Source organism: Leopardus geoffroyi, chromosome B3, assembly GCF_018350155.1.
Source record: "Leopardus geoffroyi isolate Oge1 chromosome B3, O.geoffroyi_Oge1_pat1.0, whole genome shotgun sequence".
Classification (NCBI taxonomy): Eukaryota; Metazoa; Chordata; class Mammalia; order Carnivora; family Felidae; genus Leopardus; species Leopardus geoffroyi.
In genome coordinates this window covers 43,626,804-44,780,236 of record NC_059337.1, presented here as the reverse complement: position 1 = coordinate 44,780,236, position 1,153,433 = coordinate 43,626,804, and the positions used below count along the sequence as shown (strand labels likewise).

The 1,153,433-nt window shown below is 41.9% G+C and overlaps 3 protein-coding genes, 4 long non-coding RNA genes, 1 other non-coding gene and 3 pseudogenes across 29 annotated transcripts; 2 read left to right on the top strand and 9 right to left on the bottom strand.

The window, feature by feature from the left end:
• Positions 1–77,327: 77,327 nt before the first annotated feature.
• On the bottom strand, positions 77,328–77,899 carry LOC123582163 (annotated as a pseudogene).
• Positions 77,900–132,501: 54,602 nt separating this feature from the next.
• On the top strand, positions 132,502–133,293 carry LOC123583630 (annotated as a pseudogene).
• Positions 133,294–143,425: 10,132 nt separating this feature from the next.
• On the bottom strand, positions 143,426–186,938 carry ANXA2 (annexin A2). Of its 3 annotated transcripts, XM_045449562.1 has the most exons (14): positions 186,830–186,868; positions 184,484–184,575; positions 174,973–175,031; positions 171,987–172,086; positions 158,445–158,539; positions 155,368–155,481; positions 152,234–152,324; positions 151,214–151,293; positions 149,344–149,403; positions 147,594–147,687; positions 146,921–147,016; positions 146,404–146,462; positions 145,195–145,317; positions 143,426–143,785 (listed from the first exon to the last, which is right to left on the bottom strand). In XM_045449562.1, the coding sequence occupies exons 3-14, from the start codon at positions 175,018–175,020 to the stop codon at positions 143,726–143,728; spliced, it is 1,020 nt and encodes a 339-aa protein (XP_045305518.1). In that variant the 5' UTR covers positions 175,021–175,031; positions 184,484–184,575; positions 186,830–186,868; the 3' UTR covers positions 143,426–143,725. The 3 variants fall into 3 exon arrangements, with proteins under 3 accessions (XP_045305518.1, XP_045305517.1, XP_045305519.1); XM_045449561.1 differs by lacking the exon at positions 184,484–184,575 and having other exon boundaries at positions 186,830–186,938; XM_045449563.1 differs by lacking the exons at positions 184,484–184,575; positions 186,830–186,868 and adding an exon at positions 186,640–186,674.
• An 11,991-nt stretch (positions 186,939–198,929) lies between these two features.
• On the bottom strand, positions 198,930–210,357 carry LOC123582926. The gene is made up of 2 exons (XR_006704652.1): positions 209,978–210,357; positions 198,930–199,127 (listed from the first exon to the last, which is right to left on the bottom strand). It is a non-coding gene; the product is annotated as an uncharacterized LOC123582926 (long non-coding RNA).
• On the bottom strand, positions 204,596–210,442 carry LOC123582925 (annotated as a pseudogene).
• An 887-nt stretch (positions 210,443–211,329) lies between these two features.
• ICE2 (interactor of little elongation complex ELL subunit 2) lies at positions 211,330–276,930 on the bottom strand. Of its 17 annotated transcripts, none has more exons than XM_045449547.1 (18): positions 276,811–276,916; positions 275,948–276,439; positions 275,721–275,845; positions 273,916–274,020; positions 267,537–267,798; positions 266,365–266,484; positions 254,618–254,755; positions 253,913–254,029; positions 253,579–253,738; positions 252,524–252,705; positions 246,281–246,322; positions 243,937–244,918; positions 242,707–242,882; positions 238,309–238,438; positions 220,953–221,037; positions 219,545–219,595; positions 216,048–216,306; positions 211,330–212,527 (listed from the first exon to the last, which is right to left on the bottom strand). In XM_045449547.1, exons 3-18 carry the CDS (start codon positions 275,759–275,761, stop codon positions 212,405–212,407), a joined length of 2,973 nt encoding a protein of 990 aa, XP_045305503.1. In that variant the 5' UTR covers positions 275,762–275,845; positions 275,948–276,439; positions 276,811–276,916; the 3' UTR covers positions 211,330–212,404. The 17 variants fall into 17 exon arrangements, with proteins under 17 accessions (XP_045305503.1, XP_045305509.1, XP_045305500.1 ...); XM_045449553.1 differs by lacking the exon at positions 246,281–246,322 and having other exon boundaries at positions 275,948–276,088; positions 276,315–276,439; XM_045449544.1 differs by having other exon boundaries at positions 275,948–276,088; positions 276,811–276,914.
• Positions 276,931–284,354: 7,424 nt separating this feature from the next.
• On the bottom strand, positions 284,355–1,006,767 carry RORA (RAR related orphan receptor A). 3 transcript variants are annotated; one of them, XM_045449541.1, is made up of 11 exons: positions 1,006,524–1,006,767; positions 472,292–472,321; positions 330,686–330,771; positions 312,136–312,277; positions 307,756–308,151; positions 301,968–302,089; positions 299,813–299,945; positions 299,030–299,137; positions 297,188–297,298; positions 295,532–295,644; positions 284,355–293,860 (listed from the first exon to the last, which is right to left on the bottom strand). In XM_045449541.1, exons 1-11 carry the CDS (start codon positions 1,006,687–1,006,689, stop codon positions 293,696–293,698), a joined length of 1,572 nt encoding a protein of 523 aa, XP_045305497.1. In that variant the 5' UTR covers positions 1,006,690–1,006,767; the 3' UTR covers positions 284,355–293,695. The 3 variants fall into 3 exon arrangements, with proteins under 3 accessions (XP_045305497.1, XP_045305499.1, XP_045305498.1); XM_045449543.1 differs by lacking the exons at positions 472,292–472,321; positions 1,006,524–1,006,767 and adding an exon at positions 390,432–390,450; XM_045449542.1 differs by lacking the exons at positions 472,292–472,321; positions 1,006,524–1,006,767 and adding an exon at positions 388,696–388,879.
• Positions 424,274–447,463, top strand: LOC123582920. The gene is made up of 4 exons (XR_006704650.1): positions 424,274–425,403; positions 429,130–429,206; positions 436,918–436,975; positions 447,381–447,463. It is a non-coding gene; the product is annotated as an uncharacterized LOC123582920 (long non-coding RNA).
• LOC123582919 lies at positions 447,566–472,260 on the bottom strand. Its single transcript, XR_006704649.1, has 2 exons — positions 470,784–472,260; positions 447,566–447,875 (listed from the first exon to the last, which is right to left on the bottom strand). It is a non-coding gene; the product is annotated as an uncharacterized LOC123582919 (long non-coding RNA).
• Positions 744,270–746,334, bottom strand: LOC123582918. 2 transcript variants are annotated; one of them, XR_006704648.1, is made up of 3 exons: positions 746,223–746,334; positions 745,060–745,471; positions 744,270–744,556 (listed from the first exon to the last, which is right to left on the bottom strand). It is a non-coding gene; the product is annotated as an uncharacterized LOC123582918 (long non-coding RNA). The 2 variants fall into 2 exon arrangements; XR_006704647.1 differs by lacking the exon at positions 746,223–746,334 and having other exon boundaries at positions 745,060–746,213.
• Positions 1,006,768–1,118,193: 111,426 nt separating the features above from the next.
• Positions 1,118,194–1,118,300, bottom strand: LOC123584504. Its single transcript, XR_006705472.1, has one exon. It is a non-coding gene; the product is annotated as a U6 spliceosomal RNA (small nuclear RNA).
• Between the last annotated feature and the right edge of the window lie 35,133 nt (positions 1,118,301–1,153,433).

Below are 1,153,433 nucleotides of genomic sequence, written 5' to 3'. Positions count from 1 at the left end.
CTCGAACTGTTCTGGAACTGTGCTTTTCGTTCTCTTCATGCTTGCTTGTACACAGGAGTGGTCTGTGCTGCCTCTGGTGTGCTGTGTGAGTATAAATATATTACAACAATAATGTTCACTAATTAGACCAAGAAGCCATTAATTTAGAACAGTAATGTTTAAACATTTTAGAAGTGGCTCTTTTTTTAATTCAAGGAGTAAAACTAACGTTAATATGATTATAGGGAAATTCAGAAAATCATTAATACAATTAGATCATTTTCTGAATAACAGAAGAGCTAATATAATGAGTTCTCCTTGCTCTCTTATTGACCATTAAAAGAAGATGTTTGGCTGTAACTATAATTCCAGGTTAACACAAATATTCCCACAATCACATTAAGCATATAGAGTTTTAAAACTCTGGAGCAGGCCAACCATAGCTCTTCACCATCACTTCATAAGACATGATTGCAATTTCTCCTCCATCAACAGCAATAATAATTATTTTGTTTTTCAGGACCACTTTCCATGAGGAAATGGTAATATTTTTCTTCATCGTTTTGGGAGAACTGTTGAATGCATAATAATGAGCGGGAAATGATCAAGAGGTGGATTATAAAGATATGGAATGATAGGTGGCTTTCTAGCAGACAATTGGCTCTCATCATCATCCTTCAACAGTGACCCTAATCTGTGCCCCACAAAAACTAAAAACGACAACTCCGTGGCCCGTTGGGCCACTTCCTAGAAGCATTAATTCTAAAAATGTTTACAGTCATGTACTGCTCAACAGTAAAAGGAGCAAACTAGGAGACAAAACTAGGACCAGGGGTTAAATAATACAATGAAGCAGATTCAGGGCCCTCATGAGAACTTCCCAGCAGAGGTGTATGTAATGAAATGAACAGGGCAACTTAGAAGGTAGAGGAACTCAAACAGAGGTTGCAAGACTTTCATGGATGCTATTAACAGAATTTTCAAGAAAAAATATAGTGTGTTTTTCTCAAAACCTCATGTGATATCCCAAAATATAACACAAATGAAAACAGCACTGCTCTGATTGAAGTAAAAACTGGAGAACCTAGACCTCCATTTACTCACCTTGTTTTAACCCCCAAGGATCCTCAGGCAACACCACAGGGCTCCAAGGAATGCAGTTTCAAAACTACTGCTGTAAAAATAGTCTAAAAACTACATACTGACCCAGCAATTCTCAAGTTTTCTCCACTGGGAAACACAGGGCAAGTGATAATTAACATACAGAACTTGAACCTATACCTATATGTAGATTCAAATATCCCAAAAAACTTCATGGGGCAATAAAACCACAAAAATTCCCAGGCTCTACATGTGCTAACAGTACCTACAGGTCTCAAGGAACTAGCCATAACCTGGCCTGCCTCACCCACTCAAGACATGTCTTAGCATACAAGAGAGTTCGAAATGTAGTATTATTGCTGACATAGCCTTGAATCTACTCTAGTTTGTAAAGCTAATAATTTTTTAAAGATATTCACAACTTTAAGTACCATATCAATAATGATCAATTCTTTGGGTCCTACCTCACAAACGACCACAACACATCAGGGCGGTGTAACCCTAGGCTTAAGAACCTGGGTGACTGAGGCGGCACCCACACCAAAGCACCAGAGCTGACTGTACACACTAGATAACCCTGAAATAAAGTGAACATTTTTACAAAATTACACAACTGTTTTGAAATACCCAAAGACTTACGATTTTAGGTATAAAAGCAAACAGCTGTCAACTTCTCTCTGTTCAGCCAGAGGGTGAGGCATCATCAAAAAAGTACCCTAGTGGTGCCTGGGTGGCTCAGTCAATGAGCGTCCAATTTCGGCTCAGGTCACGATCTCATGGTTGGTGAGTATGAGCCCTGCGTCCGGCTCACTGCTGTCAGCACAGAGCCTGCTTCAGATCCTCTCTCTCCCTCTCTCTCTGCCCCTCCCACCTTCTCTCTCTTAAAAAAAAAAAAAATAAACATTAAAAAAAAAAGAAAAAGTAGCCTAATGAAATTTTACTGTCCCTGCTCCTTTGAAACTCTTTCAAAGTATTCAATACCATGATCAGCAGCTTAGATTTACCTATGTGGTAGAATTTGAAACAATGAGGTATCTTTTAAATAACTTTTTTGGATATTTATGATTCACCAGGCATGGTTCTGAATGTGTTACATGCACGAGCTCATTTAGGTTCTGTAAGAAACCCATGATATGGCTATGGTTGCTACCCCCTTTACACAGATGTGGAAACTGAGGCTTGGAGGAGCTAGGTGGCTCATCAAGCTCTACACAATGGTGAAGGTGTAGAGCTGGGACTTGAACCCAGGCAAATCTGACCACACAGCTCACAAGTTTAACCTTTTTACACTAGGCAAGAAGCCAGAAAAATCTTGCTGTCCAGAGGAAACTGAAAAGGAAGTTTACAGAACAACTGATTTTCACATTGTTATATCATCTCTGCTCTATGTTGTCCGTAAGCAACCAAAGAAAAGAAAAAGACATAAATAAAGAATGTAGTTGAGGAATTGGAAGAAGGGGTATGGCTAAGCTACTTTTCTTGCAAAAGGCAAAAAATGTCAAGAATTCTGATTATTTCACCAAAGGTCAAAAGAGATTTTTTTTTCTTTTGAGAAGATAAAGATGAAATGTGTTGGCTCACCCTGGAGCTAAAGAATAATTAGCAACACCCCCTCCACAGCTAATTGATAAGTCCAGGGGGGCACTGGCTCCCTGCTGGACTCAACGCAGTGCTGGGGAAACTTCTGGAGGGCCAGCCTTAAGCAAAATACACAGGAGACCTGTAGCTCACCAGCAGGGACTGTTGTCAGCCTCATGACAACCAGAGCAATAATGTCACTGGCAAAATTCTAGAGAGTTGTTTAGAACTACAAAACGTCCTAGCCATCACAGAGTTTGATCCTCACAACTAACCTATGAAGCATACATTATCACCTGGTTTACAGGAAGAAACTGAGACAAACAGAAGTTATTAAGTGCCTTACTTGAAGCTTCTCGGCTGGTTAGGGTGGATTTGGGACTCAGATACGATATCAAAGCACTTCCCTTTCATCACACCCCTTGGTGTGGATGTTACTCATTCACTAGATGGGGCAGTAGAGCCTCAGGTTAAATATGCAGGGTATGTCCTGGACTCACATCTTGGCTCTACCACTTACTATTTGCTGAATGACCATTAGCAAGTTACTTAACCTCTCTCAAACCAAGCTGTAACATGAGAATAATACCTCTCAAACCTCTGTTTACCAAGCTGTAAAATGGGAATCCTAATAGTACAGGCCCAGTAGAGTTTTTGTAGTAATTAACTTAAATTAAAGGAGTTAAAAGGGGCGCCTGGGTGGCGCAGTCGGTTAAGCGTCCGACTTCAGCCAGGTCACGATCTCGCGGTCCGTGAGTTCGAGCCCCGCGTCAGGCTCTGGGCTGATGGCTCAGAGCCTGGAGCCTGTTTCCGATTCTGTGTCTCCCTCTCTCTCTGCCCCTCCCCCGTTCATGCTCTGTCTCTCTCTGTCCCAAAAATAAAATAAACGTTGAAAAAAAAAAAAATTAAAAAAAAAAAATTTAAAAAAAAAAAATTAAAGGAGTTAATGTATAGAAAGAGAAAGTAAAGTGGCTAGTGATACTAAGGATTCAATAAAAGTTAGTTTTTATCATCAATCATTCACTCCTTTAACAAACTTTGATCACATGGTTATTCTGCACCAAGCCTGTATGCTTGGACCTGATGATATGTGATTAGCCCTGCCTCATTGTTGTTCACAGTCCTTGGGAGATCAACACAAAGACAGACTTATAACACATGGAAGAAGTACAATGATACTGGCAATTTATGATACAGGATATCATGCAGGCACCCAAAATGACTTTTATCTAGAGCAATCAAAGCAAGATGCTTGAAGAGGGTTTGTAAAACAGCATATTTTAATACCAAGAAAGATGCTACAAATGGAAACATAGTTCCAAATTAAATATCAATGTCACAACACTTTATAAAAACAAACAACACAACTCTGAGATTTAGAGTTGAAGACTTAGTTTAAATCCCAGTTCTATAATCTACTAACTATGTTGACTTTAAACAAGTAATTGAACTTCTCTGGGCCTCAATTTACTCATCTCTAAAACTGAGATATAATATAAGATCAATGTACTTCATGAGGTTGTTAGGCAGATGAAATGATGTATCTGCAAGTGTTTTGTAAATTTAAAAATGTCATAAGAATTATTGATTACAGGGGATGAGGCGGATACAGAAGTGGAGGAAAAGGAGGAAGAAGGGGAGGGAGTAACACTCAAGCACCTGCTGGGGGGCCTGGGCAGACAGAGACAGCAGAAGTCCTGTCATGCTCCCAGAGTCTCAGGTGTGCATAAAGGATGATGTTTCTAGTTGAATAGGGCAGGCAAGGATGTTGCAAAAATTTTAAATCTACACAATCAGTTCCCTCCCTTCCTTCTTTCAGGTCCTTCTGAGATCTGAGCGTCTTTACCTGAAGAAACCACAGTATTGGCCTGTGAGTATTTATAACTAAAGGCTGCCACCTGCCTCCATCTTGGGAGCCCTTTTGTCCCCTGTGGCTCACTCTTTAGTTTCAGAGAATGCCACCACCAGACCTGGAGACACACGTGCCATCTACAGAAAAGTTTCTCTTTCCACAGTGTCTCCAGAGGCTCTACCATGAAACACTTAACTGGGCCCCAAGAGGTGCAGTCTGAGTTTGGCAAGTGAACAAGGACAGTGAATGGCATAACCTAAGGAAAGACACCATGTCATAAGAGTCTGGAGACGGGGCGCCTGGGTGGCTCAGTCGGTTAAACGTCCGACTTTGGCTCAGGTCATGATCTCACGGTCCGTGAGTTCGAGCCCCGTATCGGGCTCTGTGCTGACAGCTCAGAGCCTGGAGCCTATTTCAGATTCTGTGTCTCCCTCTCTCTCTGACCCTCCCCTGTTCATGCTCTGTCTCTCTCTGTCTCAAAAATAAATAAACGTTAAAAAAAAATAAAAAAAAAAAGAGTCTGGAGATTGAGAGAATGATGAGCAGAGCAAGGTGTACCGAGGACATGGAAGGAGTAGGGAAATAAAGGGCCACGTGTGCCAGATTAGGGAGTTTAGGCTTTGTTATGGTGAGTGTGGAAGACCCACGGGGAACATAAAGAGAGAAACATGACTTGTCTGAAGAGGTCACTCTGGCCACAGAGTAGCAGTGAATAGACTAGAAGCTGAGGGGACTAGCGGTAGAAAGGCCAGTTACCTAAAAGGCCCATAATGAGGGCACAGACTCCATCCCAGGGTGCCTGGGAAGAAAGGGGGAGGACTCAAGAACTATTTAAAAAGAAAAATCAACAGAATTTGGAGAATAGTTGGATGTAGGAAAGTGAAGCAAACAGAGAAATCAACATGAATACTACTTTGAGTAACTGGACTAATAAGACTGTGGTTTTGTCAAAATAGTCAATTTCGGTAAAAATAATATCTCCTTACATTGAAAATGAGACTTCTGATTTACTGTAAAACCCATTTGATACTCCTGTGAATTTGGAGTTCATGGGTTAGGTAGTACCTCTTCTTTATGGATAGTAGTTGAGGCTCAGAGAGACGAATGCTTGCCTCAGTTCCTGCCAACAGCTAGAAGAGAGAAGAGTTAGGAGTTAGCCCCATTAACCCAGGGTTGACAAGTAAGTCTCAAGTTGTGTGCCAACTGGTAATAACTACCTGAAGCACTGTGTTGAGATTCTGATATTGAGTTACAGCCTTGGAAATCTAGATACTCTAACAAACTGTCCATGTCTGCCATGACATCAGGAAAGGAGAGTGGCAGTATGTCAGATGTTGGCCAGCCCTGCATCAGACTATGGAGACTCATTAGAATTGGAGATGGGTGCCTGGGTGGCTCAGTTGGTTAAGCGTACGATTTTGGCTCAGGTCATGATCTCCCAGTCTGTGAGTTCAGGCCCTATGTCAGGTTCTGTGCTGAGAGGTCAGAGGCTGGAGCCTGCTTCAGAGTGTGTCTCCTGTTCTCTGACCCTCCCCCGCTCATACCCTATTTCTCTTTCTCTCAAAAATAAAAATAAAACATTTTTAAAAAGTAGAATTGGAGAGAACAAGAAGACAAATTTGCTTGGATCTAGCAAACAGCTCCTAAACGATGCCCTCCCTGGGTACAGACCATACATTGTACCAACTGACAAAAACTGATAGCAGCAAGATGCTAAGTCCTTCCACTACCGCCCCATTTTATCACTCTCAAATGGGAGATTCCGTTTTTCCAGACGATCACAGTCCTCTTCTAACATTTCAAGTGCCAAAAGTGTAACCCCACTGCCATGCCTCCCCTGAAGTTTCAGGCGATGCAACATTTTCTTTTTGCCCATCAGAAGTCCTTTTCCTAGAGAACAAAAAAGACTTCTGCTCTTTATCTGTTTAAAAAAAGAGCATGTTTCAAAGGGACACATGCACCCCCATGTTTATAGCCGCACTATCAACAATAGCCAAAGTATGGAAAGAGCCCAAATGTCCATAGATGGATGAATGGATAAAGAAGATGTGATGTATATATATGTATGTATGTATGTATGTATGTGTGAGTGAGTGTGTGTGTGTGTGTGTGTGTGTGTATATATATATATATATATATATATATATATATATATATATATATATATATCCAACTACGTGGATGGAACTGGAGAGTATTACGCTAAGTGAAATTAGTCAGAGAAAGACAAAAATCATATGCCTTCACTCATGTGAGGACTTCAAGAGACAAAACAGATGAACAAAAGGGAAGGGAAACAAAAATAATATAAAAACAGGGAGGTGGACAAAACAGAAGAGACTCATAAATATGGAGAACAAACAGGGCTACTGGAGGGGTTGTAGGAGGGAGGATGGGCTAAATGGGTAGGGGGCACTAAGGAACCTACTCCTGAAATCATTGTTACACTATACGCTAATTTGGATGTAAATTAAAAAAAAGAGAGAGAGAGAGCATGAATACCCCAATCTCAGAATCATTGAAAGGATTAAATAATATATGGGCCTGCATGGCATATGGCAATCATTCTATAAATGCTTTAAAACTCTTATTTATCCAGTAAACTGATGGGATTAAGGGAGGCAGTATTTTGGTCAAACAGGCTTTTGGTGCCCTTAAATTCCTAACTTGGCTTAGGGACAGACTTTCAGCCTCAAGTGACAAATGTTTCTATTTCCATTTATGTCAGACAAAATGAATCCAAATTATTTACAAGTGGTGCTGAACATTCGAAGTCAAAGATCACAATAGAAGTTGTTCCTAAGTCCAACCATCATAGTCTAAGGCAATTCAATCAACTCAACAAAATCAGTAATAAAAGTTCCTTCTAACCTAAAATTCCTTGAGTCCAGGAGTTGTTTTCTTTTCTCAAAAAAGCAAAACATTCTCATGAGCAACATGCAGAAGTCGGAGACTGAGCCTAACTGTAGTTAAGAGTTCAGACGGTACAATCAAACAGATGTGTTTGAATTCTAGCTCTTCCATTTACTTGCTGTGTGGACTTGGGAAAGTTACTTGATGGCTCACAGTCTCAGTTTTCTTATCTGTAAAATGGGGAATGTCTACTTTAGAGGGTTTGATCAAACTAAAATGAAGTAATGTATGTAAGCACTTAGCAAAGTGCCTGGTACATAGTGGGTGCTACAAAATGCCGTTATTTTACGTGATGGATTAAAGTGATATTAAAAAAAAATCATGAAGTCTACCAACCCACTGACTAGCATCAGTTGATATTACCTTGCCCTTCCAATGCAGGTTCCCAATTATAATACTTCTGTCTTCCCAGAATAGAAAGTGTAAAGAAGTCTGTACTTTGAAAAATAAATTCTACTTGGTCAATCCATATATTTGATTATGTGTATAATAAATATCAAAGTGATGAATAAAAATTCTGACTGAGTACCCAAACATCTTGGTATTGTGTATCACTGAGAGGTACTTCATAATTATCTTTTAAATTATTTTATGAGGGTCATTATTTTCCACATAAAAGAAGAAATTAAAGTTCTCATCTGACACTGAAAAGCCCATTCAGTCACAGCAATTAAGAAAGGAACAAACATCATGATTTTTCAAGGTCTTGGTATATACTTAGTAAAGTATGTATGTATGTGTGTATGTATGTATGTATGTATGTATGTATGTATGTATGTATAATTTATCACCTCTCTAAAGAAATGTGATTGGACAAAGGGATTCCATTCAGAGTCAAAATCACCACAATCAAGAGCCAGTAGCCTCAGCTCACCCCACAACCAGATGGGTGAGAGATCAGAGAGCTAATATTTGGAAAAAAGCTGGGTTTTCCAGTCCATATCAGAAATGCCCAGTTAGGTAAAGAATCCTTTCTAGAAGAAAAGAAGCCACTTTCTGAAAGCCTCAGGCAGTTGCCCATAGCTGAAGAGAACATTACCAATGTCCTCTGGGCTATTTATCTTTATTGGCACTATTTTTACAGGCAAATGAGAGGAACTGCTTGTTCCCATATAGAACCCAGTTACTAAAAGTTTCAGAAACCCTCTCCCTGCCACTATTAAAATCACCACACACACACACACACACACACACACACACACACGAGCACATGTGCACAAAAAAATCACAGCAGCTCTGGGATTCTTAATTGTGACTCTACTGTGCAGCAATACCATATGTGGAATTCTTGTTACAATCAACTTTTTCTTGAGAACCCATTGCTAGACACCCAAGTAGGAAGCATTTTCCCCCTCCCTACTCCATTCAGCTATCAAAAAATCCATTAGACAACCTTCTCCCTCACAACAAAAGGGCTTCCAGGATGTTTCACAAGCTCTTCTCTGTGGGTTTGAAATTATACACAGCAGTGCCAAAGGTAAGGCATTTCTAGAGGTTTTTTTTTTTTCTTTTCTTTTCTTTTTTTATTACAGTTCTGGGTGTTATTTTTTTTTTCTGCTCCCTCTCCCTCTTGTGGTATATATTTGTGGCCTACAGCAATCACTTTAGACTTTTTAGACACGTCCGGATAGAGATAGATGACACAAGTGATCTACTTATCTTCCTTTCCCATCACCAATAAAAGTGACAGCCCGCCTAATTAGGCCTAATAAAGCAGCCACAGAAAGAGTGGCACAGCAGCGATCTAAAGAGAGATGGCGCTGACCCGGAGATACAGGTGCTGCCTTAAGGCATTGCTGCTATTACTTTATCTCCAATACATTACAGTTCTGCTCATGCCATATTCAAATGCAAGTAGCATGTTTTTCTCCTCAATTCTTAGATCAAGAACAAAAAAAAATCCCATCTAATCAAAAAAGGCACTGACAATTTTTCAGCCCCACATTAAAAGCAAAGAGTCATTCAGAACAGTGCACTCCATATTCTATTTTATAATATCACTTTAAGCTATTGCTTTGAATCTCAGACATTTCTTTGTTAAGAAGGAAAATCAAAAATTCATCAGAAGAAGTTCTTTCTTCCTCCCTCTCTTTTTTTTTTCTTCCAGGGCTAGCATGGGGTTTGGAGCTGGAACCAACATTTGTAGAAGTTAGGGGTCCTTAAGCAATTATTGGCGATGAGAGTTTGACACGCTTGAGAGTTGTCAACAACCGACTTTAAACAAAGTGGGAGGAAAGAGAATAAACGGTGCTCTCAGCAAAATTAATATACAGGCCTGCAAATTAATGATGTCGTGTATTTTTTAAACAAGGGAAAAATATCCAAACTTTGCATGAAACAGCATTTTAAGTACATCTTTGCAAAAATTATCAGATTGTCAAAGGGCATCAAAGTGAATTGAGTCTGCAACTATTCATAATATTTCCACATATGCTAAATGCAAAATTTATCTTACTTTGTTCGCCTGTTCTGTAGCAATTATTTAAAGCTATTAGAAAAGGAAAAACGTCCTTGATCTAAAGTGCCAGTGCTTGTTCCACAGCATTTATTACAAGAAACATAACCCCCTACTTTGCCGTCATGTGCGTGCATGCGCATGTGTGTGCATGTGTACACACACACACACACACACACACACACACACACCACGCAATCTAATGACCACATGCTACTCAGCATTCTATCTCACCTTCTTTAACTTATTCCTGCAAATAACCCATCCATTCACACGGATTTGATTGCTACATGTATGAAAATAAGTTTCTCCAATCTCTACTTGCAACTATTAGTTCTAACAGTTCTGTATCCAAAGTGAAACCCTTCTTCCCACCCTTGCCTAATCTGAACCTTCTTAAAACATTTCTCCTCTCCAACATTCCCCCATTACCAATGGTAGGTACAGCCCCCTGTTGATAAATTGTACTCCACCTCAACTCCTCTTTCTCCTTTGTGCTTTACAAGATGAGGGTGATGTAACAGTCATAACCATCAACCAGTTGTAACACCTGCCAGGTGTTCTGCAGGATGACACAGATGTTGCATTTAGTGGTGAATTTAGTATCTATCAATTCTGTGGAATAGGCGTATTTTGACCACGTTTCAACCAGTGAAGAAACTTTGAGAAGTAATGTATTTTCTACAAGGTTATATAGCCAGTAAGTGGCAGAACTGGAATTCATACCTGCTGATTATCATAGCAAACCTATTACAAAAAAAGAGAGAGGGGGAGGATCTTTGGAATTAATAGCCAATTGTCTCATTTCATTGTGTCCATCCTCACAATTATTTATCCCGATCACTTCTCTGAATACTGGAATGGGCCTTTAAGCCAAGTTTTTCATCTCTAGGGTCCATCCAAATCTATCATATCATAAGAGCAATCCCTATTTCCTCACATACAAAAATTCCTGGATCTGCCCCCCCCCCCCCCCATCAAGCTGGGTAACACTGGGACACTCACTTACCCAACCCAAGTCCCAGTTTCCTATTACACAAAAGGGGATTTATGATGTGCTCAGCTTGGAGGGTCCTTGTCAGGATCAGTGAGGCTGCATGGGAAGGGACTGCCACAATACCTGCCAACCAGCAAGCACAATTACTAGCAATTTCTATTATTATTATTCCTTTCTGTAATATCATTCCCTACAACTCCGTGGAAGCACAGCTTAAGGGCCCTCTTGGGAGGTCAAGTGTCAAAGTAGGGAAAAACTGGGCTCAGAATTTCACAGATCTCACCTGGATTCTGGAGGTTGCCATTTATTACCTTGTGACATTGGACAAATCACTCACCTCTCTAGCACTCGGTTGTATCAACAGCAAAACGGGTATGACAGCGCTGACTGCTCAGTATTGGTGAAAGTTCTAAATGTGGTAACAGTGAGCTCCTAGTAATGTGCCTGACATACAAACGATCTCATTTAACCAGAAAGAAGAGGAGAAGCTGTTGAAATATTTACTGTATCGCATGCCAGGCATGAGCTAAGTACTTCACATACATTCTCTGGTCTAACCCCTATAACCACCCTATGAGGTCACTCCCCAAATCTCTGTTTTTTAGATGAGAAAACTGAACCTTAGAAAAAAATCACATAACTCCCCCAGATTACAAAGCTAGCTGGTAGCTGGGCTGAGATTGTAACCCGAGCTGCCTCTCTCCAGAAACTGCATTCTAAATCTTCTTAGGTAAGTAGTCCCTGTTTCCTCCCTCCATGAAGACCTCACTGACTAACAGTCACACTCCATCTCCTGTCGACCAGGAACACACACACACACATGCACTCACATGTGAAGTTCAATAACAGGCAAAACCAAACTACATCTAAAGATATGAGAACTGTGGTTGCCTTTAGGAAGAGTTCAGGGACTGACTGGGAAGGATATAAGACAACTTGCGGTGCTAGAAATTCTGTATATATCTTAGAGTGTTGGTTACAGAGGTATCAAAATTCATCAAATTGTACACTTCAGAATTGAGCATTTTAATGGATATAAACTACTACTTCAATTAAAAAAGATAAAAGATAAATTATGTAAAACTATCAAGTGTCAAGCACACAATTCATGGCACTAAATATTTCACATGTTCAGTAACTATGTAATAACAGTGCCCAACAAATGCCAAACACTGTGGTTGGGGATGGAAATAGCATGCTGGTCAATCATTACTATCATCCATGTGGTATCCACAACTCTTACTGTTTAACACTGTGACTGGGCACATAATAGTAACTCACTGAGAGAAAGCACAAAGTAAAGTAGCTGAGGCTGAAAGCTGGCTGTGTCCACGGGTACCAGGGAGTAAAAGACACACCATGGGAATTGTGCCATCAGAAAGGCAGAACTCAGAATGAAAGGATAATCACAGAAAACAGAGGGAAGTCCAGGTAAGCCTTAGCAACAGGAAGGATGAAGGAGTAGGCCCTGAAGGCAGGCAGAGAACACCAATGTGTGCCAGTGATGGCTTACAGACAGTCCCTGAGCAAGCACGAGGGCCTTATCATATAGCAGGCACCCATGTACCCAAACCATGGGACAAGGTGAGATATTGGCAATGAGACTAGTCCAAGCAGCACTAACCTAGTGCTGGTTGATGCTGAATTGAACTAGGAGTCCATGTTCACCTCTTTCGTTCAGGCCTGTCTCCAGAGGCAGGAGTAAGAAATGAATGACAAAGGACTCCAAGTATGGAGAGGGAAGAGATATGGGGCCAATGCAAAGCAGATCTCAACATACACATTTCCCAGGCTTTGAGAGTAAACAAATGATGTGCAAGCAGGACCACTGGCCAATAACACGTATACTGAGATAGACCATGGAATTCTATGGGAATGGTAGTGTCTCCTGGGACTTGCACAGGGCTTCTGACATATGTCTTCTATGTTCAAACTAAAAACAGTCATTTGGGACTCAGATGGGATCTGAGTTTAAAATCAGCTCTGCCACTTACTGTCTGACTTCACCTTGTGGGTCTTAGGGTTCTCCTCAGTAAAATGGAGATGATAATGGTACCTGCCACTTAAGTCTATTAAGAAGATTCAATGAGATAATGTTTGTAAAATTCGTAACAGTGACACACAGTAAGTGTCCAACAATGGAAAGCACCGTTATTAAGAGTTGAGAGACAATTCAAGGCAGAGTAGCCAGCACACAATGGGGATGTGCTTTAGTATCACGTAAAACATAAATGCCCAACAACACTACGGTTGTCACTCATATTATTTCATTCATGCCTTCTATACATATGACCAATAGGAGAATTTCCATTCTGTAAGAGTAAAAGCTGGTTTATTTTACATTCTAATAGTAGAAATCTCTAGCCTACAAAATTCCCAAATTTACCATAATCAGTGTCCATAATGATAGACTTACACCCTACAAAATTTTGACGTGCCTGATCCTAAACAGAATTTCCTAGCGTCTTTTGCTGCAATCTCACTATTCTTTGTGAATTTGCAATACATCTTGGTATCAAAATAAGAACCCCAACCCCTGATCATTCAAGGTATCTCCATCATATGAAGAAGACAATCGCAGATGGCTCATATTTTCATCATCAGTTGATATTATTTTAACATGACTTAGTTGTTCATCAGCTCTGGTTCCTATCAACAAGAAAATTCTGAGGAAGATGGGAAACCAAGCTCGGATACATAAAATTGCTTTGTTTAATCTATAGTGATGATGCTGTTTCATATGTCTTATTCCCAAGATATATTGAGTCTCAGGTTAAAAGTTGGTGGCCTACCCATTCCTTCTTAAGTGCAGTCAATGGAAATTAGTTTACCAAGAGATTTCAAATTTTTCAAGCTTCCACATAAACATTTTGATGTATTTTCTATCATTCCACAACTAGATTAAAATGTAACAAGTAAGGGGTCTGTTACCCCTCCCAAGTTTGTACCAATTAAGAAACAATATGAAAAAAAGAAATTTTGGGCTGCACAATCCAGGGGTCACCTCACACACTACACATATGCTGTGCATACTGTCATCTCTTACACACTTACAGTAGCTAGTGCTCTGCACACAATAAGCTTTCCATAAAAGAATTTGAACAATAAAAATAATGGATTGTATAGCAAAAGTAGAAAGCACTAAAATTACAATTCTCCTATTGAATAAAACAGAGGCAGGGCTTCCTTTGTGGCTATTGGAAGTCCAGTATGGATGAAGGTCAGGTCAGAATATTAGAATTAATTATTTTTTCATCCTTTTTTTGCCACCCATTCCCTACTATTGGTTTAGCATCTTTTCAATACCTCAATGACTCAAAGGTCAAATGATACCTTCCCGGATATATTTTCAGCTTCTACAATAAGGTTTCTAAACACACGTCACTTAAGGAGTCTAATAAATTCATTGGTTTTTTTTTTTTTTCAGTTTGATGATCTTAGGCAGAAGCAATTAGAGAGCTGTTTTAGTATTTGGTTTAGTTCAAATGTGTGGGCAAGCTTTGAGTTCTGAAAACCCTTTGTAGTAACTCTGGGGAAGAATCCTTCAGGCCACTCAGAGGCTTAACTTGCAAATGACTGGGTTGTCCTTTAACCTTGGCTACCAAAAACGGCCTACTCCACAAGTACATTAAGTACAGGACCAATTTGGTTGAAGAACTAAGTACAGTAAGTAGTACTGCTTTTCATTACTGGTTGGATGCTACTGTGATTGGCAACAGGCTTCTGCATTTCCTACCCTTGGCTTTCCACTCCCTCTTGTGAATACACCTCTTTAGGTAACTGCTCAGAAGAGCAATTGCAAAGAAATACCCCTGCTAACAAAACACATGTGGCCATTGCTGGCTCTGCATTGCTCTATCTCAGGATCAACTGGTAACAAACTGAACGAAAGCCTTTAACCCTTAATAAAAAGAAATAATGTGCTTTCCTATGTAGGAATGTGCACATACCCACACACACAAAAGGGACATTCATCGTCATCTTTTTAAAGAAAGATAATGAAAACTATGGCAAGAAAACAAAAACAACTTCACCTGAAAAGAGGGAGAGGAACTTCAGGCAAGCCTTTCTTATTTTGAAGGTCACGTACTTAGACATTTCAGGTTCCAGAACTGTTTAGGGAACCCCAGAGTAACATGGGAAATAGGCAGTCCTAGGGTTTAATTCACTGAGCAATTTTACATTGAGAACATCTTCCATATCACAAAAAGCAGGTTTCATCCAGAGTATCATACTCCCTACCCCCACTTTCCAACACCAATATCACTTCTTACCAGGGGCAGCAGGGGAGTTGGGGGGATTGTCTTTTAAATATTGACTTTATCAGTCACTGCCAAGGTTGGCCAGTCAGCCATGAATCACATTTGTTGCTGCCGTCTTATACAGATCTGGAATTAAGCTCTTTGCCAAGAAGCATCTCCAGGGCAAAGCTGAATTAACTATCCTGAGCTGAGATTCTAGGCATCTGAACCAGGAATGCAGGAAACAATTGCCTCCTTCAGTGTAGGAGTCACACCATTCAATCTCCTAATGACACGTCTCAATGACACCTCAAAACTCTACATTCTGAGTTCCTACCCTTCAAGCCAACCTTGCCTTGTGAACCTAATCATCACCATCATCATCACTAACAATTAATTTAACAGTTACTACATGCCAGGCACTGTTCTAAATTATTTTACATCTATCACTACCACTACTACCACTAATACTTAGCGTGTATTACTTGTCAGACACTGTTTCAAGAATTGTACACATGTAATCCTCACAATACCCCTAAGAAATAGGTACTATTATTATCCCTGTTTCACAGATGAGGAAACTGCAGCACAGAGCTGTTAAGTAACTTATGTGAAGACACATTTAGGAAATGAAGGAGCTGACCTTCTAACACAGGCTGCCTGACTCTAGAACCTGCTGTTTACCCATGCCCTTGGATGTCATGGGAAAGACAGACCTGTAATAACCAGTCCTAAGTCCAGGTTCCTTTAGAAAGGAATCCAGAAAGGGTTTCTGAGACCTAGTCTACCTTCTTGGAGAAAGTGACTATTGGATTGAGTCTTGAAGAATCAGGAGGAGTAAGTCAGGAAGGAAAGAAAGGAAGACCTCCCTGATAAGGGGAACAGTACAGACACAGACTTGGAGTGGGAAGAGAAAATGGTTTATTCAGGGAACTCCAGGCAATTCTATAATGTTACAGCAAAGGATGCCGAAGGGAAGGATTAAGAGATAAGAGTGAAGGGTGCTGAACACAGTTCACATGGGCACTGCTTCTCATCTAAAGTCAGACCAACCCTGAGAACAACGGCAGCCTCGAAAGGGTATCAAGACAAGAAAGAGAAACTAGTTAGGGAGCTATCAGCATAATCCAAGTGAGAAATGATGAAAATTTGAACTAACACAATGTCAATATTTATAAACAAAGGAAAAACAGCCAGTCTTGAACATTTTGATACTGCTTTAATAAAAGAATACCTGCATAGACATGGAGTCCCCAAAGTTCTTTTCCCTTCAAGGACCTGACTGTAGTTAACCTATTCTCCATGGACCTCATAAGTATACTGTCATATCTTAAAATCAAACATAAATGAGCTCACCATTTCAAGTTTCATTGCACTAAAACTCAACTGCTTAGCTTTTTCATTGTTTAATAAGATTTAATTAGCCAAAATATTAACAGTCAATGTCTTATAAAAAAATCTTTATCATCCTCTTCCTCATCTGCATCATCCTCTTTCACATGAGCAACTTTACTATAGCAATTTAAAGAATGTCTCTATCATGTCTCACTTTGGGCCATCGTTCTTAAAATAATGTCTATAACCTACCAGGAAGCCACAGTCTGGCTGACCTCTTATAACATCTGGACAGGTAAGTGACACCACCCCTGGCTCACATGAGACATTCCAAGGTTTAATGAAAAGAATCAGTGAGTGGGTGACACCTATGAATAACTTTCATTCAGTATTTCACAAACCTACATGTTAACCCATCACATTCTCACAGAAGTCTATGCCATTTTAACTCTTTTGCTTGGCAAGGTGTCTTAAGGGATGTCTTTACTATAAAAACAGTGGTTTAGGTGATTCAGTTGATGGTGGACCATAGACCAAAAGAGTTTAAGAAACACTGCTAAGGAACTTGGATATTTCACAAGAAGTGAACACAAGAAGCTGGACTGGGAATCATTTGAAACAGTCGATAACTCAAAAATACTCCACTGGCCATTAGGATTTTAAAAGAGATTGGAAGAGATTAGCCCAGAAAGCCGAAGAGATTTACCTAAGGTCACACAGCCAATCAATGGCAAAGCTGAGACCAGGATGAACATAATTCTGAATTCTTGTATCTGTCTTCTTTTCATTATTCCATGCTGCCTGGTCACTTTGTATGAAAATATTACTAAAATATAACTTGAAACTTGACGGGATACAACCCAAGGATACAAAAATAACACTGAGATGGTAAGCAAGCCTTGGAAATCCTAATGTTTAGCCCTATTTTGCCACTTGCTAGTTGTGTGGGCACTTAATTATTTTTTCTCAGGTTTCCTGTTTGGTAAAGGTAGTAAATTCACCAGTTCTGCATCTCACTGTCCATGAGACTTGATAGGGATACTATGAATAGATTTCTATTCATAGAGAAGAAACTATCTCAAGTACTGGTCTCCAGCTCAACCTAAAACCTGTTTTCCCTCTTTCCTTTCATAACCAAATTCCTCAGAAGAATCTGTACCCACAGTTCCCACAGGCTGTGGGTCAGAAAGGGCTGCACCAATTCTTAGCTGTGTGACCTGGGGCAAGTGACTTGACCTACCCACACCGTGATTTCCTCATGTGTAAAATGGAGCTATTAATAGCTCCATCTCTGAATATCTGGAAGGTTTAAATGAGATAATCAAGGTAAAGTACATAGGCATTGATTCAACAAATATTTATTCAGCACCTGTTATGTACTAGGCAGCATTCTCAGCACTGGTGATACAACAATGAACCAAAATAAATACATGTGAGCTCTCATTTCCATGAGGTCGGAGAATTCTACTTTTGAGAGTTTTCTTGCACCTCCCTGTTCCCTTTTGGATGCTTACAATTAGGTAAACAGGGCATGCCTCTTTGCCTTAGAACTTGCAGGAGCTAAGCACTGAACTGTAGATGAAACTACCGTGAAAAGTATAAAAATCAACACAAATCGAAGGGATTTTGAGTAGTACACCTCAAGCATAAGCAAAGATTTGGCAAACCAATCCTAATAAGGTCTTTTTCCTTGGGATACTGGAAATCTATGATGAATTGGAATCTTCCTCAGGTACCCAGTTAAGAAACCAGAGTGTTACCTCAGTAAATTACTGCACTTTCTATCTGCATCTTTAGGCTACAGAATCTGCAAATATGTTGCAAGTGAAATCTCCTGCAGCAGAATCTCCTTAACCTTCCCCGGGCTCTGTCTTCTCCCACAGACCGCTGCTCACTCTGTTTCTTTTCTTTTCTTTTCTTTTCTTTTCTTTTCTTTTCTTTTCTTTTCTTCTCTTTTCTTCTTTTCTTTTCTTTTCTTTTCTTTTCTTTCTTCTTTCTCTCTCTCTCTCTCTCTCTCTCTCTCTCTCTCTCTCTCTCTTTTAATTCAAGTTAGTTAACGTACATTGCAGTCTTGACTTCAGGAGTAGAACTCAGCGATTCATCTCTTACATAGGACACCCAGGGCTCATCCCAAAAAGTGCCCTCCTTAATGCCCTCCACTCATTTAGCCCATCCCCCACCCACCCAACTCCCCTCCAGCAACCCTCAGTTTGTTCCTTGTATTTAAGAATCTCTTATGGTTTGCCTCCCTCTTTGTTTTTATCTTATTTTTCCTTCCCTTCCCCTATATTCATCTGTGGTGTTTCTTAAATTACGGGTATCAGTGAAATTATGTATCTTTCTCTGACTGACTTATTTTGCTTAGTATATATAGTTCCCTCCAGTGTCATCTACGTTGTTGCAAATGGCAAGATTTCACTCTGTTTCTATGCACATCTCATCACTCCCCTGAGGCCATAAGCTCCTGGAGGCAAGGTGTATGTCTGGTTCACACTGCCAGATGTTTGCTTTGACACAGAGTAGGCCTGCAAAAAGATGTACTGGTGAACAGTCACCAGGTGTAAGGCAGGGGCCCTTCAGAGGGCAGCGTATTTTGGTGTCCATCCCTTCTACCACGCTTACTACCGTTCTCTTTTAAGCCCATCAGTGTGCTTTATAAGTAAATAGAAAATGCTAACCTTAGCATATTCAAAAGAACGTTTTAGCATGCAGCAATTAGGTTATCTCTTGGTTATTTATTTCTTCGGCTTGTTATTAGCTCTGCGTGGAATATTATTCTAATTATGTCAGCCCAATCAGCAGTATTGCATGTCCAGGCTCATTTCCATTAGTTTGAGCTTTGTCTTTCACACTGTGATACTAATTCAATGAGACATCAAACATCTAAATCGACCCGGGATGCCGAGGTCAGGCAGTTTTGCCCTTCCACTCTATTAGCACTCGGGTGTAATTGTGTTTGTCACTCCCCACATGACGAATAGTATCAGGGTGACTACTGGAGCACAAATGAGCAATGTGCTAATATATTATTTTGTTCTATAATATCAATATGTGTTTATTCAGTGCTCATGTTAGCCAACTTGAAACGGTCACTTTAATACAGCCACATAAATGGCTATACTCCAGCCAAGCAGTTACTTGGAAAATTTCCTAGACTTTCAATGGAATTTGGTCGAAGAGGGGCAAATAAAAATGGTTGCGGGGAAAAGGAACCATGAAGGTCTCAAAATGCAGAGCCTCTTACCAACACCAGCAAGAACTTGGAAACCACAAAAGTAAAAGGTAGAATACAAGAGGTTCTTACCTCTTCAGTGTGCCTTGACAAACTCTTTAGTTCTCTGATATGCTTTAAAAAAATCAAGATGCAGCTGATTGTATCTGAAAAAATATATATGTGACCTGGAGTTAGTTCAAATCATTGATCTCTATGGCACTGTATTTGAGAGTGAGGGTAACAGAAGAAATTGGCAAGCAGTAAAAGTAAAACCTTTTGGAAATTTGTTTTTGTTTCCATGATAAGGTAGATACTGGACAACGAATTTTATCCCTTAGACCTCAACAAACCTCTCTGTGCTATGGCCATATAATTTACCCTCATCATTATGAAACAAATTTGAAGAGTAGTATAACATAGTTTGACCCATAGTCTTTTACTTATATTTCACATTATAATATCTAAAAAATGACTAGGGAAACTGGTTTGGCAAGAAGTCTAAGCCAATATGGTACACTACCTGGACAGTAGGCACTGTTGATTTTAAAAACAATTCTATTTCTGGGTCTCACTGCCTTTTCACAGTCAACATAGGGCAGATTTTGTTATTCCCATTTTGTAAAGTGAAAAACCGAGGCCTAGAAAGTTAATGTCCAAGCTCGAGAACCCATAGCTTATCAACAACAAAGCTAGAACACAAATATGAGTTTTCAGATTCCTACATGTCATGACCTGTCCCCAAACCCCAAGCTGCCTGCCCACATCCCTGAACTGCCAGCCCAAGTTTGGGTCACCCCTGCTCTGGTACCATCTCTTATCCAGGCTCTCCTTCAATCTTGGCTGCCAGCATATTCTATATAGCCTGTGTTTGGCACTCTGCCCAGGTTGACTTATCTATCTTCTCCAAATCATAAACTTCTTGAACTAATGCTTGCATGTGCAAAGATATGCAATGAAAGAAAGTGGGAGGATAAATCATCTCTAACCTCCGCCGACAGGTTCAATGAATTACACCGATGTATGTTAATTGAAAAATCGCTCTTTATAAATATAGATAAACCTAAAAAGACACGATTAAGTGCTTTTTAATAGATTTTTTAAAACTCACCATTGCTTTAAGTGACCCTTAGATGTATTTTTGTTCTATTGATTTTACCATTTTAAATATAGATGCATCTTTTAATTTACTCCGAGGAATTAGCGGACTACCTCCCATTTTCTGTTTAGGCCTCAGTGTGCGTACCAGAACTCCCTCTAATGTAGATATCATCAAAATTTAGTGCTTCCACAGTTTAAGAGACACAGTTTTGATAAGTGGTTCACTGTGGGGAGAGTTGGAACTTTTATTTTTGAAATTACAATTGGACCAAGAAACTGAAATCAAACTAACATATGAGAATTTGGTGCCATTACTAGTCAATGACTTTTCAAGGGATGAGGAGGGGCTTCATATGCTTTAACGTTTTTTTTCACAACATTTCATATTTAGCCATCATGATATCTGCATAATGAAGAGTTGCAAATCAGACTCTTGTTCTTAAAGATTCAAGTTGAGCAGAAATGCAACTGGAAATAAGAAACTAACTCCAAGGCGAAGAGAAGCCCTCTGAGATGTGGACACAAACCCTTAGAGTTCACAGAACTTTGGAAAGGTGACAGGAGCAGTAATTAAACCACTGGCTTAGATTAGAGGCTGACAACCTTTTAAAAGGGGTGGGCCGAAAAGCTGACCCCTTTCTCTCGGGCATGCTGCTCATGTGCTGACCACTGAACTGCCATCTGTTAATTGGGTGGGAAGGGCTGCTAATCCTACTGGTGGCCCAGCCACCATGTGCATGTTGAAAAACTTCTGGCTTGAGTGCCATCTCAGGCAGTGTTGGGCCAGACTCACCCTCACCTACACTGAGACCCATGATCTACAAAGAAGAATTCATCAGCTCCCCTTCCAACATAATTCTGATGGCATGCAAAGTATTGGTAACATAAAATAATGAGACCAACAGAAAAGGGAGAAAGGCCAATAGATCACATACAAGAGGAATCAGTGATTATGTTCTACCCTTCCTTGCCCTCATCTCAAAAAGAAATCAGGTGGAAGAAATACTGAGTAAGATCCCCTATGGGGGGTGAGGGAAAAGGTGGTGAATCATATCATAGCAGACTGGAAATGAAGGGAAGAAAAAGGGAAACCAGAGTCAACATAATGTATAGAAGCAGCCATTTATTTATGCACTCTTTCCTTTTATAAAAGATGTGTTTCAGCCTCTGGCTGCATGTACATAATTAGCACTAATGAATATAAATGATACTCACAACTCAACCTGTTTACAGAGTCCTCCCATGTCACTCAGGGAAGAACTGAGTTTGGAAATAAGATATATGCTGTGTTCTTGGGCTTGAACATGACCCAGAGGTTACAGAAACTGAGGATGATGCAATCAGTTAGCAACTGACGAGGCAAGAAGTTGCCAAATCCAAAGAATTCTGCATTTGCCATTTCAGGCACTATTACAAAGGAGGACACTCTTCTTCACAGACATTTGTCTACAGAGTAACATGTTTATTTCTACATAACCCAGAAACTGAGGCATGTTGATGGTGGAGATTCGGGGAACAACGTTAAAATCATGAGAGGTATGACCAAAAGAACAGAGAATATAAAAAAAGATTAAAAGAATTACACTTCCTTAGCTGACTGATACACTGCCTTGTGAGAAAAGGAATAAATTACAGAGCTATTTGGCATTTATATGCCAAACCAAAGAAATGTCCATAATATAAAGTTTTATTTTTAGACACGCTTGATTATGTATAACACAGCTGAGAACCCCAAAACAAGCTAAGAAGAGCTAAACTGGATGTCTAAAAGTTCCTCTGCAAAGCTCACCTAATTTACAGGATAACCACTGCACTTGCCTTTTAATCCTACTTACTCTTACATCCAAACAAGGAAGGTAATCTGGGTTCCTAACTCAGACCATGTTTGAAGTAAAAACCTCAGACATGTGAGAGGTTAATAGCAGCAGCATAAAGACAATGGCAAGAGGTAATATATGATATGAAAGAGACTGAAATCCCCAGAAATCAGATATAAGGTTTTCTGAAAATAATATCCAGGAGCTATTTAGTGCAAGGGAAAGTGTCTTCATGTAACTCAATAAATATACCCGAGAATTTTACAATACAAAAATGGGCTGGACTATAAATGAAAAGATCACTGATAATTGGTATGCTCTGTTTAAGAAATAAAAAGTACAACACAACTTAGAAAAGATACCCGTCTATAGTTACATATGTACAACAAAGTTTGTGTGTTTCAAAAGGCCAGCCTCAGCTATTTGGAAAATTCATTTATAGAACACCTCATTTTCCTGTGGACCCAGGATCTAATGCTTGGTGTTCTGACTTCCCTAAGAAAGTATTACTCCCTCATGGTTAGATGCAGCTCCTGTTTTTGAGGATACTGCAATCCAGGATATTTTACAAGTAGAAAGGCCCTGTGAGCTCAGTGTTCTGAATTTGCAGAGAAAAAAAACTCTGCTCTGAGCCTAGAGTAAAGCAGGGACATCCCAAGGTTCCAAAATAACTTAAGAACAGAGGTGGGTAGAACCACCTAAATTAAAGGACCCCTGAATCCAAGCCTCCAGCAGTTTCCATGAAATTAAGTACATTGCACAAAGGACAGTGACAAATTTGGCCTCTGCAAGCTGACTGCCTGCCCGGCTCATCCTTCTGAAGGCATCAGAAGGATCCAAATCAGGTGGCAAGAAGAACCCGGTGAATTGGGAAGTATAAATAACAAGAGGAAGTTAAACTCATTTCACTTGCTAGATCCTACAGCAACCCTTCACATGATTGCCTTTGCCCTCTTTCCCTAAAACTATGTTTCAAGTTTGCTGCATCCGGGAAAACTGCCAGGCTAGCCTCCTTCTAATTATTTGCCAGCCACATGCTATTTGCCTGAAGACTCAAGTCTCAATTTCCTCTTCTGAAAAAAATGGAGCTACTAAGACCTACTTCCTAGGCCAGCTGTGAAATCCAAGGAGATAATATGTGAAGACCCTAGCAGAACATCTGACAAATAATTTTTAAAAAATTAAAATAAGTGCTCAGTTAAAGGCAGGTGTTAGTACGTTGCAACAGCAAATATATCTCTACAACTAAGTTGCTGGGTGCCTCTAGGTGAGTTATTTTAGCACAAATGATATTATATTTAGTTTTGTTACTTTGGTGCTATTTTGGTCTCACCAACCATGAGCCCTTTGGAAACCAGGGCTGGTCTGTGCATATGCCTTTGCATGTGGGTTGAGGTACTCCCCTCTTCTGCCTCTCTTCCCTCACTAGACTGAGGTTTCTTATGAGTATGGTGGGCACAGACCAACTACCGGCAGCTGACTACGGCTAAGCTGATAAATAGTCACTAACACTCTCAGGACTGTTAGAATCACTTACAAGGTAATTTCACATATAGAAATTCATTTGATCCTCCCAATTACCCTGGAAGGTGAGCAGGACACTTACTATTATCCTCATCTTAGAGAAGAGGAGAAAACACAAGCTTGGACAGGTAGAATAACTTGCCTTTCACCTTGAGTGGTGCTGATATAGTTTCAGAATCAGAAGGACCCTTGTCTGGCTCACTGGTTTTCAACAGAGGATACTAATCCTTCCCCCAGATGACCTTTAAAAATATGACTGTGTTACCGGTGGGAGATTCTGCATTGTGTGAATGGAAGTCTCAGTTCTTGGATTCCCTGTCAAAGATTTACATGAGGATCTGCTCTCAAATAAAGATGGACAGAAAGTAGCAAGTGGAAAGCAGTTTATTAAGGACAGTACACTCTCAAAATGGGAGAGCAGGCAGGCCCAGAGGTGGAAACTGCACGGGGGTTAGGGGTATCTTTTCTTGTTATGTTTGCAGAAGTTATGAGTCATAACTAGTGTGGTCTCCAATTGAGGTTGTTTCCAATCATCTAAGGGACTCCTCCTACTGGTCAGGAGGGGGAGTTTTCAGCCCTACAGGTTATTGTGGAAGTGCCATGGCTGTCTTCCCCTAGCGGGGGTGGAGGGGGGTGGTGGTGTCAAAACCACAATGTAAATATATTATAATGAAGCTACAGGTTATTCTAGGACACAGGCTGGAAAGGAGAGTGCACGCTCTGCACCTGCTGTTCTTGGTCTGATAGCCCCAGAAGTCAAAAAGCCACAAAACCACCGTTTACCACCACCCTTGCCTCCAGCTCATATCTAGCTAACTGCCTACTCTAAGAACTGCTGCCATGCAATGTTGATTCAATGAAGAGTTTCTAAACACATTTCTCTATGATTTCAGTCTCTACAACTACAGTCTCCTTATAGCAACTTGTTGTTAGCTCATTGATAGAGAGCATCTCTTTCACAAAGATCAGCAAATTGTGGTCAAATCTGGCCCACAGATACTTTTCATAAGGTCTGCAAGCTAAGGATTTTAAAGGGCCATGAAAATCAAAACAAACAAACAAGAAAATGCACCAGAGAGGTATGTGGCCCACGAAACCAAAAATATTCACTATCTGCTTATTAAAGAAAATGTTTGCTCGCCCCTGAATCAGATCGTGGTTCTCTCCTGCTTTGGCAGCCAAGGACCTTAGAGGCCAATCTGTGACCCTTGTCCAGCAAATGAACAGAATTTCATGTAATGTAATTGAGTAATCTCACCCTGAGCTCCATTTTGCTCTCAAAGGAAATACGTGATGTGACTCTTTTGTGCTCAAGAAATTAGAACTACCACTGATGACCCTAAAACACAAACCATTAGACTCCTCAGTTCCTTTTTTTACCAAGTAATACTTGTAGCAGACATCCACACCTTACCCAGTGCATCTTTCACGTGATTTATGCTCATGGGAGCTTCAAAATGTCCTTTTACTACAGTTTCCTTTTGCTAACTTTTTAACTTATATTAAGAGTTTTATCTTGCATCATAATAACCATTCTTGCAAATTACTGAATCCTTTTGAGAACAAATATTTAAGGGCTCTACGTTAAACAACTTCCTTAGAATTGCCCAGGTGACACAGAGCAGGCTTGAACCTAGCCCACCTCATTCCATAGCCAAGGCTTCTCACCACTATCCCTAAAATGTCAGAAGGTTCTAAATGAAAACAATTAAAGACTGAACACTGTTACTTAGTGACCCTCCCCAGTGGTAGCCCATTCTTCTAGTAGGCCTATCCTGAAGCAGCCATCTGGGCTTCCATGGTATACTTCCATGGTATACTGCCATGGAAGGCACATTCACTACACAAGCATTCTTGAGTTTTGGATGGTTTGGGATCCAGCTACTCAGCATTCCAAAAGAAGAGAAGTGGGACAAAAAACCTATTCCTAATTATGTGGAAAGAATCACAAGGATTTGGAACCAAATAGCTGGATTTGGGTTCTGCCCTCACTACCCACCACCAATATAACCTTGGACCTGTCATGTCTCATCTCTGACTGTTCCCTTGTTTGTAGAAGGGGCTTATACCTAACTTCACATTCTCCTAGAGCTGTCATGAACTGCATAGGCAAGGGAGGGTAAAGAGCACGAGGTAACTTTTGGAAGCCCTATACCACCGTAAGAGATTGTTACCACAGCAGCAGGTGTCCTGCAATCAGCCAGAGATGCTTTGGAGTTAGAGTAACTATTCTCCCACCACCCCTGCTCAGCTGTTCTAAGAATCTGGACAAGTGGATTTTTTTAGGAAAAAGAGAAGTTCTGTATTTCTTTACTTCATCCCCTGAACTACATGTACCTGCAGGGGCTGGAGGGACCCCTTACTTACAGAAAGGACAGAAGACAATGCATACATACCACAGGCTTTAAATAACACCCTATACCTCCATGGAGAATCTTTTATTTTTTCTTAATGTTTTGTTTATTTTTGAGAGCCACAGACAGAGTATGAGCTGGGGAAAGCCAGAGAGAGAGAGAGAGAGAGGGAGAGAGAGAGAGAGAGAGAGAGAGAGAGAGAGAGAGAGAGAGACAGAACCCAAAGCAGGCTCCAGGCTCTGAGCTGTCAGCACAGGACCTGATGCGGAACTCGAACTCATGAAGTAGAGATCAAAACCTGAGCCAAATTCGGACCCTTAATCGACTGAGCCACCCAGGCACCCCGAGCATCTTTGATTTTAAAGAAACATGGGGAACAGCAATAACAAAAAAACCTTACCCATGCTGCCAATTAGATGAGACAGAGGAATCTGGAATACAAAGTGACACCAACCCCACAATGGCTCCAGGGAATGGCCAGGATAACCTTACACATTATCCACTTCAAATTTCCTTGATTACGTCCTGCATATATTATATGTTCCCACACTGAATAAACATATTATTTGTGTGTTTTATTTTCCCTCCCCAAGCTCAGTAATTAAGCCCCTGTGTATTGCATCTATTCACTTGAGAACATGCCTTTCATTTGACAGATCAAAAGATTAAGCATATATTTTTTCTCTTCTCTCAGACCAGCCATTGCCTCTAAGAAGCATTGACTTCCTTCCTTGAAATTGCTATTGTATTGGGTAGTTTTCACAATGGGACTGAAGAACACCTTTCACCCTCAGGGTTGGCCATAGCACAGGCTGGCCCAAAGGAGATGCGTGAAACCACTGGGGCCACAACTGTTGTCAAACAGAAGAGGCTATTTACCATCACGTCAGGACTGCCACTCAAGCTAAAGGTGAAGTTCTAGCTACCATCCAGGGCTGCACACGGGCATCTACTGGCTCCATGCACTCTCGCTTTCCTGGAAGCCCTACCTCTCTCACATGATATCAAATACCCTGCATCCCATATTTAAGATTTGCATAAAATTATATGAATTGAAATGAATTGCAGTTGATGGTTAAACATGTTTCATTTTGTAAAAGCTTAATTAAACCTCTATTAGTATCAATTTTATAGCTTTAGATTTTTCATTCAGTTAATTTTCTTCCAGAATTCCAACATTTTATTAAGCTCTTGCAAATTTCAAAGCTTTAGGCTCTGGTTTATGGTTCCAGCAGTTATTAAATGTCTTGTCAATTCTCACTGCTTGAGATCTAAGAGAAGGTTATGAAAGAGACATGGAGGGTATGAGTAGGGCCTGGAGTATATGGAATGGAAAGGCAAAGGACTGAAACTCTCAGTTATGACAGTAAACGCCTCACTTCCTATTCTCCCAGGACCAAATTTTCCACCAAATATTAGGAAAAAGTGAATTTGAAGTTGTTGTACCTTTTACTATAAGAAGTACCTTATAAATCTTCCCAAATTTGGCAACATGACATAATACTACTGTAAGGAACACTATGCTAGCAGCTAAGACATCCAACTAAAGTTCCAGGCCTAGAGATATCTACTAACTATTTTGTAGCACTGTAGAAATGCCTTGTATCTTGGGCCATATAGATTTTCTGATCCTCATTCGTCAATAAAGCAGGCATGATTCCACCTTATCATCCACAGGCATGATAAGCATGAAATGTTATGAAGTAGGAGAAAGGTCTTTTAAAACTTTAAAGTGGTATAAAATGCAAAAGAATATTACTAGGGAGATCATGATGAGTTAGTCATGCCACATTTCATAGGATATGTCATTTTTAAGAGGATATGTGTACTCCCTAGCTGACTCATTGTTCCTTGTAGAAACATTTCCCCTGCTCTCTTTTTATAAATTTATTTATTTTTAAATTCAAGTCTGATTGACATAGTGTTATATTAGTTTCAGGTGCACAATAATTCAGTAGTTCTATACCTTTCTCAGTACTCATCAAGGTAAGTGTATGCTTAATCCCTTTTATATATTTTATCCATCCCCCCACCTCCTCTCTGGCAACCACTAGTTTTTTCTCTGCATTTAAGAGTCTCTTTTCATGAAAGAGGAGAGATCACAACCAACACTGCTGAAATACAAACAATAACAGAATATTATGAGCAATTATGCACCAATAAAATGGGCAATCTGGAAGAAATGGACAAATTCCTAGAAACATATAAGCTACCAAAACTGAAACAAGAAGAAATAGAAAATTTGAACAGACCCATAACCAGTAAAGAAATCAAATTAGTAATCAAAAATCTCCCCAAAAACAGGAGTCCATGGCCAGATGGCTTTCCAGGGGAATTCTACCAAACATTTAAGGAAGAGTTAACACCTATTCTCTTGAAGCTGTTTCAAAAAATAAAAATGGAAGGAAAACTTCCAAACTCTTTCTATGAGGCCAGCATTACCTTGATTCCAAAACCAGACAGAGACCCCACTAAAAAGCAGAACTATAGACCGATTTCCCTGATGAACACGGATGCAAAAATCCTCAACAAGATATTAGCCAAATGGATCCTACAATACATGAAACAATTATTCACTATGACCAAGTGGGATTTATACCTGGGATGCAGTGCTGGTTCAATACCCGCAAAACAATCAATGTGATTCGTCACATCAATAAAAGAAAGGACGAGAACCACACGATCCTCTCAATAGATGCAGAGAAAGCATTAGACAAAATACAGCATTGTTTCCTGATAAAAACCCTCAAGAAAGGAAGGATAGAAGGATCATACCTCGAGATCATAAAAGCCATATACCAAAGTCCCAATGTTAATATCATCCTCAATGGGGAAAAACTGAGAGCTTTCTCCCTACCGTCAGGAACAAGACAGGGATGTCCACTCTAGCCACTGTTATTCAACACAGTATTGGAAGTCTTAGCCTCAGCAATCAAACAACACAAAGAAATAAAAGACATCCAAATCGGCCAGGAGGAGGTCAAACTTTCACTCTTCGCAGACAACATGGTACTCCATATGGAAAACCAAAAAGATTCCACCAAAAAACTGCTAGAACTGATCCATGAATTCAGCAAAGTTGCAGGATATAAAATCAATGCACAAAAATCAGTTGCATTCCTATATGCAAATAATGAAGCAACACAGAGAAATCAAGGAATCCATCCCAGTTACAATTGCACCAAAAGCCATAACATACCTAGGAACAAATCTAACAAAAGAGATTAAAAATCTATACAATGAAAACTACAGAAACTTGTGAAAGAAATTGAAGAAGACACAAAGAAATGGACAAATATTCCATGCTCCTGGGTAGGAAGAACAAATATTGTTAAAATGTCAATACTAGCCAAAGCAATCTACATATTCAATGCAATCCCTATCAAAATAACACCAGCATTCTTCACAGAGCTACAACAAACAATCCTAAAATTTTTATGGAACCAGAAAAGACCGTGTATAGCCAAAGCAATTTTGAAAAAGAAAACCAAAGTAGGAGGCATCATAATCCCGGACTTCAAGCTGTATTACAAAGCTGTAATCATCAGGGTGCCTAAGGTGGCTCAGTCGGTTGGGCGTCTGACTTCGGCTCAGGTCATGATCTCACAGTCTGTGAGTTCAAGCCGCCGCGTCGAGGCCCATGCTGACAGCTCAGAGCCTGGAGCCTGCTTTGGATTCTGTGTCTCCCTCTCTCTGCTCCTCCCTTGCTCATGCTCTGTCTCTCTCTGTCTCAAAAATAAATAAAACATTAAAAAAAATTTTTTTTAATGCAAAGCTGTAATCGTCAAGACAGTATAGTACGGACACAAAAACAGACCCTCAGATCAATGGAACAGAATAGAGAACCCAGAAATGGACTCACAAATGTATGGCCAACTAATCTTTGACAAAGCAGGAAAGAATATCCGATGGAATAAAGACAGTCTCTTCAGCAGGTGGTGCTGGGAAAACTGGACAGCAACGTGCAGAAAAATGAACCTAGACTACTTTCTTACACCATACACAAAAACAAACTCAAAATGGATGAAAGGCCTAATGTAAGACAGGAAGCGATCAAAATCCTCGAAGAGAAAGCAGGCAAAAACCTCTCTGACCTGGGCTGCAGCACTTACTCAACACGTCTCTGGAGGCAAGCGAAACAAAAGCAAAAATGAACTATTGGGACCTCATCAAGATAAAAAGCTTCTGCACAGTGAAGGAAACAATCAACAAAACTAAAAGGCAACTGACGGAATGGGAGAAAGTATTTGCAAATGACATATCAGATAAAGGGTTAGTATCCAAAATCTATAAAGAACTTCTTAAGCTCAACACCCAAAAAACAAATAATCCAGTGAAGAAATGGGCAAAAGATATGAATAGACACTTCTCCAAAGAAGACATCCAGATGGCCAACCCACACATGAAAAAAATGCTCAACATCACTCCTCATCAGGGAAATACAAATCAAAACCACAATGAGATACCACCTCACACCTGTCAAGATGGCTAACATTAACAACTCAGGCAACAACAGATGTTGGCAAGGATACAGAGAAAGAGGACTTCTTTTGCACTGCTGATGGGAATGCAAATTGGTGCAGCCACTCTGGAAAACAGTATAGAGGTTCCTCAAAAAATTAAAAATAGAATTACCCTACGACCCAGCAATTGCACTACTAGGCATTTATCCACGGGATACAGGTGTGCTGTTTTGAAGGGACACATGCACCCCCATGTTTATAGCAGCACTACCAACAATAGCCAAGGTATGGCAAGAGCCCAAATGTCTATCGATGGATGAATGGATAAAGAAAATGTGGTGTGTGTGTGTGTATATATATACACACACACACACACACACACACACACACACACACAACGCAGTATTACTGGGCAATCAAACAGAATGAAATCTTGCCATTTGCAACTATGTGTATGGAACTGAAGGGTATTATGCTAAGTGAAATTAGTCAGAGAAAGGCAAAAATCATATGCCTTCACTCATATGAGAACTTTAAGATACAAAACAGATGACCGTAAGGGAAGGTAAGCAAGAAGAATGTAAAAACAAGGAGGGAGACAAAACATAAAAGACTCTTAAATATGGAGAACAAACAGTGGGCTACTGGAGGTTTGTAGGAGGGGGGATCAGCTAAATGGGTAAGGGGCATTAAGGAATCTACTCCTGAAATCATTGTTGCACTATGCTAAGCTGAATGTAAATTTTAAAAATAAATTAAATTTTAAAAATTTCTTAATAAAAAAAATAAAAAGAGTCTTCCTTCTTTGTCAGTTTATTTCGTTAAATTCCACATATGAGTGAAATCATATGGCATTTGTCTTTTCTGACTTATTTCACTTAGTATTCTATTGTCTTCTATGTATATCTTCTTTATCCATTCATCTATGGATGGACACTTGGGTTGCTTCCATATCTTGGCTATTGTAAATAATGTGCAATGAACATAGGGGTTTATATATCTTTTCAAATTAGTGTTTTCATTTTTTTGGATAAATGCCCAGTAGTGGTATTTACTGGATCATATGGTATTTTAGTTTTTAATTTTTATTTTTAATTTTTTTTAACATTTATTTATTTTTGAGACAGAGAGAGACAGAACATGAACAGGGGAGGGGCAGAGAGAGAGGGAGACACAGAATCTGAAACAGGCTCCAGGCTCCAGACTGTCAGCACAGAGCCCGACGCAGGGCTCGAACCCACGGACCACGAGATCATGACCCAAGCCGAAGTCGGACGCCCAACTGACTGAGCCACCCAGGCGCCCCTTTATTTTTAATTTTTGAAGAAACTCCATACTGTTTTCCACAGTGGCTACACCAAAATGCATTCTCACCAACAATGCATAAGTGTTTCCTTTTCTCCACATCCTAACACTTGTTATTTCTTGCGTTATTTTAGCCATTCTGACAGTAAAGTGATATATCATTGTAGTGTGATGTTGATCATCTTTTCTGATGATGATGAGTGATGTTGAACATCTTTTCATGTGTCTATCATGAATAGATGTTGTACTTTGTCGAATGCATGTTTTGCGGCTAATAAGATTAGCATACTTTTTTTTTATCCTTACTCTTATTAATGTTATGTATTGCATTGATTGATTTGCAAATATCGAACCACCCTTACATCCCAGGAATAAATCTCACTTGATCATGATGGAATGATCTTTTTCACTGTATTGTTGGATTCAGTTTGCTAACATTTTGTTGAGGGTCTTTGCATCTATGTCCATCAGAGATATTGGCCTGTAGTTTTCTTTTTTTTTTAGTAGTGTCTTTATCTGGTTTTGGTATCAGGGTAAGGCTGATAGAATAAATTTGGTAGCTTTCTTTCTTCCTCTTTTTTTTTGAATAGTTTGAGAAGAACAGGTATTAATGCTTTTTTAAATGTTTGCTAGAATTCACCTGTGATGCCATTTGGACCCAGACTTTTGCTTGTTGGGTGTTTTTGATTAGTGATTCAATTTCATTTCTAGTAATCAGTCTGTTCAAATATTCTATTTTTCCTGATTTAGTTTTGTAAGGCTATAAATTTTTTTAAATGTATACATTTTTTGCAGGCTGTCCAACTTGCAGATATATCACTTTTCATAATATTCTCTTACAATCCTTTGTATTTCTAGGGTGTCAGTTATTATTTCTCCTCCTTCATTTCCATTCTTTTTAATCCAAGTCCTCTCTCTTCTTTTTAAAATTATCTGGTTAAAGATTTACCAATTTTCTTTATGTTTTCAAAACCAGCTCCTGGTTTCATTCATCTGTTCTATTATTTTTTTAATCTCTGTTTCCTTTATTTCTGCTCTAATCTTTACAATTTCCTTCCTTCTACTGGCTTTGGGCTTTGTTGTTCTTCCTTTTCTAGAGCCTGTGGGTGTAAAGTTAGATTGTTTGAGATTTTTCTTGCTTCTTCAGGTAGGTCTGTATTGCTATAATCTTCCTTCTAACAGTTTTTGTTAATCCCAAAGATTGTGGACCATTAGGTTTTCATTTTCATTTGTCTCTGTGTATTTTTTTATTTCCTCTTTGATTTCCTGATTGACCCATTGTTTATTAATTTTATTTTTTTATTAAACACTGTATTTTAGTGTATACCATATAATTTTACAATATGTAAGCAAATTTTTATTTTTGCCATTTTATGTAATTCATCCTGTTTTTAAAGAAATCCATGTTGGGTGCATAAATATTTACAATTTTTATATCCTCTTGTTGGATTGTTCCCTTTACCATTACATACTGTCCATCTTTGTCTCTTGTTACAATCTTTATTTTGAAGTCTATTTTGTCCAATATAAGTATTGCTACCCCAGCTCTCTTTTTGTTTCAACTTGCATGTTGTATGTTTTTCCATCCTTTTACTTCCAGTCTGTCTTTAGTCTGAATGTGTCTCTTGTAGGCAGCATATAGATGAGTCTTGCGTTTTTATCCATTCAGTTATCCTATGTCTTTTGACTGGGACATTTAGTCCATTTACACACAAAGTAATTACTGACAGGTATGTACTTATTGCCATTTTGTTACTTTTTTATGGTTGCTTTTGTAGTTCCTCTCTGTCCCTTTCTTTTCTGCCTCTCTTCCCTTGTGGTCTGTATCTTTCTTTAGTGATATGCTTACATTCCTTTCTCTTTATTTTTTGCATATCTATTAGAGGTTTTTAACCTGTGGTTACCATTAGGTTCATATATAACAACTTATGCGTATAGCAATCTATATTAACTTGACGGTTACTTAAATTTGAACCCATTCTAAAAGCACTAAATTTTTACTTCACTCCCTGCCTCCATGTGTTAGGTATATATGATGTCTTAATTTACATCCTTTTATCTCATGAATCCTTGCCTAATTTTTAAAGATTATATTTAATTTTACTGCTTTTGTGCTTCTTTCTTTTCTCACTCCTGCTTATGGTCTTTCCTTCCACTCAAAGAGCTCTCTTTAACATTTCCTTTAAGGTTCACTGAGTGGTGATCGACTCCTTTAACTTTCATCTGGGAAACTCTTTATCTCTCCTACTCTGAATGGTAGCCTTGTTGGATACAGTATTCTTGGTTGCAAGTTTTTTCCTTCCAGTTCTTTGAATGTATCATGCCACTCCCTTCTGGCCTGGAAAGTTTGTGCTGAAAAACCAACTAAGAGCCTTATGGAATTTCCTTTGTAACTGTTTTCTTTTCTCTTGCTGCTTTTAAAATTCCCTATCACTAATTCTCGCCATTTTAATTATTATGTGTCTTAGAATGGCCCTCCTTGGGTTGGTTTTGTCAGGAACTCTCTGTGCCTCCTGGATCTGGATTTCTGTTTTCTTCCCCAGATTTGATAAGTTTTCAGCTATTATTTCTTCAAATAAATATTCTTCTTCCTTTTCTCTCTCTTCTCCTTCAGGGATCCCTATAATGCAAATGTTATTATGCTTATGGTATCACTGAGTCCCCTTAACCTGTTGTCTTTTTTTATTATTCCTTTTTTCTTTTTGGTGTTCAGTTTGGTGGTTTTCCATTACACTGTCTTCCAAGTCAGTAATCCATTTTTCTGCCTCCTCTGATCTGCTGATTCCCTCAAATGTGTTTTTACTTTCCACTATTAAGTTCTTCATCTCTTGTTGGTTCTTTTTTATATTTTCTATCTCTTTGTTGAAGGTCTCACTGAGATTCTCCACTCTTTTCTCAAGCCCAGTTAGCATCTTTATGACGATTACTTCCAATTCTTTATCAGGAATACTGCTTATATGTTTCATTTCGCTCTCTTGATGCAGTTTTGTCCTAGTCTTTCATTTGGGACATATTCCCCTGTCTCCTCATTTTGTTTAACTCTCTGTTCTTTTCTATATACTAGGAAAGTTGGCTACAACTCCTGATCTTGAAAGTAGCAGCCTTATGAAGAAGAGGTCCTGTGGTGCCCTGTAGCACAATGTCCCCTGTTCATCAGAACCAGGTGCTTCAGAAATGTCTCCTATATGAGCTGCATGTACCCTACTGCTGTGGCTGAGCCACATTTACCTTCAGTTCAGTTTGCTGCAATGGTCCACTTTGCCTGCTGTGGGTAGCGTTTGGTCTCTATGCTGTTAAAGTGCCAGTCTGGAGCTGCTGTGGGCTTGGAGTTGGGCAGTGTCAGCAGTCAAACCAGATGCCTGCCCTCAGTCTGTCTGCAGAGGCTGCAAATGCACTGACTGACAGGGCACTCTCCGCACTGCCAATTTATAGGGTTCAGCAGCTAGGGCTACAGATAAATGGGTGTGTGTGGTTATCTTCCCCTCTCCACAGGGCAGGAGTCACTTTGGAGTGGCGCCAGCCACTGCTGAGGCTGCTTATAGAATGACATGTGACAGGAGCCACTCAGAAGGGATGCCTGCTGAATAGGGCAGGTTGGATGGGACAGATCTGCAGAATGTGAGGACGGGGCATGTGGTGTTAGCAAGGTAGGTGGAGGATGTTCACTGATTCCCACAAGTGTCCTGCTATCTAGGGTAGGCTAGGATAGGGGAGTGTGGAGAAAATGGCACCCACAGGCCCTTTTGTTCTTGGAGAATTCTCCTAAAGATCCCTGTTCCTCCAATACACATTCTGAGATTAGTAAATAAATCTCATTCATGTACACCCCAGGCGTTTTCAAACTGCTGCTTCTATGCTGTATCTTGGTGGAGTTACTTGTCATGCTAGCTGTTTGAGTGCAGGGACTCGATTTCCTATCACCCTCCAGCTCTCCCAGAGCTAAGCCTGTTGATTTTTAAAATACCCAGAGTTAAGCCCCACTGATTGTAAAAAAAAAAAAAAAAAAAAAAAAAAAAAATCACAGTTAAGCACTACTGGTTTTCAAAGCCAAATATCATGGGGATTCACCTTCTCACCACAGGTCCCCTGTGTATGCTAGTGAGGGGTCTGCTCCTCTCCCTTCCTGGTGAGTATGATGTCCTTCCAATTTGTGATTAGTTTCCCAGAACCTTGGTCCCTGGCTGATGGCATCTCCACCCATTCTATCCTTTTTGACGTGGCCTCCTCTCTATGATTAACTGTAGAAAGTCTGTTCTGTCAGTCTTTGGGTCATTTTCAGGGTTGGATATGCTGATCTGGCTGTTACCTAGATGTGCCCATGGAATGAGGTGGACTTAAGATTCTCATACACTGCCATTTTCCCAGAAGTCCTCTCCTGCTGTTTTTTGGTACTAATAAGCATAAGAAATCTTCAGAAGAGAGAGGGAAAAATAACCATTATGAAATACAAAACATACTGTTCTCCATAACAAAGGCCTGACCTTAAGAAAAATTACTTTACCAGACAACTTGAGCCCCTTCTAGCCTTCCTGTTTCACACCAGGGGAGGAAATACAAAGCTAAAAAACAATTCTGAAAGGAATCAGGCGCAAAACCCCTCAAATTTAATCATAAGGTTATAGACTGCTTCCCCTCCCCAATACTGACCATCCCATCAAAAAGGCTCTAGTACGACAGTGGATTACAACTGAGAGCAGCAAGACACCAACTTTATTTAAAAAAGGAATTACTAGGGAAACCCAAAGATAATAAGGGAGACAGAAACAAGGACAGGAGAGGAAATTGAAGCCTAACACCTACATCTACAGTAAACATTAAACACAACCTAACTCCTAGTTAGATAAACATAAAACCTCACCCTAAAAGCCTGTTTACCTCAGTTCCTTTTAATCAATACATCGTGTCCAGCTTTCAACAAAGAATTACAATGCAGGTTAAAAGGCCAGAATAAACAGAGTCTGAAGAGACAAAGCAAGTATCAGAACCATATTCAGCTTTGACATTTATATTGGAATTATCAGGTAGAGAATTTAAAATAATTAAGATTAATATATTTATCCCTGAATAATACAGATGCAAAATCCTCAACAAAATATATTAAACCAAATTCAACACTACAGTAAAAAATTCACACACCACAATGAATTGGGATTTACTCCAGGGATGCAAGGACAGTTCATCACCTGCACATATATGTGATGCAGCACATTGACAAAATGAAGGACAAAAATCATATGATCATTCAATAGACAGAGAAAAGCACGACCAATTTCAACATCCATTCATGACAAAAAGTCTCAACAAATTAGGTATAAAGGGAATGTACCTTAATATAATACAGGCCATATATGACATGCCCACAGGTAACATCCTACTCAGTGATGAAAAGGTGAAAACTTTTCCTGTAAGATCAGGAACAAGACAAGGATGTCCACCCTCACCACTTTTATTCAACATAGTATTGGAAATCCCCACCAGAACAATTCTATAAGAAAAAGGAAGAAAAAAGAAAAAAAGAAAAGAAAAGCCATCCAAGTCAGAAAGGAAATAATAAAACAGTCTCAGTTTGCAGATGATATGTTTATATATACAGAAAACCCTAAAGATGCCACTAAAAAACTGCCAGAATAAATGAATTCAGTAAAGTTGCAGGACACAAAATCAATATAAATCAGTTGCATTTCTACACTAACAATATCCTATTAGAGAAAATAAGAAAACAATCCCATGTACAATTGCATCAAAAAGAATAAATTAAAATACTTAGAAATAAATTTAACCATGGAGGGGAAAGATCTGTACACTGAAAAGTATATGACATTGATGAAAGAAATTGAAGACAAAAAGAAATGGAAAGATGTTCCATGCTCATGGATCATGATTATTTAACAATAGTTAATATTGTTAAAATGCCCACACTATTCAAAGCAATCTACAGATTGAATGCAATCTCTAACAAAATTCCAATGGGATACTTTTCACAGAAATAAAATAAGCAATCCTAAAATTTGTGTGGAACCAAAAAAAAAAAAAAATCCGAAGAGTCAAAGCAATCTTGGAGAAAAAGAACAAAGCTGGAGGCCATAAAAAGGAATGAAACACTGATAACATGCATATACATACATACATGCACAACCTCCAATCACTATACTAACTGGAATCAGTGAGATGCAAAGAACTACATAATATATGATTCCATGTATTTAAAAATTCCAGAAAAGAAAAACCTTAGAACCAGAAAGAGATCAGTGGTTGCCTAGTGCTGAAGGTGAGAGGAGTAAAATTGAGGACTGGTTGCAAATGGGCACAAGGGTACTTTCTGGGGTAATGAAAATGTTCTAAACCTGGATTGTGGTGGTAACTGCGTAACTGTTTAAATTCACTATAATCACTGAACTGCACACTTAACAGGTGAATATTATGTATATAAGTTATACCCCCCCCCCCAATAAAGCTGTTTAGAAATGTTTGAAGAGTTTTCTGGTAGAAAAAAGAATATAATCCTTCCATGCTTTTCAAGTAGAATGAAATTTCAGAGACAATAATTCTAGGGAGTTAGAATTTTAGCCAATATGAGGAAGTACATACACTGATAATCAGAGTTATCCAATAAGAATACTCTGGATTTCTAAAGCAAGCACAATGGTACTGTTGGTTGGCCAACCCAAAAGACATTCCTGATATCTTCTTCTTTATCTATGTAACTAATGTAGGTTTGCAAAATGACCTGCTGGATATTCTGTTAAATGAATCCCAATGGATAAACCTACCTTTCAAAAGAAGGAGTCCTAAAATGGTGAAAAAGTTTCTGCCAGAGAAGGTGTGAAATACTCCTATTGGAAAGAGAGAACAATATAATTAGTTGGTTAAATGAAAAAAAATAATCATAGTTTTTGGAAAATATGTGCATTATGTATGTTCTTTGAATTAAATAAAATCAGTGATCACTGTGGGTGTATATATACAATATATACATTTCACAAAGCAGGGAATACTCTTTGCTTTATGCCATTTCAGCTTACACACACACACACACACACACACACACACACACACACACCTTTTGTTCCCTGGGGAACCATGAAAAAATCAAAGTAGGAGATTACTTTTACTAGAAGATAAGAAGTACACAAAAGTGTTAATATTTGGTCTCTGCCCTCAAGGTACTGGAAAGATAATCTGTGCAGAGGCAGGTAAACACACCTAAAGTAATTAGCAGATATTAAACACTGTTCAATTAAACCATAAATTGTAGCATATAAATACAGTTAAATCCTGTAGAAGCCAACCCATTGCTGGCTTTACAAAAACACCATGATTAAAAAAATCCTGCCTGATGGAGAAAGCAAGCAAGTGACTGTCAACACCCAAAACACAGTTATTTTGATAGATGTTAAATAGTCCTCTGAAGGCTACTGACACCAACATGCTATTAGATTAATACTCATCAGATGATTTCATTTGAACAAGAGAAGTTAGTGCTTTAAAAAGAAGTCATTTAAAACAGGCTCCCCAAGATCATTTCTAGATGTGTAAATTCCATAGTGGATTATTTCTTAAATTTCACTCTTCTCTAGTGTCTGTATGTGAGATATTAAGGAGGAAGATTTGAGAGATAAACACAATTTAAGTACTGCTATAATGACAGTATCACAATTGGATTTTTTTTCCTTTACATTTTTCTATCTGCAGTCTTCCCTTCTGTTACTCTGGAATTTTTTAGAATGGAAAAATCACAAAGACCTGTGTTATCCAATACTGTATGGAAAAGCTCCAAGCTAAGGAAATTTTTGAAGTACTATAACCGGGATTAAAGCCCTTTAACATATGCATGGGTATAGTTAACAAATAATCTACTCTCTGACAATACCAAGTGATAGAAAGCTTGTAAAGCAACTACAATTTTCCTATAGATCTGTGTGATATGAGTGCTTTATGCATGATCCTTTACTAAAAGGTTTTATCTTTTTTTAAAAAAACAAACAAAAACCAAAAAAAAATGATCTACTATAAATATTTTCTCATTTGAAGTGGACATTAGTAATCAATAAGTGTAATCTGAGTTGGTTTCCTAGGAGTTCTGTGTCACCCACTCTCTAATCCTTCCCCTACCCATTAATGAATTTGATTTCAAGATGTTTGAAGAGACAGTAGGTACATGGACTCCAGGAGATAATTTGTTCTCTTGCAAACTCAGCTTTTGGGACTGACTGTAAGCTTTGTTCCTTTAACACCATGTTCACACAACTGAGAGCTGATACGACTCATACTCCAAGTAATAAATGAGTTGCTGAGAGTTCATGTACAGCAAACCTTTATCATGGCAGATTTGGCACCTAATTTGAAGACAACTCTTACCTTGCTGATAGAGAATGCTTTTAAGGTGGAACCCCCTAGAAATGGAGTAAAACAGCCCAAGTAAAATGCTTCTCTTTGTTCACGAATAATCATCCACGTAACAGCTATTTGCCATAAAAAATAATAAAAATTCATCTCCACTGTCTTCTTTGTTCAACTTCTAATTAGCACACACTGTCTGACCTCATTATTCCCCATACCCAAACCTAACTTTTTAGCAAACAAATATTTAGTGCCCTTTGCAAAGGAACACTGCCCAAATGCCTGGAGGTACTTAAAGAACTAAAGCTAGAGGCACTATCAATAGATTTTTTTTTTTTTTTTACTGTAGAGCAAATATACTGCATGCACTATTAAATAGTGTTTAAAACCTGATACTTTCTCTGATTCACTTCTTAAAGTTGTTCGCTTTTTAAATTGCTCAGCTTGATTTTCAACCTAACAGAGCTCTGTTTTACATTCACCTTTTAAGGTATTTCTTCAAAAGCTGTTTATTGCCATTATTGCTTTAAACTGGTTTTATTTATTTAAAGAAAAATTTTTAATGTTTATTTTTGAGAGACAGAGTGCAGGGGAGGGGCAGAGAGAGACACACACAGACTCTGAAGCAGGATCCCGGCACAGAGCCCAACGTGGGGCTCGAACTCATGAACCGCGAGATCAAGTTGAGCTCAGATCAACTGAGCCTAAGTTGGACGGTTAACCAACCAAGCTACCAAGGTGCCCCAAACTGGTTTTATAATTATGCTATACATTCCTTCCACAATGAACTTTCTTGCCTTCAAAATATGTATATCAGAATTTAAATGTTGGTCACATGGCATTTAAAGATTTACTTGCCTCTACTACTGAACATCAACTCAGATAACACTTTCCATATATTTCACGCACAGAGAAATAGCATAACAACGTCAGTGAATGGCACTAATATCCTAAAATCGAAATGACCCAAGGAATGAAGAGAGGTTTTTGGTTTTGTTTGCTTGTTTGTTTTGCTTTATGTTAGAACCACGAATTTAACTTAATGATTTGAAGTGGAGAGAAAATATAGCTTCTTTATTTCATCTATAGCTGATATTTTATAAGCTCCCATCCACTACTTAGTGAGGAAAAAAAATAGCTAAATGTGTAACTGAGTTCAAAGCTAAGTCTGATGCGATTGTTTATTCAGCCTTTTTAGAAAATGTTCAATCTGTCAGCCATTCCTTCTTGCTATTTCTCTAAGACACAATCTGGCTGTCTGGAGAGAGCGCTGTCATACACATCCTCGTAAACTTGAGAGAAAGAGACCCCTTGGGCATGTGCTGGCTGGCACTCTGGCTCTCCAGGATAAATAATGTCCCCCTGTTGGGTGTCCTGCCAGCCTCAATGCTGGAATTTGCAGTTGGTGAATTGTTGGCCTGTTTTCTTGGCTTGGCCAGTACTTTCCATGATGCAGCCCCAGTGACAAAGGTACATTGCCCTTCTAGGGTGAGCCTCTGAGGCAGACCCCCAGCCACTTCTCTTTGTCATGCTAGTTGCCGAAGTTTATTTGATGGTGCTGCACCTCCAGTTAGTGTGGCAAAACCTGTGCAGTGACCTCATCCCAGAGTCCGGAAGGGGACTTAGGTGGGAGAGAGAAGAGAAGTTGGGAAAGCTCCTTTGGCTTCAGTTACATCCATTTACAAAACATGTGAGTGCAAATGTTCTGGTTCTTGATATTCTGGATGCCTCAGCAACCACACCCCTGGCTCCATACTTTAACTTCTATCATTTCCACATTGTTCTAGCCTGACTCCAAGCACATACTCCAAGATACAGTTTCTAGTATTTGCCTTTGAACACCTCTCCCTTCACCAGAAAAATCTTAGGTAAGAGGACCTGGAAATACACCTAACAGACAGATGTAAAATAGAATCTCACTGATCTGTAATTAGCAAAGACTTCACTACACAATTTAAGAAGAATTTCCACCTCTAACATTTTTCTCATATACGGCAACTCACAGGCAGCTACTTGTATCACCCAATAAGACATAAGACTTAGGAGACAATGTAAGAAACAGAAAATAATTATTTGTAAGTAGTATATTATTCTTTTATAAGTGAAGGTTATCTAATGTGCTTGAGAATATGTAAAAATGGTTTCATTCATTCATATAGTGTACAATGAAACAACATTTGTTTGCCATCTTTATTATCAGAGAAGGCAAGTTTGTTCACTTCAAAGGAAACTAGAGATAAATTGTAACTTACCCAGTTTTAATCACATTATGAATGGCTAAAGCAAAATTCATGAAGTCTTCCATATTACAAATTACCAATTACAAATCAATGTACAATTTTTAAACTCAAGTTAAAGTGAAAACGTATACAATACATTGTTTAATATAGAATGCTGAAAAAAATAGTTGGAGGAGTGATTTTCTAAAATCATGTAATTTTGTAGAACTCAAGACATAGCTCTTGATGCGCAATGCTTGGGCTAGGTTAGTAGTTCTTACCCTAGCAAATTCGTGTCTAGCTTCTCAAAAGTGAAGGCCTTATCCTACAATGAAAAAAAGAAAAGACCTTTTGTCCAGAATATTCTCAACCCCAGTTAGTTTTTAGTATGTGCTGCTGTAACACCTTAAAGCATCTTAGCAACAGTCTAATCTAAAGAAGCATCAGCCAGCAAAACCATTGTATCAAGTGGCTTTGGGAAACGCAGTCCATCCATTTGTCTCAAACTCTAGCAGAAAATGAGGCAGGCACATTTATTATCTGGCCTTTAAGAATGGATCCACTCGGGGCGCCTGGGTGGTGCAGTCGGTTAAGCGTCCGACTTCAGCCAGGTCACGATCTCGCGGTCTGTGAGTTCGAGCCCCGCGTCAGGCTCTGGGCTGATGGCTCAGAGCCTGGAGCCTGTTTCCGATTCTGTGTCTCCCTCTCTCTCTGCCCCTCCCCCGTTCATGCTCTGTCTCTCTCTGTCCCAAAAATAAATAAACGTTGAAAAAAAAATTTTTTTTTAAATAAAAATAAAAAAAAAAAAAAGAATGGATCCACTCTAGGATAAGACAAAGGTTCATACCTTTCTCAGGGAGTCAGCATGAAAATTCTACAGAGTATTTCACAAAAAGAGTGAACTAAATTCATCAGCAAAATATAGGAAATTTTCAATTAACCAAATTGCTTTGGGAATAGGTTGTCCTTAAATGTCTAAGACTGCAGGATTAGTTAAATAAATTATGGTGCATATATACAATGCGCTACACAGAAGTCATTAAAAATCATGTTCCAGAATGTTAATTGACAATGAAAGTCCTGTTATATAAAATATTATACGAAAAGCAGGTCATAAAAAAGTAGGATCAATGTTTGTGTTTTGTAAAAATATATATACAAACTAGGGGTCCCTGGTGGCTCCATCGATTAAGCGCCTGACTCCTGATTTTGGTTCAGGTCATGATCTTGCGGTTAATGAGTTTGAGCCCAACATCGGGCTCAACACTGACAGCACACAGCCTGCTTGGAATTCTCTCTCTCCCTCTCTCTTTGCCCCTCCCCCTCTCACATGTGTGCATACACACATGCACTCTCAAACGAAATAAATTTTAATTAAAATAAATATTCAGACTAAAAAAGAGATCAAAATGTTAACAAAGATTATTTTACAAGGCTTTTTATTTTCTTTACCTTTTTTCAGAATGTTTTAAATTTTGTACATTTATTATTTTGATCCAAGAAAATATGATAGAAAAATCAACTAATTAAACTACATTTTTTGGTTAACTAAAAAGTAAGCAGGGGCGCCTGGGTGGCTCAGTCGGTTAAGCCTCCGACTTCAGCTCAGGTCACGATCTCGCGGTCTGTGAGTTCGAGCCCCGCGTCAGGCTCTGGGCTGATGGCTCAGAGCCTGGAGCCTGCTTCTGATTCTGTGTCTCCCTCTCTCTCTGCCCCTCCCCCGTTCATGCTCTGTCTCCCTCTGTCCCAAAAATAAAATAAACGTTAAAAAAAATTTTTTTTTAAAGTAAGCAAAGTAATTTGGGATTGTTTAAGTATTTTAGTCCATCTCTTGCTTACTAGTCAACACAAACCCAATGGTCTGATGATTTTCAGTGTAATCAGTCAGCCTATCAATTTGGCAAGACACCCTTAGCATGTTTTTAATGTGATGTCCAAAAGAGTTAAGACAAGTTTTTCTTTCATTCTGCTATTACAATGCTAAGCTGATAATGTGACACAAATTTGAAACAGATTAACACAATTACATCTTTCCTTATTTAAATATCTCATAGGAACTACAGGTTATAAAGCTAAATATCACTCACTAATCATCACCATATGAATGAAAGTATAGAGGGTTTAATATCTACTGGTTCAGGTATCACAGCTTGGAATGGTGTTTACTGACTAAATTTCTCATTTACATTTCTTATTTGTATAGTATTTGTTTCAAAAGTTAAATGCATTTCTTATTCTATCCAAATATTAAACTTTTACTCCCCATCTTTTTACATAATGATGTACCCTAATGACCCTTCCAAACCAGTATATAAAGAGCATTCTCATTCTTTTTTAGTTGCATAGTATTCTTTTTTTTTTTATGTTTATTTTTGAGAGAGAGAGACAGAGACAGAGCGTGAACATGGGAGGAGCAGAGAGATAGGGAGACAGAATCTGAAGTAGGCTCCAGGCTCCGAGCTGTCAACACAGAGCCCAACAAAGGGCTCAAACTCACAAGCCACGAGATCATGAGCCGAAGTCAGATGCTCAACCTACTGAGCTGAGCCACCCAGATGCCCCGCATAGTATTCTTTTGTATGAATGTACCATAATTTATCCAATAGCCCCTGTTGATAGACCTCCAGGTTGTTTCCAATCTTTTGAAAAACAATGCTACAGTAAATTATCTTGTATATAAATTATTAGACAAATGTAAATCTGTAAGGTGAATTGTGAGAGGTTGAATTGGTGGGTCACAGAGTATGTACATTTATAACTGTCATACAATTGCCAAATTGCCCTCCAAAGAGTTATACCAATTTCTCCTCGCACCAGCAATGTATGAAAGTGCCTGTTTCCCCACAGGCTTACCAATATGATGTGTTCTTAAACTTTTATATTTGCTGAACGGGTAAAAAATGGTAGCTCAGTGTAGTTTTAATAGACCTTTCTCTCTTATTATGCATGAGGTTGGGCATCTTTACACATTACATTTAAGCATCATTTTTGTTTCTCTTTCAGTTAAATCTCTAATAAGTATCTTCGTGTTGAAAATACTTCATATATTTGGAAAATTAGATCCTTACAATAAGGGCTTAAAATATTTTCCCCATTTTGTCATCTTCTGATTTTGCATACAATTTTTGCCATGTATGCAAAATATACAGACATTACACATTAATATACATATAAAAACACACAAACGCACACTTCCATGTATTGATCTTTTTTTCTCTTAAGGCTCCTAAATGCTGTCATAGTTTACAAAGCCTTCCTTATTCTGAGATATAAATCTTTCATGCTTTTTCTTTAATTTGATGGGTTCATTTATTCATATTAAAATTTCTAAACATTTGGATTTTTCTCAGTATTCAGTGTGAAGTATGAATACAACTTTATTTTTTTCAGATGCTACCCTGTTGTCTCTTTACCATTTTTTGAATGCTTCATTTCATCCCACTCTTTCTGTCACCTTTTAATGTATTAAAAATATTACAGTTATTTTTTAAAAATAGGAAGTTTGAACAGACCTATAAGCAACAAAGAATTTGAGTCAGTTCAATCAAAAAACTCCCAAGAGGGGTGCCTCAGTGGCTCGGTCAGTTGAGTGTCCAACTTTTGATTTCAGCTCAGGTCATGATCCCAAGGTCTGGGATAGAGCCCCGAGATGAGCTCGGTGCTACAGGCTCTATAGAGCCTGCTTAAGATTCTCTCTCTCTCTCCTCTCTCTCTCTCTCTATCTCTATCTCTATTTCTCTCTCCCTCTCCCCAGTTTGCATGCTCTCTCTAAAAAAATAAAATAAAATAAAGTGAAATAAATCTTTAAAAAAACAAAAACAAAAACTCCCAACAAACAAAAGTTCAGGACCAGAAGGCTTCACAGGCAAATTCTACCCAACATTTAAAGAAGAGTTAATGCCTATTTTTCTCAAACTATTCCAAAAAATAGAAGAGGAAGGAAAATTTCCAGATTCATTCTATGAGGCCAACATCAAAACCAAATGAAGATACCACTAAAAAAGAGAACTGCAGACCAGTATCTCTGATGAACATAGATGAAAAATTTCTCAACAAAATACTGCCAAATTGAATCCAACAATACATTAAAAAAAATCATTCACCAGGGGTGCCTGGGTGGTTCAGTAGGTTAAGCATCTGACACTTGATTTGGGGTAAGGTCATGATCTCACATTTGATGAGTTCAAGCCCCATGTTGGGCTCTGCCCTGACAGCACAGAGTCTTCTTCGGATTCTCTGCCTCTCTTTCTCTCCCCTACACGTGTGTGCGCTTTCTTGTGTGCTCTTTCTCTCTCTGTCTCAAAATAAATAAACTTAAAAAAATCATTCATCATGGTCAAGTGGGATTTATTTGCAAATGAGTCAACACGATACATCACATCAATACGCAAAAGGTTAAGAACTATATGATCATTTCAATAGATACAGAAAAAGTATGTGACAAAGTATAACATCATTCATGATAAAAACCCTCAACAAAGTAGGTTTAGAGGAAACATACCTCAACATAATGAAGGGCATATATAAAAAAACCATAATAAACATCATACTCAATGGAGAAAAATTGAGAACTTTCCCCCTGAGGTCAGGAACAAGGACAAGAATGCCCACTCTCACAACTTTTATTCAACATAGTACTTGAAGTCTTAACCACAGCAACCAGACAACAAAAAGAAATAAAAGGCATCCAAATTGGTAAAGAAGAAGTAAAACTTTCACTATCTGCAGATGACATGATATGTAGAAAACCCCAAAAGGCTTCACCAAAAATTACTAGGACTTATAAATGAATTCAGTAAAGTCGCAGAATACAAAATCAATGCACAAAAATCTACTGTGGTTGTATATGCTAATAATGAAGTAGCAGAAAGAGAAATTAAAAAAATGATCCCATTTGGGCTCCTGGGTGGCTCAGTCAGTTAGGCATCCAACTTCGACTCAGTCAGGATCTCACAGTTCATGAGTTCAAGGCCCGCAATAGGCTCTGCAATGACACCTCAGAGCCTGGAGCTTGCTTTGGATTCTGTGTCTCCCTCTCTCTCTCTACCCCTCCCCCACTTGCACTCTATCTCTCTCTCCTTCTCAAAAATAAATCAAACACTTAAAAAATTTTTCTTAAAGAAAGAAAATACCTAGGAATAAACTTAACCAAAGAGGCAAAATACCTGTACTCTGAAAACTATAAAACACTGATGAAAGAATTTTAAGATGATACAAACAAATGGAAAAATATTCCATGCTCATTGGAAGAACACTGTTCAAATGTCTATACTACCCAAAGCAATCTAGAGATTTAATGCAAGCCCTATCAAAATACTAACAGCATTTTTCACAGAAGTACAACAAACTATCCTAAAATTTGTGTGGAACTACAAAGGACCCCAAATAGCCAAAGCAATCCTGAAAAAGGAAAACAAAAAAGGAGGTATCACAATTCCAGACTTCAAATTATATTATCAAACCACAGTAATTATAACAGTATAGTACTGGGCCAAAAATAGACACGCTGATCAATGGGACAGAATAGAAAACCTAGAAATAAACCCACAATTATATGGTCAATACGTCTTCAACACAGGAGGAAAGAATATGCAATGGGAAAAAAGTTTCTTCAAAATGAAATGGGAAAACTGGATACCTACACACCAAAAAATGAAACTGGACCACTTTCTTACACCATCTACAAAAATAAACTTAAAATGGATTAATGACCTAAATGTGAGACTGAAACCATAAAAATCCTTGAAGAGAGGTCAGGCAGGAGTAATGTGTCTCACACTGGCCAGAGCAACATTTGCTAGATTTTCCTTCCTGAGGCAAGAGAAATAAAAGCAAAAATAAACTACTAGGACTACATCAACGTAAAAAGTTTCTACATAGTGAAGGAAACCATCACCAAAACTAAAAGGCAACCTACAGAATGGAAGAAGGTATTTGCAAATGACATAGGTATTAAGGGATTAGTATCCAAAATCTATGAAAAACTAACACAACTCAACACCCAAAAAACCCCCAAATAATCCAATTTAAAAATAGGCAGAAGACATGAACAGACATTTCTCCAAAGACATATAGATGGCCAATAAACACATGAAAAGATGCTCAATATCACTCATCATCAAGGAAATGCAAATCAAAACTACAATGACACTTTACACATCAGAATGGTTAAAATCAAAAACACAAGAAACAGCAAGTGTTGGCAAGGATGTGGAGAAAAAGGAAACCTCTTGCACGGTTGGTGGGAATGCAAACTGGTGCGGCCACTCTGGAAAACAGTACAAAGGTTCCTGAAAAGCTAAAAATAGAACTACCCTATAACCCAGTAATTGCACTACTAGACATTTACCCCCAAAATACAAAAACACTAATTCAAAAAAATACATACACCCATGTTTACTGCAGCATTGTTTATAATAGCCAAGATATGGAAGCAACATAACTGTCCATCCACAGATGAATTGCTAAAGATGTGGTATATATAAACAATGAAATATTATTCAGTCACAAAAAAGGATGAAATATTGCCATTTGCAACAACATGGATAGAGCTAGAGAGTATAAAGCTAAGCAAAATAAGTCAGTTACAGAAAGACAAATACCATATGATTTCACTCCTCTGTGGAATTTGGAAACAAAACAGACGAGCAAAAAAAAAAAAAAAAGAGAGACAGAGAGAGACAGAGAGACAGAGAGAGAGAGAGAGACAGAGAGACAGAGAGAGAGAGAGAGAGAGAGAGAGAGAGAGAAGCAAACCAAGGAAGACTCAACTAGAGAGAACTGACGGTTATAAGAGGCAAGATGAGTTGGGGGATGGGTGAAACAGGTGATGGGGATTAAAGAGTACACTTAACAGGATAAGCACTGAGTCATGTACAGAATTGTTGAATCACTATGTTGTACACCTGAAACTAATGTAACAGTGTACATTAACTATACTGGAATTAAAATTAAAAACTTAATTACAAAAAAGAATTTTACCCCCCCCCCAAATTATGTATCTCAATTATATTCAGATCTATTTCTGGACTTTCTATTCTACTTCATTGTTCTGACGACATGCACTAATAACATACCAATTTAACAACTAATGTTTTACAGTATACCTTGCTATCTGGAACATCTAGTCCCCCTAATTTTTGCTCGTTTTAAAAACCTTCCTACCTCTTGTTAGAAAAAAATATTCACATATGTAGCAATAAATGTGCCTGGTTCTGAAAAAAAGTATATCTTTTGGTATTTTAGAGATACTATGTTAAGTTTATAAATTAACTTTGAGAAAACTGACATCTCTTTGATGTTGAATCTTCCTAACCTAGAACAGGATGTACTTTTCCCCACCTTTTTCAATTATTTTAAGTCAGGAATGTTTTAAAGTTTTCTTCAGTTACAACTTTTATAATTATTGCTAAATTTATTCGTAAGTATTTTATCTTTTGGGCTGGTATTACAGATTTTTTTCCTTCATTTTATCTTCTCTAGTTGTTCTTTGTGTATATGGTAACTATTAATTTCTGTTTATCAATTTTACACACTATTTTAATAAAGTCTCTACTCACTTTTTGATTTCTTCTCAAACATGTATTTTAAGTATACAACAATATCATCTGTCAATAATGTTTGCTCCTTTGTCCTTTTAGTTCTCCTATTTTAAGATGTTGAGGAGTAAATCCAGCCTCCAACCCAATATTAACCACTCTACATCTTTGCCTTACTCTTGACTTTTGTGGGAGTAAATCTAGGGTTACCCCATTAGAAATAATGCTTGTTTTAGGGGCACCTGGGTGGCTCAGTTGGTTGAGTGTCTGACTCTTGGTTTCGGCTCTCAGTCATGACCTCACAGTTTTGTGGGTTTGAACCCCATGTTGTACCTGTGCACTGACAGTGTGGAGCCTACTTGGGATTCTGCCTTTCCCCCATTCACACTGTCTCTGTGTCTCTCAAATAATAAATAAACTTAAAAAAAATTTTTTTTAAAGAAATAATGCTTGTTTTGGGTCTGAGATATATTTTATGTTTAAGAAATACCCCATTTTAGGGGTGCCTGGGTGGCTCAGTCAGTTGAGCGCCCAACTTAAGCTCAGGTCATCATCTCACGATTCGTGGGTTCAAGCCCCACATCGGGCTCTGTGCTGACAGCTCAGAGCCTGGAGCCTGCTTCAGATTCTGTGTCTGCCTCTCTCTCTCTCTCTGCCCCTCCCCTGCTCACACTCTGTCAATCTCTCTCTCAAAAAATAAATATTAAAAAAAAAAAAAAGAAATACCCTATTTTATTAAGCGTTTTCTATCAAGGATAGTACTGAATTTTCTCAAAATACTTCAGTATTTGTCATCATATGATTGGCACAGCTAGAAAATAATATGATTTCTTAGATTTATCAACATTGTGCATTATGGTAATTTATTTTCTAACATTCAAACTTATGTTTTCCAAATCAAACTCCACATGATTTGTTCTTTAAACATGTTTCTGGATGATATCTATAAATACTTTACATAAAATATTTACTTCTAGGGATGCCTGGGTGGCTCAGTCAGTTGAGCGTCCAACTTCAGTTCAGGTCATGATCTCACAGTTCACAAGTTCGAGCCCTGTGTCAGGCTCTGTGCTGACAACTCGGAGCCTGGAGCCTGCTTCAGATTCTGTGTCTCCTTCTCTGTCCCTCCCCCGCTTGTGCTTTCTCAAAAACAAATAAACGTTAAAAAAAATTTTTTAAGAATTTTTACTTCTATATTCTTTTTATTTTTTTTAATGTTTTTATTTATTTTTGAGACAGAGAGAGACAGAGCATGAGCAGGAGAGGGGCAGAGAGAGAGAGGGAGACACAGAATCTGAAGCAGGCTCCAGGCTCTGAGCTGTCAGCACAGAGTCCGACGTGGGGCTAGAACCCACGAACTGTGAGATCACGACCTGAGCTGAAGTTGGGTGCTCAACCAACTGAGCCACCCAGGTGCCCCATTACTTTTATATTCTTAAGTGAAGTTGGTCTGTAATGTTCTTCTTTTGTGTGTAATTTTTTTTTTAATTTTTCCTTAGCGTTTATTTATTTTTGAGAGACAGAATGAGCGGGAGAGGGCAGAGAGAGAGAGAGGGAGACCCAGAATATGAAGCAGGCTCCAGGCTCTGAGCTGTCAGCCCAGAGCCCGACGCGGGGCTTAAACTCACAGACCGCGAGATCATGACCTGAGCCGAAGTCGGACACTCAACCGACTGAGCCACCCAGGGACCCCTTTTGTGTGTAATTTCTAATGGGTTTTGATAACAGTTTTACATTGACTTCTTAAAGAGAATTTGGAGCTTTTTTACCTGATTGATGTTCTGGACAAATGAAATATTAAAATGAACTATTCTTTAACGGTATTGTCAAATTTCTCTGTGACACCATCTAGTCGTAACATTTCGGGGGACTGGTTCTTGAACAACCTCCTCTATTTGTATGCTGTATTGTTTAGATTTCCCCTATATTTTGAGGTCTATTTTGATAAACTTAATTTGCATTAAATTGAACAGAGTACATTGTTATTACTTTTTCTTTTTTATTATTCTCGTTTATTGTTTCCTATCTTTTGCATTTGCACTTTCTTCTTTTACTGAATCAATAAGCAGATGCTTATTTTTCCAAAGCTTTAGGATTTAATAGTTCTACTAAAGTCATTATTTTGTCTATATTCCTTCCTTCTTTCTTGTAATTGTTTTTCCTTTTCCAACTTTTAAGTAGGATTCTTATAAAATACTTCTACTTTTACCATGTGTGTATACATACATTTCTTCTGAGAAATGCTTTAATTATATCCCATAGTTTGATATATAGTATTTATATTATTATTTTCTAGCTGTCCCAACATTTGATTTTACATATCCTCTTTGACTTGATTGTTGCTAAATAGAGGATGTATTTAAAAAAATAATAGAGGACGTATTTAATTATAGAAAGTCATATATTTATATACTTTTCTGTTATCCTAATCCACACATTTGCCTTACTTAGTCTTAATTATACTGTTAAATATATTCAGTGCTCCAATTCTTTTACTAATATCAACCTAGCCATACTGTGGCTAAAATTTGTCTTCTAGTAGTTTCCCCAGGAAGGGCTAATAACAGTGCTGTGCCAAACCATACTAGAGCCTGAGGCAAAAGAAAAAAAATCAGGAATAATGATCCTGTCTTTATTTAAAATGTTAATATTTCATCATGGATGTTTTCCATTAATTTTTAGGTTAATACTGCATTAAATATTCTTTATTACAGAGCTTTTTGGTGTCCTCTTATGTTCATATCCCAAGCACCTAATATTTCTAGGGTTCCTGCATGTTCAGCCTTTACATCTGAAGAACAGCTCGGCTGGCTCACTCTTTCCTTGAGGAACTTTTAGGTAGTGCTTTATAACATGCTGGTGTTAAAAAAAATACTGTGGAAAAGTCTTATAGCCGATTTTTTTTTTTTCATGTAAGTGAAATCCCAACCCTCCCACCCCACCCCTGGTCTTCCCAATGGTTCTTCGTCCCTTTTTTTAAATTAATTTATTTAAATTCAAGTTAGTTAACATGCAGTTTAGTACTGGTTTCTGGAGTAGAATCCAGAGATTCATCACTTAGATATGACCCCCAGTGCTCATCTAAAAAATCGCCCTCCTTAACACCCATCTGTCACTTAGCCACCCCCACCTCCCCTCCAACAACCCTCAGGTTGTTCTCTGTATTTAAGAGTCTCTTATGATTTGCCTCCCTCTCTGTTTTTAATCTTATTTTTTCTTCCCTTCCCTTATGTTCATCTGTTGTATTTCTTAAATCCCACATATAAGTGAAAACATATATTTTCCTTTTTCTGACTTATTTTGCTTAGCATAATACACCTTATTTCCATCCACATTGATGCAAATAGCAAGATTTCATTATTTTTGATCACCATATTCCACTGTATGTGTCTGTACACATACACACGTGTGTGTGTGTGTGTGTGTGTGTGTGTGTGTGTGTGTGACATCTTTATCCATTCTTCAGTCAAGGGACAGTTGGTCTCTTTCCATCATTTGGCTACTGCTGATAGTGCTACTATAAACACTGGGGTATATATGCCCCTTTGAATCAGCATTTTTGTATTCTTTGAATAAATACCTAGTAGTGCAATTGCTAGTAAGGTCGTTCTCTTTTTAATGTTTTGAGGCACCTCCATACTGTTTTCCAGAGTGGCTGCACCAGTTTGCATTCCCACAAACAATGCAAAAGGGCTCCACTTTCTCCACATCCTTGCTAACATCTGTTCCTTCCTGAGTTGTTCGTTTTGGTCATTCTGGCAGGTGTAAGGTGCTATCTTGTTGTATTTTTCTTCGTATTTCTCTGATAAGTGATGTTGAGCATCATTTCATGTGTCTGTTAGCCATCTGGATGCCTTCTTTGGAAAAGTGTCTATTGATGTCTTTTGCCCATTTCTTCACTGGATTACTTGGTTTTGGGGTGTTAAGCTTGATGTCTTAATAGATTTAGGCTATTAACCTTTATCCAATTTTGCAAATATCTTCTCCTATTCCATAGGCTATCTTTTAGTTTCATTGATTGTTTCCTTTGCTGTGCAGAAGTCTTTATCTTGATGAGGTCCCAAAAGTTCATTTTTGCTTTTATTTCCCTTACCTCTGGAGACATCAGTAAAAAGCTGCTGTGGCCAAGGTCAAAGAGGTTGCTGCCTGTTCTCTCCCCTAGGATTTTGATAGTTTCCTGTATCACATTTAGGTCTTTCCTCCATTTTGAGTTTATTTTTGTGTATGGTGTAAGAAAGTGGTCCAGTTTCATTCTTCTGCATGTCACTGTCCAGTTGTCCCAGAACCATTTACTGAAGACACTTTTCTTCCCAATAGATACTCTTTCCTGCTTTGTCAAAGATAGTTAGCCATACATTTGTGGGTCCACTTCTGGATTCTCTATTTTGTTCCACCGACCTATGTGCCTTTTTGTGCCAGTACCATACGGTCTTGATGATTACAACTTTGTAATACACTTTCAAGTCCAGAATTGTGATGCCTCCAGCTTTGGGTTTATTTTTCAACACTACTTTTGCTATTTTCTACATTATTTGGCTATTTTCCAATAGTTCTTAATAGTCCTATAACTTCCCTAGGATTTGTCTTGGTGTTGATTGTTCTGGGTCAATTTTCCACAGCACACAGTATGACCTTTGCAGATTCAAGTCTTCTTCTCTCTTTAACTGTATTTTAAAATACCTGTTCTGTATCATTTTTTTGATTTTCATCTTTGGGTATTCCATATGTTTGTCGGATCCTTCATGTAACTTCCATGTCTTATTTTCTTGTTATCTTTTAAAATTCTTTTATTTCACTGTGTTCACTTTTCTGTCTCTATCAGGATTTTCCACTGTTAGTTGCAGTTTTGTCTTGATTTCTGCATTTGTATTTTCCCTCTACTTCTTTCCTGAATCCTAGTTTATATTTCTTCCCTGCCTACTGCCTGTCTTTTCTTTCAATTCTGGATTTCTACCTGGTGGTAACTGTTAAGAAAGCCAATTGAATCACTGAGATTGTGGGGTTTATTTTTTAGACTCATGTCAAAATATTCATTCATACTTTTCCTCTACTTCATGACAATGTCTTCCTGGTGAGGGCTGATCATCTGCTAACACACTTTGATGCACCTTTTCCTTCTTTTTTTCTTATAGTATCTCTCACAGACATGTTTCTAGTTCCTTTACCATTACTTATTGTTGAGTGAGTTATTTTTTTTAAGTTTATTTATTTTTGAGAGAGAAAGAGCATGAGAGGGGAGGGGCAGAGATAAAAAGGGAGAAAGAACCTCAAGCAGGCTCCATGCCATCATTACAGAGCTCAATATGGAACTCACAAATCACATCATCATGACCTGACCTGAAGTCACATGGTTAACCAGTTGAGCCACCCAGGCACCTCTAAAAGTTAGTTTTTAATGGACCAGCCATTTGCACAGTTCTTATGGGGAAGCCAGAGGAGTATTTCAGACTAGCTTTTTTTTTTTTATTATTATTCAAAGGCTCTCTTTTTAGCGGTTTCTAATTTTTCTGCATGATTCTTTATGTAGCCCCATGTCCCCTGTGTTTCTGATCTGATCTGCATCCCCAGGTCTTCTGTCAACATCCAACTACCCCTAGCTCCACCATTGCTGTTTCAGGTAAAGGATATAAATTCTGATTTAAAGAGGGTCTCACTTTCAGGAAGAAAGTGCAGAAGGCTCATTAAATGGAAATGCAACTGCAAAAGTCTCATTAAATGGAAGCATCTGGAGGTGGGAACAAAGCAGGGAATTAAATAAGAAATATTTGTTTGAAGACCATTTAAGAAATAGTTCAACTCCCACCCAGATCTGGGCCATGGAACAAGCCCCCACCCCAATAAAGGGCTGAAAGCTTTTTGTCTAATGAGGGTAAAGCAAAGCCCTCTGGACTAAAGTATCTGGACTAAAAACTACTAGGTACAGCTGATGGTAGATGTACATTCACAAAATAGGGAGAACACATACAACTGAGACTCTCCCCCTACCCTTGCCTTACCTAGATTAGAGGACCCTGGCATCCAAAAAGTCACCCCAAGGCAGAACCTAGAAAATTCTACATGGTCTTAACAGACCAAGAGCAAAGACTTACACATACTGACCTCAAGGGCTCCTCACTGAAGGCTCACAGTCTAATCATTCTAAAACAAAGCTCCTGATCAACAAGTCCATTTATGTGTTCCAACCTTCCAATCAGATTTTCAGTCTCTGTCTTAGGTTGCTCAAGCTGCCATAACAAAATACCACAGACTGACTTAACACTTAAAAAAATTTTTTTTAATGTTTATTCATTTTTGAGAGAGAGAGAAAGAGAGAGTGAGCACAAGCAGGGGAGGGACAGAGAAAGAGAGGGAGACACAGAATCTTACACAGGTGCTAGGCTCTGATCTGTCAGCACAGAGACCAACACAGGGCTTGAACACACAAATCATGAGATCATGACCTGAGCCAAAGTCAGATGCTTAATGGACTGAGCTACCCAGACGCTCTTGGCTTAATAATTTTTTGTAAGACTATTTTCTCACACTTCTGGAGGCTAGAATTCCATAATCAAGATACCAGACAATTCAGTTTCTGGTAAAGGCTCTCTTCCTGGCTTTTAGACAATATCATTTCACTGTGTCACCAGGTGGCCTTTGCATGCAAACAAATGGAGACCAAGTGAGTGAGTTCTCATCTCTTCTCTCCTAAGGACACTAATCCTACTGGGTCAGGGCCACACCCTACAGCCTCATTTAACCTTTTTTTTTTTTTTTTTTTTGAAGATGCAATTGGCTTTATTAAGCAATCATGAGATGGGAAGCATCCCATGTAGCAAGTAGAGAGCTTCTCCCCTTAATTACTTTCTTATAAGCCCCATCTCCAAGTACTGTTATATTGGGGATTAAGACTTTAACATCTGAATTGGGATGGAGGGACACAGTCTGTAACAGTTCTCCAAGCCTTTTCAAACCAAACAAATTTTATCTATGGGATTTCAATATATTTCAATTTATGAGATTTTAATATATTTCAATATATGCATAGTCATTACCAGCTATTACCTCTTTCCTTATTTGAATGTTTCACCTCTTGTTATGCTCAGTGAGTTTCCATACCAGGGTGTAACAAAATATGGCAACACACTTCCTGTTTTAGAAGCAGGGCATTTAGAGTTGTTGGGTGTAGAGCAGAAAGGATGTGGTGCTGCCTCCTGTGGACAGTATTACACCTTCTTTTTGAGTTTTAAGTCTGTTGAAGTCTTATAAAACTGGTACAGATGGAGAACTGAGGAATCTAACTCCTTTTCACTGACTATACATGTGCTCAATTATAAGGTATTGTTCAGAAATATCTATTGATTAGTATATAGAAATATGCATCTATCTACACCCTGTAAAAACTTTGTCAGTTTGTTGTGCATACTCTTAACTCTCTAGTAGTCCCCTCTAGTATGCACAGGTGGATCCCCATCACCAAGAGAGGCTACTGATGTCTTCATATTGGAATGGGTGAACAATGCAAAACAACCCAGGGTGGGACATGCATATACCACTCAGTCTACCAAGTCATTCCTTCAAGGCACCCTCACTTCTACTTATATAGGTACTTTACTCCCTCCCATCTGTCTACAGGGCCTGGAAGAAAACGCTGATCCTTCAGCAAACCCAGCTCTGAATAGAGAGTTTATGTGAGATATGTTGTCCCTTTGTTTGTTGCTGACAAGCGTAAAGAACCACTTTCACTGCTGGTAATAATAGTTAATTTATCACATCCAGCTGAGGCTGACCTCTGGGTGTCCCAGCCCCTCCATCACCTTCACACCTGCTCAAGCTAATTGTTAGAGCCAAGTGTAAATGAAAATCAACTGGGCTAATAATGAATGGAGCCCATTACTCGCAACAGCACATTGCTTTACGAAGGTTTATCAAGAAACATTATAACCAGTCCTCAGTCACAGTTCCCTGTCTCATAGATGAGAAAAAGCAAGCCAACATCGGGGGACCAGAATATGAAAACAAGCACAGCGACTGGGAACAACATTTAGCTTTAGCTTCAAGAACCTATACTTTAGCAAAATCCAATCAAATACTCCCTCAAAAAGGGGTTAAGATATTTCTCCCAGTGTTGTCGTCATGTTTCTATAAGCAAATGAGATCATTACTAGATATGAAGACCTTAATTAATATGCTAATCTCATTACTCCATCAAAACCATTTTTTAAGGTGGTTATCCCCATGGCTCCTCCAGTCACTGCCACCTGCCTTAGAAGGGCCTTGCTGTGGTGCCTGGGTGGTTCAGTCCATTAAGTGTATGACTTCGGTTCAGGTCATGATCTCACGATTTGTGAGTTCGAACCTTGTGTCAGACTCTGCTGAGAGCTTGGAGCCTGGTGCCTGCTTCAGATTCTTTATCTCCCTCTCTCTGCCCCTCCCCTGCTCGCACTCTGTCTCTCTCTCTCAAAAATAAATATTAAAAACAATTTAGAAAGGCCTTGCCATTCCCATCTGAAAGCACAGATCCAGGTCCCAAATGCTTAAAATAAAATAACCAGATCTCCCATTAAAGGAAACTGTCACAAGAAAATTCAGAAACCTTTACTTGATATGAATATTTTACTGAGAGACAAATTGTTGAGGAACAGAGACTTCCAAGCAGAAAGTGGTGAAGACATTCAGTAGTTACAACTCAGTTTATAAAGCATGGATGAGTAAGTTTTCTATTGTGATTTGTTACTAAAACTTATATACATCAACTTACTTGTTTATACTTATCATAAACTTACTTGTAGCTGATTAGGTAGGAAGCTGCAAAGGCCCCACAGACATGAAGAAAGCTAAAGTATTGTTGACGGTCAGATCAGCATTTTGGGGAAATCAGGGCAGTTTTAGGTTTTGGTTATGACACTGAATATGTCCCTAGACTGAACACTCACAAACTATGGCCTCCATTTTAATTTCTTTAATCCCTGAGTATCTTCAAGAGGGAGATAGGATACTATCAGGAGTCACCTGTAGTTTGAAGATACAGCCTTGACATAGTGCAAGAAGTCACTTCTCATTGCCAAATCAGGGTTTTAATGTATTTAGGGAATGTTTTTAAAGTGTTTTCATGTTCTAATATATTTGTTCACTTTTAATGCATTGTAAGCAGTTGAGATCCCCATGTTAAATCATAAGTCAAAAGGATCATTCATACCCCAGAAAATTCAGTGATAGCAGGATATGCTGATAACCTTGTGGTAAATGTGTCTGAGCACACACTTTATGTGGATGTCTAAGTGATCCTTTGGACTTAAAACATTTCAGACCTCCAAATCAGCAATTTCAGACCAATTTGGACCAAACATGGAGTCATTCCATATTAGATTTGCCAGACTTCCCAGAGGATTCTTTTTAAACCTCATTGAAGATCCAGGACTATGCAAAAACAAGGCCCTTAACAATCTCATGGAGAGATATACTCAGTAATTTCTGTGGCATCTGCCTAATAATCTTGAGTTTTGGGAGCACCATTCCAAATTTATACTGCACACCATTTGCTTGGAATATGACAAGGCTGGATAGGTGAGCACATGCTGCCATGAATAGAAGTATTCACCAGTTCTAGAGAAACAAGGTATGAATTGTTCTTGAGGGGAAAGGGTTCCATGGTCTAGTAAGATTGGGCATATTAAGTTAAATAATATCTAGCAGGAGTTCATTCTTCAATGAAGAATTTCTTTTTTTTATTTTATTTTTTTCAACGTTTATTTATTTTTGGGACAGAGAGAGACAGAGCATGAACGGGGGAGGGGCAGAGAGAGAGGGAAACACAGAATCGGAAACAGGCTCCAGGCTCTGAGCCATCAGCCCAGAGCCTGACGCGGGGCTCGAACTCCCGGACCGCGAGATCGTGACCTGGCTGAAGTCGGACGCTTAACCGACTGCACCACCCAGGCGCCCCAATGAAGAATTTCTTAGAGCTAATAAACATTATCAGTCTTCTTGTAACGTCCATGAATATAGAATCCTTAACTGACAGAACACGAGTAAACATCCAAAATAACACTAGTATTCAATAGGACATGAGATGGAAAATCAATTAACAACTTTATCTACTCATACTTCCGTGGTAAGGGTCAAAAACAGTGCTAGCTTAATTTAAAATGAATGAGCTTTTGGACTTCGAGTTATGCAGTTATTGTTGCAGTAAGCCTGTATAGCAAACAATCCCAAATCTTGGACACTTCCAATAAAATAAAAAATTACTTCTCATTGATAGGTCTCTGGGCTGGCTAAGAAAGTTTGCTTTCAAGCAGGTCAAATGCCAGTGTATTCCAGGTGTCTCTCATTCAGGAATCCAGGCTAAAAAGCAGTGGCTAACTTAGTTGTGCTTTTCTTAAGGAAACAAAATTGCTGGTAGACATTCACCCAGCCTTTTAAGCCTCAGTTCAGAACTGGTACAATCTCACTTTCATCATTGTCCATTGACCAAAACAATTCATATGGCTAAGCTTGACACCAGTAGGGCAGGGAAATATATTCTACCCACAGAGAAGCCAGGCAAGGGCAATGAAGGAGGAAAAATTAGTGAGCAAATGATAGCTACCACACTGACCACAAATTCCTACCCAAGGTTTTATCATATGTATGGGAATTCAATCATATTTCTTTTTTTCTTTAAATACAAATGTCCTAGTTAAAATTTCAAACATACAAATGATGAGACTTGGCAACAGGAATATAGACTCTATATCTATTCTTTTTCTTCCTTGGGACAAGTCAACATTCAGTATCTATGTCAGCTAATCCAGGGAAGTTAGCATACTATGGCATCTTCCAGTTGACTTCTGGGTGTATATCCTGAAAACCAACACCATAATCAAGATTTCAGGTAAGAACAATGACTATAATAAGCATTTTCTATGTAGTGTAACAAATTACCAGAAACTTAAAAGCTTAACACATACTTATCATCTCACAGATTCTTTGAGTCAGGAATCTAGGCATAGCTTAGCTAGGTCCCCTGCAAGGCTATGATCATAGGCTGGATTCTCATCTGGAAGCTCAGGTGGGAAAGGATCCACCTTCAGGCTAAGTCAGCTTGTTGGCAGAAGTCATATGCTTGCAGTTGCAGGACTCCATGGAATTTGCTTCTTCAAAGCTAGCACAGAGAAGAAGACTCTAGTACAATTGTTATCAATTCTGCTAGCAAGAAAGAGCTTTACATAACATAATGTCATCATAGAAATGATATCCTATCACCTCTGTCATATTGTATTGCTTAGAAATGGGTCTCAAATCGTGCCCACATACAAGGGGAGTGGATTATACAAAGGCATAAATGATAGAAGGTAGACATCATGGGGAACACCTTAAAGTCTGTCCTCCACAACTAGAAACCTAAAAACTACATTATTTGTGTCCTATTTTATTCCAACTTTTCTCAGGTTCTCTCAGTAAAGTCACTCTCCACCATGTTCTAGAACTGTATTTCAACTTAGATGAACCCACATTCACAGGCCAATTCCATTTTACGTTCTATTTTAAGAACTTTTCACAGAGGCTTCTGGGAAGATGGTGGCGTAGGAGGACGCTGGGTTCACCGCGTCCTGCAGGTCACTTAGATTCCACCCACACCTGCCTAAGTAACCCAGAAAATCGCAAGAAGAGTGGCAGAACGGATTCTCCAGAGCCAAGCATAGAGAGAGGTCCACAGAAGAGGGTAGGAAGGGAGGAGAGGTGGTGTGCGATACACGGACTGGCGGGAGGGAGCCGGGTGGAGGGGCAGCCCGCTGGCCAAGCAGAGCCCCCAAATGTGGCTCGTAAAAACGGAGGGGCCGGGCGGATGTGTTCTGACAGCAAGCGGGACTTGACATCTGGAAGGTTATAAGCTAACAGCTCTGCTCCGAGAACGGGAGGGCTGGAGGACAACGGGAGGGAGAGTTGTTGAGCCCCTGACAACAGAGTAAAGCGTGGTGGGGAACAAACGCGCTTGCCAGCACCATCTTCCTCGCCCACCCCCCAGCCAAAATCCCAAAGGGAACCAGTTCCCATCACCGAACTTGCTTGCACCACACAAACACCCAACGCTGTGCTTCTGCGGATCCATCCCTCTGGCGGGTCTGACTCACTCTGGCTGCCGCAGGGCCCCTCCCAAAGCGGATCACCAAAGGAAAAGCGAGCTGAGCCTGCCCCTCCCACCCCTGTGCACCTTGCCAATTCACCCCAGCTAATACGCCAGATCCCCAGCACCACAGGCCTGGCGGTGTGCAAGTAGCCCACATGGGCCACGCCACCCCACAGTGAATCCCGCCCCTAGGAGAGGGGAAGAGAAGGCACACACCAGTCTGACTGTGGCCCCAGCGGTGGGCTGGGGACAGACATCAGGTCTGACTGCGGCCCCGCCCACCAATGGCAGTTATTCAAGACAGCACAGGAGAAGTGCCCTGCAGTTCCACACCACTCCAGGGACTATCCAAAATGATGAAACGGAAGAATTCCCCTCAAAAGAATCTCCAGGAAATAACAACAGCTAACAAACTGATCAAAAACGATTTAAACAATATAACAGAAAGTGAATTTAGAATAATACTCATAAAATTAATCGCTGGGCTTGAAAACAGTATAAAAGACAGCAGAGAATCTATTGCTACAGAGATCAAGGGACTAAGGAACAGCCAGGAGGAGCTGAAAAATGCTATCAATGAGCTGAAAAATAAAATGGAGATGACCACAGCTCTGATTGAAGAGGCAGAGGAGAGAATAGGTGAACTAGAAGATAAAATTATGGAAAAAGAAGAAGCTGAGAAAAAGAGAGATAAAAAAAATCCAGGAGTATGAGGGGAAAATTAGAGAACTAAGTGATGCACTAAAGAGAAATAATCTACACATAATTGTATTCCAGAGGAGGAAGAGGGAAAGGTGCTGAAGGTATACTTGAAGAAATAATAGCTGAGAACTTCCCTGATCTGGGGAAGGAAAAAGGCATTGAAATCCAAGAGGCACAGAGAACTCCCTTCAGACGTAACTTGAACCGACCTTCCGCATGACATATCCTAGTGAAACTGGCAAAATACAAGGATAAAGAGAAAATTCTGAAAGCAGCTAGAAATAAACGTGCTCTAACATATAAAGGGAGACCAATAAGACTCGTGACAGATCTCTCTACTGAAACTTGGCAGGCCAGAAAGGAATGCCAGGAAATCTTCAATGTGATGAACAGAAAAAATATGCAGCCGAGAATCCTCTATCCAGCAAATCTGTCATTTAGAATAGAAGGAGAGATAAAGGTCTTCCCAAACAATCAAAAACTGAAGGAATTCATCACCACTAAACCAGCCCTACAAGAGATCCTAAGTGGGATCCTGTGAGACAAAGTACCAGAGACATCGCTACAAGCATGAAATCTACGGACATCACAACGACTCTAAACCCATATCTTTCTGTAACACTGAATGTAACTGTACTAAATGCCCCAACCAAAAGACATAGGATATCAGAATGGATAAAAAAAACAAGACCCATCTATTTGCTGTCTACAAGAGACTCATTTTAGACCTGAGGACACTTTCAGATTGAAAGTGAGGGGATGGAGAACTATTTCTCATGCTACTGGAAGTCAAAAGAGAGCTGGAGTAGCCATACTTATATCAGACAAACTAGACTTTAAATTAAAGGCTGTAACAAGAGATAAAGAAGGGCATTATATAATAGTTACAGGGTCTATCCATCAAGAACTAACAATTATAAATGTCTATGCACTGAATATGGGAGCCCCCAAACATATAAAACAATTACTCACAAACATAAGCAACCTTATTGACAAGAATGTGGTAACTGCAGGGGACTTTAATACCCCACTTACAACAATGGATAGATCATCTAGATACATGGTCAATAAAGAAACAAGGGGCCTGATGATATACTGGATCAGATGGACTTGACAGATATATTTAGAACTCTGCATCCCAAAGCAAAAGAATATACTTTCTTTTCGAGTGCACACGGAACACTCTCCAAGATAGATCACATACTGGGTCACAAAACAGCCCTTCATAAGTATACAAGAATTGAGATCATACCATGCAAACTTTCAGACCACAATGCTATGAAGCTTGAAATCACAGGAAAAAGTTTGGAAAACCTCCAAAACCATGGAGGTTAAAGAACATCCTACTAAAGAATGAATGGGTCAACCAGGCAATTAGAGAAGAAATTAAAAAATATATGGAAACAAACAAAAATGAAAATACAACAATTCAAACACTTTGGGATGCAGCAAAGGCAGTCCTGAGAGGAAAATACATTGCAATCCAGGCCTATCTCCAGAAACAAGAAAAATCTCAAATACAAAATCTAACAGTACACCTAAACGAAACAGAAGCAGAGCAGCAAAGACACCCTAAACCCAGCAGAAGAAGAGAAATAATAAAGATCAGAACAGAAATAAACAACATAGAATCTAAAAAAACTGTAGAGCAGATCAATGAAACCAAGAGTTGGTTTTTGAAAAAATAAACAAAATTGATAAACCTCTAGCCAGGCTTCTCAAAAAAAAAAAGGGGGGGGGGAGATGACCCAAATAGATAAAATCATGAATGAAAATGGAATTATTACAACCAATCCCTCAGAAATACAAGCAATTATCAGGGAATACTATGAAAAATTATATGCCAACAAACTGGACAACCTGAAAGAAATGGACAATTCCTAAACACCCACACACTTCCAAAACTCAAATGGGAAGAAATAGAAAGCTAGAACAGACCCAAAACCAGCAAAGAAATTGAATCAGTTATCAAAAATCTCCCAACAAATAAGAGTCCAGGACCAGATGGCTTCCCTGAGGAATTCTACCAGACATTTAAAATAGAGATAATACCTATCCTTCTCAAGCTATTCCAAAAAATAGAAAGGAAAGGAAAACTTCCAGACTCATTCTATGAAGCCAGTATTACTCGGATTCCTAAACCAGACAGAGACCCAGTAAAAAAAGATAATACAGGCCAATATCTCTGATGAATATGGATGCTAATATTCTCAATAAGATACTAGCAAATCGAATTCAACAGCTTATAAAAAGAATTATTCACCATGATCAAGTGGTACTCATTCCTGGGATGCAGGGCTGGTTCAACATTTGCAAATCAATCAATGTGATACATCACATTAATAAAAGAAAAGATAAGAACCATATGATCCTGTCAATCAATGCAGAAAAAGCATTTGACAAAATTCAGCATCCTTTCTTAATAAAAACCCTCGAGAAAGTCGGGATAGAAGGAACATACTTTTACATCATAAAAGCCATTTATGAAAAGCCCACAGCTAATATCATCCTCAATGGGGAAAAACTGAGCATTCCCCCTGAGATCAGGAACATGACAGGGATGTCCACTCTCACCGCTGTTGTTTAACATAGTGCTGGAAGTGCTAGCATCAGCAATCAGACAACAAAAGGAAATCAAAGGCATCAAAATTGGCAAAGATGAAGTCAAGCTTTCACTTTTTGCAGATGACATGATAATATACATGGAGAACCCAACAGACTCCACCAAAAGTCTGCTAGAACTGATACATGAATTCAGCAAAGTTGCAGGATACAAAATCAATGTACAGAAATCAGTTGCATTCTGATACACTAATAATGAAGCAACAGAAAGACAAATAAAGAAACTGATCCCATTCACAATTGCACCAAGAAGCATAAAATACCTAGGAATAAATCTAACCAAAGATGTACAAGATCTGTATGCTGAAAACTATAGAAAGCTTATGAAGGAAATCAAAGAAGATATAAAGAAATGGAAAAACATTCCGTACTCATGAATTGGAAGAATAAATATTGTTAAAATGTCAATACTACCCAAAGCCATCTACACATTCAATGCAATCCCAATCAAAATTGCACCAGCATTCTTCTCGAATCTAGAACAAGCAATCCTAAAATTCATATGGAACCACAAAAGGCCCCAAATAGCCAAAGTAATTTTGAAGAAGAAGACCAAAGCAGGAGGCATCACAATTCCAGACTTTAGCCTCCACTACAAACCTGTAATCATCAAGACAGCATGGTATTGGCGCAAAAACAGACACATAGACCAATAGAATAGAATAGAAACCGCAGAACTAGACCCACAAACGTATGGCCAACTAATCTTTGACAAAGCAGGAAAGAATATCCAATGGAAAAAAGTCTCTTTAACAAATGGTGCTGGGAGAACTGGACAGCAACATGCAGGATGAAACTAGACCACTTTCTTACACCATTCACAAAAATAAACTCAAAATGGATAAAGGACCTGAATGTGAGACAGGAAACCATCAAAACGCTAGAGGAGAAAGCAGGAAAAGACCTTTCTGACCTCAGCCGCAGCAATTTCTTACTTGACACATCCCCAAAGGCAACGGAATTAAAAGCAAAAATGAACTATTGGGACCTCATGAAGATAAAAAGCTTCTGCACAGCAAAGGAAACAACCAACAAAACTAAAAGGCAACCAACGGAATGGGAAAAGATATTTGCAAATGACATAACAGACAAAGGGCTAGTATCCAAAATCTATAAAGAGCTCACCAAAGTCCACACCCGAAAAACAAATAATCCAGGAAGAAATGGGCAGAAAACATGAATAGACACTTCTCTAAAGAAGACATCCAGATTGCCAACAGGCACATGAAAAGATGCTCAACATCGCTCCTCATCAGGGAAATGCAAATCAAAACCACACTCAGATATCACCTCACGCCAGTCAGAGTGGCTAAAATGAACAAATCAGGAGACTATAGATGCTGGAGAGGATGTGGAGAAACGGGAACCCTCTTGTACTGTTGGTGGGAATGCAAACTGGTGCAGCCACTCTGGAAAACAGTGTGGAGGTTCCTCAAAAAATTAAAAATAGACCTACCCTATGACCCAGCAGTAGCACTGCTAGGAATTTACCCAGGAGTACTGATGCATAGGGGCACTTGTACCCCAATGTCTATAGCAGCACTCTCAACAATAGCCAAATTGTGGAAAAAGACTAAATGTCCACCAACTGATGAATGGATAAAGAAATTGTGGTTTATATACACAATGGAGTACTACATGGCAATGAGAAAGAATGAAATATGGCCCTTTGTAGCAATGTGGATGGAACTGGAGAGTGTGATGCTAAGTGAAATAAGCCATACAGAGAAAGACAGATACCATATGTTTTCACTCTTATGTGGATCCTGAGAAACTTGACAGAAACCCATGGGGGAGGGGAAGGAAAAAAAAAAAAAAAAAGAGGTTAGAGTGGGAGAGAGCCAAAGCATAAGAGACTCTTGAAAACTGAGAACAAACTGAGAGTTGATGGGGGGGTGGGAGGGAGGGAAGGGTAGGTGACGGGCATTGAGGAGGGCATCTTTTGGGATGAGCACTGGGTGTTGTATGGAAACCAATGTGACAATAAATTTCATATATTAAAAAAATATAAAATTTAAAAAATTAAAAAAAAAAAAAAGATCTTTTCAGGGTAGGAAACTCCTCCAGTCAGCTGGCCAGTATTGTTCAATCACTGAGTATTCAGCATCATTAATACCAGAATAGCCAAGAAATCATTCCAACCAGAAAAGGCCCAAGTACCAATTATTGAACTGTGATGATTTATGTTTGTGACTGATGTGACTAACATAAGTCAACTGTTTATGTGTGGAAATGCAACCAGTGATTGACAAGAACTGCAGCATATGACTCATGCTGTGTCTACCCTGAGCCAAAGCAGTCAGTCAATTCTAAAGGTATAAGCATCAATCAAATAAATGATTTGGCAGCCTAAATATTTAACAACCAGATGATGGCTGAAATGTTCACTTTTCAATCAGTCATGCAAACACAGTCCTAGTAAAAGGAGTAACTGAAATTCAGAGTAGTTTTCCTTATCCTAAAAGTCATTCATCCCCAAATATTCATTGAATGCCTACTATGCTCTCAGTACTCTGGTGGGAATACAGAAATGGAAAACTGATATAAATGAAAATTATTTTTCAAACTCTTTCTCTTATAACCTTTTGCTACCTACCCTGCTAAGCAATTTTCTTAGTGGTCATCAGCCATCAGCACTCAGTGACCTTCTATATTGATCCTTCCTCAAATACTTCTTATGGGTAAGAAAAACCTCCCATTTAACCAAAATGTGCTTTGGTATGGCAAAACCTCAGCACCTATACATTTCATTGACTAGAGTAATTGCAATGAGACTGGTACTTCCTGGATAGAGAAAAGTTTATGATAAAAATTCATTACTATCATGCCCATTATATAATTCTTTGTGTTCTATAAGCACTATAAGCACTGTGTTCTATAAGCACTGTGTTCTATAAGCACTGCCAAAGATAATTTAAAATAGCCTCAGCAGGTCCAATACAACTTCTCTACGTTACATGTAAAGAGGAAATGCCACACAGAGAAAAACAACCTCAGACACCCTTGCCTTTTCTTTCTCTATACTTTTTCTGGAAGCAAATTTTTACATTCCCATGATATTTGTATGCTAAATCTGTAGACGGCATATAGATGACTACCTTACTTTAATAATCATTTATCATAAGCTCGGTATTGGGCGAAATATAAACTCTTGACAAACTCCAAGGACTCCTCTATTCTTAAGTTCCCTTTATTCTCAAGGACTCCTTTATTCTATTGCAATGGCTCCTGAAAAACTTCCCTTTTTCAAGGATAATTTTTTCAAACACAATCAATAATCTACAACCACCTTTGTAATGTCTTTAGAAGCCAAAACCTTTTCAACTTTTGAGTTTTGGTTCTTTTTTTTTTTTTTTTTTAAGTTTATTTATTTATTTTGAGGAACAAAGAGTGTGTGCATGGGAGCATGAGTGGGGGAGGGGCTGAGGGAGAGAGAGAATCCCAAGTAGGCTCCACTCAGCATGGAGTCCGACGCCGGGCTTAATCCCACAACTGTAAGATCACTACAGGAGCCTCTATCAAGAGTTGGATGCTGGGGGCGCCTGGGTGGCGCAGTCGGTTAAGTGTCCGACTTCAGCCAGGTCACGATCTGTGGTCCGTGAGTTCGAGCCCTGCGTCAGGCTCTGGGCTGATGGCTCAGAGCCTGGAGCCTGTTTTCTGATTCTGTGACTCCCTCTCTCTCTGCCCCTCCCCCGTTCATGCTCTGTCTCTCTCTGTCCCAAAAATAAATAAAAAAACGTTGAAAAAAAAATTTAAAAAAAAAAAAAAGAGTTGGATGCTGAACCGACTGAGCCACCCAGATGCCCCAAGTTTTTAAGGTAAAGTGCATGGCTGGACTCTACAAGCCCAAGATTTTAAAGTTTTGCATTATGGGTTATTAATGAAGTTATTAATACTCTTTCTGCTGTTCATACATAATAGGAAATGCTTAATTTACAATTTTTTCTTTAGTCTTAGAATTTCAGAGTTGAAATGAGTTTTAAGGCATGTCCAGTCCAGAACTTGAATGTCTTCAGCAACATCCACAACAAATGTTGTTCAGCCCTTGCTCTAACGGTCTCAGCAATGAGGAGGTCACTACCTAATGAGGGAGATCGTTCTATCTTATCACATCACCTTAGAAATGTTTTCCCTATTCTGAGTCAGGTTTGGTTTTGTTTTGTTTTGTTTGTCCTGTAGGTTTAATCCATGATGCTAGTTATACCCCTGGGGTCTTAGGGGGCAAATCTAATCCCTTTATATGACAGCCCTCCATATATTTGAAATCCCCTACCTAGTGCTGAACACTTTATTCTAAAGATGCCCTTGAATCATTCCTCATAGAATATGATTTTGGTTCCATCACCATCCTGGTTTCTGATCTCTAAATCAGCAGCTTTCAACCATTATTTTGTAACACAGTCATTCTTGTGATCAGTAAGAAACAAAAGGGTAAAATACTGTAGCAACTACACCTAGAATTAAGAATAACTTACCTTCAAATTTAAAAGGTCACAAAGAAGTGGAAAAACATTCCATGCTCATGGATTGGAAACAAACATTGTTAAAGTGTCTATACTACCCAAAGCAATCTATACATTTAATGCACTATCAAAATACCACCAGCATTTTTCACAGAGCTAGAGCAAACAATCCTAAAATCTGTACAGAACCACAAAGACCCCAAATAGCTGAAGCAATTCTGAAAAAGAAAAGCAAAGCTGGAGACATCATGATTCCAGTCTTCAAGCTTCAAGCTGTATTACACAGTAGTCATCACAGCAGTATGGCACTGGCACAAAAACAGACACACTGATCAATGGAACAGAATTGAAAACCCAGAAATGGACCCACAAACGTATAGCCAACTAACCTTTGACAAAGCAGGAAAGAGGATCCAATGGAAAAAAGACAGTCTTTAGCAAATGGTATTAGGAGAACTGGACAGCAACATGGAGAAGAATCTACCTGGACCACTTTTTCAACGTTTATTTATTTTTGGGACAGAGAGAGACAGAGCATGAACGGGGGAGGGGCAGAGAGAGAGGGAGATACAGAATCGGAAACAGGCTCCAGGCTCTGAGCCATCAGCCCAGAGACTGACGCGGGGCTCGAACTCCCGGACCGCGAGATCGTGACCTGGCTGAAGTCGGACGCTTAACCGACTGCGCCACCCAGGCGCCCCTACCTGGACCACTTTTTTACACCACACAAAAAAAATAAACTCAAAATGGATGAAAGACCTAAATGTGAGGCAGGAAACCATCAAAATCCTAGAAGAAAAAACAGGCAACAACCTCTTTGTCCTTAGCCTCAGTAATCTCTTACTCGACACTTCTCTGAAGGCAAGGGGAATAAAAGCAAAAAGGAACTACTGCAACCTCATCAAAATAAAAAGCTGGGGCGCCTGGGTGGCGCAGTCGGTTAGGCGTCCGACTTCAGCCAGGTCACGATCTCGCGGTCCGTGAGTTCGAGCCCCAGGTCAGGCTCTGGGCTCATGGCTCAGAGCCTGGAGCCTGTTTCCGATTCTGTGTCTCCCTCTTTCTCTGCCCCTCCCCCGTTCATGCTCTGTCTCTCTCTGTCCCAAAAATAAATAAAAACGTTGGAAAAAAAAATTAAAAAAAAAAACAAAATAAAAAGCTTCTGCACAGTGAGAGAAACAATCAACAAAATTAAAAGGCAACGAAAGGAAAGGGAGAATATATTTGCAAATAACATATTGGATAAAGGATTAATATCCAAAATCTATAAAGAACTTACCAAACTCCACACGCAAAAAATAAATAACCCAGTGAAGAAATGGGCAAAAGACATGAATGGACACTTTTCCAAAGAAGACACAGAGATGGCTAACAGACACATGAGAAGATGCTCAACACTGCTCACCATCAAATCAAAACCCACTGAGATACCACCTCACACCAGTCAGAGTGACTAAAATTAACAACTCAGGAAACAATAGATGCTGGCGAGGATGTAGAGAAGGGGTACCCTCTTGCACTGTTGCTGGGAATGCAAACTGGTGCAGCCACTCTGGAAAACAGTGTGGAGATTCCTCAAAAAATTAAAAACAGAATTACCCTGAGACCCAGCAATAGCACTACTAGGAATTTATCCAAAGGAAACAGCAGTGCTGATTCATAGGGACATATGTACCCAAATGTTTATAGCAGTGCTTTCAACAATAGCCAAATTAAGGAAAGAGCTCAAATGTCCATCAACTGATGAATGGATAAAGAAGATGTGGTATGTGTGTGAATATAATATATATATTTATATATTATAAATATTATATATATACACATATATATAATATGTGTGTGTATACACACATACATACACACACAATGGAATACTACTTGGCAGTGAAAAAGAATGAAATCTTGCCATTTGCAACAATATGGGTGGAAATGGAGGATATGATGCTAAGGGAAATAAGTCGGTCAGAGAAGACAGGTATCATATGTGGAACTTGAGAAACTTAACAGAAGACCATGGGGAAGGGAAGGGAAGAAAAAAAAAATAGTTGCAAACTGACAAGGAGCCAAACCATAAGAGACTCAAATACAGAGAACAAGCTGAGGATTGATGTGAGGGTGGGGGAGGGAAAAATGGGTGATGGGCATTGAGGAGGGCACTTGTTGGGATGAGCATTGGCTGTTGTATGTAAGTGATGAATCATGGGAATCTACTCCCAAAGCCAAGAGCACAGTGTACACTCTGTATGTTAGCTAACTTGACAATGAATCATATATAAAACATATAAATAAATAAATAAATAAATAAATAAATAAATAAATAAATAAATAAATAAATAAAATTCAACATCAATTTAGTGCATTGGCCATCTATGGAAATCATCTTAGAATGTCCCTGCAGTCAGAGGTAACTTATTTTTCTTTCTTTCTTTCTTTCTTTCTTTCTTTCTTTCTTTCTTTCTTTCTTTCTTTCTCTTTCTTTCTTTTTATTTATTTTTTTTAACTTATTTTATTTTTTTTATTTTTATTTTTTATTATTTTTTTAATATATGAAATTTATTGTCAAATTGGTTTCCATACAACACCCAGTGCTCATCCCAAAAGGTGCCCTCCTCAATACCCATCACCCACCCTCCCCTCCCTCCCACCCCCCATCAACCCTCAGTTTGTTCTCAGTTTTTAACAGTCTCTTATGCTTTCGCTCTCTCCCACTCTAACCTCTTTTTTTTTTTTTTTCCTTCCCCTCCCCCACGGGTTTCTGTTAAGTTTCTCAGGATCCACATAAGAGTGAAAACATATGGTATCTGTCTTTCTCTGTATGGCTTATTTCACTTAGCATCACACTCTCCAGTTCCATCCACGTTGCTACAAAAGGCCATATTTCATTTTTTCTCATTGCCATGTAGTATTCCATTGTGTATATAAACCACAATTTCTCTTTATCCATTCATCAGCTGATGGACATTTAGACTCTTTCCATAATTTGGCTATTGTTGAGAGTGCTGCTATAAACATTGGGGTACAAGTGCCCCTATGCATCAGTACTCCTGTATCCCTTGGGTAAATTCCTAGCAGTGCTATTGCTGGATCATAGGGTAGGTCTGTTTTTAATTTTCTGAGGAACCTCCACACTGCTTTCCAGAGCGGCTGCACCAATTTGCATTCCCACCAACAGTGCAAAAGGGTTCCCGTTTCTCCACATCCTCGCCAGCATCTATAGTCTCCTGATTTGTTCATTTTGGCCACTCAGTGGTAACTTATAACCTAAAACAAAGGTGCCTCCCCAAAAGGTTCTCTGCATCAATCTAGTAACTACTGACAAATGATGTACAAACTACAACATATGACCTAAGACAGTGTATCTTAAAAGCTCTCATCACAAGAAAAACAAAATTTGTAATTATGTGCATAGTGACAGGTATTATTAACTAGACATACTGTGATATTTTTGCAATATATACCAATACTGAATCATGTTGTACATCCAAATACAAAGTTATATGCCAAGTATATCTCAATGAAAAGAAGAAATGATAAAAGCTTCTAGTTTGCAGTAAAATTATTGTCCACAAGATTGTGCTCTAAGTCTAGATAACCAATACTGCCTCCTATGACTCATATATCCTTAGACTGGAAAAGAGTGATTTGAGCTATTGCACAAGAATGTTCAATTCCCCTACTCAAACTTGGGACTCATCTAGCAACTTTCTAACCTGTTAATATAACCTCCTGAGTGTACAAACATAAAGCAGAGTGTGCCTGGTATGCAAAGCTGATGCCAGTCACTCTCTCTCACTGTTGATACATCATCACTACAGTTTGAGCATCGGTCTCCTTTGAAATTTGTGCACGTGAATTGATTTCTCAGCCTCATCCCTGCTGGAAAAATGAAGTGAGTTTGGTGCTTGAAAAGCTGAGCAACGCAGTCTGCACTATGAAGAATCTCACAGTGGTGCTAACTCTAACATGCCTCTGATCCTATACTGACAACACATATATGTTGGTGCCTCATCAAATGTGTAAAAGATGGGGACTCTGAAGCCCCTTTTTCCCACCAGACCTTCCTCTGCCCAACTTATCAGCCCTGATCCCTCTAAGGTGCAAGGAGTTGCTGCTCAGGTCAGATTTAGAGACTTTGTCAGGCCCCTGAGAGAGCAGGACAGCATGACTGTCCTTAGGAGCCCAAGTGACATTCTCCTTACTGTTTTTCCCCATTACCTGCATCCCAGCTAATGCCCTCTTCTCTTCACCCCTTCTGGGATAGGAGTATAGCTGGGACTACAGACCCAATCACCTTCCATTCTACTCCACAGGCTCAACCAACCTACTGGTACCAATAGTGAATTTGGTGATGACGTAGGTAGTGGGTTTTGAATGGAATAGAATGTATCACTTGTCTTCAAGTCTAAGCCATTTTTTTCTTTCTAAAGAAATTTTTTTAAATTCTTTCTTTAAATTCTTTCTTCCTAAAACCTCTGCTGGTAGAAAAAGGTATCTTTCCTCTTGCCCTGCCTCCCTTCACAATTCTGTTCACTTTTATTCCCCATGTACTCCAGCACTGGTTATGGTCATGGGAAAGTAACATGTTCACCAAGGCACAATGAACATGAAAGCATATAAACTTTTTTTTTTTTTCAGAATAGCAAGAGCTTTAATGGATAGTTACTAACCACTTCTTAGCTGATGACAGTTTTCTATCTTTTTCCAAGGGGTTCAAGCTAGCAGCAATTGTTACCCCACTGGATGAGGGGCAAGGGTTAACAGGATAAGGAATGGGTGTAGTACCTGACTCTCCAACTCCCCAATATGAGCCATTAGAACACTGTTGTGTGGAGATAATGGGCCATTAATGCTGAGGCAGGGCTATTAGTGCTAGGCCAGGGTCTCAGGCAGAAAATTTTTTTTCTTTTTTTCTTCATATTTTTGCCACTTTTTTACCTTACCCACTTATGCCCTAAAAATCTGTGTCAAATGGTTTCATTTAGGTTAGTCTGATTTTCTCAAATAAAATGTAATCTCTCCCTGAAAGCATGACTGATATTCTAGTTTCTTCCTGTATCTATTTTCTCCATAGCACCAACTACTAAATATTTGCTAAGTGAAATCATTTGCCTTTCACTTGGTATGGATAAATTAGTTACACCTTAAGCTTCCAATCTGTTCTCACTAGTCCAAATCAATAAACATACTTGGGTTCTTCCTGCCAACACAATTATACATACAAATGCAACATGGGTTCTGATGTTGTGAGAAAAGAGCTAGTTACAAAATGATCATCCCAGTGACTCAAAGTATAATTATATTAATATTTCCTAAGATTTTCTGGAAAACAAAAAATGTAAATTCCTTAAGACATAGACTCCCTAAAATTTACATGGAAACTCCAGTTTGATAAACATTGACTACTACACAAAATAACAGAGAACATAAATATAGTGGATGAAGAGGTAGCAAATATTCACACTATCAAAATATAGACATTACTTGACCTCCAAGGACCATAGTGAATTTTCATTAGGTAGAAAGAGATAGTCAGCTTGAGGAAGGACAAACCAGGGCAACAAAGGAAATCCGAGTCAGAGCTATTGACACAACTTCCCGAAGCTTCTTAATTCTTGCCTGAGTCACTAGTCTGGCCTCCCTCATAAAGCAGAACATGTATTCATAGAGTAGGCTCTGGAGCTAGACTGCCTCTAAATCCCAGTTCTATACACCAACTCTGGCCTTGCGACACTAACTGGACTTCTTTGAGCCTCTCTTTCCCCACCTACAGAATGGTGATTATAATAATTCCTTTATGTATGTGAATGGCACAGTGCCTGACACATGGTTAGCACTCAGAAAACTACCCTGGGGTCTTAATTCCTACTATTCATCCTAGTCTTCAGCCATTCTTCAGTACTCCCCGTCCAAAGAGAAGAGGATTCCTTCTCTTGCTTAGGTGAATTCATCTCTGCCCAGGACTCCACCACCCTTCCTGAACCTTAGAGACCTGCTCCACTGGTTGCCTCCTCCCTACTAATAGACACACCAATCAGCATCTTAAGGCCTTCTTCCATCTTAAAACCTCCTCCCTCAACACTGCGTCCCTCTCCATCTACTCTCCTACATCTCTCCTTCTTCTTCAGAGAAACTGATAGAAAAAGTGCTCTATCATTTTTCAAAGGCCAACTCATAAAAGGTGATCTCCAACTCGTACACTTCGATTCATTCTTCCACTACTACAGTTGAGAGTCTGACACACACATACACACACACTGAAATTGCTCTGAGAAAGGCTGACAATGCTTCTCTGATGCCAAATCCAATGTGATGTGTCACTGAAAATTATAAACTTGATAGCATGCTAGACTATTTTTTTTTAAAGAGAGAAAGAACGTGCACACATCAGGGAGGGGCAGAGGGAGAGAGAATCTTAAGCAGTCTCAACGCTCAGCATGGAGTCCAACGCAGGGCTCAATCTCATGACCATGAGATCATGAGCTGAGCTGAAATTAAGAGTTTGATGCTTAACTGACTGAAGCACCCAGGCACCCTGAACCCTCTCTCTTCTTGAAATGTTCTGTTCCTTAGGATTTTATGACATCACACTCCATTTATTTTCTTCCTTCCTCTTTGAGGAGTCCCTCTGAAGGCACCTTCTCTCTCCTTGTCCTCTCAACGATGATATTTTTCAGGACTCCAATTTCGGCCTTCTCATCTGTCTACTTGCACGCTGATTTCACTGCCTCCTGGAATGATGAGGATTCCTAAATTTCTATCTTTAATCTGGTTTCATTCTTGAACTCCAGATGACCAATCTTTAGCCCAATGCCTGTATATCTTCACCTGAACTTCCTACAAACATCTCAATTCAACACATCCCAAACTAAACTCATAATTTTCTTCTCCAAACCTGGTATTCCTCCTGCTTCCCTATGCCCACATCGTGCAAATTAAAACTCCATTTTTACATTTGGGAATGTGGTTTTTTGGATCCCAGGGAACACATGTACATACATACCTCAAAATCTTTGGTGGGCTTACTCAAAAGTATTTCAAGTGTTTTAAAGGGGCCCAGAAAAGAAAGGAATCTCTTTCCCTTTACCTCTATCTAAAAACAGACTCCTTTTTGTTTTATTTTGGTTTGGTTTGGTTTGGTTTTCCCAAGAAGTTTATTTGGGCAGACCTGGGGACAGGGAGGCTCTGAATCTAAAAGAAGGTGTTGGGCCTCTTGGTGGTGAAGCATAGCTTGTGCTGGCAACGTAGGACCCACGTGGGGCTGCAGGAACTTAATCTTACTGTCATCAAACTGCTTGACTGCTAGCTGGCAGCACTTGCTGGCTATAATCTCTTCCATCTTCAAGATCTGGATGGAGACGGCCCAGTGGGCAATGCCAGGTGCCCCATCTTGGCAGCACCAGGTAACAGTGCCTGCAGGGGTCAGGTCTGGGTACTCCCAGTATGTGTTGTGGATGCCACTGAGGGAGTCATAATGCAGCCAGATGCCAAAGGGGATTTCTAGAACACCTGTCCACAGAAGACAATTTCCCCTCAAGATTTCTTCAGCTTCTTCAGCGGAGACAAAAAGTACCAGAAGCAGGACTTAGCAACAACATGATTAGGTGCAAAGATTCACATGTGATAGAGAGAAGGAGTGCAGCATTTGAGTGTGGGCAGGCAGTACCCCACCACTGTGTACTCTTGCAGTGTGCCTAACGCCTTCATGGTGCACTCTCCACACTCGCCACCACCCAAGCTCAGCTCCCTTTTTAATGAGACCTACGTTTTTACTGCAACACTCACTCCCACTTCCTCTAAGAAGGCTTCCCTGAGACCCTGAGAACAAGTTGAAATGTCTCTCCTCCATGCCCTCAGAGTTCTCTGTTTCAACCACTGCATTGTTAAATATCTTAGTAATTTAGTATCCTTACTGCCAGTTAACAGAACTTTTCTCCCTCACCAGAATTTGAGGTCCTAAGAACTCTGTTTTAGTGATCTTAGTAAGTCCCAGTGCCTGACATACACTAATGATCAATAATGTTGGCAGAATAAATGAATGGCAAATATTACTAAAAACATGAACTAGGCAAGAGAGTAGAGGGTTTGAGTCAGAGGCCTAGCATGTTATCTCTGATTCTAACCATGTCTCACCATGTAACTATGAGCAAGTCCCTTCACTCCATAAGCCTACGTGTCTGAATCTTTCAAGGAAATCAGAACAGCAGTATCACCTCCCTCACAAGGCTTTTGACACGTAAAGTGAAGTCCATACCATTTCTTAGTATGTAACAGGTTCTAAAACACTCTTTGGTGACTCTCCTGAGGGTGGATAGAAGATAATGCAGCTGGGGAGGAAGGAGAGAGAGCAAACTTACAAAGGTTTACTTATGTGGTATAAATTCAAGTTCACATGTCTCCATTTTAAAAATGAAAACTGTCAAGACAATATGAATAACCTAAAACATGGTTGGCTAATTATATGTATATATATTTAATGCATATAAGAACTAGGGATTAGTGGGGCACCAGTGGGAGGAGGCACCTTAGTAAAAATATGGAGAAAATGTCTTTTCAGACATTTGTGGAGGCTAAGCTTTTTCAAGAGGTGGGAAGAAGGCTTAAAGACCTTGGGCATTATAATTTGTTTTCCTCCTGATAAAGTAATGATGCTATAATTAATCCAAATGGAATGAAAATGGTTAAAGTCACCAAGCAGCTCAGCATTCATTAGGGATTCAGGCTAAGGCAATGCACAAGCACTAATATTAACTATGGTCCTTAGCCTTTGGAGTTGGTAAGATGAACCCAGCCAGCTTCCTGCAAACCAAACACTTATACTAATTGAATAGAAACTTTCTGGGAAAAGAAAAAGAGGCAGCCAAATCTAAGAGACCTGTCAACTCCAGGGTCATCAGTGAAGTGATAACCAGAAAAGAGCTGAAATCAAAGGCTGTCTCTGCCTCCCCCTGCACACACTGTTCAGTGGGAGCCCATGGTGGTCACAGTTCCTTTAACAATATTTATAATGAAGGAACAACGTTGGAGATGTCAACCTTGATTATTCATAAAGCTTCCTCCTGCTCAGATCCACCCTGAGGCTAACTGTAAAAGTACCTGATTCCCAATTCTCAAACACAAAAGCATACAGAGCTTGAAAGAGGAGCTGACTAATAAAGTTTGCATATCCCTAAGAAAAAGAGCATACAAGGAAGAAGAAAAGGAATGGCAAGATTAAACAAAAACAGTAAGCTTGGATGGGAAATGATAAAAATTTTAAAAGGCAAGAACTTAAATCTGTTTTCTTTTACTTTTTTTTCTAATGTCCTTGTTCATTTACATTTCAGTATAAGCCATTTGGAGAGAACAGCTGTTTCATCTCTGGACTAGAAAGCTGAGGTGCTTTGAATACTTACTGTGGGAGCATAATGTTGCTAAACTCTGTTCTGCAGAGTGGTCTAGTGGCTTTAAACTGAGAGAAATGGCAGAGGAAAGCCTTCATTGCTGGTTCTATTAGACAAGGAGGTAACCAAAGCAGAGGCTTTGAGGACTCGCTTAGGCAGACTACACAGAGGAAGAGTCCAAGCCAGATCTGGAGTTCACATCCAGGCTCTCCTGTCCCCTCATTCTATGACCTAGTTATTCACTTAAGCATTCTTTCTCATTTATTTATCAGTTTCTTCATTTGTAAAATTGAAATAATAATATTACCTTCCTCCTAGGGTTACTGAGAACTTTTAATTAAATAAGGAAAATAAAGCCCAGAGTTGGGATTATAGTAGGTACTTAATAAATGTCACTTACTTGCTGTTATTACCAATCCTGACAAGATATGTCAAATACAAATTAAACTGTTTACCTTTGGATTTGGTGGTTTTAATAGAGGTATGGTTTGAGCTTATGGTAATAATTGATGTTGATTACAAAATATCCTAGCTCTCCTCTCCTGGCACATGCTAGACTAGGAGTATACTTCCTGGCCCTTTGTGGTTGGATGGGGTCACGTGACTAGTCTAGCCGTAGTTGTGAAAGGAAGTGCCGTATGTCACTTTGAGGCCAGAGTATTTAACTATCAGTGTAAAACCTTCCAGAACTCTTGTCCTATGGCCATGATAGTTGCAAATCTTCCAAATGATATCTATTCCATCCACCTGGGCTCTGAGGTGCACTTGACTTTTAGCTGACTTAAGATATTTTGGCAGTTCTGGAAACTCTAGGTTAGTAGTAGTTCTTCAAATATTGGTTCTGCCCCATTATCTCTTTTTCTTTTAAAGTTTACTTATTTACTTTGAGAGAGAGAGAAGGGAACGCACATGCCAGAGTGCACACATGTGAATGGGGGAAGGGCAGAGAGAATTCCAAGCAGGCTCTGCACTGTCAGCACAGAGCCTTACAGAGGGCTCGAACTCATGAACTGTGAGATTATGACCCGAGCCGAAACCAAGAGTCAGTCACTTAACAGAATGAACCACCCAGGCACCACTGCCCCATTATATCTCTTGCATGTGACCACAAAAGACTGAAATCAAAGCAAGAATAGAGGTATTCTTGCAGCAATTATTATAGTTAAAAATTAAAAACAATCTCAAGATTCATCAGTAAGAATATCATTTGAATTATATTCTTTCAGTGAAGTATTACATAGTTAAAATATGAAATATTACACAATAGTTAATATACTGAACCCATCATATATAAATAGACAGACCATAGACAAATCACAAAACCTAATAGCAATTAAAAAATATATATACCTTTTTGTAAATGCTTTCATGTAAATGTATACAGAAATGCTACATATGTTTAGAGACACATAAACATGTAGTTAGAAGTATAAAAAGTATGCATAAGATTGGTCAATAGAAAACCAGAATACAGAGGTTCTTTTTATTTTTTCAATGTTTATTTCTGAGAGAGGGAGACAGAGATAGAGTGTGAGCAGGGGAGGGCTCCCTGAAGCAGGCTCCAGGCTCTGAGCCGTCAGCACAGAGCCCAACACAGGGCTCAAACCCATCAACTATGAGATCATGACCTGAGCCAGTCAGAGGCTTTACCCAACTGAGCCACCCAGGTGTTCCTAAAGGTTGCTTCTGAAGGAAAATGAGAAATTGGGCTCAGTGATGAGTGTTAACTCTAAATATAACGTCATACTACTTTTTTTAAAAATGCAAAGAAATATGAAGCAATACTATAAAAACTGTAATTGTGTATGTTTAAAATGTCTTCTAATTTTTTAAGTAAGTGTGATACAATGAGCATATAAGGGTACATGCCAAGGCATGTTTCTGCTAAATAACAAAGTTCATAATCTTCTTTAAAAAGATATTTATTGGGGCACCTGCGTGGCTCAGTGGGTTGAGCGTCCGACTTCAGCTCATTTCGTGATCGCACAGTTTGTGAGTTCGAGCCCCATGCTGGACTCTGTGCTAACAGCTCAGAGCCTGGAGCCTATTTTGGATTCTGTGTCTCCCTCTCTCTCTGCCCCTCCCCTGCCCATGCTCTGTCTCTCTCTGTCTCTCTCTAAAAAATAAACATAAAAAAAATTTTTTTAAGATACTTATTATTTAGGTCCAGTCACTACAGAGATCCAAAACTACAGTAGGCTGACAAGACACAAGTTTGTCTTCTGTGATCACATCCTAAGATCCAGTGGTCCAGAGCTAGTGGCACTGCTCTGCCCATTCTCAACCCAGGGTTTCCATCTCTAGGTACAAGGTAGATACTCTAACACTCTCCATCACATCTACAGAACAGCCAATGGGAGAGGAAGAAAACGTCAAGAACAGAGTGCTTCATTCTTGTCATGGAACAACATTAAATTGCCATGAACTTTAATGCAGGACTACATCTTGTATGGAAATTTGAGAAATGTAGTCTCTGGCTGGGAAGCCATGTGTCTAGCTAACATTTGCAGTTCTATTATTAAAGGAAGAAGAGAAGAATGGATGTAGCTCACCACTAGCCGCCTGTGCCACAGGATGGACTACACAGAGCCACAACAGAGGTACGATAAGAGCATTTGCATAATGGGAAATTTGTCCTTCTGTCTTTAGGGGATCCAACCCCACAAACAGTCCCTGCTATATCTTTCTTTCCATAGCTTCCTAATTCTAGTCTTACTCAGTTGTTCTTCATTCTCCAAGCATAGTTTGTGGAGATTCAAAGATAGAATGACACAGACCCTGCCTACAAAAAACAAAACAAAACAAAACACCATTTTGATGTCTATGATCAGCATTAAAATTGCAGGATACATGGTTTAATCTGAAAGGGAGGATCTTAATCTCATGGGAGGATCCATGAGTCAGCCAGGGGAGTCTACGAAGACTTCGTTATAAAGTCTCTCCAGGCTTCACAGAGAATGTGGCTCTGGAATTAAGACTTGGAGGTTGAATAGGGAGCTGGTAGGGAGACAAATGAGGTTCTGACCAGGAGGAAATAAGATATGCAAACGTATGAGAATGAGAAACTTAATACATTCAGGAAAACAAAGATGTTCCACGTGCCTGTCAATTTACAAGGCAATGAGCCAAAGATGAAGCTGGTATGTTAGATGAGATCAGATCATGGTGAATCTTTCATTCATAAGGAGGAGTTCAGATTTCATCTTGCATATACAGAGGGAGCCACTAACAAATTTTGAACAAGGAAGGAAAAGGGGTTTATATTCAATTTGTTAGAGGACTCTGAAATCAATGTGGAGGATGGATCAGGATAGAGAGAAATCTAGTAATAGTTAATAAAGGCAGAGGAGACAGTTCTAGGGGACAGGAAGAGTCCAAGTCATGACGTATTTGAAGTCCCAGTAAATACTGGGACACAGTTGGACACACTGGAAGCTCAGCAAAGAGGTTCTGGCGTCCACGGTGTGCCACTCTTTTAGTTTGCAGTTTCTCAACTGGATAGAACACTAAGCCCCAACACTCAATTTATGCTTCTCATGGTGGCTGGTCTACCACTCTGTGACAGTCAATAATTCTAGTCTTCTGTGATCACAGTCTAAGATCCAGTGGTCCAGAGCTAGTGGCACTGCTCTGCCCATCCAGCTTGTGCTTCCCCTCACCCTAGTTAACTGGCCCCCTCCTTATACAGCATTGACAATGGCACAGGGCTGGGAATTCAAATCTAGTTAAACACCTTACTAATGGAGCAATGTCAGCCTGAAGGGAGACCTCTGGAATGTGTACCCAGCTCTGCATTTGGCCCTGTCATGATTAGCAGTTTTATAAGACAAGATGAAGGCAGGCAAGACATCTTTAACCAATTTCCAAATGACATGAAGACAACAGAGTTATGTTTGTGGATGTCAGCAGGAGAATCCAGGGAGAACTAAGTATGCTAAAATCAACAAAATAAAATGGACAAACATGGAAAAGCCTGTGAAATAAAGTTGTTCAAATAAATAAACTGCGAAAGTAAACTCATGGGGAAATACTGTTAAAGGTGTCTGCTACCCAGAATACTTAATTCTTATAAAACACTCTGGAAAACTTAATTCAGAACACAAAGACCACCGTTTCCTAGTGCTCAGTCAGCAAAACGAACCTGAATCCCCTTTCCAGGGAGATGGCTACACTTTAAATCAAATAGTCAATAATCTTCCTAGTTACTGTTCTATTTTACAGGGACTTCCACATTCACTCACCCTGTATTCTCAGGACACATAGTTACATTTCTCTGCAAATGCCTTTCTATGGGGCACCTGGGTGGCTCAGTCGGTTAAGTATCTAACTCTGGATTTCAGCTCAGGTCATGATCTCATGGTTTGAGACTGAGCCCTGTGACAGGCTCTGCAATGACAGCACAGGACCTGCTTGGGATTTTCTCTCTGCCCCTCCCCTGCTCATACCCTCTCTTTCTCTCTTAAAATAAACAAACATTTTTTTTAAAAAAAGAAAGAACTGCTATTTCATGTACCTGTTAATTTATGTATTTTTTTTAACGTTTTTTTATTTATTTTTGAGACAGAGAGAGACAGAGCATGAACGGGGGAGGGTCAGAGAGAGAGGGAGACACAGAATCGGAAGCAGGCTCCAGGCTCCAGGCCATCAGCCCAGAGCCCGACGCGGGGCTCGAACTCCCGGACCGCGAGATCGTGACCTGGCTGAAGTCAGACGCTCAACCGACTGCGCCACCCAGGCGCCCCTAATTTATGTATTTTTAAACTACTAATCAAGACTCAATGCAGTATCCAGACTATAATTTATCATCCTTATCTGATCACCCTTAGAGCACACTGTACTTCCTCAAAATTTTATCACCATTGTCATTCATTATTTCAGTAATTTTCAATATTTATAACTCCATGTCTGATTCCTTGCTCTATCTCCAGTGCCACGTACAGTGCCGGCACTTAGTAGGGGTGGAAAAATTATTTATATAGGGAGTGAAGAAATGAATGAAAAAATAAATGACAAACACCCAGCAAGAATGGTAACGTGTTTTACTAACACAACATAATGTCAAGTATCTTTCTTGTCTAAATTTTTCATGATGGGAAACTGAATTCTTTTGGTCACTAATTGGTCATAATCACTAGTGTCCATATTGTCAGCTGTTTCTAGTGAATTAAGCTATATACCTCTAGGCACCTGCAATAAATGGCTTGCCTATCAAAGTTGCCAAAAAAATATGTAATATTGTCACATTCCCTCCTACAATGCAAATTCTCCTTGTATAAAATAGATATTCCAGGGGAGAAAAACTTAGTTCCTGATTTCTTTCTCCTTATACTTAAGGCATGAAAAAATGACTATTTGTTATACCAGGCCTGATTTAGCTATGAATAGGATGAAAGGTGAAAATAGAGAGGGTCAGGAGGTAATTCAGAGAATGCAGACAGAATATAGGGGAAGCTAATTGCATCAATTCTCTTTGAAGCAGCTCCTATTTTATTACAGATACCACAGGCAGCTGGTGATTTTGTTCTGCTGTTACACTCAACTACAGCAATCAAAAATTCTTTCTGCTGAACTTTCATTGAGGATTCCGCATAGTGTAAGTGTGGGCCATTTTATTTTCACAGTGGTCTAATTAAGGTGTTTCCTTTCACATTTGTTCTGTCAACTGTACCATAAAAAGCTACCATTTAAAATTTTTGCAATCAATTCTACTGCCCTAATAGGAGGAAAATGTGATTTAGAAATTAATGTCATGCAGGATTGATGAACAAGTTGTCAGCAACCTATTTCAAAATTCATTTTATAGAAACAACCTGGGTGTTTGCCCACTGAGAGATTAAAAAGAGAATTTCTCCACCAATTAGCTAAATTTCATAATTCTTAAAAGGCCAAAATTTTAGCTTTCCACCACCACTATTCAGCAGATCCAACAAATGATTTCAGAAGATAACCAATTCTTCCCCTTCAGACTGACATGGGCAGAGAGAAAGGAGCTGTTCTACCCTCAGGAGGATTAACTCACTAATTGAGCATCCAAAGCTTCACATAACATCCAACATCAAGCAAGTATCCCAGCTATTGCCACTCTTGGCAACATAAAGGGAGGACTATCTTACTTTCACTGTACAGTTAGTTTAGCATACCTTTCGTGTTTTGTTCCGTTACAAATATGGAAGTTGATTACTCTGTAAATACAGTCTTTTATTTTTTTAATTCATTTCACATTTGGGTTACTTTAATTCTTGATTTGTGAGAAAACAAAATTTTCAATATCATTGCAGTTGATTTTTGGTTTTAAAAACTCTCCCTCGGGGCACCTGGGTGACTCAGTCGGTTAAGCGGCCGACTTCGGCTCAGGTCATGATCTCGCGGTCCGTGAGTTCGAGCCCCGCGTCGGGCTCTGGGCTGACAGCTCGGAGCCTGGAGCCTGTTTCGGATTCTGTGTCTCCCTCTCTCTGACCCTCCCCCATTCATGCTCTGTCTCTCTCTGTCTCAAAAATAAATAAACGTTAAAAAAAAAATTTTTTTTTTTTTTGGGGCGCCTGGGTGGCGCAGTCGGTTAAGCGTCCGACTTCAGCCAGGTCACGATCTCGCGGTCCGGGAGTTCGAGCCCCGCGTCGGGCTCTGGGCTGATGGCTCAGAGCCTGGAGCCTGTTTCCGATTCTGTGTCTCCCTCTCTCTCTGCCCCTCCCCCGTTCATGCTCTGTCTCTCTCTGTCCCAAAAATAAATAAACGTTGAAAAAAAAAAAATTTAAAAAAAAAAAAATTTTTTTTTAAAACTCTCCCTCACTTCTTATTTTCCTCTTAAAACATCTTTTTCCAAAAAAATTTTTTAATTTGTCTTATGTTAACAAGTAGAAACCACATTCCTAAGTAGATGGGCAGCAAGGAAAGTAGGTAAATCTTCCTCCATTATGTAAGTGCTAGAGAGCAGAGTTGTCAAGTGTTTCACTGCTAGGGCAGGTCTGAATAGCCATAAACACTCAAGACAGAAAAAAGGATTTCAGGGGCCCCCGGGTGGCTGAGTCAGTTAAGCTCAGGTCATGATCTCATGGTTCCTGAGTTTGAGCCCTGTGTCGGGCTCTGTGCTGACAGCTCAGAGCCTGGAGCCTGCTTCGGCTTTTGTGTCTCCCTCTCTCTCTGCCCCTCCTCTGCTCCTGCTTGGTATCTCTCCCTCTCTCAAAAATAAACATTAAAAATTAAAAAAAAAATATTTCAGTTTGATTTTTCTATAAAAACCTGTCAGAATAATCCAAAATTAGGAAACTATACAAAATTCTCAGTTATCACTCAAAAATAAAGTCCCAACCACAACCTAGAAAGGCAGACTTTTTTTTCCTTAAAGAAACATATTATGTGGGGGCACCTGGCTGGCTCAGTCAGAAGAGCACCAACTGTTGATCTCAGGGTCATGAGTTCAAGCCCCACATTGAACATGGAGCCTACTCAAAAATAAACAAATAAAATAAAGTGGAGATAAGCTACACTGGGATGGAAGAGAAAACAAGAATTTAGATTCCTTTTGACATCCATGATGACCTAGACGCCTAAAGGACGCTCTTTGACATTTTTAATCCCAGTTCCCTAGAAGCAAAATATATAAGTATCCATAGGAGAAAACAAAGAAAGGGAATAAAAACAATCATTTCATCCCAACACTATTATCCTAAGCCATAAAATGGCTAGTCAGGAGGCAATCCACATTTTAACCACTTTTGGCAACAGATGGTTCTAAATGTGACTAATTTTCCTCAACATTTAACAGCAACATCAGAAATTAAACATGTTACAGAAACCATTAGGTTCCGTCCCACCCGTTACTATCAGTGTTGTCTATTAGGAAAATCATATCCATTAACATATTTACATTAATTGAAGGAAGAAGCTTGAAGGAAAGAAAAGAATTAGCTATCACTAAACATTCTAAAGTAAAGGCTAGGCTCTTCCTTTTCCAATTCAAACCCAATACCTGCTTGCTGACCCCACTTCCTGTTTGACCAAGAAGGTTGGTGGATCATGTTGGGGTTTTAAAGTAAGTTTTTGTAGCTAGAATCCTGATCCATTCCAAGAAGCTAGAATTCCACCTCAGGTGAATAAAATATCCTGCTTATAAATGTCTTGGTCTATTAAATATTAAGAAGGCTTGAAGCAGCAATTCCATCTCCAATCCTGGTTTTGTCTGAACCTACAGCAAACAGTTGAGGAAGAATGCAGATTTACACACGGAAAGAACTCCTCCTAGTGGCTCGCTCAGCCACGTTTCAATGTACAAGCCTAGGCAAGTACTGACTTTGCTGACCTTTCTCAACTAGACAGCCTGCGTGAAAATCATTTTCCCAAAGCCCTTTCTTCTGCTGTAGGACTTTGGATTCCACAAGAATGTGAAGCATTTATAAAGGCTTTTTCTGAAAACCTTTTCGCCAAAGATATGATCATTATTATCTCCTGTCCTTCCTTCTTAAGAGATATATTAAAGATGCTCTATGAGTAAGGAAATATATGAATATCATATTATCACCTTAAAACATCAATATCAAAATGAGCAAAAGAACTATGGTGTCACCAACCACTCTCAACAAGAAGTCCTTCAAGCGGCCCTGGGTGGCTCAGTCGGTTAAGCATCAGACTCTTGATTTCAGCTCAGGTCATGATCTCACAGTTCCTGAGTTTGAGCCCCACATCAGGCTCTGTGCTGACAGCACATACCCTGCTTGGGATTCTGTCTCTGTCTCTCTCTCTCTCTCTCTCTCTCTCTCTCTGCCCCTCCCTCACTCATGTTTGTTTTCTCTCTCCCCCCCCCCAACTTCTTCCCTTCCTCCCTCCCTCAAAAATAACATTTAAAAAAAGAAGTTCTTCAAGAAAGGACCACAGAAATACAATTCTAAGAGAGTATTATGAAAAAACTATATGCCAACAAATTGGACAACTCAGAAGAAATGGATAAACTCCTAGAAACATCAACTACCAAAACTGAAACAGGAAGAAATAGAAAATTTGAACAGACTGATAGACAGCAAAGAAGTTGAGTCAGTAATCAAAAAACTGCCAACAAACAAAGGCCCAGGACCAGATGGCTTTACAGGCAAATTCTACAGTTAATACCTATTCTTCTTCAACTATTCCAGAAAATAGAAAAGGAAGGCAAACTTCCAAATTTATTCCATGAGGCCACCATTACCCTAACACCAAAACCAGATAAAGACACTACTAAACAAGAGAATTACAGGCCAGTATCTCTGATGAACATAGATGCATAAATTCTCAACAAAATACTAGCCAAATGAAACCAACAGTACATTAAGAAAATTCATTTACCATGACCAAGTGGGATTTATTCCTGGGATGCCAGGGTGGTTCAATATTCACAAATTAATGTGATATATCACATCAATAAGCAAAAGGGTAAGAACCATATGATCATTTCAACAGATGCAGAAAAAGCACTTGACAAAGTATAACATTCATTCATGATAAAAACCTCAACAAAGTAGATTTAGAAGGAACATACCTCAATCTGATAAATGCCACATATGAAAAACCCACAGCAAACATCACCCTTAAAGAAGAAAAACTGAGATCTCTTCTAAGGTCAGAAACAAGAGACGATATCCACTCTCACCACTTTTATTCAACATAGTACTGAAGTCCTAGACACAGCCATCAGATGATGAAAAAAAATAAATAAAAGGCATCCAAATTGGTAAGGAAGAAGTAAAGCTTTCACAATCTGCAGATGACATGATACTCTATATAGAAAACCTGGAAGACTCCATCAAAACCTGCTAGAATTGATCAATTAGTTCAGCAAAGTTATAGGATCCAAAAATCAATGTACAGATATCTATTGCTTTTCTATAATCCAGCAATGAAGCAAAAGAAAGAGAAATTAAGAAACATTTCATTTATAATTGCACCGAAAATAATAAGATACCTAAGAATGAGTTTAACCAAAACAAGTGAAAGACCTGAACCCTGAAAACTATAAAACACTGATCAAACAAAATGAAGATGACATAAAGAAATGGAAAGATGTTCCATGGGTTGGAAGAACACTGTTAAAATGTCTATACAACTCAAAGCAATCTGCAGGTTTAATGCAATCCCTATCAAAATACCAATAGCATTTTTCACCACACTAGAACAAAAAATCTTAAAATTTGTATGGAACCACAAAAGACCCCAAATAGCAAAAGCAATCTTGAAAAAGAAAAGCTGGAGACATCATAATTCTGGACTTCAGGCTACCTTACAAAGCTATAGTAACCAAAACAGTATGATACTGGACCAAAAACAGACACACAGGTCAATGAAATTTAATAGAAAATCTAGAAATAAATCCACAATTATATAGTCAGTTAATTTCCAAAAAGGAGGAAAGAATATCCAGTGGGAAAAAGACAAATGGTGTTGGCAAAATAGGACAGCAAAATGCAAAACAATGAAACTGGACCACTTTCTTACACCATACACAAAAATAAATTCAAAATGGATTAAAGACCTAAATGTGAGACCCAAAACCATAAAAACACAGGCAGTAAGTTCTTTGACATCAGCTGTAGCAACTTCTTTCTAGATATGTCTAGATGTGTCTTCCGAAGCAAGGTTTTTCCCTAACACAAGCAAAAATAAACTATTGGGACTACATCAAAATAAAAATCTTCTGGGGCGCCTGGGTGGCGCAGACGGTTAAGCGTCCGACTTCAGCCAGGTCACGATCTCGCGGTCCGTGAGTTCGAGCCCCGCGTCGGGCTCTGGGCTGATGGCTCAGAGCCTGGAGCCTGTTTCCGATTCTGTGTCTCCCTCTCTCTCTGCCCCTCCCCCGTTCATGCTCTGTCTCTCTCTGTCCCCAAAATAAATAAACGTTGAAAAAAAAATTTTTTTAAAAAAAAAGAAAAAAAAAGAAAAATCTTCTGCACAGCAAAGGAAACAATCAACAAAACTAAAAGGCAACCTTCGGAATGGGAGAATCTATTTGCAAATGACATATCCACTAAAGGGTTAGTATCCAAAATCTATAAAGAACTTACCAAACTCAACACCCAAAACCTTTTTCTTGCCTAATGCTATAAAACACGGTACTCACATAAGTCTGAACCCTTTTGTTGCCAATTTTAAAAATGGGCAGAAGACATGAATAGACATTTCTCTAAAGAAGACATTCAAATAGCCAACAGACACATGTAAAGATCTCCAACATAATTCATCATCAAGGAAATGCAAATGAAAACCTCACTGAGCTATTACTTCACACCTGTCAGAATGGCTAAAATAAAAAACACAAGAAATAACAGGTGTTGTTGGCAAGGATGTGGAAAAAAAAGAACACTCGTACACTGTTGGTGGAAATACAAACTGGTACAGCCACTGTGGAAAACGATATGGAGGTCCTAAAAAAGTTAAAAATAGAACCATGTTATGACCCAGCAGTTGCATCACTGGATATTTACCCAAAGAATACAAGAACATTAATTCAAAGGGATACATGCATCCCTAGGTTTATAGCGGCATGTGTAATAGCTAAAATATGGAAACAATCCAAGTGTCTATCAAATAATGAATAGATAAAATGTGTATACACACACACACACACACATGCACACACACATAATGGAATATTATTTGGACATAAAAAAAATGAAATGTTGCCATTTGCAACAACATGGATGGAGCTAGAGAGTATAATGCTAAGCGAAGTCAGAGAAAGACAAATGCTGTATGAATTAATTCATAGGTGGAATTTAAGAAACCAAAAAAGCAAAGGGAAAAATGAGAGGGGGAGGGCAAACCAAGTTACAGACTCTTAACTACAGAGAACAAACTAATGGTTATGGGGGGCGGGGGGGAGTAGGATGGGTAAAACAGGTGATGGGGATTAGAGAGTGCACTTGTTCTGATAAGCACTGGGTGTTTTGTGGAAGTATTGAATCACTATATTGTACACCTGAAACTAATATAACACTGTATGTTAACTAACAGGAATTAAAATAAAAACATACATACATGCATATATGCGAAGGCACAGAGCTACAGAGTCCTGAGAAGGGAGACTGGATTGTGGGAGAGGACAGGGAGCCTGTCTAAACTGCCTGAGCTAAAGATCTTGAGATCTGAGAAGATGGAGAATGAAAGGGGAATGACCAAAAGCTTTAAATTCATAAAGAGCAAAGACAGCATAAACATGAGATTGTTCACAAAATGTTAGAATTGGGGAAGGTGTGAAAAGACGGGCAATTTTAGTATTACAGACACACATTTAGGATAGAACACTGCTTTCCACAGTAAACTAATGGAATTAATTTGTTCAAACCTCCCCCCACCCCTTTTGGTTATGATTAAATGGACTAATACCTGTAAAGTTCTAACGGTATAGTAAGTGATCAATAAATACTTATTGTTATCATCATCAATTCCTTCCAACAAATTAAAAGATCCTTACAGACTGGGATGTTATCTCACTCCCATTTTAACTGCCCTGCAGTACTCAGCCCATTGCCCTGCACATGGGATGTGTGCTGGAAAACAGTGAACAACTAGTTCTCCAGAGGGGGGGAAAACTCTTGATTCATAGGGATAGCCAGGTTCCATGGTGTAAATATGCCCACTGTGGCCAATTTCAAGTAACCAAGATGATGTCGCTGAAAGTGGTGTTGGGAAGAGATGCACATAATCAGTTCTTAGAGGTTGTAAAATCAATCCAGCCCATCACTGGATGCACTCAGTAAGTAATTATGGAATTGAAAATGGATCCAGACTTCAAGTGATTTTATACCATGGCCAGCCAAGAGCCAGTAGCATCCATTCACCATCACCTGCACTATCAATAAAATAACCGAGTTTTTCTCCCAACCAAGAGTTTTATCTCACTGCCTCTCAGAGTACATTGTTACTAAGCAATTCTAAGTGTAACTTTATTAAGAAAACCCTCTAACATGATAAATGTAAAGTGTATGCACCAATAAAAAAAAGTAAGAGTCATAGTATTTACTGTTGCCAATAAAATGTAAAACATACTGCGGGTTAATAAATCAGTAACACTCAGGGCGCCTGGGTGGCTCAGTCAGTTAAGTGTCTGACTTTGGCTCAGGTCATGATCTCGTGGCTTGTGAGTTTGAGCCCCACGTCAGACTGTGCTGACAGCTCGGAGCCTGGAGCCTGCTTCCAATTCTGTGTCCCTCTCTTGCTCTGCCTCTCTCTCACTCGTTCTCTCTCTCTCTCTCATAAACATTAAAAAATTTTTAAAAAATAAACCAATAACACTTAATAACTAATAAATAATATGAATCACTCCAAAGCAGAAACCATAAAGCTTTAGAGCACTTTTCAAATTCTCAATTAATGTAGTTATTTATCTTGAAGATGTTTTTCTTTTACACAGGCTTACAGCCTAGTCAGCCTTAACTAGTCCAGCATCAACTCCTCCTACCTCCCCCACTGCTGGTCAAGTCCTGCTTCCAGCCCTTCCCAAGACAAGCTGTCTCAGCCACTTGGGCCACCTGTGGAAGGTCACCCATGGGTGGCTCTGTCCCCTGCCCATTGCTCACTGAGCTCTTTCTATCCCTATCAAAAGCAGAGCTACTGCTCTGCTTTTCGGCTTAGTAAAATTAGTCTCTGAATCAAGTGGAATCTTTGTTTTATTTTCCTTCTCTTTCAAAATCAGCCTCAGTTTTGGTTGCTTTCATCTGAGAAGAAGCCCTGTTTTTTTCTCATCTCCATTTCAATTTGCTCAGTCTTTCAGGGTCTTTTCTCTCTCAACCTCCACTCACTCAACCTCTGTCCATCTGTGAGTGTGTATGTATGACCTTAATCAGAATGCCTCCTTTGGCAAGAGCTGTCCTTAAAATAAAAAGCTTCTCTCAGTTAATGCCTCATTACCTGAACTCTTTCCTCCAAGAAAAGTCTGCATACTTTGGGAAGAAACAGTCATGGTCTGCCTGCATACCATGTCTCTTAGTTCCACTCACAACCTCTCGGCACCTGTCAGAACATCTTTCTTTCTCATCCCAGTTAGAATGGCCCATACCTCTCCTACCCTTCAAGATGACACATAGCTTTCTAAGTCCAACAGACAACCATGACTGCAAAAACCAAACTGACCAATTTAATCAAATAAAATGTTCATGAGCTGAGATTAATATCAGAGGCATTCACAAAAGACTATATATCTTATTTCAGCAGGTTTATTGTCACTAATATCAAGTGATGTGATGTTAACTAAGTGATGTGATTGTCACTTACATCAAGTGATTCATCAATGGACCTGTCTACAAATCATTCAATCCCATCAAGAAAGCTTCTACACCCTTGCTTTCCTTAGCAGAAATAAATCCATTGTTCAATGTATGTGTTGAGACATGAAGCACCTGGGTGGCTCAGTCAGTTGAGCGCCCAACTCTTGATTTTAGCTCAGGTCATGATCTCACAGTCATGGGATGGAGCCCTGCCTTAGGCTCTACACTGAGAGTGTGCATCCTGCTCGGGATTCATTCATTCATTCATTCATTCTCTCTCTCTCTCTCTCTCTCTCTCTCTCTCTCTCTCTCTCTCTCTCTCCCCCCTCCCTCGCTCTCATGCATGTGCATGCATTCTCTTGCTCTCTTTCAAAACAAATAAACATGACAAAAAATTTAAAAATATATTTATGTGTTGAGGCAAATTAATTCTTCTCCCTCTGGACAAGTCCTGCATGAGAGCTCTATGATAACAAATATTACGCAAATGCTTTAAAATACAGTGTCTTATTTTTAGCAGTCATTAAAAGCATTTTTTTAAATTGATGAATTTTGAGGTCTGCACAAGCATGAAGAATAATGGAACAAACTTATGAAGAAGCTCGACAAGGGAGAATCCAGGCTTTATCAGAATCTGTAATTTGGGAGCCTCTATTTAAGAAAACGTAATAAATACAAAATTAGGTACAAAAGAAAATATTTTAAAAGGCTATGTGCAGGGCCCCTGGGTAGCTCAGTCAGTTTAGTATCTGACTCTTGATTTCAGCTTGGATCATGATCTCAAGGTTGTGAGATCATGCCCCACGTCACTCTCTATGTTGACAGCACAGACCCTGCTTAGGATATTCTCATTCTCTCTCTTTCTCTTTCTCTTTCTCTTTCTCTTTCTCTTTCTCTCTCTCTCTCTCTCTCTCTCTCTCTCTCTCCCTCTCTCTCTCTCCCTCTCTCTCTCCCTCCCTCCCACCCCCTAAAAATAAACTTTAAAAAAATTTTTTTAACTAACGGTGTGTGCAAGTGAGGAATCCTTTAAGTTCCATAAGCTTCACAGTAATCCACTTTCCAACTAGGTTTTCCTAAAAGTGAACCCCAACCAGTTCTTTCTGCATGTTAATCTCATTACATAGGGAAGCCTACTCAATCGTACCAGTGTTCTGACAAAGGTACTAGTTTCCAGCTTCTTTGTGTAATTGAGGAAACCCTGGCCAAAAAGTGCTGACTGACTTTCCCAAGGTCATACTGCCATGGAGGACCAAACCAAGACCCAGCTCAGCACATTATGGTTGGCCAATAGACAACATGAAGTCCTAAGACCCAAAGAATATTTATAAATCTTACTTCTACCTTTTCTAAACATTACTTTTATTCCATCCTACATTTCTTAAGAAAAACAGGCATAAAAGTAAGAGTGTTTATTTTAAAGTGAACACAAATTTGGACCTTGAAGTTGCACAGCAGATACTCCATCATTAGGTCTTATGTTTTCATCCCCAATTGCTCCAATTCAATCCTCCCCAACAAAATGAGCTCCTTTATGAGTCATGACCAAATGGGTTTTGAGTGGATGAAAGTTATAGCTGCTGGTTGTGGGGTTCTCCAAATCATGAAGTTCAGATCATTTCAAATGTCAAACTGGCACTTAACAGGCAACAGCTGAGAATCTGACTTGATTTTATTTTGGAGTAAAATCCTCTCCAAGCTAAGGTATTATTCTATAATTCCTCACATTACCTAGAAGTGTCATCAAATAGAAAATAAAGATATTTTTCACATCCTTAAGTAATTCAGAAACATTGGGGATGATCCTTCTAATGTGGAAGGCTCAGGAATAAAGTTGCTCACTTTCAATGGGGGCATTAACTTCCTTAGGACTCAGAGGCCTTCAGGTGCAAGGAAATAGGTAATTTAACAAATGGATACCAAGGCAGCAAGAGTTAATGTACTTAACATATTTACCACCAAATATCATTTAAAACTGAAATTAATGCCACAAAGAACTGTGCAAGCATCCATTAAGCTAATCAAGAATGTTTACCAAATGTACTGCACTTCATATACCACCCCCCTCACACACACACACACACACACACACACACACACACACACCCAGTGTGACTACGGCGCTAGTACTGTTTTATTACAACATAGAAGAGAGACCTCAAAACTGGTTTGTCAATGACAACCCTATTTTCAAAACAATTTAAAAACAGCTTATTTGTCTGACAATTAAGATGTAATTGTTCCCCTCTCCTCAGCTCATGTGCACTCTCTCCCTCTCTCTCTCAAAAAAAGATTTATTTGTTAAAAGCCAGTAACTAGGAAAAAAGAAACCGAAGGAGAAAAGCATTGTCTTCCTAAGTGCTGGCTGGCACTTCTAGAGAACTAAAGGCCCTACTGCCTTAGCTATCTCTTTCCTCTAACACACTTTCCCAGTTTTTGTCTAGAGCCATGCTCCATGGAATAGTGTGGGCCATCTAGGAGAAGTCTGAAGAGACTAATGAATAGGGAACCCAAAGTCAGGCTCATGTAAACTTCTTTGAATTGAACAGGCCCCAGATGCAATAGAATCTCAGAAGTCCTATCACTCCCCTAGGACCTAAATTTGGTATGGTATGGGGATATTTTGAGCCTTTTTTTAAATTTTATTTTAACTTGTTTTATTTTTTTTTAATTTACATCCAAATTAGTCAGCATATAGTGCAACAATGATTTCAGAAGTAGATTCCTTAGTTCCCCTTACCGATTTAGCCCATCCCCCCCTCCCACAACCCTCAGTTTGTTCTCCATATTTATGAGTCTCTTCTGTTTTGTTCCCCTCCCTGTTTTTATTTTTGTTTCCCTTCCCTTATGTTCATCTGTTTTGCCTCTTAAAGTCCTCATATGAGTGAAGTCCTATGATTTTTGTCTTTTCCTGACTAATTTCCCTTAGCATAATACCCTCCAATTATAAAAGCCATTATTTTTTCAAGAATCCAAAAGACCTCCTTGGAGGTCAATTAAACTCTTTGAGCATCACTTATTCTTTTTTTTTTTTTTTAATTTTTTTTTCAACGTTTATTTATTTTTTGGGGGACAGAGAGAGACAGAGCATGAACGGGGGAGGGGCAGAGAGAGAGGGAGACCCAGAATCGGAAACAGGCTCCAGGCTCTGAGCCATCAGCCCAGAGCCTGACGCGGGGCTCGAACTCACGGACCGCGAGATCGTGACCTGGCTGAAGTCGGACGCTCAACCGACTGCGCCACCCAGGCGCCCCGAGCATCACTTATTCTTTTCCTTCAAATATTTACTGGAAATCTACCAAGTCCCAGACAATGGGGTAGGAGTTCTATGTATAGACTGTCTCTAATCTTTGACTGCCATGTTTAGTCTTTTGACTCCAGGACTAGTATAGTATCTGGCACATAGTAAGTGGCTCAAAAATGGAAGTCATCATCACCATCACTCTTGTTAATAGTACAAAGGTTCACAAATGACATAAAATTCAGCACGTTTTACAGGTGTGCTCCTGTAGAGCTCATGGAATGCTTAAGTCCTGCTCCTGGCAGCTGTCAACCTCCAAAGCAATGGTTTAATGGTTTAGAGAGTAGGACATAGTGAATGATTTCATCAGAGCTTTCTCCCTCACAATTTTCCACATAAGCAGTAAAAGCATGTTACCATGAAGCTAAAATGAGTTAAACTGTTAGCTCAGTCGGTTAAGCATCTGACATCAGCTCAGGTCATGATTTCACGGGTTTGTTAGCTCAAGGCCCACATCAGGCAGCTCAGCACCTGCTTCAGACTTTCTGTCTCTGTCTCTCTCTCTGTCCCTCCCCTGCTTGCTTGCTCTCTTTCTCTCTCTCTCTCAAAAATAAAAATTTAAAATAAAACAGGTTTAACTGTTAACAGAAAAACTATTCTTGTGTTTCTCAATGGAAATCTACAGTGCAAGTGTAAAGGAAACCAACATATTTCATACTATTTCTAAGTCAAATTTTAAAAGGAAATTTAATTAAGAACATGATGGTTTTAACCATGACATCTCTGAGACTCCTCCATGCCTCACTCCTCTGCATTAGACAATTCATATCCATCAATTTACTCAAATCTTACCACCCCCTCTTATGAGGTTACTGGCTTTATTTCCCACTTTACAGATGAAGAAATGAAGTCTCAGACTATCATGAGGCCAGGGAAGATGAGCAGGTAACATATGCCAAACCCAAAAAGAAGTCCTTCTTCAAGTAGGGTAGAGAGCTAGACTAAGTCTTGAGAGGGGCACTGGAATGAGGGAGAGGATTGGGAATTTGGTGGACTAAAAATCTGAGGGCACTTCAGCCTGGAAAGATGAAGAATCAAAGGGGGAAAGATTAAAGGCTATAAAGTCAGGAAGGTTAAGGAGAGCATAAACACGGGTTTGTTCACAAAGTGACAGACTAGAGATGGGTTGGGTATAAAAAAAAAAGAAAAAAAATGATAGGCTGGAGATGGAAAAATGTGAGGAATAAAAATAGATAATGGATTGGATGCAATCACCTAAGAGAAAATTACCAAAAAGAAAAAGATGAAGGCCAAAATCAAGATGCAGAAGGACCCAAAGAGGACACATGTCCCCTAGACCCACTTTTATTGATTCCCTACTAAGTTTCAAGCTTTGTGCTAAGCTCTTTCCCTTATGATCCCATCTGATTACAATAACAACTCCTCCAGGGAAAATGATAAGTTTTTTCCTAACTGCTGGATGATCCTTTAAATTCCACGCTTGTGACTGCATGTCGTAAGAGTAGCTGGGTTATTTTCAAGTTTTTATGTCTCCAAATTCATGCTCATGGTCATTGAATCTGTTGTGTTTACCTATTTCTTTGTTCCGATTTCACTCTACTTGAATGTGGAATCTAACTCTGCCACTATGAACAATCCTGCTCACCCAGACTCTTCCTTCTCCTTTCTAGTGAATGCTCTAGCAGTCTCCTCATCTATTATGAACTGAATGTCTGTGTCTCCCAAAATTCTGATGTTGGAACCCTATGCTCCCATGTAATGGTATGAGCACGTGGGGCCCTTAGGAAGTAACTAGGATTAGATAAGTTCATGAGAGGAAAGCCTTTATGAATGGGATTAGTGCCCTGGTAAGAGTCATGAAATAGCTTCCTTCCCTCTCTGCTGTCAAGTGAGGATACAATGACAAGTCAGCAGTCTGCAACCTAGAAGAGGGCTTCACCAAACCCAACCATGATGGTACCTACATCTTAGACTTCCAGCCTCAAGAACTTTGAGAAATAAATTTCTATTATTTACAAGCCACCTAGTCTATGGTCCTTTTGTTATAGCAGCCCAAGTTAAGATATCATCTTGCAGAAATCCAGGGTTTCCCCACATAAACTCAAACTATAAGCCAAGAAAACTATTTCTGTGGATCCAATAGCAAAGTGCAACGTGGATGGAACCAAAAGAGGTCTTTGAGAGCTAGAATATGAGCAGCAGCTATTTCCTAAGATGGTATTTAAATATGATAAACAGAAGTGTCTTTACTTTTGGTTGAAAAAATTGCAGACATAAAAAAAATTGTAGATGTATAGGTTTATCCTGTCAAAGGAAAATTTAAGAGATCTCATCAATAAATCTAATCATCAATTTAATATAACTGCCAGAAAAGATACTGTGACTTAGGCCTCATTAACAGCTATTATACTATAGAACCCAACCCACACCCACCCCTTATGTGAATATTGCTTTCACTTCTGGAAGCTACATCTAGAACAAGAAACTACAACTTGTTCAAGGCAAGTGGCAAGTGGAGAAACTCAAGCCTAGTCATGTGAGGAGTGATGCAAGTTAGTGGGAATATTTAGCTTAAAAAATGGGAAAGGGAGCTAGGTCAACAAGTGACAATAGTTGTTTTCAATTGTGTGAAGGAATTCCAAATGGAGGAATGGTTTGTGTTATACAACTCCAAGGAGCAAAACAAGAACTAACAGTAGCAAGAATAAAAGCAGTTATCTTTTATTATGTTCTTTCTTTGTGCCAGACACTATGCTAAGTATATTATATCCATTACCTCATTTGTCACAACGATCCAGATATTAATGAGTGATAGTTGCCAAGAAACAGATTTAAAGCCCACACAAAAAAGGATATTCTAAAAATCAGAATAACCCAGAGGTGAAATAGGTGGGACTGGAAGATTTAATGCATTTTGTCAGTGGATATGACCAACCATGAGCAAGAACAGAAAACCGTAGATGAGAGGACGTTCTTGAGAGAATTCAAGTATAAGGTGGGCAAATGAGTTAGATTCTACTTCATGTCCCTTCTAGGACTTGGTGGAATAAAAAAGAAGATACAAATAAGTAAAGGTTAACAAGTGCTTCTGAATGAGTGAAACAGAGGAACATGAACAGACTAGGAGGAAAAATCAAAATTATTTTGAGGAAAATGAGATAGTATTAACAGAAATCAAAACATGTTCAGTAACAACAAATTCTCATCTCTATGGGATGATTTCTTTCTGATCCCTTATAATGCTAAAGGTTAGGGGGCAAATGAGCCCTCAGGGCATATACATCCTCCAGGTTTTATAGAAAAATTTCAGATGAGGTGCTGCCTTCTCTGGATCCCATCAGGGCTTGACAGCTCCCAAATTGTAGAATCCAGCAGAAGGGAAGCCTCCAACTCCCAGGGTTTCTAACCACTTCAAGCTGCTATTCCTCTCGTTGTAAGGACTAAAAATGTAAGCATGTCAAAATGGCCTCAGTTAATCTGCTAGGTAACAGCTTTGTGTACTCTGAACAGACTTGGGACAATCCAAAAATTTATACCGCAACAAAGAAAACTTTGGGAAAAAGACTAAATTGCAACTCAAGAATAGTAGTGGCGGTATCTAGAATATTTAGGACAAAATACATGATGTCATCAAATTTTAGAAAACCATCTCCAATGCCCATCTTTGTGCTTCTTCCTGGGTTTTTTTGGTGTGCTCGTCAGAGCAACTGGATATATTCTCTAACATGTGTTTCCTACCAGAAAGGGAGAAAGAAGGAAACTTGAGAAAGTGGAATCGAATAAGGAGGGGAAGGAGGGAGAAGAGAGAAGAGGAAAGAAAGATACAGTCACAGACCAATGCAAAGGGTGTGGGGTTGCAATCCCTTAAAGATAAGAAGGAGCCAAATGGAATGATTACACCTGAACAATAGGAATGTGGGAGCCAGTTATACATAAAGCAGCTCAAAAGACAAGCGGAAGACACATATGTCAACCATCACCAAACACCGCTTCCGACTCTTACCTCAGAAACAACACAAAGAGGGAGTTAATATCAAAAGTTAATAACAAAAACCCTCCGAGACTAAATTGTTTCCAAACTACTACTGCAGCACATTTGTTACCCCCTCTTCACCGGGAAATGCACTGTCCTGGCCTGTGGGTTTTTCTAGGAGGACAGAATTCCTATTTGCTAAATGATGTTTCTAAAATAAACCCTTGCTCTTGAGCAGCAGAAAGAAATATATGGAAATTCAACATGATCAAGAATCCTCTCAAAGCAGTTTTTCTGAGTTCCCTTGCATCAAGCAGGTTTTTCCCTCCACGTAAACAACAACAATTTGTTTTACTTTGATAGGTCTTCCTAAATAATGGTTTCATCATTAAACATCTGGCTTCTTCCTAGCAGATTAGGCCTCCAATGAGGAAATTGTGTTTATAATTCTAATTTGAAACACAGCACATTAATATGCTGATTCTCATAATGTTTGCCTTAACCTGTTTGGAGAAATTATGACTACAAATATCTTGTACACAACACCTCTAACTACCAGCTTGTACAAACAACATAAGAGCCGGAGTGCCTCATCCAGACGATTGGAACCACTTCAGAGGCGATCATGATTAGTGCTTTGGCTGGAAGCCATATTTTACACATAAACTCAGCATCTGTCTCAGAGATGCTGTCCCAAGCTAAGAGACCCACCTCCACTGTTACTAATAAGCACATTCAAGAGAGCCAGATGGTCTGACGGACAGAGCTCTGTCTTTTCCTGAACTAGGCACACTGGAGGGAGGGAGCCCAAGCAAGCTCCAAGTCATATTTCCTCAGGCTCCAGATTCCTGCAATGCTGTGTGCAAACAGGCACCACTAAAAAAGAATGTAAATGAGGGTGCTATTCATTATTTACAGCTGGCACCTTGCCATCCCCTCCTCCTCTGGGCAACGCCTGCCTGTAGGAACAGGGAAAGCATCTGATGAGAACAGGGCAACCCTGGAGGCATGGAGCCATTGCGAAGCAGTTTCTTCCCTTGTGCTGAAGAACCTGCCGGCTCAGCATTCCTGGCCCACAGAACAGCTGAGCTTTTCACTTCCTTCCTAACAAAGCAATCGAGTTCTTCAGCTTCCACGTTTATACCAAGGGTGTTTATTTACAACCTAAGCTAAAAAAGCAGAGTTGCTGCTCTATTCTCATTCATAGCCAAAGTCCTTTACTCCATGCCTAGGTTCAAGGAAAGAAGGGAAAAAATGATTAGTCTATATAATGGAAAGAATTCTAAGAAAGTTCCAGACTCACCTGGCTAGAAGTTGCATCAAGAGAATGGCTCCTTTCTCTTGGGTGAGTGCCTATAATTCTTATCATGTAATACTTAAATATTTCATAAGTCTACATGATCTTTCACTGATTTTAGGCAACATGAAAGCATCGATCATACTTTATACTTATTCTGCATTTCCCCAAAGTGCCAACCTAACACAGTGTCCAGAAGATCATAATTAAACTCTTAAATATGGGTTTTAACTCTTTAAGTAAACTTTCTGATTCAATATAAAATGTGTAACTTACAATTTTGAAAGGAATCAAATTTATCTCAGCAAAAGTCATAAAACTAAAGATTTCTTATTGTTGGCATTGATCCAAAGCAGTCCTGGGTTTCAAATGTCAAACCATCAGATTACTTTCAATCCCATCTAAGAGTCTTTAGCTTTCAATGATATAATCCCAATTGTTTAAAAAAAAATTAAGCAGAGGGTAATGGGCATGTCTGTATGCTCTCTTTCTTAAACATGGAAAAAATTCTTCTTGCCTAATGCTATAAAACATGCTAATTACTCATATTAGCCTGAACCTTTTTCTTGTCAAGTGACAAAAATCCCAATTCTAAATAATTTTATCAAACAAAGAGATTTGTTGGCTTCTGAATTCCAATGACAAAAAGGGCAGGGATGGAGCTAGGTCAGCTGGATGCAAAGGCTCAGAGGTCTTCTGTCCCTCCGCATTCCTCCTTTCTGACTTCTTCCATGCCCCACAGTCTTTCTCATCTCTCTCTCTGCCTGCATATTTGCTTCAATTTATTTGAAGAACTAACTTCACACATTGGAAATATAGCTACAGGCAGCTCAGGCTTACATCCCTATAGCATGTGCACAAGACTGAAAAAAAAAAAAAAAACTAAACTAAAAACCTGCTCCCACCAACAGTTGGTGGAAATGCAAACTGGTATGGCCACTCTGGCAAACAGTATGGAGGTACCTTAAAAATTAAAAATAGAACTACCCTACAACGCAGAAATTAGCATTACTAGGAATTTATCCAAAGGATACAGGAGGGCTGATTCATAGGGGCATGTGTACCCCAATGTTTATAGCAGCACTTTTAACAATAGCCCAGTTGTGGAAAGAGCCTAAATGTCCATCAACTGATGAATGGATAAAGATGTGGTTTATATGCACAATGGAATACTACTTGGCAATGAGAAAGAATGAAATCCTGCCATTTGCAGCAACGTGGGTGGAACCAGAGGGTATTATGCTAAGTGAAATAAGTCAGTCAGAGAAAGATAGATTTCATATGTTTTCACTCATATGTGGAACTTGAGAACTTAACAGAAGACTATGGGGGGAGGGATAAGGGAAAAATAGTTAGAAACAGAGAGGGAGGGAGGCAAACCACAAGGGACTCTTAAATACAGAGAATAAACTGAGGGTTGATGGGGGGGGCGAGAAAGGGGAAAATGGGTGATGGGCATGGAGGAGGACACTTATTGGGATAAGCACTGGGTATTGTATGTAAGCAATGAATCACAGGAATCTACCTCCAAAACCAAGAGCACACTGTATACACTGTATGTTAGCCCACCTGACAACAAATTATATTAAAAACAAACAAACAAACAAAACCCTACTCTTCTCCATCACTTCCAGTTAGAACAGTAAAGTATCCTGATTGACCTAACATGAGTTAGGTTCCCATTCCTAGGCCAGTGGTATAACTAGAGGGAGAATGAATGATGATCAATCAGGTCAGGCTTGGTCATCTGTAGGCACCCATCAGTACTGGCTGAAGTGGAAATAAAGCCATTTCCCAAAAGAGAAGGTGTGATGTTACCAGGAGCAGGCAGGAAAAAGGCCTGGGCCAACTAACCATATCCTCTAAATTGCTTTAGGTGGGGGAAAAAAAGCTATGCAAAGGGAAATCAATTTAATCATTTCAGATATGTTCAGCATCAAACAAATTGACTTCTACAACCTTGGGAAAGGAAAGACAATAGGACTCCTGAACATATTTTTAATCATCCCCCAAACAACTTGTCAGATGTTAAGAAAGTCTGCCATCTCAACTAAGGATATCCCATTTCTAATATTTTTTGATGGTTGTTTTTATCTTAATCAAAATTACCTATATGTGCAAAAAGTGTAAAAAGGCAAAAAGTTCTGTAAAGACTAGTCATCATGGACCTCTCCTCCACTCCAGTAAAGCACCTTTATTACTTATTTTGATATCTATCTCTAATAGCAAGCATAAACTTTGTCCTCGAGTTTTTAATTGTAGGTATTACCTGCTGACTTCCTCTATAGAAAACAGGTATTTTATAAATACAACTCAACACCAAAAACCAAAAACCAAAACAAAACGAAGGAACACGAATGATCCAATTAAAAATTGGGCTGAGGCTCTGAATACACATTTTTTCCAAAGACATACAGATGGCCAGTAGACACATGAAAAGATGCTCAACATCACTGATCACCAGGAAAATGCAAATCAAAACCATAATGAGATATCATCTCACACCTGTCAGAATGGCTGTATCAAAAAGACAAGAAACAACAAGTGTTGGCACAGACGTGAAGAAAAGCAAACCTCCATGCACTGTTGGTACAATGCAAATTAGTGCAGCCACTATGGAAAAGAGTATGGAGATGCCTCAAAAAAATAAAAATAGAACTACCCCAAGACCTACTAATTCCACTTCTGGGTCCTTACCCAAAGAAAACAAACAAAAACACTACTTTGAAAAGATATATGCAGCCCTTATTACAGCATTATTTACAATAGCACAGATATGGAAGCAACCTAACTGTCCATCCATGGATGAATTGATAAAGAAGATGTGGCATATGTAACAATGAAATATTACTCAGCCATAAAAATGAAATTTTACCATTCACAACAACATGGATGGACCTAGAGGGTATCATGGTAAGTGAAATTAGACAGAAAAAGGCAAATACCATGTGATTTCACTTAAATGTGGAATCTAAAAACCAAAATGAAGAAAAGAAATAAAAAACGAGAAACACACTCATAAATATAGAGAACCAGTGGTTGCCAGAAGGAGGAGTGGTGGGTGGATGGGTAAAATAGACGGAGATTAAACAGTACAAACTTCCAGTTACAATTAAGTCACAAAGATGAAAAGTATAGTAAGAACACAGTAAATAACACTGCAATAACTTTGTACAGTGACAGATGGCAGCTACACTTATTGGGGTAAGCATTTTGGGTTTTTTTAATTGTTTTAATGTTTATTCATTTTTGAGAGGGAGAGAGAACGCTCAAGCAGGGGAGGGAGAGGGGGACAGAATTCGTAGCAGGCTCCAGTCTCTGAGCCATCAGCACAGAGCCCAACACAGGGCTCAAACCCACAAACCACGAGACCATGACCTAAGCCGAAGTCGGACACTTAACTGAGCCACGCAGGTACCCTATTTTGTAATGTATATAATTGTCAAATCACTATGTTGTATATCTGAAACTAATATGTCAACTATACTACAATCAAAAAGAAAACTGGCATTTTGCAGTCTCTCTATCCCAACTCATACATACCACACAAGGGCAGGCTTTCCAATCCTCTATGCCTCCAACATTTTTTATCATAATTTTGGTTTGATCCTTACTCAATTTTGTATTATGATGATTATGTGGATGTTATTCACTGCTAAGCCATGAAGTATACCACAATTTTTTTTCTTTCTCATACAACTCTTTTTTTCCCCTAGAGTTAATACTTCCCTTTTTTTGTTTTGCTTAGTTTTCTGGTTTGCTTAGTTTTTTTGTTCGTTTGGTTAATTTTTTGTTTGTTTGTTTTATAAGCTCTCACTACTTTATCTTCAGACTTACCCCTGATTATCTCTTTTTCCTTTCAGTACAAACACTATGGATTTTATCTTTTAGAATTATCTCTTCCTGAACTTTCTGACTTGCTCCAATCTTCTGGTTGTTCTCTTAGTCTGCTTCATAGATTCATTCAGGAATCTCCCTCCACCATGATCCCAAAAATTATCTTCACTTCTCTCTTAAATCTAATTCTCCTTTTCTTAAAATTTGTATCTTCATCATTAGGAATTTGCTTTTTTGTTCTGATAAAACACTTCTTCTGGTTGCTTTAGGAGAAAAAGCTGCAGGGGGCATAAAACATTTGAGGCCCTACATGTCTGAAAAATGTTATTTGTTCAACCCTTATACCTCATTGCTATTTTGGCTACGTTTAGAATTCTAGTTGGGGAGCACATGCAAAGTCCCAAGTGATTTGGATTCTTGACTGTTTGTATATAACTCCCACCCACCCTGGTCTCTGGAAGTTTTAGGCCCTTCTTTTTGTCCCAAGGGCTCGTAAGTATTATCACGATGTCCCTTAGTATGGTTCTATTTTCATCCATTTTGGTGGGTACTAGGTTCTTTTCATTCTGAAATCACAAGTCCTTCAAGTCTAAGAAATGTTCTTGAATTATTTATTTCCTCATTTTCACTCAATATAGGACCCCCCAAAAAATTTTAGGTAATTTTCTAAAATTTACCTAATGAAATTTGGGCAAAAAGAGATTATTTTAGAACTTTTCTTCAGCATTAAAGTGAAGACACACAACCTACAATATGAAGTTTCCCTTTGTGCCAGGAAACATTTGAGAAAGTTCAATTGTATATTGGGGGTATTCTTGTCCATTTTCTTCACTTAGAAAAAATAGATAGGCTTGATTCATTAATTAATGAATACACTAGTATTCATAAGGCCTGGCACCCCAAAGCCTTGAGAAACTTATTCCAAATGGTAATTAATGCAAGTTGCAACAAAAGACAAATACAGGGAAATGAAATGCTTACCTCTTGCTCTGTCTAAAGAAATTATGCATGCTTGCTACTTAATATTTCTGTTAAAAAATAAGGTACAACTCTCAATATCTCAAAATAGACAATATTGCAAATGGATGTCATCAATGCCAATTAAGTAAGAGGAGGTACAGGTAATCCACAGATCTGGATATAGAGGAATCGATCTTTGGTCCACTCCTCCTATTACATGGGTTTCAGCTGCTCAACTATTAAGCCACGAGAAACCTTTTCAGCAAAGGCCTGAAAAAACAGTGGGTCAGCTGGTATTACGCACTGAGTAAAAAAAAAAAAAGGGGGGGGGGACTTTTATTGTCACAATTTTATTTTAATTGATTTCTGTTCTTAGGGTTTGATTGTTCTATTTTCTGACTTAAATAAACCAATTTAGAGAAAAGGGATATTTGCATAGCCTCAAAGTATCTTGCAAAATATTTATTAATAATTGTGGTGGTATTAATATATATCCATAAATTCTTTGATATTCCTCACTCCAGGAAGTAGAGTTTAATTCTTTTCTCCTTGAGTATGGGCTGGACTTAGTGATTTCCATCTACTGATTAGAGTAAGGAAAAAGAAAAATTGTAACATTACAGCAAAGAAACCTGGCAGATACAGCCTTAAATAAATGATCAAGGTAGGTTCACTGATGGTAAGTCATGCTGATAGCATCTACCCCTCACTCAATGTTATAAGGACACCTTCACTTCTGTGAGGTTCTTCCCAAAAATCCATAATCCAGTCTAATCCTGAGAAAACATCAGACAAACCCAAACTGAGGGACATTCTACAAATACCTAACCAGTACTTTTCAAAAAGGTCAACATCACGAAAAACAAGGAATAACTGAAAAACTTTCACAGATTAGAGGAGACAAGACAACTATATACAAATGGTATTCTAGATTGTGTGTTGAATAGATAAAGGGCATTAGTGGAAAACTAGTGATATCAGAATAAAGTCTATAATCTTAGTATTACACCAGTGTTAATTTTTTAGTTTTCATAACTATATCATGGTTGTATAAGACATTGTTAGTATCAACAGAAGCTGAGTGGAGGGTATACAGGAACTCTACATCTTTGCAACTCTTCTATAAACCTCAATTTATTTTTAAATAAGATTTTTTAAAAGAATCAATTTATTAAATAAGTCTTGGATAAGAGAAGGGATCCCTAAAATATTGCCTTATAGAGGTATTTCAAGGAACACAATTAAATTCATGTTTTATCCCAATTTATGATCTGCATGTTGTTAACAGGGCTTAGCAGTGTTTTGCTACTCTGAGAGTCCATCTGTGTCTTTCTCTGTGTAGCATTATAAATTTGTGGTGTTTACACCCATTCTCGAAATTTGTGGTGTTTACACCCATCTCCAAACTCCAGAAGATGCATTGGAGAAAGACGCACATGACAAGACAGGTTAGTTCCCAAGATCTAGTTCCTCTGTAATTTGGGAAAAGATTATTAACTGCAGTTGGGAACCCATTCTACTCTGAGGTTTCTGCCTGCTACAGTCATAATTTCAACTTCATTTTCCAAGAATCCTTTCAAAAGTGGTATGGGACATTACAATTATATCACTCCTATCTATATCATTATTAAAACGTATCATACTATACCAGGCTAAGAGCCTTATTCTATCAGATCAAGCTGGGGGTAGAAAAGGTCCTTTCTTTGACTTTATTTCCCAGAGCTATTCATACACAAGGGCTATGGCATAACACCTACTTTATCATCTGTTTTCACTCAATGGTTATGTATTGAGCAACTATGTTTGGCATTCACTATCTTAGGTATTAGGGAAACCAAAATAAAAAAGATACAGTCCCTGACACAACTACTTTGACAAATGTTTGGAAAAGTCTGCTAAAGGTAAATCTGCATATATATTCTACCCAGATGTCCTTCTTCCCAGTATATATTTCTAATGCCAATCCTATCTCTGGGCCAGAAGACATGAGCAAAAATGTTCACAGAAGCCTTGTTCATAACTGCAAAACCTAGAAATAAGTCATTAACGATAGATTCGGTAAATAAAATGACGTATTTGTAAAAGGTAATTTATACAATCATGAAAAAATGAAACATGACAACATATAACCAAATAAATCTTATAAACATAATAAAAGAAGTCATATATAGACACAGAACAATTCCATTTTATATAAAGTTCAAAACAGACCCTATTAAATAATGTATTGCCTAGGAATAGACACACACACACAAACACACACACACGTGGCATTTTTTAAAAACTACAAAGAAAAGCATGTTAATAATTAACATAAAATTCAAAATACTGATTACCTATAGGAGGTGGGAGAAGCAGAGGAGACCAGAGAGGGACAAAAAGGGGATTTCTGGGGATTGGCAAAGTCCCGTATCTAAGGCTAGGTGATAGACACCTAAGTGTCTGATTTTATAGTGGTTGTTCTTTAAACTGCACATATATATTTAACACTCTGGTATGTATGCTACCAGTTTATAAAAATATGTTTAAAATGTATTCTTATGAAAGTGAAAGAAAAAAACGGCTCTTAAAAATTATGTACAATATAGTACTACCAGCGCTTTAACATTGTCATACAAAGTCAAAAGAAGAGAAGAGTCAACTCTGCCTGAGGAGTCAGGTAAGACTTCAAGGAGGAGGTGAGTTTTGAGCTGAGAATAGTAATCCAGACAGAGCATGAGGGAAGAATTCACAAAAAAGGCCCAGAAAATTAAGGAATATGCTCCATTTGGGAGAATAAAGTAATGCATTCCAGCTGATTTTGAGAGGCCAATGGATTTAGCTAGAGAGGCAGGCAAGGGAGGAACAATAAAAATATTTTATCCCATGATAAAAGAGGAGTTTGGACTCAATTCTGAGAAGCAATGAAGGTTATGCATGCTAGCACTGTTTAGTTCATTCTAGGAGTTTGGGACAAGACTGACAGGGAGGCTGGAGAGGGATAGCAGTAGGAGACTCCAGAAGAGCAAGGAATGTGGGGACAAGGGAGAGAGGCAATCTGGAGAGATTTGAGGTACAACCAAAAATATTTAGTGAATTGTTCCATGTTGAGGTGAGCAAGAAGGAGGGGGTCTATGATGATCTGCTAGAATCTGGTTTATATCAGGAATTTCTAAGGAAGAAATTCACAAGGAAGAGCAGAGGTATTGGTGGAGAAGGGTATTCTTGCACTGAGGGGAAATAAAAGTAGAGAGAGGAGTCCAAGTCAGCATCTAATGGCTCACTTAGCACTGAAATTCTGTGGAAGCAGCCATCTGATGCTCATTAGCCTAAACCCAAGTGGAAAGAAGGAAAACCACCAGAGAAACCATCAGCTCGTTTGTCTTTTTATGTACAGTGAGGGAAGACACAACCTCATAGCAATAGGGGAGTTCTTAAGTTATCTCTGGTTTTAGGTGTCTATGTCATCCCTGATCATTTGGGTCAACCAGATAGAGGGGCAGCAAATCACTGAAGGGATGGCACGAGTCTCTTCAACACCAGAAGGGTCTCTCACTGGGTACTAACAATGTGGTTTTTTCCATAAAGTTGTAAAATTATATAGACCAAATTATGGTCCTGATTTCATGTACCTTTAATAAATGCAAAAATGTAAAGAATCCTCTAAGCATTTGGAGTAAATCCTTCAGTTAAGCTTTGATGGGCAATATCAACTTAGTGTTTGCAATGCAGCTATTATCCGTTCACTCAACCCCATCCTCCAAAAAAAAAAAAAAAAACACAAAAAAAACACAAAAAAAACAAAAAACAAAACCTGCTCTGCGACAATCTAAGGAATCTCATCCTTATTACAAGGACTCTAAATAGCTGCTCAGGACCCTGGGTTGTTTTCTCGGTGGGAGAATAGATGGAGAGAAAGGAGGGCTGCACCACTGGCTGCTGCACAGGTACAGGAAGGTCAAAAGGGATGAAGCAGCAGGTCCTGAAGTGGTACCGAAGGCTCAAATATATAGAGCCTCCATTTTCCTTAATGTCATCAGGACAAAGCAGCTGGAATTACATACGTTCATCTTCCTTTCATTCCTTAATGTTTACTTTAACATTTTAGCTGCATAAATAGTTCTGGATGTAGAAAAACACAACAAGATCTTGGTAAACATTTGCATACATTCTAAATACTGCCAAATGATAGAAAGCATTTTGAGGATGAGCAGCTCTAGTGAGTACACTGAAGTAAAATTATTTTCCCTGAGCCCCATACAAATATAGATTCAATTTATTCCAAATTTATTCCAAAAGTGGGGTGAAAGGAAGATGGAAGAACCTGGAAAGAGGAAGGAAGATTCTAATGATAAGTTCATGAGTGCTTTACACACTTGCTTACACATATTCGTCTCCTCACATTGTTGGAATGCATGACCACCTACGAGGTAGTACTATTTTTGACATGGCATTCCCCATCACCCCCCAAAAAAGTCTACTTCAAAACATTTACTGCTCTGCAAATTGTGGCAATACCATCCCGTCCACTGTTTTTCTTTTGTTTTGCTTTGAAATCTTCAATACTGTACAGCGCAGATATCCCATGAGAAAAGGCAAAATTCCAAGAGTCCTCTCCTAGGGAGTAGGGAAAGCATTAAATAAGCATCAGAGAATAAACTAAATAAATTTGATCCACTGCCTAGGTATGCGTGGGGTCATCCCTCAACACAGTAATGCTATTACCAAAGCATTAAGTTATGGCTTTTAATCATCACATCGAAACTCTATTACTGCATTATCCCTGTTTTAGAGATCAGGAAATAAGCTCAAATGTGATTAAATCAAAAACATGGCCAACATCACACAGCAAGTAAGAGACAGAAGCATGACTCAAATCCAGACAGCTGGTCCATGGTCATGGGCAGCCATAACCACCAAGCTTCATCCCCTGGGAGGTAGTGTTTCACAACCATGGAGAACCGGGGAGTGAGCATCAGGTGCACAGAAATAAATCAAGAGAGTGGAGGCAGAGGAGACCTACAATGTACCAAGAAATATTTTTCTTTAACCTAAACAATGGTTAGCATTGCAGAAGAAGACTGGGAGTTAGAAGATTAATTTATATGAAATCTTCCAAGCCAGCAGCAGCAAAACTTAAAGGGCCAGACTCTCATGATAATAGGGTGTATCTGAGGAGCCATTTGTTCTCAGAACTAAATAGCACATGCGTACAGACCAGGAATCAACTAGATTTATCGGCTCAATACTAAGGCTTCAGAGCTCAAAGATATCAATAGAATCAGTGAACTTTCCAAAATTTGCTTTCTTCAGGGGTAAGTAGTAGAAAGAATGTTCATCCAGGATTCAGAAGACTGGGTTCAAATTCCTGTTCAAATGTCACTAGCTGTGTGTCTTCTAGCCAAAGAGCTAAACATCTCTGAGAGGCAAATATAACAAAAGAAAAATAAAAAATTTTTTAAAAGCATGGGACTTCAGGAAACAGGCAAAGTCACAGCTGAGCCTTTTTAATGGGATCATAATGCCTACCTCATTGAGCTATCAAGGGGGTAACAGGTGCAACAGGCACCAGGATAACTACAAAACCTACATAAAATGACAGCACATGCCTCCACCAAAAAAAGGGGAGGGAGGAGTCAAACCAGGAAATCCTTCAAATCCTTCTCCGAAATCCTTCTTGGTCAATCTTTAGTGGAGATCCTTTTGGTGAGGATCCTTTGCTTGCTCCTGTGGAGTATCTATTAGGTGACAAGCAGGACCACCTTCTGGGTGTTCAATCTGTGTAGCCACACAGTGACCTCCACTGAGAAGGGATTAATTCACAATTAAAGGGAATTGGAGTTAATGCCCTGCTGTCACTGTCTTCAAATTCTTTGAACAAAGAGCCCTACATTTTCATTCTGCACTACAAATTATATAGCAGGTCTGGTACATAGCACTATGCTCAGCATCCAGGACACAGCAATAAAACAGACCAGCACCCTCAAGAGGTTCCAAGCTAGTGTATTACTTTAGAAGCAAATCCTACAAAACAAAAACAAAACACTTAAGGAAAGATATTAAGTTGGGTATTTTATTCCTCGCCCAAAAGTTAGACTGAAAAGCTCTAAAAATTAAAGCAGTTACTTACCCTTAGGACAGACCCTGGTTTGTTTGCACACGAAACACACACCTACCCCAAAAGACTCACCTGGCCATCCACTTCTGAGGTGAGAAAATATCTTCCTTGGACTGTTACAGCTCCTTGAAGCACATCTACCTAGCTACAGCATAGACAACTGAGTGCCTAAAGCAGTGGTTCATAAATGTGGTCTTTAAGCATTATCAGCAACACCTGGGAGCTTGTTAGAGATGCAAATTCTCAAGCCCCACTCCAGACCTCCTCAGTGAGAAACTCTGGGTGTGGCATCCAGAAATCTGGGTTTTAACAAGTGCTCCAGGTGATTCTGATGTGTGGGCTACAGTTTGAGAACCACTGTCCTAGACAACAAAATAGAATCACTTTGAAATTTGTTTGCTATCTTTTTTTTCTTTTCTTTTCTTTTCTTTTCTTTTCTTTTCTTTTCTTTTCTTTTTTCTTTTCTTTTCTTTTTTCTTTTCCTTTCTTTTCTTCTTTCTTTCTTTCTTTTCTTCCTTCCTTCCTTTTTTTGTTTGTTTGTTGTATTTTGTTTTATTTTGGCAGGAGAGAGTATGTTGGGAAATTGATGGGGTTGGGCCCTCCCAGCATCCACCCCTAAACCACAATCACCAGCAATTCCCAAAGATCCGGATCTCTTTGTGTGTTTCCTGCAAAATTCAATTTAACTCACACACTTTGTTTTTGCCTGTTCATTCAAGACACAATGTAGCCTGGAGTCCCCTGTGAACAAATATCCCATTTGCACATGTCAAGTATCTGATTCATTTAGACTTATCCCAATTGCTTAATGTTTGCAACAGAAGCCTCCGTGATACTCTTCATCTACACAGCTGAGTTAATGCCCTTGGACAAAGGGGGCCTGGTGTTTGGGTGAGCTCCCATGAGCCTGACAGCCACAAAGAGAAGCTTGTTGAATGCACACATAAAAAAGGGAAGAGATAGGAGGCAGAGACTCTGGTCTTTATGACCCTCTGATTATTCTATCAGTTAGTTAAAACATAAATCCATCCCCCAACCTAACAAAATACTATTTTACTTCCTTTTACTCCATATTTTATCTTTTATAGCCAATAAAACATAAAAACCTTACAAAGGTTATGTTCTCATCAATTTTTGCAGTAAATGACAATAAATTAAGTGGAGGTTACTGCAGTAGCAACACAGATGTCAGCTTGAAACTTTCTGGAAAGACGATCCTCCCCTCCCACTATTGATGTTCATAGTTGCTAGTCAAAGACTTCATTAAAATTAAAGCCCAATTTTAATCATATTGCCATTCTATTTCCTTAAGTAGTTACATGGTGTCTAGCCTATCTCTTGTATCTTAAATATCTGCTATGGGGATATTAAAATAGCAAATAAAAAAGAATGTGAAAACATGAAAACTTAAATATTTGTCAGGAATGAAAAAAAAAAAAAAAGCTACATTCTGCTGAATCACGTTGAGTCCAAGGTCTTCCAGTTCTCGTTGTGAAAGACAGTCTCCCAAACCTCCACAACACTAAATAGTTCCCAGATGTATAAACTCAAAGTTCTTTTCCATTTATATCAAAATCATTCAACCAATATTTGCCAGAAGTTCCAATACATGAGTTAGTATTAAGCACCTAGAACACTACCTAGACCACAGTAAGGGCTCTGTAAGTATCAGCTATCATTCTCATTCATTGTTGTTGTTGCCATTATCACTACATGCTACAACATGCTATTATGTGCTAAGTATCTACAATGACAAGCAAAACAGATGTGGCTATCCTGCTCCCATGAAGCTCAAAGGCTAGTGGCAGAGACACATATCGATCAGATAATCACGCAAATAAAAGTAAGTCACAAACTGTTACAATTAAGATACAACCCATTTGGTGCTGGGGTAGTAAGAAAAATCCAGAGTACTTTTATATCATTTTATGATTTTGAAACCTCTTGGATATATAATTTGGACCAAATCATGACCCTTCCCCAGATGTTTTTCAAGATCCTTCCATATTACTATGCAAATTCCAATTGTACAGCAGTCAAGAAGATTTCTAAACAAATGTTCATATTTCATTACTATACTACTCCATACCGGAAATATTTCCTCAATTTAACAGATTATAACTTATTTTTGTATACTGTCAACATTTAGAAATACAGAAAATGGAATATCTCAAGAAACAAACCATATATATTCAATGAATCTTCCATGAATTCTCTCATGACTTTATGAATTAAAATTAATTTATAATTAAATTATAAGCCAAATTAAAGCTAGGGTTTACCTTTAAGTATGCAAACTACCTTCTTGAACTTTATCTCATGTTATTACATGAATTACTTTATTAAAAATATTTTTTATTCTCCTAACATTTTTTTGCTATAAAATAAGTTTTCTGGTGACTTCACTTAGACCCAAGAGCAAGAAAGAAATTACCTGACCCACAGAAAGTGGAGACCCATTCTCAAATAGAATCTAACAAGGAGAACTGGAGACATTCAAAAAGGCCCAGGGACATCTCCACGGGCAGAGTCACACTGAAGTGTGTTAGAGCAAGAGAAAATCCCAATCCTCCAGCTTCTTTATAACATGGCAGGAGGGCCTGGCTCTGGGTTCAGGGCCCCATGTCTGGAGTCCAGCTCTACCTCTTTGCGTCTGAACTTCGTGTCTGAAAAGACAAGTAGCTTAACCTTTTGCAGTTTCAGTCTCTTACTCTGTAGAGTGGGTACCTCCCTCATAAGGAAGCAATAGGACTGGATGAAAGAATGTTTGCAAATGCTTCTTAGCATAATGCTGAAACAGAGTAAACGCTAGTTAGCAATACTTCAAATCTCTCAAAACTCTGTTGCCTAATGAGATAAAACCTAAAGTTACAACTAGTATAATAAAACAAACAAACCAGGACCTGGAAATCCAGTTTCCACTGCCTATTAACTCCCACTTGGGCACAATAGCCTAGGATTCCTCATGGGAGTAGAGGGTGGTTGCTCCTGAGAAGCACCCTTCCTCTGAGCCTTTAGAGGCCTCTACAGCCTGACCTCCTTACACACATCCAACTCTAGCCCACACCTCACAGAACAATTTATTATCAGAGTAGAAACTGCCTCTAAACCAACATGTCAGACAGAACTTTGCCCTCCATAGTTATCTCATCAGGCACACTACTTATATGCAATTGCAATCAATTCCAGCATGCTAAGAACTTTAAACCACTCATGAATAAAAAAAGTCTTTAGACAGTCATCTATTTGTTTATCCATTTAAAACACTTGTTAACTGCACGCTGAGTGCCAAGCTCCATGCTAGGCCTACATACAAGGACGCTAGAGACTCAGTCTTTGTCATCCGTGTTCACAGTCTTGGAGGAGAAAGACACTTAATAGAAAGTTTCAATATAATGTACTCAGCATAGTGAAAAAGTTGCACACAAGATGCTAAAATGTTTTTTTCTTTTAGGAACGTAGCCTTGGAAGAGAAATATTCAAAATTTAAAGAAAAAAATGCTCTTCCAAAATAATAACTATATTACCACCTTGGATTAGCTAACTAATACAGGTCAGTTGTAAATGAGCCATAAAATGAATATAAGCAAAAAAGAAATATATAACTATAATACCCTCTGAAGTAACTACTGTTAACATTTAGCTTTATGGCCATCTGGATTTTAAATTTATATACCTATTTCTAAACAAGATAGGAGACCATTTTATACAGAGATGGTAACATGAGTTTTTTACTTATCAACAAATATATGTGGAGCGCCCTGATGGCTCAGTCAGTTAAGTGTCCAACTTTTGGTTTCGGTTGAGGTCATGATCTCACGGTTTGCGAGTTCACGCCCCGCATCGGGCTCTGCACTGACAATGTGGAGTGTGCTTGGGATTCTCTCACTCTCTGCCCCTCCCCCACTTGCACTATCTCTCTCTCTCTCTCTTTAACAAAAAAACAAAACAAAAAAAAAAAAAAACCTTTAAAAACCATATGTAAACAGATTGCTGGAGTATTAAATGCTCCTCTTATTATCATTTAAGTGAATGCATAGTATTTCTCTGTAAGTTTCATAATTTCCTTAACTATTCTCTACTATTAGATATTAGGCTGCTTACAACTTTTCAAGCTATCATAAACATTACGACATTCTTACTCACACATCTTTTCAAACCAGTCAATTATTTCTCCAGAGTAACTTCCTGGAAGGTGGAATTGTTGGATCAAATGGGTATGCAAATTTTTAAGGCTTTGATACCTATTACCAAATTGCCCTCCAGAAGAGTTGTATCATTTAGTGTAACCATTTCCCCGAATCTTCACCTTTACTGTATAGCATCACTTTTTTACTCTTTGCATTTTTAAATTTTAATGTACTCACCTCAGCTAAAAATGTTGCTTACAACAGTGTCTTTCAGAAGTTGTTATCACACTTGCTGAAATTAGGCAGCTTTGAGCTGCCCAATCATTTTAGCTGGTGTTTGGGGCAAAGTGCTCCTCAAACTCTATCATGCATAGAAATTACCTAAAGATCTTGTTGAAATTCAGAATCTAATAAAGTAGGTCTAAAAGAGACTGAGAAGCTGCATTTCTAATAAGCTCCAGGTGATGCCAATGCTGCTGGTCCATGAACTACACTTTGGAGAACAAGGACCATAATTCTCTTATCTCAAGGTCCCTTCCAGTCCCAAAAAGATGTGCCTGTTTCCCCAGAAGCTTCCTCCTCAAAAGTGCCCTGCAGGAGCAAAATTATTCTACCACTAACTCCTTGCGCTAACTTGAACAATTCACTGAACTTCAAAGGGCCTCAATTCACCCATCTGAGAAATGAAAAGCTTGGAGTAGCTGGCCTTTAAGTTCCTTCCCATCTCCAATATCGAAGGAAGTTCTCCTTTGCCCAAGTATGACTAGGTGTATCCTATATTTCTTCCCACTAGGACAATTTTGAATATCTTCTTCCCTTCGTGCCAAAGGACTGCACTTAAAAGTGAGGCCAACTGAAGAGCTGACATTCAAGCAGCTGGTGGCATTCATTTCCTCACCCCCAGGGAAAAGCATCACTGGAAAGAGGGCATTCTACTCCAAATGACATTTCTCCTGGTGGTGCCTATTCATGAGGACATACATTATTTTCTCTTCCCAAAAGGAACAGGTTTAACAAGAACCTAAGGCTAATTTGTCCATTAAAGGAACAAAGAGTGGAATAAGGGAGGAGGCTGACAGAAATACTGCATCTGTAAATACCTTGCCAAAGAGCCTCCAGAAGTCAGGGGGAGTTCCACTGTCCTCGATAATATTTCACTTGTAATGGCTACTCCCTTCTGTGGTGTTTTTCCCTCTCGCTTTTCTGCAACACTGGAAGGTGGGCAGAAGCAGAACATGATCCTTGATACCTGAGTTGACTGAAGTGGTTGCCTAAATAACACAGAATCAATAGGCATAGTTTCTTCTTTGCCAATAATATGAAAATGCTGTGCTTCTCAACCTGTAGGAGCATCAACTATGCATTATCTACCCTAACAGGAGACAGATTTTAATGTTAGTTCAATTAAGTTACTGAGTAAGACCACAAATGGTGCTTACTTCAATTCCTTATTTCTGAAAGACTGGACCAGAATGATTTATTTTTAATAACAGTTACCTTTCCTCCCCACCCCACCCCCCAACGTTTTTCTCCCGCTTCTTTCCATTTACTAGCAGGGAGTTTAATTTGTCCACTTTTTTTTTTTTTTTTTTGGCTCACTTTAATTTCCTTCAGCTTCCTTTAAATACTTCCTCAGTTTTGTTTTGTGTGTGTGTGTGTGTTTTCTTTTTTTTACTCCTAAGGGAACTTTTAAAAAAAGGTATCAAACTCTTTTGCTTTTCTCTTACATGGATGGCATCCTGCCCTACTTTCCAGGGTCTCCCACAAAGTCGGGAGGCTTTTGTTTCTTAAGTTAGACCTGAATTAGGCATGTTGATCAACTCTAATCAAGGACATTGGCCAAACTGCCAGAACCAAAAATACAATAAACAAAAAAAATCATCTAGCATCTTGCACTTTTTTTAATGTTTATTTATTTTTGAGATGGGGGAAAAGGGGCAGAGAGACAGAGGGAGACAGAGGATCCGAAGTGGGCTCTGTGCTGACAGCTGAGAGGCCGATGTGGGGCTCAAACCCACAAACCGTGAGACCATGACCTGAGCCAAAGTCAGACGCTTAACTGACTGAGCCGCCCAGAGTGTTCCTAATATCTTCGACTTTTAATATTTATGCTGGTGGCCATTCCCCTGAACCCACTTCCATTCTTCAAGCTCTGAGCCCCTTGTTCTGAGCTGTTTTAAGTCTCTTGCTCTCCTATTTCGAGGTGGAGCCCCAGCCAGAACACATTTCTCTGAAGGGCTACTGCCCTAATACCTCCCCATCACTTTGCAGATTGTCAGCAGGACCCAAGCAACAAAAAGATCAATAAGAAAACAAATCCCACCTTATTAGGTCTTGTTTGATCTTAAATCCATACCATCCAAGATTTCAGCTGCATAATGCTGGCTCCAGACAAGAGGGGCAGAGTTTTCTTATGAAAATAAATTAGACAAGCACAGAGAAGAAAGAGAAAATGGATGTGCAACTACTAAAATGTTCGAGAGCCTTAAATATGGTCAGCAAGCTAAGCAAAGGGCAACGGTTTCTTTTCCTTTCCTCTTTCGCCTTCTATCCTCTACTCTCTATTCTCCCTGCAACAACACAAATATCTTTTCTTTCAATGTACATTTTTAAGGTACTACTTTTCAGGCAGGGATGGCTTTGTTTCTTTTGTATGCTGGGGTTTTTTTTCCACACTGAAATTATAATGTATACTAAAGATGGCAAATGCAAACCCTAGGAGTCTCCTTGCTACAATCCATCAGCCACGATAATAGCAAGATGAATATATTGTCAGGAACCTGCGCGCAGCATTTCATTGATTCCACTCCCTCCCCTAAGAGTGGCTCCACCAGCGATTACATTATTATTAAAGCTTCCTGGACTCACTCCAAATGCAGGTTGCAACTACCGTTGAAAGGGAAACTTATAAAAAGTGAAAGAAAATAGACATTCTACAGAACTTAAAAAAAAATTAACCTTTTCAGACTTTTATTCCATCCTACATACCCATAAATAGACCAGCTTTCAGGAAATAAAGACTAATCCAATATTAATAACATAAAGCTCAATTTCTCATTCCATATGATCATTAATATTGCTTTAAAAATCACGAGAAATCTCTTGGACTTCTTAAGCTTTGTAATTCATTTCTGTACACCAATTCAAGAAACCTCATTAATTTAGGTGGCCTTTTTGTGGTACATCTGAGGCACACAAATATTTGGATTTTTTACCTTAGGTCAGAGTTTAAGAAAAAATTAACTTATTTTCAGAAAGGATTTATGAATGTGGAAAAATCGTTTGACAGTAGCATGGCTTAGTTTTCTAAATTGCAAATAAGATAGGCTACACAGAATATAAAAAGTAAAAATTGAAAGAAACATAGAGAAAAGCTTTATATAAATAGAGGGGGATTTTAAGAAAGAAAAAAATCTTATTATATCCTTAACATTTATTCCTATAACCTAGTTTCAATATTCCAATCAAACAGAAGATGGAAGAGCTTTGATTTAGAAGGGGAAAAAAATCCTTTGAGCATTGATCGACATGTGATTTGTACAATTATTTTACCTAGACTTAACTCCCTATGCTCTACTCTCTAGTCAGTGGATTGACTGAGATGCTATTTCCATTGAGCTGGGTTTACAATTATCCTTAAACAAGTGAAACTTCAAAGGCTGCTCAATAGGTATTTTCTGTTCTTCATTAGAACTCGTAAATGTATAACCTGCACATAAACAAGTCACTCTACCTAATTAAATGGAATCTCTTCATCTCTATTAAAAATTTAGAAGTGCTGCTTAAGTATAAACATGTCATCTGAAGAGGGGGGGGCTGGAGAACCTCATAACATCCGTGAATAACCATCTGAATCTCCTTTAGGCAAAACCATGTTAATAATAGTGCACATGCCCATAAATTTTTCTAATTATTTTATTATCAGTAAAGATTGTTTAAATGTAAAGGATATTCATTGTTGGCAATAATGCCCTCAAGTATTATCTGTCCACGAGGGAAATGCAGTCCGAGTGCTTTAATTTACTTCAAAGACAATCACATAGCCTTTCCCCTACTTCATTTCTCTAGTATCTGTATCCTGGAAGAGGTAACACAGCACTTTCTCTGACAGTTTTATCTAGATTAGAGAATGGATTTGTTTGGTTGCTTTTGTTTTTTATTCAATTATTCCAAATTCTTAGGAAAATTATCCATTAAGGATGTAGTTTGGAAATTAAAATGCTCTTAAAGTGTTTTGAGTTTGTGTTTTTTGGTCTGTTGTTAAAGACAGTAAAGGTTTTTAAACTCTTTTGCCCCCTTTTTAGAAATTGATGGAGGAATTATAAAGCATCTCCAGCTAAACAAAGTAGTTTAACTTGTGCTCAGGGTTTACTTCTCAGGCTCCCAACATTCTTCAAAAAGTCTCTTTTCATAAAATTTGAAACAATATTTGTGACACTGAGCTTTATGTCACAAGACCAGCCAGAAATTGTAGCACGTAAATGTTTGAGAAGGTCGATGTAGATTTTTGAGCTGTGAGGTGTTTTGTTAGAGCGCTCTCTTGTGGTAAAATGCCATCAGCATGATTTCTGTTCCACATTTTTTTAAAGGGCACATTTAGCAATCCACAGCAACATAATTTTGACAAAGATAAGATGCAATGTGGGGTTGAACCTTCTAGTATCTTGTTGGATTTTGGACCCTTCTCGCCCCCCCAAAAAAACTTAAAGTGCATTCACTCCATCAAAGAGGAATGTTTTAGAGTTCTTAGAGTATAAGAACTCTTAAAATACATGGCGTTAAACACATATGGAAAGCAACATTCCTTACTCATTTGGGAACATAGAAAGTCTTCCTCATGAAATGACACCCATCCTGAATGTCCTTTAGCTGGCCATGTAAGGGATGGTTTCTTTCCCTAGAATCAATACCACTGTCAGATACTGACAGCATGAGGTTGATATAGTGGCTGGGTGGATAATGTCACCCATCACTGCCCAAGATGTCTTAAAATGCTATGATGTCAAGTGCACACATCTGCAAGGAAAATATATCTTCAGTGCAGTGAGGGCCCACCTGCCTCAGTCCCTGAATGGAAGTGAGTGTGGCTTTTCTGATACCTTATCCTATAGGACTACAGGAACTCAAAGTGAGGATACCAATACTGAAGGAGTAATTACATTCAAGTATTTCCGTAATTTGTTACTATGTAAAATATAAACCATTTCCATGGCTTCAGAATGCTCTATCTACAAGCTTCACTAAAAATAAATATCTCTGTGATAAATCCCACCCTTAACCAGGAAACCTGGTTATGAATGAGACATGAGCCCTTCTCTTTGAAAAATCAAATTTCAGGCCTTGAAAAGACCCTGGAGAAGATGTATTTCAAAGGTGTTATTTCACAGAATGAAAAAAAAAAAAAAAAAAAAAAGAGGTGTAGGGATTTTCCAAAGGTCTCATAGTAAAAAAAAACAAAACGAAACAAAAAAATCAGTAAGCCTGGAATTAGAAGGGAGTGTCTCAGCAACAAGTAGCATGACTTGTCATCCTTGGCTCCATCCTGTCAAAGAGCTTTCCAGGATCCAATTCCCTATCCTGGCCTGTAGTCCACCATCTGACTCAGTGGTTCCTGAATTGCTACTAAAACTTCTGTCCTGTTACTGAGTGGTCTTTCCTGGTTCTTTGCTCATACTGATAAATAAGTAACAACCATACTCTTTAAGACAAGACTAGCATGGATTGAAAACCACAACCAAACTCAATATAATGATAAATACAAAACATTCTCCCTGGAAATTTCTGAAATTCCCATTCCATGTAGGTTCATGTACTATGAAACTTGTCAACAAAACTTCTTATACAAAATGGAATTTGAATATGTAAAGGAACTGATAATATGCCATTTTTTATTTTAAATGCCCCTCCATGACTGGTTTTATAGGTTATTAGGAATTACCTTTTAGTCATTTATGAAAATAAAAGTCCATAGAATGATTTAATATAGGTAAAAGAACTGAAGAGATGTCTTTAATCCGTTGCCTTCAGCTGATACATTACATACAGATGTGTTCCTAGGCCAAATGGTGCTCTAGGGTTGATGGACTTCCACCAGGATCTGATGTGATTGTGGTAGTAACAGAGATGCCCACAAGATGGCACTCTTCTTTATTTTTAATTCATTGTAAGCAAAAAAATAAAATAAAATAAAATAAAATAAAATAAAATAAAATAAAATAAAATAAATGTATGTCTGATTTTCACACACTCAGATAAACAGGACTGTGAAGTATGTAGCTAATTTCATGCGCTTTATGTTGTAACATACATCACAGTTAATGAAAATCTGCTCCCCACTTCCCTGAGGTTGAGGCATGTGACAATGGAGAGCTTCTGTCTGACTCTCTCCAAGACCTGGAAAAGGGTATTGATGGTGCTCTTAAAGTTAGCCAAGCTTTGGGAGAAAGGCTGTGTGTGGGTGTGTGTAGGTGTGGGCGTGTGTGGGGGTGGGGGTGTGTTTGCGTGCACTTGCGCACACACAGGTGTATGTACATACTGCAAAATTCTTTATTTTTCCTAAGAGATAATGTTTGTCTCAAAAGTATGTTAATTAAATTCTATCCATCTTAAGAGTTTTCTATCTTCAAGGATAAAGTAGAGAGTCTCCAACCACTGCCCCTTCCTCTACAAACCTCCCCTCCCGAAGGGACTTTATTGTCTGTCTGTCTCTCTCTCTCTCTCTCTCTCTCTCTCTCACACACACACACACACACACCAGTTTCTCTCCAGTGTATTGAAATAAGAAAGTTTTTGTAGTTATCTTCAGTAGGCAGCAGTTAGCATTTGACTTGGCAGGAAGATGGGTGAAAAGAAAATAGCATATGGAGGTTACAAGAAGACTTCAGTGACTGGGCCAGAGTTCTCAAAGCTTGCTTTCAAAGAACTCTAGTTCCACAAACTGGACAGAAATATTTTTCTAATAAAATAAATAAATGGCTTTCCAACAAATGGTGCTGGAACAACTGAATGTCCATATATAAAAAAAGATGAACCTGAACACAGACATTACACCTTGCACAAAAATTAACTCAGAATCGATCAGAGGCATAAATATGAAATGGAAAAATATAAAAACTTCTTGAAGAAAACATAAGAGAAAATCTACATGACTTTGGGTTTGGTAATGAGTTTGTAAATACAACGTCAATAGCACAGATTATGAGAGAAAAAACTGATAAGCTGGGCTTTATTAAAATTAAAACTTCTGCTCTGTTAAAGACACTGCTAAGAAAATGAAAAGACAAGCCTGGAAGACTGGAAAGAAAATGAGAAGATAAACTGAAAGAAAATATTTGCATAATACATGTCTGATAAATGCTTCATATCCAAAGTACAAAAGAACCTTAAAAGTCAGTATTAAAAAAAATAAAAGGCAGAATAAAAAGGAGGCAAAAGATCTGAACAGACACATCACTAAAGAAGATCTACAAATGGCAAATAAGCATATGAAAATGTGCTCAACATCATTTGTCCTTAGGGAATCGCAAGTGAAAACAAGATACTACTATACAACTATTAGAATGACTACATCCAAAAAACTGACAACACCAAATGCAGGTGAAGATACAGAGCAACAGAAACACACATTCATTGCTGACGGGAATGCAAAATGGTTCAGCCATTTTGAAAGACAGTTTGGCAGTTTCCTACAAAATTAAACACAGTCTTAACATATGACTCAGCAATTGCACTCCTAGGTATTTATCCAAATGACTTGAAACTTATATCCGACAGAAATCTGCAGATTGGAAGCAACCAACATGTCTTTTAACAGGTAAATGGATAAACAACTGTGGTTCATCCAGACAATGGAATACTAGCCAATGATAAAAAGAAACAAGCTATCAAGACACAGACATGGCTCAACAAAAGAAGCCAGTCTGAAAAACCTACCTGCTGCATGATGCCAATTATATGACATTCTAGAAAGACAAAACTGTATAGATAGGAAACAGATCAGTGGTTGCCAGGAGTCTGGAGGATGAAGTTGGGTACATGAATTGCAATGGATACTGGGTGGGGGGGGGGGTGCTGAAACTATTCTCTGTGTTACTGTAAACTAGATGCAAATTAGAAAAAAAAAATTACTTAGGAGGACAGAAGATCCCAGAATGGAATACAAATTGTGACAAGCAACCAACTATATCACAAATGTGTGAACATTTGTTCACACATCAATGAACGGAGTGGGGAAAATGGTACCGACTGAAGCAACTTTAGAAATGAGCAGAATCGGGGCGCCTGGGTGGCGCAGTCGGTTGGGCGTCCGACTTCAGCCAGGTCACGATCTCGCGGTCTGTGAGTTCGAGCCCCGCGTCGGGCTCTGGGCTGATGGCTCAGAGCCTGGAGCCTGTTTCCGATTCTGTGTCTCCCTCTCTCTCTGCCCCTCCCCCGTTCATGCTCTGTCTCTCTCTGTCCCAAAAATAAATAAACGTTGAAAAAAAAAAATTTAAAAAAAAAAAAAAAAAAAAAAAAAAAAAGAAATGAGCAGAATCTGTAACACCAAAGTAAAAAGGAACTGTACGTGGCACTGTGCTCCAGCTGATAAAGCTGTTTTCCTTGGGGATTTGGGTTAAAAATTCTGATACTGCTATACATGTATACTAGAATGAAACAATTAAGTAAATGGATGATAAATGTCAGGAACCTCATTTCTCACTGTTGGAGAAATCTGTGAGAATTTACAGATAAATGAGGGGAGAAGGCTAGAGTGATCCGTGTAGTGACAAATTAGAGTTGGAGATACTAGTATGAATGAACTCATGTTTAGTTTAACGTAGATACAGATGGTTACATATAGAAAAATTTAAAGATATGTATAACGCATATATTTTCTTGCTCTTTTACAGCTGAGAGAACCTAGAAGCAATATCCCAACAGCAATGAGCACACTTAGCGCCCATATTTTGGTTTCTAATGCTAATTCTCCAATGAAGGGAACCAGGGCTGCTTGGAAAAATGGCAGATTCAAGGATTGGGGCACGAAATACACAAGATGAGCCTGGAGCATCTTGCAATGCCAGAGAGAAAAAAAAAAAAATTAACTTGATGTATCACAGGGACACAGGAGCCATCTAAAAGAGCTCCCAGTAGCCAAAGCTAAAACAATTTGAGCAATAAAGTTATACTGGATTATAATCCAAAGTATGAAATAAATATCCATGATCCCATACTAACATAAATGACCAAATAAATAATAGGAATAAATAAATAAGGAAAAGACACAAATCCACCATGATAAATTCCAAGTTAATTGCATAGATACTCTATCCTCAAGGAGGTGGTGCATAACTTCCAACTCCTTAAGTGTGGGCTGCACATAGTGACCTTCTTTCACAGAGAACAGCATGGAAAGAGAAGGAAAGAGTAACTTGACAGGGGAGAAACCTGACAAACTCTACCTCAGCTAAGTGATCAACATTAACATCAACAGTGACAGGTCATGTTGATAGGATGACCCTTGATATAAAATGATGAAAATGGCATTTTACCTCTATGATCTTCCTTCAAAAAACGTATTACCCTAATCATGAGGAAAATATCAGACAAATTCCAACTGAGGGACAGTCTACAAAATATCTGACAAGATAATCCTCAAAACTGTCAAGGTAACCAAAAACAAAGAAAGTCTGAGGAACTGCCACAGGACTACTAAATGTAGTGTGATATCCTGGATGGTAACCTGGAACAGAAAAAGGACATAAATAAAACCTGAGGAAATCTGAATGAACCATGGACTTTAGCTAATAATGTATCAATGTTGGTTTACTCTTTGTAACAAATATATCATACTAAGGTAAGATGTTAATAAAATGAGAAACTGAGTATAGAGAATACAGGTACCTTCTGTACTATTTGCACAATAATTTTGTAAAACTAAAACTATTCTAAAATTAAATGTTTAAGTTTTCAATGGTTGAGTCTTTTCCCAATTAACACATAAACACACACACACACACACACACAATTAATGGCAAGATTTTTCTTCCATTTTTATTAAAATTCTGATGCAGAGGCAGCAGAGTGAGTGATTACCAACAAAGGTATTGGAATAAGATATTTGAGCTCTGCCTCTCCTAGCTGTATGCCTTTGAGAAAGCTGCTTAACCTATCTGAACCTCAGCTCTTTCAGTCGAATGGAATCATGATAACCTACTTCTTAGGCATAACGCAAAAATTAAATGTCATAATCTGTATCAAGCACTTAACACAGTGCCTGCCACAGAGTAACTTCAAAAAATATTGCTATTACTGGCTACCTAGTGTGGACTGATTGACAAATGTCCTGGTTTACATAGAAAAACTCAGAATATGCAAAATCTTTTTTTTTTTAAAGTACTTTTCCTTGTGATGAGAACTTTTATGTTTTTTGTGGGTTTTTTTTTTTTTTTTTTTTTTTTTTTTTGAGAGAGACACACAGTGAGGGTAAGGGAGGGGCAGAGAGAGACGGAGGCAGAATCTGAAGCAGGCTCCAGGCTCTGAGCTGTCAGTGCAGAGCCTGATGTGGGGCTTGAACTCACAGACTAAGATCATGACCTGAGCCGAAGGCGGATGCCCAACCGACTGAGCCACCCAGGTGCCCCTATGCAAAATCTTTATATCAAGTCCTTTATTGTGGATGTGAGAATGATAAATTCTTTTTTTTTCATTTTTCAGTTTTTTCTAAGTTTATTTATTTTTGAGAGAGAGAGACAGAGAGAGCGTGCGCGTGCACAAGCAGGGGAAGGGCAGAGCCACACAGAATCCAAAGCAGACTCCAGGCTCTGAGCTGTCAGCACACAGCACCACGCAGGGCCCGAACCCACTAGCCATGAGATCATGACCTGAGCAAAGTCCGATGCTTAACCGACTGAGCTGCCCAGGCACTCCGAGAGAAAAAAAAATTCTTAATCTTACTCTATCAAGTACCAACATCAATTCCAGAAAAATATTCAAACAGCTGTTTACCCTAGATTCAACCGATATATTCTAACTAATAGAAAGCCTTTCTGGTGAGACAGATTTGGGGGTTTCTTCTCTAATTTCCTCAATCTGCCTCCTGGGCTCAGCCCATACAAATGAGTTTTTAGTCCCCAGCTCTGTGAGGACAGTCTGAAAAAGGTGTCCTCCCTCCCTTCTCTTCACCTTGCCCTTGTGTCTTCTTTTGCTCTGCCTTTTCTTTCGCTCCATCACTCCCCTTCCTCTCCCCAAACCTGTCCATGCCTCTCCTTTGATATACATGGAGCAAGTATCTTCTGTTCTATCTCTGCTCCATGTTCAAGTCCAAAGAATGGAGGAGAAAATGGAGAGGACTAAAACGCAATCAAACTCTATACCCAGAAATGGTTAACTTCCACTAGCAAACCTTCTTAAATGTTATTGAGCTAATAGGGAAGTCCTCCAAAGGCTTACTTCTACAAACTAGCCTCAGCAAGAGCCAGTCTCCATCCAGGAAAGGAGGTGAGGAAAGATACAAGAAGGACCATCACTATAGATGACATTTCCTAGAAATACTTTATGTGTAAATTTTTGAGGCACGGAACCTGTACACATATGATCATAGAATTTTCAATGAAGAAAATTGCTCCCGGTTTATATAACACATGGAAGATGGATCATTATTCTGTGATGTCCCCAGAAGTGACTCAGAGGGACTTGACCACAAGAACAAGTCTGAAAGTCACCTCCTAAAATTAAGACTCACCATGCTGGTTTAACATGTTCATACAGAATAGAAAACATGTCTCTGAGGGCTTCCTGGCCTTTTCCATGCTTTCTGATCTTGTGGGACCAAAACTCCCCCAAATCTAGGCAGCTTGATATTTCCTACAGCTTTTACTACCGTAATTTAATTGCAGTCATTGTCACATGGTTTCAGAAAGTAAGCCCTTAACTCTTCTCCCTAAAGGAACTGGTCTGATCTTTAACAAAGGAGGCAAGAATATGCAATGGGAAAAAGACAGTCTCTTCAACAAATGGTGTTAGGAAAACTGGACAGCAACATGAAAAAAATGAAACTGGACCACTTCTTACAACACATACACACACACACACACACACACACACACACACACACACACAACTTAAAAAGGATTAAAGACCTAAATGTGAGACCTGAAATGACAAAAATTCTAGAAGAGAGCACAGGCAGCACTTTCTCTGACACTGACTTTAGCAACATTTTTCTAGTTATGTCTCTTGAGACAAGGGAAACAAAAGCAAAATATACTACTGGGACTACATCAAAGTAAAAAGTTTCTGCATAGCAAAGGAACAATCAACAAACTAAAAGTCTACTAATTGAGAGAAGATATTTTCAAATGGCATATCCAATAAAGGGTTAGTATTCAAAATATGTTTTAAAAAATGATACAACTCAACACACACACACATACACACACACACACAATCAAAATAGAAAACAGGCAGAAGACATGAACAGACATTTTTCTAAAGACATACAGATAGCCAACAGACACATGAAAAAAATGTTCAACATCACACATCATCAGGGAAATGCAAATTCAAACCACAATGAGTTATCACCTCACACCTGTCAGAATGGCTAAAATGCAAAAGACAAGAAACAACAAATGTTGCCAAGGATGTGGAGAAAGCAGAGCCCCGATACACTGCTGGTGGGAATACAAACTGGTGCAGCCACTGTGGAAGACAGTATTGAAGTTCCTCAAAATATTAAAAATAGAATATATGTTCCAGTAACTCCGCTACTGAGTATTTACCCAAAGAATACAAAACACTAATTTGAAAAGATATATGTACCCCTATGTCTACTCCAGCATTATTTACAACAACCAAGATATGGAAGCAACCTAACTGTCCATTCATAGGTGAATGGACAAAGAAGATATAATGTGTGTATATATATATACACTCAGCCATAAAAAAGAATACAATCTTGCCATTTGCAACAACACAGATGGATCTAGAGGGTACAGTGCTAAATGAAATAAGTCGGAGAAAGACAAATACCATATGATTTCACCCATATGCAGAAATTTAAGAAATAAACAAAGAAAAAAAGAGACAAACAAAAAACGGACTTTTCACTTTAGAGAACAAGCCGACGGTTGCCAGAGGGGAGGAGGACGGGGAATGGGTGAAATAGGTGAAGGGGATTAAGAGTACATTTATCTTGATGAGCACTGAGTAATGTAGAGAATTGCTCAATCACTATATTGTACACCTGATACTAACATAACACTGTATATTAACTATACTGGGACTAAAATTAAAAAGAAAGAAAATAAAATGATTTGTGCTAGGTCATCAGATTACATGATTTTCAGGAACAGGAGACACTGGCCATAACAAAACACTATTTCCTACCCATCATCATATACATATTCACCAACTTGATATGGTCCAAAGTTGATGGAAACTTAAAGGACAAAAAGTGGGGGTATCTGTCTCGCTGCCAAGAAGATGAATGATGTTAGCTATAAAATAAATTCAAGGACATGCCATACTACAATCCAAACACTGTACACTTCCCTGATGGACTTGTAGTGTCAGGTCTTGTGATTTGTAGACAGATAGGGAGGAATGAGGTAGAAGGCACATCCCAAGCTAACTATATGACAAAAAAAAAAAAAAAAAAAAAAAAAAAAGGCAAGGGGCACCTGGGTGGCTCAGTCAGTTGAGTGTCAGACTCTTGATTTTGGCTCCAGTCATGATCCCAGGGTTGCTGGATTGAGCCCTGTGTCCAGCTCCACGCTGAACATCGAGCCTGCATAAGATATTCTCTCTCTCTCCCTCTCCCCCGCCCCTGCCCTTCTCTCCCACTCTCTCTCTTTCTGGAAGAAAGAAGGAAAGAAGGAAAGAAGGAAAGAAGGAAAGAAAGAAAGAAAGAAAGAAAGAAGAAAGAAAGAAGAAAGAAAGAAAGAAAGAAAGAAAGAAAGAAAGAAAGAAAGAGAAAGAAAGGGAGGGAGAAAGAAAGAAAAGAAAGAAAGAAAGAAAGAAAGAAAGAAAGAAAGAAAGAAAGAAAGAAAGAAAGAAAGAAAGAAAGAAAAAGAAAGAAAGAAAGAAAGAAAGAGAGAGAGAAAGAAAGAGAGAAAGAGCCAAGAGAACCATGGAAGCTAAATTCCCAAATGGAAATAGGCCATAGAAGGACAAACCACATAGGACCCCTGAAACTAAAGTCCACTGCCCTGTGCAAATACCATACAGTGGCAAGTCTCTCCTGTGTCTATGAGGGGCAACTCCTTAATATTATACAGTATTATTTATATATTACCTACCTGGTAACATATGAAACTTATTTATTTGACTATATACTTCGGCTATACCAAACACTATGCGAGAGACATTACCCAAATTATCCCTTTTAATCGTCACAACAACCCTGCGAGGTCAACAGTATTATTCCCAGGGAGGGCAGACCCATCAGGCACAGTGGGGAAACTACCCGGAAAGAATTCAGCTTACATGAACTGGCAGGCTTACGCTAGGGTTCAAGGGAAAGAGACCCGTGCTGGGGACGAGCCAATCATCCTAACTGCCCCCATGGCCGTCTCACCAGGGACTCGCAGCAGCAGAGCTGGATCCAGACACAGACCAAACCCTGGGCACTCTCACATCTGCATTCTCTGCTGGGGGCGGGGGGGGGGGGGGGCGGAGGGTATTTAAATCATCTCTGAGGAGCCTTCGAAACAATGATATCTCAGAGTTCCATTATAAAACACACCAGAAGTCTACTAATGGAACTTCCAGTTAAATGTCTTACTTTGATTTAGTCCGCAGTTGAGCGCCACACGTTTTGTTAGGCTCACGCCTCTTTCAAGACGCTCAGCCCAGCTTGCAGCACGACGACGGGCGGCAGCACGCGGGGCGGGAGAAGCGCGGTGGGCGGCTGCAGCCCCGCGGCCTCACACTCCCGAGCCTCCCAGTGGGCACCATAGCCACGGGTCCCCACGCGCCTCGTGGTACTCGACGGCTGCCCAGCTGACCTAGGCCCCCTCAGGGACACGCCACTCGTTCTCAGCCCACCTCCTCTGGGCGCGTTGGCTGCCGGCCACGGCGCGGAGTCTGCGCAGTACGTGCTGCCCCGTGGGGCGCCGGGAGAATAGTGACTGCGTGGCGGCCTGACGCTGCGTGGGAAGAGCTGCGCATGCGCCTGGCTCAGCCCCGTAGCCCGCAGACCGATAGGTGTGCTTGCCCAGTGGGGCGTGCGAGACTTCCCATTTGGGATGGCCTGTTACGCGGGTGTAAACCCATTTCAAGAAAGAAGATGGAAACCGGGAGAGCGCTCGGCAGCCAATGTGCACAACAAGTGCTGGACATCAGCCACGGCGGGCTGGTGACCAGGGCGGCCAGCTGAAAAGCTTACTGTCCTGTTGCTTGGAAGTGCCCACCATGCATCCAAGCGTGAGTTGCTCGCCCACCTGCATGTCACTACCCTGCTGAATGTCTCACGGTGAACCTCTGAGACCCGAAGGACCTACCGGCACAATAAATGGATCCCCGTGGAAGACAGCCACTGACATTAGCTCACACTTTCAGGAAGTGCTAGATTTCATTGACCACGTCAGTGAATTGGGAAGCAACGTCCCGGTCCACTGTGAGACTGGGATCTCCCGTTCATACCTTATGAAGGCAAAGCAGTTCCGCCTCGAGGAGGCCTTCAATTAGGTCAATCGGATGACTGTCATCTAGCCCAACTTTGGCTTCCAGCTCTAGCAGCTCCTGCAGTATGAATTTGAGATCCTACCTTCCATGCCCACTCCACGGCAGCCGAGAGGAAGCAGCCAGATCTTAATTTACAGGCTTCTTGCAGACACTGAGCCCTGATGTGCAACGTTCCTACTGCACATTCCCCACTTAAATGCGGGTGCCGGTGTCCACCAACTTGATGGTCTCAGAGCTCTCCGGGAACCCCATGACCACAGCCACATCCTGCTAAAACTGGAATGGGGGGGAACAGCGCAGCCCCAGGAACAATCATGATTTTGTTTTTTAAACTCACGGACATTTCAGGGCGCCTGGGTGGCTCAGCCGGTTAAGCTGTGGACTCTTGATTTCAGCCCAGGTCATGATCCCAAGGTCCTGGGATTGAACCCCACGTCCAGCTTCATGCTGGGTGTGGAACCTGATTAAGATTCTCTGTCTCAGCCCCTCCCCTGCTCATGCTCTTTCTCTCTCTCAAAATAAATAAACATTTTTTTTTATTAAAAAAATAAATAAACTCATGGACATTTCCTATCTGGGGAGTACTGAAGACCTCACTCTCTCACACTGCCCCAGTGGGATAGTGAGTGGTCACCAGGCTTGCAGAGAACTTCAGACTGACCTCAGGGATAGGTTCTTGGGATACAAGGAAGGCCAAGCCTTGAGAGCGCAGCCTGTCTGACTACTGTACTTGCAGACCCCCTGTCTTCTCAGGATTGCACGGTCCTTGCACCTCAAAATTCGGTTTTTCATTTCAAGTGTAAGGCAATAAAACCTGCAGCAGTGTGGAAGAAAGAAGTTGCTAGACCAGGAGAAAAGGCAGTTTCAAAACCAATTCATCTTGAAGAAAGCACAATTTCCACCTTTTCTTCCCCTTAACTTTGGCAGTCTTGGTACCTGTCTCTGTTGCTTCAGGACATAAGCTGATCACCATCTAGTCAGCAAAGTAACCCTGTAGGGTTTGTAGGGACATGATACATATGCTGATTTGAACCCTCAAATGTTTTCCAGACTCCCTTTTGGGTACAATGGAAGCAGTTGGTTGAAGTAGCAAAGATGTTGACATTTCTGGGTTTTCTTTTCACTATGTGTTCTTCCCTGAGTTTTGACTTTATTATTCGTGCTTTCTCATTGCACCTCTCCACAAAGCAACTCTTGTGTCAGTTGAAAAGAGTTCTTCAGGGGCGCCTGGGTGGTGCAGTCGGTTAAGCGTCCGACTTCAGCCAGGTCACGATCTCGCGGTCCGTGAGTTCGAGCCCCGCGTCGGGCTCTGGGCTGATGGCTCAGAGCCTGGAGCCTGTTTCCGATTCTGTGTCTCCCTCTCTCTCTGCCCCTCCCCCGTTCATGCTCTGTCTCTCTCTGTCCCAAAAATAAATAAACGTTGAAAAAAAAAAATTAAAAAAAAAAAAAAAGAAAAGAGTTCTTCAGACCATAGACCCCAAATGACCCCTTTAAGGTGGTGGCAGTGGGTGCCAGGAGAAAAAGGGTTCCTATTGTCTGGGTCAGTGGCATTGAAACAGTGACTCCCTCAGCTTACTATCCCTATATGTGCTTGTCTCATCTCTTGTGACACTTGTATTCTTCCCTGATCCTGGGGATTGTCTTCAAGCTGTTGATTTCTGGGATTTACAGATTTCACAATGTGGTACTGCTTTTTTGTCTGTTAGTTCTCCAGGGGGAAAAAGCAATAATTTCTTAAAAACCCATACGAATGTGAAGAAAAGCAGTATATTACTGGTTGTTGTTGTTCATAATACACAATAAAAATAGTAAAAGGAAAAGAAAAAAAACCTTCTATCCCACATCCTATGCTTTAAGAGCCACATTTTCTTTTGAGGAAATGATAAATGGCTATAAATCAAGTATGCTAAAGGATTAATTAGAACCACCCCTCCCAAATAGCATGTTTGCAGGGAGACAATGTCTAGATGCAAAGACTAATGTTAAGGGAGGAGTTTCTAGCAGAGCAGTAGGTGGAGGATGAGAAAAGAAAGAAAGAAGTTATTATCTGATCTCTGAACTTATGTAGCATGTTTTTTGTGCCAAAAAAATTGTGTTATCGTCTGAATTTATCAGTGCCTGGCCGGTTATTTAGAGTAAGGCAAAGCAAACATGAAAAATGTTTGAAGTACAGGCAAACAGTTACCCATGACAATGGAAAGAGCCAGTAAGGCTCATAAAAGTGAGGGGATGTTCCAATTGCTGGGCAGAGCTCATTCTTCAAGAATGGCTGCCCCTGTTATGTGGACATTCATTGAGGAGGAACTGAGCTAAGTAGAACTGAGATTGGAAGAAATGGTTCCAGGGTACTGAGAAAAAGATCAAGCCCAGGGTTTAGGGTAGCTGGGAGATGAGGTCAGTTACCAGGGCAGAAGACAAGTTACAACAATCTCAGCCTCTACACGGCCAGGGTTATCAGAGCCAAGCACAGTGCTGGGGACAGAATGTGAGCCCCAGGAACAGCTCACTCCTCTCCAGAGCAATATGGAGGCCACCAAATTCCCAGGAGCAGCAGGAGACACAGATGATTCAATATTCCATGCTCAGGCCAGCATAGGTCTGAAACGAGGGTCAAGCCAGGCCTTAATTTCCATGTGGGGATTTGTAGACCTTGGCTAAGGGGATAAACAAAAGCTACAGAGGATGGGAACAAGATCGACATTTCTTTTTTTGTTTGTTTTTTATTTATTTTTTGAGAGAGAGAGAGAGAGCACAAGCAGGGAAGGGGCAGAGAGAGAGGGAGGCACAGAATCCAAAGCAGGCCCCAGGTTCTGAGCTGTCAGCACAGAGCCAGTCATGGGGCTCAAACTCGCGAACTGTGAGATCATGACCTGAGCTGAAGGCGGACGCTTAAACGATTGAGCGACCCAGATGCCCCAACATTTCTTATCTTACTCTGTATTTGTCAATATTAGAGGTCAAATAGTAACTACATGGAAACCTCATAATTAAAAACTGGCAAGTGCACCTGAGTGGTTCAGTCAGTTGAGTCCGAATCTTGATTTCAGCTCAGGTCATAAGCGCATGGTTCATAGGCTAGAGCCCCACCGTCAGTGCAGAGCCTGCTTGAGGCTCTCTCCCATTCTTTCTCTCTCTTTCTCAAAATAAATAAACTGTAAAAAAAAATAATAATAAACATAAAAGAATTGGCCATAATCCCACTGACAAGCTGAAAATTTTTGATTCTACATCTTTCTTTTTTTAAATTGATGCTCTGAAATCACTCTGTTGTTTCCCTGTTTTTCTAGCAACCTGGAATATGAGATCCAGAGCACATCCTTCATTTTCCTCTCATGTTTTATGACTCTAGTAGGATCCTGTTTTCCTTACTGATTTACAAAATTTAGCTAACTTAGGGTCTTCAAAGTACAAAGTTAGATCTAAATTTAGCGCTCTGAGGTGTCAGGAATACTTAGTATGATTTACCTGGGATAGATATTGTAGGTCATAAAATGAAAGGAAGGAAGGAAGGGAGGGAAGGAGGAAAGGAGGGAGGGAGGAAGGGAGGAAGGAAGGAAGGGAGGAAGGAAGGAAGGGAGGAAAGGAGGAAGGAAGGGAGGAAGGAAGGGAGGAAGGAAGGGAGGAAGGGAGGAAGGGAAAAGAGGGAGGGAGGGGCCCCTGGCTATTCTGGTGATTGAGAAGATAGAATCAGGTAAGGATTGGAAAAAAAGATTTCAACATTGGGCAGGGCTTCATTCCTCATTCACCATGCCCAGCCACTAAGACCTTTCAGAGATAGCCAATTCTGTTATGGGCAGTTTTTGATCCCCCATAAGAGCTCAGGACACTCAGGCACTATGTGGGGGCCAGGCTCCATCCCTATCACCTGAACACTGTCCTCCTTAGTCTCTGGAAAGCCAGCTGGCCAAGGGATAGGCTACTTCCTTCTTCCTTTCATCCAGAACCATCACCCAGAACAATCCAGGCCTCTATCTTCTTGAACTCGACTTTGAAAAAGCAAAAGCCACTTAACTCTTGCAGCAAAGAAAGCCAGACTTTCACTGCCTAAAGCCAGCTCTCCCTTTTGAGGAGGAGGAAAAATTGTCTCTTTCTTTCCTGATGTGCTTACTGCCAAGGAAATAAGACCTAATTCTCAAATAGGTCATCCTGCCAAAATGTTAACAGTGATTGGTTGTGGTTGAAGTTGCAGGTGATTCAGATTTTCTTCTTTACACTGTTCTGTATTTTCCAGCTTTCTACAATTATTGTGTATTCCTCTTGTACATCAGTAAAAAAACACTGCAACCCCCTTTACTGCAAATAAATCCTGCTTTGAGGATTTCCTGTCCCAGAAACCTTCAGATGTTTCATCCTGGGTGAGGATTAGCTACTATGGACCCCCAAGTACCTCACCTGTGCCTTCCTCAGTCACAGCCCTTTCATTCTACATGGTCAGTGATGCCTTGTTCCTTAAATCTCCAGGGCTTAGGTCAATCATCAGCACATAGTAGGTCGATCTGTTGATTAAATTAGTAAGCCAATGAATAAATCAGTGACTGAAGCCCCATATTACCTGCTCAACTCTAGACTTTAAAAATCTTTCTAAGTCATAAAGGAGTTCATATCTATTAGAACAAATGTGGTCCATTAAGACCAAGTTGGTTCTCCAAAAACTCAAGAATCCATGGTAAAATTTGAAAACTGGCAAACTCTCCAACATAAAAACCTAAAACCTGTTAGAAATATTTCTCAGGGTGCCTGGGTGGCTAAGTCGGTCAAGCGTCCGACTCTTAATTTAGGCTTAGGTCATGATCTTGCAGTTCATGAGATTGAGCTCCGCATGGGGCTCTGTGCTGATTGCACAGAGCCTGCTTGGGATTCTCTCTCCTCCTCTCTCAAAATAAAAAAATAAACAGGAAAGAAAGAGAAAGAAAGAAAGAAAGAAAGAAAGAAAGAAAGAAAGAAAGAAAGAAAGAAAGATTTCTCAATTCCTGATCCAAACCCTTCCTAATCCCTAAATTAATATTTAGAAATGTACTTGCAAGTATGATAGTCTTAGGCTATAATGGATTAAAGCTAGGAAAGTTCCATTTGTCATCACCACTTGTTTAAAAATAACAGCCACCCCACAGCCAGGTAGGGGACATACTATGTCTTTTCTGGTTTGTTTCTTCTTAACAGAAAGCTGATTGTTCAACTACAATAGTTCAGCTATTACCAACTGGGGAGGCGGGGAGTGCCGGTGAATATCCCAAATACTTAGCTCATTGCTTCACTGTGATTCTAAGGGTCCAAGAAAGGCCTCTTGCACCCAAACATTGTCCATTTCCTTAGTAACTCCTCTCCTTCCTGTGATAGGGAAACAAAAGCTTTCATTTCAAGATAAGGCTGACCCTATAAACACACGTCCAGGAAAGGGACATGGGCTAACAGCCATACTAAAGTTTAAACAGCATCTGTTTAAAGTTTAAACAGCCCCTGAAGGAGAGAGAGGCCCTGCAGAAAGCGAGGAAGGGAAGTTTGGAGAACTTAACTCCATCTGGACCAGCCCCCTTTTTGCCCAGAGCTTGCTGAGCATTTAGACTGGGTACACGCTATTTAAGGTTGGAATTGTTGGGTTTGGATTTCACCTAAATAAAGTGGCTTCTGGTTTACTCTTCCCGTGCACTCTACTGTGGAGAACAAGACTAAGCAGCCTGATTAGGGACGCATAGCTGGGAACAGCACAAATGCAAAAGAAGACTTGCAAAGGGGGAAAAGTGTGCTTTTCTGTTTTAGGAAACCTGCTGACGTAGGGAATGCTTCTGTTTTTCGGCAGAAATGCTGCCTTCAGTGGACAAAATTCAGCCACAATCAAGCTAATTGAATGCACAAATGTAATATTTTTCCAGGGCACCTCCAATTTAATGCTTGATGAAATCGTGTCTTTCGCATATATTTACAAAAGCTTTTCTTCATCCAGAAATGTCTGTTAAAATTGCTTATAGATGCTGAGATAGCAAATCACTCTTCTAATGTAATGAGATAAGTCATCTCTATAAACTTTGCTTGCTCAAATGTACTCGCATAAAAGAAATCAGGCTACAGGCTTTTCTCAATAAATAGAATGAACAACTAGAACTTGATGGCTATAGCATGTTCTGCCTCATTGCTAAGGGATGTTTAAAATTGCACCCTCTCTCTCTCTCGAAGCAGAGTTTTCATTTTGGTAGTTGATGGAAAAAGGAGGTCAAATAAACTGATGTGGATAAGAAGCCAAAGCCGTTTGTCAAAACACGGGGAGACGCCTGGAGATTGGAGTCATTTAAAGACTAAAAATTGATTTAAAGGAGTTCTGTCCTCAAATCATTTTTCTTGCTAAATGTAGCCACTCTGTGAGTCAGGTTTTCCCTGTTTTAGCCATCTTTACTAATAATTTACACTACAGGAACTTCGCATGCTGGGAAGATTCATATGCAGAGCCATTCGTGTATAGCCCAATAAAACGGATCCAAAGATGGCACAAAAACAGACACATAGACCAATGGAATAGAATAGAAACCCCAGAACTAGACCCACAAACGTATGGCCAACTCATCTTTGACAAAGCAGGAAAGAACATCCAATGGAAAAAAGACAGTCTCTTTAACAAATGGTGCTGGGAGAACTGGACAGCTACATGCAGAAGGTTGAAACTAGACCACTTTCGCACACCATTAACAAAAATAAACTCAAAATGGATAAAGGACCTGAATGTGAGACAGGAAACCATCAAAACCTTAGAGGAGAAAGCAGGAAAAGACCTCTCTGACCTCAGCCGTAGCAATCTCTTACTCGACACATCCCCAAAGGCAAGGGAATTAAAAGCAAAAGTGAATTACTGGGACCTTATGAAGATAAAAAGCTTCTGCACAGCAAAGGAAACAACCAACAAAACTAAAAGGCAACCAACGGAATGGGAAAAGATATTTGCAAATGACATATCGGACAAAGGGCTAGTATCCAAAATCTATAAAGAGCTCACCAAACTCCACACCCGAAAAACAAATAACCCAGTGAAGAAATGGGCAGAAAACATGAATAGACACTTCTCTAAAGAAGACATCCGGATGGCCAACAGGCCCATGAAAAGATGTTCAACGTCGCTCCTTATCAGGGAAATACAAATCAAAACCACACTCAGATATCACCTCACGCCAGTCAGAGTGGCCAAAATGAACAAATCAGGAGACTATAGATGCTGGAGAGGATGTGGAGAAACGGGAACCCTCTTGTACTGTTGGTGGGAATGCAAATTGGTGCAGCCGCTCTGGAAAGCAGTGTGGAGGTTCCTCAGAAAATTAAAAATAGACCTACCCTATGACCCAGCAATAGCACTGCTAGGAATTTATCCAAGGGATACAGGAGTGCTGATGCATAGGGGCACTTGTACCCCAATGTTCATAGCAGCACTCTCAACAATAGCCAAATTATGGAAAGAACCTAAATGTCCATCAACTGATGAATGTATAAAGAAATTGTGGTTTATATACACAATGGAATACTACGTGGCAATGAGAAAAAATGAAATATGGCCTTTTGTAGCAACGTGGATGGAACTGGAGAGTGTGATGCTAAGTGAAATAAGCCATACAGAGAAAGACAGATACCATATGGTTTCACTCTTATGTGGATCCTGAGAAACTTAACAGAAACCCATGGGAGAGGGGAAGGAAAAAAAAAAAAAAAGAGGTTAGAGTGGGAGAGAGCCAAAGCATAAGAGACTGTTAAAAACTGAGAACAAACTGAGGGTTGATGGGGGGTGGGAGGGAGGGGAGGGTGGGTGATGGGTACTGAGGAGGGCACCTTTTGGGATGAGCACTGGGTGTTGTATGGAAACCAATTTGACAATAAATTTCATATATTAAAAAAAAAAAAAAAAACGGATCCAAAGATCCGTTTGGAAAAATCTGTATGGCAAAATCGAGGCCTTCAGAGGTTTAGCCAGTTGTTTCCAAATAAAATTTGTCTTTAATCTGGAAGCCAACTCTGTGACAAAAGACCTAATGGGCCATCTTACACATGCCTAGGGTCACCATATAGGGCTGTCATGTATGGCCACTCAGGTTGTATACTGCATAATTCAAAAGGAGATACCATTCGTATAGTATACAACGTGAAGGGTGCCATCTGGAGTTGTACGATGTGACAGCCTTGCTTAGTTCCACAACACAGGTCAGAGGGGGAAAAGGTCATCCTCTTGTTCACATAGTTCAGTAAGTTTCCATGGCTATACTACATGCATTGCCTTTAACTCCTCAAAGAATAAAATCAAAGTTCTTATTATCAACTGACAAAATGTTAAATAAAGCCTGCTGGGTGCTCTCTTCCTTCTCTTTACAAAGTAAAATTGTTTGGGAGACTATTCAAATCTCCAGATGGTTCTTTATTTCAAGAAATGCTTTGGACAGCTTGACCGAGGACAGACTGGAATCCGGAAGAGTATGAGACCAAAGTCCAAGTGCCCTATCAGTTTTGGATGATATTAGACAACCATTGCTCCATACAGGGGAGAGACAGCGGGCGGTGTTTGGAACAATTCTCCCAGAGCCTTTCCGGTGCCAGTCTGCCTTTTGAATTTTCCCTCACGCCTGCTAGGAGATCCGACCAGCCAGACCAGTGGCCAGGGTGCCGTAGGCCCGGTGGGGGCAGAAGCCTTCCCATAATCTGGCTGCAAAGCCTTACCTTCTCCCACCACTGTCCCCCTTGCAGCCTGAAACACACTTTATGATGGAAAGAAACAAAGCCCAGATACTTCTTGATATGAAACATTGCTCCTGACAGCTTCTGCCCAGCCCTATCAATTTTGAGTTCAATACCATAATTTAGGGTTAAATGTAAACATCCTGCTTCTTACGCAGTTCCTTGAACTCTGCCCCAAGCACACAGAAACATAGATTTTAGGATTTGAACAGCAATTCTAATATGCATAGATGGATACATTTGAGAAGGCACTGATTTTGCCTCACATCCTTTTTCAGAAATAGCGTCAGGGGCTTACAGGTACATCAAGGGCCACACAAGAGCCACGCTCCACCCTGAGTTTCTACCCCAAGTTTGCCAAAGGTCAAAACGGCAAATCATTCAGGCCACAGATATATCTTGTTTGGTCAACACAGTGTCATTTGAATGGAATTTGAAGTGCTCAGAGTGGGGCAGACCTTCTTCATTTCTCCAGCACCCCCACTCCCCACATTCTGTCCGAGTAGCCATTTTACCTGTTTATTGCCATTACCTGCGGTCCCTGCAGACTACGGTGTCCTATGTTGGCCAGGTTCAGGAATTAGCAGGTGACACAGAATCCTCTAAGGAGGAGGAATAAATACAGCGTAAGGGTTTGGGGATAGCCATCAAGTCCCTCTGCCTCCAGCCCTATTCCCAGCTTAGGGGAAGTTCCTGGGTGAGCAAGCTGTCCACAGTGTCCTGGGCTAGCAGCCCATGGACAGCATCTTGACATTATGAGACACAATGACACACATCATGTTTACTGCAGTCTTTCCATGAAAGGGGGGCAGACCTGAAACCAGGTGGTGCCAGGAATGACCCCTGGCTGCCGGGAGGTAGGGGAGACAGAATTCTTTCTGCCCTAAGTCTTTGTGCCCATAGTACCTTTAGTGCGAATCACCTATTCGCCATTAGCAGAACCAAAAGAATCTGGTGGAGAGCTTTGTCCCTGCGTTAAAACTTCACCTTGGATTTTCAGGCAGAGCTCAAATGCTTCCTTCTCCTCTGGGTCATCTTTCCCAATCCTCCACAAAGCAATCACTCTCTTCTCTGTGCTCTCAGTCCACTTTTGTTACACCTCCTTCCAAGAATGTCGTAGCCTGACTCACTGACAGGTGAGTCCTTGAGGTTGAGACACAACGTTATTTATTTCTGTACGTCCGAATGGCTTTAGATATATTTACAATATTTGCTAAATAGAGCCCACCATGCCACCCCACTCGTCTTCCCAGTTTGAGGCCATCACTGATCATTTGTTTTCATGTAATTTACCTGCAGGAAGATGAGCAGATGGAAGTTTTTTCCCCTAGGTACTATTATCCCCTGGGCATGAAGAGCTGCCCAGAATTTTCCCTTATAATGGAAATGTTCTCTGCCTGTGCTGTCCAATACATGGGCTGCTAACCACATGTGGATACCGAGCATTTGAAATGTGGATAGTGTGACTGAGGAAGTGAATTTTTAATTGTGTTTCATTTACATAAGTTTAAATGTAAATCGCCACATCTGGATACTGGCCACCATATCAAACAGCTGAGTCCCAGAGCTTTATTCCTCTAGCGGACAGCTTTACCAGCTGAGTGATACAGCCCTGATGCATGTCTGATTTTTATTTCTTATTTTATTTGTTTTTACACGTGTTTGATTGCTAAACAATTAAGTTGAAAGCAAAGTCCACAGAGTACTTGTTTATAAAGTAAAAATTCAGTTTATTCATCTGTTTATGACACAGTACACAAGAGGCAAAGTGTTTCACATCATAGGCTTCACTTCCAACTCCTTGGAATGTTCATTTCTTTGGCTAAAGAGACTAGACATGAGAGGCAGGCAATGCTTAGGCAACTGAAATAAAGATGGGCAAGGGGCAATGCTAACGTCATCCTCGCAGGGATGAGCATAAGGGGGCTGTTAGTCACAAGCTATTTTCTAGAACTGTTAGCTGAAAACAAAGGAACACCGCTCCTGGCACTCATGCTGTCATGGGCTCAGTCATCCCCACCGCACAGGTACAGCAGCGCTTTCTGGTAGTCGCCCTTCGTGTCTTGCTGTAAATGGCCGAGGAGAAAAAAGAAATTCAGTATCAGCGAAAAGACCCAAGGTCTGCAACAACACACAAGCAGTCTCAACGCATAGAGAGCCTCCCTGAGCAGCAACAAAGACAAGACTCTGAGGGACCTGTCCAGGCACAAAGACCCAAACCATCATCAGCAGACCCTCAGGGGGTCTGAAACTGGGGGGGGGGGGGGGGCGTCAAGTGACATGATTACTGCGAGGGCAGAGAGAATGTGACGTAGTAGGGATTAACACAGCAAGGAACCAGACCCACAGAACCCAGCCTGCTCTTACTGCAGTGAGGTCCTGTATGCACCACCACTTTTCTCTCTGGCCTGCGTGCTTCCAGAGAAGAGAGGTACTTTCCTGCCTCACCGTGCTGTTTCCAGGATTCTTAAGGTCACGTGGGAATAAGCTAGTGAAGTGAGGAAATGATTACTAATGGGCTCATTGGTCCCTAAACTTTAAACACGTGCCCTAACAAACCTGGGTGTACCAAACCCACCTCAAAATTCATCCTTTGTAACCACGGACATGCCTTTGAAATTTGCAGGGTCTTCTGGAAAGGGGGGCTGCAATGCCTGTCTGAAGGACACGCCAGGGGGCTGATGTGTGTGCAGCCACTCCTTGCATGCAAATGCTCCGTCTCTCCAAAATAGAGAGACTGAATTGATGGGAGATGGAAGTTCTGTGTAACCAAACGTTGCCAGGCCTATCACAGAGGATTTTCAAAAAATGGAAACAGTTGACCCTTTAACAAGGCCAAAGTTAGGGGCACCAACTCTCACCCCTGCCCCGTGCTGACAAAAATCTGCATATAACTTTTGACTCCCCCCAAAACTTAACTACTAATAATAGCCTACTGTTGACCAGAAGCCATACCTGCAACATAAACATTAACACACATTTTGTATGTCATATGTATGATATACTGTATTCTTACAATAAAGTAAGCTTTAGAAATGGAAATATTAAGAAAATCAGAAGGAAAATACATTTACAGTACTGCACTGTATTTATTGAAAAAAATCTATTGGTTTTCAACCAGTGCAGTTCAAACCTGTGCTGTTTAAGGGTCAACTGCATAAAATGCAAAATTTAATTGATCTCGGGCTCTTCAGGAGGATGTCAGCAAGTCTTGCAGGATCATTGTCATGAACACTAATTATCACTGTAGAACAGCAGATGTGGGAAGTGTAAAATATTTGCCTGTCTCTATAAGATTCTAGGACAAATCGTTAATGGCACTTTCTAAATAAACCGCTGATACCTGAGGACGAGCATCTCTTCCCCAGTGAATTAGAAAACCACCACTCTGTCGTTATTCTGACAGGCCACCAGCCTGGGGCTCCAGGGCCTTCTAGATGGCCAGGAAGGGCCAACACGTCACCACGGGGCTTACCTGGATGCAGTAGTACAGGGACTTGCCGTACTTCCTCTTGAATTCAGACCTAATTTTCAACATGTCCACTTCACTGCGAGAGACCATGATTCTAATCAGGACTTTGTCGCGAGTCCCCTTGCCCTGAAAGTCAAGTACATGTTCCAAGTTACAATTCACTGACAACATTAATCCAGTAAGTTTTCTTGCACATGGGACTCATCTGGGTTCTTGAGGCTGCCCTTTAAGAAAGTGCGAAGGTAATGATGAAACTACTCCTTTAAGAAAAATGAGCATCTTGGAATTTCAAACACTCCAGGATGACATCAGCACAAACCCCCACTTTGTGCATTCAATAAACGTGTACGGAGCATTAACTACTGCATGGTTCAGTTTAGTAAGTGTGAGAGTTTACATATGTAACAAACAGCTCCTGGCTCTCGGGGCTTAGAGAACACAGGCCACCACACTTTCACTGTGGCTCTGTGCCACTGTGAATGGTGTAAACAATAAAGACCACAGAATTTACTTTGAGAGTCTCAGACCAGAGGCACTGAGGAACATGTCCTATTTGACCAAAACCCTAGGAGAGATGGGAGAGGTGGTGTGGGCAAGGGATGATGCAGGAAGGAGTGGGAGGGCCAGGAAGGTGGAAAGCACAAGGGACATCTGAGGCGCAGAAAATGGGATGGGATTGTGGGAAGAGACAGTCGTGGGGGCGCCTTTAGAGTCGGACAGACCTAAGTTCAAATCTAGCTACGTTATTTCAGGCTAGTTAAAGCTTTCTGAGCTTCAGTCTCCTGATCTGTAAAGAATATGTCACGGGCCAAATGGGCTTTTTGGTAATGATTTAAGATGAAGTAAGTAGCACAATGTCTCCTGCACAGTGGGTTGCTTAATAATCTCTCCCTTCCTTGCCTGTCTTTGCTCTGGGGTAATGGAAGACCATCACTGAGAAGTCTGAGCAGGAGTCAGACACGATTACCATCTGGTACTTTATTTTCTACCTGCGCACAAACACACGTTCAAGAAGGTAGGAAAGAGAGACAGAGAAGACTGACTTGTGGTTTTCTCACCTGTCCGATATAACCACAGCTGACTAGTACATTCCTGCACCCAGACAGCAGTGTCCCTTTCACCAGCCACTAGTCAAGGAGACTTATAGTTCGGGGCACAAAAGAAAAAAAAGCCCACTGTGGAAACATGGACCCCTCAGCTGGCTGCCCTTACCTTCATGGAGTCGTACAGTCGGTCAGCAAAATACAGGGGCTTGTTCTGAATGCACTGGACTGTGGAGTGAAGAAAAGGGGTCAGCTACTCCTCTCCTCACCAGGGAGGAGTGAGGCCCTGACCCCGGGCCACAGATAAGATGACCTAATGTAACAGCAACGGGCTGCAAAAAGGGAAACACTAAGGGAAAACCTGGGCTCCTCTGAAACTCGGCTCCACGGTGATTTTAAACCAGGGGATCTTGAGGGCTACAGGATATGTGAGTTTCCCCAACAGGGCCCCTTTTGTTGTTATTTTATTCTTCCTGGGCAACTCCTCGCTCTACCAACGTAAGCCTCCCTCAGTTTCATACCTTAAATTTATTCAGTGAAGATTATACAACTACCCAAGTCATCTAAAGGAGCCACACCTCCCAAACACACTTGAATTAACAGGATGGACACTTGTTACTTCTGCTATGGCAGTTTGCTGAAAGCTGATGTCCACTATGGATGGGAGGGGAGAGCCACATGCTCACCCAGGTTCAGGAAAGCATTTTCCAGGTCTCCTTTGACCTCCTTCTTGATGCTCTCCAGCATGTCATAAGGGCTGTAGCTCTTGTACCTGTCAAACACTAAGGAAAAACAAAAAATAATTACTAGAACAGAGCGGCTGATCAAAGCTGTCAATGATCACTCACATGGTTACACACCATGATAAAAATAAACAAACAAATGAGGATGATCACAGCATCTTAGAGGGTTAGGGGTTGCCGTGATGGACCAGAGCTGACCCTGCACCGGTTGACCTGGGACAGCTGTACTGAATGGCACTGTCCTGAATGGCACGGCCAGACCACATTTTTTGACCATCTTCAGCTCTGAGTGGAGCCTTCTATGTGGAAGCAACGAGTAACAGTCCATAGTGCCCAGGAAAGTCCATTTACTTCAACAAATACAGCATGATAAAATGATCCTAGACAAGAAGGGGCAACAAGATACAGCACCAAACATGGAAAATAGGAGAAAGAAGGATCCAAAATGGAAGGGAAGGGCCAATGGACTTGGTGATGGAAAAATGAGTGAGATTATGGGGTACAAAGTAGAGAGTGAACTTTGTTCTAGCAGACCCACACCCCAACACACATAACCAGCAGGCCTGGCTGAGAGGACCATCCCGAGGCTCTAGGACCTCCTCAGCACAGCACCCACCTTTCTGGAGGTGACACACACTCCGCTCGGTCATGATGCTGATCCACTTGGGCACGTCTGTTCCTTTCCTCTTCACTCCAGCATCATAGAGATCCTACAAGCACAACCAACCAGGAAAGTTGACTATGTGGTCCAGAGTAAGGTCATAAAAACTGTCATGCAAAAAAACCCCAAAAACCTATACACTGAAAATGCCAAATGAGAAAGGACAGTTGCACTGAAGACACAGGCAGCAATGTAGTATTTAAGTCAAAAGTTTTTCTTTTTAAAGGGTCAAAAGTCTTAATCAAGTGTTCACTAGGCACAAAGTATGAGACTAGATTATTTGTGAGGTGGGTGCCGTACACATCGATTTCCTTGAATGCCAAAGGGAGAACCAAGAGCTTCTATTCCTACACAGAAGGACAAGCAAATGTTCATTAGTACATCCAGCCCTCATTCCTTTGGTACTTTGGATGGCAAATAAGCTAATGGTTGTCTGCTGAAGACAGTTACAGATCAGGTGCCTATACCCATGCTTCTTAGAGACTCAGAAAGTCTCATTTTTAGTTTCTGGAAAATTTAGGGGCTACAAATCATGCTAAGAATGGCAAGGAGGGAAGAAGAAAGATTCATTCAAGGTTAAGATACTCATTAAGTGACCACCCACCATCTGGGGGTTGTAAAACCTAACTTCTGTCACTTCATGTAAAAACCTTCTCTACCTCCTGCTAAAAGTGCTGTGAGAAACACACTGAATTTTAAAACTAAAATGAATTAATTTTCTCTGCAGCTCTTATAAAATGCTTTGAGATTAGCTGTTGACCCTCTGGAAAAGGCATGCAGTTCACAGTGATCTGAACCAGCTTAACAAACAGTTCTCGGTGATTCGCGACCGGAACCATCGAAAGTGCTATTCAACCAGACAAGAAGGGTCTCTGCCACCCTCCCCTTCTCCCTCACCACAAAGGACAATAAGCCTTCCCATCCCTGGCTGTGCCTCCACCATTTTCTTCCACTCTGCTATGTTGTTTATGTAGCAAGTGCACACCAGTGCACACAGCCTTAGCACACTCTGCAGAATCTGGTACTTTCATACAAGCAAAGCCTAAACAAGCATATGTGACTCAGGTATTGATCCTATAATTCATACCAGCATCAAGAGGGAATATCTTATGATAACTACTGTTCCCAGAGAGTGAAAATGAAGCCCACAAATTTGACTTTCCTCCCTTCCAAAAGTGGTGTGGTGCCTACTTCCCTTTGCACGAACTATAGGCTACACATAGTGACCCACTTCTAACGAAGGGTATGACAGAAGTCACACTGTGTGACTCCTGACATTAGGTGATAATAAGCATTTGGCTTCCTCCTTGCTTTCTCTCTTGGATCACTCACTCTGGGGAAAACCAGCTGCCAGGTTGTGAGGATACTCGAGCAAGCCCTTAGAGAGGTCCATGTGGAGAAATAGTAAGGCCTCCTTTCAACAGTCCTATAGATGGGTGACCTTGAAAGGAGATCCTCCTGATGCTGTCAGGCCCTCAGATGATGCAGCCCTGGCCCACATTTTGGCCCCACCCTCATAAGAAGTCCTGAGCCAGAACCACCCAGCTGAGCCCCTCCCCAATCCCTGTCCCAAAGAAACTGAGAGATGTAACTTAGGGCTACCACTAGGTTTGAAGGTAAACTGTTACACAGGATCGATAATTACTAAATAGACTATCTAGAGATTTGCTGGAAAACAGAAACTCAAACCGAGAAGCTCGCTTACCCGAGCATCCTGGTCAATCAGTTCATAATCAATGACAGAGCCATCCTCTGCTCTTCTACCCTACGGAAGAAAACAAAATTAAGAACATCAAATAGGTTTCTTTGTATATTTTAAAGTTGAAAATGGTATCTTCTCCCCAACTCTGGTAAGCTGTTATTTAATCTACTGAGCAAACACACACTTAAAGTTTTTCTTCACTTGGGATGCCTGGGTGGCTCAGGTCATGATCTCACAGTTCGTGGTTTCAAGCCCCACATCAGGATCTGTGCTGACAGCTCAGAGCCTGGAGCCTGCTTTGGATTCTGTGTCTCCCTCTCTCTCTCTGCCCCTCACCCCCTTGTGCTCTTTCTCAAAAATAGACAAACAAACAAATATTAAAAAAATTTTTTTCTTCATTTTGAAGTCTAGACAAGACTAAGGATTGGTACAACTGAGATAGTGAAGTGGGGGGAGGGGTGGGCCTCACCATCATCAACCCCCCCCCCCCCCCCGGGATAGGCACTTTACAGAATTCCCTCTACCTCCAAAAAAAAAAAAAAAAAAAAGCTACCGATATTTAGTTCCCTCCCTCAGTGAGCTTACAATCCTGATGGAAAAATAGCATGGAACAAAGATAAAACAACACAGTAATCCATGGCTTAAGAAGACATGAAATGCAAAAGAAGGCAGAAATCTGACAGCATAGTCAGCAAAGTCTGTGGACAATGGGGTAGGGCTGAGGTGAACACTGAAGGATGTGTCAAATGAGGCTAGTAAAGGGGATGGGGAGAAAGGCACTCCCCGTGGGAGGAACAGCACAGGAAGAGGCTGAGCGCGGCCACAGGTCAGTGAGGTTCCACGCAGCTACAGGGGAAGGGAGGCAGGGGGGAATCCTAGGAGGATTAAATTAGGGAAGGGCAGGATATAGGGACCTTTTTATTTACTGCTTTTAATGTTTATATTTGAAAGAGAGTGAGTGCAAGCAGGAATGGGGCAGAGAGACAGTGGAGACAGAGGATCGGAAGCGGGCTCTGTGCTGACAGCAGGGAACCCGATGCGGGGCTCAAACTCACAAACCGTGAGATCACGACCTGAGCTGAGGTGTAACGCTTAACTGACTGAGCCACCCAGGCGCCCCAGGATACAGGGAACTTTTAAAGGCAGCGGAGAATCTGGATTTGATGTAGCAGAAATGCGTGTGATTAAGGGAGTGAAATAGTGAAGGCAGCCTTCAACAGATGGGTGGTTGGTGGTACACAGGGCGAGGAGTCGCCAGGGAGGGCTGTATGGAGTTGTTACAGTAATGGAGATGTGAGTGGGCAGGATGCAGCATGCCAAACAATCATCTGTCATTAAGGTCCCTGGAGAAAATCATTTCCCTCCCCCGGCACAGAGGCTTTAAATTGCACACTAGTCAGGACTCAGAGGGAAATGCCTTTCATCCACATGTCTGCGTTAACATTAACAAAGACCCCCTCTCCAGGCAAAGGACTACCTGGGCAAATCCTCTCGTAAGACGTGAGAGCAGAGAGAACGAAAGAAAAAACAAGAGGGTCACCTCCCATCGGGTCCTATGTGGCTATAGATAGAGGCAAAGTGACCTTCCCCAAGTCATGTGGCGAAGGCTGCCACATAATCCAGGCCAGGACTTGAGAGCTGCCTATTCCTCCTCTGGCCCCAAAGTCCACTTGACCATGCAGTTTCCCAGGATAAGAAATCCTATTATACAAAAATGACATCTCTGCAGTGACAGTGCAAACCCAGTCAGAAATGAAGCTGGCATTTCTCATGCAGGCACAGAGGATTGACTTAATTCGCTCCCAGGTATAAAATGCGGTATGTGACTTGCCTTGGGAGGAAACAAGGACAAAGAAATAAACCGGAAACCAACCTTTGCAAGGGCAACCATCAGCTTGCGGAAGTCACCGGATGTGTCAGAAATGATGTCTTTCTCCAGATCAGTCTTGTACACTTTGAAAACAACACGTCTGGTTTTATGCTTCCTGCCTGTGCAGCCAGCCAGCCACCCACCCCAACTGCCCCCTGCCCCATTAAGCCTCTGAGAAGCAGAAACAGTTGTGGCAGCATGGATGTATCCACCCAAATGAGGGCAGATGGTCTAAGATGATTTTTAGACTCATAAAATCAGAGCTAAATGTTATTATCAGTAACAGGAGATAGGCAGGGCTGGATCCAATAAGGCATTCTCAAGCTCACCTTTGATCAGTGACCTCTTTTGTAGCTAAAATACTGGTTCCCAAACTCCTTGACTAGGAATAATCACTTTGAAAAGGAAAAACATTGGAGGGCTACACACACACACACACACACACACACACACCTGTGCTTTGTTACCCACTGAATGAGAAACTGCACAATGGCAAAAACTTGTAGGAATTAAATATTACTCTTAAATGAATCTGTATTTTATTATTCAAATAGCTTCTACTTTGAAACCTAGTAACAGATACACATGTAAGCTGCATCATTTATTCTAGCCACAGCCTCCTGTAGTGCTTGGTGCACACAGATCCACATGCCTCTTGCAATAATTATCCACAATCCAGAGTTGGGAACTTCTTAAGCAGAGACTGGAAAGCACCCAATACATTAAGTCCACGTACATTGCTTTCTACTTCCCTCACCAGACCCTTAAGGAAAAAAAATTGTTTTCTCACCTTTCCCTCCTGCCTATCCTTTTATAGAAGTTCTAGCAGAATGTAATAACCAAAACCCAGGCCACAAGAAGGTAGAAAAGAGGGACCTGGACAAGGGCAAACCCCTGGACAGTCCAGATGGCATTTCTGCATACGTAATCTGGGCATCCTATCCCCAGCACTAGCCCAGGTAGCCATGACGGGGTTACAGAAATTGGGCTGACAAGCTGCATCACAGAGCGGGAGCTACTCACTTTCCTTGTAGACTCTGTTAATTTCCTGAAGCTCTTGGTTGGTCCTTGAGCAGATGATCTCAATGAGGGAGTCCTCATCAGTCCCCAGCCCCTGTGAACCAGGCAGCACAGACATCAGCAGGGGAAGTTCTCCAGGCCATTAGCCTACTTCTCTGATCTCAATCAGGTAAATCGCAAACATGGATTGGGTCAGTTAGCATGCTCCTTTCTACATTCCTACCTAGGGGATCTGTACTATATTCCTCAGCACAACATAATGTTATTTTCTATGTCTATTTTCTATGTGCGAATGTTAAAAATACATACATATGTATGTATATCGAATGGGAAGAGACAGTAATGGAATACACCAAAATGTTAAAAGGGGTTGCCTTTTGGTGATGGGTTTACAAAATGAGTAACTTTTTCTTCTTCCTATTTTTCTTTATTTTTCAAATTCTTTTAATAGATGGGAAATTTTTCTTTATTAAACAATTCTGCTCAGTAATTTAAAATAAAGGAAGAGAGAGAGTTTGTTGTCCTCTGCAGCCAGCACCACTGGAAGGGAGTAAGTCTTTTACCAGGGAAAGGTACAGATAAGATAAAATTTTTAGCTTCACTTCTTTGAAATGTAAAATTGGGTTAATGTTAAAAATTTCATTCTTGTACTTCCACTTTCGCTTGATTACTATGCACTCTTCAGGCATTTTAGGGAAGCAAAAGGAAATAATGAAGTGCCAAATAAACCTAGACACCAACACTTTATTAAGGAATAAGAATTTGATGGGTGATGTATTCAAATTTAATATATACACTTTTGAACGTGCCAGATAGCTTGAAAGGACTCAATGAAACATGTATTTCAAAGCTGGCTTCATGATCAAAGTCAAGATTTAATAATCAGGATTCTCTAATACTTGTCTTTCCGAATATGGAAATATCACTTTGAACTAAGTAGAATTACAACTGTTTAAAATGTAAATCAATTATAAGGTGTTAATACAATACGAAACTTACTTATCCACATGAAAAGTGTGTCAGCTATTAATTAAACTTATTAGAGTTTATATGCCCCTGAAAAGTGGTTCATAAAATATAAGCTAAACCTCAGGTTAATGGTTAATTTTGTATTTTATTCATAATCTAATCTACGAGCAAATGCCTCTTCTTCTGAGTTTTTAATCATGACGTGTAGAGGTTCTAGCAAAGCCAAACTTTCTTTCCATCTTAGCAAAAGGTCTACGCAACATTCTACACAAATGTTATAGAATGACTACTGAGTGTCTTCAAATATTTTAGGGGGTAGGCTTTCAATCTCGAGATGATAAAAATATAGACTAGAAATAATTCATGTATTGGAAGAAATGCCATATCCTGACACTGTTGAAATATAAAACAGGTATATCAACATAAGATGTTTTCTTCCATCGCTAATACGCTAGTGTTAATATCTGAGAATTCTAATAGTGTTTTTATCTCTATTCAAAGGTGACCTTGGCAATTTCCAAAACTTGGCCCAAGCTTTCCACAGATTGTCTACAATTCCTATCACAAGGGCAACTTCTACCGTAACATATGGCTAATATTGCCACTGGTATTGCCAGAAGTCAAAACAGATTTTTTTTAAGCATAGTTCAGTTAATGTCACTTCGAGCTTTATGGATTTCAGAAGAGTACTCAACTGTAATAGCTAATGGAAGAGCTGGCACCAGGTCAAAGATTTAGTCATCAAAGCACCTTTCATTGGGCCCAATTACACAGATTACAATGGTGACTGACAGCTCGAACAGGTCTATTTCAAGTCACTAATACCTAGTCATCGATACTAGTAAGATTGTACGAATTACAACTAAATAGATTTTTGACGAAAATAAGATAAACTGATCTGAAGTGATGATGGTCAGAAGAAACCTAGGACAGGCTGACTTCCATGACTCCAATAAACCCACGATTTGGTTTTCAGGAGTGCTCTTTTTATCAAGCAGGGTCATTAAATGTTGTTGACATTTTATCATTTGTAATTCTACCTTCTCTGCAATATAGCCTACTTAGGAAACTCAGAGCAAGTCAGCTCAAATAAACTGAGTACAGGTTGGACTAGGCTGGAGAACTGAAGGAAGAAAGAGATTTCCTAACAAATCTTTCAGCAGCCCTGAGCTATCAAGTCCTGGGCAATGGAAGTGCCTGGTGTGAGAAGCCGCCTCACTCTCGAGGTGCTCTCTGGGGAGAGAGATGACATGAACCGTGACATCAGCTCTGGTGACAGGCTTACAGCTTGGTCCTTCATAATTCAGGGACAGGCATCATAGAAAATGCACTCGGACTTAGAATAAAAAATGAGAGCTATAGTATTCCCCTGTACTCTGGAGGCTTTACCCAGTTTTATCAGCAGAGGGCAGTATCAGATTATTCAAAGTATTACAGGCACACACTACATATAAAAGGGGTTATATTTTGCTGTAAAATGCCTTTATGTTTATGCATCTATCACATTTATATAATACTGGATGTTTTAGGTATGCACAAAATTCAGGGAGTTTCTAACCTGGAATTTTTACTATCTAATGTAACTGAAAATTCCGAATTAACTTTGCAAAAGCAAAAAGCAAACAAGAGATAATCTGTGCTACAATACTTTGAACAAAACACAGGTACCATTCACAATCTGAAACCACCCTTTATATACACTATGATGTTCTGATTTTTTCCTGAATTTGAATCAAACAGTGGGACTGACAGGAGAAGGTCAGAAGAAGAAACACTCAAGACCGCATAGGCAGAATTTGCAAGCTTCACTTAACAAAAGCTATGAGTTTTACTTTTGCCTCAATATCACAACAAATCTTTTTTTAAGAAGGAAGTGCAATCAAGGAAGTACTTTTTCCAAATGGTAATTCCAATTGCCCAGGTGCCGAGCAGTAGCAGCTGGTAACTGACTTCTCAGCATCATGAAATTTCTTTACAGTCTTAAAAAAAAGTAATTGAAATATTTTTGGTACAAATCTTGAGACTTATAGCTCCAGTTCATTAAAAAAAAAAAATGGTTCCAAATGAGAATTCAACAAAACTAAAAATCACCTAATTATACTTAGAAAGCTGTAATTTACAAATATTAATGGCAGATTTGACAGAGATTACATCTCACACATGTTTACCTTCATGGAGGCTTTCAGCTCAGAAGCATCATACTGAGCAGGTGTTTTCAAGAGGCCCAAAATCACGGTCTCCAGGTGGCCGGACAAGGCTGACTTCAGTGCTGATGTAAGTTCCTTCAGAAAAACGGGCAAGAACGTGGAAAAAAACAGGTTGGTAACCAGTGTTCCCTTTAAAACTGGTGAATGAAACAAAAGTAAGTGGGATGTGTTTGTAAGGCAGGTTGTGATTCCTTAGCCACTCTGGGATCTCAGACCAAACTGTCCCTCAACTGCATTCCCTTCAGTGGACCCAGATGTCAGAAACAAAAAGATCAGACTGCTCCGACAAAATCCCTTCACATCCAAGCTGAGCCATCTTCTCCCAGTCATTAAAAGGAAACCAGGGCAGAATGCAATTTCTCAGAAAGCTAGGGGTGTGAGGACACTTTATAACACCCTCACAAGTGATAATCACTCATAGAATACAGGGCACTTTCCAAGCTCAAGGCCTCTGCTAAGAAGGAGGTGGTTAGACTAGGGAGTCCCCTGTAAAAGATGTTTATGCAGCTGCACTAGAGGTGGCTGCTAAAAGTCTCCAGAGGAACCAGAGGCCCCACCATGGGTGGAAGTTGGATCATGAAGTTTTCCTATGCAAAACACTTCATCCAGGACTGAGAAAACATCTATTTGTCCATACCAAACTGGGGCCGAGTTGACAGAGCCGATGGGAGACTGAAGTCCCCCTTTCTCACCCCCTTGACTTTCCCACTCTGTATTATATCTTAAGGTTTTCACTGTCATAATTAATGTAGATTTTAAGTCAGAGGTCTGAGTCAGCACCAATGTATGCAGACAAATACACCAATTCAATGTGTCTTTTATAGCTGCTTCCTTGACGATTAAACTTCCTACACATCATGAGCATTGAGTGATGCCTGAACTCTCCCACTGTAATTATTTTCCTTTCTTTTCACTTTTTCCCTCTTCTCTCCCTTCTTGCTTTCTCCCCTGCTTGCCAGCAGCACCTCACAGCATCTATAATGGTGCCAGGAGATGATGTACAGTCTGCTTCTGGCAGAATCTTTGCAAACCATTCATAGGTGGTGAGAGCTGAGATGGATCTCAGCAGTCACCTGGCCCACCCCTTCCAAATCTACTCTCTTCTGATTCCTGGTGTTCTAGTAACACACAGCACCTAGAAAGGGACTTGAAAAGCAACACCTGCCAATTATAACACCAATTTTCCAATTTGGAAATTTGAGGTTAGGGAATTCCAAACTTAGCCTACCCTTGACACTCCTCGACCCATTGTCTGTTCAAACTCAAATAGCATTTGGGTAGCTACTGACTTCTTCCACTTCTATTATAAACTCCTATTGGCATTCAACTTCCTGCTTCTCACAAGGTCTAGCACAGAGCTTTGTATGTAACAGATACCCTAGAAAAGTTTGATAAATAAAACATTACCATTCCTTATATGGAGAAATCTGGCATCTGCTTGAACATGAAAAAACAAAACAGAAGACCGAGATTCTCTCCCAGCTCCTCTCCACTTCTATTAGCTCTGCCCATGGTCTTCAAAGCTCATGACCTAGGCAGCCTCAGCCCATATCACTAACATACTCTACAATACAGGGCTTTCTCCTTGACTATGCAGACAACTCATTCAAAACACTAAGGTTCTACTTCCAAAATCTCCTTCGGAAATTATCTCAAGTAATTTATGTATCTTTCTGCACACAATGACAATTTTCCTTAGCCCAAGACTAAGAGACATCACGAATCAGTAGGAGAGTGAACTGTCCCCACCACACACAAAGCCTGTGTGATCAATGAACCCTACCATAATTCTGGTAACATGTTCCTTCCAACATAGTATGGGAGGGCTTTGTTCATCTATCTACTTGAAATCAAGACCCAGGCATCTCTGTTTCCATATACACTTATGTGTACACATCCAAGTGTGTTCTAACACCCCACTCTGTAAGTGACAGATGAGGAAGCAATTACAGGCATAGTGTCCAAACAGGTGAGACTTCTGCTCCACCTGGAACTCAGTCCTACCAGCTCCCAGATCCTTTTAGAAAATTGGAGAAATAAAGCACTCCCCTCATGGCTCACTACAAAAGACTGTGCAAGTCTAGTTGGAAAAAAGCATTTTAATGCACATGAGATAACAGAAGCCAGATTCTTCCAATTGTTTGAGTAGGTGGGGGTTGGAGCTATAGAAGGCCTTGACCTGCAACTCTCAGAACCCTGGTGGTCATGTCAACCCCAAGAAAAGAAATGTCTTTTCCAGAAGCCTTCCAGCTCACCTCCACTGTGGCTACGAGTGAAAGCCGTTAAGTCAAACAGGAGCTGCAGGAAGCCACGCTTACTGCACTGTCCAAGAATAAATCAAAAGCTTTTAATAGCAAGAAGTTAAAAATAAAACATCCCGTCCTTAAAAATAAAATTTCCTAACACTGCAACAAAATAAAGGATGAACAAATGCTGGGTTGTTCCTTAACCACTAGAGCACAAGCAAGGAAAAAGCTCACAAAGGCTCTTTAAATAGTGGGAACATGGCATATTGAAGATAGCCTAGTAGACCAAATGAACTACTAACTAAGCCCAAGAATTCAAGTATATATATATTTTTTAAGAATGAGGAGAACCTACCAGGATCAATCCTAAGTGAAGTCTAGGGTCCTCAGATTAAATTAGAAACATCTTATCAAGAGCTAGCAGAAATCATAAAGATGAAATGAGTTGCTACATATAAAGAACTACATGCCTGGCACAAAGCAAACATTCTAGAAATGAGACATGTTGTTGATAATCCCTAGTCCCTCCTAACTTTCTGTTCCCAGCAGTGCTCCCTCCATACTCTCTGGTTGGAGGAGGGCATATAGTCTTTATGGATGAGCTCCAAGCACTCCAGGGGGCCATGAAGTGTGTGAGTGATGACTCTTACAAGGATGTAAGAGGAAAACCTCGGATATCCAAGGAAAACCCGGCTCTTGCTGGGATGAGCCAAAATCCATTAAAAGAAAAAGCAATGGCTGAGGAAATGAAATGGAACAAGGAATGCCCTCCATCCCTGAAATTGCTTGTACCTTTTTGGTCCTTCTCTGGTAGGCGAAGGCAATGTCCTGTCTCTGTTCATTGCTGCGGTTGGTCAAAATGTTGACGATGGTGACCTCATCCACACCTACGGAGATACAAGTTGTGAGTAGTTAATAACCCACGTGCTCTAGTCTTCTGGGCTTATATTGAAGGTTTCAAGCAGTGTTTTCAAACTGTTTTCCAAATACTGTTTTCCAAACTATAATGCCAGGACATCAAGGTTTGTTCTTTTTGTCAGTATCCTCCACCCAATGTGTTTACCAAATTTTTATCCTGACAGCCTCAAACCTCAAGACTAAATGGACCTTTTGAATATCTGCATTTAAAAATAAACTACTTTATTCATAAATTGGTTTCTGGAATCAACCGTGGGAGGTGTGTTTGTGGGGCTTTGGCAGTCAAATGGAACAACAAAGATTTAGGAGGATTTTAAATGAAGGTCCCCAAATTGCCATTTAACTGGGGATTTAATAGACAGTAACTGTGAACTGAATTAATTGAGACAATTATTTATATTTATTGCAGGATTACAGCTATATAAGCAGCTAGGTATAATTTCTATAATTATAGAAACTGTCATGACAAATGAGTCAGATTTAATATGGCAGTCGTATTTTAATAGCATAATTGATTAATGCAATCATACTTATTGAAGACTAAATTGTTTTTTAAGGAAAATAAATGTTCCACTGCTTTTAATCTTCAATAGCAATTTTAATAATCAATTTTATAACTTTATTAAAAAGAGTAAGTGGTTTAATCTAAATTAAATCTAAATTGGGAGTTATGAAGTGCCACCAAAATATTTTAGTACCTATTTTAATTGGAACATGTGTATTTACAAAGATAAGCAATGCCTTCTTGTATCTGAAAGTTTCCAATTTTATAACAGAAATACTCCTAAAATGCCATTTAACTTAAGAAAGCATGATTTTAAGAATTCAGAAAGTGAAAGGCCTCCCTCCTGACTGATTCCAAACTTTGTTCAGTAAAAGCAAGAGTCTTTTTGCCATAACTGGGTAGGTAATTCTTTGGTGAGGGAGAGAACAGCAAAGCCCCAAAGGTCACATGCGAACCGCAAACAGCTTTGCCTAAAGGAAATCAGAAGAGCCCCAAAACAACAGAAATGTTAGAACTATAATGCTTTGAGGCAGAGGCAATAAGCCAACTGAGAGAAGGAGTCCTCAACTCTCAAGCATATTAGATCAAAATGCATTAGGTTAGATTTTCTGGGTATAAAAATAAGTAACATTTATTTTTGTATTTATATACTCATTTCAGAGTGAGTTCATACCAATATGTTGATCACTTATCTTAAATGCAGCATCTATAACTTTAGTTCTGATTTTGAAAGTACCAATGTCAACAGAATAACGCAACTGCTATATATGAGATGCAGTTTTAAAGACGCTTATTTCAGCATTAGAGAGAGTATCAAAAATTAAGGGGGAAAAAGAAGCCCTATGTCCAATAAGAGATCTATTACATAAGTGTTCTTCTGTCCATACAATGGGATACTACCATCCTTCAAAATGACGTCATAAAATATTAACTGATGTGGAAAATGTCCATAATAAACTGTTAAGTAAAAAAAAAAAGAGAGAGAGAGAAAACACAGATGGCAAAGCAATATATACAGTGTAACCCAATTTTTGTAAAATGCATGTGTACCTACAAGAAAAGATCTAGAAACCTTTATACCAAAGTTTTAATAGTGCTCCTGTGGGTGGTAGGATTACGGCTACTGTAAGTTCTTTTCTTTCTTTTGATTACATGTACCTTCAAAGTTCACTATAATGTCATAAAAAGGGTTCTTTTACATACAGAGTAGTGACATGCAGTCATTGATCTAGAATCGACTAGTGACCTCCCATCAAAAGATCCCTAGCATGGTTCTAAATAACTTAATTAGAATGAAACACAATATGCATAATAATTACAAACTTCATCTACATAATTCTCGTCAGTTTCCAAAATATCCTAACACAAACTATCATTCTTCACAACTACCCAGTGAGGATAGGTATTCCTCTTTCTAGTTTGTAGATGAAGAAGCTGAAGCTCAAAGACATTCCAACTATTACAGGTGTAAACATATGCCTTCTTTGGGTCTCAGTTTCTACATGTGCACAAGTAAGGCACTTGAAAAATGACCCCAGTTCTGCTTCCAGGAAATACTAACAGATACAATCTTGCGAGCCTACCCACACCTGTGTTCTCTCTCTCACTCTCCTTAAATATTCTATGGCTCTAACTTCATGTTAAGAAAACCATTGTTTACAAATGTGTTTTTGCTTTACATTCAACTTTCTCACCCAAATCTGAAAATGCTAGAAAACAACAAAATCAATCATACCCTCAAACCTCAATTCTAGTATTTCCTGAAAACAATTTTAGGGCTGCTGACCTGAATGCATGCAACAACACTGACCCATAAAAATTCTTCTCCCTTGGGGCGCCTGGGTGGCTCAGTCGGTTGAGCGTCCGACTTCGGCTCAGGTCATGATCTCACAGCTCGTGAGTTCGAGCATCGAGTCAGGCTCTGTGCTGACAGCTCAGAGCCTGGAGCCTGCTTTGGATTCTGTGTCTCCCTCTCTCTCTGCCCCTAAACCACTCACATTCTGTCTCTGTCTCTCTCAAAAATAAATAAACATTAAAAAAAAAATTAAAGAAAAAAAATTCTTCTCCCTTGGAAACAAATGCCAAGCTTATGTTTGTGGTCCTAAGCCCACGTGAATTAGAATCACACGAAGCACTTATTAAACACAGAGCCCCTTGGGCCACACCTGAGATCTACTGATTAAGACTCTCTAGGACTTTAGACCAAGGAAGCAGCATTTCTACCAGCTCCCTGGTGATTTTTTATTTGAGAAGCACCAAGAGACGGATAAGTGTGAGGAATGGAAAGGTCTTTAGTAATCTGCTTACGAAGAAGACTCTTAAGTCACTGTACCGACTGCTTTTGTGAGGTACAGGATCCACGACAATTTCAGGGAAAGAAATGCTTACCTTTGTCCAAATAACCCAGGTAAGAAATAACACCTGACGAGTTCACTGCACAAACTGCAGTGCAGTCCCACGCTCTTAGTCAATGAAACAACCTTTTGCCTTTCTGTTCACAATAGCTAAGCACCCAGCCAACAGAATCCGAACTCAATCCAATTATTGGAAATCCCCGTAAAGAGCCTGAGTGGTTGACCTGGATCTCATGTAGGTGGCAGCAGCTATGATAGTCTGAAAGAATCTAAATGTATTTTACTGAAATGATTTATCAAGCAAACAGCCTGCTGAGCATCCAACATGCTGGGACCCCTTACAAGTGAACAATCTGATCCATTACACAAATGTTAATGGAAGCAACTACAAAGAAATAGAAGCTATTTTTGCAAGTGAAAGCCCCCTCTCCCTTCCTAGAACCTCACCCACATAAGCCATTTCTCCCATACCTTTGTCTGCAAGGTTCAAATTGAACTGGAAAGAGGAAAAAAAAATCATGGAGTCCAGGATCATTGCCTAGTCAAAGCCACTTAAGGCATATCCAGTGTCCTAACACCAGAATACACATTTCTGTCAGTGGGATTTAACCATCTTATCTTCAGAACGCTGCTGCTTCCTCTCAACTTGCTCGCATAATTGGTGAGGCAGTTTATTCCTGTGGAAAATAATTCAGTGTAGGTTGAAGCTGCAAGGGTCATCCGGTTACTCACCATTTCTGCCCAGGACACGGCTGAAGGATGAGGACTGAGCACTCAGCTACCTATGTCAGGACAATCATCGTCAACAGTGCATAGCAAGTGCCAGTACACTGGGAAAGCTTTGAATTTAATACATTTAACGTAAGTGCAAATGCTTGGAAGATGAGGCTCTGCCCCCCTAGATTTGCACCTTCAGACCTCTTAGGTTCCAGTACGTAAGGAAGTGTTTGCTGGGCAGAAGGACCCAGGTTCTAATAGAAACTGTGTGGGCAGGGCAATAGCATAAAGAAAAAACAACAACAACAAACTTGAATAATGTTTCTTTTCCATCCCATTCCTCTTGTGTTTCATGTGGAAGGTCAAAGTAATGGAAGCCAAAGGCTCACAATGGGAAACAGTGATGTGGGCGGGGAAGCCTACAGAATGTGGCTGAGAACACAGTACATTCTGTGTTCCAGGCTGATTTTTTAAAATTTCTTTTCAAAACTAATAGAAGTTGAAAGTTTCAAGATTGGCTAAGGAACTAAGACACAAATTTATTTGGCTCCTGATGGGAAACACTACAGTAAATTTCATAAGCACCAATGCCGTTCATGAAAATGGTCGGCTAATCTCATCAGCTAACTAACTACAAACATGTTTCCACTGCTCCTTAGCTGGGGCATCCGAAAGGTCAGTCACTGTTCGAAATGCCAGTCAACATGAAGCAGTCACCATGTTGCTTACGAAGAAGACTTATAAGTCACTTCCACCAACTGCTTCTGTGAGGTATAGGGTCAACGACAATTTCAGGGAAAGAAACGCTTACCTTTGTCCAAATAAGCCAGGTAAGAAAGAACACCTGAAGCTCGCTGCACAAACTGCAGCACCACGTGATGCCACAGGGAGGCGCCACTGACAGCAGAGTTCAAGCTGGAACCATCTGCCATATTTTTTTTAAACATAAAGAACACTTGCTGTCTAAAATAATGGCCAACTCCAAAACCATAAAATCAGCCTCCTGGAATTCCCTCCTCTCTGCGGGTAAAACCCCAAGTCAGCTCCACATCTGGCATTCCATGGAAAATGTGGCTTTATTGTCCATGGCAAGGAACCAAGAAGCCATTCTGAACAGGATGCTGACTCACATCTGCCAAGACACATTGACTGCACAAAGAAAATGGATTTCATTTTGTTTGATGAAGGCTCAGGAGTCCCTCAGGGCATGGCTGATTGGTTAGAAAATTAAACTGCCCAGATCCCTTCCTTATCTAGATGTGGGAAAAACCATGCCTCAGCTTAGATTACTGGAGATATGGGTATCAAACCTCAGAAGAAATCACCTTTGCAACATGAAGGTCAGCGGCAGGCCACAGAGAAAGGAGAGGGCCACAGACCCATGGGTGTGGACATATTTTTTTTTTATTATAATAATATCAGCCACTCACTGAATACCTACCATGCGCCAAGCATGTTCCTAAGTACTTCGCACAATTCCACCATGTACTTTTCACCACATTCCTAAGAGGTGGATGTTATTGCGCATCTTACCAATGTGGAAACAAATGCTCATACAAGGCAAGGACATGCCCAAGGTCACACAAGCGAGTCACCTGCAGAGTTGGAATTCAAACCAGGATTAAAGACCCAGGCTCATTGCATCGGGCTATCCTGCCTCCTGTTATAGAAAATTATCCAAAATTTAATAAGATCAGAGGAAGAGAGCACGTCCTCCCACTGTGGCTAACAGGGCCTTTCAAGGCATTTCTCCATGGCATGCTCACACTCAACCTGCTAGTTACTACTGTAGGGCACAAGCTCCATGGGGTTACACGTTAACTTGGGAGATTATGGTCCAAAGGTTAGGGCTTCAGTGCCCTGTAGGACATTAAAGGTCTTGTATCCAGCCCAGCAATCCTTATCCCTACACTCTTTTCTCAATGCCTATAAACGTTTACCCAGTCTTTCAAATGTCTCTTTGAACTAGTCTTATCTCCTTTGAGTTAAATAAATATTTGGCATGTGTTCATCCCAAAGCTATATGAGTCATGTTGGTACCTTTTTGAAATTACACTTCAATACTTCTTCATATCACACTCCTCCATCTAGCTCCTAAAAAGGATATGGGACAGTATTGTGTCTATATGTCTATAGCACTGGACTTACTGTTTAGTACATACAATGTACACACATTTAATAATCTGTAGACAATGATTTGCCACCCACTAACAGTGCATGGCCACTGAAGAGATATCCCAACTGAGGTTTTTTCAAAAGAAAGAGCTAAAGACTCTCTCTTCCAGATAGCCATTACTAACTTGGGGAGAGAAGGGAAGCCCCTTCCCAACAGGGCTAATATGCCAAGTTATCTGTCTCCTGAAAGTGACTTCAGGGACAGAGAAGCACACACACATGTACGTACACACACACACACACACACACACACACACACACACACACTGTTGCCCAAAAGTATCCTTCCCACCATCAGCCACAGTGTTGCCTGGCCCAGAATTCCTGCTCTCGGAGGCACCCCGTGGGATCACTCAGCAAACGTGAGCACTCGGTGTCCAGAGGGTCCCGCCAGGAACGGGACATTCAAGTGGACAACAAAGACAAAAAAAGGAGACATCTAGATCAGTGGCAGTGACATATGCTTTGGAAATTATGTGGGGCTCAGAACTGTACTATCTGGGGCATGTTAGTTATCTCCCTGGCCTCGGTTTCTTACTCTGTAAAACAGATCATGAGAACATTTACTGGGATGCAAAAAGAAAGGGCAGGCTGAGTTAAAGACTGGGAACATGTCTACTACCTTCTCCACTCAGCTTCTGTCACAGGCCTGGCTCTTGTCTGCATTCGGTTTTGAGTCGATGACAATAAGGGCAAAGGGAGGACGGGGAACACTTTTGCCGTTAGCACTCAATACGTTAGTTTTCATGATAACCTGTAGCAGCTGCCTGAGAGAGGAGAAAGAAAACAAGTACAGGGTGGAAGGTGGATGGGGAACCCCGGCGCCTCTCCCAACACTGGCACCAACAGGGAATGGTTCTGACTCAAGCAAAGTGTGGTTTAGCTAAGCGCCTAAGAAGAAGGTTTGGCCCCAAAATCAATTTTCTTCTATTTCCATTCTGCTCTGGTCTCACCTCTGAGGAGTCCCTTAGAAAGTATGTCCGTGCCATCCATTGGTAATCCCAGTGTGCATACACTTCAACAATCTAGAACCCTGTCTGCCTTCCATGCATAGTTACATTTCTGAAATACTCTACAGGACCAGCAGGAAAACACAAAGTAGGCCACCAATCCAAATTCAAGCCAAATCAAAATGTAAATGAAGGATGACCTGTCGAGTGCAAGCACCATCTTGTATCCTGCTACTCTATTAGCCTCAGGAGAGAAAATTTTAAAATCTGAACAGATGCACGAGGAACCAGCATACCCACCCTTAACTCGACTGATAGTGAAGAAGTCACTATTTACTGTCTTAGCATTGCTAACACCAAAAAAAAATCTGGTTCCTTCCATTGTCCCTAGGTAGAACTGATATTTGGATTTCCTCAGGGGAAAAAAGTAAATTTTTACAAAAAAAGAAAAGAGCTGAGAGGCAGGCAATCAAAGCTAATGCCTACGGTTAGACAGGCACCAGGGACTCCTGCACCCATGTTTTGCAGACTTGTTGGCTCAGATTTGGCATCTATACGCCCATGTAGACAAAGATCATTTTGAAGAAAATCACAAAATCTGTGCTCAGAGTAAAGGTGGCCATGACTCAGCACTGGCGCCTCTTTGTTCCCAGTGCTGCTGTAAGATGAGAACTCAGCCGAAAGTAAACTTGATCACAAAGGGAAAAGTCCTCAGTGAAGGGAAGGTTCCCTTCCTCCTGTTTCCTCACAGGAGGGTGGGAAGGCCCTGGGCTGCATGGGTCACAAAGACCTTCCTCACGAGTACACTCTCCTTCAGGCTTAAGGGTTCTTGTAGGTTTGGGCCCTCACCTCCCACTCCCCTCTTAAGAGAGAAGCCACCTTTCACAGCCAGTCTGCCTCCTGGCATCCTCGAGAGACTATATTTCTAACTGCTGTCTCAGCTGGACGAATATCCCTCCAGGTGTGCAGGTGAACCAAAAATACACGTCCCGGCCTGCTTTCCACTGGCATGGAATGTTAGTACTTTGGGCCATGCTGGAAAACATGGTTCCTTTTCAAAAATATAAGAGAAAAATAAGTGCAAAAACTTGCTGCAGTTATGCTTCTCTATACTTGTGCTTAGGAGAAGGGGGAAAAATCACCCGCTTTTGCATCCCTTCCGGAGAACACAAATACTGCTAAAATCAAAACTGGCAATAATAACAGGGCAACTCATTTCCCTCCCCTTCTAGAGAGAGAGAGAGACCGAAGCTGTAGCCGTCTCTTGGCACTTACACTAACTCTGGGGTTGTGCTGCTTCTAATTACAATCTATTTTATGGAGTCTGGATTCGTCCTTTTCTAATTTAGCTGACTTTCCTTTCTAGTTATTTGGACCCATATGGTAAACCATTCACAGCTGTGTTGTACACTCTATAGTATATATTTAACCCAGGGCCAATCTAGACCAAGAGACTCCTACAGATTTAAGTCTCAGAAACCTCTTGTTAATTAACCAATATTACTACTTTTGCACAGCCTTATTCAGTTTCTAACTAGACATAAATTAAGGTAAATAATTGCATAGTCTACCTCAAGCCAGAGTATACACAAAACAATCATGCATTTGGTTTAGGTGACATACTCAAGAGATACTAAGATCCCTTCAAACTAAAAACAAGGCAGACTCACGAGCGTGAGCTAAATTCATTTTGTGAAAACAGATCAAAGCTCACTAGGGAACTGTTATCCTTCCTGGATACTGTCCAGATTCTGGAATTGTCCTCTGCTGCCTCATCTCGCTCCCTGCTCTGCACTCACCTCTGTGCGGTCTGGGATCTGTGCACATTTGACTACACTTTAAATATAGGTTAAATATTTACCTTCTCACACAGTCTCAGGGGCCATGTTAAATCAGATTAAATAAGTTTAATGAAATAAAGTCCTTGCCTTCAAGGAACTCACATTCTGGTCGGAGAGACAAATCCATACATAAATAGCTACAACACAGTATGACAAGAGCTGTAAATGACTTACGTGAAGTATCTAAGACAAAGACCAAGGAATAATTGATTCTGCCTCCTCCTCAGAGAAAACTTGGAGAAGAAGCTGTGTACGGGCTCATGCTGAGAGGTGAGTGGGAGCTGCTTAGGGATAGAAGTGGGCTAACACTCCCACTAGATGGGGACTGCACACTCCCATCAGAGTAAAGGCTCTGAACAGCCTGGAGAAGCAGCTAGAAAGAGAATCTGCAATGGATGAGGCAAGGTGACCCATTAAGAGGACAGATGCCATAACAGGCCAGGTGAGAGAGGATATGACTGAGGGGAAGGAAGGCTAATAACTGCTTCTGGTCCTCACGACTAGTCCAGACAGTAGTAGCAGCCCACTGTTCTCACCCAGTCCTGCCCCTCCCTCAAATTCCTCCAACTTCAGGCCTGTTCCCGTTTACCATCTTTTTTTTTTTTTTTTTTTAATGTTTATTTTTGAGAGAGAGAGAGAGCACAAGAAGGAAAGGGACAGAGAGAGGGAAACAGGATCTGAAGCCAGCTCCACACTGACAGCATAGAGAGTGATGCAGGGCTTGAATCCGTGAACCGCGAGATCACGACCTGAGCTAAAGTGGGAAGCTTAACCAACTGAGCCACCCAGGCACCTCTGCCATCCTTTGTTCAACAGCAGCTGCAGAAGCCTCCCCCACAGGTGACTTGCTCCCAGCTTTCCTTCCTGAGAGTACCTGCACTAAAGGGAAGTCTGTGGTCAGTCAGAGGGAGCAGAACACGCCCAGTGAGCTCGGTACGTGGCACACACTTGCACATGTGTGCACATACACTGAGGTGACCTGATCTAGGAGGGGAGGCCCAGAGAGTCATCTTGTCATGGTCCTTTGCCCTTTGTTTAGGTCAGCATTTGAGGTTTACCCTTTGTTTCCATTGATGTCAAGGAAACAGCAATTATGGAACATGGTGTCCTCCCGATAAAGGGTTTGAGGTGGGAGTGGGGTTAAGGTGTGGCACGAGCTTCTTAATTACACTTAAGGTAGAAGGTATTTTAAATGGGAAGCGCAACTATTAATTAGCTCACTTTTTAAAAGAAGTGTTAGTTATCTACAAATATCAAGAGGAAGGAGAAAGGAACAAAGGGATGTTACCTTCCCAACTACTGACTTCATTTGTTTGTAATTAAATGTATTGCCTTCCATTTATGAAGATGATGTGTGCCACCATAGCAAATTTGGAGAATACGGAATGTGCTGAAAGTGCAACAGAGGAAAAGAATCAATTATACAACTGACACCTTTAAGGTGAATGTATGTTAAAATGGGCATTCCAGGGGCTCCTGGGTGGCTCAGTTCGCTGAGCGTTTGACTTCGGCTCAGATCATGATCTCACGGTTGGTGAGTTTGAGCCCCGCGTCAGGCTCTGTGCTGACAGCTCGGAGCCTGGAGCCGCTTCGGATTCTGTGTCTCCCTCTTTCTTTGCCCCTCCCCTGCTCATGGGCGCACGCTCTCTCAAAAATAAACATTAAAAAAAAATTAAAATGAGCATTCTAAAATGTTGGTGATGGTTGCAAAACTCGGTGAATACACTAAGAAACTGAATTGCACATTTAATATAGGTGAATTGTATGTATGTGAACTGTATCTCTGTAAAAATTGCTCATAAATCTCATTTTTCACTCATTTTTCATCTCATTTCTGTGACATTCTACAGATATTCTATGTAACACAGAAGGAGTTACCACAACTTACTAAGTCATTCTCCAACTAGAAGAGACCCGGGGTTTTCACCACCATAACTAATGCTGATATTAACATCTTTGGTACACTGAGCTCTACATGAATATCACTTTCTTTCTTCTCAATAGTTTCCTGGATTTAAGGTTCCCAAACATACTGACAATCCACAAATTATTTTAAGGGGCCAAGAGAACTAACACAAGAAAATTCAGTTACTCGGTAAAATTACTAGGTACCAAAAGTAAATAATTAAGTGGTCCTAAGTGGAATCACTAGGCATTAAGTCCGGAAGAGAAGAAGACAGGGGATCTGAACCTGGACCACAAATATGACAGGTATCCGATATCGATAGAATCCCAACTACAAAATGTTCTTCACGTCTGAAAATAACTTACGGCAAAGGAAAAAAGTCCAATCCTTGCAGGTGGGTGGCACGAGATCAGGGTGTTTAAGAACACAGGCCTGGGGCTGAACAAAGCTGTTCAAACCCCAGTCTGAACCAAGGCCAAGAGACCTGAAACATGTTAACCCTAAATTGTGTCACCCATAAATCCGAGAGGATATAACACTATGTCAGGATCAATTTGAAGTTCACCTAAGAAGAACATTCCCTAAAGTGCTTGGTGCAATGCCTTCCCATAATGAGCGCTCAATAAATAGTGGCAACCATATTAGTGATGTCAGCTGCTTTTGACCAAACTGGAATGCAGGAATCCAATTCTTAGCCCTCCAGACGTTTCTGTTTAGAAACTACAGTATTTTCCTACTAACTCAGAAAGGGCCTGAAGGTATTTTTATTACCATGGGAGTTTCAGCTGTTACCAGAGTTCATTTGCACAATCTTTACATTCCAGTGTGCTTAGAAGCTTTCTCATGCAGGGATGAAAGCAGCCTTTGTCTCAAGCTTGTAAAAGGCACCATCTTTGTCAGATGAGTTAAATGTTAGGTGAGTGGAGTGTGTTTCTACAGTGGCCTGTCAAGAACCCCCAGGAATGTAGGCACACCCAAATAGGGAGATAAGGTGAGTGTTAGGACAGTGGATCCTGTGTGTTAAGGTAACATGTTTTGCACATTTTGAGCACCGTCTCTATGGCAGGCCCCACTCATACCTCACAACAACTGGAGGAGAAGAAAAAAAAACCAAAACTGTGTGAAGTGTAACTTTGAGTAGCTCTACTTTATAGGAGGAAACTGAAGCTTAAGGAAGTCAAGTGTTTTTCCGGAGTCAGAGAGCTAGTAAATTAGTGGCAGAGCCAAGGTGGTAAGTGAGCCACAATGGCACATGCACTCACCCACTACACACTTCAGCTCCAGCGAAGAGAAAGGTCTGTGGTGAGATTAGCCCTGCAAGGTTTTTTTAACTGTTTATTTATTCATTTTGAGAGAGACCACTGGAGTGCATGCATGCCCACGCACATGCGCAGGGGAGGGGCAGAGAGAGAGAATCCCAAGCAAGCTCCGTGCTCAGTGGGGAGCCAGACCAGGGGCTCGATTTCACAAACCATGGGATCATGACCTCAGCTGAAATCAAGAGTCATACACTTAACCGACTGAGTCCCCCGGGAGCCCCAAGGCCTGAAAATTTTAGTCTCATTTTCTGATTAGTGACTTCCTGACTTCCCAACCCAGCCTTTGACAAGTATGGTCATTTAAAAGCATCAAGAAAAGAAGACTCATATTAAAGGTCTAATTTGGATGCTTCTTTACTCTGCCTCCAGTTGTCCAGGCAGCCATTCTGGGAGGTTCCCAGTGTCCTCACACAACGTAAGGCTGCTTCAGGCAGATGGTGCAAATCCTTGTGTCCTGTTAGAGCCACAGGATGTAAAAGATTTTTCTCCTCTCCATCCTTTCTCTAGAAACAAAGTCACAAGTTTCTCTGAGGTTTTAGGAAAGATGACCATGTAATTTATCCCACAAAACAATTCTGAGAGTGACAAGGGGCACAATCAGTAAATAACGTAGACATAAATAAGCCAGGTTATATGATCATCCTCGTTTTAGGTTCCTAGGTAATCCTGTTTGAAGTTCCCAGTCTGTCAGTGACCTGAATGCAACTTGTACAAGAGTGTCCCTAAGTTAAAACACTCTACTGTGAAGAGAAAAGCACTCATCAGCACAGGTAGGAACCAGCAACTGCTCTGGTTGCCGGGTCACATCCACATTTCAGTCTAGCCCCTCAGGGAAAGGAAGTGCTTTGTCCAAAAGGGGGAAGAATGCAGTGAATCACAAACATCACCACACTAATCACAATGTTCCAGGGATTTGGGGGGTAGGGGGACCCCAAAGACACGTGCTTCATTCATTAACATAAGCCAGAGTCTGAAGAGAAAACAGCACGATGACCTGAACAAGTTCTTGCTCAGCTCCGCCCAATTAAATGCTTTATCTGCTGTATTTCTAAGGGAAGCTCATATGCCCCCAGCCCTCTCTTACTCATCCTAGAACTTGAGGAAACACTCATTCTGACAGCTTTTCTAATTCAAGCTCCAGGCAGAAGAAGGGGCGTAACTAATAGGGTTAAAAAAAAGGTCTGAATTTTTCGTTCATTAGATCAATCTAAAAGCAAAGCAGTAAAAATTTCCCAGCATTTTTCCAACAAATGTAACAAAATTCAAGGGGATCCAGGACAAAAAAGGCTCTTTTGGATCACCATGACCAACCTCTTCCTTATAAAGGAGGCGCTGAGGCCTCCAAGTGAAGAGTTGAGCCCAAAACACACATGCAGGGGATCAGGCCTCATGGCTCTCAGCTTAGACCTATTCCCATGTTACTGGGCTACTTGCTTAAAATACTTTCTGATGTTTTAAGTCTTCAAAGTGGGGAAGGAAGAGGGAGGGAGGGAAGGAGGGGTGGGGTGGAATGGGGAAGGCATAGATCCACTCCATCAAGGCTCGATGACAATTTCAAATGGGCAGTATATGGAGATTTGAGGGAGAATGAAGAGACAACAAAAATGCCTCAATCAGAGCCTGACAAGAGGAAGACAAAAGTCACTTACCTTTGGTCTTGATGGCCGTTTCAATGTTCAGAGCATCACGCTCAGCATCAAAATTGGTGTATGCTTTGACCGACCCGTATGCACTTGGGGGAGTGGAGTGCTGAGGTTGAAAGACAAACACACTCAAGTCATAAACATTTCAAATCCTCCAGCTGAAACAGCCCTAATATGGACTTTTTTCCATTGTTTCTTTAAACAATTCAAATCATTCGTAAACTAGGTTACTAGGGAAGTATCAATGTGCCCATCACACAGAGGATAAGAAACTTCATCATTTCTAATGAGAATTTGTCTTGAAAGGCTCAGCTACTTTAGAATACACTGTGTGTATTTCCACTTACCCTATTTCTGGTGCGCACTCAAAAGCAGACAACCCAAAATTGGGCCTCCTGGCTCTCAGCTTAGGCCTATTCCCATGTTACTGGGCGTTTATCTGGTAACGCTTTGGAAAGCATGAAACTAGGCCGGCAACAATGTGAAACAAGCTGAAAATGTGGTAATGCCTGAATGACAAGTGTGTTTAGCCAAGTTTTTGCTACAGGCATATGAATTTCCACTGGGCCTGTATCACTGGGCTCACAATTCTTTAAAATATAAATGTAAAATGCTGACCTGCTTATTTTAGACTATCAGATAAGCGAGGGAAGCCATGGCACTAAGGTGGTCAGGCCTCATGGCCCACAACCTCTTTCTGCTCACCAAGTTCCTGCTCCTCTCTCTCTCCGTTCCCTCTCCTCTGCTATCTTTAACACTATGCCTTGAACCCTATGTCTACCACTCTTCTTATTTTCTTATCGCCTTTTAAACAATACCCTCTCCCTTTTCCAATGATCTGATGGCCCCACTCCCACCCACCCCACCCCACCACCCCAGACTGAGGGAAGGACAGTAGAGTGCATCTACATCACTTCCTTCCAAAGCGTTAACTTCTCTCCTTCCTTGAGAGCTCTTGGAGCTTTCCTCCCTGCTACCTGGTCCCAAGGCAAAGGACAAGCAAAAGAAGACAGACACTGGTTTATGCTGTCAGTGGAACCATCCACCTTCAACATCAAGACTAGTCCATCCCCACCACCTACCCCAAGTACATAATAGCCATCATGATGTGATGACTTTGCCTTGCTTCGGTTTCTGGGAAGAGTCCCAGACCGAGGTGCCCTGACTTACCTTTCCACCCACAGGCAACACATTATGAGGCATCCCAGCACCCATTTCACTTGGTTTTATTAGCAGTGAGGTTATACAGGTAAGTAATTATGATGCCATCCTCTCAAATATCTCCCAAGGCAAACCAGAAATCTAAGTTCAAGACTGGACAGAGTATTTCAAAATGTACTTGTGATCATCTTGGCCAAATACTGAATCCATTTAATATTTAAAACGCTGAAACACAATGGATTTTTAAAGTATTTTCCATCTAATTTTCCTCAACACTCCTGTAAGATTATATCAATGAAAATGAAACATACATTCAGGAAAAGGTAAGGACAAAATGCTATTCTGAAGTAATATATTTATTATGGTGGCTACAAAATGTGTTTGGAAATCTAAGAAGAACATCTTAGATTATTATTATTATTAGATTATTAAAACATTATTAACAATAAACAATCAATTATTTACATCAATTATTTCCAAAGGCAAGCAGTCTGGTCATTGAGCCATATCATATAAGGCTTTATTTCCCAGGTCCTATGTTGTCTTATTCCAAAAACAACAGTGAGTAGGGAAAAGTTATAAATAATTTATAAATTTTCTGGAAACAAAACTAAATGGATAATTGAACCTATTACCTGTAAAATCCACTTGTTTGAAAATCAAATTACTGAGGAAAAGTGATTTTTTTTCTTCCTTCAAAATATGGGGGAAATTAGCCCTGGGTGGCTCAGTCAGTTGAGCAGCCGACTTCGGCTCAGGTCATGATCTCTCAGTTCGCGGGTTCGAGGCCTGCATCAGGCTCTGTGCTGACAGCTCAGAGCCTGGAGCCTGCTACGGATTCTGTGTCTCCCTCTCTCTCTGCCCCTCCCCTGCTTGCGCTCTGTCTCTCTCTAAAATAAAAAAACATTAAAATATGGGGGAAATGTAGGACATTTTCTATTGCAGGCCCATCTCTCCACACAGAGAAATGCATCATACTAAAGGCTACATGAGAAGCTAACTTCTGAAATCTGATACTAAAAATAATCTAATGATCAGATCCATTAAGGAATAAATTATTTAGCTCTTGGACTTGTCCGGACCTCAACATGCAGCTTGTAAGTGTTGCCAACAACAGTGTACACAAGTTCCAAGAGGAAAGGTTAAAAATATACACTATTGGGGCACATGGGTGCTCAGTCAGTTAAGCGTCCAACTCTTGGTTTTGGCTCAGGTCATGATCTCACGATTCGTGGGTTTGAGCCCCAGGCTGGGCTCTGTGCTGACGGCTCAGAGCATGGAGCCTGCTTTGGATTCTGTGTCTCAGTCTCTGCCCCTCCCCTGCTCTCACTCTGTCTCTCTCTCTCTCAAAAATAAACATTAAAAAATTTTTTTAAAAAATAACAAACGTCTAAGTCCTTGTCTAGAACAACTTCCTGTACACTGTAAGAAGTCCAAAACACACAAGGATCATTTTCAAGATGGCTGTAGCTTATGACAGTCATTAATAAAATGCCAGGGCATGACATTAAAGACATGTATCATCATAACAATTACTACCATTGCCATGCTAAGTATATAGCAAGGTAAAACTCCAGCCACTCCAATGTCACTAGTGTATGTTCAATTTTAATGTGATGCCCAAAAAGTTTCCAGTGCCATAACATTTCTATCAAATTGAACTACTAGGAACAGCAAAAGTAACGGGGAAGGAAAGGGGAACAAAGACAGGGAATGACTGTCTATATTTTGTCCTCATTTTCCCTAGAAGCACAAGGAAAGAGAGTAGCACAGTTATCCAGAGAGATGTCCAATTTGCAAAAATTACACAAAGTGAAAATGATATACTTACATCACCCTCCAAGCTGAGCTTGCAGAGAATTTCGTGAACAGTAGACATTTTGAAAGAAGCTGGGGAAAAAAAGTACAACAAGAAAATATTTATGAAGAGGCTTTCCTTTCCCCTGAAGCGCAGTGATTCATTATACTAATCTCTATTTCTTGGACCATTTCATCTGAGGATATTAGAATAATTTTTGCAAATAGATTCAATTCCTATCTTATGATTGGGCAAATTAAAGCTGGGAGATGGTATGCCTTAGATTTGGGATGGACTACAGAAGTAGCCAGTCTTTCTCCTGTTCTGTGTGAACAGAACCTGGGGAGACTGATTTGTGAATATAAAAACATAATGCTCCCCAAGGCTAATGCAACCTGTTCAAACAGGATAAAACTGAGTCTTCCACTTCTCATAAAAAGTGATAAGCTTGTCAAACCAGCCACTGCTTCTGTATTTCTCACCAGTAACTTAACCTATTGAAAAGGACCTGAAAACCATGAGTGTGGCCTGAAATCAATAGCATTTGCACACTGGCCCATTCTGTCCATACTTATTACTATCCATAATTATTTTCTAACTCACTGATGTTTAGAAGATATTAAACTGTTTATGAAAAAGAGAATGGACAGATTTTCTAACATTAACTCATTCCATAAAAGACTGATCCTTGTATTTAAGATTCAAAATGGCTGAAATGAAGTCATCTTCCAGTTAATACACTTAATCGGGCTGTGACACTATAGCCTGATGAATTGGCTTTCCAGCTTTGCAATCACACAGTTCTCGGAATTGATACACCAACCTCTGCCAATGAAAAGTGCCCAAGTAGCAGGAAATTTATCTCAACTGAGACAAGAGAGGTCATTTAGCACCATCATCCCAAAATAAAGAAAACAGAGCATAGCTGTATCCCGAAAACAGTGGGATCGACAATTGAATTACAGCAACGTTCACTTTGATCTCTCTGTGCTTAATATTCTTTGATCAAGGAAATTATGCCTATGCAAATCCTGCTTTCCATTCTCTTCCAACAGTTAGCATGGTCTAAGTATCTTCATAAAACTGGCTTGGAGGCAGTGTTTGGCACACACATTTGTTAACTCTTCTCAACACTTTGGACGAAAAGCAGGTGCCAGGCTCTGTGTTGCGTGGAGGTGTAAGAAATGTAAGAAAAGAGGATTCACCTTTATTTGTGCTTATAGATATATTTTTGCAAGATTTTCATCCTGAGCTCTCTCCTAGACCACCCCTCTGTCTTCAAGAAAACCACCGCTATTCCACGTACCCCCACTCCCTCAGCCCTCAGACACCCCCACCCGCAAATATGTCCCACCACTGGGATAGAATCCTGACTGTAAAAAGTCTTGCTCTATAAATAAACTGTGGTACCCAGACAATGGAATATTATTCAGAACTGAAAAGAAATGACCTATGAAGCCATGAACACACATGGAGGAATCTTAAATGCATATTACTACGTGAAAGAAGCCAGTCTGAAGGGCTACCTACTACACACATGGTATGATTCCAACTAAAATGACAGTCTGGATAAGGCAAGACAAAGGAGACAGTAAAAGGATCAGTGGTTACCAGGAATTACAAAAGAGGGAGGGATGAACAGAGGATTTTTAGGGCCACGAAACTATTGTGTATGATACTGTAATGGTAGCCACTATACATTTGTCAAAACCCATAGAATGTATAGTACCAAGAGTGAACTCTAATGTGAACTATGGGCTTTGAATGACAGTGATATGTCAAGGTAGGTTCATCAGTTGTAACAAATATGCCATGCTGGTATGGGTGGTCGTGCATCTCTAACTGAACTGTCCAAAACAGTGGCTACCAGCCACACCCGGCTATCAAGCATTTGAAAACTGTCCAGTCCAAGGTGAGATGTGCTCTAAGTGTAAACTACACCCTGGATTTTGAAGACTTACTATGAGAAAAAGAATATAAAATATCTTTGTTTTTTTATATTAATTATATATTGTATTTATGATATGTTAGGTACATTGGGTTCAACCAAATACACGATCTAAATTTAATTTCACCTGTTTCTTTTCCTTTTTTTTTTAAACGTGGCTACTAGAAAGTTTACAGTTGCATGTGCAGCTCACATTCTATTTCTGTTGGGCAGCACTGGTCTAAAGGATCCCATGGTGCCATGGTCCAATCCTAGTCCAAAAACGTCTGCAGTAGCCAGGTTACTGGAAAACCAAGTTTGAGATTTCTTGTCAAGACAAACAAGTTTGAGTCTGCCTTGATACAGCAGGAAATCTCCTACTTCTACTTGTGGCAAGAAACATTCCAGAGGGTATCACCAGTATCCATCAGCCTGAGAATCACCTAAGCAGAATTCCCTAGGACACTAACCACCCAATCCTGACCTTGACTACCACCCCTGAGGCTTAGTCAGAACTGCAATAGGTCTGCAGTAAGGGATGAACTGTTGTCACTCACCTGGAAGAATTCTAGTCCCAACCGTAAACAGCTAAGAAATAAAAACACCGAAACAAAAGCAAAACCCTGAACAGAGGACCGCTAAGTCAGACTTGCAGACAGAATTGTTTCTCCTCACAGAGAAGTGTGGATTAAAGTCCACTTCTTTCTTAAATCAGTTATCTCACATTGGTTCTGATGTTTAGGGAATCTCAGCCACAGAGGCACAGTAAGTTTTTATTGCATAGTTCTTCCTCTAAGTTGCCTTTCCGGCCATGAGCACTGGCTTTGCAAACAGCTGCCTAAGCTTGTCCCACGTGGGACCCTCGTTACCGTATAAGTCAAAGGCAATCTGATATACACTCTCCATTCCTGTTCATTCTTCTCCCACAGCCACAACACACTGAGGAGAGCCAGAAAATAGGGCTTTTTTTAAGCGCCACAAATCTTCATCTCCATTTTATCGTCCACAATTGTGCTGCCCTTTCATCAAATCAATCCTACATGCTACTACCAATTAAATTCTTGGGGCACATGAGTGGCTCAGTCAGTTAAGGGTGCAACTCTGGCACAAGTCACGATCTCACGGTTCCTGAGTTTGAGTCTGGTTTGTGAGTTCGAGCCCATCGGGCTAGCTGCTGTCATCACAGAGCCCACTCCAGATCCTCTGTCCCCCTCTCTCTGCCTCTCCCCGCCTCTGAAAAATAAACATTTAAAAAAAAATAAAATTCTTCTATTTCATCCTATTGAAATAGTTAAAAACCCATCCTTCAATGGTATTCTCTTATTCCAGCTTGGGGCAGCCCTCAAAGACTGGCACAGAAACCCCATTTCGGCGCCCTCTATGTACTCCCCAGGAAAAGTGGACTTGAGCCCAATAGTTACTTGCTTCTCCCCAAACACTGTACTCCTTTCATCCACAGCACCCTGATGCCTGCTTCCTCCCCCATATCCTTACCTTTACCTCTTTTTCTAGTTATGGAGACAATACCCATTCCTGAAGTTACCACTACTCTGGCATATGCTAATGGGGTGGCTGTAGCTGCCATCCCACATGCTCTCTCCCACCTTTCAATGCCAAAAGCACTTTCTGATGCCACCAGACTTCTTTGCTGAGCAAAACGTACTGAGTTCCTGCATGTATCAAGTATTCAAATGGCAAATGCCTAAGTACCATTCAGAGTGGCAGGGAGTATGTTTTACCTCATCTTCCTCATCGAGTCTTGATCCCCCGCAAATTTAAGAGTGCCTTGCACACTCTAGATGCTAAATAAACTTTTAGAAATGAGTTGGTATTTGGCATAATTAACATTTATATTTGTATTGTTTATAGCCATTCTGCAGAAAAAGCAAAATGATCACAATAACCACAAAACAATATCCATGACATTTGCTATAACTCAATGCAAGTTCTTTTCTATCCAATAAATATTTCCTATTTCGTGCAAGCTTAATAACAAATACATTTTCACCTTACAAATAAAATATGGCCCTTGTTTCTTCATCCGATCCCCTGGCAATGCAAAGCCATTTTGTGAACAACTGACTAGTCAGTAGAAGAAACAGTCGGCTTTGCCACTTATAATGCTTGTTAAAACATCAGTTAGCATAGTACGTTTGATTGATGAGAATGTGCCAGTGCAGCGCTACTCTTGAAAGCAGAGAAAGTCTTGGTAGTGCTACTGTAGGTTACAAACACGGGTAACATGCAAATAATCAATAAACCCCTAGCAAGCACACACTTGGTCTGCACTCACTGAGGGCTATGACAGACACACACAAAACTGTGAAATGCAGACTGCAACCCCACAGGGTTTTCCAGCTCTCTTCCCTTCCTGCCCCAGTGAGACACCTGAGACATGAGCCCACGTTACTCAGCTAATGAGAATGGAGGCAGGGCCAGAATCTGGGTCCTCTGACTCTTGGGCCTTCATCTTTGCAACTTCACAACAGTTCTTCATTCCAAAGACTAAGACTCAGGCAGAGAAAAGATAAAAGTAATAAGGGTGAGATCAGGTAAGAGCTTTCTAGTGAGGTACTGACTAGATGGAGAACAGCATTCACTCGGGAAGGTTCCAACCAGAGAAACATGGGGGAAAGGCTAGGGAGAAGAAATGGAAGAGACGGTCTATCCCTGGGTGGTGGGAGAACCAAGAGGACAGGTTTAAAACATGTCTAATGTGGTATCCTGTGGGGGGCCTATAATATTGGATTCTGAATGGTGCAAAATTAAGATTGGCTGTGGAAATACTGGAGAGCCAGAAAGCCAAAGTGATTTGTTCACCAATGCTTGTAGTATCTGTTCACCACAACATTTGCTGTGGAGGCTGAATTTTTTTGGGGGGAGGGGGTGGTGCAGAGGGGTGCAGAAGGGGAGGGAGAGGAGAGAGACACACAGACAGACAGACTCTTAAGCCCTGACGTGGGGCTCAGTCTCACAACCGTGAGATCATGACCTGAGCCGAAATCAAGAGTCAGACTAAGCTTAACCAACTGAGCCACCCAGGTGCCCCTGGAGGCTGAATTTTCTTACTTAAGCTCTGCCTTAGTTTACCTAGTGCTTTGAGAATAAAATGAAGTCTACAAGCCATGAGACAATTCCACTCTCACCTATTCCACATCACGGTGTAAAAATTCTGAAGTGTTTTAAAAGCAGAACAACCACTCCTTGCCTGGCAGACTTCTTACAGAACATGAAAATGGCAGTCTGCATCACTCTTTCCAGCACTTTGACCTCACCCAGATCTCCAACTGGTTTCAACTTGTAAAACGGAAGGGAAAAAAAAGTCAGCAAATACAATCTGTTGGTGAGTTAGGATCTGCACGCACCAGTACCTTCCATTCCCAGGGAAGGGCTGGCTGACGAGACAAGATCATTAAAATGGCTCTTTATCAGGTAAAGTTTTTTCATTTAAGAAAATAACTGGAGAGGTACAGAGTGACTTACTGAAAGAGCCACACCTACTTCAAACAAGTCTGAAATAATTCACCACCGGGGTGAGAACACAGACTCACTGTGCCCCTCCCTGCCCCAGCCATAAAGGGAACAGTTTTTCCCTCTGGCCTTGAAAATATTAATGAATGAAGACAGTTAACTGCCTGACTGGAAAAGCTCTTAGAGTACAAAGCCAGACATTAACGAAATCTGTGCAGCTGTTGAAAAACAATCATTTACATTTAACATAAGGACTGTCTTAAAGATACTTAAGGGGGGGCGCCTGGGTGGCGCAGTCGGTTGAGCGTCCGACTTCAGCCAGGTCACCATCTCGCGGTCCGTGAGTTCGAGCCCCGCGTCAGGCTCTGGGCTGATGGCTCAGAGCCTGGAGCCTGTTTCTGATTCTGTGTCTCCCTCTCTCTCTGCCCCTCCCCCGTTCATACTCTGCCTCTCTCTGTCCCAAAAATAAATAAACGTTGAAAAAAAAAAATTTTTTTTTTAAATAAAAAAAAAAGGGGCGCCTGGGTGGCGCAGTCGGTTGAGCGTCCGACTTCAGCCAGGTCACGATCTCGCGGTCCGGGAGTTCGAGCCCCGCGTCAGGCTCTGGGCTGATGGCTCAGAGCCTGGAGCCTGTTTCCGATTCTGTGTCTCCCTCTCTCTCTGCCCCTCCCCCGTTCATGCTCTGTCTCTCTCTGTCCCAAAAAATAAATAAACGTTGGAAAAAAAAAAATTAAAAAAATAAAAAAATAAAAAAAATAAAAAAAAAGATACTTAAGGGGGCGCCTGGGTGGCTCAGTCGGTTAAGCCTCCAACTTCCTCCAACTTCGGCTCAGGTCGTGATCTCACAGTTCTTGAGTTGGAGCCCTACACTGGGTTCTCTGGCTGAGCCCACTTCAGATACTCTGTCCCCACCTCTCGCTGCCCCCCTTCTGCTGCTCATGTTCTCTCTCTCTCAAAACAAGTAAAAAAGATTATTAAAAAAAGATACTTAAGGATTTGTCCTTTTTTTAAAAAAAAAACCCTACATTTTTTAAAAATATTTTACTGTTTCACTTCAAACATGCAGTAATAAAAATGGTACAAGTGAAATAGGTTTAACTATGCCCATAAAAAGAAAATTAAAACAAAATTTGCAAAAAACAAAAAAAAGTTGAAACAGACAAAGCAAACCCAAGAGTCAACACTACAAATCAAAAACAAGTCCTACTAAAAGGAATTAGGAACCAGCTCCAGAAAACCCAAATACTAATTCACACAAACAAACAAACAAAACCATGTTGCAACAGGGCTGGTCTGCACAACCAAATCTGAAATCTGAGTATAAACCAGCAGTTTCGTGGACACACCCACTTTACAGTTTTTACGTGGCATGTTGATGTGTTGCCACAAAACACAGCCCTAGCAACCATGATGAATCAATCAGGAACTGGATGACACAAATGAGAATTTTTAAAGCGAAAACGTGTGGGGTTGGGAGTGTGGAGGGTTGGGTTTCCCCACCAAAACCTTTCCTGTGCAGAGTTCCAGGTCCACAGGATCAGACTGGGATTTTAAACCAAAAGTGGGGAGGAGGAATGCATGAGTGGGGCTGGGCGTGGAATTCATATTGTACTCTGTCCACTCTTCACCCCAACCCCCCAAAGCATCTCTACTGAAGAGAACATTCCTGAAAACACATACTTTTCTCCTTGGTTTTACGGTCTTGATCAATGCCTGAGTCACAGGGCCAAGTCATTCTGCAGAAATCCTGGAATTCTGCCCAGTGGCCTTGATCTAACTGAGCAGGGCGGACACAACAGCACTTGCTCTGGCTTGCTCGTTTGCTGCCAGACCTGTATCAGGATGTGTCTGTTTGCTACCTACAGACCTACGTGGCAGCCTCCTGTTCTCAGAGATTCTCTGTCAGTCCCCTGACATGGGTTTGGAGTGGGTGGAAAGAAACTGGCAGGAAGAATGAAGTCAGCTGGCATGAAACACTTTCAGGGTTGGGAAATCAAGGCCTGCACATCTACAGTTCAATTTCAATGTTTTATGACCCACTTATTATTTTTCTAATGGGGTCCTGATGCCTACAGGAAAGAGTCTAAACTCAGCATTCAAGATCTTGACTCTGGACTCTACCTACCTTTCCATAAATATCTCCTACACAGCCCCACACGAATGCACGCACACAAATACGTATGTGTCTGTATACACATACATACACATACACACACACGCACACACCCCTAGCGCTGCAGTCACACTGGACTGGTAATCCTTCTCCAAATACACTGAGCACAGTTCTACTACGTCTATGCCCAAGTTCTTCAAGTTCCCTCCTCTGGGAACACCCAATCTTGATCAGCTGACATCCTCATGAGACTTCAGGATACAAAAAATCATGTACTTTTCTCCTGCACCTCTCCCTGCCCTGTGCTCCTGTCTCCTGTATATGAAGGTGGTCTTCCATTGTATCTGCTCATAGGGTTTGTCACATTCACTTCTGTTTCCTCACAGGTCTGAGCGCAGTGCCTAACAGTTGGCGTTCAATCGCACTTATGGATGGTTTACACACACTGGGTCTTTCCAACTTATGTCTCCTATTTCAATGCACTCTTGCTCAGTCTTCTTTCTCTCCTTCAGACTAAACATCCCAAATGCAGTTCCAGTTCCATATATTCTGAGCTGGATGCTTAAGCGGCCAGCTTCTGTGCAAATCTTCTCAAAGCCTGGCAGAGGGGCGCCTGGGTGGCTCAGTCGGTTGAGCGTCCGACTTCGGCTCAGGTCATGATCTCGCGGTCCATGAGTTCGAGCCCCACATCAGGCTCTGTGCTGACCGCTCAGAGCCTGGAGCCTGTTTCAGATTCTGTGTCTCCCTCTCTCTCTGACCCTCCCCCGTTCATGCTCTGTCTCTCTCTGTCTCAAAAAAAGCCTGGCAGATCACTTCAGGGGCAGCCTCCTTCTCGTCTTGACATACAGCCCCTTCCAACCCGCAGCACCCCACCTCTGTGCTGTTAGGGTCACTTGGGCTCTAGCTCTGTCCCCTAGACAATGTGGAAATGTAACCTGCATCTCCTACAGCATGGAATGTAAGGAAGGAGGTGGAAACGAGGACCTGCAAGTGGCCTCTGGACTCCCATTCCCTCTGGGTTAAGAGTGTGCACACTGGGTGTGGCCAGGAGACAAAGAGCAAGGACTCTAGATCACAGCCACTCCCTTGAGTCGGAACTTCCCACACCAAAACTGGGATTAGAACTCAGACTACTTGGATGCTACTGACTTCTCTCTCATAAGACTGAGAGCAGAGGACTTACAGTTTCAGGGTGTACCCCACAAGGGAGATTCAGAGGTAATCTCAGTGGAGTCACTCAAAACAAGCCTGGGCATCTCCCGACCCCTACTGATGACCTGCTTCCCAACAAAAGAGATGGAGACTGTCTCTGGCAACAGAAGGAAAAGTATACCAGTGAACGGGTGGAAAGAACTTTTTTAAAGAACTGGAATTTCCTGAGGGAGCCTCTAACTAGAACTGGGTGTGGCACCAGGGAAAATGAGGGAGGTGGAGTCCTATGTGCAAAAAAAGAAAAAAGAGGAGCATCCCATTTCTATTTAATTCTAACAATCAAATCCAGAAGGCAGGTTAAGTCACTATAACTTTAAAGGTCACTGCCACAGGCAAGCTAAATATGATGCTCAGGTTTGTGGAACAGCTGGATTAAAGGGGAAATGAGCTTCCACCAAGTTTGGAAACTAAATATTCATTTGGGAAAATGTAAAGTTCAAAATCCAACTACTATCTATATAATTCACTTATTTTGTCTGTTTTCTTTCACTTCCTGCCAGACTTGAAGACTTAAGAGCAGAGTTTGTTTTGGTTTTATTTGTTTGGTTTTTGTCTGTTTTGTTCAGTCTTTTATACCCAGTACCTATACCTGCGAGTAGAACATAATAGATGCGTAATAAATGCTGTGGAATGAATGGATGTTCAAAGCAGCCCAGGAGACCCTGGGACTCCTTTTTGTGACCCGCCCACTCTCCATTAACAAAAAAGGCCTCTGCAGGCCCACAGCCTGCAAGAGTGTGTTAGTGCAAGATTCCAGTTCCGACGGTGCAGAAAGAGCCTACAGCCCTCAAAATCAATAACAATTATAGAAGGCTACCTACCTTGCCAAGAAAACTACTTAAATCAGAAATTAGTCAGGAAACTAATGGCCATGAGAGCCAGCATAATGTCAATCAATACAGTCCTTTAATAGCTGAAAGACACAAAATGTTAAATACTGAGATGCAATCCAAGACCAAGAACCTAATCAAAGCCAGTGAGCAAGCAGTATTTCCTGGGCATTTGCCACAGATAGGCTGTTTGGCTCTGTGGGAAATTACAAAATCCAGGAGGTCTCCAAATCACAAAAATGCACATTGATGGTCACACCCTTTTACTACAGATGTGATGGATACTTTTGGAGAAACCCCTGAAGCATCTAGATAAGAGATGGACTCAGAAGAGAGAGAAGTGCTAAACTGAAATGTGTTAATGTCACAGGCCAGAGGACTCCTCTCCAGAGGTTGCCTCTCTGAACCTGGCCTCATCTGAGATCTTCCCTCACAACGCCTGAATGTTGTAATTATGTGGCTCCTTAATTCCATGGCCTCTAACTTTATAAAGCATAGATGTGTTTAGGTTAACAAGCTTTCCTTGGTTTTTAAATAATACAACTCCTTTGGGTTGCTGAGGATTTCAGGATCACCAACCACTCTTAACTTCATAAATATTGGTTCAATTTGCTAGTCTCTAGCTGGGTGTAAGTACACTGATGTGGGAAGACAGGACTGGTTAAGCCTAATGGCTTCTGCAATATGTCAGAGAAGGGGGGCACTAAGGACACAGGAGGTAGGTGAAAAAAAAAACAAATTGGGGGGTGAGAGGGGGCAAAGATCTAATTTTCCAATTAAAATAATTAATCAGGGCCAAACTTAAAATTAAGGAAAGTTCCAGAATGACATTTCAGTGATTTACTCTTCCTACCCACATACCCTCCTTTAGCCTCCCACCTTTCCTCCTCACAATCACCCGCCACCAAATTAAGCATGTACTATCAGTACAGAATTTAGATACAATCCATGTTAATTAGGAACCTAAGCACCTCTCTAACATTGTTTCAATGAGAAAGTGCATTCTGCATTCTAAATCTCCAAGTTCCAGACCGGCACAGCAGAACCCACTTTTGGACAGAATCCATCAGTAGAGTCAGTCTAAGCTCAGGGGCCCAGACTCCTTGACTCTAGGATCTTATGGCTTTAGGTAAAGACCATTTGAACCCATGAGGCCACTGCTCTTTTAGATTCAGAATACCCACAGCATTAAAATAGCAAATCTTAACCGAAAAGTGACAATCTGCAATTGTGGGGCACTTCGTGTTTTCAGTATGCTTTACGTATTTACTTTTGAATGTGTTTTTTTTTTGGGTTTTTTTTTTTTTTTGAAATCTTCAATGATAACCCTGTGTAGGTAAGAGCGAGCATCCTGAAGCCACTTTCATGGGTAAGGAAACTGATGTCCTCCTCCCTACCTTCTCAACAGCCAGTTGATGGAATCCAGCCCTCCACTCCAGGGGCTGAGACTGGCCTCCCAGCTGCCTGGAGCAGCCCAGGGGGCCACGCCCTTTTCTGTATCCTGGACCCTGACTCACTGCTGCATCACCGGGAGTAACAGTCAAGGACAACCCTCTTCCTTCCCTTCCCCCAAGCTTGGGGGACACTTCCTTCCTGACGCAAAAAATGGTCAACCAAGATACTCTCCAGATAACAATGAAATCAAAAGTTGCTCTCCTGCAAGATAATCTAGGCAAAGGAGAATAAGATGAGTTTTTTTGTTCCTTCTTTGTTTCGTGTTATCGGGTAGCTACTACAAACTCCCACACCTCAACACCCCACCCCCCCCCCCCCCCCCCCGCCAGCTGCTTTCCTCCTGCGGGTCGGTACAAGTTCCACAAAGGCGAGGTTTTGTTTTGTTTTTCAAGTAAAGTAACTTGAAACTGCTGGGGGTTACTTTTTAGATGGCCGTAAAGCTTTTGTTAAACGTGGAGGGAAATGCCCCCCAGACCGCCCCGCCTGGGAGCCGAGGCTACCCGAGCAGCCACACCCTGCCCACCGCCCGCGCCCGGCGCGTCTGGAATGTAGGGCCTCCCTACGCTCCCCTCCCTGGCGCCCCTCTCCAACCTTCCTGGGAGCACTGCGGGGGGGATACCCGACCCCCTCCCTCTGCCCCCCACCCCCAACGCTGGGGCGCAACTGGTCCCCCTCACCCCTGCCCAGACCACCTTGCTACTGCGCCGCTCTCCACCTCGTGCGGACCGTCCCTCCAGCCCCCTCTCCTGGACGGCCTCCCGAGGCCGTTCCCGTAGCCCAAGCCTCTTTGCCAGGCCCTCTGCCTCCTTTTCCGCTCCTCCCCGCCCCGCTAGCGCGGCGGCCCCGGGGCCATAGCGGGCGGGCGGGGCGCGCCCCGCTTACCTGGGCCGGGCGCCGAGAGCAGCGAGCGTCCCCAGTTGTGCAGCAGAGCTGGCTGCCCTGGGTGGGGCTTTTATAGCCGCCACATCCTCGCGGTGCAGGCGAGGCCCGCCCCGCCCCGCCTTCCCCGGCCCGCTCCCACCCGGAGTCCGGGTGACTCACCCTCCCCGACCCGCCCGCCCACTGGGGCGGCCTCGCCCAGGAACGTTCCGGAGCAGCGCCACGCGGGAGCTGCCCCCGCGCCCACGGCCCTGCCCTCCATTAAAACACCAATGAGGCTTCCTTGAGGCCCACGTATCAGCTCGTTTCTTCTTCCCTCCTTTTACTTTTTTAGCGCCACGTCGAGTCCCCAGCGCTGGCTTAAGTTAATAAATTAGCAAATCTTTAGTAGGCTCGGAGCTTGGTTAAGTCACTTTTTCTTTCTTTCTTTTTCTTTTTTTTTTTTTCAGGCATCAATGCAATGGAAGGAAGAATTGTTCCAAGAAACATAAATCGGGATTCCCCTGAACAGGGGCCGTTGGCATCCAGCTCAAGCTCTCCGTTACCGTCTGCAAACATATTAGCTTAACCTCTGACCAGCAGTTCCCGGGAGGAGAGTGGGGCGGGAGATCCGCCGGGTTCTGCCCTGCAAAGACTGGCTCTCCGGGGCCTCGCAGCGGGCAGTCGGGCCCGGAGCCAGGGTTGGGGTGGGAGGAGCGGGTGGGAGGCCGAAGCCAGGAGCCAAGATCCCACCCCGCTCGCGCCCGGGAGGAGCCCGTTTTCCGGAGCGCGGTCCGCTCAGCTTCTCTCCACGCCTCGCACGACCCCGCTCCGCACGCTGCGCGTCCTCGTGGCAGGCCGTCCGGACTGGGTGGGGCCGGTGGCTTTGAGCCTCGAGTTCCAACAAAGAAGTTCCTCCCTTCTCTCTTTCATAAACTGCCGCTCTTCCGCAGCCTTTTTGGTTTTGCTCAGTTTCTTGCTTTTTCTCCCCTGCTATTTTCCACAAGCCACAGTGGAAACATGTAAGCAAACGTGATTTTGTGTGTGACTGCTCAAATACTGCATTCAAACTTCAAACTAGCAGGAATGTTTGACTAAGAATCCCAAGGACGTCTCCCGGCACCTTTGAAGTACTTCCTTTCTCACCAGTCACCGAACTCTTCTCTACTCGTGCTTCTGTGTTTTAATCTTCCATCTACTGTAAGGTCTATTTTCACTTTCCAGTTGAGCCTCATTTCACTCTTAGGAATCAGAAAATGATAGGAAAGCCAAGAGACACAGGTTGCCATGCTCACGGTCACCTAGCAGGCTAGCCACAAAGGGGGTCTATGAACACTCACCCCTGAGCTGTTACCCAGTTCATTCCTTTGTAATTATACATAATAGGCCCTATCAGAAGGACAAATAGAAAATAAACCAACTCTTTTGGTACAATTTCTGATTTACATTTTTTTTAAATGATTTTATTTTTAAGTCATCTCTACACCCAACATGGGGCTGGAACCCACAACCAAGAACTCAGGCTGCCGGCCAGGCACCCCCCACCCTTTACATTTATATACAGCTCTTAAATTTAAGCTGAAGCCTTACAGGCACAAATCGTGTTTATCTGCCTACTCCTCAGAACATTTTGGAACAGAAAGGGAAACAGACTACACAGGTGGACAGAATTCTACCTCTTTTCTATTCCTTTCAGGGCATGGTGCACAGCTTCTTATTCCTACCTGTGTGTGGTGGGGCCTCTACAGAGCATAAGATTAAATTCAAATCATGGAATACATTAAAGCCACCAAGTATCCAAAAGAATGGTTTTTTGTTTTTATTGTTTTTTGGGGTTTTTTTTTGTTTTGTTTTGTTTTTTTTTTTTTGCTTATCTTAGTTACGACTTCAGCAAATTCATAAAGATCTGGGAAATAGCCAGAGTTTGCTTCAAGCTCAGAAATTTACACTGATAGTATCATAAAGCTGAAGCTCTTAGAAGCCATGGTTTGCTATTTCTGAGGAGCGTGGGACCAATTCTGCCAGTATAAAAGAACTTTCTAATCTCTTAGTGCAAAGATTCTCTTTTTCCTTTCTATTCCCCCCATAGTTGGGGAGGATGTTTACTACAAAGGATCTCAGATGAGGTCTACTGTTGTGCATACTGACCCCTAAAGCCTCTATTTTACTCACACTTTGTCTGCTGTACCTCAACACGGCTAGTAATACCTACCTAGCAATGATAAGCACTCACAAAAAGGATAGAATAATAGAAGAGAATTATTCACACAGTAACAGAATGTTAGAGCAGAGAGGGATCTCAAGACCAACTTTGCCCAATCCTTAATTTTTATAGATGAAGAACCTGAAACCCAAATAAAATCTCCTACCCAGTCCAGAAATTAAATAATGCACTCAAGTTATTTATTGCAAGGTATCAAATTACCACCAAAACCAAAAGTTATTTAAAACATAAATAACTGCTTATTTACTCATGATTTTGCAATTTGGACAGGATTCAGTAGGGACAGCTTGACTCTGTTGCACATGATGCTGGGTGGGGCAGCTCAACTAAGGTTGGAAAATCAAAAGTGGCTTTACCCATTTGTCTAGTGACTCAGCAGGGGTTGCTAGAATGTCTGAGAGCAGGCTAGGTCTCTCTGTCTCTTGGTCTCTCATCCTCCAGGTCCTCATCTCTACACCAGGAAAGTAATGGTGCTGGCTTTTCAAGAAGCAAAAGCTGAAGGTGCCAGGGCTCTTAGCTTGCAGGCTATACAAAAACAGCAACAGGCTGGATTGGCCTCATGGGCTGTAGTTTGCTGATCCTTGCATTGTCTTCTCAGTGTTGTGCTTTGCTTTTCAGCCTCTTGACTACACTGTCTGAGATGTCTTTCCTTTTCCTTAAGAATGGCCCATATTTGGGGTGCCTGGGTGGTGCAGTCAGTTGGGCATCCGACTTCAGTTCAGGTCATGATCTCACAGTTCGTGAGTTTGAGCCCTGCATCGGGCTCTGTGCTGACAGCTCAGAGCCTGGAGCCTGCTTCGGATTCTGGGTCTCCCTCTCTCTCTGCCCCTCCCCCACTCACACTCTGTCTCTCTCTCAAAAATAAAGATAGATAGATAGATAGATAGATAGATAGATAGATAAATAAATAAATAAATAAATAAATAAGAATGGCCCATATTTGTGGCTGAGTAGCTCTCTCAATATGCTTCATGCCAGTAGAAACTCAAAGGTCCAGAAACTTTTCATTTTGTCCTGTTTCTGCGTCCAAGCTGACAGTTCTTTTATTAATAAAAATTATCTTTAAAACTCGGTGGATTTTCTATAAATCTTAGTGAAGTTCATTCCAGGCTCCAAAATTTATATCCAATACAATTTTCTCAAAAACATTATGGGTCTTCTGTAAATCTTAATGAGGTTTAACTCCATGCTCCAAAATTCACATGTATTATGCTTGCTAAAAACAGACCTCTCTCAGGGTGTCTGGGTGGTTCAGTCAGTTGAGCATCTGACTTCCGCTCAGGTCATGATCTCACGGTTCATGGGTTCAAGCCCCACATAGGGTTCTGTGCTGACAGCTCAGATCCTGGAGCCTGCTTTGGATTCTATGTCTCCCCCTCTCTCTGTCCCTCCTCTGCTCACACTCTGTCCTCTCAAAAATAAATAAACATAAAAAAATTTTTTTTTTAAACAGACCTCTCTCTCTACTTGGTGCTTGTCAGGCTGGACCAAAGCACTTAAGATTCCTAAAAGACCTGAGATAGTCTTCAAAGTACCGCATTAAATCTCTCTGAAATCTTAAAAATAAAAGAAGGTTTTGTAGCCACACATGATTTGATCTTTATCCCGAGGCCATTTCTTACTTTGTAAACCTTGTACTGGCTAACAATTCTGTTTGGAAACCAAACATCTTTCTTTAGTGATTTTTCCCCCTCTTATACTTAATCTTAAGAGGCAAAAAGATGACCATTCTCAGGATTCTTCCTGGAAACCTCCTTGGCTAGATTCAGAGTTCATTGGGCACATTTTCTATCACTGATGTTACCATAGGCAACAGTAGTGTTAAACATTCTGCCAATACATAGCCTTTTTCTCCAACCTCCTCACTACTCTTTCAACATCCACTAACCATCTACTGTCTGGTTACTGCCTGGCAGTAGGGCCAATGCCACATATTTGAGGTTTTTGTTACAGCAACAGTCCATATCTGGTACTAATTTGTTTCAGTTACTGATATTAGGAAATAAACCACCTCTAAATCTTAGAGGCTTAAAACAACCACCACCATTTGCTTATGATTCTGCAAAGGGCAGAATTCACTGGGTCAGCTCATCTCTGGTCTATTCAGCAGTGGCTAGGGAGACCCAGATGAGTCTGGAAGATCCAAAAGGGCCTCTCTGCAGCAAGGTAGTTGATAGTTTTTAGGAATGAAAGTGGAAGCTTCCAGGCCTAGACGGTAACACTGTCAGTTTGTCTGTATCCCACTGTTCAAAAAGCAAGTCATTTAATCCAAATTCAAGGGGAGGAGAAATAGATTCCACCTCTTCATAAAGGAAGTGACATGTGTTGAGAGGGGTGGAAGGAAATGTTGGCAATCGCTTGTGCAAACAATCTACCACAGTACTTAAACTAGTAAGTAGCAGAGCTGAGACTAGAATATATGTTTCTGCCTTTCCATTACACCATATTTTTCACATACCACCATTTTTTCAGTGACACAAAGGCTGGCTCCAAGTCCTCTGTCATATGGCTTAAAGTCTCTCTAACCATTTAGCTGTTATTTCTCTGAGCACTGCTGCATATAATCAGTACATAATAATGGCTTGTATTTGAATATGTGGCCAGAAGAGGAAAAGAGTATTTGTAAAATCTAACATTCAAATAATAGGCGTTCTAGCAAGAATAAATAGGTAAAACAAAGGGAAGAAAATCATCAAGAAATAATCAAAGACAATTTTCTAGAACTGATGGCCATGAGATTTTACACTGAAAAAGTCACAATAAATAGAAAAAAACAAAAAAGCAACAACAACAAAATAACAAGCCTAACACACAAAGGCACATTACCATGAAATTTCAGAACACTGGATGGAAACAGGGAGAAATTCCTAAAAGAGTCCAGAAATTTTTAAAGGTCATACATGAAGGGTAAGAAATAAGAATGGCATTATACTCAGCATTCAAATCTTGGTTTCTAAATACTATTTTCCAGTAAATGAAACAATTCTGCTAGGAGAAAGGGCTGGTTCCAGAAATGGGGCAGAGAAAATACATGGTGAACTTTGTGTTAAAAAACTTATCAAAAAGACACAAAAGCCAATTTTAAGGGGCTCTCCTCGCTAAATTTTGGGATAATCTGAGCAAATGATAGGAACTGATGGAAAAATGATAGGAACTGATTATAGTACACTGAATTGTCTAAATTGATAGTTTAAAAAAATACACAAAAGATAGGATAAGGAAGCTCTTATTTACAGAGGAATGCCAACTTATAAATGTATTAGGAAAGAAATATAAAGTCATTAGTTTGCAACTAGGATTCTATACCCATCCCACTGTAAATCAAGGACGCATGCATAAGAAACATTTTTCAAAAATGCTGGCTAACAGACACATGAAAAAAATGCTCAACATCACCCATCATCATGGAAATACAAATTAAAACCACAATGAGATACCACCTCGCACCAGTCAGAATGCCTCAATTAACAACTCAGGCAACAACAGATGTTGGGGAGGATGCAGAGAAAGAGGATCTTTATTGCACTGCTGGTGGGAATGCAAACTGGTGCAGCCACTCTGGAAAACAGTATGGAGGTTCCTCAAAAAATTAAAAATAGAACTACTCTACAACCCAGTAATTGCACTACTATTTATCCAAGGGATACAGGAGTGCTGTTTTGAAGGGGCACATGCACCCCAATGTTATAAGCAGCACTATCGACAATAGTTGAAGTATGGAAAGAGCCCACATGTCCTTTGACACATGAATGGATAAAGAAGATGTGGTATGTATATATATACATATATATGTATATATATATACACACACAATGGAGTATCACTCGGCAATCAAAAAGAATGAAATCTTGCCATTCACAACTACGTGGATAGAACTGGAGAGTATTATGCTAAGCAAAATTTGTCAGTCAGAGAAAGACAAATATCACATGGCTTCACTCAAATGTGGAATTTAAGATACAAAATAGATGAACATAAGGAAAGGGAAGCAAAAATAATAGAAAAACAGGGAGGGGGACAAAACATAAAAGACTCTTAAATACAGAGAACAAACAGGATTCCTGGAAGGGCTGTAGGTGGGGGGATGGGCTAAATGGGTAAGGGGCATTAAGGAAGACACTTGAGATGAGCACTGGGTATTATACATAGGGAATGAATCACTGGAATCTATTCCTGAAATCATTATTGCACTATATGCTAACTTGGATGGAAAGAAAGAAAGAAAGAAAGAAAGAAAGAAAGAAAGAAAGAAACAAAAGAAAAGAAAGAGAGAGAGAGAAAGAAAGAGAGAAAGGAAGGAAGGAAGGAAGGAAGGAAGGAAGGAAGGAAGGAAGGAAGGAAGGAAGGAAGAAAGAATTTTTAAAATGCTATTTATACCCCTGAACCCTGTGTTTGTTTCCTAGGGCTGCCATAACAAATTATCACAATCCTTGGGATTTAAAACAACAGAAATGTATTCTCTTACAGTTCCAGAGGCCAGAAGTATGAAATCAAGGTATCCTCACAGCCATACTCCCTCTGGAGGCTCTGGGAGAGAACCTTCCTTGTCTCTTCCAGCTTCTGGTAGCTATCAGCATACCTGGTGGCTACAATATTCCAGTATCTCCCCATTTTCACATGGTCTTCTTCTCTGTTTCTGTCTTCTCCTCTTCTTTTTTAATTTTTTTTAAGTTTATTTAGTTATTTTGAGAGTGCATGTCCACATGCGAGAGAGCATAGAGTGAGCAAATGGGCTGGAGCAAGTTGGGGAGGGACAGAGAGAGAGGGAGACAGAATTCCAGGCAGGCTCCGCACTGTCAGTGCAGAGACCTTAACTCACTGAGCCACCCAGGCGCCCCTACTAGTGCAAAGACCAATATGGGGCTCGAACTCACGAACCATGACATCATGACCTGAGCTGATATCTAATGTTTAACTGACTGAGCCACCCAGACACCTTCCCTACCCCTGCCTCCTGTCTCTTATTAGAACACTTGTCATTGGATTTGGGACCCACGTGGATAATCAAGAATGATCTAATTCTGAGATCTGTAACTTAATTACATCTGCAAACATCCTTCTTCCAGATAAGGAAATAATCACGATTTTGAGACTTGGGATATGGACACATAATTTGAGCATCACCATTCATCCCATTACACATTACACACCCTTTCTTTGGAGGCTCCCGAATGACGTGTTCCACCAAAACAAGAGAATAAAGCAAAAATAGGAAGCACTGGATCTAGACAACTGGGGACTGAATGCAAAAATATGTGAAGAGAATTCTCAGAAAGACGAGGAGAGAACTCAGAACAACTATAAAGCAGGTATACAGAGCAAACAGTCTAGACTGGAGAAGATAACTGGAGGCTCTAGCAAGGAGGCCTCAAAGGAGTGGGAGGAAGTAATTGCCCAAGGTGTTTGAAGGCACTAAGAAGAAATGAATAGCTTTACTGAGTGGTTTGGGAATGAATTAGTGAGACTGTCAAGAAAAACTATCAAATAAAAAACTCCAGGAAAGCAAAAAATTATTGTATTTTATTGAGTGTTTTTCTCATCCCAAAACTCATATATTGCAACCTAATCCTCCATGAGAAGGTATTTGGAGTTAGGGCCTTTGGGAAGCAGTTAGGAAATGAAAGCAGAGCACTCCTATAGGATCAGTGTCCTTATAAAAGATGCCACACAGAGCTCCCTCACCCTTTCTCCACATAAAGTCACAGTGAGAAGACAGCCATCTATGAACTAGGAAGTAAGTTCTCAACAGACCTTGATTCTGGACTATCCAGGCTCCAGAAATGTGAGAGATTAATTTCTGTTGTTTTTTTAATAGAGATTTAAAAAAAATATTTTTATTTATTTTTGAGAGAGAGAGGAATGAGCGGTGGAGGGGCAGAGAGAGGGAGACACAGAATCCCAAGCAGGCTCCAGGCTCTAAGCTGTCAGCACAGAGCCCCATGTGAGGCTTGAACTCGTGAAACACGAGGTCATGACCTGAGCCAAAGTCGGACCCTTAACTGATGGAGCCACCCAGGCACCCTGTTTTTTAATAGAGATTTTTAAAAATGTTTATTTATTTTGAGGTTGGGGGGGAGGGAGGGGGGGGAAGAGAGAGAGAGAGAGAGAGAGAGAGAGAGAATCCCAAGCTGGCTCCATGCTGCCAGCACAGATCCCGATCCCGATGCAGGGCTCAATCCCGTGAACCATGAGATCATGACCTGAGCCAAAATCAAGAGTTGGACGCTCAACCAATTGAGCCATCCAGTGCCCCTTAATTTCTGTTGTTTACAAGCCATACAATCTATGGTAGTTTGTTGTGACAGCCCGAAGACAGGACATGTTATACTCTCCAGAGATAACCACAACAATATTTCCCACCCCATATGCTCTGCTAGAACCTTGCCACTTCTCCATCAAGGGGAAGAGTGTATCCCCATATCCCAGAACCGCATCATGAACTATTTGACAAACAGACTAACTGCAGAAATCACTCTGTGTGACTTCTGAGGCTAGATCATGAATGCATTTCTACCTTACATACTTGAGATGCTTGCCTTCGAATCCAGCCATCATGCCATGAAGAAACCCAAGCAGTAACCTGTGGAGAAAGTCACAGGAAGAAGAACCAAGGTCCTCAAGTGACAGCCAGTACCAACTTGCCAGCTACGTGAGCCATCTTGAAATTGGACCGTCCAGTCTCCAGTTGAGCCATCTCAGCTGAAGCTTCATGGAGCAGAGATAAGCCTTCCCCAAACTGCAGAAAACAGGTTTGACTAGAAAATCTTCAAGTTCTCTTTGAGCTCTAAAACTCACTCCTTAATGTGCAAATGTAGTATATTTAGGCCCATTAATCATGTATGTGCACATGGATGTTACTAGACATAAACAGGTTTTATCTGCTCATTAAAATAAGCATAATAGACTTTCTAAATGCAAGTACTTTAACAAAATTGTAACTCTTTACAAGTAGATCACTAGATCACTTTTATCAAATATGATCAGCTTTCTTCTTTCCATTCCATTCCATTTCTTTACATTCCATTTTTGTCCAAATTGGGAAGAGTATCCCTTGTGTAATTGAATATATCCATATATAGTTGTTGCTTTAGTTCACACACTGGATCATGGATCCCAGCACGTTTTTAGTCCTTAGGTTACTCAAATGTATAGCTATGGCTGCGAAAGAAACATCACTTTATAGTAAAATGAGTCTGTGTAGAATATTATCAAAATAAAAATAACAGGAAACTGCTGAATATCTCTAACGCTGCAAAGGAACTTAGATTTCTAATAATGTGAATGTGTGATACACTCAGGTAACTAGATAAGGGGATTTACCCTGGGGACACATGTATGCAGATGCTATCACTACTGACAGCGTACAAATATTCCTCCCCACTCTGTAAGGGGACATTAGCAAAAAGCAGTATGGAGCCAGTTTTGTAACCCAAGAGACCAGAGACGGTGCAGGATGCTATGGAAGAACATCAGAACTGAGGTAGATCTAAGCTAGGTACCAAGGGAGGGGCAAAGGACACTATGACTTGTTAAAAAGTCCACAGGACAAGAGCAGATTCTGGACAGGAGATGAAGCCAAGGTTCAGTAGCTGAAACAACACAGAAGCAAGCAGAAGGGAAGCAAGGAGTGTGGTAGAAAGGCTGTAGGTGGGGCCAAAGTGGCATGTGCCTGCCTCTGTGGCCCAAGGACATGTGATACCCGGACTCGGTTGACATGAAGAGTAGGCACCAGTGGTAAATCATTCATGCCATTTCTTCAAATAATGCAAAAGAGGAGGAGGAGGAGAGGAAGATGATGGAGGAGAGCACTGTGAGGGACGATCCTGGGCTATTCTGACACAAAGAGAAACAGATTGGGAGGCCTGTACTCCTGACCTAGGCATACCTGTAATCTCATCATTTCCATCCTAATTTCTCCATCTGGGAACTGCACACGTTAGCCCAGATCATCTGTAAGTCCTTTGCTAGCTCTTAAATTTATAAGGTCTTACTAAAACAGAGTTTCAAATTCTTTAAGACTCCATTAAAATAATCTTTGGAAGATTCATAATCCAACTTTATTACTCAGGCAGTACAATTTTAGCTCAGCTTCTTAACACTTTGGCATCTGGTATTCCTGGGGCCCTTGGAAAGAATTCCTGATTGTCTTCTAATAGGGTAGATCTCAAGATGGGATTAGAAGCAAAAGACAGACAGATGGGTGAGCTGCTCTAATTAGCTCTAGTTGCAGTTTTTTGGTTTTTTTCCCCCCTTTTTAAATGAGAGGTTAGTCTTCCCCAAATCCCAAGCCTCCACTCCTTAATTTGGAGATGAACCAGATGATTTCACTGGTCTTTCCCTTCTCTGGTTTCTATGACTCATCAGCTATAGCAACTAGGGTGGGGTAAAGAAAACAATTCTAATATTCAGGTTATGCTGGAGCTCCAAAGGAAGGAATCTAAGAAAAACTGTTAAGATTGAAACAGAATGAAAAAAAAAAAAAACAAAACAATGTAACTCACAATACTCCTAACTGAGAAATTGTTCCCAGGATGTGTCCCTACATTGAGTGCCCCCATCTTTCCTCTGTAAATATCACTTACATGAATGTTTTTTTCATCAAATGTTTTACACATCTTTTCTATGAAATTGCCAAAATGCTTATTAAAATAGTACAAATAAATGCCTAGCTGATTTTGATCGTCCATGTCTTGAAAAAGCAGCCAGTGCCTAACTATAAAAATCAAGGAACTCCCAAGACAAATCGACTCAATTTAACAAACATTGAGTATTCACTATATGCCAGGCACTAGGGCAGGACTACAGCAAACTCATAATAGGAAAAATGGTAACTCCAACCTCAAGGTGTAGAGGGGTAAATAAGTAATTACAATTTGACAAATGTATGAGACATGAAATCAAAGTACAGGGAAGCCCAATGTGAGAATGACGAATACAGTTAACCATTAGAGAAAGGAAGTAAGACATTCTGTCTTGGCCAATCCATTCAATTACTCATAGCTATTTGAAGTCATTGTGTAACCCCAGAGGAGGAAATGTAACACATACCCCATGTATTCTATATCTGTGGACAGTGTGAATGCAGAGGTGTGACTGTTTTTAGGCAAACCATTCTGGTATAAAAACAGGTAAAAAGGAATAGTCACTAGAGATGGTATATATTTATTTGGTTGATGCCACTAACGTGAAAATTTGAAAAAAATTTTGGAACTCCTCTACTTAAGTATTTTCCTCAGAGCCTAAGGCAAATCTGGGTCTACTGAGAGGAGCTGAACAGCTAGAGGTCATTCTGAGCCAAGGCTCATGACTAAATGGGCAAAGGATAGTAGGAGTTTCAACTGGGGTTAAAAATACAGGAAACCATGATTAAGCCCTTACTTATTACATTGTTTGATGGAGTCAGCAGTATTGATTTTCTGGTTTTAAGGAATTCTGATTATTCTGATACAAGGTCTGAAGTGAATATCTATCAGTCCAATAAAGTTTTCAGAGTTCCTGAGATACTAAATATTCAAAATCATGTAATAGAATTTAAAATTACTTTTTGGGGGGGTGCCTAAATGACTCATTTGGTTGATCATCCAACTCTTGATTTTGGCTCGGGTTATGATCACAGGGTTGTGAGATCAAGCCCTATGTTGGCCTAATGAGCTCCGTGTTGGCCTCCACACTGAGTGTGGAGACTGCTTGAGATTCTCTCTCTCTCTCTGTCTCTCTCTCTCCGTCCCTCCCTCCCTCCCTCCTTCTACCCTTCTCCCCCATTCATGCACACATCCCCCCCCCTCAAATTAAAAAACAAAAAAGGTACTTTTTTGTGAGAATGTCCAAAAATATAGTGGACTGAAATGGAATCTTCAGTAATGACATACCTATGGTTGAGGTACTTATACATCAAAAAGAGTCTGAAAAACCAATATTCCATGGGCAAGGGACTAGCCAACCAAGCTGGTTACAGTTTCCAGTGAATGACATTGGCATGATGTATGTCTCATTCAAAATGGATTCAGTTAACACTGTCAGTCCTTTCCTCTTCCAGAGCCAGGGGCATTGTAGAGTATTCTGGATGGCCGGAACAAACTTAGATATGACCCCGGACACCTGGAGAGGAAAAAGAGAAGGCACAGAATTAGTGGATGCAGAGTCAGGCTAGAGACCCCTGCCAATCACTCCTCACAAAGATTGAGCACTCTCCTCGAGTGGTACTCTTCCTTCGTAAACAGAAATCTTTCTCAGAATCGCTAACATTGATTCTGTTAGTTTTTTTAACAAATTCGTCTATTAATAAGTAATGCACATAATAAAGTTAACTGTTCTGTATTGTGAAAAAAAAAATACTTGAAGTCTTCATACCCTTCTCAGATATGAAACCGGAAAGGAACGAGGGGCAGGAGGCATGGTAGAGACCCACGTGAGTTGGCAGAACTGGTCAACATGTTACTATTTTTTTTTTTCAACGTTTATTTATTTTTTTTGGGACAGAGAGAAACAGAGCATGAACGGGGGAGGGGCAGAGAGAGTGGGAGACACAGAATCGGAAACAGGCTCCAGGTTCTGAGCCATCAGCCCAGAGCCCGACGCGGGGCTCGAACTCACAGACCGCGAGATCGTGACCTGGCTGAAGTCGGACGCTTAACCGACTGCGCCACCCAGGCGCCCCAACATGTTACTATTTTAACGGATTAAGTCAACTTTCTCATTCAAGGATATAGTACTCGTGTTAAACACTTACCATTAATATAATTATCCCACAAACATTAAAATGTTCTGGGGAGGAGCCCATAGCATGACTTACCCGGGCCCTCAAGCCTCTAAAGGGAGGGCAATTTGGGTTTCAGTTTGGGCATCTGGGCTCAGCTGCTTGGCTCATTTTGTTTTTCTTTCGTATACCCCAGAGTCCCAAGTTTTAAAAGGTTAGGAAAGAGGCCAACTAGGTAAAAGTGGCATTTAAAGAGCTAACCATTCTTTTTTTTCAAACGACTTTCTTGGGAGGATACCAACATTTTTCCAGATTTACGGTGTACTTCCAAAAGATATAATTAGAGTTTAATGCCCCAAAGAATAATTGTTTTTCACAAAGAAATCCTTACTCCATTTAACTTGGGGCTGTGGAGGAAGGAGAAAGCATCTGACCAAGCTCGTGTGAGGGTCTGCCCTACTTATCACTCCATTTCTGACTTGTCCAACTCCAGGAGATTTAAGATCAGGCCACATTCTCCCAAACGTGGCAGGTATTATTTGGTACTGCAAAGACAGAGGTGACAGATGGCCAAGTAAGATGGATCACCAGAACCTTCAGTTTAGACTGAAAAATAGCCTTCCCAGATGTTCCTGCCTTCAGGCTTCCCTACGTTCCATTCTGCCCCCAAATCTTTCCTACACATTATACATTGCCATAGTTTCCATGATAGAAGTTCAACCGTGTTGTCCATCTCTACTGCCACCTCCATTAAAAAGCTTTTCCTGGGGTGCCTGGGTGGCTCACTTGGTTGAGCGTCTGACTTCAGCTCAGGTCATGATCTTGTGGTTCAAAAGTTCAAGCCCTACGTCAGGCTCTATGCTGACAGCTCAGAGCCTGGAGCCTGTTTTGGATTCTGTGTCTCCCTCTCTCTCTGTCCCTCCCTGCTCACACTCTGTCTCTGTCTCAAAAATAAATAAAATACTTTAAAAAATTAAAAAGCTTTTCCTTATTCCCCACCTCAAGGCAATGCCACAGTCTCTAAGGCAATCAAAGCTTTTCAGTGACAAGTTCCCCAGCATGCTTTCTTAGATCCTTTGGGTCCCTTCAACCAAAGGCACCCTGGTCATGTCTTAGCCACACCAATGACCTGCCATTCCAACATGCTTTCCATGTTTGCACCAACGAACATTGACTCTACTTTGTCCTTGAGCTTGAAACTTCCCTTCCAGTCTGGCAAACTCCTTTCAAGTTTTAGATCGAAAGACATCATTCATTGATTTGATCTGATGATACTTCACATTTACGTAGTGACCTGCAGTTTTTTTTTTTTTTAATTTTTAAATGTTTATTTATTTTTGAGAGAGAGAGACAGAGCATGAGCGGGGGAGGGTCAGAGAGGGAGACACAGAATCTGAAACAGGCTCCAGGCTCTGAGCTGTCAGCACAGAGCCTGATGTGGGGCTCAAACTCACAGACCGCGAGATCATGACCTGAGCCGAAGTCGGACGCTCAACCGACTGAGCCACCCAGACGCCCCAATGTGACCTGCAGTTTAAAAAGAACTTTTAGAGCCATTTCTTATAATATTTATTGGAAGTCCACTAGAGCCTATAGAATATGCTGGGAAGGTATAAATATCAGGATTTTACAGATGAAAAGACCGAAACTCAAAGAGGGGAGACAGAAGGCCTTAGCAAATGAAGGAGTGGAGACTCTAACTCAGAGCTCCCTACTTCCACCTCCTCTCCACACCCCATGCCTCTTCCAACAAACTCTGACTCTGGGCTGCCTACTTCTGAGACTCAACTTCTCATACTTCTCTCTGAGTTGCAGCTGACAGTCTTAACATTCTAAAGGCTCCCCCATCTGCTGGATGAGAATTAACTCTAGCACCGGCTCCTGGGAGGCAGAAGGCTTGGCTGACAGCAAACTCAGCACTCCCTAATATGCAAAATGACATTTTGGCCTTAGGCACTTAGTAAGTTACACAGTCCTTCCTCCTCAAGAGTAAAAGTTTTCAGGCACTAGAGTGTAGCATTAAAAAAAAGCCAAACTGAATTAGGGACTGACCCACCACTTTATTAGCCTCCCAACATGCACACATACACAGAGACATTCAAGTCTCATGCACTGTGATTTCACTTTCCCTCAGCCTCTTCTTGAACTCAAAAGAACTCATTGTGCAATTCTATGAAATTGCATTTTGGAATTGGACAGAGACTGGTGCCAGCTGCCCGTTGTGGCACTTGGGAAATTATAATCTGCATCACTTTTTGTGGGGCAGAGGGCAGAGATTATACTTGCAAAATGTATTCCATTATTTATTTTTCACATTAGTAAAACTGCTGTGTGCATAGTGTTAGAACAAAACACAAACTTTGCAAAATACATTCTACATCTTAGTCGTCGAGAAATGTTAACTTTAAACAGACTGCAGTCACTTGATCATTTATTCTGGACTCATTTCTCACTTTGAGTTGCACACTTCAGGAGGAAATTTAAATAATATCTCATGGAGAAAAAGGCAGTCAGTAAAACTGGTTCTGGACACAATATCCTCTTTGTTTATTTGGAGTCTAACAGGCTAAAACCAAAAAACCTTATAGTTTATTTCTGGAGAGTAAGTTGGGCAAAGGCTTGCTGGAAGAACAACTCGAAAAACTGTGGATGTCTTATGTTTACTTGGCATCGGGGAACATAACCTGCAGATGATCAGACCTCAGAACTGTGTGAAAGAGTAGCCTTTTTTTTTTTTTTTTTTTTTTTTTTTTGCCGCACCAGGAAGAAAAATAGATTTGTCCAGACAAGTTTTGACTGCCAGGTAGAATGTTTTCAAGAGGTTTTGATATACGGTTTCTCTCAAATTGTTTAATCTGAATTTGTATGTCTTTTGTTGATCTAAAATGAAACAGAGTTACACTGAGTGAGTCAGACAGTAATATACCACCTAAGTAATGTTGTGCTTTTCTTGGTGCATAGTAAGAAACAGACATTGGTGATTTGTCTCATTACTGATGACTCTAATTTTAATCTCTTGGTTAAGATAGTTTCTGCCAGATTTCTTGAGGATTAGGTAAACAAATAGGTATATTATACTTCATAATAACTATCTAATAGGGAGATTCTTTAAGACTATGTGAATATTTCTATTTGCCATCAAGTTTTCACCCACCATATTTAGCACCCTTCAAGGATTCTTAGATACGTAATTATTTCTATAATTATTGCAAATAGATTTTTCTGATTCCATCATTCCCTCTGGATTTATTGATTGGCAATAAATCAACTGTAGAACAGAGTATTTCCTTCTTCCCCATTTATTTATTCCTTTATGCCAGGATGAGCTTGTGGATTACTATTTTACTCAAAGCATTATAAAACATTACTGTCATCATTTCATGCTCAAATGTTCCCAGACATAAGAACTCCTTTAAGCTAGTTCCTGGGTTCTTTTGGCGTGCACCCATCACTCTTTGAGCACTTTCTTATTTTCTGGTGCAAGATGATGCTCCAGGTTCATCTTGTATTCTCCCTGCTCAGTCTCGGAATTAATAATTTTTCCAAGGAGCTTTGATTTCTTTTAGTGAAGAAGAGAATTTAGAAACCAAGATCTGGGCACTAAGTGTGTTCATTGCTTCTAGAGTATCATTGCTTCTAGGCTCTATCAGCAGAGTTAGAAACTATGTATTCATACACACACACACAGCTGTATCTGTTTCTTCCACTCTCTCTGTATATTAAGTACCATGGATTCATTCTGATACTTCCAATTCCAGTCCAATACTACAGGGTTGATTCTTGCCTTCCCCTTCTCCATGATTCTCAGTGTATTTACCAGCTCAGTTAATCTAGTATATAACCAAACTCCCAGTTTCTTCGCCCTAGTAAAGAGGAAGTGGGGGAAAGAAAAGAAAGAAAAGGCCAGCATGGTCCCAGACATGCCAGCCCCAATTTCCTGGTTTATCAGCCCAAAAGTGATACTTCTCCCCCCTAAGTTGTAGACCCACATTTTGAGTTTACAGGTTCCATAGGACATCACCTTAATTGTACTGCTGACATTTGGTTGAAAACATAACTAGTTGTCTTTTTGCCAAATCCACATTCTTCCTCTGATATCTTCATTTAAGTCAGTGGCAGCACTTAGGCTAAAAATTTCAGCTGTCTTTGAAACTTTCATTTCATAATTCCACACACACAAGCTATTTCATGTGCCATGACCTTTAATTCATCTTTGTATTCCCAACAGCTAGTGTCTATTACCTACTTGTGACTATATTACATGAGTGAACATTCATTTGAGGGATAGGGTCAAATCTGATAGCTGCTAACTAAATGACTTCCCAATCTACACCTTTTCCATCCACTTGCTAATTCATAGAGTTTCCACCTCCTCACTGTCTTTCCTCTCTCTAAATAATTCTTTATATTGTAAGTATCCTAAAATTGATGTCATCTTGCTCAAAAAGCCTTCAACATCTCCTCACTGCTTTTGGAATCAAATCAAACTATCTGGGAATAATAATACTCTCCACACTCAGGCTCTAACTTACCTCTTCCACTTCATCTCCCATTTATCTTCTTTCCCCCTCATGCTTGTCACATGAGCATATTTGCTATTCTTGAAAATCAGCACTTTTCATGATTTTTACTCATGATGTAATGCTTTGCTTCCTTTTTCATTTTATTTTTTATTTTTGAGAGAGAGAGAGGGAGAGAGAGAGAGAGGGCAAGAGCGCAAATGGGGGAGGGGCAGAGAGAGAGGAGGACAGAGGATCTGAAGCAGGTTCTGTGCTGACAGCAGAGAGCCCCATGTGGGGCTCGAACTCATGAACTGTTAGATCATGACCCAAGCCAAAGCAGATGCTCAACTGACTGAGCCACCCAGGTGCCCTTCTGCTTCCTTTTTTGTCCATATTAATATTTTACTTGTCTTTCAAACCAAATATAAAGGTCATTTCTATCATGAGCTTCTCTTATTGTCAAGTACCCCCTTTTCTTATTCCTATGCACTACTGTGCTAAATTCTGCTCTGTATTACAGCTAATTGCACACATCTATCTCTCCAACAAGATTAGATACTACCCTTAAGACCAAAAAAACCAATCGTATTTATCTTTAAATCCCAAGAAATTGGCATAATGCACTACCCCCAATAGATGCTCAAAAAAGCATCATCAAATCATTTCCAAGTTTTGCTGATCAATTGGCAATGAAGAATTTCATTGTTCCACCTCACCTTCTAGTTAGTCCTTAATGTTTATAAACCTGATTTCCCACTGACTGGCCACTCTAATGAAACTTCCGATTGGTGATAATAAATCCAAGCAGGTACAGCTTTACGTGCAAAAGCATGCAGGCAGGGACTAGATGGCTAATCTGTGTGTTGGTAAAAGCTGGCTAAAGCAGATGTTGCATTAAAGCAGGGCTCGGGGGAGCCGCACTCCCTGGCATCAGTGTAGCACTGCCTTACTGCAGTGTGATTCTTATGATTAACATGCATATACTCTCCTGTGCTGTACATTTCTGGGTAAGCCAAACCTAGGATAGTGGCTGGAGAAAAGATTCCCCCTCCCCCTCCAAGAAATGCAGATGCTCAAGAAAAGGGAAGGAGGAATTCAACCTACTAATCACAGACTCTTTAGGTTTCTTCACTTTCAAAACACTGATTAATTCACACTGTGGCTTTTCCTCCCATTCCTTGGAGAATTAACCAGGCTACTCCATGCATGGACAGCAATAGCTCCTTGTTTGATCCCTTTCTAACAATAGCTCATATATTGAAAGCCAACGTGTATGCCAAGGCAAACCCTGTACTGTTTGAATCTTCCTATTTGATGAGGCAATCTAAGCCTCTCATCCTAGAAATGGACATCTGGGCCTCAACTCCTTCAGTAACTTTTTCTTGGCAGCTCAGATCCAATCCCCATATAGATGCTTTGTGTGTCTGCCCCTACATACCTTGATAAGTTTAGACATTAGCCAAGGTAACATGGTGAGAATGGATCAATGAGATACATCTCCTTTATTTCTACATACATCTCAGTGAGAAACTCAATAAATCTTGATATCAAATACTTTTTTATGCTTGCTTTTTTTTTTTTTTAATGCAGTGTGCCTTATTTTAACGAGAGAGAGTGTAAGCAGGGGAGGAACATGGAGAGGGAGGACCCAAAGCAGGCTCTGTGTTGAAAACACAGTTGATATCAAACACTTAGACGGTTTGATTAAAAAGGTACCATGTACCTGTAACACATAACAAACATCTTAGTATGCGAATTAGTGAGACACTTCGGATTTAGTGTGTTCATAATAAAATACTAAAGTGTTATTTCCCTTTTCTACCCTAAACCCATGCCTCCTTGTAATATGTCTAAAATGTTTACAATGTCCAAAGCCATAATCCAAGGAGAAATGGAAAGGAACAGGTTAACTTCCTTTGCAGGTGCAAAAGAAGATCCAACTAATGAAACTATTTCCAAGTTTTGGTGATCATTTGGCAATGAAGAGTTTCATTGTTTCCATCTCACCTTCTACTATTCCTTAATGTTTATTTATTTACTTGGTCAAGTGATACTTTAATAGGCTATAAATAAAAATCCTGTCTTTGGAGAGTATCAAGAGCCACAAGTGGGCTAGAGCAGAGAGTAGAGGCAGAGTCTAGAGGCCAGGAAGAATCAACAGGCTGTGAAGAATACTTGAGGTTGGTTATATTTAAATGGTTTCATCCTGCAGGGACCCCTGAAAAGCCGCAGACACATCTCCTGGGGAAATTCCTTGGGCTCCTCCACACTGTCATCATGGCTCTCCACGTCCAGGTAGACGTCCAGCAGCACACACAGGCACTGCAGCTGGTTGGTCAAGAGATGATGGCTGGACTGAGGGACATAGCTCCTATAGCACATGATGACCTCACTCTCCATGCTCTGAATGTTGTCATCATTGCTACTGTTTCTCTCCCCTTTCCAGTTCAGACAGAGCTGGAAAATGGGTGGGATGGAGGAGTAGCTGGGGTTCAGCACCACAGCAGCCTGGAGTTTGGCTGTGCCCCTTTCCATGAGTGCCAGGAGTAGAGATTGGTGTCCTCAGCTAGTCCCATCTCCACAATGTCCTTGGTGAAATGTAGCTGCAAGTAATCCTCATGGGCAATCCACTTCACCAGGCAGGAGACAACCTTTGCAGGGAAGAGGTACTGTCAACCACTGGTAACTGGTTCAATGCCATGTTCCAAGGATGTAAACTTCGGGGGCCAGGTGGGACTGCACCCTAGTCTTCAGCAGTTTCATGTTGGTCCCCATGTGGCTGGCGCTCGGCAAGTGTTCAGCAATCACCGTGTGCTGAGGCTATTCTTTGCGGGAAGAGGAGGTCACCTAGCTTCTGTACCCAGAAATATGGGTTAAGCACATAGTCTCTCAAAGTCAGGATGCCACTGAAACTGATACTGAATGGCTGGATTCAGAGTCTTCTTTCTGTGATCTCCTGGATACAAACAGCTCAGGACTGAGTGAGGAGACATAAAGTCACCTGCACTGATGGGGTGATCAGCTCCGTGGTGGTCATCACTTTGGCTTTAATCATCATGGTGCTGAGGCTCATGAGGTAGTAGAAAGTCAGGTGAAGCACACTGTCATCTTTGCAGTTCAAGTCCAGCATGACAGGCAGCAGGTGCCTCTTCAGCATCTCCATGCACTTGTCATCAAACTGAACTTCCAGTGAGGGCCACTGGCGTTTTGTGGTCTGTTCCTCCTCAGCATCAGAGTCACTCTCATCATCTTAGGAGTCTTCAGGAGGCTTAAACAGAGCCTTGGCTTTGTCCACACTGCCTTCAATCGCCACAATGTCTTATGACAGGCCCGCCTACATGCAGCGGCCTGGACAAAGAGGATATAGAGGGGAGATGGCAGGTGTTTAGCTGTCTCATATTGCTTGTGAGCCTGGTCAAACAGTATGAATAGGTACTCTAACACTGGGAGGGAAGCCTGAGTGATGCTACTGAGGCAAGCTTGGAGGCTGCTGAGGTACCCTTCTTTACCTCAGTCTCCTTGAAGATCTCCTCCTTGCTGGACAGGCACTCTACGTACTTCTCTGTCAGCCTTTTCCTCTGCTGCAGCTCCCAGTCCAGACATGCAAGGGTTTGCTGGTGAGGGTCTCCTATGGTGACTTCAGCCTTGCTAATATCTGGAGGAGCCTCCATATAAAACTCTTCTAAACTGACCAGATCAATTTCTTCAATGCTTCGACTTAAACTCCAGACATTTGGTGATTTCTTTCTGCAGGTGTATCACCTCATACAACAGATTCTGGAGCTGCACGTGACAGGCATCTACTTTCTACTTGGCCTCATGGGTCTGATCTCTTGCCTTCTTCAATCTGATATGGGCTGATTGATTAAGCTTCTTCAGAGTCATGAAATGCACACAGCTCTGGATCTTCTCATCTTCCATCTCAGTCTTTTTCTCATCTTCTTCAGCTCCTGGATCTCAGCCATGAGCCTCCACAACTCCTGTGTGTACTTGCACAGCTCAGTCTCTGCCAGGGTCTCACAGGTCTGCCTCAGCCTCCTCGCTCTAGTATTTACCTTCCTGTTCTTTGTCAGAATGGTTATGCTTCCTTTCGGATGGAGCTCCATCACTTTGGATCACTTTGGGCTTGTTTTCTGCTTGATTCTGATGACATGGTTGTTTGGCAATGTCAGGAGGAGATAGCAGAGACCGCATGCAGCCTTGAAACTGTCCAGCAACTTATTTCTTAATGTTTATGCACTTGATTTCCATACTAGCCACTTTAATGAAACTTCTCCTTTTACTGAAGTTAAATGGTTTTCTCTTGGGGCTCCTTTCATGATCCTCCTCTCGTGATGCTCATTTCTGCTATGTTACCTTATCTATTTCTCTCAGTCACCACAGACATACCGATTCCCAAATCCGTACTAATGAGATCAGGCTCCTGAGTTCAAAACTCAAACTATCAACCCTCTTTGATGTCAACTACCTCTATTAGATTCAACATACTGGTAATAAGACACTAAACAGTGTCCTTTCTTTTTTCTCCACCTCAAACCGAATTCTTCTTCTGCATCCCTAAAATGTTCACGACATTTGAGATAGTTAAAAACATGTTCACAAATTTTTTCCATAGTCCTCCTTTCAAGAGGTGGAGCTTGAGTGTGCACTTACTGACTTGTATCTCATGAGGAGAATATGCCAGATGTGACAGTATTTGACTTCCAAGACAAAAAGACATTGGGTGCCCTCTTTGCTCTTTCTCTTGGATGGCTCACTCTGGGGTAAGTCACCTGCTGTCATGAGGATAGTCCAGGAGATCGATGAAGAGGTACAAGCAGTGGGGATAAGGCTTCCTGACGACAAATAGTGGAACACGGGCTTCACCTTTTTGAAAGTAGATGCTCTAGCACCAGTCAAACCTTGAGATCACTACAGCCCCAGCCAACAGCCAGACTGCAACTTTATGAAAGACCTGGAGCCAGAGACACCCAGCTAAGCTGCATCTCCTGACCCACAGAAACTCTAATACATGTTTGTTGTTCTAACTAAATTTGGGGTAGTTTATTTTGCAGCAATATATAACCAATACTGCATCCAAACCCAGAATCCAAGGAACAATGAAAGGAAACGAACATTTTAACTGAAATCTTTCCACTCCTATCCACGTTTGTCCTCCTCCCTCTCAATGAGTAACATCACAATTTACCCAGTATCCCAAATGAGAAATTGGGATTTCTCTGGAAACCATATTTGACTTTTCCTACCAACTGCTTCACTAAGTTACCATTTTATTTTCCTGTCACTTGAGCCTAGCCCTACTCTTATTGCTTTAATTCAGGGCCTTTACCATTTTTCAATTATTGTAACACAGCTTTTCAACTTTTCTCTTTCCCTACAGTCTTTCCCACCTCTATTTCATTCTCTAGACTGATGCCATCAAGCTTTTTCAAAAGATTACCTGCTCATGTTGTCTTTATTTAAATTTACTACTAGTTCCCAAATGGCACAACATTCAAATGTCATGGAATGGCATGTCTGTCCCTGGCCAATAGCTTTTTCTCTCAAATCCCAAGTTCAGAGCCTACAATCTGGCCATCTTTCACCTTTGCATATGCTTCTTTCTTTTTATGTGGAAGATCTTTCATTCTTTCCTTATAACCCTTTCTCACTTCGAAAAGACTCACCTCAGGCTTCACCTCAGACAACTTGCCTTAATTATCAGGTTCAGGTTATATGACTTTTTTATATTACTTTATCAGAGCACTTACCACATAGTTTAGTATTATGTCCTCCACCAGAATGTGAGCTCCTGGAAAAAATAAAATCTGTCCTTGATACCTAGCCCTTCATTTAGGCATCCATCCAACTTCTATCTATTAAGCTGAAACCATAAGACAGAATACCAGGTTAGGTGTTTGTGACATAGTATGAACAAAACAAGTATGCTTCTGTTCTTACATAGCTTGTAGACTATTCAAGAAGAAAGACAGTAAGTCAAATAAACAAATACTATGGTATGTGAAAAAAGAATATGAGAGTAACAAGGAGGACCTACTTAAGACTGTGTGACACACAAATACACTCAGACATTTCCTGAACTAAATGTTTTCCAAGAGGTACGTATAAATTATACCTTCACCATGGGTGTAAGCAAACCAGGTCCATCGCATTCTTTCCAACACTGACTCTGCTTGACCCAGGGTTGCCACAAACCTTCAATTTGTAAAACAGAAAAAAAAAAAGTACTACCTGCAAAGTGCAACAAAGAAAAGTGCAATAAAAGGAGGTATGGTTGTACTAAAAATCAAGGAAAAAGCACAAACAGGATCAAATACATGCTATAAGAGACTTGATTAAGCACAAATGAAAAACTAAGGCTGGATTTATATATTTATCAGGGTTACTCAAATTTATGGCTAAGATAATTTCAAAATAATCACTTGTAGGACCACCCGTTTTACTAAGTAAAAAATAATATTAAAAATTGAAAGCCAAGTCTTTCTGGTATTTAGAAGTCTGAAGAAATCATCGTCTAGTTTTTTTTTTAAAGAGCAAATTCCAAGGGAATCCCTGCCTCTCCCTTAGTTCACTGCCAAATGATTCACAACTAAAATATGTCTGGGATATGGAAGCATGTGACAAAGTTGAAAAAAAAAAAAGCTCAAGTCCATTAAAAAAAAAGCTCAATGTTTTAAAAAGGGAATGGCAGGGGGTGCGTGGGGGGCTCAGTCTGTTAAGCACCTGGCTTCAGCTCAGGTTATGATCTTGTGATATGTGAGTTTGAACTCCACATCAGGCTCTCGGCTGTTAGTGTGGAGGGAGCCCGCTTTGAAATCTCTGCCCCTTCCCTGTGCTCTTTCTCTCTCAAAAATAAATAAACATTAAAAAAAAAAAGGGGGAATGGTAGGATGAGGAAGTTACATATTAAAATACATAAAACAATTTTACTAATAATTACTCATTAAAAAATATTTTATAACCGATTATAAAAATCGAAACAAAACTTGGTATTTGAGAATAAAAATATTCAACTGTTACTTATAATAGTTAAGAAGATTTCTCGAACTAGTTCTCATACTAGCATAAAACACATTTAAAAATTCTAAAAACAAAGCAGATATAACTTTGGATTACAAAACATGTATTTTACAAACGGTGCAAATATTTCTGAAACTTTCACTGCACATTAAAGAACAAGATACAAAAATTAAATAAGTCCATTCCTTCTTAGGTCCAAATTGGCTACAGTAACATCAGCTGATGATGAGCTTTTCCAAATTCATCTCCTGTGGTCTTAGGAAATTTAATCAGTACAGATAAGAAAAAAATAGCTTATGATGTATCACATATTAGCCTTATCAGTTGAAATAATGAGATTTTTCTGGAAAACATGATCATCTCTGCTTTCAGTAGCATATTTTAACACTCAGCTGAAATTTGTGCCAAGAGATAGAGGTATTCATCACCAAACCTATAACGCCACAGAAGGTTTGTTTTATTTATTTTTTATTTTTTTATTTTTAATTTTTTGAAGGTTTTTTTTTTTTTTTTTTTAAAACTGATGGTTGACCAACAAGAAAACTGTTAACTTGTGACTTTTCAGAGACATGGAGTTATTTATTTTTAATTTTTGGCTTCTGCAATAAAATTGCATCAAGTTTTTGAAGATATTAACTTTATTAACTTGCAACAATCATTTTAAAATAGTATATAAAAACTGTCACAATGCATCAGAAGCAAGGTTTATGTTGCTCAAAATTATTTCTGACAGTGCCAAGATTCAGCTTTTTGAGCCAATCTCAACAGATTGGTGATATAATTCAAATTGTTAACATAACACACAATGATAAATATTGCTCTTGAAAAAAAGCAAATGATTTTCCTATTTACAGTTTTTGGAAAAGGTCTACTATAAAAATATTTTTCTCCTCTATATGTTTCCCTGCCATGATAATGTTAAAACATATCTAGATTCTCTTCAAACGTCAAGTGGTAAAAGTATAACATTCCATTTTAGCTGAAACATTCCTTTACATAGCCAACATATTTTTTCAAGGCACTCTAAGAACTCTCAAGGACACTGAAAGAAAAATGTTCATCTTGTCCAGTGATATTCTGGGTATACTTCCCCCTCCAACTTTTCTAAATTGAACATTGTTAAAACCAGTTTTTCTTCATTTTCCATGGCAGAGTCCTTAAGTTATTTTTCTTTTATTTGGAGCTTCTCCTTCATTTTCAACTTGCTGAGCAGGCAGACTTTTGGTTTCCATGGAAACTGGATTCCTGCGGCTGCGTGTAGGCATTCTTGTTCCACCAACCTAAGAGAGGAAGCAAATAGTTTAACATGTTTACAACATATTTATATACAGACAACTCCATATTATTTATATATGTACTAATTACCTTGCAAATAGTCCTTTATATATTTTCAATCTCCAGCCACCTGGCTGCTTCTAAACAAACTTTAATTTGACACAGTGTAAAGTACTAAACTTTCAAATGCAATCACAGAAGGAATAGATCAGGGTAGGTGGAGAGAAGTGAAGGGAGAAACTACTCTGTGTGTTAAACCTGGAAGAGGCTGAAATGTTAAATTAGAAAATGATAGGATGACAGGCTTTTTGAGCAACGTGTTTGCAATAAAGACTGAAGGACAGAAGAAAGGTAGAAATGAAAAAAACGATAGGAGAGAAAGGAAATACAAGAAAAAGGTCGGAGGTGGTTAAGAGGGGGAAAAATTGTAAAATGGAGAAAGAGACAAAGAGTAAGAAAAATAGCCAAGTCTGCAGAGAAAACGAGGGAAAATAAATGTGGGGGAAAAAAAGGAAGGCAAAAAAAGAACCCAAGTAAAAAGGAAAACTTGAGAAGCTGAAAGAGAAGATTCTTGCAAGAAAGAAAAATGGGAAGAAAAAATTAGAAAGAGGCTACAGAGGAAAAAAGGAAGAAGGGAAGTGGGAGGAAGAAAGTTTGGTGGGGGGCTGGTGCTACCTTAATATCTACTCCTCTTCAGCAAAAGTAGCTGCCCACCCTCACTTTCTAGTCCACACAGCCTACAGAAGAGAGAAGACGTATTCTTAGCACACAATCCCTTGCTAACTGTAGTCCTGCTGAAGATGAGATCTGGAAATTCTGTCATCTCCTTAGCCACTAAGAGAACATAGTTTTGACAAGTGGTAATGGAGAAACTCAGGCCTTGCAGAGAAGGGTCAAGGCCATACAGCCTAAAACCATCTCCCCAGGACCTGTCCATTTCTGCTTCTATTTTCCCTGGCCACCTTGCACCCTTTGTATCTTCACATCTTGTCCAGTGAATTCCAGACCTGGTGGTGATGGGTAATATTGTTACTCCAAGCACACTCATATTCCTAAATATGAGACATATTATTAGCATTGCTCTAACGGGCTACTGGCTCACTCAGGATGCACCAGACTCCAGCTTCCCTAACCTAGTATGTTATCTCTTCAGGGGTATTTTTTAGTTTACCATCAGATGACCAGAAAGGACAAACTCCAGTTGGGATTTGAGTCTGCCAGTGTCTGTCCGAATCTGATGAACTTTTCAAATGCACTGATTAGAAAAGGGCTGTGATTTTCAGATTATCTATACCACTCCCCACTCAGCTGATATTTACTATAAGAGTATAGTGATGACCCTAAATTGCATCTACTATATCGCTGAGGAAAGTAAGCATTGTGAAACTTCCATCGTGAAATTTTGTGTGTGTGTGTGTCTAATGAGTATCTATTACCAAAGTTGTAGAAAGAGAAAAGGGATGGGCACAGAGCCTCTGCAAAAGTACTGGAAGTGGAAAAAGTCAGGAGTGGCATAGAAAGCAAGGGAAATCCTCCTATTAAGCGCTCCTCCATGAAGCAAGAGGCAGATATAGACTCCACTGTGGTATCTCTCAGGGTTAGTACTTAAGGCACTACACAAAGATGAGAACTGCAAATGGACTAGGGACTAAAGGATTGTATCAGAGACAGGAATATTTGTTGTATGAGTTTTTACACCATTAAATATGTGGATGATTTTTGTTTCATGTAGGGTGTTACATCCTTAGGTTTTCTGAAGCTTTAGTGTTTTCCCATTGCTGCTAAGGCTAGAAACCCTGTCTGCTTACCTTGACTTGGAGTCCCATTCCCATGGCCTGGTTAGGAGGAAGTAAGGGAGGAAGGTCAGGTAATTCCCACCAGACATAAAGCTAGATTGTAGCGAGATGTGTAAGAGATGACCAAAAACTTTCAAGGACTTGAAAACATATCAAACCAAGCATTAATTATCTAACTGCCTACTGGACCTAACAGCTGCGTCTTAGATAATCTCACTAAGGGTTTGTCCTTGGCACTGAATACATGAAGTGTCTTAAAAAATACAAACCAGCAACTGCTCGGTCATATAGATACAAGTGAACTGTTTACTTTTGTATTTATATGGCCAAACCCTGAACATATGGAATCGTATTGAAGTATTAAACCAAAAAGGAATAAGTCACCCCCATACAGAATTGTATGTCACAGGTGAGACACTATAATCAGGATATCCAAATGAAATGGAAATCTTTATCCTTGAAAGAACATAAATCTTTCAAAAGTAGTTTTCAATTAGATTTAAGTTAGTGAAGAAAATTTTGCCTTAGGAAGTTATAAAAATCACTAGTCAAATGAAATTTAAACTGGAAATAACAAACCAGAACTGTAGACAAAATGATTTAAAATGTTAACTTTATCCATTCTTTCACTTATAGCAACTAGTTAACCATATTTATATGTTTTCATGGCCAGAGTTAGCTAAGAATGAGCAAGGAGTTCTCATTTCTAAAAAGATCTTCCCATACAGTAACATTAGGGTAAAGAGCTGAAAAATATAAACAACATCATTACTCTAAATTATAAAAAGATCCTCAATATTTGCATTCCAGCCATTTCTAAAAGGATTTGAAAACACAGATTAATATACCATGGGGGGAGGGGGGGAAAGAGAAGATATCCATAGAATATGTAACTGATAGCTGTTCCAGGACACACATACTGGTAAGATTATGGAACTCAGACAATAATTTTGACTCAAAGATTTTTGGCAGCAGGGAAGGAAAATACACTCAGTTTTTACTTCCTGAACATTCAGATCCACTTGTACAGAACAAAACTCTTCCTACAACTAAACCCAAACTGGAGTATCTTATATGATATAAAGAATGAGTGACATGGTGAAGAGTTTCTTTAGCCATGGCTTTACAAAAGTTTCAGACAGGGAAAAGTCATTCAACTGGTATTTCTAGGAAGGATTCTACAAAGAGAGTAATGTTAATTATAACTCAATAAATATGGAGTTATACAATACTTTGTAAACACAATTTAGTCCTTAACAGTTCAGCGTACATTTAATAAGGTGCTGCATTCACTAATGGCTAACACTTACTTTTCTATTTTTCTATACCCTACTTATCAATTTTTAGTTGTACCACCGTAATTTTATTGTATATATTCTTCTGCAAATTGTCTCAAATATTTAATGAAATCAAACAGTATAAATAAAAATCAGAAAAAAATGTAACTTTGCTTTTCATAGGAACACAGGGATTTAACTAGCTGGATGCTCCCAATGGACAAGCTATTAGAATTTTCTTTAGTTGACTTATAAACCTTACAAAAATAGAAACTTCCACTGATAATAAATGGACTCAGTAAAGCATAAAACTTTATCTAGTCTTATGAAAATAGTTTTTAGAATGATATTGTGATTAATGTAGCAAATGTGGACAGGATGTTAAAATACTGTACTGTCAATGAAACAGATAAACAACCTAATGGAACATTTAATTGCCAAAAAGATCTTACCTTTTGTTGTGGTGTGGGACCTAGTGATTTAGGTGGAAAAGTACAAGGTATTCTTCCATGATGGATATGATATGGTAGTAACAGACTGGGATCTAAAGGGACCCAGGGAACTGAGAGACTGGAAGGTACACCAGGAAGGCTGCAATGTGTTTTATGTAAATTGTAGGCTGTCCTAGTAACTTTTCCATCAGATGTCTTGTAGATCAGGAGTGAAGAATCTTCTGCTGCGTGAGACAACAAGTAGGAACCCTCCTGCAAGCTAAATCATACAAGGAAATACAACTCATTGGCTCACTGTGTCAATTTGAACAGCATTTTCTCAATCATCATCTATTAGTAAAATTGAAAACAATTATGGGAAGGGAATACCACCTCTAAAAACACTTCTATGACCAAATAAGTTTTAATAAGTCTTATTCTTGACTATTTTCATTATTTTTAGGCAATTATTTTTTTTTATTACATTTCTTTATTTTTGAGAGGCAGAGACAGAGCGCGAGTGGGGGAGGGGCAGAGAGAGAGGGAGACACAGAATCTGAAGCAGGCTCCAGGCTTTGAGCTGTGAGCACAGAGCCCGACGCGGGACTCGAACTCATGGACTGCGAGATCATGACCTGAGCCGACGTTGGACGCTTAACCGACTAAGCCACCTTTAGGAAATTATTTTAATTCTTATTCCAAAGTTCAGGATATATAATTACTTTCTTTTTACTGTTATCTTAATCAATTTTCAAGTGTTTGGTAATTTAATGGGAAACAGTCTAATTCTCTAATCCATGGATAACATATAATGAAAACCATTTCAGGAGTGTACATACACAACAAACACAGAACCTGCTTTGTATCCAGTAATATAAAGATTAAGAGATATAGAAGTGAATATGATATAGTTTAAAAGAAAGTGGAAGGAAAAAAATAGAACAATCACAAAATATGAGGTGCTATTAGAAAAAAAATAACAGTAGCAGCTGATAGGTATGAATGTTTATCATGAGCTAACTATTATACTGCTTAAAAACCATTTTACTATTGAATTCTCAACAACAAATCTTTAAGGCATAATTTTAACTATTCACTCCATATTAGAGCTAAATAGAAATTAGAGACACTAAACAATCTGCCCAAAGTTCTGAGTGCAGGGCTTAGATATACACTCAGGGGGTTGAACTCCATAGGCCATAACCTTAATTATGATTCTCTACCATTACAATAATCACTTCTATCAAACAACAAATCTACATTTTCCTTGTCTCCTTAGAAAGCTTTAAGGAATTCAGTATATCAACATAAAGAGCCAAAAGGCTATGATTAACATCCTGTGCTTTCTTGGGATTTTATATTCCTCTAGCTCAAAGGTGCTAGAACATCAGCTATTTCCCATATCATTTAAAATAAGGATTAATCATACTTTAGTTAAATGCATCTGCCTACAAACCTGGTAAGTTATGTTCCATTAATTTCTTTTTAGAAATTAAAAAAAAATTTTTTAGTGTTTACTTTTGACACAGAGTGCAAGCAGGGAAGGAGCAGAAAGAAACAGAGACACAGAATCGTTCTGAGCTGTCAGCACAGAGCCTGACGCAGAGCTCACACTCATGAGCCATGAGATCATGACCTGAGCTGATGTCGGATGCTTAACCGACTGAGCCACCCAGGTGCCCTGTTCCCATTAATGGGATACTTCAAGGAAGAGTGTCTTCAAAGTACCATACAGTGCAATGTACTAACCATGGTAGGCAGAATAATGACCTCCCAAAGATGCCTATACCTTAAACCCTAGAGTCTGTGAATATATTACATTACCTGGCAAAGCAGAACTGAGATGGAATTAAAGTTCTAATCTGATTTTAAAATGGTAAGATTTTCCTGGATTATGTTAGTGGGCCCAATGTAATCAGAAGAGTCCTTCAATGTAGAATAGGGAGGCAGAAGGGGCTCAGCGGGGAGATACAACTATGAAGAAGTCAGAACAATGTGATGTGAGGTCTTAACCTGCCTTTGAAACTTTGAAAAAGGAAGAGGTCAACAAGCCAAGGAATACAGGTGGCCTCTAGAATTCACAAATGTCCAGGAAAGAGATCATACCCAGAGTCTACAGGAAAAAAAAAAAAAAAAAAAAAATCACTCTGGCTGACACCTTGATTTTAGCCCAGCAGAACCTGTTAGACTTAACAGAATTGAAAGATAATAAATTTGTATTGTTTTACAACATGAATTTTGTGGGAATTTGCTATAGCTGCAGTAGAAAATGAATACACAAACTAAGATATCAATAATAAAATTTCAAAAAGCATCTGACAAATGTCATGTATAAGTACTGTGCTTCACATGAAGAACACAGTACACAAAATAAAATTTCTGCCACAGAATCACAGAACTGAACAGTACCTATGAAATTAATAAACTCAACACCATCATTTTATAAATAAGGAAACTAACATAATAAGTTGCATAATAAGTAGAAGACTCAGAAGTTTGAGATTTTTTCACTTTTAGTTCAGACTCTTGAATTGTTTTTTAGTTTATCTTTAGTAAGGGCATAACAGGAATGCAAAGGTTCACATAATGAAACAGTCTGATAAAAATACTCAGGTGGGGAATCCATATTAAAGATTTCTCTGGACTTACTGAGTTTTGAACACCAGCTCTATGTTGCTTCCTTATCCTGAATATATAAACAATATAGCTAGGCTACGCTCCTTAATGGCCCCCAGAATATCCACATCTTAATCTCCAGAACTTTGGAATGTTACCTTGAATGGCTTTCCAAATGTGATTAAGGTGCAATGTGACAAAGGAAGCAGAAATCTGAATGATGCACTTTGAAGATGGAGAAAGAGGCCACAAATCAAGGAATATGACTATGACCTTAGAACCTCCAAAAAGAATCAGTTCTGCTGACATGAGTTTAGACCAGTGAAAATGATTTTGGATTTGTGACCTCCAAAACTGTAAAAGAGTAAGTCTGCGCTGTTTTTTTTTTTTTTAATTTTTTTTTTTCAACGTTTATTTATTTTTGGGACAGAGAGAGACAGAGCATGAACGGGGGAGGGGCAGAGAGAGAGGGAGACACAGAATCGGAAACAGGCTCCAGGCTCTGAGCCATCAGCCCAGAGCCCGACGCGGGGCTCGAACTCACGGACCGCGAGATCGTGACCTGGCCGAAGTCGGACGCTTAACCGACTGCGCCACCCAGGCGCCCCGAGTCTGCGCTGTTTTAAACCAGTAAATTTGTGGTAATTTGTTACAGTGACAATAGGAAACCAATACAACAGAGCCTTACAGAAAAATGTTTATTTACTAGTAAGCTGGGTACTATTATATTATCCTTTTATTTATATTTTCACAATTTAAATCTTGACAAAATAGAACAAATGTTGCATTTCTGGGTTTTGTTTTTTTTTTAATCTACCCCTAATAGTATATATTCCAAGTTTCTATGAATTTCACCCAAGAAAATCATACATATCAATGCAAAATGTCCAAAAAATACTTACCTACTCAATTTCTTTAGAATGTGTTGGAGGATGTTAAATAAACTTGAAATCCTATTAAACAGAAGAAATTCATGTAAAGTTAAATGTTAAAAAAAAAGGTATTCTTAACAATTGTGGCTTCTCAGAAAGAGAAATACCCTCATTAACAAAGCAAAAAAAAAAAAAACCCCATAAAATAATAGAAAACGGAGAATGCCAAAAATATTATTTAATTAAAAGACTTAAAAATTTACTTAATTTTTGCCATTTCCTGATTTCTCTTCACAATCATAAAATATTTGACCTGTGTGAATCAGATGTAAAGAGATCACAATTTTATATTCAAATTATAAACTTTAAAAATATTCAGAAGTCTTCAGCAGAACTAATCTGCAAAAAGCTTGCCTTTTAGAGAAGGTGGTGAATTAGCTTCCAAAGTAACTGAGAGGTATTTTAAATGTGTGATGCCAGAGAAGCCACTGAGTGGCGACAGGATAGTTAAAGGGAAATGAAATATATTTCTTTTGTATCTTTTCTAGACCTAAATTCATTCCTCAACTATTTATTTAAAAATAGGTTTGATTGGGAATGTTGGGGCAGGCAGTGAGTAATGCATGGAAAACATTTTTTATTCATGTAAAGAAAAAAAATTACCCCTCAAAAGAGGCAGTCCTTATAATAGAAGTGGACATTTTTGAGAACAAGCAGAGAATTCAAGACTGAATCTGAAATCCTTCAAAAATTGTGTCAAGCCCCAAAGCTGGAACTCTGCAACCAGTCTAAGTCAGGACAGTGCTCATCCTACTGGTGAATTAAACATCTTCACTACCAAGGTTATCACTCTAGCTTGGCTGTGTGCTCTGGAGCAAATCACTCTAAGGCCCAGCTTCCCAACATGTAAAATGGGGATAATACTACCACCAGTCTTTTCTCGAAAGCTGTGACATACAAATTAGACAACGTTCGTAAATTATGTTCCTTTGCATTTTGGTACGTGGAGTCCTGAGCACAATAAACTCATTTCGATCTGATGTACAGTCATCCGTGGCACAGGGGAAACTTTTAGAAGTCAGGATGTCTAAATAGAAAGCTTGGAGCTAAGAGTCTAGGACTGTACTGTTCTTTCCCATCCCTGAAAAGGAGTGACGTGTGCTCTCATGCACTTCCCAGATGCTGGGCTACTACTCTCCCTCTAGCCTTCTCTGTCTGAAGTAGAAAGACTGGAACCACTGGTATTCTATTTAATTGGAAAATGCAGATGATTAATACAGATGGATCACAAACTGGGTCAGGGGAAGCCTCAATGTATAAAAGGTATAAAAGTCTTGAAAATAAATGATTTAAATTTAACCAATATTTAGAGATAAATGAAAATTAGTGATCATATTAACAAGTTTTTAAAATCCCACCACAAAGTAAACTTTCTTACTTGAGTGCTGAGAGTTTTTCTTTTAATTCTTCTGAGGTAATTTCTTCTAGCAGAAAAAGCTTTGAAGTAAATGCATCAATATGTCCTAAAATAAAATATCAAACTTATAAAGAACAATTGCAGTACTGAAAAACAAAAAAAGTTATCCAGTCTCCTTAAAGATGTTTTTACAAAAATGTAACACCTGTAAAGGAACTTTACATTCTAAAAGAGAATTATACATTTTATTAAGTTTATTAAGTAAAGCTGCATTTTAAAATGACACTAAAGTCAGATTATAAAAGACATACATATTAATTCTAAAATATTTGCTGAATATAGAAAAGTTTACACATATGCACACCAAAAACTAACCTCTAAGTCCCAAATTTAAGAGTAACAACTGATAAGGGGCCTGGGTGACTCAGTTGGTTAAGTGTCTGACTCTTGTTTTCAGATCAGGTCATGATCTCATGGTTCATTAGATCAAGCCCCATGTCAGGTTCTGTGCTGACAGTGTTGAGCCTGCTTGGGATTCTCTGTCTCCTTCTGTCTCTGCCCCTCCCCTGCTCGCGCACACCCTCTTTTTCTCTCAAAATAAATAAAATTAAAAAAAAAAACCCTAACTTAAAATATTGGTGTTTCTATTTCCTATTAATGTTGCATTTTCATAGAGATGGAAACAACCTAAGCATACATCAACGGATGAATGGATAAAAATGTGGTATACATAAAAAATGGAATATTAGCCATGAGAAAGAAGGAAATTCTGTTTACAACAATACAGATAGACTTAAGGGCATTATGTTAAGGAAAATAAGAATGAAAAAGAAAACATTATGTGGAGTCTAAAAATAAAAGTCAAACTCATAGAAACAGAGTAGGAAAGTGGTTTCCAAGGGCTGGGGGAGGAAGGAATAGACAGAGGTGGTAAAATGGTACAAACTTTCAGCCATACGGTCTGAGAATCCAATATGTAGTGCGGTGACTATAGATGATAACACTATACTGTATGATTGAAATCTGCTAAGAGAGTAGAACTTCAATTTAAATCATCAAAGGGAAGAATCCTTTCACAGTGTACACGTATATCAAATCATCATGATGTACACTTTAAATATCTTACAACCTGATTTGTCAATTATACTGCAATAAAGCTAAAAAAAAGTCTGGCTATTAAAGCACACCATAAGATTCCCCATGGTTAAAAAAAACAACAACAAACTGTACTTAAGGTCCTACTTTCTTACAAGTATGACATAATTCCAGAATTCTAAGAAACAACGTAGCAAAAGACAACACTTCCATTTTAAAAAGTAACATGTACCTTATACAACAAAATAGGTTGAGACAGGACACTTAGGTTTTAAAATGTACCAAGGAATGGGAATGCAAGCTGGTGCAGCCACTCTGGAAAACAGTATGGAGGTTCCTCAAAAAACTAAAAATAGAACTACCCTATGACCCAAAAATTGCACTACTAGGTATTTATCCAAGGGATACAGGTGTGTTTCGGAGGGACACATGCACCCCCATGTTTATAGCAGCACTATCAACAATAGCCAGAATATGGAAAGAGCCCAAATGTCCATCAATGGATGAATGGATAAAGATGTGCAGGGGCACCTGGGTGGCTCAGTCAGTTAAGCGTCTGACTTCAGCTCAGGTCATGATCTCATAGTTCGTGAGTTTGAGCCCCGCATCGGGCTCTGTGCTGACAGCTTAGAGCCTGAAGCCTGCTTCAAATTCTACGTCTCCCCTCTCTCTGCTCCTCCCCTGCTCATGCTCTGTCTCTCCTTCAAAAATAAATAAAAACATTTAAAAAAATTAAAAAAAAAGATGTGGTATATATGTACAATGAAGTATTACTCGGCAATCAAAAAGAATGAAATCTTGCCATGTGCAATTACGTGGATGGAAGTGGAGGGTATTTATTCTAAGAGAAATTAGTCAGAGAAAGACAAATATCATATGACTTAACTCATATGAGGACTTTAAGAGACAACACAGATGAACATAAGGGAAGGGAAACAAAAATAATATAAAAACAGGGAGGGGGACAAAACATAAGAGACTCTTAAATATGGAGAACAAACAGAGGGTTACTGGTGGGGGTGTGGGGTGGGGGATGGGCTAAATGGGTTAAGTGGCACTAAGGAATATACTCCTGAAATCACTGTTGCACTTTATGTTAATTTGGGTGTAAATTAAAAATAATAAAATTTAATTTAAAATAAACAAATAAATAAAATGTATCAAGGAAGAATGATATAAAAGATAGCCCTGGGGGCACCTGGGTGACTCAGATGGTAAGCATCCGACTTCGGCTCATGTCATGAGCTCACAGTTTTTGAGGTCAAGCCCCGCATCGGGCTCTGTGCTGCTAGCTCAGACCCTGGAGCCTGCTTCGGATTCTGTGTCTCCCTCTCTCTCTGCCCCTCCCCGACTTGTGCTCTGTCTCTCTCTGTCTATCAAAATAAATAAAATGTAAAAAAAAAAAAAAAAAAAAATTTAAAGATAGCCCTGAGTTAAATGTTACAAAATCAAGTCAATACAAAAACCATGCTTTGTACCAGAGTTAAAAACATCAATTAGTATGACAAGAATGTAACACTCATCAATGCTGAAAATATCACTTTTTGTCTTTATTTTTTAACTTACAATATTTAGTTATCAAAACACATTACCTGGGAAGCTGACGTCAATCACTGGGACAACAAAAAGTGCACATGTCATTTTTATATATAGCTCCCTTTCATTTGCTTTGTGCTCATAAAAAGAATTAGAAACATTTTTATCAGATGCTCTACCTTAAAACAATGAATCCATTTGTCCCACGTCCATTTGTTATTTCCTGTGCCAAGTTTTAGTTTCACCTCTGCATTTCTAACACTCATTATACAGTGGCATTTCTTTTTTTTTTTTTTTTTAATTTTTTTTTCAACGTTTATTTATTTTTTTGGGGACAGAGAGAGACAGAGCATGAATGGGGGAGGGGCAGAGAGAGAGGGAGACACAGAATCGGAAACAGGCTCCAGGCTCTGAGCCATCAGCCCAGAGCCTGATGCGGGGCTCGAACTCACGGACCGCGAGATCGTGACCTGGCTGAAGTCGGACGCTCAACCGACTGCGCCACCCAGGCGCCCCTACAGTGGCATTTCTAATAACTGCTTTAATAACTGTAGAAAGGGAGTATTAAATATAATAAAATATATTTAGACATTTACTAAATATGCCTTTGAGAAGATTAATAAGTCATATCTTTTTCAAGAAATCTCAGTAAAAAATATAGTATATGTCAAATATGGTCAAAGATAACTATATAGAGAAGGCCAGACTAAGTGCTAGGAGCCCTACTTCTTCAAGGAGTTTACAATTCTCTCAATATTTGAGCATTTTCACGTGTGGGCCTCAAATGACTCCTGTGTACTTGAGATATTTATCTCCTCAGCCCTTGGGGCAGCCGAGGAAGGCTTGGAATGGAAAGTTTCTTGGCCATTGCCCTTCAGCCATGACCAATCTCTTGTACATCAAACTGGGCTATCCAAAGGTGGGAAAAATTGCTTTACAGAGCACAAATAAAGCCTTTGTGTAATAAAACTAAAGGCTTTCTATATATGCATCAAATCATACATATATTCAAACACACCTATACATGCATACATACATACACACAGGCAATCCTTGCTTTGCATGCAGTATGGGATGATAAAAATAACCATACAAACTGAAACCATGCAAGCAATTTTAATGATCAGCTGGAAAAATACAGTTGTCCCATAACCATTAAAACTTTTTGTCAAAACATTATGAATTCCCCATCAATTGTAAATGTTTAGGGAAATGAAAAAGATAGTAAAATTAATATTTATTTATATACTGGAATTTACAACATTACAAACACTGAAGATTATTTTATTTATAGAGAACTTATCAAGAGCAGTTTGAACACTGCTTGTCACCTTATTTTGGTACAACTTATGATAGAAAGCAAGCATCTCTTCTATGCTATGAACTGTCATACTCCTTTCTAAGTTAGGATCAGCTTCCAACATTGTATCCTCTATACTTCTGATGTCAGGAAACATCTCCAAGAGTTCCTTTAATGTAAAATCTTATGCTGGTGTCACTTTTTCATCCTTTATGTCACAACCACTTTCCTCATTTGTGTCCCTAAGTTGGCCTTCACTTCATCCCCGTGGTGACACATCTGCAGCCTCTTGAACAGCAGCGGTGCCGACATTCCCACGGTTGGCTATTTCTCCTGCAACCCCACTTCTGTTCAATTCCAACTGCACTTCCAGCAGTATCGCTGTATATTTCTTGGCTGTGCTTTAATCGTGGTCGGCCAACTATCCGCGTGATTATCCACTTTTGTAAAATGTCATGAGTTTATCACTGGGAGGCAAGGAAGGAACACAACGACACACTTTGTTTTCTGTGTGTGAAATCGGGACACAGGTACACAGTGACCACTGACAGACTGGAAAATGTGACATAACCGGTCACTGGTCATGATGTGCGTCTGTGTGGACTGGAGAGTCAGCAGTGAAGTCTGGAGTTTATACGATTAGTTATAGTAAATATACCAAAGTAACTGAAAGTGGTGTATCTTAAAACTGCAAATTCACAGGCCTGTCTTTTGTCATTTATATAGAACTGATATATAAAAAGGATTAGAAGGTAGATACACAAGTGGTAAGATTACTTCAGGAATTTCCTTTAAGGAGTATCTCTTAATGTTTTTATGGGGTTTGAGGATAAAAAAAATACTACAATTGAGGAGAAGAGAACTTGTTCATGGTAAAGAAGCAGACATATATTAAAAAAAAAAAAGGGGCGCCTGGGTGGTGCAGTCGGTTAAGCGTCCGACTTCGGCCAGGTCGCGATCTCGTGGTCCGTGAGTTCGAGCCCCGCATCAGGCTCTGGGCTGATGGCTCAGAGCCTGGAGCCTGTTTCCGATTCTGTGTCTCCCTCTCTCTGCCCCTCCCCCGTTCATGCTCTGTCTCTCTCTGTCCCAAAAATAAATAAACGTTGAAAAAAAAAAAAAATAAAAAAAAAAACAAAAAAAAAAACAGTACATTTATTCTACCTGAAAAAGAGACTATGAGCTACAGAAGTGGTTCTCAAGGTGCAGTCCCCAGACCAGCAACAGCAGCAGCACCGGAAAACATGCTAGAAATGGTAAGCCTTAGGTCCCCTCCCAGACCTACTGAGCTAGACACTATAGAGTCAGGGCCAGAAATCTCTACTCTCACAAGCCCTACTTGTGATTCTGATGAACAATCAAATTTGAAAATCAATGAACGCATGTCCTACAAACCAACGTGCTCTTCAGTTAAAGAAAGTAACTCCGATCTTACATCACTGTCTTTCTTGTAAGGTAAGTTTTATCTGAATCGCTCAATCATGCAGATTAACTCTATCCTCACTGTTTTCTCCAAAAGATCTAATGCACTGTTCCCTAATTTTGATTTCTGAGGAAAAATCATCTTAAATTTCCTCAAAATCTTGAGATCACAGGGTTGGATGGGGAAAAAATAATAAAATGCTTAAGTTAAATAGAGGAGTGGCTAGCAATGGTCAAAAGGAAAACTCAGGCCACATTTGAGAAAGGACTGTGGTGCATGAGTGCATGAATATGAGCATTTGGAAAGTTTCTAATCAAGACTTTAAGAATTCAGTTTCTAGAACACAGTAAAATCAGTTGTTTTAATTTACACTGATTAATATTGTCACATACAAAGTACTTCACTTTTGTTACATCTAACACCTACACCTCCCTCCCCCAATTCTTCCGTAGGCCTTTTTAGTGTTATGGCAAAGTTATTAACACTTAAAAACTGAATGAATCCTGGTCCTGCCAACTGAAAAACTCTGTATCTATGAATAAGTTACTTAATTATTCTGAACTTTTCTTTTCTCTTTTGCTTATAGCAGTGGTCTACACACATCAAAAACTTAAACAGAGCACTTAAAACAGAGCAAATTATTTTGGAAAAGTTAAAATAATATACAATGTATGAATATGCTTTGTTTTGAGAAATCTTGGTTTAATGATGTGTGATACAACTATTTGAAGGATGGATTAAAAGTTCAATTCATTTTGGGGTGCCTGGGTGGCTCAGTCAGTTAAGCATCTGACTTCAGCTCAGGTCATGATCTTGCAGTTTGCGTGTTCAAGCCCCACATTGGGCTCTGTGCTGACAGCTGAAGCCTGGAGCCTGCTTCAAATTCTGTGTCTTCCTCTCTCTCTGCCCCTCCCTTGCTTGCTCGCTCTCTCAAAAATAAGTAGACATTAAAAAATTAAAAAAAAAAAAAAAGTTCAATTCATTTTACTACAGGTCTGTGAGAGCTAAAAAAAGATCCAATGATACAAAGATCTAAATGCAACAAATGGCTCATTGCTGGGCTTGCTGAAGAGTGACAGTGATTGTTTTTAACACCATATACCAATTACACAAAAGTCTTTGTCTGAATTCTACTAATTAAAGTCCATCTTCCCTGTTGTTAACCAGTTTTTCTTACAAACATTACGACAGGGCCTGCATTCCTATCCTTGAGGCTCTATGGAAGATTTCAAAAGAGGTTTCTTTTTTTTTTTCTAATCTGATTCCAAGTTTTTAAAGTATACAGATATGTAAATTTTTTGTTTGCTTTTGTTTACAATAAGTGACACTTTGGGGCACCTGGTGGCTCAGTCGGTTAAGCAGCCAACTCCTGATTTTGGCTCAGGTAATGATCTCATTGTTCATGGGTTTGAGTCCGTGTTGGACTCCGCACTGACCATGGAACTAGCTTGGGGTTTTCTCTCTTTCTCTGCCTAACCCCTGCTCTCTCTCAAAATAAACAAACATTAAAAAAAGTAACATCTTTCATTTTTGGCAAGAAAATCATACTTAACATACCCAAGGATGCTGTACGGCACAACTCTTGGGGTGGCTGTTTACAAGGAAGGGATTGAATACAATGTCTCTCTAGAGGTGTGCTATGTGGAGATAATGAAGATTATTTTCAGTATTATACGTGACAGGACTGTATGACAACATAAAGACAGAGTACGATTTATCAATCCACGTACTTAATAATATAAGTAATGTTTAATTTTTCTTTAGAGAACAAATAAATAAGAGTTACAATATTCTCTTCCTACATCCCAGTGGCTTATCTTATGCACACCTAGGGACAAAAAGAACAAAGTATACAAATTCAATGGTTTTTTACCATTCCCCTTTTCCTTGACTTTTACTGTTCCTTCAACCAGTAATCAAAGGCAACCTCATTCATTCTAAACATAAGTGAGTACCTCCATGTGCCAGATACTGTTTTAGGAGCTTGAGATATCATCAATCAACAAGAAGCCCAAAGATGGGCATCTGATACAATTAAAGTACAAAGTTTACTAGTGGCAACCAGGAAAAGGGATTGGGAATACATTTGTGTGGGTAAAGAGTAAATGAAGCCAACTAGAGGAAAGAAACCTAGAGATGTGAGCCTGGTCTTTGTGGTTGCTTTTCTCTGGAAAAAGCAATGAAAGGCTAAGAAATGAACCAGGGCTTTCAATAGTCTTTCAGAATCAGAGGAACAAAACTGTATTTCGGGATCTATCAATGAAGTGAACACCTAAACTCTGAGTTGGGACCTTGTGTAAAAAGGGGTCCCTGGATTTGGTGATTCTTTAAAAGAACTCATAGGATTTAGCATATAGCTGTACTCATGGATAAGACGTATTACAGCAAAAGGATACAAAGCAAAAGAAAAATGACCAAAAGGAAAAGGTGGGTGGAGTGAGGTCCAGAGGAAACCAGTTGAAATCTATGAGTCTTTCCCGAATTTCTGTTTGGGGATGATGAAAAAATTCTGGAAGTGGACAGTGGTGATGGCTGCATAACACAATGAATGTACTTCATACCACTGAATTGTACGCTAAAAATGTATTCTGAATTGGATACTACGATGGTTAAGATGCTAAATTCTAGGTTATTCTAAAATATGTATATTTACCACAATTAAAAAACAAAGAGTCCCTTCCTACTGAAGTCACATAGGATGCACCTTAATTCTTCCAGCAACAAGTTTTTTTTTTGTATATTGGAAAAGCTCATCAGAGATTTAGCACTCAAGGTTTTTATTGGAGGTTCATAATGTAGGTGCCCACTGCCTAGCACATACCAAAATTCAACTTTCAAAGGAAAGCAGATGTTCAAGATAAGCCATATTGTCTGTACAGTGTGGGTACTATGACCTATCCTTATCAGTTAGAGAAAGTCTTCTATCAGTATAGAGAATGGTTTACTAGCTAAGTTCCCACGTATCAGCTAAGAGCCAGCCTTGCAAGGTCTTACACAGGTCTTTCCAAGACCTTACACAGGTCTTGTACAAGACCTTACACAGGTCTTTCCAATGATTGGTAGTGTCAGTCCTGCTACATCAACTCCTATCTACACAGACCCCGAATAGCAATACCCTAGCAGTAAGTGAGAAACAGACTGGTCTTTCTAGGGTCCAAAGTCAAGCTTTAAATGATCTAACTCCCTATAAGTGAATTAGGGTAGATTGCAAGTAATCTTGTCTAGGGCCATCTGGGTGGCTCAGTCTGTTGAGCATCTGACTCTTTATTTCAGCTCAGGTCATGATCCCAGGGTGGTGGGATCAAGCCTTGTGTTGGTCTCCATGGTGAGTGCGGAGCCTGCTTGAGATTCTCTTTCTCTCTCTCTCTCTCTCTTCCCCTCTCTCCAACTCACATGTTCTCTCTCTCAAATAAAAAAAACTTTTTCTTTAAGTAGTCTTGTCTACAGGAAGATACATTTTAGCTTTCTCATTACCTCTACAATTTTTCATATATAACAGCTAGCCCATGATAAAAAACAGCCTGGCATACAATGAAATAACATGGAAAAAAAAAAAAAAGAAATGTGAGATTAATTGTGTCCCCCACAAAAGATATGCTGAATCCCTAATCCACAGTACCTTAGAACATGACCTTCCTTGGAAACAGGATCATAGCAGATATAATTAAAGATTAAGATGAAGTCCTACTAAGATGAGTAGGGTGGGCCTTTAATCCAAGTGACTGGTGTCTGTATAAGAAGAAGACAGAGACACAGGAAGAAGATGCCTTTTGATGAGAGAAACAAGAGATAAGGGTGATGCATCTACAATCCAAAGATGTCAACAACTGCTGGCAAATACCAGATGACAAAAAGCATTCTATCTTCTGAAGGATTCTCTCCTACAGGTTTCGGAGGGATGATCCAGTGACACCTTGATTTTGGATTTCTAGCCTCCAGAACAAGAAATATCTGTCGTCTTAAGCCACTTACTTTGTGGTACTTTGTTACAGTAGTCCTAGGAAACTAATACATAAAAGAAAATAGAAAAGATCCACAAGAAATCTAGAAAACAGAGGCGCTGGGCACAGATTTTAAAATAATTTTACCTAATATGACAAAGGAAAGATTGAGAATTTCTATAGAAAACTATAATCTGTAAAAAAAGAAGCAAATGCAGGGGCCCCTAGGTGCCTCAGTCAGTTGAGTGCGTGACTCTTGATTCTGGCTCAGGTCATGATCCTGGGTCATGAGATCAAACCCGTGTCAGGCTCCACACTGAGTGTGGAGACTGCTTAAGATTCCCTTTGCCTTCCTCTGCCCCTCTCCCCTGCTCACCCACGAGCTCTGTCCCTCTGTGAAAGAAAGAAAGAAAGAAAGAAAGAAAGAAAGAAAGAAAGAAAGAAAGAAAGAAGGAAAGAGCCAAATAGAAAATCTAAAACTGAAAAATACAATAACTGAAATTAAGGACTCAAGTCATGGGTTAAATAGTGTATCAGGGACAGATGAAGAGGGAATTAATGAAGTAGAAAAAAAGTATCAAACATGAAGCATGAAGAGTCAAAAGGAAAGGTAAATACAGAAAAATAAATATAGGACATTAGGGATACAATAAGATAATAACACTGCAACTAAAATCTTGGAGGAGAAAGAGAGACAATGGAAAAGCAATGATGGTTGGGGACATAATGACAGAACTTTCCAAAATTGTTCAAAGTCATCAAGTCACATTTTCAAGGAGAAATATGAACCCCAAAAGGAATATTTACAAAGAAAATCTAAACTAAGCACATTGTGGGAAAATTGTTCAAAACCAGGAGGAAGATAAAATTTTGTCTGCCAGAGAAGAGACTTGTTACTTTCAAAGGAGCAAAAAATTAACATGGACAGCTGACTTTTCAAGAATAAAGTTGAAATAATTAATAACAACAACAATAATAATAATAATAAACCTTTTAGATGAATAAAAACTGGGATTCTCTGTCACTAACATATCTGTAATAAAGATAATAAAGGGTATTCTTCAGACAGGGAAAAATGACACTAGTTTGAATCTTAGAAATATGAGAAGAAAAGCAGTATATCAGGTAAATAACATGAATAAATGTAAATGAATATCAAAAGTATATACTAATAATAATGTATACAAAAATAAAATACTATTGGGGCGCCTGGGTGGCGCAGTCGGTTAAGGGTCTGACTTCAGCCAGGTCACGATCTCGCAGTCCGGGAGTTCGAGCCCCGCGTCAGGCTCTGGGCTGATGGCTCAGAGCCTGGAGCCTGTTTCCGGTTCTGTGTCTCCCTCTCTCTCTGCCCCTCCCCCGTTCATGCTCTGTCTCTCTCTGTCCCAAAAATAAATAAACGTTGAAAAAAAAAATAAATAAATAAAATACTATTGTCTGAGAAAAGACTACAGTACTTTTTAATGGAGATAAGTCTCAGGGATGCATGTTAAAATTATTAAAGTAGCACTCTCCAATTGAGCTTTTTGTGATGCTTGGAAATATACGCACTGTCCCATATGGTGACCAGATGCAGGTTTCAAGCACTTGAAATATGGCTGGTATAAGTGAGAAACTGAATTTTAAGTTTTACTTAATTTTAATAAATTTATAATAGTCACCTGTGGCTAGGAGCTACTGTATTGGCACACCTCTAGAGTAACCTTTAAAAGAGGAGTAAAAGAGAAAAGAAAAAAACAAGTAGGAAAAGAGTATATATATATTTATGTTAACAAAGAACTATTCTGTTAATAAAGGGGGAATAAATGGAATAAAAATATATTCAATTCACAAGAAAGCACTAAGACAAAGGTCTCTAAACCAATGAGTCAAATAGAAGTAATATATAAACTCAAATTTATTACTAATATGTGGTAATTACTATAGGTACTACAGACATTAGAAGAGAAGAGGATATTATGAAGACCTTTATGCCAGTACTTTTCAAAATTTAAACTGAAAACATTTCTTAAAAGCATACACATACCACAAGCTACGAAACTGATGCAAGAAATTAACTATCTGAATGGCTCTAAAACTAATTTAAAAACAGAATTGATAACTAGAAGCTTCTCAAAAAAGAAAACTTTAGGCTCACATGCTTCCTAAGTAAAATTCACCATTTATAGAAGAATTAACACCAACTTTACAGAAATTCTATCAGATAAGAAAAGAAGAGAGAATACATCTGAACTCACTTTATGACATAAACATAACCTTAATATCGACATCTAGGCAAGGTATTACAAACCAATCTCACTCATAAACACAGATGGCAGAATATTAACAAAATTAATATTAATATTAAATTAAATCTGCAAATATATAAAAAGAATAATATATTATGAGCAAGCTGGGTTTATGGCAGGAACACAAGGTTGTATTAACATTTCCTTTTTAAATTTATTTATTTATTCTGAGAGAGAGAGAGAGAGAAAGAGAGAGTGTGTGCACGCGTGAGTGGGGGAGGGGCAGAGAGAGGGAGAGACAGAGGATCCCAAGCAGGCTCCACACTGTCAGCACGGAGCCCAACATGGGGCCTGAACCCATGAACTCATGAGATCATGACCTGAACCTAAAACAAGATGGACACTTAACCAACTGAACCACCCAGGGGCACCAAGGTTGGATTAACATTTTAAATTCATCAACAGGATATGTCACATTAGTAGAATAAAAAAGTCACAGCAACACATCAAATGCGAAGAAAATAACTGATAGTTTTTTTTTTTTTTTTACCCATTCATGATTAAAATTCTTAAACTAGGAATACTAAGGAACTTCTTTATTATAATAAAAGGTATCTACAAAAACCTATGCAAAATACCAAACACAATGGTGAAATGTTGAAAACCTTCCCTCTTAAGATTAGAAATATGGGTAAAATGCCCATTATTCACCCTCTAATTAAGTGCTAGGTAATGAAGGCAAGGAAAAATAGGTATAAAGGTTGGAAAGAAGAAATAAAATGGTCATTGTTTGCAGAAGACATGATTGGTTACTTAAAACATCTAAATCATTAGAATGAATAAGTGAGTTTAGCTAAGTTGTTAGATAGAAGATGAATATACAAAATCAACATGCAAATAAAGTTTATATTTTAGTAACAAACCATAAGAAAGTAAAATGTCAGAAATACCATTTACAATAGCTTAAAAATACCAAACACCAACAAAATGCACTTAAAAGATATACAAGATCTCTATATACAAAATTGTAAAATACTAAGAGAAATTAAAGATATAAATAGAGAAATATACAAAGTTCACAGATTAGAAGATATGTTATTGTGAAGCTATCAATTTGCTCCACATTGAGTCAATGCAGTTGCTAACAAAAATCCCAATCTTCTTGCTGTTGTTGGTAGAAACTGACAAGCTGATTCCAAAATTTGTAAATACAAAGGGCCAAGAATAGCCAAGAAACTCCTGAAGAAAACCAATTGACAAGATTCACTTTACAACATAGAACATTTTATAAAGCTAGAGTGATTTAAACAGTGTTAATTGTCTAGCTAGAGTAGGTAGAAAAATTAAGTAATTACTCCAGGTGGAGTACTTAAAACAGGTACTGCCTGAAGGACATACAGGGAGTGAGAATTAGATTCACATATATGATTTATAATACAAGTAGCATTGGAGAGCAGCAGAGAAAGGGTGGTATTTTCAATAAAGAGTGCTAAAAATTGAAAATATGATCTTGATATTCCATGTAAAAATACCACATAAACTGTATATCTAAATAGAAGGGGTAGAAAAAAAAACAAAGATTCTAGAAGATAATATAGGGGAGCATCTTCATGATCTTGCTGGGGGATGCAGTTTAAAATGGGACAAAGAAAGCACTAATCATAAAGGAAATAATAAGTTCAAAAGATAGCATTAACAGACTGAAAAGGCAAGTTACAGAGTGGGAGAAAAATATCTGTAACATTTAAAACCAATAAAGAAGGACCAAACAAACAAAAATGTCACAACAGAGAAATGAGCAAGAAGTTTGAATAGGCAATTCATAAAACTGAACATCCAAATGCTCAATCACATGAAAGAGTGTCCAACTTCATAAACAACCAAAGAAAGGCAAAGTAAAACAATAATGAAATAATACTATCTACCTACCAGCATGGCTAAAATTAAGTCAACTGAGAAGCCCAAGTATGGGCAAGAATGTGAAAAAAACTGGAACCCTCACATATTGCTAATATAAGTGTAAGTTGTCTCAATCATTTTGGAAAACTTTCTGAAATTATCTACTGAATTTGAAAGCATACATAACCTAGTAATTCCACTCCTTGGCATATGCCCAATAGCAATATGTATGCATGCATTAGTAGACATTTACAAGTATGTTCAGAGTTCCATTAAAATGGAAACCACCCAGAGAGGTTCCTAAAGTTAAATGGATAAACTGTAGTATATTCTTATAAAGGAATATGTCAAAATAACAAAAGTAAACTACTGTTACATACAGTAACAATATGGATAAATTTCACACAACATGGATAAATTTCAAAAATTATGTTAATTGAAAGAAGGCATAAGCAAAAAACTACTATTTTATGGCTCCATGTGTATGGAGTGGGAAAACAATACGATCACATTGGAATTATGACTACAAATGGAGAAGAGGAAGAAGGCAATGATTGGGAAGGATCACTTGGGGATCTTCTGGGTCACTGGTAGTTTTCAGCTTCTTGATCTGGGTACTAGTTGCAGAGGTACTGGCTTTGTTATAATTCCTTGATTTGTACATTTATACTCTTTCCATTTTCTGAAAGTGTATTACACTTAAAAAGTTGAAAGTGGAAGACAAAAACACATCAAGTCAATGGTGTACTTTACAACTATTCTATTTTCTTAGAATGGAAAGAGTACTATGTAGATATTTAAAAATTTATGTGTAAGTATAGAGAAGTTATTGCTCTTTGTTTTAGGCTGCTTTTAATTTTTGGATAAGAAATCCTTTAACTCTTGTATCATAAAGATGATCTTCCATATTTTCACCTAATTCTAGCTTACTAGCTTTTTCCTCAGCACAAATATACAAAATCTTCCTTCATTGTCTTGCAGTTATCTATTTTCATCAAGAAGTCTACTTTTGGGGCAATATATTAGGTAATAATTATAATAAAAAAGGTTTGTATATACAGTCCCTGAAGTAAGTTGAACAAAATATTATTATGTTCATTATGTATAAGTGAAAAGGCTCAGGCAAACAATTATAAAATACATAGTAATCATACCCACATATCTTCTCACTCCCACATTTAGCATGATTTCCACTACTCTATTTATAATGGAAAAAGCACAGGCTGTGGAATCAGAAGAGATACGGATATAAATTCTGGATTTCCCAGCAACTGTGTACTCTTGAGCAATAAACACAGAGAACCTTAGTTTCTTCCTCTGTAAAACAAAGATAAACATCATCTATTTCACAGAATAGTGAGGATTAGCAATAATGGATATATAGTCGTCGACCCACATTACATACTTCATAAATGAGAGCTCTATTATATTCTTTTGTTCTATTATTTTACACACACACATACACACACACACACACACACACACACACACACACGCACACACGCACACATGTATTTAATAGTTTCTAAGGATGATTTTAGAGCATTTCAAGTGCATCTGATAATATACAACTTGGTTTGTGAGTGGTAGACACATAATAAACCAAAGAAGAAAAAAAATACTCAACAATATTCTATAAGCTGTACTTTGGGAGGCTGGGAGGAGTGTAGTGAGGAAAACTAACTTATTAACAGGGAGGATCAAAGAACAGAATATTTGAAAAGAAACACATTACAGTTTTTAAGGGTATACTGTAACTCATATCTAGCAACTCATTTCCAATTTAGTTTGTTACGTGGATGTCAAAGGGCAATAATAAACACTTCTGAAGTGGGATATCTTAAGTATTTTATACACAGCTCCTTTACCTTTTGACTATCGGTAGACAGACACTCTTCTTAAAACCAAAACCACTAAGTCTACATTATATTAGGTGTAACTATAAAGAGATTAAGTAATGAGTCACACAAACCACTTTCACAACTGATATATAACTTATTTTAATTATATTCAGTCATTCTAGATACAACAATAACAAAAATGACTGTTGCTTTCTGTATTTCCAGAGAGTAATTATAAAAAAAACTTACTTAGGAGCCCTTTCTCCTACACTCCCTTCCTGATGTAACATTTTTCTGAAAATTAAAAGAGTAATACAGCAACATGAAACAACAATAAAAAACAACCCTCTAACCCATAGATGCTTTTAAAACAACATTTTAAAACACATTCACGCCCACATAAAAATTCAAACCTATCCCCAAAACCAAAGAAAACACAACCATGCAACATAGGTTTCTCATCAAACAAATGTCAGAGAAACCAATACACCATCCCATTAAATTAAAATGAATAGCTTATAAGTGGGTAAGATTTATGGAGGATAAAGAGCACATAGGACAATAATTACTTGGACTTCAAAGAATACTTTAGATGAAGTAAGCCATATAGATGATGGCAGTTTTATCTGTTAGAGTACATCAGAAATCGAACAAAAAAACCCCACCACTTTGTATTGTTTTCGTCATGAGTCTCTATTCTTTCCGTGCTTTAAACAGGATTTAAGTGCTCAGTTTTTGTTTCATCCTTTCCTAAAATGGATGTGGCTAGTAACTGCTTTCAAGTAGCTTACGTGAAGACTGTTGGTATGTTTCATGGCAAGAGGTCTTTTGGAGGAACACTGCAATTGTGGTCAGTGGCTGAAAACTAAAAGAACTTAGGGCACTGAGTATGAAACAGGAGGAGGGGGCTAGTGCACTACCAAGTAGGACATTTAGCCACTTGTGTTTCTGAGTTAAGCAGAGAGAGCAAATCAGTTATCTTATTAATACTCTTACACAGTAAAGACAAAATATTGATTAACCAAAATATGGAAAAAATTTTCAGATGAGTCGCTTTTTGATTAAGCAAGAAAAACACACTCGTAACAGTTATTTCACACCAGAAATTACGCTAGGCACTATGAGAATACAAAATTTCATCAGACACTGACCTTAAACTACTTACTGTCTAATGGGAAGATGGGATAAGTATCAAAAGGAACAATACAATACAAAGTAACAAGTCATAAAAGTGGTGAAAAAAAGACTACCTTGAAACATCAAAAGAAGGAAATGACTTCACAGAAGGGCAGCTTGAGATATTTGGGATGGACTGAGACATATGGTATGAATTAAAACATGGGATGAGACATTCCACTTGGAGGGAGCAATATCAATAATGACTGGTAAGTAATCCTTCATGTGAAGTATGTTAACTGTACGTGAACCCAGACAACACAAATCAAATCCCTAGCCACCCCCTCAAATAGCAAAACAGAAACAAAGTAAAAAAATGTTATTTGAAAAAATTCAAATGTCATTATAATTTTAAGAAAATTTCAAAATATGTTCAAGGCAACAGTTTAAAAGAAGCTTGTTAGAAAACACCTCTACAGTTTTAGTTTATTATACTGTAAAATAAACTAAGTATTTTAAAATTTTTTTTTTCCAAAGTTTATTTATTTTTGGGACAGAGTGAGACAGAGCATGAACGGGGGAGGGGCAGAGAGAGAGGGAGACACAGAATCGGAAACAGGCTCCAGGCTCTGAGCCATCAGCCCAGAGCCTGACGCGGGGCTCGAACTCACGGACCGCGAGATCGTGACCTGGCTGAAGTCAGACGCTTAACCGACTGCGCCACCCAGGCGCCCCATAAGTATTTTAAAAATAAAAGGACTATGTTGACATTCAAGTACAACTGAACAATGAGTAAGAGGGAAATGAAAACATTTGATCTCACTAGTCACACCCCACCATTTAAGTCTGCAGGAGGAATGCTGTTTTAATAGAAAAAAATGTTAACACAATAAGAAAACTGAAAACAAAGAGTACAGAATGGAAGTATTTATAATTGATTAACAAAAGTATGTTTTTACAAAGGAATTAAAAAGGAGAATAAAGCCTCCTGTGTAACTTACCAACATAAAACGAGCAGTTGGAATGCAATAAACTTTCAGTCCATAAGCGACACAGTTCACTTTCAGTTAGAGCTTCAACTCCATAACAAGCTTGATATTCCACTTTGGGTAGTACATAAACCGGAAATTGCTGAAATGCAAGGTTATGCTTTTTCAAAGCTCCATTAATTTACTTTTCATAGCAAATACATTTGCCTATATAGTTCTGCCACTTTCAAAATACTTTCACGTAATCTTGTTTCATCCGTTCAGATACAGTAGAATTCGAGGTGGACAGATAAGATATCCTGAACCAACAGCTACCTGCCTCCCATCTCCACCCCGAATCCACATACCTCCCTACATATGCACACATTTTATCAGGCTGTGTAAGTGACATTAGAAACCTGGGAACAGAGCCTATAACACATATTTGCCCAAAGGTTCAAAGATGGATGCTAGGAACCAAAGACTTATACTATTAATTCTCAGAGGATAAAAAAGGAAAAAAATTTTTGGCCCTTTAAAGCATTAAACACATGGTCTCAGGCTCAAATGCTCTGACTAGCTTGTTTTCATTCTATGAATGTATAGGCATTAATACCTAGATTAACACCTGTCAGTGTCCTTATCTTCATTAATACAAAGGCTTTGTTCCGAACATTAAATACCTGGTAAATTATCCATTTAGAGTTTATTGGTCAGGACACTAAATAGATTAAGTAAAATAACTGTGGCCATTACCGGTCTAAATGAGTATATGCAAAGATATACATGCTTCTGAAATAGTATGTTAGTCATGTTCACTATGCTCATGTTATCTCATTTCTGTCAAAGAATATTCTACTTTTAATAGTAGTCTCTTCATTTGCAGCTGCAGAAGGAGAAATACATGATTCAAGAAATTTATTCAAAGTGATATGGCTAGTTAGTACTTTTGAAATTATACTAAGCTGTCACTATTCATATACTTGAAAATATTTCATAAATGTTTCAGAATTCCTGATTTTCGCAAAGTGGCAAATTTAGTGTGCTTGGAACAATGATGGTGGTAAGAACAATTCAAATCCAGTAAAATTTTTCTTAACAGTAAGCTTGGTTCATAAGATTACCTTTGAATGTTGTACAACTCTTAAAGCAGTGTTTCTTAGATTTCAAAGTGCAAATGCATAACCCGGGGAATAGCTTTTTTAAAATGCAGAGTCCGAGATGAAGAACAAGGTTTTTCTTTTTTTAAAAATTGAAGTATAATTAACAGTGTTATATTAGTTTCAAGTGCACAATATAATATTCCAACAATTCTGTACTTTAGGTTTTGCATATTTAATAAGCTCTTATTTCAGGGGGCCAAACCTCAAGTATAAGGCTCCTACGTGTCTTCACATTTAAAAACAAATTACACTGTGATAAAGATAAATTTACTGCTAAAAGCGTTTTATTATATAATAATTCTTTGGCAATTGGCAGTCCACATTGACAGTTGCTTATAGTTGCAACGATAAGCTAGAGATAAGGAAGGAGAGGTTAAAATGGTTGAGAAATTTGCTCAGGGACAGAGTCAGTTTACAGCAGAGTTGAATAATTGATAGAGAAGATACTCTTTTTGGATCGTGAGTAAATTTTCCTTGATAATACTGCCGTATCTATAAAACTAAGTCCTGAATCTGGTTTTAATTTCTGTGTGTATTCTACTGCCATCTCCAGGAAGCCAAGGGGAAGAAAAGTCTGGATATTTTATGGTATTATTCCAAAATTAAAGTGAAATTTTAAATACAAAGTTTTCAAACTATAAAAATTAAATTTACTGGAGCACCCAGGTAGCTCAGTCGTAGACCGTCTGACTCTTGATTTTGGCTCGGGCCATGATCTCACAGTTTGTGTGCTTGATCCCTGCAATGGGCTCTGTGCTGGTGGCGTGGAGCCTGCTTGGGATTCTCTCTCTCCCTCTCTCTGCCCCTCCCCTACTCATGCGCTTGTGTGCTCTCTCACTCTCTTTCTCAAAATAAATAGGTAAATTAAGAAAAAATTATATTTACTCTTCCTTTCTACCTTGAATACTAACTCCTATTTTCCCCAAATGAAAGCTTTTATTGGTTCTGTCTTCCAGTTACTCATATAAACCTTTCTAAACTTTTACATAAATTCCTAAATAGATACTTAATAGCTAGTATCAGAGGTTGAAGAGACTTTTAGGTATTTTAAAGCTTTATCTAAACAAGTTGGTTTTTAAGTAGTAAATATTAATGAGAATGCTTTCTTACCTAGAGTTTAAATAGGGCTACTTTAAAACTTTTCAAACTAGTGCTTAAATTTCCCTTAAATAACATCTTCCTTAATAACACCCTCTTCTCTCTCATCCCTCAATTCTTCTTGTTGATAGAATACCTGTTTATTGTGTTTCTAGGATATAAAACATTTGGGAGAAACAAGTATGTCAGACATGATTCCAAGGGAAATGCATTCTACTAAGGGATTTTAACTATGTGTACTAAACTATTACAGATAATAAAAGGTACAATATGATAAGAATTCACTGAAAATTTTACAATTTTACTCTGGTTTTGACATAATCAAAAATATAAGGCTATTTATATCCTATATCTAAGGCTATAGATATTCTTTGGGGCTTGACTATTTTGATATATTTTGATGAAGAGTGAATTCTTAACTATAAAGTTGTGTCTCAATATTTACAAATTGCATTTTAGTCAAGTGAATGACAATGTCCTTAATAGGTTGTCTGTTTCAAGAATTAACTCGGTACCCAATATATCCCTAAAGCTATTCTTTCTTAAGAGATACTGGCCATCAATAGTTACCAACTGCTGGCAGCTGGGAGATCAATACAAAGTGCTAATGGTTCACAGGGTAGAAAGTGAAAGAAATGAGGTTAGCTCCCAAATAAATCAGAGAGATAGTAAAAATTACAGAAACAAAACACTGAAAACACAGTCCATAGCACTGACACATATTTAAGACATTCATGCTATGGCCATTAAATTGATCACAGTTAAGTATACACGAGAAGGGAAAAAATTAGCAAATAAGGTAAAATCTTTTAATTTAGAGAATATTAGCCTTTATTTAGGAGCAGACTGAAATAAAATTTTTAGTATTCTGTCATTCCTTGACTTTCTCTTATAAAAAACCCTACTACATACATTTAATTCAAAACCATTTGGTTTCTAAAATTTCAAGTCTCAACCACTGATAAAAACCAAATTATGAAAAGAATTAAAGATTTTATTCACAATCTTCCTTCTATTTAACAAAGGATAACAGTATCATCAAGCAAAAGATCCTCCAAGTCCACTAGATTCTGCTGGACAAAGATCCTAGATCCTGATGGGTTCCTTTTAGAATTTTTTCTTGATAGACACTGCTATTAGCAGCTTGGAAAGGCTGGCACTTCCTCCCTCCCCTTCTTTTCTTTCTCTCTCTTTCTCCCCACCTCCCTCCCTCCCTCCTTCCTTCCTTTTCCCACTTACTCCTTAATATGACAAAGTAGTAATCAGGGACTTGATCCACAAGGGTCAATGCTAAAGCATCACTAATTTTGATCACCTGATTCCTAGCTGCAACTATAATGACATTTTAAAGTGATCACTAAGGATTCTTATTAGGAGGTAGGTTAGAAAGCAAGAGACAGAGACATCAAAATTAAAAAAAATACACACACACACAAAATGACAAATGTACACAACGGAAAAAATTCTCTGATGTAAAAATGAAAGACATCACTATAATCAGTTATAATATAGAGGCTCCTCTTTACCAGAATTCAGTGATCACACAAAAACCAAACTAATCTCAAAGACAACTTCAAATATCAAATACGGAAAACTATTTAAGAACCAATTACTCAAACTGTAGTAAGAACTTCTTAACTGAAAAAAAATTTTCACATCAACCCTCCTCCTCCCCCCACCAAAAAAAAAACAACCGAGGAAAAAGAAGACCAAAAATGTGGCCTTTTAACAACTCTGGGAAGACTTCAAATGTGTGTGAAAGCGCACCTGTCAAGATGTGGTACTTCTAAAATGAGTCAAGAAGATCCCCAAAGTAAGAGAGAAAGGGGCTAGTAAGTCATAATGGAACTCCAAATTCACAGAAAGCAGGAATCTATGTGCCAGCCTAGGTCAAATCTACGATGGTGCCATTTTTCATAAAGTTTATAAATTCCATGCAAGAATGTTATGAGCATTCATGAATTTTATATTTAACACTTTCCATTTTCCCTTATTAAAAGTGCTTTCAGTATTTTACTAAAAAAACAATAAACAAAAAGCCTCAGCTCAACCTGGAAAAATTCTAGAGTGACCAACAATTTAAAATTAAACTTCATAACAATGGCATGTTAAATATTTGCTGATTATCTACTTATACTACCACATCCTAACTCCCGAGGTAACAACTTACTCTTCTGATTTTCTTCCGTTTTTTAGAACGCGGTCTGGTCTCTATCCTCTGGACACTGCATCGCACAAGTAACAACAGGTCTTGCAGGCTAAATAACTTGTAAACAAAATTTCCTTCCTGCGGAGCTACATATTCTGTTGTATCTTCAACATAGTCCTGAAGTTCATATGGCAATCCTTTAAAAATAAATATATTTCTCATTTTTATTTTAAAATACATTAGCTCTTTATCCATCATAATTCAAAATAAAATAATTCCATTATCTAATTTTAGGTTTCTATCAACTTTACTTTCTATTTCTCTGAGTTGAACATTCACACTAGTACCATTTCTGTTTACTTTTACAGGAACTGCAGCCAAGAGCTGAAGTCAAAACTTTTACTACCTTCATTAACACTAACGTTAAATTAGTGAAACAACATATGAAGCAAGAAGAAAAAAAGTTTTAAAAAAAGTGATGTCATTTTCCCTAACCTGCTTTTCAACTGAAAACATTTTTTTACATCAACCCTCCTCCTCCTCCCACCAAACAACAGAGGAGAAAGAAGACCAAAAATATGGCCTTTTAACAACTCTGGGAAGACTTTTCAGGCAGAGCTGAGATGCAACTTTGTATCTATCTCAGAATGTGAAAAAGTATAAAAGTCCGGTCTGACACCACAAATTAGTAAATTTTGAACTCATAAACGTCAATGATTATTTTTGATCACTTCCCCTTCATCATTCCAGTGAGCCATATCACCTGCAGCTACAGTAGCCACTGTACATGTTGGATAAACAGTACACTGAAAAATGAAATCTCAATGATGATGTAAAGATTATGAGACAGGGGGTGCCTGGGTGCCTCAGTCAGCTGAGCATGTGACTCTTGATTTCGGCTCAGGTCATGATCTCATGGTTGTGACACCAAGCTGCATGTGTCAGGTTCCGTGCTTGAAGTGGAGCCTGCTTAATATGTTCTCTCCCTCCCTCCCTCCCTCCCTTTCTCTCTCTCTCTCCCTTCTTCTGTCCCTCCCCTGCACTCTCCCTCTCAAAAAAAAAAAAAAAAAAATATATATATATATATATATATATATACATACATATATATATATATGTATATATATATATATATGTATTTATATATGAGACAGATTATAACAGAGAAAGTGAGGGAATGCGGGAGAAAAACTGAAGGATAAGGAAGAGGCAAAACAGTTAATACAAAGGTCTTTGTAAATATTTACTTACGTCCTTTTGGCTTCTGAAACGCAGAAGGCCAAACAGATTTTGGCCAACTAGAGGCATCTGAAGGAGCAGAGGATTGTTCAGAAGGTGGAGTTTGTTTAGAATTTTCCAAATTCATTAAGGGCAATTCAGGTATTTTTCTGGAAATTGGCTTTAGGAGTTCATCCTGCATTTTTAAAATTTCTCCAACTGGATCAAATTTTTTATATACTCGTTTGATAGGTTTTTTTAAAACACATGACTCTTCAGGACTACAAGTAGCATTAGTCTGGTTTCCTACAGAAGCCTGTGTGGAAGAAGAATTGGGGCTAGCTGGTTTAGAATTTAAATTAGAATTCACATCGGCTGTCTTTCCATTACTATTATTTTGACACTCTGTGTCAATGATTAAACAGTCTTCATCTGTATCACTATTGCAAAGAATTACATCTTCACTTCTCACTGCTTCTGATGTAACAGAATTGTCTGTGTTCTCTAGAATATTTAGTTTTTCAGGGGCATATACTGTATCAGTAGCTATATCATTTTTATTAGAGGTTTCAATTTCTGTAGAACTTTCTAACTGTAAGGAATCAGACATTTTCAAGTCACTATCTTGCACCAAAGACTTCTCAGGATTTGATGCCTTTTCACCACATGGTACATATCCCTGATCATCTTTATTTTTGCACTCTTCAGGGCCACCATCCATACCAGTCATGAGCTGTTTCTCCTTTTGCAACTGTTCCATCAGAATCTGAGATAAACTTCTAGAATGAGCAGAAATGTCTGGAGCAGTTGGTGCCACAGATGTGGTTGCTGTGCTGGGAGCTGTGGGGGTATCTGTTGTGTTGGGTACTGTGTAAGTGCTTGCTGGACTTGGTGACTTTGATGGTTTGGTGGTGTTTACTCCAAAAGTTTCAAGTTCTGTGACGTCACCATCAAAATCCAGGTCCAAATTTTCAAGGGTCTCAATTTTTCGGCACTCATTAACTTCATAAGACATCTTAAGAAAACATATAGGTAAACTATTAATAGATATTCCAGGGCAGTCCTCACCTATCTCTTAATGCCTCTACACATCACATAGATAGTTCATGCTCTTTAAAAGGAGAAAGAAATGTCTAATGGCTTTGAAAGGTTCTTGCTTAAGAGGATGATAAACTACTACCAACTAACTGATTCAACCTTACTTTCCTACTGAAATGTTGATGAAACAAAGACAAATTTTTTAACCCCCACACCACAAAAGGAATTTCCACTCATCGAAAAGAGAACCACAAAGAACAAATGTGGGGCCAAACAGAAATGCAAAGGATTTTCACTGATACCCACTGTATATACACTGTAATGAGGTGACCAGGAGGAAAGCCTCTTTGCCCCTATGAGGAAGCTGCTTTCTACCGCAGCTGGGGAAGCGTCACCAGCCTCCAATGTATCCCTAACATCAACAGTGACTTTCTACACCTACTCAGAGAAAACAACTCTTCTAATATGGACAGGAAATGATTTTATTGTATTCTGGGACATCAAATCATTGAGGTTATAGTTTTTCATGTATTGTTTTGGTAACGGAAAAACTATAAACATGTCTAATTTATTCAAAAATAAACTGTCCTCTCCCCAAGTAGCAATAGATCTCTCCTCAATCTGGCAAAGGACTTTAGATAAATACGATAAAAAATTGGTTACAAGCTATACATACCCACTAGCCATACAGGTTAGGATCTGAGAGAGAAATATTCTGACAGTAATCATGTAGTAAGAAAGAACAACTTATATCAATTATTCAACTTCTGTGAACCTCAATTTCTTCATCTCTAAATAGTGATAAGAGGATCATCTTCTTGGATTTGTTCTAAGGATTAAATGAGAACTTGTATATAAAAAGTTTCTTACCATAGTCCCTGGTACATAGTAAGGAGCTTCTCAGTAAACGGTAGCTCTTATTAAAATAGGCCACCAGATTTAGCAAAAAAGTAAAAAGTAAACCGTATGCTGTTTACATGAGGCATTCTTACACAGCAAGGTTAAAAACAAAACAATGGGACAAACATCAAGAAACAGAGATAAGAGATAGCAATATTAAGTGTTCAACAAAGCAGAATTCAGTGCAAAAAACATTAGACAGAAAAAGGAATCCTATGTTGAAAAAAGATGAAATCCATTAATAATGATTTTTCACATGCCAAATAACTTCAAAATATGGAGTCAAAATTGAAAAATAAAAGGACAATCTGACAGAAATACAATTGTACTTGGTCAATAATATACTATTTCTAAGTAAAAACAGGGATATAGAAAGTACATATAATATTAAATGATGTATGAATGACTGAAAACATATACACAGACTGCAAAGATATACCTTTTCCCTCCCAAGAATCCAAGGGGCATTTCCAAAGATGGACTATAAATTAACATACAAAGAAAACATCAATATAGCACAAAGCAGAATCTGCTAAGATCTTACTCTCTGTTTAGAAGGAAATAAAATTGGAAATCATTAAGAAAAATGTAAATAAACAACAATAAACCCAAGCACCTAGACATTAAAAAACATTCCCAATTATTGGATAAAAGAATTAAAATAATTGCAGAATAGTTAAAAAGCAACAAAAAATAGAACACTAGACATTAAAAATAGGAAATATCATTCACAGCCTTTTCAAGATATAGAAAAATAATACTATTATAATCATAATAATAAAGTGAAGAAATTTAGTAACTATAAAACAAAAATCAATGAACTGAAAAACAATGGTCTCATCTCTAATAGAACAAACTTAGATAAAATTTTAAATATCATTTATCTGTAAATACTTCAGTATGTAGCTGTAAAAGGATTCTTCTCTAAAACATATCATTAATTATATCAATAAAAATTAATAATTTCTTAATGTCATAAAATAGCTAATCAGTGTTAAAATTACCCAGCCTGATAAATGTCTTTTACAATTGTTAACTGGAATCAGGATCAAGATCCCTACACTGTATTTGGTTGACATATCTGTCAATTTTGATTTGTCAAATGCCTCTCTCCCATACTCTGCCAACTCCCACATCACCAGATATTTGTAGAAAAAAAACAAATTAGTTATCCTACAAAAATTTCTAATTCTGGGTTTTAACTTCTACATCTCCCTGATGTCACTTAACACATTCTTCTATCCCTTAAATTTCCTATTAAAACAACCTAGTAGCTTGATTAGATTCAGGTACAATTTTTTTTTTTTAATTTAAAAAAAATGTTTATTTATTTGTTTTTGAGAGAGAACTTGCGTGCCCACAAGCAGGCACAAGCGGGGGAGGGGCAGAGAGAGAGAAAAAGAGAGGCTCAAGCAGATTCTGCAAGCAGTTAGAAGAGAGCCTCACATGGGGCTCAAACTCACCAAATGTGAGATCATGACCTGAGCTGAAATCAAGAGTTGGATGATTAACCGAATGAGTCCCTAGGTGCCCCTCGGGCAGTTTTTTGTTGTTGTTTTTAACCTGAATATGGTAGTATTGTGTACTTTCTACTTCAATCAGGAGGCTAATAATGTCTCTGGTTGTCTTTCTTTTTGTGATACTATAATTGATCTATCGAGTCATCAAGGGTCCTCAACTTAATCTACCCACTATGAAACACCTCACTGATCAATTTTAGCAGCCATCACTGATGATCACTGTTCACAAGTTTATTTAGTGTGTGTGTGTGTGTGTGTGTGTGTGTGTGAGGGGGGGGGGGCGGAGAGAGAGAGAGAGAAAGGGAGAGAGAGAATGCCAAGCAGGCTTCGTGCTGTCAGCACAGAGCCTGGCACAGGGCTCGAACCCACTAACTGTGAGATCGTGACCTAAACCAAAATCCAGTTGGACGCCCAACCGACTGAGCTACCCAGGTGCCCTGATGATCACTGTTTAGATTCATTCACTATTTTATTAGCTGAAAAATGGTGACAATCACATTCTATCATTACCCTAAATATAGATTGCACTGGAAAGGCAAGACAAATATCTGGTATTTTTTAAACCAGTTTTTAGCATGACTTTATGCACTAACACCCTCCAAAGGTGACTAGTACTTTTTAAAAAACTATCATTATGAATTCATGGGTTTTAACATATTTTCTATGTTTTATTCCATTGCAGCCATTCTTTGTCATGTCAAACTGACACATCTCTGGTCAACAGAAAACCTTTCAGTGGCTCTGGCATGTTTTTGATACTATTCCAATGTTATTACAGGGCTTTTACTTAACTTCTTTGATTGGCATTTACTATCTCTCGTATCTCCAAAATTCTTGGTTCCTAATATAAAGGAACCATGGAAATTATCTAACATGCTCAAAATCACAAAAGTAGTATCATTACTAACAATATGGTTACTAAATGCAGTTTAAGATTTTTTGGCAGCTCTTTTTGAACTTAGGATATAAATCTTTTGGGATGTATGGTCAAATTAATGAGTTTCAAATCATTTAAAATAATTCACTGAGTGGTTAAACTACTAACTTGATATACTGTGGATTAATTTGTTTCATTTCAGCTTAGGTTCGCTTTTATAACATCCTAAAAATTCGTTTTACAGACATATAAAACAAAAGTGATTCAAAAGTCAGAAGTGTAAAACAAAGTACATTTAGTTGATATCCTGCTTCCCCTACTTTGTTCCATACTTCTCCCAGTTTTAGGTTTATTATATGCAGGATTTTTATTCTTTTTAATATAAGCAAGTCAGTTTATGTGTGTATATATTTGCATTTCCCCATTCATAAATAAATAGTAGTATATTACACAAAATGTCGTCTTCTTTGCGTTTTTCACTTAACAATATGTCTTGGGTATCACTCTGTAGATTCCTGTCTATAGTTTTTTCACTCCTTTCAATAGCTGCACAGTATACTGTCGAAGACATACAGTTTATTTAATCAAAACCCTTTTAAGGGACATGTGGATGGTTTCCAGTCTTTTGCTACTACAAATAGTGCTGGAATGAATACTTTGCATATACATTTTGCTCTTTTCCTAGTGTACTTTTTTTCTTTTTAAGATTTTATGTTTAAGTAATCTCTACACCCAAAGTGGGGCTCAAACTTATAACCCCAAGATCAAGAGACATACGCACTACTGACTGAGCCAGCCAGGCACCCCTCCTCATGTACTTCTGAGCTACATTTTTGGAATTGAGATTTTTATAGTAAAGGATGAACCCATTTCATGTTTTGTGGGTACATCTTTCTTCAGATGATTGTAGAAATGTTATAGCAATTATCTTTTTTTCTTGGAATACCTTTGTAAGAGCTTCCATCAACAATCTTCTTCTGTTGTTCCTCTTTAAATTGGATGGATTCTCCTGTTCCTGGACAATCCCGTGTGAGGGCAGGCCAAGTCAGCTTTCTGAGCTTCATGGCTCTAAGCTCACGTTTCACTCCTCTACAAAGTATGTACGAATGAATGTATGTATGTATGTATATAAGTGTGTGTGTGTGTGTGTGTGTGTGTGTGTGTATAAAATCTTAAGTACATTCTGAAATCTGCTTTCTCTATTCCCCTCGTCCTCAGCTACAGAAAAACTTCTTTTCCTTACCTTTAATGTCCTTGTTATGCTCAATATGGACTGTACTACTAGCCTGAATGAAGGCTTTTGTCTGGGAAAGAACTTTAGTTGGTTAGTTTCTAGAGTTTTTAGGGCCCAGGTCATCCCACAACTCTCTTAATTTCCTGAGTGTCCCTGTACTCACCTACAGATTAGAGCCTATCCACATTATTTTCACTTTTGTTTTTCTTCATTCCCTCCTGCATCTTTTACCATGCTCCTTCTGTCTGGGATTATTGTCCTTGTGCCTGAAGAACATCCAACAGAGGCGATCTGCTGGTAGCAAAGTCAATTTTTATCTGAAAATATCTTTGATTTTTTTATTTATGGATATTTTCATGGGTTAGGTAATTTTAGTGTAGGGGTTATTTTAGCACAATATATTGTTCCCAGTGTCTTCTGGTTTCCCTTGTTGTTACTGCAAATTACTTGCCAGTCTAACTCTCAGTCCTGTACAAGTAATGTGCCTTTTGTTTTTCTGGTGGCTTTTAAGAGGTTTTTTGTTTCCCACTATTGCTTTGGTCCAATTATCTCTGTTACAATATCTTTCTGGGTAGAACTACATGTGTTAAATGGTCTCACTATATCCTCTATATTTCTTGCTCTATTCTCCCTATTTTCTTTCTGTTGTCCGTGCTTTATTATGGATAGTCTTTTCAGACTCATCTTCCAGTTTATCAATTCTCCTTTCAGCTTCATCTAATGAGCTAATAACCCCACTTAGAAAATTCTTAACTGCACTTACTATATTTTTCAGTTTAAAATTTTTTCTTTAGTTCTTTTTCAAATCTCTTTCAAAAGTTTCTAGTTCCTCACCAAAATTTTCAAGCATGGCTTTAATTTCTTTGAATGCTGTATGTTAAACAGAGTTGGCTAATAATCTGTGACTGATAACTGTAGGATCTATTTTTCAGTCTATTTCTATGGTCATTGTTTCTGATGGTTCTTGCTCATAGTACCTATTCTCCTTGTGGGTTCAGTTATCTTTAAATGTTTTCTTGATGCTTTATTTAAAAAGTTAGTGGTAGAAATAATTTGAGGCCCAAAATGACATTATGTTTCTTTAAGAATTATTTTTATTTGCTCTTACTAGGTGTCTAGAGACACTAGCAATCCAAAAGCATTTGAATCCAAGTTGAAGGCCTGAGAACTCGGGCTACAATCTCTGAGAAGGTGAATTTATTTCTAGTTGACTCTTGCTCCTGGGGTGCAGCCCTGTAGGGTTCAAGCTCTTGGTAGAAAACTAAACTCTGGCTTTTTTACCCTAGTCCTGTGATCCTGACAAAAACAAAGTTCATTTTTTGCTGCCTCTTCAAAACTGGCAGATAACTTTCAGGGCAAAAATGACTCTCTGAGTGACAGACTTAGTTCTCTGGATGTTGGTCTTCTCTAGTATCTCAGCCCTGTAATTCCTCACTGTCTTGTTAGCTCTTTGATGATGCTAAGAAAGAAAATTTTATATTGTGTCCAGCGGTTTTCATTGTTATCAATAATGATAAAGGTCCAAAATACTTGGTTTGTTATCACAGAAAGAAATTATTGTTACTTTTTTTTTCCTCTTAACCTACTTCATGTTTCTTCACAGCACTTGTTACTTCCTGACACTCACCTCACACCAAGTATAAGGTAGATTTAAAAATGTGTAAAAAGAGGGACACCTGGGTGGCTCAATCCGTTAAGCCTCTGACTTCGGCTTAGGTCATGATCTCACTGCTCATGAATTTGAGCCCCGTGTTGGGCTCTGTGCTGTCAGCTCAGAGCCTGGAGCCCACTTTGGATTCTGTGTCTCCCTCTCTCTCTCTGCCCCTTCCCCGCTCATGTTCTCTCTCCCTTTCAAAAATAAACAGTAAGAAAATATTTAAAAAATGTATAAGAAGAAAACTTAAGAAATGTTGGAAGTGCTTTATGATATTACACCATAAATATATTAAAGGCAAATGTCAGAGAAAAACATATAAACAAATATGAAAGACAGAAGGCCAATATCCTCAAGATAGTATGAGCTCTTAGGTATAAATAAAATAAAAAACATTTTTCAATTTTATTTTCCAATTTTGTTTGCTCTCTCACTTTATTCGGGTCTCTGTTCATATTTCTTGTCATTGGAAAAGTCCTGACCACCAATTTAAAATAGACACATTCCCATCTGTTTCCCCTTAACCTACTCTATTTTTCTGCATAGGATTTATCACAACCTGCTTGTTTGCTATGCTTTTATCTGCATCCTCCATCACTAATGTAAGCTGTGAGAGAAAAAGAGACTTTATTTTTATTCACTGCTGTATGCTCAGTGCAGAGAACAGTATCTGCTTAATAAATATTTGTAAAATGAATGGATAAAGTTTTGTCTAAACAGAATGTCTTACTTTAAGAATCATGGAAAATATTTTTAAAGACACAAAATAATAAAAGTACTATTTATGGAGAGGCAAGCATTGTCCTAAATGTTTTATGTGTATTAACTCATTTAATCCAAAATAATCTTATGAGTTAGGTACTATCATGAAACCCATTTCGAAGATGAGCAAACCATATACAGAAAGAAATTAGAAAGCTTGCCTAAGGTCACGCTGCTCATGAGTGTACTGAAAAGAATTAACAATCTGGCCAAACACTTTTCTGCACCAATCAAACTCATCTATTCCTTTTCATACTTAAGAACTCCTGAATATGAATGAAGTCAATTAAATAAAACCACTATCATGATTACCACCACCACTAAGTTTTTAGTACATATACACTAAAGACTGTGCTCAGCATTTTACATGTAATATCAAACTTAATCCTTGCAACAATCTTGTGAAGTAGGTATTATCGTCTCTCCTTTACAAAAGGAGAAAACTGAGGCTGAGGGAGGTTAAATTAGTTGCTCAAAGTCTAGCTTGACTTGGGGTTCAATTTTAAGTTTCAATATAGTGCTTGCATTTTAACTATTAGATTTAAAGACCTGCGGTAAAACTTTATGCTTCAAAAGGATAAACAAGTACATTTCTTGAAAAAAAAAAAAAAAAAAAGGAAGCAAGCATTACATACTTCCATTTCAGACATATAATCTTCTGGTTTGTCCATAAATACTGCAGAAACTGGAACAGATGTGTTTTTGGACATCATGAATTTTAATGGAACTTCATGGTACATTTGATTTCTCTCTCTCATTGTCATTTTCTTTTGAGGAAGTGGTGAATTAATATAAATTACTTTAACAGGTTTTGAACCTTAAAACAGAAACAGAAAAAAGAGGGTGATTAGTTTCTAGTAGTTATATTTAAAAGAAACAAACAAACAAACAAGATACAGGGCAGAAAGATCACCAAACAAAGCAATATAGGATAGGAAAGTGGTAGCACATGTCTCATATATTTGCCACTCTTGAGCTTGTGATCTTTAGAGATATAAGGCTGAGAGAATTTGGCTAGAAAAATGTTCTCTAACAGATTTTTAAAAAGCTTTTCTGCTTTTTATTGTTATACTTTTGCTGTCATTATTACTCAGTTCGTACAAGACTCTAGTTCCAAAAAGTGACGAAGTTTTTACCACAGATAATATATTACATTTAGCTCTAAACTGTAGTTTTGTTCATTAGATACAGTTCTGTATTTACTACAATTGTTACACAAAATAATATTAATTCTAGAAGATATTAACTTGACTGTCCAAAGAAAGACTATCCTATGCTTACAAGTACAGACCTATTTTCACTCTGAATTCCAGTACCAGACACGTAAGTAAGTCTTGGAAACTGACCCATCTGAGGCTATCTAATAAAGTTCTGCATTCCTTTCATTTCAGTGAAAGAAGAAACTCATTATTGCATGTATTTTTGGCTACTCTAAACCGTAATTATTTTTCTCTTTCACCCCACAAAATGAGTACGGGTACTGTAGACCTAAGAACTCATGCATGAGTATCAATTCTAGAGTAGCACTATTTAAAAGTTCTACTAAGTATAAATGTAAAATTCACATTCTCCTTAAATCAAAACTTAAGATTTTTTAATTTGACAAATGATCATCTATGTTTAGATAGTTGAAATAGAACTGGTCCAACTCCGCTTTTGAGAGCGTTACTTGATACAGCAAATCACAAACCTGCAACAGGTATTACTTGAATACACACTGGAATTTCCCACTGTTCCCTGTAGTTTGGTCCATGATTATTTAATAAGGTAAATAATGATTGACTAGTTAGAGCTATCTGAGGGTGATATCTTGAAACAAGCTTCTCTGCATTTGGATCTTTACTAATATCCTGAAAAACAAAATACAACTTGTTACTTGATTATATTTATTGGAAATTTCTTCGAGGAAGTACCAAAAAGAAGGGAGACATTCCACTAGGGGACTTTAGAGCAGTAAGATGGTTATGTACTTTATGAGATACAGAAGATTACTTAGGAAAATTCAAAAACACTTGTCTACTTACGTAATGCATAGCTGCAGCTGTTTTTTCTGGTGTTTCAGTGGTAGATATGTTATCTTTTGAGAGCTGTAACTTTGCAGGCATTGAGGGAAATACCGTTTTCACGTATTTTACACTGCCCTAAGTAAGAAAAAAGGGAATGTCTTATTGTAAGTATCTTACGTATTTTTCCCCTAAGACAAGTATTGTTTTCAGCATATGAAACCCTCAACTTAAAATTCTTCACTCTACTTTAGGACCTTCTCAAAGTCAAGACTTCCATGATTTTGCTGGAAAACCTGCATACATGGGTTTTTCTTTTCAAAGAAGGTCCACGACCAGGGTGCCATGTAATCTTCCTTACTTTAAATTCTAACCTCTCATTTAATGAGGTACAAATAGAACAGAAACTCTAAAATATCCTTTTTTACCCATACTTACTTCCAATGATTGTGAATAAAAACCTTTAAAAGAAAAAAGGTTACCTTCTTTGCATTTAGGAACATTACAAAAGGTGGGAATGAAAAGAAAATCACGAAATAAAGTTAGTAGTGACATTTTAAAAAATATCAAGGACTGTTATCCACAAAATAAAGAAGACCCATTTGTATTGCATATTTTAAAAGTTCTATCTCATTATTGTTCAAAATTTAAACGTAAATATTGTCTGTGAAATACAGATGATGTTTCAGACAAAAATAAGTTTATACTTTCATTGGTAAACCTTACCAATGCGAGAAGAGTTTTTTCTAACTTTAATCCCATCTCTATTCTGAATGGGAAGAATCCCATTAAGCTGGTGACTTCATGGAGAGTATAGAACTCTGGATACTTTTTCACTTGTTCAATGCAAGCTTTTAAAATTTTCTAGGGAATAGAAATTAAGAGACAATCATTTGTATCATACGTCTGCAATAAAACAAAAATAACTTAGTTACATGTGACTCTATAATTGTTCATTGAAATATTAAATTCATCTCATTAATCAAACTTCCAATAATCAAAGCATAATGTATATTCCTTTAGTTAATGTCTTATTTTTCATAATTCTTTTTAACCTAATTTCTTAAAAGTTGATATTTAAAAATATTAAAATTAGCAACTGTATTAAAATTTAAAAATAGAAAAGATGCATCATATTTTCTGTGCTATTTAAGAAACTGTCAAGGAAATAAAGTCACATGAAAATTTCAACACACTTTCCTTCCATAAAAGCAGTTATATGACTAATTAGAAATAAATAAGTTTAATACACTAATGATTCCCAAGCACAATAAATTAACAAAGTAGTTATCTCACAGACCACTATAATCTACAACCTAAACAAATAAATAACAGGGGTTTCTGGGTGGCTCACTCAGTTAAGCATTTGACTCTTGATCTCAGGCTCAGGTCATGATCTCAGTTCATGGGTTTGAGCCCCGCATCAGGCTCTGCACTGAGAGGACAGAACCTGCGGAGGATTCTGTCTCTCCTTCTCTCTGCCCCTCCTTACCACTCTCTCTCTCAAAATAAATAAAAAAACTTTAAGAACTAAGTAAATTAACAAAAGTTATAAATGATGGAGTATTTAGTATTTTCTTCTTTCCAAACTTTTCAAAATACTAATAACTTACCAGGAAATATGATCAACAAGGAAATAAAATTCACATCTTTACTCAAGCAGAATGTATGACAATTGTGATAACATGTAAATAACTCAAACATGCACAGCACTTTCGGGTGGGAGTGGGGTTATAATTAAAAAACGTATGTACATAGGGGTGCCTGGGTGTCTAAATTGATTAAGGGTCCAACTGCAGCTCAGATCATGATCTCATGGTTTGTGAGCTCGAGCCCTACATTGGGCTGTCTACTATCAGCACAAAGCCCGCTTTAGACCCTCTGTCCCCCTCTCTCTCTGCTCCTCCCCTGCTCTTATACATGCGCTCACTTTCTCTCAAAAATAAGTATTTTTTAAAAAACCCACAAAACACATGTATATCATCTTCTAAGAAACTTAGTTTTTTTCTCCTGTTAATCTAATCTGAACCTTTTAGAATATATTTTACATCATAAGAGTCATTAGCAATAAGCATATCTTTGTAATATCTTCATATCCTCTTTCACTTCAGACATTTATGAAATTTGTCCAAGTTACAAATCAATAACTTTACTCTAGTCTACCTTTTCATCTAGTTTCATATCCCCTTCTCCTCTTATTTAATTCTTACTGCCCCGTCTTTCACATTTTCTCCCTCAATCCATGCTTTTCAATGCTGACTTTGATATTTTATTCAGGATATACTTGCAACTAAGGCAGATGTGGGTTAATATGGAAAAATTCTGTTTGTTTTTAAAAATCCTAGTCAACTGCAAAGTGAAATTTGCATAAAATCTTTGTTCTTTATTTATATTAGTTAACTTCCACCCCTAACATTCCCATCTTATGGCAGTCATTATAAGAAGTTGAACATACGTGCGAAGGTAAGCAATATATAAGAACTGTAAGACACAGAAACTATTCTACTTGGATATTCACTGGCACATCTTTCTTGGTAAAACTCTACTGGATGTTTCACAGGGTTTTACTGAATTCACTAATTAGGGAGAGAGAGAGTCACAGAAAATCTAACACAGTTTTACTCCTATAACGAGATAGATTACTATGTATTATTGTTGCTGCTGTTATTATTATCTGAGAGAGAGGGATAGAGAGGACAAGCTGGAAAGAAGGACAGAGAAAGAAAATCTTAACCAGGCTCCAGGCTCAGCAGAGCCTGACACGGGGCTCAATCCCACCCTGGGATCATGACCTGAACTGAAATCAAGAGTTGGGATGATTAACCTACTGAGCTACCCAGGCACCCCATTTTTTTTTTAAGTGTTTTGTTTTTTTAGTAATCTCCACACCCAATGTGGGACTCGAACTCACAATCGTGAGATCAAGAATCACATGCTCTTCCAAATGAGCCAGTTGAGGTGCCCCCATTACTATATATTATTAAAGGTATTTCATAACTGGTAGGTACTAAGCAACTAAAGAATCATTATTTGATACATTTAAGACGCTTTAATAATTTATTTGTCTTTGAAAAACAGCTATGAGGTTAAGAGATTCAGGCTATTTCCCATCACCCAACCTCTGAATGTTATTTAACACTCTAAATATCTTGAAAACTAAATACACCAAAAGCATATACATGTACACAATACAGATTTATCATTACAAAGAAAGGTGAAAATGATTCAGCTCCCTAATTTTATTTTGGGCCAGAAAGGAAAAACATAGTATCATACATGTTTGAAACTTAAAAATTTAAAGGACACTACTTCTGGCAGTATGGTAGGATCGGTATTTTGAAGAGGACTTCTACCCAAATCCCACTAGATACGAGATAAATCAAAGCTAACAATTTTTATGCATTATTGGACTTGGTACAAAGCAAAAAGAATCTCAAGGACCCTAAGTAAATAAATAACCCCCAAACACCTAGAGCGAAAAGAAACAGGAGCAGTGAGCAGTAAGAAAACCCATGAAAACTGAGGTGGCTCGAGGGCAAATGCCTCCACCTGTGGCAAGATCCGGTGAGGTGAGGAGCTGAACATGTGATTCTTACACTTACGCCTTACAAAACAGAGATTTTTTTTTTTTTTTTCAACGTTTATTTATTTTTGGGACAGAGAGAGACAGAGCATGAACGGGGGAGGGGCAGAGAGGGAGACACAGAATCGGAAACAGGCTCCAGGCTCTGAGCCATCAGCCCAGAGCCTGACGCGGGGCTCGAACTCACGGGCCGCAAGATCGTGACCTGGCTGAAGTCGGACACTTAACCGACTGCGCCACCCAGGCGCCCCACAAAACAGAGATTTGAACAGATATTTGTACATCCGTGTCCACAGAAGCATTATTCATGAAAAGGCACAAGTAACCAAAGTGTCCATCAATGGATGAATGGATAAAAAAATGTCCAAATACTTACAATGGAATATGTATTCAGCCTTAAAAGAGAAGATTTAGAAACATGCCATAACATGGATGAATCCTATTTGAGAGTTATTGTTTAATGGATGTGATAAAATAAGAACTACTGTTGGGTCTTTGTCTTGGTTTCTGACACAGGGCACCTAAAACCTTGGAATTTCCTGAGTGATAAGAAGGAAGGTCTTTTGTATGCTACAGAGATGACTCATGGCTCCTAGATAACTTCAGGGTGGGGATGTTTGCCAGGAAAGTCCAAGGCCCATTACAGGGCTACAGGTTGACCTACTCACCAACAACCCATAGTTTATTCAATCATGCCTAGGAAACAAAGCCTCCATAAAAACCCCTAAACAATGGGGTTCAGAGAGCTCCAAGGTTGGTGAACACACGGTGGTACTGGGAGGGTGGTGTGCATAGAGAGGGCATAGAAGCTCTAGGCCTCTTCTTCATTTCTTGCCAAATGCATCTCTCTCCTCCATTTACAATCAACTAGAAATAGTAAGTAAAGTGCTTACCTGAGTTCTATAGCAAATTATTGAACTAGAGAAAAGGGTCATCGAAACCCTAGGCCTACTGTCCTGAGGTGGAATACTGGTTGATGTGGGGGAAAAAAACCCACATAGTTGGTATCAGAAGTGTTGTTAGAGCAGAAACAGTTCAGAAATAGGTATAAAGTCTGAATTTTGCAAGATGAAAAGAATTCTGGAGATTGGCTATGTAACAATGTGAATGTACTTAATATTACTGAACTGCACACTTAAGATAGTAAATTTTGTGTTGTATTTTACCACACCTAAAAATAAAATTTAAAAAGGGGAAGGAAATTCTGACACATTCTACAACATGGCTAAACCTTGAAGAAGACATCATTCTAAGTAAAATAAGCCAATCACAAAAGGACAAATACTCTACTTACGTGAAGTACCTAGAAAAGTCAAATGTCAAATTCATACAGCTAGAAAGTAGAATGGTGGTTGCCAGGGACTGGGGAAAAGAGGGAACAATGAATTATTTAGTGGGTACAGAGTTTCAGCTTGGGAAAATGAAAAAGTTCTAGAGATGGGTGGTAGAATTACATTCACAAAAGTATATAAAAGTATTTCAAGCCATTCAACTGTCCTTAAAAACGATTAAAATAGAGGCACCTGGGTGGCTCAGTTGGTTAAGCATCTGACTCTTGATTTTGGCTCAGGTCATGATCTCATTGTTCCTGAGTTCGAGCCCTGCATTGGGCCCCTGCTTGGGATTTCTCTCTCTCCCCTCTCTCTGCCCCTTTGCCGCTCACACACACTTGACTGTGGGCACACACTCCCTCTCAAAATAAATAAATACAAATTAAAAAAAAAAAGATTAAAATGGTAGCTTTTATGTTATGTATATTTTACCACAGTTAAAAAGTGGAGGCAGGGAGGGAGAGAGAAGGAGGGTGGGAAGAGGAAGGAGAGAGACAGAAAAATGGAAAACAGACGCAGGTCTGACCTAGGCAATATGGGAATCTCAGGAAGACAGAGTTGAGAAAATGAAAGAAAAGCAATAAATGAAAATGGCTGAGAATTTTTCAGAACTGAAGAAGGAAAGGAATCTACAGATACAAGAAACATAATGAACCAAGCATCATTTAAACACACATACACTGTAATGAAACAGTAAACCACCTAATATAAAGAACAGTCAAGACAGAAAAGAGAGATTCCCTAAAAGAAATGACAGATAACACATCTTTCTTTCTTTTTTAATGTTTATTTGGGGAGGGAGGGGGAGAGGAAGAGAGAGAGAATGAGAGAGAGAGACAGAGAGAGAGAGAGAGAGAGAGAGAGAGAGAGAGAATCTCAAGCAGGCTCCATGCTGTCAGCACAGAGCCCAACACGGGGTTTGATGTCACAAGCCATGAGAGTATGACCTGAGCTGAAATCAAGAGTTGACACTTAAGTGACTAAGTCACCCAGGTGCCCCCTGATCACACACTTTTCAATAACAGTAACATTCGCCAGACAAAGAATTATTATCTTCAGATAAAGAAACAAAACAGTCAACTTAGAATTATGTATGGAGTAAAACCATCTAATCAGAAAAGCAAAAAAAATATTTTCAGATAAACAAACCAAAAGATTGTTTATCACCAAGAGACCTTCATCAAACAAACATCTAGAACACGTAGCATTTGAGGAACAATGAAGAGGATCTCAGAATGTGATTTGAGAAGAGATTGAAAGTCAAAAAAATTATCAAAATTCGTGGATAAAACAAATATTGTCCATGTAAAATAATAATGTAGATAGGTTTAAATAAGAGACAGCATTAAACAATATCAGTCAGGAGGGGTGTCTGCAGACATATAGACTGATAAAACTGAATAGAACCAGGAAATTGACCCACACATCAATAGTGACAAGACAATTCAGTGAGGGAAAAAATTCATTGTAAAAATTCAAGTGTAACCATTAAGAGAACAGAAAAACAATGAACAAATTCCAAATTAATAAGGAGGAAAAGAAGGAGAAAAAACATCAATCCCCTCAAAAGAAGTAAAAACAGAACTGTAGAAAAAGACAAAAAGAAATCACAAACAAGTCTGTGTACATCAATTATCATAATGAATGTAAATGACTACCTTTCCATTTAAAAGGCAAGAGAGGTAAAGAGTTTACTCAAAAAGAAAAGGAAAAAAAAAATCTAGCTAAACACTATTTTAAGAGATATTTGTAAAATACACGTTCTACAGATTCAAAAAAACCCCATTAAAATCCCACCTAGCTCTTCTGTAGAAATTGACAAGTGGATTCCAAAATTTACAAGGAAATAAAAAGGACTAAAAAGAGCCAAAAACAATTTTTAAAAAGAACAAAGTTGCAGGACTTACCCAACATGGTTTCAAAACTTACTAGAAGACTAGGTGATGCTGGCATAAAGACATATATAGATTAATGAAATAAAATAAAGTCAGGAAAGTAACCCACATATTGGTGGTGACAAGGCAATTCAATGAGGGAAAAAAGAGCTTTTTCAACCAATAGTGCTAGGCAGAGTTTCTCATCATTGACAGTTTCAACATTTTGGACCAGATACTTCTTTGTGGTGGGCGGGGCATCCTATACACTTAAAGGTATTTAGCAACATTCTTGGCTCTACCCACTAGATGCCACAAGAACTCGTTTCTCAGTTGTGACAATCAAAAATGTCTCCAGAAATTACCAAATATTCTCTGGGAGGCTAAAGCACTCTCAGGTGAGAATCATTATGCTACTAGATATCCGTTCAAAAGAAGAATAAACTTTGATCCCAACATCACATCTTACACCAAAAAAAACCTTGAACATTCACACTCAAACTATAAAACCTCTAGGTTAGGGTTTTTCAACACAAGCATTACTGTCATTTTGGGCTGGATAATTCTTTGTTGTGGAGATGTCATGTGCATTGTAGTATGCTTAGCAGCATCCCTGACCTTTAGCCAGTAGATACTGGTAGCATTCTGCCAGTTGTGACAACCAAAAATGTCTTCTGACATCGCTAAAGTCCATAGGGGTAAAGAAGTAAACATGATCCCAGGTGAGAACTACTTGGGGTCGGCAAAGATTTCTATGCTAGAATACATAAAAGCACCAACCAAAAAATATTTTGAAAAATAAGACTTCATTAAAATTAAAATTCTGTTGAGAGACATTGTTAAAACATGAAAAAACATGTCACAAACTGGGAGAAAACCACAAATATAATAGACCTGTATTCAGAATAAAGAACTTCCAAGACTCAATAAAAATAAAAACCAATAAAATCAGCAAAAGATTTTAAAACGTCATTGCTCATTAAGGAAACTAAAACCACACTGAGACACCCAAGAAGTTGTTAAAATGTAAAAAGATTACCAATACTAAGTATTAGCAAAAGTACAGAGCAACTAGAACTTATTTTTAAGAGAAAGAGAGCACGGGTGGTGGGGGGGGAGAGGAAAGAGAGAGAGAGAGAGAGAAAGAATGAATCTTAGGCAGGCTCCATGCTCAGCGCAGAGCACTACTTAGGGCTCAATCCCCCGACTCTGGAATCATGAACTGAGCCAAAATCAAGAGTTGGGATACTCAACCGACTGAGCCATCCAGGCGCCCCAAGGGAACTCTTACACACTGTTGTGAGTGTAAAATGGTATATCCATTATGAAAAAGGTTGGCAGTTTCTAATAAAATTTAACTACACATGCCATACGATCTGGAAAATCTACCCCTAGTTCTTTAACCCTCCCAAAATGAAAAAAATGTTCCTAAAAAACCTTGTATAAGAATGTTCACAGTAGCTTTATTTATAATTGCCTCAAACTGGAAATAATACAGATGCCCATCAACAGATGAACTGATAAACCAATTGTGGCATAATCATACAATAAAACAAAAAGGAATAAAAATGAACACATTATACATATTTGTGTCAATGTGGATGAGTCTCAAAAAATGCTGAATGAAAGAAGTCAGACACAATAATACACTGTGTGCAATTCAGTTTTTATGAAACTCCAAAAAAACCAAATCTAATCCATGGTGACAGAAAGCATACTGGTGGTTTCCAGGGCCATGGATAGAAAGAGGCAAAGAGATCTTTTTAGTGTGATGGAAATATACCGTACCATGATTGTGGTCATGATCATACAGGTGTATACATTTGTGAAAACTCAGTGACATGCACTTAAAATGGATCCTTATTATATGTAAATTATGCCTCAATAACATTGATTTTAAAAAAAGAGCTTATTTAGCATGTAATGACTATATGCTCTAACAACATAGATACAGTATAATCTTTTTTTTTAAAAAGTAAGGGAAAATAGGGAGATCGTATAAAAAATATTTTGTACAGTACAAGCCTCATAGATTTTACCAGAATGACTCAAAAAGACTCAAAAGCCACAGGGCACCTGGGTGGCTCAGTCAATTAAGCCTCCTACTTCAGCTCAGGTCATGATTTCTTGGTCCGTGAGTTCTAGCTGCACATTGGGCTCTGTGCTGACAGCTCAGAGCCTCAAACCTGCTTCGGATTCTGTGTCTCCCTCTCCCTGTCCCTCCCCCACTCATACTCTGTCTCTGTCTCTCAAAAGTTAATAAACGTTAAAAAAGACTTAAACAAAAAAGACTCAAAAGCCAGTATAAAGAGCTGTCACTGGCTTAAATTGGTCTTGTGTATGAGCTTCAAAAAGAGTAACTGCAGTGGACTAAAACCCATCAAACATGTTTAATTCTATGATTTAATAATAATATATATATATTTTTTTAATTTTTTTTCAACGTTTATTTATTTTTGGGACAGAGAGAGACAGAGCATGAACGGGGGAGGGGCAGAGAGAGAGGGAGACACAGAATCGGAAACAGGCTCCAGGCTCTGAGCCATCAGCCCAGAGCCTGATGCGGGGCTCGAACTCCCGGACCGCGAGATCTGGCTGAAGTCGGACGCTTAACCGACTGCGCCACCCAGGCGCCCCAATAATAATATTTTTAAAAAAGAAAACACCGATCAACTTTGGAGAATAAGAAGGAATCAATTTTTTTGAAACTCGCACATAAGGGTAAAAGAATCTAGCATTTTTTCCGCTACATGAATTGGGGAACCAAATACATAAGGGAAAACATATCTTAATAGAATTGTTCCAACTAATAAGTACAAATAAATGATGCAACTAGAATCCTACAATCTTGCAAACCCCAGTGAATGAACAGATCTAGGCACTGAGCATGAAGAGCTGCAAACACCACAAAAAGAAACAACCAGACATTATGTCCCACCTGATTAAAGAATAAAAAATCTATGTGTTAAGGGGCGCCTGGGTGGCTTGGTCGGTTAAGCGTCCGACTTTGGGACTTCGGCTCAGGTCATGATCTCACGGCCCGTGAGTTCGAGCCCCGCGTCGGGCTCTGTGCTGACCGCTCAGAGCCTGCAGCCTGTTTCAGATTCTGTGTCTCCCTCTGTCTCTGCCCCTCCCCTGTTCATGCTCTGTCTCTCTCTGTCTCAAAAATAAATAAACGTTGAAAAAAAAAATTTTTTTTTTTTTTTTTAAATCTACGTGTTAAATCCCTTTGGCCAAGACTAATTCTGTTCAAGCTTCCAGATCCCAATGACAATTTGTAAGAAATAGAGAAGACAACATGTTGAATGAACATCACTGCTAATAAGCAATCAAAATCTAGACTGTGGGAAAACTTTAAAGGTCAAATGACCCAAGTTCTTGAAAAGAGAAAGTTTAAGGAAAAGAAAGGAATTGAGGAGGAACTTGTAGATTAAGAGTTCTTTTTATCAAATAGAAGAAAAAGGGTCCAACATATACAACCCATTAAAAGTTTTGTATTTTGAATATACAAAGAACTCCCACATATCAATAACAAAGAGAAAATCTACTAGAATAAATAGCAAAAACTTGAACAGCTGATTCATACAAAATGACCAATTAGTATATGAAAAGATGAAGTCTTATTTTATATATATATATCCTCTAGATTGTTTAAAAGTGAAATGACCTTAAGTGTCAACTTGAGGATATAGAGCAACAAAACTCTCAAAACTGCTGGGTAGACTGTAAATTGGTATAATCCTTTGGAAAACAGGTTAATATTATGTTCTAACGTTGAAATATGCATACTTATGACCCAACAATTTCATTCCTGGGTATATACCCAGTAGAAATGTGCACATGTGCACCAAGAGACATGTATGAGAATTGTCATAGAAGCACTATTTAGAATAGCTCCAAATAGGAAATGACTCAAATTGTGATCAATAGAATACATTGTAGTTTATTCATACAATTAACAATGCACAGAAATGAAAATTAATGAACTGTAGCTACACACATACATGCATCTCACAAACCTAATGAGTGAAGGAAGGAAGAATTCTGTTCACTTAAAACTCAAAAAAAAAAAAAAGGCAAAAGTGAGCTTACAGAAGTACCAAAATAAAGGTTATGGAAATTATCAATACCAAACTTGTATCACTGATAACTTCTCAAGGAGGAAGAATGTTACCATCAGGAGGGATACCTAGGGAGCTTGTGGGTTACTGGAAATGTTTTATTTCTTAACTTGGAAGAGAGTTACATAGCTGTTCACTATATAATTATTTGTTAAGCTGTTTATATTTGGTCTATATACTTTTCCGTAAGTATACTGCATTTCATAATATAAAATTAAAATTTTTAAACTGTAAAAAATCAGGAAAATATCAGTGAGCCTTTAGGGTGGAGATATAAAATGTAAATTAGACAAAATATGTTGCCAAGTCAATCTGACTAAAAAATAAGACTTAACGCTGATTGTTAGCTATCAAATAATGTACTTTGTCAACAAACATTTTTATATTCATGTAGTTAAATTCAGCACTTGAGAACTGTGTGTCAGGCATTATTCTAGTCATTGGGAACACAGCAGTGCACAAAAAAGTACTTACATACAAGTTGTGGAGAAAGACAATAAAAAAAGAAATTAACATGGTAAAGGGAACCCTGAAAGCGATGTTATGTTTTTAGGGTAATTAGGGATATCCCCACTGATACTTGGCATCTGAACAGAGAGAGACTTTAAGTCAAGACACTATTCCATGCACTTCTCTGGGAAAAAGCTGCCAGAAAGATGGGAAGAGCCAAAAGCCTTAAGGCAGGACCATGCTTGGAGTATTCAAGTAACACAAAGGCCAGTAGGTTGGAACAGAACAACTGGGAGGGAGGTATGTAGGAGATGAAGCAGGCTGGTGTGGGGGGTGGATTGAGAGGGTGTGATCACAAAGGGCATTGTAGAACTCTGTAAAGACCTCTTTCTGAGTGAAGTGAGAAAACATTTTAAACCAGCGACATGAGGGGATGTGACTTAGGTTTTAAAACCATCATTCTGGTCTTTTCAAAGGCACTATTAAAATAGGAAAAGCTACAATTCCTTTTCTATATGGAAAAATATGATACTTGGTTTGAGTATATCACATATAGGTTCGGAGAAAATAAACACGTAATGCTTCCTTTTATTTAGAAGAATCATTCTTTTAGTTGATATTAATAGCAAAATTTCACCTTAAAAAGTGTTCAAAAAATGGTAAAACTAAAATCCTCTGCTGTCCCCCAATTTATAGTGACCAGTTTTTTTTTTTTAATTATGGTAAAATACACAGAAAACTTACCATTTTAAACCATTTTTTACATTTAAGAGTTCAATAGTGTTAAGGGTATTACAATGATGTGTATAATGACTAATTTTAAAGACTTTAAAAAAATTCAGACCAGTGTTGATGTTTTTAGATAAACTCCAATACAATAATACATATTATTAATAAAAACAAGTATGAATATACTACAGTATATGATTTTGAGATGCTAGTATTTCCATTATTAAAATATGTGATGAATAAAAGACCTATTACACACAATTTGTTCTCTAAATTGGTGATATTTCCATATGATTTTGGCAGGATCATCACACATTTTAAAATGCTGTTATTGCTTATTTCTCGGCAGTTTAAATAAATGTGATTTTTTTTTTTTTTTTTTTACCTCTGTGAAGAGACGAGCATCATCAGAAAGCATATTATAATCCTGTGCACATTTCTTTGCAGAATTCTGCAAAAACTTTAGGAATTCAGTAACTTCTTCATTCACATGTTTTTTCATATCCTGATTTTTAAAAAAGTAGACACGTCTTGGAATAAGAAGCTTAATTAAAAACAATCACCTCTCAATCACTGCTCTAATAATCTGGATTTAAAGACTAATTAAAGTATCACATCCAAAGCAGAAATCAGAAAAATAGTAAGAATTATTATATAATAATGGCAAACTTATTATTAAAAACACTACATTGTATATAAATGTTAAAACACTATGTTGAACACTTGCAACTAATACAATATTGCATGTCAACTACACTTCAATTTTAAAAAATTCATAAAAATAAAAAAGCAAATGACTATTGTACTACCTATTTAGGAATCATTAAGCTTTTTCATAAAATGCTCCAAATTAACATAAGAAAAGACAATCATCCAAATGGAAAAATGTGCAAACAACATGAATAGGCAAGTTATAAAAAAAAAAAAAAAAATAGAAATGGCTTATAAGCACATAGGAAAGACTTACTTTCACTACCAAACACTGTAAATTAATATGAAACAAGGGATCACCATATTTTCCATATCAAATTAGAGGCAAAAAGGTAATGTGCAGCGTTAGTGAAGATACATATTTTTTTAAAGAAAATTTTCATACAATACTGGTACAAATTGGTTTAAACTTTTTGTAGAACAATTTACTCAGGTATAAATACAGATTGAAGCCTTAAAAACATGTATAGTTTTGATCAGGCAATTATATTTTTAAGAATTTATCTTAAGGAAATAAGTATAAATGTGAACAAAGAGTTTGCAACAAAGATGTTCAATACAGCATCATTTATATAATTGAAAACTTAAAACTAAAGAAATTAAAAACTTAAAATTGTTTGTGAGCATTATAATATTGTATTGCTAGTACTTAAGATGAACTGGAGTGAAATATGCTCAGAACCAAAGGAAAATGCCTATTATAAAAGAACCAACAAAAGAATGAAAGCACCAATGCTCTGTCAATTCAACTCTTTAAATTTCCATTTTTGTTAATAGGATTGTACCTAAAAACATAAAAGCAAAGTTAAAATATTTTTTACTGAAGCTGAAGAATAGCATACATACCAAATACTGCAAGTAGTCATTTTTATTTATTCCAACAGCTTTGGAATTTGCAGGAATTTTTGCGTATTTAACCAACAAGTCCACATAACTCCTCTGCTCTCTCTGTGAGAAACGAGAGAAACGAGGATAAGGAACTCTTGGTTTTGGAAGAAGAACCATTCCAACTGTGGTTTTAACTTTTTCCTTTGCTTGAGTTGCTGAACTAACTGCCGGCTCATTTTCTACAGAACTTGCTGAGGCATTCAAATTTTCTCCTATACGTCTGGAAAAAAAAATACAATTTACAAATATGTGCTTTTCACATGAAGATTACTATCATGGAACTTCATGATTCTCAATCACCAGGGAGAATATAGCGTGATTAACATAGTAAATTCCAGATTATTATCTAACTCTGCCACCTGCATTTTGATGTTTAGCCATTTGGTGTAAATTAAGTATTCTGCAGGATAAGATCACATTACAAGTTTACCTTCAATTATCTGATGGAGAGGGAGAGGCAAATTCCTTAGATAAGTTATTCAATTTGGAACTATTTTCCCTTTACTCAAGAGGGGTAATTGCTCTTTCCAATCAATTATATATGCAGATATTCCATGTTTACATTTTATTACAATAGAAGTTGTTTTTATTTTTTTATTATTTTTTTTTATTTTAGTTTTTGAGAGAGAGTGTGAGCAAGGGACAGGGGGAGAGGGCGAGGGAGAGAGACAGAATTTTAAGCAGGCTCCCTGTTCAGCACGGAGCCCGACTCAGGGCTTGACTGCAAGACTGTGAGATCATGACCTGAACCGAAACCAGGAGCTGGATGTTCAACCCACTGAGCCACCCAGGCACCCCAACGATGCGAGTTGTTTTTAAAAGCTTAAATTCTTCAGTAAGTGACATCCATTAATATAAACAAAAGCCACTAAAAGCAGGATACAATGAAGTCACAAGTTCACAAACTGATTGAAATTCTAAATTTTCTAGTTTCCTTTGCTTTAATTATCTCAAGATTTAAAAAGAAAATTCCAACATTGTGTGCCATATTTTATGGAAGCAACAGTGGTTTTAGAAAACCTGTACAATTCTCTATCACTAGTACATGGCTGAATCCATGGAAATGTCTTTATGCCTTGAATGAATGCAAAAGAGAAAATCTGGTATTCTATGATGAAATGCACTAGACGAGAAAGCGGTAACTACAGAACCTGTTATCATATCTATGAAACGATACCTGCAATTTCTAAAAAAATCACCTTTCTGACCCAGTGAGGTATATGAACATGAAGTTCTTATCTTATTCATAATCTGTCTCTATTCCTAGTATTCAAATGTAGTAACGTACATTTAAAAAAAATATTTGTTTATTTATTTATTTATTTTGAGGGGGGTGGGGAGGAGAGAGAGAATCCCAGGCAGGCTTGGCGCCGTGAGCATGGAGCCTAATACTAGGCTCAATGCCACAAACGATGTGATCATGACCTAAGTAAGCTGTGATCAAGAGTTGGACGCTTAAATGAATGAGCCACCCAAGTGCCCTAGCAATCTACACTTTTAATAAGAGAGTTTTAAAGTACACAAATACACACACATACAACTACACTTCCTTAGCCTCTATAATTCTATTTTCCGTAGCAGTTAACTGTTCACCGTGATCTGGTTCCAAATTAAATAACAACAATAACACAAGAGGAAGGGAAACTAATGAGAAGGATGGCTGTCTATTGATTCATTCTTCATCTCCCCATTCATTAATATTTACTGAGTGACTATCATGTGCCAGGCTAACGCTGGACACTGGGGCACAATACAGTCTCTATTCTCTAAAACTCTGCAATCAAATGGATATGTACATCAATACAATGTAACTATGGAGATCTTAGGTTTCCAAATTGGGTACATACTGAATAGGTGATAGAGAAGAATCCTAAGGATAATGGGATAAGGGATTAAGAGGGAGAAAGGGGAGACACAAGAAATATTCAGAGCTGTGGTTTGCAATCATGACAGTATTAATTTCTTCGGGGAATTTTAGAAGCCTGTGGCTACATCCGGGTTGTCACAAAAGAAGGCATGTAGAGAGAGATTAAGGAACACTAGATGCCTGTAATGTAACATACGAGAGTGTACTACACAACTTTCAAAGGTCCCTTTAGGCTTTCTCTGATCATATACAAACAAACCTGGTCTGTTATTACTTATCCTACCAATACATTTTATTCTCTTTTATTTTTATGATCTTCTATGGCACAGTTTATATTAACCTCTTTTCAATCTAACCTTGTTCATTTTAGCTGGTGCATCTGACTACTGCATTATATTTTCTAGTGCAGTAGTATCTATGCATTTACATATTAAAATATATAATATGTATTCTTTTCTTTGATTTCACATTTATATATCTCGGACGTTACTTTTAAATATAATGTCGGAGGCTAATTCCATTTCAGGCTAGTAAAGGAGGTATCTCATCTCTTATAAATATTTGTTATGAAAAGTGGGACGGTGTTGGCCTGATAAAGCTGCGAATTATCAATCTAGATCTGTATCTGGATAAAAGGTGAGCCCCATCTAAAACCACTGCTAATTTGTTTTAAATCAGCTTTATAATACTAAAGCAAATACAGTAAAAATGCAAAGATTCTTAGAAAAAAACAAAGCAAAATATTCAAGAGTACTCTTCTAGAGCTAAACTAAAGATGGAAAACTAATCAAAAGAGCTGGTTAGTGGATGGGAAAAGAATTTTGGAAATTAAAATACAGATGCTTAGACTGGCTCTGAAAATAATACAGGTGAAAGAAGACATACTTAGCTACTAAAGTTTCTCCAATAACTGTATAAAAATAAGCATATTTTAGGTTAACAAAATGAATATTAACTGCTGATCTTGGGAGAAATGTATTACAGCAAATTGATTTCTCACTAGAAAATGTCTTGAGAGCTATTCAAACCTAACGGTATTGTGTCCGCAACTCTTAACAATACTGCTTCACAGCTGTCTCTCTGAATATGAGAACATGTCTGTCCTTGTGGCACAAACTGGCAAATTTAATTAAGCTGCTGCAGCAACAAGATGCTGACTCAGATATGCCAGAGAAGGAATGTCAAGAAATTCTAGCAGTTTAAATTGGCTACATTCAGCAAAGAATGAAATGGCAGCACATCAAGATCATTTCCGTGTGCAATGCTGTCAAAATCTTCATCAGGGCGCAGGCCAAAAGCATCTGACAGGGTTTCTCTATGCACATTTACAGCATTATATTTTATTTCAGTTGATGGTTTGAAGTTTTTCCCCTTCATTTTGTCAACTACCCACTCTCCTTTCTTAAAGTTTCTATGAAGAAAAGGCAGAATTCAAACTTAGTTTCCTATGCTTTAAGTCTACTGGTTTAGGTGACTTCTTAAAGTAGTATTTGGAAATGGTGCTTCTAGCCTCCATCTAAAGTCTACCTGTACCTTCTGGATTGATTTACTTTGCTATATTCGACACGTTAAAATTTCATAATTTTTTAAATTGGAAGCTACTTTCCCCCTTGTTGGTTTAAAGCTCAGTTATAAATATCTACAATCAGAAACTTTGACTTAAAAAAAGGTAGATGTTTACTTTTCAGTAGAGGGAGAAGGGTTGAATAAAAATCTCATATTACTGAAAGCAGAGTAATGAGAGTTACCAATATTTTCCTGAATATGATGGGAGAAGGCAAAACACACAAAATTATGGATAATAAAAATTTTACATTTTTTTCTAATATTTCCATCAAGAAAACAGCTGTAAATTACCACAGTCTGAAAACCCATTCCTTACTGTGACAAAACTTAGTAAAATTAACGTGAGCAAAAAAGACTAGAAACAGAAATCAATGTCTTGTGTCTTTATTTTTTCTGTGCCAAAAGGTAAGTTACACTAATAAATTGTTTTGTGCTATACAGAAATCTAAAGAAAAACAAACATATCCTAAGAAGAAAATATTTTAGGAGCTGTACCCAATTGCCAGCAAGATATCCTTTCCCTTACGTAACTCAGACTATAACCCACATCCAGGATATGCTGACTAGAACCAAACTTGAAAAGAACCATTAAAATACGGTGTGCCTGGGTGGCTCAGTTGGTAAAGTGCCCAATTCTTGATTTTGGCTCAGGTCATGATCTATAGCCCTGCGCAGGGCTCTGTGCTTGGGATTCTCTCTCTTCTTCTCTCTCTGCCTCTCCCCTGCTCATGCTCACTAGTGCTCTCTCTCAAAATAAATAAATAAATTTCAAAAAAAAAAAAAAAAAAAAGAACCATTAAAATAATTAAGAATCAGGATAAAGAAGATGAATATTAAAAATTTTTAGTCTGAAAAGACAAAGGCTGAGATAAATGTACATAAAACGGTGAGCAGTGTTTTTTTTTTTAAAGATATATGTTCATTTTACCTTTAAGAAAAGGTAAAGATATACATCTTTACCCTCCTCTTCCAGGATATTACAATTGGTAGGCATTCTTTGATTCAAATAAACAAAGGCAATTCTTTATTTGATAGTAAGTTTTAAGAAATTAAAAAAAGAGATTAAGGTATCCTCAAGAAATGGTACAAGTTGAGTAACAAAATCAGTTTGAAAAAAATCCATAGATACATTTATACAGGATTTACTCAACCTTCTATAGCTGATATTAGCAAAGACATTATATAATTATGCACTTGGCAAGAATGTTGCTTTTAAAATTGCCTCTTTAATACAACATCTGCTTGCTTTTATGTGAACTTATTCATTTGATAATCAAAAAAGCATTTTTAAAATGTTTTTAATGGCAATCTGGCAGCATCTATCAAAATAAAAAAACATACCCTCCTCTTATAGGAATTAATCCTACTTATATCAGCACATGTATAAAAAGGATGCTCATTGTTTATAATTGGAAAGGGATGGAAATAACCTAAATAAATATCAGTGGGGTCAATTAATTGATTCCAGAGTCATCCTTAAAGGTTTGGATTCCAAAAGCTGGGTTGAGAGTACAAAATCGTTATTTCTTAAAAGTACCAGAGTGAGTCTAATGAGGCAATATAATGAGGCTGAGGCAAAAGAGACAGAAATATCACTATCACCAGAAAGCCAGGAGAGTGAGATGTCTTCATAGTCAAGAGCTCATTGATGATCCTGAGTGGAGCAGTTTTAGTAGACTACCGAGGGTGGAAGCCAGATTACAGTGAGATGTTCAGTGAAAGCAAAGGCAGTGGGATGTGCAGTGACGTGTTTTCTTCTGTTTTATTCATCCATTCTCCTAATCTGTCTTTTGACTGGAAAGTTTAATCCATTTAAAAAGTAATTATTGAAGGGATGGACTTATTATTATTGCCATTTTGTCAAACGATTTCTGTACGCTTTACAACTTTTTGTCCCCCTTTTCCTCCCAGCAAACACACACGAGTTTTTAAAGAAGTCTAAGTACAAATGAGAGCAGAAGTAAGAATGTAACATGGAATCCAGGGATTGAGCAGGAAAAACTTGAGCACCTTTAAACACTGAAAGATGAAAATACAGGAGTAAGAGCAGATGCTAATTGACAGAAAGGGTACTGAGAAGGCAGAACAGATGGGGGCCCATTCCATATACAGGCTGGAAATATGCTTCCTCCACTGCAAAATGAGTGAAGAAAAGATGAACGTAAATGTTGAACTCTAGAGAAGCTCCCCAATTCCTCACTTGGCGTATTTACAGTCCATTCTAGTAAATTCAATTACTTGGTTTCAAGATTCATCCACAATAACAGCCAATCACAAAGGAAAGGAGATGTTACAGGCAGGCAAGCAGTGAGAAGGGAAAATTACCACTCAACAGGCATGTTCATAGCAGAGAGGAATTTGGCAGTATCTATCAAAATATAAAATGCATACACCATCTGACCGAACAATTCAATTTCTATGAATTTATCTTATGAAAACTATTACAAGAATTTCATCAACGTACTGTTTATAATTACAAAAAAAGAGGAACATATTTTGCAAATTCAGACTACCTAAATGAATTGAAAGTAAATCTATATAATGAAGTATTAAGCAACAATTAAGATTAAGCTATGTGTAGAGGCATGGAAAACTACACAAAATATTATTTTAAATGAAAAAAGCAAACTGTAAAACAGTTTCTTAGTATTTTAGATTATTTATAATATGATCCCATTTTTGTTTTTATATCTATGTGGAGAAAGATGTGAAAAAATTTATACACACACACACACACAAACAAACCAAAGACTAGCCATCCTTGGGTACTGGATTCTTCCATTTTCTAATTTTTACATTTCTATAATTTGAATGTTTAATACTGGACACATTTATAACACTTCAACTGCCAGAAAAATAACAATCAAATATGAAAACAAATAGCCAAATAAATAAATACATTACCTGTTAGATAAAACACATAGTTCTTTTAAACTTGGAGCCATGGAATGATCTTTATAATTTTCTTGAGAGAAAAATGTCTTAAGGCCATTTTTTGGGGAAACATCCCTGTGAAACAAAGTAATTAACTTACATTTGACAATTCAGAATCTCATGCTAGACTAAGCAGCACACTGGTACAACTGTAGTTTACAACTACTATTGCCCCCTATACCCTTTTCCAAGACAATCATTTCTTAATAATTTCAGTTTCATGTACCAGATGTTTGAGTTTAGATGTTTTACTTGGGTAGCTTTTAGCCTAGGCTCATTCTGAAATTCTCCAGTTCAAATAATCAGCCTTGCTCCTTAATACCCAATTAAATGTCAGAGATACTTAAGAGTCAAAGAACAGACTGAAGTATAAAAAGAGCCTGTCAGGGGCAGGGCTCACCCCAGGCTCTTAGTTTTGTACCATGCATTATTGTGCCAGGCCAAAAGACACTACAAAGACTGAATATCTTACCTATTTTCATTAACTTGGCCAATGTGATAAATGGGGTGCCTCTGCTAAAACCACTTCAAGGTCTTATATGATTTTCCATAACATCATAATTAGAGACTAAGCTATTATAGTCAATGCTTTCCATATAGAAGGCATCTAATAAAGCTGGCTGAAGGAATTAGAAAGTTAAGAACAATGAGAACCATAATCTATAAAGGACAAAGATTATTAGGACTCTGTGGAAAAAGGGCTACAATACTGTGCAAAGGTTCACATTTGGTTTCACAATGTCAATGGCATTTTAAGAGCATCTGTGCTGCATCTGAATACATTCTTTATGGCAAGGAGCATAACTGTACATGCCTTCTACAACTTACAGTAGAACAGTCTATCAAATGGTAACTTCTGGCTGCCCATTCCCCATATAGGAAATCTTAGCATATTTGCTCCACACTAATTTCTGTTTTTAAAAGTGTTTATCAAAAAAAACCACTGTGATTAAAGTACAAATGATAAAAATTAGAATGTCTTACTTGCTATGTGCCAATGTAGTTTCTTATGACTCGTTATGGTACTCTATCTGTGAAATCTCATTAAATTATAAGGATTTTGTATATCATACAAAAACAAAGTCAGAGACTCAGGGACAGTGAGCTCCCTGAAGGAAGGGAGTACTGTTTGCAACAACAACAACAAAAAAAACACTTACTGAGCACATACTGATTGAACCTTCTGAGTCAGGTACTATTTTAATCAGCTTTGTCATCTCTTGTAACTTTAGTATTCTCTTTGGCTAGCAAAGAGTGGATGCTCAGTAGATGTGTGTTAAACTGATCTAACGCAGCTATGTATTAGATCCCTACAAAACCACGCTTACTAAGTCTCCTATTTGTGAAGTTCTCATATATTTCTAAAACAGTCTATGCATTTATGTAACCACTTGATATAGACTCTAACAAAATGAAGCTTGTCTACTCTTAAAGAGGTTTTTCTATTACTTGTACAGATACAGGCAAGGTTCTTGGACACAAGAAAATTCTAGCCTGTCTCCTTCGCTGAGAGACCAACAATAAATACATGATGAAGCAATACCTAGTAGCAATCTGAGTGATGAACTATTGTCATTTTTAGGAGAGGAAGTGCAATCGGCTATAACTCAAAAGTGCTCAGTACTTGAAGACAAGATCCAGATACATTCTTAACCATTAAACTTGTATCATCTTTGTGTTTCCTCCAAATCTCTCCAGGCCAGAAACTCTCTTTTGCTAAACCAGCCACCAGTCCCACTTCACTCCTCTTTAGAATACAAACAGATGTAACTCACCAGTTCAGCCTGGGTTCACCCATGGCCATCATGGAGCTCATATTTCTAGATTTCTGCTTCACTCTAGCCCACAATTCTGCTGCCTGGCAGTGCAGGCTCCAACGGAGGCAGGATTTCTCCAGAATCTACGCTCAACCGAGGAAAAACCAAAGGTCAGGATCAAAAGCAGGTGACCGGCTGGGCCAGGGGCTGTTAACCTAGGTGTAAGAAGAACCTTTAACACCTACCCTCAACTGACAGGGACACCTAAAAGAGAATACAGCAGACAGATGAATATTCCCAAGGTTCTTTGGAGCAGAACAGCAATGCTGATGTAGGAGTCCTTCTCCATTTAACTTACTCCAGTAATGTAACTCTCAGGACACTCACTGAGGAAATAAAAGGGTCAAAACAGAATGGTGTTCTCATTGGTTACATACTAAATCACTTAGAGCATGGCGCTGTAAGTCCTAACTCAGATCCCCTGCACTCCCTTAATGCCCAAATAAACCTTGCTTCCGTTTTCCCAAACATACACGGCATGGGGCAGATTCTGGCAAGCAATGCTGGACAAAAACTCCCTGGTAATCAAGAAGCTTTCAAAAAGAATCTCACTTTTGAGGAGGCTGAGGTCCAGGTGACCTAAGTGACATTTCACAGGATCATACAGAGGAATCACTAGGACTGCAAATCTGGGTTGACCACTCTATGTTCACTGCTTCTCCTTCATCCGGAACGGACTGATAAAGTGGTATGTGAGAAAGGAGCAGTCACATTTAAGAGTCGGTCTCTCGGTACCTGACGGGCCTGACCTGCTCCTACATAATCCCACCTCTCACATTATGACCCGTTGTGGGGTTGGGGAGGGAGGGTCGATGAAGGTAAAAGGAATGGCTGCGGGAAGGGGGCGGAAGGAGAAACAAGGTTCCAGAAAGGCAAGTTAAAGGGGTGAGCAAAGCCGTGGGAGGGGGCCGCGCCAAAACCCGGAGCAGAGGGTCCTAGTCCGGCCGAGGGGGCCGCCATGTTCCCTCCTCCCGCCCTCACGAGCGCCCGCCTGCAGGGCAGCGCCCTTCCTTCCGCGCCTCTGCTGCAAAGCAGCCTTTCCGCCCACCTCTTAGTCCGCGGCGGCTCTGACCCGGGCCGCGGCCCCCACTCCACACACGCTCCACCCCACTCCTTACACTGTCGCGCGCGCCCTCGGAAGGCCTTATTTAAAGGACGTAGCCGCGCCGTCTCGGCCCTGCGTAATGACGTATACAACGACGCCGGGGGCGGGGCCCGAGTACTCCCTCTGGTATTCGGGGTATTTCGGCTAGAAATTGCGAGGTCCGGTGCGTCGCGGCTGGCCTGAAGGAGGGAGCCAGGGGTTGCGTGTTGTCCTAGAAAGTCCTCGACCTTGAGGGGATGATGAATTAAAAGGAGGACGGGCGACAAGTACAGTACTGCAAGGACCCAATCAGACTTGGTTGTGACCTTAGGCTAATGTCTTAGCTTCCTAACCCTGTCTCCTCATCAGTAAGGTGGAGATATTATTAGCACCTACTTGGTAGTATTTTTTAAAGGATTACATGAAATAACGGAGAAAGTTGTGCTTAACACGGTACTTGGCACACAACAGCTCCTCCACGTCCCACCCCACTTTAAATGTCAGTTTCCACCAGCAGCCCCTCTGGCTCTCCCACTAATTTTGTTCTCATTCATTAAGGAAAGATTTATTGAGCACTTACAATTTGTGCTTGGTGCTGGTTACATATATAGGCCTAAGACCGAATACCAGTTCTTCCAGGAGCTTTTGATCATTGGGAATCTCATTCACATTAAATAATTATAAAACAAAATAGAAAGTAGTAAGCTACGTAAGAGAAATTGTACGAATTCAGAGGGAGAGAAATTACTAGTGAGAGGGACAAAAAGCAGCTTTTAATAGCTAATGATACCTTTTGAATACTTATATATCAGTTACCACTTTGGACCCTTGACATGTCAGCTCATTTGAAGAATTTGAAGTATGTGGATGATGAGAAAGGACATTCTAGAAAGAGACCAGCACAAGGAGCCACATAAATCTATTCCATGAACAGAGTCCAGTGTGTATGCTAACAGAAAAACATGTTCTAAATTTTACAATGATTTATGATATTATGTAAAGCTATGTTCAGAAAGAAATTATACTTCTATTAAAAATCTCCCTTGGGGCGCCTGGGCGGCTCAATCGGTTGAGCCTCTGACTTCAGCTCAGGTCATGAACTCACAGTTTGTGGGTTCGAGCCCCACATCAGGCTCTGTGCTGACCGCTTGCTCAGAACCTGGAGCCTGCTTCAGAATCTGTGTCTTCTTCTCTCTCTGCCCCTCTCCCGCTCACGCTTTGTCTCACTCTGATTCTAAAAAATAAATAAATGTAAAAAAAAAAAAAAAATCTCCCTTGAATCCAGTGACCCTTAGGTAATTTATTTTATCTGAAATGCAAGGACTATGAAAAGTTCTATAAAAAAGTTCTATAAAAAGAAGAACCTATAAGTTAGATTAAGGATTCTGACTTTATTGTATAAGAAATGAAATGCTGGGCTGGGTGGGGGTGTTTATCAGCAGAAGTATGACACAGAGTTTCTGTGTTTCAGGAAAGTTTATCTGGCAATGTATTAAATGAGTTGTAGCACAGAGGCAGGTTAGGACACAGTGCTTATGAATACTTGCAAATCAGCCAGAGCAATGACTGGCACTGTGCAAGTAGCACTTATTAGGTGAGTGATGTTGACAGCCTGTGCTAAGACAGAGATGGACATCAAAGCAGTGTAGAATTTCAAGTGTTGGGTACTGTCTCTTAAAGCATGCAGTCAGAGAGAATTGGGAATCCTGTCCTACTGTTTAGCAGCTGCTTACGAAACTGTTCAAGAATAGTTCAGGCACTTATGCTGCTGTTATCAGCACATATATATATATCACATATGTGATATAGTTACATCACCATATGTGGCCTTGCTGAGATTACAAATTATCATCAAAGAGTATACTCTGGTTTGGTCTATTTGATTTCCAGTGGTTGCAAGATAGCACATAGAATCAGAATTTTTAGAGCCAGAATGAACTCTGGAGATTATCTAGTCTAACTTCTTATTTTCCTGTTAAGGAAACTAAGGCCCAGGTTGTCCAATGACTTTTCCAACATTATATGCTAAGTGATAAAGTGGATCTTAAAAATTAGGTCTTATAACTTTTGCCATTACAATATATTAAATGTATGTCTCCTTTATTCTTTTTTTTAAATTTTTTTTTTTTTTGCGACGGAGAGAGACAGAGCATGAGCAGGGGAGGGGCAGAGAGAGAGGGAGACACAGAATCCGAAGCAGGCTCCAGGCTCTGAGCTGTCAGCACAGAGCCCGACATGGGGCTCGAACCCACAGACTCTGAGATCATGACCTGAGCCGAAGTCGGACGCTTAACCGACTGAGCCACCCAGGTGCCCCCGTCTCCTTTATTCTTTATGCTCTGCTTGTAAACCAGAAGCAGCTTAGTGAAATGAACATGGATTTTGGAGTCTAGCTGATATGGGTTTTGTCTCAGTTTTCTTGCTTACTGGCAGTGTGATCCTAGACATGTTGTGTCTCCTCTGTGAGCCTTGGTTTCCTCATCTGGGTAACGGAGACTGTAATATCTCCCCTACAGAATTGTGAGGATTAGAAGTAATATGTAAAAAAAAAAAAAAAATGCAAAGAGTAAATATTCAACATAAAATAGCCATCAGTATATATTTTTTCTGCCCTACAAAACCCCACAGTGGTGGGGCGCCTGGGTGGCTAAGTTGGTTAAGTGTCTGACTTTGGCTCAGGTCATGATCTCACGGTTCGTGAGTTTGACCCCACAATGGGCTCCATGCTGGCAGTGTTGAGCGTGCTTGGGATTCTCTCTCTCTCAAAATAAAAACAAACAAACAAACAAACAAACAAAAAACAGTGGAGGTGGCATTATAAACAAATGATTATAATACAAATAAGAAACAGTACACAGACACACACACACACACACAGATTCTATGGGAACACAATGAGGAATAAATTCATTCTGATTGAGACAGTTTAGATACCTCTTCAAGGAAGTTTATTTTACATTGAGTCTTGAAAGATGAGTAGGAATTCCCTGGGTAGAGAAGAGAAGAGACCTGTGGGTTTTCAGGGTTGGAAAAAATGCAGAAATGTGAAACAGCACTGTATGTTCTGGGGAAGGGGAAGAGCTACTCCCATATGGTGTGTGTGTGGTGTGGGGGGTAATGAAACTCATTGGACTGAAAAGGGGAGAAGGGGCCAGAGAGGGTCTTCATGCTATGTTAGGGAAGTAAGCTGGGTTTTATGCTCTTGGTGATGTGGAAACCAGTGTGTCTGTGTGTAGTAGGTTTAAAACAGCTTTATTGTATCCATGTATCATAAAACATAATCTATGTATCATAAAATTCACCCATTTTATTTGTATCATTCAGTGATTTTTAGTAAATTTATGGAGTTTTGCAAATTGTCAGTCAACTCTGCCAAGTTATAAAACATTCCATTACCCTGATAAATCCTTTGTGCCCCTTTACAGTTAATCTCTCTTCCCACTCTCTAGCCCCAGGCAAACCCTAATCTGCTTTCCATCTCTATAGATTTGCCTTTTCTAGACAAAAAATTATACAATATGGATTCTTTCTCTTGGCAAAGTATTTTCAAGATCATCCATATTGTAGTAGGTGTTAGTAGTTTTGTTGCTGGATTGTAGGGCATTTACAGATATGCCCCATTTTGTTTATCCATGCAACAGTTGACAGACATTAGATGGTTTCCACTTTTTGGCTGTTATGAGTAATGTTATGAGCATTTGTATACCACCCTCTGTGTGAAGTTTGTATGTTCATTTCTCTTGGGCAGATACCAAGGAGTGGAATTGTTGGGCTGTATGGTAAACTTATGTTTAACTTTTTAAGACCCTACCAAACTGTTTTCCAAAGTGATTGTGCCATTTTATTCAATGGGTTTTTAGGCAGAAGAAAGATGAGATTTTCCATTTTTGCTAAATTGAAAAACAAACAAACTCAGAGGTTGAATGAGAAGTCAGTTTCATATTAAAAGTATTTAGCAGTAGGTACTTAGTTTGAATTTACAAGATGTTTCATTGGACCAAATTTCAAAGAGAACTCTTAAAAGGACAACCACTTGGTTAAGTAAAGTTATTACAGTTGCTTCTAGATTTGTGTTTCTTCTTGTGGACCAAGAGACAGAGAAATATGCATGGTCATCTGTTTTTTATTAGTTCCAACTCATTTCCTGCCGTTCAGCCAATGAGCTTCCTTTGCCTGATTTGTGGTGAACTTAGCTTTGGAGAGTTTATTGCTTGGTAAGTACTTCACTCAGGAAATCGCTTCATGAACTTAAAGTCATCCATAAGGACCTTTCAAGATGGGAGTCCAGAAATAGTTCTCTAGCAAAGAGGTTTCAATCTAGTAATTGATTCAGGACTATGGCGGGGGGGGGGGGGGGGGGGGGGAGAATACTATTGCCAGTAGTAGTTTGTTCAAATCGGGCTTTTCAGCAAAAAATCCTATTTCAAGTGGGGAGGGAATTCTCATTACTTCTGAAAAACAGCTTAGCGCTCTGGCTCGGGATATCCAGTTTCAGAAGAGAATGGCTAAAGAGTTCAAAATTTCCCACTCGGAAGATAATATTTTGTGAAGTTTATTTTGTTGTGTTCTGTATGACATGGTTCCTGTGCTAAAAAAACAAACAAACAAATAAATAGAAAACCCAGAACTAACTGTTCATCTGAATGCTGGTCTTCTGTAGGGAGCATCTAACTCTCCCACAGAGGGGTTGATGACAGAAGAGATAATTTCAAGTAGGATAATTAAGTAATTATTTATATTCGTCTTTAGAGCACAGTATGTATTTTATTGGAGGGATAAAGAAAGAAGGGTAGAAAAGGTGGGTGTGAGATTTGTTAGGAGGTTATGATCATAATTTTGGCTGAGGCCAATATTAAAATTGGTTTTTGTTCTCCAAGCACAGAACAAGTAATAGTTGAAACAACTTCTCCCCCACAAAGAGGAAGTCATCTTGGAGTAAAAAAATTGTCTGAGAAGCCCATTAAGTGGAAAAACAACAAATGGATGGTTGAGACATGCCTATATTTTACTGGAGTCAATAGTACCCCTCCTGGGGAGAAAAAAAAATCCAGAGGCAAAGTCAAATATATTAAGGCTAGCTTATCTCTTTCCGACATCAGAGATAAATGACGTTAGAAAAAAAGAAAACAAAACAGGATTTTTCTCCAGCTTACTACTGGTGGCACAGTGCAATTACAGAGTGCCTGTTAATCTAGTAGTAGACTTCTGCCCCCCTGGAGAGTCTAGGCTTGCATTAAGAAAAGTTGAGGATCCATCAGTGTGATTCTTCTGGGAAGAAGAAGGAGTGCTCTGGGGCGCCTGGGTGGCGCAGTCGGTTAAGCCTCCGACTTCAGCCAGGTCACGATCTCGCGGTCCGTGAGTTCGAGCCCCGCGTCAGGCTCTGGGCTGATGGCTCAGAGCCTGGAGCCTGTTTCCGATTCTGTGTCTCCCTCTCTCTCTGACCCTCCCCCATTCATGCTCTGTCTCTCTCTGTCCCAAAAATAAATAAAAACGTTGAAAAAAAAAGTTAAAAAAAAAAAAGAAGAAGGAGTGTTCTCCTGACAAAAATTCCCTGCTTGCGCCCATGTCCTGAAATCCCGCAGGCAAGAATGTTTTTATTCTTCTGGTCTCTGGTGGCTTATATGATATTAACCGCCTCTTTTAGGGCCTTGAATTCCACTGGGGCCCATCTTCAGTTTCTTGTTCAAAAGGGGAAGTCGACGCGCTGAGCTGCATCTCAGCACGTCAGCGGTTACCCTCCGCAGCTCGTGAGCATAGTCTTTTCGCAGACCTGTCGTGAGAAGTCAAGGCCTGCTCTGCACTGGTCCGTTTAATCCAAGTGCACATTAAAAGTGGAAGTCTAATTTTGAGGGGCTAGACTGATCTTGGCTTATGAGACAAAGCTTAGTAGTAATAGTACCAACCAAAACACACACTGCGGTCAGGTCTTACTAGGATTATTACTTTTGCTTTTTCTCCAAGAGTTTTTTAACCAGATGTTTGTTTTCCTTTCTATTCCCCCATGAGACCATTATATACAGGAGGTAAGAAATTCCTCTTATACTCCTGTTCTGGCATCCCTCTGGAAGCTGGGCAAGTTAATACATGATGCGGAGGTGAGTGTAAACCATTGTTTTCATCAGAAGGAGGTTAGGCATGGGTTTGGCCAAAGGCCTGGATGTGACAGATTTCATAATCTGAACTCCATTATGTGCATTAATTCTTAATTTCCTGAGATGCTAGAAGGTGGTGAATATTTGTAATTATGTAAAACTTGACAGTCTACAAATATTTCACATGCATAATCTTTTTCTTCCTCTTCTCTGAGGCAATTGGAAATAAAAGCAGGATTAGGGACTCTCACATGAAGCAACTTTTGGGGTCAATTCACATATTTATTTTACTGAGTGCAAGAGACACTTAGATATTGTAGTATTGCATGTAGTAGAGGAAAATACCAACTCTGTTGCCTTTATTCTGACCTCCGGGTAGTTTATAATTTGAATGTTCTTGACATTACTTTCAAAATATTTTATTTTATTTTATTTTATTTTATTTTATTTTATTTTATTTTATTTAAGAGAGAGTGAGAAAGAGTGAGTGAGAAGGGGAGAGGGGCAGAGGGAGAGAGAGAGAGAGAGAGAGAGAGAGAGAGAGAGAGAGAGAGAATCTCAGGCAGGCTCCACACTCAGCCTGGAGCCCCATGCAGAGCTCTATCCCATGACGTTGGGACCATGACCTGAGCTGAAATCAAGAGTCAGACACTCAACTGACTGAGCCACCAGGGCACCCTCCTTTCAAAATAAATTATGATGAGGGTTTTTGCATCATTAAAATATTGTGATACTTAGCTGATGTTAAATTTATTAGTTTACTTCTATATAATCTACACAAGCGGTGGTTGGACTGGAGTAGGGCAAAGATAGCTCAGGTAAAGACAGATTTTTCTGTCTTTGGCATCATTTCTGACATTCCATTGTAATGATTTCTAAAGCAAAGATGACAAAGTTTGGTGTGCATTCAGGATTTCTCCCCTCCCATACATCAGGGCAGATACCACTAATCAGTCGTAGCACCCTTCTTTGAGACAGCAAACAGCCTGAGAATCCTCAATGCTGCATTTCTGGTAGCTGTGTCCAATCAACAGACTGGTTAAAATTTCTTTCTTCAACTTCTCTGATCCAAAGGGTAGCTTGATCCTTCTATACATTTTCCCTCAGCAAATGGAAATGAATTAATTTTTTTAAAAAGGACTATACTACAGACCAGTACTGCTCAAACTTTAATTTGCAAACCAATCACCTGGGGATCTTGTAAAAATGCAGATTCTGACTTAGTAGGTCTGGGAAGGTGCCTAGAATCCTGCATTTCTAGTAAGGTCAAGGTTGCAGGTGATGCCAGTGCGAATGATCTGTGGATGGCACTTTGAATAGCAAGGTTCTTCTGGTCCATTTTCTGGAGACAAAACGTGAGCTAGCGAACTCAATGCAACTCAATAGCCAAGAAAAAAGAAGAAAAACAGGCAAGTGTTCCATTAGAAGCTGAAGTTTTATTATAGGATAACAGTACATAAAGCACATCTAAAATTGATGTGTTCAATGCACTTTTAATAAAGGTAATGTAATATTAAAGGTACAGTTTCTAAGTACAATATAACAACATTCATATTAGAATGAAAATCGGAGTATTTAAAAGACAACATTAAATCTCTCTTTTTTTTTTTACAGCTTGTATTTACAAAATGAATCAAAATATTTTTTTTTTTAAATTGAGGACTCAATAAAATAACAAACAGCTGGAAATAAGCAGACTACCGTAAGAGTGAAGTGAAAAGAAAACCCAATGTAAGTGAAAAGTTGGATGATCCTCTAATAAAGATCATTAGCAAAGTTTTAGTACAATACTGTTTTTAGGATTCCCGTAAATGGCTTGCATTTTTAGTGTGGCAGAAAAGGAGTTTTTACATACTGTACACAAAACAGACAGCATATATTTATAGGTACAGTATTACTGTTTCCAAACTTGCATGTATATTTACAGAAGGCTGAGTTTGTTACTCACAGAGTTTTGTGACATTTGTGTGCTTAATCCTTAAGACCTACACACAATTAGAATCAGCATTTCATGTGGTCTTTTTAAATGTGGCTTTATTACTTGGTTGTAGAAGAAAGTGTTAACCATAAGGCTTGACATACTTTATAAATTTACCAAAAAAAAAAAAAAAAAAAAAAAAAAGAATCCCGGGAAAAAGTTTTAATTTGGGCACACTTGTCATTTAACAGTTATCAAATGCTGACGTGTGCTGGCCATTGTGTAGACGCGAAGAGATACAATCTCTACCCTCAGGAAGTTTAGGATGCTAAATGGTGCTGAAAAACAAAACGAAACAAAACAAAACAAAAACAGGTTTCAATCTCTACGTGAAGCAATAAGGAATGACGTGATTTGTATTTAAAAGAGATTTCTCCCTAAATTGTAGCCAATTCACTTTAAAAGGTTAACTCTTAGCATTCGCTCTCATTAACCACATGATTGCATTTATAATTAAGGTAACAGCAACTCTTCCATAAAAATGGAAAATGTCTAGAATTGTGGGTAAATATGCAGTGCACGGAAGCCAATAACCATGGCTTGAGAATTTATTACCTTCAATTACAAAAAGTGCAGTAAACAGAAACATTTGCTCTATATTTATAAATTGCTCAAAAATCTTTGCTAAAGATCTTACAAATTCAGTAATATTACAGAACAATTCTAATCAATATTTAATAAGGTTAACTACATCCTTAGTCAGATATTTGATATACTTTGATTTGTAAGAATGCCAATAGGTCTTGGGAGAACAGGTGAAAGAGTTTTAAAGTGAAGGTCTTTCACTCAGTTCATGGAACTGGTTGAGGTCATATTAAAACAAAACATCTCTTGTCAAATTTGCTTTATGGCCCATGTTCTGCCATGATAGTGGACATTTCTATGCTTCCCATGGCTCAGGTAGGAGGGGAAAGTTTCTGCCATCAAGCCACCAAGGATATTTTATATAAATGCCTATCATCTATAATAGGAGCTAAGTACACAACTCTGTCAGGTGCCAATAATATAATTCCTTCGTAAGAAAAAACAAAAGTATTACTCCATTAAACTAGAGTGTTTCTTTAGGATCTTGAAGGCCTGGCAAATTATTTCTCATCTCAGGAGATACGGTATAAAGCCAAGTAGCAAACATAAAGTAAATGCTAATAAATTTTCATATATCCATATTTATAAACAAATTCACCCTATAGATGTCAAATATCCATACTAAGGAAGTAATTTTATCCTAATTAAATACACTCTAGAATAATTTATATAATGATATTATGTATTTAAAGAGAAAAGCATGTCCCAAATCCAGCACTCTGATACAGCTGCCAGTGGGAACAGGTAGATATATATATATATATGTATATATATACAAATATATAGTTATACTCAGTGAAATTAACAAGACCCAAAGGTGGTATTGTCTAGGAATAAAAGGGTTTTTTTTGTTGTTCACAAAAGTAACTTATCTAGCACCACACATCAGAAAAACACAAAAATAGCACACTCTAGTTCTAAACAGCTATGTCTAAAATAGATTATATAGTAAAACCAGTATTATACAGCATATTGTGGATTTGATAAACAGATAAATATTTGCACTGAGTAGGCTGTTTATAATATAACATTTTCTTATCTATACAGAATGAAAGCCAAAAAGTTAACTGTATAGAGATGTGCAGAACAACATTAAATATTATGACTTAAAAGCAGGGACAAAGGTAAATTTGAAAGAAGAGTAAGAGAGAAAATGTTTACAGGCCATTACAAGTTCTTAAGTTAATAGTAAATAAGGAATCAATTGCTCAAGTTGAAGAAAGCAGTAAACAAGAGATTGCATTTACATGCAGATGTCTAAAATTTGTATTTTTTTAAGTCTATGCACAAAAGTCATTTGTTTTATTGCTTGACATTCAGTTATGGCTAGATTATTTAACCTATTTTTTTTTTTTGTACTTTGGAAACAAGAATATCGTTAAAGGTGCCATAAAAATGGACAACATTGAAAACGGTTTGCAAATAAACCACCTAACACTGCAGTTCTTTATACATATTAAAAGCCTTGTCTGGGGTTTGTCATATGTTAAATATATTTAAACTGGGAAAATATGTTGTAGCTTGAAGCCTCCCATTGGCCCAAACATCCAATACAAAAACACATCTCCACAAAAGGAGCAGGCAGACAATACAGGTACATTTAAAGAAGCAGCCAGCTAATGTCCTAACGTTTAAAATTTACCACTGTTTTATATGAGATTTCAAACCACTGTGGATAAGAAGAGAATTTCAGATTCAGGAAGATGTGTACAGTACATATGGATTTTTTGTGTGTGAAATCATATTCACTATATTGCTCAAGAATTATCTGCATTTACATATGCAATCTGTTTAATAATAACCAAGTTCCTAGAAATGGTGTTCATCCACATTAAAGTCATAATGAGTGAAAAGGAAACACACAGACATTGGAGAGAGTTTAGTTGCTCTTAGAGAACAACATAATGGCGTGTGCAGTGTGTCAATGCTAGTAGCAAGCTGTCTTTCATTAGTCCTTAGAAGGAAAGAAGTAAAAGGAAATGTGGCAAACACACTAAATGTAAACAGCAAACACAGATTCTATAGGCATCTATTTAAAATATTCATGTTCAGTTTCTCAACACAAGACTCCATTTTATGTTGCATTGCTGAAAAAACATCTCTATTTGGACTGAATATTCTGTCATTCATTTGTAAATAAGTAAATGACTGAATGAATGTATTTATTGCTCTAAGATCTGAGGGTCTGGTTAAACACGGAGATCCCTCTATCTGTGATGTTTCCTTGGTATAAAGCCAGGCTTCTGGATTATTTTAAAAATTATTCTGAGAGCCTGACAAAACTGATCTCACACAAACAAGCAACAGACCCAGAAGTGAAACCGATTGCTATGTAGAGACATTTACAAATCTGCTGCCTTCTCATACCTTAAGAATAATAGGAAGGCCTCTTTAATAAAAAATCAAATCTGGTGGCACCTCTTTAATAATACTAGTGTTTAGAGATAGAATGAAGACTTGTATTACAGACATTAGCAACAGATCAAGATTTACTACTGCAATTACATTTGTTAATCTGATCCATAGTATAAAGTTGTTTTCATAGGGTTCTGTTGTATCATATCTTTATAAGTAAGAAGTGGCAATCACATGATACAGTATGTGAAAACGTCAATAACCTGTGTGTGTTTATATATATGCATATGTATGTATATATGTATATGTGTATTTATATATACCTATATGTATGTGTGTGTGTATACATATATATAGGCAGAGAGAGTAAGAGAGCGAGACAGGGAGAGACAGAGATTTCTGCCATGTTCCATAGTCTTTAATATCAAAACCAACAAGGTCAAAGTTTCTTTTTTATCTAAACAACATGGAAAGTTTTCCCAAATTATACTCTGCTATGGGAGTAAGAAAATATGTAAAACTTCTTCTGAATGTGTATTCCAGGTATGGAAGAATCAAAGCCAACAGTATACTGAGGTTCACTGACTTTATGAAAAGTAATACAAGGAAACATAAGAGCGACGCTCCAGTTCAAAAATGTCCAACGTAACCTAAAAGCTGGCTTGTGGTGCTGTTATATTGTCTTTAAACATTAGCTCTTGTATTAATTCAATGGATGAAAACTATGAATGTGGAAGTAAAAGAATGGTGTTACATAGAGGGATTTTTTGGTTTGCTTCTGGAGAACACAATTAAAATAAGTTATTTGCTAGCATTTGAAAAGACTTGTTCAAACTTCCACCTGTTTCACTGCACCAATAAGCAGGCTCTCATCTCATGAGTGGTTTCAACAATTTTTTGCACGCCATGTAGAATTTGAAATAGTTCCTAATATATAATGCTATGAATATATTTATCATGGATGGTTTAATTATTAGAGAAAGGTAAATGGAGTATGTGGAAATGCACTTGAAGTGATACTCCCTGTTGGTATATCGCCTATTAATGTATCTTGTGAAGTACTGCTTTGGAAGTTATTCCATGTTTTTAACCACACAAGACTGAAGAACACATACATTTTGAACTCAACAAAACAAGACGATAGTGAAGAGTTTACACGCACGCACACACAGTCCTACACAGTTCACTTGTGCCTTGAGGGATAGCATTATTATCACTATTATTAATAATAAAAAACACAATTTGTCCCAGTAGTACTGGCCACCCTGTTTGAAGAGTTTTAGGAGATCCCTGAGCACATTGTTTCTGACTCTTAACCCCAACTCCAAAGTGATAGGGTTTCTATTGTTGATATCAAGATGGATTGTCATTCACAGTAAGTCAATCATAAGGTGCTTATTTACCCTTTTTTTTTCCACCAATCAGCACAAAGAACTGTCAGAAAATAACTTTTTTTATTATTATTACCTTAAAATAATAGCACTGGAAGGACACGTGATTTAAACAATCAATGTTTGAAAACAGTGGCTTTAGGATTATTATCTGGCTGCCCCTCAACAATAACAAGTGATTCAATCGACATTCCTTAGCCAAAAACAAAAGGCAAAAAAAACCAAACCATACCAAAACAAAACAAAAAAAAAAACAACCCAAAAACAAAACAAAACAAAAAAAAACCAACCAAAAAAAAAAAAAAACCCAGAACAAACCAAAACTGTACAAATATGTATTTTTTCCCTGAGGGATCAAGGTACACCCGCAAGTGCTCTATGTACATATTGCACTAGAGAGGAATGGAGAACATGTGCAAAAAAGCAACAATGAGAGAAGCTTACATCCTACTTAAACCTTTTCATTCAAGATTCCACTAGGTTGTTTTGCATTTTGGAATGTCGGAACACAAACAGCTATTTCTTAGTCTAAAACTAAAAACACATATTTCTACTATGGCACATTCAATGAAATAAAAAGTTTCCCAAAGACAGATAGACAAATTCCATCAAGAAAATAATACAAAGTTTGTTTGTTTGTATTTTTTTTTTTAGAAAATTACATTACTTTCTTTCTTTGTTTCACATTACAAAATCTTTTTTTTTTCTTTACACAAATCACATTTTATTGCAGGAATATTTCAAGTGCCATCAAATATTTATAGAAGGGTTAAAAAAATAGAAGTCTCTCTAAAGTGGTCCAGACAAGGCTTTGTATAGAATAAGTCATTTTTTCCCCCATCTTCTAGTTTTGATTTAAGTATTTTGAATACATTTTCTTTTCCATTGACACTTAGTAGCCTAGAAGCGGTCCGACACACGCACATCATACACACGAAAACCACACCCACACCTGCATACACACCCACCCACACATACTCCCTCCTCCCTGGCCCTCAGCCCACCCCCATACGCTCACAGAGATCCGGGTATCCACACTATAAAGAACAACCAAACTTAGAAGCAGTGCCGTAAGTCATATTTTCCTTAAATTAGGAAGGGTGAATTAGGATGCTGAAGACTTTTTTTTTTTAAATCCATAGCTTTAACGCAAATTAGGATGCTGAACACTTAAAAAAAAAAAAAAATCCATAGCTTTAACACAATTTGCAAACTGTCCAAAAAAGCACTTTCATCTGCACTTTTGTTTTCATTGTGACCAAGGCCAGGTTCTCCAGAGTATAATGCAATCATTTGACACCATTGTAACCAAAGGTATTCGGGCTTTGTACAAAAGCCTTACGTACCTTATATGAAAAACTGTATACAAGACATAGCAGCTGGGATAACAATGATGTGATTCCAATCTTTCAAAGACTACTGGATATTTTAGTTTAGGAAACTTTAGTTTATAAGCACTCTTAAGAATAATTGTCCTGTATCACCAAGTATTTTGTGTCATCACACAGGTGTTTCTATAGTAAGAAAGAAAATAAAAATGCAAAGTTTTTCACATCCTTTTCTGAACTTCACTTTTTAAAACTGAATTTATTGTTTAACTTCAGATCCCAACTTTTATCCAAATAATAGTTGTTCCCTCTGTTCACCGAGCACACCTCTCCTGCTCTGTCCCTACACTGTCAATGTACTTTGCTCTTAAAATCCTCACCTTGCTTTTCTTTCAGAAAGATCTGGTAGCAGCATCATGTCAATGTATCTTGGTTTACTCTAAAAGCAATGTCACCATGGTGGGACTACTATTGAGATTAAGCATCATTTTTTTTTTTTTTTTTTTTTTTTTGCATTTGGTACATGCAAAATCCCTTCTGGGAAAAGGAATTTCTTTTAAGCTCAACATTATGCTCTCTCTCACCCTTAGAGAAGTTCAATTAGCTCTTTTCATTTCACAAGTGGACACTGGAATTAGGTTTAGTTGCTCTTTAATGCGCTAGCACCTGAGGCTGGTCATATTCAGAAAGCTTTGGTTAAAAAGAAGTTAATATACTTTAATCAAACCACCCCCAAATTTAGTGAATCAGAATGACAAAAAACCAAAAAACAAACCAAAAGAAAAACCACCCCAAAAAACAATACCATACCATTTTCCCCCACAAGAGAAATAATAGGAAAAAAGATGGACAAATAAATAACTGAACTAAACGTGGTACTCTTTTCAGAGTATAAATACTATTGATCCTTACAGGAACTATGCTTATTTAAATTAAAATTTTGATTTAACCCTTCTTGCCCAAATATAAATACTATATGCTGATAGTTAACCTCTCTGTATAAACACTCACATACAGTTTTATATACTTGTAAGAAATTTAAGTAAATATTACTTGCGTCTTCTATTTATGGTTAAACCCTTACTATATTTTTGAAAAAAAAATTTAAGATGTTATTTAGGCTTCATACACACTTTGTGTGAATAATCCCTTCCTCTTCTCCAAATCCCTCAGGAAACAAGTCAGAAAATCAGTGGAGTTAAAGCCAGAGTATCGGGCTCTGGGAAGCCCATGCTGTTATCCACGTGACATCAGGATTCAGGAGGGACCCTGGTGGTAGAGACACTTTCTCTGCTATAAAGGGCTGCCTGGACACTCCCACCTTTATGCTATGGGAAGATATTTCCTTTTCTGTACAAACGTGGTCTTTGATGTCAGACCACAAGTTTGAATCCTACCCCCAGGGTGACTAAAATCATCTTCTAAATGCCTACATTTCCAAAGGGCACTTATTTTTCAAATATGCACACCTGTATATCAGACTGTTCATTTTCCCTTCCCCCCTGGGAATTATTAAAATAAAAAAAACCCCAAAACATGAAATTAAACAAGAACATTCAATATTTCTCACCTGAACACAAAAGCCAAACAATCTTCTAAATATTTAATAAAATAAATTACAGTCCACAGTTTTCTAGTGAAGATAAATACAAGAGTAAATGTTTGCAGCTTAACATCAACTTCACTTTGAATGCTTAAAATATTTCATATTTAAGTAAGAGAAACTGGTTCTGCATTGCATGCCTCTCTCGCCCCTCTATCCAGGGTCTGTGAGCTATGGAGAGCAATATTCTAGAATTATAGCATCTAGAGGCAGCTAGTCTAGAACTAGTTTACTCTGAGATATCCTCTTAGGGTTCCTAGATTATACCAAGAACATAATCATTCACAAAGTAAATGCTTCATGTCCTCACATGGGGAGTGTGTATTTGCTCCAGATATAATCTTTGGGTCCTTCTTATAATAAAAGCTGAATTCCAATAAATATTTGGGTTACTGATTTGTTCTCAAAGCATTAAGAGTTCCAAGTTGAGATGGACTCCATATAACTATAGAATTGTGTAAAATGAGCCTCCCCTCTCTCCCCTGCCTCCATGAGGTGGCATTTAAAAAAGCTTTTTTAAAAATAATGTGCGTGATGGTGTAAGTCCATAGCACCAATCGATCATTCAACTTTGTATGAAGCATAAACACATCTATCCTTAAACTTACCACGAAGCAAAGTATAATTTAGGTAGAGTTCTAATTCCGAATTCACGTGTAAAAAAAAAAAATAATAATCCACATCGTGATTTCTAGATATGACCAGCCAGTCTTTTAAAAGTAATTTGTAAACAGCAGCATAAATACCTCCTGACGTACCTTCCAAGCCTTCTCAGTTAAACTTGTGTTTCTGGTGCACATGCGACACGACAGTGAACACGCTAGCATTTAATTTAAAGAAAAAGGTGCAAAATGAAAGTGCCTTATCAATTCAACAGGAAAAGCTACACCAGTAACTACATTTTATATTAATTAAAACAATATATAAACAATATCTCTTTTAGCTATATATAGTCTTCATGCCCATTTACCCTGTAATATATTATAATGCTATTGTTGCTAGTGCTATGGACCCTTTTCATGCCATCCTGCTGACTGGCAATAATCGGTGGAAAAATAAAAACTTCCTTCATGAAACAAAGAGCAAGTTGTGCAAAATAATGCCGCAACCTCCGCTATGCACACCAGTCACCGATTATTGCTGGACTCTCTGTTGTTACCGACAGATTGGTGACTCTGCAGAAAGTCTGTGGGCAGTGAGCTACAAGAAAAGGAAATCCTCCGACTTCAGTACCCTCCTTCAGTTGTAAACAGAGGTCAATGATTGAGAAGTTGAGACAGAAAAAGGGTCCATATCTGTAGGCATAATGGAAATCATATGCATGAGAAAAACAAGTTCAACTTTTATTTGTTTTCATTGTTTCCCCTCCTTTGCCTGACCCCGATCACCAAAAGATGTGCAGTGTGTTGGCGCTCCAGGTCTGTGCAGGGCCATATAAAGTGTCTTGGTTAATTTGTTGTTGTTGTTGTTTTTCATGTTTGTACTTCAGACATTCTAGAAGTGCTTAGGTGATACATTTACCCATCGATTTGCATTGCTGGCTCAAATTCTGAAGTGAACAACTCCTTGTATAATGGAGGAAAATGAAGTCGCACAATGTCTGGGTATATTGCTTTAAATGCCATTAGCTTTTCTGTATGTCGTCCACATAAGGCTCTTAACGTAGACACCTTGCATATTAACTGCAAGTGGAAGAAAGGACATGTTGTGAGGAGAGAACAGACATGAGCATCACAAATCAGAGAACCTGGATGATCTTTACAATGTTGTTTATAACAGTGAAACTCACTTGAAGCGACTTACGTCTTCTTCAATAAGGAAGACTGGTAAAAACACATTTTAGGTACATCGTAGAGTATCAAGTATACATGAAATACAATTCTGAAGACAAATAATATAACAACCCGAAAAGATGTTCACGAGCAAGAGTGGCAGAGTTGAGATGAGAACCCAAGCCTCTCACCTCCTCCTCCTATTCCAACATGGTTTCTGCTCTACTGTCCTCAACCCTGCCCTCTGCCACTGTGGAGAAAGAAGACATCTGGTGACAGAGAAGAGGACAAGGAGGTAGTCAGGGGCAGGTGAGGTCACTGCAACTAGAGATGATGGCATCCCCCACGTATTTTAGGCAGCACTAGTACTAGCCAACTCCAGTGACAGCAAGTTTCTTCTGGGAAAGCCCTTTGCCTGAAACAAAGCAATTCTGGGTCTGAGCAAAAGGCCCTGAGTAAAATTAAAAAAAAAAAAAAAAAAAAAAAAGAAGAGTCAGAAGGCCTGGACGGAAGTCCCAGCATCAGCCATTTACCAGCTGAAGATAGTAACAGCTTGAAACCACGTTTTTTTAAAACTCTAAACCACCATACACACTATGTATCAGCTCAACCAGAATAATCCTAAGAAGCATGTTCCACGGATCGTGGATCTTGTCCACATGTTCGGTGCCCTCTATGATAAAAGAACCTGATGGTACCCTTGCCTTGGGGCAAACAGTTGGAGAAGAAAGTACGAGTCTTAGAGACCTCTTCTTCTATTTTCTATTCCTGCCTCAATCTCTCATTGAACAGGTGCAAAATAAACACAAAACAGCAATTAACCCCCAACCTCCCCTCTCTGTATGAACTTAGCTATTGGGAGAAAAGAAGAGAAAGCAGGAAGAAAAACCCAAACCTCTCAAATCAATCTTCTTGAACAATAAAACGCATAGAATAGTCTAAGAAAGAATTGGGCTGATTTTTTTTTAAGACCAAATATATACCACTAAGCACTAGCATTGAAGAATATTAACGTATTTTAAATTGACATCCTAATTATATTTTTATTGCAAAAGGTAGTAATTAGCAAAAATGAAGCCTTCTGCTTGGAATACAGGGTAGTAATGGGAAATTGATGAAGAAAATACAAGTCACTTTCTGTTGATTACGAATGAATGTAATGGAAATAGAACTAATATTAGACTATGTGATTACCCTGCTTGTTTTAGTCCTTTATAACTTCCTCCTTCTAAATTCAAAGATTCTTTCTCTAATTTATGTCAATGCAGAACATTAGCTCTGCTTTAGGCCCAACTTAGATGGAATAGGAGGAGGATTTCCAGAATGTATTAAAATGTTTAAAAAAAAAATTCTACCATTGCCCTATTATTGCAGGATACTTCATAACCAACGATGGTAGAACATAATCTGAATTTTGGCCCAATGAATTTTTTGAGGTGGAGACATTTCTTCCTTGTCAGTAGCCTACTGCTTATAGATACTTTTGGGGTCTGGTAAGATGACTTCCAAAGGTGGCTGGCAGCGAGATCTATGGCAAAGAATGATTCAGGCTATGCCAGCCAGACCATCTTTTACTCTTACCTTTGTTAGGATTCCATCTTCTCGGTGATTCTTCTGCAGGACATGTTGAAGAGCTAACTGAATTTTCTGTTGCAGTTTTTCAATCTTTACCTTCTCCTGCAGCCATGAGCGATCTACACATGAAAAATGATACTTCTTAGTATTTCTCCTCCATGGTCTCGGGACACCCCAATTCCTCCTGACTCTTAGACACAACTATACCACAGTGCTGAGTTAGAGAACAACAGGCCAGTTTTACTCCTTGTTCAAAATTTGCTCCTAAAACAATGGAAAACTGATCTATGATAGCTATAAAACTGAGTGGTAAAGCTTTCCATTTTTACTGGTACTTAAATGAAGGGAGAGTCCTCTCCTTCCAAAAGAATAGTCATTTAAATTGAAGGCCATATTCACACAAGGACAAAAGAAACCATCACAGATGCTCAAATCTTTCTAAAAAATTTTTTTTTAATGTTTACTTATTTTTGAGAGAGAGAGACACAGCACGAGCAGGGGAGGGGCAGAGAGAGGGAGACACAGAGTCCGAAGCAGGCTCCAGGCTCCGAGCCGTCAGCACAGAGCTTGACGCGGGGCTCAAACTCACAAACCATGAGATCATGACCTGAGCCAATGTCGGACACTCAACCGACAGCCACCCAGATGCTTCGATGCTCAAATCTTTCTAATAGTTACATTTCTGGATAAAATACTCATAGCAATTATGCTTGCCTTTCTGGTAAATAAGAAAATTGCCTTAGAATCCAAGGCAACTAAAATTGTCAAGAGAATTCCAAACAACTGAAGGGTTGTTAATGTGTAGTCTTTAGGTATAAGAATTCCAAACAGAAGATAGTAAATTTGCAAAGCAGATTATCCCCAAGAGGCAGTACTAGTTGAAAACACAGGTAAATTCAGATCAACTTGTGGGTGACATCCAAAAGAATCTTAAGAAAAAGTAGGATGCTTTAAAAACCATGTTATCTTGAAGATTTGTGTTAAGAAGGGCAGCCCTTCTCTCCCAGAGCATTTCTTGTGTTATCAGGAGGTTAATTATGGACTGGGTTTTATTCAATTCGCATTAAAAATTTTTTTTTCGTTCTTTCTTTAAATTTGATTTTAAAATATTTTTAATTTTTAAAAAATTTATATCCAAGTTAGTTAGCATATAGTACAATAATGATTTCAGGAGTAGAATCCAGTGGTTCATTCCCTACATATAATACCCAGCGTTCATCCCAAGGAGTGTCCTCCTTAATGCCTCTTGCCAATTTAGCCCTTCCCGCTACCCACAACCCCTCCAGCAACCCTATATGCTCTACATTTAAGAGTCTTTTATGTTTTGCCCCCTTCCCCCCCCCCCCCGGCTTTTTATATTATTTTTGCTTCCATTTAAAAATTTTTTAATTTTATTTAAATCCAAGTTAGTTAACATACAGTGTAATAATGATTTCAGGTCAATTCTCATTTCTTAAGATTTTCTCAGAATGGCACGAAGTCTTAAATACACATACATGTGCATGTGTGGGGGGGGGGGTTGTTATTTGAAAAAAACTTAAGATTAGATTTAATAAGGGTGGCAACCTTTCTTTGTAGGCACCTCAATATTCTATAGCCATTAGAAGTTATGTACCTTGTAAGAATTCTTTACCTGACATTTCATTGTCATTTGGTTCTTACCTGCTGACATTAGTACAAACGCAGAAAATAATGCAATTTCATCTTCGGTCAGGTGCATAGAACATAAACTCTTTCCAAATTCAAATACAAAGCTAATAAAGTCTTCACAACCTGCCAAAGTTAAAGACAGTTTAGGATTTTGGTTATTATCCTAGGAGAAAAACATAGAGTAAGATGAAGAAGGATGTAGTAGTTCAAAATCCATGGGGACAGTAATAACATTTCTACCGTTTAACAGTTTGAAATCTCAAAAGAAAAATTTGTTTAGCCATCATCACTATCAACACCATCATCATCATCATCCAAAATAATGACAGTGGACTTTTGTTGCAAGGTTACTACGTCATTAAGCACCACTCTAAAAGGTATCTTACTGCTTTACAACAGCTCTGTGAGAGAGGTATATTATCCCCATGTTAGAGGTGAGGAAACAGATTTAGAAGAATTATGCACTTTAGGTTATACAGGTAGGAAGTAACAGCCTGAAGTTCAAAGTCAGGCGGCCCGACTTCAGAACCCGTGATCTTTTTTTTCTTTTTTCTTTAACGTTTTTTTTATTTATTTTTGAGACAGAGAGAGACAGAGCATGAACGGGGGAGGGGCAGAGAGAGAGGGAGACACAGAATCCAAAGCAGGCTCCAGGCTCTGAGCCATCAGCCCAGAGCCCGACGCGGGGCTCGAACTCATGGACCGCGAGATCGTGACCTGAGCAGAAGTCGGCCACTTAACCGACTGAGCCACCCAGGCGCCCCTTTCTTTTAATTTTTTAAAAAGTTTTATTTATTTTTGAGAGAGAGTGAAAGAGAGACGGACTGCGAGCAGGAATAGGGGCAGAGAGAGAGGGAGACACAGAATCTGAAGCAGGCTCCAGGCTCTGAGCTCTCAGCACAGAGTCCAATGTAGGGCTCGAACCCATGAACAGTGAGGTCATGACCTGAGCCGAAGTCAGACACTTAAGTGACTGAGCCACCCAGGCACCCCCAGAACCCACTATCTTAACCGGTAGACTCGAATGGGCACAATCTAACTGAAACGTTACATTCACTGACTTTCTGTTTTCTACTGTATTTGATCTAAAGCACCCTTAAAAATGATAACAAATGACATATTGTGGTGGTAAAAATCACTATAGCTATTACAGAATTGAAAACATAAAATGTGAAAGTCCCATAAAATAATAACCCATCCTCAAGAGATTGGTTAAGTTTGGTGTCTACTCTTTCAGTTTTGCATATTATGTATACATATTTAAACGGCAATGGGCCTTACTAAAGTACATAGACCTTCTATCATCTAACTGTTTTTAAAATCATTTAACAACATTATCTTGGATAGCGTTTCATTCTTCTTAATGATTACATCCCACTTCAACTTATAGAAATCTAAACTAATTAATTTTTATAGTACATGTCACAGTTTCACCTAGCAATACTTTGTTTCTATGATATCTGCATTTCATTCTTATTAACGGTTGTTATTGGAGAAGTACGGAAAGGGCAGACATTTAGCTATTTGCTTGATTTTATGTATCAAATCACATCCCCTCATTTACGTGAATAATGTATCCTTTGAAAATCTGGTTCTTAAAATCCAGAAGGGAACTGGAAAGTTAGACAATATAAATTTCTTCGATTTCCACCTAGATGAAATGAAACGCTAACCCTTTAAATGTAAGACAGACATGTGTGCATTTTCTGCATTGACTATAAAGTAACAGAAGTATAAAATCCTTTCATTTTTGTTTCCAAATAACAGCCTCCATTCCATGCAAAAGCTCTTTGGCGGGGTTCCCACATTTTCCTACGGCCCCGGTTTAAAGACAGAGCAGCCAGGTTTCCTTACCCAAGGATTTGAAGACATCGGGGCTAGCATATTTCCCATCAAAGTACACGGTGTTGTTCTGAGAGTCGAAGGCACGGCACATTCTGATAAACACCACCTCTAGAGAACCTAAGCGAAGGCAGAAATGGTGTCGATTATTCTATCGTGGTGGAGACTCATCTAGCTTGAAGGCACGAATTCAAAGGCCCCCTTTGCGATTCAGTGCAGCAGGGGCAGTATTTGGCAAACGGCTCCCTGTCACATCAGCTGTCTGTTTAAAGGGGCAAAGTTCACGAATGGAATTAAAGATGTGTGCTGAAGATAATGAAGGCCTGTATTCCTGAAGACAGATGGAGTTACAAATTACTTCTCTGGCATTCTTCTGTCTTGCATTACAGAGTCTCAGAGTTGCCGGGAAAACGTATTGATTCCTATTTATTAAAACAAACCAAAAAACCAGGGGCGTACCTCTGAGTGCCACAAATAACCTTCCTAACAACTTACTGTTCGCTCCCGAGAGTCTGGAGTGGGAGAAATGAAACACACAGGTGACGGTAAGATGGGGGAACGCAGGTGTCCTTCAAATTAATTGTTTCATTCAGAGGAGAAGCAAAATGGAGGCAGTGTTTCCCGCCGATAGCTCAAAACCCTTTAACAAGGACTCAGTTTCTGCTAAGAGAAACCCGAGCTATCATCGTTGGAGGAAAACTGTTCCCGACACCTTCCTTACCAAGCATTTCTTTAATAAGCGGGTGAAAGCAGGTTAGGAGGAGATCTCAAAATTCACTTGCAGAAAGCACATACCTGCTTTGAGAAGCACAATTTGATCATTTTGACACAGTTCCATAAATCCATCAATGCGTTTGGCAAACTCCACCACATACTGTATAGCCTCCGTGATTTTGATGGCACACAATTGCCACATCACCTCCCGCTGCTGTTGAGAAGTGAAGCACATTGACATACACGGTCACCCATATCCTTGACACACTCATTTTAACTGTTCGTATTTTGTAAAATCCTTCTTTGGAAACGGATTAAACAAAGCTAGAGGATTAAAAATGAACATCTGGGTTCTAACGACTGCTTCCAAGCCCCTCTCGTCTCCTCCAGTTCCTCTTTTACCATCTTGGTGGCAAAGGGATGGGAGGAAGGTGTTATGACCAGGTGAAAACACGAGGCAGGAAAGCAACACATGCCACTGCTTTACCCTTGGGCCTCGGAGAGAAGCAAAGTAGGATCTTCTTTTTATTATTATTATTATTATTATTATTATTATTATTATTTTGTAAGTTTATTTATTTATTTTGAGAGAGACAGAGCACAAGCAGGGGAGGGGCAGAGAAAGGGAGACAGAATCCCAAGCAGGCTCTGCACCATCAGTGCAGAGCCCAATGCAGGGCTTGAACTCACAAACCGTGAGATCGTGACCTGAGCCGAAATCAAGAGACAGACACTTAACCAACTGAGCCACCCAGGCGCCCCAGTAGGATCTTCTTCTGAGCAATCATTTTACCTTGGGGAATTTAACACCACTTTACTGGGGGAAGGGAAGGAAAAGGGGAGTCAATTACATTGACTGTGCACCTGCTTTGAGCTAGATGCTTTATGACACCTTTGTCTTGTTTCATTTCCCCATGAACATTTTTCCGTTTCCCATAAATGGACATGAATGGTCACAGAGGTTTCACAGCTGGAGGTGTTGGAGCTGGGATTCAAATCCCAGCATCTCTGACTCTGAATCCCATTTCATAAGCCTTGCTGTTTCTTACTGCTTTCTGGTTTCCCTTTGTAACACTGGTTGGCCGCTATCTCAAAGGCAAACAAACTGATGTGTTGCTGTTCTTCAACCTTTCCTGTTTACCTGCTTTTACATACCCACTCTTTAGTTACAGAGTATCTATACCCTGGATCTGTTACACTGCTCATGTGTTCCCCCGATCTTAGTTTAAGACTGTTTCCACCAATATGATGGGGGTGAAGGAAACACTGCATTAGAAGCCAGGAGTCACGGTCTAGTCCTAATATTCTCAATCCCCCACCATATGCCAAGGGTTGTTAGTTTCTTCATTTGTAAAATGCAGGGGAGGATTAGCCTGGATAATCTCTATCATCATTCCTAGCCCTACCTTTCTATAATTATTAGGAAAAACCACAGCATTTCCCTTTCCCACACCAGAATGGATAACTGAAACTTCCCTTTCTCCAGCCCTGCCCTTCCGTTCTGGGGGCTTGTTGATCAGAGTGTGTAAAGAAAAAGGCTAGAAGCAGTGCTCTCTGTCAGCCTCACGTTGCTAGGTTCACTGGAGTTATGGCAATAGCTTCCAAACCTTGTTTTGTACACACTCTCTAGTGCTCTGGAAACACGAGGCTGAGATTATTTTATATCAGCTTCCAGAGCTTGAAATCTTCCACTGTGATATCAGGACAAATCTCAATTCATTTGGGCTTTTGGACACTGCTTCCTCCAGCTCCCATGGACATATGATAGGAGATATGTGTAAAGTCATAGCACAACAAAATCGGTTTGTTATTGCAGAAATTTCACACACTGGCATCTCAGTAAGACAAAGCCCCAAGTAGATGATCATCTCTAGGAGAAGGATTAAAAAAAATTTTTTTAATGTTTATTTATTTTTGAGAGTGAGAGAGAGACAGAGTGTGAGAGAGGGAGGGGCGGGGAGAGAGGGAGACACAGAATCCAAAGCTGAGCTGGCAGCACAGAGCCTGACTCAGGGCTCGAACTCAGGGATGGTGAGATCATGACTTGAGCCGAAGTCGGATGCTTAACCGACTGAGACACCCAGGCGCCCCTCTAGGAGACAGATTTTTAAACAGACATCTGATATCTGATGAAATACATTCATTGTCTAGTCTGTTTGTGTTCTTGATTAGGTCTCCAGCATAAACACCCTTCCCACCGTTGCCTCAATCCTGGGTAAAATTCTTCAGAGTATACCTTGTTTTGGTAGCTCTCTATCTCCTCCTGCAGAAAAGTCTGCCACGTTATCTGCTGGAGCTCTTCTCTCAAGTATTGGCAAGTTTCCAGATGTGATTTAGATATATTCTGTGCAAGGTGTTCTAAGGAGAAAACAGATCACAAACATGAAAAGCCAAGTTCTTCTTTGGATAATCAGGGTTTTCTGTACTTATGTGGTTTAAAAAGTAATATGTACAAAGCAACGTGTTGAACCAGTTTTCATTATCTTTACATATTTAAATGAGCAATTTGGAACGATTCTGTATTTTCGAACATGAAGATGAAGGACAGGCAAAGCCAATATTTAGCAATAAGTCTTGGGGACTTCAAAGACCCTCCTGACCTTCACCTTCTTCTGTGGCCTTACACCGTTTGGGAGTGAACAATTATTGACCTGGACAAGAGTAGGAAATGACTGACACAGCCTCTTCTTGGCATTTTTATGAAGACACATCTGCTGTATACATTGACCTCGGGAGGATTTCTCTTGAAAAATTGGGAAATGGGATGTTTGTGTGAAAACAACGATTTCTTTCTTTTATTTTTCCAGCAACTAGCACAACAAGCATTACCGAGGGCCACTATGCCATTACACATAACGTGGTGGTTAAGAGGTGGACTCTGGCACCAGACTGCCTGCGTTTGAAACTCAGCTCTTGTATTCACTAGCTGTATGACCTTGGGTAGGTTACTCAATGTCTTGGTGCTTCGGTCTTCTCATTTGCAAAAACAGTACCTATTTCAAAGAGCTTGTAAGAATTAAATGAGTTGAGCACTTAAAACAGAGAGGGTCACCTACTATGGCGCTACATAAACATTTGTTCTTATTATACTGGAATATAGGCAGTCTGAAGATATTAAAAGAAATATATGCCAAAGAAATTTCTCTAGGAACTTATAATCTGGTGAACATGTATGCACATGCTAAAAGGACAAGTCAAGACATTAGGCAATTCAGCATCAAGTTGAATTATATCAGAAGAGACAAAAAGATCACAAGCACTGTCATGGACGGGAAACGTGAGGGGAATTAGAGAATGGTTCTTGGCAGGAGAGGAGCATGTGACATGGACCCTGAAGGATGAGGAGGGAGGATTTGGCAGGCAGAGGCCAGTGGTGCGAAGAGGTGGGCCGGTTTCGCATTCAAGGGAATGACAGATGAAGGAACAAATGATGGCATGTGCAGGGGACAGGCAGATGGGCTAAAGTGATAGTATCAAAACAGAAACACGAGTATGTAAGAGTCCAAATTCTGGAGAAGCTTGAATATTAGGAATGTGGGGTTGGACCTGCTTCACAGAAGGAGTCCGCAGAATTCTCAAGGTGGAGCAGACACACTGAGCACTGTATCTGGGGAAACAGAACAAGCAGTTTTGTGACTGGTGGATTGGAGCACAGGCTGGAGGCCGGGGCGTCATCAGAAGGCTGCTGCAGTCCACAGTGAGGGACTAAGAGCGTGCAGTAGGTTGGTAATAAATGTTATGGAAGAGAAGGATGATGAAAGTATTTTAAAAGAACAGACAAGATTCCATGAATATGAAACCATACCCAAAAGCGATCCCCTTCCACGGTCTTGATTATGTAACAGGAAAGCCCTTTAAAAAAATGGTGCTGGGGGCGCCTGGGTGGCTCGTTCGGTTAAGCGTCCGACTTCGGCTCAGGTCACGATCTCACGGTCTGTGAGTTCGAGCCCCGCGTCGGGCTCTGTGCTGACAGCTCAGAGCCTGGAGCCCATTTCAGATTCTGTGTCTCCCTCTCTCTCTGCCCCTCCCCTGTTCATGCTCTGTCTCTCTCTGTCTCAAAAATAAATAAACATTAAAAAAAAAATGGTGCTGAGTGAAACCTTGGCAATCCCAGTAAGAGCGTCTGTTTGGAAATTTGTTACTGCTTTCATTAGACAGAATCAGACTTGTTTGTGTGAAAACAGAGTGGGTTCACCTAAGTGAAGCTTGAAACCAGAATCTCCTCAGAGACTGAAACACAATAAATCTTAACAGTTGTATTTGGCAACACACAGACACAAACACAACATAAATGAATATCATGAAAACAAAACAAACAAAGAAAAAAACTGAAGTGAAGAGACAGAGAGACACTGACCAAAAGAGGGAGAAGCCGATAAATGATGTGTCATAGAATCAGTAAGCTTATGGAGAGAAGAGGGGAGTGAAGACAAAAACAATGAGGAGCCAGAAACAAGAAAATAATTGTGCAAATAGTCCAATGATTTTTGCAGATATGAAAAAAAATAAAGCGTTTGCAGGGAAGCCAGAAGACCCCTATGAGGTAAATAATGGGAAGAGACTCGTAGTATTCCCTTCCAGATCGTGCTTCTTTTCCAGTTAATATGGTCAGCATCTTGTTTCACTTCATCCCCAGAATTGTTCCCACCCCTCCCTGCCTATCTGAGCTGACAAGGAATGGCGTAATGTACACATCGAGCCAGTAGAGGGCAGTGCCTGCATTCTCACCAACTGCCTTTGCTTACAATTCACAGCTGATTTGGCAAGTGTAAGATTTCAGACACTACTATTTTTAAATCTCCATTTCAGCAAAGGACAATATGGTCAGACTGAGTAAAAGTTAAGTTAGTGTGGTCTCTTAGAGAAACACTCTGGAAGGATTAGGAGACCTGGTTTCTGGTGTGAGTTCAGCAGATAACCCACTTCGTGATGGGCAAATCCGTTCACCTTCTCAACCACAATGGTTTCCTCAACACAGCTAAGGTCTAGGTACTTCAGATAGAAAATCCTGACTTCTCAGTCACAGATTTTCATAGCGGGAAGGGACTCTGGACATCGCCTGGTCCACCTTCTCCTCAGTTTATAGATAATGACACCATTAGTAAGGATGATAACAGTTAATGTTTATACAGCTCTATGTGCTAGACCCATATATATAGACACATATATTCCGAATATACAAATTTTCTTAATCTTCATAACAACCCTAGGAAGCAGGTGCTAGTATTATTGCCCTCTTACTGATGATGAAATCAAAAGCGAAGTGGCTTTTCCAAGGCATCACAGCTGGCAAGTGGCGAGTGATTCAAACACACACAATCTGGCACCAGAGTCTGTGCTCTTAATCTTTCTATTCTGCAGGCAGGGAAACTGCAGCTTGCAGAGGTTATAGGACTTAAAATGGGTTGTACAACCTATAGCAAAGCTAGGACCATAAACCATATGAGCTGACTTTCTGACTAGGGCTTTTGTCCAATAATTGTCTCTTCTGCACAAGGCTTTAGTTATCAATTATAGTGACATGTGCAGCTAGCTTTTTTTTTTTTTTTTTAAATGAACGTAGGTTGTTTATCTGCAATGTATAATTCAGGTACTAACTGTACATCAAGGGCGAAATTTCCTAGCCAGGAATGCAGATGTATTTCCATGGAAAGTCATGGATTGTAGATACTATTGTTGACAGATAGAACTGAGGTTAAGATATGTCAATTTACAATTTATTCTCCAACTGTAGAGTTGGTTTCATCTGTTTAAAATCTTTTGACAAAATTTCGCCTACAATGAAGTCAGGAATGTTAGTTAAGATAGTAAGACAGGAATCACTATGTTGTATAGCTGAAACAAATATAACGTATGTTAACTATACTGGAATGAAAAAAAAAAAAAGACAGCAGGAGTTAAGGCCCCAGAGGAAATATCAGGGAACCCCAGGTAGCTATGCAGAAGGAGCAGCAAAGTCTTTGGCCACTTCTATGCTACCCTTAGCTCCTCAAACTATTTTGTACATGTAAACGGGGAAGAAAATTATAACCCAATTATATTCTTTTCAGACAAATTCTTGTTTAGTTTTAGGTTTGGGACTAACCCTAGTGATAAGCTAATTTGAGTCATTCTGGAAAGGGCCACAGTACATGTGAAAAAGCCCTAATTTAGGAGAGCATGGAGAACATAAGAGGCTACAGGGGTCCCAGACGGCAGAGGGAGGTGACAACTGTGGAAGAGGACATGGACGTGTGGGGTCGGGGAGAAACGGCTTGGCCATTTGTGGCCCCACTTAGGTATTAGCGCACATTTAGCCCCAGGGCCATATTTAAGGGCAATGCTTTGGCTAAGCCCTATGGATTTATTCCAGAGTTGACTATTTGACAAGCAAACAGGCCAGATTCAAATGTATTTATGATAAGGTGGGAGCACACCGAAAGTGAGCCAGGTCAGTTTTCATGATATCATGTCAGCTTTCAATCAAATGCGTATTCATTTCTGAAAATTTCACTTTCATTACAGTCCTGCTTAAGTCTCGGCCAGCCAAGATTTCACGACAAAAACGGAAGGTTTTTGTTCTAGTTCAAGAAAAAAATATCAAACCTACCTCTGCTCAGCTTGGCTTCTAGTTCAGAGGTTCCTCTGTTAATCAAAAGAGCTGTGATACACCTTTAATGCTGTTCAGTGGTTAAAGACCGAGCTTAAAATGTCCCTGCTCTTGAGGATTTAAATTTAGACCCATAAAGAGGTGCTTGTGTAAAAACCGTAAAGAACATTCAATTTGTTCTATTTGGAGAAAGATTTTACTGGAAATATAAATTTCACTTAAAATGTTTTATGGGGTACAGAGGTGGAGAAACCATCTAAAGAACACAACCGTTATTTCTGTGAACTAAGAATGTCTGTGCTCAAGTCAGAACCTGCTGGTTCTTTTCCATCTGAAGTCTCCATTCTCTCCTCGTGTTAACTTAGTCACCTCCACAGCAACTAATTGAAATATCCCAAAGGACTGCAACCTTGTGTGAAGAATCGCAGGGAGGAGCACATCAAATTCTAGAACTGCAAAGTTTCTAATCAAAGTTTCTCTAATAACAGTGTTGTACCTAAAAATCGATCACATATTATAACGAGGGTTGTTAACACAACTTCTTGAAATGGCAAGTCTTCCACTGCCTGTGTTATCAATATGGCTAGGTCACATTTCCCAAAAAGCAACAATGTCTCACAGGAATTAGGAAACGACAAATTTTGTTTTGTTTTGCATGGTGAGTCTTCGTCTATGAAATATACCAGTGTTGTCACCAATATCATCACCAAACCATTTTGGCAAATAAAGATGCCAATTTCCCTTTAACATTTATGGAATACACCACAGTTGTAAAACCTAGATGCCAACAGGAGCTGGGCAGTGATATAAAATGGGAAAACACGCAAAGGTGTTAGGGCCTATCTGGGGCCAGCTGCTTATTGTCATTCACTGATACTGGTCCAGGGTACTTAGATCATTTTTTTTCCTCTCACAAGAAGCTGAAAATGTGAACTTCTAGGCAGAATTGTCTAGGTTTAAAATTTTAGCAACCGATTCAAAAATCTTACAACTCTGCATGCGTATGGACCGGGCTCAGGGTCAAAAAAACATGCGTATGGACCAGGTTCAGGGTGTGGGCTGCCGTTTTTATGACTCCAGGTATAAAGAAATACCTGGAATATCACTAACGAAAATAATGAACAAAATTAATGGGGCTGTTTCCTGAGTTTATAGCCTCTGTGGAATTTAAAGACCGCTTTAAATCTCTGAACCGAGATGCCGTTCCCTCTCTGATACTGACAGGTCAGTGCGTTTCTTTGATATGCGATGGGAAATAGGGCATAGTCAAAAGCAAAGGGGCAGCGTGAAAATCTGAAGTGGCCCATATGGTAAAGGCGAATTTCTCTTTTAGTACCATTTAAGTACCATAACTTATTATGGGAAAGTCCAACATATCCCACTTATCTGGAAGGGAATGAATAATGCATCACAATGGAAACATGGAGGCCATTACCTAGTTCCGCCATGGACACAGTTGGGGAAGTCTCTCCATTGGTGAAAGAACAGTAGGGAAAGAAGCCTGATGCTGGTGTGTAGTCACATATTGGTTCTGGCTTGATTCCGTTGATATCAAGACCTGACTGGTCTGGGGAAGGCTGTATGTCCAGGTAGAAGCTGCTGACAGCAGAGTCTGCCTTGCTCCCCTCAGGGGTGTGCCCGTCAATGTAGTTGCTGAGGTCCTCGTGAAGCTCTGTCAGCCCGTTGGCCGAGATGTTGTAGGTTGGAGTCAGCGGCTCAGCCTCTCCGGGCTGCTGTTGGTGGTCTCGCTGCTGCTGCTGCATCCGGTGTTTCTGCACTTCTGCGTACAAGCTGTCTCTCTGCTTTTTGGACATTCGGCCAAATTTTACAGCTGGAAGAAAAAAGCCAAACCGCACCATATACAATATGTTCTTCTTTATTATTCTCTCCAGCATGCTTCAGGGGTTCCTTTTAAGTCTCAGACAATCTCAATCAAAAACCACATAACCACATAATGAGGACATGATCCAGGCGTGAAAGCAGTCCCACCCCACACAAGCTTGCTGGCTCCACATCCCAGAGGAGCAAAGTTTCAGAAACAGACCTAGGACTGGCGGAAGGGCAATGACCACGCATGTTTTCCTGCTGTCACATAACCCTACGCCCAGTGGGAATCACTGACAGGTGACTTAATGGGCTTGTTCATTCTCCACCCATGCAGCCTGCCTAGACCACCCCTTTCTCTTCCCAGGGTTCAGACCAGTGTACAGGGATGCAGACTCATAAAGGTACAATGAGGCACAAGCAGCCAAACTTCAACTTTCATTCATTTCACGCATCCATTCATTTGCCCCTTCCCAATCCAATGGCCCGACACTGGGGCTTTGCTGACAGACCTAAACAGACTGGATGAGGCCTTTGCAATTCCCTGAATTATATCTCTGAGTCTATGTGACCTAAGAAGCCCCCCTCATCCTTCTGGGTCATGGTGACCCTTGTGAAACCCCTGGGCCCACCTTTAAGTGACTTTCTGCTGTTTAGCCTCCAGTAGAAAGAGTACTGGAATTTTGGGAAGGGCAAACAATGCGTAAGATCCCTGTTAGGAAAATTTGTGTTTGCAAATTTCTCCTTGCCATGTGTCCCCATATTTGAAAAAAGTTTTTATGTTCATTTATTTTTGAGAGACAGAGAGACAGAGTCAGAGTGTGAGCAGGGGAGGGGCAGAGAGAGAGGGAGACACAGAATCTGAAGCAGACTCCAGGCTCCAAGCTGACAGCACAGAGCCCAAAGTGGGGCTCAAACTTGTGAACTCTGAGATCGTGACCTGAGACCAAATGAGCCACCTAGGCACCGATGTGTCCCCGTATTTAAAGTAGAACAATGCGTGTAGTAACTATCCAGTTCATTCAAAATCCAAAATGATCTCTCTTAAAACACCAGATAATTGATAAAAGGAACCCTACGATTTCCTGGTCTGAACTCTCCCAGTAACCCATTTATTTGTTAGCCTGATTCTTTTTTTTTTTTTTTTTAAATATAATTTATTGTCAACTTGGCTAACATACAGTGTATACACTGTGCTCTTGGTTTTGGCAGTAGATTCCCATGATTCACTGCTTACACACAACACCTAGTACTCATCCCAACACGTGCCCTCCTCAAGGCCCATCATCCATTTTCCACTCCCCTCTCGTCTTTCCCCCCATTGACCCTCAGTTTGTTCTCTGTATTTAAGAGTCTCTAATGGTTTGCCTCCCTCTCTGTTTGAAACTATCTTTTTCCCTTTCCATTCCCCCATGGTCTTCTGTTAGGTTTCTCAAATTCCACATATGAGTGGAAACATATGATATTTGTCTTTTCTATGACTAACTTATTTCACTTAGCATCATACCCTCCAGTTCCATCCACGTTGCTCCACATGGCAGGATTTTATTCTTTCTCATTGCCAAGTAGTATTCCATTGTATATATAAACCACATCTTCTTTATCCATTGTCAGTCTGATTCTGTGTATGCAGATAAATCCTCTGCTGGAGGGACTAAGATCTACTAATTGATTATGGTTACGTTAATACCTGATTAGGTGGATGAATGTACCCATTTGACTATCATTATAATACTAGGAGCTTCAGGGCAGGAGACAAAATAGATGGAAGTGAAGTTGGGATCCAGGGCCACCACCCAGACCAGCTGGGAGATTCATTTTCTGCCAAGGAAGACATGTTGTTCCTTTTCACATAGGAAACAAGGGAGTGGGATCCCGGTCAATTTCCAGTTTCCACGACTCAGGTAACAAACTTGGGTGGGGCTGGTTAGGGAGGGATCAAGCTGTTCTGAGCTCTAGGTTTCAGGCCTGTCATTGTATAAGCCCCAACATAATAGAATACCCAGTGGGACGGATAACCATAGGTACGCACACAACTTGTGATCTTAGCCTACAAGTTCACAAGAGAAATGCCTAACTTTGTCAGTTTAGTGCCATCGGAAGATGAGATCTGCAGAGCTGCCAATCACAGGAATTTCTGAGAATATAAATTCTGTGACTTGCATCTTTTCATGCCCCAAACTTTCTATTTTTTGTTCCCACACATTTTTGTTCCTACACAGGTGCCATCCTGTGCACCACTACTGAAGGGCATCACAACTTGTGCCTGGGCAGGCCTATGGGCCCCAAGAACATCTAATTACGGGGAAAGACAGGCTTTCAGAATGCCTGCCCAGCGTTCTGAAATATTTTCCACACGCTGAAATTCCACTGAAAGAGATGTTTCCTTCAAGGGATCTCTTAAGAGAGCCAGCCAGCCTGTATATTCATAAAAGTATCCATTATACTTTCTGCCCAGTTTCCCCGTTTAAGAATAACTGTCTTGGAATCTGGGGTTGATTACTCCATGTACATAAGTTTTACAGAAAGATCTTGAAATGTTTTACAATTGAATGATGGCCTCTATTTTTTAACATACTTTCTTTTAAGGAAAAAAAAATTTTTGTCATTGAGCCATGCTTTGTACTATTTTCACACATTCTCTAGGTACAAATATATGACTTTTTCTTTTGTTTTGAGATATATTTTGATTTGCTGTTTGATTTCTTATTTGGCCCACTGCTTGTGCAGTAGTGTGGTGTTTAATATTTATATATTAAATACTGAATATTTACATAGTAGATTCTCCGGCTTTGTTTTATTATTGATCTTTAGTTTTGTACTGTTGTGGTTGGAAAATATACTTGGTATGATTTCAGTCTTCTTAAATTTATAATATTTGTTATGTCTCTTTTTATGTGACTTATCCAGGGGATTCTTGAAAAAACATAAAGAAAATGTGTATTCTATTTTTCATGGATGGAATGTTTTACATTTATCTCTTAGAACCACGTATCCTAAAGCATGCTTTTAGTAAAAAATGTTCTGGTTGAAAAAAGAAATAATAACTTTAACTGGAGGTACTCTTAAAGCCTATTGGAGGGTAGGAGGGAAGACGTACAGGTTAAATAGACAATGAGTATTCAGGAGTGCACTTGTCATGATGAACACGAGGTGTTGTATGGAAATGTTGAATCACTATATTGTACACCGGAAACTAACCTAGCACTGGATGTTAACTACACTGGAATTAAAAAAAAAAAGTAATAAAAAAAATTTTAAACTCAACCTATGACTTTGGTATGTGATTCAAAACACCCAGTTAACATAAAAGCTAATTCATTCCAACTGCCAATAAGCTTACTAGTGTCAAACACGTGATGATTAGCTCTGGCTTATATTTCTTACTGGGGAAAGTGCCTATAAGAGGTATATTTATTTATTTATTTATTTATTTATTTATTTATTTATTTAAAAAAAATTTTTTTTTTCAACGTTTATTTATTTTTGGGACAGAGTGAGACAGAGCATGAACGGGGGAGGGGCAGAGAGAGAGGGAGACACAGAATCGGAAACAGGCTCCAGGCTCTGAGCCATCAGCCCAGAGCCCGACGCGGGGCTCGAACTCACGGACCGCGAGATCGTGACCTGGCTGAAGTCGGACGCTTAACCGACTGCGCCACCCAGGCGCCCCAGAGGTATATTTATTTAGGTCCTCCGATGACATTTACCCTCAATCAATTCATCAACCTGTAATGTCTTAAATGTAAAAAATCTGAAGGTGTTCTGACCACACCTGCTTCTCTTCCATGCCACTCCCACCCACAGCTGACTCCAATGGATTACAGAGGGGGAAGTAACTGTTGTGGAACCCAAAAAGCCACCGTAAAAGGTGGGGTGGTGTAGGGGGGGGAGGGACAGAGGGGACATCTTTTGGCAGATCTGGGTCCAGGTCTCAGAAGGCACTTTCACAAGCCCATGCCACTCTACAACTCAAATTATGAGGGCTCACCATCTCGAGACATCCCTACGGCAAGGCATTTCTGCAATCGACAGTGTTGGCAGCGGTTTCTACTGGTTCGATCAATCAAACAGTTCTTCTGACGAGGACAGGAGTAGGTGGCATTGCTTTGCTGACTTCTCCTGAAAAAGCCCTGTGATTCAGTTATAAAATATAAAACAGGTTAGTGTCAGTTTGAGCCGTATGATACTAAAGGCAGTATACTAAGCGCTGAGCAGCATTAATGTTTAATGGAGAATTAAAGTTGTAGCAGAATGATCCAGGAGACCATTAATGAAATTAAAGTCACTTCTTTTGCTTGGGTAAAACTGATTCCCAGAGCTTAATCCTCTGTCCCTTACACATGCGAAACTTTCTTTAACTCCAACAGATCGTTGCCTACTTGAAAGGCATAGGATTAGACGCTGTTCTCAGCTTCTGACAAACAAACCATGTGCTTGACGGATCGGTATAAAGTCACTTATCTTTAACCTTTATCTCCAAAATATTTTTAGTGGAATAAACACAAAACACTTCTCTGGGATGTCCAGAGATAAGGAAAATGCTGCCTCAGTGTAACTCATGGTGGCTGTAATCCTGCTACCGCGGGTAATCTCTACTAGCCCAGTTAACTCCACCACACCAGGCATCTTGCATTTCCTAAGACAGAAGCTACTGCCCCCAAGAACTTAAATGACATTGGGATGGATGACCTTGGAAGATCAATCAGAATGGGAATACTCCTCAACCCCTGACAGTTTGGAAATACCACGTGTTCAGGGTTATGGCCTTAATTTAGCAAATCCAATCTGATGTTCATCAAGTTCCATTTATTTGTTAAGCACCATTTTCGGAAATGAGAGGGTATTCAAAGATGCCAAAGGAAGTACTGATCTCAAGGATTTCATTCATTCATTCGTCCATTCATTTTTGCTAATTTCTTGAGCTGGATCCTCACTATGTCATTAATTTTCAGTGTTTATCATTTTCCTAAAGCTGCACATTTTCCTTTTTGTTATGTTTTATTTTTTTTAATTTTTAATTTTTTTTTAACGTTTATTTATTTTTGAGACAGAGAGAGACAGAGCATGAATGGGGGAGGGGCAGAGAGAGAGGGAGCCACAGAATTGGAAGCAGGCTCCAGGCTCTGAGCCATCAGCCCAGAGCCCAACGGGGGGCTCGAACCGTGAGATGGTGACCTCAGCTGAAGTCGGACGCTTAACTGACTGAGCCACCCAGGCGCCCCTTTGTTATGTTTTAGAAGTAACCCACAAGTTTTGCTATGTAGCATTTTCATTACCATTCACTTGAAAACATGCTCTAATTTTCCAATAGATTTCTTCTTTAATATAATATTTAGAAGCATATTTCTTGATTTCTAAACATATGGGGCCGTTGGTTGTCTTTTTCTTGTTGACTTATCTCTTAGTGGTTTCACAAGCTAGGGAGGTAGTGAAGAAAAGGAAGGTAACCAGAGTCATTTCTATGATGTAGAGCCATGAAGGGTACAAAAGAGCATTATTATCCTCAAATCCTTAATGTTAAAGATACATGACCTCAATAAAGGGGACACAAGTGGAGTGGGGAGAGGTAAAATCTGGAAAAACTGACAGAGTAGTGGACAAACTGACAAAGGTACTATCCCATCAAAAGATTTTTCTGGAGGTCAATTTGGCAGTTGTATCAAAACCCTTAAAAACATGTCTATTTATTAAATTAGTAGTTATCTTTTAGCGAATATATTAAAAAAAATTTTTTTTAACATTTTATTTATTTTTGAGACAGGGAGAGACAGAGCATGAACAGAGGAGGATCAGAGAGAGGGAGACACAGAATCTGAAACAGGCTCCAGGTTCTGAGCTGTCAGCACAGAGCCCGACGCGGGGCTCGAACTCACGGACCGCAAGATCATGACCTGAGCCGAAGTTGGCCACTTAACCGACTGAGCCACCCAGGCGCCCCAGTAATTATCTTTTAGCGAATATATTTTAAAGGAATATTAAGAATGGTACAAAGACTTATCTACAAGGATGTTTATCATACACAGTATCTGTTATATCAAAATAATTTAGAAAGATGCTAAATATCTTACATTAGTGAATTGGAAAATAACTGGATATCCATACATTCAGAAGCCATTAAAAATGGAATTTCAGAAATACAAATACTGACTCGAAAAGATGATGAAAATAAACTTCTTTCTGTTTATCTGCACTTTCTGAATTTTCTACAATATGTAGGTGGAAATGTATGTGAACTACTTGGGAAGTGCAAGCTAGTGCATCTGTTTTCTTTTGTGACAGGTGGGTGACTATGGATTAAGTCAATAGGTATGATGGATATGACCTTAGTTCCCACTTCTTTGTTTTGGAAGTCAACCTGGGATGGGAGGGGGAAGGGCACTGACCTGTCACCTGCTCTTGGCTCTCTGCCAAACCACTCACTAACCTAAACATGGGCAAGGCTGGGGATCCCGGGTCTCAGACTGTCTGTCTGATGTGCTTTAAATCTCCCTTATTTTGAGTCTGGCCTCTTCTGTGAAGCAATCTCTCTTTTCTCAAAAAAAGCTGTGGGCTTTTTCATTGGTTGTGTGTGTGTGTGTGTGTGTGTGTGTGTTTTCTTCTGTGAAAAGGAAGTGAGAAGAAGTAAAGCTTTCTTTGGGACTTAATGGAGAGAATTCAGGAAAATATAAATGGTAACAGAGGCAGATAAGCCTTAGAAAGAGATACCGAGAGGTCACCTGGCTAGGTATTCAATTTGTCTGAGATGCATAATCTCTGTCAAAGCTGAAAGGTGTCTATTTCTTTCTTGAGACTACTACCGCTCAGACCAACCCACGTTCGCTGTCACCACAGGTGCCTAGGATCAGGAATCACTTGCTTTTCCTGTAGTCAAAGCTGAATTTTGTTGCTTCACAGTTAACCTGCTCCATTTTGTTCCATGATCATCGAATATGGAGAAATGTCTGAGTGATCTCCTTTTTATGTGAATGGAAGCAGTACTTGTGGATGGCCACCCTACTTCCCAATGCCGTGCCTGTAAACCAAATCACAGCATCTGTCACCTTTCTCTTCCACCTGAAGTATTTCTTCTCAGAATCCTCTCAGGTTTCTCCACTTTCTTCAAAAATATGAAATTCAGAACTAGATACAGATCTCGAATAATGTACGGGTCATTAACAAAAAAAGATGCCACTTTTTAGTTTGCACTTACTAAATTCAAATTAGTATCAACCATCACTAGTAAGTTCCAGAATGCTTGCATAGAAGCCATCAATTTGCTCTGCTACCAGAGAACACTGAGAGAGGATGGTGATGGTGATGATGATGATGAAGATGATGACTGAAAAACTTTAATGAGTACTTGTATTAACCATATGTTTTTATTCTATACTTTTTATGCTTTGACATCTTGGGGCCTTGTGACCCAAGGAGAGATTACATTTCCCAGGGCTAGCTAATTCTTAGACATCTCAAACAACTTGCCTGGGAACACACTCTTCATAGGCAAACCAACCAATCCAGAGCCCGTATACCCAAACACCTCCTCTATAATGCTCTCACACTCTGGGCCACTAGTGCCCTGACCAAATTACCCCAGGACCAGGTACCAGACAACTAGGGCAGCCAGAGCTGGCTAAAATTATGAAAACTAGCCAATCTTAAACCTGCTTATCCTGCCCTGCCCATTCCTTTCTAGGGAAAATCACAACAAGGCTCTTGCCCACATTTTCCCCTTGCTCCCTCTACCCTTGACTGATCCTGGTCCTTCCCACTGTGGTCCCCCCTGCATGCCATGCTGCACCTCTTTTTCCTAGGGACCTGTGAGTATAAAATCTTCATCCTTCATGACATTTTTGCATCTGTGTGTCTTACCTACCTGATTAAAACAAATCGAAGGTATTGTTGAAACAGTGATTATGTGCTAGGCACCCTGTGCTTTATGTGGACGACATCATTTAATTATAACAAGGGCAGTATGAGGAAGGCATCATCATTTCCTTGGTTTTAGGTACAATGACTTGCTCAGAGCTCCACCTTTAGCATGGGGTAAAGGCAGGGGATGAATGCATGTGGCTTAATTCCAGAACTCACACTTTCATTCTTTTTTATTTTTCTGCTTCCCTTGCATGTCAAAAGGATTCCCACTTGCTTGTTCTCATAGAGGGCAACCATTAACTTAGGCAAAGAAACAGATATGAATAAAGCAGCAAGACTGATCTACTCTGAAATTGCTGTTTTCCTTCAGGTTAGCCCCTTTAGCAGACGAAAGGGCACTGCCCAGGCATTTTACAGATTTCTCTTCCACAGTCACCTCCTGATGTGGGTTAGAGTCAGATGACAAAACCAGTCCCACGATCTCACAATTTCCCCTCATTTCTGACCAGAGGATCACGTCTCCTTTTATTCACCTTATTTAGGTCTACATTACTTCGGCTTACTTGGAAAACAAAACAACAAATAACAGCAAACTTACTTCAAGGACACTGAATCATTAAAGACATGTACCATTAAAGATGTCTGAGTAATTATGCCATAAATCGCAAGGAAAATCCATGAAGCATTCCACATGTGCTTTGAGCAATGGCACTGAGGCTGGAACTAATGTCTGGCTTCCAAGCTATCAGCTTGGAAAACAACTATACTTCCTTAGATGTGTCAGCTTTGAAGGGATTGGGAAAAGCAGGTGAGCAAACAGACATACCATGCTCTTCTCACCATTTATTCTTCATTGGGTCAGTTGAGCAAGGGTCTGCTGAAAGTTCTAGGAGTGGGTAAGAGCCAGAGAAGAGATGTTCCTGTTGGACTAGGACAACAGAGTCATGCCCATGAGGAGAGCTATCACATACCAGATGGGATGGGTCAAGTAGGGTTATAAGGCGAGAGCCATGAAGAGAGACAGAGGGCAAACCTGTATGACTCAGATAAACACTGAACTCTGCATTTCAGAGAGAATTAGGACTTGGTCTTGCTTCCTTCCTTCCTTCTTTCTTCTCCCCTCCCTTTTTTCTTTTCTTCTCTTTCCTTTTTTTTTCTTTTTTCTTTCTTTCATTCACTCATTCATTCATTCTCTCTCTCTCGCTCTCCCTTCATTTCAGCATTCCTTGGGGTTTCTCAGAGGAGGAGGACTGGAAGAGCAAGAAGGACGAGGAAGAAAGGTAGAGGTAGAAATACGTTCATAAATGTAAAAGGATTTTACTGACTGGGGAGTAATCCCGTAGAGGGTCCGAGTGAGAAATGAGTGAGCTGTGACACAAGTTCTAGGAGTTGGGGGAGTTTGAGGCCACACAGAGAGTGTAAATAGCACAAGCCAGTGCATGGAGCTTTGGGTGGAACTGAAGAGGTATGTATAAAGAAGAGAGAAAGTGCTGAAGCTATGCGTTAGCTAGAAAAGATATTAAGTTCATAATTTTGGAGTTTTATTGCCTAAAGATGAGCTCATGAATTACTTTTTTGTTTTTTTTTAAAAGAAGACATTTTTTATGGATGTCAAAATACATGGAGATGTGCCATTGTGAACATGGTGGACTTGACCAGAGAGAACTTCAGGGTAGCAGAACTTGGTGCGACGGTGGCACACGATCACCACCTAGTGGCAGCATACCAACGTGCAGTTACTGCAAATAGTAAATGAGAGTAATACAAACAGGTCTTCAGAACTGGAAGGAAGCTGTGAGATTATCAGGTTCAGTAGTTCTCAAACAGATGGTGCATCTGAATCACCCATGAAGTGTTTAAAAAGTACACCTGAAATTTACTGAACCAGAACCTTTGGGGATATAGTCCTGAACACATATATAGTTTGAACAATATGAAAGTGCCATTTTTGCAGGTAAAAAACCCCCAAAGATATCACTTTTATATGATAAATATTTTAACAAAGGCTCCTGAAGACTCCATTGCCTTTCCCTTGTTAAGATCTACTCTAGTTTTCTTATTTTGTAGATAACAAAAATGAAGCTCAGAATGGTTAATGACTGGTTTAAGGTTGTCCCATGCCTGATTAAGTATTACTACTAAGACTCAAACACCACTGTCCTAATTTTAAGCGTGGTACCGTCTCACTTAAGTATCTCTCCCTCAAGTGTTGGGCTAACAAAAGTGATACCACACAGTCTTGATTTCCTCATACACACCAACTGTTTGTATCAATTTCAACAGCCTCAAAGACCACTCTCCAGTGTCTCCTTCCTTATTTTACCTAGTCTTTCAAAGTGCCTTTCATTGAGTTTTATTTCCCATTTCTGCTTCCATCCTCTGGGAAATTCTCTTGCCTAACTTTTGACTTTACGCTATGAAATTGTTCACCAGTCCTACTAGTTTGGAGTTCCCCAGGACTGGGACTGAGGCCATGATGTATGGGAGAAGCCTCACAGCAGGTTGCAAGAGCAGGGTGTTAAAATTTCAGGAATTTTGTGAACCAATTGTTAAACATAGCCATTATTAAAAATTAACTCATTATTTCATTATTATTTTGCTATTATCCATGCTCTTGAGGTTATTTACATCAATTATATCCAGATGGTGTGGCTACTACAAATGGTGTGCTACTGTGAGTGAATCTTCCCTGCTCTGTCTTCCCTGCTCTGTCTTCAATGGGATGTCAGGTTGGGAGGCCTCAAATTGACCATGAGCTGGGAGTATTTATACCATGGAAACTGGCAAAAGCTACAAATCAGGGCTTGATTTATTGTTCTGCCTTATTGTCTAGATTTAAAAAGTGATCAAAGGGGCGCCTGGGTGGCGCAGTCGGTTAAGCGTCCGACTTCAGCCAGGTCACGATCTCACAGTCCGTGAGTTTGAGCCCCGCGTCAGGCTCTGGGCTGATGGCTCGGAGCCTGGAGCCTGTTTCTGATTCTGTGTCTCCCTCTCTCTTTGCCCCTCCCCCATTCATACTCTGTCTCTCTCTGTCCCAAAAATAAATAAACGTTGAAAAAAAAATTTTTTTTTAAATAAAAAGTGATCAAGAAGGGGCACCTGGGTGGCTCAGTTGGTTAAGGGTCCGACTTCGGCCCAGGTCATGATCTCACGATTCGTGGGTTCGAGCCCTGCATCGGGCTCTGTGCTGACAGCTCAGAGCCTTGAGCCTGCTTTGGATTCTGTGTCGCCCTCTCTCTCTGCCCCTCCCCTGCTCACGTTCTGTCTCTGTCTCTCAAAAATAAATAAATGTAAAAAAAAAATTTTTTTTAAAGTGATCAAGAAAACAATAATGTGGGTTAAAGTTAAAAGTATGTAATGTCTCTGGGGCACCTGGGTGGCTCAGTCGGTTAAGCATCTGACTTCGGCTCAGGTTATGATCCACTGGTCTATGAGTTTGAGCCCCACGTCAGGCTCTGTGCTGACAGCTCAGAGCCTGGAGCCTGCTTCAGATTCTGTGTCTCCCTCTCTCTCTGCCCCTTCCCCCACTCACACTCTGTTTCCTTCTCTCACTCTCTCTCTCTCAAAAATAAACATTTTTTTTTAAATTAAAAAATTAAAAAAAGTACGCAATGTCTATACCCACCACATTGTGAATAGCACAACAAATGTGAGGAAGTGTTCTAGTATTTAAAAACTATTATCTGATTCTGGAAAGAGGTTGCTCACGTCATCACTGATGAATGAGTGAAGTTCCAAAACACGTTTTCCTTATTTCATTTTCCTCTTATTCATTAATGTAAATGAAAGTATCAACATTCATGTTGGCACTACAGTCTGTCATCAACTGCAACTGTACCTACGGATGGAGGAATTCAGCAAAGATCACTGGGGGCATTTAGTGACAACTATTTGTCTATATGTTTATAATAAAGAATATTGTAGATTTTACTACTTGTAAATTGTGTCACATATCCATGAAACATACACTGAAGTTTGGTACATACAGACAGACACTGTTTTCCAAGGAGTCAGCTGTTAAAAACTGACCAGCAAGTGACTGGACTGAGCCCAGTCCTTCCCCAGATTCCCATCACACTATCTGAATGAATCTTCCCTACTTAGGATGCGCCTTTCGCCAAAGCTGTGGCTTGGCCTTCTATAGCCCTATCACCCCCAACCCTGTAACACACACACTCTCTAGAAACTTCAGCTGAATGGTTTTGTCTTCATTCCAGAACAGAACACATCCCAACCCACCGCTTGTTTCCTAGCTTTGTCTCCTTCGGTGTTTGCTTGCTCAGCCAAGGGACCAACTTCATCCCAGTTACTCAAGGCAGAACGATAAGCTTCATTGCATCTCTGCCTCCTCCCCTCCTCCACCCAAGCAGTCACCGTATTAGGCTGTTTCTTGCCACTTTCATATTTCTCAAATCCATCTACTTCTCTCCATCTTTACTGCAATTTTCTCAATGCTCCATATCTATAATCTCCTGAATTGGTTATTATACAGCCTCCCAAATGGACTTCCTGCTTCCATTCACACTCTCTCCAATCCATTTTCATACAGTCACTGGAGATCTTTTCTAAAACATAAACCTGATCAGGCCACTTCTCTGCTTATTAGCCCTTGAATAGCTCTCTACTACTGACCAGGCCACAACCACCTATCCAGGCAACTCTCTCCTACATTCACTCCTCTTCTCAAAGTCATACTCTGGCCAAGCCTAAACTGCTGTGTTCACAGTTCCTCATAGGACAGCCACCCCCACAACCCCCCAATTTCACCCCCATTTCCCAGAAGCTCTCCCCTTCTCTTTTTTTTAATTATTATTATTTTTTAACGTTTTACTTATTTTTGAGACAGAGAGAGACAGAGCATGAGCAGGGGAGGGGCAGAGAGAGAGGAGACACAGAATCCGAAGCAGGCTCCAGGCTCTGAGCTGTCAGCACGGAGCCCGATGCAGGGCTCGAACTCACAAACCGCGAGATCACAACCCGAGCTGAAGTTGGACGCTCAACCGACCGAGCGACCCAGGCGCCCCTCTCCCCTTCTCTTAAGAATTCACTGAGATAATCACTTTCTCTGACTTTGCCCCTTCCAAGACTGGTTGAGGGCCCCCTCCCATGTATACGCTCAGAGCCAGGTCTCCCTCACTGACTGCTTTGTTTCTTTCCAGTAATTAACCCAGTACTTCAAGAAGTCAACAAATACTTGTTGAATGAATGACCAGAGGGAAAAAAAGATGGTACTGATTAAAACCTGTGGTGACAATCATATGCGGAACACCTATTCAATACCAGGCACTATGTAGGACACTTTGCAAACATTATGGATCTGTAATTCACATCAACCTTGCAAAGTGGGTATTGCTGTATCTGTTTTACAATGAGAAAATCAGAGTGCACAGAGGCTAAGCCATGTGTCCAAAGTCGCACAGCAAGTAAGGGGAAGGGCTGAATCCTGGGTGCATCTTATTCTAAATGCCGTAGACTTCTTAATACAGTACCAAAAAAGCATTGAGGCAAACACGTCGGGCAGATCAAACAAAAGCAGATAAACAACAAAACCAAACAAACGCAAAAGGCCCACTCTTCAGTTCTGTACTCAAAGCTCCGTATAATGGTTTAGACACAGGAGAGGGAGGTGACATTTCGCAGGGTACTGAATACCAGGTTTACATATGGGTAGGAAAACATGTTCATTTGCTGGATCTACTTAATAAACATGGCATTGCCTATGGGGGTTATTAATAGTTTTGCCCAAAGGTGCGGGTTGGCTGGACGGAGGACGATGGGTGTGGTTGGAAAGGTGCTCAGAGGATCTTGCTCTGAGAGGGCTCCCCTCCTGTTTGGGGCTCCTTCTCAGTAAGGCATAGGCTGAAATGCTGATCCGATGTTTGGTCTTTTGACAATTTTCACTTAATGAATTGATTCCTACAGTTCATTAACATACCCACTTCCACTTCTGTATACACATATGTCTTAATTAGCTGTTCATTGGCTGTTTAATTACAAGAAAACAGCTGACAGCTGCCTTGCTGAATTCTAATGGCAGACGCTTTGGAACGGCTACACATTTGCTTTTGACAACCAAGATTTATTCATAACTCTATGATTTATTGTGAATGCTCCTATGCCTGCCTAAATTATTGTATTTTCCGATACAACTAAAAAATTGAAATGGGGGGGGGAGCTCTTGAAGAGACTGTGTGTGTCCCTGTCACAGCAGAGAATCCCTTATGTAAAAGATGAACTGTTACAATTTTATTTCTCTCGGGAAGTTTCTGTTGAGAATATTCAGAAATATGGGAGCGAGGAAGAAGAAACATCTTTGGATAAACATGGGGAGAGAGTTAAGTATTTAAAGTAAAGAAGGAAAGAAAGAAAGAAAGAAAGAAAGAAAATAATTGCCAACGTAATCTTACTGAGGGGGGAGGAGAGGGCATGAATAGATTAAAATCAGAGACAGGAAGAGGCAGAGGGAAATGATAGAATTAAGTTGCAGGGGGTGGGGTGGGGGCAGGAATCATATTCCCCAAGGAAGCAAATGAAGAAGAGAATTTGTTCTTCAGAAAAGAATAGGCAACCCCATTCGCAAAAGTTAGCTGGTACAGCTCCACACGCATACATCTGGTAGCAATAAATCATGGCATCACAGATCTCCTGAACAACTTTCTCCTTCAATAATGACTGGCCTCCCTGTAGAATTGTATGTGCAAATGATCTCTGATTAAAGCTGACCTCACGTGTCATGTTTGGTAAGCGTAGACGTCTGCTTTGGCATACTGTGATCTGCGACACTCAGACCCAATCCAAATGAACACATTGAACAGCAGGGATTCCCCAGGCAAGCATGAGGGGCCCTGCCCAGAGTCGGACACTACGTTAGAGCCCCTACTGAGGACAAGGCCATAAGCCCAGCACTGCCTGTGAGCCGAGGAAGGGCAGTAGTTACTGAGACATGATTAAGACCAAAACAAAGAAACAAAAAATACAACGATAAAAAAAAAATCCAAATCATCTGGATGCCCATTGGAATTTAACACACTCTACTACCAGTGTATTTCATCACAGGACTGGAAGAGTGAGCTACATACATTTTTTTTCTTATCACCTGTATATAACAGAACTGAAACCCTGATGTCACAGGATGCAGAAACAGCCAAGTCTAATTTTTGTTTTAAATGGCTAGCTCTAATATGGGGTCCAGGTGTTTTAAAACACTAAAATAAGGGTTAGGGATGCCTGAGTGGCTCAGTCGGCTGGGCATTTGATGCTTGATTTCAGGTCAGGTCACGATCTCATGGTTCCTGGGTTTGAGCCCCGCATCGGGCTCTGTGCTGACAGCGTGGAGCCTGCTTGGGATTCTCTCTCTCTGCCCCTCTCTCTGCCCCTCCCCTGCACACATGCACACACATTCTCTCTCTCTCAAAATAAATAAACTTAAGGAAAAATAAAAGTGTTGGGCAGGAATATATCACTGTTGAAAAGTGGATAAAATTGCTCCAAAGCTAGTAACATTTCACAACTGAAATACAAATATTAAAATCCTCTAAGAAACAGTTGGAGCCTAAATGGAATATTTATGGACATTTCTTTTTAGCCTAAAACATAAAAAGCTCCAGAAATTGCTTTAACTCTTTCAGGAAAAAAAAGAAAAAAAGAAAAGTACCAATTTTGCACTCTGGCTATCTTTGAAAGGCTTTTTATTGTTAACCTCAGATAGCATATTGTTTTTTTTTTAATCATTTGTTTTGAGAGAGTGCATATGAGAGAGCATGTGTATGTGCAAGGCGGGGAGGGGCAGAAGAAGAGGGAGAGAATCTTAAGCAGATTCCATGCTCAGCAGAGCCCAACGTGGGGCTCGATCCCACAACCATAAGATCATGACCTGAGCCAGAATCAAGAGTCTGAAGCTTAACCAACAAAGCCACCCAGGCGCCCCTCAGATAGCATACTGTTAATGCAAAGATACTCCTCCAAATTCTCTGGGTGGAAAAGCAAACTTTGCATAAGACATCATCTTACATGTATTAATTGATGAATAAGTATGTGACAAACAAATGCTAGCCTGTTGTTACCTTATCAAGAGCAAAAGGTCTTAAATGTAATCAGAAATCAATTTGCTAACTCCAACACTTGACCGTACATTATTATTTAAAAAGTTAGTTGAAACTGTATATCCAAAAAATCTAAAGAATATAGATTTAAAAAAAAAAAAAACCTGTGTTTTTTATCATGAGATAAATTTTTCTTCATCATCATCTGAGCAGCCACTGTATCTAATAATGAAGCTGGGAAGGGAAGTGGAATGACAAATAGGGCCATTTCTCAAAGGAAACCTCAACCAGTGTCATTTTTCTATAAACACTTCAGCAGTTTTATTCACTTTGAAGATTGAACCTCAACCCTAATATCTGCAGCCTCTTGTTTTCTTTCTGGCCTTTTCTTCTGCCTGCCCATTCCATGGCCTGGCCCCTCCTCCCAGGCAGGCCTGCCTCAGTTTACCCCACACCCGCCTCCTAACTTATCCAGTGCTAAGACTCAATTCTGTTCCAAGACCTCAAAAATATCTTTAGTGACAGACCCACACCCCTGCAGACCTATTATCTATGTTTTTCTCAGATGCAACATTCAAGGCATGACCAAGGCTGGTATACTGTTACCTCATTATTTCAAGAGAACAAGTAAAGTACCTTCATAATAAAAACCTTGGCATAATGGACTCTTTATAAATTTGGGAATGGCATACCTATTTGTCCTTGTTTTCCTTTGCCCCACTTAAACCAGATTATATGTTGTTCGCAAAATACAACCAAGACTTTCCCGTCTGTGGGTTCTTGCTGCCCAGTGGGTATGTGCTGTTTGTGCCACATCATAGACTGTGACATTACTCCAGGATTTTGTTCTTTTTAAGTGCATATATTATTTTTTTTTAAACTTTTAAGTTTATTTATTTATTTTGAGAGAGAGAGAGAGTGCACACGGGAAGGCAGAAAGAAAGAATCCCAAGCAGGCTTAGTGCTGTCAGTGCCGAGACCAACATGGTCCTTGATCACATAAACAGTGAGATCATAACCTGAGGCTAAATTAAGAGTCACTTAACCAACTGAGCCACCCAGGTGCCCCTTATTTTATTTTTAAATGTTTATTTCTTTTTGAGAGAAAGGAGAGAGATTGGCAGACAGAGAATCCAAAGAAGGCTCCGCACCGTCAGCACAGAGCCCGATGCAGGGCTCGAATCCATGAATTGCAAGATCATGACCTGAGCCGAGATCAAGAATCGGACACTGCTAGGAGCCCCATTTTTATATATATTTTAAATGAACTTCACTGAGGCATAAATTAAATACAAAAACGCACCACTAAGTGAAGAGTCCACTTTGAAGAATTCTGACAATGGGCACACCTGTGTAACTACCGCCACCTTAGAACATTGCCACAAACCACAAAAGTGTCCTTCCCTTAGCGGTCATTCCTCACCTTGGCTCTAGGTAACCATATCTGCTTTCTGCCATTATAGATTTAAGATTGGTACTTCTTGTAGAATGATTTCTGAGTGCAATTATACGGTATGTATTCTTCTGTTTCTGGCTTCTCTCATTTACCAGAATGTTGTTTTGTGCATACAGGGTACATTCTCTCTTATCGCCAAACAGCATTCCATTCTATGGATCTTCTTTATCCATCCACCACCCACTTTTACTCCTTTTTCACTTGACGGGCATTTGGGTTCTTTCCAAAGCTTTGTGGACATTGTGAATAAAGGGGCTACAAATACTCACAGAAAAGTTTTTCTATGACAGGTGCTTGTGTTTCTTTCCGGGAAACACCAAGGATCGGGTGTGAGGTCATATGTTAGGTTGATGCTTATGAGATGCCACCTTTCTTCAGAGGGGCTGTGCCATTTCACAGCCCTGCCCCCAGATGACAGGAGACTGGAAAATTCACCAGTTTCTCTGTATCTTCATCAGGTTTATCATTGGCAGAGTTTTTGTTCTTCTTCGTCTTGCTGCTGTTTTGTTCTATTTTAATTTTAGTCTCTCAGGTGAATATGTCATGGTATTTCCCTGAGGTTTTATTTACATTTCCCTAACGATTAGAGATCTTGAGACTGTATCCATGTGTTTATTGGCTCCTTGTCCGGGTTTTGTGAAGAGATGGTCCTTGTTATTGTTCCTTTTTATTATTATTTTTGTCCTTTTATTTATTTTCAGATTTGGCTTTTTTTCCTTCTATTTCTTCCAGTACATGGCTTGCCTTTTCGTTTTGCTAATGATAGCTTTTGAAGGGCACAAATTTTCAATTTTGATGAAGTCCAATTTATTATTTTTTAAAATAAGGTAAGGACTTCAGTGTGTGGTCTGAGGAAATATTTGTATGTCTACTGTTACAAAAACATGATTCCTTCTAGAAATAATACAGCATTATGTCGTTTTCTTAGGATATTCTTTTTTTTCTTCCTCTTCTTTTAAAAAATGTTTATTTATTTTGAGACAGAGAGAGAGTGAGTGGGGCAGGGGGTGGGGTGAGAGATGCAGAGAGAGGGAGAGAGACAGAATCCCAAGCCCCAACATGGGGCTTGATCTCATGAACCATGAGATCATGACCTGAGCCAAAATCCAGTCAGATGCTTAACCAACTGAGCTACCCAGGCGCTCCTCTGACCCTTTTTTTAAATGTTTTATTTTATTTTTGAGAGAGACAGCGAGAGAGTGAGCACATGTGTATGTGGGCACATGTGAGTGGGGGGAGGGGTAAAGAGGGGGACAGAGGACCTGAAGCGGGCTCTGCATTGACAGCACAGATGCAGGGCTTGAACTCACAAACAGTAAGATCATGACCTGAGCTGAAGTCAGATGCTTAACCCACTGAGCCATCCAGGTGCCCCAGTTAGTACATTCTTTAAGTTAATTTTTGCTTTCAGGGAAAGGTATAAACGTGAAGTTAATTTTTTCCTTTTTCATATTAATGTCTAGTTGTTTCAGCAACATTGTTTGAAATGACCCATCTTTCTTTCATTGAATTAAATTGGCATCTTTGTCAAAATTCAACTGACCTTAAATGGGTGGATCTCTTCCTGAACTCCCTCCCCGCTTTAAATTTTTTTTTCTGGCTTACTAAACCTAGGATTTAGTTCTTGCATTGCTATTTAGCTTTTCCTATGCAGACCTCATCTCTACAACTAGATCATAAACTGCTTGAGGGAAGGATCAGGTCTTCTATGTCTTTGGACCCCTTACAGCTCTTATATGGTGCCTGGCCCCAAGATGGGGGTGGTTCTCATTATTTTGTTTTTATTAGCAAGGTCTGCATAACAAATAGCAAATGGTCACAAAATTAAGACTTGACCCCTACATGTCCTAGAAATGATAGCTGACTACAGTAGCATGACTCAAGCATGTGGAATTTGGCTAGGAACGATTATAACAACAGCCAACACTTACTGAGTGATTGTTATACGCCTGGCATTTTTCTCAGGGCTTTACCTAAATGCATGCGATAACCCCAGGAAATAACTACAATTACTATCTTGATATTACAGATGGGAAAGAGGCACAGAGAGGTTGGGTCGGTGCTCAAGTCAGTAAACAGAAGAATTAGATTCAAACCCAGGCAGTCTTGTTCCAGAGTCAGATCATAAGTGTGACGCAATACTGTCTTTCCACAGGTAGCAAAGGGGACATGGAGAGGGTGAGCTGGGAACACCCAAGAAGCAGAGAAACAGCTATGAAACTTCTATCAGTTTTGCTGTTGATGTGCAATGCTTACCTGAGTAAATATGTGGTAAAATAAATGATCATTTCAGCAATTAAATAGGTTCTCTGGTTTCTAATGGTTTCAGGTGGTTGACTTTAAAATGCAATTTAAAATACATTCACAAAGTGATTAGCTCCAAAAATGATTGAGTCCCTTTCCTTCCTTTCATTAGATATCTATTTATGTATATAATTAGAAATTTTCCTTATGGCTAATGATCCTATCACAGAGATAAACTATTTACAATTTATGATGCTGTAACCACCCTCACCTGGTTAGAGCATGATAAATCATTAACACCAACGGCAAAAGCAGAAGTCTCTAGACTTCACCACAACTAGAGATAAAAATGTTAATTATAGCAGAGAGAAATTATAATTGCAGAGCAAATACCATATGCATCAGATATCAACACATACCACTGCATTGGTCCCAGGCTGGGCATAGGCCCAATCTGTTAATAAAACTAAGTTTTAATTGTTTGTCTTTGTGATTTCCAGTGTATAAAGTCAGTGTGATTTCCTGTATTCCAGGAGAATAGAACCACAGATAACCAAGAAACAAACAAAAAAACCAAAAAAACCCCTCACTTTGGCATTGAGGCGGTATGAGATCCGGAAGGGAATCTAGAAAAGTGATAACTATGAAATAATAGCTGCCTTTTGCTTTCTTTTTTTTTTTAGTTTATTTATTTTGAGAGAGAGAGTGAGAGAGAAAGAGAGGGCACATGTGTGCAAGTAGGGGAGGTCCAGAGAGAGAGGGAGAGAGAGAGAGAATCCCAAGCTGTCACTGTGGAGCCTGATGTGGAGCTTGAACTCACAAACCGAGAAATCATGACCTGAGCTGAGGTTGGACACTTAGCCGACTGAGCCACCTAGGCACCTTGTGCCTTTTGTTTTCTTATCGCTGTTATTTTTGTCATAAATAAACATTGGGAGTAAAAAGAAAACACACATTGTTTATGCCTATGTAAACCCAGTGGTTCTCAGACAATTCTGATTTACTGAACAGCCTGTTGTTAATTAATCTTCTGAATTGTTGGGTATTCATACGAGGTGGCCCCCACCTCTACCCTGGCCCTGCCTCAGATGCCACTCTTAGGTATTTACTCTGGTTGGCACAGAAAACGACACGTGGCATTACTAAGAGACTCAGAGAGAGTAGTCAGCTTCTCAGGCAGAATGAAGGGATATGTGGGTAATGCCCAGGACCCTGTCCACTTCAGGAAATACCCAGGTGCTGTGCAACGCACAGTATCATGTTTGCTTGGAATTTCTGGTAGGGGGCATCGCCGTCTGTATTCCCTTTACCGAGAAAGGCTGGGTCATCTTCCAGCAGGATGAGGTGTGAGCACAGAGTAGGTGGAGGTGAAGTGTGACGGCTGCCCAGCCACATCAGCTGAATTAACTTTGAAAATCAATGGGATGTCAGTCGTTGCAGGCAGACCACCCTCCCTTACATCCTGGGATGGCACAGGTCACGCAGTTGATTTCATTGTGTCTACTTTTATTTACTTAATTGGTTAATTTTGAGGGAGGGCAAACTGAAGAAGTAAAAGGACATAATTTTTTTTTCTTAGTAATCTAGAACCTGAGGCCTTGAGGACTGATGTAACGATGAACAATTCAAAATCCCCTTTAAGTAGCAAACCCCTTATTCCTAAAAGGCAGATGATTTAAAAAAAAAAAAAGCGTGCTTGGCGGTGTGCAGAAAGCTCACGAAGCACCAAGATGGGATCAATACAGCGGATCTGTATGCGTACAAAGCAACACATGTTACCATGATTAAGAGTAAAACAAAGACTTAAGGAAATTACGAGGCAAATTTCCCTGAAATCTCCCAGTAGTTATTTGTTATCAGAAGGTGATTTTGTATTTTATGACATTATATTTTCTAATTTCACTGAAGGAAAGCTAACCAAATTTGTGGATTTTATTTTATTTTATTTTTTTGCCTTAGCCTCAAAACGCCTTAGGGCTAATCAGGCCTGGTTCAGTGGCAATCAACTGTCTCAGAGGCCTCCTGCATGTTTAAATAGCTTCTTGCCTGTTTATTTTGCACTGTTTTATCCTGTAAGCTGTCTCAAGGCCCTTCCAATATAAGCCGGAGGATTTAAATCTTAATAAATTGAAATTTGAATAACAGAGGCAATCTGGGTTTGGAGGTCTTGAATGATGAGGATAAACATCTCTATTCCCATTCCCACATTATGCCTGTGCTGAACGTATTGCCCTCGATCAGCATCAGCGATAATTAAGTAGTAACAACAGCAAGAAGAATGAAAATATTTCGATTTAAATAGCACTTTTCAGTTTGCAAGGACTTTTATTTACAGGTTTTCACGCTATCCTTGGAATAGTTCTAAAAGGTAGGAAGAACAGGTGTTATGCCCACTTTATAGATGAAGAAACTGAGTCACTAAAAGATTAAAACAAGCCCAAGCAAGAGGGACAGTGGTGGCATTAGGACTAGAAACGAGTTCTATCCAGTGGCTTTGCTGTAATTTGGCTAGATATATCAACATATGTGTGCCAACAGTAAGATTCTGATTACATTCTGATTAAATCATTGGAAATATTTTCTTATAAAGTTTATAACAGGGACACTACAGAAATCCAGAGTCATTTCTTTAAAAAACAAAAAAACAAAACAAAACAAAACAAAAACCAAAAGGGATTGTTCATCAGTTCAATCAATTCCAGGATTGGAAGTGACAAGCAATGCTCAAATACTTTCCTCTAGCTTCCTGTTAGTTTGATGGAAGGCATAAAAATATATACGACTTCCTTAATTATAATTTAACACCAAAATATTTATTCCGTCCTGTCATTTCTCATCACTCAAAATGCCAGGGAGTTGAATTTTTAGACATAGCAGAAGTAACATCGCAAAGATACATTCCAGCATTAATAGAAACAACAACAACAATTAAAAAGGCTTACCTTGCAGCCTTCACATGTAATGACACCATAATGGATTCCTGATGATTTGTCTCCACAGATCTTGCAAGGAATAATTTCAATTTGAGCTGCAACAGAAGCACGCAACCAGTTAATTACATTTTCTTTTAAACACCTTATAAAAGCGTTCCCTGATCAGCATTTGTATAGTGAAAACTAATAACCTGCTAAACATTATACTGCATTAACTATTCATTGCTGAACTGTGAGGGTCCCCCTAGAGCCCTGGACTAAATTATGGCTGCTCGTTATATAATAGCTTTCGGGTTATTAAAATGGGTCATTTGAGAAGGTGTTTAAGAACCCACAAGAAGACTGGAATCAGCATTTCAAAGCCTTCAAGAACTGGAGAGCTCGCAGTTTAGGCCTCAGAGCAAAGCAGATACTAAAATGTTTCCTCCGATCTCATTTTCCATCATTATTTTTAAAAGGTCATAAATCTGTCTTGGCTGAGCACTGTAGCTCCACTGGTAGGGAAAAAATATACTCCAAAAAGTCAAGACTGCTTAGGAAAATGATTCAACTCAAAATACTAATAAGTTACATATGATGGCAAGATAAGAATGCCTTAATCATCTTTTTTAATTAATGTAGCTGCCATGTGTTAAAAATCAGTCCATTTGTGTATGATCAAAACCTTTTAACCATTAAGTTAATATCCTAGCTGAATTTAATAATGGTGAATCCTGACCAATCGTATATGTAGCTTCTGAGTTCTTCAAGTTGGAAATTGACTGCCTGGTACAGCGTGTGTGTGTTTCTATCCAACTGATTACTTGAAGATGCCTCGTACTGGAACACCACCCAAAGACTAATATACATGACACCAAAGTTCTCAAAGATGACAAAGCACATTTCTGAGCAAACACAATAGATCTTTAGCACAGTTGGTTGGAAAGAACAAAATTAAGGATTTAAAAAAATAACCTAAGGAATAGAGTAATTAGGCAAAACAAAGTTCTTGGCTCACCCATTAAATATAATTTGTATGTGAAATAAAGATCAACACTGAGCTGGAGATACAGGATGGCAACGTTCACCAGTTTACCTGGAATGTTCCATTTTGCTAAATTTTATTTCTCATGGGCTTCACTATGGATATCATAGTATCATAGATTACTAACTCACACACACAAACACAATTGCAAGAGCGTAAGTGGACTTCATTTTCATATAGCCCCAAACTGGCTCCACGCCTTACACAAAGCAATGACTTAACCTAAGGGCTATGTTGCACGATGTAAGTAACACACTTATACATATAGCCCACTCTTAGTTCTAACGTAATCCCACATCCTGGAATAATTTCCACAACCTCTTACTGCGGATTTGATGCAATGTTTGCATTTGATACTCAGAAACAGCATACATTAAATTACTGGATTTAACCTCATTATAAACCATGTGTACCTGCTAACTTCCTTTCAAGGGGACTAGTACAGGACTGCAGTGACTTTTAGGGAGTGCAAGCTATTCTAGAAGGAGAGGCCTTTTCATGTCGATCGCTTTTAGTGTTGACATACTGGGCTTCATTGTCCAGAATTAAAGATTGTTTGACATCTTACATCCAGTACATTTTCTGTAATGGGGAGGTTTTCTAATATGTACATAATGGTGTTTTCGTATATTGTCTATTCTGAGTTACACAGCTTAATGTGTTATAAGGTTGCATTTAACAAAAATGATCATTTCTAAATCTTCCACCACATCTTGATGTCTTGTTTGATTTCTTCAAGGAAATTCTTTATGAAAAGTGAACTCTAATAATGCTTCACATTTATGGCTCCTCCAGTATTTTTAATATAGTCAAGGCCAAGTTTTGTGTCACATAGTGTCTGTAGATCTAGATAGAGTTATGTCCAACCTTTTTGAGACACAAAAGCCAAGTGGTAGTAGAGACATTCTGGAAGGTGGTGTCAGCTGAGAGTGATGGCCTGGATTTTCCCATATGAATTAAGTAGTCTATAATGAGAACCAGCCTCGGCCCCCCCTCCCCCAACCCCTAAGGAATAGAATAATTAGGCAACACGAAGGATCTGGACCATCTATTAAACAAAATTTATATGTGAAATAAAAAGACGGACACTGAGCTTTTCCTACGTCTTACCTCAAGCCGTAATCACAGAAATTAGACACAGATGAACCTCATTAGGCCCTAGAGTTTAAGTCTGTATCAAAACTACCTGAGGCAATTAAAGCAATGTTAGTGCTGAATTTGGACCTTTCAAGAGTTACCTTCCCTCCAGCTTAACAATAGTGAGATCAAGCACACCTATTTAGTTCTTTAAAAGATATGAAGGCCCTCCAATATTGGGAATGCTGAGTAAAGCTGTATCTATCTAGATCGAATGGAGAATAACGTATTGCTGTTCATTTTGCCTGGGGTCACAGCGGATTATCCATGAGAAGTGAAATGATGATGTAAACATCACCTTAATAGGTAAGACCCAAACACCTGCCAGTGGCTCCTGTCATCCTGCAAGTGATATGTGCAAGGCACAGAGTGGTCTGCTCATGATGGAGGTAGCCCTGGGATCCAGGCCCGGAACTTCCACCCTCAGAATGACTCATGGCTTGGCTCGGGCTGGGGAATGGGAGAGGAGGGTCGTTGTAGCACACACCCAGAGTTTGGTACCAACTACTGCATAGCTCTGCTGGTCTGAGTCAGGCTCCCAAATTCTTGGGGTTCAGCCTTGCTTCAGCTCCCAGGTCTTCAGATCTGGAGGACACTCAAGCCTGAGATATATTTCACAAGACTTATGGAGGCCAAGATGCTTAGTCTGAATGGACTCACTGTATATTGACCGGTATTGTCAAGCAGCGGTCATTTACCCAGACCTTTGACTCCCGCTGTGTTTGTGCTTAGTTCTAGGGGACAATGTTGGCCAAAGAATCAGAATTGGAAAAGCCTCACTAGGAATCTCATAGTAGGGTGATGGGAGCAGTCTCCAAAGCAAAATTCAGGTGTTCTGATTGGCCAGATTAAACTATTCTACTAGCTTACCCCCCGGGTGGCTCTCTTATCTCAGAAGACAATTTCAGTTGCAAGTGCTCTATAGGAAATGATTAAAATCCACCTGCTCCAAAAAAGCAAGCTGTCTGAATGTGATCTGATCACATGTGTTGGTATTTCCAGAAAGCAAACATTTGCAGATTGGAGCGGGGCACTTACTCAACCTTCCATTTAATCCAACAATGCATAAAAGCCACTTCCCTCCACCTTTTAGTCAGTTCACAGAATTCAAATGTATCAATGAAGGAAAAAAATGCCTTGCAATATTTTTTCAAAAGGAAAGCAGTTTAGTTCTTTAAATTTGAGTTTCCAGACCAGTAAGAGGGAAAAGGACAAAAATCCCTTTTGCCCTTTGCTTTCTATCCCTCAGGCTTTTTCATTTTCTAACAGGCAGTGTTGTGTCTTTTCAAAATAATCTTCTTTTAAGACAAATTATGAGTCTTGGCCCATATATATACTGCACACATTAACTCAGCCAGCCTTTCAAAGGATGAGTTCTGTCAGACACCACTACTGTCACAAGTATATTGATTAAATTAGTCCACATACATATTCATCGCAGCAAAGACGTTCATTGTGTAGCAGAATATCTGAAGCAAGACGTACACATATAATCATGAATTGGCTTAACAATGCACAATCTTGCTATGAAAAATTCTAATTTGCCCACATTTTCTGCTCTATTGCCTAAATAATTTGCTCTCTCACGCACCCTAAGTAATTCAAGCACGCTCTCCACACCTGCAGAGGCAAATTTCTGCGGTTTCAAGGAGCTGACAACAAGTGGCAGCGGGGAGTCAGGAAATCCTGGAATGCAAGTGTGCTAATTAGCCAAGTGGTCCTTGGGCTGGGCTGTCATTTCACATTGTACTTTGAGAAAAGGCTGGCTTTTTACTTTTCATTATAAAAGGGACAAGAACATGGACAATGGCATTCTTAACACTTCACTTATTCCTCAGTACCTTTTTGGGGAGATATCTTAGTCCAGAGAAAAATACCCATTCTCTCAAAGAATTAAAAAATACAATTGTACAAGAGCTGTACCCATTCAATGGGGGAAAAGGTGATGTCATGATAATCTAATGGATTTATAACTAACAATAATAATATGAAACGTGTATTTGGCTTATAATGTGTTAGGCATTATATCCATTTCTCCAATAACCCTATGAGGAAGGTGGTATCATCACCATCACCATCACCATCACCATCACCATCACCATCACCATCACCATCACCATCACCATCATCTGCATTTTTCAGATGAGAAAACTGAAGCTGAGAGACACTAAATAACTTGCCCAAAGTCAGAGAGCTAGGGAGATGGAAGGCTGGGATTTGGACACATTTTGTCTTTTTTGTTTAACTCAAAAGTTTAGTTTTTTTTTTTTTTTCCCATTTCCCACCATAGTTCACAGCCAAGCTAACCTTCTCCAATAACAAACATCAGGAACATACTATGACTGGTATGCCACCACTCACCAAGGATGCAAAGGACACAACACAAATGATTTGGTTAAACTTACATAACTACTGAGAACCGATGTCAACATATCTTTCTGGAAGTTATATGTAATTACTTTATAACCAAGTACTTTATAATTGTAAGAAATCATCAACTTTCTAGAACATTCTTCTTCATTTTATAGAATTTTGAGTAGAGTTTTTGAACTTAAGATGACTAACACCAACGTTCAACAATTCTTAAGGTTGGGCAAATTACTTCACCTCTCTGAGCCTCTGTTTCATATTTGAAGATCCAGTGAAATAATGTAGACATGATACAGCACATAAATGATTATTGTATGTATGTATTCTATGTAGATACACATGCACATCATACAGAAATATTTGGCACTCAATAAATAGTAGTTATTATTATTGCTATTGTTGATAAGAAATCCTGCCTTATAGCGAAATTAAAGTCTCTTCTCCAGACTTTAAGCTCTTTCCAACGTGGGGATAGAGAAAAGCTGCTTATCCCCCAAATAATATGACAGGCAGTTCAGACCAGCTACCACAGCAATCCTTTACTGCCTTGGCACTTAAATGCTACAACGCGGCCGTATATTGCCATCCGTTATGGTGTGTGTCACAAGGAATTTGTTACTAATAATAGTAAAAAAAAATTAATTTTTTATTGGTTCATATAAAGAATAAACTAATAGGGGCCTACGGTTACCTCAATAATATCTACCACTCTAGCTCACATACACAGCCAGATACTTTCTTGAACTGGACTGAACAGGGCGGGGTTCCTGCTGGCTTGCCAGGAAAATGGCCCAACCTTGGATGCACCCGAGAGAGGAAGTTATATGGATGAATGTTAACGCGAGTTTGCGTGTCTTGCAAAAACCATCGAGAACTACCGCTTAAAAAAAAAAAAAACCCAAAAAACAAAACAACCAAAACTTCCAAACAACTATCTTTTATACCAATCTGTGGACAGCTTTTTTTCTGGAGGGCTGAGAATGTGGAGGACTTTGTACTTGCCGTGTTACATATTCCCCTAATATTTGAATTTTTTACAAGCAGCATGTATTACTTTTGTAAGCAGAAAAACCAATAAAGATTAAAAAAGAAAAACCCTAAGGCATTTGATTTTTATTTTCGGTAAAATGGCTTGAGTCCTTTATGGATTAGACACTTTATTTTATCCCCAGTTTAAAACTGCTGGGGTATTAAAAGCTTCTGTGGCTGCCTGGATGGCAGGCTGGCCTGCGTGTCAAGGCCGGCTGGTGGACGCTACACCTGCTTACCTGCTCCTGGCTTCTAGAGTTTCATGGCTCCTCTGGGTCTAGCCACCTCCTAGTTCCAGGGACAGTGTGCCCTGCCCAATGGGGTCCCACTAAGGGGACAAAAGTCAGGGCTGAAATTCACCTGGCTGTTGAGCCTGAAGGGTGTCTGTAACAGCCCGGAGTAAGGGAGCTTTGCATGGATTTGTCTGCCCAGATAAGCACCTTTTTCTCAAACCAACCTTGCAGATATGGTGCCGTTCTTCATAATGTGCAAAGGCGCTGTGTGTACTAGTGGTGAGCAATTCAGGGAGCAAAATGATTCTCCTCCACTCCCTCAGGGCTGCCGCTGGAGGCCACAGGACGCCGCAGGATTTGCAGAGAGCTCTCATTACCTCTCCACGGTGGGAGGGGAAGAGACTGTGGGCTTTGAATAGTTCAGCACATTCTGTTTTCCTGGATGCACGGCTCGGGAGTACAGCATGGGTATGTTCCACAGCCCAGGCATGCTCAGTGGTCCTTCAGGGTGGGGAGGGCCAAGTTCCAGCTGCAGCCTATACAAACTAACGATCAACTTGTTCTGCCATTTTGTCTACTAAATATATACCAATACTAGTATGTTTCTCTGTTATGGTCCTTCCTTCTATGGACTTTGGATTCTTTCATAACAGCACTTAATCCTCCCTAAACATCACCAAAGCAATTAGCCACCTAATTAGAAAAGCCCTACCCCCTTTGCAGTGCAGCCTCGTGGTCATTTCTGGCAACAATAATAACATCTGATTTTTGCAGGGTTGTGTAACAAATTTTAAAGTTTTTGTTCTCATTAGCTTGTTTTGATTTTGATGCTTACAACAACTCTGAAGTAGGCTGCTGGGTATTATTATCCCCATTTTACAGATGCAGAGAATGAATCTCGGGAGGGTTAAATGGTTTCTTCTCTAGGTCTAGATTTCCCAGAGATTTAATCGTAGAGGCAGCCACGAGTAAGACTGACCTGGCGTCTCTTTCCTATTCAGGATTATTTGATGCCTTCAGGTTTATGTTATCATCAATCTGGGGCTCTCGAGGGGAAATGACAGGAGAAAGAGCTGTAGGCTGATTTACCTAAGAAGCAGAGCTTGCAACACTTCCAAGTCTCCCTCTGACCCTTGACTCCCTGGGTGGCCTCAAACAAGTCACCAAGTCACTCACACCCCCACTTCCTCCGTCCACAAAATGGGAATAATTCTTACCTCCCAGGCAGGTGGTGGCAAATGAATGCTCGCAAAGCTCTTTGAAGATGAAAAGACTTATATAAATGGGAAGCTTTAGGAAGCTTGGCATATCATTCTTGGCAAGGGCCAGGACGCCGTGCCCTCACTACCCACAACAGGCTTCTCCACAAAGCGAATAAAGAAAAATACACAGAACTGTAATTTTCATCTGCTAGCTAGACTTGAGTTTTGTTCTGTTTTGTTTTGTTTTTAATTGGTGGTTTCCAAAATGCCTTCTCGAAGGACGAATAGGTTCAGATCTTACTATCTTAGTCTCAACTTAAGAAAAAAACCACACACATGAAGAGGTCATCTCTCCATCTCAGCTGTGTCAAGCAAAGTCACTGAAACTAAACTTTCACCAGGGCTTGTGCAGTGTTGCAGGGGCATCATGGAAACTGCATGGTTCCCACATGGTAAACAATAAACACACTTGTCATACTTTGACATCCTGAGCCTCGGTGTTAAGCTGATGTCTGACCCCAAGGACCTTGTCAAATTATAGATGTTAAAAAAAAAAAAAACTCCTGCCACATATTCTGCTCTTACAAAACACCTATATTTTACCTACTATTTAAAGCTACTTCTTAAAATCTTTAACTTGATTGTTGTTTCTGCTGAAAACAGCTTTAAAAAAAATTTTTTTTTAATGTTTATTTCTTTTTGAGAGAGAGAGAGAAAGCACGCACACACATGCGCACACGAGCATGGGAGGGGCAGAGAGAGAGAGGGAGGCACAGAATCCGAAACAGGTTCCAGGCTCTGAGCTGTCAGCACAGAGCCCAACGAGGGGCTCGAACTCACGAACTGTGAGACCATGACCTGAGCAAAGTTGGATGCTTAACCGACTGAGATCATGACCTGAGCCGAAGTCAGATGCTTAAGTGAGCTACTCAGGTGCCCCAAAACTTAACAGCCTTTTAAAAAATGATTTTTTAATAAAAAAGTACTGTATATACCCGCCAAAATACATACAAATAAACACACCTGAAACAGTCAAGAGCAAGCATCTACAAACTAGAATTAAAATAAGACAAAATTAGAATTTTGGGGCTTTGGCCATTTCCTTCAGACTTTATACATGTATGAGTTAGGTGCATAAGAGTTAAAACACTAGGCCAGAATGCCCCATATGAATTCAGAGAGCTTAGTTGTGTATGCAGGAAATCTCTGAAGAATAAGGAAGACAGGCATATCTTCTCATGTGGCTTTCTGTGAATATGCAGGTAGTTCTGACAATGGGAACTGAATATTAATCCTTTGTAATAGGTTTCTATCCTTACTAGATAAAGCTTTCCAGAGAAACTGACTCATATTCCCTGATGCTTATGTATCTTTGCTAAAAGCCCAATCCAGATGAGCGTTTCTGTCTCCAGGCAGGGAAGTTCTGTCAAATCAGAGAAGAAACAGATTTTTCGCATAGAGGAATGGTGGATGGCTTTGATTTTTAGATCCAGTTCCGTCTAGAACCCTCCTGCTACACAGTAATGTACAAAACACCTCCATTTAAAGTAATTGACTCTTGACCTCTTTGGGTAACTACCTGATAACCAACTCAACCCTGAATAAAATACTTGAATGGCAAGAGAGGCAGCTTCTTAATCTTCACTGTACTCATCCAGTGGGCAAATACTGAAGAAATTCTCAGTTACTAAAAGAGGATGCCATTAATGTCAGCAATATGAATACTTTTCTCTGTTTTGTCTTCCCTATCTAACCTCTTTTACTGCCTTTGTAAACAGTGAAACATACTTGTTGGGAATGTGTGGGGTTCTATGCAATCAGGGACCAAGACAAAGGCAACTGGCCATTTGGCCAATTATTCTCAGTTGGGATAAGGTTCCTCTAAGATTCTAGAATTGACTACACTTTTTCAATATTTAATTCTTGAAGATTTTCTAGGACCTTGCAATCAGAAATATCTAATAAAAACTCTTCTCTCGAATCTCTCAGTGTGGGTTAACTGTCATATCAGCAGGAAAAAGAATCCATTTTATTTTACTAAGTGGTTAGACTATGATCAAATCAAGGTAAATCCCTAATAACTTCTTTTCCAACAGTAAATGTGTGTCCCTTATATTCTCCTGGATAATACTAGGCCAAAAAATGTCACCTGACTCACAGAACTGCATCTAATCTTTTCTAGCGATCAACCTCGCTCTAGATACCAATTCCTTTTTTCTCCTTAACAAGAACAACTGTGCCCCATTTAGGTTAAATCTTCCTTCGCTTGCAGTTGAGGGCAACGGGGTCAGCTCTTTGCTTTCATCATTTTAAAGTCTGTTTTTCACAATAACAGAGAAGAACATCTCTAAAACCAAACCAAACCAAATCTGGAGATCTTATCTAGTTTCTGCTTAACCAAGAACATCAGAATTACTCTTACTGCATTTTATGAAATAATCTTACTTTATACCATTACCCACCAATTTTCACACCTGACACTCCATTTGGCAGCTCTCTTAACTTCACACGTTTATGCATACCTCAAGCTATCCTCATTGCGCAATCTTGGTATTTCAACGTAGAAGCTTTTATGTTTTTTAATGTGTGCATATAATGTTACAAAAATAAACAAACCTGGTGATTCAATTACAAGTCCAAAGACAGAGCAATCTAGGGACATAGAAATGGATCTTACAAAAATATGACATTTGCTTAAATCTATCTGTTCTATGGTTTCATGTGAGTCTGACCCCTTGTATGCTCAGCATATAGCATCATAGTTTACTGAATAAATCAATCAAAACATTCTGTTTGCCTCATAATACTCCTTAAAGGGCCAAAATCTCCTGCCTAAAAAGTCAGCTATTGATTGTTAATTCCAATTGTGTAATTTCTATGCTCCCCCCACCCCAACACCACAGGTGCTATCACAAAAACCAGCTGGATGGAGGTGTGCAGAAGTGGGTCAAAATAAGAAGAATCCAGATTATATCATCAAAGCTTATCAGGAACCCATTGCTTCTTTCCATTGGCTTAGATTTTTTTTGGATCAGTTACTATTCATTGAATAGTAGATTATGTCATTTAATATTCATTCTCTAATCAAATCAAGTTTGGATTCATGGCAAAAGATTGAAAATAACTTGTAACTTCAAACCTTGGAAATAAATTGATATTGCTTTATAGTAAGCCACAGAGGACTAAAATGACAATACATCCACAGCCACGGGTACACATTTCTTGGTCCACAGATCTAGGATGAGGGTAACAAAGAGGATCGTCCCACAGCCCAGATGCCCCTCCACCTCTGCGTTATTTCCTGCTTCCCAAAATCTCCCTAGAATTAATAGGGAGAATGGAGCTCACGGAAAGGTCTGGTTTTTATTAAAAGTCATAAGCAAATTATTTGGACTTGCCAGAAGCAGAAGTGTAGATGTTGTTACAGTAATCATTTTAAGACATTAAGATCTTGAAGGATTAGTGACCAACTCCTGGAAGAAAAATTCGGCTGGTTCTCTACCTCTTCTTGCCAGGACATAGCCAATGACATCTAAACAATAGATATGTCAAGTTCTAAGCCTTCAACTGTATCACAGATGTATTTCTGGATTGCAGTTCAACAGTATTTTTTACAATTATCTTTTATGGTGCTTTTCTTAGGCAACCAGTTCAGCCAGGCATGAGAATGACCAGACAAGTGACTTGAGGAGTTTTTTTCCTGACTCTCTCTCTCTAAATGCATGTTCTTTCCCCTTGCTTTTTAAAGAAACATTTCCATTCTTTATTATAATATAGGAGATCGACCAGAGAATGGTTAACAATATTTGCTGACCGCTGAAGCACAGTTGTTTCTGTGTCTATTCTCATGGGGAGAAAGCAGGCGCTGGTAGCGACTTCTTCGTAAGAAAGGGAAAAACAGAAAAAGGCTGCAGAGCCTTGGGGATATTAAATTGCTGTGAGGCAGGAGGAAAAGGAATGTTCTGACCGAGTAAAGAGATTGTCAGATTTATTTTAAGAAGGTCTCAACATCAGACTAGGCATCAATTCACAGACTGTAATACCTAATAAATGTCATTTTTTCCCAACAAAAGGAAATGTATATCGTGGGTGTTTATCTTGAAGCTACCTATTTTCACGTGAGTCAGGTACTAGAGACGAGGTAAGAAGGCCACAGCCACGGAGAGGTAACAAAATAAGGTTCACGGCACTGTCCTTCTTACTCCACACTTTCAGTTTCTGCTCCTCTAGTCCACGGAGCTGCTTTTTGCCTGCAGACAAACGTTTCAGATGACATTCTACAACCGTCCTGCACACACCCTCATCAGCCATCCAGCATTTGGCGATGTGCGCTTTTGCTACTTAAGATCGCTTGAGTGAGTGAGTGTGACATTATCATTGGAATAAGCGAATTCTTCTAATTTGCAGTAAAAGTGCACCATTCATACACTCTGCTACTTCAGTGTGGCAAGGTTTTGAAATCCACTTCACAAGTGATGGCAGCGCATTTCACATCAGATGGAAACACACTCTGATTGCTAACAGCTGCTACAGGCACATCTCACTGTCACAGCCTGAGCTCAGAATAGCAGGTCCTTTTTAATGCCCAGAGCTGCTACCATCTTAAATCATCTCTCTCTCTCTCTCTCTCTCTCTCTCTCTCTCTGACACACACACACCATATGCCACATGCCGCACACTCACACACAGGCCCATCCAGCTGCAAGTCCTACCACTACTTGCTGGCAACCCGCAGGGCCAGACACCAGAGACGCGAAGAGGGCCCACGGAACCCACCAACATCTCGTTGTGTCAGCTCCGCTGTATATGAATTAAGGATGGAAGTGCAAACAGGTTTCCAAAGGAGAAGAAAGGAAAGAGTTGGGGATGGCCCTGAAGGTAAAGTGTGGAGGTTCATTTTGCAAGCTCTAGATCCTGGGGGTGAACCCCTACCCTGTCACTTACTAGCCATGTGAACTTGGGCAGGTTTCTTAATCTCTCTGCCTCTGATTCTCCTTGCCTTTAAAATGTTCGCTATCGGGGCGCCTGGGTGGCTTGGTCGGTTGAGCGTCCGACTTCAGCTCAGGTCATGATCTCACGGTATGTGAGTTCGAGCCCCGCGTCGGGCTCTGCGATGACAGCTCAGAGCCTGGAGCCTGTTTCAGATTCTGTGTCTCCCTCTCTCTCTGCTCCTCCCCTGTTCATGCTCTGTCTCTCTCTGTCTCAAAAATAAATAACGTTAAAAAAAATTTAAAAAAAATGTTCGCTACCTCATTATTAAAGCGGACCCGGCAGAGTGCCTGAAGAGCCAGTACCTAGTACACAGTAAGCGCTCTGTAAATGTTAGCAATCCTCTTCCTCCTCACCCATGTTTTAAGGGAAGTACTATCCGCTAAGGGCTGCAAGTGGAGGTGAGAAAACCAGCAGCAGAAAGAACAGGTCAGTACACTCCTTTTAGATAAAGACACAGTCAAGGTTAGCAACTTTTTAAAAAAATTTTTTTAAATGTTTTTATTTTTCAGTGAGAGAAAGAGAGACAGAGTGTGAGAGGGGGGAGGGGAAGAGAGAGAGGGAGACACAGAATCTGAAGCAGGCTCCAGGCTCTGAGCTGTCAGCACAGAACCTGATGCAGGGCTCAAACCCATGAACTGTGAGATCATGACCTGAGCTGAGGTGGGACGCTTAACCGACCAAGCCATCAAGGTGCCCAAACAGCAGCTTTATTTGTAATGCAGAGGCCTAACATGAGAAGTAACACGAAGCAGATATAAAGCAGAATTGAAAGAGACCGGTGTGTATTATGTCAGCGACCCACTTTCTAGGTAAAGCCCACGGCAAGGCTGGCATCTTGGAGAGGTGGTAAGCAGAGGAAGTGGGAGAGGTTTCTAAGAGCTGTGTGGTGAGATAGCAAAAAGACTGAACTACAAGGGTTAGGAGGCTTCTAAAAGTACCTGTCACTGAGTGCAATTTACCAAACACCGGAGAAACTTTGCAACCCTCTTTCTCCAGAGCTCATCTGATCTTAGGTGCATTGTGGCACCAGACAATCTTCCTGATCCAGTCCTGCTCTATTATACTGTGATTTGATGATTAAGAGAGAGTTGAACTGTCATTTCTCCAACAGTAGGGACACCTTTTTCATGGCAAAACCCAGCAGGGTGTCATCTAGGCAGGGAAAAAGTTGTAATAGAAGTTGGAAGAGAAGACCACCTGGCAACCAAATTATCTGTTTTCATCGCATTTTGGTTTAGGAAAGAGAACAGAATGAAATGTTCTCCTCGAGGTCCACAGGAAAAGTTCTGCCAGAGCTCTTACCAGAGCTGGAACGCTTTGTTTCTATACACCTGCCCCTGCCCCACTCCCTTTTTTGGTCTTATGAAAGAAAAAATGTTTACTACTATCACTCAAAAAGTATTCCTTTCAATATCATGCCCTGCCATTATAGAAGAGACAGACAGAAGAAACGGTTAGCAACACGATGCTAACTTGGTGTTGATAGAAAATAAAGTCCTATTTTCCCTTCAGAGTAAACAATTTGAATAGAATGTGCTGATACAGGGTAAGGTTGTTTGTACTCCCACCCCCACCCTCAATAATTGTATGGTTTTGCTTTAAATCCAAAGCAGCAAAGCCCATGGCAAGTAGCATCAGTAATGCAAATCTATTTCCCATTGTTATTTATTTTTCACAACAAAACCTCCAACAGCAAAGCATTTGAGGACCTCAAGCTACACAGTTCCCAGCTACAACTGTCTAAGGCAATAGATGTCAAGGGCCAAGTCCAAGGTCATGTCAAGGACCATTAAGACATACAGAAGTAACCTCTGAGGAACTGTCTGGTGACAGCACAAAAGCGTATTCATCAGACAAGACTCTTCTCTGTGAGATGCTGGGGAACCAATGCCCAGAGGGGTGGCTGGAGTCAGCCCAGTGCTTTAGGAAAATCAACCTAACTACTCACAGCGACCTGCCTTTATTTTGATTTAGCTGTTATTCAAAGAAACCCGATGCAGCTACTGAAAGCAATTCCAAGAAACAAGAGTTCAAAAAAGAGAATTAAGGCTTAGAAAAAAATAATTTGAATAAGCGTTCAGGCTTCCAAACTGAAATTGTGAATGGGACAAGATTTTTTTCGGGTGCACAACATTGGTATGTTGCTTGAAAAAAATCAGCCACACCTCAAACACACCTGCCAATAACCAGAAAGACGGCTAGCACCTATGAGGAATTAGTGTTCATTTAAAACATCCTTTAAAATACGTCACAAGATTAAGTTTGATCAGTCCTTACCCAACTCCACCCTCTAAAATAAACAAATATTTCTATTGAAGCCAGTTTCCTGTTCTTGGAATCAGCTTTTTGAGTTGTCAGTTAGACAAGATGAACTGATTACCATAAAACGTACCATTGTCAACAGCAAGACAGGTAACTACCAGAGAAGAATCAGTCTGTTTCTTTTTTTTTTTTTTTAATGTTTATTTATTTTTGAGAGAGAGAGAAAGAGTGAGAGCATGAGTGCAGGAGAGGGACAGAGAGAGAGGGAGACAAAGGATCCAAAGTGGAGTCTGTGCTGACAGCAGAAAGCGCAACGTGGGGCTCAAACTCATGAACCATGAGATCATGACATGAGCCAGAGTCAGACGCTTAAGTGACTGAGCCACCCAGGTGCCCCATTCCATTTCAAAATGTTTCTTGACAGTCAATTACTCCATCTATAATAGAGCCATCCTTTCCCCTTTTCTGGTCTGTTGAGGTAAATGGTCTTCAAGAGGGAGCATTTCATGGCCCACTCAGTACAATTCATTTCAGAGTGAATCTATTATTTGCCTTTCGTTCTTGAGTTGGATGTTACTAGTTAATTTCAAAGAATGTTTTCTTTGGGCATAAGTTTACAAATATTCTTTGAGTACCTACATTAAAGTTCAAGGCACTTTGTGAAAAACATAATGTCCTCAATAAGGCAGGGGGTTCTCAGGAACAGTGGTAACAATGATTTTAAAAGGTCTATCTCGTTTTTATATGTGTCATTCCTGGAGTTTTCCTTAATGAGATTTTAAGGAAGAGATTAACATAGAGAAGACCAAACTTGAAAGTCTCAGACAGGCTGCCTTCAGTGTAACTCCCATCGGAGAGTCAGGAGGCTGGGGAGCCCTCAGTCCCACAGGATGCCACAGCCTCTGAGCCCTCTCCTAACCCAACAAATGGACAAGCAGCCGTGTGGCTCTCCACCCTCGCTCATTTGCCAAGACTCCCATTTTCTTTCACCTACAACTGACAAAATCGGGAGTAAGAAAGGAGAAAATGGAAAACCCTTTTGTTATTTGAATTCATGTTTGCTCTGTCTTAGTGAGAGAGTAATTGCTAAAACTGGAGGAAACCGCTCACAAAGACTTTGGCCATCGGTGTAATGTAAATGGCCAGTGGGCCAAGGGGTCTGAGATCATGACTGCCAGATCGAAGAATGGTTTCCCCGGGAATACTGCCACTCATCTCACTCCGGTGTAGCTCGTCTTCCCCCAACCGTAGCAAGACAAAAACAGTCCCTCGGAGAAAGGCACAGGGGCCAGAAAACAGGCGGCAGTTCTATACATCCTTCAGCAGCATCTCATAAACCTTACAAAGTGAAACTTAAAGGAAACCCATTTAAATATCCCCAGACACATGGAACCACCCAATGGGACACAACATGGATTGTTCCAAAGGACTTCCCAGCGGGAATGCTTCGGCGCCCCACCAACACTTCATCGAAATCCCCACGGCGCCCTGGTCTTGAACCCCACCGCTGAGTACGTGAGGTCTGCCCAGCCCAGAATCAGGGAACTCTGTGCAGACTGCAATAAAGGCACTGAGCTGCCCCACGACCAAACTTGGCGGCACCTTAGTGATTTCTGAACTGGTGGCTTACGTCAGAATTCTCCAGTGATCACTATCAGGTTATGACAATGAAAGTCACCATCTAGGAGTTTCCCTTTTTCCCCCCACCCTTCAGCTTCCCACACTCACTGCTCACTGTGCAGTTTTGTTAGTCAGGGAGGAGTAATTCTGACACAGCCAAAACCGCACACTCTCGGGAGGGGGGTGATATCTGGATATGGGCCGCGCATCGTGTGTGTGGAGGTGCTTCTGTACTGAGGCGCAGACGGCCTTTGAATGTCCTTTCTTTTTTGTCGTGGCTGTCACCCACCATGTTGATTTTCTGGAAGAAGAGAAATGGCCGCTGGTATTTTCTTCCCACAGAATTACTGGCACCGGCCTCTCACCCAAAATGAGGATTGGTCTTCATAGGAGTGAGGCTGTCGTTGTCATAGACTTCTTTGAACTGCTTCTCTGGCAACCACATTCAGTGCCAGTGTGCTGATAAAGACAAGTTTGTCACTTCGTAGTCACTTTTGTGGTTGTTGTTCTTAAGGGAAAACAGCTTGGCCTGGTTTCTTCTCGTCCCTTCCTCACCATATTAACCATTGGTTGTTTTCAGAAATCAAATGATGTCACTCTTCCAGGAGAACAATGGCCACCATGGAGACTATTAAGACATTGCTAAAGGAGCCGAAAGCAGTTCCAGAAGAGAGATTACATATTAGTTTTTGGCAGGGACAGCGTTTTTGGCACAGATGTTTAGCCTCCCCAGCGGACTGCTTTGAAGGGGGCAATGTTCACGAGGAAGCATACCTCCTGGTACATTTGTTAAAATAAAATCAGCCTCATTACCTAATAGTATAAATGACTTTGGGAGGAAACTCTGAGTCTCATATTTTACCTCTCCTTACAATACTGTTCAATTAGAGTGGACTTTGTGGAAATTCTGATTTCATTACCCATCACCGCTGCATTAAAATATGCTTTCTGATGTCATACTCTGAAATAAGCTCGGTTGTTTGCTACAACTACCTACACACAAATTAGAAAATTATATGACAAGGAGTTTAATACAGCCTGTAGCTGGGACACAGGTTATTACTCAAAGTAGTTGTTCGCATGGTTTCTAGTTTCGCAGTAAAAGAAGACGACTTAAAAGGACTCCGTGGTTTTGATGCTCTTCTGAAATGAAAACATTTAGTGAGTGTGTAGCGTTGGGTTGTCATTAATGTCAGCCATGCGAAAACACTGTCTCCAGGAACACTCCAGTCATCCCCCTCATGGATACTAGGACTTTCCACTCTCTGGCGTTTCGTTTCGGGCATTGTGCTGGTACTTCTCCAGAAGAGAATCTTTGGGCAAGCCATTCTAGGTAATCAAACACATACAACACTCTTAAATGAATAGGTGGCCTCAATTTGCTAAAATTGGTCAAGAATTTCCACAGGAGAACGTGTTCCTTCCTGAGAAACACAAAGTTAATGAGGACATCCTCAACCTTGGAAAGTGAGAAGTTACAAACACTACACTTAAAGGTACATAGTGTGGGTTCAAAATGATGTGGTGGATAAAAATATTAAAATACCAGATTAGCTTTGCTCCTATTGAACTTCTTGATATGTACAGTTTAACAAAGTCTTAGTGATGAAAGCAGAAAAATCTGTGGCATTCTTGATGTGTTTGATGGTAGGTAGCACCTCTTAAGTACTGTGTCTGTTGCCTGATTGTATTGTAAACACACAACAAAACACTATACTTAATCCCAAAGTTAGAAGGAATGAGGAATTAAACATGTTGTATGGAGTGAAATTAATAGCACAGCATTAAAAAACCAGAGTTGCTCTCTACTTTCTTGCTCTATGCAATCAAGTTTGGCACAAGAGAGAAGAAAATAAAGCTATTTTCTTAGGTAAGAAGTAAGCATTAGGAAGTGGTAATCACTATCATATCACCAGGGTATTTTGTGGTTGCTGTTATTTTCCTCTCCTCATTCATTGCCCATGAACTGATTTAAGAAACAAGCAACGCATTAAGGGAATAGGCTAAATATAAAACGGTATTCGCTGTATTCTTTGGTTTCAAACACTTTAAAAGAAAGGGACCAAACCTGGGATAAGAAAATATTGGGCAATTTCTCAGGATATCACATATGTGTCATGCTTGCTACAGTGGTTATATACCATTTAAAAAAAATTTTTTTTTTTTTTTTACGTTTATTTATTTTTGAGACAGAGAGAGACAGAGCATGAACGGGGGAGGGGCAGAGAGAGAGGGAGACACAGAATCGGAAGCAGGCTCCAGGCTCCGAGCCATCAGCCCAGAGCCCGACGCAGGTCTCGAACTCACGGACCGCGAGATCGTGACCTGAGCTGAAGTCGGACGCTCAACCGACTGAGCCACCCAGGTGCCCCTGTTATATACCATGTTTATTTATTTTATTTTTTTTTAATTTTTTTTTTCAACGTTTATTTATTTTTGGGACAGAGAGAGACAGAGCATGAACGGGGGAGGGGCAGAGAGAGAGGGAGACACAGAATCGGAAACAGGCTCCAGGCTCCGAGCCATCAGCCCAGAGCCCGACGCGGGGCTCGAACTCACGGACCGCGAGATCGTGACCTGGCTGAAGTCGGACGCTTAACCGACTGCGCCACCCAGGCACCCCATACCATTTTTAATATCACTTTCTTATTGCAATGGTTTTTAAACACCCAAGGTGGATTCTCAAAAAGAGATTGCCTGGGTGCTGGGAGGTGGGGCGGGGCATCTGGTGATACTCTCATGGTAACAATCTTTTCATTTCACTCACTTTCTGTGTTTTCTAATTATAAATTCAAACTGTAATGTCTCTCTCCATCCTCTCACACTTCCTTTCTAATCTACAAAACAAAGCAAAAAAAAATGTATTTTTAACTTGTATTGTGAAATAGTCACAAATAGGACTCCAAGGGTTCATAAATTCTGCTGTATGTAAAGTGTCTGATTTTCTTCCAGCTGTCAATTAAATCACAAGGACAATGTAGCTCATTTTATAAAATAAAATATAAATGATATTTGAAAACTGTATGGCCAAAGGTTTTATTTATTCATATTTGAGCTGCTTTTGACCTAGTAAAATGTATAGGAGAGGAACATCTAAGACTTGATGTGTGGATGGAAAGTTTAATGTTTTAAGCTGTTCACATCCAACCCCAAACACACTCATTTAAAAAAATATTGTTTAGGGGCGCGTGGGTGGTTAAGCGTCGGTTAAGCGTCCGACTTCAGCTCCCGTCATGATCTTGCGGTCCAGGAGTTCAAGCCCCGCGTCGGTTTCTGTGCTGACTGCTCAGAACCTGAAGCCTGCTTCTGATTCTGTGTCTCCCTCTCTCTCTGCCCCTCCCCCACTCGAGCTTTGTCTCTCTCACTCTCAAAAATGAATAAATGTTAAAAAAAAATAAGTAAATATTGCTTAAAGCCAAGAATTTATAGTCTATGTAAAGGGTTTCCCCCTTTAATGCTTACTTAAAAGGCATTAAAATTTTGGTTTTTTGCTACAGAATCCTATCTGGAAAATATCAATAGAAGTGTTATCAGTTATCAATCCTCCTCACTTGGACATTAAAGGGATTAAAGTTATTGTCAGCACACAACAAGCTTCCACTGGAAAATAATTAATCCTTTTTGATGCTGTTTGTTTTCCTCAAGGACAGTCAGAAGAAGATGTAAATGGATGTACAGATTATCATGTAAATGTTGGCTCCCAAAGGAGATGAAGGAATCTAAATAAGACTACCTTCATTCTGAAATAACAAAAGTTCAAATAATGAATGGCTGAATTCACACCTCAAAATTACATTGAACACCGGCTTGCAAAAATAAGTTTTCAATTGTGTGGCGCCATTGCCATGCTGACAGAAAACAAAAGAAGCATTTTGCAGAACCATGCTGGTTTTGCTGCTCTTCCCGCTAATTTACTTTGTGCAGAAGATTCGTGGCGTGGACCACTTGTTCTTCATCACAGTAAACAAACCCCTTTAGAAGAAGACAAGGCAGTGATGAATTAAGTAGTACCTTTTCATCTTTCAGGTTTCTGCAAGGAGATTTCACAGGATTCCGTAAGTGAAATCAATTAAGTAAAAGCTATGGCTGCAAAGGGAATATACAACACGATGCATCCATGTAGAATAGATCACGCACATTTATTTTCAGCGTTTAGAAATTACTGGTGAGAGTGATTCAGTGCCCTTGCCCGTTGTCTTCCTGATAATCTAATGTAAATGTATACTGCATAATAGCTTTACCACTCTGACCTCAATATGGAGTAAATGACAGATGACAAGGAAGTAGAAGCTAGTCACTTACATAAATATGTGATTTTGATGCTTCGGCTCATTCTGGTCCCTGCTCAGTTGCCACAGGACTGGTCAGGAGATGTGGCTGACTTCGTTAAAACCTGCTATTTCTAAGGTTGAAGATATTAAACATAGTCTGGGCATATGAAGAGTCATCTTTGTCCTTATTTCATTAATAATCTCTGTAAGAGTCCATTCTAACACTAACTGTCCTCAGGAAGGGAAGTTAAAAGGCTTTGAATAATTTCCCCCACTGCCCTGCAATGATATCTTTGCTGGGCCCCCTTCCTTGTCTGAAGATCCTTCTCCGAGTTAGACAATAGAGGTAGAGGTGCTCTCTCTCATGAATCACAGTTTTTGTTTTGTTTAGCTTGCTCTAAAGAGCTAAACCAAATTACAGAGTTCCAGACCTGTAAAGACCTGTGAGATTGCTCAATCGAACCCATTATTTTTTAGCCAAGGCAAATGAGGCTCTCAGAGAGGCAAGGTGACTGTCCCAAGATTACCAAGCTGGGGTGAGACCCAGGAGAAACCACCACCCACATGTGCTCATTCTCCTGCCATCTTTCAACTACGTTTATCCCAACGTCCCCACTTCACAGATGAAAAGAATGGAACCAGGGTCAACAGAAATCACTCATGTGGGAGGAGTGAGCAGAGGTTAGTTTATCAGGGTGGCTACTTGAGGCCTGGCAGCCACAGGGGGCCTGACCTTGAGGACACAAAAAAGAGGATCATTCACGATTCAGCTAGTGATGGTAAGGAGAGGCGGCAAGCTTTGGCACGGCAGGCAGAACGTTGGGCAGCTGAAAGTGGAGATAGTGATCAGGAGAGAAGATCCCAACAGGGTGGAGAAACGACGTGGGTGCCAAAGAGGAAGATTACACTGAAATAAAGTTGTGTCCACTTGACATTCTCCCCCAACCGCAGTCCTAGCCGTAAGTGAGCTATAGACAAATCTAGAAATACAGAACCTAAACTTACCTTTAGGTAAGTTACCTAAATATTACCTAAATACTTACCCCCTTAATATTTGCCCTAGGGACCATAGGAAAAAACAAAAACAAAAAAACCCAAAAAACCAGAGGCATTCCTACCCTCTCCCCACAAGTCATCTGTTATTGTAATATCTGGATTCATTCTTCATAACATCTATCACTCCCTGGAATGTTTTGTGTTTACTAGCTGTCTTTACACATTTAGAATGGAAGGTATATAGAGCAGGACCCGTCTTTCTTCCTCATCCTATATTACCCGTGTCAAGCTCAGTGCCTGACATATGGCAGGTGCTCCAAAGGATTGATTAAATTAGGGAACCCTATTGCCCCCTTCTAGCATGTAATCTATTACTGTAGAGAGGAACAAGAAGGCTGCTAGAGATATCCTAGACAGACCTAGGCTTTTCCTTCTAGCATGGAAACTGTATGGCAAGGACCAAAATAAGTTAAAGGATACCTAATTTATTAAAAAAATGAAAAACAAAATCAGCTGGGCAAGCATCCTTTTCTGAACTACATTTACTAGAACCTGTAACTCAAAGACGCCAAAGGAGTTCACAGGATTAAAAAAAGAAGCCAGGGGCGCCTGGGTGGCTCAGTCGGTTGGGCATCCGACTTCGGCTCAAGTCATGATCTCGCGGTCCGTGAGTTCGAGCCCCGCGTCGGGCCCTGTGCTGACAGCTCGGAGCCTGGAGCCTGTTTTGGATTCTGTGTCTCCCTCTCTCTGGCCCTCCCCCATTCATGCTCTGTCTCTCTCTGTCTCAAAAATCAATAAACGTTAAAAAAAAATTAAAAAAAAAAAAAAAAAAAGAAGCCAGGGGCTGGAGGTGAAGGAGAAGGTGAACTGTCACAGAGAGAAAGGTAGTAACTATTCTTCTGACATCAAAGGCTGGTCCACAATGGACAGCACAGAGGCATCCCACGTGTACTGTTAGGTGCCAAGGAATAGCTTTAGAGATAAATCTGAGCCCAAATGCTAAGTCAGCCACTTACCAGCTCAGTGATCATGGGCAAGTTACTTATCCTTTCCGGTGCTCAATTTCCTCGTCTGTACAAGAGATAGCAGTAACCATTTCACAGGGTTGTTAGGAGGTTCAAATGCAAGAATACATCTAAGCAATTAGCTCAGTGCCTGGCACACAATGGTAGACGCTATTACTATTATTATGTGAGCTATTGGTATTTTTATCTAATCTCAGATAATACTCAATAATCAAAGTTAATCTCCATCTGCTTTTCTGAACCAAGAATTACTGCTTTATCCTGGGATTACGATAAGGTCAAGGTGGCAAGTGGGTTTCAGCTCATTTCCTAAGTCAGATGGAGTTCTCCTGAATGCTTAGGATGCTGGTCGAGGTGCACTGTGCTGTGATTGATTGTGACGTCTGCCAAGGGTGTGGGGCCGGACTCGCCGGTTCTAATATTAGAATTGGTAAGCCTCTTCCAGTGTGACACAGACTAACAGCTATGTTGATATTACATAACAAAGCACAAAGAAATGGAAAGAACGGACTAAGAGTCAGGTGGTCTGGGTTCTAATTCTAAGCTTTGCAACTAACTGGCCGGTGATTTTGTTACAGTCGTTTCTGCATAAAGTCACTTCCTATTCAAATCCTGTGATTTGCCAAAATGGATGTTTAAAATGTAAGTTAAATAGTAGGCAGGGTTTGTCCTACAGGAAGTCCTTGGATGGTTATTTGTTGAGATCATTTGAAAGAAAAATAAAAGGCCAGGGATATCATACAGAAGTGTAACAGTTAAATATTTTCTGTCCTCATTCAAAAAATTTGACTCTTCCTACCAGTGAAGAATATGTTGGAAAGGAGGAAAAAAAATTACAATATTTTTGGCACTAAAAAAAAAATCAGCTAATGCTTAGGGATGCTCCAAGAAAGACAAGGCTGTTGAGAATATGGCAGCTCTTTAATAACCAAGGCACCATTTAAAAATAGCTGGAATTAATTACAGAGCTAATGACCCATTGAAAGGCTTATTTAAATACCAAAGCCAGCACTGAACAATCATGGAAAATATGGCTTAAAAGGGTTTTAGAGAACAGAAACCAGGAACAGCAGTTGAAACAAAAAACACATTATCCTAGAACACTAGCTACTTTGGTGAGAAACATTCAGGATGTGAAAATCTCAGGGGAGTTCTCACACTGGGTAAGAGAAGCCACTAGGATCCACAGAAAGACAAGCAGATGACACATTCAGTCACCTGCTTGGAAAAGAAGTGCTTCTATTCAGCATTCACCCCTCGAGGAGAGTCCTTCACAAACAGCCCCCTAGCCCCCGGGCTTCCTTCCACCCTTCCAATCTGCTTTTCTGAGGTACCCACCCATTTTTAATGTGCGATAGGATACAATGAAAATTTCCGCAGAGAGGCAAATATACATTTTAATAAGTCTCCTTGGCTATTTTAGAGCGGCATTATCTCCACGAGTTTCCTGTGTCTTAGTCCTCTGTGCCTCCCATCCACACCATCATAAGCCAAAGAGGAGGTGATAATGTTCTTCGGCGTGCCCTACTTGCCAGGCAAAAGTGATACCGCTGCAGTTCTTAGCTTCTCTCTGTACCAAAATGGCCTTTCTGCATGTCAGTATCCTGGGAGCACACCGGGTGGCCAGGGCTGGAATGGTTTCATTACTTCATTCATGCCCATTTATTAAATGCATTACTCTTACCCTTATTTACTACAGCTCAGACGTGCCTTGTAGTTGCCTCGCTAAGTTAAACGTGAAATGGAATCAAAAGGTTCCAAAGCCCTTGAGATCTCAGCGTGGGGATGTTGGGGGTGGAAGAGAGGCACTCTTGACGTATATTGGTTTCAAGGAGCAAATATAAATTTTAGTATAAATTGCTGCTCACAATAACGCTTTTAAACCAGCAATTATTTATACTGTACTACTCGAGGAACCCTATAATTATTCTGAAAGCGCTTGCCAACGTCTACCCTGTTTCATAATTGCCAACACAGCCTTGTTCAAAAGAATTAGTGGCTATGTTAAAATTCTGTTTGGTATTAGGTTACTGTTTGAAAGAAGTGATCGTGCGATCTTGTGATATTTAAGCAGAATGGGGCCAATAAAGGAAAAAGAAATGGTCTTGTATTCACAGGTGGGAAGAGGAAGAAGGTGGGGGTTCGGAGGACACTCCCATTGTTTGAAGGTTTTTTGTTTTTTTTTTTGTTTTTTTTGTTTTTTTGTTTTGTTTTGTTTTTGACTTCTCTTCTTAGAAATACTGTCCTCTGCTGAGCAAAATGACTTTTAAGGAAACTTTAAAAAAATGTCTCAAGTGCTGGTTCTTTGAAAGAAGAAAGATAACCCACTTCTCCTTCTTCTTTACTCCCACCCGCCCAGAAAATATTTTTCCACTTCCGGCCTTTACTCCCAATATTCGTAAGTGAACCCGGGTAGTGACTGTGGAACCACAGCTGACACATCTCGAAACACCCATCTGTGTAGGTCACTCGACTTTGTTGACCTATTTTTTGCCTTTTCTTTCTGTTACATACATTTCCCCCACTTGAAAGAGTGGTCCCTCTCTACTTGCCAATGAGGCAAAGACGGCAGAGGGATTTTAAGTTACCTGAAATTGAAAGCTTTTGGAGTAACTGGCATTTCAGGTGAGTTCTATGAAAAAACAAAAACAAAAAACCCAAAAAGGGATGCATCCTGGATGCTCCTTTTATTTCTACTTCATGCTCTCCCTCCTTCTAGACTCACTCAATTGGAGACCAGGGGCTCTGTGTTCCCCATCTGTCCCCAGATGAAATCTACCCTCAAAACCGAAGGTGTTGTGGATAGCTGCATAAATAGGAAGAGGGAGGAAGAAAATCTAGCCTCAGCAAAAAATTCTGACTTTAAACCATTTATTCTCACCTCCTCCCATGCCCTTTCTCTTTTATGAACCTATCATGGAAAAGTAGAGAACTAAAGCAGTTATCGATCTGAAAAAAAGAGTTTTTGTATTATCTATCTAAAATTTTAGGGAAATACGTTTCCTGCTCTGGGGTCTAGGCTATTTTCTTAGTTCTGTTTACTCTGGCAGGTGAGGTTGTTACCATTGACTGCTCCCCACACTTCTGAGAAGGTGCACTGGGTGAATGTGACTATGGGCGTAAGCCAAAGTCAGCATCCGAGTCCACTGGCCACAAATGAAGTCCTCTGTGCCTAGAAGGTCATAGCTTCCCCTCTCTCTTCACCATTTCAGGCTCTCTTGCAGACCCCATCTTTGGTTCAAACCTCACTTCCTCCTTTCAAAGCCTTCTAAAATGAAGAAACCTTACAAATTATAACAAACGCTTCTTTTTACCACTCACGTGTCCAATTTGAACTTCCTTATCTTCCTTTCTGTGAGTACGCTGCCTTGCCATCATCCTCTAGGAACACTAGTTTGTCCACCCCAATTCAAAGATAAAAGACAAGGGAACAGATTTATCGGAGCATACATTGCTGCATCATCCCCAAATGCTTGAACGGCAATAAGTACCCAATAAATGCTCTTTAAATAGCCAATCCTGACTGGTTTAATCCCACTGTCACTGAACATGTCTTTTTCTCCGTATGTTCTAAACAAGTTTCTCCTCCTCCTACTTGCTGGCAGGAAGAATTTTCTGCTACCTGTATTCTTTCTGCCTAGTGCTCTGATCCTGTGAAGGTTGAGCTTCAAGTTGCCATGGAAGATTCTGCATTATCCCTCTACAGTCATACCTAAAATTAGCCCACTTTCTTAAGTAAGATCTAAGATGCACATAGCTGTTACAATTACCCAGGCACTAGAAAGTAGGGCTTTCTGGTCCTAGAAGAAGATGTACAAGAGGACATGTATGGTTTGGGCTTCATTTGGAAGGAGCAAAAATCGCAGAGGTCACGGTTACGTGACAGGAAGGGCCAGTGTAGTGAACAGCATGTTTTGGTGAAGTTACTTTGCACTGTTATGTAATGAGATACAAGCTCAGCCTTGGAGTTCAAATAACCAGAGTCAACTGTTACAAACTCTGGGATGGGAGAATAAACACAGGAAATTCTGTCCTTGGTCCTCCAGTTAGTCAAGCCCACCATCCATCAGGAGAACATTCCCTTGGGCTACAAGAGAAACATCTTGCAAACTGGAAACAAACAGAAGTCATTTTCTAGATGGTTCTCTCAAAGAATTCAATGAAGTAAATTCTCCTAACTCCAAAAACTTTGCGAACATTATGTATTTTAGAGCATCACCACAGCAAACAGCAGTGAATTTCAGCTGATTAGAGCCCTAATAAGTAATCTGGCATTGCTGAATTTCCAAAGAGCTGAAGTTTTATCCAAGAAAGCACATCAAAACAAAGAGGATAGTTATCCTAATGTTTTATGGAGTATTTTAAAAGTGTGACATATTTCTCTTCTTTTTAAAGTATTTTGAACATAACTTGCTCTTTCTTGATGAAGTGACATTATAAAACTTGTTTTAAGGGGTGCCTAGGTGGCTCAGTTGATTTGAGTATCCGAATTCAGCTCAGGTCATGATCTCACAGTTTGTGGGTTTGAGCCCCACACAGGGCTTTGCGCTGACAGCTCTGAGACTGCCTGGGATCCTCCCCTGCACCCCCCCCCCCCCCCACCTTCTGCCTCTCCTGAGCTCATGCGCATACGCTCTCTCTCAAAATAAAACTTGGTTTAAAATGTATTAGTAACTTAACAGAAAAACAAAATTATTCTATATGTGCTGTAATGACTTTAAGGACTTCTAAGATTTATATGACATTCTGTCCCAAAGCTAAATGCCCCATTCTGTTGTCCTTCTTATAGTTATTTTCCTCTTTATCAGTTGTTTTCTTCCCATACATAGTCATATGCTAGCTCTTATGCGGCCCTCCTTCTACTTGTAATTAATATTTCATCTTGGAATTACTTATGTGCTTGGAACGTAACCAGATAGCCAAACTTGTCAGATGACCTGTGTAAAAGCCAATTATAAGTAGGATGCATTGGGTCCAAAGGGATTTCCTCTGAGTCAAGTGCATGAGCTGCAGTGCTTGAACTTTGGGACTCTGTTTTGGCAGCCCACGGGCCTATTTCCTTACTTCCTAAATTCTCAGATGGTTGCTGCTAGAAGAGGCTGCAAGAGGGCAGATCCATCCTAAGTGAAATACTTCTGTGGCAGGAAGGCAAAAAAGGTAATCCAAAGAGCACATTCGTTAACCTTCCCAGATCAAGTGTGGTGCACAAGGTATGGCCATCACCTTTCTGTTATTTCCATTATGGCTGGATAATTTTACAGAAAGCACATTCAGTTTGAGAAAGTTTCTTGATCTCTTCTCAATGACTTCAAGTAGATATGTTTTAAGAAATGGAAAAATGACTTAATACTAATCAAAACAAATTTGATGCTCTAAAAAATATTCTAAGCCAAATATCCATACTTTACACATTTTGGCCATTTCCCCCCTCTTATTACAGACAGTCAAAAGTTACACTGGTTGTTTTTTCTTAAGGAAGCAATTTAAGTTACAACAAGAAGTCTGTGAATGATTTGAATTTGCGGTTTTGGTTCATTTTTGGCCCACGTCAGCCAATCATGTGTAATCCATATCTGGCAAAGCAAAAAGTTTATCAGAGCGACTCTTACTTGCGTTCCCTACGAGACTGTATTAAATTTAGATCTCTCTAGAGATTGTGACTCACTTCTTCAGGAGATTCAGGTTGAAAATGATCCTACAGCTATAAAATGCAGTCTGGCTAGATCTTAAAATGTATGTCACTTTAAAAAACACTGTGTGACAAAACTGCTTTTGTAAAATTCTTTTCTTTTTGTTTATTTTTGTTTTCAAGAGTGTCTTCTGAAACAGTCAAATTCATGTGACATAATCAGGGTCAGCGTGCCCTAGTCACACCCTTAATATTTCATTAACACAGGAACTGAACTGCCAGTCCATTTTTGTTATGTTTATGCTTAATATGTGTATTCAAGTGCATATCCTCCCTCTAATGTGGATGCTTGGGCAATCTGTCCATCTGCCCTTAGCAGCTGCTAATGTTTAACTGTAATTTTAGGCTACATTTTTTTTCCTATTTAAAACTGACACAGGCTTATTGAACAGAATTTAGAAAATCCAGAAATGTATAAAGAAAAAACGTATTCACAATCTTCATTCCTCGAGATAATCAAGGCTTATAAAATGTACACACATTTGTATATATGCATCTTCACACACACACACACACACACACACACATATTGGTGGTGATGTTTTAAAATATAAAAATCTCCATACCTGAGGTTTTAATTTGTATTTTTTAAATATGGAAAATGCACATTAATTGTAAATAACTGAAACATAATTATAATTGTGATGATAAGAAAGTAATGAAGAAAATTTAAAACTCTGACTTTGAAACGAATACAAGAATTTCACCCAGTGTCATAGACTCAGGAAAACTTAAGGAAGAAGCCTTCACCACAAGATAGCTCCCAAGGTTTTGGACCCTGTTCCGTGACATAACTGATCTCAATTGCAAAATACCAACCCATTTAAAAAGAAATTGTTTTTAATGTTTTTTTGAGGGAGAGAGAGAGGGAGATGGAATGTGAATGGGGGAGGGGCAGAGAGAGAGGGAGACACAGAATGGCTCAAACTCACAGACCGTGAGATCATGACCTGAGCCGAAGTCGGACGCTTAACCGACTGAGCCACCCAGGCGCCCCTACCAGCGCATTTTAAAGAGGGTCAAGGAGAAGAGAAGAAAAGTAAATGTCAATCCATAACTCTACCCATGTAAGTTGAAATTCTCCCCAAATGAAGAGTTAGCCTATCAAAGCAAAGCCAAAATGAGGTGAATATTCAAATACGCAGACAAAAATCCCTGTTACTGAAATAAACCGCAAATATTTCCTTATTAGCACCTACCATACGCAGGATTCGGACTATGCAAATATCAGGTATGCCAAACAACTGCCCGCCTTTTCTGCTTCTCTTTCCCTAATCAGATACATCTGTAGCATTCCACATGGGATTCCACTTATTGTATAGTGGCTCAAGAGACATTTATTCTAATGGATAGAAGATATTAAACAGGCTTCTGAGTTAGCAGGTGTCTCGCTTCACTTCAAAATGAAGTCTACCTTGTAAGTTTGATTAGGGAAGTGTCATGAGATTTTGGTCCTTATGTGTATTTCCAATCGTTGTAGGGGTCAAGAACACTCAGGATTCCAGTGCTGGCACTTATATAGATCTCAGGGAAATTTCCTTGAGCCTCAGTTCTTCATTTGTAGCAGGAGGATATTACCACTCACCTCACTTCACCTCACAGTGTTCTAAAAAGAAAATGAGATAGTACAGCGCTTGGGTGATGGGAGCTTCTCACGGTAGCGCTTACTGTATACGCCAAAGAGTCTATTAGGCAACTGGCTCCCCACAGGTCCAAATCATGAATTGCCCTGTGTGGTCACACCACAGGGGACACGGGTTCTAGTTCACGGTGGTTCATCGTTAGCAGCCACTGGGAAATTACTCCACTATGGTAAACATGCACAGGTAACGATGGCCTCTGTATCTTTTAACCAGCAAACATGACACTCGGGATTGGGTAGAACACTCCTGGTATTCCACAGGCCTGGGTCCAGAGTTCACTCTGTGCTCTCACATGCAGCCTTCCACATACCTCCTAACTGGAGCATGCTTGTCACCACACACTTCTTTCCTTTAGCCTGTGAATGACATGTCGAGGCAATGAATCTACCGTCGGAGATATGCATGCTCACAAAGGCATGCTTACAGCATGGCTGTGGCGGTGGAGACAGGGTTGAAGGGCTCTGGGGTCAGACACCTCAATTCAAATCTCAGTTCCCAGTGTTCCTCCAAGAACGCTGTGTGATCTCGTACAAGTCACTTTAACCTCTCTGATCCCTGGTTCCCTCAGCTAGAAAAGGGGGACAGCAACTGTTCCTACTTGGAGAGCTGATCAAAGTTAAGGGTGATCATGCACGTTGTCTGCTTAGCTCAGTGTCTGGCATATAGAAAAGGTTCAATAAACGTCAGTTTGCGTTGTTACTATTGCTGACTTTATCCTAATCTGGTGCTCTTCACATCTGCTCACCAACTAAAATCTTTTGGAGCTGTTTTTGTTTGTTTGTTTGTTTGTTTAACTTGTAGTGATAATTTGGTAAAAATCATCCATACCCTTTCACCCTGTTACTTTTACCTTCACTTATGAGAGCTGGCTAGGGTTTGGGGTACCAACAAGGGCTGCGGAATACGCTTTCCTGTGTTTGAAGCCTCCTGTGCCATAATAACTCTGATCTTTTAGTATCTGTGACAATCCTCTAACCAAGAATGATAGGGCCTGCGAAAGCAAATCCTCTTGGACTTGTTGAACTTTTAACAAGTTTATTGCTCAAATATATCGGGGGATGGGGAACCAGTGAGCGTTCTAGTTTAAACTATTTTCTCAATATAAACTAATCATTATTCTAAGAAAATCACAGGAGAGCAAAAAACATTGATATTTATTTTTTCATTATTTTTAATGTTTTTAGTTATTTTTGAGAGAGAGACAGAGTGCAAACGAGGAAGGGTCAGAGAGAGAGGGAGACACAGAATCTGACACAAGCCCCAGATTCTGAGCAGTCAGCACAGAGCCCAACGTGGGGCTCAAATTCATGGACCGTGAGAGATCATGACCTGTGCAGAAGTCGGATGCTCAACCCACTGAGCCAGCCAGGTACCCCCGAAAAGCATTAATATTTAAATAACTTGATACCCTAATAATACCAGAGTTAAAACCCTGTAACCAGTGCAATAATAGCATCATTATACTTTGTTTTTCTTCCTACTCTTTAGGGCTTTTAAATTCAATGCCACAACCAACGGCTTACAAACTCCTATGGGCAAGCAGTGACCTCCCTGTGAGCTCGGTGAATATTATCTATTGTGTTCTACCAGTATCTCAGCAAAAAGACAGTGTTCCTGAAACCTCAGTCTTTGCCTTCCCCGTCAGAGCTTTGAAGAACACTGCCTTCTTTTCATGTGGGCTGATTTCAAGGGACAATAGAGGATTAACAGAAGACAACACAAGCAGATTTAGATAAAATTGGTGTATTCCTCAGAATTCTTCCATGAAGGTAACTTCCACAGCTAAAAATAAAAAGGAAGAAAAGTCGGTGTGTTACTTTTTTATTTTTTAGTTTAAATTTTAAAGGAGCTGCTTCCTGTAACCAGAGACTCAAGTACTGTTGCTGTTCAAACAGGATTAATTCCAGGCATAGTAGAGGTGGCAAAAATACTTCTGTAAGTGCAACTTACAGGATGCATGTTACATGTAATCTATTTTTATGTATTCATTAGCAAAACCGTTTGGAATATCTCACTCCTGAATAATGAGATAAATTGCATTTGTCCAATATATTTCCATTTATATCACATTTATATTAGGCCTTGAGCCTAAACCTATGCTATTCAACAATTTACTCTATCTCACTCATAATGGATTTTCTCTAAATGGATCTGTTTCATGTTAAAATTAGTGATAAAGGTAGTATTTTAATGGGATAGGCAGCAGGCCATAGCAACTTCTGAAAGCATAACCTAATGGGGATAACTTAATTATTAGCTATATCACCTACACAAAACCAGGATTATAATAAAACTCAATTTGGCTCAAATATATATATATATATATATATATATATATATATATATACATATATATATATATATTACACACACACACACATATATATATATATTACATATATTTTTTTATCCGTTTTCTTTTTAATTAGCTAATTATAATGTGACCTGAATTGAGAAAGTCAACATATCCCTTTGAACAACCACTCACACACTTAAGGAAAACGAATTGTCCTTGAACTCAGGCCAGGTATTTGATGGATTAATAAATGTCACTCGCTTCCTGGCTTCAAGACTGAAGTTAATTCTGATACGAATTTCTTGCCCACCTATCCCTTGATGTTGTTGGTAAATTGTTAAGTAAGCATTTGGGTAATAGGATGCAAAGTTAATAACAGAGGTCTATAATTAATATACACTCATATGCGCACTCTAAAAATAGGGTACCAAGGAAAGTCTTCTTATTAGGCAATGCCATCAAGAATTAATTGGTTAATGTCTATATAGTCCAACTATATATAAATAAAATGTATGATTATTATAATTATGGAGAGCACAGTTCAAAATCCACTTCAAGTTCAAAGAATACCGATTTATACATCTAAGTATAGACGCAAATATTTAACCATTTAAAAATACTTATATAATTGCTATTCCAAATGTTTTTTAAGTATTACCTCTCAAGTTTTACTTTTTCCCTCTTAATAAAGGGTCTGAGATAATACAAAAAAAACCTACATAATTCCATTACTGCCATTGATAACAGTATTTTAGTGTTATTTTAATTTGGCGGGGGGCAAATTTGGTCATACAAAGGGAAGGGAGAAAATTTGGTATTTCCTACAGAAACTGCCATGTTAATGACCACGCATGATGGTGGATGATTAAGGAGAAGGTGATTTATTTTTTTTTTATTTTTATTTTTTTAATTATTATTTTTTTTCCCAACGTTTATTTATTTTTGGGACAGAGAGAGACAGAGCATGAACGGGGGAGGGGCAGAGAGAGAGGGAGACACAGAATCGGAAACAGGCTCCAGGCTCTGAGCCATCAGCCCAGAGCCCGACGCGGGGCTCGAACTCACGGACTGTGAGATCGTGACCTGGCTGAAGTCGGACGCCTAACCGACTGCGCCACCCAGGCACCCCTTGGAGAAGGTGATTTAAATTTACTAAAGGCTAGGTTTACGTGGAGGAGAAAACAATAAATACAGCTGGGTTCCTAGCCTCCAACTCTTTTACATTACTTGAGGTGGGGAGATGAATATAGGAATGTATGCTAAGTTGTAAAGATCAGAATAACATAATACAGCAAACCCAGCTTTTTGAAGGAATTCAGGAAGATCATGTGTAATTTGATCTGGGTCACGAAGAGTGATTACCACATTTCAATAGGCAGTGGAAATTGGTTTGGGAGGGAGAGAAAGCCAGGCAGAGGTCCCAGTAAGAGCATGCATGGTTTGTTCAAAGAGAGGCATGCTGCATCTCAAAGGAAGGGTGGACAGGAGCCAGTGGGTGCAAAGTAGGCAGCTAGGTTGGTGAGTCCTAATCTTAAAGGATCTTGAACACTCTGCTAACGAGTTTGGACTTATTTTCCAAGTCACTTAAAGTTTTTGGAACAGGGGAACCTAGTGAGACCCATGTATTAGACCAGAGATTTTGTCTCATCTGCCCAATATTCAGCCACACAAAGCTTTTGAGTTTTCAAATTTGTTTCTAACAATTGGTAACCAGGGACTTGCACAGCGAAGCTCAGACTTCTAGATTCTCTTGAAAAATCAAAAGACCTGGCGATGGTGGACCAGTAATTCTAAATGGCGACAGTTGGTCAGAGCCAAGGGAGGTGGCTCGTCCCAGATGGCGTATGTGCTGTCCAGAGGTCCAGGTGTCTCTTCTATCTGCCACATTCATATCACCTGCCTGGAGACACTAAGCACTGAGGTTTATGGCTTCTCTTTTAAAGAGATGTTGTCTTTCACCACAGAGTCTTTCTACCAATGCAGGCAAGTATAAATGAACTTAACTGAGTTAATTTATGGGGATTATCTCTGGCTGTTTTTGCTAACGCATTACTTTCCCCCCTTTTTTGTCCCTCATGCCAATGAGGTCTCCCACTTATTCTTTTATTTAAAGGTGAAAGTAAGTGCTTTAATTTTTTCACTTTAATTCTTTATCTTTTGAAACTAAATGCTTTTAAATATAAGGTCTTTGGGTTGAAAATGAAGATGTTATGTGTGAGGGGCCCATGACGAACATGAGGTAAAGAACATGTTCCATGGCAGAATTCCTCAGCCTCAGCACTACTGGCATTTTGGGCTCTGTGATTTCTTTATTCTGGGTGGCTGTCCTCGGTATCGTACAGAATGGGTAGCAGTATCCCTGGCCTCTGTCCACCAAATACTAGTAGCACTCTCCAGCAGTGATAATCAAAAATGTCTCTGGACATTGACAAATGTCCCTTGGGGGTCAGAACTGTGTCCAGTTGAGAACCACTGCTCCACAGGGAGAAGGGCTTCCAGAAAAACAAGCTCTGGGTATGAGAGCGGTGCTCTGCTGGAAAACGGACAGGATGATGCCTCATATCTGCTGCTGTTACTTCCACCCCTGTGCGTCCTTCTATTATGCCAGAGACAAAGGTTCTCCCAACCAAGGGGAGATGGAACAGCTGGGCGGCCTCAGACAGTGATAGCAAAATGCCCCCAAAGGCCTTCCTGTCTGTGAGAACCTCCAAACGTACCCATGAGGCGGCACAGCAGTGAAGGCTCCTCTTGCTAATGCTCTTATTGATGTAGTTGCATGACCCAAACTTCCCCATTCACACACCTTGGCCAAGTGTGGTGTGAGAATGCTTCTGAGAAGAGAAGAAGCCACTTCTCCCCACACCAGGCAGTGGTGAGGTCCGGTCTGGTCTGGTTGGGACAGGGGGACTTGTTGCTGCTAACACCTGCTGGTTAGAGGCAGGCTAGGCCCAGGTCCGAGAACACCTCAGACCACACTCCTGGGCTTCCCCGTCCACAGGCAACGGGGCCTCCGAGCTCACACATCCGAGAGTTCCTTTCATGTTTCCTGTAATGAAATTAATCTTGAATCTAAGCATTATTGTTAGATTAGCAAACCATCAGTATGATTCTGTATGCTTTCCTAGTATAAAGAAGAAAAGGCGAGCTTTTGTGGGGGAGGAGTGGGCAGTTGCTGAATGACAAAGCCAAGAAGTAGGTAAGAGGTGACTGGAGAGTTTTGATATTTTTCATATGGATTTCGGGTTGGACTGGTTTTGAGCTAAGAAAAAAAAATATGAAGATTAGGGCATTTCCTGAAGTGTAAAATGGACAGGCTGATGATACGCTTACAAAATCATATTTTTGTGGTTAGTGCCTTTTCACACTTCTTTTTTCTGGCACATAGTATCTGATCATTTCTCTGTGGTGAGAGTATTGTATATAGAAAATTGGTTGAATTAAAATAATCAACAAAACAGGCTTGTTTTCCATCCCTTCTCAGAAGCAGCCAAAGACTCCATTTTTACAAAATTCAAGTCTTCTGAATGATATTAGCCAATATGTAGTAGATACTCAATGTGGTTTAGCTAATGATAACAGTGATTCTGGTCATCATGATAATCTGGGGGAGCGGTGGTGGTGAAAAGTGAAAACAGGACAACAGCAAAGAGAAAATGACAATTGGCCACCTCATTCACTGAATAATGAGTAAATGAAACAGCAGTACCCGCCCCCCTCCCCCCCACCCCCCAACACAGACCGTGTTTATAGCAAGGACAACTCAAAAGGATGAGCTGGCTAGAGCAGGGGGAGCAGGAACAATACCGGGGTAAAAGAGGGACAAGGACAAGGAGGGTTTGAGTAAGTTAAACCTACTGGTGACAAAGAACGGACAAAGAGCAGGGCTGGGCAGCTGAAGCATCCTTTTATTCACAAATCAATGGAAGCTATTCAAGCCAATATGGTTTGATTTAGCAGATATTAAGCGCAACTACAGAGATGCAAATACGTCAGCGAAAGGAGAGCAAGACAAACAGGAGAAACCCACACGGGCTAAAAAAGGAGCCGAGAACAGAGACTGACATTTAAAGACCAGATGGAAAGGATAGGAAAAACCAGAGAAAAGTAAGAGGATGTGCGCATGACACCCTTAGACTGAGGGGTGAAGGGGACAGATCCAATGATCCCCCTTATTCGTTGTCTCAGAGACAAGAGGAGAATTGATCATGGACCAGGGGTCACGCAAATACAAGCACAGGCATTTAGCAAATATTTATTGAATAACTAAATATACATGAAAAGTTCCTTCCTCTCTGAATTTGGCAATAAGACGGTTTTACACGATATGGTATTAAGTTTCTGCTCTCTGGGGATGCTAAAAATCACGAACAGCTTTCAGGAGGATTTTTTAAAAACAGCTATCCATTTAGAGAAATTTCTGTGAACCTCATCTTGCACCCCTGACGCTGGTCGTGTCATAGACTCGATTCAGGGGTCACGCTACAGTTGTGAGAGCACTACACCAGGAGTCAAGAGACCAGGGTCCCCAAACTGGCTTTGCTGTCAAGTGTGTGATCCTGGGCCAGCCACTTAACCTTTCTGAGTTTCCCCTTCCTCTGGAGTAACAGCCTGGACTAGGCTGTTAGAATGAAGAACATGACCATGTTAATCATGGATTTTGCTCTGTGTCTATCCTGCCTTGTATGCCCGGAGTTGAATGGCAGATAAAAGTTCTCTCCCCTCCCCCGGCTCCTCATTTTGCCTGCTAGTGGCTTGTCAACAGTACTTTATATAATCAATTCTGGAAATGTTTACCCATCTGTATTATCTGAGGGTTGTTATTTACTGTTCTGCTATTTTTTTTTTCTTGGGGTGGGCGGGAAGGGGAGGGGGATTTCACTGTGCTTTTCACAGGGGACCAGAGCAAACAAGAATAGATTTTCACAGTGCTCAGCGTGAAGGGACACCGTTCTGCTGGCTTCTCTGACACAGTTTGAATTCCTTGTGATGGTATATTTGAAGTGGTTTCCTGTGTTTTTCTGTGCTTTTAAAGCCGACATTAAAGCTCTGGTGCATATGGTCCTCTGTGCTGTCACTCTTGGGTGGGATTAATTTTTTGCCCTTTCCTATGAAAACACAAATAATTATGCAATCAAACCTTTTGATAAAAATGTACAATCTTGTCGCTAAAGAGTGAAACAGGCCTAACACATCACTTACGGCCCTTTTTGATATAATATCACATGTAAGCTGTTTGCGGCACTCAGAGGAAGCATGAGCAGAGAAACAATTGTGGCAGGGAGTGGAGACTGATTCTAGTCCTTAAAGTGTACTACTAACTTACCCGGGGCATGCCATTTGATCCCCCACCTCCCTAATTTGTGAAGTAAACACACCGGACTAGACGGCCTCTGAACTTGCTTATAGGTCTAATATTCTATAAAATGCCCACTAGCTAAGGGACTGATGTTTTTATAGCTACATCACCTTCCACCATCAAAATTCTGCTCTCCTCTAGGGAGTTATGAAAATTCACTCATCACGACACTGGGCCGACACATAAATCGACTTCACCACTGTTCTGTCACCTCATTAAAAAGTTATCGTTCATGCAAAAGTGCAGGGTCTAAGAGTGATGTATATAAACAAAACAATGTCCTGACCAAAACATCCCAAAGCATTCTGCAGAGGTCATAAATCCCAGCATTCTGAGATGGGGAGAGGGAGGACTGATCTCTATGTTCCGTCTGCAGAAAAGACACTGGGTATACCCCATCTTCAACATCCACCATTTGAATTTCAGACCTTAAAACAACATAGCAAAGTTGAGTAGCTTTAAACATAGAAAGCCACTCAATAAATGGGTATAAAGTGGATTCACTTGTTGGAGATGTCCTGCATTCACACAGCCAAGACAGAGCAAGTGGGGAGAGTGACTTAGAACCCCATGAGAAACCAATAAAAGAATGAGCGTGACGCCTCATATTTGTACAGTCTTGCACAACTTTCCCAAACACTTGAATAATTTGGGCAAATCCAACCACAAGAAATGCAGGGGGTATAACTCAAAGGGCTAATGAGCCCACAGCTATTACAGTTAGTTGCACTGTCCTGCTTTTATCATTGGTAGCCAGACAAGAAGAGTGGCATTTAAGTCATACTCTACCCCGCCATTAAAAAAGATAATAATAATACCAATAATAAAGTGACATTCTGAAGCACTTACTGATGGGCCAAGCACCTTAAATGTATTATCTTATTTAATCCTCAGAACTATCCACTGAGGGCAATGCCGTCATTACCTTTGTTGGCAGATGAGAGCTGAGTCAATTAAGGAACTGGGCTACTATGGAAAGGAAGTGAAATTCACCTGCACTGTGGATAACTCTGCCGAATGCCAGTGTTTACCTTGAACGCGTGAAGGAGAAACAACCCGAGAGGCAGCTGGCAATGATATTTACTTCTCCATGGTGTGGGCATAAGTCCTGACTAATGTATTAAATTGCCAAGCATATCTTTAAATAAACGAGTGCTCCAGCATCTCAAATTCAAACAACAATCTTCAATGTAATAATTACACTAGCTGTGACACGAGCCTCGCCGAGAGTGTATTTTTATTTTAACAAGCTTGAGTAAGTGCACGAGTGTGGGCTGAGCTTTTTGCTCGACAGTCAACACTTGAAAGCTGGCTCCAACCTTTAATTTAAGCATTCGCTTGTAGCACCAACAGGGCTACGGGGTTTCTAGTATCAAAGACACACTCCTTCATCCTTTCATGGCCCTACTTCTGTAAGCAGCGTGATTGAACTGCGGCACCACAGAAACTTGTTTTCCCTCCTCCTGACAGCGCAAGCCAAAACACTACTGCCCCATTCATCTTAGCGACATCATAATGAAGTCCCTGAATCAATTTATAACAAGCAAAGTGCAAAAATCCATTGAAGGAGTCTTGTGGCGGATGCCTTTCATATCTCTCTCGAGAGCACACAAGAGGCAAAGTGTCCGCACAGAAACCCAAATCATACCATAGAAGGGTCCTTTGCTACATCCAAAAAGCTTTTTTATTTCTTCCCCCTGAAGTGATTAAGGGGGAAAAGAAGATGCCAGGAACATCTGATTGTTCCTAATGATTCCATGCGCCTTGAAAATGTTGGGCAACCTCCTTCAGTGGCTTCCCACCCACTTCCGGATAGAGAACAACTCCCCTGGAAGGCCAGCCAGGGTCTTTTGTGGTCTGAAGCACACTGGACTCCTCTACCTGTCTCGTCTCCTGCAGTCCCTACAGGCCACACTCAACTACCTGCCGTCCACCAAATCACCTTACTCCCTGTCCAGCCTTTGAGAACGTTCGCAAGCTCTCTTCTTTGCTGGGAATACCTTCCTTCACTTCCACAGCTCAGCCAGGCCTTGACCTCCTCCCTCCAGAGGGCTGTTCCTGCCCCGGCCTGAGGAGGGCTCTTCCTGTATGTTCTCATTGCATCTCTCCTTCTCTCAGCTGGCACTTTCACTGTGTTGTGATTGTATGTCCACCTCAGGTCCTTAATGGCCTGGGAGGTCCTTGCAGGCAGGGACTACACCTCTCTTCATCTCTCTGGGTCTAATACTTTGTACACAGTGCCTGGCACAGCAGAGGCTCAGTAAATATCTGTGTCTGTACTACCCACCCTCATTCCACCGAAGTGGTCTGAAAGAGCCCCCAACCCCAATGTGTATGATGACCCCATCTCCGAGTCTGGAACAATGTGTTTTTGTGGGATTCCTGTGGTGCTGCGATCTTGGGTCAGAATCACAAGGAAGCCAGAGACACAGCCTTGAGAGTCAGATAGGCCTGGTCTCCCTAAGTGCTAGCTCTGTGATCCTGGATGGATGTTCTGTCTCTCGGAGTCTCAACTCTGTAAAAAGAGGGATGAAAGGCTCACATGAGTATTCAGCGTGGTAATAATGCACTTCACAGCGCTTGGCACAGAAGAAGCACTTTAAACGTGGTAGGCTTAGGATGTGTAGTGCTGTTTACAGTGGCAGTGCTTGGGATAATAAAGAATCTGAAGCCTCCTATGTTCTATGATGAGGAATATCATCAAAGTGCCCCTTCGGTCAACCCCCATCTGATCAGATCCCGTAACTCCTATCTCTGGGCACCAGCAAAGGCCTCTGTGAAGATGCCAGGGCACTGGCATTAAAAGTGTGCACCAGCTAAGATGGGGTGACATCATTACCCCTACTGCAAACTTGTGTACGTGACGTGTACCATTCCCCATGCGAACAGAGTGATATTAATCACAGCACTTATTCAGCATCTACTATGTACTAAGGACTTGTTACGGGCAAGGCATTGTAGGAAGCACCTTCTATGTATTACTGTCTACTTTCTAAAACCCCCGTGAGGTCAATGTCGTTATTATTTTCTAATTGAGGAAACGGAGGTTTAGAGAGGTACGCGACTTGCCCAAGATCCTTCAGCTAGCATGTAGCATTTCTGGGACTTTAACCTCCTATTTGGAAATATCTCCAAATCCACTCATGCTCTTACACCGATGCCAAATGTCTCACATTCCTTCCTATTCATTTCAGCCATGCCACCTGGAAGAGCCAGGAGAGAAGGAAACATAAGACCATAGCACTGAGTCAGGGCACAGGGAAGGGAGAGGTGCACTACTCAATATTTCTGCAGAAGGAGGGCGACGCTGCCGTCGGCTGCTAAGTCAGGAGACCCCAAAGAGCATGAGAAGGGAAATGCTGGACTATGAAAACAGCCCATTTGCCTGAGGCCATCCTTATGGAGGGTCAGAACCTCTGGCAAAGAGCTAAAAAGCACACAGGAAGCATGAAGTCTTCAGAGAAATTCTTATTCCTATAACAGTATCCCAGTGTCTTCTGATTTACTTTCTCCTTCTACCTTCCTCACAGGTCATTCAAGAGCCAATGCTGGAAGGAAGGAAGGAAGGAAGGAAGGAAGGAAGGAAGGAAGGAAGGAAGGCAGGCAGGCAGAAAGGGAGGGAGGGAGGGAGGGAAAAAGAAAAGAAAACCACAGGGCTGCTCTCGAGTCTCTGTGATATAGTTATGGCTTTGTAGACATACTTGACTCACATAAATGTCTTTAGTTTCCCTTCTGTACAGTCATAGATTCAATTTTACGTTTGTGAGGTGGTGGTACAAAGGAATAGAGAATAAACAAAACGTGTGTTAAATGACAGTGAAAAATTCCAAAGCCTTGGGTCTAGAGAATTTTGTCAGTACTGAGTGTATTATTTATGTTAAAAATGTACTAGAATGCCCTAGCCTTTTAGTAAGCTTTTTACTCAAGTGCAACATGCCTACAGAAACAGGCCCACATCATGAATGCAAGCTTGATGAATTTTCAGAGAGTGAATACTCCTAGATCAAGAATAAAAATGCCTTTTGGTTTTTTAAATCGTTTCCTACACCTGGGTCAAGACCAGTGAATAAGGCCAAACATAATGTGTAAAATGTATTATTTTAAGTTCAGTTCGCAAGAAAACGCTAAGAGTCTCAAGAGCCATTTCACCTCAAAGAGGGTGATTATCTTGGGCATTTGGAGGAAGTTTGGTTTTCTTTTTCACCATGAGTAGGCATGTAGTTACTTCTCTCACCCTTTTTGCAAAGGTTACAGCTTCACCTTCTCAACAGCCCAGGGAGAGAGGATGCCATCTCCATTTCCTTCCTCTCCACTCCCGCCCTTCCTCCACATTATCACTGCGAGCTGTTCGGAAACTAGGCCACCTCACTCCCCTTAGCCCTCCTCATTTTGGGCAGATCCAAGAGGAAATGAGGTGCTTTTTCTCACGGCCAGGCTAGCTGGGGGCCACTGTACAACCTCTGTTTACACAGTGAGTATGTTTCAGCTGATGCCTTTAATTGGCTAATAAAACTGTGCCAGGAGCAAGGGATCCCGATACCCTGACACCAATCTGGCTCTAGGGGTGCCAACTCCTCCCTGAATTACCAGAGTCAGGAGCAAGACCCTGGAAAAGCAGAATGTGCCAAAATGCATTTGCTCCCAATCAACGGACAGCTTGTTGATAGGAAACCAAATGGCACCCGGACCCAAGTGCCCCCTATGTGATAACAACGAAGAGGCCAATGACCCAGCCACAGAGGACAACGTAAATGCCTATATGTTAGATGCCAACAAAGCGATTATAAGATCAACAAGTATTTGAGCATGGCTTTCTAACTGCAGGCTATTTTTCACAAGACATTTCAGAGAAGGTTGGACTTTGATACATTTAATTAGTAAATGGAACTGATTCTGCCAAGCACATCTGAAGTTAGTCGAAGGCTCAGCCTTCTTGCCACGCTCTCAGTGCCAACAGATACCTGGGCAGAACTCTTCCCTCCTAGAGAAGGTCTGAGGGAGCACAGATGATGGACAGCGGGTGAGGGGATCCTTCCCTTGTGTGGCAAGGCCCGTGAGGGTTTTCTTTCCATCACTGCAGACAGTAGTAAAAGTCCCCAAAGCGCCCCCATTACTGGGAGAGTCTCCCGTCTGTCAGGATTTGGGGATAGCTCTGGAAGTTGCACTAATGGTACAAAATATTTTTTCCTCAGTATAAGCCCAAACTGAAAAGACAAACAGCAGTAATTTACTACAGTTTTTGCTAATGTAGGTTGCAGATGATTAAAGATAAATCGTAAAGCCTCTGTAAACCACAATTTTACGCCAAATCTCTGTTGTATTAAAAAAAGAAGACAACTCTGAAAATGTAACATCAGCAATGATTTTGGTCTTCTGTGGCCATTAAAGGGAAAGACTTTATAACGAAAATAGACATTAGAAAACTTGTTCTTGAATCCATGTTTGAAAGAGTTTTGCTTAATATAGAATTCACGGCTCATCAATTAAATTTATCTAAATTTAAAGCCCTTTCTATTATTACCTCGTGCTTTGGCACAAAAATCTCCTGTCTCCTAGAGTAAACCATACATCAGTGGTTCTCAAACTTTTTGGTGTCTGGATCCCTTTATGTACTTACAAGCCCGAAAGAGCTTTTGTTTATGTGGGTTATATATCAATAATTACTGTGTAAGAAATGGAAACTGAGAAAATATTTACTTACAACTAATTTAAAAATAACAGTAATAAGCTCATTACAGATTAACAAAGTATTTTTTAGGAAAAATATATTTTCCCCAAAATGGTTAATCAGAAGAGTTCCTTTTTTTTTTTTTTTTTTTTTTTACATTTTTACACATCTTTCATCTCTAGCTTAATGGAAGATAGCTGAATTCTCATATCTTCTTCTGCATTCAATCTGTTGTGTTCTTTTGGTTGAAGTGAAGACAATCAGGCCTCACATAGATTTATAGCTGGAAAAAGGAGATATATTTTACAGCTTTTTCAGATAATTTTGGACAGCTTTTGATACTACACCAAAACTCCCCAAGTGCTGGTGTCTTTCTTTTTTTTTTTTTTAGTTTATTTATTTTGAGAGAGAGAGAGCATGGGCAGGGCTGTCACAGAGACAGAGAGAGAGGGAGAATCCCAAGCAGTCTCCTCACATCAGCACAGAGCCCACCGCAGGGCTTGTGAGAACGAATTGGGAGATCATGACCAGAGCCGAAGTTGGAAGCTTGACTGACTGAGCCACCCAGGCGCCCATTTATTTTTATTTTATTTTTTTTTGCCCATTTATTTTTAATGTTTATTTATTTTTGAGGGGGGGGGAGAGAGAGAGAGAGAGAGAGAGAGAGAGAGAGAGAGAGAATGAGTGGGGGAGGGGCAGAGAGAGAGGGAGACAAAGGATCCGAAGCAGGCTCTGCAATGAAAGCAGACAGCCCCACGCAGGGCTCGAACCCTGAGATAATGACCTGAGCTGGCATCAGACACTTAACTGAGCCACCCAGGTGCCCCTGTATTTTGTACTCTGAACGGATCTTCTACCCATGTATTGGCCACTTGGAAACCATTAGTTCATTGAGTTACGAAGCTCTTCCAGATGTTGACATATTTCATTACCAAATGAGATTATACCAAGTAATCACGTTTATTAATATCACCACCTACATCATCAGAAAAGTCTTTAAATACTGAGAGGCAGTCAAATGAATGGTGTTGGATGCACATGTTTCAAACTTCTATTTGCCTGAAAGCTTGAATTTATCGGGAATAAATACTGCCCGCTATTTTTCTTGAAATGATGGGTTCACTTGGTTCATTTTTGAGAAAATAAATGACCTATACCCAAGTCTGAATAGCTAGAGTCAGTCGTCCTAGTAAGTACAATGGCAGTCCTCTCAGAAAGCAGCTAGTTCAGCTATTAACTCAACGGCACAGTACTTTTCCCTGGAGACAAACATCTTCCTTCAGCATGTAGCAGAAGTGCTTTTATGTGTACTTCCCATTTGTCCTAAAGAATATTAAAAAGACTTGGACTCAAGGGTCGAAATTTAATACACTTAATAATTGTTACTGCTTCATCAAGGACATTCTCAAATGAACCTGGCAATGTTTTGTTACCAGCAAGCCCGCAGTAATAACAAATACGATGACGACTTGTCCAAGTCGGTGTCCGTGCCTTGATTCCTGCAAAGATGCCAGGAGTTTTACCCACCAAGGCTTTGGCACTACTGATGCCAAATGGTCAGTACAGTGAAAAGGGCAAACGATATCTCAGTATCATTATACAAATAGTTTTTACCTCTTGGAACCCGGGAAGGGCCTTGGGGCCCCCAGGGGTGCCTGGATCCCACGCTGAGGACCACTGCATAGAGGATACTAACAGCATAAATCCACTCTCTAATCTGCTCAGTGTTTATGTCCTTGTGGGGTTCACATAAAGAAGATTTAAAAGGTTTATTTCTGTCTCCACCCTCCTGCCCTCCCTGCTGAAAAAAAAAAAAATTCCATTGTGGCAATTCAACATAAATTGTGTGTATTGAACAAAGAAATTGCAGTACTCTTGATTTCATCAGCATTTTCCTCCCTAACAAAGAAAGCTGCTCTAACAAGCTATTGGGAAAACTATCATGAGTTACAGGAAATATGACCTGCTCAGTCCCCCCTCTATCCCATCTAACACCCAACCCTCCCAAGCCTTTCACTTCAGGGGTATTTCAGATGAGCTCTTAGTAGTGTCCTCAGAAATAATTGGGTGTCCTAATTCAGCCACATGCAAATTAGTGCTCCCCTAAAGAGGCCTTATTATAATTTCCAACCCTTGATGTCTACATAATCCCCTATAGTTCTTTAACTTTTTGCTTTCTAACTTCTGTTTACCGATGCACTACTTTTGTCAGCTCAGTATAGCATCAATTAGTAACACAGTTGTGTTTATTAGGTCTCCCCAGAGCCTTGAGAGAGCTGCTTTGTATTTATTAATGACTACACAGAGCACTACTATTTTTCAATAGCATTTAAAAATGAGTAAATTACTGAAGACGAACTATAAAAGAACTTCAAATTTCAAAGGCAAGCAAAAAAAAAAAAAAAAAAGGCACAGTATTTCAAATCACCCATAATCCTTGCATGGTTAATTTTATTTTCAATTTAATATTAAGGGTTGGGGGGGAGTCAAATCTAGGCTGTTCTTGTTTTACTTTTGGCATTGTGGAGTACAAGCCATTTGATTTAGAGAACTGAGGTACAGATCTGGTAATTAATTAAGAGCCGGTTTAACAGGTCCAGATTTCATTATCACACACACCTGTTAAGTAATGCATACCTGATTCAGCAAAAATCCACCCACAAGGTTAATTTAAAAAAATTAAAAAGCAAGCAAGCAAGAGAGAAAGAAAGAAAGGCATAACTCTACAAACTTAGGTCCAGTTTTCTGTTCTCAAGCAGAATTCAACACAACGCACTTGAAATATATCCAATTTGTACTCTCTTATTTTGTGAATAATTGCCTGTATTCTATTCGGTGACGTTAGAGCTGCCCACACTGCTACAGAAATCGTTACTTAAGGAAATCAGAGAGACTCATCTCTGTGCGATGAGTCTTTCCTAGCCAAACTTAAAGTGATGGGGAGCAATTACCACGCTCGTTTGCCCTGCTTTTTTATATTCCCGGTCATTTATGAAATGAAGACGCTGATCTGCAAAAATCACTTTGCATTCATGAAGGGAGCTATGGGAGCTCCCCCTGAGCATCTGGCTGTGAGGCAGAAACATACCTCAGTGCACTTCCTTTGTCTTGCACTCCCTCTTTGATGTGCAAGTCACTGGTGGAGTAAGCTGTGATCGCTTTGATGTTGAACTTCTAGACTTTATTGTTACTAGCATGCCTACAAGGAGAGCTGTCAGTCATTTCTTACATCTGAACAACCATGTTTCTTTACGGCACCCCTTTTACAAGCATCAACCCTTAAATACATGTTTTCACATTCCTGCTGATTACCACACTATCTTCGTTGGGGGAGGGCTGTGCTCAAATAGTACAGCACCCACATTGTCTGTAAACACCCTGAGGCATCATCAGATGGCTGGTAACCAACCTTCTTCAACAAGAGAAGCCTGAGCGCAGAACATATTTCTAGCAAATGAAAACATTCTGAAAACGCGCAAGCCATCTTAACAGTCAAAATGAGTAGTTTAGCCAATATTTCCCCTAAGCAGCCATTGAAATCACAGAGAAAACTTCCAAGCCACGTTAAAAGGGATTCTGAATGCAACACCAGCAGGAGGCTCAGAAAGTCGGCCAAAACTTTAAGACATCTTAACTCATCTTAGACAACTTTGTTTCTCCGCAATGGTGGAAACAAAACGCTTCTGTTCTACATGATTTTGCTTGTGATGGAAACACTGCTTTTGAAATAGATTTCTGCCAAACCACTTATTTTATTAAACAGTATCATTTCAGAAGGTACTTGCTGTTATGGATGCAATTTAAGTCAGAGGAAGATGATTTTCCGTAATTTAATATATAAGGCAAACCTATGGCTGTGTATACAATGCGTGTCCCATTTCTTAAATGTATACACATAAAGTAGGCAATATATTCATCTTTAAAAATCTCTGTTGAAAAAGACACGGCTCTAATTTCATTTACCTGCTCCCATCAGATTTACTTTTCAAACTCCTTTATCAATTCTGGAACTGCTGAGTATTATCAAACCCCACTGGGGACATTCCACACAAAAAGGAAATAAAGTTAAGGTGCTTACATCACACAAGCCTGGCTAATAATGAACTGCTACCTTTCTGAATAAATGTTTCAATGAAACCCAAGTTCTTAGAGATACTGGATTTCAAATGAGGAAGTACAATGAGTTTATTTTTCATGACAGAGCTGAGTTCTGTTATTTTCTTTTTGTAAGCTGGCAACACAGGAGATACACGGTTTCTGCTGGCTAATAAACTGCAAATAATATATTAGGACAGACTCAAAGTTTTGTTGAGTTTCTGGCCTGGAATATTTGGTAAAGAATAAAATTACTGTGGTATGCAAGAGTTAAGACTATTCCAGGGTTTCCATTTTTACACAACCTCCCTGCCCCCAACCTCCTTGGTTTTAACTCAACCATCAAAAAGGGGAAAGGCTTTGGGATAGAATTTGATAAATATTTCTGTAATTTACCAGAACTAAGTCTGGGCATATTTATTATTAGTATTAATGAAAGCTTGCTTGTGCTTACTTAATTAAATAGTTGGCCAAAAGTAATCACCTCTTTCTACCTTAAATTTTCTTTACTTCTGAAAGGAAGGGATTAGCTGATTAAAGCACTTACAGCAACTAAGGGTTGAGGTGGGGGAATAAGGAAACTAGAAGGCATTCATCTGTTTCTTCCAAGTCTTGAACAAGAAACCAGACCACCCTTTTGTTTTAATACAAACACTTCATCAAATGGGAGAGTTGGAAAAGACCTTGGTGGCTCTCCAGTCTCTCCAACTTAACAAATGGGAAAAATGAGCAACTGAGGTAACCCGAAAATAATTTGAGTAGTAGATCTGGGAGGAGAACCCACATCTTCCCCCACCCAACATGGAGCGGGAAGTGGTCTGCACCACTCAGTGCTGCTTCCCTGCAGTGGGGACCAACGACTCGTGTAAAGTAAGGGTGTTGGACTTGGGCGTTTCTCAGCCAGAATCATACGGGAAGCTTAAAAATGAGCAATACTTGATAAAATAAGAGCCTCGGAGACAGCCTGGGCTTGAGTATCTTTAAAAATCTCTGTAGACAGTTTACTGTGCAGAGAAGGTTGAGAACTAAGGGACCAGATGACCTCTAAGCCCCTTCCTGAGTCTACTGCCAAACGTTCACCATCAGTTGGAAAAAACATTCTTGGATTCTGTTCCCTAAAATTTATCCATGAGGCCATACATATTTCTAAACTGTCACACTGTCTGCCATGTTAGCCTTGCTGTTGTTACTACCTGTTCTTATCTGGCTCATTTATGTGTTCACTTAGGTATTATCTGCCTCTTCCCAACAGAATGGACACTCGCAAAGGCCAGAGATTAAGCCCACTGTGTTCACTGTGGCTCCCACAGTCCCAGCATCATACCTGCCACAATAATGGGATATTGCACTGTCGTTTTCCAAAGAAAGAGGGGTCTGGAATTGTGGTGTGGAAGGGAGCAGGCTGCCTCCCACATCACCCAAGCAGTTCTAATTTTATCTGTTTCATCATTCTAGAATCTAAGCTATATGAAGGCAGGGTTGTGTCTGCCTCATTCGTATTTAGTTACCTCCAACGCCTGGAAGTGGGCAGGCCCGCCAGGTGTGCAGGGCCTGAGAAACACGTAAATAGGAAGCGCTATGAGACAGCCAGGTGCTAACACCTTAACTTTGTTGCTGAGAAAAGCAACACAGAAAAGACATCACTGTTGCCACTGGAGTTGGCCTTGACTCCTGTGGCACAATCCCTAGCCTAGCCCTACTAGGTGGTCACCATGGTGGCAAGACCCAGCCCCGGGGCTCACCGAATGCCAGAAGGCCAGAGCTGCCTAGGAAGATTTATGCAGAAAAGGCACACAGTGTTTGGAAAGTATCAAAGGCATTTGCCACACCAAAGTCTCAGGGTGTTCTGCCTGCTTGGGCCACTTGGGTTAACAGATTTGGGTTATGTCCACTTCCTCCCACACGGTGGTATAGAAAGGCCGAGATAATCAGAAGATTATCTCAAGTGTGTTAATTACATCCAAATAATGGTGGGAACTGCTCATGTTGGGCATCTTAACCTCGAAAGGAGATTCAGAGGACTAAACGAAGGCTTGTGCTTGAGCCTAATATTGTTCACCTTTCCGAGCTCCACCTTTCACACTAGTCAAAGAGGGTTAGACCAGAGCAATACTTCCCAAACTTACCAGATCCTCAGCCACCAGAAGACCTTTTACAAATTCAAATTCCTTGGTCTTACCCCAGACTATCAGAGGCAGGATCCACTCATGTGGTGATGGAGAACGGGCATTTGTTTTTTTGAATGCTTCCCAGCCGACTGGGAAGATCAAGGATATTTAGGAACCGCTGAAGGGCTAGAGGATCGCAGGCTCATCCCAGCTCCAGCAGGTGAGGACTATTTGAATTGGTGGTCTGAGGACCGCCTGAATCCCAATCCCCGGAGACACTTGTAAACACAGGCCTTCCTGGGTCAGGAGGACCAGAGTGACAGAGTGAGGCTCTCTCCAGGGGGGACCTAGGAATCGGCCTTTTCAACAGACTCTGTGGATTACATGTTGCAGTCTTAAGTTTCAGAACCACTGCTTTCGGCAGGATTTTAGAGCTAACCTATGGCTGATCTGGAAGGAAATCATGTTCACACAGAAGTAGAATGATTGGCTTTATTCAATTATAGTAACATTTCACTGTGGGTCGCAAATTCTCCTTTATTTTAAACGGCATGTAGCTCACAGAAGCTGCAAAGGTAGAAGAGCAACGGTCTTAAAACAGCCTTCTCTGGCTAAGCGTGGCTGCCAATCTCCCGGTGCATTTTTTAGATGCTGATTCACGGCTTAAGAGGTATTTGGGAGGAGGGTGTCTCTGCTCTATAAAAGCACACAGTAGGCACTTAACTAAGTATCTGCTGAAACGAATTTATTTAGTTATTTACGTTCCGTGTTCTGCAGAAGATGTGACATGAAATAAACAAATAAAAGAAGGTGAAGAAACCCAACAACTGAAAAATGAAAATAATATTCTATGAAAGAGAATATTTCTCATGTGGTGAAAGAATCACACTTCTGGGTGGCGTCATCTGAAAAACGGTTTGCTTCAATAACTGATCTGAAACCTAACCACAAGTCTTTAGTTCCAAGCCACCATCTTATTTCTATGATGGAAAAGTTTAAACGGTAGGTTTTCCTTGCTTTTTCTCCTCCCTCCTTGTTTTTCACATAAAGATACAATTGCACCTTTCCAGTAGGAACAAATGAGCACTGTTACCCTTGAGAATCTTGGTGATTACCCGTCATTATTATTATCCTGGTTTTCAGCTCAGCTCTGAAGCCTTGACTTCTTGAGCAATGCAACATTCATATAAGCCTGTATCCTCATTCTTCTTTCTGCAAGGCATCATTTCCTTACATGATATTTAAGGACCAATACTTATTTCTGATTCCAACATAAGTATCAGATTGTTTTACGATTGTTTCACACTTGATAAACCACCAAAATCTGAGCCCACAATTCACTTGTATTACCTATTATCCTAAAAAAATTACACAGACATATTTTTACTTCCATTGTTTTAAAGCATAAGCTCTATATAATATTCTAAAAGTCCTGCATAACATATACTCTATATTTTGGGCAAACTGCTTACACTTATGTGAACCAAGTGATCTAACCACAAGTCTTCACAAATCAAGTGGTTAATAGTTTTGCATCCATGTTTAAAATTGTTTTATTGCCAAAAACTCCAATAGTTTGCTTATTTCTAAATGTTTATCTTTTTTGAAAAAAAAAAAAAGCTCTAGATTTAAAATGGGAGAAAGCTGATCAAAACGACGATCTCTTTTGGGCCACTTGGGTGGCTCAGTCAGTTAAGCGTCCGACTTCAGCTCAGGTTATGATCTCAAAGTTCATGAGTTTGAACCCCGAGTGAGGCTGTGTGCTGTCAGCTCAGAGCCTGGAGCTGCTTCAGATTCTGTGTTTCCCTCTCTCTCCGTCCTTCCCCCCACTTGCACTCTCTTTCTCAAAAATAAACATTAAAAAATTTTTTAAAAAATGACAATCTCTTGAAATTTTATTTGACGGTCGAGGAATAGAATTAAGGTTGAAACTAAAAAAAAAAATTACAAGGATTACCATAAACGTCATAATAATTGTTTATTCACAAACCGAATCTCATTTACATTTTAAAATTTACTATGGAGCCAAACAAAATTTCCTAATTCAGCTTTAAAACTTCCCTTTATGATCTCCCACGCAAACTTGTGAAATTCATTATCTCCCCTACAGATACATCTCTAATAACCATTTAAAACAATGAATTACACTTTGGAATCTGATGAAGAATGCCCCACAGCAACTGAGAAAATAATTTCAACCTTTGACCCTCTCCACTAGCCTGATGGGAAATTCAAAGGCACCATTACACTTTTAGCTTTCCATGAATAGGTAACCACTAGAGGGCAGCCTTATCTCAGCTCTGACACTACTTTGGAGAAAAACACCTCACAATGCTTCTATGTTCCATTAATTATTTTTGGAATATCTTTGGTTTTCCTAGATATTTAATAATCAACTTCAGCTCATCTAAAGGCATTTCTGAACAGGTCAAAAATCTACTTTCACACATTACAACAATATCACAGGGACCGGTCATGCGATGGCCTAAAGTTACAGCCCAGCCTGTGTATCTTCAAAAATTTTAAAACAAAATTAACAAGTCTTTAGTCTTTACTATGTGGTGAAGTGCTGAGTCAGTCATAACACAACTAGTACTCGGGTTCCACTTTTGGTAGCAAAATGTCAAGAGGTTTTAGACAAATTTAAGTATGCTTAAGGAAGAAATTGATTAAGATTGTAGGAAGACCTACTGTGAATGAGTGGAGCAGGGGACAGCAAAGATTAAGGGTTAGAGCTGTGTGTATGTGTGTGTTTCACACTTCTAGTCTTCAAATAGCTGACAATCTTTCACCTGAAAGACGGGTTAAATGTGCTCTCCACAGTCCCAAAAGAAAGGGTCATAATCAAGGGATTCAAAATACAAAGGAGGTGGGGCGCCTGGGTGGCTCAGTTGGTTGAGCGTCCGACTTCAGCTCAGGTCATGATCTCACGGTCTGTGAGTTTGAGCCCCGCATCGGGCTCTGGGCTGATGGCTCAGAGCCTGGAGCCTGCTTCCGATTCTGTGTCTCCCTCTCTCTCTGCCCCTCCCCCGTTCATGCTCTGTCTCTCTCTGTCTCAAAAATAAATAAATGTTAAAAAAAAATTATAAAAAATAAAAAAAATTAAAAAAAATACAAAGCAGAGATTTATGCTTGATATAGGAAGAATTTTCTAATTCAAGATGGAATAAGCTACCTCTAACAACTGGGAGTTTCCTGTCATAAGAGGTGTTCGGGCATAACCAGACAACCATTTAGCAGGAATGCTGTGGAGAAGAACCAAATGCCAATAGGACCTGTAACTAAATGACTTTTAAAGTTTCTTCTCCCCTCAAGACTCTATGAAATAATGTTTATTTGCTTTCAGACAAACACATCTCAGTCCAGTCACCAGAAAAGTAAACACCCATCAAGTAAGAAATGAGCTTTTGCAGATCTATCCACTTGGAAACTTTTACTCTCCTGTGATTTCCTAAAAGACAACAGATTTCTCAAGAGTTAGGTCCACAATCATGCCCTTCAGCTGTTATGGAAACAACCAGGACAACACTCACCAGCCCAAGGATTCATCAGCTTTCTACATAAAGGCACATTAAAATTAGAAGATGCATTTGTAAATGCTCCCTTTGCCTAAAGATAAGTGGAACACATATAGGTAAATCTCTAGCTCGATTCTCTCATAATGGAGATAGGTTAGCTGCGTTTCATAGTATTCTGTATTCTTTACAAAGGTAATGCTTACATTTCACCCAGATCCTCTTACAACAAGTAGACTTAATGAAAATCATGGATGAAGAGAGCTAATGATGAGCAAATAAGAGTAACCCCATTTGTACCAAATTGATTTTATTAAATAGTAATTTAAAGATATTAGGCTCAGCAAAGCATTACATAATTGAATCTATTTTTTCCCTCTTATAAATGCCAGAGTTATAATTTTCACTAACTAGAGACAAAGTTATATCCAGGACATTTTTACAGCTTCCTCCAGGGGAGGCAGCATGAAAATAGTAGAAATTAGGGCTCTAGCCCTTGCTTTACCATTTATCCGCCGGAAGTGCTTGGCCACAGCACATAACCTCTATGAGCTTCATTTTTTCAACCAAACACCATGAGTATCAGTGACTTTCCATGGAGGATTAAGTGACAGAAGAATGTAAAACATAAAGCACAAAACAAATACAGGTTAACATCATCCATCTATTTATTTATGAAATGCCTAGTAAACTTCAGAAGCAATAAAAGTCAAAAAACGAAATCACTGGCAAACGTATGGAATAGGTTGTAACATGACTTTTTATACTAATGGGAGCAAAGATTTTTAAATTATCACATTACCGCCTTATAATATGATGAGCGCTGACAAATGTCACTTGATTTTTATTATTTTTTTGTTTTTATTTTTTAAATAGGCTCCACACCCAACATGGGGCTTGAACTCACAACCCTAAAATCAAGAGTCTCATGCTCTACTGACTAAGCCAGCCAGGCACCCCAACAAATGTCACTTTGAAAAGAAAATCCAGATACAAAAGTTTACAACTGCCTTCCTGCATTTTGCGCATGGGCTAATCATATGCTACTATCTATTCAGAACTCTTTGGACATAACACTCTGACAATTTAACTGAAAAAGCATGCATCACGTCACACACAATACCAACAAATACAGAAAGCTCCAAGAATCTCTAAGTCCATGACTCAAAGGTTGGGGTGGGAGGTATCCTCAGTGGAGGATCTATAAGTAGGGAGAGGAAACTTGCAAATCATTCCTCATAGAGTCAATACATAGTCTTGGAGATAATATTAAATGTTAATTCATATCTGTGTTGTCACTGGTGGATCTTTCCAAGTTACTATTTTTTAAGCAGAGAAACATAAAGCATGATTTTATGCTGCTGCTTCTGAGATTCTATGGTTCTAAAACTTACTAAATATGAACTATGTAGATTAAAGCAACCTTGAGTTCTTACTAATAAGGACTGTGAATATTTAGAATGCATCAAAACATTTCTATGACAAAGTATTCTTAGATTTGTTCCATACGATGGGTTTTATTGATGACTAAAATAATTTAAGAGAATTTTCAGAAAACTGAACTCCAACTCCACCTCTGCAGATCTATCTACCCATGTATCTAGTAACTTTTTCTCCCAGTAAATGGCCATTTGTAAATATTATTTCCTTCAATGCCCATGAGCAAATTACAAAGCGGCTGGGTGCTAGTGCAGGTGCTTTGCAATTATCTACTTGCTGATCTCATCCATTTCATTGTGATTCACTTGACTGGAAGGGAAAGGTGAGAGAAAAAGGAGTCTAGTGAGAACTATTACTATATATTTACTAATTTATCTACCAGTTATAAAATACTCTCTAAGATTTAAATCATACTCATTTATCTATCTATGTATCTATCAGATTATTTCCATTTAGAAATTATTTTGTAACTGGGCAGCTTTAAAGAAATTACATGGTACTCAACTCAAATTGAGAGCAAAGTGGTTTACTTGAGTATGATGTTACTTTGCATTTCAAGTGAAGTGACTGATATAAAATTAAGAGGCTGCTCAAGAAAATGGCACTTTAAAAATATTCTCTACTTCATAGAGGGTCTGAACTTTGCCCCCCCCCCCCCGCCCGCCCTCCCAACCCCCATGAACAAATGGATTCAGAGATCCTCTTTGTCTTTAAAAGAACTGACCCCTCTTTGCCCGATCAACTCTGCTCCGTGGAGCAGCCATTTACATTTTCTCTTTTCAAGATCTAGCCATCACCCTTCTCCCAATCCTACCCATCAAAGGTCACAAAAATGGGACAAAAATCCCTGCTAAAGGTCTCATTGATAGGGCGCTTGCAATAAGACCAGGGGTAAAATTCACATTTCATTTGGTAAAAAGAAAGGCCACATTCTTCAAAACTATGAAATCAAATTTATTGGAGTTGGAAATATTACTCATCACCAACACCTAAAGTATTTTCAAAGCAGTAAGGTGAAGTTTGCATTTTGCACATGAATTGTGCTGGGGGAAGAATCTATTATGGGACAGAAATTCCCTTTAAGCCTCTCCCTTCACTCTAACTCCATTTACATGAGCACAGGCTGAGCCCTCAAGAAGCTAAGGGGTATATAATCTACGGAAACTGATGAAGTCCTTGCATTTCCTTTCAGCGCTCGGCTGCCGCCGGACATTTGGCCAATGCACTTTTCTGATGAACAGAACTAGTGCTCCCCTGATTACAAATGTTATCGCTGGCTCTCTCTGTTTGCCCGAGAAGCACTCTAAGGGTACTGGAATTTTGTTGTTAATTAAACAAAAACAAAACTGAAGGATGAGACGAGAATGGCTCAAATGAAGATGTATTACTTCCAAGCATGAAACCACTTTAAGCTTAAACTTACTTGACAACTAACACAGAGGCAAGGATTTTCTTCGTTGGTGAGTTCAAAGGGCCTGACTTAATGATGTTTAAAAAACACAAGTAATCAGCCAACAAAGGGAATGTTTTTCTTTTATGGTCGCTTGTTTTCTCCTCCCCTCGTCCACATGCATACACGTACCAAAAAGCTATATTGTAAAGAGTATTTCTGTTTTGCATGAAAAATCTAATTATACAGACTCTCTTACATATGGAACCAATTTAACTATTAAAAATGAGAGGCAGTAGGGAAGTATTTAATATGATTCTGGGCCAGTTGTTTTCCCCTTAAATCTGATATGGAAACATTTACAGTATTCCTCATTTTCCCACAAACTACGTCTTCAGTTTAAATTTGCACCAAAGCAAGATAATCCCATTAAAACACAGGATGTTATGATATTGGAAATGAAATATTCTAATTGTCCAGATGCATTCTATTTCTCTCTCTCTCTCTCACGCTTATAGGAAAACTGCATCGCCAGTACTGAGCTACTTTTCTCAAAGCACATTACTATGAATCTATTATCTAATGGCAGCCAGAGGTCACTCCAAGACAAATGTGTGGGCTAGAGCTTTTGGGGGATGATGGCTGTGTGATTCTCATGATTATATTAGCAAGGGATAGTACTCGACTTTGTACTAGAGCTACAAAAGCAAAATTGTATGCACTGAGAGCATCACATTAAAATATTAAAACATACTTTCCTTACTAATTGTTTGGTAGTTACTGTTCATTAGGGGAAACAGTCTTAGCTTTTCACCCTTCCCTCAATCAACACAAATTATACTACATAAAATGGATAAAGACTGGCATTGACATCTTCCAAGCAACAAAATCTATTTTATAGCTTGAAGAAAAAAAAAAAAAAAAAAAAGGAAGAAAATATCTTAACTACAAAGGCTATTTGGGTCGTTTTATTCTTAGAGGATTAATAAAACTAAGGAAATAGCATAAAAGTTTTTTTGAGGGGGAGGGGAGGGGCATAGAGAAAAACTTGACATTTTTTCTTTACAAGATGATTTTAAGATGCTTAAGAACGTGTGACACAAGGAGGTTTTCCCTCGTTTATCCGTTGCATATTCCAAAAATGATTAAATCCCGTTTTCCGAAAGCCACAAGGGAAAGACAGAAAATTTGCTGTGGGTACGTCGTATAGAAAGATTTCATCTCAAGCAACTCATCTTAGTGTCCAGCACGTTTCGGCCTGTTAATAATTAATGAAAGAGATGCCACCCAATCTCTAGTGGAGAAAGGCAAAGCTCGGTGATCCGAAAGTAAACGCAGCACAGACACCGAACTAGTGTCCTTCATCCTGGACTGCAACAAAACCTCAACCTACTGAACGTTTAAGGAGCTCCGGGCGCCCGCACGGATGGGCAGAACCCGCAGGACGGTCCGGGTCTGCAAAAACGCGGCGCATTAGGGGCTCCCTGTGCGCCGCAAGCAGATGGGGTTCTAAATCCCCACTCCCAGCGGCCGGGTCCGCGAAGCCGCTCGGGCAGATTATCTCCCGGAGGAACCTGCTGGCGCACAAGCGGGCCAGCGTGCTGCTGGCTGAGTTTCTCCAGGGCTGTTTGCAAGAGTCCTAACAGCGTGGCTCGGTTCCTCCGGGCCACACAGGCGACTTCCTGCACACCTCCAAACTTTGGCTTTCTCATTAGAAACTTCCCTAACTTGCCTCGGGTTCTCTCCTCCTCACCTGGGAACACCTCGAATCGATCCTCTCTTCAACTAGTCCCCCCTGCCACCCCCCACCAGCCTGCTAAGGAATCCTGATCTGGGCGGAAGGCCGGACGGGGAGACTTGACCGCGACCAACACGCGCGGGTCGGCCCTCACCGCGGTCTAACTTCCACCGCTGCCCGCGACTCCTCTGGGCAGGGTTGCCTCCCCACGTCCATTCCACAACGCAAAATATCCAGTGGGGGTGCGCTGCGGCTGCGGGCGGCAGCCGGGAGAGTCTTGGCACGCTCGAGAAGCCCGTCTCGCTCGGGCCCGGGCGCTTTCGTAAGTAGCCGCGCCGGGACGCAGAGTGAAAACGGCCGCACTTTCCCGGCCCGCGGCCGCTCGGGGCCTTCGGGCCGCCACGGGGGGAGGGCGCAAGGCCTGGGGCGCTGACCAGTCCCCAGGGATGACATCGCGTCCCCGCGCGCGCGCACGGCCCGGCCCGGCCGCAGCGCCTTCCCTACGTAGGCCGGAGCTGTCTGGGGTGCGGGCCCTGGGGACCGACCGCGGGCGTCCCCGGCTTCCTCCGAGCTCCCCAGATCCCACCCTCCCTTCCAGAAGCGCCGCGACTCCCAGCAAACTTTCTTCCGAGAGCCCCGCCGGGTGCCAGGCGGACCTGGGCGGCTGACAGGAGTCAGAGGGGGCGGAAGAGGGGGGTCCAGCCCGTGCGCCTTTGCCCCCTACAGGAGGCAGGCTGATCCCGCGGCCGGGCTCAGGTGGCGCCGCTGCTGTGGCCCAGAAGGCCGTGGCGGGGCTCCGGCGCCCAGCCCGGGGCAGTACGTGCGCTCGGGCAGGCGCGCCCACCCCTCCCCCTGCGCGCCCTCCTCCCCGCCCCCCGGAGCAGCCAGCCCACCCGGCCCCGGCGGGGCTCCCGGCTCACCTTTCATCGCTGCGATCACAAAATACATCATTTAAGCCGCGGTGCGGAGAGCGCAGGGAGAGCCGATGGTCCGACCCCGGAGCCCCCTCTGCCGCCGCCGCGCCGCCGCCGCCCGAGCCACAGCAGCAGCTGCCGCAGCTGCCCGCCCGCCGAGAGCCATCCCGAGCCATAAGAGGCTCCATGTGACCGGCTGACATCACGGCCGCCGCTCTGTTTACACCGCGCCCCTCCGCTTCCTCCCCGGGCGGGAGGCGGGAGGCTGGAGGCAGGCGCGCCCCAGCGCCGCGCCCCGCCCCGCCCCCGCGGGCAGGTGAGCGGCGGCGGCTCGGCTGGCACACCCCGGGCCCGCGCTGCCCTGCCGCGCCCCCGGCCCGCGCCCAGGCCCCCAGCCTTCTCTTTGCCTCTCCGAACACCTGTGGTCGCCCGGGTGCTCTCTGCACGCAGCGCCCCGCGGAACGCGCGCCTGACCACTCTCTGTCCCCACCCCGTGGGGCAAGGGGCACGCAACCCCACGCCACTCTGCTTCCTCGCCCGAGCCCGCGGGGCGTTAAATGCTCCAGTTGGCCGGAGAAAAAGCGGGGTTTGGCCTGAAGGGGGGAGGCTGTAGTCACCCTCATTTCCCAGAGCGCCCCAGCTCTGTTCAGAAGGTAGGTCCCCCAGACGGGGCCGTGGAGAACGCTGTCACCCGGACCTTTCCGGGGAGTGGAGTAAGTGCCTCCTAAGTCTTTCCGGAGAGGCTCGGCCAGAGCGGGGGGAACCCCGCCCACCAAGAGGTTGGTAATCTCCCATCATACCTACACCAAAGGTCCTTGTTTACGCCTCCCCCATTCCCCAGGAACAATGTTACCTGGAAGGAGAGCAGAAAACTCTTACGTGAATCACCTAAATGATAATCCAATCGCCAGCCAATTTGAGCCACTGAATTCCCAGGCTCTTCCATATCCAGCATTCTCTCCAGAGAACCCATTTACAGGTGGAAAAGGCTCTAGTGGTCACATCCTAAAAATGAGACATTGTGGCACTCTGGGCAGGAAAACAAAAATACCTCTAAAGGTCAACTCTGTGAATTTTAACTTGCAACTAAGAGTGAATTCCCTCTGAACTTTGAAGCTTAATCCTTTTTACTGGCCATATGGAAACTTAACTCTTGACAGTATTGTCAGATGAATCTTCTTAGGATGAATTTCAGATGCTTCGTACCCAGAGTTTGCATTATTTAAAAATTTGCCAACTGTGTCCATAACATTGAGCATAATAGGAAGAACAATTCAAAAGCCCAGTCTGCATACCTGCTGCTGTTCCTTCACACAACTTCAATTCTGCTTTCTTTCCCGATGGTCTGTATTTCCATTTACAACTTAAAAGATCAGATAGTTTTTAGTGGATGCCTTCATGGCGATTAAATAAGGAGAGTCCTAGCTAGCATTCTTTTCCCATATAACTGAGTTGTCCTTGCCCCTGAGTTGGGCTATAACTTAAAACACATGCAGACAATCAGCCCTCTAGAAAACTTAGGATTCATGTACTCCCTACCCTCCCAACCCTCCTTTTCCAGGCAAAATTTACACAGTCCCGATTGAGAAGGTCAGTAAAATTCATCACACCTTAAATCAAACCATAGCTTTATACACGTTTGATTTCAGCTAACTCCATCCTAGCAGTTTTTCCTTTAGATTTCTTTTTTCAAATAAAACCACAAAAATCAGAAATTATGAAAGTGTGAAGCCAAGACCTACCCATGTTAATTCAGCTTTCCAGCCATAGCGAAGTGGACCAGAATTTCAAATGAATCAACCATATCCACTGTGATGTTTACAGTTATGAAATTAAATCACACCACATTCCCATGATGCAAGTGCATCTCCTAGTGAGGCAACGCCCCTCGGTTACACTGACGCCATCCTTCATATTTGGTTCTTGATTTCCCTTGGCCTAACAACTCTAACAGGGAAGAGTAAAGCCAAGCTATCCAGCAGGTAGGTCCCCAGCACAATTTTCTTTCCTTTGTACTGTTGAAGGATGGAAAGTCATCAGGGACTGCATGTTCATGGGTATGCTCTTCATACTCATTGCAAATGAATACAGAAATACAACTTGGAAAACTTGCAGGGTTCCTTTAAAAAACAGTATCCTGCTCTAGAAAACAATGCTTTGAAAATAACCAAATCCATTAGCTCTAGCCTGCCTGTCAGACATCTGACTCCAAGGTAAATAGTCTTACATTACTAGTAATCGGTATTTATTTCCAGACCATTTCAAATGAAATCGGTAATCGGGAATGACATGTAACCTGACGTGTGCTCCTGCAATTACAAGTAGTAGAATCACTCATTCTATAGATATGTCCCCAATAGAAATATAATCTCATAATGCTTATTTGAAATATTTACACATATATTCAACAAAGACATTTCCAGGATAATGTAATACTGACCTTAGCCTTTGGAAATGTATTTCATTCTCATCCTACAACTAATGAGCAACAGAATTTCAGATATTAAGTCTTAACCTTCCTGTGTGGCTAGATGCTATTTGTAATAAATGCCTCTATTAAATGTCATCAGCTGTTAACCCAGGGTATAATATTGTTCTTTATAGGAACACAAAGCTCTCATGAAACTTTGAAAGTAAAAATGAGAGGCTATTAAAAAACACACACACACAAAACTCTTGAAATATAATTTTTCTATGGAATTCTAAATCCTCAACCAAATAAATCAGTCAGGAATGAAAGGATCCACGTTCCCCTTCAATACTACCAAATTTGAGCCATAAACGATGCACATTTCAGTTCAAGTTTTACCATCTGTATATTAACATGTAGAAATAGGTATTTGGATTATAGTAAACAAATGCTTAGAATACTATGGGGGAAACAGTGTTAAGCAATATAGTCTTTCCACTTAAAGTTTTATTTTTTTTATGTTTAAAATTTTTTTACCAAGTGTTCTGAAAAGAAAATAGAAAAGGAATATTGCTTACATGAAGATAATTAAACAGGATGGGAGTTCTTCACCATGAACAGAATTAAGTTGTACATTACTTTTTGATTCAGATGTTCCTGTTGGCTAATCTTGGAAAAGGAAGGCACACCACATATTTATCATGTAATTCAACTCAGAGTCCTCTAGAGATGGTCACCGCCCCATATTGTGTCCCTATATATTGGTTTTCACACTTGATCTGTCACTTAGCAAGAAAGTGGAGAGACACCTCTGATGCCAGCTTGTTCCCAAATGCCTAAGAGGAAAGCCTGCTCTATTTCTTCAGGGTATCTAGAGAGGAGTGTGATCAGTAAGTTGGTGCCCATCTTCCCGCTTTCAGAGATTAAATAAAGAAATGATACTTTATGAGGGTACATTTGGTTTCCCATCAAATGGGGTCTGGTAGACCAATCTGAACCGCACCACAGAGCTGCTACTGCGGAGGGTGGCAAACCCATGGATCAACAGATTTATCATGACTGGGCAGGTAGCTCCTAGTACCAAGATGATTTCAAAGTTTGCTGCTGCATATGAGAGAGCGTTTTGGCTCTGTGTCTCACCCAGGCCTGATTCTCCCTCTGTGGTGTGTGGCAGCTTGCTAATTCAATTAATTTCTTTCTAGCTGAACAAGAAAGGGATCAGTGAAAGGTTAATGTGGTCCTAGGCAGCTTGATTCAACCGAATTCTTAGCCACCACTAGACTGTGATCTGTAGGACTTGGGCCATTCTGACCGACATAGAGCCATAGGTCTCCTACAGACCAAATGGATTCCGACCCAGAGAATTCTATATAAAGACTACTTGGAAAGCTACAGAGGAGGCACAGACTTACCTATAACATATCACAAATGTGCTTAATTTTGAGTCTGGAAAGAGTCAGTGTCTCATAAAGGAACGTTTACAAATGGAATAATATTGGTGAGACCTGGAAACCAAGGGTATCAGAGAGGCCCTCCCACCTATTTATGAGTGTAAGGGGAGGGGATGAACAGATTAATATAGATTGCTTGCCATTCATGACTTTAAAACAATGTAGTTACATCTGTAACAAATATAGTTGTAGATGTAAACATACATGCATGTATATATATATCTATATAGTCCATGAAATATGGTGAAATAAACTGGATTTTGGTGGCAAGAGATATCGTCAGTTTTACACACTCACACACACATACATATGTCACATTATCAAGCACATTTACTTAATGTGTATTATGTGCCTGGTGTCCTGGAGACTCAGACAAGAACAAGCTCACTCCTCATTTGACTTTGGCTCGGAAAACTGTAGAGAAGTCCACTCCCCAAGTCATCTGAGCAACCCTAAAGAAAGGCAGTGTCTGGTTGCCCATTGAAAAGATGTTTGCACAGCACTTTGAACCTCACAGTTGACAGACAGCTGCGAATCATTAGTGTGGCTATTAGCGTAATGGGATGTTGGAGGTCAAAGATTTGGCTGGATTGAGACAATGGTGAAGGGATTCTGAGATTTCTGGAACCCCATATCTCATACATCTATTGGTTAATTCAAGAACTGGCAGGTGTTTTGTAACCATCACAATGAGGGAAAGGGTGAAGTTCACAGGCACACAGACATGAGTAACCTCCCCAGAAAAGGCAGGTAGCAGGTGGCTCACTATACACACACACTCACACCTGCCAAGGGAGCAAGGAAGGAGGTGCGCATCAGAGGCCAGAGAGACCTTCTTGCCTTGTGTTCCCAGGGGGTGTTCTCACCCCACTCCTGCAGCTGGAAGGGGAACAGGCCATGAAATGATTTTTTAGTTAAAGGAATATGAAAAAGAGAAGCAAACTCAAAACCTGGAGCCTGCGTTCAAGTTTCACACTCAACTAGCTGTCAGTGCCACCTTGGGCACGTCATGTCACCTGCCAGAACCTCAGGCCTCTCACCTGTAGAATGAAGGAATGGGAACGGACCTTGAAGGGCTCCTACAACTCAAACATTCCAGAACGACTTTCAGGATTACGACCTATCCACTTCTCAGGAACACCATCCCTTTCTCCCTGCTGCACCACATCAACTTCCCTCTCCAAGGAGGCTTCTTTGTGTCACTGAACTCCATGGTATGGTAGAATGAACTCCAGCATTAGACAAACCTGGGCCCCAAACCAACCTTTATCCCACTCACTAGCTGAGTGATTTGAGCAAACTTTTGTTTCCTCATATGTGAAATAAGGCTGGTAGGGCCACTGGGAGGATTAAACAATTTGAAGAAAGGACAGAGTGACTACCACGCAGCAGGGCTTACGAGTGGGAATACCCTCACCACCACCACCACCAGTCCCTACATTGTTGTACACACAGAGCCTGTGCATGGCATAAATTATTGACCTTAATAAAGATGTGTTAAAATGGCCATTAGAATGCACTTTTGCTAAGCTCTTTACAATTCTGAAAACGTGTGTGTGTGTGTGTGTGTGTGTGTGTAAGTGTATAGAACAAGCATTTATTAAGTGCCTGCTATATATTAAGAATACAAAGATGAATACAAATTAAATTACTCCTTGGTCTCAGGAGCCTTATGGTCTCGCTTTCTTATGTCTTAGCCATCAGAGTGGAAGCTCCCATCTGATGGACAATGTAAACCTCTGTGCATTACAATTTAAAGAATGTGTGTCAGGACATGGAGAGGGAAGCAAAAAGAGTAAAATGTCAGGTCTTCCCTCAAGGAGCTTGCCATCTAGCAGATAAACGCATGCAGTACTTAGAATGTAGGACAGAATAAGGTGCTATGTAAACCACGAGTAAGAGGGGCTACTTTGTGCAGGATTAATCTTAAGTTTTATGACAGGGCACCCGTGTGGTTCAGTCAGTTAAGCATCCGACTCTTGCTTTCAGCTCAGGTCATGATCTCATGGCTTGAGGGTTTGAGCCCCTCATCAGGATCAGTGCCAAAAGCACGAAGCCTGCCTGAGATGTTCTCTCGCTTCCTGTCTCTCTGCTTCTCCCCTGCCCACTCTCTCCCTCTCTCAAAATAAATAAACTTAAAAAATTTTTTTACAGTTAAATTTTATGAGAAGGACTTCATGGAAGACGTGCCACTTGAACTCTACCTTGAAAGACAAATAGAATCGAATGAAGAGAGAAAGGAATAAAGGACATCTTAACAGGAGGGCAGGACACAGATGAAAGTACAGAGACAGAAAACGCATTTCTTTTTTTTTTAATTTCTTTTTATTTTTATTAAAAAAATTTTTTTTTTAACGTTTATTTATTTTTTTTGAGACAGAGAGAGACAGAGCATGAACAGGGGAGGGGCAGAGAGAGAGGGAGACACAGAATCTGAAACAGGCTCCAGGCTCTGAGCGGTCAGCACAGAGACCGACGCGGGGCTCGAACTCACGGACCGTGAGATCATGACCTGAGCCGAAGTCGGACGCTTAACCGACCGAGCCACCCAGGCGCCCCCAGAAAACGCATTTCTTAAGAAACTCGTAGTGAAGGCTCATAGCAACATAAAGTACATATGGACAAGAAGCAGGCAGAGAAAAAGCTCAAAATGTAGGTTGTTACTATTTCTTCTGCTTTTCCTCACAGTGCCTAGCAGAGACCTTTGCAAACTATATACATTCAGAGGATGAGTTTTGAAAAAAATAATTGAGGGCAGAAGAAGAGAATTGCGCTTTAGAAAATAAATCTCTTTGCAGCTCACCCATTTCATAGGCTTATTGTAAGGATTAATAGTTGGTTTGATAGTCATAAAGTTAAATTACACTTAATAAAACACACAGAGCAAAAGAGTTCCACATCACAGCACACAGAGGGAGAATAAAACTGGAAATGGGTGTTATTTCATCAGAGTGAAAAGCTATGCGGGGCATTTTAGGATGAACAAGATAAATTGAATGTTATTTGATTCTGTATCTCATCCATTTAAGTTCTGAAAATTATCTGCGACAGTTCTATTAATATAGAGGCTTTGTATATGGGCCATATTTTATTTTTTAAGAAGTCTCTTAAAAATATATTTTCAAATAATGGAGAAAAGATAAGCAGTTACAGATGGTTCTCTCTATTTTTGTCATGCATGATCAAGGGCGGCAGAGTAGGTGGGCTTCATTGGGAAATCCGAGTCTCGCAGCTAGGAGCGTTCCAGGAGCAAATGCTGGCATTATTTTGCTTTCGCAGAGAAAATATGTTTCTGTTCAGTCAAGCGGAGTAATCAATTATTCTGCATTATGAAATACTCATTTTATAACTATTGACATTTCAGACAGTTGTGCCACATGTCAATAGTGGTTCTGATGATCACATTTAAGCTGCAGCTTATAGGATGGGATTCGTTTGGCTGACGGCATTTGATCAGAAGTCTTCTCTGCTCTCAGAAGCACAGCTATTACTTTTGTCCAGTCCTGCACTGAGGAAGTATGCTTCGAGTACTGAAACAATAATAGGTTGGGTATGTTCTTCTGTTTTAATGAAAAAAATACTAAATTCTTCTAACTATGTGAGATTCACATTAAAAACAATTAGCACTCTTCTTTTTCATTTTGTAAGATGGAGGGAGGTAGATGAAGTTAGGCGTTCTATTCAGAAGACTCCAAAATTCACATTAGATTTTGAGTATCCGGTTAAACCTTACATCCCCAAAGATAACTTTCCAAAATCAAAAGGGCTTTCCAATAATTATACAACACTGTTGCTATTGCTTCTTTTACCTCTCCCATTGGTGAGCAATTCCTTGGGACTTACTCTGTGGCAGGCACTTATGTTATGCTCTTTTTAACGTTTAATTCAGCCTGAGCTCTCTTTTTACCGACAAAGAAACTGGGGCACAGAGACATTAAGTAACTTGCCAGGAAGAGAAGGCTAAAACATGGTGGGACCATAAGAACAACCTTTGTAAACTGATTCTAAGGTCTGTACTCTTAACCATCATGCTACGGACTCTCAAAATTAAAATTTTTTTTTGCCTTAAATCGAGCATTACTCAGTATTTTGAAAATGGCAAGCTGACTTTTTCAGGAATCAAGAATTACTACTGTAATAAATTTTAGGCATGTGTGCAAGAAATTCTTTTATCACTAGCTTCTATAATCGAGTAGACTAGCATGTGTCATTATGAATTATTGCACAATTTAGTAAATTATTTAATTACTTACTAATGAAGAAGCATATTGTACACAGTTGTAATTATCCTGTTTGAAAACAATGTTGCCATTTGTACATTTAAGAAACACTTGCTACAAAGTTAACTCTTAAGGGGAATTCTTTCTTATTTTAGGATGATTAAACAACTCTAAACATTGGTAATGGAATGTTCAATAGGGCCGCAAGGAAACTAAAAGCTACAAAGGCCAAGACTGCACTCCTAAAAAGACTTCAAACAGAAGAACAAATCTGTTAAAAATGTAAAAAAAAATTTTGTAGTTCACGCTGTTCTACAGAAAAAGCACAAGATAGGGATATTTACGGGTTTTGCTTTTCCAAAGAATATAATTGATGCTCTTTTCATAGTTTTTGCAACATATCACCTAGTATAGCATTTCCTTCACCTATTTGATCACCTAACAAATGGCTTTGATAGTGTAAAATATTTAGCACAATCACTTAATTTTCAACTCACTTTGAATAAATTGTTGTCCATATTTATGGACTATAGTCATGCACGACTTTGTTACTTATACAGAGACATAATCCATGTACGGCCTCTAGACGTTTTGACAACACGTCTTAATGAAAATATAGATAAAATTAATTTTGAAAATGTCATAATACAAGTAAGAAAGAGTGACTTGTTTGTGTGAGCGATGGAACACATTATTGAGAAACTACTGACATGCATTATTGAATTTATTGTAAAGGCCTAAGGATAATAGCCACAGAAACCCCAACTTGCCCACTATTCCAAAGGCAAGATACATATCTTATGGTGAGAGTCACTTTCATAAACTAAAATATAATGGTGACTTGATTTACATCTTTGCTCCTTGAAATATAACAGAGGGAATGAGGCAAAGCCATTATGAACAAGCAAGAATAAAAAGAAATACTAGAACTGGAAGACACTCAAGGTCAGGTGGTAGGTCTCCCTGCTTCCAAGGATGTGAGCAGTTAAACTGTCCATGTGTGACAGTTGCCAATCATTAAGTAATCACATAGAAGCAAGATAAGTGATATTATCATATTTTTTCTATTGTCTTGTTTTCTCCTCTTTAATCCTAAAGTCAAAATGCCATCTAACTGGGTAATTCAATCAAACGCAAGTGCTGTTCTATTATGAATAATGTATATATTAGAACTATAGTATAGATTGCAGATTCTAGCATTTGTCAAAAAATCAGTAAGAGGCAGTTTCCTGTAACCAGTAAGAGCCAGGTTAAATTCAAGCATTACAAAACAAGAGAAAAGAAAACATGTTTTGTATGTTCATAGCCTCCACTGCTCAATTTATAGAATAACATGAATTACATGGTATTTATTTTACACTCGTTTTATCAACTAGAAGTATAGTGAAGCCCATGGAGTACCCTGTTGTAATGGCATTTTCTTTCCTTTTTTCCCCATATTTAAATATAATTAACAGATAGTACTATATTAGTTTCGGGTGCACAACATTCTGATTCAAAAATTCTCTGCATTACTCAGTGCTCACCATGATAAGTGTCATCACCATCTGCCACTCAACAACATTATTACCATCTTATTGACTACCTTCCCTATGCTGCACAAAATGATATTTTCTGATGTTGTTCGTGGCAAACTAGAAGAACTGTATTTTGATTCATCACGTAAATCTCAGTTTTTGCATCTCTTAGTAAAGTATAATTTACATATAGTGAAACTCACCCTTTTTAGTGTATAATTCTTTGAGTTTTGACAAAGGTATGTAATTGAATTACCACCAACCATATCAATATATGGGACAGTTCCGTCTCCTTTCTTCCTAAATTCTCCAGTGCCCCTGTGTAGCCAGAGTATTCCCCTTCCCCAAACCCTGCAACCACATAGCTGTTTTCTATCCCTATATTTTTGCCTATAAATAGTATCACTTAAATGGAATAATATATTATGTGGTTTTTTGACTCTGGTTTCTTCTACATGGCATGATGCATTTCAGATACATCCCATGTTGTTGAGCATATCAATAATTTGTTACTTTATTTTTTTTAATTTTTTAAATTATTTTTTTATTTTGAGAGAGACAGAGAAAAAGCAAAAAGAGAAGGGGCAAAGAGAAAGAGAGAGAGAGAGAGAGAGAGAGAGAGAGAGAGAGAGAGAGTCCCAAGCAGGCTCAATGCAGTCAGTACACAGAGCCCAACATGGGGCTTGAACCCACAAAACCACCAGATCATGACCTGAGCCATAGTCGAACACTTAACCGGCTGAGCTACCCAGGCACCCTTGCCAATAATTTGTTACTTTCTATTGTTCAGTAATATTTCATCCCACAGTTTATTCATTCCCTAAGTGAAGGACACTTAGGTTATTTCCATTTTTTAGCATTCACAAATAAATTTGCTAACCTTCATGTACAGGTTTTTGTGCAAACATAAGTTTTTATTTTACATGGGTAGCTATCTAGAAATAGAACCATTAGAGGGTATGGAATATAGAAGTTTAACTATAAGAAATGCCCAATGGTTTTCCAGAGTAGCTGTGCCAGCTTGCATTCCTATTAGCAATGTCTGAGAGTTCTAGTTGCCTCAAACCCTCACCAGCACTTGGTGGTGTTAGATATTTATCTGTTATCAGTTCTTGTTATTCAATGCACTGAGGTTCTATAAAGTCACTAGGACCACTGAAGTAGCAAATACTGAATCACTGTCCCTAGGGGAAATATAAAGTTAGGTTTCTTGAGCCTGTGCTCATAACATTTTTGCCAACTCATCAATATATAACCTTGTTTTCTTTGTGTTTGTAAAGACACCTTATTTGATAAATACTGTTGCTTCACCAACATTGAATAATGCTTATACATCAGTGAATAAGGCTTATCTAACATGTTTTCTTTGTAAGGCACATCACAGCATTCTTGTAGTCGAGGACACTAGCCGACACTTCAGCAGTATGCTTGACCGCCATTGTAAACAGTAAGATCACTAACAAAAAGCACAAAATTAGGAAAATATAGCACTAAATAAACTGTCAAAAGGACACCTATTTACAGGATGAGAGCTGAAACAAGAAGGCAGAGCACTGCCTCATCAGACCTCAGCTGGGATGTGTATCAGGACGTTCAACCCTTGAGCAAGTCTGAAAATGGCGGCCAGTATTGATTTGGGGGGTAAACACATTTTAATGAGCAGACGAATTTGCAAATACAGAATCTGCCAATAATGAGAATCAACTCTAACTATGTATCTATCTATCCACCTACATATGTATGTATCTGTATATCTATTTATCTATCATTTTTGCCATCCTACAGTCTCAGTTTAAATGTCACTGCCTTCAGGAGGTCTGAGACAAACTGCTAGCCTACATCAGATGAGCTTTGAGTTCCCACTGGCATCCTGTTCCTCCCTTTCCATAAACCTGATTCTTCATAACATTTTTTTTTTTTTTTTGGTAAAAAAACCTCTGGACTCTAAGAGGCAGGGAACACATCTGTCTTAGTCACCCTTGTATCTCTGGTAACACTAAGACTTTGTATCTCTGGTAACACGAAGACTTAGCACAGTGCCTGGCATATAGTAGATGATGGATAAAGAGTTGTTGAATAAATTAATACTTCTTTTGAAAGCAGTATGTATGGTGGAAAGAACACTGGAATTGGAGTTGGAAAACTTGACTTTTCATCTCGGTTCTTATATCTAGTGGCTATGTGACTGGTAACAAGTTACTTATATTCCTTGAGCCTCAGTTTCCTTACCTGTAAGATTAGAAAAATAATACCTATCTTTCAGGATTTTTAAAGACCTTAAAAGTTAGACAGTAAACGTGAAAACCACTAATATCTGGTATACTGGTGATATCCAATAATCAATGAATTGGAGTGGTTTATGAGACACATTAGATGTTTGTAGCTAGGTAGGTGAGCTACACAAAATATACTGATTACAGTATGAGCAATGAATGTATTTAGCCATCTGGATAGTATTAACTCTTTACACATTTAGTGGTATGCAGTCAGGGAACTTAAATAGTTTGGAGAATTTTTCACTTTAGAAAATAGATGTTTTCTCACTCTGTCAATCAACCCCACTCTTCAAGATCAAAGGTTATGTACATCATCTACACTATGAATATATATTCACAAGAGTTGATGATTTATCCATTCTATTTCAAAAATATCTTCTGGATGTTTGAAAGTGATTCTTCAATAACATAATTAGAGTTTGTATTCTCTGAAAACAAGATTTTTTCTCTTTCAAACACTCCTGTTAAACAAAGAATTAAATGCAACTAATAAGCATATGATTCTGCCTGGAATTTTTTTTTAAAATTTTTTAAATGTGTATTTACTTTTGAGAGAGAGAGAGAGAAGGAGAGAGCAAGTGAGTGGGGTAGGTACAGAGAGAGGGGACACAGTATTCAAAGCAGGCTCTGGGCTCTGAGCTGTCAGCACAGAGCCCGACACAGGGCTCGAACTCAGACCGCAAGATCATGACCTGAGCTGAAGTCGGACGCTTAACTGACTGAGCCACCCAGGCACCCCTGAAATGTTTTCTTAAAAAGATCTACCATGTCCCTTAAGATTTTGAGGCTATAAACATCCATTATTTTTTCTTTTTCTTCTTCTTCTTTTTAAAGATTTTAAGTAATCTCTACACCCAGCGTGGGGCTCAAACTCACAACCCCAAGATCAAGAGTCGCATGCTCCACTGGATAAGCCAGCCAGGCACCCCCAAAATCAATAATTTCTATAAAAGTATCACAATCCTCTTGTGTGCAACTAAGGATAATGATATAACATAAATGGTAAAACGCAGTGGAAAAGAAGCTGCATAAATAATGCAGTGGTTACATCACTCAAAATGTGTACATATTATTGCCTTACAAAATTATGATGATCAGATAGGATTAAATGACACTGAATAAGATTATTGGTCTTCAGTAGATGCAAAACACGATGATTCACTGGCAAAGGAAGCTAATGGTAGGGAGGGAGAGATGTTACGTTTGTGCGTTTGATTACACAGCAGAACAGATAGGTAAAACCTCAGAATCAAGAATCATTATTTTATATGCAATATTGTTTCTTAACTTAGACGTATGTTAACTTTTCTTGAGATGACATTTTTTTTTAAACACCTGAATTCTTATAAGGAACCTACCACCAGGTCTAAATTAAACCTAGGGTTTAAAACATCATTTGCCAACAGGCATCCTGCGAGTGTTTTCCACAGAGGCACATCACATCCGATTATTTCCAGGCTATTTTAAATGGTCCTGGACAGGGCTACTGAATGACTGACTTGTCAGGGAACAGGAAAACATTATGACACCGCTTCTCCAGGTTTCTTCCCACAACATGAAATATTTGGGGTCATTCTAATAGAATCAAAGCTAGTTTAAGAGCAAGTGAAGTTTCACTTTAAAGCTTTCAGTTTTAACTGGGGGAATGCTTCTAACATATGGCAGCTGGGCTCTGACTGACTGCAACCTTCAAATTCTGGCCAAAATGTCTGTTTCCTGAGATTGTGTCTGATAAGCCTGTGCATTCCTGGTGGGGCTCAGCAGGCATTCGATAAATGCTATTGTTGGAATGAATGAATGAATGAAAGGGATTCAAATTATGAGTTACAAATTCCTCCATCAACAAAATAATCCCATAGGAAAGCTCGATGTTCTTGTAATTCATATCTGTGAAGGATTAGATCTTCAGCTCCTTTACAATTTTTTTTTTTTATCATTTATGCTCCACTTTGTCTTTCTTGATTTTTTTTAAACCAAAGTGTGAAAAGCACATAAGCATTTTCCAGAACATGACAGACAAGTATAGTTCTTAGAAAGTTTCATCTGTATGTAGCTTGTGCATGATAATTATGTTTAAATCTCAGTTAATCATCAGATATTTTCTGGGAACAGACTGTGGGTGAGGCCTTGTGTGAGCTATGTGAAAACGGAAGTTAAAAAGTTTTACCCTTGCTTACACACAAAAAAATCATCATTAAGACTAGTAGAACGTATGCCAGTATATCCACAAGGCAAATAGTTATCCAAGCTATACGAAATTAGAACTATTAAAGAAGTATAAATAACTGCTATACTACTTTTCATAATTAGAGATCTCTCATTCGAAAGCGGTGTGGAATGGAACATAGAAGAAAGCAAAACAGAAGGAAAGATCTGCAAAGATACCACGAAAATTTTAAGAACTCAAGTTCCTATCTGCTTGAAAAGTCTCCTGGGCATTCACTCAGAGACTATTTACTGTTACGTAAGACACAATTCTGCAAACCTTGAGATCTGATTTTCCAGTGTATAAAATATATTAAAAAGTACGGCGAAAGGAGTGGAGAGTTCTGCTCATAGGAGCAAGGAGAAACAATAAATACTGAAGGAAGAGATGAAAAACGATAAAATGTATGGCAGCGTGGGGCCATTTAGCGTAGGGGCAAACAAATCGCCACACCTCAGGGACTCTGAGGACATCCTGTATTACAGCATACTATACACACCATAATAATTAATGTTTATAATGATTTGGAAACATTAAGAATGGATTAACCCTGAACTAAGGAGACAAGGACTTACATCATCTATTTCGAAAGACCTCCCTCATCCCCACCAAAATAAAAGGGAAGTACCCGAGGCACTTACAGAGATCTAGTTCAGAAAATTAAGTTACATGGGATATCCCATTTTCTAATAACGTCTGTGGGTGCAGTGTCGCTATGCATAATTCAATAATAACTCTAATTACTAAAACCTTACAGTGAGGGTCTCTCAGTTATAACAAGCAGTACTCTGCAAACTTTCGGAAAAATAAAGAGATTTTCATAGTACGAATAACTGTTTTATACACTGGTATTTTATTCAATTCTAATATTAGCCAAATATCAATAAAATAAAAGCTGTCCAAATACCCTCTTTTTTTTTTTTTTTAAGCTACAGTGTTTTTGTAAATGTTTACTTGAATTTTGAGCGTTCAACGCTGAGGTTTAAATATGTATCATTATATTGAGATACTTGCTATTTATACAGTAGCAATTGCTATTTATACAATAATGTTTAAACCTGCCAGAATTCTGGAGAAGCAAAGGTTAGCTGTTAAGTACGTGCAGCGTGGGGGAAAAAAAAGAAAGAAAAACAGAGGCACAACTGGGCGTTGTTTTCACTCCGTGCAGGTGAGGTGGTAGGTGTTTAAAAGTACGCTTTACACAGGCACACACCAGATACCAACACCTCCTTCATGGCGGCAGCGATTCTTTTCAAAACTGCTAGCCTGTTTCCAGGGCAGCTGCAAAACATCCGTGAACACCAGTTAATTTATCGGAGTCCTAGAAACTGCTGCCTCTACACCTGCCAGGCTAGATTCACATTGTACAGACTCTACAATGCAGGAACCTAAGGTCCCGAGATGAATTCTCTCCGCTCCAGGCTAGATGGAGCAAGGGGGAAGCCGCTGCTGTGAAGGTTCTGGGCCATACTTTTTGCATTATTGTGGCTTTCACTGCACATCCCGTCCAGACTCCAGAATAATGCTTTTTGTATTAAAATCATCATGATCACCTCTGCATTGCTATTAAATTTATCATCATCATTAGCAGCTGTACTTGGTTGTTGTTGTTGTTGTTGTTGTTGTTGTTCATGCAAATGCAGTCTAAAGGCTGCCACCTGACGTTTAACAAAGAAGAGCAAGAAGGCAGGGCTCATAATCCCCACTCACCTACCCCACTTTGGGGTAAACAAAGCTTGGGGAGGTTTTCCAGCATAGCCTGGGTCACGCTGCTAAGAGTAGAGCTGGGACTTCAACCAGGGTTTCTGACTCCTTAAGTCCAGTGCTTGATAAATGTTGGCACGTGCTTGATACTGAAAACCGATTTCCAGTTCTTCAAGAATTTATATTCTGAGGAACTCAGATTGGTAACTATGGAAAGTTTTCCATTAAGAGGATTTTTGAAAGTAAAACAGTAGGCTGTCTTATACTTTTTCAGAAGATTTTTATCACGAATTCCTTTCAGTTTATATGTTTTTACATTATCTATTCACTCCTACCGCAAGAGATAACTTACATAGTTCAACAATATGGCACCGATAAGTTGCAAATTAATTGTTAATTAATTAGACAGGCTACAGAAAACTAACTCCTATGATGCAGAGCCTAAACCAAGCCTGGTCATAATTTCTAGTCCTTGCAGTGGGATAGGGATACACAGGGTGGTTGTTAGAGCCTGGTACCCAACATGACTCTGGCCTCAGAAGTCAAGGATATATTTTGAAGTGTTCTCTCTCTCTCTCTTATGGTTATCTTTTTCATTAATTTATTTAAGCCTCCCTTGTACCTTCTAATATGTTGTCCATTCAAATGGGGGAGAGGGGATCAATAGAATTGATTCCTATGATCAGTTCTAACACTGACCATCTTCCACACTTAAGGGAGGCTCATCTGGCATCCCTATGCCATAGAACTTTGCTCTTAGCATCCTTTGCTTGGTATGAGACACTGAAGTAGCTTCAAGAGAACCATAATAGGTTATATTACCTTTAAAAGTTGTATTGTTTGGGACTAGGGCTTTTGAAATAAAACATGAAGTATGTAATTGGGCAAAATAACATGCAATAATTATGGCAAGGAATTTCGAGAGAACAAAAACATGGTAGCCGTGGGAGTAAACAATTTACATCAAGTCTCAGGTAGAGGTACTGACAGACCCGGGATAAAATCCTCAAGGTCTCACTTCTATTCAGCGCTCTGACCGTTCGGTCACACTCCAGGAAATGACCATAAATATCTATCTGTGGCAACTTCACGAGATGGAAATGAGGTGGCCTAACTTTTATCGTTCGCAATGATCAGAAATGAAGCCATTTATAAAAATGCCTGCCCTCCCGTCACAGAAACCACTGCATCTCAACTAAAAACGAGAAGACACAGAAGAGGTTGATAAAAACGAAATCATGATACACTAATCCTTATCCTATCACCAAAGTGGTTGCCCAAAGAGGGGCCTCCACAGCTGCAGGATAAAAGGCACAAATCATGGACTACCCACTGGGGCAGCCAGGCCAGAGAAGTGAGGGAACGGCCCTTTCTTCACAGGGCTGAATGGCTGGAGTCTCTCGAATGAATAGATAACACCATCGAAGAACAGACAGTCGAGATGAAAGTAGAAACCAACGAAAACAGAAGAACGGAGGAAAACCATCAAAGGAGTAAAAAATAACAAAAGTCCAGGGACTGATTTGATCAGCACCCAAATGCTAAAACTGCAGCACGGGAGAGCTGTTTGAAGCTGCTAAAGGGATTTAACACAATCTGGAATGAACAGAATTTGCCATCAAATAGAACAGAAGGGCCACCAAGAGACCTTAAGGAAGGACAATCTAATGGAATGTGAACCCTGCAAAGAGAGCTCACTTGGCAACGTCCTTTTGAACATCTCAATCATTCCAAAGTGCTGTTTAAAACACACACGCGCACACACACGCACACACACACACACACACACACACACACACACATGGTCTGGAGTCTGTGGGGAATTTTGATGGGAGCTGCTCATCAAAACTCTTAAATAATGCAAGGCAGTGGCAATCCATCCGATCTTCCACTCTGAGGACCCGAAGCAAAGAACAGACGCAGGTTTTATCAAAGCGGCTTCTAATCTTTCTAGCACATCTGCAATGTCCATCTCACCAGGGGCGACCTTCTGAGTGAACTTTGGGAGAGACGTGCTCTTTGGTTTTGTCTGGGTTGCAGTTTAATTCAGCAGGAAGCGGGCCGTGGCTGGGAACCACAGCACAAAGAAAACCACGGTAAGGAGGTAAAAAATGCGGGACTGATCGACAATAAGTGAGATGAAATAAACGACTGGTAGTTTTTTTATGAGACCAGCAGAATAAAAAAAAAAAATATGACAGGTTACCACTTTTAAGGCTTATTTCCCATTGCTGCTACTAAGTAGGTAATGATAGCAACAGCACAATTGGGCAACAGCACCCAGATCAGAGAGAAAGACAGAGTAAAAGAAAATGAACGGGTCAGACAGGCTCCTTAAGACGGTATCCGATGCGGGGCAATCGCCTGAATAAAAACGTTCAATTTCACTCACGTACAATGCTGGTAAATTCCATCGTGGAGATAAAATATAGAGAGTTCTGAAAAATTCTTGTTTTCATACAGATGGTTGTCCAGAACACCTCTGGACTGAGAGTGTTTTGGTTCAGGTAAGGTATAAAATCATCAGATGACCAAAAGTGGTGTATGTATTTGTAGAAAAGCTAAGAAGTCATGCTGTCTAATGTCTATGCGCCCGTGGTCTTTCCTGTACTAACCTTTAACCTAATTTAGGAGAAAAGGGAGGGAGGAGGTAATCCCTAGTCCCTGTACATCAAAGGGAGTTTGCATACAAAGGGAAATAAAATTTCTCTTCCCACTTGATTATCTTCCTTCTGTCGGGCTGGGCATATTATTACATAGGCAGTGGGGAACAGAAAATTCTTCTCCACTCTTGAACGGGTTCAATCTCTCAGATCTCAAAAGATCTCCAAGGGTCTCCAGAGCAGAAGTGGCCAGAGCCTTGTTCTGATTTCTTCTGTCTCTCCCCCTTGGCTGTTCATTCCATACCCCACCAGGTGTCCAGCACTGAATGAGCATGAGAACGGGTCACACAAGGGAGGCAAAAGGGATTCAGTTCGCCATGGCTTTACCCCTTCTCAATGTCTTCAGCGTCTGTATATGACCGGATTCCTAGCATTGTGGGTTTGTTGCCTTATCCTTTCCCACATTTTACTTTCTTTGTCCTGGTAGGAAACAAAATCACCGTCTGTCTCCATCTGAGACAATCTGAAGTTTGGCAAAAATAAAGAAGGATGGAGTCTTCTTGGCCTGAAGGGTCTAGAGTACTCTGAACACTTAGTAGGTGCTCAATAAATTCCAGCCAATAGGCAGGGCTCGCTTCCTCTGACAGCTGGCCAGAGGCACAAACTGCTTTGGGAAACCTGATGAAGAGACCCGCCTTTCTGGCAGAGCCATCTCGCTCTTTCATCACTGCACTCAAAGATATTACTGATGTTGGTCCTCTGGTTTTGCTGCTTTTTTCCTCTGACTGGACTAACTGAGTCTACTCTGCTCACTAGCTGCCACTTCAGAATCCTGTCACGCAGCGGAAGGCCAAAGGACATTTTCCCCTAAGTCCTTTTAACTTCCTGGCATTCCGTTTTTCAACCCCACATTAAAGGTGCTGATGTTTCATCCTAGTCCTACCAGCCAATGGGTGGCCTCAAGTCAGACTAGGCAGGGCTTCTATCGGCTCTTTCCCTGTTGGGCACGGGGAGAAGGAACCCAGAAAAATGTTTCCTCAAGCTCATTTTGTAATTTTCCTTTGGATGCTATCACTGAAGTTATGAGATCATTTATTAAGAAACAGACACATTCTAAACTAACATACAACAGATGTCAACCTAGGGCCACTGTTGGCCAGCAAGACCTATTTCTTGCAAGTTCTCAAAAATAGATTTTTTTTCTTTTTGCTTGCCTTTTTTCCCCCTTCTGCTCTCGCCCAACGCCCAATCATCTTATAATCCATTAAAGCCCGTATACCAATTCTGTCTCTTTTCCAAGACGAGACCTGCCAACTTGAAAAACAAAAATGAACCTCCCCTAACTTTGGCATGTTTCTCCAAGCCTCAACTAACCCTGGGCAGAAACTGGTGGATGTGCGCCCAGTTGAAGCCTGAGGTTAGAGCCATAATTTTTACCTGCTTTAGCGAACAGTCTCCTGGTATGTTCTTGAATTCTCATCCTTGGTATATTGCAGGCCCGGGCATTAGCAAACCCAGCAGACTGGTATTCTCTGCCACTTGGCAGAGCAAGTTATCTGTCCTGAGAAGCTGAGATGTGAGACGCTTAAGCTCCCATAAGAATCCCTCTCTGTCTCTCTGATTTACCCTGTTCCCGGTGGTAAAGTATTTTCTGCAAACATGAAATTAGTTTATATTTTAAGGGCTTTGGAATGACTAATTTCGACTAAGTTAAGCAGGGCAGAGTAGTGACTCCCAAGTGACTCGATCTGTGATTCTTGGGAAGAGTTTAATGGACATTTTATTTTCGTTCAGGGTGACCTCACCAATCATTGTGCAAAATGCCCTCTCTTTGTTGTTTTCTTTCCCCTTAAAACAAAATAACCACAATTTTCTAGACATTTCCGAGGGAAGAAAACTCTAATTGCATTTTACTTATCTTTAAGGCCACTGTTCAGGAATTAAAAAAAAAAAAACCAAAAAAACTTCTATTTTAAAATTAAAAGTGTAGGTGAAGGTGATTGTATCTTTCCAAAGTCAGTAAAACAAATGTGTTGCATAAGTCATTTCAATTCAATTAAGAGAAACAGGTCAGATGCTAAAATATTAGTAAAATCAATTATGAGTAATAGGTCTCCTGTTAACATGTATCACTACAACTGTCTCTCATAATTTTTGAATAAATTTACATTTGTTTCATATTCTCTGTGTGCCTGTAATGTACGTGTGTGTCACTGACCATAAAACCTTCTCCATTTCCTCTTCTTTGTTACATTTGCTCGGGTATGCCTCGGACTAATGCTAACTTACAGAAGGTTTTTCCAAGAGGAGAGAAGGTCAGCTGGTAAGTTGGAAGGAGCTGTGGAATCAGGTGTATCTAACTTAGAATCTTGTCCCATCGCTTGTCACTTTGGCAGGGGGCTTCCTCCCTCTGAGCCTTGGTTTCCTCATCTGTACATGAGGGTAATGGTACCTTCCCCACAGGGATGTCGTATGATTTAAGGCCCACCACACTGCCAGGCACATGGTGTTCAAGCAATGTCTCTTTCTTTTTTTTTTTTTTTTTAATTTTTTTTTTCAATGTTTATTTATTTTTGGGACAGAGAGAGACAGAGCATGAACGGGGGAGGGTCAGAGAGAGAGGGAGACACAGAATCGGAAACAGGCTCCAGGCTCTGAGCCATCAGCCCAGAGCCCGACGCGGGGCTCGAACTCACGGACCGCGAGATCGTGACCTGGCTGAAGTCGGATGCTTCACCGACTACGCCACCCAGGCGCCCCAAGCAATGTCTCTTTCTGATCTCCTTTGAAAATCCTAAAAATGATTAATATCTGAGAGAGGATAATAATCGTAACATTTTGGATTTGATGTCTTGTTTTGTGTGACGATTAGGGTCACCAAAGTCCCCTGAAAAAGCAATGTCACCCTTTATCTTTACTATTTATTAAAGGGAGACCCTCAGATTCCATGTAGATAACTCATGCGGAGGCACAACGATGGGGTAATGAATTTGCTGCTGGACCTCAGTAAGCCTGTCCTTCAGACCAAACAGGTGATGTCTGATGTGGAGAAATCGTGCAGGGAAAAAGAAAAAAGAATACAACATTGGATCTATACTGTAATTACAAAAACACAAAAGTGACATGTATATGATAAAAGATGAGAAAGGAAAACAGGAAAATCTTTTTGGCAGATGAGTGAGAAAAATAGGTGTATTGTTTTCCTCTTCTCTAAGATCCTTTTTCATTCTTAAAATGAGGTTAGACATTTAGGTGGAAACTAGAGAATTCTACGGGGATTCATCCATTTAGGTTGATGGGCTCTCTAGTCAAAAGGTAACTATCTCAGGAATGGAACTTAAATACAATTTGGCTTTAATGGAATACTTCCCTTCCGATAGCACAGAGGGAACACAAATGTTGACAGAGGTGAGGAAGAGGAAGGAAGGGCGATTTTGGAGGATGGTCACCAGCTGAGGGGGGCAGACTTGGAGAGAGTGGGCTCTAGACAGGAGCTCGAGGAGGTGGAGGTGGTGGAATAAATAGAAAAGGGAAAGTTGCAAAGGCAAGGCAAGTGATGTAGGTAGACGCATTAAGGGGTTGATTCTTTTGGGGGGGGTGTGTCTATTTGTGAAGAAAAGAGGCATCCCTCAGGGGCACTAATAAGCTCAATATCTCTCAAGAAAGCCCCAAGAAAAGTATTAAAAAGTTTGGAAGATAGCTCACTAACACCCTGGTTTATAAAGACATTGCTTCTGCCTTTGGCTCTATGAGCCTTGAGGGGAGGGGGACAGCAAGACTCAGTAGGAAGGACAAGGACACAGGGGTGTGACAGAACTAGATTCAAGCCCACCTCTGGGGCTCACTAGCCATGTGGGTTGTTGGGTAAGTTGCTTGACATCTAAAAACTTAGTTTCCTCAATTAATATTCATACTTCATGGTCAAGTTACCATAAGGTTTAAATGAGATTATACACACACGTACACATAATTGCACACATACAAAATGTGTATATAGTAATCTCTCAAAGAGTGTACCTAATCTTGCTATAGGGAACGGAAGAGATAAGAACTCCCATCCTAAGATAAGAAAATGAATAAAGTTAAGGTTGTGGGTCCATCCAGCTTGATATACACAAGGAGGGACCAGAACAGCCTTCTCAGGGAGTCATGGTAAACCCATGCTGCCAGGGAAGAAGACAGCACTACCCCAAAGGCCCCCACTCTGCTTCCTAGAATGTGGTGGTGGATTAGCTGCCATTACCCATGGTCGAAAGCCCTAACGCTCGCTCGTGTTTCTTCATCTTCGGGTTCGAGCACTCGGCTGAGGTGATGGCTCTGATACCTGTGTTTTGAATCCTGTAATACCCCATGCTTGGGGTCAGGGGACACGGATAAAGGGGCATAGGGCAGCTTCTGTTCTCTACTGAGCCCTTAGACTGTTTCTAAGTCCTGAAGGTGTGCCTAACTCATCTGGGAAGCTGGTAACAGCAAAGCATAACACTGCAGCCAGTATCTCTAACCTACAACATGTGCAACGTGAGAAAGGAGGGAAATTCTCCCCAAAGTCTCATGAGATGGGGCTCCAAGCACTTACTGGGATCAGGCAGGTAACTCTGTACCAGGGGCTCCATCAGCAACCGGGGAGGAGAAGGCTAACACCGGGATTTGAGTTTACACAGCAACCCCCACGACAGGCAATGCCTGGTAGGCAGAGGAAGAATGACAGCGCATGGTAACCAGGGTCTGGGGGAGCTGCTCTCCCCTAATCCAGCTAGCTCATAAGGAAACTGTTTATGTTTTCTGTTTGCCAAGAAAACCTTTGTGCGTTGCTGAAACCTGTTTGTCCTGAACTCCTAACAATAAACACATGGCAACCAGTTCTCCAGATGACAAGTCCTTTTGTTAATGAGCAAGGAATGACTGATGAGGCCGGGTGCTCTGAAAACCCTTAGCTGCCTGGAGTCTTGTGACTCAAGGTTGAGAGGGGGAGAGGGCTGCTTTGGAAAGAAGTCTTGTTCTCTCACTCCATCCTGCTCCTTCGTACGGGGCAGCCCATGAGCACTGTTACGGTCATGTCTCATCTGGGTAAGCTGCTTTCATCCAAAGTGCCACTGCTGTGGCGGAAAGCAAATGCAGCTCCCCAAGACGCACAAAGCTCCGTAGAAAGAGTATTAAGAGATACATACAATGTGGTAAACACATACCCACTCACATACACAAAACGCTTTCCATCCCGTTTAATGTATGAGTGCATACATACATATACATGTATGTATTTGTGGTCTGGGTATCAACAAGAACAAGGTAAATGCAACCACATGTGAATTGATAGTGTTAAACAATTAAATAGAAGTGTTGATCAAACCCCATAAGGGTGTGTGTTTCTCCAGGCTGGTGTAATGACGTGTCTTTGGCGAGTATGAGACTAATGCCAGCACATGCACCCGCTCTCTCCTCTCACCTCGTTGTCTATGAAAATCTGTCTCCCACACTTGCCGGGCACCCTCCCAATCGCACAAGGATTGTCACTGGTTGGCAAGGATTGAGAAATTCTGACTTCTGTTTGTTGTTTTACTGGTATCTGTTGTTAACTAAAAGTTAGAAAATATCCCTTGTAGTCCTTAGAAAGGTTCAGAAAGAAATCCAGAGTTTGGAACAGCCCCAAAGGCGTGTTTAGGGGAAGTCTCAAGGAATTCCAGTGGTCAGAGAGTTTAAGAGATTCTAATCTTGGAACCAAAACAGACCCCAAATATGTCAGAACCTCGTTCCAGGAAAAGAGCTTGGAAAAGGAAGCTTGTCAGGTAAAAATAAACTGATTTTCCCTGAATAATCTTGCACTTTGCACAAATAAGAATGACCACACCTCTGTTCTACGGCTGGGGCAAATCCAGGTTCAGCCCAACTAGCTCAAAGGTTTGCTGAGTCAGTGGCAAGGTGTTAGGAAACCCCCCTGTTCCCAGCCCAGCATCACACGTAACTCTGGAGCGGTCCTCCAGGAAAATAACTTGTAGAAGACTGGATGGAAATGCTCTTACTGTGATAGATAGGCTTCATATTAAAAAAAGATACTGCATTTTGGGGAAGACTTCCACAGTATAAAAAATGCATTAAAAAAAAACCCAAACCTACTGGCAGCCCCATAATTTTTCCTTCCTATCTTAGCATAACTTATCAAAGGCAAAGTTTATATATATACTCCACTGGTCAATCCATTAGGAGAGGGGCTGTCGCTGTCTGGCTCACTGGTATAGCCTCAGACCCTCACCACAGTGCTTTGCACTCAACAGGTGCCCTTTTCATTGTTCATATTTGTTGAATAAATATGTCACGCAGGGCGCGGAACTCAGTTGGTCCTCATAAGTGGACCTAATCTAAACAAAAAGATTATACCTGGTGCCAGTGAAATTGGGGGCCTCTATTTTTATCTCCAAAATACAGGAGCAAAAGGTGAACTCTTGTACCAAGCCTTGAAGGGCAGCACAAGGCAGCAACTCAGCAAGAAGCAGAAAAGTGAGTGAGAATCCCACTCAGAGAACAGCCTGTCCACAGGCTCCCACAGAGGTATTACGGGTAGCATTGTCATGGGCCAATTTCAATGCCTGATGCAGTTTCATAACACAGTGGATGATAAGCCATATTCATCAGGAAGAAAGAATAAAGCAAAAAATATTTATACATATATTCATACATAAAAACCTGTACCAGTGAGCTTCTTCATTGCCCAGTCTTCATAAAGTCTGCAAACCTAGTGATGGGGGTTTGCCTCCTGGAGGGCAGAAAGCCTGGCTTCCTCCAGTCCTTGACAACAGGTGCTAAGCCTAAGTGGGAGCAGAGCTGTTTCAGGGGTAGTGTTCCACTGTGTCAGGGACTGAGTTGCCCCTGTGTGCATGGGGAAGACAGGGAGGCAGCTGGGACTGAGAAATGCTTTAAAAGGGTGTTGTGCTCTCGAGAGTGATAATGGGAGTCAAACTCTGGACTCTGGTTCTTAAAACTATGAAGTCACAGAGAAGGGATTGGGGCTTATAGCTGAGGACAATTTCGAATGATTATATACATATAGGACCATTAGAGGCCACAGATAAGCTGTTCAACATTCTTCCATTACCACGTATCTTTCTTTTCTTAGCCATTAACATTTACATTGGCTGGTTTTCCCCTCTTGTGTTCCTCAGGTGTGGCAGAGGTAACCAGAGACTCCAAGAATCTGATGGCAACATCATGCTCGGAAAGAGCAGTGAAGCAATGTTTGGGTAGCAGGGATAAAGCCTCTCTCAGCTTTGACCAAGGTGAAAAGACTACCAGCTCTGCTACATTCTGCGCCCCCCCCCGCTGACCCCCACAAACCCCCACACAGCCCCTCAAAACACATGGGAGTACACACTGACATACAGCTCACACACGCACACACACCTTGAAACCTGTCCTGTGTGCACTCCAGGTACCTGGCACACAGCGGTGCCCAATAAATATGTTAAATGTTGAATGACTAGATTAAAGTATTAGGAAGCAGGTGCCTACTTCATGTTGTATTTGCCCCGCCCCCCCCCCCCCCCCCCCCCCCCCCGCCCAAGCTTCAACTCACCATAAAATTACATGGACACAACTTTTTCCCATGTATTTACTCTCCATAAAGGAACTGTGTGATACATAGATAATATGTTCTTTATACTTTGGTGACAAAAGTAAAAACAAATGACTTTCTCATTTCAAGAGAGCAGAAAGTCATCTTTCCTGTGAGTTTTTTTTCCAAGTAATCTCTATGCCCAACATGGGGCTCAAACTCACAATCCCAAGATCAAGAGTCACATGGCCTACTAACTAAGCCAGCCAGGTGCCTGTCCTCTGAGTCTTACCTTTTAAAGACAATCTCTTCCTGAACCCCCAGAATTACTTTTTGAATGTCACTTCCCCAAATTTGCATGTTATAGGAATGGACACTTTCTTTGGAATTTTTCTCGTTTCCCCAAATCTTGCTAATCTGCTGGATTTGAAGCTTGTGTATTTTTTTTTTTTTTTTTTTTTTTTTGCATCTGTCCCAACACCTCCTGCTGACACATGCCCAAAGATGCTCAGCTTAAAAAGGGAGTGGTCTTCGAAAACACAAACTAGGTGTTCCTGTTCAAATGAAAACTTGACAGGTATTCTCACAGGGAATACTGGAACCTTTCCCTCAGCAGCTGTACAAAGGTTAAAACTTGTTCTTGGCAAACGAGTTTACACTGATGCATCCTACATGGATTGTCCCTTCTTGTGGTTCACTACACTCTAATTGCAATCATGTTGGACATAAGCTGCTTACCGTAATGTTTCATAATGAAAAGTGTACTCTCCAGAATTCAATATCCAGTAATGGCTTCTTTGATGGAAAGCATGATTATGGTAATAAAACCACTACACAAACGGACACATCTTCTTCAGTAGCTCATCTTTCTTTGGAGACAAAGGCAAGTTCTGATTCCTCCGACTGTTGGGGATTGAATTCAGTTTTGGGTACTGTCAGCAGCCATTCCAACTGCATCTGATCCATTGTGGTAGAAAATACCTTGGGGCTACAAATAGGGCCACCCATCTTCACAGCTGATGTATCATGATGATTCCTTTTGGCTGCATTCAAAATCAGCAGGGTTGAGGGATAGTTGGCTTTGCTCTGTTGGCTAAAAAATTTTAATTTCATTGCATAAGAATATCATAACATATAAGGAAACCAAGAAACTCACTCCTAACCCTGGAACCTTAAACACATTAACTGGTTTTCCTTCATCCTTGCTCTCACAGCCGTGACATCTGTCTACACACAAGTTGTCTTGCTCCCACGCTTCTCTGTATCAATGCTTCATCATAATGGATCAAGATGGCTTATAACACAAGCATTAGCTATCCTGACCACCTCACTGTGGCTCAGAAGATGGCAGGACAACCCAACTGCCCAAGATTTTAGGGCTCTAGGATTTTTAAGGTATGGAACCACAGACACTGCTTGAGGTACTTTCTGCAGAAGATGTGTAGCTTTGCCTGCATTTTTGGGCCTCCAGGCACAGAAAGCCATCGTCCATACAAGGCTCCTCCTGATCCTATTTATCCAAAGCGGATTCTATTCCAGAGAGTTCCATCCACCTTCTTGGGGGCCTTCCTCAACCATTCCTGCCCCTAAGACTGTCCTCTGCCTTCCTTTCAACTCCAGGAGTTCCCATGGCCAGCATCTCTCAGCATCTCCCTTTGTTGCAAGAGGGTCCATGTTTCACGCCACTGTTCCTAGAGTGAGGACTCTGCCTGAGACTTCCCTGGAGTCCCCAGGGTATCTAGAGCACAGGAAGTATTAATGGATATTTATACACTGATCTAAATAACATTGTGGATTGAGGTAACTGCCCAAAGGACAATTAAGTAAGTGAAAATAACGTAGAAAATATGAAAGAGAAAAAAGACATTATGGTATTAGTTCAAACAAGGGCAGGGGTCCACTCTCACCCGTATATGTTACTTAACCTCTCTGCGTGTCAGTTTCCTCATCCAAAAAGACAAAATAATAATAGTATCCGCTTCATAGGCTGTCATGAGGACTTAATGAGTTCGTATTTGCAAAGTGCTTAGAACAGCACCAGGCACGCAGCAAACGCCACACAGGCATTTGTTACATGAAAATAAAAACTAAGTAACATCACACTGCCAAACTCCACCATAGTGCCTGCCACAGGGTAGCTGATCAGTAAAGGCTGAACTCCCTACTCTGTTTTGTGACACTGGAACCAGCTAGGCCTGGGAGGGAGCGGCTTCCAGGACCGATGGGCTGGTTGGTGACAGTGCTTTCCAGGAGGTGAAGCCCTTGGGAACACAGCAAACTCCGTGCTCCACTTTAAGGGCCTTGGAAGGTACCAGGTTCTGCCACCAACTCGGTTCAGCTGGCGCACTCCCAGGGCTGCGACGTGTGGCTTTTCGGGTTAGCCAGAGGAGGAGCAGTTGCCGGGCACCCTGGCGCCCACAGGCGGTGGCTGCTGCGGTGAGGGGACAGCCCAGAGCTCCGCCCCCGGTCGGCCTCGCAGCCCGGAGTCGGCGGCGCGGAAAGTTACTGCGTGCTAACGTGGCAGGAACCATGGAAAGCGCAGGTCTGCCAAGAGCTGAAATCCTGGGCTGTGTTTCTTAGGCTCACAGGCACGGCTCTTCTGAGAAGCTAGTCTACACACGTCCCTTGCATATAACTGTATTCTTTCAGCAGCTACTATATTTTGGGGCAGAGGGAGGAGAAAAAAAGTTGGAAGGAGTGGCAATAAGGCATGAGCCAAATCCCACGTATGATTTTTTTTTGCTTGCCCTAAGATGCATGTATATTTTCATCCACTGTATTGCATACCGCTGAACTTTGCATCTGATGGATTAAAAAAACACCACCACCTAACTCTTTATCAAATTCAACTCAGCAGAGGCTTGCATTAGTCTATTTGCTCATTCTTTTTTTTTTTTTTTCCAGCAAACATTTCCTGAGCACCAGTTATCTGTCAGTTACTCAAGTGGGCCCCAGGAACCCTAAAAAGCTCCTAGTCCAGTGTTGAGACAGACGGTAAATTGTTGCTTGCCACATAAAGGGCTATCACCGCGGCCTGCACAGTGGACTGCCCGGCAGAGAAATGATTTCTACCAGGTGGGAGAGCAGCCCGCACAGGCTTGCAGGGGAGTCTTGTTAGAGCAGGTCTTTGAAGAACGACTCCAGCGAGAAGGTCACCAGGTGAACGAGTGGCCTAATTAGGCTGTGATGTACATGTATCATCTTTGTCCCACACCTGCTTTTTCAAGTGAGGCTTTAAAAATACAGAAACAGATTGTGGGGTGGGGAATAGCGTTGTATCAACATCACATTCCCTGATTATGATCGCTCTTGCTGTGGTCATGGAAGAGAAAGACCACATTTTTAGGAAATCCACCCGGAAAAGAGGTAAAGAGAAACAATTTCTTTACCTCTTATACATATCCATGCACACGTATGTGTACGTATAGATGTGTGTGTAAAAGTGATAAAGGGGCATATAGGAGTTACTTGTGCTATGTCTGTAAATCTCTGTAAGTTAAGAAATACGCCGACATACATTAACAAAAAATTTTCAAGTATGAAAAATACTAAGTTTTAAAATTACCAAAATGACAATGCCTCTTACTACCTTTATTCTGAAAAGGAACAGCAATCATCAGAACATAATTTGGTCAGAGGGAAGCAGCTATTCTCACCCAAGGCCCTGGGAACTCTAAGGAGTGAAGTGAAGTGACTTCTGTGGTTCTCATTTTCCCACTTTTCCCCCTGGAACCTTGAGATTTGTAGGGTGACAGGGGCAGGACAGTAGTGAAGCCCAAGACAGGTGCAGTCTACAGAGGCCCTGAAAGGGGAGGGGCTGAAAGATGCTGCTTGGCTCTCTCTGCAGGAAGGACTCCCTCCCACCTCCCACCCCCCAAGAACCCAGAAGTGGTGGCACCTGGGGTGGGTAGTCACCTTAGTAAGGATTTGGGATCTGTCTGACAATTCTGTTGTAATTGCTTATGATACATTTCAAGAAGCAGAAAGCAAAATTTAATAATAATAGGAGCAGCCACGCTGTAACGTGGCTATCTCATTGATTCCTCGTAACATTTCTATAAAGTGCGTACTATTAGGATGCTCGTTTTATAGATGCAGGGACTAAAGCCTAGTTGGTCAATGGTAGAAATGGATAGAAGTGCAAGTTGCCTGGCTCCGCTCTCTGGGCTCTTGCCCACACTGGTTACTATGGTATGTGCATGAGGACTATGAATTTCAAAGGCTATAGAAGAGGGAGGAAAGCAGAATGTTTAGTTGGGGTGGTGGGATTGCAGTGAGGTTCACTTTTATTTTGATCTTCCATATTATTTGTGCAATAAATCATTTAAAAATTAAAAAAAAATCAATCCCATTGATAACTCTTTTTGTAGAAATAGTTTTTTTTTTTAAGTTTATTTATTTTGAGAGAGTGTGATCAGAGGAGGGGCAGAGGGAGAGGGAGAGAGACAGAATCCCAAGCAGGCTCTGCACTGTCAGCATGGAGCCCAATACAGGGCTCGAATCTACAAGCCATGAGATTATGATCTGAGCTGAAGTCAGATACTTAACAGACTGAGCCACCCGGGCTCCCCTGATTGATAATTCTTGACCCAGTTGATGCAGTTTTTGATATGTGTGCCTAACATAGAATATTTACCACTAAATAAATTATAGCTTTTCTGTCCCTTGGTTTCTGTATCTGAAATATGAGATGATGTTTGCTAACATTCCCCCGCTAAACACTTGCTATATGGTTGATATTCTGTGTATGGTACATGTAGGGTATGGAGGGTGTGGAGACTAGGGGGTCAGAAAGGGTGGGGAGGAGAAGGATGGAGTGAGGATGAAAAACTCTTTAGAAAGGCAATTACTCACTAGTGGAATCAGACAAGATGCATGAGGTTGGGCTGGGCTTTCAACTCCTAAGGTATTATCCAATGCGAGAAGGAAACATCAGATCTGAATCAGGTCCTCCCCTCCCCTTGCCTTCCTTCTTTTTTTTTCCCTTCTCCCCCCTCCCTTCGTTCTTTCTCTGGGCTAGAGGAAGTGGTGTTTTGTCATATTTATACATTTCCTCAGAGAAGATTGGCAGAGACTCAGATCAGAGAGAATGTAAGAGGCTCGAAGGCCTGAGCACACCTGTTTTTGCATCCAGGGACTCAACGCTCCTGATATCACTTAACCCCTTTTACCAGATGCATATAACCCTTTTACCACATTTCTATTTACTGCTTATACACAGACGATTGATAATTCACTGGAAATGTACCCACAAAAAGTGCAGAATTTGGAGTAACCAAAGGGACATGCTGCTAATGGCTAGAAACCACGTTGGTTGGTTCGTATTCTCTCCCCAGTCACTTTTCAGACAATCTGGATAGAAAGCAGATATTTCATTTCTGTGTGCATCATCCCTCTAGGTTCAAAGATTCTTTTGAGAGAGACAAGGGAAAGATGATTTAATGCTGTCAAGTGCTTTGAGATCTCAGACAAAGAAGCTCTGTAAATACCGAGAATTACTGGGCATTATCGGCCCTGGTATCAGTCCCCTCAGTATTATAAGGGCTTTGGAAAAATTAATGAAGAAATAGGTCCTGGCATACTGGCAGCAGCAATTGCTTTCTGGAAAGATTAAGAGACCCTCTATATTGGGGAATGTAAGATTCAGTGAAAACTTTCTTTTTTTTTTTGCAAATGAAAATCACCAAAGATGAAAACCCATTGCAATATGAAAAAGAAAGAATTAAAGCTTTTAAAAAATCAGTCTCCAATGGGGAGAGGGCAAGCCATTGTATGGGTGCACATACCTTCCCAGGAGATGAGAAGAGAGAGACATTCAGAGGGACAGACTAGGCTTCAGAAAAAAAGCCATGCAAAAGGCTTTTGCTTTTATGTTCATATGTGCTACAAAACTAAATCCTTTTAAGACAATAAAAATAAAAAAAACAACTATGCATTCTGTGTTGGTGAGGGTATAATCACGTATGTTATTGGTGGACATTTAAACTGGTAAATTCGCTATGGAGGCCCACATTGCAATACTCAATGACACTACAAATCAACTTTCCCATTGTCCTAACAATTCCACGTCTGGGGATTTATCCTGCACATCTATCTGCGTGAGTGCAAACTGGTATATGTTTGAGGATATTCAATGCAGCACTGTTTGTGTTACTGAGGTCTGAAAACAACCTAAACACTGATTAGCAGGGGATTACATAGCTGCTGGTGTATCCACAAAATGTTGTGTAGCACTGTTGTTAAAAAGACTAAGGCAGCTCTGTGTGCCTTGATATGGAATTAGCTCTAGGGTGGTAGTGGGAATCGAAAAACTCAATATGCAGAACAGAGTGTGTGTGTGTGTGTGTGTGTGTGTGTGCGTGCGTGTGTGTGTGTGTGTGTGTGTGTGTGTAGATATAACTATGTGTGTTGGGATTCATCATGCTCTTATATCCATAGAATGGATTATTTCTGGAAGGCAGCATTAGAAAGTGGTCATTGGTTAGAAGATAGGGCATACCTCTACTTTATATCCTTTTGAGTACTGCATCATGTACCCATGTGACCTTTTCAAAACATAAAGAATACTAATGTGTGTGAAACCACTGATTAAATGACAAAGTAAAAATACGAACTTTGTGCCATTTTCTGGGGGTGGAGCCGGGTGAGATGTGTCTTCAGAAGCCCTTCCACATTGGTCTCAACACCAGGCTTTCCAGCCTCTGACTTCTCCAGTTGTCTACAGCTCAATTCAGGGTGAGTGAGCCTCGTGCCGGTGGCCTAACTCTCCCCAAACCAGGAAATCCTTGATCTGTACCAGATCTATCAGACAAAGGTCTTAGTATGTAGGGACCTTTGCTGTAGGACTGATAGAGAAAATGAACCCTAGGGATTAGGGCCTCCCCCGCCACGCCGAGCTATGCCAAACATACTTGCTATAATTCTGACCAGGGATAATTTTGGAATTGTGTGTGTGTGTGTGTGTGTGTGTGTGTGTGTGTGTGTTTTGTTGTTGTTGTTTTGGTTGTAAGGAACAACAACTCACTAAGTGAGGGAACACTTATTGAAAGGATACATGTGAAGCAATGAGAATAGCACCGTTCTCGTAGGAATCCAATAAGAATAATAAAACAACTTCACAAATAACAATTACGGAGCACTTGGGTGCCAGCACTGTGCTAAGTGCTTTGTGGCAACAAGGGACCTGATGTTGCTTCTCTGTTCTGACAGCAGCTGGCTTATTCACTAGCTATTGGGCTCACTCGGTCATTTTGCGCCCCTACAACACCAGCTCCCACAGGGTCCTTTGAGGCCCTCTCCTACCTCAAGGTCCCCTCTGCTTGTCAGCTGTCTCCTAACTGCTTCCTCATCTTCAGATCTCCTGTTCAGTCCCATGAGAGAGAATTTGAGAGGTCATCCTTCCAACAGCCACTTCCTGTGGGCTGGGCATCTCATTTACCTGTGGTGAGGGCTACCAGGCCTCATGGGGTTAGTCTTGTCCTATACTCACCAATTTCCTTTTTGAAGAACTGACCTTAAGCCAAGCATTGCGATACTGGGGACACAGCGCCAATAAAGCAAAGCCCTTGCTCTCCATGGATTTGCCTTCTACCTCCTTTACCTCCAGCTATGGGTGTGGCAGACATTCTGGCCTGTCCAGTTTGGAGACAATGGCCCATGATTGACCACTGAGCTCTTGCCTCAGTCCCCAAGTCACTGCCTCCTGTGGTTCTCTGCATTCATGTCCTTTCCCATTATCTATCCACCTCCAGAAACTGGGAATGTGCCTTGCCCCACTGTACTGGGGAGTCCAAGGTGACCAAACAGATGGCCTCAACAGCTGGTGGAGAGTGATGGGAGGGAGGCCTGGTGGGCTCCACTCAGAGGCCCTGTGGGTCAGCTGCCGTGGGCAGTTGAGTCCTAGCTACAAACAATGAGACTGCTAACTGTTGTACCATAATTTGTAGCAAATACCCAAGCTGTTATCTGCTTTTCTCTCTTTCTTCCCTTTTGTCAAAGCTAAACTGCTTGAAAGGATTGTATGCCTTGTCAGAGGCGTCAACGGCCGGAATCAATCTTTTCTAGGCTTGTCTTCCTCGTTCTTCAAACTCCTAGTGATCCTTCAAAACCTAGCTCCAGGCATTCCCCTCCCGCCTCAGTGAGTCCTTCCCTAAATTCTCAGAGGTCAGCATGCCCTCATGTGGGCTCCTTCTGTACTCGGCATGTAATTTTGTTGTTGCTGTTACCATGCTGTCCTGCCAATATTTATTTAGATATATGTTTTCTTTACTGGAGTGTAAACTCACAGAGGCAGGGACCATGGCTTGGTCATTTGTTCATTCGTTTTTAATTTAAACAAATTATTTTGGAATAATTTCAGATTTATAGATTTATAGTAGGCTTGTTACAACTGAGGAATCAACATGGCTATGTGACACTTAAGTAAATTTCATAGCTCATTCAGATTTCACTCATTTTTCCTTAATGTCTTTTTCCTGTCCCACATTACATTTAGTTGTCATGTTTCCTTAGCCTTCTCTGGTCTGTGAGAATTTCTTGAACTTTGTTTTCGATGACTTCGAGAGCTTTCAGTCATACTGAGCAGGTATGTTGTAAAATACCCCTCAGTTTGGGTTTATCTGATGTTTTTTTTTTTTTCTCATGGCTAGATTGGGGTTTATTTATTTTTATTTTTTTTTTTTTTTTTTTTTTTTAAAATTTTTTTTTTCAACGTTTATTTATTTTTGGGACAGAGAGAGACAGAGCATGAACGGGGGAGGGGCAGAGAGAGAGGGAGACACAGAATCGGAAACAGGCTCCAGGCTCTGAGCCATCAGCCCAGAGCCTGACGCGGGGCTCGAACTCACGGACCGCGAGATCGTGACCTGGCTGAAGCCGGACGCCCAACCGACTGCGCCACCCAGGCGCCCCGGTTTATTTATTTTTAAACACTAGCCCTGAGCTAAATACTTAGCATGTACCACCTAGTGTAGACCAGGCGTTTGATTAATGGTTATTGAACTGAATTAAATTCAAGTGCTTCTTTGGTACCTCCTATATAAACAGAACCCTGAGTGATGCTTTTGGAGAGATGAAGTATGGACCTCAAGTTCTGTAAAGATCTTCCACACAGCTGAATAATAAAAGGCAACATGCAAACAAGTGTCAAATAAGTGGAACTGAGAGAATGACCCACAACAGCTCAGGAGATGGACTAACGAGGGTGAGTGGGTGCAGTCAGCAAAGATCTATGTGAAGGAAGGCCCTGGAAAAGTGGGAAGGATTTAGAGAGGCTTTTTTCAGTTTTCAAGCATACCAGGCTGGTTCTTGCCTTAGAGTCTGCTCACATGCTGAGCCCAAAACCTGAGAGACACCTCCAACTCCTCTTTTCCCCATGGCTGATGTCTTCTCATTGTTTAGGTGCGGGGCTAAATGCGAGTTCTGCAGATGACATTATCCAAAATAGGCTCAACTTGCCACTATGTCCAGAGATCTTGTCTGTTTTCTTCACAACTTTTCTCAATGTTTCCAATGATTCATCGTTCCCTTGATTGTCAGTCTCCCTCCCTGGAGTCTAAACTCCTTGAGGACAAGTAGTGAATTTTGACTTACTCTGGCAGAGTGCATTCCCCGGCAAACAGAGGTACTTGAATTATCTTGTTGAATGAATAAAAGGGTGGGTGTTGGATGAGCCTGAGTGACAAGAAGACGCATGAGCACCTGCTGGTAAGAGGCACTTGAATGGAGCAAGAGTGAACCAGGCAGGCAGGTGGGATGCTGCCAGGTCATGAGACTGATCACAATGGTGTCAGGTGATCTCAAATGGGGTGGCATAACTTGGGCAAAGGCCAATGCTCTAGGTGTGGGCTGCACAGAGGTAGAGGCTGTCCAGTAATTTTCCACCTTGGGGAGGGCAACAAGGGTTCATAGGACAAAGAATGGGGAATAAGGGAAAACTAGGGTCAAGGAAGGGGGCGGGGCTGGAGGAATGTCTGCATAAATTGAGAATGTATCCCATGAATTAGAACAACACAAGAGCTCCTGAGAGGCCAGGGAGGTACCCCAATGAACTTCTCTGGTGTTGGCACAAACGCGAGGGAAAAAAGCACACTGTGGACGACACGGAAGGTGAACGCTTGGATTTTTCGATAGGATTTTACTAGGAAAGGACAGCCATCTTCGGAAGCATGAGGAAATCTAGAAGAATGCAATTGTTTCCATTCCGGGTTCAGAATGGAAAGGATCCCGTAGAAATCTTTATTTTCCACCATGTTTCCTACATGGTTACAAAGGACAGAATCTGTGTATACACCGCTGACCTTGAAAAGTATGTATTTTCCCATCCAAATTCAATTTCAAAACACGGACCAAGGCAGTGTTTTGTACAGATTCTGACTGGAATAAGCTCAGGGGGAAAAGGCCTGGAAAGCACATGGCAAAGAAACTCTGAGAGTCCAGAGTATGATTTAAAAACAAAAAACATGGGACGTGTCGTCGTTGTGTACCCGTGTAAATAATTATGATGGTTGAACTCTGCTTAGTTTTCATCCAACCTAAGTAACAGCTTTGAAAAAGAAAGATAACAGTGACCTGTGTGTATGGGAGTCCAGAGGGACAGTCTGTGACAGAGCTCACAGGGTTCCCAGGAAGACCAAGAACACGGTCCAGCTGATCTTTCTCTGACAAGACAGGGCTGGGCAGAGGAAGGCGTAAAGAATGATTGCACTTGTACATCGGAAGATCAGCACACGAGATCAGAGAGCAAGTCTGTTATTTCAAAAACATAGCCTTCGAATCCCCAGAGGGTAAGTGGATGAGTTCTGTTCACTAACTGGTAACTCCAAAATTCGTCCTCTCCCCTGTGCCTCCTTATGTCAGAGCTAGAAGGGGCCATATTAGTATTAGCCTATGTAGTCCCTTCATTTGAGAAGGAAGGAACCTGATGTCCAGAGGACAACATAACCTGCCCAGAGTCAGTCTGGTAGACTGCGCCTGAGCCTGGTGAGACCTAACACTGCTTCCCATGACAACCCTAAGCAGCCCATCTGAGGACTGACCACAAAATCGGCTCCAGTTCTACATTTTGATCTTTAGTCTCCATTTGTTCAAATCTATGAACACTGTTCACCGTATTTTCCTCCCTCGCGTTACTTTTGCAACAACCTTGAGGTGGCGGCGGGGGGAGGGGGAGAATAAAACAAAACACCACGCACATTCACATTCATTGTAATGAAAGGCACACCAGGTATCTGGCCTAGACTCCTAGTTCCCTGCCAATCTTGAGCTCATCTAAATTCATTTCCCTAACAGAAAATAGGTGTCAACTTTGTAGATGGAAAGTAATTTCCCTGCAAATATCACCCAGAGAGGTTACTAGTGCTACTTGACAGTTTTATTATTACTTTTGTTTCAAGCTAAGGTGAGGAAATCTACATTTGCCAGGTAGCATGGTGGGGGGGGAAAATGTAGACTTTTAAACTTTGTGTCAGTTTTACCATGGGAAGGAAAAGTAAGAAACAAAGAACAATTGCGTTGGCTGCAAGCTGAGTCCATCAAAGAGCATTTCACAGGATCCTAACTTTCCTCCTTACTTCCCACCCACAACCTTTCCGATCCTGAAACATCAGAGAGGGTTGGAGGGAACTATTCTGCATCACCTGAGCAGGCGGCTCAGAAGTGGGCAGCTGAGTGGCTCGGCAGGAACTACTTGTAAACACTGCTTATCAGCTCATTCATAATGTCAGCCAACTGGGAGCAAGGTAACTTCTTTTACTCTTCTCCTGATTCAACTGAAGGCTGGTATGCTTTCGTGAGTACTCTATCACGCTCTCTCTCAAAATAAATAAAGAAACATTCAAAATAAAAAAGGAACGACCTATGTAATAAAATATGAATTAAAGTAGCCTCTCCCTATAAATAGCTATTCATGAAATACATATAAGTGGCTATTACTAAAATACTCTTTTAGTTGTCTTTATGTTGTCTAGGTTTCATATCTAAACGTGAAATGTTTAGATGATAGAGTACCTATGTATTTTCTAAAGGGTCATATCATCTTGGATATAGGATTGCCAGATAAACTACAGAAAATCCAGTTAAATTTAAATTAAAAATAAACAATAATTCATTAGTGTAAGTGTGTTCCAAATATTGCATGGAACTTGCTTTTTTATTCTTGTCATTTGACACTGGGTGCATTAACTAGCCAGTTCATTTGTTATCCATATTATTTTTTTCCTCTGCCTTCTTTTTTGACCTTTCACTTGCTTAATTTTAGGAACCCCTATGGTGGAGGGTACAGACAGAAAAACAGTTCAACCACATTGGGTGTCCTACTTATCATTGGCTGGGACGCATGTTTTAGTAGGGAAAGAATGTGATATACTAGGTTGAAAATGGCAATTATCTGCATCCTCCCTATTACCATATAGACAGAACGAGCCACAGACTGATGTTTTCCAGAGTTTGGGTTTTACAGACCAGTAAAATGTAAAAAGAAAAGAAAGTTGTGGCACTGTGAGAAGATTAATATATTTATTGTTGCCAAGTTTAAATCTGATCAAATAAAATGTTAAAAAATACCACACTGCCACTTTCAATTATTGTTAATTCATAAAAGAAAGTAACATCTGAGCATCTCCAAAGTAGGAAGGACACACTCTTAGAATAAAGAGTAGTACTTTTTTTTTTTTTTTTAATGTTTATTTATTTTTGAGACAGAGACAGAGAGACAGAGACCACTGGGAGGGGCAGAGAGAATCCCAAGCAGTCTCCATGGTGTCAGTGCAGAACCTGGGGCTCAGTCTCATGATTGGTAAGATCATGACCTGAGCCTAAATCAAGAGGGGGATGCTTAACTGACTGAGCCACCCAGGTGCCCCAAAAGAGCAATGCTTCTTAAATAAAGTTGGCAGCCTTCCGATGTACAGTCATTGGTTTTGTGAAAACTCCATCCCAATGATGCACAGGCCCTGGGATCTGAGAACACCCAGACCAGGTGATGCCGTGGTAGCCCCAGTAAAATGACAGTACCAATATCACACATCACACAGGTTTGTGCTGCTAGGAGAGAACCACAGAGCTCTTTCAAGTAAAGGGAAGAGAAGGTCGACTTTTGATGACCTTATGTTACTATCTAATTTAAGTATTTCATTTCGGAGAAGCTTATTAATTGTGTGGAAATATTAGGTGACTTTTGTCAGACCATGAAGCACTTCCTCCACTTAGAATACACAGAGGGGCGCCTGGGTGGCGCAGTCGGTTAAGCGTCCGACTTCAGCCAGGTCACGATCTCGCGGTCCGTGGGTTCGAGCCCCGCGTCAGGCTCTGGGCTGATGGCTCGGAGCCTGGAGCCTGTTTCCGATTCTGTGTCTCCCTCTCTCTCTGCCCCTCCCCCGTTCATGCTCTCTCTCTGTCCCAAAAATAAATAAACGTTGAAAAAAAAATTAAAAAAAAAAAAAGAATACACAGAAAACCTTTCTCTAAACTTTTCTAAACTTCCTTTGATGCTCAGCCTGATCTCTGTGCTCTTCGTCCCTATGTCCGTAAAAAGAACGCTTAGCAATTGGATAATATGACATTGAACTTAAAGCCCCTTCATCAGAGAATCCAGAGATCTTTGACACTACAAGTAATTAGTAGTTATGAGTAATTCTGGCTCTTGTGAACTGGCAGAATGTGTGATCCTGGCAGAGAAGAATTGGGTATTGGCCAAAAGGCAGGCGTCGTTGGGCAGGCCAAAAGGCAAGTCCCCAAGTTCAGACTTTCTATCATCCTTCCCATTTTACACAAGGAAAAAGTCTAGTGTAAAAGTGGAGAATTGTGTGAAATTGCTGAGTTATTAACAGAAATCATGATTAAAATCAACTTCCCAACCCAAGTCTTGTATATAGTTTCTTCTTGAGAAACACATATAAAGACTTTTTACCTGGGAAACTTTAAAGTTTTTTATTTTTTAATTTTTTTAAGGTTTATTTATTTTTGAGAGAGAGAGAGAGAGAGAGAGAGAGAGACAGAGTGTGAGACGGGGAGAACAGAGAAAAAAAGGAGACAAGCAGGGTCCAGGCTCTGAGCTGTCAGCACAGAGCCTGACGTGGGGCTCGAACTCGTGAACCATGAGATCATGACCCGAGCCAAAGTCAGAGGCTTAAGTGACTGAGCCACACAGGCACCCCTGTAGTGACAGAGTTTTAAATTGTAATTGTTTATCTTACCTAGTAAGTAAAAAAAAAGATATGAAACACATACACTCCCATTAAAAATCACTTCAACCTGAACTCTAAGGAGGCCAGTTAACATCACCTCCCAGTTGCAACCCCCCAGAGTCCTGCCTGAGAGATTCAAAGACACCAGACAGTCGCATTCAGAAGGAGTGCTACCATTGTTTTTTTTTTTAACTTCTTAAATCCCACCCCTTCTGTAATGACTGAAGCTCAGGTATTTTGCCCTCAGCTCTATTTAATATCAGCTTGTTTTCATTCCTCACTTGCTGTTGTTTGCATTACTAATTCTGACACGATTATTCTTTTCAGGTCCAACTGAAGACAAGAGAGAGGTTTTGGCTTCGAGTCCAGGGTGATGTTTCACAGAAAGTCAACTCTCGTTCCAGGTACTTGATAAACATCTCACTAACTAATTTCTCACTGTCTTTAAGCCATTAACATTTTGGTTAGCGAGTCCAGAGCCCTTCAGACGCCGTTTTCCTCCTACACAAGTAAGCTAATGAAACCCACGAAGGGCAGCTGGGCCCTGTGCTTGTCTTTAATGGTTTCTGTCACCCAGACCAAGCAGCCACGAGCATGACCATGGCACTGCGCATCGGGGTGTGCAGCCTCAGGGCAAGGGAAGAGTGTGAGTAACTGTGGCCCTCAAATTGCAATTTAAAGATAGCTGTGAGGTTATCCTCTCCCCACGTGCTTCTCTTCCGAACCACCAAGTTTGAGGACAATGTGCTATTTTTACTTATTTTCAGTGGAAAGAACATTAAACCTTAGGGTGATGGTGGCATATTGCTGAATTATGTGTTTTAGCCTGACTAGAATAAATTTTTTTGTTGTTGTTGGGGAGAGGGAAGAAAAGAGAGCTTCAAATCCAGAGAGAGAGAGAGGAGAGAGGAGAGAGAGAGACAGAGAGAGAGAGAGGAAAAAGCTAGATTTTCCTAGTTTCTGGATTCTAGGTACAAACAAAAAAGAAGAAAATAGCCACAATTAGTAATATAGTAATTAAACTGGAGGAAGCTATCATCCTTAAAAAGGCGTTTCTTGATAGATTTTGATTCCATTTGCCTCTACTGATTTAAAATGTGCTTTCTGCAATCAGAATACAGCTATGAGACTTAAAGGGTTTCGAAAGAACACCTTAAAGGGCTTTGCAAATGCATGCGAAAGACAGTGACGCTTTCTCCCAAGGATGCTTTGTTGCATCGGGGAAATGAATCAGAGACTTGGCCCTCAATTCCCTCGGCAACAGAAACACGCTTGAAATGGTTAGGGCAAATGAGTTAGGGAAAGTACACCCTGCATTTTGCTTTTAATTTCAACAGAACAAAACAAAACCTTGGACTTGGCTGGAGACACATTCTGAGCCTTTGCATCTTCTATTCTCTGCCTGAGTCAACTCCAGGCAAGACTGCATTCTTAATGCCTTTATTTTCAGATCTGCCTCACTTAGAGGTTGTGGTGTGGTAGCATTAGGAGTCACGGGGTTTGTCGCCTTAAGAGTTACCCTTGTGAAATACCAAAATATTTTTGTTCAGGTTAAACATTCCCTTTGTTTCTCGGATGAACTCCTTCAGGAAGTGTGTTTGGTGCATGTCCAGACGCAGTCTACAAGAAGAGGGTTGGAGAAGCTCGTCCAATTCCTTACAGAGACCATTCCTTCTACCCACGTAGGAAACCCGTGTTCTTCTCCTTTTCAAGTCTATCTTATCAGACTGGGAGAAAGAGACGAAAGCAACCCTACGTCACCACTTTGAGAAAGGAGTTGAGGTACGGTGCTCATAATTCCTGGCTTTTACTTGGATCATGTATGGGAGAAAGGAAGAAAGAGAAGAGGAAACTAAACCTGGAGGAAGAAGAAAAAGAAGGGCAATAGCTATCCACCCTCTCCCCCAGAACACCTAGCAATCTGCCCTTTTGAGTAAGCTGACTCGTAGTACATACTAGTACTTCTATGGGCTTGGAGGTATCCAGCTAGGCCTGCCATCAAGTAGAAGGCAGTCTGAAGCTGCTGAAGGAGAAGGATGCCTACCATTGGTTCTTTTATTATTATTATTATCATCATCATCATCATCATCATCATCATTGTAGTAGTCTGTAGGGGAGGAAAATCTTTCTTTTTCTTCTACCTGTCTTGGGTTCATTCCTGCAAATTAGATTGACAAAGGACAGGCAAATGAGAGAAAAACAAGCAAGTTTATTGATTCATGCAGCACACAACACGTGGAATACTTAATGAGGAATAACTCAAAGAAAGATACACCTGTAGAGAAGTGACAAGACGAAGGAAAAGGGTTTTAGACTTCTAGGGGCGGCAAACTGTAGGAAGGTAGATATATGAGGGGAAACCGATGGAAGATAAAGATTGTTTTTAGTAAGGTTTGTTATTTAGATTCCTTTGGTGCAGACTCTGGGCTGATAAGAGGCTAGAATAGTCTCTGGTGGTTAAGAATTCTCCAGCCCTTAGGGGCACCTAGGTGGCTCAGTCGGTTAAGCGTCCGACTTCAACTCAGGTCACGATCTCATGGTCTTTGAGTTCGAGCCCTGCGTTGGGCTCTGGGCTGATGGCTCAGAGCCTGGAGCCTGATTCTGATTCTGTGTCTCCCACTCTCTCTGCCCCTCCCCTGTTTATGCTCTGTCTCTCTCTGTCTCAAAAATAAATAAACGTTAAAAAAAAAATTAAGAATCCTCCAGCCCTTCCTGGTAGAGAGGGGGAGGCCAGGGAATTTGTCCTGAGTCTGTTTCTCTTCAATTGTCAAACTGAGGCTCAAAATAAGCCTTACCCCAGAATGGCATGTCTTAGGGTGGCAGGCTCTAAACCCCTTCACATTCAATTTTTCTTTCTTTTCATAAGGTTCTAAAAATAATACATACACATGGTAGAAAATTTGAAATGTAGAAAGACGTTAAAAGAACCATGCAGAAACATCACCAAATCTTATCATGTTAGTCAAATGCAACCACAGTTAAGAATGGTTCCAGTATTCTTTCCTAGGATTTATCTTCATGTAACTGAGATCATTCTTTACAGAGAATTTCACACACCATTTTTTGTTCAATCCATCAAAAGTATTTCCTCATGCCATTATTAATTCTTCAAATATTGTTTTAATGGCAGTATAATTTTTCATCATATGACTCTGCTATAATTTGTTAATAATTTTGGACATTTAGGGCATACCTAAATTAATGTTTTATGTGTATGCATAAATGTTAGCCTTTCAAATTCTTTCTTTTTTTTTTTTTTTTTTAAGTTTACTTATTTATTTTGAAAGACAGACAGCATGCATATGTGGGAAGGGCAGAGAGGTGGGGGGAGAGAGAGACTCCCAAGCAGGTTCTGCGCCGACAGCTATGACTGATGCAGGGCTCGATCCAGGAATGGTGAGATCATGACGTGAGCTGAAACCAAGAGACGGATGCTTAACCCACTGAATCACCCAGGTACCCCTTAAATCAATACCTTAGAATAGTCTAATAGAAGGAGAAACACCAGATCAAAGAGTGTAATCATTTTTAACGTTGTATTAATTTGTATTAACACAGTGTATCAGTGTCTTCCTGAAACTCTGACTGCACTGACTAATGTAATTTGAAAATCTTTGCTACTTTGTTAGGTCCCTATTATTTAACTTGGTATGCACTGGTGAGGCTGAAAATTGTTTACTGTATAATTAGCTATTTGTATTTTCTCTTCTATGAATTGTCAGCTCATGACCTTTATCTGATACGCTCATTAATTTATATAGACACTATATAATAAGATGATTCATGCCTCCATTTTGGAAAAAAAATACATTTTCTTATCATTTGGCTTTTTGGCCTCTGATTTTGTTATGGTTATTTTTGACACACGGAAATTTTGTATTACTCTATATTTCAACTTATTGACCCTTTACTCAGTGACCTCTTCCATTGCTTTAAAGTGCAGAAAAATCTTCACCCACCTAGAATAGATAAATATGTAGAGATTACTCTTGTAGCTATTTAACTTCTGAAAAATAATATTTCTTTATCTAGATCTTGTTATATGGTATGATAAAAAATAATTCTTTTCCTGATAAGCTAACAATTATCATAGGGTCACTTGCTGACTACTTGTCCCTACAGTTTTTTTATGTATTCCATATATAGATATTTCAGTTTATTCTTACATACGCAAGATTATATCTGGGGGTTTTCTAACTGATTTCTTTGCCTATTCTTTTGCCAGTAGTTTCATCACCCCCAATTTTTTTAGAAGTTCTTTTTAGCTCTTACACTGAATTCCTTAAAAGATGGCCAAGATGATATACAAAGAAAACTGTTTAAAGAGGATGTCTGCCTTTGAAGTTTCAGGTCTTAGTTGAAAAATACAGTTCTTCTTGTGTCTATGCAGGACGGAGCTCATGCTATGACACAGAAAATCAGGAAGGACTTTCTTGGTTTCTTGATAGTCATGGGAACAGTGATATAAAAAGGAAGAATTATATATCTTTTTGTTCATCTCAAGCAAAGAAAATGTCCAGTGAGGAGATTAAGATATTTAATGCTAGAAGATCACCTCTGCGTGGACTTCTGGGGCACCAGTAAAGATACCAACCCATAGACCTGTAGAAAATTGCCAGCAACTGTCACAAAATGATACATGAGAGAAAGCCTGAATTACAGTGGTCCCATTAAGATTCTAGAAAGGATGTGCCAAAATATTTTGTTTTGTTTTTTAAGGCTTATTAACAGTAAAATCTTAGAGTGTTGAGGTTTTAGGTGACTTTTTTCTTTCTCTTTTTATTTTATTTTTTTTATTTTTTATTTAAAAAAAATTTTTTTTTTTCCAACGTTTATTTACCTTTGGGACAGAGAGAGACAGAGCATGAACGGGGGAGGGGCAGAGAGAGAAGGAGATAAGGAATCGGAAACAGGCTCCAGGCTCTGAGCGTCAACCCAGAGCCTGACGCGGGGCTCGAACTCATGGACCGCGAGATCGTGACCTGGCTGAAGTCGGACGTTTAACCGACTGCGCCACCCAGGCGTCCCTTTCTTTCTCTTTTTAAAAGTTTAATTGTGTTTTCATTTTACCCCAAATTCCATACGTTCTTCCTGCCCCCTTAATAATGGTCTGTTAATTAATTACCTTCTGGAATACAATATTGGAAGCTTTAGCCCCAAGAAGTGCAATGGTACAGAAAGTGGGTTTTCTACTTCTCCATCTCTCTTCCTTAGTAAATATAGCAACACTAAAACTCATCTCATTAGAAGAGATTTTGTGAAAATGAGACAGGACATTTCTAAACTAAGTGCTTTTCCTCCGAATAAGATTTAACCCAAAATGAAGTTGGGGACTTGAAGCAGGTATGAAAAAACCTTTTTTTTTTTTTTTAAATTTCTATTTCTAAAGCTAATAAAAACCCTTCCACAGTAGGTTTTCTTTCTCTTGACAACCAAGGATTGATACATCTTGCGTGTCAGAAAGTAGAGGGCTGTGTGTAAGTAAGTGCTCCCTGGACACAATTCTTTTCCCCTGTAAATTCCCTTTTTGTGATCCAATTGGCGCTCTTTCACTGTCTTGAAAATTCCCATTTTTCTTTAACGGTCTCTACTATCCTGTTTTCTTTGCTCTTCTTAATCGTTCTGCTTTTCATTAGTAGATAATTCTCTCTGGCTGACCAACAGTGAGGAGGGTCAGAGTCATGGACAATATACCCTATCTGGTTTAGTCTGGCTCCAGAAAAGCTACACTGTGCCTCATCCTCGAATTAAGTTACTTTAAGTATAAGTGATAATCAGCCTCCGTGGCAATGATTTCATCATACTTAGCGCTTGAGAATACTTGCTGCACTTTTTTCACCTCCCCACTCCAGGCAAGTTTATCTTTGCTCTTAAACCATCAACGGCACTTTGTATTTCTTTTCCATGCCACATTGAAAAGCAATAAAAATCAAGCGCTGTACGTATCACTTAAACACATAAACAATTATGTAGTAGTCCATTTCCCCCTCAAACCTTCCGTGCTTGTTTTCCTGTCTTAGAGTAACACTTGAAAGTCATCAAAGTGCCTACAGTGCCAGCAGCTGTTGGTGTTGGGGGTGGGGGAGCACGGCGCATGTCACATCTTTGCTCTAGGATGGACGTCCACGTAATTTCTTGGAACAAGGCTTCTAGTGGATAACCCGGTGAGATGGAGGAAACTTCTTTCCACTCAGATACTGTCAGGGCCAATGTGCCTTTCGGGAGAGATGGTCTGTGAGATTCTGAACATTGAAACTGTAAAAAAAATTGAGCTGGACAGATCCTTGCCACCACTTTTCCTGCTAAATATAGATAAGTTGTCATCGGCTTGCACAAGCAATTTCCAGCTACAGCTCCTCAGGAAGGGAGGCAGGTCCAGGGGCTCGTGTCTCTGGCAGTTAAACTGCAGAGAGAGGAGTGGACCTCCACTCAGAGGTTGTGAGCTGCAAGGGAAGGGGGCAAGAATGGAAAGAGGAGAGAGGCATCTTAGCTTTGGCTGAATATAAGGGCACACTGGGGAATCTGTAGCAAATGACGGTAGTGGCTCTCATTAAGCATCAGTAGCTTTGAAGAAAAGGTGTGTAGAAGGAGCTCTAACCCAGAGTCTGCCCTCAAGGTCCCCCCTCTGCCATCATTTTGGAAAACAATGTGGTAGAGTGGGGAAGATACTATGAGATACCTAGTCAAAGAGTCCTGAGTTTGGATCCCACCTTAACCTGACCCTATGTCTGATTTGGAGTTACTGAAATACTCGGAGCCTCAGGGTCCTTCTATATAAAATGTAGGTAAACTAATATCTCTCTCACAGTATTATTAGGACTAATGATAGCATTGAAGTACATGGCACGGCTAAGTACTCATCTTTGCTCGGTGCCCTTCTCCTTCTTCCCTGTTAGGCAAGTCACTTAAGCTTCCCTGGACTCCAGTGGTTTTTCTCTTAGCAAGTCCTACTGGTTGTACCTCTAAAATATAATCAGAATGTACCCACTTCTATTTCCATGGCTACCGCACCAGTACAAGCCACTGTCATCTCTTGCCAGGGCACTGCAATAGTTTCCTGACTAGTTTCTCTCCCTCTGTTTTTAAACCCTGTATAATCTGTCTCTGCACAGCAGGTAGGTAGAACTTTAAAAAAAAAAAAGTAAGTTAAATCATGCCACTCCCCTATCTAAAGCCCTCCAAGCGCCCTTAGAATAAAATCCAAGCTTCTCACTACAGCCTTTGATGCTCTGTGCGATCTAGTCCCTGCTTATCTTTGTCTTCTTTGACTCCCATCTGCTATCACTTTCTTCTTCTATTAATATTTTCCAACTGTACTGGCCTAATTTCACTTCCCAGAACACATCAAGTTTGTTTCTACCTTGGGGACTTTGCTTTTGCTGTTTCCATAGCCTGGAAGAAGCTTCTTCCAGCTTCTGCAGCGGTTGAAACCTTTTCAACAGTTCGGGCAGGTGGTCCCTCCTAAAGTTTGTCTTTCCTCACCTAGTGTGTCTATCCTAGCCTACCTTACTTTCCTCAGAGCACCTATCACGACCTAGAATTATGTGAAATTTTGCTTGTCTGTTTTCCTCTTGGGAATGTAAACTCTGAACAAAGGGGACTATATCTATCTATCTATCTATCTATCTATCTATCTATCTATCTATCTATCATCTATCTATCTTGAATAAGCCTAGAACAATGCATGGAGCAGAGTAAGTACTCAGCAATCACTTGGTGAATGAATTAGGAATGAATACGTAAGATAAGGTGGTAAGATCTTCTTAAAAGTTTGTGACTAGATTTGACAGTCTTTCTATGCCCTTTCCATTTCTAAAAGATTCTAGGATTCCTTGAACAGAAAGTCTGAATCCCAGAATAATTTTAAAGAAACATAGTTTAGAAATTTTTCAAATACTCAACACAGAAAAAATTATATTAGGTTTGCCAGACGGAGGCACTCTGGGTATCTGCTTTAACGAAAAAAAAAATAAGAAGGACTTATAATTTGCATGTGGAGTATTTGTATGTAAAGGGATCCTTTTAAACTATTTAAAAAGTGTGTTCCTTTAAGTAGCATTTAGATTTTCTGAGCAATCCTATTTACAGTTGGCTTAGCAGATCCTTTCTTCACAGATCTTGAAAGGGAATATGATTCCACAGCATAACACATCTGCTAAAAGAAATGGCTCAGGTAAGCTCAGGCTTTGTGACTTGTATGTTCTTCGGCTCAGGGAGGTATTCATACCATTGTGCTCTGGGCAGGTGAGTCCACTTCTGGGCTGTGTTACAAGAGGGACACTGTGGGGGCACCTGGGTGGCTCAGAGCCTGGAGCCTGCTTTGGATTCTGTGTCTCCCTCTCTCTCTCTGTCCCTCTCCCTGCTTGCACTCCATCTCTCTCTCTCTCTCAAGAATAAATATTAAAAAAAAAAGAGGGACACTGTGCAAACTGGATCACATCCTAGAGAAGAAACCGGAAACCGTGTTAACAGAAGAAAATGGGAAGGCTTAAGCGAAAGGAGAGGAGATTGTAAAGGCTGGCAGTTGTCAAATATTTGAAGGTTTCTCATAAAAAGGCAGATTCTGTGCTGCATCTGCCATGGGACAAATCTAGAACCAATGAGTAGAAGCTACTGGAAAGCAGATTTTGACTCAACAAATGGAGAGAATTTCCAACAGTCTGTCTTCATACATAAGCAAAAGCCTGCCCGTAAATACAACGAGCAGGTACCATCACTGGATGTTTAAATTTGGGGGCAGGCAGAGGAGCAAGGATTCCTCTTATTGCAGATGGGCAGCACAGACACTTCCAGCAAGCTCTCACGGAAATCTCTTCACACATTCCAGGCTGGCTAGCAGGGACTAATAATACTATGTGATCTGTATCACATACCGTTCTAACAGTAACATATGGGATACGATGAGTGCCGTTTAAATAACAGCTCAAGCCCAGAAAACTTTTGAGTTTCGGAAGTTAACTTAGAATTTCATAGATCCATGATTTTGTATTCTCACCTGGAAGCAAGTTACTGGCTATTTCCTGCCCAAGAGGTTTCTTCTCTGGAAAGCTGAAGGAGGCTACTACACTTCTATATCCTTGGTGAAAGACAGGTTGTGTTCCAAGCATAACCCTGGGTTTAGGGATAGCCGATAAGGCTGGAGAGTACAGGGTTGAATTAGATCACCTTTTAATTTGTAGCCTAAGAACGGTCTGTTATTTTTACCTATCCCTTCTGGCAGGGGCAGCTGGTAACTGGAGGCAGAAGCTGACCTTCCACAGCAACACCCCCAGCCTGACCCCTCTTTTCTCCTCCTTTCCTTCCTTTGCCTTTCTTTAGAATTCCTACAGCCTTTGCATGCTTAGCATGAAAATGAGCCCATTTTATTTTTGGAACCCACAGAGGCAGCCCTGAGGGGAGTTATTGTGTTGCTTTTAGCAGCTAAACAAAAAGGTGTGAAATCATTTGCTGGCTGTTCTAGAATGGGAACAAATAAATAAATAAACTGAGAAGGAAGGTTCAGGACAGTGTGGGGCAACTTGGACAGAACCTCGTGACAGGCTTCTCTGAGACTTATTAGTAACCAAAGTGGCTGTAGGAATGTCTGTGCATTTTTCTCACCTTCCCAGGAAGTTATGAGAATAGCAGGGAAGCCACCGGGATGTTTTTTGTTTTATTGATATATTTTCATACCATTTCCATGTTGCTTTGAAAAGGACATAAGGACAGGACTACTTTGAGAAAATTCCTTAAAGTCCTTTGTAACATTCCCTGTGCAGAGAGAGTGAGGTAAGAAGAGGGGACAATTCACCAGGCTGTTCTAAGAACTGGGGACTCCCCCTGAATGCTTCTGTGGACACGTATTGAAGTCCTTACAGGCCTTTCATGACTTAATCACATAACAGTGGTAAGAGACACAGACCTCAAGCAACAAAGACTTCTTGTGAATCTTGAGGTTTTGGTCTTATGCTGATAACAGTGGTTGAGAGCAACCTCCTGTTTGGGGTGCTGAGGGCCCTAGATACTTCTCTTCTTGGAAGAGCATCATATTTTGAAATACCTCTTCATTAGCAGGTCCATTTCAATGGGCATCTATGGTACGGGATTCCCTTTTTCCTTTTTTTTTTTTTTTTTTTGCAATTTTGGAATCTTTTTTAACCTACAAAATATTTAAAGCATATAAAAATGCAGAGACTTGGTAAATGTACATCCTTATTTCCAAGATTTTACAATTGCTACTTGGGCTCTTTTTTAAAATGTTTTTATTTTTATTTTTGAGGGGGGGGAATGAGTGGGGGAGAGGGAGGGAGGGAGGGAGAGAGAGAGAGAAGGGGAATGAGTGGGGGAGAGGGAGGGAGGAAGGGAGGGAGGGAGGGAGGGAGAGAGGGAGAGAGAGAGAGAGAGAGAGAGAGAGAGAGAGAGAGAGAGAGAATCCCAAGCAGGCTCCATGCTCAGTGCAGAGTCCGATATGAGGCTTAATCCCATGACCATGGGAACATGACCTGAGCTAAAATCAAGTCAGATTTTCAACCAACTCAGCCACTCAGGCAACCCTAGGCTCTTTTAAAAAGAAACTAAATGTTATGGTTGTGCCTGCTCCCATGCTTCTTTCTTCCTCTTTCCCAACAGGCATACTCTCTTCTGCAGCTTATATATGTCCTTCCATTCTTGGCCTTTATGCAGGCTTGCCCACGTAGCAGCTTGGCTTAACAAATGTGGCCTTTGGAGTATTTCGGCAATCTGGCTTTAGTGACTGGTGGGCATCACCACGCAATGGGGACTAACAGGGCCTGTCTTATTAAGGTGGTTAAACCTCCTTATATCTAGCATTCAGGGCAACATTACAATATAGTCAAACAGCAAGATAAGACAGATCTTTTAAAAGCACTATTTAATCGATTAACTAATTCAGAGAACAGATAATACTGATTTTGCCCACTTCTTGTCAGGGACTAGGCCATGTGTAGGGATATGGTGAGTCACACACAGACAAATGGAAATTAAAACCACTGTAATATCAAAATTTTTCTTAGGAAAAGAACTGTGTTTCTTAGGAACAATTCCACGATAAGGGGTGACCTTGAAGATGCAGGCAATAAGAACCAAGAGACAACTCAACTGAACAAAGCAGGGCTGTGGGGGAAGGGGAGGAAGGAGAGAGAAGAGGGGGAGAGGGAAAACTAGGAACCTCAGGGTGAGACAGAGAGGAGAGACAGGAGTGGAGGAAGGGACAAAGGCAGAAGACAAGAGGGCATGTGGCAGTGTGACTGAAGTGCAAACAGTCCATGGTGGTCCACCTATGGTGGCTGGAGGGCTGTGACAAGAAGGTCCCTCAGGAGCCATGTGAGGTTTATGTTTCTGTAAGAGAAATCCATTGTTTGCTACCCATCCTTCCCCCCCCCCCAAGTAAAATGTTCAGTGAAATAGATTTTTTTAAATCAAGCAGGAGGTGAATTTCATATACATGTGTACATATGCATATGTATGTATGTACATATATATCCATGTATATATGCACATATGTGTATACATAGAGAGACATGTACATATTGTAAAAAAGACATCAAATGAACGGAAATGAATCAGTGGAGTGCATCAATTCAGAGCCAGGGATGACTGGAAACACAGCCCTGGGTGCCTTCCCCTCAAACTCTCAAGCTCCCTCGGAGCTCTCAGAAGTCCTGGCTTTCCGTATGATACAGGGAAAGTGCAGTGAGAGACTTCTGAAAGGACAGAGAGACCTAATCTGACATTGGAGTTGAGGGCTGAGCTTATTATGTGTTTTAGTTTTACACTGAAGGTTATAGGGAACATGATTTGAATATGGGGGTGGATTCTGAAGCCATAATTTATCACACCTCTACCATAGTTGCCCGGATGCTCTTCTCCCTTGTTTCCAACTAGCAAACTCCTGCTTCTTTCTTTAGGTTCTATTTAAATGTCACTTTATCTGTGGAGTGTTCCTTGACCCCCAGGGAGGGTAATTTTCTTCTTCCGGACACCCATCTGTCTCCATAAATATCTGTATTACAGCACACATCACATGGTATTACATGGTATTGAACCTGAATACAACAGAGTTGACCTCATGGTATTGCTTTGGAATCCCTACTGGCCAGCAAGATATGTGGCCCTTTTGCTGAATAAATCCTGGGTACGTGAGCAATAAAGGGAAACTTAGAGGGGGACACATAACTTCAGGAAGAGCAGAACCCCAAGCCCCTAAATAGTTGCACCTCCCCCCCCCAACAGCTTTGCTGTGACATACCATTTGTTTTTCCCCTTGTACCTATTTTGAATAAGAACCCATCGCTCCCCAGAAGTAAAAGCAATGTAATAGTCATTTGTTTGTTTACTTCTTCCCCGTGCCAAGACCCAGGGTGACGAGGCTGGATTGCACATGGGGCGTGGGCATCAGAAACTGGGAGTCTCACCTTGCCCGGCCTGTCTGGTTCGTATGCTTGGGCAAGTCACATAGCTCCTGTGGGACTCCGATTCCTCACTCAGTGGTAATGACCAGCCTCACAGGGTGGCTGCAAAGCTTAATTAAGGATTGAGAAGGAGGCAGAAAATACAAAGTGCCTCACACACGCAAAGAATTTTCTTCCCGTATTTATTTTTGGGCTCAGTAACCTGTGGTAGGAAGTGTTTATGACCTAGAAGAGGAACCCAGTGAAAACATGCGACTACTATTCTCATTCATTCTAAAATGGCTCGCTTGGTACGGACGGGGAAATGGACCACACACTTATTTCTTTTATTCTAGTTCGTTCTGTGGCCCTTGCTGCCAACTTTGTGTGTACAGCTTGCTACCTCTAGGTCTCAGTTTCCTTGACTACAAAGACTTTCTCCCTGATTCCCTGATGCTCAGATGTGTTGTGAGGCCTTCAATTTTTATCCCAGTCCCTATACTTTTAAATCTGCTCAGAAACAAGGTTCGCGGATGGGACACAATGTTTGTGAGCAGATCCACAGCACTTGGTTCCCTGAGCCCAAAAAGAGGGTCTTGTAAACCTTTGCAAAAGCGATTCCCCAACTCAGCCTGGCTCTGTGACACCTACCTCTCTTCTCAGCACCTGGAGACCTTGGCAGGTCCAGGGTTTCCATCACTGCCAGGGCCTTGGCTTTGTTGCTAATTGTTGGCTGGATGATTGAGCAAAAGGACAAGTAATCCCGAGGCAAGAGTGAGAAGGTAAGAGAGAGACAGAAAAGCACACCGAACGAGTGGTTTGTTACCAAAAAGCCATATTGTTACCACTACATTTTGTCTTTCTTTTTTTTTTTTTAATGTTTATTTATTTTTGAGAGAGAGAGAGAGACAGAGACAGAGTGCGAGCAGGGGAGGTGCAGAGAGAGACACAGAATCTGAAGCAGGCTTCAGGCCCCCAGCTGTCAGCACAGAGCCCAACGCGGGGCTTGAACTCACCAACAGTGAGATCACGACCTGAGCCGAAGTCGGACGCTTAACGGACGGAGCCACCCAGGAGTCCCACATTTTTGGTTTTCTAATCATAGAGGCTGTCTCCGTGCTAGGGATGTTCAAAGTTCAAAGTTGTTCAGAAAGAGAAAACACGTGTCATATGCTGTGTTTGTTGCTGAGAGAAGAATAGAGGCCACAAGGTGACCATTATTTACACAGTGCCTCTTCTATACCCTCATCCTGCCCCAGCTGTCTTCAGAGTCCCTGGCATCACACCCTGGAGGCAGGTGGGTCAGCCACATGGATCAGGTGAGGAGGAGGAAGTGTGAGACGGCTATTACAGGCTGCCCAGCCAGGTGTGGTGGTGGCTCTGGAGAGGTGTGGGGCCACCAAGGCTTACATAAGGAGGAGGGAGAACGTAGGCCAAAGGGGAAAATGTAACGTTGACTTTGATTGGCTAACTGAACATGAGGCCGACCGAGGGAGGAGAGAGAGGGAAGGATGGAAGACTTTGGAAAGCATGACAGTGTCTCATTTGTATGCAACACGAAGGTACCTTCCACATATAACACAGAAGGAGGTGGAGATAAATGGGAAACTTGATAGGCAGTAAAACCACATGCTATTTTAAATATATGCAAACATTAAAGAAGATTGGTATTAGTAGAATATGATATATATCCTAATTACATCAACATTAGATGCGCTGTTAATACCATTACTCAATGTCATTTAAAAAGCACTTGGGGGCACCTGGGTGGCTCAGTTGCTTAAGCATCTGACCTTTGACTTCAGCTCAGGTCACGATCTCATGGTTCGTGGGACACAGCCCTGTGCTGGGCTCCACGCTGACAGCACAGAGCCTGCTTGGGATTCTCTCTCTCTCTCCTCTCTCTCTCTCTCTCTGGCCCTTTCGCCACCCCCATCTCTCAAAATAAATAAATAAACATTAAAAAAAATCACCTGAAGAAAATGCAAAAATAATTTTTGGAACTTCAACCTTAGGCGCTCATACATCATTTTCTTAGGAAAATGTGGCCGTTGGAAATGTTGGACAGATTTTTTTTTTAAACCAAAGCATTATAACTTGTCTCCAACATGCCGGGAGTAAAATTTTCTATAGAAGCACTATTATAGAAAAATGCCACATGCTACGGATTAAGCACAGCTAATCACAACACATGAAAGCAAATGGAGCGTGTTCTGAGGGGTGCAAATACGTTGGAACCTGTCTACCACGAAACACGGTCTGAACAATCCTTTGAAAAATAGCCCTTTTGCAAAGAGAACTTATTACTAACTTCATGGAAGTGTCTCAATTTCAAATGGGGTTAATTTTATATACATTGATAATGGAAACAAAAGACAATATGAAAACATCCTTTTAGTTCTAAGCACCCCTCTTATTTGGGGGTGGGGAAGCTTTCAGCGATTCCATAGGTATCTCACACTTAATATATGGGAGGCGAAAAGCAGTGCCGGCTAATTCCAACACTTAAACTACTACTTAACCATCCAGCTGTTAAAAGGAGTCCAGAGGAATCGTTAGCTACAGTAAAGAGGTTTCTCAATCGACATCCCACTCTGAGGTCAACTCTCGTCACAGGTGCACTTGGCTGTGAGGCACTTGTAATGTCAGAAGCAGATATGGCTGCCAAGTTCAAGTTGCCATGACTCTGAACGTAGTATAACATTCCACTCCAAGCCACAGCCCGTAACTCTCACGGCTGTTCTGATGACGGCCCTTCTTGGTACCACTCTGGCTCACACCCACTGGCTACAGTGATGCAGCAGGTGAAGGACTTAAGTGTCACTAAGTTGGTTTCCAATTGCTTCCAGGAAAAAAAAATCCATGGCATATACGATTCTTACATCTGACACCTGGCAAATTTCCCCTGTGTTCACAGGCTACAGAGATGGGATCTGACCATTGCTGTCATGGCCTTAAGTGCTGTCTCCCACACTTTGAGGGGTCTGAAACACAGGCACCAGGGAACATTAGCGTTTTGGAGACAAGGTGTAGGAAAACACTACACGTACCTGAAAACTCTGCCAAGCACCTCAGGCCTGACATGCCCTTTCTTAGCTCTTCCAACATCAGAACATTCTGTCTTAGGAACTGTCACCTCGACATCATATGCTGGTTTTATGGTGTTGATACACATCTACCAGAAAGGAAGCCAAAAGGAAGGACTCACCACTATCACTGTCTCCTGCAAATGATCCCCCTGCTTTGCCCCTGGGCGTTTTTCTCCACGTATTGTTCTTGGGCTGTCTAATTTGGACGGAGCATCCGTGGAGCTGAAGTTCCACAAATATTCCAATAGTAAACAACAGTGCTAATTACCAGAAGGGCCCTCGAAAAGTAACAGAATAGCAAACTCACTTTAACTTGGTCTTTGTGTCTTTGGTGATTAAAAGGTCAGAATGCTACGGTTTTGTTTGCAGCGTCATTTATGTTGACATTTTCCCCAGTGGGGTCAAATCTTCAATGTGAAAATAAATCTAGAAACTTTCTGTCACACGCTTTTAGGCTGTGTCTTCCCAATGCCACCCTTTGGGAGGTAAGCACAAGTCATGGTAACTGGCCACATCCTCTATCTGTGGAGGTCTAAGAGTTAGCAGAACTTTATCTTTATGATGAAATGGCCTTTAGAAGTGGGTATTGCCAAGTTCAGAACGCGAGCATCATTACTGAGAAAGAGCACTTTCCTTTTAAACAGAGAAACCAACAGCCATGCACTACAAGGCTTGAAAAAAAAAAAAAAAAAAAAAGGGAGCTACCGCAAAACAAACAAATATTCAGCTCAGTTTCAGGAAGTTTCCAGAGGATCAAACAAGCCTTTCTCTATTGAAGTTGTTGGGGGAACATTTATGCTTACTTCAGCCTTAGTTCCTATTTATGCGCTGGCTTTTATACATCGACCTCAGGAGGGCATAACGACTTCAGGTTACTCACAAAGTACCTTCAGAAAAGGCAGCCTGGAAATCCCACCCCCAGCAAGGGGGAGGGGATGCATTCAAATCTGAATTTGTTTCCAAACCACAGCTCTGTCCTTGAGGCCAGGATATCTCAAAAACCGGAGAGAGGAATTCCACTGAGAGAGGGTGAGAAAGATTGCTCATGGTGTGAACATGCCTGCTAGGAGAATGCCTTTTCTCCTGGGTGAAACTGGGAGACCAGAGAGTCTATTTGGGGAGCCCTGTTTCCACTCAGAAGAAGCTTGCCATTTCTGCTGGTCCCTGGGGAGAGGATTTGGTGCACAGTTGAATGGTCAAGCAAATTCTCTTCCGCAATAAAGGGGGAACTACACCACCCCTTGGCAAACAATACTCCTGTTTTATAAACCTATTACTTTTTAGTTCTTGGTGTCATTCATGCTTTTCGCAATGTTTTCGTTGGTGTTTTTACCCCCATTTGACGGATCAGAACATTGAGGCTCAGACAGTAAGTCCCAAGTTACACAGTAAATATAGTACGTAGGAAAGCTAAGATTCAAACCTGGGTCTTTGAGCCTCTCACGCCGGACTTCTTACTAACATGCCAGATCGGCTCCTAACTACATCCTTTCTAATAACCCACATTATGATTGGTGGGAAGAGAGAGAAACGTTTGGAAAAAAATACTAAAGAATTTAGAACGGGGCGTGGGCATGCAGTAGAGGGAAATGTGGTCACTTGGTTGTTGTTACTATGTCCCCATCTTTTCACGGGAGTATTCCTTTTAAAATCTGCATGTTGGAACTTGCTGGTGAAATTTAAGTCACATCCTGCATACGGTGCAAGTTCACATCAGAGAAGCCGAAGATGAGGAAACTGCTGGCTCTAGAGGCATCAAGTCTGAAGGATGCACACACCTAAACAGAGACACCAAATGACGCTTGCTTCTGGAGAGAGTCTCCTGAAGGTTATCCATACTTTAGCAAGGACAAATCTTCAACAAGCAGTCTTCCTATTTAGGTATCTCCTACTACATACATGCCTAATTTATACAGATATCCACTTGGCTTACTTTGGAGCTTAGGAAAAGCTTCCTACGCTGAACAGCTTCCCTTTTTTCATTACAGTACAATGGATTTTGATCATACGATATGTGTGACTATTCAATGGCACAAAATTGATGTGCCTCCCCCTACCTGGCCCTCTTCTTCCATAACATCAATACCCTCAGGCACACAAGGCGGCTCTCACTCCAGGAGGCTTCTGGGAGCAGCGGCTCTCTGTACCCTCCTCCCACCCTAATCTTTTTTAAAGTTGGTACATCATGTCCATAAAGTCGACTATCCCTTCCAGAGTTTCGAACAGCCATTTTAGTCACCTAAATCTGAGAGAGATACATTTACAATCCACTTTAGGTTTATGTGGGGAACCATAAATATCAGGCTTGAGCCCTGAGGGCTAGAATTTCATGGGCCATTAAGCATGTCACCAGGTGGAAAGCTGTCAATAGCTGGATGTGAGCTATAGTCAGATAACCACAGTCCGCCTGGCTTAAGAAAGTGTAACCCCAATCAGAGAGGGGTGTCCTCCTGCCCGCCTCTATCTCACTCACGCTCACCAGTTTTTCCCTCCCTCCTCTGCACTCCGCTCTTGTTGGGTCTTTAGACTTGTCCCCCGTGCTAGATGGCAGGCTGCCTTTCTCTTGCCTAGACTGAAAGGCTAGGTGACATATAGAAAGAACAGGAGATTTGCAGTGAGGCGGATCTGGATTTAAATCTCTGTTCTGCCATTTGTAGCTATGACATGATGTACAAGTTATCTGACCCCACCTTGGCTCCAGCTTTTCCCAATTGCAAAATTATTAAAGATAGTCAATAGCATAAGAAAGGTAGGAGTAGGGCCAATAGGTAGAGATTATAGGGAGAGAGATTTCCTGCCTAGTAGACAAAAGAACTTTCTAAAAACCAGATTGGCAAACCCTAAGAGACTCTTAAAAGCTGAGAACAATCTGAGGATTGATGGGGGCTGGGAGGGAGGGGAGGGGGGGGTGACGGGCACTGAGGAGGGCACCTGTTGGGATGAGCACTGGGTGTTGTATGGAAACCAATTTGACAATATATTTCATATTAAAAAAATTTCACGAAACTAAAAAAATAAAATAAAATAAAACCCAGACTGGCTCATAAGTATAATGGGCTGCATTGAAAAGAAATGAAGAAGTTAACATCTTCTGTTGCAGGTTTTGCGCCTAAGCTGGATGCTGAGTGGAGGGTCCTGAGAGTAGATGGGAGTTTAGCCTGGCTACTTCAAATTTCCCTGCTAATCTTCAAATCTGATGATTCTTTGATTTGCATATGTGTCCTTCCAGAAAAGCCAAGATAAATCTTCTCAAAATCCCCAACAGAGAATAGAAGTAAAGTGACATGATTTTTTTTCTCATTTTCATTTTCCTTCTAGAAAACTAATCCCTCCCATGTTTTTCTCCTCCATTCAATTAGTTGGTAGAGAATCCCATTTCCACCGAGTGCTAGAACACATTTAACCATTGTGAAACACTTAACACAAACCACATGGCCATAAGTTTTCATGACTCCCCACTACACAAATAGTTCCATTTTTAGAAAAATCAAAATTCTCTCTGCTGCCTCTTGCTCTCCTTCTCTCCATTGTTTCTGTTTGACCAGCTCGGCAGTACTCTCCCATCCTGCCCTCTTGCTGTCTGAGCCCGTGGCACCTGCCAATAAAAGTGATGACAGACTTTAATGTTCACGCAGGTTTCCAACAACAGAGTTCACTTCATAATCACCAGAGTTCAGCTGGTAAGCCTGATCTGAGTGACATCGGATTTTTTACCTGAGATGTTACACTGTGCGCTTTCATTTCTACAGGTTATGAACCACTTTGAAAGTGAATTTTTTAGCTTGCTAGGGGCAATGACCTATGAGCCTGCAGACAAATCCCAACTGATTGGGTAAAGCCCAAACCCTTGTTATAGTGCTTGAGTTTGCTTGGAAAATTGGCTGCCACGTATGAGTCACAGACACAGGGTCGACCTCTGGGAGACACTGTGTGTGTGTGTGTGTGTGTGTGTGTGTTTTGAACATGCCTGGGACATGAAGCAGATCATAAGCGTGTCTTGCAAACAATGACTTCTGTTTGGCCAAAGTGAATATCAAGGGCAGCCTTACACTGGAGGAGGGCCATAGGAGATGAAGGCCATTGTGCCCACGGAGGGATAGGCGTGCCAAGGCTGCTCACAGAGCACTGTCATCACTGACTGCCCATCGATCAGCCAGATCCTGGGGAAGCAAGGGCTTGCACCCACACGATGTTAGTTATTCGGCTATGTAGTATTGTCCCTATTTTACACATGGAGCTCAGAAAGGTTAAATAGCCTGCTCACAGCCACATTACTCCTACTTGGTTGTAGAGGCAAAATGTGACCACATGAGGATGCCTCTGGGCCTTGGGACTTTTCATGACACTGTACTCTTTGGGTGGCTTTTAGTGCAGAGTCTGACTGTACCTGTCTATCAGGCCATGTTTTAGCCACCCGGACTCATTTTTGTTTTCTGCCTCTGATATTATATTTCTTGCTATTTGTAGCCAGATTATTTCTCCCTCTCTAAGTTGGTTCTCTTATTTGCCTAATGTTATAATTTATGTTTTGAATTCCCCAGGGCAATATTTTTCATGCTGACATTTTCAAAACTACAAAGAACTTGAGGGACAATTAAAGTCTCAACGAGAGCATGAACTCTACCAGGAGAACCCTGGACTTTGTGGTCAACACTTGAGATGAAGAAGTGTGTTCTCTTCTTTCCCTGTGATAGCTGCCTTTTGGGATGGTTGGGATTTAGAATGTCTATCATTTTAATCAAAGTAGCTAGTGACTCATGACTTGCTGACCAAAGTTTCTCACAGGCTAAGGAGAGAGAAGTCTTATTTCTTCCCTTTGCAAATAAAGATTCCAATCATTTCATGCTGAAATCTGGATGATGCAACAATTTAGATGTATACTGTAAGATGTTGGATGATATGGTTAATATTCTGTTTTGAAGGTAGCATTTTATAAGAGGGAGATTTAGTTTTAACCTTGATACATTTTGAATTTAACAGACATACCCTCTCCATACCTATTTCCACTGAAACTTTATGGCTGGAATAAAGCATCAAAACCAAACAAGCAGACAAGGAAGCAAGCATACAAAAAACCTACCCCATTTTGTCTTGCCTGTGCAACCAGAACCTATGCTCTCTGAGGTAAGCAAGGCCTTGTGCTTTGCTGCAGTAGGCTGAAAAATGGCCCCTCCTCCCCCTAAGACAGCCACATCCTAATCCCCGGAACCTGTGATTATGTTACTTTAGATGGCAAAAGGGACTCTGCAGATGTGATTAAGTTAAGGACCTTGAGATGGGAAGATTATTCTGGATTATCCTGGTGGGCCCAATGTAATCACAAGGGTCCTTACAGGAAGGAGGCTGGAGGTTTCAGAGACACAGAGGTAAAGTGATTATGGAAGCAGAGGGACAGAGAGAGGCTGGAAGATGCTATGGCGCTGGCTTTGGAGGTAGAGAAAGGAGCCATGAGGCAAGAAACACGGGTGGATCTAAAGCTGGCAAAGTCAGGAAGCAGATTTCTGTAGAGCCTTTCAAAGGAGCCAGCCCTGCCAATGCCCTGACTCTAGCCCCACTCCTATCAGACTTTTAGGAGTCCAGAACTTTAAGAGAAGAAATCTGTGTTGTGTTAAGCCCCATACTTGTGGTAATTTATTACAGAAGCATTAGGAAATGAATGAATTTGCTTCCTATTTACATCTCTCGTGACCAGCATAGTCCTTGGCATATAATATGGACTCACAAGTTAATATTTACCGAACAGATTGAAAACGTGAGGGAAGGAAATCATGAACACGGAATGTACCAGACATGGCAACATTGAGTGGTTTAAAAAACTCCCGATTTCTGAGGACAAGAAAGACATTTTTTTTAAGGCTCCACTGGATGTACAGCTACCCAGTTATTCATGACATGACCCCAGAATTTAGGCAGCTGTGTATAAGCTCTTCAGGTCCAGCAAGCTCTTTCCTGGGGGCAGCTGGAAGAGACCACAGGCCACGATAAAAAGCGTTTAGAGGCCAATTCCTTTGCAAATATCTATTCAGTGCTTCCAGGGGTTCAAAGCACCAGGGAGACAAGGAGGAAGAAAAGGCAGCATCCGTACTATGCAATACAACTAGCAAATACCAGCACCTTGAAGAATATACAGTAGGCACTCAGCAAGTAAATAGCAGAACGAATGACATGCGGAGCCAGTGTATAAACATGAGCGCTCCCACACCCCCTTCCCAAAGCCTTCTACAGCAGAAGTCGGTCTCCTCCCAACTCTGCCTTCTATGCATCCTTGGATGTTGACTTCAACCAGATCTCATAAACGAAAGAAGAGCAAAGGAGAGAACCCTCCACCCTCAGCCACAGATGCACATACCACACATATTTTGGCCACAGAGATGGCAGACCACAGCGATATGCCTCACCTTTTCTGGGACTCTCTTTTGTTCGGGTATTGCAAGTCTTTTAATTCAAAGAAAAATAAATTAAGCTACTCTGGCTGACGAAAGAGAATAGTTTCCCCGCGGAACTTATTAACACTTAATGGTTATATTAGTGATTTACTTCTCATCCAGGATTCTTTTCGGTTTATCATACAGGTAAAATCAATACCTTCTACCAAAGTGGAAAAACTTAGGTGATTCATTTGTGAGATACAGGAACAAAGGAAAATTAATGATAAAGACTGAAAATAACTTCAGTTCTTCCAATTCAAGATCTAACTGACTCTCCGGATCATAATTTAGGAAGACGGAGACCTTGGGGATCATCTAGTCCTGTTTTTTTCACTTTGCAGATGAGGAAAGGTGGGGCCCATTTGGAGTTTGCCAGGTCACACTGGCTAGTGGACTCAGGCCTAGGGCCCAGGTTCTGAGTCCGGGATCCAGTGTGCATCCCCATCTGCCTTGCTGCCTTAGATGACTGTACCAGGAATTTGAGGCACACAAAAAGAAGCAGACACCAGTCTTACCTTCAAGGTGCTTACAGTCTAGGGGAGATAATACATGTATATAGAAAATACGAGCTTACAGAGATAAGCTCAACATGAGAGTTATAGATTAAAAAGGAATCTTTAGGGGCACCTGGGTGGCTCAGTCAGTTAAGCGTCCGACTTCAGCTCAGGTCATGCTCTCACAGTTCATGAGTTCCAGCCCGCATCGAGCTCTGTGCTGACAGCTAAGAGCCTGGAGCCTGCTTCGGATTCCATGTCTCCCTCTCTCTCTGCCCCTCCTCTGCTCGCATTCTGTCTCTCTCCCTCTCAAGAATAAATAAACATTAAAAAATTTTTTTAATAAAAAAAAGGAAACTTTAAATCCCATGAAATTCCTTTGTAATTTTTAAAAAAATAGTAATCAAACTTGTTAAACAGGGAAATTATTCCTTTTTCGAGATTCCTTGGAACCAAGTATTTGGACTATAATTTAGTTAAGGATTTCACAACGTGCCCTATTTGAGCATCTGATTTGAAAAAAATAAACAAGCAAGCCAGACCACACAATGCCCGTTGAATGAGATCTTCTGGGCAGGTATCTCCCCATCTGCCCAGGCAAGTCAAACCAAATGAGGCACTGGGTCAAAAAGGAAGGAAGAGTAAAGGATAAATCCATTGACCACCACCCCAGGAGGCCAAGAGAATCTCTCCTCCCCGTTAGTCGTGACTGGCTCTAAAATAAAAATAACGTACTCAAGCTGTGATAGAGGAAAGGTCTTGGTTTGGAACCCAACTACAAAGTATTAGCAAAGAGAGATTATTACCCACTAGAAACTCTCTTTTTGGTATAATTAGAAGAATAGAAAGACCACTGAATAATGGGATTTGTGAGAAATATGGGTCATGTGTCGGCAGCACTACTTGCTTGCAAAATTGGCTATGTGAGTTGGCACATAGCACCGTGAATATTAGAAACCACAAATCTCCAGAGTTTCCTGAACAAAGTAAAAGGCCTTGTCTATGGATTGACAGGTTGGAGGTCAGTTCATGTAACAAGTCTCTGGGTAAGCTCCAAAGCTACCTATGAGTTTCCTATTTTTCTTTTTCTTCTTTTTCCCCCCTCTTCCTCCTCATCCTTCACCTCTCCTCTCCCCCTTCTTCTCTTATTCTGGATATGGGCATCTTAGTGGGTCCAGTTGTGGCTTATGACGCTTCTGCCAATCCCCCAGAGAAAACAGGCCCTCTCCATATCAATGACCAACTAGGAATCCACAAGTATCTCTGGATAATGGGAAAAGCATATTCCCACGAACAAAACCAAGGGAAGCTGATTCTTTTGCCCCTGGAAGACTAGAGGACTTACTCCCTAGTTAGATTACACTGCAGATGAAAATCCTGAGAAGGAACAAACCTCCCTGTACTGACAACAAAGCCAATCCTTGAGAAGCTTAGCCATAGTGGGGACCTCGGAAAAACTTCCCTTTGGGAGCCTGAAATGGAAATCAAGTACTTCCCTATTTTTATCTGTCTAATCATAGACTCCTCTATAGGATTATGGTCTTGAGTTCTAAGTAAGTTAAGTCAATGTCTTCTAGGAGGTATAATTTACGAAAAGGGTGAAAGATTAAGTGAAATTTCAAATTCTCAGGATCAAGTCTACCTTGGACGCAGACAAAGAGCCAAGTGTTCACATCACTTACCTCTGCCTAGAAAGCTCTCTCAGCTATTACTTCACACTCTGAAATATTTCTTGCGTAGATCTTCATGATTTCTAGGAGCCCCTATGGAGGGTGGGTCCTATACCGTCTCTTTCCTTAGCACTCATATTCAAGGCACTTAAAATTATGCATTTGTGTACTTTTCTGTTTCTGTGTCCCTGTCTCCTCCAAAAAAATGGGGGAGATGGTGGTGGTAGAGAGTCAATATTTTCTTTCTATATCCCCAGTGCCTTCTACATATTAGGAGCTCAGTAAGGGCAGGATGATTAATGAAAGAATACATGAAATCTGTATTTCTTGGGCATCCAATAGACAAGAGAATCCAGAGTTCTGAGTAATGGATAGGAGAAAGGACCAAACCCTGTGGATGGTCTCCTCACAGACCATATCAACAGGGCAAAGTCTTTCTGTCTCTATTTGTATTTCCCCATCTATTTGTATACTTATGTTTTCAGGAATCAGAGGGTTGCTCTTTGAAAAATTCTTGAAAAGACTAGGTAACAATTGTTTTATAAATGCCAGTCTGACCCTCTACTTTACCCCAGTGAGCTACTATTAAGTATAATGCAAAGAAGACAACATTTAGCAGGGAAGTCTGTGCTTAAAGGATTTGGCCACAAATGCAAAACAGAATTCATTTTTGCACTTGAAGAAAAACATCCCTATTTCAATTGTGATGTTTGGAGTTTCAGCGTAAATTATAAAATGCCTTCGGAAAGGCATTATTGAAGCAGCTGATGGTCCCGGCGGAATTACTTAGCCAAGTGTATCCTCCTGTCAGCCCAGACTGTCATTCGAGTATATTGACCCTCCCTGACGGAAAGTCTATGAAAAGCAGAAGAGGAAGCACATGTTGTAAACCCACTGCTGAGCATTAACAAGAACAGAATTAAAAACTATTACTTCTGGGACTTATCACACAACTTGGAAATAGTGTTCAATAAAGGAAAAGATAATTTGGGGCCACACTACCCGGAATGAACATCTCCCACGCAATCGCTGGTCTGGATTTAGAAAACTGCTTGGCTCCCCAGAGAGTAGATGGTTAATGAGTATTTTAAAGGACGAGATTGAGGTGGTATGATAGAGTCGAAGGGTTCCAGCCTTGCTTCTACTTCTGTAAAGGCAAGTGGAACTGCCTTTGAATAAGACACTTTATACCTCCTGGTGAAAATGTCCCCCCCCCCGCCCCATCTCGAATATGGGAGGTGGGGACCACCAGACGAACTCTCTGGTCCGCTCTCAAATCTGGGTCTACATGACCAGAACACTGAAAAGACAGAAGAACAAGAGCAACTAACACTCCTACCTTTTTTCCAACCTGAAGCGAAGGTGAGGGAACCTTGTTATACGCGGTAGTTTTTATTCACATGGATGCTAACAACGCGGAGTTTTTATAGAGATGCAGGGATTTATGGAGTATGAGAGATCACCATCAATCTTCTGAACTTGAGAGGCTCATCGGTGTCATCTTTTTCTCATCAAAGACTAATTACCCAAATGGTCAAACCATCTATATAAATATAATCATCTCAGAAATCACAGATGACAAGAAGGTGAGAAAAAGGTAATCTGTTAAAAAATTTTCAGGCTTATGCAAAACTTGAATAGTATTATACAGCTCCATGCACTCCCCCTCTCCCTCCTGGTAAAATAAATGTTTTGCTACTTCTGCTTCACCTGTGCCTAGTCTCATCTCAATGTATTTTTCCCGGAGAATTTTAAAGTAGATCTCAGATATCCTGTCATTTCACCCATAACTACTATAGTGTTCATCTCTGATAGAGACTTTTCGTGTGTGCCCAAGTGGAGGAGGGGCAGAGAGGCTGGGGCGGGGGTGGCGGATGGCGGGCTGGGCAGAAGACGTAAAGGGGCTCTGCACTGACAGCAACAAGCCGGAGGCAGGGCTCAAACTCACAAACCGTGAGATCATGATGTGAGCTGAAGTCGGATGCTCAACTGACTGAGCCACTCAGGTGCCCCTCTGATAGAGATTTTTAAAGAAACATCTACCAAGCCATGATTACACCTTACAGTATTAAAGAAATAATTCCTTAGTATCATCTAAAATACCAGTCCATATTTAAATTTCATCCATCACCTAAAAAAACTATTTTTTCAATTTTTGGCTTGAATCTGCTTCTAAACAAGGGCAGAGGTGAAAGTGATTGCACTCAATTCACAATCCTTTGTCTTTCAAATATTTATTTAAGATTCCAACATCACTTAGGCACAATGTATCTGGAACACAGATTGTGTGAAGCCCAGCTTCAAAGCTACTGAATATTTCATTATTTGAAATGTCTGATTCTAAGAATCAGATACAAATGAAGTTAAAGACTCTGAACTGGAAATATATCAACTAATTCTCACAGTTTTCTCAAATGCATGAACTATCTAGGCAACTTTGCCCACTCACCGTAGAGACCGTATTTTTACATTCTGTTAACATTCCCAGGAAGAATACATCTGAGAAAGCCTAGCAGCCCTCATTTGCCCATATAAAAGCAGAATTTCTGGGACTGTAGAGCAGCCCAATAGTAGATGTAGTTTTCAGATGTAGTTTCGCCCAAACTTCAAAAAAGAGACATGCGACTGAATATGGCGACAACGGGGCTAGCTTTGCAAATAGGGCTAAAAGCCCTAAGCTGTCATAGACTCTGCCTGTTGGGAAGGAGGAAAGTGAACAGTTTCTCCATTCAGACTTCACACAGCCTTTCTGGTAATGCACAGGCAATGCTGTGACTCATAACTAGAAATACTGTTTTATAACACCAGTCTGTGTTTTGTTACACACGCTGAAACAAACAAATAAAAAAGAGTATTTAGAAACCCAAACCAAGCCCTGCATCTGGGCATTGGTATCAAGATCTCAAGATGTCAGAGTGGGTATTTAATCCAGATAAAGTAGGCAAGGCCTTATCCCTTTCTTTGGCAAGAAAGTGGAGGCTTCCTGCCTGTTGCCCATGCCCAAAGGAGGAGCAACCATGAATTTAATTTTCTTAAAAGAGAAGCACTTTCAGACTTGTGTTTTCCTGGACAGCTGCCTGGTGGCTGTAATACATAATAAGGGCGTGTAATTGACAGTAATGTGAATCACTCACTGAAATTCAGGCAAAAAAAAAAAAAAAAAAAAAAATATATATATATATATATATATATATATAGAGAGAGAGAGAGAGAGAGAGAAGAGAGTTGCCCCCCTGCAAGGAAAAAATTAAGGAGCAGTTTCATCCTGTCCATTGAAATAGCAATCATAATGCTTTCAGCTCATTAGCTACCTTTATATTAAAAAACCACTGTAATTTACACTATCAGTATGTTTTCTAAAGAAGTGGAGTGGTTACACAATGCATATCATTGGATGGGATGGATCAGACATCTGTGAAAGGGCAAATTTAGATGGGTTACTTGGTAGAGCATATAGGGGACTCCACTCTTCTCCCAAGAGTGAGTTACAGGAGACTGTCCTCCCAATAATTTTGCCACTTGAAAAACTGCTGTCAGGACCTTGTAATTATTATGGTAATACCCAGGCCAGACGGATCAGGCTGCCACTGATGTCCACGGGCACCATCAGAATCGCTTTCACAGGGCTCAGACACAGGGATCTCCAAAAGAATGGCTGGGGATGTTTCCAGGTAGGAGCTGTTGGAACCATGGAAGCTTTTAGACCAGGTAAAGAGTTTCTCCAATCTATTGATTCTCTTTGAGTAAAGGAAAGAATAATCTGAATTAACTTCATTATCAACCTGAAAGGGCCCCTCCTTTCCAAGCAGAGGCATAGAAACTAAATCCAGGAAAGCAATACAGATTGAATTCCATTGAGATAAACCCTGACTCTATCTGAACTCTACAAGTTCAGATATTTGTCTGAAACTTCAGGATCTGTGAAACTGGAAAGCCCTTGTTCAGATCTGCAAGGTGTCTCAAGCTTCTGGTTCTGGAGGGAAGAGGGGTATTCTAAACTATGGCAATTCCATGAAGAAAAATTTGGAGCTTTAGAACGTTGGTGTTGGTGTTGGGAGATGTATTTTGAAGCAAGGTGGAAAGAGTGGAAACACTCAGTTCTTTCTACAGTACTCCACGAACACAGTTTGGATTGCTTTTTCTCATATTGGGATCTCTTATTCTTTTCTTTTTTAAAAAAATTTTAAAATGTTTTTATTTATTTTTGAGACAGAGAGAAACAGAGCATGAGCAGGGGAGGGGCAGAGAGAGAGGGAGACACAGACTCCAAAGCAGGCTCCAGGCTCTGAGCTGTGAGCACAGAGCCTGACGCGGGGCTCAAACTCACAGACTGTGAGATCATGACCTGAGCCGAAGTCGGATGCCCAGCCGACTGAGCCACCCAGGCGCCCCTGGGATCTCTTATTCTCAGAATTAAAATTGAAGTCAAATTTCACTAAATCAGAGTTTATGTGAAAATTCTGAGGAATGAAACAAAAACTCATTCTGTACTTTATCACTAATTACTACTGAGAAGCTTTTTCTTAGAAGGCAATAGTTGGGAGATGGGATTATTGGCTCATGATGGTTCTCATCTTTGCAGCCACCACTAATCTCCAGCTTAATCCTGCAAGTAGTTGCTAACAGGCAAAACGAGGGTGGAATTTCATAAAAAGAGAGATACTATATACACAAATAGGCCCTGCAATATACTTCAGATACTGTACCTCAAATGTAAGACAGTAGACTGTCAAAATCCAAAAAGTAACAGGTAATATGTATAACTAGTTCTTTGTAAGCATTCTCTTTATTCCTATATGAATTCATTTTACATGAGCCAAAAGAGTTGGAAATGTGTTACTTATTTTTATAATTGAGAAAAATGTGTTAACTCTCTGGAATGTCCATGTGTGGAAAAATAAAACATTACGTGAAATTGCACAAACATATGATTTATAACGCACACATCCAGGACCAGAAATTCTAACGAAGAATCTTATTCAACAGAAAAAAAATACTGTTTTTTTCTTCAGCATTTGCAATTCTGGTATACCATAATGCTGAGGCCAAGCATATATTTTTATTAGTTTACATCCTAGCTAAGCAATAAAATGTGTGTCATTTCAAACACAGAAAACATTTTTCCCCAAAAGTGAAATTTAATGTCTTTTTTGGCCCCTGTATAATGATACTGTGGCGTGCCACCCAAATCCTTTGCTGCCACCAGGACTGAGATCCTTATTCTCCTTGGGGGCCTTGAGTGTTGACTGTCAGTGGCTCACAACTGAGACTTGCTTTTAGCTAAAGGGAGCTGCCTTGCCCAATATTATGTCTTTCCCTGTGGGCAGCTGGCATCCGGTGGCTGGGTGATGCAGGGTAAAATATCCAGCCTCCTCGCCTCGATTTAGGACATCTCTCAAGGGTTACCCCTGCTTCTCATCTCCCTGCTGCATCTGCTGAACTCAGGCTACAAATGCATGACAGTTCAGTTTCTCCTGCCCAATGCAGCTTCCTTCACCCCTCACAGGTGTTGTTCCTAGAAGCACTCCCTGATCAACTTCCTCTATGCAAATCTCAGAGTCTACTCTCTGGGGAACCCAATCTCAGCCCAATTTATTTAATGTAGGGGTGACAAGCTGGGAGAAATTGTGCATTTTAGATGAGACTATGGGAAAACTTCACTTTCTTCAGTGTGAGGTAGATCCAGCCCAGCCTCTGTGCCAAGAGGGTTGGTTCCAGAAGTTTCCAAAGTCTGGCATTACAAGGTGAGCTCACTCAGTGGTGATCATACAATGTAAAAAACTTCATGATGAGGTATTACCATTGTATTAACATAGACGAATCATGGACAGTATGTAGATCCTTTGACCATACGCAGAATGTTAGAAGCTGACTCTTCTGTGTTCCAGGGGCATATTAACTCAACCCTCTAGAATTTTTCCTTAGAAGTAAAACTCTGAGATGGAATGAAGGAAAGCTCACTGACCATTAAAGACTAGCTTAAGCACTAGTAGAATCTCTGAGAAAGGGACCCAAACTGGTCATTTTGTTCATTAGAAATCTAACTTAAGTGAAACATACCAATAGCATCTCAGGTAAAGCAATTTAGGGCAAAAAGAACATATTCTTCTCAATGACACTGTCCCCCAGTGACTCCCATAATGAAAATGAGAACATTTTCCCGTCTCTCAAATCACCCCAATTATAGGTAGGATTAGGTAACTTCCACAAATCAGGCCATGGAAAGTTCTTTGATTTAGAGCTAACAGCCAGAACTTTTTTTTTTTTTTTTTTTTTTTTTTTTTTTGGTGGGGGGGCGGTAGTATAGGGACACATGTCTACGTGTGATGGTGTAACAGCTTTCCCTTTTCCAACCTGGAAAACCACAGGTTGAGCGCCTTCTAGGACAGTTTTGACTTTTGATTGCACTTTGCTATGTGAAACTGCAGCACAAAATGAAGACAGCTCCTTTGGCTGCGTTATTAAAGACTCCCATCTGAGAAAGGAGAGGGATGAAAGAGATTACAAGAGATGGTGTTTCCATCAAAAATCAAAGATCTTTCTTCCCCCTGTTCTCTGCTAGCTTGCTAATAGAAGCCTCACGAGAGAAAAGCTGCGCTTCGTAAAGCTGCGAAAACCAGACTTTACATTTCATATGAAGAGATGGACTTTCCATTAGAGGCAAGAAAACATTTACTTTCCTGTCATAATGATTCCAACGTGCTTTTTGACCTTGGAAGAAACAAAAAAATCAGTGTTAAGATAGAATTGGTTAGGTCATCGCCTAAGGAGGCATAAAGGGCCACCAGGAAATAAATTAAAATTAAAATAAAAATAGACTCTGTTATTGGGTCACATCTCACCCTCTCATTTACAAAGCAAGGTTTCCACTCAAGCAATTGATACTGCAGGGGATGATTTGGCTCCTCTTGTTTGGACTCCAGAAAGAGTTACAAACAAAAGAAGTGAGGAAGCTGCTCAGAAAGCTGAAAAGGCAGAGGATTCCAAGGAAGAGCAGACTTTGGAAAGCATGGTTGTGTGCAGCTACTTCTGAAGAGGGCCAGCGTTGTGAAATCAGTGGTCCCTGCGAAGCTAAGGAAACATACTTACATTCCAGGCCAGAAAAACATAGCAATGTCACGTGTTTGGACTTTGAACAAATAAATGCCATTTACTTCTGGAATTTACCTTGAGACTCAGTGAATAATCTAGGATTATCAAGACATCCACTTCCCAAATTGTTTAACACATTAGGATCGCTTTTCCCTCTATAGATCAGACAAACGTAGGATATTTTCCTTGATAGAATGTACTCTCTCCATGGGTGGAAAGAATGGCCAATGCTTTGCTCTCAAAGATATGTTTTCTCCTCTGACTTTAAATAGATGCCAAAGGTAAGTGAAAATGACTCTTTACTTTTTACTCTATAGAGTTGATCATCTGGTTTATAAAATCTTGTATTGATAATGCAAACAAATGGTGCTTAAGAGGTCACTCAGAAAAGTAACATGTTTTTCATCTTAGAATAATAATAAGTACTTTTAAGCCTTCTGGATGAGATTCTGACTTAAATATTAAAAAAAGAAACGAGGGGCGCCTGGGTGGCGCAGTCGGTTGGGCGTCCGACTTCAGCCAGGTCACGATCTCGCGGTCCGTGAGTTCGAGCCCCGCGTCAGGCTCTGGGCTGATGGCTCAGAGCCTGGAGCCTGTTTCCGATTCTGTGTCTCCCTCTCTCTCTGCCCCTCCCCCGTTCATGCTCTGTCTCTCTCTGTCCCAAAAATAAATAAACGTTGAAAAAAAAATTAAAAAAAAAAAAAAAAAAAGAAACGAAAACTTTAAAGCAAGCAGTGCTAAAACTGAGACTCGAGATACATATGGTAAGTTGCCAGACATCAAGAAGCCCTTTGAGTTGCAGTATTGGTTTCCAAAATAATATAGTACGAATCTCACAATACAATTTCAAATATTAAATATCTGTTCTTCCTTTCAGCTGTTAATAATGAAAAGATCATTATTCTTCCCTAGCCTCAAATTTGCAAGAAGAACGGGAGGTCATAATATTGTGTCTGTACACACACACAGACACACACACACTTATTTAAAATACACAGATATTAAATGAACACATAGTAGATACCAATCATTCCGCTAAGCCTAAGGGATAGAAAGATAATTAAACCATATCTAGGACAAAGCTACATAAACAACAACGATTTACAATATACTTTCTGTACTGCCACCTTAATAATGTACTGTGGGAGCAGAGAAGCTGCAGTTAATAGTTTAACAAAGAGGGTGGGGGTTGGAGAAAGCTTTCCATGGCAGATGCTATTTGTATTGGCCTTTGGTGGAGCAATAAGAATTCTACAGGTGCAGCAGTTGGTGCAGGACATTCCAGGACAAACAAGATACAACAGAAGCAAAGGCACTGAGGTATGCCCCTGTACAGTCATGTAGAAACTGGTCACCCAGGATGGCAGAAACTGCCAGCCTACAAGTCAAGGAAGGAGCGGTGGAAATAGTAAGATCAGATTGCTAAAGCCCTTGAGAGCCATACTAAGAAGTGTAGACTCCCGAGGCAACGGAAAGCCCTACCAGGTTATTAAGGAGGGGGAATGAGAAGATCCTGCTGGCAATGGGAAACCAGAGCAGGTCATCGGTTTTCTTTTTCTTTTCTTCTTTGTATTTGAGAAAGGAGGGAACAGGACTTGCTGAGTACAAAGACAGTATTTTCTAACACACCTGGTCTTAGAGGACAGAGTTTAGCCAAGGCATGTTCTTAGCACAGCTTAGCGCACAGTAATTCTTAGCACAACTGGACCACACTGATCTCTCCACTAAAAGACTCACGATGGTCCCTCTGACTCTTGGTGATGTACTGTACTCACAAAGCCAAAGGAGGGCCGACCTGCATCTTGAACACTCTGCTCTGTAGATTTACCGCCTGACAAGCTTTCGAGTTAGAAAAATATTTCAAGCGGCATCTGTCACTAACAACTTTATATGGTTTGCCGTTTCCTGAGTCACCTGGCCATTGGGACACCAAGTCTGAAGTAGATGTTCCCAATGGTAAGCCCTATTGACATCTGCTTTATCTTTCTTCATATTAAATACACCAGCATATTGAAGCCTCTTCAAGCCAAAGAGCCAAGCCGATGATGTGGACAGCAACAACAACAACAACAACAACAACAACAACAACAACAAAACCCTGATTCTTCCAATTGCCTACATTTATTAGAAGTCTTTGAACTCATACAGTGCATGGATAGAAAAGAATGCACTACTAGTTTTTTTTTTAATTATTATTTGATTCCTCTTCATGACAGTTCCTCATGGCAGGAAACTGGTTAGTTTGCAGATAGGAGAAATCTAGGACCAAAGAGAGAAAATAATTGGGTATCATTGTTGTGATGGAGTCAGGGGCAGAGTTAGCAAGAGCATTCCCCAGCCACTGCTCTTCCGGGGAAGCCCGACAGCCTTGTTCCCACTGCAGACTTAAATGTCCTCCATCCATGTAGATCAATTCGATTCCTGAGCCCAAATGACAAGCTTAACTACCAATAATGCCTTGCACAGGGTTTTAAGCGACATAATCAACCGGAGAGGGACTTGTGTCAGTTAGACTTTGTCTCCTTAAAAATCAAGAGTAACAGTGGTAAGAGAGAAGTTTTTAACAAGGAGGAAAACCCTAGACAGTTGTCTCTAAGATTCTTCACCACAGCTTCAAGGACAACCAGGAAAAGAGCAGCTATTTGAGGCAACTTCATTATAAAATCATTTTTAATAAGCAATCTTAACAAAGAGAGGGAATACTCTTGTGGAGAAACCCTCCAGGGACCCAGAGGCTGCCCAGTTAAGTTATTAGGAAGTTTCACACAAGGGACCAAACAGCGATTTCATTGGCCTCGGGGGACAGAGTTTAGTTTTTACCCGTTCTCCAGAGGCACTGGTGTTATCTTGTCTACTAACAGCAGAGACTGGTAACAATCAATTATCCCGATGCCCCAACTTGGGGAGGGAAAGTGAATTTTCAGTTTTGTCGACACAAAAAGATAGATAACACGTTCAGAGAGACAGAAAAGGTAATGCGCTATAGTTCATTATATCCTGAAGACTTCTGTGAACATGCAGCTGATGAAAATGCCTCATTTGAATCTTACTGCTCTTTAAGTGAAACAATAGAGACTCATTCTGGGAAAATTAAGAAATACCCACAAAGAGAAAAGGAAGTACAATCATCCTCTTGTTGTACTGTCTAGCTGTGTGAGGGAGAGAATTCTTTGTGCTGATGAAAACGTCACAGTCAATACAGACTACTTTGCCTGCCTAAGGTGTGAACAAGATGTGGAACCTGGGCTTCAAATTTTTACAAAGCTACATATGGTCGAGTTATAACGGGTCGGAAAGACATAGGCTCCTGGTATTACAGTAGGATCCAATTAGCAGTAGGAACGAAAGAAAGCAAGGAGAACCATCAGCCACACAATTCAAAGGGCACATATATTTTTTAGGCTTATTTCATTCCTCTGATTTCAATGAAATGGCAAGAACTGGTCTTACAATTAGACCTTGAAACTGGGAAGATGGAGAAAAAATAAAACACTCTTTTTTCTTTAATAATCAGAACAGTCTTCTCTTTTCGGACTAGATCTGTCCTGCTCAATGAGCATTTCCGCTATACAGTTAATCAGAAGAAACGCCAGAGAAGAACCTCTATCTAAGGATGAGAATTCTGTCTGACTTCGGAGACGGGACTGAAGTATGAAACGTCTGCTTTATGTAACGCTCACTAAATGACCGTGGCAATAAAAGCATTATTTAAAGGTCAGTGTATTTTTCACACACATTCTGTAGCTCCCCATTGGTCCTGAGATAAAGCCAGAACCTTACCACTGTTCTTGTCCTTCCTTTTCCTTGTTAATACTCTATTCTAGTCAGACAGGTCTACACAATCATCCTCCACTGCCCCCCCCCCCCGCCCCCGCCTTGATCCACCTGATCAAACACCTAATCATTGCTACCATTCCAGAACAAGCTCAGCTCACTACTAGCATCCCCAATGCATACAGATAATCCGACTTGCATCATAACCCTGCATTTTCCTGCAATTCCTTCATTACTACAGGTTGCTCAAACAGGTCTGTCCTTTCTCCTCAGATGCAGACTAAGCTATTGGAGAGTGAGGGTTATGACTTAAACTTTCTATACCTAACACAGTGCTAGGCACAGAAGAGGGGTTGGAAATACCAAGCTAAAAAGATCAGTCTGACCCCTAGCCCCATGCTCTTTCTACAGGGCGTGCCTGTGGTCTGCTTTCCAGCTTTCCTTCCTTAGATCTTAGTATTACAGGTATCTGGGTTACCTACCATACAATTTCCTCCCTCTCTCCTACAAAAACAAATTTTATTTATTTTATTTTATTTTTATTTTTTTAAATGTTTATTTTTGAGAGTGAGAGAGAGGCAGAGTGTGAGAGGGGGAGGAGCAGAGACAGAGGGAGACACAGAATCCGAAGCAGGCTCCAGGCTCTGAGCTGTCAGCACAGAGCCCGACATGGGGCTCAGAAGACTGGCAATCCACAAGACCATGACCTGAGCCGAAGTCAGATACTTAACTGACTGAGCCACCCAGGCGCCCCCAAAAAACAAAATTTTAAGCAAAGATTTACGAAGTCTCTTTTGCTGAATCTGAAGCTTAATCCTACACACTCGAGCATTTTCTACTCCTCAATATGCCTTCCAGTCATTATGCTTGGCTGTTACCTACTTAAGACATTAGGAGTTTTACCTAGGAGATCAACAAAGTAAAACAAGGGAAAAGCTATCACTCCTACATAGACAAACTTTACTCAGAGGTGGAGGTGAAGTAGGTGGAGAACATTCCACTGTAAGGAATCCTGGGAAGCCCCAGGAAAAAGGGTAATTGGGTAGGTTGGAAATCAGAACCTTAGTTACCATAATATGCAGATACAGCCATCAATTACAATCAAAAGGGACCATGTGACTACAAAGAAACGAATTTCCTGGCAGAGTAGCTGACAGAGTTGCTACAAAAAATTTTGTGTAATTTATAAAGAAATTAATGTACAACAATAACTTTTTCCATATTTCAAACACATTGGCATCTGTTTTTCCTCTGTTTTTATTCCTTTGGATGCAGATCCCAAAAAACAGAGAAGCTGATATAACCATAAATCCAATTCTAAATTTAGGTATGCATAAGCATACTCAAAACCTAGATGTTTAATTCTCGTGTGGATGGTTTTGATACATATTTCAACCCTCCGGGCATTCTTGTTGCCTTCATGTTTTGTTTGTTTTTGGTTAGGGTTCAGGGAAACCACAGTGTCCTGAATCATACTACCTCTTAGTGGTAATGAAAGCTATACATGAATTATCAGTTGGTCTGACAAAAGAATAATGCACAAATTTATTATATATGTTATTAAGGTCCATTATTAAAGACTTAGTTGCAGTGAAAAATGGATTCATGCCAAAAGAAATACACTTTACTATTATTGTGGGGGACATAAGTATCTTAGAATCAAAAGTAACCATTTTGAGCTATTACAGAATCAGTTGAGTTGTACGAACAGTGATATTAAGTGGATGCCAGTTCTTTGCCAAATTAGGTTAGATTGTTAAAAAGAGAAGTAATGATCATTTTAAAGTAAGAAGGCTGCATGGTTTTATGTACACTGCTTTGTTTACATGAATTTTTTCATATAGTAGGAATAACATTCCCCCCACCCCTTTTTTTGTTATCATCAGTTCGTTCACCAAGCTTAGAAGCCTTTACAGGTAAAATAGTTGTAAGTTTAAAGAACCTGAATCAGTTGTAAGAATGGCTGTTACACTTGACTTTCTTGCTATAGTCTAGAGTGGAAGTCTACTCTGTTACTGTAGGAGCATTTAGGCTCTGTGGAGTGGCTTTAATCCTGTTCCATCACATACTAGCTAGTTGGAGACGTCTGGGGCTCAGTTTTTACCTGGAGAGTGGGGTAGCAGCAAGACCTACATCACAAGGTTGTGGCAAAGATGAAATAAACGAATATGTGCAAAGTGCTCAGAAAAGCATCTAGCACTTTGTAAGTGTTCCACGACGTTACCTAATGCTGATACTGGAGATAATGGTGTGGCATTTCTGTGCGTGCGAGGACTCAATCTTCTCTGCGTCCCGGCTCTGCCTGTCACCAGCTGGATGAGTTTGCAAGTTTTTTTGCTCCTTTACGTTGCTGATCCCTCAGATAAATTTTTTCATACAAGCTGGGGACATATGTGGTACAGAGCTCATGGAGGTGATGAGAAGATTAAATGAGATAATGCACATAAAGTGCTAAACACAACACCTGGAGTATCAGAATTAATTGCTCAGGGGTGGCAGTTCCTTTTTTAATGTTTATTTACTTTTGAGGGAGGGAGGGAGGGAGAGGGACAGGGAGCAAGGGAGGGAGAAAGAGAGAGAGAGAGAGAGAGAGAGAGAGAGAGAGAGACACAGAGGATCCAAAACAGGCTCTGTGCTGACAGCACAGAGCCCGATGTGGGGCTCAAACTCACAAACTGTGAAATCATGACCTGAGCTGAAGTCTGACGCTCAACCCATTGAGCGTCAGCCAGGTGCCCCAGGGGTGGCAGTTCCTACCCTGCTGTTACTACACCTACGGGTGCTTCTACTGCTACTCCATATTATTGCCATGACTGAAACAAAAGTAACACGAAACTCTGTGATAGACACCCAGCCTTCTTTAAAGATCAACCCAACCATATATCAGAGTTTTATTAAATATATAATCTATCAAGTACATACTAGCACCTGATAGGCTAGGCATTTGTGTCTTCCCCCTACAGTGACCTCACCATCTCAATACACCCTTGTGAACCTGTGTTATGAAATGCGAACACAAGTACTTTTCCAAATTCAATTCATGGATCTGATGTCTACGAACAGAGCAAATTTGAGTCAACTGGATGCTCTGATGGAAACACTTAGCTAATATTCTGTTGTTGTTGTTTTTTTAATGGAATGAACTGTGGGTTTTCAGACTATGTAAATCTTCTACCTTGGAAGAACTGAGTGGCAGGGCCAAGTGCAGTCCATTTATATCTTAATATGATGAGACAGAAATCCTGTTAAGCTCAGGCAGGGTTGGCTACAGCCACACAGGCTGAGTCTAAACAAGGCAAACATTTTCAGGCAGGACGAGGGATTTTTACTTCCCTGAACTGGATGATCTTGAAGGGACTCAACAGGTGTTACTTTGGGTGAGAATGGGAGATGTGCAGCAGGGAGAGCCTTCAGCACCCAGGGTTAAATCTATCCCTTTCCTTTCATCCTTCTGTAGGCTTGGATCACAGTAGCCGAATCCCGGATCATGGAATTCTTTTCTCCTCCCCCACACGTCCAGCTACCAGTCTGCTTTCCAGTTGTGAGCTGTCTCTTTTACAAATGGTACACCAGGTGTTTGTGTTTTCAGCGACTATATAAGCCCACTCACCCCACCCCCGCCCCATCCCCACTTTCAGCCTGGTCTTTGAGGTCCTTGAGGGCAAAGAACGTGTCAGCACATAGTAGGTAATCAGTAAACAGCTGTCCATTTGGTTAGCCCTCTATGAGGGCAGCATCTACTTCTGACCATGTACCAGCCAGCTTTATGTCCGGGACAGAGAGTAGCCTCAGCAAGCTAAGAAATGAATCCTCTGGCTACTTTGTGAGCACTGGGTTATCCCCTTTTCTCTCTCTCAATGGGAAGATGGAATCTGGATGAAAGCCTAGGAAGAGAACTTCGGTGTGGCTTCTTTTCAGGCCTGTCCTAATGAAACACCCTGCCAGCAGCAATTGAAATTCTACTTACTATGAGTCACACCCTGAGTCACGTGGGTTGCCACAGCAACCTATTAACTATATAACCAAAGCACCTTCCATAAGCTTTGCCAAGAATGGTTGCTGCGTCTTCCTGGACTGTGAAAATCCTATGGGTGAGCCCCAAGTTTGGTGGCGTTAAGAGTCTACAATCAAAAGGAATGGCCTCAAGGACAAGAGAAGAAAACGAGCAAATAAGGTTATTTTAGTTCTTGGACCTCCTGAGTAAATGGCAACAATCGTGACAAATTGTTGGGTTGGTTTTGTGATATCAACAAATGCCTAAGGAGAGGAGGTTGAGGCCTCGAAACTAATTTTCTCTGAGTCAAATTCAAAGCCAAGTCTCTAGGGGTGAAAAGTGAATACATTAACCTATTCCACTTTAAATGACTGTGGTAAACACTTTTTTTCTTTTTACGGATACAAAGGATTATTTCTCAAGGAAATATTCTGATTTGTACTACAATATTTTTACTATTGAGAGCTAGAATCTCTTTATAAATAAGATAGCACTTTAATTTTATATGTTAGGTATTAGCCCACCGTAAGCAAACATTGGAAAGTGTCCTCAATTACCTTTAGTGGCTATTCATGTTAAAATTGAAATATTTCAGAAGATTCTGAAGCATATTTTATTTTGCTATTTATTGGGGAAAACTGACATGAATTCAGATTAAACAGATACATTTTTCTTACTGCTCACCGAGTCCCCTGCAATTTTCATGTGACTGTAAGTGCCTGATCCTGAGGGAAGAAAGCAAGCAGAACAGACTTTAACAGGAAGAATAAAGAATATAAACATGAATGAGAACAGGAAGAAGTCACAATCATCTGTTGCCTCTGCAAACCATCCAGGAGCCTACCTGGTGTCTTTTGGGTCTGCGTTGTGGTGATTGGCTGATAAATTCCCTTAGGTTCCTGACTCCATGATGCTCAACTTCCTAGCAGCTCGATACAACTAAGATGATCTGTTGCATTTTTCTTTTACTTTTTCACCTCCAAATTTGCCATCTTCTATAATTTTAGTGTAGGCAGAACTATCCAGGTCGATTTAGATTAAAAAGTCAGGGGCAAATGACTGGTTGTCCTTGGCAAATAAAAACCAAAACAGCAGCTGATGCCATGAAAAAGATACTTCCCCAACATGGTACGATTTCAGCAGGAAAGAGACCGAAACAAACTTGTGAAATACCGAAGTAAAACCAATCTTTAAAGTGTCCAACCAAACACAGGTGCTATATAATCACCACAAAGATTAAACTGAAATTCTACAACAGGGTGTAAAACTTATCTGATATATCCCTACCCCACAAGTAAACACTTCCTTTTCTGTTCACATACCAAAACCGACAGCAACATTTCCTATCAACAATTGCAGAATGTCACAAATGAAAGCCTTCTTTGACCAGTTTGGTCATGATGACTTAGTACTAGAAGGCCCAAAACTTTGCCTTCTCCCACCGGCCGAGTAAAGTTAATGACAAACACCACCAGTGCCTTTCTCGAGAATTCAGGAGAATCTGAGTTCTCCAAACACCCTGCTTGTGAATTCCTCTGATGCTAATAATCAGATTTTCCTTCCTGGGACTTTCTGGCTCAACTCACCCAAAGCACTTTTATTTATTTTTTTAAGGAAGCAATGTCTATGCTTTCCAGATAACAAGGTGGCCTAAAATATGATCAGGTGTCACATCTACTCAGGTTCATTTTGTAGTTCTCGCACCTCTGACTGGTGTACCTGTGAGCTGACACTCCAGTCTGATAATATATTCTGCAACTGTACATGTTAATTTGTAAGTTGAACCATCTCTCTGTGAGGGCAGTTAGGAAACCCAGACTGAAATTGCTAATGTGGGGTGACTTCAGCTGTCGATGATTATGTAGTCAAGCCCTGACCAGGGTTTCCAGAACACTGGCTAAAAATGGAAGTCTTGAGACAGTACAAAAATGAATTCATATAGTTCACTGATAGTGAAACTTTTTGAAGAACAGATGTCAAGATGATTTAAGAGGAGCTGGAATTTACCATCTTAGGAAAACTTATAGGCAAGTTAGGACAGTTCAGTTTTCAAGAAAAATCCGACAGATGCTAAAGAAGAAGTCATTTGGGTGACTGTTATTGGAGAAAGAACTGATTGATTTTCTTCCTCCTCACAAGTTGTAGGCCCTGTAGAGATGCTAAGATCAGAAATATGATGGGTTGTCTGCTGAGTTGGGTGACAAAAACAATCTCCACATTTAAGTGGCATAGAAGACTTTCACTAACACGCCAGCTTGGACAATTCAATTTCTCCTTGGCATGTGCAAAGTCTTGTGTCAACTGTCTGTTCAGATGCTATTCTTCTCAAGTCGTCATTGATCTGTTTTATCGTGGGCCCTCTCCCCTCAATCATCAGAGTAAACACCAAACAAAAACTAAGATGATTTCTGATCTCTTTGGGTCAATTTAATATTTAAATTACATAAAGCGAGCTTTATTTTAAGTCTCTCTACATTTATTTTATGCTTAATGTCTAAGACTTTTCCTGCTGTTTTCCATAGTTAGAAAGGCAGTCAAAATCTACACACTCTGGCTACATCTTGATTTTGTTTTAAAGCAGGTATAGCTGATGGAGTTGGTTAAGCCTTTGCTGCAGGGCCCACCTGGTTCTACTTCCTCTTCCTGGAACACCAGTTTTTCTTTACTAGCCACCAATCTCATGCTGTCATCCAAATCTTTCTATGATTTTAAATGTGACCACAAGTTATTGTTTCTGCAATAGGCCAAATGAAATTAGTCTCAGGGATGACAATTCCTTGAAGGTCCTCATGGATGGATGGTCTATATAGTTACTAACATCTCTGGTCTCTGTCTTATTGAGGAGCACTCTTTGTATCCAATGGAGTTCAACTAGTGGTTTTATCCACTTATCCAAGAGCCAAGTCATAATGCAAATAGTCAGTGACTTTCTGTGTATTGCCAGGTGGCCAGGAGTCCATACCCCAAACCACCATAAACAGTAGGCATAATCATCCGCTCCTGTTCGGGAGAGGCCCAGGACTGAGCTAGCAGAAAGACTGAATTACTTACCACCTCTAGAGTGGGTCCCTCCAGGCCAGGGACGAGCTCATGGGCAAGGCTGTGCAAGGAAGCGCTCTGTACCATGCCTGCCCTGCGGATATACAGAGGACTTCAGTCTCCTGCACTGTCAATCTCTCAGTCATCATGAGCTCAATTATGCACCGACAACAGCAAGAACAACAACAACAACGACGACAAAACAACCCCCAAAAAGCTAAGGGCCACAGACTACCGTGATGGAGGGACAGCCAACTGGAACTGTGCATTGAGAGATGGAGGTGCTGTCCTGATCATGTGTCCATTACGGACCCGACCTTTACATCTTTCCTCAAACAAAATTCCATTGAAGCCCATGGGAGAGCCACGTGGAGAGACTGCAGGACTGGGCCCTAAGAGTCAGGCAACCATCGAATTTGGTGGGGTGTTCTTTTGTTTGTTTGTTTTTGTTTTGTTTTGTTTTGCTTTTTTTGTTTGCTACAAATACAGATAGACAGACAGACAAACCCAAGAGCAGATTTCAAGAATCAACTGAGGCACAAGATAAACTACTTTGATGTTACACAGATTTTTTCCCCCAAATGTTTCACATGAAACCAAAAATTTTAAAAGCGTAATTAGGAAATATTTGGGGACACATCTTTGTCGGCCCTAAATTGTGCCATAAATGTCTCCACAGCTTGCCTTAGAAGGATGCCCAAGCACATCTCATGGGTAGCACATATCTGTGGTCTAAAATAGTTATCTAATTCTGATGACACTATTAATTCAAAGTCTAAGTATGCTGGTCAAGTACAGTGAAAGTTGACTGCCTGCATCAATGACGGATTAGTTTCATCCTGAGGTTCAAAGCACAGTCAAACATTATTGCTCGGATTGCAAAATCACAACACTTTACATTGACGTGAGTTTGTAAACTTATGGTGTAGTTCGAATGAAGGCAATTGATGAAAGCAGTTGAACCTGAGAAGTGGGGATGAATACAGAGTGTAATTCCAGCGCACATTTCCACATCAAACTACCAATGCCATTTACCAGGGCCCTCATGGGCCACACTCATGGTCGAGCGACAGCACCTATATTCCCAGTCAGTATCTCTGCTCCACAGACACAAGTACAAAACGGCCTAAATCGTGAACTAGTGGTGAGGAAAAGGAGACCAAAGTTTAAAAGAAATCAAGGTGATGTTTCCTAGAAACATACCAGTTGAAGGATCCAGAATAGGGGTGATCAGTAAGTAATTAATTGATCCTCCTGACTAGGTTTGATAATTTTTCTGAAGACTAATGACTTGAATCACTAGAATTCATCAGACCATGTCTAGACTCTCTTTAACACACACTCAGTACAAACAGGTGGAGATGTACCACTTCCGACCACTACAGGTAGAGAAGTATGACCTCTGTTGACCATGGATCACAGCTGAAACATTAGTTTATACTTGAAGGGTCACAGCAGCCAGACATATGCGAATTCCAACTCTTCAGAAACTTTGGGTTAAAAAAAAAGGCATTACTTACATGTATGCGTCTTCTTCGTTACTGAGATACCTAGAAGAGAAGAAACAGGGACAAAGGTAAGAAAGCGTCCCGTGTGTACTTCTTGAGACGCACATCATTCACAGTGTACCCAGGAACGCATTTGTTGAGACGGTGATGCAGAGGCAGGATCAGTCTTAATCTTGGCTGCCAGTGGCACTGGACCCTACCCCAGAACAACAGAACCGTGGATGACAGGCACGGCCAGCATCGCCTACTGATTTTCTGTGGTAAAAAGCAGCAGCGTGGACAGTAATTAAACAGGGTGAGAGAAGACTCTCAGTTTTCATTTTAAATAGGGGAGATGATGGCGTTTATAGGCAGAGTGGGGAAGATTTGAGGCACGAGAGAGTGATGCCAACCTACTCAGACAAGAGTGAGCTGAGCGCCAGAGCAATTAATTTGCTATGGCCATTGATTCTGTGTTTACTTTTTAATGAAAACGACTCTGCCGGCTCACATGAAGCATAACTTCTTATGGTGAAGGAAAAAACCTCCGCAAAATGTACCTATCTGTCCATACTCATTAAAGTCAGAAGGGGAATAACTGCTGCTGCTCCGTGAACGGCACCAAAACGAACACAAACGGTATGAAAACACGAGGGATTCATGAGTCAGCACCCTGGATGCTTCCAAGATGATTTACGGAGAGCAGGTGACAGATGAACAGGGCTAAGCAAGATTCAGCACATAAGACCACATCAAGATAACACGAACGCATGCTTCAGTGCAAACAGCGCTGTCTCTGTTTCAGAAGGACTCCATTTTGAACTCCTTACACTCTGTTCTTCTTGGGGGAGATCTTGAGACTAAATAGCTCAAAGTAATACAACTCTTGAAAACGTTTAGCCTGTGACTAAGAACTGTGGTAAACCTTGACATTTTTTTTCTTTCAAGTTATTAAGAGAACTATTTAACCCTCCTCTGGAAAGTAAAAGTTGTTGAAACATTTGGCATCCACATCAGACCCATTACTTAGCTATGGAACAAATCGTACAGGGAAGAAATCCGTTATGAAAATCCACGGTAGACGTAAAAAAAAAAAAAAAAAAAGTTAGTTCCAAAGTTGTGTGCCAAGACCAAAATCACACGCTTGCTCCCCCCACAACTTTCCAAAGGGCTTATTTAGGGAAGCTGAAATTACATAGCCCAACTCGAATTCTTCCCCCCCCCCTTTTTATTGAGGAAAACTAAACCATTGTTTTTCATCATGTTTGAGTTGGCTTCTCAAAGTGAAGTTAGAACCTTCTGTGAGGAGCCTTGAAGGCTCGCTCACATGGGAACTACAAAAATGTTCCAGAATTTTTTTGAAATAAGCTTTATCATGGGAAGGGAACTTCCCCCAACAGCAACTGCGAGTGAAGTTGAAAATCTGAATACAATTTGCAACTCCAGCTCATGACACCAGCACCAATAAATTGATACATTAGTGCTCTTTCAGCATTATGAGGGCTATATGTGTACTTTCCTTAGGAAATAATGCTTTCTGTAAAATCACTTTGAAGAGAAAGTGCTTATGCTGTCACTCTTGATTATTCAGAACTTCCACACAATTGGATTTAACACAGCCCCAAACAGACCTATCTATATTCGCTGAGTGTGGAACTATTTTCTCCTGACATCCAAAGCCCTGATGAAAATACCACTGCTTTGACTTTTCTACTTAAATTTATTATACAGCGTGATGCAGTGCTCTCATCAAATATTTTCATGATGATTACGTTGATAATAGATTCTGAAAATCTTTCCAGGAAAGCCGCCTGATCTTTGGGATCGCGGTGGCACAGAGCTAAAACTACTCACACCTGTCTCCAGGAGAAAGCATGACCCCAGCATCAGTAGCGACTCGGGCCCTCAGGTTTGATTAGCTGCCACTGAACGCTACCAATATAATGAACTGGGGGGATATACCTACAGACAAGTTGCCAGATTTAATAGATAAAACACAGGAGGCCAGTTCAATTTGCATTTTGGATTCTCCTTCATTGTATATTTGAAATTCAAATTTCACTGGGCATCTTGTATTTTATCTGGCAACGCTAATCCATACAAATAAAACATAAATTATATCTCTTACCTACAGTGAAGAACATAACAATAAATTAATAGTACATTTTCATGGGGAAAGGCTTAAAAACATACCCCTCTTGTGAAAGCAATGTTTTTCTTTTTCTTTTTTGAGAGACAGAGAGAGAGAGAGAGAGAGTTGAGTGCATACACGTGAAGGAGGGAGAGGGGGCAGAGAGAGAGACAGACAGACAGAGAGAATCTTAAGCAGGCTCCATGCTCAGCTCAGAGGCTGAGTTGGGGCTCAATCTCACGACTGTGAGATCATGACCTGAGCTGAAATTAAGAATTGGATGCTTACTGAACAAGCCACCTAGGCGCCCTGCAAAATTTTAATAAAAAGTGCATTACTGCTAATTACAAGACTGGACTATACATATCATTTAAATTTTTTTTTTTTACTTAATAGCCTTTATGAAGACAAAATTCTATTATCCAAAAAAAGTAAACAAATGAAAACAACGTAAACACTCAAAAGATAAATTTAATGGAATGATGACAAAGTTTACTGGCATTCCCCTCCTCCTCCTATCCTGAAAAATAACATTGGTGATCACACTAACATCTCGAATTTGTGCAGCTCCTTTCTCTATAGAAGCTCTAGTATTTCATAGCAACTGACTCCACAGAAGTGTAAAAAAACCAAAAAACAAAAAACACCAAAACCATAAAATATCTTCATTTCACAGATGGGTCAAATGAGGCTCAGGGAAGTTTAAGTAGCACAATAAAAAGCTTTCTGTGGGAAGTTAATATCCTTCTGGAAATGTATCCACGGCTCATATTTAAAAACCCTGGTACAAGGCAAAAGATTTATATGATCTGAAGAGAACTGAAGGTTGGTTGATAGGGGGTGGGGGAGAGGGGAGAGTGGGTGATGAGCACTGAGAAGGGCACCTGTAGGGATGACCACTTGGTGTTATATGGAAACCCATTTGACACTAAATTATATATATAAAAAATAAAATAAATAAAAGTTAAAGCTAAAAAACAAAAACAAAAACAAACCCAGAAACAAACCCTGGTACAGACAGTGCCTCTCAAGAGTAAATATTCAAAAAAAGATTTACACCCAGGACCATAGCACTCAGCAGTCAGCTCTGTAAATGATTTAAACCTATGGGGCCCCTGTCCTTTAGTCTTTTCTCAACCAGGAAGCCCCACCAGGGCTTGGGTGAAGGAGGTCCTCAAACAGAGAGGCCCGTATACCCTGGTTTTCGACCAGCAGCCATTTTCTTCACCCTTCAGTGGGGGTGAGGTGGGTCTTCCCTTTTTCTTCTCATTTCCCCAGAGGTTGCAAGATTCCTGCCTTTCTTGACAGAAAGTACCTCCTTAATGAGATCACAGCAGTCATACATTGCCCATTTTTGTCCTTAAGCAGATCCAAACCTAACGTAACCAGCAGCAGTGGGAGTAGCAGCTCTGAATAATGAATTGTTGGAGAACTGGTTTTCCAAAGATAAATTTCATGAGTATTTAGTAGGCAAACAGCTCTAATTCTACCCCGGAGTAGAAAAGAATTGACTTTTTAAAGGCAGCTCTTAAGATAACTAGATTTGGAGTCTTGCTGACCTGAGCTTGCATTCATAGGCCATACACTTTCTGCTTCTTGGCTGAGAGAACTTGGCCAAGTGACTTAACTTCTCTGGGTTGAATTTACAACTGTATATAATCATAATAATATTCAAAAGGTTGCTGTGAAAACTAAAAGGAAATAAGAATGTCAGGGTGCCTGGGTGGCTCAGTCGGTTGAGCGTCCGACTTCGGCTCAGGTCATGATGTCATGGTTCATGGGTTCAAGCCCCGCATCGGGCTCTGTGCTGACAGCTCAGAGCCTGGAGCCTGCTTCGGATTGTGTCTCCCTCCCTCTTTGCCCCTCCCCGACTTGTGCTCTCTCTCAAAATAAATAAACATTACCAAAAAAAAAAAAAAAAAAAAAAGATATAAGGATGTCAAAGAGCTTTCCAAACTGGGAAGCATAATAAGAATGTTAAAAGGGTGGGGCACACTCGGTCTTATTTTCACAAAGCAGAATCAGAATGTTCTACTGAAAGCTATGTCCTAGCTATCCTGATGTCCCTGGGTTTCACACTGACTTACGGCCTAGGACTCTTTTTCAGACCCAGTGCTCTGACTTGAACATTCATGTTGGTTGGAGGAGAGTTCCTCAAAGTAAGTGTGTGCTATTCTAGACCCTGAAATCCCCTGGACTCCTCACTCTCTGAAATCCAGGGAAGATACTTGCTCATTGGCAAGTGTGCTAAGTGTGCTGCTGTTTAGTGCAGGCAGAGGACTTTGATCGCCACCACCAAAGGGTGTCACACAGAGTCCAGCTGTTGTGAAGGTTTTGATTCGCTTCCAAGTGACTGGGAAGAACACCAAGATCCTTCCACTGAGATCTGCAAACAGGCCACCGGGCAGAGTAGTGATCTCTACAGAGACTGCAACTTCATGGAGCTGTGGGAGAGTCACTACCCTGAGCCAACAGTGAACTCACTGGTTGATTTGGGCGAGTCACTCAACATCTCTCTGGGCCTTAGTTTTCTCATCTGTAGAATGAGATAGTTGCACTGCATGGTTTCTTAATTTCCTGTCTAGTTCATCGATCTGTGGCTCCTTGCCCTGCTTTCTAGCTCTCAAACCAAGCCTCCTCTTTCTAAGCAACAGGCTTCCAGATCTATTTCTCACTGTACAAAAATCTAATGTAGCTCACAATCAAAGGTAACCCCCTGAAACTTTTTTCTTTTTGCCTTTAAAAACCAAAGAAGAAAGAAGGCAGTACCCACAAAAGGTTATATAAGTAAAAGCTACACTTCTTTTGGGTGATATTTTAAAATTATCTGGGCTAGAGAAAAATGGTACCTTTTGATAAAGTTGCAAGACTCCTTATATTTCACCCAGATCATATACACACACACACACACACACACACACACACACACACACACAGAGAAGAGAAGAGAAGAGAAACATTTCTAGGTGACGCTTTAAGAGTAATTTTTAATTTAACAACATGACATCAGTTTTAAATTGTCAATTAATACCCTTAAAATTAAGAGGAAAAATCTCTACAAACACTCTACTCAAAGTAGGGCTTCTAATACAGCAAGAGTGCCTGACTCTATTTAGCCAACTATGCTTCAAAGTAAAGCAAAGCAAATGTCATGAAAATACCACAAATTTATCACTGTCACGGTTATCAGCAGTTTCAGAGTTATAGCTATCACAGAGCAGAGCACTTTAGGAATGTAATCTGATATTTCCAATCAGTGCCAAATCTTGGACCAATTAACTTCCTTGATGGACTTCTTATTGTTTCCTGGTTTCTAGGCAATTGTCTGGGTACCAAGTTTACTTTAACTTTTTTTTTTGGTAAGAAATGGCATCTTTCTTATTCTCCAGACATGCCAATTATTAAACTAACATTTCCAGAGGCCCTGCATTCTAGACAGGTCCCTAACTACAGAGATGTCCCTTTGCCACTTTGCTATTATTCAGCCTGGGTGTCTTATTTTCTTGCATAATGGGATAACAATTGATGAGATGCAGATATTTTCAACACGGATAAGTTCTGTGTTAGCATAAAAGACAAAAACTGGGCGCCTGGGTGGCTCAGTCCGTTAAGCGATGGACTTTGGCTCAGGTCAGGATCTCACGGTTCGAGAGTTCGAGACCCGTGTCGGACTCTGTGCTGACAGCTCGGAGACTGAAGCCTGCTTTGGATTCTGTATCTCCCTCTCTCTCTCCCCCTCACCAGCTCACACTGTCTCTTTCTCTCTCTCAAAAATAAATAAACATTAAAAAAGTTACAAACAAAAACAAACACAACAAAGACTACCGAAAATAAAATGCAGCCAAGTTTTCTTTTTTTCTTTTTGTTTTAAAATATGTCAATGCTTCCATATTTCAAGTGAGCTTGTGTGGGAGGGAGGAAGGAGGAGATGTGCTACTTGATAATGGACAAAATCTTCAGGGGCACCTGGGTGGCTCAGTCGTTTGCACATCTGACTCTCGGTTTCGGCTCAGGTAATGATCTCACAGTTTGTGGGATCGAGCCCCATGTTGGTCTCTGTACTGGCAGTGTGGAGCCTGCTTGGGATTCTCTCTCTCCCTCTGCCTGTCCCCGACTGGTGCTGTCTCTGTCTCTCTCTAAATGAATAAATAAACTTAAAAAGAATTAAAACAAAACAAAAAACCCCCATCAAAACCCAAAATCTTTAATTGTCCAACTCGTGCATCTACACTAGACCCACACATGAACTCTTAGTTTAATCTCCAGAAGAGGAGGACTCCAAATCTGAGGGCTTTCACAGGATTTATTCTCCCTCTTCACAAGGTGAATGAGTTAAATAAGATGCCCATTATTCAAGCTGTGAGGTCTTAGGCAAATGACCTAACTTCTCTAAGTCTCCATTTTCTTATCCATAAAATGGGGACAAAATTCTCAGCGCTGGAAAAAATTCTCAGGCTTCAGCAAAGTAATTCACGCAGGGCATGTAGCATAATGCCTCTTTCCTACTCATGATGTTTCTAATCGCACTTTGCATTGGACAGAGAGATATCCCTTGGGTGGACACAGGCATATCCATTAGGGCAAGGTCATTAAGAAGACATAATCTGGCAAATGAGTGTTTGAACGTTCAGGCAGAACTTTCAAAATACAATGTGGAGCATTTAACCTCCCTCCTGCCATATTATCAACAAGCATAGTGCAAAGGTTGCAGTCTGCTGGGTCCGCTTGCTCCCCTCGTGCACTTCCTTTTGACTTCCTCATTGTAAGGAGCTCGTAGTTAAAACAGTCATTTATATGCAGTGAATGAACAGTAGCTAAGAAACATGGCCCAGCATTTAGGTTGCTTTTTCTTTTCTTTTTTTTGAATGGCTAACAATTGCTTCATAAAGAAAACAGCCCAGTTTGTGCTGGCCCCCTGCGCCCCGCCCCCCCATCCTGAGCTGTCCTGTGCGTTTGCTCTATTCCATACACAGCCAAGGAGAGGATCTATGCAGGAGGCAGATCGGGAACACAGCCCAAGTGTGGCCTCACCAAACAAAGTGGTGTTACAAAACAACGTCCTTGTCTAGGACAAAAGAGCTATTAATGATAATCAGTACATATTACTGAAAGTGCTCCAAGTAATCTCTGGACTTTGTTTCAAAAATTCTTAATGGACACTAATGCTTAGAGTTCACTCAAAAGAGAAATAAATTATGTGCCAGGGTTGCAGGGACCAAGGACAACACTCGGAAGGCATCAAAGCATTAGCAATGTTACGACAATCAAGTATTTTGTAATTGCATGAAAAGCCTTTAAAAATCATTTAGAAATACTAATTATGAAGATAAATAATGCTTTAATGTGAGATTTCTTTTGTGTTGATTTGAGCCTAGGTTGAGCTCAGTTGAGTTTCAGTGATAATAATTCAGCTCTTTTACCAATCAAGGTGCTTTATGCTACATGAAAAAATTTCCATTTTAGTGGGAAAAATGGATATGGGCATTGATAAGAGGAATTTTTTTTTTCTATTTTTTGAAAAAAAAATGTGTGTGTGTGATTGCCTTCCATCTCTAGGTCATATTTCCTGATATTTGTGCCCAGAAATACCTTTTAATTTGGGGCAGGCAGGCAAGAGCTATACCCTCTCTCAAACCCTGCTTTTATCTATGACAAAACCATTCTAAGAACAAAACCTTATTCCCAGTTCCTCAGCAAAAGCAACATAAAGACACCATCAGACTATCCTAGAAAGAAAACGTGAGACTAAACTTAGTTGGGAAACATCCATCTTGTCCCTTAGAGATTCCTAGGTAATGCGTTATGAGAAGTCCATACCCAGGGAAGGCAGTTTCTCCTCTTGTGGCCTGCTGGTGCCAGATGCATGATTAGCACTAAAGGATAGTTAAGAAAAGTAAGAATCCTTGTTCTTTCAAATTGATTTCCTTTTATCGCGTCCATACTGAAAACGGAGCTACCCATTAAATATTACTCCGTTGACTTCAATTTGCTCTTGGAGCTCTGAGCAGAGATCTGAACTGACAAGCATCAAACACTTCCAGCTTAGCCTTCTGGGATTGAGTAGTTTCATAAGTGAATAATTCAATTCAGGTAAAAATCAACAGCTCTTATCATGCTCTTCCAGGAAACGCTTTACTTTAGGTGCCTCTGAAATCCGGTGAATTGTTTATCTTTGCCACTAATATGGACACGTCCTGACTTGAGGTGCGTGTAGGGGACTTGCCTAGATGCCGTCAAACACGTGGCGATAGGTGTAACACCCGAACTCAAAGCTACCAGAACTGGTTGGATGAGGGTGACTTGGACATTATAGAGCTGCGGCCCCAAAAGCAAGTCAGGCACCATAGACACTGTTCACGTATTATGCCCTTGTGTGGACAACCGAAATCCGACCTCCACCTCCGCAAATCCTGTGGAGCATGGACCGTAGTCAGCATATCAGGTCAAGGCGAGTAATGACTGAAGAAATCGCACCCAGTCTGCCGTCACCCCAAAACCAAAGTCTGCTGCTGATGGCACAAGCATGGCACCATCACCTTACCATCACCTAGTAAGGAGAGGGAATCTGAAGTGGAAACAATGGGAATTCAGTTCTACATTGTGAGGAGACGAGCTCTACCGTCAGAACCAGGATGAACACTAAAAGTCGCACGATCCAGCAGGATATCAAATAAATAGTGATATTTACTTTCAGTGGACAGGTGGCTTCAATTATTGCTTGTACAGATAGGCTACTAAGGCTCTGTAAAGGATTCCTAAAATTGTCCACATTAATCATCTTGAAAGAAAAAAGATGAAAACTCCAATTAAATATGTGTTTTGTAGCCGCTCCCGTGAAGACAGGATTTTAAGCAGTTTGTCTGGATTGGCTACTGCTGGGTGATAATTCAAGAAAAGAAAGTAGTCACCAAGGTATTTCCTGTACATTTTCCAACGTACAGAATTTATCGAGTAGATAATTATTAGATGAGACTAATAAACTGTTTTCCCACATGAGATTTAGAGTCAGGAAGCTTTGATTCCAGGCCTAGCTCAGTCACTTGACAGCTATGTGAATTTGGCCAAGATACTTAATCTCTCTGACCTTAGTTTCCTCATCTCTTAAAGAAGGGGGAAAAAAATCTTTTCTTCTTCCATCTGGTAATGTGACCACCAGAAATGTAGGCATTAGGAAGTGATTATGGATGTACATAGCGTTTTTTTTGTGGCACCATTGGTGTTATCAGCGAAAGGTTAGGGAGGAACCACCCAAAAGTCAATAGTATAGAGGATGAGTTAAATAAACCATAGTATATCTATGTAATGAAATACTCTGTCATCATTAAACTAATGAAAACTTAATTGCATAGAAAGATGTTGTAGCTGTCTTTAGAGAAACAAAAAACTCAAACCAACTACAGCATGATTACATTTCTGGGGAAAGAAGAAAAAAATCAAACAAAACTGCATAGAAAAATGACTAAAAAATACACGCAAAATAAATGAGAGTGGTTATCTCTGAGTGGAGGGATTGTGGGTGATTTTTCATTTTTTTTCTTTGTCTCTACTTTCTAAATGTTCTTTCTTTTTTTAAAAAAATTGTTTAAATTCAAGTTAATTAACATACAGTGTAGTATTGGTTTCAGGAGTAGAACCCTAAAACCAATGAAAGTGATTCATCACTTACATATAATACCCAGTGCTCATCCCAGCAAGTGCCCTCCTTAAGGCACAGAGGAGTTAAGATGGCAGAGAAGTAGGGGGGACCATAGGCTTTCCATGTCTCTCAAACACAGCTGTACTGAGGTCAGATTAATTTCTAATTATCTATGATAAAACTGTATAAATAAAAGTCTAAGGGGCGCCTGGGTGGGTCAGTTGGTTAAGCATTCATTCTGGTTTGGCTCAGATCACAAACCCCTCAAGGCAAGAGTGAGCCCTCTGTCAGTGTCCCGTGAGAATTCTCTGGGTGTTACTGCCATGAAATGTAAAGAGCAGGGTTCTGGAGACAGGAAGACCCAGGATGCAAACCTGACTTCATCACTATCACTAAGTGACCATCATGGAGTCATTTCCCTTTGGGCAAGTTACTTAGCCCGAGTCTCAGTTTCAGTTTCTGTAGGATAGAGATAAGGAAGAGGCACCTGGGTGGCTTAGTTGGTTGAGTCCAACTTCTGCTCAGATCATGATTCATGGGTTCGAGCCCCACATCGGGCTCAGTGCTGACAGCTCAGAGCCTGGATCCTGCTTGAGATCCTGTGTCTCCCTCTCTCTCTCTCTCTCAAAAACAAATGTTAAAAAAAATTTAAGAGGTAAGGATACTTTCTTATTGGGGTTGTTGTGATCATCAAATGGTATAGACAGCATAAAGCTGAAAGCTGTCAAGGGTCTTTGAATTCCATTACCTAAGCAATGTATCTTAGCAGTGCAATGGAATGCTTCCACAAAAAATGGAAGGGAAAAAGGTCTCGATGTCCTTGGGTTGTGGCACTGAGGTGCCTTCTTCTTCTTCTTCTTCTTTTTTTTTCTTTTAGCAGGTTCCACACCCAGCCCGGAGCCTAATGTGAAGACTGAACTCAGCCTAATGTGAAGCCTGATCTGTGAAGCCTGAGATCAAGCCCTGAGCTGAGATCAAAAGCCAGATCTTAACCAACTGAGCCACGCAGGTACCCCCAAACTATAGCTTCTTTTGAAATTGACGTACTGTCATAATTTGTTTGATTTCAACTAGCACAACTCCTCTCTTCTATATTTTCTTTCCCTCCCTCCCTCCCTCCCGTTAGTCTTAAGAAGGTTGTAATGGCTTGGGTTATATCCCTCAAAAAGCTATGTTCAAGTCCTAACCCCGGGTACCTGTGAACGTGACTTTATTTGGAAACCGGGTCTTTACTGATGTAATCGAGATGATGTCCTACTGGATTAGGGTAGGCCTTAAATCTAGTGACTGCTGTCTCGATAAGAGAAAGGAGAGGGAGGTGTGGACAGAGAGACACAGAAGACACAAGAGAAAGTCTGGTAAAGATAGAGGCAGAGACTGGAGTCATGTAGCTGTAGGCCAAGGAGCCAAGGACGGCCAGCAACTACCAGAAGTTAGGAGACAGGCTTTTAGAACTTCTTCTCTAGAGCCTTCTGAGGGAGCATGGCCCTGCTGACACCTTGATTTTGGACTTTTAGTACTCAGAACTGTGAGAGAATACATTTCTGTTGTTTTAAGCCACTCATTTGTGACACATTATAGCAGCCATAGGAAGTTGATACAAAGGTTTAGGAAATTTTATGAGCTTACGGTATCTTGACAATACCTTGGGGTCTTTCAAAAATATGGTGTGGCAATTCTCTTGCTTCCCCTCCATATCCCCGTATCTCCCATTCTTCCACAGCAGGCACCTTTTTGGTGGGCACACAGCAGCCCTGTTAGAGACTACATTCCCAGGATTCGTTGGGGCTGGGTATAGCCATAAGACTACGTTCTCACTAAGAATGTGAGCGGAAGGGGTATGTGTAAATTCCATGTCACTTAAAAGGAAATTGCTTGCCTGGGATATCGTCTCTCTTCTCGTGGACTGGAACTTGGATGAGACTGTGTCCCAGCTCCAACCATGAGGGCTGCACCTTTGGAGACAGGACCCTGTAAGCTTGTAGGCCTGTCTCCTTCCCTGGGAGTTTCTACAGGCTCAAACACACAGGAGAGAGAAGCAAACTTCCACTTCATATAAGCCACTGTGTTCTTGGGTCTCTGCTATAGCAGTTTTTAGCCTTTACCCTAACACATACATAGGGTTAAGAAATAACTCTAGTTTATAGCTTAATCACCAAATGTTAGATCTGGAAGAGAGAAGAAATTATATCTCTTCCTGGGAAAGGACAGAAAACTGGGCCCGAGAGGGACTAGGTGACTGGTTCCAAGTCATCCAGCCAATTAGAGGCCGAGCGGAGAGCAGCACTGAGCTCTGTCAGCTCCAAGGCCTGGTATGTTTAAGTCCCCTGTTATCGTACAGAACATCTCAGCTAGACCTAAGGAGGTTTCACTGGCATCATTTCAAAGCATCATTTAGGCCAAAGCGAACTGTTTGAACTGTTAATCAGATAGTGTCAGCCCCTGCTCAGTTTCCTTCCGTGGCTCATGAGCTCCTCCACAAGCCTCCCTGGGTCTCCACCTCATGTCCTCCTCTCTCTGCCTTCCCTCACACCTGATCTTCTACATGGACCTTGCAGGACTGTCTCTAAAGATCTAAGCTTGCTCTGGCCTGGAGTCCTTTCAGTTTAGAATTCCCTTTGCCTGGTTCAATTTTCCTCCACATCTCCCCAGGCCTTCCTCACAGCTACTCAGATCTCTAAGGCAGAATGCTCACTCCCCTCCCCCCACTTTATTTACAATGGTGTTCCTGCTCCATTTTCCACTTTGCTTTACTTTTCATAACAGGATTTCTCTCCCTGTGACATTCTATTAAATGGCTATGGTGTGTTTTTCCAAAAATGTCAACCCTTAAAAGTCAGGGACTTCATGTTCTCGGATTATCACTGTATTTTAGAATGCTGACAATGGTGCCTGGCACAGAGTGGGAGCTCAAGAACATCCGTCAAATGAATGACTGGAGACGGTCTCCAGAGCAACGTGTCTAGTCTATCGATTGTGACCTCAAAACCTAGTCCTCTGGAAATGTATAGAGAACACAGGAGAATAGAAATGGTTAGGCAGAGGCTAGATGAGATGGTCTGGGGACAGAAGGAAAATTTTGCATGGGTGGAGAGAAACCAGCAAACTACACACAAAGAGAGAAGGGGGGGAGAACACATACCAACCCCAGGACCCAAAGCAGAGGTCAGGCAATCAATAGAAAAGGTAAAATGGCGCTCTTAAACACTTTTGATAAAATCAATTTGGCCATTACCACAGCTGAACACAGGGCACGTAGGCCTCATCTGTTAGAAAGATCTTTATGATCTTGTTAACGGATCCCCGACACAGAAGCTGTAAAGGTTATAACCCAACTTGTAAAGCTAATCTCATATTGGCTCTGGGATAATAAAGAACCGACAGAAAAATTCCCACTTAACCATATGCTACAGCAAGAAGAAGAGCTTGTGTGACTTCTTCCATGGCAATTCAGAATAGTTTAACTTTCCCATTTCTGAGGCTGAGAAAGCAGTTTTAGAAACAACGATGTTAGGATGCAGGGTTCTTAGATATAGAGGTTAACTTGGGTTTAGCAATCTCCCTTCTATTCAAGGTGATTTAAAAATAAAATTGGTATTTTTATTTTTAAAGATAGCTCTGTTCTATATTTGTATATCCTAGATGAAATCCTTCGATGATGATGATGATGATGATGATGATGATGATGATGATGATGATGATTTGATATGTGAGTTTAGGGTCTTTCTTTTTCTTTAAAAAAAAATTTTTTTTTTTAACATTTAAAAGAGAGAGAGAGCATGAACAGGGGAGGGTCAGAGAAAGAGGGAGACACAGAATCTGAAATAGGCCCCAGGCTCTGAGCTGTCAGCACAGAGCCCGACGCGGGGCTCGAACCCACGGACCACGAGATCATGACCTGAGCTGAAGTCGGACGCCTAACTGACTGAGCCACCCAGGTGCCCTGGGTCTTTCTTTTTCAACAGAGTAATGCAGCATTATTTCTTGATCATACTTCTCTGGACCACACAGTCCAGATCATGCCTGTGGAAGTAGTGTAGAAAGGGAAAACAAGTTTATGCTCCATAGCAGGTCCAGAAGACAAAACAAAATAGCAATCATAAAACCTTTCTGAGTGGCCTTGAAAAGAACACAGGGGAGGATGTGAGTGTATCAGGCATTTAATTTCAGACTGAAATATGAAACATGTAGGGATGAAATGATACAATGTCTGAGATCTGCTTTAAAATGCTTCAGGGCACCTGGGTGGCTCAGTCGGTTCAGCATCAGATTTCAGCTCAGGTCATTATCTCGTAGTTCGTGAGTTCGAGCCCCGCGTCGGGTTCTGTGCTGACAGCTCAGAGCCTGGATCCTGTTTCAGATTCTGTGCCTCCCTCTCTCTCTGCCCCTCCCCAGCTTGCTCTCTGTGTGTGCCTCTCTCTCACTCTCTCTCAAAACAAAACAAAACAAAACAAAACAAAACAAAACAAAACAAAAACAAACCCAAAAAACGCTTCAGCAAAGGGGAAAGGGATAGCCGAAGCACGTGTGACAAAATCTTGAGAAGCATTCGATCTTGTACGTTTGGTACCCAGGAATTCACTCCACTGTTGCCTCTCTTTGAGTATATGTTTGAAATTTTCATAATAGAAGGTTTTACTGGCTTGGAAAACTTTGAAAAGAGGCCGAGTCTATCTCATATATAGTGTGTGAGAGATTCTGCCCACACATGTGAATAGGTAGCAGTTGTAGTTCCCCAACCACTGAAGAAAGTGCTACTCACTAGAGCAGGTTTGAATGCTGTGGAGAGCAGATACCTTCAGAATACATGTTTATTCAGCCATTCATTTGATTTTACTTACACAAAGAAATATTTAATACCTTTTATTCCTCCTTCTTAAGTTCTTGTTTTCAACGGGGTCTTAATCTTGCCAATAGCGGTTTTGTCAACCATGACACGTTTTAGGAACCTAACCTCATTGGTTGATGCCAAAGTAGTGGAATTTGTTATGGCCACGTGAAGGGAGCATGTGGTAGAAAATAAATCAGAAGACCTGACTTTGAATTCCACCTTCCCCTCCTGTAGCTCACTGCCATCTTTTTTTTTTTTTTTTTAATGTTTATTTATTTTTGAGACAGAGAGAGACAGAGCATGAGCGGGGGAGGGGCAGAGAGAGAGGGAGACACAGAATCGGAAACAGGCTCCAGGCTCTGAGCCATCAGCCCAGAGCCCGACGCGGGGCTCGAACTCACAGACCGTGAGATCGTGACCTGAGCCAAAGTCGGACGCTTATACCGACTGAGCCACCCAGGCACCCAACCATCTTTTTACTATACTTTGATGAGTCTACCCTCTTGGAAAATCTTGTGCTTGGTTCTGTTCATTCTCAGCAGCCCATGTTTTTGTTGGTTGGATGAAAGTTCCATCAGTGGCATATAACAGCAGCCACCCTTAAAAGCAGGCCACTTCTTCTACATAGAAACCTAAACAAACCAGGGGTCCCTTGGTTAATGATTCCAAACAAGAATCCAAGATATCCTGGCTACTCTCTGAGTGGTTATTTTAAGGCAGATGGTTGTTGCTAACTTACAGTTCAGTCCCTTTACAGGTAATTTCAATTCATCATTCAAAATAGCAATCTGATCCTCAAACAAGATGTAGCATTTCCCCATTAGTTGTTTATTTTATTTTATTTTATTTTATTTTATTTTATTTTATTTTATTTTATTTTATTTTATTTTATTTTATTTTATTTTATTTTAATTTATTTATTTATTTATTTATTTATTTATTTATTTATTTATTTACTTTTAGTCCCACATTTTCAAACTCTCTTGAAGATTACCCAAAGGGCAGGGGCACCTGGGTGGCTCAGTCGGTTAAACCTCCAATTTTGGCTCAGGTCATAATCTCGTGGTTCACGAGTTCGAGCCCCGCGTTGGGCTCTGTGCTGACGGCTCAGAGCCTCGAGCCTGCTTCAGATTCTGTGTCTCCCTCTCTCTCTCCCCCTCCCCTGCTTGTGTTCAGTCTCTCTCTTTCTCTCTCTCTCAAAAATAATAAAAACATTAAAAAAATTAAAAAAAAAAGAGATTACCCAAGGGCAACTTATAGTTTGCCACTGTAACAACATATTCATTGTTGTACGGCTGATGCAGATTTTCAACCCACCTTCTGATGTCCTCGTCTCCCTCTGTGAAGCAAGTGGTCAAGAAGATACTGCTGAACCATTTTCCAGGGAGGAAACTGAATATCGGAAGGTGAAGGGGCATACTCAATGTCAAGTGGCTCCTGTATGACAGAGCTGGGGCCAAAAGCTCAATCATGTGATATTTTTCAGTGGCCATTGTAGTTATTTCCTTCTCTGGTTGAAGCCTTTAAGTGCACCTCCTGAGCCCACACCAAGAGCCAAAGGCATCCAGCAAAAAGCATCACAGACCAACATCTGTATCCCAGGTCAGTGAGTTCCCTGTAGTCTCCCTTCCCTTCTACCAGCATTAACTTTTTCACCAACAGGCTCTTCTCCCTTTACAGTCTGGTTGTCCTTTCCATTTTATGCAGTTTGGACTGGTAAACCAGTGTTTAGATGGTTTACAGTTGTGTGAGTGCCCCTCTGTTCCATGTCCTGTATTTGTGAGCAAGAGACTAGAAGAGCCTTACCCAAGCATCAAGGACACTCCTAACCACCAGGTGAGAGACTGGACTCCCTATGACAGTACATTATCCAAACGCATGTGCATCAATTCTGTCACACACAGCCCTGTCTTCCACCCTCTGGCTTTCACCCACACAACATAAAAACAGCACTCTCAATGCCTTTATGATTTTGGAAATCAACCCATATGCAGCTGAGGTAGCTTTAGTTACCTTTAATTTCAAAGCTGTCACTAATGTAGTCCCAGAGCCGAAGGAAAGCTTGAAACTATTTGAACATCTCACTAATGAACAATGTATGAATAATCTGATCTTTCAGCTCAAAGTAGAATTTGTTCAAGGGTGAAAACTCAAGACCTGCCATCTATACTGGCCTCTGATTGGCTGTCTGACTGCTCGTTCTCTCCTTGCCCCCTGTTGTGAAGTGCTATGGTAGGTGATGGAGATGGCCAACAAGATAGCAATGGTCCCTGTACTCATGGTGCAGAAGGGAAAAGCTTACAGTATGGGTATCAGTCAGAGCCTTGACCAGGGGCCCAAATCCCATTCTGGCCATCCATTTTGCATCAGCCCCACACACGTTCCTAGCTGTCATCACTTCTTCCTCAGGAAGCACAAATATTGCTCAGCACATCCATGAGCTTCAACAGCAAAAATTGTTTTGGGGGGCAGGCAGTGAAAACATGCAGACTTATGTTAATTCGGTCAAACTCTTGGCACATTTCTCTTTTCATCCTTGGTCACTTGAGGCCCTGCTGACTTTTTTCAGGAGCCTATGTCCACAAAGAAATGCATGCGAGAGGAACCTCTTACCCCCTTCCTGCTTATATATTTTCCCCTACAGACATCCTTTTCTCTCCCCCTACAGACATCCTTGATAATTTTTTTTTTTTTTGCATTTCGAAAGATCCTTACACACGGTTTAAATATTCCAGAGAGTTCCTACAACTACCATATGACTATGATAACAGGTTCTGTTAAAAAAGATAGCAGATTCTGTTACTCTGTATTTGCACACGTGAAACTCGTGCCTCAGTTTCCAGGGTAACAGAACGAATAAAACAAGCCGTCTCCCAGATGCCGATATGGTCAAGGTCGGATAGCTTTGAGCTCAGACATCAGGAACCTCTCAGCCAACTCAACATCCTCCCGATTCTTCATGTTTTTCCCCCTGTAGTCATACTCCGTGTCGCTTACTGAAGAGTGCTTTAGATACGCAGGGGAAGCAGGTAAACTTTCAGGATTTTAATTGCAGCAAATGAAGGCAGAAGTGACTCATCAGAGCGAACGTGACTGCATCAGGGCCATCAACGTCAGACAGACTCAGCCTCAGACAGCAAGTCTGGCACCAGGTACGGCTTCCACGACCACCACGCCTCCGAGAGACGGCGGAGCTGCAGAGGATTCTGACATCGCTTCTAAGCTGACAGAGTCTTTTTCTTATTATATACTACGCTGAAACTCTGAGCCTTGCCGTAAGTCATCATTTTATGGACTTTTAACGACGACGGTAACATACCACCACGCGTGGCACTGCCAACTTTGCTATGAGGGCTACCTTCCCCGCACCGTGACATTCGAAGTACAGAGTCTCCTTCATCTACAGGAGCTGTCCTATCAGCCCGCTAATGGGAACAATTCATTTAACCTGCTCTCGAAGTACAGCCAAGGAGTGCAGTAATGCGTATAGGATCCGGGGGGAACCGCTCCTCCCAGCTGGCCCCTCCTGCCATTTGATTCATTGACGAGAGTTCCATTTTCTCTCCACGCAGGCCGACTTACAGGGAAAAAAAAAAAAAAAAGGACATTCCAGAAAAATTAAGTTAACTATTAGCCAAATCCCCTCAAGCTGCTAGCTTGGATTATGTAACAGCTCCTTAATTCCAGAAGCTACGGAAGAGGAGGCCGGCATTTCTCTGATTTCCTATCCGTTTCACGCGGCTTCCGTGCCCCCCTCCTCCTCGCCCGGCCCACCGCCCAGCCACATATGTCTTCGGCGGTCTATGCAGCACATACTCCTCATCCATTTTAATTAGGTGGGAGGCTCCTGCTTACACTGCAGGGCATGCAGGCTTCATAAACTTCTCACTTTACACGACCCTCGCTTCCTGCCTTTGACCCGCTCACCACACAACATTTGCAGAGCCGAAATCCTAGCAACAGCACCTGCGATCATTAATGTATTAAACCGTTGCTCCAAAATGACTAAACGCATTATTTCTGCTACGGAAGAAAATGCTGAGGTGAAGCAAGAGCAAAGGTAAAAGACCTGGTTTTCCTAAAATGGATACAGCCTCGGAGGCCTTTATGTCCTCCAAGGACACGGTCTCGATTCTTCTGATCATTGTTCAAATCGACTTAATGAGCGCGAGATGGTCCTCTCATTAAACCGATATAATAGATAAACAGTACCTGCATTTAGGGTGGGCGACTGAAATAGGGAGCCTGGTTCTTGAGATTCTAAAGGGTTTTTCACCAGAGCAAAAGGAGGGCTTGACTTCTGAAGGCGGCTTTACACCCTCTTTACACCATCACTCTGGCACATGAAACAGAGGGAGAGAATTTTGAGCTCTCTTGAACTAAAAGCAATTCCAGTTGGTATGGATTGTTTCTCATAGGATTTTGAGTAATTTCCGTATCATAAATTTTAGCTCTGCTCACGACTTCCTTCAAAGATAACTAAATGCCAAGCCAGTTGGAAAAAATAAACATTTAAAGAGCTACATAAACCCCAACATTTTTTTTTTCAAAAACCGCAAGCCGAAGTTAGATTCTCTACGTCCCACACAACTGTCCAAATGAGGCTCCCCTCACCCCCATCTTCCAAGTACGGCCCCAAACCCAAATCTTATCTTTCTAAAGATCTTTTACAAAGTAGATGTTAAAAGCAAACAAAGTTATCATTTAACCAGCTGTTCTTATTGCCTCAACATATAGAACTGTCCACATTTGCTACTTCTTTCCAGAAAAGTCTGCTTTCTGTCTCCAAACACGGGAAGCTTCAGAGCCACACACTGCTATGCTTCTGCCTGCTCGGGAGAAAATAAGGCCTGATCTCATGTTAACGAAATCAGGCCTGTTAGTAGCATCTGTGGTCTACTGTGACCCTGCAGAGACATAAATTTCTCATTTTTAGACTTTCCTCAAATTTCATAAGTTATTTTTTGTTATTGCAAAATCCAGTCCTTTATAATAAATTTATAGGGTGCCTAGGGGGATATCCATTCATATTATATGGTATCTCATTCTAGGTTCCTCCGAGATAGAAGCACGGAGTGAACACCACTCAGTCAGATAGCGACTCTCACTTGTGAAGTTCCTGTGTGATAGGACCAACGAGGCTCCTGTGGGATCTCACACACAAGCAGAATATAAAAGCCTACAAAGTGAAAATGATGCCACCCCACTCCTGAAGTAGGATCACCCAGGTAAGCTGGAAAAACGCTTTGGTGGGGTTTATAGCCATGAAGTGATTATGTATTTTACTGTAGAAACTGGCATAAGTACCAATTTTGAGGGATTTTTATGTACTAGATGAGGAAGTTAAGGTGCCACCCCTTCCTCTTTCTTTCCAGAAGCATCAGAAGTCACAGTCATTTATTAAGGAGGGGAGAATGCTGGGGGAGCAGTGGCCCAGTGTGCACATAATGATTTAAAAAGCTGGTTGGTTTCTGATTATTACCAGGGGCTGACAATCCTAAGCAATGTCAGTTATAAAATATTCCTGCCCCCAGGGACAACCACTCCCACTGCCTGCCTGTTGTTTGATGTGCCACTGTGAAAGCATTCCGCCATCTTTCTTCAGAAAGATACATCACCATTTTTAAAAAAGGAAAGTAATACATATTTAGTGTAGACCATCAAGGCAAATTTTTTGACGGCTAAAATTTCCATCAACTCTACCACATACTGATAATTGTAGCCCTTTTATCATTTCCATTTTTTTGTTATTAAAAATAATTACACTAAAAATAATTACACCTGGGTGGCTCAGTTGGCTGAATATCCAACTTCAGCTCAGGTGATGATCTTGCGGTTCATGAGTTTGAACCCCACATCAGGCTGGCTGCAGTCAGCCTGTCAGCATGGAGCCGGCTTTGGATCCTCTGTTCCCCTCTCTCTGTCCCTCCCCTGCTTGCACTCTCCCAAATATAAGTATTGAAAAAATAATTCTACCATAAATATCCTTGTTATGTATATTTCTGCTGACATTCATGATTTTTTTTAAAAGTACATTCTTGAAAGTTTAACTTTTATTAAAGTTTATTTATTTTTAGAGACAGAGTGAGAGAGAGAGAGAGAGCGAGTGCAAGAAATAACAAGTGTTGGTGAGGATATGGTGAGCTGGGGAGGGGCAGAGAAAGAGGAAGAGAGAGTCCCAAGAAGGTTCCGTGCTATCAGTGCAGAGACTGATGCAGGGCTTGATCCCATGAATCCTGAGATCATGACCTGAGCTGAGATCAAGAGTTGTACACTTAACCAACTGAGCCACTCAGGCACCTAAAAAGTTTAACTTTTAAAAAGAATTTAATATATATCATTAAAAGTGTCCTGTAGAAAGTGTTTGTCAATCTCTAATTCCTGCACTAATGTATACTCTCACCAATATGAACATTATCCTGGAAAATAAGACTTGATACTTAGTTGACTCAAAGGTATCTTCTTTTAATTTACATGTCTTTGTTTACTTATGAGATGGTCTTATCTAAGATTGCTGATTTTTTTTTTTTACTTTATTTATTTATTTTGAGAGGGGGGTGGGCAGAGAGAGTAGAGAGAAAATCCCAAGCAGGCTTCTCACTGTCAGCGCAGAGCCTGGTGCAGGACTTGAAATAACGAACCATGAGATCATGAGCTGAGCTGAAGTCAAGAGTCGGTTGCTCAATTGACCGAGCCACCCAGGTGCCCTTAAGTTTGCTGACTTTTGTATTTTCTCTTTTACTAATTGCCTGTTCATATCTCTGCCCATTTTTGTAGGTGATATTAGTCTTTTACTTACCAATTTGTAATAATTCTGTAAAATTAATCAAATATTGCTGTTTTCTTTCTAAATTTTGTGTAGGTTTATTTTTATATGTGCAAAATAAAAATGCTTTATTTTATTTAAGGGGATGGGATCAAATCTAGTGGTCTTTCACTAATGGTTTCTGCCTTTGCTTATATACCTATAAAGACTTTGTCTATTCCAAAAACATATTCACCTATATTTATAAAAATTATTTTTATGAAGGCAGAGGACCTGTATAGACATTTTTCCAAAGAGACCTACAGATGGCCAAGGAATAAATGAAAAGATGCTCAACACTCATCACCAGGGAAAGGCAAATCAAAAATATAATGAGATGTCACCTTAAATCAAAAAGACAAGAAATAACAAGTGTTGGTGAGGATGTGGAGAAAAAGGAACTCTTATGCACTGTTGGTGGGAATGTAAATTGGTACAGCCACTGTGGAAAAGAGCATGGAGGTTCCTCAAAAAAATTAAAAAAAGAAATACCATATGATCCTATAATTCCACTACTGGGTATTTACCCAAAGAAAACAAAAACAATAATATGAAAAGATATAGGCATCCTTATGTTAACTACAGCATTATTTATAATAGCCAAGATATAGAAGTAACTAGAATATCCACTGATGGATGAATGGATAAAGAAGATATGATACATACACAAACACACACACATACACACAGAGAGGGATATTACACAGCCATAAAAGAGATGAGATCTTCACATGTGTGACAACACAGATAAACCTATACTAAGTGAAATAAGTCAGACTGAGAAGGACAGATACCACATGATTTCACTTACATGTGGAATCTAAAATATAAAACAAGTGAATCTAAAATATAAAACAATTTTATATCTAAAATATAAAACAAAAAGCAGAATGAGACCCAGAATCGGACCTATAAATACAGAAAGAGAAATGATGGTTGCCAGAGGGAAAGGTGCTGAGGGTATGGGAAAAATGGGTGAAGGGGAGTGGGAGGTACAGGCTTCCCGTTATGGAATGAATCAATTATGAGATTGAAAGTCACAGCATAGGGAATACAGTCAATGATATTGTAATAGTGCCGTAAGGTGACAGATGGTAGCTATACTTGTGGTGAGCACAGCATAATGCATAGAGACGATGAATCACTCTTATACACCTGAAATGAATATAACATTTTATGTTAACGATACACAAATAAAAAAATTTTAAAAATTTTTATGATTTTATTCTTCATATTTAATTTAAAAACTCAAAGTTATCTAGATCAATTTTTTCTTTTTCTTTTTAATTTTTCTTTTTTCTTTTCTATTTTAGAGAGTGAGAGAGAATCTTAGGCGGGCTCCATGCTCAACAAGGAGCCCAATGCAGGGCTCAATCCCACAACCCTGGGATCATGACCTGAGTTGAAATCAAGAGCTGGATGCTCAACTGACTGAGCCTCCCAGGTGTCCCTGTCTTTCTTCAGCTTAGTTAATAGATAAATTATTTCATTCCACTTCTTGTGATTTGAGTCCAAACAATAGACAAACTCTCTCATGTCTTTCTTTATTCTTTTCCCAAGTGAGGTATGTCACTGTATCTGTCATGTAAGAAAAAAAAAAGATCAGGAATATCAAAAGGCTTGGAAGCAAATTCTAGCCCCAAAACTTGATGTACAGAATTTGAATCTCTGCTTCTTCTTTAGAAAATGAGGACAACATTAAGATTTGGAGCATCCGTTTCTTAAATTTGTTTTTACTGAGTAAACCTGGGAACATTTCCTGATTTCTAGGTAAAATGGGGATTATGTAGAGAAGCAAAATGCTTAACACTTTCTATAACAGATCACTGGCATCACAGAAAGTTTCACTTTTATCTTCAGTATATTTAGTATTTATCCACAATGAAAATTACTGGTAATGTGTTAATACCAATAGTTTTCCAAATAAGGCTGATTTTATCAATAAAGCTCTGTGTGCTATTTACCTAAATTTGTTGAGATTAGGGTTATATTCCAGAAGCTAAGAGGGCTCCATTCACTGACCTCACACAAAGTATACACATAGGACATGACGTGCTGCTCTTGTGCTACTCCATGAGCTGACTGGCTTTTTGTCCAGGAGGAAAGCTGGGGAGGTCAAAGACACAGGAAGCACATTGTAGAGAGGGCTGACCTGCCCAGATGTGGGAATGGTGCTCATCAGAAGAAACAGGGGTTGGGGGGAAGGTGGATGGGCAGGGGAAGCACGTATCTGACGAAAAAACTAGAGCATGGGAAGAATAATGTGCGCACACAGGCCACCATATGGGCTTTGAATAACAATTTACCACTCTACTCAAGAGCGTCTAAAATATAACAACCCTTCCTCATCACTCCCTTTCACCAGGGCAATTGCCAGCAAAGATGTATTACAGCACGCAATTTTCCTCAAGGGAAGGTAAAGCCTACTGTAGGAGAAGGGGACAGGGGTGGTTGATCTTAGTCCTGTCTGACCACAGCCCCAATCACGGAGCTCTTTGGCCTTTTGGCTTTGCAGAAACTGGAGGAAGCAGGGCCAAGGTGATGATGCTTAAGGGAAATCTTTCATTCCACACACAGAGAACAGAAATCCAAGGGATACTTTCAACATACTCCATAAGGATGTGGGAAAGGAGTATAATCTAGTCATTCTCTACTGAGTGTAGGGAAAAGAACAGCCCAGTAGGCAAAGCAAGAACAAAAAAGTCAGGAATTTTTTCAATGTATTTCACTTGCACTAAGTGTTTTTCCAATACAGCGCTGTATTTGAGGCATCAAGGAAGTTACTTAATGAAGAAAGGCACCTGATTTCTCAGCCTTTACAGCTCCCCAGGTGCTCCTTGTTCCTAAAGACCTCTTAAAGACTTGGTCTTGTTTCCTTTACCAGGAATGAGATTCCTTTTTTCTTTCCTGGGCTAATTCCCACTAAACCTTCAAGACTCAGTGTCATCTTCACTTCATCATCATACCCAGGCTATGTTGGCTGTCGCTCCCCAGTGCACCCTCAATCCAGCCTGTGGTCTACTGCGCAGCTTGTCACAGCTCAAGGGAAGGAATGATAGCTCAAGCTATTACCTAGCTTGGAATATTTTTATAAGGATTAACTAAAACAATACATGTGCAAGTGGTTGCCATATAGTAGGTCATTCAAAAAAAAGTGAGTTCATTAAGATTATTGGAAAGAGATTTTTCTATGGTGCTATGTTTAAAATTCTTAATTCAGTTTGTTTGGGAGGAAGCCCTCACCTTCTGTGACAACCTTGTTTGGAATGGGCCTTTTCTCTCTTACATTTTCATTCAAAATATCTGTGGCAGTGCTGCGGAATATTCCAATTCGTCCTCTTGACCTCTATCCATAAACAGCCTTTCTCACAATGAGATGTTCCGAGTTTAGGAGCCTTGCTATTTTCAACAAAGAATTAATTGCAAAGTAATTAAGTTTAGAGCAGGGGAATAGATGAACCCTGTCTATCATAAAGGAACAGTGTGGATGGTGACATAATGAAGCAAAGAGACGATGCTTTAGATTAACACACACACACACACACACACACACACACACAATCTCTTTTCTAAAGCACACAAAGAAACCTCCCATCACTTATATTGACAAGATAAATCTAAGCTGCTTAAAGAAGCACTTAATTTTGTTCTCATTAAGTCGCAGGGTTAAGGGCTTTACCCTCAATGTCCATGGAAGCAATGTTAGGTTTTCACCTTGGAAAGTTCTCTGAGGCCCTAAGTCCATTGACAAATATAGCACTAAGATGTGTTACAGAAACATGCATCTGAAAGCCAGTTGCATTGCTGGCCACATTCCCACTTGGCTACATTTTCCTCAATGAACATAGAATGCACAGAGAATACCAGAGAGGCACAAGTGTTCCCCCTCTCTGTCTCGAAGCATGCAAATTTGCAATTAATCAACAGTGGCTATGGAGGGGGGCAGATAAGGACAGTCACTAGCAGGTTTTACCATGAGAACTAGGAGGCTTAATCTGCTTAAGGGCAATTAGGTTGATGCCATCCTAACATTTTTTCCCAGTTGCTTCAGGCATGGAGAGGATGCCAGCTCACATCACACATCCTCTCTGACCAGTGTGAATGGAGAAGGTGATGGAGGAATGCTAAGGGGTCATTTAATTTCATCCTTACACAGCCTTGTGTTTAGATTAAAACAATTTATTTCCAAAGACCACATATTTGAACCTGGAAACATGGTTTTCGAGGATCTCAGAAAGATTTGATCAAAAGAAAGAAAGAGAGAGAGAGAGAAAGAATGAAAAAGAAAGAAAAAGAAAGGAGTAAAAGGAAAGAAGCGAAGAAAGGAAAAAAAGGACGAAGGTCTATGAGGAAATATAGCAAAATTTTAACTGTGATCGCATCTAGTATTTTTCCTCCTTTCTGCTTTTGCATCTTTTCCAGATTAAAAAAAATTTTTTTTAATGTTTATTTATTTTTGAGAGACAGAGAGAGAAAGGCTGGAGGAGGAGTCGAGTGAGGGAGACAGAGGATCTGAAGCAGGCTCTGCACTGGCAGCAGAAAGTCTGATGCGGGGCTCGAACCCACGAACCGCGAGATCATGACCTGAGCCGATGTCGGACGCTCAACCGACTGAGACACCCAGGTGTCCCTCCAGATTTTTTATATGACTATTTTGTTTTACTTTTTATGGAGGGGACATTAAAATAAACTTGATTTTGCTAACTTATTAAAAGCTCTAAAAGAAACCACATCAATTCTAACGAAATGGTTTTAACAGGCTTCCTTACCCTCAAGGAATTTTACCTCTGACTTTAGGCAACACGGCTGTGACAAAGATGCCGGACTCCAAACTTGAATGGATGAAATACCAAACTAAGGTTGCTTTCAAGGTGCTTACGTGCTGGCTCCTTTCTGGTGCTTTTTCAGGGTTTCGGGTTGGAGATGAGTGGTGGGAGGGGCCACTATCAGCGTGTGGTTACGAGGAAAGAAGGGTGTTGCCACCATGCTTTCATCACACCCATCCTAGAAGCAAACACAGCCCACAGACCCTGTTGTCACACTGCCTGGGTGGCGCCCCGAAGTCGCTACAGGCATCCTCCTTAGAGGGTGGGGCAGAGGAGCCGGAGAGGGTGAAAAATAACAACAACCGCCAGAGCTCTCTCCAGCCAAGTCTTCTGTCGTCTCCTTTCTCCCTGTCCCTCCTGGCCACAGAAGTTGACTGGTTTTGCTTAAATCCCTCAGAGAAGCATGAAGCCTTCTCATAAAATCAAATACATAAAATGGAAACGATAACAGCTTGAAAAAAGGTGGCTAAGAACGCACGGGAGAGAACGACGAGGTAGAACTAAAGTGGCTGGCACTTCGAGTGCATAATCTAGGTCAGATGGGTGCTAATCCACGGAGAGACACCGACACGGGGCCTTGTCGGCGACTGACTGGGTTCACATCATGGTTATCTTATGGTGTCCTACACCATGGGCTTCAAGCCTTCCACACTGAACACCCCTGACTCCTATTTCTCTGGGTGGTGAATGAGCTTGCACGCGACACCACACCGCTCTCCCCGCTGACCTACATTACATTTTCCTGTGAATGAGTTTAATGGATGAAAATCTGATTCGCATGAGCTTCCACATGTGACTGCTGGGGGCTGGCAACACTCTTCGTGTGTGTGTGTGTGTGTATGTGTGTGTGTGTGTGTGGAGGCACTACAGACATTTGCTCTGACTTTTCTCCTCTAAACTCGCTCAACACTCACTTCAAGGGCTCCGGGGTTTAATTTCTGCTTTGTGTTTTCTTTTGCTCTCCCCCCACAGCAAGATGATCCTTCTTAACATGGTGTCTTTGTGCCGGCAGAAAAAAAGAAACACAGACAGTGACAAGTTCTCTACCTACACAGTGGGGCAACTGAGGCAGTTTGGGTCTCACTGTAGTAAGTTAATCCAAAATACATGGCACGCTGAACTGGTTTCATTCGAAGACTGGGCTTCGATGGAATGCCAAATAAGGAATTTTGATACAATGTGAAAACGGGGCAATGATAAGATAAATACTGGTTTGAGTTTTCCCCGAAATTTCTGTGGACTGGAGTTTAGATTTAAGTTTCCCCTCATAATTTACATTATCAATTTGTAACATATCACCACAAGTATGTGCGCAATGATGACCCCGTGATTCTTGAACAGCTACTTAACTATAATGTGATTTAATCAAAGTATTCAACAATTGTAGGGTCATAAGGCCATAAAATGAACAGGCTTAAAAATACAGTCATTTTATTACATAATTATTGTAAGGGAGACAGGGCCATTTAAAAAAATCAGAAGGAAGGGGATGGTACTATTTTCTTTGGTGACAGAGTCCTTAAAAACAACTTCTCGACTTATGGTTAGAAATCTACCCCGTTCTCTTTCACCAAACAACCTCCCCCCCCGACCCCCGCTTTAGACTGTGTATTCTGTTCTACAGACTGTAAGATGTAAGAATTAGGAAAACTGAGAGATAATTTCTCTAAAGGGAAGCATAATCTATTTGCTTAATGATCCTACGAAGAGCTAATAAGTATCATCCCTCTTAGAAATAATACTTTGCTTTTACATAGCATCTTTCTCCAAGGAGTGCAAAGTATATTATAGATGCTACCTAATTAATCCTCCTAGGGTCCCCAGGTGGAAGGGAGGTGGCAGGCATTATGAAGGTACATTGGCACCATCCACACATCTCAGGTGAGGAAATAGAGCTATATAAAGAGTAGTAGAAAGGGTGCGCACCTTGTGATTTAGGCTAGGTCTGCATGACCTCGCGGCACCTAATCAACTCACTGAACAGAAGAATCCATCCGGTAGATGCTGGTTGACAAACTAACACCAGGACAAGTTCGTTTGCGTGCTTTGCCAGTACCCCCCGCCCCCCCCCAGGTGTGCTCATGTGGCATGAGTTTTATTGCCAATGGAAGAAACTGCATTTCCTGGTGCTTTTCAGAAGGCAAAAGCATGGACAACATTGACGGTGTAGGTAACTCGAATTTTCCATTTACTACTATATACACTACCCTCAAATAGCACATCGGCCAAGTGGCTTTGTTTTTTTTTCTCATTCCACTGTCCTCTGCAATGTGGGTTTGTGCGTGGTCTTTGGCAGGAGGCTGGTAACAAGGAGGGAGAGGGCTTGAATGGTCTTGGTAGTCCCTATCTAATAAATGGATAGGAGACAGGCCACAAGTCTTCATCTCTTGTATCAAGAGAGATGTGAGCCTGGAGCCCTGAGAGAAGGAAGTATTGGCCCGAGGGCATCAGGTCCTGCTCCATTTCATCTTGAAGCATTCCATGCGCAGAATTCAGCTTCCCCTTGTTGCATACCCTCTCTAGAGACAGAAGCCTATACCAGAATGCGTCTGGATCAGTAACTGATGAACTGAAGAGGGTGCTTCTGCAAAGAGTCTGCGAGCCTTAAAATAACAGCCGAAGTAGCACTTCCGAAACTTCAAGCTCTTTTAATGCCAAGCTCTCTGGGGAACCAGGGCTCAGCTCCAATCACTTCCCAAAAAGGAAAAACCCCCAAGAGAAAAATTCAGCCAAATTAATAAACTGATGTGCCTCTGATGTGAACTACATTTCTGACACGTTGTGATAATAAAATTTCTGATTCTTACTTACCTAACTCAGGAGTAGTTGTTACTTGTTGTTTTTAAAGACACTAACAATGTCGTTTGTTTAGCAAATGGAGGCACTCGGTGGGTCCTGAGGGAAGATACCACTTTGCTCAACCTTGGACTTAATGTGTCAGTCGAGTGGCCCTCACTTGCTCACTGGAGGCTGTGGGTCTTGGTTTGCTACCAGCACAGTGGGTATCTGCTGGCTTCTTCCCAAGCCCCGAATTAATTGTCTGACTGTAGCAGCCCCCTCATACAAGCAAGAGTAATTCCCTTGAAGCATCCCGATCCTCTCTTTATTGAAGTCACTCAGTTAGTCCCTAAGACCCCCTCCTTTCCCTGCTCCCACATAAATCCTCCTTGAATGTTTTTTTGGGGTCCTTTACTGCCACTTTTGTCTTCTCTCATCAAGTTCCTGCACGTGCCCAGTTCTTAGCTGGTGCTCTAGCACCTGGAATGCCACTCTGCCCCTCCAAGGTCAGCCTCTCCCCTCTTTCACACTGGGAGCCCACTCTCCTATCCGCCAGATTTGCTCCTCATTCCCATCATCTGCATAGCCCTGTGGGATTTACATAAAACTAATTGCATACATATGTGATTTCATGTTTGTCACCCATTTGCATAGTTTCTGTGGATGTTTGCTTAGCCTGCTCCTTCTGAACAAACTCTTAACTCCTTAGACTGAGGTTTAAACTTTAGGCTTCTTGAGGGTAGAGAGGCTATCCTTTGAACTTCCCCATAGCACTCTGGGCCACAGAGGATCCTTTTGTATTACGTGTATTTATGGCCCAACCAGGACTTTCCTTGGCACCTACCTTCTTTTTAAAACCAAAATGTCACTAACTTCTCATCCAAGTGGCATTCAACTGTGGCTTAGCATTAGAAGTGCAGCTTCTTTGTCATTTTATGCCTGTGTGTGTCCCAAGGTGGGTGGGAGAAATACTTAGAAATAGCTTCTATTATGTAAAGGGCCACGAAGGAATTTTCCATACTATTTGCACAAAAATTCTTTCACTTAACTCCCCAGACTCTCCATAGAAATCCTGACATCCTCCCCTCCCTCCCAGGCCCTTTCAATCCTCCACACGTTCACCCTTCCCGTTCCCAGGGCATAGCAGCACTGCTGCGGCTACGTCTGTTTGGTATCAGTGTAGGAATTATTTATATCTCAGAGCTTAGGCTTGTTTATGCAGGAGAATTCTGAGAAGGAAGTGGATCAGGAGATCTATCCCCTAACAGAGCATCCAGAGGTCAGGCTGAAAACAAGTACTGATGATAAGGTAAAACCCCACACTGTACCACGGGCCTCACTGCGGACCTCAAGCAACACCAAGCATGCAAGGAAAGGCCTTGATGTAGTGCCAGTGCAGCTAGCAAAGGCTGTGTGAGCATGGAGACATGGTTATCTCAGGGCCACTTCTCAAAGTCCACGGGGGATGGGCAGAATCAGAGGCCTTTGAGAAACCACTGAGATTCATCCAGCTACTTCTGCCAGGTCTGCCTGCCCCAAAACTTACTTCAGAAAGATCAGCGGTGGGATTCTTTAAGATAACATACCCTAATGTTTCCTCCCCTGGCTTGATGAACTTCAGGTAAACTCCTCTTTGGACTAATTATATTTGAGCTTCGTAAGTTGCGGTAATTAACAGCTACTGCCATTCACTGACTTTCTACTCTGCGCCAGGTATGTTACATACAGGTATCATTTAATACTACAGCACTGAGAAATCACTATTATTACTCTCGTTTCACTGGTTAAGGAATTCAGAGGGAAAGTAACCTCCTACAATCTCATAGCTATGAAGTAACAGACTGAGGATTCAAGCTCAGGCCTGTTGATTCCTAAACCCATCAGTTTCCTTTAGACCCTGCCTCTGCATGCTGCAGATGAGGTAATGGCCACTTCTAGGGGACAGGGTCAGAGGGTTTTGGTGTGGAAGAAGTGACTTATATATTAAGCGTTTGGTTGGTCAGAGGTTTTACTTTGATTTTACTGCCTCAGGAACACTTCACCATTGGAAGCTCAGTAACGTGGAGATCGGATTCTACCCTGGGCTCTTCCGTTTTGGACAAAGCCCTATCTTGCCTTGCACTTGAACTTGGGGAGGTAGACTCCTCCTGACCTTAAGAATTACCCATAGAATAACAGTATGGATAAACCTTCCACTGGAAATGTTTGAGTAGATCAGAGAATCCACCAAGGATTTGTATAGGAGATGTTTAATAAAGGCAAGAACCATGGCACAAGGAGCTGGCTATTAATGCCTAGTTGGCCTTCACTTGGTGCCTTTACTCACGTTTTCATTGCTGAAGCCCAGTTTCCCCCTGAGCAGTGGGAAGACCATGATGGGCATTCTGGATGACTCCGTGGTGCCTAAGGAAAGCCCGGCTCTTCTCACTGCACTGGTCTCAGGTGGGAAGAGAAGAAGGAGGGCTAGCTGTGCATGAGGAATCCCAGCAAACCTTTGACCCTCTATGTGCCAGAGCACCTATCCAGGCAGGACCTGTAGCCCTTTCAGCAGAAAGGGGCCACGGGGATGATTCCCACAACTCCATTACTTATAGATGGGATACTGAGGCAATGAGAAAAGAAGTTCCTTGTTGAGCTGGCCACACTGCTAGGAAGTGCTATGCTGGCCCTACAATTCTGGAGATCCTTCTACCCCAAAGCGCCAGGATTCTCCAGCCTCACTCTTCCCTTGCAGCCCAATTTAGGCCCATTTATTCCAGAGTAGATTTTGCCTCTAGAAGGCCTCTTAAGGATGGATCACTCCTGCCCTTCCCGCGTGCAGCTCCTAAAGCAGCCTCTGTGTCTTCAAGGTCATGTGTATCTCTTACTTGACCTGGAGTTAGGAATGAATGTACATTTTTCACTCCTAGTTCTAAATGCATGCTTCTATATACCTGGGACTATATGTATTTCTTGACTTCCAGCTTCTTTTTACCCAAATTGCTGCCAGTGTAGAGCAGGCAATCAAGACATGTTTATTAAATAAATGAATGTATAATGAATAAATGTCAAAAGTTGCCTACTGTACTTAAGAAGATGGACAGCTTGAGGCAGCAGCTGATTAGAAGCTGCTTAGGGGTGCCTGGTGGCCTAAGCGTCTGACTTCAGCTTAGGTCATGATCTCATGGTTCGTGGGTTCATGCCCTGCATTGGGCTCTGGGCTGACAGCTCAGAGCCTGGAGCCTGCTTCAGATTTTCAGATTCTGTCTCTCTCTCTCTCTCTCTCTCTCTCCCCCTTCCCTGCTCGCTCTCTCTCTCTCTCAAAAATAAATAAACATTAAAAAAAATAAAAAAAAGAAGTCAAGTGCTTAAATAAGGGATGACATAAGGTGACAGACACTTCTTCCCCATTATTGTGCTCTGCCCTCCATGAACACACACACACACACACACACACACACACACACACACACACACCATGAACCAGAAGGGTTTGTTTTTTGGGAGCTCTTCTATGGCTGAAGAAAAAGTTCGATTAAAGGTTGCCTATCTTGTGAGTAGCACCCCTAATGGTGGGTGTAGTTCTCCCATTCATTGCTTGTTCTTTTCTACTGTTGTCGGACCCTACTGTCTCCTCTGGTCCTCATGCCCTCTGGGTCAAGGGCTGTGGGGGGATGACACTTTAGGGCAGATGGCTTAACCATGGACTGGTCCTCCGGGTTCTTCAAAAGCTCCTAGCAACATCTTTGTACCCATGACTTGCCAGAAAAATCCAAAACTTAAAACACCTTTATTGAAACAAATTATATGATAATAACATGCCAAATTCCTTAGGCTTCCCACGCTCACTCTCAAGATGCTATAAATTATAATAGCAGTGGTTTCAATTTTCTTTTTTTCCTGCCACAGTATAATAAAACTATTTTGTGATATGTAATCTAATAATACATTGAATTTTTTTTCAGAAATGAAATCTGAAATTCCAATGACAGTGTATTTTTCTCCTATGAATATCAGAAGTGATGTTTCTTATCTTAGGAAGAGGGGTTGATATTTTCAAATGGAACTCGTACCCTAAACACAAGGTACTGAAAGTATCATTGTGTTGATTTAGAGATGAAGACTTATTCCAGAGGTTCCCTGCATGTTCTATTTGAATTACATATGGTCGTCAAGCACTTTACAAAGTATTACTGAGTTATCTTACAATATTTAAATATCCAGAGGTCTCCTTTAAGACACATATATTTCTGTCTTTTCTTAAAAAGAGAAAACACAGCAACACAAAGCGTGTGTTCCATGCATTAGCAATTATGCGTGTGTTCCTAGCATTATGCAATTATGCTAGATCTGAATGAGCAGCTGCTTGGATTACAAATTCTCTGGCTGACACAATCCACACCATTTCCTACTGCTAGCAGAGGTGAAGTCATGTGTCAGTTACCATTTATTATCAGGTTTGCACCATGGTTTGGATTCATTTTGGTTTATTATTATTTTTTTTTAATTTTTGATGTTTATTTATTTGAGAGAGAGAGAGAGGAAAGAGAGAGAGGAGAGAGAGAGCAAGTGAGCATGAGTGGGGGAGGGGCAGAGAGAGAAGGACACACAGAATCCAAAGCAGGCTCCAGGCTCTGAGCTGTCAGCACAGAGCCTGACGTGGGGCTCAAACCCACAAACTGTGAGATCATGACCTGAGCCGAAGTCAGATGCTCAACCGACTGAGCGACCCAGGCACCCTGGCTTATCTTTTTAATACGCACCTAGTTGGCTTAAGGTAGGCACATAGCCTCAGTAGTTATTTGCATTAAAGATCTGAGTCTATTGAGAGGCATTATACGATGGATGGGACCCAATTTAAGCTCTGGTAATTCTGGAAGCTTGAAGGCTAACCTCAATTCCTAGTGCTTCCATGATGCCCCTCCTGACTACTGGCACCCAGCTTCTTTCCCTGATATGGGATGTCCCACCATTAGAGTTAATGACACTTCATGTGAGGTTAGAATTCATGCTGTCCTCCAAATGTTTCACTGAGGACAGACTGCTCTCCTCTGAGGGAGAAAAATCCTGATAATGGAAATTCTACCTCTCAGACTAGAAAGCCTGAAATCTCTCTGCTCATGGATAGTGGACTTACACCCTCTTCAACAGGCAGGGTGGATACTTTGAACCTGCATTAAGCTGGAAAAAAAAACAGTTTAGGTTACATTAATCAGCAATGCAAACAGATTCTCATTTCTTTTACTTTCTTCTGACTGTGGCCAGGGCTTCCGTGGCAGTACATGATCACACTAAATTGTGCTAAATTATGTAGGAAGATTATAGTCATTAATACCATCATCTTCTGGCATCAATCTATGCCAAGGTTAGCCTAGAAACTGCACCTCTTATTTGGGTGTCCGGCCACCCCCCAAAAAAGACACATGCAAGTCCTTACTGAGACCACGGCAACAAGGGTGAAGAGGAAGGTTATCTGGCTCGGGGAAAAGGCTTCTTGCCTCTTCCTACCCCTCCTCATCCACTAAGTAAACCGGTGGCCCCTTCCATCAGTTTGGTAAGAAGACAAAGGGAATGCTTCATTCTGTCCTTAAAATCCTTGGTTCCTACTTGTCAGTGCCCCTAGTTCTCAGACAACACCATGTAGACATTTGTAGCATTTTGTGAAATGGAAACTAAACAACAGCAACGACAAGAAGATCCGAAATCAAAAGAACAATTTAAGATACACTCCCACGTACATTCGGCTTTCTGTCTCTGCTTTTCTCTTCTCCCCAACCAAGTCATCTTTAGCCCTCAGGAATAGTCCCAAAGGAGGGGAGCGATGAAAGTACCCACATAGTATGCATTCAAATTCCTGTCCCCTAACTAGCTGTGTTGTCTGAGGTAAGTAACCAAACATCGCTGGGCCATAACCTCCACATCAGCAAAGCACAGTTAGTTTCAGTCCTGAGATCTAGTACGTGCCACAAAGGAAGGGCTCAATATATATCAGCTACTATTATCATTTTAATTTTCTATGGAAAGCACCCAATATCTAAGACACGCCACTTACAACAGGATTCACGGTGTTGAGTAACAGGCTGACAAACCAATGACCCCCAAGCATCTCAAGCGAAGATGTCATAAAGTAAGGAACTAAAGCTCTACGACCATCTCAAACGGATGTGGTCCTTTCACTCGGCAAAACTGGGCCCTCAAGAAACCCAAGAACAATTGAATCAGCACCTTTCAAATTTTCTTTCTGGTTTAAAGAAGGACTTTTCTTTGCACATAGAAAACGTGTGTCTATGGGAAATCCTGGGATGTCAAAATGGGCTTCTATGTTCTCCCTGGGAGAATACGTTGATATGAACTGCGACCAGATAGAAAAGGTGAACATTAATGAGCCCAGCACTGCCCTCAGAATGTGGGCTCACTCTTTGGTAGACTGAATACCAGAATCCTTCATTTGAAGGCCACCTGTGACCTTCATTTTGCAGAAGTGCCATCCAAACCTCAAGAGGTGAAGAGAAAAGACCAAACTCTCCTAACCAGTTAGGGGCCAGGCTGGGACTAGAACTCTTCTGATTTCCTGTCAGATGAAGTTTTCACTTCACAAGCTGCCTCCCATATCTGGGATGATCTTGGTATTGCAAAGTACAAGGCCTTGCAAGACTCTCCAGTTCTAGCTCTTTCTTTTTTCTTTTTTTTTTTTTAATTTTTTTTTAACGTTTATTTATTTTTGAGACAGAGAGAGACAGAGCATGAACGGGGGAGGGTCAGAGAGAGAGGGAGACACAGAATCTGAAACAGGCTCCAGGCTCTGAGCAGTCAGCACAGAGCCCGACGCGGGGCTCGAAATCACACACTGCAAGATCGTGACCTGAGCCGAAGTCGGACGCTTAACTGACTGAGCCACCCAGGCGCCCCGTCTAGCTCTTTCTTGTGTCAGAGGGTCAGCTTTAACAACTATAGGAAACACCCCATTCCTTCTCGAGCAGGCTCTGTGATGCAGGGTCTTGGCCATGCCTCCCAGTAGATAACTATTTCCATAGGAACTCCTACAAGGAGCAGAAATCCAACATACAAGGACACAGTGAAAAGGAAAGGAGCAAAGATGGGAGAAAAGATCTCAGTTGAGTGGAAGTTTAAAAACACTTCGAACCTCCCAACAAGAAAGTGATGTGGCAGTCAGCTATAAAACACCTTCCTCTTTTGCTAACTTTCTTGTAAAGTTTCCCGGCAACAGGTAGGTGGTAACCTCTCACGTTGTTTTTCCAAAGACCGTTGCAGGGTGACTCATGGCTGACGGAAAGAGCTTCCCTGGAGATTGTCTAAGGAGAGTAGAAGCCTGGGTGAACAAAGCTTATGAAAACCACAACTTTATTCATTCCTTAAGGTTTGCATTCGTATAAATTGGGCGAATTTTTCTGCATGTTGAGAAACAACAAAACCAAAATAATATTTTTAGAAAGAGAATGTAATGAAAACACAATTGAGTTTCCATCATACTTCCTAACAGTGCTCAACAACGATTTCTAATAAGTTCCCAGGCTAGTTTTTTTTTTCTGTGTGTGTGTGTGTGTGTGTGTGTGTGTGAGTATGTGCACACATTCCTGGTTTAGTAGTTAAAAAGCAATCTAAATGTGGGAGGAGGGAAAGATCCATTTCCTAGTTGAAACCACCATCTTCAGATTCACGGTTGGAAGAAATTCTGTTACCTTTTTTTTAAATAAAAAAATTATGACTCTTCCTCTCAGACTAATACAGGAGAATTGCCTATACTCTGAAATGATCTTGCTCTACACTAGAACTACTCAGTCAGCATCTTTAATTATCATTTCCCACAAGCCTCTAGGCCAGTGCTTCTCAAAGTTTAATGTGCATACGAATCGCCTGCAGATCTTGTTAAAAATGCTGATTCTGATTCAGCGGGTCCGGCATGGGCCCTGAGATTCTTGAGTTTTCATGAGTTCCCAGGTGATGACAAAACTTCCAGTCCATGGACTAAACTCTGAGTAGCAAAATTCTAGACCAAACCCTCCTAACACTGTTCTCACCAGGTCAAGAAATGGGTTGCAGACAATTATAGTATAAGCAGGCTTCTATAAGTTACTATGTTCCTTGTGAATCTTCCCTCATTCCCTTCTGAAGACACTTGCAATTGCTAACCTAAAGGAGGCAGTCTATTGCACACGCACAGGAGAAGAACATGCAACTTTGAGGTTCCATTTCAGTGAAACCACTTACTAGCCAGGCAGTTCTCATCTCTGAGCCACATGTGTACTATAAATCTAAGATGCACACCCATGCGCTTATTACTGTGGATAAATGAAAAGATACCCACCCAGGTGCTTGTTACTGTAGATAAACGAGAAAAGGTACAGAATCCAGCCCAGTGTCTTGCATGCAGGCGGGTTCAACAAGTATCAGGCCCCTTTCCTCTTTTCTTTTAAAGTATTATGCCCAGAATCAGGACTTCTTGGATGGCTTAATCAGCACAGACTTGAGGAGGAGATGGGGTCTGTAATATGTAAGCATGTTAATAAAGTCCGCCCATGATGTTGTTGGAAGCTAGAAGGTAAGGTGGCTGAGCATACAGGTACAATCTTCCACTCTTGGCAGTAACTTATAAACCCCTTGTCTTGCTTTGTTATCTTCTGTCATGACTCCTCAACTGGTATCTTTTGGCCTCATCAATTACTTAGGTAACATTTTTATTAGGCTGTCATGATAGGCCAGACACTGAATCAAATGCCCAAAGGAAGCCTCCAAATAGAACCAGCTTCCAGTTTAGCTGGATTTTATTAGCAGAAAAACTCTGAATAACTGACCAAAATGTTGCATTTCCATTCTAGTATTTGGTGTTGTGTAGATGGGGCCTTCCTATCAATGAGGATACGTGAACACAGTAGACTTGGCATAATGAAAATAGTTTGACATACATGCAGAAATGAATGGTGCTCAGAGTGTCACTAGGCAGAGATCTGCCCTTCTGTTCATCCATCAGTCACTGATGGAATCTTTCTAGAATGCTCACATTTCTCACTTCATCCCTGATGCTACATTCAGATGAAGCCACCATCGCCGCCGGCTTCCTAAAGGTTTTTCTCTTGTTGTGGAATTCAAGGTGAATATGACAGCAGGAAAGTGAAGACATTCACCTAGAAAAAAGGTGATCTCACTTTCATGAACTAGTCCAGTAAATGAGAAAAAGATAGATTTACAATCTGAATAGGAAAAACCACTTTAGAAGAAGGTTTTCTGGCTAGATATGAATGAAAGTCTTTGGTTTAATCACATTTGAATAATGCTCATTTGCTAAGTTTGACTTTGCTGTCAAAACTGTCACCATGTTGCAAACAGACTTTAAATAGATAGCTGGAGCCAGAGAGGAATACTGAGAATTTAATACACAAAGCTGGGGTAGCAGGAAATTCATCTAAACATCCACGTCTTGACCTCCTTCTAATCCAAAGTACAGAACTTGGCAGAAAGCAGGCAAGGAAGTCATTAATATGTGGAAAGGGGCTCTCTCAAAGGCACACCAAGACCAAGTGCCTTTCACCAATGAAAATCAAGAAAAATTGTACAAATATTTACCACAAGAAAATAATAAGTTCTGCCACAAAGCCGAGGTACTTCCACAATGGACGCAGAGCACTGTGTCATTACCAAGGCAAACTTTCTGTTTAGTACAGCTCGAGATGCATTCTGAAAGCGAAACGTAGAGATCAGAGGTCAAGGACTGACCTTTCTTGAGCTTAAAAAAAATCAGCACTGTGTGTGTGTGTGTGTGTGTGTGTGTGTGTGTGCATGTGTGTGTGTGCATGTTTGTGTGTGTAGCATTTCCAAATGATAGTGAACAACCCAGTTAAAGCTGCTAAAAGTCCTCATGGAAACTCCTCAGTTATAATTCAATGCTTTTCTTCCTTTGGATCTTTATTTGAGCAAATCAACTGTAAATTTGAAAATGGATGCAATATTATACAATACTAAGGAAATATTAATTTTCTTCCATTTTGATAACAGCGTTATGGCTATATAAAAATGCTTCTAAAATGTGTACCTTGAAATATTTAGTGGTGAGATGGCCTGATGTCTGAGGTCCTTATCAAAATACTCCAGCAAAATTAAAAAGTGTATGGGTGTAGGGGGGAGGGGGGAGTGGGAAATACAACTATGGTAAAATGTTCATGGTTGTTGAAGCTGAATGAGAGGTCCATTGGAGGACTGTGGGTACTTTTTTTCCCCCTGACTCTTCAGTAGGTTTGGAAATTTTACAGCAAAAGTTAAAAAAAAAAAATCCAGCCCCAAATAAAGAAGGTTAACTTTAAAAAGCACTAAAAATGGTTTACACAACAATACTGACTTTTGTGGTGAAATACAGGGGATATGTGCAAAAACCCGAGAGCAATAATTAATGGCCAATCCTATGTGCATTCCATTAAGCACAAGCAGCTGTCATAAACATCTTAATTTAAAGAGTTGGGGTTTGGGGAATCACGGCACTGCAAAAAGCGACATCCTGCTGCTGCTCCACAGAACTGGTACATATCAGACCCTTAAATTTTTAAACACGGCTTTCATGTTTTTGAGAGCTGAAAAACCTTTGAAAAGTCAGCTTGTTAGGAAATTCACCTTGCAGACTCCTGCTTCAAGGATTGGTTGAGGTGCTTGGTTGAGGCAAAATTGATTTGGGGGTTGGGGTGGGTGTTCACAGGTAAAAATAAATGTGTTGTATATTTAAGAAGGAGTAGTGAGAAGGCTCAGAATGTATGGGCATGGCTACACCACCGTAGTACCTTTTAGTAATGCAAAATGTAACACCTTGCTGGAGAGGCATTTAGAGTCTACAAAGCTTTCCCCCACCCTTTGTTGTTCCTCTCCCAGTGTCTGTTGGAAAAAAAAAGTGGAGAGAGCCAGCATTTTGAGGGTGGAAGAAGGGCTAATCTAGAAGCAGGAGCCTAGAATTTGGTCCCTCTCCTGCTACGTGCTAGTGTAAACCTAAGGGGATGACTTTGCCGTGGTGCCTCCTCTGGGACATGGGAATAACATCCCAATCCGTGAACGTCTCTTGGGTCCCTTCTGGCCCTAAGACACCCGAGTGCATGGGCTGTGATTTGTAGGGGAGCTAGTCTGATGCCCGCCCCCTGCCCCAACTACCCATATCCTCCTCCCCTAGAGCTAGACGGCAAACAAGAGTCCTATTTGGGTTACGAAGTTTAACGTGAACAGAAAGGTGCAGAAGATACTAACGCAATCTAAGTCAACAAGCTAAAAGTCCAGACTCTCCAGTCAGGAGTATCTGAATGTGCCTAATCACCTTTTATCAACAGTAAATTTAACAATCCCCCTTGGTGTTTGCCTCCATTCATGGTATGTTTACTATCTTCCCTCTTCCCTCAGCAACTGCATTTTTGTGCAACTAGGTGTCTTGAGATTCTATATATTAATGGCTCCCCATGAACTTAAAGACACCTGTGTGCAGGCTGAACTTGGCAAAAAAAAATGAAGCATGCTGGCAGCACAGAGCAAGGTCTCCTATTAATTTCTTGAATCGATCCTGGAAATATTATTATCCGGTCCAGGAAAGAGCACCTCTTTACTCACAGCGTCAGATTTGAATTTTTTAAAACAACACTATTGCCCGTAAGAATGACTAATAACCGTCGGCTGTAATTTCCCAGAGTTTGTGGGTATGACTTCTACAGTGTTCCTTGCGTTTGATTTTGCCGTACGTCGTCTGGGGGCTCGCGAAGGCTTTCAAACACAATTTAACCAAAACCCCCGGCCAGCTCTCGGTTCAGCCGGCAGAACTCTGTGGTACTCTTGAACTTACTACCTCCGCCCCCACACCTGAGAGTCTCCCTGAACGCTGCTTTCCCTGCATCACACATCATCAATCAAACAACTAGAGAAACGCAGAAACCTCAGTTCTCAACTGCAATCAATACAACCACCTTTCCTGGGGTAGTGCTGTCTTAGTTTTGAAGGTCACAGAATGAGTCAGGGGCAGAAGAGAGAAAAAGAGGCCATGGGTTCTCTGACTCTGTGTCTCAGAGAGCTCAGCTCATACAGAAGAATCACCTCATTAAGCTGGACTAATCACCGGGGAGAGGATAGTCCAAATTAACAAAAATTTTGAATGATCAAAATACTGTTTTGTTATTGTATGCATAGTGTCAAGAGCTACACAAATAAATTTGCCTGGTGTGGGTTTTGATTCACAAACAGATAAGAGGAAATTGAAACCACAATAGCCAAGAACCTCTCTGAGGACAGCAAGGCTGTGCTTCCATTGCAAAAATACTCTTGTTTCTGGATTCTTACACACATTATTTAAGTATATATTTATTCACTCATACAAACCAGATTTGTTGAGTACCACTAGGTACAGTTCCTAGGAAGACATGCCATGGGGAAGGCAGAGATGGGCATTCTTGAAGAGCTTGGTAATAGCTATTTCTTTTTTTTTTTTTTAATTTTTTTAATGTTTTAATTTATTTTTGAAGGAGAGAGAAAGACAGAGCATGAGTGGGGGAGGAGCAGAGAGAGAGAGGGAGATACAGAATCCGAAGCCGGCTCCAAGCTCTGAGCTGTCAGCATAGAGCCTGATGCGGGGCTCAAACTCACGAACTGTGAGATCATGACCTGAGCCAAAGCTGGACGCTCAACCGGCTGAGCCACCCACGCGCCCCTGTAATAGCTATTTCTTACATGCCAGCAAACAAGTTTCTCTTCTAGTAGGAAAAAATAATTGCTGGAAGTCTTATTTACACGATATATTTACACACACACACACACACACACACACACACACACACACACACACACACAGCCATTTAAACAGATCAGATACATGAAACATTTATACACGAAGTGCTTCTAAGACCAATCAGGGATCAGCCTCCTTTATTAAAACAAAAGATGATTTCTTCAGAGGGACATCTCCAACAAGACATACCTGCTCCCTAAAAAGAGTCTCAGTCTTTGGGGGGGGGCATTCCTTACAGGCTGGTGATTTCTTTCACTGAAGGATTCTTCATAGAAAGTATACAAACACCTCTTTAGAAATGCACCATGGTCTAACAAATGATGCCTATATTCATTTGCTTAGCAAATCATTTTGTTATGGATTTGTCCAGCCAGAGTCTAAATGATCACCATTGGTGACATTACACCAATACCTTTTCTACAGAGACCCTATCAAAGAAATAAAATTAGCTCATGTTATCACTATTTCTTCTTGACCTTTTTTTTCTCTTTACTCCATTCTCTTCTCTCTCAATTTTCCAGATACTATTTATTTTCTTAAGTTCTGAATTCCAAGGAAAGCTCTACTGGTTGTCAGCATAACGTGTGTCATTAACAAAAATGCAAGAAATTATCCATATATCATTAAAGAACTGAGCTTATGTTGCTGTTGGCAAAGTGAAGGGGAAACAAAATCACAAAGATAACCTAGCAAACCAAGGTGCAACTAAAAGATTTGCCCCTTCCCATCACCCACCACCCCCTACCATACTATTTCTTACAACTTTTATCTTTACATATATACAAATAAACAGAGTGCTTCTGTCCTGCTTCATTCACATAGATGACTTACCTGAAACTTTCTGGACTTCTTCTAGCTTTGATTAACCCCCAGCAGACAGGGGTACCCACATTCAATAGGCTGACGACACCAGCAGAAAGTGGCCTATCTGAAGAATGAGAGTTCTTGGCTCACTCATGCTGCTCTCGTCACCTGTCTTACCTCCTGGACTCTAGGCCCTGCCCACTAGGGTATCGCCTCTACTTGCCTCTTCCTGGTTCGGCGGACTTCCCTGGACGAATTTCCTTTTGGTTTGGACTGGTGCTATATATGCCAGATCCCTGAGAGAGGCTGGACTCTGGTCATTCCTGCGCAGCCTTGTCCTGTGGTCATCCAAGGATAATGCAGGAAAAGAGGACCACACCCTCAGCCGACGCAGACACCTTGTTCTTTTTCTTTCCCAAGATTTTATTTTTAAGTAATCTATACCCCCAACTTGGGGCTCGAACTCTCACAACCCTGAGATCAAAAGTTGCATGCTCTTCAGACTGAGCCAGCCAGATGCCCCTCAGACCTTCTCGTTCTGATGAACATTTCCAACACTGGACATGAGGCACCTCCTTCCTATTCCTTATCCCTCTCTGTGCCTGACAAACAATGAGAACACTTCCAGAGAAGTGGTCAGGGTACAGTGAGATGGGAGCCACAGGAATTCTGAGCGTGAACATGTCACCACGGACCACTGAGTTTAACCTCTCACCAGATCTTTGAAAAGACTTCCTAAGACTAGTTTGCAAGAAGCCCCGAGTTCTCTGGATTATCTGTCCTCAGGCTGCTGAGGTCTTTAAGGGTATGGAAATAATGGAACTTTTTTCAATAATCGTATTATGATAAAACACACAAGTTTTCTTAGGACACAGAATTCTTTACTCAAGAAAGGAAACCAAGAAATAACGTCAAGACTAGATTTCATAAAAAGCCTAACAGTCAAGCATAGATTAATATGTGACATTTTACTTAAGTAATGGCAGCCACCCTTGCTCTAGACAAGCATGAGGTTGAAAGGTTTGCTGAAAGAAGAGAAAAATAAAGGCCATTTGTTACCTCAAAACTGGTTGAATTTGACAAATGTGACCCTATCAAACCATTTACACCCACACGCCGCCATTCTCTTTGAATATTTTTGGAACGGCACTCTCCTCAGGTCAGGAGAAGAAAAAAGCAAAGGAGAAGAAGGTAAGTTGGCTTAGTTGAAAACTTTGTAGTGAAATTATCTGAAAACTGATTTGATTAAAATAAAATAAATGACAGATTCTAAACACATCATTCATTCTGAAGGTTTTCACACCTAAAACAAATATGATATGAACTCTTGAGAGGTTGGCAGGGTCAGAGTTACAACTCTAGGCAGGACTGTATCTGACGCCATGCATCCATGAACCCATGCGTTCATTCACCCAACAAATCAAGAAGTATTTATTGAGTGTTTACAATGTGAAAAGTCCTGTTCTTGTGGCTTGGGGGGTACAAGCAAGACCAAGGCAAGATCTCAGTCCTCAAGGAGGGGTGAAAGGAAGGCGTAAGAACATGTGCATGTGAGCATATGTGAGCACGGCTCTCCTCAGCCACACCAGGCACCAGATGGGTCTATCTATGCAACACAATGAACTCTGGGGCCTTAGTTTTGTCTTAGAGAGACTATGTGCTTAGGTAAAGGCATTAATTCTCTCTTAAATTTTTTTTTTTTTTAATTTGAGTACAGGTGTTAATTCTCTTAAGGTTTGTACCACATATGTACCAAATGTGACAACATGCCATTTGTATACTTACTTTGCCTCTGGTTTTATCTTATTATCCTTACCTGGGTTTTCTTTCCACCATGATTTATTCACTGAATTTTTACCTGTGTATGGCATTGGTATAAGTCACCTCAGATCCTTTTGGGAAGTAAAAAGGCCTAAATTCTTAAGAATTAATACATTACCCTACTACATCCCATAATAACAAGAAGAAAGATACTCATATTTGCTATTACAGGCGACTTTCACTGAGAACTCATCTGTGTCAGGCATCATACTCAACACTCTACAACCATTTTCTCACTTAGTCTTCGTAATAATCTTTTGCAACTCTTAAAACGATTATCCCTATTTCACAGGAGAGGGAAGCAAAGCAAAGACAGCAACGCATCATGCTATTAAGCAGTGATATCAGAGCTCGAACCTTCCTGCTCTGCTTGCAGAAGAATCCCTTGTGGCCTGTCCACATACTTGAGCTCTCTAGGTCCCTTGATGGGACAGAAGCCCTTTGCTTACTAGTCTGATTTACCAGTAAGTGCCCCATCTAGTCTTAGGGGCCTTCTCAAATACTGGCTCCATCTTCTCTGTGATGCCTCCCTGACCCCATGGCTGCGTTATGAGGAGTTCCCCTTCTGAGCACCGGTATCTCTGGAGTGTGAGTTTCTTAAGAATCTCAAGGGTTGGGGCGCCTGGGTGGCGCAGTCGGTTAAGCGTCCGACTTCAGCCAGGTCACGATCTCGCGGTCCGTGAGTTCGAGCCCCGCGTCGGGCTCTGGGCTGATGGGCTCAGAGCCTGGAGCCTGTTTCCGATTCTGTGTCTCCCTCTCTCTCTGCCCCTCCCCCGTTCATGCTCTGTCTCTCTCTGTCCCAAAAAAAAAAAATAAATAAACGTTGAAAAAAAAAGAATCTCAAGGGTGCCTTCTCACTTTCAAGCTGTCAGAGCCTGGTAGCATATATGAGCCATAACAGATATTTACCAAAAGTTGGTGTGGGTTGATGGAATGAATGAGGGCTCCATCACTTTCCTGTGAATACTCTCCCAGAGAAGCACTGGTCCCTTCATGGTGGCTTTGCGGCTTCACCTACTTGTATTTGATAAGTCTACGTGATGCTTCTAAAATTAAACCACTACTAATCTGTGAGTTGTAAAGCCTATGCATTAGGTTTTGTCAAACAGAGAGAAACACATTTTACAAGGAAAAAAGGTCTTCGTGATCAGTGATTACAAAATGGACCCAATTTAATCTAAGTATATTCACAAGTGCCACATTCAAATTTGGACTGGGCACTTTTAATTATCTTATGAATCCAGGTATTTCAGTGTCTTCTTTTTTCCCCCAATTCGCCTGAGAGCAATGCTACCAGCACCAAAGCCCTCTCTCTCTTTCCTATTTTGGCATGGTCTTTCCTTTCATCTTTTATATTCTTATTACCTGGGTTATTTACTTGACAATCGTGTTTTGCTTAGAGAAACTTATTACCGTATACAATTATTATTTAACTCTTGCAATGTTAATTCATGGTCCCCATGTTCAAGAGACCACTGTGACTTGTACCTCTTAGAACGGTTCAAAGAATCTAGTCACTCAAGTTATTGGTTCCATGTGCTTCAGGAAAGGCCATAGAGTATCATAAAAGTTATGTCCCTCAAATAAAGTGAATATAAATGTCCTCCACTACTGGGTCACTCGTATGTGAAGTGTGTGAAGTGAGGGAAGTTCTATAGAGCAGTCTCCAGGCAGAACTATAAAAGTTCTTGTCAATGGCAAGAAAGGTGGGGGTGAGGGTGGTAGTGGGTGGGGTGGATGGTGGTAGGGGTTGGGAGGTGCACAGGCACAACATTTCCTGAGTAGACATGTATACCAGGCACTGGGCCAAATGTTCCACACACTTGAATTCATTTAATTATCACAACAAACATTAGATATTAATAGAATGTCCCCTCGCCTTCTACCCATGAGTAAAACGAAGCTCTGAGAATTTAAGTAACTAAGCCAAGGTCACACAGCTACTAGGTGATAGGGTTCAAGTGGGACTCGAGGTTTACCTGACTCCAAAATTATCCTCTTTCCTCTACAGTGCTTCCCAGAATCACCTTCACTCTTAAATGCATGCATTGGCTAGAACCCACCTTTAAGCTCAGAATGAAGGAAATAAAGGTTAATAAGAAGCCAAGCTGGCAAGTCTAATAAATTAACGGGTACAGGACCAACAGGGAAGGGAAGATGACATGTTCAAGTTCCTGGTTATATTCTAATTGCAAAAACAAAGATGGCAAATGGTTCTAAGCAGGTCATTAATGGGCAATTTTGAGCACCTACTATGTGAAAGGCGATGTGCCAGGGCACACAGATGGAAATGAGTCGGGACAAGGTCAGAGCATCCAGCCAGCGACTTACACTAAAGCCAGCTAAGCCGCGAGGACTCCTTTTGCCTTCCACTCCTGCTTGAAAGTCAGCATCCAATCCTGTCTTCAACAACCCAGCAGCGGTAGTCCCCAGCCTCCGCGTGGCCGTGTAGACACCTCCCATGGGGCGGGGCGGGGGGGGGGGGCGGGCTGCAGACACGCCTGGGCGTCTGGGGGGTGGCGGCTGTGCAGGGAGACGGAACCAGACTGCAGGCAAGCAGGGGGTTAATAGCTCATAAAATAAAACCCTCTAACACAAAAATGTTATTTTAATTGTATTACATTGAGGAGCCCTGAGGGTCGTGGGGTAGATAATCAAAAAGGACAAGGAGGAAATTAAAAAAGGGAAGAAGGCAATCAAAAAGGCCATTTAGGAGAGCCCCTTAATCCTCCATAGAAAGAACACTAATTATACTCCAGAATCTCCTTATAATTAACCCTGATATAAAGTGTTTTTTGAGCAGTAATAACTTTCACATTCACAATCGTTTTGATCGCAAACTCCTGTGAACGCCTCACAAACAGCAGCCCGCACCGGTTGGTTGGCCGGTTTTCTTCCCCACCGAGCCGCGCTATGACACAGCCGGCCACAAGGAAAAAGACAAATATTTCTGCCCTCAGCTCACTCCACGGCTCCGTTGAACTCAGCCCATTGCTTTTTTATTTAAAAAAAAAAAAAAAAAAAAAGAAAGAAACACAACCATACCTCCTTTCCCTTCTTGGTAATTGCTTCCCTATGCTCGCTGTTAGCCTTTAATACGCCTTGGACTCTCCATAGGTTGCAAACCCACTAGATTCCCAGCATACCTTCTTTCACTAACAGGCCCCTGCTTAGATTTACCTGCACTCCTAGGCCACTGGGCACGCATTGCTGTAATCGTTCTCTACGCTGCCAGACAAAAGCAAGGATTCAGACAGACTCTGCCCAAATCCCGTCCAAAACAAGAGCCTAACATTCCTCTCCCTGACAGCTGATCCCTTGTGAACCAAAGCTTCTGATTGTCCACTAGAGAAGTTCAGGAGCAAAATAGAGCAGGAAAAGAATGTGGACACGTTCTATGCTACAGGGGTGAGGGCATCGCTGGGAAAAGAGATGCAAAGGAAAGGCACCTGGGACCAGTGCTGTGAAGGGAGAAGGGCCTGGAATAGGTTGTTGGGAACTTTTTCTTTCTTTTTTTTTTTTTATTTAAATGGCATTCAAATGAAAAGAATCTGTCCCTGTCCTCACATGAACTGGCCATTGCTCTCATCCCACCCAGTAAGAGAAGGAGCAGGATCTCAGAGTCCATGAGATCCCTGGGGAGATAGTTTCAATGGAGCACCTGCCTGCCAAGTGAAACCCTAGGAGAGGTTCGCAGGGCTTCTGACATTCACATGCCTCGGCAGGTACTCGTCCCTCTTTGAATGTACTCCTGGGCCTGGCTTCGTCTCCTCTCTACAAACACAGCAAATGCATTTGAAAGGTTTGCCTGCTCACAATGGGCTATATTCCCACTTTAACCAGAGATGGTAGATGGGGAAACCAAGGTCCGTGAAACACTGAGCCCAGTGTTTTTCCTCTGCATCAAGGGAATGCAGGCCAAAGGAATTTTTCCATTTTTTCTTGCATATTCTTGGAACTTGAACCTTACTTCTACTTCCCATCTGGGTGATTATTCTTCATGTAGAATTTAACAAGATAAGAAAATGCTTCCTTTTTTGTTTTTTTATTATTTTTCATTTTAGAGGGAGCAAGAGAACACGTGAGCAGGGGTGAGGGGCAGAAGAAGAGAGAAACAATCTTAAGCAGGCTCCATGATCAGCATGGAGCCCAATGTAGGGCTTGATCCTACAACCCTGGGAAAATGACCTGACCCGAAACTGACCTGAGCCAAAATCAAGAGTTAGATGCTCAAACGTCTGAGCAACACATGTGCCCCCTTTTCTGTGTTTTAAAACAGATTCTAACACTGTATGTTAACTATACTGCAATTAAAATACAAAACTTAATAAAAAAAAACTGAATCCATAACTGAGAAAGAAAAATGTTCTCTTATCACTCAACACTATTGATTAATGATCTCCAATATTCTCATCCTGTTGGACATAAGCAACTTGCAATAGATTATATTGCCCCTGCTTATGCAGGGACTAGGCTGTACCTCATTAACACAGACAAACCTAGGATGTTAGTTCATTTGAACTTTAAAATATTACTACAAGCATTCTTCTCATACAAAAACAAATTCATTTATAAAGGGGAACAAACAGCTTAAAAATGAAGAACGGATGATGAGTCTTCCACTTTTAAATTTTGTAAGGACAATGTATTTATAAGTATCATACACTAAAGACAATTAAAAAGATCTGTGTTAACATCCCTGATCCATGCATTAATGCAAGGACATATTCTATGCTATTCACTTCTCAATACCTAAAGATGAAGAAGGCACGGAACCCACCTTCAAAAAGTTTAGAGATTGGAAAGTGCCATAAGAAAGGTGCAGATTAGAAAAAATGATATGAAGCTTTGGTTCATAAGGGATCAGCTGTCAGGGAGAGGAATAAATTATAAATAATAAATGATATTATTTATTTATAATAAATTATAAAATGATAAAGTTGCTATATTAATGTAAGATATTTTTCATTTCATCTGGTAGGGGTCTCCCCTTAAGTTAACCCATTTGAACACAAATTGACACTGTAGTATCTCCATAAGTGGGTATTTACAACTCCCTTTGATGGGGCATTTATTCTAGGTTTAATTAATATTAGTAGACAGGAACTGGAAGCCAATAGGAAGAGGTGAAGCTGATGCTGACCTTTATCTCCCATGTTTTGGTATCTCTACTTTGGGATGCAGGTCTGTACACTGGGCTTTCCCCCAGATCCCTTCACCCCACCCCATATTCTGGATGCCTCCACCTGTATTCCACTCCATCAAAACTTCATCACGAAAGAGCCCTAGTGTTGACTCTGAAGAGGGCAACACATTGACTGGAAAGGCTCATCTCTTGGTAACTTTCCTTATTCCAACCTCTAAGAATATGTACTTTAACAAGGTCTTCTAGGGATGGGTCTTGAACCAAAAGACACACCATATTAGCAGAGTTGAAGGGAACAGAGTCAGGATTCTAAGATTTCAGTCCCAGATTAGTCACTCACTACTGTAACCTTGGACAAACCCATTTACTCATCTGAGCCTCCATTTTCTTTGCTGTTAACATTCAACAGTGACAGACACTGTCAAGGCTGTATATAGTGTGTGATATAAAACTCTCATGAATTCTATAAATATGTTTTAATACAATTGTGGGTGGGACTGGTAGCTGGGTGTAGGGAATCTTCTTGACAGGAACCTTGACTGTAGTGCCTCGGTTTGTCCTACTATCCCAATAAGTGGCACAGAATCCATCCCAACTGGATTGTGATTGTTTAATATGGTTCGTTCACTTGTTTCTCTAACTGCATCCAATCTAAAATCTAAGGTCTAATCTAACTTGCACTTTACACAGTCAAGGGGTAGGGCTAATACTATAGTATTTTCCATCTAACATCTTACCTCTGCTTTAAGGCTAATTGCTAACTACTAGTAGAAGTAGTTTGAACATGAAAAAAAAATCCTAGGTTCCCTCCTTTCCAGTTTTATCTGTGCAAGAAGCAACACTGAATAGCACTGAAATGAAGTGGCCCTTGTTGTGACCCGTCACTCTTTACATCTTTCTCTTGTTATACTAACATAAACAAAGCCTCAAGCAAGAACAGACAGCTAGTGTCTGGGAAGCAGTTTTTAAAAAGCAGACCTTGGGATCATATTTAAACAGTCAGCAGTTGCCCAAGAGGCTCCCAGCAGCTTATCTTTCTTTAGGTGACCAAAGGAGAGGCCCTGAAGTAGAAGGTGCTGGAAGGCCTTCCTCACTATGGGGGAAGATGGCTTTCCGTCCACATTTCATGTGTGCACAGGACCCTTGGAGACGATCGTTAGCAGCTGGAAACTTTGGGGTTATCAAGGACAATAGGAAATGCCATTCTTCCCACTTGGAATAATTGCATTTGATCCAGTGGCTTTAACCTTTTATGGCCTGATGGCTATTGCTGTTGTCTTTCCAACAATTTAAACCATTCTTTCTTTCTTTTTAAAATTTTTCTAAAAACGTTTATTTATTTTTGACAGAGAGAGAAAGAGAGAGAGAGAGAGAGAGAGAGAGAAAGAGACAGAGAATAAGTGGGGGAAGGGCAGAGAGAGAGAGGGAGACACAGAATCCGAAGCAGGCTCCAGGCTCCGAGCTGTTAGCATAGAGCCAGACATGGGCCTTGAACTCACAGACTGCGAGATCATGACCTGAGCTGAAGTCGGAAGCTCAACCAACTGAGCCACCCAGGCGCCCCTAAACCATTCTTTCTTTAAATTATAGAAGTAATATATGCTGGCTATAAAAAGCTACAAAATGCAGTTGAATGTGAAATAAAAATAAAAAGATGCCATTCATTCCCCCCCTCCTCTACCCCAACATTCCCTAATCCCTCTCCTTTCTTCTGAGCTAAAGCTTTTTAATATAATTTCTTCTAGGCTACTTTATATGCCTTAAGAATAGGCTTAAAAATATGTATATATGTGTGTCTATGTGTTCACCTGTATTTTTCTTTGTACATTATTCTATGATTATTTTACTTAATACATCCTGGATTGGTTTCCAAGTCACTGTATCTATGTTTGCATCCTTTTTCTTTTCTTTTTTTTTTTTAATTTTTTTTTTCAACGTTTATTTATTTTTGGGACAGAGAGAGACAGAGCATGAATGGGGGAGGGGCAGAGAGAGAGGGAGACACAGAATCGGAAACAGGCTCCAGGCTCCGAGCCATCAGCCCAGAGCCTGACGCGGGGCTCGAACTCACGGACCGCGAGATCTTGACCTGGCTGAAGTCAGACGCCCAACCGACTGCGCCACCCAGGCACCCCTGCATCCTTTTTTCTAACTGCTAGATAGTATTATATAGAATACATAAGAAGGTATACTATGGTCTGAGTTTTTATGTCTCAACAGTTGGCTACTGTTTTTTTATTTATTTACTTTGATAGATGGGGGGCAGGAGGGGCAGAGAGAGAGAGGAAGAGAGAGAGAATCCCAAGCAGGCACTGCGCTGTTAACACAGAGCCTGATGCAGGGCTTGAATCCACCAACTGTGAGATCGTGACCTGAGCTGAAGTCAAGAGTCAGATGCTTAACTGACTGAGCCATGCAGGTGCCCCAACAGTTAGCTACTTTTATGTGGAAAAGGGATGCTGCTTTTGACAGAAAGAACAGAGGAAGGAGAGTATTTGCATTGCTTTTTGATAATAATCTGGCATAGACTGAGGCTAACCCAGTAAGCAGTGAGGCAGCCCATCATTTCTACCTTGAGAGACTTAAGAACTCTGATGGGCCATATGGGGTGAACAACTATCAGCAATAGTGAATATGGTCATTTGAGTGGTGTAAAGGAAAGGGCCATGTCCCAAACCTCCAATTAGTATACCTGAATTTCACCATTAGAAACTCATTCCTTTGGTCTAAACACAGCCAGCTCTAATTATTCCCTATAAACACACATATGTTTTAGGAATAAGCAACCACTTGTTTTGTTAGGTGCTTTCCTTCTCAGCAAGCACGATTCAGTCAGAAAATGTTCAGTGAGTGTTTCTGGTGGCAAAGAATTCTAAAGTTGGGGAGGGGAAGATGTAAGATAGAGAGAGATTCTAGAAGAACACAGGAAAAGAAAAACAACATTAAGAGTTCCAAATTTGCTGAAATATCAGTCACGTGTCTAGAGATGGCCCCAACTTCTAAGAGCAAAAATTAACTTTACCAAGCAAATAAAAATAGGCTTTTATAAAGGTGGTGGCTTTCTTCTGTTAACTAGAACAGAGGGGGGCGAGTACAGCAAACACCCCAACACCCCCAACTCCTGGTTATGGCAGACATCACTAATCTATTGTGGTATTCTTTCCCACTGAACCAGGACTCAGCCTCAGATTTCTTCTGTAGCCAGCGCTCCAGGCAGCCACTACCAACTGACTATAGTCGGCACCCCAAATAAAACCAGTATGGCATTCAGTCACGTGAGTCATCACCTCCACTGTGACCAACCACAGGTGTGAATTTCACAAGCAGACATGAATTGTATCAGCTTCGATTTGCTGGTGGGATGCTTCTTCAGCCAACTGTCTGCAGAGGACATGTCTCAGGGAAAACAGGAGGTCTCTCTTGGCTAATGAATTAGGATCCTTCCTTACCAGATGAAAAGTTCCACGTCAGCTAAGGCTCAGCTCCCCATATAGTCCAAGAGAACCTGCAACTTACAGCAAGTGCCAACTTGAAGGATCGTCTAAACTGTACAGTGGAACAGAACGCATCTCTGGCAGACATTCAGTATAGAGTTGAGAATTCAAAAAAGAAAAGTTCGCTTGAAACATCTCGTTTGGATAATGTGGCCTCTGCATATGTACCCCCGCCAAGCTAGATATCTTTAAAAGAACGTATTATCTAAAAATCTGAAATACACTAACCATCAAGGAAAACAGAAATGGGATCTAACAGGAAGAGGATGTGACTGTCAAATTGGTGGGTTATATAAGAGGGAAAGGTAGGTGAGGGCAAGCCGGCACCTTCCAGATTCCTGTGAGGCAGCAAAGTCAGGTTGCTTGCACAGAAGTCAGACCAAAGATTTTCTCCCTGCAGTGAACCTTCAGGAAGCAGCCGACTTCCTGCACCCAGGGCACACTTTAGAATCTACCACCACATTTCAGGAAGCCTTCCTGGTGAAGTTGTCCCAGTCAAAAAAAATTAAGCAAATAAAACAAGCCTTTGCTTCATTTGGCCGGCTTTGTTCAGCTGTGTCAGACAGAGGTCAAGCAAGCCCATCCAGCCCGTCTGAGATGGGATAATCGTCCACATTCTCTCTCACTCACTCATGCACACACCCACCCACACAATCTCACACACATGCATGAAAATACACATACACATTTATTCACTCACATATACTCGCACACACTTGCACATGAAAACGTACACACTCACACACACTCACATCCAAACACTTATTAACACACACATATTTACATGCATCTACTCACACTGGCCTGTTAGCAACCCCCTGCAAAGCAGACTCAGGTATTTCCCCCTCCCTCATCATACTATTTTCCTTCCAGACAAAAACAACCCTCTTTGGATGGAAATCTTCTTGCAAAGGGACACTCTCATAAACACCAAGCCCCGGGGACTGTGCAGAAAATAAGAGCACAGTGCTCCGCTGCTGGCCCCTTTATTGCTGAGATGGTATTAGCTTGTTCCTCTGGAGGAATTCTGGCTCAGAACTTTTATAAGTAGGAGACTCAATTATGCTTCTTATGAGTTCCCTAAATTTGGAAATGGAGCTAAATAAGGAAATACATTAGTCAATGTCCTTCTCAACCTCCTCCCCTATTCATTTCTCAATCTTTTTTTTTTCCTGCTGCTTTCTTGGGGTGATTTCTTTGAATTAGTAAAACTACCAACTGGAGCAACCATAAACAAGATGCCACACTCCGATGGAAAGGAGGATGAGCGAGGAAACAAGTGCCAAACTCAGATAGTATGATCGGTGCATGGTTAAGGACCCATGGGCAGGTGAGTACTTGTGTGGGCCACAATGAGTCACTTGAGGGCTGAATTCTACTGAAGAGCGGGCAGTGTTACCGCGAGAGGCCAAAGAAAGAACTCATTTTAACATAGGAGACCTTTATACTTTAACTAAAATGCAAATACTAATGTTGTCAATATTTGGGAATTGCAGAGGTGACCCCCAAGAATGAGATCTAGGGAGGAAAAAAGACCATGGCCAGAGAGTTAAACTGTATGATCCCACATCAAGGGTCATGGCAGAGATATACAGTTCCCTTACGGAGCTTTCTAGAAGACAGATTTTGGAGCCTGCTTGAACTTATAAATACATCAAAAGAACGTCTGATAATCAAGTCTGGCCAAGGAAGCACAAAGAAAGGAAGGTCATGGGGACAAACACAGCAATGCCCTTCTAGGGGTTTTTCATGCCAAAGGATCCAATCAGTCGTTCCCAGAGGCAGCAAAGTTGAGTTGCTTAACTTACGAGTATGCAACTATCTGCATACAGGTGAGGTGTTTGAATAGGGAAAGGGGGAGGGATGAGGGGGAAAAGCAGGAGGGAGGGAGACAGAGAGAGAATTAGGAGGAGAATGAGGAAGAGAAAAAGAGAGGAAAGCAGAGGGGGAGGAGGAGAGACAGGAGAGTGAGATGAATACAGGATATGTGACTCCACACATCCTCCAATCGGCCCTAGGTCTTGAGCCTGTGAGCATCTCTGTGTGTTTGATAGGATTTTTAGTGTTTAATTATAGCTATGCATTCCACATGACCCCTAACCAGCGTTCTCCAAGTCTGATCCTTGGGCCAGCAGTATCAGCATCACTTGGGAATCCCTTAGAAATACAGACTTGGGTCTCACCCCAGTCCTACTAAATCAGAGATTTTGTGGGTGGGGCCTGGCAATTTGTATTTTCAAAAGTTCTTCCAGTGCTTCTGATGCATGATAAAGTTTGAGAACCACTGCCCTAAACACAAGCCAACTACTATTTCTGGAGTTCCACTGAAGAAAGAGCTGAAGAAATCTCTCATTTAAATAAACAAAAGGAACATTCTGGTTTTATACATCAGTTGTAGGAGCTTGTGGTATTTGAATCTTTCTTTACATTTCTGAATATTGCAAAGACAAGTCTTTGAGCCGGGAGGGCTGAAAGCCAGTTTTTGCCAACAGGAGAGAGTCAAAGGTAATGGTTCACTATTAGGATTCTTGGGACACCTAACCTCACCATGTTCTGGGTGGGTCCTTCTCCAATCTCAAGTGCTGACAAAAAAGTAGGTTTCCAAGATTGGAAAGAGACTCACACATTGATACCATGCTTCAAAGGGTACAGGTGCATTCTTCCAAAAGGCCATCCAGCTCTATGTGTAATGATGTGGTAATCATGTAGCCACTTTGAGGTGATGGATGGGGCTAGAAATTTCTATAATACTTTTGGCAATGGCTAAGAAAATGGCTTTCCCACAATCCAATACATCAATCTGGTGTTTGTTTCTATACTGTTTTTATTGTTTCATTTTCTCTGCTATGTGCACTCAGACTTGACTTGTAGACAACTGTGGGCAGCACAGTTGGGTATAAAAGAGAGTTATTTAATGGTGTTATTTAAGGTGTGCACCTTAGCCATGCAGTTTACAAAAGCAAATCCCAGTGAGGAATAAAGCATCAGAGAGCAAAACAACAGTCACTGACATCTCTTTGGAGGAGAGAAAGAAGCTGAGTCACTGAGCCTGTAATTCAAGAGAAGGCAAATATATCACAGAACAAAGGATAAACCTCCACCCTGGGTCACAGGACATCTGCTTCAGAGATGTTCACCAACACAGAAAGATTTGTTGCTTATGATAAAAGACATCTGTGACAAGACATACTGAACAAAGCATCATCTGACCCCTAACTAAACATAGCTTGCTTTATAAAAGGTTGTTTTTTTTATATAATATTGCCAAACACTATTTCTGTAGCTCTTTTAAGAAGAGAGAGACCAGTTAGTGTTATTGAATCTGTGGCAGACATCATTCTAATCTGTGTCTGGGAAAGCAGATCACACCTATACCCTACCTGCCTAATTCGCTATTTAATTAAACAAATCAAAACAGTTACACTACTGAGGGCCTACCATCTTTCGAACTATGCTAAGCATCCTAAGGAAAAAGAAAAAAAGAAAAAGAAAAAGAAAAAGACAGGCACCACTTTGGCCTCCAGAAGAGATAAGGTAAAGAGAAGTTCAGCACTGAAATGTTTGTGTTTAGAGAGGTCCATGTGAACTGGAATGTGGAAGGAGAAACCTTTGTGGAAGGCAGGAGCTTTGCTTAGTGGGTAAAATTTCACAAGGACGTTTGGCAGGAAATACAGGCAAAGCAGAACAACAAAGTCAAGGCTCAGTGCTTTTAAGATAAAATTCAATTCCTCACTTCCATTTGGAATGAAATACTGGAAAGCGGCGAAATCACCAATGGGAAGGGTGATTCACCATTAGAGAAAGATGTATTGACTGGACAGGCCGAACCCGATTTAATCCCCCATTCCCAATTCTGAACACATAGTAGATTAGATGTATCCATGCCCTTCACAACAGGGTATTATCTATCACATTTCAGCTGTCACCTCTCCTCATTATCTTGCTTGCCTGTCACCTCTAAGAAGTCATCGAAGTTCTCAAGCAGATGCTATCAGAAGCAAGGGCTGTCTGGGGGAGGCTTTAAGCAGGTTGTGGGGGTTGGCGAGTGTGAATAGGGATGTTGGTTCACTGCTGGCTAAGTGTAGCTACATTCAATCTTCTGCTTTTCCCCTGGTCCCAAAGTATGCAGGAACAGTCCTTTCTGGTTGGGCTAAGAGCTTTCATGGTGGCAATCTCAGCTGGTAGAGGTTCTCAAGGCAGATGACAGGCAGCAGCATGGCAGGAGGTCATAGTTACTACGGAAAACATCTCAAAACACAGCCCCTTTGGTCTCCCTCTCCAAAAAGCATTGATAAGAGGCACCCTTTGGCATTTAGGATTATTAGGTAAAGGACTCCTGCACCCAGAGGAAGCCCTCTGCATGTGCCAGCATCCAGTTGAAGACATCTGGCTTCGGTGTCTCAGTTCATGAACTCTGATTTGGCATTATCATCTGATTTGAACACTCTGATCTGATTCTTCCCCCCCCCCCCCCCCGAGTAATAACTATGTTTGATGTACGATGATTTCTGGAGCATCTTTGGCCCTTGTGAGTTTGCTTTTGTGGCACCGTCTTACCACGTATGATGATTATGGGACTGCCTCACTCTCCCCGCTAGAACTTTAGCTTCCCTGGATGAATCCCCTTGGTGCTCTTCCCCTTGCCCAGCACAGATACTTGCACACAGACAGTGTTCAATAAATACACCTTGGCCGAAGGAACAGAGCAGACAGAAGTCACCTTTCCACTGCTCAAAAGACTAAGGTCTTGCTAAGACTTTACTAACTGCTCCTTCCCCACGCTCTGCACCCTTTTTTGGAGCCCAGTTGCGCAGCTGTTCCTAGGTGCTTCAGCCTCCAAATGTACTTTCACACCTCTACCCCTGCAGGGTCTCTTACCTGGGCCAACCTGCTCCAACCGTGGAAAGGAGGATACGATCATGTGGACACGTTATTCCTGCTGCATGTGTTTGTAGCCAAACTGCATAAAACCCTCCTGGAAAAAGGCAGCATCCACTCCTACCTATTTCCAGGAAAGAAGATTCCAGAACTTCAGGCAGCCCATTCCTATGTTAAAAATTCATTATGTCTCCTGGTAACTGCAGGATGGTGTCCTTTCCCACCTTTTAGTGATAAAGGCCAATTAAAGGCTAGTGGTGCTCTATGCTTTTAACAAGCTCTCCAGGTGACTATGATGCTCCCTACAGTTTGAGAACCGCTGGGCTATAGACCAGGGGGGATATGAGGGTCACGGGTACACATCATCTGTCAATGTAGAATCACCTGTCTGTTTGACATAAGTTTCCCCTGTTTATTGCTGCTTGTCAGGAAGAGATATTCACTTTCATTCCACAGTCTGTGTGAACTGTCAACTGGCGAGGACAAGACACAATCTTCACAGGCCACTGGGCTCCTGGAAACTCAGGCTATTTGACTTCGAAGAACTACACACCAGATCCTAATTAATGAATTTGTCAAGAGCCGCTCCCCTTTGTGAGGATTTTAGCAGAGACTTCTGTGACAGCCGTCCACTTTTATGGATTTTAGCTGAGTAATTAATAGGGTAACAGTTACAAGTGCAAGTTAAGTGCATATTATTTCTACTGGATTGGGTCATAAATAAGTAATAGAGCTTTTGAAAGTGAATGGGAAGAGACGGTGGAAAAGAAAGACCTATTGGGAGCTGAATGAGGGAGGCCAGACTTAATTTGAAGCTCTCCCTTCTCATTTTAGTGAAGCCAGCAGTTCCACAGGGGACAGACAGAGACAGTGGTGGATTCTGCCCCACTTCGTGCTTCAGCTACATCGGCAGGCAGAGAGCACCTATCAAATGGAAACGGTCTTGCGACTCTCCTCCCACAGAAATTAGCCATGAAAACAACGCAATCTGCTGGAGGTAAAGACGTAGGTTGAGCAGCAAAGTTTGAGGAATATTTTGCATCATAGTTACACAAGGTATCGGGTGGTTTATCATTTTTGGAGGTGGCGGGGGTGGGGGTGACACATGGGTACCCAGCCACAAATTCCAGGGATTCTCTAGCAATGGAGAGACCTCTCCCCTGTTCCAAATCAACTCTGGGCCTCAGGGCCGGAGCATTATCTTTTGTGGGTCCTGGGCACTTCTGCCTTCCCAGGCCCCTTCCTCCATTACAATAAAAAATAAAAAAAGTTTCTTTTATGACTGCATTGGTATAAAGACAAATGTAATGCAGGTTGGACTTGTTTACTATATATTCATTATTATTATATTCATGTTTCCTTCTGATTTTACAAGAGATGAAAGTGGAAATATTTCAGAGGGTCCCTAAAAGTACGATAGGCCTGCAGTAGCTTCCTACGGCTGCTGTAACAAAGTACCAGAAAGTGAATGGCTTTACCAACAGAAACGTATTGTCTCACAGATCTGGAGGCCAGAAGTCTGCCCCTTCGGAAGGTTTCTCCCCCAGCTTCTGCTAGTTCTTTGGCTTGAGGGGGTAGAACTCCAATCTTCACTTGGTGATCTCCCTGCGTGCACGTCTGTCCACAAGTTTCCCCTTTTTTATAAGGGCACCAATCGTGTTACATGAGGGGCTCACCCACTCCAGGATGACCTCATCTTAACGAATGACTCTGAATGACCCTATTTCCAAATAAGGTCACAGTCTGAGGTACTGGGGATTTAGGATTTCAGCATATGAATTTTGAGGGGACACAAATGAACACATAATAGGGACCTAGGTCCTGGGTCTAACGGAGAGATCATCCCTGCAAAGTTTTCTCTGGGATTCTGGAAATGAGCTGCAAGATTGGGGTCTCCAAAGTATTAGAAATGAGATAAGGTCCTGGGGGTGGGGTGGGGGAGGAGATGTCTTATGTTTTCTTTTACCTTTTTATTTTTTAATGTTTATTTGTTTTTGAGAGAGAGAGAGAGAGAGAGAAAAACAGAGAGAGTGCAGGCAGGGGAGGGGCAGACACACACACACACACACACACACACACACACACACACACACACACACACACAGAATCCGAAGCAGGTTCCAGGCTCCGAGTTGTCAGCATAGAGCTCGACGCAGGGCTCGAACCCACAAACCACGAGATCATGACCTGAACCGAAGTCAGATGCTTAACTGACTGAGCCACCCAGGGGCCAGTTGTTTTACCTTGTTTTTAAAGGAAATACTTAAAAGATTCAAAAACTCTTCAGGGAAAAGTTTCTATGGATCAACTTAACCTGGAGGAAAGTTAACTTCTTTTAATGGCCCACTTCCAAGTACAGGTGAGTTGCTAACCCTACCTCGGCTCTGGGAGTGAGCAGCCAGCCTCCAGAACAGGAGCAAAACCTTCCTCCACCGAGAGGTTTCCATCCTGTGTGTTTGCCGCTTGCCTCTTGGAACCGAGCCCTCTTAGGAACCAAGGAAGAATACAGTTTCATTTTTTTTTAAATCTGATTTTCACTGAGGCAATGTACTTCTCATGGTCTTCACCCCCCGCGCCCCTCCCCCCCTCCCCCCACTGGTCTTTTATCTTCCCCTGCAAGAAACATTCAACTGGCCTCTAGGTCTTGACTGACTACCCAGAACAGAGGGGAAAGAAAGAGAGGCTCCTTCTGAAGACAGAGATTTGCCCGTTACCCCCAGACACCAACATTTCCCCTCTTCTCTATTGGAAAGGGGAGATAAAATGTGAGGGAGACTGGAAAGGATACCTGAGATGATCACTCCCTTGTTTTGCTTCAATTTTTGTTGCTCAGTGCCACAAAGGGCTCCAAATTCTTTCTCGGTGGTTCAATGGTTTAATTCCCAAAAGAGTCTATAAACCCACACAAAGTGTGGCTACCCTCCTCCAACCTCCTGCCCTAGCCCCTCCCCACACATTCAGAAGAAAAATCACCTCACACACACACAAAAAAACAGCCAAATAAAGCAGCACAGCCCAAGGGGGCCCATAAAGTAAGAACTGAAACAGTACATGAACTTGGCCTGTCCATTTAAATTGCAAAAGCTCCAGCTTATTCCCAGACACACAATTGGGTCTGGCAATACCATTCGCAGTCCTGGATGTGAACTGGAGCCTAAGACATCGTTAAAGACACCAACGACAATGCCAGTTAGGCTGTGTTGAAAGCCCAACTGTCCCTGTGAAATAGTTCTCTTAGAGGGCTGGGGTAAATAACAGTAATGGCTTTGAGGGTGTGTGTGCCAAAGACAAAGCACTTGATGTTTACGTGGAGGAGCTGTTGAAACCACCTCAAGCAGGTTTCTTTTTTTTTTTTTTTCTCTCAGCACAAATTATAATAAAATAATGGTGGTGGTTTTCTGAACCCTAAGTCTCTTAGGCCTTTGTTAACTTAAAAAAAAGGAATAAAAAAGAAGCAATATTGCTACATACATATACAAGACCAAATGACTTGTGGAAGAAGCCAGCATACTCCTCCCTTCTTTTCAAAAAAGACCTGCAAGTTGGTGTACCGACCAGACGCAGCCCAAAATCTGAGCAAACCCTGGGTGAGAAAGAAACTGAGGTACTTCTTGAGTCTATACACTCCGATCATGTATATTTCCTGCACCGTGTTCAGAAACTGCAAAATCTATGCCCCAGGCATTCTTCTTGGGTAGGGGAAAGGGTGTGGTTGAGAATGAACAGACATTCTAGGCTCTAGGTCAGTGTGTGATAAACCGCTAAAGGTATCCCCAAATCCTCTCCAAATGCCTCAGCTGACTAATCATATTAGTAACACCCACCATTAGCAAATCATGTGGGGCAGGAAGAGAAAGTTCAGTGAGCAAATGACTCAAATTCAATTCTTAGGCAGAAACTTCATATGGCACAGAATGGATTTCAGAGGACAGTGTCCTAAGGAGCAGCGGTTTCTGCTTCATACGACCCTGAGCTTTTCTTTAACTTGGAGGAGCTGCATGCACTCCCACGCTTCTCCCTCCCCAACAGGAATTAGACTCTTCACTCTCTATCCACATGACCTCTGATAATATGGCTTCCAACAGGCCACAGGCTTCAGGCTTTCTTTCTAGAGGCCATAATAACCAGGATCAGGGCAAAGTGAGATGCGAAAATGCCTCCTTGGGGTGAGAGCTCCCAGACAATGGAACAGGGCAGAGGGTACAGTCAGACCGACGGTGAAAATGCTCAACAACACTGCTCAGAGGGCAATTTTCCAGGGCAGAGACTGCTGCTGCTTCTTTCCTGTGTGGCCCTAGAAATATGGAGATTTACACCTAGGGCACCGAGCAAGTGCCCACAATTCACTACAGCAGGTGCTGGTACCTCAGCTGAGTGCAGAGATGGGGGTGTGGGGGGCACAGCCACTGCCTCACTGACTTAACGGGGTCCAGGGACTTGGCCGCGAGGATGCCTGCTGCCTCTCCTTCAAATCTCATCTTTAGAGCCTCAGGGCCCTTCTCAATCTCTTCACCTCTTCCTTATTCACTGGGAGGCCTCTGCAATCTTGCTTTCCTTGTTTTCTTTCCCCACTTCCTCCATGGCCACAGCTGACCCCCATCCCCCACATGCCTCAGACCAACCGCACAAATCTCCTTGGGAACCAATATGCCACTCCTTGCCAAGCTTCCTCAGAATGCTGCCTTCCAGTTCCTTCCCTCCCAGCTGAACAAAAGTTTCTCTCACAGCATTTATGTAACTTCTGAAATCTGACCTCCTCCAGGAAGCCATTCTAGGTTGATTAGAAAGAAATACAAATGATTCTCATGGCCCCAACTGAATCTCTCTCTACAGATATAGATACAGATATCTATCTGTCTAAATATATCTATTGTGGAGTAGAAGATGAAAAAGATGCAGTTCAATCCCATTATCACTTTGTCACAGATACTGATGAGTCGAATAAAGGTGGGAAACATTGGTTTGAGGAGAAGAGTGATTGAGGTTGACAAAAAGAAGTGTAAACAAGGGATGCTGAACGAATCTGCCAGTCTTTCTGCCCACCATCACACAGCATGAGTCTGACTCTAAGCCCAAAGTCAGGCGAGGCTCTGCTCTTCACATCTTATGCACTGCCTTCCTTGGTTTGAAGGTTCGAGGCCACCCTCGTTAGCTCACAGACACATGTAACCAGAAAGATAAGACACACGGCTTTCCCCTCCCTCCCACCATCCAGGGAGAAGACAGCCTCAGTCCAATTGGATCCTGGGTCTTGTTATTCCAATCAGAGTAATAGGTTGGGGATGAAGGAGAAAAAAGGGAGCGGAGACTGACTGGTTTACGCTGGAGAAACCAGACTCAAAGAAGAGGAAATAACAGATTTGGAAGGTAAGAGGTAGGCAAAAAGAAGTTATAAAATCAGAAGGCACTAGGTTTGAGAAAAAGTGTAGGGGAGTGAGGGAACTTCTATCTATCTATCTATCTATCTATCTATCTATAGCAGAGGGGGAGTGATAAGACAGTTGTGATGGGTGGGGTTGTGAGGAGGTACATGGATGAATAGATATGTCAGAAAATCTGCCATCAGCTATATATGGAATCCTTCCGTTAGCATTTTCTGAGAAACTGTAATGAAGATACAAATTGCTTTTAAGTTCTTTTTGGAAGTCAATGTGTGCTTCTTTGTAAGTGACACTGGGCTGACACTGGGGACATGAGGCAGCTCCATTTAATATGGGTTACATAAATATACCTCTGTTGTTTGCTTTGCGTTTGCCATGTCTGGAGGGCAGGGACCCATATCCACCTAGCTGATTGGGTTATATCCCAAGAGGAATCTTGCCGTAGTTTTAAAAGCTCTGAGTCTGAGTCCTGGTTTGTCTTCTTGCTAGCTGTGTGGCCCAGGACACGTCACTTAACCTCCCTGAGCTCAGTGTCCTCACAAGTCCACCAGGAGCAATGATGGTGGCACCTGCCCGCACTGTGGGCAACTAGGAGGGTCAAATGAGATAAGTGTATATGAGCATGCTTTGTGACCCATGAAGACCCACTCAAATTGTCACTTAGTGTGGCCTCTTGCACAGCACAATGTACAGCAACTTCAGTAACTGATGACAGCAATGGTGCTGGAAAGCCCCAGAGTCGATTCTGCCCAGGGCTATCATTGAATCTTCTCTGCCCCTTCCTGGTATCTCCTCCATGGTGGGAGCCAGGAAGGAATAAACTCAGTCCTAGGAAACCTACTGGGAACTGCACAACTTCCCTACCTCATTTCACCCTGGGCCTCCGCCACTGATTAAATGGAAATGCTGGAGGGTGTGATGGGCCCAGGCCAGGGTTCTGTTGAATCCAGCCTATGCCTGGCCACCGCACCCTGTGCTGATGGTGACTTCACCCGCTGGCTCCCATCTCAATGGATGGCTCTTTCTGAAAGGCCATTTTGTGACTCGTCCCGGGAGCACTTCATTCATGCTGGCTGAAGTCCTTTCCCCTTCTGCTCAAACTTAACCCTACTCAGCCCAAAGCATCCCAAAAGAATCTGAATGGAACAGTGGCAAGTGAAGGCCTTGCACACTCCAAGTTCATTTCCCGGGGAGTTTTTGCTGCTTTCCAGGATTCTAACAGAATCCCATCTAACCGCGGAGGCCATGGCTTGGCTGGAGCCAAGAGCTCGCCTTCCATGGAGGTCTCTCCCCATATGTTCCTATGTCTCCAAAGATCTGCACCTCCCCATGGAAAGGAAGCCAGACGGGCGTCTACCTGCTGCCTCAGAATCAGATGCTGCCTTTCTGTTTCTGGTAGCTGAGACCAAAAGGCTAGCCCGTTTTCTTTTTGGTTTGAGGTGAGAGTCCTCACAACTGATTTTCCTGAGAGGCAGCCCAGAGGCTAGTGTAAAAAGCCGCTGGCCTGCGTTCCTTGGCCTCCGCACGGCCAGTTCTGCCCTCAGCCTGAGCCGGGCCAGCAGAATTCAGGGCCCAAGGCAGTGCGAAGACCTTGAATTAAGACACAGGCAACTCATTCCACTTTCCTGGCCGCCTCAACGCATCTGTCTTGTCGGCCTGTGTCTAAACCTCTTGAGCGATTCCAGCTGCTGCACTGGGCCCACGGACACAGTGACATTTGGTTTCTGTTAGAACACAACAGACCAGTGTGTTCACCTGTTTCATTTTTTCCCTCCTGCACAAGGCGGGGGACAAAGGCAGCCAAAACCTGATGCTGCTGATCTGGAGATTTCCCATTTTGTTTCAGTGACTTCATGCCTTGGCCTGGCCTCTGCTGGATCTTCCAAAACCACTTTATTTCCTGTGTATTTCCAGCACTCGGCCAAAAAGAATGTACAGTATGAAAAAAATGTCTGCTACCCTCAATTGCAGAGACCCTCTGGAAAAAAATATCTGGAGGGCTTTTAAATAAAAGAAATAATTACAACCTGCTGAGTGCCTTACAGAATCTATGAAACTCGACCTTTTCCAAAATATCATAGTATTTCCTGTGGCTTCTGTAGGCTAAGCCTTCACGGATTTATAAATATGTGTCCAACACAGTCTCTGGGCTCCATTTTTTTAATCCAAATGTCAGATTTGAAAAGCACAAATACATTCTCTTGGAAGACAACGTCCCAAAAGGTGTTAAGCTACAATCCAGCTGGAAAAATGTAGGCTGCCAGCTGTCAGGGGTGGTGGGCCATGTGCATTTATTTTATTTTATTTTGTTTTATTTTTAATGAATGGAGGTTTGATTTTCCAGCTTGCTGCCCAGTTGTAGCTTCTCAGATGCCGAACACGCCAGGTATGCCTTGCAGATGGGTACAGCCAAAGCTTATGACTATACGGTGGGTGGAGACTGGTTTATGAGCCTTGAGATTCATAAATTCTAGTCTTTAGAACTCTCTGTATAAACATGGTTAAAGATTGGAAAGGGAGAGAGAGAAAACATTCTGACCTTAAACTACCTGTGATCAATGATCCAGACTCCCGCTAGCCTTTCCCAAGAGAAAACTGAAACCTTTTGAAAGAGAAACTCAAGGAGACAGAAGCCTCTACTGACTTCCCAGAAGGGGTAAAGATTCCAGGCCTGGGTTCAGCGTGTGGGATTATTTCTTGCTAAGTCTATGTGCGGACAGACAAGATGAAATGGCGGGCAGTACAATTAACTGGACATTTCAACCTTCACAGACCATCTCAAATATGTGGTCATAAAAATATTTTTTCCCTTGGTGGCTTTGAGACAAATAATTCAGAGGATTATTTTAACTTCAGATGGTAGGTTGCCCACTTTAGTTAAACCCATGGAATTAGGGACTTCCTTCCCAATAAGGAAGAGTTGAATTCCAGATCAAATGATGCCGAATAAAAAAGTGAGCACACACTCACTGAATGACTCCAGTTAGTGTCAGCCTTGGGCTGAACTGTGAACTGGTGACCATTTTCACAGCCCATGGCCCTCTCTGCTTGCACCCCTCAGACCCCAACATTAATGACCCTTCATTAAAGCTTGGCAGCCTCCCAGGCTGGGAATAGCTCCTCGCTCAAATTAAAACCTATTCAGGAGTTCTCTTCTTCTCTAAGACACCAACAAAGAAATTTCTGTTGAGGTGAGAACAGCTGAGTATGGCCCCTAAGGGAGATTCCAAAGAAAAGCCAGAATCCTTGCAACCAAAGCGATCTGGTTGGAGAGATATTTTTAATTGAGAGATGGCCATGTTCAACCCTTCTCCTCCATCAGCTTCAGGGGAGTCGTGGAACATTCCCTGAGAGGTAGACACGTAAGGCTGAGCTTGCTTTTACTCTATGGTGTAGAGTTCAGGTGTATGGAAGTAGAGGGAACATAAAGGAACAGGTTTGAAATAGGTGACATTTCTTTATTTAATCTTGGCCTGTTCGAGAAATACAGGACTATTTTCTACAGAGAGAAAAAAATGCCAAAATGCCTCCATTCACCTTCCAGAGACACTTTATAAACCACCTATGGCTCAGGCTTGCCTCCACCATCTCAGGACTGTAGAATGGGTGAAGCTTTACCATATGGACCGTGAGAACGAGCACTGTACATAAGCAGAAGTATTCTCCAGACACGTAGCGCCTGATGGCTGAAGGACACAAGCAAGGCACAGAGGCGACAGTAAACAGACCACGGGAAGTTCTTGGATGAGTTGTCTTAGGCTCCCAGGTAAGCCACAAATCAAGTGTTGGTAAGAAGGTAGAGCCTTTCTTGTTTCTATGCCTTTACTTTAGAGATCTAATTCTTAGTAAAGCAACTCAGGAAGAAAAATGAATACTTCTTTGTTTCTAGGACTTGGCTCTTTGTTTTATAATTAATATGGATTCCCACCCAATGCATAAATGTTTAAAGCATCATTTATATTGCATCACCCACTTGTTAAAGTTTAAAATGCTGCAAATAGCCAAGAGTCTGTGCTTTAGTTACAAGCAAACTTGCTCATCCCATGGTTTTAATCTCTGGCAAACAGTGGCATAAACTGACCTCTAGGTCAATTTTGTATTTGCTGCACATTCTTCACCATTATAAAATGAGATATAAAGATCTGGTTTTGAGTCCAAGCCTAGCTTAAAATATTTTAAGTATATACATACACATGTTGATCTGAAATATGTGTGTGCACGCACACGTGCTCATCTATGTGATATATGCTATATAGAAATGAGTGGGGAAAAAATGGTCCTAACCCCATATTGGTACAATCAGTGAACAAGCATCTAAAGAAACATAAGCATCTAAAAATATAAATCTTGACTACACACACACACACACACAAACACACAAACTTTTTTTTTTTTTTTTTTTTTTTTTTACAATAGGCTCCACACCCAGAACAGAGCCCAGCATGGGGCTTGGACTCGTGACCCTGAGATCAACACCTGAGCTGAGATCAAGAGTTGGATGTTTAACTGACTGACCCACTGAGGCACCCCTGTAATAGCTATTCTTAAACTTTAGTAAACCTGTGGATCACCTAGGGAGCTTGTTAAAATGCACATTCCTAGGTTCCACCCCCACAGATCCTGATTCAGAAGTTTTGGGGTATAGTTCAGGAATCTTTGACTTTTTCTCCCTCCTCATGATTTTATTTGATGGAATTTTGAGAAATGTTGCTCTCTGCATTCACTGAACAACACCCATGTATGAATTATAAATTTTATTTTCATACGAGCATTATTGTTAAAAAAATACTTGCTGTCTTAAAAAAGTTTTGTATATCCCCTACAATCCCATTTACACCATTAATTCTTCCAGTAAATTATTTCTATAAAACATAGATGTAAAAGTTAATGTAGCCTGATCCAGACTGAATTACCACAAATTGCCCTAAGAATGGATGAAATGCAAATTAATGGGATTTCTGTAAATGCTTGTTTTTTTTTTCCTAACTAATATTCGATGGTAGTCAGTTTTGATATATAGTCAAATATTTAACTGTTTTAGTTATTTTAGCATATTAATTTAAAGGCTATTTTCATTAGTAGCAAGGAGAGAGAGTTGATAATCACTTTAGTAACCCTCGCCTTAATGACCAAGTTTTGCAAGACAAAGTGGATATGAACTAAAACTGCCCAGAGGAATGAATGTTTCAAGGTGCTCCTTAACACGTTTAGCCAGCATCTCTTTTACCAGGAGTATGAGAGAGAAAATCTGCCTTATGAGTTTAGGCATCTGAAGATCCAAATCTCAACAACAACAATAATGGCAACAGCTAACATTAATCAAGCCATTTCTATGTACCAAGTACTTTCCATTCCATATTGCACACTGTCTTTACACCAACCCTGTAGATGGATCCGATAGCAACCAGTTTACAGACGAAGAAATTGAGGTTCAGAGAGGCTAAGTTACTTGCCCAAAGTCCCATATCTAGAAAGTGGCAGAGCTAGAGTCTGGCTCCAAAGCCCAAGAGACCACAGCTGTGTCTGTACCTGAGAAAAAAATTCACTCTCCCCACTGCTACTGGTCTCCTGTGCCACTGTTTCCTTCGCTCGAGGTACAAACCAGCTAGCTAAAATGCGCAGTTGGAAAAGTTTATGTAGAATGAAGTGGTACACAGAAAAGAAGTGTCCAGATAATTTTCTTTAGGAAAAAGGAAAAACAAAATCCCTTTAAAATTTTACTCACAATATATTTTTACAAACATATTTTGGCCTGGTTGCCACAGAGCCAGCCAGCTTTGTCTGGATCTGGTGACCGAACCTCAGTTAGCATTTCTTCCAGGTGCCATGGCTGCTTTGGGCAGCCTGATCATTAGACTCTCTGCACAGAAAATCTGTAGTGCAGGAGGACATCAAGCTGAGATTAGACTAGAGGAAAAAAGGGTGAAAGAGGACTATGGGTAGTGATCTGTTCCCTTTTGTGACCAGCGTGCAGAGAATAGTTTTAGAAATAAATGTGTATGTTTTACTTAAACAGTATTTCCATTCAAGGGAGGCAGGGGAAAGCAGCACTCGATGTCCTAGTCGATGCTTCAGAAACAGGGGACTGGCTGGCACCCCAGGTGACATGGGCTATACCCTTGCCATCCATGTGCACAGATAAAACCACCAAAGTTTTCCAAGAGGTGAGGCCAGGAAAGGATTCAAGGTTCCTAACCTGCAGGCTGGGTGCCCCTCATTACGCCATGTTCGTTCTGAGGTGAGGACTTGGTTGGTGGAAGGCACTTCAAAGCAGGCAGTGTTCAGAACAGAGAAAAAAGGCAGGAGGGGACCCAATAAAGAACACGGCAGAGGACTGTGGAGACTTGGGGAGCAGGGAGAGGCCACAGAGACTCCAAGGAGAGAGTCTCCTAAGATCCTTCAGCTGAGTGTGTTTTCCCTCCCCATGGAGGGTATCCCTCCTCACCACCTGTCCACGTTTTAAATTGTTCTGTCTCCTTCAACCTTATGTCACGTCTTGATAACTTATGGCAAATAACACCAGGAGCGATTGGCAGTTGTGCAGAGATAAGTGGTGGGAATAAGAGATGGGGAGAGTAGGAAATGGATCATCATTATGATTATTATTTTTGTTTAATTAGGTTTTGCTATTATGATAATAAATAATAATAACAAGAATGATAATAATGCCAAGAAACTAACATTTAGTAAGCCAGGCACTACGCCAAACATTTAAAATAAGCAATCTTGTTTAACTCTCTGCTCTTCTCATCAGTATTATCATGATCCTACTTCACAGATGAGGCCACTAGGGTATGAAGAAGTCAGTACCCTGACCAACAACACTGGCCGGGTAAGTGGTAGTCAACTCTGACTGCATATTCTGACCCCAGAGCCCACATTCTTGACCACCGTGTGCTGGACTTTCATAGGGGTTCCCACCTGAATCCTCACAGCAAAGGACTGAGCTGAGCACCCCTGTCCTTTCTTACAGATGAGGGAACTGATGCTCAGAAAAGATAATCTGCCCAGGATGCGGAGCAGAGGTGAGCTTTAAAACAGGACTTGAAGCCATATGCCCTCTGTTCCATGGACCACTCTGGGCAACCCACTGTCAGATAAGGATGGGACTCTCCTTCTCATGTCTAGCACTCTATGACCAGGAAGGAGAGCAGAGATGCTTGGGAAGGAGAAAGAGAACCAGACAGAATGTGGGAGAAGGCAGAAAAGCTGTGACCGTTTAGCATATGTTCCTGGGACCCATTGCGGGGAGGGGGGGACATCAACAAGAAGCTGCAGGGGGCCACCTGAGTTAGGCTGAGGCTTCTTTGACTTACTAGATAAAAATGGGGAGAGAGAAGGCAGTGGGATAGTTTGGAGCAGGGGGAACAGGGAAGACAGGGAGGCAGACATAGGAAAGAACATCAGGCAAAGAGAGGAGTCTCTTACAACAGCATAAATGCCACCAAAATTCCAGCCGTCACCCAAGACCCACTGACACTCAGACACCTCCAACTCGCTGCTTTCCTTCCCCGATGGCAGCCATGGAAGTTCCAATTTCCTACCTCCTCTTACTTCTGGATGATGCACACGGACAAATACAGTATGTAAAACGCAGGGACGTGTGAAAGGGGAGTGTGGCGGGGGTTGTTTTCCATATCCCAATAATAGCGTCTCAATTTGGTACCTAAATAAACAATCTATTTTAGTGGCTCCCCTTTGATACCGCGAATGTTCCCTTCTGTTATTTCTGGCAGTTCCCAATCCTGTGATGTGATTAGAGAGGATGATTACACTTACATAACAGCATCAAATTAATTTGCCGCCGAGAACAACAGCGGCAGAAAATCATTGGAGTCCTCAAATCGCTCCCCTCCCCCACCCGCCTCGAGTTTATTTAAGTGACATCAAGGGATTAGAGCGAAGTCGGTCAGTAGAGCACTGCTGGAAAACAACCAAAACATCGACTCTGACCTTGTAAACCAAAGAGGAACAGAGCAAATAATGAAAAGTGCTGGTCCCAGGCCTGGTGCAAGGGCCATGGGATGAATCAGCTTCCCAAACACCCATTTCCGTCTGCAGGAGAAAGAAACAAACTGTACCTTTCAGTGAAGAGTATTTTCCCGAGCTAGTCCAGCCAACCGAGGACTGTCAAAACCCAAGACTATTTGAGATTCTGCTTATGGTTTTTTTTTTTTTTCCTTTTCTTTTCCTTTTGGCCCCTTTTCAAGAAAAACAATTTAGAAGTTGACTTGAATTTTTTACTCTCTGAGCCCTGATTGGGAAAAAAAAAAAAAAAAAAAAAAAAAAAAAGGAGGAGGGAAGCAGAGGCAAATAGTATTGCTTCAGCTTTTCTAAAAGATAAGACAGTAACAGCTCTCAAAACTGAGCTCACCAGCAGCCAGAGATTTACAACAGAGGGCAGCACAGGGATGGCCTGGGGAAGGGGCTCATGACATGAATGCCGCCTGCAGGTTTTAGTTCGGACACTAAACCTTAGACATTTAAACTCTCTGAGCCTTGCTTTCCTTACACAGGAAAGCAGATATTACCTTCTTCTGTGTCTGTTACAGAGTCGGTGTTCATCCATCCATCCATCCATCCATCCATCCATCCATTCTGTTCATCCATCCATTCAACAGATACTTACTGAACACCAATTCTGTCGCAAGAACTCTGCTGGCCACTGGGCTTACCAACCAGCTGACAGCGTCTTAGCCCTACGACCTTGTATCCTCATGGAGTGTGAAAATAAAGCAGACGCTGTGCACTAAGGGCCCAGGAAGACAGGTGTTAACCATGCTACCCTTCATCCGTCACTGGATTTAAATCTTACAACCACCCTACCAGGGAGGTAGTGCTATCCCTATCTTACAAATGAGGAAACTGAGCCTACATACTTTAAAAGATCTGGGTGCCAAATCACATTAGCGAGTGACAAGATTGATATTCAAACCCAGGCACTTTTCTTTTTTTTTCTGCATTTAAAACCACACTAAGTCCCTTCATGTGTGTGTGTGTGTGTGTGTGTGTGTGTGTGTGTGTGTGTGTGTGTATATACATACATATACATATGTACATATATATGTGTATATATGTACATACATATATTTGGAAGCTGATAAACTCAAACATTCTGCAAATACAAGGAATTATTTTAAGTGTGTTTGCACAAGCTGTTCATATACCAGACAGACATCAAAAATGCACAAATTTCTGTTGCCTCATCCCAGCAATTCTAGCACTTGACTCTTTTTAAAGCAAATTCATTCCCATGATCTCACTTGATCCACGTAAAGGTGTTGTGACACACACAGAGCAGGTATTATTATTATTATTATTATTCCCATTGCGCAGATGCAGAAACCAAGGTCAAGCAACATGGCAGAACTGGACCGGAACTGGAACACTGGTCAGTGACTATGTGCACCCAGTGCCAACCTCCTCTTAATGCATCTGAGCCAGTGCAGGTTGATGTTTCCAGTTTGGGCTTCGAGAGATTTCTAGATGAGGGCTACATGGGTCAGTCTTTTGGGTCTCACTGGCTTCCCTTGTTAGGTAAAAATCCACGTTAGAAATATAACAGGGGCTATTTTTACACTTGTCCACTTTGAGAATCACTGGCTCCTATTCCACCTTATAAGAATTTATAGCATTTTCCCATTACCTTTTATTAACGTCATCATCATTCCCTAACATGAGATTTTGCTGTGTGTTCTCTCACGTAGCTGTTCTGCAAGATTGCTTTTAATATCAATATATGGGGTTCCCAAAGCTGGTACTACTCCAATTAGATCTTTTTGACCCTCTGTTTCTTGTATGGAAGCGATAAAACACTACAACAAAGAGAGTCATGCTAATTCCAACTTTAGCATGGAATACATCATATCATTTGACCCTGTTTTTTCATACCTCTCTTAACTAATTTATAAAGTGGCTGTCAAACAAAAACTGTACAGTTTTACCCACATAGCTCAGTTCATTGCTAGCCCTTCTGCCTGAAGTGCTCAGCCCCAACTCTGATAATCTTCCCCCCCACCCCATTCTTCAAGGCCAACTCAAGTGCTACGTCTTTGTTGCCAACACCAATAACCCTCTGTGAATTTTCCAAGCCCGTGGACTGTGAAAGGTTTACCGGGCAGGCACCTTAGAGGAGATCGTAATCCCTTCTAGCATAGACTAGGAGACTAGCACCCAGGGAGGTCAGATGACTTTTTGGTTGATGCCAAAGCAGGAGAAGTTATCCCAATCTCCTGATTCTTGAGGCCGACACTGCTTCTGTGAGACCCCTCTGCTTCTCCCTAATGTCTGTGGACACGGTCCACACTATGTACGCGGTCTAGAATGGATGTTTGTCTCCTTACCCCGATAAACTTGGTGAGCTTCTTCTGAAGGCAAGGGTTGAGTCTTTTTCTTTTCTGAATACTACAGTATCTTTCACAAGCCCAAATGCATAGTTGTTTAAGAAATTGTTTGAGGATAAACGATGGTCCTTTATGGATACTATGTCCTCTATGAAACTAGGCCTTTTCACCTCTAATGGTGTTTGCTAACCCATCCCCTGTTGCTTCCCTCTCTTGTTCGTCCCTTCTCCTCAGTGCCTCTTCCATCCCATTCTACACCTCCATAGAAGACCTGGCCTTCTGCTTCACCATGCATTCATTCAACTGCTCATTCACTTATGTAGCAAATATCTGTTAAGTGCCTGGCTCCTGCCAGGCACTGTCTTAGGTCTGGATTTGCAGCAGTGAGCAAAATGAAGTCTCTGACCTTGTAGTGTTTATCATCCCTCAATGTCTGCACCTTCCTCGAAGTAACAGTTCCCAACTTGAAGGAAACCAGGAGTGGCATATGTTTGTATTTAAAGTTTAAAAAAAAATTTTATTTATTTGAGAGTGAGAGAAGAGAGAGAGAGAGAGAGAGGGAGAGAGAGAGAATGAGTGGGGGAGGGGCGGAGAGAGAAGGGGACACAGAAGACATAGAATCCAAAGCAGGCTCCAGGCTCTGAGCTGTCAGCACAGAGTCTGATGCAGGGCTCAAACTCACAAATTGTGAGATCATGACCTGAGCCAAAATCAAGAGTCAGATATTGGGACGCCTGGGTGGCTCAGCTGGTTAAGCATCCGACTTCAGCTTAAGTCATGACCTTGTGGTCCATGGGTTGGAGCCCCGCACCAGGCTCTGGGCTGACAGCTCAGAGCGTGGAGCCTGCTTTGGATTCTGTATTTCCCTCTCTCTCTGCCCCTCCTCTGCTTGCTGTCTCTCCCCTTCAAAAATAAACGAACATTAAAAAAAAAAAAAAAAAGAGTCGGATACTTAACCGACTGAGCGACCCAGGAGCCCTCAGAGTGGCATATATTTAAATCTCCAGTTAAATTATTGAATAAAGGTAATGATTATCAAATATGTTTTCCATTTAAAAGAGAAGAGATTCGGACCAGGCGTCTTGCTCATCACTCAGTCATTCTCCAGTACTGGGTAGTGAGTTGAGTATCACTGGTCACGGTGGGGATCTCCCTGTCATACAGTTTTAATGTTTATTTTTTGTTAGGTGTTTCTTGATTAAGCTGTCTGATTTTTACCCACAATGGGCCTTTGGGTAAAGGCAAATAGAATTCTGCAGTAAAATGTTGAAAAGTTTATGAAGAGTGTACACATGACAGCAATTCTGCAATTCACTCTTCACTAGTTTTCAGAATTCCGTATCATCGACTGACCTCTCCTATAACCCACTGAGCTCGCTCCATAATTTAAAAAACCAGTGTCGATAATAGGAAAGTTGGTGTTGCTTATATCCAATTTGGCTTTTAACTATTTGCATAGAAGTGTCTGTCAATCTTAGTAGCCAGAAACCTACTTTTTAAAATTTCACTGGTTAGAAATAAAAGAAACAAAGAATAAAAAGAAATATTTTTTAACCCAAAATGCCAGGCTTCCTAACATTACTTATGAAAGCAGATTTTGCCTGTTTTTGTCAGTATTTGATGCTGTGATACACAGTTACATTTCAAGCCTCGGCTTAATATTTATTTGGTTTCCAAACTAAGTACACTGTTAGATGTCATTTTAATGTATGTTTTATAAATTGTCGTTTCTTACATAATTAAAGCAAATTAAACCATGCGTATCACTTGTTAGATGGAACTCATTTGGAATTTATTACTATAATCCATGAATATTAGTAAATATTGTATTCAATTAATTTTGTAATAAAATCCTTAATATATGCTGATCTAAAATGACACATATATTTTAAAACATTAAATCACTTCATTTTGCTTTGCATGTGAGATGATCGGATGATTAAAAATTTTTCTAAATAATATATATTACTAAGAAATGAGTTTACAAGTTTAAAAATGGTTGGAATATGCTGTTCTCAACTGTGTATCTGCTCTCACCATCTCAGCTCCTTCTCCCAGGTGAATGTTCTTCTCAGCACCGTCTATCATGTTTTCTCTCTCCTATAGTCTTTCCCCTTTTCCTCAATGTGCAAACAGTGTCAAGTTTCTCCACTCTAAACTACCAGCCAACCAACTATAAGCAGCATCGGGACACCTCCTCAGCCCTATCTTCCCCTAACACTGCCACCTTCCACAGATGAACTTCAGAGAAGAATATTTTTCTGCCATCTCCTCTGTCTCAGGGCCTTTGCACTAGCTGTTTCTTCTGCCAGGGATTCTCTTCACCTACTCCTTCCGAAGAGCTAGCTGAGTCCTGCCATTCAGGTCTCAGCTTCTACAAGAGCTGACCAATCTTGTTCCAGGGCCCATCCAATCCCTGTCCACCATGTTACCCTCTTCTGATTTGGAGTATTTACTACTATCTGGTATTTTTGGAACAATTCCAACAGAGAGAGCATCGCCTGCTTGCTGGATGAGACCCCAGTGTGTGAAATAGCACCTGGCACATAGAAAGTGCCCGATATTTATTTGTGAATAAATGGACTGAGGGATAAATGCTGATCTGTCTTAGCGTCGTTGGCTGGTTTCTTTTTCCTTAAATGTTGCTTTGTGTAGGAGTCGGCCTTCCAGCCTCTTCCTTTCTCCCTTCTCACACCTTCCCTGGGTCATCATAGCCACCTTCAGAATCTGAACACCCATCTACATATGAAGACGGCAAATCCAGACCAAGGTACTGCCCAGGAAAGACATCACTAGAGGAGGTCAGCTGGCTTCTCCAGTCCAGTTCTGGCAGGCACGGTGCTCCACGCAGGCTCTGCCGATTGATAGGCATTAGCACTCCAGGAGAGAGCTATTTCTCTGACCTGTATGTCAACGTCTCCCCAGATCTATATTTGGAGCACTGGAGTTTTGAGACCCCCTTTCCAAACTGCCTCCTTGACACTTGCATTTGTTCCCGTCTATCTCTAGCCTCGGGCATGGTGAACGCGCTCAATAAATGCTTTGTCTGATGATAAGCACATATTCAGTGACACTATCAACTCAGATAGTCTCAAACTGGCTTGCCAGGTATAAAAGTGAGACTCACCGATTTGCACTTCTCTTCTTTCAGCGTTGCGGTGGCGATTTGCCAGGTCTGGAGCACAGTACCCATTTGTAACAAGTTACACATTTTGGCCAACAGCTCCACGATTTTACCCTTGAGTTCCTTCAAAACTCTTGGGTGGATGCCATGAGTTCCAGTGATTTATTTACACCTAGAGTGTCATTCTAGGACATCCTGTCCATTCACTGCAACTTGTTCTAATGCTTTAGACTTTTCTGTTTTCAAATACAATCAGGGAGTGGGAATTTTCCTTTTCGTTTCTTCAGGAACAGCTAAGGCAAAGAATGTGCCATGACTCTCTCAACTATTTTTGCTCATCTTTAAAGTAGTGATGACCAAACAGGAAGCACCTGGGTGGCTCAGTCAGTTGAGCATCTGACTTCGGCTCAGGTCATTATCCCACAGTTCGTGAGTTCAAGCCCCACATCGGGCACTCTGTCAGCACAGAGCCCCATTGGGATCCTCTGTCCCCTTCTCTCTGCCCCTCCCCTGCTTGCGCTCTTTCAAAAATAAATAAAACGTTTAAAAAAGAAAACAGTGATGACCAAGTGGGTCCAAATGACCCAAATGACTCCCTCATTTGTGATTGACTGGCATAGAAGTTCCCTGCAAAGCCACCCTCAAGTTATCTCCTGTAGCACTATGCCAGCTAACTATAAAATTTAGGCTCTTAACTCGAATTAAAGAGCTTTCACATCCACCAACTCATTTAATCTTTATTAAAACCGTGAAAGATTGATGAAAGAGGCCAGATAATCATTTCATAGACAAAGAAAGCAAGGTTCAGAGAGGTCAAGAGATTTAAACGTCGCAGAGCAAGTCCGCAGCTGAGTCTGTAGCCGCTAGAGGGATTTACAATCCAGGGCTTTTGTCCTCCCTTCCGCACCTTGATGTAGGCGAACTCCATCAACCCATCCTAATCCAATCAAATGTTCAATGAACAGTCATGAGGACAACTGGAAAGAACTAACTGACGTCAAAATGGTTGATTCAGTGGCCACACGTAGCTCTGACGTCATGTAACAAAAATGTGTCCCGCCACGAAATATTCCCCAAGGAGTGCCTGAGAGAACTCGCAGAGTCCTGACCCACAGAGGCCAGTCCAGACTATGTGTGAGAGTGATTATCATATCACACATAAATATATACACAGTACTGTGCATTTCAAGGCTTAAAAGTCCTTGTTGCTGGGTTTTATCTTGAGATGAAGCGAATTCTCATTACAGGACCCTCAACTGGAATCCAGGCTTAGGGGAGCATTGGGGCCATCTCTAGCAATTAATACATCACCAAACAGAGGGGAGGGGAGCAGCAGTGAGACAGTAGCAAACATAATTCCCACAAGGGAATAAGGAGGAAGCCGAGGAGCTGGAAGGATTAAATACTGGCATTTCATTTTTGGATCACGTTTTGCATGCAACCACAGATCCAGACCTGAAAGACTGGCCGTCTCAGATTTGTCCATACACACAGAGGACCTGCCTCTCATGGAACCTGACCTCTTCCCTAACTCTCTGATTAACCACTTCTGGGTAGGCCTGAACACGGTGAGAGCCAAATGGTGCCCTGCAGAGCCCAGGGGCTGCAGATTTCATTCTTTATTCTAGTTTCCCCCCAAACATCACCTTGCCAATCTGGTTGAACAAAAAGGAGTATTTCACCACCTTTGATACAGAACTTTGGGGAAATGACCATTTGATATCTTATCCACCCCCCACCTACCCATTCAAAGAGATACTGAATAATTTGTTATTTTTATTTCAATTTCTTTGGTACAAAGATCAGCCTGACAGTATTTTGGACTTGCTAGTCACTCAATAACTCCATATTTAAAAATCTGTAATGTGTAACCTGGAACTGTTTAATAGTTTTACATTTCAAGCCCAAAAACATTTATGAGTTAAAAAAAATTGTTTCAATATGCTTCACTGTAAGTTCTCCTTGAACTTTCTTTCTTTTCTTTCTTCCACCTTCCTTCCCTCTCTTTTTCTTTCTTCCTTTCTTTCTCTCTTCCTCCCTCCCTCCTTTCCTCCTTCTCTCTCTCTTTCCTTTAATCTTCTAATGTTTCCAGCCTTCCTTTGGAAGAATAAAACACTCTTCTAACAAATGTCAGTTGAATATTGGTGCTTAAATAAAATTCAAAATTTGTTGGCGTGGCTGAATGTGGGCTGAATGTTCTCTGGGCACCCAGTTGATTTGTCTCCCACATTAAGAGTACTTGCTAATGAAGGGAGCATTGGTATGGGACCAAGAAAGGATTCCCTAGGTCTGTTAATTTACTTGGAATAATTCATTAGCTGACACTTTTAGCTGTGAATTTAGCTGGTAAATCCCAGGTCACCCCAACATTATGTGTAAAGAGGGTAGAGCAGTTTTTGTGTGAGAACTTCATGAGGATGGATTAAAGCCCTCTCTCCCACAGTTACCCTTACTTGAGGGAGCTTGTTAATAAAGCGCTCTTTGGAGCCTTTCAGTAACAGGCACTATATGAATATTTATAGAATATTCCATCTGTAAACAGCATTAAAATATAAACAGAGCACACCAAGAAATAGGAAGGCCATTTCAACCTAATACATAGCAGTGCTGTGACACACTGGGGTGCCATTCCTGGAATGGCTAAAGATCATCACAGAAGGAAAAATCATTTGCTTAACCAACGAGGGGGCAGCACATTGAGCGGCCGGGGAGGAGCTCTGATGTTCTTGTTGACGGAGTCCTCTGAGTAACAGAAGGACAGGTGTATATCTGCATGCGTAGTCGTGCACGCACACATACACAAGGGCACCTGATATTTGTGATCACTGAAACTGGTCATATGGAAGTGCTGCCGTTGTAGATGGAAGGTGGTCAAACAGAAGAATTTTCATATAGTTCACCCTACTTAATGCCACCCCGAGTTTCTGGCTCTTCTCCTTGTGGGCACGGGGAGGGGGTGGGAATGTAGAATTGTGTTTCTACGTGGGCTCCAGCCAGCCAGCTGAGCAGGAAAGTAAGGAAGAGAGGAGTTGCGAGGAAACCTGAGCAGAGAAGAATTTCTACAGATTCCCTGGGCAGCAATGCCTGCTTCCTCTGAGGCAGCAGGGTGGAAAGCGTGCAAGACGCGGGGGTGGCTACCAGCCTGAACACCAAAGAAGCTTCCCACTCCCCAGTGGTGGCTGCGTGCTCTTGGTTGCAAACCTCTGGTACCTGTCATAGGTGTGTTACCAATTTTCAAAGGGATTAGTATACAATAAAATACGCTCAACAAGAAAACCACCCAGAACGCAGTGAATCATTCTTTGATGATTCAAAGGGCACTCTGGGATCCTATAGTGCCTTCGGGTCAGCATTGCAAACATCAATTATTTTATGGTAAATGTGGATGAGCCAGTTCACTAGAAGTACTAGTTAAGAAAGTGCTGGGAGCCCTTTTCTTGTAATATTTTTAAAAATACTGTTCTATCTGAGGCCTTCTCTATTTTCACGCTCTTACCCAGGCATTGTTTCTATCCTCTGAATTAAAAAAAGGTTCATTTACCACCTTGGAGAAATACCTATTCTACCGTGTGACTGAGTAGGTAAAACTGAAAGCCCTCATTTTCCCATGAACCATTTTTTAGGGAGAATTTCTGTCCTACTCCCTTAACTATTTGAAAAAAAAATAATTTTGGGGGCACCTGGGTGGCTCAGTTGGTTAAGCCTCCGACTTTGGCTCAGGTCATGATCTCACAGTCTCTGAGTTCGAGCCCCGCGTCGGGCTCTGTGCTGACAGCTCAGAGCCTGGAGCCTGCTTCAGATTCTGTGTCTCCCCCTCTCTGACCCTCCCCCATTCATGCTCTGAATCTGTCTCAAAAATAAACAAACATTTAAAAAAATTTTTAGAAATAAAAATAATTTTTTAATGTTCATTTAGTTTTGGGAGAGAGCGCACGCAAGCAGGGGAGAGGCAGAAAGACAGGACAACAGCGGATCCGAGGCGGGCTCTGTGCTGACAGCAGAGAGCTAGATGCAGGGCTCGAACTCAGGAACCATGAGATCGTGACCTGAGCTGAAGCCTTACCCTTAACCGACTGAGCCACCCAGGCACCCCTCCCTTAACTCCTTATATATGCTTCCAATTAAATTCAAATCACAAACTTGAGAAACTTAACAGAAGTTTCTCTGGGGGAAGAGAAGGGGGAAAAAAAAAAACAGTTACAGAGAGGGGGCAAGGCAAACCATAAGAGATTCTTAAATACAGAGAGCAAACTGAGGGTCGATGGGGGTGGGGGAGAGGGGAAAAGGGAGAGGGGGTGACGGGCACTGAGGAGGGCACTTGTTGGGATGAGCACTGGGTGTTGTATGTAAGCCAATATAGCAATAACTTATATTAAAAGAAATAAATAGGTAAATAAATAAATAAACAGATTCAAATCATAGAAGAAGTTGGTCTGACAAAGTTGACAAAATTATATATATATTTAAAATCAGAGTCAGAGGCACACTTGTGCTTTGTTTAGCTTCAAATGCTCCTAAAAACCAGGAGGAGGTAACTCCACTGCATTCAGGACAACCACGAGGGGGGTTTCTCCCTCCCTGCAAACCACAGTGGTTGGTAATGATGAAAAAAACATCTAGTCCTTGGAAACCAAGTTCTTGGGCACCTTTGAAAACAAATTAATCCAAAACATCTGCAAGAATTTTATCTTTAAAAACTCAGGTGTCTAAAATTTAAGGGGAAAAATACACAGATGAGGTTCTGCCAAACAAGTTTCTGAAGGACAGGTTCCCAGCAGCAACACAGCGCCAAAAATAAAATGCAACTGGCTTTACGAATCTTTATTTTCCACGATGATTCCTCCTTTTGGCCTTCCACAAAGAATGGAATTCCTAGGTGAGTCTCTTCAGATTTTCCAAAGGGCTAACCTACATGTAGAGAGATTCCAGGCTTGAAATAATGTCTCCTGGAGGCTCTGTCTTCTGGATGAAAAAAATTCTGGTTCTTCTTAGTTTAAATGTGAGTGGTGGTAAACCTGAGGCAGCCAGGTACTGAGCTTATGTGAGGTATCAGGCTTGGCTAACTGAAAACATGTATGTTGTCTTCCTATCAAATGGCAAGCTTCGGTCTCACCCAACCTGGGGAGGAAGATCACCAAGAAGTCAAGGAAAGGAGGCCATGTTACTGCACTGGTGGCTGACTGTGTGTCTTTAGGGAAACACACACACACACACACACACACACAGAATGAAGAAGCAGCTCCAGGTCGTTTGCACACATGTTTACTCCCATTTCTATGAACAGGTGAGCCTCCACACCATCTTCTTCACAAATGCCATTTCGCTTGAAGCGAGTACAGCTTCACAGGTCCATTCTATAACATCTCCAAGTTCAGTACCGTCTTAACTGCTACCCTAAAATCATGTCTCCAAGAGGGACACTACTGGTATTGTGTAAACTGTTGCGGCGTCTCCTCTTTCTTGGTTAGACATGGTCTAATAGGTTTGGAAAATGACATTCAAGATGCTTCTCTGCCAACTAGAACTCCTGCTACCTGGTTCTTGAAGGACATAAGCATGTCTAATTGTGTTCTCAGACATTTTATTAAGTTGTTTTGAGTGCTGAAAGTCTCTTAACCTTCAGAGAGACCCATATTCATAAAAAATAAATGGTTTAGGGGAAAAAAACAACTGGAGGGAAAAAAAGGCATTTAATTCCAAATGGAAGTTGTATTCATTTCCAAGATGCACAGAGTTTCACCAATCTACCAAAGCAAAAGCAGGCTGCACATGTTGAAAACTGAGTTAGAAGACTTGGACAGATATTTTCCCAAAACTTTTTCGACAATGTGGTAAATGCTGTTCTGGGCAGCTCAGGGGGAAAGACAGCATCGTCTTGCCAGGGGCAGGACTTCCAAACTGTTTCCGATAGTGATTGCTGAACAAATGTGACTTTGATGCATCCACCGCCCTCAGTTAACCGGTCCTTGGGCAAATTTAGGTCCAGGGTCTCTTACCGGGGAAATTATTCCACTCCCTCAGGATCACATCCCTTCTCCTTAACTTTCTTTTAGAAAGTTTCCCGTGCAAAATTGAGGAGGTTGCACAGTATGTTAAACTCTTGACAAGTTTGAAGGCAGACAGACAAGATAGGCTGCTGCCAACCCTCCAAGAGGGCTCAAATCATTAGCCAAGCCCAACTGTCACCAATCATATGGGTCCCCATGTGGGACATACTTAGCGCCATCACAACCTTGCCTCAGGAAGTGTGTGAGGCGAAGTGTGCCAGACAAGAGCTCCCCAATCTCCTGGTCCGTTTCAAAGATGCTTCCCATAAACCACACTGACGTGCCCATTCAGGAGGACCCAAGCTCCCACCAGACCTGCCCCTCCAATTCTAGATCAGCCACGTGTGTTCCCCACCTCTGGAGGATTTCTTTTCTGCTTCCTACCTTCTCGCTACAGTGCCAATCACCGCTGTCCCCCTGTCACCCCCTCCCCAAAGGCTCTCCGAGGCTGATCCCTTTGTGATTGGCATCTCATTAATGAGGAAGGGCTGGTGTCTCTCTCATTACAGTTATAGTGAGTGAGAGTACCTCAGAACTAATTTACTTGCTCTCACTAGGGAAGACACTTTCCTCCATCAAGAAGTTCACTTTCCTGCTGCCTGTGGCAATAAAAGAACCCGTTTTGTTTTAACATTAATAAGGTGAGAGAATAGAGAATTTCCAAAAGAAATTAAGAAAGCCAAAAGGGTAGGTGTTGGCCCGTGGAAGTTTCCCCAAAGCAGGCCTGATACTGGAGTTCAGTGAGGGACTTTTGATTCAACAACATATGGACGACTCCAAAAAGCCTGGCAGGCAGATGAGAAATGGGCCACACAGGGAGTCTGGTGAGCGCAGCAGGAGACATGGGTTCTAGTTCTGGTTCCTAAGTCCCCAAGTGACCTTGGGCCAGTCTTTGATTTTCTCTGGTCCTCGGTTTTATTATCAAGAAAATAAGGGGAGTGAATAAAGCGGTCTCATAGGGTTCTCCAAGCTCTAAAATTTTAATATTCTATAAATGGGACTCTGAACTATTTAAAACTTTTTTTCCCCCCCTGTTTGGAGTGAGTTTTTATCTCTGGCAACAAATTAGAAATTCCTCCAGAATTAAAGAGCATGGAATGGAAATCATTTGGCTTCTCCAGCTGAAAAGGTCAACTAGATTCAGAAATGTACTCCAAGCCTGCACCGTCTGTGTGGAAACCTAATTAGAGATCATACTTCATTGGCTAAAAGGGATCAAACTTATCCAAGCTTTCATCTGGATATGTATTTTTTAAAAAATTACTCTGAGTTACTAATTCATTTATCTTTCTACTTACAGGAAATTCCACTCCCTGATAAAGCTCTGCTTTGACACTCCTGCTCACATAAAATACCTTCCTTTCCATCCACATTACTTTATGATCGTGCCCCTTCATCATGTTGTGCTTAAAATGCCTTGTCATCTAAGGAACCATAAAAAAGGACATCTTAAAAAATGTGTTCATTATGTAGCTGGAGACGTCCTCTGCGCCCTCAACCAGAAGCTTGCGCTCTCGGGGCCCTGCCTCTGTGCGCGGACATCAGCCCAGAGATTGTCCACACAAAAGTTGGCATCCTGTATTGCCCTGGTTCTCTTCGAGTGTGAATGTTGGTGCCAAATTTCAGTGTAAGTGACCGAGAGGTGGGAATCAGAAATGTCTACGTGAGGGAGAGGGATGCCTTTACATCGGGAAGACCCTAGAGTCCAGAGCACATTGCTCAGTCCCACGTCTCTTGCTGACACAGACTATTCGTGAAACCAGAGAACTCTAGCTCAAGTCTACGGTTTTGTTGCTTACCTTTTATACCTATGGGCTGAGCTAGTACTCTTTGCTCCCATGACCCCCCACCAAACCAAATGAAAATAAGCTCTCCATGTGCCCCCTGGAGGCTGGGAGCCCTTGAGTCAATTCAGAATCGTGGTCTTCCTGTCATTCTCAAGACGCTCCCACCAGGTCTCCCTGCTCCTCAGTATCGCCTTAGGTACTGACAACCTTTTCTCCTACTTACAGCTTTTGAATGAAATTAAAACTAATCCTCTGTGGTTTGGTTAGGTCTTGCGTAAGATTCCCACACCCCACAATCAGGGCTTTGCAAGGTAGTGTCAGAAGAGATAGCCAAGCTACCACACCTCTGGCACGATGCAGACGAGGATAATATTTTTTGCATCCTATGTGGCAGCTTTGAAAAACCTGAGTCAGAGAACCTCCCTTATGCAAATCCTTGCACTCTCTTTCTTACAGCCAGGACAGTGGCACCTCCTTTTAAAAATGAGCAGAGATGGATGAACAGGAATCTGTGTACCTGAGAATGAAATTTAAGATCTTCCAACTTCCACCCAGAATTTCACCAGGCCAGTGCGGTTCAGCTTCATTTTTGCCCGCACCATGAGGGTGTAAACCCTCTACTGCTGGTATTTTACTCACGCAGCTAGTATGGAGAATAAGAATAAAAAGAGTATCAAAGGGAAGAAGGCTAGAGACAGGGGACCAATTTCCAGGTCATCCTTTCCTTCTTAAAAGAAGGAATTTGCCTGCAGTGTCTGTAATTTGGAAGGTTTTAATGAATGGCTTCTAAATTATTTATTACTCAAAGAAAGCCATAAACATCCCTCCCTAAACCATTATGAAATTATCTGGGCAAGAGTCAAATGGTTCAAACATTTGGCACTTTTTACTAGACTGTTGTTGAAAATAGTTCTGATCTGTGAATAAAACTTCTTTCCTTCCTCGTTACATGGGATTGCGTGTGAGCATGTGAGTCTGTATTTGATTACTGACTTGAGATTGTCAAAGGTATCTTAGCTTTGTAACTCGGTCTTTTGCAGTCTTGCGACTTCATAAACGATTCCAAAATTAGGAAGAAAATAAAATAAAATAGAAATTTTTAAAAAAAGGCATCAGCAGAATATACAAACTGGATATTCAAGCAGAAGTGTTTGAAATGCCTCAGCCTCATTTCAAAGAGCTTCCTGCTGTCAAGCCCAAACACCCAGACAGGTAGACTGCTGTGAAATATGTAGGCGATGCCTGCTGCCTGATTTTCAGATGGCGAGCAGGCATTTGAAAGCATCAAAGTCCCCTGTATAGATGTGTGTACATGAATCCTAGCCTCTGTGATCTCTGCACTTGCCTATTGTAACTTGATGTTTAATAGACTGCCAAACTTTGCCCTTCACAGACTGCACATTTTTTTTTTCCCAAGGATCTGCTCCTCCCCCAGGAGCTTCTTGCTGGGGCTGAGTTTTAAAAGTTTTCATTCCTGGGCTTGTGCTATGGCGCTGGGTCACTCTTTGAATTCTGCATTTTTGAACACCTCACTTGTTGGCTGGCTTTTCCTCGCTCCTGGTGCCGATGTCTGGATGTGGCTCAAGTCAGTGCCCTCCAACCACGAAGCATCCGCCATGAGCCAGCCCTGATACGAATCATTAGCAACCACAGCCCTTGCCCCGTAAGAGCCTGTAATGTGGTGGGAGAGAGAAGATAGACATCAAAGGCCCTAAACTGGCAGCCCACAGGTGGTGTGTGGCCCAGAGACATGTGCTGTTTTGCCTGCACTGTGTTTTAAATTTGCACTTGTAGCCAACACAGAGACATTGGGAAAGTTCACTTGGAAATCTGTTATTTCCAGCTTCTCCTAGAAAATCGGAGGATGTGATTGTGAAGGAAGGGCTTCCTTCCTGGGTCTGTTTCAGATAGGACATATGCTCCTTCTCAACTGAGATGGAGTGACAGATGCCATTAAGCCCTTTAGACTTGGCTCTCTTGACATCTTTATGTAACCTGCTGGACCACAGGCCTTTTGGGTTTACGACCCATAATAAGGACACACACACAAAGGCAAGTAATAATAACTGGCATATTTGGGGGACTCTGGCAGGTACTGGAGATGTCATCTCATTGGATTGTTCCAACATATCTATCAGGATTCTAATACCCATTTTACAGATGAGGAAATTGAGGCTCTCTGCTTTTAAGTACCTTGTCCTAAGGGCTGGATCTTGAAACTAGGGCTATTGGCTTTGAAGTACTACAATGCAAGAAAGTCCCCCTGAAGGGCCTATGACATGCTACTGGACCCCACACTCTTTTATTCTCATTCAGCTCTGCTCTAGTCTAGCCATGCCAGATATTCTAGATCATTTTATCACTTTTTGACTTTGCATATTCTTTTCCCTCTACCTTGAATGCTCTTTCCTTCAGTACCTGCCAACTCCTCTTCATCCTGAAGACCCAGGTTAATTGCCAGCTCCTTTGTGAAAATTTCTGTGAACCCGAGTCAGTTATTCTGACCTTAGAGCTCCTGCCACCTCCATCCTTACTCAAGTGTCCTGTGGTAAGAAGAAGGTCCATATACATATCCCCTCTCATGCAGCTGTAGGTTCCCTTAAGGTCATGGTCATATCTCACTCATCGCTGTATCTCCCATGCCCAGCACAGGTGCCTGACGTGCAGAAAGAATTCAACACAAGATGGTCTATGGGGGTGGAGGATCTGAATCACACACCTTTCAAGGTCTCCTTGGGGAAGTGAAGTTACATGGAAAGGGTCAACTCCATTCATGTTTTGGTCTTTTTCCTCACAGCCATCACTGGACCCTCACATATCCTCCACACTCTCTACTTAACAAGGCTTTGCCCCTCATTCCTCTGTTGTCATATGGTTGGGTTGGACAAGCTACTTTGAATACCCTGATAAGTCCATTAGTGGCTTTAAGTTTGAAACACACCAAACACTTGCTGGACACTGTATGGGTAAGAAAGACCTGGCCTATGTGCACTGCAGGATCATGACATGGCTGTAAAGCCAGTCAGGAAATGACCAATCCCAAAGAGAGCCTGTGAAAATACCTGAAAACATGGCGGATTTGCCTGGTTGTGGATGGGGGGCTGGCTCAAAGTCTGGGGTATGGGAAACTCTGAATATAAAACTGATTTCCCTCCAAATCATTGGCTGGGCCTGAAATTAACTTCCCTTTTTTATTCTCTACCCCATCCTAATTATAAAAGTGTAAAATAATTGCCACCACAGCTGACCTCATTGAAAGAAAAAAAATTAATATGGCACAGCATCCTTGTGAAATAAACTGAACCAGGGGCCAAAGCTTAAACTCTATCTCACACGTGAATCATACATAAGTGGTAAAATCAAGAGCAGGTGCACTGATAAAGGTAGAAGACTGTCCTGATAAAATGAATTTTTATTCTTTCTAATGAACTCATCACATGCAGACAATGAGAAAGCACTGACTAGGTGGGAGGGAGGAGTGGACTTCAGCAATGAACTACTTAAGATGAGAACTGTGTCTTCTCACAAAATGATTACTTCAAGAGATAATATGGAGTAGAGGTTGTAGTACATTTAGAGAAGTTTTAACCAACATGTTTTTGTTTTTCATCCTGAACGAATCTTCACTGGATGTGCACTGAGTGTGTGGCTATTTCTAAAATGTAAACTGTGAGCACAGCCTGCAAAATTTCGGGCATTACCATAATCAGGCAACTGATATCCTATTCAAGATGGTGGATGGGAGAGATCGCACTATTTGAATGACTTCTCCTGGTGTGAAAGGAGAGCAAAGGAAGGCTTCCCCTCTCCATGAATAATAGGTTTGTAACTATTAGCACCAGGAAGTCAAGTGCAAAAGGAAATTAACTTCCATGATCAATGTTGGTTAAGAAAAATACTCTTTAATTGAGTTAGAATGGAAGTGAATGTGCAAACTGCAATTTTATTTCATTTATTAAAATTTTTAAAATTATTTTGAGAGAGAGAGAGAGTGTGTGTGTGTGTGTGTGTGTGTGTATAAGAAGGACAGGGGCAGAGGCAAGAAGGGGAGGGAGAGGGACAGGGAGAGGGAGAGAGAGAGAATACCAAGAATTGATGCTTAGCGTGGATCCTTAGCTGTCGCAGGGATGATCACATGACCATGATATCATGACCTGAGCCAAAATCAAGAGTCCAATGATCAACCAACTGAGCCACCAAAGTGCCCCCAAATCTCAATTTTAGATAACTATCTTGATATGCCTTTTGCAAGAACAGTGTGAAGCAGAAAACCTGCTAACTATTTTTGTCTCCATTCACCAGGGTCAGGTGCTCAGATGGGGTGGGGAAGGGAGGAGGAATCTGGACTAGTAATATCTTGATGGAATTGCAAAAAAAAAAAAAAAGAAAAATCCGTTTGGTTGAACATTGCAACATGACATCTGAATGGCTAAACCAAAGTAATTACGGAATGGCTCTACAAATTTGGTTGGAGTTTAGGAGATCATCTCAGACTTAAGAAAATCAACACCCCTTGACTATTCTAGTCACTAGGTAAGAAAAGTGGATTCCTCCTTTTTGGTCTTGTTGGGAGTCCGTTTAGAATCACCTTGAAAACTCAATTATGAGCAAGTTTATATAAAACTCAGCCAGTTCCACATCTGTGTTCCTGAACCTTCTCTGACCAGACTGGGCCTTTCATCATCTCCTCTAATGACTAGCCATTTGGTGTCCTCCTCAAATTTCTTCCAACCCTGCTTCCTACCCCTTGCGTTTTTCTTGCTTTTTTCATTTTTCCTGTGTATGCTGACTCCCTAGTTCCCCCTCTACTAAATTATGCTCCATTATTTCCACAGCCTGAAGAACTCACAGCTGAAGCATTATTTCTAACCTTATTTTGTATTCCTAGCATGTGCTATAACCTGTTTTGAGTTTTATTTGCAGCCAAGATGCTGACACAGCTCCAATTTTGTTTTCCTATTTTGATTGGGTAGGAAGTGTTCATTACTGCGGGTACCAGGGTAAGGAAGGAAAGTCATTTTAAAAGGCACGATTTACACCTTCGTTAAAAGGCTTTTGTTTCTGAACGCTGCCCACTGAAATTCTAAAAACTACCAATGTTCAAAAAAAAAAAAAAATACACTACTTATTTCATTGGAGAAAAAAGATTTTAATGCAAATTGTAGTGGCCCAACATGATTTTCCTATTACGCTTTTTAATGTCATGCCTATCATATGTTTGATCTCCCTTTGTGTTTCTTAACTGCCCAGCACACACAGGCAGGTACAGAAAGCCTAGGAGTCAAGGGTTTGTAAGAAATGATGTTTTCAAAGCCCATTTCAGCTGCACACCAATCAGCCTTCCTAGGGACAACCGTTTCATTGGTGATGTTATTGAATTCATGGCCCAAGTTCAGCTCATGTCTTATAACCAAGTAATTCATGCATTTTAGCTACAGGGGGCCCCTTACATGGGGCATGAGATTTCCACCGAGCTTTCCCATACAGAAAAGCATACGATGAGTAAAGTTTTACAGTTCTTAATATTTGATTCTTAGACTTCTCTGTGGAAGAGATTTATCTTCATGCGACTCTTCTACTCCAAAACCTTCTTGAGTTCCATGGTTAGGCTTGCCAAATAAAATACAGGTCACCCAGTTACCTTTGAACTTCAGATAAAGAGTGAATAACCTTTTTGATATGAGTATGTCCTGTGCAATATTTGGGACATATTTTTACCAAAAAATTATTTTGATTACTGAAATTCAAATCTAACTAGGTGTTCTTTGGTTTCGTTTTGTTTTTGTTTTTGTTTTATGTGTGTGTGTCTTTGCTAAATCTTGCAACCCTCTCTGCACTGTGTAAAAGGATGGGCCTTAACTTTTTAAAAATTTTTATTAAATATAATTTATTACCCAATTGGTTTCCATACAACACCCACTGCTCATTCCAACAGGTGCCCTCCTCAATGCCTATCACCCACTTCCCCCCTCCCCCACCCCCCATCAAGCCTCAGTTTGTTCTAAGTATTTAAGAGTCTCTTATGGTTTGCCTCCCTATCTCTCTGTAACTTTTTCTTCCCCCTCCCTCCCCCATGGTCTTCTGTTAAGTTTCTCAGGATTCACATAGGAGTGAAAACATATGGTATCTGTCTTTCTCTGCCTGACTTATTTCACTTAGCGTAATACCCTCCAGTTCCATCCACGTTGCTGCAAATGGCCAGATTTCATTCTTTCTCATTGAGGATGGGCCTTAACTCTTAAGCCAGGACTCCAGGGGTCCCCCAAACACTGACTCTGACCCTTTTCTCTTCTGCCTTCTTTTCTGAGTTATCTGACCTCTCCACCCTACTCCAATCTGTGTGCTATTTACCAGCTTCTGAATTTGGATGAGTTTCCCATCTGGAATGCCTCCTTTCTTCCACTCTCCCTGGATTACTCAAACACGCCTCTTCAGGGAAGCCTTCCCCGACACCCAAAGTCATTTCTTGCTCCATTTAGATCAGAAAGCTCTTTCTGTCTGACACCTCTCATGCACCGCCTGGCAGCTTCGGTTATCACTTCCTATGTATTTTGTATTTGGGGGGAAGCCTTGTGTGGAAGTGGCCTTGCCTAATACCCCTGGGCGCACTTCACAGAGTCCTGCCCTAGCCTGTCACATAGTCGGTGCTCCAAGATACCTACTGATTTAAAAGATGACTATCGATGGACATGGAGCCATCCTCCTTTACAGCTTCAACTTGCTCTTACTTACTTCTCACATTGAGGGAAGGCTCAGGGCCTCCCCCACAGTGTGAACCAGTGGGCACATGGGGAAGCCTGCACACATGCCCTCAGTCATATAGAAGATCCAAAGTTTCATGGTCAGATTCATTCCTCACGGACACAGGAGTAAACAATGCAAAACCTTGTCTTACATGCACAAGGCAGTTGCTCTCAGTGTCAGGTGTGTTATCTAGGAAAAGAGCTTGGCACCCACCTGTCTCCCGCCCATGAGGATCTATCTGAACTTGGAAAATCAGAAGTGGCACGGTGGCTGGCATGCACTTAGAGATAAGGAAGACGGCATGGAATACACTTCTCTAAACTATACCGTTGAAACTGGATGCTTGGGTTTCTCATGAGAGTTGGGGCGAACGCCAGCATCAAATCTCCAAATCATGGTGGACGAGATGGGACTTAAGAATGATAAAGCTGGAGACACAACCAGCTGGAGAGCAGGTGGCAGGATTCTCTGCCTAACCCAGGGTACCAAGTCATGGTCCTTGGGAGTTAATACTTACAAATATCCCATGATTGTCTGGATTTAGAAATATGCAGAAAAGGAAGTTTTAGGAAGAAAACAATGCAGTAATGATACTGGCTTTAACTTTCCTTGAAAACTTAAAAAAAAATTTTCACCTCTGTATATTTTAAGTATTTTTAAAAAATGTTCATTTATTTTTGAGAGAGAGAGAGAGAGAGAGAGTGAGAGAGAGCACAAGCCGGGGAGGGGCAAACACAGACATACAGAATGTGAAACAGGCTCCAGGCTCTGAGCTGTCAGCACAGAGCCCAATGCAGGGCTCAAACCCACGAACCTCGAGATCATGACTTGAGTCAGGGTTGGATGCTTAATCCACTGAGCCCGCAGGTGCCCCTTCACTTCTGTATTTTGCTTTTGCTTATGTTCATATTGGTTCCCACACCCTGAGCGAGTGTCACTGATAATCTCATGACCCAGGGCTTTCAGAACAGTCTAGTGAGGCAGGTAGTATTCTGCAAGTCTCGTGAAGAATTTGCTTTGCTTTTTTGCTCACTTACCTGTGAGCCTTCACAGTACGGCGAGCCACACAGTACCTGTGCTAGCCAAGACTGCCCGGCACTCTTGCAAAGCGTCATTTAGCAGCTGGCGGAGCAGGCCATCTGCACACTGTGGTTCCTCCTCCTCACACCCACATTCCAGGCGCAATTAGTGGAATCCCAGTCTTCTATCCACACGGCAGCAGCACATTAAAATGTCTCCGATTAAGCCCTGGATTAGCATGCGCCCTGACTTTATCTTAATTGCTGATTAAGATTAATCCCTCCAGGGAGTTCTCCAGGGCTGCTCTATTACCATGGGGTGAATCATTACATATTTTGGGTTGCTAGTTCCATTTACTTTCTTTGACTAAAATGGGAGACCCAGGCTCTCCTGGCCTCTAAGGAAGAGGCTCTTTACTGCGCTCTGAAAACCTCTCCTGACAGCTCATTTGCACCTGAAGGCTCCAGGGTCTCCATGAAACCTTGATCCATCTTGACAAGTCTATGAAAGCTGGAGCACAGGGAGCCATGGGCTTTTGGGTAGACTCTTTGCTATAAATATCTATGGTGAACTTTGACCTGGAGAGTGATATTCTTGATACGTCCAGTGTTAGCCTTATGATTCACAGTGATAAAATTGTAAAATTTTCTTCTCTCTCTCTCTCTCTCTCTCTCTTTCCAGATATACATAATTTGTTTTCCGAACGTTTGGGGTTTGGGGATGAGGTATACACAGCACGATCATCTAGCTCTAGATACTTCCATATGTGTTTCCTAAGAATAGGGATATTCTCTTACATAACCACCACTGAGTTACCAACTTCATAAATTTACAGGGCTACAATAATTGTATCTACTCTACCAATACTGATTTACTCTGAAATCGACTTCACTAAACAAAACCCCGGGTACCTGTTAAGATGTGGTTACAAAAGAGGCACAGGCATCAAGAGGAGGAAACGACCTTTTCAGGAAGAACCTTTCCATCTTGGAGACAGAGAAATGGGACCCAAAGAATAGAACTAACCATACATTGGCAACAGCATCAAGACAAACTCAAGAACTCAGGGAGCCAGCCTATCTGTCCTGCTAGGGCTTCTCAAACAGTGTTCTTTGGAACCCCAACATCACACAGGCACCTCGGGGGTGGAAGGTGGAGGGCAGGGGTGGGCACAGTGGCTGTAGTCTTCTCCCACCCCAGGGCCTCTGTATTTCGAAGAAAAATATTCTACTGCTAACAAACATTTCAAACTGGTCATGAGAAGCAAATGTAGTTAAATAAAAGGCCAACATCTGGTCATTGAACTGATACACATATAAAGACTCAAGAAGGCCAGGTCAGTCTTGACCCAAACGTTGAGAGCTATTTGGCTAACCAGATTTGACACGACCTTTGCCTGGATATGGAGTCTTCCCAGAACAGAGGCCAAGAACTCATTGTTTTCTTCTGTTTTGTTGTCAGGGCCATGTTCAGCACTTATGCAGTGTGTAATAAAGACCCGCAATAAAGACCCATTCATTGAAATATTCCTTTTCTCCCACATTTAAGATTCTAATGGCTCTCTGAGCAGGCTTAAATCAGGATCATTCAGCAGCAATGGGAAGACCACTAAGACCTCCCAGCTCAAAGGCCCTTGGATGACAGTAGGTGCCTTGGGCCTAGGTCAGATTCAAAGATCTGAATGAAAACCATAGCTATGGATTCTGGAGATTCCTAATAGGGCAGTTCCCTTTTCTTGACCCCAGGGAACCTAATCCTGTTATTTCTCTGGATGGATTAGCTTTCATCAGATTATCTGGGTCAGATGAGTTACTATTGTGCTTATCAATGGATGTCAAGGCCCTCTTCACACTCATCTTCATATGTGCTGCCCCCTTTCCTGATGTCCTCCATCTGAGACTCTGCCCTGATCTAGGAATCATCACTGGAAACTGCCTCCTCCTGAGAGGCTATCATCAGAGACCATGGAAAGATCACGGAGGCCCAGTCTCTTTGGATCCTTCATCAGACGTGTCTTTTGACATGCCTTTTGCACATGGAGGTTGCTACGGCTGCATCTACTAGGACAGCTTACTCCTAGAAAAGAGAAGAGCCCCTGTCTTGTTTCCTTACTACACCACTACCTGCCCCAAGGAGCCACCAGTGTTGGTAGCCCTTGAGAGACTCAATGGATGTACCCGTCATCCAGGTCACTCAAGTACCTCAGCCTTTGCCTTTCTCCACACTGAAGTCCTGAGATACACCACATTTATCGCTAGCATTTCCTTCTAAATGTTCTAGCCTGCCCCCTCCCATGGTAATCTTATTTTCATCCTGAAGCAGAGCATAAGAATTGAGGACGAAAGCTTTCTCTTTGTTGAACCCACATTATAACCATGTTCCTCAGATTCAATTACAAAACAACCATTGGCTTAACTGGAAACTTGAAAATTTAGGGTAATTGTAGTATCAATTCATGATTACTCAACACATTTCCTCAACTTCCTTTGTGACTGATATTTTGAGTCTGTTACTGTAACATTGCCTGAATAAAGTGTGCTGTCCTGAAACAAGCTAACACTAGGGTCTCAGATACCGCATACCTGTAGGGTTTCTTCTCACCTGTAAATCACACGGCTGCCAGATTATCTTCACCCTCTTCTTTCTTCTTTCAACACTCCTCCCTTAAGCTCCCTACACTTGTATTGGACTTCCTGGGTCTGCCTTCAGCATCAGTAGTAACACGACTCTAAACGAATGGGATTTCCACATTATTCTCGTCCAAGCCGCAAATGATTAGATTCCCTACTGAGCCCCGATGGCAGTATTACTAGGCTTTAACTTGATGGGACTGACTTCGTTAATAGAATTCTCTCTTCAGTCGTTTGACTATGTTAATGTTGCTAGAAGGAAAAAAACCTGACTTTCCTATATGTAAGCTGTTTTCAAATTTGCGTGGGGGGTTCTCCTGAACAGATCTGCAGTTTCCTTCCTATGGAGACACTACAATTACATGTTTGGTTTTCTCTTTATAAAAACTAATATCTTGCTAGGCACTCCGCCAGGGGTACTTAGATTTAGTTCTGATAAAAACTCTTCTTGGATATATCTGGTCTAAGCTCTAAGACCTCGTTTCCTTCTTTTCCTCTTTGCTCTTTGTCCTTCTGTATCATCCCTCCTGAAGGTGCACGAGCGCACATGCACACACTTCATTTATACCTACCTTGGAAGGGATCTGAGCCAACATGTTCCCTGGGGGGAAACAATGGTCTCTTTTCCTATTAATGAACAGTATGTTGTTGCAGATTCATGGAGGGCTTAATTTAATAAACATGGAAAGATGAATCTGCTTATGGGACATCAAACCTCTTTAGGTTTAAAATTCCTGACATAGAAGAATTATCTCGGGCAGCACCCCCTTGCGTTCATGGCTGGGTCATTATAGCATACAATGTGGCAGGGGAAAGGTCCCCTGCACTGGGCTTTGACTCCAACCCTCTGTCTCCATCTCCTTCATTACCAGGCGCCCCCGGGGAGGTGTCATTTCTGCAGAGGTCAGCACGTCTGCGTGTGAACTAGTTCAACCTCAGATTCTGTAGTTTAGTCCTTATCGGTAATTCGATGGGAACCTGAAACTGTTGAAGGGGAGGGTATTTTGCTAGCTCAGTTAGAACTGAGTTTAGACAACACCCAGGATATTGCGATCATTAACCAGTTTGAGGTAAAGGTACTCATGGCCAGCTTGCAGGAACAAGCCTCTCCGTTCCCTGCCATTTTCCATGGATGCACTTCAGACTGTATCCTTCTACTTCTCACACTTGTGGGGGAAAGAGAAAAGACTACAGTAAGAAAATAGGAATTGAATTCTGCTAGTACATTAACAGTTGACTTTACAGTTAATTAACTAATTTATTTTTTGACTTTACAGTTTAATTTAGCAGAGACCAGCCCCCAAATATCTTCCTCATCGGCTGTGACACAGGCCTGACTCTTGAGTACTCCTTTTGGGGTAAGACAGGGAAACTGTCCATTTCCCCATCCTGAACCCATGACTAATCAACCCACAATGCTAATCAATCACTGAATTATTTCCAATTAATACTAAACACAATCCCAAATCTTTCTCCCTATAGTACTGCAAGCAGTCACTACCAATGAATGGGAGTTGACAGGAAAGCTGAAGCCTATTTATACTCCAGGGTTAAGGCACTGAATAAGCCTGGACTGCCAGAGTTTGAATTCTAACCCCACCACTTAAAAGCAGTACGACTTTGGGGACCTTTCTCCATGACTCAGTTTCATTAACAGTAAAATGAGGATAATTACAGTATCATATGGTTATATTAACTGAGTTAACATTATGGGATGCCTGGGTGGCTCAGTCAGTTGAGCATTCGACTTCAGCTCAGGTCATGATCTCACGGTTTGTGAGTTCAAGCCCTGCATCGGGCTCTGTGCTGACAGCTCAGAGCCTGGAGCTTGCTTCGGATTCTGTGTGTCCCTCTCTCTCTGCTCCTCCCCTGCTCACACTTTGTCTCTCTCTCTAAAATATAAATAAAAATTAAAAAAAAATTTTTTTTAAGTGAGTTAGTATTATCAAATGATGAGAACAGTACCTGGCCTACATCAAAAGGGATATATGTGTTTGCTATCGTTGTTAGAGTTCAAATGCAAATGTCACCCAGGAGGGATATGTTACAGTGTTTCAGCTGCTTCCCTTCATCTAGCATTAGTCTACCAGATGGCTAGGTAATCTCCTAGCAAAGTCTTTAGGAGAAGGAAAAAGAGTAGGGCAACTTTGTTCAGGTCTTTGGAGATGCCAAAGAGATGCTGGTGGGGAGCAAAAGGTTGGGAAGCTAGGAGCACCACCCAAGAGCTCAGGGCTGGGGAGGAAGAAAGGAGGGAGCCATCAAAGCCTTCACAAGCAGACTTCATTGAAATACATGTGCTTTTTCTGCTGCTTTTAAATTATGCAAACCAAACCGAGAGAGCAGAGAGCACAGATTCCCCAGCCAAAAGGGGTGCAACTGAGTCATGAATGCAGAAGGCAGAAATCAAGTGTGAAGCCCCCAGAGTTTGAGGCCCAGATCTGATGGGGGGAGATGAGTTACTGGAAAGAGTCTGAATCTTTATTTGAAGCAGCCTGTGTCCAGACGCTTTGTCAATAACAGCAATAGCTGTGTCTGGATCTATGCAGTCCTATCCCGACCACCCCGTTAAAACCTGCCATCTGCCTCCCCTACCTGTTCTACTTTTTCCTTCTTAGAACGCATCACTTTCTAAAACACCACATAATTTACTTATTTCTTATATTTATTGTTAATTGTCTTCTCTCTGCAGGAAAATAAGCAACTCAAAGTCATGGATATTTGTTGCTGTTTACCAGTGTGGTCTTAGTACTCAGAACCATGCCTGGTTAATAGTAGCTGTTGCTGAATAAATATTTACCAGAGGAATGAATGAACATTAGTTATTAAAAGCAGTTCTCCTACTCTACAACACGGGGGATGCTTTAAGACTGTAGTCAAAACATAATAAAACAACACAAAAAGCAGAAGTATCTACTGTTTACTCCTAACAAAGTGTCCTCCAGTTAGTTAAATGAATAGCTGGAAAAAAAGAGAGAGAGAGAGAGAGAGAGAGAGAGAGAGAGAGAGAGAGAGAAAACCTGGAACATTAGCTCAAAATAAAATTCAGGTCTGTTTCCTCCCAAGCTAATAAACACACATCTCCGCTTCTCAAGGACAAGCCTACAGTATCATGGAAAATACACTGGCTTAGGTGTATGTAAGACCCTAGCTAAAGACTCAGTTTTGCGCACTCAGCAGGGTGACCTTGGACAAATCACCTATTCCCTCTCAGCCTCAGCTTCTCCATTCAAGTTAAGCTTGATTTGATTCAAATATTTAACGAGTGCCCACTGCATCACATCTAGCCCTAAAATGGCAAAACCTATCTAGCCCCCCTCGATATAAAAATGCTAAGTATGATCATTCATGGGAGAGAAATTACAGTTGCATCCCCTCCCCTTGTCGCTGTGGGCTGCAGCCCCCAAGTGGATTACACCTTCATTTAGACATCCTTACTCAGCAGAGCAGGCATTTACTCTGAAAGGTGAGGTGCTGAGAGCCCCCAGGGCAGCAGAGCCCAGGCGCTCATCTCTAATAGCCACTTTGGAGAACCGAGAATCAAACAGCCATCTCACCAGCACAGCGAATGAGGAAAATGCCAATAGCCCAGGCGCGTATTGAACTGCTGAGCAAGGGGTGTGCAAATGCTATTTCAAATGGCTTAAAAAAGCAGCACAACAATGTGAGTGGGTTACAACCGCTGCACAAAAGCACATCTGGAGGATCTCTTTGCTCTCTTGCATCCTTGAATACTGAATCCAGAAAAATAAATTGACTTACTGTTTAATCCAATAGTCAATACGAGCTTCTGTTGTATAGACTCGATTGACTTAAAACTCAAGCCATAGCCTCCGGCAAGAAAAATCTAATGCAATCACGCAGGCCTGGTATTGATACATATCACAGGTAGTAAGAAACAATTATCCCAAACTACATTTGGTGGGAATGGCCAGTGCTCAGGAATCAATGTGGTTAATAATTTTTGATCTGGCTTACTGAAGAGCTGGGCCCAGGCTTGTTATCTTTATGGTTTACAAAGGCTTTCTAATAGGATTAGGTTATCACTGTTTTGTTCTTCCTCCACACAAGGACCCATCTTTGTCTCCCTGCTCCAACAGAATGGTTAAAGACCCCAGGTTCCAAGAGCTGGTGCCCATTAATGCGCTCTCTGCCATGCATTCCTTTGGCATTGCGCCTTGCCTCATAACACAGCCTGATTACCTGGTTGCAGACAAGTGTCTGCATTTGACTATTTTGCTGCTGAGTGACAACAGGAAAAATTAAGAGAGCTACAAATTAAATTATTGTGAGTATGCTTTAATACCTTACATACAAACCCTTCTGCCTGGAACACTCTGATTGGCTTCCTCAGGATCTTACTGAAGGCACAAGGGGCAAAAACTAAATTTTCTGAGAAATGATTGTTCCCTTTACCAAAGAACAAAGTCCTTCCCACTTTACTCCTTCTCAGTTCGAAGAACTGCTTCCTGCTTCTTCACATAGAAGATGGCTACTCATCTTTCCTTTCTGCTTCAGGATCCCTTTAGAGCCTCAGAGAACATATTGTGTGCTGGTTAAAGGGGAGCCATTTCCAGGGAATCTGCATTAATCTTACTACATTTTATCTCCCCCTCTGGGGGTGGACAAACTGTGAAGTTTCCTTTGAATTTCAGGTTTAGACGCACCCCAGAACTCAAAGTAAAAATGATACATGCTTAATAACAACTTCTAGGGAATCCTTTTCAAGTTCAAAGCAGATTGTAAACGTTAATTAATCAATTCCCTTCCCAACACCGTGTGAGGTATGAACTAGCCCCATTTTATACCATTTTATAGATGAGAACATTTAGGTGGGGGCATGAGTAACTAGTTTCAAGCCCAAATGGACTTTAGCCGGTGAAAGAGTGAACCATGGGGATTCCCATGTATAGTAAGGGCTCATGTGACTTTTCCTCTTCCAGAAAACTGACGAAAATCCCATCTCAGGATCAAGGACCTGAGCCCAGCTTAGATGTCACTGCACACGTCAAAGATGGTCAGATCGGCATCTCTCTGCTCGGCATAGCTTCCCCCTATTTCCATCCTCAGTTTTGGGATTGCCTCCCTCCAACACCAGTGAAATGAGCTCAGATCAAAGGCTCACCTGTAGGTCATTTAAATGCCTGAGCCTGTCCAACAGCTCCCTCTAATAAGACTCCGTGAACCGCAGGCTTGAGTTTTACTAGCCTAGCCCTGCTGTGGAAGTTGTCTTCAGTCCAGACTGTTCGCTGCACCTTGCACCTGCAGCCATGGGAGGTGTCAGTGGCAGGACCGTGTAAGGGGAATGCTATTTGGCACAAGCATATAGATGATGAAGGGAGAGAGAGACAAAGATGAGCAGGCTAACACACTCTGTAACCTTTCCCTCTATAACCTTACTGGCTAATCTTTCACAAAGACCAAGCTGGCGGACAAGTTGTAGGAAGCCGTACAAGTTTTTCCTCAAAACAGTTCTAGCAGTGGAGCTTCTGACAACTGTGAAATGGTTCTGTATTTTCCCCACACGTGCCTTGAACTGATGAACACTGATTTTTTTTCTATTGTTATGGCATGGTCAAGTGAGACCCAGACACGGGGGTGGGTGGGTGGGGATTATCAGTGTGGTTCAAATGCACTAGGGAAATTTGCCTCCATTGGGAGGGTGAGGACACTCAGATTATCAGCTTTCCCTTATCAAAATCATGTGGATACATGTTTTCCAAAGCACTTGGGGATTTTTTAGCAAATTTTTAGACCTCTAAGCAGTCTTTTTTTAATTAAGAAAAAAATTTTTTTTTAACATTTGTTTACTTTTGAGAGAGACAGAGTGCAAGCAGGGGAGGGGCAGAGAGAGAGGGAGACACAGAATCTGAAGCAGGCTCCAGGCTCTGAGCTGTCAGCACAGAGCCCAGTACGGGGCTTGAACCCACAAACCATGAGATCATGACCTGAGCCGGTCAGACACTTAGCCAACTGAGCCACCCAGGTGCCCCAGTAAAATGCTTTTGGAAGCAACAATAGTCATACTTCAGAGAACACACATGATATGTGTCTCTTAAGTGAGGATATGGCAGTTGGAAGGCGGGGGTGGTTAGCTGAGACATAATGAATGCGGAATTTAAAGAAAAATAGAGGGAGAGAAATTTCTTTCCTTACTGCCATGCTGGGTGTGGAAAAGTTTAGGCTAGTGGACCTCAACCCTGGCTACTTACCAGAACCACCTGGAGAACTTTTGCAAATTCTCATGTCTATTTCATTCCTAACACTGCCTCCCCAGGAGTAGAGTAAGACAGGAGTATTAAATTTAAAAAAGTTCCATTTATAATACTGTTGCACAGACAGGTCTGGGACCCACTGGGCTGGTCTCAGGAGCACAGTGTGGACTGTGAACACTCTACCTAGGAGTTACGTTACCTGTAAAGAAACATACAAGAGAGAGATATTCCTTTACAAAGAATAGGGCATGGGGACCCGAGGTAATTGCTTCCAAACAGCATCATTGTTCAATTACTAATTTAGTTTTACTTAATGCTTCATGTGAGCAACTATTTTATTCTTATTTTTTTCATTTTTAAGTAATCTCTACGCTTGACGTGGAGCTCAAACTCACAATCCCAAGCTCCAAAGTCACAGAGAAACTAATTTAAAATAAGAAATCCTCGGGGTGCCTGGTTGGCTCAGTCGGTTAAGTGTCCGACTTCAGCTCAGGTCACGATCTCGCGGTCCGTGAGTTTGAGCCCCGAGTCAGGCTCTGGGCTGATGGCTCAGAGCCTGGAGCCTGTTTCCGATTCTGTGTCTCCCTCTCTCTCTGCACCTCCCCCATTCATGCTCTGTCTCTCTCTGTCCCAAAAATAAATAAACGTTGAAAAAAAAATTAAAAATAAAATAAGAAATCCTTTATTCTTATTTCTATGGACCCAGAAGAAGCAAATTATCTGATGAGCAGAATTAGGGATTATAGTACTGACCCCCCCAAAATGAAAAAAGTATTAAAAAGAAACAAAATGAGGGGCTCCTGGCTGGCTCAGTCGGTTAAGCACATGACTTAGGCTCAGGTCATGATCTCGAAGTTAGTGAGTTCAAGCCCTGCAATGACTCTGGGCTGATAGCTGAGAGCCTGGAGCCTGCTTCAGATTGTGTGTCTCCCTCTCTCTCTGCCCCTCCCCTGCTTGCACTCAGTCTCTCTCTCTCTTTCTCAAAAATAAATGTTAAAAAAAAATTTTTTTTTAAATAAAAGGACAAAATGAAACAAATCCCATCCTGCTGCATCCACGATCCCTGGGTCCAAGTTTCCTAAGAGAGCTCATATCCACACAGCCTTGCATGCACCAAACATACGGAGGATCCACAATGCGTCGGGAAGTGTGCTTGCTTTCACCAGTACTGAGATGAAGCAGAAATAGGTTCTAGGTGCTAGAGTCATCCAATCTAGCAAGGGAAGGGTTAAGAGAAAAAAGTACTATAATAAAAAGTGGTTTTTATTTGTCTCTTTCCATGGGTCATGCAATATTTCAAGTGCTTTCCAATCCATACCTCATTTCACCCTTGTAACAGCCTTATCAGGTGGATTGTGTTATTATACCCATTTTACAGATGGGGAACCTGAGATTCAGATGGCTTAACTAACATCTCAAAGATCTCAAAACCCGTAAGAGCTGGACCTTCCTGATTCAACAGAATCAGATGTATATCCCCAGCTTATTCTGCTTTGTAAGCACGTAGGAGGTACATGGGGGCTCAGGCATGTGGGGTGCTCACTTTGACCTTGCAGGGATGGAATGGGGAGAGCTGAGCCTTTCCTCTTGATAGGCCAACACTGACCAGGCGAGAGTGAACTCAGCCATCACGGGTGCCACAGCTTTCAAGACTGGTGTTAAGGAATCTCCCTCCCTTGAACTTGCACACCCAAAGAGCCTGAAGAGCTTGTGGTCAGCAGTCCGTTGAAGGCCACTCTCTTGAAGGGGAAAAAATCTCAACCAGGCAAGGTTTCTCATGCTGGGGCTTAATTTGGTACCTGAGGGGCCATTTATGTTAGGTACCCAGAGCAGGACTCTGCTGGGACTGCTTCCCCACATTCAGGCAGCATGGAGTGGCCCAGCCAGCCAGCCCGCGGAGTTAGGGGCAACTGAGCTGCAACCTGAAGTCATCTATTTATCCTCTAACTGGACTCCTCCCTGGCAAGTGCAGGGACGAGAATGTAAGCCTTGCCACAGTTCAGTGAACCGAGCTCCCGTACCTTGGCTGTGGCGGGTGTCAAGTCACAGTTATGTAACCACTGGGCTGAGTGCCTCCCTGGAGGGGGGGAGCGGGGGTGGGGGGGGGGGCGGTGAGCAGGAAAGGCACTATTAGCGTAATGTTAAGAAAACAGACTTTGAAATCTTCCAGAGAATTGAGAGTTTGGAGCCGTTTGTTTCCCATTTAGTTCCACAATCTTCAAATCCTACGCCCTTGAGTCTGGTCAGCTGTGGGTGGGAAGGCCAGCAGAGTGAACAGGGCTCAGACTCTTTTAGGCAGCGAGTTTATTTAGTCTTAAAATATGCCTGTTGTACGACAGTTTTCAGTGGACCCAACCTGATGATGAAGGAGCATGTGAAGGTTAATGCACAGGTACATCCAAAGAAGTGGGCCTCGCCATGGGCCTTGCAACTAATTGTTTGCTTCTAAAGTCTTCATGTGAACAACTGGAAACACTGAAAGACCTGAAGACTGATGGACTTCCAGAAAGTCCTTGAAACTTTTCAGTGAGGACACCGAGGTAAATGAACGAGTGCTCCCTTTGGCTGCCTACTTTGTGGGGGGGGGGGGTCTGTTTCTTTTGCCCACAAGAGTCACAACCATCCATTTTTTCAACTGCGAGAAAGTGGTCATACGATGTGCAGTCATTTCATACCCCAAAAATCAATTCAAGGTTTATTCATATAGACTCATCCACAGCTGTCATCCGCCCCTCCAGCCATGAGCCCATCCTTTTTCCCCGCCCCACATGTGGCCCTAAAACATCTTTAATAAATAGTACTAAATAAGTGCACGTGTGGGAAAATGTTCATCCCTGCTAGTCATAAAAGATGCAAATTAAAGCAACTTTGAAAAGGTAGCATTTGAGTCTTACTAAATAATACCTTAATGCTGGTCAGGCTGCCATAAAACTGATAGACTCAAATGCTGTGGGCACTAAGTTAAATCAGCATAATTCTTCTCGAAAGAAATAAGGCAATATGTAAGAAGAATCACAAAGATGTGCTTACTCTGACCCAGTAATCCTTCTCTTGGGAATTTATACTAAAGAAATAATCTGACAGAAGCAAAAATCTGCACAAATTGTAGTACTGTCTCTAATGATCAAATCTAATCACACACACACATGAAATTTCAGAAGGAGCCTAATGTTCAGTAACTGGCAATGGCTTAACAAATTATCGCATATTGACGATGGAATACTACGCAACTATTAAACTCCAGAACACGAGGGGGAAATTTAAGATCTAATATCATGAAGATGATGGGATTTTCTTGAATGTTTTTCCTGACCTTTTTTAATATATAAAAGAAATTAAGGGCATTATAGAGAATGTACCAGGAGGTCCATTGGACAATTATTTTCCTACCCAGATCATTTGTGCAAAGGGACTTTTATTAAGGATTTCCCAAATGAAAACAGTGAAATACAGAGGGTCACCAAGATCATGCTGGATTACCAGGGGAGGGGCTTAAAACACTGCACCCTTGACTGTAGTCTAAGCCAGGTGCTTGGCCTTTGACTCTCACCTTTGAGAGAACCTCTTTCATTTTTCCAAACAGGATGTCTTGGAAGGTACTAAAATGGGGTGCTGCTACCCCCACAGCAGCCATATTAGTTTACATCCATCATCATTATATCTGGAAGCACCTCCAAAGAGACCCTGAGGAAACTCTCACTGCCAGGGCTTCAGAACCCTCCAGATCAACAATCGGTCTCATCCATCCTGAAATTAAGGAAACTCAGGGCCATGTGACTGATCATCTTGAAAAGACTGGCAGAGAAGGGAATCTCTACTGGTGGTAATAAACCAGTCTCACCACTGGTGTAACTTCGTGACTTCCAGTCAAACCAAGTGTAGCCATACTTTGCTAACCAACAGCAGCTTCCCCCTGCCTGTCAGTAAACAGCGTGGGCGGATTTGTGTTCTGGTTTTCACTGTGTTCAACGGGGGAAAAGAAGGATACCGTAATGGGTTTTCAGGAAGTTGAATATTTTCACAGTAAAAAACTATTCCTGGGGTGCCTGGGTGGCTCACTCGGTTAAGCGTCCAACTTTGGCTCAGGTCATGATCTCATGGTTTGTGAGTTTGAGCCCTGCGTCCGGCTCTGTGCTGACCGCTCAGAGCCTGGAGCCTGCTTCGGATTCTATGTCTCCCTCTCTCTCTGCCCCTCCCCTACTCATGCTCTGTCTGTCTCTCTCTCACACAAAAATAAATAAAAATTAATAAATTAAAAAAATTTTAAATTATTCCTTATTCTAAGATAATGTCCTTTCTAATTTTTTGACATAAAAACTCCATTCTTTTGGGGTGTCTGGGTGGCTCAGTTAAGCGTCTGACTCTCTATTTCAGCTCAGTCACGATCTCACAGTTTGTGAAATCAAGCCCAGCATCAGGCTCTGCATTGACAGTGTGGAGCCTGCTTGGGATTCTCTCTCTCCCTCTCTCTCTCTGCGCACCACTCCTCCCCCCCACCCCATCCCCCATCTTGTACACACACACTCTCTCTCAAAATAAACAAACATGAAAAAAAAAACATCTTTTTTGGAAAAGATGGTGAAAATAGATGCGAGTTATATTTTGTTCCTGTTATTTCTTTATAGTAAAATACAGGAACCATATATTGGCCTCCAAAATGTTAGTGAAATTACACTACTTTATTACACACATTAACCTGAGATCCCCATTCAACAGAAAGATGGGGATTCTGGACATTTTCAGTGGGCCACACCCAACAGTTTGACAGAAAGTTCTGGTCCCCTTGACTCTTCAACATGTGCTATATGATTATTAAAGAGCCTTACTTCCAGCACTGTGTTTGTCTGCTCTGTGGAGTTGCGAACATCTTTGCTCAGAAACCACCACCTTATTTGTCCTTGTATTTTTGGTGACCAACACAGCATGGACTATTCTACTGTTTAACTATATTCTGTAGTTGGACAACGTGACGTAAAACCTAAAGGACAGTTGCAGAATTGAGGAGAAAGCTCTCAATGTGGATTCAGAGGACCGGATCAGAAACCTGGTTCTGCCAGGGCGCCTGGGTGGCTCAGTTGGTTGAGTGTTGACTTCAGCTCAGGTCATGATCTCATGGTTCATGAGTTCGAGTCCCACATCGGGCTCGCTGCTGTCGGCGCAGAGCCTGCTTGAGGTCCTCTGTCCCCCTCTCTCTGCCCCTCCCCCACTCATGCTTGCTCTCTGTCTCTCTCAAAAATAACTAAACCTTAAAAAGAAAAGAAAAGAAAAGAAAAACCCTGGTTCTGCCCTCTAACAGCAGTTACTTGCCTGCTCCAGTGCCAAGAGTACAGCAATACTTCTCACACCCTCCCGGCACCCCGGCTGTGTCATTGTGCGTGGGTCACGTGAAAGTGCCTGTGTGTGTGTTAATTTCATTTCATTCTCTCCGTCTTACTCCCCGACTGGGTGCTTCTCATATTTACACGCTGCCCCTACCTCAGCCCTGGCCAGAGGGGATCACAAAGCAAAAGGCCAGGTCCTCCCATCCAGGGAGGTGGAGGGCCAGAGGCAGCTGTCAGCATGAAGGCAAAATCAAATACAAGCAGCATCCCGTTTGCATTTACTCATGATTGTGGTGTTTGACAAGATAGCCTGTACCCGCTTGTACATTCATTACAGAGCTTCTGAAATGATTTTTCTTTGTCTGTTTGAACATAGGAATTTTTAATGAACAGTTTCAATGTCTGGTTTCATGCACTTAAAACGTAAACACCAGTGAGCATTTTTCTAACAGGCTTGATCCATACCCTCAAATGGTTTACCAGAGATTCCAGCAGGGGGACTCGTGTGGGTTGGAAACCGGTGTGGCTTTTCTTCTGTGGTCGCTGATGCAAACAAAGACAGGAACTTTCAGCCTCTCCTTTCCAGTGATAAATATTTTAAGTAAATGAAGAGGTAAATGGAGAAGGGATTTGAATTTTAACTGTTAGTAAGTGAGGCATGAAGGGGTAAAAAGTTGTAACTGCCAGGATGATCCCATAAATTCTTTTGAGCAAGTTAATTTGCAAATTATGTCACATGTGGCACAAAGACATCAAATGTTCTGCCTGTTGTACTGTAGAAAGCTTATGTAAGAACCCCCCCCCGCCCCGTTCCCCCCCCCCTCCCCCACCATTCACCTTTCTAGCTGCATCTCATGCTGCTTTTCCCATGTTTCTGGGCTTTGGGCCTTAGTAGCCCTCACCCAGTTCCTCAAACACATATTCCTCATCTCTCCACAGGGCCTTTGCACATGACGTTCCCGTTGCCTGGTTCAGTCCTATTCATATTTCTGACCACTCCTTCCTCAGGGAAACTTCCCTTCCTTTCACGTAAGACAAATCCCCTACTACGTATCCTCAGAGGACATATCCTTCATCACACTTGTCACTGTTATTTCACATTTATTTAGTGACAATTTGGTGAACTCCATCCCCCGCCCCCACAGTACTGCTAGCTCCTCAGAACAGGGATTACATCTGTGTTTGCTCCCCATCCTATTCCCAGCACCCTGCATGCCAGGGCTCAGTAACTATTTAGGCACTAAATGCATGGAGTGAATGGATCCTTGACAATTACCCTCACCCAAATCCTTTTTAATGACCTGCCTATGCAAGGCATCCTGTGGAACAAAGTAAAAGTTATGGTTCCAGGCCTCTGAGGGTTTCGTCACCTGGAGACACCGCTTTCACACATAAACGACATCATTGAGGTTGAGAGCTGGGCTGTACGTGGCATCGGTGAGTACAGGTGTGTCCCAGATGGCACATACTGCCTGGGACAAGTCACTAAACCTTTCTTTGCCTCTATTTCCCCATTTGCCAAATGGGATACTATCAGTGTGCCCTTTGCTAAATGGCCAGAAGGTAAAACCAGATTACCCACGTGAAAATGCCTTGAAAAGGTAAATATTGGTATTCCTTTTTACTTACAAGGAACCACCTCCTTGGCCACCTCTATAAAGAATCTTGGACCTTCCGAGGAAAACGTGATGGAAGCCATGCTCTTGGGTGAGATGCGGCTGGGAGAGCAGGAGAGGTTTGGGCCGATTTAGGGGCACAGGCCGGTGGAAGGCAGGTAGAGAAGGGGGCTGTTCTGTGGACTGGGGAAGACCACCCTCCTGTCATCAGGGCCACCCGGAGGATGCCCACCCTCCAAGAGGAATACTGAACAGTTTTGTGATGGCGGAGGACCAGGGGAAAGGGACAAAGGGGGCAGATTCGTCTGTAAAACTATCTACCCTAAGTTTGGTTGTTTCTCTAGTGATTTTAAGGCCCTGTCTCACCTGGGTTTGGCAAACAAACAGGAAGTCTCCTCCCTCCCCCATGCTCACCTGACGGGATCCAGCCCTCACTCAGGGGCAGCTCCCTCTTGGAGTCTCCGCGTGTGATAATTATTTAGCAACCTATGAGCACAGGTGTGGAGACCCCTGCGTAATCACAGAGTGAGAACCATGGCTTTTCTCAGGATAAGGTGCCTTGGGAACAGCGGGTGGGGTGTGAGTGGAACCTCATTAGTGTTTTCTGAAGACACTGAAGGCTTCCAGTCTGTATCTCTCCAAGTGCAATGTCATCCCATTTTGCAAATGAGAAGCAGAGCGTAAGTCTCTAGTAAGTCATGCAGTGCTCTTGAGGTAGGGACAAGTTGATCAAATGAGACCTAAAAGGGGAACTGGGCAGAAGTGCTGGATAACCGCATGGGACTATGAAAACAGAAGGCCTTGTTACTGCTCAAGCAGCTGTTACAACGTTTGGGGGCTTGGGGGCCCTGGCCCGGCTGAGAGCTGGACGTGGTGGTCCCTTTATTATTGTCTGGAAAAATGATACCTTCATCAAATGGTAAAAGGAATTATGAAGGATCCAGTAAACATGGCATTTGCTCACAACCTCTCCCCTTCAACTGTGATCAACACTGAAGAGGGATGGCTACACCCCGTTGTCTTTTCTGGGTATCCCTTTGCAAGGCGTAGAGCGGGAGAGCCTATGTTAGTGGCAAAGAATGTGTTCATTTAACTGAAATACTGTTGAAACTAGGGATACCTAAAATTGTTGGTTAGTTCGCTTTTACTCATTCTGCAGTCCCATACCGAGCACTTACAAAGACCAGGTCCTGTGCCAAGCACGGAGCGCCTAAAGGTGAAGAAGACACCATGCCTGCTCTCAAAGAGCCATATCCTAATTGGTTAGAAGAGCATATAAACCAAAATTACAGTCACTCTTTGGCAAGCCTAACACTACAATACACAAGGTGCTGTGGGAACTCAGAGGAAGAAGAGATTTAGCCAAGGTGCCTAGGAGACCTTTCTGAAATAAGGCATTGATGAAAGAAGAGGAATTCACCGGGCATGAGAAAGACCACTCATTCATTCATTCATTCATTCATTGACCCATCGATTCATTCTGCACATTTAATTGTGCTGGGAACCCTGCCAGGTGCTGGGGATATTGTGGCGAAACAGCCCAGTCCCCACCATTGCGGAGTTCACGGTCTAGGGAGGATGGTAGGTACACAAACAGTTGGTCATAAATTTGGGAAGTGCTGTGAAGGAAAAATACAAGGTGTCTCAAGAGTCTGTCTGGGGAACCGATCTTGTCAGGAGGTGCTGTGGCAACGATGTGACTTTTGAGCTGAGATGACAAAGACACCCAGCAACGTGTGAGGCCAAGGGGCTAGAAGATGCACCGGCAGGGGGAGATTTCAGGCAGAGCGAGCATCACGTTGCCTTCATTCATTCCACTGACATTTACGAAGCTCCCATGTGCTCAGCACTGTGGTCACCACGATAAGCAAGACATCTGTGACCCCAAGAAGCACGCAGTTGACTGGAGGAGGCCAATCATAGCTGGGCAGGGGAAACACTTTCCCGCCAGAGGAAAGAGCAGGCACAAAGGCCACGAGAACAAAGCTGAAGACATCTTAGTCTGAGATGGGGGTTCCTAGTTCCCCGGGGTGGCTGCTCTGTGGGGTGCTGCTTGGCCCGTCACCTTGTTCTTCCTTGCTTAAACGAAACTACTTTCTCTACCAATGGCAGTGAAATCGCCCTGGGAAGAAGCCGCCTCAGCAAATGCTGATGTGTGCATTTTGCAGCGACGTGGAAGTGGCCGGCCTGGCTTGGCCTGTGCATCCCTCCCCTCCTCCCCCCGCAGGATCCACATAGTCATCAGCACCACGGGGCTGACGGCTTCACGAGGGCACCCTCCCTGCCTCGCTGCTCTGAGCCTGCCTCGACCTGGGCGTCCTGGCCACACCCGCGGCCCTTCCAAACCTTCTATCTGAGGGTTGGGGCCCCCTTCGAGGAGAAAGCCCCCATCTCGCTTAATAACATTTTCCCTCTGCCTGTCTAATTAACTCCGTCACTGTATCTGCAGTCAGATAAAATGCTCATTTCACACCACATTAATTTTTATCAGCTGAACATTAAGCAACACAAAGCTATCTATGCTTGGTTTAATTTACATACTGACAGACCTACAAAGCATTACCCACAGTGGCTGCGAAGCAAATAAGCAGAACTGGCATCAAACAAGGCTGTTCAAAATGAAATATTGATTTGCAAGCCTGACAGTAAAGAAGGGTTGGAGGGATATGGGAGAAGAAGGGAAGAAGAAAAGGGTTATTTTTCCTTGAAGAACGATTATTGATGTAGTCAACTAACAGGTATCCTAAAGGTCAAGCAGAGGGGCAAGCTGGGCTCTAGGATGCTGAGGGATCAGGTGTGCTCTGGGAAGACAGCCTCACGGTCCACGCGGTTTTCCGGAAATAGAATCTCTTCACTGTTCTGCTATTGGAGGTTCCCCTCATCTAAAGGGAATGCCTCAAATAACAAAATGTTTTAGTATCTCACCGCGCCCCGGTTGACATACCTCACCTCTGTGACCTGTGCTCAAGCTCCTTCTTTGGAAGAGTCTTCCTTCCCCTACTTCATGGCTAACATCAGGCATCACCTCCTCTAGGAAGCCTTCCCCGTTCACCTTCCTTCTGACAAGTATGTTCCCAGAACACCCAGAAGAGGGGCCACACTGTACCTACCACACTGTATTTTAATCATCCATGTGTTTGTCTCTTTCTCTCACTGCTTACTTATAAGCTCTTTACAGGGGCAGATACACTTTTGATGGGGTGGCTGGAGTTTACCTAGTTGGGGTACTTTCTTTAAGAAAAAGAACTTAAAGAGGAGCCTGGGTGGCTCAGTCACTTAAGTGTCCGACTTGGGCTCAGGTCATGATCTTGCGGTTCACAGATTCAAGCCCGGTGTTGGGCTCTGTGCTGACAGCTTGGAGCCTGGAGCCTGCTTCAGATTCTTTGTCTCTCTCTCCCTCACCCCTCCCCTGCTCACACTCTGTCTCCCTCTCTCAAAAGTAAACAAACATTAAAAAAAATTAAAAACAAGAACTTAAAAGTCTAAGTTTGAAAAACTATTACAAAAACACGTAACCATGAGAACATACTTCGAGGACCCCTCCTAGGATCTTGGAAGAAGCCTATGCAAGAGAGGAGTTCTGAAGTTTAAGCTTTCTTCGCTTCGAGTGAGTCTGCTTCTGGAGCCTCGGGCACAGTACCTCGCACGGAACAAGCATGGCATAAATGTAGGTAGCATGAACTGAACAGCTTCGGGAAAAGGAGCTACTTGTGAGTATACTGTCTGATAGCTTCAGCCAAAGCAAAGGTAAGGGTGGTTTCCTCGAGCATCACAGCAGCTCAGATGAAAAGCTGACTAGGGCTGGAGACAGAAGTGTTTTCTAAGTATCAAGTTTCTCCATCTGAGAACCTGTGACCCAAAAATAAATAAATGAAAAAGAAAGAAAGGAAAGAAAGGGAAGAGAGGGAAGGAAGGAAGGGAAAAGGAAAAGAACGAGTGAACAAACATATGCCCCCCCCAGGAAGAGGACACACACACATGGCTCGTACAGGTCAGTCTTTAGACTGCAGATTGCTCTTGGCATTCCTCCTTTCACCAAGATCAGTGGAAGAATCTTCCACTTTCACGAGCACTGAAATCACCTGGATCACTTCCTACATGGCAGATTTCCTGGCCCAAACACCAGAGTGTTTAATTTCTTGTAACTGGAGTGGTGCCTGAGAACCTGCATGTTACATACGGGTGCCCACTCATGATCTTTCCCTAGAGCTTTATTGAGATGTAATCCACACACAATATTGTGGAAGTTTAAGGTGTACAGAATAGTGATTTGATATACATACCTATTGTAGAAGATTTATCACAATAAGGTTAGTTAACACATCCTTCACCTCACAGAATTGCCATTTTGTTGTTGCTGTTGTTGCGGTGAGAACGTGAACGCTCTCTTCTCATAGCAACTTTCAAGTATACATACACTGTTATTAACTACAGTCACCACAGTTATAGAAAGCACTACGCTGCTCTGCTGGAGAGCCTCAGAACCACCTGTGATCTTGCTGTGGGTTTTCTAAGACCACTTTGAGAAACCTTGACCAAATACGAACACTGACGTGAAAGGGAGGAATTGGGTGGGAGCCGGATGGGAAGGCTAGTAGAGAGTGATATTTCACTCAAGAAGTTGGAATCTGACTTAAAGATGGTGTAGCATCATGGCCTGAGGAAGATCCAGGACTGACAGAAGGTACAGAAAACATGTATCTAAAACCTGGAGAGTAGAGAAGGCTGTAGATTGACTATGAAATACCTCTGCAGACCCCAGCTGGACAACTCGTGTCTTCCTGTGTATGTCAACCTGTAGATACTTTGTGCTGAGTCCCCATGAGAGAGAGGAGCACAACACTTTCCCCAACCACAAGGGCCAATGCAGGGTGAGTTTTCAGCTCTATTACACTAACATTTTTATTAGGTAGCCCTGGATAGTTAACACATAACATTCCTGCCATGGTTGTATATGGCTTCCCCAAAAAGAAACTTCTGGACTGGCTTCAGTTTCACAATCATGCATGCAAGGGCTTGCAGGTATCAGTTGGCTCTAGGACTGCTGCAGGTATTTTGTTTCCAACACCAGCATGGCACAGTCTTCTTAAAGATCTGTGATCCATGGAAGCCCCAGACCCTTCTTTTGGATCAAAAAGTTTCAAAAAGCCAAGATTGTCATTTGTTTGTTTAGTAGTGATTAGTGGGAAGAGAAAGCAATAGGAGCTTTGGCATGGGAAAAGTCTGGCTCATTTAGAATGAAATTTGCATAACCCCAATTATGGAATTGAGCCCAGGCCAAAATCTTGGGATGTGGGTTCCATGGCTAGTTGAGCTAGTATAAAGCTGTATGAACTTGGACAAGTCATTTAACCTCCCTGAGTCTACTTCCTCATCTGTAATATTTGTTGTGCTTCACAGAGCTGTGATATGGAGCCAATGTGAAAAATCTAAATGTAAATATATAGAGTACTGGCTTCTTGTAATGGTCACTAATTCTCCTATAGATAACAATGAAAATGTCTACAGAAAATAAATTTTAAAAAACGATTTGAAGACAGTGGAGTGCAACCAAAAGGTAACAGAAAACTGGGATAGAGTCTTCAGCTTGAAAGATATGACCTCCAATTGGTGAAATTTGTGGATTTATGAAATTTCCCCTGAGAACACTCTCTAATCAGTTTTTGGCTCTGGATATCTCAAACTGTCAGAGAATAAAGTTAGGTATGGAAGAGGAATAAGAAAGTTAGGGGACAAAGTCTGTAAGGGTGGAAATTGCAGATGGAATGGGTCACAAAATAGGTATATAAAATCTGCCTGAATCTTTGACTGCTAAACTACACATGCATGAAGGAGATCTCAGGGGGGACAAGACAAAGTAGTGGCTGAAAGATGAAAGAACAGAAAAGAGACTTTAGCTGCTGCTGACTACCCCCAAGACAGGGCTAGAGTTTGAGTTCAGCCAAGTTAACTGGCTGCTAAAGTAATTTATCTTTGGAGGAACATAACAGAACCTACAGCTTCAGCAATGGTTATTTGTATTATCTATTATCCAATCAAAAGTTACTAGACATGTAAAGAAAGAGTAAAATTTAACTCCTACTCAGGAAGAGAAAAGCACTCAATGGAAACTAACCCCAAGAATACTTGGATGATGCATTTAGCAAATAAGGACTTTAAAGAAGTTACTATAAATACATTCAAGGGACTGAAAGACCTATATGCATAATAAATGAACAGATATGGGACCCCAGTGGCAAAGAGAAACTATAAAAATGACCCGGATGGATATCCTAGACTTGAAAAGAGAAATGACTACAATGAAAAAAAATTACGGTATGAGCTTAACAGCAGCTTGGAGATGACAAGAGAGAGTCTGGGGACTTGAAGACAGATCAATAGAAAGTATCCAATCTTAAAAACAGAGAGGAAAAAAAAAAAAATGAAGACAAGTGAACAGAGCCTCTGGGACCTGAGCATTGTAAACCATCAAACAGTCTAACATAGATGAAACTGAAATCTCAGAAGGACAAGGGAGGGAAGATGGGCCTAAGATACATTTGGAGGAATGATTGAAAACTTCCCAAATGTGGTGAAAGACATTAGCTTACAGATCCATGAAGCTCAACACACCCCAGGCAGGAGAAATACAAAGAAAATCATATGAGGCACAACACCGTCAGTTCTCGAAAATCCAAAGGTGAAGAGAAAATCTTGAAAGCAGCCAAAGAAAAACACATATTAGTCACAAGAGAAGCAGCAATGTGAATGTCAGCTAATGTCTCTCAAAAAACAACAAAGGGCAGAAGATGAGGAAGTGATACCATTAAAGTACAGAAAGAAAACGATTGTTAATCCAGAATTCTACATTTAGGAATAAAGGCAACAAACAGTCATTTTCAGGTAAATGAAAACTGAGAGCTTCATTACCTGGAGACCTGCACAAAAAGAAATGATAAAAAAAGTTCCTTAGTTTGAAGGGAAATAACAGTAAATGCTAAGTCAGATCTATCAAAAGGAATGAGGATCGTTAAAAAAATTCTTTTAAGTAAACAGTTATTACTTTTTCCAGTGGGTAGCAAACTTATCCCATATAGACTAAATGACACAGGGCCTCTAAACAAAACCCACAGATCCTACAAATTCTGTTTTTTTCTGGCATCCTCCCGAAACTCCAACACCCCCGCGCCAAAAAAAACCCAAGAAAAAACGAAAACAAAAATCTGTATTTATTATCAGCTGTGTGATGTTAGGCACAAAGCTAATTCTGTGCATTTGTTTCCTTATTTATAAAGTGAAAAGATGGAATAAGTACTCTCAAAAGTTCCTTTTGGCCTGAAGATACTGTGGTTCTGTGTCAAAATTGGAGCTGTTAAGTTAGTAATATGCTCCATTTAATTTTTATGAATATTATTTATATTTCCATTATTAGGGTGAAGGTAACTGAGTCGTATTAATGGTCAGACAAACTCATAAAATTCACCCAAGGACTAATGAGCTTCAGAAGCTTCTGAGACATACCAGATCCTTTTGTGCCTCACAATTCAAAAATAACCCAAAACATACTCCCATTGGTAATGTAAGAACATGAGGTAAGCCATAGCATAGACGCTTTGTCAACTGCACAGCCCTAAACAGATAAAGGTAAGGTGGTTTTGTTATCCCAACTGTCAGATTTCCTTTCACATTTGCAATATACTGATGCTGGATGCCCCGTTTCTTAGTCATCTTGAACACTGAGGAACTACATTAAACCACATCAGAATGTGCTTAGCCAAGCGCGAAAGTTCACTGCACAAGTCCTGCCTGTGTGAGAAGCAGAGAGTAGGGAAGCCAGGACGCCCCAAGGTCTGGGAACAGTTAATTAAATATTCAGTGTGTCCATGTTTCACTGGGGGGAGAATCTGTGGAAATTCAAAGAGCTTTCTGGTGATCTGCCACAGAGACGGACTGAAGCCAGGCTAGACTCTAAGGCTAGGCCACCACGTTCCAGGAGGTTGCCCCAAGGGTGGCCTTCCTCAGCTGTGATGCTCTGTGACATTTGAGCTGGGGAGCCTTTCCATCCTTGCTCAGTGCTTCTGAGACTGCTGGATGAAGCGAGGCCCGGAAGGTTCATGACTGACCAGTGCACTCTGGAACAGCTCCTTGAGGACCCGGGTCCCAGCGGCCTCTCTGAGGTGGCAGGGGAAAGGTAGAACTATTCGGTTCCTTCACCGGCAGCAGCTTTATGATTCTGCTGAGCGCAGTGTGTGCGACTGTTTCTTTGCTCCCCAGAAAACAGCCACTGTGAATAACATGCTGTTTGGAAACAGGTCTACTTAAAATGTCACGTTAATGTAATTATTTACAAATACTGGTGTAAATGAAATAAAGGTCTGACTAAAACAGAAAATTTCCAAGCCTAACACCATTACTTTAATGAACAGAGAAATGCTGAATAATTTTCTGCTTATTTCACGGCATTCTTGATAAACCCTTTTTTTTTTTTTTTTGCCTCCGAGTCACATGTCCCAGGTTAAATTTCTTTTTTCAACTTGCTCCCACCTCCCAACTAACTGATAGTACACAATGTGGAATGTATGTCCTTTATATTTTTGAGTGGCTCTTAGATTTGAATTTTGCCACCTCAAGACCATCATACCTGCTTTTACCCTGTCCTTTGGGCAAAAACGATAACAAAGCCCCAAGGGAAAATTTTGGGTACACAGTCAGTGAGAAAGCCTGCTTTCCGACATCCATATCCAAATATCCACTGATGTCAGAGGCAACTGAGTCACTGACATCCCCGTGAGTTGTCTGTGGGTTTCTGACAGCAAAATCCAATATATTTTCAAAATGACAACCAGAACCTTCTAAGCCATTGGCCACTGGATGTCGAAGAAAATAACTTCTGATAGTGCAGAGTTGTCATTTAATTAGAGCCCAAGTAAAAAGCACTTGGCTTCTTTCCCTGCTTTCTGTTTAGATGGGTGCTTTGGCCCATCTGCCCATATCCTTGGGTTTACTGCTCAGAAGCAGCTTACATGTGGAGTCCTGCCTTTCCACCTCAACTCCTTCAACAAAGCAAATGTGAAAAATAGGAAGTAGAAATGAGGGATTGCTCTCAAAGGGGTTTGTCTAAAACCAAATCCTAGACCTTAGTTTCTAAAATGTGACACCCCCTTCACTGCTTGCCAACCACATAAAAGCCTCAAGAAAACACTGCCATAAGCATCACAACTTCTGTCTATCACTCTTTTGGCACACATATCCTGGAGTGTTGGCAGATTTCCCAAATCCCCACCCACTAGATGTCTTCCAGTTCTGGAATTGGAGCAAAGAATTCTTACCTATAAAGAGCCGACCTGGATTCTGAGGCTGGTAGTGGAGACAAGTACAGAGAGAATTCAAAATGGCACCCTCAAACCAATGCTCAGGGTGGGCTAGTCACCATCTATCTGCAGGCTAGCAGCAACTTCTCACTTTATTCCTGTACTCATCACAAAACAACAGCAGCAGCAACAATAAAACCTCAGCCCTTAGATGGGTTGCTTGAAACACAAAATTTGCTTCCCCATTCTTCTTCTTGTGACCTATCCCAGAAAAGGTGGCCAAACCCGAGGAGAGTATATTTTGAGTTAAAAAGCTGACAATTGTTTAGACTGCAAGCTCCCTGAGAAGCGAGCTTCCCTGAGAAGGCTCAGTCCTTCGACCTCACTGCTGTAGGGCACAGTATGACACCATGGTGGTGCTAGGGCATCTACTCTTACGGTGCAAAGAGGAGGGAAGGTTCTGGAGTAGCCACTGCCTGGACTGTTAAGATTGCAACTTCAAATAACTTTATCCTTCCCTTCCCTCCATAGTAAGCCAGCAGAAACAGCTGGTTTATCTGTCATCCTCAGACTATAGGGGGAGACTTTCCTAATGACCGCCCCCCACAAACACATTGTATGCCAATTCCTCTCACCTGGATCCCCATCCTTCCCTCTGTTCCAGCCTCAGTTGACATGAAGATGCCATGCGGACTGTATGGCACTGTAACACCATGGAACATGATTTAGGACAATATATTAGAGTGGAAACAGCTCTGGGCAAATACCTACATGGTGCTATGCCTTGCCTTCTTCAGCTTTAAAATGGGGGCATACTACCTGATGTCCGGCCTACATCACAGGACTAACGTGAGTATCAAAATGTTTAAAGCCTGTGTAAATATTGTCATCATCATCATCGCAATATTTTTCTCACCTCTGCATCCTCAAAACAGGAAGTTGAAATGAATCTGGTTCGTGACAGAGTGGAAAGAAGCCTGAAGTAGCAGTGAGCCGGGGTCTGGCGGTGGCTCTGCCACTGTCACTCTGGCCACTGCTGTCTGTGACTCTGTATCACAGAGAAGGTCAAAGTTTAGCTCTGGTGAGAGCCAGAGACCACTTAAACTAGGAGAGACTCAAGAGATGGCATAAGCTCATGAAACGAGGCGAGCCCTGGAGAGTTCTGATGTGCACTGCAATCCTGAAGGTGACTCTTTTGATGTCCCCAAATGCAGGAGCTCAATCCTAAACCTAGAGGTGTGACGAGGGAAACGCTGAGCTGGACTGTCAAGGTGATCTGGCCTGTGCAAGCTTTCTACCACTGGAAATACATAAACAGTTTTGAGAAACAAATCCCTCCAAAGAAGGCCAGACAAATACCATTTCATACCCACTAAGATGGCAATTAAATAGAAAAAAGGAGAACAACAAGCAGTTGGCAAAGATGTAGAAAAATTGGAACCTTCGTACATTGCTGGTGGGGACGTAAAATGGGGCGGCCGCTTTGGAAGCGTTTTGGTGGTTTCTCAGTAAATCAAATACAGATTTATCATATATATCCAGCAATTCCACTCCTAAGTATATACGCTAAAAACCTAAAAACAGGTGGTCAAATAAAAACTTGTGTTTGAATTTTCATCGCAGCTCTCCTGGCAATCGGCAAAAGGCAGAAACAACCTTGACTGTCTATCAGCTAATGAAAGAATAAAGAACATCTGCTATATCCATATGATAGGATATTATTCAGCCACAAAAAAGGAATGAAGGCCTAACCCATACGACAAAGGGGATGGACCCTGAAAGCATTATGCTAAGTGAAAGAAGCCTGACCCAAAGGCCATATAATAGTTAATTCCATTTACATGAATACCCAAAGTAGGTACACAGACACCGAAAGCAGGTTAGTGGTTGCCAGTGGCTAGGAATGGGGAATGGCTGTTTAACGGGAAGGAAGCTTCTTTTGGGGGTGATGATAGTGTTCTGAAACTAGACCGTGGGGATGGCTACCCAACTTTGTGAAGGTACTAAATGCCACTAAATCATGCAGTTGGAAACATCTAGGATGGTAAATCTTATTATATGTGTTATAGCACTATATTGGAAAAAAAAGAGAGAGAAAAAGAAAGCAGACAAAGGTGGGGATAAAGTGAATGAGAGGGAGCACTCTGGAGCTCCAGTAGAGGGAGGACCTTCCAGAACTATCTCTGCCGCACTGTGGGTGCCCTTCCAAGGGTCTGGGTTGTTGGCTTAATTGAGAAATTATTCCTAATAAGTCCCAAGGAGCTACAGGTCTTTTCCTTATAAACGGGAAACGATCATATCTCATGGCAGCTCATTACGCATTCTTTTGGTACCATGAGTTGTTTTAAAACCGTGAAATTAGTTCTGGCAGAGTTTACAGAAAAACACCCATGAGATGAGACTGAATGAGTTATGTAAGACTCCTCACATTCTGCAGACAAGATGTTAACTCCTTACTAGCACCGCTAAGGACACCAGTGTCATTTATAAAGTAACAGCACACTCTGGTTTTCACCAAGACCAACACATGGTTGATGAGAAGAAGCAGTTGTCCGGATGTAGAGCTGGACAGGCCCATCAAGCAAGCACGGGGCCCAGCCAGGTCCTCCCTCTCCACATGAGGGCTTGGAGGCCCCCAGACAGGTGCAAACTGGTTTTACTAACAGTTCCAGGAGCTAGGCTGACACTTTGGCATGGTGAAGGCTTTAAAATTAGCCCGATATCCACAACATTAATAGGATCCTCACTGCTCTACAGCTCTGCCACAGCACCAGCCCCTGCCCATCCGGGAGCATGACTAGTTTGATCAACTGGCTTGAATTCTGGCATTAAGGAGACACACATTAACAAAAGGTTGCACCTGGCAGCAGTCATGAAGCCAATTATTGTATCTTGGGAAAAAAACCCAAAACTTTATTTAATGCATGAGGCCCAAGTAAGTTGCTAAGCTGATGAGCTCTCGCTCTCTCTTCCTTCTCTTCTTCCCATAGACAAACACACACACACACACACACATACATACACGCACAAACACACACTTTACCTGCGGTGTACCTAAAAAAAAAAAAAACCTAAATATACATAGAATGTTTTACCAATAAAATGTAATGCTTCATAATTTAATTTATTTAGAAAATAGCAAAGAATTCAAAAGTAAGTTAACTACGCGTCAAAGACCAAGCACTCAAGCTTGGGAGATGCCATTAGGACTCTACTCAAAATCCACAGACTCTTTTTCTAGAGACAAACAACAAGCTGAGTTATCTGGTTCCTAAACCGAAACACCGGCTCCTCCTTGGAAGGGGGAGAGGGAGCCTCTCCCCCCAGCCCCGGGGAAGGTACCCTGACTGCCACAAGATGTGGTCACTGACCACCAAAGTAGGAAGGCCCAAAACAAGTGAAGGCAAGCCTAAGTCACACAAAATCGAACTGCCCAAAGCCACGTGAAGTGCTACCCTGAGAGGCACCACAACAGAGTGATGAAGCACAGGCTTAGGAGTCAGACCCAAGTCTGAAGGCCAGAACTGGCCATCTGTTTGCTGTACAATCTTGGGTAAGTCCCTTCCCACCTGTGACCCCCTGGTTTCCTTCTATCAAAGGAAAGATACATCCGCACTTTAGAGTACGAAGAGGCTTATCGAACTTCCAGGGTTACTGTGAAAATGAGCTAATTATGTAATGAGCTAACAGAGGTATCTAGTTATTGCTCAGTGAAAAGCTTTTTCTTTTCTTCTTCTTCTTCTTTTTTTTTTTTGTTAAAGACCTGAGGACATAAGGGTGTCATGGTGTGGACTAGAGGACATCAGGGTGTCATGGAGCGGTCTGGTTATTCATGGTCACGATGAGTCATCCAGAGAGGGTTAACGTGTCGTCTGCACGGTCTCAGGGAAAAGGCAGGGACCTTCCCTCCAATGAGCTCTTCATCTGCCTACTTCCCCCAGGATCCCTGAAACCTCCGCCCTCCACCCCTTTATGCCCATCTCTGGAGCCCTGCTCAGTCTCTCTCCCTTTCTCTGGAAAACCCACTTTTAGCAAACTCTTCTTCTACAAGTTATCTGATAAACTGCTTTACCCTAAGGTGTCAATGCTTGAAAACAGCAAAGTTTTTGTGGGTATCCGTTAGCAAGAGGGACTGCCATCAATGAAAGGAGAGTAACATTTCAGCAAAGGTGTCCCCTCTCCATTACACCATGTAAGCAGTTTCTTCTGTGCGGCCAGCCTGAGACCTTACCATAAGGAGCCTGAGGCATGTATAGGGCCCAACGCTGGCTGCTGAAGATACCTGGTGTTCCTTGTCAGAGTCACAGCTTGATAGGTGTTCTTTCAAAGAATCACAGCCCTCCTTCTGTCTGATTCAGAGTTATTGATTTATATTCTGCACTGGTCCAAAAATACCAGGGAGGGGAGTGTAGAGTCACTAAAGGAAACAAGGTCTTAAGCCAACAAGATCCTGCCATCAAAATACTAAGTTTATCATGATGCTTTCATGTGAAAACACACTGAGAAGTAGCCTCGTTTCTTTTTTCTTTTCTCATTTTCCCCTGCAATCTGATGTTCTTTTAAACACCTGTGTGTTGGAGACTGCCATAGCAGAGAGGGAGATAAGGAGGGAGGGGCACAGAAGGGACAGATGGCTGAGGCATTTTAGCTCTTATCAAGATGTGTATATTGGAATGTCTCAGCTCTCTCTCTCTCTCTCTCTCTCTCTCTCTCTCTCTCTCTCTCTCTCTCTCTCTCTCCAGCTCTCTGTCTCTGTCTCTCAGTGCCTCTATCTCTGGCTTTCTCTCTAAAACAGTAACAGAGGGGCGCCTGGGTGGTTCAGTCATTTGGGTGACCGAATTCAGCTCAGGTCATGATCTCACGGTTCGTGAGCTCTAGCCCCACATGGGGCTCTCTGCTGTCAGTGCAGAGCCTGCTTCAGATCCTCTGTCCCTCTCTCTGCCCCTCCCCTGCTCCTGCTTGCTCCCTCTCAAAAAGAAATAAGCATTACAAAATTAAAAATATATATTAAAAACAGTAGCAGACATATTGTTAGGACTTCATCTGCCCAGTGATGGGGATCGTGACTCCTTAGAGAGGACAGGCATACCTCCAACGTCTCACCCAGTGCCTGTGCCAATTCTGCATCTCCCCTCCACTCTGCCTTCAGAGACATTTAGACAGGTTGCCTGAAATGGGAGAGTTTACACCAGAGAAGTTGGCAAACGCTACAAATCAGGACTTTTTCTTTCTTTCTTTCTAGAGGGCCAGTTGTTAAACATTCACCAGCTCACCACTGATAATAGGCATTCCATAAATATTTGCTAAATAAGCAAAGGAAGAATGATGAGCTGTCCCCTTGAATTTAGCCATTTCTGACACCTCTCTGGCTCTACTTGTAGCAAACCCCCTGTAAGGTCTTCTCAACAAGATGACAAGCCTTAGGATTTAGTTATGAGGCAGAGAAAGAATTGCCAGGAAGACTAATTTAAAACAAAATTTCTCTTTGGTAATAGTGCCTCTGACTCAGCTCTGGTGGAAAGTAACAACCTTATAAACCCACAAGGAAGAGGTGAAGATTTCACATCATTTCTCATTTCTTTTGATGTTAAAAAGGGAACCGTATTAAAGGCTGGGACAGGGGTCGGGAGGGGGGGCATGCCAGGCTCCATGCGGCGGTCACATATAGCAGCATCCTCCTCGCGACCTCAAGGAGGGAGTGACTTTCTCTAAGTGCAAGTTCCCTTGTTATTGACTAATAAGTAATGCTTCCTCTGCCTAACCTACAGGGTGACTGCCCCCCCTCCCACCATCCCACTCTCCCCCAAAGCTGAGCTCCTACTCATCCTCTGGAACCCAGTTCCCATGCTTCTGCTCCCTCTGCTGCTTTTACAAAGCCACCCCACCTCCATCAGAAGAAGAGGGCCTGCTCCTTGCCAAGCGGGTCACTCAGCACATCACTCCTGTCTCGATTCTAGCATGTGGCTGCTTAGAGATTTGGTGCCCCCAACCTCTGCTGCTCCGTGAACCCCGCAAGGGCAGGGGCCACACTGAGGGTGCATTCCCGGTACTTTCTGCTGTGACTGGCACACAGTAGTGCATCACGGCATGTTTATTAAAGTGAACTACTAAAAACTAGAAGCGAAGGGGCTTTTAAAAATTTTTTTTTTCAACGTTTATTTTATTTTTGGGACAGAGAGAGACAGAGCATGAACAGGGGAGGGTCAGAGAGAGAGGGAGACACAGAATCGGAAACAGGCTCCAGGCTCTGAGCCATCAGCCCAGAGCCTGACGCGGGGCTCGAACTCACGGACCGCGAGATCGTGACCTGGCTGAAGTCGGACGCTTAACCAACTGCGCCACCCAGGCGCCCCGCGAAGGGGCTTTTAAACCGGGAACACAATACAAAAAATATAAAGAGTTATTATCAAGGGCAGATCACAAAAAAAGGGTGCACAGTACCGCCAACCCTTAGGAATAGGCTTGGCCTGCACAGACCCTATAAAAGCATTTAATCACATAGCTGCTAGACAAAATTCGTGAACACCTGGAGGCCCTGGGTGGAAAGGATCAGTTAGGAACTACAGAAAGCATTCTTCTACTCGTGGCCCCCTCTTCCTCCTCCTCCTTCTCTCAGTGTGTTCCAACCGCTTTATTCCAGGATTCTGAACCCTCCCTGCCCAAAGGGCTCAGAGGTAAGAATATTATATAAGGAACGAATGCTGCCTTCATTTGTTTTAATAAAAGAAACAGCCCATTTAAAGGAACACAGACTTTAGTGGCTCAGATATTTCAGAATGTGAATATGACCCAGAGGCTCAGGAATACAGAACGGCTGTCTTGAGAATGACCGTTTTTTTCCTATTTAAAACATTCTGGAAAATTGCTCCGTGTCCCCGTGCCAAAATGAAAAAATGAAAAACATAAGGGCTATTTGGAATGTCTCTTCATTTTACAGATGACTTTAATGCATAATGTTATAAAGACATGAAGCTCTCTGGCCTCAAATGCCCCTGATGCAGCCGCCCAAAAGCCCGGGAGAGGCAGCTCGCCACAGTGTGGAATTTGTGAGCAGACCCTTGCAAAGAAAACTCATCATTTCAGACGACTTTCAGAGTCATTCATGGGCTTTTTAGTGTTTCCTAATAAAAGAGAAGCTTGCGGGTGTGGGGCAATAGAACTTACGGCGTAAGACAACGGCGATGATGATGGAGGTGGCATATCTCAGTGTAAAAAGCTGTTTTCACCTATGTTTTCTCTCATTTCATTTGACACAGCAACCGTGTCAGCTAGGCAGGGAATAAATCACTGACTGAAGTCACAGATGTGGAAAACGAAGGCTGGGAGAGGTACCACGTTCTCCTTGCTGGGGGACGGACGGTCTTGCAGTAAAACCCAGAGCTCTTCCAAGATGTGCAGCGGGAGTGAGGTGGGGTGGGGGTTGCATATGGGGGGCACCACCGTTAAGTCCGTAAGTGGAGACCATTTGGAAGAGCATGCGTGCTGGAGTCAGAGACCGGACAGCTCTCCCAGCGTTAGGTCCCTTGATTGTGGCCAACTATGATCCCTCTGGCCACAGTTTCCTCATAGGAACATGTGAACAATTCCCAACTCAAAGACTGTTGGGAGGGTCAAACGGTGGTGTGGTGTGGTGGTGGGGGCGGGGGTGGACAGAAGTACACCGTAGGGACCAAATGGTAGCCAGGAGTACTTACCATTTCTAGCTTTACTGAGGGCTCCTGGCCCCGTGAATGGGGCTAGTTTCATTTTTTCTTTGGGACTCTGCTGGGTGGGAATTCTAAATATTTCACAAGGTCCATCTCTCTTTTCTTCCTTTGGGGCTTAGTGAGTGGCCTGGCTTCCATGTTCAGAAGGAAAAACCACGCCCGTGTGTGTATATGTGTGTGTTTTCATGAGCCTGGCCAATTTCTTCCATTCCTCTTTACTTTTGAAACGATATTCACCTGTTGTTGACAAACCATCTGTTTTTTTTTTTTTTTCAGATATCTCTGTGTCTACACAGATAAAAATCTTTGCCCAGATTCAATAAGGCAGGAAATCAATTAAGGTTTTCATTTTCTGCTTAGCCTCAAAAGACAAGAAGATGAGGGAAGGCCCAGGTTAAAAAAAAAAAATGTGTACAGATTCCTGCAGGTTTCATTCTGGGCGATATGTTCTGAAAAAAAAAAAAAGAAAGAAAGAACAGAAAGGTTTACATGTCCTATTTGAAACAATTTCTTCTTGGTTGTTTTTTTTTTTTTTTTTTTTAATTTACAAAGTTATTCCACTCTGTTTTGATTGATATGGACAACTCTAGACAGAGAAAAGACACCTCAATTTTTTTAAGATAACCCTAAACCCAACAGCTTGGTTTTTAAATGGCTACATTTAAATATTTCTTCCTCTGTTCATTTCCAAACCTGGGCCATAAATCACCCTTATGAACACAATGGCCTGTGCCTATAGCAATTTATCATTTGGATGATGTCACCTGTTCAGGTGTGCATTAATTTATGCCTCAAATTAGAACTCGGGTTGGCTGAAATCTTCCCTCCCATCTCCACATCCCGAGCAGCAGTCCCTTAGGACCACTGTGCACAGCCCAGGGCTGACTCATGCAGTTCTTTGTTCTCAGGGTGGAGGAAGAAGCTGGTGGAAGGAAAGTTGAGGCCTACCAGTCCTCTCCAGGGCACTTGCTTAGTCTCATGTTGATCGTCTATGGAAGCAACCTATTATGAAACGTTCAACAATTCCAGCCTGGAGAGGAGGAACATACATGCAACCTGTGCATCAGTGTTTGTCGCTCTAAGACAAGCACTTGAAGAGGAGTGGGATTGACAGATACGAAGCCCATGAGGGAGCATCTCAGAGTGGAAAGGATTCCAGAGTGGTTGTTGGGAGTACGGAGTCCCATTGTTTCGCTGCCCATTGTGCATCCCCTTGGTCAGGTCATATCCTCTTCCTGGGCCTCATTTTCCTTAGCAGTAAAACAAAAGATCTCCAAGATCTTCTTCCTTCTCTGCCTTTCCATGACTCTAATTCAAGAGGAGGTAGATAACTGTTACTACTACCTACAAACCCCACAATGTAACTACTTTCTACAGCTCTTCTAAAATAGGTTGGGGTGGGGGAGGGGAGGGTGATGATTATAAGATTCTGACCCATAATATGGAGAATTGATCTTTATGAATCTGGATGGGGAAACCTGTACTTGGACTTCTCCTTTTCTAGCTCTACTTTTCTCTCTTTCTCTCTCTATCTCTGTTTCACTGTCTGTCTTTTCCACCATACCTCAGGAACAGACAAAATACTATCTAGAACTAGCATTAATATTAACAAACATTCAAGATGGGTTTGCTCTGTTTGGGATTATATCATAATTTTTTAAAGTTTATTTATTTGAGAGAGACAGAGATAGCACAAGTAGGTAAGGGGCAGAGACAGACAGACAGAGAATCCCAAGCAGGCTCCACACTGTCAGCACACAGCCCAGTGTGGGGCTTGAACTCATGAAACCGCGGGATCATGACCTGAGCCGAAACCAAGAGTCAGACGCTTAACCAACTGAGCCACCCAGGTGCCCCTGTAACATAATTTTTGAATAAAACTATTTCACTTAATGCTCCAAATGACGTAGGGAGGTCCACATTAATCCTCTCTGTTTGACAGATGAGGAAACTGAGGCACAGAGAGGTACTTTGCACAAGATCACACAGGGAACGGCAGAATGTGAATCTGAACCCAGGGCCATCTGACTCCCACATGAGTGCTATTTCCATAGTGCAGAAGTGAGCAAGTTCATGAATCAGAGACCTTTAAAATGTGATTTGGTAAGTTTGATTGCTTAAGTTCCACTAGTGATTAAGATCACCTGTAGCTAAGGGGGATTACAAATATTTTTGAATTTCCACAAATGAGAGAGCTGTGACTAGGAAATTACATATGTATGAGATTAAACAACTGATTTCAGGAGCTACACACAAAGACTAGTCTCCTTGCATTTTGGCCAGGGTTTATATATATTTGAATTGCAGATTCAGAGATCCTGGCTCAGTTTATTCCTCTTTATAAGCCTGCGATCACAGCTCTTAAATTAAAACAGTCTCTCCCTTTCAAGAGAAGAAACCTAAAATCCAAATTTGTTCATTGTTCTTTTTTAATGGCCTCTTTATGTGTGCAGTTTCAAAAATGATTTCCTCATCACCCAAGTAAATCGAAGGAAAATGACTTCCCAGCCACAGTTTTTAAATGCACCAGTTTTGTTCAGGGTGTGAAAATTGTGAGAATCCCATGGATCCAGTCCTGAGCACATCCAGGGTGATGAATCACTGCTTCCACCAGTCACTTCCCCAGTATGCAGCCCAAGTTGTCCCAAGGTCCTCTCTACTCCCACCCCCCCCCCCCCCACAAGCCGCCCCATCTCACCATGACGCCACTCTCCTCTGACAGGCATGGGAACACCTGCCAGGGATGACTTCACTGTACCAATCACTCTGACAACAGCCCAAATAAAACGGTGTCATTTAAACCACAAACAACAATCCAAGGAGGCTGGGGAACTCAGAGTCACAGAAAAGGGAAGAGGGAGAGGGGGAGAGGAGAGAGAAAGTGAGCACTGTTGCCACAAGCAATTAACATACAGTCACCCATGTGTGGACTTAGGAAATGCTGGGAGACAGTGCCACTAGAGGGAGGCGTAAGGAGTTGGAAAGAACGGGGTTTGAACCCTAGTACTTCCCCTTACTGGGTGGAAAAGTTACTTCCCTTCTCTTACTTGTAGGATGGAGTAGTAATAGGGCCAACTCATAGGGCTGTTACAAGATTCTGAGTATTTACGTAAAACACGTAGCACATAACACTCAATTTGTGTTAGGTGATTTATGTTACTGTATTAAAATATAGGATTACACAGTAGGTCTGCCTTCTCTGTACATTAGTGAACATTCTAGAAGCCAACGCACCCCTCTTACTCTGGCAAACTATTTGCTACGTGGTTAAGAACAATGTGAAAGAGGCCTGGGTTCAAGTCCTAGTTTTGCCTCTGACCAGATGAGGGACTTGAGGCAATCACGTAACTTGGGATCAGTTTCCAGTTCTGCCACATAAGAGTGCCATTGTCTCTATGTGGTATTGATTCTTCTACTCACTGTCCAACACCAAAAAGTCACACACAAGAGGCAACGGTTTACATTTTAGGTGTCCAGGAGTCTTTTCCTTCGGGCACAGAGTCCTCTTCTCTCCAAGCCTGCCCCTCCCCCCAGGAATGTCAAGGGTGGACTGGGCAGGATTCAGTGCCTGGGAATTGTTTGTAAAGCCTCCCTCTGGAGTGCTCCAGCCAATTCCACAGCATCTCTAATAAGCATTTTAGGCAGGGACGTGCTGCTTTGAAATTTTTCCTTTCAGTAGGAAAGTCGAAACTGTCAGAAGGAGTCTAACTCTTCTGCTTTTGATTTCCTGGTAAGAACCCAACAGGAAAAGTTGCAAGGGGGTTAGAAAACAAAATAAAAATTACAGGGACAGAGGAAAGTCCATAGTCTAGTGGATGGCTGATCTGGGTGCCTGACCAAAAAGCACCCAAAGTGACGCACGCCCTGACGCTAAGCTCACCTCGTGGGAAGGTATCTATGCGCCCCCCACAGACAGCAGCAGCACCGAACAAATGCAAGGCCAGGCCACAAGAGAATGGTTCAAACATCCCTTGCCATGCCTTCTGAAATACCATTATTTTAATACTGCCCAAGAACTCTCATCAGCATTACTAACGGGAACTCTGAGATGGTCTTTACTGCTGTCTCTCCCAGGGAGTGGAGGTGGTAATGAAAATAATAGCACCCCCTGGTATCTGTAAAGGCTTTACAGTTTCATAAGGTGGTTTCATCGCTATACTCTTCTTTGATCCCCACAACAATGCTGCTGCGTAGGCAACATGGGCATTATTATCCCCATTTCACAGATGGAAAAACAACCAACCTGTTCAGTGAGGTTAAGGAGCCGCAGGTCAGGAGCAGAGTGAGGCCTAGAGTCCCCACTGATTTCCTCCACTATCGTCACCTGTCTTGTCCATTATGATGGGGAACACGTTCTCACATGTGAAAAGGAGGGAAGTGGAGTCCTTAGGGTGTTAAGGAAAGCATATTGGGCCAGGGGTGAGGGGCTCTGGTTTCCAGTTCTGATTCTGCTGTAAGTGAGCAAGTTACTTGTCCTTGAGCAAGTTACTTGCCTTCTTCATAGGGAGATTCTTGCCTATAAAATAAGATCCATCAGCTGTAAATTCTAGAACCAATCCTATACCTCCTTGAAATGACCAAGCTGACATCAGATTTGGATTGGTAAATGTGACGGTCATTGGTCATAGCAGCCTGAAAGTCAACCACTGGTCGAAATGTGTACAGTTAATTCCAGTGCTTTTTAAAAAATTCATGTTTAACCACTATACCTGTACCTTAGAGGGATAGTTCTAGAAAGTTTTGTGGAAAAACCAACAGTCTCCTCCCTCCATTTCCCATGCCCCACGGACAACCACTTGCTACTCCTTTAGCTGATTCTTTTGATATTTACGCCCATATCTCTAAATAACATGTTTATGTAACTACTTGACTTTTCAGTTCTAGGCTTTATCTATTGACCTTCCGCTACGGAAGATGAGGTTTCTGCTTTCTCTCAAGATCTCCCACCTCCACCACACACGCACATTTCCTGTCCCGCATCCTGCCAACGTAGTCCTCTCACAATTTGGTTGGATCGATATTCTGTGCTTCTGTTTTAATGACAACAAAAGAGCTATTCACTGCTAGGTCATGTTATAGCCCAGCACTATGCTTCCTTTTTTGTACAATATTATCTTTCTCCTGGAGTTAGTTACAAACTGTTTTTGCTCACTTAATTTTCTATCTACTGATCATGTATTTAACCTCAAACTCTCCCTTAGTTGCATGTTTCGATATATCGAAACCTATCAGATATTCTGCCAATTTCACCTTCTTGAAGCAATTTCCTTAAAAGCCTTCTGACCAGCTCCAACATGGACTTGTTCTTCTCTGGGCTGCTGTACAGCTGTTGTCTTGTAATTTCTCTTTCTTGTGATCCTGGGGACTCTCTTCACTACTTTGTTGGCTTCCTTGTTCTTACAGCCTGTGTCTTTCTTGGTTTTTGTCCTCGTTTTGAGGGAGCTTCTTTTTCAGTAGTCTCTTGAGAAAGGATGTGTGTGAGGTAATATTCTGGAAACCTCAAATACCTGAAAATATTTTTATTCTCTAACCTCATGTGTAATTGGTGGTTTGGTTAGATAGAGAATTCTACACTGGAAGTCATCTACCCTCAGACATGAAAACCTTGTTCCATCACCTTCTAGTTTCCATTGTTGTTGGTCTGAAGCTTAACATCCATCCAATTCTTCATCTTTCATATGAAACCTGTTGTTTCTCTTTGAACATCAAGGATCTTCTCGTCTTTGGTGTTTTGCAATTTCATAAAGATCCTCTCTTAGTATGGATCTAATTTCATTCATTGTACTAGGCATTTGATAGATTCAATGGGAGACTCATGTCTTTCACCTTCCAATTTTCCTGAATCATCTCTTGAATTATTTCATCATCCTTTCCATCCTCCTCATTCTCCTTTCTCTGTCTTATTTTTCATTTCTACATTTAGATTTTGTTATAGCTCATTCTTGACCTAAAAAAAGGAACATTTTGGGTGTTCCTTTTCTTTTTAGAGGATCCCATTCTTTTCATGGATGTCATATCTCCATTTATCTTTCTGTATTTATTAAAGACAGAGGTATTTCCCTCTCTGCCGATTTTCTTTTCTCCCTCTATAGTTTCTGTTTCCTCTAATTTGCTGCTTAAGAAAATCTCTTTCATATTAGATGCTTTCCTCAGATGTCTGGTAATTCTTGGTTATCTGCTCCTAGGTAAGAATGGGGCACTGAGAGGCTGAGTATGATTTTTGGGTGCATGAAAGGAGTTCAATTGCTATTAGAATCATTGATTTGGCGATTTCCTTGGGGAACCCCAACATGAGTTGTTTTTTGTTTTTTGTTTTTAGTATTTTATTCCTCTTAGTCTGGTCAGGTATTGTAGTGAAGATTCCATCTCCTGCCAAGAGGTGTACATCTGGCTGCCACTGTGTGGGAGCCAAGCTGGAGGAAGAAAGCAGGGAGTCTTCAATGAAATATGAGAATGTATCCTTAACCCCACTGTTTGCACATGGTGTCCCAAGCAGAAGGACCATGAGTTTACAGTATCCAAAGAATAATTCCAGTCAGAGGAGGGGTGGAACAGTTTTCTGGAGGGAACTTGGGAACAAATTGCTACTTGAATAGATTTGTATTCAATATTATTGTTAGCCCACCTTGTACCTGACCTGTACCTAACTTTCAGAGGTAACTGGTACCATCAATTCTTGATGGGTTCTGGGATGTTCTGGGTTTTCTCCATTACTGGCTCTGGATTTAGCTTTCTCATCTGGTAAGTGTGCCACTTCTATTCCACTGGCTTCCTAGCTTCCAAATGTCGTTGCTGAGGTGTTCTCACACGTAGCCTGTGGGTCATCCTTTAAAAATACCTGTTACAAGTTATTGTGGTAGATTTTGAGGAGAGAACAGAATTAACTATGTGTGTTTAATCTGCTATCTCTGACCATTTTGTCTAAATTCCTTCATTCCATTTTCGACATAGTAAAAGACTCAAATATACTTTGGACTGACAATATAATAACGTTGTCTGAAAAGAAATCTTAATCCTCTGGAAAACTGACAGTTTATTTATGTCTTTTATTAGTGCCTAGATCTCAATTCTCATTTCTGCCTACTTACATATCTGTAGCCTGGTTCTGCCCAATGCATTTGTAATCTGAGCCTTTTAAATATCTATTTGACCATCAATCCATGGTGAGCAATGTGCAAAGCCAGCCAAGAGCCAAACTATGTCAAGTTCATTTACTGCCTCTTGGGCAGCTAATAATTTTCCACCTCAGGTTATTTATGAAAGTGGAATCATTTGCATATTCATTATGTTAATACTGAAATGGTTATTCCCCACTTGTCTAAAAACCCCTAAACCCCAAAGTTGAATCGAGTGGTAGCATTCTTTAATCTTGAAGAATTGTACAGATTGTGGAAAAGCATAGTGTGTTGATAAACATGACCTCTAATGTCATACTGCCTACATTTGAATCTCTGCTTCCCCCTGTTTGATCTTGAGAAAACTGATGAACTTCTCTGTGCCTTGGTTTTCCCATCTGTAAAATAGAGACAACAATAGTACCTACCCTATAAATTCATTGTGAAAATTAAATGAAATAATATATGGGCAAAGTACTTGTTTCAGTGAAGGACACAATAGAAAGAGCTCAATAGATGTTAACTAATTCTATGCATTATTATCCCATATTTTGAAGTACTTAGGAGTAAAGTTAATAAATATGCAGTAAGTGTGGCTTGACAAAGAGACAGCCCCTCGCCCCTCAGGGATAGAAGAAAAGTAAGAGTGTCATCTGACAGTTAAACTGTAAATTCAGCACCAAGTGGATCTGAACAAAAATCCCCAAAGTCAGGTATAAGGGGGCCTCAGGTCAGAGGGCTCTCAGATGTGACGTGATTGATGGGACGTGCACACTGGATGCATGAATATCACCCAGGGGCATGGTCTGCTATTGTATTAAAAAAGGATATTGCTAGGTCTGAACTATGGTGATGATACCAAGGCAATTCCACCCCTCTGACCAGAAAAGGTTGGGCTCTGTGGTAACAAAAGAGATCCCTACATCTCAGGAGCTTAACAGAAAAAGACTTCCAATTCCACCAAGTCTGATGTGGATCCACAGTCCTCCATTTTGTTTCTGCTATCCACAACACATAATCTCCAAGGTCTCCACAGGAAGGGAAGGGAAAGGGAAACCAAAAAGGCACATCAGTTCTCAAAGGCCTTGCCTTAGAACTTACACCACATCAACAGTCCATTTGCCAGAATTCAATCTCAGGGCCCCAACCTAACTGTGAGGAGCCAGAGAAATGTCATATCCTGGGTGCTTTGAAGAGCAGACAGGGTGGTGAGTACAAAGCCTCACACGGGCCACCCCCCTTTGTGGAGCTGTATCTAGACAGCCAGCTGCTTTCTCCAGTGATCACTTTTCTCTTTACTGAGCACCCTCAGTCATGTATCATGGGCTGCCAATCTCTCTTTTCCTTATGTCCCATGGAACCCATAAGCAGCCAAGACTTGAAACCTGTGTTCTTAACTCTCCTGGTCTTCGAGGCAGTGAGAGTCTAGGCAGACAATGTGATAGAAGCTCTACCCCTAGTGGTGAGCGGGCTCTGGAATTTGTTGACTGAAACCTGGTCTTAAAATGAGCCCCATTTGGGGCACCTGGGTGGCTCAGTCAGGGAAGCGTCCGACTTCAGCTCAGGTCATGATCTCGTGGTTTGTGAGTGTGAGCCCCATGTTGGGCTCTGGGCTGACAGCTCGGAGCTTGGCCTGCTTCCGATTCCGTGTCTCCCCCTCTCTCTCTGCCCCTCCCCTGCTCACGCTCTCTCTCGCTCTCTCTCAAAAATAAATAAACATTAAAAAGTTTTTTTTTTTTAAATGAGCCTCATTCAATTGTATCCTTTGCCCATCTTCCCATCGATGCTGCCTTGTGGCTGAACTTTTCTAACTGGTGACAGGTGAGGGGACAGAAAGAAAAGAAATTATTCTACAATATTATATCTTTATTATAATTACTTATTATATTAGACTTAATGATAATATTTTGTATAATATAGCTTACAAATAGTTTTGTCTTTATTGTGTTATTTTTATCACTGAAATAGTGTGGGAAATAGCAGTTATAATTTTACATAGGGGAAGATCAAGGCTCAGAGAAGGGAAGCAACACACTCAAGATCACTCTGAGCTGGTGCTTTAAGTGGCCCTTCAGCCTGGGTCTTCCAACCTGTGTCTAACTTTGACTTTTCCCTTGTACGTCTTAGGAAGATATTAGATACTCAATGCTGCTCAGTCTTGTGTAATGGGGGGAAAACGAGGTCTCCTAACTTAAGTAATTTATAATCTACCTGGATAAAGAGGCCTATTACATTTTACAAAACAATCTATGAAAATCAGGAGAGAATATGTAATTAGGGACTGCTTTTGCACAGAGGGCTTTCTCTTGGTTTTCAGTCCAATAATCTCATTTTTCTAATGCCGGCTGACATGCCACCCCCTCCCTCAAAGTCTTCTCCAACTCCCCAGGTAGAATTAGCCAGTCCACCTTCTCCAAGATGCCCTGCCCATGTCTTGTCCATCCTGGAGCACAGATCGTGTATTTGTGAAGGCTGTTGGTTTTTTGGTGGTGGTGGTGGGGTGGGTGGGTGGGTAGTGGCTTGTATGACATCTTTTTCTCCTTCAGATAAATCATCAATTTGCTGAGGGTAGGCATCAAACCTTTCTCTGCTCTCTATCTCCAGGGTCCCGTGTGGTTCCTGACATGAGTTAAAGGATCATGGGATGAAGATATAAATGATCTGGAAGAGAGGACATAGCTTGCTGAGATGCCCAATACAGTCCCACAGGTGTCTTTCCCAAGCTCAAATCCTGGAAATTTGGAGGCAGGAGAGCAGAGCTGAAGAAAGTGGGCAGGCAGAGAAGAAAATGGCTGCACCAACATATGCTTCAGAATTTCTGGAGTTTGTACTCCTGCCACCAGACCACGAAGCCCCTGGCAACCATGACCTCTGTTCTTCCATTCCCCCTTCCCATGCAATGTGGCTTTGTTTGCCCTATCTGATGGGCGCTGTGATTCTCCTCCAAAAGTCGGCCTTTGGCATGGCAATGAGTCAGCCTTTCTGTAGGTACCAAGGCCCATGATGATCTGGAGGAGCAGAGGGCACAGATACCAGAACTGATTCTGAGTGCTTCTCCCCCTCTCCTTGAAGGTCTGTCCCAACCCTGAAGGTGAATTCTTTGCTTAGGCACTGGGAAAATCTGAATCTATGCTCATAAGCAGATGCATGAAGCAGAAGGGGCTGATAAACCGTAAAAATCCCCAGTTTCTCTTCCCACGGTTTGACCTTAAGGAAGCCAACCAACCCAACAGCGTGTCAGTTTACTTCTCTATAAATGAGTCTAATGATACTTCGCCTAACTCAGGGAGGAGTGGAGAGGCTTAATTAACCAATGCTCATTTCTCTCAGCCCTTTGGACGTGCTCCATGGGCACAAAATTATGTTATTACTTGGAATAATAATAATAGTTTCCCCTAATAATTCTGTGTTATTATTACATTTAAGGAACTGTATTAGAGGCCTTCTGGATCTAGTTTAATACCTATAAATGTCTCTCCCTGGCAAAACAAGGGAGCATTGCCTGGTGATTATGGTTTGTCTTACATTTCAAAACTAGGCGGTTTAAATCCTCAGCAGAGTCCTTAACACAGCGCCTGGCCAAGGGGGAGCTCTTTTGATCTCAATTCACTGGACCACTGAAAGCACTTAGCTTCAGCAAGACGGCTTGTTTTCAAAGCTGAGGACTTGGCAATTCTAAGGGCCCAAACTACCACTGTGAAAAGATAGGCACGCAGCCAAGATATGGAGGCACAGCTCCCCATCCTGCAGCCAGAGCAAGGTGCCTGTATCACAAACCTGATCACGGCCACCCCCTATTATTTCCACTGGTTTCCTCTGGCTCTTAAACTCTGAAGTCCTCCCCAAGGGACCCTGGCCACCTCTCCACCTCATCTTTACAAACTCTCCCTTGCACCTCCTGTTCCTCTCTCTTGATCTCTTTTATTTCTGCAAACACACCAGGCTCTCTCGCTCGCTCTCTGTCTCTCTTGGGTCTCTATTCGCGCTGTTCACGGCCTTTGCAGAGGCTCTCCTTCTTTTCTTTGCCTTCAGTTTTCAGGTAGACGCTACCTCCTTCCTAAGTCCTCCTCAGGTGTCACAACATCCTCTGTTGCTTGGGCCAAAGCCCCCGGCACAGGGAATTATACTTGTGTCTTGCCTTCCAGGTTTGTCCACGAAAGGCCGTGGGAGCGTGCGGTGTGCCAGTCCTGTGCACTAGGTTTGCACACAGCAGGTGCTTAATCAGTACGTGTTGCACATATGAAAGAACGCAGTCTCTCACTTTTTCTCTTATATTCTGTTCTCTTATATTCTATGCCCCACCCTAACCTTAATCCTTTCCTAACCCGCCCCCCTCCCCCCACCATCACCACTTCCATACCAATCCTGGGCAAGTAAAATTGATAAAGAAGGAAAGAAAGGAGGAGATTCCTGAAAGGAGAGAAATAGTGCTGGAGGGAAGGATTAGGAACAAAGCAAAGTGAGAAAAGAAGGAAGAATATTTGGGAGGGGAGGTCCTGAAATAAAAGTAGGGAATAGGTGCAAGGATTCTAATATGTTAAGATTACATTAAAATCATCCTTAAATTTTCTTTTCCAGGAATTTTCCACATAAGTGAAGTGGGGAGGGTGGGAGGAAATGTTGGGATTCTTTATATACTTTATCTCCCTTATTGCTGATGCTTACCCTTGAGACAGTAACGAGAGCCACATGTGACAGCGGAAGGCACGGAAGCTAAGAGAGGTGGAGTACCTTGCTCAAGGTCACATAGCTAACAAATTGCAAAGTCTAACAATCAGCCCAACTATGTCTGAATCCCACCTTGACCATTTGGAAGAGCAAAGTGTCCATTCTACTGATGGGGGTGTTATTTGCGATGCTGGGGTCCTTAAGGGCCCATTCTCTTCAGGATGCCGAAGAGAAAGGGGTTAACTAATAACTAAGAAAAAACAAGGAACTTAGCACCCAGTTAGGCGTTGACTGCTATATTCTGAAGAGTGGTTTCTTACTTTTGCAGGGGAAAAAAAAGATTCCTATTTTCTTTCATCAGAAGGAATATGAATTCATTTGCCTTGGCTCTCGGTTTGTCTTTCCCGGTATTACATACGTATCTTGACGTCCTTCTTTGTAAAAAAGCCCAAGGAGCAAGTTGTTAATTCCTCATCCCAGCAATACTTCCCTGCACAGTGTGGGCCTGGCAGAAGAACTGTGCTCATGGACTTCTGCAAAACCAGCACAACAAAGCCCAACAGACACGCAGAAGAATAAACTCTACACCATCCTTTGCCTCTCTTAAAGGCTCTGTGACACCAATTAACAGATTCCAGCAGTCCAGATGCGTGCTGACATCTAAATAACTTGGTCTCACTCTCTGCTTTTCTACATCTAAATTCCCCCTCCCTTTGGGGAATGAGATTAAAAACAAGAGTCCTATGCAGAGCAAGCAACTGGCTTGTCTTTGATTTATGCTATTACTGGAACTGCGGTCCTTGAAAGAAATTCCATCACAACCATAATGAGGAGGAAGATTCAGTTAACTAATAAATCCTTCAGGAGTGTGCTCTGATGCTGTTGAACTTTTCATTAAACAATGATGTACAAGAAGAGAAGAAAGATTTTTAAACAGCATGATACAGACACACATCCACTATGGAACCGGTCAAGGCCTGGAACTATCATGGGGAAGACAACCAAGTTTACAATCAATAATAGCACATTTCTCCTGAAAATGCCAGGTAACGTAGCCTTTCTTCATTCCTGGGCCTATCTTCGTAAAGGGAAGGGAGAGAACCAAAACCTATCTGTGATTCAATCAGAAAATGCAAATGAGGTCAAGTTTCTTACAGGCTTGTGAGATTTCCCTAGAGAAATTTCCACGGGGTCTAGGCTGCTGCCGGAGCCCTTCGGAGGCTGGGGCCAGTCTGTGGAGTGAAAGTAAGGCGCTGATAGTTTCCTCCTCCTTCCCTTGGACCTCTGGCTACCTGGGCACTTGAATTCCAGGAAGGGACTTCCAAGAGCTTTGGGAATAATACCCTGGGACTGAGACCAAAGCTAGACACACACATGAAATGGCTGCTTTTTTGTGGGTGGAGCTCATGGCCTCTCTCAGAGCGAGGACCCTGGATCCCAAATGAGACAGCAGGGAAGCTCCTTGGGCAAACCCTCATAAGAAGGGACCCTACAGGTCCCAGGTCTGCTTCTGGGACTGATGGCTCCACCCCTGTGAATGCCTCAGGGCAACCTGGAAGAAAGTCTGTCACACAACCCTCTCCTCCCTAACAGCCTAAACTAAAACTGTGTGTGTGTGTGTGTGTGTGTGTGTGTGTGTGTGTGCGCGCGCACGCGCGCGTGTGTGCATTTCACCCAGCCAGGTCCTCCCCTGGCCACAGAAGCCTGAAGCCAGTCTGCTACCCTGTGACTGGGAAACCAGCAGTTGGGGACAAGTTGACAAGTGAGGCTGCCAAATGAAGACGCTCCTCGTTGCCTCCGAGCAACCTGAGTGAGGGTGGTTCGGGGAATTTATAGGGTTTCTCCTTGCTCAGCACAGGTCCTAGCACGTGTTTTCAAAGTAGTTTTTTTTTTCTTTCTTTCTTCTTCTTCTTCCCAGAGATGGGTAAACACTGCTGATCAAACCGATATGGCAGTTCCCTTAAGTTGAAAAAGAGTAGACAGTACCAGGAGCTGGCTTTCAAGGGTTGAGACGAGGAGGGAAGAGAGAGTCCTGGCTCTCGGCATGCTGGAGGTCTCACGCGAAGCAAACCCCGGATCAAACATTTCACACGTGGCGCAGGGCTGGTGGGAACCAGGCCTGCATGGCGTCAAGGGGGGTTAAGATTTGAGGTCAAAAAGGTGCATTCTCAGTCCTGTTAAACTTCTAAAAGTTATTTGTAAGCTCAATGCTGTCCTTTTGGCTGGCAGCTTTCACACTGAGGAGGAGGACAGGGGGTGCAGGGGAGGGAGCGGGTGCCCAGGTCTTACAGGAAACCTGGAGGAAAACAACACAGGTTTCCCCTAAGTTGTGAAAATTGCAACTCGGGAGGTCCCGATGTATGCGTCAGTCCGCCTGGTCTGCGAGTTTCAGCGCTGCGCTCCCCTCTACGGTGTGTCTCTCCAGGTACAGCCAGTCCCGGACGACAGACACAAGAACCATTAGGGAAGCTTGTTAAAATGCAGATTGCCAGGCCGTGCCCTGAAAGGTGCTGGGTGTGCTAGAAGGTCCCCACACCCCACTCCAGCCCACACCCTCTCTGCTACTCTACAATCCCAGACTCTTTGGAAAGGAGCATCACCGGGCACCGCAGCTACCCCACTGCCAGAGCACACCTCCCCTCTGCCAGGCTATTCCTGAGTCCTCCCCGCAGGGCCTAGGGTCTTGGCCAAGACTGGCTCTTCACACCAGCCCTAAAAGCAAACCCAGGAGCAGGGTCAGTGGCTGATAAAGAGATTCATCTTCCACTGAAGATGTCTTCAGGGCTTTCAGGTTCTCTGATCATCACTCATGGTGCGTGCTTTGCTTCCGGCCAGCTCCTCCTTGCTGTGGCTCCTTTCCGTCTCCCTGTTCCATACTGTCTGCCCATCCCTTTCGGGCTCACTCTTGCCTGGCGCCTCTGATCAGCATGGTACTCTCCGCCTCCTTAGCCATTTGGATCAGAGGCTCCTGAACTCTGTGTTTCAAGCTCGGTCCACTCCATGAGCTGCCCATGTCCTAGTGCTGGTGGTTTTCCCCTAGAAAATGGGGCTCATGTTAAAAAGGCTCCCCACCCCCCGCTCCTGAAATAATTACTCCCTCCTCTGCATTCCCCAAAGGCGGGGGACACAATTCTCCTATGGTTCACATCATATCCTAAATATGTTTGCCCATCTCTCTTTGCTGCCTAAGCTGTAAACTCTATGATGCCTAGGAGGATGTCTTATTCATCCTTGCATCCCTAGCAACTGGCGTGGGGCCTCATGATGCTGATAACAAAACATTTACTGAGGGCTTACTATTTGGCAGGCACTGTTCCAGGTACTTTCAGGCAATATGCCACTTTACCCTTGCAACGACTCTACGTGAGCAATGTTGTTATTAATCTCATTTAAATAAATGAGACTAGTGAGGCCGAAGAATTCAGGTGACTTGACAAAAGTCATATAATCGCTAATAAGTTTAGGATTGGAATCCAAGCAATCTGACTCCCAAGTCCCAAATTAAGAGCTCACTCAAAATTTGCTGAATAAATAAAGGCAATATGAGCAAGGGGTGAATCAGAAATATCCAAGAAGCATTGCATTTTGGATTTAGTCCAAATCCTGATTTCACTGCTGGAGAAACCAAGGGTCAGAGTGGTGAAACAAACCGTTTGAGGTAAAACAGTATGGTGGTTAGGGGCTCCCGCTGTGGAAGAGATGGCTGGGTCAGAATACAGCTCTGTCACCTGCTAAATCTGTGAATCTGGGCTAGCCACTTGGCCCCTTTCTTCCTCAGTTTCTTCATCTATAAAATGGGGATGATAATAGAATATATCTCACTGTTTTGTTGTAAGGATGCAATGAGACAATGCAGATTTCTCAAAACAGTGCCTGATATATGTAAATGCTCTTTGAATGTCAGCTGTTGTCACTGTTGGTAGAATCATAGCACGTGGGGCTGACAACAGTCTTAGAAGTCATGAGTCCAGCTCTGATTTTATCGAGGAGGAAAGTGGGGTTCAGTTTCATATATACTTTCACAACTAGAATTTGATCATTTAGGTTTTTTTTTTTTAAAGTTTATTTATTTACCTTGAGAGAGACAGAGACAACACAAGTGAGGGAGGGGCTGAGAGAGAGGGAGAGAGAGAGAATCCCAAGCAGGCTCCACACTGCCAGCACAGAGGCTGATGTGGGGCTCGAACCCACAAAGCTGTGAGATCATGACCTGAGCCGAAACCCAGAGTTGGACGCTCAACTGACTGAGCCACCCAAGCGCTCCAGAACTTGATCATTTCAAAGAGGCACGATGATCTCCTAGTTCAATGCTCTCATTTTGTAAATGAAGGACTGACAGCCCAAGGAGGTGGATGACATACCAAAATCTCTACCTCATCAGAGCCCGGTTGGGAGTAAGCCTGGGTCCCCTGACTGCAGCTGCACCACCATCAACCCATTAGCCAGCCCATTCCCCACCACCCTCCTGCTCCAGGCTTCTCAGCTCGGGAACAGAAAGTCCAACTGGCCGTGACTTGAGTTTATTAGAAACACTCCATGCTGGAGTTCAAATTCACAGCAAGTGAGCCCATAAAGATCCGGTTCTTTCATATGACAGGTGGGTAGAATTACAGCATCACATTGCAACTGGGCATGTGTGAGGTCCACACTGGAAGAAGGCAGAATTCCTTACCACTAGGCTGACTGGTGGGTGAGTGAGTCAGCATTTGTGTTGCAAACCACCCGAGGATATAGACACTAGCCAGTGCTCAGCAACCAACACCCACCCTCTCTGGTGCCATCTAGCATCAGTGTTCTTTATCCCCCATGTGCATTAGGTACCTCTGAAAATGCTGATGCCCAGGCACCAGCCCAGACCAACTATAACAGCATCTCTTGGGATGGGGTCAGGTATTCGTATTTTTTAAAGGCCTGCAAGTGATTCAAATGTATGATGAGCTAACCCATAAGGCAAGTGAAATGTCCTCCACTCAAAATAACCAGGGCAGTGGTTCTTTGAGTGTACTCTCCAAACCAGCAGCTCCTGGGAACTGGTCAGAAATCCAAATTCTATATTAGGTATGCTCTACTGTTTTTTCTGACAGCACTCTATCGTTACTTTCCATCAACATTTAGCAAGATGTGACATTATACATTCATATAGTGTTATTTGCCTATGCCCCCACTACCCCAGAGGGGAGGCTTCATGAATAGAGAGTCTAACCAGGTCTGTTGTGTCACTCAGAGCACTTGGCACACAGGGGAGACTTAATAAATAATCGATCAAATTGGGGCACCTGAGTGGCTGAGTCGGTTAAGCATCTGACTTCAGCTCAAGTCATGATCTTACAGTTGGTGAGTTTGACCCCATATCAGACTCTGCACTGACACAGAGCCTGGAGCTGTCTTCAGATTCTGTGTCTCCATCACTCTGCTCCTCCCCCACTTGCACTCTCTCTCTCTCTTTCAAAATACATAAACATTAGGGGCGCCTGGGTGGCGCAGTCGGTTAAGCGTCCGACTTCAGCCAGGTCACGATCTCGCGGTCCGTGAGTTTGAGCCCCGCGTCAGGCTCTGGGCTGATGGCTCGGAGCCTGGGGCCTGTTTCCGATTCTGTGTCTCCCTCTCTCTCTGCTCCTCCCCCGTTCATGCTCTGTCTCTCTCTGTCCCAAAAATAAATAAACGTTGAAAAAAAAAAAAGTTTAATAAAAAAAAATACATAAACATTAAAAAAATTAAAAAAAGAAACAGATCAAATGAATAAATGAGTGTATGTGTAGGTATGTGTAGGCAGGACATATATATTATTGCATTTTTCATTTTTCAGAATTCACTGCCAGAGTCCTCTAGAGACAGAACACAAACATACGTAATACATTCTTTACCTCTCCTCGAAATAAGAAAGTTAAATTCATCTCAGTGTAACAGGTAAGCAGACAACTACCAGGAAAAGGAAAAGACGAAAAAATAATAAACAATGGCTACAGACAAGAAAAAAAATCCATGTAGTAACTTTGGCTAAAAGCATAGCTTTGCCTAAAACACAACACCTTCTTTAGGTCGGATTCCTAAATATTTGTGCAATGTAGCTAGGCGTGGCTAGTATATTGATAAGCCCTTTGTGAGCAACAATGAAGTTTAGGACATAGTTCATAGCTGTTAAGTTGTTGTGAAGACAGAGCTTCTGGTATGGAATTATAAGAAGGATAACATAAGTCAATAAGTGGTGAAGCATTATTTCCAGTATGCAGGTCTGCTGAATGCTTACATACACATGCCCTGGTCAGATCAGCAGCCCTCATTTAGGTTCATGGGAGATTCAAGGAAGCGATCCAGAGGGAGAACGCGTGACATGATGGGATAATGGATGGGGGGGGGGGTGCTTTGTAGAAGAGGAAGAGGTCTGATACTTGGAAACATTTTTGACTCAGCTAGGCTTTTGGAAATTAATAGAGTCAACATTTCTCCCTAGCTTTGTGTGGAGAACAGGCCTGATCTATGAAGTTAAGACAAACTTTGCTCTTGGATGTGATCTGGAGTTCACATGAAGAGAAACAATGCAAGTGTTAAATATAGTTTTGCTGACAGAAGCCTACTATCTCTTTTCATAGACATCTTCCCTTGTAAACCGAATTCTAAAATGCCAGAAACTGGGATGTTACATTTAACCGTAGTATCCATGTTTCAAAACTTAGTGTACTAGTGGCCATACCCCGTAGTGATTAAACCAGACTGGGTAGATTCAAATCTCAGCTTCTGTCATTCAATAGCTGTGGGACCTTGGACAAATTAAACAGCCTCCCTTGCCTCAGTTTCTCCATCTGTAACATGAGGCCAGTAATGATCCTCTGTAGTATGATTGTTGCTCTGAAGATGAGGTGAACTAATGTACGTAAAGTTTCAGAACAGCGCCTGACACATAAGAAATGCTACAAAAGAGTGAGCCATCATCCTTTAGGAACCTGATCCAATCTCAAGCCCATGCAATCCCTTGTTAAGATCTATTTGCTTATCCAAAAGACCACCCAGAATGAACTGCGACTCTGCTAAGAGACAGGACAGCAGCTGGCAAAGGACAAAATAATCTGATGCTTAGGAAAAAGATCACAGAGGTGACTTCAGAGGCGGAATATAAAACATCATAAATAAAGAGAGTCCAAACGGGGTAAAGTAGGACTGTGTAGCCAGAATTTCTGGAGTTGTCTAGTGCTGATATCTCAGGATTAACTCAGGTGATTAGAGCCTTGTTGTAAGGAAGGAAGGGTTACAGAGTTAATCCTAATTGGAATCAGTTGACCTCCCTCCTGTGCCATGGTAACGGGGATATTTGGCAGCCTTCCAAATTTCTGTGCCACTGTTAACAAGCAGAACTGGAAGAAAGCATAGTGGGGATACTTGCCACGATGCGTCACTGCTTCTAGCACACGCTTAGGTACATCTGTATCTTCACCATACAAATGCACAGAAGGCATTAATGCAATTATTGTATAGAAAAGTCAGGTCTGATAGAGTGGTAAAAATGATGTAGCTCTTCTGTAGAAGTCACTATGACATTAATAACTATGTTCACTATTCATTAGAGACCAGAATTTGAACTATGGCAAACCTATCTCAGAGTCTCATTCAGGAGGCTTGCGTGAATCACTGAAGTTCCACAGGGGGGTTGATTCAAGGTGGCCTCATTTATAAGTCTCAAGGCTAAGTGATGGAGGCAACATGGTGAAATCCGAGCACAACACACAGTCAGCTCCTCGTAGGCCCGCTTCCCCCTCATACATCCTATTTTTGAAGCGGTGCGCTGCTGCTCTCCCTCGAGTGCAAAGCACAGGCAGGGACAAAGAGCAGACACTGCACAGCAGGGGCTTGACTTTTCCAGAATTTTCTCATCTATAAAAATCTGGGAATTGGATTAATTCTTAAGACCTTTCCACTCACAAAATTTGAATGTAAGATAATCTTTGATATACACAGCTTATGTGTAACTTAGATGATTCTTTTTTTCTTAGGTTTATTTATTTATTTCAGGGCGGGAGGAGGGGAGAGGCCGAGAGAAAAGACAGAGAATCCCAAGCAGGCTTAGCGCTGTCAGCAAAGAGCCCGATGCGGGGCTTCAACTCGCAAATCGTGAGATCATGACCTGAGCCAAAATCAAGAGTCAGACGCTTAAACGACTGAGCCATGCAGGCACCCCAGAAAATACTCTTGAGAGTACCTTCTGCATCTGATCTGGTCAGTAGGTACCCAAGGACACCTTTTCAACTGGAGTCTCAGGTACTAAAAACAGCCCCCACCCTTAGGGACAATTTCCAGCCTCACTGCTGACTTCCCTCAGCTCTGAGAGGGCGCTGGGCTATCACTGAGGACTATTCAGGGACTCGGGCAGACCAGCTGCTGCTATGCTGAGCCCTGCACCAGTTCTAGGCGCTACACTTTTTTTAAGCACTTGATTTAAATGAAGAAAGAAATTGGCTTATATTTTTAGCAGCTCCTGCTACTAAAACTCATTTGACAAAAGTGCCAAAGGGACAGTTAAGTCTGAGTATGATTTTTTTTTTTTCCCATGGAGGAGGAGGAGGGTATAATTTATCTGAAAATGACTGGTACTTTCCTGGCCTGGGGACATTATTCTACCTGCTCTCTTTTTTTTAAAGACGTACTCTTTCTTTTTCTTCCCATCAGATTTAAAACTTAAGATATTTATTGTCTTTAGCTTTAGTTCCCAAGCCCTAACGCAACCACAGAAAGGAAAAGGTGTGCACTCTCAATTCAGAAACTCAGAAACTCCACAACCTTCAATTACATTTCAGAATTAAAGGCATCTCATTGGGCAGACCAACACCCTCCCCTTCTCCTACCTGTGATACAGATAACATGTTAAGTACTTCGGAGAGGTAGAACATAAAGCCTAATTGGAAAACAATATTAATGCTGTGTTTATATATACTGGGTGTGAGACTCAAAGTGTATGATTTTAGAGCGCCCCAAATCCCTTCTTCCCAAATGTTTCTCTTCTTGACTTGCCTTAAAATCTATGTGAGATCCTTCCCCCTACCCACCTCCCCCTCTTATTAGAGCTATGGAGAGAAACACTGGAATGAAAAAAAAAAAAATCTTTTCTTCTTTTTCTTGAGAGTTAAGGCATCAGTCTATCAGAATCCTCTGCTAAAATGCCTGTTATAATACCTTGACATAAATGACTTCAAAAGGTGAGTGAGCTGGTAGAAATGGAGCCCTGAGAGAACAGCAGAGTTCAGGGGTTTAGGGCTGGTAAGAAAATATCTGGTTTATATAAAATCTCAAATGAACTCATTTGTTCATTTGCTATTTGGAAGCTTTCTCCCAGAAATGCAAATTATGAAGGGTGGTTATATTCCCAGAGGACAGGTTTAAAAAGTTATGTTTTAACCGTCATTTACTTGAGGCGTAGTCCTAAGGATATGCCCAAACCACCCTTTATGGCAAGGCTTCCATAGGAATGTGTGCTCAGGAACCAGCTTGGGGGTGAACATCCTTCTTCCTGCTGCAGTGATATGGGAATGTGGAGCTGCCTCGTGGGAGAGAAGGGGGTCTCTGAAGGAATGGGGTTTGGGAAGGAGCTGCCTGTGTTGGTCCCTGAGAACAAGGGACCATCTGCACAGGACCCGGGGGTTACCGTCTGCCTCACGATTGCTGCTTCCAGTCAGGATTCAGGACTATTCAATGACTGCATTCTAGCTATCGCCTTATAAGCAGCCAGATTCAGCTTGTTCATGTCCATAACCTCTGCTACAGGGGGTGCATGTATTAGGTGCTCACTGAGAACTAGACGAAGAAAGAAAGATTCATGTACATTTCAAAGGCAAATCAGTACTAACTATACAAGGCATTTCATTGTAGAGGGTCCCTAGGGTGAAGGACAGGCAACACCAGGAGTGGTGGGGAAAGCGGGACAGACTGAAGAGGCTTCCTGAACAATGTTTGGAGGGGAGGGAACAGAGTTGGAGAAGCAGTGACAGGTGTGAGACTCACTTCCTCTCCCTTCTCGGCCTTGCCTTGGACCTGAGCCTGGAGCAGGAAGGGGAAGAGAGGCAGGCAGGGGAAGAAGGCGGTCCTGCCAAACTAGTGATCAGTTCCAGGTAAAGGAAGGTTTGGGTCGGGGCTCCGAGGGCATCAAGAGGCTCCCGGAAGGAAAGAGAGCCCGAGAGGAGGACAAAGGAAGGGAAGGTGGAGGAGACACTCTTGGGTGACTGTCAAGTCTGGGCTCAGCCACCACAGCGGTCTATTCACTTCTAGGGACCTCCGGGCAGCTTCTGACTGAGGCGCACTGGGTGCAGCCACAGCCTCTGCACAGGGAATGGATGTACCCCTCACCCTGGCCCAGACCCGTGGGGACGTGGGGCCCTGGAAGAGAAAGCTCCAGGGAGGCACTGGGCAGAAACCACCTAGGGTATTTCTTAGGAAGAAAGGAATAAAAGCCAAGCCTTGGCTAATGGCTTCTCCAAGGACTACCACTTTGCATTTTCCTTCCCTCTCTTCTTCCTGATTCCCATTGATTTTGAGTCTCTCTCATGTTCAGACAACGTCTCACCACTAGTAGCTCTGCTAGTCTCTCTCAAACCTGTGTAAAGGTGCAGAATTCATTTGCATTCATTATGGTCTCAGGGCAGCTCATTTACTTTCATCTTGCACTATCCAAAGAGTTACTCATTTACTTAGATCGCTTAAGGATTTCCAGGAGTCCTGCAAAAAAGACATCCTGGAGTCCTCCTCCACACAGGACTTTGAGGAGAACTGCAAGCCCCACTAGGGGGAGGTAGTGTGTCCCAGAGAGTGAGAGAGACTGCCAGAGCATTTAGTAAGAATCTGCTAGGGAGGAGATGTCTTTTCCCTGGTCCAACCTGGTTCACGCCTCACCTTTGCTTACCTGGATTACCGCCAGTCTGGAGACACCATATGCCCCAGGGAGTTCTACAGCAGGAAGTGTTAGTCTCCCTTGGCATTTATTTATACCTTAGGGCTATTGGAATTCAGTGGGTCGCTGTTCCCTGGGGCACTGGCCTGTTAAACTCCTCTCTCACTGGAATGGAAGAGGCCTCTCTGCTTAGTTCCTGCATCAGTGTTGGGTGCGGGGGTGGGGGTGGACAGTGGGGGACAGAGGGCCTTTTCTACTTCCTGCTGGGTCCAATTCTGCCAAAAAAATACTGGTCTGTTCAGGCCTGTAGCTTGAGTTCTTGTCCCACAGGAACCCTGCATGAACTAGGGAGAAGTTTTGCACATCTGGAGGCCTCCAGCTCTGACTCCTTCCAGAATCATCCATTCCCTAATCAGTACAGCCTCGCCAGGACAACACATGGAAAGAGATGGTCAATTCTTCCATTTGCCTTTGTCGTTTTATGAAGCAATCGACTGAAAGGCAGAGCCCAGACACTTGAGATTCCCATAAGGAGATGGGAGAAATCTCACAGGGTGCCAGAAAACCCCTAAAGGAAAGGTCAGACCTGGTGACCAACTCTTGCTTCTGTTCATCCACTGATTGATTGATCCATCTACTAATTCATTTAATGAACACATACTTTATTCACAACTCCCTAAGACAATTAACATATTGCCTTATTAGTATGAAAGTCTCCCCATTGTAGGGCAGGCTTCTTAAGGTTGGGACCCAGGCCTTACTCCGTTTAGCACTGTGCCTGGCACACAGTGGGAGCCCAATAAATAGATGATGAATGCATGAATGAACCACACAGATCTGAAGCTATCCTACTGAGCACACGACTGTGTTAGAGCTCTTTCAAGGGTGAGGAGTCCCAATATTTGTCTTGGACTTTTGCAGAAAATGGTCTATTTTCATCAACATCATCACACAGTCACAAAAGGGCATTTCGGTCTATATTCTTCTAAAAGTAAATAACTTTCCATAATTATATGTGTAGTACATGTTTGCATTAAAATAGAAGGAACAGTTGTTCATTTAGAAAATGTGGAAAAGATAGACGGCTTTAAGCACAAAACCGTGGTCTATAATCTCACCAACACTGTTAACGTTTTGGAGAATTTCCTTCTAGTCTTTTTTCCATATACAAATTTACAAAATTGGAAACGTGCTGTAGATGCAGTCTGAGATCTTGATTCTTCCACTTAACATTATATCATGAGCATTTTACCACACCATTAAATATTCTTTGAAAATGTTATGCTTAATGGCTGCATAATATTACATTATAGCTCTTCAATTCTTAACTAATGCAGATTTATTGTCCTTAATAACTCCCTGAATCACTGCACAATCAAAATTGTTCCCAGGCTTCTGTAACCATCACAGTGGCTGATGCTGACTGAAAACCTTTACAAAATGACAAGTAAGTACTTCCAGGCAAGTAAAGCTGTTACAAGTGCGGTTGGATCTCATTTCAGCTTTTTCCCTCCTCAAAGTTACTAATTCATACAAGCATGCTAATGCCTTTGGAATGTTTATTCTCTTAAAGTTGGAAGCTCCAGGGTACACAAGAAAACAGGCATAGAGTGTGATGAGAAACACATGGCCAAAGTCTAGTTGATTCACGAAACACTTGAGATTCACTTGGGCAGGAGGGACCACGCCTCAGTTTAGGAACAGAGATATTTCAATTCCCCACAGTGAAATGATTTTGCTAAAAAAAAAAAAAAAAAAAAAAAAAAATATCATAGGCCATCAAGAAGAGAAACAATAATTCAAAGTTGACACATGGTCACACGCTTATATCATCAGTGTGGAGACTGGGAATACCCGGGAGGCTAGGATGATAGAGGAGGTGATGAAGGGTCTTTACCAGACTGGGATATGTTACATAAGTTGTGTCCTAGGCTCTCTTCTACTGAACAACTGATTTCCAAACACTGCCATATTCTTTCTCGCTCCTTGGGTCCCTTCCTATCCCAATCCAGTCTTCTTGTCCTTGGAGCTGGAGTGTTTGATGAGATGAATTTCAAACTCTAACTGGGAGGGTTTTGTATGGAAACCGCACTCCAGCACAGCAAGAACAAGGCTGGAGAGCATGTCTGCTGGGGCAGAACTGACAACCTGTGCACACAGGTTCCCTCCTTCATGACACGTCAGCTGGACAGGCGACGCTATCTCCTAATAGTGGGGAGCAGGCGGCAGACCTTTGGAAGTTCATCTGGGGAGCACTCAACACAAAAGCTTGTTACCTTTTGTGAACACTGTTCTACCACCAAAAATATTTCTGTGTTATGGCGGAGATAGCTAGTTATGGCCCAGTATCTCTTGCCCCCTTCTTCCACAGGAAGATTTTTAGCTGGGCACATGGCCACCCAGAATAAAGACTACATTTTCCAGCCTCACTTGCAGCCAGGTGTGACCATGTGACTAAGTTCTAGCAAACTGGATAGAACTACAAGTGAAACATACAACTTTCAGGTGCGGCCCTACAACTAGCACGACAACTAGCATGACAACCCCCTCATTTGCCAGGGACTTTCCTGATTTTAGCATTGAAAGTTTCACGTCCTGGAAAATCCCCTAGTACTGGGCAAAAATGGAATGTTTGGTCACTCTCTTTCCACCACCTCTCTCTTCAGCCTATTTCCTGGAATAAGGACAAGATGGTGACCCACCTTGGGGATGCGGGTGAAGGAAAGCCCAGGATTGGCAGGAGAAGCCTGGGTCCATGCCAAATTCTTGTAGCTCAGCTGCCACATCAGCTCAGACTTCTACGTGAAAGATAAATCGGTTCTATCTTGTCAAAGGTCTCTTCTTTCTCTCCAGCTAACCTAACTGACCAAGCCCCATGTCTTTACTACCATGATTTTTTGGCGACCATAATAATTTTGTCCATTTTCTGGAACCTGGCAACACCGGTCTTAACCATGCATTTGATATTTAATCACAGACTTCTTTATATAGTCATTTGTCTTATTACATGCTTACGCCTCATCTCCTGGGAAGATTCTTTAAGATCCAGGGACGCAGTAGAGTATGGTTGAGAGAACAGGGCTTAGAGTTTAGCAGATTTGGGTTCGAGTCTGGATTTCAGCACTTGCTGCCTGCATGATCTTGAGTGACAGTTTTGACATTTATGAGGTAGAAGTGATTATAATCCTTCCTCTGCACACTGCACTGTGTTGTTTTGAGTTTAGATATTATGGGAATACTTCATCAGCCATCAGTGTACTATAACCATGTTAACTATTCTTGAGAATCAGTCCTCTCTCTAATATTCACCGGATATCGTTAGCAGGCTCACCACAGTTCCAGGGACATAGTGAATGCCAGCTCTGTGAATCTTTGTAGAATAAATAAAGGAGAGGACAAAAAAGGTAAAAATAACAGTTCCTTAAATATTATGAAATTACAAAGAAGAAGGCTCTGCCTGGACATCTGCACCTTCAAATACAAAGCAGGCATGAAACACTGGGCAGATAACAAAATAAGGCCTCAGATACAAGTTTTCATTCATGAGGGGTTTTTCAGAGCCACGTTACCAATTAATTCTTGGCAATAAAATCTAAGTCAGCAATGCTGGAGATAGGAGGTTCGATCCTAGGGACAGCGGCACCACCCTTCACAGCCTCAACGCTATGCGTTCTGTACCTCAACACGAAAATGAGGAAAAATAAAAAAGGCTCCAGATATAGTTTATGTCCGGAAAGAAATGGCTTCTACTCAGCAAGCTGCTAAGAGAGTTGCTATTTTCAGGCGCTCTATAGCTTAGCAGATTACCAAGGTGATGACATTAAGTTTAAGACTCCCTATTAACGGAAGGATAAATGTGAGTAATTCAGGGAGGCCACTTAAGCAAACACCAACTGAAGGATAAAAATCGCCATGAAGCCCACGGGGGAAGAACAGAGACGCAGCTTTACCCAACAGCTCAGACGATGGACCTGACCCAATCATACACATGGAGCTCCTGCAGGTTCGTCGAGAGAAAACCATTTTGTTCGCACCCTTTTCAGACAGCTCCTACTCCACAAGACTGTGAGCTAGCCCCCAAGCAGCAAGGTCCCCAACTTGTCCCCCTTTCCCCCTAGCACCTCATGATGGTGTTATTTTCCCTCAGGACCCTTACCTTGCAGGATATTTCCCCCCCACCCCCAAAGAGTTATCTTTGTACTCAGAATAGGAGCCAACCAATTCAGCACCACCGAGCTACAAAGGACTGATAGTTTTCCTAGAAAGATTTACAATTTCAAAGGGGTGGGAGGCCTTAAACTCAGGAAGCGGATTTGTCATTGTAGACCTCAAGTGTGTCTATGTGGCCAGGGTGGGAGTAGGGCTGTAAGGCCAGGTGGTTTGGGAGGGAGAGAGAACCCCACCATCTTCTGAATAACACCATTTGGCTGCTGTATTGCTGCCTTTCCACAAAGTGGGACCAGAACACTGCACACAAATTGCTCTGATCAAATCAAGGGGCCCTAAAGGAGATCAGGCTTGGCTTAAAAGCTCTTGGGCTATGAGTTAATAAGAATTTTAATAAAAATGGAAAGTATAGCTCTGGGCCGTGCTACAATATCTCTCCGGGTTGCTGGTGTTCTATCAGTCAATCAGATAATCTTTCTGACGTTCGTAAAGTGGAGAGGGTAAGCAAAACTGAGGGCCAAAGAAGGTTTCAAAAACATAACCTGCACAAAGACCATCGGCTCTCTGAATGGCCCTCCAGGGACCTGAGACATACCTGAAAGTGAAGTCTTCCCTGCAAGATAAGACACCAATCAAACAGCCTGGGCCCAATACACTTCACATAACAGAACAATTTCCAGGAGCACTTGGGTGGCTCAGTGGTTGAACATCTAAATCTTGATTTTGGCTCAGGTCATGATCCCAGGGGCATGGGATCAAGTCCCAAGTCGGGCTTCCGTGCTGACAGTGGAGCTTGCTTAAGATTCTCAATCTCCCTGTGCCCCTCTCCCCCACTGGCACCCTCTCTCCCTCTCTAAAAAAAAAAAAAGATCCAAAAAATCCATACACAATTCATGGTCATGACAATCTGTAGAAGACTACCTGTGATGACTGCACCCCCCGACCCCCCCGCAAACTCTGACAGATGAGGAGCCTGTGGGTCAGAGAGGTGGTGACGGGGGGGACCTGATCCCAGGTCTTCCGACTCTTCTGTCCTTCCACAAATTTGTCAGTAGCTTACTTCCACTTTAAACTCAAACTTCCTCTTTAATCATTATGATGCTCTGATTCAGTTTACTATCCTCAGATAAAACCTAGAAGATGGCTGGTCTGCATCACCTGATTTACCTCCAAAGGTAGGAAAAATCACTGACCCTTTTTTTACCTCCAAACTGCCATTGAGATGAAAACTTACTATCAGTTTAAAAGCAAACAGCCTCCCTGCTGTTTATCTATTTTTGTCTAAAGGACTATCAAGTTCTGTGGCATTCAAGGCACAGTTCAATACCTAGGGTGCTGCTCAATCACTTATTACTCCATTACACCAACCTCTTTTAATATGCCCATCAATAGGTATGTTTCTCATGGTTAAACATGGGTGCTAACAGTTGATAGGCAGGATTGGCTTATGTTTTTCTTGTTTTTTGTTTGTTTGTTTTTTAATAAATGGCATTCAGCTGAAAATACAGGTGACATGGTGTGATAGTTGTTTACCCAGAACATGTGGGAACAAATGCCAGCCCATGGGAAGGCACATTCCTGTAGAGAACTACCAGGAGGCTTCAAACACCACTTAAAAGTTTGCGCTGGTTCATTCTGTTTTCTGTGCCGAAGGACAGAGGAGACAAAACAGAGAAAGTTCGCTCTTGCTCTTGGTGTTTCACACACGGGTGATGACATCATGAGGAGACTTGAAAGTTTACACTAGCTGTCCTGACCATTCTCTCTTCATCTTTGCCACATGCTCCCCCTGCCCCTGATGATAGTCCCACAGGTTCCTTTCATCAGCAGGCTGGTAGGTCCAAACTCCACACTCTTCCTAGGCAATCGATAACCTCCCAGTGTCCATCTCTAGACCAGAGCTCTCTTCCCAGTTTTAGACTCACTCTCCTTTGGTTCCCTGAACATTTCTACCCCCATGTCCAGTGGGGACTCCAGATGCAGCATTTTGAGAACCAAATCTGTGGCCTTCTTGCCTAATCTACTGCCTCCTGGGTTCTCCATTTAGCTGGAAACACCCCCATCCAACCACAACAGAAAAGCTGGGACTCTTTTTTTTTTTTTTTTTTTTTTTAATTTTTTTTTTCAACGTTTATTTATTTTTGGGACAGAGAGAGACAGAGCATGAACAGGGGAGGGGCAGAGAGAGAGGGAGACACAGAATCGGAAACAGGCTCCAGGCTCTGAGCCATCAGCCCAGAGCCTGACGCGGGGCTCGAACTCACCGACCGCGAGATCGTGACCTGGCTGAAGTCGGACGCTTAACCGACTGCGCCACCCAGGCGCCCCAGCTGGGACTCTTTTTGTATCTCATCCTGTTTGTCATCACTCAGGTTCATTGGTTGCTAAGTCCTTAAGGGTGTATCTCTGAAAGACTCCCCAGAGACTCCCCTCCTCCCCTCCCCTCCCAGCCCCACTGCCCTAGGCCATGCCTTCCCATGTCATTCATCTAGTCTAAACCTCAAAACCTTGGAAGCTGCAGCCAGTGATGCTTCTAAAGGTAAATCTGACCGGGACCTTCCCTACTGAAGAAATCCTTCAATGGCCCCCTGTGCTCATGACCAAGTACAAAATCTTTACCTTGACTTTTAAAGCCCTCTATCACCTTGTCTTTGCCCCTTCCCCAGGCTCCGCGAATGGGCAATTAAGGGACTTGGAACTTTAGAGGCAGATCCCAGGCCAGAGCCCAGCAATCTTATTTCTCCATCTTGAATTCTTGTCACAAAAACCACACCTTTCTATCCTGTTTTTCCTATTTATTGGCCAATGGATAGAAATAGGAAAACAAAATGACCAGGAAAAAAAAAATGAAGCCTGTCTGATTGAGGTGATTCCAGATGTGCACTGAAGCTTGGCTCACACGAGCTTCTCTCCAGGTGGGGCTCTAGAATTACACAACGGCGAGGATGCACGTATATCAGTCAATGGGTACTACACACTGCCAACCCCATCCTTCCTTGCACACGTCAACACAGGCTTGGTAGCAGGTACTGCAAGTTTAACATGTGAAAAACAAAGCAAGACAACAGTGACCTCATTACCTGTCTGGAATGTAGAGACAGTGGGGAGCCTGTCTGCAGGTAGAGGTACACCCACTTTACATCCTATCTAATGCTGGCCGGTAACCTTGGCCTTGGTTTCCATGTTGACCACAGAGTTGGGAAAAGCGCATGCACCATTTACTTCTCTAAAGAGCTAACTGGAAGTATAGCATTCGCTGTATCTATTAGCTTTGAAATCACAGAAGGCCCTACCAAACGAGTTAGCTTCTGATGGTCTCCTCTCATGATACCCCAAACTGGGATATCTGGAAACCTTTGGAAGCAACTAGCTGTTCACTTTGTATGCAAGCATTTGGCATTATGAAGTTACACCCCGAAGGAAAGGGATATCTCCCTCCTCTTTGTGCCCTTTGGGTTGGCACAGGAAATGTCTATGAACACTCCAGAAGGGATCTTATGAACAAATAACACAGGCCATATAACGTGAGGTGGAGCACAGTTGATGCTCCAAATTTTTTTAAGATTTGGCTTCCCAGCCCTTCTCTAAATAGAGATTTTGTTATCATTGCTTATGATCATCGTTGATATACACTCGAGTCTTCACATGCTATGGGACGATCTGGATTCAATGTCTGCCTGTCTCCTCTGACACCATCTGTCTCCCCAGCACATGCTCCAATGGAACCACGCGCCACAGTTTGAGTAATCTGCTGGTAACTCTAGAAAACAGGTGCAATTTTCATTCCCATCAGCTTGGGCCAGATCCCTACCTGCTGATTTAAGCCTGGTCTGGCCTGTAGAGTCCTGGACCCTCATCCTGCTTTTAACACTGAACACAAGCTGACCCACACAGGGTCTAGGTGTGGGACTTTACCCTGGCTGTGACAGCACAGCACCAAACATCGAGAACATCATGAAAAAAAGAGAAAGCTCTCCAGCTGTATCCAAACATCCAGAAGTCTGGCATGGGGAAGAGGGAACATCTTGGCACCTGCCCCATCAACCAGGGTGTGCTGTCCAAGCAGAAAGGCAGCAGGTCCCAGGGCCTGGCTGACCAGTGCCCTGGGTTGGCCATGGAGAGAGAAGCCTGTGGCGTACCTTGTCTGTGCAGGATGAAATCTGGCCTGAAGACTACAGACCTAAGGCCCATCCTTCTGGAGGTTTCCTTTAGAAAAGAAGCATGAGGCCAAGTGAAGGGGGGAAACAACAGTGTGTTCATAAATAACCTCACCCACACCAGATAACAACAGCCTCATACTTGCAGGTGTCAAAACTGTGGCCAGGTCAAGATTTCCCTCTTTGCTTTCAGTTCCCAGAGAACACGATTTAACCAAAACCACATTAAAAAAACTCAGTGTCTTCTGGTTCTAATTCAGTTCCCCCAGACAATTTTCTTCTTTTTCTTATAATAGGGCATTTGGAGCCCCACCTGACTGATCATCCTTGAAAACATTCATTCAACACATATTAAGGGCTTGTGTTATTGGGCACTGTCAGCACAGTGTGCCCTACCTTTAATGAACATAATGACAGTAAGACTGAGCAATCAGTATATTAACAACAATGATAATAACAGTTGCTAATATGTATTGGCCCTTTATGTGCCCCACTGAAAAATCTCTTTAGTTGTATTTTTAACTTAACTTATCAAGCCACCCTAAACATAAATACCATGATTATCTCATTGGGAGCTCCAAGAGATTAAGTGACCCAAAGCCACACAGCCGATAGACAGTGGAGCCCAAATCTGAATCCAATCCGCTGGGCTTTTGAGATCGTACATTTACGCACCATATTATATCCTCACACCTCCGCACAGTACATGTGGCAGAGGGGACCCTGGGCCTACACAGTGATCTCACAATTCCGGGGAGCACCGTTCATGGTATTCCATGAGATTGGTACCTGTGGGAGCGCAGCTCCATAGGATACAAGGAAAAGTATGGCTCCTGCCCTGGTAAGATAAAGTGACCTTGTCCTGGGCTCTTAGAGGCACTAGAAGTATAGGTAGAAAAAATCTCGTACAGGGACGGCTATGTGTGTGTCTGTATCACTGGTAGCGGCTTATACAGAGGCTGGCAACCAGGAGGCACTATGACAATTTTTCTGCCTGCCTAATTGAAGGAAAACATTTTAGAAGGTAAATAAAGAAGGAAGATTCCCAAACTGGAAGAAGATGAACTAAGAGTCTGTCGTGCTTAGCAGGCTGGAGCAGGGTCAGGCAGGAGAGTCCTCCCTGTGGGAGGACCATCTATGGTACATGAGCTACGACAGTGAGAAGGGAGCTGAGTGTGCCGAGCTGGCCCTGAGATGGTTCCAGTAGGTAGAGGAAGGCCTGAGTCTGTAGCAGCAGTTAGAACTGTTTCCAGAGTGAACTCTACTCGCTGGGGACTGACTACTGCCATAACATGGGGGGGCGGGGGTTGGTTTCTTTGTGGGACATTCAAGCCTAAGAGAGCCTACTCGTAATGGGAAGAAGGAGGTGCCTGTTTCTGCGACTCACTGGCTCCGGGTGACTTGTCCTCTCATCTGTGTGTCCTCAGCATCTGTCCCAGAGGGCTCTGCAGCATCCCTGGAGGGCACTGAGGGCCTGGCATGGAGCTGGGTGAAGACGACATCTCCGGGGTCCTCAGGCTGGATTTGGTCCAGGGCTACCTCTGCAGAGCCAATCTCTCTGCGCTTCACCAAGAAGTGTCTGAACACTGAATGCAGAGCCAATGACACCTCGAATCCTGTTGTAGCTCTAAACTGCAGCGGGGCTTGACCTGGGGAAAGTTAGTTCAGCCTCAGGGTTCCCATTAGGAAGAACATCATGACAGCTAGATGTTTGCTAAGCTGTTTTCTTCTCTCTAAAGGGACCCTGCACGTGTCCAGCCACTGCCAGACTGGCAGAGGAGAGATGGGAAGGAGCTCTGGGTTAACCAGCACACTTGTCACCCAGCCCCCCTCTCTCCTTGTCCCAAGAACGAGTGGGTCTAGATTCTGATCTGTGACAAAGAAAGGATGTGCTCATTATCCCCTAAAGCCTGCATCCGCGGCCTGCAGCACACCCGACAAAGCAGTCTACCTTTTTGCACTGTGGTAACTGCCCTTGAAGCCTGACTGGCTGGAGCCCAGTTGATGGTTTTTTGAAAGCTGTTACCCCCAAAAAAGCAACGCTGAGTTAGGTGTAGAGATAATGATCTCTGCGCTGTCACACCACACGGGGAGGGAGGGTGGCGATAATACCACCTTCTTCCTCGACAACAATAACTTACGGAAGCCAGAGAAATTTGGGCATTGAGAATAAAAACATTCACTGCACTTACCAAGTGTTGAGTGACTCTCCATTAGCACTGTCAGCAGAGACCTGCAGGAAACAACTTTGCCTTGTTTTCTCCCCACGCCACCCAGCAGCTGACAACAACTGCCCAGAGACAACACTTGGAAACAACACTTGCCCGGAGACTCCAAACATTCTGCGGTGGCTGGGAACGCTCTCACGGGCCTCAGGCACTGCAAGGTATCCTCACAGACCTCTTGCGTTCTGAAACCCAAGAGGAATCTAGGGCTGAGTGATTCTGTGCGACTAGAGAGAAAGAAAGAGGAAGCAAAGCCACAAGCTGGATGGTTCTGTGGCAGCCGCCACGACCACCATCCGACCAGCAGGTCACCTGGCGATGGGTTCTCTCTCTCCCTTTCTGTTGCTCTCGCTTACTTTCCCTCCCTCTCATCCTTTCCTGGGACTTTTACTGCTTCTGGAGAAGAAGGCAACTGCCCTTGCTTCTGCCATTACAAAGAAAAGGAAGATGAAAAATACCATTGAGAAATACCCCACTGTTATTCTGGAAGTTAGAAAAGAGGTCAAAGAACCTGCTTTTTCTGTCCCTTTGGGAGGGATGCTTCCCTAAGGAAGGGGGTAGGTGGGAAATAATAGAATTCCAAGGCCACAAGTTGACATTGTGGGACTGACACCACCACTCCCATCCCTGTGTTGTCAGTCATCTTATTCCTCATTCTCTACTTCCCGACAATGTTGCTCTCGTTTCCATCTCCTCTTTCCTTTGGTCATTACTGTCTCAGTCCATTTTTCCTCACGAGGAAAGTATAGACCATGTAAAACCATCTCGAACCCTTTGTGCACAAAGCATGACACAAAATGTACAACCAATCAATGTGCCCAAAACCACGGTGTTGGGACCTGGGTCAACAGTCACCCCCACCCCCAGGACAGAGAACGCTCACACCCCAGTCTGGGATGATGCCATCTTTGGTACATCCTCCTTCATTTTCCTCTACTGCCTCTCAGCCCAGGGCCCAACTCATCCTCCTCAGCCATCTTCCTTTTTAAAGGTCTTGATTCTGTTTTTCCATTCCATTCCCTTTGCTACCTCCCTGGGCCCTCATCTATTTTGCTTGGACACCAATGGAGCCTGAGCAGGCTCCAACATTCCTTCTTGCTTCCGGTGCACCCCAAATTGATGACAGGTGGAGATTTCCCCAAACACCAATTTCTTTAATGCCATTCCCTGCTGGAGTATCTTCAATGGCTGCCCAGGGGCTGAAGGACAACATCTAAATCCCTTGCCTTGGCAGAAAGGAGCCTCTATGTTCTGGCCCTAACTTACTTTTCTAGACCTTAATAATACTAGTTTTTTTTTGTTTTTTTTTTTTTTAAGCTACCATTTATGGGGCACTTACTACATGCCGGGCACAGCACTAAGACTTCATCTGAGTCTGTTCTTCTGAGAGTCGTACAAAGTCCTGTTACCTGCCCTTCGGAGATGAGAAAATGAGGCCCACAGAGATGAAGTGACCATGAAAAGCTGTATGCTGAGTCAGTGGGCCCAGCACTTGAACCCATGTCATTTGTTATGATACCAAAACCTGTGGTCAGGATGGTAATAGGTGCCCTGTGCTGCAGCCAGACCATCCTGGGCTCTGCCATCTACATATGCTTTGGCGGCCATGGATCACCTCCGCTGAAACCCAACTGAGGACCATGTGCAGAGGAGCCCTCAACGCACATGACTTGAGAATGCTCAGCCTTCAGAGTAGAAAACAGGGTGACAAACATGACACGCAGCCTGGGAGGCACTGAGTGGCCAGGCAGTGGAAGCAGGCCACAGCATCTGCCGGGTGAGGGCAGTGGTGGTGGGGCTGGAGCTGGTTGGATCTATCGGAGCCAGAGGACAACTGCGTGCTGTATCCCCCTCCCCCTCACTCCACCCTCCTTTTCTACCCACTGCTGCTGTGTGGCTCCCAGAGCCCCCTTCCCAGGGGGCATTCTCCGAACCTCCACACCCAAGGACGACTCAGGTAGGAAGCTGGGTTCTGCCTCCCTCCTTCTCCAGCTGTTTTGCTGCTAGGAGATGGAGGAAGGGGCATCCTCACTGGGCCTCCGGGTGATTCTTCTTCCCTCGTCCAAGGCACAAAACTCCCAGAGCCCCTATGTTAACATGAAATGCTTCTGGTCAGACTCTCCCATCATAGAACACTCTGAGTTCCTAAAAGTTAAAGAGGTAAGGCAGAATCAGACACAGAAGGAAGCCATGGAGGCCAGCCCCTCCATGAGCAGGTGAGTTCACCGGAGCCTGGACAGAAAGTACTTGTCCAAGGTCATTCAGCCTGAGAGTGGCAGAGGCCAGGCAAGGCCACGAGTTCGAAGTCTCCCAGGCACAGAGCTCTTTGCCTAGCCCGGCAATAATGTACTGCCACCACCCAAACCAATGCCTGCTTCTACTGTCCCTATGGAGGTCATGGTTAAGTGCCCATTGACTTCCCAAGAGCCACATGAGCTATAAAAGCAATTCTTCCCATGTGTCTTTCAAGGTGTCAGCAGAAGTCAAGGACACTTTGAGGATTCACACTCTGACCACAGCAAGCCAGGTACTAGGAGGGTTAAATCACTTGTGAAAGGAAAGCCACAGGCTGAGTCAGAACCAGGGAGAGACTGGCAGGCACAGCCCTGTCTGGCTGGGGAAGGCCAAGGTCTTCATTTTGGCAAGGACCCGTAAGGTGTCCTCCTGTCTTTCCGGGGGGTCTGGTGCACTCATTGGGCTTAAATCTTAAGGCGAAAGATCCTAGGACACTAAGTGCTAAAAGTGCTTACAGCTGAAGATCCCAGGATGCTATCCCCGGTGCTAAACATCCCAGGACAATGCACACAGCCCTCCTCTAGCTGGGTCAGCCCACCTTTCTCCAGCCTCACCTTTGTATACCTGCTCTGCTCAAGCCATACTAAACATAGCCCACATGTCCATATCTTCCTTATCTCTTTTGCTATTCCCTCTGCTGGGAATACTTTTTACCTTTTTAACTGGAATACTTGTATTTGACTTTAAATATGGATTTTAAATGTCTTCTCCTTTTCATAACCTCCCCTGGCTCTTCCTTTCTAGTCCCCCTTGTCTGTCTTCCTTCAGAACTGCATTTATGGCATCTCTCAGCCCTTTCTGGGTTAAATCCTAGCTATTTGTTAACATGCTTTCTCTCTACGGCTACGGTGAAAATCTCTCAAGGACACTGGCTCAATCATATTCATCTTTGTACCCTAAGTAGTTGGGTCAGTTCCTGACACATAGAGGGAAAAAGAGAACTCCCTGCTTAAATTAAATAGAAATACGTCTGCTTAAGGAAAACTTTGCTCCAAATTCCCAAGTGAAAAGCCAATAAAGGTTTTCTTTTCTAAGAGTAGAGCAAAGGCCTCATTATAGATGAATGGCAAGGTATCATTTTACAAGCTGCTACCACGAGCAAACCTCCACACACGCCTAAACGCACATGTGTGTGCATGCACACACACACAAAAGCTGGAAGGAGGTGGATGCTCTCTGGCAAGGTGCAACAAAGAAGATAAGATCACCCTGCTGCAAAAGAAGGTGAGGCACGTGACCATGTGGGTAACCCCAGGCATAAACGACACCCTCAGCAAGGCCCAGCTTAAATCTAACCACATCATCTTTTCATGAAGCAGACATGAAAAAGTACGATTAAAATAATTACAAAAAGGGTGGTTTAATGCCTTCTTGCCTCGATGGTATCAAAGCTACACACTCTGGAGCTACTTGGGGAAACAATTCTCTGAGATAAGAAGATGAACTATCCGCTCAAGAGAACGTGCAGGAAGCCAAGGTAACTGGGCAACACATAACGAAACAGTTTGTGGCTAATGAGCCATCTAAACCAAAGAGTCCCTGGGCGGCATCAGTTGTGTAAGCAAAGGAAACCAAACCCACCCTTGCCTCAAAGTGAAGACTTTGTGGGTGCCAGTGTGTGTGTGTGTGTGTGTGTGTGTGTGTGTGTGTGTGTGTCCTAACCAAACATTATGGCTAAAGTGAAATTCACAGCTCTTCCACCTGTGGCTGAGACTAGTATAAAATGAAAATGTTGAAGAGTTGAGACTTATTTTCATGCAGCAGCCCTGAAGTCCCCTTCTGGTGACTCCACCTGCTGTGTGACTGTCTTGCCGAATGACCAGTGCTGCATCAGTGCAAACTGAGACACCGGTATTGGTTGATCAGCATATCCCAGACAGAGATGCAGAATTCCAGCATCACGGTGTTCTGATACAGTTGGGTCTGAATTCTCTGAGCCACAGCGACAGGTGTCTTTCTCCCTCTGGAGCTCTGCTTATACCCAGTCCATGTTTCACTGCAACATGGTTTTTCCATCAGTCTTCACCCAGTAAGCCTCCCAAGTAATCTTCCCATGATTATTTCAGGTCCCAGAACTAAAGAATGTGATAGCTGGGATGGGTTGCAGGGCATTTAGATTCCAAACTTACAGACCCAAAGGCTTGCTATTGAATCTCAGGTATGCATTAGTCAGTGCTCTTTGCTTTGGGGTAAGTTACTTAGCCTAAATCTCCGTTTTCTCATCTATATAAACTGGGAAAACTTTACTTATGTAACGTATGTAGCACAATCACGAGCACAAAGTTAGACGTCACGGTATGGAGCCATTATTATTATTGCCACCATCATAATCTATCCAAACCCTCTTGATTTCTAGAAGATCTTGAGGTCCAGAGAGGTAAGGTGCCTTGTCCTAAGGAAATGAGTCTTGGGCGATCCAGTAACCATTGTCCCTGCTAGGTGATGACTAGACCACAGGTAATAGCACTCAGAAGTAGCTGAGTTCGTGGCAGAACTTCGATCTACTGATTCTCAGGCCAGAACCTGACCCAGTGTACCACAGTGGTGCCATGTACTATTATTTATTATTGCACAGTTATTTTTTTTTTCTCCAGCCAGGTCTTAAGTCCCTGGCAAGTAGCGACCTCATGCTGCTTAAGTTCCTCCAGATTGTAGCACTTCACAGGTAGTAGACAAATATTTGTTCACTGGCTGATTGCAAAGATGGCTGCTGATTTTGAAAGCAACAGGTTTCCATCGAGGCTGATTCTCTCCCACACCATCATGTCCTTGTAATTTTGGGAAACCCACCCAAGAATGTCTTGTGCTAATATGTTATCACAGGGAAGCATTCCACCCCTTTTTGGGATGCAGATATAGATCGCTCCAGATTGCAGGCACACTAATTAGAGCCACTGGTAATTTCACTGCTGCTCTAAAGCCCCAAAGCACTCACTGAAGGCACCTTTGTCCTTGCACATGAGAGCTTCTGTCCCTACATGTCAAAACAGCCAAACTGTCTTTTGATGGTGCTGCTGGTACCCACAGCCCAGATGTCTGGGTCAAGGTGCCAGCCCACCAAATCCATCATCAGAAGGGAAACTGGTGCCATCCCTTTTCCGGAAAGCAGTGTGGCACAGATCACTGGCTCTAAACAGGATATTCTAATAAATGTTGCTGTTATTTTTACTGTCTTGTGCAGTGTTGAATATGCTTCTCCTAATCTGGCCTTTATGTAACCTCCATGACCTACCTTTTTAATTCAGATCTTTATTTTCTATTTCATAAACCCTTTTAATTTAATATCACTGTAAAAACTCTAAATGAATATACATGGTGTTATTGTACTAAGCTTTTCGGGCTAGACTTTTGTGGCTAGCTAGTATCAGGGATGGGTCACTGTGAGAGCATAGGAAGGCATGGGTACAGGTTGGGAGCGTCTGAGATACAGTTCTTGCCTAGCAACTGATACCCTCTTGTTGCCTTATTCAATTTTTCCCATTCTTGACCTCTGCCCTTGTTTTCCATAATATTGGTACAATGAGTTGAATAAATGGCCCTGTCTATAAAGAAGTGGGAAAAGTGTGGCTTTGGCTAAAACTCTCAGGGGATTAAAGGTATGAGGGGTAGACAAAGAGGTGAACTTAAAGACCACTCAAATGGATAGAGATAGGTGTTCCTTGGAGGTTCCAGCCAGGCAAGAGTCCACTCAGAGTGGACCAGGGGACACATTCCTGTCTAGAGTCTATTATATTCTTCTTATGAAGTTGGGAATGGCTAAGGGCAGTGACATGTGCCCCACATTCTGTGTGACACCCCACTGTTCACTGCTTTTTCAAACATTCCCTGAGTAGACTTTTCACAGGATTGTGAGGACCGTGTCCAGAGGTGCACTGTCCAAAACGGTCGCCACAAACCACAGGTGGCTATTGAGCACTTGAAATATGACTAGTCAAAACTGAGATGTGATTTAAGCATAAAACATACACCAGAGGTTGAAGACATAATACTTTTTTTTTTTTTTTTTCAACGTTTATTTATTTCTGGGACAGAGAGAGACAGAGCATGAACGGGGGAGGGGCAGAGAGAGAGGGAGACACAGAATCGGAAACAGGCTCCAGGCTCTGAGCCATCAGCCCAGAGCCTGACGCGGGGCTCGAACTCACGGACCGCGAGATCGTGACCTGGCTGAAGTCGGAAGCTTAACCGACTGCGCCACCCAGGCGCCCGACATAATACTTTTTTTAAAAGAAGGTAAAAATATCACATTCTTATGTTCTTTATATTGATTACATGTTGAAATAATATTTTTGATGTATGGGGTTAAGTAAATGTTTTATTAAGAATAACTTACCCCGTTTCTTTTCACTTTTTAAAAATATGGCTACCAGAACACTTAAAATTAGAAATGTGCATTGCATTATATTTCTACTGGCCAGCACTGCTTTAGACAATTGCCAGAGAAGTTGTTTCCATTAAAGTATGGATCAACCCAGTGAAAAACACAACTCTTGAGTCCTCTGCCAACTCCCCATCACACTCAGAATGAAGTCCATGCTCCCACTCTGGCCCCCATGATGCTGAGGCACCTGGGCCCTGCCTACCTCCTTGGCCTCCCTCTGGATGCTCATTCGAATGAGTTGGAACCTTCCTCAGAAACTCTAGGCTCAGGCCAGGCTCATGATCTTTGCAGTATGTTCTATCTGGAATACTCTCCCTCATATGTTTTTGTTATTTGAGTGTCATCTCAAATGTTACCTCCTCAAGAAAGCCTTCCCTTGGGAGGCACAATAATGTCCCCTGATGACGTCTACATCCTTTCTCTGGAATCTATGATTAGGCCACCTTATAGAGCAAAAGGGACTTTTCAGTTATGATCAAGTTTAGGATTCTGAGATGGGGAAATTATCCTGGATTACCCAGGCAGGGAGGATCTTTATAAGGAAAAGAAGGGGGTAAGAGAGAGTTGGAGGAGATGTGATGACACAAGCAGAGGTCAGAGATGTGCAGGGCCAGGAGCCAAGTGGTACAAATAGACTCAGAAGCTGCAACAGGCAAGAAATGGATTCTTCCCTAGAGCCTCCAGAAGGAACACAGGCCTGCCAACCCATTTTAGACTTCAGACGTCCCAAACTGTAAGATAATAAATATGTATTGTTTAAAGCCAAAAAACTTGTGATAGTTTGTTACAGCAGCAACAGGAAGCAAACACACATCTCAACCTGAGATTAGGTAACACCCAATTTCCAGTTCCTCTGTTCCATCCTTTTAAGTTATTCTTTTATTGTTAACAGACGGCATCCAATTTATTTGTTAATTTGCTTACTTGTCTATTTTTAGTCTCTCCTGACTAGAATGTGAGCTCTCTGTGGGAAAAGACCTCCTACTGCTTTTACTATTAGGGATTCTGCCTTTTGAACTAATGCCTGGCACACGGTAAATGCTCCTTGGTCTGAATAAATGGTTTATGAATGTGTAAATGACAATGGGCTATTTAACAGATTTTCATGCAACCAACTGGATCGAAAAAAGTACACCCAAGGAAATGAGATGAACAGTACGGACAGAGTGCTCACTACTTATAAGGTGCACGAGGTACTGCAGAGATGTAAAGAATTTGATGACCCTACAGTCTCTGTAGTGAGACATGTATAGGCACATGATAAAACAATGGCCTGTGGGGGTATTAAATGGCTGGAGTCAAACGGGGGTAGGACATTGGGTATGAGCAGTGGTGGGCTCATAAACGAGCTCTCAAAACAATAACGATGGCCTGATGTGTAGTTCTTGCCAGTTCTGTTTAAATGCTCCTAAAGTGACTGCCTTCAAGCTGCCGCTGCAATGTCTCTGAATGTGGCTTGGGGAAGAGTCAAGTAGGATCTTGCTGGGGGGGTGGGATTTCAAGTGGACCTAGAAGAGTTGAGACGATGAGGATGGACTCAGGAGAGGGCAAGAGGCATGGAGCACCCAGAGGTAAGGGTAACTTTAAGGCTGGTGAAGTGGGAGGATCAATGGCCTTTGTGGCTCCAGTGGGTTTCTCGTCATTGACACAAATAGAAATACGAGATTAACTAGAAGTCACCATGAGAAGGTGGCTAGAGAGATGTGGGAACAGAAAATCTTATTGTCAGAAGGATCTTGATGATTTTTCCAGCCCAGCACCGATTTTAATGAGTCGAGGGTGGAGTTAAGAGACCAGGCTAGCAACACCCAGAGAGGAACAGTGAATAGTCCATGTTTGCTGAGCTGGTTTAGAGGATATCTTGCCCTGAACTCAGGCTGATGTCCTCACTTATTCTGCCTCTCCAACGTTTGGTGATTGACACAACATGCAGCACCCCTACAATCCTATCATAAAGATGAGCAGTCAAATGAACTTGGGTTCCCAAAGTAACTCTCCCCGGAATTCCCATTGTTACCCAGGTGTCACTTCCTCTAATTTATAAGCCTGGGTGATTGGATTCTGGGGATCCTAGGGTGGTGTTTAAAAAGTTGGTATAGGGGCGCCTGGGTGGTTCAGTTGGTTGAGCATCTGATGTCGGCTCAGGTCATGATCTCACCGTGCGTGACTTCGAGCCCCGCTTCGGGCTCTGTGCCGACAGCTCAGAGCCTGGAGCCTGCTTCGGATTCTGTGTCTCCCTCTCTCTCTGCTCCTCCCCTGTTCTCTCTCTCTCTCTCTCTCTCTCTCAAAAATAAATAAACATTAAAAAAAAATTGGTATGTATGTTGGGGGAGCCGGATTGGCTCAGTCAGTTAATCATCCAACTCCTTCTTGGCTGAGGTCATGATTTCGTGGTTTGTGAATTCCAGCCCTATGTTGGGCTCTGCACTGACAGCACAGAGCCTGTGTCAGATTCTCTCTCTCCCTCTCTCTCTCTTCCCCCCTCCTTTGTGTTCTCCCCCTGTCTCTCAAAATAAATAAATAAACGTAAAAAAAATTCAAAGAATAGTTGGTGTGTGGGGTCAGACGGTATCTGGATTTGACTCCTGATTCCACCACTTCCCAGTTGAATGATGCTGGGGAGGTGACTTGATCTCTCGAGACTCTAGGTTCCTCATAACTAAAATGGGGACAACAGTCCTCCTCAGAGGTTTCCGAGAGGATTACATAATACATAAGAGACACTCAGTGTCACACCTGGCACACAGCATGTGCCTGATCAGTGTGCACAATGGCAGGGATAACAGTGAAAATCATGTTTTTCCCCTTCTCGAGATCCTGCCAGACAGAACCTCATCTCCAAAGCTATTTTCCTAACAAGCCCCTTCCCGCCATCCACATCACCTGTCCGTTGTCTTTGCTCTGAGCGGAAGCCCTCTCCTCACATACCCTCTGGATAACTGGTCCAACGGCCCTCTCAGACCCATGCCTTCCTTGTTGATCACTTTCAGAACACACATTTGTTTGTGTGCAGGGTGCGATGTTTTCCTTGCTTTGGGCGTGTTTCAATGAAGGACAGGATAAGGCCATTATGTGAACACCGGGACAACAATGAAGACAAGACTGCTTTCTGAAAAGCACTAAAAAGCTTTATTTTGCCTGAATGGCCATTATTTTCATTCTTTTTCCTCCACACAAAGCAGCGGAGCACATTTCATTCAGTCTGTTGCTGAGCGAGTGGGTGTGAAGATGCCATACAAACAAAAGAGGTAACATATTGCTGTTGTCAGGTCTCTTGTTAAGTGCTCTGCAAGGTGGACTGAGCTTCCCCGCCAGCCCACTGCTGGACTCATCAGGAACAACAATGCCCACGTATATATAAATACAAAAACCCTACCTAATCCTTGACACGGTTACACGACAATTTACAAGCAGGAGCCGGATTTCAAAAATCGGCACAACATAAAAGCGCAGTGTTCTTCTAAGATGTTGGCAACCTGTCACCCCCTCCGACAATTTTAGGCGTCAATCCTGCCGCCATGGAGATCTCGTTCCCCATCTCCCAGGAAGAAGGCATCATGGCTCTGTTCCTGACACACCAGGCCCATGGGTGTGCCTGTGAAAGGCTTCAGTGACGTGAGCTTGGAGCAGCCATGAGCCTGGGGAGCGGGGAAAGTTCGAGATACCAACCCAGTTGGGGTGGTCTGGGTCCCAGGCTGTCCAAAGCCCACAGCTCAAAGTAAGAGAAAACCACTGACTCCTACTCTGAGTTTTCTGAACATAAAAAGCAACTTCAAATAGCGGGAGGAAATAAATCTTGGTATTCTGTAAGTTTTACTTTATGAAGGACATTTAGTGGCTTTGGTTCATGGCTGTGTGTGTGTGTGTATCCCCCCCCCCCCCCCCCCCCGCTCCCACAATGGTTTTCCTCCCTCCTTCCTCCTTTTTGCTCAGAACGTCACTGTGAACTGTGAACTGAACAGTTCTCACTGTGAACTGAGAACTCTTCTTCTGGATCTCTGGATGGTTCTGAAGGAGGAGGAAATGTTTCTTGATAACGTCTCAGCTCCTGAAGGCCAAGACTCTGCCACATTTCCCGCAGGCTCTCCCTAGCGCCTTGCGTGTGCTCGCACTATAAATACTAAGGGAGCCAGTGAAGGAGCAACGTCATCATGACATGTCTTCCCATTTCACCATCCCCATCAGGCCTTATCAGAAGGACCCCTGCCCTGGCTACACACCAGTACCTGAGCCTCAGTAGGAGGTCGAGGGGGCTGTCCCGGTGTATTTCAGTAGAAGAGGGTCCTGTTTAAGAACACCATCGTGGGTGTTCTTACTGAACAACCATGTGCCTGGTGCTGTGGGGAACACACTACATGGGTAATGTGATCTGTGTTTGGGGGCCTCCTCTCCCCACCCATCCCCCAGCTGTGTCCATGGCTGGCATCCTGCCTTGGCACACAGAAGCTGCACAGCACTCCCCCACTTACCAGCTGTGTGTGACCCTTAGAAGTTTATAACGTGTACGGTGTGTGTAAGTTCCAGTCTCTCGGGTGTAAAATGAGGAGAGCAACACCGAACTCCCAGATGTCTTGAGGATTAAATAAAATTATGTAAGAAGCACCTAACACAGGGCCCGGCACAAAAGGAGGTGCTTAGAAAATTCTGGTGGCCGGCTTCTGTTTGATAAGCAGTAAAAAACAAACAAACAAACAAAAACATTTGAGGGAATGCGATGAACACGTGGAAAGTAAGCTGGGAACATTACAGACTTATCAAATAATAAAGAACCAAACAGAATAAATAGCAAGATCTCTCGGGTGCCTGGGTGGCTCGGTTGGTTGAGCGTCAGACTTCGCCTCAGGTCACGATCTTGCAGTTCATGGGTTCGAGCCCTGTGCTGGCTCTCAGCTGTCAGCACACAGCCCACTTCAGATCCTCTGTCCCCCTCCCCCACTTACACTCTCTCACCCTCTCTCAAAAATAAATATATATTTAAAAACATTATTAAACAAAACAAGATCTCTGCTATGGGCTGGAGCTAGGCACAGCTCAGGGGGAACTAAACACTCTGGCTGAGTCTGCAGCAAATAGTTTCATGGAGAAAACAAATCTGAGAAGGAACTTGCAGAAATGGCTTAAGTGGCTATGGTCCCCTTCGAATAGTAAGAGTTCTGGTACAACAAAACATGCCGTTTGAGGGGTGCCTGGGTGGCGCAGTCGGTTAAGCGTCCGACTTCAGCCAGGTCACGATCTCGCGGTCCGGGAGTTCGAGCCCCGTGTCGGGCTCTGGGCTGATGGCTCAGAGCCTGGAGCCTGTTTCCGATTCTGTGTCTCCCTCTCTCTCTGCCCCTCCCCCGTTCATGCTCTGTCTCTCTCTGTCCCAAAAATAAATAAACGTTGAAAAAAAAAAAAACCAAAACCAAAACCAAAAAAAATGCCGTTTGAAAAAAAAAAAAAAAATCCAAGTACCAGATTCATCTCATGAGATCACGGGGGTAAAATGAATATGAGAAAGAGCATGGGCTGGGCCAGGTGGTACAAAGGCCCTGTTCTGCTAACAGCATCTTCCCCCCCCCCCCAGAAAGGTCACCCGTAATATCCTTTGTGTCTATAACTGTGGCAATTAGTAATAGCCCCCAGCTTAGCGGGGAAAGCATTCCTTTATGACAAGAGCCAGCCAGACACAATCTTTCTACTCAGAGTTCAGGGTGTATATATGGGGAGAACCAGGCAGATTCATACTGTACATGCTTCCAATTAAAAATACAGACACTGAAAAGCAAAATGAATGTCACAGAAAAGAAAGTGCTGCCACCCACTCTTGGCCTAAAGGTCACCGTGCCTCAGCCTTGGCCATTATCTCCAGCCGCAAAGGTCAGGGGGGCTGTCTGCATTTCTGGGGAGTATGTAGGCTTTCATGAAGCCTCAAAATGACTATTGCTCTGACACCAGAATTAGTGATCAGCTCTCAGGAGAAGATGATAATAGAGAAATGGAGTGACTGTAACCTTTTCTACCATCTCTCTTGTCGGCTCCATGAAGCACAGTCACAAGACATAAAACGAGAAGTTTCCACATTCTACAAAAGACTACAAGACTGCTGACTTAATTGGGTGCGTAACAAATGGCTATACCATTGCCAACAAGAAGACATCAAAGAGGAAGAAGCAAGCAGCGATTAAAACATCTCATGACGACAGCCTGGTGTGGAAACGGGCTCAAAGCGTATCTGGCCAGGTCTCGATATGGCAGTATAGGGCGTTAGCCACGTGGTTCTGTGCATACTCGGATCACTGGGGCCTACCACGAGCAACAGTACCAGATTTATTCGCAGAATTTCAGGAAATTTAAACATAGAACGCACTGGACTTGGAGTCAGACAGACCTGTGTTCAAATCTCAACGACTGTCCACATGTGATGGGCAATTTAAATCACCTTTTATCATCGCTGTACTCTGCTTCCATAGCTTTTGCACCCACAAAGTTGGAATGATCTTAGTATCCACAGCCTATAGTAGAAGGTTAAATTCACTGACAATTAAATGTGAGAAAAGATGGAAAAGTCCTTTATAAATTAACAGGTACAATAGAAAAACAAATAGTAGTTATTATTATTCATGGTAACATCAACTCAGAGATTATCCATATATAATGTTGAGGCAATGCTGCTTCTCTGTATTAGACCCTTCTAGGAGAGAAGATTTTCTGCTGTTGATGATTAACTGGAATCTGGGAAATACTACACATACAACTATTTAGGTGAGACTATTCATAAAACACAACAAGAAAAGTAAACCAAGGCACAGAGCACGTGCATGAGCATACAGCTGAATGCAGCCTTTGACGGGTGGGTATCAGAAACAAAATTAGCAACTTGTAGCAGTTCAGCTAAGCTTCCTAGCAACAGAGATACATAAATAACAACACCTAAATGGAGAGTATCAGAAAACCACCTTAGAAAACAACCTTAGGATGTGCTATTAATCCCTCCACGTGGGCTCTTGCTAAAGGCATCTGACATTTTTCAATGCATCCAGTGTTAACAGGAATAGGGAATTTGATGTTTACACCTGCCAGGTATAGAGGATGAACAGGAATGACAGTTTGGTAGTTCAAAATATTTGTCCCATTTCTTCCCAGCAGGAAACAGATTTTAGTATCACCAACACCCTAAAACATAGAGAATCCCTGAACATAGCAGTAAGGATTTTCTTTCTCAAGTTCTATACCTGACCCTGGTGAAAAAGTCTGGAAAAGATGCTTGTAGTCATTTTGAGCATAGCTTAGTAATAAAAAAAGTAGCTGACTCAGGCTCAGGGTCTGGGACAGAGCCTCAGATCATGTTCCTCTGCGTGGCTGACCACCCTGACGATGTTCCTGGCACTGCTTTATTGGCCTGCATGTAACTCATTGGTAGACACAAGCTACTTGGTAAGATGTGGGAGAAATCTGTTCTTTAAAGTTTCCCGGAGCACTGGGTATCAAAAGAATGAAGTGCCTCTTGGCCTTTCATGTTGCAAACTAGAGAGAAAGACACAGCCTAGCAGGGCGGCTGAAACTTAGGATCAACTTTTATGATAATACAGAAACCACATGACAGATCATATAGGCGCCTGCCTAACTTCTGACTCATTCGCCAGGTGCTTCTGCTCTCCACAGCTCCAAGAGAGCGTGCTGAGGAGATAAGCCACTCTTGTCACGGGCAGAAGTTTTCACTTGAAGTGTTCGGACCCCCTATGTCTCCCCTCTCTTCTTTGTTAAAGAATCTAGCATAGGTGTAAGACCATTGTGTTTCCACCAGATTTTCCAAGGATTTTTTTTTTTCTTGCTGCTCTTCCCCCAAATTCCTCTCCAACATGAAGAACCAGCGCAGTACAATTCCACCTGGTGGAACTGGGCGGGTTTGGTGATAAGTTCCGGAAGAAGGACAATGGCAGAAATGTTTGTTGCTTTACAGTTAGTCACGTTTGTGTTTACTCTGCCGCAGTTGTCCCATGGGGCAAAAGCAGAATTTGACTCCGGTCTTGGAGGGCAAGTGTGTGGTGTCTTACATTTCATCGTTTACTCTTTTGCAATGCTTGCTTATTAAAAAAAACAAACCTGTCTCTGTATTAAATCTGAAGTGAAAATAAAATACAGATTTGTGGGCTTGCTCCGCAGGTAGTGAAATCAGGAATCCTGGTGAAGGCCTGGAAATCTCAGTTTTCAGCAATATCAAGCGATTCTCAAACTCACTGCAGTTAAAGATGACTGTGGCGACGCATCCCCAACAATCACGGCCCTTAACGGGCCAGAAGTTTCTCACCACCAACCGAGGATATGGCTCAAGGGGAGAAGGAAATGTGGGACACAAGGAGAAAAGCTTGGGTAAAACGCCCTTCCTGGCATACTTGAGGCCACAATTAAGTAGCATGATAGATACTATCTCTCAAGAAGGAAGCCCCCCAAATGCTTCCCACCACTCAGCGTTTTATTTCCCTTCCAACTCTCTCCCTAGCAGTATTCACCAGTATTCACCTTGGTGGAGTCTCCCTCACCAACAAGTCACCTGTTAAGATTGGAGCTCCAGTGGCAGATCTCCTGAATGGAATCTCTTGGGGGTGAGATCCATTCTTGATTTATAGAATTACCTACTTATAAATTGTTTCTACAACTGGAAGGGTCCTTAGATAGTATCAGAATATATTAGCTTGCCAATCCAGATTTGATTTGATCTGATTTGGTGTCTTGAGAGACAGAGTGAGTACATGAGTGGGGGAGGGGCAGAGGGAGAGAATCTCAAGCAGGTTCCATGCTCCGCACAGAGCTTGACACAGGGCTCAATCACACAACCATGAGATCAAGAGTTGAGCCAAAATCAAGAGTTGGATGCTTAACCGACTGAGCTACCCAGGCGCCCTCGGACAAGCCAGATTTTGGGAGCCACTGACACGATGCATTGATACTTTTACAACTTGAGAAATGAAACAAAAAAACGTAAGTACACACATGCACAATATTACATTATGTACGGATCAAGGGGAAAGAAGAGTATTCTGTGAAGATAGGCTAGTTCTGGCAACTGCATGTTTATCTCAAACAGAGCAACAGAAAAAGTGTCCCCTCTTCTCTGGCCAGAGAACATGTGGAGAAGGAGCAGAGTTTTAGGTGTCATTTCAGAGACGGAGGACAGAGAGCCTGGGCCATCAGAGGAGTATACAAGAAGGAAAGAGAGGGAGAAAGAAAGCTGTTCTGGATATAGATAAGCTTAGGAGATGGCTCAGAGGAGGAGGAGGGCAACTGGGCAAACTGTGAGCAAATCTGTCAGAAGAGGAAGGAGGAGTCTTAACAGCGGAATATCAGAAAGACAAAGGAAAATCTTGCTCCTAATCTGTATGTAGAACTCTGCAAGGATGAACAACAGAAAGCCATTATGGCTTCATTCATTCATCCATTCTTCATTCAATACACATTTAGTGGGAGCGCATCCAGGAATGGGTGACATATGGCTGGTGCCCTCAGCCAGGAAAATAACGAGAGACATTTTCATTACGGTGGGGCAAGGGTTATGATGGATGGAAGTTCGGGGACATGTGGGCAAAGCGTGAGAGCAGACAGAACATGTCGGGGAAGGCTTTCTCGATAACGTGGCGCCTCATGAGGCTTGAAGGGAAACAGTGAGCAGAGGTTTCATTCGTGGGGGAAGATACCAGGAGACGGAGGTATCATGGAGAAGCCTGAGACTGAAATTCTCTTCGCTCGTGCACGCAACATGGAAATAAATGTATCATATGTAAATAAATGTATCATATGTGAGCCTTTGCTCTCTTCACCTTGAATACCCCCTCTCACACACTTGTGAGGCTTTGGAATACAACCAGCAGTGTACCTTCAGCCAAAGGTTACTGATGTTGCTTTCTGGGTGTTTGTAGCTGAAGGTATGCCTACTTCTTTCCAGTATAAACAGAGGAACTCAGGCTGGCACCAAGACAGAACACGGGAGCAAGCAGCCAAGTTGAAGGCCTGCCTGGCTGCTGAAGGCGTTCTGCAAAATGGCACACAGGTGCTATCATCTAGCTATCAACTTCGGCAGCAAAACGAACTGAAGTGTGTTGACAGCTGCAGTAAAACACACTCAGAGTTAAACATAATTAAGCAAAATGATTAGCACTGACTAGAAGCTGGCAGGGAAGAACTCTGGTTTCTGAGACCAAAGTACAGCATGTTGTAGCTGGGAAGAGGTCTCACAGACCACAGAAAGAGTTCCCATTTTACGGATGAACAAACAAGGTCCAGAGAGGTGGGCAAAGGCAGAATGGACTGTGGAATAATCTAAGAAGCTATACTGCATCAAGGGAAGAGTGAGGACGCAGTGAGCTAGCGGTCGGGAGTCTGCATCCCAAGTGTGGAATTCCCTGACCTCAGGGAAGTCCTTTAGTCTCCCTCGGCCTCAGTTTCCTCTTTGAAATATGGATTGCTGTGAGAACTGATTGCAGAGCCTATTCATGGTGAGTACATCATGTTACCGCACAGAGTCAGAACACGAGATTCACATCCTTGGTCCACCGCTTGTGAGCTGTGACTCCCCGGGCCTCAGTTTTTCCACCTGTGAAATGGGAATAAGAACGCTGGTATGTGCCCTAACTACTTGCCAGGATAGGTGGAAGTCTTAAAAAGGAGAGCTGTGTCAATCTCTACGCAAGCCGTTGCTACTGATTTACCATAATGGCAAGATGTGTTCTGGGCCTCCCTACCGGTTAGAAGCAGGGCCAAGACGGAACACCCAATGAAAGAGAAAGACCAGCTGAGGGCTTTTTTTCTGGGCCGCTGTTGGATTGCAATGCTTGGATTCTGCCAGCTAGGATCAGAAAGACTGATGGGCCAGAACAGAGCTGAAGCGTGAGAACAGGTCTGCAGCACGGGCAATGCAAAACGGTCTCGTTTCTGGGTGGAACCCCAAGGGACAGTCGGGATGGAGGAAAGCAGGGTGGCAGCAGGAAGGAGAGGAAAAACCCTGGGGAAAGGCAGCAGCCTGCCTGAGTTTCAGTCAGTTTTCGGATTCATTAAAGGGGGAAAAAAAAAAAAAACACCAAAAAAACACCAAAAAAAAAAAAAAAAGCAAAAAGCAAAACCCCAGTTCGGTCAATCCACGAGAAATAATAGCAAGGCTGCAGAGAGGGTGGGAACGCCCGACATTTTCGCAGCTCTGGCTGGCTCACCATCCCCCCAGCTTGGTGCTCCTCCCGATCCCACATCTCCAACACTCTCATTACATTGTGCAGCAGAAAGAAGGCCCGGTGCCCTTGGATGTGAGCGAGTGCTCACTTGCCACAGGAATGTTCTGTGCTTTCATATGCTTCACTTTTTTCCCTCTGAGGCTTGGGAATGAACTGGGCAGTATTTTAGGTGTCTGCTTTGCAGAAAGATGACAAGCCTATATGTGGTTTTCCTTCTTACCCGGGCCCTTCCTGCTGCCTACAACGCTCTCTTCTGGCCTCCCTGCCTGCTCACATCCCGCTCACCTCTGAGGCCCAGGGCAGGGCTCCCACAGGGCTCTCTTCACCTCAGTCTCTGCCCTGAGCACTTGCCGAAGAGTTACCGTTTACCTGTCTGCCCACCACAGAGTAGTTCCCCAAGGGCAATGGCCTTGTTTGCCTCGGCGATTCACCTCTGAGTTCCCTACACTTGATCCAGTGCTTTGCATATGGGGCATTTGCTCAGAACATGTATGGCTTAGGTACCAGCAGCATGAGCACCACTTGGAGCCTATGAGAAACACAGAATCTCAGACTCCACACAGCCCCTTCTAGTCTGAATCTTCAATTTAACAAGATGCCCGGGTAACCTGTGGCCACGTTCAGGTTTAAGACACTAGACAAGGTAGGGTGGGAAGCAGTGAATCAGAGTTTGGGAAAGAATCGAGTTATACACGCGAAAGTCCTCCCTCCTCCGGGAGGACACACAGTTGAGGGAAGGCTGACTCTTCAACCCCCTCTCCTCAGCCCTGCAGCAGATTCCTAGTGTGAACTCTGCAAAGCCTGGGGGCCTGTTTCCTACCACCTACACCTTCTACTTTCAAAAAAACCACAACCTGGACCTGGAATAGAACCAGACCTGCCAAAATGCCTGAGGACATTTCACCGAAATGTGGCTGGCCTGATGGGAAGCTGGCGTGACCAGAAATATCAGAAGTCTTCCCTCTTGAGGTTTTGAGCTTTGCGTTGCACGTTCAATGGTCCAGATTGAGATCAGATGAGTCAAGTTCAGATAACCATCCAAACCTTTGAGATGGGGACTGAAACCAAATCTGTGTTCTCAAACCATTCTAAATGTGTTGATCGCTGGTTCTGGCTTGCCATACAAACCAACCCAAGAGCATATAGTCATTTCTCTAATAGCAGTTGCATAATTTGCTCAGCAGTGGAAAATCTTCAGTGTAGCACCAAAGGTCAAAAGTTGCGAGAAACTTAACACCTTTGGGCCAAACCTCAAGCTTCTAATAACAAAGGCTTCAATCGCACTCTCAGAGGAAAACAGGCCATTTGGCCCAAAGTCCAGCATAAATAGGTAAGAACTATGCTGTCCCTTAAAAATGGCTGAACTATGGGGCACCTGGGTAGCTCAGTAGGTTAAGTGTCCAACTTTTGATGTCAGCTCAGGTCATGATCTCATGGTTCATGGGATTGAGCCCCACATCAGGCTCTGTGCTGACAGCACGGAGCCTTCTTGGGATTCTCTCTCCCTCTCTCTCTCTGCCCCCTAAATAAAAAAATAAACTAAAAAAAAAAAAAGGCTTGACTCTTTGCTAGAGCGTTAAGGATAACCACCCCAGAGTACTGCCTTCTGCCCCCAGAAGACTAAAGCCCACGTGTGGTTCATGAAACAGTAACCCATAGCCATGGCCAGTGGGGTATGGAGATACTGAAATCCAGGAAGTGGGATCAAAGCCCTCAGCCTCATCTCCTAAATTCTCTGAATTGTGACATGCTAAATATCTGTTATTATCTGAGTACAAAATTCTAAAATGTCTGCTGCGTGTCAAAGCTATTAACTCAATGTATATTTACTGCGAATTCACTGTGTGCCAGGGAAGTGTTGGGTATTTAGAATTCAGTGTGGAACTTCCCGTTTTTTTAACCCTCACTGCCTTTCTTTTTTCAAACATTTAGTGACCATCCACTGGGTACTAAAAACTGTGCGGGGCCTGGAGCGGGAGATTTGCTGTCCTTGAGCCCCTGGTGCCCCAGCTGGGAGTAACAGAGGCATCAACCAATTACATGGTGGGAAAAGTCTTTTAATAATGATGTGCAGATAGTCCTTAGGGATACCCTTAGCAATCACGCTCCAGCTTGAGCCTCTGGGAAAGACTTTGGGCTGTTCCCAAGGATGTCAACAATAAAACTAGCTCCTAAAGACACCATTGACAGTGCTATATCCTTTTTGGAATTGAAAATGCATGAGGGAATCACACGCATATCACAGTTGATAAAGAGGTCAACCATCCATAGCAGAGATGGCTTAATGTCAATCACATGTCTCAGAAAAATGTGCTTACCTCTTAATTTTTGTAAATTAACTCCCACTAGAGGAGCTGGGTCTGTCTGTAGACTCAACCACTTACACCGGTTAAGCACCTTTCTGTTTAAAAGCACCTTCATAAATGTTTGCTCACTGGGCTCTCAGAGTCACCCTGGGGGTAGGTGGTGGCTCGTCACAACGTGACATGACTAGTATGTGCAGCATGGAGATGACGACTCTTTTTACACTATACTCGCGGTCAAGCAAAAGGCAGCCACTTCGTACTTTTAAACTGTTAGAATTTTTTTTTTTAATTCCAAGGAACGAAGGGTCTCCCTAAACTGCCTTTGCCTTTATGTAACTTGACATTAAGTATCCTGGTGTGTTAGACTCCCCTCCATTTCAGTGGCCCTGCAGAAGGCCACACCACTCAGATTTCAAGAGATGAAAGGATCTAAAGAAATTCTAGGTCACTGGGCTCTTCTCAATCCGTATACTGAGCTGCCCTCGAAATAGGTCCTTAGTTTTAGGAAAGAATATAATTCATGGGGTGGTCAACTTTTTAAAATTATTTTCACTCTAGATTTTATCTTAGCTCTAGATGATGCATATGGCAACCTCCATTAGCATGGCAGGCAACCAACTCAGAGAGATAGGAAGTGGGCACTTGAGGAATATCTTCTATACACAAATCTTTAACTTCCTTTAGAATTTTTCTAGGCCTGTGGATTCTTCATTATTCAAATGGCAGACCTTGATTTTTTACCCCTCCTCCCAAGGTTACCTCCTGTGGGTCTTGGCATCCTTCTTCTCTGCAAAGGTCAGGACAAGAAGGAAAAGGATAAAGCACAGAGAAACTCAAAACTGTCTATATGTCAAGATCCTCAGCCGGGATGTATATATGGGCAAAAAATTTAAAAAGTGGGCAAGAGAAAGTAAAACTAATATATGGGCAAGAAAGCCAATTATCCAATAGGGAGAGAGCCTTGCTTGAGAGTGCCAGACAGGACTCTCACAGACCCACAGTCCTATATATCAAGACACCGACGGAGGTCACTGTGGAGAAATGCAAAGAAAGTGACAGGGCAGATGCCACTGGAGTTGGCAAACTGCATCCTCTTCTACCAGACGACACATTCCCAGCAGCGAAAGGAAAGAAGTGGGAGGTGGGAGATGTGCTCTGGGTTAGGAAAATAAACAAAAAGAGGCACTTGTATGAGTTTTCATGTTATTCAGTGAAGTTACAATAGGACAGATTCTCTTCCCAAAGCGTGCCCAGAACAGCTATTTAAAGGGGGATGGGGAGCAGGAACTGTATAAGCTTCTACTAGATTCTGAGGTCGGAGCCTTAATTAGAGTCACGATTGTATTGTACGTCTATTTGTGTAACTGTTCAATTAGAAGTGTAATAGCTGGGACAGAGATCTTAATGAGCTTTTAGTGTCGTGATGCTTTAAGACTGCCTTTTTTTGGGTTATTGTTATTATTAAGCTTTCATATGGGCTTTGTCCTCACCGAAGTCCAATTATACAGCTCTCCCTTCCGACAACTTGAAATACCAGGCTGAGTCTTTGTATATCAAATGCCGGGCATTAAAGATGGCCTGTTTTTCCCTCATCATCTTCATGATTAGTATGTAAATGGTTCCGTGGATCTACCCTGTGGTCAATATAACCTCTGGGAATGTTGGAATTGGAGGGCAAATCTTTCACAGCGGGGAAAACTGAGATTCAGACAGATGAAGTGACCTACCTGTTATGGCACAAATGGTTTGTGACAGAGCTGGGGCTGGCACCCCGGTAGCCTGACTCTACAGGAGAAAAACAATGAGAATGCTTGTACATGTCACAGACTAATGTTACAACGTATACAAGCAACTGGTTCATTTGAAAAAAGAACCAACTGATTCATGAAAAAAAAAAAAATCCTCCCCCAAGACTTTGTTTTGTTGGTTTTAACTTGATAGGTACTTTCACTCTGCCCTTCATTACTTTGACTTGGGTACACTTAAAGAGGATACTATATTTTCTGTTATATCAAGGGTATAGCACTCACATGCACCCTGGTTTAAGGAAACCTGATCTATGAAACCTGTATTCATGAAGACTCATAAGTGGAAATGGCATTTCTTTCTGTTTTGTTTGTTACTTTAAAAAAATGATTCTCTGGGGGCATCTGGGTGGCTCAATCAGTTAAGGTCTGACTTCAGTTCAGCTCATGATCTCAAAGTTAGTGACTTTGAGACCCATGTTGGGCTCTGTGTTGACAGCTTAGAGCCTGGAGCTTGTTTTGGATTCTGTGTCTCCTCCTCTCTCTGCCCCTCCCTCCCCTGCATCTCTCCCTGCCCCTCCCCTGCTTGTGTTCTGTCTCTCTGTCTCTCAAAAATGGGACAAAAAATTTTTTTTAAATAAAAAAAAGGATTCCCTGCCTCAGTTTCCTCATATATAAAATTGGCATAATAATGGCACCTACTTTATAAGATTATTGGGGAGACTCAACAGAATACAGTTAACCTGTTTAGCATCCTACTTGACAGACAGTCAATCTCGATCAATGCTAGCTGCTTTTGCTCTACTTCTCATGATCACAAAGGGAGGGCCAGAATATCCTGTAGCCAACCAGTCAGAATCATTTCTGTATTTGCAGGAGGAGGTGGAGAGGCCTGGGTGGGATGCTGGGGTGCTGTATTTGCTAATATTGTGAGATGATTAAAAAGAAAGAGAAAATTAATGCCAGAGCTTGTAAAAATGGCTGTTGCGACAAAACAATTATTCTATTATAAATTAATAATGTGATTCATTTATGATGTGTTATTGAGTGCTTGAAAAATGAACTGCCCTCAACTATTCTCTTCAAAATCCATTTATTGTCCAAGATAAATTTAAGAGTAGTGTCACATTTTGAAAAATGTTATTTTATTGGCCATAATTTTTCATGATTCCGATGGGGACCTGGTGACAGCCCAACACAGCAAATGTCCTTCATGTTGCCATCCTTTCTGTTTCTTCAAAGCTGAATTGTCCCGGGACCACTTGCAATGTGATTTATTTGTCCCTGGGCCAGCGGAAGGTTCCATGTAGGTGAAAATGGATGTTTGGCCAGTTGAAGAGAAATGAAATGAGACCCGCAGGCTGACTTATTTGGTGGAAAGAGGTAAGTAACTAAGGAACATTATATCACTCTACATTCTGACTACATGGAGGTCTGGATGATTCATGTCCCTCAGAGATACACATGGACTTACATATGATCTATGAGAAGGAAGAAAGCAGTAACACAGTAAGGAGAATGAGCACGTATGAGCCTCTCAGTGCTATGCCTCCTGCTATACGCTTTACATACATTTACTCATGTAGTAATTACAATAGTCCAGTGAAGCTTAGGTTCAATGAGATCGGAAAATATGTTCAGAATCACAGAGCACGAAGTACCACCAGCACTTGGTTTGTGCCCAGTTTGGGCTGAATCGAAAGGACCATGGTGTTGCCCGTGTTGCAGGCATTTTGCTTTATCTCGTCTCTTCCTTTGGGGAATACTGTCAGGTACGCACTCTTACAATGAAATTGATGTTGTACTGAGAAAATAAGAGTCTAGAGAAACTCGGGATTAAAATGAGTAAGAGATGTTTAAGTCCTGGCTCTCCCAGGACTGATCCAATGTTCTTTCTACCACACTCCAGTTCTCAGGAATAAGGCAGGAGGTAGCCAGCCATATCCGATGGACCAGGTGCAGGGCTGGCCATCAGAGAAATGGGTTCTAGCTCAGTCTGAAAATCTAACTATCTGGAACCTGGCCCTTCACTTCTTTGCACCTCTATTGCCTCATCTGTCAAATGAGGAAGCTGAACTAGAAGATCTCCAAGGTCCATTGTGGCTTGAACATTCCATTATCCTATTATCTTTGTGCTCTGATAAGTAGAAGCATGTAGCCCTGGGCTTATTAATATTAACTGGGACAAACAAGTGAAATTACTTTATGAAAATCGAGCTGTGGTTGCTGCTTGGAGCCAAATCTGCCTTATGAGACTCACTCTACGCATTGGTGATGGGATTGCTGATGGCTCCTTGGCCGGAGCCCATGAACGCCCTGCAGTTTCACTTTCTAGTTGATGCCAAGGGTGAGTGTCCTCCACAGACACATGAAATTGAGGCACAGCACAGTTTAAGGGAAAGGAATAAATCAAATCAGTCACGTTTAGCCTGACTCATCTTTCATCCATCTCCTTCCCAATGCTTGCTCAGTGCAGCTCAGCTCAAAGGTCATCCCCTCCTAGAAATGGCCCCAGAAGGCTCAGCCCACAGTGATGAGTTGGTTCTTGGAAAACTCAAAAGAGTTCCTGCTCTCTATGCTCTTATCATTCATAGACTGGGACTCAGGCATGTCTATACGTTTCAGTATCTGAGATCTGTAATGAAGATCCTTTGTGCCAGGGGCAGGCAACGTTTTATGCTTTGGGGAGGATAAAGATAGAAGGCCACAGATTTCCTATTCGACCTATATTGCCCTGTTCGCCAAGTTTATTTTAATGCTCTGCTCTTGGGTTCTCACAGAAGACGCTTCAAGAACAACTGCACAAAGTATTTTATGGCATATCCTATAGGAATTTTGCTAAGGCTACAGCTAAGTTGATCTCTCTCTCAATGCCCCCAATATGAAGTCCTATGAGAGAGATTTCTTTTCACCGTTTAATTTCAGGAAAATAGCTACCCTATTTTGACCATCATTTTGTTAATAAGACTTGTAAACTGACAGTGTCTCCCCTTTTGTTCTGGCTTCTGGGGAGCCCAGGTCAAATATGAAACAAATCGATACAGTGTTGCTTATTCCATTTGATCTGTGTAATGTATTTTTCATTTGGTCATGGTAGTTTTCAGTTTTATTTATACTTTCTCTGATCCTGGTTCTCTAGTCCTATTTATATCCTCCCATTGTATATCAGAAGTTTCCTTTCAAGTTGCCACAATATTTTTTTAAGTTTATTTATTTTTGAGAGACACAGAGAGCGGAAAGCGAGAGAGAATCCAAAGCAGGTCCTGTGCTGTCAGCACAGAGCCTGACATGGGGCTCCTTCTCACAAACTGGGATCATGACCTGAGCTGAAATCAAGAGTCCAATGCCCAATCGACCGAGCCACCCAGGCACCCATGCCCCAAATATTTTTTAAAAGGAGGTGAAATACAAGTAAACACATAAATAAAATCCATTATTTCTTTGAATTTGCAAGGACTAGCATCGTGCCTGAAATTTGGCCAGTACTCCTCAAATGCCCACTGCTTCCTTCACAGGGAAACATGTTTCACCTAAGAGGCAGTTCCTGAGAGTCAGAGCTGTGTCAAGATCAGCTGTGTGGTTCCAGTCACTAGGGGTTCTGTGAATACACTGGAGAAGCACCTCAGCCAACTCCATCTCCGTTTCCTTAGCTATAAAATAAGAGTAGTAACATCTCCCTTTGGGGTGAATAGTATAGGAGCTGGTGCGCATCAAGCACTGAAGCTCTTAGCACAGACACCTTTTGGGGGAAAAGAAAAGTAGCCTTTATTACTGAAAAGGATTCATGCATTGAAAGCGATCTTGTTAGTTTAAGATTAACTTCCAAACCTGACTGTCCTGTTGAGTTAGCCAGCTCTGCTGTCAGAAGAATCACAGACTAAGGGTCAACAATCAATCCTGCTTGCGTTGCTATTGTGAGGGGTTTTTAAAAAGCTGATGAGGGGCTGAATGAGGTAATTATTAAGGCTTCCTTTCAACCTCAAAGTGCATGAGACTTGGGTTTCAAATCCATTCAGTCAGAGGTAGCACAAGGGTGTTGTGTGTGGGGGTGGGTGGGAGGAAACCCTAATGTCATTTTATTAGAAGTTTTTAGGGGTGCCTGGGTGGCTCAGTTGGTTAAAGAGCCAACTTTGGCTCAGGTCATGATCTCACCGTTCATGAGTTCAAGCCCCATGTTAGACTCTGCGCTGACAGCTCAGAGCCTGGAGCCTGCTTTGGATTCTATGTCTGTCTGTCTGTATCTCTCTCTCTCTCTCTCTCTCTCTCTCAAAAATAAACCAACATTAAAAAAAAGTTTTGGGGGCACTTGGGTGGCTCAGTCAGTTCACTGTCCGACTCCTGATCTAGGCTCAGGTCATGATCTCATGGTTTGTGACATCAAGTCCATATGGGCTCTGTGCTGACAGTATGGAACCTGCTTAACATTCTCTCTCTCTCTGCTTCTCTCAAAAGAAATGAAGTTAAGAAAAAAAAAAGAAGTTCTCTCTTCTTTCATGTGTGTATTTTACTAGAGATCTTAACAAGTGACTATTAAAGCATTTTCCAGGGCAAAACACCCAGGAAGAGACTTGAGAAAACGTCAGAGTGCTTCACGCCTTGCTATTTACCAGTAAGTAAAGAGCTGCTACCTCTATGGCTTGCCAAAAACAGGTTGGCAACGTGATTATTTCCACTGAGGCACAGACAGCACACTTCAAACTATGAAGCTGTCTAGAACGCATGCCAAATGTGATGGACATTCAAGTTTCATTACTGTCAACCTCACACCGAATTGCTCCATTATGCACCCCCATTATTTTACAATCTTTTGATGGTGGTGTCCTTTGGAAAATGTGCCTCATCTAGGAAAAAAAAAACACATCAGCTCTCTACATTTTGGCTGGAATGACCCTAAAATTGCAGGTCCCCAATGCAACTATGGTAACTGTCTTCTACTGACCTTTGTCTGAGGAGTTGACAGGCACCTGAATGGGATAGAATTAAGAGGTGGGAAATGCTCTAGAGATATAGAAGCCATCAGGTGATTTCACTATTTCAAAAATGGATTGTTCTTTTCCATGAAAATCCCAGAAGGGGTATCTATTATAGAGGTTGGGGTGGTAGGGTGCACCCAGGTAGTCCACAGTGTAGACAGTCCAAATGCACCTGCAGCTGGAGACAAAATGGCAGTCTCTGTAATAAAGGACAGGTTTCAGTTTAACATTCCCGGGTCAGTAAATACTTTGGCTGGACACAGGACTGGCCATCTCTTGTTGGTAGAGACTCTTGAACTCTGAGTGGGCAGGACTCGTGGCAAGCAGTGGCAAACCATGCCCACTATGTGGGATGTCTACATATGCCACTTGGCATAAACATTTAAGAGCTTCAAGCTGGCTCAGCAGGTCCCAGGTTAGGGCTTTCATAAAGCTCTTTTTCTGGGAGATTCCCCAGTCTCTTGAGGGAAATGGGAAGAAACGTTAGAGAGCAGGGGTGCCTGGGTGGCCCTGGTGGTTAAGCACCGGACTCCTGACTTCAGCTTAGGTCATGATCTCATGGTTCATGGGTTCAAGCTCCGCACCAGGCTCTGGGCTGACAGCACTAAGGCTGCTGGGGATTCTCTCTCTCTCTCTTTCTCTCTCTCTGCCCATCCCTTGCTATCTCTCTCTCTCTCTCTTTCTCTCTCTCAAAAATAAACTTTAAAAAAAGAAAGAGAGAGAGAGAGACATTAGAGGGCAAGCTAGCAACTATAGCTCTTTCTCCTCCCTGGAAAATCATAAAACAGACAACTGAATTCAAGTGATGCTGGTCCCAAGAAGAATGCTGGCCTGACAGCCATGGTGTCCTCCTCTGGCCCCCTCTGGCTTTTGTGTGTGCTGCCTTCCCTCCACACTCCCCATGCTACACCTCAGAGAGAGGAGGCAATTCAGCTAGGATACAGTGTAAGACTCTGGATTTGCAGCACGGTCAAGAGAAGGTGACTGTGGGGTTGTCTATTTTCTTCATTTCCTGCTTATCTTCCCTTACTTGGGGCCAAAAGCTCATCATGGTTGATCAGGCCAAAGAAAAGAGCCACATGAAGTGGTTCTTGCAATAGTGACATTAGAATTCAGATATTTGGCCAGGACTTGTTATTATTCATAATTTCACTGATAAGGTGATGAACAAGGCTAGGGTTATTGCCATCAGCTGAGTAACCAGGTGGTATATATTGAGATATTTACTTACATATTATTTAATGTTTACTTATTTATTATTTTGAGAGAGACAGCGCAAGTGGGAAAAGAGCAGAGAGAGAGGGAGACACAGAATCCGAAGCAGGCTGCAGGCCCTGAGCTGCCAGCACAGAGCCCGACGTGGGTCTCAAACTCACAAACTGTGAGACCATGACCTGAGCTGAAGTCGGATGCTTAAATGACTGAGCCACCCAGGCGCCCCTACTGAGATATTTATTGAATTACTATTATGTGCCAAGTCGCATGCTAAGCACTGCGAGGATATTTAAAGGTGAATTAAATGTAAATCTTGTGCTCAAATTAATTGAGGACAGATTAAGTGAGGAGAGATAAGGTACCTACTTATATAGCAAGAGGGTGAGAAGCGCATCTAAGAGTTATAGACAGAATTTTGGGGGATTTTAGTAAGAGCACTGATGTCTTCATACAATTATCTCCCAGAATTCATGAAAAAGGCCATTTATATGCTGGTCCTTGATGGATAAAAAGAACCTGGCCTTGAAACAGAGGTGGTGGTGCCGTGACAAGTGGCAGCAATGATAAGGCAGAGAGGTAGTTAGCCAGCAGGTGTCTGTGTCCTGAAGGCTACGGAGGTACTTTGCTATTGCATCACACAGTCAGCTTATGACTCTGTGTGTGTGTGTGTGTGTGTGTGTGTGCGTGTGTGTGTGTAAGTGATGCTACTTTTGCACAGAAATCTGCTTAATGTCAGGAAAGTCTAAGACCTGGCCAACGGCCTGAGCTTCCCACCTCTCCCATAGCCACTCTGGTTCTCGATGGTTACACTTTTATGCTGGCTCAATTCCTTACCATCGGGAGTCACAGATGGGTCACTTACAGAGTTGGGTCACCATCCCTGTGACATTAGAATATGCCTGCCTCTGGCCCTCATGGGAGACAAGTCCCAATCACAGTGTTCTTTTCCAAGATAGTCAACACCAGCTTCTACAGGAAATGATTTTTTAAACAACATTTTAGAGCTTTCATTTGCCTCACCAGTCCTATCATGAAGACATACCGGAGCTTACTGGTTTGCCAGAAAATTCAAGCTGGAAAGGTTCAGCCAGATTCTCTTTCCTCCAAAGTGAGGACTTTTGGAAACGGCACATTAGAACAGGCATGGGGAATGGGGATTATAATGCACTTCTGTGCACGATAGCTCAGGTCTAAGAAAAACGATGGGCTAAGATCCAGGCAACAGAAGTTTTGTCCACTTTCCCAAATTACACTCCTGCCATAGATCAAAGTTGTGTGTGTGTGTGTGTGTGTGTGTGTGTGTGTGTGTGTGTGTTTTCCCAAAACCACACCAAAGCACACATTTGGAGGCCAAACTCTTCAAGGGCACTTAAGAAGTATTTGGTAACTTTCCTGTTAAATTTGGAGTTCAGTTTGCAAGCCCAAGGTGTACTAAATAATGACCTCATTGAACCACTGCCCTAGCAAACAAAGCATTGCTTATGGGACCAGAGGACTATATCCATAGGAGGTCTGAAGTATTTTATGAGCACCATTTATTTCAAGAAGTCAGGGACAGCCAGATTACCCATAATGCCACTCATCAAATAAATACCGCCAAGTCAGATTTTGACTCATCCATTTTTCTCCTACCTTGTTAAAACCATTCAGCCTAGGAAAGCTGATGAGGGGAATGTCATCCCTACATCCTAAAGGCTGGCTGGTTTTTCCACTAAAAAAGGAAAACCTTCCCCTTTTACAGAAATGGCTTTCCTTTCCAACTTCACCAGGTTCAGAGGCTCTTATGTAGTCAGTTTCTATAAACCACAATCATGTGTAATTAAGAACTTGAAGGATGCAATGCAGCATCCTAGGTTGTAGATCCTGAAATGGAAAAAGGACATTAGTGTGAAAACTGATGAAATCGAAATCAAGTCTTAACTTTACTTGATACCTACGTGCCAATGTTAACTTCTCAAGTTTGACAAGTGAATCACAGTTATGTAAGAGATTAACATTAGGGGAACTGGGTATCAACTTTGCAGCTCTTCGTAAATCTAAAATTATTCCAGGGGCGCCTGGGTGGCTCAGTCGGTTAAGCACCTGACTCTTGATTTGGGCGCAGGTCATGATCTCATGGTTTGTGAATCAGCCCCAAAGCAGGCTCTGCGCTGATAGCTGGGAACCTGCTTGGGATTCTCTTTCTCCTCTCTCTCTCTCAAAATAAATAAATAAATAAAAATATTTAAAAGTTTTTCCAAAATAAACAGTTTATTAAAAAAAACTTTATGGATGAACTTATGTTTTGGACAGCAACTCACCGGCAGTGCTCTAAGGAAATCACCATATCAGGAAGCGAATATAACATAGCAGAGAGGTCTAGGAGGAGCTCAATATCTGAGGCCCAGACACCTCAATATCTAGTGAATGAAGATATGGTTCATTCATAGACAGAGGGACTCTTGCTGCCCCCAATGCCAGTATCACCACAGGCTGAACTGTCATTCCAGTTAGTTCCCTCCTACTGCAGGATGTATGGTCATTGTTCTGTGGCTCCCCAGCACCCAGACTATCAAATTCAACTCCTTAGCATGGCACACAGGTCCTCAACCCTTGCTCATCCCTGTATTCTTCTATCTCACAAGCACACGTATCGTTCAATGCTATCTGCCTTTCACCCGCTTTTTTGACCTCTCTGAATATCCTTTTGTATCTTTCTTACCAAGGTACCAGGGTAATCCCTACTCATTTTTTGTTTTCTATTTTTTCCCAATCCTTTATTTATGCCCCCCCACCTTTCTCCATCCTTCCTTCTTCTTGGTTTTCAGGTTTCAAGGGTCAAATCCTTCAAGATTCTTCCCTAATCTTTCCCCTCCCCCAACCTCAGCTGGTTTCTCTCCCCAGTCCATGATGAAATTGTTCATCCCACATCCTAAATGTCTACCGAACATCCTCTGCACCAGATGGTGGTCTTTTATGGGTAAAGGCTGTGTGTGTGTGTGTGTGTGCGTGCGCACGCGTTTTCCAACATCCTAATCTTTTAGCCAAGTATTCAGCACAAAGTAGGTTACAGTAATAAATGAATCAATGAATAAAATGGTCAAACCGCTTAGATCTATTCCAGAAGTGCGCATGTACTTCTAAGGCCAGGAGAACTTGCTATTAAACATTAAATATTATTTCTACAGGAATAATTTCCAAATACGCTCACACGATTAGCAGTGAGCTCACACGTTTCAGTAGTATTAACAATATGTACAGAGCATTTTGTAGAATGACATAATGAGAATGACAACATTTTATGACTAAGTACCAGATAATGAAAGAAAATTAATTAATGCACTGCTAAGATAAATGACTATAAGAACTTGGGGGAAAAAAAACCCTGCCATAGCTATTATGTTTCCAAGTTGGTTCTAGAATATAAAGTAGCTTCTACTGAGCAACTCTCACATCCAATTAGCTGTATTAGCTCTATTAAATTGGGACACAACTAGAGATACCCAGATGCTGTTTTAAACATCCCCAAATAATACATTCTGGAGCAAAAAGCAAATTCTGTAGGTAACTGCCAGGCGTAAAATAGTAGGGAATTGATCTTTGCATAGTAACTCATGAAAGAAGGGGCAAAGACAGAATCCAAAGCAGTCTGTCTATCCTTTTAGGCGTATTTGTCCATTAGTTTAATGAAGAATCCACCTAAAACAAATAAAGTAGTTTTCAATGTCAACATTAATTTCACCAAGCCAAGGCATCAGGTCCTAAAGTAGTGAAGGGGGTTGAGGGGAGAAAAACCTAAACCAACTTTATTTTGCAGCTAGGATCCCACCCCACCTTTGGTAAATGCTCAAGAAAATTGTTAAAAATCTCATTTTATGAGTTCACTGCTCATAAAATTTGTCTATTTGAACATTACATTTCATAGGTTTTGGAGGAAGAGCTTATTCTAAAATTCTGCTTCTTTCCAGAATGAAGCCACATTTACCAGGGCATAGCTGATGAAGTTACAAATTTCTTTTTATGTCATTCATTTTTTCAGAACCATGCATCAAGCACCTATTATGTACTGAGCATTGTTCTATGTGCTGGAAACACAGGAGTAAACAGAATAAAGTTCCCAGCACTGTAGCCTTACATTCTAGCTTAGGTGTTGGCAAATCTCTTTCGTAAAAGGGTCAGGAAAGTACTTTTTTTTGCTTTGCACCCAGACTGTCTTTTGCAGTACTCAACCTTGCCATTTTGGTAAAAGTGTAGCCATAGACAATATGTAAAGAAATGAATGTGGCTGTATTCCAAAAAAACTTTATTGACATAAATGGGCAGGGGCCCATACTTGGCTTTGCAAAAATAGTTTGCCAACTTCTGTTCCAGTTCATGAAATTTCTTATCAATCACTGGAATCAAATAGTAGTGCTGCAGAACTTATGGAACGACTTAAAGAATTATAGAAACTGAGTGCTGAAAAAGGACATTCACTTATTTTAGCCTTACTTTCCCCTCACGTGGCAATATCGAGGTTCAGAGGGTGGCCTTTACAGTCAGTCTCTGCCCGCGTTCAAATCCTGCCTTTTCTACTTACCAAAGGTGATCTGGGGCAAGCTACTTAATCTCTCTAGGCTTCATTTTTTATCATTGATAAAAGGAAGGTAATAATAATATCTACATCTCAGGAGGCTCTTGAGATAACCCAGATAACTCTCAGGGCACAAGGCTCACAGGAAACCCACGAAAAAATTCTAGTTATGTATGACACAACAACAACAACAACAACAACAACAACAACAACAACAACAACAACAGTGAGGTTCAGGGAGGAGACATGACTGGCATGTAAGTACCCTGAGGGGAACCCAAGTACTGTGCCTTCCAAGGCAAGGTCCTGTCTGAACCACATGATCCATGAGTAATAAAAACTGGGCATATCTACCAATGGTAGCAAAACGTAGTCCAGTTCTCCAAGAAAGCTTAAGGCTGTCCTCTGATATATGGAGAGGGATTTGGGGGAAAAAAGGACTACCCCAAGCCCTTGGTTAGAAATGTATGTGCTGGTGTCCCATCAATATGTTCAACAGTGAGGCTTCCAGTGGTACGCTAGAGAAGAATACGGCCATTCAGAGAATAAATTTCTGCAGTAGAGGCCTAAGGCAGATCAAAGAACCCAATTCCTCCATGCACAAAGGAAGTCAGGGCTTCCATACATTTACTATAAACTGGAATGCCTCTATGAGGTTAAATGTTTTGGCTTCTTCTACCTGGCAGTGTGCTCCAGGAGACCACCCAATGAGCCTTGTGAAATATTATTTTTCATGGTAATTATTTTCAACCTTTTGCTTGTTTCACTTGAGGATCAGGTTCTCCAAAAACTCTTTTGAAGACCACAGTTGCTCAGGATATTTAATGAAAGTTATCCTTAGGGAAAGAGAAAAGCCAGAGCCGTGAGAGCCAAGAGTTTTGTGCCTTCATCCACCACACCCTTCTGGAGGCCCACATAGTTCTACTATTTCAAGCAAATCAATCCACAACAGCATAAAGGTTCTCTTAGGGAACTTTAAGCTAATTAGTTGTTGAGTGTAACGGAGTGACGAAAATTAATTTTCTGAGGTTGGTCCTCCCCCCATAATTGTTTTTTTCTGAGGTTGGTGTTTTCTGGGATCTATCATTTGTGGGTTCTGACAGGAAGTAGGAGGGCTAAAAGACCACCACACGGTTAGAGTCAGTAGAATTATCCTTTTGACAAATGGTTTAGCTGACTAGAGACATCTGGGTCACATGGCCTTGAATTGGATTTTAAGGTCTTTCTTCCCAAGCCAAAGACAATAGTCGCTTTGGAAGTCCTGTACATAACTTCACTGGTGCCATATATACTATCCCTTCACCCACTTTTTTTTGGGGGGGGAGGCTATATACTTATCACATATAACAGACTTCACTTAATGGTGAAAAGATATTTGGACACCCCTCTGGGAACTACCTCCACGGTCAGTTAAACATCCACCCCAGAGACTCTTCTTCCCAACCTCCTTTCAGAACGATGTGGCAGATACACATTGAGGGAGCTCGCAGAGGAGAGGGGGCATTCTGGGTGAAGGGGACAGAAGGGCAGGGCACAGAGCTGTGCATGAGAGGCACATGGTCGGGACCCCTCAGAACAGTTCTGCAGGGCAGGTATGCAGGGAGAAAGTCAGTCTTCTGGTGAGGCTGAGTAGTTCTCCCTGACCGATGACTGAGAATTGAGAACAGTACATTATGTAGGATCAACTGGGAGGATGAAAGTTGAAGACAGTCATACAGGAAGGTGGGAGGTACCTAGAGTAGGAGGTAAGTCCACAGAAGAGTCTGTGTCACCCAGACCCCTGTGCTGGAACACTTTGCCAAAGGTGGTGGAGACTGGGTATTAAGCTGACTGACCCTGTCACCAACCAGAGTATTGCAAGACATTCTTGCTTTCTTTCCTATTTTTATTTTTATTTTTTTTTCTGTTGCAGTTTTATTTACTTTATCTTACTTTATTTTAATTTTATCTATCTATCATCTATTTGTTTATTTAACTCCAAGTTAGTTAACATATAGTATAATAGTAATTTTAGGAGTAGAATTTGGTGATTCATCACTTACATATAACACCCAGGGCTCATCCCAACAAACACCCTCCTTAATGCCCATCACCCATTTAGCCCATCCCCCACCCACCTCCCTCTAGCAGCCCTCAGTTTGTTCTCTGTATTTAAAAGAGTCTCTTATGGTTTGCCTCCCTCTCTGTTTTTATCTTATTTTTCCTGCACTTCCCCTATGTTCATCTGTTTTGTTTCTTAAATTCCACATATGAGTGAAATCATATATTTTCCTTTCTCTGACTGACTTATTTCCCTCACCCACTTTTAAAACCTTTGTTATCAGATCAAGGCATTGTGGGAGAGTCACACGACTTCAACCGACCTATGTATTACACTTATTGAGATGTTTGGTTTTCTTTTCTGAAATTGTTTGGAAGGTTTGCATATTAGCACTTCTAGGAAGTTTTCAAAAAGCAATTCTATCTAGCATTCATGATTCAAATATTAACCTGTTCAATATACATGTATGGGACATCTTCTACATCTAGGACTTATGCCATGAAAACACAGTTCTTTCCTCAAGGATGAGTGAGACTGGCAGACACCCAGTTACACTTCAACATGCTAAGATGCTATTACAGAGGCCTATACAACTCTGGGGATTATGGCTAAGACCTTTTAGAAGTAATGCCATCTGAATCCAAGGGTGAGAAGCAGTTTAGAAGCAAGGCAACTAAATGGGAAGGATGAACATGTACAGAGATGCTAAAATTTCTTGGGACCTAATGTAGTCTCATTAAAATTGAAAGCTTGTATGTCCTTCACCTGCTTCAGTGTGGGTCTCTCTTATCCCTCTTATTAAATATCCCAGTCTCCCCAAGGCCTACCATACTGCCTACTATTTTGTAAGAATACTAGAATGATGGTGAATGAATGAATGAGTGTTCTTGTGCCTTTTTTTGGCAAGCATTTCTCCCTAGGAGATAGCAAGTTCTCTGGGAATAAGGACTGGGATTATTTTATGTGATTCTAAGATATCTTAGGATCTAGTTGATTTAATTGGTGATTAAAAACAATCAAGATTTAGACAAGGATTACAAGCCAATTCAATGGACAAGGAAGAGCCTTTGAACAAATGGTTCAGTCACAACTGTGAGTCTACATGCAAAAGATTTAAACTGGACCCTTACCTCACATGGCACACAAGAATTAAAATGAATCACAGACCTAAACGTAAAAGCTAAAAACTATAAAACCCTTAGAAGAAAACAAAGGATGACTTTTTGTGACTTTGGAAAAGGTGCTGGTTTCTTAGATTTGACACCAAAAGCATAAGTGGCCAACAAAAAATACAAATTAGACTCCTACAAATTTAAAAATATCTGTGCTTTAAAGGACACAATCAAAAAAGTGAGAAGACAACCCAGAGAACAGGAGAATATCCTGACAAGTCACATATCAGATAAGGGATTTATTTCCAGTCTATAAGAAAAAACTCTTACAGGGCGCCTGGGTGGCGCAGTCGGTTAAGCGTCCGACTTCAGCCAGGTCACGATCTCGCAGTCGGTGAGTTCGAGCCCCGCGTCGGGCTCTGGGCTGATGGCTCAGAGCCTGGAGCCTGTTTCCGATTCTGTGTCTCCCTCTCTCTCTGCCCCTCCCCCGTTCATGCTCTGTCTCTCTCTGTCCCAAAAATAAATAAACGTTGAAAAAAAAAAAAAAAAAGAAAAAACTCTTACAGCTCTTTAATAAAAAGACAAACAACCCAGTTAAAACATGAGTAAAGGATTTAAAGAGACTTTTCTCCAAAGAAGATGTAGAAAAGGCCAATATGCATATGAAAAGATACTCAACATCATTACTGATTATGTTCCCATCTCACAATAAGTTCCCATCTCACATCCATAAGGAATGACTAAAATAAAAATAACAGATAGTAACAAGTGCCAGAGAAGATGTGAAGAAGGTGAAACCCTCATACGTTGCTGGCAAGAGTGTAACATGTTATAGCCACCTTGGAAAACAATAGGGCAGTTTATGAAAATGTTAAACATAAATTACCATATAACTCGGTAATTCCACTTGCAGGTATATACCCAAGAAAAATGAAAACACATGATTGGACTTCTTGGAGACTTTAGCCCACGGGACTTTTTTTGTGTTTTTAAGAGGTTTTTTTTTAATGTTTATTTATCTTTGAGAGAGAGAGAGCACACACGTGCTCTAAAGCGAGTCGGGAAGGGGAAGAGAAAGAGGGAGACACAGAATCTGAAGGAGGCTCCAGGCTCTGAGCTGTCAGCACAGAGCCTGACATGGGACTCGAACTCACGAACTGTGAGATCATGACCTGAACCGAAGTCAGACACTTAACTGACTGAGCCACCCAAGCGCCCTGGGGACTTGGTTTCAAAGCAGCCTCCTCTGTCTTCCATCTCATTTACCTTGGCCCAGAGTAGAATTCAGTATACATTTTTTCACTATCCAAATGCTACTGTCTTTTCTCAATTTGAGAAATAACCAAGCATTTTTAATTGAAAACACCAATGTTCAGCCTAAAATGAATGAATCCACTCCAAAGTCTAAAAACTTAACAATTAGAGATCATACTCACTTGTGCTCATTCCTTGAAAGCTCAAGTAAATCCAACAACTAAAATCCAGCAGTCAAAGCAACTAAAAGGGAGATTTCACATTTATGCTACGGAATTACATCTGAATGTACCCACCATTTCTTTTCTTTGCAGATAATGGTAAAATTGCCTGAATCATACCAGCAGTGCTCTAATGAGACCTGATTTGGGTTCATTTCTATTCAAGGCAAACTAAACATGTAAAATGCCCTACTTCTAACGGCTCACCATAGTACACAAACCTTAAAAATGGACCCTACTGAAGTAAATTTGGGCTGCTGAAGAATCGAGCACGGAGCCTAAATGAATAAGATTTTCCAGTGTTAAGGAGGACGGAGTGACCTTCTCCTCACCAGCACTCACCCTCTTGGGACACAACCAGAGCTGCGGGTTCGGCGTTGCTTTGTTGGTGGCTGGTGTAACTGAGAAGGGAGGGAAATTGGAGCTGAAGAAACTGAAGATGTGATGAAACTACCTTGCTCCTTTGTGGGTTCACCTGCTTGTCCTACAGTGGTTGAGTGTAAGTCATTCTCTGAGGCCAGTCCTGGTCCCTGGAAGGCTGTGCTTAGAAGAAAGCTCTGTTCCTCTACAAGTACTCTGTTAAGCTACATGACTAAATCCCAGCTTCCTGTCACTGCTCAGACCTCTGTCTGAAACTCTGGACCCCACAGAAGCAGCAGCTATCAGAAGCAATGTTACTATGGTGACCTACTGTGCCTATTTTTCCAGATGAAGTAACTTGTGTCCAGAGGTAAGGTCCCCAAGGAACTGCAGCAGACTTGTTAAAAGAAAATTTTCATTATGCAGTCCTCCCTGTAGGTATCTAGAAATGGTGCTTTGTCTTATAATCTTTAGTCTTTGTTTCCTTAATTTGAGCTCTTTGGATTCCAGAATTCCAGACCTCCACTGTGTATCTCCCTGCTCTTTCAGTCCCAACCCGGCCACTCACCAGTCAGCTTGAACAGGTCTCAGGCCAGTACTCCTCAAACACCTCTAACGACGCTCTAGTTCTTGAAGTCAAGATTTTTGAGGTCCAGTTGCCCTTGGACCTCTTGGCTATGTAGTGCCTCTACTGCCCATGTGCCTGTGTGACAAGATCAGGCTGTTTCCACGTGTTAGAAGCACATGCTTCATCTACACTAAGCAGCAGCAAAGAATAATCACCTGTGCTGTGGAGTGTACCACCATCAGGAACAAGGGTGATCCCAAGGGTCTCAGGGTCCACAGTGCTGAGTTTAAATCCTGACTTTGCTACTTGTTAGCCGGGTAGCGTCAGGGAAGTTTTGTTTGTTTGTTTTCTTTTTAGCTTTTTCTGAGCCTTGGTTTGTTGCTTTGTTCATTGGTAACATGAGAATAGTTACAGTACCTACTTCATGGTACTACTGATTAGTTAAGAGTATGTGAAATGACGTATATGAAGTACTTAGAACAAAGGTTGGTGCACAGCAAACGCTCAGAAATATTAGCTGTTGGTGTTATTTGGAGAAGCAAAAGCAAACAACTCTCAAAAGTCAATAAGACAACATGCCAAGCAACTAATTAGATGCAACCTCATCATCTTATAAAATGCACTATTTATATAATTTGAAGCATTTTCCCACAAAGGACATTCAGTTTCTACGATCAATTATTTAGATTACAGACTCCAAAGTGTGAAGGCTCACTTTAAGACAATATGAAGTAACATCAGTGGACAGCAGACAAAAGAGATCAGTAAAATCTCTCTCTGACAGCCTGATAGAATTGGGGTTTAGGGTCAGGCTCTGGAAATTCCTCATAGACTAAGAGGAAATGTTTTGAAATGTTATTTGGCAGAAACAAATAATTTCCTTTTTCACCACTTGTAAAATAGGACGCAAACCTAACCCTTCCACCCCAATGTGTCATTTTAGAATACTACTTCCTTTAAAAACAAATATACATCATCAGGATTGTGGCATTGTCCTCTGAGTCACTATAAGAAGGAGATTTATGAAATTTGTGACTGCATTCCCTGTTAGTGCGTTTGAAGAAAGAAATCTACGCCATCAACCATGGGTCCCCTAAGAGGGCCTGCACGCAGGATTTCTTTTAGATAAGAGTATAAGAAGCAGATTTGCCTCCCTCCAAGACTGAAATACTTTCTTTTGACCAATTACACCTCATGTTACTCTTCAGTGTCCAGGAATATTTAAGGCTTAAATACTGGCAACCCGGGAGGGCCCACAGACCTATATATTTCCATTCTCACACACCCCACACCTCCCTGGAACTGGTCCTAATCCAAACAACAATCTCCCTGAGGCTAGAGATGTTGCCATTTCTGTAGGTTAAAACCCACTGAATTGCAGCAACTTCATTTCATTCAACCTAACTTTACCATTTATTTTTATTTTTATTTTTATTTTAGTTTATGGATATGTTGTAGGCCAGCTCTAGGCCTCTGTAAAAGGAGAGAAGGTATAAATAAAATAAAATAAAATAAATAATGGTCTGATTTCTACAGACATTAAAATGATGAAACAAAAGATTAAATTTCATATATTTTTGCTTTGAGAAAACCAAAAATACAAAATAATTCTGCCAATGGGGTTAACTTCCCCCCCCCCCCACTTATTACAGGATTCCCTTCCATAAATGAAAACGGAGGCAGATAAAAACATACACATTTTGCCATTCACCCGCTCAATCAACACCTCAGCCACCACCTTCTAACCCCCATTTTAACCTTGAGGCCTCTTCCTTGGCTCCCCCAAAAGGGATCCTCAAAGCACCTCTTGAAAAGCAATGATGTAAAAGAATAAACATTAATTAGGACAGAGGTGGGAACAATGGCCAGCACTCCACTTTCCTACAATGAGTCTTACTGACTCTTAACTTCACCATGACCTTCAGACCTTTGGTCTGTTTATTACTGTCAGTCTGGCCTCTGCTTTTTTAGCTGTCCTTGCTTGTCTTCCTCCCTGAGACCCTGAGCTCCAGGGGCCTCCCGCAATGCACCCTTCCTGGGTACACCCACCATGGCTGCCATCTCAGAGAGAGATCTTTCCAGGACAGGGGCCCAGGCAAACACACTGAGCAGCCCCATCACTGGCCCATCACTGCTCCAGAATGGTGCAGTCAACACATCCCACCCTCCAGAAGTCCCCCAGCTCAACCACTGGATGAAATAATCATTTGAATATTCAGGAGAATTCAACACCATTACTAAAAAAACTGGGACCCCACTTCCACGATAGGCTGGCCGTTAGAGCTGAGGCTCAAAGACACTGCAAAACACAAAATGGCCACTTTGCCACAGTCATCCCATGTTTTAATAACCCCCTGGGCTTCCTTTCACTACTAAAATAAGAAAGGGAGCAAGTGAAAGAGAAAGTGTTAGAAAACAGGGTGACTCCTTGGCTGAACAATAATTGCATTAAAAAGTGTCCTTGAGGCAGAGGGACCACTTGAGAAGGAAATAACACCTCAAACCAGGGGGCCATTCACCAAAGGGAGGCAACATTTGAAGCTCTTTGCAAAATGTTTGCCTGCTTCTGTCTTCCCTTGTTCACCACAGGACTGGTGAAAAAGAAAGATGATAAATATGTTTATAAAAAAAGAACCCATTCAATAATTCATCACCTTGCTGGCGCACAATATAACTACCACAAAAGAAATCTGTTTTCCTACCCACTGACCATGAATGGGCACCTGAGACTTAAGTATGGCTCGGAGCATTGTCCTCATGTGCACGTGTTCCAGAACCGTCCCCAGCACGCTATCCAGGCCAGTACTCAGGTGGTGCTTCCTCCTCAATTAGTCCTGCTGTTCCTGCACCTACCACCTCTTCTGCCCCCCCCAACACAAAGCATGCTGGGTATCACCCGAAGTTTTGCTTTGCAGCAGCCAGTACAATTGACTAGACACAGAATTGTAGCTTGTTTTGCCCTAAGGTGGTGCTTTTCAACTGGGGGCAATTTGGCCCCCAGGGTACATTTGGCAATGTCTGGTGACAGTTTTGATTGATACATCTGGGGGTGACAGTGGCCATTGGCAGCTAGTGGGTAAAGGCCAGAGATGCTGCTAAATATCCTACCATGCATACGACAACTCCCACAACAAAGCACCGTCCTGCCTTCAATGTTGATAGTGCTTACGTTGAGAAACTCTGGCCTAAAAGAAACACCACAACAAAAATCTGGTGGGCCAACCTCTCATTTCACAGATGGAGATACTGAAGCCTAGGGAGGGATAGTTAGACTTGGAGAATTCAGCCAGGTAGTAACAGAGCCAAGCATGGCATCCAGGTTAGCTGGTTGTATGAGTCTTCCCTAGAGCACGTTTTTTTCTGAAAGGAATTGCTCTTAAAATGGCACTTAACCTCAGAAGAAAGGATGCATACCTAAATGTAATCTGTGATTATCTGTAAATAGGAGTGTGCTCATTTTTCTCCTTTGTTCTGAGATGTCCAGCCTGGATTTATTTGGTTTGTTATTTTTGTTCTGCTTTTACAGTAAGCATTTAGTGCTTTTATAAGCAAAAAACATAACACACTGTTTTCACTTTGAAAGACTGTATGAACTAAAGTGAAAGTCAGCTTGACTAGTTAGTATTCATTGCTGGCAAGAGTATGGCAGGACCAGCATCCGAGGTGGTAGGGTGGGGTTGGGTAAGTGGTACAAACGGGGCTGTTTCTCGAAAACGAACCGGAAATATATATTCAGAGTCTTAAACATATTCAGTTTTTGATCATCCTATAGGAAATTTGTCCCAAAGAATTTCAAAGATTCACTTACCAGAATATGAAGTGAAGCTTTATTTATAATAAAAAAAAAACACTGAAAATAATACAAATATCTAATAGTATGCGATTAGTGTAATAAATTCTAGCTTGGCTTGATAAAACAAATTATGGAAAAAGACAGTGTTAATCAAACCCCACATATATACAAACGATGGAATGCTATACAGCTGCTCAAAGTCATGCTTTTATTGTTCTAGCATTGGGGTCCCCATTAAACTAAAGACTATGAGTCCAAGGATCTTGCCCTTTTTGGTTCCTTCTGCACTTCTGTATTCCTGGTACGTATCTAAAAATTAATGTTGAATGGATGAAATGAATGGATGGACATGACTGCCAATGAGTGACATTATCATAATCTGTATCCTTTTATTTTTCTCTGTTTTTCAAAGATTCTCTAATGAGTTTGTATTACTTTTATAAACAGAAAAGAATATGTAGATTATTTTGCTGTTGCAAAAAAATAAATAAAAGAACATAGTAGAACCTAAGTAAGGAAGGGGAAAAATGCAGTAGGCAAGGGCATATGAAAGGGCATTCAGTGCTTGGGAAGCCCGTTCCATGACGCAACTGAGGGATGCAATGATACAGCTACCATGGATTCAAAATATGGGGATTATAATAACCCACTGGACTGGCAGCAGTCAGTCCTTTGTTATAACTGGTTTACTCTTTCTGCATTCTTCCCTCACTTGAGCCTTTCTCCCACTGGTAACACCAAGAGCTAAAACAACAGAGAAGCCACAAATCAACAGACTCATGTGGTCAGAGGCTCCAGTGGCCACAAGATCAGAGGCATTGTGGCAGTGGAGGCTGGGGGTGCTTTTCAACTGGATGTGCGTCTGCAGCTGACAAATGGAATAAAAGAGCTATGCTGTGGTGCTCAAAATAGAACAGAAAAAAGTATCCCAAAGAGAGAGAGAGAGAGAGAAGAAGAAGAAAATGACACAGACATGAGAGGCTAGCTTCTGGAACAACCTAAAAAGACCAGTGTTAACCCAGACCCATGAATATAATTCTCACAGCCTTTGTAGAACTTTTTTTTTCCCTTTTCACAAATGCCTCATTGGGACAGCAACCCTGAAAAATGTCATCTGCCCTTTTCTTGGAATGGTTAGATCCTTATGTCACTTAGGTAGGAAAAAAAAAAGTGCAACGATTTTATATATTTGACTACTTGTGGTCATCCTGGTGGGGCAACTGAAGAAAATAAACAAACCTAGAAGTATAAGTCAGCATGTGTGCATGGAGAGAGAGAGTAGAAGGTCACAGAAGGAAAGAAGAGAGAAACAGAGAAAGAGAGACAGGGAGCATGTGCACACCTTACCAGAAGGAGCGGACTCAAGCAATCACTCTCTTAAGGTAGCATAAGCTGGAGTTCACAGACTGTCGAGGACCCTCTGCCCAAACCCATTCTCTCTTGCCTTCTTGATTTCTCCAAAACATAGAGAAGCAACACATTCCTTTAACAAGAAAAAATCCTATGTGCCCCGATGAGAAATAGAGCTCACATTGAAAACGGTCCCCCAAAGGGAATGTGAGTCATAGGTATCTCATCTTTCTTGAGCACAGGTTTTAGGGACATAGAGGAAGGGTGAGACAAAGGCAGGAGTCACTGAAGGTAGCAGGCCACAAAAATGAATGTGGCTTTCTTCACAGCTGGCCCCTAAAAAGCAGTCTTTCGCTTGATTCCATGCAAAGAACATATGGGATTGTGGTAGATGAAGGATGGCTCCAAGTTCTTTGGCATTCCCTCCATTCAGAAGTGGGGTTGATTTCTTCTCTCCTTGGATCTAGGCTACCCTGTGGTGCTTTCACCAGGAGGGTAGAGCAGAAATGAAGCTATGCCTGTTTGGGGCTCATTCTTCAAGAAGACTGGTGGCTTCCACCAGCTTTTCTTGGAGCCCCAAAGTGACATGTAGTAAGCCGACTACTCTGTGGTAGGGCCATGTGGAGATAACTTAGGGACACATGAAGGAGGGGAGCCCAACTGAGCCCTAGATTTCCAGCTGTCCCTGCCAAGCTACTGAACACACAAGTGAGGCCACTATAGACCCTTCAGACCAGCGCAGCTGTAGGTGAAAACCAACAAGTGACTCCATGTGATGTCACGCAAAACAGCACAATTGCCTTGCCGAGCTTTGCCTGGATCCCAAACCCACAAAAAATGTGACATCGAATAAAATGGTTTTATTCCTCAGTTCCAAAGTTTTGGGGTAGCATGTTACATAATAATAGTCTAGGCAAGAGGCTTACAATGGCTGTTGGTTTTCACTATGAGTTTTGCCTCAGAAATAAATAAATCCATCTATCCATCTACCTATTTGTCTACCTATCTACCCACCCATCTGAAATAAGAGATAAAATATCATCTGTCCTTGAAATAAATGCAAGACAATGCAAGTAGTGTCTGTCCTGCTCTGCCACTTGGCTAGTAGGTGACTCAGGCAGTTATAATCCTCTTTGAGCCTCAACTTCCTCATCTGCAAAACATGGATAATGACCCCTACTTGATGGAGTTGTTCTGAGTGTTATATGAGAAAGCAAATGTAAAGCACGGAGCACAGAGCGTGGCTCACAGGCAGAGGCTTCCACAGGCTGTGATCCCCACAGCACTCGACCCAGCCTTGCCTCTTGTGTCTGAATATCAGCTTGTTTCTCTGCCACCTCATTTCCTGGACACTCTGACTTTTCCAGGCAAATGACTGCCTGTTTGTCTTGTTTATATCTCAACCCAACTCCCTGCTAGAGGTTCCCCAAATAGAGGGCATCTTTAAAAGAATTCCATCTGGTATGCAGAAGGTCCTTAAAGGGAAAGGCAGACAAGAACTTGTTACGTACGGAGACAGCATTTCCCCCAACTACATCAGACAGCATGATTTGATAGAAGGCAAACCATCTAAACACCCATCATAGAGACATTAAAACAAACAAACAAACAAAAAAGATGTAGAGAGGCCCTGAAAATGGAGGAAAGAAAGAAAAAGCCAGAAGGTTCTAATATAGGATCTAGTTACATGACTAGGCTGGGACCCCTCTGTAACTTTCCTCCCTCTCATCTCATAGCTCACCAGGGTTGAAGCATAAGTAGGTCTCAAAGGCTTTACGCTGCAACGGTTTTGCCTACAACCGAGTGTAGGAATATCCCACATGAAAGGACCAAATTCCATGCCTGGGTGGTTCCTGTGGAACCTTTCCTTACACTTGCTTATGTTAAACTCCTTATAGAGTCAGCCTGCCAAGGGCCACCCAGTTATAACCATGGACTTCAATTCCTCCTGAAAAACATTTCAACTCATTTGCTTAGTCAATATAGACAGCTTTGATCTCCACCTGAGGTGGGTCTACAGTAATGAAAAAAGCAAATTCTCCTGCATAAACGATTTATATGGGTGATGAAAGGCTTTATTAAAACTCTTCAAGAACAACTTAAGCCATTACTAAAATTAGTACGCCATCATCTAGGTTTTGCAATGAATGTGTTTTACGGCCACGACTTCTTCGTAGACAACTGGGTCCCTTCTGGAATGGTTTGGCACAGACTTGCTAAGTGTTTGTGGCACAGACTTGGAAGACAACTAACAACTCTAAAATCCCTACCATTTCCAAAGTCCAGACGAGACTCGTGGTCACCACATTTAAACCTAACAGCCTCCTAGAACAACATCATCTGTGACTATCTCCCTTCTGCTCCTGGACCACAAGACTGCCTTCCTCAATAGTTTCTACTGCTTCTGGAAGTGATCTGCTCTTCATCAGGTTGTTGCAAATAAAAACCAAGACAGGTCAAAAGAAAGCTGGCTTCTTTGTCAGCACTGTACTTTCCTGTGCCAGAGCTGAGAGGAGAGAAAAAAATGAGAGAGCGAGAGTGAGAGCGAGCTGGAATTAGTAAAAAGGTTTCAAGTGCCTCTATGATCTTTTAACAGAGATGTTAAGCATATCAGATTTGCAACCCTTCACGGCCTGAAGGGATCTAGTTATTTGGTCAGTTGTGAAGACATTCTCTTGTTCCTACTCTATCATGCTGTCACTAGGGTGCACGCCTGGTTCATGATAAAAGGCAGCCAAACTGCGGTTTTAAAGGAATTTCAGAAGGCTCAGCATTATTGAAGACCCTTGCCAGGATTAAAACCAGGTTCGGGAAAGCAAAGTGCTCTACATATTATAGACAAGAGCAGAAGAGCAGAAAGAGAGACAAGGAAAAGGCAAAGGAGCACGAGTATACAATAGGTAGAAAAAAGTATCTTTACAGGCACTTTTGATGTGACTTCGGGGCCATCTATTTCTTTCTTTAGGGTTATACGCGCGTGGTTATTTGGCATTTGGATGGGCAGAAGGTAGGGAAGGAGCTTTTAAAAATAGCTCACTCTCTCTGGTGCAAGACAGTGCTAGCTTGAAAGGCTGGTTGTTCTCACGTACTAAGGCAGGCTTGGAGCTGTTCCCTCGCAAGGGCCACACCATGGCCTCACCTGTGCCTGGCTGCGGTGATAAGCAGGAGATGACATTCTGTCTCACCCAAGAGCAGCCAGACTCCTCGGAGCTTCCTTCATATGGTCTAACACTTCATGGAGTCTCATCATGACCACCTACGAAGAAGGCTAGTGAGAACTCAAAATGAAGGGATCCCAAAACACAGCCCTACTCAGACAAGAAAGGGTATCCCTAGATAACTCAGCCGTGCTTACGGGGGGAGCTCCAAGGTGGTCTCTCTCTGTCCCTGTCTTGCTCTGCAATCCTCACCGCATCAACCAGGCTCCCGCCCTGGAGCTGTTCTCTCTCCCCTGGCTTCATACACACACCTGGTCATGCAATGGTTTCACTGGCTTGATTCACAGCACTTCCTCTGAGCAAGTGTTTCCCTGGTTTTGTTGCTGTTGTCTCACCTGTCCTCCAGCGCTCCTAACGCCGGGGGCTTTTCTGGCTCACCTTGAGATTTTCTTTCCCTTTAAGCTTCCAGGCAGGTGTTTGTCAATTCTAGACAGCAGCAAAGAGCAAAGCTGTCAGCGCCCTGTGTGACGGGAGCCCGCCACTTTGCAAGTCTTTCCTGAGATGGCAACAAGCCTCCTTCCCTGGGGGTCCCGGGGCAGACAGACTAGACAGATTGGCCCCTAACACCCCTTCCGCTCAGAGGAGTGGGATGGTGGCAGCAGGGAATGGACCTTCAGCACAGAAAGAAAGACAGTGTATTGTCAACGTATACTCACTGGAGCCCAGAAGATGATCACACCTAAGAGATGCTAAGAATAAGAGGGCTACCTCAGAGGTACCTTTCCTGACCCTTCCTTGCCAGGCCTCAGCCCTTGGAATAAGTCTGCCTCCCACGCACGGTCCCATGAGCATCCTATGTATGCCCCACCACCACCCTGGAAGGAGCTGGCTACTTCCCACTTTGCTACGATCTTCTTGGCAGCAGGAACTAGGTCCTCTGGGGCTGTGCATCCAGCACATGCTGCATGGTTCTGGGTAGAGAGAGATGTCCCTAACTGTTGGCTGAGTGACTGATTGCTTAGTCCAGCCTCCTTTGGCAGAGGTGCTGAGAGTGAAAGCGAGACAGGGCGGGAGGGAAAGGAATCAACCTTTCTGGAATACCCACAGACCAGCAGGCAACGTAGGCATGTGACCCTTATTAGTTCATTTTCCTCCCAGAACCCCGGTGAACAGGCTTCACCACCCCGCAGACCTGCGAGTGAGTACTGGGACACACATGGATTTGGGAGACAGCCAAAGTCAAGGTTCTAGACAGTCAAAAGCTCACGAGTTGGGGAGAGGGACCGCTGCACCAGACAAGCGTCTGAGGCCTCGTGGTGAGCTGAAATGGGAGCACCTCTGTGTGGGGAGGATGCTCAAGAGGCACCACGTCCCCCTGGAATTTAGATCTGGCCTCCCTTGCAGGCAAAGATACCAAATCTCCCAAGTTAAAACGTCTAAGGGCGGCAGACGCAGGCCGGGAAAACACAAAGTGCTGCCTTGCCTCCTTCACCTGTGTCCGTTAGCAGACTTAAATTTATACCAGGTGGAACCCACACACAGAAACCAATATACACTGCTGCAGGAAATGTGAATCGTAACAACCCCGATGGATGGCAACGGAGGTAAAAATACCTTAAAAGTATAAGAAGATTACTTCTGAAACCTGGGAATGACTTACAAAAAGTAAGAGATTATAAAACATCATCAAATAATTTCCCTATTTTGAAAATAGAGGGAAACGTATTATACATATATACATGGATTCTAGAAGGTCCACTACTCACGGCAGGGATTAGGATTCTCAGGCTCCATCTTCCCACAATGAGTAACTCAGATGTCACCGTCTTATTTTCCAATGATCTGTGCCGGACACATAAGCATCTGTGCATTAGGTGAGTACTTGTTTCGAGCTGCCTGCTGTTAGAACTGAAGGCACTTTCAGGATCATTTATCCTAAACTCCTGACTTTACATCCGTGCAAACTGGGAACCCAATGAGTTTTCTCAAAATTAATTGTGGAGATGGGCCTAGAAGACTGCATGTTTCTAAAATGTCTCATTAATACCGCTTTTTAACTATTGGCCATCCCAGCTCCTCTCAGAAGAATGCGGGTACACGTTTTAAGAAACGATATGTTTGCTATTAAGAAGGATGCTGCCTGTCCACACCATCCCAGCTTTTCTCTTGCCCGGAGGCCCCAGCAGCAGAAATGTGAGCATGTGAGCCATGGAGGGTGATGCTTCGGAGAACATGTGCTCCCATGGTCAGGGCGCTTGGCTCCGGGGCCCCTTTGCAGGGACCACAGAGAGCAGCTGAGATAAGGTGTGGCCGATGGCTGTTCTGTTTGTGCCATTTTAGTGGAGCTGGGATGTTATGCAGGGAAATCTTTGGTATTGCAATAATCCTGGATTATAAATAATTTAGCATATTTCTTTGTAAACTGCAGTCCAGAATCCTTGCAAATAAGAAAAGGATTAACTTTTTTAGAAGTACTTGCTCTTGAGACTTTAAGTTCAAGGCAGAACAATGCTTGCCGTGGTAATTCCATCTATTTTAAGATCACAAAACCATACCAACTTGAAACCAGAGCAGAAGATATTAATGCAGTGCTCTCTCTGAAGTGCCCAATAGTGGGACGAGAAAGCTTTCAAAGGGAATTAAGTAGACAGAGAAAGCTCCCTGTTCATGTCCAAATCACAAGGAGGCGGCTGAATAGGATTCACAGTTCTCCGTGGGAAGGACCCACACCACAGCTAATGTTCAAAACAGGGGGGAGATGTCTTGGGAAGATCAAGGACCCAGAATTCTGCTGTCAGAATCAGCTGCCTGCCCATTAGAGCCTCAAAAGACCCTCTTCCATGTGCGAGCTGATATGATCCTGCAAATGAGCCCATTTTTCTTTTTCTAACTGGCCCAAACTCTATCTGAAGAAAGCTGTCATTATGTAATATTTCTTAAGTGCCCTTGATGTAAGCTTCAGATCTAGTGTGTGTGCGCGCGCGTGTGTGCGTGTGTGTGTGCAGTGGGAGAGAGTAAGGGGTCAGCGAAGAATAAGATGTACACAGAAAGTAGAGAAATTGGATGCGGAGCTGCTCAGAACGTTGAAGAACAGACAAGCATCTGGGGTGGGCCTCCGGTCAAGGGGTCAGTACCTGGTTAGGTCACATGGACAGAGGTCAGGAGAGGAACAATGTTAGCCGCAGAGAGAGTCAGAGCCAGGGACAACTGAAGGGTCAAATGGGTAACAAAAGACAGAAGCAGAGAGGTACAGACTCAGAAACCACCAGCCAGCATGAGAGGGGCAAGGCTGGGGCATGAAAGACAAGAGACAGGTCAGCAAAACCACACCTCCAAAGCTTGGTCTCCAAGACCCTCCTTGATCTGGTCTCTTCCCTTCTTTCCAGCCTCATCTCCTGCTGTCCCACATGTGACACCTTATATACCATCAAAATAAAAATGCAGCAGACTCTGTGTTTTTCTCCATTCTTGTCTTTATTCCTTGTGTTCTCTGTACCCAGATGACCCTTTCTCCCAAGCCCTGGTCTTTCATTTTCCAAGATTTAGCTCTGGAGTTGCCTCCTCCTGGAAGCCTTCCTTGCTCCCCAAAATCTCAAGGCCTAGCGAAGTACCACTCCTACATGCTCTGGTGACATCACGCCCATTTCCAAGCTTCTAAAAAAGATGGCAAAACATTTTCATGCAAAGGGTCAACTCTGAACTCTGAAAGGATCATAGCTGCGTGGAGGCACTGTGTTGAGAGGGATTCTGAGGCCTCACCTGGAATCACAAGGAAAGAATGCTATACTCTGGTTAAGGAGCCACTTCAGGGCATGGGCCATCATTTGCCATTTGTGCTCTAGACCAACATCCTCAATGGGCAGATGAGGAACCCGAGGCTGAAAGGAAAATACCCAGCCAGCATCACAAGGCTGGTTGACAGCAAAATCCCAACAGAAGACCAGGTCTTGGGATTCCTTAACCCAGTGCCCCTTTGAAGTAAGATTCTCGAGGACTCTAATCTGGAATACTGCAACTCTTCATAAATTCTTAGCTCTTTTCAGAGGAGGGGAATAATTACACGGCGATGGAGCCAGCGAAGAGAAACGAGAGTTCAGTGCTTGGACACCACCTGCCTGAACCCGTGTCTTACAATGTTTCCTAACGCCTAAGCCTCCCCAAGTCCCTGCCCTTATGCTTGTCTCCAGTCGGCACTGTTGGCACTGACAGGGCCTGTTACCCAATGTGAAATGAAGACTTCGGAGCTGGCGGACTCTCCCGGTATATCACAAATATGCTCCTCCGTGTCAGGGAAAAAGCCTAAAGCAAGTTGAAGCTACCTTTCCCCACTTTGTATTTCACTCCTCACCGGGGAATCGGAAACTTTCCTGAGAAGGAAATATACTCAGAATGGTTTCACGAGAGGAACTCTTTCCCTGCCTTATCGTGAAAGGAATTTTCCAGTGGCTTCCAGTTTCGGGAGGTTACAGGGCATAAAGAGAAGGAAAGCTGGCATGTGCTCAGTCCGACAAGAAGCTGTCATGTTACTACTGTCCTTAAGTTTACCTGGGACATCTTATAGGATCGTGAAAAGCACTTTCCTGAAACAGTAAGTGGTGATATGCGACACGTGCTTGACGACCCCCTCTCCTCCCATCTCATGCTCCCGTAGAATTTAGGATGTGAGATGAATTCTCCCAGCACAGCCCGAGCTTGCAAAGCGAGCTTCAGTTTGGTTAAATGGGCTGAAGGGAATCAAGAGGATGTCTGCCTTTATGCGCTTCAACAGCAAATGGCCCGCTTGGCCAGGTTACCCAAGGACACGGCTCTAACCAAAGACGGGAGAATTCCCAGAACTGGAGGCAAATGTGAGATGCTGATAGGACATTCCCTAAACCCCCTCTCCCAGAATGCTCAACAGCAATTAGCAACCATGTCCTCTGTCTCACCTCCGCTGTGTTTTTAGCAGCTCGGTTTCTTCAGAGGACAGGGCAAGTGGGAATGGGATTAGGCCGGGAGTCCTGATTTTCTGAGGGAAGACAGTATTATTGTATGTTTTCATTTCAAGTTTCTCTGAAGGACTTCTGGATAATGAAACCCCTACCCTGCCCAACTCAGACTCTGTCATCTTTGGGGGCCTACCTCACCCCTCCGTATGAAATTCAAGAAGCCGATTTGCAGGTGACTTCTGAGCAGCTGAAGAGAAGTGTCCACTGTATGTGTTTTTATTTTTTTCAAGCCCTACAAGAGGCTCTCAAGGGACGAAGGGGCATAGAGGAAGGAGAAGTGGGTGACACAGCCTCTGAGGGATCAATAAATTCGACTGCTTCTGTACACAAGGGGAAGGATGGTGCAGGGAGGCAGATGGGAGAAGGAATCCCAGAGTCATAAATTTTAAAGCTGAAAGGACCCTTAGAAGTCACCTGGTATAACCTCCTCTATTTTGTACATGAAGAAACCCAAAGTCAGAAACGCTAATGCCCAAGGTCACGCTACTTGTGAAGAGAGAAGCAGGACCCGCATCCTGCCCTCCCAGGTCTCCAATCCAGTCCACAGAGACTGGGCTGCTGTCACCCCGTCAGGAGCGGCGTGAACGCTGCGGTGCCTACAGGGTGACCCCATGCTCACCCCCAAGAGGCCTCCCATAATGCTCCTCTCCTCAGAACCAATGTCATGGCTGCTCACTCTCTCTAAAAACTATCTTCATTGGCCACATGGGCCCAGAGACAGCTCTTCTAGGGAAGAGCTCTCACGGCTGACTTTCCCTATGAAGCTGGCAAAGCTGCTTCGGCGATCATTTTTTAACTCAGCAGCTCCCTGACAAGAGGATTAAAGCAGGCGGCTTTCAAAAAAGTCCCAAGAATAATTTAAAACTCAGTATGTTAATGCCCGCCTAGAGTTTTGGCCACTTTTGTGAACACTCATAAATCTCTCCTGCCACACCCTAACAGCAATCACCATGTCACTGGCACGGCTTAATGAAATTTAGAAAAAAAAAAAAAAAAGGTACAGTGAACCCAACCATAAATTAGGACCAGACACCTAACTGTGCGGATGAAACTTTCGAAGTCACAAACCAAAACTGAGTGTGGAGTCACGAATGGGAGGGGGGAGGGGGCGCAGTTTGAGGGATTTGGGGGTGGTTCTTTAGGAGGGTGGCTCCTTTGCTCTTTCCTTCCTGCAAACAAGACAGGCCGAGGGACTAGAAAACAGGGCCTCTCAAACGTGAGCTCAAGTCAGAATCCCCGTGAAAGTGTGCCAAGCCCTAGACTGCTGGGTAGGCCCTGCTCCTTGGTTTTCTGATTCAGCAGGTCCGGGGTGGGGCCTGAGAATCCACATTTTTTTTTTTTTTTTTTATATTTATTTATTTTTGAGACAGAGAGAGAGCATGAACGGGGGAGGATCAGAGAGAGAGGGAGACGCAGAATCTGAAACAGGCTCCAGGCTCTGAGCTGTCAGCACAGAGCCCGATGCGGGGCTTGAACTCACGGACCGTGAGATCATGACCTGAGCCGAAGCCGGACGCTCAACTGACTGAGCCACCCAGGCACCCCTTGAAACAATTTTTAATGTTTTTCCATTTTTTTTTTAAATTTTTTTTTTTCAACGTTTATTTATTTTTAGGACAGAGAGAGACAGAGCATGAACGGGGGAGGGGCAGAGAGAGAGGGAGACACAGAATCGGAAACAGGCTCCAGGCTCTGAGCCATCAGCCCAGAGCCTGACGCGGGGCTCGAACTCACGGACCGCGAGATCGTGACCTGGCTGAAGTCGGACGCTTAACCGACTGTGCCACCCAGGCGCCCCAATGTTTTTCCATTTTTGAGAGAGAGACACAGAGAGACAGAGTGTGAGCAGGGGAGGGGCAGCTAGAGGAAGACACAGAATCGGAAGCAGGCTCCAGGCTCCGAGCTGTCAGCAGAGAGCCCGACAAGGGGCTCAAACCCACAAACCACGAGATCATGACCTGAGCCGAAGTCGGATGCTCAACCGACTGAGCCACCCAGGCGCCCTGAGGATCCACATTTCTAACCAGTTCTCAGGTGGTGCTGATGCCACCACTCTGGGGAACCACACTTTGGGAACCTGTGGGCTGGAAAGACCCACCGAGGCCTCTGCTGGGGTGGGACTCAGCGGCAAGGTGGGAGATGGGACGTGGGGTGGAATTTCAGCATCGCTTCACAGCCACAGCAGGCAGGGTGGGAAAAGGAAGCGCAAAGACGTGAGGGCCCCGTTGTCATAGCACCAGCGGTCCCTTGAACAGGGAGCTGAGCCGTGTGCTCCGGCTCCTTTAGTCACCTCGGAAAAGATAATGCCTATCGGAGCAAAAGCAAACACCGGGAGGCTTAAAAGCCCGGGGTCCCCATGCTCGTTCCTCAAGCAGGAGGAAAAACGTCTTTATGGAGAGAAAGTGCAGTCTAAATAGAAAGTGGTGCTCGATTTCCACAAGCTCAAGTCAAAGAATCTGCTGAGAAGGCCACATGACACACGAAATGAAATCCAGGTCCTTGATACCCAGAGGCAAGAAAGAGAGCGGAAGATCCAAGAAAATCCAAACGTTCCTGAATTTCTACAGTAAACAGTTCTGATCGGATTCTCTTGCTATTTTGGAACATACATGAAGTTCATTAACTGGCACACATTAAACAGGAAAAAAAATAAAAACATAAAACAAGAAGGTGCTGGAGGACAAATCGGTAATTGCTCCTTTAGAGCAAACCAAAGTTACTGAGAAAATCTCCTATAAAGGCTCTGTCAAAACAAGTCACTTAAGGATTAGCGAGAGCTAAATCCTCCGTCAGAGAGATTTTCCTCAACAGTCGTAAATGGGTTTTAGTATCGGAAAATCTTAGAAAATATACTTTCCCTGCCCCCACCCTGCTCTCAGAACGGCTCTTTCAAGAGCTTGGCATCCTGTGGAAGCACAGCGTTTCCTTAGGCTGAGCCTTCTTCTTTAAAAAATAAAATAAAATAAAATACACTCTGTCATTCACGGCCAAGTCAGTGGCTGGAAATAAACTGTGACAGGCACCCCGTACGTGTTCCAGCGTCTTGCCCATACAATACACAGGCTCAAGTACTGTCTTTTCCTCCTTCAGCAATTTCCCCAAGAACAATTAATAAATGGCTATTAAAAGCTAGTACTCTTACTTCAGCTTTCCACCTCTTTCCGTGTGGTCTCTTTCCTCAAGATTTAACTGCTCAATTTATTCTTTTAGCAAGGAGAAGAGCTTAAACTTCTTCCTTAAACATGTGTAGGTGATTACTTTTTTTAATTAGAGAAAGGTAAACATTGATAATATCGAACTTTTTCACAGGCAGCCTTCTAAGAGTACACATTTTAATTCTCTCAGTAAAGGGTCACCTGTTTTACGCTCTTAAAACCATCAATCAGGACTTGTGTTACAGTTCTGAGCGGTGTCTGCGGCTCCTATCACTGGATTAGGGAGGTCTGGCTCTGTTCATTAAGCTAGTGCATAGAAAAGACCCACTCACACTGGAAACACTTGGAGACGCTCTGGCATTTAGCCCCGTGAGAGGGTGACCTGGCAAGACCATTTTCAGATCTGCCTCCCAGATGGTCACGCTCCACTTTTTCTGCCCAAACCTTTGTTCTCCCATCAGCTCTCAAAGCTAACACACCCTGGACATCACCAGTGCCAATCAGTGGAAAGCTAACACACTTGCAAAATGCCCCACGCGTGAATAAAGATTGATCTAACCCCCTTGGAAACAGACTACGTTTCTAAATTTCCCATTTCCACCATGAGACCCCCTAAAAAAACAAATCCATTGCCAAATAAAAATATTCTCCTGATATGCATACAGCAAGTCTTATTACAGACCTGGTTTTAGGTTATTCCTTCTCACTGTGTGATATGAGGGAATGACCCCAAATTCCAAGCCCCAAATAGTTCCCTTCCCAATCTACCTCATTCCTAAAATTTCATGACTAAAAACTCCTTATGGTATTTTAGGTACAGCTATACCCTTTTTACATTAAATTATTCCAAGAGGCAACCCATTAAATCTATTTAATCAGCAAGACTCTCTGGAGAGTTTAGCCAGTCTTATTTTGGTTACATCGCCAAGAGAATGTAGCCTTGGGGTTATACAGACCTGAGCTGGAAGCTAAGACCCTTTCCTGAGACTGTGAACTTGGGCAAGTCATGTCACTTCGAAGAAGCTCAGCTGTGTCACTTACAAAAGAAGAAGAGGAATACCTACCCCTGAGAGGTGAATAAACAAACAGGAAGAGCATACTGAGTGGGGTTTGCCATCCAGACAGGGCTCAGTCATGTGAGTTCCCCTAATTGCAGGCTGGTGGGTCAGGGAAAGAGAGGTCAGGACAGATTATCCTCCTCAGGTGGAGGACAGATAAAGAAACAGGGCACATCCTGGGAAGGGCAGCTCCAGAAGGGGGTCGCCATATGCACAAGTACATGTGCATGTGAGCGTTTGTGTGTGCGCGCGTGTGCATGTTGTTTAATGGCAGCAGTGAGAACAAGGAGAATACCAGTCACCTGGGAGAGAGGACCGCAGAGCTTCCCCAAGGCCAGAGGAGTTCCCCAAGGGCTGCCGGTTGCCTCCTCTACTCATCAGCCGACAGGCATCTCCACCCACTGCCTTACCAGTCTCCCTCTAGGTCTGCCCTGACTTGATTACATATCAGGGCCTTGTACTCATTACCTACCTCAAAAGTGACATCTCCAGATTTTTGCCTATGGGATTAATGAGTAATCAGGGTGTATACACAATGTCCACTTTGGTAAAGATCACATTAAACAGTTGCCTCAAATCTGGTTCTTGTAGTGGAGGGGGTATGAGTGCTAGATGAATAGGCAAAGGAAAACATGAATAATGATCTTGGTGACACAAGTGCCTATTTTTGGGGGGTGAGGATAAGTTTCCCCCAGTCCGACAGACCATTGCTCAGAGAGGAGCCTGTGTTTTTGTGTTCCACATCCACTGGCTAGATTTGCTGTGGCTGAAGACATATTCTTGGGCCCCAAACTGAGACACTTGTTTCCAAGTGATCTGTGAATTTTATTTATGTGGAAGTTCTTATGAAATTGTACTTTCTTCGCAAAGATGAAGCTTACATGGAAGAGATAAACCTGGAAATTTTACAATGCCTGCCCAGAGATCAGATGACACTTACACACACAACACTTACTTGATCCCCTAAGAGTTGGCAAGGATAGTCCCACATCTTAGTTCATTTACTTCCTCTCAAACACAAAGGCATGCAATTGGGAAAGCAGAAGTGTGCCCACGATAAAGAAAGGAAGGCAAGACCCTTTGAAAAGAATAGGCGAGGCCCACTGAGTTAGAGACAAGATTCCATGCTTCCTTACACCCTTACTTCCTCCTATCCTTACCTTAGATGAGCAAATGTTGAAGATGGATCCTAAGGAGTAGTCAAGAAATGAAGTTTAAAAAAGGAAGCTCTAATTCTTGAGTGTCTACTATGCACTAGGTATTTTACATGCAACAACTCACCCAACATCAGACGTAACAGCACAATGAAGCAGCATTATTTTCTTTACTCTATAGGCCAAAGAAGCAGAGGCTCGGCTTGGTCAAGCTGTAGATGACTAACTAACAGAGCTCATATTCAAATCCAGTTCTGGTGACTCCAAGGCATGAATGGGGGTAGATTCAGGGTGAACTACAGGCTTTGGAGGCCTTCTGTTTACTGGAGGGATGGTCTTAGTTCCAGGTTCAAGAAAGAAGAGTAATCAAAGCTGACGAACCTCTGTATAGCTCAGGTCCTACAGGGTTAAAATGGAGGCAGGAAGCAGACAGGGTAGAACTCTTCAGAAAAATGAGGCGGTGCTTTTTGGGAAACATCACACGGGGTTAGATGGTGAAGCGCTCGGAGGACAGCTATTCAAAATTACTGTGAAGAAGTTCTATCTGGTGCCCATTTTTCAGGGATCTGATAGGAGGGCATGGAAGTAGGGAATGGGGTGAGGGGCAAGGCATGATCTCAGGCTTATTGAAGGATGAGACTACAGTAAATGGTCCCTGGAACTTGCAGACGACATGTAGCAAGGAGTCTCATGGGCAGCACCTAACCTTCACGCCGTCTTCAGCCACCACTGGGTTCGGAGGTGGTCAACATCCAACTTAAGGGGAACAAGGAACAGCATTTCATCTCCAGGCTGCCCGGGGCAGGCCAAATGCAAACATGTTGTTACACATGCCATTTTCCAGCCTCCTCTTCCATCCTGCTTTAGGATCTCCTAGGCAAGATCTCAGAAAAGTAAACACAAATGCATCATTTTCAAAAGTCCTGAACAAGAACGACACCGACCACCAGGGCAGGACAAAAGCAGATTATCATGCAGTATGCTAAAGTATATGTCCCAATATGGACACGGAGCCTTCACAGCTCTTGTCTGATTGAATGCACAAATATGGATTGGAAATGACATGATTACTAATTTTCTGAGAGGAAAAGGGGAAATCCAGTATAATGACTGGGTAAAACGTTAGTAATGAAAGGTAAGTAACCCAGACAGGGAGTTTCCTGAGCAAGCATAACCCGGCAGTTTTTAGCCACACTCCTTTCATGGGGTTCTCTTAAGGTTAGGTTGATAGACATCTGACGTGCTTGACCAGCTACTGGAACCGCCTCTCGCCATCTCACCAGGTAGGGACGTCAGCAAAAATCCTTTTCAGCGCAAGTAGCAACCCACTTTCCAAAACAACTCTCCACCCTTTAAACTAAACAAACGACTAAGTAAACCCAGATTAAATACAGCTTTATCAGGACGGAGTTTGAGTAATCTCTGAATCAACAAAATGTGGGGAACGTGTGTACAGAATATCTATTATACAAATGTCAGACCACAAAGTCAAACTCTTTTTCAAGATGCTGTTGAGGACTCCCTAATCTAGCCAATACATGACAGCAAGGGAAGCCCAGAGTTATGCTAGCTTCCACCCGACAGCCTGTTTTTCCTCATGCAAAGATCAGGAAAGCATATATGCCACAGAATTATTTTAGTTGTTTCCTGAAAAGAGTAAGACAGCCTTTCCCCCTTAGTCTGAATGGAAAGTTCTTTCCCTGAGCTGCTTTAATTGCTATGGGTTAAGCTTGAACATCACACAACCTGACAATCACAACCCAACTGGCATCATTTGGTGCTTTTTAACTTTGTTGGGTACAAGTCACATAGACCAAGATTAAAAGGGTCATTTATTGTGTGCCAAATGAAATGTTTCAAAGTGAAATGGTTTAACCACATAATTAGGGGGAAAAAATTAAAATATTCACTCACAGAATTAAGTATGCTCCCACACTGATCAACACAGCAAAATATAAACACAGTATCTTGAGAGTACACAGTTATTTGGATTGTCACGGGAGTCCTAAAACAGCATCTTCTTGATTTGCATTGAGACACGTGGACTGCTATTTCGATCTTGCTGTGACAATAGTCCCAGATACTGATAGCACAAGGCTGAATATGCTTCAGAATCAAATAGAGTTGGGTCAAATACTAGCCTGTTTACTCACCACCAATGTGTGGTTTGGGCAACTGTCTTATTTCTGAAACTATCTTATATTCTACAAGATGACTACAGAACCTTCCTCATATGCTTTTACACAGATATAATAAGATAACACGTAAAGTCTTTGGCTCTGGCACATCCTACATCCTTAATATTGTTGCTTCCCTCCTCCAGCTTTGGGCAAAGGGATCTCACATATATGTCCCTGTAGTTTTAAAATCACGCCTACGTGTGATAAGCACACAATAGATACTTCTTGTCATTTATTCAATAACAAACAATAATTATTTATCTTGTGTACTGTCTAACCCAGAAGTTCCCAAGCATTCTTCTTTCATGATTAATGTGGCAGTAATTTTTTATAGCACTCCTAGGCTAAAAGGGATAACCTAAAAGTTCTGTGTATTAATGAGGCCCCAATAACTTAGTAAGTATGTCCTACCAATTGGGCAGTTTTTTTTTTTTTTAAACCTGTACGCATAAATAAGAATAGGATTTTCATTTCATTGTTAAGTAATCACAAGCACTTACTTCACAACTTCTGACACCCTGGCATTAGAGTGGAAAGGCCCACCCGCATTTCCTGCTCCCCACTGCACCACGTGGTACCATTTTATATTCTACCAACTGCCAAAACCTCACTTCGCAAAGGTATGACATCACTGCAAAGAATGTCGTGCATTCCAATAGTGAAACCGTGAGCGGCCTGGAGCTGATAGTTCACACGATGTCTGAGAGATGTCAGGAATCGATACAGTTCCCTCAGCTACTTGAAAATATTTCCTGGCACTCTTTGGAGTTTGCTGCAACGCCCAGGGTGCCTTGGCTCACTGTCTGGGAAACAAAAGGCTCATCAGCCAGATCAAATCAGATTCTTCATCTTTGCTACTGTATCACAGAATTATGGATGGGACAACATTACAGGTACATCCGAATAATAACAAGACTTCTTATATCAGAGCTCTGGCTGTTATTTCTATTCCACGTTTTCACTCTGAGCATTTCACTTATTAAAAGCTATCCTAGTAGTGTCATCTGGTCACCAGATAAATTCTGCAGTGATGGTTCTGGGAATTCAAACGGATAGACATCTACTTATCTCAGTAGCAAATGTTGACTTACCTCAAAAACCATAGAGTGGTGCAAAGTTTACCTGTCGATCTTTCTCACTCATAGGCATTTGTGAGCTGTGGATCAGCTTCCTGGAGGTTCATGTGCGATGAAGGAAGGGCCTCTCCTTGGACACGTGGGAAGAGCTCATCACTGACGAACTCTGCGTGTTTTCTATCTGGCATCTAGAACCCAGACCCAGGAAGCAGGAGGGCTTGCTGCTGCTCCTATGTAGATTCTACTCTACCTTGTTTTGTAGGCATGCTGAAAGATGATTAAAACCTTGCTCAGGAGAGTGGTAACGAGAGGTAGGGTGGGGCAGCGGGTATATGTCTCGTGTGCTTAACAACAGCTCCCTGAGAGGAAAAACCCTGCTTTGCAGCGTTGGCTGGTTTCTAGGTTACAAACCCCCCCACCACAGAGGAGTTAAGGTCACCGAGTTCAGAATCGGGGCATGACACACACCACCAGCTCTGGGTCTCTTCTCATCTGTAGCTGCCTGCAGAATGCTCTGAACTGAGGGACACACTTTTTTGCTACAAGGAAGATACGCAAACGTTCAAGTTTATGCTCTCCTAATTGAGGGTTTCTCTCAGGCGCAAATAAATAAAGTTGGGGGGAAAAAGGGCTTTGGAGAGAAACTAGGCTAATGGGAAGCATTTCAGGCAGGGGATGGATTCTGGCAAGTCCCTCTGGGTATGGGGAGACTATCCTGACGTTGCTGGCTGAGACTTCCATCCAGCTCAGGAAAATCAACTCAACAGGTATTCATCAGGCAGCCACCAGGGGCCCGATATTTCTAGTAGTAGTAGTAGTAGTAGTAGTAGTAGTAGGGTCCCAGGAGAAGACAGTGTAGACTCTGTACTGACAATGTCACTGGGGAAGGGTGAGCAAACCTGCCTCCAGTCTCTTCTCACTGCAACTTGAGAGGACATCGAGTAGCACGGTCTTCCCCAGGGCACCCTCGAAAGAGACCACCGGGGTCCACGGTTTCTACCGCTGGACACGTTTATGGGCCCTATGTGCCTATTTGGCAAGAAACTTTACATAAACTCCTTCTGGAATCATTCTGCCCAGGGGGAACCAGCAGCCTCAGACTCCTGTGCATGCACTTTGCCTCGGACCTCCTCGGTTTCTCTAGGCCCCAGGCACATGATCTGGTACTGATTTTCAAAGCTCTGCTTCATTTTGAGGTTCATTTGGCAAACTAATATATTCCACCAACTCTTTCCTCCAAGTGCTGTGCAACTGGAGGGGGCAAATTCAGAGACTCACCACTAAGAAGGTACCATGCTATCCCAACATGTTCACAGATGAGGACACAGAGAAGTAAATAAATAGCAATACAGTAGTTATGACAAGGGGACTGCCTTCCCAGGGACCCTAAATTTAGAATTATGCAAAATACAAGGCCAGTCGAACAGTTCACATAACAGAGATTTTAAATGAGGCAGCAGTGAGTAGAGTATCTTCTAACATGTTAAAATTTCCATGGCAAACTCCTGTTACGAAATGCTTTGCTGTTGGGGCACCTGGGTGGCTCCATCGGTTAAGCTTCCAACTCTTGATTTTGGCTCAGGTCATGATTTCACAGTTTCATGGGTTTGAGCCCTGTTGTTGGGCTCTGCACTGATAGTGCAGAACCTGATTGGGATTCTCTCCCCTCTCCTCCCCCCAGCTCTCTCTGTCTCAAAAATAAATAAACTTAAAAAAATTTTTTTTTAATTTTTAAAAATGCTTTGCTGTCCCATTGATTTGTTAAGCCTGCAGGGATACATTTTGCATTCTTATATAGTGATATATAAAGTATCTTGTTTGCTTTGAAAAATGAAAGGTCAATAACAACAATCCTTGGGCTGCTATGATTTCCCTATTATTTGTATTGAGTGTCTACTAATTCTGAACCTTAAGCTCAATGTTCGGTGCAGCATTTGTTTCGCCCTGAGGGGTTGCACAGTCCTTACAAGGCATCCGTTCTTTGTAATGTTTCAAATACCACATAACCATAGAAAGAGAGCTGAAACAAGGTAACCATTACGCCATTGCCACATTTATCCTTCCCCAGATTTATCCCGGCTGTTACTGAAGGCCTTCTCTCTTACTAGGTTGATGTTTAGGATTTGGAGGTCCTCACTGGGAGAGAACAGAGCTTCAGAAACATAGTATGTGGAGTAAGAGGAGTCTTTTCTTTAAATATTTATTTGCATGGGGGCTGAGAACCTTCTTCGGGATGAAAATCAAGCATCACCATGGGAGAATTCAGCAGGGCCAATCAGACCGAGCCACAAGGCTGAGAGTCCGGGGGGAAGATGTTCAGATAGGCTGGATGTTCTCTTCCATTATGCTAGCTGGAGTTTCAACCCATCCAGTCCTCATCTTCCAGGGGCTGTATACACCTCAGGGAGAAAGGGCTGTACATATAAACTGAAAAGCCTCCCTCATCAAATTCTGGAGTACTTTCAGGTTCTAACTACTTTACTAAGGTGAAACCTTCCTAAATGAGTCCAGAGACAGAAAACACTTTTCATCACTTCAACATAGGCTACTGCTCTGTCCTGGTAATGAAAGATATGAGAGGGTTGGTGGCTAGAGCCAGAAATCAATCATGAGAAGAGGCAGAAGTCCATGACTAACAGTTAATAATAATAATAATAATAATAATAATAATAATAATAATATAAGCGTGGCATGCTTTGGGGCCAATATTGATGGCCCCAGTGGAACTCGGAATAGCAAGCAGAATCCAGCGGTGAGTAAAAGCCCAGACTAATTCCTAAACAGATATAAAACTCTACCTTGGCAACTCAAAGTGACACTGAGTTTGGAATGAGCTTTCTAAGGGGCTGTGTTACCTACATTAATAGGTAAGGGCTCGAGGCTCTGGTCTTAATATTAATGAGACTTACTTATACCCATGGGCTGGAAAGGCTTGGAAACATTTTGGTTACGTAAGCTTAAATCAGTCCCTCTCTTCTTTTAACTAATAAGCAGTCTTAGCTGTGTTATCCTCTCTGATCTTGGGCCACTTCTCTGAGCCACTGTGCAACCAGATTCTCTGAAAGTTGAGGAGAAAAGTAAATTCACTGGTTTGCTCCAGATAAGCCTGAGATTCCTTACTTTGCACAGGTATGTGAGTGCAAAGCACCATGATAAAAAAATAGAATTCTAAAGACACATCCAAGACAGCTCGTTAGATCAACTTTTTTTTTTCTGTGTATCTGTTTTTGGGGGTTTTGTTTTGTTTAAAAACAGGGACCACTATGCTTTCTTTTAAGTGACAAGTGCTCTATAAGGTATTCAATGGTTAATTAAGACACCAGTGTCATTGCTCAGCTCTTTTGTGTTTCGTAGAAAGCAGTTGCTAAACAGATGAAAGTAGGTCTGAGGCAAGCGGTAGCATAACTATTATTTCAATTAATAAATAGCTCTAAAAGTGAAGGAAGTGATAAAGGCCTCAAGAGTGTCTGTATCTGCCCTGGTTCTGTCAGGAAAATTAAACAGAGCACTAGTGATTGCCATTGCTTCTGTTTAAGGGATGCAAGCAAGTTGGGTCACCTGTACGGAGCAGGTTAGAGTCTGCCCGGTTCCTGGGGCACCCCCTAGTGACACATGCGGATAATACCCTGGCACAGCCCACTTCACTGCAAGGGGAAGAAACTATGCCAAATTCACCTCTTTTTCTTCCACCGGCATCCTCTCCTCCAGTCTCCTCCTCCCCTGCCTTCCACCAAAGAAGCCCTAAAATGTATTTTCAGACAAATATCAGGGAAGCATTTATAAATATTTCAGAGGCGTTTCATAAATAAATAAGCAAATCTACAAAAAGACTTCCCTCTTTTAATGAGATCTTGGCTGTGGTATATGCCTTTTATTTGAGCATCATTAAAACCAGTTGGGGAGATTTTTATACTGGACTCTCTTTGGCGGGGGGGGGGGGGGTGGTTCAGAATATATGAAAAATCCTGCTATGTGCATCTCCAAAACGTGTAGCCGCGTCCCTGACAGATTAGGCAGCTCGAGCACGAGGGAATAGCTTTTACTCTTTTTAAAGTAAATACTAATCAATAGCAACTGTACCGACAAAAACCCTCTTGCCGTCTAATTGCACCACAGCTACTCATAGACCCCAACAGAATTTTCCCCTGGATGTAACAAAATTAACTACCAGGGGCAGAGCTAGTGAGTTATCACCATGTCTCTATTCAAATGTAATTAACACAACCCCCCAACTGCCACATGTACCATTAAAGCACCATTTGTATTTATTATTTCCAAACAGGGTCTGGAGGTCACACCCACATCAATCTTTTCAACACACTCGTCTGCACGGGAAATCAAACTGGCGGGGAGGTGGTCCTAGCAATTATAGGAAATCTCTCCCTCTCTGAAATCTTGTTTGTAGTTCCTCTTCTGGAGCTTAATGCCCTCTGCAGTCTCTTTGGCCACGTCAGAAATAGCCAGACTGTATCAGAGGCAAACGAGTGATTTAAGCTGACTTAGCAAACAAATCTAGTACCCAGTTCTGGGCTGATCCAGCTGCTAGATACGTAGGAATCTTAACAACAGGTTGGGATGAAGACTATGGCCGTTTTAGTTAATAATAACTAATATTTTTATCACACAATCATCAGGATTTGTGTTAGGACTTTTACCTACATTTTTCTAACTCATTATTATAGTTGGCAATTACAGTAATAGCAGTGGCCATTTATTGAGCACGTGGGCTGAAGAGTTTTATGTATATATTTTATCATTTAGTCTTTACAATAACTTTGTGAGTTAGGTATTATTACCCCTATTTTAAAATTAAGGAAACAGAGGCTCAGAGAGAGTAAGTGACCCAAGTGCTCCAAGCACTAAATGAAGGAGCATCCAGATTTGAACCCATTTGTCTGACTCTAAAGTTCATTCTGGACCACTCAGCACCTTGGGAGGGAAGTAACATCAACCATCAGCATCAGCTTCATCTGCGTTTTACACAAGTGGCAAACAAGATACAGAGAGGGAGAGCAACTTGCTTAGGGCTGCCCAACACATAAGAGTTGGGAAGAAGCTATAAGAGGCAGTCACAGGGAGGTGTTACTGGCATCTCTGACTCCCTACATGTACGTAATGTCACAGCAGCCACTCTGTCTTCTTCTCCCCCCCCCCTTTTTTTTTGTCGTCTGTCTTCTTCAAGGAGCACTGGAAGGAGCAATAGAAGGGTCCAGAGACATAGTCCATGAACCTGTACAAGACACCTGCTGGGTGATGTTCAGCCAGCGACATCCCCTCTGTGGACTCAGGGACCTCAACTACATAACAATGAGTGAGATAAAGTATCTCTTAAGTCCATTTCAGATCTAACATTTTTAGGCTAGTTGTGAATTCTTTAAGCTGCAAGAGACTGTATGTAGAAATCTAACACAGCATTACTTTCTTACACTTGGCCTGTAATGTCCCTGTTAGAACCCAGCTAATCATGTTGTCACACAGCCATCACTTTATAAAAGCAGCGATGAGTTGAGAATGCCCATATATAGCTTTCTTTCAGGAACAATCAGCCACCCCAGGAGCCAACAGGTAAAGATAGCATATGCTACCACTCCATCTAGTTCCCATGTGTAATTTGGCAAAGCGGCCCAGTTTATGAAGAGGTGTGTGCAAAGTCACTGAGGTCTGAAACTCCAGTCAGAACTCAAGTACTGTGGGGCACCTGGCTGGCTCAGTCAGTAGGGCATGCAACTCTTGATCTCGGGGTAGTAAGTTTGAGTCCCACATTGGGTGTGGAAGCCTACTTAAAATAAAAAAAAAAAAAGAATTATAAAGAACTCCAGTATTGTCACTGTTTAGCAGCAGACTCCGCGGTCATATTTTTGTTCCCAGGTGCATGATCAACCCAGAGGGTGCTTCTATGAGGGCAGTTTCTGGACTTCCTCATTCATAGACTCCCTCATTCTGGCCTCTGAGACTGTGCATGGGGTCTGATTGCTCAGAACTCCCCACCTCCACCAAGAAACACACAGGCCACATGATCATGTGGTTTCTCCTGCTCGTAGCTCAGCCTGGGCAGGGTTGCCTTCCATAGTTGAGTTTATAGTTGATCCATCTTGGTGAGGCCCCTGTGTCAAGGCCTTTATCAGCCCAGCTCCGAGGGGACACCCGTGCCTGACCTAACCATGTTGTGTTTGTGTGTGTGTGTGTGGGGGGGCAGTGAGAGGGGCTAGGGGGACCTTTAGGGTCCAGAGATCCTTGGCATCAATCTATTTCCATTTAAATATGTTTTCCCTTGATTCAGAATGAACCAGGAGAAGCAAAAATACTAATCAAATTGGAATGCAAATATCCAAGACGCTTTTCTCTCAGAAATGCCCTATTTCCGCACCCCCCCCCCCTTCCATGGTACTAATGTTGTAGAAATAGAAGGCACCTCTGGAGGGACAGGATAATACAAAATTTTTAAATCTGTAGAAAATGAGTACAGGGGTAGGAGGCACTATTAGTGCTACTAAAAATAAGCTCTGGGAAGCTACAATAAATGGAAAAACCAGAAGAGTCATTCCTTTTTTTAAACTGTATTGAAAATCCTGTATGTCCGGGAGCCATTTTCTCCAGAGATTCTAACAATAATACTTTGGATTCAATATTCATTTCTATTCTCTCTCCCATCTTGTTTCCCCCTCCGACCCTCTCCTCACCAGGGCCTCAGTAACGCAGGCTGAATATTGAGCTTATTATGCATGTAAGACAGTGTGGTTTTTGCCAACTGAATATTGTGCCAGGTACCACAGCACTGGTGCGATTACACCCTGCTTGCTGCCTGGTGTACTAAAGATGGGAATTATTTTCCTTTACTTTGATTTTATTTTTTACTGAGAGCATGCAGGTTACCGTAAACCAACAACCCAGTGCTGGAGAGAAAGGATGTCCCTTCAGACTCAGGGATTCTTTCATGAGTACGGCCCAGTATACTTCCCAATCTGTGTTGCTCTCAATGGGTGAACCTCCTTGCCACTGTTACTTCAGGGTGGCTGGGGAGGTAGACGGGTCTGCTCGTGCCACTCGTGTCAGTGCAAGTTGAAACGTGTCCCAAGAAGCCATGTGAGCCCTCGACAGCTTTACTGGACTAGAAAAACAACTGCAAATATTCACACTGCAAGGACACGGGCTCCCAATATTCTAGCTGCTTTGGGTTCTATTCCAGATGCTATGCTGGACACATCTGCCAGCCTTGGGCACAAGACTCCCAGTTGAGCTATTCTGAGCCATCAGGGAATTTCTGGGATTTGAACAAAAGAGCAGAGAGTATCGTGCCAAGGCAAGGTGTTGATGTTTCAGAGACAGGCTCCTTAACACCTAAGTGGGCCAAGAGGAAAAGCCAAAGTTAGCAGAAAACCCAGGATCACAGTTTATTCCTGCCTTTCCATCTCTCACATTGAGCCTTCCCACAATATTTAATCGCAACATGCACCAATAAATGGAGAAAGATGTCCTGTAAGAAAATCTGAAGAAACAGAGACACAGAACATCAATAAAGGGGGCATTTACAAAGCAGTCTGTCCACAACCTTCACTTTACACACGAAGAAACTGAGGAATAGAGGCTAAGCAGGGCCCCGACTCTGCATGTGTCAGAGTTGGGGACAGAGCCCCAGCCTGGGCATCCGGCTTCGAATTCAGAGTTCTTACCACTGCCCAGGGCCCTTGTTTTGTTTCTTGTTTGATTCATGGAGCCTCTGGGAAGAGAACGGCCTCTGGTGGGGCAGGAGTGAAAGGCTAAGATTTAGAACACCTCCTTCATTTTTACAAGGCCATCTGGAATGTATTATTATTTTTTCCTTTTTTTTTTTTTTTTTTCAGTCTGGGCATTTCTGTCCCTTAAAAGCATCTAACCCTTCACCGTGGAGGTGATGCAGAAATCTGCCAATAAAGTAAGCCTGAAAGCCCTTTGCTTCCTGCAGAAAAATCTATATGTGCCCTTCAGCCTTATAATTGAGTTGCAAAGGGGAAAAATAAAATTGTTTCCTAGCTGTGTGGAGCCATTCCACCCAACATGCCAATAAAAAGCAAGTGGTGTTTTTGTCCATGGGATGTCCGGGTTCAGAGTCAGATCTATGAAGCTAAACAAGGGCTAGGTTATTACCAACAAACGATTACACTCTGGGTTGTATTGAACAGAGAGATATTTGAACTCTTGAGACTAATTGGAAGGGTTCTGAAATGTCAGTGTCGACATTCCCTGTCTAGATTTCCTGAACCACAGTAGAAACTAACCCTGAACTTGAAAATGTTGCCTCCCACAGAGCCACATGTTTCTATCAGGAGATGCAAATATTAATCCTGGGCAGGCAGATCACTTAGCTACCAGTGTGCCTTTCTATGCCATTGAGTAGACAGATAATAACCATCTGCATTATCTTTTTCTTGAAACTTACTGGGAAGGTCGAGTGAATAATAACACTCTCGTTTGTAGAGTACTTCAGCTTGTAAAAACCCCCTCCTTCAGTCAATCTGAATTACTAGCTGTAGTATCTGTGAACAGAGGAGTATCACCTGCCTCAAACCAACCCTGTGTGGCTGGGGATGACAGTCCCATTTTAGAGATGAGCGGAAGGAGGTTCAGAGCGCTGGTTAAGTGGATCATCTACATTCATACAGCTAGACAGCAACAGAGAAGGGACAAGCCTAGAATGGCTTTCCACATCCAATTCTCCATGCAGTCACAGTGCTTTCTTCTTGGTGAATGCAAGGTGCTTTACAAGGTTGACAAGAGTGACCCTATAATAAGTGACTAAATTTATTCCTACCCTGCCCATCACGTCAATGTTAGGGGGCCATGCTCTTCTCCATGGACATAAATCATCTCTAAGTCTCAGGCTGTCTTTATGACCACAGGGGGCTGTGGAAGCACCTGGCTGTGTCCTATTCACCGATGGACAGAAATATGGAATGGCCAGGCCAGCCTTGTAGCATACCTTCTGCTCCCAAAGCCATTTACATGGCCAGGTCCAAGAACATCGGACCAACTCAATGTGTGGTCAGACTTGGTTGGTTGATTTCATTTGTAGACAAAATGCCGATGGCTGCCTTCCTGTTGTGATTTCCAGATTCTCAGGGGAAGGCATCCCTTCTTCAATTCTATTCTACCCTTCCTGTAAGGTTTGAAATCCCCTGAGTGGGGATTTAAAAATAATCATTCGACACTGAGAGACAAGTTGCAAGGGCCAAAATATTAAAGAATCAATTCAGGGCAATGGATTCATTCACTAGCGAATAGGTAAAATACTAAGCAATTCTTTGGGGGAAAAAGAGAGGAGGGTCTCAGGAAACCAATGCTGGGAAGGCCACAGAGGTGGGAAAGGGGCAGAAGAGGTATGCCAGGAGCCCTGACCACAGTCCTGTGACTGTACTCTTTTGCTTAAGGAAATGCCTGCTAAGTGTTCTACGCTCTAGAGAAGTGCTCTGAGGACCCTTTAATGGATCTGATTTTAAAAAGTTTGAAAGCAGCTTTATTAAGATAAAATTTACACGCCATAAAATCCACTCATTTTAAGTACACAATTTAATGATTTTTAGTAAATTCATAGCATAGTATAACCATCATACAATTTAGTTTTAGAAGTCATATTTGAAGAAATAATACTCTGAAAAGGTAATGTTTGCTCATCACAGCACTTTATAGGATTTCTTCTTATCAATATCTGCTTGGGTTAGGTTCCACTACAATACTGCATAAGGGCAGCCAGGCTTTGGAAGATCTGCCTCCTTTTCCTGGCTTCTAAGTGGCTGCATGCTGGGATGTGGGGGTGAGTTAAGAGCCCAGCCACCCAGTACTCAGACTCCAGTGTTGACAGCAAGGTCCATGGCCACTTCCACAGCCTTCATGACCACTACTTGGAAAGTTACAGAGGGCTCCTGGCCACACCTCCAGTTTCCAGAACCAGGAAACCAGGCTATGATCAGCCTCCTACACCCACCTCTCCATGGAAAGCATGAAGGAAATTGGCTAACAACTTGGCATTCCATTTGGGTTGGCCAAGCCCCCTTAATGTTTTTGCACTTCTTAGCGACTGTCAGCACAACACCCCTCCCACACCCACTGACTGCCATGTGACAGGCTACTCTGTCCCTTATCTCAGTGCACCAAACGACTTACCTCATTCTAGGGCTTTCTGTTTCACTGTGAGTCAAGTGGAAGACAGAAAGGCAGCCCTTTTTTATTTAAAGCAAACGTTAGAACAAAGACTCTGCTGTGCATTGCTGGCATTTGTTAGTAGCAGACACGGGTAAAGAAGGGTATGAACAAATATTTGGTTGAGTGTAGAACGCACTTAAACACTATGGATTTACTGTTTCGGGTCAAAGTAACAATTGTGAAGTTAGAGTCTATTAAAGAGTCTGAAGAAATTATGTATACGCCTTTACACATGCTGTTCTCTCTTTTGAGAACCCCCTTTCCTCCTTTTGTCTGCCCTTCCATGTCAGAGCTCTCCAAACCCAAACAAACTGACCACTCCTTTGTTCTGTGGCATTCTGTCCTATGGAACTTAGTCTGGAGGACCGGGTCTTTCTGTTTTATGTCTGTATCCCTTCCACACTGCAAGTCTTGTAGGAAGGGGACCGTGTTGCATTCTTCTTTGTAACCCTGACATCTAAAACCCCATCTGGCACAGAGAGGACGCCCAAGAGATGATCTGTGCTCAATCAACGAGGAAAGGACCACGAAGATAAAGAGGGGCTCATGCACAGAACAAATATCTTCTTCTGCAGGCAGCTGTGCTAATTTGCCAGACTCTACATGGCCAGGGAGTGATTTGTGACAATCTGTTGAATTAAGAAATTGTTTTGGGCTCAAGAAGCACCAAATGTAAACTGCAATGTTGGATTCCAAGAGAAAGGGCTGGAGGCTATGGGGAAGGGGCTTTCCCAAGTATGTGCCCATGGAGAAGGCTGGGGGAAGGTAGCTCCCAGCAAAAAAGAAGAAATTCGTATGTAACTCCACAGCTATGCTTTCTGAGGCTAAGCAACCCCTCCTTCTCACAAACATCTACCCTCAGAACTGGATCCACAACAAGGAACGCAAATGTGTGCTTTCAACTTGTGGTTTATGAAAAAGCTTGCACAATTTTGTTGAGCGTGTCCACTGTTGTATCCCCAATGCTTAACACGGTACTCAGGACACAGTAAGCACTTAGTAAATACTTGTGACGTGAATGAATATTTCAGGGTCTGGCTGGCTTCTTTCACCAGAACATATGTTATTTTATACTCCTGTGCTCTAAAACACAAACTTCCTGAAATGAATTTTCCATGGAACATCTCACTTGTCCAGGAAGCAAACCATGAACGTGATTAACAAGTAGAAAATAAGGTAAATCCATGGGAACCCAGGCCTGGGGATTCCATCATTTAAAAAAATAAGTAAAGACTCAACATCTCAGGCATCCTAAAGTGATAATCCACCTTCTGGCTGACCCCAGAAATGTCAGGGGACTCTGGGGGCTGGTGGGCCATCCACGAAGAAGCAGCAATGGTGGAGAGAGAAGGGAACTAAGGTTTCTTTGGTACCTGCTCTGAGCCAGGTACCAGGCCAAGTACTTCAATCTCTCATTTCAGTTCTGACAAGGGAATTGGCCATGACAACGTTTATTTATTTTTGGGACAGAGAGAGACAGAGCATGAACGGGGGAGGGGCAGAGAGAGAGGGAGACACAGAATCGGAAACAGGCTCCAGGCTCTGAGCCATCAGCCCAGAGCCTGACGCGGGGCTCGAACTCACGGACCGCAAGATCGTGACCTGGCTGAAGTCGGACGCTTAACCGACTGCGCCACCCAGGCGCCCCGGGAATTGGCCATGACAAATGTGACTTTACAATTAAGGAGGAGAGGATCAGAAAGACTGTGTATGATACCCAAGGGCACCCAGCTAGCAAGTGGCCATGCCAGAAACTGAATACAGATCTTTCTAAGCCTGGAGACAGAACTCTCTCCAGTCCACATCACTGGTCCCTAGTATTCCTCTGGTTTTGGAGTCCCACAGGGGAGAGATTAGTCTTTACTCATTTCTGCAGCCTGCTCTCCTTAGTGTGGCCCAGAAGCACCACCAATAAGTGTTCCCTAAGCTGCATTCCAGATCACAAGCATTGTCACTTCTTTACCAATAAGCAGTCTGACTACAGCCTGGATACCACCCAAGGGAGGGCACATACCTACAAACTGTTGGCCCCGGAGGAAGTACCCAGGCAGCACAGATTTCACTGATAGAGCATAGAGCACGGGCTTCTCTGAAGACCCTTGCCATTCAACCTTAGCAGCAATAATCCCAGGGGCTTAGAGAAGGCCTTCTGGAGTTTTGATTAGCAGCATTTAAAGTCTCCTCCCTCTGTCTACCTTAGCTGTCTAGCCCAGCTGATGCACAGTCTCCCAGGTTTGTGCCCCAGTCTTCCTTTGTTCAACATTCGAGAACGGTTTTGAGTGGCAGGTATGGTCTTGTGTAAAGGTTGCAAGAGATGAGCATCAGGAAGCCCAGGTTCTAGCCTGTACTTTATCCTCTGGGTAACGTACAGCCACAGAGGGCTGGTTCTTGAGCAAATCACTTTTCCTCCCTGGTCCTTAGTTCCTCATCTGTAAGCTGAAAAGACGTGACAGATTATTTCTAAGTACGACAGAACTTTCTATGATGATGTAAATGCTCTATTTTCTACATTGCCCAATACAGTAGTGACTAACCATAAAAGGCTACTAAGTACTTGAAATGTGGTTAGTGTGACTGAGGAGTAATTGAATTTTTAATCTTACACGATTTTAGTTAATTTAGATTTAAATGTTAACAGCCACTAGTGGTTTCTGTATTAGAGAGCCAAGGCAGGAAACTTCAGTTCTAAGAAGCTAAGAAGGAAACAGTGTGAGGTAGGATTAAGAGTTCCAGCTCTCAAGGATGTGGGTTCAAATCCCATTCTGCCACTCACTAGCTAGGAGGCCAAACCCAAGACCTTTACCCTCCTCAAGACTGTTTCCTTTTCTAAAAATGGAAAATTACCATAATAAGGCCTACCACACAAATGTGCTGAGATAAGTGGCAGAGATAAAGCTCTTAGGGTCTTGTCTGTCACGTGAAGGCTCCCTACAGGAAGGGAGGGGGAGTTTCTTTGATTGATCCATTATTTCATTCACCAACACTTCACTTAAAACTGAGTGGAAGGAGAGAGGTTTAAAATACACTGGGTGGGGCCCTGGGGAGGGGGGGGGGTGCCCAGGAGAGAGGGGTGAGAGAAGGAAAGGCAGTTTTGCCTACATTTTTCCCAGGGCCGTCCCTGCATGTGTCTTTGACTGGGTCAAATTACACAAGATCTAGCTAGATATTCAGATTCCCTCAGATGCATCTGTGTTGTGCAATCCCCCTGGCCTTGGAAAGGAACAGATCTTACTGGCCAGGGATTTGACAGGAGGCATCACCACTGAGATATACAGATCAAGAGAAACGAGGGAAGGGTCCTTGACATTCTACAACAAATGCACAGATAGCCTGAAACATCAGGAAGGCACTTTCCGCGCTGGTCAGCTGATATTTTCTAGTTAGAATAACTAAACAGAGAACCACCCACCAGGTTAAAAGAGAGAGCAGTTAATGAGAAAGTCAGTCCCCAGCTCCTTTTGCCCCCAAAGATGCCAACTGTGAATAGTTCACCTCAGCTCCCTCTTTGTAAACGGCTTCCTCCCACCCCACCCCACCCCAGAAATCATTGGAATCACCTGGAAGGTATTTTGTTCAAAAATCCCAATGCCCAGGCTATATAAGCCACATACAATTACCTCAGAAATGGTGAGGATGGCAGCCAGGTGCCAGGGATTTTTAAAGCCTTCCGGATGATTCTAACGCGCACCTATGTTTGAGAACCTCGTGTCTAGAGGGAACAATTGGGGGAGAAGCTCAGGAGTTAACCGCACCGGGGGTCCTGGTCTGTATCACACGCTCTGGGCCTAATCAGACTACGCTCACATTTCACGTTTCACTTAGCACACTCTGCTTCTCGCGACTAGAATATTTCTCAACGAACATCCTCTTTAATAAAGTCTAATTTGGGCCGTTTCCACATTGTTAGTGTTGACAGGGAAATTCCCCACTGACTTGGTGATGGGCAGGGGGGTGGTGCTTTAAAATCAAGCCTTGAAGCAAGTTCATCTGAAGCTAGCCGAAAGCCATCAGCACAAGTGCTGTTTCTACAACTTCTGCACACTGCCACCTGGTGGGAGCTGGTCCCAACTCGGCCTCTGCTCCTCATCCTTGGGCTCCTGCCCCCGCCCACAAATAGGGGTAATTTAGGAAAATGTCATGCATTTTCAATCCAATTTGCTGGTACCTTCCACAGCGATCAGACCTCCTTCTCTTTTTCCCTCCCATCTGGTTAATATAATTATTGCTTTCACATGGTGAAGCCATTTTATGTAATAGCTTTGTTTGTTACTATGGTTACAAGTTTAGCAGTACTTTGGAATATAAATCTATCATCCCCAAGAGTAGCTTTCTATTTGTCAAGGTGCAGCCCTTATGCACATCAAAAAGCAAGATGAGCAGCGGCATTAGTTTTCCGTCTTAAGGAAAGTGGCCTTTCTTGGTCTAATTACATCTGAAAGTCCTCCGAGCCTCGTGTAGACACTCCTTGGAAATCGCTGGGTGCTGTCCCACTTTCTCCCTCCCGGGGTTTTCCTGCCTGAGTGAGGCACCCACAAGGAGAGCTATCTGGGAGAAAGTCAGAAAAGTTGGCTGTGGGGCAGCTCTGGCTGCCCGGTCAGAGCCCTCCTGTTGCACAACTGGAGCTGTTACTAGACTATTTACTCTCGGCTGATTATTTCCCCGCTAAAGGCAAGGGCTGAGAACATAATCTCTCGGGAGTTAAATTTCTTTGGGTGTAATCCTTTCCTCTCATGCATCTGAAGCATCACCCCTTATTTCCTGATGGAAATGGAGTTCTAATCTCCCTTTAGAAAATGGCAAAAGTTCACAGCCGAGTTCAATCTGCCACCCTCAACTGACAAAGCGTGACAGTGTCTGTGCTGTGACGGTGTTTCACAACCAACTGAATCAGACCCAGCCCTCAGAGTACAGAAGCTGAATCGCCTGGGAAGCAGGGCTTCCCTCCCATCCTTGGTCAACGACAACAGCTAACCCTGGAGAGGGCTGGGAGTTTACTGCACCTTCCATGTGCACACCCCATCTAATCCTCCTGCCAACCCCAGGAAGAACTCATCGTCATCAGCACTGGCATCACTCATTTTACAGAGGAAATTGAGACTCAGGGGGATTAAGTGCTGTCTCCCAGTCATACAGCGAGCCGGTGGCTAACTCGGGATTCATCATCTTTGGTCTCCAAGTTATGTTTTCGTGCCAGGGAGCACCCCCTCACTTTCCACATTCAAACAGCAGGGACCAGGAAAACAGAAAGAGCAGGCGATACCAATGCCTCCACTAAGGCCTTGATTACATCAAACCCCAACCATCCCCTTCCCTCTTGAGGAGAAAGTTATTGGTTTGGTAGCCCATCGGTAAATTTCCAGTGGCTACTAATTAACGAGCCATGTCATTCAAATTTGTAATCACAGAGCAGGAACGTACTTATTTACACCACTCACATGGCAGGGTAATTGGCAGTTATGTAATTTCATGGTAATTATGATTGGAATTGCCAGGTAGAAACTAGGCACTTTGGAGGTGTGTGTTTACCAACAACTGGCTACCTTGGAATTACCCATTAATGACATGATGGGCTGTGGCCTTGTAAGAAAGGTTATTAAGGTAAGGGACTTTATCTTGTGATTCCTCATTCACAGAAAAAGCAGGAAGCTTGGAGACACCCGGAATACATATATTTTTTTTTAATTTCTTCTTCTGGCAGCACAGGATGCCATTGTGCAGGTTCGTCCTGTTTCTGGGCAGGTCTGGGGTGCCCCGGTGACAGGGAGGGGGCCGAAAGACACACATGAGCTTTAGCAAAGGGTGTGAGCACCGAGTTCTGCGAGGCTAGTCTGCACAACTGTTGATCCAGGGCACAGGTGGGAATTACCAGCGTGTTGACTATGGAGGGAGGAAACTCGGCTAAGGGGTTATTTGGTCATCGACAGTGTGGGGACCAGGAGAATATTAGTTGCAGAAAGGAGGCCCAAAGGAGGTGGGGTGAGGGATTCCATACACTAGGAACAGGGGTGCTGTGAAAAGGCATGCAGCTCATGTCACACATGTGGGCGTGAAACCCCCACCCCACTGAAAACCAATCCGGTGCGTAGGCTGATTTTCTGGGCAACAGTGTCCTCCCAGTTCCTTTTTCTACATCCCCTGGAGCCGACTATTCTCTGAAGTTGCTCTTGCTGTTTATTTTCAGGGGATATACAGCGGATAGGGAAAGAAGAACCCTACGTGATATGACGGGTTCTCAGCCATCCAGGAGCTCCACGCTTGGCACGTGTAGAGTAAGATTATTGCCTCTTAGAACTGCAAGGGGTTCCTTGTTGAACAGAGGGGAAACCCAGGGCCCAGAAAGGGGTGAACGTGTGGCCCAAAGTCACACGGCAGGTAAAGGTCAGAGGTGGGCCTAGAATGTACATCCGTTACCTCCAAGTGGTTTTCCATAAGGCAACTCCATCACGAGGGACAAGTTGCCCACGGTCTCCAATTGAGAGGAGGCTAATAGAAACAACAGCCAAACCGGAAGTGTTTCTCCATCTACCAGGAAAGGGAATCTGGGATGCTTTTTTTCTTCTTTGCCTTTTTAAATAACCTCTGCATAGTAACCTTATGCAAAGACTCCTGCAACAGATTCCTTTCAGTGGTCAAGAACAGGCAGACATTTGCTCTTCCTGACCTGAACTGCCTCCTACTAGGAGAATAGGAGACAGTCCCCTCTTCCTCCCCAGCTGCTAGGAGGCTGAGAGCCACGTTTTGTGCTCCTTTGTTCAGATTTCCTCAGGCAGGCATTTCCATTATAGTTTTCTTTCCTTCTTGTTTTCTTAAAACCTGCTTTTGCATTAGGTAGATTGTCTTGATCTTTTTGTACCTGCGTTGTTATTATAAAATCTCTGGAAGAAGGTGGGACTATCAGCCAATCGATAAACAAAAACAAACCGTAATCTTAAACCTCAGAGTTCAACCATTCAAGAAATAAAAATCTTACAGGATTTACAGAGACAAGTTGAGAAGCATGCCACAGCGTCCCCGTGCTGTCCACATACACAGTGCAAGGGGAGGAAGGCTCCCTTTCAGTGAAAAAGAAGAGCGGACAGAAAAGGCCAGTTTCTTTATCAGCCTTAGTCTAGCCTCAGAAGCACCATCTCGTCTCCCCAACCATTACATCCAGAGAGTTGGAGGCAAAACAAAAAGGCTTCTAGAGACCCTGGAGTGATGCAACCTGGGGAGAGAACTCTAATAACCTGGAACACATTTGATAAGCAGCAAAGAAAGGCAACAGTTAGGGGCCCCTGGGTGGCTCAGTCAGTTGAGCGTCTGGGTCTTGATTTTGGCTCAGGTCATGATCTCATGATCCAAGAGTTCGAGCCCTGCATTGGGCTCTGCACTGACAGTGTGGAGCCTGCTTGGGATTCTCCCCCGCACCCCCCCCCTCTCTCTCCCTGTCTGTTCCTCCCCAACTTGTGCTCTCTCTCAAAGTAAATAAACTTAAAACATTTTAAAGAAAGGCAAGTGCCATTTCCCGGATGGCTACAGTGTGGCTGATGCTGTGTGTGGTACCTCTTCCTCTGTGTCTGTCTCATTTCATCGTCCACCTCAAACATACAGCAACGAAAAGGAAAGGCGTGGTACGGGCATCAACAAAGGAGAATGTTAGGGGGAAGAAAACCCATACGTAAATGTCTGATTCCATTTATACGAAGTTCAAAATATATGTGAAACTCATCTAGGGTGCTAGAAATCAAGATAGTGGTGACCTCTTAGGAGGGACTGTGACTATCGAGGTCATGAGGTGGTTTCAGGGATGCTGGTACTAGGCCATTTTGGGGGTCTAGGTTATTTGATGCGGTCATATAAAAATTCGTTGGGTTGTACAACTCTGTTTGTACACATGTCTGTAGATGTTCTACTTCAATCAAAAGTTAAAAAGGTCAGGGTTCAATTCCCAGCCCTGCCACCGACTATGTGACTTGGAAGTCACTTTAGCTTTATATCACAGCTTCTGCATCTGAGCAATTAGCATAATACAACCCACTTATTAGGATACTGTTAGAATATAATAAGACCTTGCATATAAAACATCTAGCCCAGGACCTGACACATGGCAGCTGCTCAATATATAGTCATTCAATATTAAAATGTTTTAATATGGGAAAATTTTGAATATACACAAAATTAAAGAGAAAAGTATAGTAAACCCCCATGGGCCCTGACCCAGCTTCAAGAATTATCAATCCATGGCCAAACTTGTTTACCTAAACCTGTATCCCCAACCGTTAAAAAAGAGGGCACCTGTTGGGATAAGCACTGGATGTTGTATGGACCCCAATTTGACAGTAAATTTCATATTAAAAACAGTCTATTTTACTGCTATGCATATATAAGATGTTATCAGTTTGCATCTTTAAGAAATAACTCTTGAAAACCATAATCACAATACTATTATCATTAAAAACTACTGCTATGAACCAAGCTTCCCTGATTACCCCCAAAATGTCCTTATAACTAGTTTGCTCAAATCGAGATCCAGACAAGGAAGATGGATGCATACGTCTTCGTTCATGATTTGTTCAGTCGTTTAACAAACCACAGGGCAATGGGCAGAGAGGCTGTGTGTGTCCTTTGCCACCAGCCACAGGATCCTTTGTGGAGAAGGGAAAAGGGTGCAGTCAGGAAGCCTCCTGGAAACACCCAGAGCTTCTGTCTAAAGCACTCTTCTGAATTCTTCAGAACCATCGATGGTTGCTGTCCTGGTCAAAACAAGATCTAACACAATAAAGGACAGACCCTTTAACTCAAACTGTGAACACAAGCGGGAGAGCAGCTACCATCGTCACGTGACATACAAAGGAAACGCTGCGGTGAGTAATTCTGGGAGACACAAAGGCATGGTGTCCAGCCTCAACTGTTTGCATGAACCAAGAGTTCAGAGCTCCTCAAAGGAGCACACTGCCCCGATGAAGGAGGAAAGCTGACCTTCCTCTCTTCCCCTCTGCTTTTTCATCTCCATCTCTGTTAACTTATCTGTGGCCTGGATGTCTTCCTCTGGGGTCTGAGTAATGGTGGCATCACACACCCAAGAGCAGGGTTTTGCCGTGTGCTGACTCCTTTCAAACAGATGGTCTCCTGGGTTCTATGTGTCTCATGGTCCTTCCTTTCAGGCAGGCATCTCAGTGCATTTTATTAAATAACCTGCTAATGTGCTCCTCCAACCAGATTATGAGCACACCCTGAGGAAAAGGGCCCTCATTTTATTCATGTGTGGATCCCCCTTCCCCACTCAGCGCCCAGCACCCAGTCGGCCCCAAAGTAAATGTGCGTGGGATAAATTAGTGAATGACGGTAAACAGAGCCAATGGGGAAAGCCCTGGACTGGGGGGCTGGAGGCCTACAGTCTAGTCTCAACTGTGTTTCTGACCCTTGGGGTGACCTGAAGCAAGCCACTGACTTCCATGGGCTTCCGGCAGCTTCTAGGATCTTTTCCAACTCTTAAAAGAATCCCCAATTCTAGAATGTATTTACTTATGACGGTGCTGTGCTGATCCATCTATTCATTTACACCTAAAAACTAACTGCGAGGCAAAGCGCTGATGCCTTTCGGAACATGCCACAGCAACAAAACTTTGTTTAGCTGGCTGCCCTATACCTTATGCGCCTACTATGTTCCCACCACAAGTCACAGTGGCAACGACCTCACCCAGAATGGCCAGAAGGAACCCTCCCATCCAACTCACCCAACAGCATGCTGTGTGCTAGATGCAGTTAAATTGCTCTGGAAGCTGGAGTGAGCAGGGACTAAGAAGGCTGGTCCTACCCCTTCATCCGTGTCTGACTCTGCTCTGAACAGAGCCGGTGATTGGCCATGATTCTGTGTGGGCACGGGCACTGTGTTTCAGGAAGCCAGCACAGGTAGAGTCAGCCCACTGGGTGACACTCACCCTGGTACTTGTTCTCCTGCCCCCTCTGCCATCCATCCCATCCCCGCTGCATACTATCCCACTCCAGAGACAAACTCTGGCTCTTAGCTTATTGACAACTCATCTTCTGAAAGGGTTAGCTGGTGACTTCTCTGAGGCTTACGGTGTGACCAACGTGGGTGCCAGGAGAATGGAACAGAGGCATTAAGTTATATTTATTCCATCCTTTTTCATTCACCGAAAACAAAGCACATAACTGGAATGAGGAGTCTCTTAATTTTTAAGAACTAGCTTACTGTGCCACTATGATGAATACATGTTCATGGCATAAAAATATAAAAATGCAGGGGCGCCTGGGTGGCTCAGTCGGTTAAGTGTCCAACTCTTGATTCTGGCTCAGGTCATGGTCTCATGGTTTGTGGGGTTTGAACCCTGGATCGGGCCCTGCACTGACAGTGTGGGGCCTGCTTGGGATTCTCTCTCTCCTTCTCCCTCTCTCTGCCCCTCCCCTGCTCACTCTCCCCTCCCTCCACTCCAATAAATAAATAAACTTAAAAAAATTCAATTACATAAAAATACAGATTGGAATAAAGAAGAAAACTAAAGTTACCGCATATGACAGCCCTTTTAAACTGTAGAGACTCCAGATAGTTTTCACATATTTATAAGTGAGTATAATTCTTATGTGTCCATAATCATACTTCTATCCATGAATTCTAGTTCACGTCTTTTTTAAAGTTTATTTTGAGAGAGAGAGAGAGAGAGAGAGAGAGAGAGAGAGAGAATACACACAGTATGAGTTGAGGAGGGTCAGAGAGAGAGAGGAGGAGACAGAATCCCAAGCAAGTTCTGCACTATCAACACACTGAGTTGGATGCGGGACTTGAACTCACAAACCCTGAGATCAAGAGTCAGATGCTTAACTGACTGAGCCACCCAGATGCCCCTGTGTTTTGTTTATAATAGAACATAAATTCTATTCTATTCTAATCTATTCTCTTCCATTTCAAATGGAACAGAATTATGTGGTTCCATTTTTATTTTACTGAAAGCCTTCAAGATACAAAGGAATGGACCTTTTGTGGTACGGACAAATTGTCTAAGGCAAAGGGTCTTTCCTAGCCCATCTTAAAGTCTCCAGGCACAGAGGCCTCTTTCTGTTCTGACTCTCTGCTGGCCATTCATGTGGCTGGTCGATGTACAAACCCAGGAGCCAACAAAGGCACAGGTCTGGGAAAAGGATGGAATTAGAAGTAAAAAAAAAAAAAAAAAAACCAACAAAACAAAACAGCAACCTGGTTGCAAACTCAACTATCTTTTTAGCTCTTGGACAGGTCACTCAATCTTTCTGTTTTCAGATGCCTCATTGATTAGTACAGCATGAACACATAGCAAAATTAATTAGTGGAGCGCTAATACACAGGGTGGTGCAGGGAAGGAAACAGCTAATGTGCTGAAAATACCTTGTAAGCTCTAATGATCGTAGAGATTTGAGGACTGGTAATTGATAAGATGTGTTACCAGTTTCAAGGATTCAATGGTAATCTAACAACGGAGAAGGCTCCTCCACATCACATCATGGCAGGTGGATCCTGGCCAGAGCCACAATTATAGGACGCTCTCTCAACAGCAGTTTTGAAATGTTGTCAGCTCCTCACCCCTGAAACATCTCTCAGCCCAGAGTTTGTCGCCTTCAGACTATCTATACTCTCTAAATAGAAATCACTTCCAAAGGAGCATTTTTTAAAATTTATTTTAAGGGAGAGATAGAGTACAGCAGGGGTGGGGGGGGGGGGGGAGAGAGAGAATCCCATGCAGGCTCCACACAGTCAGCACAGAGCCCAATGTGGGGCTCGAACTCATAAACCCTAAGATTACAAACTGAGTTGCAACCAAGAGTCTGATGCTTAACTGAATGAGTCACCCAGGTGCCCTCAAAGGAGATTTTAAAGACTCCCACATTCAAAACTAAAGGAGATGGCTGAACCAGGCTGATGGCTGATCTCAAGACCAGCCGAGAGATGTCAAGTTACCACACTGTTAGAGGCCACAAAGCACTGCTCCGTTTCCCGTGCACCTCCGAGCCCACAATAGTGAGGACGCCGTGTCTCTATGGCCCAGTCATAAACACTCTGGTCCTGCAAGGCTAGCTGTCCTCAGAGGGGAGTCAGGGTCTCTCCCAGAGAGACCCACATGGCATTCTGGCTCAGCTGCTCCAATTTAGGAAAAGTATACTCCACACCTGACTTGGGGAAATGATTTGCATAATGACAACTGGAGACAAAACTCTCACTTCTCTGGACCTCAGTTTCCCCAACAGGGATATGAGGAGGTTGGACCTGACAAGTCTCAGGATTCCTCTTTTCTCAAAAACACCATGACCCGCTAAGTTCTTACGCATTTTTGTGTTCTGCCCAGGACCCAGCACGGTGCTGGCAATAACACAAGTTCTCAGTAATATACGTTGAATAAATGAGCAATGAATAAAGAGATGGAAACGCCATGCTTGTCATGAATGGAAACACAATGGTTGGGCGACTCCACTCAAACTCATCACATGGTGTCAAGTGATGAAGCCATACCTGGCCTGCATGGTCTGCCACGCATGGAAGCCTGGAGTATACTGAATTGGACCTGTCCTTGGACACCAAGGACAGAAGGTTGTGGTATTAGAGACCGGAAGACACTGCACTGGGGCCCAGAGAAGGTAACATTTCAGAAAGGTAGACACCCGTGGTTATGAAGGCTTCTCTGCGTCTGCATTTCTTCCAGCTTGTGCATGTAGTGACACGCTGTTATTCAGAAGCCAAATGTCCTGGGATCTAGGGTTAGCTACTCTGGAGAGGAAGCTGGAAGGCACCCTATTGACCTAGTGTTAGCTGGCATCCTGACTCTCCAAAGCTTTCTATGAGCCCTTGGCAAAGTCTCAGGCTCCCATCCGGACTATGGACTCAGCGGTACTTGGTGAAGAGAGTTGCGGGGCACACCACAGAGTCCCCCCCCACCCCCCCCACCTCGTCTCAATCTCGTCCCACCTGCAAGTCCTGGCACACTGGTTTTCCAGCCAAAGAAAATGCGTGTTAAATTACATTTTAGGCACAACGGTAACTCTTCCCAGAGAGCACGTTTCGTAATATGTAGCCAAGCTTAAAAATATGCATAAACTTTGCCCTTGCAGCTTCGTTTGTAGGAAATAATATGACAAATGCACAAACATCAGTGTACATAGGTATTCTTTAGCCTTGTTTATACAAGAAAAATTGGTATCAACCTACAAGTCCGTTAATACTGATATATCAGCTGAATACATTATGATCTATCAATGAACGAAATACTGTGTGTCATAAATTTTTTTTTTTTTTACGTTTATTTATTTTTGAGACAGAGAGAGACAGAGCATGAACGGGGGAGGGGCAGAGAGAGAGGGAGACAGAATCGGAAGCAGGCTCCAGGCTCTGAGCCATCAGCCCAGAGCCCGACGCGGGGCTCGAACTCACAGACCACGAGATCGTGACCTGAGCTGAAGTTGGATGCTTAACCGACTGAGCCACCCAGGCGCCCCACTGTGTGTCATAAAAATGATGAAGCATGAAAGTATCACAAAAGATGTCCACAAGATATTACTGCCTGAATGAAACAGTTTATGGGATCTGGCCCATACATGTCAATATATCCAGATTATTACACACAGAGAAGATGCCTGGAAGGATCCTTACAGATACATTGATTTATTACCTGGATTTTGAGATTTCAGGTCAATTTTATTCTATATATATTTTTTAAAACAGTTTGGTGTCTTCACAATGAGCATGTTCTTTTTTGATATCAGAGAAAGAATTATTTTCATTTTGGAATAAAAAACTAATTTCACTGGAAACCTTGAGTGGACAAAGAGTAGAGATCTCTTCAAATGGTTGAAATGCCTTTCTGAGGGTGTATGCACTCGGCATGCTGATCCTTCTCACCTGACTGACGAGGCAGAAAGTACCCAGCATGTGTGGACCAGTTCTCCTGGGTGCTGTCCCATCTAGCTGCCTGGTAGTTGATTCCTAAAGCAGAATGTGGGTTCTACAAACCCCGAGTTTTGTATGAGTCTTAAGGAAGCCCTCTCTGTGGGTTTTGGAATGGAGGCAAAGAACTTGGCCTATCACCAGTTGTAGCATTCATTTACCACGGCCCATCTATCTTCTTAGCAGGAAAGAGCTGATAAACATGCCACCTGTTATTACTAAATAAAATTTCTCTCAATTTTAAATACTGGCCCCTTAAATTCCTCCCTCTTCCCGCTTCTAACTACAGGGAGTATATAGGAAACCCAATCCTTATAGAATGTCAGAGTCAGGTTAGAGAACAGACAGTCACACGTCCTGGAGAAAATTAATAATTCACAGTGGATACCAACAGAGCCTGGATTAGAATCAAGGCCTTCTAGTTGCCAGTCCTGTGTTCTCTCCACCTTCCTCACAGCCATGCCCTTGCTTTGAGCCCATGTATTTGCTCTTGCTTGGACTATTGCAATCGTCATCTAGCAGGTTTTTCCTCCACTGATCTCCTACACATGAAAGCCCGCTCCACCCTGGTACCAGAAGTTCTCCCTGAAACATTGATTTTACTATACCTTTCCTCTGAATAAATCTCTTCAAGTGTTTCTCATAGCCTTCAGGACAAAGTGCAGGCTCCTCGGTATTTCACACAAGCCTCTTCAAGATCTGGCCTAGTTCCAGACCCATCTTCCACACTTGGCCTCCCATCTCCCGAATTCATACTCGACATGAACCAGACTGAATTATTTGTAATTTCTCAAACAGCTGATGTGCATATTTGTGTTTTACACACATTCTTTGCTCTATGTGGAATAATCTTCTACAACTCGTATGCCCAGCAAACTCCTAGCCGTCCTTTAAAACCCAATTTCATTATCCTGCAAGCTTTCCCCAGCACAGTTAAGCTTCTGTTCCCACATGTTCCCATAGATTCTAAGGAAACGACTATAGTAGTACTCAATGATCACGCAGTGCATTTGCCTTCCCACCAGAGTGTAATTTCCTTGAGTTTGGTTTCATTCATCTTGTGAACACAGATTGACACAAAGATGTGAGTACATGCTCAATAAAATACTATGGAAAAAGAAATAATTGAATGGATGAATGAATAAATACATGAGGGAAAACATGCTGCCATTCCTTTTATTCAGACGTTATTTCTACAGGATAGAACCTTCTGGAAGGCAACAACAGGGAAAACGCCTGACACTTTAAAAGAGAGGCCTTTCAACTTAGCCATGGACCACAGCGGCACCCTGGGGAGATAGCCTTTCACACAAAATATCTGGAAATACTGCATGTTACCTTATTGTCAAGTAAAAGCGATCTTATTCTAAGGGGCTCTCCTGTAAGTACTTAACTGAAGGACTCAATTCCTCCTTAAGTACTAACCAGCCCCTGAAAACACAAATAAAAGTCTACATTGAAAACTCATGGAAGCTGACAAGACTATACATAGCCAGTATGCCTGCATCCCTGCCTTGGAACTGATACATGACAGGATCTCTGTAAATACTCTTTGTCAAATGAATAAACAAACCATTAGTCACCAGAAATGGAGGTGTGAATACAATGGGAAGTGAAGAGCAAACGGTTCTTTGTTTTCTTGGACCCTTTAGAAATATAAAAGACTCTGAGATCATCCAGTCTGATACCTTCACTTCATAAGGGAAAAATCTGAAGCTCAAAGAGATCGATTGGCCTCTCCAGTGTCCCACAGCAAGTTCACGAATGACCTAGGGCCACGTCTGAGGCCTCTGAGGGTCTCCATTATGGCAAGCTGACTTTCTGGGCAAATCTAAAGCAACAATGGCAATCGTGCACAGAGTTCTAGGCACAGGCTTCTCTAGAAGGAGCCAGACAACAGCACAGGCTGGGTGTGAGGTACACAGCTAATCATCCCCAGAGAGGTTCACCTGCGCTTCCCCAGGTTTTTTCTTTTTTCTTTTTTTTTTAAACACATCTTGAAATCTCTGGATTTCAAGAGTGTCTCAAGCCAAGAAGCAGACACATTTGTGTGCCCCCTCCCCCCTCTGCCCTCCTTTGTTCTTCTCTTTGAGCTGGGTCCACTGGAGGAGCATTGTAAGGTACCCCTGCTGGGTCTACAAGGCCCCTTTTCGGTTCAATTAATGAGCCATAAATAACCCAATGAAGGTGTCAACATACAGGGTAATTTATCATACCTTGTCAGGAGGGTGAGCCTTGTGAGGCAAACGCTCATTCACCGTCTGGTGCAACATGTTAAGATTTATTCCTGGCCAGGTCCCTCCTCCTCCAGGCGCCCCTCCCCCAAACCAAAATTTATCTTCCACAGGAATCCTCACAGGTGTGCTGCTTTGACAAATAAGCTATGAAGTCTGGTATTCATCACTGGCTGGTCTTTGTTGGGATGAAGGCAGCAGGAAATAAATTTATTTTAGAGGAAGGTACTTGTGATTCAAACATGCTCAAGGGGAACAGCGAGGTTATTTCCATCCTCCTGGTTCTGCAAGAGGAGAAAGGGAGATAATGCTAGGACAGCCTCTTTCTTCATTATTTACTGCTTGGTGGAAGCTTGGGCAGGACTTTACAGAGACGGTGCCCTTCGCTGCAATCTGGGAGCTCCAGTCGCATACTCTTGGAAATGTTGGGTTAGGAAATCTTACACTGGAGTGGAAAGGACTATAAGACATCTCAGATGCTCAGAATTGCTGTACCAGGAGGTTTTTCAGGTCTGCTATTCAACTTCTGGCTTCCCTTGGAGGACGGATCCTGAAATGTGAGCATGCATAATAGCCATCTGGGGGTACTTGTTAAAAGACAGATTCCCGGTTTCCCCAACTCCTTCCCTCCCAGAGATTCTGACTGAGATCTAGGGAGGACCCTATGAAGGTTTATTTTGATAAGCTCTTTTCTCTACTTGCCTTCAAGTAATTCAGCTGGATAGGATTCATGGCATACAGTTTGGATCCAGAAATGCTACTTGGAAGAAATGCTGCATCCCGGGGCTGTCCATGGGAACATTCCACAGTGATAGACATGTTCTGCACTGACCAACCCTGTAGCTAATAATCACTTGTGGCTACTGAACACTTGAAATGTGGCTGGTGTGGAACTGAATTTCTTAATTTTATTTAATGGAAATTTAAGTCATCAGCATGTAGTCAGTGGCTGCCATATTGGACAGCAGAGCTCTAGCAAATCACTGCATATTTTAATTCTGGAAAGCATGTACAGACTGAAAAATTCAATATGCACCTGAGATCTGATATACCAGTCTCCTCCCACTTCCCATTATTTTGCAGCTAATAAACACTGTAAGCCCTTGGGGGTGTGCCCTATTTAGTCACAGTGGAACAGGAGGAGGGAGGAGCATATCCTCCCACCTCCACTCCCAATGTCGACACAAGTGGGGAAACAGAAACATTCAATTCCTTAGGTACCTTCTATATGGGGCTGCGAGGGATGTCTTTGAGAAGAAGATATGGCCCTGGTCCTTCAGGATGAAGTCCCTTCCTTCCCAACACAGAGAAGATAAACACACAGGTGACCCAACACCAGATGGCACAGTGTGATAAAAATGCCCTAGGAAAGCCTTGGGATTGTAACAGAAAATACTTAAAGAAGCAAGGGGCCAAGAGTCTGTCTTCTAGCTAATGTTGTGAACACTTTCGGACATGAGACGTTCCTTCCCTACTTTGGAATTAATGAGACAGCTTTGCATTTAATCATCTCCCATTCCCTGAGAGAATACAGACTTCTAAATCCCTTCCTTATGTGCCCAAGGTAGATCCCCCACTACCTCTGTCGTGTTGAGATGAGACCCACCCTCTATGGTCACACTTAGCATGTGTGACTGTCATTACCTACTCCCCTGCTATCCTGCAGAGACTGAGGTCCATGAAGATCAGGACTGATTGATCTCTGAGCCCCAGGGCTTATTAGCCCAGTGGCTGATACTGGTAGGGCACAGCAGTATGAACTAAAATCCAAGAGCCTCATATTTGCCTAGGTAAGGCCCCTTATATTTTCCTTAAGGCTGCACATCAGATGGGCAAGCGGCCCCTGAGAAGCAGAAAGTATTCTGTTCTCTGATGTTAACAGGACACTGGTGTTCTCTCTTAACGGTGTTGTGAGAGGGACTCCCCCACTATATGTATACATATATTTTTGAAGGGGTAGGGGACAAAAAGCCACTTAGAAGGGTGATTGGTCAAGATCTGAGGCAGAACCCCCCATCTGTGAGAAAATTCTGCTTGGGAACGTGAAGGGTGTGTTTGACTGCAGCAGCAGCAATGTTCACGTGGGCCAGACAGGCCCAGGAGATGTGAGGCCTTGGCAGGCGGGCTGCCCCGACCAGAGGCACAGAGACCCTGCTCCGGAAGGGAAGGGGCAGCCCACCAGCATTCACGGCCCCCTCGTCACCATCAGACATCCCATCCCTGCCCAACCTCCTTTCCTAACTCACTCCCCTAACTCCCCACAGAAGAGAAACCCAGCTCAGAGCCGCAGAGCGACTGGCTCAGGAGAGGAGATGCCTGGCTCCAGCTTCCAGAGGAACAGCTCTGCCAATCTCCCAGACTCCGGGAGCTTTGCAAGTCTCTGACATTTGACTATCCTTTCTTTTCATCAAGTAGCCTTATTTTGCCTCCAGAAAACAGGCACTGGTATCAAAAGCGTTGAGGTTAATGCCAAGATTTAATGCTCCTGAGTATGTTGCACAGGGCCAAAACTGCCTCTCCTTGTGCGCGTGTGCCCCCCTCCCCCCCCCCCCCACACACAATGAGAAAGGGACAGAAAGAGACAGAGATAAAGATCTACAAGAGAAATCCTTATAGGTCACAGGGCACTGTGACTTCCTCATAACCAAATTAAGGGCAGGAAAAGAAGGGACACGGTCTGGCAAAAATCTCAACCTTCTTTGCTTTTCTGCCTTATGAATGGTTAAGAGCTTGGACTCCACACAGCAAGCCTAGATCTCCAGCTAAATATTCATTAGATCAACATTAGCTCAATGTTAGGGAACCATGTTAACCACTGTATTGGCTTAGCACTTCAACTTTATACATGCTAGGAATCCATGCTCACTTGCTGGCAGTTAGGTACTAGACTTCACCAATAGGACTGGTTCTAATCCTGAATTCTAAAAGCTATCTCGAAAAGGATACTGAATCAAAAGATGTCTTCATTAAAACAAAGATCCAGTGGTGGGGGTAGAGGAGCAACTTTTATTTGGAAGAACACAGCAGTACCAGTATCTTTGAATTCACCCTGAAAAACAAACTATGGTGTATCCCTGAATGTAAAGATTTCTCGGTACTTGAAATTTCTAAGATTACTCACGGTAGAAAAACATGAGAGACTCAAGAAGGCAAAACTGCTTGAGCAGAGGTAAATAAAGGTGTAAGGAACGGAGGTGCCAAATTTGCATGTGGACCAAATTCCATTTCCACCAGGATTCTCAGGCAACTAGTCTATAGGGGAAGGCAGATTCGTGCAAAATTTGGAAAATTCTGGACCTTCCTCAAGAGAAACCAACAATTCTTTCAGAAATCACAACTGTCCATGAGTAGTTGTTCATTCGTAGTTGGGGAAAGTGAGACCTCCTTAAGATCAAGTAACTAACAGGTGAGTAAAAAGAAGTTTCATCTGCTTATCTGTTACCACCAAGTGCCAAGTTTCTCTGTGCAGAGCAAGGAAATAATTTCCATGCAACAGTTTGAGATATGCAACTTGCATTTGCCTGAAGCCATGGCACAGTCAAGTGCGGCTCCCTTCAGATCTTGCATGCTACCAGCCATTCGGCAGGGTGGGTAACTGGTTGGAAAGCCTCCCGGGAAACCACAGCTCCTGCAAATGACTCAGTAGGTGGTTCTGACTCCTCTGAGTCAGAACCAAGCCCGTGACTCAGCCCCTTGCCAAGGCTCCATGGCATTGTTGAGATGCTCTGGGCTTGGCTAGCATGGGATATTGAGGACCTCTGGTGTTCATACATAAAGGGAGGAATGTTTTCTCTGACAGGTGACCAAGAACCATGGACCAGAAAAGCAAGTGGCATCACGCAGTGACTCTTCTCTCTTCCTCTCCATCTGTGGAGAGTTTTGATGGCTTTCTACATCAGGAAACCTTTGATTTAAAGCTCAGTCCTCCTTCTTACTGGGAGCATCCAGGTTGCCTCCCACAGCCATGAATTTGTGAACACGGAAAACTTCATTCTAGCCTAGAATCTGCTGCTTCCTATGGCTAGAACCCTGAGCACATCGCTTACTAATGGCCTCAAACCCTTCCCATCCCAATTTCATTCTCAGCCCAGTTGCCCTGTAGCACCATGAAGCTTACACCAACCTCCCAACCTAAACTCTCCAAGGGCTCCCCCACCTATGGAATCATGTCTACATCCTAGCCTGAGATTTGGTACTCACAGTGCCATCTATCTTTCAAGCCTCATCTTCCTCTAGTACTCTACTTTCGGCATCCTGGGCAAACCGGACCCCTGGCTCTTGTGGGACCATATGTGCTTCCCACCTCCCATGCTCTTGCAGTTCTCTCCACTGGAGATCCCTTCTCCCTACCTCTTGAAAGTCTCCCCAGATCGCATGCTACCCCCTCTCCCATGAAGCTTCCCCAGATCACTCCAAGGAAGCCCCATTGATTTCTCATACCACCCACTGTTGGTACTTTCCCACTGACATACAGCACGCTATTCCAAATTGCTGGCACTTGTGTGGATAACTTCTACCTCCTCCTGGGTGGCATACTCCAGGGGTGAGCACGGGTTGAGGAGGGAGAGGTCTCAGGGTTATTTCCCATCATGCCAGTGTATGCAAATTTGCACTAATGAACAAATGAATGAATTCAGAAGATCTAGATGGATGTTCTAGAATTATCCACAGCTGTGGTATTTCATCCCAGAGGTGGCAGCACGTCAGGAAGAAAAACCCAGCCCAGCCACAAGCTTTTCATATGGGAAAGGGCAGAAGCATTTAATGTGATCCGTTCTGTCGGTCATGCAATGACTCTGGGTGTGTGCGCATAGACTCCCAGGAGCCAGATGCAGCACGTGCTTCGCAAGAGCCTAGAACACCTGGGCTCCCTCATTTCTCAATGTCATGAGAGGCACACTGGAGTCTTGCAGCTGACAGTCTTTCTGGTAACAAAACACCTACTTAGCATGGCACCACTTCAGCTCTACACCATATGTATCAACAGGGGTGGGTCACAATGCTTTCTTGGCAGTGAGCCAGGCAGAGATTTGAGGTTTGGTTTTGCTGTGCTCCACAGGTGGCCTGGAGCTGTGTTAACAAGGCTCCTGCTTCTGTGTGACCAGCTAACAAGGAGACTGCCACCTGGCATGCCTTTGTACGTGGAGACCCTCCCCAAAACTTGTGCACCTGCCCTATGCTGACCCAGTGCCATCTTAATGTGTGGGTGGGTGTGTGGGTGGGTGGGTGGGGGGAAGAGGTTCTAAATAAAGCTCTCCTTTCCACTTTCCCTCAAGAGACTTAGACCAATGTTCTCAAACTTCAGCAAGGACAAAATTACCTGGGGAGCTTGTTAAACCAACAGATGGCTGGACCAAAACTCTGTAGTCTGGTTCCTGGACAGGACCTAGGAATCCGCCTTTCCGATGAGGTCCCAGGTGATGTACTAGTTCAGGGACCACACTTTGAGAAGCACTGGTCTAGGCGATCCCAAGAAAGGCAAATGAAAGCCATGAGAGGCAGGACAAGAGGACAACAGCCCTTCTCCCTGCTGCTAGGCTCTGCCCCACTAAGCTCTGCTCCCTACCCTACTACTGAAACCACCTTTCGGAAGGACTCATCTGCCTATACCATTGGCTTCATTACCTCTTTCTTGCCTTTAAAATAAACTCGAACTCCACAGCCAAGCTCATACTGACTAATCCCCAACAGTGTGCCAGGCGCTGTTTTAAACCCTTTACACATATTAACTCATTTAATCCACATAATTCTATGCAGTAGGTACTATTATTATCCCCATTTTAGAAACAATTAATCCCACAGTGAGCCCTCAGGAAATATTTTCTGAATGAATGGCTAAAGGGATGCTCATAAGCATTTATACCATGTACTACAGAAGGCTGTTTCCATGCCAAGGGAAGCCATCAAAAAGTGAAGAATTGGCTTGCCAACCAGTTATTTGTTCCTGTCCTACACCAAATAACCCGTTTGCCTGGAATTGGCTGGATATTCTGGCTTTGTGTAGACATCTCCTAGCTGGGAGGAAAGCCAGAGTTAATCCTTCACAAAGGGTTGTTTAATAATAACCAGAAACTGGAGAAGAGCAGAAAGGAACACGATGATCCCACACAACCCGAGGAAAATGGACTGCTCAAGCTCATGGTTTCATGCTGCCAACAAGGGCCCCTGGTACAGCCTGAGGTTTCTTAATTTTTATTATAAAAATAGAACATGAATATGTCTCTCCTGATTATCACCACCAATGCACCGGCAAAAGCATCTCGAATGCATATTACTCTAATGCAACACTAATGCTTACACTGGCACAGAAAACCAGGTCATCTTTGAAAGTCTATAAATGGACAGCCCTCTCTGTCTATTACTTATTTATGTTTCCTGCCTTTTGCTTAACCAGCCTTGAGGCCCAAACAGAGAAAACACACCATACATAAAGCTACCAGTACAGATAAATAAAACATCAGACTCAAACTGGTAGATTTATCCTCCACTGCTTTGGAGAGAGTGGACTTCACGAGCTACATTTTGCACAGATGATCAGCAAAATGCGACCCTTTGAGACCGGGGGCAAGCAGTGTGGTCTTCCCAGAAGATACTCAGCTTTGCCCTTTTTGGAAATATTCTTGTTTGCTGTGGATGAAAGACATTGATGGCAAAGTGGGTTGAACCCAAATGTCTTTAAGTTGGGTAAACTGATACTGATGCTGAATTCATCACCAGCTCAAGTTTCTGGGTTACCTCCAAGGGTTTCCCCACATGGCCTGCCCTGCAGTTATGCAGCCTTAGAGTTCACCATGGCAATACTAGCCATGAGGAAGTCTACACGTGAGAAAGTCACCAGAACATCCATGCAAAGTTCCAGCAGAAAGACAGCTATGTCAGATTGAAGCCTAAGTGATGTCGCTGTGGTATCTACGACCCTGAAGGAAGTCCTCTTGGGCAAAGGGCAGATCCATCTCTGGGAGCAACATCATGTGATTCGCTCCTTACAGGTTTCCTTTTAGCTGCTCACAAAAGCCCTCTCTTAGCTGGAACACACTAAGTTACTCTCCTCCAATTCTCGGCTTAGCCTCGTGCTAGGCAACCCGTGGAGCGGCTCTGTTGGAGGGATCTGGTGTTATTAGCAGTACAGGGATATGTTTCCAGAAAGAGCCTGCCTGGAGAAGCAGAGGGCATTCCTTAGGCACCTGTCAAGCCTTCAGCCTCTGTAGCTACAGAAGTGAGAACGTCTGCCTCAGCATTCTCCCATCACCATCTCTACCACCTTGTACCTCAAATGAGGATCACAGCAGTTCTGTCACCCCTGAAAGCACCTGTGTGGAGTGACCAATATAGATGGCTCTGCCTTAGCAACAGGCACTGCTCTTGACCATGAAGTGGTCAAACAAGAACATGTTTGTTCTCAACGTGCTTTTTTTTTTTTTTTTTTTCATGCGCAGAGAATCAAATATCTCTTAGCTAGTTAGAAAAAGGAACAAACAGGTGATATTGATGAAAGGTGTTTAGGCAGGGCAGGGAAAGATGATAGAAATCTCCAGATGCCAAAGACTCTGTTTCTGAAACCACTTCAATAAAGATTAAACGCTGTGTTGAGGTGGCTATGCTTATTAGATCTTACGTTCTGTGATGGGAAGAATGTATATTTTACATTTTTCAACTAATAATAGCAATTGCAAACATTTACTTATTACGTGCCAGACAATGTATGGAGTGCCGCTATGTTGGATTATGGATATGGAAACTGAGGCACCAGCTGTCAAATGGCAAAGCTTAAATTAAAACCCTTGGACTTCCCCTTCCGCTACACAGCCCTTCGCTGAGCTCAGAGGAATGCTATGCCCAGCATAAGCACTCTCTGAATACTTCTAGATGGCCAGCACTGAGCTTGAATATGGTAGTTGCTCAAGAGTATTTCCTATCTGAGTGATTATTATTGTTCATTTCATAAGGGCTTTATCTTGGTGAGAAAGGACTCACCCTCATCTAGCTGGAAAGCCAAGTTCTTCCAAGCTTGGGGAAATCCTGCTTCATTAAACCCATGAGTTACTAAGCAACACAGGAAAAGCTTATCACAGATTTCCTGAAACTGGGTGTGACCATTTCATTCCAAGCCTTGCTAATTCAGTCTGTACACACTGGGGACAGAAAATGTATCGTTGGTTCTTAGAGCCCATTTGCATAGGTGACTTCTCCAATTCTCCCAATTCCAACTGAGGTCTTCATAACCCAGTAGAACCTAGTACCACTACAGGCAGCAAGGTGCACCCAAGAGAGGTCCAAACAAGAGAGTTCCGAGCTACAGCTTGAGCCTAGGTTCGAGTCTCAGCTCCAACCAATGTTACTGTTTGCACGACCTCGAGCAAATCACCGAACCACTATGACCATCTGTGTGTGATCTAACTGGTAAAGGGGGGATGATACCTGTAATAATGTGACATAAATCCACATGCCTGAGACGTTCACAATTAGGATCAATCAAGATATTCTATACGGAAACATGTACGAGTATAAATAACAATAAAAGTGATGACAACAAACATCTCTTCATTGCCTCTTAGGTCCCAGAACCCCATTAAGTACGTATTAATATCTCTATTGCTGGTGACAAAGCAGGTGAGGCTTACAGAGAAAATTAGCAGAGGGAGAACTTGAACCCAGGTTTTCCTAACTTACGCATTTTCAGCAGAGTTGATATCACCCCCAAGAAGGTAAAAACTGGTTCTTGGGGTCCAAAAAATCTTATTCTTTTTATGTAAAAAGACAAATATACATACAGCACGAAAACAAACACACTCTTTCTGGGGCGCATGGGTGGCTCAGTTGGTTAAGCGTCTGACTTCAGCTCAGGTCATGATCTCACAGTCCATGAGTTCGAGCCCCATGTCGGGCTCTGTGCTGACAGCTCAGAGCCTGAAGCCTGCTTCAGATTTCATGTCTCCCTCTCTCTCTGCCCTTCCCCTGCTCATGCTCTGTTTCTGTCTCAAAAATAAATAAAAACATTAAAAAATTAAAAAAATACCAAATACACACTATTTCTGTGACACTAAAATTTCATGGGGAGGACAATTAGGAAAAAAAACAATACCTAAAAAGGCTCCTGAGAAAGCAACAGTCAACAACTTGAGAGATACAGGTCTAACTTCACTATATCATTCCATTTCCCATAATTAATGGAGGTTATTATTAATACCATGCCATTAGGCTTCTACAAGGAAAGTCTGTATGCTGGGTTCAAACATGGTCCCAGAAAAGGTGGTGGCCACTTTAGTTGTCACTGTGGACCGTCTAGCATAGAGGCCATGTACAAATAATTAAAATACCTCCACATTTAAATTCCACAGGGTAAATCTTCTATCAACCAAAACATAAGATTAATGCATCCCTAATGCTACCCACCCTCTAACCTTGATGATACATATTTAGATCAATATTCAAAAAAAAAAAAAAGGAAAAAAACTCATTTAGACATTTTAAAATATTGGTAAAAAATAAAAAATAATTGAGTGTACTTAGAACATTATTATAATTCCACCTAAACCTTCCAATGGGGACATGGATTGCTCTCTCTCCTCTGGCTAGTGGAAAAACTGGAGAATTTAGGCACTAATTCCAACCAATATCTGTAGATTCAAAGAAAAGGAATGGGGCCATCCCACACTTCTGAAGTGAAGCACACGCTTTCAGAAACACGTAGAAGTCGAGTTACCGGCAATGGTTTGACCAACTGTATTTGCTCAGGCCACCGTCCATTGGTCCATTTCAACTTGCTAAGTCTGGCTTGCCTCTTCCCGCTCTCTCAGACCTCCTGGCGAGGCATTCCAGCTCCTGATACCCACTATGGCCTCCCCACCCTCACTTTCCCACTATGTCCTTAGCCCGGTCTCAGAGACCATTCCACTCACGGATTCGCCCGGTTCCTTTATTTTATCGTATTCAACCAACAGCGGCCCTGCCATCCCAGCGAACCGGACATTCTTTTCACAGGGTGGCTCTACTTCCCTAGTCCTCAGACTAGGCCTCAAGGCCCTACCATCCTGGCCAGCCTCGTCCAAACTCCCCACCGGAGGGGGGAGCCGGAGAGGAGGGGCCCCGCAGTCATCAGGGACTTGCATTTGTACAAATGGCCTGTGAGGCTTTCTTCTGACTGAAGCACGGCAGGGGCGCACGTGCTCACTTGTACCGCCGGGCCAGGCTGGGCCTGTGGTGGCTGCAATAATCAATCCAGTTGCCATAGCGGCCGTAAGTGTTCATTTACCACTACGCGACCTGGAGCTATAATATATTATGCCTTTCGCCAGCGGGAGCCGTGCCAGCTGCAGCACGGGGCGGCCGTGTCGGCCATCAGTCACCACTCTCCTTCACAACCTTTTGTTCCCCGCTCATTACGGTGAATTATAACAGGGGACAGCACATTTTTCAGGAGAGTCTCTCCCGTTCGCTCTAAGCGCTAACTCATCCCGGGTTGTTCCAAGTCGGCTGCGCTAGCGTGGGACGGTGTTGCCCACGGGTCTTCCCTCTTGTCCCTCTGCGAGCACTTGGAATGGGTGAAAAACAGATGGGGGGGGGGTCACTTTTCCACAAGGCAGGATAAAAAGCCACTCAACTCTCTTTACTATCAATATTGGATACTGCATTTTGTTGCACTCTGCCATGTCCCTGAAGGCCTGTCCCGATGGCAAATGACATCATAGCACACTAAAGAGGCCATCATGTCAGCTTCGGGCCCTGGGTTACTACTTTGAGATGAGGAGATCACTTCCAGAGTCACCGATGGGAGGAAGAGGAACAGTACCACCAGCCCAACAGCCGTTTTTGAAAATGTTTCTCTGCAATAGTGAGGACAAACACCTAAGACCACACAAATCAGAGGATCAAGATATTAAGTCAGTAGGAGAAACCAAGGATACAACCGTGAGCTGACAGGATTCCTGAGAGCCCCCAAATGGAAGTGATCCGGTCGCGGTCAGGTGGTGAATGGATAAACGGATTGTGTGTCCTATGTCCTGTATACAGGGGAAAACGACTCCAGCAATAAAAAGAAACAAAATATTAATATGCAACTACAACATGGATGCATCTTAAAAACATTACGCTAAGAGAAAAAAAAGTTGGACCACAAAAGCCCATGTACTACATGATTTCATTTATATGAAATTCTAGAAAAAAGCACAACAATAGTGACAGAAAGCAGATCTGTGGTCGCCAGAGGCGAGGAGGTAGGGGAGGGAATTGAGAGCACATGGGCCCGAGGGAGCTTTTTAGGATGAGGAAACCGTTCTATATATTGACTGGTGGTGGTTATAGGGCTGTACACAATTACCAAAATTCATCAACATGTACACTTAAAGCTGTTGAATTTTACTGTATATAAGTGCTGTCTTAATAAAGGGAAGCAGGAAAAACAAACAAACAAAAAACAGAAGAGCAAAGATTGTTAATGGAGGGGAATCGCCCTGACTGCTTCCTCTGTGACAGCTAAGAAAGAAATGGTAGTATACAGGAAAATGAGTTACACTCATTATGTAAAAAGGAACAAGCCACCCTTGTGAACCTGACCTTCAGAGACTAAACCCTTTGTAATCTCTGCAGTATGGTGATCACCTATACGCCACCACCGTGAAAGAAAAGACCAGCCAGTTTCAGCTCCACTTCTGGTTAATTCCAGCTAGGTCTAAAAAGCACTAAATGTTGGAGTAAATAATTAACCAGAGATGCGATCTCATGTACGTGGTTTTCACCTCCCTGGCCTTCAAGGGTTTTGTGGTCTCTAAAAGTGAAAGAGATGGACATAACGGCTCTTAAAGATTTTAAATGGTGTAATTGTGCCATACTTTGATCTCTCCAAGTTCTTTAATGAGTTGGCACCTTACAATCCCACCTAGCTCTTGGGATCCCCCACTTCACCTCCAAGTTAAATCTGGCTAGTCTTAATGTCAACATTTTGTAAAATGGGGTAAAGGGCTCTAAGACACTTGGGGGAAGATTAAGCCATGGTCAACAGGGGACCCTAATGATATGGTACTTCCCAGGCTGATGCTGATGTTCCCTTCCGGACAACAGTAGCCAGTTTCTGTGATGCTCTTATCCAGAGGTGCTTTTGGAAGATCTCCAGTGACTTCTCTGCTTTATTTTTAGTTCCTTGGTGAGTACTTACTTTGTAGCCCAAGAAAATGTTCAGATCTTAAGATGAGGCTTTTTAAAAACTGTTTATTTATTTTGTGAGACAGAAAGAGCGTGTGGGGAGAGGGAGAGAGAGAACACCAAGCAGGTTCCAAGCTCCCAGCACAGAGCCTGACATGGAACTTTATCTCACAAACCATGAGATCATAACCTGAGCTGAAATCAAGAGTTGGACGCTTAACCTGAGCCACCCATGTGTCCCTTAAGATAAGCACTTTTTATGTCACTTTTTTTTTCAATTATGAGTCATTCAACACATTAACATCTATAACCCCAAGACTCCCTCTCATCATTGATTTATTTTTTTCTTCTCTTCAAAGATACTGGAAGTAAGGAAGGACTTCAAATGTTTGCTCCTGAGAAAAAAAGATGGGAAACCCCAAAACCAGTGACTAGCATTGCAGTTATTGCCAAAGCAGTTTTTACAAAGTTAATCGCTGATTTTTGCCTCATTCACCAGTCCAGTGAACGGGTATACCTCCTATGCATAAAACCTGCTACGTCTTTGAGCAACCCCTCCTTCCTAAAAGGCTGAATAAAAACTTAATCCATAGTATCTTGTGAAGATTCCTCTTAATTTTCCAGAAGCAGTGATTTTTTTTTTAATTGAGGGGTCTGGCCAGAAACTACAATACCAGCAAAAAGCATAGCTAATGGTAAATAACTATTTATGGAGGCCCTAGAAATGGTCAGGTACTCTGAGCACAGTGGATTTTTCAAACCTTCTAACTGGATGTGGAAACTGCGTTGTAGTGAGTTCATGTCACAAGCTCAAGGCCACCCAGCTTGTAAGCAGCAGAGCTCAAATATACACCCGTGTCACACCAAATCCAAAATCAATGCTCTTTCCCCTATTGCTTATTTGCAAATATGAGAACCAGGCTTGTGTTTACATTTCTATTCACAAGGCTCATTACGTGTGTTAAGCAAGATGTTCTGCAATTATTTGCCCACAAATAAAAAAGGTATGTGTTTAGGGTTCTCAGGTCTTGTACTTTGCTTCACATTAGTGATGCAGCCTCAGGCACACATTCATGTAAGCAGTGACCTGTAATCAGTTTGTAAGATTATCCGTTAAAATAATTTCCCTGTTACTGATGATGCTTAGTGCGCAGCTGTTAGAACACGGTGCACACCTTTTGTGCTCATACACACCAACACTTAAGTTTTCTCTGTACCCTGGGTCTATCCACCTCTAAGACACTCGCTGTCCTTCATCTTTAGATTTATGTGCACAAGTGATAACAGAGACATACACCGGGGCGGGGATGGGGAGGCCAAAGAAAGCTGCGCGTAACGAGAGAGAAAAAGACACAAACATTCACGACTCCAAGGTTGGACCCTGCTGCCCTTACACATTATGGAATAAACAAGGCTAATCACATTATCAAACCCACAGAGCCCTTTGAGAGTTTAAATAGCAGCTCACTGAAGGCCAAATGTATTATATTTTCTTGTAGTATGGTTGAATACCAACTTTTGTTCTCAACGTGCCCTCTCTTTTGCTACTGCTTCACCCAAATGGAGATAACTGGAGACACAGGGTACATGTAGCCATCTTTGCTGCCTTCGTGCCCACATCCAAGCTCACAAAGTTACACACAGCAGCATCTTCGGAGTTTGAGACCTGCTAGTGGCCGAGAAAGAAAGGTGCCTTTGCCACCGTGTTGTGAGGAAAACAGCCTGTCAGGTTCTGTAGGACACTTGAAAAGGGGACTGACTGCCAGGCTTAGAATCTGATTTTTCACGTTCCTTCTATTTTTCACATTTTGAATTAGCTTAAGAGCGTCATTTCTGTTCTATTCCATCTTGTTCTGGCTCTCGTCGTCACTTTTCTGAGGAGCTCTTAGGCTTTGCTGTAATCAAGGTCATACTTTAAAAGGGGTGTTATTTCTTGATCAGGATTCTGAGATGATTATGTTTTCAGTGGGAAAGTTCAGCTATTGTCTCAGAGGACAGGGCTAATGAGGGCAAGACTGAAAAGGGCCTCAGCCCAGCAAAGGCCTGAAACAGTCCCTATTCTCCACGTATGACATTTTTAATCACAGCTGGCTATCTCGGGGACCCGGCAAGTGTGTCTATAACACAAGGATAAATAGATCACCGCCGCTCGCTAAACAAACCATAAAACCGAGAGGCCTTTGCCGCGGTCGATTGGCCGACCATCACGGTGAAAGGAAAACCACACACACACACACACACACACACACACACACACACACACACACACTCAAGGTCATCCAGCTGTCAGGGAAATCCTATAAACTGAAGCATTGCAACACAGACTGAACAAGAGAAGTACCTGGGGAGCTTTAAAAATTCCTAAAGCCCAGCCCCCGCCACTCCCATGCCCCAGGAGTCTGATTTGGAGCTGAGATGGGGCTTGGGCCTCAATATGATTTAAAAGTCCCCTAGAGATTCGCATGCACAACTAGAACGAGGCAACCTGCTCTAGACCCAGCCGGCCTCTGTGAATGCTGCACCAGGCACTCGGCACATACTGCTTTCACGGTCACAGCCGTAGGTGGATAAATCCCAAATCGGTGCATGGTAAACAGCACTGCCCAGATTTCCTGAATCCCGTATTTCTAGAGGGCAGGAAACCATTTCCAATGGGTGTCCCTGCAAAAGGCTAGAAATACGTCGGCAACAGGAGTAACACTTAAAACCGCAAGCCAGACTCCGTGGCCGAGGGTGCTCCAGGCCCGAGGTGGTCTGAGCCCCCACTGACAATAACCTGGGTTTAGCACCAGGCAGACAGACCATCAGCGCCTCCACGGGGTCCACTGCTCGGAGGTGCAACAGATGCTCGAGAGGAGCACGATGTATAGAATGAAACACAACCAAAGCCAAATAGCCCACTTTGGCTTTAGGACAGAAACTGCCCAGAGCTGGTCGGCTTACAGGCAGAGGGGAGAAAGGTTATTGCTGGATATATGCAGTGAATTCAGCAAGTGGGAGCTGGGGTGGACAGAAACCTATAAAGTAGCATTTGCCTCCCCACACTCACTTTGAAAATCCAAGCTCATCATCATATAAACCGCATGTCATGGGGGGAAAATGGGAATTCTCACGTCTCTTTTTTAAGGGAAACATGTATTGCAAGGTTCCTGCTGGAGGGAGCTGGGCACCGCAGGACTGACATCTCTGGGGACGGAAAAGAACGTTGGCTCCCTACATTCAGGCGGGTAGTGCCATCTGGCCAGCACATGGCTGGCTCGCCTCCAGGAGACAGTGGCTTGCCTGAGCTCCTGTCAGGGGAAATGTTGTTATATCGTGGCTGCTGCAGATGAGAAGGTGAGGGAAAGAATGAGGCTCTCCAGGCTACAGCCGCCAAGAACAGAGCTACTTAGAAGAAATGAGGCTCCTCACTGTTCAGGGAGAAAAGGGGCTCTTTCTTAAATTCCTTCCATTTAATACTCACCCCTCCCCCACTCCCCAGCAACATACACAAAAAGATGTTCCGTCAAGAAGTGTTAGCAGACACGAAGAGATACAGTCAAACCTGTATTTGGGAAACAGGGAAATGACTGGTTCAGGCAAGGGGCATTTCCTTGGCAAAGGAAGACAATTCACACTTAGATGAGCTCTGCTCATCCAAGACAGTGCATGTGGCGAGGCCTGAAATCACGAGGTCACCTCTGTCTGTGAGGAAGACAGGACCACCTAAAGTCACATCATCGGCCAAAAGAGCTAGAGACAAACAAAGTTGTCCACCCAGTTTCTACTCCATGAGACCAACTGGGTCTGAATCCTGTCCCTTTTCGCCCAGGAAATGGTGATCATGAGGTCATCCAGCAGCTGGACACTTTGAAGACTCAGGGGTATATAGCAGGGTCCCCACTTTGAGTTCAAGGAGGGCTCACCCTAGGATTCAAGCAGGTCTGGAAGAGAGGTGACACTTGATGTGAGTTACACGCAGCATGAATCGAGCCTCCAGGATGGCAATCTATTTTCCAAAGGAAGAGTGAATCAAATACCCCTTTTGAGACTGGGACAGGATCAGGGAAAGGGGTGATTCTGAGTGGAGCACTTCATTCTTTGCCCCAACTGTCATGTGCCTCATAGGAGAACAGCCACGACTGCATGGTTGACTAGAAATGAAATAAAAAAAAAGAACGATTTCCCAAAAATCATGAATGGCACCTAGCAAAAATGAGGGCATCTTGGCTGCTTTGCTGCTGGCAGGCTCAGTGGTGGGAGCTGGTACCTGAGCAAGGTTACTGGCAGGAAGTACCATGGTGATGGCCATTTTGAATGCCAAGGCACAGAGTCTCAAAGCCCTTGGAGCAGCCATCTGTGGGCATCAGAAGTCAACAGGCAGCAACACCACCCCCACAGTCACCCATAGGCATCTCTGGTGGTAGATGATGTTTTACTTGGATATTAGGTCCACACTGCTATATTTCAGCATCAACAGCTTCAGACAATGTCACCACTAAGAGCCATTGGTAACATGGAGGCAGCCAAAATGACCAGGTTGCCTGAAATATGCCGCAAGATTAAAAAAAAAAAATCGGGGAAGGGGAGGAATTAAAGTTCTTTCCAGAATAGGTGGGAGCAAAACTATTTGCAGACCCTATTTTTTATTCCCAGGCAAATATAACCCAAGAAATACAAGTCACTAGTGTTAAAGAAGAAAAATAAAACTGAAGGAAAACACTTGTCTCCTTTTCCTTGTGATGCAAATGCGAGGCATCATCCATTTAAAAGAACCAAAATCCATTTCTTCTTTCCCCTCCAAAACGCCAACACTTACAAAGGAGTTATAGGAGTCACTTCTGGAAGGCAAAATACTCTCCATGGTTCATTACCTCAGCCACTAAACTAATAGTCACTAAAAATAGATGAAGTTCCCAGCTAGTGCTAGCCTCTGTCAGGGATAAGTAACAACAACAGTTAATTTATGCCAGACATTTTAATGTAAGCAACCTCATTTAATCTTATGACCTCACTGTGACAAGCAGCATTTATTCCTACTTTAAAGATGGGAAAATTGAGGCTTAGAGAGGTTGAGTGGCTTGGCCAAGATCATCCAAATATTAAGGGACAGAACCAGGTCACACACTTGGATCCAATTGTAGCTCCAGATGCTTTTCATCCCCTACAACCATTCCCCCATGTGGAGTACAAAGACATGTCCCTACTTACTCCCTGGTTTTAAGAAACGCTATTAACCCCTTATTGGACAGAGCACTTGCAAATATCTTCTCTCGCTCCATGGGATGCCTTTTCATTTTGTAGATGGTTTCCGTTGCTGTGGGGAAGCTTTTAAGTTTGATGTAGTCCCAGTAGTTTATTTTTGCTTTTGTTTCCCTTGCCTGAGGAGACAGATTCAGAAAAATATTGCTAAGGCTGATGTGTAAGACATTACTTCCCAAGTTTTCTTTTACAAGTTTTATGGTCTCAGGTCTTACATTTAGGTCTTGAATCCATTTGGAGTGTATCTTTGTGTATGCTGAAAGAAGGTGGCTCAGTTTCACTCTTCTCCATGCACCTGTCCAGTTTCCTCACCACCATTTATTGAAAAGATTGTCTTTTCCTCATTGTATATTCTGCCTCCTTTGTTGTAGATTAATTGACCATGTATGCATGGGTTTATTTCTGGGCTCTCTATCCTGTTCCATTGATCGGTGTGTCTATTTTTCTGTTAGTACCATACTGGGGTTAATATCCAAAATATATCAAGAACTCATACAACTCAACACCAAAAGAATAATCCAATTAGAAAATGGGCAGAGAACCTGAAGAGACATTTTTCAAAAGAAGACATACAGATGGCCAACAAACATATGCAAAGATGCTCAACATCACTAATCATTAGGGAAATGCAAATTAAAACCACAATGAAATAACACTTCATACAGTCAGAATAGTGAGCATCAAAAAGACAAGAAATAACAAACGTTGGCAAGGAAATGAGAAAAGGGAACTCTCATGCACTGTTGGTGGAAAGGTAAATTGGCGCAGCCACTGTAGAAAATAGTATGGAGGTTCCCCCACCCCCCCAAATTAAAAATAGAAATACCATATGATTCAGTAATTCAACTACTGGGTATTTATCTGAAGAAAACAAAAACACTAATTTGAGAAGATGTATGCACTCCTATGTTGCCTGCAGCACGATCTACAGCAGTCAAGATACGGAAGCAAGCCAAGAGCCTACTGGCAGATGAAAGGATAAAGAAGATGTGAGCCAGACATACAGACACACACACACACACACACACACGAATATTACTTAGCCACTAAAAGGAATGATATCTTGCTATTCGAGATGTCATGGCTGGACCTTGAGGGTACTGGGCTAAAGCGAAGTCAGACTGAGAAGACATGTACCACATGATTTCACTTACATATGGAGTCTAAAAACAAAACCAACAAAATCAGAAAGATTCAAATGCAGAGAACATACTGTTGGTTGCTAGGAGGGAGGTGGGTGGGGAATGGGTGAACTAGGTAAAGTGGATTAAGAGGTCCAAGCTTCAATAATAAAATAAAGAGATTGTAGGGGTGTAAAGCACAGCACTAGGAATATAGTCAATAATACTGTAACAACTCTGTATGGTGACAGATGCTAAGTATACTATTGTGGTGACATTTCACAATGTCTATAATTGCTGAATCACTATGCTGAAACTAACATAATATTGTATGTCAACTACACATCAATAAAAAAAGAAGTCATGAGACCCAAACTCATGTAAACAATTAGAAACCAGAGCTTGGTTGTATTTTCCCCTAGCTCCAAAAGACAGGTGCTAAAGGGAATGATACCATAATTCAGGCAAGAAGAGATCAATGAAGGCTGCAATTGTCAGAGAGTTGTTCTAGGGAGGGTGAGATACGAGAATTTTAATAGGCAAACAGAGAGCAGGCAGGGTTGAGTTGAAGTGTATTCTGAGCACCGAAGGAGAAGAAATATGAGCGGTCTTTCTAAGCGGAACCAGCACTATAATACAGGATAACGGTGCTGTCCACTCATTCATTCTCTTACAAAGATCTGCGAAGTCCCTAGCATGTGCCAAGCGCTTTGCTACACCCAGGAGGACATGCATCTAAGTCATGGTCTCTCCCTCGAGAAGCTCCTAGCCTACTGCAGTGAGGCAGCTGAACCCCACGTGATCCCCAGGCCAGCCAAATTGTCTCGCACCATCCACAATGAAAACGTTGCAAGCTGCCAGTCCAAATCTTGCTTGGCTTCTCCAGTCAGGCTGTTTATCAGCACTGCCTCACAGAGATAAAACCTCTCAATATAGAGCTAAAGGGGAAAAAACTCAGCATGTAAAAATAAACTGCCCAAATAGTGTTCCCTCGCCGCTGTATTTGGCATCCAGGATTACTACACACCAGAGAAAGCCACACAGCTCTGGACTTGCTCACGGAGCAGCTGTGAAGTGTGGGGACACAAAGCACCAACACAGAGACCCCTCCGCTTCTGTTCTAACTGCTGCAGCCTCATCTGAACTCTGGAGCTAGACTAGACGCTCCGCCGCAGGATACAGATCGAGGGGATGCTTTTTAACCTCCTTGTCACATGGTGCCGTGTTGCACTTGCCACAGATCCCACGGTAGGGTGTTAGAGACGGCACTGACACACTCCTACCCACCTTCAGCATAACATTTCCCGCTCGGCAGCTCCTTACATCTTCATCTGAACTTGGTTTGTAAGTGAAATCAACTGATAAAGCTTCCATTTCATACCATCTGCTGTGTGCCACCAACACTGGTTTTGCAAAAGGGATGAGAAGGATCTTTTAAGACTATGGGAATGTTCAGGATAGTTTCAAGCTCTGTAGGCTAGAAGGTGAATCTTGACTCCAAGAGTTTCTGGGCACACTCAAAGGGGAGACTATCTATACACACCGAAGGGTAGGACTCTAATCCTCCTTACACATGGATGATAAAAGCTTTTGCTTTGTTGAGGTTACGTTTTATGAGGAGGGTCCTTATTTGGATTTGCTACCCATCACTTATTGACCTGTGTGTCTTCTAGATTTAATGCCACTTCTTCTGGAACATTCTTCTATGACTCCTCAGGGAGAACTAGTTATTTTCTCTTGGGAATCTCAAGTACTTTATGAGTCTTATTCAGCTCTTATCACATTCTGAGGCAAATGATGAGCTCTTTGAGGGAACGGACCAGTTTCGCTTCTCTTTGCGACCATTCAGTAACTGGCACATTTTAATTCAATCGTAATTACTGAAAAAATTGGGCATTTCTCTCCCGTTATTTCTTGCATTGACTTGCCGTATTTATGGGGGTTTCACATTTTTTTTCCGTTTTTTAAACTTTATTTATTTTGGTAGAGAGAGAGGGGCAGAGAGGAGGGGCACAGAGAGAAGGAGAGAGAGAAACCCAAGCAGGCTCTGCATTGTCAGCAGAGAGCCCGATGTAGGGCTTGAAGTCATGAACCATGAGATCATGACCTGACCTGAAATCAAGACTCGGGCACCCAACCAACGGAGGCACCGTGACACCCCTGGGTTTTACATTTTTTAAAAACAATCTTCATTTATATGTATTAAGTGTATTATTACAATTGCTGGGATTTCAGATTAAGAACTATTAACATGATTCCACAATACATCTAAAGCCTATGTTGGTTATATATTCGATTCTCAATACATTTTATTTTTATTAAATTTGTTTTAATGTTTATTTATTTTTGAGACAGAGAGAGACAGAGCATGAACAGGGGAGGGTCAGAGAGAGGGAGACACAGAATCTGAAACAGGCTCCAGGCTCTGAGCTGTCAGCACAGAGCCCGACGCGGGGCTCGAACTCACGGACCACGAGATCATGACCTGAGCCAAAGTCGGCTGCTTAACCGACTGAGCCACCCAGGCGCTCCTCGACTCTCAATACATTTTAGCTGTTGAACTGTTATCATACAGAAGTTTAATTGGACATTGACTTTACACCTTCAAGATTCCTGGTGCTGTCATGCAATTATTTTCAACAAGATGCTAAATACTCTTGTGAATTCAACACAAAGTAAGAATCACATTTCTATAGTAAGAAGGATTTCATGAACTGTTTTCACCAAGTTGTGACTGTTGCACATTGCTGGTAAAGCAGTGGAGGCTCACCCAGTCTATCAGAGACTACAGAGGAAGCTCTTAGTTAGGGGCATGAGTCTGTGGCCCAAGCACTGGAAGTCATGGGTATGAGGCCTGGCTCTTTATTAGACATAAGGTCACGAACAAGTTATCTAAACTTTCGGATGGGCAATTTCTGCATCTACAAGATGGGATAATAACCCTTGTCATCGAAGCCCAAGGCCATGAAGCCAGGATGTATCTGAAGGAGGATGGGACCCAACCAAGAATCCCAACTTTCAACCCTGACAGTCCCGATGCCTCCCTAGTTCTTCCTTGTGGCACTGTTTTTAGTTTATCCATTTTGTTTATTCCATTGAGAACACAACAGTTTACATACATATACTCTCCAAAGGGGCCAGAGGACGCCTGAAATTACAATAATGGTAGGCAAGCTTTTACGTAGGATGGTGCATTACTGAAAACAGAAAATCAGAAAACACATTGTAATCACTGGCACCATTTTAAACAAGATTGCTTTACATGGTTTTGTTTTCTTTCTTGTTAGGTAATTTCACCAGCAGGTTTATAACAGAAGGAAGCAGGGGAAGTAGATTCTCTGGCTGGAAATTTGATAGCATTATGTTCAGTGATGAATAGAAGTATTTCTCTCATTTTGATCATGCCTTGCCCACAGTATGAACTCGATAAACACTTGTTCAATCGAATTATTATCACAATAGCTTGTTGCCTTTTTTTTCACTAAGCAATAATAACTTTCATTTGTATAATGCTTTATAGCTTACAAAGCACATTCTTCATGTATTACCATTTTATCCTCACAGCAATTCCAAAAGGGAGATATTAATTTCTTCATTTTACAAAACAGGAAGCAGAAGCCCAGGTAAGTTAGATAATGTGCCCAAGATCAAAATTACTCACAAGGTGTTGGCCTGTTAGGAAAACAATGACAATTTAGAAGAAAACTGGTCTTTCAAGGGAAGAAGTATAGGAGAACGGTTTAAGAGTAGGGGCTTTGTAGGACACCTGAATGGCTCAGTTGGTTAAGCGTGACTTCGGCTCAGCTCATCATCTCGCAGTTAGTGGGGGTTCATGGGTTTGAGCCCTGCATCTGCTTGGGATCCTCTGTCCCCTCTGTCTCTGCCCCTCACATGTTCCCTCTCAAAAATGAACAAACATTAAAAAAAAAAAAAAAAGAGTAGAGGCTTTGAACACCAACTGTCTAGGTTCAAATCTTGCCTCTACTATGAACCAGCTCTGTGACCAGGCACATGTTATGTAAACATCCCATATTTCAGTCTCCTGTGGGAAACAAAATTAACAATAGTAGCTACCTTGGAGTGTGTTAGTCAGCATGACTTGGGTCAAGTGCTTGGCATTTACTACGTACCCAATGTAAGGACTCAATAAATAGGAACTGCCGTTGTTATTATAATTACTCCTCCTATCCTGGGAAAAGTAGCTTATCAAGTCCCATCATCTCTTCAACCACCAAATATATAGCCAGTCTATCAGAAATTGTAGAGGGAACTATGAGTTAGAGCCATGAATCTATGACTCAAACACTGGAAGTCCTGAGCCTAAGTCCCATTCTTGATCAGATATGAGGTCATGAACAAGTTATCTAAACTTTCTGATGGTCAATTTCTGTAACTATAAAGTGGGCTAATAACCCTAGTCACATCAGCCCTATAGTATTGCTGTACAGATTAAATCAAGTGAGATCTGCAGAGAAGGTACCATAAAGTCTATAAGGTATGATACAAACGGCTTCATGTATTTTTCATGCATTCCATCCACCCATTCATTCATAGACTGTTAGCAGCATCCTTGCCAAGTGCCAGCCACTGCACTAAAGAGTGGTGATTCAAAAGTGAGTTAGGATCGCAGGGGAGACAGACACGCACAATGATAAATGACTGACTATACTATGATATGAATTCAAGTCAGGTATTATTACAATGTGCCTATTACTGAAATAGATACCGTGGGGGCTACCCGAGCACTTAAAAAATGTGAACACAGCCTACGATCCTTTTGGAGAGAAGACTAACATCCTCTCAACACCCACGGTTAGGAACTTTGCCAGGAAAGGCAGGTGAGGACTCCACTGTGCCTACCATCTTTCTTCCAGCATGAAAGAACTAGTAAATCCAAGAGGTCTTTTTAGAAACGGTTCCATCCATTCCCTGACACCATTTAACCCCTTGGCTCTTTTTCCCAGCAATGCAATGGTGGAGCCCACCGTCCAGGATTTGTTGTTTCTTTAAATAGACACTTACTGATGACCCACTTATTGATAACCCGAGTTATTGTGCCTGGTAAACAAAGACACAAGGGCCACTTTGCTCAGGCCCTGCAGAGAGCTGCGGTTCGGCAGAACAGACAGACTCACACACTAATGATTCCAGAAGAAGGCGCTCATGGTTGAGATACAGGTAGGCAAAGGGCTCAACGTGAAAATGGACAAAGTCCACCTGGAGGCCAGAGAAGGGTTCCTAGAGGAGATGCCACTTCATCTTGGTCTTCAATGGTAAGATATAATTAGATGGAAGCAAAGGGGAGGGTGATAGAAAAAGGAGAAGCACCAACAGGGGCAGAGACTACTCTGGAAGAATTACCCATTTACCCCGGGAAACTGCTACATGTTCCTCTCAAATGTAAATACTTGGTCTCACAATATCATCCCATCAGGTCACCTGCCTTTCATGGTTTGTCTTATAAGGAGCTTTATAAACATAATAAATATTCAAAAGTATCTACGTGATATGTTTGATTTCAGAGCACTCTTTTATTTTGCGCAACCAGAATACTTTGAGAAGGGGATAATGAGTGATCTGCTTTGATTCAATGTCTCCTTTGAAATAGTGCATGTACTTTATTTCTCCAATTGGATAAAGAAATCATTCCGAAACCTGACTATGGGAGCATGCAAATCTAAAATCCGAGCTAGATTTCTGGGTGGTCAAAAGTTCCTATCTCATTACAGAAGATGTTTGGTATAAATATTAACTTTCTTAAAGTGGTGATGGCAGTGATTTCATACAAAGGATGTTCATACTGGATTAAACATCAGACTCAAATTACCTGAGCCTTTGCATGTATGGACAATCAAATTCCATTTCGTCCTGATAAAAAGAGCCATTCTGGATTTAGCAGACTAATGTGGTCTGCTGCCTCTTTACCCAAACGTATGACTATCTACAATATTACTATGGCCCAACTGCCTTGGCTACAGGTAGGGAAGGAGGAAAATGGGATTTTATAAAATCCTATACAATATAAATTCTGCCCCAATAAATGACTATTTATTAAGTGCCTACTATATGCGAACATGAGATAGATGCTCTTTTAATCCTACCTCTCTGTACTCAATCTTCCCAACCCCCCTGAGGAAACTCAAGCACAAAGGGATTAAATTGTCTTATTCGAGGTCAGGTAACTAGGACTTGGCAATGGCTGTCACGAGGAATAAATGAGATAAAACATATGTTAAATGCCTAGCATGGGAACTCACAGCTAAGCAATAATGGTGGCCATTGCTGTCTTAAGAAAATCGAACTCAGCTTATGTCCACCAAATGAATTACTTGGAAAATGTACTATGCCTGAAGGGGCCTCCTGATTGTTGGTTACAAGAGGACACCATCCCAGTTGTCCATTCAACAGGTTTGCAGAGCAACTTGGCTCAGGCACATTCTTGGGTGGCTGGCAACATATGACAGAGAAGCAAGGACCCTGACCATTCTGAACCATGTGAGCTGGAATCTCTCCCAACAAACCAGAGTACCAAAACCCTTCGGACACTGCTCTTGTCTGCAAAGTGGCGCACCCATTAAAACTCTACCTGCTAATATAGATCATTATGAACACATTCCAAGGCTAATTATGTGGAGGATTGTGGAAACTTCAAAACCAGGATTACCAGCCTCTACAACAGAGCCAATCTTATTGGGCACTTTTGTGAAGAAGGAATAGAAATTAAGTGTTCCTTTTCTCTTTTTTTTTTTGGTCTATTGGACAGAGGACTGTATTACATATTCTGTGACCACTTGCCTCTGTATGACAGGTAGAGTGACAAATGGAAATATAGATCCAAAGAGGTCAAGGTAAGTATTTTTAAAACCATGGTTTTCCTGAAACATTCAGATAACTGCAGATAAAGTGGGCAGCTTCATCTGCCTACTTTGAGTTCTGCAACTCTGAAGGAGGCTCAAGAGACCTGGGCTTGAATCCTAGTTCAATCATGAATTTGATAATGACTTTGTGCCAATATCCTCATAGGTAAACTTAGGCACTAGACAAAATCAGAGGTTCCTGAAGCTCTACAGAACACAAATCCTAAGAAATACTGCCAGGAGCCATAACATGAAAAGAGTTCTTCACAAAAATAAAAAAACAACACAAGAGCAACAACAACAAAAAAAACCCCATAAATTGGGCTCATGCTTATATCCCTTTCTTGGAAAGTCACAATGCTAATGGTAGCATATTAGAGACTCTGAAATTCCTGTGGCAAACAGACCTATTATTGTTGCTCAAGTAATCATTTCCAAATTTAGTAGATTGTGACATGTAACACCTTGAAACATCTTCGGAAACTGGTAGAACACACTTTTAAAAATACTCAATGATCCTGAAGGTTCCTTCTGCTGCTGGATTCCATGATCCTCAGAAGGAGGGTTCCCTTTTGCCATGTATGTTTATGGTAGAGACACATCTAGGAACATCTTTCTCAATTCCTCTCCCATCCAACACTTAAGACCTCATCATTGCTCATTGCTGGGTTTGGAAATGGGGTTTGTGGGGCTCACCATAGGAGAGGCTGCCCTCTCCTGCAGCCTTTCCTGCAGCCAATGAGGACTGTAAAAGTTTTCCTTAAAAGCCCTCAAAGCAAATGGAAATAAGACTTTCTGTGGAAGGAGGAAGACATTTTCTAAAACTAGGATCTGAGATTCTGGACACTTCTTCCCAGGTTATGGAGACATCTGGCTTCCTATTTCTTTCACTGCTACAAAGACTAGTTTTTTGAGGCCCCTTCCCACTCCAAAATTACAGAATTCCATAGAGACAAGTTAAAGAAAGTGGTTTTTTTTTTTTTTTTTTACTTTATCATAAAATCATCAGCGTATGGCTGATGCATTTGACAAACATGTTGGTCTTATGAAATCCCTGTGACCAAGACAGCTGCCAGAAGCAAATACACCAGTTGTTTCCTCCTCTGTCTTTCCAAAGCAGCCACAACGCTGGCCGATCCTCATAAGAAGTAGGTGCTGGGGTTTCCTATTTGGCACTTTATCACTAACTGAGGTCACACATTTCCCATCTGATTCAAAATAAACACCCGCTCCAAAAGTTGTCCAACTGATGCTTTGGCCCATTGAGATGGCCGAATAGATGTCTGCCCATCAGATCTAATACGGGGGCCGGCAACTGCAGGTTCAAATGACCAGGAAAGATGAACCAATGCCACACTAGTTTCCCCTGGCAACACATTTTCACCAGGTTACAGTATGCCCCTTCCATTCGACCAGTTCTGTTCTTGGCTTTCCCATGAGCTTTGTATCACCAGCCACCATCACCACATTTTAGCTACATGCTTTCTAGGTGGTATTTTGGGGAATCTTCAAGACAACCTTATGAGACAGGCACTATTATTATCATTTTACAAGTAGGGAGACTGAGGAAGAAAGAGGCTAAGTAACTTACTCAAGGTCACAGGGATAGGAAGCAGAGCTGGGATTTAAGAACATGCCATCTCTCTTCAGTCTTCTCTCATAACTACCAGTTTCTATAAGCTTTATTTACCGTGTCATCCTCTCTAACATGTGACCCCATCATCAAGGTCAAGTGCCAATGTCACATCCTTCAGAGAACACTTTTTCTGCGTTCTTAGTCCCCACCCCCCCCCACACCTTTTCCCTCTTTGCTACCCTCTCTCACTCACCTTCCATGCCCTGGGCTGTGTCATGCTGATGTTGGTGTCTATGGCTTCCATTAATTTTTTTTAAGTTTTTCTTCCAGTAAGTTAGCATACAATCTTAGGCTCGTTTCTTTTTTTTTTTTTTTTTTTTTTTTTAAGTTTTTATTTTAATTCCAGTTTGTGTATGGCCTCTGATCCAACGGTGAGCCTCCTCAAGTCAGGGATCAAAAATTACTACAATGTCCGGCATAGTACTACGTGCATGGCACAAGCCGCCGAACAGAAACCTGTTCACAGATGAGTTCTCTGATGGCCTTACGAAGGTACTGGACCCTTTTCAACCTTCCCATAGCTGCCATACAAACATACCTGGTCCTGAAAGCCAAGATCCACAAGAAAAGAAATAGAAGGTACCAAGAGGAAAATGTTTACCATCCAATTATGGACATGACAGAGACTTAAAAGCCGAGTACTGATCGTACGAAGCAACCACATTTGTGCCCACGTCAAAGGTCTGAGCCGCTACTTTCGATCTGGCCTAGGATATATATGGGCCCAAGCCTCTTCCCTTTGAGAGACGTCTCTGGCTATGAATGGGCCAAAGCAAGGAGGAGGGAGGAGGGGGAAGAAGCCGTTACGGCTTTAATGGTTAAATCCACAGATAGATGTTGTCAGCCTGGCCTGGTTCCAGGAGCACCGAGAACCGCCAGCGCAAGCCGACCACGAGCACATGCTAAGTTGACGGGCAGTGTAACAAGACACAGATTGTATAACTGAAGGTAAGTGCAAAGCCCTCATCAAGTGTATGTTCCCTGGGGTCCCAGCCTAAAAGCAGTAACTGATATAGCCACCACGCGGATGGATTTACATACACATACATGGAAGGTCTGCACTTAAGTAAGTAGCAAGGTGCTGGGGTTTGGGTTTTGCTTGGCACGGAGCACCGGCTGCAGGTGGGTGGATCGTCTCTGGACATGGAAAGGAGACCTGGTCCTGACAAAGTGCAGCTTTCTTCCTAGAAACTGGAGGATGCGAGCAACCTGATTTGAATTCTGAGTGCCTTTGCCTTTCTGGAAGTTTTTCAGTTGGGCTTTCTTCTTTAATGCCTTCAATTATCACAGTTCAAATGATTATATTCCCAGCACCTCCACCCAATAGCCGCAGAAGTTTGGCATTTCCTGTACCGACTAGAAAATGACCTGGCAGCGGGCTGAGCGTAAGCCTGGCTCTTGAGCTTTTTTTCTGATGCAGCCTTTAATTTATTTTTTCGTCCCCTCTCTCTCTTTCTAACTGCTAGGGAAATAAGAGATTAGTGCAGATGGATGGAAATATTTTTTCTGTCTCAGCATTTGCTGTTGAACCCAAATACTAGGAAGGTTCTCATATGGTGTTTCCAGCAGCATGGAAATTCCCCAATCCATCCTAAACTGTAATCACCTGGTCCCGGACGGAACACACAGATCAAAGCTGGCTTTTTCTGAGTATAGTCCCTGGACATGACCCTAAGAGTTCTATTTGACACTGTAGCATTTCTCCCTCTTCCATTTTATCTTGGCCATTTCTGAGCTGTCCTCAGCACACTAGTACACTGCCTCAGATACCAGGACATGAACACTTGCCAACCTGAGCATGTCCACCTGCCCAAACACGAGTGTTGACATGCAATGATATTCACAGCTCCCGTGAGCCATTACTGAAACACTCACTAGAAAGGGTGATTTTAGTCTCGAAAGGCCCTAGACTGAAAGGGCCTATAGTCAAACCGGGAAACCGGAAGAGTTGCTCAGAAGAACTGGCAACAAGAGGCCAAGAAATGGCAGAAGGTAGGTGTGACAGGCATTCGAAGGGAATTAGACGGTTGCAGGAGATGGTGAAAACAATATGGAGACGATGCCATTCACAGGCATGAAGAACAGAGAGGGTCTTAAAAGGTGGGGAGAGTATTCCTGGTACGAGTGAAGGCCTCTCACACCTGCCACGCTTCCTACTGCCAGGACACCTATAAACAGTGACCAAACCATCTACCATCTCATTTACTCACAATTGTGAGGAAGATACAACGATCTCAGTTTACACTCAGAAGACACTGAAGCTTTCCGAGGGTAAATGGCTTGCCCCCAAGTTGAACAGCTAATAGGGGAGATCAGTTCTCACTCTGGTCTGGGCTTTTGTACCCTAAGGCACGAAGTCAGAAGCTTGAGTAAGTGTGTCTCATGTGGGTGGTGATGGTGTAGGAGCGCCTCTGTTCATCACAATGCAAGCAGGGGACATGGGTCACAGGCACTGTCCACTATGCAGAGATCTCACACAGGAACAGCGGTAATGCTGAGCGGAGGAAGTGGGCAGTGGGAGCAAATGGCTGAAAACTGCCAAGTTGGAAGAAATCTAAAGAGGTTTATGTTAATTTCCCTTAGACCTAGAGCAACGAACCACCTCTGGGTGGTGCTGGAAAGGAACTTGGCATCCTCTGGTTAGCAGCCTCCTGGCCAGGAGGTTGTACTCACTTGCTAGGTTTCCCTTCCATTCCTCTGCTCCCTGCTCAGCTCACTTCACCTGTGGTACCTCCCTCAGCTTCATGGGAAACCCTTTCTGAGCATCTTAAAAGAGTTCTACCGAATGCTACTGAACTCAGCAGGAATGGCCCAGTTAGCGCTGCGAGCACATCCCGAGAGGCTCAGTGGGCAGTTGTGGATTTCAGCCCTGGTTAGTACGAAGCAGCTCAGATACTTATCCATTCCAACGGCAGGGATGGGGATTCCTTGATGGGGCTCTCCCGCTAGGATATTCAAGGGGAGGTCACCAGCGGGTGGTTTAAAGTCAAAGATCTGTATCAAGTTATTCCTTACTCCTAACTTAAGGGAACAGGAGGAGAAGAAAAGAAAGATAGATCTAGTACCTACTATCTTCCGGCAACGCCCTACCCTCATTTCCTATTTCCACTCATGTAAACCTTCTAGAGTCTCGTGAGATAGGAATTATCCCATTTAACATAGCCCATAAAGTCTGAGTAACTTGTTCACAGTCACACACATAGCAACTGGTACAGTCTGGTTTGAAACAGAAGTACCTCTGACTCCCACCCCTGCATGGCTTTCATGCTCTGCTAAAGCCTTTTTGGAGCTACATGGATTATTTTTGGTAACTAAGACATGAATACGCCCATCTGGATCGGTTGAGGTGTGGCCTCCAGCCAAGGAGGATACCCTTGAGCTAGCAGCGTAGGAAGCCTAACTGGAACTCACCCTAGGATTCAGGTTTGGCTGGCGGAGGGTGGGATGAGGAGGTTTTCTGATTGCAGGAGGCTCTGGGGAGCTTCCTGGGAGAGCCCCCAACCCGAGGAAATGAGCCTCAACAGTCACAGTATTAAGAACCAAGGTCAGGGTCAGAGGGAACAGTCTTTCTGCACTTTTATTCAGTCCCTTTTCTTGTGGCCTCATACCTAGGTCCCAAAAGTAGAATAAAAGTGCTAGTAAAAACTCATGGGGCCCGGAGAGCCTAAGGAAGGCAGTGCTGCCTTGTGGCCAGTTGAGGTAAGTGCAGCCAGCAGGACTTGGGGTGCAGTGTCCTGTTGGTGGAGAAGACAGTGGCCTGAGTAGTTTGCCAGGCGAACGCCCTAAGGATCAGGAGAAAGTAGGGGATAACAGCTGGTCTCCGTCTCCAGGCACTGTGGAGGTTGGTGGCCTGTGAGTGGCCGCTGGGAGGACTGGCTTCAGAAGCACACCTGAGTCACCTTCTTGGTGAAGCAGTTATCAGGGGGTGGTGGGCAGGGAGAGGTCCTACTTGAGATTCTTGGGAGCCTTAAGTTACACAAATTATACTGAATTATGCCACATTATACCACAAAGGGGTGTTGCTCAGACCAATAATGAAGCATTTTTTCCTCCCTTTCTCCCTGGAGCCAATATTTACTGAGTGCCAACTATGAACCAAGCATAGACCAGGTTCTAAGGATACAGAGAACATTACAGGATGATCCCTGTCACTGAGTGTTTTCCATCTTGGGGGAGACAGAGAAGTGATGAGCAAATGTAACACAAGAGTAAGTGGGGACGGGCCCCTTTACTCCTCCCAGCATGGATCCCTCTCAGAGGCTGGAGCAACTGCTCCTCCCTTTAGTCAAGTCTTTCTGGAAAGCAGTGGGAAGGAGGTTCAAGAGACTAAGGGAACAGGAGCGAAGGCATTATGTGGTGATGGACAATGGACTTCCAACTAGCACTCAAGGCTATCCATCAGCCCCTTGCACAACAGTGTGTTAGAGCCCTCCATGAAGATAGCTCTCCAGGCTGACGGATCGATGCAGGCACCTCACCTACTACAGCAGTTTCTATGCCTCCTGAGCACCAGCACTGCATCGCCTCACACACAAGTGTTGATAGTGTCTGACTTGAGCTCATGCCCCAACCTTCCTCCCAATCGTCCCTGAGCTTATCAACAATGGGACGGCAATGGGAAAGCATCAACCTGTCCTCGATTCTATTGCTTCTCTCACTGCCTAGTATGTGTCCTGATGTCCCCAGGGCCACTGGTGGTCAGGGCACAATACAAACACAGCATTGGTGAGGACTTCTGGCCTTCCTGGGCTTCAACTCTAAATCCCAGCCTGAAGGAAATGTCTAGGCTACATTATAAGGAACAAACAGAGTCTTACAATGGAAGAGCTTAACATATCTGAGCAAAAGAAGGGAGGAGCCCAACCTGAAGCCATTGTGTTTTGCTGTAAAACAAAACAATTCAATATCCTCCCTGGTGACATCAAGGGGAATGTGTTCTCTGGAGAGGGCAGAAGCCTCTTTCACATTGATGAAGCTCTTAGGATGTAAAGAGACTTGCATCTTGATTTCTCTGTTTGCAGGAACCGTTTTGGTTTTTTTGTTTTTTTTTCCACCAAGCACCGGTTTCTTTTTTGTTTTTCTCCCTGGAACACTAATTAAGCCATCCTTCCTCGCTACTCAAACAGTGTAAGTGATTTCACCCTGTCCCTACCCAATCAAGCCAGTCCAGTCCCTGTCCACATTTTAGCATGTAATATATTTGCACTCATTTGTTAGGACAGATGTGACAATGTACTGCAGACTGGGTGGCTTCAATCACAGAAATGTCATGTCTCACATCTCTGGAGGCTAGATGCCTGACATGAAGGAGTCTGCAAAGTTGAGGACCGTGAAGTAAGGAACTGTTATGGGCCTCTCTCCTTGGCCTAGAGATGGCCATCTTCTCCCTGTGTACTCAATTTATCTTCCCTCTATATGTTATCTTATCCAATTTTTTTCTTCTTATAAGGACACTAGTCATGTTGGATTAGAGCGTACTTTAATCACCTCATTTTAACTTCATTACCTCTTGAAAGAGCCTGTTTGCAGATAAGGTCTCACTCAGAGGTGCTGGGGATGAGGATTTCAACACACGGATTTTTGAGAGTATACAATTAGTCCTTCACAATATTCTACAGAGATGGCTTTCTGGACGATGAGTCTTACCTCCCAGCTAGTTTGCAAGTTCTACCAATGCTGTTCATTTCTATTTTCACCAAATTTAATGGTTGGTTAACACATACACATTGTAAGTTCCATAAAAGAAGAGATTGTGTCTGTCTTACCCACCACTGTTTACTCTTAGAATAGTTATCTGGCACAGGTAGAAATGTATTAAATAACTAGCTGAGTGAATAAATGAGCAGAAAGTTACACATTGGGATTATTTCCCTCTGACGTTCCAGAGACCTGCCATGCCTTTAGAGAACAATCTGATCTTGGCTTTGACTCTGAGGGAATGCTTCTATATTTTCAGTAAACCTGATATGTTCTAAATATGTTGCATCAGCCATTGAACTAAACACCCGCTAGCAATCCATCAGGCAGTCAAAAATACTCTTTGCGTGTGATTGAACAGAATTCTGATTATACAGGTTCAGCTGAGGAAGTCAGTCCAGACCAGCACCAATTTTCACGGGTCAAACCCAGTGTGAGCACTTACTTGGGACTGAGATTTGTCCTCTCTCGAGTGCAAGGATGTTTCTTCAGGGCCATGCATCCCATGCCATACCTTTAGAATACTCTACTCACTCTTCTGTCATCTCAGCAGAACAGTCTTGGAAGAGTCCTAAAGCAATGCAGTTCACAAAACAATTTTCCTGGGGTCCAATCTGGGCCACCTACCTATCTTCTACAGGGCGCAGCTATGGATTCTAATCAGTATTTTTTTCAAAGAGTGTGACATAATTATCGATACGCATATGCATATGTATTTATGCACGGACAGATGTAGGTGGATTTATATGTATGTGTTTGTCAATGAATGTCTTAATGCACTGTGTGTTCCTTTCAGCCTCTACTTCATCATCCCCAATCTGAAATCTTACCAATCAAGACAGCCGAGTGCCTCGGGAGTCAGCATCAACAAATGTGACGCCACCAAATGGAACTAGAGGAGTGAGAGGCAGCTCCAGTGAAGAAGTGCCTGAGTCCCTGGTTGTGTCGATCACTGTGACGTGCTGCTCTCTGCATCCAAAATGACTGATGGGCCTGTAATTTGTTGTTGCTGTTGTTTTGGCATACATTTGCAGAAGCAAACTTGTTCACGGTTCCCCTGCTGAAAGCTCAACCATCTGAGTGCCATAGGAAACAGACTTTGGCATTTTAGCTGCTCACAGACTGGGTCATCCATAAAAGTTTAATTTTCTAAAAATATTCAGCGAGGTGCTTTTCCTGAATGAGATGGTTTCTGGCTCATCAACGAATTTACGTGAGTAAATAGAAGGAGGATCAGTACGTCAGGAATCTAATCAGCTATCATCCAGTCCATCTGGTTTAATTAGAGAGCCCAGCAGTTCGCAGGCACCTTTTAGTAAAAGGCTTCAGAACCAGCTCCCCTAAGGGTGGGGGTGCTTCTGAATGTGGTTTCAAATGCTTGTCATCTTCCCTGCCTCCACGGAGCCCCCTTATCCGATTCCCATCACAGAACAACGTTAGACACATCACTGCGTATCTCCAAAGGGCATGCAAATGGAAGCAAATGTGACACAGGGGACACCACTGAATGTCCCTCCAATCATCTGCTAAGCATCAATTAAACAGGCATGCACTGGTGTCCACTCTGTGCCACGGACTGGGTAAACAGCGCTTGGACCAGCTCTAGTGGCGGTGACCAGCGTGTAAACAGATCATTTCTAAACCCTGAGGCTACACTAAGATAGTGAGATAGCCCCAGAAATGGTATCTAAAGAGGGTCTGAACTGACTCTGGAATGATAATTGGGAGCAAATCGGGACCGAAGAATGAGGAAGGTTCCAGGTGAATGGTCCTGAAGCATGAACCAAAACTAGCTGGATGGGCTTGTTAAAATACAGATTTCTGGGCCCTGCCCTCAGATTTTCTGATTCAAGAGGTCTGGAGTAGGACCAGACAATCTGTGCTAACACAGACCCCACTGATTCTCACTCCACTGGTTCTGGGACTATATTTGAGCATCTCAGCTCAGGCTCACACTGGATTCACCTGGGAATTTCAAAAGCAACTGAACCCTGGGTCTCCTCCCTGGAGATTCTGTTTTAATTGGTTTGGTATGCAAACTGGACATCAGGGATTTTGTGTGTTTGCATTTTAAGAATTTCAAACTTACAGAAAAATTACAGTATAAGTAACTTTTTTTTTTAATTGCACCATTTTGGAAGTAATTTGATTTGGTGTCCAATTACTCCCTTCTTTGCAGTGAGTATTTTCTTCCAAATGAGAACTTTCTCCAACATAATTGCCATGTGACCATTAACATCAGGAAATCCACACTGATATGTTATGATCAAGTTCTGGCAAATGCTAATTTTCTTTTTTTTTTTTAGAGTAAAAGGCTCTGGAATTCATAATTACCTGTCACCTTTCACTCTCTCTCTCTCTTCAGTTGCCATGATCCTGGAAAGTTCCTCATTGTTTCCTTAGCTTTCATGATGTTGACACTTTTGAAGATTGTGGAAATGCTGCTCAGGTTTGGTTGGTCTGATGTTTCCTCATGATGAGATTCAGGTTACACCTCCCTGATAGGGCTGTCACGGCAGTGCCTGGTGCCTTCTCATTGCCACCTGTGAAATGGCACCTGGTCTCTATTTGTCCCAATACTGATGATGTTCACTTTGGTCACTTGATTAAGGTGGTGACTGGCAGATTCTCTACTGTAAATTCACTCATGTTCCTCTATTTGATCAGTCCTGTTTGGAGAGGTGCTTTGAAATTATATAAGTATCCTGTTTATAATCAAACTTTCAATCCATTCATTAGGTAATTTATCAGTATGAACTCATACTATTCTATTTTGTTCACGTTATCATCTGTCATTATCAAGATTTGTTTGAGGCTCAAGGGAGCCCTGTACTTCGGCTCTGACTCTTGATTTTCCTCAAGTTTCCCAGGTGATTTTTTTTTTAAAGTTTATTTATTTACTTTGAGAGAAACAGAGCACACATGTGCAAGCAGGGGCAGAGGAAGAGGGAGAGAACAAATCCCAAGCAGGTTCTGCACTGTCAGCACAGGGCCCGACGCGGGGCTCAAACTGTGGAATCATGCCCTGAGCTGAAATCAAGAGTTGGACGCTTAACTAAGCCATCCACGCGCCCCTCCCAGATGGTTCTAATGTGCAGGTGAGGTTCAGGGCTACTACAGTAACACAGAGCAAAGCGCCATACTCAGCAGGTCAAGGAGCAGAGAAGCCTCAGGGAAGTGCAAGGTTTTCAGTATGGCGGGGAGCAGGCAAGATGCCGATGGTGTGGCAAGAGACTCCATTTTTAGGCTTCCAGACTACCTCATCATTATCATCTCCAACATCAGAGTCCTTTCCCTCCACATACACTAGGCTGTAACTCCACCCGTCATGGAAACGATGCCTCACAGTGGAAAGCATGGGTTTCAGGGTAAAGGAGTTCAAGTTCCTGTTCCAGATGCTTCTTAGTCGTGTAAACTTGAGCTGGTTACTTATTATGGACTGAATGTTTGTGTCCCTCTCACCCAAAATTTGTATACTGAGGCCCTAACCCCAATGTGGCTGTTTACAGAGGGGGCTTCTAAGAAAGTAAAATTAAATATAGTCCCAAAGGGGGGCCCTGATACTAGAGGATGGTGTCCTGTCAAGAAGAGACACCAGACCTCTCTCCCTCCCCAGTGAGCATGCACAAAGAAGAAATCATGGGAACACAAATCAAGATGGTCACCATCTACAAGCCAAAAGGAAAAGAATAAAATCCACCTTGATGGTCGACTTTCCAATCTTCAGAACTAGGAGAAATAAGTTTGTGTTAAGTGACCCAGTCTGTGGTTTCTTTTATGGTGGCCCTCACAAACGAAGACATCACTTACATGATCTGTTTCCCGACTGAAATGGATAGTAATAGTTCTACCTCCTGGAGGTCTGCTGAAGGTCAAAAAAGAAAGCAAAGCACTTAGCATGGAACTGGCTCTCAGTAAATGCTTACCAAATGTCAGCTATTTCTCGTGTCCACAAACATACCTTGCACCTTTCCCCTTCTCTGCCTTTGTCATAACCGGTTCAGTCCCCCCCACACAATACCCACAAGTCACTGTCCTAGGCCCTGGAAATAGAGAACGAAACGCAGCATTGTTTCAAGTCCAAAGCCAAGAGTGAAGGTGCTGCCCACTGCTGGCCTATGTTAGAAGTTGTTGCAAACTCCGCCTGTAAAGGGGCTTGTTCACAAAAGAAACAGGAGCTTGGTTTGGAACCTGTTTCACAGTATTGGGCTACCAGGAAAATGAGTAAATCACAGGATGAGATCCAACAACCCTTCATACTCCCCCTTGGTTTTATTATATTCATATGGTAACTAAGTCTTCTCCCAGATCATTGGTAGTTGGCTGGGGTCCTCCAAACTAATTGAGGTCTTTTTGTTTTCCCCCTTGATGGTCAGAGATTTTTTGACCTCCAAAAAATTGGAGGTTTGAGGTACTAGACAATACTTTTAAGGGAAAGCAACTTGAAAGCAATTAAGCAAAAATGGGAAGGCCTTGCTATGCTCCACTGAAATTCAGACAGGAGAACAGAAAAATTCCTGAGCCACATGCAATCACGACTTAAAGCAAGGGTCCAACTGACTCATGCTGGAAAAAACACAGTTATGACTTTATACCTCCTCTGAGGGTAGAAACAGACAATTATTTCTCCTCCTCCTCCTCCTCTTCCTCCTCCTCCTCCTTCTTCTTCTTCTTCTTTTTTTTTTTTTTTTTTTTTGAGAAGTGCAAAGTTAGGATAAAGGAGTCCAAATAAGTTTGATAAGATACAATTTGAAGAATCTAAAGTTTCACCCAAAGTTCACACTGAAGGATTGAAAAGAACATCATGCATTAGAGGAACCTCACTCTGGCTCAGGTATTTTCACAGAAGCTCCTCCTCTGATCTCCCATAACTTCTCCAATTTTATCTCCCTTACTGTTTTTCCAGATGTTCTCATGGATTCAGAGTTTTTGAGTAAGTCCCCTACTTGGCAGTGAGCTCGTTAAGAGAGGGATCCTCGCTGGTAGCCCCAGGACCTGACGCGGAGGAGGTATCCCTCCTGGTTTTGCGTGCCCCTAACTGCAGTGGGAGGCTGGACACATCAGAGAACGCAGCTGACATCCAACATTCAGCCGGGGATTCAGATGCATTGTGCTTTTCACTTTCTGCTGGAAATCCCCACTCTTCACGCTTTTTCTTAACATCTTTGTGATGCTTTTCCTCATTCCATTGCAATCCTTAATTTTTTTGTCTTCTCTTCCACCATTCTTGACCTCAAAACTAGCCTTTCTATTTATAGCTGCCAAGCTCCCTCTTCTTTCCTCCTTAAAGCATTCTGCAAACCTCTTACGGCTCTTCTACAAATATGAGTGGTGGATTAAAGACCCCAAGGCCTTTAACAAGCAGTGTTCATCCAAGAGTCATGTTCACCTACGCTGCAGCTGGTGAGAACTTGAAGGAGACACAAATATATTCCTTCAGTTCATGGACAGGAGTTGCTCACCCCCAACCAGTGACAGGGCAAGGGGCTCTGACACTGCCCCACCCATCACTGGGCAGCCTGGGCGAGGGCAGTGGTTTTCAAACCGGGTCCCATGGAACTTGAAGCTTCCTTGGTGGTACCCTTCTAGGCCAAGGAGAAGAACAAGAAGGGCAGTTAAGAAGAATGGATGGGGGTCATGCCTTAATTTATGCTTCAAACACAGACTCTACTTTTATCTGCCTTACACATTGGAATCTTCTCTAAAAGAGACCACCAGAAATAAAAATGGTTCCACTGCTAAAACACTTTGTGAGTCACCGGAATGGTGGGAAAACCTCCAGTCAGACTGGTTGAATGGTGGCAAATCTTTCAAGGGTAGATTGGATTTGCATCTTGCAAAGAGCCAAACGCCACTTGGAGCCCAAACTGGTGAAAAGTTACATTAGCTCAAGGAATGATGCCACTGGAAGGTAAAGAAAGATGACAATAACAGAATCAAACGTAGACTGTAGCTATGACCTAAAAATACTGTGTGTGTGTGTGTGTGTGTGTGTGTGTGTGTGTGTGTGTAGCTCATGAGGAACCCCAACACACATGTGTAATGTTGTTGGAACAAGTGCATAAACCAACCTTATAAGGTGATGGCGTTGAACTCTGGAACTCATTCACATGCATAAATTCTCCTGTTTGTTAGGATTCTGGCCGTGTGTGTGTGTGTGTGTGTGTGTGTGTGTGTATTTAGTTTTGCTACTTTAAAATCAAAGTCAAGCATTTCCCTAGTTAGTCTTTGGGGAAACAAATGGCCTCACAGTGTTGAGTATGGATTCCAACATTGCTCCAATACTTACTGGCTGTGTGACTACAGGAAAATTAGTTAACCTCTCTAAACTCAGTTTCCTCACCTATAAAATGAGAATGATATTATTTACCTTGTAGGGTTTTTTTTGGGAGATTTAAATGCAGTAAACCATGTTAATCCCTCGGCACAGGGCCGGGCACAGAGTGAATTCTCATAATAGGTATTGCTGTTAGTCTTGTGATCCTCTGACCTGAGGACTCTCCATCAGAGCTGACCAGCATTCACTCAATTATCCCCATCTCTCTGCAAATAATAGATGAGGACCTGCTTTAATTGATGAAGAAGCATCAAAAACAGAGAGCTTTGCTAAATCGTCCCATGACTCATGGGAAATCTGGGATTAGAATGAAAAGAGAAGCACTTTGGCAGCTGGGCATGGGAGGACACAAATTAAAGCCCTGTGTGTCTCAGAGGGTGGGGACATCAAAAAGGAGGTGGGCAGGGTCACGCAGAGGAATGTGGAAGATGACCAACTACAAGAAAATTCTCAAATCACAGGTTCACGGAATGTCCAAACAGAATCTAGGAGAACCCCGGTCCACACAACACGGTGCAAACCAGAGAGGTTAAGTCACTTGCCTAAAGTGACACAGCTCAGTGGTAGAAAAGCAGGAGTTAAAGCTTCTGTCTCCTGTTTCAGGGTCCAGGGACTTTCCCCTGCCACTTGCCCAATTTTACTTAGAATGGGCTCTGTCTGAACTTACAGGGCTGGTAAGGGACAGACAGGGTGGCTGGGCAGCCTTAGCCTGCTGCTCTGAAAACGCTCTGATTTTTCAAGTCTGCGGCCTCAAAGCGTAGCCTGCAGTTCTCCTGTCTCACCTTCTACTAAAAATGTTCACTCTGAAACTTGTAACAGCAGTGACCTCTGACAGACTGGCACGTCCCAGCTGTTAACATTATTCTGCTTACAACAGAAGTTGCCCTCAAGACCCTTGTAGCCAGGCCCAGGGAGGAGGTGATGTTGTCAGGCCGGGGCCTCAAGAAGAACAAAGACAAAAGTCACCTTGGCTCTGAGGGTCTGGGAACCGCCAACAGCTCAGTTCGGCTTCCGGCAATCTCTTCCTTCTCTAACTATGCGTTGGAGATGGGAGGCTGTGGCAGGACTGCCCCAGGAGACCCTTCTGCATGGAATCCCTATCAGCAATGAGCCGAGAAGGGTCACCGTACACGGGGACTTATTTTTAGCATTCCATATAGGACACTGCATTTCAAACTTCTTTTAATTGATTTCATCTAGTTGACACGCTGCTCCTTGAATCCTGGGAGTGAGTTAACCCAGATGAAGACCCTTTTGGAGAAAGTCTACACGACGTGGAAGGACCAATGCCCTGGCCTCCACCCTGGCCCCCACAGAGCCGGCCCATGAAAGTAAGCACAGACTTGCCATTAGTCACCTCCTGAATCCTATAATGGGCTTGGGTTCTTTCATATCCTTCCAGGCTGCTATTAAGGGAGGTGTGGAAGTAGAGAGACTATACCGAACCCCAAAGCAACGCTCCTCACGGGCACCCTTGGCCAGCTCATCTTCATCAAGGCGCTTCACCTCTCCAGTTCCTTGTCTGTAAACTGAGGAAAATCTCTGCCTCATCATCTCTTTCCTTTACAGTCACCAGGTGATTCTGGCACAGAGCTCTCTGCCCTAAGGAAAATATTGCCACCCCCTCGGGTGGCGAGGATTTTATTCACTCTGTGCTTTACTTTTGAGGCTCCTGAGTTACCAACACCCTTAAGAGTCAAAATATGTGAGGGGCTCCTGGGTGGGTCACTTGGTTAAGCGACCAACTCTTCATCTCAGCTCAGGTCATGATCTCACCATTGTGACATCAAGCCCTGCATCAGACTCTGTGCTGACAGCGTGGAGCCTGCTTGGGATACTCTCTCTCTCTCTCTCTCTCTCTCACGCGCACACACACACACACACACACACACTAAACTAAAAAAAAAAAGGGGGGTTAAAATATGTGCAAAATATGCTCTGGGGTGTCAGTCCTCCAAAAGGCTTCGTTCATTCCAGGGGCACCTGGGTGGCTCAGTCAGTTAAGCAACCAAAACTCTGGCTCAGATCATGATCTCACAGTTCATGAGTTTAAGACCCATGTCAGGTTCTGTGCTAACAGCTGAGAGCATGGAGTCTGCTTCAGATTCTGTGTCTCACTCTCTCTCTGCCCCTCCCCTGCTCCTGTTGTGTCTCTCCCTAAGATAAATACACGTTAATTTTTTTTTTTTTAATAAAATAAAAAAATAAAAGGCCTCATTCATTCCACATGCACTAAGCCTCTTCTCTGTCCCAGGCTCTGTGCAAGGGTAGAGAGAAGTCACAAACAAGGCCTCCATGGAGCCTACAGATTAGTGCCAGCACTGTGACTTAAATGCCAGGGACGAGGTCTCATTATAGGACAACCTCTGCCCCTAGCCTGGAGGTGAGGGGATCAAGGTAACAGACAGTTTCCTGAAGGAGGGGAAACTTGAAGCTACTTTGCGGCTTGCCAGGACTCAGCCAGTGAGGAAGGGAGAAGGGGGCTGTTCTAGACTTTAAGAGGATGGGAGAGGCTTGCATGTCTGGCTGGACCTGGTGAACAAGACTGAGCCTGGAGAGAGCAGGCCAGCAATGTGGGCCACAGCCAGACTGGCAAGGGGGAGGGCATGGGGATTCAACCAGAAAAGCAAGAGCAAGTGGGGTGAGGAGCTCACTGTGGGGAAAGTGGAGGGAGGAAGGGGACAGGGCACGTGAGGACAGATGGCCCTGTGGATGCCCGGTGGAAGCTGCTGCACTCATCTGGGCAGGGAGTAAGGAGACCTAAGCAAATACCAATCTATCACGCCCCAGAGTGTGAAGACAGGCAGGGTTCACAAGTGAGGTCTGCAAACAGAAAGCAGGCAAACCAAGCGTTGGATTCCTGTTCCTAAGTCGCCCCAGCCTGCCAAGTCCCTTCCCAGGCTTTCTAAGTCCTGCCACCAGCAGGACATCTTCTTAGATTTGAAGGCAGGTTCTTAAAGACCTTCTGGAAGGAGTCCATTTCCAGTTTTCCAGACTCAAAAGACAATAAGAAAAGCTGACCCTCACAGCTCATTATGAAAAGCGTTGAAATACACACGTGGATTGTACCCAGGACGTGTTTGCTTTGAGTGTGTGGGATCAGGGCTGCCTTTGATGACACCTGCTCCCTATCTAGGCTACGCTGGATTCTGGGAGCTCTTTCACTCTAGTCCAGGAAGTAGGGATGACAGCACACATATCTGAGGAATCAGAGGATTACAGGAGCGAATGGATGTAAAATAACAGACTCGGTACAAAACGAGGCACAGAAAATGTTGACACCTCTAACGTGGTTCCTTGATTCTTACGTGTCTGGCATGTGTCCCCTCTTACTTCACTGAAGCCACCACCACTAATAAACACACACCCACACGCCCATGTACCCATCTTGGCTTCACTCAGTTAAGAGGATAGGCAGTCTGCAAGGTTTTCTGGGGCAGGGGCCTTAGAAGCCATGAAACCCGCCTGCCTTCTCTCCCTACCTCCAAGTAGGGCCTGGTCCTGAGTGATGAGATCAGCAGGAAAGGCTCAGGTAACCGCTCCTTCTTTAAGGTACTTTCAGAACATCAAGCAATTAATCCACAACCCAGCCCAGGGAGGCAGAGGATCACAATTTCACTAATGAGACTGCTGAGCTGTAGCCAGTGGTAAATGGGCTGGGCCAGGGCAGGGCAGGAGGGACAACAGAAACCTCAGCTCCCTGAGCGTGCCACACAGCAAAAGCCCTGTGGGACTAATGCCTTGGACTGTCCAGATTCTCACCCACTACTTCCACACATCTCTTTCGTTCCAAGAGCTCCCCTTCTCTCCCAATTCCCACCCCCCGGGGAAAATGGAAGCTGAATAGGTAGGGAACAGTTTCTATTCCAGGAAGGGGAGGTGTTCAACAGAAAAACCTGAACCACTGCTGAGTGTCAGCTTTGTCATTTGCAATCATGAGCAATCAAATGAAACGGTCCCCAAATGTCTTCAGGCAAATGCAGGTCAGAATAGAGCAGGTAGTGAAGACCAATTCTTTGATCCCCACCCCTTCTGCTGGTCAGTCTGAACAGCCCAGGACTGCCAACAAATGCAGCCACAGTTCCATTCTGCCATTCGATCTGACCGCATGCATGTTCTCTCTCACATAAGCCCGTTGAAAATGGACAGGTAAATGTTAGCACAGCAACCCAGGCTGATCCCCAAGTCCTTATTCAGATGCAGAACAGGAAAGGAGGTAATAATCTCAGGAAGAGACCCTACACAGGCATCTAGAAGGCAGACCCCGACCCCTACCTTTCCCCACCTCCACTGAAACCCTGGGCCTGGTGTGCCAGGATTACAGTGGCCTCTACTCGAGCCAGTTCTTCCCGATTAGGAGAGAGGAAACCTCACAGCTCACCAACAGCACACCTATTACCTTGGAAGCAATCCTCATACCTACCCCAAGTACTTTTTGTTAAGTCTCCAGCCATGAGTCTCTGCTTGGAATTTGATGCCACCTCTGCTCAAGTAGCCGTATGTCCTGGGGTGCCCAGAACAATCTGGCTTATGCCAGCTGTGCCAGCATCCTATATGGTCAGTGCCCACTCTCATGCTCAAAAGGGTCCTATGTGGAAAATAAATAATATAGCTAGCCAGGTTCTACCAAGTTATTTTCAAAATTTGTTAGAGGGAAGGGAAAACACCTACAAAACCATCAGTAATCACATTGTAAGATGACTTTTCCACTATTATGAAGAAGGGAAATTTTTGCCCAGTCATTACTATATATTTAGTTTGAGGTACAGGTGGAGAGGGGACAGTAAATGTAACTTAGTGTCTTAAGATTATACAACAAGAACAGTATTCTGTAGCCTTTTTTAAAAAACAGATGTCGGGGCGCCTGGGTGGCGCAGTCGGTTAAGCGTCCGACTTCAGCCAGGTCACGATCTCGCGGTCCCTGAGTTCGAGCCCCGCGTCGGGCTCTAGGCTGATGGCTCAGAGCCTGGAGCCTGTTTCCGATTCTGTGTCTCCCTCTCTCTCTGCCCCTCCCCCGGTTCATGCTCTGTCTCTCTCTGTCCCGAAAATAAATAAACGTTGAAAAAAAAAAATTAAAAAAAAAAACAGATGTCAGTTGTCAGCCTAACAAAACAGTTTAACAATAAAATTCTGTGTTAAAACCAAATGAGTGTTCGTTCACGCTCATTTAAAAATATTCTTCTATGAAAAGTTTTCTTGTTTTTTGAGAAAACATTCACACAACATAAAATTCGCATTTAAAAAAAGCCCAATTCAGCAGTTTTCCAGTATTCACAGTTTTGCACAACCATCAAGACTAACCCCGGGACATTTCCACGACCCCACCAAGAAACCCATAGCTGTTAGTAGACCGTCCCAATCCCCGGCAGCAACTTCGTTACTTTCTGGACATTTTGCATAAACGGAATCATGTAATACGTGACATTTCATATATGGTTTCTTTCTCCGAGCATAGTGTTTTGAAGGTTCTTCCGTGTTGTGGCACGTAGATCATTCCTTTTCATAGCTGAGTAATATTTCATCGTATAGATATTCTACCTTTGGCTTATCCATCATTAGTTGATGGACACTGGATTCGTTTCTACTTCTTCGCTATTACAAATAATGCTGCTATGAATATCCATGTTCGGGTTTTTTGTGGACACATTTTCAATCCTCTTACGTGTATACCTAGGAGTGCAATTACTGGGTCAAATGGCAACTCCGTGTTTAACTTTTGGGGGTACTTCCAAATTTTTCCACAGAGGTGAGGCCATTTTACATCCCCACCAGCCATGTATGAGGGTTCCAATTACTCCATATCCTCTTTAACAGTTGTTATTTTCCATTTGTTTTCAGCAGCAGCATCGCCAACCTAGTGGGTGTGTACCAGTATCTTATCACAGTTTTGAATTGCATTTTCCCCAATGAGTGCTATTGAGTGTTTTCTCACAGGGGTCATTTGTTAATCTTATTTGGAGGAATGTCTATTCATATCCTTTGCCCATGTGATTTGATTGTCTTTTACTGCTGGATTGTGTAAGTTCTTATATATTTTGGATGCCAGGCCCTTATGAGATACATAATTTGCAAATAATTTCTCCTATTCTTTGGGTTGCTTTTCACTTTCTTAGTTGTATTCTTAGCTGCACATAGTTAATTTTGATCTGATCAAGTCTTACTGAATTTTTTCTTTTGTTGCCTGTGTTTTTGGTGTCATGTTTAAGAAACCACTGCCTGATCCCAAACCCTAAGATTTACGACTACCTTCCTTTCTAACAATTTTATAGTTTCATCTCTTACCATTTAAGTCTTTGATCCATTTTGAACTATTTTTTTTTTTTGTATGTAGTGTAAGCTAAAGGTCCACAACTCCACTCCCTTGCACCTGCCTATCCAGTTATCCCAGAAACACTTGTTAAGACTATTTTCTCTTCACTGAATTCTCTTGGCACCTTGTTGTTAGTCAGTTGACCACACAAGTAAAATTTATTTCTGGACCCTCAATTCTATTTCATTGGTTTATATATGTTTATAAACCAGTATCATCCTGTTTTGATTACTGCAGCTTTATGACAAGTTTGTAATTTGGGAAGTGTGAGTCTTCCAACTTTATTCTTCTTTTTCAAGTATATTCTGGCTATGTCCCTTGCATTTCCATATAAATTTTAGGATCAGTGTGTCCATTTCTGTGGAAAAAAAACAGTTGGAATTTGACAGGGATTGCAAATAATCTGTAGATCCATTTGGAGAGTATTGCTGTCTTAACAATATTACATCTTCTGACTCATCAACAAGGGACATATTTGTTTCAAAACTTGTTTTTTTTTTTTTTTTTAATTCTCAGTATGCATGCCATACATTACCTTGGTTACATTTATTCTAAGTATTATCTTTGATGCTATTGTAAGTGGAATCATTTTCTATATTTCATATTTTTCTACTTCTAGTTTGCAAGCGACACCTGCAAAAATAATGCAACACTGCATATAATAATGAGTGCTACTCAAAGTACCGTGCACTGGCCAGAGCTGATCTGCAATCTCATTACTGGTTCGAGACAAGGTAAGCACAGAAACTTACAGCACTTTGAAAATGGGGTGCATCCCCTCCAAAATGAAGTTCTGTCTGTAAAATTTAATAATGAATGCAGTTTTTTGTGTTGTATGGGTTTTTTGTATTATTTCATTTTTTCTGATAATTCATTTTTATTGTGTTATTTTTTTTAAACAAAAGTATTAGTCGGCAATAAACCAGAAGGGTGTGGCGGGGGGCAGGGGAGGAAGTAGTCCTTCACTACAGATAGTTTGAGAAGTGCTAGTTTAGACAATCTATGCTACTGGGTTTGTGAAATGAAAGGTCCAGGTAGCAGTTGTGTAAATTCACATTTGGACGAACAGAGAAATCACTACGTACTACAGTGGTTTGAGCAGGATTTATGGAACAAGAGAATTATATTGTTACAGATTATGGGTGAAAACAGGGGAAACTCCAGAATCAAGTTTCCTTAAGATTTGGAAATAAAATGTGTGTGAATTCTCCTACAGTTTTACATCTCTCTTGTCTGAATGTAGGCATCTCTTTATGATGGGTAAAATCAGGAAATGGATTAAAATCTTTTAATTTCCTCTCTGACTCTGAAGTTCCTTAAATAAAGGATTTAGAGTTTAAATAGCGTGATTGGTAGAATCTTCGAGTGAAAGAGAAAACGTAAATTAAATGTCTTCTCATTTTCAAAATTAGAAAAGCTTGCCTAAGAGAAAGCAGAACTAAATTAAAATGTTTGGCACTGAAAGTTATCAGAATATTTGATCAAATTGAGAAAAACTAAATCCTTCTTGAACCTTAGTACCTGTATTTTCAAAAGCCATCATTCTGTTTGGAAATGGGGTTAGACAATATTTATCTCCTATGTGACAAATTAATCTTCTGCTGAGGCTAGGCAAAGAGCTTGCCTTGACATGTTTTACTCAAATCAAGGCGGTCTTCAAAAATCAAGAACTTACATAAAGCTTTAAATTAAAACAAGGGCTCACTAGGTGTTTAAACTAAGACATAGGCTCACTAGGTGGCAATTTGAGGCTGTTAGGGGCAGCACGGTGACTTCTGTTGAAGCTTGCTCTGCCCAGCGACACACAAACTTGGAATCTTTGAAAGGCTCTGAAAGTGTTTGGATCATAAAACACATCACATGTCACGGTTGCCACTACTGATGTGTACCGGCCTCGAGCTGCAGGACAATGTTCTCAAAGCCAGGTGCGTGTGGGTCTGCTGGAGCCAGAAGGGTTACATAAGCAGTCCAAGTTCTACTTTTCCCCGAAACACCTGCTCTTAGTATAAGGGGGGCACAGAAGTGCCCCAAATCATCTGGACTTCCATTGAGCACAATCCTCAGACTGAGTGATTACGGCACTTAGGATTCGGCTACTTCTAACATGCAGCAATGCCTGATATTCCTTTAGTGGAGGCTAAAGGAGCCTCTCCATGGAAAGACTGTAATCACATGAAAAGGGACAGATGCTGCTGGTGACATGCTGTGGTCAGCTAGGGAAAATAATGCTCTGAACAGACTTTAAGACTGAAGATGTGGGTTGCGATGTCTCATTATTTCCTCCCACTCCACACGGATTGTGTTTCCTTATTGTTGGCATTGTCACTCTCCCCTCCTTTGCCTCTGCCCAGCTGTACCTCCTTGCCTGGAAGATAGTCTATCTCATCATGGCTACCCAGGAGACTCATGGTCTATCCAAGTTGGCTCTTCTTCAAGGTCCAACTCAATTAATTAATTAATTTATTTATGTTTATTTAATTTTGAGACAGAGAGAAAGAGAGCATGAGCAAGGGAGGAGCAGAGAGAGAGGGAGACACAGAATCCTAAGCAGGCTCTAGGCTCTGAGCTGTCAGCATAGAGTCCGACGTGGGGCTCAAACTCACTGACTGTGCGATCAGGACCTGAGCCGAAGGCAGAGGCTCAACCAACTGAGCCACCCAGATGCCCCAAGGTCCAACTCAATTTCTACCTCTACAAAGGCTTCCTTCCAAACAGTACTGAGGAATAAAACCAAGGCTTTCATGTTGACCAAACCTGAGGTGGGCAGATTACTTACCCTCTCTGAGTCACAGAGGCTTCACTGTAAAATGCTGGTGTGTTGTGAGGATTGGGGCTACAAAAACTGGTGAGCATTCAGACTTCTATTACTCCAACCATCTATTTGACTGGAGCCCTTCTCTTGTGAAAATCAAGACACAAGAATCAGAACTACCTCCTTGAGCATTTGTCTGATTTGTGCAATAATTCAGAACTTTTGGCCTTATCTCCCTAAGAATCCTTGAGGGCAGGGATGGCATCTTACATCTGTGAAGCAGAATTTCAGTTATATGGAGTGTCCACGTACAGAACACTTGCTTTCTGATAGGTACTAGGGAGTTATCACTAAATTCTCAAGACGTTCCTGAGAAGAGATTTTTACCTCCTGCTTTCAGACGAATAAACTGAGGCCCAGAGTTACAGGTTACTTCCAGAGGCCACAGAACTAGTAATTGGCATGTCTGGCCATGAACTCACATGCTCTCCAAACAGTACATGTAATAGCTGCCCAAGGGCAAACACCGACTGCCTGATGAGCTCGAACACATTTCATAACTCCCATCACCACACACCCCCCGACCCTGCCCGACCCCCTGACCTATCAGATTGTAACCTTCTTCCCCACTGCATCTTCACCTGCCATCCACCTTCCCACCCTGGCTCTGCTGTCACACCTGCCATTACACTGAGCATCGGCACAATGCTGTACAGCTCTTGAGGACCCAGGCAGTCAGCAAACCATCTTTCGGGGGGCAACTAAGTGGTATGAGTGAGAACAAGGTGGCGGGCAGAACTCCCAAGCACATTTGGAGAGGTTGAAAGGGGGCTTTGGAGAGAGGAGATACTGGGGGCGAATGACACATTCCCTATTTCTAGAATCAAGTAGAAATATTAATTCTCCTGGGGGTAGAAAATCAGGAGCAAATACACTGGCTATCAATCACAGCATGCTAATATCAGGGGAGTCACATTTGATGCTTCTGGAAATGAACCGATAACCTCATAGGTCAGAAGGCAATTACTTTCATTCAGCTCAGGAAACGCCTATTTTTCAACCAGTGAATGCACTATTTGGGGACTTGTGTTGTTCTGCCTCTGTTGGAAAGAATATATAAAAGTCATAGCCAAAGGCAGAACACTTGCCTCACTGACAAACAGCCTATCGACCATGGCAAATCCTCTGTTGCTAAACTATTAGAATTATGACTCGCTGCTTCCTTGGCAAATGCCTGCCCTAGATGAAGGGCTCCAGACAATGCAGCTGTCTCTGTTCTTTCCCGCCCCTCTAGGATGGCTAAGGCCACCTGAAACACTCTCAGCAAGTTACACAATGTGGTGTCACAGACACAAACACCTTAAGGGCAGACCTAGATGTATGTATTCCAGATGCACAGAAATTGGCATTTACATCCCTTCCTAACTTCCACCCACTACTCAGTTCAAAATGCTATTATCTCAGTCAAGAGGTGAAGGTATTGCCCAGAAACAGAGGAGTGATAAAGACAGAATGAGGAAATGAATACCTATTGTTCGAGTGCCTACTGTATGCACATCACCCGCATTTAATCCTAGTAACCTTGAGGGTGAGGTATTCTCATTGTACTATTTTTTATGGAAGTGCCATCCACTTACCATACAGTTAAGCCCTTTAAAATGTACAATTCAGTAAAGTTTAGTATATTCACAACATTGGGCAAGCTCTCTCTCTGGTTTCAAAACATTTGCATCACCCCAGAAAAATACCCCATACCTATCAAGAAATCATTCCCATTCTCCTATCTTCTCGTCACTAATCCGCTTTCTGTGTCTATGGATTGGTCTATCCTGGATATTCAGATGAAGGAAATCACGTAATATGTGAACTTTTGTGTGTGGCTTCCTCCTTCATTGGGCATAATATTTTCAAGCTTCATCCAAGTGGTAGCAAGTATGAGCACTTTGTTAGTTTATGGTTGAATAATGTTCCATTGTATATACTTGCCACCATGGGTTTGCCCATTCGTTAGCTGATGGATCGACCTTTGGCTGTTATGAATGATGCTGCTACAAACGTTCATGCATAAGCTTATGTGTAGACAAACCATTTGTTTCTCTTGGGTAAATATGTAGAAGTGGAATTGCTGCTCTAAGCAAATGGGGAAACTGAGGCTGAAAGGGAAGGCACCCTGCCCAGGATCATCCAGCTTACCAGTAGCAAAGCCAGGATTGGGACCCAGGTCTACCTAGTTCCCATTAGTCCAGCCACTAAACCTAGAGCTTCTCGAGCTAAAAGTTCACTGAATAATTACTTGGTAGAGCATTATTACTTTTAATCTCAACTCAAACACCCTGAGGTCATATGAGTAATAACACTAATTTGAACTTGAGGAACCAAAAGTTTCATTTGGTTCATGCTGAGATCTGAGCTTTTTGTTTCCCAGGCAAATCAATAGCAATGGACTTTATCTTATTAGATCAAATATAACTTTTATTTTAAAAAGCTCCAATTATGCCCTAATGCAGAGTTTATGCACTCAGAAGGCTTAATGAAATAATAAATGAAATATTACTTTGTCAATTAATAGTATAAAAGTGTCAGGATACTTTGGAATTAGTAAGGCTTGTGATTTTTTTTTATTAGCCATTGTTTTAAGATATACTTGTCTTGCACTATGATTGGGCAGTAATTCAGTTACTAAAAGGTATAAAGTGAGTGAATTTCTACTCGTGTGCTTTTTGCAGTAAACTGAGAAAATAAAAAGTAAAATATAATGGTGAGTCCTATAGACTGTTGAGAAGTGGTTCAAATTCCTTCAAAGCTCATTATTCCTGGATAAGAAATGGCTGATTAAACAGCCAGCACACTTATCTGGAACATTCATCAGGAATGTAACACTGGCAAGAGAGTGAATTCTGGAAGAATTTTGGTTCTCTGAATGAGGTAACAAACACATTTACAAGTGTATAATTTATGTGTATACCAAGTTATTTCCTCACAAACCTGTATGTGAACATACACCCACCCATACCTTGAATACTCACGGAGAACATGAGCAAATTTCCCAGGCTTCCCCCAAAGCAAAAACACATGTACCATTATTTTAATGTGTCTTTACCCAACACTTGAGGGTAGCAAACACTAGATGATATAAAGGAGTTAAAACAAATGGGATCTCAAAAATATGATGAAGGTAGAAATCAAATTATAAACCTTCAATCTACTTAGCTAAAATGAGTTACAGACAACTATGTAAAAGTGCTCTGTGTCACCAAATCTCAGGTGATCCTTGTCAATGTTATGCCTACTGAATAATCCAACTTTTTCAAACTTGCGAGGAACATTATTTACATTCGTTTTTTTTCATTAACTACTGGATGTTCACTGTAAAAATAAAAATTCTGTAAATGAATGGAAAGCCTGTGGAGAAGACATCAATTAAACCCCGCAGATTATAACCACCCCCTTCTTCCTTACAAAACTAGTAACACCGATAAAGCAAGTAGAAATGGATGGATGGATGGATGGATTGATGAATGGATGGATGAGAAAAGATCACCGACAGAATAAAGTTTGAAACTACAGATTGGGTGAGCGATGTTTCAATGCAGGTTTTCAAGGAGATTACAGGCATGCATTAGAGTGGATAAGAGAGGACATTTCTGGTCATTCTAGACATGTAAAAACTCACCTGACAGGCAATGCACATCAAAAGTCCTAAAAGTTTTGAAAGTTTTTGTGTCCCAGTAATTCTATACCTGAGAGGTTTTCCTGATAAAAAATGACTCAAAAAGATGAAAAAAGTTGTAACTAGTAAAGTTGGTAAAATGTAAATCCCACTGTCATTTAAAATGGTAAAACATTAGAAACAACCTAACAGTAAAAAATAACTGAAATAAATTATTAATCAACACTAAACATTTAATATTAATAAGTTATAATAAATAACTGAAAAAATGGGAAGAAAATCATGGAAAGTAAATAAAAGCAAGTCTTTGGACTCCAGGAGAAGCAGCTATGAGACAGTGAAATGGATGAGTGTAAAAAAAATCTGCAAATACTACAATGTATGCTTCTAAATACTACTTTCTTAGGAAACACAGGAGTTTCAAACTGGGGAGAAAAATGGATTCCTGCTGGAGGAAACAGCGCCTGGAAGGCCCATGGGTTTGGGATGACAGGGAGGAAAGGGAAGACAAAGAAACTGGACTGAGCGAGAGCTCCTTCCGACAGGATGTAGCCACTGTGGTTAACTCACTGTGGTTAAGACATGAGCTGGGATGAAGTTAACATAAGCCTCCACAGGGAAGCTAACTGCAATCTTCAGGCCTCTTGTTGTGGGGAGGGCTCTCAGTCCCCGAAGATAACACAGTCCCTACAGTTGGCAAATTTACAATTTAAAAGACATCCCCATCCAAGGAAATACAGCAGATACAGAAGGGAGTGGGGCAAGGTGGGGCTGGGAATAAACTAAACTCACAGCCTGATTCCAAATGCCTGAAAGAAGAAGGCCTACCCAAAGGTTTTTATCTGAAACCACTAACTCTGGAACAAATTGGTCAGCCATCTGCAAACCGGTGCTGTGGAAAAATCTTTTGTGCTGAGAAGCTTCTGTCGCATCCCCAGGCTTGGGGACACACGTAGACCAAACTCTGCAGATGAAATCTAGAAACTGGGGAGCTACAACAGAATTTTCCTGGCACAATCAAGCCATTCTTATCAACCATCCTTGTGTAAGCTCCAGTCACACAGCAACCCCACCGCTGACCTCTCTTCCTCCTCAAAAATCTGTCCCAATCTGAATAACCCCTAACAGTAAATATGGATTCCCATGCGTCTCCAGGCAGAATGCATTATACGCTCATGGGAAAGACACTATTTGTCTATGGCAGATTTAAACCCACAGCAATACTGCTGGCCCCTACCATGTTGGAAGAGCTATGTTCCATGTGTTCATCATTCATCAAAATGTTCTCAGACAGTTCAGCAATTAAGTAAAGTATATCTTTGTTCCCATAAGGAACCAAAGAAAGATGGTACTCTAAGGTATACCCAACCCAATTTTGTGAAAGCTTTCATTTTACAATACTTTGAGATCTACACAAAAATTGCAAAGATAGTACAGAGTTCCTGTTTACCCTTTAACCTGCTTGACCTAATAAGTAACATCACATATAACCACAGTACACTAAGTACATTAACTATTAACTAAACTTTAGACTTTATTCTAGTCTTGCCAGTTTTTTTAAAAGTATTTATGTATTTTTGGGAGAGAGCAAGCGGGTGAGGGGCAGAGAGAGGGGGAGAGAGGAACATCAGAAACAGGCTCTGCGCGGATAGGCTGATGGCAGCGAGCCATGTGGGGCTCGAAGTCATAGACCCGGAGATCATGACCTGAGCTTAAGTCAGACTGAGCCACCCAGGTGACCCACGCCTTGCCAGCTTTTCCATAAATGTCTCTTTTTCTTTCCAGGGTACCATCAATAACTCACATTGTTTTCAGTTATTCACATCTCCTAATTTTCTTTTTTTCAATCATTGACAGTTTCTCATCTTTCTTTGTTTTGCATGACCTTGACACTTGAAGAGTCTCTCAGTTTGGGTGTGTCTGACTTTCCCTAATGATGGGACTGAGGTTACAGACTTTGGAAAAAAAAAAACAAAAAAAAAAAACCCAAAAAAACAAAAACAGCTCAGAGGTCAAGTCCCCTTCTCATCACATCTTATCGGGGACACAGAATATTAACATAGCTTATCACTACACAAGCAATCAAGGTCAACATCACTAAGGTGATGTCTGCTCAAGTTTCTATACAACCTAACTCTTCTGCCACACAGAATCGCCAGATTTAGCCAATAAAAACACAGAACATCAAATGAGACATACTGGTACTAAAAAAAAAAAAAAAAAATTACTTCTTTATTATTTAAAATTCAAATCTAACTGGGCATCTGTATTTTACCTGGCAGCTCAACTTTGAGAAGTCAACTCCAAAGAAAAGAAAGACATAAATGTTTACTGAGCCCCTATCTTGCCCATGGGACTCTCCTCACCCCATTTTCCACAGGCATCCCTTGACCCAAAGCCTGCAGTATAGACAGGAATCCTATTTAGTGCTGACGCCAGTAATCCTCGAACTCTAATATCCACTGGAATCCCTTGGAGGTCTGGGCTCTACCACCAGTTTCTGACACAGGCCCAAGATCTCGACAACCTCTGCATTACAAAGCTGCCATTCCAACTCAGGTCGGGTGGGTGCCAATGGACACTACATACTTCCAATGTACGTATGATTCATACATAACCATGGGAACAGAGAGTAGTCAGAACAAGATCCTCCCACCCCTATGGGTCAGAAACCCTCTGTTCCTCGGGGAAGGTGGGGACACCAGGCCTAGATCCAGAAGCAGAGTTGCAGGGGAATGATTTCCCTCCCCTGTGGCTGCCTTAGGTGTTGAGAGGGTTCAAATTGATCTCATCAGCACCTGCCCAACTGTTGTCATGCCTTGCCCGGCAGTTAGAGTCTCTGACACCAGAGAATGGGTCAGACAGCCACTCACACAGGTTGCAGAGATGTAGAGGAAAGGCATGTGTTTGAAAATCAGGATGCAGTTGTTTCATAGAAAAAAATACTGCAGGTACTAAGCAACTCAAAACACAATCTGTGCTGCAAGAAAAATCTACCATGGCTGGTTTGGGTACCTAACTAATTACTTAAACACTGTCCCACAGTCTTTATAGGAAAAGGCTTTCTTGGACCAAAACAAACAAAGAAACAACTTTCAAATGCTTCAGCAGAAATTGGTCCATAAATTGGAGGTGTCCCACCCACCTAGCTACTCTAGTTACTGAACTAGTGTAAACGGGCAGGCATGGGATTCTGGTCAAGCTCTCCTGCAACACTTACCGATCCTCGGCATCAGTTACCAGACGGTGAAGTACTTGGTTATCTACAATACTCTTGCTCTGTTAAGTTCAGCGCCTACTTGGATAGGGGTAACTTTTCTAGGTTGAAAAAATCACACTTGCAGGTCTTTGAAAACGGCTGGTCAGTGCACACTTCCAGCATGTACCTTATGCCAAGCATCCTATCAGGCACTGCATACCCAGGAGCTCATTAACCTACGCATTATTGTAAGGAAGGTATTAATGATCCCCTGTCACAGACAAGCCAAATAACTTACAAAATAAGTTACAAGCCGGAGATCTAGCTTCAGTGTTTTAGACATGCCTTTAAATCAATAACCCATTTAATTTTCATTCGACCTAGTCCAAGTGTTTCCAAAGGACTTAACTTCAGTCTCTTAAACCACCAGGAAGAGCATTTGGTATTCTTAACTAGGTAGCAACAAAGAGAGCTACCAGTAAGCTGGTTATGACAACTGAAAAGCTGGATCTCTGTAACACCACCCCCACCCCCACCCCCACCACCACCACCACTGTCATGAAACATTTGCCCCTGTAATATTCCCCTAGACATAAAATTTTCAAAAGGAAATGAAGTACAATATCTAACAGTCCTAAAACCCATAAAAGAGGGGACCAAACCTTAGTGTTACCCTCATCTGATTTAAGCCTACCAGAAACGCTTGGTAACACATCGGGTTCATCAGGTCATCAACCTGAGGGGGAAAAATCTAGTATTTTGTTTGTATTGGACAAACAGTTTTATTTCTAAAAGCCACCTTAGAGAAACAGAGGTCACTAAGAGTGGTTACCTAGCCTATGTGGCATTGATTTCTTTTTGAGCCACAGATCCGAACCAAGGGAACAGAACGGAACATCACCAATCGTGACAGGAAAGGACTAAGGCCTCTCATCGTTTCTTCGCTATATTCTGAAGACTTCAGTGGTTCCAAGACTTCCAGTGTCCCTTAGCTTCCTAAGGCCCTCTTCTTGGGCCACGTCATTTCTGGATCACAGCTGGTACATTCCACCATTCCTGGGCTAGCCTCATACAGGTTTCTGGGCAGAAGGATGGGATATCATCCTGTCAAACGCTCCCGAGATGACAGAAAGAACTAAACCCCAAGTAGGCAGGGAGAGCCAGAGATGCACGCATGATGCGGGAATGCACGATGATCCCATTCCTTCCAGGGCACGTGCACGGGGAGGTCAGAGAAGTGCAGCAGGTGACGTTGGGATTAGAATGAAGACATCTCAATGCACGTCTTATTTTGGGTCCCTCCATGCCCTGGTCCATTGTAGCCACAGGCTTGAATGGACTCACAGGCCTCCTTGAGGAAGCCAACTTTATCACCCTTTTGAAGACCCTTCGTTTTAACAAGTGTGGTTACTCCACTGGGGCACTGGGGTGTCAAGGGCCAGAAGCTTTAAAAAGGGAAAGAAAAAGAAGAAAATCAGGAAGTGGTGTAACAAAGGCCTAATTATAAGGGAGGAGTATCTCTCTATAGACAGGTCACTGGAAGGATGCCAAGGGCCCTCGCCACATAAAGGAAAAGATGGTTATAAAAAGATTTTTTAAAAAAAGAAAGAAGAAGAAGAAAGAGGCATGGCAGTGGAGAGTGCAAGGGGGAGGGGCAGAGAATAGGGAAATGAATAAGAATAATGACTTAAAAGCTTTTTTTTTTTTTTTTTCTGGTTCTCTGCTTCCCTTTCCGCAGATGCTCAGCTGAGCCAGTGCAGCTGGCTCCCTGACAAATGTGGAAAAATCAGCCAATTTGAGCTGGTTGTTAGCAGTCCCGGCACAGAGGCTCAGATAAATGAGGGGCTGCCTCAGGTGTGGTAGCAGAGCTTCCTGAGCTGATGCTGAGTCGCACCAGCGGTGGCCTTCTGGCCCCGAGTATCTCACCAGTGCCCCTTCTACGTCCTGGCTCTGTGTTCCCAGCAAGGTGACCTTGAAAGAGGTTTCCCCTCTCTGCTCCTTCCTCCCTTCCCCAACATCTTCCCAACTAACAATCTCTCCTTCCTTCAAAGCGACGGGGTTGCCCCCTGCCCACTCACAAGACTCTTGTCCTCAAGTGTCTGAGCACACACCTGATGCTCATCTCAACACCCCTAGAAAATGCCTGAAGTGTCTTCACTGTGCCTCACCACAGTCTCCAGACACCCTGGCAGAATACCCTGGTATTCCCCACAAGGCAGTAAATTTTCTGTGCGAATGTTCACTAACATCAAATACTATGCCACCCAAGTTTATTTACTCATTGCTATGTTTACACACAGAGTAAGAACATGGATAAAAGAGTGCAAACCTGGCCCTTCAGTTCAAGAAAAGCAATACTTTGAATCAAGTTCAAGGTAAAGAGAGTGTTCCTGCATGTAAAGGTCCAAGTTTTATGAACTTGTCCACTTTTTCACCGATTCTTGTTTATGGACTGTTTGATAATTAAATAAAAAGGACCAAAATGAGAAACTAAGATACTAAAATAAGTGCTTAAAGTTTCCAGAAGGATGGAAATGTTCTTTATCTTGTTTTAAGAGCTGGTTACATGTCCGTATACAATTGTCAAAACTCATTGAATTGAACACAGAAGATCTATTTTGCTGTATGCTAATTATATCTGAGGAAAAAAGTTTAAGGGTTTATGTTCCTCTAACACTCATGGTGTCTATACAAAGCATCTATACCAGCTGACTAACGTAAAGACACAAGGAAAAAAAACATACTTTGTGACACTTTATCAGTCTACTCTTTACATATAGAATAATCTCAAAAGATCCCAAAGTAATTCCTATGTGATCCTTAATTAAGTCTTAGGAGCCTCTAATAATCCAGAGTGGCTCAGAAAGATTTTTTTGAAGGGAAAGATGATATTATTACATGTTACCTACGAGCTGACTAGTTGTTGCTATTCTTATCATATGAAAGTAAAATATGTTAGGTGCTTGAATCAGTTGGTGTCAAACACCTTGATGAGGGGCATCCTGGCTGGGAATGTGGAGGGGAGGGCAACAAAACTGGTCCAATTCACATTCCATCTGTTCCACAGATGGAAGGAGAACATTTGTTCAATTCACAAAGAGAAGGACAGAACTTCAGAGGTAAAAAGGCTCTGGATCCTATGGTTTAAACCCCTCATTAAGCCACTATAAAAACTGAGGCTCAGAGAAGAAAAGCAGTTTTCCCAAGAACACACAGCCATTTTCTGCCAAACGCAAATCTTCTGGCTCTCAATTCTGTTTCTCCTTCCAGTTTTCTTTATCCTCATTTTAAATGCCGTTTCCTACTAGTATTTTAAAGCAAATATGACATTTATATCTGTCATCAACTTTCTATAAAGTAATGCTGTTACTAAATATTATGGTAAAGCATCTTCAGACAAACATTCTTTCTCCCCTCCCCCCTGAGAATGGTTGCTTCCAAAAGCATTTTAAAAAATTAGGTAGTCTAGCATTACACTCAATTACTCAAGTTTAACTTCTTACAAAGTACTCGTGCACTCATCTATCTTCCCTGTAAGAGTTATGGCTTTTAAAAACTCTCACTCATGTTTGCTAATATCCAATCCCTAAAACAGAAGATTCTCAAAGGCATTTTATCACTTCAAACTCCCATTTTCTCCTGCTTGGACCTTAATGTGTCTTTTAACTTTGCTTCAGTGATTGGGCAAGCCATCCTTCTCTCTGGAGCTGTAAGAATTGGCAGTGATAAGGTAAAAGAGCCATAATCCCAAGGAAACCAATTATTATGTGCAATAGAAAAAAACAAAACACTCTTGTTCATGTCTTCAACACATTGTTCGTGGAGTGAGTGAACCCCATGAACAGAAGCTAATAGGATGTGCCTGTGTCCCCACCAGCCACATGGAACACGGGTGACTTACAGCTCACAAGCAGAATTGAACCCATTAGAGAGATGAAACTGGCATGACCCTGGCATGGCTGCAAAGCCTTAGAGGAAAATTCAGAAGGCCACGTGGGTTTGCTCTGCTGTATCATTTCCTTTTAGCCAGAGCTACCTTCACTGTGGGTATTGCTAACAGGTGTTTTTGAAGGCTGATGACCGCGATGCTTTTTAAAGATCCCAGACATCTCTCTGAGCCTGGCCAGGGCCCACCCCCCTCTCCAGGTGGTGTAGACCCTCCTGTGGGTCTGGACACCTTAGCGCCAGTGGAGACAAAGATGATCATGCTCATTTTATAGAGCCACAACCAAACAGACAAGAAACTACAGAACAAGGCTCAGAGGAAGAATGGCCACCTTATCAGAACTATCACCCTCCAGTCAATGGGGAGGTGAACGTCCAGAAAAAGTTGAGGACCGCGAATCCAGGGTCGTGCTTTGGGGGGCTTTAGGGGCCCAGAACCTGATGACCAACCATCCTGGATTCTGCTATAGTCACAGCACCCCAGAGCTAGAAGGGGGCTGAAAAATCATCAAGTGTGGTGGTTTTCAAGTGACTTTTTTTTAACAAGAATTCTATCAGAAATTAACTCTACATGGACCCTGAGATAGAAAACAATCAAAACTGAGGGACAGGCAGCTGGGCAGTTAAAACTCCTTACTGTTTGATGGAAACGTCCAGCTCATTGCTCACGGGGTCCTCAAACATGGCCGTGGGAGGTTTCGCAGAGCACATGTGAACAGGGGGGGTTCTCAAAAGAATCACAACAGGAAGATTCCTACCACTGAGGCCATTCCACCACTGGTAGCCCAGATTCTGAGAGGATTTCTTCCGTGCACGGAGGTGATATCTGTCTCCTGGTAGCTCATACTCATGGATGTTAACTTCCCTTTGAGGCCAAATAAAATAACATATCCCCATTTCACATGGAGGGCTTTTCATGTACTCAAAGGAAGCAGGTATGTTGTCTTTTCAACACCCCCTTCATTATATGGCCTGCTGTGTACACATTTCCTCCCTGTCACCCAGGTGTTCAGACTTAAACCAATGCTCCCTACTACTAATCTTAACAAGGCTTGCTGTACATATGGATGCTGGGGACTTAGCCTTCAGAAGGGCCCAGGGTGTCTTTGACTTTGCGTGTGGACAAGAAGGGAAGGATGGGATTTTGCTGCCAGGTTCTTGTTGTTTGTCTGCCGGCTTTAACCCTTTCTGAATAGAGGGCCACAAAAACTGGCTTGTGGCCATTTAATGCATTACATCCTAGGGGCAAATTCTAAATAGACCTCTTATGTTCAAAGAAAATGAAAACAGCTGAATTGCAGACCAAAAATTAATCTGCTCCCCATTCCCCGCTCAAAGGCATCCGAACAGAACTACTTTGAGCCTGCGAAGACTTCCTGTACAGTAATTCTCAGTGTTCAGAGCAGATCAACAGCTGGAAAGGCAAACTGTTTTTCAGTGTGAACATTTCACAGTTCAAATCACTTAACAGATGTAAAATTATAGGATATACTTAGCATTTAGGGTTTTTTTTATTATTAGCTAAAGAAGATCTTTTTGGAAAATACATTTGATGTTTAGTACTTCTTGATGATGATGGCAAGAATCTTTAAAATGTTCTGTTCTACTAAATCATACTTCAATCAGCTTAACGTGAATCTCTAGATTCACCTAACATTAACTGGACATTTTAAGACGCCAAATACAAGACATTTTAAGGTTGGGGAACAGATTGCCCTACTGAGCATCCAACCAATGTAAAAGATGAGAGGCATCAGGACAGAAAGGACATCGGATGCAAAGTGAACATTTCATAGCTGAAAATACTAATTATGCTGCTCAGAGAACTCTGAAGTCAAGGGATGCCTGGGGTCATAGGCTCAGAGGCAAGGAGGACCCCGTCCAGGGAGAATGTTTCGGAGAGTAGGGAGAAGAGAAGGCTGGCCGCTGCGATCCAAGGAGGGGCTAAAGGGACAGGGAAGCTGTTAACTAGATGGGAAACAGACCTAGTGAGGCAAGAGCAGTGGATTTAGGGGTGGTTTTGACTTCAGAAGAAAAGAAAAAGGGCAACTTAGTATCATCAAGTACATGACTGATTTTTAAAAAGAGGCTTTAAGGAAATTAGGTGACAGCAAAAGAAACCCAGGTGGGCATTCTGGAGGAGGTGCAGCAGCCAGGCAAGAGGGAAATGATCAGTGAGGGAATTAGGAGGCCAGGGTGGCCCACGTGCCCCTTACAGGTGAGGAGGCCTTGGATAAGCAACTTTAACTGCTGCAGGCCTCCTCAGTTCCCACATCTGTAACATAAGAATGCGGCAAATGATTTCTTAGGTTCCTCCCAGCTCCAGAGGATCTTTTAATGCAAAATAAACTTAAAAACAAAAACATAAAAACCTCTCTCTCCAATGCTGAGGACATTCCATTTTAAATTTCTTTAATAAAAGACACATGTCTTACCCAATTATTTCTTAAGGGTCCTTCCCACATTCTGGTTCTGGCCCATGTTTTCACTGAGATGCTGGTTCCTCACTCCATCAGTCATTGCTGAGACAGAGATAATACTTACCAATTCATGGTTTATTGGGGGAAATGATGCTTTTGAAAAACAAATTACAAATCTTTGTGGGATAGGAAGAGCGTGCTATAGAAAAGTCATTAATAACTCAACTTACAGCCCAGCTTTGCGTTTGGGAACATCAACCATACTAACTTGTACGCATGCTGGATGGTGAAGGTATGGGCCCTAAGAAGCAGGAAAAGCATTTAAAGATTAAGTCTTAGAGCCCAGAGAAGCAAACTAGCATGTGTCATTGTTCTGGGCTCATTTGCTTTTAAAGGATTTAACTCTCAAGGGCCACAGGAAGATGGCCATTTATTATTTCTATACCCTAAGTTCAGAGAGGTCAAGAAGCCTGCTCTAGGTCATGTGGGCAGACTGAGGAGTCACCCTTTCATCCAGTATCTACTGAGTGCTTGCTCTGTTCTAGACATTGTGAGATACAGTGGGAGGAGCCCCTGTGGCACCTGCCTTGAGAGAGTTTACTTTCTATTGGAGGGAGAGATGAGCAGCTGTAAACACATAAGCTAGAAGTGAAGAAATAAATGGTGATGTGAAATGTGACAAGAAATAAAACCAGGGAATATGACAGAGAGTGACTGAGGGGCTACTTCTACATGGTGAAGGAAGAAAGATGACTCTGAGGTGACATTTAAAACAAGAGCAGAATGATGAAAATGACCCAACCATGTGGAGATAAGGCAAAGAGTCAGATGGAGTGAGCAAGAGGAAAAGACACTAGTTACACAGGGGAGGCAGCAGACATCCCACAGAAAGGAGCCAGAAGAGGCAAGGGATGGACAGGAGGGGCAGCTGGGAAGGTGGCTGTTGCACAAAAAGCTCCTTTCTCTGGACTGTGGAGCTGAACTGGCTGGTTTCAACCCTGTCTTTTAATGGAACCCATGGGAGGGAAGTGGAAGTCATGTCCTGGTTTACACTAGCACGTGTATCTACAACGAAGGAAGGACCTAGTCTACAAAGGCTGGGCACCGAGCCTTACCACCCCACAAGGTTTAAGTTCCTTTTTGTTTTGTGTGTCAACCGTAACTCCCAGCTCCCACCTCCCAGGGCCAGTTGAGTGAGTGTGTTAGAGTGGTACCATCTGATACAAGGAGCTGCCTCTCAGTAGCACAGAAGCAAGGTAGGAAGGGAAAAAAACAACATCCCACTGCGATCTCAGCCGTATTTCTTCCACATGGCAAGTTTCATTTTGTTTAATTTAACAATAAACTCATTATATTAACTCAATTCAATAGAAGCAGCAGGGGGATTTCTCCTAATTTAATCTTGGGCTTTGAGGAGTTGTGCTCAGTGCTAAAACAATGCCATGCAGAGAGATTAAAGGGCTTGTATCATATTGAACAAATACCTTCGTGTTTCTGAACACAGCCTACCTGTAATTTAGCAACTAGTCAGCCCACTTCTTACTTTATCCAAAGCATCATCTAGTGAGAGAGTTCATCTCTGCCAGCAAATCATTCTTGTGAATGATGCTGCTTTAGGGTTTAAACTCTGAGAAGTGATCCTTTCATCCTTGGAGCTGATGCTCCCATTTGAAAAGGAGTTATTGGATGCACCCAGCCAGGGAATATAAATACCTTGTGCTCACCAATGTCAGAAAACTGGTTTTCTGTAAATCACTTGAAAACACAAGGACATAACTACCCAACATCTATCACTCTGTGTATCCATTATGATAAGCTATACAGGATGCAGCCTATAAAAAGCGTCATTTCTGATTATTAGACATTGTAAGAAAGAGTATCTATGTTTTTAAAAAATCTTGAGAGACTGAAGACACTATCTAATCTGCTGATCTAGTGATTTGAAATCTGGAGATTCCAAATTCACACACACACACAATGGCTGGAGCCTGGAACAATGGTTTTTGTCCCCAGCTGGCAAGAAGAATTAACCAACTCATTAATTAGGATCCCGTTTATGCTCGTATTGAATATATATGAATGCAACCCACTCGAGGGTTCCAGCTGGGAGATGCAAACTTTCGAAATTCAAAGACAAACTAGATTGCATCTTTGGTGCCCTCGTCTGCTTAGTGTAGTCATACGGACCATGTGGGCTTGGGTATATCTGTGAGGCCTGTGAATATTTATCTCATCAAGCAAGTTTTAAAGTTTATTTCATGTTCTCTGGACAAAATGCAAAACAAGGTCAGGCATGGGAGGTGAGAGAGCACAGAGCAAGCTTTGAGGAAGAAATGACATGTATCCCAGACCACCTTTAGAAGAAGGAATGGCTGAAATGAGAGCGAAGCTATGGGTGATAGTTCCAAGGCACTCCAGCAGCGGCTGACGAAGCCTGGCTGTTCTCCCTGGTGGGAAGGAAATCAAACTCAGAACTAGGAGGAGGTGACACAGGCCTGGCCTTTGCTCCTGCTGTTTTCCATCTGTCTGTCTGCCTCTCTCACACACAGACTGCCTCTCCGTCTCTCTCTTTCGATGAGAAAAATTTTCTCATGGTCAAGGAAAACAAACAAAAAAACTTGGGGGGGGGGGCGGCGGGGAACCCAATCTCAGTGTGGAGGAGCAAAAGCGACACAGAGACCTGTCACAGCTTTCAGATCCCAGAGAGAAGGGAACTCAGACAAGAGGAGGTTTCAAACTCCTTGCCAAGGGAGAAACAGCCTTCTCATTCTGTCAATTTGCAAACAAGATTTTCTAGGTTTAGGACATTTTCTTCTATTATTTAAATTCCTTGTTAGACATTTGCTTTCTTTATTGACAGTACCTCTTGTCATGGAAGAGGATAATTTGCCAGCGAGAGGCAGGGAGAAAAGCAGAGAGAGACAGAGAAAGAGAGAGAGATGAATACTAGAATACAAATAACGCAGCAAGAGGGCACATCCTATTACAGGATCCTTTAGGCTTAAAATGGAGTCTCATTTTTCCCATCTAAAAATAAGCCTGTGACCTTTTGCATTCTCCAGACCATATGTATTTCTGCAACGTCCAGAGTCCCATGGCACATTGGGCAGAGTGAGAGCTGAGGGCTGTCTGGTCCAGGTCCCTGGAGCTAAGAAGTACACCTGTCAGAGAAGCAGCAGCCAGATTCAAAGAGAAAGAATCCACAGAGACCTGGGAGGGAACTCTGAACCCCCACTTCCTCTGTCAGTTATTGATTAAACCTCTTATGCATACACACCTGCCCTGGGAAAGTTGAACTTTAATTTTATGCCTCCTACAGAAAAGAGATGGATACAGACTGGGAGTAAATAACAGTAAGCATCATAAGAAGAACAAACACCTGCACACATCCTCATTGTTAGGCTGTTTTTTGTAAGCCCACAGAAATAACAGAGAATGTCAAACCTCACTTATAATCAAAGAAATGCAAACTAAAACATGTACACTTTTTAAAACTTATCCAATTAGCAAAGATGAATAAGAAGGATAATACCTATGTTGGTGAGGGTTTATGCAAACAGGCACTCTCACATCTATATAGAGTTGGAATATAAATTAGTAGAGTTTTCTGAAGTTAAATCAGGCAACATGCTGAAAATGTCTTCACGTGTGCATTCCACAGCAGCAATTACACGTCTATAGTTTTACTGCGTCAATCCCCTGCAATAGAGTGTTTCGTGCAAGGCTGGTTAGAATAGCAAACTGTTGGGAACAATGTAAGTGCCCAGCAGTAAGACAACTAGTTAAGTCAACTGTGTTACATTCATACAACGGATGTGGTTAAAGGTCATGCTTACAGCAACACACAACTAAAGAGATGGAGAAGTGTTCAGGAAGTGTTGTTAACCCAAGAAAATTTTAACCTCTATGATCTGCCATCCATCCATTCAACCATCCATCCCTTCATCTGGTGTCCTGTGGGGTAAGCATTTAGCTAAGCATACTTGCATTATCTCACGTAACGCAACAACTCTATGAAATATCTATTATTCTTGCCTTTCCACAGATGAAGAAACTGGTGAATGCCGAAGTGCACACTGAAACCCAAGTGGCGGTGGTGTAAACCACACAAAGTTTCTGTCTCTGCTGTGACAAGGACTGTGTGCACGTTTCTGTACATTGTCCTTCCTCATGAATATACACACTCTAAAATGTTCACAGTTATTGGAGTGGTAGGCTTAGAGATGATTTTTGTTTACTGACTTTGGCCTTCCTGTGCTTTTCATGATTTCTGCACTGAGCATGTGTTTCTTCTGCAACTAAGAAAAAATAAAATGGACTCTTCTTTCAAGATGAGATTCTGACTATCATCACCTGACTCCCTAGGTCTCAGGTGGATTTAGGAAGAGGCAGAAAGCAGCTCACACACACTTCTTCCCAGACGGACTCTGGAGCCAGGCATAACCACTCACCATGTTCTCTGAGAAAGATCACTTAACCTCTCCAATGCAAAGGGAGAAATAAATGTGTTAAGATATACAACCCCTCCCGACCAACAATACCTGTTCAATAAATGCTGTTTCCCCTTTCTCTTATCAGTTTTCTGGAACTCACCACTCCCAGGAGTACCCTTTCTCCAGGTTCCGCCGAACACACGGTTTTCATGGTCTTCGGGAAGATCATGGACTCAAAACACAGGGAAATATATTTTGCCTGAAAAATGCCTTATCGGTACCTTTACATGTGTGTCCTGTGCCTCCCTTCCCAAATTATAGCCCCTTCTGAATGATAGTTGGTGTGTTTTATTTGTTTTTAAGGGTACTTTCTTTCTCCCTTACAGTGATCTTCAAACTAGGGAACATATATACCTGAGGTGTCACAAAAATCCTTCCAACAAAGATACAGACACAGGTGATTTTAAGGGAATAAACTTACAGAATCTCTATTCCCCTAGACTGTTTCCTAAGTTTGTCTGAGAACGCATCTGTGCTCAAGGGTGCCTGCCAGCATACTCCCCAGCCTCCTACGACCATGCTTTCATGGAAGAAAGCCCTGACTCTCCCCCCTCTCAAATCCCCTGTGCCCCATACCCTGCAGCTATGACTGGCACTGGATGCTCCAGAAAGAACCAACTTGATACATGAGTGAAAAGTAAGCCTCCTGGAATCAGGGTGGTAATGAATCCAAGGTGGGTAGGCCTTTGGGTGTTTCATAAAGAGTCAGAAGTAGTGTATTTTGACCACTTTGGAGATTTAGATAGGTGGAGTGGGATGAGGAGAAGGATGATAATTGTGGTTTCACTACCTCTCCTCTACCCCTTGACTATTATTGGAGACCCCATTAGAACAAAGAGAGTCAGTAAGAACTAGTTAAGGTCGTACAGACTTACCACACCCAGGTCACCAGGTCATGGCTTCAAAGCGCAATTTCCCTCCCTCTTCCCCTCTCCCTCCCTCTACCCCCCTGACAAATATTTATTAAGCAATTACTGCCTCCCCAAATATACACTTTTAAAAACCCCGTCCTTACAGAGCTATACTGTGGTCAGAATTCTGTACTAAAATTCGAACGCAGATGATAAGGCTGTCACAGGGATGCATATTAACAGTGAAAAATACATCCATTGGAAAATGTAGTCAGACTCTTCGGACACAAAATAAATCTGACTTGGCTGGTTGATTAAATAATGGGCACGATTAGGGTATATTATCTATGCATTGCATGAACTAAATCTGCAGATCCAAGGTTTGATGAATACGCATTTCAAAGATGTGATAAAAAGCATCCTTATTGTAATTGTATAAAAATATTGTTTGGCAGGCAAAGGTATACTGAAATTTCCAATACGCCTAATTACCAACAATTTCTAAGTAGGTCAGGCGAAGTAGCCACTAAATGAAAGAGCACATACGTCTTTTAGTCATTTCCTATCTTGATAAAGCAAATATGATACACTGTTTAGTATACAGTGAGAAAGTGGAGGACTTTAAGAATGGTTACAAACACTTTTGGAAGCCAAGTGCCCACCAACTGTTTGTTTTTCACAAAATCAAAGGACGATCTAATCAATTTACCTAGAAATCACTAAACATTGCTGTGAGTGGTCGTTTGTTTTTGGCTTATGATTCCAAAGTTCAAAAACAGAAATGCTACTGCTCTAACATTCCTGCATCTGTTCCCATCTCATAATATTAGACAATTTATATTTTTATATATATTATATTCACCATATTGTAGAAACTAAAACCAGAAATGGAATTGATGTCGAACCCTTCGCAATAAATAGTATTGATCCGTAAGGTGAACTAACTGGAAATAAAGCCCTATCCATCTCATTAAGAAATGCATTTCCAATAAATTTTTGTTTCTTACATTTAATAATTATTCATCAAGATGTTTCATACGGTTATTTTGTTTTGATTAACTTTGTACTAAAATTCATTATAATGATAAATCAATCTAGAAGACTTTATTACTTAGAGCTTTATGATCATTGGGTTTAAAATTTTAATTTATTTTTACACATTTTTATTGCAAAGAATTATGACAGCATAATCAATAAAAGACTTTTAAGCATTAAAATATATAACATTAGTATAAAATTCCACAGGGGAAATATAATGGAAATACAGTTCAAAGAAAAAAGATACACAATTTTTGAATGTTAAAGAACAGCTTGTTCGTGTATTTAAAAAAAAAAATGAATGACGGTGGATATACACTCAAAATAGAATTTAGATTTAACTGCATGCGTTTTCAAAAGTGATCAAAGAGTTTTATTTTAAAATGTCAATATCATTTGCCAGGAATTTATATCCTTTGTAACTATTTAAACTTACAATGAAAAATTTTAAATGTCAGGTTTTAGGAAAGCATGAGGAAGGGGATACAAAAAAACTTCAAAATTGTTATTTTTTTGTGGGAGGAATAAATGGCCAAAAATTGAAATTCACTGTCTACTACATGTCAAGACTATACTTTTTCATTTATGGCACCCCAGAAAATGACATTTATGTTCCTGGGTTTAAATGGTCTAGGGGTGGGGCACCCGGGTGGCTGAGTCGGTTAAGTGCCCAACGTCAGCTCAGGTTATGATCTCATGGCTTGTGAGTTGGAGCCCCAGGTCGGGCTCTGTACTGACAATGTAGAGCCTGGAGTCTGCTATTGAATCTGTGACTCCGGTCTCTCTGCCTCTCCCCTGCACACACTCTGTCTCTGTGTCTCAAAAAATCAATAAACGTTAAAAAAAAAATTTTTTTTTAAGGGTCTAGGGGTGCCTGGGTGGCTCAGTCAGTTCAATATTCGACTTCAGCTCTCAGGTCATCATCTCACAGCTGGTGGGTTCAGGCCCCACGTCAGGCTCTGTGCCGACAGCTCAGAGCCTGGAGCCTGCTTCGGATTCTATGTCTCCCTCCCAATCTCTCTCTCTCTCTCTCTGCCCCTCCACTACTCACTCTCTCCAAATGAATAAACATTTAAAAAAAATTAAAGGGCCTCAAGAAAATATATGATTTTGTCCTCTCATGCGACCAGGCCACACTCCACCTCAAGCCACAAGCCATGTGTTGGTTGGTTCTCTCATGGAGGAGGTGCTCAGAGCACAAAAATAGGAATGAGCACAAAGCAGTCTGAGGACAAGGGTTGTGTCTGACAGTGGGCGGTTCCCTGATGGGTGGGATATACCTGACTCCCAGAAGGCAAAGGAAAGCTAAGCGGCCCACTGTGACTTATAGCTACAATGAAGTAATGTATGTTTATCATTTGCAAGAATGGAAGAAATCCTATCAAAAAATTAGCATGTGAACAGAATTTGCTTTTGTCCATATCTGACCTTATAATGCTTATCCTTGATTCCATGAGGCAAAAATTCCACGGCGAAGTACACTATGTTATTTAGAAAGCTGCATGCATACACCCACACCCAAACCATGAAAAAGACTTGAAATAAATTACACCAAAGAGTTACCGGGGACACACATACTATCTTTCCACCTCTCTGCCAACTCTGACCAGGGGCCACTTCAGGAAGTTACCCACTCAACACAATTAGAAAGACGAGGGTGAAGAATGAAGCAGGTCCTATGTCTCCCCACCTCAGACAATGCTTTCGCCGTTCAGGGCCTCAGTTTCCTTATTTTTCAAGTGGAGTTCAAGAGAGACACCTTCCTACTACTTCACAAGACTCTTGTCAGTAGCAAATTAGAGTATGAATCCAAAAGTTCTTTATACACCATTACGGATTCATCACTTTGAGTCTGAAAAGCTTTTCTAAGCCGACACTTTCGGAAGAAGAACTTTGACCCATCCTTCTCCATTCTATTCTCTGTCCTGATGTCACCTCTCTTTTCCTATAAAACAGCCCATCTGGGTAGAAGGATGGGTATAAAAAGTCACTGATGTCATACATATAGAGCAAAAAAATTATTACAGGGAGAATTCATTTTGCAATGAAAAGTCTGGGCGTGCAGCCCTAATTTCGCTCTAGTAAAGGAAACAGCCATGTCTCTGATCACAGTTTGGCGGAGGCAGTTACACCACGATAGAAGATGTCTCTACCTGGATTCATCCTCGTGACACAGGGAAGAAAAGGGGGCCAATTAATTTTCACCTACAAGGTCAAGACTAATCACTGATTTTAAGTCAGACGGACTCTCTCAATAAAGCTGTTAACGACAATGAGAAAAGGAACCATCTGATTTACTCTGGTTAGATCTCCGGAATCGTGAAGTGCAATTCAGGGAGCCAAGATCACTTAACGCTCCCTCACTCTGATTTCTATACATAATGCCAAAGCTCTCTCTTGCGGTAAAACATTACAAGCCCTGAAATTATTAACCTGGACAATTGACACATAAAAGAGTCCTAACTCATTAATTTGGTAATTGATGTTCATTGCTTTGGACATGGACTTCAACACTGTCTAGTGTTTATCTGTAGGAAATAAAGACCAAAATAGACTACATAATTGTGCAGATCTGGCTGCATCTAGGAGGAAAAAAAAATCAGGTTTTAAAATTCTCTGAACATGAAAATGAAAAACACAACTAATAAACAGTTGTGTTGCCTTTTAGTCTTTGCCCCCAACTGTACTGCCTCATTTTTAACATATGTTTAACTGCTATTTTTTTTTTTTTATTAAACTCATATTTAGGCAGAGAGGAACAAACTTACCACATATGCTTTGGGTTATATACTAACTATTCCCTGTCAGATGGTGAGTTAAGAAGAAAAGACACAGGGAGAGAAGAATTAAATTTAAATCTAGCTTATGAAAATTCCTGGCTTTGGGGAGAGAAAAATCTATGCTTGAGAAAATTGGGGGTACTTATCCATGTAGAATTTTTCAAGGCTGACTGGAACCTGAATCTAACACTATCATCGAGAGGTTCTGTTTCATGTAGAGTTATCTTGAACCCATCCCAAGGTGACTATAATACCCGTTATCATCCCTTTAATGTGTCTACCCATTAAATGGTGCACATAAGAGATCCTATTCCTGCCTTTGCCTTAGAAAGTTCTGGTCAACATTAGCAAGCTGGTGATATCAGGATTTTGTCGCAAGGGGGTACTGTATAATCCCCAGTAGATACGAAGAATGTTCCATGGCTTTTCAGAGCTTGGAAATGAAGACTTGGTTGAGAACACCTAAACAAACTGACTTCCTGAGATCCTTTTTCCCCACTTATATCATGAGCCTGGTCCCTTGGTTTTGTTCCGCTGTAATTCCAAGACACATAGATTCCATACACCTTTCTTAAGCCAAGTGACTTCATCCACATCATGTCACTTAAACACTCTTTAGAGCTTATTATTCTAGCATGATATAAAAGGAATCTGATGAAGGTCAAGTTACAAGGTAAAGGTCAGACAGTCAAGTAGCAGAGCTGGGAACTGAACTCGTTATCTTCCGATTCCAAAGCCAGGGCTCCTTCCCACTTGTTCATTCCACTGCGCACATACCTGGCTTCTTCCCTTCCCTTCCTACGATCTGTATCTCTCACATTCTCTTCCTTTATAAACATTCATTATCTCATTACTCAATCTATTTCTCTATTGTATAGGTATTAAACTTCCTGAAACCCAAGAGAAGAATGGAAATTTGGGAAATTCTAAAAATAATGATATCCTAAAACTAATGATGTCAAGACTAATAAAATGATAAAAGGTTTTGCACTGTTTGTTTTAAATGCATAAATCTCATCTATTTTAAGTATGTTAGAAGAGGAGTTTGAAATAAAATTGTAATCTAAGGAGGAAATAGAACTGGCATTCCCTTCTGTTTTCTCAGTGAAGATGCTGGAAAAAAAAAATCTCATTGAAAGTCTATCTGTAAAAGCTTTCCCCTGCGCACACACACCCACCCACACACAAATGTTAAAAAAAAAAAAAAAAAAAAGTATTAGGCTACTTGACACTTATAAAGTAGATTGACACTTCTAAAGCAGATTGAATTACTTCATCCATTGCTGGGTACCTGGCATTTACTAGGGTCACTTGAGCTATTCTGATTTATGAGGGTTTAACCCTGAGCAGGGTAGGTGTATCTAAGCTTGCTCCAAGGGCCCACTTAAGGATTCTTTCAGCAAACAAGAGGAAACATTCTTCAGCCATAGTTCATGCCATCCGGCCCGGCCAGGAATGATGCATTAACCTGCAGACTGTGTGCCCTCTGTTTTCTCCACAGCTTACCTCAATTTACATCTCTATCAAACAAACAGAAAGAGCTGTGCCATCACCTGGTTCAGCCAACTGGAGTCAAAGCATGGGTACACAGTCTGCATTACGGTGGTGTAAGGGGTTCCTTGCCTGAGCTGACCAAGAAGGACAGGGCCAGGGAGCTTTAGCAGATGATATACAACCTGAGTTTTATGTGTCCTCTCCACCATACGTATGGTGAGCCCTTGTGCCTCAGTTTCCCTACCTCTAAAATAGAAATAAGAGCACTTATCTTGCAGGATTGTTTGCAGAATTAATCCAAACACAACTCTTAGAACATGTGCCCCACAATGATATTAAATACCCAATAAATTTAGCAGATAGTAATGTTTTCGCCATGTGTTCATATCGAACACCTACACTGGTACAGTAATCTTTCCTCATGACCTTATTCCCTACCCCAAATTGCATACACACTAACTTGTTATGATGCCATATTCCTTCTCAATCCTGTTTTCTTTTTGATTTTTTAACTTTTTTTTTTTATTCTAGAGCAGGGGAGGGAGAGAGACAGCGAGAGAGCATGCGCACACAAGCTAATGGGCGGGGGTGGAGGGAGAGAGGCAGAGGGAGAGAGAGAATCTTAAAATGTTTTTTAAGTTTATTCATTTATTTTGAGAGAGCACGTGAGCAGCATAGGGACAGAGAGGGGAAAGAGAATACCAAGCCACCCGTGCACTGTCAGCACAGAGGCCAATGCGGGGCTCTGACTCACGAACCCCGAGATCATGACCTGAGCTGAAACCACGAGTCAGATGCTCAAGTGACTGAGCCACCCAGGTGAGACAGAGAATCTTAAGCAGACTCCATGCTCAGTGCAGAGCCCAGTGCAGGGCTCAATCCCACAAGCCTGGGATCATGACCTGAGTCAAAATCAAGAGTTGGACACTCAACCAACCAAGCCACCAGGCACTCCTCAATCCTACACTTGACTAGCTAAAAAACAGCACCAGCAAGCTAACTGGAAAAAACAAACAAACAAACACGTAGAAGTCATCTAACGTATCTTCTCTCTCAGGTACAGGAAAGCTGTAATTCACTGCAAATTTACATGTCTCAAGAAGATCCTTAAGTAATTGCTTTAATAATGGAAATGTCCATGATGGAAAAAGTTACGTGACCAGATACCCCTTCTCAAGTGCCTGGCAAATAACATTTCACCACACCAGGTAGTCACTTAACTTCCTGATTAGTCTGCTCCAAATTTCAATCACCATCACAAGCAAATGGTATCCTGGGATGACAACCTTTCCCAAAATCTTTCTGGGGACATGTCCTCTATTTAGCGCCTTGCACATCAAACTATGAACCAGGGAACCAGGATTCTAGCTCTATAGCCAGTGTTTACTCACTGAGTTGCATCAGACAAGTCACTACTTTTTCAAGCCTCCGTTTCCTTGACTGTATCACCGGAACCATAAGGTATAGTCAATTACTACAGCCTACAAGCCAAATCTGGCCTGCCACTTCTTACTGTAAATAAAGTTTTATTAGATCACAGACACCCCCACACACGTAGGAACAGCCCAGGCTACTGGGCTATGACAGCGGAGCCAGGTAGTTGTGACAGAGATCACACGGTCTGCAAAGTCAAACATATTTAACCCCCTGATCCTTTACAGAAAAAGTTTGCCAACTCCTCCTCTGGAAGACCGTTGTGAGAGACGAATAAAATGACTGGTCTGGAAGTGCTTTGTAAACTGCAATCTTTATGTAAAATGTAAATGAATCTTATTACTGCCTTTTTGATGTTTATAGGCAATTACTGTGCCACTGACCCCACAGATGCATTCTTCCCAGTTAAGCAATCCCTAACACCTTGAGTCTCTCCCTATCAGGCCAGTTTTCAATTTCTTTCCCTGCCTTTGTTGCTAGGTGGGTATTTTTGGATTTGCTCCAGTTTCTCCTGTTCATTTTTCTTTTAAATTTTAATTAATGTATAGTATACTAGAAAGGTTATTATCTGGTTCTCCAGTGAAATCCAAGTTAATACAGCCAAGAACTGGGTTGGCTTTTTAAATAACAGCTCTGTAATGAAGTGCTCTTGGTCAAGCATGGTCCAAAAACCAGATAGATCATTTACTAACTGTGAATGCTCGGGCAAATTATTTAACCTCTCTCAACCTCAGCTTCCACTTGTATAAAATCAGAGAGCACATTATGTAGAGCTCAGACAGTTAGTGTAGGGAGATTACGACAGTGTGTTCGTGAAGAAATTGACTTATACAGAATGACCAGCACGCAGTAGGTCCTAGGACAAGGCTACGAATGCCCTCCTCACGTTGTTGACCAAGGCCGTTTTCCACCACGATAGGGCTTGGACAATTTTAAATTTGTGAGTCCATTTATTGGACCTAAGTATCCTACCTTACATTTGTCCCTATTGAACTTCAACTTGCTTTTGATTTATTGAGGTCACTTTGACTTCTATTCCTGTCTTCTGAGGAGTTAGAATTTATGCCTTTCTGAATTTGTATTCTGTGGACCTCATTTCCAAAGGATGAAAGAAAAAGAGAAAACACAGGTTAAGTAGGGTTATAAGGCTAGCTGTCTGTGGCAAAATTAAGCGTAGATTTGGAGCAATTATTCAAAACACATTACAACAAAATGTTTTGGCTGCAACCATCTAAGCCTTAAGAAGCAAAAGACGTTTTCCTCTCAATTTTTCACTGCACACTGCTAACGCAGACCAGACCAAACGGGTAGAAAGACAAATGCGTGGTCAAAATTAACAGCATGGTTGGAGGAGAACGAATGGCAAACGTATGACTTTTTTCCCCAGAAGGCTCTCACTGATTCCTAAATGCTGCTGCTTTAGTAAGGTTTGTTTTGAGGTTGTTTTAATCTGAGGCATTTTAGCTACTAAGACCTTAATTTTTCTGCTCCATTTTCTGCATTTTCCTCCAGCATCTCTGATTCTTAGCATTTACAGCAAGCACCAGACCTCCCTGCTAGCCTGAAGCTTGTTAAACTACCACAAAATAAGATATAAGCATTTCATTAATTACCATCGTCAAGAGAATTGGTGTGCCTATCGATAGATATTCAAGTTGCAAATTCTACCTCTAAAGAACGTACTTGCCATGCACAGGTATTGGAAGCCTTCTTGCCTAAGACAGATCTCAATCACAGGAGACAAGGAAAGCCCTGGCGGCAGATTCTATTTTAATCCAAGGATTTGGGGAGGGGACTTGCCTGCCAACTAAGGATTAGGGTTTTTTCCCCCCTTAGAGTCTTGCAACTTTGAAAAACAGCCACAAATGCACATAAAAATGTGAAATGCCTAAATCAGCATTGTGGGAATCCTTTCAAATGTACTGACAAAGCCGCTCTTACAAACAGAAATTAATTCAACATTTTTAAAGTAAAGAAAAATTTAATTACAATAAAATACACAGAAAAACGGGGTGAGGGAGGCTTTTTGCTCAACCGCCATTTGAAATTTTCTAGTAACATAACAGCAGTAACACAATTATACCAGTTAGTATGTATTGAACAGTTACTACACATAAGACTCTGTGTCAATGACTTCATGTGTTCATGTGTTGCCCCCCACAGGTCCCAGGAGGTCTGAACCTCCATTCTACTCACCAGGAAAATAAAAACCTGAATCTTCAAGAGGGTGAAAACTTGCTTTAGATCACCAAACTCAGTCGTTAAAAAGTGGCTGCATACATACGAGCCACTGACTATTAGGCTGCATTAACTGAAGTACAGCCTTTAGGACAAGGGAGGTGGGGGCTCTGCCTGACTCCTTGGACCTCAGCATCCAGCTGGGGGTCTGCGTTCAATAAAGCAAGCACAGTTTATGTGGGACATGGATAAACCATGGGGAAGGTGGCTGACATGGTGAGGGACTTGCACGACATGTGAGGAATGATTGCAGGGACAGGTAGAAACAGCCTGGAAAAGAAGACACCAGGCTTTGTGAGGGCTCACACAAAGCACAGCGAATAGGAGAAGTGCCCTGGGTTCGAGTGTGGAGTAACATGATTTAACCTTCCTAGGTCTCAGTCTTCTTGTCTCTCAGCACTAATATGGCACTTTAACCCTCTAGGGTTCTTGAGGGAATCAGCTGAGATAACTTAAGTACAGCACTTACCGGAGTACAAGCTGCTCAAGAAGCTCTTAGCAAATGCCAGCAGCTATTATTATTGTTGCTATCCTTGTTGTCCTTAAAATAGAACAGTGATTTCCAAAATCACTGCACAAAACTGGTCTCCCAGGGTAAATAAGTGGCATGCCAACAAAGGCTTCCATGGTCCCCAAAGTTTGGGAAATACCAACTTAGAGCAAATTAAGCAAGATTTTCACTTTAGACATTGTGGATCTCCAGGAAGAGATAAAAGTACCTAACAATTCCCAGGTGGGTTCGGCTAGAACCGTTTTTAAAAAATATTCCCTGGAAAGAGTGTGTTTCTCAGAACAAGCTTGGGATCCCATGACTATTGAAGAGACCACACATCACAAGCTATGTCTGTCGTCATGTCATGTCCCTAAACCACACCCCAGAGAGCCAGCCCAGGGGTTGCCCCTTAAAGGGGAAAGAACCGCCCAACTGTGATACACTTGGGAGGGGAACCGCTGGGCAGGTCCAGAACACAGGAAATGTGCCCGGTGGACATGGAGGACATATGGCAAGCAACAGCTCATTTTGAGAAAACTGGTGGGGCAGTCCCCTGGCAAGGCTCACTTTTAAAGCAAATTGGCCCAGATAAACCTGAGATTCATTAAATGAGACCTGGAAATAAGGTTGCCCCATATAGACTCATCTGAATACACATGAATGAATAAAGAAATGAATGAATACTTTTCTTTCAAGGTTGTCCCCTCTCTTTTAAAACATATCACAAAAATCGTGCCATTATTACTACTGATTGTCATCATTAAGAAGATTATAAAAGCATCAGGAAGAGTATCAATTGAGCCTTTCTTTCCCTAGTTGAGTATATCACAGATGTCAGACCACTGTGATTCAGAAGTCCTTATTTGCTGGCTTGGCCTCCAGGGCTCCACCGGACTGTGTCACACACCAACAAGTTCTAAATGAGAGAGATGCGACAGAATCCAGGACAGGCTTTGTGTAGCCATGGATTTTCACATGCTTATTCAAAATATTTGCTGTCAACGGTACTTGGTTAAAGTGATTGTTACATACAGCATGGCTAACTTTTTTATGTAAATGAAATGCAAATGTATGCAACGTTATCTTTAATGCAGATGTAGCAGAAAGTATTAAGATATGCCGAGAGCCTAATTAGGTCCTACATCAAAAACTATATATAAACTTGACTCCAGTGTCTCAAGAACACAAATTGAGTCTAGAAATCCCAGTTTGCAAGCTTAGAAAAAAGAGGTACATATATATTTTAAATCACAGTTCTTTTTCTTCTATCGTCTCTAAGACTGTGCACTTAAAAGGCTGATCTTGGACAGATATTTTAGCTTGGGAGAGGGGGCGGGGAGTGGGTGGGAATAAACAAGTTTCTTTCTAGCAAAAACCAGGAAGCAAGAAAAGAAAATCAACCACAACCCTAGAAAAAAGGCAAAACAAAGCTGTCTCGTGCTTTCCGTCTTCGTATTAAAAATGATGACTTTCCAGAAAAGCATATTTTTGCATTTATTTCCATTCCTAACCTTCCCAGAGACAAGCACATGTGCATTCCTTCCTAACTGCTGTTACAGTTAAACCTTATGGATTCCGGTTCCACTAATTCCCCATGTTGATCATTTCGATGGGGGTAGGGGAGAAGTTGACTTTTACCTGAAGGGTGCAAGGGCTGACAAAACAAATGAATACCCTAACACACATACTCAGCCTAAATAATGGAATATGCTCTTCCCAAGCATTTAGAAGCGTTGTTTACATACAGAAAACTGGTTGAGCTATTCAACCGCCTTTTCTATTGATTACAATGGATCCCCCCAAAGAACTCTCCTATGGAATGCCTGGTTGGTCCGTTTCATTTTATTTCACTACACACGGTACAAAAGTGATAAAACAGAGTGTCTTTATAAGTATCAACGGTCCAGGCTCTTGACTAATTGAGAGGGACCTCACTTTCTGATTCCTCGACAAAGTGTAGTGGGCTTACAGTCAAAAGTTCCTGGGGCCTCTTCTGTCTGGCTCTAGCTGCACCTTGGTCCAGTACAGCTCAAACAGCTCAGAGGCCCTGAGCCTTAGCGGATTTATTTTCTCTTCCCACCCCCACCCCCCCCCCCCCACTCACATTCCAGGATTACCTTAGGAAATCAAAGTAGGGAGAAAGGAACGCCAAAACAATCTAGACAAGTATCTAAAGTACTTTATACTTTTTTTTTTTAATGTTTATTTTTGACAGCGAGAGAGACAGCATGAGTGGGGAAGGGGCAGAGAGAGAAGGAGACACAGAATCCGAAGCAGGCTCCAGACTCTGAGCTGTCAGCACAGAGCCCGACGCGGGGCTCAAACTCACAGGCCATGATATCAGGACCTGAGCCAAGTGGGACCCTCAACCGACTGAGCCACCCAGGTGCCCCTAAAGTACTTTATAAATGCAAAGTGTCACAGGTCTCCAAATGGTAAAGGGGAATGTGCAAATGAAGTAAATACTCTCCATCACTTGTATACACATGTATGTATGTGCACTCATGAATATATATATCTGCATGCATGTGTATACTGATGCATACACACACATGTATAGCTCCCCAGGGATAAGTACAGATGTATCTATGAATATGGTGACCTCAAAGATACATTTGGAATACACATGAGCTTGTGCGTATATGACAGACTCAGGTATGTACTCATCCTACACATATAAGCTCATGAGTACATACTTATATACGCACATGTCTATATGTGTGTGACTATACACATTAAATGCGCATGTATCTGAGCCACTTAACCTGTGCCCTGTGCAACAGAGGCTACCTGAAATCACCTAAGACTAAATCTAGACCTACATGTCCAGGCTGACGGGCTTCAAGCAAGCACAGCCTGTCCAACTCTGTCCCCCCCTGAGTCTTCTTCCATCTTATCTAATACACCCTCTGAAAGGAAAGATCCTTTTTTAGTTCTGCTAAGATCCCCAAATGCTCTTAACATCTCCAAAGCGCTCTAATACAAAAGGACCCAGTTGCTGCGAGGCACAGCTCCACAGAACATGCCCGGCGGAATACATTACGCACTGCTCCACACAGCTCCTCTGAAATTGATATTGCCGGCATCACTCGCCCCAAATTTCTAACATTGTCATGATAACCCCATTTGTTCTCGGGCTGTGCTTCCCTCATTTTCAAGTAACAAGAATTTTCCCCATGTCTGTCCTTCATCATGACCTTTCTTTCAAGAGGGGAAACGTCATCCCCTGGGTTCCTCCTCCATTTTGTGTAGTAATTCCTGGTGCGGTTTGTCAATCAGCTATCAAGCATGTAATAAACACCACTGTCTACTAACTAACCATCTGTGAGATTTTAAGAGATCAAACTTGTAACCCCAGACAATCAGAAGCCAATGGAAGATTTAATCTTACTGCTCAGTAGTGTGATTCAGATGATAACCGTTACTGATGCTCAGAAAACATAGTGGTTGCTTGGGGCCAGAGTGGTTGGGGAAGAGGTGGAAATGCCGCAGTCCTCCTGCCCCATCCCCGCCCCCCCTTTTGAGCGTTGCTCTTCTTTTATTTTAGTGTTTATTTGTTTTTGAGAGAGAGCAAGCAAGCATGCGCACACAGAAGGTGAGGAAGGGCAGAGACAGAGAGGGAGACAGAGGATTTAAAGCAGGCTCTGTGCTGACAAACTATGAGATCACAACCTGAGGTGAAGTCCAACACTTAACCAACTGAGCCACCCAGGTGACTCGCTGAGTACTGGTCTTCAAAGAGTAAATCATTCTGCAGCTTCAAGTCCCCCCCCCCCCCCCAGTTCTCTCCATAACTTCAAACACCTGAGTTCGCCTTTTTTTCCCACACCACTAATGATGGCCAACCCTCTTGGCCAGGTTCCTGATCGTGTCCCCACTAATGCCTCCAATGGTCTGTCCACCACCCTGAGCCTTCAGCCCTCCATTCACCTCCACAGCAAAGTGCGTTCCTGGCTCCTTTCCCACTTCTCAAATATCCCCTTCTTGTTCCTGCTCTGACTCTGAATGTACTCCAGTGGGGGACCTCTGCTCTGCTCTCTTCTCCCTGCTTCCCTCACTACCCCTCCCATGGCACCACCATCCAGGGTTGTGCCAACTTCTCTCAGGAGCACTACATTCATATCCCCAAGTGTCTGCTGGATATTACCATGGAACGTCCCCTTGTAAAGTATCAGGAAACTGGCTCTGAAGCCTGCCTCCTCCTTCCAAACCCCATCGGGGTTACCACTGTCAGAGTTCTGCAAGTGTGAAATGCCTTGTTTGGCCCTCTCCTGGCTCCCCACATTAAGTCAGCTTCCAAGTATCACCTCCACACAACTCCTTACATCTGTTACTTATATGCCACCCTCTCCCTCACCATTCATTCACCTTCCGACCTTCCCACATGAAGCCCAGAAGCCCAGAATAAAGAGCCCTTTGTTTCAGAAGTGGGCATCTCACAAAGGCCAGCGTGAGCGCGTGTGCACACGCACACACACACACACACACACACACACACACACACACACACACTACACAAAGATGAGCCAGGATTCTAATTCACAATTGCTGCCTCTTCAAGAACTAACTTTGGACACTGACTTAATCACTCTCAGGTTCAACCTTGCCATGTCTACAATACAAATGAGACTCCTTTCCTATGGCTTACTGAAAATAAGGGTGTCTGGCTGTTGTTACACCACCCAGGTCTCCCTCCTCCAGTGCACATGTTCCTACACCTTCACCCCCCAGAGATTCTGGTTCAGAGTATCGACAAAAGGCCCCTCAAATCTGTATTTTGTAAAGTTTCTCAGGGGATCTGGGTGCACAATTAGATTTTGGAGACTCTGTTCTAATCCATCATAGACCATGAAGACAGAATTACCTTCCAAAAGCATAACTCAAGTCATATTATTCCCAAGGTAAGAAACCTTCAAGGGCTCGCTATCATTTTCTGAGGACATTCCCCGCCCCCCACCCCTCCTTCTCTACTTGTCAAATGACAACTGATCCTTGTGCCAAATTAGGTTCTCATTCCCTATCAGTTATGATGAATTTAGCTGTAAGTACCAGAAACACAATAGACAGGGGGATAAACAAATAAGCATTTATCTTCCTTCATATAACACAAAATCTGGAAGCAGCTGACTTTGCAGTTTGCATTAGAGGTCACACAAGGGCAGGACTCCAGCCATAGCTGGGAATTCTCTTGGTCATTCCCTCAAGGAAAACAGATGACAGGGGTACCTTCAAGTATAAAGTCCACACCAATACTCCAATGCAGGAAGTGGGAGGGGCCTGTACAGAGAACTTCTCTGCAAGGGCCCCTCTGTCTTGCCTCATTGGCCATAAATGGATCACTTGACAACAAGGCAGGCTGGGAAAGTGATTTTTATTCTTTGGTCTCTATGGTGGGAGACCAGACAGGGAGCGGGCAGCTTTACAAATGACTCTTAGAGTTCCCTCAGTGCATCCCAAATGTCACTGCCTAAACCTAGAACTTCTTTCCCTCCACCTAAGTAATGATAGCAGGTATTTATCAAGCACTTGCTCTAGGCCACACAAAGCTGCAGATGCTTTATGGGAATTAGCATTCATTCTTCACTATAACACTGAGGTAAGAGCAGAATTCTACCCATCTCCCAGGTGAGGACACTGAGGCCAAAAGGGATTTGAAACAGGCAGCCTGACTCCAGATCTATTCTCCCCGCCACAGCACCACACTACCTTGCAAAGAATGGCTTAAGTACCACCTTCTCCATAGACAGTATCTTGCATGTAAGCCGGTGACCAGATGCACCCTTTTCCTTCCTTAAACACTCAAATGTACTTCTATGGCTAGCACAATGACACCATCCAAAGTAAGGCATGAGAGTGAAGAGAAGCAATTTAATAATTACACCAGGAGGACATGCTGTCCCCAGGAAAAGCACAAAGTGTGACCATCCTCTCTGTGTTTTTAACTTCCAACAGAGTGCTCACAGACATGCCACATCACAACTTACTAGTACAATGGGGTTGTGTGGGCAGGGACTAGAAGTGAATGGCGTGTGTATCTGCTTGTATGTTTCATGAGATGCCCTGCTCACAGTAAGCGGTTCTGGTCAATTAACTATGTGCTGACCTCGAGGAGCCTTAGAAAGTGAGTAGTATTTGCTTAGGAAAAGGACCATAGGCTGGCAGTTATGAGGAGTGGGGAGGTACAAACTCAGATCGCGTGTATTCAAATACGAAGTCAACCACTGTGGGATCTGTGATTTGGGACAACTTACTTCACTACCTTGTTGACTCAGTTTCCCTATCTGGCAAATCGTGATAACAAAGGCACATACCCTACAAGGTGGTGAGAACCACTGTGTAAGCTAACGCATGGAAAATGCCTGACACAGAACCACTGAAAATTTTGGTAACAATTAATACACGTCCATTTGTGTGAACAAACATATACAAGTAGAAATTGTGCATGACAACTATGTCACAGGCTGAGATGTTGCAGGGATAGAAATGTGGATCAGATGTGTGGCCACTGGGCTTGGCTTGAAGGGCAACAGCATTTTCCCAGTGCTTTTAAGAACAGAGTTCAAATTTCAGAGTGCCATCTTTGTTTTCATGCCAGTACCGTCAATGGTGCCCACACAGACACACTGTGTTAATGTGACATCTGCTACAGACTCAGCAAGGCATAAACACAATACACTTAATGCATTCCACTTCAAGAGGCCTTAAAAATGAACTGAACAGAAGACACAATAAAACTGATACGGCTCAGCGCTGCAAACTGGGAGGTGGGGTCACGTTCAGAGCCCTGCCTTGTTAAGTAAGACAGCTTTCCGTAATTTTGCGTTTTCTTATTTTAAAGCTGGGCAAAACTACAACCCCCGGGACACACTGCAGTGAGGACCATGGAGGTTTAAACAAAATGGTTAAATGAGGATTAACTGGTGAATTCCATTCTACACCTTGTTTGTGGTTTGGCTGTCCAGATGAGGGTAGGAGAAATGGTGTCTTGAGCATAAGCCTGAGTTTTCAGGTGGTCCTTGGCTCCTCAGGGAAGAGATGCAGAGTGGCGACAGGACACCTGGGGGTAAGCAAGGTTTAATAAATGACAGCACTACGTGCTCCACTTGTGCGGAGCTAGGAAGTGTCAGGACTACCTCAGGATCAGCTATGAACTTTGGAGATGGCTGGCTTGCGGCTGGTATCCCTACACTATTCCAGTTAAGAGCTTTGGCAACTTTTGTCTAAGCGAATTCCCTTGGAGTGGGAAGATACGAAAATGGACCAACAATCTCTACAAGACACAACTTCACTTGTCATAATCACAAACCGGACTCCTTCCCATTCATGATTTTCCAAGGGATATTGTCTTCATCAGTAGTTAACTCCCTGGGGCTTGAGAAAAAAGATACAAGTACCCAATGTATACACATGGATAAATATAACCATGGTTCTCTTCTACCTGCTTTGATCAAGCCCAGTTCAGAAGGCCCAGTTACACTGCACTGGGGGAAATGTAAACTGGTCTCTCTCAAGTCTAGAGGGAAAAACAAGATGACAAATGATTTAAAAAAAACCTAACCTATGTTGAGAGTTGATTCCAATATGTCTGGCACCATACAAGGTTCATGACATACTTCTGTTTATTTAATATGCATGATCCCTAGAGAGGGAGGTGGTAATCCCTCATGTTGGGTTTCTACGCAAAACCTAAGACCCAGGCGGAGGATAAAAGCATAGCAAGGGCACAAGCAGTATTTGGGTGAGAAGAAATTTGAAAGTAAAAAAAAAAAAAATCATACAAATAGCATTCATTTTGGGGGAAAAGAAATCTGTCGGCTCTCCTTATAGTAACTTTGTGGTTTAACTTTTTATTTTTTGCATGACGTGGACTTATTAGGTGTGTGTGCATCACAATCTTGTTGGTGCTGAAGATGTTCGAAGTTTCAGTCCAAGCCCAGATCACACGCCTCACAGGTTGAGCAGCCAGGACTCAGACCTGAGGCTGTGTCACTCCAAAGCATCACCCACCCACTGCCATGTGTAAAGAAGTCCTTATCAATCCTGGGATGTTCTGGAATGTTCTGACCATTCTCCTGGCAGAGCACGACACACCGGGACAGAACTTACCTTCTCCTCAGACTTCTCAAGTCTTAAGATGCGTGCCTCCGACCATATGTAAGGCGGAGCATCACAGCGCCCTGCGAAAATGTCTCTCCTGAGAGAGCTTTCAGCTCCCAGGAAGCCACGCATCCCCTCGAAAGGCTTCAGGCCAAATTCCCAGGCCCCCGCTGTTCTTCCGTGACACAATGACAAGATCCAGAAACATCTTCTCTGAGACAGTGGGACAAATCTCGCCCATTTCTGAGAGCGGGGATCCTTCAGTTACACTTTTAGGACTTTCCCAACTTCTAGACACATGGAAATGCAGCTCACACCATCTTTGTGACCATGGACAAGAGAGAATATACAGGAGACCATGGGACGCCCTGGCTATTGGGAGGAAGACACAAAGTTCTAAAAAGTCCCTAGGCTTAACTTTTTAATTCAAAAGAGCCACCAGAGATGATGCTGAGTTTAAAAGCAAAAAAAAAAAAAAACAAAAACAAAAAACAAAAAACAAAAAAACAAAAAAAAACCCAACAACAAAAAACAAAAACAAAAAAAAACACTCCAGTGTAAATCAAGCTGATTAAGATAAGGGATTAGTTCAGAAATATCAAATGAAAAGACGAAGAAAAAGTCTGGGGAGAAAATTCGCTCTGCACCCTTTCACCAAATGCGCACTGGCAACACAGGATGGGGTTGCCTTTGTGCATATAATTTGCCATGCCTACATTCTTTCAGACCCTACCGTAATGTTCCTAGCTGTGTATTTGAATTAACCAGACCCAGAGGATAAAACTTTCAAATTAAACACATTCCTAAAGGATTTGAGGCTCATTGTGTATGCACCAAGGAAACATAACATCCTAAAAATAATACATACACACAGAGAAGCACATTTTCCACGAACATTAAAGTGGAATATGAATTATGACCCAGCTCATGGGAATAGACATCTGATTACATGCAAAATGGAGCTTTTGTAAATAACATCAGTCTTTGTGAGCTACCACAATTATTATCAACCATTTAATTTTACTCCCTAGCAACTCATCCATCATTGTTAAAACTGTCCACTTTTGTTTTTTCCCTTCTGATTCATGAGGCTCCAAATTTTATAAAGTTCACCGTTCAAGCTATGTAGATTACTAACCCAGAAGCGAAGGAGTTCACGAGATTATTAGATTCACCAAAGCATATGCTGCATTGTATATCTGCTATTTCGGGATGTATTCTGCTGGTGAATTGCTAGAAGCAGCAGAATTACAATGGTAGCCATTCTGTTTGCTTTTTTTTTCAAAAGAATCGTGAAAATGTGTTTAAATATCTGGTATTTGGGTATTTAAGAACAAAGTGACTCCAGAAGAAATCAAGTAAGTATACTCTGGCTCCTGGTCTGCCCTGCCCCCGATATTTAACACTACTACGTGAAACATCATTCACAATTCCAGTTGGTCTCTGTCATATTTAATATGCTTGCCTCATAAATAGTGAAATAAACCGCTTGCTGGCCTCGCAAATTCTAGGTCACAACAAAGTAATTGGAAATGTGTATCAATAAAATTGAACTTTTCAAGTTGGCCTCTAAACTGGTCTTTAGTCTATTCCTGTTTTAAACTCTTAAAAACCAGATCCCGCAAGTACCTATGGCTGATGACCTGTATTCCTATAGGAGTTGTTGGGTGGGACATGTGCCCAATACTGTCCTTTAGCACCTAATGGAGACTTGGCCTCATTAAATACCCTGCATTTCCTCTCCCTTGTAATTATGCTGCAGTGGGGGGGGGGGGGGGGGGGGGGGGGGGGGGGATTTTCACTGGCTCCCGGAGGCTTTTGAGTCTTAACTGCATCAGAAGCAAGCTCAGAAAGCCTTCTAGCCTGCAAAAAAATGTTGACAAAATTTCCCCATGCTGCTTCAAAGGCATTTGTAGTAGTGAGTGAGCTGTATTTGGTTGAATTGTAAAAGCCTGTTTGTTTGTGTCTCTTCTATTGGAATTTGAGCCCAAGGTGGGCAAAGGACCATGAGTATCACATTCATTCCTGTGCTCCAACAGGACCAGTTGAATGGACATTCACTGAATAAGAGAAGACTGTTTAAGGTGAGAAGGGAAGTTTCTTTTTCCAACAACCATTTTAACTGTGTAGTACCTCGTTTCTTTCTAATCCTGGCCTAAAAAGAGCATTAGTTCAGTGAGCTAGCTGAAACTTTATACCAAAGCCAATCATTTGCATACTCTTATAGGCCACTTAGGAGACATGAAAAGGGGAGGAGGCTTTTTTTTATTTTTCAAGGATCTGCTTTGTGTCAGACACTACTTAAAGATTATCATCACCCCCACTTGTAAAATTAAAAAACTGGGGTTCAGGGACAGTAAGTAATGCACTCAACTAATAAACATTAGAGGCAGGTATGCAATCCAGATCCATCCAGCTCCAGAGCTTAAGTGATTTCCTCTTCTCTAACAGATATTTTTGTTGAGACATCATCATCAATAGCCTGTGATTTTCTAGTTTAATTCTCTACTTTAAACTTTCCAGTTAAAGAGAAACCCCAGATCTGCCAAAATCAACTGCGGTAGTTAACGTTAAGATTCCAAATTAGAAAACACTATGGAATGAATGCCACGTTACTTTTTCCTCTCAAATCCTCAGTGTGCCCATCTGTAAAATGGTAACAGTAATGCCTAGCTCAGGAGGTGGTTAGCAGAATTAAATGAACCTCTAAAGCTCCCAGCACTATGCCCAACCCAGAGTAAGTGATTCAGGAAGAGATACTAGCCATTCCAGCCAACCACTTGTTCAAGCAAAAAATGTTTACCATCAACTATTTCCCACACTTTAATGACAAAAAGGAAATGCACCAAAAAAAGTTCTTCCCCAGAGGCTCGCAGAAGCTTGCTTCTGGAATCCCCTTTCTCTTTAGGGCTGACAGTCACCTGGACTTTCCCAGCTCTGCTCCTGCCTCGCAGTGCGTTGGCTTTCCCATGCTTCTCTGCGTTTGCCTTTCACAGCCACTTCTGTGTTTTTGCCACTTAATTCAAATAAATATATACAATAAATGCTGAATTCTATTAAGAAATACAATTGAGTAAAGGCGTGCTGGAAGCAAGAAGAAGAAATGAATGGTTTATAGAGGGCCCTTCTCTTCTAAGGCATAATCGAGGTTATGCCAAGGAAATTCATACAAATGGTTCAAATATCTAGACTGCCAGAAACAATCTTGTTTCAATGAACAGAATTACGATTCATTCGTTTAACAAATATGTAATCAATTCCTACTGTGTGCATGCCCCTGTGTTAGCTGTTAGCACACCATGTAAGTCAAAACAGATACGGTCCCTGCCTTCTCTTGTTTACAGAATGGTGGAAAAGACCAGCACTTATTTAGCATTTAGGCCAAGAAATATGCAAACAAAAATGGCAGCTCTGAGAAATGCTACCAAAGAGAAAGAGAAACTACAGTGAAACCCCACCTGGCAGGGTCTGCACAGGCTGGGTTGGTAAGGGAAGTTCTCAGAGGAAGGCATACTTGATTCAAGATTTGAAAGTTGGCCCAAATGTCCAACAACTCATGAGTGAATAATCAAATATGATATACCCAGAGCGAATTATCTGGCCATAAGAAGGAATGAGATACTGATTCATGCTACAGCATGTATGAACTTTGCAAACATTATGCTAAGTGAAAGAAGCCAGGCATAAAATACCTCATACTGTATAGTTCATATATATAAAGGGGCCAGAACAAGAAAATCTACAGAGACAGTATATTGTAGCTGCCTAGGGTCGGGCAGGTAGGGGCGGGTGGGATGAAAACTGACTGCTAATAGGTATGACTGAGGAGTGGTGGCTGATGAGGAGGGGATTTCTTTTTGCAATGATGAAATTATTCTGAAAGTAGACAGTGGTGATGGTCACAGAACTCTGAATATAATAAAACACACTAAAAAACATAGAAATGTACACTTTAAGTGGTATATGAATCATATCTCAATAGCTCCCTAAAAATACCAGAAGGCTGGGGGTGCCTGGGTGGCTCAGTCAGTTAGGCATGCGACTCTTGATTTTGGCTCAGATCGTGATCTCACAGTTCGTGAGTTTGAGCCCTGCATGAAGATTCTCTGCTTGGGATTCTCTCTCTCCTCTCTCTCTCTCTCTGGCCTCCCCCTGCTCTTGCTTTGTCCCTTTCTCTTAAAATAAATAGATAAATAAGCTTTAAAAAAAATACTAGAAGGCTGGGAAGATGATGGGCTGGGGCAGTTGGCAGAACCACAGGGCACACAATCGCAAAGACAGAAAGAAGGCCAGTATGTATGGCTAGAATATGGTTGGGCTTGAGGTCAGGCTGAGGAGGGAATCGGGGGCCAGTCCACACAGAACCCCGTTAGCCATGTTAACATCCTGTCTCTCCAAAGCACAATGACATACCATTGGAGGGTTTTATAAGTAGCCAGGGGAAAATGACAACCAAATTTCCATTTTGAAAACAACATTCTGGTTGAAATAAGGAGAATACACCAGAGGAGACCAGAGAGTATATGTACAGACCAGTTAAGAGGCTGTGACAGTCCAAGGCAAGGGATGAGGTAGCACTGATGGACAGAGGTGGACCGATTAGGATGTTTAAGATGTTAAATCAACAGAACAAGGCAACTGACTGGAATACAGTATCCGAGAAGAGAAATGAAGAAGATGGTGGGTTCTAGGATTCCAGAGCTCCCTGGAGAGGTCTGAACTTGAGATATGAATTTGTGAATCACCTCAAGAGCGGTAAGTGGAACCCTGCATGTGCGTGAACTTGGCTCAGCGAGAAGTCAAGAAGAAGACAACTGGACCGTGAGGAATTCCAACACTGAATAGCCTGATAGTGCATAAATGGAATCTAAGCCAAAGACAAACCCAAACAGAGAGTCATTCTATAAAATAACCGGCCCCTAATCTTCAACTGTGTCAAGGGACAATGGAGAAAGTGACCCACATGAAAGAAAACCAAAGACACATGACAACCAAATGTAATCTAGGATTCTCAACTGGAACCTTTTGCTACGAAAGGACACTATATATATTATTTATATGTATTTAATATACACATACACATTATATATACATATTTATATTTATATAATATACCCATATAAAGATTGGGGCAACTTGAAAGGACTTGAAAGGGGTCAACAGGTTCAAAGGCTGTGATGTGTCCACACTTATTTCCTGATTTTTGATGTTTCTATCAGGGATATGCAGGAGAATATTCTTGTATACAGGGATCATATACTAGGTATTCCAAGGGTGATAGGACAAGAGGATGGCAACTTACCCCCAGGCGATTCAGAAGAAAATAAAGTTCTTTGTATTAGTCTTGCTACCTTTTCATAAGCCAGTGGGCATGACCCATTTGGTACGGAGGGAAGAACATAAAAGAGAAGGAAAAATCAACGATGCAGTGGTGCAGGAAGGAAGTGTGAGAAAAGACCAAATGGTTGCTGTTTTACATGGGAGAATGAGTTGATCAGAGAGGTAGAAAAAGACTGTCAGGCAAATTTAGGGCTCATATCAAGATGGTGATTATGGACAAAACAAAGCCATCCATGCCTTTGAATCCCATTCAAGGGCTTCAAAAAGGTGGCATTTTAAAATGATTCTTTAACTGATATGTATATGTAATTTAGCAAACATGTTGATGTCTAATTATAGACCAACTATATTTTAGGTCATCCCTTCTTCATTTTTATTTGAGAAAAACTCAAATTAATAATTTTGAAAGATATCAGAAAAATCTGGTTTCAAACTCACAAGACAATTTAGTATATGTGCATATGTATGTATACATTTAATGTGCATTTTAATAAAATAATACCACATGTTGTTTAAAGTACCATCCTAGGGGCACCTGGGTGCCTCAGTCGGTTAAGCATCCGACTTCTGCTCAGGTCACGATCTTGCGGCTTGTGAGTTCGAGACCCACACCGGGCTCTGTACTGACAGCTCAGAGACTGGAGCCTGCTTCGGATTCTGTGTCTCCCTCTTTCTCTTTCTCTCTCTCGCTCTCTCTCTCGGCCCCGCCCCTGCTCACGCTCTCTTTCTCTCAAAAACAACCATTAAAAAAATATAAAGAAATAAAATATCATCCTAATACTTCAAGCAACAACAGTTAATTTGCTTTACTAACTGTTCAATATATGGTTTCTGGATGCAACTGAATTTCATTATAAATTATTGGCCTCCTGACAATATTTGGGCAAAGAATAGGTAAAAATACAATTGAATAGAAATATTAAATCCAAAGTTGTTCCTGGCCAGCTGAAACTCAACTATAATATAAATAAAAATTCTCTGAATATCAATCTCAGTAAAATGAGGTATTTACAAAACTGTCATTTATATTCTTTCTTTTCCAGATCTTGCTAGTCTCCAGGTAAAGAGTACCTTTACTTGACACATGTTTACCAAGGGTCTATGACTCTCATAAGCTACAATGAGTCAAGTTTATTTATCTGAATTATTTATTTTCTGGTCTATACCAAATGGAAATACGCTTTTGATGTGGTTTTAACTCAGATGCATTTTGAACTGAAACACGGCTTGGCTTAGCAAGCAACCAACTTCGAGGACTACTGTCAGTAAGGATTGGGAATGTAATGTGGTTGTGTGTGTTCTAAACGTGCAGGCAGGAGGCAGCTAAAGATCTTGGCAATTTAGAGGGTGAAAGACAGTGTTGGAACTCTATCTACTGAGTTTTCAGAGTTTCAGGATGTACTGTGAAATGCAAAACAAAAATGTGTAGTAGGATCCTATTTCCAAACCAAAAAACCTCCAGAGAGACCCCCTCTATCAATGGGTCCATGTATGTATATACATCTCTATTAGGAGAAAGGGGTAAAAGGTAGCAGTTGTTATTTCTTGCTCCATCATGATGTGGGGGCAAGGACGCATGGGCAGAGCCACAGAAATGGTTAGAGAAAGTTTTTATGTAACATATTAAATGGAGACGTTTCTGTAACAGATAAAGGTGTCCTTAATTTTGTTCTCAATATTATTGGCTTCCTTTCTGAAGAACTGGAGGATATTTGTCCCTCTGACTGGTCTTGCCAAGAATAGTCACTTTATCACTGATCTCCTGAAAAGGTTTGCCTTTAGAACAGTGTCTTTTTGTGTCCCAGGAGAAGTACACTGTGAAAGGGATACATTTTACATAAGCCACATACATCAAATTCAGCGCATGCTCTTAAAGTAACTCTTCAGTTAATTGGCTGGTTAGCAAAATTACATGCAGAGTACTTGAAACTATGCAGAATTACAAAGAAAACTCGTCCAAGCGGCTCACATCACATTTAACCAATTATGGTTGCCACTTTTATGGATCATAAAATAAGCTATAAAATGTGGCCCAAACATAATCTAAAGCAAAGAGTTTTGAATAGAAGAACACAGATCCTTACCACCCACTTCCCACAAATGAAAGAGAATCCTGCAAATAGGGCCTGTCTGGCCGTAAGAATGAGTCCGTGGGAGATTTGGCTAACCTCGCTAACTTGAAACTTAATTAGAGAATAGAAATAATAAAAAGTTGGCTTCCAAGAAAACTAGACGCCCCTAAAATGTAAAAACCAAGAATTTTATCTATATTTGGTCAACAGAGTAGACCAAAGCATGCTCTACCTTTTCAGAGGACAACCATAAGGAGTTCTAACACAGAGTGATGTACCCAGGCTGCACCAAGTATGGATGTTAGAAACATTTTGCATTCACATGGTTAAAATCATTCTGGGCGAAAAGAAAGAAAAAAATTTTTTAAAGAGGCAGGAGCTAAGTCTGACCAATACTTAGTTTTCTAACGGTCCAGACAGCTAACGATTCCTACCCCAGCTTCACCAAAAACGATCTTCACGCAGATCATAAACTAGAGAACATTACTTTCATTCATGGACCCTAGAGTAATACAAAAGATCTTTCTGCGTAGGACCACGACGGCAGCTTGAGACAGAAATTAAATACGGTAGCATTATTATTTATGTCTATACAAATATTGCACATTTATACAATGTTGACATCACGATGACAGCTATCTTCTATTCACTGCCTACTATGTGCCAGGCACTCTGCCAAGGGCTTTATACACCTGATGGTATTTACTCCTCGAACAGCTCTGCAAGGCAGGCATTATCTTTCCTGTTTTATAGCTGGAAACAGATTCAGATCTGCAATTTGCTTCACGTCACCGAGCTGTTCAAACGGAGATTCTAAAAGTCCATGCTCTCCCGGCTACACCCCAAAGAATCTGCGTGTGTTTATCACCAAGCTTGGAACGGATTTAGGCTCCAGTCTACGGGTATAATACAAGACAGAAGAGACACTGTGAGTCTTCTGTGTAGCAGGAGCTGCCTCAGGCAAGCAGGAAAGAGGAGTGCCGAGCTTCCCTTCAAACCAAATGTCCCTTCTGTTCTGAAATTGTTCAGGGACAACCAATTCTTCCCCACGATCCTTCTAGTGAAGTCCTAGCTTGCTCCTAACAGAACGTCAAGCCCAACAAGACAGTTCTCACTCAAGTTAAACCTCAGCTCCAGATTTGCAGCTTTCTGCTCAAAAATCACGTCATGTTTTATCAATCGGACCCTTCACATTCCTGAGACCTCCTGCCATTTCCTTTCTCCAAACCCATCACCACCCAAGTGAGACACAGGGTGATTCGTCCTTTATCTCCAAACTGACCTAGATAAGTAACTTCATATAAACATGACACTCAAGCCCCAAGATTTTGTTAATTTCACACTGGGTCCTTTCTATTATTTACAGTGATGCTGTCCAGTGAAGTCACCACCAACCCAATCAGCTATCGATCGGATAAAATGTGGCCAGTCCAATTTGAAGTGTTACAGTGTAAAATACACACTGTGCTTCAAAGACCTAGTATGAAAAAAAAAAAAAAACCATAATGTGAAATATGTCATTAGCAACTACTTTATATTGGTTACATGCTATAATATATTTTTAAACCTAAGAGATCCAAAATACTGTATCAAAATTAATTTCATCGGTTTCTTTTTACTTTTTAAAGTATGGCTCCTAGAAAATTTAAAATTACATAAGCCACTTGCATTACAGTTCTGTTAGACAGTGTTGGTCTGGAATGAAGTCTCACCAATGCTGTTTACAGACCTGCGGAAGTTCTGAGTCATATACACGTTTTTGTTTTAGTTTAATCCTAGAAGGAAGGGCTGTAGTCAAGTTTCAGCTACATTAAATCCTTGGAGGATGGAGACTAAGGGAAAAAACAGAAAGTAGCTGGGTTTGACAAAAAGAAAGAGAAGAAGTCAAAAGAACAACCCTGTACTTTCTCTTAAAAATGAAATTTCGTATCTGTGTGGTGGCATGAAGTCATTTTCAAAAGAAGGTCAAAAGTAAGTGAGAAATACGTTCCTTCCTAATTTACAAAGATAAGTATGGTATATGCAGAGGCTATTCCGGGACCTTAGTTAAAAGATACTGCCTTTCCACTTGTTTAGCTAATCACTTTCGAATGATAATTATAGCTCATTGTTGTTCCCTCTTAAAGACCATTGACATTCATCCAAAAAATTATAGCTTACAGTTAGGGAATATTTACGGGATATTTATAGCCTGTGAAGAAAACCCTGGGGAACTGCCAGTAGGGAGGATTATTTATCAATTTCTCTTTCTTCAAGTTTGAATTTTCCATGAATTTTCTATCTAGAGATCCATATCCAAAGGACATTCTGTAATCCTACCTAACACTAACGTGTGAATACAATTTGGCATATTGGTCAAGCTCAAAGAAAAACCCGTTTTTCCTTTGTAGAACGACGGGGGAAAAAATCTGGTTGACTCCGCTGAAAACACAGTAGAGCAAAAAAAAAGTCCACTCAAGGAAACAGCGTTACATACTTGAACAATTTTCTGAAGTTAGCCAAGAAAAATAAAGTAAAATCAAGAAGGAAAAGCTGGCGTTTCAATTTCTGGAGATTGTACTTCCTGGTGGTACGAAAACAAAAGTTAAATTCAGAGAGATTCTAGACTCTGAAGTTAGCGTCGCATAAAAAACAATAGAAAATATTTAACTATGTGCATATGTTTGTACACAAACAGAAATAGATATAAACAGACCTTAATTAGCGTTGTAGACTTTAATTATCTTTGTACAGTAATTGGGAATGGTTTTGTTCTGATTTACTCCATAACGCTTACTGTGTTCTGTTAACAACTAATTTTTCTCCCCTTACAGCCTGTAATAGAAGGCTTTTACCGCATACTTTATTGCATCTGCGTCTAATTTAATGACCATTGTTCTGGTCTGTCAGAGCAAGCAGCTACACAACTTCCTGAATCTGCAAGATTAAGCAAATATTTTGACAATGCCTGGATTTCTTTCTTTCTTTTTTTAAACAGAATAAAAATAAAAAGAATCTTTTACTTACCCACACAATGTTAGTAGAGTTCTTAATCGAAAGAGTATAAAGAACCAAGCGGCGGTTAAAGGTACTTCATGTGGCAAAATACATCAAGCAATTTTCTGTTCCATTTCACTTAAGAGTCCTAAGAATCCTGCCTGAACCACACAGCTGGGGTCACAAGAACCATTCTGGGAGTACAGGGAGGTCGCTGGACCCCTGGGGCAAAGCCACCTGGAGGCTTTTCAACCGTGACTGGCTTCTAGAACAAAACAGAGGTCTCCTGCTCCCCTTGAAAGGCCACAATAGCTAAAATGAATGATAGGTGTCTGAATCACTAATAAATACCATCTAAGCGAAGGTATTTTTTATTTAACAAACTTTTTTTATGCTACACACAAACTGTAAGAACAGTGATGGGCACGAAGTGTTACATACAAGCACGTGGCTTACAGACAGTGGCTACGTACAAGAACAGAAGCATTTCTAAGTGTCTGGGGGAGAGAGGGGGAAGACTGGGGGAAGGGGATATGGAGAAAATCCATTAACCCCCATAAGCATGCAGGGGTTCCATAAATATTCTAACTGTGGAAGACAGAAAATAAACCAACAGAAACATGAAAAAGAAAAAAATGCTCTATGTGAGGTGATGGATGTCAACTAAAATTTTGTGGTGATCGTTCTGCAATATATGTATTACCAAATCATTATACAATCCTATATGTCAACTGTATCAATGAATCCGGGGTGAGGGATGGAAGGATAAATTCTAAGATGTAATGGCAGCCCTGGTGTATGGAGGTGCTGTGGTTGTCACGGGAGTGAGGAAGAGGGGTAAGAACAGGAGAGCTTAAAAGATACAGTCTCTGCCCCTTCCAGCAGTTCAGGAAATAAGTCACAGAAAGGTAAGTAGGAAGGGAAAACAAAGTTAAGACCAAGGACCGAATTAGCCCCAGAGGCATAAGCCTAGTGAACTTTCAGGTGGGGAGCCTCCCCTCGGAGGATGCGATGCCCCTGGCAGAGAACATTCCTGCAAGGAGGAGTTGGGATCAGAATAGGCAAATTCTGCTAGAAAGAGAGGAAAGATGACGTGACGCAGGTGGCCCATAGGAGAGCCTCAGCCAAGACAAAGCAAGAAGAAACAACCCTCTGGAGGAAGTCAAGGTTTTCCTTGTTGCCCTTAGACTGTTTGAGGTGTCCCTCCACTGGTTTGCATTTACCATGGAGGAAAATACAAAGCAGCATGCATACATCAGAAGGCTCAAGCATGAGGGCATGAAGTTCATGGATAAGCCCCCTGCAAACTGCTTGTAGTCGTGAGAATCCCGTGGAGGGTGCCCCTTGGACAGTCCCTTCATGGCTACCACCACTGGCTGAGCCATTAATTGGAGCAAGTCTGTACTTCTTCATGCCCATCTTTGGTGACTTCTCTTGACTGTTCCATTCAACACCCATTCTCTTTAAAAAGATAGGCCCAGTAATTTTCTTTAAAAATGCTGTCATGTTACCATTGGCACTTATTTATAAAGTTAGAGGACAAAAAAACAAAAGCCCAGAAGCCTCAACTTTAATTTTTTTTTTTCAACGTTTATTTATTTTTGGGACAGAGAGAGACAAAGCATGAACGGGGGAGGGGCAGAGAGAGGGAGACACAGAATCAGAAACAGGCTCCAGGCTCTGAGCCATCAGCCCAGAGCCTGACGCGGGGCTCGAACTCACGGACCGCAAGATCGTGACCTGGCTGAAGTCGGACGCTTAACCGACTGCGCCACCCAGGCGCCCCTCAACTTTAATTTCGAAGTCTCAAGGAGTGTGGCTACCTTAGAGCAGAGATTCATAAAATTGTGGTACTGAAATTGCTTATCCCTCTTACAAAACAAGACCACTAACCAACACCAAGGATCCTGAGGTACAGAATAAAACATCCTGGTGCAGACTCACTGGCCTCACTCAGAAGCATTTTAATTAGTAGGTCAGAGGATATGTGTATTTTTAACAAACACTCTAGGTTATTGTGATTTTTTTTAATAGAATTACTCGACATGATTCTGCATACTTTCATGCAGGTGGTGAAGGAACTAAATTTTGAAATACTTTTGCCAAGATGCAACCTAGTAAATGTTTTAGGAGTGGGGTTTGGAGCTCGAGAATTGTCTCTACATGTCCTGTGTGACCTTACAGAAATTACTTAACCACTCTGTTGTAGTTCCCTTATCTTCAAAATGGGATAATGACAGCAATGGGAAAAAATAGAAAAATATGGAAAGTACTTAGCACAGAACCAGGCACATGGTGAGTGCCCCAAAAATGTTAGGTGCTATTAATACTGGATTCATCCAGAAGTGCTTTCAACCTAATGAGCCAAATTTGGGGGGCGGGGGATGGGTATGCTGCAGCAGAGTCCAGCTGAAGAAAGGAATGAGCACAGCTAAGCATTAAACTGAATCCTTACTAGGTAACCTTCCCCCGTCACCTGAGCATGGTCAGTGCTGTTATAGAAGCTTGCCAGTCTTTCCAGGCAACGTGAACCTCCTGTAGCACAGTATTTCCTAACAACCCTCGTGGGCACAGACATGGCTAGAGGGCAGGACACAAAGCCACTGAACCACCAGGCACACGCTCCACTGCCTCCCTTTGTGGGAATCCCATTAAACATCGGTCTCGGAAGAGATGACCTCACAATGCAAACCCAGATGATTCAATCCAATAAGTGTTTATTGAACCCCGGTGATGTCTCAGGAACTCCACTAGATGCTGAGGATGACATAAAGAGAAAGAAGAACATGACCCTGTCCTCAAGGAGGTCATAATCTAGAGGGCAAGAGAGATGCAAGCAATTTTAAGGCAAGGTCGCCTGAGGTGAACGTTCCAACAGGAGGATGGAAGAAAGCCACCGGAACACAGAGGAAGTAGTAATTAACTCTGATGGGGGCAGTTAGCAAAGGCTTCCCTGAAAAGCAGACGAAGCATGCCATTGTAAGAGATCAATAAGCGAGTCTCCGAAATTGTTTAATGACTTCTTCATTTGTGGAAACAACCCAGATAAAGCCCGAGGGACCATCCCTGTCTTTGCATTAACATGCGTGTGCTTAAGACTTGATTAAAGGTTTGTTGCTACCGTAACATACCACAGTTTTTAAAAACAAGTATGAACATTTATTTACTGTTCTGATCTTCTTCAAAGAGGAAAAAAGAATCCTAGAATAGTTTTCATTTGTAAAAGCAAATCCTCCAAGTGAACAAAATAAAAATGGCAAATTAGTGAATGTACGAAGGCCCGCATTTTGAGTTGCAATAAGACAAAACATGAGTTTCCCCCCCTTATATATGGCTGCCTCTTTCTGCTACAATCACTAATAATTTCTTCAGACTAGCACAGGAAACAGGTATTGATCACAATAAGCCACTGCATCCACTAACACCTGCTACAGCAGGTTATGGTCTCCATGGAAACCCTCCAATAGAACCAATCTGAATTCAATTTCAGAAGTAATGAGAGCAGATAATTTTACACTCAATCAATCACTGTCAGCGACCGTTATCAGCCAATCAGTCATTATGTCAGTCAGTCACACTTTCGACAAACTTCTTCTGTGGCATGGTCAGATGAGAATGTTTTGACAACCAGAAGCAACACAATCAAATTGGCTCGTCTCCCCTGGCAAGAAGCCAGAGACATAGTAATGCATTGTGTTTGCAAAGGCAATAAACAGGCCAACCAAAATACACTGTAGTCATGGAGGAATTCAGGGAGCAATTTCTTTAATTGTTATGATACTTGAGACAGAGAAGTATGTTAGACCCAAAAGTCACATACAGATCTTCTTTGTCTTACAACGGGGTCATGTCCCAATAAACCCATCATAAATCAAAAATATGTTAAGTCAGAAGTGAATTTAACACATCTAACCTACCGAACACCAAAGCTTAGGCTAGCCTGCGATGAACATGCTCAGAACATTCACATTAGACGGCAGTTGGGCAAAATCATCTAACACAAAGCCTACTTCATAAGACAGTGTTGAATAGCTCATGTAACTTACTGAACAGTGTACTGAAAGTGAAAAATAATGGTTGTAGGGGTACAGAATGGTTTTAAGCATATCAGTCGTTTACACTCGTGACCACATGGCTGACTGGAAGCTGAGGCTCATGTGCTGCTGTCCCGCATCTGAGAACGCTTTCAATGGTATATTGCTAGCCCAGGAAAAGATCCAAATTCAAAATTTCAAGTATGGTTTCTACTAAAAATGCATTGCTTTCACGCCATCCTGAAGTTGAAAAATCTTAAGCTCTGAACCACTGTAAGTCAGAGGCTGTCTGCAGTTTAATCCTCTCCTTTGAAACATGAAAAAGCAGAGAACCAGAGAGGTTAAATAATCTGCCCAAAGCCACACAGCTAATTGGCAGAAAACCCAAGACTAAAGCATGATTTTTCTCCAAGAGCCCTGCTCTTCTGGGATGTCATGCTGCCATTATTAAATGCCTTCTTTTTGAGTCAAGAGAGCTATTTGAAAGTTAGGTTCCAGTTCTAAGCAGAGTGCCCAGAGCCTGTGGGAGACTCACAGGATACTTGTGGGGCTTGTGTTTTGGACCCAATTCAAACTTCTGTTTGGGGTTAGTATGTTGTTGGGCAAATGCAACTTCCGGTTTTGGAGGCGGGGAACAAAAGACGATGACATACTATGGGGCTAGCAAATTATTGTTACAAAAATGATATTTTGATGAATTTAGGGTGAAACTATCAAGAACACATGGATTGAATTTCCCTAAAAATGCATGGGAGGGGGAGGTAAAATCTGAGGGGGAAGAGCTGCTTCTGGCCAGTGTGTCTGGGCTCTTGTCAACCTTAGGAAACCTTAGGAAAATCATCTTGGACTTCTAAAGAAAATGAAAGGCATTTGGTTCAACGATCCTTTTTAAATATAGGTTCAGTCTTAGAAATCCCAAATATTCCAAGATTCCTCTATATTTTCTCAAACGGATGCTTTATTCGTTTTTTTTTTTTTCTTTTTTAACTGGCATTATTTGTATCCTGCTTTGCCCATTTCTCAGAGACACAGTTTTCTGAGATGGATGCTCACACTCTTTCTAGGTAAAACAGATAACTTGATGGGTCCCAAAGCTCGATGTGCATGAAAACTTACCCAAAGCTGTTAAAAATGCAGATCCCCAGATCCTACCTCTAAATATCTTCACTTACCAGGTGCCTTTCCAGCAAGGTTCCCTGATGCCTTTTGTCTGCCAACCACCTTGGAGAACATTGGCAATGAATGACATTTGGTAAAGGGTTTGCGTCATTTTTTGATCATGGTTTTTCAGTCATGTTTTTCTCCCAGCCACTTTCAACTTCATGACTTATACCGCCTGTATCCCAAGAATACACTTTTAACGTCCATGATCACAAGCTTTCACACATATACAACCATTTTCTATTAGTTGTAAGTAGACTTTATCTTAAATCAGTAGATGGCCTATGGCACACTCTAATACAGCCATCTACATTTGTCTAGGGCAAGAAAGGTGGAAAAGTAAGGCAGATACAGGTTCAGGCCTGAAAGGAGACCAGTAAGGCATCAAGAACTATGTGAAAGCTTTAACGTGAAATGGGTGCTTCACTTCTCTGTTCTAGTCATCTTGCATGACCTTAACTCAAGCTACCAACTTGATCTTCCTGCAAAACACTGATAAAAGGCTTTTGCTTATTTATTTCTAGGTTAGTAATACTGATCCTTTCCCTGTATTTCATTCTTAGCTCAATTTGTGTTTTTTACTTGTGTGTTTTAGGACATTTAATGGGCCTTAGAACGTGCTTAAATGATGGCAAGGAGACTGTGTAAACACTATGTAGACCTTATAATCTGAAGGCACTCTTCCCGGCATATACTAAGTACTCAATAAATAATTACTGAAAATATAAATGAGGGACACCTGGGTGACTCAGTTGGTTGAATATCTAACTTGGGCTCAGGTTATGATCTCAGTTCCTGGGTTCGAGCCCCACATTGGTTCTGTGCTGACTGGTCACAGCCTGGAACCTGCTTCGGATTCTTTGTCTCTCTCTCTGCCCCAACCCTGCTTGCTCTCTCTACCTCACAAACATGAATAAACAGAAAACTTTTTTTAAAAAAAGAAAATATAAATGAAAGGATGGCTGAATGATAGGCAAGTAAAAACTCATCTACGAATAAATCAAGCTGGTCTGAAATATCCATAGTTTATAGCATTAGCTAATGACTACTCATTTTTTCAAAGAATGTTCTTATTGATAAAGCTCTTGATTAGGTGCTGTATACCCCCAAAGAAACCGAAAGCAAGTATTTTAAACACAGCCTCCTTTGTAATACCAGCTCCCATACAGATTTCTCTTTGCAGTCTCCAGCTCATTTCAGTATTATAACCTAAACAGAAATGTCATTGGAAATCAAAATAACTCACCCATAGACACTGGGAGAGAGAAGGGGGAGAGGGATGGTGAAAGGGGATGGGAATAGTAAAACAAAAACAAACCACACCTCACCAGGGTATGTAGCAATGGGTGCTCTAGAAGCCTATAAAAATTGAGACATCTTTTCAACCATTCTTTTTGCCATCAACACTACAGTTATCCCAGGCTCAGAGGCTCTGTGTATTACTGATGTGACAGAAGCAACCCTTGGGATATTTATTTATCTCACTGGTAGGCTTCACAGCCTCATGCCAGGCACATCACAGAAGACCACCTCAAACAACCAAGAGAACAGATGAGCTCCATGAGCTATCAGACCCCCTTCCCATCTTAATAGGGCAAAGGAGAGAGGGAGGAGAAATTAACATTTGTGGAAAGTCAATTGAATATCGGGTGCTGCACTAAACTTCAACTCTTCACGTACATGGCCCAATTAGATGTTTCCTACGTTTCTAGGAAGTAGAAAGTAGTATGTTCAGTTTACAGGGAATCAGGACTCAGAAACCTCCATGCCTCCTGGCCAAGCAGCCAAAGAACAGTAAAGCTGGGGCGAAAGTAATAAGAAGTATTTACAGAGGGCTTAATCAATGTCATTGTTTCTTGTGTGTTAACTATGAACTCACTTAAACCTCATTTCAACCTATTAAGTAGATACTTCTAGGTCCTTCTTAGAGGTCAAACACAGAGAGGATAGGTAACTTGCCCAAGGAGTCAGAGCTGGTCATTGGCAGAGGGCTGGAAGCCAGACGGCCAGCTCTGGAGGCTACTCTCTTAACTACCACATCCAAACTTCCTGTGTAATAGGGTCTCCGTTGCCCTGTTTTCAAAGGCGACCTTCTTTCTAGGATACAACGTTGATTGATATTTCTAGAGAAAACAAAAATGGCACACCTCCACAACAGCCAGTTAGGCTCTTCCAGCACCATCAATCATGTGTTTTTATTACATATACAGACATACTATGTGGTTATAATTAAGGCAACCAAGTACTTTACTGCCCAAACCAAGACTCATCCAAGAGAGTGAAAGGGGGTGCTATTAATAATTACTCAAGGACTGCCACTGTAAGCTGCAACTGACCCAGGTGACCTGGGTGCCTGGCTACTCTGGTAACGAATATGGGTCTATACACACACGATTAGATATAATCACTTTCCAACACCTTCTGGTAAGACTAGCTGGACGATAGCTGGGGAAGTTAAATGCCTTCCGACTCGGCAAGCCTACCCCCTCCTCCTACTCTAAGAGCAGCTACTCCTCTCTTTACTTAACGCATTTCTTTGAACTTGTTTTCCCACATAAGACTGTGCGTCACTGGTCAGCCATGAGAGATTAATTTGTACTTAGCTGGCTGAGCAGACATGGTGGTATCTCAACAGCAGATGGTGCCAGTGAGGGAACCAGTAGCTTCTCCCTGTAAGCCTTCCTACCAATGCTCGATGCCATCCTTTCCAAGTGTGCTTCTTTGGGAGCTGCTGGCCAAGCCCTTTATTTACCCCACTTTGCCTACCTAGAGGAACTCTGATGTACAATTTTACATTTCCTCATGAGCCATTTTTCTTTTGGAAATGGAAATATCAGCAAAGACACCCAGACTCTCCCCTTTGAAACAACGCAGGGAAGAATCAGAGTATCAAGCTACACGGCTAGCAAGGAAGCACAGGTGTGAGCAAGAACAAAGTTATCTAGATCCTTCCACTCATTTACATGGTTCACAACTGTAGTCAGACATGGAGTGTAGGCCTTGGGTGGTAGTGATGAGAATGATGGAAACACTTCCAAGAACTTAGTACGTTCCATAGATTATCTCACCTAACGCTGTGTGACATGTGCAATTCTCACTTTCATTTTAGAAGTGGAGAAACTGATGGGGCGCCTGGGTGGCGCAGTCGGTTAAGCGTCCGACTTCAGCCAGGTCACGAACTCGCGGTCCGTGAGTTCGAGCCCCGCGTCGGGCTCTGGGCTGATGGCTCAGAGCCTGGAGCCTGTTTCCGATTCTGTGTCTCCCTCTCTCTCTGCCCCTCCCCCGTTCATGCTCTGTCTCTCTCTGTCCCAAAAATAAATAAACGTTGAAAAAAAAAAAAAAAAAAAAAGAAGTGGAGAAACTGAGACTTAGGTTAAAAATTTTGCCCAACGTCCAATCTAGGCTACGTGACCTCAGAGCTAACACTCTCACCCAGAGTCCGACGATTCAAATGCACAAACCAACCCCAGATAAGAGGATACTGGACTCAAATGGGACTGGAGAGATCCATGCCTCCCACCTCCTGGCCTCACAGATGAGGACTCCAGCTCTGTCGTTTTTCCTCTTCTAGAAAACATTTATCTTTCAAGAGCTTTGTGAAAATGAAATGAGAGAAGATCAAAAAGCTATATAAACTAAGAAGGGCTATATTAATGTTAACTTCTATCACTACACCAGCCCTTAATCCCCACTTTAAACTTTATTTTTCTCTCATAGAGCCATTTAATACTTGGACATCAGGCACAGGGCCTGGGTGAACTCCAACCCCCATGAAAGTGCACAGCATCCTGGGCTATGACTGTCCTGCATTATCTTCCAGGGTGGCTGTATTTGCCACATCCAGATCTGCTACAGGATAAAGTACCTTCGAAACACTATGAAGGCACACAGTGCAGGGGATGCAGTACACAGCAGAGGACAAGAGTCAAGAAAGCCAAAAGAATTTTTTTTTAAATGTCTCCAAGCCCTCTAACTCGGCCCCTTTCCTCCAATCGGCTGGTAGGTCAAGTGGAGGTGGGGACTCATAAGCAGCAGGCACCTGCTCTCATCTCCCAGTTTTGAGAGCAAACTAGAGTGACAAGAGAATCTGCAGTAACACGAAGTCAGAATTTGGTTCCCAGAGCAAGGCTGGGCTCAAAGCACTTGACGTCAAAAACAAACCTGGTAAGAGCCACAGAAGGGGAGCCGGACCCTCCCCCACCCCTTGCTCACTCACCAGTGGAGATGAAGGAGTTCGATTTCAACGAAGCAGAATGAGCATATTTGGGATGGAAAGGGAACCTGACCCACTCAAGAGCAGTCAGCTTCCTCTAATATGAAGAAACCGCTTAAGCTGAGAGGTTTCCATTTCATTTTTCTGCAAGCGATTGGGAAGTGAGCTGGCCTCAGATTCATGTCACCGATGCTGCTCCTCACAAGAGGAGACCATGGGGCTCTGCTATGGGAGTCCCAGGCCCTGGGGAGGGGCTTTCTGCTCTTCTCAGAGTCACTGTGCTGAGCCACCCAGAGATGAGCACATCACGTGCACCTGCAGTACCTGCAACAGATTTCAGCCCCATGTGGCCACCGAGCACCCGGAATGTGGCTACTCCAAACTGAAATGTGCTACAGGTACAAAATCCACACCTGATATCGAAAGCAATGTGGCTACCTCCATAATTTTTATATTGGTTCCATGTTGAAAGAACAGCTTGCACATACTGGAGCAAATAACAGATTTGTTCCAAGTTAAATTCAATGGTCTCTCTTCACCTTTTTAAGCAGCCATGAAAACATTTCAAATTGTACGTGAGGTCATCCTATCTGGCTCGCATCTTATTTCCATTGGACAGCTCTAGTCGACACTCGTCCCCATTATGATGTGCTCCGTGGACCAGCCACACTGCTATGGACTGGGAGCTTGTGAGAAATGAAGACTTTTGGGTCCCACCCCTGATCCGCTGTGTCAGGAACTTCATTTTAACAAGATCCCCAGGTAACCTGCATGCACATTTAAGTTGGAGAGGCACTGCCCTAGGGCCTAGAACATTACTTGGCCCTCTGCAGGTGCTTGAGAAATGGTTGTAGAACGGATAAATGATTTGTCTCCAGGAAGCTGCTGCACACAGGACACTTGGGGAAAGGGGAAGGCCCTTTCCCAACTTTTCCTTTAGTTGATGAATACTGATGTGCTCATCAGATTAATCACCTTTCACTTGAGCATGACCACCAAATCAAGCCAAAAGTGGTCCTTGAGAAAGCATAGTCCATAAATCCTAGGATCTGTCAGGAACGTAGAATCCTAGATCCTTCCCAGACCTACTGATGTGGAATCGGAATCATAAATAGACCCCCAGGTGAAACATAAGCAGGTTCACGAGTGAGAGGCTGAAGTATCAGGGACAGGAGTTCTTACGAAGACCAGTACTGCAGGGGGCACTGGGCAGCGGGGACTCTGAGGCACCCAGACCATCCAGCAACAGACACAGGGGAGAAGGCCTTAGGGCCATGGGAACAAGACAACAGGCCAGCAGGGCAAGCCTCACAGCACAGTTCCACAAACAAAGACCTGACAAAGGACTGCTGTGCACCTCAACTCTCCATTTTGTTCCTTTACTAGACCTAACATCCTTGACACAAATGGAATGTCTGATCACATGAGCTATAAAACAAACACATAAAGCTGATTTTTTTCTTCTTAATCGGAAGCAAATACTCAGGAAAAAGGATGCCACGACTTGCAGCATACAAAGGTCACAACCACAGTCTCAGTCTCCGGGCACTCTCTCCCGGTCACACACCACCCCCATCCAGCCAGCCTCAGACTGGATGCACTGTGGGCTAGAGGGGCGGCGGGAGAGAGAAAAGACAGCAGAGACTGGGAAGTCGGGGAACAAAGAAAGGAGAAGAGGAAGAGGAATTGAGAACAAGTGAGGTCCTGCAAATTCCATCAGAAGCTGTGCCTCTGCAAGGGAGGGGTGGATGGAGGGAGGAGAATGTGAAGGTGAGTCTTAAATAGATCTCTCTCTTGGGGCACCTGGGTGGCTCAGTCAGTTAAGTGCCCAACTGCGGTTCAGGTCATGATGTCACGGTTGGTTCGTGGGTTTGAGCCCTGCATGGGGCTCTCTGTCATCGGCACAGAGCCCACTTTGGATCCTCTGTCCCCCCTCTCTCTCTGCCCCTCCCTAGCGTGAACACACTCTCTCTCTCCCTCTCTGTGAAAAAGGTCCACTATAAAAAAAATTTTAATAAGACAATAAATCTCCCTTTTAATTAGCATGAGGAAGAAGAGGCATCTCCGTGTGGCCAGAGAGCAGTACAAAATAGGAATAGCTCTTCTGAAAGCTCATCATTCTTCCACCCCATGTTGGTGAACATTACCAGCTTTTTCTTAGCTCTGACAGTTATCTTGCAGGATACATCCCCCTCAGGAGAGGTGGTGGGATAGAACCAGTAGGTTTCAACTGGTGCTAAGCCTCTCGTGAAGGGGAAGGTGGGCCTGGGCACACTGCCACCCTGCCTGCTGCCACAGCTGGGGCAACTTGGAGTTCCACCTGAGCCACAGGCAAGCCACGGAGGTCACGACAGAGGTATTCAGGTCAAGGGGAGGGTTATCCCCAGACCCTCCCATCAAGCAGCAGGACTCCTTTGTCAGCTCTTGCTCAATATTTTAAGAAAATCAACAAACTCCAGCTGGACTGGGTGGGGTGTTATGTAGTAGGACCAGTACGGGAGAAATGAAGCCAGAAGGGCTCTCAGCATAAACTCCAAAAGGTCTTCAACAGAGAGGAAAGGAACAGCCTCATATGGTGTGAACTCTTTCAAGTTCTTGTGACTTCAAGGCAGCTCTGACAAAAAAACAAAAAACAAAAAAAAACAACAACAAAATAAAAACAAAACAAGGACCCTCTCAGGTACTCAGAGCCAGCCTCCTGCCAGAAGGCACATGATGTCAAGGAGGAATTCTGTTTTCAAGCTCAAGGCTCTTCTTTGAGAGAAACTTTTGCTCAAAATGGCGGTCTTAGTTTGATGGAGTCTTCTGGGACAGCCTGACCTGCTCTGTTTAGACAACTCTGCTCAGAGCATGCACAGTCCTTCGTCAGCTTCTTACTTCAAATGGGGCAGCTGGCCATACTGTAGCCAACTGTGGTATGAACCTACAAACAGTGTCTCTTATTCTAGAAGGGGTAGGGGGTTCTCCAGCGTGCTGAGAAATGGCACCCCATGACCTTGTCTGGGCAGCACAGAGGGTCTCTGATGCCCTAAGTAAATGCATTCTACCTGTCCTCAATTATGCCCAGGATGTGAATCACCGCTCTTCTCGTCAGCTGGCACATGGCCTGGGTCCCCCTGCAGAATCCTTCGCTGCACAGGACTTAGGACATAAGGCAGGTTTACTAAGGGACTGACTTGTGTCCCCCGGCTTTTGAAGGATTTCAAACGGAAGACCACTTTTCTCATTCCAGACCCACATTTTTCCTAGACAGGCAAACAAAAGGCCTTGGGTTTTCGCAAGGAGGAAGGAATAAAATGCATTAAGACCACAGAAGTGCCTCTAAAGGACCTGGTGATAGCAGCCTCCAACGCAACGCTGCCTTCTCAAAAGGGCAACTGGAACTTCTGCTTGGAGCATCTCTTGCCTTGTTCTTGAGAAATAAATCACAACGAGGGTGTTGAGAGTGGTCAAGAAAAAAGTCAATGCTGGGGCGCCTGGGTGGCGCAGTCGGTTAAGCGTCCGACTTCAGCCAGGTCACGATCTCGCGGTCCGTGAGTTCGAGCCCCGCGTTGGGCTCTGGGCTGATGGCTCAGAGCCTGGAGCCTGTTTCCGATTCTGTGTCTCCCTCTCTCTCTGCCCCTCCCCCGTTCATGCTCTGTCTCTCTCTGTCCCAAAAATAAATAAACATTGAAAAAAAAATTTAAGAAAAAAGTCAATGAAAAATCAGAGGTGTCTTTTTTTTTCCTGCATTGTTCCTTGCAAAAAAAAAAAAAAAAAAAGCCAGTTTTACATTTTTCCTTTCCTGTATGTCTGATAGCACACAAAACATCCCACTCCTTTCTTGCCCCATAATTGTTCATATCCCGAATCGACTTGGAAAGAAAAGTAGAGAAAGCATGGGCCTCTATCCACAACTTTCTGCCTTGGTTTCCCCAGTTGCAACAAGAGAGTACAGTCAGGTACTCAGCAAGTATTTCTTGTAGACCTATTTTCCAGGACAGACCATCCAAACCAAGATACTCGCTCCCACAGTGATAAAATGAGTAACTTGAAAACTCCCCAGAAGGCAGACGTGATTCATGTGTTTATGTAACCAGGGCTTTAGATAGGGCTTTGGAAAAGAGCACAGGCCTACAAGGGACTACTGGCATCGTAATGAAGGGTGTGACCCGTGGGTTCTAAACTGCAGAGATTCACTGACACGTGCACTTTCAATCAGCATCTTTCATGGCTTCTTCTCTTTGTGTTGAAGCTAACGGCCATCACCAACACTTGAAAGTGCCAAGTATGCCTGCGTCCCCAGTTAAATTGTATACAGGTCCACCCTGCAGGTTCTCATCCATAAGCCTTTGACAATTCGTTCCTACCCTATCCAGCTGCGCTCACCAGAGTGCCCACTCTTCCCCAGGAAATGAGAGCTGAACACTGCATCTGGGTTTTCTCTTCCCCATTGGCCTCCAGAGAGGACAGTAGTCCAGCAACACCAGTAAGGGAGAAACCCACTGAGATACCTCCCACTGCAGGGTCTCTGTCCTCTGGGGAAAGCCACACAGAGGAACGACATGACCCTTTCCCCGGGAGAAGTGTTCGCCTTGCCCCACACCCCAAATATGCTGATGGCGGGCCCCACCCCCAGAGCCCAGGGAGCATCATGGCCCAGCAGCCAACCTGTTTCAGCAGCCAACCTGTTTCTGATTATTCTGCCTGACAAAGACAATCTTCCGGCATGTGTAGTTGCTGACATTTCTGAAGCTCAGGACGCAAGGAGACTTTGACGTCAATCCCAGGAAGGCGTATAGAGTCCCCTCAAACAATTCTCATGTGTGTGGGAGGCCTAAGGGAAGGTTTGAAAGAGAGGCTGGCGGTGGAGGGTGGGGTCTGAGCTTCCCGCTGACAGGCTTCCTGCTTCAGACTCGGCTCTCCAAGCACACACCATACCCTGGAGCTTAATGGGAGGCCAGGCCCACATCAGGCCCCAGAAACAGCCGGGGGTCATCCCGCTGCACTACACAGAATCACCTCAGTTTCCCCTCAACCCTTTGCGTGCTGGGGGAAACTCCAGCCACAAACCTTTACTCTGATGAAAACGCCCACCGAGGCACCCAACTCCAAATCCTTCTCCGGCTGGGTGCCCCTGTGGGTCTGAAAACCCTCTCGTCCCAACACCCCGTCTGCTGAACTTGACTGGACCGGGAGCACTGGCGGCTCAGTGTTTTCGCAAACTGTAGAGAGTTCTCTTGCCATAATTCTCTTGTTGTCGTCAAAAGCAATTACGTGTTTCAGATGATGAAAAGCACTGTCATGAAAAGCTGGCACAGCCACCAAGGAGACAGATGTATTAAACCACACGGCTTCTAAGAACTCCCACTTATGCTGGAGCTCAACACAGAGATGAGCATTGCGATACACCCTGCTCCAACATCCTCCCGTGCGGATTCAGGGCACACAGCTCCTTTCCAAACAGGTGCTCAACTCCTTCGGTGGACAAACAACTGAACTGCACAAGAACGGGTCAGCAGGTAAGTCCACGTCCTCGAACAAAAGTAATAATTTCATAAACGTGACTAGCCTACCATCAAAAAAATACAGGGTTGGTTGGATTGAGTCAAAACTTAAAAATCCACCTTTTGTAACTGGTGATGTGAGCAATACTGGTCTATAAATGATAATTGATATGCTGTAAAAAGCACATCCTGGTGCTCAAAGAAGTAGAAAAGCTGTAGGTTACATAAAGTCGTAAGTGATTTTTATTTTTATTTTTGACAGAGCACACGTGAGTAGGAGAGGGGCACAGAAAGAGAGAAGGAGACAGAAGATCTGAAGCAGGCTCAGCGCTGTGAGCGCAGAGCCCAATGGCGAGATCAAGACCTGAGCCAAAATTGGACGCTCAACCGAGCCACCCAGGTGCCCCTAAAAGATGTTTCTTAATTGCAGGATTTCTCAGAGCTTTTAACTGTGAAGCTTAAAGGCTCAAATCATACACACATACATTTATTTTTTCCCCAAACCTTTCCCGATTCCTTCAGAGTTCAAGGATGTGGTGCTATCCCATTTTGTGTCTACCCTGAATGTCTTGTTCCTCCTTCCTTCTCTCAACCTTCTAAAGCCATCTCAGAGGCAGCCTTCTTTGTGACTCATCCAACCCACAGTGACCTGCCCACCACCCGAGGCTCTTGCTGCCCACTGTATGGCTGGTCCATCAGGAGCTGAGCATCCGAACTTTGAGAACATTACCTTCCGCATGCTGTCTTGGAGCCGGGCGTGCTGTGGCATCCTGCTGCCTGCGGGAAATGCACACGTCAAGCGATACCCCTAAGGAGAAGTGGTTATTACTTGGTGGCTACCTGACACACATACCTGTTTTGGTCCTTATTCACCACTTCCTACATGTGCGCCTTGTTCTGGTAAGTAGCTGACCGGAGACTTCCTTTCCTCACCGATAAATTGGAATACCAACAGTAGCTACTTCCAGGTGACAAGAAGCAGAAGAAATTCATGTTCTTAAGCCACTTAAGACACTGGGATGGTGTCTGGCACATAGTAAATGCTCGATGAAAGGTCGCTTTTACTGTTATCACAGGACCAAGTGTCACAGCCAAGACTAAACCCTAACTCTGGTGGCTCTAAATCCTGTGTTTCACTCCCCCACTGCTGCATTCTCGCCGCTCTGCGGTGTCTCTCATGCCTTCCACACTAGCTTGTGAGCTCCCCAAAGACAGACCTCATATATAATGGCACAGCGCCCTTCTATGTTATTGCCAAAATGCTTTATGGTCAAGGAGAAGGGTATTTACTATCGTTATTACAGAAATTCCATTATCCAAGGGAAGTGTCTCAATGGTGACTTAAGAAATTTATTAGAAATATTGATGATAGGAATGAAGGTTCCCCAAACTGTATTCTAGAGGGTAAGAGTTGGCAAGATTTTCCTGTAAAGGGCCAGAGAGTAAGTATTTTAGGCTTTATGAGCCATGCAGTATCTGTCTCGTTACTCAGCTGTGCGGCTGTGTGAAAGCAGCCATTGACAATGAACGAACAAGGTTGGCTCTGTTCCAGTAAAACTTAACAGGCAGTGGCCAGATCTGACCCCAGCTATAGAGAGGATAACAACTATGGCTCAGGGAAATGAGTTGGTGGTCCACTCAAATGGGTTTGTTGTATTATGATTTGAGTCTTTAAAGGCCACAACACTCATTATCAAATGTACACACACGCACATATACATGCTTATGTATACACGTGTGTGTGTGTGTATGTATGTATATATATATATATATATATATATATATATATATATATATACACGCACACACATACACATATATGTTCTCCCCAACCTTCCTGGTTCCTTCTAACTTAACGGTGTGTGTGTGCATGTGTGTGTGTGTGCACTCCTGTATACACACACATATATCTGGGGGAAGGAGGGGCTGGGGGGGGTGGGTCATATTGATTCACGAACTTGAAAGCCTGAGCTCTGCTCAGCGGCTCTGCCTCAGCCACAGCCTGAGCAAGATGAATTGTGCTGTGCAGGTGTTTGTGGTGACAGATCCTAATATGTGGCGCTTTTTTTTTTTCCCCTCCTGGAGTCAATCCAATGATCCACTGCTAATGGGATCTTCAACTTGATCAGAATAAATTGTATCGATGCCTCTGGATAGGAATCCTATCCGGTAAATCATCAAAGCATCCCACAGTAGTTATAAGCCTGGCTCTGTGAGAATAATACACCAGGGCAGCTATGCCACCTAGTGATGCTTGCATGTACTGTTCTCATCCCGAAGAGAGCAGGAGAGGCTTCGGGGAGGCCTGGCATTTGCTATTTCTGGCCGACACTTCCACGTGCAAGCAGAGTCTGAAGTCTCGTCTTGGCTTCAAAACATTCCCTGTGGCTGCAACTGCCATTCCCCAAGGGGCCCAGAAATAAGCGACGTCGTGCTTAAAGGGAGCAGCCCAAACCTGTAGCGCTAATTATGCAAGAGTATACAGCAGACACCCACTGGCCCATCCCACCTTCCAGCAGTGATGGAAGAAAGGTCTTCTCCCACATCCTTATGTGGCTGCAATAACCTGTTTCCTTTATTGTACATCCTGGAAGTCTTATGCATGCAGCATCTGCTGCTTTCTCAACTAGACAGAAATGCGATCATCTGCAGTCAGAAACAGAAAAGACACAAGATGGGTGGTGAGGATCTGTTCCCCATCCCACAGTGGCAAGAGTTAGAGGTGCTAAACATTAGTGCTATGTGGGTGTAGTTTATGCACACAGAGACCATCAGTGTTTTCATTAAACTGGTCCAGTCCTCCACCAAGCGCAGTGGCGGAGGGGAGGGTCTTGTAAGCCTTCTCAAGGCTGTGGACAGACTCTGGGATCAAATTATGCTGGTTTTTTTCTTCTTCATTTCAGATTCCTTGCAAGAGGCCCACTGAATATAGCTAGGATTCTAGAAGTCTGGATGGCAAAGCATCATGCATAATGCTTTTCATCCTTCAAAATACAGCTAACTATAGCAGTAGCACTAACCGTGCTTTCAAGAAGTGGCTCTAGTATCATACAAGGCTATTATAATAAACTATGGCTGTGTGTTTTCCGTAAGGAAGGAAAACATCAGTCCAGGAGAGAAATGGAGGGTAAGTGACATTTATCAGATTGTAGTTTGTGAAAATGGATTTGCTTCACTAGATCAAAGACAGCCCATTTCTACACATCATCGCCAATTCTGCAGGAACCATTCCAAATATTCTGAGTGCATGTTGTCAGACTGGGTAGTTGGTCCCCCTCACTGATTGTTTCCCTTCTAGGTCACAGTATATTTCCATGCACTCCTGATTGTATTTATACAGCTCATCCATAAGACAAAAGCACAAAAGGTATACGGAAAGCCCAGAGGGAAAACAGAGGCTAAGATGACACTTCAGGCAGCATGCCATGGACAGTTGGTGAAGTTGTGCCCTGCACAAGTATCCGGTGTGTAGCCTACTTACCTAGCTGTGTATCTGTTACAGGATTACAAAAGGGACATCTTTTTCTAACTCACTGAAAGTACATTTTGGGGATAAATGTTATTCTATCATAAAGAAAGTGTTCTAAAGAAAAATAAATCTCCTATTCCAGCTCATTACTTTTTTAAGATTAAAGATTTAACCAAATACATCACTTCTGTGTTTGTCCCTGCAACAACCAACGCCTGTGCTGTGAGAGACGGATGTGATTGGATCTACTCAATCACTTGATGCTACATCACTGGGTTTTCACCCAAAGCCAATAAACTTGACTCCTCCTATTTTAAAATGCTCATTGCAATGTACTATTACTGTTTGCATACAGCTGTCAGCTGCGAAAACATTTTTTTTTTTTAACAAAAATCTAGCTTTTGCCCCTCTTCCCCTGAGACTCAATGGTGGTCTACTGACTCACGCTGACAAAAAGAACAAAGGTTCCCTTGGCTCCCACCCCCCTGTCCAGACGTAATTAGGCCTTGCACAGGTGACCCCACTGCAGCAGAGAGCTCAGTGACAGGGTTCACTGCTGGGGACACAGCTGCACAGGGGCCACCACGCAGGCCATGGGCACTTATGAATGGATGGACCCCAGGATGACCCTTATTTCCCTGTTACTGGTGGCCCTGAAGCTTGTGTCCAGAGAAGGGAGAACTTCAGTAACAAAGCTGCGGATGCACAGTCTTTGCGAATGCCTCTCAAAAACAAAATTCTTGCTTCTCCCCTTTTGAGGGGTTCCAGGGCAACAACACAGCTGATGGTTATTTTTGTAGCCAGAAAACAACTATGTAAGAGTTGGGCGTTTATTCAGACAAATGCTTCTCCCTGAAGGCGCTTGTGGGATCCACACAATAGTGAAGCACGATCCAGCTCCATTGGCTCCTTTAACACTCCCAGAGCATAATACACCTATTGCATTCTTGGGGGAAGGTCTCCTTCACAAAACTCAATACCTCAGGAAAAGGGGGAGTTTTGTTATTTTGTTTCCTGCAAAGCTATTTCTTTAAAAGGAATCCTTTCCAAGTAAAATGAACCTTAATAACGTTTTTATCCCAAAGCTGCTGGATGGTAGATGGGACCTGGAAATCTGTAGTGTATTTTAAGCACACCCATTTGAGTGGAGCATGAAGGGAAAGAAAAAAAAAGCAAAAGGAATGGGAATGGATAGGGGACGGTTTAAGGATGGACTTAGCCAGCATCATCGCACCTAGCTGTCCTTTTTACACGTGTGCAATTTCTCCTGCAGACTAAGATGACAGGTATTGTCAAGTAAGGAAAAGAAAGAATAAGGGAGGAAGCAAAAATAGGTGTCAGCTGTGGTGTCTCCCTGTGGCTCCTGGAAACATTTCAACTTGTATTTTCTTTCCTTTTTTTTTTTTTTTAAGTATTTTCTTTTTCTTTTTTTTTTTTTTTAATTCTTTTTAACGTTTATTTATTTTTGAGACAGAGACAGAGCATGAACAGGGGAGGGGCAGAGAGAGAGGAAGACACAGAGTCTGAAACAGGCTCCAGGATCTGAGCTGTCAGCACAGAGCCCGACGCGGGGCTCGAACTCACGGACAGTGAGATCATGACCTGAGCTGAAGTCGGACACTTAACCGACTGAGTCACCCAGGCACCCCTCAACTTGTATTTTCCAGCCAAGATATGGAAGAGTCCGTTGTCATTTCTTGCCACGGCCATACCCTGTTTCTAAAAGGTCTCCAACGGTATCCAGTGTCTTCCCTTAGAGATGCGATCGGGGGGTAATGCAGACAATGAGACTGGGGGTACAGCATCAGGACTCCAACGGCAGCCAGTATGTTCCTCATCCCGACGAGGCAACGGAAACACCTGGCCTTCTGATTTCAACTCCAAGCAACACTCAGGCTGCCCACAAAGTCCGTTCACTGAGTATTTGTATCTTTCTTGTTATTATCTGTATTCTCTTAATACTCTGTTTTTGAGCAGCTTGAGGCACCTCAACGGGATGGCTAAAGGACACCCGGTCAAGCAACACACTGTTTATGAAAAAGGCCAAATTTGCCAGACTGTGCTAATGAAGTGATGGCTCACTCTCCCTTTAACTTGACCATGTAGAAAATCCTTACCTGAGCTTTCCCACACGGTGGCCAACACTGCCCCCTTGCCCATCCGAAGCCTCCTCTTCTTTCCGGGTTTCTCTTTTCTCATTTGAAGTCTGAATTCACCCTTTCTGTAGTGGAGTTTAATACTGTAGGCTTTAATATATTTTACGGATTGGTTAGCCTTCAGAATTCCCCTCCCCCTTCATTACAGCCATTCCTAAAGTAAGCATGGCTTCCCTGAGCGACCAGGGCCACAGTGGGGATTAATATTTATTTTGTGGCTAATGTTATCAGAGTACCTTAAGCTGTTCAGCAGAAAATCACTTCATTTCTCAAAGGAAACACATATGCCTACTTCCTTCTTATACCACCTCACCGGCAGTGCCCGCACAGTTACTGCGTCTTCTTACGGCGTTTCGAATGTTTGGGTCATCAGCTGGACCACCCTTAGGGTCACCACTCAAAGTAACTTTAGAAAGAAAATGCTGCTTCAAAGAAATAGTCCAGCTGGTGTTTGAAAGCAATACTGAACACAAGTACACAGGCAGAGAAGGTTGACCATCCTGAACTTTTATCACAATTCAAAATTTCCTTTCTATATTTTTAGAACCAACTCAAAGTATACAATAGGACTGGTAATGACTACAGGCAGCAAAAAGAATCCTGAGGGTTTGAGAGATGTTTTCAGAAAAAGTGGCTTTAAATAATTAACATCATGGTACTCTCTTCCCTTCTTCATCCAGTAGAGTAAATGTCTCTTGACAGGTAATACTCTTTTATGTGAGGCCATAACTCCAGATTGTTCAAGGTAATCGTTTTGTTATTAAAAACCACACTTTAATTAAATACTTGTCTAAGAAAACCACGCTATTTCTAAGTAATAAACAACTCTTAAATATTCAATTCATCAGTTATCAACTCAAATGCATAAAAAAATCCATCTACTTCTATTTTTTAAAGTATTTTTTTAATGTTTATTTATTTTTGAGAGAAAGAGACAAGACAGAGTGTGAGCAGGAGTGGGGCACAGAGAGAGGGAGACACAGAATCTGAAGCAGGCTCCAGGCTCTGAGTTGTCAGCACAGACCCTGATGCAGGGTTTGAACTCACGAGTGGTGAGATCGTGACCTGAGCTGAAGTCGATGCTTAACCGACTGAGCCACCCAGGCACCCTACTTCTATTACCTTTTGAAGCAGAGGAAAAGGAAAAAATTAAGAACGAAAACAAGACAAAAACTAAGAAAACAACAAACAACAATATCAAGAGCGGACACCAGTTTGGGGCTGTGTACTATTAATTTCCTGGCTCCTATGTTAGGTACTCTTCTATGGGTTCGCCGAGTTAGCCCTCCCCTAAATCCTATGGTAGGTATTAACATCCTTAGGTCAAAGGAAGAAACCAAGGTTCAAAGAGGTTGAGGATCTTGGCCAAGGGCAAAAGCTCTGAAGAGCAAAAGCTGAAACTCCTATTGGGGTCTCTCTGAATTCCAGGTCCCTTCCACTATTCATGATGCTTCTCAAATTGAAGAAAGGAAAATGGGAAGAAATTAAAGCCTGACCTGTTCAAGGCGACAAAATCCAAGATTATTCAGAGACATCAAATTAACCATATTTCGAGTAAATATGTGTTTTCCTGCCATTGGATCAACTATGATGTGATTCAAACTGGCTTTTATGAAAGCCAAAGATACCAGATGGACCGTCTTTCAATCTGGTGTTTTTGTCATCTAAACACGGTCCTAGAAATCAAAACAAATAGAAACATAAAAACCATTTTTTAAAAATATGGGCCATCTCTGCCCTAGAATCAAGGCACAGAATGAAAAATGGTTACCAAAGTCAGTCTTAGAGTAGACTGGGCCTATTTGACCATTAAAAAAGGCAGACACCCATCCAGTTTCCTTCTGCAGTAAGTCAACAATCACTGCCTCTGTTGAGAGGAGATAAAAATACCCCAATGTGGTTGTCCAAAGGACTTCTGACAGTATCCAGCCTGTTCAACCTTTGTATCTGCCCTTCCTTCGTGCCCCCTGACGTTTTTTTGGTGTGCCACAAAAAGGCAATGCCTTTAATGATCCACACTTGACAAGACTTGAAATTAACCTTTCAGTGAATAATCCGCATTCAATGTGAAACAACAGAACCAGTGGTGATGTGACATTTTTGGTAGGTGAGCACATCAAAGGCGTCTGCCTCCAACGATTTCCATGAACACCCAAGGGGATGTCAGGCTGCCAGGTCTCCTTAGACACGACAGGCAGAGGAAGACAGAGGAAGGAAGCCCCAGCAGGATACTCTACACTGAATACTCACCATAAAATAGAGGTGTTTTAGCCCCCTTCTCTAATTCACCCTTATGTACTTCACTCTGCCTCGTTCTCTAATATTCAAGTATAAAAGAGAACCCAAGAATATTATTTCTGCCTGCCAAGCCCCCACAGCAGAAATTCACGAACACATGATTTCTAGCCCCTATATACTCAACCTTGATCTTTCTGCCAGCATTTCTCACAATGATTATGCTTAGTACTTTCCGCTAGGAGGGCAGTGTCTTCAGCACTGTAGATGACATGAAGCATTTTTAAACCGAAACCCAAGTGAATCTGGAGTTGGCTCACCACACTGTCATAGAATAATGTAAGTAACAACAACTATGCTCATCTTTAAGGCACCCACCTTCTTGTGCCCCCTACACTGAGTGTATAAAGGCCACCTCTGATGCACGGACGTCTACAGAAACCTTTAATGTCTTTGCCCCTTCTACTTTTCTTCAAGCAGGGAACTCAGGGGATAAGAAACCACACAGAAAATACACTTTTGTACAAGGCCACTTCCAGGACCTATCGCTAACTCTTGAGTCACCCCAATTTACTGAGTAACAGTGATTCCACTAACAGTAGGTAACTTGGGGACCCTCACGTTCCCAAAATTTCTCTCTCCATTCTGGGAAAACACCTGTTAGAACAGACCACCATAGACAGGGAAGAACGAACGATGGGCAGTTATTTCTAAGTCAAGTTTTAAGAAGAGATTCACTAACAGATTCAGTGGGACCAGGGGTTTCGTGGGCCATTGTGGCAGGAGTATGGTTTGCTCCTGACTGGATGGGGTGTTTTGTATACTCTTAGGACTGAGGAGTCAAGGATGCCTCCAGGCAGACAATGGATTTCACTTAGCCCTTAATGGGGTATCGGGATGGCCTGGAAGGGAATGAAGAGCAAAGGAGGACACAGGAACACACAAGGCATGGCATGAGTCAGTGAGAAAAAAGCGCCAGCTGGAAGGTCATGCTGACAGTGCAGCCGGACTGGAAGTCAGGCCGTGGTTCAGAGTTCATCCCCAACGCCATGGGGAGCGTCCAGTGATTCTAACCCCGTCACCATTTGCCGAATGAATGAATGTGCATGCGATGTCTGCTGGGGAGGAAAGAAAGGTTTTAAGAAACACTAACCTGGCTACATCGTCTGGGATGGACTGGAAGGAGTCAGTTCAAGGGCAAAGAAATCAACTTTGGAAGCAAGGAAAACAACACACAGGGAGGAGGCAGGAAGGCCCTGGTTTCAGACAGAACAGAGGCAAGCAAGGGAGGAAGTAACGTGACGAGTGCCAGGAAGGTTTCAGACTCACCAAACGGCACCAAGCGACTCAGGGAGCAGAGGACAAAATTACCGATAACCCAGTTTTCCATTGCAGTGACCAGCAGAATGATGATGGCACTGACACAGACAGGGAGGTCAGAGACCCTTTGTCCCTACTTGCAGGACTCAGCGCTTTAACCAGAAAAGACACACTGTATTATGATTAGTCAGTGTGGCCTGCTGGATGGTCAACCAGGCAAGGACAAAACCTGCATACTATTTGCCTTTGTATGTTTCAAGCTCCTGAACCACAACGCTCAACACTAAGGAGACGCTCCATAAGTACGTGCTGTATGAGGCAGACCCCAGTTTGGAGGAAGAGGAGGTTGGCGGTGGGAAAGCAGAGTGAATTTACCGTGATAAAGCATTCCCAGAGAGGAGATCCATGTTGAAATGTGAGAAGTCATCTTTGATTTCTTAACTAGCATGCCCCCGCCCCCTCCCCTCCCCTCTTGCCCCAGTAATACAGTTATTTGTGCATCTTCCTTCCCAATGTCTGTTAGTTACAGCCTTTATTGTTGATGGACCGATGAATGTTAAGGCTAGGAAGGTAGATCAGTCTCCTAAAGAAAGAAGAGAGAGGGGCGCCTGGGTGGCTCACTCGGTTAAGCGTCCAACTTCAGCCAGGTCACGATCTCGCGGTCCGTGAGTTCGAGCCCCGCGTCAGGCTCTGGGCTGATGGCTCAGAGCCTGGAGCCTGTTTCCGATTCTGCGTCTCCCTCTCTCTCTGCCCCTCTCCCGTTCATGCTCTGTCTCTCTCTGTCCCAAAAATAAATAAAAACGTTGGAAAAAAAAATTTAAAAAGAAAGAAGAGAGAAGAAACAACAAAGAAAGCCAATAACTGAACCTCAGGGGAGCACAAGGGAAAAAAAAAAAAAGAAACAGAATTCACAGTTGTCTTCATAGAGTCAAAACAACCAAGATCCCTGCCCATCGAAGGAACACATAAAACGCAGGGAATCTTGCATTTTATTGGCAAATGAGTCCACTTAGATGTCCACTGCATATTAGAGTGATGCTTACTCAACTCAAAGTCATGATATTTAATTGTCACGGTGAAGGGTAGTTTATTTTATGTTCCCTGTCTACCAGAAAGTTATCACGATGTACCTATTACAAGACCACAGTATGAACAATTACTTTCACTTCTGGAAGAACAGAGGCTTGTAGAAATCTTCCTTACTGCATTCAAAATCTGCTCTGAGACACCCTATTGTAATTTACATCAGCAGAATCTTTCCTCCCGTGGGGAAATTAGAGCCCAGAATTCCCTGCTATTTATGGGATATGATAAAAGATCCTTCTTCTCAATTTTCTTTACTTATACCATCCCTAAATATGAATTAAGCTAAAAGCTGGGACAAGACCAATGGTATTGAGGAGAAAAATTAAAGTAGATTCAAAGATCTAGTTTTTCTGGCAGCCAGTAGGTCTCATCACGAAAAAGGGATTTGTTTAACTTTCAGTAATAATGTAGTTCGTAAAATATACAACATGGAAACAAAACACCACAGTTCTGTATTTGAAAAAAAAAAATCTAGGTACACCTGGGTGGCTCAGTTCAGCGTCCGCCTTCATTCAACTCAGGTCATGATCTCATGGTTCTAGGGTTCAAGCCTCGTGTCAAGCTCTCTGCTGTCGGCACACAGCCTGCTTCAGACCCACTGTCCCTCTTTTCTCTCTGCCCCTCCCCTACTTGTGCAAGCTCCCCCTCTCAAAAATAAACATCAAAAAAAATCTATGCTTTTCTGGTAAGTTCTGGAAGCAGAAGAGCTATTATGTGATTAATCCTCATCTCCTAGTGCAGGATGTGGTTCCAGAGAGGTACTCAGTTATCACTTGTTAAGTGAATGGATTGTAAACTAACTTCTTGCAGTTTACACATTTCTTAGGCTCCCCCTCACTCACACCTGGCATCCCATGTTGCAAAAGTGAGCACCTGATAATCCTGTTCCCTGGGCCTCTGGCATCCAGACGCACATTTCACAGACCCTCTCAGCTCACCTCCTCCTCCCCATTCTGCTCAGCTCGAGTTGATGCACTGTAGGAGTCTGCTTCTCCCTGGCCTGGTCCCAGGTGGTTGCCATGACAACACACCCTCTGAGCAGGCACTTGACAAGAGCCTTCCCGGGACACAGGAGAGCAGGAGGGAGTGTGGCAGACCCTGAGGCCCATAGCAGGGAATGAAGAGAGGAGATTCCAAGCAGAGTTGACAATGCTTTTCTTGGCCACAGACCACCACTGGCTGCTCAGGATTGAGGACTCTGTTGCCGAAATTTCTGGCTTTCTCACCCAAAGAGCACATGACAAAAGTAGCTTAGGAGAGGTCAGTGGTCACATCAGCTAGCGTTTTTTTTTTCTTTTTTCAAAATATTATTTAAACTCTAGTTAGTTAACATATAAGCATCTAGCGTTTCTTATTTAAAAAGGCAAAAGGCTAGAATCCAAATCAAAGACGATCTAAAACATCCAGCCTGAGTGTAAAAGCAGGCAGCCCCCAACGGACCTTAAGAGGGAGGAGCTACCTTCCCTGCCCCTGGAGTTGGGCCTTAAAGGACAGAGCAGAAAGTGCTATCAGGGTAATACTGCTCTAAGTGGCACCCATACATGTCACGTGCTGATGTGAGGAATGGACGGTGTTACTCGGGAGCTGCCGGCATCGGGCAGACAAGCTTCTGGCCTCATCCCTCATGCTACAGTGTAATCCCAGATTTTAAGTTTTCTTATGCAACAGCCCTGAAGCCCTTTGTGCTTTCTTTGTCCCTAGGGAAAATGAAAATAATGCCTATTTACATAGGTTTTCTCCAATTCCAAGAGTTAACAGGAAATCTAACGCTTATTTCTTTATTTGGAGAGAGAGAGACAATCCCAAGCAGGCTCTGCACTGTCAGTGCAGAGCCTGACGTGGGGCTCTAACCCATGAACCGTGAGACCATGACCTGAGCAGAAACCAAGAGTCAGATGCTCAACTGACTGAGCCATCCAGGTGCCCCAAAAGGAAATTTAAACTGCTTTAGTTGCCAGGCAGAGGACACCTGCAAAGAGGTTATTATGAATCACTGTATCAGCCCCTTGCATACACTACGTGCTCAACAAACATCAAGGAGTTGAAGAGAAATACCAGGGGGGAAGTCAGCACACCCCCACCCTGAGGGACAATGCCACCCGTTCACTAGGGCTTCTCTGCTCTAAACACCCTAGCACAAGGGCAACAGCCCATCAACAGGGACAAAGGCACTCAGGGCTTTTTCTGTTCTGTTTGGCAAAAGAGAACTGAGTAGATGGCCCTGGACCACGCATGCCACTCCTCGTCTCTTTCTTAGCCTTGACCTCAAGGTCCAACTCAGGTTCTCCTTGGGCCCCTCTGCTCCCAGCTCCGGTCCACATCTCTGCACTGCTTGCTGTTCACATTTCATTCGGAACTTCTGAGGGGGAGTCAGTAGCCCCTTTCGCCCCATTTAGAGGGTGCCCCGCCCCATTTGGATGATCGGCTCCACGGGGCCACACCACAGCTCCTGGCCAGGCATGCCGATCATCCCAGTCCCCAAGCAAGTGACCAGGATGCTAACGAAGAGAAGTCAAGTATCCACCTCTGCTCCCTTGGCTGGAAAGGGGCATTCCTCTGGATTGCTGTATCCCTGGAGAGGCCTCTGGGAACCCTAAAAACCACTTCTGGCCAAACAGAGAAACATTCTAACCAAGCCCAGTGTGCAAGCTGCCTGAGGTCAGTACAACAGTGTGGGTGGGTTGGGGAGGGGAGCACCTCCCCCTGCCCCCAAGTCTGGATGGAATCAGGGAAGAGGTATCGGAGAAGGGGGCCTAGAGTGGAGTGTTGAAAACCAGAAGGAGTGAGCCCAGTGGAGCAGAGCTGGGAGGGTGTTTGAGGCGGAGGGAACAGCTTGGATAAAGTCTCGGCCTGTTGGTAACTACTGCTTCTCAGATGAGCAACCTCAAGGAGTCCCTGGACAGGATTTGCATTCCACATGTATAATAATTTATGCATCCAGTGTCCACATGGCACTCCTATCTGGGGTGATGACAGTGATTACACCCTCCCCTCTCCCAAATGCATGGGGATGGACAGGAGCTCTGTGTCTGTAGGGAAATGCAGTCTCCATCTCTGAGCGAGGGCATTTCCATGCTGACCATCGAGGTTTAGGGAGATGCTCCCCGCATCCCACTTCATGCGGCAGAATAAGACATCCCACGTCATGTGAGCTCTTTTTCCATACTTAGCTTTGCTAATTTATGACCATCATCGGAAAAGGATAGAATTTAGGGTCTGTGTAAATTACCCAAGGCGGAGATCCACAGCACAGGAGGACAGTCACGGAAGGTGTCAGGACTGGGCACTCTCATCCCATGTGTTAATCAGTGTGCTTGCCGACCTGTATGACATACCTACCAGCTGGCTTCGCAAAGCCCACAAATCAACCAATGAACGGCACCACCAACACGGCTCCCCCAACCACACAATATTCAAAGTCTTCACTTTGTGGAGCTGTTGTTATTTCTAACTGCAAAATTAGGCTCCACAGAAAGTCCAGATTCTCTTCTTCTTGGGTTATTTTACTGAAAACAAGCTTCTAGAAAACACGGTGGGGTGGCAGGGCGGGAGACAGACAGAAGACGACCACTGTCTAGTGAGGTCACGCTAGAGTATTTATACTCTATTAATATAATTTGATAAAACAAAAAGTTATGCAATCTAGGACCCAGGGGAAAGTAACCATTTATTACAGTTTGTCTCTCATCATCTAAAAGTAAACAGTAATTCAGATAAGGTTACCTAAGCTTCCACCTGCACTAAAGGCATTTTTGTCATGAATCCACATGATCAACAGTGTCCTAGGATATAAAATAATGTCCTGGAACCAGACTGGCCTGGTTGAAATCTTTGGTCTTCTATTTGCCAGGTCAATCTCCTTCAAAAGGTTCTTGAAAGTTTATCAAGCCTCAGTCTCCTGATCTTTAAAAGAGGGATAGTTACTTCCATAGGTCCGCTGAGAGGATCAGATACCTAACGCGGATAAAGTGTCCGGGGCATTGTCTGGCTCATGGTATGTACTCAGAAATGTTAACTACCGTGGTTATAAAACAGTAAGAACACTAAATAGCAGCTTTTCACCCTAAAAATCCCACAGTACCTCCAATCAGGTTTGCTGTGGAAAGACTCGGAAATGAGGCAGTGTTACAAAAGAAAGGAACAGCACGTTTAGCCTAGCTGTTGGCAACGGGAAGAGCATGCTCAGGGCTGGTCATGGCCCTCCCTGCACATTTTTGCGAAGCCTTGGGCACGGTACTTCACCTTGCTGGGCCTCCCTCTCACTTCACTCTAAGGTGCTAGTACAGTAGGGTTGGCGATGTCTCGAGGCCCTTTGAGCCCTAACATTCTGGAGTCAACCTCGAGGGCAACTGTGATGGCAAAGGTCATCGCAGCCCATTTTATGAACCATAATTAGAGGACAGAGTGATGGGGCCCACTGGCCACGTTATGTAATTAGCCCTCTGCCTGGAGGGAGGGAGCGCCTGTGTACAATTACACAATCGCACTGTGAAGGGAAAGGCACCAACTCACATCACATTTTTGAGAACAGCTTTGATTCGCCTGAGCCACTGTTTCCACCTAAGAAGGCTGTCTAGGTAATTTTAGTCTGTACTGTCTTGGCACCAGATATGTGAACAGCTCCTTTTATTTTAAGAAAGGGCCCGTGGGCATGGCCCATTCTTAGTGGCTTTATGTTAGACTGGTGAGCTACATCCCATCATACTGGGGCTACAATCCAGTACTCACACATAGCCTAAAATCCTAGTGCAAATTCTAGGGGTCACCAACTTCAGAGTGTGTGAGGGTAGGGAGCTTGTTAAAAATGCAGATGCCTACCTTCTTACTGATTCTGTAGGTTTACTGTGGTGCCCAGGGGTATGCTGTTTTAACATCCTCCCCAAATTCCTCTGATGTCAGAGGTGCACAGTGTAAAAAACATTCTCTGGGATTCATCATGGAGACTTTGGGAAACAACAGACAGATGGCTGAGTGACCACCCTTACCTGACCTATGGCTTCCCCTGGTCATCAGGCAGCAAGAAAAACTATTGCACCATCTCCCTTTCCTGGCACAGAAGTGAAATTCTAGAGTTTTCTAAGATGCAATATGACTGGGGAGTGATTAGCACTCCCCAAGTTCCCCACCCCACCCCATGTCCCCTCATACTTAATGCTGCTTCACTGCTTGCCCTGAGCTAGTTACTCACTCTTCCTAATCTGCCCCCATAGATACTAAAAAAGAATCACTCAGTGTTCAGAGTACATCAAGTTTGGAGAATCAGAGTCCAAAGCAATTTTGTAAAGGATGTATTTAAGGCTCCGGGATGTTTCACAAACTATCAGTAGTGTGATCATTCAAAGCTCAATTCAAATGTCACTTCTTCCTGGAAGCTGTCCTTGATGATAACCCCTCCCCGGTAATATTTTCCACTTCCCTTGTAGGTGCTAACAAAACATCCCTAGGAAAACCTCTATCACAGGTAGCAGGTATCTAAATGCACCAAAACCACTTTGCAGGTAGTCACCTTATTAACTTTATAGCCTTGCCTTCCATCTGCCTAGCCAAGGTCACTTAAAAAAAAAAAAAACTTGTTTAATGTTTATTCAATTTTGAGACAGAGACACAGAGAGAGAGAGAGAGAAAGAAAGAGAGAGAGAATGAGAGTGAGAGAGAGTGAGTGCAGGCTGGGGAAGGGAAGAGAGAGAGAGGCAGACACAGAATCCAAAGCAGGCTCCAGGCTCTGAGCTGTCAGCACAGAGCCCACACAGGGCTCGAACCCATAAACCATGAGATCATGTTCTGAGCCAAAGTCAGGTGCCCCTAGCCAGGTTCACGTTGAATGATCTGGGTTCAACTGCCATTTCCCCCCAGTGAGCCTGCCCTGACCCAAGTCAACATTCCTCACTATAGCTCACGGCCCCTTCCACCTCTCCTTTGCAACACCTGATGCAGCTGCCATCTCCTAGCATTTCAGTGACTGATTGATCCATGACTTGGACCTCTGTAAGCTCCATAAGCACAACAAAGGGAACTAATATAAAAACACCTTATATGTTAAAAACATCCTTTGAATGAATGAAAGCATTCAGAGGTCAATAATGTTGCCCTTAAAGAGGCTGGTGAGAGAATATAGGGCAGAGCTGGATACCTGGACAGTTCCGCCTCAGACAGACTGTTTGATCCTGGGTCCTTCCTGCTCCTGCATTCAAGGAATCCAGCATAAACCTCATGCTGGTCCCAGTTTGACTGCAAAATTGGGAAACAAAGGATCTCTCAGAGCACAAGAACGCTATGCCAAGATCTTGTTTTCATTGCATAATCCATTTCCTTCATGCAAAACTCTGGTCTGACTTTAGTCTGACTCTATTCCATATTCTCCAATGACTTCTCTGTTCTACCCAACAAGCAGAGAATTTCTCTCTACCATGGCTGGTGTTTTCCCTTCAAGATTAGCTGTGGCTTGGTTGAAGTATCTTCATATAAAGCCAATGACTGAATCAATGTCCCTGTTATGGAGGATTTGGGCCTTCCACTTGTGCCTCCTTGTCTGAGAAGTTCACTTAGTATTTTGTTGTTGTTGATTTGTAAGCACTCGTTTTGCCAGAGTTTACTGGCTCTCATCTTACATTCCAAGCCATCCACCAGCTTTTAAAAGAGGTTAATGATTCCATGGTGTCAGACAGGCACTATGGAAGCAGAAGGACACAGGAGTGTCCTCGTCACTTTTCAGAACATAAACTTGAGAATGTTAAGTATTTACTACAAAACTGAAGTTCCACCAGAAGAAATTGATTTGGGGTTTTTTTGTTTGTTTTGGTTTTGGTTTTGTTGGAACAAATGATAAAGCTCTAAGCAGCCCAGGATATGTATAGTAATAAGAAAAGGCAGTATATTCCTCAAGAATTTAAAACATACTTTCAAGAGGTTCCAGGTGTTTTGTTTTAGAACCAAGTAATTAAGGTGTGTTTTCTCAAGCCCAGAAGATCCAAACCTTTCTTCTTCTAGACCCACATGCCATGAAAGAAAAGGCTTAATAAGACCAAGAAAAAGTGGTAGATAGGACAGGCCTGCTTCCATTGAAGCACAGTCGTTTATTTCTGGCAGCCACATTAAGGTATAGTTGCGGAAGCAATGAGTTCTCACTTGATTTCATTATCAAAAGGCCCAAGACTTAGCCCACATACCTCTAGCTCTTCCCAGTTAACCGTTATTGACATGTCATCTATGTATCTATCTGAACTTGTAAAGTCTAATTTTTAACCTGCACAATGTGCTTTAAATGTGCTTCTTATAAACTTTATTAACTATAATAAAAATACAGTATCAATAATGTGGTTGATGACAGTGAGGGTGACGATAGCCATTTGTTAAATACAGCACAAGAATGATGGCAGGCATCCCACATTAGGCCTCTCGTTTAATAATTGTACAACTCTATGGAGATTGTGACTTCCTCCATTTTGAGGTTAAAAAAATAATCATAATAATTAGAAATGGAGAAGAGTAGAACGAGAATTTGAACACTGGTGTTCTTATCCAGTACACTGTGGTTTTGCCCTCCAAGTCTATACTGCCACCATGTTGGTAAGTAAGCCTAGGTTCACACTCTCCTACCCAGTCTGATGTTAGAGATCTCCTTCCCATTCATTCTCCACTTCCTAAATAAAGGTACTAGTTATTTATTTACCTCAAGTGGTATAGCTCAAATCCCTTAGTTTCTTTAATTATCCCTCTCAGAACCTTCCTTGGTCTGGTCAGAGTGTTCTTAAGGTGCACAGGTCCACCTAAAGGTTATATTATGTATGGGCACTTTTCACTTTGATTCTAGTCCCCTCCATGATTACATCCAGTACTTGATCTGTCTTTCTGGCCCTCACCAACTTTTGGTCAGTCTTCAGAGAACTCTGTGCAATGATTTAAAAGCCCATTTACTGGGTTAGCACCTATAACTCTGGCTACTCATCTACAAATGCAATTTGTGTTATTTTTCCCCATATGCTTTGTTGATGCAGATACTCTCGTGCTTCTTTTGTGCACACGTGGCCCATGACAGTTCGGTGTTTCACTATTAAAAAGATCCCCAAGTTTCACTACACATAATACCATTATGTAAGAATTAAATCGGATCAGCCCTCACCAATGCCCAAGTGCCTGTACTGTTTATAGTTCTCCATTCAGAGAAATGACATCGTCTATCTACCCATTGTTTCCTGTCTGTAAGATAGTCTCCGCCCCCAAGTATTTCCTCTGATACCATGCTCATTCATGATTGTAGCGGGAGGAAACATCTGAAAAAATTCACTATGTCAATTGTTTATATTTGCCAAATTCTCATAACTGCTCCGTTGTTCCATATGCTTTGCCATGTTAGGCTGGCCTTCGACTTCAGAATATGTAAGTGTGCTGTGCATCTAGGTCTGCACAAGCCAGGTGGAGGGAGGGAGACACAGAATCTGAAGCAGGCTCCCGTACATCTGAGCCAACCATTTGGTCCACGCAGACCATTCTGGGCACAGCGGGATTACTCAGTTTACTCCAAGGGTCTCAGCTAGTGGGAATCATCACACGGACCCATGTACCTATCCAGGCAGTCCTGTTTTTTGGTTTACCTGTTTAGCTCTAGATCTGCAACCCATCCCCCAACAAAATTGCAACATTTTATTGGGCACAGAAGCAGTTAAAGCTTTTCCTCCACTGGGTAAGATGCAGAAACAAGTACTCTTGAAAAAACAAAGAGAAATTAGTCTGATAATGAAAAACCACTGAAAGCAATTTGCAAACCATTCCCCTGACAGTAGATAAACTCTTAATATACTGTAGGTAACTCAGGGTTGGTATTATTTTGATTCTCTCCTCCTCATCATATGTCTTTCTAGCAGCGATACAGACACCTGAATCTCCCTTTCTCACGGTTTCAGAGGGACATACAGTAGCAAACACGGCTAAGCAATGAATGAAGTTAATGACTTGTATTGTTTATTCAATGGGATGCCTCTGGTAATTAAAAAAATAAAAACGTTAATCAAGCAGTTGTGAAACCAAATATTCAAGGACTCCAAGCACTTGTATAAAACCCAAATTTGTTACTGTGAGCCCTTAAATAAATAGCCTAGGTGATCACCACATAAGAAAGGGAACTGACATGGTAAAACCACAATATCCTGAAGAACTATGCAAGCCAAGAAGAAAACGTTGTGCAAAATAAAATTGAGTGGAGGATGTAATAAATGGGGAGCCACGCAGAAATTTCAAAAAGGATAACAAATTAGTTTAGCAAAGTCACAATGAGATAGAGCCGGCAAAAATAAAGGCAAAGGATGTAGCGTCCAGGGAAAGAGGAAGGGGCGAGTGGAAACAGCTGGAATTGTTCAGCTGTGTCAACATTCGGCTGTTTCACAGATTGACTAGCAAAGTGTCATCTGAAACCAATTACATTCCCAAAACCCCACGGACCCAGTTCATAACATTGATTAATCCACATTGTGAAAAAGTCCCCAAGCAAAACTAGAACAGCTGTCAGCCCTTGGAGCTCAAAATACAGCAATTGCTTAAGAAAAAAAAAAAGATGATGAAGAAGAATAGTTCCTCTTGAAATTTTAAGGATTTTTCAGAAGGTATGCCTACTGAAATAGAAGATAGATTCACAACTGCTCTTACCCATCTGTTTGAGAACTGACTGTAATTAGAAAAGCAGGGGTCTGTTAAAATAAACTTAAGTCCATTCCCCAAATCAGAACACAACTGCCTCCAAGTCTGTAGTACCTTGTGTCTTTTTGCTCCCTTCTGGGAATAAGGTGATGCATTTCCTTTTTTTATGCTTATTTTTTTCCTTCTCATTATTTTAAATGTATTTGACCTACCTCCTTTGGGCCAATCAAAATATCGGTAATAGATTTTTGAATAAACAACTTTTTTATGCCCTTTGTTACATTTCACAGGGGTAAATGTATACACAAAGTTCTTGATTTGCTAAGATGTAGCTTGTGTGTGAATCAAACATACAAATGGCCACCACGCCCTTTGATGTGCGATGTGCCTGCTCGATGTACAGGAGCCTGTAAAGGTGTTCCTGAAGCCTTGGCCTTGCCTCTGAAGCTGCTGCAACTAGACATCCAGCCGCCAAGTGCTTCAGAGTAAACCCGACACCATGTAAATGGTCACGAGAGGCTTCGTAAGAAGTCTCCATTTCTGTAGATTCTGGCCTCAAATCTCCACCATGAGGCAGCAGAGACTGTAGAAGTTCTCATCCCTTGTACATATTTTTCCCCACAGAAAAAAACGTGCTTATTCCTTTGTTCATTCAACCAGCAAACATTCATTGAACGTCTAGTCTCTATCAAACACTGGTTCTCAGCATGTGAATGTTGGGTACGAACAAACTGAAGCACAGAAAGCTTCAGTGACCTGCCTAGGGCCCAACCAACGAGTAAGTGCTCAAGTTTGGACTCAAACCCAGGGCCATATGATATCTAATTCTGTGTTCTTTCTAAAAAACCACATTACTACATTATGCTTGACATAGATTTTCATAAGCTGGCCAGGGAGCCCAAAAGCATGCAAAATATAGTTCCATGGGGAAATACATTCTGAGTTACAAAAAAAAAAAAAAAAAAAATACTGGGTACAAATTGTACTTTAAGAACATAAGCGGTTTATATATTGAGATTACACTCTACTTGTGCTCCTTCCTCTCTAAATACCCCATTAGTAATCTACTGGTCTCCCCTCTGTCGAAATGCCTCTCTGTGACTGCATGTTTTAGGAAACTGAAGTTTGTCTTTGATAGATTGGTCCTTTTCCTCCAAATACTTTATGCTTGAGTCTCCTACCACTCATCAGTATCACTAGGACCGGTTGTTTCTAATTCAAACCATTCAGAGAAATATAAACCTTGATTCCATTGGTCTACCCTTGGATAAAGCAAAAAAAAAAAAAAAAAGAAAGAAAGAAAGAAAAAAAGAAGAGGGAGGAAGCCCAGCCCAAAACCCACAATTCACTGTGTTAGACAAAGGAATCCAAGCTTATTCTTGGGACTTCAGAATTGGAAGATCAACATTAACAGCAACAAGTTATTTTAGATGTAAAGAAATACTATTATTAAATGCTGTTCTCTAAACAGTAACATTTTCTGAGATTTGTATTAGGCAACATCCACACTGAGTTTTGAAGAATTTGGAGGTGTCTCAATTCACAGAGATTAGGGTGGGGGCAGGACACTGAGACAAAGCAGTAAGAAACAGTCTCTACACAGATTCTTCAAGTCCTTCTTTTTACTATTTTTTTTTACCCAAGAGGATATTTATAATTATAGTTTTTTAAATGCTCATGATGTCACAGATAAAGAACACCAATTACTCCCAACAGAACTCTAACTACAGTACAAGTTGGTAAGAGCAAATTACTGTTTATAAATGGACATGATTGTAAATGAGGGGAAGATGTTACAAATGATATGTTACTGAAAGAAAGCCAAAACATTTCCATTTCTTTCTTTCGTGAAAAGATAGTATTACCTGCAACCTGCCCCCTTCTCTCAGTCCCCTCCATGGACATTGGCAGTGATAAGCCTACAAGAAATACAGCAGTGACTTTCTATTTTTATGTTATGATCTTACAACATCGAGTAATATTCTGAGTGGAAAAAGCACATTCACCCACATTTCTGTATCTCAAGCTCCTCTAAGAATCAGTATAGTAGAAAGATTGTAATTTTAAGCGCTGAATGGAGAGATTATCTGTCCCAAGAACTACATACATCTATGACCTTCAAGTAAGTTTATCCTAAAATGTCTACCATTTAACAAAAACAAAAAAATTGAACCTTAAAAGAACCCAACAGGGGTGCCTGGGTGGCTCAGTCAGTTGGGCATCCAACTTTGGCTCAGGTCATGATCTCGCCTTTGTGACTTCGAGCCTCACGTTGGGCTCTGTGCTGACAGCTCAGAGCCTGGAGCCTGCTTTGGATTCTGTGTCTCCCCCTCTCTCTGCCCCTCCCCTGCTCATGCTCTGTGTCTCTGTGTCTCTCAATAATAAATAAACATTAAAAAAAAAAGAACCCAACTGGAGTTCTAGATCAGGTGGGGTCTTTCCTCTGCATATTTTGACTTAAAAAAATGTTAATGTAAGCTATACTGTTTGCAGGATTTTTTTTTTAATAAATAGTTTCTACTTTATAAAGCCTAGCCCCCCACCCCCCCCACCCCCAATGGAAACATTATTTTTATGAAATCTTGGAGGATCAAGATAGGTATCTCAGGCAACCATAAAATCCTATGAACGAATGAGAAATCACACTTATAGTATCTTTCTCGTTGATTCTAATCCTGTTTTTGAGGATTAAATGAGTTAGTACTCAGAACGATCCGGGCATGGGGCACAGTAAAAGTGTTGGAATAAGTGTTCAAAGTCAGTGTTTGCATTTCATCAGAGTTCCAGGAAAAGTGAGTTCCAGGAATTTAGGTCTGGGCAGACCCAATGTGGTTTGTAACAAACGAAGAAAAGACTTTTACAAAGGTGTGGCTTCCTAAAAAGAAACAAAAAAAAACCCCCAAAGGTGTGGCTTCCTATCCCCTCCTTACCACCATCATATGCACCTTTTCTTACCTCTCAGCAGAAAAGAAGTTAAGCTAGAGCAGAAAGTCCACGTCTGCTTTGAACTACAACCGGCAAAAGCCTGGAAATGCTCTCTGCTCTCTTACTTCTGTGCTATAAATGGCTCCTCTGAGCAGCTTGTTGAGATTCCTATGCTAAAGGGCTTTTGTTTGATTGTGAGGCAAGGTAGAGGGCAGTGAGCAGGTGTACTATTTGTCACAACAAGCTTCCTTACTGCTCCTGTTTTATTTAAAACCAAGACACTCAATGACCCTGTGGGATTATTAGCAGCTCACATCTCGAAAGCATGGACTCTCTCAGGGTTGGAATGGTTATTAAAGGTTGTCTGGGCTGCCTTCCTTGTAGCGCTATCACTCATTGCTCAGTGGTTCAAATATCTCAAACGGAATGAACTGCCTGGAAAGAGCACCACTGCTTATATTGCAGGGACTCGCCTCAACCCAAGGGAGTTTTGATGACATTGGCCTAGGGGATAAAGAGGAAGGGACTTGTGGATAAAGTCAAAAGATTTCCAGAACTGAAGTTCTCATCTCAGTTTACCAGGTACTCCCTTAAAGTAAATATTAAACAGAAACTGTGTTGCCTCTTCAAGCTACGTCCTACATCAATATAATCACGCTTTACCCATCATTAGATTAGGGACAGGCATTCCATGGTAGACCTACTTTAAAAGCAAAAAAAAAAAAAAAAAAAAAAAAAAACTACTGGGTTTTTCTGGAGCTCCTCAATTTCCCCACTGTGTTTGTCCCAGCACAAATGCCAACCATTGCCGAGTTCATTGCTGAATTTCAATGGTATATGACTCATTCATTTTCCAGAATATCAAGCATTCCGTTTCAAAGAACATAAGATACTGTTTCTTGGTTTCCTGCCACGAAAACTTTGCCTTACTGCTCATAACTGAACTTAACCATAAAATGTGGAATGGCATTAAGGCTCCAATGGCACCTACAGAATGGAGTCTATGTACATGTTGAGAATTGTGTGCTTGCTATTATCACGAGGAGCAAAGAAAGGTGTACCAGGATCTCCACAGCCACACCAATACACTTTGATCTCCCTTCTCTCTGACAACTCTTGAAAGGATAAGCCTATGCCTTTAAATGCATACTTAGCTGCACTGCTTGATGTATTCATGCTACCTTTTGACTGCAAACCTAAAACAAAACAAAACAAAAAAAAGACCAAAGAATGACAAAGCTATGTCCATTAGAGAAACTACTTGAGGAATAAAAATATTCACAAGTCATCTATAAAAGCGTTACATATTTCAAAAACATGCATTAAACACCTAATGTATACCAGTCCCTGCCCCGAAGTAGCCAAAGGTCCACTGAGTGACACAGACTCAAAAGTACTCAGGACATGGGTAATGATTCTGTCATTCCAGAAAGAAACTAGTGCTCCTAAGCTAAACTACAGGAAGCACAACTGCCAATAGGTCCAAAGGGATTCTTGGCCAGGAACTGTCTTTTGGCCCAAAAGTGATCCTGATATTGAAACGCTTGTTAAGGAAACTATGTCTCCCAGTTCCTTACAATGTATCAAAATCATCGTCTTTCTCCAACTTGCCTTCCTTTCCAAACGACTGGGTAAAAATTTTCATGGTTTTACTGGACTATTCCAAGGCAAAGTGACCTGCTGGTGGCAGACTCAAGGGTTTAAGTTCTATCCTCTTTGCCTCAGATGTGGTTAAGGTCATGGTTCCCAGACTGTGTGCTGTAGCAAATTCACAGGAAAGCCACAGGCTATTTTTACATTTCCAGGGTCACACAGTGACCTATGTCAGGGAGCAGACTATGAGTATCGAGTTTTTTGAAACTCGCCATACATAAATGAACTTCTAGGTATTTTTCTCGGTCTAGGGGGTAAAAAATTTACTAACCAAGACACAATAAACTGACAAAGTTTGGGGACCTTAGGAATTTGGGGTGAGGAAGCTTTTGTTTATCAGACCTTAACATCCTCAGGTAACAGGCCTGAGAGTCTCTATTCCTCAAGATCACCTCTAAGGGAGCTGCTTCATAGATTTCATCTTTGTGTAACATGTCACTTTGGATTTACGAAGAAGTGATGGTTCTGCTACGTTGGCAGTTAGAGAAAGTCTTGGGATGTCCTTCAACCATGCATGTGCCTGGCATGTAACAGGTGCTCAGGAAGTGTTAGTAGTGACAAGGGAGGTGGGCGAATAATGATTGCCATTATGAATTCCATCCAGACTTAGTTGCTGACCTAAAAACCTATGTCTGAACTTAATCTTACCTCGTTTTTACCCCAAGAGCCCAATCATTGCAAGGAGCTGTGGAGCAGCAAAGTTAAATTTGTCAGTCTAAATTACAATATGCAAAAAAGTATGACAAAATCACATCCTGTCCATGGAACTCAGGGCTACCAGGTGTGTTTACACATTACATACATAGGCCACCATCCAGAAAGCACCCTCCCAAGTTGTCCAGATACAACCTGCACAACCGTATGCAGCTGCCATGCTCAGAATACCTCGAGTCCTACCTGACAGATGGAAGAGAGTAACGAGTGAGTCCAGTCAATGATTATGGTTATTATAGGGCAAGTTTTGGCACTGTAGAAGTTGTAAAAATGGAACGTACAATGAGAGAGCAGGTTTATGGGACAGGGCTCTCAGGATCTTGCTCAGGTGTGCTGGGGTGAGGAAGGGCCCCAGCCCTGGCAGGTGGTAGACCACCACGGTTTAAGCAGAAGGGCAGTTGTGGGGACCAGGCGCACACACAGCCTTGGGCGGCTACAGTCTGCAGGCTGAGAAGCAGGAAGAGGACAGGGTAGCATCAATACGCAATCAGGTCTTACCTAGGGGTGGGATTAGGTTTCTGATGTGCTACCAGGTCAAGCCAAAATGCGTTCATCCCTAGCATTTTAGACCTAGCAAATGCATCCATTCAACAGTCCTGAGCCCGTGAAGCAAATCACAAATACCAGCCACTGTTCAAAGCACTCACCCATAAGCCCCCTCTCATCTTGTTTTGATACGTGCCTCTTCCTATTTGAGGACTTAAATTTCCTCTTGGCCTCCATCTTTCCACACCATTTTCCTTTCTGCCCACTCCCTCAGAACTGGCTTAGCACCATGGGCCCAACCAAGCTGAGCTAGCTTACTGCCCACCCCTGTCACCAAGCCCCATCCCTGCCCACTAGGCAGAGAAGAGACAAACCTGACAATGAGAGTCCTCGGGGCCCGGTGATTGTCATGGCACTGGGGGACTAGAGCAAAGAAATACTGAATATAACATCTCACACATATAAACTGTTAACATTTTCAGAGCGAGTGCTTAGCTAATGAGGAAGAAGAAAACTCCTATTTTCTTCCAGTGTTTGCACTTTAGGGAAGGAGAATTCCTACCCTGGAGAGTAGAGTTTGAGCATGCTCATGTTTGAGGGGGATCTTGTAGGGGTTGCTGCAGACATGCATCTCTACAGTCTACTCCTTGCTAGGTCCTCCCATGGGAGGGAACATGCGCAATGCACTGGATGGAGGCTGGCCATCTCTGGGCCATGGTCACAACGGACAGAACTGCTGTCCTCTCATGCAGCCTGCTAGACTCTCAACCACCCACACTCATTCTGGCACTTGTAGTGGGCAGGCTCAACCTAGGTCCCTGCTTGTGTGTGGTCATGACACCCAGACTTTAGTCATGCTTGGGGTCCTAGCTGCTCGTGCCTGGGCTGGTGGGGTGACTGGACATAGAGTCTGACCACAAGGTGGAGATGGAAGGCTTCACTCAGGCTGACATGACTCAGCCTTATGTTTTATTATCCTTCACTAGAGAAGCAACACAGCGTGTGTGCACTTGTACACACACATGTATGTAAATGCATCAGATTAATACATTAAAAATACTTTATCCCCACTGAGCTTTTTGTGTTGGTAGGGCACCTGCATCCAAAAATCTGAGTGGAGAAGTGAGTTTGGGCAAAATCCCATCCTGACCCCTATCTCCATTGAGCAGAACGTCCTATGAAGCAGATAGGGCAGACATAATTAACTCTGTTTTTAAGATGGGGAAACTCAGGTCCATCTGAGTTTAGCAAGGTTAATGGATTTTCCCAAAGTCCCAAAGCTTCTCCACAAGACCTATGCCTTGACCCGAGTCTTTCACATCTAAACTTCTCTTCATGCCACAGCTGCTTCGATTTTGGGCAACAAGCAGTGCCCTTCTGTAACTCAACATGCATACCCAGTAACGAAGACATTCTCTTCAAGGCAAGCATGGTCAAATAGCACATCACGCAGCTGTGTCAAGCTCCTTGGCTCCTTGAGCTGCCAGGCAGTCCTTAAACCTCCAATGGTGGCAAGTAGCCACATTGTCACCCTGTGGAGGAAGCTGGGAGGCTGTGTTAAAGCTTATCCTCATCTCGTAAGAGGAAGGGTTCTCCTCTTCATCGAACAAGGTCTGTGGAGGTGCCAGAGGGCCAGGAGGGATTTATTAGACCACTCTTTCTCAAACATGAACACATGTCAGAATGTGCGAGAAGGCTTAGGTAAGCACCAATTGCTGGACCTGACCTCCAGAGTTTCTGAGAGTAAGGCCAAAAGAGCACTCATTTCCAACACATTCCTAAGTGAGGCTAATGATGTGGTTGAGGGGCCCTCTCTTTGAGAGCCACTGACTTGCAATGGCTGGTCTCTCCCCCCTCCCACCCCAGCCAAGCTTACTGTTCCACACAGAGCAGACATTTACTGAGAAACATCAAGGAGGGTACCCAGGGATCATCTTAACAAAAACATTTGAGCAGCTTCTGTCTTTAGACCAGGATGGTCAAAGATAGAGAAGTCTCTGCCCTCCACCAACATACAAGCTAAAGATGGACACAACTCACGTAGAAGAGCATAGATAGGTAAGACTACCACGTTTATTATAATAAATCCCCCTGAATAAAACAAAAGGCTTATGATGGAGACTGCCACGTTACTTAGGAGGTCTCCCAGGTTTCCACTTTTTAATTTCCAATGACACCATCATCCGGCTGTGGATTTCTGTACAGCTGGTACAACCGTATTTAATCAGAACCCTAAGTCGGACTGGGCTCTTCCGACCTTAGGACATGTGAGTCCTTGACCCGCCCTCAAGTGTCTCTGACAGCAAGAGAGGCTGCAGAAGGCAGTTACGGAGATGGGTTTAAATGTGGGGGGACTCATGCTATCAAAGATCTGTGAACTGTTCAGCTACGCAGAGGACTCATCAGAGTAATGATCATTTTTCACTCTACCCCCTCCCTTGCTTGTTCGAAGAAAAGAGCCCTTAATTGCTTCTTGAACTACACACAAGTGGGCCATTGACTGTGACTGTAATTCAGCATGGAGAAGCAAAGAAAACTCTAAAACAGATTTTGTTGAGGCAATGCCTTCAACGGAGAAAACACTGCAGTGGGATCAGCAGGCACAGGGCACTGCTAAGTGGAGTGAGTTCGTCTTAAAGAACAGCTTGGGACATTGTCAGCAGCTCAAGTGATCTTTAATTGTAGATGATACCAGGTGTGAGCAAGGGGGATCTATTTTTTTTTTTTAAGTGGGGAGGGGTGAGAGACAGAGAGACAGGGAGAGAGTAAGAAATCATTTTAGAAGGACTACACTCTATGGATCATCTAGCAGATTCAGATTCCTAATGAAAAAGATGGTGTTTGAAGAAAGTGAAGGATTCTGCATTTGGCCAGCTGTTATTTATTATCTTTCTACATCTGTGTCCCCAGGTAAACGACTGTATCTTGAAGTCTCAATCATTTCCTTCAGTCTAGACTGCCTGTACCTATCAAGTGTTACGGGCTCCGGGAGGCAGAAACTGTTTGCCCATACTGCCTGATACACCACGCTAAGAAGTCATGATCACCTCTGTGTTGGGTGGCTCCGGCACCCGAAAAGAGAAGCCTGCCCTGGGAAGTGCACTGCCAGCTATGTGCCTTCTGTCAACACTTCTCTCTGTGTTTATCTAAGAAAGATGCAGGTCTTCCAAAGAAATCTCCTTTTCAATAATGTGCTTTCTTAACTTCTATGTGCTATTAGGTCTCTGGAATAAAAATAAATGCCCAGAATTCCTCTGAAGCCTCCAATCCTACTCCTATAGAGCAATCTCTGCTTTCCTTAACCTCCTTTTGTGGTGCCCTATGTGGGTACTTCTTCCATTTCTGTACCTTCCCATGCAGATCTGGCCTCTTACCTGAGTGCCTCTGGACTGGGAAAGAGTACAGCAAGGGTTCCTGCTTCTGTCCCCCACAGAGTGGCTTTCCACATCCTCAGTAATACTGGACTGCAACCTTACTTGCAGAGCAAGCTTCAGTGAACAGAGCAAGCTCTCTTGTGCCAGGAGGAGCCTGATACCCACTTCCTAGTAAAGCAACACTGGGTAATAGGTAGCTAATGATAACTAGCATCTGTTGAGTATTTATTATGCACCAAATCCACGTTAAGGGCTTTGAACAGCTTCTCTCATTCAGTCCCAATAATAACCCTCCTAGGTAGATAGTATCATGTTCCCCATTTTATAGAGGAGAAAAATTATGCCCAGACAGAATAAGTAAAATTGCAGAAGTCAAAGTGATAGTGTTAAAGCCATCATTTCAATCCACATCTTTCTGAGTTCGGTGGCCAAGTTTTTATGCTCCATTTATGGCCAGAGATCTTGTCACAACCAGGGCATACCCTACTCGAGGATAAGTGGAAGAAAGGCATGGGGTTTTCACGTATTTCATAGAATTAGGGGCTTAAATGCCTACTACAGGTTGGGCAATGAACTGATTATTCTTTATGAACTACTTCTGTTAAACCTTACAACACCTCTAAAAGGAAAGCTGTGTTTTCCTCATTTAATGAACAAGAAAACCCAGAGTACAGGAGACTAACTCACCCACACTTCCCTAAGTGGTAGGTATAGGAGATTGAATTAGCCCACACACTTCCCACTCTGACTTACTGGCACCACTTGTCCATGATCCCCTTATTAACCAATTACAGATTTATTATTACCCTCCTCCTAACCAGAAAAAAAAAATACTGTAATCCATACTCTCTTAAAACCCTACCCTTGAAGATTTTATATAGTGTGAGCATCAGAAATGACAGTACCAATTCACTGAGACATTGTCTTCAAATTACTTAAAAAGCAGTCACTTAAAAAAAGCAGTAAACCTGAAATATGTTAATTTATCATTTAAAGAGATGTGGATGACTGAATTCATTAGCAGATCTTTGATGCAGCTCTACATGGTTCATCTAGTTTGGAGAACTTTTTCCACAACATAAGCCTGACTTTCTATCTCTGGCCGCAGGGTAGGCTCTCTCCCTCTTGAGCATTAACGACCTCACTTGCAAAACCAAGTACGAGGATTTCAAGGGTCTCTTAATAGTCACTACATCTCTCATACCATCAACCAGTCCATCCCTACTAGGTCACCTACCGGGTTTCAGAAGAATTAGGTAACAAGTGCGTATGTCCACAAGTCGCTGGACATTGAACCCCTTCTAAACTCTTAAGACAAGGATGGAAGAGGGCAATGTGTGATAGAGTAGCATCTGAGCTAGCGGTGTTTCCAGAGAACGTACCACGGGCCTGCTCCGTCACAGGCACTGCAGTGGTACCTAAAGAATAATCCTGCTCTTTGTCCTCACAGAGCTGGCAGGGAGCTGAGACAGGGAGACACAAGACAAAACGGACTATCAGGTTCCACAAGCTTCACTCCTTCCAGCCTGGACGCTCTGGATGGTGGTGGCGAGACAGTAATATTCCTAGCAGGGGGAGGAGGAGTATGCAAATCATATATATCAAGAGGATGGCACGTGACCAGCAGAGAGTAGGGATCAGTGAGGTCCAGGATACGGCACAGGCGAGTAGGAGGGCACTGGTCCACTCTGCCACATCACCAGCAGGCCTGGAAGCCGGTAGTGATTCACAACTTCCCTCTCTTACCTCCCAGGGCTTTGTACGCCTTCACTTGATTGCAACTTCTACTTCTCTCCCTGTGGACTCTGTGCAAATTTCACCTGGTTCACCTGTATTCACCTTTAGCTTAACCTGCACCTCTTTCCCCGCTTCTTCCTGATACTCTGTCTCCATGAAAAGATACAGGACTCATACCCTACTCCCTTCAACACCTGTTACCTACATCTCAGGACTTGTCGCTGGTGTTAAAAAGTCGCTGTTTTCTTACCCGAGAGTAAGAAAGTGGAACCCAGGACCAGGTGCCATTGCGCTCTCTGTAGATTCTAGTACAATAACGGATAGTAGCAGGTGTTCTGTAACCATTTGTTTAGCAGAGGAATGAATGGACACAAACAGATACCATGTCTAGACCTGCACAAATCTTCCCTTAACATAAAGTATCTGGCTCAAATGTGGCATCAAATTCTGCTGTCCCATCTTGTGCCTGGTGTCATGAAATCTCTGGATAAGGAGCAGAGATATTTGTGGTGTCACTCTAAGGCCTTTCTACCATGGTATCAATTGCTTGTCCTACACACGGTGGGCACAGGGCATGTTGTGAGGCTTGGCTGACGCGCTCTCTTAATAAGAACACCCTCACTAGATATGGGTGTTAATGTGGATGTGATTCAGATGTTTATTCCGACGGTTGGCATAAATAAATGTGGAAAGAATTCAGGTCAGTCCAACTATTAGTAACAATATCTTTTTGCTCTCCTGGGAGCTGTTTCAGATTTTGGCTTCATCCCATCCCTACATAAAAAGAGTGGGATGGGACTGCAGCTTCTAGAATTACAACCATTTTGTCAACTTGTCATTTGACTCACTGTCTGGCTGGTGCCTCTCCCTCTGGGTCCGGAGACATTTTGCACAGGAAGAAAGCAATAAAGTGAACAGTCACAGGGCCGACAAATTCTCCAATCTTCAAAGTACCTTGTTCTGTCCCACAGTAGATACATATTTCTGGTAAGCACCTGGAGAGCCTCACATCTGTTACCTCCTGCACTGCTGGGAATCAAAGCATTTGCCCCCATGAGACGTTTTCTAAAGGCCCAAGGGCACTGGGCCATCTTATCCTCACTCCCTTGGCGAGCTTCCCTGACTACATGAAAATACCTGAAAAGGCTAACTTTGTCTGTTCCTTATAGCCTGAAAAATAAGAGTACGCTGAACCTTTAGGGATTTATATTTGGAAGAGGGAAATGAACTAGATACAGCTTATAAAAAGGCAAGAGAGTGACTCATTTATAAAATTATTTACAAGTTTGGGACTAAAATATATATATATATATATATATATATTTGGAGATGCTGAATATAAACTGGTCTTATTAATCATTTCTCAGCATATGTATCTTGCCTTGGTTATATTTTACTTTCCAAAGAAAACTGAGCAGGGGGTGGAGGGGGGCTCCATAGCAGGTGCTAAAAACTTACTCAATTAGCAGAGTAACCAGGATTTATCATCAATTAGTTAGAATTAGCACTAGGAATATTAACTAGAATTCTAGAAAACTGGAAGACAGAAGAACCCTATTTAGGTTTTAGCTTTACCATTTACTCATCATTTCCAAAACGTGGATATCATGCATAGCACTTCATAGGTTTGCTTTGAGGATCATATGTAAAAGAATTCTGTAATGTACTGTGCTTCTTAGTAGTAATTAAGATCTTTCCAGTTCCTCATCAAGATTGAAGGGCAAATGTCCATTGGGTTGCTTTTGCAGGAAAGAGTTAACAATAGGATTTCTGTGTAAATCTTTACCTTTATAGGGAAATCTCCATCAATTTTAAAAAATATTTATTTTTGAGAGAGAGAGCAAGCATCTTAAGCAGGCTCCATGCTCAGCCTGATGGGGGGGCCCGATCTCAAGACCCTGAGATCATGACCTGACCCAAAATCAAGAGTCCAATGCTTAACCAACTGAACCACCCAGACGCCCTGTCCATCAATTATTTCTTTAGGTTTCTTTTGGCTAAGACATTCTCAAATCCTAGGAGAAGGTAGAATACACACACTGTACTTGGTTAGTTTAGTACAGGCTCAAAAAATTGGAGTGTTGTCATTAGCAGATACTTAAGAAGCATCTAATTCTAGGGGCGCCTGGGTGGCGCAGTCGGTTAAGCGTCCGACTTCAGCCAGGTCACGATCTCGCGGTCCGTGAGGTCGAGCCCCGCGTCGGGCTCTGGGCTGATGGCTCATAGCCTGGAGACTGTTTCCGATTCTGTGTCTCCCTCTCTCTCTGCCCCTCCCCCGTTCATGCTCTGTCTCTCTCTGTCCCAAAAATAAATAAACGTTGGAAAAAAAAAAAAAAAAAGAAGCATCTAATTCTAATCCAACCTCATTGATGGGGAAAGGGAGGCAGAGAAAGGCTGAATAAGTCCTTTAAAGAGGACACAGAGAATCCCAGAACCAGGTTTGGATCCAAGAGCTCCTGACTTCCACGGTGTTCCAGATCTGCAGCGCCCCATGGGCAACAAAACCTTCCTTGTCAGCTTTCCACATGAAGCCAGCATCTGAGACCACAAAAGCATCCTTCTCAAAAAAGTGTGGAATTGCTGTGGAAGCTGTGTCTGGCGGCTGAGGGTGGTGCCTGACTGTTCCCTGCAGGGTCCCTTCTCTGTACCTCCACAATGGGCAGACAGGACGTGTGTCCCTTCCCTGAAGCCCAACATGGCTTCCTTCCCTCTCCAACTCCTAGAGCATCTGAACAGGTCACCTCAGCTTCACGGATAGTGCCGGTCTTATTAAGATCCCAGGCAGAAAATCAAGGAAGAAAGATCCAGATTATGAAACGTCTAGTTCCAGTAGGTATCAGAGAAAAGAAGAGATGTGTTCTTTCAGCTTATTTGGCCTTGAAGCAGCCATTCCCCAAGACAGAGCCACGCATACCCATGGGCATTCTGGAATGGGTTAATCTCTCAGCCCCTTCACATCTGAGGCTGGAAACCTCTCCTTGTCCAAAAACACGACATATTTCCACAAAATCCTTTGGTGCAGGGTAAGCTCAATTTAAACAAACCCAAATAATCCCAGAATACACGACTGCTGACACATCTGTTGCAGCATTTGTCCATCTGGAAAAGGATTCTGTAGTGCTCTAATGCTAACGGGGAGGATTTGGAAAGGGAGAGAAAGCCTCCTCGGCCTGCACCTCCCCCCACCTTCTCCCTTCTGGAACTCCTCCTCGGGAAATAAAATAAAGTCAGTCTCATTACACAAAACAACAACAAGATCTCTCTCAAGTCATAAAGCATGAAGAAGACTGGAAAAAGAGTATAAACATAACGGTAACTTTTTAAATATGAAATTGTCAAATCGGTTTCCATACTACACCCAGTGCTCATCCCAACAGGTGCCCTCCTCAATACCCCTCACCCACCCTTCCCTCCCTCCCACCCCCCCATCGACCCTCAGTTTGTTCTCAGTTTTTAACAGTTGCTTCTGTTTGGCTCAGAGTGGTATTAAGAGCACCTACACTTGGAAAGCCTGGGGCCATTTCCTTCCTGGTTTAACCCCTGTTTAAGGCCTGGGACTTGCTTAGAAAGAAGTAGTAGGAGGCCTCTACCATGGAGATAATTAATTGCCTCGCAGCCAACCTCAAGTGAGAGACACACGAAGGGTGAAGGGAGCTCTCACTTGAAACTGGCCCCATGAGGTCTCAGCCGTGCCCCTCAGTGGAATTTTCTGCCAAGACTCTCAGTGAAGGCGAACAAATTATTTCCCCTCGCTACTTTAGATTGCTCTGGTCTATTTAGCTCTTTCAGAGTGGATCGGAAAAGCACAGGATTCTTCTAGACTCCATTTACCATGCTTAGGGAGAATCCCGTCAGGCTGGACATTCACGTCACATGGTGAGAAAAGACATTCTTGGTACAGGCAGCACACACCCAAAGAGTGTGATCCAATTCCACACTGTCTCTGGGAAAAGCACAACATTAACTGGCTGAGGTCTCCTCTTTCAGTCCAAGGACAACCACAAGAGATGGATAATGTATTTGACCTTCTGCAGAGGCACCTGATTCTGGGAGATAGGCGACACTTTCCTTCGGGACTTGCTGCGCCTTTTTAGAAGTGTGTGTGTGTGTGTGTGTGTGTGTGTGTGTGTGTGTGTATCGTTTTCTACATTTCAAGTATTCTATTGCCAGTTTGAGTCCTCTTGGCAGAACCTTCAAGTGTTCTCAGGAACAGATGCCTGGAGGAGAAGGGATGCTGGTTCTGAAACAGAGCAATGCACAGAGTTGGGGAAGCAGCTGCTCTGCTATAGTCACTGTGTATACAACTTCCCCCAAAGTGTTTAGGAAACAGATCATTCTGGAGCCTATACCACCTATTCAAAATTCAGGCCCTTTCAGTTCTGCCCATACTTGTTTTCCTGCGCTGTTTGTTTCCTGCCAGGAGTTTTAGCAATATGTTTACGGTGTGTGTGTGTGTGTGTGTGTGTGTGTGTGTGTGCGCACACGCACGCGCGGGTGCGTATTTCCCTCTCCAGCCTGGCTGAATTATCCCCAAGTGACTCTTAATCCTCAACCGTAATTCCCAGTGATTGCACTGACATGATGATAACGGGGGAGCCTTTCTCCTCCCGCCCCTCCTCACTCCCTCCTCCCTTGTTGCTAAGCTCAGCGGAGGATGCTCTAGGGAGCTGTTTATTTAAAAGAGGAAGTTCAACAGCAGGGTCACCAGGCTCTTCAATGGAGAAAGGCTGCCCCGGGTTAGGAGGAGAGCTGGCAGTCACCAACTGTTCCATCTCTCCTCAGACCAGGTCTCTCCACCACAACATGAATGGCACAGTGTGCAGACATTGGTCGCAAGTCACCACTCTGTTTAAGGCCCTTGGCCTCTTTGTCATCTACCTAAACTGGCACTGTCTTGGACGCTGGCCTGGGAATCAGACCACCAGGTCCCCACCCCCAGGCTTCATGTTGGGCAAGTCACTTGCCCTCAATTTCCAGAACCATAAAAAGGTACTAGATGGAGCTAACTGGCTGGCGAATCAAGCAGTGCTTCTTGAACTTTCATAGGCAGGACCATCAGCATGAGACCTGCTTAGATCAGATTCCTGGACCCACCTGCCAAGATTCTGATTAGTAGCCTGGCCACAGGGCCCGAGACTTTGCATTTCTAAAAAGCTGGTGATGCCGAAGCCGCATGTCTGAGGACCATGCATCTTCCCCTCCAAACATCCCACTGCTGTATCCCCAAACTGGTCACGTGAGAAGTCACAACTGTCTGGCTCTGACCTTATGAAGAATTCCACAAAGTACTCCCCGCTAGATGGGTCACAGGCCTCTCCTACAATTACACAGTTTTTCTCTTGCCCCCAACTTCTGCTCGCTAATTTGCAAAGCTACGCAGCCAAGACCTGGGTGGGGAGGGCTACAGGCTTAACGTTAAGCTGTCAGCAGCTGCTACACTGGTGAGGACGTCTTGAAAACCACTTGAAACTACAAGGTAGAAACACTGCTTTGAAATAAACAAATAAGGAGTAAGAATAATTTATATAGGCTCCACTTGCTTGGGCTGTTATCCTGGGTCACGGTTTCGCCAACCGCCTCAGTCACCCAGAATAGTGCAATGCAAATTGGGTCGTCTCACATACCGTTTGGAGAGGCATAAAAAATAACCTCAAACAAAGAGAAAAACAAGTATGATAAGGTATACTCTCACTTATTTCCCTTGCGCTGAGCTCTGTAATCCTTTCCAAACTGTGAAACCAGAAACCCTCCTGCCATTCGGAAATCTGACCGTCACCCGTAAGATATTTGCAAGTTCCAGCATACGTCCATTCTTAAAGGTTCTATGGCCTGGTGTGAAATGGAGAAAGCCCTGTGTCAGTGATGCTGACATTAGGTTTCAGAAAGGAATTCTGATTCTAAGCTCTTGCTTTCTGACACCTATATATTTCTGCCCATCTGAAATTCTACTTATTTCAATGCAACGGTTCATGCTCATATGGTTTTAGAAGGGAATTTAGAGAAAAGAATACAGAGTAATGCCACCCTCTCCTCTTAAAACTTTTGCTGTAACAAGTCACTGTTACTGGAGATGCATTAAATGCATTCGATGAACTAAAATCACATAAGTATTAAGAATCACTGTGCTATCATAAAGAACATATTTTGATTTAAAGTTTTATGTTTTAACTTAAAATCTAATTTGGCCACTTTAGACACTGCCAAATAGAACGGGAGCCAGAGGAAAGGTCCATTTGCAAAAGGTCTAAATTTTTTTTTTTTCCTAAATCTCCCAATACCTTCTGGAAAAATGTATTATTTGCTTGAACCAGAGGTTAGCAAACTATAGCCCATTGCCTATTTCTGTCAATACAATTTTAGTGGAACACAACTCCACTCATTTGTTGCTGTATTCTCTACCTTCACCTTACAGTGGCAGAGAGGAGTGGTTATTACAGACAACCCAGGACCCACAAAGGCAAAAATATTTACTATCTAGCTCTGAACAGAAAAATTCTGCTAACCCCTGGTTTAAACAATAAGAAGGAGATAATGACAGCAATTTAAACCTCGAGATGCGTCATGTAACACATACACTCCAACCTTGTAAATTAATTAGAAAGCTGTTACATCAAAAACCCTATCAGCCAGTACCAGCATCTATCCCCTTTTCCTGGCTCTCAGTAGTGTCCTCAAATGTAAAGTCATAATGCTTTACAATTTACTTAGCTATTTAACAAACTTTTGAGGGCCTAGTCTAACCAGGATGCTAAAAATCAATTTAAGTACTGAAAATTTATACACACCCGTATTCACCAAAACATAAAAGCAGAGCCACACTCATCACGATTTTCTGCATGTGATTTGAGTCATATAAAAACAACATATGAGAAAGGGAGCGAATTGGGTTTTTAGAAGCCATAAGTCTGCAGTTGGCAGATAAAATGCCATCTCAGATAATCACATCTGATTGTCACTAATGTTAATATATGTCGATAACAGTCGAGCAGTGCGCACCAGAGGTTAGCTTTACTGCTCATATGCAGATGTTTGCAATACTGAATCTTTGCCATAACCCTGTGGGAATGGCATTCTTTATGTGTTCTTCAGTGAATTTATGGCCAGGGAGCCATAAATGTTATAGTTCCTCAAACCTTTTGCTTGTGGAGATTTTCACAGTGCTTGGAAAGCAGGAAGGCACAGATGTCTTCTGTTAGCAGGCCGTTTCTAGACCTGCTCGAGTACACAGGCTATGGGCCCCCCTCAAGTTCAGGTTACCTGTATCATCAGTGCCATATAGGTTTCAAATATCCCGCTATCGACTTGGTTCCATTCACATTTAGAGAGTTGGCAAGGCCTAGCGTAGCAAGTTCTGCAGGGCCACAAGTTCTCAGGGTTAGGCCCTGAGACAGGCCCCTGACCTTCAGGCACGCACATCCTGGCCAGAGGGACAGGTCCTACACACAACAGGACATAGTAAGTGCTGTAACAGAGCTGTGCAGAGTGCCACAAGAGAGCAGCAGGGGTGAAGAGGAGGGTTCATAGAAGAAGCTTGGCTGCAGAAGGTCATGTCTGAGCCAAGACTTGAAAGATCAGTACAAGGAAACTAAGCAAAGCAATCTACGTGTGTATGCGTGTGTGTTCATGAGTCTGTGTACACATATGTGTCGTTCACGCGAGAAAAGCATGAACAAATCCACACTTCCAAGGGCCAGGACAATTTGTTCTACAATGTCCACCTAGTTTAGTACAGGTCAAGCTTCATGTGACAGGCGTTGAGGGACACACCCGTACAGTGTGTTAAGAGTACAGGCTTGGGAAGGGGTTGGAGTTTAGTTCAAGTGTAACGTATCATTGACTAGCAGTGTTACCTTGGGTAATTTCCAGAATCTCCACAACCTTCGGAGTACTCGTTAGTAATACACACCTCAGAGGTCGGTTTGAGAATCAAGGGAGGTAATGGCTGGGTGCTGAGACCAAGGGGGCTAGTAAACTGAAGAAGAACAAAGCCACCAGGAAGGAAATACACCCACGATCAACAGCAAGAGAAACGTTTCTTTCTTTTTTCAAAGCATTCTTTCAGAAGCATCTTCCCTCAGCAGTGAATAATGACGGAAGGAGTCACTTAAGAGAGCAACTCAAAGGCTCAGCAACACTGCTCACATCTCCTGTCTCCCTGTGTCATCATCAAGCCAATGAAAGAAATGCTCTCAGGGAGATGATGAATCACAAACACAATGGACACCATTCAAAATGGCAGCCTCATGAGCACCTTCACAATGTCAGCCCAATACAAGCTCTACTGGCGTCCTGTGTCCCCAGGACCGTTGGGGGTGTCAGACTTCCCCTCGAGTAACACAAAATCTGCCTCTGACTCGCCATGAGCTACATGACAGACGCAAAGTTTCTTTCAAGAGAAATCAATCGGCACCTCAAGCATAACAGAAGGAATTAATTTAGAATATTCTGTTAACATGGGCTTTTGTGGCTCCTCCTAGGGAGGATACAAAGCCCCTCATGATTAGGAGCAAATGTCTGTGATCTGGGAAGAAGTCAGAGATGAGTGGCTACTCTTCACCAGGGCCCTCCTTAATTCTGTAGGAGAAAGAATTCCATAGAAAAATACAGGTCTTGCTAACTTGGGGTATCATCCCGTTTCATGAAGCGATGGCTTTGTTCATGATTTTTCTTACATGAACACACACACACACACACACACACACACACACACACACACACGGAAAAAGGAATCATCACATATGCTAGCTGAGACCCCTATCTCTTATAAACATGGTGCACCATGGAAGACTCCAGAGCAGCCACAAATGGCTAAGATCCCTCTACTCAAAGTCTCCTGAAAAATTTCAGAGGTAGTGTTTTTTGTGGCAGATAGTAGACTCATCCAGCATCAACAAAACCATTACTGCAGGCTACGGGTCCCTGGTGGTGGGAATGGTTTGCTGGGTTCCTGTGCATCCCACTAGCACACAAGCAGCGGGCTCCAACTATGCCAATGCAGAAGCAACCACACTGTCGGCTTTCCAAAACTTAATGGTTACAAAAAAAATAAATAAAAATCCCCATATCTACGCCTATGACGACCACTCTGAGGACGGATACAAATAAAGAAAGCTACAGAAGGACAATCCATAACTATACGGTCTGGGGGCTGGTTTTCATTTCAGTTCTAGCCCCTGCTTCTAACTTTCAAAGCACCAAATGGGGCAAGCCCATGGTCTTCTCTGAAGGCACTCTTCCCCCTAGAGGAAACTCCCCATTCTTGACCTTTAGTAGGGGAGAGAAGGACAAAGGAGCTGTGTAGAATGAGGCACAGCGGAAAGAGCTCCAGACATGAGCCTGGGTTCTGGGAACAACCCTTTCACCAACTGCCAGGTGATGCTAGTGGAATCATTTTTAGGAACTTCTGTTTTTCAGGTGGATCTCTAAGGGTTTTGGACTACCTAGACGATTCTAAAGCTTCCTTCCAGCTCCAAGTTTGTTCTAGGATACTGAGTGAAAATAACCCATATCAAGCTGTCCTCGTGTAGATGTGAATGGGGCAGTTGCCAAGAGTAGGTCATTTGAAGTCTCTGAAAAAACACCTAACCCTCCATTGGGAATCCCTGAAAATCTTGCCAACTAGCGACTCTTGGATGAAGGATGGAAAGCTGCTAAGGCATACTCATTGTGTAATCCTGCAAAGTGTGACCATTAACTCATTACTAGCCATTTAGTCATCTACGTAAATTAAGCTACCAGTAAGTCAGCCAAAGGTTAGGTAATTTTTGTTGGGGGCAGAACAGATCTTAAATCTCTAGCCCAAGAAGATGACAACAGCCACAATCCATCTAAGTGGGGATGACTATGGAGCCCTAGACAAGATGGGACAGGAGTCAAGCTATTTAAGTAATGAGAAACCCAAATCTCTCCCTGTGAGACAGCAATCGCTGGCCTCCTGCTCATTGTGATCTCCTACTGTAATTCTTCTCTGATATCCTTTGTCACCCTCACTCTGTCCCACCCCCCTAAATTCACTGCCTCGAGAGTCATTTTTGAGTTTCAGAAGAGCCACCAACAGGATCTGAAAACCTCATGATATCATCCTGTCACTCCTATTACCTAAAACGGTCCACTGTTCCATTTACGCAGGCTTTTCTTCAGCAGATTTACAAGGTAACAAAACATCTGCTTCAGAAGCAGATGTTTATGCCAGAATTCTCCTCTGCTCATTAATGCTTTTCCGGTTAACATCTAACTATCTCACTCATTAGTTCTTAATAATACTTTTTGTATCCCAGCCATGCCAAATACGCGCTCTTTAGAGCTCTGTATTATTGTTGCTTCTGTTGCTGTTGAATTACGCTGCTGAATAAAGGGAAAGTAAAAATAAGCCTCTCTAAGAAGGCTGCTATGTGTCAGAGCTCTATCTTTGTGAACTGAACAAGCTGAAATCAATTAAAAGTGTGTGTTTAGAGAATGCATCTCAGCTGTCTAATTGCACCACCTCTGCTTTAGGGCCAAAGTTTGACTCCCTGCCAAATTGCCATCAAAATGGGCGGCCGTTAGCACCACCACAACTACCACTGCCTGAGCCTGATTCAAGGGCTTGTTGAATGAAGGAGGCCCAGGGCTCTTGGGCTCTCCAAGCACAAAGACTCCCTCTGCCCAGGGGCAGGCCTCCCTATGGTGTTCCAACAAAGGATACCACAAAGCCCTCTGGGAGGTTCGGGAGGACTGTGAAATTTAGCCCCACCTAGCTTCTTCAGTCAGATAGCCTTAAAACTGAGTACTGGAAGGGTGCCTGGGTGGCTCAGTTATTAAGCCACTGACTCTCGTTTTCAGCTCAGATCTTCCAGCCCCATGTTGGACTCTGGTCTGACAGCATGGAGCCTGCCTGGGATTCTCTCCCTCTCTTTCTCTGCCCCTCCCCTCCTCTTGCCCATGCACTCATGCACGCATCATCTCTCTAAATAAATAAACTTAAAAAAAAAAAAACAACACAAACTTTTGAAAACATTCCCTCGATGTTCTCTACTGATCCACAAGCTACTTCATATGAAAAAAACATCAGGAAAAGCAGAGTCAACATACCCTCGCTCAGTGTCTAATGCTATCTTGGACTGCTGAGGACCAGTACCCAGCCATTATTAGAAACGTAACCACTGTTTCTAAGGATCCATACTCATTAGAAAAAAAAAAAAAAAAAGACTCAAAGTCAGGTTCAGTTTTCTTGACTTGTAATATAATGACACATGGTAACATTTTCTTTGATTCACATTTTAAAAAGACTTCTAACCACTTAATGGTGGTCCCCAAACTGGCTTTTACGTTTTAAGAAGCCAATACCATCATCGAACAATAGAAAAATACCAAGATAGAAATAAGACTAAATTCAGTCTATATGGTAAGGGAAAAGGCAACCCTCCAGGGAACGTGGACAATACACGATGTATTGTTTGGGATCAGGACAAAGAATGCTTAATAAGTCATCGACAATAGTTTCCATGGTTACGATATACAGTCACCTATAGTGTTTAGCTCAGTGTGACCGTCCTTCAGGGAAGAAGTTATCAAATGTGTTGGTGATAAGCAAACATGAAACTCACTTTAAGTTAAAGGTTGACAGACTGTCCAAAAAGAAAAAAAAAGTTAAATGAAATTGAAATTTAAATCAAATCAAGCAAACTTTTAGTCTCTAGACCTTTGGTAGCCAACATCTCTTAGTCCCAATGAACTCCAGTCCAGCTTCGTAATATGCTGTTCTTTTTATAAGAGGCTCTTCCCTTTCTGCCAAAGCGGCTGCTTTTCAGCAAAATTACTTGGCTAACACTGCTTTATGAAGTATAGATCAGATACGCTACTCTGGAATCTAAACCCACAAAGAATATGCCCCATAACACTACATAATAATGAAACACAGAAATACTGCATTATTGCTGCCAAAAGAAATGAAAAAAAATATGAATGAAAATGATCTCTGGGTGTGTCTTCCATGAGATTTCACTTAAACAGCATTCTCCAGCTACTTAAATCTCTACCATCAGAGGAGCTTACATATTGCCAAGTGAAAAAGGACACATTTTAGGTGGAATTTCGAATGTCACCAACCGCCCTGGGAGGTGCTGGCACCGCGTACAGAATGGTGAGTACTAACCACAGTCAAAACCTCCTTCCCCTCCAGTCAACAGATACCATCTGAGGTTTGCAATCAGTGTGCTAAGGGAATTCAAACTAGAGATTCAGGGGCTTCTCCAGAGCTCCTCCCTCCAGATAAACTCCAGAGGAGGTTAATGCACTGTGCGGGTGAATGAAGTGTGTGCAGACCTACGGGGACGATTACCCCCCAGCTCCCAGATCCACCCCTTTCACTTGCTGTGGACACTGCTGCTTAATTCTGTTAGAGCCTTCCTAAAGACGTACTACTCTTGTTACTTTCTTTGACTCCCTCGTTAGACTAATGACTGACAGCTCTCTCACGTGACTCAGGTCATAGTATTTACTTGATCATCTCACCAAGGGATAAGTGAACATGAAAAGGCAATGTTCTTCTAGGTGTGATAGGTTCCTTAAATTCCCACTAGATAGAAAAGCTTCCCTTCCTGTGACTGGGTTCTTTCAGTATGAATACAAGAGGTGCCATTAGAGACCAACGTGGACCGAGAGCTTCCCCAAACACAACTTAAGGTATGGCACTACTTGTGCGTCACATATGGGTCTGCCGAGGACATGAGTCAACCAAATGATGTAGGCACAAAGCCACATGGCAGATTATCTGCACACTATCCGCGAAGCCTGGAGACACAGGCAAACCATACATTCCTCCCTCTACCAGCAAGCTGAGCTGTTGATATTTTTTTTATTCTTATGCTCAGAGCTTACCTCAATCGTGGGGATGTCGACATCCCATCTGGGAGAGTGCATCACACATACGAAATCCCATGACACGGTGGTGACGACAGGTGGGTCAACAATAAGGCAGAGCGCTCATCTGGACTTGGGGCTTTTCTAGAGTGAAGTACTTTCACATCAACCTCCGGGAGGTAGTGGTCGTAGCAAAACTGTTCACATCAGGACTGAAAACTTGACAGCCATCTCTGAAGCTAACCAACTCAGAAGGCAACGATCTTTCTTTGGCTCCATCACGTCCACAAGTAGTTTATGTCCTGTTATCCTTCACTCACAGTCGACAGAGATGCAGAGCTCCATGAAATGGGGTTTGAGCAGGGAGGCACTAAATCAAAGGGAAACCATGTCTATCACACTCCCAGGGCCACAGAGGACAGAAATTATTTCAGGAGGAGAACAACGAACTTCCCTGGCTCCAGTGCCAAGTCCTGTGAAGCAGGTGGCCCGATATCCTCACCACCATTCAGCATGGCCCAGGACTATGCCTCTCACATGTAGGACTTGGGCACAGGAGAAAGCCGCATGCTGATGAACTTTGCAGGTCATGGTGTAATATTCATTGAAAAGACCTATCCTTTCCTCCTAAGGATAAATGATCAAGAGACACGCATTGCTATTGCTTTAGGGGAAAACAAAAACACTGAGGTTTCTGCAAATCCCAAGGCGATCTCAAAATATTGAGAATTATTGCCCCCACAAAGACCTATAGATTTATGGGGCAAAATTCACCCTACAGTTACAGGAAGGAAGAGCTAGACCATTAAATGACCTCTGAGTGGTATTTTCCTTTTACCCACTCTAATCAAATATGCCTACAAGATAGAAAGCATGTAGCAGATATTTCAGTGGTTGGCGGCTGATCTATTTTTAACAGTCACCAGTACAGGGCCCAAGCCTTTTCTCTGCCCCATCCGCAGATGATGTCCGTCTACTAGAGACAGGACAACCCGGGAATGCAGCTCACGTTCTCGGGAAAAGAGCCTCCACTGCAGTCATACCAGCTCTCTGAACCAAGATGTGCCCAAGCCCATAAAACACATCAAGCACAGTATATGCTATGACTCTCGAAGGAAGTCGAAGGTGAGTGAGACAAGTGACTAGCCTCTGGGATCTCAGACTCCAGTGGGAAAGAGGAGGCTACCATTTAAATATGGACAACTATTTAAATTTTTTTTCATGTTTATTTTGAAAGAGAGAGACAGAGTCCAGGAGCAAGCAGGGGAGGGGCAGACAGACAGGGAAATAGAGAATGCCAAGCAGGTTCCGCACTGTCAGGCCAGAGGCTGACGTGGGGCTCAATCTCACGTCCTGTGAGATCATCATCTGAGCCGAAATCAAGAATTGGATGCTTCATCGACTGAGCCACAAACAACTATTTTTAAAAGTGGAAAGAAATAATGTCATAAAGAGGAGGGTAAGTTATTTCCAGCCCAAACAGAAAAGACCAGGAAGTAAAAGGAAATATTTTTTGGACAGCTAGTAGATATCTGGGGCTGGGGATACAATGCTGGTGTGAGCTGATCTGACTGTAGTGAAGGCTCCTTTTCCAAGAATGTGACCTGCATTCCTGGTTTCTTCTAGCTCCAGGAGATGGACATCATCTGGGGATGGACCAAATGCTGGGGATACAATGACCAGTATGACCCAGTTGATACCCTCCAAGGGCAGCGTCCAATGATAGACAACCAGCTACCATAATCTTGATGATGGAGAATGGATCAATAGATGTGCACAGAACGTCCAAAACCAGGAAAAGGTGCTCCTTTGCTTACGTGAAGAATTCACAGGAGGTGCTATGTGAGCCGGTTATGGAATGGTAAGCCCCTCTATCTCCACGCACAGGATTCAGGCAGAAATGTTGGAATCATATGGGATATTCCATATCCCATGGAATTCTGGAATTCAGGGCCCAGCACAACACCTGAACCATTACAGGCATTCAAGAAAGGTTACTGAATGAAGCAGAGAATTCAGGGCATGGATGGACAGCTTGTTCTTTGGGCATCAAGCTATGATCAGAGGAGTCAATGGTCAGATCCTCATTGCCAGAGGATTTTTTTCCAGTAGCCTGCAGAGGGGGACTGAACTGGCTTGTCCCGGGATCCATCAGAAGCCCGGTAGGAGAATAACTGCACATGTCTGAAGGGCAGGGAAAACTAGGATGTGCAGAGATAATCACATGGGGCAGTTTCCAGGAAGCATCTATTATTAGAGTAATTTGTTTATCAAAAGATACTATTATAAATATTTTTTAAGTGAGAACACTTTTTAAAGGCTTATTTTCTGGAAAGTGTTTTTAATAAAATGTACTAATGATTTTAAAGGAAGCCATATGCAAAACCACTAATAAAAAGACTGCAAACAACGAAGCAAGGTCAATGGCTACCTGTCTGAGAAATCCTGGCAACTGTGTAAATATCAACCCAGTCTGAGGGCTGGGCCCGGGTGACAAATGCATTTTCCAATTTCATGGAGAAAAAGATAAGACTGTGTCAAGGCTGTGCAAGGATACAAAATCCCAGAGTGCGTGAACTAGAGGTTTTAAACACTTTTTTTTTTTTTTTTTTTTTTTTAAGCAGCAGAACCCTTTTCTTGTATCTTATGCAAAATCTTGCAGGCAAATCAGGTAACAAATAAGGATGCTTGTTTCAACAGAGTGTCAGGGGCTTGGAGACCCAGGGTCCGTTATTTTCTGTACCCTCCTTATCCGCTGGAGGCAGCCCTGAGAGGCCATGAACACCCAGCAGTACCCTGGGACACAAAGTATTCTCCTTAAGTCAGGCAAACTTCCACCTTTCACATCAAAGACCTGGTCCTCAGAGTAAGGAGATATACCCCAAAGGCATCTGGATTGTTCCTGTTGCTTATTTTACAATAACCAGAAGGTTTGGAATTAGGAGTCACAAACCACAAAGAAAAAGCCCAAAAATTCAACGCCAACTATGAGAAGTTAAAGCAGCAAAGATCGGCTCTTCCGGACGAGTGCCAGAGCTGAGATTCTGCAGATGAGAAAGGAAGTCTAGTGGGCAGCATCCCGCCCAGGCCCCGCGTGGGGGCAAGTCTGCGGCAGAGCCAAGTCCAAAGGCTCCCGAGGCTTCTACGTGGCTCTGGGGAGTGGCTGTGTATACCAGTGTCCCTTCTGGAGCTGCAGCCTTCTGGGGAAAAATCAGAATTGGGCACATTCCGTATTTAGCACTCCGGTGTAAGTGCATAAAGCAATGCAGTGTGGGGTAAATCCAAGGACATTTTGTTCTTTAGCAGAGACTGACAAGCTCATTTAGTAGCAACAATTCACAGTCCACAAGAAAATGCTGAATCTCACTTACAGGCATAGAGAAATTCAGGCAAAGACAGCCAAATAGCACCAGTAGCTATTTTAGACGTGCATATTTTAAAACCATAAATCTTTATTTTTCTTAACAAAATTATCTGTTGCCACAAAGGCCTCCTTGCGAGGTTATAATCCCCATTTCAGAGATGGAGAAACTGACATGGGCAGGCACGCAGGGACAAGGGGAGAGCCGAATCTTCCTTACACACAGCAGCCTGCGAGCTCACACAAAGAGCTTCCACAGTCAGCAAAACGCAGCCTCCAGTGCCTAGGGAAGGCAGTTCGGAGTCATTAAAAACCAGTCCTGTCCCATCCCAAAAGGACATCTGGATAAATAGGCACTGGGGAGACATGACTAGCAGGCTTACCTGAGGAATTTAATCCAAGGTTGCTTTAAATTCACAGTACTTATGCCCTGGTCTGCGGTTTCCTTGCTGATGGAGTAGCAATTCTATAAGCACTTCACAGGAGAATTTACCTCACATGTCTTTCTCTCAAACCCTTTCCAGGAAATAAAAATTAAACCCACTAACTGTATAAACCACCCCATCTAAACAGTCTTCTCCCATTCTTTCTGAATTTCTTTTCCTGATCCCTTTTTAAATGGATTTCACACTCTAAAGGTTGCCAAGCTGACATCCTTGGGGACCAATCCTATCCATTTATGTGCAGAATCCACAAAAGATGCTCGGCCCTTCTGCACGGTCTCCACACAGAGGGAGAGGAGGGCGGGAGTGGGGGAGAGAGCAAGAAAGATGTTGCCCACTGCAAGGTCACCAGGACTCAGGGGCTGTCCACTGGAAAGCACAGCTTACTGGAAGAGCAACTCTACACTCAGACTGGCTTATTAGCAAGGCTGCTGTGACAGAGCAGGGAACTCTTCTCCAAAACAGCTCATTATGCTGTGGCTTTGAATATGCAGCATGTCTTGCATATTTGCATTAAATGCAGCGGAGTGAGAAAGGGCTCAGGAAACACGCCCAACTCATTCTTACTCAGGTTTCTTTCAAGTCCCTTCACGTGGCACAAAGGCCTTTGCAGATTGGTCCTGGCCTACAGCTGCTGCCCCATCTTTTCCTCTTTTCCGTCTCTCAACATCCTACATGCTGGCCACTCCATTTTCAGTGCTTTGCTCTGTTCCAGAAGGCCCTTCTCGACACCCTCACCCCCACCCCCCAGCCCACCTTCAAGCCCAGCCCTCGTTAACAGAGCCCTTTCTGACACCCACCTGCCCACCTGATCATTGTCACTTGGTAACCACGACACCTGACGCCTCGTACAGCTCTGGAGTCTAGCTTTCATTACAGTGGATTGTTAGGTAGGTAGAGCCAACTGTCCCAATCAGGCTACGAGCTCCCTGACAGCACAGGCAATACCTAATTGGTTTTTGTGTGGTCTGGCAAACTATGGAAGCCAAGCGCCAGACACACAGTAGGTAGTCAAGACGTGTTAATAACGGGTAAGGTGCTCATACTCTGACTGAGCTGACCACACCATTTGGGTGGTAGCAAGATGTGCCAAGAGTTCACTGCAAAGAGTAAGAAACTGGAAACAGTATCAACAGATCTCAAAGGAGGAACATGTCAATAACATGCCACATTAGGGAAGATTACGCAATCAGTAATAAAAAGAAACACATCTGTAGGTACTGACATGGACGAAGGGAAACGTACTATCAGGTGAGACATTCTTGGAGAATAAACAAGGAATTATGCGTAACAATTACCTCTGAGGGAGGTTAGTAAGAGGGATAGGAGAGAGGCTGATTTTAATTTTCTTTTTTTTTTTTTTTTTTAACTTCATGTACTTTCTTAATGGGTTGAATTTTTGTAATTATGCATTACATTTAGAATTTTAAAAATGAGTAAAATGCCCTCCTTGGAACTGGAATTCAATTCTAAAGGTTTCCAGGTTCACAATCCTCTCGATCCAATCCATCTAGTAAATGAAACCATCTATCATGGACCCATTAAGTTCCTCGGCAAGTCCGAACAAATACAAGAATGAAACCATTTTGTGGGTGCGTATGGTACGTTCCCCGTTGTGCTCTCAGATCAGCTTCTCTCCCGTGCAGTGCTTTGGGCAACTATTCCCTGCTAGCTTCCTATCCAGATTTGAGTGGTTTCAACTCGATAAATATTTATTGGGCATCTCCCATGCAGAAGGCACCTGTGCATGGCAACGGATGCAAAAGAAAACGTGAACAACATAAGGCCCTGGCATCCCAAGGCTCCCACTTTACCAGGGGGACAAACACCAAGAATTTTAAACAAGGCAGAATGTGGGAAGTACTATAAAAAGGCCAACAGGAAGGGCAATGTTATAAACGGGAAGCCGGGAGGATCTTGTGGTGAAGGAAGGCCGGGGCAGGGTCCAGAAAGATGGGCAAGACTGATAAGTGGGGAGTCACGGGGAGCAAATGAGACAGGCGTCTGCCCCCTCCTGTGTGCTGTTCGGACACACTGGAGCTGCAGCTTAATGTCTGGACTTGGAGAGACTTTCTGCATGCAAAGTAAATAAAAGGAACGGCCACAGAACAGGAATAAAATCCAAACCCTTTCCACTAAATCCTAAGGCCCACTTGTCCCACCTTTCTCGGACCTCACTGCTGACCACCAGCTCCCATGCCCTCGCGGCGGCCGCCTAGACCAGCTCGCTGAGATATCCCACTCCCGGTCTTCCCCCTCTGCCCTGACAGTCGACTCCTTCAGCAAGGTCTGTGTCTCCTCCTTTACATTTTATCCTCAGTGCCTAGCACACAGGCAGTGCATGAAGACAAGCACCATAAACATCTTTGGAATAAATAGATCAAATACAGTTCTAAAGTAGAAAAGACCCAAGAGAAGTAGAAGGTCTCCTTGTGCAACTCACTTGGATTTTTTTTTAACTCTGAATAAATCTATCTGGGCTATCCATCACTTGACTTGCCCTCAACCGCAAGGACTTGAACAAGTGTCAAGGTTGGTGCCCTTGCCTGGTACCGTTGTGGCTTTGGATGAAGTGATCGCCGCAGTCCACATAAAAAGCCTCAGCATTTTAATTCTTACTTCGCAGCTGAGAGGAGGATCCTCAAGGCAAACGACCCTCTAGGCAGTCACAAAGTCCGTAACTGTAGGAACTAAGACTTGAACCCAAGTCCTCTGCCTCGTCTAAACCCTATTTGCTTCCACTAAGCCCCCACGGAAACACTGCGGGCTCGGACGAGAAGTGTTGCTGCTATGCTTGAAAGCTGTAAAGGGTTGCCAGTCTCCACGGATCTAAAAAAGACCAGCCGTGAAATGTATCAACAAGGGGATATGGTGGGATCTGAGGATCAAATCTCCCCCCAAAACAGCAAATACTAAGCAAGTTTTCACAATTACTCCTCATGTGTTTGGCTTTTAAGTGAACCTAACTCCTCCTGATTACCGTTATTGGAATGTCTACGCTTTTCCAAATAATAAGTACCACTTAGGAGCAATTGTTATTTTAACTGCGAATTAAGATCATAAGTCTTTTGTTTAAAATGCAATCGTGTGTTCTACTGAACACTTCCAAAGGTGCAGGACTATAATTCCCTTGCAGGCAACGCGTGCCTCAGTGAAGTTTTTCATTTGCAAATTAGGTTAGTTTGCAGCGGAAAATGAAAAGGCCTCATCAGACAGACCAAGAAATGGAGCCCTTCTTTACGTAGAAGAACGATTAGCTGAATCCTCTGTGGGGAATATTTTATCTTTCACATATTGTCAATTTTCAAAAGGTCTGAAAATCTCAACAACACACCTAATTATGGTCTACCCCAGTGACCCTTCATATCTGCCTGTTTACTCAAATGGAAATAGGAATTGCAGACATTCCTTGGATGAGGCCACACCCCAGGACAGGAAATCCCATGATGTATTTCCAGTTCCTAACTTCCCAGGGCAGGGTTTGGGCAAATTCATTCTGTATCAATCTATCCATTCAGACCTTTCTCATCTTACTATGGGTTACATCCCAATAAACTCACCATAAGCTGAAAATAACACAAGTCAAAAATTCATTTAGTCCACGTAACCTACTGAACACGATCACTTACACTAGCCTGCCCTAAAGGCGCTCAGAATATTTCCATTGGCCCACAGTTGGGTCAAATCATCTAACTCAAAGCCTATTTTACCATCAACTGTGGAAAGTGAACAGAACTCAGAGCAGAGTTTCTACTGAATGTCTGTCGTGTTCACACCATCGTAGCTGAAAACGCGAAGTTGACCCATCATGAGTGGGGGACTATCTGCACGTAGACCCCTGTCAATGTGGGCCACACTTATCTCTAAAAGGACACTCCATCATATCCTCCACTAAATCGCCAGCAGGGAGGGGATGGCTTTCTTGGAACATTACCTCGCTAGTTTAATTTTCTAGATCCATTAGAAAACATACAAAGGAGAACAGGAGGGCAGGCTCATACTTGCCAGGAATTCTTAATAGTTATTGGACACTGGGCTGTTAATCAGACACATGTTGCTTGTTACTTGTATAATGTTACTACTTGAACACGAACACACACACACACACACACACACACACACACACACACACAAACCATTTTCTTCAAGATTGTGTGCCATGTTCCCTCTGACCATTTTTATTTCCCCCAAGTTGGATTCATTCCATTTTGAGAGGCAACTCCTTTAGGAAACATGCTTTTAAAACCTGCGTTTTGAGAAATGAAGTTAATGGGCCAGAACTGGTTTATCATGAAATACTCATCAAGTCAGGAAATAAAGTTCAAACTCTCCTAGCCTTAGGTGAAGGGAACCTATTTGGAGGACACCGTCAGGGTAACGAACTAAAGGTCATTTCTCTAGTTAGTGAATTTTAGAAATGGTAAACTTGGATTAGGTAGTATTACCTCTTGTCATACATAATTTAAAAAGGAACAATCGTGTTTAATTTACTAAATCCAATAAAGTCTTCTATCATCTTCAATCACAGGCAGAATGCAAAAGAGCCAGAAGCCACCCTCTTTCTTCTCCCACCACACCTTAAGAGCAGTCAGTTTTTAAATGTCTGCTAATTTGTAGCAGTACTTTGAAAGGCTACAAGGACTAGCCTCTTCTGAAAGAGGCAGAATGGTTTGCCCTCCTCCACTTCAGGGCTACCAGCATCTGGAGAGTGCGGCCATTCATTTGAGGGGAGAGTCTCCATTCTCCCATAGGGTGAGGGGTCGATGACACATTCCGACTCTCCCAGGCTCTGGTTTTCAATATTCCTTATCAGCCACCGTATGATCTGCCACCAGCACGTGCCCTCATGTTGCAATTAACTAGACCACAGCTTATCTCACACCCCTTACAGTTTAGGCTAATGTCTTTCCAATGAGATTTGGGAATGGTTGATCACTTCCCGATCCACTGACTCTGAACAGCTTTCATTTCAGAACATTATCCTCAATAACCCACCCAGAATGCCAGGACAAAGACTGTGCACGCAGGCCTTCTCTAGGAGCCTACCGGCATTCCACCCAGCCCTCTCCGGTGCACAACGCCAGCTTATGAGACCACTGTTTCCACCGTTCCCCTCGCACAGGAACTGTGCCTTTTTCTCAGCTTGCACATACTCACCACTCATTAAATGTTGGCAGAATGAACAAATTAGGTAGATAACGAATAAATGCTTAAAGTCGTCTACATGAAGCACAAACAGGAACACGGAAACTTGCTGTTATATATTCCTTCAATCATTCTTTTATTCAATCAACACTTAAAAGTGCAATAGATACATCTAGATGACTAACACAGCTACACTCCTGCTCTTAGGACGTTTATGGTTAACGGACAAGACAGACACTGAATAATCACACGAAGGAACAGCCAATTGCAAATTGCCACAAAGGGAATCAAAGGGTAATAAGTAAGGGTAATGAGAGACCATGAGACACTGAGGAAAGGATTGTATTTACTCTGCGACTGGAGGAATGAGTAGAAATAAGCCAGACGGGGAGAAGAGGCGGAAAGGAGAGGGAATGCGATGACAGTTTTCCAGGCAGTGGGAACAGCATGTGCAAAGGCCCTGAGGTGGGATAGAGTTTGATGCATTCAAGAAATGGATAGATGGGCGTGGCTAAAATTTAGCAATAGAAAGGTGAAGCCGGAACGACTGTGGAAATCTCATCTCTGCTTTCTCCTGAGTGTCCAGCATATAGTCTTCCTTTAAAACAACCAAATGAAGCCCTACAAGGCTTTGGTAGACCCGTCGAGTGGTTTTTAATTTTAACTCCAAAAGAAAGCATTTCAAAGAGGAGAATGACAGAACCAGATCTGCATTTCAGAAAGAACATTCTCGCTGCAACAACGGGAGGCTGGCCACAGGGCCACTCAAGTTCCTGGGGCCTGGGCCAGACAGGGGATGGCGGACAGGTTTGCTATGAATGTTGGAGCTAACACCTTCAAGATCTTTGGTAACGGATTCGAAATGGCAGCGAGACATAAAGACCATGTGTGCCTGTGGCTTTATGCATTCCCAAAGCTAACCTGGCCCACTGGGCAAAGTGGTAGCAGGCCAACTCCCACACCATCTCCCAGGCACGCGTCTGGGTAGAAGCTTGGGCTGAGAATGCTCCCTGACAAGCCCCGGATTGTCCCCCTGGACCATGGTTCGGGCACAAGCTGCACATACACTCCTCCCAGGCCACATCACAAGGTCCTATCCCCTGGTCCAGGTCCTGACCTCACTGAAGAAAGTGGTTGCTTGAGAGAAGCCATGCACTTGACCTTGTCAACAGTTGTCAAGCAGGGTGCAGAACTCCACGCCTGGGGCTTCCATAGGAGGAGCCCTGTCTTCACCCCCACCAACTTGACATGCTCCAGGGCTGCCAGTGACAGACTTCATTCAACATGTCACACAGACGGTGAAATCTAATCTCTCCTCTTCCTTCAGCGCCCTGTAAACATCCTTCCTCTAAAATAACAAAATAAAAGCTCTGCTTCCCACTGTGAGTTCTGGCCTTGGCTGCCCTAACTGTCAGGGCCACAGCTGAGGACCTCTGGCCTCCCAAGCTTTCAGTTTCTGCTCAGTATTCCCTCTACTCCATTCCCCTGACATCCAAAGCTCTTCTGAAAACATCCTTTGATATCCAATTTCCCTTTTGTATGGCCCCTACTGTCAAAAGCACAGTTTTGTTTTCGTGCTGGCAGACCGCTCCGCGTTCACCGGCTATGCACCCACCCCTTCCTGGTTCCGCTCCCACATCTCCACACCCAAGTGTCTGACCATCACAGTCCCCTCACCTGTTCTTCTCCAGCGCCACCTTCTACTCGGAAAGATGCAACCACTTTTCCTTCTGCTCATGGGAAACAGGCCTCTCTACCTTTACTTGCTTGATCGTTCTTTCCCCTCCAGGACAGTTCTCTACAAAGTGAGATTCCTCCAGTTAACGGGCCAGATGATTTCCTAAGGAGGGACCACCAGACACTTTTCTAAGTCCCAGTGCAAGACCCCATTCTCCTACTTCAGATTCAGTCTACACTCGCAATCTGAATGCCCCTGAGTTTTCAATGCTCACCCAGGGTTAAAGCTGGACGAAAACTGAGGGCCTGCTCTCTGCATGGCAGAGAGTTACCTATAGAATAGGTGTCTCTATTCAAAAAGTCTCTGATCTCCCTTGCTCCTAAGTCCTTCCCCTGACTTTAGGTGGGTAACTGGGTACAGCGTGCTCTGGAGTAGGAGTAAGCAGCATGCTGGGTAAGCACAGGAAGGCACAGTGAGACATGAGCTGCCCTCCCCTCAGTGGCAGGGCTAATTTGGCAGCACAGGACTGGCGCTGAGCATCATGGGAGGAGGGCATAAAGCATGACTGCATGGGTAATCAGCTGCTTGGTAATTCACCCTTAACTGGATGCAAAGTTGAGGTTATTCAGGCCCTCTTCTGCCCCTCCCTCTCCCTTGATCCTTAAACTTTGAGGGCTGAGTCCACAATGACCCCCACTTGTATGATGTGAACCAGGGGTCAAGGGCTTTCTCCAAGCCCTAATAGGGACGGAGGTGCACCCCAGAAGCATGGTCCTCCCCATTTCCAGGTGAACGTCACCACTACACAGACACCAGGACCACAAGAAGGACCACCAAGGTGGCTGTCAGCACCCATACCTTCCTCAGTGTCTGGTCCTGTCCCCTCCCCCCATGGAGACTGTCGGTCACTCTGCAGAGATCTCAAAGACCCAAAGGCAGTGGGCACAGATGCTTGGGGATCGCTTATAATTCCCATGGCATTCGCGCTGCCCTGGCAACCTGTCTCTCAGAACAGATCCCAGATCCAGCAAAGAACTCCACAAAGGCAATACCCAGATTATTTGCATGCAGGGGAGAGGCCACCCCCCATCCTATCCACTTAACACAGGCAGAAAGTGCCGTGAGACTTGAATCTCAAAGGCCCTCCGCGAGCACCATAACTTTCATGGAACCCCAGGGGAACAACAACAAACTCAGTCAATCGGAGAACAGAGGAGGGGCTTTTCCCCCCTCCCCGGACGTTCACACTGTGCCAGTTACAAAATAATCTGCCATCGTGTTGAATTTCCTTGGAACTCTGAACACCCTGAGTTCATAAAAGTTAATTCTGTGCTAGAAGAAAGATCGATCTTAGATAAACAAGGTTGCATTTGGGAAGGTGGGAAAAGCCACACCTGTTCTCATCCCCCCTGCCCCCTTCCTCACAACTCACCTGTCATCGCCCTGCACTTCCTCACTGCAAAACCAGCATTCTGCTCACGGTTGGCTATGCACAAAATATCCTTCTGTTCTCCTAGTCACATCAAAGCACCTTCACGCTATGCAGACAGGTCATCGAGGGAATGAAGAAAATTAACAAACCCACCTAGGTTATTTCTATTAAAATTAGCCCCTCAGCCTGTAGGCTCTGTCAGTTTCCATACAACAGAAACTCTGACAAGTCTGTGGAAAACTCTTCACCTTTGCAGGTTGCATCAACAGCTTGCAAACACAACAGGAGGATGGTGCCTCTGAGTTCTACCTGTTCGGAGTATCAGCGTTCAGTCACTAGCATTTTTCCCATTTATCCTTCACCTCCCTGTGTATCACCCAGCGCTGTGTAAGGAGCATGCAATCACCTTACTTGACATCCTTCAATTATCTGTAAGGTCCTGAAAGCATTTAGCTCTGGTCTACTTCTCTATCCATACCTTCCTCCCTGCTCTTTCCCTCATTCTACTCAGCCCCCTCACCAAGGCTGTCTCCTTAATTCTTCAAACTGTCAAGTTCCACCTGCCACGGGGCCTTTGCATATACTACTCCTCTGCGTGGAGCCCTCTTTTCACTTAGTTAACCCTTTCTAATCCCTTTGGATCTCAACTCACAAGTCACTTCCTCAGACTAGGGAAGGCCTCACATTTACCCTCTCATAGCTCTTGGACATTTTGAAGCATGTTGTTCTTGTTCAATTGTTCCTATACACTCTACAATTGCTTGCTTATACGTTTCGAAGCATGGCCATCTTGTTCAATGAGGAGGAGTTGTGAGGCAGCACCCATTCCGTGTTCAACGTTCCAGTCACTACTGTAAAAGACGCAGAAATATTAAATACAGGCCTCTCCCACACGGCACTAACAATATAGCCAGAAAAACAAGAATTGCCTTGATAATATGAGCCTATACAGAATTCGGTGTTAAATTGGTGGTACAGGCTAAGTTCAGATGGATCATCTGTTCACTTAAGAATCATTCATTCGATTGGCTTCTTTAAGGCGTTGTGAAACACTAGCACTGATTTAAAAAACGAGCACACACCTTCGTTTCAGAAGCTTGTAACTCTCACCACCTCCGATCCCCTCCCTTCCAGTCCATCCAGATCCCCACTCACCCATCAAGGCCTCGGTCAAATCGCACCTTACCCGTGAAGCTTCCTTAATCATCTTGGACCAGTTCCACCTCCTCCATCCGCCCTTTTAAAGAATTTTCTATTTTGGATCTGACTTCACCACTCACTGAATATCAGCATGGCCTGTGTTGTTCACCAGGTGTCTTTTCTAGCATGGCTCTCATTTCAGTTTTCCATCTGGTTATGAACTCTGGGAGGCCACGGCCTTTGCATCTTGTACAGATTTTCAACAAATACGTTTTTATTTGGATTACAGTGTGCCTTCCTAAAAGCAACTCAAAGCAGTAAGAAGGAGTAAGAATGTCAAGTAACCTGTCTGGAGAGACAAGCTATGGGCCTGGTCCCTTCTTCAGACCCATTTAAGTCTTAAAAATCCTAGTAGAGGGTACCAAGTCTTCTTGGAAACCCTATTTCCCTCCTACACACTTCTTCCTGAGCATGGTCACTGAGCAGCCAGAATCTGCCCAGCTGGGCCCTGGCTACATTCATTTCTCAGGTGGGTGTGGATTTCATGGTTTCCAAAATCACACAAGTAATGATTTGCTGTATCCACTGGGCTGGAATCACCTCTGCTTTGCTTGTTCCTAATACACCCATCAACCAAATCTAAATACATAAGAGATCACTGATAGAGAACACAAGCTGTTTTTGCATGACTGCCTATGTGAACAAATTCACAAAGGCCTCGAAATGCAAGGCCCTCTAAAGACGTAGAGGTTTAAAAAGGGTAGTTTTTTCCAGTATGGACTAAAGCACAGTACTTTTTTTTTTTTAAGGAGGTCCACTATTCTCCATTTCCCAAAAGTTCTTTGTTCTTCTGTTCTAACAAAGTAAATTATTCCTCACCTTGGGCAAGTTGATAGGAACGTGAGAAAATTATATTAAATCAGACATCCTTGAGATTAAAATAGATTGGAACAGGGGTTCTCTTTGTTTAAAATAATTCTTCAAAGAGAAAGCAAAAGAGCTTAAGGGAAGAAAAAGTTGTCAAACACCCTCAAGCACTTTGGAAGCACCTAAGATCTACAAACTATTGATATGTTAATTGACTCTACGCTTTTATCTGGGATAGGTATTTTTGAGTCATGGTCACATTACTCAGAGACATTTTTGGCCTCTTGAATAAAATTTCATTCTTGAAAGACATTGGAAACGTCTCTTTTCTCCACTTCGGAGTGCCTTCCTCTCCCTTACTATAATTTAGCGAGACATCAATCTAGTTGGCTAATATTATAAAGCTGACCACCCAATCCCAGGAAGAACATACAATCCATTAAATTCACACACCATCGTCCTTCTGTCTGAATCAGGCATCAAGCAACTCAGATTAGAGAAGGAGAAAGTCAGATTTTTTAATCAGTGAGTGATTAGTAATTGTGTGTTGAGTAGCTGCCAAACTGGGTCCTTTCTAGAATTTAGAATGTCTTGAGTAAGGAGAGGCTTTTCAGCAATAACCCTCCTCAGTAATCTATTTCAATATTCCCAAGGCCCCGCTGCTGAAAATTCTTCCTTGCACCCAACATAAATCCCATGGGACAGTTTAACTCTGATTCTATTCCAGGAAAGATGCCCTTTCCAAGTTCTTGAAACTTCTTCCTTGCACTGGTCTTGGTCTTGAACCAAACAGGAAAGGTCACGCAAAAGGGGAAATTTAAACCATCAAGAGTCAGATGCAAACTTAAAAGTGTCTAAGGAGTGTATTTTAGGTTTGAAGTGAGTCAATGTCATTTTGCTTTGTCAGTTCACGTTTTCTCTTAAAAAGCTAATGCTGCATGCTGTGTTATCGCTAACAGAATTCTTACTGTCTTCTGGAACAGAGGTTGGCAAGCTATGACCTATGAGCTGAATGCCTGCTTTTATAAATAAAGCCGCACTGGAACACAGCGATGCCCATTCCTTGACATATTGTCTACGGCTGCTTTCTTGCTGCAAGGGCAGCAGAGTGGAGTAGTTGTAACAAAGACCACATTGCCCACAAATCCTAAAACGTTCACTCTCTGGCCATTTACAGATACTCTTTGTTACCACCAAAGGTAACACCTTTGTTACTACGCAAACATTAACCGCTACAATGCACAGCACCAGAAACACTAGTTTAATGTCCCAAGAGAACGCTTTGCTCATCTTAAAAACCATGGCCAATGGTTGTATGACTAATTCAACAGTGGTCATTAGCAGACCCCCACAATCACCTTGTCCTATGATCCAACTGGCCATTAGCATCTACAGAAGCTGTTCTCCTATCTCATTCGACATGCCTCCTCCGATTAGGGATGTGCCAATACCGCCTGTATGAAGCACTAAACAGCAGCACCATGTAATAGACTCAAGTGGTACCACAGCCCTGTGCTGAGCATGTTACACACATTACCATGTAAGCAGGATGTAAGCTCTGCAAGGGCAGGGTTTTGTCTGCTGGGTTTACTGCCCAATCCTCAGTGCTCAAAACAGTGAGTAGCATATTGGAGCTACCCAATAAATATTTGAGGAATGAATGAAAAAGTCAGTTCTCACAAAATGCCACAGGGCACATCCTGGTATGAGGCAAAGTAGCAAGGAGGAGATTTGAAACCAGGTGGCCTCTATCTCTTAATACCTGTTAATACATAGTTCAATCAGCAAACCTTCCTCCAGCCCTTCTTGTTCTCAATTAAATAAAGACCCTTTGACAATAGGGTAACTCAATCTAACCTCATTAAATGGTAAGCAGTTCTTTGGGGTTGACTTACTTAGCACTGCATTGGAAACTACAAACCTAAAAAAGAAACAGAAAATGCTTTTTGCCTCTAGCACATGCCTAACAGTATAGTTGTTACGAGCATGAACTCTGAGAGAGTGCCCAATGTTCACTTCTTGACTCCATCGCTTATTGGCTATGTGACTGTGACCTTAGTCAAGTTATTTAACCCCCTAGTGACTCAGTTTCTCCTTCTGTAAATGAAGATGTCCATAGTACCTGAGTTGCTGTAGTTACAGTGCTTGTCCCTCTCTCTCTCTCTCTCTCTCTCTCTCTCTCTCTCACACACACACACACACACACACACACACACACACACCTGACTTACTTTTATTTAATTCTATGATTGGAAGAATATGAAACTATCTTACTAGTGAGAAACACAGTATCATATTTTTATAACCCCAGGTGTTGTCAGGGCTGATAGTTACAGAGTAGAATCATCCATCAGTCCTAGAATACTCTCCCCCTTCCAGCACATTTGTGGTTAATTTCGACCCATCTTTCATGTCTGAGCTTAAATGCCACTTCCCTGACCAACCCATTCTCCCATTCGGTCAGGATGCAGTGTACAATCCCCACATGTCCTATATTCTGCACTTCCTCTCTGTAGATAAAATCACTCTTGGAATCACTTGTGCAACAGAATGTCAACTTGGTGTGTAGAGTTGTTTGCTTCTGTGTCTTGTTTACCTCTGTACCCGTTTTACACACAGACCTCCATAAATGTTTGTGGGTTGAATGATCACACAGTGTGGACCCTGAAGGCAGGACAGATTACTATGGCCTTGACAAGTCTGAGACCGGAGGTAGTGAGGGAGTAAAATGAAGAAAGTTGAATGGTTTTGCACGTCTTAATATTTTCTTTTTTTTTTTTTTCAAGAAACAACAGCAGTGGGTTATTTGTAGGGAAGAAATGTATACGGCTTATCTCCAAATCTCAAAACCTCCTGTAAGTGGTTAGAGAAGAGATCAAGCTGGGTTTGTCTCTGTTCAGAGAGAAGCAGAGATTACTGGAAAGCATCCTCCTAGCTGGTTCACTGGTTCCTTTTTATGTCTCTGAGAATTACCAGGGTGCATTCCTCAAGGAGGAAGAAAACCTTGGAAGGGAGATTTGCTTTTCATCTTTTCAACATTCATTTGGTGACTGAAGGCAATGCTATAAAATAAACTCTCACCTCTGTTAATTCAAATATAGTTCTTGAGTTACAACTTTCCTTGTCAAGTTCATATACATATAAGTACATACTGCCTTCCTTCTGCTAATTAGCAGTTATTAAACTGAGAAATTCGGATTCTCACTAAAGCACAGGTATGCGTTCTCCCTCAAGATTCTAATCTGTCTTCTTTCTCAGCATATTATCAACTATGCCCCTATTCTGGGGAAAGCATAAACCTTATCTTGATTCAGCTATCAGAGATGGAAAAATTTTTAAACTAAGGAAAAAGAATGAGTCTTAATATGCAATGCAAATGAGTAAATTTTATAAAAGGCAAAGATAAAAAATTATAATCCCTTTGGCGTGCCATTCATTAAGAAAACTCTTCCTGAGGATTATGAGTTTTAAATACGCTCTGCACATTCAATCACATATTCATTCATCCAATTCAACTAATATTTGTTGTGCATCCATTTATTCATTCACTCGGTTCAACCAATTTATCAACAATCATCGATGTGAAAGGCTCCTGCCAGATCTAGGAGGGTGAGGTCACTGGCATGGGCATGTACCTCAAAACCTGTACCCATCGACAAGACGTAACCCTGCACTTTCAGAGCGTGCTTTGTGGACTGAGATGGTCCTCAACCTGCTCAGTACTGCTCTGGAGCAAGAGAAGTACAAAAACAGTTAGCCTTTAAAAGCTTTCACGTAAATTTCGACAGTATCATGTCTGGTAATTTCAGTAATAAAAAAAAAAAAAAGCGGGACTTTTATTTTGAAATTGTTTTCTTTTTAACTGTATCTTATACAAGTATTCATCCACAAAGGACTGAACACAGAGCAAGTCTGAAAAGCCTTGCTGGAGGAAAGGCAAAGTAGCATAAAGCTCAGGAGAGAGAGAATGGGAGACAGAGAGCAAGGGAGTAAGTTCGCTTCTAGAAGGGAAGGGAGGCAGGAAGCAGTCCATAAAGACTTCCTGGAGGGAGTGGCATTTGAGCAAAGCCTGATAGGACAGCAGAACGTGGAAGTAAAGACAGGAGAAAGAGCCTTTTGAAGCAGCATGAAATGTGAAATGACGAAGCCAGGAAGTGAAGAGTTCATAGAGGCTACAGTGTGTAATTAAGTCTCTGTAAAGTAAAAGACAGGTGAGTAACAATAGCGGCTAACGTTTATAGAATACTTACCGCAACCTGGGCTCTGTTGATGAGAAGACGGTGGCAATCATCTCATACGTTCCTTCCAACCGCCTGCAGGGACCCTGATTTGTGAAAACACTTCCCAGACAGATGATGGCTGTTAAATCAGAGGTGAGGGTGCCCCTTGGGAAGGCAGGGGACAGGGCTCATTCACAGACAGAGGGGCACCAGCTCTGTCTGCTCCTGGATGAGGTTGTGGGGCTAAGTTTGGTTTGTGAATCATCTACTTAAATGAAGGGCACAAAACTGTCCTGGCAGTTTAGAATGGTGATGTGAGCCCAAGGAGGAATAAGCAGATGAGCAACATGCATGGGCTTCTTAGATCCAGCTAGACCCCCTTTCCTGCACATCCCTTCTTAGCGACCTAGGAAAAGCTCCACTGAGCTGGTGCATCTGGATCTTGCTATAAAAGCAGCCACCTGGCAGTGGTAAGATTCTGTGCTTCTAGCTAATTAAATATAGACCTGAATCTAAGCTTATGAGATACGTGATCTGCTCCTACCAGTTAGTACAGACATCTTGCAGTTGTTTTTAAGTAAGTGTGGTGTGATATGTATGGATGATTCGAACTCAGACCTGACTGCCTCCAGAGAGGCAAGAGATAAGGTTGGCATGGTGGGTGGGGGCCACGAGACACCTGTAGGTCCAATTCTGGACTGAGGATACAGACTTGGAGCCTGAAGACAGTAGCAGGCCGATGCAGATGGACGGGGCATAATAATCCTATGGGAGGCTCCTTACCACCACAGAGAACAGCCTTTGGCTTAACAGGAAGATACTACGGAAAGGGACCAAGTTACTCATGTCGCCTGATCCTTTAAGGAAAAGAAAAATGGGCTGAAATAACTGAGTCAGGTCTTCCTAAACCAGCTGCCTACAGAGCCCACAGTCATTCTCAAGTCCACATGTTGCAGACAGGGTATTAAAACGTCCAGCTAGGGAGTTCTTCAACTCCTGTTAAAAAGGTTTGTTTATATATGTATTAAGTAATATTTATAATACATAAATACAATTCGTAATACTAAAAACATACACACATAGGTGACACATACATACACACACCTCCACCTTGAGGTGCAGGATCCTTGAGATACCGCACATATGGAGGCATATTTGGTCTGGTCTGTTTACTAGTGTGTGAGGCACTTCAGCAACTTTTAAGATGTCAAGTGCCATAAAAAAATCAAAGTCCCTGTTATCCTGGTAAATTGGCTGTTGTTGCCAAAGCAAAACCAGAGACAGAGTTAACCATGGCAGCCACGAAGAGCTGTTCTTTGAGGGCCAAAAATCATGATTTGCAATGTTTTTCCATCCAAGAGGGGAACGTTAGTCACTAAGGCCTGTAACGGTTTCCTGCCCCATGAAGCTCAATTCCTACACCAGCAATACGGTCCCAACAGAAGCCCTTAAAACAGAAATGTCACCCCACAAAGTTCTTACTTCAGCCAACACAGATTTGGATTTAAACTTAACTGCAAGACTAAAAATTTGGCTCACCACAGAGATGACTGGAGACATTTAAAAAAACAAAAAACAAAACAAAACAAACAACAACAACAACAACAACAAAACAGTCCTGAAGACTGATGTCACTGCTCTATCCAGTATCACCACTTTCCTCTTCCCTAAACCCAAATGCACTCTGGAGAGAGTGACCAAGTGCTGAAATTTCAGCTTTAACCACACGGCTGGCACACGCTTCCAAACATTTAATACTCACGTGGGTTTCAGCTTTAAAAAAAACTTAGTAAAGATAAAGCCTAGACCCTTTACTCCATTGGCATCCATTCCACAAAAGGGGGAAATTTGTATTAATAGAATTTTTTTTTTTTTTTTCAGAAAAGAAATATACTGCTATCAGGCCTAGTTCTCAAATTTCTTCACTGGATTCATATTTACTGAAGGCTCTGTTGTTGTGACTGAACAAAACTGGGCCTTAACATTTACGTCTGTCGCCGAAAAAAACTTACCAGAGTCTCCACAAGTGAAAGCCCTAGAGAAAAATACTACACCGTCAAATGGTTTCAGAAGCTTCAAGTCTATAACCCCCCTCAGAGGAAGCTGTTTACCCTACACCTTGCTCGTGTCATGGGAATCCGCCAAAGAAGCTTTAACCCCTTCTGATAGGGAGTCCTGGCCAGCATTTGTCCACACACACGGCCACAGACAAGCCCCGGGATCTTGGTACACTGGCTCCTGGCCTGGAGGATGTGAAAACTCCGGTGTCACGTCAAAATATCACGTCGGCTCCCAAGTTACTCAACTTATAATTTTAGCCCGCTAAAAAAAACTATTTAGCAGTGCTTCCAAACAAGTATTTGTCTATAAATCCCAAACCATCTAAATTTATTTGCGAAAGAGTAGTATAGAAGCTGCAATGTGTGAAAGGGGCAGGCACTGTTTGATGGTGGGAGGTATGTGGATTCCCACACCCCTAGAGAGGACTCAGAGGTCCGTGGGGATCCAGCACCCACAGGTTTGGAATCTTGGGTTTGGCCCAATGAAGACACTGCCGTCTTTCATATCTCCAGAATGTACGAAGGAGCTGGCTTTTGAGACTTTCAATTTTGTCCCTTTCACTGGGAGGCGCTCCACTATGAAGGCTTTCTAACGGATATTCCAATGAAATGCAAATACAAGCCACAGTCAAGGGCACCATTTAAAATGAAAACCCACACAAAATCTCTCAGCAAACCACTGGTTTTAAAGGGAGGCTAGCTGACTTGAAAGACAGGACACTTGATCCTGGACACGCTGCTCTACACGGCTGCCACTCCCCACCTCGCAGCAGACCTGCTGATTCTGACCATGGAATTTCCAAAACAGATTCCCTCCAACAAAGCCAAGAGCACATTTTTGTGGCTGCAAAGTGAAGTGAGGTTTCTCTTTATTAGAGAGAAAAGGCATTGCTAAATGGATTCCTTTTCCCTTGTATGATACCAGTCTTAGAAAATCAGCCTCCCCCTAGAAGTGCATCAGGAAGGGAAATGCCTCTTTTAAGGTGCCACATGGTTTGGGAGCCTTAGGTTGACCCTAAAGAACCTTGGGAAAGAATATACAATTTCAGGAGCATAACTTTTCTGAAGCCAGAAGGACCTGGACAATGTGGGCACAAAACTCAACAATGCAGTCATTATTCTATAAGGAGCACTCACAGGTCAGAAATCCAGGAAGTAGTCAATGAGGGGGCTTCCTTGATGGGAAGGTCACGAGCTCAGTTCTAAGGGAAGCTGAGGCAAGTTCTCAGTGGCAAAGGGAAGCTACTTGGGTGGGGTGGGCAATAGTGAGTCACGGGATGTAGTGGGTACAAGGTACATTGGTGGGGTGGCTCAGTCGCAAAGAAATGCCCATGACTAGATCAACAGCCATCGTAATCCAGGCAATTTAGAAGCACCCACAAAACCCCACTGTTGGTCCTTCAACACTTTCTCCAAAAAACAGTCTTGATGGAGGATGAACCATTTTAGCAACGATGGCAAGAAGAGTTGAGAAGGCAAGGCAACTAGCTATAAAGGAGTGGTAATCACTCAAGTGTCACGCAGATGGCATCAGAAAGGAAAGAGGGGGTATGGAAATGAAAATTACTAGGCACAGCTGAGAGATGGTCTCTTACTGAGCAAGTTGTCAGACCTGCCCAACTGGGGAATTTGGGAATTTTAGGTATAGAGCAAACAGGACAGGGGTTGGCCATGTATATACACTGGCCTGAAGCAGGACCTGTTTACCCTAAAATCAGAGTAGAGGGGCAGGTGAGGGACCCCCACTTTTCTTCTCCAAATGACCTCACAGCATAGTCACCTACCCCTGGACACCTCTTCCTGGACATCCCACACCAAGCACTCATTCCTTGGAGACCAACTGACACAAGGCAGGATAATAGAGAAATTACCAAGATGAGTACAATTACCAGCGAAGCACAGTATTTTCAAGTTGGGCAGGATGTAAAGCTCCAACAAGGTGCTCATTTTATGGAGGCGGAGGCTGAAAATGAGGGAGTAGTTGTTGTTTCCCCAGGTCCTGAGGGCTGGACCCAGTGATGCTCAGTGAGCTCTGTTACTGGCTCTTCCCCGATACCCTAGATAAAGCTGAGAGCTTTTTTTTCTTTCTTTCTTTCTTTCTTTTTTTTTTTTTTTTTTTTCTGAGCCTCAGATGCTGCATTGTAAATAGAAAAGATAGAACTAAATGGCTTCTAGGTCCCTGCTAGCACTAACTTCTCTTGTGATCAATGCTTCTAAAATTGCGATGTGTCCAGGTGGGGAAGTTCATTTACCCCCTATCTGGTTTACGCTCACTTAAGGGAGTGATTTCTTTCCTCTGAGGCTCTCATCTTGCCCATTATTCAGAGTGAGCTGCCTCCTGGTGTGCTGTCAAAATACATCAGCTTCAAAGACAAACACACACCTTTCAATCCAAGGCCAAGATAGTTTACTGTATAATTTATGATAATGTTAAGTCTGTTTCTCATAAATGTTAATGGTGCCACTTTTTTCATAGATGGGTAATTCTCAGCAAAGCAGCTGGATGTTAAAAGTTACATTTTCTTTTTAACAACATAACTGCCTCAGCCAACAAATCCGATTAAAACAAAATAAAACTCCACTGGGTTGCAGGCACAAAGATTCTGTTAATGGCAGTAAGTAAATCCAAAAATAAAACCATTCAAAGATTCTGTTCTCATAACTGTTTATCTACCATGATTTGGTTAAGTTCACATTCATAGACTTTCCTCCATTTTAGGTGTACGTATTAGAGAGACGATTTTTTTGCCTTAATCCACATTCTTTCTTTCCTGTAAATGCCTAAGTACCTCCCAAAGTAAATTCTTTCCCACTAAAAAGATTTTGAGGGGCGCCTGGGTGGCGCAGTCGGTTGAGCGTCCGACTTCAGCCAGGTCACGATCTCGCGGTCCGTGAGTTCGAGCCCCGCGTCGGGCTCTGGGCTGATGGCTCAGAGCCTGGAGCCTGTTTCCGTTTCTGTGTCTCCCTCTCTCTCTGCCCCTCCCCCGTTCATGCTCTGTCTCTCTCTGTCCCAAAAATAAATAAACGTTGAAAAAAAAAAAAAAGATTTTGATACTAGTTTTTCAACTTTTTCTCATTCACAGAATTAACAAAATTTAATTTGAAACAGAAGTGCTTTTATACCCTATACAGTTGTTTTGACGGCTAAATAGGTTTGAGAAACTTCGCTTCAGATACTGGGAACCTGGATCTTGAAATCGTTGGACCCTTTCAAAGTCATTCCCTGACAAAAGAAATTTGAGTCAGTAATTTCAGTTCAGCGAGTGTACTGGGGGGCTTCCGAAATTCTCCATTTTCTATTTTGAAGCATCGTACAATCCATCAAAATAAGAATTTTAGTATTCTTAATTACGGGTATCATAAAATAAAACAATGGTAACATAAAAAAGGAAGGGTTCCAAAAGTCCACAACAACACAGCCACAAAAACCATAACAAAGTTAGATTCAACGCCCTCAAATCGAGCGCCCTCAGGATGCCATGGTTCTAATACCTCTCCACCTCATTACCTTGCAACCTTCCTGATTCTTTCACTCCGTAGTTCAACAAAGAGTGAATGTGACCACGAGGTACTGGGCTGCACAGTGGTTATAGAGAAGTAGAAGACAGTCTGTGCCCTCAGAACCCCCAGTCCAGGAGGGAAAGAGCCACACAGGCAGATAACACTCCAGTGCACGTGGTGCCGACTGAGATACAGAGAACATCAGGAATCAAAAGAAGGGGAGGCGACGAGGGAAAGGTCAGGGTTTCAAGGTTTCTTAAAGGAGGAGATGCTTCCCCCGAGTCTTAACACCTGCCCTGTTCTGGCTCCACGGGACCGTTGTGGGGCTCTCATGAAGTTAAGCCCGGAAAAGGGCCTTGGGAACAAAAGCATGAAGAGCTGAATCGGGGTGATGAAGGGAGCCCCAGCAGAGGGGGAGTTCTTCTGTCTCTGGCTATGGAGGAAAACATCCCACGTGATTTGCGGGAGCGTTTTTAAAAAACCACTTTCAGCTGATTTTCTGAAGCTTATTTCTGTTTACAGATTACTTCCATTTCACCCATAAGGAAGTTTAGGCACAGGGCCCAAAGAGCTAGGGCAGACTCTGCTAGGGGGAAAAGAACCCAAAGGCTCAGTGAGAGGTCTGAGAGAAGCTGACCCGGGGCTGTGATGGTAGGAAAGGCCATTTTCCTTCCTTTCCACTCCCCTTCTGCCAAAACAGGAGCAGTGGGGCACCTGGGTGACTCAGTGGGTTAAGCATCCCTTATCAGCTCAGGTCTTGATCTCAGCGTGCCTGAGTCACCATCTCGCCATTGGGGAGTTTGAGCCCCACAATGGGCTCACTGCTGTCAGCACAGAACACACTTCACATCTTGTCCCCCTTTCTCTACCCCATCATCCTCTCTCTCTCTCTCTCTCCCCCCCCAAAAATAAACATTAAAAAAAAGAAAAAAACCAAGAGCAGTTGTTTTCTATGAGATACTTCCCCTCATAAAAACAAGTCAGAAGGCAACAAAATCCACATTTAAAACTTCCAAAATATTTCCAAAACATTTTTTCCCTCCATTTCTTTCCAATGCAGACAGAGGAGGTATCCAGGCTCAATTCATGTCTCACGTGAACCGAAGAGGGTACTGACAACCTTGTCCTGAGCGACTGTAACGACACCAGTGCAAGAGAAAGGAAAAAAAAAAGCCAGGAATCCATGGGGGTTGGGGTCCTTGGAAGACACTCTCAAGAAAGGATGTGAGCACAAGCTGAGCAATGAAGTCTGGGAAGATCCAGTCAACAGAGGAGGAAGGACAGCCACTATGGAGAATGAGTAGGAGGTAAGATGCAGGGACAGTCAGTCACTAGGCCTGCCTGGAGAGAGAACAACTTCCCAGGACGTCCTCCAAGATCATGTGCCATTGGAGCTCGTCCCGTGGCTGCTCCCCAGACTGGCCACACGGGCTACCATCAAAAATTAGTCTTAACTGCATCTGCTTTGTGCCATCATAATTAATTCTTAGGAGTGAAGCAAATGGCAGCAGATGGTGGGGGGGCTCCAGAATGAACTCATTTATCCTGTACAGGCTCGGTGTACTTGCCCTGGGGGACACGGAGAGCCAGAGAAATGTAGTCTTTGTGCTGGAGAAGTTCCTAGCTCCAAGAAAGACACCTACCCACTCACTGTGTTGTACAAAGCGCCGAGGCAGTAAGAGCTAAGTATGCTTGCTGGGGGCATGCCGACGGGCAGGGAGAAGAGGTTTATGAAACTGAGCTGACAGGAGGGGAGAGCATGGGCACAGGGTTATGTAAATACACTGTGCATTCTGGGGAGGGAGGAAAAGCCAGGGACAGATCCAAGTGTGGGTGGCCACCGCCAGGGCTGTAGTTATCAGCCCTGGCCACCCATTTGAAACACCCGGAGAAAACAAAACACACAGATGCTAAATGTCCTACTTGTGGACAGGAGTGCTGGTTACAGGGATGTATTCTTATGTAAAAATTCATCAAACCATACATTTAAGATGTGTGTACTTTATGGTCTTAAATCATACATCAAACAAGTTAAAGTATTAATCTCAGACCCCACTCCAGACCAGTTAAATCAATCTAATATATAAGGAGGGCTGAAAACCACTGTCCTATGCGGAGAATTAAAAAAAAAAAAAAAACACCCATTTAGAGGTCACAAGTCTTTTTATTATTTATTATTTTTGAGAGAGAGAGAGAGAGAGAGAGTGAAGGGCAAGGGGCAGAGAGAGGGGGAAGGGAGAGACAGAAGGCAGGGGAGTGGGGGCGCGGGGAAGAGAATTCCAAGCGGGCTCCACACCCAGCACACAGCCCTACGTGGGGCTCAATTCCACCACCCTGGGATCACGACCCGAGCCAAAATCAAGAGTCAGATGCTCAACTGAACCACCCAGGCGCCCCAAAGGCCACAAGTCACTTTAATAAGAATCAAAGTCTTATATTCCACTATCTTCTAGGGACAATTAATAAAAACAAATTTACTGGGGGTCCTGTAGTGCTCTTTGTTAAAACTAGCTTTATCTAACAATTTTTTAACACCATCTTGTCAAATAAGCCGGTTGTAAGAGTCCCACTTTATAGACGTGGAAACTGAGTCTGGGAGAGGTTATTCTCTTGCCCAAGGGAAGCTAGTACGAAACAGAATTGGGAGGTTGCATTCAGTGCAGGGATATAGGTTTCTCCCAAGGAACCCACGTGTGCTTTCTGAAGTGAATTACTAAATACCATCAAATTGACCTTGAGAACCCACTACCCCTCTTACTCAAGCTCTACCCTACTTCTCAGAGTGGGAGCTTTTTGCTACGGGAAGGATTTCGGCAAACCAGAAAGCCTAAAGTCAGCAATGATTCTATTGCCCCTTGAAGCCCTCGGCCACTTGCAGGTGTCTTTGTCTTTGGGGTCTCACCTTAAGTGGTTCATTTCAGCTTTAGTCTGTACCAGAATCAGATCTCTCACGCCAAGGGCAAGAAGAAATGCCCTCCTAACAAGACTCTGGGCATCACTAGAGCTGCCTGCAGTCCAAATTTCCTAAGAGCCATATTCTTCATGAGCAGATAACGAAGCTCATAGGAACAGGAGAAACTGCACAAAAGCAAAAAATGACAATTCAGGACACACACCCATTGAGTGACGGCATTAAGGAAATCCTCAAAGCCCTTAGCAATGTAGCTGCCAAGAGAAAAAAAAATGACTTCGTATAAAAAAAAGGCCCAAGTCCAAGTTATAATAAGGACCCATATACATCCTGCATGTTATGAAAATTATTGCAGCATTAAAAGTGATAATAGCATCATGTCATCTAGCGTGTATGAAATCCCGGACAACATAAGATGGGTTGCTTAAGCATAAAGGCTAATACTGCCTAGAAACACCAGGGAAATAAGAACTGCACATAAGAAGAAAAATATTTACTTGGTGCTTCTCCATCACCTTTCTCGGTGCTTGCAAGGAGTAAAAAGTGTTTCCGGATGGCATCTCAGCAGTTCTCGGCACACACAGAACTTTCTTTCTTAAGCCAAGCTCTGCTGTTCGAGGTGCGAAGTTCTGATGGTCTTTATTCCGTGTTATTCCTTCACTCCCTGTTCGAAGATCTCACAATGGATAAGGGGAGAGTGAGGAACGGAGATTGAGAACTAAGCAAAGCACTTGAAAAAGGGCACTTTTGGGAAATGGCATAGAATTCCTTTCTACAGAATGCAGGCACGAGAATTCTAGAGCTAGAACGTATTTAAAGGTGTCCACTCCAAACTCCGAATTTTAACAATGAGCCAACCACGCTCAGGGCACTGAAATGATTTGCCTGAGGTTACAGAGCTGGCTTCCTCAGAGAGCTGGGTCCTAACTTCTATTTAATATATGGCTCCAGAATGCTTAAAGCCCTTTCCCAGGTATGATCTCCTCCTGCACCTTCCCTTTTTTCAAGTGGAAAAACTGAGGCTCAGGAAATTTTTTTCCTAAGCTTATACAGCTAGTAAGGGGTGGTTCTTCAGGGCAGATGTCTGGAACCATTCTCCCATCCTCAGCGTATCGCCTGTGTGAGATGTGTGGGTACAGGCAAACATCCATACCCGGACCAGGCTTCGTTAGCCCCGATTCACCCCAAATGGAGCTAAGCCTTCATCCTCTGCCTGCACCCCAGTTAAGGGAGACTGAATTACTGGGTCAAATATATTCGGGCAGCTGCAGGCACATGGTGCACTGAGAAAATTGAGACAAAGGCTATGGATGTTTGGGCTCAGGCAAGAAGCTGTATTACAAAGGTACATCACTTTCATATTCATTTGCACATTTTTCCTCATAAGAAAATTAGGCTTTAATGTAACCTCAATTTCAACCTTGTTGCTTTATCGCCTAAAGCCCATTAGAGAGCTATTTCCCAGGGCCAGGAACTTATGATTGGAGGTCAGGAGGCTGGGGTTTTAATCGACTCATGATGAGGCTTCTTTCCTGGGGCTCCACTCCTCTGTCTCAGCTCCTCTGTCTGTGTTCTCAGGGGGGATGGTCCTCCCTACATGGGTAGGGAGGATTTTTCTTAATACACCAGAGGCTGACTTTAACCACTGTGTGTGTGTGTGTGTGTGTGTGTGTGTGTGTGTGTGTGTGTGTGTGTAGCTTGGGGTGGGGACAAAGCTTTTCACTGACTCACATCCCAATGCATGTCAAAACAAAGCAGCTAATCCATCATCCCAAATAATACAAGATCCAGTGTCATCCTGTCTGTCTCTTCCTCCTCTTCCTCCCCGTGGGCTACATCAGGGTGTCTAACTGACGGCAGGGTGCCTGAGCAGAGCCTCTAAGGAGTTTCCTGTGGATCAAGACAACCAATCTCTCCCAAACTCTTCAGATAAAACTATTTACAGAATGGGAATGTTCTACCCACCCTGATTCTTAAACTCAGATCCATACTGAAAGGAACCAGGTAGTCTTAAAAAAAAAAAAAAGCTGATACTTTAGCTCCCCCAGTCCTACCACAGAGTCTGCTGGAACTGGTCTGGGGTACTGCTTAGGCATTGGGATTTCTAAGCGCCCTTTCTCCTATTTCCTTGGGGGTTGTTCTATGCAGGCAAATCTGAGAAGCACAGCCTAGGCCTAAGGGACATTTCCCCGCATGCCCTGGACCTCAAATGTCTCCCCACCCTCCATGTCCATTCCCACCAAGGAATAGGGAAGGCTCTCTCCACCCTCCATGCTGGGGCCAACCTTTCCAGGCACTGGACATCTCCAGGTGGGATGCTAGGGAGACAACAGGAACAGTTTCTTATGACTGCTGCAAAGTCCTCAAAGTCTCTCGCTGTACTAAATAAAATGCTTATCGGGCCTCAGACTTCCCCAAGTACAGGCAAACAGCCGTGGGAGGCCTTGTGAGGTTCCTTACCTCTAGGGGTCCGGCACCATGCGGGGTCTGCAAACTCCCTTCAAAGCACAACTTCCTCACTGTTCCCCAAGGCCAGCCTCCTGCCTCCTGGCCCATTATGCAGCCTGTCCCCCACCCCCTCCAACACCATTAAAGTATTGGCTCCTTTTCCTTTAAGCCATTCTCTTATCAGGGCTCAGAGATAATGCAATCACTAGGAAAATGCTGTTTTTATATTCTAGTGGGTACAGCTTATAATAATTCATGCTGGTAGGTTTTGTTTCCCGTGTATTCGGGTCCTGACTGTAGTCTACCTCCAGGCGGGAACAAAATGGATGCAGGTGGAGGCAGGGAAAAGCTCCTGCCTGCGCCAGATGCCGCTTCAGCACCCTCTCCATCCGATTAAGAACAGAGTGTGGGGTGGCTCACAGGTCTGCCTTCTCATAAAGCAGCTCAGAAAGACCAACAGCAGAAGGCCGAACATGAACATGGCTTTCTAGCCGGAGAATCTCAATAGACAAATAACCCTTTAGCTTCTGTATGTAACTGAAAGCAATGCCTCACCTGTATTCAACCAGTTTTTAACCTTTTGTTTTCTTCTCAGCATTATTTTCCCTGAATTCTCCTACTTTTCAAATCCTGCCTGACCACAAAAAAACCTTGATCCTAATCTGGGACCTGCTGCTCACGAGCCTTGGAAGGGAGTAACACTGAACTCCTCTTTGGGCCTCAGTTTCCCCATCTAGTAAGGAGATCACACTTCATTAGATGACTGCTAATTTTCATCCTGACCTCATAGGACTCTACGACTGTAATCCCCTTTTACTCCATTCTAATCTTTAGGTTTTTCCAGCATCTAATTCATAACAGGCATGATAGCATTACTATCTTTCCATCCCAGTCCATCCCTGAGAAAAAGTATGTGTTTGGGCTGGTGGGAGAGAAAGGATTGAAATAATTCAAAAAAATTTTTAGCTATTATCAACGTTACCTATGATTGAAACATCGATGGCATGAAAATAAATTAGCTGTAAGATATAAAACTGCCTTTTTCTGCACTAAATGTCCTATTTTACATCTATTAACATTAGTATTCTCATCAAAAGCCAATTATCACATTATTGTAAAAAGCACCTCTTTTCAGCACAAATAGGGACAAAGATACTATAAAATGTGACATTAAACACCTTATATATGTTTATGTAAAGTGACGGAGTTTGGGTCTATTTTTGATATTGCAGGCGGAGAGGCTTTATCAACTTACACATTGGGGACCACTGCTATGGTTCACCTACACAGCAGGCCAGTTTTTTTAGTGGTACTATTAGATTATAAAATATGTATACTCTACTCCTCTGAATGGTGTTCAAACAAGAAGGCACAGAAGGTTTACTAGTTTTGTTTGTATTCATGCTTACTTCAATTCTCTATCAAATCATTCCGGCTGTTAGAGTGTCAGGGACACGAGATGGTGTTATTTGATCCCAAATATTTTAAAAATTAGGTTAGAACAAAGTATCTTTGTTATACTATTTCACTGACCCTTCTGTGAACGGATTTTTTTTTTTAATTGGCAATGCTTCTAATTCCTTTGTTTGGCAAATACTGTTACAATTTTGCTTGTTTTCGATCTTTCCCCATTTCTCTCCCTAGCTGAATCCAAACTGACAAGGATCAACCTAAAATTTCTGTTTTCCATCAAAACACTGCTATCAAATGCTCTTGTGAGTCGAATAAAACCAGTGCCATTAGTACAAAAAAAAAATCAATTAGCGAGAAGGTAGTGAAAACATGTCCCATTTACCGTGAGCAATATTATAACCCCAGGAACTATGGCACCTGATCCAGAAAAAGCTACATCTCACATTGAGAAGCCATACTGGAATGCCAGTTGACCCAACCATTAATGTTGTGATCTCTTTGAAGTCTCATATTACCTTAAATTATAGTTTTTGCAGCCAAGTAATGAGAGCTGGGAAGATTTCTGGTCACTTTTCTTTAAAAAGTCCCTCTTCCGAGGCTTCAAGGCATTAACCTTGGCTATCATTAACCACTCCTCCGGTCAACTACCAGACCTTGATTCTCCATATCCACTGAATCAACAAAGGCTCTCAACAAATTTTTTATGATTAATATATGGGGACAGGGAGGAATACTAAATGAGAAATTATCCAGGGTTATAATTAACAAGTTACTACTTGTTAAGAAAAGTCACCTTCTATTCTAGGTGCCAGATACGTTTCATGCCTTATCCAATTTCATCACTCCCCTGGCCAACACACACACCGGGTCAAGACTGCATTCCCATCTTACAGATGGGAAAACTGACCCTTCTAGAGGCCAAGTAACTTGCACAGGGACTCAAGACTAGGGAAGGGCAGAGTGGCTATTGGAACCCCACAGCCTGCGATGCAGGACATGATGCCTCCGCCATGTTGCATTGCTGGGCTAAACCACCAAACAAGATAAAATATCCAGGAATAAAGGCACTTAGGTGGTTAAGCCAATAAACTAAGGCAAACAACACTGCGTGCATTTTATTCCTCAGATATATTTTTGGTGGAGAATAAATTGCCCTGGGAGAGGTGTTCTGTAATTTCATTTGGAGCACTGTCCTTCTGTAACAGCAAACTGAAACACACACACTAAAATCAGATTGCAATTAAAATCCAATTATAAATATATTACGATATTAGACACCTACCCAGGAAAGATCCGGCAGGGGACCTCCTCTGAAAGGCAGTGTGTCACAGTCTTCAAACTGCTGCCATGTGTACTTCTGACTGTGCCCTCTGACCTTGAGTGTGTGTTGAACAGTATCTAGCAGCCTTTTCCGGAGAAGAAAAGGACTAGGTTTATGTCTCATGACAGAGAAAGTTTAATAACAACATTATTACCAATTTATTTCAGAGGACAACATGAGAGGAATATTAAGTCTTCCTCGTGCAGATTATGAAACAAATTAAACACAGCACTTAAACTGATGAGATTCGAGACACGGAATTTGTGTGAGGTCAGCAAACACAGGGTTACTACATAGGGTCTAGGTGTGACCTTCACAACCTTTATACTTTTCGTTTCAACAACCTGTTATTCCACTGACCTAAGATGTTTAGCAAATATTCATCCAAAGGAATGGGTAGTCATTTCCCCACTACCCAAAATTATCTTATCTCATGATTCACAAACCTCATCAATGGCAATGTCCAATATGCAGAATACCTGATGATCCAGGAACGTCCTCCCAGTTGCCTTCTTGGAGACGCACACTGCGGGCCCGTGAGCTGATTCTCTTTAATTGGACAGAACATTTCAACTACAGAACTCTGGTGTCCAGTATTTTTCAACAGTTGTCTTTAAGTTCATTTGTCATCATTACCATGGGCCATTCAGATAGGTCACCCAGCACAACTGCACTCACCCCTCCAGCTTTCCACAGGAAGACAGGACCAGGCCTGGTTCTCAGTATTTTCAATTTATGAAATGTCTAAGGGCCAGACGTCGGACACACCCTCCCACCCTGGCTCGTTTTTAACTGGTCTGGCATAGACTGCAAGCCCACACTATGCACCAACTTCTTACAGCTATTGGACGGGTGCTAATTAATTTACATAGCTGTGCCATCAGTGACAGAGGCTTACCCATAACGATTCTAAATCTGGAGGGAAAAAATGGGAAGGGGAGAGGAGGGAAAATGCTTTTGGTTTCACACTGAAACGTCATTTCAGGAGTCAGCTTATTTGTCATTTCTGCTTAAGTTGGGTTGATTCCTCTATTTCCCCTATATCCCAAGTGTGTGTGTTTGTGTGTGTGTGTGCGCGCGCGCGCGCACGCCTGTGTGTGTGCACATGTCTGTTTCCCCTCCCCTCCAGGAGCACACTTAAAAAGCACTAAGAAAAAATGATAAACTGACCTGAGAATGACTGGCTTACCTTTGTTTTATTAACTACAAATGAAGAAAAATAAACCCACATACTACATACATTTAAGATTAGTCACATAAAATGTGCAAGACCCCGAACGATACTGTGATTCCAGCAAGCTCCTGTCTGCAGTTATCCAGTCCACAGGGCTCGTCACTGGAATCCCCTGGGCACCTGTACAAATGAATATAATTACAGACAGGATGAGCACAGACCTATGAGGCTGTTGATTATGTTCGATAACTCAGGAATATCGGGAGAGAGAAATCCTGGGGTGTGCAATCGATTTTGTCACATACACTCCCTTGGCCTTTCCAGTTTCACACAAGGGTTGAAATGGTTCTTTCTCTTGTTCTCAACTGCCAGGAACACATACGAATGTTGTGATATCTGTCAGGGAAGACGACAGGAAAACTACTTCTAAATTTCCTCCAAGGAAACAAAAGCAGAGCACAAGGGATCTATTCTCTCAGGGCACTATCTAATACTGGCAATGCACCTGGAGATAAAGGAAATCAAGTGGTAAGTGGAGTCCAGTGGGTAACAGCACATCATGGCCCGGGACTGAGAACAACCCATGTAAGTCCTCCACGTTAACTTAATGCCGGCCAAGAAGAAACATTGGCCATCACGGTGTGTCTGTCTGAGTTCCATTCTTTGAATGCCCCTGACCCTTCAGAATACAGTAATTTAGCATCATGAATTAAAATAGCTGAAAATAATTCTTTTTAAAAAATGAATAATTTAAGAATTCACATGTCTCGTTAACAGTAAATGACTTTCCAGCTGGGCAGAAAATCAAAATCTGCATTTGGCAGTTTTACAAGTCATTATGGAAATAGGTCTACTCTTTATTTGATCTCCCATTTCTAGATAATCTTCTTCACTTCTAGAGATTTTCCTTCTCTGTAGGTTACAAAAGGTATTGGAAGACGCTAAGAAAAATCAGGTACCGTTTGTGATTTTAGGGCAAAAATAAATGATAAAATAAGTATCAATCAATCAACAAAAACGAATAAAATAAATAGATGATGATTTAAAAGCCCAATGTTTTCTTGAAAAAATAGGTTAACTTGAAGAAACCAGATACAAAAGGCCACATACTGTATAATTCCTTTTATGTAAAATGTCTAGAAAAAATACTTAGGAAGTAGACTGGTGGTTGCCAGGGGCTGGGGGAAGGGTTTCATGGGGAGTGACAGCTACTGGGTACACGGTTTCTGTCTGGGTAGGTAAAAAAGTTCTGGAACTAGATGTTGTGGTGGTTGCAGAACGTGGTGAGAGTACTTAATGCCACCAAATTGTACATATTTAAATGGATACATTTGTCAAATTTTTATGGTAGGGCCATTTTTCCACAATAAAAAAAGTGATAGTGTTTTAAATGGTAACATTTGAAACTTGGGTTTTAATAAATGTCAAATGAATCAAAGGATCAGAAACTCTGGGCACTCTGCTCACCCTGTCAAGGACTTCATTAAGGAATTTGAGAAGGAAATGCCTCCATCTACCTGCTCTCCTGCTCTAACCTTCTAATCCCTACCTGTGTCTGCCTAAGAAAGAGATCCAAGACTGAGAAGTGGGTCATGAGGACCCAGATGATCATTTCTCTCCCTTGTAAGCCAAAAAGTCCTCTAAGTCCAACCAAGCAGATGACCAACCCACAGTCAGCTCGCAATGTTTCCGATGTATTCTATGTCCTAAGACTCTCTGCAAACAATAAGAAATAGAAGATGACTGCTTATGCACTCCAAAAATGCTCTGGACAGTTACATCCTGATCATCTCTCTCTTATCAAGAAATAAAGAGAAAAAACAGAAAGGGGGTAAAAAAAAAAAAAGCAGAAAGATGACAGAGGGAAGGAGGGAGAATATTATCTGCAGAAACCTTCTTTTGAACCCTGAGTGACTACTATTTTTTCATTGTTCTGAAGAGGTTTAACAATATTGGTTCTAATAATATTGGCATAGAAATGTACTGGTTTTTCCATCCATAAAAAAGAGCTAATTCGGCTTTGTTTTGAACGGGACCACAGATATACACATCTGATTTTTGGTAATGGTAGTCGGTTCTACATGATCTCAGAGCTGGCCGATGCTTCTAAAGCCTCTATGACCCTCTCATCTCATGAGTGGAAAGGGGAGATAAAGTAAGGTCTCTGAAGACCTGAAAAGACAGTAACTTATGTTGGGCTTTGAAGATCCTGATTGTATAAAAATGGCAGAATCAAGTCAAAGTGTCCTCATCAGCAGCCAAAGAGGTTTTTGGCAGCAGGGTGGTAGCTAGATGATTAGAATTTGTGGTTACCAGACTTGGTTTCAAATTGTGTTTTGCCACTCAATAGAGCGAAGTACTAAGAGTAAAAATTTCTTCTCTTTTGGCTTTTATTTCCTCATCTACAAAATGGATGAAAGTATATCTACCGTCATGTCACTAAGAGGATCAAATGAAGACACTACAGGTAAAAGTTTAACACAGGACTTAGACCCCAAGTACTCAGTACATGATAGTTGTTAAGGCATGAGAACTATTGAAATCCAATCTAGGATGAGTTTTCCATATAAATCTCGTCCAACTATTCTGTGTGTTTCAACACGCTCAAAATGAAATGGTAGGAAATGCATTAAAAAATGTTAGGGCTTCAAGAAGAAACAAACAGAGGGCTGGCATCTCTCTTCACAATTCAATTATGGTACCACTGAGGACCAGCTCATCAGGAGTAGCTGAAACCCACATCTCCTGACTTCACACAGAAAAATTTCCCATTATTTGCCAGTATTTCCCAATATTCCGTGCATATAAATAACCTTAACACAGGTATTTAGTGCTTACTATGTGCCCGCTAGTCAAACCTTCTGTAATACCCAGTGAGGCAAAAACACAGATCACCAAAGAGCTGGTTCACTAATGTGTTTTGTGGAAAGCATTAACATGCTATGCTTGGACAGCAAGGTCATACCAGTTTTGAACATTTGGTGTTAATACGACGATCACAAACATTCTGTCTTTGCTTTTATATCAGAGCCTATTTCAAGAACTCTCCTGGTGATCCAATCTTGCTCACGTCTCAGAATATTTTTTTATTTGTCTATTTACCCATTAAAAATAAACAGACGTCATGGGGTGCCTTGGTGGCTCAGGTCATGATCTCACAGTTTGGGGGTTCGAGCCCCGCATCAGGCTCTGTGCTGACCGCTTTCTCAGAGCCTGGAGCCTGCTTCAGATTCTGTGTCTCCTTCTCTCTCTGCCCCTCCTCCACTCAAGCTTTGTCTCGCTCTGTTTCTCAAAATTAAATAAAAGTGAAAAAAATAAAAGTTAAAAAAAATTTAAAAATAGAGGTCTTGAAAGTTTTTGATTCATCTGTGGGAAAATGAGTCTAGACTTTGTCCAAGAGACTAGTACAGATTTAAGCAGCACTGTCTGCAGACAACACAGGGACAGTGTTTTTGGAAGCTATGCATGTGTTGAGTGTAGGAGGGCTGAGAGCTTACTGAGCAAGGACCAAGGGAGATTATAGGGCACTGTGGCCCTTCACTGGAAAGCTGGAGAAACGAGGATTGAATTACTTATCTAATAATAATAATATAACTAAGCAAATGTGCTCAGTTTAGTATTAGCCAGTATCCTAAATACTTTTCATGTATTAACTCACTACATGAAACTCAATATTCTAAAATCTCAACACTGATCTGGTACAGCAGAAAAACACACTGAGCTCACATTCCAACATTGCCGAGGGAGTCCAAGGGAGGAGAAAAAGGAGACTTGATTGCTCAGCTCTATCACCGAAAGCTTCTAGGCCAGTCACTTCTGTCAAGTTTCATCACTGGCAAATCGAGAAAATGTCATTAGGAAAAAGCACTAAACTGGCATTGGGGCTGGATGCTGGGACCCAGATTCCCACTGGATCTGGAATCTCTGTAGCCTTCATGTCCCTCTGGGCATTCCCCATCACTTACCTCTGTTTCTCCTTCCTGCCCTCCCTCTTTTTAGGAGAGAAATCAGACTTGCATTCAAGCCCTTAAAAAAAGAAGGAATTTGCCACTAATCTATGTATCCTCAGTATAAAACGGAAGGAGGAATACACTGAAATGCGGAATTCAGAGTGGTTTACAGAAACCATGCCATTCTGGAAAAATACTTCCAATTCATCTTGATTTCCCCAAAGTATAAACCACATTAAATGCTAGCATATATGTCAACAGGAAAATTATTAATTTTTTATTTCTTAAAGGATGTTTGAATGATCAAGAAACCGTGACCTCCATCAGGGCAAACAAAGACAATTCAGGCAAGTAAGTGTCTCATGTTAGATTGTTACTGCTGTTTCAAATTTTCTCGACCACAATTAAGTATAATCATTCTTGTCCCCATTTTATAGGCATCAGATATCCCAGTTCAGACCTTTCCCCTTCTTTCCAATCCTACCCTTAATAATCTCAAGAAATTGTAATAATGTCAAAAGATGAATAATGAAAATGTAAATTTCAATGTGCTATAATTACAATTCTAAAAAAAAAAATGAAGCACAATAATTAAGGGCTTGTTATTTTAGCAATTACAAACGCAAATAGAATTTCCTTTGGCTTTTGGATACATTCTGTTGTAACAGTACTGCTGTCCAAAATGTACACAGCTGAAAGAACAGATACCCACTCTACCTACCGTTCTGTAAATAAGGTCAAACTGTATTGGTAGCAGCAGATACACAGCCCACAAGTTCGGTACCACCATTTTGTGCAGTACATCTATATGACTGACCTGTATAAATGTGTGCTGTTTTCACTGTTGACACTTTTCTAAATATAAAGAACTTGCTGAATCAATCCTGCTATAGATCTCTTTGTATCAAAATGGAACACTCGACTGTTGTGAAATCTGGCAGTTAATAAAAATAGCCTGCTTTTTATTAGATTCTCCCAAGGATAGGAACATAATAGTTTAATAGTAACTAAGTATGCTTCAAAAGGTAAACTCTTTCAAAGTAAAATAGTAAATACTAGAAAATGTACAGAGGAAACCAGAGCTTTGTTCCTCAGAGCCAAACAAAAGTTACCTTTTTAAAATAAGTACTCCTCAGGGGCCCCTGGGTGGCTCAGTCGGTGAAGCGTCGGACTTCGGCTCAGGTCATGATCTCACGGTTTGTGAGTTCGAGCCCTGCATCAGGCTCTGTGCTGACAGCTCAGAGCCTGGAGCCTGTCTTCGGATTCTGTGTCTCACTCTCTCTGCCCCTCCCCTGCTCACACTCTCTTTCTCTCAAAAGTAAATTAAACGTGAAAAAAGTAAAAATACAAAAGAAGTACTCTCCAAATCATATATGTCTATAGAACATAAGGTCAATCAGATTATATGTAAGGTTTTGCAAGGTAACCGTTAATTCTCAGAGTGTAAAGGGAAAGCAGTTTGAACGTCTTCCTGAATCTTTTCACTATGGGATAGCCACCCGTTTGCGTTGTAGAGTTCCCCCAAGATTTAAGATAATCATTGTAGTAACAGTAAAATAAGTTAAATTTACGCATTCAGCAGGTATACAGAACAATCTTATTGTAAAAAAGTGAAAAAGAAATGATAAAGCACAATGAATCTGAGCGACATATATGAGGATCCAGAAACCCAGAATGCAAACTTCTGCTGATTGATCAGAGGGAAGAGAAGGTCAGCAGACTGTGACGGAATGAAAGCCAGGGAAGGGGCTGAGTCAGAAGTCAGAGGAGCCACAAGGAGAGGAGCCCAACACACAGGAGGCTCACGGTCTCCAGTGGGGGCACTCAGGCCATCACTTCAACTACAGCCATATTCACTCTAGAAACTTACTGTCTCTGCTCTTCTCCAACCTGAAATAAACCAGCCTCTTGTTGAAAATGCACTGGATGGGGCGCCTGGGTGGCTCAGTCGGTTGAGCGTCCGACTTCAGCTCAGGTCACGATCTCACGGTCCCGGAGTTCGAGCCCTGCGTCAGGCTTTGGGCTGATGGCTCAGAGCCTGGAGCCTGCTTCCGATTCTGTGTCTCCCTCTCTCTCTGCCCCTCCCCCATTCATGCTCTGTCTCTCTCTGTCTCAAAAATAAATAAACATTAAAAAAAAAATTTTTTTTTTTAAAAGAAAATGCACTGGTTGCTCTGGCATCCTATTTAAGGTTCCTCTTTAGTTCCAGAAATCTGGGAACATTTGCCTTGATGCCACACCCCCCCACCCCCACCCCCCCCCCCCCCCCACCCGCCACGTCCGTCTTTTCTGGCACCTACCCTTTTTCCTACTGCAGCATGACACTCAATGAAAATAAATCTCTGACTCCAGCAAAACATACTTCAGTCCCCCCACAAGAAGGGAAATTCTCAGACACACCTCAACAAAATGCAACTGAAAGGGCAAGGTTGGTTTTTTGAACCATTGTCTGGTTTCTATTCTAATATGCCTACTTTCTTGCAGGCCCAGGAAGGTGAGTTGTGGATTTCTGAAACCACAGCAGGCTCAATGGGCAGCTCTGGGTTCTTTCCTTGAGCATCAGAGCTCTTACCAGGCACCCACATTTAACCATTGATTTAACCACCGTTATTTAACCATTTATGACCCATTGAACCTTCCCACCAAAACCTTCTGAAGTCTGAGAATGGGCTTGACTGAGTTAGTCTGAAAATGCAGAATGGTCTGAACTGGTTAGGAGATTAACACTACTCATCATCAATACACCCTCTGTACACTTTCTTGATGGGTTTGTCTTAAAAAAAAAAAAAAAAGATTTCCTTTCTTACATAGAAACGCCTATTCTCTTGCTAGGAAAGGGCATGGACTCTGCAGCCTACTACCAGGGTTTCATTATCAGCATCCTCTGTGCATAACTTTCTATGCCTCAGTTCCTCCTTCACAAGGCCTGAGGACAGTGATAGTACCTCACACACACTCTAAGACAGGACCGGAAGAATACACGTAAAGCACTTTGAAAAATGCCAGAACAGAGCAGCCACTCAGTAAATACCGGCTTTTCTAATTAGCCAATGTGGAATTGAGCAAAAAACCCTCTTTTCAACCTCTCGGGTAGGAATAATACAGAACTCTGCAATGACCCAAGTTTGATTTCTCTCTCTCTCTTTTTTTTTTTAGCTTTTTTTTTTTTTTAATGTTTATTTTTGAGAGAGAGAAACAAAGAGTGTGAGCAGGGAGGTGGGCAGAGAGAGAGAGACGCAGACACAGAATCAGAAGCAGGCTCCAGGCTCCCAGCCGTCGGCACAGAGCCCGACGCGGGGCCCCAACTCACAAACCGCGAGATCGTGACCCAAGCCAAAGTCAGATGCCCAACCGACGGAGCCACCCAGGCACCCTGACCCAAGTTTGATTTCTAACAATGTAACTGTGCGTTTCATTTCAGATTACCAAACACACAATTTTCAAACCTAATTCAGACCTGTTCTGGTTATCCTTGGCCCAACAGACACAACATAAGTGTCTGACAGGTGTGGTCACACCTTGAGACATCTCAGAGTTTTATGGGCCTTCTGGAAAGCAGGCATTCTCCTTCATCAGTACCTTACTCCCCCAACTCCCCATCCTTCACTGATTACTGCCTCAAAAAATATGGCCCCTGCCAACAAAGCACCGTCCTGTGAGATTTCAGGAGAACTCACCACACAAGGTTATTTTCCCCTAGGGTGATAAAGTTGATACTTTAAACAATTATTTGGTCTGTTAGAAAAAGCACATGAGAAGAATTCTTCTTATGGTCTTAACTACCTGTTTTCTCAGGGGGAATTATTATTATTATATATATTATTATATATACGGTTAGTTTCTTTATGAAGATGGGAACCATTCACATAAACAGGAATCAAAGCAAAGGACACCACAAGTAGAAGTCAGACCAGAAACTTCAGTTGATGAGGAGACAGACGTAGATCACATCCATTTGTGAAAGCAGCCAAAAATCACTTCTTCAAACTTAATACCCAACGTTTAAAAATAGCTTGAGAAACTTAGTATCTTCATTCCTTTTTCATCTAGAATGAACTCCATCAGGGTACCTTGATCTAAGTCAACCAGTTCCTGAGTTCAGTCAGAATTTGTCACAGGGCCTCCCATTGATTCAGCATAAAAAAAAGTGTTTAGCTGTTAATTTCTTGAGGTGAGGGCCACTCTTACAGATGAAATCGAGAATTCTTATAGATCACAAAAACTACCTGTTCTCCCTCCCATCCCCTACCCCCCACAACAAGTTCATAGTCTTCTTTATAATGTTTTGTTTCTGGCAGATGTACCAGTTAAATGTTTGCTTTAACAAAAGTTTTGTGTTATCTGTTTATATCATAATTTTGGAGGGATCATATATATTCCACTCACAGCAAGTGCAGACACAGCCTACCAGTAAAGCCTATTTTATTCCCCAGAGTGTGAGAATAATATCTACGTGTGAGAGCTTTTCTCACACTTTGATGTTATTCTCACATTTGTAACGTCAATGTATTTCCACATTTCAAAAAATAAAATAAAAACCTACCACCAGATCTTAAAACCACATAGCTACAAAATGCCAGTACATCCCTAGGCCCCACTGCTTTGCCAGGTAACAGGACGACAGAGCAGGACGATTGCTATGATGGGTGGTAAACTAAGAGAGGCAGCTCAAAGTGATAAACCGGTCCGTTGGAAAATCTAATGGACACCAAGACACGGGGAGCCACACCAAATACCTCAATTCAGATTAAGAGAGACAAGCAAATAAGCAATAACCATGATCTTGACTCAACTGGCCATCTCTCTGCCATCTCTGAAACATCAGGAAAACCACCCCATGGTTGTGTATACAGGTTGAGCGAAGCAGCGACAAACTGTACTCTGGGGCAGGGGAGAGGGGAATAGCTTCTAGCTCCTCAAAATCTCAATCTAGCTCCTCAAAATCTCCTCAGAAGAGCTACCAGAAGGTGGAAAATAAATACTACTTGGACACCTTTATCACCTGTCCCCCTTTCTAGTGATTGAATGACTTAAATTCAGTGTGGCACTTACGGAATTTATTCCCCACTATTTTTTTTTTTATTCATTCTCCACCATTCTTCAAAGGGTATTGAATACTTCCTCGTCATCCAAGTTCAGGGTATGTGGATCTTGTTATCATTTCCCCTCCCCCAGAGTCTTACTCCAGAAACATTTGGCCACAAAACTGTTCTAAAATGTTGGAGAAGTATCTGCACTCCCATGTCCACGGAAGCATTATTTTTAATAGCCAAGACACGAAAACAACCTAAGCATGCATTGATGGATGAAGGGATAAAGAAGTTGCGATATACTGTGTACACACACACACACACACCAAACAAATGGACTATAATTTAGCCATGCAAAAAGGAAATCCTACCATATGGGACAACATGGATGGACTCTGAAGGCATTATGCTAAGTAAGTCAAAGACAAACACTGTGTAACCTCACTTTATGTGGAATCTAAAAATAAACCCATTTGTGCTAACCAGAGGCAGAAGAAGGAAAGAGGAAAATGGAATGGGGGTCAAAAGGTACAAATTTCCAGTTATCAGGTAAGTATTAGATAGGGAATATCCAACATGATGACCACAGTTAACATTGCTTGTGTGGTGTATGTGAAAGCTGGTGAGTAAATTAATCCTAAGCATTTTCACCACAAGGAAAAAATTTTTTTTCCTTTTTTTTTTTAATCTTTAGTAGATGAAGGACGTTAACTGAACTTACTGTGGTAGTCCTTTCACAATACATGTGAGTCATTACACTGAACACCTTAGACAATGCTGTATGTCAATTATAGCTCTATAAAACTTGGAAAAAAGAATTCATTCGTGGCAGGGAGGAAGGCAATTATCCCGATTAAAGAGTTTCAATTAACACAGTTCAGAGACACTAGGACTGAGGAACCAACCCACGAGTGACACTGAGGATGCTGATCACAATAATGGCAATTATAACCCCTTCTCATAAAGCACTCGAAACTTCGTTCACAGTGCTTTCACAGGATATCAACTCTTCCTCAAGGTTATGCTCTTAAAATAAATGTGGTATTTATGACCCTTAAGTCCAAAGTCAAGATGGCCTCGGCTGTGCCTATGATTATTTCTTAGCATTTGCCACACTGGCATCCACCCATTCCACAAAGGCATGGTCCACATCCAATGACTGGAGACCAAAGCTAGCATGTGTCAATGAAGGAGGAATAATTATTGCTCTAGATCTAAATAAATATGGCCATCACTTCGCAATATAAATGAAAACTAAGATTCCGATGAAATCCACATGTATTTACTCTAAAACTTTGGAATACTACAGACTCTGACATGTTTTATTTCTCTGCAGGCTCTTCATCATTCATTTACTGTGCAGCACATACAATACAAATAAATACCAACTATAGCAGTTACCAGTCTTTCAAAGATGTTCTCTATCAAGAGAGAAAGGTAGCCCATACCTAGAGATGGAGGTTCAATTGCCTTGTGCTTTCGAATTCTACACTTTCTTAAACAGACCTTATGCTCTACCTCACGAAATTAATTTACCACACACCCACGTCCTCATTTATAAAATGTCCCTTTTCTAGGCACTGTGTACCTACAGCTTGGACCTCACAGTTCAAGAGGCATTAGCCTACAGCAGTGAACCCCAGTGCTCTTGTCAGTGTGCTGGACCTTGCCAAATACAGACATTCTCCAAAACCACAGAACGCACCTCCTGTCAGCACTCATAACGGAGCTCAACTACAGTCAGCATTTCACCATATAAAACATGTGCGCAGATGAGGGCCATTCTTGCTGATCCGTTTATACATTATGTTAAATTAACATAGTAATGGACAACTATAAAATTACACACTTCATGCATTAAATTTAATGATGAAATAATAGGTAATAACAGGTTACAATTCTGATATAAATATCACACAATCAGTAAATTCACTCAACAATAACGAATAACTTTCAACATTCCATTTCCTGGGCAACAATCTTGAAAGAGGACCATATAAATTGAAAAGTTATTGTCCAACCGGACAACATAATTACCCTGGAAAGAGAAATACAAGAGGCTGTTAACCTGAGGCACATGGTTATAGAGACTTCTACATGCTTTATTTATATTGAGTTATTTGGGAAAATTTAATACAGCATCACCTCTATTTTGACATGCTGTTTTCCTATCATTCATATTTATGGTGAAAAAATGCTAACTCCCAAGCTTGGAATAGGACCAGAACAAAGGTGGTAATTCTTGGTAATCCAAGAAAGTGAGAAACATATGTATTCGGTTCTTAAGATTCATTTGAGTTTTTAAAATAAAACAACATGATTTATTTTTGCTCGTTTTTTTTCTCTCTCTCTAATTATCTATGTGCATGAGACATTTTTTAAAAAAGAAGTATTTAAAAAAAGTGACTCACGTAGACGTGGGATGGAGCTAGATGATTCTGTGTATGCTGAATGATGTATGAATAAAAATATTCAGAGAGCAGACTTTACACAATATGAAAACCTACTGCTTCAGGTTAGCTGTCATTACTCCCCTGGGGGCAAAGAAGACCACTCTGAAAATGCTCCAATTGCCAAAGTTGCCTGTTTTAAGCACAGATCTTTGGAAATCCTTTGCACGATGTATGAGCTTTTTCTATCTCAAGAAATCCAAGTCCCTTCATGACTCAAGATCAAACTACTACCATCAGCAAAAAGCTTGTGAGCCACAGAAAGAAACTCCTACAAGATGCGGGGGCGGGTCTTGTTCTGCACAGTCTAGACTGTTCTGTGAGATACTCATGTCCCTCAGACGTTAAGAGGTACTGAGGGGAGGAAAAAAAACCTAAGCAAAAAAAAGTTCTTGCAGACAAGTTAAAAAACTTTGTTCTAACTGCAAACTTGTTGGTCTTTAATATGCTAATGTGCACTGGAACGCAACCAAGAGCAGATACAGCAGGCAGTGTTTCGCCAAACTAAATTGACCAGGGAAATATTTTCCACAGAACTACAACACCCTCACCAGTCACCAGTGTTCCATAGAAATCAGTTTGGAAACACCTGTCTAAAGTTAATAGATTAGAAGAATTAGAACAAATTAAAAGAACATTTTGGGGCACCTGGGCTGCTCAGTTGGTTAAGCAGCCAACATAGGCTCAGGTCATGATATGGGAGTTCATAGGTTCGAGCCCCGCATCAGATTTTGTTCTAACAGATCAGAGCCCGGATCCTGTTTCGGATTCTGTGTCTCTTCGCTCTCTGCCCCTCCCCCACTCCATTCTGTCTCTCTCAAAATTAAATAAACATTAAAAAAAAAATTTTTTTAAAAGAACATTTTGCCTGAAGAGACCCAAAGTCTTATTTTTCTTTTTGAAATAAACACATATCAACGAATAAACACTCTTGGTCAATACAAGTCAGACAGGGACAAAGAGGACAATCCTAACATGTCAACTTAAGGAGAAATTAGAATAAAGCTCTCTGATTTTCAGGTGAGGAAAGGTGATCGTGTCAGCCTAGGGGCCACCTAAGCTAGAAGCTGGACAGAAACCCTGTGGCTTTAAGGGACTGCATTCTTGTTGGGGGAAGCAGATCATTTAGGAAAACAAGGATGATTCTGCAGGGAGATTTCAGGTGAGCCCCCTTGTTCATCAGTCTCTTGATGAAATCCAGAAACTCAACTAAAAGACAGCTTTCACACCTGCTGTCCTACCTCTGGGGCTTAGAACAAGGGCTAGGTGGGACAGAGTGAGCCTAACATCTGACTGGGAAAAAAAGAATTTAAAAACAAATCACACAAAAATGAAAACATGCAGGGGCGTCTGGGTGGCTCAGCTGGTTGAGCATCCGACTTCAGCTCAGGTCATGATCTCACCATTGGTGAGTTCCAGCCCTGCATCAGGCTCTGTGCTGACAGCTCAGAGCCTGGAGCCTGCTTTGGATTCTGTGTCTCCCTTTTTCTCTGCCTTTCCCGTGCTCACACTCTCTCTTTCTCTCACCAAGATAAACATTAAAAAAAATTTTTTTAAATAACATAAAATCAAAACATGGTTTCTCAAAAGCTATTCATTCCACACCCCCCCCCCCAAATTCTAGTTTCTCGTCATACATTTTCTTTAAAAATACAGTTAAATACATTGGACTGAATCAAAGTTACCTGACTGGAAGTCGCTCGCACACCAGAAAAGTTCTGCTAGATGCTAGAGGACACCGTTTGGCACTTCCCGGATTTCATTTGCACATTTTCAGTTGTATTGCTACAAATGTACCCACCGGTATGCATATACATTCACAGTACACTTCATGTACAATGTTGACGTGTTTTTCAAGAAAAATTCTCCTCAACCTGTCAATTGTGTCCTTTGCCAATGTCTGCTCCCTTCCAAAAATGCAAAGACAGAGGAATATAAGTTGATGTTGACTTCAATTGCTTTAGGTTTGGGCAAAAGGCCAAACACAGTGCCTTAAATTTTCACCAGTACCATGATTCCTTCAAGGTCTCTGGGAATAGGTGTTTTTAAAATCAATTAGGAATTATGCTGTGTGATAAGTAACTTAAGTGATGCGCCCAAGAATGTGTGCCTGCCTGATCATCTTTCTGTCAAAATTCTATTCCCCTTAAAGATCCCGTTTCGGTGTCCTCTTTACCCCATATTCTAGGATGTTCTTCCTGGAGGTGACCTCTCCTTCACTCTCTAATGGGTCTCCACTGAAATTCCCAGACAATAGCTTGAAACTGTTATGTTAAATAAACAAGGAGGGCATTAGACTGAAGTAGCTTTAAGGCAGCAGGAACTCTATGAAATAGACCAAAATCTAAGTCTGTAAATGCCTCCATGTTAAGAAATCAACAGGCTAACGACAATCAATCATCAACAGCCAATCAGGCTTACATTACAGCCAACAGAAATTTTCTTTCTCTGCTTCCACACCTTCTCTGTATCGTCTCTTCCCTGGCTCCTGTCAACCAAGAGCTCCTAACCATTTCCAGTTTAGCGCTGCCAGATTCAAAACCATTTTTGCTCAAACTCTAAGGATACAAAGCAATGGAACCAGGAAAGGGACGTTCCAGTGGTGGACAGAAGAGATGAGAAATGGTTCCAACAGTTGGGGAGGGGCTGGTGAGGCAGGGAACCCCAAGGGGAACCTGAAATCTTCTAAGGAATAGTACATGTGGAGCCACAGGTGGGGAGCACAGGGAACCCAGAGCAGAGGCACAGGGTTCACTTCAGGCCAGTTTTCCCAGGGGTCAGCCCTTGTGTCTAGGTTTTAACACTCATACTTGTGGGGGGGGGGGCAGGGGAGAGGGCAAGCAAGAAGAAGAAACTACTGTATATTCATATTTGGAGAATATTTTTAGTCTTGTGTTTTTGACGTGTGAGCTGCCAGCACAAAATACACCAAACACCTTCCTAACTCCCTCAAACCAAATAAATAAATGAGAAGAGAGGCTGCTGAAAACCTTGACAAGCAGCTTGTCAAGAAAAGCTGTTTTTCACACAAGAAACCTCCTTTCAGGACCCTAAATCCTACCGACTTCATTCTATTTGCAGTCTTCTTATCTGTTAGTATCATAACGGCAAAGTGTAAATTGGACCCAAAAAACCATCTTTGTTTTTAAAGCCAAAAACTGATCAAGGACTTCTGTCCACATTTCAAAAGGCTATATTCATATTTCAGAGATTTATATATATTTTAGAAAGGGGTGCATACTGACTTCTAGGATTGAAGCAATATTCATGGCTTTGTGTTATGTACAACGTTCTTCAGTATAGGTCATTTGAAGTAAAGTTTTAAGATCAGTTAAGTTTGGAATCAGTGTAGATATTGGAATGAACATTTTATCACAACTATTTGTGATGTAAAGAGTGTGAAGCCGATACGCGTTGTAACATCTTCTACTCTGTTAAAAACTCTAACACAATTGCTCAGGACTAGTAGATAGAGACCCAGAGAGAAGGGGCGGGGGGGGGGGGGAGCTAAAAACAAAACAAAGCAAAACAAAAAAGGGGGAGGAGGCGGCAAAACGATCCAATTTCATCTCTCCAGCATGAGAAAGAGGGAAAGAGAGGGGCGCCTGGGTGGCGCAGTCGGTTAAGCGTCCGACTTCAGCCAGGTCACGATCTCGCGGTCTGTGAGTTCGAGCCCCGCGTCGGGCTCTGGGCTGATGGCTCAGAGCCTGGAGCCTGTTTCCGATTCTGTGTCTCCCTCTCTCTCTGCCCCTCCCCCGTTCATGCTCTGTCTCTCTCTGTCCCAAAAATAAATAAACATTGAAAAAAAAAATTTAAGAAAGAGGGAAAGAGAAACCAGAAAAAAAATTCTTTTTAAATTTTAGAAACCTGCTGGAGAAGAAACCTAACGACTTTACAAAAGCAGGCAACAGCTTCAAAGATTAAGACTCCCTAGGCTGAATCAGATACTATTATGGTTTGATTTCTCAAATATAAAGTAGACCCTACGCATAATAGCCAGAGCTAGAAGTGGGGATCGTGGCTCCATCCGTCACACACAGGGGCCCTCCAAACCTGCCTGATAGGTCACCACCCACTCCTTTGGTTTAAGTTCTGTCAGACTTCCCTGAAAAATATCAACAGGTCACCTTCTGGAGGCACAGAGACAAACCATCATCACCAATCTCCACTTGAGCTTGGATCAGTCTAATAGTTTCTTATCAAGAAGCTGCCAAACTAAGGGTAGGGCTTTCACGGGGGAAGAGAAATGACAGAGTCCTGGTGCCCAGCCATTCAGTGCCAAGAGGTGGATCCTGGGCTCTGTGGGAAGGAGGAGAGGCAGGAGGCTAAGACAGAAGAATACTTCCAGGTATGGTTACAAGAGGGAAGCAAAATGAACTAGGACAGCATTTACCCTTCCCATGTCGTGTCACAGGGTAACTGGGGGAATATGTCAAGATTCAGAATCTCAGACTGCACACAGCAGAGACCAATTTATAAAGGTGTTTTGTTGTTGTTGTTTTTACCCTCAAGAGCGCCAAGATTTTTCAGTGGATCCCCAGTGTTCCAGCTGAATTCTATAGCTCCCCACCTTCTCAGAGCACCTGCAGGCACAATTCTCAGTTCCTCAGGGATGTGTCTGTTATCTGCCTTTTTCAGCTTGAATAGTAGAGGTCCAACCCTGGCAATTATTCTAATTCATCAAGTATTTTCCTCCAGAAATGTATTTAGGAAAGACACTAACAATAAGCTGTTTCATACTGACTCACATTAAAATACTTAAATATGTATTCAGGAAATGAAGCTTCCAAGTTATTTTTTCAATACAGCTTTAACATATTTCAAACCCGACAAAAATAACCCAAGAAAGAAAATTCAGATCAATCTAACTTATAAATAATGATGTAAAATATTAACTCAAACATCAGCAAACACAATCTACCAGCACAATAAAAGCTTAACACACAACAACTAACTAGTACTAATTTCAGGGATACCACGATCATTCGAGAACAGAAATTCTACTTCTAGGATTCATAATAGTAAGCTAAATAAGAAAGACCTTACAATTATCTCTATAGAGGCTAAAAACGCATTTGATAAAATCAAAGTCTACTATGATTTAATTGGTTAAATTGGGAATCTACGAATACTTCTAACTATGGCAAAGATATTAATAAAAATGTATCTCAGCTCAAAATCCAGAATCAGGCTTTAATGGTGACACCTAAGTAGCAACATTATTGGGACAAAAATGGCCACTACCAGCACTCTATAATTTTACACTTTCCAATTAACAGCAGCCCATGCAGTTAGGAGAAAGTCATTGTTATGGACTTAGATTTTGTACCCTGCCACCCACAAAATTCGTATGTGGAAGCCATAACCCTCCCAATGTGGCTAGGTGAAGAAAGTAATTAAAAGAGGTCCTAAGGGATTAGTGCTTGTAAGAAGGGATACCAGAGAGCTCATGCTTTCATTTACCTCCCTCACCTCACCTTACACTTTCAGCCTCCAGAACTGTAAGAAATCAATGTGTGTTACTTAAGCCCGTCAGTCTAAGGTATTTTGCTATGGCAGCCCGAGCAGAGTCAGACAGTCATGAATAATAAAAATTGGAAAGGAAGAGGTAAAATTATTATCTTTGCAGATGATACATCTATCAACCTAGGAAACCAAAGAGAAGCAACTGAAAATGAATGAAAACACCGAGAAAATTAGAGGATTACAAAACTACTGTACAGCTGGTTTTCTTATACACACCAAAGCCAACAAAATATGAAGATCCAGTTTCGAAGAGCAAAAGGACATACATTCTCGAGAAAAGTTTTAACGTGTATAGAATCAAGAATAAACCTTAAGATCCTACAGTGAGACATAAAATATGACAAATTAATGCAAAGATGCAGTTTGTTCACAGATCAAACTCACTGTAAAGATGTTATTCTCCCAATTACTGTAAATTCAATGTCACCCCAACAAAAAAGCCAACAGGAGTATTTTGGAAACTGGGAAATTTAATTCTAAAATGTGTATGATAAAAAACAAAAATAAAATGTGCATGCAAAATTAACCTCTGGGAATTGGTGAGGAAATATGGGGGTATTGGCCCTCCTGGGTATTAAAACATACTATAAAACTAATGTAATTAAAACAGTTTGTTACTAGGCCAAGAATAGTGAGAAAAGTGGGACAAATTTATTTTAGAAATAGACATAATACACACAGACTTATTATATAATAAAGCTGGCATTTCAGATGTGGGACAATGATGGATTATCCAATAAATATGTTGGTACAATTGGCCAGTTATGAGGAGGGGTATGTAATTCTGGTTCTATTCTCATGTCCTACATCAAAATAAATCCCAGATGGCTCAAAAATTTAAATGTAAAAAATAAAGTTGTTAGAACAAAAAAAAAAAAAAAAGAGAGAGAGAGAGAACATAAAAAAAAAAAATTCCCATAAGGAAGGCCCTACTAGGCAAGGGACAAACACCAAATGCCATAAATTAAAATATAAAATAAAAAGGAAAGAGAACTGATAAATTTGCATTAGCATTTGAAACGTTTGAAAGGCTAAGAATACCAACAACAAAATGAAAGACAAATGACAAAGAGGCAAAAATCCTTGCAGCCTCTAAATCAGACAAAAGGTGAATTTCTCCCCAACAGAATGCCTTCAAATCATTTTGAAAAGGACCAAGAACCCGGTGTCAAAATGGAGAAGGTTGGTTTTGCACACTGGGCTCTCTCTCGGGAAGCAGTTAGAGATGCAGAAGAAGGTGCAGGAGGCTCCCAGGGGAGTGTCCTCAGGGTCAAGCCCCACAGGGGAGAGAAGGAGCCAGGGCCGCACAAAAGCAGTTGTTCGGCAGTGAAATCACAAGACACCTGAGGGTCTGAAGCTAGGACAGGGACTGCCAAACTGGGAGTCAGGGATTGAGCCCTTACAGTCCCTTATGCACTAAGAGTTAGACATGGGTACTCCCTGGAAGGGAGTGAGATCTGAGGCCAGCAGGCTCTCTTAAGCAGAGGTGGGCCTGAAAGGGGTGGGCCTGGAGAAGAAGCTCCTTCCGCTACAGCCTGTGCAGCAGCTGAGGGAACATGAGCTTCCTTCTTGAAGGGCAATCTGAGTAGCACAGCTCAGCAACCTCCAGGGTTAATAAGAGCCGGTTCACAGAAAAAGACAAGCCAATGGCTAATGAACACACAACAAAGATGTTCAACTTCATTCACAACTAACACAATACCAAGATAAAATAATGGTCAATGCAGAGTTGTTAATATTGAGACTCCTATACCTTGTTGAGGAGTTCGAATCCCTAAAGACCTCTTTGGAAGACCATTTGGCTTATATTTCTAAATTCGAAGTGCATATATACCCTTTGACCCAGGATCTTCACATTCTGAATCTGTGAGAGTCATTTGTGTGTGTATCCAAAATAGGTACAAAGCCCATTAATGCTGGTTACTTGTTTGGAGTCCATGTGGAAGGGCAAGGATAGGTCGCATGTTTCACTTTATTTCCTTTCACACTGTGATTTTTTTTTACCCTATATATGTATTAATTTTTAAAATAGTGGTCCAAAAGAAAATCTGGGCATGAAATCAAAGTATCTACCTATACAGTTAAGTTTATGACCTATGCTCAAGATGTTTTCTGTATCTAGACAACCCCTCTTGTTTTCATTCTACTAGAGCTAGACTACCTCCTGGATTGTTTTACAGTATCATAAACATACTCCCACATGCAAGCAATCTGTATCAAGTCTCTAGATGTATTTGTCCTCTATACAGGAAACTACACCAATTAAACTCAAATCCAAGCAGTTATTAACACTTTCAGAAAGGAAACTGAGCGACTTAAATACTGTGTACCAATTATATTGAGTGCTCGTAGTATCCTAATATAGATTCTAACTTAATCCCAACAACCCTAGCAGTTATGTCCTATCACTCCCCAATTATCAATACGCAAAGGAGTATACAAAGGTTAAATGACCAGTTCTATGTAATACAACTAAAAGTAGCCAATGTCCAGTCCATATCTAGATGTTTACCTCTTTCTACAACATCCTTCTGCCTCCCATTTTATTTTTCTTTTGGGTTCCAAAGTATTTTGTAAGCATCTACTGGTAACTTAAATGGCTGGTATGATTAAGTACAAGTGGTCTGATTTCAAATTTATTTTATTTTTTTTTAAGATTTTTAAGTCATCTCTACATCCAACATGGGGCTCTAATTCACAACCCCAAGGTCAAGAATACCATGCTCTAAGCCAGCCAAGCACCATGATTTCTGTTTTAAAGAAGACTGATTAATAATAACTGGGAAATGTGTCTCTCTAGCACAGAAAGCTAAAATTTCATATATTAGCACCCCAGCCTTCATCTTCCTACTACTATCTCCTTTTGAGTAGCCTTTAACCTGATCCTAAAGCTTTACCAAGGAATTGAAAGCAAGTGGGATCTCTGCTCAAGTTTTCCTTTTTGGATTGCCATCAAGAAGATTAAAGGGAGTATGTTCAGCCAAAAGCAGGGGTAGGAGTCCAGCACTATTGTTTTCCTTTTCGTCATTAAACTTGAGGCTAAATAAAGGAAACCTGTGTATGTCTGGATGAACTATTTGAATATTAAGGGAGAAAGATCCACAAAATTCTAAGACCAAAAAAATAAACAGAAACCACCACACAATAAAATCACGAAGGAAAAGATGGTGTTTCTCTTAAAGGTTGAGATAATTTATCTAATGACTTTGAGAATGGTGGATACTTGGAGTGTGTTCCTGATTTTCTAGGGTAACTGCTCCCCAAATGACAAATTACCATTGCTACCAAAAATTATACTGGAGTCAACGGTAGGATCTTTTTAAAAAAGATTTTAATTGTAAGTAATCAGGATGAATAATGGTTTGGCTTAAAAAAAATATATTGAGAATTCTGAACCTAGAGAGTTTTGCTGTTATCCAGAGGAGAGATGCTATTGCTTGTGCTTCACTAACACGGTTTATCATTTCACCCAGACCCTTCAATGGAGATTTCTGTTTCTCACTCCCGACCATCTGTTGTCATCTACACCCAGGATCTACATAAATCCCTACTAGTTGCTGTACCTCAGAAATGCCCCCCCTTAAAAAAAACACGAGTTAATCATTGCTGCTTTAGAAGTCTGAGAAAGGGGAATGCGTCTAAATATACCTCCCTACCCCCCAATGCATGCACACGCACACACAGCAACTTTCATCTATAATTTAGGAAATGGAAGCAGTTCGGCAACAGTTAAAGACTAATTTCTTATGCTTTTTGTGCATTTACATAATTGATTCGCTAGATAATGCACTCTGCTTCCTTATTTAATAAACATGTTAATGATTTCAGACAATTACTCAAAACTGCCTACAAGTGTCTGCCTAAGAAAAGCAACAAAAAATAATTAAAATGAAAATACACACCAAAAGGCACATCCTTCATATCACATTACACAAGATATTAAGTCAATATGTCACCCTGTCACCAGTCACTTGCTACCTGCTGTTATACATTTATTCAAATTCTAATGTATTAGCTGAGGCTGATACATTGGTTAGACACCCAAGCGGGCCAACACACAGAGCCAGAGAATAAACCTGGTGCTTTGTCAGGGTAGAGGCAGTCAAATAGCAGCAGCAGAAGAGGGGGGGAGACAATAAAACACGGGCTAGAAACAGAAGGTTGAAGCAGACATTTTCACAAGAAAACCCACTTCAGGCTATTCATGGTGGGGGGCGGTCACGGGGGGACTAAATGGATTCTATTTCCTCTGCCCCCCCTGAGCACTCGAGAGCACCAACCGGGACAAGTGTCACAATAGGTCCGATTTGGGCAGATGCCTCCTGCATTCTGGCCATTTTCAGGCCGTCTTATTTTATTCCCCAGGGCAGTCATGTGAGTCAACCCCAAAGCCATGGCCTGAACCAGAGACAGGTTCATCACCAGAGGGAAACAGAAGCCCACAGGCTGGGTAGCTAGGACTCTGGCCCTCCACGGTGCTCGGTCAAACCACTTGGGCTTGGTGCTTCCAGCTCCTGATGGATACTAAGTCTCTGAGGTACTGCAACTCACAGCCATCTTCCCCAGCCGTCCAGGTAGACAGAGGAAGGTCACACCTGACAGGTGCAAAAGGACACGGAGGACAGAGCATGGACGTTTCTAGCCCGTGCTGGAAGCTAGCTGATTCTGGCTCAGGAAATCTTGGCTCCAGTACTCCCACAACACAGACTAGGTTGGAGACCAAAGGAAAAAAAAAGAGGAAATTATTTGAAAAAAAAAAAAAGAAGGGTCTTCTATTAGAAAGTAACTTCTTATTCTGCTAGAAAGGAAGATAATAAGGAAGACTTCTTAACCAGATGATCCTCCTTTCTCAGCCCAGGTAAGGGAGGCACCCATGATCTCAGTTCTCAGACAGGAGTTACCCGTCAGCAGCAATTGTGTGTGTGTGTCTCCTACCTTCAGGGTTTTACCTACCTACTTTGTTATAAATTCTACCTGCTTACAGCCTGGGGATCATGTGGAGGAAGTGGTGAGAAACAGGACATGGCAGAAACATAGCAGTTCATTCAGAATCACCTTAAGAAATATATACACTTTATCATCAGAAAGGTTAAGGAGAGCCAGCAAGGAATTCCAAACAAGTGTTGCTATCACTCTGGAAACAAGGTGGGAAATGATGTGAAACGGATGGAGACATGAGTGAGGAGGTCCTATCAATCTGGATGAGAAGGGGACCAAAGGCAGGGAACAAGCGTGTGGCAGTGGGGACCGAGTGAAGTGAGCTAAGTGACAGGGGAGGATCAAGGTTTGGAACCAGCACACCAGAACAGCTAGGAAGAAGGTTGATGCTGGTCTCCAAAGGTTGGAAGTAAACAAGGAGAAGAGTAGAAGGTAGAAGAACAGGCGGGGATGAGGGGGAGGTGGGGGTCACTAGCTCTGCTTTGCTCATGTGGGGTTACAGATGCCTAAGGCACATCCAAACACAGGTGTTCAGAAGCCAATCCTGGACTTCTGGCTAGCAGTTCCCCCTTCCCAGACATTATACAGTTCACTCCACTACAAAGGCAAACAAGGGTGATCTGTTAGCTAGCCATCAACTCACCTTGCTTATTATCTGGAAGCCTGTCCCTAGCCTCTGTAAGGAAAGAAATTACACATCCAAGGCATGAAATACAAGGGATCCACTCCTATGGAGCATTATTAAAAGACCTAGTAACTTAATTCTAACCATCTCTCCTCTCCAAAAAATGTAAGGCCAACAAGAAAAACAGGGTTGTGAGGAATAGCCTCAAGAACCTTTTAGCATTCTTGCAATTTCAGGGCCAACTTATTCAGGTCAGAAAGTGAAACAGATGATGCCCTGACCAAATGTTCAGTATCATTAAGAGGTCCTTATAAATCTACTCAGTCGTTAACTTAAAATCAGATGCTAATGGTATCACATGGTCTGACTGGTCCAAGATGGAAGGAGGTTTGGATGATATTTTGTATGGGCAAGAGTCTACCCAGGTGACCCTTTTTGAAAGCTGATTAAACAAAGGGAACTCAGAAACCCTGCTTACAAAACCTGTGATATAGAGAGGGGCTCCTGCTGAGTCTGTGGAGGCACCCTTTGCAGATTCCTACCCACGTGCTTGTTAGATGGAGACTCACTTGCTAGCTCTGTTGGGGCGTTACATTAGGCAGCCTGCTCTGTTCCCCCTGATGATGCTTCCAACAAATGAACAGAAGTTCCATCTGGGGTTTCCAAATGCTGGAGTGTGGTCTGCTAAGCAAATGTAACTCTAGTGCTAGGAACTTGATCTAGTCAGCTAACTCTGTTCATGTGCTATCACCTACAGAAAAGATAGTCCCATCAAGAGCCGCCATGAGAAATTCAACCATCACCAGCCTGTTGTGATCCTTCATGTTACAGAGGACCTGTGGGCCAGAACGAAGAGTCCCCATTAGACTGCTTCCTCCCACATCTCTGTGCTCAGTTTAACACTCGATGGTCCTTTCTGTCCCACTTCATCTACTACGAGATCTTATCTTTGGTTTGAACCCTGGGTCCTCCAAAGGTTTCCTTCTCTCCTGTAGAATGCTCATCACACAAAGTTCATCAAAAGAACCCCACCACTGCTACTACAAGTTATTCCAGCTGCTAGTAAGATACCATTCTAAAAAAGTTTTTTTTTTTTTTTTTTTTTTTTTTTTGTATTTAGTAATTTCTTCTCCTTCCTCCCTCCAGAGAGGATCTGAAGAAGCTTACAGCAAAGGGCAGATAGGCCCTTAAAAAAAGTCAGTTCTGAAGAAAACAGGAAGCCAATATACTAAGCCCATAATCATCAATACAAAGGTGGAGACTGGACATCAACATTATCCAGGAACTTGTAGGTAACCACAACAAAAGGGAAAGCAGAAGTGATGACGCATACCTATATCCCAGAGGAGAAAACTTCAGAGCAGATTTGAAAAAGCATTCACTTGGAAAGCCCAATCGTTGGATAAGAATGCCCATTTCTTGCGTGACTTCCATATGACTTCATCCTGTTTTATACTCTATTTTCTTCATTATTCGGGAGAAAGAACAGGCATTTGACTGAGTCCAGAGTTCATCCTGGGATACCTAGCTCTGCCATCACTAGCCAGGGATCCTTAGACCAACAGCCCTACCCTTCCGATACAACAAGAGGCAAGAGAAGTATATAACCCTTCCAGTTCTAATTCTACATGGTTTTAATCATGTGTTTGTAACATGTTTGAGAATATCACACATGGTCAAATCCCTGTACATGTGGAGAAATAGGACGGAATCCTCCTTTTCAATTAACTCTTAAGCTTTTAAGTTTTTGGACCTATCACAGGACTTAGGAGTGTAGTTCTGGGTAGCAGTAAGCCGCATGTGACAAGGGGCATTCTATCATATTTATTAGAAGTAAAAGAAAAACACTTTAGAAAATCACTTGTGAAGCACTTACTGGCCTCATTTAGTTGATCCTGTTGAGGCTTCTAAAGCTCTGTATCAATTGCCGTTCTTTAAAATGGAATGCACAATTTAAAAATAATTATTTTAGAGCCATCATTTGATTGCATATGTGCACACAAACAGATCATCTCATAAATTTGGTCCATATTTAACGACCTTTTTCAGCCCTCGCTAGGCTAACACTATTATGTATAACAACCTTAATTTAAACCCACAGTCAAAAGAAAACATCCCTAATGAAACACAATTTCAAATTAGAGTTAAATCTGTCTCCTAGACCAAAATATACAAAAAGGCTCTTGCTTATATTTTTAAACTTCATGTGACTTATTTAAAGATTCAAGGTTTTCACTGAAATGAGGCATAGATGACTAAACTTTCATTTAGGCTAAATAGTAACTCAGGAAGAATTCTACTGGTGCATTTGGATTAGTTTCAGCACTCTTCTTCAAAATACATGGAAACAGGAATGACCAGGAGAACTATACCTTTGCTTTGTTCCGTTTAAAGCCATTGACCTAGGGCAGAGAGGTGCTTGCAGGAAAACTGCCATATCTCCACTTAAGAGAGGGATCTGTAATCATGATGTTGCTTCAGTTGCCATTCAGGGATTTTTAAATAAAGTTCGACAGAACTATACCCATCTGCAGAAGTTTTAAGTTCTTAGAAGGCAAAGATTCAACCTTATGGAGCAGTACTATACAGGCAGTGGAACTTCACAGGTCATCTGGCCCAGAATGGCAATTAAGTTGCACATGTACTGTAACTTTCAACCCACTGTCCATAGCAGACATCACCAGCCAATCACAGATAGCACCAATTTACTCTACACCCCAACGTGGCTTCATTTCTCTTCAACCTGGCACTTTTAGGCAGGCAGTATCAATTGCGCAGGAGGCGAATGCTTTTTGCGTTCTTTAAGGTCATCCAAGGCTGATGTGGACCTGAAGACACCAAACTCCAAGTTGGTTAAGATGCACAGTAGTTAAGCAACGAGCCAGGATTACACCCTGAACTCTATACTCTTTTACAGAGCGTTCTTCTACGACACACAAAGTGCAGTGTTGTATACTTACTACGCAATCACAACATGGAACAAGTGAATAAATCAACACTTCCCTTGTGTTCTTTAGTGCCTTCCCCTTTTCTTTTGTGAAGACACGTGTGGATCAATGCACTTACTCATTACCAAGTCATTATATTTGGGTCCCAAATGAAGCTTGGTAGGCAAACTATAAGTACTGAAACCTACCCCTAGATTCAAAAATACTTAAATATCCCACTTTAACACATCTCACAAGTTAGCTCCCAGAGGACGGATACTGCACACCAGGCCTGACATGGCTACTATATACCTTAGGCTGACTATTCCCTTCTCCTCTTAAGGTTCCGAGATCTGATCCCCAATACCTTTTTTGATGACACAACTCAGTGAACATTTACTCTAAATAAAGCACCACTATTTAATAGGCTCCTGTAAACACAGCGCTGATAGGTACGAGGCAAAAATCAAACAAAACATCGCTACTGCCCTCCATGGCCGGTGTCCACTGTGAGCTGACGGTTTGTCCTGCCACTGGCCATACTCATCATCAACAAGGCCCAGTCTGCTTTGGAGCCGGTGAAAGGGACTGTTCCTCTTTCTCCTTCCAGCTGTCAGTCAGAGTAGCTTGGGGAAAAAGCCAGGACTATTTCCAACCCTCTCTCCAACTCCAGAGTTTCCCTCTAGATATGCAAACTAAAAACGAACAACTGTACCTTCTCATCTCTGCCAAAACTTCCTGGGAGAGAATCATAAAACCAGGAAAGGCGGCAGCAGCAGAGAAGTACTTGTTATCAACACATGTTCAACGGACGTCTTTCTGAAGTCAACACCTAACACTCCTATTCCCGTAAAAATTCCCCAGTTCTTAAACTGGACCAACGGCTGAGCTCCGGCCAACGCTCACTGTTAAGAGGCCACCAGAAGGAAGCAGCGAGAGGCAAAGTTCTGAGGAAGAGGACAGACATGCCAACCCACTCTGAGGAGCAGAACCATTATGGGTCTAAAGGGATACTTTCTTGTAAACCACATTTGGGGGCAACAGTCTAATTTATCTCTTTAAGTTGTAGCCTTGAAAAAATTGTGTTTCAAGTATTTATTGAAACCTATTAGGTGCTAAGTACTCTTCTAGGTGGTGGGGCATTCACCAGTGAAGCAAGCCAACTAACATCTCTGCCCTTGTAGACTTCACATTTATGTAAAACAACAAACAACAACAACAAAAAAAACCATGAGAGCAGGTTTTTGGTACATCTCTCTATGCATCTGTCCAACCATACACTCAGTTGTTAGGTAACTACTTCATACCAGGTTCGATGTTAAGCATGGAGGAAAAAAACAAGACCCTAACATGCAATCACTTACAGGTAAATAAGCAATCCACTACAGAATAATGGGCTCTTTAACAGACGTATGGCCAAACTAGTGATCAGTGTACCTTACATTTTAGAAGACAAGTCCCAACCGAACTGGCTTTTGATGGATGAATACAGGCACAGCAAGGAGACTACGGGAGCAAAGGCTTCCTGACAGAGAATCGCATCAAAGAGTCACGTGAGTGCAGAAAGTGCTCAAAGACCCACTGCAGCTGGGGTAAAAATTGGGACAAAAGGGTTCTGGAAGGGCAGGCTGAAGCCCCAAGGGGCTGGGTCTCAATGCCGTGTCCAGGTGTTTGCCCGTTAATCTGGGAGAATGGCCTGAGGAACCCATCTCTGGTTAATACTGTGTTCAAATAAGCTTACCCTATCACTTCTCAAATGGGATGAAGTGATTTGTCCCTCAATATTTTGATCCTCCTTCAATCCCCCCATGAATGAGAGAAAATTTTGCTAGCTTTCACCAGGAAAAGAAATGTGGGTGTGACTGGCCCAGGCTGGATGGGGCCCAGCAGAACCTAAACGATAGCATTTTCTTCCTTTCAATCACTTCATCCAGTGAGCAGCTGCTAACCCACTAGCTGCGCCAGACAGACTCTGTGGGTCTGATGGCTGTTAATAGGCTTTATTACCTTGTTGAGTACCTCAAACTCCAGTTAGTAATTACAGGGCACCGATGTGCATGTTTGGCTATATAATTTTTGTTAATTGATTTGCATGAAGGGATTTGGCCATGTCATACTCTAAATTTTCTTCCAGCTCTAAAACACCATGACTCTGCTCTATGGCTACATGCATCAGTAATGACCTTGTGTATTCTGGATTGTGGGTTTCATGCATGGGCTCCCTCTTCAATCACACAGAACCCTCAGGAGCACAGTGCTATACAAGGACACACAAGGACATGGAGGGCCAGGCTGTGGTGGGACTCTGCCATTATCACTCAGGTTGGCTAGTATTTACTGCTCTCTCAGTAGTGAGCAGACTTGGTAAAGCTAAGTCAATTCCAGCCACTTGGACATCTTGCCCACAGTGGGCTCACATAGCTTTCTGATGTAAGATTTCAAATGCTTACATCCTACATTTCCTAAGGAGATTCTCCACTTCTTCCTCCTGTCCCAACTGCCAGCTTTTAACCTACCCCTTCTCTCACCCCCAGTTCACCCTTTCACCTCCCCAAAACCCACAGCTAAATTTGAAGATAATGCTCCTTGCTAACATTTTGCTTTATTCTGTGGGGTCTCTGAATGACATTCTTCCCCTTAGCATATCCTCTTTATGGGATGGAAAGGGTTACAGATGGAAAAGGCAAGACAGGAAGGACCCAGACATAAGCTCTCTCCATAGTTATATATTGGACATCCCTGAGCCCATCTGCAACCAGGCAGGTTGCTCTATCAGACCCATAAAACTTCTCATGCCCCAGTTTTCAAGGTGCAAAGTACCATTATTAAGAAACTGTGAGGCCACAGTACTCCATTACTAAGCGAAGATCTGGGCAAGAGGTCCGTGCAAAGTATCTGGAATGGAAAGAAGTGGTTCTCAATGTCTCTAGATGACCTGTCATTCCATGTGTGTCATAAGCCATTTGTGGCTAAAAATAGCACACATTCTCAAGTGTTCAAATAATTCAGGTTTCCAATATAAATTAGAGGGATTGAAGGTGATTACCTAATAAAGCTCTTCTCACAGTCCTACATTCTGTTAGGCTTCCTCCAACAGCAAAGAAAGCAGTGGTGTTAGCACTCAGACACCCATTGTGCCTATGCCGCCAGGTGCATACAGCCAGGTGTATGCAGCATGAAAAGGTCATTGGTGAGGTTATTGTGTCTGCCATGTCTTCTGACAGAAAACACACGTTGAGACTTCTGGCTGGCTCAGAAATAGATAGTGATCTGAGAACTGTGAAAAATGGTGGTTTTGCTTTATGTATGTCCAATGGGGCATCCACCTGGGCAGAGAGATTTTTGGGCAAATCAATGATACAGATACTATCACTTCCCTGGTTCAAAATAGGAGAAGAAGTATTTCTTTAGGTATGCATATAAACTTTAAATAGGCACACATATAAGCCTTAAACACAGCCAAATTCAACTCAAAAGAAAGCACCTAGTGTTTCCACATTGAAAGGCAAAAAAATGGGGGTGGAGAGAGAAGTTCAAGATTAGAGCTCCAATAGGTGCTAGACTTCCCTTCTTTAAAGGGATTCTGGCAGTTTAGGGATCTGTAGCCTCAGGCTTGGGAAGATCTTTGGAGGTAGTCCTTGGGCTACAAGGTGACGGAGATCATTCCAATGGGAAAGATGAAGGAAAAGACTCTTGTGTATGATGCCTGACAAATCATTTCATCTTCAGCTGTGGGAGGAAAAAGTTCCTCACCTCCTCCAGTAACATGAATTGCCCAATCACAGCAGAAACTTGACAAAGGCTGATGATGTGTTTAGATATAGCAAATGTAGTGAATCACTGGGCACAGCTTCAAGGATTCAAATACCTCAAGAAAAAAACCAAACCAAACAAAACAACTGTTTCTCCTCCTCATATTCAAGGTAAAGGGAGACCCTAGGGTTTCAATCAAGCCAAGGTACAAATGGGCAAGTGTGCCTTCTGGCCTTTGTTTTCTGGAAAATGGGGACAATCATATAGAGAAAGATGCTACTGATGGCTCAGAACCCAACTGGCAGTGCGTTAACCCAGGTGCAACTCTTCACCCTCCTCACCCATGACTCTTCTGGAACAAATTCCCTTAAACATCTGAAGAAAAATCTCATGAGCTACTCAAAACCCAAAGGGCTGTTCTTACTCTTCACTGGGTGAGAAGCCAGTTTCCTGTCACTTTTTTTTTTTTAAGAGCATGAAGCAAAGGGAAATAGTATAAAACAAGTGGGGGGGGGGGGGAAGGTCAGAAGTATTAAGATATTTAAATATCTGTTCCTGTTACCATTTTTAGGATAATTCTAGAGTTTTGTTTTATAATTCTTGTAAATGATCCAATAGTAAGGGGAAGCAGAGTCCACTTGAGATAGTAGGTTCCTTGAGTGGTTCTTTTAAGCAAAAGAAATAAAGGCCACGAGTCCCTTCTCCCTCCACACAGGCCAGCACCACCAACCCCCCCCCCCCCCCCACCGGCAGTCCATGAGTCATAAAATAGCTCATGGAAGAGGCAGCTCCATGGAGTCTTCTCAGCTCTTCTCTATTATCTTCCCCAGAGACAGGGTGAGATGGCGCCAGAGAACAGCCCAGCAGGAATCTGTGGGCGTGAAGAGCAAACAGGAAGCCTGAGCCCCCAGGAGGTAGAGGCGGTTTGGGAAGGAGGAACATCTGGGTAACTGTGGCATTCTAAGAGGCCACCATTTAGGTTTATAGCCAAGGCTTGGAACTGTAAAGACCCTTAGGAAGGCACTTCTCCAGACCCCTCCACTTTACAAATGATGTTAAGAAAACAAAAGAGGTTCTTAAGCTTATTCAAGATCACACTTCTAGGACTTCATACTGGCCCATATTAAGGCTTTGCTTTCTCAAAGGATTTTCCAGAATGTACAACACAGCCAGGGCACACTGAGCTCAACACCATCTATCTTTTGTAATGAACGTTATATGGAAGAATCTGGGGACTATCAGAGTCTCAAGTCCCCTCTAAATCACCCAAGCAACAGTATGATCAATACATTTTCAAGGTAGAATTGATCATTTTCTAAGCTTCAGAAAAACCAAAAAAAAAAAAAAAAAACCTTATGATACACATAGTAAATCTTAAGCAGAATACTTAAGTTAGTGTCTCGTACATAGTAGGTGCTCATTATGTTTGTGTGATAAACAAATAACCAAAACCAAGTACTTTGGCCAAATAGGAATACGTTATGTCATTGGAGACATTAGGTTTTAACCACCTAAAGGAGGGAAAATGGCCCTTTGGGCATGATTGAGGATATAGGTAACGTCATCAACAGAAAAAGGGACTTGAATTCAGAGAAATTCCATGATGGGCATGGTTAACAAAGAACTGTGTGATGCTGGGGAATTAAGTTAGCATCTCTGTTTACCTACCAAAAAGTACAGTACCTTTTAAAGTTACTTGTGGAAACTAAGTGATGTGTGACTATGAAATGAAGTTGTAAAATTAATACTAGACAAAACTAGGTATTTGTGCTACACAAATACCATTTATCTGGTTCTGCTAAGCATCTTGCATCCAGCTTCATTGTTAACACGTATCCCATCGTTCTCAAATAGCCAAAAGTTAAGGGGTACCCTCCCCACACCATGTGCTAAGCACTATGAAAGGCACGGAGAAAGGGCGCCTGGGTGGCTCAGTCGGTTGAGCGTCCCACTTCAACTCAGGTAACCATCTCACGGTTCGTGAGTTCAAGGCCCGCGTTGGCTCTATGCTGACAGCTCAGAGCTTGGAGCCTGCTTCAGATTCTGTGTCTCCCTCTCTCCCTCTCTGCCCCTCCCCTGCTCACATTCTCACTCTTTCTCCAAATGAAATAAAAAGTCCTTGGGATTGATTTTATGTAGATCTGTGCCACTATTCTATACACCCCTAGCCCTAGAGACTAGAGCCCTGTAGACCAGCCCTAGCTTAGTGACTGCCACACAGTAGGCCACTCTTAAACGGCTGTTGAGTAAGTGGATGGATAAAGGCATGCACAGAAGAACAGATGAAAATGAAAGCAGCACTGGGACAGTCAGTCCATGCCTCACACCCACATCAGTAAAATTCCATGATCCATGGAGCTGCAGAGAACAATAATGTCAGGCCTCAGAGCCATGTGTATGTTCCTTGCCTAAAGCCAAATCCCAACCCCTAGAGAGCAGGAGAGCCATAGTTCAATTTATGGCAGGCAGTGCCAAAGCCCTAAGCCAGCTGTACACTGCCTTGTAGGATGACTCCCCCAGTCCCCTTCCAGAAGAGTTTGCAGTGACCACTATCCCTAATGGGGTGTTGATCACATGTTAGACTTAGACGCCAAGCCCCTGTAAACAGAGTGTGGGATGAGCAATCCCATCCTGACAGATGTGATCTCCAGAGTGCTTCAAGTGACAGTGGGACTTTTCCACTCCTCCAGACAGCAGGGAAATACATGCTCATCTGACTTGGCTTCAAGGAAGGTCTGACAGCCTCTTCCCTTGGCAGGGTCATCTCCACTGCACATCAGCCAGGTTATTTTTACAAGTCCTGGGTTCTCAACTTTCTAGAAGGGGTGGGGATGGACAAACCGCTGAATTGGGTATTAATCTTCCATTCCACTTCTAGGGTAGCAATATTCCTTATTAGCACAAAGTACTGCACATTTTTTGACTTCCTTGATGTCTAAATGGCTACGTACCTCTTTACTTCCTGGGTAACTATCTTTGCCTTTATTGAGTAGCCCTTTCTCAGCCCCTGCTATGTACCAACCACTCTTCTAGTGCTTTAGAAACACCCACTTACTTACTCCTCATCCAGTCCTTTGAGAGAGGCACTATTGCTTCTTCAAGTTTGCAGATGCAGTAACCGAGACCCAAAAAGGCTACGGAACAGCTCACCATCTAGATGGCTGCGGGAGCAGTCCTGACAGATCAAACTGTATTTGATGCAAAATTTGAGAATAAAACCACCCCATTCCTGTTTAGGGGTGAGTCACTGGGAGACAGTCTATGACACTTAAAGGATGGTGGTGGGGCCGGAGAGGGGTGGACCTCATGAACGATGTACATCATTAATAGTGCATTCACATTTTTATCAGCATCTTTAGCTAGGGACAGAGGATACAAAGGGAAGCACAGGACCCAAACGTAGTAGGGGCTTTGTCCGATTCAGCACAAGTCATTTCAGAAGTAGACCTGAGTACACTGTAAGCGTAGAGTAACAGATATATAGATACACAGAGATATATAAAGATAGACAGATAAAAATAGATAAAACAGGGCCTCTGTGTAAATATGTTAAGAACCTCCTACCCTTTGTTGATTGGAAAAAAACCAGCTCTTACTGGTCCTCCTACACAGAATGAGAGGGGGTAACTCACTCCACATGAAGAGTTCCAGTGATTAGCCTTTTCCGAGAAAAGGCCACACCTTTTGAGACCCATCGCTTCAAAGAGGTGGCTTTGCCTTTTTCTATATATCGAGCCACTCTCTCTGAATGTTGAAACATTAAGCCATCATCTAACCGAGGTGATCCAATTCAACCCTGAAAATCTACTTGCTACCTTCTTATCCCTTTATCACCTACAGCCATCCCTTTCTTCCACCCAAAGCCCTTGTCAAAAACTGATAGTTATTGCATGCTAATTTCATCACCAATACCTGATCTGAATTCTAAGTAATTAGCAAATCGGGTAACCTGCGAGATGCTGATCTTTTTTTGTAACCACAAAAAAAAAAGCTTCTCGCGGAGGATATTTTAGTTCAAGAACATTTCCAATCAGGATACCTAACGTCGTGTTCCAAAATACCACAGTGTATTATTGCATTCATACATTTAGGCAACGTATTGACGGAGGTTAATAATGTACCTTCCCATCCATCACACTGCACTTTAAATGTGCAATGGCAACAAGGTGTACGTTATGCATGTTTTACCCGCTTGGGCAGCTGTCCATAAGCAGGGACCAGCAATTACCAAATTCATTTTGCGAGATTCCCTTTTCTGGTGTCAATGAAAAAGCAGTTGTTCAAGCAGGAATGCATCGTGTGTTCAGGGAGAAATTTCATTTTGTGAGGATCTGAAGATACACCCAAATGATAGAAGACACAATTCCTATGTAATTTGGGGGTGGGGGATGGGAAACGAAAGCATCATGTAGTGAATTCTGAGATAAGGATTTGTTCTATCCCTTCTCTGTCCTCACCAGCTGCAGACCCTCATTTTTCTTATTTATGAAATGGAGACACTAATATGTACCTACATCAGAAGGTTGTTGGGAAGCATCTTTTGTAAAAACGTCAAAGGATTATATAAACTTGGAGCATCACCTCTACTGTTACTGACAGAGATCACTAATCCAACAAGAAACAAGAAGTTCAAGCAAAAAGCAATCGCAAAGTAAAAAACCTGCCTCCAATTAGCAATGCCAGGAAAAGCTGTTCCTCGTTTATAGACATTAGCTTGTTAGGTCTCTAGCCTTAGGTAACATATGTAAAGTAACTATGAGGTGAGAAAGATAACTTTTATAATTTACAAGTTCATGTTATATTACATATTTTTTCACAGCATTGTTGTTTTAACGCTGAACCACATTTCACACTATAGTATCTTACAGAGCTTTAATATTCAGTAAATAAGTTTGTTCTTAGTACTTCAAATAAATGTAAAAAAAAAAAAAAAAACAGCGTTCTACAAATGCTGAGAAAGGCACACTAGAGAGAATGGAGTAAGGCCTCATGCTTGGTCCATTGCTGGTGCTCAGGACGTGCTTGATGAATAAATGGATGAATGCGGGCACTGCACGGGCGATAAGAAACATAGGAGCAAGTGGAGAATTTCAGAACTGCATGCTATTTTAGAGCTATCATAATTGATCATAGCGAAGACAGAATTCTGAGTGGGAACTCTTCAGGGGGTTATGAAGAGAACCGTCTTCATAAATGAGGACATAAAAGTCAGTTAGACAAAGGGAATTATTTTTTCATTGAGGGCCAACCAATACAATGATTTGTTCCATTAATGAATATTTCCATTGGAAATCTGGGGAGGATGTTTCTGGGAGGTATAGCAATCTAACAAGCCACTTTACACTGGGGAGGAGCATAGATCTGCTTTGAACCAAGTTCCCAGAAAAAGCCATTGCATTGCAAAGATTCACCAGGGTATCAATTTTGCTACATGGGGGGGGGGGGGGTGGCACACAAGCGGGGGTCAACTTGTAAAACTGGGCAAAGAGGAGTTGCTCTGGCTGAAGCAGGAGAGTAGATGCTAGGGATCCCATATGAACCCCTTGGGATCCCATAGGAGATCCCATATGAACCCACACCCTCCCAGGCCCTATGTGGCTCCAAGGAACAGGGAATCCACAAGACCCATAGTTATCTTTCTGAATTTCTCCTACCAATTTAGAGTGACATGGGGCAGGCAGCATTTCATGGGACTTGGGCAGCATGGTGTAATAGAAGAAAAATACCAAATTTTAAATTTGACAGACCTGGTTCAAAAGCTGGGTCTGCCATTTTCCAGCCAGGTTAACCCGGGCAAGTGCAAAACCTCTCTGAGCTCAGTCTGTCTTCTGTGAAATAAGGATACATAGTATTTATCTCAGAGATTGGTTTTGAGACCTTCATGAGATAATGTATATGCATCCACATAGCATGTGCTCCATGAATGTCCATTTCCACCCTTCCTGTCCTCACTTTATGTTTCATGGTTTTCATTCTTTCAGCTCTACTATTGGGCTTGGTCACACATAAGTACAAAAATACTATCTTCCAAATAAGTCTTTATGTATTATTTGAATCTTTAAACATTAAGCATCTTAGAATGTGGCTGCAATACAACATTTGAATATGCTAATTAAATGTCATTTCTTCTCACAACCAATATGAACTTCAAATGTGTTAATCCAAAGACATTCGTCTATCTACTAAGGCCACTTCACAAGAAAGAGTTCCTGGGGTCTAAATAAAAACACAGTGATCAACTGTGGCAACCGTTATATTCTAGTGCAACCAGTATGGATTGTATATGCAGCCAGTGAAAATCATTATTTTTTTGAACTATTTTTAATCATATAGGAAATGCACACACTATAATGTTTCATGCAGAAAGCAGAATACACAAATAGAGAATGCATACCAGTGCTCATTACTAGGACTTTTTACTGTTATATTCCAACATGAGCATATGATTTGCCTATAATCAGAAAAAATTAAGGATGGCTTTAATAAATGCTTCACGGTATAGTAATGACAGGCTTCCATGAACTTCATGGAGTTTGCTCTGAAAGAGCTAGTATAGTTGACTCCTATCACATGTACACATTTACACGTGCCCTGGGTCATCAACAGCCCTACAGGCCTAAGTGTGTAGAAGCCATCTGGTTAAGTCCTCAGTTCTAGGTCATTATGGTGGTAATAGCTTTCAACAGCTGATTTTGCTCTTTAACCATTAAATGAAAAAAAAAAATTTAGAGCTAAAAAAGAAACCTTGGCAAGTGAATATTTTTACAGAAACCAGTCTTGGCAAAAATCCTGTCAGGACCCACACAGTAGCCACAGAGGGTGAAATGTTCATCAAAGAGATGCTGCCAATGGGGGCATTTCTGGTGCTCCAACTCCTAAGGATCTTCCGCACTAGGCTTATGTGGAAAGGTCTTGGGAAGGAATCCACTGTCAGTAAGAGAAGAAGCAAGACAGAATCAAGTCACGGCTCTTCTACTCCTGACATTCCAAAGTGTTTATGAATTAACAGATTTCCAAGAGTTGGCTCACCTAGACCACGTGCTTTTTTTAATGGCTTAACAAAGAGGTCTAAGCTGAAGGTTAAGTGTTCGATCTATGGTCCCACAGTTAGTCCAAGAGCGGAGACAATAAACAAGGTCTTCGGACACACTGCATACAAGCTACTTTGGCCAGTTCCACAGCTGGGCTTTCTCTCCCAGTTTTCAGCTACTGAAACCCACATTACAATTCTTCAACCAAACACCAGAACCAAGCCCACTGTTACTGAGGAATATGAGAGGACACAGAATGGTCTCATGCTTCATTTAGTGACGTCAGAACAGGTCTTCCAAACTATGTCACTCACTGCACCCATCAGAACAGCTAAGGTGCACAGACTCAATATATGTTGGATGTTAAGTCAATGAATGAATGAAATGCCAATGGCTCCAAGTAGCTAGAGAAACACATTCACCATGGTTACACATCATTTCCTCCCATGTAGTTCAGTGGTTTTTTCAAAATTCTACTTACTGTTTTCCAACTACCTATTCCTCCATTTATTTGTATGTATAACGGTATTTATCTGTTGCTTCAGTATCAGTATAGCAAAGCATGGAAGGCTATCTAGGAATTAAACAGTCAAGCGTCCTGGGGCCTGAAGGACAAAGGATGGGGATTAGTGTTCCCGTACACACCAGTTGGTCAGGTAAGTCACAGACTGGAAGCCAGTGCCATGACAGGGTAAGCCACCTATGCCTATCTGTCCAGAGACAAGTCAGCATTCCAAAACCCCGAAACAGCAGGACATGCAGAAGGCTGTATAATCTGACGATAGACAAGGAAAGAAAACAGCACCAGCCACCAATATATAGACACGGGCCCAATCTTCAAGTAAGAGCAACTCATGCTTTGTACTTCCTACTGGAGTAAACGGGATGCTCAAGGAACAGACACAAGGAAACGGAGACCAAATGTGTGGAGACTGGGGTACACAGGTAAGACATAAAAACAATGGTAGCTGGTTAGGAACTACCGGAATCATAGCTATTCATGTGTCCACAGCTCATCTCAAAACATCCCAGGGGCACCTGGGTGGCTCAGTCAGTTAAGCCTGTGACTCTAGATTTCAGCTCAGGTCATGATCTTATGGTTTGTGAGTCCAGGACGTGCATCGGGCTTTGTGCTGACAGCCTAAGCCTGTTTGGGATTTTCCCCCTCCCTCCTGCCCTCTCAAAATAAATACGCATTAAAAAAAAAAAAAAAATCCCACAGCTAGCCTACCACCACACATTCTTGGAGGGCCTTTGATATGCAAAGGATTGCAATGAGCTCCTTCAAGATTGTTTCTTTCCAAAAAGGGGCTGTTAACCCAGTGATTCACATGGAGAAATTTAAGGCAAGGCTGAAAGAAAATGACTTGCCTAAGGAGACGGAGACTAACTCGATCCAAATTTGTAGCATTAGAAGGTAGGCTCAAATCAACTGCTACATAATTCAAGTACATAGGTACCAAAATAAGCCAAAAAACAAACACAAACAGAAAAAAAAAAAAAAAACCTCTTAGAACTGGAGATCTCATTTCTCAAGGGAGGGCAGATGTCTCTATCACTGGAACAGCGAATACACTGGCCAGATGGCTCAGTGACCTTTGTCAGATCAAAAACATGTGGGAAACACATTCTTCAATTTAACTCCTACATTAACATGTGGGTTTTCTTCTGGCTAAGTAGAAGATCTCCTCAGCACCTGAAACATTGTCCCCATATTTGTTGTCTTTCTGTAGTCTCCAAACCCCAAAACTGCCAGAGTTGCTGGCAGGCTGCTGATTTTCTTATGTGGTAAAGCCTCCCTACTTCAGACTTATTAGGGAGCAAGGGGGTGGAGGATCAGCAGATTACCAGAAAGTAAGTTTGCTTTTTCCTGAACCATCAGGTGTCACTCTTCTTATCAGGAAAAGCACAAACCATCTAATACAACCTTGCCTTGCAGAGGTCCTGCTTGAACGGAAAGGTTGAAGGCTTTGTAATTAGCACATCATCTTGCATGCTCTTCCATATCCCGCTCACACTCTACCCCTGAGCACTGCTCCGGAGGGCCCTTTCCTCTTGAGCAGAGCTAGTGACACTTGGCTCTACCTCTGACACAGTTATCACCAGTTCTGCATCAGTAAAGCCTCAATTCACACTTTTTTTTTTTTTTCCCTGTACCAGATCTGCAGATTATATAGAAGTTTCCTGTTAAGGGCTAAAGAGATCTGGAAGCCGAAAGACCGTTTCTGAAAAAATGAGCCAAGAGGTATGGAGGTCTAAAAGAAAAATAACCCATGTTGCAGGTAATTATTGAGCGCTTTCCAAAGAAGCGGCACAAAACCCTGAGTGCCCATCAATACTAAAGACTACGGAGCTTATTGTAGAGCAGAGAATCTTTTCCAAGACAAAGAGTCCTGCCCCAAGTCACCCTACACTCTGTACTATCTCCACCGACTCCCACTGCCCTTCACAGCCCCCTGCAGCTCCCACTGAGACGTAGGCTTCCCATTTCTCTTCCCAGGCCCTCCTCACAAAGCCCAAGAAGGAGCTGTGACTGTGAACACACCATCTGTGAGTTGAAGAAAGCCCCATTTCCTGCTTTTTGTCATCCTGCTACTTCAGCCTAGAGGGTAGCATCCCCTTGTCAACACCATACCAGGCATCCAGGGACAGCATCCAGCTTCTAATGAGAAAAAGGTCTTCAACTGCAAATGGAGTGTGGATGGAACTCCGATGGTCATCCTTTGGGGTTGTTTCTTGCTGGAGTTATAGCGCCATGTTCTCAACAGGTCAAAACCCACGCTGTGTATCCAGGTCTACTCTTATTCTCGAAGCACTTCTGTGATTTTATAGCTGCTACTGCTCTGAGTCTAGAACTTGGTCTCATTCTTTCTTTTGATCCAATGTTTTTATCCTAAACTTATGGTGGGGTTTTCAAATTCTTTTCCTAAAGAACTTTTGCCCAAAAGAAATCCTATTCCAAACTCCAATATGTAAAATAGACCAAAGGCAGGCTACCTGCTTACAGAGTAGAGCTCACAGAGTACAGATGGGGCGGGAATCCCACCACCAGCCCCGACCCTGGAGAACCCTAGGGTTCCATGGATCACTAAGATCCCTGAGAGTGCAAACACATGATTAAGACTTGGAGAAGCTGGGGGAGGGGGTGGCGCACGGAATTCAAAAAGGGGCCATCAATATTCCATCTGAACATGGAAGCTGAGCGTCTTTAACCAATTCTTAATTGTATAGGGCAGGCAGAAACATTCAACTCCTAGGCCTGCCATACACAAATTAAAATTACTGCTTAACCCAGGCACTTGGAGATAGCTCATTTAATCCCCACAACTGCTCTCTGCTTTATAGATTTTCCTCTTAGAGATGAAGAATGTCAAGCCCAGAAAGGGTAAGTAACTTGTTGAAGGTCATAGAGACCTAAGTGGCAGAACCTTCATTCAAGCCCAAGGCTGGACTCTGAAACTTTTATTCTTCATACATACTGGGCAACCATCAGCTGCAAGCTTTCAAACTCCTCTGTATGAGGATCATTTAAGAGCAGACCCATCAACCCAATGGGAGAAGATTCTAGTAACTAATAACTGGAGGAGAAATGTAGCAAACCTAAAGACTGGAGGTTTTAGGACAAGCATTTTGACAACTAATGGCTTAAAAGGTTCTCGAGGACCTTGATGAAAAGAGACAAAGGTGACACTAACACAGTTTTCAGTACCTGTTGAAGTGACCAGTTTCTACTGATTATATGTCCAGGCACTAGACAGATGACAGATGAAGACAACCTGGAATGACAGAACAATCGTCCTCTGTCCTCGATCTAACTAGAGAAAAGGGCCAGGGCCAGAGACAGGAGCAGGAACAGACACAAAACGGGAGCAACAACAGTACAGATGGCAAGGGAGAATAGGGAAGAGTAAGTAAGTAGTAAACCTTCCAGAGCATTTGGACTTTTCCAAGAAATTGTACATCCACTAATAACTATTAGGCCATCTTGCATTTACTCAGCACTGTTTGAGTGAACCTCACCACACTACTATAGTATAGGAAGGGCTTACATAAAACCGAGCTTTGTGGCTGAGGAACATGTAGCCTCAGAGAGGTCATCTTACCCAAAGTCACAGAGTTAATTAAGGGTCGAGTCAAGTCTACATTCCAGACCTCAGGACTCCTAACACAGCGCTTACCTCACCACACAGAGGGCTCCATGTGTGACACAGAAATCCTGGGTGTTATCCACAGCTACTTTGTCTGCCAAAATCTAACATGGTAATCAAGAATGTTTTCTGTCACTTGTATCTCCATTATCAGATTTACTCCCCCCATCATCCTTACCAACAGTTACCTGTGCCCAAGTATGTTCACATCTTCTAAACCCTCCTGAGAATCCCAGAAAATAAAAAACTATTTGCCAAAAGAGGTCTCAAATTGGCTGTAGGGAGCACCCTTCTCAAAGCGCCCCCCCCCACATACACACACACACACGCACGCGCGCGCACACACACACACTCGGCAACATCCCCAACTCTTCTTCCATTCAAAATCCAGTCTTTGTTATAATGACATCTAATCAGGCTGTGGAATCAGCTGAAATGCGGGCTTCCGTAAAAATCACTGCTCATTCGGCACTCAGCAGTTAAGTCTCTTAAATGCCAACCTGGTAGAAATTAAGAAAGTTTTCTTCTTCATTACAAGTCTCAAAGCTATTGAGTGCTCTCCATTTCCAGCTGAACCCAGGTATTTGTGTATTCCAAGAGGATATAAATGTTCTTTCTCTCTCTACTGGATTTTAACAATTTTGAGTTACTCAAAGAAGCAGTGTCCCTATCATTTTAGAGACGTGTAGTTTAACACGAAGACATTCACCTCCTTTTCCAGGTATTTATAAACCTTTAGACATCTTTGGAGACGGAGGTAAGTTGTCATTTTTGGCTTTAATAAGTTACTCTACAAACAGGACTCTGAACCAACTAGCCCTACAATTTGGCTGTGAGAGCACAAGGTGGCGATAGTGTGCCACAACCCAGAACAGGCAGGGCTGGGAGCAGGAGACATTCCCCATGCCTCCTAACAAAAACCACCCCTTCAACAAAGCCCTCACATAATCCCCTACCACATTTAAGGTGTTACTTTTAGGATAGCGTTTCAAAAATCCACTTCTGGATTTGGTTCCTCAATCTGTAGAACTCAGCACCAAGCCTTACACCCGGCATTCTGGATACTCCAAAGAGACAGGACCCACACTCAGAATCCCCACTACTTTCCCACAGAGTCCTCCTATTACAGCCACGCTTGGGTCCAGGTTTCCTGCACATACACACAGACACAAAAACAGTCCTAACATTTCCCACTTCTACACATTTGCTCTCGCTCTTGTCAAGTGTTTCCAAGTGCTAGGACAGCCGCCCATCCTTTCAGGCACCAGTAAAGTCCACGGAAATGTTCGCTCAGACAAAACTCCTCCAAAGGGGTTTTAAAACCCAGCATTCCGTTAGTATTTGTGAATCCATGAAGCGTTGTTCCCTGTAGAAAATGTGTTAACTACAGAGTAGCAAAAAGAATTTTAACAAAATACTCCCAGCTTCAATGTTTGGAGGTAGCCACTTGATGGGATTAGGGTGTGTTATCTATTCATCTCCATATTTTAAGGTAAGTGTTAATAAGAACTGGGTCACATAACCTGCTTTATCCACTTAGCTGTATCTCTTGAACATCTTTCCATGTCATTAAAAAACACATGAGGCGTGTTAGGATTCCTTCCCCCCAGGAGGCAATGCAGTGGGGTGGAAGGCACGCTGGGCTTGAAACCAAAACACGGAGTTTCAGTGCTGGTTTTGACGTGTACATGCTGTGTTTGGGCAAGTTCTTTAACCTCTCTGAGCCTCATTCTACATGACAACGCAGTGTTTACCTCTGAGTCTCTGGCTGACTAAAGGAGAGAATTCACTTGAGTATGTCTACCATGGAACCTGCCTCACAGGGACCCTCAATCATTAGTCATTTCTTTTCCTTTCCACCGTCATCAGCGTGATTTCTTCATGCTTTCAACCTCCACTACTCTTCACATGTCCCTGGGACTGTATCCCTCCTGGTTCTTACCTTAGAAGAATTTCTGAAAATGCTGTATTCTTCCTACCAGGGCAGAAGACAACCTGTGAAGGTGGGGCTGCCTAGACTCCTCCAACCAGCCCCTGGAGCCCCTAGCACAATGCTGGTCCCTGCACTGGGCCTCCTTTTGCCTTAAACATTGCCATTCTAGGCCCTTCCCTCTTGCATCTCTGTAGATACCTTCAAAGACAGTCTGGGCTTCTCTGGGGCCTTGCTTTGACTTTGATATTAAAATATTCAGTCTGGAGCTCGGCTCTTTGGGGTCCTGACAATGCCTCTGTGCCTGGCATCCTCCCCAGCCCCCCACCCCAGCAGCTTCTCTCTCGGCAGTCGTTTCTGCAGCCTCTTCTCCAGACTCCTGGTCTGTCTGCTCCCAGAGGGCAGACTTACTAAGAGAGAGAGGAAAAACAACATCTACTCTCTGCCCCTCTCCTCCACCAACAAACGAACAACACACTTCAGGGGGATAGCTAAACCACTCTGAGGCTTTCTTCAGCCTTACAAGGCTTCCTTGGCCTCAGTGTTTCTCAGTTGTTGTTTTCCCCACCCCATTTTCATGAAAAAGCACTTTCTTTTTTGGCTCTTTCTCAATCAGCTGATGGATCTGTATTGGATGCTAAAACCACTTCCTGTTTTTCCCTCAACACCACCTCCAGAAACTGCCTTCTTTACCAAATGCCTTAGAAGAGAGTAAACAGCTCACATTAAGAGTACTGTACAGAAAAATTCACCTGATTTCATCACCAAGTTCAGTCGGATGTGAACCTTTATGCCAACTCTGCTAGGACAGTGTAACAGAAAACAAAGTCCCGAAGGCAGTGTTCCAAGCAAGACACCTACTCCTGTAAAGGTGCTGAGTATCACACGAGCTCCCAAGTCTGGGCTCCGGAGCCAGATTTGGGCACAATTCCCCCTCATACTGCTTCGTAGCTGAGGGACCTGTGGGAGTTACTCTGGTCTTTCCGAAAGCCAGTTCCCCCACGAGTCCCACACGGGGAGAGTAAGAGACCTCCTATACCACTTTTGGATGGCACCGAAACAGATCACCACAAACTTAGTGGCTTAAATCAATACAAAAGCATTACTTACGGTTCTGGAGGCCCTCAAATCAAGGCGTCGGCAGGCTATCCTCCTTCCGGCGGCTCTGAAGAAAATTCACCTTCTTCCCTTTTCCAGTTTTGCAAGATCACCTGCAGTCCATGGCTCACGGCCCTTCCTTCCGTTCTCAAAGCCAGTGGTGTAGCACCTTCAAACTCCTCACTCACACGCTTCACCGCACACCCCCCTCCCCGTTTCTGGCTGCCTCCACCATGATATCTCCCTGCTACCGCTTACAGGCCGGCCTCCTTCTTACAAGGCCCTTGTTACGTGGGGCCCACCCAGATCTTCGAGGATAATCCCCCATCTCAACCTTAATTTACCACATCTGGAAGTAACGTAGTCACAGGTTCTGAGGATTAGGGTGTAATCATCCTGAGAGGGCATAATTTTGCCTACCAGGCTTCTCTCACAGGATTGTTGTGAAAGTATACGAAGAGTACGTGGATGGTCGTCAGAACAGTGCCTGGCACGCTGAACGTGCTCAAAAGACGTCAGCCATGATGACAGCAGTATCCCAATACTAGCACTGGCAGCAGTGAGAGAAACCGATGTTAATGCTGACTGAGGAAAGTGAGGTCATGTGGTTCAAATCTTAACGGGAACAAAGGGAAGTATCACTGGAGCTAGATAATGCCCAGAGACATCCTTCAGAGTTTTATATCCTCAGTATCTTCAGAAACAAAAGCGAATAGGGCACCGGCCACTTTTCATTCCTCACAGTAAAACTTAATGTCATTCGCTTGGTTCAGGCAGCTAGTGACAAGCAAAGGCAGGATCTGAACCTTCTTTTGTCCAACTCAAGAACCTATCTTCCTTCCAGGCACCAGGACCCGGCAATGTACCGGCTCCTACGCACCGCGACCTTCAGAACTATACCAGGCCTGCCCCGCTGTCAGCCGGCACACTCTCTCAGTGTGTGAGACTGAGCCTCTTTTTTGTCCTTCACAGCCCTACACCCATCAGCGGGCACACAGGAGGTAGGCCACGACGCCTTTGTTATTTTGCGAGGAACCAGAGAGCCCGATGAGATCGGTAAGTGCCTCTCAACCCTAAGCAAGCATCAGAATCACCTGCGGGCCCCACAGCTCGGGTCCCAGGCCCCACCCCTAGACTTCTGGAGGCGTGAATCTGCATTTCAAGGAAACAGCCAGGTGTCGCTGTGGCTGCCGTCCAGGCCACACTTTGAGAATCGTTGTTCTGGAGTGATCTGGAGGGAACTTCATTGGAAGAGAACACATTGCCCAGATGTGTGGTATCAGAGCTCACTGGTCCCCACCCCACCCTTCCCACTTGATGATTTGCACAGAGCTGCTAGGGCCATTTGACTGATACTATCCAGCGGGGCGGAGGTTGGAGGGGACTTCTTCCAAGAACCTACAACACCCTGCTCACTTTCCCCCACTGCTCCTCCTGACGGCCTTCAGCAGCAGCCTTGGCTTTATCACGTCTTCGGAAGAGGTCTGGATCACCTGCCCTCCCAGTCCCTGCAGCTGGGCCAAACAATGAGAAACAACACAAGACACCAAACATCACCTTTGGAAATGAGATAGTGGGGACGAGAAGCAATTCTTTAAAAGGGCAAAGGTTCTTCGGGCCGTCAGTCCTTTGCACCTGACCCACAGCTCAAAGCCACGAGCCTGACCGGGGTCGAAGGAATTCGGGAGGCAAGCGTGCAACCGTGTTCCGCGGGTGTTCTTTAGCTATGACCCCATAGGCTGAAGGGCACGCATATTAGCATATTTTGGAACAGCTGTTGATGAAGATTTTTAAGTTTTGCTCAGGGGACTGGTTGTAATGAGGAGCATTTTATGAGAACAATACATATTGTAGACATCTGAATATATTTCCATGAGAAAATAAGGGTGAAGGAAACAAAAAGATAGTATAGTGTTCTTCCACAGCAGATGAATATTTAATATGCTAGGGCTTATCTTTAAGAGAAAAAAAAATACCCTTTGGAATTTTACATGCTTCCTACGATTGCAATCCATATACGAAATGACAAACACTACAGCCGCTGGTATAAATACCATGTATTTCGTTATTCCCTTATTACAGCTGCACAAAGACCAGCTGTTACATGAAGTATCACGAAAACATAAATTACTGGTTATAAACAGTGTATTTAAAGCAAGAGGCCATTCAAACCCGGCAGGTCTAACATAGGCCGCCTAGGACAAGTCTGAGGAGTGGATGGGACAGGCAGGGCAGCCCGGGCAGGGTACGCAGATGGCAGGACAGCAGCCAACAGAAGCTGCAAGAGGGTTAAAAGGGGGATGAAGTGGAGTCCTCAGGGGCCCCCGAGGAACAATTCTACTTTCAGTTGACCCTTGCCACCCCAAGAGGGACCGATTCACAGATTGCTTATCACCACTATTTTTAACTTCTTGGCAGGGTAACACAGCGCGATGGGAAAATCGCCCAAAGTAAATACACACTCTCATTGGATTCTTCTCCTGGCAAGTAGTTTTCTATTATTTTCCATTAGAACCACTTCCAGGATAAATCACGCTCCAGAGGCAGAGCTTAAGCACGAGGGTCCTCCGAGGACCATCTATCCTAGACTAGGGGAGCTAAGGAAAGGCATGTCTGCTCTCTGCTCTAGATGCCGTGGCCCAAATAAGCCCTTTGAGGAGCTTTCCAAACTTTTCACTTGTGAGTCTCCTTTATTGTTATTATTACTCCCCTGAGTTTTGCTCCCAAACAAAATTACACATAGTGATATATAATTATTTTTCCATGAGACAGCTTAATAAGAATAGCATCTTTTGAGCATTTTCTGCATGTCAGGCATCATGCATGCATTCTCCCATGGAATCCTCCCCACACCCCCATGAGCTGGGTACTAGGAGCATCCCCATTTCACACTCAGGGAAACAAGATCACACAGGTGAAGTACCTTGATATCTTAGGGTTGGAAGGCCATGAAATAAATTGAAGAACTCAGATCTGTCTCCAAAATCTGTGCTTTTAACCAGTGCACGGTGCTACCTCACCTTATCCGTGTTACCACACTGTGTTAATACAGTTCCACACCAAAAAAAAAGGACTAAACTAGTTACAAATTTATGAAGGATAGAAAACTGCCTAACTTGCATTGAATTTTTAGAAACACCTAAAATAGCTTGAAGAGACCCATTAAAGTCTTCATGGACCCCAAGCTATCCTTGACCTCACATTAGGAACCAGTGACCTAGAACCACCCAGATATCATTTGCAATGTGAATCTTCTAGGTCCGCACAAAAAGAGCTAGTTAAAAATATTATCAGATGCCAATGGGATACAAAGTCAAACACAGTCGAAACTCTGAATGATATTCAAGGCTCTTCTTAAACTGGCCCTCCCCATCTCTTCAAATCCATCGTTCAGAAGTGCATTATTCACACTGAGTCTGAGTCAATAGGTGAGAAGCCAGGGAATCTGAAGTTTTAGCAAGCTCCCCAGGAGATCTGTACTGGCAGGTGAGACTGAAAAACATTTCCAGCCTGATCATGGCCATTCACAGACATGGTAACTCTGATCTCCTAGGGCAACTCACCGTTTACTAGGCACACTACCTACTCTACCTACTTATGAGCTTCACACTTTGCTCATGACTATTCCCCCAGCGAGCAATGTACAGCTCACCCTTTCCCCCAGGCCCAGCTCAAAGGCCTCCTCTGGGAAACCTTGCCTGCTGTCTCCTGTTAGAATTTGTCATGTCCCAGCTGCCCTCAGAGGACCCTACTTACATTCTGCCTTCTCTTATGATGAGCTGTCTCTCAGTCCAACCCAGTAGATAGTAAGGCTCTTTAAGAATGGGACTCCAGGGGCGCCTGGGTGGCGCAGTCGGTTAAGCGTCCGACTTCAGCCAGGTCACGATCTCGCGGTCCGTGAGTTCGAGCCCCGCGTCGGGCTCTGGGCTGATGGCTCAGAGCCTGGAGCCTGCTTCCGATTCTGTGTCTCCCTCTCTCTCTGACCCTCCCCCGTTCATGCTCTGTCTCTCTCTGTCTCAAAAATAAATAAAAACATTAAAAAAAAAAATTTAAAAAAAAAAAAAAAAAAAAAAGAATGGGACTCCAGGAGGGTGGGCATCTGGGTGGTTCAGTCTGTTAAGCGTCCAACTCTTGGTTTCAGCTCAGGTCATGATCTCATGGTTCGTGGGTTTGAGCCCCACGGGGAGCTCTGAGTCGAGCTTTGCACCTGGCTCAGAGCCTACTTGAGACTCTTTCACTCCATCTCTGCTCCTTCCTCGCTCGCTCGCACACACACGTGTACATGCAAACACACACGCTCTCTCTCAAAATAAATAAACATGAAAAAAAAAAAAAGAATAGAACTGATGCATACTGACATTGCTCCCTTGCTCTTAACACAGGCAGTGGCCATACAAGGCTCTTAATAAGGATTAGCAGGTCTAATTGCCACTGGAGACCAGGAGTCGCTACTGTACTGGAAACAGACTTCTCCCCTCACTGGCTGGAAGGAGGAAAGGGGAGGAAAAGGAGAGGGGCTCATAAAGCAATTAAACAAAGGGAAACAAAGACCCAGAATTAATAACACACAGATGATTCTTAGGAACTAGTATTTGACCGTGATCAAAACTTCCTGTAATAAACTCTGACATAAAGTTCTAATACTTGCGTCTGTCATCATTATCAACCAACTTCAATCACACCAGAGATGGAATGATGGTCTCCTGTGCCCAACAGCACCTTCCCAGACCCAGGTAGGCTTCAGCCACCCAACTCCACATTTTCAACTTGCATCTATTCCCTGGGGGGGAGCAGAATTTTACCGATTAATAGCCAGTGTTTACTGACGACCTCCTATGTTCCAGGCACTGAGGCCTCTATTTTTAAGCATAATATCTAATCCTCACAAAAGCCCCCTGAGGTATTATTACTGCCATTTTCTAGATGAGAAAACTGAGCCCAGAGAGGTTAAATAACTTGCCCACAGTGACTCAGTTAGCAACGCTGGAATTTGAGCTCAAATGGGCCTGACTGCAAAGCCCATGTTTTTAACTACTCTACTAATTTTTTTAAAAATTTTTTTATTACTTTTTTTTTGAGAGTCAGAGAGAGACAGAGCACGAGTGGGGGAGAGGCAGAGAGAGAGGGAGACACAGAATCCAAAGCAGGCTCCAGGCTCTGAGCTGTCAGCACAGAGCCCAACACGTGGCTCGAACCCATGAACCATGAGATCATGACCTGAGCCGAAGTCGTATGTTCAACTGACTGAGCCACCCAGGGGCCCCTCTACTGATTTTTAAGATAAGAATATCCTTAAAGATTTTACAGAGTATAAACAATGACATCAACATACCAGTGGAAGAAGGAAAGACTCTGGGTCCGTGCTATGGCTGGCAAGAAAATACTCTTTCAGAGGACATAGCTTAATTATGTGAGTGCACACTTGCCAAGAGCACAGAGCTCATCAGGCAAAAGCTGGAGCCAGCCTCGGGGAGCACTTCTAACTGAAGGCATCACTGGGGCCACGCCGTCAGCCCTGAGAACTCTGGGCTCACGGGAATCTGGCACCCAGGCCTCAGTGAGCACAGGTACCTACCTACCTTGCCAGCACAGCATCTCACTGTGCTTCACAAAACAGAAGAGCCAGAGAGACTCAGGATACCGCTAGTCTCGTTCTCTCATTTTAAACACGGGGAAACCAAGGGGCACCTGGGTGGCTCAGTGGGTTGAGCGCCTGACTTCAGCTCAGGTCATGATCTCACGGTTCATGAGTTCGAGCCCTGCGTCAGGCTCTGTGCCAACAGCTCAGAGCCTGGAGCCTGCCTCAGATTCTGCGTCTCCCTCACTCTCTGCCCCTCCCCTGCTCACGCTCTGTCTCTCTGTCAAAAATGAATACCTTTTAAAAATTTTTTAAAAATCATGGGGAAACTGAGGCCCACGAAGGTAAGTGTTCACCCAGGTCACAGAGTCGATGAGCCGCTAAGTGGAGGGGCTCAAACTTATGTTTCCTGCTCTGAGTCAGGCTTTTCTTTTTTGCTTACTTTTTCAATCACAAAAGAAAATAGGATCACTGTAGCAGTAAAACGAGGGCTTACATAAAGAAAAATAATGCTCCTCCTGTCTCACTCTGACTGAAGGCTTCTTCTGCCTTCCAGAAATCACCAATGTCAATGGTTCCGTTTGTATAAGTCGTACATCATCACACCATTTACTAAACTCACACACACACACACACACACACACACACATTTTTTCATTAACAAAAATGGAATAAACACACACACTCATTTCTAAAACTTTTAGCACTTAACATATGCTGAATCCATTCCCAGGTCAGTGAGGCCCAACACCCCATAGTCCAGAGGCTATACGATGTACTCCAACGTTCTCTTACTGGTGGACTGTGGGGCTTGCCCTCTGCTTACCACCCTACTCTCATTTAAGTAATGAGCTCTGCCAATATTGGGGGGAGGGGCTCTAACTCATTTAGTTTCACTTGGATCAAAATGAAAACCTGGTCTTCTAAATGCAGTGACTAGGGGGATATTTGGTTTTCAGAGAGTAGGTTCCGTTTCCTGGCATATCAGAAGGCCAGCCATTCAAGTAAACCTGTCTGGGAAGATGAAATATTTTTCCCTGCTAATGAAGCACTGTGGGCTTGGGCAAGCTGATATTTCTTCATCTGTACAATGGGAAAATAATAATACTTACCTTATAGATTTGTTCAATTTCATAATTAAAAGAGATAATAAATATAAAGTGGCTAACATGATGTCTGGCACACAGGAGCATTCAATAACAATGGCTACTATTATCATTGCTGTTATTGAAATGATGGCTGGCATCCATTTACGGTCCAAAGATGTACAAAAGTCTTGATAGGAACGTTAATGCTGTGTAAGTCTTGACCTGTTTTTAACGTTACCAGCTTCCGGAACATTTGCCACCCTGCATCTACGGAATGCCTGTTCCCACAGTTCGGGGTTCAGGGGGCTGGTGAGGAAGAAGGGAACAGGGTTGGTGGGATTTAAGATTTAAGAGACACTTCAGAGATAAATCCCTACACGACCATTCAGTGCTTATAACCTGCCTTCTGTGAAATGGCAGGGGCTCTGATGTTTACATCTAGAACATTTCAGCATCGGCCAATAATGTTCCTTCTGGCAGAGGAGAGGGATTCGATGCTCCAAGGGAACACAAAGGGACTTCGAGGAAAATGCACTTAGAAAAGCAGGTGAGTAAAAACTTGTGTTTGCAGAAGTCTGTCTTTAAAAATACTGATAGGCTTGGGTCTCTCACCCTACGTCTTCAAATATGTTTATAATTTTTGTGGTCTGCACACTCAGACTTTGTTTTGAAATTGGGCTTGTATAAATCACTGGACCATTACTACAGATAGTTGAACCAAAGACTAATTTGTGGTTGCACACATGTTCACAACTATGTGAAAAATACTGCTGTCGGCACCAGGGCCCCCTTTCCATCACATCATTGTTTTTACATCTTAATGGGCTTTTGATTGTTGCAAATCTGAGAGGGAAAGTATGAAGAAATTTCTTAAAAAAAAAGAAGGAAAAAAGAGGAAATTGAGAGAAAGAAGGAAGACAGGAAGGGAAAGAGTAAAGGAGGAAAAAAAATTTTTCCTCCCATTTTCTAATTTGTAGCCTTAGAAGGACTTCCAAGAGCTCCACCGGAAAGAGTGTTTAGAATACTCTGATTCTCTGTTAGTGGTATTAAAAAAAAAAAAAAAGAGTAACAGACCTAATATGTGTTCTTCAAAATCCTTTGATTCTAAATCCATTCAACTATAAATCTAGGTTATTACTTCAAAAGCTGGATACATCCTGACTTTCCTAAAGTGACGTAAAATATTCAATCCCAGGCCAAGAAAAACCCCAAACCAACCAACAGAAGTCAAGGAAAATTGAATACAGAGGCTTTCAACTTGAGCTATTCAAGTCCAAGGAAATTAAGTCTTTCATCTTTTCTCCCTCGTTAACTTTTAAAACATTTTAACTACCTTGCCCTAAATATTTCAAAATATAATCCAAGACTGACCAAATTCCATTTTATGAACTAAAGAGTACAGATAAATATATCAATTTTGTCTAGAATTCTCGTACCGGTTTCTTTCGTGGATATAGGAAAAATACTGATTGTACTGTGTTCACCGGAATGCCTGTAAAGTATCACTGCAAAAAGCTGTTTTTGGTATTTTGATCAACTTAACTCTAAAATAAACCATCATCCCAAAAATCTTCTTAAAGGTAACAGCTTTTCTCTATGAAGAAACTATGAACAATTATGAATTGGTAAAAACAGAAAACAAGCCTTCATATAACTGACAAAAACCAAACAAACTACCAAGATGGGGCACCTGGGTGGTTCAGTCTGTCAAGTGACCAACTTCGGCTCAGGTCATGAGCTCGCAGTTTGTGAGTTTGAACCCCATGCTGGGCTCTGTGCTGATAGTTCAGAGCCTGCAGCCTGCTTCAGATTCTGTGTCTCCCTCTTTCTCTTTGCCCCTCCCCTGCTCACGTTCTGCCTTTCCTTCTCTCTCAAAAATAAACATTAAAAAAGTTAAAAAAAAAAAAAACTACCAAAAGATATCTGATAAATAGAAACATCACACCAACGACAGAGTCCTTGAATAGCTAACTGTATGAATACATACAATTTCTGAAATATCTTTGGTTGGGATGAAAACATTTTGGTATACCCCATCATTTAGTGTTTTTCCATGACCCTGTCTCATCCACATACTTTTTTCCTTTGGCAGAAGAAAACCTAAACACGTGCAGTCTCTCTTCTTATGTGGATTTAAACCTAAAGAAACACAGTCACATGAAACTTCTGTGGCCTGATCTTTTGGAGCGCAATGCAGATGGGAGGTCATGGGTCTGCAGCTCTGCCTCCCCGGGCTCCCCTCGAGCCATTTCCAGTGTGTGGGCATCTCTGCTCTATAGACGGGAAGGGCGCAGCAGTTCCCGAAAGTGTGGTCCCTATACCCCTAGGGGTCCCCAAGACTCTTGCAAGGAAATCCATGAGGTCAAAACTATTTTCATAATAATACTTATCATAAGAAGCAGAGTTTTCCAGAGACTTCAGGACGTGTGGTACGGAGACAGACTGAATATAGAAGCAGGGTTCAGAATCCAGCTGTCTTCTATTAAGCCAGACATAAAAGGAATTATGTGCAAAAATTAAAAAAAAAAAAAAAGAATGCTACTCTTTTGTTTTTGTCTTGGAAAACAGTCATTGTTTTCATTACAATATGTTATTTGTGTTAGAATGAGATGGATTTATTATTATCTTAAGATAAATATATTTTAAAACTTTTTTCCCCATTTTCAGTTCCACGATGGCAAATATAAGTAAATATAATTTATATAAACAAAAGCTCTTAGAGGTCTTCGATAATTTTTAAGACCTGAGACCAGGGAGTTTGACCACAAGGGATTTATTTAGCACAATACCAGACATACAATAAATGCTCAATATGTGTGTGGTGAACTGACTCATTAAAGGGATTCAATGATGACTTTTAACTGTGCAAGAAATGTCAAAGTTCAAATAAATGGATATAGCCGGTAAAGACCCTTGGATGGTCACCTTCAGGTCCTCCTGACTCACTTAAAACATGATATAAAAAAAGACAGTAAGAACACAAAAGTGGAGGGCCACAATTATTACATTATAGAGGCTAGAAAAGTATGCCTTAAAAACACATAAAGGCAAGTAGAGAGTGGCTGCATGGATATTGGTACAAATGGGTTCGGATTATCAGTAGACCTCCTTTATCCTGGCACCATTTATTTCTAATTTATTTCTTATTTTCAAAGAAACAATATCTTCTCTGACGGTGAGAATGTCTTCTAAAAAGGGGTCTATAAGAATTACACAGGCCAATTAGACTATGCAACATCCTGCACGGTTCAAGTGCTTAAAACCCCACAAGGTCATGGGGCCATGTGTAAGTTGGGTTCCATGGCCATAGTGTTCATGTGCTCCTCCCAGTCTTCTTCCTGGTAATGTTGTCTTTATCATGTAAAATCCACCTCGGACAGTATCTCCTTCAGAAAGCTTTCTTTGAATTCTTCTTTCCCAGAGGTGGTTAAAAATTTCTTCCTCTGTCTTACCTCTCTATTTCTGTGCGTTTGTCTGTGGCAGCATGTAGTACATGGCTATCGAAATTCTTTATTTTCACTGTATTGCTTAGCAGAACATGAGCACCTCGAAGGTGGAGGGCCCATGCACTGTCTGCCTTTATGTTCCAGTACCCAGTGTAGTGCCAAAATATGGTTAGACCTCTCAAACTTCGTCGGCCATCTAACAGTATATAGGAGAATTACCAGAATGAAGTAAAATGCAAAAGAGTAATAACGAAGTGGTGAAATTTCATTTGTTTACAGCCTGGCCAGAAACCCAGCACCTGTATCTTAGTGATGCTGAGTTTGTCTTGCTCTATTTGAGAATAAAGAACAGCCCATTTAAAGAGAGCCCTCTCCTAAAAACACATCTCCTGGAAGAATATTTAGCTCTCTTTTCATCCTTCTGAAAGGATACAAATTGCAAATGATACAGGCAAGTACTTGAAATGATAAATTAAACCAAGGTAAAAACTCACAAGGCCGAAAGCAGTACTAAAGTGAAAAACAGTCAACTAGCGGAAAAGGACCAGAGGAGACAGGATTCTAACCATTCCAGTACGTACACAAACAGCAAAGAAGGTTGGAAAGTCATGCTCTAAAATCAGTCAGGACTTTGTTGCCATCTTTTAAGTGACATGCCTATCAGCAAAGAACACACATTTTCATAAGCAGAGCCAAGAAAGAATTTGCAATGCCCAGGGTTAGCTTTGGCAAAGACATAGGTAAAGTAGGTCATTTCCATGTTCAGCTTTAAGCATATGGCCATATGGTAGGGATGAAGATGTTGCCCACAATCTACTGTGGAAGAGGTATCTACACGTCTCCAAAGAAAGAGGGCATTACTGTAGTACTGGAGTGGAAATTTCAGATTGGGTAGCTACAGGCAATCTAATCTTCTGAAAAGCCACAGAAAGTAAAAGTCTTGAAGCATAAAAAGCTCGTCCATCCTTACAACCATCCAACATAATTGGATGTGTATCCTTTTGTTAGACTTTGAAAATAGCAATTCACTTCTCATTCATTAGTCTGATTTCAAACCACCCTTATCAGATGTCTCAATTATCGGAGACTCCAAGGTCATATAGCACCAAGTCGCTCTCCATATTTGTTTTCTTTACTCCATTATAACTCACTTTTTCCTCATTAGAGCTAGAGTCTTAGCCCTGGGGGCAATTTCACCAGGGGACCACAGAATGTTAGAGCTGAAAGTCACCCCAGGAATTATCTAATATGGCCCCCTCCACTTTAGGAAAACCAAGGCCCAGAGTACTGAAGTTCCTTGCCTGGGGTCACATAGCCAAAGACTGTCAGAAGCTGACAGGGCCCCACATCTTGCTTCCTCCAGTTCAGTGCCGCTTCCACGATACCAAAGCCAAGAAGTATAGATGTTCATTTGGAAAAGTGCATTTGGACAAACTGCTAGCCCTGAGCACCGTTTCCTCCCTACATAAATAAAAGCAATGCTTTCCACCTGCCACCGTCACCCTAGGAACATCCATGGTGTGTGTGTTTATTTCCTCCAGCCAAATTGTGGGAAGATGAAAGACAGAGCATCGCCATGAAGCAGCAATGCTGAGTCTGGAAACAGAGGAGGTTGGAGTAAGCCAAGGCACAGATTTGAAAGTGGCCTGTGCTGAAGTCTAAAGAGTAACAGGATCTTTGCCTCCCCAAAGTATTTGTTGATTACAAAGGCAAAAAATAAATGATTTTACAGCGGAAAAGCCCGGCAGACACGACCTTAAGTAGGGGATCAAGGCCCACATCCCTGGAAATGGGACAAATCAATGTCCTGTTCCTCTGACATAATGTGATGCAAAGGGCACTTCACCTCAATGGTCTTCCCCCAAATCCTGGCCTCCACTTAACCATGAGAAAACACCAGATAAACCAAGCTGAGGGACAGTCTATGAGATATGTAACTAGCGCTCTTCTCAAGGTCAAGATCATGAAAAAAGAGGAAAACCCAAGCAACCGTCACAAGTTGGGAGAGACCACGGGACAAGACAAGCAAATGTAATGTGAGATCCTAGGCTGGAATTGGGAACAGAAGAAGGACACTGGTGGAAAGACGTGAAATCTGAATGAGGTCTGTAGGTCCGGTGGTGACATTGTGCCAACGTTAACTGCTTAGTTTTGATAAGTGTACCATGAGGATACTGTGTGGGATGTTAATTTTGGGTGAACCTGTTGAGAAGTGGACAGGAGCCCTTTGTACTATTTTTGCCACAGTTCTTCAAGTCCAAAATTACTTTAAAATTAACAAAAATCTTTTGAGCGGCTCATGACTGGCAGGAAACATAGCTAAAGACTTACCAGTCCCTCCTCTAAGCCCCCAGTTAGAATCACTTTTCCCTCTTCCTTTCAAAAGCACTTTGCACAGGCTCTTTTTTTTCCCTCACTTATTCTGATTATTTGTATATCTTTTAAAAATGATTACATTCTAAGGGCAGAGACCAGAAAGAATCTTCATCACTGTTAAAAGCACCTCATCCTATGTTATTCAAGAAATAAGTGCTCAAGATGGAAACAATCTAAGTGTCCATCAATGGACGAATGGATAAGTAAGTTGTGGTGTATACACAATGGAATATTATTTGGCCATAAAAAATAACGCAATCCTGGCATCTGTGCCAACATGGATGGACCCTGAAGCATTTTGCTAAGTGAAATAAGACAGATCTCACATACAGTGAGAACTGGAAATGGAACTGGTGAAATTGGAATCTAAAAATAAATAAGACACACTCACAGAAAAAGAGATCAGCTTTGTATGGTGGTGGGGGGGGGTGGGTATTGGAGGAAGATGGTCAAAAGGTACAAATTTCCAGTCACAAGATAAGTAAGTACTAGGGATGTACTTACTGTACAGCATAAGGCCTACAGTTAACAACACCATCATTTCATCTATTTGAAAGCTGTTAAGAGAGTAAATCCTGAGAGGTCTCATTACAAGGAAACAGATCTGTTTTTCTTTTTTTTTCCATCTATATGAAATGAGGGACGTTGACAAAAATCATTGTGTTACTCATTTTACAACAAATGTAAGTCAAGTCACTATGCTGTACCTTACACAGTGCTGTAAGTCAGTTACATCTCAATTATAACTGAGGAGGGGGGAATCAGCTACATGAATAAGGAATATTCAACCGTCATGCTCCTCCTTTCATATGTCTCCTTGCACGCATGTCAGACACACGTCCTGGTCTAAATCTGTCTACCCTTGGAATTCACAGAGAAGGAAGGGTCCCAGTGTTCCCACACCCCACTGTCGTGACAATAATGACTCTCCTCCTCTGGGAAGGAATAGACACAGAGCATCTCCTGCTAAAGCCCCATCCCCACCTCCACAGAACTCACAAACACATCTCTGAACAGCTGATGTTAGAATGCACCTGCTTCGCATGGATGAGTTATATGTATTCTGTTGCATTTCATGATTTTGCCCCAAATTGCCCATTCCGTACATGAAACCATACCAGCTGTGTTCACAGTCACACTTCTGTCTCTGCCCAGCCTCCAACCAGCAGGCTGCCCTCACCCACTGAACGCTTAAGAAGCAAGTGCTGCTCTGTATTCCCTGTGCTCTTTGCCTGGGCTAGAAAAGTGTTGGGTCATCCTCCCAAACTTCATGAATTGTATCACCTCCTCCGGGAAGCCTCCCCTGGACACCCCTCAGCCTCCTCCTTTGACAAGCCTCCTCCTCAGGCTTAATCACTTACTGCTCTGTGGTACCTACGTGCCGGGTACATAATTCTGCTTTAGTACTTATAACACTCTATTTTAATTATCTATTTACAGATCCACCTCCCCAACTATGTAACAGGAGCTCCTTGAGAGCAGTAACTTTGCTTTATTTATTGTGTATCCTTAGCCCCTAGGACAGTACTTGGCATAGAGTCAGTGATACAGTGAATGTTTGCTGAATCAAAGAAGGACTGTTCTTCCCACTCTCTGGCTCCTACTGCTCAGGAACTTCCTGAGGTGGCAGACACAGGGAACGTGCAGGCGTTACCTGCGAGAAGCGAACCCAGGCTGCAAAGACACTCCAAACATTTTCTGGTCGCTGTAGTGAGCTCGCAGCCTGCGAGCCTGGGCACAATGACGAACCAGAGAGCGTCATCACTACTGACACCATGACTTCACTGAGCCTCTGCGGCCGACTAAATGGTAGTCAACCTCCCGACCTGTTGATCTGATCTCGATTGCCCTATGAGCATTAACAGGCAACCAGACCACAGGGTCTGGGGCAACCAGACCGGAGGGTCTCTCATGACACCGGGGCTGCTGTGGTACAAAGAAGTGAAATCTGCCCAGAACGCTCTCATCAGAAACTCCCTATCAGCCAAGTCCGTGCTCAGAGTGGTTCTTCTCTATTCCCCGTGTTGGCATGTGTTACCATAGCACCTATAGTTTGGCTGCTGCACTGCTAGCTCTCTGGTCCCCAGAGCAGACACCTTACAGTGGTGTCCTCGTTTCTCCCGCCCTCAGCCCACACAACCACGTGAAAACCTCATGTCCCCAATCAGCAACTGAAATAACCAAAACTAACACGCCTGTCCATACTGCAGGAGGAATCAAACCCCAGCCTTTGCCGCCTCCTACGTGGACCATGACACGTGGACCTCCTACGTGGACCTCGCTCGTGCTGGCTTCCTGGCTTCTGGGACATCCCTATCTGTCATTTGGACCCAACCAAATGGCAGCTCCTCACCGCAGCTCTGATGGCCCCAGAGAGGGGAGTCTGCAAGTGCCTCCCTCCCTCTGATCTCTAACCAAACAAGCACTTGGAAATGCACACTCCCTTTCTCTACCCAGTAAACTCCTATGTATCCTTCATCACCCAGCTTCAAAGTACACTGGTTAACCTTCCCCAGGGAAATACAAGCACACTATGTTACTTAGTACCCAATACTAAAGTTCGTTCTAGGGTTGGTCCCTACTAGAAAGGGGGAGACCTGTCCATCTGTGAAATGTCTGTATAGCACAATTCGTTTGTTGGATTTAATTATTTAACTGTTACCATCTAAGTTTTCGTGTGCATTTGTGTTGCATCTTTGACTAGACAAGAAACTCCTCCCTCCCTGGTCTCTCCTAGCATAGCACTCTGCATACTTGGGTCATTTAAAAAGATGTTTTGGGGGCGCCTGGGTGGCTCAGTCGGTTAAGCGTCCGACTTCAGCTCAGGTCATGATCTCACGGTCCGTGAGTTCGAGCCCCGCGTTGGGCTCTGTGCTGACAGCTCAGAGCCTGGAGGCTGCTTTGGATTCTGTGTCTCCCTCTCTCTCTGCCCCTCCCCTGTTCATGCTCTGTCTCTCTCTGTCTCAAAAATAAATAAACATTAAAAAATTAAAAAAATTAAATAAAAAAATTAAAAAAATAAAATAAAAAGATGTTTTGAAGGGCACCCGGGTGGCTCAGTCTGTTGACCGTCCAACTTTGGCTCAGGTCATGATCTCACAGTTCATGAGTTCGAGCCCCACACCAGGCTCTGTGTGGACAGCTCAGAGTCTGGAGCCTGCTTCGGATTCTGGGTCTCCTTTTCTCTCTGCCTCTCCCCTGCTCTCTCTCTCTCTCAGTCTCTGTCTCTCTCTCTCTCAAAAATAAACAAACATTAAAACAATTTTTTGTAAGATGTCTTGGTGAATGGCTGAAGAGAAAAACTGCCCTGTACCAGGAGCTGAAAGCACTTGGATTCTATCTGTGGTTCTCAGCTCCTGATGTGCATCAGAATCCACTAGGAAGCCTGTTGAAAACGCAGATGCCCTAGCACTGCCCCTGGTGATTCTCACTTAGAGGACTGGGGAGAGTTCTAGAAATCTGGATTTTCCACTAAGTTTCCCCACTTCTGTCAGCTAACTGTGCCGCTCCCATGAGGTTCCATGAGAACCTGTCCTCCTACACCCTGAGAGTGTGATGAGAACTCCGGTCCTAGGTGCGCTCCTGAGGCTCCCTCCCTCTGGGGTCAGAGGTCAGAGGTAACGTCAGAAGGAATCACTGAGGCAGAGAATGTTCAGGACCCCTGGAGCAGGCTTCTCTCAGGAATCGGCTCCCCATGTCAGAGGCAGCCGAGAGGGGATTGTATCTAGAGAGCGCACAAACTACTTATCTGCTCTCTCCGAAATGCCAGTGAGTTTGAAAGGCACTTTGTCCAATTAGAAGTGTGGAGAAATATTCATCCTGTCCGTGACAGAGATGAAGTGCTTCTTTCAAAAGCAGCGGTGGCAGCCTGCCAGGTTTAAGAAGTCCAACTATTGCACACCGAGCCAGCAGTTATTAATTAGTTTTATTAGTGGCAGGTCTTTAATGCAGAATGACAGAGGGAGAGAGCGAATATCCCCGTCACTACCAAAATACAAATTGTCCGGATTTAGGCTGTGTTGTTCCCCAACATGTACAGGCGGCCCGCCAGGCCCAAGTGGGGAATGGAGAACGCAGCCAAATGCCTTTCTGCAGAGTTCCGGACTATTAATGGCATGACAAAGAGACTCGGATTCTTACCTCAGGTAGCTCTCTAGGGGGAAATCCACTGATTTTAATTATCAAGGAGGGGAGGATGGGGGGAGCTGAGGGAAAAACGAAGAGCAGGAGGGGAAGCCAGACTGGGGTAGGGAAAGGGGCCGCCATCACCCACGCCGTTCAACAGGCCTCTGTAAGGAACAGGCACTTCCAGGGAACAGCACAGGGGCTACTTTGCTGAGAATTAGTCTTACACTGTCAACCTGCTTTTTATGACCATTAATCACATTTGTATTTATAAGCGCTAAGACAGGATAATCAAATCTCATGCTTCAAAGCATATGTTTGTCACCACAGGCATAAAAAGGAAGGAAAAAAAGTTTACAAGCCTGCACTGTTGGCAAGAGCTGCTGTTTATCTGGTTGCTTCCCCAGAAGCACCCTGGGGGGCTGTGGAGAACATTCTGTGAGGAAGAAGACAGAACTGCCCAATGTCTCACTTTGTCAATGTTTCTATTTCTTTCTGTGCTGGTCCTAAGGAAAGAATTCAAAGGAAGTCCCCCAACTGTCCTCTCTTGTAATGCTCAACTCACACAGCCCTGAACTCCTTGCCTCAAGGCCTAGCGACCTTCCTCCTTTGCCCCTCAGGAGGGAAGATCCTGACAGGCTCTGGGCGATGCCTTTCTCCCTGAGCCTTTGCTTTTAGCAGCTTTCAGTACATTCCCTGTGGTGCCCCCAGCTACTCCAAAACCCAACGCCAAGCTGTCTTGCTTTGAAGGGGGTTTCCTATTCCACACACTTTAGCAGCACTCCCCTAGACCAGACCAGAGATGGGGGAACGTTTTCTGCCAAGGGCCAGAGAGTAAATATTTTGGCCTTTATAGGCCCCACAGTCACTGTAGCAACGATTCAACTCCGCCCTTGTAGTTTGAAAGCAGCCTCGGATAATATGTAAACAAACGGGTGTGCTGTGTTCCAATAAATCTTTCCCAAAACAGGCAGGCAGTAGGTGGATGGGTTTGACCCCTGGCTTGTAGTTTGGGGATTCTTACTCGAGGGCAGCCCGTGCCCAATCCAGGATCCCCGGTACTACTGAGTTTTGTAGAACTGCATGAAATACTTCAAAACTTCTGAAATAAAAGGTACCTTTTGCTTTTACCACACTAACCCAGGCTAACCCAAATCTCTTGGCAGGAACCATATCAGCTACTTGTTTTGGCAGGAACTAGGACCTCATGTTGTGTGAGTAACACAAATTGGGAAATAACCACTAATAAATACAGTTGGATGATCAAAATCTTTGAAAACGTGAGGTCTATGGTAGGAAGAGAGCAAATAATAAAAAAAGGCCCTACCGTTTATAAGCAAACAGGGCATCTCAAAAGAATCCCATGTTTCTCTAGGGCACTCCCTCAAGTAGCTCAAAACACTTTTAATGAAGTAGGACATCATCTCCCAACACATGAGTAACACAAGTCAGTGTGGGGAAAAAAAAAAAAAAAAAAAAAAAAAAAAACCTTACCACCATCATCAGTATTAAGAGCTAATATCTGGAGTACTCGGAAGGGAAATGTTTTACAAGCTTCTCAGAACTAAAGGCACCTAGGAACCCAGTCCTAAATTTTTCAGAACAAGGAAAAAAAAAACAAAAAACAAAACACAAAACACAGCACTGGGGAAAGAAGACATGAGGAAGGACACCTGGGTTCTCTCGGTGACCTACTGGGGGGTAGGAGGCAAGCCAGAGTCTGGTTAAAACCGCATCTTCATCATCTTTGACTTTCCAGTGTTAACACAGTGCTCAAATTGTTCTTGAATGAATTTTTACATCCATGCTTGACGTTATAAAAGATTAAAAATGAATACGAGATGATCTTTGCTTTCCTAGGGTTAACAGTTTAATAATGGAGAGCATAAAGGACGAAGACATAAATAATACACAGCATTTCTATGCAGCCACTCCATTTGCAGGTTCCCACTCAGCATCCACGAACTCTCGTCCTAGAGAGGATCTTCACCAGCCCTGCTTATTTGGTGTCCCAGCCCCGAGTAGATCTACAGTAGGTGATTTTAAAAGCTGATGGAGGGCACCTTTTGGGATGAGCACTGGGTGTTGTATGGAAACCAGTTGGACAATACATTTCATATATTGAAAAAAATAAAAATAAAAAATAAACTTCAAGAAATAAAAATAAATAAATAAAAGCTGATGGAAGGAGGAGCCATATGGGACCAGCACAATATCAACGACGCAGCAAGAAGGAGAAACACTGCCTAAAAGGGGCCCCAGACATTAAAGGTAGAATTGATATCTATAATTACTCCAGCATTGTTTGCACTGTAAACCACGTACATAGTCATCAACAGGGATAAATAAATTAATGTATGTCTATACCATGGGAAACTTTGCAAATCTTAGTAAAAAGAATAAATTAGAGGGGCACCTGGATGGCTCAGTCGGTGAAGCGTCCAACTTCGGCTCGGGTCACCATCTCACCATTCATGAGTTCCAACCCCACATCAAGCTCTATGCTGTCAGCGTGGAGCCTGCTTCAGATCCTCTGTCCCCGTCTCTCTCTGTCCCTCCCCCACTCACACTCATTTTCTCTCTCTCTCAAAAAAAATTTTTTTAATTTTTTTTAATGTTTATTTATTTTTGAGACAGAGAGAGACAGAGCATGAACGGGGGAGGGTCAGAGAGAGAGGGAGACACAGAATCTGAAGCAGGCTCCAGGCTCTGAGCCGTCAGCACAGAGCCCGATGCGGGGCTCGAACTCACGGACCGCGAGATCATGACCTGAGCCGAAGTCGGACGCTTAACCGACTGAGCCACCCAGGCGCCCCTCTCTCTCTCAAAATTAAATAAACATTACAAAAAAAAAAAAAAAAGGAAATTAACTTGAAGTCTATGATACATTTTAAAGTTTATCTGTTCCTCACCCCAAAAGACTGCTGAGGCAAATTCGCACACATGTCAATCAAAATTATTTTCTCCAAAAATTAGCACTTGGTCCAGAAAAAAAAAAAAAATCACTGTGTCCTGCTTTAAGAACATCAGTGTACTCAGACCTAAAATTAGGAGGCACACACAAAACTAGCTGTAACTCCTCACTTTACAACGAGTGTTTTCCCATCCACAAAAGCAACACCAATGGATTCCCTGAAATTGAACGTTTTACAGGACCTATGGAAAGCATGATATATCACGAAAACTAAACTAACACAAATTTTGCATAGACAGTGCCTGCATAAGGCAAGGCTTACCTTTAAATATCCAAAGATGCTTTCACTACAAAATAAAGCCATGAAAGATGTTGGTTACATAAACAATTCAAGGAAGAACCTATATATCACCCAATGGGTAAAGTGTTGAATGCTTGCACGTATGTGTGTGTGTGTATAATTTTACATATAATTTATACAAAGTATAAATACTTTCATTTGTATACATGGATCTGTTTTCCCCATTGGCATCCTTAAAACAAAAACAAAAACAAAACCACACCTGATTGATCTTCAATAGCTTATGACCGTATGGTTTTGAGATTCTTAGCCTTCCAGCTGATAAATTAATGATCTATAAACAAAGACTAAATGCATCAGGGAGATATTTGGTACGTCTGGGTTTTCACCTGGGAAGCAGCGTTGCAGAGTGGAAAGAACATAATCTTTAGAGTCGCAGAGACCTTTGTTGAAATGCTGGCTCCACTGCTGTGGCTTTGGGCAAAGCTCTGAACCTCTGTTTCCTCATCTAAAAATAGGAACAGCAGCACTTCCCTTGCACAATCATCACACAGGATGCAAACACGATACAAGAAGCCTCTGGTACGACCCCTGGTGCAGAGCGCACGCTCGCTAATTACCACCTACATTATTTCACAAATTGAAATTTCTTAAAGAAAGCACATCTGTACTGCCACCGTTCTCATCGTAGCAACAGCACAGCAATCAGTTCTGATGGAGGGGCACGCCTAAGACTTGGAAGCGAAATGGGAAGATGACGCCACCACGCAGCCCCCTTCTCTTTCTTTTATTAGATGCGTGCCGGGAGGACCAAGAGGCTGGCTACTGTATTTCTGAGGTCGTGTCCAAACCATTTTAGTCAAAACCTGCGCTTTGCAGATGAACACACAGTCAACCTGTAAAATATTCATCTTCCCCTCCTATCCTTACTTCCAGGGGGACGGACAGGGTGACTGCTCTTCCGGTCTCTCTCTCCAAACAATAAAAACAACAACGTGGCCCTCGGGTGGACATTACGCACACAGAGTAACCCGAGGGCACAGCGTGGTACCCCAAGTACAGCTATGTCCATCAAGGCAGCTCCAGCAAAGGCCCAAGGTGCCACTGGGCCGGTCCATTACTTCTGATTCCCCACATTTTGTAGTCCTGCATCTGTTCTGAAAACCTGGTGGCAACAAGAATCTTCAAAAGTCAGGTCTGCACGGGGCTGTAAGGTCTGAATGCCAAATACTCTTGCCATTCAAGCTTCACTTCTTCCAGAAAAGGCTGCCTAGAATGAAGATTACAACTGCAATCCAGGCCCAATCTAAACCTTGTTTAGTGGTGTACAAGGTAGGTTGAGGGCCCAGGGATACGCGTGGCTCTTGAGAGGTTCGCTCCCCACAGAGCATGTTGTGTGCAAACGGAGGTCACATCAGCACACTTTGTCCTTAACCAACACGTTGCTATTTAAGTAAGTGCTAACCTGCAGTTTTAGCAATTGTGATTTATTGAGGAGGGTGGTGTGAATAATGCAGAGGACTTGACCAGTGGCCTTTAATTCCCCTCATTTAGACAGGCTGCTCTTCACCATAAAATAGTCATTCCGTAAATTAATGTGTTTTATTTTAAAAGTGACATGTTGTACTGGCTTGTGCTTAAAGGCAAATCACTCTGGATTGCCGGTTCCCCAACCAGCTACAAGGGATCCAGCTCACTCCACCCAGGGTAGAGGAGAAAATCTAAAAGGGCGGCACAAAATGACAAACATACCATCCCTACCTGGGGCCCACAGGTATCCCGTTCACCACCAAAGGTATACCTGCTACAAAAAAAGGGGGAACATGCCCAGTACCTGCGGCCTTGTCTGCAGCTCAGGGCTGGGCCCAGCCGCGTTTACCCGGCAGAACCCTTAAATACAGGTGTCTGCCATGATGCAAAGTGGCTCTTGACTTCCCTGAGACCCAAAGCCAGTCAGGCAGCGAGTGAACCTATTGTTTCTCCTTGGGTAGCGCTCATTAGTGATTTAGGGAATGAATAAATGATTGATGCCTGTGGCTGCCAGTTCACATCCAAACTCACCAGGTTCCCACCCTGGGTGTGTCATCTGCTGAGCAGAGACCAGGTGACCTCCCAGCTCTGTGACTGTCAATCAGGGACCTCCAGCAAGCCCCTTAAAACCTCAGAGTACGTATTTTCTAATCTATAAAACAGAGCTAACACCTGCCTCACAAGGCTGCTGGGAGATCAAACAGACAAGGTATCTATGTCAGTGACTGGCAAATGGAACAGCGTTCGCAAATATCAGTTATTGCTATTACTATCATCTTACAACTTCGTAGCAGTGAAGCCTTCCACAACTCTCTATTACCAAGAGAATAACAACCAGCCACAAGCCCTGCTGTCAGAACCCACCCCAGCCCATATTCCCTCTCCTAACTTGCATCTTCTTCCCCCTCAGGATGACCCATCTATTCCAACCACACACTTCTTTATTTTTTAAAAAACTTTTTAATGTTTATTTATTTTCAAGAGAGAGAGAGAGAGAACAGGGCAGGGGCAGAGAGAGAGGGAGACCCAGAATCCGAAGCAGTCTCCGGGCTCCGAGCTGTCAGCACAGAGCCTGACCTGAGGCTCGAACCCAAGAACCAGGAGATCATGACCTGAGCTGAAATCAAAAGCTTAACCGACTGAGCCCCCCAAGTGTCCCTCCAACCATACACGTTTTTATTAATCCTCGAACATTATTATGCTGATTTCCAACCCTTAAACTTTTATTCATATCATCCTGAAATACTTGTCTGCATCTCAGCTCAGCCTATCTGAATTCTATTCATTCAAAAACCAAAAATATATTTTTACTCTACTACATGTTCTGCAAGGATTGGCACAAGACCCAGGCTGGTCATTAAGTGTCATATGCCTCCTCCCACACACAGTTAATGGTGGAGGATGGTGGGGTGGGGGGGGGGGGGTCACCTGATCCAGCCTGAGCCAATGGGTATGTTTTTGAGGATTCATCTAGGGCCCAGAGCAGGGAGAGTTGAATTTTTTCCTTGGATCTCTTGCTAGAGAGAAACTGCCTGAGAAGAGAGAAAGGCCAACTCAGAAACTCTTTGACTCTTAGGATTTTCCCCTGAAACTTTCTAGTTATGTAAGCCCATTAATTCCCTTTTTTTGTGAGCTTGAGTTTGGTTTTTCTCATTTGAACACCAAATAATTATGACCAACATCAATATTAATGGCAGTTCCATTTGAGTATGAAGAAACATCATGTTAATTGTTTTATATGTGATATATTTCAGCTCTCCACTTTTACAGTTGTAGACCTATTGAGACCCAGAGACGTTCAATAATTTCCTCGGGGTCACACAAGCAGTGACAACGTCAAACATCAAGACCTTAATGCTCCATTTCCACCATATGCCACCCAGAGACACTAACCTTAGTGGATGGCTTTGACGGTCTTACAATGGCCCCATTTTCAACAACAGATGTAGCGCTTTCCTACAGCCCTAAGAAGTGTGCTTTTACGAGCTGTACCTCTCGCTGCCCTTCACTCACCCTTGCAGCAAGGCCAAGACTCATAATGAATGGCCAGTGGGAGGTGCACTAAAGTCAAATGTGAATCAATGAGGGCACTAATGAAATTGCTTCAAGTTCTAGAGCAGAAGGTAAACTGAATGCCTTTCAGAGAAGTGTGACTCTTTGTCCTTCCAAGCTCCCAGGAAACGAAAGAAAACGCACAGGGCAGGGCAGGGCAGGGGAAAGGACAGGTACAAACCAACACATATTCCTTATACTGACCTAAAATGTGCAATAATTTCTCATTTCAACCATGTTGTTGGAGAAGGCAATATTCCATATAAGTGATTTCACAGACATTGAAAACTCACTGTTTATTTTTTCACTGTAAGATTTGTGAATGAAACACTGGACATTTCAACGTGTTGTCAAAGGTTTGGTTTCCTGAACATCAGTTCATTGTGACCTAAGGCAAGAAGGTTATTAGGGAATATAGAGTATTTGTTAGAAGGCAGAGCCACACTGCCCGGGTTTGTATCCCAGTCACACGATTTTCCAACTGCTGTGACCTTGGGCAAGTTAATTAACCTCTCTAAGCTACATTTTCTACATCTGTGTACAGGGACAATTTAGCAAGACCATTCTCATGGAAGTGCTGTGACAATTAAATAAGATAATGCAATAAAATGCTTAGCACTGTGCCAGCCAAAAAATATTAGCCTTTTTTTGTTGTTACGCTTAATTATATTGTTAATGTTGTCATTTTCATGTCATCAATTATTGTTTTGTAAGATAGCGATCTCCTTAGTATCTACAGAAGTACACAGAGAGTCATTCTATCTCTGACCCCAGGCTGTTTCATAATGTTTTTCCCGCTTTCTGTAGCTCCTTTGACTCTGTAAGATTTCAGGCTGTGAGCCATTACCGCTGTCAGCCTGGACGTTATTTACATTCTGCTTCCAATTTACAATATAGCCAAGCTCATGAGAATTATGAATTAAACAAAATTCATACCATTAAGCTTTGCAGTAACTCTCTCGGCCACCAGAGGTCTATCGCTCACTCATGGGTTCACTCCTGTGTTGGGCTTCCCAGAAGCCTGCTGGTCTATTCAGAGCTCCATGTTTTAATAAACCAAACCACATTAGATAATGCAACAATTTCCTTAATCTGGTATTCAGCGCTCTCCACAGTGGGGTTCATATCTATATCTATATATATATATACATAACCTCGTATTCTACCATTTACCACGTATAAACCATCGCGACCAAACAAATGCATATTCTCATTATTTCATAAATGAGCTTTCAGCCTCTTCATCTCTGTGCCTATGCATAACCTGCCACCACTGGTAAGAAACTGACATCCCCATGCGTGCGAGCGCGCATGCACACACACACACACACACACACACACACACACTCACACACACTCCCCACTCATCTTTCCATCTATCTAAATTCTATCTATCCTTCAAGGACTGGTCAAAGTCTACCCTGCTTTGAAGCACCGTCTGTATCTCAACTTACTAGTGATCTAGTTCCTCTTCTCAGCTCACTGAATTTTAGGTCTATACCAATAACTAGCCAATGAGTCCCAGACTATTTGGGACATGTCTCACATGATCACTTTGCCCTTTTATTTAACTAAGAACATACTGGTGCTTTGCCTCTTCCCTGACACAGCAGTACCCTGAAGCTACTTGTATCCTTCTATCCCGCATGAGTAGACAAGACCAATAAAGGGAAGATGTGACCATTTACTGAGCGTCTGTTATGCGTCAAGCATATTGCTGGTCACTTCATAATCTTCATCAATAGGCCCTTTAGTGGGTTATTTCTCTTCCCTTTGTTGAAACTGAGCCCGAAGGACATAAAATTACTGGGCCGAGGCACTGCAAACAAACCAAAAGCCAGAATTCAAAACCAAATCGGACCCCAATGGCCACGTAGTTTCGCCCCATGAAATGACATCTATTTAACCTCACGTGCACTGCTTCCTCAATAAGTATTGCGGGACTGCTTGAATAGTTAAGGGGTGGCTTGTACCAAACATCTGTAACATTAGCCTCTCACCCAACCAGCAGCCTGTGTCGCTGGTCCACGGACCCCCTGAGTCTCTTTGTGATGACTCGGGCAGCTCAGCAGATCACCCAGCAAGCCAGGGCTGCTTAAAGATGGAAAAGCCTCCTTCTGCAGCTGAGGTGGCCCAGCCCGTCGGCCCACTGCAGCCTGCAAGTGTCCAGAGATCTTCCCAGATGAACACTGGGGAGGCGACAGTCACAGAGGAGTTCTACAAGCTGCACGCGAGGAGACTATCAGAGAGAGGGAGCATGGAGGCTCACACGCACATTTTTCCTGCTAGCAGCTTTACAATTCTGGGAGCCTTACGATTCGGTTAGCCATAATATTATGAAATACACTGAAAACAACTGGATTTCATTTCAAACAGCATCAATTAACAAATTGCACATGTGCGCAAAGCATCTGCTAACCCGATAATTAAGATATTAAAAAAGTCACCTAATGGCACCAAAGTCAGGATAATGGGATAATTGTTCCAGTGTTTAAAAAAGAAAAAATAAAGACACATGATCCAGTCACCCATGCAGCGCACCGAACGGAAGGTTGCTTTTTCACGGGCTCTTTGAGCACGGTGTTTGGATTAGCACAAAGTGAAAAGCAGCAACTGCTGTTATGTAACTCAACCCTGCATATACAGTTGTCAGTCTGGGTAAATTTAACTCTGCAGGTTTAAGGCAGAGCTTGCTTGCCAGAGCAGAACTTAGGAAACAACGAACATTTAAAGACACATCGCCCCACAGACCACAGGGAGAAAGCGGTCAAGGAGTGTTCAGCCAGAGAGGCGGAGAAGGCCACCGTGCCAGACCAGGGCACTGGCCCCCTGTAACAGCTGGTTTGAAAAACGGGTACTGACAAGAGCATGGTTGTTGTTCAATTACAAAGCTGCCTGCATTTTCCCTCTCCCTACCTGGCAACAAAGGCACTTAAGGGGCCTAACGTAGTTCGGAAGGGAAGGCACTGAAACCCAGAATCAGAGGGAAGCTTTAGTAACAGGCTGCTTTACAGAGAGGACAAAGTGGATCCCACCTTTGCCCCGGGCATGGGTGAAGCCTGCTGAGAGCCGGACTGCGTCCTGGGTTCTAGTCCTGCCCCTCCACTGCAGGCTGTGTGGCTCAACAGGAGCCCCACGGCCTCCCTGTGGCTCAGGTTTGCCTAGTGCAAAGTAAGGGATGAGGGTTAACTCTCCTGGAGGCCCTTCCGAAGCTCTCATTTCTCCTTCTAGATTCATCGGTGGATGTTTATTCATTACAGACAAGGAATAACTCTGCAGGGAACCCCTCCTTCTAAACCGGACTCTGTCAGGTGAGGCTAAGAGGAGGACATTCACTGGGAACTGTCAAGATGTCAAAAAATATAAATCCACCGGACCATGTTTCCAATCCTCTATGCTCCCCAGCAGATCTCATCATGAAGCAGGTTTGTCCTGGGCCCCTTCCAAAAAAACTTGGTGAAGTCAGCCTCGACAAGGAGGTTCCCATTCATAAGATGTGCTCACTGTGCACAGCTCAAAACCTTCTGGTGAGGGGCAAGGGAAGAGCCCACCACAGGTTCAGGCAAGACACTCCCAGTGGGTTCAAGGAAGGCCTGAGAGTTGTGTCGGTTTGTTTGCTGTTTGTTTGGTGCGGTGTGAGGGACAGATTTACAAGGATAGGAGCAGATTGGAAGAAAGGCTGAAAAACCCCGCAGCAGTGAAAAGATTTTCCACTCTGGTTTGTAAACTCAACAGGACCAGACTATACAAGGCAAATAAGGCACTCAGCTTAGGCACAAAATACAAAGGTGCCAAAAGATGCTGTAATCAAGATAAGTCATATTTTAACACAGTATCCTAAAAGTTACTGTTTATACAAAAAAATCATGATGAGCAAAATATCACAATTTTAAAGAAAAAAGAAGAGCGGTCAAGGAATGACCGCACAGCCAGGTGCTTTCACAAGACTGGGCCTATTTTGTGTAAAATAAACCATCGTAACATCTTCTGATCCCACTTTAAATTTCGATCTAGGAAAATAACCAGGATAAATTAGCATGAAAGACTTCTCCCCATTCTCATCCTTGGCACGTCCACATCCACATTTGTGAAACATTCCGATCATGGATATTAGGGAATGAGCGTTACAGCTGTGGAATCACTCAGTGGGACAAGCAATGGGAGTGTATGTGGCTTCTATCTTCAAAGACTAGAAGAAGGGACAGAAATTCTCAGGGATACCTCCAGAAAAGTCTGTGTCCTAGAAGAAAATATTGTCCACATTTTTTAAAATTCTAGAATGAGGGGCGCCTGGGTGGCTCAGTTGGTTGAGCATCCGACTTCAGCTCAGGTCATGATCTCCCGGTTTGTGAGTTCGAGCCCCATGTCGGGCTCTGCGCTAACACCTCAGAGCCTGGAGCCTGCTTCAGATTCTGTGTCTCCCTCTCTATCTGCCCCTCCCCTACTCATGCCCTGTCTCTCTCTCTCTCTCTCCCCCTATCTCTCTCAAGAAAAAACATTTAATTAATTAATTAATTAATTTTAAAAAGGATTTAAAATTCTAGAATAATAATTCTTTAAAATAATTACTATTTGAGTAGTGATAAAGCCTTGGCCTGCATAATATTTTCCTCTAAAAAGGAAAAGATGGAGTGCCTGGGTGGCTCAGTCAGGTAAGCATCCGACTTCGGCTCAGATCATGATCTCACAGTTTGTCAGTTCGAGTCCCGCGTCAGGCTCTGTGTTGACAGCTCGAAGCCTGGAGCCTGCTTGGGATTCTATGTCTCCTTTCTCTCTGCCCCTCCCCCACTTGTGCTCTGTCTCTCTGTCTCTCTGTCTCTGTCTCCCTCTCTCTCAAAACTAAATAAATGTAAAAACAAAAAAAAAAAAAAGAAAGAAAAGAGGACTTTACATACTGCTGTATGTTTATTTTCTGGAGGGGGGGGGGGGAGACAGTTCTGACGATGTCATCCCTCACTCAAAAACCTTCCGTGGCTCCCAACTGCCCGCAGACTTGAATTCAAACTCCAAAGCCCAGCAATAAGGAGTCTTGCTCTCTGCACTAATTTAGACTATTCTGTTTATTCCCCTTTCTTCCACCCACATGCCAGCAGGCCCTTCCCTTTTCCCCACGGGGCTTTCCAGCCTTCCTACTTTTGCTGAGGCTGTTCCCCCGCTAGCTGCAGAAACACCCTTCTCTCACCTGCCCCAACCCATCTCTCCTCTTCCAAATCTTACTCATTCTCCCATTCTAAAACTGTCTTCTCCGTGAAGACTTGGAACTGTTGGGTACTAAATTACAAGACAACTTAATGTAAAAAATAGCACTAAGTAGCTTTTGCATTTCAGTTTAACCCCAAATTGACCAAAAGACCCAATTTACCAAAAGACACCCCGTTGTCAAGGCTTACTGATTATTCCTTCTCTGTCCTCAGGAGGAGTGCCATTGCAGGGAGGAAAGAAAAGAACAAATGGAAACAATTAAAGCTCCTTTTCCTCACTGACTCTTCCTGGAATAAAGCAGGCATTCCAACTTTCAATAAAGACAAAGTATGGAAAAGAGGTCGGTCCAATAGCCCCAGATATAGATCTAAGACGAGTATTCTCTGGATCCTGAAGAGCACACACACACAAACCTACTCTTGGCCCGTGCAGGGGGAGGAAAAGAAAATTCCATTTCGACTCCAGAAGCTTAACTGGAGCCCCCAGCTCTCCCAGGCCTGTGCCGCCTGACCGGGGCGATTTGCTTCCACAGCTAAGGGCTTGGGGCTCAAAGCCTGATTTTCCCCGAGCAGAGCAATTCAAAACCATCTTAGTCACACAGATAGAAGGTGAAAGTATATTCCAAGCAAACTACTGGACTGAGGTCGAGTTTATCAAACCAATTACACCGAGATGTTATGGGAAGGGGGGGAAATGTAATCACACATGACAGGGATTATCAAAACTGCTTACACAGTAAATCAGGAAACTGATAACAGGCTGACAACGGCATATACCTGACTGAGAAATTTCAGGCTCAGATTCCCCAGGCTTGTAAAACAGAAATAACAACCCAGAACAAGCTATGCAGCACCGCCGGGCACCTGGGAGCCTCTGGGGCAGAGGGCAGAGGGCAGAGGGCGAAGAAAGCCTGGCACAGGGGGAGCAAAGGAGTCCCTCTGAAAGGCTTGCCTCACAGACCTTGTTTTGCAGGAAGCCATTTCTCGTCACACTGTGCAAAAACATCTTAATGGGTCCTGACCTTGGACACCACAGAAATCCGGCACTAAGTCAGGAGAATCTTCGGGGAGCAGAAAGAGACAGACAGGAGTCAAAGTTGCACATTGCGGTGAGGACTGGAGATGATCAGAGCTCCGCCCTGGCAGAGGAGTCAGGGAAGAGTCGCTCTTGCACGGTTTCTGGTGCAAATGGACTTTCTGAGGGGTGGCCTAGAAAGCTATGCAGGGCTTCTTCATGTACGGAGGTGCCACCTACGCTGGGAAGGTCTCTCTCCTTTTCGGAGCCTGCCCCTCAGGTGTTTTGAGGGCCACCCAGGGTAGGCAGGCCGTGCAGAGTAGGGTCATCAGGTATCCCAAATAGAATGGTAATAAATTAACTTTTCAGACTATACAGTCGCCCCAGGATCCACGGGGCCCAGAGCAAAAGCAAACTGCTGGAGATACCTCATGAATCACTGACAGACAGGACACCAAAATAGAGGCCCTAAATCGAGTGACTGACCTGGAAAAGGAAATAAATACCTGCATTTTAAAGGCAGGGCCTCGTTTTCTTCTGCACATCACCATCACCATCACCGGGTTTTGTTTCTCCTTCACACTGATGTGGTGCCTTGAAACACCCTCACAAGTTCTTGGCGGACTCAGGGCCCAGGCTTCAACTTTATCAACGCTGGCGACAGTAGTGATTTGCATCAAGTACAATGCTGTCCTTTTGGCAGTTGTTGCACTTAATTGAGTGAAAAAAGCTGTCAGTCCAAAGCCCCAATCCCAGGGTAAATTCACTCTGAACTAACCATCTGCTAGGGCTTCTCCCGGGGTAGTCAACACTTATCATCCAGAGGACTGGATTCACTTCCTCATAATTAGATCATTCCTGAATTAAATTGACGGTCCCAGGGAAAAAAAAAAAAAAAAAAAAAAGTGCAAAGTGTGGTTTGAGCCCAGAAAGCAGAATGCAAGAGACTACATATATTTTCACAGCAATAGAGTGGCACGGTAAATGATCTTTCTAAATTAGGCTTTACAACAATTATTATCTTCCGTGCCACCCTCATAATTTACATTTGGGCTTTTGTTTGGAAAGTTGAGGCATCTCTCAGAGGCACCACACGCATAACCCGAAGGATGGATAGCTATTGTTTTCAGACCCATGGGCCCCAGCAAGGTCAGGCCAGATTGACCAATCTGATTAAATGCTGGGAATGTCAAAGTCTGAGAATTTGTTGGCACATCCGTGAACCTGCTGCTTATTCAAAATAAAGGGAAAGAATCACCAGCAGTTTCTCGTATCCCACGATAGCCATGACGGTTAGAAACGCCGAGGATAAGAAGGCAGGTAAGACCATCTACCAGGAGATAAATCTGAAACCAGGCCCCAAGAGGAACACAGTCGTGCTGCAAGCAAAAAGAGGTGAAGAAATGAAACAGGGACGGGTGGGATTCTGAAGGTTTCTCTGTAAACATGATTTCATTCCCTGCCAGTAATTGGGTGATTTGCCTCCAGTCAGATTCGGTCCCGTGGGTACTTAACTGCACAAGGTTTTTCAAACACTGCACGTTAACTCGAAATTTTCCAAGAAATATTTCTGAATTAACTGAAGTGTTTAGTAATTCCTTTCTATTGTTCTTCAGAAATTTGCACACCACTTGGTTATCACTACCTTTCTGATGAGACAGAGACAGAAAGTAGTGAACCAGTGTCTCAGAGGGCCTCCTCTAGCCACGGGCCAGGAAAGATTAATGTAACTCAGAATAGAATGAGACCAACTCATTTTTGCCTGAATAGCCAGATTAGACATTTCAGTGCCCACTTCTGTAGGGATGTGATGGGAGAGGATGATAACGGAAGAGAGACAGAAACACAGAAAGAACCACTAGGTCCTCATAACGTCACAGACTAAACAGAACCTAAGAGATTACCATATGTAACATTTCTCAAACTTGCCTCATTTGGACAGCCACCCGGAGCATTTCATAAAAATACAGGCTTTAGGTTCTTCTGGTACAATTTTAAATTCAGTAGGTCTGGGCTGTGCCTCAATTATCTTTTCTTTTGCACAAACTCACAGAAGCCAAAACTTAGGATAAAACATAGAGGGCAGAAGCAAAGCAAAAATGTTAAGAGCCAGAAAAGTGATGGCCTCATGATGCAAAGATGGTCTGGACACAGAGGGGAACACATCCCTAAAAGTATATACCCCTGGGCGGGGTGGGGGGGGGGGGCGGGGGGACAAGGGTACTAACACACTCACAGGGACAGGAGATGAGAGATACATCCTTACTAGGCCAGAAGCTAGAATCGAGGTTCTTATTGAAATAGAGATCCATGAAAGTCTGCCGCCTTCATGACAGCAACACTAGAAAAACTCTACTCTTTACCCAGGGAAAGAAACTTGTCATCTACTTAGAACCCCAGATGGGAAAAGAAAAAAGGCTCCTATAGCAAGTTGAATTTATATATATATATATATATATATATATATATATATATATATGTATGTGTGTGTGTGTATACATATACATACATATATATATACATATACATACATATACATATACATATATATACATATATACATACATATATACATATATATATAGACACACACACACACACACCCCTATATAAATTTTTTTTTTAAAGAGAGAGTGTGAGCAGGAGAAAGGGGTACAGGGAGAGAGAGAATCTTAAGCAGGCTCCACACTCGGTGTGCATCTGATGTGAGGCTTGATTCCACAATGCTGGGATCATGACCTGAGCCAAAATCAAGAGTCAGATGCTCAACTGACTGAGCCACCCAGGTGCCCCATCCTATAGGAAGTTGAAATCCTAAAGCTATGCAATGTGCAAATGTATTCAGGTTCTGAATCTACACCATCCTTGTGCTATACGATAGGGATACTTCTAAACTCAAAATACACAGGACTCTCTGGGGGAAAACAATCCTGATGAAGACAAATTCGCAATAAAAAATTACAGTCCCATAAGGAAAAGTGCCACTATAATAAGGTACCAATAACAAAAATCAACACCATAAGAATCTGACATAATAGGATACTGTGGAAGGTTCTATAAAATAAGGAACTCTGAAGTGATTAAAGAGATTAAAATAAAGAAGAAATAAGGGTAAATAACGAAGTATCAGAACATTATTGCAAAACAAAATAGACAAATTTGGAAAAAATTATAAAGGACAGATATCAGTCATTTAAAATTAAAGATGTGACACAAAAGAATGTATTTAGTGTGTTTCCATTCATATGAAATTCAATAGGAGGCAAGACAAATCCATGATGATGGAGGTCACAAAGCATTTAGCTTTGAGAGGGTACTGCCTGGGAGAGATTATTCAGGTCTCTGAAGACTCTTCTGTCTTGACCTGGGTGATGCTTACAAGAGTGTATTTTCATGGAAAGCCATCATTACTCTGCTGCATGTATCTTAAACCACCATTTTAAAAATTCAATGGGCAGTTTTTATAGCAAATTAGACAAGACTAGTGAACACAAAGAAAAACCAAGGAAAATTGTCCAGAACGCTGAACAGAGAGAAACAGAACAGATACGAAAGAGAAGAGAAACGGAAAATAAAATGAGAAGGTCTCTCATCTACCCAACAGGAGTTTCAGAAAGAGAGATTAAAAGACAACATCAGAGAATTTTCCAGAATGCAAGGGAAGCATGAGTTATCAGAATGAATAAGCACACCAAATGCTGAGCAGAACGAACACATAAATCCACACCTAAACATATCATAGTGACCCTGCAAAACGCCAGAGAAAGAGAAAATCTTAAAAGCAACCAGGAAGACAAATTACCTATAAAGAAGCAGTGATGTGACTGACAGCAAACTTATCATCTGCACACTCAGTGCCTCCTGTTGGTCAAAGGCCACTGCAAAGCTGTTGAAAATGCAGAGAACGGGTTTTGTTTGAAATGACTGCACAGAGAATGTATTTTCTTCACTAAGGCCTTCCGTGTTAAATGTACCACCATCATTCATTCTTCAACAGGTCTTTATTGAGCACCCACTATGTGCCAGGCTGGTCAAGGAACTTCCCTGCTATTCAAAAGGTCCAAACGCTGAATTCTGGTAAGTTGTTAAGTATTGTGACGGCGGAAATACAGAGGCTCCAGAAGGCAAAGGAAAGGTGTCTAACCTAGAGGCGAGAGGTCAGGGAAAGCTTCCAGGAAGAAGAAAATCCGAGCTGAGATCTGTCAGATGAACAGGATTAGCAAGTAAGAACTGTAAACTCCCTGGGACAACAGGGGCTTGTCTGTCTGTGCACAACTGTATCCCTAGGATTCAGAACAGTAGCTGACTCCCAGGAGGTGCTCTATCAGTGCTGACTGACTGACTGACTGAATGAATGAATGAATAAGTGAATGAAGTAGCTAGAACACAGGTGAAAGGGAAAGCACGCGGAGGCGGGGAGAAGGCACAGCATGTTTGAGCAGCACAATTCAGTTCTGCTGGAGAACAGAGTATGCAGGTAACTACTGTGGGGAGGACAAGTGAAAGATGAGGCTGCAAAGCTAGACAGGAGCCAATTTAGGCTGTGTTAAAGGGTTTGGTTTTACTGTAAGAGTGATAGGAATTCAACGAAGGGTTTAAGCAAGGAAGGGATATATTAGATTTGCATTTGCAAAAATCACTTGGGCCCTAGTGTCAATGTCAGAGAAGTTAGCACTGTTCTATAAAGAGAAAGAATACTTGCTCACCAGTAATATGATGAGCAGCTTTCAGATTTCTACCCAAAAGAGCTGGAGAGAGAGGAAGGGAGGCAGGGAGGGAGGAAGGAGGAAAGGAGGGGCAGAAGCAGAGAGAGGGAGAAAGGAGGAGGAGGAACCGAGGGAGGGAGGGAGGGAGGGAGAGAGACTATGCGTGAGCAGGTCTAAGAAATAAACATAAAATCCTGGCTATCCAAATCCTGCAGTGGGTGTGTTTTCCAATCAGCCCCGAGGCTTATGGCAGAGATAAAATAGGAAAGGAATATGTCCCCAGCTCCAGCTGAACATTCTGTTCAGGATTTTCAATCTAAAAACTTCAATGTGCTGGTCGGCACCATGGCTGTTCTCATGTTGTTTGCCCTACACTGGGCCAAACCCTGCCCCAAAATATCAACGTGTCACATGTGGGCCCAGGCAAGGCTTCCTAACTTGCATGAAGTTTGAGTTTCCCTCTTTCTTGCAAAAAAAAAAACAATGAACCAGACAAGGGTCCATGGTAATAATTATGACTCTCCTTGTGGGGACAATCTCCTGAAAGGGGCAGCAAGCCCACAAGAGTCTGGCTTCATAAAGCCATGCCCCAGCCAATGCCAAGTTCAGCAACTTCTCTGCTGGCAGTTCCTGTCGGGGCTGCAAAGCACTGGAAGAGGTGGGGAGGCCCTGAGGACGGGTCGACCTTGTGTTCACGTGCTCTGCTGTGTGGTAAAATCTACATCTCTCGTATTCATCATCCACGGCACACACATCCGCGAAGCGGCAAGCACAGGTTGCTTTCAACAATTGGTTAAAGTTACTTGTCAGGATTGCACGCAGGAGCTCCTCCAGCAAGATCGGAGTTTCACTTTGTCTAGCCAGCCGGAAGTCAGCTAAGACAGCAAGGAAGACTGCTAAATCTCAAGGAGTTTTCTGGCATGACCATCTCAGGCCCAGAAAGGGCAACAGGATACCTAAGGAATAAAAGGAAAACCTGCAACCGGAAGGATAAAGGAGCTGCCACAGGAACAGGCAGAGGGCAAGAGAAAGTTAGAAAAGAAAAAAAAAAAAAAAAAAAAAAAAAAAAAAAGCAATCTCCAGGGGTGGCTGTGGTCAGCTGACTTGGCTGAACAACTCCAAGGAGCTGCCTTTGCCTAAACTAAAGCTTCCTGCCTCGGCAGATGGAGAAGAGCATAAACAGAGATGGGAAAGGACCCCAGGGCACTGGGGCTGTTAGGTAGACACATTTATCACCGTTAGGGGGAGGGAGGGGGCTGCACTGGTCAGCGTGGTATGGACATTCTGGACCCTAACCCACTCTTCTAGGCCTCAGTCTTCTCATCTGCAACATGGGGGTCTTAATTCGTATCTCCTAGGGATGCAAGAGACTTTTAAGGATGAGCTAGTGCGCCTCGGACCTGGAACAAGGGTTCAATAAGTAGGAGCTTCTAACTATTGTGAACGCCTATCAAATCACATCTCCCGTTCCAGGATACGTGTTCTTGCAAACTCATACAAGACACACATAGTATTTTATTCTTATTTTGTTAACCTCAGCCCCCAGCAAAGTGCCTGGCAAGCACAGGAACCGGATACGTGGTTATACAAGGAAGGAAGGTGGTGCTGAGGAGGTAGAGAGGGAAAGAGCCAGAGATTCTGTCTTTGATTTCTCTCTTTGGTGCCCAGCAACAGTGCCAGGCAGTATTGTGAATACTAACATACTCACAAACACGGTTTGCTGGGTCGAAAGTATTTATTCATCATCCTGACTCACAAAACTATAGTGGAGTGCTTGTTGTATGCAAACCACTGTGTTGAGTCTCCCGAAAAACATAAAAGTATTCCACCGCATCCCGATCCTCAAGGATCTCACAAGTTAAGACTCATACGTAAATAACCTAGTAATGATCAACATGATGATACAGTAACACAGTTCCAAGTAAAAAAAAGTGCACCGGTCTTGTCTCCCCCACTGCACCACCAAAAAAAGTAAGAGACGGGGACACTTTTTTCCCAACTGGTTTCCTCCTTACTGAGAGAAGGAAAATTTTCCCTCTTTAAAGCTGTAGGAGAGAAGGATAAAAACGTGGTCATGACTGGATGCAGCCTGCTCATCTTCCGGAAGGTCTAGAGGCACAGAGCCTTGGGCAGCCCTCTCTGCCCACAGCTACCTTATCTCAGGCTCTGTACAAAGGAGGGTCTGGGGTTGACTACAGAATGCCCTAGTTTATCTTTCTGTACAACAACCTACCATATGGGGCGCTTGGGTGGCTCAGTCAGTTAGGCATCCGGCTCTTGATTTTGGCTCAGGTCATGACCTCACTGTTCATGGGATGGAGCCCCACATCAGGCTCTGTGGTGACAGTGTGGAGCCTGCCTGGGATTCTCTCTCCCCCTCTCCCTTTGCCCTTTACCCCCCAAAATAAATAAAATGAAACTTTAAAAAAGAAAAAAAAAGAACACCCTACATACGGATTCAACCAAGGCAAAGCCTTCCCAGGACCCGAGAGGCAGGGTATGATGCTCTCAACATCATTTCCATCACTGGGAAGAGTAAACAATCTAACCTAAATTCCAAAAGATATTGCTGATGCTATTCATAATTTGAGTGCTAAATAAAACTAAGTCAAGTTGCTGGTTCTCATAGGTCAAGCCCTATTAATCAGCCGGAAGGATATATTGTATGTGAATATACACAAATGTGTATGTGTAGACATATATATACATCTTCATGCATGCACACACATGTGCACACACACATCACCCGTGATTCCAACCTTTCTGAAATGCAGAGCACAGCACGGCGACAAAACACGTCTACCGTATGGAGAGGAGGAAGCAAATGGAGCAGCCTTTCTCCCTCATTCTACATAAGGCACTAGCCATTCTACATAAGGATGGATTCCAGGAAATTGAATGGACCTGGGAGCAGCTGAAGATGGAAACATACTGCAGATTAACCACATTTTCAGAGTAAACTCTGAACTGGAGAACAATTTGAGGAGCATCTGGGATGCCAGGTTACTACCCTCCATTAGCAAGGAGCTTACTGACTGGAAATGCACGCCCCATCTTCACCCACAGAACAAAACCAACACCAAGCATAGAAATCACTAGAGTCCCCTCGTGTATGGCATCTCTTTTAAGAAGTCAATAGCCGGGGCACCTGGGTGGCTCAGTCGGTTAGGCGGCCGACTTCGGCTCAGGTCACGATCTCGCGGTCCGTGAGTTCGAGCCCTGCGTCGGGCACTAGGCGGACAGCGCAGAGCCTGGAGCCTGTTTCAGATTCTGTGTCTCCCTCTCTCTCTGACCCTCCCCCGTTCATGCTCTGTCTCTCTCTGTCTCAAAAATAAACAAATGATAAAAAAAAAAAAAAAAAAAAAGAAGTCAATAGCCTGGGAGCGCTGGGTGGCTCAGCTGGCCGACTTTCGCTCAGGTCATGATCTCACGGTTCCTAGGTTTGAGGCCCCCTTCGGGTTCTGTGCTGACAGCTCAGAGACTGGAGCCTGGAGCCTGTTTTGGATTCTGTGTGTGTCTCTCTCTCTCTCTGCCCCTCCCCCACTTGCACTCTACCTCTCTGTGTCTCAAAAATAAATGCATTTTTAAAAATTAAAAAAAAAAAGGTCAGTAGCCTGAACATTTAAATCAGTCCCCTTCTCCTTCTACCTACCTTTTCTTTGCAATTATATTTAGTAGTCTTTTTGATTCACAGCTGAAAAGCAAGGCACAAATTTCTCTGCAAGTATTTCCCTCTCTGGATTTGTTGTTGCTCATAATAACTCTGATGACTTCCAGAGGAAAATGCTAAAAGTGACATTACTAAGTCAGGGTAACAGCCAGTGTCTTTAACTCTTGCTTTCAAGTATTTCATTACCCAATGTGTAAAACAAATATAAAACAACAAGCAGGCTATCATTGGGAAAGGTTTTGAGTCACATTTCCTAATGAGGAAACCTCATGTTTATGTTAGGTCTACATCACAGAAAAGAATGCACAGAAAAGAATGAAAGTACTTTCACATTTACTGATGGATACTATATACTGCTTCATCACATGTTCATTGAGCTCAGGCCACTTGGGAGCTTTCAAAGAGTTTAAAACACAAAACTCTAGCCTCCTCACGAAGGAAGCCAGGAGATAAAGAATTAGCATTTCTCTTAAAGAGATGCATTCTTTCCTCATTTGGAGCAGGCTACAGTGAGAAGTGCCCACACAGGAAAAAAAAATGAGAGAAAGAAAAAGGAGCCCATCAAAGGATGACTGCAGAAACAAAATGAAGTCTATCCATACAACAGAATAGTACACAGCTCTAAAAAAGGACCGAGGTACCGACACCTGCCATAACATCGATGAACCTCAAAAACATGATGCTCAGTGAAAGAAGACAGACACAAAAGACCACACATTATATGATTTATTTAAATCAATTCCAGGGAAGGCAAATCTGTAGAGATAGAAAGTAGATTAATGGCTGTCTTAGCTTGGGAGTAGGAAGGGGTAATAAAAGCAAATGGGCATGAGGGCTCTTCCGGGGGAGACAGAAATGTTTTACAACTAGACTATGCGGGTAGTGGTACAACTCTATAAATTTACTAAAAATCATTGAATTGTACAATTAAGAAGGGTGAGTTTTATGAGATGTAAATTATGCTTCAACTTTAAAATAAGATAAAGACAATAAGAAAAGTGTATTCTCTGCTGGACCCTCAAAAAAGCTGGGTCTTTGGGGGCGCCTGGGTGGCTCAGTCGGGTAAGCGTCTGACTTCAGCTCAGGTCATGATCTTGTGGTCTATGAGTTCGAGCCCTGCGCCAGGCTCTGTGCTGAACAGCTCTGAGCCTGGAGCCTGCTTCGGATTCTGTGTCTCTCTGCCCCTCCCCCGCTTAAGCTCTGTCTCTCTCTTTTAAAAATAAATAAACATTAAAAAAAAAACCTATTAAAAGCTGGGTCTTCGTCACGAGGTCATAGAATGACAGAAATGGCAGGAACTTGTAATTCAGTGCATCCCTGAGCTACACGTGGAGCGCACCTGAAGAAGGTGAGGCAATGGGTGGGGGTTGGGGGACAACTAGCTGCTCGAAGCCACTTATGTAATTAATGGCGGTGATGGGATCAGAACCTAGGCCTCTCAATTATGTGTCTGGTGCACTCTCTGGTTTGATATCTTCATTATTTTGCTCCATGCAAACTCCCAGGGCATTAACCATACAAATGATAAAATGTATTCACAAACAGATATGCCAGAGTCAAAGACTGATATGCTCTTGGAGCCTATACCATACTGGATAATCCATGATTTTGTTATTCTTTGCTTGCAGTGAGTGCTTATAGATTTCATTTTCTTGTTGTTTCGATATTTTCTTTCGCGTGAACTCTATGCCTGTGTATACCTTTAAATCAAAGATTCTTTCCTGACCCAAAAGATTCGCAGGTGAGTTTTTTAGAAGCTGAATGAACTCTGAAAGTCTTGCTCCTTCAGTACAACCAACAGCAAGTATCCTAATTCAGACCTAGCCACAGGGGCTTGTCTTTCTAATAGAAATGTAAAATAGATCTTTATTTGCCACAAAATTAAAATGTGATCCAATTATGCAGAATATGAAGGAACTTGTTGAATTACAAAAAAAAAAAAATCACACATGCTAATTTAAAACAATGATACCATAGCCTTAATTACCTTGGGCTTTACTACTGCAGCTTTCAAACAGTACCGGAATATGATGAGACACGGCCATGCCGAAGATAAAACATACATAAAAAAATAGGACTCTGTTTAAACAAACAAATGAACACGTTAAGAATGTGCAACAACTTTTTGGAGACAAATCGACCGCCCTGAAAATTTTTAGCAGGCTTTAAGCCTCAACCGGTGTTACGGATTACGCGTATGTGTTTCCTCCAAATTCATACATTGAAGCCCTTAGCCCCCAGTGTGGTGCTATTAGGAAGTGAGGTCTTTGGAAAGTAATTTAGATTGAAATGAGGTCAGGAGGTTGGGGTCCCCATGATGGGATTAGTGCCCTCATAAGGAGAGGAAGAGACACCAGAACTTTCCCTCTCCACCATGTGAGGATATCGTAAAAAGCCAGCTGCCTGCAAGCCCGGAAGAGGGCCCTCACCAATAATCAGCAGATCTGCCAGGACCCGGGTCTGGAACATCCCCATGTCCAGAACCACGAGAAAATGAAGTTCTGTAGTTTAATGTACCCAGTCTCTGGTATTTTGTTTTTGTGGCTGGAGTGAAGACAACCAAATACTTACAACACAGCTAAGCAGACTTCTATACTATTCACGACAGCGATCAAGGTTAAGTGGTTATACAACATCCCTTTCTCAGGAACTGGATCAGGGGTTAGTTATTCGTGTGCATTAAAGTATGTGAGAAAATATTTAGCCTTCCTAAATCTGCATTTTGCAAGGGCTATTCTTGCAGTGACTTACTTATACATTTATAGCCTATCTCCCAATGCTTTTGCCTTGGCATAAAGTGAAAATTAAAATAGAACTGCATATTTAGCTCAACTTCCCTGTCACAGAACCAGCCCTCAACTTTCTAAAATGTATGACTTTAGCCTTAAAATGACGCCTATCTCCAAACCACTTCACTTTTTAGTTGTCTGTGTACACAGGGACCAGTGGCATAGTTGCTCCCAGGAGGCTGGGGGATCCCCAAGAGGCAGAGATCTCCTCTGGAAACACAAGAGAAAATATGCAGTGAGCAAGGAGGGGGTGGAGCGTCGCTGACCAGTGTGTGTGGAAGCTGAGAATTTAAATATACCGATGACCTCATGCTCGAGAGGCTCCAAACTGCCCCTAGGGATCCAACTTGTCCAGCCAGTCTTTCTTTCTCTAACAAAGACCAACACTCTTCCCCAGGCCACCTGAATGACCCAGGTGATCTCTCAAGTGGGCAGAAAAATTCCACAAAGTGAAGGCAGTACTTGTGCAATGAGGCCCGTCTGAGCCCTCAACCAGAGGATCTTTGGTTTTGGGGAAGGAACGAAGATTCTGTTTCAAATCACAGACGTTGGGCCCATATCTATGATAACGGAAGAAAATAAAATAACCTCATATGCATAACCTCCAAATTATCAAATCCTACACATGCCCCAGTGCTCTCAAAGGACTCAGTTTATCTAATTTGTGGAAGAAAAGGGCAGAAGTGGGAGTCCTGGACATATCTGTGGTAGGCTAAAGCCATCGATACCTTTTTCTTTGAAAAAAGGCAAATGAAATCGATTAATTGAATAAACGTTAATCCTCCACATTTTTGCGAGCTGACACAGGACCCTTTAAAACATAAACCAACCTACGCCTCTTCACCAAGAGCCAGAACTCTCTTCCTGCATCTCTGCACAGAAAGGCCATGACCCTCAGCGTTCACTCTTGGGATGGCGGCCAGAGCAAGAGAAGTCAAGCTGGAGAACTCCCCACGGTGGTTCTCAGGTAACCAACTGGTTAGATTTCATCTTGTGGGTTTAGCTTTGCCTCGCTAGCAAAGGAGGCGCTTGGCCTGGGTTTAGAACAATTTCTAACTAGGTTTCTTCAGGGCTTGATTCTAAACAGCCCAAATAAAGACTCTGCTGTCCTGAAGGGCACCTTTCAAGAGAAACAAAAATAGGACGCTCGCTTAACAAAAGGGGACTGTTTGGCCACCAACGTCCTGAATGGGGTCTGACCGTAGAACTGGAAGGGCTTTCTGCAAAGTTAAAAAGACGGAGAAGAAAAACAGCAGCGAGAAAAGAATCATCGCAGAATCACCCACTCCAAACCTTCCTTCCCCCTCAGAAGTGCCAACGGATAAAATATAAACCTCTTTGAAGAAAACTCCAGCCGGAGCTCAGCTTTCAGATTTTAGAAGACACTGGCATCCCAAGGCCTCCCCACTGTCAGATCAAACACACACAAAATGGTTCCCTGATATTTGCCCGGTTTCCCCCATACCATAAAAAACAGGCTTTCGTTTTAATCTGCTTACCACACTGTGGGTGAAGGCCTCTAATTTCACAGCACAGAGATAACACAAATAATTCATAGGATATATTAGTGGAATATCTACAGGGAAAGTATTTAGCCAGAGCTCACTGAAAACAATGGGGAGCTCTGCTATCTGCCTCAGAAGGCAAAGGAACGGCCCTTCTGACAGGCAAAGCCCCTCCTGTCACGCTCATTGAAGTCCGAGATAAGTTCGGCCTATCAGTATCCCACTTGTTTTAAGTCAACAGGTCTCCCTAATGACACAACACCTCTCTGGTCCCTCCGTGAGCTGTGACACTATCAACTCCTTTCCAGGACCTCCAGAGGCTACCGCATACGTGGACGCCCCCTGAAAACAGTTACGTGTCGGAGACACAGAGCGGCAACTCCACCACACTCATAATCAATGCCAACAAACACTTGTGCCCTTCTGTTTCTCTCTCAACTACAAAGAAAAAAGTCTCCCATTTAGTTTCCCATGGCCAGACCCCATCCTTTGAAGATCTCACACCCTTTCTCAAGACCCTCTTTCAACTCTCTCTCCCACGAAGCCTTTCTCCCAGGGCAATGTGGAGACCTCTCCACGGCTACTATTCATTCCATTTCTCCCAACCTTGAGGTTCTGCCAAGTGTGAGGCAGATTCCCTTTAGAGACAGGATAAATCAATGCTGAGCTGTGTAGAAAGTTAAGAAAAGGGCGGGGGGGGTGGGACGGGAGAGGCGAGCAACAAGTCTATAGTCATCAATTAGACATGATGGGAAGGAGACCACCATCAAAGCAGATAAAACTCACATACAACCAGCAGCAGCAACACGTATCAGAGCCTCACTCTGACTTTAAAGACATTCTTGGTTTGTTTGTTTTTTGTAATGGCTTCAGTAAATGTAAAATTGCCAAGTCTAAAGCCAGTCTTCTGAGACACTTTTCTCTGTCACGGCAACAATCCATCCCTTTCACTTTCGCAACCACACCCACTTGGACCTTGGGCTTATCTTCCCTTGATGTAAACATGTACACACGTCCTGGTATAAAAATTTCACCTTCCAATCCCCTGTTAAAAACACTGCTCCAGAACGCCTCCAGCCCAGCTGTCCCTCCTAAGCTCCAGGCCCTTGTTAAAAACTGTTTCTCCCGACTCCCCGACTAACACTCTCCCTGCCAGCTCCAGATTTCCAGTTGCCCATCGGACACTTCCCCAGGACCTCCAACTAAGCCTGGGAATCCAGGCCTTCTCCCCTTTCACATCCCACCCCAGACTGTCCCAGCCAGTAATTCCACCCAGCTCAGGTACTGACTCCTGACACTACCTCCCTCATCAGCCTTCCATTCTACCTCCCGAGAAATGCTACCTCACAGCCCAGCCCGCCTCCATCCGAGTCCTGGCCTGCAGTATGTCTCTGCACAGCCGACACAGAGACGTCCTAGCTTGGCTCCTTGTCGACACCGTCGATTTTCCATCCCGACTTCAAACACACTTGTGTTTACGGATCTTATGAAAAAGAAAGCTCGTATTTGTCACTTGCTCAAAATTTTGCATAGGAAAATGTCCAAAAGGCTTACCTGGCCCCTGCCCACTTCGTCCAGCTTCATCCCCTCGTCCTTGCCAACATACTTCATGCCGAGCTACACCTCATTCACCCTCCCTGAATGCGCCATGAACTCTGATCTCCTGTACCTTGGCCTTCTTGCCTCCTTGGTAAATCTCTCCCCATTTTCCCTAAAACCAGGCAAAGCTACCTACCTGTGAGCTTTCCCTAACTCTTCATGAAGAGTTTCCTCCCTCTTCTGTATGCTATATATTTTGTAAGTATCTCTGTTATAGCACTCTCCACGTTTTTTTTTTTTGAAATTACTGGGTCTTTCCTGCCTATCACTTCCCTTTAACTCAACTTGTACCTCCACCGACCAACATGTGACTTGGCACATAGCAAATGTTCAATAAATAGTTGATGAATGAATGAAAGGAGGCAATATACTGCATCACATTTAAACATCTGAGGCTTTCGAAGAATATTAGATTTTTTTGCCTCATCCTAGTCTTCCCTCTGCTGGCTCACCTTACACATATTGATTCTAAACTGCCCGGTCACTGGCTTCCTAAAGGCATTCACTGAATGTCCAAGTAACAGAGATAGGGGACCGAAGATTCAAGACAGTCTACAACACTGCCCTCAAGGAACGTCTCGGAGACCAATGTGGAGATACACACGTCGCATTAGCAAAACATGAATTCAATAAGGACTATAACTAATGAGCGATAAAACCAGAGTGTATTTGCTACTAAGAAATAATAATGAAAAAGACTAATTAATAAAGGGATGTTGTCAAACATCATGGCAATTTTCATTATAACATTTTATTAGGCACAATATGATATTGATATTTTTTTCATTGAGGTTTGCAATAAAATCTCTCCACTAAATACATTTTTTTTTAAATGTTTTTATTTACTTTTGAGACAGACAGAGACAGAGCATGAGCAGGGGAGGTACAGAGAGAGAGGGAGACAAAGAATCTGAAGCAGGCTTCAGGCTGCGAGCTGTCAGAGCCCGATGCAGGGCTTGAACCACGAACTGTGAGATCATGACCTGAGCCGAAGTCGGATGCTTAACCAACTGAGCCACCCAGGCGCCCCTCCACTAAATATATTCTTAATCCATCCTCCAGGCACTGATGCTGTGTCCTCTCTCCTCAAATACTCAGAGACTACAATCAACAGTGTTGATCTGTGATGCAGTGAGCACACCGTTGTTTATGCAGCAAATTTGCTTTCAACATTTTGGTCATCAGAGCAAGTATTATATATATTAAAGTTAAATATATTCTAAGCTACATATAATCTCACCTCTTTGGATGAGGTCTTTCTGAGGTTACAGATTACCAAGTGGTGGTACTGACAATGCTGCAAAAGCAAAATTCTGAAGCAAGTGGAGGGGAGAGATGGAGACTACAATAAAATGCCTTCTAGATGGCCACTGCAGGAAGATCTCTTCCAGATGGCTATTGCACAAAACCACAGCAATCCAGGCTAGAGATGCCCGAGGGAAGTCTTCAGCACCTCACTGGAAATACCACCCTCTTAGTTAGAAACTCACACACAATGCCAAACGACCCCACCCACGCCAGTGCTCCCAGGAGTGAAGGGCTAAAGTTACTGGATCCATGGCAAATGTGATAGATTTGTGGACTTTCTAATTTCCATGTCCCACTGGGAGCAACCACACTGGATGCTGCCTTCCCAGATCCTGTTTCTGCTCTAGGATTGGCTTATGACTTAAGGCATAAAAATATGCCTCTACCTTTCTGCTGTGGAGGAAGTTCTTTGGCCAATGCCCTTCCTTGGGAGATCAATGACAAAATAAAATGACCCTAGTTCCTGGGCCTTAATGTTTCTTCCCCCACCTGAGAAATATCAATAAATAGAGATTCTCAGACACCGTAATAAGGACCAAACGGTTGCAAAAAATACACAAAGCTTTGTTTTCAAACCCTGTCCTTGATACCATTATTGACTTGGCCTGCCATAACAGACACCTCTCCCCATGCAAGCTAGCCAACTTGTTAAAAGGCAACAGAAGGGGCGCCTGGGTGGCGCAGTCGGTTAAGCGTCCGACTTCAGCCAGGTCATGATCTCGCGGTCCGTGAGTTCGAGCCCCGCGTCGGGCTCTGGGCTGATGGCTCGGAGCCTGGAGCCTGTTTCCGATTCTGTGTCTCCCTCTCTCTCTGCCCCTCCCCCGTTCATGCTCTGTCTCTCTCTGTCCCAAAAATAAATAAACGTTAAAAAAAAAAAAAAATTTAAAAGGCAACAGAAGGCAAGCATTTCTAGGCCACAGTCACCCTATATTCTCTTGATCACCCTGACAGTCATAACATATGCATGTGCCTGTGTATATGTGTATATGGATGCATGTGCATGTATGTGTAAATACATACATATACAAAATATGTGTATTTTATATAGACACGTAAGTATATTATAAACACATTATAAATACATAAACACTTTTTCACTGAACAATGGCTCATTTTCATTGACTGTTCATTATTATAGGATTGGGGCTTCTCAGCTACAGTTTCTCTCTTAAAAACCAGCTACTCTATGTCTGTGTATGTGTATCACCCACACTAGCACAATACAAATGAGACCAAATAGATGCTTAATTAATGGTGTAATTCACTTTACAACGGCATCATTACTACAGCATTACTCTATTTTCATTACTACTGCATATGAGAACTGGCTTCCAACATCTTCGAGTAAAGAAATAAAACAACCTAATCAGAGTGTCAATTAATTCTGCAAAAGTCATGTAGTGTATCCAAACAAAAACATTTTCACAGCCTCCGAGAAAGACAGGCTTCCACTCTTGGTCCTCTTCCTGTTCCCTGCTAATGCTTCTACCGGCTATACTTTGACCGATCCTAGTCCAATTGTAAGTCAAAATCAATACCAGACCCTCAGCGAGTTTAATTGATTCTCTAAGAAAGGATATTATAATCCATCAGCACACCTTCACCTTACACTAATATTATTTTCCTGGGTTTACCCAATACCATTGTGGTCCCCATAACTACTCTTTCTCACACTGCTCTCTCTCATCAGTTCAACTGCTGTAACAGCAGAGCAATTTCAAGCAGGTTGTGAGTCTCTGAGAGTATTGCTTGCAAAGTGCATGTAAATTATTAGATTACATTACAAGTGAAAGACTCAGCAGTGGGTCACCGTAGTGGAGCATTAATGTAGAACAAGTTGAATGGAACCCTCGCAGACAGGCTTCTCCAACGTGATTTTTGGCAGGGAGGAGAAAGTGAGTAAAGGGGAAGGGAGGGCAAGGAATGATGACGGGTCGCTGAGAAATGAGGCGGGAGAGAGCTCCGGAGCATAGTGGGAAGGAGGGTGCTCCCACAGCCTCAATGTCTGGAGGGGGCAGCCAGCAGGACTGAACAAATAGTACGGACGGGGGAAGGGGACGGGCAAACATAGCCCTCTTCTGGTTCACTGGAAGGAGTGGGGTGTAAGCTCCGGAAGCCCAAGCGGCTGACAGGGTTGAGCTTAAGTGATTCGTCCTCACAAGAATCCAGCCCATGGTAGTTGAGTTGAGCGACTGGGGCAGATCCAGTCAGGAAAAGGAGGAAAAGGCTTTAGATGCTTTAGATGCCTTCAGATGCTCTTGCTTGTTTCATAGAGCAACCACGCGGAACCAGGGAGAAATGCTCTAAGGAAAGGGAGCCGAAGACCTTGAGGAGGAGACAGGCGAGAGGGGGCAAGTGGACCCCCAGTTTCTGTATGTGCCCATCATCACCACCATCACTAGAGTTACACTTGATGTGCACCAGGCATCCTGGCAGGTGCCACGCACGCATGATCACAGGTGATCCTCAACCACCTTGGGAAGCCAGCATCATAAACATCTCTACTTTTTAGGTGATAAAAGAGACAGACTGAGCAGTGAATTCACTTACCTAACGTCACACAGCCAGCACCCAGCACACCCGGGCCTCTGGCCCAGGTCTGTCTCACTCCCAGCAGGGAGCATGTAACAACCATGCACGCTTGTTTCCCGACACGTCCAACCTTCCTTCATCTGCGTTGCTCAAGACTGGAGCAGGCCTGAACCTGCTACTGAGGGGAGGACTGGCGGATCCAAGGGAGAAAGAAATGGGACAAACAAGGGCAGCTGGGTCCAAACCCAAGGCCCAGCTGGAAATATAAGCAAATAGAAGCTATGTTGGCAGAGTTGGGAAATGTAGAGCTGAATCTACTGAAAAAGTGACCAGTTTGGCAGGGCAATGTCAAAGGGATTCGCTGCACAGTTAATGAGCACTTCCTCTGTTACAAAGCGTGGTGCAGGGGTAAAATAATAAACCACGGTGCTGGTCTTCTTGGACAGACTAGACACATACCCAGGAAATTCACACCGTAAGACAGTATAAAGGAACCTGGCAAAGGAAGAGGTTGCGTGCTTACTGCGTGAGCAAGGCCCACATGACTGACTACTGTAGAAGGCAGGGGTCACGAGAAGTGCAGGAGGGAGAGGGTGAGTCTTACCTCACAGCCTTATCTGAAAATGACTACAGACTTTCAAGAAGCCAAGAGAGATTGGGACGTGAGATGGGAGACTGGGCTGGGAAGAAGAAGAGGGGAAGGGTCAAAGCACGTATGAGGAACTGGCTGCAAAAGGCAAAGTCTAAGACACTCATAGCAGAGAATCATTAGAAGTGACCCAAACCATAGGCTCCACTGAGAGATGCCACCACTAGAACATAAAATCCCAGAAGGCAGGGATCTGACCTCTCCGGTTTGCTGCTTTCTTCCAGAGCCTAGCACAGTGCCTGGCACAAGCAAGGGGCTCAGAAAACAGTTGCTGAATCAAAGAATGCCACCCCCGTGCCTGGACACAGTGACAACAAACCCGAGCAAAGGGGACCCAGAATTTACATTCTAAGCCAGTCTAGGCAGATGCATGTCTAAATGCAACAGGGTATTGGGGCACCTGGGTGGCTCAGTCAGTTGAGTGTCCGACTTCAGCTCAGGTCATGAACTCACAGCTCATGGGTTCGAGCCCCGTGTCAGCCTCTGTGCTGAGAGCCTGGAGCCTCAGCCTCCGATTCTGTGTCTCCTTCTCTCTCTGCCCCTCCCCCGCTCACGCTTTGTCTCGCTCTGTTTCTCAAAAATAAATAAATCCAAAAAAAATTGTTTTTTAATTTTAAACGTAACAGGGTATTAATGAACATGTGCTAAAAGTGGCATAAAGATACCATATGATTACAAATAATAAGTATTTACATTATTTTCCCTCCCCCACCTCCTCCCTGAAATCATGAGGAACACCTGGAGTCCAACATCAGTTACTGTGGAAACAGTCCATCCCTCACACCCTCCTTCCTGCTGCCAGGCCACCCGCTCATACCCAGGACAGGGTTTTTAAAACTGTAAGAGGCAGCCCATAAATAGATCACGAAACCAATTTGGTGGCTTGAGATTTGTATCTTGCCTGTAAATAAAAGAGCAAAAATAACAGCACATCATAGGTAAAGGATACATATTTTACGTGAAAAGTTTACTGCGCCCATGTGCCGTGTATGTGTGTGTTGTGTGTACTGGCTCACAATGTAGTATGTTTCTCGGCTTGGAGGTCACGCTATAAACACTTAAAAGACAGTGTCCTAGAGGGGCAAGAAATTCCACCATCTGACACTTTTTTTCACATTCTAGCTGAACGACCCTTGTCTTCCTGATGTTCCTGGCTGAATGTGACCATCAAAGGTACTACTCTTTGGGCCAGTAAACTTGGCCTATCCTGAAACACCCAGAAATTCTGTATAACATACTAAGCTCAGAATTAGTTCCTTCAAAGTACCCCCAGTTTCACAACACACAATCTTTTTTTGAGAAAAAAAAAAGTAAGATTTATTTTTTTCTAGTTACAAAAGTAATACATGTGTAACACAGGAAAGTCAGAAATACAGAAGAGCACAGAGAAAAAAAAAAAAAACTAACACCAGAGGTAATCAATCCAGAAATAACCATCTTATCATTTCATTATCAAGGTGTAGATGGGTCCATATTAATACACACACACACACACACACACACACACACACATATACAGTAATTCCTTACAAAAATGATGACATTCTGTGTATACTACTATGAAAGTTACTACTCTTCACTAATAAGTGACTGACATTTTCCCGTCAAAAGCTATTTTTCTACTACACCATGATTTTTCTTCGCTATATAGCATTCCATTGGCGGACTCCATTGGCAGAGCTTCTGAGCATCTGTATAAATCCTCTGCCTCAAGGAAAGAGGGCAGCTGCTGAGAGACGCCTCCCCTGTGGCCAGCTCCAGCTAGCGTAACTGCCCACGCAGGCGCTAACGACAAGATATTCCCCTCCATAGCCTCTATTTTACTTCCTACTGAATCAGAGCACAGAGCCACAGGCAGCAAGGTCACTGTGCTTTAGAATGGTCTTATTGGACACAGCCACAAGTTCACAAGCTCATTTGTATATAATAAAAATGCCTAGGGGCGCCTGGGTGGCGCAGTCAGTTAAGCGTCTGACTTCAGCCCAGTCACGATCTTGCGGTCCGTGAGTTCGAGCCCCGCATCAGGCTCTGGGCTGATGGCTCAGAGCCTGGAGCCTGTTTTCGATTCTGTGTCTCCCTCTCTCTCTGCCCCTCCCCCGTTCATGCTCTGTCTCTCTCTGTCCCAAAAATAAATAAACGTTGAAAAAAAAAATTAAAAAAAAAATGCCTAGTGGGATTTAAAAAAAAATAACAATTACTGATAATGTTCTATTATTTCTGCAGAACCCACATGGCACACACTGACTTTCATACGTGTCAACTATCTCGTGCTGGGTTAACTTGTGTACACACTGTAATATCCTCAGGGGGCTTTCCTAGGAGGGCAGGAGCTTGGTTTTGTACATTCCTGGAATTTCTGAGCATCCTGGCACAGCATCCACGTGGAAGGAACACCGGGTGTGGAAGCAGAAGACCTGTACTCTTCTCCCAGCCTTGCTATTTACTAGGAACGGAACTTCGGGCACATTATTACACCTCTGTGAGCGTCAGTTTAAACCAGGAGGGCCAGGGTACATGATTCATAAGGTCCCTTCTGTCTCTAACAGGCTTTGGGCTAACAGAACATGACCAGCGACAACACCATGAGTGAGCACCACATACCCAGCACACACCCTCAGAGCTCAAGGTTAGAACACGAGCTTTAGGACTTCCCAGAGCCAATCAGTGTAGTTATCAGTTCTTCTACAGATTCTTTGTAGGGCCTCAAGAAATTTTAGAGCCTCGCTAATCTTCAACCCTCATCCTTCACGCTGTGAAATTTTACATCTTCTGGGTTAACAGCCTGGTCTATGGAAATTGTCCGGGTTCCCACTTTCTGCATAAATGCACTCAACAGAAATGGGCCATGAGTGCCAGAAATGGTAAAAATACAGCTCACAATTTCACACTTGTCATCATCAGTCAACTAATAGGATCACTATAAGAAGCATCATTTTTGATTATCAAAGTATTTCATTTGCCTTTGCTTTCCAATGCTTCATTACCTGGACAATTGAGAGTTATGGGCAGTTCATCCTCCCAGATGCCCTGTCCTTTCAGATATACCATCCCTAGCCCACACACTTCCTGGGAGTACACGCTGTGTCGTTATCGCGGCCTTCTTACCATCCACTGGCTTTATGACCTTACGGTGCAAATGAAAAGCAATGCAGTTCATCGAAGAGGTTTTAGACTTGCTAAATATACCCTTGTTTCTTCTGTGATTGGTATGTTGGAAATCCATTCACTTCTACACAGTCAGTCTTCCCCAGGACCGGCATCGATCACATGGGATGAGATAAGCTCTCTGCTTCTGGAAGGGGAGAATCACATCTGGTTGGCTTTTCTCCGTCATTGTCCATTTCTTCAGGTTTCTTTAAAACTAATTGGAAGAGTCAATAAACATGCCCGCCAATTCCCTTAACACACTAGGAAGAAGATCATCATGCCCTTCAGACCTGTTCTTGTTCTGTTTTTCCAAGTATTCCCTTACCTGCCTTTGTCAATTGGCATTCTCGATAAGTTCGTCATAACTTCTCAAAGTGTCAACTTTTCCTCTTTTCATTGCCCTTGTTAAAGATAATTTAAAATTAGAAAGTCACATTCCCAGCCATTTCAGAGTCAATGCTAATTTCATTTTCTTTTGCACAGAAGTCTCCTTTCCCTCCAGAGATTCCTTTCTTCATTCACTGCCCCCACTCCCCAGCCCCAAACAGACACTCTTCATCCCTGTACACAGTGCTCCGTTCCCCTGCTGCACCCTCCTTATCTCTCCCCCCAAAATACTTCACCCAGTGAAACACACTTTAGCTTGTAGGTTCTCCTTCCTTCACTCCACTTCGGAGAGAAATGTCTGTGTCTGGAGATTGTAAAGTCACCTTCAGGAAAGAGGCATACAGTTGGCTGTCAATTAATCAGGATAAGACAGAAAAAATTACATCGTGTGCAGCTTTCTTCTCAGTACATGCATTTGTGCTTTGGGGATCAAGAGGATTTCTCCCACACAACCTCAAATTCCGATTTATGCCTTTTGTTGGGCTAACGAATTCTCTACCTAGCAGTACGGCAGTTAATAGTCTGGATTACTTAAAACAGTGATTACCATACCTCCTCATAAATTCAAGTGTTGGTCCCTCAGTTTTTCCGCCCGTTTATCCTCGGTAGCATTCTTTGCTCACAAAGTATGTTCAAAAATCTTATATTCTCTAATTGTTAGTCCCGCATCTAGTTGGACATATAGATTTTAAGCCAGTTTACTTTCCCCCATTAAGCACAGACCCAAACGTCACCATTCCTGTCACGTATACAATTCCATCAAGTTTCAGAGTGTCATTTATACACAATTTTATTTCTTCTTACTTCTTTCACACACGCCTACCACTTACGTACAGCAACTTCACTACATTCATATTTCATAAACTTCATCAGTATTCAGCCAAATCCTCCCCCGAAGTAAGCTAGGTATTTTTAACAAGGCGCTGCCTCTTTCACAGGCTTGAGGATCCTGTACTAAGTGGCACCCTTCCTTGTGCCCCAGAAGAGTTTCATCTATCGCTGTCTGTTCACGGACGGAGGGACTTCCTGATTGTTTCAGAAAAAAAAAAAAAAAAAAAAAAACTTTAAGATAGTTCACAATCAAAACTCAAATGCCCAAATAACAATGCTAGAGAGGATGCGAGGCTGGGAGATCATGAGGCTTCTAAACCCGGCAAGCATTCCTACTCAGTTCCAGCCTCTGACTGAGCTTCAGGAAAAACAGCACCTCCAGCACCTTCAAGGGGGTGGGAAACCTGCACTCTCAACTGGCGGTGGCCACCGCAGAGGGCTCTGCAGCTGGCCACCAGCGCCTCGGTTCTGCGCACAAGACAATCACCAGGAGGCCACAGGGCCAAGCCACTGTCAATGTGCCATGGCACATAATGTGATAAGACAGTCTGTAATGGTGACATGTCAACAGAGGCCATAAACATCTGTCAGGAAAGCAAACAAAACAAAACAGTTCTTCCACCAACACAAGGGAATTGTTACCTGTAATTCTTTTTAACCTCAGCATGTAAAAGTGGGAGCAAAAAGCCAAGCCACGAGCTGTGGCACACGTATTCCTCATCGTGCCCCCTCCCCCTCTTCCGAGGCCTTCTCCAGACAATCTCCTTGATGTCCTTACTCCAAAAGCAAAATAATAATAATTGGGCTGTCACAGAAGAGCACCATGACTCCTAAAAAGAATCTGCAACGTTGAGACATCAAAGATACCAGAAGATAACCACAGACTATCATTAAGTCAGGTGGGGCGGCCCTGAGAAAGTCCGCCTCTGATGGCGCGGTCCTGGGGAGGCTTTCCATACTGGCCCGGTGAACAAAGGCCCAAACTTTAAAGGAGAATCTCCTTTAGGGGAATTTAAATGTTCTTTATTGATATTCTTGAAAGTCTTCTCTCAAACCCAGAATTTCCTAGCTTTTAAGATTTATTAGATACCCCTCAGTATATCTAAGGAAGAGGCAAAATTAGCTGATATTTCTATCCACCATTATTACACGGGGGAGAAGTTATATAATGCTACGGTAATATATTACATAACTTATTTGTAAATACAACAGTCTTCTTAAATATCGGATTATGACTTTACATCCTCTATAACTGTAGGGAAAGAATTAGGGCTCTAGATTCAGGGTGCAATTTTCCTAGAAAGTAAAAACCTCAATTAACCAGAATTAACTAATTAAAGGGAATTTTCGTTTTGGTCCTTGCAAGTTAGAGAACAAAAACAGCAAATAACAAAACGTACTGATATCGAGGACTTAATGGAAAAAGAAAACAATTTTCACACCGGGATCATGGCAGATTTAGTCCAATCTCTGGCACTGTCTCCATTCACAGTTCTATGATGTACAATCAGAATTCATCCTCAGAACAGTGACCCTGTGGCACTGTAAGATCCTCAAACCTCAAAGAAAGATTCAATTACATTCCCAATGTTCTTTCCGGGGTAGGAAAGGGGACCAGCACATTTAAAAAGCATATTCAACAAGAAAAAGACAGAAAAGATTTCTGGTTAATCTACCGTTAGCCAGAAAAACGAATTCATTAGTAATGCCTTGGTACCCTTATAGAAAAACAGAAAAATCATGATTTACTGTATATTAATCAACACTTGAACACTGATTATCTGGAGAATTTTTTTTAAAGCACTAATTCAAAATGATTCACTTTTATTTCTCTTAACATACAGTTTAGTAAGATGAATGAAAAACTGAACAGCTCATTTCCAAACCAACACTTCCCATTATGAATCGCACACACATACACACACACACACACACACACACACACACAATCCCCCCACACCCCAAAAAGCCAGAACACTACTTTAAAAATGACAGAAGGGAGAACACAGCGGGGAGGGAGGGAGGGACAGAGAGACCGTTCGTAGAAGTTCTCAACAAGGATGACAGTCTTCATAGTGAGATAGTCTTCATATTCAAACTATGGTATTCCACATTCTAAGTTAATGTTCACTCTGGAACTGGAAGGCCTTTCAAAGCAGACTCTTGTCGCTCTAGAAGAATCTATCACTAATCTGGGATGACTGGTCAGGAATCTCCTTGAGGGAGCAGAGGATGTCTACCTCAGAGTTCCTGAACAATGGCTCACGGAAAACAAAGCGGGTGAGCAGAACGTTATGTCACATGGAGAGAGCTGGATTTTCTAGAAAACGTAGTCTTTTGCACACAGGGCAGTCACATCATTATTTCTTCCCAGACACGTGAAATGTAGTTATGTATTTCGCTTCTCTAGACACATAAGTACAAATATAACCTAAGAAGCACAATCCATCAAGTAGACTAAGAAGATGAGGGCACAGAGAAGAGCACACTCTTAAGAATTTTCAGAGACATCCAACCCAGTCTGCACTTCAAACCTCACACCACAACATCCTGGAGGCAAAAATGGGAGAATGTAGAGAAATAACGCGCATCTTAAGTCAGACGTGACAAAAGTGTGGCCCCAGGATCAGAACCCATGGGCTTGTCTCACTCGCATTCCAAAAGTTAGCTCTGGACAGGGGTCAGTTCACTTCCAAAAGAAATTCAGCCGTCACCAAAAATCCTCAGGACATTTCACCTGGAGGTACAACTACAACAATGAATATTCTCACACCTCCCTACATCCCACTTAGGAACCTGGTGTGGAACTAGGCGTGTACCGCCTGTCACCTCTGCTGCCTTGAAAACGCCAGCTGAAGGGTCTCATAGTTAGGGAGCTTCCATGCATGCTCCATATTTCAGCTTTGGAAAGGGAGACATGTTCTACAGCCAAGGCTTCTCATCATGCCGGTAGGTTCTGGAAAATTCCAAAAGGTGACTAACATAAAATGAGTCTGCTACAAAAGTTTTTAACCATTCAGGATTTGACTTTTGGATTAATAATACAATTCTTTTTAAGAAATAAGGGAGGAGCAACAAAAAAGGTTATCACAACTATCACCAAATGCATTTTCTAAAATTATTCCATTGCATTTTTTAAGGCTCTAATTATAAATGTTTTTTATGAGCAATTTACCGGAAAATTAAAGTCCCTTAGTTTAAAAAAATAATTATCCCATCCCTCCGGCAAAGGATTTTATCCCAGCCAGTAGCTCTTTCAAACTATGGGGCATCGTTTATTTGCTCACGGTGGAGAGCCAGGACCATGTTAGAAAAGCTGATCTGGGAATCAATCTCCAGACAGGGCTCTAAATTGCCAGGCAAGAAGGGCACCTCCCAGAAAGTGAATCAGCCAAGACTGAAAGCGGGGTGTGGAGGTGAAGCACTTGGGTTATGTGGTTCTAGAAGTCCTCAGGGCTACGAATAAACTACAGGCCTTGTTAACTGATTTTACGTCAATCTAAACTGAGTTTCCAGGGGGTTCAATCTCAACCCAACTGAGTTTTTCAGTGTTAATCCCATCTTCTGGTTTCGATTTTTCCCTCAGGTTGGCCTGCCCTAAAAGCCTTCAACCTACTGCACGAGTGCTCCAAACTAACTGCGTGCCACACAGCCCTGTGAGGATAACTTTAGGGAAGTACAATATGTAAGCTTCTGGCATGCATATAATAATGAGATTCTGGAAAAGGGTTTTTAACAACAGTTATGTCACAATGCTTATGGCTCCCTGAAGTCTCTGAAAGCCTTGTTAAATTAAAGATTCGCTGTGTTTTTTTCCGCCTCATTCTTACTTCCCCTGTTGTCTCTTGCCTTTCTTTTTTCCCTTTCATTGTGCTGTGAAGATGAATGACACCAGCCATCATTAATACCACCTAGAAAACAGGACAGTTTCAGTACAAGTGCTAAGGATCTCTGCTAGTTTTAAGGACTGGGGGAGGTCCGAATTTCAGATTACAAAGTCACGCATCCGATTTTGGCAGCTCAGGCACTTAAGGATACGCAGTCCATTCACACGGGGATTCCCAGGAGCGTGGCATTCAGCAACAGCTTCAAGTGCACCTAAGTCATGTCTCATGAGGTCACCTCAATGTCATGAGAATCCAGACCACAGTTTCTGTGGACTGCACAACATCGACTGGCTGGAAGCTAACCCTGCTACCTCTCTGGAAAGCATCTCCCAAATCCAAAAGCTTCCCACTTCACCCAATGCCAAGAACTCCATTCAATCCTCCCTGAGGTTGAAAATGCTAATTATAAGGTGATGATGTTTGCTTTTCCTTTTGAGTTGCGTGCCTTTATGTTTTAAGTATTAAAAAGGCGTAATCACCTAGTGTATAGGTTAATTTCTCTCCGATATTGTAATTTATGCAACATTAATACAGGATGCCAGCTCCAATTTTCTTGCTGCTTACACTCTGGGAGCCGGCTTGCATATTCTGCCAACTCCATTACATCATCTGAAAACCCAAACATTTCCCATTTTCAAATCACTCTCCTCTACCAGGCATACTTACACATTCTCTCTTTTTCTCCCTAGGTCACACACACAAAGACTGGTATCCCTGAGGAGCAGACACCACATCTGAGGTTAAAGTCTGCAAATGCACATAATTTCTGGAAGCTATTACTACTGCTGTGTTAGCTAAAGGATGCCTCCATCTCTGACCTTCCTTTTTCCATTCAGACTGTTATATAACCTAGTGCCTGCGTGCAGGATGTGAGTTGAGTGTTTGGGCCTTACCTCTTCTCCCTCCCCCTAGTAAATCCTGGGAGGGATGGACTAGGGGATGGTTCAAAGAAGAGTGAGGGGAAGGGGTGATCCTCTAGGGGGCAAGGGGATAAAGGTCAACAGGTCAGCTGTGCAAGATGCATCCCACCCCTACTTTTTCCCTCTCCCCTTTTTGCTATGCCTGGGGTCTGGTGGTACTGAATGCCCAGCGTTATATAATTTGCAAGAACAGCAAGTTACAGATTTGTTAGTCAGTTCTGCAGCCTGTCACCCTGGTCTCTTGCAAGAACACCTTCTGGCAAGAATGACACCTGAAGATGCTAATAACACACGGAAGGGGGGAGGTTAACACAGAAGGGGGTGGCAGCACAAACCAGAAATTAGTGTGGCTTCGTATATACTATGTTCCGCCCCCCCCCCCCGCTTTAAAAAAAAAAAAAACAAAACTCAGAAACACATGAAGGGGATTTTCTCCAGTGTTTCTGATTAACCCTGTTACATAACCCGCTCGCATTCCAAATCCACCGTCTCAGGGTCTAAATATACTCTTTGCAGCCAAAAGCTCTCCACACACAAACTCACCAAGCTGGCGGCAGGACCCGGCCCCCAGCCCTGATCCCCCTCCCTTTACCCCCGGCCCTCGATCCTCCCCCCCCCCCCCTCCGCTCAAACCGCGGTTCAGCGTGTTCACTCCTCGGAAATCGCCTTTAATTAAATGTTTTTCGTGTGTGTCATCCTGATGGCTTTTACTGTACTCGAATTCCGTGAATGGGAAAGCGCCCGGACAGGGGGTGTGGCTAAGGTGGGGGGGGGGGTGAATACTGTAAAACAGCCAGCACATGATCAGCCATATTCCTACCTCCAACTATAACATCGAGAGGAAGGGAGCGGCTCCCGGGCCCCCACTCGCCTCTCCCCAGCCCTCCCCAGTCGCCGCCAGAAGCCGAAAGGCAAGAGGAGGGGGCGCGCTGGGCCAGTGCCCAAGCCTGGGCTGGAGAGCCTCCCGATCCCCAGCCCCGGGCTGCTCGAGCGAGCCCGCTTCCTCCAGAGTGACAGGCGTGATTTATACATTATTTACAACAGTAATTAAAGCCGTAGCTTCCTCCGGTTCTTTGCAAACTCCAGGCGCAATCAAATAAATAATCCCCCACCCCCAAGACCCCCCCCCCACACACACATCAGGTTCCCACACCTTTAAGAAAGAGAGTTGGCTTTCCCGAACACTCGACTTTTAACTAGAAAAAAGCAAAGAGGGAGCAATGGAGTCCCCCCCCCCCCCCACCGCACATACTCTCCAAAAGGAAGTGTAAAAATCGCTCAGGGTAGGTGTGGGGGGGGGGGGCCATCTCTCGCACTATCCAACCAGCATTCAACTCTCGCTGACCATTCCCAGGTTCTTACAGAAACGCTTGAACCTCAGAGAGGGAAGGATTCCCAGGGCAGAAATAAGTTTGGGTGCATTTCGATCTTTCTGTTTCTGCTTGTTTGCTTTTGCAGACGCTCACTCCGAATGCGCGTGGAGCGTCCCACACCACCACCGCCCTCCGCGCGCTGGCGTGCACACGCCCCCCGCCAGCCTGGGCGCTGGGTTGCGAACCCGGGGTCTGCAAACTTGCGGATCTCCCCTAGCCGCGCCCGCCAAACAACTTGGCGAACACCTCGCGCGCCCGCACCCCCTTCCTCCAGCCCTTCCTCCAAATCCCAAACCCACCGCCGTGGTCCAGAGAAGGTGCCCACGTCGCCCCCAGATCCAGAAGCGCCCCCTCTCCACCCTCGGGGCTTCCCAGGTCGCTCACTCCTCCCGCACCCCCTCAGCTCTGCGGGGGGCTGAAAACACACCCCGTCTGGGGCAGCCGGGGCCAAAACTGTCAAGAGGAGAAAAGGTAACGCCGGAGGAGGGTGGCCATAAACGGATTTTTTTTTCCTTCTTAAAAGGACACTGCCGCTTTAAAAGTTTCTTTCCCGGGCCCCCACTCTCCGGTTCTCCGTATTTTGGGGGAGCGTATTTAATTTGGGCTACGCATCTTTCCTCCTCTTTGCAGAAAAATCAAAGCCTGGGGGTGAGCCCGCCGGCTGTCAACCCTCCTGCCGCCTCCCCCGCCCCCCTCTCCTCCTGCAACCCGAGAACGGGCTGCAAAAGTTTGCAACATTTCTGGGGGGCGGAGGGGGGAGGGGAGGGGGGCTCTCCGGGATCGGGGCGCCGCTGCAGGCTCGCGCGCGGCCCCGGACCCCGCGCTCCGGGCGCCCGCTCCCGGCCGGCCCCCGCTCCGCTCCCGGGCTCCCGCCGCCCCCTCCTCAGCCCCTCTTGCAGCCTCCTACCTCTGCTGGTGCTGGAATAGCTCTGTCTGCGCACCGGGGCGGGCGGCTCGCTCTTGCGGGCGGATTCCTGGTTCAGCGGGGTCTCCCTGGCGCCGGCGGCCGCGTCCGCGCCGCTGCTGCCCGGCTCGCTGGCGGCGGGGTCGGGGGCTGCCGGAGCTGACTCCATGTTTTTTCCCAATGTAGAGATCGCTGGAGATGGCGAGCTCCGAGACTCCCTCTATCTTCTGTTTTCAGAGCAACTCTATGGTACCAAAAAAAAAAAAAAGGGGGGGGGGAAGAAAGAGACCAGGGAGAGCAGGAGAGAGAGAGCAGGCGGCGGCGGCGGGCGAGCGAGAGCGCGAGGGAGCGCGCGGAGTGTGTCTGGGTGGACGTAAGTGTGCGCCCGAGAGGGGTTGGGAGGCGGGTCTGGCCACAGGCAGCGCTATCGAGAGCTTCTCCAGCCGGCCCCCACACCCACATTCCCCACCCTCCAGACCCCAGACCGAGAGCCACCGACTGGCTGCCAATTTTGGGAGGCGGGGGGGGGGGGGGGAGGGGGTGGGAAGAGGGGGCCAGGAGGGGAAAGTCTCCCTTGCCCCGATCCTCCCCTTTCCCCAGCCCAGGGACAGAAATTAAGATCGGCGAGATGATTCCGTGCCTACTTCTGAGACTCTCTCGGGAACACAACTCGTCCCCATCTGCAGCCAGCCTGAGAAGAGACAAATGATTCCACGTTGGGGAATCGCAGGTAGCTTCCTGCCAGCCCACCCCAGGACTGAGGAGAAACTAAAAAGGAATTCGACCTGGGATGACACCCCAAGGAAGGAGGAGGAATGGGGGGGGGGGGACGTGGCACTTATTACTTCGGGATGGGACGTCCAGTGGGTTTCCAGTCTTGGTTTGATACATTGGTGTCTAAAACAGATTTTGAGTCCAGAATCGCCGTGGACAGCCAATTTCTGGTGTGGTTGAAAGAGGCGGCTTTCAGCTCCTTTGCTGTTTCCTCTGAGAAGGATCCAGAAACCACTTGGCAGGGTAGTTTCTACTGAAGAAAACTTTGGCTTGTTTGGTTGATGACTATCTAAGCTGATTCAAATAGGCCACACAGCATCTAGTTCCGTGTGGCCGCTAATTGCCAATTCCCACTGGTAATTTTGCTATTAAACATACAGTCTCGGCCATAAAAGATATACTGGAGAGACATAAATAATATCTGGATGATAAAATTCAGATAATTAACAGTTGCTGGTAAGTCACATCATCATTCTACACCTCCCTTCCATTGAAACACATCCATCACATAGTAGGTGTTTAATGAAATCCACAGAAAGTAGAGAACTGCATCAATATTACCTTGACCCCAACTTCTATATGAAGGAACAATACAAATTGGATAAGTAGAAAACATTCAGGTGGTAGTAGCCTGGCTTCTCTGCCTCAGGACTCAATCTACCATTTCCTTTTGCATGTGGAGACAGTGATGGAATCATTGCTTTTTTTTAAGGTATTTATTTATTTATTTGTTGAGAGAGAGAAAGCGTGAGCAGGGGAGGGGCATAGAGAGGAGAGAGCAGCTCCAAAGGCAGGCTCCACAGTGCCGGCACTAGCCCCATGCAGGGCTCAAACTCCGGAACCCAGAAAGGTGAGATCATGACCTGAGCAGATATCAGACGCTTAACAGACTGAGCCACCCAGGCGCCTGAAATCAGTACATTGTTAACACACACACACACACACACACACACACACACACCTTCCTTTCAGAAAGCTCACAAATTTTAACAGTACAAAATATTATTATATACCAGAAGGTGGCATAAATATGTGTATTTAGGGGGTTGGGATGGGAGAGAGAAGTAGGGAACATTTTGCTTTTGCTACCTTCCTGGTTTGGAAAAATGTTTTTTTAAAAATAAGGGGGGGGGGACCTAGTTAGATAATAGCTTAAGAAAAACCTCCATGTGCCAAACTTCACACATGGTTTGTGTTACTGTTACTGATCTTGGTCTGATTTCAAATACACAGTGCTATTTGCCATGGTCTGTGTGCTAATCAGCAAAACGTGTGGTCCACTCTTCGGAGCGATGTAAATGAGATGTGAACGGTTCTGATACCTTAATCCAGTCTCTGCAAGGATCCCTGGCTTTAGCCTATCTGTTGGCGCCTACTAACAGAGCCACGATTGTGTTCTCCATCCCAAATCAGATGCGTGGGTTTCCCCATACATCAAAGCACAGATTTCCAGAACAGCCTTCACACCATTTACAACTGGTTAGCCTGTTAATAATGTTCTTGATGCAATTGACCTAGCATGTCACTCTTGACTTTTCTGAGTAAACAAATATATCAAAGTGCACAGTTTAATAAATAAGCAAGTTCCTCTGGGGAAGTGAATATCTCAAAATACATTCACTGCCCCATATTCATTTTAAAATATTTTTTTAAAAACCCTTTCATCTTAAATTTCACCAATAATTCTATTGGGGATACAAGTGGCTCAAAAATTATCCCTGGCTCCTTTTTAGGTACCAGTAGCAACTCATTAACATTTTTCTGGTTAAGTCTATTCCCCCGAGTCTTCAAATGGTTCCTTTGCTGTTCCCCTTTGTCTAAGCTGGTATTTGTTCACCCTGGAAAGACCTTCCTGAAAATGGCCCTAGTGACCTTAGTCAATTAAGATAGAATCCATATTCCCTTCAGTGGTAAATTCCAGCTCTAAAAAGCCATTCCTCCTAACTCTCTCAAACAATTACTGCTTCTGCAATTTAAAACAATTGGGACCGAAAGTGCTTTCCCCAAGGGAAAAATAAAAGTGAGTTAGATACATTCCTCCACTGTCAATCATTGTTACTAAAGTGTAAATTACCCGGATTGGGGAAGCATTTGAAACCTGAAAAGCACAGTGATTAGGTTTGTATTTTTTTCCTTCCCTCCTGCCCCTCACCTGCCTACTAATTAAGGCTTTCCAATTTTTCAAATATTTGGAAAGATAGAAGCCTTCCTTAGACTCCGCTCATTGACAAAGGGCAATAGTGTTTGCTTAAAAATGGTTATTTCACTTTGCACTACTGAGATCTCTGACAGACTTAGAAATGGCTTAGAAAACCCCTGCTTTGTAGAAGAGATAAGCCTAAATGCATTTTTTGCAGACTCTTCTCTCCCTCCCCAGATTGACCAGAACTCTCCCTACCTCCTTGCCAATCCCAGACTCCCCTCTTTACGGTAACACTAGTTTGGGTTTTCTTATTCCAGGATAGTTACTGGGAACCTCAGAGTTAGCTTTGACTCCTCTCTCTCACCACTGCCCCTACCTAGCTCTCCACATCTTAACATACCTGCCAAGTGCTTTAAATTCCGCCTCTGTGACATCTGCCCTTCCCTTTCTACAACGAGTGGTCCAGTTCCACAGATTTTTGCTCACCTAAACCATTACAGTACCCTTCCAAGTAACTGGCCTTTGGTCTTCTAACCGTTCTAATCCATCCCAGATAACATTGCCAAGTTAATTACCCTGAACTACAGCTCTCATTTCCCACCATGTCACTCCCCTGCTTATAAGACTTTAATGGCTCCCCATTGCCTATCCAATTAATTACTAACTAGTCTACACGGTATTCAAGGCTCTACCTCACTTATCTCTGCACTCCTGCACCAGGGATGGCACATCGATCTCCTTTTATGAAGGAATTCCTGAGGTTGGTTGGAAAGGTGTGGGCTGTGATTAATGAATGCTGTCTCCCATGGGTGGAGGATTGGGAGTGTGACACTCGTGTGGAGTTTGCCAAACTGTCTTACGTCCTTTACATAATCCCTCACAATCCATGTGTAATCCTCAGACCACACCACCATGTGCTGCTTCCTACGCTTCCTCCTGCTTGTAGTGCCAGAGACAGGGACAGTTAGTTGCCTATGCGTCTTCTCCCGAAATGCTCTGCTTGCCGTTCTCTGTTTACTGAAACCCTACCTTTCTTTCAAGGTCCATTCTAAAAGGCAGCTCTTCTGTGAAACTTTCTCTGATTTACCCCAAACCAAATATTTGAACTGTCTTGGTACTGTTGACCCTTGAACAACGCAGGGGTTAGGGGCACTGACCCACCGTGCAGTCGAAAATCCACGTGTAACTTTTGACTCCCCCGAAACTTCACTAATAGCTTACTGTTGACTGGAAGCCTTACTTATAGCATAAACAGTCAACACTTATTTTGTATGTTCTATGTTTTATATAATGTGTTCTTAAAGTAAGCCAGAGAACAGAAAATGTTGGTAAGAAAATCATAACGAAGAGAAAATACATTTATAATATTGTACCGTATCAAAAAAAAATCCTCAGATAAGTGGACCCGTGCTGTTGAAACCCGTGTTGTTCAAGGGTTGACTATACTTTGCACCCCTCTTAAGGCATTCAGCATACTTTACCTACTTTGTGTTGTCCTTGGTTGAACATTTGCCTTACCCTTCCTGGTGAAAGATAGGTTCCTTGAAAACAGGCGCTCTGCCCTTGCACATAGTAGGCACGCATTAGAGTTAGTGGATTTGGGGAATGGAATTAATAAACTAATCATAACATGGCATGTCCACACAGTGTTCCATTACACAACAAGAATGAAAACCTAAGCATTTCAACTTTCAATCACTTGAAATAAGCCTTTCCTTCCTGGATAAAAGATTAGTTGACATGTATGGGCTGTTAAAATTTATATATGCAAAAAAGTTCACAGTTATTTTCTTTGCATTCTGTGGAGAGGGAGAGCAGGAAAATTATGGAAATATATAGTAGAATATCCTTGGGAGAGGGGACCTTTCTACAACATGCCTAAGAACAAAGAAGACAGAAAATTAAAACTGAGTGCCCGGACAACAAGTTTCTTTTCTTTCAAAAAAACATCAAGAAGCCGAAGCTGGACTCTATGCTGAAAGCAGAAGAAACACAAATGAAAATGTAGCACTGCTTTTGGGTATGGGAGGGGCTCCATCCTGCTGCAAGGCTTGAAGGTTTGTACACGGGGCAACTCCAGCCACTTAAGTCCAAGGTAGGAAGGGCCGACTGTTCACATCGGAGAAGGAAGCATATAAAACTGAAGTCCTCACGGGTAGGAACAGGAGAGACAGGCTTGCCAGATGCTAGGAAATAAGGAAGATCAAGGGACCCAGCATCCGCTATGGATGATCCACTGTAACTCTCTTCCCATTTTGTGAAAGAGGAAACTAAAATGCAGAGAACTGCCTTGCTTAAGACCACGCAGTTAGTTAATCTGTTCCCTGACCTGGTAGAGTCAGAGCATGAATTCAAGACCCAGCTCTGCCATGAAGAAGCAGTGGGTTGATAGTAAGTCACTAATCTTTCTAGGTCTGTTTCCTTTTCTATGTATGAGGGTTGTTAGAAGGGTTAGATGAGATGATCCTTCTAGAATGCTTGCCACTCAAAAGTTTGCTATTATTCTTAATCATCTTGTAGGAGTTTTTGCTTTTTTTAATTTCTAATGTTTATTTATTTTTGAGACAGAGACAGAGAGTGAGCGGGGGTGGGGGGGAGGGGGAACAGAGAGAGATGGAGACAAAATCCGAAGCAGGCTCCAGGCTCTGAGCTGTCAGCACAGAGCCTGACTAGGGGCTTGGACCCAAGAACCAGGAGATCATGACCTGAGCCGAAGTCAGATGCTTAACTGACTGAGACACCCAGTCACCCCTCATCATATAGGATTTAATAAAATACTATATAAAGTTGGGGCACCTGGGTGCTCAGGCAGTTGAGTGTCTGACTTTGGCTCAGGTCATGATCTCACATTTTGTGAGTTCAAGCCCCACATTGGGCTCACTGCTGTCAGTGCAGGGCCCACTTCAAATCCTCTGTCCCCCTCTCGCTGCCCCTCCCCCACTTGTGCTCTCTTAAAAACAAAAACAATGGGGGGCGCCTGGGTGGCGCAGTCGGTTAAGCGTCCGACTTCAGCCAGGTCACGATCTCGCGGTCCGTGAGTTCGAGCCCCGTGTCGGGCTCTGGGCTGATGGCTCAGAGCCTGGATGCTGTTTCTGATTCTGTGTCTCCCTCTCTCTCTGCCCCTCCCCCGTTCATGCTCTGTCTGTCTCTGTCCCAAAAATAAATAAACGTTGAAAAAAAAAATTTTTTTTAAAAAACAAAAACAAAATACTGTAAAAAGCTGAACTGTCCAGTACAGTAACCACTAGCTACATGTGGCAATATATTGAGTACTTGAAATGTGGCTAATCCAAACTGAAATAAATGATAAATGTTAAAACCCACATTAGATCTCAAAGGCGGCACACAAAAATGTAATGTCTCACTAATAATTTTGTATTGATTGCATGGTGAAACGATAATAGTTTGCCTGTACTATTCAATAAAATATACTATTAAAATTAATTTCACCTCTTTTATCTTTAAAAAGTCTGGTTACTGAAAATATAAAATAAGTATATGCTTTACATTATACACTTGTTGGATAATGCTAATGTGGAACATATATGGCACATAGGTAAGTATCATGATGCTTTAGAGGAGTCATTAGAGTTCAACTGGGGAACCACTGGGTCAAGAGTCAAATGACATCTATCTTGTCATTTTACAAAATCTTAATTGTGCTCCTATTATTTTCAGAGCATTGATAGATTCTAAGGAAAATACAGATAAAACTATTATGTCTTACAGTGAAGGTAAGAAGTGCACACCAAAACTAAGGGGCATTCATTCCGTGATGAGGCTTCAACTGCCCTGAGGATCAGCATGCAAGTTACTAAAGATCTTTCTAAGGGAATAGAACACGAGGGGCTCTGCCCTGGGCAGCTAATGTTCACTTTGTTACCTTTTGACCTAACAAACCGAGTAGGTGGACTTCAATAAGCGCAAGATAGATGTTTGACAACATGCAAATGCCAAGGAACTTACCGAACAGGTCTCCTGTAGCCCCATGTTTCCAACCAGAAACACCCAAGTTTCACCTGGACGACTGAGGTGATATGCTGGGTCCTTCACAGAACCGTCATGATCCTACTGACATTGAGCTCACAAATATTTTTGGCTGGCTTTGAAAAAACATAAGGGTCGGGGCGCCTGGGTGGCTCAGTCAGTTAAGCGTCTGACTTCAACTCAGGTCACAATCTCGCGGTCCATGAGTTCGAGCCCCGCGTCGGGCTCCCGGCTGATGGCTCAGAGCCGCCTGGAGCCTGCTTCCGATTCTGTGTCTCCCTCTCTCTCTGCCCCTCCCCCGTTCATGCTGTCTCTGTCTCAAAAATAAATAAACGTTAAAAAAACATAAGGGTAAAGAAGGCCAGATTGGAAGCTCCTTGAAGGCAGGGACCCTGTCTCACTTGTTCACCTGTGCAAACACTGTGTCCAACACACGATAAATGCAATTTTCATCAACTGAATTAGTGAATGGATGAGGTATGGTTGGGGAAAAAAAGGAAACTGACTACGTCAACAAATAAAGGAGTACAGTTTACTTACTAGGCACGTTCTCTTGTTTCCTAGTTATTTTATAGATTAGATTCCTCCACGTGGCCATAAAACAATTCACTCTACTTCTTTAAAGTTCCATCTTCGCGTCTATAGAATGGACATGATGACTTTTTTTTTCCGAACTACTTAACTTACACGAGAGTTGCTGAAGTTCAGATAATATAGATGAAAGTGACTTGGAAATGCTAAGAGGAGTATTCCTGACAGAACGGTACTTGACAACAGTCCCATATGATTGCTACTAGCCACCTGTAGCTATGGAACACGTGAGATATGGCTAATGTGATTAACAAACTGGATTTTTTTCCTTTTAAATAGACTATTTTTTTAAAAGGTTTATTTATTTATTTTGGAGAGTGCAGAGAGAAAGAGAGGAATGGAGAGAATCTCAAGCAGGCTCCTCGCCATCAGTGCAGAGCACGACGCAGGGCTTGATCCCACAAATGGTGAGATCGTGACCTGAGCTGAAATCAAGAGTCGGGCACTTCACCAACCGAGCCACCCAGGCACCCCAACTTTACCTTTCTAGAGCAGTTTTAGGTTCAGCAAAATTGAACAGGAAGTACGGAGATTTGCCATATACTTCCTGCCCCACACATTCACTGCCTCGCCCTCTACAACATTCCCCACCAGAGTGGTACATCTGTTACAAGTGATGAACCTACATGGACACACCGCTGTCACCCAAAGTCTGCAGTTTACGTTAAGGTTTGCTCTTGGTGTTGCAGATTCTTCAGGTTTTGATAAATGTATGATGACATCTATCCACCATTGTAATGTCATACAGAGGAGTTTCACTGCCCTAAAAATACTCTGTGCTTCTCCTATTCATCCGCTCTAACCTCTAGCAACTGCTGATCCTTTTACTGTCTCCATAGTTTCGCCTTTTCCCGAATGTCAAACAGAATGCAGCCTTTTTAGGTGGGCTTCTTCCACTTAGTAGTACACATGTGAGTTTCCTCCAAGTGGTTTCATAACTTAAGAGCAGATTTCTTCTTAGCACAATATAATATTCCATTGCCTGCAGTTTATCTGTTCACCAGCTGAAGGTGATATACTGCAGTTTATCTGTTCACCAGTAGAAGGACACCTTGGTTGTTTTCAAGTTCTGCAATTATGAATACATCTGCTATGAACACCCATGTGTAGGTTTTTGTGTGGACATAGGTTTTCACTTCCTTTGGGTAAATACCAAGGAGCCCAATAGCTGGATTATATGTTAAGAGTATGTTGAGTTTTGTAAGAAACTACCAAACTCCCTCCCAAAGTGGCTGCACCATTTTGCATTCCCCCAGCAGTGAATGAGGGTTCCCTGTGCTCCCCATCCTCACCAGCATTTGGTGGTGCTAGTGTTTTGAATTTTGGCCATTCCAATAGGTATACAGTAGTATCTTATTGTTGTTTTAACTTACATTTCCCTAATACCTGATGTGGAGCGCCTTTTCCTATGCTTATTTGCCATCTGTATATCTTCTTGAGTGCGGTGTCTGTTCAGGTCTTTTGCCCATTTTTTCCATTGGGTTTTGTGTTTTCTGATTGTTGATTTTGAAGTGTTATTTTTATACTTTGGATAACAGTTCTTTATCAGATGTGGCTTTTGCGAATCTTTCCTTCCAGTCTGTGGCTTGTCTTCTCATTCTCTTGACACTGTCTTTTGCAGAGCAGAAATTTTTAATTTTAATGAAGTCCAGCTTATCAATTATTTCTTTCATGGAGAGTGCCTGTGATGTTGTATCTAAAAACTCATTGCAGTGCTGAAAGCCCTCTAGATTTCCTCTTGTTACCTTTTAAGAGTTTGATAGTTTTGTGTTATACATTTAGGTATATGACCCATTGTGAGTTAATTTTTGTGAAAGGTTGTAAGGTCTGTGTCTAGGTTCATTTTTTTCCATGTAAATGTCCAATCGTTCCGGCACCTTTTATTGAAAAGATTATCTTCTCTCCATTGTATTGCCTTTGCTCCTTTGTTAAGGATCAATTGACTGTATTTATGTGGCTCTATTTCTGGGCTCTCTATTCTGTTCCATTGATCTATTTGTCTACTCTTCTGCCAATACCACACTGTCCTGATTACTGTAGCTTGGAAGTGGATTTTTAATTCTATTTACCTTCAATTAACTGAAACGACCACATGTAGCTAGTGGCTATTATACTGAAGGTGCAGACTTTTCATTTCAAGTTTAATCTTTTGAACATTCCAAGACACCCTCACCCTCATGTAGATATTCACTCTTAGATTTGATTCTGTAAATGTTTATTTTGCATCTTCTAGGAATCATGCTTCTAGGAAAGATTCTAAGATGAATTATTTTCTTTTTTTATTATTTTTTTTAATGTTTGTTTATTTCTGAGAGAGAGGGAGAGAGCAAGCAGAGGAGGGGCAGAGAGAGAGGGAGACACAGAAACCAAAGCGAGCTCCAGCTTCTAAGCTGTCAACACAGAGCCTGACGCGGGGCTCAAACCCATGAACCGTGAGATCATGACCTGAGCCAAAGTTGGACGTTTAGCCAGTTAACTGACTGAGCCACACAGGCACCCCTAAGATGAATTCTAAGAGGTAGATTATACATCGTCTGTGAGGAACTGAGGCAAGCCGATCAGCACCTATACTTTAGATATTAAGTGTTGATGCCTTAGGACAGGTTCAGATAAAGTTCTAGAACTTCAGAAGGAGGAGCCAATGTTGGAGAAATCAAGGAAAGCTTCCTTGGAAAGAAGGTATTTCATGAGATGTTTTTCCTGGAGTCAGGACTGAAGATAAACTTTTGGGAAGGGGTTATGAGAGTAGATAAGCTATTTGCAAAAAAAAAAAAAAAGATGAGGTCCCGAGGTCCCTGATTCCATTTATGTCCCTCAGGTGGCCATGTCCTTAGTGTGGTATGCAGACATCAGAAATCCCTCCACTGAGAAAGAACATAAGAATCTTTCCTGTGCAAGGCAGTGTCCCGGAGTGAAGACCTATCACACGTACACACTTTTCATTCTAGTCTAGTGGTTCTCAAAGTGTGGTCCTCAGATCATTAGCAGTAGCCTCACCTGGGAGCTTGTTCGAAATGCAAAACCTCTGGTCTCGCACGTAGTCAGAATCTCTGGAGATTCGGTCCAGCAATTTGTGTTATAACCAGCCTTCCTTGGGATTCTGATGCAAACTCAAGTGGAGGACCCCTATCATAACACAGGCCCACCTGATTTATAAACGCACATATATGAACAACTATGAATCCTAAAGGAGGGCTCGTCTTAGGAGAGAAACAAACCCATGCCCCGTGTGCCTAAGTTGACCTATGATTCCAGGACAACCACAGGGTTCCCCGCCCCAAGTAATGAAAGTCACCATAACTGAGTCTATACCTGTCTGGTTATTTGGGTGGGAGTTACATAGAGCGTGTTTTTCTGTTCTTCCACAAAAACATGGATAGAGTTTAAATTTAAAAATTAAAAATAAGAAAAAAAGTAAAAGTAAAAAAAAAAATTGCTGTCCAACTAGCCTGGGGCACTGATGATTCAGAATGCCAGTTCTGCCCTGGTGAAGATAGATATTTAGATGGAAAGCCTGTGTGAAACTAAGAAATCAGCAGGAAATATTTTCTGCTTAATAGATCAGAAGGGTGACAAAGACATTAGCACTGTTCCAAAATGCTCCATCATAGTAGTTATTATGGGTCAAACTTTCCTTTAGAAATAGTTCTACGTTGACCTTCTCTCTCATGCCAGAAGAAATGTAGTTGGCTCCAAAATGTATTGGTCTTCTCACTAATTATTTTCTGTATTTTACGAATCTCAGTTACTGATTATACATAGGCTGCATAACAAATCATCCCAAAATTCAGTGGCTTACAGCAACAAGCATTTCTCATTTTTATGTCTGTAAGCAAGCTAGGGTTCAGCTGGCCTTGGCTGTGGTGGCTGACTGGGTTTGGGTCCGCTCCGTGTATCTCTCATTCTTCTCCGGACAATGGTTGACTGAGGCCTGCTCTGCTTATGGCCAAAGGCAGGTGGGGCACAAGAGAGCAAGCCCATCAACAAAGCACAGGTCAAGCCTTTGCACAGATTGCATGTGTTAACATCCCATTGGCCAAAACAAGTCACATGATCATATCCAAACTCAAGGCATGGGGAAGCACCTTTGCCCACCAAGAGAGTAGCTCAGGGATATCAAGGAGTGAACAATGGAGGCCAATAAGACAGTTGTGGGGGTAGCAGTTTCTCAAGCTTGGCTGCACATTGTAATCACAAAATAGTTGTTTATTTTTATTTTCATTTTTTTTTAAAGTACAGATGCCTGGGTCCCACCCCTAGAGATTCTGGTTTAATTGGTTTAGGGTATGCGCCAGGTTGGGAGTAGTGAAAGCCCTCCAGGTGATTCTAATGAGCCTCCACGTCTGAGAACCACTGGTGTTAAACCAAATGCTATTGATCAAACAAAAAATTTTGACCACTGCTTTGGGGAGGTCCTTTTCCTGTTCATTTTGGGAACTCCCTATCTTTTAAGACCTTTTCCAGTTAAAGCACATTACTGTGTCAGATGCAATTTCTGTTCCCTCCAGTGAGCAGCCTTGGGTCAAATTCATAAAAAGGTATCATCAGAGATTTTCTTAGTGGGGAATTCTAATGAATTGCGGGCGATTCTGCTTGTCACTTATCTATCATTAAAGTGAACACACTTTTCTGGAGAACATGTGCATAGGAGAATAGAATTCCACTGTTACTAGAAATTAGCATCTATAGTCTCAAGGCATAGGACACTGGCATAGATACTGTACCCATTTCTTTTCCTTTTCATATTTTCTTTTATGTATGTACATTGAGAAAGCATTTTGTTGTTGTTGTTGTTTTTGGCACTTTCCGGCATTCCAAGTTCTGTAAATACGTAGAAGTTATAAAGGATCTTCTAACTGTTCATATAAAGATCTGTTCTAGGGCATTTGTTTTCTGCCATGTATTTTGGGGAAAGGATACCTGGGGCTAATTAAAATCAGCAACCTTACTTAGTCTTTTGTATACCATGTTTCTTCTTAGCATAGTGTTTGCCACTTAAGGGTCTCTGCATATTTTTTAAATGTTTGATTTATTTATCTTGAGAGAGAGAGAGAGAGAGAGTGCAAGCACGCAGGAGAGTAGGGGGAGGGGCAGAGAAAGGAGAGAGAGAATCCCAAGTAGGTAGGGTCCCTGCTCTCAGTGTAGAGCCTGGAGCGGGCTGGATTTCATGAACCTCCAGATCATGACGTGAGCCAAAATCAAGAGGGGAACGCTTAACCGACTAAGCCACCCAGGCGCCCAGAATCTTGGTATATTTTTAATCTTAAAACTCTCATTTCATTTGTCCCATCACTAAATTTATTTCACAGTGTTCAGTTTGGGATCTTCCTAAATCTCTTTATGACACTGCAAAAAATAAAATTATTGCGTTGTGGCCCCCTTTCTGATTTTTTTTTTCTGCAAGAAAGATAATATTTCAAGGGCCAACCTGTGTTTTAGAAAATCCTTCATTTCATTTAGGGATCTTCTAATATAGTGATAATCAAAACACTCTCCCATAATCTTCTAATAAGTTGTCTGGCTCAGAGAAAGCTCATTTGTTGGGGAAAAAAAACAAAGATAAATCATCAGTTTGCATATTATTCCCCTCCCCCCCTTGGCTGCTGGTTGTCAAGATGCTTGAGATTTTGAATAACCAATAAAATTATTAATTTGGGGGTGAAATTCTATAATGCTGCATATGCAGATTTTAGGGGCAGCACTGTGTAGAAAAACAAAAATGTCAGTGTGGAAAAAGAAGGAAAAAAAAAAGATACATTCGCCCTGCCGATGAGTCACTGGGAACATATTGGATACATTTATCAGAGTAGGAAGCACCATTGAGTCAATAACATTTCAGTTTGACACTTACTTCACATCCAAAAGTTAGATCCACAAATATTTTCTTCCCAGGGACATGTTGTCATAATAAAGAAAATAAAGCCTTGGGTCTACACAGCTGTTACTCTTAACACTTACTCCGTGATGATATGACCAAAAAGGACGCCATCATCATGCCCCAACCATCGCATCATTGCAGGGGTGGAGGGCAGGAGTCTTAAAACCGCTGCCAAAAAGCTGGGTGACTTTGGAGAAGTTGCTTACCCTCTCTGAGTTTCAGTTTTTTCATCTAATGAGCTAGATGATTTCCAAGGCCCCTCTGTATTTCCATTTAAGTGCCTAAATACTCGGCCCTACAAAAGACACGGTGTTGGGGAGCTGTGTTATAAGACAGGGATAAAAGCAGATGTTCACTGTGGAAGATGGATGGTGGCATGTTCTGTTGCTAAAGAAGTTCATTAAATGGAAAAATAATTCTGTGGACCCAGAGAACAGGAAGGGTCTTAATTGCCATGAGGAAACTAGAGAAGTCAGGGAAGACTTGGCCAAAGGCACTCACAGAGCTGGCAGTGTAATGAAAGAAGGACCCGGGGCTCCCAATTCCCCACTTAGTGCCTTTCCTCTGCCCCAGGCTGCTCCACTGGACCAAGTTTAGCAGCCTGAAACTTCCCTGGCAGCCTCTCCTCATTTGGCTGACCGAAATGTCACTTTAAAGCACTATTTGTTTTAGCGTGAGCAAAAGGATCTTTGAGGACAAACCTAGCTTTTAAGATGAGAGACCGCATGATCCCAGTGAACGTGGCCCCAGCTGTGGTCATTTCATGTACATCGTCAGCCACAATTTACCGACACAATTCTGCAAGGTCAGCAATCTGCCCTAGGCTTAACCGAATGATCAGGCTGGATTCGAGTTAATTTGGATTTGGCCCATTTGCGGAAATAGTGCCACTATTCGATTTTAGGAGTGTCCCAGAGGAGATACAGTTAAGACTTGGAACCTTTGCACACTTACTGGGCTGTGGCTTTCGGAGAAAAATCAACATGTCCTGGACTATAGTGGGAGTGTTACTTACATTATCACAGTGCTAGAAACTGGGTGATGGAATCCCTCCTTTCCAAAGAAATCTAGCCCAGATTAGTAACGGGTTTGGCCAAAGCTTCAGAGTTAACATTCACAAATAGGAGCTCTCAACCTAGGTCTAACTCCAGTGCCCATGTTCTTCCTATGACACATTTTCTTTCTAATGCAAATGATAATAAAATGGAAAACAAAAATGAAACTTAAATCTCAGGCTAGGGAAAAGAGAAAGAAAAAGGGGGAAATGGCTGGGTTAATGGAAATAAGTAAGAATTGAGAGATTTGGGTCCAAATTCCCGGTCTTTCCTTTTGCTCACCATCCCATCCTCCTCATCAGCACATATTAGGTATTATTATATGACCCACAGCCACTGGGCACTCTTCGAGAGCTTTAAACATACTTCCCGCATGGTACACGTATTCCCCATAACAACGTAGTGAGCGGCTAGTGCTGCTATCCCCGTGTCATAGTTGAGGAAACCGAAGCAGAGAGAGGATCAGTAACATGGCCAAGACCATGCAATTTATGATGGCAGAGCTGATAGGTGACAACCCTGCCCCCCCCGTCCCCCATTTCAGATTGATACCAAACCTGCCCTTCACTGTCCAGTGCACCTGCTAAAAATGCTCAGAGCCCTTGGACAGTCACTTTCCTCTCTCTGGACATCAGCTTCTGCATCAATCAAACAAGGAGGCCAGACCAGATGACTTGTAGGGGCCTTTCCCAATCCAACATTTGCTGATTCTGTGTGAGAAATGAGTTTATGTGCAAAACTCATAATTGGAAAGAAACTAGAGGAAGACAGGAAAGGAGAGGAAGAGGAGTTTCTTCAATTTCCTTATTTCTGAAATAATAGTCTCAGTAACCACAAAGTCCCTTTCTATTTTATAGGCAGTGATTCTATGGACAGTTTAAGCCTCTCCCCTCTCCAGTGCTTCTTCCCCTGAACTCTCACATTTTACAGTCTGATTTAAGGCATGTAAGACTACCATTAAACTGACTTTTTCAGTGAGGGGGGGGGAGGACATTAAATGTATATATGCCATCCCCCCTCAATAGTCAGTCATTTATTCATGCAATTATGTGGCCATTCCCTTCATTGACAGACATTCTAAAATGTATGTATTTATATCTTTATATATTTATTATAAAAGTACAAGTAATCTTAGTTACCATTTATTGTGGGCCAGTCATTTTGCTAAGTAATAGGGATAAAAATGTGATAGCCTCGAGTTTAGTTCAAGAAACTAGCAGGTGGAGTGGGTGGTGGAAGGGATGTGGGATGCAATATGAGATAGGACAAGCCTTATTGTATCAGTTTGCCCTATCCAACAGAGCTATTATCCGACAGCAAGTTACATTATCAAAAAAACAGCCATTTAGGACCTCAGAGCATGAGTTCAGATGGCTAGCTCTGTTACTTTTTGCCAATCTTTCTCCATTTGGGAATTTATCACGTTATGTTTCATTTCAAGGAACAGAAAGCCCAACCCAAAATGGCTTAAAGAAGAAGGAAAAAGTGTTATAATATAAGAGGTCCCATGATAGGGTGGTACTGGGGTTGCCTAATCCAGCCCCTCAATGATATCAACAAGGGCCTTCCCATCTCCCTACTCTGCATTCTCTGAATGTCAGCCTGGACCTGGTGCTTTCTTCCTCATGGTGACAAGATGGCTGCTGCTGCTGCTCTTGGTATCTTGTCCAACAAGAGAAGGCCATCTTATCTGTGTGCTCTGTTTTTAAAAATGGAGAAAATCTTTAGAAATCCCTCAACAGATTTTCTTCAGGCCTGTTGGTCAGACTGAGTCAAAAGCCCGCTCTTTTTTTTTTTTTTTAATTTTTTTTTTCAACGTTTATTTATTTTGGGGACAGAGAGAGACAGAGCATGAACAGGGGAGGGGCAGAGAGAGAGGGAGACACAGAATCGGAAACAGGCTCCAGGCTCTGAGCCATCAGCCCAGAGCCCGACGCGGGGCTCGAACTCACGGACCGCGAGATCGTGACCTGGCTGAAGTCGGACGCTTAACCGACTGCGCCACCCAGGCGCCCCAAAAGCCCGCTCTTAAACCAACCACTTAAAAAAGGTATTGGGATTACCATAATTGGCTTCGCCTACGTGAGATTTGTCCTGAATTATTGTATGGTCGCTTTCCCTGAGGGATGACCCAAGCACAAGTTCACTTCTGTTGCTGAATGAGCCATTTCTGCTACAGAATCTTCTATTCCTCAGTTGAAAATAGAGGAAATAACCGGTCCTCCTTTGTAGGGGTGTTGTAAGAATTAATAGCATATAGCAACATTTTATACATTTTAAGCCTGCCTTCAGGTATAAGATACTAGTATTCTTCTGACATAAAGCATACGCTCTCAAACTGAGTGAGGGTCAGAGTCCCCTGGAGGGCTAATTAAAACAGATTGCTGGGCTCTAGAGTTTCTGATACAGTAAGTCTGGGGGGAGTGTGAGAATTCATATAACAAGTTCCCAGGTGATGCTACTGATCGTGATCAGGAACAATACTTTGAGAATCACTGTTCTAGACTATGAGTATCTTGAGGATAAGAACCAGATCTTATTTATATTTATATCTCTAGCACTTCGGTCTCTCACACATAGGATGTGGTAAATCAGATAGCTAATATTTATTCTGTGTTTAACACTTTATTAAACTTTCTGCATATATTGTTTCATTTAATCCTTGCTGTAACACCACTATTACCTCTGTTTTACGGATGGATAAAGTGAGGCATAGGGGCAGAAAGCCAATAAATAGTGGAGTCAAAATTTAAAATCAAGTCCATCGAAACCAAAAACTGGTGTGATTACCTAAAACTTGATTGTGAATACAATAAGTGGTTGCTAATTGTTTTTCGAATGAATGAATACATTTAATACCCTGAAAGAAGGAAAAACAAGTTATATGTTGATGAGACGAGAGAGACGAGGCAGGACTACGACCTGGGAATGTGGTCCAAGAAAAAGCCCTTGACACCTGAGACCCTGGGCAACACAGCAGGTCCCTTGGGGAGGCACCATCCCCAATGGAGCTGGCTGTAACCAAGGGGAAAAGGCATGTACTCAGGAGCTGAGCTCCCGTCCCTCACTCATTTACCGTGGCTTATCTTCCACTGACACAGCACCCCAGCTGAGAGCATGATGGGAACAGAGGAGGAACTAGGGGGCCTCACTGTCTCCATTTCCACCCTTGGCTGTCCACACATTGCAGTGAGAATTCTGAGAGCGCATCCCTGGATGCAAAGGAAGTCCTTTTACAGATGTGCACTCACTCCCTAAGTCACCAGGGTACCATTTGGCAAATTGCTGCTGAGAAGCAGTGAATGGTACCCTGGTGGCCTCACAGACTGATTGTATCCCTAAAAGTGTTTAATTTATCTCTGGGGGGAATTTACACCCTGAGAAAATCTGGTTAAGTGTATAAATGAATCTTCTAACCAGCCAAGATTGAACATATAAAATCATAAAGCCAGAAGGCACTCCCTGAGAGCAACAGTTGCACCCCCGCCCTCCTGGCGCATTCTCACTGCACAGTCTCAGGCGAGTGTGACGTCTCCGATTTCAAAAGAGCATCACAAAGGAGATTCCAGAATGTCATCCCACCCTTTGACCTTCAGAATATTTTCGTTCATCTAATTAAATCCCTTTCATGGTCACTTGGGCTCATTTCAACCTTCTCTGCCCAGAGTGGGGACAGAGGACAATCCACAGAACTGTCCCAGTCAGAACTTTTTTAAGCCTGATGGTAGTTACCAAGCTTCTGTTGGGTCTAAAGCTTTTGAGGTGAAGCCTAAATTTAATGACTCTCCTTCTAGCTCCTCAAGGTAACATAAAAATGCCAAGAATCACTCCACTGGAGACTGTCAGGAGTGTCTAAGACAGGACAGACTGTTACGCTGCGGTAAACAATCGACTGCCCAGTTTTTTGTTGTGTTGTAAGTTTATTTATTTATTTTGAGAGAGACAGACAAAGCATGGGTGGGGGAGGGGGAGGGAGAGAGGGAGACAAAGAATCCCAAGCGGGCTTTGTGCCGTCAGCGTGGAGCCCGACACGGGGCTTGAACTCATGAAACCGTGAGATCGTGACCCGAGCTGAAACCAAGAGTCGGACACTTAACCGACTGAGCCAGCCATAGGGGTGCCCCTCAACTGCTTGCCCCTTAACAGCTTGGAACAACTAAGCTTTGTGTCCTACTTACCCTACTGTTCACTGCAGGTCGGAGGTGAGGACTCAGTTCATAGTCTTACTTGTATTTCAAACACTGCTTGTTACCATACCAGTGAGAGATCATATGCACAGGCTCTTAGGGCTTTCACCTTGAGGTTCCACTTGTCACTCTGCCCCACGTTGCATGGGCCAAAACAAGTCACACAGTCTCAACAGACTCAAGGGGGCAGAGAAAGGAAATCCTAACATGTTTCCAAAAGGGAACATGCTAAATACTTGGTATATCAACACTGACGATGACCAGACCATAAGGAACATGCCTAAGCGGGAATTCCTTTAAAAGAGTTTTCGTTCCATGTTTGGAAGCATGCGGGAAAAAGTTCAGTCAGGTTGTGAGTCCACGTATGCCCCAGGATGATGAATCTGTGGTTCTCAATTTGCTCGTAGGTGTATTTCTTTTTTTTTTTTTGGAACTGTGTCCATTCCAAAAATTAATATTCCCACCTCATGTAGTGGTAACACATGCAAGGACCAACAAAGGAGGCAGGAGATTTAAATCAGATGAACCAGTGAACAGTGTCATAGTGGACTGCCTGCTGAGAGTACAAAATGAGTAAGAGACTGTGCCTGGTATTGCAGAATTTAGAGTCTAAGAAGGACACCGTCGAATTAGAAAATGAATGTCTTGGGACACCTGGGTGGCTCAGTCCGTTCAGCATCCAACTCAGGTCACGATCTTAGGGTCGTGGGTTCGAGCCCCACGTTGGGCTCTGCTCTGACAGAGCAGGAGCCTGCTGGGGATTCTCTCTCTCTCTCTCTCTCTCTCTGTCTGCCCTTCCCGCCCCCTCAAAATAAATAAATAAACATTAAAAAAATAATAAACGTATTGTACCATAATGGTTAGGTACAGGGTCTTCAGAATCAAAAAAAGAAAAAAAAAAAAAAAAAGCCTGAATTTGCACCCTTGGCTCTATTTGCTCAAGTTTCCTCTTCATAGACTGTCCCTAATCATAGTAGCCTCCCTGGGAAGATTAGTTGACATAGAAATAGGTAATCCATGTAAAACATTTACAGCACATAATAAATGCAGTGCTCAAAATAAACATTTTATTGGAATAAAGATGTGGGATGTTGCAGGAAAGATGAATTAGTGGTTCAGGAAGGAAACAAGAAGGTTAAAGATCCTCTTAGCACTAAAGGTAATATATCCATAGTCTGGGGCCTGAATCATAACCAGGGCAGAGCTGGGTTCAAATGTCTGCTTTGCTGCTTGTTAGCTGTGTGGCCTTGGGGGAGGAGCTTCACCTCTCCAGGCCCAGGCTTTCTGACACCTTCCTCCTTGGCATGTTCTGGGTATTACATTCCAAGCCAGTACTCGATAAATTGTAGATGAAATAAAGGAAGGCTAAGGGCATGTACAAGGAATGGGGGTGTGAGAGGCCAGGGCTTTCGTCTTTACTCCATCTTTACCGAGGCTTCTGTTTTACAACAGAAAGCATGAGATGCTGCCTTCATTACTCCACGAAAGGCTGTTGGAAGAGAAAAGCGGATTCATTGGGCAGTGTCGAGGACAAAGGCAAGAATAGAGCTGTATGTTTGTTTTTAGTTATATGTGGTAGGCTCTTTGGTAGCAAAGGAAGGTAATTGACTTATAGTTCCCACTAAACTTAAGAGGCTTCAGTTTGTGCCAGACGAAAATTAAATAATTAGCAAGGAATGTTCAATTCCAACATTCTCGGCCAACTGCCTATTTCTCCATAAAGATGGGCCCCAGGGAATGGAGAAGGATGTAACTGCAATTAAATAGGCGCATAAACCTTGCAGAGAGCTGTCACCTGGATGCCAGAACTTGGCAGGGATCTATTCTAGATAACTCACCATCCCCCACTCACAGTGTGCTCCAAGAGAAAATGCATCAAAATGGTGGTGAGCACTCCCAGATTTGCATATTCTTAACAAATAAAAGTCAAAAGAGGTCCTTCTAAGGAGCTGTCTATAAAAGACGATAGTTAGGCAAAACATCACTGAGAGGGTATGATGTTTTCCTTTAGGTTTCAAAGTCACAGGTCCAAATACAAAAGATGGTAAGTGGAATGAATAGGTTTCAACTTACCTGAAATTCTCAGAATCCCTATAATGCCTATAAAAGGAAATACATGCCTCCTACATTTATTGAACACGTACCATGTTCTAGGTCCAGTGTCAAGTCCTGAGAATGTAATGCTGAATAAAACAAAAGACCTCCCTGTGTTTCTGTATTATTCAAGTTCGGCTACATTTATCTCCATGACTGAAATGCCAGGTACACTAAAGGACCCTGGCCACTTCTGTCTCATTGTTTTGGTTTCTTTAACATGATGCCATATAGTCTAATATGGCTGCCATAGCTCTGGCCATCAGGTCCACAGCTGAGCCAGCGATAAAGAAGTAGGGACAAGAAAGGTCATGCCTCCTACCTTAGAGGACATTTCACAAAAACCAGACACTTCCCAGATTCAAGGAAGCTAGTGATTATATAGTCTTTATTCTGGTTGACCTTGTACCCCAGCTAATAATTGAGAGTTCTGTTATTAAAGAGGAAGGCAAAAACGGATAGTGAGGGGCAGTAAACAGCTTTTGCCACACAATTAAAAAGCTAACTTGATTTATTTTCTCCAATGTCTTATTTATAACCAAATCATTGAAGTAGGGACATTCTCCTCCAAGAAGAAGGAAAAGCCAGGTACAAGTGTGTGACGGGAAAAAGTTGTCTTGATTTTCTTCCTATCTTTCAGATAGCTAACAGCTGAAAGTCTTGTATGGGAACCAGAATGGGAACATATAAATATCTCAGAGAACTTTTAAGGATGTCCCTTCAGGAGATAATTGTTCAAGTTCTTGAGGAAAAATAAATTCAGATGCTTAGCTAATTCTGTATATAAAAAGGAATTCCATAAAGATTAAAAATGTAAACATTAAAACAGAAAGTATTCTACAATTAATTTAAGATGTTACATACTTAATCTAGTGGGGAGGGCCATAAAAAGAGCACACACACACACACACACACACACACCCTGTAGCATGCACAAAGATGGCATATTAGGAAACATACTTTTAAAATACACGTGATTAAAAAGGTAATCATATCCTTAATGTAAGAAAAAGAAAAGAAAGAAAGATGAACACCCCAAATTAAAAAATGACAAAGGCAATTCACAAAACATTTATATTTAATTTACATGAATGCAAAGATAATTCAGTTAAAAACAAACAAATATAAAAGGAGAGAAAAATCACAATGAAAACAATTGGGATTATTTTGCCGGCCATCCCACCCTAGACTGCACCCTAGACTGCACTTAAGACACAGAGACCTATTTCTCTATACTTCGTGCACAATGCAAGGGATCTGCCAGAGTCATTTGGACTGTATCTGATTTTTTGCTCTAAGTGCTATGTTTAAAATCTAAACATCATCTGCAATGCAACTTCTTTTTATCCAGAACTGATGAGGAGTTGGGGAGACAGACTTTCTCACACACAGCTGGTGAGAAATATAAGTTGATAGAAGCTTTCTTGATGATAATTTGGCAATACATGAAGCTCGACAGCCCAGGAGGTGTTTGAGAACTGTAGCTTGTTCAACAAGCAAGGGGACAGATTGTTGGCAAAGTTGGGTAACAAATTAGTGAAGCAGTTCAAGAAGATACGTTTGCTCGTTGGCCATTTTTAAACATTTTGGTTATCTGTCTCAACAGAGACAGAGGACTATAAACCAGAGTTTCCCTAGTTGGTTTTGAGCATGTCGGTAGTCTCTGGTAATCTATCAAATGTTCTTTGGTCTTTTCATCGTTTCAAATCTTTAATTTTTTTAGTGTCTTTATTTACATTTTTTTTGAGACAGAGAGAGAGAGAGAGAGAGACAGACTGACAGAGCGTGCGTGGGGGAGGAGCAGAGAGAGTGAAGGACACAGAACCCAAAGCAGGCTCCAGGCTCTGAGATGTCAGCACAGAGCCCAATGTAGGGCTTGAACCCATGAACCATGAGATCATGACCTGAGCCAAAGTCGGACGCTCAACCAACTGAGCCACCCAGGCACTCCTCATGGTTTCAAAGGAAAATATTCACAACACTTCTATTTACATATGCTTGAAATATGAGCTTAATTATGATTTTCTAGAAATGCAGTTATAATCTTAATAATCTTTTTATATTCTTAAATGCTGTTCATGGGCTACTAGAATTGTACTAGTTATTCTGTCTTGGCTAATTTCAGATAACCAGTATAGTTAATGTCGGCTAAAATATTTCGTATATCTCTTATATGTTATTTTTGTTTGAGAAATTTGCAATTATTGTTGTTACTCTACTGTTGGATTATACTCTCAATAAACCAAAATGGTCACTAAATCAGAAATCAGTGACTGACATATATGAGTGGTGATAAAATAACATAATTCAAAATAATGTCAAAAAGATGAAGAGTGAGGAATCCCAATGCATACACAAGCTGTGGGTGCTGGGACACGTGTAAGTGCAAGTGCGATAATTTTTCACAGTCAAAAAAGAAAGAAAGGCAATAGAAGGAATTATGATGAATCTGAAAATTAAGTTTTATTGAGCCAGCCAGACACTCACTCTCAATTCTAAGTGTTTGTCTGATAAGAAACTGTCAAATAGTGGTATGAAACCACCACATTAAAAAAAATCTCTCTAAACACTGTGACGACTCTAGTCAATACATTTAGATTCTCCATAATAAACACAAAATCATGTTTTCCGGCACAAAAATTGATGAACATTGTTGCTAAAGGCAAAGAAGAGATGAAACATCCTTTGCGTCCCATTCCTTACAGCATTAAAAAAATAAGCGTCACTCTTGGAAAGCTTCTAAAATGATCCCAATATAATAAACATTATACTTAGAGAGAAGGAAGAACAGCTATTGGTACGATTTCTTTATCAAATGATACAGATGGACATAGCGTAACAACAGAGTACAATGGGAAAGAGCAATCACTCCCACATTCAGGCTTGCAGTTGGAGAAAACTGACGAGAGGTAACACACAAATCAGGGCCTGCCGTGTTACGGTATATGAGGAGGGACAAGGGCTTGATGAGCTTTTGATTGCTGATCACTAAAAAAATGCACATACAGGATTTTAGTTCATGGCATTTTGTGAACTAAGATAGAAATGTAAAAGGTACATTTAATAAATACTGATGGAGGACCAGACACGGATGCAACAACAACAAAAAAACGCATTACTACATCCACACAAAGATGTTTTACCTCAACACCAATCCAGACTAATTTATTTTAAAAAGGCAATTAGGAGCGAACACTATTCCTTCTGATCTTGATTAAATCCCGAAGGAAATATTGACTTCTGTGAATACAAGCACATCAGAGCCACCAATGTCTATTATGCCCATTCCAGTTTCCCAACTTGCTATGCTAAGAAATGGGTAGCAGGTAGGGTGCCCGGGTGGCTCAGTTGGTTGGGCGTCCAACTTTGGCTCAGATCATGAGCCCACGGTTCGTGGGTTTGAGCCCTGCCTCAAGCTCTGTCCTGACACCTGGGAGCCTGGACCCCGCTTCACATTCTGTGCCTCCCTCTCTCTCTGCCCCTTCCCTGCTCATGCTCTGTCTCTCTCAAAAATGAATAAACGTTAAAAAAATTTTTAAATAAAAAAGAAGAAATGGGCAGCAGGTAAAAGAATGCTCTTCTATGCTGATATATGCTTGATGTGAAAGGAAAAGGTACAAACCCAAGGTTTTAAAAGCAAGGGGTAAAACTTAATCCAAAGTGCTCTTGAAAAAGAAGAGTGAAGTTAGAAAGCTTACTCTCACTTCAAAGCTTACAATAAAGCTACAATAATCAAGACAGCATGGTGCTGGTAAAAGGAACATATAGATCAGGGGGGAAGACTAGAAAGTCCAGAAATAGACACACACATACTATCAGCTAATGTTTTAAAAATGTTTCTGCTTGAGATCAAATTCACACAACATAAAATTCATTATTTTATTTTTATTTTATTTCTTTTTTTATTTTAGAGAGAGAGTGAGAGAGAGCACACACACGAATGGTAGAGAGGGGCAGAAGGAGGGAGAGAAAGAATCTAAAGCAGGTTCCACACTCAGTGCAGAGCCCGATGCTGGGCTCAATCCCAGGACCATGAGATCATGACCTGAGCCAAAATCAAGAGTTGGATGCTTAACCAATTAAGCCACCCAGGCACCCCAAATTCATTATTTAAAAAAAATTTTTTTTTCAACGTTTATTTATTTTTGGGACAGAGAGAGACAGAGCATGAACGGGGGAGGGGCAGAGAGAGAGGGAGACACAGAATCGGAAACAGGCTCCAGGCTCTGAGCCATCAGCCCAGAGCCTGACGCGGGGCTCGAACTCACGGACCGCGAGATGGTGACCTGGCTGAAGTCGGACGCTTAACCGACTGCACCACCCAGGCGCCCCCAAATTCATTATTTTAAAGCATACACTTTTAATCTGTGTGATTTTTTTCCAGTATATTTGCAATGTTGTGCAACTATCCCCATTACCTAATTCTAGAACATTTCCATCATTCCAAAACAAAATCTATACCCGTTAATAGTCACTACTTGCTCCCTGTTCGTTCACACCCTGGCAACCACTAATTTAGTCTCTGTCACCAAGGATTTGCCTATTGTGCATATTTCATATAAATGGAATAATACAATATGTGGACCTTAATGGATGGCTTCTTCCAGTTAGCGTAATACTCTCCAAGTTCATTCATGTTTTAGCATGTATTAGTACATTCTTTTTTTATGGCTGATAATATTCCACTATATGGACATACCACATTTGTAAATCTGTTCATACAGTGATAGATATTTGGGTTGTTTCCACTGTTTAGCTATTATGAATAATGGTGCTGTGAACATTTATTTTTATATTATCATATGTTTTCAATTTTCTTGGGTATATACCCAAGGAGAGAAATTCCTAGATCATATAAGAACTCTAAGTTTAACTTTTTGAGGAACTGCCAAACTGCTTTCCATTTTACATTTCCAGCAGCAACATATGAGAGCTCCAGTGTTTCCAAATCTTTGCTGATACCTGTTATTTTCCATTAAAAAATTGTTATGATTATAGCCATCCTAGTGGGCATGAAGTGGTGTGTCATTATAGCTTTGATATTCATTCCCCTAATGGGTAATAACATTGAGCATATTTTCAGGTACCTATTGTCTATTTGCATATCTCCTGTGAAGAGATGTATACTTAAATTCTTTGATCATTTTTAATTGGGTTGTCTTTTTGTTGTTGAGTTATAAGAATTCTTTAAACGTTTTGAATATTAGACCCTTATCAGATATATATGATTTACTAACACATCTCCCATTTTGTTGGCATCTTTTCATTTTCTGGATAGTGTCCTTTGAAATACAAATGTTTTAAATTCTGATGAAGTCCAATTTCTGTTTTTTCTTTGGTTGTCTATGTATCTTTGGTTGTCTAGTATTAAACCTAAGAAACTATTGCCTACTCCAACATCATGAAGACTTTCATCTATGTTTCCTTCTAACAGTTTTATTGTTTTAGCTCTTTAGGTCCTTGCTCTTTTGATATAATTTTTGCATATGGTGTGAGGTTGAGGTCCAAAGTCATCCTTTGTTTATAGATACCAAACTGTCTGAATACCATTTGTTGAAAAGATCTATTTGAATGATTTTGGCCCCCTTGTCAAGTATGATTTGGTCATAGATATCTGGGTTTATGTTTTGACTCTCATTTCTACTCCATTGATCTGTTTATCTATCCTTCTGCCAATAACGTACTGTCTTGTTTACTGTAGCTTTCTAGAAAATTTTGAACCCAGAAAATGTGAATCTTCCAATGAGTTCTCTAGCCTTTTTCAAGAATATTTTTATTATTTGGGGTTCCTTACATTTCTATGTGAATTTTAAAATCAGCCTGACCAAGGCTCTGGGCTGATGGCTCAGAGCCTGGAGCCTGTTTCCAATTCTGTGTCTCCCTCTCTCTCTGTCCCTCCCCCGTTCATGCTCTGTCTCTCTCTGTCCCAAAAATAAATAAACGTTGAAAAAAAATTTTTTTTAAATCAGCCTGACCATTTATGCAAAAAATATGAAGCTGGAATTTTGATAAGGATTGCTTTTAATTGCAGATCAATTTGGAGAGTATTGCCATGTTAACAATATTAAATCTTGCAATTCATTAATATAGGATATAATTCCATTTATTTGTCTTTTATTACTACTTTCAGCAATGTTTTGTAGTTTTCAGTGTACAAGTTTTGCACTTCCTTGATTAAACTTATTCCTAAGTATTTTATTCTTTTTGATGGCCTTGTAAATGGAATTGTTTTCTCGACTTCATTTTTTTGTTTACTGCAAGTTTATAGGAGGATAACTAATTTTTTATATGGATCTTGCAGACTGCAACTTTGCTGAACTTATTCATTGGTATTAATATATTTTTATGGATTATTTGTGTTTTTCTTTATGTAATGTCTTGACATTTGCAAATAAAGATCATTTTACTTCTTCTTTTCTAATATGCACATCTTTTATTTCTTTTTCTTGCCTAATTGCTTTGACAAGAACTTCAAGTATAATTTCAGATAGAAGTGTTGAGAGCTTACATCCTTCTCTTATTTAAATTAGGGGCAAAGCCTCAAGTATTTCAGCATTAAATACAATGTTAGCTGTGAGTTTTTCATAGATAGCCTTTGTCAGGTAGAGGAAGTTCCTTTCTATTCCCAGTTTGTTCAGTGTTTTTTTCTTGAAAGGGCATTGGATTGTCTCAAGTGCTTTTTCCTGCATCTACTGAAATGATCATTTTTTTTCCTTTATTCTTTTTATATGATGTATTACACTGCTTGATTTTTGTATGTTGAATCGACCTTGCATTCCTGGGATAAATCCCACGTGGTCATGGTATATAATCCTTGTAATACACTGCTGGATTCAGTTTCCTATTATTTTGTTGAAGATTTTTTCATTTACATTCACAAAGAATAATGGTCTTTAGTTTTCTTTTAATATGGTATGTCTGTCTGGGTTTGGTGTTTGGATAGTACTGGCCTCACAGAATAAGTTGGGAAGTATTCTTTCCTCTTCCTTTTTTTAGAAGAGTTTGAGAAGAATTGGTGTCAGTTCTTATTTAAATGTTTGGTTGAATTTATTTATTTTATTTTTTAAGTTTGTTTTTTATTTATTTTAAGAAAGAGATAGAGAGCAAGCAGGTGAGAGAGAAAGAAGACAGAATCCCAAGCAGGTTCCACACTGTCAGTGCAGAACCCGATGTGGGGCTTGAACTAATGAACTGCAAGATTATAACCTGAGCTGAAGTCAAGAGTCGGACACTTAGCCCAGGAGCCACCCACATGTCTCTGGTTGAATTTAAATTCACCAGTAAAATTATCTGGTCAAAGGCTTTTCTGTATTGAAATTTTTTTGATTCAGCCAATCTCTCGTACTTATTATTGGTCTAATCAAGTTTTCTTTTCTTCTGTTTTGTTTCGTTTTGTTTTTTTTGAGTTAGCTTTGGTGGTTTGTATGCTTCTAGGAATTGTTCATTTCATCTAGGTTATCTAATGTGTTGGTACATAGTTGTCTACAATAATTTTTTGAATACTTTTTATATCCGTAAGTTTAGCAGTGAGATCTTTCAGTCCTAATTTTAGTAATTTCATTCTGTCTTGTTCAGTCTAGCTAAAGGTTTGCCAATTTTGTTGATATTTTCAAAGAACCAACTTTTGGCTTTGTTGATTTTCTGAACTGTTTTTCTATTTTCTTTATCTCTATTCTTTACTATTTCATTTCTTTCTGTTCCTTTTTTTTTTTAGAGAGAGAATGAGCAGAGGAGAGGGGCAGAGGGAGGGAGGGAGGGGAGGGAAAGGGAGAGAGAGAGAGAAAGAGAGAGAGAGAGAGAGAGAGAGAGAGAATCTTAAGCAGTCTCCACACTCAGCACGGAGCCCCATGAGGAGCTTAATCCCATAACCCTGAGATCATGACCCAAGCTAAAATCAAGAGTTGGATGTTCAACTGACTGAGACACCCAGGTACCCCCTATTTCATTCCTTTTCCTTGCTGTGGGTTTAGTTTGCTCTTCTTTTTATAATTCCTTGAGGTAGGAAAGTTGGATTATTAATTTGAGATCTCATTTTGATATAGGCCTTTATAGCTATACATTTTCTTCTGAGTACTGGTTTTACTACATCTCATTAGTTTTGGTATGCTGTGTTTTTGTTTTAAATTATATCAGAGTATTTTCTAATTTTTCTTGTAGTTTTTTTCTGACCCATTGGTTATTTAGAATTGTGTTGTTTGATTTCCACGTATTTGTAAATACTCTAATTTTCCTTTTTAAATTGATTTATAATGTAATTCCATTGTGATTAGAGATTTTACTTTGTATGATTTTGACATTTTAAAATTTATTAAGACTAGTTGTGTGGCTAACATATGGTCTACTCTGGAAAACATTCCATGTGCAGTAGGGAAAAACTGTGTATACTACTATTGTTGGATGGAGTGCTCAATAGAGGTTGAAATGATTTTTTACAAAGGTACCAAAGCAACCCAATAGAGAAAGCAAAGTCTTTTCAACAAATGGTGATGGAAAAAGTAGATACCCATATGGAAAAAAAGGAATCTCTACCCCTCCATTACACAATACACAAAAATTAAATCAAGGTAGATTGTAAGCTTCATGTAAAAGCTAAAACTTTAAAACTTTTGGCAGAAAATATAAAACAATATTTTTGTGACTTGGGGGTTGGTATAATTCTCCTAGACAAGTAACATAATAATCATAAAAGGAAAAATGTATATAGACTTGATTGCAATAACAATACTTCTGTTCCTCAATAGACACTGGAAAGAAAATGACTAGACAAGACATAAACTAGGACAAAATATTCACAAATATATATCTGTGAGAAAATTGACATCCAGTAAATAGAAAGAAGTTCCACAACCCAATAATAAAGGATAATTCACTCAGTATAAAATAAGTAAAATATTTGAATATTCTATATAAGAAGATAAACAAATGGCTAGTAAGTGCATGAAAATGTGCTCACCGTCATCAGGTAAATGGAAGTTAAAGCCATAAGAAGATACCACTACATACCCACTAACGTGGCTAAAACTAGAGACCAACACCACCAATTATTGGCAAGGCTGTGAAGCAACAGAGACTCTCATGTACTGTTGATGGCCTGAGAAGGGCTTCTATCATTTGGGAAAAGAGTCTGGCAGTTTCTTATAATAAAGTAAATAGACACTGACCTTATGTCTCAGAAATTCCACTGCTGGGTATTTACCCAAGGAAAACAAAAACACATACCCACAAAAAGACTTATACAAGAATGTTCATAGAAGCTTTGTCCATAGAAGTCCCAAACTGGAAACAGCTCAGGTGTTCATGAACAGAAGAATGGCTAATTAAACTGTGGTATACCTGTACAACGTAATAGTGCACAGCCATGTAAAAGAATGGGCCGCTGATATACCCAATGGCTTGGATGAATATTTAAAACATTATGTTGAGTGAAAAAGTTCTTATAAAAAATAGTCCATAGTGTATACTCTAATATTCCACTTATATGAAGCTCTAGAACAGGTAAAATTAATATATAGTGAAAAGAAAAGTCAGACTATGATTTTCTCTGGAAGATAGGGATGAAATTGTTGGGAAGAGATATGAGGGAGCTTCTTGGGATGATGGTACTTTTCTACATATTAATAGGAGTTGGACTTAACATAGATGCTTCAAGTTGTCACAGCTCATAGAATAGTACACTTAAGATTTATGCACTCAGGGGCGCCTGGGTGACTCAGCTGGTTAAGCGTCTGACTCCCGATTTTGGCTCAGGTCATCCTCTGGAGGTTTGTGAGTTCAAGCCCTGTGGTGGGCTCTTTGCTGGCAGTGTGAGGAGCCTGCTTGGGATTCTCTGTCTCCCTCTCCCTCTGTCCCTCCCCTGCTCTCTCTCTCAAAAACAAACAAACACTTAAAAAATGATTTGGGCATTCAGTAAATATAATGAGTTTTATTTCTACAAGGAACTGTAAAATATTTTGAACTCTAGTTAATGATAAGCATGTTGCAATTGACTTTCATTTGTATCAACAAGGAGATGAATTAGTGGATGAATAGTAGTATGGATGAATGAAAAGATATATGATAAAGCAGATACAGTAAAATGTTAAATACAGAACCTAGGTAATATGTGAGTGTTCACAGTATAGTTTTTCCAACTTCTGCATGTGTTTGAAAACTTTCATGATAAAATATTAAAAATGTGCAAGAAAGTAAATAAAATAATTGTTTTTATAATTTTTATAAAGACCATTTCTGTGATTTTAGATATTTAATCATGTGTGTTTTCTTAGCAATAATTTAAGTGTTTTCAATAAGATAAAACTATTATTGCAGGGTTTTTTTTTTAATACTTTTTTATGTCAAGGACAAAAGTTAGCATGTGTTACAAAGACCAGAGGGTGGTGCAAATAACATAATCACCACGAATTTGACATTTCCCATCACTTGATTTTCTACTGTCATCAGAAGAATGAGAACCATGAGGACACGATGAAATACTCTCCAAAATCAAACGCACCAAGAGCAAAATTGGTACTCCATTTGCTGCTATGTCTCGAGTTGAAATATTCAACCTTCTGGCTTTTGAATGTGATATGCTCATTGATTTAGCATCTGACTGAATGATAAAAGTAGTCTTCAGTGGGAAATCTCTTCATAACGTCTATGTCCATATTCAATCCAGAACCATTTGTCAGAGCCACCAAAAACTTGCTGCCGTTCCTGACAACCTGTGACTGTAAATTTGGATTTTTCTAATATAGTGAAGAGAAAGGGCAAAGAGAGAAATTGACTGGTTAGAGAACATGGCCTATGGCTCAAGTTATCTGTCAGATATTAATTAACAGTCTTAGCCCAGGTTCCCTAGAAAACAGAGCCTAAGGCAAAAGATTATCTGCTAACATTTCATGGGGAAGTGCAATTCCAGGGAATTAACGGTGAGAGAAAAAGGGAATTAATTAAGAGAACAAGAGAGATCAAATACAAAGGAGTGCATGAGCGAGATGGCCAAATTCCATAACACAGCTCAGTTGTTCTTTCTTATGGAGGTATCAATGAGGCCCCATGAAACTTAGGTGTTCGAGAACAACCCTGGGTAAGGGAGAGGTAGAGTGACGGAGCAGGGAGAAAAGCTGACCAATGTATATATGTATATTCTCATTTCCCTTGCCTCTCCTCTTCCAGTGTCTGAAGTCCACCTTTCCTTTAGCCAAAGTCTCTAGGGGTCCATCAAGCCGGTGCACAGGTGTGGAGTCCTCTCCTTGTCAAATGACACCATACACAGGAGCTCGTTAATTGTGAACATGGTGGTGTAGCTGGGTTTAAATCTTGGGAGTGGAGGGAGGTGTGGGTAGAGCAGCTTTGGCCAGGAGGTAAGGCAAGCGGCCACTGTGAGTGGGAATGGGTCAATCTGGGAAATTTATAGCGAGCCTGGCACAGATAAGTTGTTGACAGATTTTAATACACACTTGACACAAAGTGAACTGACATAAAAATACCATTACTGTTTTCTTATTAAAATGTTAATATTTTACAAAATTTATGATAAATCTTCTAGAATTTAACCTAACGTTTGTTGTCTTTTAAAATTTTTATTTATTTATTTATTTTTTAAAATTTTAACATTTATTTATTTTTGAGAGAGAGAGACAGAGAGTGCAAGCAGGGGAGGGGCAGAGAGAGAGAGAGAGAGGGAGACACAGAATCTGAAACAGGCTCCAGGCTCTGAGCTGTCAGCACAGAGCCCGATGTGGGGCTTGAACCCACGAACCATGAGATCACGACCTGAGCCAAAGTTGGGATGCTTAACCGACTGAACCACCCAGGTGCCCCTAAAAAAGTTATTTTTTTCTAGTTATTTAAATTCTAGTTTGTTAACATACAGTTTTAATATTAGTTTCAGGTGTACAATATAGTGATTCGACACTTCCATACAACACCTGATGCTCATCCCCACTTTGGTTGGCTATGATGAATAGCCTTTAAGTGGTATATATATGGTGGCCAAAAATTGGAGAAACCATGCTACATACTGAAGTCCCTGATGATTCATGTGGAAGAACTCCTAAGTCACATAGTTCATTGTATTGGGAGTATCACAAGGCATTTCCCCCCATTGTTTAGCCATGTATACTCTATAAGTGTTTCAAGACAAAACGAAGCTAATAAAAATAACCCAAGTGTTAAAATAAAGCATGTAAACTTGTCATAACAGAAATACGCCACAATACTCCATAAGAGAACACCCCATGTTTCTTAATTTCACTCTGATGGGTCCACCACATTTTTATTTTCCCTGAGTACAATTCAGTACTCTTTTTTTGTCTAACAATTGAAGTCTTTCTTTAATGCTGAAAAATCTCAGTTAACATCTCTTCAGCACTGCCTTTCTGTGATTTTGTCCTTTATTTCTTGAACTGGTCACATATATTATTACAGCTTCCCTTTCTGTTATCTGTGACTCCTAAGTTCTCTTTCTTATTTTTTTTGTCTTTTCTTTATCTTTCCACTCTGCAATCTGGATAAATTCCTCACTACTCTCTTTCTAGTCATTAATTCTCTTTTCAGTTGAGTGTGGTGTTTATTCTACCTTGGGCATTCTTTCTTTCCATGGCTGTATTTTTCATTTCCAGGATTTTTAGTTGGGTCTTCTATAATCCTCTATAACTTGTTTACTGTATTTATGATCCTTGTGCTTCCATAGTCTTTTTCATAGATTTTTTTTTTCAACGTTTATTTATTTTTGGGACAGAGAGAGACAGAGCATGAACGGGGGAGGGGCAGAGAGAGAGGGAGACACAGAATCGGAAACAGGCTCCAGGCTCTGAGCCATCAGCCCAGAGGCCGACGCGGGGCTCGAACTCACGGACCGCGAGATCGTGACCTGGCTGAAGTCGGACGCTTAACCGACTGCAACACCCAGGCGCCCCATTCATAGATCTTAAACATATTTATTTGGAAATTGGTTTCAGAATTCTTTATTACATCCATCTCCTTGAAGTTAAATAATTTCTGGCTGATGAGGTATCCTTCATACCTCAACTTTCCACATTAGCTTTGACATTTTGCACGCAAGTTCATTTTTTTGTGGGAGTTTTGTGACATCTTACTCTCTGCACTCAACCTTTTATACTTGAGAGTTTTTGGTTGTCTTCATAGGGGCCCCCAATGTAGAGTCCCTAGTTCAGAAACAAGTCTCATATTTGGAACCACTTAACTCCACATTACTGTATCTTTAATTACTTGTCCATTTATCAGATCCAGGTAGGAGTTTAAACCTTTTTCAGTCTCACTTCACTGGGAGAGCCTTACTCTGGAATCTTTTTCACAAAGTGAGTCTAAATATGATCTATCACCATGGATGGGTGTGTTTGTTTCCTTTCTCCTGGAGCAAACCCTAGCTGCCTTTGCCTGCTTCTATTCTGGAAGTCCAGTAGGACCAAGGTTTCAGCTTCCATTTGCCTTTGGATATTTCTGATCTACAGAAATTTTGATCTTATTTTTCAGTGATAGGTCTTTTTTAAATTATTTCAATGGAAATATATTTTGAACCAATGTTATGCATTTGGAACAAGAATGTAGAAGTATGTATAGATTTGTGATAACACATCTCAATATATTGAGTAAAGTTCAAAACTATGATTTAAGTGGCATTACTCTGATCTGAAACATGTTAGATTAGAAATGTAACTTTTTATGCATTTTGAGTTTATTTTTGTGAATGGTGTAAGAAAGTGGTCTAGTTTCATTCTTCTCATGTTGCTGTCCAGTTCTCCCAGCACCATTTGTTAAAGAGACTGTCTTTTTTCCATTGGATATTCTTTCCTGCTGTGTCAAAGATTAGTTGGCCATACTTTTGTGGGTCCAGTTCTGGAGTTTCTATTCTATTCCATTGGTCTTTGTGTCTGTTTTTGTGCCAATATGCTGTCTTGATGATTACAGCTTTGTAGTAGAGGCTAAAGTCTGGGATTGTGATGCCTCCAGGAAACCATCAAAACCCTAGAGGAAAAAACAGGAAAAAACCTCTCTGACCTCAGCTGCAGCAATTTCTTACTTGACACATCTCCAAAGGCAAGGGAATTAAAAGCAAAAATGAACTAGTGGGACCTCATGAAGATAAAAAGCTTCTGCACTGCAAAGGAAACAATCAACAAAACTAAAAGGCAACCTATGGAATGGGAAAAGGTATTTGCAAATGACGTATCGGACAAAGGGCTAGTATCCAAAATCTATAAAGAACTCACCAAACTCCACACCTGAAAACAAATAATCCAGCGAAGAAATGGGCAGAAAACATGAATGGACACTTCTCTAAAGAAGACATCCAGATGGCCAACAGGCACATGAAAAGATGCTCAAAGTCACTCCTCATCAAGGAAATACAAATCAAAACCACACTCAGATACCACCTCACGCCAGTCAGAGTGGCCAAAATGAACAAATCAGGAGACTATAGATGCTGGCGAGGAGGTGGAGAAACGGGAACCTTCTTGCACTGTTGGTGGGAATGCAAACTGGTGCAGCTGCTCTGGAAAACAGTGTGGAGGTGCCTCAAAAAATTAAAAATAGATCTACCCTATGACTCAGCAATAGCACTGCTAGGAATTTACCCAAGGGATACAGGAGTACTGACGCACAGGGGCACTTGTACCCCAATGTTTATAGCAGCACTTTCAACAATAGCCAAATTATGGAAAGAACCTAAATGTCCATCAACTGATGAATGGATAAAGAAATTGTGGTTTATATACACAATGGAATACTATTTGCCAGTGAGAAAGAATGAAATCTGGCCTTTTGTAGCACCGTGGATAGAACTGGAGAGTGTTATGCTAAGTGAAATAAGCCATACAGACAAAAACAGATAGCATATGTTTTCACTCCTATGTGGATCCTGAGAAACTTAACAGAAGACCATGGGGGAGGGGAAGGGGAAGGGGAAAAAAAGTTAGAGAGGGAAGGAGGCAAACCATAAAAGACTCCTAAAATACTGAGAATAAACTGAAGGTTGGTGGGGGTGGGAGGGAGGGGAAAGTGGGTGATGGGCATTGAGGTGGGCACCTGTTGGGATGAGCACTGGGTGTTGGATGGAAACCAATTTGACAATAAATTTCATATTAAAAAAAAAAGAGAAATGCAACTTTTTTTTGAGGGAGAGAGGGGGTGTGAATGAATGCGGGAGAGGGGCAAAGGGAGAGAAGGAGGGAATCTTAAACAGGCAGCACGCTCAGTGTGGAGCCTGATGCAGGACTCAATCTCATGACCCTGGGATCATGACCTGAGCTGAAATCAATAATTGGACACTCACTGAGTCACCCAGACACCCCTAGAAATGCAATTTAAGTATTAAATATTAAACCTTTTAAGCACTGAAATACTTTTTGAATAAGAAATAAACTTTTAGGATGAAATCCAGGGGAGGTTATTAGGACTGTACAAAAAATTGTCTCCTATGATATTCATTGCAGAATGATTTAAAAACAAACATAAAAAAGAAACAACCTGAATAATGAGCAATAGAAAATTGTAGGAATAATACATGCACATGTAATTTTCACATAGTTATTGTAAGAGTTTACAAATTGTTCATTTAGTATGATCCCATGTGTGTATTTGTATATTTACTGAATGGAGAGACAGCAAAATATTCACAGTAGTAACCACAGAATGGTGGAAATATGAGTGATTTAAAAAGTTTCCTTTTTTGACATGTCTTTGTGTTATTTGTTTTTTGTGTATTTTTAACTAATTCTAAAGTTTCTTAAGTTCAACACTTTATTATCTGAGTTTCCAGTTTCTTATCTGCAAAATGGGAATAATAATAGTCAATTCTTCATAGTATTATTATGAGGATTAAATGAGATAATTTGTAACCATCAATTCTACATTTCTTTTGTATCTTGGAGAAGTGATTTTGTTTCTTTAAAGTTCTGTTTCCTTATCTGTAAAAGAGAAATAGTGATAAAACTACCTCCTAAGAACGTCAAAAGGATGGGATTCTGGAAAGTGATTAGTATACCCTGTGCCTAGAGTAGGTACCTAATGCATGCTAGCCAATACTACCACTGTTGCTACTGCTATTACTTTTATGTTGTTTTTGCTATTGTTTTTAGCGCCTTCAATGTTTTAACAGCACAGCCTCATTAGTCCTAAGCCTCATTTTCTCGGAGCTTTGCTCTGGTGTTGAACTGTTTATTGACATTAATAACTAAGTGTGCCTCTTCTCCTGATAGTATATTTATAACATAAGTATTTAATATCATTAATATGAAAAATTAAGAACATTAATCTTAATACCATTGATTCTTGGTGAAGGGCAGGGGGAGAGAAATTTGGCCTATGAGAATGGAAGCAACTCCGCCAGATTGTTTGCTCTTCCTCTGGACTGCTAGATGAACACTGAGATTTTGTGACTTGCACAAATATTCGAGTACTAAAACCTGACAAGTCCTTATAAAGCCACTAAATAGAAACAATAATGTATTATAACTGAATAGCAAAAGCAAATAATAGCAATGTGGTATGATACCTCATTACATTATAAACAAATTTATGTTAAATCATGCCTGGAACTTTAACTTAAAGGAAAACAGGTTGGCTAGTAGGTGTTTCATATCACTGAGAATGAATATTTAAGGCAATATCCATGATGTAACTATGAAATCAGGAAATATGGAATTACATCCTTAAGAACCTCTCATTGTTGGCTTCATTGTTGGATCAATAAAAAGATGTCACATACTTTCAAAAGTGTCATAATGAATAGTTGGGACTTCCAGGTTTGCAGAAAAATGGTATACATCCGATTATCAATCTTCTTTTCCTCCTTCATCCCCCAAACAGAAAATCACCAAAGAGAAGAAATAAAAATACACAAAAACCATCTTCTGCATTACTAGGAAAAAGAGAACTCTGCAACCTTCCAATGCGTTGTGATTAGAAAAACATCCCTTGGTGATGGTGCAGTTAAGAGAAATCAGGAAAGAAGAGGAAAATTAAGGGTTCTGAAGAAATAATAGAGAAACAAAACATGCAACTCTTGCCCTTCCTCTGCCCAACAAAAAAAAATCATCATTAAAATAACCTACTCCAAAGAACACAAAACTGACAGAGAGTGTTGTTCTCAAGCTAAGAACTCTTGTTAATGAAATGAATATGACCAATAAAAAAAGCATACTACATCTACACAAAGTTACTGTAAAAAGTAAGATGATGTGAATAAAACTCTTCTGCTGATGAAAATTCTCCATTTCAATGAACCATGAAGCTGAAGTAAACTTTAACACCTCATTCTAAATGGAATTAAATATCCTCAAACAAGATTCAGAGATATGAAAAAAAAAATCCCTCAAAACACCTTGAATACAAAAGACAAAAACTAAGAACACACATAGACAGAAAAAGAAAGAATGAAACATGAGTTACTGGAACTCAGGAAAGAAACAGAAGAAAAAGGGGTACCTGGGGGGCTTCATCAGTTGAGTAACTGACTCTTGGTTTTGGCTCAGGTATGATCTCACAGTTCATGTGATTGAGCCCCGCATCGGGCTCTGTGCTCATAGCAGATTCTCTCTCTCCCTCTCTCCGTTCCCTTTTCCTGCTCATGTGTTCTCTTTCTCTGTCTCTCTCAAAATAAATAAATAAACTTTTAAAAAAAGAAATAGAAGAAAAAAAGCAAGAGCTAATCAGAAATAAAGACTTCATAAAGGGCACTTAAGCCAGCAGATAAACAACCATGAGAATGAAAATAAGATTAAGAAAGAAGCAACACAGTTCCAGAGAGAAAATGGTTGAAATAGAAGTCAGGCAAAGGAGATTGAGCGTAAGTGTAACTAGTGTCCCTGAGGAAGAAACTGGAAACAACAGAGAGTATGTAATATTTAATACTAAAACCCAAGAAAACTTTCCATAAATAAAAGCAGACCTGAATCAGTGTTCACTGAGTACTGTGGAAAATGACTTGGACATCTGAGAAAGACCCTGCTGAAACCATTTGACTTTAAAGATAAAACTCTTTAAGGCCTTCAGGTAAGAAGATAAAATAAATTACCAAAGGCAAAAGGATCAGAATGCTATATGTTTCATAACACTATGTACAAAGCAAGGAAACAGTGAACCAGCATTTTCAGTAAGCTTGAGGAAGAAAGTATAAACCAAGGCTTTTGAATCCAGCTATACTGTCCTTCCACTATTGAGGCCATATGAAAACAGTTTTCAATGTGCCAGATCTCAGAATACTGAAGGTCAAAGAGTGTGATGTAAACATTCTGTGTTCTAACAGAGCAGAAAGAATGCAAAATTAAAGAGCATGAAAAACAGAGAAGAGAGGAAAAAGAGAGAACTTTGAATAGGATCACTGGTTGTTGTGTAGGTGAGAGATGTTACACGATACCACTGCAACCAGGGAAGACAATAAGTAAGGACATGAGAAAAAGTATTCATACAAATAAAAGTAGCCATTAGGATAAAAATGTCATCCTTCTGAAATACTAGAATAAAATTTTTGAAAAAACAAGGAAGATACCTCAAATAGATAAACGCAGTAAACATAACATGATACACCCAATAACTGCTAATAAGATGATATGATAGCACTGAGACCAAAAATTACATTTGTATAAATAACTATGAGTAGACTTTTCTTGCTTTTTAAGAGAAAAAGGTTTTCAAATTTTCACGTGAAGTAAAATGCAGATCTCTGCTGTTTTAAAAGGGCTTCTTATGGTACCTGGTTCTTAATAATAAATTCTAAATTCTAAATTCTTGAATTCGTAAATTCAAATACAGTTACTATGAGTCTCCAATCTCTTATTTTCAATTCCACGTCTGAAAAGCTCTGAAAAGTTTTCCTGTAACTCATCTGGCAGCAATAACTGACCTGAGCTGAACTCATTAGATAGCAAAACCTGACCTAAACTGATGAAAAGATATTTACAGCCTTTATTTCCCCTACTTAGAGTGTATATTCATACATCTCACTATTGAAATATCAATGGGATAGATTATGGGGTGTTGTTTTCAGACACTGAAACATGATACACAGTATACTCACCATACAGCCTTTCCAAAATCTAAATGATTCTAAATTCCAAAATGTAATTGCTAAGGGTTCTTGTGGAATACTTCTTTTTCTACTACTACTTTACTACTAGTTCTATTAAATAATCCCCCAAATAAGGCCAGCCAGGGAGAAGGAGAATAATATATTTCAGCATTTAAAAATGTTTATTTTTGAGAGAGAGAGCAAGCAGGGAAAGGGCAGAGACAGAGAGGGACGAGGATCCGAAGCAGGCAGAGAGAGAGGGGGACAGAGGATCTGAAGGAGGCTCTGTGCTGACAGCAGCAAGCCTGATGTGGGACTTGAACTCAGGAACTGAGATTTCATGACCTGAGCCAAAGTCTAATGCTTAACCAAATGAGCCACTGAGGTGCCCTATTTCAGAATTTTTTAATTGCAAGGACTTAGAAACAACCAACAAAAATTTTCAAAAGGAAAATGATTAAATAAAATAGTATCTAGCAATTGATAGACATTTTTGTAGTCATTTGTGGTGATTCTGTAACAACATGAAAAAATTACTTATACCACAACGTTAAGCAGAAAAAAAAATAGAATATAAGAATTCTAACTAGGTTAGGAGCGCCTGGGTGGTGCATGTAACTCTTGGTTTCTGCTCAGGTCATGATCTCACAGTTCATGAGTTTGAGCCCCATATCGGGCTCTGCGCTGACAGCCTAGTGCAGAGCCTGCTTGGGATTCTCTCTCCCTCCTTTTTCTTCCCCTCACCCATTCGTGCTTGCGCTCTCTCTCTCTCTCTCTCAAAAGAAATAGAGCTTAAAGAAAAAAAGAAGTCTAACTAGGTTAGAATTTAAAATGTACTATTATTTTTAGTAATGCAAATGATATGGACTAAGGTGGCATAACAAAAAATAAAAAGAAGTGACTTGTGGAAAAAATGGTAAGATTTTAGGTAATTATTTTCCAAACTCAAACAGGAAAATCTACATGTTATAAAACTGTTTAGGAATTACTCAGCTTGATAGTGATAGGCTTTGTAAGCTCTATAGTCTCTGTGGTAACTACTCAACTCTACCATTGTTTTACAAAAATCAAGAAGAGTAAGGCAGCACTTAAGAATTTAACAGTCTGAGGGGCATCTGGGTGGCTCAGTCAGCTGAGTGTAGGACTTCGGGTCAGGTCAGGATCTCAGTGTGTGAGTTGGAGGCCCACATCGGGCTCTGCGGTGACCGTGTGGAGCCTGCTTGAGATCCTCTGTCTTCCTCTCTCTCTGCCCCTCTCTGCTCTCTTGGTCTCACTTTCTCTCTCAAAAATAAATTAAAAAAAAAAAAAAAAAGAATTTACCAGCCTGAGGACCCTGTACATTTTATTGAGATTTACAATCACAAACAGAAGGGCCAGTTCTCTGTAAAAGTCATAAAAGAAGCAATTAGTCTGTCAGAACCTCTCAGTCTTCCTGGTCAGTCCAGTCCTGCCCCTTGGACTAACATAATCACTGTGGTCACCGTTCGCCAGAAACAGGCCTGCCCTCACATTTGCTGGGGTTAAGGCAACAATGTAAGTGGAGGCCCATATATAACAAGTCTAAATACAGATACTCCTCTGTATCCAGATTACCTCCTGATAAACCCGATAAAGTCGAAATACTGTAAGTTAAAAATCCATTTAATACTCCTACCTCACCCAACAACATGGCTCAGCCTAGCCTGCCTTAAACATGCTTGGAAAACCTAGGTCAGCCTATAGTTGGGCAAAATCCTCTAAAGCAAAGCCTGTTTTTTTTTTAAAAAAAAGTATGGAATGTCTCCTGTAATTTACTGAATACTCTCCTGAAAGTGAAAAACAGAGTGGTTGTCTGGGTACAGAATGGTTTTGAGTGTCTCCATTCTTTACCCCCGTGATGGCATGGTAGACCAGGAGCTGTGGCCACCCACCCAGTGTCACCAAGACCCTACGCCGATCACCAGCCTGGGACAAGAGCCAAAGTCAAAATATGAAGTATGGTCTGTACTGAATATGTATCACTTTCACACCGTAGTAAAGTCAAAAAACTGTAAGCTGAACCATTGTTAAAGTTGGGGACCATCTGTATTTAAAGGGATCAATTATTTAACCAACAGTTAAATCAAGTATAGTTTGACAAATAATGATGGGACTTAAAAATATGTGAAAATTTATAGTCTCATAGACCTAAAAATAAGAAATTTATTGAAGACAAGTAATTTAATGATCGTACGTGTCTGGGTGATCTGTTGATAGGCTTTCAGCGCTTGGGAGAGCAATAAAATACTGACACGCACATTTCATAAATTATTACGCATCAATTTCATAAAATTTATTTTTCTGGCCTTTACACAAAATCGTTTAATTATGTGTTATCATCAATATTTTGATTTAAATTGTGTCCTGTGACAGTAATGCTGTAAAGGATGACAAAAATAAAATTATATTCAAGCATACAAAATGAAACTGACGTAAAAAAAAAAATGGCCAAACTGGCATCCAGACAAATTCTTCCCTAAAGCGGACCTCGAGAGTGACGCAGCCCGCGACTGTGGACATCGAGACATGTACAGACTGGGTAATGTGCTGATGATGCCTGCTCCCCACGGGCTGGCTGAGGCTCTCCAGAGCCCAGTGGTGTGGGCTGTAGACTTCCCTACTTAGTTTACATCAGCTGTCTTTGAAGTGTTTCTCACCAGCCCAAGAAAAGCAGGAAATCAGTTTAGCAGAGGGAAATAAACAGATGGACAGAGTCATTTATTTTGAGGGGAACTCTGTGCTATTTGAATTAAAGTAATGAGCACTTTAAGATGCAGTGAAGCTGTTTTTACATTTCATTTGAGTAATTCAAGATGTAAACAGAGCCCCATGGCAGATGAGCAGTACCAAACTTCTTGGGCTTCTGAATATTCTAATAAAGGATTGTGGAAGGGAACATCTTCCCTCTTACAGAAAAATTAATAATAATAGTAATAACGATGATGATGCTATCAACAATAGCATTTTCCTTTTGAGCATTACTAAGGCCCCATGTAAGGCACTTTTACATACGTTGTCTTCAATTCTCACCAGACCTTTGCAAGTCCCTACTTACAGATAATGAAACAGAGTCCCAGAAACTGAGAAATGTATTAGAGTAACAGCGCTTGCAAGTGAAGTGATGCAGCTGGGATCTGAACCTACTTCCTTATGATTCTAAAACTCTTACTCTTTCTGCCACACCCTGGACTGAGAAAGTTCTGCTGTCACTCATTCCTCCACTCTGGCAGGTTTGCTTTGTTTTTTATTTGAATTTAACTGCTTTGCTACTAATGCTCTGTAGCTAAAGGGCCAGGCGGAGCATGAGCCTGTATTCTGGCTCAGGCTCTGATACTCCCAGTTTGGGATAATCAGCAGACGACCTAATGTTTCTGGGTTTCACTTTCCCATATTTAAAAGGGGGTAATGCCATCCTACCCACCCAGGGTAGTGAATAGAAAAGCATTTTTGTTTTTTCGTAGACTTGCCGCTAGGGCAAAAGTATACCAATTACGTGACAAGCTAATCACATGGTACTAAACATAGTAACATAGCATAGTAAAAGTATAGAACAGACTAGGGTAGTTTAGCATTGAATAGACTATGACAGTACAGTATAAAGTATAGTAAGGGAACTTCTGTGCAGTGTTCTCTGCTTGCTAACATTAAACTGCTGGGGAATACGTTATTTTAAAATGCACATTAGTTTTTTTCCATAATTTTAATTTTATTTTTTCTTCACTTTCTTTTTTTATTATTTATTTATGTATTTATTTATTTTTAATCTTATTTTTAATTTTTTAAAATTTACACCCAAATTAGTTAGCATATAGTGTAACAATGATTTCAGGAGTAGATTCCTTAGTGCCCCTTACCCATTTAGTCCATCCCCCCTCCCACAACCCCTCCAGTATTGTTCTCCTCAGTTTGTTCTCCGTATTTATGAGTCTCTTCTGTTTTGTCCCCCTCCCTGTTTTTATATTATTTGTGTTTCCCTTCCCTTATGTTCATCTGTTTTGTCCCTTAAAGTCCTCAAATGAGTGAAGTCAGATGACTTTTGTCTTTCTCTGACTGACTAATTTCACTTAGCATAAGACCCTCCAGTTCCATCCATGTAGTTGCAAATGGCAAGATTTCATTCTTTTTGATTGCTGAGTAATACTCCATTGTGTGTGTGTGTGTGTGTGTGTGTGTGTGTGTGTATATACATATATATATATATATATATATATATATATATATATATATATATATCTCACATCTTTATCCATTCATCCATCGATGGACATCTGGGCTCTTTCCATACTTTGGCTACTGTTGATAGTGCTGCTATAAACATGGGGGTGCATGTGTCCCTTCGAAACAGCACACCTGTATCCCATGGATAAATGCCTAGTAGTGCAATTCCTGGGTCATAGGGTAGTTCTATTTTTAGTTTTGTGAGGAACCTCCATACTGTTTTCCAGAATGGCTGCACCAGCTTGCATTCCCACCAACAATGCAAAAGAGATTCTCTTTCTCCGCATCCTCACCAACATCTGTTGTTGCCTGAGTTAATGTTAGCCATTCTGACAGGTGTGAGGTGGTATCTCATTGTGCTTTTGATTTGTATTTCCCTGATGATGAGTGATGTGGAGCATTTTTTCATGTGTTGGTTGACATCTGGATGTCTTCTTTGGAGGAGTGTCTCTTCATGTCTTTTGCCCATTTCTTCACTGGATTCTTTGCTTTTTGGGTGTTGAGTTTGATAAGTTCTTTATAGATTTTGGATACTAACCCTTTATCTGATATGTCATTTGCAAATATCTTCTCCCATTTTGTCGGTTGCCTTTTAGTTTTGCTGATTGTTTCCTTTGCTGTGCAGAAGCCTTTTATTTTAATGAGGTCCCAGTAGTTCATTTTTGCTTTTGTTTCCCTTGCCTCTGGAGATGTGTTGAATAAGAAGTTGCTGTGGGCAAGATCAAAGAGATTTTTGCCTGCTTTCACCTTGAGGATTCTGATGGCTTCCTGCCTAACATTTAGGTCTTTCATCCATTTTGAGTTTATTTTTGTGTATGGTAAGAAAGTGGTCCAGGTTCATTCTTCTGCATGTTGCTATCCAGCTTTATAGCACCACTTGCTGAAGAGACTGTCTTTATTCCATTGGATATTCTTTCCTGCTTTGTCAAAGATTAGTTGGCCATACATTTGGGGTCCACTTCTGGGTTGTGTATTCTGTTCCATTGATCTGAGTGTCTGTTCTTGTGCCAGTACCATATTGTCTTGATAATTACAGCTTTGTAGTATAGCTTGAAGTCTGGGATTGTGATGCCTCCTGCTTTGGTTTTCTTTTTCAAGATGGCTTTGTCTATTCGGGGTCTTTTCTGGTTCCATACAAATTTTAGGATTATTTGTTCTAGCTCTGCGAAGAATGCTGGTGTTACTTTGATAGGGATTACACTGAATATGTAGATTGCTTTGGGTAGTATTGACATTTCAACAATATTTGTTCTTCGTATAATTTTAATCAAAAAAAATTTAATGTTTATTCATTTTTGAGAAAGACAGAACGTGAGGAGAGGGGCAGAGAGAGAGGGAGACATAGAATCCGAAGTAGGCTCCAGGCTCTGAGCTGTAAGCACAGAGCTGGTCGCAGAGCTCGAACCACGAACCACAAGATCATGACCTGAGCAGAAGTTGGCCGCTCAGCCAACTGAGCCACCCAGGCGCCCCCATAATTCTAATTTTTTAAATGTTTATTTATTTTCGAGAGAGAGGGAGAGAGTGAGCGGTAGAGTGTCAGAGAGTATAGGGGACAGAGGATCCAAAGTGGGCTGTATGCTGACAGCAGAGAGCCCCAATGTGGGAACCGTGAGATCATGATTGGAGCCGAAGTCAGTCACTTAACTGACTGAGCCACCCAGGAACCCATAAAATGCATATTTAACAAGTAGATTGCAGATTCATGTATTCAGATAACAATAATTGATTTTCAATCAATCTATAAAATTTACTGAGTACTTGCTATGCATTAGACTCTATAGTAAGATAAGTAACATAAGAGGAGGAGAGATGTAAGAATGTCTTACTTATATTTAGAACTGGAAAACAATTCTAAAGATCTGTGGGCCTTTGGTAACTGTGTCCTCAGGCTGCTCTCACAGCATCTTGCACACCAGTTACTGTCCCTGCTCCATAGACCTAAGAGTTCAATCCTTGAAATCTTGACTGGTGTCAGGAAGCAAATTGGGAATATTGTACAGGAGGTAACTTCATGAGGGATGGGATGCTAACTGCCTTACTCAACTTGTGTGTCCCTGATACTCAGCACTGTACTGGGGTACAGTAGGCACTCAGCAAATGATTACCAGTTATGATTATGATTATAAATACATAATAATAAAATGTTCTGTATCCATCAGAATAGATTACAGAAGTACATTCATTGACATGGAAATAAATGTGCTATTATTAATTAAAAAGTGATTAAATAGGGGGCACCTGGGTGGCTCCGTCGGTTAAGTGTCTGACTTCAGCTCAGGCCACAATATCATGGTTTGTGAGTTCTAGCCCCGCATCAAGCTCTGTGCTGACAGCTTGGAACCTGGAGTCTGCTTTGGATTCTCCGTCTCCTTCTCTCTCTGCCCCTCCCCCTCTTGTGCTCTGTCTCTCTCTATCAAAAATAAATAAATGTAAAAAAAAATTTTAAACAGTGATTAAATAGTAAATAAAATACTATCTTCTTTTTGTAGGAGAAATATATTTAAATAAAGAGAAACATACATACACACATATAACCAAAGATAAATATATAGGAAGATAGACAAAATATTGATAGTAATTGCCACTGGGGGGTGAGATTTAAAAATTTTAGATGTCCTTAAATTTTATTTCATTATCTTTATCTTCTTAATTTAGATAGTAACTATGTGTAGCTTCTAATAAAAGTGTATGCTATTAGATGAAAAAAAAAAAACCCTTTGTTTCCTTATCAATGTCACACGTTTCAACAGCCCCACATGCCTGGCAATGGGGGAGTCTACATCTCCATAGGCTGGTGGACATTGTTACCGATGTCCCTGAAACTCAGTAATAAGGCGGAAGAGGGAGACTTTGCTCAGCAGGGAGCAGACAGTACTCAGGCTTTGAGCTTGCTGGCTGGATTTTCATATCCGTATGGGATTGAGTGCTGAGCATTCTTAGTTTTAGGTTCTTCCTCAGGGGAGGACTCTCACAAATAATACCTGGGTTTTAAGACTCAAATTAGTTTGGTTCTCCAGTTACCAGTGTCTCCATGAGAGAAATCAGGGAGAAAAGTGGTGGATAAGAGGACAGATTAAGTTGAAGGCTAACTGTTTATGTGGATGTTGGCATGCTTTTCACATCTCCAAACCTGAATTTTCACTGGTATAATAAGGGTATTGGAGCATGGAGCATGTGACACCAAGTTTTTTTCCTGGAATAAATGTTTTTGGGATTCTCTTTCCACTGTGATATCCTCTTGGGGATCTGACTTCTTAAAAGAAAACAAAACAAAAAAGCAGAACTGATTGTTTTAGAAGATGACTATTTTCACCCAAAGTCGCTGCCTCTCTGGGATCAGAAAGCATTCTTACCTTGTGGACAGGCATCCAGCACTTCCATCCTGGGTTCAGCCAGGGTCTGGAGTTCTCACGAGAACATTCTTGACATGAAAAGGTGCTCAACATAAATTGTTATGAGGAAAAAATAAGATACGAAGCAAATGTTAACAGAGGTGGGCTGATAGAGACGTCCAGAGCAAGGGGATGCTGGAAGTTAATTTCCTCTGACCTGAAGGCCTCTATTTGGTAACAGCAGCTGTGCACAGGCTGCTCATGTAGACCTCATGGGTGATGGGGTAAAATGGATATTGTACAATTTCCCAGAAGACTTTTTGTGAATAGTGAAAAAGTGAACACATATAAAGCATTCAACACAGGGGCTGATAACCAAAGAGTACCAATAATGGTGGCTAAGACCATCATGCCTTGCAAATGTGATCTACACTCTTCTTTCTTCCCTCTGACCACAATGAACATTTCATTCCTGCCACCTGGGCCAATGCTCAGACTTCCAACCTTCCCCTTATCATTTTCCTACATGGAATGCCTTTCTCTTCTGAATGCACAACATTACACTTGGAGGCCAATGGGATCCAAATGGTTAACCCAGAGCGGAAAGTACATCATGTCAATATTTAGAGTGGCACTATTTGATCGGCGGTGGTTTTTCCCTCCTCAGAGTAATTACTCTGTGTTTGGATTCCCGGTTTTCATAAAAGAAACTTGGCTTGCTAGCTATTATATATACCAAATGAACCTAAGCTTGTGTAAATGTTGAATAATGAATTAAAATGAAATTTCTGCTTGCGACAGGCTTTCCATGACTTCGTGTAGTTTTGGAGGCATCGGTCCACCATGTCAGCTTCCGTGAAGGAGAACGCCAGGATGGCCACAGAGCAACAACCTCATCATAGCCCCATCTGGCTGGAAGATGGAGACAGCCCTAGAGATAAGCAGAGGGTAGTCCTGTCTGAGCTCCTCCTTTCTGCCGACATGGGCCGTCCAAATTGTGGCACTTGGGTAGTAGCAGTTCTCATAGTTCTTGGAGTTGCTCGCAGATCCATGAGGCATAGCCGCGGAATGTTGATAGCACAGATTGGAAATGGTCACGTCTCTCAGGACACACTCAAGGGTTTCTAGTATTTAGCAAAGAAGATTTCAGACAAGCATGTGGAAGGGAGGGCTGGCGTAGCCACTTCAGCCAATATATCAGAAGGCGCTTAAAGTCCCCGTATCCTTTGGTTTGGTTTGTTTCTATAAGGCGAGGCCACTCTCCACTACAGATCACTAAAGGGGCAAAAAATAAGTGTCACACAATAATTATCCAAATGAGTGTGATTTTAGTTCCCTGGCAAATTAAGAGGAGGGTGGGAGGCAATAAGCAGAGGGGTCTTCAGAAGAAATGTTAAGTGGAGACGTGGGGACAATTTATCTGGGGCATGGTAAAGTGTGTCCTTAGTCTAGCTGGAATTAAGAGAGAACTTAGTTCAGGGACACCTGAGTGGCTCAGTTGGTTAAGTGTCTGACTTTGGCTCAGGTCATGATCTTATGGTCTGTGGGTTCGAGCCCCGCATCGGGCTCTGTGCTGACAGCTCAGAGCCTGGAGCCTGCTTCAGATTCTGTGTCTCCTTCTCTCTCTGCCTCTCCCCAACTCATGATCTGTCTCTCAAAAATAAATAAAACTTGAAAAAAGTTTAAAATAAAAAGAGAGAACTTGGTTCTAATATGTGGACAGATATTCCTGGATTGGATTAATCAAGATTTTTTTCTTGAATGAAGATTTTTGCTAAAAAGAAGATTAATGTGTTTCTCTTTGACCACAGCCCTGCCCTGACCCTAAAGCCCTCTAACCTCTGCCAAAGCCATTTTTCTACCCTGAACCAAAGCAGCTGAATCAGGAACTGAGTTCATTCAGCTTACTTACATTTGGCAAACCTTTATTGCACATCTTGTATTCTGCCAGAAACTGGGGAGACACAGGTGAAGACGTATTTATGCTTAAGGAGCTCACAGGAAGACAAACACATAATGAACACTGAGCTCATCTCTGCTCACTAAGTGAAAAATTAGAAGAATTCCCAAGTTACCATGGTGGTGTGGATAATGGCCTGTAAAGCAGTGCCTGCTCTGGGATTTGTGTGTAAAAGAGGTTGAGGAGTAGCAATCTAATTGTAGGGGCTGGAGTGAGGTGGGAGGGGAAGGTGGTAGGAAGCAATGACAGATTTAGCAAATAAAAGTAAAGGATACCAAGGTAAATTTGAATTTCAGATAAAGAACAAATATTCTTTTAGCATAAGGATGTTCTATGCAAAATACTAAAAATTTCTGGCCATTTATCTGAAAGTCAAATGCACCTGGAAATCTTGGGTTTGATCTGGTAATCCTAGTGGTAGAAGACTTATCTTGAAGCTGCAATTGCTTAGAATGTTCCCGAAGACTGAGACAATGTCAAGTTGGTTAGAAAGCCCTCCTACAAGGAGGCCCAAACCAGAGGAAGGGACTTGAGGACTGAAAATTAGTAATTAAGTCCTAGTTATTCAAAGCGGGATCTACAGACCAGTAACATGGCATCATGTGGGAACTTGCTGGAAATTCAGAATGTAGGGCACTATCCAGACCTACAGAACCAGAATCTGCATTTTAAAAAGATTCCCAGTGATTTATATGCACATTAACATCTGAGAAGCCCCCCACCTAGGTGGAAAAGAGCAGAGAGTAAATAAAAAGAAATGGCATGTGCAAATGCACAGATACCCAAAATAGCATGGTGGGCTCCTTATGAAAAATCAATCACTTGTTTGATCCTCTATTACACACAGCATTAACACTATGGTACTTTATATTTCTGCATATATTTTTCTGCTCCTCCCTGTTAGAGGAAGCACGAGGGCCCCTATCACTCTCATTTAGCAGGCGTTATACCCTGGTGAATGGTTAAAAATCTCTAGACATAAAAGTTACAACACACTATCTTATTTTCACTCATGTTCAAAAAGCACACAAAAAGCTAGGACTCAGTGTGCAGTGTTTTACATCCCTTATTTGCATAATTATAGTGCACATTTGGTGGTATTTCTGCATTTTACAAATGAGGAAATGAATACATTAAGAGGTTGAGGACTTGTAAGTTTCAAAGGCAGGATTTTAGCCCAGGAATGTCTGACTTCCCAGACCTCTGTTTGTTGCCTACTGCTTTCAAGCAACGAGTGATTATAAACAAAGTGAAAACATTGGTAATTTTTGAAAACTGTTGGAAAGTTCCAGTTAAGCACACTTGGCCTTGAATATCTAGATATTTCAGGTAGTAGGTACTTTGGGTTTGGTTTGGTGTGGTGTTTTGGGAGGTGGCAGCATTAACTTGCTAATTGCAATTCCCTGTCCTTGTCCTTGGGTGTATCTACAAGGATGGGCCTCATTACTGGCCTAATATTTCCCTTCTTTTCACTTGTCCTGATTTCACCCCTTTCAAGGCCCATCTAAGTCTCTTTCTCCTTGTTCCCTCTCAAAATGTTTTCCTACACAACCATAGCTCACAGAGATGCCCCAGACCCAGCTCCTTCCTCCAATCCATTGCTCCCATTGATTGTGTCTGCAGTTCTCAACATGAAAGAAAAAAGAAAGAAAAAGAAATATTATGTATAAGCCCAATTTGTAAAAGCAAGTGGATCTCTGGGAAGTCCCCCACACTCTGCACTCCTCTCGGCTCCCAAAGAACCCCTGGGACACACAGGGCACAGAGTTTGGGAGAAAACTGGTCTGTGCTGCTTGTATCGTCATCTCAATTTGTTGCCCTTCCCACCCGTGTCTATCATTCCCATTAAATGAAAGTCCTTTGAAGGTGGAGAATGTTATTTATTATGGGTACCACATCATTCAACCCCCAAAACAGGGCTTGCATACTTCTGGGCAAAAGAGGCTGGATGACTTTTTAATGTTTATTTTTAGAGAGAGAGGGAGAGAGAGAGAGAGAGAGAGAGAGTGAGACTGTCCCAAGCAGGTTCCTCCTTGTCAGTGAAGAATGCAACATGGGGCTTGATGGTTCATGAACCATGAGATCATGATCTAAGCAGAAATCAAGAGTCAGATGCTTAACCAACTGAGCCACCCAGATGCCCCAGAAGGGCAGAATATTTAAAGGTCACCATGAAAAACCTAAATTATGGTCATTTTCTACTTTTCTGTATCTTCCCATGATTTATAGTATAGTCCTTTCCATGTAAAATGTTTACTCAGTTCCCTATGTGCTGATAAACTGACTGCTCTGTGGAGTTTAGTGGATCAGTTGAATCCTGTTGGCTGAAATATATTTACTTAAATTGTATAAATTGACTGTACTCTTTATAATAGCATGTTGTCACTGAACAATGTGTTTAAAATTTAGAAATAGCAGGAATAAGAACAATCTACATGCAGACGGCAAAATAGCCACCATTCAATTTATAGGTTGTGGTACTTCTACAGAAATAAATATGTAGCTAGAGATAATGAATTATACACATTTAAATTGTGAGGAGAGTTTTTTTTTTGATATTTTCCTTCATTTAAAGGTTTCTCCCCATATCTTAATGATACATAATTAAATCCAATAAGATGGGCAATCACTGTAACAAAAGCACTGCTGAAAATATTGGACGACATAGGAATTGGTGTCTTAGTTATAAATGGAAGGTTCTGTCACATACAAATTGGGGCTTCTCTAAAGTTAGGTGGGACAACTAGAATTCTTATTCAGCCATTCATCTATTCACCAAATATGTATGTATGTATGTATGTATGTATGTATGTATGTATTTAATTTACTTAAGTAATCTCTGCACTCAGTGTGGGGCTCAAACTTCCAGCCCCAAGATCAAAAGTTGCATGCTCCAACAACTGAGCCAGGCAGGTGTCCCTCACCAAATATTTATTGATCAACTTTTGAATGCTACATACCTTGCTAAACACAGATGCTTATGCTGTAATACAATATATGCATTCCTAAAAACATTCATATCCTGTAAACTCACACGCTAGAAAGATAAAAGGACTTGGAGGTAAAATTAGATTGGATCAGACCATTCAAAACCTAGAAAGTTTTGGAACCAGAGCGCTTGCAAGATAGCATGAAGACAAAGTCAAGAGGAAGAATGAGGCGTATTCATTGAGCTTTCCTCCCATACGGGCCTTGAGAACAGGATTTTGGTGCAAGTCGTCGATTGGGAGGTGATCCCAGGAAGAACAGCGAGGGAGCATGATAATGAGACAAGGGAGGAAGGAAAGTTGCTTCACCTTACTAAGTGGCATCAGTGAGCAGAACCACCCTGAGTACCTGGGACGTAGCCCCCAAGTGGGACCCTGTCAAGTTGTAAATCATTCCTGGGCCACTAATTCCTTGGCACTTCTTGTGTTATATGCAAACCAAGCAATCTTTCTTGGAAGACAGAGAATACCCTCAGTCAGAGAGATGCAGAAAGTGACAGGCAGGTGCTGGAATCTTCTGCAAGTGACCCCAATAGAAGTAGATGGACTGAAATGATTCAGGCAGGAAGGCTAAAGGTCTGTGAGTGGGTAAATGGGGATCACAGACACTGAGGCATGGGCCCTGGCTTCAGCACCGTATTCTTTCGTGACTTGTTAGAGTTGCTGGGTTAGTCTACATTGGCTGCTGTTTGGTGACACAAAAAAAGATAAGTGTTAGAGCATACTGTCTACAAACCAGTGAGACTTCCACATTATGCAGACATCATATCCCTACCTATGATATGTGTATAAGTTAATTTGTCATCACAGAAGCCATGTCTTCTAGAAGACATTGTACTGGGGACACCACCTTTGAATAAAATACTGAACAGTCCCTGACTGTACAAAACTTCCAGTCTAGTGAGAGAAATAGTTCACAGTTCAGTGATGTGAGTGCTATGGCAGAAGATGCATTCCCCCCAAGGTAATCCCCTATCCACTCGTGTGGGATCAGGGAAGAGACATCTAAGCCATGGCCTGAAGGACGAGCAACTGAAAGACAGGAAAGAGAGAGGAAGAAAGGTTAGAGAAATGAATGTGTGAGGATACAGGGTAAACTTCCAATATCTGTGAAGCCATTGCCTCCCACTCCTATACGTGTCACTGAAGAGCCCCGAACTTCAAGGGTTAGGCTTAAGGAAACGGGGAGCATTAAGACTCCAGAAATTTAGGTCCCCAGAGAATAACCTTAAGCCCTAAGGAAGGTGCTCAGACGGATCCTCGTATTGTGCCGAGCCTGCCTGGCTGCCAGTGTTGGATAAATAATAAATACCAGTCCCTTCTGTTCCTGGGATCAGCGTCCTGCCTTGACCTTGCTTATCAGATCAGGTAGGAAACCCAGGTCCTTCTTACCACATGTGGTCATTACATTTCCCATGGCATTTTCACAAGAGGCCCGGGCTGCTTCCCTGGCTGCTGTCCAGGTAGGTAATTATCTTGCCTCCTGTTCTAACTCCCTTGTGGTTTCAGTTGTAGGAGACAGCCTCCTTCACTCCCACATGATTGGCTGCTGTTGCTGAAAGGTTTCATTCTGGAAATCTGTTACCTTCTGCCCTGGAGCTTGGCTAGCATTCAGGGCTGGGAGAGGATGTTTGAGGACAACTTGGCCAGGTCTATACGTACTAAGAGAAGTGAAGAGTTGGGACTCATTTCCCGAGAAAACGAGCACCAAACGTAATTTTTTAGCATACGACTTCATTGTTTAAAAATATTGGATCAAAAAAATTTACACTGTTCACAGCAAAGAGAAAGTCCCCAGTTCAAAATTACTGACATAAATTTGTAGTCTTTAGCCTTACCACAAGAGCATGCTGTTTGGGCGAACCGGGCAATAATTATGATGTTCAAATTGTTAAAGAGGGCACGTGTGAACAGGATATCTGAGTCAAGAGGTACTAGAAAGTCTATCTATCTGTGTACCATCTATTACCTATCACTATTGCATCCATAGCCTTTTACCTCCTTATAACTATACAAGGAGGTATAAAGCCACCAGGATGCAACCTCTGTGTGGTGGGGTTCCTGGCAGGTCAGCCAGTCAACCAAAGTTTTCCGAGGACCCACAGCGGCGTGGCCAGATGACTTGGGAGATATGAGGACCTAGAATGATAATACCTTCCCCTGGCTTTCTGCACAGTTCTGAGCAGTAATGCAGAATAGAACCAGCCCTGAAAACAGTGAGACCTGTTTTTAAATCTGGCACCGCTGCCTGCGTGACTCTGTTACTAAATCTTAAGAATTCAGTTTCCTCATCTATAGAATGGGGACAATAATACTGGTACCTAATTTACAGAGTAGTAGATGGTATGAGATACCGCAATTAAAGGGCTTAGCACAGTGTCTGGCGCTTAGTAGGTCCAACAGATGTTTGTAGTCATTACTATAATAAAACTCAGCAGACAGATATACAGAAACAGGACTGACCTGCCTGGTCCTGCCCTCCTGTTTCTCCCCAGCAGCTCAAAGAAGAGCTTGTACTCTTTGTAGCAATGAGCTGATAATTAAGAACACTGACTTTGTGTCCAAACCAACCTGTGTTGGAATCCTTGGAATCCCAACTTTGTTACTTGTTAGCTCTGTGACCCTAGACAAGCTCAATAAACTCTCTGAGCGTTGGTTTCCTCGCGGTAAAATAGGAGAGCTGAAGGATACAAGGCAATCACTAGTCAGAGTCACACAGAACCTGCCACGTAGAAAGCACCAAATAAATGTTAGTCAGTACCATTAGACATAAGTAATACAAAGCTTCAGATGATGTGGCCATAGGAATCTCTCAAAATATAGCTACTTTTATCTTTATCAGCCTAAAAATATGTTACTCAACATTTACCAAAGACTCGGTCGATAGAAGTGATGTCTACGGAGGTTTCATGAAGAGTGACAGTCCCTCTACGTTAGCAGCAGTCCATCTAGTGTGGAAGTAGATTTTTACTACCTTTATCTTTGGCATTATGTTATTTACTTGTATTGGGGAATGCAGCAGCTACCATTTGCATGAAACTCACAACTGAGTTGAAGCAAAAATGCTGTTGAAATAAAAAACACCCCATCAAATAGTGTTCCTATTTGAGGACTCATAGCAGAAAAATCCCTCATACTTCAGTTCCTTGAAAAATTGGATCCAGCTCTTGACTTTGGCTCTAATCATGATCTCATGGTTCGTGGGGTCAAGCCCTGCACTGGGCTCTGTGCTGACAGCATGGAGCTTGCTTGGGATTCTCTCTTTCCCTCTCTCTCTGCCCCTCCCCGACTCACGCTCTGTCTCTCTCAAAATAAATAAACAAACATTAAAAAAAAAGAAAAGTTGAAATTTTGCATTACCTACAGTGACTTTGTTGAAACATGTAACATGCCTAACTGATATTAACCTTGACTTTCTTACTAGCTTCTCTTTTGGTTCTTTATTTTGTTTCCCCTTCCAGATTATTTTATCATATTTTTGCATTGCACATATGAAAGCTGTCTCAACTTCTTTTGGGAACAAGGCTGAGGATAAATTAATTAATAACATGAAATGAAATATTCTTGTAACACTAACATTGTGCTCTGGAGTGCTTAGAATATTGTTCAAACTGACTCAATCTATGACCAGAAAGAAGCCTAAATTCATAATGTCTCTTCTCTATATTGTAGGCTCTTAACAGAGCATCCTGACATAAAGTATTTTGTGTTGCTTATGGAAAGTTACTTAATTGATTAGGACTTACGTTTTTTTTTTAATTATAAAATTAGAATAGTGGTATAGTAATTACTATAATAATGATGATAATAAAGGGTAACAAGTTGTGAACACTTATCATGTGTCAGACACTATGCAGAGGACTTCATGTGCATATTTAACTTAATTCTTTTTTTTTTTAAGTGGGTCTCTTGCCCAGCATGGAGCTGAACGCAGGGCTTTAACTCACAACCCTGAGGTCAAGACCCGAGCTGAGATCAAGATTCAGATGCTTAACCGACTGAGCCACCCAGCATCCCATTTAATTCTTCATAATTGTCTTATAGTTAAGCACTTTCCAGATATATTTAATCTCATAATAACTTTATAATGAAGCCACTGATCTGTTTTACAGATGAGGAAACTGAGGCTCAGAGAAGTTATCTGCCCATGGTTATCAGCTAGGAAGTGACTTATTGGCTGAACCCAGAAGAACTTTCACTATGGCACTCAGAACCACATTCACATTTTTGTTGCTGATATAGTTTCAGCAAAATGACATCATCTGTCATAATTAATTTCAGCAAAAGGACATTGTCTGTGACATGCTGTGAACTTGATTTTGGTTATGAGATTTTGTTTCATTTAATCTATAACTTTTTATAAGATATAAAAATGTACAGGACTTGTGCTTCATTTTATGGTTGGATATTTTAAGTATCATCATAAAAATAATTTAAGTTAACATTAGGGATCTGAAAGGATTTTTTTTCCACCTGAGGGGTTGATATGTTTTTCAGGTTTGGGAAACACTGATATAGGCAAGTTTTTATCTTTTGTGTGTTTTATCTGAAATCTACAAGATTTATAACCACTGAGAGGAAAAAGCGATCCCATTAAGATGGGCTGGGAAAGGTGAAATTTGCACTAGCTTTGAAAAAGATGTAGAATTCAGAAAGTGAGTGACATCTGGCTGCAACACCCCCAACCAGGTGATTCTAGATTGAGTTGGCTCACCTGGATGGCTAAAGGGTGTCCTTCATCTCACATTGTTCCAAGTAGAGCTCTTCAAAAGCTGAGGATTTGGTCAAAAAGGGAAAGCCTTCCAAATAGGGGAGCGCCTGTTTTTAGTCAGAAAGTAGGATTCAGCTAAGTGGATGTGAGAGAGAAACCTCTTTTGCTAGAGGAGTCCCGGACACACAGAGGAACGGAATACAATGGAATACAGTGAAACCACTGTATAAACCCGGCTGTCAGAGCAGGGGCCTGGGACAGATAAACCGGAACCAGAACCACACACTCGATGGCTCTGAATGCAGAGAAAGGAATTGAAAGGCTCAACGATGGGAAGGCATTGCATATGTTTGAGTAGGAGATTGGCATACACAAATGGCGTTCTAACACCATGGCCGAGGATAACTAGAAAAATTTGCTGGACTGAGAGGAACATTGGCTGGTTGGCTTCACCAGGGCAGAGCTTAAACAAATGGAGTGAGGCAAGAGGTGAATAATATCCCTCCTTTACTCCCCAGGCAAGGGAGACTCTGATATCCCCATGAAGGTGTAGCTTATAGGCACTGGTGAATTCAGACTAGTTATGGCTGGAGACTCAGCTACCCTGATGGCTTCCCACATTTTGGTCAGATCTATAAATATAATGGAGAGATCTTAAAATTTTCTTCCTGTCCTGCTGGCAAAGCTTGTGTCTACGATATCCCGCTGGGACCAAAACCACACTGAGATTGACAAGTACGTTTTTGACGATGCGGGGCCACAGTTTGTTCAGAAAGACTCTGCCCAGGGTGGCTAGTGCAATCAACTTTCTCACTTTGGGTTTCTATAGTAAGGAACTTGACTGAAGGACTCATGCAGAGAATTCAATTTATATCATCCAAATAGGTAAAACATAAAGTGTACCTAACTAATTCCTGGGAGGGGGTCGCAGTCACCATGTTTACCTTCACTTTTTTCTGGTTTCTGGGAGAAAACAAATTAAAATTCATATGTTACAATTAAAAACCATTAACGGCAAACATCAGAGAGAACAAGCAATTAGTTAATGTATTATTTAAGGCTTTACTACACTTCAGCTATCAAAGGCAATCATTCTTTCTGAGTAAAATGTTTTTTGGTTTTTTTTTCCCCCCATTATTAAAAGCTTAAGTGTTTACCAATAGCTGAAAATTATGTTTGGATTTGCTTGAATTCTACTCTAGGGAGCAATACTCTGACAATATTTCCTGACCTAATACCTCAAATTATGGCATAGTGTCTAAAGCTAAATGTATTAACTTTCAAACACAAATAAAAGGAATGAGTCTATAAATTTCACTGTGGATCTCTCCTGGACATTGATCCACCCATAGTTTCTAAGCATCTTTTCTGTTCAGGGCACTATGTTCAAAGCTATAGGCTAGTTGAGATACAGTTTCTACCCCTCCAGGCGTTTTAGCTCTTTTCTCCTTTATGGTATATAACTAGTCATTGATAATGACAATAATAGTAATAGTTAGCTGTCTGTAGATATTTCTAAAAAATTAAGAACTTTCACTTATATAATACAGTCTTTTAATCTTCCATTTAATATTCAGGGGGATTCTTTGAGATAGGAAATAGATACAAGCATTACTAGCCACATTATATGAAGGCAACAAGTTTATCCCAGAAAGACTCGAGAACTTAAAGTCACAATGTTAGCTATAGAACCACAACTAAGACATGAATTTCATAACACTTGGTGAAGTAGTCTACCTACCAACTGAATTTCCAGTCATATCACACTGCAACCGCCACCCCCTCCATATAGAAGTAGAAATGCTCAGTAATGGTAAGGGATTTAGATCTTAGGATCTTCCAAACTGGAATGGAAAATTTTCTAGATGTTACAAATTTTCTAGATTTATAGAGCAGGTTCAATGGGTATAATGAGCTAAATATGGAGGACACTATCCCACTCCAAACATAATAAATTATAAATAATATATTTAAAAATGAAAGCAAGAGGTAAAAATGTCAAGATGGTGTAAACAAGCAGGACACTCAAAACTAAAAGTTGAGTGATAAGTTGAGTGAAAAGTTGATGACAGAGAGGCCAGGGGATTAACAGTGGCTTAGGACAGGAAACGTAATGTCTGATGTAAGAAGGAGCCTGGGACTCAGGCAGCTGGTACTGGGCAGCTGGCTACCGTCCTGAAAAACTCAGATCAGTAGCCTGAGAAACGGCACTGTAGCACACAAGTCCTGCTGGACTGGGAGTGAGAAAACAATTGCCCAAGAAAGAAACTGGAATCCCATGTTCTTTGTACTATATATGCTCATGGGGGGCAATTCATATCACTTGAGAGACATGGAAAGTCATTTGAGGGTATCTCTTCCCAGAAACCAAAGTTAAAATGTTCCCTGTTAAAACTTTAAGGAATCACTAACAGAATAGAGAATATATAATTTCCCAAACAGCAGAGGGAAAAATGAGGGAGAAAAAAATCTCCTCTGAAACCTTGACCAATTAAAAAATTAATAGGGAAGAAAGAGACAAAAAGATAGAAAAGGGAAATAAAAACATGTAATAACATAGTATAAACAGGTCTAAATATATGTGTTATAACTATGAATGGCCTTAATTCAGTGGTTAAACATAGAGATGGTGAAATTAGCTAAGAAAATAAAAACTGACTACATCTAAAACCTAAGAGCCCTAAAAAGTTGAAAATCAAAGAATAAAAGAAAAAATAAAAATAAACCACATAAATACATATTATATAGATAAATAAATATATTTATATTTATATAATATAATTGATATCATACAATATAATAATATAAAACAAAATATGATTGTATATAACATAATACATATAATAAATATTTACATACAAATAAAACACTACCCTAATAAAAGCTGGGTAACTTTCTTAAAAACAGAAGGCTTGGTAAGATCAAGAGCATTATCAGAGATAAAGACATTATTTACATAATGATAAAAAATGTAATTCACGAGAAAGCTATAATAATTCTAAGTCTGAATATCCAAATATACAGAAAAGGAAAACTGGACAGAATTACATAGAAAAAATGAGTTATCCACTATCTTTGTTGGAGGCTTTAATACATAACTCACTACAATAACTCTAGAAATTAGAAATTGGTAAGAATAAAGAATATTTGAACAATACAATCAATATGCTGGACATAATGGATGGAAATATAACCTTATGCCCAACAACTGGGGAATACACATTCTTCACAAGCATTTGTAGATCTTCAATGAAAACTGACCATGAAGTACACCTCATAAAGCAAGACCATAAAGCAAGTCTCAGTAAGTTCCAAAGAAATGATATCGTGCAGATCACATTTCTGAACAAAGCATAAATAACTTGGAAATCAATAAGGAAAAGAAAACTAAACAATCCCAAATATCTGAGAAATTAAAACCTTACTTCTTAATAACTCCTAGGGCAAGCAATAAATCCTAGTGAACAATTAAAAATATTTAGAGCCAACAAATGAAAACCACAACGAGATACCACCTCACACCAGTCAGAATGGCTAAAATTAACAACACACACATATAAATGGCTAAAATTATACATACACACACATATACACACACATATATACACACACACATACATACACAAAATGGAATACTACTTGGTAATGAAAAAGAATGAAATCTTGCCATTTGCAACAACATGGATGGAACCAGAGGGTATTATGCTAAGTGAAATAAACCAGAGAAAGACAGATATCACATGATTTCACTCATATATGGAATTTGAGAAACTTAACAGAAGATCATAGGGGAAGGGAAGGAAAAATAAGATAAAAACAGAGAGGGAGGAAAATCATAGAAGTACAGAGCACAAACTCAGCATTGATGGGGGTGGGGAAAATGGGTGATAGGCATTAAGGAGGGCACTTGTTGGGATGAGCTCTGGGTGTTATATGTAAGTGATGAATCACTGGATTCTATTCCTGAAGCAAAGACTACACTGTATGTTAACTAACTTGAGAATTAAAAAAAATATATTTAGAATGAAATACTAATGGAACCATGATGTATACAAACTTATTGGGTACAGCTACAATTGTATATGAAGAACATCTCACCTTAAATCCTTCTATTAAAAAAATGAGAACCAATGAGCCAAGCATCTACTCAAAATCTAGAAAATAGAATAAACTAAAATTATGTATAAAGTGACTTCTATTCTTGTCTATGATGAAAAAGATTGCATAACACTAACCACACTACCAAGAATAACTATACAAACTGGGTAAAATTTTAAAAAGAACTGTTTGCAGGCATCAGAGATCAACCCAAGTAAACAGGACTTGAGAGTTCAAGATCTTCAAGAGTAGGTAAGGTCCACTGAGGGCAAGATCACATTTGCCTCCATTTGGTCCCCTGAGGGGTTTTGCTGATTTGTGGAACAAGGAAGAGAGGCAGAAGAAAGCAGCTTACAGTTTGCGGAGTTCTCACTGAGCTGGAGAGACAGAAGTTAGAGTTCAGGTGGCCAAGGTGGCAGGACCCGAGAAGCCCAGATCTCAGAGAAGTGGAAGCTGCAGAAAAGCGAGCCTGAAATTTGACCTGTACTTTTCCTTAGAGCTGATTTTTAACCCCTAAGAAGCTGCATATCCACATGGCAAGGGGCCAAGAATCTAAGCGGAAAGCAGCTTCTGTGAGGCAGAAGAGCTTGACTAAAGGCTTCGGTTGGAGAGAAAGAGGTTGGAGCTGGGACCTACCAAATTGGAAAAACCCGGTTAACATCCCAGGCGTCCAGGGGAGACTCCTGAAGCATCTGCTCCAGGAGCCAGGGCTGTGCCCTAGAACAAAGACAAACTGGAAATGGAAACCCTTGTCCCAACTGAGCCTGAAGCCCAACCTCAGATGCATCAGTGGGATCTCTCTGTATTCTGTGCACATGCCAGAAAAAATTAATGTCCTCTCTGTAGAAAGACAACATCATCCAGCCCCTTTACAATTTTCTATTGCTATGTACAATGTCTAACATTTAGTGAGAATTATCATAGATAGCCAGAGAGAGAATCAAATGACCAAAAACAAAGTTAAAAATAAAAGACAATAGAAATAGTCTCATGGTTAATCACAACATGATTGTACGCTCAAGACCATGGAGGGAAAGAGGGAGTGTTTCCTCAAAGAATATATCAGAGAACCTAAAAAAGTAATCAAATAGAAACTTTAGACACAAAAGTGTAATAACAAATACTTAATCTATTAAGAATTTAATAGATTACTAGTGGATTAGATACAGTAGAAGAAAAGATTAGTGAATTTTAAGATAAGTCAGTAAAATAATCTCATGTGAGTTCAATATGCAAATACCAATTACATTTCTATACATCTGTAATACCTACAGGATATAAAGTATGATTAAAAACACAGCGTCTAGCAATAAACCTAACAAAAAAGGTACAAGCCCTTTACAGACAAATTTATAAAGATTTAAATAATTGTAGAGGGCTTCTGTGTTTAGGGATTCCACCAGGGCATCCCAAACTTTAATGTGAATACGAAGTCTTTGGGACTTCGCTCAAATGCAGATTTTTTTTTTTATTTTTTTTTTTAACGTTTATTTATTTTTGAGACAGAGAGAGACAGAGCATGAACGGGGGAGGGGCAGAGAGAGAGGGAGACACAGAATCAGAAGCAGGCTCCAGGCTCTGAGCCATCAGCCCAGAGCCCGACGCGGGGCTCGAACTCACGGACCGCGAGATCGTGACCTGGGCTGAAGTCGGAAGCTTAACCGACTGAGCCACCCAGGCGCCCCTCAAATGCAGATTTTGATTCAGAAGGCCAGGGTGATGTTCTAGATTCTGCATTTCTTTCTTTCTTTCTTTCTTTTTTTTTAATGTTTATTTATTTTTGAGAGAGAGAAACAGACAGACAGAGTGCAAGTAGGGGAGGGGCAGAGAGAAGCAGGCTCCAGGCTCTGAGCTGTCAGCACAGAGCTTGACATGGGGCTCAAACCCACAAACCATGAGGTCATGACCTGAACCTAAGTCAGATGCTTATCCAACTGAGCCACCCAGGTGCCACTAGGTTCTGCATTTCTTTTTTTTTTAAGTTTTTATTTCATTAAAAAAATGTTTTAATGTTTATTTTTGAGAGAGAGACAGAGCATGAGTGAGGAGGTACAGAGAGAGGGGGTGACACAGAATCGAAGCAGGCTCCAGGCTCTGAGCTGTGAGCACAGAGCCCAACGTGGGGCTCAAACCCACAACGTGTGAGATCATGACCTGAGCTGAAGTTGGATACTTAACTGACTGAACCACCCAGGTGCCCCTTTTTTATTTTTTATTTAAGTAATGTCTACACCTAACACGGGGTTCAAGCTCATGACCCCAAGATCAAGAGTCACATGTTCTCTGGACTGAGTCAGCCAGGTGCCCCTTAGATTCTGCATTTCTAATAAGCTCCCACATGATGCTGGTCCACAAACTACACTTTGAGTATCACAAATTTAGAAGACTCAGTATCATTATTTATACTAATTTACATAATCACATAATATAATTAGTGTAAAATGCATAGTTTACACTGATATTTCAGTACAATTGCAATTAAAAGGGACAGTTCTTTGGTAGGACTTGACAAATTGGTCCTAAAATTTATATAGAAAAGCACCATACCACAAATAGCTAAGGCATCTTTGAAGAAGAATAAGTTTGAATAGGGTTTACCATGTCAAATATCAAATCTTTTTATAAAACTATAATAATCAAAATGGGTGGCTTAGTCAGTTAAGGGTCCAACTTCAGCTCCGGTCATGATCTTGTAGTTTGTGAGTTCGAGCCCCTCTGTCAGCACAGAGCCAGCTCAGAGCCTGAAGCCTGCTTCAGATTCTGTGTCTCCCTCTCTCTTTTCCCCTCTGCTGCTCACACTCTGTCTCTCTTTCAAAAATGAATAAACTTGAAAGATAAAAAAAAAATGATGTGGACTTAACACAGGGAGGACAGATAAAGCAATGGGATGGAAAAAAAAAGTAAGACGCAGACCTATACATAAATGCAAAGCTGATATGGAATAGAGGCGGAACTGTAAAGTAATTAGAAAAAAGAAAATTTAATAAAGGTTACTCGTATAATTAATTATTCATGTACAAAAATAAAATTGAATCTTATCTTACAGCATACTCAAAATAAATTCCAGGTGGGTTTAAGTGCTTAATTTAGACAGCAAAACCTTAAAATTAAAAAAAAAAAAGGTAGGAAAATATTTTTATGACTACAAGTGTGAAAGGATTTTTTTTTTGTAATTAATGGAAGGGTTGTTTTGAACAAGGCAAATAAGCACAAATGTTAAAGTAATAGATGGAGAGCTTTGATTATATTACAATAAAAACTTTTGTAGGCCAACAGTCACCATGAAAAAAAGTGAAAGCTAAGTCAGACTGGGAATTAGCATCCTGCTAATTCTAAAGCATCCCACACATCAAGAACAAAAAGAATTTGAAGAAGAACAGGAATAAAAGGGAGAAACTCAAACAGCAAAAGGTAAAAGCATGAAAACATGCTTCATCTGAACCACAGAAGTAAAACACAAATGAAAATCACAAGGAGATAAGATTTCAAATCCATTAGAAGGGCAACTATTACAATTCGGGTCATTCTAGAAATTGATAAAGAAGAGGCAGGTGAAATGACTTGTAACTTTGGAGCACAGTTTGGCAAAACCGATTAATTTGTCACTACGGCTTCCCCCTTGCCCGACAATTCCTTTCCTGGGGATTTTCTCTGGAAAAAATCCTTGCACATGCGCACAAGTTGGCAAAATTCTTGCACATGTGCACAAGTTGGCAAGGGCAGGAAGGTTGACAGCAGCATTTTTGGCAATTGCAAAATACTGGGAAAAACTAAATAGGTATCAACAGCAGAATAAGTCATTAAATTATATCATTAGTAAATACAAATTAAACTCATGTTATTGAGTATAATACCAAATTGAAAACAGAGATTTATGTATTAACATGACCAGACAAAAATTTTAATTGAAAACAAAAAGTAGCAAAAGGTTAGCGTGATACCATCCTAGAAAGTTTAAAAATATCCAAGGCAGCACTACGTTTATTTGCAGGAATACATGGACATGCAAAAGATCAAAAAACCACCAAATTCAGCTCAGTGTTTATTTCTGGAGGTAGCAGGGGAGTCGAAATTGCAAATGAAAGAAGATACAAGGAGGGGGGACCCTCAAAACTACTTGTAACATTTTATTTCTTAAACTGGTTAATGGTTACACAGGTATCCGCCACACTATTCTTTATACCTTGTGGTATTTCTGAAATATTTTACTATAAACCAGTTTTGAAGGGGTCCAGAATTGGTCAATGTGCAGGGCGCTGTTGGAGGCAAATGCTAACCTGCTCGATCAGATCGCCTCCACAATCCAGGACACCACTGAGAAACTACCGTGGAAGACCACTGTTGAAAGTAAGCTAACAGTAAAAAGATATGAAGCACATCAGGAAATCCATTCCCATAAGAGAGAGTCAGCAGACACAACAAATGAGAGAATTTCCAGTTGAGAAACTAAAGAAAATAGAGCAGTTTCCGAAGAGCTTCAAAATAAGTGGTTTCAAAAATGTTCAAAGACATAAAGGAATCAATTGAACTCATGTCAGAAGAAGACATGATAAAAACAGAGTAAGCAGACTCGAAAACAGGTAGATATCTGAGAAATCAAAAAGAGTGCTGTCCTAATTGTAAAATTCAACATAACATGTCAAAGTAGACCAAAGCAAGAGTTAATAAATTGGACGATGACTTTAAGAATACAACTAGAGTATGACTAGATGTATGATAAGAAAGAGGCAACGAGAGATGTGAAGAATAGAATAAAAAACTCCAGTGTGTCTAAAAGAGTTCCAGAAGGGGGAAAAGAATGTGGGAATGGTAACACGTAAATACACTGATGGAGAATTTTCTAGCAAGACATGAATTCTCAGATCAAAAAGTCGCACATCAAATCCCAAACTGAAGAACACACACACACACACACACACACACACACACACACAGAGCAGGAGACTGTAGTCTATCAGATATAAAGAAGAAATTTTAAAAATCACCAGAAGTGATAAGACAGATAACCTGTGAGGAAAAACAATAAGGTTGACGAAGGACTTCTCATCAGTAAGAAAGTAATCTGGAAGAAAATGGAATAATGCCTTCAAAGTCTGTAGAGAAAAATATTGCAGCCAATGCAGAATCCTACACTTAACTAAATTATCACTCAAGAATGAGGATGACATAAAGATATTTTAAGATATAAAGTTTATTATTCATTGAAAGAACTTTCTGACGAGGGAAACAGAATCAAGAAGGAAGGAGTAGAAACCAAGTGGCAGTGATGAGAAGAGCATTAGGAAGCCTGTTCATGCATAAAAAATGAGGGGTGATAATCACGTGAGAAAAAACCTAAATAATGTAAGCGTCAAAATATACTAAATGAGGGGCGCCTCGGTAGCTCAGTCGGTTGAGTGTCTGACTTCAGCTCAGGTCATGATCTCATGGTTTGTGAGTTCGAGCCCCACGTCGGGCTCTGTGCTGACAGCTCAGAGCCTGGAGCCTGCTTTGGAATCTGTGTTTCCCTCTCTCTGCCCCTCCCCAACTTGCGCTCTGTCTCTCTATGTCTCTCAAAAAATAAATAAATGTAAAAAAAAATGCTAAATGAAGTATTTTGTTAGTGGGGAGTAGTACAGATAAGGTTTGCAAATTTTATTCTCCTTGTGTCGTTTGGGTAAACAAAGATGATTAACTTTAGACTTTGCTGGAAAACATCCAGACTTAAAATTTTAAGGGCAATCACATAAAGAATAAAAAGGGAAACTCATAACTTGCAAACTAGAAAATGGCTAAAACGTAAACGGAGAGACTCACAGTTCCAACACAAGGCAGGAAATTAAGAAAGAGGGAGGGGAGGTGGGGGAGAGTGAAAGGAGGAGAAGCCGCAGCAGCAACTGAAAAACAGAGTAAATAGAAAGTCCAAGGTTAGTTGGTAGGAGTTAATACAGATATGTTAATGGTGACAAATACACTATTTTTGATCAGTTTTGATACACTATTTTGGTCAGTTTTATTTATCCACTTGACTCGGCTGCAGTCCACAGTTACTCAAACACTGATTGAGATGTTGCTGTGAAGGTATTTTGTAGATGCGATTAAAGCCCATAATCAGTTGACTTGAAGTAATAGAGATTATCCTAGAAAATCTGTGAGGGTCTGTTTCAATCAGTGAAAGGTCTTAAAAGCAGGGCTGAGTTTTCCCTAAAGAGGAGGAAATGCAGGCTGTGGACAGCAGCTTCAGCCCAGGCCTGACAGTTCCGGCCTGCCCTTTCTGACTCCTTGCAATAAATCTCTATTTCCTACCGGTTTTGTCTCTCCAGTTGAACGCTGACTGATACATACAGTATGGAAATGGCTTCAACTCACATCTTCACATGTATAAATCCTCAAACTGCATCAAGATCAGATAAAAACTGCTCTTTATGAGAAATACACCTGAAACATAAAGGTTGAAAATTAAGGGATAAAAAGAATGCATGTAGCAGGAAAGTGCGTGCCAGAAGGAAACGGTGACAGGGTTAAAGAGGGATATTGCATGATGGCAAGAGTGCTCTGATAAGCAGGGACATCAGGAACCCTAAGAAGAGTCCCTCATGAAGTTGCCTATGCTTCTAAGGAAGCCCCGGCCTTTTGAGTTTCTGGTAGACTTGATGATGCCTTTTCATTTCTCAGAAGAGCCCAGGCTGTTTCCAAAGTTGAAGCTGTAAGGGTTTTAACTTTGAATTTTGAAATAATTAGATTCAGAGCAAGTTGCAAACACCGCACAGCATACCTGTCACCCTGTTCCCCCAGTGCTCATACTTCACATAACGACAGCACAGTTGTAAAACCAGGAAATTGATGAGGCTGCACTGTGTGTGGATAGTTCTGTTGGTTTAGCACATGTGGAGAGCCCTGCACTCATCACCCCAGCATATACAGAACAATCCCATCACCAGAGAGATCTCCCTGGTGCTACCCTTCACAGAGTCACCTCCACCTTACTGTCCCTAATCCGTGATGTCCAGTGATCTGCTCTCCATCCTATTAATTGTGTCACTTTGAGAATGCTATATAAATGCAAAAATAAAGAATGTTGCCTTTTCAGATCTGACTCTTTCACTTAGCATAATGGCCCTGAGATCCATCTAAGGTGCTGCTGTATTATCAGTTCATTCCTTTGTATTGCTAAGTACTATTCCATAAATTGGCACATGTCCTTTAAGTTTGAAGAAAAACTAAGAGTTTTGTGAAAGAAAAATAAGAACTTTTAAAATATTTTTTAAAAGGTGGGAGCTTTTAGGATTACAGGGCTTTTAAGTTTTGTCTTAACAATAGTCTGAGGTTGCTAATTTCACCATATTGGATCTTAAGCATTCTCCCAGTTTGGGGAAAAGAGACGATTTATGTTCCTGCCAAATCATAAATGGAATAGACATAACAATCCTTTGTTTTGACAGAAGGTTTTTTTGACAGAATGTTTTTTTTTAATGTTTTATTTATTTTTAAGAGAGAGAGAGAGAGAGAGAGAGAGAGAATGAGCCGGGGAGGGGTAGACAGAGAGGGAGACACAGAATCTGAAGCAGGCTCCAGGCTCTGAGATGTCAACACAGAGCCCGATGCGGGGCTCAAACTCATGAACCGCAAGATTGTGGCCTGAGCTGAAGTTGGACGCTTAACCAACTGAGCTACCCAGGCCCTCCTATTTTGATACAAATGGTGGTTAAGTGCCAGCTTTAGATGTATCTGTGCTGGATGCTGGCAAGCACAGAAAGAGGGAAAAGATGCTTCTTGTGCTCAGCAAAGTGTCCGGCACAGAGCAGGCTCTCAGTGGCTGTTAATTGAATGAATAAATCCTGCTTCAAAAAGGAATGTGTAACATGGTTATGGAGACAATACATGGATACAAATAACTGTGTTAGAAAACGGTATCCAGCATAAAGAAGGTGGAGGTGAGTGAGGCTGGACATCTTACAGGAGAAAAATTGTCCTTTGAGTTATGGGAACAAGAGGCTTCAAACAATTGACGACATCTGTGTGTGGCCTTGAAAAAATGATACAAATTTGGATACAAATAAATCAGGGGAAAAATACTGCCTCTTGGCACGGTAATAACAATACTGACGATTATTTCTATTTTCCTATATGCTGGGTATTTTGCTACGTGTTTTACATACTTAAATCATGTCACCCTCACAGTGCCTGTGTTATCCCCGGTACAAACAAGAGGCACAGACAAGTTATGTGCCTTGCCCAGTACAACGGCTGTAACGGGCTGAGTGGGGGAAAATCAGGCAGTGAAAACTCCAGAAATCTCCCTCTAATGGAGTCAAGTGGAAGCAGGGAGTAAAAAATAATGAGCTTTGACTGGAGTCTAGACTATGCAATCATGGTTAGGAAGAGAAGCCTAGGAATATTAGTAGGAACCAAGTCCTGGAGAGCTTTGAATGCCATACTAAGTCATATGCACACATTTTGGGAAGCCTTTGAAGGTTTTGAGCACAGGAATGACTTGAACAGAACTGTTTTGTGTGTTTGGTTGGTCCCTGGGTTTGTGGAATGTCTAGCGATGAGAAGGAACACATCGCGTCCCTTGTGGGAAAATGAGTAACCTCCATCCAGACAGGTGCTAAGAGGGCACCTGTGAGAATGGAGACAGACAGGCAGTTGAGAGACACTGTCAAGATGGACAACTGAGGACCTGGGAAATAGCTGAAATGAATGGCGGGGGGAGTGGGGAGTAGGAATGGGAGCATCCCACGTGTCTTAGCAGCTTTTGGCCTGTGTACTGAGGCAGATCATGGCCCCCTCACCAAGAAACGGAGGAGGAGGAATGTTGCCAGAGGAAAAGAGACTTGACCTTCAAATACTTAGAATGAAGGATTCCAAGGGCACTTCCAGGGTTCAGGTGCAAATGTGAAAGCACCAAAACCCTGGCAAGACTCTGGAGGGGTTGCACATTAGCTGTTAGAGTGGATGAACTTACCTGGGAAAAGATTTTTGAAATAGCCAGTTTTTAAAGAATTTCTTAAAAAAAATTTAATGTTTATTTTTTTGAGAGAGAGAAAGAGAAAAAGTACTAGTAGAGGAGGGGCAGAGGAGAGGGAGACACAGATTCCAAAGCAGGCTCCAGGCTCTGAGCTGTCAGCACAGAACCCGACGTGGGGCTCGAACTCATGGACTGCAAGATCATGACCTGAGCTGAAGTCGGACGCTTAACCGACTGAGTCACCCGGGCGCCCCTTAAAAATTTTTTATAATGTTTATTTATTTGAGAGAGAGAGAGAGAGAGAGAGAGAGAGAGAGAGAGAGAACATGAGCAGGGAAGGGGTAGATTGGGGGGGGGGGGCGGGGAAGAGTGGACAGGGGATCCGGAGCAGTCTCTGCACTGAGAGCACAGAGCCTGATGCAGGACTTGAACTCATAAACCATGAGATCATGACCTGAGATGAAGTCAGAGGCTTAACCAACTGAGTCACCCAGGTGCCCCAGTTTTTAAAGAATTTCTAATCCACAAAGGCGTCTCACATTGAATGAACCAAGCACTTTGATTATGAAGCCCAAGCACCACTGACCCAAGACTTTCCTGGATGTTTTTTTTAAATAAAGGATTTACATATAGGCTATACCTAAAAAATGGTACAGAAATGTTGAGACTCAAGGCTTAAAGGAATTGTCGCGGGAATTTACACTGAGTTGTAGAAAAAAAAAAAACCCCACAACTGTAGTTCTTTCCAAAACTAGACTTGATTTCAATTTGTAAACAGGAGACTAAGCTATTCTTGTTAGTTCTTGTTGACCTTGTGAACCACCTGCTGATGCTTTCCTGAGCAGTTTTGAAAATTTCAGTGTTTTACATTTAGCTACCCTATCTACTATTACTTTGGTAAAATCTTAGATCTGGAGAGAAAAATGATTAGAACTGCAGACATGGTAAGAATCATTAAAAAAAATAAAAGCAGGGGCGCCTGGGTGGCTCAGTCGGTTAAGCGGCCGACTTCGGCTCGGGTCATGATCTCACGGTCCGTGAGTTAGAGCCCCGCGTCGGGCTCTGTGCTGACAGCTCAGAGCCTGGAGCCTGTTTCGGATTCTATGTCTCCCTCTCTCTGACCCTCCCCCATTCATGCTCTGTCTCTCTCTGTCTCAAAAATAAATAAACGTTAAAAAAAATAAAATAAAATAAAAGCAGTAACAGCAGTAATTTCTAAAGTTATTAACTTACTGGGCCTCCTTGAAGCCTTTTAAAAGTTGGATTTGTATCTCTAAAGTTTTGACACTTCTTGGAACAGGTGCTTGGACTAAAGTCCACTTTTTATTTTCCTGTTTTCAAACTCAGATCCTTTTTGAAACTTGTGAGTTAGTTGAGGTATTATACGTAACAAAACAAAAATGACCTATCAGTTATCCCCTCAACAGTCAGTAACGTTTCACCTCTTTGCGTTAGAACATGCTTCTAAGTACAGCCTAGAAGAGGGACCCAAGTCCAGACCTTTAAATTGGCTTCAAGCAAGCCCTTGAACATGTGTACTAAAACTGTGAGAGAGTTGCATGCAATTTCCTGGAAGCTGATTTTAGTGAGGCTTCATCACAATCTCAAAACAGCCTCTTAAGACTCAAAAAGCTAACACCCGTCTCCTGGACCCTTTTTGGTTCAGGGACTGTGGCACCAAGGCATACTCATGCGTGCCTGTTAATACAGCAACGCGTGCTGTTTTGGAAAAAAGCGTCCGGCTAGGATTTGCGAGACATTTATTCTAGTTCTGGCTGTACTCTGGACTTCCATGGACTTCAAACAAGTCATGCACTCTCTGTAGGCCTCAGTTTGTTCATTGCTCAAATGGAACAGAATGTCTATCCTATTTGGATGGACTCAACCAGCTGCTGGGAAAACAGCGAAAGGTAGTAAATGTGTTTTGAATGATACAAGGTATCGTAAAGAGGCTATTATTGCTTGGTGCCTTTGTATCTGCTGTTGGTTGTTTTGTTCTCTGCTTCTTTCTTTCTTTCTTTCTTTCTTTCTTTCTTTCTTTCTTTCTTTCTTCTTTCTTGCTTTCTTTCTATGGCCATTGGTTTCCCTCAATTCTGCATTCTCTGCTCTTTTCTCAATATTTTTTAGATGCTCCTTCCTACAGTAGATACTGAGACAAAGATGCTGATAAGGCAAGGGGTTACTGTAAGAACTCGCTTCCAAGAGGTAAATATTAACACTTTGGTTTTGTCAAGTGTGTTATAGTTTTTCAAGATATCTTCCATTAACTGTCATACATTCACCACACCCATTTTTTTTTTCTGGAAATGGAGGCACACAGAGGTGAGGGGTCCAGGTCACTCTAGCTGTCTGGGGTGGTGCTAGGTCTAGACCCTGGGTCTTCTACCACTGGGTTTTGCCACAATTCTCCTCATCTTAGGTGGGAGATAGGGAATCAATCATGACAGTATTATTTAGTCACACAGTAAGAAGGTACTCATTGACAAAGGAATGAAACATCCCTTTTCCTTGTACAATGATCCAAGAAAATCTTTCCGTCTTCCGTCACGCCTGTTTTCAGATGGGGTATGACCTTGCAGCTAAGTCTTTCTCTCACTGCTGACTCTGCTCACTCTCCTTCAAGTTGATTCATTTGGGCCCCAGTGGGCCCTGCTTGGGGAAAGGCCCATCTGGGAGTATTCAATACATTCCCTTGTCAAGCAGAGGAAAACAGCTGCACTTGCAGAATAAGGAAACTTCCAAGAGGGCTCTGGCCAGAAGTCAATTTGCAATTTTGAGAGCAGCACTTGATCTGGACACTGACATAACACGCCTGTTGTGTATTACCTCACAAATGTTGCTACGTATCTTTTTACTCCTGCCCTCAGCCATGAATTCTCCAAATCAGTACGCTGCTCAAATTTTCAACCAATCACTCAACATGCAGACATCTCACCTACATTTGTTGGGCACCTACGGTGTGCCAACTGCTCTAGGAAATAAAAAATGAGAGTGAAAACAGGGCCTGCTTTAAAGCCTCCCGGGCTGCAGGAGATAGCAACGACCTCGTGGCCTATGGGGGCTTCTGGAGAGGGTGGTGCTCTGGGGCCAGTGGCTACAGACAACAGAGACTAAGTTGCCAGGCTTACAATATGGGCTGCCACGAGAAGATGTTCCACTTTACGCCTCGTTAGGGAAATGCAAATGAAAACAACAGTCAAATACCAACACGCACCTATTAGAATGGCCAAAATCCAGAACACTGACGACACCAAACGCTGGAAAGGATGTGAAGCAACAGGAACTCTCATCCATTGTTGGTGGGAATGCCAACTGGTACAGCTGCTTTGGAAGACAGCTCAGCACTTTCTGATGAAACTAAGTGTTTCATCATGCATTCTTCACCATGCATCATGCATTCTTCACCATGCATTCCAGCAACTATGTTGTCTATTCTTAACCGTACTGTCCAGCAATTGTGTTCTCCGGTATTTACTCAAAGGAGTTGATAACTTACATCCACAAGTAAACCTCCAAGTGGATGTGGGTTTCTATAGCAGTTTTATTTATCATCATCAAACCTCTGAAGCAACTGAAATGTCCTTCGGTCAGTGAAGAGATAAATTGCGGTTACTGAGGCAATGGATTATTATTCAGTGCTAAAAAGCAATGAGCTATCGAGCCACAGAAAGACACAAAGTAGGCTTACACGCATACTACTAAGTAAAAGAAGCCCATCTGAAAAGGCCACATACTGTATGATTCCAAGATAGGACATTCTGGAGAAGTTAAAACAATGCAGACAGTAAAAAGATCAGTGGTTACCTAGGGTTCGTGGGGAGGGAGGCATAAATAGGTGGAGCACAGAGGATTTTTAGGGCAGCGAAAAATACTAGTATGTTACCATAATGGATACATGTCATTATACAGTAGTCGAAATCTATAGAATGTACAATACCAAGAGTGAACCCTAATGTAAATGATGGACTTGGGTTGACAACACAACGTTCATACAGGTTCATCAACTGCAACAAATATAATGCTCTGGTGGGGGCTGCTGAAAATGGGAAGGCTATGTACGTGTGGGGGCAGGGGGTAGATGGGAGATGTTTGTAACCATCCTCTTAATTTTTCTGTGAACCTAAGATGGCTGTAGAAAACAAAGTCTATTAAAATTTTGTTTTAGCTTCACGAGAACAGGGGTCTTGTCCATCTTGTTCACTGCCGAATTCTTAGCTCTTAGCCTAGTGTGCTGCTTGGTAAATAATTATTGACTGAACAACTGAAGAACCCCTGCCTGAATTAAGGAGAAGGTTTACCAATGTGAGAATTGAGTAAGCCTGATGAGGAATAGTGTTTCTACTGACAGGGAAGTGTGGCCCCATATGAAATGAGAGGCAAAAAGAATAATTCCATAAAAGCACAGAAGCCTGGAAACAATGAACCACGTGGGAAACTTCAAATGGCCACTGTGGCTACAGCATAAGCTTTTCAGGAGAAAAGTAGAACAAAAACATTGGCTGGTAGCAGATATGAAGTTATTATCATGACCCCACTTTACAGAGGGGGAAGTTCCAGGCTCAGAGAAGCTAGTTAGGTGATTCATCAAAGGTTATAATTTATAATATCTATGGCCCCTTCTGTGTGTGGGCACTGTAATAAGCACTTCCTGTGCATTATCTCATTGAATTATGAGATAGCTGCTATTATTTTTCTAATTTTATAGATAAAAATAACAAAGCTTAGAGAAGTTAAATAATTGGTCTGGAGCTTCCTGTTCAAGGTGGTAGATCGATCACCTCCCTACAGCTTCTCCTTCCTGATCTAAATCCCTAGAAATGAAAGAAAAAACTTAAAAAAAAAAAAAAGAGAGAGGGAGAGCGAGTGAGAGAAGAAATCACAGCAACATTTGGAAAGTCATGATGGCCTAGAAGCAACGATGAGAGATATTGGGAAGAAAGCACAGAATCTAGACTGAAGAGTAAGACTGTTCCGGTAGAGCTCTCTGATGAAGGTCTGGGATAACGCCGAGAGCTCCACTTCTGGGCATGGCGGTGCCCTAGCAGGGGCCCAGGGATGCTGGCAGGCTGGTTAGTGGGACCAGCCAGGCTGCTGCCTTTCTGCATGCCCCTTCCTTTCTCTTGTCAGGCAGCACTGAGTATGGGTAGATGTGTCTGCCTCTAGTCCTGGAGCAGGGCCTGTGGGAAACTAGATCTGAGACACAGGACAGGGAACCCCATGGCAGGCAGAGAACATCACTCCCTGTCTAGCGTCAAAGCTTCCATGCCCATTGCTGCACACACCACACCCCCAAGGCTTCCAGTGAAACACATCCTGAAGGCGAGAGCTTCAGCAGCACATCTAAGCCCCCAGTTGTTCATGCAGTCTGTGCACCTGGATGGAACCAGTGGTCTCACTGGGGATCTGAGCACAAACATGGCTCCATATAAAGAGCTGTCAATTTGTGGAGGAAGTCTCTTGCCTTCTGTCACCTCAAATTTGTTTAAAATACCTGATAAGTAGCAAAGGCTTTGGGTCTCCACCTTAGGTCTCCAAGGAGACTTTGCTTCCCACGATGCCAAGCCACCTTCTCGACCTAATTTACATGTTTGGGTCTGCATTGCAGGGCCAGAGCTACCCCCTATATGAAAAGCTACACAATTCCTTGTCGGGCTGTTGATCTACCCAGTAACACACCTCCAGCACAAACTCAGTGAGTGTGTCTTGTACGTGTGGGGCCTTCCAGTGCCGGGCGAACTGGAGGTGTCTGGAGGAATGGCAGGAACATGGAATTTGGAGAGGGCTCCAAGTTGACAGAGGTGGGCCCAAACAACCGATATAAACAATTAATAGAGGAGCAGAAAGACAACCTAAGCTAGTTAGTTGGAACCTGTTGAGGGGCTGAGCAAGGTCTTGAAGGAACCAGGCTTGGTGGTGGGCATGGAGAAAGGGGAATCCCAAGAGCATGAGCCAGAGTCTAAAGGGAGGAATGAGCAAAGTGGACTGGAGGGCAGAAAAGGCACTTGTGTGACTTGGGCAGCATCTTCATGATGGGTAGCGGCAAGACAGGGAGTCTGTTTTTTCTGGTTGTGAAACAGGTTTGGGTGGTGGGTTAGTTTCTCAGGGTTGCAGGAACAAACTACCACAAACTGGGGGCTTAAAACCACAGAGCATCCTTCCTTGTCACTCCCTAGCTTCCAGTGGCTCCCAGTGATCCTTGATGTTTCTTGGTTTGTAGCTACATCACTCTCATCTCTGTTTCTGCCATCCATGGCCTTCCCTGTGTGTCTTCACATGGCTCTCTTCGCATAAGGACACCACCCACTGGATTTAGGACCTACTCTAATCCAGTAGGACCTCATCTCATATGATTACATCGGCAAGGATATTATTTCCAGATAAGGTCACATTCTGAGGTTCCAGGTGGCCATGACTTTTTAGGGAACATTATTCAACCTAGTATATCCTTTCTATAAATGGTACAATTTACAAGGTGGTCACCAAGACCCTGCTTCTGGACACAGGGGCAGCTTTTCCTGACACAAAGGCAGGTGGCCCATCAAGGGGACGGAAACCCTTCCTGTGACCACGGAAGCTCTCCTAAAAAGTGTCTAACCAACATCATTTCTCTGAGATCACTCCAAGATGCCCAGCAGGGGACATTTTTCCTCCCCTTCTAATTTGTTCATATTACGGGCGTTGGGAATGTTGCTAACCTCCCTCAAACAGTTTGCTTCTGCAGACAATGCACCGCTTTCCCGTTTCTATTTTAAAGCTGCGCACGCATCTGTAAGAAGACGGGAGTGTTATGTAATACCTACCATTTTTGTCAAAACCTCATCTCACCCCATTGCCTGATACAGGAGGAAGTTACTGGTGTGAAATTTGCTAGTTTTTTTTTAAGGTGAAGAACATATTCAGATGGATTTCATACCTCACATTCATAAGCAGGTCCATTTTTAAAAGACTATAGGTACTGTGCTAATAAAAGATGAAATTCACATCTGTCTTCCATATAACACGCCAGCAGTGATGGGCCACATTTAGCTGAATACTCTGCCTTTGCCTTTATAGGTGTTTTAAGAGGTGCCCTAGAGGGAAGCATGCAGATTGATCAACAGAAAACATCCTAAACAGAGGAAGATGACCAAGAATATTTTCCCTTGTAACAGGTTATGATGCTAAAGTGTTAGTACATTTGGAGCTTGTCATCTGGACCATTTCAGTTTATAAATGAGAGCTGCAACAGTCACAGGGGATTTCAGGAAGAGAAAAATTACTTCAGGGAAAAGATACTTCTTTGTTAGAATCAGATCTGTGGGAGGGGTGAGATGGACCAGCCTGGGAATATGCCAGGACGGGGAATCCATCAGACCTGCAGGCCTAGGCAAGGCCAGGCATCAGAGTGTGGGAGCCAGGGCAGGCTTGGGGGGACATATGTAGAACATGAGTCTGTGGTTGCTCTGAATATGGGAGCCAGTCTGTGAGAGGAACAGCAGGAGGCTCAAGTTACCATTAGACAAAAATCCAGGATGAGGCCATTCTGTTTCAGATCATCATCCAAACAGAAGGAAGGAGCAGGAAGTGACTGGGGTGCACAAAAGGAGAGATTGATAATAAGAAAGTCTGGCATTGGTTACCGGGGTCCCAGTCATAGGACAACTTGGGTGTTCAAAGGGAAGATATCCAGTCTAAGTTCTTCAGACATTCCAACTTAAGCTGGAGAAGTGGGTAAAGTTGGGTTTTGGGAACTGAGATGTGAAGTGTACCATCTATAGAAAAGACTGAGAGATACCTCCTATACCGGGTTGAAAATTCAAGCCTACTGGAACACCAGAATGCTACCTTGGTTGGAAATATGGTCTTTGCTGCTATAATTGGCTGAGGTGAGGTCATACTGGATTAGGGTTGGATCTAAATCTTATTACTTGTGTCCTCATAAAAAGAAGGCCATGTGAAGACACAGGGAAGAAGACCATGTAATGATGGAGGCAGAGATTGCAGTGATGTGGCCACAAACCCAGGATTTCTGGGAGCCCCCAGAAATTGAGGGGGAGACCAAGAAGGACCTCGTCCGCCGCCTGGGGCCTTCAGGGGGAACAGTGCGGTGTGAAATCCCTGAGCACTTGGTGCAGTGCCATTGGCTGCCATTCCCCACTGATTCTGGGTCTGTGTATCCCATGTCTGTGTTGTCTCAGTTTCTTCAGCATGAAACCCAGGGGGCTTGTTGTTGTTGTTGTTGTTGTTGTTGTTGTTGTTTTTTGTAATGAGCTTTGGCATATTGAAAAGAAAACTGGGTTTAAATTTAAGAGCCCCGCAGTGTGTTTTATTGCTAATTTAGGTATACATTTATCAACTCAGCAAATGTTTATTATTAATGTGGACCAGACCCTGAGCTAGGCTCTGGGGAGACAAACATGGTAACAGAGCCTCTGATGTGAAGGAGCCCCTGACTGGCGACACGTCCAGACAATGACATTTTCATGGGATAATATATCAAGGATAATAATGGAGGATTAGGAAAGCCCTGGGGAGGCACAGCAAAGCTAGCCAAGTGGAGATGTGACTGGGCAGAGAAAGGTCCTTGGAAGTTATAACCTAACAGAGCCTTGAAGAGTAAACAGAAGTGAACCAGGAGAAGAGGGGAGGAAGGCATTTTAGAGAGCATGAGCAAGCTAGTGGAGGTGACATATGTAGCATTTGCAGATACCTACAATCAGACTGTGTGGCTGGGATTAAAACGTGCAAAGCAGGGAGGGAGGAATGAAAATAAGGGTAGAGATGTATATGGAGAGCAGATGGTAGAGTCTTAATACACGTGACAGAGTTTGGACTCTATGCTCTGGTGATGAGAAGCCCCTGATGGTTTTGTTTTGTTTTTTGTTTTTTGTTTTTTTTTCTTTTTTTCAACGTTTATTCATTTTGGGGACAGAGAGAGACAGAGCATGAACGGGGGAGGGGCAGAGAGAGGGAGACACAGAATCGGAAACAGGCTCCAGGCTCTGAGCCATCAGCCCAGAGCCCGACGCGGGGCTCGAACTCACGGACCGCGAGATCGTGACCTGGCTGAAGTCGGATGCTTAACCGACTGCGCCACCCAGGCGCCCCCCCGATGGTTTTGAACAGAGAGTGGTAAGGTCAGATCTGTGACGCATGGATGGCAACGAGGCTGGAGGCAGACACAAGGAAGAAGGGGTTGCCTGATGGCTGGGGTGAGCGATGGTGCTGTGCTGAACTGGGCAGCTGGAGGAGAAGGGGGAGAGTGGTGGGTTTAAAAAAATACATAGGAGGCCAGCCCAGCAGTCCAGCCTGGCCATGCATTATTAACCTTGTCAGCTTGTATAAATTCGATCATTTTCTGAGCCTTAAGTTCCTCATCAGTAGAATGGGGATAATGACATTCCTGGCCACAGGTTGTCGAAGGATTAAATTCTGTTACCCTTGTGCAAACACTCGGCAACTCATCTAATAGCCTCCAGGGTTTAGCCATTAGTAAGTTTTTCATATTTGTGGAATGACCCACCCTGTGTCTCAAAGATGGCCTAGATGGAGAAATCGGTAAATACTGAATAGTTTCATACACTGGCTTAGAAATTCAAAAAGTGATTTTTTTAAAGCCTGAGTTTATAAGTATTTCTATGCTCTTTCTAAAATATATAATTATGTTCCCTGCTCACATAATTTTATCCATTAAAAAAAAAACTGAACATATCACTGTCACTTTCATTGCAGGATGCTGGCAGAACTTGCTTTACCTAGCAGATGTGTTCCTGAAAATTTTACTTGTAAATTGATTTTAAAACGAGTCAAATCATCCTTTACTCATACGAGGCAGATGAGCCATTTTAAAGAACCCTCTGGTTGTGACTCCTTTGGTAAAATTAATAATGACTCTTAATTTTGTGGAGGGGGTTAAATATGAACTTCCATATATACCTCAATTGGGTGGCAGTGGTCTCCACATAAGGATATTTATACATATTATCACATACAGAAACACAGGATGCTATCTGTTCAAATATGCCAGGCAGAGTCTCTCAGCCTGTTGCTGTGTGGTTGTACTTTTTAAACACCTATCCATTGCAATTTAAGACATTCCCCCACCAAACATGTCAAGTCAGCATCTACATTAATCTTCTTCACGCTTGACACAGATCTAGTCTCAACCTTTCCGTCGCTGACGCGAGATCAATTCACATTCACAATGTAATCTTCTATGAGACAATACATTATAAACTTTCTATTTAGCATCCAGTCAGCATCTAATTGCATTTTGATTTGTTTCTTGATGTGCGGGTGGAGTGCTGAGAATTGGACATGGAAAGCCGGATGAGTCATATTTGCCTAATTATAACTTGTAATTGTAAGACAGAACAGCATTAATACAATAAGTGATGCAAATCGATATTGAAAATGTTCAAGCAGGGAAGATTGATGGCAACGTGGATTTATAATAATAATAATCGCCATTTAGGAAGCAGCTATTATGTTCCAGGAACTGTACTTGTTACTTTATATATATATTATTTCTATCTCTCCCCTGACTCTGGCAGACATTATTATTTTTCATTTTGCAGATGTCAAAATGGAGCCCCAGCAATTTTAAGTACCTTGCCCTAAGTTAACCATCTAGGACCTGGGAGAGCTGAAACAGGAGCCCTGATTGAGTATCATACCTCGGGTCCTCTTAGTTAGGAGACCTGGTGTCCAGCCCCGTGTGGGTCACTAACTCACCTTTGTACCCAGGTCCCTCATCTATCACAGAGGGGTTTGTTCTCTTTAACTCTAAGATCCCTTCTGCTTCCTGATGTTTTCAATGAAGTTTCAAGAAGGCCTTGGGCTACTTTTAAACAGCCTGGCATTCCACCTCACCTCCCCATAGTCAATGAAATCCAACTTGAAATCCAAGAATAGCTAAACCTCTACTTCAGTCCCAAGAGCCATTTCATTTACTGAAATACTTACCACACTACCATCCAATTACTATGTAAAACACCTTGGGATACCATTAATACAAAAGGTTATATATTCTAAAACCCAAATGTCATTTTGTATTAGACATTTTCTTAAGGGCTACTTATCTCAGGATGAATTCCAAGAATGAGTGCTTAATAATTATTTTGCATTTAAACAACCTACTTATGAATTCCAGGGATACATTGTGTCACAGTACGGCTTCTGCAGGATACCGCAATTATTATAAATGCTGATGGATTAACTGCTACAGTATTGCAGCCTTAAAAAATGACACACCTGTAGTAGATCACTGGGAGGTCATCAGGCAAAATCCTTTCTCTCCCTATACACCAAAACTCACCCCAGAAAATAGGACTGTATGAAAAGTTTCTTAATCCAGTAAGAAATACTATAAAACCCAAAAGAACCAAATATGTAGAACCCCAAATGTTAGTGCTGCTCACAGACATTTTATTCTTTATTAAAACCTATTGGGTGGGTTTCGTGCAAACACTTCTCTCTTCAAAGGTGTCAGGAAGAAGATTTTTAGAAGCCGAGGTATCTTTACGTAGACTCATGAATTTGACCTAAAAGCCAACTCAGGCACAGAAGTTTGAAATTTAGACCTATTTAGCTTTATGAAGTTGGTCTTTGAAAGAAAAGGACATGATTTGGGAGAAAGGAGGGTTTAGATTTGTTTTTGTGTGCACATGTGTGAGAATGTGTGTGTGTGTGTGCGTGTGTGTGTGTGTGTGTGTGTGTGTGTCCGTGTCCGGGGCTAGGGTGGGAAGAAAAGTTCAGTTAACCTCCTATGAACTCAAATAACAAAGCACCATGCAGCTTTAATAAGTAACCACTTAGTGATGAACATTTAACAGTCTCATTAAATCATAATTTAAAAGATTGCTTTTTTTTGCCCCAAACAAATAAAACTCTGTTAAATTCTAATAAGGATCTTTGAAACAGCTGTTTTGTGCTACAGAATGTGTAATGACCTTATAATTGTATTAGATGTGGCATGGAAATGTTTATGTTTTCTTTCTAGTCTGAAATGTGCTAAATAACAGAAGCCAAAGAAAAGGGATTCATTATGAATTCCAAGGGCTCAAGGGCCGTGTTTCTGGAAAAGGGGGTCCTTAATCAAATTCCAATGTGAATGCTGAACTGGGCTGGACCAAACTGAGGCAGGCGTACTGGTTTCCATACAGTTGGAGTCCCTTCCTTGTCTTCCATGATACCACGCCTTTCATCTCAAACATGTAAACGTCTGCCTGGACCCTTGAAAAGCCTGCCCTGTTATCCCAGACCCTTGGGTTGCAAGAGCCTAAAAATTCCCAGGGCCAGCCCCTACCTCCACTCTCATCACAGTGCTAGAGAGCATGGGAGTTGTAGGACTGCTACTTGCTCTCGGGGTCTGCTCTCCAGCCCTCACCCTCAACCCCAGGAGACTGGCCTGTATAAATTCTAGCCACTGGCTTCTGGACTTGTGATTCTCATTGGGTTTGGTCAATGGGAGCCCTGCAGGAAGGAGAAGGAAATTTGATAAATATTTCTCTGGCTTCTTCCCTGTGAGGTTACCATGGGTTATGCCAGTCTCTTCACCAAAGACTCAGCTCCTGTCTGGAGGCCTTGGCCACACAGCTGTTTGCCCAGATATTCTGGTAATTGCTGCCTACCCTAGTTCCTTCAAGCCCTGTTAATAGCTCTGGGATGCTTCTTTATAGTGATGCGCTAGTAAATTGGCTCTCCGAAAACAAAAACATGAAACAAAAACACAAGCCTGATTTGTCATGTTTATGGGTTTCCATTACACAAATGATCCATCATGGCCAATTTTAAGCTCCCGACATGAAGTCACCCAAGGCAGATGGAAATGGGAAGGGGCACACCCAATCGACTATGATGGGCCGCTCTGAGCACACTGCAACCTGCCCACGCCTTTGTAAACAGCCTCTATATTCAATTCTGCACCTGATTACCCATTTTCACTGGGCCATCTGCTTCCTCTCAGGACCCCAGCTGACACAACCTTCTGAAATGGCGGGCCCTGTAGTGACAGGGAGCACCATCTCCACAGAAGCAGTTTCTCCTGGGCCAAGTCCAACAGAGGTTATCATGAGTGACAGGTGTTTTTTCTCTCCCTGGGTCTCCCACTTGCATCCAGTTTGCTTCCAAAATACAGATACTTGAGCTCTTCCCTCCCACAACTAGAGTCGTTCCTTGCAAGTGACCTAGGGTGTTCTGGGTGGATTCACACTGTCACTGAACCTATGGTGGGTAAATCACATCCCAAAACACAGGCGCAGATGCCCAGGGAGCCCTCCTCTGCCTGGGTCTGGGGTGGCTCCTTTCAACCAGCCACTGCTCTCAGGGCCGCCCCCTACCCCAGCAGCCTTCTCCCCATCCTCTGGTTCCAGCACTTGCTGTTGGGTTATGGGCTCTGTCTTAGGAGGTTTCCTATTCTCATCTGTCCTTTTTCTCCTGTCAATATTAGTTCCCTCTCTTCTTAATTCCTCCAAATCAAATGAATGTTTCAGCTCATCTGCTCCCACCAGAGAACCCAATGGTTCATCAGGCAGAGCTTCATGCACTGGAATGGCTCAGATAACAGAGATTTTAAAAAAGCTTGTCTACGTCCCTTGGGCTTAGGAGGGTCTGGGCTTTATGACCACTATTACCACCACCACCGCTGCTGCTCATAATACTCCCTAGCATTTACCGAGCACTTACAATGTGTCAGGTGCTAAGCACATTAACTTCCCTACAACTCTGCATCAGTGTCCCTGCCAAAAAAAAAAAAAAAAGTGGCCCATTCAAAGGGTATAACTTAAGAGAATTTAGTAAAGGAGCTATTTACTCTTGCAAATGTGTAGTTTGGATTAAGAGAACCAACTAGGGATGGCCCCGCACCCACAGACTACCAACAATTATGGCCCGTCACAGGAATGAGAAAGGACAAGGGGAGGTAACGGTGTACTTAGAATCTAGAGCTGAGAGCTGTGGCCTCCCCTCAGGAGCTGTGGCTATAGAGGAACGCATTCACTGCCCAAATTAAGATCTCAGTGAGTGCAGGCTGTGGGGAGGAACTGAAAGGTAGTAAGTACCCTGGCCCTTCTCTTCCCACCTTCTGTTTGCCAAAGTCTAATGGAAGTCAGAGGGCCTGAGAGCTGGGTGATACAGTCCATAAATTTCAGCCTCTTGGGTACTGGTCATGGCAGAGAGGGGTGGAAATGGATCTGACAAGGTAGCTGAACAGCCAGTTGGATCCCAAGAGCTGAGTATTACCACCATCCTCAGTAAACAACAGCAGCCAGATTTGAACCCAGAGAATTTATTGGTGGGACTCATTCCAACAACACTAGGCTATGCTGCTTTCTAAAGGCATTTCATAATGGAGGCAGAAGGGAAGGAAAATACTCCATTTCCTCCAAGTCATCTTCCTCTTCTCCATCCCATCTCCAACTCCCAGAGATGTCATAGCCATGAAAATCAGAACACAGGTTTACTTCTGAGAGGGCACACCTAGGAGTTTCATCTCTAGGAGGAAAATGGTTACCGTATGTTGTGACAGAATCACTGGACCTGTGGAAAGTTTCCATTTATTCATCTTAATTCTGTTCCATGAGGACACAGAAACCATGCCCATGCCATTTCCACTTGGCAGCTCCTTGGGTGTCCAAGAGGAGAAGTCCTTTCCTGTTTGTATGTCGGGAGGCAGCAGGAGGAATAGTTGTAGAGAAATTTTGGACTCCTACCCTCAGAGGAAAAGGCTCTATATTTAAAATCCTACCCTGTTGCTGAGAATAAATAAAAACTCTTCATCACAGAGATTCTATTTCCCTATGAAGGTGGTAGAAAGCTACACACGCACTGACTGCCATATTGTTTTAACTCACTGAAACATGTTCCTAGAATGACAGGTAAGCCCTCAGTTTTTATAAGGAAGATCACTCACAAAACTTCCCTGGTTTTTAGAACATCATCACCATTAGCCACCTCTATTGTGTTCTTTAACATCCTCTAGGGAATAATAAACGAATAAATTATCCTTAGAATGCACTGCAAGTAGCTGGTCTTTCCTGATAATGTGGCATCATTCCTTTGATTAAAGGATCACGAAAACATTGTTTTCTTTCTTTCTTTCCTTCCTTCCTTCCTTCCTTCCTTCCTTCCTTCCTTCCTTCCTTCCTTTCTTCCTTTCTTCTTTCTTTCTTTCTTTCTTTCTTTCTTTCTTTCTTTCTTTCTTTCTTTCTTTCTTTCTTTCTTTCTTTCTTTCTTTCTTTCTTTCTTTCGCCTTGGCTTATGGGAAGCTCCAAGCTAATGAGTTCAGGGCTCAGTTGCTGTAACTCACGTTAGTCTAGCCTCCTGCTACTGTTTTTGTTCCTTTATTCTCATTTTAATTGCCCTACAATAAATACATCCTTTGTTATTTTTGTAAGAAAGCTAGCAATAATAGTAATTAGCTTTGTGTGTAGTAAGTTAAAGTGGTTTTGGTTTTCTTTCTTTCTTTCTTTCTTTCTTTCTTTCTTTCTTTCTTTCTTTCTTTTTTGATCCCTATATCAAGTCTGTGAGGCCTGCTGAACTACTATTATTTGAATGTTTTCAGATGACATTCAGAGAGGTGAGTAATTTGGCCCAAGTCACCCAGGTTGTAAGGAATGGTCCTTGCAGACAGCACAGCAAACTAATCAAAATGGTTTCAAGCTCTGGGGTCTGACTGTTCAGTTTATATCAATGCATCTGACCTTGGGCAAATCACCTAACTAAGCTTCAGTGTTCTCATCTTTAAAAAAAATTTTTAGACGTTTATTTATTTTTGAGAGAGAGAGAGACAGAGAGACAGAGTGCTAGAGGGGAAGGGCAGAGAGGGGGAGACACAGAATCTGAAGCAGGCTCCAGGCTCTGAGCTCTCATCACAGAGCCCCATATGGGGCTTGAACACATGAACTGTGAGATCATGAACTGAGCCAAATTTGGATGCTTAACTGGCTGAGCCACCCAGGTGCCCCAGTGTTCTCATCTTTAAAACACGGATGATAGTCATATCAAATCCATTGGTCTCTTTGAAGGACAAAATGAGATAATCCCTACAAAGCAATAGCATAATACCTGATACTTGGTAAGAACCCAGTGTCAATTATTATTATTAGTATGGTTGTTACTATTGTTGTTATGAATCTTATTTAAATTTAAATGGCGATGCATTTTTCTAAGGCCTATTTCTACCACTGTGCTACCTTTTAGAAGTTATAAATATATTCTAACCACACTGAAAAAATATTTCTTTTTTTTTTTTTCTGAATATGTATTTTCCTCCCCAGCCCCTATATTGACTTGCAATCTAGCAGACTCTTTGGCTATACAATAGAATTAGGAAAAGCTCTGGCCAGGGGCAGGTTTTAGTCACATATAAATGGTGCAGAAAAATGGCCTGCATCAGCACCCAGGGGAGGGGCTTGCTCATTGTCACTGCCCAGGACAGGTGTTCTCACCTCCCACAGGCACACTCTCCATCTCTATGGCTCAGCCCAGAATTCAGTTTTCCTGAGCCATATATATGTTTTATGAAAAAACCTGACAGACCCATTTCCCCCAATTTCCAAGGCAGTCCATAGACATGACGCAACAGAAAGTAGACAATCATGCCCAAAGACGGATCCCGCAGAGGTGGCCTGGAGCCAGGGTGATGTTGGAGCAAGCTGATTAAATTCCGTTTTCACACTGTTGCCTTGACTTTCAAAGTGGCTCTAATTACGTCTGCATAATCCCTACCCATGGGATCCCGTCAGTTCCTCAGAGGTTTGTGGTTGTATGTCATTTCAGAGCCGCGCGACTGGGTTCTGTGTCTCTGCAGGTCTTGCTCACTCAGGCACCTCAAACTGTCCAGTGGTGTGTCACGTCCTAGCAATGAGTCACACACGCATTGCACCCCAAGTGCTGCGCAGGCTTTCCGAGAGATGTTGTGGTGAAGATCAATGGTCCTCAAACCTTAGCATGCATCAGACCAAAGACCGAAATCTTTGCTAGACTAGCATCACTTAGTGATGCTTTTCCACAAGCCGATTATTATTGGGGGGGTGAAGGTCGTCTAGGAAATGAGCTAGTTCTGGCATTTGCAAGAACACAGGAGCCTGATGATTAGGGAAACAGCCCTCTGGGCTATACATCTGACATGTTCAACAACTTTGTAAAATAGATAGTATCACCATTTGAGAGGAAGGAAGCCAAATCTCCCAGAGGTTTAGGAATTTGCCAAGAAGCTGAGCCAAAGTTGCACCAAATCTTGGTGATGCTAAAGCCCACCTGTTTCACTTCCAGCTTAATGGTTCTCGAAGTGTGGATCTCTGGAGCAGCAGTATTAGCATCACCTGGGAACTTGTTAGAAATGCAGTCTCAGGCCCCACCCCTAGATCTACTGAACCAAGAAACCCTGGGGATTGGGGACCAGCATCTGTGCTTTAATAGACCTTCCAGATGACTCAGCTTCTTGGCAAATTCCTAAACCTCTGGGAGGTTCGGCTTCCTTACTCTCAAATGGTGATACTATCTATTTTACAAAGTTGTTGAAAATGTCAGATGTATAGCCCAGAGGGCTGTTTCCCTAATCATCAGGCTCCTGTGTTCATGCAAATACCAGAACTAGCTCATTTCCTAGACGACCTTGACCCCCCAATAATAATCTGCTTGTGGAAAAGCATCACTAAGCAACTATAGTCTAGCAAAGATTTTGTACAGGACACAGAAGAGGAGGTTTACATCACACCCCACAACCAACACTGTGAAATCCCTCCTTCAACATTGCTGTTCTCTCAAAATCCCATTGGCCTCTTGGCCATGTCCTTTTATCCCCAACCCATATATTATGGAGCTCACACGTGTCACTGGATGTCTTCTCTGAATTCCCCCTACAGGTGCATGCCTAAACTGGCTATGATGCTTGTAAACCAAGGGAGGAGCACACTTATCTCTCAAGCTTGCTTTTGGCCTCTTAGCCTTCATCATGAGCAGCTTATTAGAGCACATCCCCTTCCTCTCCCTCCCAACAGAAAGAATAAAATGTCTTCCCTGTGACATACGAATTATTATAAGACCACTCTCTCAAGGCAGTGACAGCTAAGGAAGGAGCCAAAATAAGCAGTGGCTACTAGTGGCATCCAGGTCTCCTCAGACTCAAGCACAGTCTCCCCCACCTTCTCCTAAGGGCTCTGAAGGCATCTGCTTTTGACACTTCTGTTGAAATATTTCTTCCTGGAGCTGATGGCTCATGGGTGAAGAATGGTCCTCAGCCTCCATGCTGACATCCCCAGTCCCACCGAGCATGGAGACGTCAGCGGGAGCTCTGAGAGTGAGCACAAGCTGAGTGGCATTACAGGCTTTACAGGGTATTATTGCCACCGCACCCCCCAAAGTTGAACCCACAGCTCAAGGCTTCCCCTAAACTCACTCCCCGATAGAGCCAGGACCTGCCCCTGGGCCGCTCACCCCCTGAGCCAAGATGATGCCTAAGTCTCTCTCTAGTGCTTCATCCTCTATCAAGATAACAAGATTCTCCTGCCTACCAAAACATTCCCCCTCCCCCACTTAGAATAGCTTGATTCCCCATCCTTTCTCTTATATCTGATATGAAGCTCTGGTTCCAATACACTTGATCTTATCCTCTGAGGACTGTCATTTTCACCTGTCTTTTCCTCTCTAAAGTTAGTTTCACTAAAAGCAAGAGCTTTGGATTTCCTGATCCCCACCCCATTGGGAAGTGAGGTATGACCCTCTCCCATCATGGTTGTCATAGATAGTTCTCACTCTAACTTTCCCCACCAAACCTCATTGTTCAAACCACATTTAAAATCTCCATGTCTCTTAGTTTGTTGCCACTCTCATGAATCTCAAAATGAAGGCAAAGGTCTGTTTTCCTCTGAGCGTACATTAACAGCCAAGATTTGGAGAGTCCTCACATTCCTGAGTACCCATACAAGCACACAGCCATAGCAATTGAGGTGGTGTTGTTGACACTGGGGCCATGTTTAATTCCTAAGGCTGGATCTAGTAAGCTTTTCATTAATCTCTTCTGATTATAAACCCTTGCATCCCTTTGCTTCCCATGCAGCCCCAGTTAATTATCTTATTTTTCTTGTGGTTGGAAGAGCTCAGAATCTAGGTTCAGAAAGCCCTTGAGTTCAAATCTGTGTGTTGTTACTTCTGCATCTGAGTCCATGTCAAAAAGGGATAAAATAGGGCTCATGCTAACATCTGCTTCTTAAGGAACTGAATGAATGTACATGTGAGATACTCTGCAAATATTTGGCACCTTCAAAACATGCTTCTCTTATTTCAAATGCACCCGCCTATTCCTTTCATCCTAGGTTTCCTCTCCAGCTGATACTAACAGACTTTGGCCATAACAGTAGGATATTTACTTTTTTTTTTTTTTTTTTTTTTATCAATTTCACTCCAAGTGACTAGGCTGCCCTTGCTTCCATGGAAGGAATCACATCCAAGCTGTTGTCACGTTAATCACAGGCCAACTGGGAGTAAGCTATTTACACTTGTGTCACTTCCTCCAAGATTCGATTACTGTGATTGCCTATTGACTATGGGCTCTGTCTGCTTCCACACCAGCTCCAGCTGTTGCGATAGGGAGTGGTGGGCAGCTTGTGTCATCATGAAAGGGGAAGCTTCCAACGTGCATATAGAGCCTGCTTCTGAGCCTGTCTGTCCATCATCCCCACATCCTTGTTCAGGGTGCTGATCCTCAAACTGCTTCTTTTATCTTTCTTTCTTTCTCTTTCTTTCTTTCTTTCTTTCTTTCTTTCTTTCTTTCTTTCTTTCTTTCTTTCGTCTATTAAAATGTGTCGCTGGCTAAGGGTAGCTCTCTGAATTTTAACCATGGATTTTACGGTCAATTCCTGCTCAGTACAATTACCAACATTATTCAGAATCTTGTTTAAAGATATTTATTTTCATTTGAAATTGTCTGACGGCCTAACTGCATTTTCAAAAATTTAAGCTTTCTGCTTATCTCATGCTGCTTAAAATTGATTTTTATGAATCATTTGGCTTCTCTACTGATTTTTCCATTTTCTTTCATTAGTATTTTTTGGGGAGGGTAATAGTGGTGGTTGATTGTTTGCTTCTTCAGTCAACCAAACCATGGGCTATCTGACTTCATTTACAGATCAGAGGCCAGGTGCAAACTTCCATTTTATTCAATATATAAATTGGTTTGAAAGAGGATCCATGAGTGAAATTAATTCCTGCTATTTCAGGTTTGAGTGCACCGTTCGACATTCCTGCTGATACCTCGGCCTAAACTTTACACAAGTTGTCCCAGAGCTCAGCTGTCTTCCAGAACTGAATTTAGCTTAAATCACTGCCATCTACCGCGATTGCCCCAGACAAATCTTTTCAGCCATCTAGCTCTCAGATGAAAAGTGCTTCCTCACTGCTCATTTGATGGAGGGTAATGAGGTGCTGTTTCTACAAGATTACTTACCTGATGAGACAGGAGGACTCGATTGAAAACCCAGGCAGGACCCCAGATGGCTCTGGCTGAGCACTTCTGGAGGATTGAGCCAGCATTTTTGTAGCAAGAAGTCAATGCTTTCATATTCCCTTTTAGCCTCAAGAAATGAATGTGGCTCTTTGTCCCCCATAAACTATTTTTTCAACTTTCTCTTTCTCCCGAGTGCCCAGAGCAGTGGTTCTCTAACTTCAGCATCCATCAGAATGGATGATCTTATTAAAACACAGATTCCTGTGTCCTATCCCCAGGGTTCCTGATTCAGTAGGTCTGGGGTAAGACTTAGTGATTTGCATTTCTAACAATTTCCCAAGGAATGCTGCTGCTGGTCCATATACACATCAGAGAACCATTGGGCTCCAGTATATAAAGCCAACAAGCCACTATGCTATGGAATGCCCTTAATCATTTGGCCCCTTCCTCCTGTTCCATCCTTTTTATCTATTTTTATTGCGTACTGATATTCACTCAGTCTTTCATTCATTCAGTTAGTTAGCAACTATGTGCCTGATACTAAATCCCTTAGAGTTCTTTTTTCTTTATTTTTTTAATTTTTTAATCTTTATTTTTGAGAGAGAGACAGCATGTGAGCAGGGGAAGAGCAGAGAGAGAGGGAGATACAGAATCCGAAGCAGGCTCCAGGCTCTGAGCTGTCAGCACAGAGCCCAATGCGGGGGTCGAACTCACAAACTGTTGAGATCATGACCTGAGCCAAAGTCGAAAGCTTAGCCGACTGAGCCACCCAGGTGCCCCTCCGTAAGAGGTTGTGAAAGCAGCAAAGCACTATCTACACACACTATCTACTTCCTTGCTTTTGCTATTGTTGACTTTTCTGAAATAACGTCCTCCATCCCGGCCTTTCCTATCTGGCTCACCTCCAACTCATCCAAGTTCAGGGTCAAGCACCAACTTTATAAGTTCTACCCTCTGGTAGACTATGACTTCCTGAGGGCACATGTTGTACTGCATTTCTCTAACTCCAGAACCCCATACAATGTCTGGCCCATGTTTGCTGATCAGTATTTATTTGTGAGCTTGATTATTTCAGGGCAAGGACATTCACTTGACTTAATTAGCTAGGAACTTGGGTTTATATATGATTTCAGGGTGCTGGGGAGGCTCAGTTGGTGAAGTGTCTGACTCTTGATCTTGGCTCAGGCCATGATCTTACGGTTCGTGAGTTTGACCCCACTTCGGGCTCTGCACTGATAGCGTGGATCCTGCTTGGGATTCTCTCCCTCCTCCTTTCTCTGACCCTCCCCTTCTCTCTCTCTCTCTCTCTAAGTGAATGAATAAATGAACGAATGAATGAATGAATAAATAAATAAATGAAAATAAACATGATTTCCCTCCAATAGATACAAATGATGTTCATTTGGTTGCTTAGAGTCGAGTGTGAGTGAAAATGATGGAAAGGTATTTAGTCCCACATAGGTCTGGTGGCTTCACTTTATACCATGATCCCAATATACATCTATAATCATCACACAGGAACCAAGCCACAAAATAAAGTCACTTTGCATACTTACATTTGAATAGTATTCTATGTTAAAACATTTTCGGGGCACCTGGGTGGCTCAGTCGGTTGAGCAGCCGACTTCAGCTCAGGTCATGCTCTCGCGGTCCGTGAGTTTGAGCCCCGCGTCGGGCTCTGGGCTGACAGCTCAGAGCCTGGAGCCTGTTTCAGATTCTGTGTCTCCCTCTCTCTGACCCTCCCCCATTCATGCTCTGTCTCTCTCTGTCTCAAAAATAAATAAACGTTAAAAAAAATTAAAAAAAAACAAAACAAAAAACATTTTCACATCCTTTATCTTAGTACATCCTTAAAAATAATACAAAAAAAGGTGTTCCAATATATATAACTTGTTATTTCACTAGGAAAAATGATTCCAATCAGACAGCCTCCTGCACATGACCAGGATATAAAGTAGTCCCAGACAGGGATAGAGAGCATCGTTAGTAGGGGATTGGGCACTACTTTGGGTGAGGAAAGAGCTCAGCACTAGACTTATAAGGTGTGAGTTCTTCAGCCATGATCCCACCATGACTGATCACACAACAGTTAGCCTCAAGTTTTTTCCTCTATCAAACTGACTAAAGACCCCTCAGGTCACCTCCAGCCTTAAACTTCCATGATAAGATCTTTAGATTAACATAATAGAGTTATTAACAATTCCCCCAATTAGCTCTCTGAAGGCAACGTTTCTTTGTAGAAGGATATCCTCAAGAATTGTCACAGTTTATTCTCCAGTGGCCATCAGGCCCCTGTATATCTTCCAGATACCTTTCTGAGGAGGAGGCTATGAGAGTAGAGGTTAGTACCTAGCCAGAGTACTCACTCACTGAGAGTGTTCTTATAAGCAGACATTGGTACACAAGTCAGGTCCATTCCAGACCTTGTCATGCCCACTGTTAGAGCTGGACGTGGTTTTCCAAAGGCTAAGACCTTTACAGTGGTTTCCTCTCTGGGGACTTCCACAGATGAACGCAGAGTCCAGATTCTCTCTGGAAGTTTCTCCTCATTCATGGTTTCTGTGAATAGGCCATGCTTAATGACTGCCAGAATAAGATCTCTAAGCTTGATTCCTTCTGCTAGCTGCTCGGCATTCATACGATAATCTTGATATTCGTCTCCTGTTACTGCAAAGGCAACATCTCCAAACTGAACCTGCCTCCTTGCCCAAATATGCTCTTCCTTTTGAGGTTCTCCAGCTCCTTTCACAGAATCTTGTTACCTAGACTTGAAATTATTGACTCTTGCTTGACTCCTAATTCTTCCTCCCTATATACTGTAAAGGTCTTGTCTATTTGTTTTTGGAATATTTCTCCTGTTGCTTCCCTGCCTTTTATAACATTGCCACTGTCCTAGCACTGGGCCCTGTGATCTCTTGCCTGTAGTTTTACAGCAGCTTCCCAATCAGCCACAACTCAGCATTCTCCTCAGTACAACCTATTTGTCAGAAGTAGGCCGAGATGAGGGTTCATGAACAACCACTGTGTTACAGAAGGGCTTCTGGGAGAAACCGGTAGGAGTGCAGGAAGCAAGGTAGGGAAGGAGAAGAAAATAAGACGAGATGAGTCTTCTCATGAAGTCCTGGCGCCAGCCCGATCCTGCAAGAACTCTGGAACGTAAATTGCACTTCTGAGGCAGGAGAGCTGGGCCTTCGTATCTCCATACTATCAATCATTGGCTAAGGGCTGCCGCAAGTGATGTCAATTCCCAGGCATTGTCAGCACTCGGCTTGTTTTGTCAAAGTGCTCCCTGTTGCCCAAAGGCAGGTAGGCGGCTCAATAAAGTCACAGGTGTTAACTGTTAGAAGCATGCGGAAGCTGGGAAGAAGGGCACAAAGAAATAGTAAAAGAGATCTGAGGGAACGTGGGCACTTGTGAGCGCATCAACAGTGTCCACTACACCAACTTCCACTATATGGCCAGCAAAACACTGCCCGATTACCGCTCAATCGTTGTTTTACTCAGCAACCATCAATGACTTCCTAAGGTCTCTAAGCTCTTTAACTACATCAGAGTCTCAATAATTTAGCACCAACTGCTTACCCATGTTTGCCTTTTTTTCTTCAAACACTGTACACTTCTGACAAACTGATTCAGTATTTTATATACATACATATGTACATGCATTAATATTTTCCAGGTTCTATGCTTCACCCATTCAGTTCCCTCTGCCTAGAATCGTCTTTTAACCATATCTGCAAATCCTACTCCTCCTTTGAAAACCAGAAAGACTTTTCTGATTACCGTCCAAGATATGAGGTCCTTCCTTCTATGGAGGAAGAGAAGGAAGCACTTCATCTGTCCCTCCATACATGTACTATGCATGAAAGCAGTTGTCTTATGTCTCCTCTGGACTAACAGCACTTCTCTCTGAATTCTTCTAGATCCAGCCACAGTGCCCCTGTGCCTAGAACATAAATGATGCTCTCAATACCTGCTGAATAAATGGTTGAAACTTCTTCATGTGCCAAAGTCAAACAAAAGAGGGTGAATTGGGAAGTGTCCCTCCCTCAACTGAGATCTCGAAGTTCCAATTCTTTAGATGAGGTGTAACCCTTTGGAGGCAGTGAATCCCCGGTGCTCCTTTTTCATGCCCTTTCTGGCCAATCTCTGCTGCGGGGGAGATGGAGGCACAATGGTGAAGCTGGGGTGAAGAGAAAGCTCCATCGAGAATGTCCTCAAACAACCCTTTCTTTCAGGGTAGTTCTAGAAATAGCTTGAGAAACCACTTAATATGTGTGGCATATCTAACACTCAAGAGTATTTTGATGAACATAAATGTGAAGTGTTTCTCTATCAGGAATAGCACTGAAACGGCATTTAAAGACCTGGGCTCTAGTACCGGCCCTGCCATTTTGTAGTGTGAGGTGCTGAGCAAGTCAGTTAGCCTTTTGGGGTTTGTTTTCCTCATCAATTAGTAGTGTGATTGGATGAGAGCCTCAAGAGCTCTAATATTCTGTGATTTCACTAGGACCTTTTAATGTGCCAGTCACCGTGCTGAGTACCGGATGTATGAAGACAAATGTCCTAAGTTCCCTTGATCATGAAAGCCTTGAGAAATTGGCTATTTAAGACCCACAGGGCACCTAGGTGGCTCAGTCATTTAAGTCTCCTACTTCCGCTCAGGTCATGATCTCATGATTTGTGGGTTAAAGCCCTGCATCGGGCTCCGTGCTGACAGAGCAGAGCCTGCTTAGGAAACTCTCTCTCTCTCTCTCTCTCTCTCTCTCTCTCTCTCTCTCTCTCTGCCACTCTTCCACTTTGGCTTTCTCTCTTTCTCCAAAATAAATACATCTTAAAAAAACAAACAAAAAAAAGACCCCCTACAAGTCATTCAGCTGCCGTGGAAGGAAACTTGTTCTAGTGTTTAAGTTTCATCCCTGTGTCTTTTGCACTTTGGTTTTGTTTTTTTTTTAAATTTTTTTTTCAACGTTTATTTATTTTTGGGACAGAGAGAGACAGAGCATGAACGGGGGAGGGGCAGAGAGAGAGGGAGACACAGAATCGGAAACAGGCTCCAGGCTCTGAGCCATCAGCCCAGAGCCTGATGCGGGGCTCGAACTCACGGACCGCGAGATCGTGACCTGGCTGAAGTCGGACGCTTAACTGACTGCGCCACCCAGGCGCCCCTGCACTTTGGTTTTAATCAGCCCATTTATTAGATTGAAGCCTCCTTCCTCTTCTGTATGGCAAGTCTTTAATCACAGGAGACCCTGAGGTACTTTGAAACTTTAAAATTGCCTACACAATTTGTCCCATAAAACACATATATAGATGTGAGTAGAGAACAAAAGTCTATGTCAAGTGTAGATTCCAGCAGTCTGCGAGGTGCATTCAGGAGCCATCTGATGAGATCATACACATTAACTCATCAGCACGTGCAATACAAATTAGCGCCAGAGTGAAATGAAAATTCCCTACACTGTGGACCAGTGAGCTCTCTCCTGCATAGATGAAAGTGACCTGTTAAATCATGAATGCTTTAGGTCTTCTCCCCTACGGACTAAACAAACATAATCATAACCCCATTAACCTACCTGATTCCCCAATCTCTCCCTCTTCTGATTGATTCTGTTCAGATCCTCTGACTCATTAATGTGCAGCTTTTGTTAACTTATTAAATACGTATCTATGCCAGGCATTGCATAAATCCTAGCAGGTAGTTAGATACTGATAAAAGGTGTGTAGACTGGAGGAGATTCCATCTAGTACTTCTGACGTGTTCTGATCAGTTCAGAGTTATTTCCAACTTCTGGATGCTTGACCTGTGCATTTAGCTTAAAGCTATGTTTGTGGTTTGCTTTACCCCATATATCAAATTCCTTGACTTATAACATAGAAAAGCAAAATGTGTTTCCCTTTATTGTTGCCTTAACTGTGTTCCTTTTCTGGGCCAGTTACCAGTGCATGGTATGCCAGTGGATTCACAAAAAGTAAGCCAGCAGCTGCCATACATTATGCAAGTTGTCATACATTTATGCAGAATTGTTTCGTTCAAAGGCCTCTTGCCACGTACTGGAATTTTTGAGGGGGAAGGAACACTAAGAGATTCCCTTGTCAAGGGTTAAGAAAAGCTTGGACTTTGGATGGGAAATCTTCCCTATGAGAAAAGAGTTTCCTCTCCCCAGCACTCCTTCTTATAAGCACAATCCTAGGACTTGGAAGTGTGGGCCAGTCTGGAAGGACCATGCTCCAGAATGAACAAGCTCTAGGAATGCATTTCCGCCCCACTCAGCTACAGACCAAGTGCAATGGGCCTGTTATGTTACATGGAGGCCTTACTGTTGGTGAGGGTAAGAGGGCTCAAGATTTGTGATTTTACTAGAAATCACTGAAGAGGGATGTGAGGCAGGTGTTGAAAAGTCCCACTTAGAGTTGAGGAATCATCCTTGGGCAGCAAACTTCCAGCTTGTTAGGGCACCACAAAGACGAGTATTCCATTCCTTTGTTGTACCATTTCCTCTCCTTGCATGCATCTAGCTGGTTTTTTGTTGTTTTTTTCACTTAAAATGCATAATGAACATGAAATTTTCAATTAAAGGAAAATGGGGAGAAAGAAAACTTCGGAGGAAACTCAGATTGGTTTTGTTAGAGAATTCATTTTTTGGGGAAAAGTATTCTCTTAGTTAAGTTCTTTACTTTTTACCTAAAGATTTGGTGAGGAGATTACAAATCAATATCTAGTAAAGATAATTCTATAAGAGAATGTAATACTGATTCTAAGCAGTAATTTGGCTGTATCTCTGACTAAAAGGAAGATGACAAAGATTTTAGGTAGGTTTCATATTTAAAAATGCATTCACAAAGCAGCTGACGATGAATATCGTTGATTAACGTGTCTATTGCCTGTACATTCACCTGGCTCAAATCCAGCAAGAGCACTATCCTGGAGAATGGATACCAAGGCCCATGTTAAGATGGGAGACACTTTACAAGAATGTCCAGAGGCTATTCAGCTAAGGGAAGGTTCCGATTATAGTCACGAGGGGAAGTGTCTGGTCTGTTGGGTAAAGGAAAGGAGATAAAGGGGAAAAAATAACATGGACAGAAATGAGGGTGTCTGGTTGGAAAAGCAATGAACAAAGTCAATGCAGGTTTACAGTTGAGAAGTGATGCTACCGAGAGTAAGAGGTGCCCAGATCCCATTTTTCATGTTGCCTTACCATTTTCTTACCTGCCAAACTCACACCATCTGTCTCTTCTCTCATGTGGTTCTTCCTTCCAAAATGGCCTTCTAGCTATCTCTATTTTGCTGGCCCTTCAAGATCCAGGTCAAGTTCTATCTTCTCTGTGAGCCTCCCTTCATGTTTCCCTTCCTCTCAGATCTAGTCACCCTGTTAACTCTTTCAGAACCATGGGGCTGAAATGGTAGAACAGATGCCATCCGACTTTCTGATAGTCTGTATTGCTCTGTTTAGGAATTTACCTCAGCATATGCTGCTGACAGAGAAAATGTTTTGTGCCCTAATTATCTCATATGAATAGTAGTTGTCTCTTTCAATTAAATACCTTTGAGGGAAGCAACAGTGCTGTATAATTTCTTTTATCCCCAAATGTGTAGCATAGTGCTAGGTTTTCACAGTGGCCAACATTTTTTGAACATTTGTCACATACTTGGCAGTATTCTAAGCTCTTTGTGTGTTTTAACCCATTTAACCTCACAACTACCCTGTGAGGTAGATGTTAGTGTTATCCTTGGTCTACAGATGAGAAAAGCAAGGCTTAGGGAGATTCAGTAAATTGCTCAAGACCACACAGCAAGGAGGTATGAGAGGTAGGGTTCAAATACAGGCTGTCCAGACCCTTGACCACTCATTGCAAGCAGCCTGTGCTAGGTGATCTATAAATGTTTTAGTACTTATTAATGAGTCAATTGACTTTGTCTTAAACAGAAAAAAGTTAACTCTACAATAAAGAGTCCTTTGTACAAAAAAGGAACTCCTGCTTAATAGGGAGTATTACTAACTGCCTGGTACTTAGATTTGATCTGATAATTGAAAAGTTTCATCCTTCTCAAGCTACCCTTGGGCTTAAAAAAAAAAACAAAACTACAGGGAGCACAGAGTCTGATCAGGGCTTTCAACTGGGTTCTTCCTCATCTGAAGGTGAAGTGGAAACTGGGAGAGGGTCCAAATGCTTTACCAAACCAGCTAATGCTACTGGCAGCTCCCTAGAAACCATTTAGGGGCTCACAAAGCCCACAGTACACAGGGAAACCTGGGCTGCTCATTAAAAGAGGAAACAGGAAACAAGCATCAAAGAACAAGCGTTCTGGACGATGTGTTCATGTTACATATATGAATCATCTCTGAATGGGAGGGACAAAGACTGTTCTTTTCTTCCAGGCTTGTTATGTCCATGCCACATCCAAAGTGGTAACGTGGTGTTTGTTAAGACTGCCCTTTGAAAAGATCTCTAGGTCTCCCCAGAAATGCAAGCCAGCAACAGAACTGATGGGGAGTATAATGAGCAGTCTATTGTGGAACACAAGGATGATTTCCCCCCGTCATCTATTTGTATGTTTATAAATGAGTAACGAGGTCAATTTGGGACACGCAGGTTTTGTGCCACAATTTGGACAGATGTTCAGAGCCTCTGGAAATCATAGCTGCCCAGTCCAAGTGGTGGCTCTTGCCAAAAGTACTAAGTGTTCAAAGGAGAACATGTCACTAGGGGCCACTCAGAAGAGCCCACTAATCATCAGGGAATTAGCTTGTATCGATTGTTTCCAACCACATTTATACTTGTAAAACCTGTAGCTCTCACTAAGTGCAAACGCATGAAATTAAAAGGCACTTTACGACTGACAAATAAATATTTGATTAACACAGTTGTCAATCCTTGTTTCTGAATATAAAAAAAATCACATTTGTATTCTCTTCAATCGTACAAAGTGAACTTTGAATTAGTCACTACTGAGGTGTCTGAACTCTGTTCTAAATGATCATACACAACTTAGTCCTTTAGATAACAGGCACACAACTGGGACATGGAGTGGGAAGATTTTTTTTTTTTTAGTATGTATGTAGCTCACATGATATTGGACCTGAAATGGCTGACCATAAAACTTCTGTGCTGTTTGCTACATTGGTGATATTTAATGAAGTTACACAGGATATGACATGGTATTAATGTTTCTGTCCAAAGGCTAATAGCCATTGTTAGCTAAAATCATATTGCAGTTTTTTGTTTTTGTTTTTTTGCAATTACAAACCATGCTAGCATGTACATTTTTCTGTTTGGCTCTTTGTGCACATTTGTTGTTGTTTCCCTAGCATTCATATTAAACATGGGAGAGGTGAATTGTAAGGCACATACATTTTCAACTTTTCTAGATATTTTCAAACTGCCCTCTCTGGAGGCACTACTGATTTATACTATTATCAGCAATTCGTGAGAGCCCCATATCCCTACATTTTTGTTAACATTTGATATTGTCAGGCCTTTTAATGTTTGCCAATCTTGTTGGTATGTGGTAGTCTCTGGCTGTCTTGTTTTGCCTTTCTCTGATTATTAGTTACTACATTTGCTTATTTTTCATTTGAGGTTCTTCCTCCCTGAACTCTTACTTGCCATTTTCCACCTTGGGTTGTGTTCCGGATCATTTCTAGAGTTCTTTATAGCTTCTGGATACCCATCCTTTGTGAGTATGTGCATTGTGAGTACCATCTTCCAGTCTAGGATTTGGTTTTTGTTTTTGTTTTCATTTTTCTTATTGTGTCTATTGTCAAACACAATTTTGTAAGTTTAGTGAAGCTACATTTTGTGTCTTGTTTATATAATCCTTCCCTACCCCAAGTCATAATGATGTTTTTCAATGTTTTCTTATACAGGACCTAAAGTTCCCGCTGCCCTCCATATTTAAGTCTTTAATCCACTTGGAACTTAGTCATGTATGGTGTGAGATAGGGATCTAATTTTACCTCCATATAGATAACCAATTGTCCCCACATCTTATGTTTTAACAGTCCATTTGCTCTCCTCTGATTAGTAATGCTATCTCTGTTAAATATCAATTTTCCATTTTTAATGGCTCTGTTTCTGTTTTATTGATCTATTCTTGTCTTTATGCCTGCCATGCATTGTTTTTCTTAGTATACCTTTATAAAACATCTTAGTACCTAATAGGGCAAGCACCACTGACAACCCCAACCTTGTTCTTTTTTCCAAAATTGTATTGGCCACTTTGAGCTAGTATTGTTTTATGGTAGAAGGATCTTCTAAAATCTCTCTTAGGAGAGTGATGGTAATATTCTGAAAATTCCTTCTTCCTGCTTGGTCTCTGTTTCCTTCAGGTTGCTTATTTCTGTTTATTTGTGTCTTCATCTTCCATTTTAGAGGCCTTCCTTAGATGTCTTGTGTCATTATTGTCATCTTACATTTATGTTTAGATATTCCCTCTTGGGCAGTTCAGATCCTTGAGAATTGACCTTTTTAATCTCTGGGTTATACCTTCCAGGATGCCTTGCACTGTTTTGGAAAAAACTGGGGTGAGGGTAGGGGAATTGTTCTTGGCATTTAAATATCCATGTTTTCTTAATTGCCCCCATTTCAGTTCAGAACTCTCATCCTCAACTGTCCTGACTTCCCCTAAACTAGAGACTGTTTTACCCTTTTAAGTCTTTTATTGGGGTTGGGGAAGGACAGCAACTGGGCTGTCAGAGAAGCAGGGAAGGAGATCTGGAGATCTCAATGTTCCTTACACTTCCAGCCCAATGTCCTTAATTTTAACCTCTCCATACCCACTTCATGAAGTTACTGATGGGATGAATTCCTGAGTCTTTTGGAGAGTCTGTGAAATCAGATAAATGCTTGGCAATTTCCTTTGCAGTTTTAGAATCAGTTTTCTGTTGTTTTATATGCCTTACCCAAAACCTTTCCAGCTTCCAGAATTCTATTGCTCTCTGATTATTCACCCCTGTATTTGTCTCCAGGTTACTTCTGATATCAATTCCACCGTACTGTAACCATTATTTTCTTAGCTCCAAAGACCTTATTTTACTATTTTTCAGATATTAATAAGTTTCTTCAAAGTTATTTTTAAATTATTTTGTATGTAATATGATAGTTTTCCTTCCAACTTGATTAGAAAGCTGTTAAATTCTTTTCTTTTTTGCTTTGATCATTTTCCCAGAATATCTAATATACTTCACATATCTAGAACTTGATGCTTGCAGGTAACTATTAAGTTATTACTAAGTGACACAATAAAGGTATCACCATAAGGCACTCTCAATATACAAACACAATATTTGTACAGCACTGCATCAGCTTTTTTTCTGGTCATTAATGTGTTATAAACAGCAGCCAACTGGAGATTTATTAAATGAGAATAACCATGATGATGATAAAAGAGATAGAGATGAAAGTAGAGAACATTACAGACATCCTGATTTTCTAAAGGAGTGTTTCTTTAAGTGTGTTCCATGTAACTCCAATGCCATAATATATATGAATAGGCCCTCCTGAACAGAGGATTAATTCAATCAAGATTGAATTAATGTGGCAAATAATGGGTTAGGCAAATTTAAAATTTTTTTAAGTTTATTTATTTGTTTTGAGAGAGACAGAGACAGTGCAAGTGGGGGAGGGGCAGAGAGAGACAGAGACAGAGAATCCCAAGCAGGCTGTGCACTGCCAGCTTGGAGTCCAATGTGGGGCTTGAACTCACGAAATCACGAGGTCATGACCTGAGCCTAAACCAAGAGTCAGACACTTAAATGACTGAGCCACCCAAGCGCCCCATGGATTAGGCACATTTAAATAAGTTTCTTTAACAGAGGACTTCTCAGAGCCTTTAATATGCTTTCATGCATGGTACGGCATTTTCCAAACCTACTCTCCATAAAATTCTTTTGTTTATAGGGCACCTTTTCATGACTCTTAGGACTCACTTTATATACAATGAGCTTTGTAACAGAGTATTCTCAGGTTTATTCAGGATTCTTTTGTTTGTTTGTATGTATTTGGTCATTGCTATCACTTATATTTTTAAAAATATACTCAGTCTCCAAGTCAGGACAATCATATGAAATATTAAGTATTTCTTTTTTTTTTTTTTTTAATTTTTTTTTTCAACGTTTATTTATTTTTGGGACAGAGAGAGACAGAGCATGAACGGGGGAGGGGCAGAGAGAGAGGGAGACACAGAATCGGAAGCAGGCTCCAGGCTCTGAGCCATCAGCCCAGAGCCTGACGCGGGGCTCAAACTCACGTACCGCGAGATCGTGACCTGGCTGAAGTCGGACGCTTAACCGACTGCGCCACCCAGGCGCCCCATAATATTAAGTATTTCTTAATCAGCCAGAGATGAAGGAGCAAGGCCCGACTCCTGTCATGCCAACATGCTTTCTGATTAAGCGCAGGAGGGCTCAGAATAAAATCACAGAGCACAGAGCAATAACTATGTAGTTCTTACTGTTGGTGGCAGGGAGATGCAGTGGAAATGTTTCCAGGGAGGATCCAGTGGGCCAGCCCACTATGGGGAGGGTCCAGAGTAATGTCAAGTCTAAGAGGGGAGTGTATGGGAAGGGGCAGACTGGAGTCATAGGATTCATCGCCAAGAATCCCATCTCACCATTGAAAAGACACTTTAGCCAACAAGTCCTGAGCTGTGAGTAGCTAAGAAACAAGGTTGGACAAAATGAAACAGATACGGATGTGGACTGTGAGTTATATAAGGGATGCAGGGTCTCATTGTTATTGGGTTTCGGCTGGGAAACCTGGGATGAGTTGACTGGCTTAGAGTAATAGGACTGAATCAGGTAACAATTAACATAACTTAAAAAAAAATTGAAATCGCTCTATTCCCAAATGATAGAAGAGGAACTCAGATCCTGGAAGACTAAATGACTTACCAAAGGTATACAAGTGAGCTGTGGAGCTTCCAAGAGAATACAGTTCCTGGACATTTAGTTCAACACTCTTCCTATTCTACCACCTTACTTTCCATCCATGCTTCTTTAGCATCTATGGAGCAATGGAATTCATTTGGATTTGCTAAGATCCTCATCCTGAGAGCCACTGTCTATCACCTATTGGGCTGCCAATGCAAAGCGACACACTCAAGGCCTAGAATCTTCCACCTGCAATCTGTGTTGATACAGACATGCTCCCTGGGATTCTGACACATGACATTCATCAACAGAAGGGCTGCCTATTTGGATGCCTAATGTATGTCACTTATATATGATAGAGACCAGTTTAGTTTCTAAACACACAACTAAACATACTCTCCTGGTGTTAACTTGTGTTCAGTGCAGTGCAGCCAAACCACCAGAAGCCACAGCACCCTGATGGAAAGCTGATGTGCAGAGATGCTGACATAATGAGGTCTGAGGCCATCATCCCTGGTGCTACACACAGATGGGCAATTCTGCTTTAATAACTCTGGTAGTGGCACAGACATCAGCTTGAAAAGGTTGACTTCCTGGCCCTGAGTGTCCCCCATCACTTAGTCATGTGGGCCTTGGAATCTTGGGTAACATGCAGGCCTCTGTGATGTGGGTCCCGTGCACTACTGAAAATCAACTGAGACCTTCTGATTTTCTCTGGGTGTCTCAGTATTCTCCAAACACATCACCCTGAGAGGCCATTCTGCTTCATCCTGTTGGTGCTCCTTGCCTAAAATGCTTCTGTTCTTGTAAGCCAAGCCCCAAACTCCATTTCCTTCCACTCTACCTCCATGCATCTGGTCAGTGCCCTCGACTTTTCAGATCAGTCCAACAAAGCAGATTTGACAGAAAAATTATTGATCACTTTTGGAAAAGCGCCTTGAAACATTTCTACTGTTTTCAAGGGAGAAAGAGCAGCAGGGCCCCTATGCATGATCAGTTGTACCTGCTTAATTAGAATAAATATTCTCCTTCTGATTCCTTGTTCTTTAGGTTCACACCATTCTTGCCACCCCCCCTTTTAAATTAAATGTAAAAATGACATAGCAATCAAAACTCTGCAAATAATTTTTTTAAAGGCACAAAGTCAACACCCTAGGTTTTCTTTTTTTTTAATTTCCCTGTCTTTCCTTATTCACATATTTCATATTTTATATAAGAATACCCATAGTGTAAGAATGATTGCACATTATTTTTTAGTAGTCTATTATAGTATATTTCTTCACATATAATTTTTCTCAATGTTGACGGCTACTTGATATTCCACAAAGTTGATGGGTCAATCACAATGTTTATAGAGGACAGAGTCATTTTATTAAATGTGTGACATTTCACTAGATGTGCTAGATGCCCATAATTGAGGCAGACATATTAAACATCTTTTCCTCATGTTAGATTTTAAAAATGGATGAAATGAAAAGGAAAACAAGTTAGGTAAGAGAGCAAGATTCAGTGGCTAGCAATTGCAGATCAAAACCTAGGCACCAAGAACTTTGGGTAGGGTCTACGGAGTCAGAGTTTAGGGTTAACTAGAGGCAGGAGAAGGGAAAGCCCGAGAGCGAGGTAGTCAGGAATGCACAGGACCCAAAGGGTCAAAACAAAGGTCTACAGTGCCCCAGTGATTCAACAAGGTAATAACTTACATGGTCAGATGTTATTCTATCGAGGATGTTTGCTCTTTCTCCCACTCACTCTTCTTGCTATGTTTGGGTGCTCTTGATATCATCAGGAGTGGGGTTGCTTAACTTGTAGTACTTGTGGCTAAGGTAACTTTATGCATATTTGCTGTGTCCTGACTAAAGCATGGGTCAGAGGGGTGGAATTATAAGGATGTGCCCTGGAATTAGAAGTTCATGCCCTGCCCACGAGTGTCTCCTCTGCTCATGATGGTCCAGCCCTCCTGGAAGGAGGAGACGGGGAGCCATAATCAGAATGGACCAAGGATGGGCACTTGACCTAAAGCCAATTTAATGCATGATCTGTAGAAGCAAATTTGACCAATCAGACTTATCCTCTAGGGTGTTTATCTTTTGGAGACTGAGAGACTGTTAATGAAGCCTGAATGTAAAAGAAATTGCAACTAAATGTGACGGAAATAAAAACAGAGCAGGCATCCTCATGAAAGAATAGTGAGTAGAGAAGAAAAGCTCTTTTCCAAAGATAGTACAGTTTGTGACTTTGCTATTGCCTACTTCTTCAACTTTTCCTGGATTAGCATAAACCTGTATCTTTTCATTTAATCTCTTCTTTTTCCCTCCCAGAGGCACCTCAACAAGTCTGTTTCTTCTAACTAAAAGATTACTGTATCAAAGATCCTAACACTGAAGTCCCAATAAATAAATTCCTCAGAAATCCCATATGAGGTTTCCTTTAAGTCACATCTCCAATGTGTAAAAAATTTGGCAAGGAAAGCCAAAATGGCTCACTGCCTACCTTTACAGGCAGACAATTAAACCAATTAAAGAGTGAAGTACGGTATGCCTTTTGCCTTCAAGGTCAGGCCTTGACTCACTAGAACCTTGGCAAAGTCTTGCAGTCTGGAGGGAGTAAGAAATCATCCCCGTGGATGACAGACTTCTAAGCAGATGGCTAGTAAATCAAGGTCCTGATGTGAAATGTTGATGCTTTTTAGCCCAGGAAGATGTGGGTGAAATATTACCAAGTTAATCACGTAGAGTGAGCCACTGGTCACTGTCCTTAAGGAAAAAGATCATTCATTGTGAGATGAGATCCTAATTGCAATGAGCAGGATCATAAAACCAATTTAGAGCCCCAAGGCCAGTGGGATAGAAATGAGTTATAATTAAGGAGACATCATTTGTATTTACAAAAGTGCTTAAACAAGAAACTCCTTATTTTGGTGAATGGACTATGTATCCTGGATGTGCATCAAAGAGGAGACTACCTTACTCCAGGAATGGTACTATTAGATTTGTGTCATTAAACTTCTAATTACAATGATGGGTACCTCAATGTATCCCCAATAACTGTCATATAGTTTTTTTAAAAAGCACAGATTTGGAAAGCTGTGTCCAAACAGCAGGTCTGTGAATGTCGGCTGTGGGCTTTGAGTCAATCAATTCTCCTTTCTTTGTCTAACAAAGGGGACTCATGATTCCTACTCTTCAGGGTGGGATACTGACTCCCAGTTGGTTTCCCTTTGGGGTAGAATCAAGTAAGAACGTTTTGGATGATTTTTGCTTGGAGAGATGCTTCAATGGCAAACACCCACATTCTCGAGAGCCCTGGACTATTAGTGACAGTGCCTGTGGTGACTCTGGCATCTGGTCCATAGATATACACCATTTCTTTTTTTTAAAAATTTTTTTTTTTCAACGTTTATTTATTTTTGGGACAGAGAGAGACAGAGCATGAACGGGGGAGGGGCAGAGAGAGAGGGAGACACAGAATCGGTAACAAGCTCCAGGCTCTGAGCCATCAGCCCAGAGCCCGACGCGGGGCTCGAACTCACGGACCGCGAGATCGTGACCTGGCTGAAGCCGGACGCTCAACCGACTGCGCCACCCAGGCGCCCCCTTTTTTTTTTTTTTTAAATTTTTTTTTTTTTTTTTTTTTTTTTTTTTTTACACCATTTCTAGATCCACCTATGATCTAGAAATGTCCATGACAACTAGTGTCTTTCAGGCAAAGGCCAAAGCTAGTTGTTTAGAAATCGCCAGACTGTTTCATTTCTTTGTGGGTCATTTTAACATACCTCATTTCACTCCGTCCTCATTGCAAACTTTTGAGATGTATGTGCTTATTTGCCAAATGAAGGAACTGAAGTTCTGAAAGGTGAGGCAAGCTGCCCAAGGTCACGCGACACGAGTAGCGGAGCTAGGAGCTGAACCACTCATCAGATTACAGGGTGCACACTCTTCCCATAATCCCATGGAAATTCTGCCAAGTGAGCTGGCAGCACGGTACTTCTCCCTCAGCCACTGCAGGCTGCCCACACTGCTGTCCTCACAGTTTGTCCTAGTTCAGTGCCTCTCAAACATCAAAGTGCATACAAATCACCTGGGGCTATTAAATTGCAGAGCCTTATTCAGGAGGTCTGGAGTGGGGCCCGAGCTACAAGTGCTCAGGTGGTCCCTATGCTGCTAGTTAGCTGACCACACTTTGAGTAGCAAAATCCTAGCTGACACCCAGCCCTTCCAAATTATGCACTGGATTCTGAATAGGACCTCTTTTCAAAGCTCAGTACCTTCCCTTCTCTCACTGAGTAGTTAGTGGCCAGATCTCTGAAGCCATCCCAAGCAGTTCTTAATGAAATTAAAACCAGACTGACATCTCTAATACTCTCCAGCTGTTATCCAGTGTGTACCATTAGGGTAATTGTGTGGGAGAGCTGAGAGTTGAAGCTAAAACAATAATCTAACCAGGGTCTATTTAAAGCTACAGACAACACTTGGTTAGTAAGGTAAGGAAATTTAAGGTGCAATTGTAGAGTGCAGGCAATAGTAGCTGCAGCAGTAGAATCATTAATTGAATACCTTTTATATTTTAAGTTCTGTCTACATTTTCTGGGTAATTCTTACAGCAGGTCAGCAAGAAAGAGACTATAAATATTTATTCACACTCTACTTTCCAATAAAAGTCTAAAGCAATGTCCAAGAATATCTAACATAAGACACACGAGCACAAGTTTACATGTAGGTACAAGAAGAAAAAATCTGGGGGTAACACAGTAAAGCCAGAAATCTGGCTCTCAAAGAGCACATAATGATGGCATGCCTTTAGGGATAAGCCATACTTAGTTCTCAACTTTCCAGAAGCCAACAGGAAAAGAGGAATCTGGTCAGGTGAACAACTCACCGTGACCATATAATTATAAAATCAATTTTCAAACCTCCCTTAACACCCAGATCATGTGAGGAGATCTCCTATGGCCTCTCCTACAGAAGATATGGTGTGCTCTGGTGATGAATGACTTTTTCAATATTTACTCAGAACAGACCCGAGGATGGCTTTTACAGAGTTACGTTTACAGAGATCCCCAGGGGAAGCTGATGCATCAAAACCAAGCACAATTCAGAAATGCAGTCTTTCTGGGACAAATGTGACATGGTCTAGTACCTAGCATTTGGCTGCTCTGGTTTGATTCAGAACTATAGCTTGGACAACTTGGAGAAATGGAAGTGTTGTATTTTTCAAGAAACCCCTCTCATTGTCAACCTTCAATGCCATTTTCCTAGCTCAGCCTTGGAAGGTGCTAAGTAACAGTGGGTTAGAGATTGCTCCAACAGCAGGGAATGGTAGTTGACTGTAGATCCACATAAGTCAACTGAAAACTGGGCACAGTTGATTAGCAAGGACACAACTAGAATAAAATCCTTCCCAGCCCCACTCTGAGATGAGTAAACTTCAGGGAATATTCTTATCAGGTATAGAATTATTCTCTGTAAGTGCTCTTCTGATTCCAGATAGTTGAATGATGAGGACTTAAATTATACTTCACATGGCAAGGAAGCAGCCTAAATGTTCATGGCTAGATAAATGGATATAAAGACGTGGTTATATATGTATATCAATCTGTCTATCCATCTATCTATCTATCCATCCATCTATATCAGGGAATATTATTCAGCCATAGAAAGGATAAAACAGTTTTACTGTGAAAAAATTGAAGGCCATTGTAACTGATCTTCACTTGGCTAAAAGAAAATCTCAATAAGACACTGATAGAATACTTATATTTGGGCAGTTATTTCTTCTAAAAAATTATTTGTGAAACATATAACATTCATCCATTCACTGAACCAATGCATATCTGGGGATACCTGTCATGTACTAGATATACTTTGGAGAGTAAAACACAGTCACTGTCCAAATGGAGGTGGAAGACCAGTTGGGAGACCCAAGAGTCACATAACCACCTAATCCCACAAAACTTCTTCATGATCAAGATATTAAGATTCTCCAGTTTTTTTCAAACATTCAGTATAAATTTGATGGTTTCCATCATGATTCCATATAGGGGATATGATGCTAAATGACACACAAATAAAAAGTGCTAAGTGCCAGGAGGAAAATAACAAGAGTGTGTCTATGAGAGAGACTAAGGGTGGGGATGGTACACAAGGAGGAAGGGAAGGGGTCTCCAAAAAAGTGGTGAGATCAATAGGATGAGAAACTCTAAACATGGGTGGATCAGGGAAGAGCATTCTGAATGCAAAATCCCTGAAGCTGGAGAAAGCATGCTACTTAGAAGGACAGGCAATATGCAACTAAATAAAGGGTCACGGGGCGCCTGGGTGGCGCAGTCGGTTAAGCGTCCGACTTCAGCCAGGTCACGATCTCGCGGTCCGTGAGTTCAAGCCCCGCGTCGGGCTCTGGGCTGATGGCTCAGAGCCTGGAGCCTGTTTCCGATTCTGTGTCTCCCTCTCTCTCTGCCCCTCCCCTGTTCATGCTCTGTCTCTCTCTGTCCCAAAAATAAATAAACGTTGAAAAAAAATTTTTTTTTTAAATAAATAAATAAATAAAGGGTCACATCTTAGGGGATTGGTCTCTACCATGCAGTTATGACTAGAAATGTCAACCAAAATAATTGATTTCAGAGTAGTTGATCCATAGCTCTTCCTCTTTGCAATAATTATTCAGCAAGGCCATTTGGACACTCCTCATTTGACATAATAAAACCCTATCACTTATGTGTAAGGTGATGCATGACTTTCTCTTCTCTATAGTGGGGCATGTGCATTCTGCTTATCCAAAATGGATATCAGATCTCTAAGAAACATGTTAAAAAACAATGGATGTTCTGGTACATTATGTGGCTTCTCTGAAGCCTCAGAGCCATTTATTTATTTATTTATTTATTTATTTAATTATTTATTTATTCTATATCTGAAGTTTGTTGTCAAATTGGTTTCCATACAACACCCAGTGCTCATCCCAAAAGGTGCCCTCCTCATACCCATCACCCACCCTCCCCTCCCTCCCACCCCCCATCAACCCTCAGTTTGTTCTCAGTTTTTAAGAGTCTCTTACGCTTTGGCTCTCTCCCAATCTAACCTCTTTTTTTTTTTCCCTTCTCCTCCCCCATGGGTTTCTGTTAAGTTTCTCAGGATCCACATAAGAGTGAAACTATATGGTATCTGTCTTTCTCTGTATGGCTTACTTCACTTAGCATCACACTCTCCAGTTCCATCCATGTTGCTACAAAGGGCCATATTTCATTCTTTCTCATTGCCACGTAGTACTCCATTGTGTATATAAACCGCAATTTCTTTATCCATTCATCAGTTGATGGACATTTAGGCTCTTTCCATAATTTGGCTATTGTTGAAAATGCCGCTATAAACATTGGGGTACAAGTGCCCCTATGCATCAGTACTCCTGTATCCCTTGGGTAAATTCCTAGCAGTGCTACTGCTGGGTCATAGGGTAGGTCTATTTTTAATTTTTTGAGGAACCTCCACACTGTTTTCCAGAGTGGCTGCACCAATTTGCATTCCCACCAACAGTGCAAGAGGGTTCCCATTTCTCCACATCCTCGCCAGCATCTATAGTCTCCTCATTTGTTCATTTTGGCCACTCTGACTGGCATGAGGTGATATCTGAGTGTGGTTTTGATTTGTATTTCCCTAATGAGGAGCAACTTTGAGCATCTTTTCATGTGCCTGTTGGCCATCTGGATGTCTTCTTTAGAGAAGTGTCTATTCATGTTTTCTGCCCATTTCTTCACTGGGTTATTTGTTTTTCGGGTGTGGAGTTTGGTGAGTTCTTTATAGATTTTGGATACCAGCCCTTTGTCCGATACGTCATTTGCAAATATCTTTTCCCATTCCGTTGGTTGCCTTTTAGTTTTGTTGGTTGTTTCCTTTGCTGTGCAGAAGCTTTTTATCTTCCTAAGGTCCCACTAGTTCATTTTTGCTTTTAATTCCCTTGCCTCTGGGCATGTGTCAAGTAAGAAATTGCTACGGCTGAGGTCAGAGAGGTCTTTTCCTGCTTTTTCCTCTAGCGTTTTGATGGTTTCCTGTCTCACATTCAGGTCCTTTATCCATTTTGAGTTTATTTTTGTGAATGGTGTGAGAAAGTGGTCTAGTTTCAATCTTCTGCATGTTGCTATCCTGTTCTCCCAGCACCATTTGTTAAAGAGACTGTCTTTTTTCCATTGGATGTTCTTTCCTGCTTTGTCAAAGATGAGTTGGCCATACGTTTGTGGGTCTAGTTCTGGGGTTTCTATTCTATTCCATTGGTCTATATGTCTGTTTTTGTGCCAATACCATGCTGTCTTGATGATGACAGCTTTGTAGTAGAGGCTAAAGTCTGGGATTGTGATGCCTCCTGCTTTGGTCTTCTTCTTCAAAAAAAATATGGAACGCTTCACGACTTTGCGTGTCATCCTTGCGCAGGGGCCATACTAATCTTCTCTGTATCGTTCCAATTTTAGTATATATGCTGCCGAAGCGAGCACTCTCACGGCCTTTTAAATGGAAGCCACAGGATCTGAAACACCAATTTCTCCATAGCCAAGACCTTTGCTTTTACAGCATATGGAGTGTTAGAGCTGGAAGACATCTGGGGGGTCACCTTAGGCCAACTCTTACTTAAAAATATTAATGTTTTTCTTTTATTTTTGAGAGAGAAAGACAGAGTGCAAGTGGGGGAGGGGCAGAGAGAGAGGGAGACACAGAATCCAAAGCAGGCTCCAGGCTCTGAGCTGTCAGCACAGAGCCCCACACAGGGCTTGAACTCACAGACTGTGGGATCGTGACCTGAGCCGAAGTCAGATGCCCAACTGACAAGCCACCCAGGTGCCTCAGGCCAACTCTTATTTAAATGAATTATTTCCCTTGGGAGCTCTGAAGAAGGATGGCAATAACTCAGATATTGGTACTTTTAGCCCTGTCCTGGAATATCAGCCTTAAGGGAAGCCCCACAGGTTCTCATCAGAAGCATGCAACCCATTCTACTAATTACCACCCCAGAAAAAATAATTACATTGTGTCCTAATTCACCATACAAATGCCTACTTTCCCTCAAGACTGCAACTCCACAGGTCAGGGAGGTTTCCTGCACAGCAATTTCCCCCCTCCCCCCTCACCTCCCCTTTGGCCATCTAGATTCCAGCGTTCCTTCTCTACTTCTTTTCTTTTGCAAAAATCTCTGCTTCTCACTCCCTCCACCTTATTAATCAGACAAGACCCCAGCTTCTGGTAAACTCTACCTTCTCCTTCTCTGAGCTTGTACCCGGGCTGCTGAATGTGGATAGAAAAATGCAATAGAGCTGTAAGAGTCACTTTAAATTCATGATCCCCAGCTTCAAATGGACACTCAAAAACTGCCCAGCAGGCTTTTTATTTTTCTTTTGTTGATTTACTTACCTATTCCCTTAGAGGGCTATTTTATACCTCCTTTTCTCTCCTGAAGCCTCTTACATTCCTTCCTCTCTACTCTCAGATGATGACTTTTCATTCCATGGATAAAATTGAAAAATCATCTTCCTTTCACCAAACCTGCAATCTTCATTGGGGCCCATTTTCTCTTTCTTTGGTCTGGTTAAAATGGAAAAAGTGCCCTTCAGCCTATCAAAGTCCAATCGCTTCTACATGCACCCTGGATTTCCTCCCCTCAATCACTGTCCTCCCTCGGATGTTCCCTCTTTACACATTATCAGTCTTCTCTCTTCTTACTGGATCAGCACTACCAATAAACAAACATGCTGTATTATCTCCTATATTTGTGAAAAGCAAACAGAACAAAATAAAAAGTCTCTACTGACCTCATAGCTCTATCCACGTATCACCTCATTTCTTGACTACATAGCCTAAGTCTTCACAAATATAGTAGTCCACACAGTGGTCTCACACTAACTTTTCCCACTTCAGTCTGGCTTTTGCCCCCTTCCCCTCACCAATGATTTCCACTGGAAAAGTACATGCCAAAGTTTCCAAAGACTTGCAGGATGCCAAATCAAATGGACAACTTCAATCCTCATCTTGTTTAGTTTCTCAGTAGCAGTCAACCAATCCTTCAAATGCTCCCTCTCTGACTCATCACATGATACTCATCCTTCCCTATCTGTGACCTCCAGGTTACAGTGTCCTCAGGACTCAATCTTAACTCCTCTCCACTTGCCATGACCAATCTCATCCAGTCCAGTGGCTTGTGGCTTTTCAAAACTGGTTTTAATTTTTATCAAAGAAGCATATGCACAGAGTTAAAAAGCCAAACAATACTGATAAATGCCTATTAATATTTTTCTCCCCAAATCAAAATCATCAGACAATCTGACAGTTCCATATCTTTCCCTGGAGTTTTACCTCCTTAGCATCTGTCCTTCTGCATCAACCCAACCTGATTCTCCAGCACAGGTGACATCTCATGACTCCCCTTCACCACTCTCCTGTGCTGTGTGAAATCTTCTCTGGATCCCTTTCTCTTTCTTGGTTTACAACCTTACTTTGCTAAAGACTATTCTTCAATAGCTTTTTCTTTTCTTTAACTGAAGTATAGTTAACAACATTCAACACCTTTTTAAGAAAGACTATACCCATTTGAATCCTTGTAATTAGGGATTTATTATATCTTCATTCTTTGGGTTAATAATATACCTAGAGTCTTATTCTATGTGAAAAATCATATCCAATCAAAATTTTGAAACAGTGCTCCATTTTCTTCTAATTTTCAGTGTTGCTGTTGAAAAGTCCAATGTCATCTTGATTATTTTTACTTTGTATGTCATTATCTTCTTTCTGTCTAGAAGATTTTAGGATCTTCTGTCTGTCTCTGAGCTCTACTTTTCACAATGGAAAATATCAGGTCTTTTTTCATTTATTGTGCTGAGCACTCAATGGTGACTTTTACACTCAAGAAATGTGTCTTTTAATTTGGCGACTTTTTAATGAATCAAATTAGTTGGATAGTGAGTTTCTTACATTAATCTGCTGATTATCTTCTCTTTTCTTGCCTATTATCTATCTTTTTAGCTGTTGCTTTTATATGATCTATGAGACTTCCTCTAATTCATCTTTCAACTGTTCTGTTTTTAAAAATTTGATTGTCAAATTACAATTTCAAAAATTCTTACTTATTTCATGTTCCTTTTTCATAGCATCCTGTCCTTTGTTATGTATATCATACCACCTCTCACCATTCTAAGAATATTAATTATCATTTGATTTTGAGGTTCTTTCCCCTGCTTCTCCCTTTTTTAGACTGTATTATTCTTTTCTTTCATTTTGGAGATATTCTGAAGACGTCTGCTCTTTTTGTTTATTTATATTCAAAACTAGTTAATAAAAGCTGCTTGCAAGCTTTATGAGCTTGGTGGAACTTACCACTTGGTGTATTTTATTGCAAATTGCAAAAGCTAGACTGATGTTTTTTACATTTCTGGAATCTGTTAAGATCTTTTCTATTTCAGAGGCTTTGGACATCAGGATTTATCTAGAATGTTTATGCGTGCGTGCGTGCGCACACACACACTTATTTGAAGTCTTCTTATCCTTTAGATCTTGGTTTGTATATCATTTCTTCATAGGGGCTTTCTCTGACCATCTTATCTAAATAAAATAGCTTTTCATTATTCTCTCCCTATTTTCTTCCTCTATAATATTCACCACAATTTAATTTATATAATTGGTGGATTTAGGTATTATGTAATTGAGTACTTTCCTGTCTATTTCCTACTGTCTGACAATAAACTCTGTGTGGGCAAGGACCATTTCTATTTTTGTCAATGCTCTCATATCAGGGTTTAGCATTGGAATACAGCATGCTCAATAAATATCCAATTAATCAATAAGTGAATGGATGGGTTAATGAATAGATATTCTAGGTTTTGGGTCAATCTCAGAATAAGTAGTTCTGTAATCTTAGGCAAGTCACTTAACCTTTATAAACTTTGTTCTATTTAGCTTCTTCACCCTCAAAGTAACAGTGCTTATCCCACCAACAGATGAATTTATGATGTATTTCCACCAATGAAATAATTGATGTATAAGTGCTTAGTAAAAAAGCTTGTATAAATATGAGATATTATAAAAACTGAATGTGGCTTACTCTGTCTTTTCTTATTTGTTTCCCCTTTTCATATTGAAACCTCAATTTAACACTTCAGGGATCATACCTTGAGAGCACCTTCTAAGTGGTGTTGTTATTAAGAGTTCTTTTTAGAACCAAATTGACTAAACTCTTAGACGTGATTCAAATCAGACATACCTTAGTCAGACTCCTGAGCAAATAATATCATAAGAAGGTTCCAGTTTCTAGTTCCATGAAGGGAAATGAGCAATGTCAACTCATGTTCTACATTCAAATACAGGATGGAAGAGATAATAGAAATTTCTGTTCAGGCATAAAGATTAAGTCATCCCTATGTTTGTACCATAATTGTCATATAATATTTGTCAAACTAACCAAAAATAATGTACCTTATTTTAGTAAGTGCACAGGAAAACTAGAAGGCTTTTTCATTGCTGATAGAAATGTAAATTGATAAAATCCTTCCAGAAAGTTATTTCAAAATACACACGGCATGCCTTAAAGGTATTTATATTTTTGGTATCATAATTGTTCTTCTGAGAAATTATCCTAAGAGACCAAAACTTAGAAAATGTTATATATCCAAAATTATTTCAAGTATCAGATGTTTAAGCTATTAGAGACATGAGTATTTCCAATAATATATCAAAGGTTAAGTAAATTTATGGTGCTCATTTGGTAGAACATTATACAGCTACAAAAATGAGTATTATAAAAGCTATAGGGTGGGGAACATGGGTGGCTCAGTTGGTTAAGCCTCCAACTTTGGCTCAGGTCACGATCTCATGGTTCCTGGGTTTGAGTCATGCATCGGGCTCTGTGCTGACAGCTTACAGCCTGGAGCCTGCTTTGAATTCTGTGTCTCCCTCTCTCTCTGCCCCTCCCTCACTTGTGCTCTGTCTCTCTCTCTCTCAAAAATAAATAAACATTAAAAAAATTTTTTTTAGGGGCACCTGGGTGGCTCAGTTGGTTAAACATCTGACTTCAGCTCAGGTCATGATCTCATACTCCGTGAGTTCAAGCCTTGCGTAGGGTTCTGTGCTGACACAGGAGCCTGGAGCCTGCTTCAGATTCTGTGTCTCCCTCTCTCTCTGCTCCTCCTCTGCTCATGCTCTCTCTCTCTCTCTCAAAATTTTTTTTAAAGATATAGGGCAACATGGAGGAATATTTATGATATAGATTATAGTACCAAATTGCATATATACTTTGTTACTGATTTTAAAATGTTTACATTAAAAGAACATCTAAGTAAACATGACAAAATGCATTCTATTTAAATGGTGACATAATGGAGGAATTGTTTTCTCATGAGTACCTGAGGATTAGTCATTTGTTCAAATTCAAAAGGATCTACTGAAAAACTAGGATGGAGAAGGGAAAATCAGCTTCAACTAGATGTTAAGCTTCTTAAAACTAAACAGGAATCCTCTTGCACTGTTGGTGGGAATGCAAACTGGTGCAGCTGCTCTGGAAAACAGTGTGGAGGTGCCTCAAAAAATTAGAAATAGATCTACCCTATGACCTGGCAACAGCACTGCTAGGAATTTACCCAAGGGATACAGGAGTGCTGATGCACAGGGGTATTTGTACCCCAATGTTTATAGCAGCACTCTCAACAAAAGCCAAATTATGGAAAGAGCCTAAATGTCCATCAACTGACGAATGGATAAAGAAATTGTGGTTTATATATACAATAGAATACTATTTGGCAATGAGAAAGAATGAAATCCTGCCATTTGCAGCAACTGGATGGAACCAGAGGGTATTATGCTAAGTGAAATAAGTCAGTCAGAGAAAGATAGATATCATATGTTTTCACTCATATGTGGAACTTGAGAAACTTAACAGAGGACCATGGGGAAGGGAAGAGGAAAAATAGTTTCAGAGAGGGAGGGAGGCAAACCCATAAGAAACTCTTAAATACAGAGAACAAACTGAGGGTTGATGCACCGGTGGGGGCGGGGAAAGAGGAAAATGGGTGATGGGCATTGAGGAGGGCATTCGTTGGGATGAGCACTGGGTGTTGTATGTAAGCGATGAATCACGGGAATTTATCCCCCAAACCAAGAGCACACTGTATACGCTGTATGTTCGCTAACTTGACAATAAGTTATATTTAAAACAAAAACAAAAACAAAAACAAAAACAAAAACAAAAACCGAAGACATTGCTCTGACATTTCTTATACTCCCAACAAGGCCTACGCCTTGGACTGGGCACACAGTAAACACAGCTCTGATTAACAAATGTACACTCTATTCACCTTCCTTGGCTCTGGTTCCAGTTCTGAGGCTTTCTAATTCTTGCATGTTGTAGGAATGAACATTAACGAGGAAGCAAACAGGCCTCTTTCTTTTATGAGCACCTCATGATGTAGTGGACTGAAGCAGCTGTCTCTAGCTCAGGGATCAATAAACTTTTCTATCAAAGACCAGATAGTAATTATTTTGGAATTTTTAGACTATGGGATCTTTATTTCCAGTAAATTTTCATACAGAGCAAATGAATGGGCATGTACTCTAATAAAACTTTATTTACAAAAAACAAGTGACAGTTTGTTAATCCCCACTAATATATTTTCTTTTCCATGTAGCTTTGATGCCTTCGTTTGACATCACTGTTCAGTTAGTTCCAAGTGTTCCTCACTTTTTTAAATAGCTCCACCTCCACTCATCATTAAGTTAATTTAGTGTCATATCCTGAACACATCCTCTGGAGCCTTGCTTTTCAAAGACTAATCAACTGACCTGCAATATTGGCATTACTGGGAAGCTGGTTAAAAATGAGAATCTAGGGGCACCTGGGTGGCTCAATCGGTTAAGTGTCCAACTTTGGCTCAGGTCATGATCTCACTGTTTGTGATTTCAAGCCCCGTGTCAGGCTCTATGCTGACAGTTCTGAGCCTGGAACCTGCTTCAGATTCTTTGTCTCCCTCTCTCTCTGCCCCTGCTCTGCTTGTGCTTTGTCTATCTCAAAAATAAATAAACCTTAAATATTTTCGTTATCTCAGAAATAAATAAACCTTAAAACAAATTAAAAAAAAAAAGAGAGAGAATCTAGGGCCCTACTCTTGATGCAATGAGTCAACATCCATGTTTTAACAAGCTTCCGAGGCAATTTATTTGCATATTATACCCTGAGAAGCTTTATTCTAGAGGACAAAACACAGTGGCCTGTGTAGTATAATAGCAGTAATGCTCTGTGGTTCTTTGAATAAGTTAAATTAGAGAGGCAAGTCAGTGTGTCATCTCACCTGGTCTCCCTCTTGGATGACTCCTCAACTTCTCTGTACCTCCACTAAGGCTGGCAAAAGTCTACTGACAAATGACAATGCTAGGGGCTTTTATTTTCTTCCCAAATATAGGGCCCATAATTCTATCCTGTCAAAGGCTGAACTCATCTATATGACAATACTTTCACATTCTCTTTATGTGGCTCTCCCACAAGGTACTGTCCCTGAAATAAACAGAGCTGGGGATCTTTCTGTCTCTGTCCCATGAAACTTCTGGAATGGCTCTCTGCCATATGCTTCTCTCCTAGATTCTCTCTTCCTTGGAACTTTCTCTTGGTTTCTCACACATGGGGTTTCTCCAAATTGGTGCCATTTTCTTAGACAGCCTTGTCCCTCTATACCTATAGAAATTCTTGATCACAGCCTTGGCTTTAGTCTTGCCATTTCTTCCTCTTGTGGCTTTGATGCCCTAAGCTTGCATTCTCTTCAGGTTCCTATGCCTCTGGACAATAGATATAAATAATGGCAAAGCATGATTTTTTTCCCCTTCATTTTCTCTTGTTTCTCAAGTATACTTGTACATCACACCTTCAAACCACTCTCTGTCCTAGGATGACAAAAGTTTTCATTCATTCAATATATAATGTGTTGAATGGCTTATATGGCAGGTAATGTGTTAAGTTCTGGGAAGGCAGATGTATTAACGTATAATATTTTCCCTAAATAACACCCTGTATTTCACTGAAATCATGAGTATACTAATGCTGGAAATCAAATCATTGAACACCAGAGGTTTTTTTGGTATGTGATAAACTCAGACGCTAAATAATTATATTGATCACTGTCTGACTCAGGGTCAGCCCAACTCATGAATGAAGTAGGGGTGCCTAAAGTAGCATGATCTTAGAGATTCCTTGCCCAAGGCTGCACAAATTCTCCTATTCTCTGCTTTGGTTGTGGTGAACAAATATGAGTGATTTGGGCTCAGATTAATTCAGATTCTGTTTTTCATTGTCTTAAGAAAGAAGATATAGGTCCAAACAGCTTTTATGTGGGAGACAAGGTGGAGGGTGACATCATAAAACTTGGGTGCATGAATCATGGCTCAAAGACCAGGAATAACAAAAGGGTTTATTAAGGACTCCAAACCAGCCAGGAATTATCTTGTGAGGGTTGAGTATCTGGCAGGAGATGGGGATGAAGATACAGACTAGAAAACCCTAAAACTGAACTTATGTGAATTTTGACAAGACTTTTTTTTCTTTAATGCAGAGGTTAATCTTGCTTTCCAGACCCGAATGCATATATATATTTTTTTCATTTTAGCTGAGAACCCTTTCAAAGAGATACCTTTAGTATCCCAAAGTGAATTTCTAATGACTATTTCAAAATCTGGGTGTAGAATCTAGAGGAGAAGCCTCCCAACCAAGAATTAAGAGTTATTGGGCATATGAGCATATCAGTGGAGAGGTTGGCAACTGAATTTATAATTATCAACTGTCCAAAATACCTTTATAAAACATAATGGCAAAAAATTCAAACCATGAAAGTAATGACTGTCAGTTCTCACTGTGAAAAATTTAATTTTTTTTTGGCATTCAAAATGCTATGACGACAATTTTAAAGTGTAAACAACAAGCTAGGAATATTTTTGCAAAACTTAAGACAAAATTGAATATATTTAATAATAAATATAGGGCTTTTAAAAGTCAGTAAGAAAAATCCAATATGCTAACATAAAAAAAGTATATTAGTAGGGTAATGCTCACAGTTGGAAAAATCTCAGTGGCTTAGTACAATAGAAATGCTTTTTTTTCTTGTAAAGTCTAACACATATAAGTATTCCTTATTGGTGGGAGGCTTTTCTCCCTGTAAAGATTAAAAGACCAAATGTTTTCCATTTGTGGCTCCATCATTTTCAACACGTGGCTTCCAAGATGGTGCATTCCAGGGTACCAACCCATGGAAGAGGAAAAACCTAGAGGGCTCATGTATAGGAGTTTTTACAGGCCTGGCCTGGAAGAATTACATGTCATGTTCACTTGTATTCTGTTGGTTAGAACTAAGTCACACTCACATGGGAATATTTAAGTCCAAGGGAAGCAGGAAATATTGTATAGTTATGTGTCTAGGAAGAAGAGGAAATGGTTGGTGAACATGTATCTAATCTCTGCCACAGTCAAATTACATGCCTTATAGGAGACATATGTCATATATGTGTATATAAATATAAACACATAATAAAACTAGATTAGTCTCAATTTAAGCCATGACCCTAAGACAACAGATGTGAAAGCACCATGTAGAATCTGCAAAGAAAGTGTTCACAACAGTCTTGCAACTCAACCTCACATCTGGCTCAAGAGTATAAAAAGAATCTTAAGTTATAGATGCAAAGAGGATTTATTTAGAGAGAAAGAGAGGCACTGGTGTTGTATGAGGCCCATACCTCTCCTCCCCACTTGAAAGCCTCGGAGAGAGATTTCAATGAGACTACTTGGAGAACATAATCTGTGTCCTCTGGAATGTGTCTGACTCATGCTTGAGAAGTCTAAAGAGAGAAAAGCTGGAATAAGTACCTGGCAGAAGAGGACTAGGGGTTGCAGTTGGGGGAGTAACTTCATTCTTTTCACAAGAAGATTTGTTTCTTGTGGGTCAGATTGGAGGGCCACATGCCAGGGAGAGCTGGTAAGTGGTTGTCTCAGATCCTGTCTAAATATGGGAACTTCAGCAAAGCAAGCTGGAGATATCCTGCCAGATCTTAGAGACTCAGAGAGGCCTCTTAAGTGAGCAGCGAGAAGAATGCACCCACTCATATCAAGGGGATTACAAGTAAGATATTCTCAACAATAAGGTGGGGTGGGGATCTCCAAAAAACCCATAGCAATGTTCTATGAGGGGGCCACCTGGGTGGCTCAGTTGGCTAAATGTCCAACTTCGACTCAGGTCATGATCTCGCAGTCCATGAGTTTGAGCCTTTCATCAGGCTCTGTGCTGACAGCTCAGAGCTTGGAACCTGCTTCCAATTCTGTCTCTCCTTCTCTCTGCCCCTCCCCTACCCACACTCTGTCTCTCAAAGATAAAAAAAATTTTTTTTAATTAAAAAAAATGTTCTATGAGTAAAAGAATGAGATTAAATACTTGCCAGGACAAGATACAGGGGAGGCCAACTCATCAGCATTAGTAAAGTAAGAATTCTCCTGTGTCCCTTTCCCCTTCTCCCTCCACACACTCCAGCTTTGTAGGATCAGAAACCCAGTAGGTAAGTCAGAGGAGAAGTAGAACTTGATGAGGAAAGAAGAAAAAAAGGTTACCTAACCACTATAGGCTGTGGACCTACATGGGGCAAACTGAAGGAAAAGGAATGAGTGGGGTTGGGGAGGGATATTGCCTTTAAGTGAAGACTGATGTTTATATTATCACTCTGGGATTGACATTATTTACTGATCCAAACTGCTTTGTGACCAAAAGTAGCTGAAGGACTTCTCTTTATCCGAAGTGACCTGGTTTTCATCTGGGGGGAGGATGAGTGAGCTTTAAATGTGCACTGTGAGAATGCACACTGTGACTTCGATGCAGTCGTTTCAATACACATGAAGCCATATGTGAAAAGATAATGGCAACGCGCTACAAGGAGACTCTCTGGAAGGTCAGATTGTGGCCAAATGAGTTGCCTGTGTGTGTGTGTGTATGTGTGTGTGTGTGTGTCTATGTCTTTCAAAGTTTTCACAGTGCACACTGTATTACCATATAATCAGGACAGTGGGCATAACTGTGAAATGCCATAAGATGTACACAACTGTAAGATATTTTACCACCCTGTCTTTGGCAAGATGACTATTTCTTGGATACCTAAACTCAACATTGTTGAAAGTAAAAGACATCGTTATTAGATGTGTGAATATTAAATTGAACATTAAATTCATTTTAATGGCCTTATTAGTATCAGTCTATATCTCATAGTGTTATGATATATGAATAGAGTGATCATTTCACAATGTGTCCATATCTTCTACCATTTTGCTCTCCAAACATCTGTGCGTAATTTCTGTATTTCCTCCTTTACTGAGATCTTTTAAAAATTCTCTCTCTTAAAGGAGGAAATATTTGCCTCCACTTCAAACCCTACATTCTTCAAGGAGATTTCCATCATATCTACATAAATTTCTTCCCCCTACTGACTCCCATAGTTAAGTGAATCTGGACAACATAACTGAGCAACTAACTGTATTTTTTGACTCTTTCCCGGATATTGGTCTTATTCTCTTAACTAGATAGGAAGTTTCTTGCAGCTAAAGAAAGCTTATAGTTCTCCAAATGCCTTGAGCCCCCTAACAACCTATTCCTAGGCACACATAAAGTACATGGACACATTTTTGCATTACGCAGATTTAGGTATATAAACAGTCTTTCTTCAGTCCTGTTCGTCCTGTGTGATAACCCTTCAGATCTTGAACCACTCAAAAAGTTTTTCCTAGCCACATTTAGAAGGCTACTGTTGTTTTTCTGGTTTGTACTCTCTTGCCTTCTGGTTTCTCTCCTGTCAACAACATTCTCTGATGGCCTGCATTTGGGTAGGTTTACTAATTCATATGCCAAGTAAGACTTAGAAAAAGAAGGAAGAATGAAAGTAAATATCTGCAAGTACTTTAAACGACATACACCTGTTGCTTGTTTGGGAGTTTGAGAATGATCAGTTGACTATTTTCTTGTGCCAACTCTGTTTGCCAAATAACAAAGTATTTGAAGAATTACCTACTACTATACTACTATTACTATCCTTAGCTTGAATGGAGAGCCTTCCCTATAAACTTTATCTCAATAAATTCTTGCAACATTGATAAAATATACAGTTATTTACTCCCATTTGCAGGTGAGGAAACAGAGGGGTTAAATGACTTATCCACGGTCACTCAGCTGCTCAATACCAGGGGCAGGGTGTCTGTTCATGTTTGCCGGCGTCTAATGACTATATTTTTTCCACTATTACATGAGGCTTCTTAAAAAGCAGTTTCTTAAAATATCTTTTAAGTAGTTTTCAAATAACAGTTAAATGTGCACTCATTCTAATGACTCACAAATTCCACTCCTATCTACCTAAGAGAAAGCACATGTCCATATAGACTTATAATACAAATGTTAGCAGCAGCTTATTTGTCATAGCCATTATGTGGAAATATTTCAAATGTCAGTCATTAGATGAAAAGATAAATAAAATGTAGCGTATTTATGTAATAGAATACTACTAAGAAGTAAAAATGTAGGCACTACAAATACATGCAAAAACATGGATAAACCTCAAAAACATTATACTGAATAAAGAAAGTCAGATATAAAAGACTCTTTTATCATGTCATTGATACGAAATTTCAAGAAAAGGCAAAACTGCAGAAAACAATCGGATCAGTAGTTCATTAGGGCTAAGGATGTAAATGGGGACGAACTACAAATAGGAAGAGGAATTCTTTTAGGGTAATGAAATTGTTCTAAACCTGGATTGTAATGATGGTTGTGCAGCTGTTTAATTACCACAAATTATCAAACTACAAATTTACAAGTGGAGAACTATATGGTATTTCTACCTCAATAATGTAGTTAAAAGTGAATATAACCATTTTTAACATAAGGATAAAAAATGCATCACTCTAGTCATGACATAGGCATTTCCTCACTCCAGAAAGTTCTCTTGTGGGGCGCCTGGGTGGCGCAGTCGGTTAAACGTCCGACTTCAGCCAGGTCACGATCTCGCGGTCCGTGAGTTCAAGCCCCGCGTCGGGCTCTGGGCTGATGGCTCAGAGCCTGGAGCCTGTTTCCGATTCTGTGTCTCCCTCTCTCTCTGCCCCTCCCCCATTCATGCTCTGCCTCTCTCTGTCCCCCCCCCAAAAAAAATAAACGTTGAAAAAAAAAAAAAAGAAAGTTCTCTTGTATTCTTTACCAGTCAATCCTTATTCATTCCATGGTTTAGGCAAACACTGACTGATTTGTTTTGCCTGTCCTAATGTTTATGTAAATTAAATCATACAGTATTTTCTCTTTTGTTTTGATTTTATCACTCACTACAATGGTTTTGGGATTTATCTATGTTGCTGCATGTATCAGCTCATTCCATATTTCATTGTAGGAATGTACCACTGCTTATTTATTTGTTGATGGAAACTGACATGGTCTCCAATTTTTGGCTGTACTGAATAAAGATACTATGAACACTCATTTATAAGGCTAAACTTTAACTTTGTTCATTTTCTCTATTATTTGTTTTATATTTCACTTACTTCTGGGAATTTTTACTTTCTCCTACTTATTTTGTTTTAATTTGTCTTTTCTAGCTTCCTAAGTAGGAAACTTGGATTGCTGATTTTATACCTTTCTTCAACTCTAATATATCCATTTAAGTCCATAATTTTCCTCTGAGCACTACTTTAGGGGAATGCCATTAATTGTGATATATTTTTATTATACTTCACTTTGCAAATCTATCTGATTTCTTTTATGCTATCTTCTTTAACCCATAGGACATTTAAAAGTGTTGCTGTAATTGCAAATGTTCCAAATTTTAGATATCTTATTGCTCAGTTTTGATTTAATATTCCTATGGTCAGAAAACATGTTATAAATTTACCAACTTATCTCCTTTAAAATGTATTGAAACCTGTTTTATAGACCAACCGTTGAAAAAGATGTGTACAATACAGTTGTTGGATATGTTATTCTAGAATGTCAACTAGGTCAATTAGATGATTAATATTGTCAGATCTTCTACAGACTACTTATTGTTTGAGTACTCATTCTATTAATTACTGAGAAAGGAATGTTGAAATTTCCAACTATCATAGACAATCAATTTCTCTGTATAGTAATAAAATTTTTGCTTTATGTATTTTGAAACACAATTATTAAGTCAACATATTAAGACAATCATGTCTTCTTGATGACTTTATTCTTTTATGATTATTATATATCCCCCTTTATCCATAATAATACTTATAATTTTGATTTTGATTTGCCTTATATTAATGTAACTGCTATAGCTTTTTGATGCTTATTATTTATCCAATTGATTTTTGATAATTTTATTTTTTATCTTCCTTTGTTTGATTTTAAGGTGTGTTTCTTATGAAGGACATATATTTAAGTCTTAATGTTTTAATTTAGTATGACAGCCTCTACCTTTTAATTGAAATATTTAGTGTATTTATATTTAATGTAATTGCTGATAGGGTTGGGTAAGCCTGTCATCTTAGTATTTGTTTTCTATTTGTCTCTTCTGTTGCCTTTTTCCTCTGTTATGTCTTTTCTGCCTACTTTGGGTAAAGTGAGTAATTCTAAGTATTCCATTTTATCTTCTTTATTCATTTTTTAGATATATTTATTTTTTATTTTATTTTTTTAGTTTTATTTTTAGTTGCTGCTCTAGAGATTCAATATGTATCTTTAATTTATAACAGTGTACCTTTAAATATTATACTTATTTCCAAACCACGTGAGACTATTAATACACTATAACTCACGTTACCCTTTTACTATCCTCTTTATGTTCTCATCATATATTTTACTTTCTTCATATGTGATGAATGTCACAAAGCACTACTGTCATTTTTGCTTAAATATTAGCAGTCTTGTGAAGATATGAAAATACACATATAAATATAAATAATAAATATATATTTTTAAATTTATATTTACTTCCTGTGATGTTTTTCATTCCTTCCTGAAGATCTGAGCTTCCATATGGCATAATTTCCCACTCAGTTTGATGAACTTATTTTAGCACTTCTTGTAATGTAGGTATGCTGTAGTTAATTCTCTCTTCTTTTGTATATTTAAACATGCCTTTGTCTTCACTTTTAAGGATATATTATTCATGGGTTTTGAGATTCTAGTTTGACAGTTTTTCCCCCTTTCAGCACTTTCAAAGATGTCTTTCCACTGTTTTCTGGTCTCTACTATTTCTTATGGAAAATCAGTTATAATTCTTATCATTCTTTTTGGGGATATAATGTGGTGTGTGTGTGTGTGTGTGTGTGTGTGTGTGTGTGTGTGCATGTGTTTCCAATTTGGCGGCTTTAAAGATTTTTTTTAACGTTAGCTTATATCAATTTCAGTATCATATGCTTAGGTTTGGCATAACTGTCTCTCTCTTGTTCTTCAATGTATTAGGATGGGGAGCTGTGAATGGCTTTAACAATTTACTTAGGTGGTTAAATGAAACCTGGATGTGAAGGTAGCTGACACTAATTGAAGTTGGAATGCCATAACTTCCTTAGTATGTTGTAGAGGAAAGTATCTAAACTTTGAGAGAGGCTGGAATATCATCTCTTGATTTCTCTTCCTTGCAAGAGACACAATTTGGGACAATTGAGTTCTTCAGCTATTGTCTCTTCAAATATTTTTCTACCCTTATTCCCTATCTCATCTGCTTCTAGAATCTCAATTACAAAGGTATAGATCATTTGATATTGTTTCTTAGTTCTCTTTTGCTTTGTTTCTTTTTCTTTCATTCTTTTTTTCTTTCTACATTTCAGTTTGGTTAATTTCTATGGACCTCTCTTCAAGTTTCCTGATTTCTACTTCTGATTCTCCTGTTGCTATAAACTCTTTTGAATAAATTATTTTCATGTATCTTGTTTTTTATCTTTGGTATTTCCATTTTGTTTTTTATAATTTTCATATTTCTGCAAAGACTTCTCATATGTTAATATGTATTGTCTATACCTTTTCTACTAGATTCTTTAACACGTTTATTGTAGTTAGTTTATTGTCTTCATTGAAAATTCCAACACTGTGACCATCTCTAGCTATGCCTCTATTGTCCATTTCCCTTTTTCATCCTAGGTCACGCTTTGTTGCTTCTTTGCCACTGTCTTTATTACTACTATCATATTCCAGACACTGTGTATTAAAAACAGTAGGAACTTAACTAAACAATATACACTCTCAGAAAAGAGCATGTCTCTTTTCCTGTAAGACTCCTAGTTGAGGAAGCTTATTCATCTCTTATGTAGTTTATGTGGGTCTATAATTTGATAAGGCATTTTTGTTAGATTCAGTTTTCCACTAGCTTTAAATATTTTGAGAGCAATACCAGGAATTTCCCTTCAGCTAGGCCTAGAATTACTGATGGCTCTTTATACTTTACATCCCAAGTTGCAGGTTTCTGGTGAGCTCTTTACGTTTTACACCCAACATTCTAGCTTTCTGAATACTTCCAAAGAAGTATTTCTTTGCTTAGCAGCCCACTGCATACACCTTTATAGGTTACTGGAAAATTCTTTTTATTCTTCAGTTCTACTAGGGCCATGTCTAGGGTAAGTTAAATAAGGCACCTAGATGCAGAACTTCAGAGGTGTACAAGTGCAGGGTTGGGGTCACAGATTCAATGTATTAGGATGGGGAGCTGTGAATGGTGTTAACATTTTGCTTAGCTGGTTAAAAGAAACCTGGATGTGAAGGTAGCTGACACTAAATGAAGTTGGAATGCCACAACTTCCTTAGTATGTTGCAGAGGGAAGTATCTAAAATTTTAGAGAGACTAGAACGTCACAGTGGATTTCATATAAGAACTGCTCGCCCACTCCCTCATCATGTCCCTTGCAGAGTTATGAATGCACCCTGTTTATTAAGGCTGTGAAAAATACATTTGCAAATTTAGGGGGCTTCAGCCTCCTCAAAGAGATTTGTGGTGGTTGTTCTCTAAAGGCCATTAACGACAGTGAGAACTGCTACCACTAAACGAGGCCTAGAATGCATAATTGGAATAGAAATACTAAGAAACCGAGAGAATTTCCATATTGGCTCCTTGACCCATTAACTGAGAGATATGGTAATAATGGCCAAGTGGTAGCCACTGAAAATAGTGAGTCAAAAGCAAAACCACATTTCTAAGTGGATTATGGAGATTAGTGACACCATCAAGCACCTGAAAGATAGAGGCATGATGATTCCTACCACATTTCCATTCAACAATGCAGAACATATGTATATTTTGGAATAACTGGATCATCACAAACTTAACCAGGTGGATAAGATAAAGTGTCCTGTGGACATCAGTGAATCTCTTCCCTCAGCCACCTCCATCCTTGTCCAATGGGCTTACAAATAAAGTAGCCCTGGTGACAAAGATAGAGGTTAAGCTTGGGCTCAGTCACACAGACTTCTATTCATGAAGTCCAACCTGGCTTCTACCCCTACAGAGTGCCTAATCTACCAACAACCTGCTGAGCCCCTGATATGGCATATTTCCCGAGGGGTATCATCCAGCAACCTGGTGGCAGGTTGTTTACACTGGAACATTTCCATTATGGAAGGAGCAGAGCTTTATTCTCACTTACTGGAGAATAAACACTTACTCTGAATATAGATTTGCTTCCCATCCCTGCAATATTTCTGGTAAATCCACCATCCATTGACTGGTGAATGCTGTACTCACCATCACAACAACTTAAATAGCCTAGCTTCTGATAAAAAACACATTGTATAGCAAATGCAACGTAGCAATGGGCCTGTGTTTGTGGTATCACTATGTTTCCCAATTACCCCTAAAATGGCTGTCCTGACAGAATAGTGGCATGGCTTTTAAGGCTTAGATGCAGTGACAGATAGGTAAAAAGACCTTGTTTAGGACAATGTCTTCCTGGAGGCAGTAGGTGCTGTAAATCAGCAACCAATATGTGGTGCCATTTTTCCCATAGATAGGCTTCATGGCATTGTGACCAGAAGTGAAAATGCAGAGACTGCTTGCTCTCACTAGTGATCTACTAGAACTATTTCTGCATCCATCCCCACAAGTGTGCTAGAGGTCACAATTTCCAAAGGAGGAATGCTTCCACTATGGGACACAGCAATAGTTCTCTGAAAGTGGAAGCTGAAACTGCCACCTGGCCATTTGGGGTTCTGCAAGACACGGAATGAACAGGCAAAAAAGAGTTTTTTCTCTCTACTAACTAGGGTGACTGAACCTGACTCCTGGGGTGAAAATGGTTTGCTACCACAACATGAGGGACAGGAGGAATATGTTTGCAATGCAAGAAATCTCCCTGAAGCCTCTTAATACTCCCCTGTCCTATGACTAAACTAAATGGAAACCACAACAACCCAATATAGACAGAACAGTTTATGGTTAACACCCTTCAGGAAGAAAGGTTTGGGTCACTCTATCAGGCAAGGAAACATACCCGCCAACACACTTGCTGAATGTAATACAGAATGATTAGTGGAAGAAAGTAGTTATAAATGGCAGCCACAACCATCCCACTATGTGAAGACTGTAGCAGTTTTGAGTATTTCTTCCTTATTTTTACACGAAATTATCTGTGTATATAAAAGGCTAAAAGCAGAGGCTCTGGCTGTCTAGATTTTGAATCCCATCTCAGTCACTTACCTGTTCTGTGAACAGAACTAAGTGTTCAAAAGAAAAAAAAACCCTCTTCATTTGTCTCTGCAAAATGAGAATAATTATGCCATATTCCTCAAAGGAGTTATGTAGATTTTAAATGGGTTAATACCTTTAGAGCACTCAGAATAGTGCCGGCCAGGAGGAAGCATTCAGTGGTTGCTGTCACTATCAGGAGAGGCTGCAGGCATCAGAGAAAGCAGACTCTTACAGATTTGGTTGACTCTCAATGGAAACCCTCCCCAAGATTATCCCAAGTCCCAAAAGCCTGCATGGAAAAGGATACATTTCCAGGCTTTCATTTCTCTCTGCTTGTTTGTCTTTTTTTTTTTTTTTTTGAGGGACCCTCCCCAACAAATGCCAACAAAACCCTGGCTTTCTACTCCAGTATCCTCTGGCATTTTCATGAGGATACTCTGAGAATAGCTTTTGCTTGAGAAAGGGACTTAGGGGAAGGATAAAAATACTAAAATTTGACCAAGTCTCCAAATGAAAAATACAGCTTTAGGGGAAACCAGAGACATCTCCTTCTTTTTCTTTCACTCTCAAAATGCATTATGATGAATAATGCCCCAGGGCTGGTGTATGCAAACCTCTGCTGTGCTTATGGAGAAAGATTATAATTGAATCCTCTATAATGATGAGCCAAAAAAAAAAAAAAAAAAAAAGAAAAAAAAAAAGACCCAGACAGACAAAGCTCAGAGGCTGCAGATCAGCTCAGTTTGGCTTCTAGCCCACAGCACCTACAATTAATCTGCAGTGATTTTTATTTATCTATTTAGTGCTCCCACTAGGCAAGGAAAGAGAGAAAGAGAGAGCAAGAGAAGGAGAATCTAGTCATAATTCAGCCTTCATGGTTAGGCAGCAAGCTCGAAATTGAAAAAGTTATTCAAATGGATAATGAAAAGGGGCTGAGTTTCTAATGTCCTCCTCTATGGGAAAATGGCTTAAACTGTGGGACTTTGCAAATGGCTTACACGTTATTTGTGATGAGATTATTTAAGAGTCAGCTCAGTAATGCTATACAACAGCATTATCATCGGGTGAGTGGTAGACCTCTGCACTTGCATCAGAAGGCAGAATGGAATCTCTGAACTTGGTCTCAAGAATCAAGTGGTTCTTGGCTGTCGATAACAGTCACCAAGTGGAACCAGGGCCCTTTTGTGCTATTCAGATCTGCATTGGTGAAACGGTAGGTACAGACTGTCCTTAAAGACTGTGGCCCTAGATAGAATGTGCCAATAGAGGGGCGCCTGGGTGGCGCAGTCGGTTAAGCGTCCGACTTCAGCCAGGTCACGATCTCGCGGTCCGTGAGTTCGAGCCCCGCGTCAGGCTCTGGGCTGACGGCTCAGAGCCTGGAGCCTGTTTCCGATTCTGTGTCTCCCTCTCTTTCTGCCCCTCCCCCGTTCATGCTCTGTCTCTCTCTGTCCCAAAAATAAATAAAGGTTGAAAAAAAAAATTAAAAAAAAAAATTAAAAAAAAAAAAAAAAAAAGAATGTGTCAATAGAGTCAAGCAATCAGTGTATGTCCCTGAGTACAGCTGGGTTGAGAGGAAAGTTTGGTAATCTGACCTGTCAAAAACAGCATGTGGCCACTCCCGGGAGTTGGCGGAGCTGTGGCCACTGCCACATCTCTCTCCCTACCTATTGTGAAGGTCAGCCCTGAAATACTTTCGTCTGTCTTAAGAGTTGGCAAAAGACACATGGTGATCACTTGTCCTAACATGCCCTACCTGCAATCCCCAACAAAATGCGATGTGACTTTTGCAGTTACAAAGCACTTTCATGTACAATAGCTCAGGGAAGTAGGTAATACATTTTATCACATATACACATTTATAGATATGAAATAACTGAAGTTTAAAGAAGTAATAATTTGCCTAGGGTCACATGGTTAGGTGGCAAAGCAGAGGTATGAACCTGAGGGTCAATAATTAATTACCATATTTAAACCCATATTCCTTCCATTATTGGAATATTGACACTCTGCTTTTAAAATTTGATACTTTGCAACCTGGAGCAATACTATACAACAGAACTCTCTGTAATGATGGAAATATTCTATAACCTATACTGTCAAATATGGTAGCCACTAGCCAAATGTGGATAGTATGACTGAAGAAATGAACTTTAAATTGTATTTATTGTAGTGAATTTAAATTTAAAAATCACATGTGGCTAGAGGCTACCATATATAGTAGCCATATTAGGCAAAAGAAATCTATTTATCCATTGAGTACTCAGGAAACCTAGCCCTACTCTAGGCAAATACAGTGGTTTAGAGCATGCAAGTCAGGATCAGATAGACTATTTCACACAATATCCAGCTGAATGAGGTAGTGATAAGAAAGGAGTGGGAGCTTTGAAGAAATTTAACAAAATGGCTTAGAAATCTGAGAAACTTGAAGTCTAGGTGCTTCATATATATCAATGTTACTGTATTAATAATAAAACTGGGAGGGGCTCCTGGGTGGCGCAGTCGGTTAAGCGTCCGACTTCAGCCAGGTCACGATCTTGCGGTCCGTGAGTTCGAGCCCCGCGTCAGGCTATGGGCTGATGGCTCAGAGCCTGGAGCCTGTTTCCGATTCTGTGTCTCCCTCTCTTTCTGCCCCTCCCCCGTTCATGCTCTGTCTCTCTCTGTCCCAAAAATAAATAAACGTTGAAAAAAAAATTTTTTTAAATAATAAAACTGGGAAAAGAAAAAGAATATAAGAAAAAGGAATTGGAAAGGAAATACAAGCATTTGTTAAAGTTTTCCCTGGGAGTGTCCACCTCATGTAGAACTCTGGAGAAATTGCAAAACGTGGCATTTAGAGGCTTCATCCTGCCTGCAGAGAAAGGAAGTGTAGCAGGTAAGGGATCCTCATAAGGAAAGTCACAGGAGCAACTATGAAGGAAACCACAGGACAGAAACTTCATGCCAACAGCAGGTCTGAGACAAATATAGGGTAGGCACTCAGCTCCAGGATTTAGATTACAAGTAGAATAGTTGAGAGAAAGGAGCCATGGATTTGCCTCTTTGAAGCAATTAAAAAGAACATGAGGTAAGAATTCAGGAACATAATATCTAAGAATTAGAAAGAAAAGTTACAGATTATATAAAGAACTTATAAAGCTCAACACCCAAAAACAAATAATCCAATTAAAAAAATGGGCAGAAGAAATTAACGACATTTCTCCAAAGAAGATACACAGATGGCCAACAGACGCATGAAAAGATGCTCAACATCACTCATCATCCGGGAAATGCAAATCAAAACTACAATATCACCTCACACCTGTCAGAAAGGTTAAAATCAACAACACAAGAAACAACAGGTGTTGATGAAGATGTGGAGAAAAAGGAACCCTCTTGCACTGTTGGTAGGAATGTTAACTGGTGCAGCCACTCTGGAAAACAGTATGTACGTTCCTCAAAAAACTGAAAACAAAACTACCCAACAATCCAGTAATCACATTACTGAATATTTACCCAAAGAATAAAAAAAAACACAAAATCAAAGGGATACATGCATTCTTATGTTTATAGCAGCATTATTTACAATAGCCAAGATAGGGAAGCAGCCCAAGTGTACATTGATTGATGAATGGATAAAGAAGATGTGGGGTGTGTGTGTGTGTGTTTGTGTGTGTGTGTGTGTATGTATGTATGTGTGTGTGCATGTATGTATATATATATTATTCAGCCATAAAAAGAATGAAATCTTGCCATCTGCAAAAACATAGACCTAGAGAGTATAAAGCTAAATGAAGTAAGTTAGAGAAAGACAAATACCATATGATTTAATTCATTTGTGAAATTTAAGAAACAAAACAAATGAGCAAAGGGCAAAAATGAGACATGGGGGCGGGCAACCAAGAGACAGACTCTTAACTAGAGAGAACAAACTGAACGTTACCAGAGGGGAGGTGGGGGGAATGAGGGAAATAGGTGATGGTGACTAAAGAGTACACTTGTGATGAACACCAGGTGATTAAAGTAAAAACGTAAAGAAAAGAAAATGGGGTGCCTGGGTGGCTCAGTAGGTTAAGCATCCCACTTGGGCTCAGGTCATGATCTCAATGTCTGTGAGTTCAAGCCCTGTGTCAGGCTCTCTGCTGACAGCTAAGAGCCTGGAACCTGCTTCGGATTCTGTGTCTCCCTCTCTCTCTGCCCCTTCCCTGCTCAGGCTCTGTCTCTCTCTCTCTCTCAAAAATAAAAGAAGAGAAAAGAAATAAACAAAAAGAAGAAAAGTTCCAGATTCTGCTAGAGGTTTACTGTCAGGATATAGAGGAAGAAGCAGGAGGACCCATGGATGGTCACTGTCCCACAGGAGAATCCTGAGGACAAAGCAGAAACTATTGAAGGACAGCTCTAGGGGCTGGAAGCAGCAAAATCAAATGTGACACATTGATCAGGATACTCTTTATTGTGAGCAGAAAAAACCCGTATTATGTTTTAAACAGTAATGAGATGAATTATTTCACATGAAGAGAAGTCCAAGTGTAGAGTGGGTTCAAGGTTGATTACTTTTATTTCATTTAATTGTCATGACAGTTTCATAAGGAACAGCCAATGCTTAGCCATGAAGGTGAGGCTTTGGAGGGTTAAATTATTTGTCACATAAGGTGATAAGAAGCAGGGCCAGGGTCAAACCCATAAAGCCTTGGGTATAGAAAGTAACTAAATACTACAATCTGGTGAGGTTTTATTTATGTAAAGAATTTTTAGTGTTTTATGACAGCAGTTGAACAAGGTTATTTGGTATAACTTCCATTTTATGAATGTCAGAATGTTGGAAATATACCCTAAAATACCTCAAAATACAGAGCTTCTTATCAGAGCTACCAGGTATCATTTCATGGATTTCCATTCCTGAGAAAAGAACAACAAACAAACAAACAAATCAAACAATGCATCCAGTGGTGCCTGCCTTGTCTCCCTGCAGCTCTGTGCCCACCTAGTGACCAAGAGCTGTGTTCTCTGATGTCAGTCTCACTGCTTTACCCACACATTCCCAAAGGCTCCTGGTTCTGTGAAAATGAAGAAATAATGATGTGCATGCTACAAATAAAGGGCAAAATTAGGAGGAAGACCCAGCATCTGCAGCTAATGGGTGTGGGGATGACCAAACCAGGAGAAACTGACTCTCCGTTCCTTCAAGGACAAAAGAGAGCCCTGTTCAAATCTAAGCAGGTGCAGTCTCAAATGTTGAGCCGTCTGACTTTCCCATTCTATTTAAAGTCTCAAACTGGATTTTGCATCAAAAAGTAGCCCATAAATCAGCAAAAAAATGAGCCCGTAAGCCTGCATGAAAAAGACTTCAAAACATATGCAGCCTGTATATAATGTAGTGAAAAGGTATTATTTTTGGTTGTAGAGAACCTCCATGACTGGAAGGTCTAAAACATATTCAGTGCATAGATCCAAGCTTAGCTTAGCCTATGTGAAGAGCTAACATATTTTTCAGAAGATAATTATCCAGTTATTATCTTATCTGTTGCCAATGTCACGTAACACTGAGAAATTGATCAGCATACAGCCTAAAATGTCTAAGACTTTGGAATGAAAATAACTGCCAAATATGGATTAAATTGATAAAAATAATTCTAAACATGATTAGAGTCACTCTGTTGTATATCCTGCACGGCAGGTGGGAAATCCTTGAGAAGAATTAGGGAAAGGTTTAGGGAAAGCAGATTAATGGAGAAAAGATTAAATGTGTTTCAAAAGCAGTACAAAACATATTTTAAATGACAATCCTTCCATGGGCAATGTTAAAAGGTACTTGGGCCCATGCAAAATTCAAGCACTTGGTTTAAATGTAGATCATGTAGTAATAAATGGAAATGTGTCCTTGTAACAAACTGTGGACATGGAAGACACTTGGAAGGGACAAATACAAGTGGAGATTAAGCTTTTTTTTTTTTGTCTTTTCATTTAATTGTATAAGTGACATAGAAAAGCATTCTTACTATAAAAGATTCAAACAGTACCAAAGTATAAAAAACGAAATGTAAAGATCCCTTTGGATGCCATAACTTTACATACATATATAAATGGTTAACCCAGGATCTTTTATGTTAACATACGGCTAACATATTGTCTTACAGCATGGATATTCCATATTTTATTTAGTCAGTATCTTATTGATGTTATTGAAAGTGTTTGCAAATGCTTTATTATAGCAAAAATTCTAAAGAAGGCTTGTCTGCGTATTTTCTAAGAAATACCTGAGAAGGCATCATTTCTAATACATTCACTAAAAACGTACTCAGGACTATTATAGATTGAAAGGTAGTCTATAATGAACCAAAATAGATGCCAATTCTGCCTTTATTGATCAGGGCCAGGTAGCCCTTACCATGACCCCTCTTCTTTGCTTACTGGCGTTTTAATTGGTGGGACTCAGGAAGGGAGGCCCATCACATCTCCATCTCGCTGAATGTAAAGCCAAGCTAATTACTCAATGTCTCAAGCCTTCAGTTTTCTTTTGTGAAAGATGAAGATGATAATCCAACCCTGTAAGTTTGTGTGAAGATCAAATGTAGCAAAAAGGCATATAATGTGACAGAATAGTTAAGACTATGGGCTGAAGGAGAGAAGAGACCTAGGATTGAATGGCTGTTGCACATCACTTACCAAACGAGGGGCTCTGAAAAAGTTTTTTAACCTCTTCAAAGCTCAATTTCTTATACACATAATAAAGATAAAACTTTATAATCTGATTGTGAAAACTAAATAAGATAGCGTGTGTTAACATTCAACCTGTCATGTGGAAAATACCTAGTAATTCTCTTACTCCCAAATGTTAATTTCCTTCTTGTATCCCTTTCCTTCTTGTTGATTGCAAAACTTCAAGTGAAGCATATAGGGTGACTTCATGAAGGACAGGGGGTGGCATGGTTACTAATGCTTCTTACTTTGCAGTTTTGCAGTCAGTTTAGCTTACACTGTGTTGTTTGATCCTCATAGAAAACCTCAGGATAGCCGTAAAATTGCAAGGTTGTTTTCCAGGGTTTACCACTATACAAAGACAATTCCCTCTGGGTCTTTCATATTTTTGCACATCTGTGAGCAGGGCACTCACAGCCTTTTTTGTGGACTGTCTTATTAAGGATATTTCTATAATGAGTGTCAACCTCTCGAACAAAGAGCAGATTTGCTTGTCCAGTAAAATAAAGATCATATGTCTTTCTAGGACAAGGGCAGGTTTGTGCCAACCTGTTTTAAAGGATTTGCATTTCCTAAGTTTGGAGGTTCTCAGCTGTGATAGGAACCAATGTGTGCTCAGCACCCACCTGGGCCACATCATGCACCCTCATGCAATTTTGGGGCAAGAGAAACTGATACAAACATGAAACTGTCTGTGCATGAGAAGAAAGTCCTTTGTCTCTGACCCAGGAATCTCATGTCTTCTGCCAGTACCATAAACTTGTAGTAGATTAAGTTGTTAGCTTCCAGTGGAATAAAATTATAGACCCTTTAAGAAAGTTTTAAGTTTTTTTTTAATTTTAGAGAGAGAAAGAGAGTGAGCGCGAGTAGGGGAGAGGGGCAGAGGTAGGGAGAGAGAGAGAGAGAGGGAGAGAACCTGAAGCAGGCTCCATACTCAGCACTGAGTCTGACATGGGATCATGACCTGAGCCAAAATCAAGAATCAGATGCTCAACCGACTGAACAACCCAGGCACCCCAAGAAGGGACACATAGTACAAGGCTATCATTCATCCACTAGAAAGCAAGGAGCCCATTATCAAACTTTAATTTCCTCCAACTTTCTATATAATCCAATACCAAGTCTTATCAATTTACCACATAAATATAGAACCTTTCAAAATGCTGTTCCATTTTCCCAGAATCATTTTCTCTTCCTTTTTCCGGCTCACTCATACTGGTTCTTCAAACCCTAGCTCAAAAATCACTTCCTCAGGAAGTCAATCTTCTCTGATCCCATAACTATGTAAAATCCCCACCACCCCTTTCTAGTAGCACCTGCCACAGTTGATATTTTACCTTTATTTTAAATCACATTTATTATTTTATATTTATTTACATTATTTGTGTGAATTTGTTTCCTCCTACCCTGGACTATAAGCTCTGTGGAGAGAATGACCAGGCCTATTTTCACACTCACTACAGTGTACCTTTTACCTAGTATGTTGTTCAGCACATATAGGTTGAATGCTAAATAAATAGGGTAAGAAATGTCGTATAGATAAGAAAATTGAGGCACAGAGATGATCACTGTTTTTCACAGTCACACAGTGATCAAGGGAAGCATCAGGTCTAACATTCAGGTTTACTAAAAGTATAAGTTTCTTTCTGTAATGTTGTGTCTATGAATCCAGGACATACTAGAAAACTCTGCATAAGGGGGACAGTATATAGGAGGAGAGTCTGGAGGGTGGTTTATTTCAGAAAGGAAGTTATGTTCATGTAAACACTGAACAAGGAAGTAAAAGGAGAATAGATAAGAAGGAAGGACCATGGAACCAGATGTTACATCCAAATGGAAGGGAAGGAAAGGGCTTAAGTGGGATAGGGGCAAGAGACATGGTAGCAGGAGGCTCGGGTAGAATAAGGACTGAAGACTGGGTGTGGATGAAGTTAAGAGATTCAGGATTTGATCTCAAAGACTGGTATCCTGGCACTTGTTCTAAGAACACAGGCATCTTCTTAGGGAAATGAGACTTATATAAAAAGTAATGATAGTTGTCATTTATTGGGTGTCTGGTGTGTGTCAAGCATTATGCTAGATGTTTTACACCTATTTACAGGTTTGCATCCATTTTGGCTTGTCCTCCAAACAATCCTCTGAGGAAAATGCTAATGTTCAATCCTGGCTTGTCCTTTCTCCTTCTATTTGTTTCCAACATTCTAATCATTAAGTGTGTAAAATTTTTCTCACTTCTTGTGTTTCTTCTCACTTTTCTACTCTCTGTGTCTCCTGGTCCCTACTCTCCCATCATTTTCACAGTGCTCGGGGCCATACAATATCCACCATGGAATTCCAACAGGTCTGCCTGACTATCCCCAACCTCCCGCTATTAAGCTAATTGCCACTAAGGTTTAAATGACTCATGGATCCTTACTTCTCCCAAGGACCTCTATATTAGAATAGAGTACTCTGGGAGAAGTATTTAAGGTATTCTTGTACCCAGAAAAATGAATCTCTAATGACACAGTTTCACGAAAAGACACAAGATATTTTTGAAGGGCAATAGGATTTACTAGACATTTGAAACTGCATTCATACCTAGGTCTCCACTAATTCAAGCTATTGAAAGATTATCCCTTCTTGGTCATATAGCTTTCTTTTTTTTCCCCCAACTTCTGTGTTAAAATTCTGTGACAACACATGGCCCGTGGGCAGATATGAACAATTTTCTTCATATACAGATAGAAGTTCTCTCCTCTGTCAACTACACCTCCATGGTATCTCTGGGAAATAGGAAAGTTGAGCTGTTCCCAGGGTCTGGCGAGTGAGGGCAATTGTTCTGTGAAACGATTGGGAGCAATTGGAAGAAAGATGGCAGGATAAGACTCACATTTTGAATGTATATTATATACACAGTCCAAGAACCATTACAGGTCTTCTGACAGTAATGATTAGTTGATTTATAGTTCATTGAGGAATTGGCAGGTGACATGGAGAGCTCTTTCCCCTGTCATAGCTGACTGCCTAGTAGCTCTATGAACAATTTAGGTATGTTCTTCAGGACCCCTTTCCTTTTCCAGTGGAAATCATTTTATTGCTAAAAGGACTAGGATTCCTGGTCGCTGACCTATTTCCTCATTATTGGATTGTACCTCTTTGCCTAAACCCTTTGTACTGGCACTTTAGTTAAACTGTCTACTTGGCTCATGATGTTGGTTTCATTTGGGGACATAGTCTCTTGGACTTTCTTTATTCCTGTACTGTGTAGACCCAAATAGTGATCCTGCTATACCCTCTGCCCAGAGCAGGCTTACGGGATTCCAATGTTCTGGACTCCCATTTGTCGGAGAAGAGAATTTTGACAAAACTCAGCTAAATGCCTTGTTTTGCCCTCATACGACAATAAGAATTATTTAGTCAAGTGAATCCAAAAAAAAGTTACAATGAGAGTACTGCTTAAGCCATTATTAGCACACTGGGTAATTCTTGCTTAGTCTTTCTTCCCACATAAAAGGGAAGTCAGAAATCATGTCTCAGAGTTTGGGTTGAGTATGGAGATGTGGTGGGACAGGTGTTGAGCTACTGGTATAAAATTGAATATCATATGACAGAGTGTCCAGCTGCAATCAAAATAAAAAGCCAAGCTGTTGGGACAACCATGATGAAAGTCTGCATAGCTGGGCCAAGAGCAAGAATCTGGGTACTAAATAATGGAATTTGAGGAGACCTTACCAGAGAAAGAGAGGCCTGGAGATCAACCCTCAGCTGCTGGAGGGAATCACCCAGTACTTTTTTTTAAATGTGAAATTTATTGTCAGATTGGTTTCCATAATCTGGATGTTGGCTCATCCCAACAGATGTCCTCCTCAATGCCCATCACCCACTTTCCCCTCCCTCCCACCCCCTACCAACCCTCAGTTTATTCTCAGTATTTTAGGAGTCTTTTATGGTTTGCCTCCTTCCCTCTCTGTAAACTTTTTTCCCCTCATGGTCTTCTGTTAAGCTTCTCAGGATCCACATAGGAGTGAAAACATATGCTATCTGTTTTTCTCTGTATGACTTATTTCACTTAGCATAACTCTCTCCAGTTCCATCCACGTTGCTACAAAAGGCCATATTTCATTCTTTCTCATTGACAAGTAGTATTCCATTGTGTATATAAACCACAACTTCTTTATCCATTCATCTGTTGAAGGACACTTAGGCTGTTTCCATAATTTGGCTGTTGTTGAAAGTGCTGCTATAAACATTGGGGTACAAGTACCCCTGTGCATCAGCACTCATGTATCCCTTGGGTAAATTCCTAGCAGTGCTATTGCTGGGTCATAGGGAAGATTTATTTTTAATTTTTTGAAGAACCTCCACACTGTTTTCCAGAGCAGCTGCACCAGTTTGCATTCCCACCAACAGTGCAAGAGGGATTCCTTTTCTCCACATCCTCGCCAGCATCTATAGTCTCCTGATTTGTTCATTCTACCACTCTGACTGGCGTGAGGTGATATCTGAGTGTGGTTTTGATTTGTATTTCCCTGATGAGGAGTGACGTTGAGCATCTTTTCATGTGCCTGTTGGCCATCTGGATGTCTTCTTTAGAGAAGTGTCTATTCATGTTTTCTGCCCATTTCTTCACTGGATTATTTGTTTTTCGGGTGTGGAGTTTGGTGAGTTCTTTATAGATTTTGGGTACTAGCCCTTTGTCCGATACGTCATTTGCAAATATCTTTTCCCATTCCATTGGTTGCCTTTTAGTTTTGTTGATTGTTTCCTTTGCAGTGCAGAAGCTTTTTATCTTCATGAGGTCCCACTAGTTCATTTTTGCTTTTAATTCCCTTGCCTTTGGGGATGTGTCAAGTAAGAAATTGCTGCGGCTGAGGTCAGAGAGGTTTTTTCCTGCTTTCTCCTCTAGGGTTTTGATGGTTTCCTGTCTCACATTCAGGTCCTTTATCCATTTTGAGTTTATTTTTGTGAATGGTGTAAGGAAGTGGTCTGGTTTTATTCTTCTGCATGTTGCTGTCCAGTTCTCCCAGCACCATTTGTTAAAGAGACTGTTTTCCTTTGGATATTCTTTCCTGCTTTGTCAAAGATTAGTTGGCCATATTTTTGTGGGTCCAATTCTGGAGTCTCTATTTTATTCCATTGGTCTATGTGTCTGTTTTTGTGCCAATACCATGCTGTCTTGATGATTATAGCTTTGTAGTAGAGGCTAAAGTCTGGGATTGTGATGCCCCCTGCTTTGGTCTTCTTCAATATTACTTTGGCTATTTGGGGTCTTTTGTGGTTCCATACAGATTTTAGGATTGCTTGTTCTAGCTTCGAGGAGAATGCTGGTGCAATTTTGATTGGGATTGCATTGAATGTGTATATTGCTTTGGGTAGTATTGACATTTTAACAATGTTTATTCTTCCAATCCATGAGCATGGAATGTTTTTCCATTTCTTTGTATCTTCTTCAATTTCCTTCATAAGCTTTCTACAGTTTTCAGTATATAGATCTTTTACATCTTTGGTTAGGTTTATTCCTAGGTATTTTATGACTCTTGGTGCAATTGTGAATGGGATCAGTTTCTTTATTTGTCTTTCTGTTGCTTCATTATTAGTGTATAAGAATGCAACTGATTTCTGTACATTAATTTTGTATCCTGCGACTTTGCTGAATTCACATATCAGTTCTAGATTTTTTTTAAGAGTGCCTATAGCCTCAGTCATGGATGTACAGAGAGCTGTGTTAAGAAGCCAAACTGGTACAAACAGGTTGAGCTATTCATGTGTCGTGGTTTTTCAACTCTTCATCTTATTAGAAGAGATCTTACTAGGTACCTATTATGAATGTTATCAGTAACTGCCATGTAACAAACTACCTCAATAGTCAGTAGTTTAATTCAATTCTTTATATACTTACAAATAATACTTATTATGAGAGCTAATGTTTCGGGGGGGTTGGGTAATGTAGGCTGGCTTGTCTGAGTGTCTCAGTTCACCCTGGGTGAACTTACTCATCTGTCTAGGGGTTGGCTGTGGCAGGGGTGTGGTGAGGGCTCTGCTCTAGGCTGGGGTAGCTTAAGTAGAGCATTTCCACCTTACATGTCTCTTATTCTCCTGAGAATAGCAACCTAACCCCAGCATATTCTCACAGTGATGGTCAAGAAGCAAGAGAAGAGTGGAAACAGATAAGGCCTCTTGAGGTCTCAACTAGGAACTGGCATGCATCATAATCTGCTTCATTTTATTGGCAAAGCATGCTGTATGTCCAAACCCAAGTCAAGGGGCAAGGGAGTATATTCTGTTCACAGTAGGAGAACACTGTAAAGGCACAAAGCAAAGAGTTTGTGCACACAGGGAAATTGAAGAAATGGAGGCAATAGTGCAACTTATACAATGTGCTAGGAACACATCTAAGAGCTTTATGCTCTTAGATGCTTAATCATCATATGTATAATGGGTAGGCATTATCATGATTCTATAGACAGCTCAAAATGTTTAAATCTCTCATTAAGGGTCTGTGTGGTTTCAAATCTGGTATCATTCCTTCTTGAGATCAGAATTCATCAAACAACCCTCCTGCACTCCTGTTAATCTTCATATAGTATATACATGCAAATATATATTATATTTGACAAACACTTTAATAATTCAATAAATAAAGTGAAAAGTGAAAATTAAAAACAATCCTAATTTCATTGCATGTTCATTGCATACTACTATTTGCTGACAATCTCCACATATCTCTTTAATATGTTCTGTCATTTATTCTTTGTATAATTTTCTATATATCTATATCTATATTTATATATCTCTACATATCTAGATATATATCTAGAGTTGGTACTCAGTATGTTTTAACATGGAGCTCATTAGTAAGGCAATTCTTTTACTCCATGAAAAATATTCCATTACTTAAAACAAAATTTTCCAACACCCTAGCATTAAGTACAGCAATTAGCTATGAAGATGTCCCTTTAAAACATTTTCAGAGGGTTCATTTAAAGTCCTTCCACTGCACCAGGCCTGTGGGATCTGTAATGACTAGAGTGGGTCTAGAGAAATGATGGCCTGAATCATCACACTCAAAGGGATTATTCCTATAGACAAATGAGCTTTCTCTTATGCAAAGTCAAACAAAGTGGGTTCTTATAGTTATGCTCCACTATCACTATTCTTTTTTTTTTTTTTTTGATGTTTTTATTTATTTTTGAGACAGAGAGAGACAGAGCATGAGCAGGGGAGGGGCAAAGAGAGAGGGAGACACAGAATCCAAAGCAGGTTCCAAGCTCTAAGCTGTCAGCACAGAGCCTGACGTGGGGCTAGAACTCACAGACTGTGAGATCATGACCTGATCTGAAGTCGGATGCTCAACCGACTGAACCACCCAGGCGCCCTTCCACTATCACTATTCTAAAGGGGCCTTATCAGTTCGCAATTATTTAGATATCTTCTGAGAAGTAACCAGACAATAAATCTCAATAGCCACCATCTGACCAAGTCAAGAAACTACAAAGAATCAGTTATAGCAAGTCTCATCTCTATTCTCTCTACTAACATGTGTTAAAGCCTGAGACCATGACAAATCCATTCTCACTTCTGATCATGGGAGAATTATTTATCCAAAGACCGTCTATGGGCAATTTGTGAGAAAAGCAGTACAAGGTAGGGGATGGTGAGCTGAACCAAGAGTTGAAAGACCTGTATTTTGCTTATCATTTTGTGATAGCAGCAAAACCCAGACTGTATTTCTTCCTCTTTCTGTACCTTAGTTTTCTCATCTGTCAAGTAGAGAATAAAAAGCTAATACTTTAGAACAAGACAGTCCTGAGTTCTAGTTCTGCATCGACATAAAGAGCTGGGAATTCTTGAGCATATTACTTAATCTTCCAGAGCCTCTGCTTACTTATCTCTTTAATAGAGCACTACTAATCCCCACCTTTCTTTCCCCAGAAGGCCGAGTGGGTGCTCAGTAACTGTTAATTTGCCCCTCCACTCTGTTCTGTAACCAAAGTGTTCTGTAATTCCAAAAACCAGATTATTTGATGACTTGAACAATTCTTTTATTCTATAAGACATCTCTTCCTAATAAGTTGCTAGTAATAACACATTCCTGCACAACTTGTTTTAAGACTCCCCCCACCTCATACCCCAGTCTTTCAAATTGACAAAAGACGTATATCCTTTTTGGAAACATTCCCAGAGAAATCATCTCAAACCCATAGGAGGATAACCCTGGAAATTTTTTTCAGTCATTTGATCCCTCTACAGGTTCTTCATATGCTTAAGTCTCATAAGACTGTACAAGATCACAGTAGGTTTCACAGGAGTGAAACTAAAAAGCACAGTGAACAGCCATGCTTTGGTTTTATTTACCAAGGCCTCATTTAAAAAACAAGCAGGAACGATCACATTTGGAAAAGGAAGCCTAATCCTTATTTTTTCCCTTAATTATCACATTTCTTGAAAGTTTGAGGGGCAAGGATTATTCTTTGAGACCAATTTCAATTTTGAAAAATAAAATACATTTGGATGTAGAAAGGATTTGGCTTGCCTGACTTTTGACACTTCTGCCACTTGAATCCCATTGGTTTGGGGAGCTACTGCAGAGAGGCACAAAAGCAACAGAAAATACACCTGTCTGATTGGCAGGTGCACTAAGAAGTCACCTTCAACATTGTGCAGGTTCCTTTGGGTTAACCAGTTCAAAGGAAGATATTGATTAGTGGTCTGCAATACATGGCACACTATGGATAGCATTAACTTGGAGATTTTAAGTAAGTTTTCTCACTTGATTCTTACATCTTCCAGAGCAGTGATCACAAGGGAGGAAATGAACATATATTTGATTCTTATAACTTAATAGCTGTCATATATATATAACACTGTTGTTAATACCACGAACAATTAATAATGATAATATTAACATTACTGAGACAGTTATTACATGCCAGGTATCATGCTAAGACCATTACTTTCATTATTTCATTTAGTCCTCCTAAACAGAGATGAAGACTCTCCAAGACCAAATAGCTAACAAACTTCTAAAACCAGTGCTATCTAATACCAAAAGTAGAGGATTCTATTAAAGAAACACTGAGGTTCAGGGAATTCCAACATTACACAGAGAATAAATACTGGAGGTAAGAATTGGGCGTTTTAATGTCAACACCATTGCTCATTTCAGTACATCAAAGCTTGGCTCATTTTGCCCTGGCAGGGTACACTGAAATCATCCTACTGGGAAAAGGAGCAATTAAAGTGGGGGGTAAAAATGTGGGCAGGTATAATTCAGTCAAAAACACTGAGGTCTATTTTTCAGGGTGATCTTATGCTTTCATGTGGAGCATCACTTAAAATTAAAGGTATCATGATTTCTCTCATTCCACGAAAAGAACTCTTTAAAGTGATATGGAAAAAATAGCATACATAAGGTTGAATTGTGTGAAATTGCCCATTTCCAATCAACTTTTAACCTATAAATTTCTTGATGCAGTTGACTGTGTAGAAAATTATACTGAAAAGCTTTTGAAAATTGTGGGGAAATTAGCAATATATAAAAAGACAACTAATAATGTGAACACACACACACACACACACACACACACACACACACACACACACGAGTCCACTTCAGAAAAGATGAAAGGCAAGGAAGAAAGCAAACAAAGTACTCAACAGTGCCAAGCTGGAAATATTTGCACAGGAATACTGTGGTAATAAATGACTACTGATTTATCCAAATATGATGGGGAAGGAGAAGAAGAGAAGAAGGAGCTAAGTCCTCATCTATGATAATAGAAAGTCAGAGATAATGCTTAAAATTCATTAACCCAAGGAGAGAAATACATGCATATTATTTAGAAATGTATATGCTTAAATGCCAGAAATAAAAACTAAAAGAACAAAATAGTTGCCTGTGAAGAGGTAGGCTGGAAAGACTGTGGAGTGATGGGACAGAGAATTATTTAGAAATTGTTTCAACCTTTTAGCACTACTTGACTTTTAACCTGCATGCATGTAGTATTTTGATAAAATAAATATTAATTTAAAAAATCCAAGTTCAGTGAGTATGATGATACTTTGAAAACAATTTTTTCCCCAGTTTTGACACAGGCCATTTTATCATTACTAACACTTATAAAATGCACACATTTTGCAGAGCAGTGTGTTAAATACTGTTTCTAGACTCAGAATAATGCATCATTTTAAGCAAATTCATCTTATGAAGTTCAAAGCTTTGACCTTACAAGATTAGGTGAAAAGGAAGGGTTGACACTTCATTGTGTGTTAACCAGAGCTGTAAACTCAGAAGCACTTAGGCT

Coding starts and splice junctions, on each gene's coding strand:
- RORA (XM_045449541.1), bottom strand. CDS start 1,006,689: ATGGAGTCAGCTCCGGCAGCCCCCGACCCCGCCGCCAGCGAGCCGGGC. Junction 308,152..312,135: donor CGTAGGGATGTCTCGAGATG/GTGAGCCCTCAT, acceptor TTTTTCTTCCAG/CTGTAAAATTTGGCCGAATG. Junction 293,861..295,531: donor AAGATGGAATCCTAACAAAG/GTAAGAGTAAAA, acceptor TTCCACTTGCAG/TTAATATGCAAGGTGTCTAC.
- ANXA2 (XM_045449561.1), bottom strand. CDS start 175,020: ATGTCTACTGTTCACGAAATTCTCTGCAAGCTCAGCTTGGAGGGTGAT. Junction 146,463..146,920: donor AAATGCTTTCCTGAACCTGG/GTGAGCATGTGG, acceptor TTCACTCCACAG/TCCAGTGCATTCAGAACAAG. Junction 145,318..146,403: donor GACTGTACGACTCCATGAAG/GTAAGGGCAGCC, acceptor CTTGACTTTCAG/GGCAAGGGGACTCGCGACAA.
- ICE2 (XM_045449545.1), bottom strand. CDS start 275,761: ATGAGCTCCATGATGGCCATGGGTGAACCCAGGCTGAACTG. Junction 266,485..267,536: donor ATGACTACTTGCAGTATTTG/GTATGTATGCTA, acceptor TTTAAAAATCAG/GATATGAAAAAACATGTGAA. Junction 216,307..219,544: donor ATTCTAAAGAAATTGAGTAG/GTAAGTATTTTT, acceptor TGTATGATTTAG/CTTGCAGGAGGGTTCCTACT.